This window comes from Ovis canadensis, chromosome 17, assembly GCF_042477335.2.
Source record: "Ovis canadensis isolate MfBH-ARS-UI-01 breed Bighorn chromosome 17, ARS-UI_OviCan_v2, whole genome shotgun sequence".
NCBI classification, from domain to species: domain Eukaryota; kingdom Metazoa; phylum Chordata; class Mammalia; order Artiodactyla; family Bovidae; genus Ovis; species Ovis canadensis.
The window spans coordinates 77,777,219-78,847,731 of record NC_091261.1 but is presented as its reverse complement, the minus strand read 5'-3'; the positions used below and the strand labels follow the sequence as shown (position 1 = coordinate 78,847,731).

Genomic DNA, 1,070,513 nt, shown 5'->3' with positions numbered 1-1,070,513 from the left:
TTTCTTGGGCTCCAAAATCACTGAAGATGGTGACTGCAGCCATAGAATTAAGACACTTGCTCCTTGGAAGAAAAGCTATGAAAAACCTAGACAGCCCATTAAAAGGCATAGGCATCACTTTGAGAAAAAGGTCCATACACTTAAAGTTAACGGTTTTTCCAGCAGCCATGTACAGATGTGAGAGTTAGACATAAAGAAGGCTGAGCACCAAATAACTGATGCTTTCGAACTATGGTTCTGGAGAAGACTTGTGAATCCCTTAGACAGCAAGGAGATCAAACCAGTCAATCCTAAAGGAAATCAACCCTGAATATTTACTGGAAGGACTGATACTGAAACTGAAGCTCCAATACTTTGGCCACTGATGCAAAGAACTGACTCATTGGAAAAGACCTTGATGCTGGGAAAGACTGAAGGCAGGAGGAGAAGGGGGCCACAGAGGATGAGATGGTTGGATGGCATCATTGATTCAATGGACATCTCCTCCAGGAGATAGTGAAGGACAGGGAACCCTGGTGTGCTGCAGTCCGTGGGGTCACAAAGAGTCGGACACAGCTAAACAACAAAAAAACAGCTCCAGGGGGTCTTCCCAACTCAGGGACCAAACGCAAGTCTTCTGCACTGGCAGACGGGTTCTTTACCACTGAGCCACCAGGGAGGCCCAATGGACTGCATACATGCTAGCACCTTTAGCACCAAACTTATGGGAGCTCTGAGCCACTGTGGAATTTCTCCAGCAGTGGATACTCCAAGAAAAAGCTGTTATCAACACTGTGACATCAGAGGCTGGGGTCCCTTGGTCCAGGGTATTTATTTGAAACTATAGCTATGACTTAAAACTCAATATTCAGAAAACTAAGATCATGACATCTGGTCCCATCATTTCATGGCAAATAGATGGGGAAACAGTGGAAACAGTGACAGACTTTATTTTGGGGGACTCCAAAATCACTGCAGATGATGACTGCAGCCATGATATTAAATGATGCTTGCTCCTTGGAAGAAAAGCTATGACCAACATAGACAGCATATTAAAAAGCAGAGACATTACTTTGCCAACAAAGGCCCATCTCAGTCAAAGCTATGGTTTTTCCAGTAGTCACGTATGGATGTGAGAGTTGGATTATAAAGAAAGCTGAGCGCCGAAGAATGGATGCTTTTGAACTGTGGTGTTGGAGAAGACTCTTGAGAGTCCCTTGGACGGCAAGGAGATCCAACCAGTCAATCCTAAAGGAAATCAGTCCTGAATATTCATTGGAAGGACTGATGCTGAAGCTGAAACTCCAATACTTTGGCCATCTGATGGGAAGAACTGACTCATTTGAAAAGACCCTGATGCTGGGAAAGATTGAAGGCAGGAGGAGAAGGGGGCCACAGAGGATGAGATGGTTGGATGGCATCACTGACTCAGTGGACATGAGTTTAAGTAAGCTCTGGGAGTTGGTGATGGACAGGGAAGCCTGGCATGTTGCAGTTCATTGGGTCGCAAAGAGTTAGACATGACTGAGCGACTGAACTGAGGACTTCCCTGGTGAAACAGTGGCTAAGACTTCATGCCCCCAGTGCAGGGGACCTGGGTCTAATACCTGGCTGGGGAACTAGAGCCTGCATGTTGCAGCTAGAAGATCTTGTGTGCCTCAAATAAGACCCCATGCAGCCAAATAAAAATACATATTAAAAAAAAAAAAAAACATTTCCCTGGTGGCACAGTGAATAAGAATCTGCCTACCAATTCAGGGGACACAGGTTCAATCCCTGCTCTGGGAAGACTCACATGCCACAGAGCAACTAAGCCCGTGCCCCACAGCTACCAAGCGTTCGTGCTCTAGAGCTCGCGTACCGCAACTGCTGAGCCTGTGTGCTGAAATTACTGAAGCCGGAGAACGTGGAGCCCGTGCTCCTTGACAAGAGAAGCCGCCACGGTGAGAAGCCTGAGCCGCAGCTAGAGAAAGCCCGCGCCAAGCGACAAAAGACCCAGCGCAGCCGAGGAAACACCCTCTACAGCTAGAGCCCATGGCAGTGCGGTCCAGCGGTTAATGCAGGCTCAGTGCCCCTTTGGCCTAGATGTCAGTGAGCAACCACTTGGCACTGCGTGACCTGGGACAAGTCACCTCCCCTCTCTGAGCCTCATTTCCTTACCTGGAAAAACAAGGCAGGTTTTTTTTTCCTCTTTACATGTTCATACATATTTGTAGAGCACTGTAAGTACTGGCTTTGCTTTGTCTCTAAGACAGCGTGAGCGTTTCTTCATGCCCTTCAATGTCCTTCTGAGATGTAGTGTTTTTATGTTATTAGTTATGCTGTTTTTCTGCTCTTTGTTGTGTAGATCTTAGTTCACCAACCAGGGCTTGAATCCATGCCCCCTGCATTGAGACTGCACAGGCTTAACAACCAGACTGCCAGGGAGGTCCCAAAGTGAGGCAGTTAAAGACAGGGAGGCAACCCGAGTGTCCCTCAACAGGTGGATGGGTCAAGAGAATGTGGTGTGTATATATATACCTATATACACCATGATATCTCATGGTGCATAAATGGAATATTACTCAGCCATAAAAAAGAAGGACATATTGCCGTTTGCAGCAACGTGGATGGACCCAGAGATGATCATTCTAAGTGAAGCAAGTCAGAGAGAGAAAGTCAAGTACCATAGGATGCTACTTATATGTAGAACCTTAAAAAATGATGCAAATGAACTTATTTCCAAAACAGAAATAGAATCAGACAGAGAAAACAAACTTACGGTTACCAAAGGGGAAAGGTGAGGGAAGGATAAATTAGGTATTTGGGATTAACAGATACACACTACTTTATATAAAATAGATAAACAAGGTTAACTATATTTAATATCTTGTAATAACCTATAATAGAAAATAATATGAAAAACTGGATGTATATAAATATATAAATGTGTTACTTTGCCATGTACCAGAAACTAACACAGCAGAGTAAATCAACTATGCTTCAATTAAACAAACAAAAGACAAGGCAGTTTTAAAGCTTTGGGTCTCTGGGCAGTGGTCCTGGGCCACAATATGAGGCGCCCTTTCGAGCACACCCTCCTGGTGCATGTCAGCCTAGTTTCTGGTCCTCTGTGCTCCCTGAGCAGGAAGGGCAGGAAATGCTGCGGGGACCTGGGTTTGGTCATTTGAGGTTTCAGTGTTTGCTAAGATGGGGAGGAGAGGGGCCTCCTCCCTGGGGGCCTGATCTTCTCGCTGCCAAGACTAGACCACAACCGCCAGTAATGACAGCAGCTTCCGGTCTGGTCTGAGCGCTGAGCGTGCGCCAGGTGCTGTGCTAAGCATTTTACTTTCACTGTCGCCTGCCCTCTTCTCCCGCACCTGGGAGGCCGCCAGATCACCCCCAGGTGTGGGGCTCAAGGCTGGCGAGTGATGGATGCCGGCCTGGGTGCTTACCCACCATGCCACACTGCCACCCTCTGGCCCAGCTCTGCATGGGGGGCTTCTCTGGGAGAAAAGAGAGATCAGCTCAGATTTAGACTCCCATCCGGAGCTGAGGAGGTGAGAGGCAGCACACACACACACACACACACACACACACACACACGTGTGTGAGCCACATGGGGACATGGACTCAGACACCACCCACCCCCACCCCAACCCTGAAGCAGGCCACGGGGTCTGGGAGACACAACCCTGCTGGTGTGGATTCACTGACGCATCCAGCAGCCTAGTCCAAACAGGAAATGCTGTTCTCTTAACAGCAAACAAACCTGGGTCACAGCCTTCCTTCCTGTTATCTCCCCCTGGAGCCTGCACTAAGGGCCTCTCCTCTCCGCCTATGTCCCAAGGGTAGCCTCCCCGGCTGGGGGTGCCTATAAGATCAGCCCTGTCCACACACCAGCCCAGGTGCCCCTGGTGATCTGCACCCATATCCTGCCCATTCTGTAGGGCCAGGAGCAGCCCAAGAGGGCTGGGGGTACCCGAGTCCACGGCAGCAGTCTCCAGGGTCCCAGGCAGCGCCAGAGGCCTTCAGAACCTCTGCCTAGACAAAGGGTAGGGCCAGAGGACCGGCCTTCCAGGTTAGGGAACAATGCTTGCGTTCTGTGCCTTTGATCTGCAGGCCCGGGGCTGCGGCCCCTCGCTGGGCCAGGGCAGGGATGCTGGGGGACCCGAGGGCCTGTAGCTGCCCAGCCAAGTTAGTTATGCTCCATGGAGCTGCCCTTCTCAGCCAGTTCTTTCCTTCTGCGTGGGGCTGAAACTGGGGCTGGAAGGGAATGGTAGCAGGAAGGAAGCTGTCAGAAAATCATAAAGCAGGAGCCCAAGAAGGTCTTCCTGCCCTCCTCAGAAATCCTAGGAGAGGCTGGCACCTCTGGGGTTGCGGGGAGGATGACAGAATGGCTGGCAGGGCACTTGTGTTTGGAGTTAGGAGACCTGGATGTTTGCGTGATCGACAGTGAGACCCTTCTCTCTGGGTCTCGGTGTTCCCATCTGGACACCAGAGGAGGGAGGGATACAAGGCTTGGGGACTTTCCTGTGGCTGTGCTGTGTCGGCTGTGAAGAACTAGACAAATAAGTGGCTGCTTCTTAACAATGTTTGCCCCCATTGCCTTCCTCCGGGTTTCCCCCCAAATCCCCTCCTTTCTGCCCCCTGCTTCTGCCTTACCTCCCTTCTTTGGGGGTCCCGTTGCTTCTCTCTCCACAGCTCTCCTCTTGCAAAAACAAACTAGTAAAGTATCCTTCAGGCAGCATCCCCCTAGCTAGAGGGGAGGGGCCGGGTAGAATAGGAAAAAGTATTGGCCCATTTATGCTAGAGTGTTAATGACTGATATGTTGAACGTTGTTAAATGTTGGGGCCCATTTAACAGGGACTCTTCCTCATTTAAACTCTAAATCACTGGTAGTGGAATTTGTCTGCTTAGTCACCAAGGGTCTAGGAAAAAGATATGCCAGGTGAAAAGGCCTTCTGTGTGGGGTAAGTGTCCATCTCCCCATCCCCTGCTGGATGCATCTGGAGTGGCAGCCTTGAGTCCGTGCAGGTTAGCTGGATCTGGCAGGTGCAAAGGACAGGTGAGAGAAGTCACTCAGAGCAGAGACCCCAGAGCTGCCTGCCAGCCCCGCCAGCCCCAGGAGGTGCCTGCCCAGCCAGCAGCATGTGGGCCTGCCCCACCTGACACCCACAGGATGAATGGGTTCCACTCTGAGGAGGAAGAGGAGAGAGAAAGTGAAAGAGCCAGCGAGAGACAGAGAGAGGCATTTGGAAAGACAGAGAGATGGACAAAGAGGCAGACGCAGAGAGAAGAGCTCCTGGGGAAAAGGATCCCAGGTTGTTGGTCTCCGCTCCAGCTGAGCGGAGGGGGTGGGACCAGGGTGCCAGCTCAGCAACGCCCTCTGCACCAACAGGCTCTGCCTCGCTCAGAGCCACGCCCCGCAGCCCTGAGAGTCGGGAGCTGGGCCTTCCTCCGTCTGCTGCCCATGTCTGGCCCTGGCCGACCAGTGAGCTCTGGTCTGCCTGTGCTGCTGGCGTGAGTTGTGCCACGGCGGCCCCGTCAGGCAGACAGATCCGCTGGCCCGAGAAGAAATGGGTTTCTAGCCTGCAGCTTGGCCTGGGAAGTCATAAATGGATGGGCAGCATATGGGTGTGTGCAGCCCTGGGGCGCCTGGACTCCAGGCTCTCCCTGCCTCGCCCTCCGGTCCAGCCCTCTGGGGCCAAGCCTGGATCTTCTCCACCTGCCTGCTCTTCGGCTCTTGTCCCTTCCCGCCTTTCCACTCCCCATGGGATGTGGCCTCGCACGCGCCTCCTTGCTGACCCTTCCAGTCCTTCGGAACCTTCCCTAAGGCGAATGGAGGCATTTCTCCATGGGGGGATCCTGCAGTGTCTCTGCTGCCCTGAGGCAGGAATGGAATGTGGCCTGGCCTGCTCACCTTCCCACTGCCCCAGACCCTGAGATACCAGCGAGTCTCAGTTTTCCCAGATGACCCTGCGCTCTCCAGCTGGACTATGGGGCGTTCCCTTCGCACCCCTTCTGCCTGCCAATGCCCACACCCCTCTGTCTCAGCTCAGACATGACTCCCTCCCTGCCTCCAGGAAGGTGTCCCACACACCAACCCTAGGTCTCTTGTCCACTGGGCTTCCCCACTCATAGAATTCTATGTAAGAGCCACCTATTGATTTGTCTGGTTCCCTTGATGGGTCATAGATAGTTGCTGGCCCCTTTCTGTAATCTTCCTAACAGTACTAGGGAAGCTACATACCCCGGAAGCCATAAAGGATGCATTGGGTACTTAAAATTTTCTGCATAGAGAAAGAATAATATGATTAACCGTGGAAAAAAATTGCAACTTATCAGAAAAAAGACTACTAATTTCCTCCATATATAAAGAGCTCTTACAAATCAGTAACATCAATGACCCAGTAGAGAAATAAACAAAAGTTATGAACAACTCAGAATGACAAGGCATTCAGCTTCACTCAAAGGAGGAAAATTGGAGATGAAAACCATATTGAGATAGCACCTTCCAAAACTGATGGCTAAGATTTTTGATAAAATGCTTTGGCAAGTCTGTGGGGAAAAACGTCACTTCATATATTCCCTCTTTGGAGCACAGTTGGTAATATGTAATAAAAGATAAAACTTGTACTACCGCGACCTGGTAATTCCACAATGAGGCAATTTCTTACACGTACATTTGCAAAGAACAGAAGGAAATGAACTGCAGCACTATATGTAGTATAAAAAAACTGGAAACAACTTAATACCATTGCAGATTAGTGTACTAAGGCACACCCGTCAGAGGAATGCTGCAGCCTCAATGGGGTATGTTCACATTGGGGTATGTCCACAATGGGGTATGTGAAACGTGGCACTGCCAGAGTGGAATATGAGCCATCACAAGGAGCACAGCATGGATCCACGCTACAGAGCCTTGACAACATTATACTGAGTGAAAGAAGCCAGACACCAAAGGCTACATATTGTATTTCTATGAAATGAACAGGCAAGTCCCGAGAGACAAAAAAGCAGGTTAGAGATTGCCAGGGACTGGGGACTGGGACGTGATTGCTAATGGGTCTGGGGTTTCTTTTCAGGGTGATGAAAATGTTCTAAAATTAGTGGCGATGATTACACAACTCTGAATATACTAGAAATCACTCCATTGTTCATACTAAAGGATGGGTTTTGCGGCATGGGAATTATATATACCAGTGAACTGAAGTGAAGTGAATTGAATCACTCAGTCGTGTCCGACTCTTTGCGACCCCAGGGACTGTAGCCTACCAGGCTCTTCCCTCCATGGGATTCTCCAGGCAAGAGTACTGGAGTGGGTTGCCATTTCCTTCTCCAATATATACCAATACATATTCCTAAAGATGAGGCTTATATATACATTTACCTATATAAAGATGGGGTAGATAATGGAACTTCTAAGATCAGTTAAGAGTAACGGCAGCTTGTAAAGGATGCTGCCGCGTGTGGGAAACTGCACAAATGCCCCCCCATAAGTACTCAGGTTACACACTCACTTTCTCTAGAAGAATTCACCAGAAACCGCTAACTGGCTGCCTTTGGGAAGATGGAATGAGGGACCAAAGGTGTTAGTTTTTACTGTGAATCGTTTTGCATGGTTCAGAGAAAAGTATACATACTATAGTCACCCTTTGCCCTAAGAATTAAGTACGTGTGTGTGTGTGTGTGTGTGTGTGCACATATGAACTGGCAGCTCTTAGATTCCCAGCCCAGAAGCTGGAGGGCACCTGCAGCCTGGGAGGGCCCCTGAGTGCTGGGGTGAGGTTTCAAGACAGACCTCCACCTCTGGGCAGACTGAGGCTCCACAAGGCTGGATTGGGAGCTGTGCCTCGGAACCAGCTGGACCCTGGGAGGCGGCCCCTCCCTGCCCTCCCTGGAAGGACCCCGAGCCGCTGTCCTCACCAGGCCTGGCCCGGGGCTTCCAGTCACTCATGACGCACCTGAGTGGAGGCTGTTTGGGGAGGCGGGCTCCTGGCCAGAGGGAAGTCCTGGCAGAGAGCCGGGGCGGCCCTCGTGCCCACACTGACCCATGAGAAACTGAAGTGTGCTGTGTTCTTCCCTGATCCCAGGGAGGGAAGAAGAGGAGGACGGGGGAGGGAAGACAGAGAAGAGCAGGATGAGAGGGCGCGGATGATAGAGACAGAGCCCAGGCGTCAGCAGGGAGGAGCTGGGGCCTGAGGAGGACAGCGGGGCTGCCACGCGGTGGACAGGGATGTGCAGAGAGCAGGGAGACTGTGGGAGGACAGGGCGGTGGCGAGGGGCAAGCGGCGGCCAGAGGCGGGGGCGGCGAGGACCTGCCCCTCCCGAGCCAGCCCGAGCATTCATCTGTGTGCCTGCAGACGGCACGCATTACCGTAGCTGCCCATGCAGAGGTATGTTGCCCAGGAAAGGGAGGCCAGGAGGCTGATAAGCTGCACAGCTAGTGACAGCAGAATGCCATTCAGCTTCTGGCTTGGAGCCCTGGAGCGGTGGTCAGGACAGTCCAGGCCCAGACTTGACCCTGGGACCCTGCACTGCGCCCAGCTCCCTCCAACGGGGGCCCGGGGGCCCACCTGGGCTCCTTCTGTCCTGACGTGGTGGGACGTTCCCAGGAGCAGAGCAGACCTGTCTGGACTCCAGCCTGCTGTCAGGAAGGGGCTGACACTGTAGGGCCAGCTTGGCCGGCAGGACGACGTTTCAATCCTGCCTGTATCCTTCTCACTGTGTGGCCCTGGCCAAGCTGCTTCCCCTCTCTGAGCCTTAGTGTGTTTGCCTGGAAAGCGGGGATAGCAGCGCTTGTCTCAGGGTAGGCTGCTTAACCGTGCAAGCTAAGTTGCTTCAGTCACGTACGACTTTTGCTGCCTGCCAGGCTCCTCTGCCCACGGGATTTCCCAAGCAAGAATACTGGAGTGGATTTCCTTCTCAAGGGGATCTTGCCAAATCAGGGATCCAACCCATGTTTCTTATGTCGCCGGCACTGGCAGGTGGGTTCTTTACCCCTGAGCCATAAGCTTAAGAGGAGCATTCAAATTCAAAAGAGGGGCTCCTTAGGCAGGGCTGCCACATTCTGCTCAGGAAAAAGCACCCACGTGAATCTGAGGCATCGGCTGTGCGGTCTGCAGAATGAGACATCTGGGCATCCGGGGAAACCTGACGGATGAAGAGCCGGTCTTCGGCAAAGAGAATATGGGGGAGAATCGGCTTTTCTAAAGGTCCCTCGTTATGACATGCTTCTGTTGGCCAATCTCTCTGGCTAAGGCAAGGAAAATCCCTGTTGCAATTCAAAATTTTTGTTTATGTATTTACTCAAGACTAGACCTAATAGTTTAATTACTATCATCGTGGCTGGCTTTCTTTGCTGGCCCAGGGAACCAACCGGTTCTTCCCAGTTTCAGTCGTACTCTGCCTGCAATTAGGAAGCTCTGCCACTAGGTGGCGTCTTGGGTTTGCACCTGCAGGGAAGTGAGGTTTTTCTGGGGGGTTTTTTGGTCCCTCTGATCCACTCCAAGAAGCTGCCTTTGGAGAACAGACAGGAATACAGAGACAGTCTCTAGATTGATGGAAAAGAGTGCTGTGATCACTTAACAATGCCTGCCCTGGATGAAGGAATAGAAAACAGGGGCTTCTGTGCCCTCAGCCCTCTAGACTGTGCCTCTGAGTATGTGTTTCTATTTAATGCTACTTTTTTAGACTAAGTGGGAATCTGTGAAACACTTGAATGTAAATATTAGGATTACTAATCATTGTTTAAGAAGCGATGCTTATACAAATAATTTTTGTAATAAAGAATATATAGTTTGGGGAAACATTCGCAGCAAAATATTAAAAAAAAAAAAGCAAACATGATGGTTCAGCCTTTCTTACTGGACGGTTAAGAATTTCCATTTTTTCCCCCACAGTCATTTATGTTTTCTGTTGTGCCTCGAGGCATGTGGGATCTTAGTTCCCTGACCAGGGATGGAAGCTGTGCCCCACGCAGCAGAAGCGTGGAGTCTTGACCACTGGATCCCCAGGGAAGTCTCTCGCCACAGTCCTTTTAAAGAGAGACACCTCGAATGCCTTTTCTTACCTGCTCCTTCCTCAGTGCTCACAGGCAACTCTCATTCCTGGAGGTGGGGTGTTCACAGCTTCCCTCAGGTCTGCAGCTATCGGCTCTCTCGGTCTCAGCCTCAGTGAGCCTGTTCTTGGAAGAAACTATAAAAGAACAGGAAAGGCCTTTTTGGCTGCCCTCTCCTTAAGAATTGCTGGGTTTTATGAAATCATTCTTTTTCATCAGTAATCCCTCAAAGCCTTCTTAGACTCTTTTTAGTGGTAAAATATTATGATAATATAATATCATTAAAGTTGTTTTTTTTTTTTTAAGAAAATAAATCATTTGTAATCCATCCACCTTGATGTAGCGATTCCCCAGATCTTTGTTTGGGGTTTGGGCTTTCCTTCTTTTTCTAGTGCTTTTCTTTTTTTTTTTTTTTTGCCAAAGAAGGAGAACTTCCAATGCCATTGAAAATCTTTTCCCCACCTCCAGACAGCTGAAAATCCTCCTTCTTTCTTAGCTAAACTCTTGACTGCTTGTCCTTTGAAGTTAAAGCTGGTTTCTTTCTAATCTGCGCTGAATTGTTCTTTATCGATAGTCACACAGGAGATCAGAGGAAGCTGAATGCAAAGGCCAGGAGTTGTCACAGTTTCCACGTACACGGCCACCCATTCGGGATCCATATAAGTAAAAAGAGCAAAGGGATGTTTGAAGGGTTGGACACCAGATATTTTGTTCATGGGGATTACGGGTGTGCCTGCATTTTCTTGTTTCTAACTAGTTGGCGTGGTGCTGTCTCATGTTTCACGTTTGTAATTTAAAATATAAATTGCTTTTAAGACTAATTGGTTATTCTTGGTTGCACTGGGCCTTCACTGCTGCACACAGGCTTCCTCCAGTTGTGTGGAGCAGGGGCTACTCTTCGGCGCGGCGCACAGGCTGCTCAGGCGGGGGCTTCTCTTGTGAAGCACGGGCTCTAGGCTCGCGGGCCTCAGGAGCTGCAGCACATGGGCTCCACAGTTGCAAATCGAGGGCTCCCGAGCACAGGCTCAGTAGCTGTGGCTTACGAGCTTAGCTGCCCTGAGGCCTGTGGGATCTTCCCGGACCAGGGATTGAACCCATGCCGTCTGCACTGGCGGGAAGATTCTTAACCACTTGGCCCCCAGGTGGTTACATCTTCTGCAGATGTAATTAAATTAATGACTTTGAGATGAGATCATCCTGGATTACCCAGATGGGCCCTAAATCCAAGGGCAAATGTCCTGATAAAGGACACTGGAGGGGAGACAGGAAGAAGGCCCTGTGAAGACAGAGGCAGAGCTTCACGAGGGATGCAGTCACCAGCCAAGGAGCTTCTGGAGCCACCAGAAGCTGCTCGAGGCAGGGGAGGACCCCCCTCTAGACGCTTCAGAGGGAGCCCTGCTGACATCCTGACTTCACTTCGGCAGCTTTAAGCCGAGTTTGTGCTCCTTTGTTATGTCAGCCCCAGGACGCTGGTATAGGAGGGCACGTGGAGATGGAGAGAAGTCACCAGATCTGGAGATGTTTGCATGCTAAGTCACTTCAGCCGTGTCTGACTCTTTGCGACCCCATGGACTGTAGCCCGCCAGGCTCCTCTGTCCATGGGATTCTGCAGACAAGAATACTGGAGTGGGTTGCCATGCCCTCCTCCAGGGGATCTTCCTGACCCAGGGACCAAACCCCCATCTCTTCAGTCTCCTACATTGGCAGGTGGGTTCTTTACCACTAGCGCTGCCTGGGAAGGAGATATTTAGGAGGTAGAAAAAACCTTCCCCACACACTTCCTCTCCTGTCCGAATTCCCAGGCATTGCCTTTTACTCCAACTGTGATGATCTGAGTCTCATTCCTTCCACTGAGGGCTGCGAAATGGGTGACAGTCATCCTTAGAGGGTGCCTGGCACACGGTGAGCATTCAGTACAGGGCAACAACGGTTATAAATTCATAAAATCTTAACGAGTATGCAAAATGTCCTTTCACTTTGCAAACATCCCCAAACCTCAGAACCTTCCCCACTGGCCTCAGGGAGGCCAAAGGCAGTAACTGTCGTGGGACAGAGCTGTTGTGGATTAGATGGTGTCCCTCTAAAACATGCTGAAGTCCTAACCTTTGGGATGTGATGTTATTTAGAAAGAGAGTCTTTGAAGATGCTCAAGTTGGACTTTCCCAGTGGTTCAGTGGGAAAGAATATGCCTGCAATGCAGGAGATGCAGGTTCGATTCCTGGGTCAGGAAGATCCCCTGGAGGAGGACATGGCAACCCACTCCGGTATTCTTGCCTGGAGAGTCCCATGGACAGAGCAGCCTGGCGGGCTGCGGTCCATAGGATTGCGAAGAGTCAAACATGACTGCAGTGAATGAGCATGCAAGTTAAGGTGAGGTCGTTGAGATGTACCCTCATCCGACATGGCTGTGTCCTTATGAAAGGGGAAATGAGGACACGTGGACAGATGGAGGGAAAATGGTGTGAAGACAGGGAGAGGGCCACCACTGATACAAGGAGTGCCCGAGGCCACCAGAAGGTGCAGGTAGCAGTGGTATAGACGCCCCTTCAGGCCCCTGAAGGCACCTGCAGAGCCCTCAACCTCAGACTCCCGCCTTCTGAGCTGCGAGACCAGATGTGTGCTGTTCACGCCTCCTGTTTGTGGTACATGGTTACTGCAGCCCCAGGACTCTATACAGGTAGGGATGGGTGTCATGGTCTGGGGAAACTGGTCATTCCAGGGCCTGTGGGGGGGCCTTGGGCTGTTCCAAAACCCTGTCCCCTCAACGGTCATTGTCTAGGCCTGCAGTAGGGCCCTGCTACTTCTCTCCCCGACCCCACCAGCAGAAGTGCACGGGCACTTCCAGGGCAGAGGTCTGGGCTTCACTTGGAAGCCCTGGCAGGGGGTTTCCAATCTGGCCCCTTCCTGGTCAGCAGGGACCCATCATCTGGATGGCCTCTTGGCCGCCGCTGGCAGGGGAATCGGGGCTGAGCTGTGGCAAGTGGTCAAGGAGGGGTGGCTCCCATTATGGCCAGGGCTCCCGGCAGGAGACAGCAGGTCCTGCAGTAGGCCCCTGGGCCAAGCCTTGGCCCTGTGCTTACTTTCTGGGTGACCTCAAGCCACTCATATCACCTTACTCACCTTGGTTTCCTTACCTATTAAATGAGGGGCAGAAGTAGAAATTACCTCCAAATACAGCTGCCAGGATTTGGTGGGAGAATGGGAATACCAGGATGCTTGATGAAGGAAAATTTTAGATACTTTTTTACCTTAAAAAAAATCGGGGTGGACTTCCCTGGTGGTGCAGCAGATAAGAATTGACAGGTTCGATCGCTGGTCCGGGGAGATTCCACATGCCTCAGAGCACCTTAGCCTGTAAGCCACAACTACAGACGCCCTCTTGCTCAAGGGCCCTCAAGCCACAACTGCTGAAAGCCTTGAGCCTAGAGACTGTGCCCCACAACAAGACACACCCCACACCACAACAAAGAATAGGCCCTGCTTGCCACAACTAGAGAAAGCCCACAGGCAGCAACAAAGACCCAGTGAAGCCAAAAATAAATAAATTAATTAAAAAACATTAGCAGCTCATCGATACAAAACAGATTATAAAAAATGGTGGTAAAACGCATATCATTTAAATTTACTATTTTAACCATTTTTGAAGTTTGGTGGTATTACATCCATATTGTGCAACCACCATCTGTCTCCAGGACTCTTATCTCGCAAAACTGAAACCCTGTCCCCATTAAACACAATCTCTGCACCCCTCCCTTCCTACATCCCTGGCAACCACCATTCTGCTTTCTGCCTCTATGAATTTGGCAGCTCTAGCATGTTAAAAAGCAGAGACACTACTTTGCCAAACAAGGTTCGTCTAGTCAAGGCTATGGTTTTTCCAGTGGTCATGTTTGGATGTGAGAGTTGGACTATAAAGAAAGTAAGGTGCTGAAGAATTGATGCTTTTGAACTGTGGTGTTGGAGAAGACTCTTGAGAGTCCCTTGGACTGCAAGGAGATCCAACCAGTCCATCCTAAAGGAGATCAGTCCTGAGTGTTCATTGGAAAGACTGATGCTGAAGCTGAAACTCCAATACTTTGGCCCCCTGATGTGAAGAGCTGACTCATTTGAAAAGACCCTGATGCTGGGAAAGATTGAAAGTGGGAGGAGAAGGGGACGACAGAGATGAGATGGTTGGATGGCATCACCGACTCAATGGACATGGGTTTGAGTGAACTCTGGGAGTTGGCGATGGACAGGGGGGCCTGGCGCGCTGTGGTCCACGGGGTTGCGAAGAGTCGGACACGACTGAGCGACTGAGCTGAGCTGAGCTGAGGGGCCTCGCATGATGGGTTCACACAGTGTGCGTCTTTTTGCGACTGGGAGGCTTCACTCAGCATCATGTCCTCAAGCTTCATCCATGTTGCCCCATACACCAGCATTTCCTTTATTTTATTTTAACATTTATTTATTCAGCTGCACCCGGTCTTGGTTGCGGCATGTGAACTCGTATCCGCTGCATGTGGGATCTAGTTCCCTGACCAGGGATCAAACCCGGGCCCCCGTGCATTGGGAGCGCACAGTCTTAGCCACTGGACCACCAGGGAAGTCCCAGCATTTCCTTTAGGTTTTATTTTCTGAGAGAAGAATATTGTGAAGGCTCCGTGTGGTGGTGAGCTCCAGCTGCCCTGGGAGGAGGCGCTGAGCAGCCCCTCTGCCCTAGGTGGGCTCCAGGGGCCCCGAGGAAGGAGGCCTTGGGGCTACAGCTGCTCTCAGGGGCCTGCCTGCCCCCCAACCTCTCGCCTGGGGAGCTGGAAGAGGGCACTTTCTTAGAGAAGCTCCTGACCCACTCCCTTTTGAGTTTCTGAAGTTTCTAGAAGGAGATCCTGGGTTCCAGGAACCTGCACTGGACTGTAGGGGTGGAGGGGCAGGCAGTGGGGCTGGGGTGCAGCGAGGAAGTGGCTGTGTGCACACAAGCTATGCATATAAAAGGATTGGCTAAAATACTAGGGGTGGGGAGACCCAGGCTCACGTGTGGTGGCCCAGCCAGTGTCCGACCAGGTCTTGCAAAGCTCCCCCCAAAGGGTTACTTCTGAATTCAGCTTCTGCTGTGAGTGCAGCCACACTGGATGCTGAGAAGAGAACCCTGAGAGGACCCTGAGGTACCCAGACAGAGGATGGCACCCCTGGCCTCTGGGTCACCCTCAGCCTCACATGCCGTTGTGTCTCCACGGCTCCCTGTGGCCTCTGGGCTCCCCGGGGCCCAGTGGAGCCTCGCTCCCAGCACGTATGTGACCTCGGGTACCGTGCTGAGATGGAATGGCTGTTGAATGGATGGTGGACTCAGAAGGCCTTGGGGTTATCCTTCTGCACAGCGATCTCCACCATCTGGGGAGCAGAGCTGCAGTAGAAAACAGGACAAGTGTGGGATCTGGAGGTGACAGACTTGGGCCACCATGGGCTTGGGCCGGGGGCCCTCACCTCCCTTCGCCAGCCGCCGTTTCCTTGCCTGCCAGCTGCAGATGATAGCAGCTGTGGACACCTGACAGGGTGGGTGAGGGCTGGTGGGCTGAGGCCCAGTGTCCAGCCTGGGCCTGCTACCCTGTGAGGACACGGCCCTGTTGCCACTGGCATAGAGGACAGCTGCTCACGCTGAATGTGTGTCAGGATGCCCCCCGAGTCGGTGTTTTTCCTTTCTGGATGTGTCAGCTTACTTTCCAGCCGCCAGCCTCCTCTAGAAGTTGCACACAGATAAAAGGTCCCCGTTAATGAGGATTCTAGCTAAAGTTTTAAAATTCACAGCAAGCCCGCTCTGCATAATAATGTATTAGAAACACAACAATCCTTTAATCTAGAAGGAATTAATTGCTGGGCCCAGAAATTCAGGGCACGTTGACAGAATCCTTAATTTCTTGAGTGGATGGTTTCAGAAAAGCGACTGATTTTAGACTGCTTCTCTCTCTGCCTAAGACTCCCACCACAGTTCCGACAAAGGGTGAGATTGTCTCAATGTCTCACTGGGTAAGAATCATGTATATGGGGTCTGAATTGACGTCAGCTCTGAGTTTTCCCTGCTGGGTGGAACGTGGCCGACTTGAATCCCCAGGAGATTCAATGCCGGCTCTGTGGCCCGAGCGTCTTGGGCCCTGAATGGCTTCATTCGTCCCACTCACGCAAGTGTGCTGAGCGCCCTCTGGGAGCCTGAGCTCATGGTCAGTGCTGGACATGCAGGAGCAGATAAATTTTAAAAGCCTTGAGACTTCCCTGGTGGTCCAGTAGTTAAGAATCTGTCTTCTGGATGCAGGAGGTGTGGGTTTGATCCCTGGTCAGGGAACTAAGATCCCATGTGCCTCGCAGTACAGCAATAAATAAAAATAATAAATAAATCTTGGCCTAACCCAGGGTTGCAAAGATTTTCTTTTCTTCTAGAAGTTTTAGTTTTACATTTCACTTTTATGATCTGTTTATTTATTTATGCACTTCTATTTTGGTCGAGCTGGGTCTTCATTGCCATGCGGGTCCTTCTCTAATGGCTGAGAGCGGGGCTGCTCCCTAGTTATGGTGAGTGGGCTTCCCGTTGCAGTAGCTTCTCTTGCCGCAGAGCACGGGTTCCCGAGCGTGCAGGTTGCAGGGGCCGCAGCACGTGGGCTCAGCAGCCATGGCGCGCGGGCTTAGTCGCTCCGGGTATGTGAGGTCTTCCTGGATCGGGGACTGAACCTGTGTCTCCTGCATTAGCAGGAGGATTCTTCACCACTAAGCCACCAGGTTAGCCCCATGACCTGTTTTTGAGTGAATTTTCATGTACACTAAGGTGTGGGCCAAAATTCTTTTTTTTTTAAAAAATTGCATATGCATTTCTACACTAGTTTCTTGAGGATGCCACAACAAATTACCACATATTCGGTGGCTTAAAACAACAGAAGTTTATCCTCTAACCGTTCTGGAGGTCAGAAGACTGAAAGCAAGGTGCTGGCAGGGCCATGCTCCCTCAGGGGCCTGTGTGAGAAAATCCCTTCTTCATATCTTGTAGCTGCTGGTGGCCACCTGGCATTCCTTGGTTACACCACTCCCATCTCTGTTTCTGACTTCGTAACACCTTTTCCTCATGTGTCTCTTATAAAAATACTCGTTATTGGATTTAGGGTTCACCCAGATAATCCAGGATGATCTTCTCACCTCACAACTCTTAATTATGTCTGCAAAGACCACTTTGTTGTTGTTCCATTGCTAAGCTGTGTCCGACCCTTTGCAGCCCCGTGTACTGAAGCATACCAGGCTCCCCTGTCCTCCACTATCTTCTGGAGTTTGCTCAAATTCATGTCCATTGCTCAAATTCATAACCATCTCATCCTCTGATGCCCCCTTCTCCTTTTGCTTTCAATCTTTTCCAGTATCAAGGTCTTTTCCAGTGAGTTAGCTGTTCACATCAGGTAGCCGAAATATTGGAGCTTCAGCATCAGTCCTTCCAATGAATATTCAGGGTTGATTTCCTTTCGGATTGACTGGTTTGATCTCCTTGCAGTCCAAGGGACTCTCAAGAATCTTCTCTAGCAGTACAATTCAGAAGCATCAATTCGTCGGTTCTCAGCCTTCTCACATCCATACATGACTACTGGAAAAACCATAGCTTTGACTGTATTGACACTTGTGGGCAAAGCAACGTTTCTGCTTTCTAATACGTTGTCTAGCTTTGCCGTAGCTTTCCTTCATTTATCATAGCCTTGTCATGGCACAGGGACTTCCATAACTCAATGAAGCTATGAGCCATGCCGAGCCACCCAAGACGGACGGGTCACAGTGAGGAGTTCTGACACAATGTGGTCCACTGGAGGAGGGAGCGGCAAACCACTCCAGTATTCTTGCCTCGAGAACCCCATGAACAGTATGAAAAGGCAGAAAGATATGACACCAAAAGATGAACCCTCCCCAGGTTGGAAGGTGTCCAATATGCTACGAGGGAAGAGCGGAGGGCAATTTACTAATAGCTCCAGAAAGAATGAAGCTGCTGGGCCAAAATGGAAATTACACTCAGTTGTGGATATGTCTGGTGGTAAAAGTATAGTCCAAAGCTGAAAAGAACAGTATTGTATAGAAACCTGGAATGTTAGGTCCACGAATCAAGGTAAATTGGACATGGTCAAGCAGGAGATAGCAAGAGTCAATATCAACATCTTGGGAATCAGTGAACTAAATTGTATGGGAATGGGTGAATTTAACTCAGATGGCCATTATGTCTACTATTGTGGGCAAGAATCCCTTAGAAGAAATGGAGTAACCCTCATAGACAACAAAAGAGTCTGAAATGCAGTACTTGGGTGCAGCCTCAAAGACAACAGAATGATCCTGGCTCATTTCCAAGGCAAATCATTCAACATCACAGTAATCCAAGTCTATGCCCCAACCACTAATGCTGAAGAAGCTGAAGTTGACTGTTTCTTTGAAGACCTACAAGACCTTCTAGAACTAATACCAAAAAAAGATGTCCTTTTCATCAAGAGGGGATTGGAATGCAAAAGTAGGAAGTCAAGAGATACCTGGAATAAAAGGCAATGAAGCGGGGCAAAGGCTAATAGAATTTTCTCAAGAGAACACACTGGTCATAGCAAACACACTTTTCCAACAACACAAGAGACGATTCTACGTATGTACATCACCAAATGGTCAATACTGAAATAAGACTGATCATATTCTTTGCAGACCAAGATGGAGCTCTACCCACTCAGCAAAGACCACTCCCCTCCTTCTCCTTCTCCTGCTCCTCTTGTTTTTGGCCGTTCTGGGTCTTCATTACAGTACATAGGTTTAGTTGCCCCAAAGCATGCAGGATCTTAGTTCCCCAACCAGGAATCAAACCCACACCCTCTCATTGGAAGGCAGATTCTTGACCACCCGGCCACCCAGGAAGTCCCTCACCTTCTTCTTTTTCTTCATCTCTTTTAATTTCTGAAGGCAGAAGCTTATTCAAATCCTTTAAAATTCACTGAGGTCTGTTTTATAGCCCAGAATATGGTCTATCTTGGTAAATGTTTTGTGTACATCTGAAAAGAATGTGGATTCTGCAGTTTGGGGGTAGGAAGCTGTATAAATGTCAATTAAGTTGAAAAGAATGTGGAGAAGGCCTGAGCCAGTCCAGACAGTGAAAGGAAGGTCAGGGGTTGCTGCGGAAACTGCAGGAGTATTTCTCAGTCATGGTGAAGGCTGAGGCTGTGCAGAGATGATCTGTCCAGGGCCTGTGGGCGAACACCCAGCTCTGGCAAGGAGAGGCCCAGGAGGGAGGTGCATGTTCAATGTCATCTTCGCCCTGGGCCCTGTGGCCCTCATGGCTGCCTCCCTAGCTATCTCCTTCCCAGGCCCCCTCTGCTGGCCTGGGCTGACGCCCAAGTTTCAATTTCTACTTTCCGGAAGGCCTCAGGCCTTGATGTGGCTATGGGCCTACCAGTGAAGCTCCGGCCAGACAGAGACCGCCCACTGGATTCTGTGCCACTTAGCTGGAGTACAGACACAGTATGTACTCCTGGCCCCTCGGCTTCCCAGAAAGATCTCTGTGGCAGGTGTGGAGTCCCATCCCAAGGCCACAGATGCCAGAACCAAGGTCACCTCAGGAGCTGACTGAGCCCCTTTGTGTTAGAAAGTGTTAGTCGCTCAGCTGTGTGACCCCATGGCTCCTCTGTGCATGGGATTCTCTGAGCCCCTTGGAAACCGTTGCCAAAAGCCCCCTTGATCATCACCCGCAAGCTTCCTGACCCTGTATTAGGCAAAAATGCCCACCTCAGTGCTCAACCTTGGTGCCCTAATCACCTAATGCCACCCTTCCAGCAGGAATTCCCTTTGTCTTGAAGCTATAAAAATGGCTTCTAAAATGGAGATGGAAATGGCAACCCACTCCAATACTCTTGCCTGGAAAATTTCATGGGCCGAGGAGCCTGGTGGGCTACAGTCCATGGGGTCGCAAAGAGTCGGACACGACTGAGCGACTTCACTTAACCCTTGAAAGTGTTGGCTTTCCCTTAAGCTGGGCCACTGCTCTAACAGCAGCCCGTCGGATTTCTCTGGTCTCTCACAAAGTCAGCCTACTGAGCTCAGAGAGCCCACGCTATCTCTGCTCTTTGTTCTTAATACACTTCCTCCCTTCTGCAACACTCTGTCTGGAAATCCTTTTACAACCTTCGTTCGGACGGCCACGACAGCAGGCAGCCTCCCTCTCCTCCTCTGATCATGGGGCCTGTTCCCACGCCCAGCTCCCTTGTGCTTCCCCCCGTTGCCTGCAGCCCCTTGGCTCAGAAAAAAACTAAGCTCTCAGGACCCGTGTAGGGCCGAATTGTGCCCACTCCCAAATTCATATGTGGATGTCCTAACCCCTGGTGTCTCAGGAAGTAACAACGTGTGGAAAGAGGAGATCAAGTTAAACTAAGGTCATTCGGGTGGACCCTCCTCTGATATGCCTGGAGAAGAGCAAATCTGGACACGCAGTGAGATACCAGGAGTGCACGTGCCCACGGGGAAGACCACGTGCAGAGTGGCGAGAGGGGGCCGTCTGCGAGCCGAGGACGGGCCTCAGGAGGAGCCGCATCTGCTGGCACCCAGCCTTCAGACTACAAGAAAATAAGTTTCTGTTGTTTATGCCACCTAGTCTGTGTTCTACTTTAAAATATTTATTATTTTAAAGCAAAATGGTAAATATTTATTCAATTTTGTGGGACAAGTGTGTTGCCTTCCTGACCTGTGTCCCATCCCCCCTACCCCAGCCTCCCCAAGCCCATCCTTCTGGAAGCGGCCGCAGAGGCTCTGAGCTCTGTGGGAAGAGGAGATGCAGGGGTTGCTCGTGTTTGAGACACTTCCTTGTATTCCTCTGATAAAAGAAAGGTCCGATGTATTGGGGTCCAGGGGAGTCATTCTGGCTTATACATGAGTTGACTTGAATTTTATGCTAACTAATGTGGCCCATTTGTGACTTATTAAACATACATTGCATGTCTGCTTCGATTTAAAATAAAAAGGGATGTTTGACCACATGTAAAGAATGACCATGATAAAAACACAGACTAAATGCCTCCCTTCCTGGGATGCCAATGCTTGCTTGTTTTCCCCTAGGAGTCTTGCTAAGACTCCCTTCCCAGGTGCCAAGGCCACGCTGACTCACTGTGTCCAAGCTGATCTGTTCTTTTTTTAAAGTTGGAGGAATGTATCCCTGATGCACTTGATGTTCTTTGTTCTGACAAGACCTAAAACTGTGCTGAAAACCATGCTTCTACAGAGGAGTTTCTGAGTTATCTGAGAACCTGTCTTCCTGGCTATTGTCCTCTGTTTGGCTCAAATAAAACTCTTTGCTATTCCTGTTGTAGATTGTTTGTGGATTATTTTCATCGACTGCTCCCTCCCCAGCCCTGTGGCTTCCAGGGAAACCCCGAGTTATGGAGCTGAGGGGAGAGTGGACAGTTCTGCCGACCTTGCCAAGTCCTGGGCCCTGGCTGAAAGATCTGGGCTGCAGGAGCCAGCTGGAGGCCCCTGGAAGGTCACTTGCATTCCTGCAATAATCACAGCAAACTTGAACATGCACACACCAGGCACCGTGCCTCACAAACCTCCTCTCAGGACCCTCACAGCCCTGGGGGACAGGTGTTAGGAGGCCTGCTGTACTGAGGGGCACACCGAGGGCCACAGGCCTGGTGCATGGCAGGACCGGCGTTCACACTCAGCTTGTTTGAACTCGAGGACCAGAGAGATGAGCGGAGGCGGTTCTGACAAACTTGGTCAGAATCTGGCTAGAAGGTAGCAGAAGGTCTAAAGAGAGAAGCCTTTAATTCCAATGTGCATGAAGGTTTGTGTCTTAGGGTTAGTTTTGTTGGAGCTGTAATTGTCTATGGGGAGGGGATGGGCAGTGTCATATTGTCACCAGCGGCCTCTACAGATCTCAGCTGGTGGAATCCAATGCCACTGTCCCGAACTGCTTCGCTGCCCCCACCCCACCGTCACCTCTGTCCTTCCCCTGACCCACCTCCTGCTAGGGCTGGGTTACCTCCTGCACCTTCCATGGCCCCCAGCAAGGGGACTGCCAGCTTCTCTGGGCGGCCAAGGGGCATCAAGGCCAGAATCACTCAAAGGCCATCGTAACAAAGACCATTGAAATGGTTTCAGACTCCACACTGCAAGTAACATTTGAGAAACTGCCACTTTTGCATTTTAGTTTATATCGAAGAAAAATAGCCATTGTTATCTGAAAACGCTTTGAAAATGCTCCTCCTTTTTTTCCACCTTCCTATCTGTTGAGGCTGAATTTTCTTCATATTTTCAACCCAAACACTACGTCACAACAGACAGAATGCAGGCACAGACATGGGAATCCAGCCATCATTCTGTGGAGCCAGACATAAAGAGATTTGCAAAAGTATTTTTTTAAAGCCATCTTCACACTAATTTTTTTTTTAAATATAGGTACTTTAAAATAAAAATATTCTTAGTATAACAAGAAATATACTCATTGTTATTTTTAAGCAAATTAATAGATCTTTTTAAAGTTCTCAATTTAAATTTTGAACAGGATGTATTCATTTCCTATGGCTGTTGTAACAGACTGCCACAAACGTAGTGGCTTCAAACAACACAGATTCATTCCCTTATCATTCTAAAGGTCGGAAGTTAGAAATGGGTCTCACTGGCTCAAAATCAAGGTGTCAGCAGGGCAGTTTGGGGCATTTAAACAGTGCTTGGAGCTTGGTAGGTGCTGTAAAGTACTGGCAATCACCACTATCATCTTCTTTAAGTTAGTAAAATTTGTTTCAACTTTCTATTATTCAGTTAGGCTGCACTGGGTCTTCATTGCGGTGTGCGGGCCACCCTCTAGCTGAGGCTCTTGGGTTCTGGATCACTGGCCCAGTAGTTGCGGCGCATGGGCCTAGCTGCTCCACGGCACGTGGGATTTTTCCAGACTAGGAATGGAACTCAAGCACCCTGCACTGGCATGCGGATTCTTAACCACTGACCACCAGGGAAGTCCTTCTTCTCCTTCTCCCTCTCCTTCTCCTCCTCCTGCTTTTTTTGATAGACAAGAATAGGATTTATTTAGAGAGAAACAGATTCCACAGACTGTGGGCCATCGCGAGGCCAAGTGCCTCTCCTTCTTAATGAGGTTGGAGAGGTCAGCTGGGGACAGCTCATACAAGCCCTGTTATCCTAAAAGCACTGGGGTTCTCAGGGCTGGCGTCTGGCTGTGGAAAGGTCTAGGCAGGAAGAAGCTGGTCAGCTTTGGGTTCAGGAGGCCCCCCTGTGGGAGGGTGGAGAATGGACAGGAGTGGGGAGACCTCCAGGGAGACTACTGCTGTCTCCCAGCAAGGGCTGGTCATGGCTTGACCTCAGCATGGCAGGGAGATAAAGGGCCGTGGATGGGACTGAGAGAAAGGCTGGGACAAGGCCCACGTTTCTGGGCCAGCAAGAGTACCAGGGCTGGACAGGCGAGAGCTGTGTTGTCAAGCGCTGGAGCAGCTGCCCTCAGAGGCAGGGGCTTCTGGCCACAGGAAGGTGTGTGCAGGGGTGGAAGGCCACCTTCTGGGGATGCTGGAGGGGTGCGTACCTCCACTGGGAGGGGGCCGGACAGGCAGACACTCTGGATTGTACCCTAAATCACTTGGTCCTGGCCTTTAGGAAGGTATCTGTAACCAGAGGTAAATTAGGCAGGTCTGGTCCAAAGACGGGGTGGCCAGCCTCCCACAAAGTCTCAGCGTGCTGTCCGAGGGCCCCTGGGCTCTCTCACGTGTGCGTGTGGGCCCGCCCCGAGGGCGCACACTTCACCTGTCATCACTCACTAACCTTGTTTTCTGCTGGGGGCCCAGGCCACCCACTGATGCTCGAAGTCAGTGGTTGAATTCATGGTGGGACTATGGTCCTTGGGACTGGTGTCCGGCTGGGAGATCCAGGGATGCCCAAATCCTCCTTCCCGTGAGGTTCCCCAGTGAAATATGTACACCAGGATGTTGACCAATAGGAAAACGATAGGCAACTTGGTTCTGGGACATTCTCGGAGAAGCCTGCCCTGGGCCTGGAGACCACTGATGTCACTGAGTGACAAGGCCACCTCTGCCATTAAGCGACTGTAACCACTGACCCTGAGCAAGCCACACCTTTACGTGCTTGTACAGATGATAAAACATACTGCGACTTGAGCTGGAGTCCTTTGGGGTGTTCCTCCTTTCATCCTCCCCGGCTATTGTTGTTTAGTCGCTTCCGTCACGTCTGACTCTTTTGTGACCCCATGGACTGTAGCCTGCCAGGCTCCTCTGTTCATGGGCTTTTCCAGGCAAGAATATTGGAATGGGTTGACATTTCCTCCTCCAGGGGATCTTCCTGACCCAGGGATCAAACCCAAGACTCCTGCATTGGCAGGTGGGTTCTTTACTGCTGAGCCACAGTGGAAAGCTGCTCCCTGGCTGACATCTTGACTATAACCTCGTGGGAGACCCTAAACCAAAGCCACTCAACTCAGCTGCTCCTGAATCCTGACCCAGGGAAACTGCTGATAATACATTTTCATTGTTATAAACTTCTCAATTACGGGATATGTCACACAGCCAAGTATAACTCACACAGGTGTGTAGTGCAGTGCCTGGTACTGTGTGTACTCAGCAAGTTATTAGTCATTCCCTTCTTTGGAGTCAAGCTCTGTATCGAGGCCGAGCTCACTGCACTAGATTCCTCTTCGCTTAAGGCTGTGGCCTGTTCTAGGTAACGCAGTAGAGGGCTGGTCCCATCAATTTGCCAGCTATGTCTGAAACTCTCTTTGACTTGACAGAGGATCCCCACCACCACCATCCACAGCCATTTCCCTTTTGGATTAGTTAACCTATTTCCTGCTTTTGCAATGTCACCAACATCAGCACTGGTTTTAAAAAACTGTATGGGTAGGCCTCCTTGAATGTCTCTTGTTAAATGAAGGTGGAGACTCCTAAGATTAGGATGAACCTTGCTCTAATCCAATGCCCACATTTCCCCATTTGGGCACCTGGACTTCATCCATCGCCTGTCATCTTCAACATCACATTTCAGGACTTTTCTGGCAGTTCAGTGGTTAAGACTCTGTGCTTCTAATGTGTGTGTGTGGGGTGGGGAACTAAGATCCTACGTGCCGTGTAGCCAAAATAAATAAATAAAATAAAATATGAGGATCTCCTTATTTAAACAAAAAAATCACATCTCTTACAGAGCTCATCATTCTCAATTAAAAAAACATCTCTCACTGGCTAACATTTTTTTCTTCCCAATCGGTAGAATCTGAAACCAGTCCCTCCTAAATGTTTATACCTCAGAACGTTAAGGAACAAGACACACCTGAGCTGACCACACCCCGCCCCCCTCCCCCCGAGCGGTCTCCAGTTCTATTTCTTGTTGCCTTGCTGTAGGATCAGGCTGGAAAGTAGCCTCTGACAGCAGCACCTCGGCCCTGGAGGCAGGGTCATCACGCCCATACTGCTGGACATAGGGCTGGCTACACAATTTTGTGGGCCCCAATGCACAATGAAACTGTGGGGCTCCTTTGAAAATTATTAGGAATTTCAAGATGGTGACAGCAGAGCGGAGCATAGGGCCCTTCTGAACGGACGGCCCTGTGTCCCTGCAGTGAGCCTTCATGGGAAGCGGGCCCTGCTGGCACCAGTCGCCATCGTCTCAGAACTCCCTCCCTGGCGCCCTGCGCTTGCTTCTCTCCTCTCCTCTCTTCCAGCTCCCCCTTGCATCCTCTTCTTTTCTGGAAAGCCGGCCAGGACTCTTGGCTGGTGGCGCCTCCTCTGAACATCTTCAGGGCTCTTGGGTTTCCCTTAACATTCATCTGGAAGATTCTGCCTCTCGCTCTGGCACCATCCTGTCCCTCTCCTGCTGTGGCTGGACTGATGTCAGGGACTTGAGCCACAAGGGCCTGATTGCAAATCAGGGTCCTCTCTGCTTCCTACTTTTCCGCTGGTGTTTCTCACACTGGGCCTGCCCACTTCTCCAGCCTCACCCTCTGTTGTTCCTTCTACATGCTGAGCAGCACTCACTCTGGACCTCCCTCAGATCTTGAGGCATTTCAGGCCCTGATACGACTGTGGGATTTTTGAATAGTTGTGGCAGAAACAGTGCCTTTAACGGACCTATTTCATGTCCCACGCTGCCTCTCCTGCAGGACTACATTTCCCAGAAGATCTTGCATCCAGCTGAGCCCATGTGACTAGTGATGGCCAATAGGATGTGGGAGGAAATGAAGTACAGTCAAGGACTACTTTCCTGGGTCTCACCCATAAAAATTCTGGAGACCCTCTACCCACACTGGCTCCCAAACTGTTTGCTGACACCAAGGGTGCCTTGAATGCACATGATGCTGGAGCTAAAGATGGCAGCAGTCCATGGCCAACTCTGCATCAAGAAGGAAACACCCTTAGACTGGGTGACGCCCTCCACCTAGACCAATTGCTGTCGTTTCAGTCGTGTCCGAGTCTGTGCGACTCCATAGGTGGCAGCCCACCAGGCTCCCCCGTCCCTGGGATTCTTCAGGCAAGAACACTGGAGTGGGTTGCCATTTCCTTCTCCAGTGCATGAGAGAGAAAAGTGAGGCTGATCCTTTGAGACTCCCCCAGCCTCTCCTGAGAGGCTTCAGGACATGGGGGCTGACAGCTCGCCCTCTCACTCTCTCTGGGTACCTACCCCACAGGTGGCTTTTTGAGTTCAGTGTTGTTTCTAGGGATCTGAAAGGCGATACTGTCCTTTGTGTTAGTAAATCACAACCGCACAGGGATGGCCGGAGGTGACTTTGAAGTTGCCAAGCCCTGGGTTTCAGTCCCAGCTCTGCCCTCCAGTCACCAGGTCTATGACCTCAGGCAAGACCTACCTTCTGTCTGAAGAAGAGGACCTAACTAGCTGGGATTAAATGAGACTGGGGAAAAAAAAAAAAGAAAAAAGCAGACTTGATTTCTCTGAGATTCAGTTTCCTCATCTGTGAAATGTGAATATAACCATATTCACCCTAGTGGGTGGCTGGGAGGCTCAAATGAAATAATACAAAGTGTGTTGAGTTTAGCAGGGAGCCTGGTCCTTGGACGTTTAATCAATGTCCACCGTTGACAGGACAAAGTACCTGATCTTCAGCAAATGTTAGCCTTGCTCCCCTGCCTCTGTGTACACACCCAACATCAGGGGTCTCGCCCCCAAGTGATTTGAGTGCTGTAGCTGCTCACAGCCGTTCACCTGGAGTGGGTGCTGCTGTGTTGGGTGCTTTCTCTCGGGGTGACTCCCTAGTGCCTAATTCAGAGTTTTAAAGATGTAGCCAGCGTCCTTTCCAGGGAGCGTTCCAAGGCCTCAAAAGCCCATCAAAAGCAAATTTATAGCAGAAGCCCCCATCAGCCACCACCCCCCAACCTGCTACAGACTCGTTGGCGGAAGATCAGACACCCCAACTGCTGAGGGTTAATTACAAACTTGGCGCCCATCTGCTTGGGAGAACTTGCAAGAGTCTTTTTTCTCTTTCCAAAGGCATAAACATTTGTACTGCAAGTAGCCCAGGGGGCCTGGAGATGTTTATTTTGTAGTTAACAAAGAGAAGGAACTTTTGGCTTGCAAGCCGAGTGTTCTGCTGGCCCCAGGGAGAAAGAGGCTTTGGGGAGGCCCCCTACAGGAGCAGGCGGCTCTGAGGGTGGCTCAGGTCAGGGTGGGGAAGGCTAGAAGCTGTCAGCCCAGCCTGGGGACCCCAGGTGACCTCCCCAGGTAGGAGATGTGCTGCTTCTCAGGGCTCACTCTGTCCCAGCATTTTCACTCTTCGACAGAAGAAAGAAGTGCTTTCTTCTGAGTGGTGTGCCAGTGAGAGGCAAATGTTGCTCTTTGTGTTTTTTTATACTTGCCATTTAAAAGGCAATGTGTTTTTCCCCCCAAAAATTGCACATGTAATTCAAGAATATAAAAGATTCAAGATACATATAAATGCATCAAATAAAAATGTGTTGAATGCTGACACAGCATTTCATAGTATGGAAGCAGAATAACTCATCTGCTCACTTACCTGCTGATGTAACATGTTCTTTGTATAAGAAGACAAAGAGGATGTTCTTAAGTAAAGATCTTTCTGTTGTTGGGTCCCGTGGGGTCAGGGCTCAGAGGACTCACCTTCTGGGTAGACAGTTTGAGAATCCAAGAGCTCCTAGGTGTCAGTGGTGAGAGAGAGTGTCCTGGATTAGTCTTCAGGGTTAGGGCCCAGAGCTCTGTACCGAAGCTTTGGTTCAGCTGCAGCTCTCTAATCATACCACTTGGGGGCACTGCTGAGCAAGTCTGAACAGGGGCGGCTCTAGTCAAGAGAGCCAAGGCGGAGGAGGCAGGGTCCGGACAGTGGGGAATGGGGAGCTGGGCTTCCGGGCTGGCCTGTCCGCCTGCCCTCATGGCAAGGGGCCATGAGGGAAATAAAAGGACATCCAAGTTCTGCATTTGTTCCTGACCTGAACATGGTGGTTTAGGAACTAAGTTGTGTCCAACTCTTGTGACCCCATGGACGGTAGCCTGCCAGGCTCTTCTGTCCAGGCAAGGGATTTTCCAGGCAAGAATACTGGAGTGGGTTACCATTTCCTTCTCCAGGGGATCTTCTCAACCCAGGGATCGAACCCAGGCCTCCTGTGTTGCACGTGGATTCTTTACTGAATGAGCCACCAGGGAAGCTTCCTGACCTGAAGCAACAGATTAAGAAAAAAAAATCCACTGCAGGCAGGAGGCCAGCAGAGAAGGGTATTTTCACCCAATAGATAATGTTGCTGAAAAGGTGATAGTCAGCTGATAGTTTTACAAAATAGGGCCACATATTGAACATTTTGGGGGGAAATTAGCTACTTAAAAGGAACTGAGTCAGGAGTTATTTTCTAAGGAGCGAACTATCCTTTCTTGGAGCATTGTGTGCTTGGAGTTTGATAAACAGGGTTTCAGTCCCAGAGGCAGGGCGCACTGAGGTCCCCCTGCTCTCGGTGGTCCCTGGGAGGTCAGGCTGCAGAACCGTGTGAGTCGGCTCCCGTTTGCAGTCAGGACTGTGAACCAGGCCTTTGACATGCTGACTGTCTCCAGACCTGTGTGGTTAGAGTGTCGCCACCTTAGTTTACTGCCAGAGCTGAATACTTTACCTTTATTATGGTATTTAACCTTCACAGCAACTCTCTGAGAAACTACTGTTAGACCTGTTTTACAAATGAGTCAACTGAGGTTAGAAAGGTAATTTGCCTGAGGTCTGGGAGCAGGTTCCATAGTGGACCCCGCATGGAACCTGGCCCCCAAAAGTCCAGAGCTCATGGTCTCCATGCTCCTCTGATGAGGAGTCACAGCCTCCCCCGTGAAGCCCCGTGGTTTGGCTAAGGTTACCTACATAGGTGTGGCAGCAAGCCCGTCTCTTCCCTGCACCCCTCAGGGGCTGCCTTCCTCAGGTTCAGCTTCCGGTCCCTGTCACCCCAAACAAGACAGAGGCCCCGAGTGTGTTTCTGGGGTGGAGGGCTCCCAACCCTTGGGCCCAAGTTGCAAATGACTCAGTGGGGACAGAGAAGTGGCGAAGGGCCAAGGGCCACCTGTGAAGTAAGTTTCCTGCTCTGAGAACCAGCTGGGGAGGCATGGAGTTGGAGAAAGGGAAACAGATTCTTTGCTGAGACCCTTTGCTAAGAGATTTGATGGCTGAGCTCAGTCAAGCAAGGCCACGTGCAAAAGGGCGGCCCTGGCTGCCTTGTGGGACTGAGAAGGCCAGTTTCTAAGAGACTGAGGCTCCCCATGTGGGAAAGAGAAGTGATTTTAGCCCAGCGGTTGGCCAGGAGTCTGGCTCATGGTTCCAACTCGTGGGTATTAGCAGAGGAGAACAAGGCATTGCTGAGGGTGGCAAATTGGTTATAATTAAGAGAACCTGGGAGGGCAAAACAATGCAAGGGCCACCAGCTGTCCTGGATCTGGGAATTCTTTCTCTGGAGGAAACCAGTCGCTCCCCACCCACGCTGCAGGGTAGTCCATTCGAGCAAAGTGCCTCCCCCATCACCACCTCATGCTCCCAGGGACCTCTTTCTGCTCCCCACCAGCACCTTTTCCTTCCTGGACAATTTAAACTCACCCAGCTGGCTTGTCCTTCAGGAAAGCAAACAGGCTTGGGGATGGGTTCAAGTCCCGAAGCCTGTGCTTCCTGAGTGCGTTACATAAACTCTCTGAGCCTCAGTGTTCTCATCTGACAGATGTGGATGGTAAGAAGGCCTAACCCATCCAGCCGTTTTATGTATTCAACAGGATGGATGAGAAGTGGCTGGCCTGGCACCCGGGGCTGGCCTGTGGAGTTGCTGCCTGCTCTCCTATGGCCAACAAGCTAAGAACATGTTAATTGTTGGGGGCGAATCAAAAGACGTGTGACAGTTATATAAAATCCAGGTTTCAGAGTCCATAAATGAAGTTGTATTGGCACATAACCTGCCATTTGTTTATACAGTGAGTCCCCTACTTATACGAATGAGTTTCGTTCTGAGACTGCGTTTGCAAGTCCAACTAAGTTAGCCTAGGTACCCGGCTAAGAATCGGTTTATAATACTTTCCACATAAATAATACGTACATAAAAAACTCACAAAATAAAACATTAGAAAAAATGGGTTTTTTTGCTTATTTATGTTTGGCTGGGTCTTCACTGCTGTGCAGGCTTTCGCCTAGTTGCAGAGTGGGGGCTTCTCACTGTGGCGGCGTCTCTTGTTGCAGGGCATGGGGTCTAGCGTGAGCAGGCTTCAGTAGCTGTGGCTCCCCAGTTCTAGAGCACAGACACAGTAGCTGTGGCTCATGGCCTTAGCTGCCCTGCGGCATGTGGGATCTTTCCGACCCAGGGATGGAACCCGTGTCTCCTGCATTGGCAGGCGAATTCTTTACCACTGAGCCACCAGGGAAGCTCAAGAAGACATTTTTTTATCTTACAGGACAGTACCCTGAAAATTGTAGTAGTATAAGCACCATAGTTGGCATACAGGGGCTGGCATGTACGTTTGCATCTTTGAAAGCTTGCAACTTGAAGGTTTGTGTGTAGGGGACTTTCTGTTTATTGTCTGTGGCTGTGAGGGATGGGCCTTGGTGCCTGCCTCCCACTGCCAATTCCCCACCCCCTCACGGAGTCACCCAAGGCTTGAAGACTTGCAGTGCTGGGGGTCCTTGGGGTTCCCTGGGGATGGGCCATGGTCCTAGCCCGTGGGGGATGCTGCCCTCAACCACTGCAGGTAGAGGTGAGATGTGACAGAGATCAGAGACTGTAGGAGCCAGGAAAGGTAAAATAGTTACTCTTTAGCCATGCGGGAGACCTGGTTTGATCTCTGGGTTGAGACAATCCCCTGGAGAAGGGAATGCCTACCCACTCCAGTGTTCTTGCCTGGAGAACTTCACAGACAGAGGAGCCTGGCAGGCCCCAGTCATGGGGTCATAAAGAATCAGACATGACTAAGCGACTTTCATTTAGCCCTTTGCAGAAAAACTTGGTCAACTCCTGGCATGAGCACCCAACACTGGATGAGTGATCAGTAAGATGTATCCATGGTTACCATTATTATTATTCTCCTGGTCTAGTTTTAACTTTCAGGTACCCCTTACTTTTGGCTTCACAGACAGACGATGAACCTGAAGTCCTTGGAAGGGTTTTGGGGGTGTCTCTGAATCTCCAGAGAATCTCTATTTTTCTGTAGGTGAGGTCTTTTGGGGAGGAGCTTCATGACATTCATCTGATTCCTGAAGGAGTCTGTGTTCTCAAACAGGTAAAGAAGCATAGGTTTGATGCCTTCCTTATTGCAGGCACTGATCTGTATTCTCTGGGCTGTTTGGAGGCAACATGGATGATATTTGGGGGAAGATTTTGGAAGGCCGCAGGGCCTCCCTCAGATACCCATGCCCCTGCCCAGGTGGGAGGGGCTTGCAGAGCACCAGGAACCAAAAGCCTTGGCTTTGCAGCCAGCAGACAGGGGTTCAATCCTGGCCTTGCCCTCCACTGGCCCGTCTGTTTCTCCGAGCCTCGGTTCCCAGGTTGGGTTGGCCCCAGGAGGACTTGGAGGGCTGACCACAGTGTCTGGTGCACAGGGTACCACGAAAAGGGTACCTGCTCTTACTGTTATCACCATCAGCATCCCTGGACATTCAGAAGCTTCCCTCAGCTCACCTGGAGCCCAAGAAAAGCTGCCCCATGTCTGGCTAACAGGAGGTTTGAATTCCCTCTGCTCTTGATTTGACTTTATCTTTGGTACCAGCAACTAAAGTGAGTTCATGAGACATATTCATACGGTCAGTCTGCTAAACAGCAGGCCCCCAATTCTGCTTTTTTAGAAGTTCAGTGGCTTCATTTGAACAGGGACAATAATAGACATTTCCTGAGAGTGAAATAAGAGATGGGAAGTGTCTCTGTTGCTTGGCTGTTTCAGATTCTCCTGTTTTTGTTTTTTTTTCCCACCTGAGGAGTTACTCTGGACCTTGAGCTTGGATCTGTTTTCCCTCTAAAATGCTTCTCTCTGCAGCCTGGTTCCCTGGCCCAGTCATCCACAGCAGGCAGGTTCATTCCAGGGCCCGGTGACCACCTCTGAGAAGGCTGAGGGAATCTTCGGTGACAGGCCTGTCCTGGAGACAGGCCTCTGCACACAGGCTGGTCCATGGCCAGGCCAGCCCGGTGCAGTCTGCGGCCAGTTGCCGGGCGTGGTCCCATTCAGCAGGGGCCCAGTGGCTCCAGACAACAGCTGGAGACCAGGAAGGGAGACTTCCAGCTACAAGCAAATGTTGCTGCTTCTTGAGGTTGAAATGTTCTATCCCCAAAGTGCCCCTTTCAGCCAAGCAAAAACAATCCCCCACGGGGACCCGACCCTGCCACAGAGGAACAAAGGCGCCCCAGGTCTCTGTGTTCCAGAGACTGTCTGCAGTTTCAGGCGCGCACAGCCCAGTGGGGAGAGGGGATGGTCATGTGATCTTCAAGCTTAAGACAAGGTCGTCCTTGTCCAGGCCTTTTGTCTCTGGAGGAAGGCCCTTGGTTGCCTGACAGAGGATGAGGCTGACGCTGCCCTGGCGCCAGCTCCCGGGCGGGCAGGTTTTAGTGTCCCATCCTGCAGGTTCAGAACAAGGAGACGAGGTCAAGGTCAGGGGTCCCCGGAGTCCACCCGTCCGGCGCCTCCTGGCCCTGCTTCAGGCCAGGTGCCTGCCTTCTGGCTGCATGTGTTCACTTTTCTGTTGCAGGCGGATCCGTCTCTAAGAAGCTCACCAGCAAGGCCGCTCCATCTGTTCTCCAACAGCCATTAAAAATATTAGCATTTTCTTCAGGGGCAGGCGAGAGCTTCTGGGGAAGAGAGAAGAACTCAGAGAAGACCGATGCTCAAGTGACACTGGCCTCTGAGGTGCCAGCTGAGGTGGGGGCGGGGGTGGCGGTGGGGAAACCACCACGTCAAGGCAGCACCTTCCGGAGAAGCGTCTGGAATGACTGCTGTGCCCTGCCCTCTCTGTCCCTCGATGAATCTCTGGAGCGATACGGCCTTCTAAGTCGAGGAACCAGTACTCTGTGGACGGTGGAAGAAGTGGCCAGTGGAACTTAAGGCCGTTGTCTGTGAGTGGACAATTCATTTCAGAGGAGAAGGTGACTACTGACCAAGCTTCTCAAATGAGGTACAAGGGTGTTCAGATTTCAGTGAGCGCCAGCATCAGTCAGGGGCTTCCTGGGGATTCTAGGGGGTCTGCGGTGGGGCCCAGGAACCTGCATTTCGAACAAGCACACGAGGGGTCCTCAGGCCAATGGTCCAGGCGGCAGTCCGAGAAGCACCTCTGCATCTAAGGCGGCGGTGTCGGCGGCCTTGCCCGGCCAATCGCTTCCTGAGAATTTGGACCTGGGGGCTTACAGAGAACCAGCGGCAGCCTGATCCAGGTGGGTCAGAAGCCTGGCTTCTGGGGCTGCCTGCTCTCCGGCCCGCTGGCCAGCCCCACTCCCAGCCCTGCCCCGGCTCCCCTCCACCTGCCTGAGTGTGTCCGTGACACTGTCCTCAGCTGCTCCTGCCCAGACACACCCTGGGATATCCGCTGTGCCTCTGCTTCCACGGGCCGAAGCCCCCAGGCCTGACCCTCCCTGGGCCTCAGGCTGCCTGTCCAGGGTCTAACAGTGTGGCCTCCACGTCCCATGGGGACCTCCCTTGACTCAGCCCGACAGAGCTCAGCACGTTTCCTCTTTTCATGTCCTTTACCGCAGAGACGGGCCTCTCTCTCCTCAGCAGCCAGGTCAGGACACTTGGGCAGCACCATGTTCTTCACCTACCAGCTGGATTCCAGAACAACAAGGAGCAGCTACCGCTTACTGAAAACATACCACAGGTAACAACTCACCACAGCCAGGTGGCCTGAGTACTGTAACTGCCCTCACCTGGCAGGTGAGGGAATAGGCACCGGAGGGGCCGCTCACCCAAGGTCATGTGGCAAGTGCGGGGACAGGGTGAGCCGGGCCCTGTGGAGGCGGCGGCTCTCTCAGCCCTCCCCTCCCACCACAGCGCCGCTCTGGGGGCCCGGATAGGCTCTTGGCCTCTCTGACTGCACCCTTGGTTTAACCTCACTCCGACCTATTTCCCGAATGCAAGTGGGAAATGCTTCTCAACTGGGAACCTGACACCGCTTCTCCACGGAAATCCTTCACAGGCTCCCTGCTGTATACCCCCAGCCTCGCAGCTGGGTCCCACAGGCTGACGCTCGGCTCCCTCAGGACCCGCTGAAAGGGGCTTTGGGGCGCACAGCCCTCACAGGAGAGGGCAACTCACACCCACGCTTCTTCCCTGTTATTAAAAAGGAAGGGGTGGGTGGGGGGAAGGGGAGAGGAAGTGCCGGCTGCTCGGAATGGCAGGGGGAACCGTGTGGATGAGAGTCATGCAGCTCGCCAGCCTCCTCCACCTCCTGAGCTGGGGGTGCTGTGCATCTTACGGGAGCAGACACTGGACTGACCAGCCTGAGGCCGCCTCAGACCCGGGGTCTGGTGCCCTTGCCCATGGCTGCCCTGTGGGCGTGGGATCCAACTCTTCAGAGCTCACCAGTCGGAGATCGGCTGCTGGTCAGAGGCACAGACGAGAGCTGAGCAACTGGGAGGCAGTGACCAGGGATGAGCCCGCGGTCCCCTAGCACAGCAACGTCCCAGCCCACGGGCTTGGGAGCCTCCCATAAACACAACAACCCTGGGCCTGTTGCAGTTTCTACAACAATGAGAATATTTATTTTCTCCAGAGGGTAAAAATAACATTTTTCTCTCTTTTGTAAAAGTTAAGTACCATTACATTCCATTTTCTTAAATAACAAAATCCTAAAAATATATATTAAATTGTATACAGTGCATCACACTTCATCTTATATTTTAAAATACATGATGTTTCTATTTTATTCTCAAAGTTGCATATTAAGAGCATATTTACAGGTAAAGCCTTGTCATCCAGAGTCAGGAGCCCCTTGGGAAGGTGAGTCTGGGTGTGGGCGGTCCTGACGCCCTGAGGACCCCGTGGCAGCAGCCCCCACCCCCACCTGTGCTCCTGGCGACACGTCCTTTCCAAAGCAGCGGACTGACCTGGACTTTCCCCTACACCCCACTGCTGCCTCACTGAGTGTGTTCAACTCGGCAAGACGGGAACCTAGGAGATGGGCCCCCGGGGTCTGCAGGCTGAGGGTGAGGCCCCATCCCCCTGAGCTGGCCAGCCTGAGGGGAGGCAGCTGCTGCGGCTGGAAGAGAAACACCCCACACCAGGGCGGCTAAGCTGAGAGCCCCAGCCAGGAGGTAGAACAATGAGGAAGGTAAACGAGACACCAGAGAAACAATCAGAAGGTTAAACATTCCCAAGACGGCAGCAAAAGCAGACGTCAAACAGCAAGGGAGACTGGGAGCCAAGAGGCTGCGGGCCGGCCTGGCTCTATGGGAGGCCGGGTGCGGCCAGACCAGGGACCGACCTCAGGGGCCGCCCACCGGCAAGTGCTCGGGAAGATGAAGTGCCAGGACTCACAGGGGTGTGGCGACACTGGGGTCAGGACGACCTGGCTGGATACGGAGCAGGTCGGACCACTCCTGCCAGGGGCTGACAATGGGCAGGGCGGCGGGGGGCTGGGGGGGGGCGCCCCCTCCCCCCTGGGTTTGGCAGAAGGGCCAGGACAGCTGCGCCTGCAAGTGCTCTGATCTCTGTGGGTTTCTGGCTGACTGGAGTCTTGAGCCAGAGCCCACACTTCAGAAGTTACAGCAACCTGGTTACCTCACTCACGCCCAGAAAGGGGGGGGGCCTCAACCCTGTTCTGATGTGTGGGCACCTGGGTTCATTCCTCTTTCCTTCTCTGTTCTGTGTGCCCCTGGCCACTTGGGGAAGAACACGAGCCCCGTGAGCCTTCTCCAGGGTCCAAGAGGCCAGGCTCCCCAGCTGGCTGGAGTGGGGTGTGGGCTGAGGGGGGGCCTGGGTCCCGGCAGCACCCCATCACCCCAGGGCAGGGATGCTTTGCTCCACCGGGGTCCTCGGAGCCTCTACGCGTCCTCTTACCTAAGCCCGTGTGATCTGTCGTGTGCTCTGCTCAGGGTCACCCTTTCCAGTCCCCTCCAACCCCTACTTTCTCGCTTCTGAAGTGGTTTCTTAGCAGATCAAGTGCTGCCCCTTGGGTGTTCCTAGGTGCAGACGCCTCCCCTCTTCTGGGACAACTTGTGTCTCAAGTGTTTACTTAGGTGTAGGGGGCCCCTCCGGGCAGGTGGCTGACAGGTTCCAGCCAAGGTCATGGCCAGGTCAGGCTTAGAGACTTTGGCCTGGGACAATTTACGGCCCTCTCCCCCTGTGCCACCCTAAGGGCAGCACTTCAGGGCTGCTCCTGGGATGGTAAGTGGATCTTGGGTCACTGGGCTGCACCTGGGGTGGCAGGATGGATAGCACTGGGCTTCCAGCACCTTGGGGATCTCTGAGAAAGGGCTCCTCCGGCTGCTCAGATACACGGTGACCTGAAGTCACCAAGTGTGACAACAGCAGGTGGGCCCACGGGACGCACCAGGGCCAGTGGTCAGAGGGAGCCCGCAGCTTTGAGCAACTGCTCCTGGTCGGGCAGAGCCCTCCCGGCCACAATCCCACATTCCCTCTGCGTTGCTCAGGGACCTAGTGACCACACACACCTGACACTTGTGTTTGAGAGGAGATTCCACAAAGGCCGGGAATAGCTTGGAGGGGAGACTGCACATGCCATACATCCCAGTGGTCCTTGCACGTGGCAGGCCTGTCTCCAGATCCCGGGGGCCGGCAGACAGCTGCTCCAGGGGAACTGCCTTTCCAGATCAAAGCCTCCCCCTGGGGCAGTGCCCCCGCCCTCCTGTGAGCTTGCTGCGTCTCCCACTCTGACTCTCCCCCCATGCCAGCTCCCAGCGTCTCTCTGGCCACTGGGGTCACCTCCCTGCAGCCCCACGTGGCCTTCTGTCTTTCTGGGAGCCAGCGTGGCAGACCCCCAGGGAAGGCCAAACGAGGAGCAGCCCAGGGGCTGGGGGAGGGGGGCAAAGTGCCCCAACAGGGAGTGGTGAGGCCCAAGGCCTACGTGCCCATAGGACAGCCTCACTCTGAGAAAAGCCAGGCCCACCCGCGGGGGCTGGGCCCTCCTCCCAGCTGCTGTGAGGGATGGCACCAACTCTACCACCCACGGCCACTGCAGCTGCAGCTCTCCATCTCCGGAGGCCTCTCCTGGAGGGGCTCCGGTTCCCACGCCCTCCCTCCTTACTCTGCACACCACTCTCTGCGGCTCCCCTCTGGGTCGGGGCAGGGGGGTGGTGGGACCAGAGACAAGAGCCCTCTCCTTCCCCGCCAAGTCATTCCAAAGCCCACCCTGTCCCCATAAGAAGGGGCATGGAGACCACCGAATGCCTAGGCCATGGGGAATTTCTCATCCTCTTTTAAAAGGAGGGATAATTAAAGGAGGGACTGCTGGCGCCCGGGGTCACAAGACGCTGCCTGGATGCTCCGCCATATACACTGTTCTGAACAGAGAGGCAGCTTAGGAGTCACCAGACGGGGCTTGGCTTGGGCTCCACGGGACCTCAAGCTGCTCAGGGACGAGGCCAGCAAACCCAGTGAGGAGTTACTGAGCACCTAGAAAAGCTTTCGGTGAATTCTGCTGCGTGAACAGACGGCTGGACATTTCTTATGACCATCCCTCAAACCTATCTGCTGGTCACCAAGCTGCACAAAGAAGCCATAGAAAGTAGCCGCAGGTGAAGGTGTCAGGTTTGACCTGACGGCCTTCCAGGCTGGAGGAGAACCATCCTGCCCAGAGCCCAGAGCTAGCACAGAGCATGGGCCTACATCATGGGCAGGGCAGCTAACGCCCAGGAGTACCGGACCAGGCCACCCCTCGGAAGAGCCTCAGAACTCTCTCTGCCTGGCCTGTTCCAAAGCAGCAAGACCAGGAGAAAGCCATCTGTGCATGGACAAAACTGGGAAGAAGCGCTACCTACCCACTACCTGACAGTCGTCTAGAATGTACCTGAGCCCCACGCCTGACGCAATCATCCCGTCACCTCAGGCCCCATTGTTCCAATCCCCCACTCCTAGATCAGAGTGAGACGCAGGGGGCACAGACCGGGGACCTTGAGTCTCTCTCCGAGTGTGGTGATGAAGCAGGTTGAATCCAGGCCAAGCAGCCCACGTGTCAGGTGCCCACCCAGTCGGAAGACTGCTGCCCCGGAGGAGGCCAAAGGTGAGGCAGGGAAGAGTCGGTGGAAGGAAACCATGGGAGAGGCAGTCCCCAGGGGCGTCGAGTACAGAGGGATGTCGTGTCCTGGGCATGGAGGGGGAGCTTTTAGTCACTCACAAGAGGATTACAGTCATCTGGTTGACTCTGACACTTGAGCTTCTTCTTAAAGATGGAAATCGAAGTAGAAGGCTCGTAAAAAATGCTCCAAATTTCCCCCGACGTCCCTGGTTGATGACAATCCCTAAGGTCCCCTGAGGCAGGAACGCGATGGGATCTGTCCAACAAAAATATCTTAATTTTTCAAGTAGAACAGAACTAAGCATCCAAAGCAACCTACCATTTCATGAGATACCTGCACCTATAAAATGGGATACTCGGTGAGGAGGCCTGGGGAAACCTAATAGCTGCCTTTAGAGACTAGAGGGATCACCAGGCTGACCCAAATCCCATGGCATGGCAGTGCAGTGGGGCAGGTCCCAGCTCAGAGTAACGAAGAACCTTCTAGCTGGTAGGATTATTCCAATCTGGAAAGGGCTGGCCTGAGAGATCATGAGTTTTCAAAAATCTCTTTTTAAGCAGATGAACTTTTTTCGAATGACACTTATTCACAAGCTCACCTACCTAAACAGGATGAAGGCAAACCTGCTCTGCTGGGAGTGGGCCCTGCCTTTCTCCCCACCTGCCCTCCCTGTGTCAGCCCCTCGGGCTGCTGGGTGGGGAAAGTGCAGAGGGGCTGGGTGTCAGATGGGAGATGCACACGAGCTTTGGGGTCTCGGTGCATGGTGAGGTGCTGGGCCCCAGAGAGCACCCCGTCCCCTCCCTGCCGTCGGGGACACACAGATGGGACTACGCCTGAGAGGCTTCCCTGGAGTATGTGAACTGTGACTCAAAAAAAAAGAAAGAAAAACATATATATATATATGCATCCAAAGCAACCTACCATTTCATGAGATACCTGCACCTATAAAATGGGATACTCGGTGAGGAGGCCTGGGGAAACCTAATAGAGCCTTTAGAGACTGGAGGGATCAGTAAACAATAATAAGGACATTGTTTTCCCTGAAAAATGTACAGTGCAGGGTGGCAAGGCCTATGAGTAGTGCCGAAGTGGCCAAGGGCAGCCTTTACAGGGCAATAGAGGAGCCAGCATTTAATGTATGAAAGTCTGTGGCAGCCTCAGGGCAACTAAGCCCATGCATCGCAACCACCGAGACTGTGGGCTGGAGCCCTCGAGCTGCACAGCTGAGCCCACGTGCCGCAGGTACTGAAGCCCGCACACCTAGACCCTGTGCTCCGCAACGAGAGAAGCCACCACAGTGAGAAGCCTGCGCACTGCAGCAAAGAGTAGCCCCCACTCAAAAACGCAGGACAACTGAGTCAGAGCACAAGCCAGAAAGTTGGGGAAAAGGTAGCTTTTACACCAACGCTCCTCCCTGAAATGGAGGAAACTTTATGTCAATTATCTCAATAAAACTGGGGGGAAAAGAGAAACGGAGAGAGCCTGGACTGGGAACCACAGGAAAGACAGAGCAGAGGTCCCGGAAGACGAGCAAGCCCTTCTGTAGGTGCATAGGCTCCCGTGCAGAACAACCGCCCCTTTCCTGAAAGGCAGAGCAGTTAAACCTGAAAAAGTGGAAGCAAGAGAAGGAATTTTTTTCCCAAATTGGTCAGAATTGAAGGGTGAAGCTATTATAAGCTTCCTAAATAACTGCTTTAAAATAATTATTAAACAATAGTTAATAAAACTTCTCTTCCTAAGACTGTCTCACAGATTCTAGACAGCATCAGGAAATATACCTGGTATTATCCTAGGAATCTTTGCTGTTACGTAAATCACAAATCAGCACAAACCAGAACAATGGAAATTGTCCTGTTTTATGCCCGGACTATTTCAGTCCGCGTGAAATGATATCCTCTAGACTGGGGAGCAAACACAATCCCTCAAACCTTAGTGAGATTTGTTCAGGTGGACAATTCACTCTACAGAGAATGAGGGATGTCTACGGCTGTACACTGCCCCATGCGTGTTGAGCACTTTGGAATTGTGTTCTGATGTTACAAGTGTTTTCAGACAACTGAAACGAAGTAGGAAATTACCTTCCCTTCCTGGGGCCGGGCGGCTCCCGTACTCACCTGAACGTGATGTGCAGAAGTATCTTTGCTACAATGGCTGTGACCGTGAGGATGAGGAGTGTTGCCAGGCCATACACTGTCCATCCTGCAAGTGTAAAACACAGGGGTGAGTTTGCACAAGGCGTGAATTTCAGACTGGGTGTGAGTTCAGTTTTCAGGAGGAGGTCTGTGTGGAGCCCTGAGGGAGCCCTGGCAGCTCGGGGTTGGGGGGCAGGCTGGCTGAGGGGTTCCTGGCAGGTGGGCATGGCCACAGGATGCAGCTGGAGCAGGGCTGGCATGGAGACCCAGTCCTCTGAGCACCTCGCCTGGTTCCTGACTCCCCTGTGGAGAGAGGCAGGCAGTGTGGTTCAAAGCACACTCAACTCAGAGTCAAAAGGGGTGGTACACGTTCCATCTCCACCGCTGGGACCACTGTGTGACTGCAGATGAGTTACATAACCTCTCTGGGCCTCGGTTTCCTCATCTGAGGAATGGGATGAGTCAACTGTGGAATGCTACAGATACGCAAAGGACAGGACACACAGGGAGGGGCTCTCCTGCCTGACTCCCTGATGCGAGTCCTGCAGGGGAAAACCTTTAGAGCGGGGAATCACTAATGGTATCTGCAGCTCTACCAGCTCCTAAAGACTGCAATTTCCTCGGCAGAAGAGGGAGCGACAGTCTGTGTCCAATCAAGTCACCAAGCTTAGACCACAAGACTACTGCTCCCTCTCTACCCTACTCCTGTGGGGGCTGCCTTCACAGCTCAGGTCACTATCTGACTTCTCATTTTGCTTCTTGTCTTTCTCCTCTTACACTGTCTGCCACTTACAAGTGGCAGGAGGGCAGAGATTTTATGTGGTTCTCTGTACAGTCCAGCACCTACAACAGAGCCTAGCATCATTAAAGCATTTACAGATCTGTCCAATGACTGAGGAAAGAGCTCTGGCAACTGCCAATGCATTTAGCGAACTACAAGTTGGGGCTGTGGAAAACACTGTATAAGCTTATTACATATCGTGTCCTAAAGGAGGTGAGCACTTTGCCTAAGGACTAAGGAATCAAGCCAGAGAGAAGATGTCCCTCCAAGGCCAGGACAAAGAGTCATGGATCCAGGACCCCCAAGCCGCCTCGGAAAGGGAAACATCCAAGAGCACCCTGTTTCTGTAACTGCCTAGGGTGCTGCTGCCAAGCTCTGTGGCTCCCACCCCTTTGATGGTGCCTGGGAACGGCTACCTGGCACAGTCTGGCGTGGGTGGCTGGGGCTGGTGGTGATGACGTAGAGGACTTTGGAGGACCGGGCAGCGCTCACACTGAAGTTGGCCTGCTCCGTGATCACCTCGGCCAGCATCTGGTTGTCAGTGGGCTTTTCCTGTGGTGGGTCTTCCTTGATGGCTGGAAGATCAAAAGGAATTAGCTGGGGGAAAGTAGGTGGAGATGCCAAAAAGGAGTTGGCACTGGTTACAAAGAGGGGGCCGTTTTCTCTGGTTCAGTCCTGGGGGCAATTCTCTGCCCTGGCCCCAAAGCAGAACCTGCCAGGCTCTGGCTCTGAAGGAGCCATCTGATGTCTCTGCGTGGACTCCCGGACATGCTTTAGGGTGGTCCTTCCCTTGTGCCTCTGCAGCTACGGTCCCTCAGCGTGAAAGGCCCTCTTGTTTCCTATCTGTCTGCCCCAATCCTACATGTCCTTCCAGCCTGTCCCACCTGTACACGGGAGCCACACACTGACTGAACTCTTCTCTAGGCTCCTGACATCCAGGGCAGAGACTAGGTCACGGATGCCTTCTGTGTACCCAGCACACGTATCCACAGTACAGGATCATAGCTCCATGTTAGGATGGTCTGAGGACAGTGAACCAGGCTTTGGTGATTGGCAAGGGTATTCAGAGACAGGAGGATGAACCAAATGACCTCTTTGGAACCTTCTGATTCTACCAATCTCAGCTCTTTTAGTTATTTTAGCCTTTCCATAAAAACTGTCACGAGAATGACTAAAACAGCAAAACTCACAGGTGGCATCTCTTCCCTGTATCATGCAGCATATGTACAAGTCATAAAACAGGAAGCGGGAAAACCTGCAGGCTGATTGGGCAGCTCCTGACACGCAAGAACCACCTGAAGTCCGCACATCATAACGAGGTGCAAGGGGGGCCCGAGGAGGCCGGGGCCTTACCTTGGTATAAGACAGCAAATCCCTGGGCTTGATTGATGCGATCAGAGAAGAAATACAAAATGATGAAATCCAGAGAGATGTTAAAGGACGAAGGCGGGTGGTTTCTCCCATTGAAACGGACCAGGACGCGGTGGGTGTAGCCATCCAGCAGCTCCACCATGTCTGCGGAATCCCGGATGTCAAACAAGGTGAAGTTGAAGTGGATGTGCGCGGCTCCTGGGACCCGGATGGTCCAGTAGCAGACCCTCCCCGCGGCGTAGGCGTCAGGAAAGTCAGGGGAATACACCACAGAGGTCATGGCCGAGTAATTCCCACCACAGGCGCCAACCAGAGCTGCAGGAGACAAAAGGACACCAGCTCTCAATCGGGGGCTTGGCCATGGGGTTTGCTTTCCAAAGTGTTACAAACCAAACTTCTGAGCTGATGGGATCCAGTCTAGTATGTTGCTTTTTGTCTGCAAAACCAGACCGTCTTATGTTTCAGGATCGAATCACAGAATGAGTAGCTTAAACCCTGAACAAATGACTGGAAGCTTTTTTTTCTCCCAGGAGACCTCAGAGTGAGCACACAGCGTGGCAGTACAGCCAGGCGGGGGCCGGGCTGGAGTCAGAGAGTCTGGGTTCGGGACCAGCTGGGCCGTGTGATCCCAGGGGCTCACTTCACATCCAGACCTCTCACTTCTCTCGGCTTTGAGGGTGGAGAGACCACCACCTGCTCCTGTATTATATGAATGTGTGAGGACAGATGAGACAAAGCACATGAAAACACAGGCCGCTCTGCAGGGGGCACTCAGTGAAGTGAGGGCCTCCCGGGTACCTTAGGGGTGCAAGGCTCATGGGAGGGGCCACACTTGTTTTTGAAGTGGGACACTGTGGCACAAGAAATGACCTTCTGAAAACAGGAAGTTCCCTCATTACTCTGCACCAGCACATCCAATGTCTGGACCCCCGGTTCTGAGCGGCAGGTTCAGGGAAGGGGACACACCACTTCACAGTCTTATGTGGTGAGGTGAAGACAAGAGCCTAGAAATCAAAGTCCTCAAGAGGAAGGGCAGGCCCAGGATTTACAAAGCAGGCCAGGTTGTGGGGGGCACCCACTTCCCTTTAGGATGTAGAAAGCTGATTCCATCCTAACACTGAGAAGAAGCTCAGAACTTTTTCTTCAACCCATCAGAAAGCTGAGGTCTCAAGACAACCAAGGGGTTTTAATTCTAAAAAGAAGCTCCTCTGAGGAGAGTCAGGCCACACAAAGTGCTTCATCCTTGACAGAGCACAAGAAGGAGAGTGGGCAAGGAAGAAGCAAGGAAGCAAGGAAGAAGAAAGCAGCTAAAATTTTAACTAATGTCTAAAGGCTGAATGTGGACCAGCCTCTCGGTCCAGGATGCCCGGAAGCCCCGGACACAACAGTCTGCACTCACTTGTATGCACTTCTGTGCACGCCTCCATCCAGTGCCCATGAGAAGGACCGGGGTGGGGCAGGAGACCAAAGGGTCCCCATTGGTGGGGCCAGTGGGCAGGAGGTGATGAGCTGCTGCTGGGGGACTGATACCCTGCTCTCTTCCAGAACCCTCCTGGAGCAAAAGCCTGAAGTTGATAGGAAGGGGCCACACACCCTTCTGCTCCCAGGCCCCTGCCTGTCCCTGGGAGCTGCTGTTGCTCTTGTCAGAGTAACCAGGAGAAGACTCATTGCCTTTGGAGGAATAGCAGAGGCAAAAGGCACCTGCCCTGGCCTGCAGCAGGTGCTTAGTAAGTACTGCAGGTGAATGACTGCACAGCAGGGAGGCGGGGGCAGACAATGGGCGGGCTGGCTTCCCTGGCCCAGGGTCCCCAAGCCTTGGACAGCGCAGGGCCCGGGGCATACTCACTGTCGAAGATGATGACCCTGCCATCACCCCCACAGGGCTGGGTGTGGTCCCCAAAGCAGACGCTGCTGCACTCAGTACTGGCTGCCTCCCCGTCCTTCCAGTAATCAGGGTCGTTTCCACAGAAGCAAGCGTAGCCCGACTCTATCCCGGCAAACTGCCATGACAGAGAAGCAGCACTTGGTAAGCGTCAGTCGGGGTGTCAGGTGGCCTGGCCGGGTCAGCCCCTCGGCAAGCAAGCACCTTGTCCTCCCAGCCCACCTTCCCTGGATCCTCTACCTTGGTCCTGCCCCACTCTCACCGCACTTCACTACATGCTGGCTTGTAACTGTGTAATTGTGTACCACCACGGGTGCTTCCCCTCCTGAGCATCTCTTACTTATGTTTGCAATTCTACTGTATTTAACTCAGTTAAAGGCAGGGATCCCATTAACTTGAAACATTAATAACAGCTAAACATTTTATTGAATGTTTACTATGTGACAGGTGGTAAATGCTTTGAAGTTAGTGCTTATTGCAAACTTATTGTAGGCCCTATGAAATACATTTTAAAATTAACTGATTTATTTATGGCTACCCCAGATCTTTGTTCCTGTGCACAGGTCTCTCTAGTTGGGGTAAGCAGACTTCTCATTGCAGTGGCTTTGGAACGCAGCCTCTAAAGCGCACGGGCTTAGTTGCCCTGTGGCATGTGTAACCTTCCCGGACTAGAGATCAAACCTCTGTTCCCTGCATTGGCAGGTGGATTTTTTCTTTCTTTTTTTTTGTTTGTTTGTTTGTTTGTTTACTTTTCTTTTGGCAGGTAGATTTTTAAACCACTGGACCACCAGGGAAATCCCCTATTTAACATTTTTATTTTTATATTACCATACAATACAACTATTTGTATGGTGTACAGGCCTAAGGATTTTAACCCATGAATAAATTTGTACAACCACCACTACAAGCAGGACACGGAGCATGAGCAGTAACCTTTCTCGTACTGTTGCTCTACAGTTCCCCTCTGTGAGCCCTCAGTTCAGTCGCTCAGTCGTGTCTGACTTCTTGTGACCCATGGACTGCAGCACACCAGGCTTCCCTGTCTATCACCAACTCCCAGAACTTGCTTATTAAACTCATGTACATTGAGTCAGTGATGCCATCAAACCATCTTATCCCCTGTCATCCCCTTCTTCTGCCTTCAATCTTTCCCAGCATCAGGGTCTTTTCCAATGAGTCAGTTCTTCCCATCAGGTGGCCAAAGTCCTGGAGTTTCAGCTTCAGCATCAGTCCTTCCAATAAATATTTAGGACTGATTTCCTTTAGGATTGACTGGTTTGATATTCCTGCTGTCCAAGGGACTCTCAAGAGTCTTCTCCAATACCACAGTTCAAAAGCATCAATTCCTCGGTGCTCAGCCTTCTTTATGGTCCAACTCACATCTATACAGGACTATTGGAAAAAACCATAGCTTTAACTAGACGGACATTTGTCAGCAAAGTAATGTCTCTGCTTTTTAATATGCTGTCTAGGTTGGTCATAGTTTTTCTTCCAAGGAGCAAGCGTCTTTTAATTTCATGGCTGCAGTCACCATCTGCAGTGATTTTGGAGCCCAAGAAAATAAAGTCTCTTACTTTTTCGATTTTTTTCCCCATCTATTTGCCATGAAGTGATGGGAATGGATGCCATGATCTTCATTTTTTGAATGTTGAGTTTTAAGACAGCTTTTTCACTCTCCTCTTTCATTTTCATCAAGAGGTTCTTCAGTTCTTCTTCACTTTCTGCCATAAGGGTGGTGTCATCTGCATATCTGAGGTTGTTGCTATTTCTCCCGGCAATCTTGATTCCAGGTTGTGCTTTATCCAGCCCTGCATTTCGCATGATGTACTCTGCACATAAGTTAAATAAACAGGGTGACAATATACAGCCTTGACTTACTCCTTTCCCAATGTGGAAGCAGTCCGTTGCTCCATGTCCAGTTCTAACTGTTGCTTCCTGACCTGCATACAGATTTCTCAGGGGACAGGTAAGGTGGTCTGGTATTCCCATCTCTTTCAGAATTTCCCACAGTTTGTTGTGATCAACACAGTTTAAAGGCTTTGGAATAGTCAATAAAGCACAAGTAGATGTTTTTCTGGAACTCTCTTACTTTCTCTAGGATCCAATGATATTGGCAATTTGATCTCTGCTTCCTCTGCCTTTTCTAAATCCACCTTGAACATCTGAAAGTTCTTGGTTCCCATACTGTTGAAGGCTGGCTTGGAGAATTTGGAGCATTACTTTACTAGTGTGTGAGATGAGTGCAATTTGCAGTAGTTTGAATTCTTTGGCATTGCCTTTCTTTGGGATTGGAATGAACACTGACCTTTTCCAGTCCTGTGGCCACTGCTGAGATTTTCAAATTTGCTGGCATATTGAGTGCAGCACTTTCACAGCATCATCTTTCAGGATTTGAAATAGCTCTACTGGAATTCCATCACCTCCACTGGCTTTGTTCATAGTGATGCTTCCTAAGGCCCACTAGACTTTGCACTCCAGGATGTCTGGCTCTAGGTGAGTGATCACGCCATCGCGGGTATCCGGGTCATTAAGATCTTTTTGTATAGCTCTTCTGTGTATTCTTGGTGCCTCTTGTTAACACCTCTGCTTCTGTTAGGGCCATACTGTCTCTGTCCTTTATTGTGCCCATCTTTGCATGACATGTTTCCTTGGCATCTCCAATTTTCTGGACGAGGTCTCTAGTCTTTCCCATTCTATTGTTCTCTGCTATTTCTTTGCACTGATCACTTAGGAAGGCTATGTTCTCTCTCCTTGGTGTTCTTTGGAACTCTGCATTCAGATGGGTATATCTTTTCTTTTCTCCTTTGCTTTTCACTTGTCTTCTTTCCTCAGCTATTTGTAAGCCTCCTCAGATAACCATTTTGCCATTTTGCATTTCTTTTTCTCAGGGATGATTTTGATCATAGCCTCCTGTACAATGTTACAAACCTCCATCCATAGTTCTTCAGGCACTCTGTCAGATCAAATCCCTTGAATCTATTTGTCACTTCCACTGTATAATCGTAAGGGATCTGATTGAGGTCATACACTAATTAGTTTTCATACTATAGTTTTAACTTTTTAAGACTGTCATATGCTAGAGACCAAATGTCCATGTCTGCCCCTCCCCTGCAAATTTATATGTTGAAAGCTAATTCCCAATGTGATGGTACCTAGTGGTGGAATCTTTGGGAAGTGATTCATGAGGGCTTGGGCTCATGAATGGGATTAGAGCCTTTATAAAAGAGACCCCCTTTCCCCTTCTGCCGTGTGAGGACACAGTGAGGAGACAGCCATCTATGAAGCAGGAAACAAGCCATCACCAGACACCAAATCTGCCAAAGCCTTGATCTTGGACTTCGCAGCCTTCAGGACTTTGAGAAATGAATTCTTGTTGTCTTTTATTTAATTGGAATATAGTTGGTTTACAATGTTGCGTTAGTGAATGCTTGGTTTAGACCAAGTACTTTGCACACCAGTCAGAATAGACTCAGACACACTATACACAGAATGGTATTCTGAGGCTGGCTCCTTTCCCTCAGCATAGTCTCTCTGAGGCTCCTCTGAACTGACCTAGAGTTTGCTGAGTGGCAGTTTATTGCATGAGTGTACCGCAGGTTGCTAATCCATTGAGTTGTTTTGTTTTTCATGATTATAAAACAGAGCTGCTATAAACATTTGTGTATATTTCTGTGTGAACATAGGCTTTCCTTTCTCTAGGGTAAATATCTAGAAATGGGATTTCCGGGTTGTAATTTCTCTACCTTATTAACATTTGCTTTTGTCCTTAAAAAAAAAAATCACAGCCATCCTAGATTAATTATTGTATGAAATAGTATCTCATTGATTTTGATTTGCATTTCCCTAAGACTAGTAATACTGAGCATCTTTACTGCATGAAGTGTAAAAAAATTTTTTTGATTGACCAACCTAGATAGAATATTGAAAAGCAGACATTACTTTGCCAACAAAGGTCCATCTAGTCAAGGCTATGGTTTTTCCAGTGGTCAGGTATGGATGTAGAGTTGGACTGTGAAGAAAGCTGAGTGCCGAAGAATTGATGCTTTTGAACTGTGGTGCTGGAGAAGACTCTTGAGAGTCCCTTGGACTGCAAGGAGATCCAACCAGTCCATCCTAAAGGAGATCAGTCCTGGGTGTTCATTGGAAGAACTGATGTTGAAGCTGAAAGCCCAATACTTTGGCCACCTGATGCGAAGAGCTGACTCATTGGAAAAGACTCTGATGCTGGGAGGGATTGGGGGCAGGAGGAGAAGGGGACGACAGAGGATGAGATGGCTGGATGGCATCACGGACTCGATGGACATGAGTCTGAGTGAACTCCGGGAGATGGTGATGAACAGGGAGGCCTGGCGTGCTGCGGTTCATGGGGTCGCAAAGAGTCGGACACGACTGAGCGACTGAACTGACTGAACTGAACATAGGTAGAATGTTGAGCACATTTTCATGTGCTTATTGGCCATTTGTACATCTTCTATGAAGAAACATGTATTCAATCCTTTGCTCATTTTTTAATTGGGCTGTTTATCTTTCTATTGTCACACTGTTAGAGTTCTTTATATATTTTGGGCATTAGATCTTTATTCAGATATATGTTTTGCAAATATTTGCTCTATTCTGTGAGTTGCTGTTTCATTTTCTTAATAGTGTCCTTGATACACAGAGATTTTAAATTTTGATGAAGTCCAATTTATTTTTTCTTTGATTGTCTGTGCTTTTGGTATCCTAACTGAAAAAATCATTGCCTCATCCAAGGTCATGTATATCTGTACCCATATTTCTTCCTAAACCTTTATAGTTTTAGCTGCTACATGTAGGTCTGTGATCCATTTTAAATTAATTTGCATATATGAGGTAGGGGTCCAGTTTCATTTTTTTCCATGTGGATATCCAGTTGTCCCAGCATTGTTTGCTGAAAACACTGTTTTTTTTCCCATTGAATGATATGGCGCCCTTGACAAATATCAATCAGCCATAAATAATACTATCAGTCAAGCGATTGGTTGCTTGCAAAAGATTGAGCATGTAAGTAAATCTATGGAGGATAATGGGAACCAGGTTTATCACTATTAGAGAAGGGGCCCAGAGAAAACGGGAATGAAGCCTGCAGCGTTGGGCAGGGATTGACGTTACTAGTACAGTGCGTGGTTTCTGACATGTATAATAAATAACACATATTATATACTATGTATACTACTACTATATCTTTATATATAAAGATATATAAATTATTATTGATTAATATAAATAATAATATGGCCATAAATAATGATGTCTGGACTCTAAATTCTATTTCCTTCAGCTTCTATGTCCATCTTTATGCCAGTACTGTAGCTCTTTTTTCAGTATGTCACTGTTCCCAGGCCCTCTTAGTGGAAAGAGCTGGGAAATACATATGTATATACAAATACACATACACACACTTTCATATTTATGTTTCTTTCCTTTTTGTTTTCTTTCGCCACATCATGTGGCATGTGGGATATTATGTCCCCAACCAGGGATGAAACCTGTGCCTCCTGCAGCGGAGGTGTGGAGTCTTAATCACTGGCAACTACCACAAGGCCTATATATTATTTCTGTATCTCTCTCTCTACATATATGTCAGGAACCACGCACTGTACTAATAACGTCAATCCCTGCCCAACTCTGCAGGCTTCACTCCAGTTTTCTCTGGGCCCCTTCTCTAGTAGTGAGAAACCTGGTTCCCATTATCCTCCATAGATTTACCTAACATGCCCAATCTTTTGCAAGCAACCAATCACTTGATCATGTTGGGCCAACTGCCTTGCTCAGCCCCTGCCTCAGACAGGCCTTGAGCACTGCCAGTCTATTCTTGCTTGGGCCTGATTAATGGCCTTTTGATGAAATTATTAAGGAAGGAATGAAGGATGGAAGCAAAGGAGGGAGGAAAAGACTTCTTTTTTTGATAAAACAAACAATAGCATTATTGAACCTTAATGACTGACGAATGACTTTAAGATAGAAGAATGGACAGAATGGAAAGAAAATATTTTGGACTGGTATCCAGGCAAGGGCCCCTTAATGTATCAAAGTAGTAACCACTACCTTGGCTTATTCTCAGATCCACCCCCCTGGAGCCAGAGACATCTCTGCTTATAACACACAGGGGCTGGAAGAAACGCATGACTCTGCTGGAGGTCAAGCTGGATGCAGGTACTGGGGCGTTTCCTTTTTGCTCTCAGTCTGTGGACAGAGCGCTGCCTCACGCCGCAGAATCCCAAGCTCCACTCTTCCCCCAACTTCTCTTTGGCAGAAAAGTACAGTTGTAATGGCTTCACAGGTTGTTGTTGTGTTTAACAATTCAAATAATTTAAATACATTTTCAATGATATCTCAGCAGAATGCATTTAGACCTTCATCTTTTTCCATAGATATAAAGCCACAGAACCATTACCTTGAACCTTTGACTCCGACAAAAACTGATACAGTTTTGTATGGTGAGTTTGTTAGACGTTTTACTGGTGCCAGTTAGAGGAGGTGGGTTTCCATGATCCTTGTAGCAGCCAAGGTTTCCAGGCACTGGAGAAAAAAGAAAAACAAAAGAATTTCACAACATCTGGCTGTGAAACACCAAGAAGGAAAAGCGTGTTGTGCCAGGTACTTTCATCTCAGCCCATATTTCCATTCCTAAAGTGCAAATAAATAGCAAGCAGCAAGTGTTAAAAATGGAAGTCTTGGTGCCCTCTGCTAACTGCTACATCTTTGTTTTATTTTGACAAGTATGTGAAGCCCATAAAACCGACCCTAAGATTTTTTTTACTTGTTGATAAATATTGATAGAATTTAGTATTGACAAGAACTAGGCATAGATTCTTAAAAACAGAGAAACTACAATATATAAATTATGTCTCAGAGTCACTGGAGGACAAAAAAAAAGCTCTTGGAAGCTACCATCCTATGCCTTGTGTCTCCCTAGTCCCCTCAAAAAGCCCCACAAGTTGGTTTTACCAGGTCATTTCGTGAATTTAATAGTTTCCTATTGCTGCTGCAATAAATGACCACAAACCTAGTGGCTTAAAGTAGCATAAATTCATCATCTTACAGTTGCGGAGGTCAGAGGTACTAAATGGGTCTAATGGGACTAAAATCAAGGTGTCAGCAGAACTCTGGCTCCTCCTGAGGCGCCAGGGCACAGCCTGCCCCTTGCTGTCTCCTGAAGAAGCTGCCCCCATTCCTTAGCTGTGGCTGCACCGCTCCAGCCTCTGCCTTTCCCCTCCGCTTCTGTCATCACAGCACCTTCTCTGCCTCGCATCCCCCTGCCTCTCTGTTACACGCCCTGTGTGATGACACTGGCGCACCAGGTACTTCAGGAAAATCTCCCCATGTCAAAATTCTCATCTGCATCACGTGTGCCACTTAAGGTAACATGTTTGAAGATTCTGGTGGTTACAACGTAGACTTTTGGGGGAGGGGGATTATTCTGTTTACCACAGTGGATGTATTAGCGTTTCACAACTACAAAAGTCAGATGGTCTAGTCTAGTAGAAAAAGCTGCAACTGAGAATAAAGAAACCTAAATATATGTGACCCCACCTCCTGGTGTTTGTGCCCCTGTGTGATTCCCTCCCCTGGAGTGTGGGCTGGACAAGGGATTTGTTTTTGCCCAACAGAATGTGGTAGAGTTGAGAGGAGTTACTTCTGTGACTGGACTACAAGAGCTCTGACTTTGGTCTTGCCAGTCGACTCTCTCTACTGCCTTCTTGGCTTATATATTCTAATAGAGCAATGTATCACATCAGAGGTCATAAGAATGGCCTTCAGCCAATAGCCAGCAAGAAGCTGAGACTTCCAGTTTCTGCAGAGACTGAATCCCACCAAAAGCTATGCGTGCCTGAAGGAGATCCTCCCCAGCAGAACCTTCAGATGAGACCCCGGCCCTGGCAGATGCCTCACCGGAGACCTTGAGGCAGAGGACCTGGTCAACCATGTCCAGATCTCCTGACCTACAGAGAGTGTGAGTGACAAAGGTGTGTGCTCACTGAATTTTAGAGTGATCTGTTACAGCAGTAGGTGACTAACACACCTATATAACAGGCATCTAAATATACGCTCACTGAGTAAAGGAATGTATTTTGAGCCACAGACAAATTATGGCTTCCTAGGTGGCTCAGCTAGGCTCACTAAAGAATCTGCCTGCCAATGCAGGACACACAGTGTTGATCCCTGGGTCGGGAAGATCCCCTGGAGAAGGAAATGGCAATCCACTCCAGTATTCTCTCCTGGGAAATCCCATGGAGAGAAGCCTGGTGGGCTACAGTCCACGGGGTAACAAAGAGTTGGACATGACTTAGCGACTAAACGACAATGGACAAATGGACCTCTCTGCCCCTTAGTTTTTCATCTGTGTTATTAATTTATGGAATCACTCCACCATCAGATGAAGCCCTTTCCCTATAGTCTCTATTTGGCTCCTTACAGTTCACATCACTCAAGATAAAAGACACGAATGAGGTCTGGTCCTAGAAGCACTTCTAAGCCAGTCAGAGTTACATATTATCAAATTCCAAAGTGAGACATATAGATTCTTAGAAAGCACTTTTTGTTTAAGACTGGAAAGCAGCATGGTCCAACTGAGTAAACTTTACAGCCATACTAGTTTTTGGCACATAAGAATACACACACGTGCACACACACACATACACTTTTCAATTTCTGCCACCATCTACATCTAACCAGCTCATTTTAAACTGGCAGGAAGCTAACCCAAAGAGTCACCCTCCCCCCCTCTAAGCAAAGTGGTTACCCTTCTCCCTTGCGTCACTCATGGGTCAAATATAACAAATGTGGCTCACCACACAAATGTTAAAATGCATCTTTCGGAAACAAACCAAATCTCTATAGTAGCAAATGTAAACAGAAAAGATCTAGGCAGTAGGAGTTCAGCACTCAGTGGGGGCCTGGCTTGGGAATGGCTGGGCTTTAGAGTTTAAACAAATGCAGTGAGCTAAGCATCTCTAGTTAGGGGTGTATCGTATAAGCTTGTTAAAGGGGCCTTACACATGGAAACCTGAAGCATGCGTTGAATGGTTTTTAATAAGAGCTACTTGATTGTGATCATCTTGGTCATTTACTCTGATTTCTGTCTCATTTATTCCATTCCATGCTCACAAATAGGCATGTTATTATGTATTTATTTATAGACAGCCCAAGGCACAGAATCATAAATGTTAACATTAGACATAAACAAGGTCATGGTTTGCGTGGGTGCAGCTGGAACCTATCAGGTTTATTCACAACAATTCGGTAAGCAAATTCAGGGAGCTCATGTTCAGTTCCAGGAGGGCAGTGAGGCTCCAGAACACCCCACGGAGACAGAACCTGGAAACCAGCCCACACCACGCTGCTGCTCCCTCCGTCTGGACAACAGTGGCCTTAGTATCGTCCTTGACAACATGTCAACTGCCTGCCAGACACTGTCCATTCTATCTCCTAAAATACTTCAGACACCTGTCCACCTCTCTATCCAGGCTGCTATTTCCCTGGTTTAAGCCACTGTCCCCTCCCATCCGGGGCTTCCCAGGTGGTGCTAGTGGTAAAGAATCTGCCTGCCAATACAGGAGACACAAGAGATGTGGGTTCAATCCTAGGGCCAGGAAGATCCCCTAAATAGGAAGTGGCAACCTACTCCAGTATTCTTGCCTGGAAAATTCAATGGACAGAGGAACCTGGTGGGCTACAATCCTTGGGGTTGCAAAGAATCAGACATGACTGAGAACACACACCTCTTCCACTCAGACTATTCTATCAGCCTCCTGTTCCATCTCCCTGTTTCTAGGCTCACCCTACTCTAATCTAGTTAGTACACTGCAACCAGAATAACCTTTACAGTACATTCCAGGCAGAAAGAAGGCCAAGGGCAAAGGCCTAAGGCAAGAATGACCCTGGTTTTTTTAGGAACATAAAGAAGCGAGTGCGACCAGTGAAAGAGAGACGGGAAGGCACCAGGAGCTACAGAGGTATGCAGGGGCCCTGCCTGAAACCCTCAGAGCTCCTGGGTCATCCTCTAGGATCAAGTCCAAACTCACATATGGGACCCAAGGCCCTACCTGATCCATGCTGCTCCTCTATCCCACCCCCTCAGCATGACCCCTCTCTCTGTCCCTCGGCTCACGTTCTATATGAAACCCAAGATACATTATAGTGTATCTGCAAGTTGCCCACATGCACATGGCTCTCTGGCCTCTGGCCTTTCTTACAAGCTGTTCCTTCTGCTTAGAACACTCTTCTCTGCCTAGGATGGCAGCCTGAGCATCATTCCCCTCGGGAAGCCCCACAGGCCTCCCGTCATCCTCCCATTCCACAGAGAACGTTGCACGCCCCTGTGGTGTGCTCCTGTAGCAGCCTGCGCGAAACCTGATTCTAAACACCTGTTTACGTCTCATTTGTCGATTAACCATGAACTTAAGGGCCAGACTGTATCTTCTGCACACCATTGTATTCCCAGGGCCTGGTATGGCCCCAGCCATACAGTGGGTGCCCCGAAACTGGGTGCTCAATGAACAGATGTGTCCCACGTTGCCAGCTAAACTTGTGGAGAGTGTGGGTTAAGGTACCTGTCAGGCAGCAGGGAGTCAAGAGTGCAGAGCAGAGTGAGAGGAGAGCTGACCTGCATCTTGACGTCCACTTAGGTTTTGACTTCTCACTGTCTTCTTTGGCTAGCTAGAAACACCACTCCAGATAACCAGGTTCTCCACTAGAGGTTAACTTTAAAAGGTAAAATTCTATCTTCATCATTTTGGATGAAACTTCTAAAATGCATTAGATAGTTAAAAAAAACACAAACAACTTAGTTTAACCTACGTCCTTTGTTTCTGGGTGGCTTGAGGTCACCAGATGTATGTCACCAAATGGCCCCAGACTGTGTGCTTTCCTGTGTTCTTGTGTCTGACTCTAACAGTTAATCAGTCTCCATGGTTATAGCTGGGGCTGCTGAACCTTCAGAATATTAGCACTGGAAGGAGTCTTAGTGCTTACTTGCTTGTCAGTGCCTGTGGTCTTGACTTAGCTTCTTAATTTGCTGCTTCTTAGGCTTAGGCTTATGAACTTCACTGGTGGCTCAGAAGGCAAAAGATCTGCCTGCAGTGCAGGAGACCCAGGTTTGATCCTGGGGTTCGATCCTCGGGAAGATCCCCTGGAGAAGGAAATGGTAACCCATTCCAGTATTCTTGTCTGGAGAGTTCTATGGACAGCAGAGCCTGGCAGGCTACAGTCCATGGGGTCGCAAAGAGTTGGACACAACTGAGCAATTAACACTAAAAACTAAGTAGGCTTACAACAAAACTATCGAGCTTATCAGAACTGTGTGGAAAAAAAGAATAGTTTCTGAAAGAGGGGAGGCCTCTACGTTTCCTTCTCGATTTCGGCTGTCCATACAGTAGCTCAGAGCTTTTGTTTGTTTGCCTACTTCCCAGTTCTTGGCAATGTTCTGAAGGGCGCTGGTGCTACCATCACCCGTCCAGAAGCAACCAGCGTTTTGCAACAATCACAAATGTGGGCTTTTGACAGACGGACCCCAGGGTGAACTTGGGTCCCTCTGCCATGGCCCTTCTAAGCTCGGGTTCATCCACAGTGGATGGTACGGGCCTCAAACGGTTCTTGTGAGAATTAAAATCAGATAATGTAAATAAAGTATACACCACAAGGCCTGGCAATATAGCATGTGCTGAATAAACACTGTTTGCTATCATTACATACAAAAAGGCTTTCACCATTTCCCACACAAACCAGGATAACCTGCTGGGTTGATAGAAGAGTAAAGCAGCACTGAATTAAAAGATAAGATCAAAGGCAGTTATCTTGGAAAACTGGATTTGATTCCAGATATTAAAATGTTCACCTCTACATCTAGGTAGATCCAGTGCACTGCCATGCAAGCCTTTCCCATGAAACCCACAGCCCTTTCAGGAAGGCAGACAGGAGATGAGTTTCCTAGGTGACCAAGAAGAAGCCACAGTTCGGCCAGGCTAAGGGCCCTGAGTGGGGGATACACGAGAGGCTGTTCTCCCTGGAGAGCAGAGGTCAGCTCCAGAGTGCTCACGCCACAGCTTTTCCCTTGGCGTCCCTCTCCTGATAAGGCCAGTCTGGGAGCTAAACGAAAGTGACTCCTTAAGATGAAGGGCTAAGTCTGCAGACACGTTAGTCCCTTGGCGCTCTGTGCACCGCAAGGCCAGCCTTTGAGGGCTGTCGCTGCTGCTGACTATCACTGGAAAGTGTGGCTCCAAGTCTCGCCAGAGAAGACACGTCATTGTTGTCTTCAAAAGCATGACTGGTCAGCTGAGTGGATTTCCAGACCGTGTCCCACCCTGAGTTCTTCCCAGAAGCAGGGAGGGAAAGTCAATTTGTAAAAGGATATTTGTTCTCAAATTCCTTTTTTACTTTCAAGACCACTTTAAAGTCCTGTGGCTTGGTCATGCATTTTTTTTCTCTTACCAAAGAGGCTTCCACATTTTCAATTTTTAAAAATCATCTGAAAATATAAATGGACCCCTTGTTTACCACATTTGGTGCTTTAAAATGTGACAGTTAATTACCAACAACCTTTTCAGAGATTCAGGGTTCTTGACAGAGGTAAAAGTTTTAGAGGTAGCTGAGGGAAGATGGTTCTCTCTTCAGATTAACCCAGGAACTACTGTCTTCTCACTGCCACAAGCATGTTGGGAACCAACCATGCAGACTTGCTAAACAGCCTTTACAACTGGATATAACTGTGGTCTCACTTTGAAGGTGCACCTCACACCTCTACAGGGCCTCCATGGCCAACAGCCCTTCTCTGAGAACCATCGTCTTGGAGGACCTGCTGTTGGCTGGGGGCAGGCCTGTGAGCCCCATCCTTGGCCACTGCTGATCCCCACTGGGGTCACCAGACTCCCTCTCCCAGGAAGTTGGAATTAGGATTCTAGGTATTGAACTGCAGGCACAGGACTTGTGGGATTCGGTCAAGCCTGTATTAAGGCAACAAGCCATGTCTGGGCCACGTGAGTGGATAAGTGAGCTGATTCTGTTGGTCCACAAAGAGGAAGAAGAATGGACTCTATACTGAGAAAGAGGCGCTGAGAGTGAGACCGTGCGGCCCCACAGACAGATGGTAAGTGTGGGCACCTCCTTCCCAGGTTCTGGGACACAGGGATTGGATTCTGTGATATTCTCCCAACACCCTTCCAATAAATCTCTTGCGCTCAAGTTAGCTTGAGTGAGTTCTATTCCTTGCAGACAATTCTTGACAAAGAAGAAAGCCTGCCCTTTATTGTAAAAGTTCAATCTGAATAAAAATCTTCAGCTGGTAATTTGCATAAGAAGTCCTGATCCATCATTGTGTTGTCTACTGCCAAATCTGAGAGATCTGTTTAAGAAACCGGAAGCAAAGTTTCTCTCTTGCATTTTAGAAAACTCTGCCCTGGCTCTGGGGAACATCTTTTACATTATCTTACAAATAAAATCTGGCCTTTAGGAAACTATGCAGCGATTGCTTGTTTTACTTTTTTTATACTAAAAAATAAAGATTTTTTATTAAGCACTGTAAGTTGCATTCAATAGCCTTCAGATATACCACACCACAACCCATCTACAATCAATCAAACCCAACAGCAGTTGATTCTCGCACAATCCATGAGTTAGGGTGAATCTTCCTTCAATTCACAGTCAGGTCCTACTCAGGTCTTGTGGGCAGGGACTGGGAAATTACATATCATTTCTGATCACTAATGTGTGATGAAATGCATCGGGAGAATTTTATGAAAATGAATAAATGATTCTGTTTTCAATGTACACTGTTTGAAAGTATTAACAAAACACCAAAATGATATATGTATACTGGCTTCTACTAACTCCTCGACGGGAAAGTTCCAAGAACAAGCAACAAGTTTCCTGCTACAGAAGGCGGGGTGGGGCGGGGTGGGGGGTGGGGCAGGTGAAGCTGATTATTATAAACATCATAATGTCATTCACTACCTTCTGCCTTCACACTGGTGCCTCAGGAGCTGAATTCTCTCTTCTGGAGGAGAAGGGAATAAGGAACTAAGCATACATGAGATGATGCCATTGATAGTCCTATCAGATGACCAGTCATTTCAAAGACTTCCCTCACAGCATCAATAGGTTAGGTGTGGATTATTCCATACTCTCAGCCCATGACCATGAGCACCCTGTATTCCATCCTGTCCAACTACAACTTCCTTTAAAAACCTGAGAGTTGCCAGCTTGGTCCAAGTCCTACCATAACATGGCCCCATTCTAACTCTGCAACTTTTCTTTTTTGGCCATGCCATGCAACCTGCAGGATCTTAGTTCTCTGACCAGGGATCCAAACCAAGCCCCATGCAAGTGACAGCACGGGGTCATAACCACTGGAGCTCAAGGGAAGTTCCTCTACCTCTGTAACTTTATTTCTAAATATCAGTTCTCATTTTCAGTCACTCTGATTCTTCTACTCATGTCTGAGTCTCATAGCGACTCACCCAAATAAGTAAGTAAACAAGGCCTTGTCTTCCCCTATGAAATTTTACCCTTGGGGAAGGCAGGAAAAGTTCCTAAGGGTTCTGACCCCCATAACGACCCTGATGTATCACAGAGACAGTTCTCCTCTGGCAGGAGTTCTTTCTTTGAAAGTGAATTTCTGGGGATAGAACATGGTAGACCGTCTCCAAAGGAGGCTCTAATAATTTCCTCCCTTCTCATACATGTGTGCGACTCCCCACTTTCAACTTGGAACCAATTTCCTCTCCTCTTGAATCAGTACTGACCTTGTGACTTCCTTTGATTAATAGAATATGGTGGACTTCTGAGTTCATCTTCCTGAATGAGGAGGGCTTTCCCTGTATGTGAGCCTCAATCTAATCAGCCCTGGTTTTCAAGGTTCCCACTCAGTTCCTCTCTGTCCACTCCTTTCCTTGGGCAGCGTAACTCCCACCGACATGTAAAGCAGTCCCGTGTCCCTCCTCTAAGTCTCTGTCTGTCTGTTTGTTCCCTGACCTGTGAGGCCCTGACCCCTCCAGCCCCTCTGGCCTTTCTCCCTAATGATGCCTCCAGCTCCCCAACCCTAACCGAGCCCTCTCAACTTCAAAAACTCACAGCTCTCTACCACATAACTCAATCTTATTTATATAATTGGTGGCTGGTCTCCAATTTTCTCCTGTGTTTATAGCTCAGATTCCTAATTACATCATAAGATTGAGGGTGGGACTATTCCTTATGTTCATGTGTATTTTTTACAGGCCAGTGCTGGTATAAAGATTGTCAGTAAAATTGTCCTTACTGATCTGAATGATTTTCCCTTTTTAACCTACTAATATGCTTTAGAACATTTTTTAAATGCAACATATATAACTGTCGCTGAGGAAAATGTCCACTTGGTTCAGAAAGTCTCAATTTTTTAATGAGAAATTAAATAACATCCACTGCCAAAAACAATGAGTAATCAAGATATGCTTGTTCTGAAACCATAAAACTGTACTGTCAGAGGAATGCAGGGCATCCGGTGTTCCCTGAGCACAGGGTCACACTAGGCCCCAGGGGAACAGCCTCCAGGCAAGCAGTTGAGGCACACTCCAGGGCCCTGGGGCCAATCAGATAATACAGGACTGGACAGCAATAAAACAAAGGTTGGGAAGAACCTGTTTAGGAATTGGATATTAGGAACATGCCAGTGGTAGTCCACACCTTAGAGGCAGCACAGGCCACCACAGTCCCTGCCCATACTTTTCTGCCTACCTTCTGCTAGGTCTCTGGACTTAGAGACATGTGTATTTTACTCATTTAATCTTCAAAATGACCCTGGAAGGTAGAGATGAGGAGACCAAGGCTAACAGAGGAGTCATTTTGCCGTGAGCTATAAGCAAGTGATGATTCCAACCTGAGGTGAAGGACTTTGGAGGCCGAGGTCTTTCCACTGGATTGTGTTGTCTCTTCCTGGGAGAGATATGACAATCACATCAGCAAGCATATTTGGTGAGCATCTATTACAGCCTGCATCCAGTCCCATCACTTCATGGCAAACAGATGGGGAAACAATGGAAACAGTAATAGACTTTATTTTAGGGGGCTCCAAAATCACTGTAGATGGTGACTGCAGCCATGAGATTAAAAGACGCTTGCTCCTTAGAAGAAAAGCTATGACCAACCTAGAGAGCATATTCAAAAGCAGAGACATTACTTTGCCAACAGAGGTCTGCCTAATCAAAGCTATGGTTTTTCCAGTAGTTATGTATGGATGTGAGAGTTGGACTACAAGGAAAGCTGAGCACCGAAGAACGGATGCTTTTGAACTGTGATATTACAGAAGACTCTTGAGTGTCCCTTGGTCAATCTTAAAGGAAATCAGTCCTGAATATTCATTGGAAGGACTGATACTTTGGCCACCTGATGTGAAGAACTGACTCACTGGAAAAGACCCTGATGCTAGGAAAGATTGAAGGCAGGAGGAGAAGGCAACAACAGAGGATGAGACGGTTGGATGGCATCACCAATTTGATGGACATGAGTTTGAGCAAGCTCCAGGAATTGGTGCTGGACAGAGAAGCCTGGTGTGCTGCAGTCTGTGGGGTCACAAAGAGTTGGATACGACTGAGCGACTGAACTATTAAAGCCTGCACTGTGCAAGGGGCTGTAGAAGACTGTTAAAATATATGGTTTGAGGGGGGAAAGCCCCCATAAATTCTATTAGCACCCCTCCGTAAACAGACATACAGTCCAAATAAAATGAGAGCCCCACTGAGCAAATACAGGTTTCAAAGAAACCTTGGGTCCCCACCACTTTAAGGTCTGTCCCTCACAGAGATTCTAGAACCTGTGCCTGTATTTGAACAGTTTAGTCCGGTTGGGAAAACAAACATAAAAAATAAATAATCAAAAAAGGATTCTGACCGCTAATTCTGGTAACCTAAAAGGGTTCATTCACTTAAACGGTGAAAAATGAGACTGCATAAAGTACAGTATTAATGTTCATTTCAATTTCAATATTGCTTTGGCTATGGGCTATAGTTTGAGGTTTCATTATTTAGCTGTAAAGTGTTAGTGACGTGCAGAGATGTGTCTTTTTCAAGGTGAAGTTCAGAGCAACAGGAACACGGTGTTGGGAGAGACCCTGAGGCTGGGACAAGGCCGCTGATGAATGGTTTCATGCCAAGGGTCCACCTGTGGGGAGCCCCTTCCCAGCTGAGAACAGCTGGGCCGAGAACACCCGTGGAGACGGGCCCAACGTGTCCAGAGTGGCTCTGCCTGCAGTGAATGCTTCCTGGATACTAACGCAGCCTGCTTACTCCTGGGGCCTGGGATTTCCCAAACTCAGAGGAGAAAGGAGATGGCTTGGGGCTAACAGCTTGAACTGCAGACCCTCTGTCGCCACTGAGTTAATCCTTTGGTTTTCCCAGTGTTGAAAAGCAATCCTAATAATTCAGCATACTATCAGAATTTCAAACACAAATTCCCAAACAATCCCCAAAGAAAAACTCTTAAGAATGACCTCAACTCTAGCCTGATTCCATCCCAAGCCCCCCACTTTTAAGGAAATAAAGGAAATGGGGCTGTTCACAAGTCCTGGGAGGGAAAGGGCACTGGTTGGCCTTGCCATGAAGAGTCCTAGACTCAAATCCTATTTGGCTCAGAGGGTAATCCTCATCAAATCACTTAACCACTCCAGCTTCATTTTCTCATCTGACCAAGGAGGGCAGGAGGGAGGGAACATACCACCTGCTTCACAGAATTGTTGAAAAGGTAATGTGAATATAAGTGCTTTACATATGAGGTACTCAATAATAATTGAAAAAAGCTAAAACATTAAAAAATTACTTCTGACATTAAAATGCAAAAAGTGCTGACAGAAGCAAAACATTTTCTGTAGTTGAGGGCCTGCCTTGACCATCACTGCCAAAGTGCCCTTGGCTTTTTACTCAAAGTCTGAAGTTTAGAAACTCTAGTGCTCGCTTTGGCAGCACATACACTAATATCGAACTTTAAAAACTCTTATTAGGGATCACAATTAGAAGCTTTCAAACCCTGCTCTTTTGGGTTGCATTTCTATAAGGAACAACAAATCTGTTTGAACAAAGTCAGGGTGTCATTTAATTAAAAGGAACTTAAGCCAGGGAGGTCACTGACCAAAGGTCCCAAGTGGCAGAGGTGCTGTTGCTGGCGTCCTCCTAGGGCAAGTCTGGGAGAATGATGCCACCAGGAGAGAACTTCTCCCGGATTAGGAGGGAGGAACAATGCCCCGAATCCCCGACACAGAGGCTTAGGAAGTAATGGAGAAGGGCTTCCTTCTGACCCTGGCACTCCCCCAGGCCTCATCACTGTCTTTCTGGGTCAGGTTTTGTACCCAGACCATGATCTGGCCCCGTCTAATTTTTCTCAGACCTCATTTCCTGACCTTTTTTTCTTAAAACCGATGTCTTAGCAACACTGATGTGCATGAGAATTCCAGTGTGTGTGTGCACGCATGCAAACTTTTCCCTCTGCCCCACCCTACCCTGGCTGCTTACAGTGCAGCTCTGCAGGGCCAGTATCCCAGGGGCCTGTTAGAAACACAGAATCCCAGGTCTGTCCCAGAGCTACTGAATGAGAACCTGCATGTTAATAAGCAATAGTGATGGTAGGTGCCGTAAAGTGGGAGAAGCCCTGCACTAAGGCCCTACTTCTTCCAGAAGCCCTCTGGCAAAGCAGCCCTGCCACCCGCCTGTGCAGAGCAGACCCCCCTCTTCAGCGCTCCCGTCCTTCTGCTCATCTCACGTAGGCAGAGCATCTCACATATGCTCATCTGTTTATGTACGGCCTTCAGTTCTAAACTAGGGGTTCCCCACTGGCTGCAGACCATGCCACCCCTGTGTCCCCTACTATATGGTTAGAGCTTAAATAATGTCGTTTGTCACAGCTAATCACTTCTAAGGTCCTTGTGATTTTAAACTTTAATAACTAATTTTAAATAAATTTAATAACTAACAGTATTAAACTTATTAAAAGTTTATTAACTAACCCAAATACCTATGAACTATGTTTAAAAAGTACAGTTTAGGTGAGTCATGTTATACACTTGAACCTGGATACTTTGAATGTGTTTACACATTCAGTTTAAAATTCTTTAAACATTACAAATTTTTTCAGTATTACAAAAACTATTTTTTGTAATTGAAACTTTCAAGCATACACAAAATGTAGGAAAGAATATGAGCCCTCACCCAGCATCAACAAATAGCTGCTTTAGAAAAAATATTCCTATTTCATCTGTTTCCCCTGCACCCGTCCCACCCACTCACTCTTTGGAAGGCTAGATCACTTAAAACAAATCTCAGATATACTATAACTTCAGTGTGTATCTGTAATTTAAAAGGGCTCTCTCTATATGCATGCCATCACTGTAGCTATTACAGTTAACAGTGATTCCTTAATATAATCTAACACTGTCAGGATTCAAATTTCCTTAATTCGAAGGGGAATTTTTATAGTTGAGTGTGTAGAAATCAGGTGAAAATTTTATTGCAAACCAAAAATAGCTCTTGGAGCCGACATGATAAATTTCTCATGCCTGTGGCCTCAGGCTCTAATCAGGGATGTGAAGAAAACCGTATTTGTCTTTAAACACCATTTGCAGGTTCTGTTCTCCCCCAACTAGACTACTTAGTTTCAAAAACTGTATGAAACTTTTATAAAGAATTTGTAGATAAAAGAGAACAAACAAAAGCCATGCAGGGTATTACAGTGCCTGTCCCTCAAAAGCAATGAAATAAACAGGAATAGGACTGGTGAGGCTGACTATTTAACAAGAGACAGACACGCAAAGGCTGGACATTAAGCCAAATGATTTCCTGTTCAGTAGTCAACAGGACTTAAGAGATTCAGGAGGCGGGACAAACAGGGATGGTAAACTTGATGTTGGGATTTCCTTTTAAAAATCTGTATTTCTTCTCTCTGTGATAAGAATGGGTTTTCTGGGAAACATATTGGCAGAAGCAGTTTGAAGAGCAAATCCAATTTCCTGGGGGTTGTTCCCCTTTTAACAGTAAGTTCTGATCCAGGCTCCATAGGTCAAGAGAGTAGTTCAGATCTCTCTTTGCTCCCTTTTGAATCAGACTTGGTCTCTGCCTGCCTACTCGTTTTAGCTCTTTGCGTAACAGAGATTCCGGTCTCCACACAATGGCCCACCATTCAACCACACTCGGCTTTGTCCCTAAACATTCATTCCCCCTGGCTCCTGCTGGGTCTGTTATATTCAGATATGAACTTTCCAGGAATCTGATCATGTCACAGGCCTTTTCCTGTATGACAAGTTCAATGCTGATCATGAATAGCAGGCTTCACACAGAGGGTTAGTATTATTCATGAAAATTATGACTCCACATCCAGAAATAGGGCAAAACTGGCCTAAAATAGGCAGGCTGGATCTCAGTTGAGTCTGTCAGGCAATTACCAAGGTCTCCTGCTGCAAACAGCTTAGGAGGTTTTCTCAACTCTGTTAATCTGACAAATTAAAAGCACAATGTCCTTGCAGACTCAAGGTCTGAGGCCCAGCTCGTGGGGACCCTGGTGAACAGAAGGGTTTTCCAAAGGACCAAAGCCAGATACGGCTCCCTCTTCCCACTGCCCTAAACCAAGGGCTCCCAGTTCTCATTCCCAACTTCTGTGAGTCTTCCCACCTTGACCATTTTAAGGCCAGCTTTAGAAGCTCTGAGAGGGTTATGAAAGCGCCTTTAAGAAAAATAATATTTAGTTTTTCTTTTCTGGAACAGTGAGACACATCTGACAAATTAGAGGGGACCTAGGTGGTTCGTACTATTTTGCTGGAATTCTCTACTCTGGAACTTGGTCTCAGTGACCACGTGAGTCTGCTTCCATTGGCCCAAATTATATTTTATAAATGAGAGCTGAGGATTATCTTTCCAAATAAAAGCACTCGGACTGAAACCCCCTCTTTGCCATTCCTAAGAGAATGACATAGGCTGGTACTAAAAGACCATCATTGTGCAAAACAAATGGACCGAGGAAAATCTGCTTTCCTCTCCCCCTGCCCCTTCCTTCTTCACAAAACTAGAGCCAAAAGAGATGGTTTTCATTTTAAAAATTTGATTAAGCAGCCTGGGCAAAAGCCTATTCTTCTGGTCTTTACAGTTTTCTCAATTTGGTGGAGCTGAATCAAGGTATACCAGGCTGGAAGGACAGGGAAGTGAGGGCCTAACTGCTGGGCAGTAGTGAGACATGCGAAAGTTTAGCTCACGAAAGTGAGCACTGGTCCCCCTGAGGCAGCAGAATTCAGACTGCTGAGGTGGGCATGGGGAGAGAGGCCTGGGTCCCACAAGGTGGGCATGGGGAGAGAGGCCTGGGTCCCACTTGGACCTCCATACCCCTTCCTGACCTGAGGAGTGGGAGAGAAGGCAGGACAAAGGGTAGATTTAAATCATGAGAGAAAAAGTCTGTGTAGGATTATTATGAAAGAGCAGTCCTTTCCTTCAGCTCTAAGAACTGAGAAACTCTATTCCTCTGGCATATTTAACAAGATATTATAAACACAGATTAGTAAACGCCTTATGGCTACCATGTTTAGTTTTGATTTCCATATGTTAAATCTTCCCACAACATTTTCAACCTTATTTTCAAGTATATTTCTAAGTTCCCCTGACATATCACGTATGCCCTGAGGATCAAGATACCTTTCTGCCTTTACATACATATAATAAACACTGAATAGGGAATGAAGGAATGAACAGATTAGAAGACAGATCTTGTACTAAAAGGCTGAAGAAAGTGGGTCTTCCTGTAGTAGGGAGTGACAAATTGTGAGCTACTGTAATATAACAATAGAACATCTTTATGCTAATGTGAGGAAAGGAGCTATCACATCGGTTTTGAAGGTATCTAATTAGACATTTACTGAACACCAGCTTTCAGGGGACACAGTACATCAAATCTAAACAGTAAGTAGAGTCACAACTTAGTTTTAATGTTGATAAAAGGCTCTTCATTCATTCTTAAAAAAAAAAAAAAATTGGCCACACCCTGTGGGATCTTAGTTTCCCAACTAGGGATTGAAGTCAGGCCCCAGCAGTGAGAGTGCTGAGTCCTAACCACTGGACTACCAGGGAATTCCCTCATTTTTGAAAATTAACTCCCCAAAGTGCAAGGTACTGTTTCTTTTTCTGGACTGCTACCAAGCTGGTGCATCTCTACCCATGAAAAAATCAGTGTGAGGAAGGCCAGTGGAAGGTGAAGTTCTGGGCTTATCCATGGAGGGAAGGGGGTCCTGAGAGAACCTGAGGGTCTCCTTCCCAAAAAGCCTCCATGAGAGAAGTGAAAATCTTCAGCCCAGGTGGCTTTTCCTCCCATTTGCTCCAGGAATCCCACCTGCCTGCCTGCACTATCTGCCCTCCTCCTGACCCCACGCTGGGGTACTGGCCTCCACTCGAAAGCCTAGTGCTCGGGGGCAAGGGGGAGTCAGGGCCTTACTCTGGCAGGTGGGGATCTCGCAGTACTTCCAGTAGACACCGTCCTCGTGCTCTGCCACGTAGCACCAGGGGCTCACGTCACCGTCTGGGTTTCTGGGGAGGGAAAAGGACACACCCGGTAACATTCCCTTTGTTTTAAGTCAACTGGCTCATTGCTTTTCAGTTTTACCAACCCCCACCCCCGACCAAAACCAAACCAAACAGACAAAAAATCTTCAGCTCCTGTGTTGTTTCTAATAATTCATATGTATCTTAATGGCACCTCTCATAAAGAAGAAAAAAGTGGTAACTACTACAAGAACAATGCAGTCCACTGCCACAGAAACTTCAGAGCTTGAGGGGGGAGTGGGGTGAGCACAGTGAAGTGTGTCTACACAAATTCACTGCAGTGTGACCGGGACAACTGACCACTGAATAGATGATTCCAAACAGCCCTGGCACCTTAACTGTGAACATGCGGATGCCATGACTGGGCCAGCACAGGTGCACAGAGAACTGTGCATAAACAACGAATGGAGCAAACGGCCAAGATGGAGACTTGGAGGCTCAGAGTCAAAGGTTCTGCTGCTGCTGCTGCTGCGTGGCTTCAGTCGTGTTCGACTCTGTGCGACCCCATAGACGGCAGCCCAAGATACGCAAAACCCTCTTTACTGCACAATTTCTCTTTCAATGTTATATTTTAGGGAAATCTTTACTTGCAAAGATGTGCATCACAGCATTTTCACAATGCAAAAAAGTTAGAAACAATAATTAAAGGTTGGTTAAATAAATATGTCCATATAAGGGAAAGCTAGACAGCTGGTAAAAATGTGGTATAGAGACACATTTATTAACATGGAAAGATATTCACACGTCTTGTTAGGTTTTTTTTTTAAAGGCAGTTCTAAAACACAATGTATGACTGCTGCTGCTGCTAAGTCGCTTCAGTCGTGTCCTACTCTGTGCGACCCCATAGACGGGCAGCCCACGAGGCTCCGCCGTCCCTGGGATTCTCCAGGCAAGAACACTGGAGTGGGTTGCCATTTCCTTCTCCAATGCATGAAAGTGAAAAGTGAAAGTGAAGTCGCTCAGTCGTGTCCGACTCTTAGCAACCCCATGCACTGCAGCCCACCAGGCTCCTCCATCCATGGGATTTTTCCAGGCAAGAGTGCTGGAGTGGGACAATGTAAGACAACAATCCCATTTTTGAAAAGATATATTTAGGGACGGATATACACCAGATCCTTGAAAGTTTATCCCTAGATGATGGAACTATAGGTATTAATAATTCTAATGTTTTTCTTTTCTGATTCCCTTCATTTTCTTATGTCTTCTAGAGTGAACACTGTGTGATTTTTAAACAAAATAAAATTCACATGTTCCAGACTCCACTGACAAGTTTTCAACAGGATCAGGCCAGTCAACTCACATGTGATAGAAATGGGTCCTATTTTCACGTCAAAATACTAACTTCTCAGAAACTTCTAAAGAAAACTACACCAAAGAGTTTCAGTCAGAACATAGAGTCCTGTTACCCTGGTACCAACTTCTGACATGGCAGTAATAATTGCAAAAGACTTATTTCACATTTCTAAACGAGTAGCTTGGAATAAATGCCTTTAAGGTCTTTTCAATTCTGAGATGCCACGACAATAATGGGCAGTGCTGCGGAAACACAGCAAAAGATGGCCGGGGTTACTGGACACAGAAAAGCCTTGCCTCTCTCCGTTGCTTTTCCAGCTCCCTTTATTGGACTCAGAAGGCTGGAAACCTGACACTCCGGTTAGGCCGGAAATGGGCACAAAGACCCTGCGGCCTAAGCTTTTGGAGCAGCCCCTATCAGGCCTGGGAGGGATCAGCCTATTGTGCGGCCCAGAAGATAAGCCACCCTGAAGCACAAAGGGTCCTTTTATTTTTTGTGCCCAAAGGCAGGTGCCAGCACCAGCCCTGCTGTCCTGGCCTCTCTGTCCTCCCACCCCCAACCCAGATACGCAGAGCCCAGAGAAGGCCATTCCCATCACTCGCCATCTCTCAGACATCGCGACTGGAATGGCATTGGAAACATCACGTAAGACAAACATGGTATCGGCTGTCAGCTGAGAAATCAAAGTTGGAGAACTTGTACAAAGCCCTTCTTTAGACAGTATTTCACTGTCATTTTCCTCCCTCTATTCAGGGTTTGGCTTTGATGTAGGATTTGGTAAAGTTTTTTGAAAACAATTGTCTGTTATCAAAGTCAAAACCATTCTGAAAAGCATCAGAATAGGTTAAGAAAAAACAAGTAAATTCATCTTTGACTCTGCTTCAGTGCTAAAACAAAAGGTCCCGGGACCCTCTAATGTGATAATAATTGACAATTTCAGTGTCCCTTTTTTGAAGCATAAACTGTTAGGTCAGGTCTGGTACATTTCACCAAATCAAAGGAGAGGCCTGCTGCCAGCCAAGGCTCGGGAGGAAGGTGGTGCTCCTGGTGCTTACTGTTTCCTTAATGGATATTTACTGGTGCGTGTGGTGGCTCAGAGGGTAAAGTGTCTGTCTACAATGCAGGAGACCCGGGTTTGATCCCTGGGTCAGGAAGATCCCCTGGAGAAGGAAATGGCAATGCACTCCAGTACTATTGCCTGAAAAATCCCATGGACAGAGGAGCCTAGTAGGCTACAGTCCATGGGGTCGCAGAGAGTCGGACACAACTGACATATGGAGTCTTTGGTGTGAGAGCCTAGTGGTGGAACTGGGTGCTAATCTATAAGAAAAACAATTTTTTTTCATGTAAATTAAACCTCATGGGAAATTTAAAATCGGATTTAAAAACAGGAGCACATCTGAGAAGACTTGCTTGATAAAAGGCAACAGAAGAGAATAAACCAACAGCCTAATACCAAAGATAGTTTAGAACAAGAAGATAAAATGAAAAATAAACACTGGTTTCTCTTTCTAAGTACTCTTCTTAACCCAAGCCAACTATTCCCAATAGAAAAGCTAGGGGAAGGAAATAGCCAGAAGTAGAGTGGGGTTCATTTCTTTTAAATATGAAAGGAAAAAATTAATGATCATGTACAACTTTGAAAATAAAATGTAAAAGGGTTATTTAATAAGCATGTGTAACATTAACGCTAAAATGCCAAAGACAGCAAATTGTGAAGTAGCAGATGAACAAGCTGTTACCTCTGGGAAGAAGGCCTTGCTGGAGAGGATTTGGGAGGGAAGAGGTAAAATGAGGACTTTATTTAAACTATATATATATATATATATCTGTGGTGTTTGAGAAATTTTTTAATAAACTTTTAATACTTCTATTACAAACAAAAAATAAAATGTAACATATAAAAAACAGCAATCAAATAGCAAACTAAAAACAGTGCCCTAGTGGCTCTGAGGGAGTGGCCAGTTGGCGTCCATTAGAATAGAGGTGAAGTAAAGAGATGAAGACAACATGGACTACAGGCCTGGAGACTCCAGAGAAGCCCAAGGGTCCTAGATGTGGGCAAAGGCACCTGGGCGGTGGGGGGGGGGGGCGGGGGCAGCAGGTAAACACTGGGGCCTGTGCAGTATAGCTATATGTTGTCTCAGCTGGGTCAACAGTGCAAAGATCCCAACATCCTGCTAGAACTGGGGCCAGAGTGTGGGGCTCAGAGAGTAGCTCAGTGATTGTTTTTCCCTGCCCCAGTGGCTCAAGAGGCTGCCTTTGTACCTGTCCTAATAATAATTAAATTCAGCTCATGGCTGAACTATGAGTCACGTAACCAGGACCCCGGGTATAAATACCTAAGACGTAGCTATAACCAAAGGTGCTCTGGTCCCTACTGACCAATGTTTCTCAACCTGATTTGGATCACTGACAACTTTGAGAATCTGATCAAAGCCATAGATCATCTCCCCTGACAATCACAAGTACACACCGGAAGCACCATGGAGTTCAGCCCCTATGAGGGTCAGACAGCAGGTGAAAGAGCAGAGAAACACCTGAGGATACTGAAAGGCAAGAAACGGCACAAATCTGCTGGCTACAGCTGCTCCCAGAGCAAGGTGTTCCTGGGCTGGCAGGATGTGGGACAACACAGGGCATCTTCCTTAGCTCAGAAGCAGAGGGAGGTTCAGGCTGCAGACAGTGCTCCGCTTGCCCATGACATCCACGGGCAAGAAGCCGAGTCTTCTGGTGGCAGCGCCAACAAAGGAAACCCTCCCAAAGAGACGTGGAAGTGATCAGACAGGAAAGCAGAGCTCTGAAAACCAACATCAAAGAGCCCCGAGTTGAAAAGAGATTATGTGTTTGTGTGTGTGTTTGTGTGCACATGCGCAAGCAGTTTTGCGAGAAACGTTTCTACAATAGTAGCAAGAAAGGCTTTCTGAGTTGGCCAAAAGGAAGACAAAGCTTTGCCTAGTTGTGAGCAAGGCGGGAAGAGACTGGAGGAGGGTCTTACCTGCAGTAGTTATGCTCGCCCACGCCCCCCTCCCCGTTGGGGTACTTCAGAGTGTTGTAAGGATGCTGGAAAGTCTCGTTCCAGAACAGACATGGCTTCCCACCTTGCAGTGCCGTCCAGTTCTGCGTTCCCCTGTAATCTGCACCGTTGGCTGTGAAACATTCTAGGAAAAAGAAAAGACAGAGCAAACTAAATTTCTGGCAACGTCTACAGCTTCCTCCCTCTGAGCTTGATGTCTTGTTTTGTTTGGATGGAGCTGGAAATGGGTAGCGTCTTGCTGGATCCGAGACACAGTGGGCTGAACATTGGTAGGGCTGGGTACCCTCCAAAGGCCAGGTTCCTCTTGGCACTTGCTTGTCTGCAGACACGAGGACATTTTCCCTGAAAGTATACAGATCCCAGCAAGGATATAAACAGGGAGCTGAAATGTATAGAAGCCCATGAAGTGAACCGGGAAAACCCCCAAATCTGGGAGCCGTCCGTGAGGAACTCGGGGTGCTCAGAGGGGGTCACTGTGCCGCCAGCGTCTCTGCGTGGTAACTGGAACCAGGGCACAGCTCTAACTGAGCTCTCCTCTACGGTCTGAAAGGCTGCACTGACACTTGGATTTAATAAGACCATCGGATACAGCAACGCTTTGGAATCCCAATCACACGGGTCTGGGAATGACTCACATTCCCTAGTAATGAAGAACAGTCCTCCCCATGCTGCTTGAGACGGAGGTGCCACAAAACAGACAGTCAACAGGAGGGAGCAGGTGCTGAGCTGGCATTTTCTTTCACCTCCTTCTGAAATTCCTTCCTACAGGACACGTTCAACATGGTCTGAGGTCCCTTTAATAAGAAGACAAAACCCTTGCAGGTGCAACAGTTGTGCTTCTAAAATCTGCCTTTCAGACTTTGTGGGGGGAGGGGGATGGGGGTTGGATGGGAACCTCGGCTGAGAGGATTCTCCCCCCACATATTGCATGCATTACATTCGCAGAGGTTCACGAGAAAGGCACACTACAAAGAGCGATTTCCAAAAATTAGCTTAGTTGAAACTGACAGATAGAAGCACTTCAAACACTTCTTTAAGATGTATCCCTAGGAACCTGACAATCTGGGGGAGTTACGGTAACATTCTTGGCTCGCTTCCTTTCCCTCTGCTGGCATGTGCTGACCCACGACTTCTGGCATGAAGGACTCACACCTCCGGCTCCCAATGTGGGGCATGCTCCTCCTCCAGCCTCAGCACGTGCATAACACGGGCAGGTCTATACTCTGAAACATATCTAAAATCTACCCGCAGACCATCTCTCTTCTGTGCCGGCTTCCTCTCCCAATCTGGGCCCTGTGTTTTGCCCAGAATGGCACAGTTTTATGGACATCCAAAATAACCAGGAACCCCAGGCTGCACAGGACACCTTGCACTTCACCTACACGTTGTGAGAAGGGTGACTCGTCATGTTCTGAGTCAACCGAACTCTCCACCAAGAGTGTGCACGAATTTAAAAAGTTCAAAGGTAACTGAAGGAGGCAGCTCAGTATAGCCAAAAATCCACTGGTCCCAGACCTGATGCCAAACAGCTGTGTGACCTTGGATAAATCACTGCCATCCACATCACTGCTGACGTTTACACAGGGTTCTACTGAGTGCCAGGCTCTGCTCTAAGTGCTTTACATCAGCTCATCACCAGCCCGCACTCCCACTGTATAGATGAGGCAACTGAGGCACGTGCTCACACCCTACGCTGCCTCTGACAGATCCCCTTGGCCTCGTCCGCGCTTTCCCACGCGCTCCCTCACCCTGTTCCTCTCACAGGTGGGTTCTGTTGCCTTCTGTCAAACGAGTTCCCTGAAACTACCCTCTCCTCTCCGTCGGGTGCCGCCACCCTTGTCCCGTTCACCATGGGAGGACAATATGGTCTGATTCGGGTCCCACAGCATCCACTTTCGTGCTCCCAACAACCCATTCTCCACACAGGGCTCAAAACTCCCAGAGAGATGTGAGCACTGGGAACAAAACCCAGAGCCTTCATCCCTGTCTGCGAAGCCCACGAGACATGGCCCCAGGCCCTCTCTCCACCGACCGAGCTCTCCCCTCGTCATTTGCTGTGCTCCAGCCACATTCTTCTGCTTTTAACTCTATAAACACACCACGCTATTTCCTGCCTGAAAAGTTCTTCCCCTAATACTTCCCATCACAGACTAAACATTATCTCCTCAGAAAGCCCTTCCCCACCATCTCCACTCCTGTTTCTCTGCCCTTCATTTGTTTGCTTCGTAGCACTTACCATCACTAGGAATATATATGATCTGCTGGAGAGAGAGAGACTGTGCGTGTGGGCTCATCACACCAGAGCCCTACCCAGTCTCAGGGTTAGAGCAGGACCTGGGAACCTATATTCCTAAAAATCTGCCCTGGTGATGATTCTAAGAACATTATGCCAATCTCTGCCAGTTACTAGAATCTTATTTCTATGTGTTAATACATCTTTTTCCCCTATCGAAAGTGACTGAGGAGGGGCTTGGGAGCCACAAATGTGGGCTGACCAACGGAAAGCCTTAGCAGTAGACAGCAATCTGCAGGGCAGTGGGTCAGTGTTCCCTGATGACTTGATCTGAAGAAGAACGTGGTGGCCATCCATACAAGGGCCAGCCCTCTGGAATGGGATGAAGTGGCATCTGAGAGATGGGATGGGTACGAGCAAGCCTGTTGGCTTTAGTCTGCTCCTCCCAGACCTAGTCTTGTTCTTAATTACACTAGGGAAACTGAGGCAGTGTTACCAGATTTGACAATTATTTTTTGAGCAGACTTGCCCAGTGCATGTCAACTGTGTGTGTGTGTTGGGGGCGGGGGATTAATTATGTGTGCATCTTGATTTCATCAGAGTACCAGGGTGGGCACTAGGCAATGGGGACCCTGGCAACCTTGTTTCTTACCGCTGGGAAACTGACCCAAGCCTTGGCTAGACAAGCAAGGAGAGGCTTAAACCAATAAAAAATAAACTATCACATGGCTGGTTGTAATATTTATGCATTCGGTGAAAGAGAATGAGCAAAAGCAATAAATCTAATGTCCAGGATATTATTCATTAATTCATTCAACAAATATTTATTCAACACTTACTATGTGTCTGGCACTATTCACAGCTCTGGGACCGTGTGGTGAACACTCTGCATTCACATGCTAACAGGGCTTCACGCTCATAATACACCAATCAAAGTCAACGCTAGCCAGTGCAGTGTGCAACAAGAGAAAATGGAGTAAGGAGATGAAGGTGGAACATTGGGAGTTCTCTTTTAGGAAGGGCCTGGAAAGGAGATGTTTGTACAAAGATGTGGACAAGAAGAGGAAGCAAACAGTAAATGACACAAGAAGGACTTTCTGGGTAGAGGGCATGGCAGGCACAAACCCGGAAAACTGCATAGACTCTTCAGGAAAGTGCGAGGCCGCTCCTCTGACCCAGCCAGAGTAGGGCGAGTATGCTGGGAAGGGTGGGTGGGACACAAAGAGGAGGGGCCAGGCAAGACCAGGATGTGTCAGGTCTTGAAGGCCATATAAGTTAGATTTTGGCTTTTGTTCTAAGAATGAGAGGAAGTCATTGGAGGGCTTTGAGCAGAGAAGTGATGTGATCAGATTTATCCTTTAGCGGAACTGTAGCCGCCGGGAGGAGGAGGCGCTGTGAAGAGCGTGCCAAGCACGTGGCAAGGGGACCCTAGGTGGCTGGTGCAGATGATGGGCTGGAAAGAAGGGTGGCCTGGGCCAGGCTGGCAGCTGAAGGGTAGGAAGAAGTGGCTGGACTCTGGATGTATTTTGAAGGTAGAACCAAAGTATTTGCTGGGGAGCAGGGGTTTGATGAATACAGGGTCCCAAAGAAAGAGCATTTGGTGACAACACCGAGGAGGTAGGCCTGGGCAGCTGGGTGAATGGTGCTGCCATGTACTGCGATGGAGCGGACCCGAGAGGCACAGTATCTTGTGGGTAGAATCAAGGCTTTGGTTTTGGACCGAAAAACTGGATGGAGAGAAGAGAGTAAGTAGATGGGCTAGATGAGCCCAGGGTTGAGGAAAGAAGCCAAGGACAGATCCAGAAGTGTGGCGGTAACGGCGCCTGTGTGGAGAGAGAGGACATCTGGGCCATGCCCTGGGGCCCTGCTGCATTTCAGGCCTGGAAGAAGGGCCAGCCGTGATGGCTGACAGAGCGCAGTCTGGGAGGTGGGATCTTGGATGGAGAAGGAGTTTTGAGAAGGAAGGGATCATAAGCTGTGAAAAGCACTGCTTTATGTCCTGCCTGTCTTCTCTAGCTGGAGCCCACTCTATTCATCTCTGTTGGACCTTTCCTCTCTATCAGAGAACCCCAAGTCTTTTGTTTTGGGGGACTGAGGAAAACAGCCCTTAAATCAGACACAAGCCTGAAGCACTTGGGATTAATTCTGCCTTTTTAAGTTGGCGATGCCTTATCTTTTTCTCCATCACCAAAATCCTTCAAAGTATGGCTTGTGGCATTTATTTTTTAAAAACTGGAGATGCACTTGTGGTCAGAGGAGGATGCTGACGGGCGCGGGCCCGTCCTGCTCTGGCTCTGACCTGGTGGCTGTACCGCCTTCACAGCACATCCCTTCTGCAACTCAAGTTTCTTTATCTCTGAAACGAGGGCAGTCAGCGAGATCAGGAGTCCTAATCCTTTTACATACACAGAGACCTCTTGGAGAACAGGCTGAAAGACAGGGATCTGATTCCCCAGACAACGATCACATACACAACAGTTTACAGTTTCAGAAGTGCTCATGGAGCCCCTGAAGCCCTTCTATGCAGCCCTGACCATCTGAACAAGTGACACCTACAGAATAGACGCGCATGCACATGTAAACTTCCAGGACTGAATGTTTAGTCTCCAGGGTTATGAAACAGTTTAAGTCAAATACTTTTCTCACTTACTTTCTAGCAAGAAAAACTTCTAGCACGGAAAGAGCATGGTACCGGCTGGAGTTAGAGCTCAGCTCTGTGGTTTACAAGCTGCAGGCATGCAGCTGAACTCTGAGCCTCAGTTTCTTCACTGGTACAAAGAGGGATTCGATTATTAATAGCTTGGGACAACTGGAAAAATCAGAGGAGCTGCAAGTAAAGTGCCTAGCACACAATAGGTGCCCCATAAATCATTATTATGTAAATAAAGTGTATTACTATGTAACTAAACAGTGTAAAAAAATTAAACGTTATTATAACTTTGAAAGTACTGTAACAATCACGATCATGTAGTTTACCCCATAAAAATACATAGCTATAAAAGGCAATATGCCACGGATGGACAGGCACACCATTCTGCTATTCACAATTCTGTTGACAGTTGCCAGGCTACCATGCAGAGAAAAAAATATGTAACGTTGGAAAAGGAGGGGATATATGTACACGTATAGCTGATTCACTTTGCTGTAGAGCAGAAACTTTTCAACACTGTAAAGCAACTATACTCCAATAAAAATTAATTAAAAATAGATAAATAAAAGGAAAAAAAATATATGATTTGAACCCTATTTTGAATCCCAGCATTCAGTGGATAAAAGGTAAGGCGAAAAACGTATATGCTTTTCTTAAAATTCCAACTGTGTGATGAAACATGTCTGTCTATATATGCTACTGAAATCACATAATTCAATATTTGTACTTATAAGTGAGGAAAATGTCAAGTTAAGAGTCTCAGGCAATTTAACCCTTGATGGGTTGTATATACACTGAATTTTTAAAGTTCATGTTTAAAACTCTAATGAGGTATTCTGTTAAAATAATTAAAACTTGACATATATGAGATAGTGGTGGGAAAGCAAAAGACATTCTACTCCTCAACAATATTTAATAAAGTTGAAGAGTAAGCTCTCAATGAAGCTCCAAGTCATTCCTAACGACACTATTTCCCTGAACCATTCCTAACCACACTATTGAGAAACAGAAATTTTTTCTCATCCTGAGTCTTGAATTTTCCTAGTTTTCTGGTAGCTAATTACTAGTTAGATCTCTGTTTATGTGGTGTTTGTGAGAGTCACTGTTTTTAATCCATCAAAGTCGAGTTTCTGTTCCACATAGAACCATTCAGCATCTCTATCAATCCTATGTTGGAAGAATCTGGCTGGTTTTAGCCTAGTTTGAAATCAATGAATCAACAAGCATTAAATTGAATTATGGCATCTTAAAATAAGGCAGAAAATATTTTTCAGCAGGAATATCTTCTGTTCTGTTCTTTTAAAAGATATCTATCAAGTTTGGCAGATAGGTAGATTATAGAAATACAAGGCTGAAGTGGAAAAAGCTCCTTTTAATACTTAGATGGTGACATAAGAGTGTCGTCAGATGTTTGCACAACACACCTGGTGCGTTTCCAATACAGACTGGTGTCTGGCGGGAACTTGCGTGTAGGTCCTCAATGCCTGCAGTCCCTGACAAAATCATCTTTTGCCCTCAGACACTCAAAGGCACTTCAGGAATGCTTATTTCAATTACATGGAACCTGGCGGTCAAGAAGTGTGTGGCCCTGGGAAGGCAGGGGTTCTCAGCTTTTCTCACCCTGATGGGGCTTTAACATCGATGGCTCCCCAAGGGCAGGGATTCCCACGATTACAAGGAGGCAAGTGATCGTGATCTCGAGCTAGATCCCCAGAGAGAGGCTAGTCTGTGGGGAAGGAGGAGGCCTTCTATACACATGGTGCATAAAGAATCACTTGCAGAAAGAGGAAGTGATGCTAGGTAAGCAGCTGACTCTGTGAGGTTTAAAGAAATCACCTGGATTTGGGTCTCCACTTCCTCACTTGTGAAATGAGGGGACTGAAGCCAACGTCCCCTCACTCTAAACCCTAATCTCAGGATTCTAACAAAATAGGACAGAGATGCAAAAGTCTGAGGTAATGTGACAGGAAAGGCTTAATGACTAAAAATCTCTTCTAACCTTACAATGCTCTGTTTCTCTAATGGAAGCAACGATTCTTCAGGAAAAAACAAAAAAAACAAAACTCGCCTCCCATGTGGGCCCTGCCTCTGGAGGGGCTCTTAAGCACTCTTTTTTGCTTAGAAGAAGCTACATCTTCAACATATATATATGTCAAAGAAAAAAGAAAAAAAGGGGAAACTTCTAGGCGAATAGAGACTTAGGTTAAGAGAGTCAGATCACCTAAATGCATCTTGTCCAGATCCTTGTTTGAACTATAAAAAACACCCATGAGAGAATCAGGAATATTTAAACACTGATTAATGGACTGGATATTTGATGATACTAAGAAATTATTGTTAAATTTTTTAGCTGTGACAATGGTAGTGGTATTATGTTTTTGAAAAGGGTTCTTATCCTTTACAGATGCATACTGAAATATTTACAGATGAAATGATATGATATCTGAGATTTGTTACAAAATAATCCAGTTGTAGGAATCAAAGGGATACAAATGAAATAATACTGGCCTTGGTGGATAATCATGGAAGCTGGGAGATAGATACATAATGACTTCCTTACACTCTTCTATTTTTGTATATGTTCTAAATTTCCCATATTAAATTTTTTTGAAAGGACACCTTGAAAATACTAACATGTTGTTTTACAATTAATCTACCTTAGTTTCTTTTTCAAGAACTATGATCAAACTCAATCAACCATAAATTCACTCATCTAAAATCAAGACAGACATTCATGTACCATGTTCTTGGACTATGTATTCACAGTTCAAATGACCACAGGAAAAAGGAGTTCTGTACTTTGCCCAAAGTAGAACTGCCACAAAATAATCACTGTAATTATTTAACTTATCAGTAGCGTTTCTATTAAAATATCTTTCAGATGTTCCTTTTCATTCATAGGAACAGTGTGCTTAAAAACAGCATCCTGTACCTCTCAAAGTTATTTTAACTAAAGAATGTATACTTTTAGAAGAGGACCTGAGGTCTTCTATTTGAATCTCCAGCTTATTCATAACAGATGAATAAGTTGCTCAGTTGCTCAGTCTTTGCAACCCTGTGGACTCTAGTCCACTAGGCTTCTCTGTCCATGAAAATTTCCAGGCAAGAATATTGGAGCAGGTTGCCATTTCCCACTCCAGGGGATCTTCCCAACTCATTAACAGATAAAATACTTGATTAAAAGACTGTTCTAAGAAACACTGAACCTATACTAAGCAATGGACCACAGATTTAAATTCAAAAGACCCATGAAAAAACTTTTATACTTGTTATATAATAATCTGAAAAAACAGGTAACTATCAAAGCAGAGCAGGCCCTGAATGCGGGGCTGCTCGGGCTCCAGCCCCCAGTCTGGGTCTCATCTGGAACATGCTCTCCTCTTACCCAGGGAGGACCCACTGGACAGCATGCGCGTCTGTCATGGTGAAGCATGTGTTTCTGCCGGGAAGAGTCACCATGAACATGCGGCAGCGCTTGAGGAACTGACAGTCATTCTGTAGGATATTATAAACAAGTACGCTCACCAAATTGAAGACCAGGGGATGGCTTTTCAGAAAGAATGAGGGACTTCCCTGGTGGTCCACTGGTTAAGAATCTGCCTTGCAATACATGGAACCGGGATTTGGTCTCTGGTCAGGGAAGTAAGATCCCATATGTCTCTGGGCAATGTAACTTGCGTGCCACAACTAAGACCTGATGCAGCCAAAATAAATAAATAAATAAAGAATGATCATTCACCCACCAACATATACACAAAGATTAGGCCAAGCTTCAGTGAAAGCATGAACTCTCTCAGAAGTCACTAGCTCAGCAGAACTCTAAGGAAAACTTTTCATTAATTAACTGTGGACTTTTCTGCCAGTACCAGCAGGACATATTCTATCACAACATGGTGATGGCACCCTCTCAGTAATGCTTGAGCATCAGTGGGTCTACTTAAATATTTACTTTTGAATATCCTCTTCAATCTTGAAATAAAATTTCACACTAGAGTTTTCACGTAAGGAACTGGGAAGCATAATACGATCTTTTCAAGTTCAAAGTCCACTTCTCTGATGGACAATAACTTAGTGCATCATAAGTCAACTCTAAAGGATCAGAACATAAGACAAATGCTGGAGAACTATTTGAAAGCTCAGGGTCCAGAGATAGCACTACACTCCTATGGAAACCATAGGCTCTAAAACAAGTCCCACAGCGCCTGTTGTCCCAACTCTTCTAAGACTTGATCATCTTGAACTGTAATTGCTCCAGAAGCACCCGGCCCTGCTTCCGCTAGCCCGCAAGCCTCCTGAGTGGCTCACTCATCTCTGTACTCTCAGCAACTACAGACCACACAGAACGTGCCTGGCAGACATCTGCTGAGTGAGGGGAGCAGGTGTATGGAGGGCTGGGGGGAACCCAAGATGGACATGTTGAGAGAGCCCAGGCTTCCTTACCAGTTTGGGCCTCCACCCTGGCTGTCGGTACCATACTGCGAAATGACCCGCGAGAAGTTCCAGGAAAGTTTATGTAAATCAAAGTATTTGAAAATCAAATGCTTGCTATTTAAACCAAGGGAATCTGCTATTTAAATGGAATCCATGGTAGAATTGTTTGTAACAGGGCATGAGCAGCCCTCTTTGCAACGAATACATCTGTTTCTATTCTGAGTTTGCTTGCAACAGGAGACACCTGGGAATCTACACCGAGGCTAACCATCACATGAGCAACACTTTCACACCTTCTGAAGTTCTTGATCAGACTAAAAAGGAGAACTGATACAATCCAGCTTCTGGACAAGTTTCATGAGTATTGCCTGTGCCCGATTTTTAATTTCAGACAGTGAGAAAGTTCCCCAATAATGGAATCCTGGAGGGCAGCCAATGCTCCATGGAAGCCAGGCTCTGGGCTATTCAGCTTCCCTTGGTTGATATGGGGTGGGCAAATAAATACAACAGCCCTTGAATGAGGAGCTAGCTGACTACCAGGTAGACAGTGTATTTTAGGGGAGTGCATGATCAGTCGTGTCCGACTCTTTGCGACCCCATGGACTGTAGCCGGCCAGGCTCAGTATTCCAGGCAAGAACACTGGAGTGGGTTGCCATTTCCTACTCCAGGGGATCTTTCTGACCCAGGATCGAACCCGCATCTCTTGAGTTTCCTGCACTGGCAGGCAGATTCTTTTACCGCTGAGCCTCCTGGGAAGCCCCAGTGTATTTTTAGAGCACATCTTTAAATTAAACCCAAAGCAACAAAGTTATCCTTTATGATTTGGCACAGCGACAAGTCCTAGTCAGAGATGCGGGGCATACAGTAGACATTTGATAACATTTGTTAGTCAGTTCCAAGATAAAGATATGACTCAAGAGACAAGTTTCAGAAATCCTGGCCATGGAGACAGCTTGAGGCAGAAGGAAAGTCTCAGTTCAGCGCTGACTACAAACAAGAACAGGCATCGTTGTCACCTCTAGTCGCTCAGAACAACGAGGACAGATGGTGGCCAACAGACTGATTTGTTGGTCAAAGGTTTAAAGTTTCAGGCAATGTTTCATGGATCAAGAATTTGGTCGCCAGATTTAGCAAATGGAAGTACAGAATGCCCAGTTAAACTGGAATTTCAGATAAACAACTAATGATTTTTTAAGATAAGTATTCCCAAATATTGCATGAGACAAACACATAAAAAATTACTGTTTATCTGAAATTCAAATTTAATTGAGTGTCCTGTATTTAATCTGGCACTCTTACTCTAGAGAAACTGGAAACATACGGTGACCCACAGACCTCCTTACTCCACTGAGATTTCTGAAGCCCTGTTCACAGAAATGCTTAAGGAGTTTAGATATGGATGAAGAATCTATTTTCTTAAGAGTGAAAAAAGATATTGATCAGAGTCGCCTACTCTGAGGCCACAGAGAAGGGCAAAAGAATTACATGATTAGGACAGAGTTTCTCAATCTCAGCACGAATGACATTTCAGGTTGGATAATCCTGTAGAGGGGCGCTGTCCTGTGCATTCCAGGATTGTCAGCAGCATCCCTGGCCTTTACCTGCTAGATGCCAGTAGCGTACCCCTCCCCACCGCAAAAGTGTCTCCAGATATTGTCAAATGTCCCTTGGGGGCACAAATCTCCAGTTGAAACCACTGAATTAGAAGAAATGGTCAGATAAACAGAGAGTGTCATACCCATTAACCAGTGGTCACAGAACAAAAGATTCTTCTCAAGGGAGAAATTTTCAGCTCAGCCCGGGGCCCTCTCAGGCCCGTAAGAAGGATGAGAGGACTAGTTATTTCAGCTAAGACAATCAGAAACCCTTCATTGGCCAGAAGCTTGGTGAGCCAAGCCGATGAAGTTGTGCATGGCAGTGCACACATCACAAAGCAGGGAGACGCACCCAGCCTTTGAAGACACTCCTTTTAAGTTAACCTCCCTTCCAACTAAACTTTTTCCAAATCTCTTCCTGCCATTTGGAAGTTGAGTGATTCTCAGCTGAAAAGGCCTGTATATACGAGGTGCAGATGGCAGCAGTTATGGCCCTCACCAGATGCTGCAGTCTCTAATTTGATTGAAAGGATATAATTAGACAACAGAAACACTTTAATGAAAGAGCAAAACATGGAGGGAGGGAAGGATTGAAGGCCCTTAACTGATGCCAAAACACCCACCAGTAATAGAGGCTTTGAGTCTGGGGAAAAGGAAGGGGAAAGCCCCTTAAAAGGACAGTCCCCATCCTGTTTATTTCCCCATAGACATACGAATAGGGATTTTATTACTGTAGATTTCCACTGTATTTTATGTGGGAACAATCTGATTAAAACCAGAAGTCGTCTTCGGAAGAACATCAAAGAAAAACAAATATGGCTTCTGTGGTCATTATTAAAAATATTTTTACCAGTCCAATAATTTTCTTTGAAGATGAATTTTTATAGATTGAACAGCAGCAAGTAATTTACATACTATGATGACACTGGTTAACAATCCCTACTGTTCTAGAATAGAACTACTTGGCTGCCATATTTTCATCCAACGTCAGGACACCAAAGAACATGGATAGCCACTTAACATTTGTTTGGAAGATATCAAGAAACTGGGGAGAGTTAGTCCTGTAAGTCAACGCCACAATTGTTCTGAATCATCTTTAAAAGTTGCCTCTGCTGTTTTTATTATTTCCTAGCTTTCAAACTTTGAGTGAGTACACTGCTCTGGTTCTAACCAAGAATCTAACCAAACTGAAAGGAGTCCAGCCCTCAAAGTCTGAAGTTGCTAATGCGGTGTGACACTCTGGTTTGGAAGCTTCTTCAGCCCACTAGAAGTGGGACCCCGCCCTCGTGGAAAATTGAACAATAAAAGTTTAATGCTCTGGCTACTTGCCAGGGATTAAATCAGTGGTGAGAGAAACTAGAAGCTGGGCCCAGCAAAGGGGCAGCTCCGAGAGGGTACTGTTATAAGTAGGAGGGAGACGCAGCCTTGTGTAGGAGGTGGCCTGAAATCTTTTGTCTATAAAGTTCTTCCTAGTCCCCAACCTCATTCCTCTTCAAACTGGTGCAAGTCCAGGCGAGGGAGGTGTTTACCTAGAAAGTGGTTTAAAGGCAGGTGGGGAGTGGGAAGATTTCCATAGAGAAGGAAAAGGCAGGTTTCTGTGGAGTGGCCATTTCTGAAGAGGGGCAACCTTCTGACATTTCTACAAGGGCTTCTTTGCTTTCTCTGTTCAATCTCAATCCAGGATAAGGTCCCAGAGGTGAGGTCTGGGGAAGAAGCACTGCTATCTTGAGAGGAAGACACTGAAGACAACAGAGAAAGGGGTAAAAATACAGAGTGACCGTGGGCTCCTCTCCTAGACTCACGCTTCTGGGTTCCAGCTGGATTCTCAAGATCAAAATAACATGGGAGAATGTCAGTCAGAGTTCTCACCCATTCACCAGGAGTCAGCCAGCAGCTAACCTGCCAGGTGACGACAGGGGGCTTGAGGAGACCTCACCTCAAACCCTGCACAGGTAGCTTGCTAAGAAACACATTCACTTCCTCCTCTGTTGTCCTTATTCAGGAGGCAAAAACCCAGACAAAAGCTGCAGATCCAAACTTCCGGCCTCTCACAAGTGTTTTGCATTAACTGTTCCACAGTACAAATACAATCAACTTGGTATGTTTGTTTCATTTTGTTTTTTTCAAAAATGTTTTAAAATAATCAGTCATGCTAAACACATTGTTGTTTTTCTAAAGGCCACTTTATAAAAATGACGATAGAACCATGGAAATAAAACTCAACTGTTTAGGAAAATGCTAGAAGTTTGTTTTCTCTTTTTTTTTCCTGGCTTTTTTTTTTTATATCTCAGGGCTGGTGCCACCTGCTGCCTGGGCTTTCCTCTGAGAAACAGATCTCTCAACAGTTTGATCCAAGCAACATCTGCATAGCTGAACAAACCCTGGACTGGTTCTGAGGCAGGCTCTATTTTCTTTATGTACTGCACACTGAACCACACTGAATTTCTTTTTAAAGCTTTTTTTTTTTTTTTAAGTCTTAGTAAAGATCTAAATGTATGTTCCCTCCTGGACACATTATTTTTAATCGTGGTAAAATATACATAAAATTTACCTTTTCAACCATTTCTCAAAAGTCTTTTAAAGTCAGCTACCAGTAACAGGTAAAAGGTTCATTCATTCACCAAAATCATTTGCCTCCTTGTCACCTGTTCAGACCAGTGAACAGTGGGAAAAAAACCATCAATACATATGGACCTAGAGCAGGACTTGGTCAAGTACAGCCTGTAAGCCAACTCTGGCCCACTGCCTGTTTTTGTATGTCCTATGAGCTAAAATATGCTTTTTAAACTTTTAAATGGTTGAAAAAACTAAAACTTGTGACACATAAAAATTACACGAAATTCGAATGTGGGTGTCCATGTGAGTTTTATTGGAAGACAGCCACTCTCATTCATTCGCATTTTGTCTATGGCCTCTTTTGCCCTACAAAGCCAGAGTTGAGTAATTGCAGCAGACAGTACATGGCCCACGAAACCCCAATTATTTACTGTCTAGCGCTTTATAAAAAATGATTGCCGACACCTGATCTAGACCTCAGATGGCATTACAGGCTTGAAAATTCTACACTAAAGACGATATATTGCCCATCACACCAAATTCCTAATCTGTACACTGTGAAGCAATTGAAAGCAATATATTTTACCTTCATCACTGATTGCCTTTGATCCTAATAACCTAAATCATAAGTAAGCATATCAAGAATATCTCTATTAAATGTACCGACTTGCTGTTTCTTAGCAGTGAGCTTAAACTGAACTTCTTTTTGCTGTAAGATTTATAAAAGGTCTCATTACATATCTCAAACACTTAAATAGCTTTGTTGAGGAGTGAGAAGTTTTCACAAAAAGATGAGAGTTCTTTGATGCCGGGTCAGTTTTGACTGTTTCCCTGTCTCTTAAAATACTAAAAGCATAAAAGAAACTGGCATGCACATTGGTCCCCTTCATTCCTCTCAGCCCTTCTGTTCGTTCATGCTAAGTCCCTTCAATCATGTTCGATTCTTTGCCGTCCCATGTAGCCCACCAAGTTCCTCTGTCCATGGGATTCTTCAGGCAAGAATACTGCAGTGGGGTGCCATCTCCTCTTCCAGGGGATCTTCCCAACCCAGGGATTGAAATCCTGTCTCCGGAATTGGGAGGCAGGTTTTTTGCAGGTAATCCTATTAACATTAATGGAGTCCCCACAAGGGGCAAAGCTCTGTACAGTATGAAGTTCTAACTGTTAACTGAACTCACAGGTTTTAGGGCAAGACACATTACTGTCTAATGGGACAAATTCTAGATGAGGAGCTGGAGGAGAATGAGTATGAACTATAAAATTATGTTCACAGCAAATGTTATGCACACCCAGCAGGCCCTAAATGTGGAGAAACACTGATGGTGAAGGTGAAACACTGAAGGTATTTGCCTTCAGCGGAAAACTCAGAGCTAAAGTCCACCCAGCCTTCTCTTCCTACCTCTAGCTGTCCCCTGCAGGTTAGTAAATTCCAGATGGGAGTCCACGTCGGGAGAGTCCATGGCCCTGGCTGCCTTTCTCCTTGAAGAGGGAGTCTAGATTCCACCACTAACTTCTACATCCTTCCTTATCAGTTATGAGGGAAAGGAGAGGATCTCAAAGGATGAAGAGAAGGGAGATTATTTGGGGTTGGCTATACATTGTAATTAGAAGTATCACTGATAGGGAATGAGCTAACTGTTTTCATAAAGTCAGCATTCAAAAATGCAAACCACCAGTAATTTAAATATTACAAAATTATGCAGAATGTAAGTACTGAAATAATTTTTTCCATCCACAAAATTTTAGAGAAAATTACAGTATCAAAAATATGAAATGGCAAGCCTGACATATCTTCAGAGTAAAACATGTTTTTTATTGGAAAGGATTTTTAAAAACTAGTGGGTAGGCTATAGACAGGATGTGATGGTGAAGAAAGACCATGTGGTATCTCCCCCAAATTGCACTGGAACTAAAGAGGAAAAGTCACAAAGGCACTGATGTATTATATCAAGATGGTAGAGAGAAAAGCTGATGAGGCTCACTGAATTGGGAAGATGGGCGTTATCAGAAATCATTTCATAATGGTTATTTATTTGTCCCTACCCCAGACCCACTCTTCCCAGGTGGCTCAATGTAAAGAATCCGCCTGCCAATGCAGGAGACTTAGGAGATTTGAGTTTGATCCCTGGGTCAGGAAGATCCCCTGGAGGAGGAAACGGCAACCCACTCCAATATTCTTGTCTGAAAAATCCCATGGACAGAGAAGCCTGGTGGGCTATAGTCCATAGGGTTGCAGGACTTCAGGACTAAGCGAGCACACAGGCACACACAAACCCCATACCCTCCAATAAAAGCATGCCGAGGTCTGAGGTTCACGTGACATAAGGGCTGCTGCACTTGATCCTTTCTACTGAAGCAAAGGTGCCTGAGAAGGGTGCCACCTTCCAACGAGCATAAGCACGCAGCAGGCTCCCTGAACACTTTTCAGAGCTATTACTTTGCCCTTTCCAGGAGAGGAATCAGTTTATTTCCACCCTTACCTCTCTCCATAGAGGACATTAAATCCTGACCACAGAGATGGCAAAGTGGAGCTAAGGGGTTACTAGGTTACAGTTATGTTGACATATCCTGGCTCTCAGAAAGTTCCTCCGTCATTCCTCACATACGGTAAACAGTAAAAGTGATCAAACTTTTGCAGAAGTTTTTGTAGACATCCCCTTAAGAGGCCACTGATCACTCAGAAACCCCTTCCTGAGCCTAAGCTTTACAGCACTTGGAGAGCCCCCTTCTACCTCTCTCTCTAAAGCCAAGCTTTGCCTTTTACGGGGTTTAATCAGATTGGAAGCTCAGAGCATTCCCAGCGCAAAGGAGGTGTCCAGCACTTGGCAAACTGTGAAGCACTATAAAAAGAATTTTTAAATGTGTTCAGTGACTGCCTGCTGTATGTGGGTGTGTTACCTGCAGTATATCCTTTAATCTTCACACACCCAGCAAGGGAATTACCATCATCCCTCCTTTACAGATGAGGAAACTGAGGCTCAGAGAGGCACAGCCCAAAGTCACCCAGTAAGTGACAACACTAAACTTGATCTTTATCAGGAAACCAAGCTGGCAAGTAAACAAAGCAACCCAGAGTTTTCTTTCAGCAGCAAAATCCTGTCTCTCAAACATCACAGTCTGTGACTTTGGGTGGAGAACCCAGAGGCTTGAGTTTTCCCACTCAGGCAAATCTGTAATGGACTTTTCCCACCCCTTTCCCTCATGTCCAATTCTCCACACTTGAACAACCTGCTGAGGAAGGTCCCTGGGCCAGACAACGCCCTCTTGCCTGCTCTTCAACTTGGGAGAGTTCTGCTGCAAGGAAGGGTGTGAGGACAAGCTAAGCAAGTTCCAGCTTCCATCCTGGTCTAGGGCGCTATGTGGGGAAAACCTGGCCTTGACCTTGGCCTGGGAAGCGGGTGACCCTGTTTAAAGTGTGGAGATACCTACGGGAAACGGGGGCTCTGCACTGCACTCGCACGACGAGCACACTAAACTCTGTAAGGGAGACGTTTGCCATCACCCCCTTCCTTTCTTCCTCTCCCCACGCTGGACCTGCACCTGAGTCCCCGGGAAGTTCAAAGCGGGCCCCGGGGGGCGGGATGGGGGGGGACGTGCAGGCAGGGCAGAGCCGGTCGTCTCGGGACCCAGATCTGCCTCTACTAGCAGGACAGGCAGCTCAACTCGACTCCTCACGAGGCGCAGATTAGAGCTGGGCTAGCGGGGCGCAGACCCGGGCAGAGGGGCCAGGCGCCCGCTCTCGTCGCCTCTCGGCACCCGCTCAGGAGCCGGGAGGCGCTGGGCCCGCGGACGTGGGAGGGAAAGGGACCGGGGGGCGTCGTTGTGGGGCTTGCGGAGGGCGTCCTGGCCCGGGGTGTCGCTGAGGGGCTTGGGGTGGGGGTGGGGCAGCGTCCCCAAGCGGGGCGAGTCGCCCCAAGGGACTTGAACTGGGCTGGGGGTGCGAGGCCCTGAGAGGGGAGACCTCCCGGCCGGGGGGGGCGTCGCTGAGGAGCCTGAGGAAAGGGTCTGAGGTACTGAGGCACAGAGGGCGCCGGCCAGGGGCGTCGCGGAGGGGCCTGAGGAGAAGGGCCGCCTAGTCCGAGGGGCGTCGCGGAGGGGCTGGAAAAGGAGCCCCACCAAGCAGGGGCGAGGAAGTTGGGCCCCTGGGCGGGCTCCGCGAGGGACAGGCGGCGGCGGGGGGCTCGCTCACTCACCGGGTCCGGGGCCAAGGCCGGGGCCGGGCGCGGGCCGGGCGGCCAGCGTGAGCGCGGCGGCGGAGAGCAGGGCGAGGCGGGCGGCGGGCGGCGCCATGGGCCGTCAGTGCGGGGCCCTGGGGCGCGGCCCGGGGGAGAGGGGGCAGCGCAGGGAGCCGGGGGCGGCCATGGGAGCGGGACGCTGGGCTTGAGCGTGGCCCCGCCCCGGCCGCCCGGCCGCCCCGCCCCGGCCCGCCCTCCCCAGCGCCGCCGCCGCCCCGGCCGCCCGGGGACCGCCCGGCTCCGCCGCGAGGCTCGAGGGGCGGAGCCGACAGCGCCCGCTCGCTCCTGCCACTCACGCGCCAGGACCCGCCCACATCCCCCCGACTGCACCTGGCCCCGCCCACCGGCGGAGCACTCAGTTGGAAGATTCGAGGGGCGGGACCTACAGGTAAGGGGCGGGGCCTGAGGCACCGCCTCCGAGTCCCCGAGTGGAGGTTTGACCTGGCTGGACCGGGCCGGGCGCCCAATGACCCCTGCTCCACCCTCGCTCGGGTCGCGACCCACACGCGGGCTCAACCGCAGCCGTAAAAATCAAAACAGCACTTTGCAAACCAATTTTCTCTGCTTGGCTCATCGCAGCGGTTTTAAAAAGGTTGCTCTGGAGTTAGCCTGACCGGATTCATATCCCACTTGATCACCTGTAAGATCTTGAGAGTGAAAGTCTCAGTCGTGTCCGACTCTTTGCAACCCCATAGACTATACAGTCCATGGTATTCTCCAGGCCAGAATACTGGAAGTGGGTAGCCGTTCCCTTCTCCAGGGGATCTTCCCAACGCAACGGATCGAACCCAGGTCTCCCGCATTGCAGGAGGATTCTTTACCAGCTGAGCTACCCGGGACAGGAAAAACAGCTATCTTATTTCAACTTCTTCATCGGTTAAACGGGGGCGTTGATTACAATTACTCCCAAAGCGGTGGTACTAACGAGAAAATGCGTGGAAACTTTTACACACACATAGTAGGAGGTTAGAAAATGTTGAGTTCCTTTCACCATGCCGATTCTTGCAGGCACAAAAGAGGCAGCATACTGAGCCCTGGTTCCGAATCCTAAAACACATCTTTTGTCAACTAGGGCAAGTTCCCTGCTCTTAGTCATCTGCAAAATAGAAATAATAAAGGGCCCTCACAAAATTAGGTTAGATTACATAGAAACAAGTGAAGTTCCTGACCCAGAAGTGGGTGGGGCGACGGTGCTTTCTCAGACACTTGGATCCGCGGGCGCAGAGAGAGCGTGGCGGCTCTCGGCCCCCGTGTGGCCGGCCCATTGCTCCTCACTCCCCAGCAAGGTCCTCCCCGCCCGCCCCAGGGTCTGTGGTAGGCCCTTCTCCTACCCCGCACTCCCCTAGGCAGAAATTTTCCTCCGGCTCCCGCCGAAAGCGCCGCGGCAACGCCCCGAAGGGCAGGTCCGGGCGATGCGCCGGGAGTTTTTAAGTCCCTGGTACCAGACTGGCAAGTGCGGGCCTGCGCCCCGCGCGGCGGCGGAAACCTCCGCCCTCTCATGCAGATTCGCAGCGCCCTGAGCGGAGCTGGGCTCTCGCCGGCCCGCAGGCTCCCCGGCCGGCTTTAGGGACACCGTCCCCTGCGCCCCCTAGCCCCCCGGGGGCCGTCCCCTCGCCTGCCACTTCGCCCCCAACCATCCCCCCCACCCCGTCCCAGCTGCTTCCAGAGGCGCGCCTACCTCCCACGAGGCCTCTGGGCTCCCTCCTTCTCCACCCACACGACCCAGCGCCCGGCAAGAGTCATCTTGTTCAGTCATTGTTTTCCCTGTGTCATTCCCGAGGTGGAGACTCCTCTGGGCTCCTTGGAGCAGGGGGCCGCCCCTCTCCCAGGTTCCCGGAGACACTCCCTCCACTTCCCACCTGGTGTCTTGCACTTAACTTACCCTCTGCCTTCTGCACCATTTCCAGTCCTTCCCCACCTGCAAAATTGCCTCCTGTAACACAACCTGGGAATTCTTCACCTCTGAATGTGCACCCTCCCAAGCAGGAGCTGCTTGAAGGAGAATAAAATGGGGGAGATTCAGGTAGAATTATCAGCACAAAGTGAGTACTTAGAGAAGGGGATCCTTCCTCCCTTCAACAAATGCTAAGTGAGGAGTCTGTCAAAAGCACCAAGATAAGAACTTACAGTCTGAACTGACACTCATACAGAGGGGAGAGGCTGGGAGAGAACCAACAGGAAAATAATGTGATTTTCAGAGAGCACCAAGTAGGACAGAGACAAGAAAATGATGATATTGACAGAGGATGCTCTGTGGACTGTTTTAAACAGTCCACTAGGGAACGGTTTTAGCAAAGCAGGACACAGCTCTCTATAGTTTATGAGGTCCTTTCACATCTCATCTAGTTTCAGAAGAGGAAATAAGAAGGGCAGACAGGGCTTTCAAAATTAGGTTTATTTGGCCAAATCTGGGGATTTGTGCCTCATGGTAGTAGCTCCCATATGTCTTACTGTCCTGCAGAAAGGCACCCCTGCTGACTGGGTGTGCCAGTCTGCTCTCTTGGCCTTGTGTAACCAGAATGGGCTACAGTGAGAGATGAAAATGTGGGGTCCCTTTCTTCAAAATGAAGAACTTCCAGACAGCAACAATAGAACATTAAACCAAGCCTGGGGTCCTCCTAAGCTTGAAGGCCCGGTGTCATCAGCTACACACAGCCCTGGAACGTCACCAGCCCCAGAACGCTGGCTGGTACAACAGAACTGAGAAATAACGTGCAAGCCCCTGCCCCCACTGGCTGCCATGAGAAACGTCCCTCTAGCTGTCCCCAGGCCTCCCTCCCCTCCTTTCCAGCGTAAAGCCCAGCACAGGTGATGGAAACAGCACACAGAGACTAAAAATACAGCCAAGCAGGTCTAGGTCAGGTCACGTAAGGGCTCAAGGTCTTTGCTCAATTATGTGGTCCGGGACCTGGCAAGGAGCTGCCTGAGATATTCATTTCAGTGCTTCACATGCCTCAGTCCTTAAGCAGCTTTATTTCATGGAAAGAGTGAGGACACTGATCGTAGCCCCCTGGGCCTCCAGGAAGAGGCTGGTGTCTGTCTGTCTGCTGGCTCTGCAGTCAGGCCCTTGGATTCCTCCTGAGGGCAGCAGGATTTGCCAAAATCTGAGTGATCTCAGCTGGTGGAGTTTGGGGGATCCTGGTATCTTTGAAACTCCAGCTGGGATGATTTCTGCTCAAAGGGCAGTCATGCTGTGGAGAGAGCAGGAGATGAGAAGTCTGGTTATAATAACAAGAATAGCAGGCATTCACTGAGGATTTTACTGAGCTCTCGGCAGGGTGCAGGTTTTGTCATCATATTGCATGTATGGCAGTCACCCTACAAGGGAGGCACCCTTACCAGCCCCCTCATACACAGATGGCTAATGGCTAGCCCAAAGGTTGCCTAGTGGTGGAGCTGGGCTTTGACCCCAGTGGGGCTTCAAGACCACACACCTCATCACCCACCATGGTGAACTGCCTTCTTGTCTTTGTGGGGTTCTAGCAACCAATGCTCCCTGAGTGGTCCAGGGCTAGGATTAGGGTGAGGTGAATGAGGCATTGGCTTTAAGCACAAGATTTAAGGGGGCCCCCAAACCCAGGTGGTGCTATTGGTGAAGAACCTGCCTGCCAGTGCAGGAGACGTAAGAGACGCGGGTTCAGTCCCTGGGTCAGGAAGATCCCCTGGAGAAGGGCATGGCAATCCACTCCAGTATTCTTGCCTGGAGAATCCAATGGACAGAGAAGCCTGGTGGGCTACAATCTACTGGGTCACAAACAGACACAACTGAAGCGATTCAGCCCCAAACTCAGTAATCAAGATAAATATTTAATCAAGTTTAAAATATATTAAATATATTTAATGGACTGTGTTTTTGAAAATTATTTTATCTTTGGCCTTGCTGGGTCTTTGTTGCTGCATAGACTTTCCTCTAGCTACTCTAACGGCAGTGTGTGGGCTGCTCATCGCTGAGGCTCCTCTTCTTGTGGAGGACAGGCTCTCGGGCTCTTGGGCTTCAGCTGTTGCAGTTCCCAGGCTCTGTTGAGTCCCAAGGACTCAGTAGTTGCAGCACACAGGCTTTATTGCTCCTAGGCATGTGGGATCTTCCCAGATTAGGGAGTGAACACTTGTCTCCTGCTCTGGCAGGAGATTCTTTACCACTAAGCCACCAGGGAAGCCCTGGACTGTGTTTTTATGTACTTTTTAAATTTTTAAAAAAAATTTCTTGGCTGTGCCGTGTTGCATGTGGGATCCCCAACCAGGGATTGAACCTGTATCCCCTACATTGAAAGCACAGTCTTAACCAGTAGACTGCCAGGGAAGTCCCAGTGCATTACATTTAAATGCAATATTTTTAAAAACTCTAAATGAATGCCAAAAAACTCATGAACAGAATCTTAAATTTTAAAATAAAATCAGGATCTAGATTCTTGATTTTCCTTTAGTCTCGGGCTCATCTCAGCACAGTACTGTTACTGACCCTGTCTCCCAGGTTCTGAGTCAGGCGACTAGTGATGGAGAAGAGAAGCAGTAGTTTGTCTTTTCTGATGGAGGTGAAGGGAGAAAAAAAATTTGGTTTTGAACATAAGGAGTTAGAGATGTCTGTGGGGCATCTGGTGGCCACGTCTGAGAACCCAGAGCCAGGTGAGAAGGGGTTGGCAGGACACCCTCATCTCACATACTTGGCCATGAGAGGTGTGTGTTCGGCACATGTGGTCTAAATCACTGGTCCTCTGAGTTTGCATCACGGCTCAGGAATCTACAAATTCTCTCATCCAGAGTTTCTCTCTTCTTTCCTAAAACTTCTGCATCATGAACCTCAGATGTGTTCCCATATGGGTGTGGAAGTTTACTTGCTTGGGTGTTAAAAAACATCTTTTGTGGAAATTAAAAACAACTAAATTCCATTAGAATTTGAGGATGGGGCATGAAGGAGGAAGAAGAGAATTCATATGAATTGGCTCAATTTCCTCTTTATTCACCAACCCTCCAGAAAGAGAATAGGAGCTAAGAAAAACGACAGAGAAGAAGAGGGGTAGTAAAGGAGAAAAAGAAAGAAGAAAGATTAATAGAGCTAAAAATACAGTGAGGAGAGCCTGGCTAAACATCAGAGAAGGGCAGATGTGTTTGCAAACAGAAGCAATGATTTAGATATGTCAGGAAGAAGAGCTCCAAAGGATGGATGGAAAGTAAAAGTTATGTAGACTCAGCTCAGCACAGTAAAAAAGGTTCATTGGCCAATCAAACTGAGGGACAGATCTTTCCGCAACACGGAAGCCCTACGGCCTCAACACCAAGTTCTCTGGACCAAGTGTTGGCACCAACGATGGAAACTCTTGCCATGGTTTCAGGACCCTGGACCAAATGGAGTCTTTCCATCCTGATTTCATACTTCTGAACAACCTTCAAGGGAACAACCTCTGTTAAAGACTTGTTACTTTGTTTAATGTATCCTCATATATCCACTTCCCTGTCCACCTAACACAGCAGGGGACATTCGAGACAACTTCTAAAACCAGTGGGCGAGACTTCCCTGGTGGTCCAGTGGCTAAGACTCCCTGCTCCCAATGCAGGGGGCCTGGGTTCAATCCCTGGTCAGAGAACTAGATCCAACATGCCGCAACTAAAGACTGCATATGCCACAACGCAGACTGAAGATCCTGCATGCAGCAACGAAGACCTTGGGCAGCCAAATAAATAAGTTTGTTGTTGTTGTTGTTTTTTTTAAAGAAGACTGTTGGTAGCGTTTTGTGAGATGATGTTGGTAAAGAGTCTAGAACCATGCTTTGGACTACAGTGAGCATTCAATCAACACAGGTTTTACAGAAATAGGAGCAATCAGTTCAGTTCAGTTCAGTTCAGTTCAGTCGCTCAGTCGTGTCCAACTCTTTGCGACCCCATGAATCGCAGCATGCCAGGCCTCCCTGTCCATCACAAACTCCCGGAGTTCACCCAAACTCATGTCCATCAAGTCGGTGATGCCATCCAGCCATCTCATCCTCTGTCATCCCCTTCTCCTCCTGCCCTCAATCCCTCCCAGCATCAGGGTCTTTTCCAATGAGTCAACTCTGCGTGAGGTGGCCAAAGTATTGGAGTTTCAGCTTCAACATCCGTCCTTCCAATGAACACCCAGGACTGATCTCCTTGCAGTCCAAGGGACTCTCAAGAGTCTTCTCCAACACCACAGTTCAAAAGCATCAATTCTTTGGCACTCAGCTTTCTTCACAGTCCAACTCTCACATCCATACATGACCACTGGAAAAACCATAGCCTTGACTAGACGGACTTTTGTTGGCAAAGTAATGTCTCTGCTTTTCAATATGCTATCTAGGTTGGTCATAACTTTCCTTCCAAAGAGTAAGCATCTTTTAATTTCATGGCTGCAGTCACCATCTGCAGTGATTTTGGAGCCCCAAAAATAAAGTCTGCCACTGTTTCCACTGTTTCCCCATCTATTTCCCATGATGTGATGGGAACAGATGCCATGATCTTAGTTTTCTGAATGTTGAGCTTTAAGCCAACTTTTTCACTCACTTCTTTCACTTTCATCAAGAGGCTTTTTAGTTCTATAGCACACGTCAAATTACTCTGAATTATTGGTAAAGAACATGAGGATTACTCCTGGGGCAGTGTCAACTGAAGAGAGTTACATGGAAGGGAGAGAAGACAGAATTTAATGGAGCTTGAAGAGTATGTATCAGCTGCCATCTGTGTGAAGAGATCTGTGCTAGAGATTTTGACTGCTCCGAGAGGCAGAGCAGTGTTGCTCAGTGATTGAGTCAAAGGCCCAGGAAAGTAAACACATTTGAGTGTTTGGAACGAGGTGGTAAGGAAAAGTCAATCGCAAGACAGGGAAGGAGCAAAGGGAAACAGAGGCATGGTTCCCTGTGTCTTGCCCTTCTGTTCCCACAATGCGGAATCAAGGCAGACCGTAGCCCCAGAGCAGGGGTGCACTTCTCCGGGGCTCACCAACTTTGAAAGGATGCCTGCCTGACCAACCTCCAGACGTTTGCAAACGCTTCCCAGAGACAAATCCTTTCCGATGCCCTGCTCTAAAACTGACCCACCTCTCGGGAGGTGAGGCCAAGGCTCAGACACTGAGTGGGCCCCATTGTCCTCCTGAGTGTCTGTGGGTCCAGACGCTGGCAGCCTGGAGGTGGTTCCACGGCGGCCTGCGGTGCGGTCTGCCTGCGACTTTGATTCACTCCAGGCACAAAAACAAAAACAAACAAACAAAAAAAAATCAAACAGGCAACACATGTGATTCCAGGAACTCCTGCCAGACTCATGCTCTGTTTTTCCATCATTTCGCTCTCCTCCTCCCCTGGGGAGGAAGCCTCCTTTGGCATTCTGCATATGAAATGTCAAAACCACCAACGGGGCGAGCACCTGATAAGGAGCTCAGCATTGCCCAAGAGTTCCCAGGAAGAGGCGTCTTTGTTCTTGTTTCAAGCCCTTGACACTGCTAACAGCTCTAATTACTGCATTTGCCATGGGATGTAAAATAAAACCACATTCCAGAAACCATGTAGTCTCCCCGGGAGAGACACGCGGGCAGAGGTAGGTGCCCAGGACTGCAGGAACGTGTTCTTTCATTTCTGGTCCCTAACTTTGGCAGCTGTTCTGAGAACGTAACAGTACCTTCTTTATGTGCACGGAAAAGGGCCCTTGTGCACAGGTAAAGATACATCTCGCTACCTGTACCCACAAACCTGGTCTGCATATTTGAGTATGCTGCGTGCAGAGGGTGCTTCTTAAGAATGTCAGGACCTTCAAAATTCACCCGAGCCATTTTTGGGAAGAAGAGGGCTAGAGAAGTTCCTGAGGCTGTAAGCACAAGAAAATAGAACTTCTTCCAACATAAATCAACTATAAAAATCTGATGATGTAACACCCACCCACACCCACATCACAAACCAAGGTGACATCACAAATACTAGAGATAATGGTTCAAAACTGCCTGCATGACAGCCAAAATCTAAACAAACAGCAGTTTGCCCATGCATGACTGAGGCAGAGAAAGACAGGTGATAGAAATATTAAAACAAAGCAAAACAAAACAAAAAAGAAAAAGGGAAAAGAAAATACATATTTCTTCCCCCTACTAAGCTAGCTAAAATAAAGTTTAAGGCAACTGAAATATGGTAAGGTGATTTTATTTTATTATAGATGACATTTCTTAGAAAGCCAGGTCTCTTTTAAGTGTGTGATTCTAATCTCTCCAAATTGTTCTCTTGTTCTTGGCTGGTCCTGGGAAATGGGGGCCAGCATCATTTACCTTGTACTTTTGCCTTTATAGACCCCAGAGTATATTTCCCTGCTTAGCAGCTTTTCTTGGCTCATGGCAGTCTGGTTAGAAGCGATTTCAGGACTTGGCGAGATTTTTACCTGCTGTCATTTCTGGGTTGTAGCAGAGTTGAGAACTGGCTACAGCTCTGTAGGCAGCTCAAGTGATCCTGTCTCCCGTTCCTCTCCCACTGTGGTTTCCCTTAGCTTTCCAGGAGACAGAAATTGCTTTCAATTCCTTATAAATGCTCCCCAACTCTCCCTCCACTTCCAGTGCAAGCATGCTATGCTCTTTGAGAACCTGACCATCACTGTGACGTTGTGAAGTTACTATTGCTTTCCTACTTGGTACAAAAGGCTTTGGTGAGCAGGAGACAGGATGTGTAGAAAGGTTTCTAAGAGTTTTTGTGGAAGGAATGATCTTTAAAAAGATGTTAGTACATTACCTCCAAAATAGACCTTCTAGTCTCAGCTGGAGAATTGGTCTTTTTTATTCCTCTTTCCCCCTTATGATTCTAGCATCCAATCTATGTGAGACGAGAGCCCAGAATCCCTGCCTATGGACTCCGACAGTCTATCTTACTGAACACCAGGCTCCAGGGCTGCTATGTGGACACTCCAGCTCTCACCAACATCTGGACAACCAGAACGTGTACTGAGCCGAACACCACTGCCCCCACACCAGGTCCCACCTCTTCTTGGGAAGTTGTAAAGGACCCAGTCATTGCCAGTTCCTTCTCCCTGGTGAAACTGGTGCTCAGGCGACAGCTGAAGGAGAAATGCTGCCCAGCGCCACTCAAGTTTGGAGACGCAAAACCCTCCAAGAGATTAAAGCCCAGGGACGATGCAACAATGAAAACCACCCAGCGGGGCGGAACAAGAAACTCCATCAGTTCCAAGAGCAAGCAGCCAGCAGGGCAGCAGCCAGGCTCGCCCAGGCGCAGGGGGCCTGCAGGAGGCATCAATGAGGTAGGAGAGGGCTGGTGGTGGAGGAAATGCGACAGAGGGGGAAGAGGGAAAGGTAAGGTAGGGATTCCCATGAAGAAGAGGAAATCCTGAAGTTAAAGATTGCATGAGGGGGTGGGAGGGAGTTAGGATGGGGGTGGGGGATGTGATATAGCAGAGAGAATACGAGATCCGGGGTCATGTCTATGTATCCTCTGCCCAGCTCAAGAGGAGGACAAAGTGGTTTTCAGAAGCAGAGACAAAAGGAGCTTGATGTGAAGGGAAAATGAAGATGAGAAAGGCTCAGAGACACACGCCTGAACCCCAGAGCTGAGCCTCAGATCTAGCTATAAATCTGAACATGGAGAGCTTGGCATCCAGAGGCCTGATCTGCGTCCAGCTCTGTTGCTCCTGGTGGCCAGCAGAGCTCAGGAGGCACCACGTGGGAACCTGCTGCACAGCACAGGGGGCTCAGCTTGGTGCTCCTTGATGACCTAGAGGGGTGGGACCGCAGCGGGGAGAGGGGCGGGGCGTGAGGCGAGAGGGAGGTCCAAGAGGGAGGGGACAAATGCATGCATATGTATCTGATCAACTTCATTGTACAGCAGAGACCAATACAACATTGTAAAGCGATTATGAAGAAAGTGAAAGTGTAGTCAGTCACTCATATCGGACCCTTTGTAACCCCTTGGACTGTAGCCCACCAGGCTCCCTGTCCTTGGGATTCTCCAGGCAAGAATACTGGAGTGGGTTGCCATTCCCTTCTCCAGGGTGTCTTCCTGACCCAGGGATCAAACCTGGGTCTCTTGCATCGCAGGCAGATTCTTTACTGAGCCACCAGGAAAACGGGGTAATTATATTCCAATTAAAAAAAGAAAAAACAGAATGCCTCCTGGAGCTAGTCACTCAGGGTTCTGATCCCAACTTTGTAATTGGCTTTTGTCATCTATAAAACGGGGAGTGACAGCCCTTCCTTCATAGGGTTTCATGAGAATGAAATGAGTTAGTGCACACAAACGGTTTTCAAGCCGAGGCTGGCACAGAGTAGATGCTTGGGGTCCTGTGTGGCACTCTAGGCGACAGCCAGGGCCCACCCAATGGCTGTGTGGCCTTGGGCAAACCCATTCCCAGCTCCTTGCCTTTAGAGCCATCTCCTGCTGACCTTCCAGTGTTGTGGCAAATCGCTCACAGAGGCGTCCCTAAAGGAATTCAGTAAACTAGAACATGCTAGACAAATGTTGGTTGTGGCTGTAACCAAGACTCGGGGACACAAATCCCAGATAATTATTCTGAGCTCCCTTCTCAAGTTTTAGCTTTGACTTCTCTGCTTTCTTCCTGGCTAGAGTAAAGAGAGTTCAAAGGAGAAAAAAGCGACGGTCTGCCAAGATCTTGAGAGCAGATATGCTGAACATGTGGCTGCCACCCAAGCGCTATCCCGGGACATGGGGACAGCGTCCTGGAAGGGCCGAGCCTCACTTCCTGAAATCAGGAAGAGGCAGCAGTTGTCCGAGGATGCGTTAGTCATCCACGGCCTCCCCACTGAGAGCTACCAGGCTCTGTACCACACTGTGGTAGAGCCCATGCTGTGGAATCCTTCTGGGACCCCCAAGAGGTACAGCCTGGAGCTGGGCAAGGCCATCAAACAAAAGCTCTGGGAGGCTCTGTGCAGACAGGCTGCCGCCCCTGAAGACTCTCAGAAGGACCCGCGGCCAGGCAGGAAGCGGCTGGAAGTCCACAAGGAGCCTGTTGAGGAGGCTGTGCCCAAGAAATAGCTCAAGAGGGAGAAATAGGAACTGGAGTTCACAGGATTAGGATGTTCTCTGCTGGATGTCTGAAAAATAAACACTGCTTTGCACCTTCCATGCTATCTCAGAGCGCTTTACAAATCAGTGACTACCTTCCCCAGGGCAGGGGGGAAGCAAGCACGGATGAGTAGGAGATTCACTTAAGATGCAGGGTCCCCTCTCCACCTTTGCAGGGTTTGGTCATTTCCAGGCTGGACACTTAAGCCTTTTCCCTACAAGTCCCTTTCCCTTAAAGAGGGGCTGGAGGCCCTCAGTCTTCCAAATAGGAAAAGGCCTGGCAGGTGAAATCAATGGTTATGTCCAGTCTATGGTCCCTATTTTTAAAAAGTAGGCTCCTGGGATTCCCCTCTCCCCTGCCACATACACACATAGGGCTGAGCAGAAAACTTGCCACCACCACCAGGGACATAATCACAAATGCTCACCCGGGACGTCACCCGGATCCCCAGTTACCTGAATGCTGTTTACACAGAAGCCACCGTGGGTGACAGGCACTGCTTCACGCGCAGCTCTCCTCTGTGGCATCTGTAAGACCTTTACCAAACAGAGCAACGACAACATATAACACATACTTGATAAAATTGTATTTTTTTTTTTACAGTCATTTGTACAATTTGTTACAAAACCATAGAAGACTACAACTTGTTTTAAATCATTTTTGGTCGGCAAACATGTAAAATCTGTGTGCAATTATCATGTATTTACAGGGCTTCATGTTAGTCGTTTTCAATGATTATTCCAACAATGTCACGCTCTCGACATAAGACATGGCTTAAGATAAATATATTAGTAAATAAATATTCTGAGAACATATTTCCATAAATGAAATGTGCTGCTATGCATATACAGAATATACATAAGTCGTTTTCTAGCCTTTAAAACATTTTTTAAAAATGGTAATGTTGGAGAAGGAGCCCTTAGACAACTTTATTACAAAATCTTTACAGCAAAAGTCTTTACAAAATATCTTTTAAGTGCTATGGGAGAAATATTTTTTTAAAAAAACATTTTAAAATAGTGCCTTGTTAGACCAATACAATAGAGTTTATATAAAGCATAGAAAAAGGCAGTTCTGTGTAAAAAATAATACTCTTGATTAGTAATTATTTTTTAGACCTCATTTTAAAAGCATTAGTCCTGCATGAGCTTTGAGTAGGGGCTAGCAGCACATTAGGGAGGGTGTGGGCAGTGGGCAGCAGAAGGAGCTTTATAAAACGGCGTGGGTTAGGGTCAGGGTCAAGGTAAGGGAGAGGCGAAGAGACGGAGAGTTAAGGCCAGCATCCCAGGGCTGTGGCCACAAAGAGGTACCTGGTGGACCAGAACTCCCCAACCCCCATTTTCCACTGGTTCCAGCACTTTTTAATCTACATGGCTGCCCTCCACCCAAGGCTGGGCCATTGGACCACGCCCAACAGTCACATTCCTGCTCATGGGTGTGTGTGTGTGTAGGGGGTGGTTCTCAATGGAAGATTCGAGGCTTCCAGTTTCCACGTCTACATAACCCCCACACGCCACGGAGAGGCCACGGAGAGGCCACTGAGAAAAGATACTCATCATTATTGGAGTCTTATGACTTCAAAGAAGACAGTTCTTTTGACTTGAACGGTGAGGCAATATAGTTGGGTCATTATGCTTTGTGACCCAACACAGATTTAAGACAATGGTTAGAGATTTCAAAGTCTGAAAAATTCATTCTTCTGTTTCTACCACCCTATAAAATATGAAAATTAAATGCATTTCTTTTGCCATCTGTAGTCACTGTTCTTTTCAAATGAAAATTGGACACATTTATTCTAATAAGCCCAGTTGAAGCCACATGTTCTCCTCGTCCATTTATTGCTTAAGGCTGTTGAGGAGTGGTTTTTTTTTCCCCAGTTGGGACTAAAGCAAGCCACTTTGGGGGGTCGGGTTTCAGACAAAGAGGAGAATATGCACTCGAAGGCATTACAAACAAACAAAAAACACAAAACCACAAACAAACAGAATCTCAACAATGAGAAGCTGCTTTTTGTAGTCCGTGTTAGAAGCCCCCACCTGTTCCCTATGCAAGTTGCTGTCCTCTGCAGCTGCTACTTTCGGCCCCAGGAATAAAGGCGGCCCAGATTACACGTCACCGGCTCAGGCGCTGCCCACACCCTCACCAACAGGTGTGCCAGGCACAGGTGGGGCTGGGGGTGGGGGTGGCCTCAGAGGGATGTCCCACGGCAGAGACTAGGGGACAAATCTGAGCCCCTTAATGGGCAGATGGCTCAATCGTTTGATGCTGAGATTTCTTTCTGACAAATCCTGGCCAGAAGTAAGTAGATGCCCTCACCACAGGCTGGGCTTTTTAAGAAAGGGATTCAATAAGATTCTCATTCAAAATGTTCTGGTGCAGAGCCTGGGCTGACCTCCCCTGGGGCAGACTGGAGAAGAGTCTTACAGCCCCCTGGCAGAGGTCTCCGCTTCCCCACCTATGGGGGGGCCAGGACTCAAGGTTCTATTCGGCAAATGAGCATTTCAGATGACAACAAACACCTGCTGAATAAATGAATAAGCAGAAATGACCAGAAGAGTTAGCAGACACAAGGGCTAAGGTGATTAGTTTCCTTTAAAAAAAAAAACAAACACTTTTTTAAGGACAAGAAATACGTTGGACAAACAGGCTAATGATCCCTGATCTGAAACAGCTTTAAATAGATTCTCCCTTTTAAAATGGAAACATCTTTTTAAAAATGGTTTGGGTTTTTAAACTCTCCCTCCCTCTTAAAACGACAACAACAAAAGAAAACAACGAAAGGCTGGAACAATATACAAAAACCTACCCTTTGGGGCTAAACTATCTGATAGTCTCTTTCTGTCTCACGGAGAATCAATACATAATAGTGCATTAGGTAGAAAGGATAGTAGACATTTGCAGGCGAGATGAGCAATTTCAGCCATGAGGCAGAGGGCTGAACAACCCTGAAGCGATGGGATGGGAAACTTTCATACGGAGCTCAGACCCTATGGGGTCCCTGCCACGCGCCCCTAGGAAGATATCCCAAAGTCGGAACAGTCCGGGGGCGTGGCCGCGCCCGCTGGGACGCATGCGCACAAGCCCACTCTGCGCCAGGGTGCCCTCCAACCCTCCCCTCCCCTAACTTGGGTCAGACACCGAGGCTGCAAAACCATGTACATTCATTCCTCCTGGGTGTCTGTCCCCACACCCCACATCGAACCATCTCTGCAGCCAGTGGCGGGAAGCCCAAGATCAGGGCTCTGTCCTATCTAGGACGCAGACCAGAGGGCACAGGGGCGACAAGGGGACCGAAAGCCCCTGTCACCCCAGGGCTTACGTAGCAATGGCTTGTCCCGGCTCCCCAGTGCGGCAGGCCTTCCGCCCGACCCCCCGGCTGTTGCCATCAACGGCCTGCAGGTGCGCGCCGGACAGGCCTGGCTTCCGAGGAGGCCTGACGCTTTGTACGTTGGGATTTGCCACGAGAAAGAAAGAGGCAGCATTGCATTGTTCCTCAGAGTTTGTACCCATATCAACTAGCTTTACTTCAAGTTTCTGGTTCATTTTCTAAGGCAGGTGTAGCCCTGAGCTTTTCAAAGGCCTGAGCTCCCTCCAGGGAGACAACAGTATCTACACATGATGTGGTTAATGCAGCAGTGATTTTTTTTTTCAGCAAAAGTTGGCAGTTAGGGTTCTTTAAAATATATATTTAAATAACTTTTTACATTTACATATAATATCTTAAAAAAAAATAAAAGCAGAGAAGTCAATCCCACACACCTCGGAACCCCAAGCACACACACTTTACAAAACAGAAGAGTAACATGTTATCAAAGAGGCAGAAGACTCAGAATTTTGTCTGTTGGTTTGTTAATGGTTGGGGGGGGGGGGCGGTTTGCCACAGGTGGCTCACATTTTGGGTTGAGAAGGAGGGCTCTCTTTATTACCACTTTTGTGTTTGTCAAAGCTAAAAAAAATTTTTTTTTTTGTTTTCTTTTTTCTGTAGGAAGTCAGAGTTTGGAGTCTCCATACAGTTCCCATTTCCAAGGAAGAGTTCCTTCGGAGCTCAGGCTCCAGGGCTGCCGCTGTCCGCTGGGCGAGATATCAGTCCTGGGAGAGAGAGAACCACCGTCAGGGGAGGGGGCCAGCTCCGCAGCCTTTGGGCACCACGTGCAGGGACCAGGCAAGGGACCCAGGGGCCCATCCCCTGGGAGAGCTTAAGCCGAGATCTGCAGGAGAGAAGCGGCAGAGGCACCTGGGGGCTGGGACCACCTGGCATGTTAGGGGAACAGGATGGGGGCACGGGGTGGATGACATCATGAACAAGGAGGGAAGCGGGAGGTGGTCAGAGGGGTTGGCAGGGCCTGATACAGCTGGGAGAGGGGTCTACATTTCTAAAATTCAGAGGGTAATGGCAAGTCAGCGAGGGGTTTTCTGGTGTAAAGACAGCCTTAATGTTTAAAAAAAGACAACTGTGGCGCCGATGTGGAACAGAGGACAAGATCAGCCAGAGGAGACTAGTCAGAAGGCTACAACCCTCACCCCGGAGAGAGGGAATGGGCCTGGCTGCGTGGGGAGTAGCGGGGACCCTTGTGAGGTTTACTGTGGAGATGGAATCGTCCCGGAGCTACTCAAAGGTGCTAGGCTGCCCACCATTCACTCCTGAGACAACATGTTTGGAAACGTTATCGCAGTTGGACCATGTCTGCTCAACCTCATAATAAAAGATCTGGACTGGAATTCTGCCTGTCTTTAGCTAAGTTTCATTTTTCTGGGGATTCCTCTTTCTGGATGCGGGGCAAACCAGCACACAGGGTTCTCACAGGCAGACCGTGGAGCCCAGGACCCTGAAGCGGAAGGGGCAGGGCAGGCTCGGGGCTGGGGCCTGGACATCCGGGTGGGGAGCCCTGGAGGAGAGGTTGCGGAGGGTCAGGTGAGCTGCGTCCAGGGCATCTGGGGGAGAGGTAAGGGATACACAAGGCCCACAGGTCTGGAGCACAGACGAAGGGGTAGGTGGGGGAGTACTACCTGGAAATCACCAGGTACTGGGGTTTAAAGCCAAGAGCACCAAGAAAGTCACCCAGGACGTGACCATGGGGAGAGAAGACCCCAACCCGGGCCTGCTGTCACCGTCCACTCTCACCTGCAGCCTCGGGGGCTGTGGCGCTGGATTCCCGAGTGTCCCGGAGGGCTCTGGGGGAGCTGGCCCTGGGGGCCCCCACATCCTCCGGAGGGCAGCCAGGTGGCCGTGGTGCCCTGGCTGGGCAGCACAGAACTCGCTCTTCTTGGGCTGCTCCCAGGCCCCTGTGGGGCCACAGGGCATCCGGACCGGGCAGCGCCCCCCCCCAGGGGCTGAGGCCACGGGTCCCCTGGCAGTCAGAGGGCAAGCCCAAGTCGCCATCCACATCCTCTGGAATGATGGGGACGCGCTGGCTCAGGTCCCGGGCCCCGGGGTGACAGCCGGGCGGGGGCTCCTGGGCCAGCGTGTACTGCACGCGCACCGAGCAGTCCTCGGTGTAGCAGCCGCCACCCCCGCGGCCGCGGGCCACCTGCTTCTCTTCATAGAAGCAGCAGGGCAGGCCCTCGTACTTCACCCCGTCCGTCCTGGGCAGATGGTCCGGGTGAAGGCCGTACAGGCCCTGGGAGCTTGAGGGCTGTGGCTCCCTGCCCGGGGGGCCGCACCCCTCACAGGGCGGGGGGCCCAGGTACAAGGCGCCACCCCCGGCCGCCCCCGCGCCGGGCTCTGGGGCGGGGGCTGGGGGCTCGCAGCAGCAGGCGCACGACGGCCCCTCCCGGGCCCCCTTCCAGGTCCTCCTGAGGTCCGGGGCGGTGCCGGGAGAGGCCTCGAGCCCCCCTTGTGAGGTAGAGCTGTGGGACCCCCGGGGCTCCAGGGAGGAGCTGCTGCTGTAGTTCATCTCCAGGCTGCAGGTGGACAGCTGGTCCCCCGAGGCGGAGGCCGAGACTGAGACGGGCCCGGGCCAAGGCTCCCCTCGCGCGGCGCCGGGGCCCCGGGCTGAGGCCGGGAGCTCTTCGGGGGCTGGGGAGCCATCGAGGCGCACCACGGGGCCCCGGCCCGAGCCCCCCACATCGCCAGTGCGACAGGGGCTGCGGCTGCGGTAGACGAAGGGGTCGTAGTCGCTGCTGAGCGAGCTGCGGAAGGTGGAGCAGCTGCCGTACACGCCCTGGTTGCTGACCTCCGTGCAGTCCACCACTGAGTCGCTGGACGAGCAGCGGCACTGGCCGGAGCTGCCGCTGCTGCTGCTGCTGCTGCTGCTGTCGCTGCCCGGGCCGTCGGCCAGGTAGCCGCTGCACACCGAGCGGTGGCCGTGGTAGCAGCTGAAGCTGGACGCGCTGCCGCTCTCCAGGGGCGAGGCCGGGGCCGCGGGCGCGAAGAGCAGGCTGCCGCCGCCGCCGCCGCCGCCACCCGGGGGGAAGGCTCGCGCCGGGCTCCCGGGGGCCAGGCTGGCAGGCGGCTGCCCCTCGGGCTCGGGGTAGCTGAGGCCCCGGAAGTAGTAGTGCTGGTACATGGTCTCGTACTGCGAGAAGCAAGCTGCCTTGGAGAAGCTGCGGCCGCTGAACTTGGGCCTGCGGAAGGGGGGCGCGGGCGAGTAGGGCCGGTGCTCCAGGCCACAGCGGTGTGCGGCCAGGCCGTGGTCCAGGTGGAGAGGCGGGTAGCCGCGGATGTAGGCGGGGGTCTGCGGCGGGAAGAGGCCTTGGTCTGCGCGCCGGTCCACGGTCAGCAGCGTGACCGGATTCCCGTGGGCGTCCATGCTGGTCCTCGTGGGGTAGGCAGGCACGGCGCCGGCCCTGTGCACGCGGCCCGGGTAGTGCACCGGCAGGATCACCCTCTGCTGCCGCCCGCGCGCCAGGCTGCTGGTCTCCACGCACACCGCGCTCGGGTTTCCCTTTTGTTCTGGGGAGAAGCGCAGGAAACAGGTCAGCGGGCGGAGCTAGAGGGGCAGACACGGGCAGACTGAAGCGGTTGGCACTGAGGGGTTCTGGCCCATTCTAAGCTCCCACCAAACCCGGTCACACGGGCAGAGGCCTCCTGCTTCTCCACTCTCGGGGTGGTCACTCCTATTAGGGTCCATCTCCCACCTCCCAGCTGCTCTGAGTGACAAGAGCCTCCAGAGAGGAACCAAGACAAGAGAGAAAAGGCCCTGACCCTCCTGAAAAAGAGGCTCCGGGGAGGGCGCCCTGCCTTCCGGGCCCTCAGCACCCCCACAGTGACACAGCATCACGACCCCGAGGTAGCAGGCAGGGTGCATGTCACCACTCTTGTCCCGCTTAAGAGACTGTGGGCCCAAGGCCTGGAGAGGCCGGGGGCCTGGTCTAAGGCCAGGAACCCAGTCGTGTCAAAGCCAGAGCTCAGACCCAGGCTGACCCTCCAGCAGACCTCTGCAGGCCCCCCGGCGCCTCCAGGCCCTGGTGGCAGTGCCTCGGTGGTCTGCCGGCTCACCAGCCTGTGGTGCCCGTCCTGCTCCCACTAGGCACCCGGGAAAGACAGTGCCTCTTGGCAGGGACAGAGGCAGCGGAGCGTTACCTATGATGTTGTGTCGACAGTGGGGGCAGGTGTGGTGCTGCAGCAGCCATGGGTCCACGCACTTTCTGTGAAAGCGGTGAGTGCAGGGGATGACCCGCAGTTCCTGGGGCAGGAGAGAGGACACAGAGCCTGAGCGTGGGCCCGGGGAAGAGAGCGATCCACACATGCTTCTTTCTTCCCGCGGGGCCGGAGTGTGGACCAAGGAGCCCAGTGCACCGTGGCGGTGCCCAGAGGCTCCCCCATCCCCACCTTTGGCTCCAACCACAGTGCTTGGTGTCAAGGGAGGAAGTAGGCTCCCTTCTTGCCTCTAGAGGAGGGCACTCACATTCGGGCCACTCACACAGGCCTGCCAGAGCTGTGTGCTCGCACAGGGTGCTCAGCCCGGGGTGTGAGGGACAGCTAGGTGCGCTCCAAAGCCGTTTGCATTTCTGGGATGGTGGCTGGCTCTGGATACCCAAAATGAGGTAGGTAGAAAGGACGATGCCTGGGATTCATGACTGACAGGTGGGACAGCAAAGGGGCAAAGTTGTCCCACCTTTCCCTTCACTGGACCCTCAACATTCACCTGAGGGCACATGGTCTGTAACAAAACTCCCGGCACGGAGAGGAGGTGATGGGTTCTGAGGCAGGCAGAAATGCCTCTGAAGGTCCTGCACCCAGAGCACCCTCTGGACTTGCCACTTCTGATTTTCCATTCTCTGACCAGCTAAACGTAGTCACATTCCAACTAACCCCTAAGGCTGTGCCTGACCGTGCCAAGAGTCCTACCTAGATTTTCTCATGTGACCTTGGTGATTACTTGGAGTTCAGGCCAGTCCTGGGCTCATGTCATAAGCAAAGGCACAGAGACTCGCCCAAGATCACAGAGCTGGAACCTTCCTGGGCCCAGGTGAGAGCTCAAGCAGTCTGCAGGTAGACTGTGCGAGACTGTTCATTTGAAGGCCTCCGTAAAACCTTGTTTTTCATCCAACAGTCTACACAGTGGCAGAACCCTTTCATCAAAGGGGTGTCAAATGCTTGCAACTAACTCTGAAGTGGTCTGCCCCCTATTCCCTCAAATGTGTGTGTTTACGTGTGCCTCTGCCCGGAAGGAAATGAAGCAGATACAGGAAGTGATTCTCAGTGAATGATAACAGTATTCACTGTATGATTCTTGCAACTTTTCAGAAAGTTTGAAATTTTCAGAAAAAAAGCTAGAAGGACAAAGGAGACATCACATCCTTTGTCCTTACTTTCTTTTTATTTTTTCCTGTACCAACCTGGCTTATGAGATCTTAAATCCCCAACCAGGGATCGAACCTGAGCCCCTGGCAGAAAAAGCGTGGAGTCGTAACCAATGGACCACCAGGGCAGTCCCCTCCTTTGTCTCTTTGTAAGTAAAAATGGGTGCAAGTGTTCCACACAGCGTTTGGAAGAGGACTGTATGAAGCTGAGTTCCAGAGTTTTCAGATGAGCAATGCGAAAATTAAGTGTTGCTGTGGTTCTGTTACTAAGTCATGTCTGACTCTTTCCTATCTCTCAGAGTTTGCTCAAACTCATGTCCATTGAGTCGGTGATGCTATCCAACCCTCTCCTCTGTTGCTCCCTTCTCCTCCTGCCCTCAATTTAATAAGTGTAAATTAATTAATTGGAATTTAATTAATTTAAGAAGCTCTCCCCCTCCCCCCCCCACCTGTGGCTCAGCAGTAAAGAATCTGCCTGCCAATGCATGAGACTGGGGTTTGATCCCTAGGTCAGGAAGACACCCCAGAGAAGGAAATGGCAACCCACTCTAATATTCTTGCCCGGGAAATCCCATGGACAGCAGAGGAGCCTGGTAGGCTACAGTCCATGGGATCACAAAGAATCAGACACGACTGAGTGACTAACACTTTCACTTTCTTCAAATGTAAATTAACTGTAAATATTCCTAAAACCAAAGTTAGGTAGATTACTGATCAACTTGTGTTTAGCCAGGTCTCCGGGCGAGAGTGTCTATGCATGTGGCCACCCCCTTCCGGGGGGGACAGCAGTTGAAAGGCCGCAGGATGCCCCCAGGCCACCTGGCAGGCTCAGCCCTCGTCCCACAAGGCTGTGGGGAAGGCCCGCGGGGCCTGTCCTTCCGGGTCCCATGTGCCCTCTGCGGGCCAGTCCACCTCATCCTCGGATCGTCCCCATGGGGCTGGGCCCCGCCCCCACCATTACCTCCCCATCGATGTACTTCTCCAGGCAGATGGCACAGTCAGACGTGGAGCTGCTGCTGAGCGTGTCCAGGGCCCCGCAGCTCCCCTCCCGGCGCCCCTTGCTCTTGGAGTTGAACTTCCTGGTTTCCATCTTCTCCAGGGCCTGCACGGCCAGCCTGTTCATGGAATTCTGCGCAGCAGAATGTGGCCCGTGTGAGGGTCTGGGTTGTGTTAACAGCGGCGGTCACCCCCCGGGGGGCCACGGTCAACCTAACGCTAGTCTCCATCTGGCCAGGACAGACTGCTGAGGAATCACTAAACATGGAGAGACCACGGCCCAAGAGCACAGGTTTTCCAGACTCCCAAGAGTCCACCGCACTGGCCTAAGCAGCGGAGCCGGCAGAGGTCTGCTTGAGTTATTTGGCCAAGTCTGCTCTGGGCTAAGGGCTCCTCCCCTCACTGAAGAACGTCCCAAGGGCCAATGAATAACGCATGGGGGTGCTCAGCACTTGGCAGACTGGATGTGCTCGACAGACACCAGCTGCTGCCCTGTCGCTGATGGCCCACCCGACCCTCGGCGCTGTCTCTCTCTGGGGACATCACACTGCTACACCCCTGACAGTCTGGACTCCTGAGTGTCCCTCCATTGCCCTCTGCCCCCAAACCCTTCCTTCCTGTAAGCACGCAGTGCTGTGTCAGCCGGGGCACTAGTGTGGCTCCTCTGTTCACTGAGAATCGCCTGGACAGCCTGGTAGATGCAGATTCGGACGCAACAAGTCTGGGGTGGGGCCTGAGACTCTGTGCGTCTCCCACGCTCCCAGGTGATGCTGAGCCTGCCAGTCCCCTAATCATCTGGGGAGCAGGACTCTCGGGCTCCATGTTAACATTGAAACATTTTTTTGGAAACACCCGTGGCTGGAAATGGCACCAGTGCTCGGCCCTTGTATTGAGAGGACTGGCCTTTCTGGAACAGAAACAACTCAGTGCTCTGGGCTCTGCTCTGCTTTTCTCCATCTTTGCTGGCTCTGGGCCAGCAGGGAAGAGGCTGCAGTATGGGGGCAGGACCCTGCCCTGGCCTGCACCGGCAGCGGGGCCTCAGGGATGAAGCTGACGGGCCACTCTGGGGCCATTACCTGACTGCGTCGCTGCTTCAGCTTGATTTTGACAAGGAGGATGAGGCAGACCAAGGAGACCACGACGAAGAAAGCCAGGAAAATCCCCATATCGAAGTACTCAGTGGGTTGCTGGAACAGAACAGACACAGTGAGTCACGGCGCTCTTCGGCCTGGGGATGAGCACACGCGCTGGGTCGGCTCTGGGCAGTGGAGGGATGGAGCCACTGGGCTGCGTTTCCCCTCCTTTGCAGGACACGCCAGGGCTTCTGCTAACAGGCGCCCGGTGCGCTCTCTGGGCCCAGGGAGTGCCTGTGGTGCGGCCTGGGGAGGCCTGCCGGGGTCTTAGCCAGGCCTCGTAACAGCTGGGAGAACTCTGCTCACTGAGTCCGGCTCCCTGCGGAATAGCGCAGAGTCCGCCGAACCCGGTGGGAGAGGCCCTTCCAAATAAACACAAATATCACATTTATGGGACAAAGGAGTGACTGTCATGTTTTGAGGGAACAGTGATTACTAACCATATAATTAATGGTTTACAACAACTCAGAAAATTGTACGCTGCTTCTACAAATATCAGCTTCCACTATAGTGAGTCATATTTACCAAAGCACTCTTTTTTCCCTTTAAAAAGCAGCCAGAAAGTCAGTTCTCCTGCAGACTACCTCTAGTTTTAGTTCCTACCTTTCCCTCATGGCATACAGCCTCCTAAAACCTTACAGCCACCTGATCTGGGACGTGCATTTGGCCCGTCAGAGTGGAGTTTTGCTCACTGAATGCTACGAGCATCTGGGTATTTTTTGCGAAAGGATCCTCCTTTATGTGAATATTCCAATATTTGGGAAGAGGAAATAAAGCATCTATGGAGCACCTGTCCCAGGTTCCTAGAGTCTTGAGCCTGAGGTTGTGCAGAGGATGCCAACAGCGTGGCTTTAACACAACTAAGAGAAGCCTAGAAGACAAAGCTGTTCATTAACCACCTGGAGGTTGTGATCTCTGACCCCAGTTGAAAGCTTACATTTCCAGATTCTAGTACAGGTTAGGGAGTTTCGGTAATACACTTGCCCCACAGGAAGGAGGAAGCACAGGCTTTATCCTCTTAGTGAAGACCCACAGGAGGAGGGAGACTCAGGAAAAGCAGCTGAGGGTAGGGTGCCCTTCCCTTCAGTCCTTAGTCAGCCTTTCATGGGAAGATGGGACAGAAAAGAAAAAAAGACAGGAAGTCACCCAGAGGGGATGCCGGGTGGAAGAGACACCTGGTCACAAGTCATCTATATCTGGAAACGCTTTTCAGATGCCCTCAAGTAAAACTGGTAATCTCTCCCTGGCCTCCGGGTTTACATCTGCTATAAACCTGCAGGTCCCTGGGGCGCATCAGCGTTTAGATGGGGAAAAAGCCGGAAGCAAAAAAAAAAAAAAAGGCCGAAGCCAGAAGGGGCAGGTGGCGGGGTGGGGCAGGTGGCGGAGGCTCACTCGAGGGGGACGGTGTTGGATCCGCGCGCGCGCCACTTTCTGCTTGTTGACGATGTTCATCAGCTTGATCGCATCTGCACCCTTCACATACACCACCGGCCTCTTGAGCGGGTCTTCTGAGCCCTGGTTCAGCTAAGCAAGGAGAGAAGGTGCTGCTTAGAAGACGTAATTACTTTCAAGAAGCCAGAGAGAGAGAAAGAAAAGCTGGAGGAAAAGAACACGAAATTCCCTTTTGAAAATCCCCAAACACCAGCATCATAGGCTGGGGGCTCCCAGGCAGATGAAGCTGAGGATGCCCCCTGTTTTAGGATGAAAGGTCTTTGACAATGCCTCCCAGCCCCCAGCTCCCTGGCTCTTAACCCCTCTCGACACACTCGCTTTGGAGGACGACGTGCAAACATGGATCACTAATGAGGGTAAACAAGCACAAGGGCCCCGAAGACCCAGGTGACACGACCGTGAGAAGCCAGGCTAAGTAAGGGAGGTGCTTCTCTCAGGGGCCCTGCAGCCTTGGCCTGGCCCCAGGAGCCTACCTGGTCAATAGCTTCCGGGTTTTCGGACACATCGAAGATGACAGCAGTGGCTCCCCGCTGCACAGCTCGCTTGGCCTAGAAGAGTAAGAAAGAGCCTGTATGGACGTTCCCAAAAAGCTAGCTTTGGAAATCTGACCTGTATTCTAATGCAGAATGTGATGGTCATGAACTTACGTGACTGGGAGAGTTACCAACTTTCCTACGCCTCAACTTAAGTGAAAGTCTCTCAGTCACATGCCACTCTTGGTGACCCCATAGGCTATACAGTCCATGGAATTCTCCAGGTCAGAATACTGGAGTGAGTAGCCTTTCCCTTTCCTTTACCAGTGGATCTTCCCGACCCAGGAATCAAACTGGGGTCTCCTGCCTTGCAGCGGATTTTTTACCAACTGAGCTATCAGGGAAGCCCAAGCCTCAACTTGCCTGTTTTTTTTTTTTTTTTTTTTAAAGAAGGGTGTGGGGAGTGGGGTGGGGATGGAGGTGGGTAGGCAACAGCGCCTTGTTCAGTTGAACCTGAGAACTAGATGAGTTAGAAATGGTGAAAATAAATAACTGGGTACTCAATTAACCTCTGTCTCCCTCTTCAGCCTAAGCCTTAACGTCAGACTACAAACTGACAACCTGCCCCGTCAGCATAAAGGTACTGGTTTCAGTAATTTCTGCTGTGAACGCAGGGCCACTGGCAACAAAAGCACATGCCTTTGGTCCTTGTCTTGTGGTCCTCCTTCCTCCCCATGTCATCCAGCCCTGCAGTTAGAAGAGCCTGTGACTATGTCCAAGGTAATCTCAAAATGGTCCGTTTTAATAATGGACATGAGCTGAGGACCTTTGGAGATGCTGTCGGGTGGGGGGAAAGGCTACGAGAAATAATTGTAAATGGGGATTTAGAGCTGTTGGCTGCCAAACCTGGCCGCACATCAAAAACCACTTGGGGAAGTTTGTCAAGCAGATTTCCTGGCTCAGACCACAGAGTCTGATTCAGCAGGGCTGGAGTGAGGCCCAGGAAACTGAGTTCTGAAAGTTTTCTGAGGATTCAACCATTTGGGGGAACTACTGATCAGACATGAAATGTTTTAGGAACAAATGAGAAGCGGTGGAATTCTGTTTTGGGGGGTGGAAAGGATTCCTTTCCATCCTGGTGAACCTTCTAGTTTCATGTCCAGCTAAGGGAACAACAGGGTAAAGCTGAGGAAGAATCAGACATAATCCTTGCTTTTAAGAACCTGAATCTTGTTAGGGAAGCAAGACTCCTCCAAAGGTGAGGGGTGGGAGAAGGGACCAAAATGAAAACCCAGCCTTCTGTAAGATGGACAAATGATGGCCAATACTCAGAGGTCAAGAAAGCCTCTATGGGCCAGACTGCTTGAGAAAGAACTAAAGCTGAATTCCTTCCGTAGAAATAATCACTACATGGATACAGTATGGGAAAACCACACTGAGCCTTAGGCTGGAATGTGGCTAGGGCAATGCTCCATCAGCCCACCAGAGGGCAGGCTTGTCCCACAGCTGCTACAATAAGGCAGCTCCCTGTACTTGGTACAAGCAGGACAGTGAACCCTTCGGGATACAACGAAGCCCTCCGCATGTTAACGAGCTCAGGCACCTGAGTGCTGTCCTTGTTCTGCTGAGGACCCCTTCCCATTGGACTGAGATTCGCTGTACTTGGTCTGCTCTGCTGCTTGCCGGTCCCACCCTGGTTCCCCACTGGGCACGCCCCTCCTGGGTGCTGTCCCTGGCTCTTCCAGACAAGCTGCCGATGGGGGTTGGGTGACTAAGTCTCTTTCAGTCCCCAGCCTCAGTTTCCCGACCGGTAAAAGAAGGACAGGACTGTGTCGTGAGGACTAGTCTCGGCCATGCAGAGGTGGCGGGCTGTCCAGAGGGCTGCAGAAAGAGCTGTGATGCCTGTCACCTGCCTCCAGCAAGAGGATGTGATGTCCCTGTGAGAAAGTTTGGAGCCAGATGGTGTCACTTTCCTCCATAAAGCTGTTTAGGGGCACAGACCCCTTTGCCCGAGGTCAGCAGGTCCTCGGGGGTCCCAGTAAGTGGGTGCCAGTCTTCTGCTCAGGGGGTGTGTGAGTCACCCAGTTGTGTCCACCTCTTTGCGACCCCATGGACTGTAGCCCACCAGGCTTCTCTGTCCATGGAATTCTCCAGGCAAGAATACTGGAGTGGGTTGCCATGCCCTTCTCCAGGGAGTCTTCCTGACCCAGGGATCGAACTCCTGCATGGCAGGCAGATTGTTTAACAAGGAAGATCCTCCTGGCCTTGTTCATAAACTGGCTGCCAATGAGGAAATAAACAGGATCTCTCATTCCTTTACTGGCTTTCAGTCCCTGCACATCAGACAGCACCAGAGGGGACTGGGTATGCAGCTCTGTCTTGCTTGGGAGCTTCAGTGGAGGGCGGGCCAGTCTCCTGGTTTCTCTCATGAAAACAGCAGGTCAAGAACATGGAGCTTAAATCCTGTTTATAGCTCGACTGCAGACACAACCAGGTTAATACACAGGGTCCAGGGCACCAATATTTTGTTTGAGAAAACAATCATTCTCACAGTTGGCTTACTTTAAAAATTAGGTTTAATGTAAGCTGCTGTTGAAGTAAGGCTGTATTTCCTGCACACAGGACTGGACACGAGGGGGGTCAGGATTATGTTCAGAACTCACTTGTCAGGAGCAGGCTTGGGATTTAAAATGCTATTGTTGTTGGGTCTGACTCTTTGTGACCCCATGGACTGTAGCCCACCAGGCTCCTCTGTCCATGGGATTTCCCAGGCAATAGTACTGGAGTGGGTTGCCATTTCCTCCCCCAGGGATTGAACCTGTTTCTCCAGCTTCACAGGCCAATTCTTCACCACTGAGCCACCTGAAAAGCCTGGGTTTAAAAATAGGCCATGAATGATCTACATTTTGAAAATGACACATTGATCATACTATTCCCAAAGCAAATGAAAAAACGTACTTGGTCACACAGTTCCCCCTCCCCCCACATTTTCAGTTTAAACATGGCTGCGGCGTCCTTGAATGCTAGATCTTTCGTGTCTTCTGTAGTCAGACTTGGGCCAGAGAGTTATTTCAACACCTCACCTTTATAAAGTCACACACCCAGTGTCCAAATTTCTCAAATTGAGGCTGTTTCAATGGATGTCTAGGGAAGACGCCTTCTGGTGGACGCTTCTAGTCAGTTATTGTAGCTGAGCTTAGCTGGAGAGGGCAGTTGCCCCTGATCTGTGCACAGACTAGATTAAGAAGAGCTTGAGAAGGGTGTGGGCAGCAGAAAGCAGAAGCAGCCCAGAAGCAGCCGGAGGCCTGGCTTACTGATCTCTGCCCACCCTTCCCTGCGCCCCACTCACACGGTCACGTTCCCACCCTCCGGCATGTTCCCACCCTCCATCACCGCTGCTGCTTCCACTAGGCCGGGACAGGTCGGCCCCAGCCAGCCGGTGACCACAAGCCCCACAGCAGGATGTGGACTAAAAGGTTGTCACGGTTCCTTATTTACCTTTCCAGGCCTGCTAGACCCGAGGCGACAACGTCCACAGCCACTGAGACATGTCACGAAAGCGCCAACATCTGCAGACTTACGTCTTGCAGAGTACAAAACATCAAGCTCTAGAAGACAGGATCTTACGTGACTGGCACTTACCGCAACGCAGGACCCCTGTGGTTATTCAATATACACTTATTCTGAATGAGAGCAAGTTTGCCTGGGACTGTGCTCTCGGGGGCCTGCTCCCTGAATGTGGACTGTCTTCCCCTCCAAGGAACTGCTTCTATCGATATGCTTGAGTCTTGAATTTCTGGATGCGTATTGTGCATTCTGCTAATAGTCCCACTACCACCTTGTAGGTGGAGAGGCCCACAACCTAGAGTCTGCTTGGGTTTCGATTAAATTCAGGAATTCCAACCAGGGATGGACCTGGCACTGATCCAGAGTGTACAGTTACACCCAGACTGGGTTTGGGGCCTGGTCCTACACCACACCGGGGCTTCCCAGGTGGCTCAGTGGTAAAGAATCTGCCTGCCAGTGCAGGAGCCACCAGAGCTGTGGGTTTGACCCCTGGATCAGGACGATCCCCTGGAGGAGGGCATGGCAACCCACTCCAGTGCTCTTGCCTGGGACCATCCCATGGACAGAGGAACCTGGTGGGCTACAGTCCATGGGGTCGAAAAGAGTCAGACATGACTGAGTGCACACACAGATTCCCACCCCGTAGCTCCCCTGCAGAGCCCCTGGGAACAGACCGTTTCTTCTGTGGATGTGGGGTCCCCAGTGCTTAAACTTTATTGTATGAAAACTTTCGGTGGAATACTACCTGAATTGGACATAACCCAAAAGATGGCCCACAATCTCTCCTTTGTCCCTCACGCCTGGCCAGAGCATAAGCCAGGAAGCTGGACTGTTAGCATTGATACAAAGACTTGTGTCTTCAACCTCTTACGGGAAGTTCTGACATATGGGGGCTTCAAGCAGACTTTTTCTTTATTTGTCTCTATTGAACATAAGTCTGTGTTCTGTTTTTTTTTTTTTTTTTGCACTTATCATAATCTTCCAACAAGTCATTTAAAATTTTTGTTAATATCCTTAAGGCTGTGATAGATCCCTTCAGATACCCTGCTCACTCATATCTTTTTGATATTTGGGCTATTTCAGTTTTTTTATTCTTATAGTTAATGCCATGTTGAATGAATCTTGGCTTACAGGTCCAATTCTCCTAGGATGGAGGCCTAGGGCCAAAGAAAATGAAGATTATTAAGAATCTTCATACAATCCACATAAGATTTTAGTACTCCTCCTTATAAACTCACTAACTCTTAATTTATCTGCAGCAAGGACAAGATAGGATGACAAGGACAATGAAAGACAAATTTGGGTCAACAGATTTAACTTCTGGATAAAGTAGCACATTGGGGAGCTGGCTAGGAAGGGAGCTGGTCTGAGAGATACTTCACACGTGTAAAGACCTCCAGAGTGAACTATAATGAGTATTGAATCTTACCTAGCCTACTGATGCTTCAAGGTCAAGTTCATGTGCAAAGCCTCCCACCTAAGACTGGTAAATGCTTCTCTTCAGTCAGAAGTAGCTCTTACCCCTGAGTTCTAATACCTGTAAAGATTTCTCCTCTGCCACTTACCACTTTCTATGATGCATTTTCCTCTGCAAAGGTGACCTTCTTTACTATTTTTGCAATTAATAAAAGTAACATGCTTGACATGAAAATTCAAACATAACTCAGAAGTTGAAAGCAAAAAATAACCGACTTAGTTCCTCCTCAAACCCCAGCTTTATAACGTAACAACAGTGTGGTTTATATCCTTCCATGTGTTTTTTTTTTAATTCATGTATCAGCAGGCATACAATGCATACGTATATATACACTCACATATGAAAATCTACTTAAAATAAATTGGATGTATATAATCTGTTCTCAACTGTTTTCCCCCTTATCTCAACAATTTACTCAGCAACGTTATGTGCAGTGATGCAAAAAAGCGTTTTTCTTCTTACCAGCTACATATAGCCTTCCATTACTGGGTGGACCACCTCTCTGCCAGGCATTCAGGGGCTCTCTGCAGCTTCTCCATCAGGCTCAGCGCTGTATGTACAGGCTTGTACTCACATTCTGGTGGCATCCACTCCTTACATCGCTACACGTGGTCCTGTGGAGTCAGATGGCGCTAACATCTCACATGTAATTGTCTTGGCTGGCTGCTAGGCTCACCCGCCCTGGGGTCTGTGGAGCCAGGACGTACATCTGACCAGTGTCGCTGTCCAGAAAAGCCTAACAGAGCAGACCGCCCTGGGCGGGCTCAGCCCATACTCGACAAATTCACATAGTAGGCGGTGGCAGAGTTTAATTCTATTTGTGGTGCCATTTATGACTTTATTCGTTCGATGGTAGTAATTAACCAGTTACTGTGGGTGCTAGGCCGGGAGGATGAACACGGTGAGCAGGACCGTGGCCGCCCCGTCCTCACGTAGCGTCCGTTTCACCAGCAGTGCTGGGGCAGGCCTCACTGAAGAGCCTTGGGGGAGTTGTAACGAAAGGTCTGAGTGTCCTGTTCCGAGGGCCAATGAATTAGAAATGACCCGCCTGGAGCCACCGATCCCATGTTCCTATAGTAGGTCTCAGGGGATGAGACACCGTCCTGATCAGCATCCTTTGAGAAATATCACGTGTGCTAAGGCTCTCAGCTACCTGGCAGCCCCAGTTTTTTCGACACAGGACCCTTTCTGCAACAACTTCTGTCCATACCCTTTCCTTCCACAGAAGCTTTGGGACCCAAGGCTCTGTGCAAACGGCTGGCTCAGGTGACAGGAGTCTCACTGCCTAACTATGCCCTGGCTCTTAACGCATGGTCGGAGGGGGAGGGATGAGCCAGAATCTACATTTTGATCTGGAAGACAATGTCTAAGGAATATACCCACTGCAGCTTAAAGGAGGTGGTCCCTGGTGTGAAAACACTCAATTAACAGTTGACCCTCGAATAATGCGGGGGTCAGGGCGCTGACCCTCTGTACAACCGAAGGGAAATCACCATGGATCTTAGAGTCACCCTCTGTATACTCGGCTCCTCAATCTCCAAGGTTCCTCCATGTCCATGGTTCCGTGTTCACAGATTCAACCCCCTGGGTTATGCAGCGCTGTAGTATTGACCACTGAAAAAACCCATGTCTAAGTGGACCCATGTTCAAACCTGTGTTGCTCGAGGGTCAGCTGTATACAGTGCAAGGTGGCAACTACTTAAGAAAGCCAACTGTGTGCCAGGCACCCCAGGAAGGATCCAAGCCAGGACCTTCTAGAGGTGTCTGTCTCCACACACCTGCTGTTGTCCTGGGATGGGGAAGAGCTCTCGGTCGGCAAGCAGCAGGGTAAGGGCACTGAGGTCTCTCCCTTTCTTACGAGTGTTCACGTGCAGCCCTCTTCCAACATGCACAGCAGTGTGACCCACAGTGGCAGAAACTACAGTCGTGGGGAATCAAGATGGCACCAGAGGCCCAGGGCTTAGTGCCCACGACCTGGCATCAGCTTCCTGCTTCAGCGGGGCCCCCGAGTTCCTTCTGCAGCTGTTCCTGGGGCAGAGCTCACTGTTCCAGCTCAGGCTGATAGAGGTGTGTGTGCCTACCCTTCGCGCGGTCCTGGCCTTCCTATAGCCAGGGCTCTCTCTGGAGAGAGGTGCCCCAATGAGCGCCGTCCAGGGGCCAGGCTGAACCACACCCCTTTGCCCTCACCCCACTGCTCAGCTGCTCACCAAGTTTTGCTGAGTCCATCTTCCACATCCATTCATTTTCCAAGCCCCACTGCTGCCACCCTGTACCGGACACTAGAGTTCTCACCTAAGTCACAACCACCACCCCCCAAGGGCTCCGTAGCCCACCCTGCCTGCCCCCACTGCCCCCCACAGCCCACAGGGTCTCCATGCAGCACAAGAGGGCATTCTCTGAATTGCAGACCTGCCCTGCCCCACTCTCCCGAATGACTCTGTGATGCTCTTCGTATAAGACGTGAGCTCTGTTTAAAAAATGGGTAACCACCAAGGTCCTACAGTACACCCAGGGAACTCTGTTCAATGTCACACAGCAGCCTGGCTGGGAAGGGAGTTTGGGGGAGAACGGATACGTGTGTGTGTATGGCTGAGCTCCTCTGCTGCCCGCCTGGAAGTAGCACACCGCTAATCTGCTATCCTCCAAAAAACAGAATAGGACGTGACCACTCTGGCTTTCTGCGGGCTCAACCCACCAGCCCCGGAGCCTGACGAGGCGGGGCTTTTACAGTTCCTTGCCCACCTGCTGGGGAAACACGCTGCCTCTCGCCCACAGCCAGCCGGGCCTCCTCCAACTCTCACAGCCTCAGGTGTTCCTCTCCGCACCCTGGCCCGCCTGGTCCCACTGGAACAGCTCTTGTGACATCACACTGTCACTGTTTACTTAAAGTGCCTCCCTCACTAGAGGGCAGCCAAGGCCTCAGACTTCTTTCCCGCTCCATTCCCAGAATCAAGCAAAGAGCCTGGTACAGGGTAAAATGGCCTAGAAACGTCTGTTGATTGACCTAAAAAGGATGAGCTTTCGCCCCAGGGGTTAGCATCAAACACGCCGATCCCTGCTGTTCCAAGCACGGGCTGCGGCTCGCTCCAGGCCACCTGGTCTCCTGTTTCCTCTGACTCTTTCTGAGTGGCGGAAGGTTCATTCTCTACCAGATCTTCTCGGAAGTCAGGATCCTCCGCTGGGCAGATGCTGGCGATTCGGTTTCTTATGAGCTGCGGCCGGCTCTTCTGCTGCAGCGCTTGCGTACGGGCCTTCTATTGGTGGTTGGTTCTAACTCAGGAATTATTCTCTCTGGGGAACCTCCACCCCAGTCCCTGAGAGTGGCTCTGTCTCACTGGGGATCTTCATGGGGTCGCAGGCCTCGTGAGCAGGTCTCTGATGTTAGGGCACTCGTCACATCTGTCCCTTCTACTCCCAGGAGGAACATAAGCCTCCCTGACAACTCTCAGCAGAGGAGAGCTGAGCAAACCACCACCTCCAGGTATATGCACGGGCACAGACGGCAGGAGATGTGCATTTTCACTGTCCTCTCATTGCTTAGGAAAACCTGCCCACCCACCCTGCTACCAAGATCCCAGAACTGGTGGCAGATTCCGAACCCCCGGACTCAAACGTGCCCTTGGGCAGAGCCACGAGACACCAAAAGTGCAGGCTTGCGAGGCTCATCCACCTGAGGTCTGAACCTCCAGGCACAGTCCCTGCCAGGAACGCGGGGCCCCTAACAAGCCCTGCTCAGGCTGCCACTGGGACAGGGGCCTGTCCACACACAGAGACCACCAGCCAGACGCGGAGACACCCTGCCTGACGCTCACCAGTCTCTCTCGGCTGGTCCCACCCCAGCACAAACAAGCCAGAGCTCCCCAGGTCCCTGCGTGCCCCTCCCTCTAGACACCACTAAGTGGATTCTAAAGCTGCCCTCCTCACTTTTTCCTTTCCTCCTCCTCCCCTGTGTTCTCGGCTGAGTGACCACCCAGGCACGGGGCTCTTGGGCTTTCTGGTCCGCCGCTGCGCCCTGAAGCATGAGTCACTGCACGACAGGGGACACTCTTTGCCAGCCGAGGGGGCTTGCAAGGCCTGTCTCACCAAGTGCCCTGTTTTCCTACAGAAACCTTTCATTCCATAGGAAATGAGGTCACACACCGGCGCCCATGGGTAACCGGTGAGAAAAGCCTGGTGCCAAGAAGGGGGTGGGCGTCAGAAGAAGTGGCCAGGAAAAAAAAAAACCCGACCGTAACACTCTAACCCGGCAGGAGGCAAGGGAATCACCTGCTCTGGGGCTGCGAGTTCTGCAGGGGAGGGTTAGGAGGGAAAGAAGGTGGGGAGCGGCACAGAGCTTGAAAAAACAACCTGGTTTCGTTTACAGTATACAGGACAGATAGGGTAGTTACTAAACAAAATTTGCAGGGCCATGTGTCTGGTTTACTGCCACGACTTGGAGCCCCTAATCCACTGCCTAAAGGGAGACCAACGCAAAACAGCTCCAACCCAGTGAGGGGGTGGGTGTAGGGAAGTGGGGGTGTCGGGCGGCCAGGCGGGCTCACCTTCCCGGGCGGGAGGAGGCGGATGGGGGAGGAGGGTGGGTGGCGCGGCGCGGCCCGCTCCACTGGCTCCTGGCTCCGGGGCTTGGCTGCAGCCCGGCCTGACCTTCCAGGTTTCCCTGGCCGGAGATCAAAGCGCCGAAGCCACAAACACCGCTCAGAACTCCGAGGCCCCGCGGCCTCCCCCTCCCCCCACGCCGCGGGGCCGTCTTCGGGGGGGCAGGGGTTGTGGGGGGGCCCCGGGCTCCCATCCGGCCTCCTCTGACCCCACCCCGCCGGCCGCGCCCCTCCCGCCAGGAGAAGGTATTTCTCGCCATAATTAAAGTCATTAAGCCCTCCCGGGGCTCGCGTCGGCTGCGGGTTCCGAGCTCCGGAACGAAGGTGATGCATTTTAAGTCCTAGTGAAGATTATGCCGATCTACTTAGGAGACATGTAGCAGCGAGAACTCAGCGGTTAAGTTAGTGGTTAAGGCTGCCTGCGTTTAGTGTTATTTATTCTCAAAATATGTAGCAGCCCCAGTTAATTTCTCCTAATTAAAGGAACCGGCAGGATAGGCTGGGGGCCGCGGCCGTGTCACGGCGCCATCACCGGGTTGGTACCCTTTACGAGCAGAAAACGAACGGAAATGCGTTTCCCTAGATCTTAATCTTTCAGAGACATTTAGACCAGTTCCAAGAAACACAACGATCCTCTTTGTTTTAACACCTTGACGAGGAGCACCCAAACCAGGGAAGCTGTCCACGCCCTCCTGCGCCACTGCGCTGCCGGGTCAAGAGGTGTTGCAGGGGGGCGGCAACCTCCGCAGGTTGGGTTGTTCCTCGGGAGATGGCCGTGCCTGCGACAGAAACTTCTCGAAGGACTTGTTAGCTGCTATGTTGGGTTGATGAGTTTCCAGAAGCCCCACTTCAGGCCAGATCTTATAAAGTCAGCAACTAGAAACTTCAAAAAGGACCACCCCCTTCTCTGCATACGGCTGCTAACGCTTGTTTAATATAAACAAGTGTTAATTAGGTGGCAGGATCGGGCTTAACAACAACAGTGCCTGCAGAGTCTGAAGACCCGACAGGCTCCCTTCCACTAGGAGAGCAAAGGCCGGGCTCCTCGCAGAGAGAACTTCCAAGTCTGGCGGACTTGCTTCTCAACCTTGGCAAGTCTTGGGGTGCAGGGCAGCCTGCAGGCCTGGGCCCCTGCCCTGGAGATGCCTGTTTCATCTGTTCAGAAGGGAGCCCCCCACTGCAGGATTCTTCTGAGTTTCTCAGTCAGTTTTAAAATTCAGACAGGGTCAAGGTATCACTGAGTCATGAGTTGCGCGAAGCCTCTGGGGTGCCTGTCAGAGGCATATTCCGAGGCCTCTCCTGGTTCAACTGGACTCAGATAGGTCCAGAAGCTAGGTAACCAGCATCCCAGGCAAAACTGCTGATGAGGCAGAGGAATTCCTGAATCAGGTGGCAAAATGAAAACAAAAACAAAAAAAACAACCCTAGGATAGTCTGATTATATGTTTTCTTATTTTTATTAAGAGGAAGGGAATCTGGATGAAAGAATTTCTGCATGCCCCAGGCAGTCTTGCTCTTCCCATCTGTGGGGCTTGGGGGGAAACTAACAAACCTTTAAATAAAATAAATGCTACCATCTTGAGGGCCTCCCAGGTGGCTCAGTGGTAAAGAAATCTGCCTGCCAATGCAGGAGACTTGGGTTCGATCCCTGGGTGGAAGACCCCTTGGAGGAGTAAGTGGCAACCCACTCCAGTATTCTTGTCTGGAGAACTCCATGGACAGAGGAGCCTGGCGGGCTGCAGTCCATGCAGAGCGTTGGAGGCGACTGAGCACACTCGCATCCATATCTTAACAGATACACCTTCACAGAGACTTGAAAGGCCAGGTTCTGACTGAAATTTCTCCAACTCCTCGGAGTTCATTGCCGGAATGTGTCGGTGTGGAGAAAGCTGACCCCAGGCCCACCCTGCCTTTGGGGCAGGGTGTGTGTGTGGGGGGGGGCGAGCTTGTGCACATGCAAGGGGTCACCCCAGCCTCAAGGCCAAACTCCACCCACCCTCCTTGGGTAGAGGGCTGTGCTGCCAGGGTACCCTGCCCCAGGAGGAGGGTCCTGGAGGAGAGGACTACAAGGTCCTGGAAGCCAGCACAGGGCCATCTTGGGAGAGATCTGGGATACTGGAAACAATTTAGAAGGGGGCTTCCTCTTGGATTGTCTTCGAGTGGCCAGAAGCTGTAGAAGCTGGGCCTCCCCCACCTGGTCTTGGGACATGACTGCCCCAGAGCATCAGAGAGGGAAAGTAACGTGTTATGTAAGGGCGAGGCAACGAGTGCTTTCAAACAGCACTCACCCTGCAACAGCACGTCAGCAGGTGAGACGGGGCTCGCTCCTGGTTTAGAGCTGGACGGGCAGTGGTTACACGATACAGCCGTGGTATCGTGGGGAGCTGAGAACGTGACATCAGCCTCTCTCCGTAATCTGAGGCTAGAGAAATACTCATGGCATCCTGCTGCTGCTGCTGCTAAGTCACTTCAGTCGTGTCTGACTCTGTGCGACCCCACAGATGGCAGCCCACCAGACTCCTCTGTCCCTGGGATTCTCCACGCAAGAACACTGGAGTGGGTTGCCATTGACTCCTCCAGAGGATCTTCCCAACCCAGGGATCAAACCTGCATCTCTTGTGTCTCCTGCGTTGGTAGGCATGAGCCGTTGGGGAAGCCCCACCCACTAACACCTTATGTAAGTATTCTATTTCCCAATCCCACAATGAAGTTCCAGCTATCTCTTATCCTAACCTAGCTGGATTCCCCCCTCTTTAAAACTCCCTTTACAAACGCCATGTAGCTCACACAGTCGACATGAAGTGGGGTGGCAGGGTGGAACGTCCTGCTTATGTACAGGTTAGCTGCTTTGAAAGCTCATGACTGTCTCAGTCAGAAGCCGTTCATTCAGAAGGCAGGCCCACTGCTCTCTAGGCAGTGCAGGCTCACAAACGGTACACCCTCACTGTGTTGTTCTTAAGGCTCTTCCGAGCTTGTTTCACATTGGTCCTCCCCTGTGTACCCTACTGTCGTGATTCCTTGTATCTGTGACTTGTATTAGAATATCGTTTCATCACCTCTTAACTTTACACTAAAGTCATTTACAGCAGCAACAGAACCACACCTCTCTCCCCACCCACCTTGGGTAGAGTTGCCAGGTGCCCCTCAGCCCAGGGAGGGGTTTCATGACACCCCCCCAACCATGGTGGCCCTGAGGAAGAACAGTAGCTAGAAGGTGACTTGGGAGTGGGTGGCTGACCTGGGTTCTTTTTAGCCCTGCTGGTGTCTTAAAAAAAAAAATCCAGCTCACCTCCCCATCTCTGACTGTGAGCACCTGCACAACGGGGATGATGCTAACAGATGAGACGAGAACGCGCCTGGCATGCGGTAAGCACTTCGGCACTCTCTCCATATCGATGCAGTAGGTATGCGAGGAGTGTCTCCTTGGGGCCCTTGGCCCTCCCCGTGACCGCCTGTGTGCAGGCTTCCTCTCCTCTCCAGGTCCCTCCTGCAGGTCCAGTTCCCACACAGAGCAGCAGGCACTCTGCTGGACTCACAGGGACTGTACCTGTGGAAGGTTCTGGAAGTCAGCATGACTGTGCTGCACAGCGTGGACACACAGGCACAGAACCAGGAGAAGGTGGTCAGTAACACATCTGAATGTTCTGGGAGCCCCTTAAAAACACAGGGTGGGGGTGGGCCCTCCCTGGAGACCGGGGGCCCAGGGTGGGAGGTAGACCCCTCCTCTGTAAGGCTGAAGGCTCCCTGGGTTGATCCTTGGGCACAGCTGAGAGCTGGACCACCAGACTGAGACCCTGAGGAGGTCAGAGGATGGGGCGGTGGGAGGGTGCTTCTCAGCCCTAGCTCACCCATCCCTTGTCCACAGCCAGCCCCCCGAGCCCAGCCCCAGTCCCAGGACAGCCTGATTCCTCTCTTAGTTGGGCTGTTTGGTTTCTAGAAGCCCACTTAGGCTGCTGTAACTCAGACCTAAGGAAAGCGCTCAGAAAAACGTGCTTCAAGGCAATTGAGCTTCTTTCGATGTCTGGCTGAGGAAATGATACGTGCCCCACTCCCCCACCAAGCGGGAGGCTGAGAGTCCAAGGTCAAAGGTCTGGGGGGCAGTCACTATCCCAGGCATCCTCTGGCAGGGTACCTGGGACCCCGCAGGGAGCAAATGTGCCAAGGCCCTCATGCAGGGCGGGGGAAGGGGCTGTGGGCACAGAGCAACTCCCTACCCTGTAAGGGGCAAACTTTAGGGTTCACCGCAGAGGATCTCCCGGGGCCCAGGGGCCTGCACACCCTGACTGGACAGAGCAACAGAATGAGAGTTCCAGCAGAGTCTTCTGTGATAATAGGATGATGAAAATTCAAGATGAGAATCTCAAGGATTCCATTTCCGAAGTCCTGTTTTTCTTCACAAGACCCATGCTTTCTTGAACAAAGTCTTCAAGCACAACCTGAGCCTAGTTAGCCGAGTCACAGAACTGGGATCCCACCTGCCCACCTCAGATCCACTTCCCTGCAGAAAGTCAGGACAGCTGTGCTGTTGGGAGCCCTGGTGGGAATGGGGACTGGGGGTGTGGAGGGGGACACTGGCGGGAGCAGCGGAGATAGTGGGGGCAAGCTAGAAAACATCATGGGAGCTCGTTCAGCCCAGAAAGGCCATATTCTAGTGTCTAATTCAAAGAACAAGCCTTATAAGCCCGTCTCTATAGACCAGCAAGCTGAAGGCCATGTGGAAAGTACATCTGTGTTTTTCCCCCCAATGCATTCCAGGTCTGGCGCTCAATAAACAGCCACCACAATGGTGGTGGTGATGGAAGGGGAGGGAGACAAGCTGAGCAGGCACGGAGCAGGCCTTCCTCAGGCTGAGAACAGACCCGAGATGGAGGAGAAAGAGGTTCCTGTGCATTCCTACCCAGCATCAGGGTGGCGGCAGCAGTTACTTCCTGGGTCCACAATCCCGTCCTGCCCACCGCCTGGGCTGCAAGGCAGTCGGGGGTGGTCACTCGCCTGTGCAGAGCTTGCAGTATCCTGACTAGAGAGAGGGAGCTGGACCAACAGGGGAAACAAGTGGATCGAGAGCCCAACCCTGTGGGACCACCACCTTGAGAGATGCTCCAAACAGATGCTCCACAGAGGAGCTGGCATGGGGGGTGGTATGTGCTGTGGGCTCGAGTGGCTGGGAAGGGCTTTGGCAGCCAAGCTGCCCAAATGAAGAGGAAGGGAAGGCTGGCTGGGAGCTGGACACGTGGGGTGCTGGCTGAGGCTGAAGACCTTGCAGACACCATCAAGTCGTATGAAGGGAAGAGGCGATGCTCTGTAATGCAATGGTGGTTACACATCACAGTCCCCTCCCAAGGCCACCGTGGAAATACTGACTACTTCTTTGTCGCTGTCGTTTAGTCGCTCAGTAGTGCCTGTCTCTACAGCCCCATGGACTGTAGCCCCGTCAGGCTCGTCTGTCCTTGGGATTTCCTAGGCAAGAATACTGGAGTGGGTTGCCATTTCCTCCTCCAGGGGATCTGCCCTACCCAGGGATCCAACCTGCATCTCCTGCACTGGCAGGTGGAGTCTTTCCCAGTGAGCACTGGGGAAGCTTGACTGCTGCTGCTGCTGCTGCTGCGTCGCTTCAGTTGTGTCCGACTCTGTGCGACCCCATGGACTGCAGCCTACCAGGCTCCTCCGTCCCTGGGATTTTCCAGGCAAGAGTCCTGGAGTGGGTTGCCATTGCCTTCTGCAGCTTGACTACTACTTACCAACTAACTCTCTTTTTCTCTCGGTAGCAGGCAGCAGGCCCACAGGTTAGTTTCCAGCACACAGTGTCCAAGAGCCTCTATGGTTTACTGACATTTCTGGATCACTAAAATTGCACTTTTTTCTGGGAGGCGTGCCCTGACCCCTACACAAGGCTCAGTTTGCTTGCTCTGTGCTTACAGGCAAATGTGTAATTCTGACGGTCTTCCCCAGGAGTTATTTACAAAACACGTATTTCTCGAGTGCCTACCATGATGGTACAGTCATATGCTGAGCAGGCCCAGTCCTAAAAGATTTAATCCCTCTTAGCTTGGAGCTGCAGCAGTCACACTGGGGGCCCTGTATGCACAGCAAGAAATACTCCTTGAATGAAGGAAAAACAGGAAAGAGGGGAAATAGGGAGAAGAAAGGTGCCTGCTGACAGGGCCCACGTGTCTCCACTTTACGTCAGACCTCAACTTATCATCCCGTGCAGGGCATACTGCCTCGGAACCCTCAGCAAATACTAAAACATCTCTTCGGTGTGAACTCTCATAGCCAACAACAAATACACGGGCAATTATTGCTTCAAGAAGGCAGATTTTAAAGTGTAGTTTGATGGCCTTTCACTGTGCCAAAAATTGAAAGAAAAAAAAACAAACAGTTAATGACTTTGAAAGTCGTTTATAATGAAAGAGACCAATGGGACTGTGAACCACAGAAAGGTGGGGTTGGGCTGGATCGCTTCCTTTGGTCAATAATGGGTCGATGACTGTGTCATTAAGAAGAGGACTTCTTGCAAAGGAACAGCTTAATCCCAGGAAAAGGAAAGAGTAAAAAGGTTACATTAAGGGAATCAGGGATAATCTCTATCAATTACCCAGAGCCTTTCCTGTTGGGGAAGTCTCAAAAGAAGAACAGGAAAAGAGCTGGGTCACGATCCAGGTGCTTACGCTTTGTTTCATGATCCGAGAGCTTGGCGGGCTGGCTTGTGGTAGGTAAGTGGAGAGGGCTGAAACAACCAGTGGGTGTGGGTGGGGGGTGCGGTGGGTGTATGTTCAGTCATGTCCCACTCTGCGACCCCACGGGCTCCTCTGATGGGATCCTCCAGGCAAGAACACTGGAGCGGGTTGCCATGCTCCCCTCCAGGGGATCTTCCCCACCAGGGATCGGGAACCTTTGTCTCCTACACTGCCAGGTGCTTTCTTTACCACTGTGCCATCTGGGAAGCCCGTGTAACCCACCCACCCCCACCCCCGAAAAACAAGCAGGTGACTGTAGACTATGCCAGGGCTGGTCCAGGAGGCACCCCACCATCAGGCAGGCAGTGGGGGGCTGGCTGGCCTCATTTTGAAGCTAAACAAGTCAAACTGTGTTCCCTCGCGGGAGGCTGGCTGTTTGGAAGGACCAGTGAGCCAGATCCAGAAGAGAAGGTGAGGCTGCTTCTCCCGGGTGCCAACATGGCCCAGCTGAGGAGCTGCCACAGTCCTCACACAGAGGGACCAAGGGGGCCTCTGAGGCAACGCTGACCTCCTCGACTACGGTCCATCTGAATCGATCAAGTGCCCCTGGGTCCTGGAACGGGATTAAAGAGCACCTAGCCCCACGTCCCAGACTTGCAGAGGATGCGGTGACTTCCCGAGGTCAGAGCACGCTGGCAGCAGGGGAGGGTGTTCAACTCATATCCTGTCGGCCCTGCCCCCCACTTCTCTGCAGTCCATTATGTCGTGTCATGTGTGAGCTTTCCTTTTGGGAGAAAATCAAAACTCAGGGGCATCCAATGGTAGTTTTCCAAAAATAGCTGAAAGATATATTTAACCGGTACCTATGCGTTAGAACAGAAGTATTTTGCATATTATTTTAAGCAGTCGTTTACTAGAACATTCCTACAGTAAGAGGTCTGAAACCAAACATTTAAGGAAAGAGCTGTTAAACTGATCTGTGAAAGGAAGACGGTGAACTGTAATGAACTCGACAGCAGACAGGTGGATGTTAGCTTTAAAGGAGATGGAGTCTTGAAAAGAAGTGTCAATTTAAATTTCAAGTGAATTGAGTTCATTATTTTAAAAAAAATCCTAAAGTGAGTACTTTTGAAACAACACAGGGGTCCCCTCATTTCCGCCCCATATACTGAATTTGCTTCTACTGGGCATTTGCATAGCTCAAACTTAAAAATATAAAAGAGAGCTGACTGAAGTCCAAGCTTCTCTCAGAGCACCCAGAGCCTGCTCTTCTGCCAGCCACACCATCACAAAGCCCAGAGCCCCCTGTCATGAGAACACGAAGATGGGCTATGTTCAGATTCAACCGTGGGCAGGGCTGAAGCAAGACTCACAAGTACTGGGTTCCCCAAGCCCCACAGCCTGACTTCAGTTTGAGCCCCCAAGGGAAAGGGTGCCCAGGATCAGGGTCTGACAGTCAGGAGCAGCTTAGGTTTGGGGGTCGCGTTAACCGCTAACAGATGAGGTTATAGATTAACTCATTGCTGGCATTAGTTGGTTAATGTACAATTTGGTAGGTAACTTCAATAGTCCTGGGCCAAGTTCAGAGGGGGAAAAAAAAAAGAGCAGTGTTCCCTTTTCTCATTTAAAATTTTAAAAGGAATAAACTGCTGATACAATCAACATGGATGAATCTCAAAGTATGCTAATTATGCTGAGTGAAAGAAGTCAGATTAAAGAGTACATATTATATGATTTTATTCATATAAAGTCAAATTAATCTACAGAGGAGAAAGCAAATAATGGTTGTCTGGGGACTGGCAAGGGACAGAGAGAGAAGGGGCAGGGAAGGGTTTCAAAGAGGCAAAAGGGAACTTTTTGGAGCAATAGGAAGTCCATATCTTGACTCTGGTCCTAGTTTCATGGATGTGTGGGGTGGGGGGGCACTGGTAAAACTTTTCAAATTGTACACTTCAAATATGTACTGTCTATTATGTCTATTATACATCAACAGAGAACTTAGAAGTGGGGGAGGAGGGGAGAATCCGGAAACATTCTTTCCCCATTATTGGTCTTAACTGCGTAAAAGCAAAAATTTTATGACACAGATAGCTTTCATCATGTGAATGCTGTTAGCATTAGCTGATATAGGAAAATTCTAAAGCTGGTTTTAAAAAATTATCCAGACTGAGGAAGATTAAGACCTCCTTCTGATACATCATGTCTCAACATTCTAAAACCAATCCACTCTTGGTGAATCTGCATGAATGGGAAAGCTGGGCCGGCAGTCCCGAGCCCCCAGGACTCCTGGGTCAGTAGGCGGGAGAGAAGATCACGTGTAGGGGGGATGATCAGGACTGGAGGGGATGGGGGGTGGCGAGTGTCCCTGCGCACTTGCTCCAGCTGCCCACAGTCCTGGGAGTCTAGTGGCCTGAACGATTTTTTAAAAATTGATAAGGTGGATAAGAATCCACTTGCCAGTGTAGGGAACAAAAGGTTCCCCAATGAGAAGGCCCCGCAGTGAGAAGCCCGACCACCACAGCGAAGAGTAGCCCCTGCTCACCGCAACTAGAGAAAGCCTGCTCGGAGCAACAAGGACCCAAGCACAGCTGAAAATAAATTGTTATTTGTTTAAATTCCGGACTCTCTGACTTCCTAAATAGGTGCCCGTGAGTTCGTTGTTTCTATCTGACTCGCAGGCTTCCCGCTCAGGGAGCAGTGAGCCAGCGATAGGACTCTGTAAGATGGTTCAGGGGATCAGACAGTTCATGGGTGCAGAGTGCGTGGCACGGTGTGAGCACCCTGAAGGCACCAAGGAACAGCACCTAGGATCTAGTCTCAAATGAGTCATGGTGCTAACAAGTGTTGATTGCTGCGAATCAGACAATGCTGCTTTGAGAGAAAGGAGTTTGAGTTCTGAACCAGGTATGTCCATGCGTTTAGGAGTCGCTTTAGCTTGCTGTCATGAAGACAAGTGGCACCGGCTTTGCCCTGTGCCACCTTTAGCTTTCGTCTGGAGCAGAACCGAAACAGTCTCCTCCACAGTTAGGTGAGTTGTCAGAATTTAAAGTGCTCCACCATGATTTCCCATCCTTCCTGGGTCGATTACGAGTTACACGGTTGACCCAAAACATCAAATAGTTCCTCTGATCAAGTGTTAACAAGAAATTCACACCTGTCAAGGAAGACAGAAAAGAAAATCCGGCCACAATACTTTGTGGCTCCTGCCATCAGGAGGTAAAGAGTTTAAGTCTACAGCCCTTGGACTTGAGCTTGGTCCTATCGTTGTCTTTGGCCAATGGTTGGTTAGCACATATGATGCCTGCAGAGGCTTGCTAAGTGCCTGTGCATTGGGCTTGCTCTCTTCTGCTGCTGGGAACCCTGAGATGACCACGTGAAGGAACCTGGGCCAGCGTTCTGGCTGATGAAGACCATTTGTGGGGCAAAGCACAGCTCTCCTGGTTTACGTAGAATACAGGGACCAGACGGTCTTCTCTAGGCAACATTTCTCTCCCATTTCAAGTCTCTTGGATGAAAAAGGGTTGCAGAGGCAGCTTTGTGCACCACTGGGCATGCTCCTTAGAACAAGGGGAGCTTTGCCCAGAGGGACATTTCTCCAGCTGAAGTCACGTTGCTTGAGATACCGTACCCTGCCCACCCCCCATCCCACCCCTCACTGCTCCCCAACATAAGCCGCCTTCAGCCAGGTCAAGTTCTTTAAATCAGAATATGAAGAGTTTTATTTGAAACTCCTTGGTTAATCAGTAATCACTTAAATGCTAAGAGGTCACTCGCATAAAAGGAACAAATACACTTCTGTTTCCACCACCTCTAACAGGTAATTTGCAAAAATCCCTAAATTCAAGCTTTATCTCAAGTCTCATTAAATTAACCCTTGAATTTAAGTCCCTTAAATTAACCTTCATTGAACAAGTGAAAGGATGGCTTCGTTCAGGCTTTTCCTACTATAATTATTCAGTGTTAGCAAGACTTTACTTAGCAGAACAAAGGAAGTGGGTTCTAGTGTAACCTTTTATTTGCTAGAGCGCCCATCCCTTGCTCTGGCAAAGCCTTGCTTCTCATTCACTTTTTTTCTAAAGAGAAAGTTCTCTAGCTCATTACAGCCTGTGTCCACACTTGTATCTACCTTGGGTGGTCAGACACCACATCACCTTCACAAATGCACTTATCATCATGGGCTGAGGGGACGCAGGGTTGGTCTGGTCTCTGGATTTTCAGGCGACCGCGAGGTCAGTGCGCCGGAAGCTCTGCCGTGAACTGTGGCCATGACTTTTGCCAGGATCACAGACATCATCTAGGGATGACCGGCTGACCTCTTGCAACATTATTTAATTCAGAGTAAAAGACACAGCTTTCACCAGCCAAGCTGGTTTTCACTGCAATAGCTTGGGGATGTTTTTTTCTTCTCCCCTTTCTTTCCTTCCCTCCCTTCTTAAAGCCACTGGGAGAAGGGAAGAAAAAGTCTGGAAGGAAGGATATTAACCCAAAGCAATACACTGAAACCTAAGCTTCAATTAAAGTTTTCGCTTGTTTTAAAATTTATTTATTTAGCTGTGCTGGGTCTTAGTTGCAGCATGCGGTATCTAGTCCCCTGACCAGAGATCGAACCCAGGTCCCCTGCATTGGGAGCGCAGAGTCTTAGCCACTGGACCACCAGGGAAGTCCCTCCATTCAAGGTTTGGTTAAACTTTGGGTTTCTTAGGCTACAACTAGCCATTAAGGAAAAAAAAAAAACCCACACAGTAGGTTTTAGGCAATTATTAGAATAAAGGTTTTACATACAGCACATCCTTTCACAGCACACCCTTTAACAGCACCCAACACATTAGATAACTTTTAGAGGATCTGAAAGAAGTTGTCACCAAATAATCAAGTATTAATAGATAATATTTAACAGGATACCTCAAATAAGTTGTTAACTTTCTGCAAGACTCAAGTGCTCTCGCTCTATTACTTGGCAGATGAACATATATGGAAGCGAAGTTCCATTTGGTGGTTAGAAAGTGACAGGAATCACAGGAATCAAGAGTGCGGCCCCCCCTGACGCAGCAGATGTTTCAAAGAGCAGGTGCCGGGTTGGGCTGGTGCGGAGGCGGGCGCGTGGGACGTGGTGAGAGGTGTGGGAACCTTGACCCTGGCAGGCTCTCCACTCAAGGCAGCCTATGTGCAGAGACGCCCCAGCCAGCCTCCCACCCATTTATTGGTCTCAAGATGCACATAACAGCTTGTTGTGTGTGTGTGTGTGTGTGTGTGTGTGTGTACTTGCCAGGGGTCTCTGCGCCCCTTCACTGCCCACCAGCCCCCTGTGGGCAGGAGACCTATCTATCCGAGTTACCACTGTATCGGCAGCGTTGAGCACAAGACTTGGGACATGGGATCTTCCCAATGGCTCAAGCAGGTAAAGAATCCGCTTGCCAGTGCAGGAGACACAGGAGATGTGGGTTAGACCCCTGGGTCCGGAAGATCCCCTGGAGGCGGAAATGGCAACACACTCCAGTATTCTTGCCTGGAGAATCCAACAGATGGAGAAGCCTGGCCGGCTACATACAGTCCGTAGGGTCGCAAAGGGTCAGACATGACTGAGCGACTAAGCACGCACGCACGGGGGACATAGGAGCTACTTCATGAACAGAGGAATGAAATCCAAAGACGTAGTCGGTTCTTCTACACAAAAGGGAGCTGCTGTGGGTCGAGCTTGTTGCATCCTTTCCCCACTGCCGGGAGCCCTGGTACATCTTTGCCTCTGGTCAAATGCAGGGGTTGCAGTGAGATGGCCTGCAAGCTCTCGTCCCCACCCTGGCTTCTATGCAGTGCGCCGAACTGCTGGGGCTCGGGGATCCCACGGACACGAGAAATCACATTGCCCAGGCCTGGCTGCCACATAGCTCAGGCAGCTCACAGGGTGACTGCTCTGGGGGAACCGGCTGAGGGCATGCAGGGCATTAACAAATGACTTCAGATGACTGAGGGCCATCAAAGATGCCACCACTATTAACTGCCTTGTTTAAAAAATTTAAAAAGCTGGGGGGGGGGAGGGACATCAACCCTGAATATTCATTGGAAGGACTGATGCTGAAGTTGAAACTCCAATAATTTGGTCACCTGATACGAAGAGCTGACTCATTGGAAAAGACCTTGATGCTGGGAAAGACTGAGGGCAGGAAAAGCAGCAGGTGACAGAGGATGAGATGATTGGATGGCATCACTAACTCAATGGACATGAGTGAGCAAACTCTGGGAGACAGAGATGGACAGGGAAGCCTGGAGTGCTGCAGTCCATGGGGGTTGCAAAGAGTCGGATATGACTGGGTAACTGAACAACAATAACACAAAGCAAGAAAAACAACAGGGGTAATTCCAGTGACATTTCTCATCTCTTCCTAGGGGCAAGATTTTGGCGAGGATCCTCAGGGTCAGCCCTTGGATGTCTGTGTGATTTCCCAGCAGCAACATGGAAATAACCAGGGCAAGAGGAAAAGTACAGGGGAAAGATGTTTAGGGAACAATATTAAGACTATGAAGACTTCGGCACTGTTTTTTCTTTTTTTTCCTTCAGAGCATGGAGATATTTTACCGTTATTAGCAATGCTAGGCTGGTCTGGAAAAAGACCGCCACCAGTATCTGTGACATCTGTGGTTGCTTATGTCAGAGGATGGTGCCGAACCCTGCCCCCAGTTCCTCACGCTAACGGAGTACAGCATCGCCGTTCTCTGTGTCACCGTGCTTACAGTCACACTGGCAATCAAAAATCTGTGATCGAATTTGGTTCTTAACACTTGGGCCCTCTTCCAAGCCCGCTATCATAACAAGTTTAGCAGGCAATGGTTTAAGCTGTTTATTAGGTACAAAAATAAAAAAATAGTCACTTGGTCGTGTCTGACTCTTTGCAACCTCATGGACTGTAGCCCACAAGCTTCCTCCATCTATGGAATTCTCCAGGTAAGAATACTGGAGTGGGTAGCAATTCCCTTCTCTGGGGGATCTTCCGACCCAGGGATCAAACCCAGGTCTCCTGCATTGCAGGTGGATTCTTTACCATCTGAGCCATCGGGGACGCCCAGTTACAAGCCATTAGGTACAAGCTGACATGCAGATGACTGTATTCCCTCTTTTCAGTCTGATACAGCTTTCTTTAAGTTAGCTGTGAGTGTGTCACATGGTGAAGATTTTTTGCAAGGGTCAAGTTGCTACCATGTTCTGTCACTTACGCACAACACTTTTGAAAAGCGAAAAGATAAATCGAGCACACTGTGGGAAGGTTTCCTTTTGTCTTATCTTTTAATATATTTTTAAAGTTTTTTTTCCCCAAAATATTTATGTATTTATTGGCTGCCTCACATTGGAAGATCCCTCAGAGAAGGGATCAAACCCATGTCTCTCTAGTTGTAGCTCTCTCAGTTGTATGCTGATCCGAGGCCTGTGGGACTTTAATTCCCTTAGTTCCCCGACCAGGGATCAAATCCATGTCCCCCGCATTGCAAGGTGGATTCTTAACCACTGGACCACCAGGCCAGTCTCTGTCTTATCTTTTTAAAAGGATCAACGGGACCTCTAGAAAGCTGGTTGTCTTTTCTGGGCTTCCCGGGTGGCTTAGCTGGTAAAGAATCCGCCTGCAATGCAGGAGACCTGAGTTCAATCCTTGGGTTGGGAAGATCCTCTGGAGAAAGGAACGGCTACGCACTCCAGTATTCTAGCCTGGAGTCCATGGGGTCACAAAGAGTCAGACCCGACTAAGCAACATTCACTTCACTTTCATTTCGATCTGCCTGTTTCCCAGGGACTTCGAGTAGTTTCTAGAAGCCCTGTTGAAAATTAAAGCATGGATGCGAGGCTGGAACCAGGCCAGTAGCTGGTGCTGACGGGAAGCTCCTCACAGGCATCACCCGACCAGCTGGTGGACAAGCTGCATCGGCCTGACCACAGGCACAGCGTGAACAGACAGACTCCCTGGGGCTCCCTGAAGCAGCACTTCAGACAGTCTGAGTGGGTTGAGGGCTTCTGGGCAACAGGCGCAGTGGACATGGCCCTTGGGCTCATGACAAGAGGAGTGGGTGGCAGCGGTGGGCTCCTCCCCAGTGGGGATGTGGACTGTTGGTTAGGGATCCATCTGCTCTGTTCAGTTCAGTCACTCAGTCGCGTCCGACTCTTTGCAACCCCATGGACTGCAACACGCCAGGCTTCCTTGTCCATCACCAACTCCTGGAGCTTACTCAAATTCATATCCACTGAGTTAGTCATCCCACCATCTCATCCCCTTTTGTCTCCTCCTCCCACCTTCAATCTTGCCCAGCATCAGGGTCTTTTCTAGTGAGTCAGTTATTCGCATCAGGTGGCCAAAGTATTGGAGTTTCAGGTTCAGCATCAGTCCTTCCAATGAATATTCTGGGCTGATTTCCTTTAGGATGGACTGGTTGGATCTCCTTGCAGTCCAAGAGACTCTCAAGCATCTTTTCCAATACTACAGTTCAAAAGCATCAATTCTTCAGTGCCCAGCTTTCTTTATAGTCCAACTTTCACATCCATACCTGACCACTGGAAAAACCATAGCTTTGACTAGACCTTTGTTGGCAAAGTAATGTCTCTGCTTTTTAACATGCTGTCTAGGTTGGTCATCGGAGAAAGCAATGGCATCCCACTCTAGTACTCTTGCCTGGAAAATCCCATGGATGGAGGAGCCTGGTGGGCTGCAGTCCATGGGGCCACTAAGAGTCGGACACGACTGAGCGACTTCACTTCACTAGGTTGGTCATAACTTTTCTTTCAAGGAGAAAGTGTCTTTTAATTTCATGGCTGCAGTCACCATCTGCAGTGATTTTGGAACCGCCCAAAATAAAGTTTGTCACTGTTTCCATCGTTTCCCCATCTATTTGCCACGAAGTGATGGGACCAGATGCCCTGATCTTCGTTTCCTGAATGTTGGGTTTTGAGCCAACTTTTTCACTCTCCTCTTTCACTTTTATCAAGAGGTTTTTTATTTCTTTGCTTTCTGCCATAAGTGTGGTGTCATCTGCATATCTTAGGTTACTGACATTTCTCCTGGCAATCTTGATTCCAGCTTGTGCTTCATCCAGTCCAGCATTTCTCATGATATACTCTGCATATAGGTTAAATAAGCAGGGTGACAATATATAGCCTTGATGTACTACTTTTCCAACTTGGAACCAGTCTGTTGTTCCATGTCTGGTTCTAACTGTTTTTTCTTGACCTGCATACAGATTTCTCAGGAGGCAGGTCAGGTGATCTGGTATTCCCATCTCTTTAAGAATTTTCCACAGCTTGTTGTGATCCACACAGTCAAAGGCTTTGGCATAATCAATAAAACAGAAGTAGATGTTTTTCTGGAACTCTCTTGCTCATTCAATGATCCAAAGGATGTTGGCAATTGGATCTCTGGTTCCTCTCCCTTTTCTAAATCCAGCTTGAACATCTGGAAGTTCACGGTTCACGTACTGTTGAAGCCTGGCTTGGAGAATTTTGAGCATTACTTTGCTAGCGTGTGAGATGAGTGCAACTGCCCAGTAGTTTGAGCATTCTTTGGCATTGCCTTTCTTTGGGATTGGAATGAAAACTGATCTTTTCCAGTCCTGTGGCTGGACTGTTACACGTACACAAGTGGAAGAACCACCATCTGTAGGCTCAACTTCTAATGCAAAGGACAGAACTGATAGGCGAAGAGGAGTTGGGTGGCCTAGGGCAGGTCTGGAGTTACTTGGGGGCCTGGACAGAGCCAGGAGGTGACTGTGGGCAACTGTCCTCCCTGAGACTCGGCATATTCTTCTTAAAGGAGGTTGGGAGTTGTGACCATCAGAGGAGACTCTCCGGACCTAGTGTGGCCCAGGGCTCTGTGCACAGGGAACGGCAGCTCAAGAGAGGCGTCCTTCCTATATGCGACTCCAAAATGTGCCATTTTCCCTTAGGAACTTTTGAAGGCACTCACTGGGCACAAGCATCCAGTGACCCATCAGGTGACAGCCCTCAATTGTGCATAAAATGCTCAGGCACGTGGCTTCTTACGTGTCCTTCCCACGCCTCCCAACGTGAGACAATGGACTCCTCAAAGAGAATCGAAGAAAGGTGCATCGCTCGTGCTCATCTTCAGCATCTAGAATCGTCCACAGTTTGTTCTGTCCTCTACCCACAGCCCGGTACTTTGGGCGCAGAGAACACTGCTCATTCGCCTTTTTTAGGACAAGAGAGATAAAAATGAGTGAGACCATCTGTGCTAGCCCCTGAGGGTCCTTGGGCAAATCGCCGATGTACACGAAACAGAATGAAACTGGTGTGGGTAGATTCTCCACACCTGCGATACTTCGGGATATTCAAGAACTAAGAGGTGAAAGTGTTAGCTGCTCAGCCATGTCCGACTCTGAGACCGCATGGACTGTAGCGACCAAGCTCCTCTCTCCATGGAATTCTCCTGGCAAAGATACCAAGAGGTGATGAGTCTGAAAAGGAGCACAGCCCCTCAGCCTCAGTGCGAGGCTGAAGACATCAGAGCGCCCCGCCACCCGGTTCCAGCTCCACCTTGGCCTCGGCACCTCAGAGCTGCAGCTCCCCTCCACCGCTTTGCATTTTGTTTGCACTGTTCTGCTTCGGGACTTGAGAAACTGCTTGCAGTCTAAGCATGGATTTGAGCGGCTCAAGGCGTGAGGGGCGAGGGGGCTGGGGGCGGTGGTGGTGGCCTGGGATCCAACTTAGCCATCAGCTTCAAACGACCTGGTCAGTCCAGGTGACCCAGCTCTCGGCCCAGCCCAAGCTCTTTGTTTGGGGGTGAGGCCGGTGGCGGGCTGCCCCCCGGCTGCGGTGGTGGGCCCGCATTGTCAGCTTGTTGCTTCTTTCCCCAAAGAGGATCTGGTTACAAAGAGGAGCTGGAAATGTCTTCGCACACAAGCAGAGGCATGGCGGCCCTGCAAAGGCCCCAGGGTAAGGATTAAAGAAAAACAAAATAGAAACCCTTCCATCTCTAATTAGGGTCTTCATTTGCCAAAGTGCCATTCCCCAGCAGGAGAATTTACATTCAGGCCGTTGCTTGGAGTTACTTGGAAAACGTCTCCCAGCAGGTTGGTTCCTCGGCTCAGGCGCCTTTGAGCCAACAGTTTCTGGTTACTTGGAGGGGAGCTGCCTGCATATTGTTTTAACTGGCCTGGCTTCAGCAGCCAGCTTAGCTGTGCGAACAATCTCCCATTCAGAATCCGAAGATAAAAGCACAGTTTGGTTGAAAAATCTTTTCCCCTCCTGCTTTTTTTTTTTTTTTTTTTAACTTGGGAATTATAGGTTTTGGAACTGGCACTATTTCTCTCATACACAAGCGTGTTTTCCCCTCCGCCTTGGTTCCCTGCCAGCAGAGGCTACATCCTGGAGTGCCGCCAGCCGCCAGCCCCCACTTCCTCGCCATTCACACCGTGGGGCCGGTGGCAGCTGGCCACGGAGGCCAACAGGAGCTCCCCGTTTGCGAGAGGTCGACCGCAGAATAGTGCGGCCAGCCTGCTGGACCCCTGCGGCCGGCCTCTGAACAGCCTCGGAACTTTCTGTGTGGTTCCATATCATTCTTTGCATCCACAACAGCGCATCTTCCAACACAGGGAGTCGAGAGCCCGGCCTGGGAAGCAAAACGTTCTCTTCCTTTCTGGAACTCTCAGGACAACAGTGAATTCTAAACTGAGACCAAGGAGTAGGATGTGTTTGCATCACTTTCTAGGTGTAAGAAGAAAAAATGTTCGCAGGCGATGAATTAAGGAGCAAGTGCAAAAGAGAAAAGAGACATCAAAAGCCCAAGGCCACAAACAGAAAAAGCAAAGAGAGAATCTGGATCTCAACTCAGTTAAAAAATGGGCAAAGGACTTGAACAGTCCTTATCCAAAGCAGATATACAAATAGCCAATAAGTACAAGAGAAGGTGCGCGACATCACTAATCACCGTGTGTGTGCGTGAGTGCTAGGTCACTTGGGTCGTGTCCAACTCTGTGCGACTCCACGGACTGTCGCCCACCAGGCTCCTCTGTCCATGGCATTCCCCAGGCAAGAATACTGGAGTGGGTTGCCATGCATGCCTCTAGGAGATCTTCCTGAGCCACGGATCAAACTTGCGTCTCCTACATCTCCCGCATTGGCATGCAGCTTCTTTACCACTTGGGGAGCCCTCACTAATTATTAGGAAAATGCAAATCAAAAGCACAATGAAAAACATCACCTCACACCCCTAAAGATGACTATGAGAAAACAAAACACAAGAAGCGCTGACAGGATGTGGAGAAAACTTGAACCCCTGTTCATTACTGGTGGGAATGCTAAATGGGGCAACTGTTGGGGAGAATGGTGTGGTGATCCCTCAAAGAGTTAGGCACAGGATTACCACGTGGTCCAGCATTTCTGTTTTTGGGTATAGACCCAAAAGAACTGAAAGTAGGGTCTTGCAGAGACATTTGTATATCTGTGTTCATAGTAACATTATTCACAGCAGCCAAAAGATGGAAACACCCCAGTCATCCATTGAGCGCTGAATGCGTAAACAAACGTGTACACACAAAGATATTACTCAACCGTAAAAAGGAAAGAAATTCTGATACGTGCTCCAACATGGATGCACCTTGAAGACACTATGCTGAGCAAAAAGCATATGAAAGGACAAACATTACTTGACCCAACTGACATGAGGCACCTGGAGTCACCAAATTCACAGAGACAGAAGGGAGAGTGGTAGCTGCCAGGGAGGGGCTAGGGAGAGGGGTGGATGGGGAGCTGGTGTTTAAAGGGTCCAGAGTCTCAGCTGGAGAAAAGGAGAAAGTTCTGAGATGGATGCTGGGGATGGTCGCACAAACTGTGAAAGTACTTCATGCCACAGAACTGTACACTTGAAAATGCCTAAAACGGTAACAGTGTTAGTTGCTCAGCCGTGTCCGACCCTCTGTGACCATAAGGACTGTAGGCCACCAGGCTTCTCTGTCCACGGCATTCTCCAGGGAAGAATACCAGAGTGGGTAGCCTTTCCCTTCTCCAGGGGATCGTCCCAAATCAGGGATTGAACCGGGGTCGCCTGCATTGCAGGCAGATTGTTTACCATCTGAGCCACCAGGGAAACTCCATATATACATACAGAACCACAAAGTAGAGAGAAGATTCAGGGTAAAAAGAATAAACGCCACAGGGGAAGGGAAATTAGAGCCCCTGTTTGCGTTCGCGTTGGCCGGGCAGGTTCTACCAAGTACCACTTTAGTTCAGTCATGTAAAAATCCTCTTGGAGTCTACATTTTAAGACCTCTTTGAGTTTATTCCTCTGTTTTACTTAAAGTGCCTCAGAACAGCAATTTACAGCAACATCTTAGAAATGTCCAAACTGGGATTCTGTGTCTAGGCCTGAGCACTCCCAGTTCCCTCCACCGTGTGTTCCTCTTTTGCACACCTCTTGACGTGCTCCCTGGAAATGCCCTCCCTACCAAAGGGCTCTTCTGTCCACTAAAACCAAGAGGTCCAGTCCAGTCACTCTTTCTGGCCACCCTGCCCCGGGACACAGCAAGGGCTTTGCTATTCCTGCCGGCCTCACTCCTGGAGTTTCCCTCCCTCCTGGACTTTCTTACCCCAAACCCAACCATCCTTGAGAGTTCAGTTTCCCCTCTTCTGGAACCCTTTGCTTGCTAACACACCACCAGTCCAGAAAGACTTTTAAGAGAAAGTGATGTATGAGCAAAGACCTGAAGGAGTCGGTCCTGAGGCTCTCTCTGTGCTGGCCTCGCAGGGCCCAGAGGGTGGCTGGAGCCTTGAGGACATCCTGAAGCTGCCTGCTAAAGGTTGAGGGACCAGGGCAACCAAGGCAAAGGAGTGGGTGGGAAGCTGTAGTTCTGAGACTTCAGGTAAAATTTACATCCCTGTACACATCCACACCTTCAATCACAAATCCTGGCCCAATAACTGAACAGACCTCCTTGGTAACAAAAAAGATTAACTGGCTCTCTAGATTATCGCAGCCACAGAATGCAGACAAACCACAGAACTGGAACTGGAGAATCAGTTTCGAGTGGTGAGAGACATTTAAGTTTCCCAATCCTTCTATGAAAGCTGCCAAGAAGGATAGTCACTGGCATTTTTTGTCGTGTCCGATTCTTTGCGACCCCATGGACTGTAGCACGCCAGGCTTCCCTGTCCTTCACCATCTCCCAGAGCTTGCTCAAACTCATGTTCAACAAGTCAGTGATGCCACCCAACAATTTCATCCTCTGTCACCCCAAGGGGTGAAAACCCAATCACATTCTTCTGAAGAATGTCTAAATTCAAGGCAAGAGCCATCGCCTGTGTGGTCTCCACCCACCACCCCATGCCCATCTCACTGAGTTCTGTCCTGAGAACACAGAGAAAGAAAACAGTCCTCATTCGTTCAGCCCTGTAGTGCTACGTCCAAGTCAGACAGGCCTGGCCCTGGGGAGGAAGGCGAGGCAGAAAACCCAACAGGTTCAAGTGAATCAAGACTCCTCTCTTTCCTAGTTTCTTCAAATCACGAGACCGACAACCTGCTGCTGCTGCTAAGTCGCTTTAGTCGTGCCCGACTCCGTGCGACCCCATAGACGGCAGCCCACTAGGCTCCTCTGTCCCTGGGATTCTCCAGGCACGAATACTGGAGTGGGTTGCCATTTCCGTCTCCAATGCATGAAAGTGAAAAGTGAAAGTGAAGTCGCTCAGTCGTGCCTGACTCTTAGCGACCCCATGGACTGCAGCCTACCAGGCTCCTCCGTCCACGGGATTTTCCAGGCAAGAGTACTGGAGTGGGGTGTCATTGCCTTCACAACCTAACAGGGCCAAAGTAAATCATCACACCACGTTAACTTCTGCATGTTGAGGTGGATCAAGACTCTCGAGAGAGAGTCAGCTGAGACCCTGGATCACCCCGCAGCGCACGTGGGTGATCCGCAACCCCCAGACCCCACAGCCAGACCCTGAACAGCTCATGATCTCCTGCTCCCACTGGTAAGAATACGGTTTGGAGCACGTATTCTGCCCCCCAGACAGGATGTGGTGAGGATGACATTCTTGAATATAGAGAGCTTGTGCCACCATCGTATGTTCCAGACTCATCATCTGAGCATGCAAATGAGAGAGGGACCATTTCGGGTAGCTTTGTAAAAAGGAACAAAATTGAGTTTTCATAGAAAGGGCAAACGAGCAAGAGAAAAAAGAGTAAGTGTGATCAAAATATTATAAAAGGCAGGTAGCTTAGTGGTAAAGAATCTGCCTGCCAATGCAGGAGACACAGGAGATGCAGGTTGGATCTCTGGGTCGGGAAGATCCCCTGGAAGAGGAAATGGCAACCCACTCCAGTGTTCTTGCCTGGAGAATCCCGTAGACACAGGTGCCTGGTGGGCTCCAGTCATGGGGTCACAAAGAGTTGGACACGACAGTGTGACTAAGCACCCACGCACACAGAGCGAGGTAGCAAATTAACAGCTGGAGAAACATCCAGTTTCCCACAGGCCTCTAGTTCAGGAAGCCCAAGGCAGAAATTAACATTTGGGCTCCGAGGGAAGGGGGCAGGCTTGATATCTGAAAGGTGAGTTCTCAGGGGACATTTCATCTTTTAGTTCTGGCAACACCGTCCAGCAGCCCTCCCAGATCACTGACACTGCCTCTGTCTCTAAAAATCATGTGAGAGGCTCCACTCCTCTGCGTTATTCAACAAAGAGCGAAGACAAAAGTCAAGCTGGGAGGCGGGGCGGGATGACTGCTCCGCCATCTGTGGTCCTGGAGGAGTGAACAGGTACCACCCGGGCCACCCTGGCTCCTGGGACACGAAGCAGGGCCATCTACACTGACTCCATTCTCTGCTGACCCTAAAGACACAGTCTAGCAGAGGAAGTCACCCCCGACCTGCCAGGCCCACGACCTTCCTCAATGCAGCCTCCTCTCCCTTGCCCTCTCCTGCCACTCTCTTCCAATCGGGCTTGGTTCTTTCCTTCAGTTTCAGAAAGGCTCCCAAACTCTCACCAACCTGTGATCTCTACATCCCATCCAAGCCCACCGGGGCATGCGAGACCGGCGCACGCTTACATACACCCAGGCGGCAGAGCCGCACTGGGCGGAGGGGAGGCTTCCCTCTGGGCGGGCGGGCAGTGAGGGTCAGAGGCCTGGCTCGGAGGAGCGGCTCATTGTGTGGCCGCCTGGGGCAGGCAGCGCGAGCGCCCGGAGGGGAAAGGTTCCCTTTGAAGCACATGGCGCTGAGCGCTTCCCAGTGACCATGGAAACAGACGCAGTGGGTTCCCAGCCTGAGAACCAGCGAGAGCAGCCTCGATTCAAACGTCAAACACGCACTTGGGGTCTGAAAGGCGGAGGCGGGAGGGGCAGGCGGCCCGCGGGGGCTGGCAGGAACTGAGCGGCTCCCTGGTAGGAGAATCTGGCCAGTGAAGCCCAGCAGGTTCACAGGGTTTCCTTTTCATTCCCGAGGCTTTCTTCTCGCTCCCGTCACTGCCCCTCGGGTCCCATTCAGCACCTCATCAGATCAGTAGAGCCGGCCCTTTGGCTGGCCTGCTGGCGGCGGGGCCTGCAACCCGAGGGAGGTGATCAAAGGAGCCGCCCGGTGCTCCCACCTCCCTCCTGCCGCCCTCCTCCTCGGATGAGGCCCTGCCAAGGTGATCCAGTGGAAGCCGCCGGGGTGGGGGGTGCGGGGCAAGGAAGACAGGCAGTTTTCACGTCTGCTGTTCTCTTCTCAGAAGAGACCCAGGCATGGTTTGAACGGAGAAGACACACCACTGGCAGGTCAGAGTTACCTCCTTCAAGGATTTCTCTGCTCTTAAACCAGGAGACCCAGAAACCACCTAGAGTGATGTGCTCTGGGTGCACCTGGATGCCACCCCCGGATCCTCGCCCCCCTGAGACTTGCTGCTTCCGGGTCCTCTCATAGTTGTCCACCTCCCAACCCTCGAGATGGAGGAAGTTACACTGAACAAGTTAACTGTGATGCTATGCCCCATCTCTTCAGGGTTCCAATTTAAATGGGGGGTCGGGGAGGTAGGGGCAGGGGAGGGGGAAAATCTATCTGTGATTTTTTTTTTTCCCAGCATGGAAGAGGAAGTGATGTGATTAGAGTCTGTTGAAGAGGAAAGATCTTGCCCTGACTGATGAGAATCTTTTCTCTCAGGTGGGACTGAATCAAAGTTCAACAGCATCCTGCTGGGCACAGGGCCAGGGCCAGTGAGAGAAGTGAGCCCACTTCTCAGCCTGGCCTCATGGCCGCCACTGAGCAGGGCAGGCTTTGGCCCTGACCAGCGGCTCCTGGGGAAGGTGGTGTTTGGACAGGCCTGTAATTTGAAAGGCCCATTAGGTACCTTCTCCCTTTCTTACCTTTGTTGGGCTGCCAAAACATTTACTTGACTTCTTAACTCTAAATCTCTGAAACACACCTGCGTTGCCTAAAACAGGCAATTTTCTTAGTTTCTCTCATTCGGAGAAGAAAGCCCAAGCTAAGCAGAGATGACAATAGCACAGAGGGATAAAGAGGGTGGGGGCCTGGGAAGAGATGAGGCTTTATATAACACCGGCTTCCTGATAGAATGTGGTGCTTCAGAGACGGGTGCCTACTGCATTTGTTATTTATTTATTTATTTATTTTTGGTGGGGGTGGGTTAGTTTGCAGGGCAGTGAGCATAGCTGAAAACAATCCTACAAAAGGTAATCCTTTTGCAAAACAAACTGATTCTATTTTGACCTTTAGGGGAAGAGTCCATTTCCATGTCAGGTAAACATTCTGTGTGGTAGCCTACTGCATCCAGTCATCCGTCCAGCCATCTAACATACTTGTGATAGAAAAGTCAACTGCACTGTAATACAAGCAGAGGAACTGGAGACCATATAACAGGAAAAAGGGGTGCGTAAACGACAAATAGCATTTTCAGGGTCTTAGGTGAATTTCAGATGCCATAAACGACGTGTGCACGTGTGCTCAGTGAGGTCCAACTCAGGGACCGTCGTCCACCAGGCTCCTCTGTCCATGGGGCTTCTCCAGGCAAGAATACTGGAGTGGGCTGCCATTTCCTTCTCCAGGGGATCTTTCCAACCCAGGGATTGAACCCTTGTCTCCTACATTGGCAAGCAGGTTCTTTACCACTGGGAGCCACCAGGCAAGCCCTGTAAATGACACAAATAACTGCAAAGAGTTTTTTCTCCCCCTTTTCTCAGTGTTTCCAACCTCATGAAAAGAACTTAGGAAAAGAACCTCACATCTAGCAAGCGAGACGCCTCTGCACCACTGGCTCCCACTGCCACCTGGGTCTGTCTATCAGCCCTGGTTTCGGCCGGGGACTTTCTGAAGCATATGCTTGCCGAGGCTGAGTGGTGTGAGGTGAGGCCTTGCAGGCTGGTGGTGGTTACAGCCAGAACTCAGAGGAAGGCCCCCGCACTGCCTGTGCTCTTGGGAGGACATCATCCCGGTCAATGACTCTCGACCCCAAAGACACCTACACCCTCTCTGTAGAACAAGTGTGCAGCCAACAGTTAGGGAGTTCTTTTCACAGAGCCGGTGCTCATCGGCAAAACCTTTTAAGAGAAAAATTATTTTGGAAATATTTTTCAAGATCCTGAATGTTCTAAAATGGGACTTGTGAGCGGCTGTCTTCTCCAAGGCACTAACAGCACAATGGAGATGGGCGCCTTGCTGACAGCTGGCACTCGCCTACATCCTTCCCGTAGCACTTCAAAACTGGCTCTTCCTTTCCCTTTGTTTTGGTAGACTGTCTTGTCTTCTCTACTTAAGCCTGACAGAATATAACCTTAAGCCTGAGAAATCAGGTCCCTGAGCCTGGTCCCCAGGGGCACCCACATTCATAGGCATCTGCTGGGATTCTGGGAAGTGGCGGGCCAGTGTTTCCTGGCCCTCTGTTAGCTTTAAGCCTCTTGAGGGGGAAAGAGGGTAAATTCTTCATTACAAACCCCAGAAGGGCCTTAAATATATGACCAGTAAGGACAACTAGTGGGTCTCAGTGAAAGAGAAAGCTTTCCTTCTAGTGATAAACTATGATGGAAAAGAATGTGAAGAGGAATACATATGTGTGTAACTCATCACTTGGCTATACAGCAGAAATGAACACAACATTGTAAATCAACTATACTCGATAAAATTTAAAAGAAAAAAAATGAGCTTTCCAATGATTTCTTTGGCATAATATTAAAAGAAAAAATCAACTGGACTCTGCTGAAATTTAAGCTTTTCTGCTCCAAAGGACACTATCAACAAAGTGAAAGAAAACCCCCAGTATAGGAGAAAATATTTGCAAATCGTATATCTGATAAGGGACAGGTATCAAGGATATATGAAGAACTCTTAGGATCTGAATAGCCATTCATATTTCTTCATAGAAGATATGCAAACTTTCAATAAGCACATAGAAAAGATGCTCAATATCATTATCCAACAGGAAAATGCAAAGCAAAACCACAATGAGATACCACTTCATACCCACTAGGACGGCTGTAATCAAAAAGACAGATAATAACAAGTGTTGGCTAGGATTTGGAGGAATCTTACACTGCGTGCGGCCCCTTGGGAAAACAGTTTGGTAGTTCCTCAAAGGCTAAACAGTTATCATATGACCCAGCAATTCCGCTCTTAGTTACCTACCCAAGATAGATGAAAACCGATAGCTACACCAGGTCATGCACACAAATGTTCATAGGAGCATCACTCTAGTAATCCAAAAGCAGAAACAATCTAAATGTTTTTATCCATGCATCGATGGATAAACAAACAATAAATACACAATGAACTATCATTTGGCAATAAAGAGAAATGATGTGCCGACAGCTTACTCCCACGTGGACGAACCTAGAAGACATCACGCTAAGCAAAATAGAAACAGATACAGAAGTTCATGTTCTGCATGATTCCATGTGTACGGAATGCCTGGGATGGAGGGGAGATGATGGCTCGGTGGTACATGGTTTCTTTCTGGGTTGATGAAAACACTCAGACATCTGATAAGGGACTTCTATCCATAATATATAAAGAATATGAAAATACTACGATTGATAGTGGGTGATGGTGGCCCAATTCTGTGAATATACTAAAGTCCACTGTGTGTACACGTGTGTGCTCAGTCGTGTCCGACTCTTTGTGGCCCCATGGACTGCAGCCTGCCAGGCTCCTCTGTCCATGGGATTTCCCAGGTGAGAATACTGGAGTGGGCTACCATTTTCTTCTTCAGGGGATCTGCCTGACCCAGAGATTGAACCCATGTCTCTTGCATCTCCTGCACTGGCAGGTGGACACTTTACCACTGAGCCACCTGAGAAGCCCCCCAAAACCACTCTATACTTAGATAAAAAGAAGCCTTTGTGTGGGAACAACCTGATCAGTCATTTCTTTTCTATTTCTGTGTAGATTCCAATCATCTGAAAACTTATTTCTTGAACAGAAATGGGTAGAAAGTTTTTGATAGGGAAAAGATCTTGGGCATTTCAAAGTTGAAATAGGCTTGACTGGCAGTTGGTTTTAACCACAGTATACATCTCCTAGTAAAACTTATGTGTGTGTGCTGAAATGGAGTGAAACTTGGATATGATGATGAATAGATTCTGAAAGCAGCTCCCCATGCTGACAGAGTTGGGGCAGGGCTATGATATACTTAAGGGTTTCCTGGTGGATCAGATGGTAAAGAATCTGCCTGCAGTGCAGGAGACCTGCGTTCAGTCCCAGGGTCAGGAAGATCCCCTGGAGGAGGGAATGTCAACCCACTCCGCACTGACTGGAGAATTCCATGGACAGAGGAGCCTGGTGGACTTACAGTTCAAAGGGTTGCAAAGAGTCGGTTACGACTGAGTGACTAACACTTTCATACTTTCATGATATACTTACTGAGTGGGAGAGAATGAGGTTTAATTAGAATTCCCTGGTCTAAAGAATAGCAACAGCAGGCATTTGCTTTGTTGATCTACCAATGGATTAATCCTTTTAAATGTGTTTGTAAGCAGGACTCCCCAACAGTCCAGTGGTTAGTACTCTGCACTTCCTCTAAAGGGGGAGTGAGTTCAATCCCTGCTTAACTAATTCCATAAGCTGCACAGCGTGGCCAAAATTAAGTGACTAAATTTGCCAAAAAAAAAAAAAAAAAGTGTTTGCAAACAAGCATATTTTACTTAACTCGAGGACTATGTTCTGAAACAACAAAAATTAAAACAGTGTATTACTGGCCTTAAAAGGGATACAGAATCTGACAGTAGATAATACTGTCTGCTATAGGTTTCAGTAGCTCAGAATATGTTATATTTTTAAAGGAGGAGGATACATAAAACGAAGGAAATAACAACTTTGAGAAAGGCAGAGACTCTAATTAGCCATTCCCTGATGTTACACATCAAAATAAATTGGAGTGATTTAGAGATGTAACATATTAAAAGAAAAACAATGATAACAGAAACAGTACAAAAGGCAAAATGATTCTAAGCTTGCAAGGGAGGGGAGAAAATAATTAACTTTAAAAGCAATAGGGGAAATCATGAAGGAGTGATGGCTATGTAAAAACTTTTAAACTTCTGCATGCCGAGAAAGCTAAAACAACAGACAGAATTAGTAAACACAAGGGCCAGTTTAAAAACATTCCAAACAAGGAATTAATATGTTGCTATTAAAAAAAAAAAAAACACTACATTAAGATCTACCCATAAATGAGCAAGGGGCCAGAATAGACAATTCACAAGAGAGGAAATTTAATTAGTAGATGGAAAGATGCTTGGCGCTTAATGCTTGCTGATAATCAAAGAAATGCAAAGGAAACAATGAAGTACTATTTTTATCTTTCTAATCAGTAAAGAAACATAGTAACTGTAATAGCCAGTGTTAGCTGTTTGCTTCTGTGGGAAATGGTTCACACTTACTTTACTAGTGGCAAGGTAAACTGAGGGAACTTTCCTGAAAAGCAATTTGCAACTGTTTGCAGCAAGAGTCATTAAAAAATGTTTATGTCCTTTGATCTATAATCTGCTCCTGGAATATTACCATCAGAGAATAATTCAAAGAGATAAAGCAAAAAACCTGAAAATCCATCTTACATGAAGAAAGCTTTCAGTGTGGCTTCTTTGTAAAGATTAAAAATAAAACAGAAGCCGCCTAATTCCTGAACCCTGGGGGTCAGCTACATCATCGCATGCTCCGCTGTCATGTCATGCAGCCAATGAAAGGACAGGTTACAAAAATAACAGCAAACTGGTCAGCTGACTAGCATGTGTTATCAAGTTTAAAAAGGCAGAACAGAGATGCATACCTTCATAATAATTACATTAAAAATCAGACTTGGGTTCCCTGGAAGACTGGAAGGGAATAAATCAAGACTGACAGTACTTGAATTAAAGGAGTAAAATTAAAGTTGGATTTTCCCCTTTGGCTTTTAAATAATCCATAATTAATTGTTTCATGCAGCAAATATCTACCAAGTGTCCAATATAGGTACTAGGCACTATTCTTGGCACTAGGAATATAGGACTGTGTAAAATTATTATATTGCTTTAAAAAAAAAAAGGAAAGGGACCAGAAAATTGTTAGTTATAGAAACAGTAAAATAAGTTAATGCTATAAATTCTGGGTATATCTTTAAAATTAGGGACTATAAAATGTTAAGATTCTATTAATTGAAACTCTAAGAAAAGGGAAAACATTACAAAAATAACTCATCTGAAAAAAAGAAAATCTAGGGACTTCCCTGGTGGCCCAGTGGTTAAGACCCAGAGCTTCCACTGCAAGGGCAGGGCACACGGGACCCCTTCATCCAACCCCTTAATCCAACTTTATGGCCAAAAGCAAACCAAAAACAAACAATTTACAAACAGATTAAAGAAAAAAAAGAAGATTTTGAAGCTAACTGCTTTAAAATCTGATTTCTAAAGACTGAGCCAAAATAACAAAGGTTCCTAGCAAATATCATATTCTTTCTTCTGAGGTTCATTTAAGAGTTGATACTTTTGAAATGGGCTTCCCAGGTGGCACTAGCAGGTAAAGAACCTGCCTGCCAACGCAGGAGATGTAAGAGACGCGGGTTCGGTCCCTGGGTTGGGAAGATCCCCCTGGAGAAGGGCATGGCAATCCACTCCAGTATTCTTGCCTGGAGAATCCCTTGGACAGAGGAGCCTGGTGGGCTACAGTCTGTAGGGTCACACAGAGTCGGACACGACTAAAAAGCGACTTAGCATGCAGCATGCTTGTGAAAATCCATCAGCAATGGGGTAAAGTGTAATAGGGATAGCTGTGTGCTTTATGAGCTTCCCTGGCGGCTCGGACAGTAAAGAATCTGCCTGCAGTGCGGGAGACCCAGGTTCATATCCCTGGGTCGAGAAAGGGATGGCTACTCACTCTAGTATTCTTGTCTGGAGAATTCCATGGGCAGAGGAGGAAATATAGCCCAAGATCTTCAGGCAGACTAGAAATTTATTTTATCCAGCAGTGCTTAGAACTACTGGAACGTGTTGGTACTCTTTAGTATTTTTATAACTAGCAAAAATGAGGCAGGATTTAAAGGGTTTCAGTATCCCAATTGTTAAGACTGTCTCAAACTTAAAACAGCACAGATCGTATTAGACTACAGGGCCTGAAGTCTGATTTGGAAAGTAAGATCACCAAAGCAGAATGCTACCTTTTATCAGATGAAATACGGTGCTTTCTGTACGGGGAACAAACTCGAAAGACAATGAGGCAGAGAAATGGCTTCTGTCCACAGTTAGCAGATAAATCTGGCCAGCATCCCTGCTCCTCTGCGTCTGCACCCAGTGGGACTCTGGGTGCCCAGCTTGGGCAGAGAGGAGATGAGAACGGAGAGTAAGTAGATGGAGCCTTGGGGCTGATCTCCAGGTATGAGAGATGCAGGTCACCTGACTTGGGACTGTTTCTACACACATTACCACGACTTACTCTGCTAGGTTCTAACTTCATTTATAATTCAGAATGGCCTCTCAAAAGTAGACAAGGTCATCAGCTACTTAAAATTTTATTTGTTTATTTATTTTTGGCTGCACTGGGTCTTCATTGCTGCATGTGGGCTCTAGACCTTGGGCTCAGTGGTTGCCCCAAGACAGGTGGGATCTTCCCGGACCAGGCATTGAACCAGTGTCCCCTGCATTGGCAGGCGGATTCTTTACCGCTGGACCACCGGGGAAGACCCATTAGCTACTTCTGATGGTCTTTTCTGCTGGCCTGTCACACCAGCCCCAGTTTCCTAGGACAGTCTCGTTTGTGGCTTCTGCTCTATTGAGAGCCTGGTTCACTTGGAGCGGACAGTGGCTAGAGGAGTGGTGTGAGCCGGACTTCCCCCGGCCCAGGGAGGTGGCCAGCAGCCTCAGACCGCCAGAAACATTATTTTGCTTTATTCACTCGCTCTACTGTCAAAACTGCCTAAAGCCTTTCAGGGGATTTCAAAGAAAAGTTTCGGTTAGCCTTTTATAGCTGAAAATGTCTCAGATCTAGCTTAAAAAAAAAAAAAAAAAAGTCTTGTGCTTAATATAGCCTGTTAACCAAGAGGTTCCTGGAAGATTTAGGTGAAGAAGAAAAGCATCCCATTAAAAGTTTGTGACTTTCAAACCAGACACAGGACGTGAGAAGCAAAGTGGTATTCCCTGAGATTTTCCTTTTTCCATTCATATCATGCCAATCTTTTCTTCCTGATCTGATTTCTTTTACTAAGTTCCTTTCTTGCTTTCCTTTTTAACCAAATATGGGAGGTATGTACCCAAGTGCTCCTTAAAATAAATCTGAGGAGTCTTCCAAACTTCCTCTCCAGCCAGAAACCCACCTCATCTCAGGAGTATGTTTAGAGTGGGGAGGAAACTGATATTTGCCGAGCATTCACACCCTCTGAGACTGACGGACATCATTTTTTAAAATCATCACAATGCTCTTTACAGAGGGCAGTGTGGAGAAATGAAGACAGAGGGAGGTGGACCGGCCCAGGGTGAGGCGCACAGAGGAGTGCAGGGGGCCTGGGTGGTGACGGCACAGCGCATCCTCGCAAATCCTGCTCCCCGCACTCCTCACGCGGAAACAAACGTGCCCTGACACAGATCATGCACTTCAGCCAACACGCCACCAGACACCACGGACCTGCCTTTGTACCAGAGGCCAGCGGGCACAGAAGCAAAGGAAGAAGTGGGAGTTAAGGGTCTGCTCAGGGAGACAGCACAGGTCCCAGAGAGACGGGACTTCTCACCGGTGACACTAGTTAACGTCCGGGCCGGAGTGTGCTTTGCTGCTAGGGAGGCCTGGCCTGTGCACTGAGGGGTGCTGAGCAGCAAAGCCGCATCCCCGACTTCCACTTGCTTGATGCCAGCAGCAGCCCCACCCCACCCCCACCCTGTCCTGGATATTTCAGTCTGAAAACCAAACAGGTTTCCTGATACCGCCAGATGACCTTAGGGAGGGGTGTGTGTGCACAGGCGTTTTTGCGCCCCCCACACACACCCCAGCTGAGAATCACTGCAATAAGAGGACCCAGGGGACGTGCTCTGGGAAGGTGTGGCACAAGTAAGCGTCCCCAACACAGGCGCTCCTGGGGATACCATGGCAAACTGCTCAGTCACAGTGCCCTGAGCTCAGGTATGTGGCAAACTTCACACTCACTTCCCAGCAGTGCCTGTGATGGGGGGCGGCTGCTCTGAGACCCTGCTCCAGTCGGCCAGTACATTCCTTTGGCTCTTGAGACGCAGCCGGGGATCTCATTCCCAGGGGCGCTAGGCTGGGCTTGGCCTAGGAGTCAGGGTCCCCAGGGTTGCAGAGGACACCCACCTGTGACCGGACCCTGGATGAGGAGGGCACGATGACCCCCACTCCCACCATTCATCTCCCCAACTCTTCCACCTCCTCTCTGAAACCCTGGCCCCGTTAAACACTAATTCCTCATCCTCTCCTCCCCGCAGCCCTGGCAACCAGCACTCTACTTCTGTCTCTAAGGATCTGACTACTTAAGTAAGGGCACTGTGAGTGCTGAAAGCAACCGGAGGATAATAAGGGAAGAGGGGAGGGAGAAAGGAAGGGAGCTTGGGCACCAAGAGCCGCTGGTTGATTTGTGTCTCTGGCCGTGCGTGAACCTGACGTACACTCGCCCCCTGAGGTCCCTCCTGTCTCCGGAAGGTGGAATCGGGCAGAGGGGTTTGGTGACCATCCCAGGCCACGTGGATCTGGGGGCTGGAACTGGGCTTTAAATTCAGGTTAGTCTGGTGACTAAACCCAAATCTTAACTGTTACGTGTTCCCGCTCCCCCCAACCATCTTGAAAACAGTGAATTCCTTTGATCCTGTTTTCTGTCTTGCAGTCACTTTGGGCACCAAGGGATTTGTTCTCTAGAACAAGTTACCAAGAAACACTCCGAGGGCTGGAAGTGGGGTTCCATTCTGCACCGACCCCTCACCCCTGGGTTTCCCGCAGCTCAGTCGCACAGGACGGTGGTTCCCAGCAGTGTCTGCCCGCCGTGCTCGGCCAGGAGGCCGCCACAGGTGGAAGCAGAAGAGGCTGGGTGGAGAGCCGGGAGATCTGAGAGCGAACGCGAGGTCAACATCGTCGGCTAGAGCCCCATCAGAGCTCCCAAAGCCTTGGTGTCTGGACCCGTTCAGCTCCAGAAACACCCGCCAGCACGGTAACCTGACTGATCCTCTCCCTAGACCTAGACACCACTGCCAAGCAAACTCCCCAGCAAACCTTCAGTGGCTCCCAGCTTCCTGGGGTATGGAGATGAAACCCTGTCATCTCAAAGCCTCTTCCTGCCCCAGCAGCTTTCAATACCCACCGAGGAACCTGCTCCCGCTCTCCCTGCCTGCCTCACCCCCTCGCACAGCCCCTCCAGCCACTCGCTCCCAGGGACGGGCCCTTGGTTCAGGACAAGAGGAAGCGGCTCCTCCGGGCACAGGAACCAGAGCAGGGGCGGCTTGTGAGCATACATGTGACCCGGTGCTGGCAGGGGCTGCTGAGGCACAGTAGCCCAGAGCTGGCCCTCACCAGCTTCCTTCTGGAAAGTGCATCTTCCACCCCAGCTTCCCCGCAAGACACACACACAGAGCTGGGCAGTTCCAGCATGTTCCCAGACCCAGATCACAGCTGACAGACTAAAGGGAGCACCTGATCCAAGATGCATCGGATCAAGGGATATTGGGGCGCTGTTTCCCCCCAGGAGATAGCGAGCGGGGGTGAAATGAAGCAGACACCCAGAAGACTCGGGAAGGGGCCCCGGCACTGAGCCCCGTGGTCGGCAGCTGCAGAGGGGCACAGCACCCCCACCTCGGGCTCCCCGACGACACTTGGAACTTCAGGAGCGGATCCCCCTGTGGGCTCAACACAGCTCAAGCGGGGTTTCTACTCAATAGAACCAACACTGCTCACGTGGCCAGCAAGCACTGACGCGCACCCAATTCTTAAATCCACAGAAACCGGCAAAGACGACAGGAGGCAAGAGGAAGAGGCGGCAGGACAGGCCTCACCTCAGGTTTTGGCCCAGCCCCTGGGAGCCGTCTGACCTCAGGAGACGTTGAGATGTCCTCAGCACAGGATGGGGACCTAGACACGGCAGCAGGGTTGGCTTGACGATGGGAGGAGACGCTGCGCGGGACGCTCTCGGCGAGTGCCCAGCACACGAGGGCTGCTGTCACACCCTCGCGGGGCGTCCACCGAGGGCCGGGCACTGTGCTCGGGGCTCCCCGCAGAACTCCCGCCACAATAACAGGGGCGGCACGGGCCCTGGTGAGAACAGGCCCCAGAAACTGAAGGGACCTTTCCAAGGCCACTCAGCCAAAGCTGGGTTCTCTTTGACTTAGGCCGCCTGCTTTTCTTGTCTTTCTGCTAACTTCCTGCTGTCCTCCTGAGGACTGGTGAGAACCAAGTTCAAGTCTGTTGACCATCCTGTGCTTCAGAACCCTAAGAGCCCCCTCCAGTGTGGGGTGTGGGGTACGGAGCTCTGCCCTGCTCCCATGTTTGGTGACTCCGGGCCAAGCAGGCTGTGTTGGATCTGAGCAAGTCTGATGTGTTCCCTGCCACGAGGCTGTCCATGCGGTGGCCGGACGATGTCTTACCTATCCCATAGGATGTTTATTCAATAAATACTGCTTGAATTGAAGGGCTGAAATGCCTGGGGCCTAAACACAGACTCTTACAACTTTGGAGATGGTTGAAGACCCTTACTTTCAAAAGCAAGCTGCTCGGAAATGTCTACTTTATTCTGTTTTAATTTCTGAAAACTTAGATCATCGCGGGTAACACAGCCAGTCTTTTAGTGCTGCAACTAGAAATCTCTGAAAGGTAGAATCTCAAGGGAAGCTTTTTAATATGATACAGAAGTTCAACATATCAGACGAGCAAGGAACCCAGGGCAGCCTCGTCACATGATGCAGAAGGGAGAGGCCCAGGAAGTGGAAGGGACTTGCCGGGGGTCTGGCCTGGAACCCTGGCCTGCTGCATTCTGGGGGGCGGGGGTGGGGTGGGGCGGTTTACCCCCATCCCAACTCTGCAACCCTCCCAGTCCCCGAGCTGATCCAACTGTCTGCCTTTACCTCCTCCAGAATCAAAAAGATTATAAAGAGGGGATCGTAAATCACTTTTCTCTCTTGAGTTTACAGTGTTCCCTTTTTTTGAGGAGTTCAAAAGCACTCAGTAATAAACCCAGGTGATGAGTTTATGTCTTTCACTCTTAAAATGAAACTTTATTTGAACTCCTGGAGAGGCATTTAAGGTTGTTTTAATTTAGGACGTTCCTCTGGTATTTCAGCGTTTTGCCCCATGGCGTTTTCTGTGGGCGGGTAGGTGAAGGGCGTGGGTGATGGGGCAGGGAGAGGGGTCTATGTCTCCGCCTCCCCGAACAGGCCCTTCCAGATGCTGGCGGACCCCCCCTTCTATGGTTTTCAACAAGTCTCAACATCCACGGGAGGAGGAGGGGGCCCACCCGCACCCCCACGGGGACTTGGCTGCCCACCTCCTTCTTGCCCTCGCCGCTGAGAGCAGGGGGAAACATGCCTGAGTACAGAAAACTACGCTGAGCGTCCGCGGTGGGCTGGACCACCCTGCTCATCCAGCGATACCCTCTTGCCACTGCGCTTGCCTGGGGGCTCGGGAAGAAAGAAAGGGCAGCTGGCAAAGTAAATAAAACTGAAGCCGGAAAAAAAAACCGACACTGAAGAAGAAGGTGAGAGGGCAGAAGAGAGGGAGGGAGGGAGCGAGGTGAGGAAGGAGACAGGGAGAAAGGCCTGACTCCGGGTACCTCCTCAATCAACCCAGGTTTTAGGCAAACGTGAAACTGCCCCGCTGTGTCTGGCCCTGGCGGTTTTGCTCAAGATTTTATGCGGGTGTTAAGCCAAATTTCAGTCACTAACCACGTGTGAATACTGCCTGGCCACCACACAGCCCCTCCAAACAGAACCGTGGCGGCGGGGACAAGGGGTCAGGGGCGGCCTGTTGCTTGCAAGCAGGCGGAATCTCGTGCTGAGGTCCTGCATTCAATAAATACTTGGTGAAGAAATGAACATGACATGCAGTATACGTCAAGGGTTTCTATTCCTTCTGGCTTCACGGGCGGGCAGGCCAAGCCATACACAGCGCAAGTCACACCCACTCCATGGCTGTCCCAGGTAGAGGAGCAGCAGCTGGGTTCTTGGAGTGACTTCAACGCTGCTCGGGCCCCAGGGGACCATGGTGGGCGGGGCCTGGGGGGGGGGGGCCCTGTTCCAGCCCATTTACAGACGCACGGGTGGAGGCCCACCAGACTGCGGCCGAGCCGCTGAGCCCTGCGGAGCAGTAGCTTCAGTACAAAGGAAAATATCCTATTAGGGGAGTGTTAGCTACAAGGAGAGCACTGTGCCCAAGCTTTGGATGTGGCTGGCATTCCTCCTAGGAAAACACTAACGTTTTCTTGAGGGGGTTGCTGCTCTCTGAGCGTCATTAGGCAGCACGGCCACCTATTTAAACGATGAAGGATGGGGCCTGGGCCACCTGAAACACATCGAATCGACTACATGAACTGGAAACCAAACAGGCAATAGTCCCTGTGGGTTTTTTTTCTGTTTTTCCTTCTTCTTCTATAAAAGGGTGGTTGAGGGGGTGGGGCGAGGGGAGGGTGTTTCCTGGTGGCTCAGTGGTAAACAATCCCCCTGCCAATGCAGGAGACACGGGTCCAATCCCTGATCTGGGAGGAGCCCACAGGTCTCAGGGCCACGAAGCCCACGCACCCTAGGGCTCGCGCTTCCAAACAGGAGAAGCTACCGTAGTGAGAAGCCCGCGACTGCAACTAGAGGAGAGCCCTTGCGGCAATGAAGACTCAGCACAGCCAAAGTCAAAAAATTGAAGAAGAAGGCAGGGGAGCTTGACAAGTGGTCGGAAGCTACCCAGGAGACAGGTGGGACAGAAACGTCACAGGTCCATGAGGGCTTTCTGGGCCAAAAGTCTGCAAGGAGACACTCACCGGGAGATTTTCTTTCTCTTTCTTTTTCGTATTTAGCTATTTATTTGGCTGTGCCGGGTCTTGAGTTCCGGCATGCAGGATCTTTAGCGGCAGCATGCAAACTCTTAGTTGTGGCATGTGGGATCTAGTTTCCTGACCAGGGATTGAACCCAGGCCTGCTGCATTGGGAGCGTGGGGTATTAGCCACTGGACCACCAGGCAAGTCCCCTGGGACATTTTCAAGTGTTGGACAAGGCTCTCTCTCAAGTGCCCTGTATCAGAACCACTTTGCTCTGGACTGAAGCTCCTCAGGAGGTCAGAACCAGGACTGTTTTCCCCAGCCCCCTCCAGTTCTCTCCCCATGATGCCTAGAACAGCTGTTTCTGAGAAGATTAAAAAAAAAAAAAAAACCCAAGCGATAACACTTTTCCTTAGGCTGTACTACCGTCCTCCAACCAAAATCCGAGTAGCTTTCTCCAAACCTTTCTCTTTACCAAAACGATCCAGTTTAAAACAAGATGTCATCTGTTATATTTTAACATCACTGACATATGGTTTTCCAAAATAAATGGACCTCTATCTTTTATCTCATACCACAACCAGAGGTAATGCTGACGCTAAAAGAGTTGTTTTTGAAGAACGGAACAGTCAATGGCAGCAGACATTTCTGGAGCACTCTCTGCTACATATTCTCTCTCATCTCACCTCCTGACCGTCCTGTGAGGTAAGTTCTAAGACAGGACCATAATTGCTGTCTGCCATTCTGAAACCAAAAAAGCTCCACAACCCCCAGGTTTTTCCATAACTCAGCTGGCAGCAAAACATCAGGGCCCTGAACTAACGCCAGGCTATTTAGATTCCAGTTGTCCCACTAGATGTGAATATCCATGCAGGCGGCTACCCAGCTCTGCGTGTGTTTGGTTACTGAGGGCAAACCCATGTCTCCTTAATACAAAATATGTGTATCTGAGCATCTTTCTAACCCCCCAAAATCTCAGAATTCTGAAATATCTGGCCCCAGGGGTGTAAGATAAGGACTGTGAATCTCTATGATCAACCCAGTTTGCAGATAAGGAACTGGGAATCCCTGAGGGCGAGAGACCTGCCCGAGGCCACATGGAGGACCAGGGTGGAGGCCACTCTGAGGCTGCAGCTGCCAGCAGTGTCCAAGCCGCTGACCACCCTGGGGCGGGGGTGCTGCCCCAACACACGACTTCAGCCAGGAAAGAGCGCTGTGCCAACGGGGGCTCTTCTCCACACCTGGCTATTTGAGGACGTGGATGACAGCAGTCAGAACCGGGGCAGGTGGTGGTGGTGGGGGGCCTGGGGCTCACCTTTCCGAGGACAGTGAGGCATGGCTTCGGGTCCAGCTCCGGCTGTTCCAGTTTCACCACTCCGACCCAGCCGTATTCATACAGGTCCTCTTCATCATTGTTGTTACACAGGCCCAGTGGGTGCATCTGGGAAACAAGTGGAGAGAAAGCTTCAGTGGGCAGGCTGCAGGCCTGCAGGGCTCCTGCGGTGTCTTGTCTCAGGCGCCACCGTCAAGAGCAACCTCGAAACCAAAAAGCATATGGGGTGGGGGGAATGCGGTTTTCAACCCTCGGGGGATTCTATTTCAGCATAATGAGCCGAACCCTGGGGAGAACACAGTAGGACCACTACAAATAGACTGAATGGACGCTGTCTCACTGCTCTGTAGGAAGTAGGCACCCAAGGCGGAGGCACCCAAACCTTCCTGATGGGAAGCAGGAAAAGAGAAACAGCTTAACTCCCACGTAAGGGCCGGTCTAAATCACTGTGAAATGCCATGACGTTCAGCGGCAGCATCACAGACTATTTGGCTTCCAGACCTGAACAACACATCTACTTCAGCTGATGCAAGAGGACCTGGAAAAGTGAGGAATTTATGGAGAGACCACTAGCCATGGGGCGGCATCGGCGGTAAAATTAACAAGCCGTTTAAAGGCCACTCCTGGTTACTGGGAGACAGGCGACATTCTTTTGAAGCTTTTTTTCCAAATTTGGCAAAGCACAGAATCAGAGATAGGAAGAAGAGCTGGTCAAATTTTTACCAGGAAAAGTGACATCGGTGACATGACAAAATGATGCTGCCGTTTGCACTCACAGTTCTTAGTGTTGAGTCTGGTATCAGAGGGAAGAATCCCTGATCACCATCCAAGAGGAGGAGGTCCTCGAAGATAAACCTAACCTACCACAACGGTGCTAAGCTCTTTAAATAACCAGAAGGAATATGTCTTTAGGTTCGTGGAGTGTTAGAGATGCAAGAGACCGAGGAACCCACTCTGTAGCCAGAATAGATCAATGTCCTAATCTACAGAGCCTGGGCATACGTTATCTTAAAAGACACAAGAGACTTAGAGATGTGATGAACTTTGATGTCCTGGATTGCCTGGGTAAGCCCAATGTAATCACAAGGGTCCTTACAAGGAAAAGGGGAAATCGTGGAAACAGGGGAGACATGACCGGGGAAGCAGAGGTTGGAGTGATTTGAAGATGGAGGTGGGAGCCAGGAGCCAAGGAAAGCAGGTGGTCAGCTCCCAGAAGCTAGAAAAGACAAGCAAAAGGGTTCTCTTGCAAGCCTCCAGAGCGAATGCAGCCCTGCCAACCCATTTTTTTCACTTCTGACCTCTAGAAATTTGTGAGAGTAAGTCTGTGTTGCTTTAGCCCATTTGGTTTGATGTTACTTGTTACAGCAGCAAATAGGAAACTAAAACATTCTCCTGACCCCCCACTCATTTTATGGATAAAAATGTTTTGGCATCAGATGATAGTAATGGATATGCGAACATTGTGAATGGACGAAACACCTCTGAACTGTATACTTTATATTTTTTTTAAGAGGATTCATAAGTTGTGCTTTATTCAGATTTTGAATCTGACACGGCAGTTTAAAGAAATGAGGCTGATCTATAGACCAGTACAGACACATCAAATCACAATGACATACAAAATGAAAAGCATATACAGTTTGACGCACACAAAATTTTAAATGTCTTTTTTACTGATATATTTATGAATATAAATTCTCAAGAAAAATTTAGAAAGGCTACATGCCAAATTCCTATCTAATTTTCTTCTTGGGGAAGGAATTTTGGTATTTATGAGCATTCAGAGGGGCGTTGAATTGTATACTTTAAAATGGCTTAAATGGTAAATTTGATGTCAATTTTACTGAAATCAAAAAGCTTTTGGGGGGACTCCCCTGGTGGTCCAGTGGCTAAGACTCTGAGCTCCCGGTGCGGGGGCCCAGGGTTCAATCCCTGGTCAGGGAACTAGATCCTGCATGCCACAACTAAGACTTGGTGCAGCCAAATAATTAAATAAATGTTAAAAGATTTTTTTTTTTAATGTCCCAAGAGTTTACTCAGAAACTACTGTCCTCAGTCAACACGGAGATCCACAGCGTAAGACAACAGTGATTTCCACTCCTCCAGAGTCTAAGCCAGCCCGGTGTCCCTCAGGAGACCCTGTCCTCACAGTCCTAGCCCCGCCCCATGACTGACAGTTCCGCGCAAGCAAGAAGGTGGAGCAACGGGGCATGCGAATTCAGGATCTACATCTGGAGATGAAAGCTCTGCAGGGGCCTGAGGTTTAAAAAAGACTCTAACTTTTGCTGAAACCAGCATTCCCTACCCTTTGAGGGTCACCCATGCTGTGCTTACGATGCTCATGGGGCACATCCTGAGAGATGCTGCGTCAGCGACAGCACAGGTACACGTGTGAAGAAGAAACGAACCTAAAGTAGACGTGACTCAAGCCTGACCTGACACGCCTGATGCCAACAGCAAGGGCTTTGACGAGGAGGAGATTGGGGAGGAGATGGAGGGACAGCGGGAGGAAGAGGGGGCCTGGGAGGGCGGTACCAGGAAACCAGAGCAGCAGGAGCGGGAGGAAAAACCGGGGCCCTTTGGCAAACGGGGCAGAGGCCCGAGCTGTGGAGCGGGACACGCAGGCATGGGAGGGGCAGCAAGGGGGTGCCCTGAGCCCGCAGAAATCCCCACTACACATGCCTCACACACACTGAGGTCCCCCTGGAGCCCTGGCCTGCGCCCCCCGGCGGGCCCTCCCCTTCGCGGCGGCCACGCCCTCCCACTCCCCGCCCCCCAACCCCCAGACTCCCTTTCAGACCATCACCGGGGTGACTGTGAGCAGCTCAAAGTGTCAGCCCCGTCAAGGGTGTTGACTTCTGCACAGGGATCAAAGACTTAAAAACAAAAAGGAATTTCTGTAAAGCGCCGGCGGGTGTCATAGGTTGGTGTGGGTGGTTTGTTTTCCCCGGGGAGGGTGAAAGGGCCCCCAAGATCACATCTCAGCGCATCCAAAACCGACCTCCCAGTCTCCACTAACTTCCGAGTTCCTCTCCGGAGTTCTTTCTCTGCCGAGTTCCTTAGAGTTCCTTACTCTAGTTCACATCTCCAGAGGCCTGAACTGGCCAGCCTGAGAACGAAATTTCAGCCACGTCTCAGGTGTAACTGGTCTCTTCCATCCAACTGCCAGATACTGTCCAGTTGGGTCTTTCTCAACTCAGCCCTGATGATATCAGCTTCCAGAAGTGCCTGCCGCCCTAGGTCTCCAAACATTCACATCCTGGGGTCCTCTTTTTCCAAGGGCTCCACTCTATGGGCTCTGTAACATCTTATGGAAAACCCAAACCAACTTCCTGGGCAACCCAAAGCTAACCGAAGCATAAAGAAAAAAAAAAAAAGACTCAGCAACCTAGAACAGAGCTTGACAAAAATTCACTGGAGACAGAATACTTAAAGAGGGGAACGACAGCCTGAAACGATAAGATCAGGAAAACTCCTGGGCAGGTCCACAGAAGAACAATGCCAATAATTCACAAGCTACCCTAAATTGTGAGGATTTAACAGAAGATCTGTCTTGTGTTGTAACTCTGGTCTTGCACTCTCAGAATAACTTTGTGATGTCAACATTCTTGCTTAAGTTAACTGAAGGCAAATTCCCAGCTGGTCCTCTATAGTGAGGCTTGACATTAAGAAGCTGTGTCTAGAGACTTTCCAGGTGGTCCAGTGGCTAAGACTCTGCACTCCCAACAGAGGGGGCCTAGGCTGAATCCCTGGTCAGGGAACTAGATCCCACAGGCCACAACAAAGATTGAAGATCCCAAGTGCCACAACTAAGACCTGGTACAGATGAATAACAGAATTTTTTTTAAAAAAAGAAGTTGTGCCTCTTGCTAGTTTCCTTCTGATTTTGTTCTGAGGGGTGTTTGGGGGCTGGAGAGGATGAGAGCTTTGGAATCATGTAGCCATGTTTTAAAACCTGCCTCTTACGAGGCACATCTCCTTGGGCAGACGACTCAATTTCTGTAAACCTCTACTTTCTCATCTGTAAAATGGGAACAGCAGCATCTGCCTCAACAGGGTGCTGTGCGGATTCAATGAGATAGAACACATCATCATAGTTGCGCAGCAGACGCTTCATCAGTGGGAAAGTCTTCTCCTTCTTCACTTTCTCTAGACATGTCACGCTTGCTTGCAAGTCACACTTCTGCCTAGAATCCTCTGTCCTTCAAGACCAGTTTCAAGGTCAGCCCTTCCGTGGAGCTTTCTTAAATGCACCAGTACAGCTAGCGGCTTGCACCCCTGTGTTTCCAAACACTTTACATGGTCCTTGCCACGTTCCTTCACCGTCTCCTCAGGGATAGGCAGCTGCTTCTAGAAGTCTTCTCAGAGGTCCCCTTTCACCCCACCCACAGCCTTGCACCCAAAAGGTGCTCAATAAATGACCACTGCTACCACACCTCAGCTCTGCTTGGAAATCATTTGGGCCTCTGTTTGCCTAGGGCTTCCCTGGTGGCTCAGAGGTTAAAGCGTTTGCCTGCAATGTGGGAGACCTGGGTTCAATCCCTGGGTTGGGAAGATTCCCTGGAGAAGGCAATGGCAACCCACTCCAATATTCTTGCCTGGAGAATCCCATGGCTGGAGGAGCCTGGTAGGCTGCAGTCCATGGGGTCACAAAGAGTCGGACACGACTGACCGACTTCACTCACTTGCCTAGGTGAGGGACCAGGACAGAACAGGTCAGAATTTCAGCAAACCACTGCATGAACTTTAGTAGAGGCGGCTCTTACAGCCACTGATCCCCAAGTCACCAACACATTCCTAGGACTTTACTGGCGACCTCAGGACTTCCCGGCCACAGCACAGGAGCAAAGGCTGCTCCTTCTTGGTCACCACAGCTGGGCTGGCAGGGGTGGACAGCGCTCTCGCTCTTGGAAGTGCAGGGAACACAATGCCACCTCCCTTCCCCGGGGCAGGCCCAGGACAGGGCTTTATCACGGTGGTGGAGGGGGACGAGGAACAGAGGATAAATTTCAAATTCTCCCACCCCAGTCTGACCTCAGGAGTTGCTGTCACCTCCGATAAGACGAAGGAATAAAGCGAGGAAGAGGCAGGCATTGGATCGAGAGCACAGGGAACCCAACAGAGAAGAAAAATAGAGGGAAATCCCAGGATGACAGCTATGCCACCGGCCGGCCGGGCGAGCAGCCCAGATGGGGCCAGAAGGACGAGCACTGCAGAGAGCAGCAGATAACAAGCAAACAACGGCAGCAGCCTGGGTCATCACCCGGGGGTCTGGCAGTACTGGGCAGAGTGTTATAGTTCTGAGCAGGAGAATGAAACGTGATAATTATACAGCAAACTAAAGCAGTGGAGGCAAAGGGGACAATTATTAACTCCGGAAAAAAAACAAAACGTCAACGCCAGAATTGTAAACCACAGCAGGGCATGGCACGCAGAACCTGCTTGGGAATAGTGACGGCCATAAAATGTAAATCCCGATCTAGGCATTAATTATCATGTGACTACACTGGGAAAATGCAGAGATGGGAAATGTGGGGGGCGAGGTGCGGGGGGCAGGGAGGCAGAAAGGTTGGGGCCAGGGAAGGGATGAGGCGGGTAAGAGAACAAAATGTCCATCTTCCATAGGAGGAAGTCAAAAAACCTATAAATGGGCTAAAATATGAGGCAGTATAAGCACACTATTTAGAAATTATTGACAGAAACTTAGAAATATTCCTAGAGGTGAACAGTAGAAGAAACCACTAAATAACTGAAAATAGTTCCCTCTGAGAAGAGCAATTGGGAATGGCAACGGGTGCCCCAGAGGAAGCCTCTTTTTATTAAAAGCCATGAAGTGCCCTTTGCCTGTTATAAACGTACATGTGCTTCAGATTGGCTAAGATCTTTGCAGGCACTGCTGGACAGAACACCTTCCTCCAGGTGTTCCAGCAGATTCTCTGGGTGCTGCAGGGAAGTGTTCCATCGGGTCAAAGAGAGACCCCACAGGCAACCTGCACAGAACCGTGGCCTTGGAGGAGGGCCGTCTGGGACGGCTCTAGGGGCCCGCAGGCCCAGGGCTGGCGATGGCGGGAAGACGGCACACAGGACTCAAGGAGAACGGTGCAGAGAGGACCCCCAAGCCCATGCCACCCCCACAGCCCAAAATAACTTCCGGGTGGCACCAGGGTGTGACAAGGACTTGAGTGTTGCAGAGGTGGCAGGCACAACAAGCCAGCTGGTCGGTTGTTCTAAGGAGCCCCGGTTTTCTCCCAGACACAGACAGATCCCATAACCTCCAGGAGGGGCGCCGAACGACTGACCTGCACTTCCCCACAAGGAGCTGCTCAGGGCCAAATGGCTAACAATGAGCAGACCAGAGTCCTGGCCACCGGTGGTGCCGGGAATTGAGCGTCTGGCTTCATGCTGAAATATGAAGATGGACCTTCTTCAAATTTCTTGGAGCCTGATGGGGTTGGCTATCAGGGTTTCACTGTTTTCTTAATGGACAAAGACTAGAGGGAACTTCAAAGCCAAAAGCCTATGTCAGACAAGGTTAAATAACTGGAGAAAACAGAACCACGCTCCCTTGGGGACAGGACATCAAGCCAGGCTTTGAAACCAAGTCCCGCTCTTTAAGAAGCTCTCAGGACAAAATCCTTGAGATATACCGGGGCACTTTCCACAAGTCTAAAAGGGAAAAACTGAAACCGGGGCTGGTGGAGCTCTTATCCAAGGTTACAATATCTCCACACTCTGCTGCAAGTTTAAAATAACTTCAAAAGGGCCGCCTGCTTCTAAGTGGGTTACTGTTACACTGGAGCCAAACACGGAACGAATAGGAGGAGAGACATTTCGGTCTGTAATATTATCTCATCAAAAAATTCCTGGGGATTTAAAAGGGAAACTTCCTTCCTTTTGTCCTTTCGCCGCCCGTCGACTAGGGTAGGGTGTCAGTGTGGTACAGGGTTTCACAGCCCTGGACCTTTTCCTAAAAGGTGTGGCGGCTGCAGTCAAGACTTATAATTCATGTGAAAGAGTGGAAAAGGACCGCTCCACCCGCTTCTCTCTTGAATCATAAGGATTATTTTTTTTTCTCTTCTATGTACAAAGAAACAGCTCTCTTCTGCTCTTTGAACAAACATCCTGAACCTCCTTCTGGAGCTAGAATCCAGAGGGCCCCGAACACAGTTTTTCTCCCCCGGTTGTCATAGCAATGGGAACAGAAAGTACCACAGACAGACACAGAAAAGGAGCTGGCTGTTGCTGCTGTTTGCTGGAAACTTAGAAGTGGGAATTGTCTGAGGATTAAAACCAGTGTTTCTTTTGCCGAGGACTCTGGTTTTCTGAACACGGTCTTCTGCCATGGGCATCACTTTTTAGAGAAAAACCAAGAACCGCGTCTACCCCTGTTTGCTTCCTCTTGGTACCAGAGAACCACTGAGAAGCTGCCTGTCGGAAGCTGCGCAAAGCAGCAAGCATTTCAAATCCACCTTTTCACCTGAACATCTCCAGGCACTGAATTTGGTCAGATGATTATGTTGAAACTTAGATATAGCCCTGTGTCTATCCCAGGTCTGACTTTAAAAACCTTCACTTAGAACTTCCAATTCTGACTCCAAGTGGGTGAGGATATATTTCATAAGTTAAATTTTATTTTCTAAAAAAGAAAAAAGTATCCAACAGCCTATAGAAAACCATCTGAAAATGTTCTGTTCCAAAAATGACTCAAAGTGACTCATACCACTACCTGATGACAAGAACTGAGCTCCACACGGAAATCCACGGACACAGTTTTATTTTAAATTGCAAGATGTAATAAAGGACACTTGATTGTTCCTACTACAAAAAAGGTAAGGGTTCGGTGCCTGTACACAGCACAGAGTTACTAAATCAAGAAGAAACATGTTGGAGGGGAAAGCATAAAGTGCGCTTCTCATTCTCCCAGTTTTACAAACAACACTATAAAACCACAAAATCAACAAAACTACGTGGTGCCAGTCTTAAACTGGAAAAATGGAACAAGTAGAAAAGGAATTCCAAAAACACATTTAAGTTGTTATAAGGTCTTAATATGACGTAACCCAGAGCAACGTAAGAATGGAGAAAGGACTCACTCGATAAACTGTTGGAACAGGTGTATAGCAATGCATAGAAAAGCTCAGTCTGGCTGTCCGTAAGCTATTCTGAGAATTGATGCGGCAACTTGAGTTAAGGGAAGCCCTTTAGGGAAGCTGGAGAACAACAAAAGGAGGCAGAAAGAACAAGATATTCTTAAAACGTCTCCATGTTATATCAGTAGCAGAAAGGAATGAAATGATGGTTATAGGACAGACATCAATAGGCTACAGTAAGAAAACTGAAAGACCATCAGCCTTACTGTGGATTAATGCACAGTAAAATCACCAATGAAAACCGATGCTAACCACAGGGGAGGGCTGCTGGGTATATGTGGACTTGGGTGGAATCTGTCTAGCAACATGCAACAAACCCGAGATCCTATGACTTCCTTTCCCCCATAATTCCATTTTTAGAGAAGATCCTGAGGAATTAATCTAAAACAAATAAGTCAAAAACAAACTAAATAAACAAAAGAAGAAACACAATCCTAAAGGAAATCAACCCTGAATATTCATTGGAAGGACTGATGCTGAAGCTGAAGCTCTAATAGTTTGGTCACCTGATGCAAAGAGGCAACTCACTGGAAAAGACCTTGATGCTGGGAAAGATCGAGGGCAAGAGGAGAAGAGGGCAGCAGAGGATGAGATGGTTGGATAGCATCACTGACTCAATGGACACAATTTGAGCAAACTCTGAGAGATAGTGAAGGACAAGGAAGCCTGGTGTGCTGCAGTTTATGGGGTCACAAAGGGTCAGACATGACTTAGTGACTGAACAGTAACAACTTTACATGATAAAATCTTCAAGCAGTCCCCCTCCAAACTATGAAAATATAGAAAGAAAAAAGATTTCCCCAAGAGTATATAATCAAACAAAACAACGTACCTAATTTATGGGATATTGTACAACCCTAGGAAGATAATGATGAAGATAACAGGGTATAAAAAGCACCATGTATGAAATCGTAAGAAAAGTGTATTCATAAGGCAACACCTATTCAAAAATACCATCTGCAGATGGGCAAAGAATGCAAGGAGACAATGAATTTTAAAAGTTGATGGGTTTAGAGTGTAACGGTAGCTGGAAGCTTCCCTGTAGTGGATTTTAGTATTCACCCAAACCAACGTTTGCTGAGCGCTGACCCGGTGCTGGACACTGCACAAGAGAAGGTCATTAAGACCTACTGTGGGGACTTCCCTGGTGGTCCAATGGTAAGACTTCGCTTGCCAATGCAGAGGGTGTGGGTTTGATCCCTGGTCCGGGAGCTAAGACCCCACATGCAGCCTGGCACTGGGAGTAGGTGCTGGTCAAACAGCACAGGCTGCGTGCAAGGGCTCAGCAAAGAAAACACAGGAGCAAGTTATTATATGCCAGCACACAGTGAGGAATCAACCATGAACACTATCCTAACCAATGACGACAGCAGCTCAGCTCCAGCCATTCTGACACGACGAACTTGCTCGCGGGGCCACCTGATCACAGAAACACTTTACCAAGTTACACAGCGATTTGACTTTCTTCCTCGGAAACACACAAGGCAGATGGACAAAAACACTTGAAACAAAAATAAAGCTAAAAGTTTTTTCACCTAGAAAGTACACTGTGTGCACGCTAAGTTGCTCAGTCGTGTCTGACTCTTTGCGACCCCTTTGTGGACTGTAGCCTGCCAGGCTCCTCTGTCCATGGGATTCTCCAGGCAAGAATACTGGAGTGAGTTGCCCTGCTCTCCTCCAGGGGAACTTCTCGACTCAGAGATCAGAGCCCCATCTCTTATGTCTCCTGCATTGGCAGGCGGGTTCTTTACCACTATCGCCACCTAGAAAGCCCCAGAAAATACACTTCTTCACCCCAAATATGACAATAAAGGGCAAGTCAGGGGTTCCTTATAAAATAAAGACAACTCCTGAGATTTGAGGAGTTTCTTACAAGGAATACCCAGTGAGAGAATGCAGGCTTGCTGTAACTGAGTCATTTTCTGAATGCAAAGAAAGTCTGGCCTTGGGGAGGTAGATTCATTACATTACCTGCCAGTCATGATTCTAATTCATTTTCAATCAGAATGTCTCCTTAATTAGTAAAATGTAGAAAGTAAGAGGAATGAGCCAACAGTTGCCAAGTGACCATTCCGGGCGCGGAGGGACTCAGCACCATGTTGGGAGCGGGCACTCTGGTGTCCAGCCTGGGGGCAGAGCCTGTCCTTTCTGCTGACCCCGTGGCGCAGCCCTGACGTGTTGGATGTGGCTGTGAGCCGCTGGCCAGGGTGGCTCCCGGCACCGCCGCTTAACTTCTGGCCGCCTGGGAAGAGCCATGCAACCTCAAAGCTTGCTTCCAGTCTGAGGGAGGCGCTGATCCTGACTACGTGCATCTATTCCTGAGGTTAGACCTGCAGTGGGCCCATGTCCTGGCAGGTGGCCAGTGCGGCAACACACCTGATACCAGAAGCACAAGCAACCAGAGGAAAGAACAGATCAGCTGGACTAGTGACAAATGGAGAGGACACCCTCAAGAGTGTGCAGAGACGACCCAGAGGATGGAAGAAAACGCAGACCCGTCATGTATCTGATAATGGACTAAAATGCGGAGACATCCTTACCACTCAGCAACAAAAGGACAAATTACCTAATTAAAAAATGGGCAAGGGATCAAAATAGATATTTCTCAAAAAAAAAAAAAAAAGAAAAAGCAAATGCAAATAAGCACATGAAAAGTTGCTCAACGCCATTAGCCATCAAGGAAATGCAAATCAAAACCACAACGAGCTACCACTTCATACCCTTGGTGCTGTGCTGTGCTTAGTAACTCGGTCCTGTCTGACTCTTTGCCACCCCATGGACTGTAGCCCACCAGGCTCCTCTGTCCATGGGGATTCTCCAGGCAAGAATACTGGAGTGGGGAGCCGTTCCCTCCTCCAGCGGATCTTCCCAACCCATGGATCAAACCCCGGTCTCCTGCATTACAGGTGGATTCTTTACTGTCTGAGCCACTAGGGAAGCCCCCATACCCTCTAAGACACCTGTACTCAGAAAGAAAATAACAAGTGTTGCCTACCAGGTGGAAAAATTAGAACCTCCATTCACTGCTCTGGGAACTGTGGAGACAGTACAATAATTTTGCAAACAAAGAGAGTTACCATCTGACCTGGCAATTCCACTCCTAGCTATATAACCAGCAGATATGAAAACATATATCTACACAAACACTTGCACCTGAAAGTTTATGGTAACATTATTCGTTATTCCACCAAAAAGGTGCAAACAACCCAAATGCCCATCAGTAGGTGAATGGGTAAACAAAGCATGGCACACTCACATGGGCACATCATCTGGCTATACAAAGGAACAGAATCCTGATACATGCTACAACACGGGGGAACCTTGAAAATATTAAGCTGAGTCAAAGAAACCAGTCACAAGAGTCCACATCTTATATTGCTCTATTCATACGAAAGTCCGGCACAGGGAATTCTATAAATACAGAAAAGAGATTTGTGGCTGCGTAAGGCTGGAGGGTTGAGGAATGAGAGGCTGGGGAAGTAGGACCTAAAAGGTACAAGGTTTCTTTTTTGATATGATTTGAATGTTCTAATATGGGTTGTGGTGACACTCTACAGCTCTGCGAATATACTAAAAACCACTGAACCCTATACTTTATACAGTGAACTGTATGGTGTGTAAATTATATCTCGACGAAGCTGTTATGAAAGAGCTATGCAAATAAAGGGAAAGTTAAAAGAGAAAAAAAATAGGGCAGGACTCTAATTAAGAGCAATTGTATGGCGTGTTGAAGAGAATGTAGTCCTGGAGGCCCATTTCCTCGGGTGTAAAGTAGGGACAGGGCCTGCATCTCCTGAGTACTCGGTAAATTAGGATCTCGGGGCTGCGGGTGAGGGGTGTGTATTGAGGCACAGAGTCTAAGAGGGTGGGGTCTCTAGGAAGTGGGACAACAGGAGAGTGGGGCGGAAGTACAACCACCCCCGTTCGCCATGCCCAAGACCATGGACCCAAGCGAGAAACTTGTCACAGGAAAGCAGGACCCCAGGGGTGGATCCAGAACAGGGGTGGGGGGTGTGGGTGGGGGGCAAGAGCCTGCAGGGAGGGGACGGGTGCCTCGGAGGCCTCAAGGACTCACTAGCTCCACGCACAGGCCCCGGGTTCACCCCATCCCGTCCTGCCTCTCTGGAATTGCACTGGTGAGTTTCCAGACTAGAGCCTTCAGAAAGGGACACTGGATGAAAACCGCCTGATTAAAACTGTTCTGTGTTAGTCTGTTAATAACAGGGGCGGAAGGATAGGGAGGAGAGGAGACCACAACAATAAAGGCAATAAATTATACGCTGCGCTTTCCCACCCTGGACGACCCTGGGCGAGTGGCATAAGGGCTCTGTTCGCTCCCGAGAGCGAGAGGAACACCTGCCCCCTGCTCATCCCACAGGGGTTTGGGGAGGATTAATGAGATGATGTCTGAGCTCTGCTCCAGGCCCCCTGCAGACACCACTAGGTCTCAGGCATTATTAGCACAAGCTAGGACAGCCCTCTGCCCTTTCCTCACCTCATTATGACACCTAAGCTTAATTACATCTGCTATTAAAATTCTCACTCTAAGAGTGCACCATGGAGATCACAACCCAGGCTGGGTCAGCACTGCCTGGCCAGCCTTGTTAACACCAGGCCTTAAACTCTGCTCTTCAACAACAGGGCACCTTGAACCTTCACACACAGCGCGCCCAGCATTTGATGCCAGAGACAGATGGTTTAAAAGGCCCTCTAGGATCTCCCTAGTGGCTCAGTGGAAAAGAATCCACCTGCCAATGCAGGAGACACAGGTTCGATCCCCGCTCTGGGAAGAGTCCACGTGCCAGTGGAGCAGCTAAGCCCGTGGGCCTCAACTATGGAGCCGGCGTACCTAGAGCCTGTGCTCGGCAACGAGAGAAGCCACCTCACTGAGAAGCCTGTGCACCGCGACAAAGAGTAGCCCCCGCTCGCTGCAGCCAGAGGAAGCCCACGTGCAGTAAAGAAGACCCAGCATAGCCAAAAATAAATAAAACCGACAAACAATTAAATAAAGGGCCCCTGCATTTGGGGGTTTTGAGATCCCTTGCTTCAAGTTACCACCCTTACCCCTCAACATTTAGGACCTGAGGGAAGTGACCGCCAGGCTGGGGAGGGGCATGGGGACAAGCTCCTGGAGTCTTCAAGGACTCTGTTCCTGGGTATCGGACTCATGGTCCGGTTTTTGCAGGGTTTAACTTCAAGGCTACCAAACCCAGGAGACCAGTATTTCAAAGCAAAGGCAAAGCCATGTTGTGTGTGTGTAAAACCGATACAAAAGTCTATATGTGGGCCTCTATCTTCAAGGGTCTTTATTCAGTTGGGTGAACTAACATTATAAGTTTGTTGTGAAGATCAGAGATAACACACGTTAAACTTCCAGAGTGGTGGATTATAACAGCTGCCAACACTTATCATGGGCTTGCTGTGTTCTAGGCACTGGTTTTCCAGTTTTACAGGTAATAATTCACTTGATCCTAACAACCTTGAGTTAGGTATTCTTAGTATTCCCGTTTTTTAGATAAGGAAATCGAGACAGAGGGGTTCAGTGATTCATTCAAGGTCACACCCAAGTCAGTGGTAGAGCTGAGATTTAAACCCAGGTAGCCTTTACTCCCCTGCCACAGTAGACATAAAATACAGCCCCATTCATATTACCTTCTTGGTGCTGAAAAGAAAATGAACTTATTTTCTCCAACCCAAGTGCTAAGAATGGTTCCTATCCTGATACTGTCTTAATTATTTGGTTGACCTTGAATTTAAACAAACAGAGAAAGGAGAGGGTCCACAGGGGTGTGGATGACAAGGGACTCTAGAAGTGAGGCATCATCCACTCTGAGGGGCAGCGGCGGAGAAGCAAATAGGATCCCCAGTGAAGAAGGCTTCATGACCCTCTGCCTCCACAAACCAAAGTTCCAAATCTGGGAATATGCTATCATCCAGCTGAACACCAGACCCATTTAAGACAGAAGCAGCCATGGAAATAAAAATGCCAAATTCATGATGGGGGCCACATTATCCAATATACTGTTTTACATCTCAATCCCTTTATTTCTTGAGAAAGCATAAGTGGGTGAGGTTGGAGGGAGGTCCAAGAGGGAGGGGATATATGTATACATATATAGCTGATTCATTTCACTGTACAGCAGAAACCAACAATTATATGCCAATTGAAAAAAAAAAAAAGAAAGCATAAACTGGATGACTTTGTTACATAAATCTACTCACTGCACCCCCATATCAAGCACAGTCAACTCACTCCATAAATCAGTAATCTTCCTAGTATGTCTCCTGTCTACTTTCAGATACTTTTCCCAATGTTCTGACTGGCAAAAACCTAATTCCTACTACCTCTGCAAAGCTGTCCTTGTCTAAATGACGGGGGGAAATGTAAAAATAAGTTAAACCTCTGAAATTCAACTGGTACCAAAAAATACCTAGGCAGGAAGAAAACTACCAATCTATACCAATTTTTCTAACCTGAAGAAAAAAGTAACACACAATAGCAAATCATAAGTGTACCAACTAGGTCCAGAAACATGTTAATAAAGAAAAAAGTCATTTTTTAAATTGGGAGGTGGCCAAAGAAGCAGGAACGCAGCAGGACTTCAGCCTGTGTGTCAGCACAGGAGGAGAACCAGCCCGTCTTCCCATCACCTTCCCCAGGATGCAGCTGACCCAGAGCCACAAGCTGGAGGACCACTCCCAGCGCTGGCGAGAAAGACCACCCACCATGATAGAGCCCACTGAGAGAACCTGGCTTGGTTCTAGCACCAAACAACTCCAGATCACCCGGGAAGCCTGTTTATCTGACTTCCCGCCCTGAGGAGAGGTGGACAGAGCACAGACTCCGGGCAGCAGCCTCACCTCGCTCTCCTCAGCCGTGGCCTTGAACAGGTCATTGTCATTCAGCCCCTCAGGTCTTCGAGATTCTGCGTCTATAAAACATGGCAAGAAACACCCCGGCTCGTACATCTTCGGATGTGATGGGTAGCAGGGGGCGGCCTGCAGACGGTGACTGCAGCCATGAAATTAAAAGATGCTTGCTCCTTGGAAGAAAAGCTATGACAAACTAGACAGCATATTAAAAAGCAGAGATGTTACTTTGCCAACAAATGTCCATCTAGTCAAAGCTATGGCTTTTTTTCCAGTTGTCATGTATGGATGTGAGAGTTGGACCATAAAGAAGGCTGAGCCCTTAAGAATTGATGCTTTCGAACTGTGGTGTTAGAGAAGATACTTGAGAGTCCCTGGGACTGCAAGGAGATCAAATCAGTCCATCCTAAAGGAAATCAGTCCTGAATATTCATTGCAAGGACTGATGCTGAAGCTGAAACTCCAATACTTTGGCCACCTGATGTGAGGAGCTGAGTCACTGAAAAAGACCCTGATGCTGGAAAAGATTGAAGGCAGGAGAAGAAGGGGATGACAGAGGACGAGATGGTTGGATGGCATCACCGACTCAATGGACATGAGTCTGAGTAAGCTCCGGGAGATGGTGAACGACAGGGAAGCCTGGTGGGCTGCAGTCCATGGGGTCCCAAAGAGTCGGACACGACTGAGTGACTGAACAAAAACAAGGTGGCTACTCAGATGCAGGTCCCCTTAACGCTCAGCAAGACAAAATCTTTGGCTGCTTAAGGACTTAAGCAGTAACCTCCTGCCTTAGCACTTAGGATCAAGGCTTGAGATGGAGCAGAATGTCTGCAGAAAAAGCACCACCTTAAAACTGCCACTCCTGGGACTGGATTTCCCTGGAGGGCCAGTGGTTAAGATTCCAAGCTTCCAGTCAGGGGACGTGAGTTCGATCCCTGCTTGGCTTGAGGAACTAAGATCGCATACGCCACACTGCGCAGCCAAATAAATAAATAAAGTAAAATAAAAATGTAGTTTTTAAAACAAAAACCAATCAAACAAACAAAAACTGCCACTCCTTCATAGGTTAGCAGTCTTCTCTCTTTTGGTAGTTTGGGAGACTGTTGCTTTATGCCTACATTGGGCTATTGTACTGCAACATGTCCAGGTGTGGACTTGTGGGTTTATTTTAATTCACCTGGTTAAAGCAAAGCACTGGGTGTGTTTCATTCTGAAAACTTGTATCTTGTTTTGCCTCTGGAAAATTCTCAGGCTTTGTCTCTGAATAGCGCTTGTCGGCCACTGGTCTGTCTCTCTGCCTCAAGGGCATCTATCAGATCTGGCTGAGGCTCAGGTCTTCCCTACATGTGACCCAACTACTCTATCGAAACATTTTTACTCCTCCTCTTCGGCATTCTGTGTATTTTCCAATTCACTAATCCTATCTGTATGTTTGTCCAGTATGGGGCTTTATCCATTAAGATTTAAATTTCGTTCTCCTTTTTCATTCCTGGCATTTGCACTTCTTTTTTCATACCTACCTATTAATACTTCCTTTCTGCCTGTTGTGTTTCCTGTTTGCTTATAGCTGTCATTTCTTCCGTCTCTGATAATTCTAAACATGCATTTTACAGCCGGTATCGGATTGCTCTATTTTCATGTAACCCTGAACAAATTAATCTCTCAGTGTTGGCTATCTTTAGTACTTCAGATGTTCTGGAACTTTGGTTTGCAAGTCCACAGGGTCAGAGTTAGTCAGCAGGAGGTGGAGTGGAGCAAGGTGGGAGTGGGTCTCTTCTGCACCACCCCTCCCCCACAGTTTTGTGGTCACTTCTCCCAGGATCCCCCTCGTGTTGACAGGTCAGGACCCCTAGCACACAGTAAGGCAGGCAAACTTCAGTCACGCCTCCAGGTGATGCTGGCCCACGAGTGGGCCGCAGGCTTGAGTCTGCTTCTTCCCGGTGCCCTAGACTTCACCCTGAGTAGTAATTGTCTTGGATGTTTTTAGCTTCCTTCCACAGCCAGAGCGGCCAGCCCAGACCTTGTTTTCAGCAGTGAGTCTGGCTCATGGGCTACTTTTAGTTCCCTCTGCCCCAGCAGAGCAGGGCTCCCAGCTACACAGCCTACTTCCAGACTCCCAGTGGAGTGGGGCTGTGGCTTCAGCATAAAAAGGCTCATGCTTTTTATTTGGTTGTGTGTTTTTCACAGATATGTCTGTCTTGTTTTTGAGCGTAACTGCATCTTTAATTTTCTTTTTATATTTGGTGTTTGGAACTAGGGGCGGGGCGGGGGAGGGGGGAGGAAAGCGACTCCAAATTAAACAAACACTGAGCAGAAGGTGAATATTTAAACAAAGACTTAAAGGACGTAAGATGAGAGTCATGCCTGGAGGAAGAAAATTATCCCAGAAAAGAGGGAAAAACTGCAAGTGCAAGAAGCCTGAGGCAGGTCTGCGGTGTCTGAAGAACAGAGTGAGCGAGGGCGCTGGGAAATTCTCAGCAGAGCAGCAACAGGCTGGGCTTGGGTTTGGACAGCGTTGCTCTGGCTGCCACCTTTGGGGAAAGATGGGTGGGGAGAGTGGCAGCAAGTGGGAGCGTAGATGAAGGGACACCAGCTAGCAGGCTCCTCTGAGAACCCAGAGGAGAAATGACGGTCGGCGAGAACAGGGCAGACGTGGTGAAAGCGGTTGGGTTCTGAATATAATTTGAAGGTAGAGCAGCAGAAATCGTCGATGGATTGGACGTGGGTGGGGGAGAGAGACAGTAGTCAAGAAGGGCCCCAAGGATAGAAATGCGATTGCCTGAGATGAAAAAGAATGACGGAACAGGTTTGTTTTGGAAGGAGTTCGGTTCTGAACCCTAAAATGAAAGCTGGGCCTTGTCTTACTACAAAGGTACAAAAATGACTGTAAGACTCAAAAGAAGACTGAGGACTATTATCCGGAATATATAAAGAACTCTTAAAACTCCATAATAGAAACACAAACAATCCAATTAAAAACGGGGAGAGGATTTGAATAAAGACTCCACAAAGGAAGAGACAAGGGTGGCAAATAAGCGCACGAAAAGATGCTCAGCATCATTAGCCATCAGAGAAACGCAACGTCAACACAAGATACGCTGCTACACACCCAGCAGAAGGGCTGAAATGAAAAGACTGATAACATGAAGGGATGGTGATGATGTAGAGCAATGGGAACTCTCATGCCCTGCTTTCCGGAAGGCAAAGTGGCACAGTTACTGTGGAAAAGCAGTTTGGCAGCTTCTTATGAAGTGAGACACAGACCTACCAGGTGACCCAGCCATTCTACTCCTGGGTATTTACACAAGAGAAATAAAAACATTTGTCCACACAAATCTTGTACTCAAATAGTCAGAGCAGCTTTGCTTGCAAAAGCCAGAAAGTGGAAACAACCCAGTGTCCATCAACAAAGTAAATGAATAAATAGGATCTGGTATATCCACACAATGGAATATTACCCAGCCATAAAGAGCTACAAAACACGGATGCGTGCTACAAGACAGATGAACCTCAAAATCAACACACCAAATAAAGCAACCCAGCCTTCCTCCCCTCCCCCGAGAAAGGGCACACCATGCTTGTTTCCATTAATGCAAAATTCTAGAAAATAGAAGCTTATCTGTAGTGACAGAAAGCAGACCAGGGATTCTCTGGGGCTGGGCCAGAGGAAGGGATGGGCGGCCAAGGGACAAGAAATTTTCAGGGGTAATGAAAACATTGGTTGTGGTGTTGGTTTCACAATGTCTACCATCTATCAAAACTTCCTACATTTTACCTTTAAATGGTTACTTTATGGTATATAAATACTTTAATTAAAAGTTTGTTTGTTTGTTTTTAAGGAAATTGCTGAATTCGGGGCAAAAACCAAAGACAACATTCTAAAAAGAGTCAGCAACTCCACCATGGAGCTCTCCACCCCAACCAAACTTCACAAGCCTCTCAGTGCTGACGCTCAGTTATGTAAATAGGCTGTTCATTCATAAACATGTGATGACCTGGGAGAAGGGGAAGAAAACTTTCCTTCTCTGATTCAGCTCTAGCTTAGAACCGGACCAGGAAAACCAATACGAAACGATGTCTTTTTTAGATCACGAATGTGGATTTGGCACTTTGGGCTTTGTAAACCCTAATCTTGGTGGAACAGAGCCTGAAGCCGAGAGCGGGGGCCTTTGGGTGTCTCACCATCCCATCAGAGGCAGTGTACACCCTGAGCCACACGAGCCCTCTCTGCTTCACTCTTCCGAAAGGACATTCCCGCTACCAGCCAGTGTGCATAGAATAACTTTACATCTGATGCACAGGAACTAAGAGCAGTCCCTTACCTGTAACTCTGCATTCAGGCTTTTATTCTTGCAAACCCAAAGAATGCGCAAACCAAATTCCAGTCAGAGACCAGTAACAATGAAATTCTTAAGGGGGGGGGGGCGGGCAGCAATGTGGCAGCTCCTTCACCCCACCACATCTCTCCCAACACAGGCTATGCCTTCACACATTTGCGTCCGTCCATGCACACACAACTGTGTCATTACGCACCAGTAACAGCACATGTAGTGTGACCACGTGTAAACACGGGGCAGAAGATAATACAGTCGTCCATCAGTATCCACGGCAACTGGTTCCAGAATGCTACGCCCCACCCGCTATTCTCCTGCATACCAAAATCCAAGGACGCTCAAGTCCCTTATGCGAAATGGTGCCTATCTGCATATGATCTACACTGGTGGCGCTAGCGGTAAAGAACCCGCCTGCCAATGCCGGAGACGTAAGAGACATGGGTGCGATCCCTAGGTCGGGAAGATCGTCTGGAGGAGGGCATGGGAACCCACACCAGTATTCTTGCCTGGGAAATCTCGTGGACAGAGGAGCCTGGAGGGCTACAGTCCAAAGGGGTACAAAGAGTCAGACATGACTGAAGTGAGTGAGCACAGCACATACACTCATCCTCTGTTCACTTTATATCATTTCTAGATTACTTATAATATTCAACACAATGCCAACAGTTGTAAACACAATGTAAATGCTAAAAAGTCACCAGCATGAGGCAAATCCAGTGTCTGCCTTTGGGGACTTTCTGGAATTTTACTCCCCAACCGAACACTTTCCATCTGCGGCTGGCTGGATCCAAGGCTGACAGACGCTGGTTCTGGATTCTGTTGTGGGAGGCTGCCTGACTGGAGGAGCACTGGTAACATTTCAGTACAATGACTAGAGACAGAGGTCGTCCCTCTCTGCGAAAAACGAGCGACCGCTTGCGTCTTTAGGGAGCTGAACCAGAGACTGTTCGAAGGTGGCCTGAACGTGTGTCAGTGCCGCAGACAACTACATCACACCTTCTGCGTCCTGAGCCTTCTGTGTAAGGTCAGAGGTCACAGAAGTCCCTCAGAGGAGGCTGCGGCTTTAGGCCAGGGCCATCTGGCAGCACCTTCTGCGGTGATGGGGACGCTCTGTTTCTGCACGGACACTGGGGGAGCCATGAGCCGCGTGAGGCCGTGGAAACTGGGAACTGCACTTTACGTTTTACTTAATCTTAACGAATTCAAATTTAAGGAGCCACACCTGGCTAGTGATTGTCATGTTAACTTTAGACTCTGAAATTTAATATTTCCCTATGATCTCAAGAGAGCGGGAAAAAAACGTCTAGAGTTACTCTTTACCCTGTCCTCCTCAAATTATCTTAAAAGTCAGGATTGGCTCAAATCTAGAAGATAAAGGAATGAGTTGGATGCCTCAGGCTTACAGGGGAAGTGCTACGGTTAAGAGATTTTGTTTGGGCAGCACCATGCAGTGCAGAATAACACAAAATGGCACAGGAAACCAGCAGCAAAGGTGTTCTGGGGTCAGAGACCAGTGGGAGGTCAGGTGACACAGGAAACGGGAGCAAAAGGCAGCGCTCAGGCTGCCAGTGATCTCCCTGGGTAGTCTCGGGCAAAAAAATCATTTTTTTCTTTCTGGACCTCAATTTCTCAATAATACATAGGATTTAACCACCTGCCCCATCTAATTCACTGAGCTGTAAGAAAGGTAAAGTAATGAGCACCTAAGAGTACCAGGGGCTTCCCTGGGGGCTCAGATGGTAAAGAATCTGCCTGAATGCAGGAGACCCGGGTTTAATCTCTGGATCAGGAAGATCGTCTAGAGAAGGAGATGGCAACCCACTCCAGTATTCTTGCCTGGAGGATTCCACGGATAGAGGAGCCTGGCAGACTACAGTCCTTGGGGTCACAAAGAGTTGGATACAACTGAGCCATGAAGGGGCTGGAGCCCACAAGAGCCTGGCAGGCGAGGGGCACTGCTGTGGTCTGAATGCTTGTGTCCCCGCAGAATTCCTCTGTTGCAGTCTTAGCCCCCAAAGGTGATGGTATTAAGTGGGTGGGGCCTCTAGGGGGTGCCTACGTCAGGTATGGCATCAGTGCCTTGTGAACAAGGCTCCACGGAACTCTCTGGCCTCTTCTGCCATGTGAGGATGTAGTGAGAAGTCTGAAGCCCAGGAGAGGTCCCTTACCAACTATGCTGGCACCCAGATCTCAGAATTGCAGCCTCCAGAAAAGTGAGAAATAAATTTCTGTTCCTTATAAGCTGCCCAGTCCATGGTATTTTGTTGAAACAGGCCCAAAGATCTAAAAGTCTGAACAACAATGGAGACTCCACATCCGGAACTGAAAACACTCTGATTTCAGAAGGGAGCAGCAAGGCAGACCCACAGGCAGCTTGTAATTCCTAAGAAAGTTGCCCAAAACAGGTCTTTTAAAAATACAGTCCCTGTCAGACTTCCCTGGTGGTCTAGTGGTTGAGAATCTGCCTGCCAATACAGGGGACGTGGGTTCAGTCCCTGGTCAGGGAAGATCCCAAACGCTGCAGAGCAATTAAACCCACACGCCGCATCTATTAGAGCCCGTGCTCCACAACAAGAGAAGCCACCCGACGAAAGGCCTGTGCACTGCAGCGAAGCACAGCGCCTGCTGAGCCCTGCAGCCAGGGAGCACCCGCACAGCAGGGAAGACACAGCAGAGCCATACACATACAGACACAGACACACAGACACACAGACAGACACACAGACACACACACAGACACACAGACACACACAGACACACACACAGACAGACACACACACACAGACACACACACATAGACACACAGACACACACACAGACAGACACACACAGACACAGACACACAGACACAGACACACAGACACACACACAGACACACACAGACACACACAGACAGACACAGACACAGACAGACACACAGACAGACACACACACACACAGACACACACACACAGACACACACACATACTTAAGAGAAGGGACTGTAAACACACAAAAAATGCAAAGTCCAGCCATACACATAACCCCAATCAGAATCTCCGAGACTGGGACACAGACTTAGGGATTTTAACATGATGCTGATGGAGGTGAACTTCTGAGTCAGCTTTGAGAATTACTTGCCTACGCCAAAGAAAACAGGTCAAGGGTAGACAAGCAGGATAATTCGACTTAGGCTTCTCACTTTCTATCTGAAACTGACTACATGACAGGAATCATAACTCGATGCTCCCAAGAAGTAGTGGGAAGAACGATATAACAATGGCCACTATTTGACAGTTATTGTTATTTACAAAAGTCGCAATTGTATATGGTAATAGGATGCCATTACTTCTAGATGCAAACATGTACCCTGGCGAATGTGCATCTTTTTATCCATAGAAGAGCATAACCTTAATTTACAAGAAGCCCATTGGGAACGGAGGTTTATCTCCATCGTGAACTGTGCTGCTCCCCTGGGTGGGGTGGGGGGGCAGGCAGCAGCAGCCAGGGGGTGTGGTAGTCCATTGGCGAGTGCCCACCAAGATGCTTGGTTCCAAGGCTCGGGGGTCACTTTCCATGTGGGAGTCGGAGAGCTGCTGGGCCAGAGGCTTGTGCAAACTGAGCCCGCTTCTTCCTCTAGGAAGACCAGCCTATATTTTCTTGTTTCTGAGGTCTAACTATTTTCAACAAAAGTGGGATTCTCACCCCTGTGGTCTTAAGACGAGCTTGAGAAGCAACTCAGCTTCCCTTGGGAAGGATGGAACGGTGAGGTCCAAAAGGTAACCTTCTGGAGCGCTTGTGACGGTGAGGACTTCCGGACCAGAAAGGGCACCCTCCTCCAGGGCCTGGCCTTCCCACAAGGCTGCGTGCTTCCCTGCTGATGACCCCGGTTCTGTTTAGTCCTTGCTATAAGATGCGAGGACAAAATGTACCAGATGCAAGTCATTCGGTTTTGAACAGAGTCAACTTGTTTACCTAGAGCTGAGAGAGAAGCCAAACTGGGAAACGGGCCAAATGAAGGAAACTGGAGGAGTCGGCACCCACGGAGGGCAGGAGGACCAAATGCAGCTGGTCCCCAGCCTGAGGCTCCTGGAGTCTCTGGGGTCACCAGGGCCACTCTCTCATCCTCTGCCCCTGTGGGTAGCAGCCACTACTGGGTACACGGTCTTTATACACTTTAGTGCAGGTCATATCCGCTCCTTCACTGTCGATTTACGGTCCTGTGCAAGAGGAGGGGCCTGTGCTTAGGAGGTGATATGTCCAAAGAGACAGAGGGGCTGCTGGACCCGCGAGCAAACCAGCCACTCTGAGCCCCCTCCACCGACAAGGCCCCTGAGTCCCTGGGTCATATACCTTCCCCAACAGGAAAAAATACATGACTTTTCAGTTGTTTTCTGGATCTGAGGGAGACAAAGGTAAAATCGACTTTTATCCATCTCCAAATGAATCAATGACTGATCTACTGGCCTGCCTAGTAAGCACTCAGACAGTTGCTGGTAGGTGACTAGTAACCTCGGCTCTTAGTAATAACTGGACAGAAGCATCACTTGCTTTTTGAAGCATCCTTCTTCTCCGTCAAAGTTCTCCACATTTCCAGATGGAGAACAAACTTGTTCCCACCTCTTGAATGGGTGCAATCTCAGGTAGGTAGTATATTGATAATGTTACTAGATGCAACGCGATGAACAAGGTCTCAGAAACAGGGAGCTAGTTGTTATCCCATCAGAAAGCAATTTGTAAGTTTATAAACCTGGTCAATAAATTTACTGAGCATCCTCTGGGGTCAGGCACTGTGACAGGTACTGGGAGTGGTACAGTGAAGAGTCACATCAAGGAGGGGCTCCGGATGACGATCCTCGGCTTGCAGTCCTGTGACTGAGCCTTATCCAGTGCCACCAGACAGGATCCCGGCTCTGCAAAGCCCCTCAACAGAGACGGAATTTGGAAAGCACTGCTCTGGCTCCAAACCACAGTGACGTCGTACACCAAGTGTCCTAAACCAAAGACACTGGGCTTTCCCAGTGGTCCAGTGGTTAAGAATCCGCCTTGCAAGGCAAGGGACACTGGTCGATCCATGGTCCAGGAAGATCCCACATGCCTCAGAGCAACTAAGCCTGTTGCGGCACAACTACTGAAGCCTGAGCGCCTAGAGCCGGTGCTCCACATCAAGAGAAGCCGCCGCAGTGGGAAATCCACGCACCGCGACTAGACAGCAGTCCCCGATCGCCACGACTAGCGAAAGCCTGAGTGCAGCAACGAAGACCCAGCACAGCCAAAAAATGATAAATCTTAAGAAAAGAAAAGACACTAACATAAATCTACACTGCTCTACAATTCTCTTCCAAATGCAGACAGCCTTGAACAAAATGCCCTGTAGTCTGCCCAGTATTACCTTTCTAGATCTGATTCAAATTTTCCTTCTTAACAAATCAAGATGTGCTGGGAGCGGGAGGTGCCCCTCAGGACTCTCTGTGCCGCTGGACCCCACTTAGCGGCTGAGCCCCCTGAGGGCTAAAGACATTTTGGAGTGAAACGCAGTAGTGGCTCTTAGGCCCAATTTTTCCTCCAGAACTGCCCCGGCCTGATTCCAAAGCCCTCTGGGGACTATTTATCCCCCAGCTCTGAAGGGATGGAGACTCCCCTCCCCTCCGCACCACTACGTGAGGCCTTCAACGCCCATAAGAAGCAGGCATGCCCCTAAGAAGGCATGACTCCAAGAAAAGGCTTTCTCAGCTCTCTGGCAGATAAAGTTAAGGCAGGAATGCCTGAAGCCCTCCACACGCACCTCACGTACTGCTTTGGGCAATTAAGTGATTTTTTTTTTTCTTTTTGCTCAGCTCGAGGCTCAAAGCTAGTGGGGAAACTGTCTCAGCAGAGCGGGTGACTTCAAAGGACTGAGAGGCAGGCCCTGGCTCTGCAGACACACCTCTCTTCCTGGAGGAGAAAAGGCAGAACCGGCTTCCCCAAATTCCCCAAGCTCCTGCTCCTCGCTCGCCAGCCCCAGAGAAGGGAAGGAACGAAGAGTCGGGAGATCCCTTTGTTTCTAGGAAGCTCAGGATTTCTTCCCGTGAAAGACACTGCAGCTAAAAAAAGAAAGAAAACCAAGGAAACAGAAATGAAAGGCTGCTGAGAAAATCGAAAATATGTCATCAGACACTTCGCGTAATAGGAAGACCTACAGGTGCTGGCAGGAACAACCCATCACCCCTCCCTACCTTACCCGTTCTACACACCTGACTGGTCCCTTGTATTTCAGGGCAGGCCTCGCACAGCACTTGACCAGCCCACTTCCGTCCCAGGAAGCAGCCTGTGAAGAACACGCCCACTACGTGAAGGCACTGCTTGGCAAGCCAGGCATCCCTGCCTCTGACCATCTCTGTGGTATTCGATGTGCTCCAATGATGGGCAGAGCCACCGACCATCACCCAGGTGGGCCAACTGGTCCACCAGGTGGGCGTCCCTGTCTCAGAGACAGAGAGACCCCTTTGCACCCCACCCTGCCCAGCGGATAGGACCTCAGTGGTCCATCGGGGGGGCAAACGGGAGAATGGCTTGCTGTCAGTTTCCCAGCCATGTTTAGTACTAGAAGTCCTATCGACAGGCCCTAAAGTAAAACCACAGAGGATTTAAGGCGGTACACAGGCGGACTTCTGAAAACAATGCACATATGTTCATTTCAGCATGAGTTAGATAAGCTAATTAGCACAAATTCTTGATATAAATCTCCTTTCAAAAATATCGTTTTTCACCAAAGCTCAGATACCGTCAACCAAATGTGGCAAGGAAAAAATTAAGCTAGGAGACGCCATGGGTTCTGAGACATTCCAATGTCAGAGATGATATGATACCAAAAAGGAAAGCCTCTAAAAATCAACAAGGTAAGTTATCTCAGTTTTTAGAATTACAGTCACTTTAAAGAAAATTTTCAAATAAATAACGGTGGCTTGCAGGTATGGGAGGAACTGTGAAGGTGTTATGAGAAGAACCATGTCATACAAGCGTGCACAGAGCAAGCCACGAGCCACGCCTGCTCCAGGGGCTTTACAGAACTGAACATATTTCATCTAGAAAACAACTTCACGGGCTTCCCTGGTGGTCCAGTGGTTGAGAATCCATGCACCAATACAGGGGACATGGGTTTGAACCCTAGTCTAAGAAGATCCCACCTGAGCAACCAAGCCCGTGAGCCATGACTCCTGAGCCCACAACGCTCTAGAGTCTGCTCCCCAGCATGAGAAGCCACCACAATGAGAAGCCCGAAAACCACAACTGGAGAGTAGTCCCTGCTCAACACAACTAGAGCAAAAGCCCATGTGGCAATGAAGACCCAACACAGCCAAAAATAAATAAATCTTTCAAAAAAAATTTTTTTAATAGTTTAAAAAAAACCACGACAAGGTATCACATCATGCCTGTTAGAGCAGTGAACTGCAGTACGAGAGGGCTGGTGATCTGCCCAATGTCACTCTCTCTCTCTCACACACACACTCAGACACACACACACACACACACACACACACACAGTACAGAGTCCAGCCCAGCACAAGGCATGTGGGTCCCAGCTCCCTGCTCTTCTGAGCCTCCCCAGAGAACGCTGGGTAGGACCATGGGAAACCGTGGATATGCAACCATTTCTGACTTACAAAAATGGCAAGTTCAAAGGATTCAACCTAAGAGCTGCACGAGCCATTTGTTAAATGTCTGATTAACAGCTGGCACGTGACTGACTGGAGCCAATTCCTTTCAGGACACAGTGGAACCTCAGTCTTGGGCAGCGCGTCCCTAACCTCAATCCAAAACCCTGAAACTTTTGAAATATTCTAGAATGTTTACCTAAAGCCCTCTTTGTCTTCTTCAAACTCCGTCTTGAGACTCGGATTTCAGTCTCCAGAATCCACTGGAGCACATGAAGGGATACTGGAGGAGAGACGTATAAAAAGGAGAAATGCAAGTACGTTCCTTTCCTCAACTGTAGGACTGGCCCGCAAGCAGGTTCAAAGCAAACTGGAGAGACGACTGACGATTCTCCAGGTTGATCTTTCACGGGCTGTGGCCTCATCCCCGTCAAGCTGTGGCTAAGCTCATGGCAGGAGGGCAAGAGCCATAAGTCAGGGTTGGCCAAATATTTCTCCAGATGAATGATTTGGCTCATCAAGGGCACAGAGTATCAGGGTTTATGCCCGTTTCTAAATGTGATTACGTAATACATGACCCCCAGAGCAGGGACCCCCACCCGCCCTGCCTTTCCTGTCGGCACCTGCACACGCGGCCCGGCTCCAGCCAGCACCCTTCACACGCTGGTCTCATCTGCTCTCAGATGAATGGGGCCCCTGGGGTTGTGCAACACGCTGGCCCTTCCTGCATGTATAGAGAGAAGGGAGCTCGGGTTTCTAATAACTCTGGGCAGATGCCCAGAGAAGATCTGAAGTGAAGCAGAAACCTGATACACAAAACTGTGATCATCACGGAGGAAGGCAAGGGGAAACCTGGATCTTATTTTAGGAAAATGCTTTATTCTGACATTTAACTCAAAATACCTTAATGGTCAGGGACTCTGAGCAGGTTAAAGACTCCTCGTTCTAAGAACAGCACAGTCCCCTGACATTAGGAACCTCTTTTATTTTTATTTCTTTGTAACTTGCAGAGCTCATTCTCATTATTGATATACCTCCACGGACTCCTAATCCCAGAGAAGTTTTAAATACGCACGTTCTCAAACACGTTCTTTTTTTTTCCCTAAATCATCAACAGCACCAGAAAAAATTAACTCGAGCCCCAGAAGATTATCTTCATAAACATTATATGCTTAATAGAAGTAAACTGCTCTTTTCCCTTAAGCAAAATAGGACATTATGCAGCACCTTTTGTGCTCAGCTTTCAAAAACGTGAATGGGAACACTTTCCCAAAGTCACGAATATACAAAAGGACCAAACAAAAATTGCAAAAAAAAAAAAAAAAAAAAAACACATGGAAATGAAAAACTTCTCTCTGCTGAAAGGAACTGCTCTTTGTTGATAAAAGGGAGGTTCAAACATATTTTAAATATTTTTAAACAAAGGCCTAGCTGATGGCCCTTAATCCATCCATCCAGTTCAACTTTCGGAGCAGGCAGCTGCTGCAGAGGAGTGCCCTTCCAGAAGGGAGGGCCCGGAGGCATTTCCTCAGCGTCCCACATTCCTGGGGGACACGGGACTTAGCCAACTTAACAGCGATTTGCAACCTCCAATGCAAGCACGACAACATCTTCGTAAAAGTTTTACAAGGACATCCTGCCAAGAACCAAGCCACCATGAAAGGGCAGAGTTGCGGGCCTGGAGCACCCCCAGCAGCTTGCTCTTCTTGGCCACCGCTCCTCCCAGTGTGGCGCACACAGGCGGCTGGCGGCCGGAACCCACGGGAGGGTCCCGGGGAGGAAGCACTTGGAGCAAAGAAGATACCCACTCCAGCTCGGCAAGACAGGGAGCAAGAGGAGGCCGGGCAGGGGAAGGGATGAAGGCGGACGCCTGGAGTTGCCTGCCTCGGTGTGCAGTCCCGGCCCCCTCCATCCTTCTGGGGGACCTCACCAGCGGGAGCGCTCAGGGAGCCTTGCTCTGAGCATGACCCTCACGTGGGGGCGACACAGAGAGACTGCCCGTGGTGTGACCTGTGGCGCAAAGGCCCAAGGTGAACAACAGAACCACGGGGCCATGAGACAGCGCGGTCAGCCTCGCAGCCGGTCTCGGGGTCCTGGGGCTGCCCCGACAAACGCCGCGACCCAGCGGCCTCAACACCCACGCACTGTCCCGCTGTCCCAGAGGGCAGCGGTCAGAGAGTGAGGTGTCTGAGGGTGAACTGTTCCCACCTCTCCCCTGGCTTGCGGGGGCGCTGCTGGCGGCCTCTGGCACTCCGTGGTTTGCAGGGTCACCGGCCGGCACGGCTTCCCATCCCTGTGTTCTCCCTCTCTTTGCGTCTGTGTCCAGATCTCTCCGTATTATAAGGATACCAGTCATATTTGATCAGGGCCCACCCGAATGATCTCCTTTTAACTTGATTAGCCCTGTAAGGAATCTATCTCCCCAGAAGGTCACAGTCTGAGGCACTGGGGGTTAAAAGCTGGACATGTGATTTTTGGGGTGGGGGAACGTAATTCCACCCATAAGAAGACCCATGGAGAACCACGGGTACGTGAGAAAGAAAGGGCCCTATAGGGAAATAAGCATTTTCTTTTCTTTAGCATCTCTTTCACAATAAGTAACTACAGAACCCACAAGTCTGTATCACAGTGCAGGAGTAAATTAAATGGATAACTTTTTTTTTTAAGTGGGTGGAAAGATGTGGGAGAGAAACACAGGCAAGGTGCCATCACAGGGGGAAACAGGAAAAAATGAGGTGTAAAATGATACATTCACAGACTGTTTTGGCAGAGGCCTGTTGCCAGTAGCTATACAGTAGACTCTCCAAGTTTGGCAAGATATAAAAGAGGACAAGGCCCAAAATACATTAATGGCCTAGCTATGGCTTTAGATCGAGTCATAATTGGCTGGGAAATGGGGCTCACCTTACAATTCCGTGAACTGCTAAGTTTGAGCCTCCTGCCATTCAGGGAGGATTTACGTGGCGAGGATCGGGTCACTGCCAGCCACTGGCCTGGGCTTGAGCTAGACACCCACCTGGGGTTTTCAGAGGAAGGAGTGTCCTGAGAAACAAACCGCATGGAAGGAGGCCCTAAGGGGACCCTGCTTTCTCAAACTCAGAGCATGAAATGAGGAAACACTACATTTGGCAAAGACGGGCACTGAAGAGGGTCCTTTACTTGGAAGAAAGAAAAAAGGTGGAAGGCATATTATTTTTAAAGGGCCCTCAGCAGCAATGGCTTTGTGATTGAATATTGCTGAAGACTGGGAAGAATGTCCAGCTACAAGGTGCATGATACACGCGTAAACACACAGTCACCATCATCGGCAAGTGTGTGCTAACATGTGACACCAGAGAGGCACAACCATCAGAGAAGAAAGCAGCAACAGACACTCACGCTCTGTCGTGTCCAACTGTGACCTCATGGACTGTAGCTCACCAGGCTCCTCTGTCCATGGAATTTTCCAGGCAAGAATACTGGAGTGGGTTGCCATTTCCTCCTCCAGGGGATACCTTCCCAACCCAGGGATCAAACCTGTGTCTCCCGCATCTCCTGCATTGGCAGGCAGATTCTTTACCAGTGAGCCGCCTAGGAAGCCTCACCAGAGAGCCAAGTGCCTTCAAAACAATTTAATCCCAATTTCCATTAAATGCCATCTAGCCCATGGGTTCTGAAAGTCCAGTCTACAAGCTTCTCGCGGGGGTAGTAGAGGGGCAGGGTTTATGTTGGTTGCTTGGTATTGTCCAACTCTTTTCAACCCTGTCGACTAGTTCGCCAGGCTCTTCTTTCCATGGAATTCTCCAGGCAAGAATACTGGAGTGGATTGTCATTGTCTTCTCCAGAGAATCTCTCCCACCCAGGGATGGAACCTGGGTCTCCTGCATTGGCAGGCAGATTCTTTACCATCTGAGCCACCAGGGAAGCCCAAAAGGGGTGATGGTTGCAGGAGTGATGGGTCCTTAAACCTTTTCAGAGAGCCTGTGAGTGCAAAACTATTTCTGTAATGACCCTAAGGCAACACTTGCCTTTTACACTGTGCAGCACACGCACTGATGGTATGAATCCAACAGCGGGAAAAGGCTGTCATGGGAATCAAGGCAGTGGTGCCAGCCTGCACTCCTGATTACTATGCACTTGCAGTTGGGGGAAAAAAAAAAGTTTCCTTAAGAATGTTGATGAAGCAGGAATTCCCTGGCAGTGCAGTGGTCAGGACTCTGCATTTCCAATGCAGGGGCAGAGGTTTGATCCCTGGTTTGGGAACTAAGATCCCTCATGCCACGTGGCACAACCAAAATTTAAAAACAAAGAAATAAAGTAGAACGTTAATGAAGCAATACTGATTAAAAACACTGATGAATAAAAGCTGGTTTTATTTAACTTAAAAAATTTTTTATTAGTGTTCAACTCCCAGTGAAGTGAAAGTTGCTCGGTCATGTCCGACTCTTTGCGACCCCACGAACTATGGAATTCTCCAGGCAAGAATACTGGAGTGGGTTGCTATTTCCTCCTCCAGCGGAATCTTCCCAAGCCAGGTCTTTTGCATTGCAGGATTCTTTACCAGCTGAGCCACCAGGGAAGCTCTCAACTCCTAAGTACATACTTTTTAATATTCTACATGAAAAAATGAGAAGTTTGCACAAAGCACGTCTGTTGCATACCAAAGCACATGGTTGCCTCATGATAAAGTCATACAATACCATGTGACTGTGAGTTGCAAGCTGAACTAGCCACTTCTTAATGGGACAGCATTTTTACTTAAAACATACAGTTATACAGACAGGTATAGGGCAGACATTTTCTCGGAAATGAGTGAAATGAGCCTGCCATTTCAAGAAAAACAACTGATAGTATTTGTTGCCAATGATAAAATTTGAGCTTCCAAGCAAAATCAGAAGTTGGGGAAATTTGTATCTACCACCATGAGCTTGACAGAATCCCAGAACTACTTAAAGGCTTTCCTACTGAGAAGAAGGAAGACAGTAACAAATGTGATTTTCTAAATACTGTATGATGAAATGTGTCCGCATTTGAAAGAGCTGCGTGACTCAGTGAATCAGTATTTTCTAAATGACAGTGCATGATAATACAAAATCATGCATTAGCAACAGATCCCTTCAAAGAACAAGCGAGACCAATGGATTTCAACAGAGCAGAGCAGTAAGAGTTCATCGATATGGTTTCAGGTTCCACTTTATACCTAACCTGCAAGAAACTATCTCTTCCTTTGATGCTGTATCAATATACAGTATCAAAGAATATCCACAATTACCTTGAGAAGCTAAGAAAATACTCTGTTTTCCAACTACATATCTGAGTAAGGCCAGATTTTCTTCATATACTTCAATCAAAGCATATCAAAACAGACTGGGTACTGAAGTAGGTGTGAGAATCCAACTATCAGATAGTATGAAGCCAAACACTAAAGAGATTCACGAAAATACAAAACCAGACCGTTCTTCTCACTGTACCTCCAAAATATAATAACTGCTTCATAAAAAATGTTAGTTACGTTAACATGTAATGGGCTTGTTACTATTTTAAAGTATATTTCTAAAGTTTCTGTTTTAGTTTCTTATCTGGCAAATATCAGTAGGTTTAAAAAACGCTCAGAGGAAGACATGACAAAACTAGGCAGTGTGCTAAACAGCAGAGACATCACTTTGCCGACAAAGGTCTGTCTAGTCAAAGCTATGGCTTTTTTCCCAGTAGTCATGTACGGATATGTGAGTTGGATCGTAAAGAAGGCTGAGCACCAAAGAATTGATGCTTTCAAACTGTAGCATCATAGAACTTTCAATGCTAAAGAAGATTCTTGAGAGTCCCTTGGACAGCAAGGAGATCAAACCAGTCAATCCTAAAGGAAATCAACCCTGAATATTCACTGGAAGGACTGATGCTGAAGCTGAAGCTCCAGTACTTTGGCCACCTGATGCGAGGAGCCAACTCACAGGAGAAGACCCTGATGCTGGGAAAGACTGAGGGCAAAAGAAGGGGGCAGCAGAGGATGAGATGGTTAGACGGCATCACCGACTCAACAGTCAAAAATTTGAGCAAACCCTGGGAGACAGTGGAAGACAGAGGAGCCTGGCATGCTAGAGACCATGGGGTCACAAAAAGTTGGACATAACTAAGCGACTGAACAACAGCAATACAACGCTCATAAAGAAAATCTCTTTGTGTTCCTTAATGCTTAGCATTAAGGAGTCTTAAAATAAAAAAAGAACATACCTACTAGGAAGACTATAACCAAAAGAACAAAACAGACAATAACAACTGTTGATGAGGACAGAGAAATTGGAACCCTCGTGCACTGCTGATAAGAATGTAAACGGTACAACCATTTGGAAAATAGGCTGGGAGTTCCTGAAAACATGAAACAGAGTTACCACATGACCTAGCGATACCACTGCCAGGCTTACACCCAAGAGAAGAGCAAACAGGTTCACACAGAGACTTGGACATGACTGTTCACAGCAGCATTGTTTATGATAACCAGAGAGTGGAAACCCAAATGATCACCAACTGATGAATGGATAAACAAAATGTGGTGTTCATACAATGCAACATGACTCAGTAATATACGGTTAAAAACAGGATACTAATTAAAACTCCGTCTAGACACCTGTAGATTCCACCTGGCCCTATTTAAAGGATGCAAAATAGAAGGGAGTGTTAAAAAACTAAGCCCTTTTAGGAGAGCCAACCCTCGCACAAATGAACCCAACAGAAGCCAGTTTTATTCATATTCCAGCATTCTAGCCTTGACTCTCAATGCCTTCTCAAAAAATGACTGTCCTCTTTCTCTTCCTCCCAGCTTTATGAGTTTCCCAAGTGACTGGTGACAGTGACGGCTGAAGTATAAGGCTGGTAGCATAGCTGTGATGAGTAAACCAACCTCATAGTCAAGTTCACCTCAATAGACCGAACAGACCTTGCTACCTTTAGCCACCATCATCTGCTACTGCCAAACACAAATGAAACTCACCTCAAAGTCCTCAAACCCTCTCCCGCCACTCTGATTCCCCTAAATAACCTGCTCATAAAACCATCACCTGCGAACACTTCTTCTTCCTCCCTCCAAATCACAAATGTTTTCTAATAAAGGCAGAGTCTGTAACTAGTGCTTTCAACCACTAACTAACAGAAAAGGCCCCCAAAGCACACTGTCATTCATACACCTCTAGCAAATGGACAGTCTACGTGGACTCTGCCAAAAAAAACCATTCCAAACACCAATGCCCATAAATTAGCAAGTCACTTTGAAGTCAGGCGTCGTTGCATGATTACAAAAGATGATATATTACCTTATTGAATTCCTGCTAAGGGACAGAACTTCCTTTTGGGTAAAACTGCAACTTCTTAAAGCTGCAAAGCCATTTCTCTCACACAGAGAATGATGGTGATGTTAATTAAAAGAAAAAAAAACTCACAAGCACATCCTAATGACAACAACAAAAGAACAGATGCATTATCTTGGTTTATGTATTTTAAAAATACTTAGCTTTTAGATGAATAAAAAATAAATAAAAAAAAAAGAAAAAAAAATGCTTAGCTTTAGAAAGTATGTGAAAGTGTGTGTTAGTTGCTCAGTGGTGTCCAACTCTGAGATCCCATGGACTGTAGGCCGCCGGGCTCCACTGTCCATGGGATTTCCCAGGCAAGAATACTGGAGTGGGTTGCCGTTTCCTCCTCCAGGGGATCTTCCTGACCCAGGGATCAAATTCGTGTCTCCTGCGTTGGCAGGTGGATTCTTTACTCCTGAGCCACCTGGGAAGCCCACTGTGTTATGATATTCTGCTGTTTTTCACTTATGAGCATTTTCCCTCAACATTAAATACTCTCAAGCAACTTTAAGGTATGCATGGAACTCGACTATATGAACAAAAGTACTATCACTGACCCAGCTCTTGATTGTTACATAGTCTCGTTATTGGCAGTTTTTATCCTAAGTAACACACTAGTGAACATCCTCACACGAAAATCTTGTTAGGCACCTCTGATTTTTCTTTTTAGGATAAATTCCTAGAAGAAAAACTGCTGAGTCAAGGAGTCAGAATATTTGTAAGCCTCTAGATACACGTGCTGCTGCTACCAACCACCCTCCTACCAGCAGAGCATAAAAACAGCTATTTTCTTATACCTTTTACTAAAACGGGTTCTACTATTAGATTGGTCTTTGCCATTCAGGTACATTAAAAATAAATAAATAAATAAGGCCAGTTTTTGGTTTAATCCAGGGTTCTTTTGGAATCCTTGCTGTTCCACAACGGCCTCGTTCCCTCCACGGCGCGGCCACAGGGCTCAACGGACACATGCACAGCACATCAGGGGCTGTCCACGCCGGGCAAGGGCCACGTGTGAGGGGATTCTAAGCCTTTAAAGAAAGAGACTTGATGCTTCGGGGGGAAAACACGAGTGTTCAAGTGTGTGGAGATGCAGGCACTCTGGTGATGCCCAGAGCTCAGATTGTATCAGGAGGCAGGTTCAGTGCCAATATACAAACACTGACGGGAAGCGGGGTGGGAGGAGAATGAGCGCCCTCCCCTCCCACGCGGGCTAATCTCACTATGATAAAAATGAAAAGGAAACCCAATAACTTCAGTAAGGAACTGTTGCGGTGTCTATTTCCAAATTATCTCACCACCAGGGCAATCCCACACACTCCAAAGTGTGTTCGGTTCAGCACGAATGTCCCCTCCCCTCCCCAGCCCACCCCCAGACCTCATATTCTGGAAAGAGAAAGCACAGGCTGAGGGACGCTGGGAGCCCTGAAAGAAATGTGCTAACAGCAGGCCCCTACCCCCAGCCTGGTAAATCTCTCATCTATAATCCAACACAAGAGACAACAGGCAAACAGCAAGAGGTCATCTTCAAAGAGCCGGTTGCTACGGGAAGCGGGTATAGAGGCACCAAGCATGTCCCCATCAAAGTCCGGCAGCTGCGGAAGAACCACAAAGGTACGGCGCGCCCCTCGGATCGGAGCACGGGCGGGGGAGGGGCGCCCGGGGGAGGGGGCACAGGAGGAGGAGGAAGGAGAGAGAAAACATCAGACCAGTAGCAGCTGCCCAGTGGAACAGAAAACCTGGCAGTTCTGTGTGGCTCAACAAGGGGGAAAGGAGGGAAAGAAGAAACAGCAAACAGCACTTCCTGAACTTGCCTTTTTAAGCGCTAGTCAGAGCTGCGGGCCTACTGGAGAGACGGCCAGAGAAAACCCACGGCTGTGGAAAGAAAAACACAGCCATGAGTGATAAAATGGCAAGGACCAGCCTAAGGGGCTTCCCTGATGGCTCAGCGGTAAAGAACCCGCCTGCCAGTGCAGCAGATGCAGCTTCAATCCCTGGGTCGGGAAGATCTCCTGGAGAAGGAAATGGCAACTCACTCCAGTACTCTTTCCTGGGAAACCCCATGGATAGAGGAGCCTGGTGGGCTGCAGTCCATGGGGTTGCAAAAGTCGGACACGACTTAGGGACTAAACAACAACAACCAGTTTTAAGCAACATCTCAGTACAAAAGTGATCACCTCCTGGTAGAAAGATCTCTAAAGCCCTAGTCCCAAACGCCTCTTTCCCAGCAGAGCAACTCCAGCCACAAAGAAGAGTGGACCTATCTGTTGTTTACAGAATCTAATCTAAACAGGGGAATCTGAGTGTGCCCCTTAATTTGGGTAGAAGCTGTAAGAGGCACGGGAGTCAGCAGGCTCCACAGGCTCTAAGAGGACATCTCAGAGAGTCCCTTTCACACCTGCACTCTCCAGCCCCAGAAATCACATGGAACTTGGGGGAAGAGACAGTAGGAGATCAAGCCCCATTCCTGCAGGCTGAAGGAAGACAGGCTTTGGGACGGGCCCCTGGCTCATCTGGAGGCCGGTCTCCCAGCCCCCAGGCTGAAGGCCTTTCCGCTAACAGGTGGCAACCATGAAGGTCTGGGGACAAGGAGGGGGTGAGAGGCTTGGTCCTCGTCGCCGGCAGCTACTGAATGGCTTGCTGTGCTCTACAGAAGTTCTGAGAAAAAACGCTGGTTTCAGTGGGTATTCACGGACATCAGGCCCCCAGGCAGGTGGACACGTGTGTGTGCTCGGCCCGCTCCCCATGTCTGTCTCATGTGATTTCGCTGAGAAAGTGCTCAGACCCTCAGAGAAGGTATCATTCCGCTCAAAGTGATTTCCTGAAACAGGTGAGAGGTTCGTGGGGCTAGACGTACAAACGCAAGAGGGGTCAGGTCCAAAATTTTATCAGGGAACCCTATCCTGCGAAACTCTGTCTTGGAACCATATCCTATGTGAAAGGGCAAAGTTGAAGAGGCACGGGTGATCTCTTCCAGGGTAAACACTCGCAAGTCAAAGACTTTTGCAATCTGCTTTTATCAATGGCTCTGTCTTCACCACGTTTTGCGGATATAAAATGTGCTGTGCTAAAAAACAAAAGGACAAGATTTAAATGGCCTTTTCAATAGGCCAAGACTTTTATCTGGGTTTGTCCTCAGCCAAGTGGAAAAGAGTCAACACGAAATGAAAAGAAAAAAAATAAAAATTTCAAAAACTCCTCTGAATTCAAATCAACAGACATAAATCTGCGGTTCTCCAGACACCTTCTATGGCCACCCAGCTGGTGAGCAAGCGACCGCTCCTCATCGGCGTGCCAGGGCCTTGCCACTTTGTTCCTCCGCCACCAACGCTGCCGCCATCGCAGCACTTCTGAGAACCCTGCTTCTATTCTTGCGGGCTTTTTTCATTCTCAAGAAAATGAGAGAAGTATGAGGAGAGATGCAGGCACTAATTTACACGAAGAAAGACTTCTCAAGGCCCTTCCACTGTCACTGAACACAGAGAACTGAAGACAGAAAAAGATAAGGAGGGGAAAAAAGAAGGAATTCGTGAGGGTGATTCAAGTGCCTGAAAAGGAACAACTGTCCATAAAATGAACAACCTCAGTTGAACACATTTCCGTTATGTTGGATCATTTTCACACACACACATATATATATATATATATTTGGCTGAAGCCATTAGAAGCTTCTGGCTGCACTGGTAATGATAAAGGAGAGTTGGTCTCTGATGCTGCCTCTCCCTTACAGTTCACGACTGGAGATTAAGAGGCAAAACCCAACCCCCTAAGCCAGAGAATCAGACTTGCTTCTGGCCTCTCAGCCTTCCGAAGGCCCAAAGGAAGACCTCCGTGGCCCCAGGTCAGGCGCTGGCAGCCTCTGAAGGGGAGGGCGAGGGCCTCTGAATGACCAGATTAAGTCTGAATGGAAGAAGAACCTGTGATTAAGTTTCCTGAATAGTTGGCTCTCTTAGGAGGAGCAAACTTCTTTAAAAAAAAGGGGGGGCCAGAAATGTAGCATGGCTGTTGCTGCCTGTCAGAAATGGGAATCCCGCTCTTTGAATCCAGAAGAGTGGATTTTCACATACTCATGTCAAGCCCACTTTCCAACCAATATGTGGGGGTTTGGCCGATTTTCCAGGGAAAGGAGGGAAAACAAAAACAAAAATAACACTGCCTTGTTTCTTCTCAAGATGACTGTTTGGGTGGTTCAGGTCGACATGGAATGTGTTTTAACCACCAGTCCCCCAGGAGAACTCAGAACGTTCTCCAAGCTATTACACAGCAAAGAAGCTAGTCTTTCCTTTAGCTCACTTCACTGCAGCTTCAACCAAAATTTTACGATATTATTCCAGCTTGACTGGTCCAGAATGTTGGCTAGAGGCTTCTCTACCCCAGGCACACATAGGAAAGGAAAGGGGCAAACTGCGTTTTATCCACCCTGTGGTGGCCTGGTCAGAACTGTCCTGGCTATTCGAGATGCCTGAGGTTCTGTCCAGCTTTCCTAAGGGGGTGGGGTATCAACATAAATCTTTCTTCCCGGCGAAAGAGCCAAGGATTAAGTTAACTCATGACGAAGACTACTCATATATCAAGATAGAGTTCATTAAAAAACTCTTGCTGAGGGACTTCTCTGGAGACCAGTCAAGCGGTCAAGCCTCCGCCCTTGACCACAGGGGGCGTGCATTCTATCCCTGGTCAGGAAACTAAGATCCCACGTGTTGCACAGTGCAGCCAAAAACATTAAAAAAAATTAAATGAAATGAAAAATCTTGCTGAACAAAATGTGCAGTAAACCATCCTTGTTAAAAATTCAAGTTTGGGTGTAAAAGGCTAACGTCTGGGAAACTCTTCCAAGACCATCCATCGTGTGTAAGCTTGACCACGTTGGCAACGAGAGCATGCGCCCCTCCTTTATAGCACCTGGTTCTGCGACTGGTATTCAGTGTGTTTCCATTTAACCGCAGGGGACGCAAGAATGAAAGGCAGAGACTCTGCAGTCGCATGGGGCAGAGAAGGCACGCATGGGATAACAGCACACGTGGGAGTGAGGTGTCAGTGCCAACAGCGAGGACCATTGCGAGAAGGCAAAACTTGGACTCCGCCGGTGGCCTAGTGGTTAAGAACCAGCCTTCCAAGGCAGGGTTAAACTCCTGGTTGGGGAACTAAGAGCCCACGTGTCGGGGGATGACTAAGCCCGCGCACCTCAACTAAACAGCCTGCATGCCGCAACTGGACAGAAGGCCGTGCGCCACAACAAAGGCCTGATGCAGCCAAAAGTAAATAAATAACAATTTTTTTTTTTTTTAAAGAAGGCAAAATTGGGCATGAGGCATCCCGGGAGACCTTCAGGATTTGGTCTTAAGAGATAAAAGAAGACTGTGAGATGTGGTTCCTCCCTTATTTCCTGTCTGGAACGTTCCAAGGATTTTTCAATGCAAGTTTCCACTCAGCAACTGATGTGGCAGAGATTACACGCTTATATTTATGAGGCCCACTATGTACAGATAAAAATACTTAATACGTATTTATGTATTTATTGAGCATAACAACAGCAAGCTCTTACCATGCATCTATTTAATCTTACAACAACCATAAGAAGATACTCATGGCAAAGACTCAGAGAGGTCAAGTGCCTTGCCTTGGGTCACTCAGCTGATTGTCACTTGTCTGATTGCCAAGCCTGAAGCTCCACTCCCCTCTGCACCTCTGTCCTGCAACAGTTCCAGGCACACGTCCCCCCCTCTGGTGGAATTTTTTTTAAGGCGTCAAAACCCCATCAGTAACTTAAAACCTCTGATGTAGTTCTTTGTTTATCTGCACGGCTTCCCAAATAGCCCGAGTCCCTAAAGGACATCCTTCACCTTCATATTCGAGCACTGGGCGTGGCCCACAGGGGAGCTGAACAAACACACCATGGTCACATTAAGCGGAGAGGCTCGTGGCACTCAAAACGCCAGGGGGACTTCCCTGGTGGTCCAGTGGTTAAGAAGCAGCCTGCCGATGAAGGGGACATGGGTTCGATTCCTGGACCACGTGCCACAGAGCAACTAAGCCCTTGCACCAGAACTGCACTGAGCCCTCTCTCCAGAGCTCCTGAGCTGCAACTACTAAAGCCAGCACGCCTAGAACCTGCGCTCTGCAACGAGAGACGCCACCACGAGAAGCCCACACACCACAACTAGAGAAAACCCGCAGCAGCAACGAAGACCCAACGCAGGCAAAAATGAACGAACCTTTAAAAAGGGCGGGGGGGGGGGGGCATTTAAAGAAAAGAAAGGGCAGAGAGCATGCTGCAACTAGAAACTCATCAAAGGGTTTTGCTCACTTCACCTTCCTGACCCTCAGTCTCTTCATCTGTTAATAAGGATGATAATGATACCTGTTTCGTAAGGTTGTTTTGATAAGTGCGTGAGATAATGTATGCTAAAGGTGAAGGCCTGGCAGTGACTGGAACCTGCTAAGTACTCCACAGAGGCGGGCAAATAATGTCTCACCTCCAGTGTAAGATAAAAGGGAGGCGTGCCAAACCTCACCTTTTATCCACTAGATTTAGAATCTGGAAACTGATGAGATATTATTAGGTTTAAAAAGAGGACCAAACAATGTGCGCTATCCATCAAAACACAATGGGACAGATCTAGATACACCGACAGACAGAAAAATGCTCAAGACACATTAGAGGAAAAGAGCATGTCCGAAACTAAGGGGTGTGTATGTGTGTCTGTGTCTGTGTGCGAGTGATAACACGAGTACAGTGCACAGAAAAATACTCTGACGTATACAGGTAATGAGATGGGGGAGTGAAGAGGCCTTTTGACTTCTGTCACTATACAGTTTTCTGATATCTGAATCTTAAGGGGAAAAAATATTAAGAGGAATATTTTCATTACAAGCAAAAACAGTGTGGAGTTTATTTACGTAACTGCGGTGTACCGGTGTTGGTCTCTTAGTTGTGACCATAAGAAGATAAGTTATTAACAATGAGAGATACTGGGTGCAGAATACGGGAACTATCTAGTCCCTCTTTGCAGCTTATCTGCAAGTCTGAAACTATTCTGAAATTAGAAGCTGGCTTCTTTCAAAAGTGATAACCTCTACAGCCCAGAAGCATCTTTGCTTTAAAAAATCTGTCCATGTAAATACGCCTGTGCATATTCACTACATCTCAGAAGTTAACAGCGGTTCTGAGTGGTCAGATTGAAGACGGCGCTCATCTCCTTGTCCCTGTGAGATCCGTGGTTCTCAAAGGGGAGTTGTCAGATCAGTAGCAGCAGCATCTGGAAACTTGTTATAAATGCAGTTCTCAGCTTCCCCCATCTCCAGGGCCACTGATTCAGACTCTGAGGTGGGGCCAGGTGATTTTGATGCACACAGAAGTTCGAGAACGCCGTTCTAGATGACGGAAACGGGCTTTGTCACGAGTGTCACTCTTACAGTCAAAACAACACAACAGGCAGACTCGAAAAGGAGCTTGGAAGTGCACCCAAAGCAAAGAACCTGGAACAGACAGGTGAACCCACCGCCCTGGTGGGGCACCCAAAACCCAGGCCACAGGAGAGCCGTGCCAAGGTTGGGGCCGAGTGACTTGAAACCTGAAGACGGTGGGGCTTTTTCGCCCGTGACACCAAAGTGGGCTGCCTCTGAGGGGCCCTGCAGAGCTGCCTCTGGGGACAAAGGACAGGAACAGGGACAGGTCTGTATGCTTGTGTCTGAGGTCAGAGGAATTGAGATATCCCGAAATTTCACCCTGGAAGCGCCACAGCAGGAGAACGACACTGAGAGGATCAAGAATCATGACAGGGGCTTCCCTGGTATTCCAGTGGCTAAGAGTCCACTTTGCCATGCAGGGGATGCGGGTTTGATCCCTGACTGGGGAACTAGGATCCCACAGGCCGTGAAGCAACTAAGCCTGCACGAGCCACCAACTACTGACCCAGAGGGCTGCAACTAGAGAAACTGTGCGCGGAAACGAGGGGTCCTACATGACACAACGAGGATCCCACGCGACGCGATTGAGACCCGGGTGCAGCCAAATAAATAAAGATTAAAAAAAAATAATAAAGAATCGTAAAAGCCATACTCAGAAAGGGGGGGCAACATCTGAAGCATACAGAGATGTGACACCCCAGAGCTTCAGGTCAGCACTGCTGCCCCACAAACGCCTGCGAGCATGTCCTGCTTCACCCGACCTGCGTCACACTCCATGCTAGGGCTTGGCTGCGGTGCCCCAGTACCCCCGTTCTACTCAGAGGAGCCCTGGGTCAGCACGTCTAGCACCAGAGCTAGCAGATAACAGACAAACCACAGGAGAGAAAAACTAGCCACCCAGCTAGTGACGGCAGCATTTGCAGGAAGAAGAAGAGGGTACGAAGGCTACTCCTTTCTTAATCTGTATACTTTTTCACTGATGAGACTGTAATGTTTGCTTGAATTACAGGAGCTATGCCTTAAAGCAATTTACGGGGGGTCTTTTTTTTTTTTTTGGCCACACCGGGTGGCATGTGGGATCTTGGTTCCCAGACCAGGGGTTGAACCCACACCCCCTGCATTGACAGCATGGAGTCTTAACCACTGGACTGCCAGGGAAGCCCAAAAGCAATTTTTAAAAACAGAATTTAAGGCCAAAAAATCCAGAAGCACTGGGCGATGGTGATCAATGAACGGCCTTTGATGCCAACTCTCAATGCACCTCATCAGCTCTTTTTCCAGCAGGGTATTTGAGAATAAATGAGAGGCGGAGAGAAATGGCCACTCCAGACCACTCTATATAGAAACAGGCTGAAATTTTATGGGGCCCTCTGGGCTGAGAAGCTATTAGACGCCACGGCTCCAAAGCAGCGAGGTGGCAGGGAAAGCACTCCAGAGGGGCTATTCAGGAGCCTCCAGCATCTTCCCATTTGTGAGTTTGAAAGTACTTTTGTTCTTCTCCGGGTTTAAGTTTCTGGGTCACCCGGCCTTTTGTTCATAACCCAGGGAACGCATCCTCAGTAGGGCAGGACCCCCAGATACAAGCGGCCTCAGGGCATCAGTGCCTCACCAGAGCACTCACTGCGTTTACCTGCACCTTGCCGTCACTGTCTCCACGAAGCAGTTTGAATGGGTGGCCCTAAAGGGGGCTTCCCAGGTGGCTCAGTGGTAAAGAATCTACCTGCCAGTGCAAGAGATGTGGGTTTGATCCCTGGGTCAGGAAGATCCCCTGGAGAAGGAAATGGCAACCCCACTCCAGTATTCTTGCCTGGAAAAGTCCATGGACAGAGGAGCTTGGCGGGCTACAGTCCATGGGGTTGCAAGGAGAGCCTTCAGACACCACTCAGTGACCAAACGATGAAACTGAAACAGGAAAATAGGTACTATTCATCTTCATACAGTGAAATACTTACTATAGACCTCTCCCCCGGATCCAGATAACTCTGTGTGTGTATTAGGGGAGCAGGAGGTGTTGACAGGAGGTCACAGAATGTTAAGACAGCAAACTCTGTGTACCCACAACGCCAGTGTTTGGCTGGATATAACCAAGAATCTTCCTTTGTTGAAGCCTAATGTCTGGTCTCATCCTGTTTTAGCATCTCCTCGGAGGAAAAACAAAGCTCCCACTGCCAGAAAATGTTCCTGAGTAATTGTTGATAACAGATAACGGCAGAGGAAGCCCTCTGGTTAATGTTTAAGCACAGGCAGGGGTAACATTTAACTCCTTAGCAGTTAGGACGCCCACCAGAAGACTCCAACGTGTGCTTCCGGGGCCCCTGGCTCATGAGGAACGCTGACTGCTCCCTTCAAGTTCAGGAATGTCCCATCAAAAAAAGAAAATCAGAATAACACCTGAAACGCCTTCTAATTACCACACTGCTCAGACTTGAACTGATCCGTTTTTTGAACAACTGTACTGTGCAATCCCCCAGTTTTAACAAGTAGATTCCAATAATTTCTAGAGACATTAAGCAGAAGAAAGGGAAGATCGTGGTGGAATCAGGGTGTAATTGAGAAGAATGCATTTGTTCTTGAGTTGAGATGATATTTTAAAAACCACAGCTATTAAAATACGGCTTTGCCATGAAAAGAAAGTCTCTATTCTAAAATGTCAGATGACGTGCTGTGGAAGATTTGGCTGTTATTATAGGTGGACTACACACACACACAGACACACAACACTTCTAATGAACTTTGGCAGTCTTTGTCTCCATATAATTAGAAGTTTGGCTTTCTGTCTTTCAGGCAGAGGGAGGGAGAGGCAGGGGCGTGGGGGAGAGGGAAGGGCCTGGCTCAGAGAGGACCCACACCAAAGATCTGCAGCTGGTAAAAAGAAGGCAGACATGGGGTAAACCTTCTGGGGCGGGGGGTAGGGAGGAGGAGGAAGGCTACTGGGGAGAGGGGTGGCTGACCACAGCCAGCAACACCCAAGACAAGGACTAAAGGAACAGGGGTCAGCCCTGCCCCCAGGCTTCAGGGCTCCAGTTGCAGAAGGCACCACTCTGCGGGGCCTTGCCTCTCAGCTCAGCTCACTGTTGGGTGCAGTGGCCTGGGGACAGTCGGTGAGGACCCCCTGCTGCCGCACAGCTCCCACAGCCTCACACCACCCAAGCTTCTGACCGACAGCAGGCCCCTGGTCTTCCACAGACAGACAGTTTGCATTCACGCCAAAGGTAGCGGGAGCCAGGAAAAGCCAGGTCCCCTCCACGCAAGCGGATCGCTGATCAAAGATCAAAGAGGCAAGTGGTTACATTCTTACTCAACAATGTTGAGCTGCTGCAGGGTAGGTTTTTTGTTTTTTTTTTTTTGTAAATTCAAAGCAGTAGAGACCTTTGAGATGCAGGCTTCGTTTTACAGGTGAGGAAACCAAGCCCAGGAAAGGGCCAGGCCTCCCCCAGCTCAGATAAGCATCAACTCCACCACCTCCCATTGCTCCAGGCACACCTCCCTTTGCTAGGCTTTCATCTTTGATTTCAAATAGGCGCTCCGGGATGCGCAGGGGCGGGTGGGGCTGAGCTGGTCCTCTCTGCGCTGGAGCAGGGTAAGGCCATCACCTGAGCCCCAGTTACAAGGAGCCACACACAACCCGGCCCTTCCACAGCCTCTGCTCCAAACGGGCCCTGGGCCTGGCGTGCAGAGTTCAGGTCCCCCAGGCTCTCCATGGCGAAGCCTCACCACACTCAGCGTGTCCCCATCACACCTTCTCTGACCATGGAAACCTCACCTGTGTTTTGCCAGGTGACCAAAGCTTAGCTGTTTCTGGATCACACATTCACTGCACGTCCAGCCCCGGGGAACTGGGCAGGAGGGGGGCCCTCTGTTTTCAGCATGACTGCGGTGGTATGACAGTTCCCCGGCATGATGTTGGATCCGAGTCTTTTCCACTGAGGTGTTCCTAGAGCCTGGCATGGATGGATGGGCTTCCTTAACCAAGCGCAGCCTCCTGGATGTTTCCCCTTCTGTCAGTTCGCATGTCAGAAGACCAGTGCTAGCTTCAGGGCAGAATCTGTGCTGCACTAATAACAATTTGCATTAATAATTCCAGGGTTTCCCTAATGTTAATTGCAACACAATTGTGCTATTCTTCAAGCTACAAATGTGCTCACAAAATAACCTCTTCACTTACTGGGGAGATTCTAGCTTCCCAAGGTGGGAGGAGGAGGAGGAGGAAGGTTACAACAAGAGTGACCGGATGGACTCAGTTTTTCTGATTGGTGACATTCCACAACAAAAGATCCTTCAATGTCTGAACATCAGCGTAGGATTTATCTAAGCATTCAAGAAGCAGCACAAGACTCTGCTGACAGCTCTAACACTGGTCAGCCCGATGATGAAAGAAGGAAAGCGGCATCCTGGCAAAATATATATATAATTTCTTACTGTCCAGAATACCCTAGAATGTTGCACTGAAATGATGACTTCTTTTCCTCCAGGAAGGTGCAGACTTACTCTGCAGGCACGTCAAAGCACAGGTGCAGGACCAGGGATGAGGACCCAGACCCTCCAGCCAAGCCCCCGTATCCCCGCCTCCTGCCCCCTCACCCCACTTGCGGCCTGCATTCATCACTGAGAAGCCAGTATCTCCACTCAAGCAAGACCTATGGCAACAACAGAGCCACGCCACCTGGGTTTGCCAACAGGAGTCGAGAGCGGTTTCCCCAGTTATGGGTACGGACATGCTAGAGAAGAGTCTCGAGAGTCCCTTGGACAGCAAAGAGATCAAACCAGTCAATCCTAAAGGAAATCAACACTGAATAGTCATTGGAAGGACTGATGCTGAAGCTGAAGCTCCAATACTTTGGCCACTTGACGCCAAGAGCGACTCACTGGAAAAGACCCTGACACTGGGAAAGATTGAGGGCAGGAGGAAAAGGGGGCGACAGAGGATGAGATGGTTGGATGGCATCACTGATTCAATGGACTTGAGTTTGAGCAAACCCTGGGAGATAATGAAAGACAGGTAAGCCTGGCGTGTTGCCGTTCATGGGGTCACAAACAGTTGGACATGACTTGGCAACTGAACAACACTAACGAACAATGGGTATGAACACTGACTGAACAGTCATTTCTGCTCCCTATTCTGGCCCAAAGCGCTCAGTGTGATGGTTCTGGTGTCCTGTGGTCAGAGAGCAAGAAGCAACCAACACACCCTCAGAAGAGCAATCCATTTGCAGACTCGGCAAGAGCTGACTCACTAATAACACACCAGGGGCTCCGGGGCACGTTTGCAAAGGTGCGTCCGGCGTGTCCCTTAGGTGACCTGCCTAGAACCTGCAGGATGACCTGCATGGTGGTTAAGACCAGGGTTACCAATCACTCCAACCTGGCAGATGAGTAACCAGAAGGTTGCGGTCTCTAAGGTAAGCTTGGGGTCTCTTGCTCCCAGGTCTTCCAACTCCTGAGGCTGTCCACACTTAGGAAAGGGCACTGCCTTCATCTGGAGTCACTCCACTACTTTGGAAAAGAGCAGGAGCCATCCACAGGATTGCCTAATATGCCACTGGCTGGTACCCACTGCAGACGCCTGGCCAGGAAACCATCTCCCATTAGCAAGATTGTATGTATTTACAGATCTGTTTGTCCTTACTCTGTCTGATACAAGTTTATAACTAAACTAAATCTTAAATGTTACCAAAACATTGAGTTTTAGTCTAGGAAAACTAAGTTAAAAAATGTGGAAAGAAAGATTGAATGAAGGCAAGTAACTTTAAAAATGGTTGAGAACTACGTGCAACTTTTGAAGACTAGATGAAAAGGGGTAGGGGGGGAGGCAATTTCTAGAAGCTTTCTATCAGAATTTCTGATAGCTTTGCATGTGTTTGTAAGTTTTCCCTTTGCTTAGAAAAAAAGCCCAGAACTGTGAATTTTAAGTGCTAGATCAAGAGGAAGGCTAAAATAAGGCTTTGAGGAATACAAATCAGTGGTCCCATTCACAAAAGCCTGAGTCTGAATGTCTGCTTTTAAACTTTTTAAATCATTCCCTGCTTCAAGTGAACTGACCTTGTTCAATCACCCAGCCATCTACAGGTCCCAACAGTATCAGCTTATTACAAAAGGCACACAATCTGTTGTCATCTGCCAACTGATTTCGGTCCCCGGCCAGTGACATCTTAGGAATTTCTGGGCTCTCACACAGGGAGAGGGCTTAACATAGTTTAATTCTCATGGCTATAGGAAATATCCCTCCACAGAAATTCATCAGCAGCCCGGTCAATCTCAACTCAATAATTAACCCTAAAATGTTTCTAAAACAATGGTTCTTAGCTACAAGCAGTTTTGTGCTACTCTCCCTGCTCCCCCCACACACACACACATCTGGAGACATTTCTAATTGTCTTAACTGAGAGGAAAGCTTGTTACTAGCATCCAGCGGGTGGGGAGGGGTAGCTGAGATGCTGCTCAATGTCGTTTGATGCATGGGACAGCCCCCCGCCACCCCGGGCCGACTAAGAATGATCCAGCTTGAAATGCCCACGGTGCCGGGATTGAAGAAGTCACCTTGGAGAAAGGAGTTCCCAGACCTGTGGATTCTGTTTACATCCTCAGAAAAGCCAGCCTCTGGACAAACCAAAGGAAGAGGCGATTTCTTCCCTCTTGACTCAAACAGGACTCAAAGGCCACCGGCTTCCTGGTATTCCTGATAAAACTCCCAATCTCTTGGCAGGAATTTTCAAAGACCACAATTTTCATGTACGTGGTGAAACAGCACAAGAATGCTGGTCAGTTCTCTTTTTTCTTTCACATTCCATGATGCCTCCAATTATCTCGTGGATGGTGATGAAAATGAACTGAAAAGTTTGTCCAGAGCTTCGTTTTGAAAGACTATAAGCAGATGGGAAGGCGAAATTGGTTTGGCTTATTGTGACAGTAGACCTGTGGAAGAAGCTTTCCTTTTATATCACTTTCCCATTAGCATTCTAGTATCTGAGCATCTACAAAATATAACCGCTTGAAGGTTGACTACTACAGTACGAAAGAAGCCTGAATGCATCCTGTATTTTTTAAAGCCAGTTATTACAGCCATGTTGAGGCACTTAGAGAAATTTAAATGTGTCAAGCTCACGGGTGTGATGATGACACAGTGGTTGGCAGCATGTCCTTAGTCTTCACTGGATGTATGCCGGAGTACTGAGGGGGAAAAAGTCAAGGCACTGGCGTCTTTTGAAAGGCCCAAGCAGAAAAAACATTCACAGCCACAATGTGTTAGAGTATAAAGTAACCAACTATTAACATTTTGCCACACTCAACTACTCATTCAACTTTTTCCATGTGTTTAAATACTTCAAAATAAGAGTTGGGCAAAAAAAAATTAAAGACCAAGATAGGGATTAGGGAGACAATCAAATCACAAGTATTGCTGGATCATGGGTCCAGACCAAAGAAAGGTCTCCAAATAGAATCAAACTGGAGATGGTGCGCTTGGCATCATTATTAAAAAGGCTGCATAGCTGCCGTCTACCATTACAGCAAAATTTAACAGGTACAACCCTGGAGCAAAAGGCACACTCTGCAGATTCACAACACAACTCATGTCACAGATCTCTCAGCATCCTGGAGGCACCACAGAGACCACGGCAAAGTCAGGTCATCTGGACACACACACATACCTGAAATCTCTCTGAGCCCAACCCCAGGGAAACCAAGACTGAAATGAAAATTTGCTCCCCACACACAAAGGGAAGAGCCTACCCATTCTCTGAAGAAGAATCAGGTAAGCCTGAAGACCTGGTCCGTTTCCTGTTTATAACAGTGAAAGCAAGCACTTCTCCTCTAAAAGACTTTGCACACACCCACAATCCCATTGGCTTGTTCTGGAGGAGACTCAAAGCCAAGCGAAGCAAAGAGAAAGCAGGAGGCCGGTTTAAGTGAAGCAATCCATGGTTCACTTCAACTTTGCAAAGCTTTTTACATGTAGGTTTTTACCCAGAAGTCAAAATAGCTTAGGTTTCCAGGATCCTTCAAGCAGGTTTATAAGGAAGAGCGAAGGAAGGCCTTTCAAATGAAAGGGTTATACAATAAGCTGACTTGGTCAATTCCTGTGAGATTTCCTTCCAAAGCACAGGTTCATATTAATATTCCAAGAAGCATGACTTGTTTTACCTACTTAAAAACAAATAATAAATAAAAAGACAATACTGTTCAAACTAGAGAGCCTCAAAACCAAATTCTTTAAAATCTACCAGACATTCCACCCAGCTGGCTAACTGTACACTCTACAGAGGCGTCCTTTGTGGTAGGAAAATGTATCGTCTCTGAGCCTTGCAGCACCCCCAGGCCACATCAGCAGGTAGCAAAGGTCAGGACAAGACTGAGGAAGAGCAAAGGGCTCTGGAAGCAGGAGGGAACAAGTCATTCAAACACAACAGGTCCCCAAAGCAGACTCTACGGCCCAGGTGCACCCTTCTGGGTTCTCCTTTGAGTGACTAAATAAACAAGCAAGATCCCTGGGTCTGCTCCAGCTTGAGAGAGAGACACAGACAGATACCTGGATCTGAAAGTTGTAAAAACAGAATAAAAAGGGAACCTCAAAAAACCCTGTCACATCCATTAAAACATCTGAGCACCTACCAAATACATGTGCACAGGTTTCAAATATTTAATACACATCACATGAACAGATGGACAGATATGTGACACAGCAAGCATAGTAAAACGTTAACAGTAGATTGTGGGTATACAGTCATTCATTAAACAATGCTTTTTCTTTTCCTCTCTGTCTGAATTTTTTCGCAATAAAATATTGCGGGGGGGGGCGGCTTTTGTAGAAGATGGGAGAAATCGGATTTATAGTTTTAAAACAGGATAAAAACCTCCCAGTCGTGCTGTCAAAGAGCTTACAGACAATTTGACTTGCATGGACGGAGGCCTCTTTGGGGCCAGAAGAGAAAAGACAGACTAGAAAGATGGCAGGATTTGAGCTTGAGTTACAAGCAAGGACATGAGGGAAATGGATTTGGGAACAGAAGAGAAATCTGCTTTTTACATGTGCTGGCTTAAAGTGCCTGTAAGATGCCAAGGTGGGTGTCGGTCACCATGAACTCAGCCTGGCTGAGCACCTCAGACCCCAGTGATCCCAACCTCTGATGCGGGACAGATCCCAGGAAGGAGCTCAAGGTCCAGCAAGCTGGCCCACGGTGGAGGACTGCTTTATGCCCGCGGCTCTGTCTGTAAGACGATGGAGCACAGCTATGACTCCACGCATGGAGGTACGCGTGGCACAGGCTTTTGCCAATGTGTGTGCTGAACAAACTGCTAAAGGCAGACACACCGGCTTAAGCTGGGAACATTCAGATCAGCCACATGTCTGTGGTTCTTATAAAGACTTGGGGGGCATTCAGGCTGGGGGTGCTGGGGATCCTGGCATTCTACCACATTGTTGGGGGACCACCTCCCCAACAGAAAGCCCTGTCCACCCGCCTCAGGCAAATCTCTCACATCCACGGTGGAGGGGACAGGTGAGCAGGAACAAGCGGGGAAGGGGCCCCAGACCCCCCTGCCTACTTCTGGTTTGTCTCCCACCTGGCTCACCAGGTGCGCTCCCAAGGCTGACTCACCCACCAGAGGATGCTGCTTTCAAAATCTCAGGAAGGCCACTTGGGAACAAACCCGACCCCCCTCAAGAAAGGGACAAAATATCAGCTGCTCCTAACAGAAACAGTTTGTCTTTTCCGGAAAACTCCGGCAAGTCCAGTTAAGAAAACTCTCCATGCTTGGCGCATTCCTGCCCTACCCGCTCCCCACCGCCCCTCCACTAGGCTTGGAGCCCTCCAGATGCTGGGTGCCCTCTGCGGCACACGCTTCACCTCTCTAAACAAACAAGGGGTGTCTTTGTTTAAATTAAAAAAAAAAAAAAAAAAAAGAACCTGTCTCACAGGCTGCGATTACATCAGCAGAGTCTCTTTCTCTGCATCAATCCCGGCTGCTGGGCGGCTTTGAAGCGCCGAGCGCGCGGTGCCCTTTGATCTTGAGGTTCCCGCCCCGGGGCCAAGCCATACCATCGCGCGCCCACGCGGGGAACCGCGGTCCACACCGGGACCGCCGATCACAACCCAGCCCCCAGACTTGGCTGCCAGGGCCGGGATGCTGGAGATGGCTTACCAAGAGGAGCGAGGAGGGGCACTGTCCCTGTCGGGGAGGGGAGGACACACCACTGACTCAGAGATAACCTCTTGTGGGAATAGCACTGAGGTTATGTTTTCACAAACCCACTATCTTTTAGGGAATATTTACAGATTTTTCAATATTTCCAGATTAAAGAACGATACGGGCTGGCTCTGCTTCAAAAGAACGGGAGGAGTGGGGGGCACGTGGAAACGGGAGGGGCGGGGAGCTGACGGCTTCTAAAGCAGCTGATGGCGGCTGGCTGGGTCAGGGGGGACAGCGGAGGCACATGGCGTACAGGACACCTTCTGTCTACTTGCGAACACAAGTAGAAGATTGTCTACGATAAGAACTTGAAAAAGAAACGAACCTCTTGACGCTTTGCTATTTTAAAAGGTTATTCCTCATAGACTTTTTATTTTAGGAAAAGAAGACAGCGGTCTGACACGGGGATGGGGTGAGGGTGGAACGCATCAGACTTTCCAACTCTGCCCCCAGGGCAGTCGCTGGAGCGACCAGGGCACACGTGGCTCAGGGGGCCAGCTTCCCCAGTGCCATCCCTGCAGCAAGAGGTGTGCAAGGGCACCCCTGCCAGGAGCTCCCCATCGGTTTAAGGGCCTCAGCCTTCTTTAAGAGAAAGATGAGAACCCATCTCTCCCCCCAAAAACACATCCACAAATGCAGGACAACCTGGAGGAAATACCGACCCCCCCCCCAAATCCATTACTTACGGAAATCAGATCAAAAGCAGCCCTTGGAGTGAGTACTCCAGGTTGCTCTGTTTGGACCACTCCCTCCCTCAAAGGGCTACAGGTTCGTGTCCAGTCACTGGCCTCCCAACACCACCATGGGGGTCAGGGGTGCACGGCACATCTCTGGGTTGCCTTGCAAGGCCAACCCTGCTCCTTTCTAGTGCTGCGGCCTTGGGTAAGCTGCCTAGCCTCTCCTAGCCAGTCCCTGCATTCTGTCTATGGAGAGTTATTAATGACGACCCTCTTCTATTATAGGCTTAACTGGGGTGTAACAAATAGGGGGGGCAAAATGCCAAGAAGGAAAATGTTATGTGGGGACGCAAACATGATTCTACTGGCTACTGCAGCTGAACGAGCCACACGCAGACTGGGCACTGAAGAGTTAACTTGGAAACACAGGGTCCAGGACTGTTAGGTGTGTTCAAGGCCAGAATTTCATACACACACAGGCCAGAAGGCAGAGGAAAGGGCTGGGAAGGAGTGGACATGGGGAAATAAACCCTCTCCATACAGGTGGATCCACCTTTGGGAGCTCAGACCGGAAACTCCAGTGAAGACCATCAACCCACCTGCACCCCCCAGAATCCAGGGCACAACAACCAAAAACTTCAGACAGGGTCAAGGAAACAAGATATAGTATCATAATAGTTGAGAAGATTAGGGATATTTTTAAGAGAAGAATACAACTGGAACGGTGTGAGCAGAGATCCAAGAAGTGAGTTCGGGGGGAGAAGTTATCAGAATCCTGAAGTCAGAGACTGAAAATAAAAGGGCAGCCAACCAGGGGGAGCAAAACTTCAACAGCAAATTAAAGCTGCACACACTGTTAGCTTTCATCCTGAAGGGGCCTAACTCCAAAAACCCCACTCTAGACAGGTTCCCAGTAAAATCACACACATTTTAAACTGTGCAAAAATTCCCCCACTCACTCAAGAGTTTCTGATTTAAAAGCATATTGATTCTGGCATAGCAAGATCTCAAGATCTCTCTGGCACAAAAATCTCTGTTAATTATTTTGGAAACTCATTGATCAAGTCTTTCACTCCTATTGACAGAAAAAAATGTTAAGACTGCAGTCCCAGATCCTATGTAGCATCCAACTAAGACCCTGCAGAGTGCTGGTACAACTCAGAAGGCCTGCCTCTGACCTCAGTAGGCTTGCAATCTAGTGAAGAGGCAGACACCCCCACCCCCACCCCTACACACACACACACAAAACCTATTATGAAGTGACAGATGCATGACCAGACCAAGCTTTTGCAAGTTCAGGGGTAGCAGAGATGGTTGGGTGCAGCCATGATCCAGGAGAGCTTTCTGGAGGTGGCAGTCTTGAAAGATGGGCAGAAAATAACCAAAGAGGCAAAGTCTGATTGGAGGAGGTGAGTGATTCTACAGTAGGGTATCAAACTGCAAAGACAGATGGGGAGCAAAATGCCAAGGGCTTTAGAATATTAGGTAACACAGGGTTTAGACTCCATCCTACAGAGAGTAAAAAAGCTCCTAAAGACTCGTGAAGAGGAACATGACATCTGGCAGGCGAGTAGCAGAGTTGAGGAGGGGATGCAGGGCCCTAGCTGAAACAGGCCACTGGAGGGTGGGGGGGCTTCCTGCTAAAAGAGAAATGACTGTCCCTCAATGAACCAAAGAGAACCATGTGTTCAGGCTGCCAGTGTGGCTTTGCTGGGGTGGGGGGGGGCTGGTGTTTAAACAAAGGGGTGAAGATCAAAAGAAACTGTTTGCAAATGAGAGCCCTCCTACCCCTCTGACTTGTCATTTCTAGTCCTTTCATCTACTCTCCTGTTTGAAATTCGGGTGAAAAGGAAAAGCATGTGGCCAGTGGCCTGCTGGCCTGGACCTGGGTCTGGCCCCACATGCAACTGGGGGTAAATCACTCAAGTTTTCCCAACCGTCTCCCTCCTTCACTGAGGAAGGTCAAGGATGGGATCTCAGGCCTTGAAGTAAGTGCCAAGTCTGGATCTAGGCTGGGGTAAGACCAAAAGTTTCCATCGAAGATTCCTAGAGGTTCATCAATGCCCAACACCAAGACCTTCAGCTGCAGGAAAGCCACGATTACACATCCCTGCAACCATCTTCCTTCCTTCCCAATGATAGAGAAAACAGCACTTATGTCATGAAGACAACACAAAGAACTAGAAAAGTTCCTTTTCAAAAACCACAAGTGGGGAAAAAAACATTTAACTCAAATACAACCGATCAGCAAGAACCAATAGATGAACGTAATCATCAGGAGGAATGAAGTTCAATGTTCTGCTACTTTCCCTAAAAACAGTTTCTGACCAGGCTTGGGGCACTGAACTAAATTTCAACCTTTGTCACTTAGTGTAACTTAGAGCAATGAAGAGTAAAGGGTTTAAAATCATCTTGACTGGGTCTGCATTTCCGTATTTGTATCAGGAGGGACTAAGACCTTGGACGAGTCATTTCACTTCTTTAAAGCCTGTTCCCTCATCTATAAAATGGGAACAAGGGCACTTAACAGCACAGAGCTATTATGTGAAATAAATATGGTCATCTGTGTTGGGTGCTTAACGTCATATGGGCATATTGTGATCACATCCCAAGGCAGTGATAAATGTTAGCCCTGTGATATTTTAAATCTGTGGCCCTCACCCCTTGTCTAAAGGACACAGGAAGTAGTGTCATGAGAAGTAAGGAATCCATATGATAAGGACACCTCCCAGCAAAAAAATGGACTGCAAACCCCTCTTCAGAAAGAACTTGTGTGGCCCCATTTGTGGGGAGAAACAGGTTGGCATTCTTCCCCTAGAATCTAACAGCTGCCTCTCCTCTCATCTCACCCCGACCCCTCCTCGGCTGCAAATACTCAAGGATTAAGAAGACATTCAAGCTTTGTTCCGTCTCATTTCTGCTCTGGCATTCTCTTTTGCCCTAAATGCCGTTTCTGCTCCACAGCAGCGGGCCCTGCACTTCAGAAGGGTCTTGCACTTTCAGGGTGCCCTCGAACCTTGATTTCCACAGATCCTTACAACACTGACATCCTCGTGGCAGGAGCCGCCAGCCCCACTTTCCGGACAGGGACCCCCCCAAGGTTAAGAGGGGCGGGGCATCATGCTGGCTCTCAGCAAGGAGTCCCAAGGGTCGCAGTCAGAACCTCCTGCCCTGAGCCCGAGGGTCTTCGGGGCTGCACTGCTGGGATCTGAATCACAGGCGGGATCTGTGGTGGCTGTCCCACGCCCGCGGGGGGCAAGGAGCCGGGCTCTCCTTGAGGACTCGGTGCAAACACCCAGGTTTCCCAGAAACCCGGACACCACCGCCACTGGAGCAGCCCCCGGGAGCTGTGTGGTCAGAGGGGGTCCTGCCTGCGCCAGGAGCTGCAGTATAGCCATCTCTCTTGGGGACAAACTCTTTTTGCAGAAACTTTAAACACAAACACACGCGTGCGCGCGTGCGCGCACACACACGGAGGAAAGCCAGCCGCATCCCCTGCAAGCTGTGAAATGTGTGAGGAGGCTCGACCCGCCGGTGGGTCACCAGGAAGGCTGGGGGCTCGGTCTCTCCCCCGCAGACTCCCCAGGAGAGACGTGCGGGCAACAGGCCCCGCTCCGGGTTCGGTTCTCCACCAGGTTTTACCCTCCGCCGCTTCTCCCCACACTTCAAAGGAAGTATTTTTGTACAGCCCGGGGAGGAGTGTAAACTGGCCAGCTGCTTCCAAAGCAGAGCCGTTAACCCTGAGAGGGCCGTGGGGGGCTGGCGGAGTCGCGGGGAGCCGTCTCAGCCCGCACCCAGGCCGGCTCCCCACCCCTCCAGCAAGGCGGCGTGCCTTCCAGAGGCAGGGCTAAATGGAAACTCCCGCTAACAGACCAGGCCTCTCTCTCAGTCCCTCCCTGAGCCACACGAGGGGCTCAAGGGCTCAAAAGCTAGCGCCAAGTCTGACCCCTTGAGGCCTGGAGGCCTGGGGAGAGCCCGCCCACCCTTGGCGCATCCCAGGGGCTGAGCCCCTTCTAAGCACGTGGGGCAGGGCCGTGAGGGGGCCGCCCCTTCCCCAGGACTCCCAAGGGCCGCCTGGAAGGCCTTCCAAAGGAGCAGGGGAGGGAAGATTAAGACCCCAGGCCCAGTCAGCTCTCCATTCTCTCCGGATTCTTCACCCTCCAGAGAGTGTGTGGACCCAGGGCCAGAACCAGCGTCCTCAGTGCCCGCGTTGGAATCCGAGGCTTCCTTCCAGGAAAGAAGACCTGGGCAGTGCGCTGGGCATGCTCCTGCTCACCAGGGGCCTAGCCAAGCGGGCTTCTCCGCACAGACCACCCGAGACACAATCACCTGGGGGCTGCAGGTAGAGCAGCGAGGGCTTCTCTTAAGAGTCTACATACCTCGGCCTCTCTTGTGTTTTCACCCCCACCCACACTATCTCCAAGGATTTACTAGAAACCCCAGGGCGTCCCAGGAGGCCCCAACCACACCCAGGTGGGCCTCCGCTCCTGCCACCTGGCTACCAGCTTCTGGGCAGCCCTAGAGTGGCGGGCAGGTGGGTGTTTGTCCCGACCCACTGGCAAGAGCATCCTGTAATTTCCTGACACTGAAAAGGATGCTATAAATAGTTGGTGTTTTTAATGTCATCGGGCCTCCAGAACAGAGGGGGCCCAACAGCTGTGTGGGGCCAAGGTTCTGGGCATCTCAGAGCCGCAGTTTGGAAACCCTGGGTGGTGCAGTCAAAGGGTCTTCAAAGAAAGGAACTCCAAGAGTGTTGAGCTCCATCTGAAGAGGCTACAGTGGAGGGAGAAGGTCAGAACCATCCCTCAGGATTTACAAACCACTGCTGAGCAGAACAGTGAATGGCCTCTTGGTGGAAAGATGCATAGTGCAGAGGCCAAAAAGGAAGCAGCCGGAATAACCTCCGAACTCCAAGCTGCCATTTCTGCTACATTTGGGCCTCTGAGACACAACAGGACACTCCCGATCAAATAAGCACAAGATGATTCAGAGGCTTCGTTTAGTCATTCAACAAACTTTAAACTTCGTTCTGCCACATGCTGAAGATACAAAGAACAAAACAGATAGGCTTTTTGACACTTAACTTCTGGTGGAGAAGGTGTGGACAGTAAGAAGCGAAACAGTCTCCACAAGTGAAGAGGATACCTTATAATCTGAACTCTAATTACACTAGAACTCGGCATAAGAGCATGTACCTAAAAGGAGTTATAGTCAAGTAACTGAGTTACTTCGAGGCTCTCCAGACAGCAATTACACTTCAAAAGAATAAACACATCTCTCCATTTATTTGCTCCTTTGAAATAACTATCCCCACTGGTTTTCCTAAAACTGAAGTATAAGGAAGGACAAGAGTGGAGAGTAAGACTGGACCCTGAGTACTGAACTCTCAACATCGATGCCTGAGTCAGAAGGAGACTTATGGTCAGCACTGCTGTCGTGAGGCAGTGTGTGTGTGTGCGCGTGTGTACATTTGTCAACGGCCAGACCAATTCAGGCAAGATTAAAGATAAATATAGTAAAGTTGCTACTGAAACTTAGATCTAATTTTAGCCTTTAAATTTTTTCCAAAAAAATAATCAAAAACTATTTGCTGGAGGAGATATCAGAATTAATTCCATCTAGAATATAGCAAGCAGTCCAGGGTACTTGACGTTGTATCTTCCTAACTGAAGCAAGGCTAGAAGACTCCCAAGATGGTCAGGGATCTCAAAACCATCTCATGTGAAGAATAATGGAAAGAACTGGGGTGCTCAGCAAGGAGAAAGCCAATGTTATCGGTTCCATCGGCGGTGGCAGGTGGCACATGGCAGGATGACCACCTTCAAAGATCGGAAGGGCCATCATGTCTTAGTGGCTCTGGGTGTTACGGTTGAATTGTATCTCCCCCAAATCTCCATATTGAAGTCCAAACCCCCAGGACCTCAGAGTGTGACCTTGAAAGGGGTGATAGGTTAAAGGTGAGCTCTAATCCAGTACGACTGGTGTCATTTTAAGAAGGGAAAATCTGGACAGAGCTGATCACAGAGGGAAGGCCATGTGAGCACGCAGGAAGAAGGCAGTGGGCTGTCTGTGAGGCAAAGAGAAAGGCCTCTGAAGAAATCAGCCCTGCCGCCACCCTGATCTTGGACATGGAGCCTCCAGAACCATGAGAAGACAGATTTCTGCCACATGAGCCACCTAGTCTGCGGTGCTTTGTTCCGGAAGCCTGAGGACACTAACATACTCTAGAAACCAGAACCAAGGCATGGAGTCTGGGTCCGTATAAGGAAGAACGTTCTGACTTCAGCACCCCTGCAAAAGGACACTGCTTCCTTGAGGGGCATGTGTGTGTTGGGGGCGGGGAGCTGAAGAGAGGCTGAGTCCCACCCTCAGGGCCATAGCAGAGGCTGGGACCTCATCAGAAGCCACTGAGGCAAAGGGAGGGATGCCCCTGGCTAGGGAGAGCTCAACTGCTGACAGTCTCCATCAGGAGGGTCAACTCCACTTGAAAAAGTTAAAAAAAGAGAGAAAAAAAAAAGCCCTAAGTCAACGCTCTGTGAAATGTGACACACTGTTGGAGAAGAGTTTAAACTCATCAGGAGTCTCCTCTTCACACTCACGGGGAGAGCGGCTCAGCCCTGCTCACGTTACATTCTTCCTACAGGCAACCAGAGCCAGGAGAGCGTATGTAATCTTCCCGTGCGTTAACCAAGGTAGACAGCCCTGAAAGATGCACGTCCATCCTGCTCAGCCCAGCGCCTCCGAGGAGGCTGGGCCCCAAAACCCAGCCACCAGACTCACAGCCCGAGGGTCAGGAGTTGGGGAGGGTGGCCAACCCCAAATCCAGGATGTGAACCCAGCCCAGGAGCCGAGACAGTGCTTCTTCCAGAGGCTCCTTCCAACGCGCATTGCATCCAACTCTGACACGCCAACCACAGGCCAGTCGAGGGGCTGCTCCATGTGAACGTGGGTCAAATGCAGGGCAGAGTCCAGCAGCGAGTCATTCAGGATGTCTCAGTTGCCAGGCCGCTCCGCTGTCTTATCTCCCACAGCTCACTCAGTTGCAACACTCTCGCTCCTTCCTGCCCCTGACAAACGCCCAGAGGACAGGCTGTCTGGACCTGGTGCTGGGCTTGATCTGGTATCGCCTCCTATCCGCTTGGAAGGTATCACTGCTTAACTCTCTCAGGAGTCTTCCCATGATGATAGAAATTAAAAGTCTTCAAAGACAGGTGCTGTCTCTTGGTTCTTTATACACTCTGACCCCAAACCCATCCATCACCCAAGTCCAGAGAAGACCACAAACCTGCTAAGGCTGGATGGAAGAAAAGGGCCCATCACAGCTGAGAGGCGTTCGGACCGCTCTTGGGGGGATGACTGTCCCAGGGCCCTGTGGGAAGCTGGAAACCAACACAGTCTTGGCCTCCCATGCTCGTAATCTGACAGGAGACTGACAGGATGAACGTGGTCCCTAAACAAACCTAATGCCAGCCAGCTGGAGTGGAGTTTCCCCAGCACCTTGGGGCCTTTGAAAAAAGAGAGCTGTAGGATCAAGGATACTCGTGAAATGCCAGCTTGAACAGAGTTCAATTCCTCTGCAGTGGGGTTTTGCTGAGCCATTAACTCACTACTGAGCAGTCTAAGTCTCCAAGATGGAATGATGATAAACAGCATTCTCAAAGTTAGCTCACCGTGGAATCCTTTCCAGAGCATTCTGTAGGACTGAGTATCTTTCAGAAGGTGCCTTGAGAAAAGCTCATATTTGAGGCCTAATCCAGAGAAATCTGCGCTGGACTTTAGAAAGGGTACCTCTGTTTTAATACAGGCCCTAAACTCTCACAACATTCCCAGACCAAAATAAACCAAGTCAGCCAGTAAAGACCCAGATCAACAAACACAAGACAGCCTCAGTCTTCCTCCCCAGGAGCGTGTGCTCTGCACCTGCCATCTTTCCTAGGGACAGAGAAGCAGTAATTGAGTGCTTTGGTGAGGAGGAGAGCTCCCTGATCCCCAGATGTGCTCCAGCATAGCTCAGAGATAAGGATCAAGCTTTTTTTTTTTAAGTGACTTAAGCAGAAAGGAATAAAGGTCACAAAAGAGCTGAAACTATGAGAGGCAGGGAAAGATGAAAACAGAAAATTAAACATTCTAGAGAGAATGCCGCCCGGACTGGCCCCGGTTCATTCGGCACCTCTTGCCCTAAATTAAAAAGCTGACACGTGCTTTGGTCCTGGCTAGAGCAAGCAACAGCTCCTGGAACAGGCTTCACCTTGGTTACACATTTCTACTTTAAACATTCCAGAGCCGCCGACGGCCTCCCAGGAACAGATGCTCCTGCTTCTCAGGAGGGAGTTAGTTCCTGTGGAAAGTGTTTGTTTAGTTTGATTACAACTTTGAAGAGGGGCTAGGAATTCTGGCCCAAAAGAATTCAATGGTCAGGCCCTCCGCTTACATAATTTGTAAACAAACAGAGTTTATCCTAGTGTGGCTCATTTGGCTCAGTGGCTGGATTTAGAAAAATATATTCCTCATTCATGTGGGAGAAGCCACAGTCAGGCCTGTCAATAACCAGAAATATGTCCAAACCCAGCCTGTCTGTCACTTGATTGCCTAATCCTAACGGACGTCGGAGTTGCTCTTCGGAAACCCAGGACTGTCAACAGATGGAGCCCCAGCTGAAGGGTTACGGGCAGAACCTGAGAGGCCTCTGATGAATCGCTCTCCCAGAAGTTTCTATGCACTCGTGGTATATTAAAAAAAGAAAGAAAGAAAGCTCTCAGAAAAAAAGGGCCACAACAGCAAATTTCCCAAGGGTGTCATGAATGGTTGAGAGTATGGGTGGAGAGCAATTTGTTACTAATAACAGTTAAAGGCCAAAGTTGGCATGTAATTTATTTATCTTTAATAAAATGAATCCAAGGTTTTCACTCGAATGTCACTTACTCCCTTACATTCCAGGCTGTTCTCCTCGGGAGAGGAGAGCACAGCCCCCAACTGAGCCTCTGGGCGGCTGTGATTACAAACCCTGCTGCTGGCTAGGGAGCCTGGAATGGGGGGAGGTCATGTTATCAAAAATCCAGCCATGCACAGGGACCTCCCAACCGCATGGACCTGTGACGCCCATCAGCAAAAAGAGTCAAACACCTTCGCTGGCATTTAAACCACCAGCCCCCACCCCACCCCCTCCAGCCCGGATCCATCCCTTGCTTGCCCTCTAAAACTCATTTCCTCTCTGGTTCTCCAGCTTGGGTGGCTCTCCCCTTTCCTGCTCCCGTCCCACCCCTCGGCACACAGATCTGAGCCCCCGAGAATCTCACCTGGCCCCCATGCCCAGTTCACGGATGTGGGCGCTGAGGCTCAGAGGGGCTGGCTCCCCTGGGGTCTCACTCATGTGACAGGTGGGGAGGAGGTCAGGAGTCTTGTCACCAAGCAGTGCCTCAACTTGCCACCAGCACACTCCACATGCCACGGGGCTTCCTGGTCTACTTGTGACTCCCACAAGCTTGGAAAAGCCCTGTCGGAGGCCGACCTGGCCCTGGGTCTCAGCAAGGAATGCCCCCCACCCGACCACTGAGATCTAAGCGCTGGCCTTCTTTAAGAACCCAGCTGGAGGCCAGCCCCCAGGAGCTTCGCAGCAATGCTGGGCACTTTCCCCCAGCCCTGGGCATGCAGTATTCAGTCCAGCCCTGTCACCATCTCGGGGGCACAGTCTGGCTTTCCCACTGGCCCAGAAGCACCCCCTCACCCCTGCCCCGGTCACTCAGAAGGAGGCCCGCAGCGGTTCTGAGCACACTACCTGGAAGATGTCAGGCCCACATCCATCAGACCGCTCCAGGAAAGAGGGCACAAGCACAGCGGGACACACCCTTAAACACCAGAGGCCTCCTCACACGCCATGCCCAAGAACACAGAACACCGCCCGCGGTGACGAGACGGGCAGCCCGAACCCAGAGAAGACAGCGCTGCGCCACCTCCCCTCTCTTCTCACTCCATTTCAGACCTGGGGTCTAACGGAGAAACTGAGGCTCCTGGGCACAGACCAGATTTCATCAAACTCATTGCGTAAATGAGGAAGAGACATGGGCCAGAAGGAGTCCCTTTCTTCTTTGCACTGAACATTTCCAGGAACACGAGCCTATGGACCTGATTTGCAGAACCGTCCCCTACCAGCAAGAGCAAATTTTAGTTTATTTTCTAAGAAAATCAGTACAAGTGAACACCGTCCTGGACAGGAGGCCCGAGTCCACAGCGGGGCGGTGAGCGAAGCCAACAGGAAGCCCCTAGGACGGCTGGGCCACGCTAGAGGCTGCCAGCTCCTAGGGGTTGCCCATCCCCAGAGTGCAAGAGACTTAAGACCAGGCAGGGCTTTGGAGTTCTGGAAAGTGGTTTGAAACCAAAAGAGCTCCTGTAGGCAAGTAGGCCTGACAAGCCCAATGGAGACGCTAGGCCTGGCCTGAGAACCCGCAGTCCCTGCTGGACCATCACCTTCCTCTCTGCTCCCCACCCAGACAGCTCTAATCCCCAATTACAAACACCCAGACTGCAAGCACAGGTCCTGTCACTGTGTTATCAGTGCGGACTTTCCCTTCTGAGCAAAACCACACAGCGTTTTACTGACCACACAGTCGGGCCAGCTGAGCCAGAGGAAGGGGTGCGACGTGCAGTGGGTTTTGGTCCTCGTTTCAACAGCCAGAGTGGGGGCAAGACACGCCCCACAGGGCAGGGGGCAAGTGGATGGTCCATGAGTATCACTAGGAAACATCAACACGGCCACGTTCAGGCCGCAGGGACACTAACTCAACCTCCCTGCACTTCCGTCTGTCCAGGTTTGCCAGTGATGCCCACTTCTCTCCAGAATAACCTTGCACACTCCCCAATGCTACTGCGAGGTGTGCTTTCAGACACTGCTGCTTCATCCTTGCCTGCTGCTGACGAGCACCGGGGCCCAAGGACAGAAGGACGCCACCGAGATGCCCGAGGAAAGGTAAGGGAGCAGGGGTTCTTTGGAGAGAACCTGGGCTTCGCTCAATTCTTCGCTCATGGACCGGCAGCACTTTTCAGTCGGATGCCGCCTCCTCTCATTCACCCTTCTTCCAAACTCTCCTTTCAACCGGTTGCTGACTTAGCTGCGTGGAAGCTACTTTGATGGGAAGCTCGTCTACTATTTGAAGAAAGCAGGGCCCCCTGCCATGCTGAGCAGAGTGACCCACCCTGGTGGGTATCTTCAAATGGAGCCAAGTAGAAAATTAATACTATTTTCATGGTCCACCGGTGCATTTACAAAACACTCGCCTCCCACTGAAAGCTTGCTAACTCAACCAAAAAGGCACCAAAATGACCCGAAATCTGTTTTAGGAAAGAGGCTTAATCTGGGTTCTTAAAGTATACAGAAGAGAATAGCAAACCTCCTTTCAGCTGTATCATTTGTTCGATTATGCTTTTTTTGTTAAAAATATGTAACATATCTTATTAAACATGTTATCAATCAACTCAACAAATGAAAGCTTATGAACCACCCACTCTGGACCACGCAAAAGTTCTCCCGCTCCACCATCCTTGCTGCTGGCAGAAGGGCGGGGAGGTGAAGAATGGGACTTGTGTTTACAGAGACAATGAAATGGAGCAGAGAAAAGAGTTACAGAGTGCCAGTAATCAAATCTGAATATGGCGCTGGGTTGGAAAACCAAATCAAAGCAAACCCTTATCAACAAATCCCCACGGAACCAGACCATGAGAAGGCACGGCTACCATCTGGGCTCCGTGAGGAACAAAAGGATCACCACCTGCTCCCTCGGCGAGTCACCGGTACATTCTCAAGGACGGTGCAGTTCTTGTGTGTGAGAGACCAGGAAAATTAGGGAGAAAATTAGATGAGGTTAAAATGACAGTTGACGGATAACACAGAGCCATAGGAGATAAACTGTCAAATGGCCCCGTTTGGCACTTTGGGGTTTCATGTGAAAATGACTTCAGGAAACCTTTCTCCAGGTGGCAATTAACATTTAAACTCGAGCTCCCCCAAGGGAAAGGGAAATTTCAGGAAGGGGAGGGGATGCTTCCCTAGCACAGGGCACTCAATCCGCAGGTGCTGAGTGAGAGAAGGCAGAAACCCACGCCCACGACTCCATCCTGGGTGCCTCCTGAGCCACTAGGACATCTCTGCGGCGTCCACCACAGTCACCTGCTTTGTCCGACTGTCTTTCCAGCAGGACTGTGGACTCCAGCAGCAAAGCCAGGGTGCTGACGTGTATTAAGCACTTACTGTATGCTTTACATGAATTAGCTCACGATCCTCTGCGGGTACGAGCTATCCTGTCCCGGGTGAGAGATGGGGAGGCAGAAGTTCAGGGAGGCTGATGACCTGGCCAAGGTCATGGCCTGGCAGTGGCAGAGCCGGGATGCACATGCCGGCCCGACTCCTGGGCCGACGGCACCACAGCGCCTCTTCTGCGGCAAGAGCCTGGTCAGCTCCAAACTCTTGGCATGCAGCTGGCGGCCATCGTTACCTGTAAGAGGCGAGCAGACCACCGTAGGGTTTGCTGGCCTCAAACCACTTTACGGCGAGGCTGGAAAAACAGTCCTGCACTGCGGGCCAGCTTTTCCAGTCACTAGTTGCGTTAAACCTCCCTGCGCCTTGGTGTCACCGGGGACACAGGGATGGAACCTCTTACCGCTCAGAAGCATCCTGAGAATCCAGTGGGACCAACAGTGTAAAGCCCCAAAGGCAGTCTCTAATGTGGTATTCTTTCATTCATTCAAATATTTCACCAACCACCTATGTGACCTTCAGCCCCCAAAGCCTCCCATGCAGGAGAGGGCAGAGCCAGGGGTGGTGGAGCCAGCCACGCAAGGTTCCAGGCCAGGTTAAGTGACAGCGGCCGAGAGGTAATCACTTGGGTAGTTTCACAAGCAGAATGTTTACCCAGAGTCCAGCCTGGGAGAAACCACTGTCCTCTGTCTTGTCACTGGATTTGATACCAAGTTTCCTTTTCCTTTTCCTTAATGGTTTAACAAATCTCCGTCGCAGCTCTGTTTTTCCCATTCCTGAGCCTGAGGTCTAAAGGTTCTCTATTACTTTCGGCCAGGAAGTCCAGCAAAGCCAAATGGAGCAGGCCTGCAGAGATCAGGACGGGGTTCTGTCTCTGTGTTTCCTGCCCCAGCTACGACGGTCCTTGCCAGAGTTACATCATAAATCAGAACGTGCTGGGGCCCAGTCGAGATGCACAGGCGGAGCCTGGTCATCCATAAAGAGACACCTCCACACACATTGCCCAGGTCTCCGCTCGGATCTGAAAGCCCTCAGGTCAGCCAGAGAGCAGATTCCTGAGCCAAATCAAGGTAAAAAAAAAAAAAAAATCTCAGCTTCTAGAAAGTCCAGGGACAGCAGAAAAGTGCCCTAAGCAATGTCAAGTGGGCACGATGATACAGAGAGGTGGTCTTTACCAAAGAAGCAAAAGGAAGGGTCAAGCCCATGTGTGTGTGTGAATGCACCCAGAGAGCCTTCGCTAAAGCTGCAAAGGAAACAAAAATAAACCAACAGGATAAAAGGAAGGCTGTTGCATGAGGGAGAACTTTTGCTCTAGTTTTTTTTTTTTAAAAAGAGAGAGAGAGAAGAAAAGAAAAAGAAAGCACACACTGAAATGATCTAAAGCTGCCTATAAATATTTGGAAACATCAAAGGCGGTCCTGTTAAATTAAAAATGCTGTCACACAGATAGGAACTAGCCTCCAGCGCTCTGCCAGCTTCAACATGTGAGCCTGTGATCTGAGGAGCGAGGGCTCAGCTCCTCGAGAAATCTGATTCACTAAAGAAAAAAGTGAACGAGCAGTTGAGTTTTAATAAGGGCATTAAATACCTTAGGAATGAGCTAATTAGAGTTTAACTCTTTCAAGATTGTCCGAGCTCTTAAGAATGCTGTAAAGTGAGCTCCCTCCAGAATCTAGTTAAATCGGTCTCGAAACCTGCAGTGTAAAAGAAAAGTATTAAAATAGCACCTTAGGACTTCAAAGCTGGTAAATCCCACCAGGTCCCCAGCAGAGGCCGAGGGAAAGGAAGGGAGGAGGCCGGCTCAGAGTCGTTTTCAAGGTGAGGTTAGGTTGCTTGCTTATTTAGAGCCTGTTTTCCCCCACCCTACCCCCCGACCCCTGACCAGGTAAGGACGAGCTCACCTCCTAATACCAAATGCATTCTTCCTGCCCTGTGAGCGGGCCCTTCACCTAAGTCCTTCTTCGTGTCCTGACCCCACTCGCATGCCTTTCGAGAAAAGACGGCCGAGCCCCCCAGTCACCCAGCAATTTCCCAACACACATTCAGAGTCAGGATCCTAAAGAATTCCCCATTAGTGAAGTCCCCATCAGGACAGCAGGTCCTTTCAGGAGCAAGATTCTCTGGACTTGAAGTAGAAGGAAGCAGTACCTCTTGGAGAATGCAGAGAGAAAACACACCTGCACGGAAGAGAAAGGGGCATCTTTCCATCACCCTGTCTCAGGAATGTGGAAGAAGGGGGCAGGCTGAGGTGGAAACTACCGTCTCCATTCAAGGAGAGGAATGCACTGCCCGGTCTTGGCAAAGGGGATGGGGGGAGTTATTTTAAAAAAAAACAAAAACCCACAATGCACTCTGGTCATTCCCATTTTTAGAAAAAAGTCCAAGTGCCTAACTTGGGGGCTTAAGATTAGTAAAGTATTTGCTTTGGCATAATCGCACACCAGACCGAACCAAGCGTGGAAGTCACTTGTGCCTGCCGCAGGTCCCACGTAATAGGCCTCGAGAGCATGGCCTGAGCGCATCACAACATCCCACGGGCCCTGGCTGGATCCAGTGCAGCCACCACCCCGCTTCCCTGCGGAGCAGCCGTGCCTGCAGGCAGGTCAAGTGGCCTCAGGGACAAGGGGCAGGCTGGTCTAGAAGCCTCGCTTCCTGTGCACTGGACTTGAAATTCACACGTACGCAGGCCTGTGGGTGTGTGTGTGTGAACACAGGCCCAAGTGACTGAGCTCGGAGCCTGGGTGGTGACCGAGCTGTGGGGCTGAGCCTTGAGCAGATGGAACTGCAGCAGAGCTTCCCCATCCCCCAGGACACAGTGCTGAAAGAGGGCCCCGGCCCCTTGCAGACTCTCCCAGGAGAGAAGAGCCACCGGTGCAAGCGGTCAGGCACTGAGTGTATTGGGAAATTATTCCTATGGTATGGTCGCATCTCCTGTCGATGACTAGCATCTTTGGATTCTTTAACCTTGATCAACGATGACTTCAGAGTAAAAAGTTTCAACCACTTGGGAACGACACCGTGAGTGGTAGTATATGTGAGGAACATTATGCAAGTACGCACATTACTTTCTTCATCATCATTCTTTCATCACTAGAGCCAAGCGCATGTTGTAACTCAACTCCATTTTACACGTGAGGAAGCTGAGACCCAGAGAGGCACGGTCACCTTTCTACAGCAGGTAACTGGCAGGGTCGGGTCCAAGCCTGGGCAGTCTGCTCTGCTGCCTCTCACATCAGCAAAGGAAATCCAGAACCACCAACATCTGCATACGTTTTAAGGAAGCCGATAAGTCCTGCGTAGCAAAGGTGCAGACTAAGGCTAACAGTCACACCAATGCCCCAAGACCCGGAGGAGCCGTCCCAACTCCTGAAATATGGCTGGCTCAAGGTTATAACACAGAACCGAAGAGAACTCATACCCAAATCAGGTGATAGGCCGAAAGGGAATTTTTAAGTTGGTTCCTAGGAAAGCATGTGTATCTTCTCCCATAAAATGGGGTGCCATTTCTGCTCCACGGAAGGCCTCTCCGTTTAACTGGAACACACCCAAGGCCTGAGGACCCCACTCCAGGCAGCCCAAAGCAAAACAGCAGACAAAGCAGATGTTAAAAATCCCTGTACTAAACTCCTGACTCACTTTGGGATCTTGTTTCCTAACTTTACACTCAATTCTGACAAACGTGGCTCCCTGGTTTTCTAGGAATGGACTTCAGAAAGCAGGGGGGCGCAAATCGCATTTGCTGAGAGAGAAGCCTTGTGGGGGAGGAGGGAGCGAATTTACAGACAGATGCCTCACGACTGCACAACTCCAGGGGGTGCTGTCCACTCCTGGAGTCATGCTGGATCCATGTTAGGGCAAAGAGATGCCAAGTATCTTGAGGAAGGGGCAGCTTTCCCTCATTCATACAAAGGGACACTGTGAATCAGAGTGGGTAAATGTCAAGAGGTCAAGCCCCCAGCCCTGCCCGGAAGACAAGAGCAATCCACTGGAGAGTCATACCGGCGACCCTGAGTCAGCGAGCGACGATGACACGTGTGGTCACATCCCCTTTTGCAGCATTACGTCTCCATTCAGAGGGGTGGGGGCGGGCCCTCTAACCACGAGGCCACCTGAGCTGTTGACGCTGCCCCAGCCCAGCCTCCAGGGACTCGGGTCTCCTTCTGCAGAGCAGCGCTAGTTCCGAGGACGCTGCCCTGGCGTCCCATCCCATCCTGACCATCGGGACCTCCCGTCGAGCTTACTGGGCCTGATCAATCCCCTTCCCGATGTTTCACTGCACAACACCAAGCACCACAGAATTAATTCCACAGCATTTGCAAAGGGGCAGACGGCATCCCAGGGCTGGGTAGCAGAGACCACTCCTCTCCCTGGCCCAGCTCTGAACGCCCAACCTTGAGAGCTGGACATCCTGGGATCCCGCTTCTGGGCAGGGGGGTGGGCTGGGCAGGGGGGTGGCACCCGCTTCTGGCCACCATGGTCTCTGCTGAATATACAGGATCAGAGAAGGGAGAGGATAAGCCTTCCTGAAATGGGGAGCAGGGAGGAATGAGGATGAGGAGCTCGGGGACGGGGAGTCCCTTATCCATCCCGCCTCATGTTCTTTCCCTTTCCCTCCCCCCATCACCCCCATTGGATCAGAGATACCAGAGGGCAAAGGATGTTGGCAGGAGGTGGGAGGGAGGGATCTGTAAATTTTAAGAGACTGAAGACTCCCTATTTACCCTGCAGCAAGTAGGGGAGACGGGCTTCCCAGGTGGCTCAGACAGTAAAGAATCTGCCTGCCACAGCAAGAGAAACGGGTTCGATCCCTGGGTCAAGAAGATCCCCTGGAGAAGGGAATGGCAACCCACTCCAGTATTCTTGCCTGGAGAATCCCATGGGCAGAGGAGCCTGGTGGGCTACAGTCCATGGAGTCACAAAGAGTCAGACACGACTGAGCATACAAATACACGTGTGCGCACACACACACACAAGTAGGGAAGACACATACCTGAACTTTGACAAGTTTGCAAGGGGGCAATTAAAACAGCCTTGCATAATTAAGAAAATTAACTACTGTTACCTGAGCATGTAGTAAGAACTCTAGGGTTTTCTATATCTTCTCGTAGGAGCACATAACAGGGAATCATTCCACTTGGAATATTCGAAACTATTCTTACCCCCCATCCCATTGCTGTTTCAGAGCCTCCCCCTTCCAAAAACAAGGTTGGCATGGCAACCAGAGCACCAGTCACTGTGGTCCCTAACCACATCCGCCAGGGCCTGGCGTGCTGAGGCGTGTGCCAGCTCTGTTGTCTGAAGGGCACTCCTGGCCACAGCACGCAGCGAGCTATAATCAAGTCAGAAACCGCCGCATTCGTATAGAACTCGGCTCCACATAAATATTCATTAAATGTGAAAACCTATGGTGATGCAATGTTGAGACTGCAAATTTAAACACAAGAGTCAGGAAATGCAAAAATTACCACTGCCACTGGAACCTGAATCACCCAGACGGCACATTTAATGCCAAGCAAGTTTGTGTGTGTCCTAGAGATTTAAACCCAGTAACACCAAAGCTTCAGAACTACACGTTGGCTGCTCACTTAACTCCCTGGGTGAGGCTGACGCTTACCTGAGGGGCCTCAGAACATTTCTGGAGTGGACATGCCATGAAAAGGCGTGACTAGCCTCCAGTACAAGTGAAAGATAACATATCACAGATAGACTCTGAACTATTTCTGAAGGTCCCAGCACCCATATAATAGCCACTGTTCCACAAAAAAACAATAACCGAAAAACCTCAACATGCCAACGTGTACACAACAAGCAATAACTTAATAATTCCCAAATGTGTACAGCGGGCTGCTGAAAGACTAGAAAATCATGTTCTTTGAACTGAAACTCTAATTCCTTCCACTCGTAGTCTGCTGGCCTCTCTGACATTTATTATTTGGCTGTGCTGGGTCTTGGTTGCAGCACTCAGGACCTTTGATCTTCACTGCGGCATGTGAACTCTTAATCGCAGCATGTGGGATCCAGCTCCCTGACCAGGGATTGAACCCGGGCCCCCTGCACTAGGAGCATGCAGTCTTAGCCAGGGGACCACCAGGGAAGCAGTCCCTGCTGGTCTCTTTAGAGTACTACTGTCGTCCTCTAAAGCTGTTTCCCGGACTTCCCTGCTGGGGCAGTGGATTAGAGTCCACCTGCCAATGCAGGGGCCATGGGTTCGATCCCTGGTCTGGGAAGAGTCCACAAGCCACGGAGCAACTAAGCCTGTGGGCCACCACCACTGAGCCTGCATTCCAGAGCCCAGGCTCCGCAACGACAGAAGCCAGAGCAGGGGTCTCCCTGGTGGCTCAGTGGTAAAGAGTCCGCCTGCCAATGCAAGAGACACAGGTTGGAGCCCTGGTCCGGAAAGATCCCACATGGCTCAGAGCAGCTGAGCCCACGGGCCACGGCTACTGAGTCTGTGCTCTAGCGCCTGGGAGCTGCCACTACTGCAGCCTCCATGCTCTAGAGTCTGTGCTCCACAGCGAGAGAGGCCGCTGCAAGGAGAAGCCCAAGCACTGAGACTGGAGAGGAGGCCCCACTCCCCGCAACCAGGGAAAAGCCCATGCAGTGATGAGACCCAGCACAGCCCAAGTGGATCAATAAATAAAGAAAATATTTTTTAAGAAAAGAAGCCACAGCGATGAGAAGTGTGCACACCGCAAGTAGAGAGTAGGCCCCGCTCGCCCCAACTGGAGAAAGCCCGTGTACAGCGACAAAGACACAGTGCAAACAAAAATTAATAAATAAATTTTGAAAAGTGAAATAAAGCTGCTTTCCATCCAGCATCTAAACACAGCCTCAGCCAGAACTTCCAAGGCCAGAGGTGGGGCAGTGTGCGGGGAGCAGGGAGTTGACAACACAGAGCAAATATGAGTTAAGAACGGGTCCTTCTGGGGCTACATATAACTTTCACTATCTCCCCAAACACCAGCTTTCTAAGTGACACCAAAATATTGCACATTTTTTAAAAGAAACATACTCCCTAAAAGTCTAGGCTGAGATGTCTCTTGTTCAGCATGCTCCGAACACTGCACCCAGGCAGCCTCGCCAGCCGGGAAGGAGCTAGATGGTGCTACGGCCTTATCCCTCATCCTTTTTCCAGGCCCAGAGAAAAGAAGCAAGGGGAAATTACTTTGAGAATCTGGTCCACCCCAACTACTTGGAATAGCCCTAGGACACACCCACGTCTTGTGAACGGTTTCTCCAATCACAGAAAGCTCTCCCTCAAAAAGCCAAGTCCTTTTTTTGGTGGTGGGGGGGAGGGGGCTCCACTAACATCTCCACCTCTACCATATCCCTAAGTATCATGATCTAGAATTTCAGTTCAGTAAATATTTAAGAGCTTTATTGCAGGGCAACAGGGGGGTATGAGGAAGTCACAAGCCTTCTCTGCTGGGAGCCGTGACTTTGTGGGGGAAAAAGAAATAGTAAGGTATGGAAGATCAGCTGAGGAGTGAAAAATGGAATGCTTGGGTAGAAGGAACCCACCAGCAGAATTTGGGAATGCCTGATGCGAATGGCTGGAAGTCTGACCACAGGTGAAAGCAGTGGGGAGAAGGGAAAGTGGAGTAGGGGGCAAAGGTGGGGGTTGGGAACGTACAAGCTGCAGGTCACAGAGCGCCAGAAGCCCAGGACCCATTCGGGAAATAAAAGCAGGAACACCCAGGACACAGGGCCGCATCCCAGGCCAGCTCTGCGCTCAGTAAACAAAGGGATAGCGCTGAAAGATTCTGATGGAGGGAAGGACAAGATCAGCGGTTACTTGGGAAAGATGAGGCGGAGGGCAAGAGCTGCTCAGCGGAGGAAGACCAAGGCAGGGAGATGCTGAGGCGGCATCTGATGACTCGAAGGGGCAAGGTCAGCAGGGAGGGAGCAAGGGCACCATTTCCTCTGACTTGGCTACAAGCTACCTCGATTTACATTTTGCAAACGGCTTTGCAAGTCACGCTTGCAACATTCTTTACATGCCATCAGCCACCTGCCTACCACCTACTCCAAGACTGAGGCACTTTCTGAAATGATGCCAAGCCTCCGGGTACCTAGTGGTGGTTCCAAAAATCGCATAAAGGTGCTGAACACACAAATGTTGAAGGCACTTAAGTAAAATTAGGTATAAAGAAACGCCTTCGACGTCAAGTGTGGGACAAGCCTTGGCAGCTGGGACAACCTGAATGGCAGATGGCCCTCTGGGGAGAATCCAGGGAAGGCGCTCTGAGCTGGGAGGACAAAACCAGGAATACGGGCGAAAGTTCAAGGTGTGTGTGTGTGGGGGGGGTACCCTAAAAGCGCATGGAAAATTTGCTGGAACCCGAGCATCAGAGAAGGATGCTGCTCCAAGGAGACCAGCAGCTGGATCAACGAGACTTGAGTTCTAACCCCAGCTCCTCCTGCCACCAAAGGCTCGAGGCCCTTGCCCACAGCACCCTCGCTGTAAAAGATCGGGGCCATGGCATTCCAGGGTGCCCTCTGGTTCAAACAGGAGCTCTCATAGTCAAAAGAAACCAAGGAGCAGAAAGAGAGAAAGGAAAAAGATGGTGATGAAGGTGTGCGCCAAAGGCTCCAGGGAACAGAAGCACCTTGTCAACGGAGAACACCACTCTGGTCAGGGGGGTCATCCCTCGTGGTCCAGTGGCCAAGACTCTGTGCTCCAATGCAGGGGGTGCAGGTTCAACCCCTGGTCAGGGAACTAAGATCCCTCATGCCACGTGAGGCAGCCAAAAACAGCAGCAGCAAACAAGAACGCTCTGGTCACTCCAGGGCCACCGCGGCCCTCCCCGGGAGCACAACCTGAGGCTCACAGGGTGCAGTGAAGTGTCATAAGTCACTAACGGCCCAGCCGTCTGACACACAGATGGCAGGGGAAAGACAACGGAGACATGCCAAGCGCAACTTAAAAGCTTTCAGCTCCAGAACTTCCAGCGAGAGAAAGGATGGCAAACACCACTGCCCACGGGGGCCCCGGGCGCTGGTAGGCGCGGGATCTTTACCCGTGAGCATGGCAAGCCGCCGCAATGCCTGGGAAGCTTGTAAACCGGGGCCTGCACCCCATCTGAAGAGGGCAGCTGCTGTCTCACTGGAGCAGGCTGTTGCCACGTGGGAATGTGGACCCGACACTGCCAGATCTTTTCGTTTTTCGAGAAGAGCCAAAGCTCCAGATTTTTATGTAAAACCTCTAGATTTTTAACAGGGATCAAACGAAACAGCAGGAAGCCGTTTTCCGCCCGTGGGCCTGCTGTTTAGGGGCGCCCTGACAGTCTGGAGCTCGGCTCTAACGCACCTCTGCCTACCACACACTGACGGCAGCGCAGCTCTGAATGAGGGGACAGGGAGAGGGGCGGGGCAGACAGCATCCCAGGCAGCAGCACCCTCCTGGGCCGCAACCTGCTGCCACCAGGTGTGCCCACCACGAGGCAGTCCCTTCCGTGAGGTCTTCTCTAGGCCTGCGCGTGGCCATCTGCCCGGCCAGACGCTGTGTCCCTGCCCAGAGCCCTAGGGCGCCTGCTCCCGGATCGGGCTCAGACACACCCGCCGGGGAGGAACCCACATACCACGCCAGGCACCTTCCCTTTGATGCTGACAGTCGCATCTCAGATCCTCCTGGCAGAGGGGGAAAGCCAGTATTTTACTACTTACTAAGTGACAGGAATACACAGGGCTTCCCTGGGGCTCACGTGGTAAAGAATCTGCCTGCAATGCAGGAGACCTGGGTTCGATTCCTGGGTGGGGAAGATGCCCTGGAGAAGGAAATGACAACCCACCCCAGTATTCTTGCCTGGAGAATCCCATGGACAGAGGAGCCTGGTGGGCTACACTCCACGGGATCGCAAAGAGTCTGACACAACTGAGCGACTAACACACATACTGGAATACACAGGCTTTCACTTTTGTGAAGTTGTTTTTCAATGGGTTGTTGTTCAGTTGCTGACTCTTCACGACCCCATGGACTGCAACATGCCAGGCTTCCCTGTCCTTCACCATCTCCCGGAGCTTGCTCAAACTCATGTCCATTGAGTTGGTGATGCCATCCAGCCATCCCATCCTCTGTAGTCCCCTTCTCTTCCTGCCTTCAGTGGGTATGTTTGTTTTGTTTTTTAAGAAACTACCCGTTGTGAGCAGGGGTGCGTGGAAACACGAATGCCAATATGGCTGGGGAATATCAACTAGCCCCGCTCTTTTGCAGGGGAACTGGCCACACACGACAGGATCAGGGGAAGTGTTTATGCCTCTCCACACAGGGGTCCCAATCCTAGAACTTGAGTCTGCGAAGATGACCAAAGGATAGAGAAAAAAAGCTCCCCACAGCATCACTTATAATAACGGAAAACAAGACACTAGAAGTGTTTTGGAATATTTATTAGTAAGAGGGAAATACTTAAGGTACACAAAGGGTCATTAACACTATATAGTGTTTTTTCCAATTTTCTTAAAAATCTAAGTGCATGGGGGGGAAAAAAAAAGGAAAGGAAAGCTATCCCAAATCACAAACGGTTAACAGAGTTTACGTGGAGGCAGTGGGACTGATTTTCTTTTTCATACTTTTCTTTATTTTCCAAGTATTCTACAATAAACATGTATGATTTTTATACTTAAAGAATAAATTACAGATGATCTGGTTTTTTAAAGGGAAATGCTGGCCCTGACGAGAGGTAATGTAAAATGAATCTATCCTAGCCTTTTTGCCGAAACCGTATCTAAGTACACCAGGTCCTCAAGCAAGCGGGTCTCGAGGTTTGCCTTCAAGTGACCCAAGTTCAGGCCCAGCTCTGTGGCCCTGGGAAGCTTACTTACACTCTCAGCCCCGCTCTCCTCTGTGAAGTGCAGATAACTCAACGGCCCACTGTGCATGGAGAGATCATGAAAATGGCATCTGCAAACCACAAGCTGTACGGCAGGCGCACAGAGCTGCTTCTTCTCTAGGCTGCGTCCACAGCAGGAACTCAAGAGACATCTGCTGACAAGCTAGCGCACTTGGTTTAAGTAAAAAAAAAAAAAATCAAGTTTAAACTCTTACAGCACTGAAGGGTTACATGCACCTGATCGAGCACCACTCTTGACTCTCTCACTTTAAAAGTGCAGCAGCTTCTGCACCAGGAGACCAGAAGCTCCCATTCCAACATACATTTCCCTGTGAAACTTCTAGAATCATCAGAGTCTGTCTTCACCAAATCGACTCTACACACTGAATTTCTAAACAATCATATCACACTGGCTGCTGGGGCGAGAAGGGGGTTAATGTCAAGTCTTACCACACATCTGAAGGGTAATAAAAATAAAACGCTCTCCCTTGAACCACAACAGGCCGGCTGATCTCATTCTCTTCACACTATCGTGAGTCAACAGAGCCGCTCAAAGTCAGAATTTCAAACATCTCATTCAAGCGGCAGATGGAACAAAGACCCTCTACTCTTTACAGCCTCCCCGTCCTGTTTGGCAGGTATAAAGGCACCTCTCTGCAGAGGGGTTATCAGCTTTTAAACTCAAAGGTAAGTAAAAACAAAACAAACAAAAAAATGAGCAGGAAAGGGCCAAAAGGCACAAATCCATGTACTGTGTCATTACGCAGACGTGCCTCTTCAGAATGGGCTGCCCAGGCCTACTTGTCACCCCTGGGCCAGGTGCACCCCCGGTTTCGCACAGCTGGGTCCCACCGGAGAGGGCCTGTGGTCAGCACGCCGGCCGCCTGCGGGCAGGGCCCGCGCCTCCCTCGTGCCCACCTGCTGCCTCACCCCGCACAGGGTCGGGGGCACAGAAAGCAGCGGTGAACGCCGGCCCACTGCAGGAATGCAGACCCACGGGAGGTTTTAACCGCCAGGAGGACGGGATGAGCGGAGGGAAGGATGAGCGGATGGTCAGGTTCTGACCATCTTTGAAATCAAATTTCAGATCACAGGGAACACGCAGACTGTGTAAATAAAAGAAGAAAGGGGATGAACACGGGACAGGGCCTCTTTGGGGAAAGCCACACAGGCTGTGAAAGGGTTCTGAAAAGCCAGCTACAGGAAGGAGGTGTGTCTCACTTCAGAGATCTCTTTAAATGCCAGAGCACCACAGCCATTCCAACTTCCCTGAAGCCAGAAAACAGCAGACATGCCATCAAGCGACAGCGGCGCACTTCAAGCCACCGGTCCCTCTTCCCAAGCTTGGCGGATCAGCTCTTCATGGAAACAAACAAGGTAGAATGAGACTGTGTGATTGAAAAAAGAAAGAGAAAAGGGGAAGGAAGGAAGACGGAGAGAAATCTCTAAGGTCAGAGGGTTTTCTCACTTGAAGTCACCGGCTCCTCTCTTGGTCCATCAGTCTGGGTTTATACTGACTCTAAATTCCACCATCAGTTCCCATAATCTCATCCCAAGCAGAAAGAAGAAAGTGCCAAGTGAAGCAGGCTTGTGAAAACAGAAATGGCTGGGAATCACACAGAGCTGGGTTTTAATCTGAGCCCTGCAACTGACCTGCTCAGCATCTCCCACGTGCGACCTTAGCTCCCTGGGCTTAGTTTCCTCGTCTGAAAACCTGGGCCACCCCACTTCCCTCGTCCACTGAGTCTACACTCAGGTGCTGTACCCAGTGTCTGGCGTGCAAGAAACACAGGACCACAACCACCTATTTTTAAGAGCTCTGACAGAGGAAGACTGAGTGAAAACTTTAAATTAAAGGAGAAAAGCAGCCACTTACACCCAGGGCGCAGCTTTACGAGATCTGGCTTTCCCCTGTCAGACGCCTGATCACTAAGCTCACTTCCGAGTTGGCTCTCCCTGGCACACTCGGCTGAGGTACAGCTGAGGACGACAGAAAGGCCCAAACCTGGGAGCCAGGAGACCCAAAAAGTTCTCCAGGGTTATCCCAACCTCACCATGTGGTGCTGGCCCTTCACTTCTCTGGACCTCGGCCTCCTCATCTAACACATTAAAGGGCTGAGTCTGGGTCTTCAGATTATTGAAATGGATTTAAACGTCCTTTTTGTCATGAACTGCGAATCCGCATTCTCCAGACTTGTGCTATGCCATCAAAAAGCAAAGTTTTCATATGACATAATATTCAGGGTAATGATAATCCTGAATACCAAACTTTTACAGTTAAGCCCGGGGACACTGGGGCCTGGCCATGAACTGTTCTTCATGTGTCTGTCCATCCCTAACAGCTGTCCACATTAGGCCTCGCTCAATAATCGTGTTTTATCATGAAAAGAATGTCTTCAGACCTTCATGACGCCAGATGCCCTACCCCTGAACACACACGCACACACACGGGTGTCACGTCACACAGCCTGGGACGGCAACAGCAGTGGTTCCAACCAGAACCATCCTTCCCATCTAATCGAGCAAGTTTCTGTAAACAATCACCAACAAGGAGAGCTGATCCCAGAATGTATTAGCCAAAGCATATGAAGTGGTTCTCATCAATTCTCATAAAGATCCACCGCCTGCCTGGCGTCCACCCTGAATCCACCATTCATTCACTGAATACTGAGTGTCTGATAAGCAGCAGGTACTGGGGACCAGGGATGAAAAAAAACAAACAGGCCTGTGCCCAGGTCCACGGAGAAGCAAGCAGTGAGGGGCTGCTCTCAAGGCGTTTCAACATCGACGGGTGCTCCATTTCATTTCCTAGTGAATACTGAAAAGACACACACATCTGCAGTCCACACTCCCACACTCTGCATTCAGAGCCTCATCTTCCTGCCTTTTACCATCTAAAGGCAGAAAATTCTTTTTTTAATTGAAGTATAATTGACCAAAAACATTATGTTAGTTCCAGGTATACAACATACTGATTTGATATTAAATGCAGAAAATTCTTGGAGTAACTATCTTTTCATTTCTCCCAAGGATAATGCACTTCACTACTACAGATAGATGAACTGGAGAGAAATTAATCCATTAGAGATAAAGGATGCCTTCAGAACTAAGGGCTCCACTGTGTGCGGAGACCCAGTCAGGAAGAATTATCATTTATCCACACAGATCTAAAGGAACAGCAATACAGTATCTGGTACAGAACAGGGCTTGAGTAGAAATCCATCAGGTGAACACGCTCGACAGAGACACATAAACCTGTGGGCTTCTCAACGACTCTTGCTAGCCTGAGCTGCGCATCACTGCCTTCAAATCCCCAGGGATGGATGACTTGACGAGTGCTGGAGGACTGCTTCTCTTTTTCCTCTTGGAGAGGAGGGGCCTCAGAGAACCCACCTTGGGGAAAAATTACACATCTTCTCAGGAAAATAAAAGTGCACATGCACGGGATTGCATGCATAACCTCAGGGGTTCACAGGCCCTCTCTGGAAGTCTGTGACCCTCAGGTTAAGAACCCTGATTCTAGACTGTTAAAAATTAGACTTGAACAAACGTCAGTACCTAACCATCCAACTCCTATTTATTTAATGGTAATAGGAACAAAGGGGCCAGACAGACCTGGGTTTCAACCCAAGTTTTATCATTTGCTAGCTATGTGAGGTTGCAGAAGTCAAATAGCCTTTCTCAGCCTCAGTTTCCTCATCTGTCAAATGGGTCAACAACAGTTGTTGATTCCATGTTAAAGACGTAGATGAGCAAACACATGACGAGCTTGGCATAGTGCCCTATACAAAATAAATGCTCCTAAAGAGAAGCCAGCATCACCCTCTCCAGTCCCCAGGCTGCACACTTATCCTCACTCCCATCTTCATCTCCATTCAGAGCTGTATTAGTAACTCCCATGGCATCTCAGGGAACGAGATAGAAAGTAAGAGCCCTAAAGAATTCACGAGGTCACAAAACACAGCCCTGATGTCTTCCCCTAAATCAAATGCTTGGTTTTAACCTATGAAGGCCCTTCTGACAAGACAGTCAGCAATCCCTTTTTGTGTAAATCCAGGTCAGCTGTCAGCACGCAATTGTTCTATTAGGTCAAGTCAATTTTTAGAGAGGCAGGCCTGTTAAGTTAACTTAAAATGGAGATGAAAAGAAAGTGTTTGATCAAATGCTAAACTGCAGAAACACACTGACAGGGAGACAAGGCAGAGGAATTAGTTTCCTAAAATTATTCTCTCTGATACCCTTAGTTAACATTGGCTATTTAAGGACCTCACTCAAGCCTTTCTGACCCACCACTCAGCTCTCCTCCCAGCCCTCATGGCTAAAGGCACTGGCTTAGTTCTTAAATGTTCTCAGCAAGCTCTGTTTTCAAGACCATTCAACACTTAATCCAGGATCCAGAGGCCGATTTTAAAGCTACACAAAACCTACCATTCAGATTTCTCCTACAAATGAATTTCTCAAGTGTTTCTAAATATTTGACTTCAAGGGTGGGGGGGAGAATACATTTCCATTTAAAACAATCTTTCACCTCTAGCTATGCAAATTTTCTTTGTTTGCTTAACCAATTCACATACCACTAGCCAGCGTTTAATTGGGTCTTTATTTAACATCACTAACCATGTGAGCTGAACAACCAAAGTCTGAAAGTTTCAGATAATGATCTCATTAATAGCAACAAATTGGTTCAAAGATGAAATATGTATCAATACATCTAAGAACCCTTTAAAGTTCCACACTTCAGAACTAAAGGAGGAGTGTAATTACTTCCTCCGGCGTTCACACTGTATGCTTGACACTTACAAACAGACGGGCTGTAATGCTGCATGAATAAACAAGATACTAAAAGTAGTGAACAACACTTCACAGCCACATATTGTTTCCACAACTTTCACAGACGAAGATGTCAAAAGAAAAAAGAAAAAGGATCTCTCTTCTTTCAGTGCACAGTGATGACCTTGGGAAAGTTATTTAAGCCTAAAATGCACAAAGAGAGAATCAACACTCTTAGTGACTAATCCCAAGATTGTGGGTCTTTCTCACTCTCCTCTCTTTCGCGCACACACACACTCACTCTCCTCTCTCTTTTACACACACACACACACACACACACACACACACACCCCTGTGGGTCTTTCTCACTCTCCTCTCTCTTTCGCGCACACACACACTCACTCTCCTCTCTTTTACACACACACACACACACACACACACCCTGTGGGTCTTTCTCACTCTCCTCTTTCGCGCACACACACACTCACTCTCCTCTCTCTTTTACACACACACACACACACACACACCCCTTCTTTACCAGGCCTCTTCCACCCCAACCCATGCAGATGAATGAACAGGTATTCTAATTAGAGGTATCTGGGCAAACCAGACTGTGATAAGGTATCTACTCTATAAACAGACACAGACACATACTTTCATTGGATACAATACAGAAGGGGAAAAAAAAATCAGTGATACAAACCAATTTCCTATCTTAGAATTCTTAAAGGAAAGAGTCTCTCAGACAGGTTCTTTTCTCCCCTAAAGCATGAAAAACAGTGCTACAGAATCCCCCAGCAACAAAACTAGTGCTGTAAGTGCTATGATTTAGGTTTAGTTAAAGGAAAATAAACTCCACTCTGAAGACCATAAAATATTAAATAGCAAATTATGCAAGAGTTTTTTTTTTTTTAAGATAGTAAATAGAAGGAGGCTTGAAAAGTTCAACAAGGACACTTAGAAAATCTGATTCCTCTGAAGCTGAAGAAACAACCAAGTTGTTTCTTCTACACTCTCATTTCTCACGCAAGATGTGACATTCTCTCTCGGCAGTCCTAAAACATCAGCTTCCCTTACAAAAACCTTCTTCGGGGCTGACAGGGGCCACATTAGTTCCTCCACTCAGGAGTATTCCAAGAACTAATAAAAGCATGCCAGCCTCTGTACACACACAGCCCTGGAAGCCACGCTGAGCTCCTTCTGTGCACACAGGTTCAGCAAGTAGGCCTCACAATAAAGTTATCAAAGATGTGGAGAACACTAAGAAATGACTACTCATACAGCTCAGACAAACTCACCAGTGTTACTGCAGTTATAAGGGAATTAGGATACTTATTAGTGATTGCTTAACAGGTAAACTTATTAAATACCATTTAAGTCATTTTTCTTTACTTAGCAGTTGTTGACTTTTTTTTTGGCAAGGCTAATGGACTACAAAGGAGTTTGATAAGCACTTCAAAAACTTTCAAAAGAGAATAGATTCCTTCTGCCAAATTCACACAGTATCTCCCCACTCGCAAGGATAAAATAGTTACAAATGGTGTGTTTAAACTGCTAATTTTGTATTAAATGGCGAACCCAAGATTATCTCCAAAGCACTGCACTACTCATAATGGATAGCTTGCCAGACAACCTACCAGGGAGAAAGAGTACAAGTTAAAACACTGCAGATAAAAATCGCAAACTTCAAAAGTCTCCTTCAAAAAGTGAAGTGCCATGATTAAAACATCTTTTCTCTTAGAAAGCTGTAAATCAAACATTTTCTACAGGCATCAGGCCACAGTGAAAGCCTCAAAGAGAAACAAGAAGTCACAAGGAGCAGGCATTAAGATTCAAACTGTGCTTGAAGGTTGCAACTGAAAGAAAGGCTGCAGGAATCTTCAGCAGACCTTGGTCTCTAAAGCTTATAAATTAAAGACTATAATTATAACATTATCCCCCTAAAAAGTCCAAAAGCTTTTAACATATGTGTAGTCACAGAACTCAGACAACCTGTGTTTCCCCCCTTCTATCTGTCCTGCAGAAGTCTGAGACGGCGACCTAAGGACACACCTCTAAGGGCCAAGCCGTACCGCCCCCTGCCCTAACCCTGCAGTTTTCAGTCTGCACCAGGGGAGGGGAAATGAAAGGCTGCTTGCAGTTAATTCCATTCAGTCCCCCGCTCTTCATTCATAACTCATCCAAGAGTAAAGCGCACAAGGCCTCAAAGCTTGGAGCCCCTGCAGCCTTCCCCTCACCCGCAAAAGGTTCAAAGACAAGCCAACCACTTCAAATCACTCCCATCCCAAGCACGCATATTCACCGCGTAAGTGCGCTGGCTGTCTACTAAGTCGATAAAATCACAGCCAAGGAGCAGAAAGGCATCTACCCAGTTCACCATCTGCAGAGGCTTGGGCTGAGTCCCTCCTCCACAGAGCGGGGGTCTGCTCAAAGCTCGCTCTCCACCCCCCCTCCCCGCCGCCCCACTCCGCCAGCTTCCTTTGGAATGCACACCCCTTTCATTCGTAGCAAGGTGGAGGCCCTGTCAGCGAGCGACCCTTCTTCCGAGGTGCAGGCCCTCTGCACCAGTCCTTGGCCGAGGAGCGGGCAGGCTGCCTCCCTCCCACCCTCTCTGTAATCTGAGGCACGCAGCGAGAGCTGCTGCTCCGGCCACTCCGGGGCACCCGCGATCCCCACTCCGCCAGCTCCCGCTGCCTCTCCTGCGGCTGCTGGTCCCGCGCCTCCGCGGGAGGGTGGGCGCCCAGGTGAGGCTGGCGGCAGGTTCCGGGGGAGCCCCTCGAACAAGCCTGGCTGCTCCCTCAAAGAACCTGCACGGGTGGGAAAGCACAGCCTGCGGTCTGGAACCAGCCACCTCATCCTTCATCACTTGTCTCGCCGAAGTTGGCATTCAACAGGTAGTTCCCGGGACTTCCACCTGAGGTAAAAGCGAGCGCTCCGACAGCCTGAGAGGGCTGCCTCAGCGAGGGCGCCCGGACCCGGGGTCTCCCCTCCCGCGACCCACGGGAGGCCGAGCCCCCACGTGCGCTCGCCCCCCACCCACGGCGGCGCCCTGGAGGCCGCGTCCCGCCCGCCCGCCCGCCCGCCTGAGAGGGATGCCGCCGGCCTCCTCACCGCCCCTCCCGCCCGCCCGCCCGCCAGCCCGCGGCGGGGTCGGCGGGCGCAGCCCCCGGAGCCATCTTGTGGCGGCGGCGGCGCGGGGCCCGGGCGGCGGGCAGCTACCTGCACGATTTCGCCCTCCGCGCTGAGCGTGGCCCCGGCCCGCGAGAAGCGGCCCGTGAGGCCGGTGGTGTAGGTGGTGTAGTCGCCGCTCGGGCTCGACTCGAACAGCACCACCTCCACGAACGCCGTCTCCTTGGCCCGCGCCGTGCCCGGCCCCGCGGCCGCGAGCAACAGCCCGAGCAGCAGCGGCAGCGGCGGCGGCGGCGGCAGGCGGCTGCCGCGGGGGCCGCGGGGGCGGCGGCGGAGGCGGCGGCGGCGGCGGCCCGGGGCCCCTGGGCGCCCGCCCGAGCGCGGCCTCATGGTCCTGCGGCGGGAGGGCGCGGAGGGCGGGCGCGGCCGGGCATAGTCGCGGGCCGGTGGAGGACCGAGCGCGGGCGGACGCCTCACAGCCCCATCGCGGCGGCGGCGGCGGCTTTGTGGGTCGCAGGCTCGGCTGGGCTCCCACGGCCGTCGCGCCGCGGCCCTTTCATCTGCTCCACGTGAGGGGTTATCCCCGCCCCGGCAACGTCGTGACCCGCTCTCCCCTCCCTCCCCGCGCTCGACCGCCGCGGCTGCCGGGGGGGCGGGGGAGCGGGTAGGCGGGACGGGCGCGCCTGCGGCGGGGGTGGAGCCGGACGGTGGGCTACGCCCCCACGATCGCCCCGCCCCCCGTGTTCGCCCCGCCCCATCGCCCGCGGTCTGCGCTCCTCCCCTTGCTGTCGCTCCGCCCATCGCCTACCGTCTTGCCCCGCCCCTTCGTTCTCGCTCCGCCCCCAGGCTCTAGCTCCGCCCCTTCTGTCGCGCTCCGCCCCCGCCGCGCCCCTCCCTCGGCGGCAGACATTTCTCCTCGCGGTTCCTTAAGTTCGGCGGGAGTGGAGACCGCATCCTGCTCCAGGGCAATGCGCGTCCTCTCTGGAGGCCCCGCGCCTCCTGGTCTCATGCAGAAGTCAGGTTCCTGTCCTTCCTTCCCGGCTGCCCGCGTCAATTCACAGTTCCTGGGAGCGGAGCCCCCGCACCCGGCTCTCAACCCCCACCCCCACCTCCAGGATCGAAAGGGAAAGGCTCTGGCGGTCTGGGGCAGTTTGCTGCTGGGCCATTCCGGGGCGTGTCGGGTTCTTGCACTGGTGTCGCTTAGACAGTTGTGTGTGTAAGGGAGGGAGGGGGCGGGAGTGAGAAAGCCATTAAGTCATTTGGACTCTGATGGAGATAATCTTTCTACAGCCCCCGAGGCTGTAACTGAAACATCCCCCTCGATGGAAGTTCTGAAACTTCGATTCTTTCCTGAGCAGGAAAATTCCAACGCCATCACACTTTGTGCGCGGAGGATAGCTACCATATTAACGTACCTAAGACATGAGCTCCAGGACTCAGGGGTTCTCAGTCACCCAGAAAAGAAACTTTGGATTTTCTTTGGAACATGCCTTTTTCTTCCTCATCTATTCCTCTGAGAATCGAACCTTCCTTCGAAATCCAGATTCAATTCCCACTTCCTCCATGGGAAGTTATTTTCTATCTCCCCTCACTGCCCAGCAGATTTTGGTGAAGTTTCATTACTCACTGAACACTTCATTTCTAGACAGATTTACTGCTGAGAGGTGAATCTTCTTCCTCTCTGACCAGAATGGCTTTGTTCAGATAGTGGCAAATATTTGATTGGGACGAGCTGCTGCTTCTACTTGCTACCACACCCAAAATATTAAAAAGGAAACTCATTGAGAATTGTCTTGGATAAATAATTTACCAAGTTTACAATTTAAAGTAGGGAGGAAAAGAAACCTTTCAAAACATGGAGTAGCAAATACACTTGAAAAAAAACCCCACAGGTCTGTGTTGCTGAATTTGGACCACCCAGAGCCACTGCTCAGGAGAGGGACAGGTGGGAAAGCAGGGTTCTGAAAATGATGGCATTTTAGTTTCTTCAGAACCAAGCTTCACCGGTGCTTACTGGACTGGGCAACATCAGGCCTGACAGCGGTCTCCCTCCAGTCCTTAACAGGGTGGTTAGTCACTGCAGCCCATCAGTTGATGAATGGATGAACAAATGTGATATATCCATACAGTGGCATATTAGCCTTCAAGGGATGAAGTACTGATGCGTGCTACAAGACAGATGAACCTTGGAAATAAGGTTTTTAAGTGAAAGAAGCCAGACACAAAGGACCGGATGAACCTTGGAAACAAGGTTTTCAGCTCTAAGTGAAAGAAGCCGGACACAAAGGACCACATGGTACGTGATCCTATTTATGTGAAATGTCCAGAATTGGCAAAATCTACAGAGACAGAAAGTAGCTTAGTGGTTTCCAGGAACTAGAGGGTAGATGGAAATGGGTAGCAACGGCTAATGGGTTTATTTTGGGGGTGATGAAAATGTTCTGGGATTAGGTAATTTTGTGATGGTTGCACAACTCTGTAAATGTATTGAAAGCTACTGAATTGCACACTTTTTTTTAATTGCATGCTTTAAAAGGGTGCATTTAATGGTATGTGCAGTATATCTCAGTACAGTTGTAAAATAAATATTACAAAATCATCAGTGGGTTTTTTTTTCATGCAAACATATATATAACACACAGGATACTGTGCAAAACTATTTTGTGTTCTTTGAAGTCTAAGTTCAAATCTCACACCCTCAGCAACACTTACTCAGGACACTCTGTTTAAAACAGCAGAGTGCTCCTGTCCCCCTCTCCCAATCTCCTTTGGTCTGCCCACCCCACCCCCACCCTTAGCACTTATCACCTCCTAACATACTAAATAATTTGCTGATTTATTTTTGTCTCTGCTTCATGCCCCATAACACACATGCCAGAGAGCAAACTCTATAATGGCTAGGATCTTGTCTTATTCACTGACTTAGGCTGAGGCTGCCTGGCCCAGAGTCGGCACTCAATATAAATATTTCTTGCATGAATTAATGACTAAATGAATGAGTGATAAGCTCACTGTTGTGTATCCCTCTCAGTTTGCAGATATGTGGGGCAGCTTGTTAACAGCTGTTTAGGAGCACTGGGCTTCATGGGACCAAAATAAATTCTGAACATGGAAAAGAGTAACAGTCGTTCCCTCAGGGACTGTGATTAAGATCCCGTCAAGGGTCAAAAAAGAAACCAGTTTAGATTTGATTTTAAATCTTCTTTTTAAAAGGTGTGGTTAATAAGTCACAGGTCAGCAACACAAAGGGGTGTGTGTGTGAGCGCGCGTGCACGTGCCAACTCACTTTAGTAGTGTCCAGCTCTGCAGCCCTATGGACTGTAGCCTGCCAGGCTCCTCTGTCCATGGGATTCTCCAGGCAAGAATACAGGAGTGGGTTGCCATTTCCTTCTCCAGGGCATCTTCCCGACCCAGAGATCGAACCCGCATCTCTCGTGTCTCTTGCATTGGCAATTGAGTTCTTTACCATTAGCACCATCTGGGAAGTAACATGATTCACCTCTCAGCAGTAAACCTGTCTAGAAATGAAGTGTTCAGTGAGTAATGAAATTTCACCAAAATCTGCTGGGCAGTGAGGGGAGATAGAAAATAACTTCAAATAAGAAGGAAGACTTGAAGGCCAGGAACAAGGGCTGATAGGAGGGAAGTGAAGCAATGCACATTCACTATCCAAGACTCGCAGTCACCCCGAGCTTAACTCATCTTGGTCGTCTCTCTCAGACACAGCTCAGACGAAAGCAGCAGAGCACGGGAGTGTCAGCATCAGCTAGAGCTGCCAGACCCTGAGCGAACCTCACTAACTCAGGCCAGAAACCACACAAAGCTTCAGGAAGCTTTCTGCCATCCGTGTTCTATTCACATGATCAAATAGTGGAGTTCACCGATGTGAGACCAGTAAAACCTATGCTTTAGTACCTAAAGACACTGTTATCTGTGCTAAATCAAAATAGACATGGATATTCACAGCCATATTGTTCTTGATAACAAAAGACAGCAAAGAGTCTATATGCCTAAAAGGGGATTCATTAAACATTATTTTATGATACCTCTATATAATATATAATGGAACACATAGAAATAGTCATTAAAAAGAATGCAATAAGGACTTCCCTGGTGGTCCAGTGGTCAAGAATCTGCCTTGCAGTGCAGGGGATGTGGGTTTGATCCCTGGTCAGGGAAGTAAGATCCCACATACCAGCGGAACAACTAAGCCTGCGCCCCACAACTACCGAAGCCTGCAAGCTCCGGAGCCCACGAGCCACAACCAGGGGGCCTGCGCACCTCAGCATAAGGTCCTGCATGACACAACAAGGACACCACGTCCACAACTAAGACCCACGGCAGCCAAAAGAATAAATAAGGCCTCAAGCAAAGGAGTGGAAAAGGAAAAAAAAAAAAAAGAATGAAGCAGCACTCTATGAACTTACACAGAATGATCTCCAATGTACACCAGTCAGTGAAAAAGACGTACAGATGGTATTCTACAATGGAGGGGAGTGACGAGGAGGGGACAGATCTGCGAAGGCTTGCAGACATGAACAATGTGTGGAAGGAGCTGCAAGAGATGAATGGTGGCCTCTGGGTAACTGGGAGGCAGGGAAAGGAGGGAGGTGTACCCTTACCTGTATACCTTTTGTGTATATTGAATTTGTTCCTGAGTGACTGATAGTATTATTATCTGACCTGTTAAAGGTGCTTCCTAGGTGGCGCTAGTGGTAAAGAACCCACCTGCCAATGCAGGAGAGCTAAGAGACATGGGTTCAATCCCTGGGTCCTGAAGATCCCCTGGAGGAGGGCAGGGCAACCCACTCCAGCGTTCTTGCTTGGAGAATCCCACGGACAGAGGAGCCTGGCAGGCTGCAGTCCATGGGGTAGCAAAGAGTCGGACACGACTGAAGCAGCTTAGCACAACAGCACAAGCATGATGAAGGGACAGTTGTGGAGCAGGAAACAGCACCCACTCCAGTGTTCTTGCCTGGAGAATGCAGGGAAGGGAGCCTGGTGGGCTGCCGCCTATGGGGTCGCACAGAGTCGGACACGACTGATGTAACTTAGCAGCAGCAGCATGCAAGAATTATTTCCTTTTAGTAACCTGTGCGGCAATCATAGTATTATTTAAGTTGCTAAAAGTATCTCTGGTAGTTCCTAGCACCCTTCTGAATGAATAGATGAAACTCCATAAGTGACCATTCAGCAATACAGGTTAATATTTGGAAATTTATACTATGAAACACTTTCACAAGAAAATTTTAAGTGGCATCCAAAAATCGACAGCAAACTGGCACTCGTGATGGACTTGAGACACGGCCACTGACAGTAGAACTGTTTGGTTCTCCTTTTGTTGTCTGCCTGCTTTAGGACGGAGTTTGAGCGCAATAAGTTCACAGGTTAAATCTTCCATTACTTGGGCTCTAATTCAAAGTACAATAAATTTTTCCTAAAATGTCAAAAAAAAAGGGGGGGGGAGTTAGAGAAGTCACACAAGATTACAATCAAGCCCACTTTCCTTCACCAGGTAAACTTAAGAGTTTGAATTTCATCTTGTTTCTTTAAGGAGATTCAAACTGAAGACGTGCTAGCGTTCTTCCACAGCCTTTATGTCTATTTCTGGAAACTTTTAATTTATTGTATTTAAAGATCATATAATTCTCTTGAAAGGTACAATAGATGTTACACAGACAAGTAGCGGCAGTTCTTTCAAAACTCTTAGAAGTGTCTCTTCTGCCTTTGAAGTGCACCATCAATCTCCATCTACTTTGAGCCTCGAGGCGGAAGGCCAGGCTGGCCCCGATTCATCAGTGGTTGAAACCCTGCTTCAACCCGTCCCTGATGTGCAGTGGCCACCCAACCAGGAGTCACAAACTCAAACAACGCTCCAGGGGCCAGGGAGGGAATGTCACTGAGTGAGGTGGGCCAGGTGTGAGCAAAAATAACCAGCAAGTAAGAAGGTAAATGGGCTTCCCTGGTGGCTCAGACAGTAAAGAATCTGCCTGCAATGCAGGAGACGTAGGTTCAATCCCTGGGTGAGGAAGATCGCCTAGAGGAGGGCATGGCAACCCACTCCAGTATTCTTGCCCGGAGAATCCCCACGGACAGAGGAGCCTTGGAGGGCTGCAGTCCATCGGGTTGCAAAGAGTCGGACATGACTGAGTGGCTAAGCACACAAGAATGTAAATGGCAGAGGGGCCTCAAACAGGAACACCCTTGGGAGCGGTGGCCTAGGAACACAAGGTAGGTCTGGGCCACTCCCAAGCATCATCGCTCTGGGGTACATGGGCCCAGGGTTCACAGATCTTCTGAGTTGTAAGAAAGAAACAAAATTCCAAATGTGTCTGTAGTGTCTGTTGGTTTTAAAATGTTTACAATAGATTTAAAATATTTATATTGCTGTGTGAGGCCAAATAAATACACCTCCAGGTCCCAAAATAAATACATTTGGGGCCCAAAAGACAACGGAGAGAAGAGTGACAAAGCAAATGTTGATTGGACCAGGTTGTAAAACTCTTGCTTCTCACTATTGAGACAGAGAAAGAAGAAGAAACGCAGAATCTGAGAAGTGTAGATGCTGCACTGTATAGTGATAGCTGAGCTTCCCTGGTGGCTCAGACAGTAAAGAGTCTGCCTGCAACACAGGAAGCCGGGTTTTGATCCCTGGGTTGAGAAGATTCTCTGGAGGCAGGCGTGGCAACTCACCCCAGTATTCTTGCCTGGAGAATCCCATGCACAGAGGAGCCTGGCAGCTACAGTCCATACAGTCACAAAGAGCCAGACACAACTAAGTCACTATCATACACACGCATACACACACACAGATAGCTGTATGTGTGGGCTGCACCTTGGACCACAAGAGGAACCTCTTTTCAGGATGCCATATCTCATTGAGGTGGAAATGTAATCATATACCTACTTGACCAAGAAAGACTGATAGTGGATAAGGGGGTCATTAGATCATCGAAAGATAGACGAGTGGACTTATGGTCAGATAGTCTTTTTTTTTTTTTCCTGTAAAACAAACATATATACTCCAGGAATGTACAGAAGAAACTGTTATCCAGATTTGTTTGAATAAAGGAAAAAATTTTAAGCCTGAGATGGGAGAGAGGCATATTGACTCCTTTTTCTTATGATACCAGAAATCCAACTCAAACTGCCTTAAGATTAAAAAAAAAAGTTGGGGGGTGGGGTAGGGGTTAATGATTCACACAACCGCAAGGACCAGAAATAACTTTGATTTCAGACCCAGCTGGGTCCAGCGGCTCAAAGGATGTTAACAGGTGCCTTCTCTCTCCTGCTCTCAGCTCTGCTTTCTTCTATGACATCATTTTCCCTGGTTTCTCCAGGCTCACATCACCCACTTTGCCAACACTCCAAGTGCAGACAGAGCTTCTTTAGTCTAGGTTCCAACACTAATCATGGGTTGACTTTCATTGGCCAGAGCTAGTTTACATGCACCTCAGTGAACCAATCACTATGCCCAGGGGGATGGACTACACGGATTGACTAGGTCTGGTTCAAGGTGTTCTTCTCTGGACCTGGAGATGAGAGTCAGTCCCTTCCAACCACGTAGACTGAGATTGGTTGACGACTGGAAGGGGAAGGAATGCTGGGCAGACAAGACTCACAAAAGCAAAACTAGATGCTATAGTCACCTCCTCCTTCCCCTGCTCCCTACCTTGTGTGGACAGGTGTTTTCCTGGTACTTAAAGCAGAATGAAGGACAGAAATGGTATGGACCTAACAGAAGCAGAAGATATTAAGAAGAGGTGGCAAGAATACACAGAAGATCTGTACAAAAAAGATCTTCACAACCAAGATAATCCCGATGTGTGATCACTCATCTAGAGCCAGACATCCTGGAATGTGAAGTCAAGTGGGCCCTAGGAAGCATCACTACGAACAAAGCTAGTGGAGGTGATGGAATTCCAGTTGAGCTATTTCAAATCCTGGAAGATGATGCTATAAAAGTGCTCCACTCAATATGCCAGCAAATTTGGAAAACTCAGCAGTGGCCACAGGACTGGAAAAGGTCAGTTTTCATTCCAATCTCAAAGGTAATGCCAAAGAATCCTCAAACTACCACACAATTGCACTCATCTCACACACTAGTAAAGTAATGCTCAAAATCCTCCAAGCCAGGCTTCATCAATATGTGAACCATGAACTTCCAGATGTTCAAGCCAGTTTTAGAAAAGGCAGAGGAACCAGAGATCAAATTGCCAACATCCGCTGGATCGTCAAAAAAGCAAGAGTTCCAGAAAAACATCTATTTCTGCTTTATTGCCTAGGCCAAAGCCTTTGACTGTGTGGATCACAATAAACTGTGGAAAATTCTGAATGAGATGGAATACCAGACCACCCGACCTGCCTCTTGAGAAACCTGTGTGCAGGTAAGGAAGCAACAGTTAGAACTGGACATGGAACAAGACTGGCTCCACACAGGAAAAGAAGTACTTCAAGGCTGTATATTGTCACCCTGCTTATTTAACTTCTATGCAGAGTACATCATGAGAAACACTGGGCTGCAGGAAGCACAAGCTGGAGTCAAGATTGCCGGGAGAAACATCAATAACCTCAGATATGCAGATGACACCACCCTTATGGCAGAAAGTGAAGAGGAACTAAAGAGCCTCTTGATGAAGGTGAAAGTGGAGAGTGAAAAAGTTGGCTTAAAGCTCAATATTCAGAAAACAAAGATCATGGCATCTGGTCCCATCACTTCATGGAAAATAGATGGGGAAACAGTGTCAGACTTTATTTTTGGGGGCTCCAAAATCACTGCAGATGGTGACTGCAGCCATGAAATTAAAAAACGCTTACTCCTTGGAAGGAAAGTTATGACCAACTTAGCATATTAAAAAGCAGAGATATTACTTTGTCAACAAAGGTCTGTCTAGTCAAGGCTATGGTTTTTTCAGTGGTCATGTATGGATGTGAGAGTTGGATTATAAAGAAAGCTGAGTGCCAAAGAATTGATGCTTTTGAACTGTGGTGTTGGAGAAGACGATTGAGAGTCCCTGGGATGCAAGGCGATCCAACAAGTCCATTCTGAAGGAGATCAGCCCTGGGTGTTCACTGGAAGGTCTGATGTTGAAGCTGAAACTCCAATACTTTGGCCACCTGATGTGAAGAGCTGACTTATTTGAAAAGACCCTGATGCTGGGAAAGATTGAGGGCAGGAGGAGAAGGGGATGACAGAGGATGAGATGGCTGGATGGCATCACCGACTCAATGGACATGAGTTTGGCTAAACTCCAGGAGTTGGTGATGGATGGGGAGGCCTGGCGTGCTGCAGTCCATGGGGTCGCAAAGAGTTGGACACAACTGAGCGACTGAACTGAACTGAAAGCAGATCCCTTTAGAGTTTCCATCACATTGACAACATTGGTCCATTTCCTCCTACTGTTCCCTTCTACTGGACCATTTAACTCCTTGAGGACAATGACTACACCTTTCACTTAGCCAGTGATTCCTGCCAAAATGCTTTATGTACAGTTGACGCATGATAAAGATTTGCTAAAACGAATGAATGGCTCTTCATTCTATGCCAATATTAAGTCTTGACATTCAGATCATCCTTCCTGCCTCTCCTGCACGTTCCACAGCCTATTGGTCAGCATCCACCTGTAAGCTACTGGCATCCAGCCAGCCAGCTACTCTCTTGGGCAGGTTGGCCTCCATCTACATTCAAAGCATTCATCATGGAGGAGTCTGGAAAGGTTGATCACCCAGTTTTCTGATCACAAGACCTTTCAGTTGAAATGTCTGTCACAGAAAGCTTGTGACTAGGCTGCTCAGCTTCTCATCTCCACTCACTTGAGACTCTGTTTGAACAAAACCACCCTGTCTTGTGGGCTTCCCTGGTGACTCACTCAGTGAAGAATCCGCCTGCAATGCAGGAGACCACCTGCAGTGCAGGAGACCCAAGTTCAATGCCTGGGTTGGGAAGATCCCCTGGAGGAGGGCATGGCAACCCATTCCAGTATTCTTGCCTGGAGAATTCCATCTACATAGGACTGGCAGGCTACAGTCCATGGGGTCACAAAAGACCTGGCCACGACTTGGTGACTAAACCATCATCACCACCCTCCCTTGTAATAGTTGGTTCCCCGGCTGAAGTCAGGACAAGGTGTTAGTGAGCTCACGGGCAGTGTTGGATCTGGGAGGGCTGGGGAGACTGCTTCCTACCATGTGAGATGATAACAGCATCTTCTGTTTGCTAAGCATTTGTTATGTGCCAGGCTTTGTGCCAAGGACTTTGCACATGTTATCACCTTTGATGGCTCCGTGGGAACCACAGCATCCCCACTTAGCGGTGAGGGAGTGGCGTGCCTGCCTGAGGTCGCAGAGGTAATAAACGGTGAAGCCAGGACTGGACCCAACTCTGATGCCCTCACTCTTGCTCTTAACCCCCAAATAGAGGGAGGAATAACATTAATACTCAATTAGAAATACAGTTGGGAGATTATGTAATCTTGGAAAAAGAGAAGAGGACAGTGGCTTCCTAAAGGCTTTGCTGGTCACGACTCCTGTCTGTTAAGAGGCCCAGCTCTGCTTACTGTTCTTAGGCTCCTAAACATACCCCAAACCTGAAATTCATTCCCCTTTTGGCTAGAGCCAGCTGTTTCCCCATCACTGACAAGCTGTGTGGCCAGGCCAAGTTCTCTCCCTCTCTGGACTTGGGTCTCCTGGTCTGCGGGATGTGGCTGGGCTCACTGCCTCAGAGGGTCGGCATGAGCATTAGATGAGAACATGACGACTCGCGGAGGGCCCCGTGGTGGTGCATGGGCGCCCTCAGTGGCCGTGAGTGGAGGGCCATGTGATGCACGCGCCCACGGTGGCCGTGAGCTCTGGCGCCCCAGCTCTGAGCCGACGGTCAGCTGACTGTCCGTGCCTCAGTCCACACAGCACCCACTCTGGGTCTCCTTGGTGGAGAAGATGCTCAGCAAACACTTGCAACAGGCTGTGGGACCCTTGAGTGGCAGACTCCCCTGATAAGCGGGACTTCTTCATGTCCAGGCGGCTCTAGGGTGGCTGACACCCCTGTTTGTTTCTTCAGTGAGTTAATGATTTACCTGCAGTGTTTAGTTCTGTTTAAACAGACATGACCCTGTCGGTGCCCTAGGCTCTGTTTCCACCCAAGTGGCCCAGGGATCAAAGAAGCTCAGAGACACAGGAAGCCGCCCACTGTCCCCATCCTGGAACTGCCCTTTAGCCTGCAGGCATGCACCCCTGCACTGCCGCAGGGCTGGGGTTAGACCTTACCCATCCTGCTGTTGGCCACACACTGCTTAGCCCTTAGTCTCTCTTTGAGACCCGTCTGAGGCTCTCCAGCCGCTGCCGTGGCTCAGATATCCACTGCCTCACTGCCCGGGGCTCCCTGGGCCTCCCAGGGATCCCTGCTGCCTCTCTCCTTTGTAGATGAGGTATCGCAAGGGGTCTGGAGTGGATTCATCCATTTTATCGGGAGTCAGGGGTCCTTTCACCGTGGCCCTGTCGCTTACGCCCTCTCTATGGTCATCATCCCCCTTCCTAGACATGAGGGAGTGGACTTACCTCCTGGCTGGGAGTTTCAGACAGGCTGCATTCCACCGCCCACCTCTCCAGTCCCCCAGTCTAGGCTCCCTGTCCATCAGCTTCTCTGGTTCTCCCTAAGTCCAGCTTCCCATCCGTATGAATCTCCTAGGGCTGCCGGGACAAATTTCCACATACTCAGGGGGCTCATCACAAAAGAAATACAGTTTCTCACGGTTCTGGAGGTCAGATGTCTGAAACTGACGTGTTCCCAGGACCATGTGCCCTCCAAAGACTCTCGGGGAAGTATGCTTCCCCAGCTCACCAGGCTCTGGTGTCTGCCCAAGTTCCCTGGCTTGTGGCCACTTCACTCTGGCCCTGTTTCCGTTTTCACATCGCCTTCCTCTCTGTCTTTTCATCTTCTGTCTCTTAGAAGGAATCTGTCATTAGATTTAGGGTCCTGCAGGCAATCCTGGTGGCTCAGACAGCAAAGAATCTACCTGAAATGCAGGAGACCCAGGTTCAATCCCTGGATCAGGAAAATCCCCTGAAGAAGGGAATGGCTTACCCATTCCAGTATTCTTACCTGGAAAATTCCATGGACAGCAGAGCCTGTGGGCTACAGTCCATGGAGGTGAAAAGAGTTGGACACGATTGAGCAACTGATACTTCACTTCAGATAATTCAGGATGACCTCATCTTGAGATCTTTAATTATACTCCCAAAGACCCTTTTTCCAAATAAGACCATACTTACAGATCCTGGGTAGACATACTTTTTCAGGGAAAGTACCATTCAACCTACTACAACTAGTATTAACTGAGACCAGAAGAATATGGACTTGCTGGGTAGTAAGAACAAAACCAGTGAATGTCGAAAGTAATCGAGAGCCTGCTCCATGTTCTGACGCACAGAATGCTGAGAGGCAAGGGCAGGAACTTTGAGGCAGAGCTCATGAATGACCTTGCAGACTCAAACAAGGAATCTGGGGCCTCTTCTCGTGGCGTGGACAGTTATGGAGGGTTTTAAGGAGGGGAATGACATTAGCTGATTGTCATTGATTATTGAACATCTGGTTAACAGACAACCTGTTATCCAGAGAGAAAAGAGGGGAGGAAATCCCTGTACCACCATGTCCCCCCAAATCCATCTCAAGGAGATTAAATTGCTCAACTTGAAAAGCAAAACTTCAAAAGGCAAACATTGTTTCGACTTTGGAGTAGGAAAAGATATCTTAAACAAGTCACACCATAAAGGAAAAGAGAGACAAATTAAACTTTAATCTTCTGTTCAACAAAAGACACTATTAAAAAAGGAAGACACGAACCACAGATGGGAAGATTTTCACAACACGTCATCAATAAAGATCAGCATCGGGAAGACCTAAAGAGCATCTATGAACAAACAGGATAAAGATAAGCATCCAATAAGGGCTTTCCTGGTGGTCCAGTGGTAAGACTATGTGCTTCCGCCACAGGGGCCTCAGGTAGGTCAGGGAACAAAGTTTCCTGGTCAGGGAACAAAGTTCAACCACCCCTCAATCACATGCCTACATGTATATACTTGCAAAAAAAGTCTTGCTTATGCATACAAGGAGGTGAGTCCAAATGTTCAGAGAGCAATTGTTTGTAACAGAAAAAAAAAAAATTGGGGAGAAAATGACTATGATGAGAAGAATGGATAGATATTGTTCATTTACCATGAAACAGTATAGAGCAGGGGAAGTGAATGAACTAAGCTACATGCCTCAACTTGGTTGTTTTATAAATGCTAAGTAAAAAGGTAACGACACACTGCATGATTTCTTTTAAATAAGTTGTACAAACATGCAGAACAGTACTACTTTTTGGTAGGCCATACATATAGATACAATGTAAAGAAATCCAGAGGAATAACAGACATCAGGTTTGGGATAGGGTTCATGTGTGGGAGAGCTCACAGAGGGGATACTGTGTTTGGGGGAAGTTTTATTTCTTGAGCCACTTACGTGTGGAATCTAAAAACTACAACAAACTAGTGAATATGAAAAAAAAGAAGCAGACTCGCAGATATAGAAAAAAAAAGCCAGAGAGGGGAGGGAAGCAGGGAGGGGCAGTATATGGGTGGGGGAGGGGAGACAGATGCAAACTACTGGATGGGAGACAGATTATAGGGAGGCATTGTACAACAGAAGGAATATAGTCAATATTTTATAATAAATGTAAATGGAAAGTAACCTTTAAATACTGTACACAAATTTTTTAAATGTTGTTAAAGTACAAAGAAGAACATAAAATAAATATGTTCTCAGAAGGTCCCTGCAAAAATCCGTATCATGTTCCCTTGGAGTTGTATGGTGTATTTGCCCTTTGCAATGTATTTTCAGGTATGTGACCTGTCTGGTTTGACCTTCATAATAGGTAAAGCAGGTCTGATAATCCCCATTGTACTGGGGGGAGACTGAGGTTCTGAGACGTTTGGTCACTCGGCTAACAAAGGGTAGGGCCAGGAACAGAACTCAGGTCTCCTGACTTCTAGTCCAGTAACACTAACAGGACACGCTGACTTGAGCCTGTTTTTAAATGGATGGTGGCTACATCACACAATGGACCTATCTTTCAGGAATGAAGCCCGAATTCATCCCAGATTCCCTTAGAGGAACCTTATCTCTGTGCCTAAATGTAGTCACACTGTGTGCATGCGTGCGTGCTCAGTTGTTTCAGTCGTGTCTGACTCTTTGCCACCCTATGGGCCGCCAGACTGCTCTGTCCACAGTATTCTCCAGGCAAGAACACTGGAGTGGGTTGCCTCCTCTAGGGGATTTTCCAGACCCAAGGATCAAACCTGCAGCTCCTGCATTGCAGGCGGATTCTTTACCACTGAGCCACAGGGGAAGCCCTACACTGTGTACCTGGATGTGAAAATTCCAAGCAAAGTTCTGAAAGTCAAGGGCAAAGTTGAGTACACACTTTCCTACCTCTGAATGGCTTTGGAGCATGCTGACCATTGGAAGAGCTGGGCCTTCATCGTGGGTCTCCTTGCGTTCAGGCCCTGGCTCTCCTTCCGTATGCATGGCCCCCATGGACCTTCCCATCACATGCTGGTCTCATGTGATATCACAGCAAGACGGTGCTGCCAAACTGTTTTCTCTTCCAAACAAAATCTCAGTCTACATCTCAGTGCTCCTTCTTCTGGTGGTCCGTTAGTCGTTCACAGGGCCTTTATCACCCACCTGTCTTCCCTCCAACCACATGCAGGATTCACGAGAGACAGAAAAGTGATGGATCCAAGATTCACGGACGATTTTGCCCTGTTCCCCTTCACGGAGGTCTGAGTCTCTAGCCAGCCTGGTAGAAGGTTCGGGTTTGGGGGTTTAAGGTTTCAGAAGAGGTGGGGGAACTAAAGCAGAGAACGATCGTCTTTCTGCATCAACCCCTACATCTAACAGCCAGAGCTGTAATAGCAAAATGCGTTCCAATGTTCTGATCGCCCCCTAGTGCTAGAAACAAGAACAGCACACTACGGGGTTGATTGAATCAAAACCCTGCACATTCTAATAAAGACCCTAAATCCTATTGGATTAGGGAGGAAGTTGAGGAAGCGAAGGACTACGGAGGGAAAGGGAATCAGCAGGACATACGGCAACTTCATGGTGAAGGCAGGGCTAGAATCAGGTCCTAAACGTGGACCCCTGTATTCAGGACATATACCACAAACTGATAATCTAAGAAATACTTTTCTCAAAAAAACAATGACCCAATATAGTACATGCTACAAAACATAGACAAATTCATACAAGTTTTTTTCTTTTTTTTAGAATGCAAATTATATGAAGGCAGAGACTTGGCTGACGTACCCTGAGCGTTAATTAAGGGTGATGACAACGATGGTCGCCTTGCTACCTACCTGTGCTATGTGCCAGACGCTGAGCTTAGTAGCACTAGGCTGGTGACCACAGCCTTACCTTCCTTCTTTCCTTCACACAAGGTAGATGAGGAGCTGGGTTGAGATACAGTAGAAAGATGTGGAGAGCTTTCTGCGGGCCTTCAGAGGAGGAAGCAATTTCTGGGAGGAAGGAAAATCAGAGTGGAACCTTGTAGGTGACAGGAGGTTGAGGAGGGGAACGTGGGGAGGGCATCAGAGTCTGACGGAACAAGATTTCTTTACCTGCTTCTGGGACAGAAAGCTTGAAGTTGGCCTCTTGACTCTCTGTCAGCCTTCTCAAAATTCATCTACAGCTTCTGAAACCAAGAGCTAATGATATATTCTTGGGGCTCCCTGAGCGGTCTGTGATGATTTTCCTTCTAAATCTCAAGTCACAGAAAAATGTCAAGAAGAGTCTACACAGCTTTCATTTAGAATTGAAATTGTTAACCTTCTGCTCTATCGTTCTGTTTCACTTTTGCTGAACTATTTGAAAATACATTGTAGATGTGAAAACATTTTACTCCTCTACACTTAAAAATATATCTCCTAAGGACAAGGACATTTTCTTACATAATCACAATATTATGTTTATGACCTTTTTTTCCCCCACACTTAGCCATGGCTTTTTTTTTTTTTTTTTGGCCACATAGCAAGCAGCATCTTAGTTCCCTAGCCAGGGATCGAAACTGTGCCCCCTGCATTGGAAGCGTGGAGTCTTAACCACAGGATTGCCAGGGGAGTCCATGTTTATGATCACTTTACTATTCTGTTATAATAATATAAACTTAAAGTAAACAACTGAAGCGACTTAGCAGCAAAATAAACATATTCTGTATCATCCAGATGATGTCTTTCCATTACAGTAATACCAATAGGTTACATTATGCTACAGTAACAAACAGCCCCTAAACCTCAGTGTCTTGTAACAGAGTTATCTTTATTACTGTGTTATGCTACATACTCATTACATATTGGCTGGTGCTTTGCTCCATGTCACCTCCCTTCAAAAGCGAAGCATAATACCAAAGTAGCCCCAGATTTGAATATTACTGGTTGTCGTTACAGAGTGGAATAGAGCTCTGAAAACTCTCGAATCAACAATGAAATATTCTAGCCCAGTTTGCCACTCACGGCTCCATAGGTGGCAGAAGTCAGAGGCAGAACTGAGCCACTGCAGCCAGCACCATCTCTTTGTTTTGAGTGGTAATATAGTTCCAGCAAAACAACATCATCTGCAACATCCCTGGCCATCCGATGGTTAAGACTGCACACTTCCAGAGGGCACGGGTTCAGTCCCTTGCTGGGTAACTAAGATCCTGCATACCGTGTGGCCATTAAAAAAGAAAGAAAGAAAAACAACATCATCTGTCACATTAGATTGTTGACAACTGTAATTTTTATTTGCAAATGTGGTTTTATAGTTCTATAAGGTGCTTATACCTAATGTTATATCTCTACATTATAATAAAAGCACTTAGTGACTACTGTGGCAAGGAGAGGGTCAGGAAGAAGTGTTTTCCTTTTTTAAAAAAAGTCCATTTATACATTATCCAGGTTTAAGGAACAAAAGCCTCCAGGATAAAGCCCAAATCCCTAGGCAAGACTTCAAAGGCCCTTTGTGATCCCGTCCCTGAACATGTCTCCAGCCTCGTCATCTCTACAGCCCCCCTTTCTTGAGTCCCCTGAACCACTTGGAGCTCCCCAGCTTAACATATCTTGCTCTCTCAGGCCTTGAATAAACTAGGAATCGGTTTGGCTCCATATAACAGAAAGCTCAGCTTACAATGGCTTAGCCAAATAGAGGTCTTATTCTTCTCGTGTAACTGGAAGTCCGGAGCTGGGCAGCCTCGCACTTGTCTCACGGCTCCACGATGCCGTCGGAAACCTCCTTTATTGAAGGACGGTTGGTTTACAATGTTGTGTTAATTTCAGGTGTACAGCAAAGCGATACCTACATTCCTTCACAGATTCCTTTTAAAACTTTGTACAGATGTTTATTTCTGGCTGTGCTAGGTTTTCGTTGCTTCTTGGGCTTTTCTGCAGTTGTGGCAAGTGGGGTCTAGCCTCTAGTTGTGGTGTGCAGGCTTATCATTGCTGTGAATTTTCTTGTAGAGCAGGGCTCTGGGGCCCATGGGCTCCAGTCGCTGTGGTTCCCCAGGGCACAGGCTCAGTAACTGAGGTACCTGGGCTTAGTGGCTCCACGGTGTGTGGAATCTTCCCAGATCAGGGATAAAACCCATGTCTCCTATATTGGCAGGCGGATTCTTTACCACTGGGCCATCAGGGAAGCCCTTCTTTTTCAGATTCTTTCTTGTAATAGATTATTACAAGATATTGAATATAGTTCCTTGTGCCATACAGCAGGTCCTTGTTTACCGTAGTGAGTTTCTGTTAATCCCAAACTCCTAATTTATCCCTCCCCCCTTTCCCCTTTGTAATTGTAAGTTTGTTTCCTATGTCTGTGAGTCTGTTTCTGTTTTGTAAATAAATTCATTTGTATTTAATTTTTAAGATTCCACATATAATTGATATCATGTGATATTTGTCTTTCTCTGACTTATTTTACATAGTATGATAATCTCTAGGTGCGTCCCTGTAGCTGCAAATGGCAATATATCGTTCTTTTTTTATGGCTGAGTAATATTCCATTGTGTATATGGAATACATCTTCTTTACCCATTCATCTGTCCATGGATACTTCAATTGTTTCCATGTCTTGGCTATTATAAACAGTGCTGCACTGAACGTTGAGGTGCATGTGTCTTTTTGAATTAGAGTTTTCATCTTTTCCAGATAGATGCTCAGGAGTGGGATTTCTGGATTTTATGGTAACTCTATTTATAGTTTTCTGAGGAAACTTCATATTGGTTTTCATACTGGCTGCACCAACTTACATTCCCACCAATAGTATAGGAGGGTTCCCTTTTCTCACACCCTCTCCAGCATTTAATTAATCAGTTACTTTCAGCTGCACTGGGTCTTTGTTGCAGCACAAAGCTGTAGATCAATTTCAGGAAGGCGGACAGAGAGTCAAGAGGCCAACTTCAAGCTTTCTGTTTGGGAAGCAAGGAAAGAAGTTCTGTTCCATCAGACTCTGATGCCCTCCCCACATTGCCCGCCTCACCCTCCCATCACCTGCAAGCTTCCACTAATGTTACTTTTGCCCAGAAATTGTTTCCTCCTCTGAATGCCCTCTGAAAGCCAACGGGCTTCCTCTAGTTGCGGCCGACAGAGGCTACTCTCCTGTTGCGGAGCACAGGCTCTAGATGGGGTTTCTCCGCTCTGACTCCCCAGTAGTAAGTCAGAAACGGTCACAGTCACTTTTCCCTTTATCATGGGATTTGTCACGCAGATGCTTTTAATCTTGATACAGTCAGACTTAACCATCTTTTCCTTAATGGTCTGCAGTTTTTGCATCTTCTTTAAGAGATCCATTTCCATTCTGATGTTCCAAATATGTTTGTTAAAATTTCTGCTAAAATTGTAAGGTTTCACGTTCCACAGTGGGAGCTTTGATGCATCTGAAATTCGTTCATGGTCTGATGGGACAGAATGAGCTGATCCTGTTTCCTTTCCATACAAAGAGTCTGTTGTCCCAACACCATCTCTTCCCTGCCGACCTGCTGGTCTGGTGTCTGGGCTGAGTCAAAGTGGGCCAGTTCCTCAGCCGCAGGGCAGCTCTGGCGGGGCAGTGCCCTCTTGGGCATACAACTTGCAGCCAATGCTTTAGAAGCTGCATCGATGAAGGAGACCCCCCTATAGGGTTTTTAGAAAAGTTGCTGTTCAAAACTTTAGAAAGTATGGGCAGAGAGTGAAGAGGAGTCCAAGGTCATAGTTACAAATCGAGGCTTTAGAGTCAGACAGACCTAACCTAAGATTCCATTTCCCCTCTCAGATGTGTTATCTCCTCCTTCTTTATGGCTGCCCCTTCCGGGGATCCCCTGATCCAACCACAACATCACCCCCCAGCTCTTCCCTGGCTGCCTAACTCTGCACCCCGCTCCACCCACCAATCACAGACAGCTCAGGTGGGTGCTGGACAAAGAGAGCCCACTCAGAGACTGGGATAGCCAGAGATTCTAGAGCAAGAGATTTATTGAGGAAGGACCCTAGGGAGGAACACTGGGAGGAACTGAAAAAAGCAGGACGGAGCCAGAGAGGAAACTGAGCAGATGCGTGCTTTCAGGAGAGGCCTAACCGCAGCCCGATCCCATAGGGAGCTGGGGGGTATTTATTACACTGCAGAGTCTGTCCTGCCCTGAGGCCAGGGAGCTGGACTTTAAACCCCACCCTGTTAGTCAGCCATTGGCCAAGGGCCACCCGGGCCGTGTGTGTAACCTCACAGGCATCTCCTGGCAGGGCAGCTCCCATTAGCTAAGAGAATCCTCCAGAGAAGGATGGAGCCATGAGCGTTTAGCAGCCAACACCCAGAACAGCTGGGAAGTGGGTGTACCAGTGAGCAGGGCACCAATAGTGTCCAGCCAAGAGACCAAATCTGCCTACTTGTTGCAGTCCATCGTAAATTAGAAAGAAATAGTTGAAACAGAGTCTGAGGATGTGATGATGGGAAAGGTTTAGAGAAAAATATGTTCTTGGACATGTCTTCACAAAGCTTTGTCAAAGAACGATCTATTTCACTATTTGATGACTGTTATGTAATGTTAGTTTAAATTGCTCTCTGGCTTTATTTTCTTTCTAGTGACAAAATAAATCTAGGTTCATGGTAAATTATTCCTATGCTAAAGTAATTTTATCTTAGCAAGTAATGTCAGATGGAGAAGGAAATGGCAATCCACTCCAGTATTCTTGCCTGGGAAATCCCAAGGACAGAGGAGCCTGGCGGGCTGCAGTCTATGGGGTCACAACGAGTCTAACGTGACTTATCGACTAAACAACAAGTAATGTCATATATCCTAAAGGAATCAACCTTGAATATTCATTGAAAGCACTGATGCTAAAGCTCCAATACTTTGGCCACCTGATGCAAAGAGCCGACTCATTGGAAAAGACCTTGATGCTGGAAAAGATTGAAGGCAGGAGGAGAAGGCGCTAAAGACAATGAGATGGTTGGATGGCATCACTGACTCGGTGGACGTGAGTTTGAGCAAACTCTGGGAGATGGTGGAGGACGGGGAAGCCTGGTGTGCTGCAGTCCACGGGGTCACAAAGAGTTGGACAACGACTTAGTGACTGAACAAGAACAATGTCATACAACCTCTCCCCACACACCCATCCTGAGAGAACCACGGGTAAGAATTAGAAGTATATTATCTCAGCTCGTATCTATATGAGTCATCTTTTGGAAAGGTCTAGAAAGCAGAAGAGGTCTCATTAAATCTGGCCCACTGGAAACCTTTAGCAAATATACTTAACGGTAACTTTGAAAGCTTTCTTTCTGAGATGGAGAATGAGATGACAGTGTCTGCTCTCATCACAAATATTTACCACAGTTCTTTAGGCCATTGGAGAGGCAATATTTAAACCATATGGTATGGATACAATGAAGTAAAACTACCAGTATGCAGTAGTCCCCTGATTGTGCGTGCAGAAAGCCCAAATGAATGAAACATTCTCAACTGTAAAATAAAGAAGTTAATTTATCAAGTTTGCTAGATACAAGGTTGATATAATAGCTGGATTTCTACACAAAAACAATTTTAAAGTGAAATGTGAAAAAACACCATGTATAATGGCATCAAAATTAAAATATGTAGCTCAAAGTTCAGTTCAGTCGCTCCGTCATGTCTGACTCTTTGTGACCCCATGGACTGCAGCACACCAGGCTTCCCTGTCCATCACCAGTTCCCAGAGCTTGCTCAAACTCATGTCCCTCAAGTCGGTGATGCTATCCAACCATCTCATCCTCTGTTGTCCCTTCTCCTCCTGCCTTCAATCTTTCCTAGAACTGGGGTCTTTTCCAATGAGTCAGTTCTTCACATCAGGTTCTACACAGTGCCTTTACAAAGACAAAGAATTAACATACACACACTACTATATATAAGATAATGGAGAAGGCAATGGCACCCCACTCCAGTACTCTTGCCTGGAAAATCCTGTGGATGGAGGAGCCTGGTGGGCTGCTGTCTATGGGGTAGCACAGAGTCAGGCACGACTGAAGCGACTTAGTAGTAGTAGTATATATAAGATAAACAAGAGGCTACTATATAGCTAGGGATGTCTACTCAATACTCTGTAATAACCTATATGGGAAAAAGAATCTGCAAAAAGGATGGACATATGTATATGTATAACTGAATCACTCCACTGTATACCTGAAACTAATATACTGTAAATCAACTACACCCCAATATATATATATTTTTTAATTTCAGTTAAACACACACACACAGGGCTTCCTTGGTGGCTCAGTGGTAAAGAATCCACCCTGATCCGGGAAGATCTCACATGCCACAGAGCAACTCAGCCCACGTGCCACGACTATGGAGCCTGTGCTCCAGAGCCGGGAGGCGCAACTGCTGAGTGCATGCGCCAAAACCACGGAAGCCTGCGCCCCCCAGAGCCTGTGCTCCGCAGCAAGAGAAGCCGCCGCAGTGAGCCCACACACCACAACTAGAGTAGCCCCTGCTCGCCGAGAAAAGCCTGAGCAGCAGGGAAGGCCCAGCACAGCCAAATACATATAGATACAAGAGAAAAAATGTTTATATATAGGAAAAACAGAAAAACAACCCACACGACTAAGAAACATTACTGAGAGGAAGTGAAGGATTTCTGAGACAATGCTCGAGTTCCTCATAGTGAACCTTTTCCTTGAGCCTGTTGGGTGGGTTTGTGGCCCACCTGGGTGATGCTGTCTTTCTATAAGCACTGAACAAATTAATAGCAAAGGCTTACTTGTCAGAAACAGTGGCAAAGACGTGACATGCACACTTTCCTGGGTCTTCAGAACAGTCCTGTCCACTGTTATCTCCACTGTGCAAGAGGGCACTGAGAGTCAGATTGTTCCAGTAACTTGCTCAACGTCACAGACAGCAAACTCTCACCCAAGCCTGTCTGACCTGGGTAACAGTGCTCCGAATCGCCACTGAAATGCTAGAAACTCAGTCTTAAGATTTGTACCGAGGCAGTCATTTTACGTGCAAGGTTGTAGGAACGTTTGTAATGTGAGATTTCAGAAATTCCACAAAATGACCAAGATTGATTCTTATGCCAGAAACCCTGGGTGGGAGTCAACCATTGGAATAGTTGTCACTTGCACATGCAGTGCTGACAAATGGCCACTAGATGGCCCTGCAGCTCGTTACGGTGTCCGTGCCCTTTACCTCAGCCTCTGTTCCTGGTGGCCAAACCACAGAAAAAGCAGAGAAATGAGAAAACTATGCAGAATGTGGGGGCATTTTTTTTTTTTTTTTTCAAAAAGCTCAGTGTACTAAATTTAAAAGGCCATCCTCTACTCTGAGATCATGCCCTTCTTACTTTGGGGAATGGTAATAGATGGTTACCCTTTCCTTAGCAAATATTCTTTCTTGGGAAAATTGACCTATCATGGGATAACTTTTTTAAAAAAAATTTGACACTTCCCTGGTGAACTAGTGGTTAGGACTCCTCGCATCCACCACAGGGGCCTCGGGTTTGATCCCTGGTCAGGGAACTAAGATCCCACATGCTGCACAGCAAATCCATTACGATCTGCTGACCTGAAAAAAAAAAAAAAAAAAAACTTACTAAATTGTGCATTCAGAAAGTGTGGGATCAGTAAAGTACTAGCTTCTCAGGAAAAATGGATCCAGGTCAAACGTCGTAATGTCGTATTAAGGTTATCAGCCCTCCAGGCAGCGGCCTTTGAAAAAAGCTACAGTATCTAAGAAAGTTACAGACACAAACACCACACTTAGAAGCTTTTTTAAAAATAGTGAAATGAAAAGTTGATAAAAGAATCATCAAGTCAAGGAAGCGCAGAGTCAGTAAGAATTTCCCAAGGGAAATAGTGACTCAGTTGTTAAAACAGCTGGAGTATCAGGAAGGTAGGAAGATGTGAGGAGATGGCCCGAGAGAGAGGTAGTAAGGCAAGAAATCTTTTTTTTTTTTTTTAAGTTTATTTACTTGGCTGTGCAAGGTTTTAGTGCAGCATATGGGATCTATTAATAGTTCCCCAATCAGGAACTGAACCCGTACCCCGGGCTTTGGGAGCACAGAGTCTTAACCACTGAGCCACCAGGGACGTCCCCCAAAGGAAGAAGTCTTGTATAGAGTTGCAGGTCAAGGCCCAATTAAGGGATCAACAAGAACCTGCCTAGGCCTGGGGATGTTCTGAAACGGAAAGAGAGGGAACTGGGCAGGCTTTTGCTTTGCACTTAAAGATGATGAGTCTCAGGGTGTGGCCAAAAGGCATCAGAGCCACAGGGATGGGTGTAGAAGACCATCCAATTATGGACACAGCTGTCATTCTCTACGTTTTTCCCTTTTTTCATAAGAACTGTTAAAATGTGAGCCCCTCACTCAGCCTGGCCTTGCTTCCAGATGTCTGAACTGCCTCCTGCTGCCCACCCTCGCCAAGTCAGTCTGCTGCTCTTTTGGCATTTTCTTCAGTGTTTCTTTGGCTAATAATTTCTGGTGGGAGGGAGGCTCAAGAGAGAAGGCGATATATGTGTACTTACAGCTGACTCATGTTGTTGTACAGTAGGAACCAAAACAACACTGTAAAGCAATTATCCTCCAATTAAGAATAAAAATCAGTTATTTTCATAGGCCCACTCTGTGTGGTCACGGTTCTAATCACTGTAGGCCCTGAATCTTCACCACACGCATAATCCCTTCCTAGCTACCGGTGAGGAATCTGAGACTACAGAGAGCTGTTGAGGATTATCCCAAGGTGGCCTTCCCTCTTGGTCATGCAGGCAGATCCTAGGTTCCTCCTGGGAGAGTCCTGTGGGGCGGGGCCGGGCGCAGGTAATCTGAAGCTTTGGGGTGTGTGGAGGAATTGGAGTCTGAGCTCCACATGGGGAGAAACAGGGAAAGTCCCCAGGTGTCATGTTTAGGGAAGCAGGAGTTGAGTAAGGTTCAGCTGGGAAGCCAAGAGGAGCATCTGAGCGCAAGCCAGCCGGACCAGTGAGTCTGGGAAGCTGTGCTGCGAAGAGCCCCACAGACCAGGGCAGTGACGGCTAAGAACGTTCTAGGGTTGTGGGGAGGAGGACTGTACAACACCTGGAATCTATAACCACGGAGGGCGAAGGGCAGCAAGAGAAGAGGCTGGTCCCAGGAGTTAGACACAGCTGGAGGTGGAGGACACTGTCCCTGCCTAGGACCCAATCTCTTGTCTTGGTGTTCTGAACTCTTTTTTCCTTCTAATTAAAAAAACAATTGGGGGGGGCGGGGGGGGCATGCTCCACGGCATGAGGGATCCTAGTTTCCCAACTAGTGATTAAACCTGTGTCCCCTGAATTGCAAGGCGGATTTCCAACCACTGGATCCCCAGGGAAGTAAGTCCCTGGCTGATTCATTTTTTCGTGAGAGTTCTCTTCCTGGCTTGCCAATGGCTGCCTTCTCACTGTCTTTACAGGGCAAGGAGAGAAGAGGGAGGAGCTTGCTGGTGTCTCTTCTTATAAGGACACTAACTGTATTGGATCAGGGCTCCACTCACCTGACCTCGGTCAGTCAAGTCAGTCGCTCAGTCGTGTCCGACTCTTTGTGACCCCATGGACTGCAGTACACCAGGCTTCCCTGTCCATCACCAACTCCAGGAGCTTGCTCAAACTCATGTCCCTCGAGTCAGTGATGCCATCCAATGATCTCATCCTCTGTCGTCCCCTTCTCCTCCTGCCTTCAATCTTTCCCAGAACTGGGGTCTTTTCCAGTGAGTCAGTTCTTCACATCAGGCAGCCAAAGTACTGGAGCTTTAGCATCATTCCTTCCAAAGAATATTCAGGACTGATTTCCTTTAGGATGGACTGGTTTGATCTCCTTGCAGTCCAAGGGACTCTCAAGAGTCTTCTCCAACAATTCAAAAACATCAGTTCTTTTGTGTTCAGCTTTCTTTATGGTCCAACTTTCACATCTATACATGACTACTGGGAAAACCATAGCCTTGACTAGATGAACATTTGTTGGCAAAATAATGTCTCTGCTTTTTAATATGCTGTGTAAGTTGATCATAGCCTTTCTTCTTCTCTTCCTCCTTTTAATTTTATGGCTGCAGTCACCATCTGCAGTGATTTTGGAGCCCAAGAAAATAAAGTCTGTCACTGTTTCCATTGTTTCCCCATCTATTTGCCAAGAAGTGATGGAATTGGATGCCATGGTCTTCATTTTATGAATGTTGAGCTTTAAGCCAGTTTTTTCACTCCCCTCTTTCACTTTCATTAAGAGGCTGTTTAGTTCCTCTTCGCTTTCTGCCATAAGGGTAGTGTCATCTGCATATCTGAGGTTATTGCTATTTCTCTCAGCAATCTTGATTCCAGCTTGTGCTTTATCGAGCCCGGTATTTCCCATGATGCGCTCTGCACATAAGTTAAATAAGCAGGGTGACAATATACAGCCTTGACGTACTCCTTTCCCAATTTGGAAACAGTCCATTGTTCCATGTCCGGTTGTAACTGTTGCTTCTTGACCTGCATACAGATTTCTCAGGAGGCAGGCAAGTAAGGTAGTCTGGTAGTCCCATCTCTTTAAGAATTTTCCACAGTTTCTTGTGATCCACACAGTCAAATACTTTAGCATAGTCAATGAAGCAGATGTTTTTCTGGAATTCTCATTTGACCTCATTTAACCTTAATTACTTCTTCCAAATACAGGTTCGGGCTTCAGTGTGTGAATTTGGGGGATGGAGGGGCAAATGCATTTGATGCATAATAATGATATACTAAAAATCATTTGCTCTTTATTCTAAATTCAAATGTAACTGCATGTCCTACACTGTATCTGACGATCCTACTCACACAGCTGTGGTTTCCGATGCCCTTCCGTGTCCGGGGCTCTGGGATCAGCCAGCTCAGTACTTGCGACAGTGCTGCTGGGGGTGGGGTGGGGTGGTTATCATCCCTGCTTTCACCCTAGGAGGAAATCATGCCTCAAGAGGTTAAGCAACTTGCCCAGCGTCACACAGCTACCAACTGGCCCGGGCAGATGGATGAGGCAAGAGTCAATCCCGCTGAGTCAGGGTCCAACCCAGAGCACCTGACTGCAAAGCAAGGCTGGTGACCACCTTGTCAAAGCCCCTCTCCAGAGAGGGCTACTGTGGTGCTCAGGACCAGGCTCCATTAGCTCGAAGCACATAAAGTTCTCCAAAGTGAAACCGTATGCGTACAAGCCACATGCCCAAAACTGAGTAAGAATGCAGCCTCCTCCCCTCCAAAAACTGTATTCATAAAACACGCAGTGGAGCGCCAGCAAGCAGCTCTTCCAGGCAACACCTTTAAAAACGGATGACCTGACTCCAGGAAAGTGTGTCAAATCCGTCAAAGCAAATAATGCTGGAGTGGGGGCAGGGTTACTTCCGTGGTGTCCCAGTGGCTAAGACACTGCACTCCCAATGCAAGGGGCCTGGGGTTCAATCCCTGATCAGGGAACTAGATCTCATATGCTGCAACTAAGACCTGATGCAGCCAAATAAATAAATAGATAGATATTTAAAAAAAAATACTGCTGTGTCCTCTACTTTTTTTTTTTTGGCCCCATCACTAAGCTTTCACAATCTTAGTTCCTCGACCAGAGATTGAACTCTTGGACCCTCACCAGTGAAAGTTCAGAGTCCTAACCACTAGACAACCTGGGAATTCTCCACCTTTCCTTTTTTTAATTAACTTTTTTTGAAATTTTAAATGAGATATATTAACATCATTAAGTGCACAGATCTTAGTGTACAATTCATTACTTTTAGGCAGTTGTATATTGTCTGTAACAACTGCCCCAAAACAAGATGTAGACAATTTCCATCATTCCAGAAAGTTCCCTTGTGCGTCTTTCCAACCTTTTCCTCCCCGCACATGACCCCTGTTCTGATTCCTGTCACCACAGATGAGCCGGTACCTGAGCATCAGATGAATTGATTCATACAGATCATGTTCCTTTTTATCTGGCTTTTTAACCTTTTGTCTCATTTTTGAGTGGGGTGAAGTTCACATAACATAAAAAGCATCATTTTAAAGCGTGAGATTCGATGGTGTGTAGGACATTCACCGTGGTGTGGAACCACCGCCTCTCTCAAGTTCTAAACCATTTTCATTACCCCACCCCCAAAACAGGGAGCTGCACCCTCCAGGATCTAATGCCTGATAATCTGAGGTGGAGCTGATGTAATACTGATAGAAATAAAGTGCACAATGAATGTCATGCACTTGAAATCCTGAAACCATCCCCTGCCCAGACTGTGGAAAAATGGTCTTCCACGAAACTGGTCCCTGGTGCCAAAAAGGTCAGGAACCGCCGCCCGCCAAGGAGACCCCGCCCCCAACAAGCTCGAACTCTCCAGGCCTTTGCCACCCCAGCACCTGGCAACTGATCACCTGCTGTCTGTCTGACCTTTACTTTTTATGGCTCATCAATCCTCAACCATCTTGCAAAAATCCCACAAGTAGAGAGGGATTACTAAAAAGAGCGTCAAGGAAGAGAAAGCAGGACAGAAGATCAAGCCAGACAATCTACTCATGAAGAAGGGCGGCATTCCAGATGGTCAAGCCTTGAAGAGGGACAACATTCCTAACCGGGAAGAGAAAGACTATTCTTCCTCTTGAGGGAAGGCTTCTGCTCCAACCAGTCTCAAAGTCTGCTCCAGCGCTATCTTGGCAAGCGGTGATTTATTTTCTTATCAACAAAGCACAGTCCAGGGGCAATGTTGAAACAAGAAAAGCTCCACAGCTGGCTCTCTGTACAAAAGGCATTGACATAAAAACCAAAGTAAATGTTAGCATCCTGGAAAGAGCAGCAGGTGTTTTAAATACGAGAATAGCAGCCGGTTTGGGAGAATTGTGACCACCTGCTAAGCAGTATCTACTCAGAATTCATCTAAAATGGTCATCATGGGGATGGTTTCTGACTTCTGGGCGTGCTCTGCCATTGATCTTCTTGCTCAGTCTTTCTTTGCAGGGGATTTCTGGATAATTTTCATGTTTTCTAACCAGATTCTTGTTCACCATCATGTGCTTAGCACCTAAAGCCTAAGATGGTGCTTGGCATAGCGTTAGTTGCTCAGTCGTGTCCAGCGACACGTGGGCTCTTCCCGGACCAGGGATCTAACCTGCAACCCCTGCACTGGCAGGCTGATTCTTAACCACTGGACTGCTGTTACTCTGTGTCATAGACATTTGTGTGTGTCTCCTCTTGGACAGAAAAGGTCCACGTGTTAATATCCATGTATCATCCAGAGAACTAGTAAAGCGCCTTTTCAGGTTCCAAGCATTCACTGAATATTTGCAGAATTAAGGAATCACTAATAATTCCCAGCACTGAATACCAGATACCAGCACTGAATTAAGCTTGAACTGTAAGAGGTTAACTCTCTTATAAGTTTGTTAACTTTTGCTTGAATTGAATCTCAATGTCCCTAACAACAGCAACAAAGAGTCAAAGGAAAGGACTCTCGTGGCCATGGTGGAATATTCTAGAATCCTACTGCGCCTTCTGACTGTGATTCCTTGAAGACCCTTGTGAGATGGGTCCTATAATTATTCTCGGATGAGTAATGGGAAACCAGAGGCTCTGAAAAGTTAAAGACTTGTCTGGGGTCACAGAGTGTGTGAGTGGTAAAGTTCACACTTGAACCCAGGCAGCTTGATTCGACCCTCTGCAGGTTGCCCCCAGCAAACTGACCCCTGCAGCCAGACCCCCGTGTCACCGTGTTGATCTCCTCCACTTCCAGGTGAGAAGCAGAGACGTACACGAGGCAGCACTAGGACCAGCGCTCCGGGCTCCCGGCTCCCAGCCCACAGGCACCTTCTCCTGTTTGCCTCTCAAAGGGAGGCCTCACCAGGGACCTTGGGTGCCCTGCCTCGAGGCCTCCAGGTGCTATTTACTCAGCTAGGTGTGGGCTCTGCCTGGCTCCCAGGCTGCTGTTTGCACAGTAAATGTCACCCAATCTGTACCCCCACCAGTGGACGGGAACAGCGACTGAAAGAAACCTTCTTTTGCTGGTTTCGGACACCTTGACTTGACTTTTCAGTTTCTGTGTCATGCCATGCAAATTACTGAAGGCGAGGGTGGCCTCAGAGGCGTCTTGTCCTAAAAGCAGTGGGCCTGGCCTGGGTCCTCTCTACGCCTGTGCAACCTCCAGAAAGCTGGACAACCTCTGAAGTCACAGGGATGCAGGTTTGAATCCCAGGTCAACCTCGTGAGCTTCGGCTTACCCTCTCAGAGCCTGATCGTCCTCCTCTGAGAAACAGAGCTGATTCCTACCTTGCAGAGATAAGAGACCAGAGGCTAGGGAGTTATGCACCATGCCTGGCTCACATCCTGTCACTGTTCACGCATGTTCTGGTAGTGACTTATTTCACACATCCTCATGCTGGTTTCTTTGAAAATAAAGGGAGCTTTGCGACTTAGGAGGGCCCAAATGAGGTTTCTTGTTCTTTGTGACCCTGATTTCCCACTACCTGGCTTCTTCTGGGAAGAGGGTTCCAAGAAAACTTTCAGAAGTAGAGAGCAAACAAACAGGGAAGATTTTAAACAGTTAAAAGAGACGGCAGATTCTGCCTTTCTGGGAAAGGCCGTTGCCTGCGGCTCACTCAGCCACTCATTCAGTAACTTTACCTCCCTGATCGATTTCCAGCCAGGGGTTCCTGTTTTCCAACCAGGAATATGCAAACAAGAGCACTTACTGGAAGGGAGGTCTCGGGGCCTCTGGATTTCATCAGCTGCCCACTCTCCCAGGAGAGCAGGTGGGACCAGTCGAGCCAGAGGCCAAGGCCAGGAGGCAGGCTGAACATTTCAAGGTCTGTGGGGCCTCTTCCTCTTGAGTTTTTAATTTCAATGGGACGCACATAAGAAATGCCAAGGAGGAAGCAGGTGATTTGTGGTTGCCAAGCCAAGGAGGGTATAGAGGGAAACCAAGATGAAATGGAAAAGGTCAACAATCTCATTGTGCAAAGTGAGGAAAGCTGGGGGATTGGGGGAGGGCGGTGGGACGGGGCACAGACGCAGATCCCAGAACGCCAGGCTCCCAGCTGGCTCCTGACCCCACGGGAAAACTCCTCCAAGGGACTCAGGAGAGGGACAGCACCCCCTGAACTCAGATACTCCAAAGTCCCTCCTGTCTCCTTTAAGGAGAGAAGCACGCTAAGGCACTGGGGAGGGAGTGAGTGCGCAGAATTGAAAGCCAAACAAGGGAAGGGTGGGGAGGATGGGAAAGTATCTTTTCTCTCTCTCTTTCTTTCCTGTCTCCATTTCTAAAGAAAAGTTGTTGGTTAAAACGAAAATATCAAGGAAATCTTGAAGGAGGCTAAGGATGAGGGTAAGAAAGGGACAAAGGATGTCTCAGGAGAGTTGGAATAAAGTATACCGAAATCCAGAAGGGTCTTCTTATCCACTCAGCCTCAGGAACCGTAGCAGGTGTCAAAGGTTGAATATATGTTGTGGTAGTTTCAGGTCTTTTTTAGCCCCGAATGAACGATTACTGCTTTCTTGAGATTCTAGCTCAGGGGCCAGGTGGCATCTAGCTTCTCTAGCAGGGAGAAGGAGCAAGGGGAAAAGTAAAGCTAAATCCTGCACAAGCTCCTGCTCATCCTTCAAGGCCTCATGAATATTACCTCCTCTTGGAAGCCTTCCGTGATGGCCCTGCAGAGTTAGGCCTTTGCTTCTCAGTCCCGCTCCTAAGGGTTGCTTACAGTTATACAACGTTAGTCACTTATTATCTCTCTCCTCTTCTAGATTCTGCTCCCACTGAGCAGATAAAGGCAGCACAGCGCTCGGGATGAATGACTGACTCCAAATCAAGGGTTTTCTGGCTGTGGTTCTAATCATAGTGTTGGAAATATCAGTTCATTGCACATGGAACAGAAATTTAAAAAAAAAACTATTGAATGCAAATAGTTGAGCACAGGTGAAGGATGGAAATTTTCAGGAGAACCTTAAGTCAGTACAAACTGTTCTCCTCCTTCTTGTCCTGGTCCCTGGAGAAGTAGGGGTACATTTGCTGATCAAGATTAGGAGTGTCCCTTTAGAAAACTGTTTTCAATTTCTGCCCCCCAAATGTTTAAAGTTACACGTAGACAACACACTTCCTGCAAGCCTGAACAAAGTTGATTTTTTAAGACACTGATGAAACACATCAATTGAGAAATTTTATTTTCATCCAAAGCTGTGCCCAGGGTGGCTATCTTCTCTACCCCTTTCTCTGTTCTGGAAAATAAAGTCAGATTCAGAGGCCCTTTGACTTGTAAAGTCACCTGGTCACCTGGATGGTGAATCTAAAGGATCCCTGGCATGTGGCTTTGGGATGTCCGAGAACCTGCATTCATTCCTTCTGTGGCAGTGCCTGTTCCTGGTCAGCGCTGCCCTGGGTGGGAGTCTGAGGCTGGCGGGTGGGCACTCCAGTCACCAGCGTTCTGTTATCTAGTGCCGAGGAGGCTGTTTGTGGGCATGAAGAGCTCAAACAGGGGGTTATCTCTGCTGATGTCAGTTTCCTTCAGATTCCAAGACAGGGCCGCCCCGGTGAAGTGAAGGGGCTCAGACTGGACTGCCTTTGCTTCAGAGCCTGGACCTGAATGCAACAAGCTCCTTCCTGACTGCCTCTGCTTCGGAGCCTGGACCTGAGCGCAACAAGCTCCTTCCTGTGTTCCAGGCACTCAGGCACTGTTAGGTTGCTTTCATGCACATGCCTGCCTGTCTTTTCTAGTAAAAACAGACAACAACAGGGCTTCCCAGGGGGCCCAGTGGTAAAGAGTTCACCTGCCAATGCAGGAGATGCAAGTTGGGATCCCTGATCTGAAAAGATCCCACGTGCTGCGGAGCTCATAAGCCCGGGTGTCACAGCTGCTGAGCCTGTGCTCCAGAGCCCGGAGCTGCAACTGCCGAGTCCTTGTGCCACAGTGGGAAGCCCGCACACCACCACTAGAGAATACAGCCCCTGAGATCATTCCGAAACTAGAGGAAAGCCCGCACAGCAATGAAGACTCAGGACAGCCAAAACTAAACAAATAATTTAAAACAGAAACAGACAACAACAACAAAAAAAAAGCTCTTGAAGAGATCCATGGTGTATTCCTGGTCCCCCAGCAGAGCCAAGCACTGACCCCCACCCTGTGCTGTTCAAGTTTAGCGGTGGGTCCCCCGCCTCTGGCTCCCATGCAGGCACAGACCGTGACAAGGGTTTTTAGGAAACATGTTGTGGGTCCTAAGGATTGTAATAAACTGTATAATTCTGGAACTCTAGGTTGGAAAACACAACTCATTTTCAAACACAAAATGATTCTTTTTAGTACAAAACAACAGGGTCCCCCACTTTTTTTTCTGGCTGCGCCTTGTGACCTGTGAGATCCTAGTTCTCCGACCAGGGATTGAACCCAGGCCCTCTGCAGTGAAAGCTCGGAGCTAACCACTGGACCACCAGGAAGGTGCCAACAGGGTCCCTTTTTAAAAAACTGGAGATCCCAACCTCTTCCTCCCCAGATCCTGCAGCCTTGCTCAGCTGTTCTGTGCAGAGCAACTCCCACGAGCCCCCCCAGGCCCAGGTATGGCATCCAGGCTCCACCCCGGAATCTCACTGGAGGTCACAGGTCTGTGTACTGAGGCAATGTTGGCAGTTCTCTGCTGGGAATGTTGACCTAGGTCACACAGACAGAACCGGTTGTCGGCAGCCTGTGGCCAGGTCCAGCCCACCCCAGGGAAACGTGGGCCTTTTGTCCTCTTGTTGGGGGAGGGCAAAGCTGGGGAAAAGTCACCCGGTGTCCATCCCAATGATGCTTCTCCTACATGTCATCCATCACTATGGTCCACCTTCATGGGCACTTTTCTGCATATAATCAGTGATCAAATTTTATATTCAGACATATTTTAAAGACTTGGACCCACCATTGCTTTACTTGGCCTTCTGGGACCTGTCAAAACTCCTGGCTACCAGATATGAAAAGATAGAAGGAGGGATGAGAATTGTGGGAAGCTAGGAAGAGTGTGGAATGACACATAGTATGAAGGTGGATGACCCTTGGTGAGAGTAATACCTAACATGAATTGTGATACTTTCTCTGCGTCACGAGCTGTGTTTAACATATTGTCTTGGTTGACGCTTAATTCTCATTTCCCTAACAGGGAAATTGAAGCTCAGAGAGGTCAAGTAACTTGTCCAACATTACCTAACTAGTATGTGTTAGAGCTGAAAACCTGCCCGATGTCCATTTGTCTATGTTGCTAGCCCAGGCCTCCAGCCCTCAGGTTGCAAGGACTGTCCTTACAGGGTCTGGAAATGGAAGACGTACGGTCTCTGTTCTAGTATTCTCGAAGGCAATCGTAATTCTCATCCTCCGCTTCCAAAGATTTTCTCTTTTCGTATTTCCTTTATTCACCAAACCAGAGTTTGGTCTATATTCTACCCAGCTGATTCTTGGAGCTGCATAAATCCTGGATGTTTTCATGAAAAAAAGTTTATGAGAGAACAGAAAATGTACAGCTCGCTGTCTTTCCCCACAGGAATATTAGATGTACAGAGTCAGCTATAAATAAAAGACAGGAGGATTTTTTTTTTTTAATATTGAAAGTCCCTGGGCCATTCTCAAGAAATCTTGTCTCCTAAGAGCTGGGTCAGGATAAAACTCACAGCATCACCTAAAGGCAAGGCCATCTCACCAAAGAGGGAGGGATTCAGTTGCTATTATTTTAGAGTCAGAGCCTCACGGTATGTATGTGTCTGGGAAGGCTGAGTTTAGTTGAATCCAGCACTGCAGATAAATATCACTAACTGAAATTACTCATGAAACATTTTACAAAAACAGATATACCATATGAAAGCTAAGCAATCAAAACCAAGGCAGGATCCTAGAACAGAAAACAGAAAGTAAGGGAGAAACTGTTGAAATCCAAAAAAGGTCTAGAGTTTAGTTAATAGCACCATGTCAGTATTGGTTTCTGAATTTTGACAAATGTAACAATGGTAGTGTAGGCTGAACACATTGTATGTGTGCGCTCAGTAGTGTCCAGCTCTTTGTAACCTCATGGACTGTAGCCTGCCAGACTCCTTTGTCCATAGAATTTTTCAGGGAAGAATACAGGAGTGGGTTGCCATTTCCTACTCCAGGGGCTCTTCCCAACCCAGGGATTGAACCCGCATCTCGTGTCTCCTGTTTTGGAGGAGGATTCTTTTTCACTCTGCCACCTAAAAAGGCTGATAACATTACGGGAAACTAGAACTGTTTGTGTAGGGGAGTGGGGTGGGAGGGTGGCATAAGCGAATTCTATTGGCCTTGTAACTTTTCTGTCGATCTAAAATTATACCCAAAAAAAGTCTATTAAAAAAAACCTTCACAACCAGCACATTGATATTTATTTTCTTAGGACTAATGAAGGGCACCTGCCCCACTGAAACTTCTTTCAAGTAAGATAAAACTTGCTCCTCCTACTGCCTTTGAACCTTGGTGTCAATAAAGGTACTGACAATGGTGAGTCTGTACTTTCTTCAAAAAATACAAAAACAAACGTTGAGCCATTTACTGCTCTGGGTCAATGCCAACTGTAAAAGAGAGCCATGTAATATCTTTTCCCTTTTCAAACAAAACTTTTCCTTTTGTTACTGTCTGCGCCCTTTCAGGCTCTGTTTAATTTACTGAGCAAATGAACGGCAGCGTTTTGCAGAAGCCGAAGGAGTATTGAATTTCTTAGAGGCCTAATACACACAAATGAACTTCAGGAAGTGTTGCAACTCTTCTCCAGAAAGGGGTGGGGAGCCCGCAGGATTGAAGGAAGCATCCGCCAGCACCACCAGGAGGACTTCCTGCCCACATGTTGGTGTCCTGTTACTCAAATGGTTCAAAAATGTCTGCCTTTAAACACATACTCATGAAATTAAAAGCATTAGAATCACTAGTCCTAGCAAACCAAACGACTTCATCCATTTCTCATGGGTAATGAATCCCTGCGCTTTCAGGTCAGTTTCTTAGCTGTGACAAATGGACCACAGTCATGTAAAAGGACAATATTAGGGGGAAGGGGAACTGGAAGAGGAGTGTACATAGCACTTTCTGACTAAAATACAAGTTTGATTCCATTAAGGAAACAAAAATAGTATATATAGACTTTGGCTTTTCACTCTTTCCCTTATCATTTCAGAATTTTTCATTTCTCTTTGTGAGACCATAAAAAGTTGTCTTACAATTTTTTGCTCTCCTTTACCATCCAATTGGTGTTTATAACAATAAGCCATGTAGCACTTTTCTGCTAGAATCTGTCTCTTGACTACAGCATGAGTGCCTATAAAGTAAGATATGAAGCAAAGGCATAGGACACAGGCATCTTTAACAGTGAGTGTCAAAATCATGGTATCAAGGAGCCAGGATTCCTGAAATCTATTCCCATTATTGTCCTGGACCATTTTAATATCTGTTTTGTCAATGAATAGGGAGATTACAAAGATGAGTCAGATGTAGTCCCCGCCTTCAAGGAGCTTACAGTTTAACATGGAGATCTAGGTAGGTAGGCAGTACTGCCGACGATCGTAGGCAGTGTTGCTGGGAGTCTATGCAGATGCACAGTGGGGTGATTTTTGACACAAGTTTGGAGCAGTGGATCTTAATGGTGGGCAGGGGGGAGGTCTCAGCTCCCAGGGGCACTGATCACGTCCAGAGACAATTTTGGTTGTTCTAATGGGCAAGAGTGGGGGTGGGGTGCTACTGGCCTCTAGTGAATAGAGACCCGGAATGCTGGTAAGATTTCACAATGCACAGGACAGCGCGTCACCCACAGCAAAGGGTTGTTCAGCCCCAAATTAATGAATGATGAGGCTGGGAAAACATGGTTTAAACAGAGAGAGGAAAGGGACATTCCAGAAGAATGATGAGACTGAAGTATGGGACAGACAGATAAGCTGGAAAAGTGTAGCTTTAAGATGATCATTTTGCCTCTTAGAACTTACAGGGTTTTTTTCTTTTTTTTTTTTTTCTGGCCACAAAATAGTGATGCTATAATGCTAAGTGACTCATCTCTTTTCCTGGTATTGGAAGGGAACGGATAAAAACTTTGTCTCAGGGATCCACCTACTTCCTGTCACTCTACTTCAGCATGCTTCTTCCTCAGCAGTACTAGCAGCCCACTCACAAGCACAACAAAGACAGTGTTTGGAAAATCTGACTTAGGGCAGCGTGTAAGCGCGTGCCTGTAAAAGCGAGGATTGTGTTGTAGGGCAGATAATAAAAACCCAGCCACCATGATAATTCTACTTGTCACACGTAACTTGGGATCTGTAAGCGGGCAGTCTAGGACTAGGTCAGGGCTAGATGACCACTCTGACGGCATCAGGAGCCCAGACTCCTTCTGTCTTTACTCTCTGACATCCTTAGTTTGTGGCTTCCTCCCTCATGTTTGCAGGGTGGCTAATGAACTGTCTCAATCTTTCCACTGCTATCAGCATCGCAGACAAGCAGCATTGCCTGGGGGAAAGGGGCAACAGTCAAAAGGTGTAAGGCCTCCCAGCAGAGTCTTCATTTAACAAGCTTTCCCGGAATCCTTTCTGCCTACTACTTCCACTTATACACTGGCCTGAACTTCATTCCACATCTACTCAGAGTTTCCAGGGAATTGGGAAGCCGAATGTTTTCAGTTAGGCAACCTGTACAAAACTAGTTATTATTAGTTTTAATAAGGAAGAAAAACAGAATAGATGCTGCGTAAATAACTAGGAATATTGCCTTAGTGCCTTAAAAGGAGCACATTCTAGGCTTTAGTAATGAGTCCAAGACAGACCAGCTTTGTCTTGAATTCCGCTTTCAAGAAAACGGTATTATGTAGCAATCTGCCAGAGTAATTTAAAAGATGTTCTGTCTTTTAAAGCATATTGCAGACAACCTAACAGCTTAATAACCATTTAAAAATATATTTATTGAATGTCTAATGTGTACTCAGCACTATACTAAACACAAAGAAGTGTAACACATGCTTCCGTTTCTAATGAGCTTTTTGAAATCCGGTTGGAAAAACATAACAATGTGTACACAAATGGAAAGCCAGGTAACAATGAAAGAGTTAAATAACAGTCTGTACTAGCAGTCTAAGAAAGCCTTGTGGGACTTCCCTGGTGGTTAGGGTTAGTCAGTTGAAGAATCCACCTAGGAATGCAGGGGACACGGGTTTAATCCCTGGCCCAAAAAGACCCCACATGCCACTGGGGCAACTAAGCTTAGGCACCACAGCTACTGAGCCCATCTGCCCTAACGCTCGTGTTCCAACACAAGAGGAGCCACCACAATGAGAGGCCCAGACACTGAGACCAGCGCACAGCCAACGAAGGCCCAGCGCAGTCAGGAATAAAGCTTTTTTTTTTTTTTAAAAAAAAGGAAATCACTGTAGTAACAATTAATTTAAGGAAGAATCATCTATGGATTCTAGAACTGTGAGTGAAAATCTAATGAGGAACAGGATAGCTAGAAATCTTAAAATATCTTTCTATAAGTATCTTTCTTATTAAGTACCAGGACTAATTAACTTCAGCGGGTACTATGGTAACCAACTGGTAAGAATTAACATCACTAGTTATGGGACAAATGGTCATCTTGTGCCTCCTGATAAGATGCACTGAGAACACAGCATCACTCTGTGTATTCCTGCCCATTCTACTTTCCTTACAGGATTTATCTCAACGCAACATAGTTTTATGCTTAAAAGTCTATTGTTGATTACCTAATAAGGCTACCTTGGACAAAAAATACATATAAGTATTTTAAAGCTTTTTTCAAACCATAAAAAATTATTCTGCATGGAGCTATTGTAACAATTTAAATTATGACAAATTTTATAAACCTTATCAAAACAACATATTCCAAATTTTGGTAATTATTAAACAGAATAAAATACATTGGAAATGTATCTTTCCATCATGTATCAGTGGATTAATAGTACTTATTGCTAGAGTGAGGCAGGATTCAGCATTAACTTTATTCCTTTTTTTTTTTTTCATTAAAAGAGTGCCCCCAAACTTTGTTTGTATGCCTAAATGGATAGGTAAGGAAGGCATATCTGGTTATAACAATGCCCTTCAATTGTCTGAACATCTTTCGAGTTAGAAGCCAATGATAATGATTTATCATTAAAAATTATGGTATTGAAGTCTCTGCTGACAACTCACTTTTGTCTATAACAAAGGAGTAGAACCAACGGAATTGGAAAGCGATTTGATACTCAGTGATGAAAGTCATTTCCTTTTCCAACCTCATCACTAGTAGCTTGATAGGTCTATTTGTTCCGAGCCCCAGAGATTTTTCTACCTCAGGGCAGTGCACCTTGGGAAGCTTAAGCATGAGTGTAGAGTGTTACAATGGAGACCGTGAAAAAGAGAGGTGGGAAAAAGAATAAATAGGCAGGAACTTCCCTGGTGGTCCAGTGGCTAAGACTCAGTGCTCCTAATTCAGGGGGCCTGGGTTTGTTCCCTGGTTAGGAAACTGGATCCTACATGATGCAACTAAGAGTTTGCATGCCACAACTATGACTCTAGGATTAGGCTTAAGACCTGATGCAGCCAAATAAATAAAGATTAAAAAAAAAGAATTGATTGCCACCTGTGGTCAGTGGTTCCCGTAGTAGATAGAGCAGTTCTTGAATTTTAGCTTCAGATTGCTTCTGAGTTGTTTTGGTGTAGTTTTTTTTTTTTTTTTTTACATGGACATTTATTTAGACTTAACATTCTAAATTAAGAGGAGAAGGGGATGAAGGAAGATGAGATGGTTGGACAGCATCACCGACTCGATGGACATAAGTTTGAGCAAGCTCCGGGGCTTGCTCAAGGCTGATGATGTTGGTGATGGACAGGGAAGCCTGGCGTGCTGCAGTCCATGGGGTTACAAAGAGTTAGACACGACTGAGCTACTGAACTGAATGTTCTACTCTTTCTTGCATTTCACAAAGACTAAGAACTTTGTAGTTTGTAAATTTTAGAGCTCTTAAAACAAGTGCCTTGTTTTAAAATATTAATGGCATGTGATGCAAGAATTATTAATCTTACAGAAAGGATATAAAACTGTTCAAAGGTTTGGGCAAGAGTGTTCATGATTCCATGGACTGCAATCAGCACTGGGTCCAGTGACTGGTTTTGAGTATGATTTAATGTATTTATCAAAAAGATTTTTTTAAAAGGGCCTTGAAAACAAAGCTGGGAGAGTTAGTTTCAACATTCTATTTCTCCCCCACTGACCAAGACTAAAATGCAATCCTCCTTTCCTCCTCTGCCCCAGCTCTTGTACCTTTTCCATATGGTTACTTATTTACACCATGCTGGACTAATAAAATCCTTATGCATTTTAAGTCTAAATGATTTAAATTTCTTTTAGTTGCCTTGAGATTTCTTACACAGTGCCAGACATTCTTTCGGTCTTCACAAATATTAACTTAAAAGTCTTCATGACATTTACATGGCTTTTCTCAGAACCTCTTATGGCTTTTCAAGGTCCTTTAACAGGAACATGTATGTCTCCACCAGAAAGCATTGCAAAGAATTTTCCCCAAATGTTCCAGGACCAGGAGTGAGTCCTACCCCTGCATGCACTTTAGGACCCAGTTAGCTCAAGGCTGATGAGGTTAAAAGGGAGGCTGGCTGCTTTGTCCTGTTCTCTGATGAGCTCCCATCTCCTTTCCACTCAAAGGAAGCAGCCTGTGCTCAGGACACTCTGAGGTGGGCCAACTCAGTTTAAATAAAGTCACTGATTTTACTCCTCCGGTTTGGAGGAAGAAAATACTAGGAGACTCACAGTCCAGCCCTGGGGATAACCGAAACCATGCCTTAAAGGGGCCTGTATATCAAGAGATTGCATTTTCATTCATTCCTTCTTCCCAACTTGTTTTCTCACCACCAAAAGATAACTGAAAAGCTAGTCTGACTTAATAACACCGAAGAATTACCTGGAAGCATTCTTTCCCTCTTTGCCTATCTTCCAACCACCAGAGATTCACTCACTTCTGGGTCCCTTAAGGGCTTTCTCTGGTGGCTCAGTGGTAAGGAATCCACCTGCCAATGCAGGATATCTAGGTTCCACCCTTAGGTTGGGAAGATCTCCTGAAGGAAATGCCGACCCACTCCAATTATTCTTGCCTGGGAAATCCCATGGACAGAGGAGCCTGGCAGATTACAGTCCATGGGGTCACAAAAGAGTGGACCAACATCCCTAAGAACCTAAAACAGTGCTAAGCACAGAGGAAGCAACAATGTAAAGAAAGGGTTGCTTCGTGATTCCAAGGAACTTAACATTTTATAATTTTCTTCAAAAACGTGAAAATGCCTGTGAGCGTGTTTCCTCAGGTTTCTCCATTTTAATATTTCTGTGTCTAAACTGGTCCCCAGCTACAATTCAGAGGCCCCTCTTTCACAAGTACCCCACCCCCACTCCCTTTGCGCCATAACAGGCAGGCAGGAGCCCTGAATCTCATCTTTTATACACATTTTTTTTTCTTTTCTTAAATAAATACACGCGCATAGCTGAAAGTTTAGAGAGGCAAAGAGAAACGAAATTACAGGCACTCCCGCCATTCTGAGAGAGCATCACCTATGGTTTATTAAACCTTCTCTATGAGGTAAATCTAGTTTTAAAACGGGCGACTCACTTCCTAAGTACTTATTTCGCGGAATTTCTCTGCAGGCTATTTTTTCCTAACTCAAGGCCCGATTCGCGCTACCCTTTGGATTTTCCACTCAGCTCCGGGCCCGAAGTGGCGCACAAGATACAATTCTCTCAGGCGGGGATAAAAATCTCAGTCAAAATTCCTCATTCTGGAAACCTCACGGTTTCGAATTAAACTCTCCGTCAGCATAGGGGGGGAAATCCATTTATTGAGGAAACTCTGCCTGGTTCTGGACCTTTCCTCAAGAGCCCGGGCCCCACCCACCACCCTGCTCTCAGGGGCCCCGCACCTGCTGTAAGACATCTGCCTGTGGCCCCGGCGCAAAAGGCTCGGGCGCCCCCTGCGCACGACCGCGGTGGCCACGCTGGACGCCCTGGCCCCGCCCCCTCCGGATCCGCAGGGCCAATGGGCGCAGAGGTAGGCTTGCGTCACGAGGCCCTGGCCAATCGAGAAGGGCCACGATCGTAGAAAGGCTGGGCCCGGCAGGGCCGGCCCACTGGGCAGCGGCGGCGCGCACGGGCGTAGACACGCTCCGGCCATGGTGGTGGTTGCACCCGCGCAGAGCCCGGCCGCCGGGGCCCCTAAAGTACTGCTGCTGTCCGGCCAGCCCGCTGCTGCCGCCGGAGCCCCGGCTGGCCGGGCTCTGCCGGTCATGGTGCCGGGCCAGCAAGGAGCCAGCCCGGAGGGGGCGAGCGGGGGTCCGCCCCAGGCGCGCAAGCGACAGCGCCTCACGCACCTGAGCCCCGAAGAGAAGGCGCTGCGGAGGTGGGCGAGGGTCGCGGCTTTGGGGGCCGAAATCGAAGGCGGGACAGGGGCCTGGGGCCGCGCTGACCGCCTGCAGCGTTCGGGCGCCGGTGTCTGGCCGGTCCGGTGCCAGCGTGGCGCGGCGCAGGGCGGGGCGGGGCAGGGCAGGAAGTCTGGACAGGCCGATCCATTGCGCTAGGTGGAGTCCAGGGCAGCGCAGGCCTTTTTTTTTTTTTAAATTTCTTTCGTTTCTGTCTCGTTAGAGATGACCAGAGCAGGGTACGCTGGCACCTGGGTTCCAGGCCCTCTAGCTGTGTGACCACAGACAGACCCCTGGGTTCAGCTTTTCTGAACTTGGGCTGTGAAGTGGAGCCATGGGTTTACCTACCATTTTGGAGGCTCACGGAGCTGAAATGCCAGCTGTTGAAGGGGCTGTAAGCACTATGAGGCTCCTCAGTCAGTCTCTGCGTCCCTAAAAGTGGTTTATCTACTTCCCGAGGTCGCTGGGGCGGTGGAGAAATGCCTAGTACTTAGTCCTTCGTAAATGTTAATTCTTTTATGATCAGTGTACTTTTTGTGATTTATGAAGTGCCCCTCTGGAGCAGACATGGGCCTAGGCTTTCAGCACCAGGAGGAAAGTCGCATCAGCCTCTCTTTCTTTGGAGTTAGGTGGTGGTTACGTTATCTGCTGCAGTAGCGCGATTGCAGGCTTCGCTAGGTTTAATCAGTCCTGGTTGGATCCTTTTTGAGGGGACTGTAGTCAGGAAGCAACGGGAAACAGAAAGGGGAGGAGAAAATATCTTATGATGCAAAATGAATAATATTTGTGTCCAGCCTGTGCTGTGGCGGGGATGAGGCTGAGGTGGGTGACGCAATACCGGGGGAGGATGAGTAGGTCTGCTAGCTAGATCCACAGAAGGCTGATTTTTTTTTTTTTTTTGGTTTGGTTTTATTGAGGGGAGGAGCCTGAAGTGTATTTTACCATTACTCTATACTGTAAATTAAAGTGAAAGTACCAGCTGGCCAAGTTTTCAAATATAAATAAGGTTTGAGATGATTTAGTGTGGTATGTCTCTTTCTGTTCTCAGGAAACTGAAAAACAGGGTAGCGGCTCAGACTGCCAGAGACCGAAAGAAAGCTCGAATGAGTGAGCTGGAGCAGCAAGTGGTAGATTTGGAAGAAGAGGTAAACATACTTAAGGCCAAACACTTTATCTTACATCCATTATGTAGCTTTCCCTGGTGAATGGTTGTTTCATCTCCTTTAGAATACAATTAGATGTATTGTTAAAAGTTAAGCGAATCTAAGTTAGGGTAGATAGGTAGTTAAGTGGTGAAGCTTGATGAAAACAGAAGTGATTGACCCTCTGGTATTTGGTGCTAGATCAGTCTAAATCGATTGTTGGTGAATTGCAGCATTAGAACAGTGTTTTATCAGTTAGTACTAAGAAATTAGTAAAAGCTGGTAGGAAATCATTGCTTAAATTTTCCTGATTTAGTCCACCAACGGTTCCCTTCCCTTTCTTGGGCCCACTTGTTACCTAAACTTAAATTGTTGCCGGTTATACATCTTGAATACAGAAAGAGTATTTGTGTTGTTCTTTTTTTTTAAACGTGTTAATTTTACAGCTCACCACTACCACTTTTATTATTACCTGCCAGTTCAAGATAGGATTTTTTTAAACCATCACATCTAAATTAAAGCCACTAGTCACTCTTTGCTGAGGTCTCTATTAATAGTTAGGGGCATTTTGTTATATGTGACCCTCATGTAATGGCACTTCTTAAATAACTTATTTTTTATATTTATGACCTTGCCTTCTAATACGTATTATGAACAACTGTGTGAGCATAGAGTTTTCCAAAAGATCCAGGAGAAGGAAAGAAAACCTGCTGTAGTGAAACTCTGTCAGGTGTGTTCTTAAAGTGCAAGAATGAGATGTTTTAATAGCCTCTTCTGAACTTTCTTCCAGAACCAAAAACTTTTGTTAGAAAATCAGCTTTTACGAGAGAAAACTCATGGCCTTGTAGTTGAGAATCAGGAGTTAAGACAGCGGTTGGGGATGGATGCCCTAGTGACTGAAGAGGAAGCAGAGACCAAGGTGAGTTATATCCTTTATTTGGTGCCATATATAAGAACTGGTTTTAAGTGACATGACCTCTTTCTTTAAGGATATTCATTTTTCAAGGGTGTAGTGAATAGTACTAAGTCCTAATACCTGGAATAAGTTACACGACTCTCTAAGAGCAAGTACTAACAAATGCTGGTAGCTGACGTGTCTGCAATGCCAACATTGAGGAGAACCAGGATAAGAGTGGCAGTCAAACCTGACTTTGAATGCTACTAAAATTAAAATAGCTCTTTGATGAATATGAATAAGAGAAGGGATTTGTTGTGATAGACACACCTTTCTGATGGAAGCGTGATATGTGGGTTTTAATTTATGAATCATGGCAAATCCAGTGATAACAGATAAGTGGTCTAAGGTTGACTGGCAGTTCTGCTCTAAAAGTAATGTTCAGAACAAACTTTAAAAATAATAACATGGGTTGGACCCCTGGGTTGGGAAGATTCCCTGGAGCAGGAAATGGCTTTCCACTCCAGTATTCTTGCCTGGAAAATTTCATGGATAGAAGAGCCTGCTGGCTACAGTCCATGCGGTTGTAAAAGGTTGGACACGACTGAGTGTCTGAGTACAGCACTATCCAAAAAGATTCTGGGCCTCAATTCACTACAGAACTTTATTACTAGGGATGTTACTCTTATTGAGAATATAAATAAGATAATAAAGAATAACAGTCCTCCCTGAATCTTAGCTTGGGAAAGAAAAACATTTCATTGTACAGAAAATAAAAAAGAAGTTAGCCTTACCTCCCTTTTCTTTTCCTTAAGGAAGACTCAAAAAAATGGAAACAACAGATGTGTAAGGGAAAGATTTCAGCTCTAAAAAATACTTTTCTAGGGACTTCCCTGGTGGTCCAGTGGCCAAGACTCTGTGCTCCCAATGCAGGGGCCCAGGTTTGATCCTGGTCAAGGAACTGGATCCCACATGCTTTCAACTCAGACCTGGCACAGCCAAAATAAATGAATTTTTTTCTTAAAAGTTTTTTTAGCTTTCTTAAAAGTTGAGAATCAGAGCCTCCTGGCAAGCATTTCCCTGGGGGACACCCAGCTGCTGGAGCTGTTCACTGACTGACCTTTCCTTCCAGGGGAATGGAGTGGGGCCGGTGGCCGGGTCTGCTGAGTCCGCAGCACTCAGACTACGTGCACCTCTGCAGCAGGTGCAGGCCCAGTTGTCACCCCTCCAGAACATCTCCCCATGGACTCTGATGGTGTTGACTCTTCAGACTCTGAGGTAGGGCTTACTCAGATTTTACCAAAGAGCTGTTTACTTGGTTCCGTCTGTGTGATGCCTGACACCCCTAACCAGACAGATGAGGGCAGTGCAGTTTTGGTTGCGTTGGGGCTGTACATTGACTACCTTCCTGTTTCCAGGTGGTCTAGGACATGCAGTGAAGGGTACATGAGTGGGTCTGGTGGGTCCCAGAGATCATCCTGTAGCGTAAGGATTAGTTTACATTATGGAACCTAGCACTAAGGTCAGTTCTCAGTGTACTCTTTAACAGTTGAATGCCATTTAATTTTTCCTTTTCTAGTCTGATATCCTGTTGGGCATTCTGTTCAACTTGGACCCAGTCATGTTCCTCAGATGTCCTTCCCCAGAGTCTGCCAGCCTGGAGCAGCTCCCAGAAGTGGACCCAGAAGGACCCAGTTCCTTACCAGCCTCCGCTTCTCCATCCCTGGGGACGTCATCAGCCAAGCTGGAAGCCATTAATGAACTGATTCGTTTTGACCACGTATATACAAAGCCCCTAGTCTTAGAGATGCCCTCTGAGACAGAGAGCGAAGCCAGTGTGGTAGTGAAAATTGAGGAAGCACCTTTCAGCCCCTCAGAGAAAGATCAGCCTGCATTCACTGTCTCAGTGAAGGAAGAACTTGTAGAAGATGACTTCATTCCAGAGCTGGGTATCTCCGATCTGCTTTCAACCAGCACCTGCCTGAAGCCATCTTCCTGCCTGCTGGATGCTTACAGTGACTGTAGCTATGAGGGCTCTCCTTCTCCCTTGAGCGACATGTCCTCCCTGCTTGATGCAGACCATTCTTGGGAGGACCCTTTTGCCAGTGAACTCTTTCCCCAGCTGATTAGTGTCTAAGGAGTGATCCAGTACTGATGCTCTTTTCTTGACTGTGACACTGCCTGGAGGACAGCACAAAGGCCTGTGCTTCATCCAAAAAGCCAAAGTAGAGGGGTGTGGTCCTAGAGAATTCCTCTAAAGTATTTGTTCAAGCCTCCTAGGTCACCCCAAGTATTATCTTTTGACCTTTATGGTCCAGGGTACGTAGATACATGACTATGATCCAGAATTACAGCTTCTGAGGGTGTCCCTTTATCTTAAGGACGGTGGTTCGCCCTGAGGTACTTACACAAGGGTCACGCGATAAGTGTTTCAGACATGGAGGTAACGAATGGTCCTTTATCAGTTTCTCTTTTCCCTTCTCAGCATCCCAGGCTTGCCTCTGATTTTAGGTCCTTTAGTTGGCTTCTGCAAGCAGAACACCTACCTGAGGGGGCTCCTTTTCCCTCATGTACAGTTCAAGTAAAGATCAGGAATCTTTTGTAAAATTACAGAAAACTACTGTGTAAATGCTTGATGAAATCTTTCCATGCTGGTGTAACTTTTGGAAGGTGCTTTCTCCATTTATTTAAAACTACCTGTGCAATTAAAAAGTACAATGCAGTGTCTTTGTTCTTGGAATGTTTCTTGAACTTTTCAGGTCTTATTGTTCTTTCCGGGTGTTTCACTGCCATGGTAGTGATTTATCCAACTTCACTGAGCCACTTTTTACAGTAAAGGAAGGCCTTTCCCCCTCTTACCGCTTCAGTTCCTGGCTGCCCTAAGTAATACACTCTGACCAGTAACTATACTTGAGACAGTTTCTTCAGCCTAACTGACCAATATTACAGCTAATAAATGGTAGAGCTAGAACACTCAACAACTGTTTTGCCATAGCATCTTGTTACAGAAGGACATGCTATTAAGTATCAATACGGCTACTGATAGTACAGGATTAAGAGCATTTTTTAAGACTCAGACTCCCTGAGTTCAACTCTGCCACCCATTTAGCTGGGTGATCTTGGGCATAAAATACCACTTATTTCCTCATCTCAAAATACCTTATTTGCCCACCCCAAAGGGGTATGATAGTATCTCTAAAGGCTACTAGAGGATTCAAATGATGCATTATAAGCACCTAGTACAGAGCCAGGCACCATCCCAAAAGTTGATGGTTATCTCCTATTCCACTTTGGAAGGGTTTTAATCTCGTAAAGAGTTATATACACTATAGGACATGTTTCACAAAAGAATGAACCTGTTCAAGAAAATATCCTAGAGAAAATATGACCTTCAAATTACAGACTTAATAACCTCATCATGCTGCCTCTTTTCCTCAGGAAACCACTTAAGATGAGTTCCCTAGTTCATAAAAATTATTTCACCCATGCCAGCATTCTATGCTAGTATTTACTGACTGACTACCTCTGGGGAGGTCAGTGAAAGCAGACCAAATGAGATGGGGTTCAAAGAATCCCAAGTGGCAAGGCACAGCAGGCTATGGTTTCAACCAAGTAGATGAATACAAGGGAATGCCTTTGGTGTGACTGGGAGCATGCCCAGAAGCACACTAGTAGGCAAGACGATCGATGGTCACTGAAGCCAGAGTTCAGTCCTAGTGCCTAGCAGTGCAAAGTTTAAACTCTTGTTCTGTTTTGTAAATATAAGAAAGCGTGCTTCCAGCTGCCCCCACAATTAAAAACCTGATCACCTGATTTTCTAGAACTGAAAAGTGCTGAGAATCTATTTAGGGATTATTTAAGTAAATGTGGGTTTCCCAGGTGTGTCTGTAGTAAAGAATCTGCCTGCCAAGCAGGAAATGTGGGTTTGATCCTGGCTTGGGAAGATCCCCTGGAGAAGGAAATAGGAATCCATTCCAGTATTCTTGCCTGGGAAATCCCATGGACAGAGGGGCCTGGCAGGCTACAGTCCATGGGGTCATAAAGAGTTGGACACAACTGAGTGACTCAACAACATAGGCAAAGGTACAGATATGTTTTAGCTTTCAAAATTATATAACAAGCATCTGAAGATTGGGGTTCAGGTAATTTACATTCAGTGACATCACATGAAAGAAACAGCTGTATTAACAGGAATAACACACAAGAGTATAGATTATTTGTTTTCATTTCCTGCACAGATGGGTGAAAATGACTAAACACTGTGCTCAGACCTGAGAAAACACCTGATATTCAAGGGTATCTTCATATTGAAACACTAAATTGAATAGTTAAAAAATGAAAATCAGGATCTTTCTCTACAAAACCAAAGCAAGATTCTTATTAAAAGCAAAAGGTTGTACATAGTTCTGATTATAAAAGAAATAGGTGACAGATGGCTAGACACCAATTCCTGGAACCTTCAAACACCAATGTGTGCCTGCCTTCCTGCTTTTCTAGCAGGTGTGCTGCGGGTACAGGCAACGTAGGAACAGACATGTAGGCAGAGGCAATTCCTACACCAGGAATACTTTATGGCATCAAATTCTCATCTTCAAAGACATTCAGTCGATCCCGTGACTTCTAAAGTTAACGAAGGGACAGAAGACTGGCTTGTTTACCTGCTAACCGGTTTTTAAAGACAACATCCTGTCTCCTGGAGCTGTCCTCTACCACCATATTCTACCTGCATGAAGTTCATCTTTCAAATGCCACTGGTAAGAGTATTTGAACCAAACAGATATATATACAACCATATGTTTCCTCAAGGTGTTTAAAGTTACATTGCCTGAACTACACCTGACTGTAGTTTATTTCAATGAAATCTAAACATGTTAGGTATTGCTGTCAAGAAACTGTATGTAAAACCACTGGTCAAGTAGGAAGAGCCCTGGACCTGGTGAACTGATTATACTAAATTGTCACTATCTACTTAGGCTGAGTTTTCAAATCTATAAAAATAAATTAGGTAACTTTTAGCTGTGATTTTCAATTCCGGTAAAAAAGGTAACTGCATCAAAAACTCTGCCCACCCACAAATAGGGATCCACGTTTATCCAATAATGGTTGTAAACATGCAGGCAATACTGCCACCCAGTGACCTGTCAACTCAAGAAAGGGAAGACCATGTTACTGAACATTAAGGACTTTTCCTACTTCCTGGACTTTCCCAAACTTGCTGATTTCAATTTACTTAAATGCAGAAATACAAATACCTCAAAAAGTCCAAAACACTTAAGTTTTATTGAAAACAATAAAATACAGAAACACCAGATTCTCATTTTAAAGTAAAACTGACAGCATCTTCCAGAACTTTCCTAGTATTCCACCATTCTTATCACTATTTAAAAAACAAAGCCAAGTTCCAGATCCAAAATAATCAATGAACCTGCTGGTAAACATTCTTCTCATGGTTAGAGCTACCACCCTTTTTTTTTTAATTGGACATTTGCACCTTTTCAAGAATGAGTAGCAATTTTTGATTAATATCTGTGAGAACTGGACTTACTTTCTTCATATTAATTAAAAACAAAACCACACACACCCTAATCAAACTCAGAGGAAATACACATTTGTTCATTAAAGCTCACCTGCTTTAGATAACCTTTTCTCATCACACATTAGCACAGTAAGCCAATGTTTGATCCATGCTGTAAAAGTTTTACAAAATGAAAAGACCTGTTAATTCCCGAGGGAAACCTTAAGGCAAAAACAAAAGCCTTACCCTACAAAAAGGGAAACAAAGCAAGTCATGGGGCCTGTGGAGACGGCTCAGATGAGTAAGCACCACAAGGATGAAGAAAATTTTTGTACAAACGAATGCGGGTTTAAAAAGGTGCACTGAACATCCATGTTTCCCGCAGAAATGATGATCGTGTCAGATAAAAGTAACTCCTGAAACAAGTTCTGCCTGGATTTCAATTAATAGAATCCTGCTAGTTCTCTCCTATATAAAGCCTTGGTATCAGAGCCTTGTTCAGAGAGCTCTTTCCTACTGTTCACTGTACAGACCTGGACCCCAGGCCTGTCCAACCCCCCTATAGAGGACAGTGTAAGTGTGTGTGTGTCCTTTGGAAAACTGTCATCTCTTCTTCACCTCAACACTGGGACTAACTCCAAATTCCAGGCAGTCACTTCCTCTTTATGAGCTGTAGCAGAACTAACTTTTTATCTGGAGACTTCTTTAAGGCTACAAATGTTACAAGTTGGTCCCATTAAACAATGACCTAGAGGCAGCTGACATGGCGTGAATCAAACACGTGCACGTTTCAACAGAACACAGTTTACATTCATCTCTAAATCTGAGATTAAGAAACTAGTAGCTGGTTTCCAACTGGTTTCAATACTGGTTTGAAGTCTGAATAATTTTACTGTGTAGACATTAAATATTTTGTTTAAATATTAAACATTATATCTTTTCCTGACTATCCAGACAGAAATAGAAAAAGCAGGAACTACAGGCAGAAGAAACAGTCCAGTTAACAGACTTGTGACTTCTACGCCATCTGTAACAAGGGGAGGGACTTCGGCATGGGTTTCAAAATTGCCTGGGAGCTGCCTCCTAAAGTCACCTCTACTTGGCTTAAACCATTTTTTCTATACAAGGTATGTGATTCCTACTAAAGAAAAGAAACCCAGAAAACAAAACAAAAAGAACTGGGGTGGTCTGCTGTCTGATAAAAAGGGCCAGTATTACACTCATTTAATAAGTTATAGTGGGTATTCTGTAGCACTAAAGGGACGGTCACTTTACTTTGTACTACTGAGTCCTTGCCAAGGCAGAAGAGCTGTTCCTGAGAAAAAAAATACTTCAATCCTGGTTACTCTCAAGAGGACACCTTGAGCCTGGGTAGGGTCCTCCGGATGATTTCTGGCAGGCAGGAAGCTATTCTCTAGTTAACTTCTAGGCTTACTGCACAAAGAGTTGAAGCACCAGGCAAACTGGCTATTTCAGTAAATCTCAATGTCACTTGCATGTGCTCAGTTAATTATTCAGTCAACGTTTCCTAAATTAACATTAAAAAAACCCAAAAAACAACTTGCTTCTACAGGCACATTTCTATAACTACTGAAATAACATGCTGGGCTGAGCTGATACGGCACTTCCTCAGGATTATCTAAGGATGCTTCTCCCAGAGCCAGTTCACACACTGGTTACCTCACAATCTTCTCAACTATCACTCAAAGTTAATTAGGCTGTAAACATCGCTGAAGAGCTGGGTTTACCGATTATGCGGGGGAAACTGAGGGGCCACAGGAGCACAGGGTAAAAAGCCTCCGAGGAAAACATTTTGTTTTGTTTTCCACGGCACTGCCAGAGGCAAGGAGGGGAGCCACAGCACTACTGGCTATTTAATCAATAAAGCTACACTGAACTGACAACTAATACACAAGTTTCAGAGCCTCGTAAATTCCCCAGCAATAGGCCTAAGCTACTGTCACCTTCCTCCTCCCCAGTAATATCTAGTCACCATTATAAACAGAGCTCATTTATCTGAAGTTGTGGCTCAACTGTCAGGGCACAGTTGTAGCAGGGAGAGTACTCTTTTTTTTTTAATGCATCTTTTTCAACTCAAGTGTCTGAATATTCTCCAAGTATCTGAATGACTTAGACAATGTGACAGATTACTTAAAAGTCACATACGGCTTCTACACTTGACTCTGCAGAATGTACTCTCACATTCCTTTAATAAGCCCCCTAGAAAACTGCTTTTCCCTTGAGACAAGTTTCCTTGGCAAGAAGTTGAAGAAATGGCTACCCCAAATCAGAGTCCCACCCCAAATCACAGGTGGAGATATTACACCCGTTTCCAAACTTTCAAGTCCCTATATTGTACAAGCAGGCTCATGACTGAACACATAAGCCTCTGCAACGTGACAACTTTAGTGTAGAAACTGGTTTCTAGAGTTCCATCTCCTCTTCTGTGCAAGCAGCTGTCTCCAAACTATTGTAAACAGGCAACCCTGTTGGCCGAGGTTCCAAGAACAGTTCAGTTCTTTGAGGAAAGGCAGTGCCAGCAGCTGCATGCTTAGTTTGGCTCTCTCCTGTGTAGTTCTTAGCATTAGATGACGGCTTTGGCTTATCAGAAAGGAGTTCAGGGAGAGGTTTCCAGAGCACAAGCTCCATGGAAGGACGGCTCCTAAGACAGGAAATATATATTTGTATCAAGAACTTTACAAAGCAGAAATAAAAGACATAGGGTGAAAAACCAATGTTTGCTACCTAGTATATAAAAATTTATGGGAGGACTTCCCTGGTGGGCCAGGGGCTCCATATTGGGAAGACACTCCCAATGCAGGGGCCCAGGTTCCACTCCTGTTCACCGAATTAGATCCTACATGCTGCAACTAAAAGATGCTGCGTGCCGCAACTAAGATCTGGGCAGCCAAAAAAATAAAATAAAAAACAAAACCGGATGCGATGTGATAAAAATAGGAGAATTATGACAATCCAAACTTATCTTTACAAAGGCCACTCAAGTACATAAAATTTTAGAGTTCTGCACACATTGTAAGCAAAGCAACTGGCTGCACTGAATGCTGTGATTAGAATATAAATGTTCAATATGAAAAACAGAGGCCCTTGATTTAACATTATAGTTTCTTCTTAAATTGTGGTATTAGCAGATGTCAGTTATTATCTTGTACTAAACCATTATAAATAAAAAGAAACACTGGCTAAACACACTAAAAATACCTCAGCAAGCCTTCTGCTTATTAGTACAGCTACGAAGTATATAATGCTTTGTGCAATAAGCCACTATCTGTGTCTACCACACCCCAACCTATTTCATCTAGTGGTGGTTTGATGGTTTCTGGGACCCAAGCGCAAGGCAAAATAAAACACAATGAGGAACACCCCACAAAGGTTAGCTTCTGGAAAACTACCAAGAGCAGAGTGCCAATGCTTTACACTGGAGGGCAATGTGACCTGCTTACTCGTGGCTAAACTATTTACCCACCCTCAGGGCTGGGTAGTTAATTATAAGCTCAAGCTAGGAGGCTAATGCAAAACCCCCATGGGCTAACATCCAGCAGTAGGAGAAACCACAGTGTCTAAAGACAATCATCTACCTAGTACCAGTAGGACTGGTAGCCTAAGAGAAGTTTTCAGATATCTGACACTTAACTCTCACAGTTCCAAGTCTATTCAAAGTCTTTTCTAGGAAAACACCTACAGGGTACTTTATATCTTGCCTACTACAGTTGGCCCTCCATATCTATGGGGTTTTGATTTGGACCATTTTATATAAGAGACGCAAGCATCCCAGGATTTTAGTATCTGTAGGGGTCCTAGAAGCAATCCCCCATGGATATTGAGAGACAACTGTATTTTACAGAGTAAGGGCCACTTGAGCCCACCGAAATCATTCTCATTAATTACAGGCTACCGTCAGTTTTACGTCGATGGGCCCAGGCTGCGCTGCTTTCAGGGTCTCACGCTCGCTTCCACTTCCCCTACTGTCCTTACACTGTGCTGTCACTGCCCACCAGCCATGAGTTTATTCTGCTCTCACTTGCTGTCTGTTTTCTACTCTGATGGCAGAGGAAACCAGGTAAGTGAGCTCATCAAATGGTCTAAATGAAGAGCAAAATGGCTCTTAGAGCTAAAGGCCTGAGGGGCCACACACTGTGAGATAGAAGTATGAGCTCTAGACTGTGGCCTTTGTGATAACTTTTTTGACTGCTGGTAAACTTTTCAGTTTTTTCCAAGGTCTTAATGGTGGTCCAAGATAACAGAGAGCTACGTAAACAGGTAGTTTTCAAGTGTGGTTCCTACAACCTATCACAGTAATTTGAGAGAATGGTTTCTTTCTTGCTAATCCTCCCATCCCCAAGTATTAGACTATGAGTGAATTTCCAGACTTCAAAACCACCCAGGGGTAAATAGCAAGGCAGCCACTCCTGTGAACTTCCAATTCCCACTTGCATAGCATTCCACTCACCCCAGTGAACTAAGAAAAGGTCTCCAACCTGGGCTAAACATAAAACCTACTGAGCTTTCACTCGGTTGGTGATCAGAAAGTGTTTAGAGACAATGAGCCTTCCTTTTAAGATCGTAACTGGGGACTTCCCTAGTGGTCCAGGGGTAAAAAATCTGACTGCCAATGCAGGGGACATGGGTTCAGTCCCCTGGAGCAGTATTTCACAAGCTGAGGGTCAAGCCATGCAACACAGCCACTGAAGCCTGTGCACCCTAGAGCCCGTGCTCTGCAACAAGAAAGCATCACAGCTGGAGAGCAGCCCCAGCTGCTGCAACTAGAGAAAGCTTGTGCACAACAACGAAAACCTAGCACAGCCAAAAAGAAATTTAAAAGAACTTTTAACAAAGATCAGAGTTGAATGGAAACCAGAAACCAAAACTTACATGGACTCAATCATTTTTTTTGTAAAGATTTCATCAAATTCCCTCTTCAAACCTGTTTTCATGGTATCAGAAAGGACAAGGCTGGGGAGACGGTTAATATTTCTGTCAGCTTCAACTTCTTCATCTTCGTCAATTATTCTAAACAAAGGCAGACACAAAGAAAAAAATTATTTGGTTAAACATATATTCTATTAATTGGACAAAATTTTTAAAATAAAAAAGGATAAACTCAACAGGTGCTACAGCAGAAGGTCAAGTAAAGTATTAAACTCTACTTTGGAGAGAAATAAGTATATACACAAGAGCTGTTCAACATTTGATAAAAAAGATATCAAATTTGAAGGCTAAAACCCTCATAAACCAAAAAATTAATATTCAGACATAGCAAATGAAAATATTTAGTACAATTTTATGAAAAATGCTTACTTTAACATTTAAAGTGCATACTGTAAGCTTCTTGATTTTTATAGTTTGACAGGCTGAGGATTAAGGAATCACCAAATGATGAATTAGACCAACTTGAAAGAGAGGAGATGTTACATAGGAACAACAAGAAGCCAGCCGGATATGCGGCCCATTTACCTGTCCTCAATTTCCTGAAGCCTCCTTCGGGCAACTTCACACTGTGGTTCCCCCGTTGTCTGATCCATCTCTTCACAAATAACATCTAACATGCCAGGTGCAGAAAGGCCACTAGTGCACGGATTTACTCCATGACCCTCTATATCCTGATGTGCACAAAGAATCCAGTCATTAGGACCAGCACAGAGCCCTGCTTCAGTTAGCCTTTTCTTTCTTACTGGACAACTGAAAAAAAAAAAAAAAAATCAATGAAAATCCTGACTAATACAAATGAAACATGTATCACCGCCATTGCTAATAAAATTCTGCTATGAAAAACCTCTTCTGAGAGTATGTGATTTTAAGATGGAAAATCCCACATTTTCTTTTCTGTCATTCTCACAGCCACCCTGAGATGTTCCCTTAACATCTGTCAAATTAGGTTACACCTGCCAAGATTTTGCCTTTCCAGATTAGAAGTGTTTGATATGGGAACTTAAAGTCATTCTTACTTACTCAGCTCTGGAAAGGTCAAGTGGGAAGTAAAGAAACCAAGAATCACAAAGTAGCAATTCAGGGCCAGCCGTACTTTTTCATACTGCTGCAGCTCCATTACACTGGGCATATGAGGAGGTGGTCTGCAGGCATCCTATATTCCCTTAGGGCAAAAATACATGCTTCATCAGGTCTGCAGCAAGTACTACAGGTGCAGATGACATTGCTAATTTCTTTGTTCTCGCCAAAAATGGTAGAGGCTGTCATTTGCTGTATGGGTCCCTGCCTAATGGGGTGCACTTTTCTCCCAGCTTGCAACATAAACTATCTTCACTTTCTAGAAAATTTTACATTTCACTGAGACCATAGGAGTTCAATTCAGATTGCTTTAAACATGTGGAAACAAGAACGTAGAAAACTAAAGTGCCCCCTCTAAAGTGTCACATAAGGTGAGTTGGATTTTGGGTACCAAATCCCAGAGACAGATGCTGTATCCTCTATGCTTTTCATAGGGGATTCTCACTAAAACCTCCTGCCTTGTTAGGGAAGTTCAACTGCTCAAGCTCTTAACACAAACTAGTATTTGTAAGCACTGCAACATGCCCAACATTTAGTTGTTGTTTAGTCACTAAGTCATGTCCAACTCTTTTGCGACCTTATGGACTGCAGCCTGCCAGGCTCCTTTGCCCATGGGATTTTCCAGGCAAATAACTGAAGAGGGTTGCCATTTCCCTCTCTGGGGAGCTTCCTGACCCAGGGATCGAACTTGTTCCTGCACTGCAGGCCAATTCTTTACTACTGAGGGGTGTCCTGAACAGACAACCAGCCCTGCTCCGAGTATTTAGACCAAAAGTACGTTATTGCCTGGGTATCACCAAGCACAATATCAATCATATGTTTAGCTTATAATTAGTTTTAACTCATAAGTAAGTACTAAGAATGCCTCTCCATAAATCAAACACTTCTGTAATATTTGGATAGTTCTAAGGTATGCGATGTTTTGGAAAACAGAAGAAAAAGCTATACACATAGGAAATCATCTAAGAAGGAGAACAACTTTATAGAGATCAATGATGATTAAGTCCCAGAGAAAATGGGACATAAAAGACTTTAAAGTTCTGATAAGAGCCACTAAAGTGGCAAGCAGGCAACACACTTCTGGGCATTCGACATCCAACTGTCCAGTCCCTTATCCTCCCAGGGCCTCAATCTCTCCATCTGCAAATTAAAGATGGTTAACTTTCAAAGTCAATGGTTTTTACACTTCAAATTTTTTATTTATGACATTAGAATTATTTAATAATCTCCTGGGAAACTTCCCTGGTGGCTCAGACAGTAAAGAATCTGCCTGCGATTCAGGAGACTTCAGTTTCATCCCTAGGTCAGGAAGATCTTCTGGAGAAGGGAATGGCCCACTCCAATATTCTTGCCTGGAGAATTCCGTGGACAGAGGAGAGTCTTGGGCTACAGTCCGTGGGGTCGCAAAGAGTTGGACGTGACTAAACAACAAACACTTCCACACTTTCAAAAGATAAAAGCAAAGAGGTCCTTGTGCATCCACAGCAATCCCAAAGCTATAAAGAAGGTAAATGTTGTCTGGTCTAGAGGTTTTTTATTTTAAATTTTTTGGCCATGCCACGTGACATCCAGGATTTTAGTTCCCCAATCAGGAATCAAACCCCTGCCCCCTACATTGGAAGCATGGAGTCCTAACCACTGGACCACCAGAGAAGTCTCAGATGGTTTTTTAAACTGAGGCAACTTTCAAATCTACTGTCTTGTAGGTCTATGTATTAACCTGGTGAGAAAATTAAAAGTTTCTGTTGGCAAAAAAAAATAATAAATCACACAAAAGCTGAAAGACAACAAATCTGGGGAAAACACAACATACATAAAAAAGACCAATAAGTCAATAAAAGATCTGCAGAAACATGAAGAATTCACCCAAAATGAAACACAAATGGCTTAAAGGAAAAGATGGCTTAATGAAAAAGATGTTCAAAATCGCATATAATTTACAAAACATAAATTAAAAGTGATCTAATTTCTTTAATTATAAAAGGCTTGTACTCATAAAAATACGTATAATAATTATAAAACAGAAATCCATGAAAGTAATATTCAAGATACAGAATGCCATCAGCATCCCTAAATGGTACTCTATTCCCTCCTCCCTGTAAGTACACAGTCTTTTACAACCATTTCATTAAAAAAAAAATACACATTATCATGCATATAAATATGCAATATTAAAAGCTTTTAGTTCTGCCTGGTTTTGACCCTTATATAAGGAATTATACTGACTATGTATACATTCGTGCTATGTTTCTTTTGTTCCTACTATGCTTATAAGACACATCTGGGTTGGTACGTGTGGTTCAGTGTTTCTTTTTTGCTGAACTAAACTCAGGAAAAATTTATTATGTCCAGATACTGTTAATTTTGACCCATCATGAACAAGGATGCCATAAACTTTCTTGTACATGTCTTCTGATGAGCATGCATAGTCAAAAAAAGAACTGCTGGGTAAATGGGTATGTGTGCCTTCAACTCATTCAAAACTGTTTCCCAAAGTGTTGTAGCAATTTACATTCTTATCCAATAGTGTCTGTGAGTTCCTGGTGTTACAGAACCCTCGAATATCTGGTAGTGGAGTAGTTTCTCACTGTGCTTTTAATATGCATTTCCCTAAAGACTGATGAGGTCAAGTATCTTTTCATTTGTTTGGTCATTTTGATATCCTCTTTGGGGAAGTCTTTTACTCATTTTCTTTTTTAGACTGCCTGCCTATAACATGCAGTATTTTCCCTATCAGTTAAGAGGTGATCAAAAAGTTTGAAAATACAATTCTGATGAGAAGATGGAGAAACACACATTCCCTAAGTTTAAAGGAGTATAAACTGCCAACAACTCTTGTTTAAAATTCAAAATGCATACATTTAAAGATTGAGCAATTTCCCATCTAGGAATCCATTTATCTAATTACAAAGACAAATAACTTAAGAACAGTCACTTTAGATTTGTTAGTATTAAACTCAAACTCCATCACCTCAAACTCCATCACCGGGAGACTGGTTAATTACCTATTCCTAGCTTTACAACGGAATTCCATTCAACTGTTGAAAAACAAATGAGATAGAACTCTATGTGTCCATATGTAACAAGCTACAGGAGAGTAAAATGAAAACACCAGTGTTGCAGTGTTAACAGTATGTTACTATTAAATGTAAAACCCCAGAATTATACAGCTATAAACTTGCACATTTTTACATTATCTTCCTTAAAGGAAAACAGGCAATAAGGATAACCCTCTGGGAAAACTGGGAGCATAAGATTTTGCCTTCTGGGAATTTTTTTAAATTTTGTGCATGTAATAATACTCATGTGCCTCAAAGTTCAAACATGACAATCGCTTATGCAGTAACAAGCTTCCCTCTGACCTGCCCAGCTCACTTCTCTAAAAGGCAACCCGTGATGTCAGTTCCTTGGGCCTCCTTTCAGAGACACCTAATGTTCCACCTTTTCACTCAAAAACAAATAGTTATGCATATAAAATAGGTTAAATTAAGTGACCATTAAGTGACTTAAAAAGCACTTGAAACTTACTCATCATCCTCCTCCTCCTCTCGCTTGTGTTTCTTTCTACAGTGAGTTGAAATACTGTTAAAACAAACAAACAAACAAACTCAGTCAGTTGAGAAATTTACTGAGCTGGTACATTCAGCATCCAAATTCAGGCTCCGACAATCTTGCCCACCCCACTATCAGCTCTCCCCTCCCTTGCCCTGTGGGATGGATATACAGGTCACACGGTCAGTCAGGTAAAAGTGTTGGCTGGTCCTGACAAAATCACACTGAAAGCTAAATTCATTCCGTCAAGGCCGGGGGAGATAAACTGGGGCGACCAGCCTAGGGAAAACGTATCGAGGCAGGCACCATGCTGAGCACTTTAGTTTATGATCCCACTAGAAGGACCCATTTCTCTCCCAAGTTGCGGATGAGGAAACTCAAGAGTCCGAGAGTCGCTGAAAGTTACCAACAACAGCTGCCGGGCCGCAGTCTGGAGGGAGCGAGGCGTGTGCGCGCCCAGGGCAGCTCCAGGCCCGGGTCGGTCCTGCTCCCATCTCCGCACGCCCCGGGTGAGCAGACCTCTCCTCACTTCTCCCGGCGCAAGCGCGCCGAGGTTGGAACTGGACCCCCGCGCTGTGCGACCTCCGCGATTTACGGCAACCGCCTGTGGGGCTCAGTCTCCTCATCCGCAACTTGAGGCTCAAGAGCCCCCACCAGGGTCGCGAAAAGGGTCAACCCGCCCGCGCCAGAGCCTACACCCGCCCCCGCCGTCCGCCGGTCTCCTCACCGTCCGCGCGCCACGCTCCCGCCGGAGCTGCTCGGGGTGGCGCGAAGTCCCGGCCGCGGGGCCAGCTCGGCGCCCTCCGTCCCCGGCGGGAAGGCCCGACCGGCGAAGGCCGGCGGCGGCTGCAGGAAGTCCGAGCCACCGCTCAGGGGAAGGCCGCTAAACGGCCGGCCGAGCGCCGCCATGGCCGGGGAGACGAGGAGGCTGCGCCCACGGCCCCGGCCGTCCGCGTCCCCGGGCCCGGCAGCAGCGGCCACAGCGACTGCCGAGAGGTACCCGCCTCTGAGCCCGCTTCCCGACCCCACGTCACGCCTTCTAGAACCCTCCACCCCAAGCCGCCCGGAGCACGCCGGGATTTGTTGTGTGTGGCGAACTGCTGGCGCGAGGGCTGCCGGGAGCTGAAGTCCTTGAGGACCACAAACAAGATGGCTGCCCGGCCGAGTCTTCGGGGCTGGAGGATGGCCCTACCTACCAGAGGTCTTAGGTCCAAGTCCTCACTCGTCAAGTAACCTCTGTACCTCAGTTTTCTCAGTAGTAAAACCTGAAAACAGTAGTACCTATGTTCTTAAGATTGATAGGAGAAGTAAATGAATTAAAACCTCTAGAGCCCTTAGAAGTTCTAAGAACACTTCTTGGCACATAGTGTTAGTCGCTCAGTCGTGCCCGACTCCTTGCGACCCCATGGACTGCAGCCCGCCAGGCTCCTCTGTTCATGGACTTTTCCAGGCAAGAATAATACTGGAGTGGGTTGCCATTTCCTTCTCGAGTCTTCGGTGTTTTAATGTAAATGAAGTTGGTGACACTTTAGAGGAAACAGCACGGAAGATCAGGAAAAGCCTCAAAGTTCTGAGCGGTACTGGCAAGCCTTCCAGCCTCCCTCTGGGAGCATCCAGAGACAACTGCTTGCTAAAGGGCTAGCAGAGTTGGCCATCCCAACCACTGATCACGACCATATTTCCCGTCTCGGGAAACGGCACCGTCGTCTAGTCTGAGTTGCTTATACCAAAGTCAGTGCCCTTCAGTCAAAGACCACCAAGAACTCATACTTGTGTTGCATATGGACACATAGAGTTCTACTTCATTTCCTTTTCAACTGTTGAGTGGAATTCTATTGTAAGGCTGTGTGTGCTTAGTAGCTCAGTCGTGTCCTATTCTTTGCGACTCCATGGGACTGTAGTCCGCCAGGCCTCTGTGTTCATGGTGATTCTCCAGACAGGAATATTGGAGTGGGTTGCCATGCTCTCCTCCCGGAGATCTTCCCAATCTAGGGATCAAACCCAGTCTCCTGCATTGCAGGTGGATTCATACCGTCTGAGCCACCAGGAAAGCCCCATTGTAAGGCTGAGTGTAGACAAATCTAAGTTTTTTGTATATATTTGCAAGCAGGTAAATGGATTCCTAGGTGGAAAATTGCTGACAGTGTTTTTAAAATAAACATGTTCAATACAATGAGATGCAATGCACTGAATGTTTGTGTCCATTGCACCTCATTGTATATTAACCCAGATGGAGTAGAACATGAGGTTAAAAACAAGAAGTTGAAAGAAGCAAACATCAGCAACGAGCATTTATTGAGCACTTACTTCCCTGGTGGCTCAGACGGTAAAGCGTCTGCCTGCAGTGCAGGAGACCCGGGTTCAATCCCTGGGTTGGGAAGATCCCCTGGAGAAGAAAATGGCAACCCACTCCAGTACTCTTGCCTGGAAAATTCCATGGACTGAGGAGCCTGGTAAGCTACAGTCCCATGGGGTGGCAAAGAGTCAGACACAACTGAACGACTTCACTTTCACTTTCTTTCACTATGCTAGGCACTGCTTCTCATTAACTCCACCACAACTCTGTACTTCCCTGGTGGTTCAGACAGTAAAGAATCTGCCCATAATGCAGGAGACCCAGGTTTGATCCTTGGGTCGGGAAGATCCTCTGGAGGAGGAAATGGCAACCCACTCCAGTATTCTTGCCTAGAGAATCCCATGGACAGAGGAACTCGGTGGTCTATAGTCCACGGGGTCACAAAGAATCTGACGAAACTGAGCGACTAACATACACGTGTGCTAGGGCACTGCTTCTCATCATCACCACTTTGCAGAATAAGAGGCTAAGATTCAGAGAGGTGAAGGACCAATCTTAAGGTCTCACAATTATAATGGTGGTTCTGGAAATGTTTGATTGTTTCTGAAACTAGTTATATCATCACCACTTTCTACAAGGAAATAGAAACTTTTTTTCCCCTGCTGAGCATCCTCCAAATGCATATTCGAGGAAAGATCCTTGCATTAGTCAGGGTTCTGCAGAGAAATAGAAACTACAGGATGTGTGTGTATATATATATATATATAAAAGAGGAGATCTATTATTGGAACTGACTCACTTGGTTACGGAAGCCAAGAAGTCCCACCATCTGCCCTCTATAACTAGAGAACCAGAAAGCCAATGATGTAATTTAGTCTGAGTCTGAAGGCCTGCCAATCAGGGGGCTGCTAATGTGAGTCCATATCTGAGTGTGAAAGCCTGAGCGCAAGGGCAGAAAATGGATGTCTCAGCTCAAGCAGAAGGAGGGAGCCGGTTTGCCCTTTCTCCTCCTTTTTGTTCTGTTAGAGCCCCCATGGCTCAGTCGGTAAAGAATCAGCCTGCAATGCAGGAGACTGCCTGCCATTCGATCCCTGGGTCAGGAAGATCCACTGGAGGAGGAAATGGCAACCCACTCCAGTATTCTTGCCTGGGAAATCCCATGGACAGAAAAGCCTGGCGGACTACAGTCCCTGGGGTTGCAAGAGTCCGACATGACTTAGCCACTAAACCACCGCCAGAACCCCCAGTGGATTGGCAGATGCTCCCCACATCAAAGAGCCATTTGTATTACTCAATTCGCCAATTCAAATTCCAATCTCTTCCAGAAACATCCTTAGAGGCACACCCAGAAATAATATTTCACCAGCTATCAGAAACTCACTTAGCCTAGTCAAGCTGACACATAAAATTAACCATCACAATCCCTAAAAAAATTGATGTATTAAAAGAAATACAACAACCTCTATAGGACAGAGAAAAACCTATATGTTCAGGGCTTGCCAATGACATTCCAAATAGAGGACCCCCTTCTCAAAAGCAGTATCTGGGGGCCTCCCTGCTGGCTCAGTGGTAAGGAGTCCATCTCTCAGTGCAGGAGACACAGATTCAGTCCCTACTCCAGGAAGATCCCAAATGCTGTGGAGCAACTAAGCCCGTGAGCCACAACTAGCACAGCCAGAAATGAATAAGTAAAGTTATTTTAAAACAAAAAGAAAGAAGGAAGAGTAAACTAAATACAAAACAAGCAGAAGGGAGGAAGTGATAAAGATTAAAGCTGAAATAAATAAAAAATAGAAAAGGGACTTCCCTGGCAGTTCAGTGGTTAAGACTCCACAGTTCCAAGGCAGCGGGCATGGGTTTCATCCCTGGTTGGGGAACTAAGATCCCACATGCTGCAACTGAGACCTGGTGCAGCCAAATAAATAAATAGTTTTTTAAAAATCAAGAGAAATGAATGAAACGGAAACTTGATTCTTTGAAAAAGCTAATGCAATGTGACAAACATTTAGCTGGACAGATCAAGAAACAGAAAGCAAAGACTCAAATTATTAAAATCAGGAATGAACGAGGTAATTATAAGGGAAAACCACAAATAACTATATGCCAACAAATGAGACAATTTAGATGAAATGGATAAATTCGTGAACAAATTAATAAAACTGATTCAAAAGAAACAAATTTTGAATAGGCCTATGATAAGAGACTGAATTAGTAATAAACAATCTTCCTACAAAGAAAAGACCAGGTCCACATGGCTTCACCAGCGAAGTCTACTGAATATTTAAAGAAAAATTGACACCAATCCTTCACAAATCCTTCCAGAAAATAGAAGAGGATGGAAAAATTCCCAATCCATTATACAAGGCCAGTATTACTTTGATGATTAAATTAGATGCTAACTAAAGAATGTCACTCATCATCTGGCTTTAAAAGGATTAGGTCATTAGCCACTGCACTAGCTGACTTTCTGCCCTGAAAGGACGTCAGGGCAGAGATTAGGGATGAGGCACTCTGCTCTGGGAAATCTGGCTGAACAGGTCTGCAGATAGATAGTTTCAGGAAAGAATTTTATGAACCCAAACTCTTGCATCAAAGCACTAAAATCATTAACTAAGATATCTGTTTCTACTTTAAAATAGTACAATATTTAAATTAAAAAAATCAACTGTATTTCTATACACTAGCATAAATCAGAGAAGGCAACGGCAACCCACTCCAGTACTCTTGCCTGGCAAATCCCATGGACGGAGGAGCCTGGTGGGCTGCAGTCCATGGGGTCGCTAAGAGTTGGACACGACTGAGCAACTTCACTTTCACTTTTCACTTTCATGCATTGGGAAGGAAATGGCAACCCACTCCAGTGTTCTTGCCTGGAGAATCCCAGGGACTGGGGAGCCTGGTGGGCTGCCATCTCTGGGGTCACACAGAGTTGGACACAACTGAAGTGACTTAGCAGCAGCAGCAATAAATAATCTTGAAAATGGAATTAAGAAAATAATTTTGTTTACAGGAGCATCAGAAAGAGTAAAATACTTAGGAATAACTCTTAACAAAATAGCATGTGACTTTTACACTGAAATTATAAAACATTTGAAAGAAATTAAAGACAATGACAATCTGCCTATGTTCATGGGTCAAAACACTTAATATTGTTTAATAGTTTTTAAATTGAAAAATTTTTTTTCTTGCTGCACCTGAGACATGTGGGATGTTAGTTCTCTGATCAGGGATTGAACACGCCTCCTGCATTGGTAGGTAGAGCTCTAACCACTGAACCGCTGGGGAAGTCCCATATTGTTTTAATACTGAATACTCCCCACATTGATCTGCAGATTCAATGCAATCCTTATAAAATTTTAGCTTTTTTTTGCAGATATTGACAAAATGATTTTAAAACTCGTACAGAAATGCAACTGTTGTGTAACAAAAAGATTTTGGCCTTTATCTCTGGTTCTGGAGGGTGTTTCTGTATCCTGAGAATTACCTGACTGATAGGTGTGTGTGTATTATGAGCTCTATGGGTTATTCCTGAGTTTATGCTAATGAATGAGGTGATCCCAGATGGGGGCTGGTCATCAAAAAGACCAGCTATGTGATTAGAGGGTTGGGGCTTTGAGCCAGCCCAGCACCCAGGGAGAAAAAAAGAGACTGAAGATTGAATCCAACCACATGGCCAATGATTCAGTCAGCAATATTTACACAGTAGTTCAGTCAGTCGAGTCTGACTCTTTGCGACCCCATGGACTGCAGCACACCAGGCTTCCCTGTCCACCACCAACTCTTGGAATATATTCAAACTCATGTCCATCGAGTCAGTGATGCCATCCAACCATCTCACCCTTTGTTGTCCCCTTCTCCTCCTGCCTTCAATCTTTCCCAGCATTAGGATCTTTTCCAATAAGTCAGTTCTTCAAATCAGGTGGCCAAAGTATTGGAGTTTCAGCTTCAACCTCAGTCGTTCCAATGAATATTCAGGGCTGATTTCCTTTAGGATGGACTGGTTGGATCTCCTTGCAGTCCAAGGGACTCCCAAGAGTCTTCTCCAGCACCACGGTTCAAAAGCATTAATTCTTCGGCGCTCAGCTTTCTTTATAGTCCAACTCTCACATCCATACATGACTACTGGAAAAACCATAGCTTTAACTAGACGGACCTCTGTTGGCAAAGTAATATCTCTGCTTTTTAATATGCTGTCTAGGCTGGTTTTACACAGTAAAACCCCAGTAAAAACTGGATGCCAGAGCTCATTGGAGGTTTCTGATGATGAACACATAGATATGCTGGAGGATGAAGCACTCTGAACACATGGGGAGAGGGCATGGAAACTCTGCACTCAGGAACACCCCTCCTCCCCACTACATCTTATACTAGACATAAGATGTATCCTTTCGTTTGTACCCCTACAAAGCAGCTGTAATCAAAATGTAACTTCCCCTCAATTTTGGGAATCATTTGTTGAACCTAAGAGGTGTCATGGGAACCTCCTGGATTTGTAGCTGGTCTGTCATAAGCATAGGTGACCCACTTGACGCTGGCATCTGAAATAAGGGAAATCTTGTTTGACCCAGTCCTGTGCCCTTAAACCTGGTGAGTCTGATGTAGATGGTTAGTGTCAGAATTACACTGCAGTACTACGCTCCTGTCAGAACAGCAAGGGACCCGGAAAGCCAAACAATCTTATAAAAGAACAGAGTTAGTGAACTCGGCCTCTCTTCTACGATGAGAAAAACACATGGAGTTCTGAGTTGCTGCCCAGACATTTTACAGGGTGATAACCCTGCTCACACCCAGAGTCTGAACATCTAGATAAGGACATGAGTTTGGGGTGCTTGCTGCTCAGTTCCCACTTTGCTTTTCCCAGGGCACCTTTTAAAGTAACCACTTAAGAGTTAAGCGGTTAAATAAAAAATTAGTGATCTCCACCCCAATTACCTTATAAGTAATAAGTGCTTGCTTCCCTGCTCTCTGAGGCTTCCAAGGTGGCTCAGTGGTAAAGAATCTGCCTCCAATTAGGAGACACGGGTTCGATTCCTGGGTCAGGAAGATCCCCTGGAGGAGGACATGGCAATCCGCTCCAGTGTTCTTGCCTGGAGAATCCCATGGACAGAGGAGGCTGGCGGGCTACAGTTCATGGGGTCACAAAGAGTCGGACACGACTGAGCAACTGAGTGCACACACCCTGCTCTCTATCTCCAGCTCACTCCTGAGGTGAGACTGAGGACTGCCCTTCCCCCACTCATTATAAACCACCCCAACCCCCATCTGGGATCTATAAGTAAAAATTCTTGTAACTTACTTCCTTTGTGTGGGCATATTGAAACTTTGCCTTCAATCAAAAACGCCCCATGGGTTTCACTTCCCCAAAGTGGGAGCTCAGATGCTGAGGGAACTACCTTGGTACCCCACGTGGTGTTCTATGTCCCGTTATTCAGCAGGTCATAATCTGCATATTCTTAATTCAATACACCATCTCCTCAGCACACGTTCCAATTTCAAAACAGCTACTCTGCTCTTCAAAGCCTTAATTTCTCCGTCCATGAAATGGGGGTGATAGTTCCTGCCTGAAAGGGCCCATTGGAGGATTCAGGGAGAAGGGGAGTATAACGTGCTTATTAAATGCCTGTCCACCAGATCTCTTGCCCTGCTCAAACATTCTTCCTCAGCTGCTGGCGTCCTCCAGTTGCCTACTGAACATCTACGGGAAGTTCCAAGGACACAAACCCAACCTGTCCAAATGGAGCTCAGTCCCTCCCTCAGCCCCTACCCCAAGCTGCAGCTCCTCTTCCTGGGTCAAGGCTTCTCCATCCCCCCAGTGCTCACACCAGGCACTTGAGGTCCCCTTATTCAGCCCTCACCATAGCCAATTACCTGCCAAGTCCTAACGGTCCCACTTCCTAGAATGCTCTTGGATCTACTTACTGTCCCCTCACCACCATGTTGCCTTCAATCAGAAACCAAGAGCTGTCAGCTCTATCCAAGTCTCCGGATGTGTCTCTTTCTCTAGTTGTCTATGCCCTCCTGATCTGGCTGCCTCCTTCTCAACAGCATCCCTACCCCTTCCTTGCTCTTGCTGTCACCTCCTTGCAGTAAGAGTCTTCTTCACTTGCGTGCATGCCATTTCTCCTGCTAACCTACCAGAAAATGCAAATGCCTTCTAACCTTCAAGATTCAGCTTACCATGAGGCACCACCTCCAGGAAGCCTCTGTGATTCCACCTCTAACCCTTGGTCAAAGTTAGGGGCTGCTCCTCTCTGCTCCCACGTCATTCTGTGCTTCCCACGAATATTTGCTGAGTGCATCGCCAGGCCTTGTACTGAGCACTTCGTATGCATTATTTTATATCCTCTTTACTCTTGATGTCATATCTGTACTTTGTCATGATCAAGGCTGGTGCTATGGTTATGCTTGTCTTACAGATAAAAAAATGTACTTAACTGCTTGAGGTTACATGGTACATAAGAGGAACTTTCAGATGCAAAACCCAGTTCTGTCTGAATCTCTGAAATCTGCTGTATCACAAGTATAATTTGTAACCTAACTTCCTTCCTCAGTCCACCGGATAAGCTGTCTCCTTTTTTAAAAAACCATTGAACTTTATTATTTTTTTACTTAAAAATTTTTTTGGCCATACCACTTGGTATGTGGGATCTTAGTTCCCTGATCAGGGACTGAACTCATGACGTCCTGCGTTGGCAGCACAGTCTTAACCATTGGATCACCAGGAAGTCCCTGAACTGTCTTATTTTTTACCTTACTGCTCTCACATCACCTCCTCTGCAAAAGCCTTTCTCACTTCTCTCCTTTCGCCAGCTGACTTAGCTCTTACTGCTTGTCTGTTTCCATGGGCAGTCCCAGGGAAATTTCCTGTTAAAACCCAGTTTCAGCTTCTCTTAAAAACAATCCAGAGATGGTCAACACAGCTTCTGAATCTCAGCATGGCAGCAAGGACCAGGGTCAAGTAGCATCTCCCCTTTCACCCCGCAGCTTTGGGATGGTGCATGTTCTAATTCCTCCAAGATCTCACCCCTCTCTGATGGCAGCCCCTTCCACCGCCAACGCTCGGTGTGTTTCCTGCCTGGAGCCCTCACCCCTCTCAACTCTCCTGACTTTCTCTTGCCTTCCGACTGCAGACCCTAGAAAGGAAAAGATGGTGTCGTCTCTTTCTTTTTTCATCTGGCCCCATCTGATATAACCAACATGTTATAAAAAGTGACAGAACCGAAGGAATTCTTTGCCAAAGCAAAGCTTTAGTCTGCTGCAGCTGTTTGTCACTTGTCATTGAACACACTAGGTGGTCACTCAGCAGCATCGTTCTTTTTGCCTGCTGCCACTGCTGCTGCTAAGTCGCTTCAGTCGTGTCCAACTCTGTGCGACCCCATAGATGGCAGCTCACCAGGCTCCCCAGTCCCTGGGATTCTCCAGGCAAGAACACTGGAGTGGGTTGCCATTTCCTTCGCCAGTGCATGAAAGTGAAAAGTGAAAGTGAAGTCGTTCAGTCATGTGTGACTCTTCGAGACCCCATGGGCTGCAGTCTACCAGGCTCTTCCATCCATGGGATTTTCCAGGCAAGAGTACTGGAGTGGGATGCCATCACCTTCTCTGTTCTTTTTGTCCGATGGTGGTCAAATAGCAAAAAGCCCTTTAGCAATTATAGATTACTGGTCATATAACTCCCTCAACTGTGACAGGACTGCCCCGTGGCTTCTGTGGAGAAGACAGTTAACTCAGCTGCCCTGAGATTGAGTGAAGCTATAGTGAAGCTGCTCAGTTGTGTCCGACTCTTTGCAACCCCATGGACTGTAACCTGCCAGGCTCCTCAATCCATGGGATTTTCTAGGCAAAAGTACTGGAGTGGGTTGCCATTTCCTTCTCTAGGGGATCTTCCTGACCCAGGGATTGAACCCAGGTCTCCCACATTGCAGGCAGATGCTTTACCATCTGAGCCACCAGGGAATCCTAAGATTGAACATCCTTAGAAAGTCCTGCTTACAAGGTTGGCCCTTGGTTGGTGCCTGGGAACTTGGATTTGGGGAGTTTCCCTGGTGACTCAGATGGTAAAGAATCTGCTTGCAATGCAGAAGACCCGGGTTTGATCCCTGAGTCAGGAAGATCCCCCCTCAGGAGGAAATGGCAACCCACTCCAGTACGCTTGCCTGGAGAATTCTATGGACAGAGGAGCCTGGAGGGCTACAGTCAAAAAGAGTCGGACATGACTGAACAACTCTTTCCCTATTTCCAGAACTGATAAGAGTGGCTCACTCTACCTAAGTTATTTGTACAACAACGTTGTTGTTCAGTCGCTCAGTTGTGTCCTACTCTTTGTGACCCCATGGACTGCAGCACGCCAGCCTTCCTTGTCCTTCACTGACTCCTAGGGTTTGCTCAAACTCATGTCCTTTGAGTCAATGATGCCATCCAACCATCTTGTCCTCTGTTGTCCCCTTCTCCTCCTGCCTTCAATCTTTCCCAACATCAGGGTCTTTTCCAATGAGTCGGCTCTTTGCATCGGGTGGCCGAAGTATTGGAGCTTCAGCTTCATCATCAGTATTTCCAATGAGTATTCAAGAGTTGATTTCCTTTAGGGTTGACTGGTTTGATCTTGCAGTCCAAGGGGCTCTCAAAAGTCTTCTACAGCACCACAGTTTGAAAGCATCAATTCTTCAGTGTTCAGCCTTCTTTATCGTCCAGTTCTCACATCTGTACGTGACTACTGGACCTCTGACTATATGGATCTTTGTTGGCAAAGCAACGTCTCCGCTTTTTAATATGCTGTCTAGGTTTGTCATAGCTTTTCTTCCAAGGAACAAGCTTCTTTTAATTTCATTGCTGCAATCACCATCTGCAGTGATTTTGGAGCCCAAGAAAATAAAGTCTGTCATGATTTCCATTTTCTCCCCCCCATCTATTTGCCATGAAAAGATGGGACTGGATGCCATGATCTTAATTTATGCTGTTCATGCAAGCCATGTAGTTTATGCTGAATACCTGTTTTCTTTCTGGAAGTTGAATTTTGGCACATGCTAAACAAAGAGTGCTTACATAACCAGCACTTACGAAAAACTCTAGGTACTGCGTCTCTAACAAGCCTCCCCTGCAGACAGCAGTTTCACACTTCCGTGGTCACAGCTTATTGCTGGGGGAAGTTAGTGTGTTTTCTGTGACTTCCCTAGGAGAGGAACCTTGGATGCTTGTGCCTTGTTTTGGTGGGACTTCATCCCATGTGCTTTTTCTCTGTGCTGACTTTGGCTTTGTATCCTTCAGCTGTGATAAACTGTAGCCATGAACAGGACTATATACAGAGTCCCGTAGGTTCTCCCACTGAGTCCGTGAAGCTGAGGGTGGTCTCGGGGACACCCGACACAGGTTCTCTCTGCTTGTCTGGATCCCACTTCCCTGAAGCCTTCTTCCCTGGTTCCCACAATGGGGAAGATCATTGCCTAGGTTCAGTGAAGCTGTATCAGCAGACTTTGGAAACGGGGTCTTGGATCAAATCCTGCCTCGGCTGGCATGGTACAGGCCCTGGTACATGGCCCCTCTTGTAAAGATTGGTCAGTACCCGTGGCTGGTACTTAATCATGGCTGGTTCAACCTCCCTCAGAGCACAGGCTTTGCAGGCAGACCTGGGTTTGAATCCCTGCTCTTAATTCTCTTACTTTCTGTGATCTTGTTTCTTCATCTGTAAAATGGGTGGAATTGGGTTTAATTTGATGGAATCATGGAAAGTACTGCCCATAGTGCCTGGCACACAGTCACTGCACAGTAAATGGGAACTTTTATCATTGTTTTGGTTGTCGGTGTTGAAAGTCCTCTCCCCAAATAGAAAGCATCTCACTGTTTTTTGTTACTTTCTCAGGTTCCAGCATTCTCTTACACAAAGTAGGTGCTTGAAACTCTGTTGAAAGGATAATATTTTACTCTGTAGCGAAAAGCATGAGTTTGTTGCAAAATAAAAACCAAAGAAGTCATTATCATTTAAAAAATCACATTTGAGTGATTATGTGCGGTGCACTGTGCTAAACAGTTTGCATAGACAATTTATTCCATTTACTCTTTACAACAACCGTGTGAGTGTGGTGCTGATATCTTTATCACCTTTATTGTTTTGGCCGTTGCACTGGGCATTAGAAGAAAGCCAATAGGAAGGCCGGCCACTCATACTCTTGTGGGCTTTCACATCTACCGGGAGTTCTGAAGGAACGTACTGAATTACTGTGTAGGTGTGATTTTGTTCGTTTTTTGGCCACACCGTGGCATGTGGGATCCTGGTTCCTCGACCAGGGATCAAAACCGCACCCCCCACCCCTGCATTGAAAGCACAGTCTCAACCACTGGACCGCCAGGGAAGCCCCTATCATCACTGTTTTGAAGATGAGGAAATGAAGCTTAGCACAACTGTGGACTCATGCAAATTAGCGGCAGAGCTGGAATTCAAAACCAGGCATATTATTAACAATCTACTCAGGCTGTTGTAACGAAATACCACAGACTGGGTGTCTTAAGCAACAGAAGTTAATTTTCTCACGGTCTGGAGGCTGGAAGCCCAAGATCAAGGTTGCCATCAGGGCCAGTTTCAGTAGGTTTATAGACAGTGAGCGTCTCCCTGGCTTTCTGTTGGGGCCTTTCCCTGGGCATAACTGTGAAAAGACTGAGCAAGGGAGCTCTCTGTTGTCTTTTCTTGTAAGAACACTCATCCTGTCAGATCAGGGCTTCACCTTTACAACCTCATCTATCCTTAATTACTTCCCTAGAGGCACCATCTCCAAATACAGCCACAGGGCAAGTAGGGCTTCAACATACAGATTTTGGGGAGCCACGTTCTGTCCATAACACCAGGTTCACCTGACACCAGGGCAAACGGTCACAAATTACTCAACCCCTTGACTTGTTCTATCATTATATTAGGAGCCATGTGGGGCTGGGAGGTAGGTGCTTAATTTCCTTCCCTCGGTCAGAAATGTTAACCCAAGTAGGACTGCTAAGCTTTCAGAGGTCTAGAAGGATCCCTCTAGAGGACTTTGTCAGGGAACACTTGAACGGGCTTCTGGATTGAGAAGTTTGGCTATACTTGGAGTTTAGACTACAAGGGAAAGAATTTGGAAGAGAGGGGAAACCATGTCTCAGAAATAAAGTCTTCTTTTTTTAAAAAATTGCTTGCCTGGCTGCGCCCAGGTCTTAGTTGCAGCATGCAGAATATTTGGTTGTGCTATGCAAACTTGTGGTTTCGGCACGCGGGATGGTTTCCTAACTGGAAACTGAGCTCGGGCCGCCTGCATTGGAGGCGCAGGGTCTTGGCCCCTGGACCACCAAGGAAATCCCAGAAATATTCTATCTATTCCCCTGATCAGAAATGGTTTGCTGGGAGGCCTTTCTAGCCAATGGCAATAGGTAAGGGGAAGTTTCTTTGAAGTGCTGCCAAAAATGTCATTCGAAGCAAATTCGTTGGATCTGATTTTTGTGGTCGGATAGTTTCAGTCTTGATCTTTGTTCTGAGGAAGGACAGAAAATTGTCTACAGGCATATTTCGAATATTCCTTTCATTTCCTTCTTAGCAGAAGCACCCACTCTAATCAGGACTTTGCTTGCTTTGTAATTATTTACTTAAAGGACTTCCTGTGCATGTTCAGACAAGTAACTCATTCTTCTTGTAAATTATGGGGGCTTGGAGATTGTGCTGATATTCCTAAATACCATTAAGCCAGACAGCTGCTGTGGTTCATTTGCCTTTAGAAAGATCCATAAATCCTGAAACGTTAACTGAGTATAACTGGATTCACAAGATATAAATTCTTAAGACAGTGATGAGGGAAGATGCAAAAGAATGCCAGTTTTTCTTAAAAAATTTTTTTAAAAAAATTTATTTATTTGGCTATGCCAAATAGTACCATGCAGGATCTTTAGTTGCAGCATATGGGATCAGTTCCCTGACCGGGGCTTGATCCCGTGACTCCTGCCTTGGGAGTGCAGGGTCTTAGCCATTGGACCACCAGGAAATGCCTAGGAGCTGCAGTTTTAAGCTCTAGGAGTAATATTTAAACCTTGGTTCAGAACTGTGAATTTTTTTCATTTATAAACAAGCAGTTCTAAGAGTTTGAATGCTGTTTCTCAGAATTTTCTATTTTAATCTTCCTTGATCCAGAGACTTAAAAAAAATTTTTTTTTCTTCTGGAAATGAATCAAGAACTTTAAACTGAATTTCCAAAGATCGAAAAGGGGAAAGAAGCTGCTTCGGGTGACAGGAGAGCAACTGTCCAGGAATAGATTAAAAACGCTCTGCTCCGCCAAGGTGGAACTGAAAATGTGCTTGGTGTTTCATACCAGACTAATTCTTGGTAAAATTATCTATATTTCATGTAGATAAAATACATTTATTTAAGTGTGGACCAAAGAGACCCTTAGGCAGTTTTCATGGTTCCAAAATGGAATTCCCTGAGAGACATACTAACAAGACTATTTGTGAAGGTCATGCCTTTGGAAGGAAGATGTGGTTCTAGAGCAGAGGGTAGTAAACCCCTTTCCAATCTAACCCACTGCCTGCTTAGTAAATAATATGCTATAAGGGCTTCCCAGGTGGCGCTGGTGGTAAAGAACCCGCCTGCCAATACAGGAGATGTAAGAGACATGGGTTCGATCCCTGGGTCGGGAAGATCCCCTAGAGGAGGGCATGGCAACCCACTTCACTATTCTTGCCTGGAGAATCCCCATGGACAGAGGAGCCTGGCGGGCTACAGCCCATAGGGTCGCAAAGAGTCGGACACGACTGAAGCAGCTTAGTACGCAGGTAGCATGCACATGCCAGAAGGGCAGAGTCGAGTAGTTGCAACAGAGGAGGCGGTCCACAAAATCGAAAATATTTACTACTGGTCTTTTCAGGAAAAAGTCCCGTCCTCTCAAGGGCCTCAAGTTGGCCCTGTTTCCATCTCTTCATCCACCAGCATAGCTGGGGGACATGCTATATCAAGTACCCCATGAAGAGCCGACTGCTCAAACCCTGGCTAGGCTGTGCTTCCGCTGACATGACAAACTCTGCTGCCCGCTAGTGCCTGAGCCACAGGTTAGTTAAGATGGTCAAAGTGGTTGAAGCACCTCTGTTCTCAGTCAGCAGAGGCCAGAAGAGAAATCAGTAAGAACTTTATTTTTTAAAACTTTAAAACTAGCAACCATTAGAGGGGAATCTTCTTTAACTTAATCTTTTCTTCAACGTTTGAAAAGTATCTCATCTTTGTTAAGAGTTCCTTGGCTTTTTCAAAATTGTCTGAAATAAAGAGAAAGATTAATGTGAGAGGCTTCATTTCAAGCACGAATAAAATCACTCTACCACCCAAGGCAGCTGGATCAAAGCTGAGGGCTGGGCTCTGGAAGGTTTACTCGGTAGATCTGAGAGAGGGAGATGTTTTAACACCTGGATTGCTCTCGGGGACAGAGGACTTACAACCCAAGGGAGCAAAAGCATCCTTGTTCACAGGACTCAGACTTTAAATGAGAAGCTGATTCTTTTTCAGGATGATACCCAGTATAACTAAGTTGGTTTTTTTTTTTTTTTAATTAAATTTTGGCTGTGCTGGTCTTTGTTGCTGCATGGGCCTTACTTTAGTTGTGGCGAGTGGGGGCTACTCTCTAGCTGTGTTGCTTGGCCATCTCATTGCTGTGGCTCCTCCTGTTGTGGAGCAGGGGCTCTAGGGCTTAGGCTCAGTAGCTGTGGTGCATGGATGCTCCGTGGCCTGTGGGATCTTCCTGGACCAGGGATCGAACCTGTGTCCCCTGCATTGGCAGGCAGATTCTTTGCCACTGGGCCACCAGGGAAGTTCCTAAGTTGTGTTTCAAGAGTCCTCCCCCCGTCATATATGGTGGTCGAAGCCTGATAAGGAATGTGGAAGCACCTGGTGCAGGGAGAGAAGGATGGAGTGGACCGCCAGGCCGCCACGTTCAGGACCGCAGTCTTGGTTCCAGACTGCTTCTACTTTCCAGGTCCTGCTCTACAACAGCTTTCATCATACTGTATGGACTCATCTCTGGGACTTTGGATTCTGAGAGGTGGCCCTAATTTCTTAGAATAACCTCCTTTTATCTGGGTTAGTATGAGATGCTTTCTCCTTCCTGCAGTGGAATGATCCCTAGGCCAAAGGGCTATTATTGTCTTATTTAAGGGGTGGCACAAGACAGGGATGGAGGGAATGGGCTGTTCTTGCTTAAAAATAGCTAGATCTAGTCTCTTCAGCCTGAGAGCCAGGAGCAGTGAGGACTCCATATTTACAATTTAGCACAGTTGGGCCATGGGCTTCTCCTTCTGGGCTCTGCAGAAGACGGGGCTTTGCCAAATGTTGACTGTGCAGCCTTGCCCTCAGGTCAGTCTGGGTTGGCTTCAGCCCACATCCCTCACCTTATCTTCCCCTACTTGCCAAAGGGGAATGGGAGCATTTTCTTTCATCTAATCTTCAGTGGACATTTACTGGCTTGGCACACACCTGGATTCTCTAGCAAGACTGTGAATCCTTGAAGGCAGAAAAGTAGGCTCATCTCTATTCTATTGCTCCCTACATACCTGTCATAGGATGGGCATTTAATAGCTACTTATTGAACGAATGGTTATACCTCAGTGCTTAGAATTTCTTTCCATATTTAAGAAAGTCATGAAATGAAGGGAGTACCTCTTTCAAAAGCTCTGCTCACATCGTCAGTCAGTTCTTTCTGTTTAGCTGAAAAAGAAAACCAAGATATTAATTTTTCTAGAAGACCACCCTCTGTCATCTTGTGAATACAGCACAGCAGGGAGCTTGGATTCAAGGGTGAGGCCTCATGACCTCTGTCTCTACATGTTCACAGTGGCAGCTCCTGTTTCGTGCAGCTCTGGCTGACCCTAATCACACTGTTTTCCTACCCATGCAAGGTCTGAGGGGGCAATCACCAAAGTTCATAGAAGAATGAAAAAAGAAAAAAGGACAAGGAAATATCTTATCTCCACCAAGCACTCTGAGTTTTCCAGGTTTCAGCTAGGAGAAAAATCAACAAGCTGGGGCAAGGTGTTATAGAATCAGACAACCACTAGCAAATCATACAGCCTCTCCTTCCCAGGTAGCGCTAGTGGTTAACTCTCCCGCCAATGCAGGAGATGTAAGAGACATGGGTTCAATTCCTGGGTCGGGAAGATCCCCTGGAAAGGGAAATGGTAACCCATGCCAGTATTCTTGCCTGGAGAATCCCATGGACAGAGGAGCCTTGTGGGCAATGGTTCATGGGGTCGCAGACAGTTGGACACTGAAGTGACTTAGCACTTAGAACGTACCTGAAGAGAGAAGATGCCAGATGAAGTAAAGGAGCAGCTCTCTCACGCTTGCATTGTTTCCTCATTAGGAAATGAGGAATTTTATAAGTGCCTTTCCCAGATAGAGATAGTATTAATCATTTATGGGGGTACTTGCTTTCAAAGCACTTTTAAATATATTATATCCCCATCATAGGCAATGACAGGTATTGAGAAAATGTATTGTGGTTACAGAACTGGAGAGCTGAAGAGCTCAGAACAGACCCCAAGTCACCTGACTCCTAGTTCAGTGGCTAGGAACTCACGTTTCTGGTAGCAAGATGGTGTCGACAAAAAAGAACACTGGATTAGGAGTCTGGACGCTCTGAAGTCCTGACCCGCAAACCATCTAGCTCATGCCCTTAAACGTTCACTTTAACTGGGCCTTAGCAGGTAAGGGAGGAAATTTAGGAATTACTCTAAATGAAGGTCAGTGACCTGCTTAAAGCCAGACATTAACTATAGAGCTAAAATAACCCCCACCACTGACTAAGCACTTATCATGAGCCAGGCTCTGTATCAAGTGTTTTACACACTTTGTTGTCCAGTTGCTAAGTTGTGTCTGACTCTGCGACCTTATGGACTGCAGCATGCCAAGCTTCCCTGTCCTTCACTATCTCCTGGAGTTTGCTCAAATTCATGTCCAATGAGTCGGTGATGCCATCAAACCATCTTATCCTCTGTTGCCCCGTTCTCCTCCTGCCCTCAATACTTCCCAGCATCAGGGTGTTTTTAACTACTTATTTAATCCTTGCAACAATGGGTACTAATATTGTCTCCATTTTACAGATGAGGAAACTGAGGCTCAGAGGGGGTGAAGGCACTTTGCTCAAGGTCACATGAAAAGTCAGTGGCAGTGTTGGGACTGAACCCAAGTCCACCTCACCCAGAGCTTCATGTCTGCCAGCCAAAGCTATGCAGCTGGGCCTTCTGACTACAAATGACGAGATTCTCTTTCTCCAACACCACACAGCTCTAGTGCTGATATACCCCCACTGGACTGCTCCCCCACCAGAACTTCTATTTTACTGCTTTTAACTTGTTATTTATTCACTCACTTGATAAATATTTATTGAGTCCTCATTACACTCCAAGTACTGTTACGTGTGCTGAGGATGTGAGCGAAGCAAAAAGCAGACACAATTTCTGCCTCCGCAGAACTTCTGGTCTAATGGGGGAGGCTGATGTGGGGCCAATAATCTCACACAGAACAATAAGGTTATAACTATTATTAGTCCTACAAAAGAGGGGTACTCTTGGCTAAAAGACATAGACAGAGGACCTCTGAGGACTTCCTGAGGAAGTGGGGACTGCCCCCAGATCTGAAGGAGGAAGAGTTAGTAGATGGGGTGGAAGAGAGGGGGATTTTGGGCAGGAGCAACAGTACCTACAAATGCCCTGGGCAGGAAGGTGGAAAGTACAGATGAAGAACTGGAAGCAGCCTGCATGGCTGGAATGGAAGGAGCAAACAGGAGGAAGCAGAGGCCCAGTTATCCAGGTCTCTTTAACCTGAAAGTGATGGGGAACCAAGGGAGCCACTTCCAAGTTTTTAAGCAAGGCCAAGGATACTATGATTAGATTTGGGTTTCAGAAAGATAACACACATGATAGTGTAGGAATATATCAGATTGAAGGTAGAGATGGACTGGTCTGGAGATACTCCAGTCATCCAGGTGGGAGAGAATGGCAGCTTGGGACGGGGTGGTGGCAGTGAAAATGGATGGATGGATTTGAGACACACACAGTAAGAAAGTCAGTTTTTCAAGACTTGGTGATCGACTGTCTATGGCGGGGAGGGGGAGTAAGTTGTCAAGAATGCCTACTCAGTGTTTTGGACTTGAGCAACTGCAGAGCGTCATCCACTTAGAAAGGGAATATCTCCAGAGGAATAGGTTGGTTTTGGGGGATGGAGGATGGACACTCATGGCTTCCGTGTGGGACACACTGAATTGGAATATAAAATCTCCTTGAAGGCCCAGGTCATGTCCTTCTGTTCACTGCTGGGTTCTCAGTGTCCTGCACAGTGCCTGATACATAGTAGGCACACCATAAACATTTGTGAAAGTTTGTACATGCATACAATTTGAGTGAGGAACCTGGAGCCTTTTCTACTTGGCATGGTTAATTTTATGTGCCAACTTGTTTAGGCTGCAGTGCCCAGTTGTCTGGTCAAACACTAGCCTAGATGCTGCTGTGGAGGTTTTCTGTAGATGTGATTAACATTTACAGTCAGTGGGCCTCATCTAATCAGTTGGAGACAGTAAGCAAAAACTGAGTTTTCCTGAAGAGGGAATTTTCCCTCATGACTAGCATAGAAGTTCTGCCTGAGTTTCCAGCCTGCTGGTCTATCTGACATAGTTTGCATTTGCTAGCTCCTACAATCACATGAGCCGTTCCTTAAAATAAGTTTCTCTCTCCACACACACACACACACACACACACACACTATTGATTCTGTTTCTCTGGAGAACCCTGACTGACACTCTATGGAATAAACTGAAAGTAAAGCGATATGGGATCATAAGAGCAAGGTTTCATTCTTTGCTCTGCTATATCTGCTGAGTGACTTTGGGTATTCCCATGGACTTCTGAGGCCTGTTTTTCTTGGCAGAGATAAGAATATCATCCAAATGATGTCATGGGTGGGAAAGAGCACTGTGGTCTACAAAACACTATCACATTCTTAGTTAATTCTCAGCTTTCCAGAGAATTAGGGATTTTGCAGGTCTAACAAAATGGGTTTCAGTATGATCAAGAAAAAAAAAAATTCCCTGAATCACTATGAAGACCAATGTGTCCTCTTTATATCCATTTTCCACTTAACTTCTACATATACAGGGATTTCCCTGGTGGTCCAGTGGTTAAGAATCTGCCTTTGGGCTTCCCTGGTGGCTCAGATGGTAAAATATATGCCTGTAATGTGGGAGACCTGGGTTCTATCCCTGAATAGGGAAGCTCCCCTGGAGGAGGAAATGGTATTAGTATTTCCTGGTATTCTTGCCTGGAAAATCCCATGGATGGAGGAGCCTGGTGGGCTATACAGTCCATCGGGTTGCAAAGAGTTGGACACGACTGAGTGACTTAGACTCTGCTGCTGCTACTGCTAAGTTGCTTCAGTCGTGTCCAACTCTGTGCGACCCCAGAGACGGCAGCCCACCAGGCTCTCCTGTCCCTGGGATTCTCCAGGCAAGAACACTGGAGTGGGTTGCCATTTCCTTCACCAATGCATGAAAGTGAAAAGTGAAAGTGAAGTTGCTCAGTCGTGTCTGACTCCTAGCGACCCCATGGACTGCAGCCTACCAGGCTACTCCGTCCGTGGGATTTTCTTATGTGTACTCAAAATAGCAATATAATATATTTGGTACTATTTTCATCTTTTACCTCTGACAATAGATTCAATCTCTTTCATGGCAGTTTCACCTTGAGCTTCTGCAAGTTTTTCATTGATTTCCATTATTTCTGTGAGGAATTGACTATCCATCTCATAGTCTGTCCCTTCAGGAATCTCTATTCCATGGAGCTTTAGCTATTGGGGCATAAAGCAGGGAAAATTAAGTTTAATTCAAGAAATTATAGTTAGAGTCATAAATCCTACTCACCATAAATCCTTCTCACCCTTTAGAACAAAATGTCACTCACACAGAAAACCTTAAGCGTCCCAGTGATGAAACTGGGACTGAGACAGGAGTATTGGAACTCTCCTAACTGGAACTATGTGACCATAGGGGAATCACTCTTCCACTGGGGAGGTTGAACTATGTATCTGTAAAGTTTCTATTAAATCCTAAAACTCTAAGATGCTCACTTCTCTACTAGCAACAAAACAAAACAAAAATTACTCTTTCCTAAAAGCCAGTGGTACTGTCTAATTCTTTAAATTTATAGCAAATGGTAAAAAAAAAAAAGGCAACTGGGCAAGTAAAGTTTATAGAGATACTCAGAAAACTACATGCATGAAGCATTTTTGAGGTTAATTATGGGTCCGTAGACTAGCTAAGATCTTAAGCACTCTTCTTTTGAATACAGGGAAACAGCTGTTCCCCAGAGCAATGGGATCAGGCAGTCATGATAGAAGGGTTGGAAAATCACCTTACAAGGTATAGTCCCCTGCTCAGGGGGGCCAGAAGGGTCTTATAGGCCTCGTTGACAAGGGTCGAATGCTTCTCTGAGAAGTCCTTTTCATTCTGTAAGTGGAAATGAAGATAGTCATATTGCCATGCAAATCAGCCATCTTACATTCACAAACTGTTTCATAAAACACTGATGGGCAGGCACATAAGGAAGGAGAACTGGTGTGGGATAAGCTGTTTTAATTTTCAGACGATGGGTTTTAATTCTGCTAGGAAGTAAGGTAAAAGCTCTGAGTGTGGGACTGATCCAGGGCCTGGTTGGTTGTAATCAGGCTGCCCCAGGGCAAAGCTGGTTGTCCAGTTTTGTCCCTGGTAATCGGTAATCTCATAAACACAGGCCACTGCACCCAGGGTGCATATGTGTTTGGGTATGATTGTGCTATGTCTGTTGTGCAAAGTCGCTTCAGTCATGTCCAACTCTTCACGCCCCTATGGACTGTTGCTCACCAGGCTCCTCTGTCCCTGGGATTTTCCAGGGAAGAATACTGGAGTGGGTTGCCATGATCTCCTAGAGGGGAGCTTCCTCATCCAGGGAATGATTAGGGATGGCCAATAGGCTTACCTGAGACCTCTGGCTGAAGAAATCTGGGTGGACAAGGCGCTGTAGTTGCTGGTATCTATGCTGGAGCTTCACAGTGTCAACTCTGAAGGAGCGGTTGCTGGAAGGAAATCAGGAGATGAAACTCATGCATCAGATATTTATAGATCTGTATACCATGGGCCTGGTTCCTCTTTTTAACGGGGACACAACAAACATGTAGACAAGAGCTATTCCAGAAAGTGGTAGGTACTGTAAAGGAAAACAGAATAGGGTCAGAGAATGGTAGATGTAGTGGACAAAGAGATGACATTTGAGCTGAGACCTAAATGATGATGAGGATTAATCAGAGATCAGAGGAAAGACACATTCAGGCACAGGGAACACACAGAGACCTTGAAGTTAGAACAAGACTGGCATGCTTGAACAACTTACAGGGTAGTGTTACTGCGACCCTTCATACGTGCTCAGTGACTGGTGGGGCCAGAGCCCAGAGTTAAGGGGCATTCCAGAATCACACTCTATTTTTCTAAGGCCCAGGTCCCTTCATTTCTGCCTCTTACTTTATTTTAAACGAATCCCCTTCGCTTGTTATTCCCAGAGCCTGCACTATCTCTTTAGCTTCGACCAAATTTGTCACCTCTCCAAACTCCTCGACTTTCCACGGTAAACAGGAAAAACACTTATTTCTCAGACCCTCCAGTTCTCACTTTTCCCTTAGATTCTGCCCACAGCCTTAAGTTTTTCCATGCTCTTACTCTCGTATTTTGGATACCACTTCTGTACTTCTTTCTTAAAAATCTCAAGCCAACTTTAAACATTCTGAACGTCAAGCTTCTATGCTCCAAAGTGAAAGTGAAAGTTGCTCTGCTGCTGCTGCTGCTAAGTCTCTACATTCGTGTCCGACTCTGTGCGACTCCATAGGACGGCAGCCCACCAGGCTCCCCCTTCCTTGGGATTCTCCAGGCAAGAACACTGGATTGGGCTGCCATTGCTTTCTCCAATGCATGAAAGTGAAAAGTGAAAGTGAAGTCGCTCAGTAGTGTCCGACTCTTAGCGACCCCAAGGACTGCAGCCCACCAGGCTCCTCCGTCCATGGGATTTTCCAGGCAAGAGTGCTGGAGTGGGGTGGGGTGCCATTGCCTTCTCCAGAAAGTCGCTCAGTCGTGTCCAACTATTTCGACCCCATGGACTACACAGTCTATGGCATTCTCTAGGCCAGAATACTGGAGTGAGTAGCTTTTCCCTTCCCCAGGGGATCTTCCTAGCCCAGGGATCCAACTCAGGTCTCCCGCATTGCAGGAAGATTCTTTACTAGCTGAGCCACAAGGGAAGCCTGTAATTAACGGATCTTCCCAAACCAGGGGTAGAACCTAGGTCTCCTGTATTGTAGGCGGATTCTTTACCAGCAGAGCCACCAGGGAAACCCAAGTATACCGGAGTGGGTAGCTTATCCCATCTCCAGCAGATCTTTTCGACCCAGGAATCGAACCGGAGTCTCCTGAATTGCAGGCAGATTCTTTACCCTGAGCTATCGCTATCAGGGAAGCCCTGAAGTGAAATGAAGTGAAGTGAACTCGCTCAGTCGTGTCCGACTCTTTGCGACCCTGTGGACTGTGGCCCACCAGGCTCCTCTGTCCATGGGATTCTCCAGGCAAGAATACTGGAGTGGGTTGCCATTTCCTTCTCCAGGGGATCTTCCTGACCCAGGGATCGAACCCAGGTCTCCTGCATTGCAGGCAGACGGTTTACCCTTTGAGCCACCAGGGAAGCCCCAGGGAAGCCCCAGGGAAGCCCTAGGGCCGCGCAAATACCTTCCCCTCAAAGCCCCGCCTCTCAACTTGGCCTTCTCTCAGAACCCGCCCCTCCATGGCTGCCTTCAAACTTCAGTTTCCCCTAACCACTCCCCGCCTATCTACTCCAAGACTCACTCTCGTCTTCACCCCCTTAAAGCGTCCTCGCTCAGGCCAGCCCCTTAATTTCCTCCCCAGCCACATCCCACGCACCCTTCTCGACCAGGCTCCACCCCCAGTCCGGTCCTCCAGGGCTCCGCCAACCAGTGTGACTGGTCCAGCCTTCCTCCTCCCCTAGCCTGACCCGCCCTCCACTCTCGCACGTCCAGACGCGTTTCAGGAAACGGCCTCCATACCAGTCCATGAGGCTGAAGTAATCTCGAGTCGGGTCAGGTGGCTGCAGCGCGCGGCACTGAGGGCAGAAGAACCGGTCCCCCCGCGGTGGGCCCCCTGAGCCGCCACAGTTCCAACATCGTGGGGAGCTGCTTCCTGCCAGGGACGCAGCATTGCAGTTTAGCAGTCTTCTCCCGAGCACCCCTGTCGGCCACCACCCCGACAGCCGGAGCAAGGTCCCGGTCCTTCCGGCCCACATCGGGCCGGCAGCCTGCCTCGCCGAGGTCACCTGAGACTGACCAGACTCGTGCTAGTGATTGGCTGGGGAACTGGGCGGGGGGCGGGACGACCCGGGGGAAACCTGGGTTCTGAGTCTCACTCTGCAGCTTAAACTACAACTCCCAGAAAGCATTGAAGCTGCGGGCGGCCACATCCGCTGCTTCTCATTGGTCCAGCGGGAGCGGAGGGGTGTTTTGATTGGTGGAGGGTGGAGTTTGTATCTGCGGGTTTAGCGCCACTCCGCTGGCTGCGGCTGCTCTGGGTTGTACTCTTCCAGGGGGGCTCACGCGGTGAGTCATAGTGGGGAGCTTCTTTTGGGTATTTAGGGGTTCGAATCCTGTCCTCAGGGTCTTATTGCGAGCTGAATCTCCCGAGCCTTCATCTTGTCCTGTGTATGAGCTCGGGAAGGCGCGAGGGAGAGGAATGCGTGGGCGACTCTCTTCCTCCTTTGTAGACAAACCTCGAGGTGAATTTCACTTCCCTTGTTATTTACAAGCAGAAACTGGCCCAGAAGTACGGGATAAGAAAGAACAAAGTTGTGCTCTTCAGAATCAGAGCCAAGCTGCTCTGCAGATTGTTTTAAAGGTGTTAGTAATTATTTTCATGAAAGTGAAAGTGAAGTCGCTCAGTCGTGTCCGACTCTTTGCGACCCCATGAACTGTAGCCTATCAGGCTCCTCCGTCCATGGGATTTTCCAGGCAAGAGTGCTGGAGTGGATTGCCATATCTTTCTCCAGGGGATCTTCCCGACCCAGGAATCGAACCCGGGTCTCCCGCATTGCAGGCAGACGCTTTACCGTCTGAGCCACCAGGGAAGCCCAATTATTATCCTAGTTTGGTTCAATCTGAAAAATGCCTATTGAGAACCCATTCTCAATAGGCTCTGCTGCAACTGGCAGCAGCACACTGACTTGTGTAAGAAGATGCTTCGAGAGTGTCCGTAAGGAAGTGTGGGGGATTGGGTGGCAAAGGGAGGGGAGGGGGGCCACCAGTTTTCCTTGGGACTCAGTTTCTCTATTTGAGGAAAAATAAATTGTGTTGCACTTGTAAGGCCTTTCCCTGCTTTCAGATTCTTTGGGCCTGAGAGTCCGATTATAAAGCTTTACTGAGGGGGTGAGGTTGAAAGAACGTTGCTGCAGCATCTCATTTGATTTTCCGTCTACTTTTTGGGTTCAGAGTGGTTGTGATCTACCTAAAGGTCATGCGAAGAACTGACTTAGCTGACTCCAAATGTGTTTGCTTATAAGCTCTCCACTGTACCTGGGGGAGGCCCATGTAGTCCTGGTGTGGTGGACCCTTCTTATCAGGTGTGATGATAGCAGCTACCTCTTGACACACTGTCTTTTGCCACTTTTCAGGGCGGACAAGTTTTGCTCCAAAGACACAGGAGGTCACACCTCGGCTGAGGTAGTATCAGAGCATCAGGTCCTGAAGTCGAAGCTCTGTCAGCACCTCCCTGGTGCACTTTCAGGAAACCTCATCGGACTTTTGCATCTGGAAGGACGTTTGTGTCTGGAAGCCCTGTGTAAATGCAATAATCTATGTCAGTCATGTTTACTATATTTTCTTTGAGGGGTAGCCTGAGTGTGGAATTCCGGAGAGAAAGCACTTAAAAAAAAAATCAGATTAGGGATTTAAAGTTAGGGTTTGAAAGTTACTTTGACTTTACTGTAGGTTCTGTTATTGGGGGTTAACTGTGAAATCTACAACAAGGGTGGGAACCTCTGTGTGTCTGAATAGTTCCTTCTGTTGTGCTGGGAGGTCATTTGGGATGCTGAAAAGATAAGCCACATGGCTAATTAGCATCACAAAGGGCTAGGTGGGATTGTTTAGAGCTGTGTTAGTGTTTTGCTTCATTAAGTGGCCCAGCTCTTAGTTTGGAGTCTAGGAATCTAGAATGAACTTGGGTCCTATCCTCCAGGAGCTGGTTTGGGTAAGGGGCATCAGTGACATTTTATGTAAATATCACCCCCTGGGGTGATGCAGCCAATTTCTGTAGAATTTTTCTTTGCCCATCATCTATGCCAAACTACCCGATCTTTCCCCTTCTCTGCTTTCCGAAAATACATATGAAGTTTAAGTGGTGTTGATTGTATTAATGAATACATTTTAGGTTCCATTTCTCTTTTCTTAAAAAATATTTATTTATTTATTTGGCTGTGCTGGGTCTTAGTGACAGCCTGTGGAATCTTTTTGGTTGTGGCATGAGGGGTCTAATTCCCTGACCAGGGACTGAACCCAAGCCCTCTGCATTGGGAGCACAGAGTCTTAGCCACTGGACCACCAGGGACCGCCATTTCTAATTTTTAACAATTGGATGAGTGTAAACTGTTACGATTCTCTCCCTCTCCCCAATTCAGTATCTTGTTTTTTTTCACTTGTTTATAGCCTTCAAATTATTTCTTTGTTTATTTCCCCTGTGGTATGTGGCTGTCACACAAAAAACTTATCAGGTGAAAATGATCTGAAGAAAAACTGAGCTCAGAAGAGTAATGGCTGTAGACTGTTGGAATTTTAATTTTTGCAGAGCATGCTTGTCCTGGATCTTCTTTTCTGTGTTGTTTGGCTGTTGTAATGTGCCCATCCTTCATCGTTGACCTTTAAGTCTTGTTCCTTGAAACTCATCTGGTTGTGGGACACTTATTTTTGAGGTGGTGATGTCTCGAGAGACGAATGTGGAGTGTCAGCAGCCCCGCGGCAGTGCCTCCCCGCAGTCGCAAGGCGGCTTCTTGCAGTCCCAAGGTCCCTCCTCACAGCTACCCAGCTCTTCTTCACAGTCCCAGGGCACATCCAGCCAGTCCTCTCACTCCAGCTCTGGCACGCTGAGCTCCTTAGACACAGTGTCCACGCAGGAACTCTATTCTATTCCGGAGGACCAAGAACCGGAGGAGCCTGTCCCTGCCCCTTGGGCTCGATTATGGGCCCTTCAGGATGGATTCTCCAATCTTGGTAAGATCTTTTGTTGTGCAGTGCAATATTTTGCTCAGAAAAACAGTTATAGAAAGTTGTTGCAACAGATAACCCAAGACACTCCTGGAATGATTTTGGAGTTTGGAGGTGGTGAAAGACAGAACCGAGAAAGCAGTTTTGGGTAGTGTACTGGCTCTTACTTGCTGTGGATCCCCTTCATTTATTCTTTCTCCAGGATTTGATTTGGCCTCTGCCATGTGTTGTCCATCTGAGGAGGGTTGTGGATCTTTTCCCTAGAAAGATGCTGATTCATGCAAACTTGCAAACATTTGTTGTCTAATCACAGAAATGTCATCACTTCACTCCTGCTCTGGTGCAGCAGTTTTAGAGCATCCGTGTTACAGTCTCAGGATGGGGAAGGTTATTTGTTGACTGCCCGTTATTTGTTTTTATCTCAAAATAGCCAACCTTGCTGTTTAAATGTACTCATCCACTCTGACAGCTGATTCCAACAGTGAGACTTTGCTTTCAGTATGTTTTATGTAGTATTTTTCCTCTGTCTTGAATTAAAATGACCTCTTCATTAAAAAGATGGCTCAGCTGGTAAAGAATCAGCCTGCCAATGGGGAGATACAGGAAACGTGTGTTCTATCCCTGGGGCAGAAAGATCCCCTGGAGAAAGAAGAGGCAACCCACTCCAGTATTCTTGCCTGAAAAATCCCATGGACAGAGGAGCCTGGAGGGCTACAGTCCAATAGGTTGCAAAGTCAGACACAACTGAACGACTGAAATACGCACAATACACTTCATTTAAAAAAATGAACTTGATGTTAATGGAATAAAAAATAATAATATAAGGAAATGAATGACTAATGTACCTTGTCAGTCATCTTTCCTTTTATATCATGTGCAACTTGGTGACTTGAAAAAACAGTAAAAAGTGGAGAAATAATATAACAATATTCATATGTATAACTTTAAATTTAGAAGTAAACATTTGAAGCTATTTTTTACTCATTTAAGCCATATTTTTAAGATAGGCTTAAGGCTGATGTATGGTGAATGGGACACAGAAGTGTTAAGAGTGAAGTGGGATGTATCTCCTTTTAAAATTAAAAAAAATTAATTAATTTATTTTAATTGGAGGCTAATTACTTTACAATATTGTAGTGGTTTTTGCCATACATTGACACGAATCAGCCATGGGTGTACATGTGTTCCCCATCCTGAACCCCCCTATCCCCTCCCTCCCCATCCCATCCTTCAGGGTTATCCCAGTGCACCAGCCCTGAGCACCCTGTCTAATGCATCGAACCTGGACTGGTGATCTGTTTCACATATGATAATATACATGTTTCAGTGCTATTCTCTCAAATCATCATCCCACCCTCGCCTTCTCCCACAGAGTCCAAAAGACTGTTCTTTACTTACATCTGTGTCTGGATGTATCTCCTTTAAAAGGGAGAACTTGATATATAAGATTTGAGAGTCCCTTGAACTACAAGGAAAGCAAACTGTCAATCTTAAAGAAAATCAATTCTGAATATTCATTGGAAGCACTGATGAAGCTGAAGCTCCAATACTTTGACCATATGATGCCAAGAGCCAACTCATTGGAAAAGACCCTGATGCTGGGAAGGATTGAAGGCAATAGGAGAAGGGGGTGACAGAGGATCAGATGGTTAGGTAGCATCACCAACGCAGTGGACATGAATTTGCGCAAACTCCAGGAGATACTGGAGGACAGAGGATCCTGGCGTGCTACAGTCCATGGGGTCACACAGAGTTGGACATGACTTAACAACTGAATAACAATAAAGTAATTGCTGAATAAAGAGAAGCAACTTTATTGTTATTGACTCAAACCCTATCTTCTAAATACTTTACAGTTTTCGCTCTTACACTGATCCCTGAGTTGATTTTTGTACTTGGCATAAGGGATTGTCCAAGTTCATCCTTTGTCATGGCAATGCCCAGTTGTCCAAGAGCTATTTCTTTGAAGAGACTTTTTGAGTGTTCTTGATACCTTCATCAGAGATCATTTTGAAGCCATTTGGTGGCCTTTTGAGGGGGAGGGAGGCTCCAAAGAGCTCCTGGTACCATAGTCCTTTATGTCTCAGCACAGAAAGAATTCAGTGAGAGGCAAAGTGATAGATAAAGTGACTTATTAGAATAGGGCACTTCTGAGGTTCACCAGTGGGGTGGGTGAGAGATGCTGCACTGAGAACTTAATAGTCTGTAGCTTTATGTTAAAAAAAAAAAGGTGGGCGAGGGGAGAAGACTGTGTTTGTTTTTTTTGAGTAGATGTCATGCTTCCATCGTCAGCTCCTCCTGCAGGTTTAGCAGGGGAGTTTTCTTGTCCCTTCATGGTCAAGCTAGGTCCACAAATTGTTTTTATGTGAGCAGAGAGCATGTCCCAGGGATCATTAACTTACTGAGCTCACTGGCCAGGATGTGGGGCTCACACCACCATTGTTTTATTGTTTAGGGGCATGTCTCGTGGGTTTGTTACATGGTTTTGTTGCTAAGCAAGCTTGCTTTCTTGAGTAATCATTAACTTATAGGGGTCTCCCATATTTTTTCTACTTATAATCCTCTAGCATGACTATTTAATCACCTACTTTATCCCTTTACTCTGTCCTTATCAGTTTGAGCATAAATGTCAGGGTTTAATTCTGGACTTCCAGTCCATTGATCTATGTGGACATCCTTATGCCAGCACCACAAAGTCTCAATTACTGTAGGTTTGTAGTAAGTTTTGAAATCCAGAGTGAGTTCTGATTTGTTCTCTTTCAAGATTGTTTTGACTACTATGGTTCTTTACTTTTTCATAGGAATTTTAGGATACGTTTGTCACTTCCTGCAAAGAAGGCCTCTGGGGTTATATCTGTAGATCAGTTTGGATACTGTTCCCATTGTAACTGTATTAAGTGTTCCAGTCTATGAACACGAGATATCCTTCATTTATTTAGGTCTCTTTTCTTTCAACAATGTTTTGTAGTTTTCAGGATACAAATTTTGTACTTTAAAAACTATATACTTTAGTATTTCTTTTTTAAAATTCATTTATTTTTGGTTGTGCTGGGTCTTCATTGCTGCATGCAGGCTTTCTCTGGTTGTGACTAGAGGGGGCTATTCTTGGTTGGGATGCGTGGACTTCTCATTGTGGTGGCTTCCCTTGTTGCAGAACAGAGGCTGTAGGCACACAGGCTCCAGTAGTTGCAACTCAGGGGCTCAGTAACTGTGGCTCACGGGCTTTAGAACACTGGTTCAGTAGTTGTGACACTCGGTGCTTAGTTGATCTACAGCATTTGAGAAGCTCCCAGGGATTGAACCCTTGACCCCTGCATTGGCAAGCAGATTCTCAACCTCTAGAATTTTTTTTTTTAATGTTTTCTTCTTTTCATTGTGATAAAATATATATAACATAAAAATTTGCCATTTTAACCATTAAGTATGCAGTTCATTGGGCTTCCTTGGTGTCTCAGTGGTAAAGAATCTGATGCTTGCTAATTCAGGAGACAGGGGTTTAATCTCTAGGTTGGAAATAACCCCTGGAGAAGGAAATGGCAACCCACTCCAGTATGCTTGCCTGGGAAATCCCACGGACATAGGAGCCTGAGGGTCGGACTTGACTTAGCAATTAAACAACAGTAACAAATACAGCTCATTGGCATCAGTACTTGCACAGTGTCCTGCAACCGTCACCATTATCTAGTTCCAAAATTTTTTCCTTTGGTAATTTCTCCTTTCCCGTTCCTAGCTTTACTGAAACATATGTAACTAACATATGTAACATTGAATAAATTTAAGATGTACAATTTGATACGCAATATATATTGCAGAATGATCCTCACCATGGCCTTAGCTAACACCTTCATCACATCACATAATGACCATTTGTTTTCCTGTAGCTTTACACTTTCATTTCTATTTAAGTCCTTAATCTATTTCAAGTTAATTTTTTGTGAGTGGTGTAAGATAGGGGTCCAGTTTCATTCTTCTGCATGTGATTATTCAGTTTTCCTAGCACCATTCATTGAAGAGATTGTCTATTCCCCTTTGAGTTCTTCTGTTAATTTGTAACCTATTTTCTGTGTCTTTTGAGTATGTATTCTAGATATTTCATATGAGTGAAATCGTAATTGTCCTTCTGTGTCTGGCTTCTTTCACTTAGCATAATGTTTTCCAAGTTCATTCATGTTGTGTCACGATTTTCTGAGCAGTCTTTTTTTAATTGGAGGATAATTGCTTTACAATGTTGTATTGGTTTCTACCATACAACAACGTGAATCAGTCATAAGTATATGGCTGAAGTATATTCATAAGTATATGAATCAGCTGTAGGTATTCCCTCCTTCTTGAACCTCCCTCATACCCACTGCCCCATCCCACCCCTCTAGATTGTCCCAGAGCGCCTGTTGAGCTCCCTGCGCTAAGCAGCACTTTCCCACTAGCTATCTTATTTTACTCACAGTAATGTGTGTTTCAGTGTTTATAAGCAGTTTTAAAAGGTGTTTGAGACATGAAATTCAACAGCCCTCTGATGTGTGCTTTTGTGTTGCAGATTGTATAAATGACAGCTACTGGTTTGGGAGGGATAGAAACTGTGAATACTGCTTCGATGAACCCCTGCTGAAAAGCACCGATAAATACCGGACATACAGCAAGAAACACTTTCGGATCTTCAGAGTAGGTGTCAAATACCCATACATTTGGGAAAACTGGTCATCTAGACATCACGCTCAGCTGTCTCCCGACTTTAACACCCCACCATTAAAACTTTGAAATAAAATGTTCTCTATTTTAGGAAATGGGTCCTAAAAACTCTTACATCGCATACATAGAAGATCACAGTGGGAATGGAACCTTTGTAAATAGAGAGCTTGTAGGGAAAGGAAGACGCCTTCCTTTGAGTAACAATTCTGAAATTGCACTTTCAGTATGGAGTAATAAAGGTAATATTATTATCTTCTGGTTACTGGCACTTTCTCCTCCCGTATAAAAGGAAAAATGACACTGTGTCCTTTACAGAGTATGGTTTAGGTAAATAAAGTAAGTAGGTTAGCATTCAAGATTCATCTCAATCTTAGCTGCATTTTTTTTAATTATGAAAAGTTCTTTCAAGACAGATTTTCTAAGGTTGGATTGGTTTGATTAATTTCGCTTAAAGCCATGTGCTTTAAATAATCATATTGCTTAATTTATCATTCATTAATTGATCCATTTTATCACGTCAACCTTAGATATCAATAAATTATTTTAGGCCATTAGCTCATTTCCCTCCCCACCCTTTTCTCTCCCTCATTCTTCCTTTTCTTTGTTCCTTTTGGACATTAATTTCTGTATATATTTATTGAGCTATTATGTATAGCCCGGCATTAGGCTATGGGTTTCCCTGTAAGAGTCTCAGTTTAGACCTTCCACCTTAAATATAACATGGTTATCCTCTGAAAGTGGAGATGTTCATCATCACCATCGGGTAGCATTTTATACGCAGCTGTTTCTAAAACTTCATGACTTTCACATCTGAAATGAACAGTTGTCATTCAGTGGGGATGAAAAAAACAACCTACAGAATTAAACATAGCTCACAGTGATTGTAAAACCTTGGACAAGAGCAATACTCTTGTTTCTTTAATTTGAAAAAACCTCACAGATCTTCCCAAAACTTGAGGGTTGAGTGATGTGAAATAGTATCTGTTTGTGTGGGTGACACCTTAAAAATACAGATTCCCAGAGGCACTGTCCCACAGAGCCTGGTCCACTAGTTTCAGGCATGTTAAGAATCCTTTCCAGGTGGTTCTCCTGCAGCCAGTCTTCAGACCAACATCTTGGGATTATGGCTATTCTTGCTGGCCTGGTGTACATTTTATGATTGCCTTAGTTTTCTCTGTTCTTTCTACTTTGTTTCCTATCTGATAATTACAGTCAGGGCAGCTGCACAGGTTTTTGCTGTTTTGAAAGCGCCCAGTCAAGAGGGCAAGTGGGCACTGAAATGTGGCCTGTCCTCTACTTGACAAGCGGTGTGCCATCCTTTCATAATTGTTCTACCTAAAGGGCACCTTTTTAAATTTGAACCGAGGTGTCTTGTAGTCTGAAGCTGGCCACGATTGAAATGATCAAACTGATACTCTGCAGACTGCATTTGGCCTATTGATATTTTATGAGGCCTTGGTTGATGTGTGTGCTTTAATGTGAAAATACAGATGTCTTTGAAAAGATGGGATATCTGGCCACACTTGAGCCTATCGTCCCTTAATTCGAGGATCTGCAGGTGCTAAGTAGAGGCTGTCTCCTTTAGAAGGGTGATGTATTTTTCTGTTCGAGTCCCCACTCACTGCTCTACATCTTACACTCACCTCAGCCTTACCTATTTCCATGACCTTCTGGCTTCTGTAGGCAACTGAGTTTGCAGCCTTTGAAGCAGACCTCCCAAGTAGACAGGGGAAAAATACATCTCAGAGCCCCTCAGATCCACTGATCTCAGGTGTCATTATAACATCTAGGTTCATAAATATCCACAGAGAGGAATGGTTGTATCCTCGGTGGCCAGCAGGTCTCATTCATTAGGCAGGTGTCTGCCTCCTGGGACCAGCCTGGATTGAAACGTACTGAACTGGTTCAGATTTCTGCCTGACACTGGTTCTCTAGGTTACTCCAGAGTGGTTAAGACCTGTCAGTTGAAATCTGAGAAACTCAAGGGTCTTCACAAATTTCAGTCTTTCCTGATATTATAGTCTGTTGCAAATGTACCATTTTGTAGAATTGAAGTGTTTAATAACTGACTGCAGGTTTGGACCAGTGGATGGTTAAATTATGAAATGAGCAGTTTTTTTGGTATTCTTTCTCAGATATAGGCCGAATAGTAAATAAATAAAGGAGGTTTGGGGGGAAAGTGTTATTTACTTTTACAAGTACGTTCAGGATGGTTTGCGCTATAAAATACCAGCTAGGTAAAGGTAGAAATGACTGAGAGATGATAATATTAGTGATGGTGACCTCTGGCTTTATTTTTATCTGGATATTTACTTGCCTTGAATATATTTTCTAGAGTTAAACTATTTGGCATTTGGTTCTGGGCCCAGCTGATAACTCTTCTGAGGTCAGTGAATAAGCACAGTATTTACATATGAGTTTCTTGCCGTGTAATGAGAATGATACTGTGTGTTTCCATTGTGGGAATGAAAGTTGCTGCCATCACTTTTCAAGGGTTTCATGGTATCTGTTAGCCTAGCTAATGATTTCTTTGGGGTTAGATGTTAAATGGAACTAAGCATGATTGTCTTATATTCCATATGTTTACTAAGTTATAGGACCATTTATCTTCTCTCTGTCAAATGGATTAATGAGACCTGTCTCTGCCATTTTTCCCCCTTAGTTTTTGTATTTTTTGATCTGACTGTAGATGATCAGTCAGTGTATCCTAAGGAATTAAGAGACGAATACATCATGTCAAAAACTCTTGGAAGGTAACTTTTTTGTTTTCTTATGGAATTTGCACTTAATTTCTTTCTAGACATTTGTCACTGGTTAGCTTTTTGTTCTTGATTTTATAGCATTTGTTATGTATAGAAAATATTTTAGGGTACCTATTTGTGATAGGTATGTTACTGATTTATTTGATCATTTTCAGTTGAACAGTTTTTCTTTTTAAAAGCAATTTTATTGAGATAATTTTTATATCATATAATTCACCCATTTAAAAGTGTGCAATTCAATGGTTTTTCGTATATTCACAGAACTGTGAAGCCTTTACTACAATCAATTTTAGGACATTTTCATTACCTTCCATAAAGAAACATTTATTGCATTTCTGCGTTCTTTAGAATTGTGACATCTTGGAAAGAGAAATGAAGCTGACCATTCAATAGGGCAAAGTTCTCAAAAACCTTTTGGTCTCAGAACCCCTTACACTCCTAAAAATTACTGAAGACATCAAAGAGCTTTTGTTCGTGTGACTTAGGTCTTGAAATTTACTGTGTTAGGAATTAAAATTGTTGCTGTCGTTTAGTCATGTCCGACTCTTTGCAACCCCACAGACCGTAGCCCACCAGGTTCCTCTGTCAGTGAGATTTCCCAGGGAAGAATACTGGAGTGGGTTGCCATTTCCTTCTCCAGGGGATCTTCCCAACCCAGGCATGTCTTCTGCATTGGCAGGCGGATTCTTTACCACTGAGCCACCAGGGCAGTCCAGAAATTAAAATGGAGACATGTTACTAATATTTGTTAAGTCATTAAAAAATAGTCACTTATGTTAAGATAAATAACATTTTTTTTAATGAGAAATAATTATTTTAGAAAAGATTAGTGAGAAGAGAGGGAAAGCTTCACATTTTTACAGATCTGTTTCATACCTGGCTTACTAGATAGTGGCTGGAGCCTGATATTTGCTTTTTCACTTGTTTTTTTTTTGTGATACTGCATACCATGTAGCCTCTGGAAGACTGTACACTGGTGAGAAAATAAGAGAGAAAAAGGCAAATAATGTCTTCGCGTCATTCCGTAGCTAGTACTGACTTTGTGGGCATTCTGAATGGATCTTAGGGCCCTTTGGGGGTTGCCCATCAAGAACCACTTCCTTAGGGAAGGTGTTCAGGACACCTTTACCATGGCATCCAATGTCCTTCACCCTCCCAGCCCTCCCCTGTCCCCAGCAGACTTTCTATTTATTGATATTTTCAGAAACATGAAAGTAGAAAATAGGAGAAGGTGATAATCACTCATGTTCCTGCCACAGAGAATTAAGCACAGTGTACTGTTTATGATCATCTGTGAGAGATATTTTAGTTTATGAACATTAAATTCAGTAGCTCATTGTGTCTCCATATTTGGCATTGGCTGCTTGGAAGCTTGCAGCCAAATTTGTGTCAACCCTAAAGAAATGTCTGGGACTCTTGTTTTTTCCTAAGGGAGGATTCAACACAAATTCTCTAGCTTTTAGCAAGGGACAGAAATGAGCCAGGTAACAAAAGAAATTTACTGGCTCTTATAACTGGGGAATACAGGGGCACAGTTGACTTCTGGTATGACTGGACCAGGAGGCCTTTAGGGCTTTATTTCACTCTTGAGTTTTAATTATCTCTTCGGCTTTATGTGGCTCAGTCTGAGGGTTCCTGAAGTGTTACCAGGGCTTTTTCTCCATCTCTTGATTCCCCTATTCTATGTTGTTCTCCCATAGAATTACTTTCTCTGGGTGTCAGGAAAAATGCCTTCCAAAAGTCTCATATTCATATTTTCTTTCTTCTAGAAACTACAGCATAGAGAATTGTTTCTCTCCCAACATCAGCATTTGATTCCAAAGAAATCCCTAATTGGCTCAATTTTGTGTGTACATCCACCCCATAGTCCCCGGGGTGGGTGTTGTACTACTATAGGTGCTCTGCTAGACTCAACAAAGACTTCTCAGGCAAAAGGTGACTGTTATCATAGCCGAAAGGGAATTAAAAAGTGTTTTGAGTAGATTTTTAAAAATCACAGTTACATGGAACTTTATCTCATACCATATACGAAAGTTAACTCAAAATGAAACAAAAACTAAATGTAAGAGGTTTACCTATACGACTGTGAAAGGAAAACATGGAGACAACTCTTTATGATCATCGAGTTGGCAGTGGTTTCTCGAATGGCACCAAAAATGCAAGCAGCAAGAGGAAACATAGAAAAACCAGACTTTGTCAAATTTTAAAACTTTTGCATGTCAGAAGACACTGTCAGGAGAGTGAAACCCATATGAAATGAGAAAATACTTGCAAGTGATATATCTGATAAGGACCTAATATCCAGATTAGGTAAAGAACTCTTACAATTCAACAACAAAAAGAGAAGCCAATTTAAAATGGGCAAGATATACAAATAGACATTTCTCCAAAAGAATATATAGAAGTGACCAAAAATCACTTGAGAAGATAGCGTCATTAGGCAAGTGTAAATCAAAAGCACAGTGAGATGCTACTTCAAACCCACTAGGATGACCATAGTAAAGAAACAGAAAATGACAAGCATTTGTGAGGATGCAGAGAAATTAGAACCCGTATGCACTGCTGTTGGGAATGTACAATGGTACAGCCACTGTGGGAAATAGTTTGATGTCTCAAAAAGTTAAACATAGAATTACCATATGACCCAGCAGTTCCCCTTGTAGGTATATACCCCCCAGATTGGAAACAGATGTTCAACAAAAACTCATGCATGAATGTTCCATTGCAGCTCTGTTCACAATAGCGAAAAGGTGGAAACGACCTAAGTGTCCATCAACAAGAGAATGGATAAACAAAGGGTGATGTATCCATAGAACAGGCTACTATTTAGCTATAAAAAGGGATGAAATAGTAATACATGCACAGATGAACATGCTGATGAGCAGACTGATACAGCATGGATGAACTTTCAAAACATTCTAAGTAAAAGAAGCCGGAAAAAAGACCACATACTGTATGAATCTACTGGTGGGAGATATTCTGAGCAGGCAAATCTTTACAGAGAGAAATAGAAGTTGACAGGGGCTAGGGGCAGGAAAAATGGAGAGGGAACACTGAGTGGGTATGGGGTTTCCATTTGTGCTGCTGAGAAAGTTCTGGAACTTGATAGAGATGATGGTTGTACAACATTGGATGTACTTAATGCCACTGAATTGTACACTTTAAAATGATTACAGTGGCAAATTTTGCCCCCTCACCCCGTCCCCAAACCCACAATGGTTATAAAAATCTACTTCAGGTAGGTAATGAGGGCTTGATACTTGAATAACTGTATTGAGTGCCATCCTGGGTAGCAGTCCTGCCTTTTAGCATCAGTATCCCAGTTAATTGGGAATCTTCAGGAGCTTGCTGCAAGCAGTTTCGCGGTATACTATTGGTTTCTTAGTGATTTTATTTACAGTGCAATTCGTGGCATCAACTGCTTATGCATTTCCTTTGAAGACAGAATAAGAAAGAGAAATGGATGAGTGGAAGTAATTTATTTACAGATGCTGTTTAATATTCCTTGTTGCAGGCATTCATTTTAAACTAGGACTTGGTTGTATATTTGATCTTTCTCTGGCCTCTGGGAGAAGTCATTTCTCTCTGATTTATTTTTAGTGTCTTTCTGAGCATTTCACAGTCTGGAGGGACAGTAAGATTTAGGTCTATATTGCTTGGCTCAAAAAGTGGAATTTAGAGCTGACTCAGTGTTGCTGGATGGTCCCTGTTCCTTTATGCCCTTAACATCTTACCCTGGTGGGGTTTCTGAAAACAGAGACAATGGACTGTCTTTAACTTGAAATAGCTCAGGCCAGTTCAAGAGTGGTGGGTCTCAGGATTTAAAACACGGTGACAGTCAATCACTTTTTACATTTTTCCCTATTAGCGGTGCCTGTGGTGAGGTGAAGCTAGCTTTCGAGAGGAAGACATGTAAGAAAGTGGCCATAAAGATCATTAGCAAGAGGAAGTTTGCTATCGGCTCTGAGAGAGAGGCAGTAAGTACCTGTGTTGGTGGCTGCTTGGCCCCATCATAAAGAATTTACCGCTCAGAAGAACTTTGGAAAATTTTGGGTATACTGAACTAACCTAAACACAGATAATTTGTTTCCAAAAATATTTGGTTGTACATAATAATACACATAGCAGGAACTTTTTTTTTCCTTCCAAGTTGTTACAAGACTGTTTTTACAATAAATGAAAGGAAATTAGGGGAAAAAAAAAATCCCGCTGTATCCCTGCCGCTGGAACCCCACAGCTGTTTTCAGTTTTCCCTTTCCTTCTAGTCTTTGTTCCTGTGAATTCGTGTTTCTAGATGGCTGAGATCGTATTGTATACAGTTTTGTATTCTGCTTTTTCACATAAGCATTAATGCGTAAACTTTTCCCTACTATATCCTTTTGGATGACTGAGTCTCTGTTTCATCAACTTTATCACTTTATCCATTTCTCTGCTTGATCATTTAGGTCATTTAGATAATTTCTAATTCTTTGTTCTTCCCGATAATGTGGCAATGAATACCTCCATGTTTATAGATTTTTAAAAGATCTTAATTAAATTATATGGTCTGTTTATATGGTAACCATTCACTTTTTACATTTCCTGTAATACATACTTACTGCATTGGTGGAGTGGCCAAATGTATTGGTTTTTCAACATATGACCCTACAAAGTAATATAAAATGTGTCCTCTAGTCACGTTTTCCTTTGTGGCCAGCTGTTTCTGGCTATTATGCTTTACATTCCTTAAAGATCGATTTTTTTTCTTTTTGTCCCTAGACAATGCCATTCTCGCATAGCAAGAGGAATTTCCTTTCAGTGTTCACTTTGTTATAGATCTTTCCCCTGTGATTCTGGGTTTGTTTTCCATTTTGGGGGGAAGAAAATAACCTACCAGATTCTTAATGACTTGGAACACAATTTTATGTTTTAATTTCATCTTTCAAATCCTATCATATTCTTTAGAGCTCTCTATCATCAGAGTATACCCGGCCTTGGTAATGAGTTTACCGGCTTACAGGAAGAGGCTGGCTTTTAAAATTAAACATCTGGCTTTCTTCGCTGAAGTCCATTTTACATAAATATGTAATTCTATATCCTCTTTGCTTGTAGAGGGTGTAGCCCATGAGGTTGAGTAACTCGAGTCATTCTTCTGGAATTGTAACGGAGAGCAACTTTTCTACCCTGAAGCTTCCTCTTCCCTTTAGAGTCTCAGTAAATATCTCAGCTTGCATTTGAAATTGGACCCTGGTTCTGCTAAATTATGAGAAATGTGACTCTATGTTTTCTTTACACAGTTTAATTGAATACCTTCTCGTTTATGGTTTTTGCTTGTTGTATTATTTTTACAAATGTAAACAGTTCCTCAGTTTGATGAGACAAGCAGAGCTTACCAGGTCAATGTAAGAACAGTGGGAACACATTTGTTTCTGGCTGTGGGAACTGCAGCAAGTGGCTTCCTTTCTCTGAGCTTTGTTCCATCTGTAAAATGGGAATACTTTTAGAGCCCAGTTCACTTGGGTTATGGGGCTTACATGAGATGATCCTTTTAGATAAAGAGCTTGGCATAGAGCCTAGTCACTTACTGAATGGCTTATTGTTTACCAAGCATTTTGCAAAGTGATTTTAGGTGAGTTTTTGTGTAATTCATCCTTGATTTCTCTGTAAGAACAGTGCTGAGTCTGGAACTCAGGCAGCTTTTACTCAACTAAGTTTTAACTGTAAACATTTTCTGCATACTGGCTATTATTATCATTAATAAACTAATGTTATTTTATTAAAGGATCCAGCACTCAATGTTGAAACAGAAATAGAAATTTTGAAGAAACTAAATCATGTAAGTACTACTGTAAAAAAATGACCCATACTTAAATTCTTTTATCTCAAAAAATGGGGAGAGTGCAAAGCACTTCAGTGTAATAAAACTAGTATTAACCTGGGTTCCTTAATTGTGTGTGTATACGTGTGTGTATGCATACATGCATGGTTTTAGCTGTTAAGCTGGGAAGAGCTTTACCCTAAAATTTTGAAAGGAAAATATTGTGAAAAGATTTTATTATTAAGTATGTTATTTTTCCGCTGAGTTAGTTCTGGACCAAAAGCCATAGTAAATCTGCTAAATACTATTGTAGGGGCTTGATCAACTGATTATGTTTGGGGAGACAGTGCTCTTTTGGTACATTAATTATACCTGAATTTTATACCTCTTAAGTACCTTTAGGAGGTGCTGATTTCCATTCACCTTGGTTGGAATAAATCAGATATATCCAAGAGTACCCAATAAGTATGACAACATCCTGGGGTGTTTGAATGGTGTCTCTGGCCCCACTGAGTATCAGAGGTCCTATCTTTTTTGTGCAATCATGACCTTGTCTCAGTGGAAAGAGTCTAAAGATGTGAGAAGAGAAAGTTAGACCAGTGGGACTCCTCCCATCTTCCTTTTTCTTCTTTCTGTTTTTCTTCATTAATTCGTGGGCCCCCATGTAGTCGTGAGCTACATGAGTTAAACTTGAAATAAGACCTCCAGTCTTCCAGCTGAGAATTATCCCAGTGGTTCTCAGCCTTTTTGGTGCCAGGAACTGGTCTCATGAAAGACGATTTTTCCTCGGACCCGGGGGTGAGTGGAGGATGGTTTCAGGATGATTCAAGTGCATTGCATTTACTGTGTACTTTATATTTCTATTATTATTACACTGTGATATATAGTGAAATCATGATACAGTTCACCATAATACAGAACCAGTGGGCGGTCATTCAATTGATGGGGAGCAGCCGTAAGTACAAGTGAAACTGCTCCTTTGCCCACTACTCAGCTCTTGCTGTGTGGCCCAGTTCCCATGGGTTGGGGACCCCTGGATTGTCTGATTCTGGTTCTTAACCTCTGAACTACAAAAGGTTTATTCTCCCTTCTCTGACCTGGTCAGATCCTCCTAACAACAAATAGAAACTAAGAACATCACATGGACACAATAATTCAGTAGGTTCCTTTAGAATCTGTGGTGGATCTGAAGACCCATGAGAATGTGAGTGGTCGAACTTCCTGCTTGGCTTTCTTCTAATGCCTTGCAACTTCTCTCTCTTCTTTGCCTTTGCCTCTTTTTTTCCATGGGATCTGGAATCTCGTTAAAGAGAGGAGCCCTCTAATTTTTCAGGGTGGGGTTGCTTCAAACATCCCCCAAAGATAAACACTTAGAATCCTCAGAGAGTTTTCTCTGATGTCAGAAGATCCCCAAGCATAACATTTATACAAATCCGATGTCTGCTGCACAGAAGAGGAATTCAAAGCTCTAAAAAAGATCCTTGGAGATTTTTGTTGGCAATTTACAAGGGCACTTGGGAGTCCTTGGGAAGTAGAGATGGGCACATGATTGCATTTGGATGTTTGGGGACGGTGAGTAGAGCCTGGTATAAAGTCCAGTAGACCCTGGCCTTTAGAGTCAGGCACTGATTTATCAATTGTCGAATGTTTACGGTGCCAGCCTGTTTTCTAGGCCCCAGGCAGTCAGCACAGATAGACCTGGCCACCTCTCGTCTTACATGGCTTTAGTCTAGTGGGGAGGCAGACCTGGGTTCCCATCCCTTGTTCTGAGCAGGTCGTTTCACTTTGCCTAGCTTCTGCTCCCTTGTCTGTTTCTAGAGACCGTAGGATACTTGCCTCAAAGGTCAATGAGACTTGAATATGTGCTTTTAAAGCTTTCAGGGCTTCCCAGGTGGCTCAGTGGTGAAGAATCTGCCTGCAGTGCAGGACACGCTGGAGAGCCAGGTTTAATCCGTGGGTCGGGAAGATCCCCTGGAGAAGGGAAATGGCAACCCACTCCAGTATTCTTGCCTGGAGAATCCCGTGGACAGAGGAGTCTGGTGAGCTACAGTCCATAGAGATGCAAAGAGTCGGACATGACTGAGCAACTGAGCGTGCACACAAAGCTGTCCGCACAGGAGACACGCTTGGGGCATGACAGTGATCTGCAATTCCCTACCCTTTGCCCTGTAGGACCTGAGTGGAGGGTCTGGGTTGGTGGCCTCTGGTTTCTGAGACGCTTCAGCTGTGGCAACTGCAGCCTGTGGCTCTAGAGATGGTGGGGCCTGGAGACAGTCCATGCCGGCTTCGTCTAGTGGTGGCTTTGCGAGCTCTGTCAGTGGCTGGCCGTCCCCACCCCATTCCCAGAGTGGCACTGGCCAAACAGACCGAGCAGTTCCCAGTCCTTCCTCTCATTCCTTTTCCATGTGTGTGTCTTTTCTTCTGCCTTCCCTTTCATTTTATTTTATTATTATTATTATTTTTAATTTTATTTTTACTTTATTTTACTTTACAATACTGTATTGGTTTTGCCATACATTGACGTGAATCCACCACGGGTGTATACGAGCTCCCAATCCTGAATCCCCCTTCCACCTCCCATCCCATATCATCTCTCTGCTTCCCTTTCATTTTATTATGGATTTCCCTGGTGGTACAGTGGTTAAGACGCTGCACTTCCACTGCAGGGGATGAGGGTTCCATCTCTGGTCAGGGAACTGAGATCCTGTGTGCCTCGTGGCCAAAAGAAAAAGATGTCACAGGTGTATATTCTAGAGTCAGATGGTGCTAAAAGGTTTATAAACAGCAGCTTTACTTCTTTCCTAATCGCCTTCCCTGCATTTAAAGTTTTTTCAGCTTTTTTAAAGAATTTACCTCCATTATTTCTACGTGATTTATTAATGCATAAACCGCTGTCTCTTGGCTTATCAATAATAATAGCTTGTTGTCTTTCTGTTATAAGAGAATTTTAGCTCTCCTGTTTCTTTTTATTTATTTTTTATCAGTGGCATGTAAGATCTTAGTTCCCTAGCCAAGGATCAAACCCTCACCCCTGAAGCATGAACTCTTAACCACTGGACCGCCAGGAAAGTCCCTCAGCTCTCTTTTCTGTTCCTCTTAATGTACTACTACAGTGCATATTTAATGTTTCCATTATCGTGACAATAACAGGTTGCCCTGCAGAGCCAAGTATACAGTGATCACAGGTAAGGAGAGGTGGAAATGGTTTGCTGTCAGCCTGATCCCATGGCTGTAGAATCCATGACCAAAACGTGGCCAGCAGGACCCACCCTCAGTGGGTGGGTGTGTCTGTTATTGGTGTTGATGGTATTAAACTGGACAGCGTATGAGTGTCCCCCATGTGCCAGCTGCTCTGTTGAATGTTGGTCCTAGGAAGCTAAAGATAAGACTGGCTCGTTGACTTAGCCCATGCAGTACCTGGTGAGAGACTTTTGTCGGGCGTCAGTTTCCTTGTGGGGCCACACAGATTAGTATGACTGCAGGAAGTGTGGATCCAAACTCTGGAAGTGGGGGGACTTCCCTGGTGGTCCCGTGTTTAAGAATCTGCCATCCAGCGGACACAGGTTTGGTTTCTGGGTTGGGGAACTAAGACCCACATGCTACAGAATGTGGTGTGCAAAAAACAAAAAAAAATTTAAAGGGGCTTGATACCTGAGGCCCAAGTGTGGCCAGAAGGCTGGATCACCAGGCTGGAGGGTAGTGTGAGCAAAGATGTGACATGGGGAGATAGCCTGGGGTGGATAGGGAGTTTTGTGGCCTGGAGAGGAGGAGAGGAGGATATTTGGGATGGGCAGAAGGAGGTGAGGCTGGGTCTGGAAGGGCTTGGTAACCCCTGCTGAGAAGTTGAATTGCAGCCTCTCAGCTGCAAGGTGCTGAAGGATTTTTATTTTCTTCCTTCCTTCCCTCCTCTCACTCTTCTCCCTTTCTGCCTTAAAATAATTTAAGATTATATAATATTTGACACATGTAAAGTAAAATGTAAGTGGTAAAGCGAACTGGTAGGATGAACACCTTTGAATTTGCCATGAGTTTAAGAACAAAGAAACCTGATCATACTGTCGAATCTACCTCATTCTCAAAAGTGTTTCAAGACTTGCCCTTTCCACTTGGCGTTGTGTTTCCAAGATCCACTGTACTGAGGGAGGTGGTGGGGTGTCCATTCACCGCTAGCAGTTCATTGTGGGGAGGTATCACTTGGAGGATTTTAATCAGCAATGGAAGGGATTAAATGTACTTTGCAGGAAAAATCACTTTGGTGGGTGTTTGCTCTTTTTAATTGAAAATTGAAAAATCTAAAGTGAATAGATAAACCAATAAAAATCGAGATTTTGATGAAAAAATAAATACTGTCTAAAAATCATACCACTCTCTTCCTTTTGATTGACACAGCCAGAATCCTGTTCCCTGGTGGGTAGGAGTGTATGTCCCTGATACTCACCACTTCTTGTATCTACCCTGACCACTAGCTTTAGCGTCGATCCTTTGTACTAGAAAAAACAATAGGGGTGTTATATGCATTGAATGTACTATACGATTCTCCCTGGTTCTTTAGCAAATGCACCCAGCATTGATCAGAGGTCACAGACCATCAGGCACAGGTGTGTGTGTGTCTCTCTCTCCTCCACCACACATACGTGCTTTTGAGTTCTTCTGAAACTGGAATTGCCCTCTTCCTTAGAAAATGCCTGCTTGTCTCATGGGTTGCCCTGTGGTGCCAGTTGCCTCAGTTGAATAGCCCTGCTGTCTGGCAGCATGGCTGGGCCTCCCACCTGGGCTTCCTTTCCTTGCGCTCCTTGTCAGGGTCCTAGGTGTCTTAGATGTCCTTGAGTCCCTGTGCTCTGGGACAGGGAGGAGGAAGGCTGGGAAGAGACTGGCCTTCCACCCTTGGCGCCAGCGTTAAATGTGAAGCATGAGCTGCTCCCTTGTCAGTTTGGTGGGGTAGAGAGTTTATTGTGTGTACTCACAAAGGAGCCAGCTAAGTTAGGGTTCTGTCTCCTTCTCTGTGGGCTTCTCAGGTGGCGCTAGTGTTAAAGAACCCACATGCCAATACAGGAGACTTTAGAGACGCAGATTCGATCCCTGGATCAGGAAGATCCCCTGGAGGAGGTCATGGCAACCCACTCCAGGGTTCTTGCCTGGAGAATCCCATGGACAGAGGAGCCTGGTGGGCTATAGTCCATGGGGTTGGAGAGAGTCAGACTCGACTAAAGTGGCTGAGCACACACGCATGCTCCTCCCCTGCATGAACTGCAGAGAGTCCTGAGGCAAGGACCGGATGCCTGGTCTTGGCCTCCTTGACACCTTGGGTGGGTGTCCTGAGTTCTGCTCTTGTACTTTTCCTCTTGGAGAGCTTCTTAACTATTTTTTCTCTTTTCCCCCTTTTAGCCTTGTATCATCAAGATTAAAGACTTTTTTGATGCCGAAGATTATTATATTGTTTTGGAATTGTAAGTAGCAAACTTTTTTGTTTCCATTTAAATGCTTATAAACCACCAGAGGGTCTAATGCTGGCCTGCATTTCTCATCCTGGGGACCCTCAGCGTATGTATGTGGGGGGTGGCCCATAAAACGAGCACATGGGGTTAGTATAAATTTTAAAAATCACTCTAGTGTTTCCAAAGGCAGATGGATCTGAGGCCTGGGTTTGAAGCCCACTTTGCTGGTGACTAGCTGTCTACCCATGGGTTAGTTGACTTCACCTGTCTGAGTCTCATATTCCTAGTGTGAAGTAATAATGATAGCTCCCTGCGCAGTCGTAAGGATCAAATGCTCTGAGGGCTGGAAGGCCTCCAGCAGAGCATGTGGCACGCGTGGTGCTCCAACACAGGTGCATGTCATTACTCTGAAATATCCTGGGTGGCCGTTGTTGCTCAGGATCACTGCACCAGGGTGACACCTGAGTATCTTTCATGGGCTGGTGTACTTGCAGCTTGGTATGATTAAAATCATTTACTGTCTCTTTCCTGAAAGAGGCCTGCCTTGGTGTCCATTCTGCAGAAGTGTGCAGTGTTTCTGGGACTGGCCATCGTGGCAGACAGGCTGGGCCTTACTCCCGAGTGGCCAACAGTGGCCGTGCTGGCTGACCATAAAGATTATAGAGTAAACAGCAGGCCAGTCATAGCGCTAGGAGAGACTGGACGGCCCTTGAAGTGCTTAAGAGAATATCTGTTGCTATGAAATAGGAGATTTATTATTTGACTGGATCGCAAAACAGTTTGGGACTTCCCCGGCAGCCCAGATTCCACATGTTGCAATGAAGATTGAAGATCCTGTGTGCTGCAACTACGACCTGGCTCAGTCAGATAAATTTAAAGAAATTGTTTAATAATAGTAGTAATAATACAATAGCAGTAACTGATACTAATGAAACACTTAATATGAGCCAAATCCTGCTGTAAGCACTTCACTGGGATTGACTCATGTAACCTGCATAACTGTTATCCAGGTTATATACAAGTTAGTGGTGAGTTGTAGTAGTGAAGTCGCTCAGTTGTGTCCGACTCTTTGCGACCCCATGGACTGGGGCCTACCAGTCTCCTCTGTCCTTGGGGTTTTCCAGGCAAGAATACTGGAGTGGGTTGCTGTTTCCTTCCTGAAAGATCTTCCTGGAAGATCCCAGGGATCGAACCTGAGTTTCCCACGTTGTAGGCAGACACTTTTACCATCTGAGCCACCAGGGCAGTCACATAAGTGAAGTGGTGAGTTAGTTATTGTCTTGAGCTCCACTTTACAGGAATGGGGACTGAATTGCAGAGGGATTGAATAATCTGGCCAAGCGTCTCCACTGTGCCGGGTGCTTTACCTACAGCAGTTAATCTCTTAATGTTTACAGCAGCCATCAAGGTAGGTGGGGTTTTATCCCCATTTGTTGAAGGGGTTTAGAAACAAGCTCAGAGAGGTTGCATAAGTCGCCCCAAGTCCCACAGCTGGGAGGTGGTGGAGCTGAAATTCAGACCCAGTTGTCAGGTCCTAGGCTCCTGCTTTCTGCCCTACACCAGTCTCAGAACCACCTGGGCTCACAGTAAAAATGCAGACTCCTGGGGTCTGCTTCCGACCTACTGCATCAGATTTTCTGAAAGCTCCCCAAGCGTGTCCAGTGCCCACCACTCTCTTTCTCTATCTCTCCTTGCTCCTCAGTTTCCAACGGACGCGTCTTTATTGTGTATGTGGCTAATCACCTCAGTGCCTTGACAGATGGGAGCCGAGAGTGGATAAACCACCTTGCTTGTCTTGATGCATTTGTTCTGTTTGTGTTGTTATCTTCCCTCCAAGTGAGTTTCCCTTTAGGAATGAACCCCCTGCTTCGCCTGTGTGTTGCAGGATGGAAGGAGGAGAGCTGTTCGACAGGGTGGTGGGGCATAAACGCCTGAAAGAAGCCACATGCAAGCTCTATTTTTACCAGATGCTCCTGGCCGTGCAGGTAAGAGAAGCCCTCGGTGCTTTTGACAACTTTCTTTTAGGTGAGTTACTCTCCGAGTTGGCAGAAAATGAGGGACCAGGGATAAAAACCCAGAGAGCAGAGTCTGTGTTTGGGTTGTTCTGTTCTTGGCAGAAACACCCCACCCCTTTGACTCAGATGAGAAAGTTCTTGCTGTGAAGTTTAAGAGGAAAAAAAGAAATAAGGAAGTTAAAGAAATAAACACACAGTCCCACGTGGCGTCTCTTTAGCTAGGAGGTTTTTATGGGGGGCAGGGATCTCTGTTGTGCCTGGTCCTTGCCGAAATCCCCCTGACCTCTGGGGCAGGGGTGAGGAGGCAGCTGGGCAGGTGTGAGGATGGATCACTCCCCCGTGGCACAGTACTAGGAGTTTCCTTCTTCTGTAGCATCTTGGTTTTTTTTTTTTTTTCTCCCATTTATTTATTTTTAATTGGAGGATAATTGCTTTACAATGTTGTATTGGTTTATCATACATCAACATGAATCAGCCATAGGTATGGGACACACGTCCCCTCCCTCTTGAATTTCCCTCCCACCCGCTATAGGTTGTCCCAGAGCACCAGGCTGACCCCCCCTATGCTATACAGCAACTTTCCATTAGCTATCTGTATCCAACCAGTCCATCCTAAAGGAAATCAGTCCTGAATATTCATTGAAAGGTCTGATGCTGAAGCTGAAACTCCAGTACTTTGGCCACATGATGCAAAGTGCTGACTCTGAAAAGACCCTGGTGCTGGGAAAGATTGAAGGCTGGAGGGGCAGGGGACAACAGAGGATGAGATGGTTGGATGGCATCACTGACTCAATGGACTTGAGTTTGAGTAAACTCCAGGAGTTGGTGATGGACAGGGAGGCCTGGTGTGCAGTCCATGGGGTTGCAAAGAGTTGGACACAACTGAGCAACTGAACTGAGTTGAACGTACACATGGTGATGTGTGTATTTCAGTGCTGCAGCAGGCACATGGGCAGGCACGTGTACTGCCTCCTCTTCACTGTTCGGGGCAGGTGTTGGGGTGAATGGCTGGTGGCACCCTGCATGCTTCAAAGAACATCACCCTTTCTCAACCCAGATGTTGTGGGGATTCCCACCAAGGTCTCTTCCCTTGAGAATGTTCCTCTGTGCAAGAAACACAGGGATTGGGAGCAGCTGTTGCACTGAGGCTGGAAGGAGATTTTCCAGGGGCTGATCTACCTGGACGCCCAGCCTGGGGGCTTCACCAGGTCACTTTCCCAGTGAAAGTGTTTTGGAGGTATTTTGCTGTAGGCCAGAGGGATATCCAGAGAAACCTAAAGCCCATAAACACCTAACCAGTGATTTTTATGTTTTTAATTTTTTTAAATTTAGTTTTTAATTGAAGGATAATTGCTTTATAGAATTGCATTGGTTTCTGCCAAACATCACTTCTTGGCCTTTTGGTTAAGATCACATGTAACATGTAGTATCTGCTCTTATCAGTCTAACCACTGTTTCACTCTCTTCATGGTTTGTGGTGGTGGTTTAGTTGCTAAGTTGTGTCCAGCTCCTGCGGCCCCATGGACTGCAGCCCGTCAGGGTCCTCTGTCTAAGGAATTTCCCAGGCGAGAATACTGAAGTGGGGTGCCATTTCCTTCTCCAGGGGATCTTCCTGACCCAGGGATTGAACCCGGGTCTCCTGCATTGCAGGCAGGTTCTTTACCAACTGAGTCACCAGAGAAGGCCCTTAATGGTTTGCTCCCAACTTTATACCAAGAATATTAAGGTGAATTGAGTACTCCGTGGACGTGGGAAATTCTTTTTTTCCTAAAGAAATATGCCTTGGTATATAAAAATGAGTACACAGAGAAACATCATTCTATTTATGATGTTTAGAAACCATTCTATTTCAGTCATCAAGTTTTCAAAGACTGATCTTGCATCAAGGAATATGTTAACTCTAGGTGTTCAGATAATTTACACATGTGTACTTTATAGAGTCCCTTTAAAAATATTCTCAGAAGTGGAATCAACAAATACACTATTTTGGTAGAATTTTTAGAGTTTAAATAGTCCCCAAATGTTTTATGTCACCTGTTGCATTTTTATTATTGAAACTGATACCTTCTATTTCTGCTAACATGAAGGAATAGTTATTGTCTTGAAGAGTGAAATAAAAGGTCTACTGTCGTAAGTGGCCACTTTCATTTTTCTATTTTTTAAAGATTTCCTTGCAAGAAAATTTGTAAATAGTAGTGCACTTATCCAGTGGTTTTCTGATTTGGGAGAGAATGTGGCCATAGCATGAGTTATACTTTCATCCAGCTGTAAGATGTGTGTGTGTCTGTCTCACGTGCCTGCTCCATAAATCTAAGGGTCAGTCCTCTCTGTGTAGTACCTTCATGAAAATGGCATTATACATCGGGACTTAAAGCCAGAGAATGTTCTACTGTCATCTCCAAAGGAGGACTGCCTTATAAAGGTAAGAAATTTATGCTCTGTATGTGGCCACTCCAGTAGATTTCTGTTCAGAAACTGTTTTCGAATTCATCAAGTAAAAAGTGGGAGCATAAAAAGGGAGGGGATTTGACCTTTCCATTCTTAGCAGTTCTTTCAGCGGCCAGGTAGTATTGCTCCAGTGAAGTTGCAAATGAGCACTTAATTCAGCTCCATGTGTACAAGCCACTTTCATCTTCAGAGAGAGGAAGGAAGAGTCTAGATGGGAGAAACACATCCCCTGCCTTCCTCTGTTTAAGATAGTACTTCCCAAGCCTGGCTTCATTTGAGAATCCCTGTTGATTTAGAAAAAAAAAAAAACCAAACCACGACAGCAAGCCTGCACCTTAGAATTGCTGTAGGTGGCACCCAGGTGAAGTATTTTTCCCCAGCTCCTCAGTATTTCCGTTTACAGCCAACATTGAAAAACTGGGGTCTAAGAAAAATCAGGAATAACTAGATTTCTAGAGTCTTTGTTAAGGGTTATAAGCCTTTTGTGAGGTTACAGAGAAGACAGATCTAAGTTGGGAGAAAACCTGAGCCTTAAAGTTCCTTGGCTCGGGAATTTTTATTTAAGCAAAATTTAATAACTTGGAGGATTTAAAATTACCTTACAGGGCTTTCCTGGGGTCCAGTGGCTAAGACTCTTCTTCCAATGCAGGGGGCCCGGGGTTTGATCCCTGGTCAGGGAACTAGACGCCACAGCTAAAATTCAGAACAGCCCAATAAATAAAAATATTTTAAAAAAATTACCTTACAAAGACAAGAATGTGTAGACTCCTGATTAACAGTGGCATGAATCAGGCTAGGAACTATTGTAACCTTCATGTCTTTTTTGAATTGGCAGACTATGTTACTTTTTATTTCATGACATTAAAAGATGCCTTTTTGTCCTTACTTTAGATTACTGATTTTGGGCAGTCCAAGATTTTGGGGGAGACCTCTCTGATGAGAACCTTATGTGGTACCCCCACCTATCTGGCTCCGGAGGTTCTCAATTCCTTTGGAACTGCTGGGTATAACCGTGCTGTGGACTGCTGGAGTTTAGGAGTTATTCTTTTCATTTGGTAAGAAAAAAGTTTTTATCGCTTCAGACTGTGGTTGGTGGTATTAAGGTGAAATAAAAAGTGTGTCCAGTTAGAGAGTTTGTGTTTAATTTAGGTCACCTTTTTTTGGACCATTGATTTAAAACAATACCTAATTTTTCATTATGCTGAAAAAAAATTGATACATCTGAATGCCACTACTGAGAATGCCACTTGATTTCTTTTCCTTTCTCTCTCTACCAATATGAAGCCTTAGTGGGTATCCACCTTTCTCTGAGCATAAGACTCAAGTGTCATTGAAGGATCAGATCACCAGTGGAAAATACAACTTCATTCCTGAAGTCTGGGCAGAGGTCTCAGAGAAGGGTATGGATACGAAAGAGTTCAGAATTTGTGTTTTGCTAAATGTATGTGTGCTGCGGTGGGAGTTTATTTTCAAATTCTGTGATGTTTTCTCCTGTCAATCCTGTTCTTATTTTCTGTTAGTTTTTGTACCATTTTAGAGGCAAAGGAAGTTATTGGGAACTTGGGCTCTAGAGCCAGGCTGATGTAGGCTTGTGTCATGGGGCTGGTACTTCTTACCTTTGTGACCTTAGGCAAGTTACTTAACCTCTCTGGGTCTCCTTTTTGTTTATTTGTAAAAGAGGGCACAATAAACCTCTATTTTAAGGAGGTTTTGTGAGGGTTAAGTGTAATATCGAAGAAGGCAATGGCACCCCACTCCAGTACTCTTGCCTGGAGAATCCCATGGATGGAGGAGCCTGGTGGGCTGCAGTCCATGGGGTCGAGAAGAATTGGACACGACTGTGCGACTTCACTTTTCACTTTCCTGCATTAGAGAAGGACATGGCAACCCACTCCAGTGTTCTTGCCTGGAGAATCCCAGGGACGGGGGAGCCTGGTGGGCTGCCGTCTATGGGGTCGCACAGAGTCGGACACGACTGAGGCGACTTAGCAGCAGCAGCAGCAGCAAGTGTAATATACTCACTGTGCCTGGTATCTATTTAAGTGTGCAAAATAATGGGTAACTTTTTAGTCACAAGGTCTCCTTTGAAGTAGTAAGCACAGCAAAAGCTAAATGTAACTTGTTATTCTGTGTTTTAGAATTTAAAAGGGTAACTTTGTAATTCTCAAAAGGAAAAGTAGAAAGCTGAAACTAACTGTCAAACAATGTAACACAGATGGTTGTGCTAAGTGTCAGAACATCTGATGAATAATACTGTTGCAATATCCAGCCAGCCTCCACTTGTTGCTGGCCAGTCCAGCTTTGTTTCTGCCAAGCCTGCGATTCCTAGGAGAGAGCTCTCCCTGGCTGAGGAACTCTCTCCATCACTCCATGGGTCTCAGAGAGAGTTGGCTGAACATCCTGAGTGTTTTAGAACTGGGGGAAGTTCAGCTTTAATTAGTTTGAACTTGAGTCCAGTAAGGGGAGCAGGAAAAGAGAGTTAAGTTGTGATATCTGAGCAGGGAGCCATGGGGACCATCATGGCATTCCTGGTGTTCTAAAGTCTTCGGACAAATACCGAGAGTGGGGAGGCCTAGGGGGCCTTGCCCGCTCTGTCTGCTGACTCACTGTGACCTCAGCCCCTCTCTTCTCTTTCTGGATGTTGGCCTGTGATTCTGGCACACTCTCATTTTGTTGATTTAATGTTTTTATCCTTCTCACTGTGATTTGCCAAATTATCTTATTGCTTTAGCTCTGGATCTCGTCAAGAAGTTGTTGATAGTGGATCCAAAGGCGCGTTTTACAACAGAAGAGGCTTTAAGACACCCGTGGCTTCAGGTGTGTATGGGGCAGTGGCTGTCCGCCTGAAATACCCAGGCAACCCTGAACTGTGTCCCTGAGATGGGGAAGAGGATGAAAACATACGTTTGCTTGGTTGGGTCTAATGCCATTTTTCAAGACTGAGCTTTAGGTGGGTGGAGGTGCATATTTATGTCTGTGGGTGTGAGTGTGGGCATGTCTTGCATTTGTGTGCAGCCTTTACAGCTTGACTTGGATGAACAAGCTCTCCTTATGGCCTGTCCTGGTTCCGTGTGGCTTCTCCAAGTCTGCAGTTCAGTTGTGTTCCTTTGAGAGGCGGTTGTAGCTCCAAACCTCCACCCCAGCTGCGTCCTTCTCTTCTCTCAAACCCCTTACTCAGACAGATGGGATGAGCTGCGTTCTTGCCATCTTCAACCTTAGATCAGGGAAACGGGGGTGGGGGAGCAGCCTCCTGCGGGGAGAACCTGGCTATTTCTTAAGCCCAAGTGATTGGGTATGAGGGGGTCCTACTTCCTGTTCATGGTGAGCAAGCGTGCTCTTAGCAGATTGTCACCTGCGCCTTTCAAGTCTGCATTACCTCTGTGTCCCTGCTAGGCTCCCATTAGATTATGCGTTGACTTCATTCAAGCTACTGGAGTTGGAAGTCCTTTGTGCCTTTGCTGGGCTAGTCTTTGGTTTTAGAATTCACTACAGCCTTGGGCAGGCTCTCTGATGGATGCCAGGTCTGTGAAGTGGAGTTCCTTTCAGCACAGCCAGCCATACCCCTTTCTGTTAACTTGCAGTTGGTCTCTGTTACTTGTGGGGATGGATGGGGGACTTAACCAGGTTGCTTAAGCTGGAGGCTCAGATACTCTGGGAATTTCTAGTCCAGAAACTCCTGGGGCCATCCAGTCTCAGCACTGTGCTTTGGGGGCTCTGGGAAGACTGTCATTTTTTCTGTCTTCCAACCCTCAGCTCAGGCCAGCTCAGGTTGAGAACAAGAAATCCCTACCCCCCCTCCAAAAAAAAGTAGATGTATATGTTTGGGATGTTGCCCTGGAAACAGCAGTCCCCCCTGACCTCCCACCTTGCCTCCTCCCCCCAGCAAAAAAAAAAAACCAAAAACCTGTCAGATGATTTAGCACTTAATAGACCACACAGATTTGAAACTGCAGTACCCTGGAGAAAAGGAATTTGGAAACAAAGGGGGCCTTTGCATGTGGGGACTTAATTTTGATGAAAAAGAAAAACATTCCTCTTGGCTCTTTTCATATGCCTTAATAGGGAAACTCCTGGGGGCCAGATACGGAGGTGGAGGAGCTGTTAGTCTTGAAAAAAACAGAGCTTGCCAGTTAGGCCTGGGAATAGGATTTACACCCACCCGAAATGTACAAACAAGTGTAGCCCATTTTTCTTTAACTTTCTGTCTCAAAAGAAAATTGTTGTTAACGGCCAAGGAAAAGGTGAAGTTCAGCCCTGCCACAGGGGTCTCACTTGAATACTCTTTTGTCCATGTTTTATTTTTCCAGCAAAAGGTGGAGTGAACATTCAGTGATGACAAGGATGCCGACTGCCCACATAAATCACCTGTTAGTGACAGTTTAGGTTTTATTTTGGGAAATTCAACATTTTTGAAGAAACTAAATGGTTTTGTGGATCTGGCACTGGACTGTTTGTCCAAAGAATATGACTCTTGTCATTCTTTCTTGTCATCAACAGTGTCCAATTTAGGGATGCCTGTAGCTTTTTGAATTATATGTGTGTGCACAGTCACTCGGTTGTGTCCGACTGTTTGTGGCCTATGGACTATAGCCTGCCAGACTCCTCTGTCCATGGAATTTCCCAGGCAAGAATACTGGAGCCGGTTGCGATTTCCTACTCCAGGGAAACTTCCTGACCCAGGGATCCAACCCAAGTCTCTTACGTCTCCCACATTGGCAGGCGGATTCTTGCATTCTACAGATATATGCCCAGGAGTGGGAATGTTGGAGCATATAGCAACTATTTTTAGTTTTCTGAGGAACCTGCACACTATTTTCCATAGTGGCTGCTCCAGTTTATATTCCTGCCAACAGTTTGGGAGGGTTCCCTTTTCTGCACACCCTCTCCAGCATTTCTTATTTATAGACTTTTTAATGATGGGTATTCTAACCTGTGTGAGGTGGTACCACATTGTAGTTTTGATTTGCATTTCTCTAATAATTAGCCATATGGAGCATCTTTTGATGTGCCTGTTGGCCATCTGTATGTCTTCTTTGGAATATATATATGTGTTTTGCTCATTTTTTGACTGAGTTTTTTTTTTTGTTGTTGTTGTTGTTGTTATTGAATTGTATGAGCTGTTCGTATGTGTTGGAAATTAAGCCCTTGTCGCATCATTTGCAAATATTTTCTCCCAGTTCATAGGTTGTCCTTCAGTTCTGTTCATGGTTTCCTTTGCTGTACAGAAGCTTGTAAGTTTGATAAGGTCATGTTCATTTATTTTTGCTTTAATTTCTATTGCTTTGGGAGACCGACCTAAGAAAACATCAGTAAGATTTATGTCAGAGAATGTTTTGCCCAAATTCTCTTCTAGGAGTTGTATGGTGTCATGTCTTATATTTAAGCTAAAACCCATTTTAACTTAATTATCTGTGCAAAGGCCCTATCTCCAAATAGTCACAATACTGGGGGTTGGGCTTCAACATGTAAGTGGGGAAAGGGGGAGGGGACACAATTCAGCCATAACAATCACAATTCAGTTGCCATAACGACAGGCGAATAGCATTTTCAACATTGATTGAGCCCCTCTGATACAGAGGCCCCTGTGCTTATTACCGTGCCTGGCACCCGAGGGTCCTCGTAACTGTTTGTTCACTGGGTGAAAGAGGGAGGTGGGTGAGGTGGGTGGGCAGGAAGGCACAGAGGGCATTCCCGGTGGAGGCTGTGAGCAGGTATAGGAGGAAATAAGGGGTGGACCTTTGAGGGTGGCCTTGCCTGAGAAGTGAGATCCTAGAGGAGACTGTGGATGAACTTGATGCTTGGACAGTGGGGAGCTACACTGAGTAGCTCAATAAACACAGTGATGGAAGCAGGTGATTCTAGCTGCTAAATGTAGAGGATGAGATGATTGGATGGCATCACCGACTCAATGGACATGAGTTTGAGTAAACTCCTGGAGTTGGTGATGGACAGGGAGGCCTGGCCTGCTGCAGTCCATGGGGTCCCAAAGAGTTGGACATGACTGAGCGACTGAACTGAACTGACGTGTAGAACAGGTAAACTGATCCTTGTGCACTAAGTTTTCTGCAGTCAAATTACTGAATGTTGAAGGCCTTCCCTCCTTGGTTCTTCCTCGCCCCCATCCCCCATGGTGCACTGTGTATGCCAATACATAGTGGGAGAGGTGGGGGCGGGCTGGGATGGGAAGGTACATGGGGATTTGGAAACGAGCTGCTCTGGGACTCTGTTCTGCACGTGCTACTTGGCAGTGGCTGAGCTCAGCTTTCAGCTGGCCCCAAAGTCCACATTCCTAATCATGTGGCATTTCACCTTTCTGAAGGGGGAAGCTACACCAGGCCACCTCTCCTGGTTGGCAAATCCTTAAGTCCTGCAGAAGTGAGCATCTTGGGAGGTGGGCAGGGGAGTCTACATGCCCTGCCCCACCCCTCATTTCCATCTCTAGCAGCAGGAAGCACCTGTTCACTTTTTCCTCTGATTAACTCTGGGGTATTGTGGGCTTGCCATCAGAGTTAATTCGTATAGTGCTTGCTTGCTGAATTTTCTAGGGTGCAGGGTTGCTTTGTTAGGGTGGCCCTGGTAACAGGCTTCATTGTTGGCAGTGGGAGGGGGCACCTATTGGAAAGATGTGCAGAGCAGCATGGAGCCAACCCCAGTATCTGGCTTCCTGATTGCCATCTCTCAGGATCTGGGACGCTCGTTCTAAAAGTATTTGACCACTGGGGTCTGTGGTTCTCTCTGACCCACAGGGAGCGCTTAGGGTGTATGGATTTGGTGGAGCCCATGTTGACTGAGTGTTGACTGCTGATTAGACTGTTCCTTTTTCTCCTCTTCACCCCATCTTAGCCCACTTCTCTGTTTCTGGGAGCATCCTGGCCCTGCCTTTTAGGAGCTTTCTTTCCCACATTCACAGCCTACTTAGGTTTTCCATTTCTTCACAGGACGAGGACATGAAGAGAAAATTTAACAACTTGCTTTCTGAAGAAGATAAGTTGATGGCTCTGCCCCAGGTCTCTGCCCAGGTATTCTGGATGATGGTCATTAAATGTAGGCTAAGTTTAAGGAGCCCATGAGTAGAGGATGAAGAGCTTGAATAGTCTTTTCAGCTCCAATTGCTTAACATTTTTTGGTAAGAAGTAATGTCGTAGATACTTTGTTTCAGCTTGATCTGCTCTGATAATTTAGAAGATTTACTAATGAAGAATATGTTTTATGAATTAGAGAAGCACAGGTGGGGGTCATTATTCAAAAAGTCTCTTGTAAGGCAAGATTGTGTGTGTGCTCAGTTGCTAAGTCTCGTCCGACTCTTTGTGATCCTGTGGGCTGTAGCCCACCAGACTCCTCTGCCCATGGGATATTTTCAGCAAGAATACCGGAGTGGGTTGTCATTTCCCCCTCCAGTTGATCATCCCGACCCAGGGATCCAACCAGTGTTTCCTGTGTTGCTGGTGGATTCTTTACCACTGAGCCACATTGGAAGACTGTATTAGAGGCTCAGATTTACATTTGTTGAAAATTTAAAAATTTGGAGGAGTGATTGATGACTTACTGATTATAATCTTATTCCTCTGAAGTTCTTGGTATATATGTTAATATCTGTTCATTTTCTGTCCTACCTTCTTTCGGTAACACTCATTTTCCCATCGGTCCCTCACAATTCTGTAATGGGAAAACACACGAAAGGGTCAGGAGAAGACAACCAAGAGGGGGCTGGTTATGCTGCTTGTTTCCTTGTTTTCTTTTTTTCACTGCACCACATGGCATGTAGGATCTTAGTTCTCCAACCAGGGATTGAACCTGTGCCCTCTGCAGTGGAAGCACGGATGCTTAACCACTGGACCCCCAGGGGAAGTCCCTGCAGCTTACTTTCAATACGCATTGTTGAGTGGTTGGAGGCCCCAAGGGAGAGAAATGTCAGTCCAGTAAACCTGTGTGAGTCGGGGAGGGGTGTGGTAGGGGTTCAGAGCCAATGAGGACAACCAGTACTCTTGGTCCTAGAAGGTTCACATGAAGTGCTCCAAGATTACTGGAAGCATATTGGGAAACTGATAATTGTGACGAAGCCGGAGGTTTTCTTTGAACATCTCTCCCCTTTCCTTTACTTGCAGCCTTCCACAAGTCGAAAGCGGCTTCTTGAAGGGGAAGCAGAGAATGCCGACCCCACGAAGCGCCTGGCTGTGTGCGCGGCTGTCTCGTGAACACTGGTGGACCACGAAAGAAGTGTACCTTCTTGAACCCCTCTGCTGCCATTTTCTTTAAATATGTTTTGTACAGTTTGTATTTCATTATGGGAACAGCTGCTTTTCCACAACCACTGATACACAATTCAAAATGTGATGGAACCTGCGCTTTGTGCTTCTGCGTGTTGATCAGCTCTTAGCTACATGCCTTCAGTGTGTATGTATTTGATATGTATACTTCTGGTGCTTCTACTTTGGCTGTAACTAGACGTGTTTCTGAGGATACGTCCCTGGGTGAGCTGCGTACAAGTTCTAAAGACCCCTTAGAAAGTTACAGGTGGAGGGGCACAGCAAGTCAGGGTGGGGTTTGTTGAAAGTGGCTGGTTGCCAGAGTCTTTACCAGACAGTTGGTACTTTGGTGCCCATACCATGGCCCACTTTTGTGATTTTTATTTTAATTTTTTAAATTCAATTTTTATTTTTTTGGCTGTACAGCTTTCGGGATCTTAGTTCCCTGAACAGGGATCAAGCCTGTGCCCCTCTGCAGTTGAATCATAACATCCTAACCTCTGGACCACCAGGGAATTCCCCCGCAGTTTTAGAGTCCCATTCTCACCCTCATGGTCCCTAAAACCACAGACCCAGATAAGTTGTGAAAATCAAAATCTTCCTGATTATAGGAAAAAGACCAGAAACACTGACTGTGTTTGAAATGTAAAAAAGGCATGTGTGCTTGTCCTATTGACCCAATGATGACCAAGAAGACCCTATATAAAGTGCCTGCCTTGGTTGGTCTTGTCTAGTGATTCAATGTGCTAGGTCCTCTGATTACCATCATGTTATAAGTGGGGAACCCAGACCGAAGAAGTGAGGTGACTTACTCAATGTCACACAGCTAGGAAGTGGCAGAACTGGGACCCAGCCCAGGGCTTCCTGACTCAAATCTTGTTCCCTATCTCCTCTGTCCCTTGTTCGATCAGACTTAGGGATGTAGACTCACAGACAAAACTCGTGTGAGGCTGGTGTCTAAATCTTGAATACTGGTATGTTCAATCATGATGGATGGATACAACCCCATAATCTGTGGAAGTTGAGACATCTTGGGGACAAGGAACAGAAAGAAGCCCATTCAAATTACTTCATGGAAAAGGAGATTTGTTTCGGCCTTACAGAGGGCTGGGCCTGGGAGGCCATCAGGAGCCTGGGCAGTTCTAATGGCTGGCTTCTCTTGTCTCTTTCCGACCCACTGAATTTGCCTCTCTGGTCACTTTGGCTGACTGATGCTAGGCCACATTGTAGTCTGCTGACCATGCCATGAGTTGAGTGCCTTGGTTCGGATGCTGCTGTTGAGCCAGCCAGGGGAGGGTGAGGGGCACACAGCTGTTGCCCCAGGCAGTGAGGGTGATGGTTGGCAATGGAAATTAAAAGGGTGTGTAGGCATTCTGAGGCTTGGCTGGCCTGTTGCTGAGGGCTAGATGGGGATTTAGGTGGTTTGCATATTTAAAGGAATGAGGCAGAGATTGCCAAGTTAGATGGGTTTCAGCTCATTTGAATACTTAATGTGAAGGCTGTGGTTTCTTAGGGCATCTTTCCCTCTTGGGGTAGTCAACCAGCCCGTCTCTGTTTTCAGTGCACTCTCTGGTTACACCTACCATGGGTAATGGCCTCCAAAGATGTTCTTATCCTAATCCGCAGAATTTATGAATATGTTCCTTTTTCATGGCAAAAGAGATTTTGCAGGTGTGATTAAGTGAAGGATCTTGAGATGGGAAGGTTATCCTGTTTTATCAAAGTGGGCCCGTGTTGTCACAGTGTTCCTTTTAAGAGGGACACGGAGAGTCAAGAGTCAGAAGAGAGGGAGTGGTATTCTTTGAAAGCAGGAAGAGGCCACAAGCCATGGACTACAGGCAGTCACTAGCAGCTGACCAAAAGCAATGGATTCTCTCCTCAGAGCCCCCTGAAGGAACCACTGCTTTTACTTTACACCTTGACTTTAGTTACATGAAACTGATTTTAGACTTCTGACCTCCACACTTAACAGAATAAATATGTACTGTTTTAAACCACCGAGATTGTGGTAGTTTGCTACAGCAGCCAGTGGAAACATATACTCACTAATGAGACATCAGCTGCTGATCTGGGGATACCAAGCATCCACTTCCACTTCTTAACCTCATACTCCACTTTTCTTTAGGGGGGAATTCTTTTCCCCTATCCCATGAGTTCATAGCGGGAGGGGGAGATGGTACCTAAGAAGCCAAAGGGGTCCCTAGAGGCCTTTCCCCTGGTAGAGCTCCTCCCACTGACCACCCAGCTGGAGGTGGGCACAGGACTGAAACATGAGCAAATGGAGCTGGGATGGCAGCATTAGTAGGAGCAATCAGAAGGGGGAGGGGGGATCCCTTTTTCCACCTGCCCCACCCCCCCATGTCCTGGCAGGGCTGACCCCACTCCCTTCCTAGAGGGGCTCCATATGGTCCATTCTGGCCAGTCTTGCTGTGATAGGCTCAGGCAGATGCATGTGACTCAAAGGGGCCCTAAAGAAAGAAAACCCAAGCCTTTGGCTGGAACTTCTGGGAAACAGTTCCTGCTGTGAATATGTAAAGTCACATTCATAAATTATGGGAAGTTAGGATGAGAACACCTTTGGAGGCCATTATTCACCCTACCCTGGTAGAGGTGTGAGCTGGGAAGTGCCTGGGACACTGGGGAGAACTGTATGAGAATGAAGTCATCACAGACAGAAGCAGAGCTGAGATGTAGAATGACTGAGCTTATTGTATGAGTACCTGAATCCAGCTATCCCTTTAGTGAGGTACCAACCAGGACTTTGATTTGTTCCCTTAGTTGATTTACTTCAGGTTGAGTTTTTTAAATTAAAAAAACATTATTTTAATTTTTTTCATTGTTTGGTCACTTGTGTCTGGAAAAGGCCAGACTAATAAATCCAACCATTTGCAAACTCTAAGAGACCCTTGGACACTCTTTTTAAGTAGGGAAAACTAAACAACTACTGTTGTTTTTGTGCCAACTTCAGGGTTTTTGGAGAGGTTTGGGGCAAAGAATGGAAACTGAAGATGTGGGAACTAAGAATCCCTCCAGCCTCAAAGTTGAGAGAACCCCCTCCCAGCTAATTATACCGCAGGGTTTGGGAGCAGAGCCCCTTTCATTAAACTTTTAGGAGTCTTGAAAGGACAGGGCTGGAATTATACCACTGAAGCTTGGAGAGCTTGCTGTGTGCCAGGCATTGTGCTCAGACACACGTGTGCCTCCTCAGAAAGCTCACCTCAGCCCTGTGAGGCGTTACTGCCCCTCCTCCCTTTACGGGTTTAGAGATTTCCCAGTTGGCAACAAGTGGAGGCAAGACTTGAACGGAAATTTCCCTTTTCAAGAGACCTTGGTTTTTGATCATAAAATTACTTAAGAGGTTTTTGTCACCAGTTTACCACTTGGTAAAAGTACTAGGCGCGGTATTGATATTTTATCTGGATTACTTCAAGTCCTCTGACTCACCTTAGTTGTTAGACCTTCCCCATTAAGGAAAAACAGGCATCTGGAGACCTGACCTTAATCAGGTAAAGGTTAGTGGGGATGCGGGACTCGAACTCAAGTTTCTCCATTGAGTGTGGCTTTTCCAGTGACACAGACATTCAGTTGTGCCGCTTAGGCTCACGCACGTGCTCACCGACCACCGCGATGGGGATCTCGATCACCTTAGCGGTGTCCTTCCCCTCACACTTCTTGGGGGTAATTACCTCTTGGGGTAGACCACCGCTTCAAGTCCAAGCAGGTGAAGCTTTTAAAAGGGGTAATGCTACAAGGGGTCTGGTCTGGCGTCGTCCGCAGTGCGGCAGGCGGCTGAGCCCAGCCCAGAACAGCGAGCGCTTGGGCCTGGCCGGACGGGTGCGGAGGGGGTGGGCGCAAGGCTGGGAAGAGCGGGGCCGGGGCCGGAGGGCGTCAGGCTTCGGGGGGCGGGGGCGCGGCGAGTGCGCGCGTGCGCGGTCGGGGGCACGCGCGGAGGCGCGCGGGGAGCGTGCGCGGCGCGTGCGCGGCGGGGGGGTAGTGTGAGACGCCGCGGCGGCGCGCGGCACGGCGGGAACATGGCGCGCGGGGCCGGCGCGCGCGCCTAGCTGGCGGGACCGTTAGCTCGAGGCGGACGCGGCCCGTGCCCCGCGGGGATGGAGCAGTCGCCGCTGCCCGCTCCTGAGCCCACCCCGGGGTCGACCCCAGCACGGAGTCGTAGACGGCGGGAGCCCGAGTCGCCGCCGGCGCCGGCTCCGGTGAGTGCTTGAGGGGCGCGGGCCGGGAGAGTTTCTTTGTGAAACTCCGTCGGTGCGAGCCGGGCCGGGCCTCTGAGGCTGACGAGCGCCCGCGAGGCGGAACCCGCCCGGCCGTCCAGGTTCGAGCCCGGCCTCGCCTCGCTCGGCGTCGGGGCCGGGTCTGTCGCCTGCCCACCTCAGTTTCCGCGGGAGTGTTTGTGTGTGCGCGCCATCGGGGAGGGGAGCGGTATACAGTCGGCGCCTAATGCGCGCGGTGCCACTCCTTGCCTCCGGCCCCTCGAGGCGGCGACTGCCCGCGGTTCGGGCCCACGGGAGAGGGAGACCGCAGCCTCTGGGAGACAGGTGTCGGTGCAGCTCCGGGATGCTCAGGTGCAGACAGCCCCAGGTGGAATCTGAGGGAGTGAGCTGTCCGTCCTCGGAAGGAAGCAAGTCTGTCAGAGTGTCAGCACGGAGGGTGTTTTGGAATGCTTTACGTTTATCTCAGCTGGTTGTGTGGTTGGGGTATTTATTCGTTTGAGTGCCGGAAGCTGAGTGAAATGGACTGAAACCAAGTGAAATGGAGGTGTGGCTCCCACTGGGTGGGATGAGATGCCCCAGAGCACCCTGCCCCCAGACAAGCCAGGGTTTGGGAATAAACTGGAGCGCTTGATAAAAATACAGGCATCACGACTCACCCCAGGCCCAGGCACTGCAAGGCAGAGGAGCACATTTGAATTTTTAACAAACTCAAGTTACTATGTTCAGAGCTCACCATGGCATCCTGGTATCACTCGCGGTGCTTGGCTCATGGTAGATGGTCAGTAAATATTTGCAGGAAGACTGACTTAGGGAGCTTCCAAAATAGGAGTTCTTGAGGTATTTTCAGGAGCTTTTTGATGTTAACATCTCTGTCAGATATACTGTATGTGATTTTCCTCAGGTCCCAACTTAACTTTTATGACTTTATAAATTCCTTGTTTTCAGTATATTTTAAGCAAAAGCAGGGTATATACATTGCTTAGTATAAGCCATCAACTATGTATACCCTAGCTAGATAGAAATTAATTTCTGAAACTGAATTCTGAATTTAAAAATGCATATTTTTTTCTCTTCATCACATGGGAACGCTAGGCTTATAGGATTTTGTTCTTTTGAGGCAGGTAAATATTTACATTTTCAACAAAGCAAATCTGAATTAGTTTATTCAGAAAGTTGGCAATTTGCTTAAACCTCTGAGTGTTTGTTAATCTTTATGTGATATTTTGAAATTGAGATTTATGTTTAGTTCAGAATCAATGCTGAGTAGAATTGTTTGAAAGTTATTTGAAATTTCAGGGGCTGTTTTTTTCATGTGTTTTGAATTTCAGTAGTTGATTTAATTTTAGTAGTTCTTGTTGATGGAATACGAATGTATAGGAAGACAAAATTGTAGGAATTGAGATTGCATCTGAAGAAGAAAAGTTAAAAATTAGGTGCTCTTTTTCTCCCACTGTTTCATTTTTGTAGTTTATGCAGTGTCTTTTAAGGAATTCTTTCGAGATATAATTGACATATAATATTAGTTACAGGTGTACAATATAATGGCTTGATTAGTTACAGGTGTATAACATGATTTGAAATTTATATATTGCAAAATGATCACAATAAGTTATATCGTTACAGTTTTTTCTTGTGATAAGAGGTTTAAAGATCTGCTCTTTTAACAACTGTCAATTATGCAATACAATGTTATTAACTATAGTCACCATGCTGTACATTATATTCCCATGACTTTTTTTTTAAGTATCTTAAAGAAACAACCCAGCTTTTTAGAGATAGAATTATCTTACAATACAAAGTCTTTTGTGACTGGTTTCTTTCACTTACCACAGTGTTTTTGAGGTTTATCCATGTTGCATGTGTATCATTTATTTATTGCTGAGTAATAGTGAACAGATATACCACATTTTATCTTTTGATGCATTGATAGACATGAGTTCCCTCCCTCCCCCACATTTTGGTTATAATAAATAATACTGCTATGGACAGTTGTATACAATTTCAGTGTGGATGTAATGTTTTGATTTTTCTTGGGCATACCCCATTTGCTGGGTTATATGATAACTCTGTATTAATGTTTTGAAGAGTTGAAAATCTGTTTCCTAAGGCATTGCATCCTTTTTCATTCCCACCAGCAGTATATGAGAGTTTTACAATCTTGCCAGTACTTGTTATGGATTGTCTTTTTAACTTAGCCATCTTAGTCGGTGTTAAGTGGTATCTCATTGCAATTTTGATTTGGATTTCCTTGATGACTAATGACATTGAGTGAGTGTGTGTGTGTGCACGCGTGCGTGACCTTACTGCCCATTTGTATATATTTGGAGAAATGTCTGTTCAAATCCTTTGTCCATTTCAGGTGTCCAGTTTTTCATTGGCTTATTTGTCTTTTTATTATTGAGTTGCAAGAGTTTAAAAATTTTTGGTAAGTCACATATGTGATTTGCAAATGTTTTCTCCCACTCTGTAGGTTTTGTTTTCAGTTTTTTGACAATGTCCTTTTTTGCAAAGTGATGATGAAGTCCAAATTATCTGTTTTTGCTTTTGTTGCTCATGCTTTTGTTGCTGTATCTAAGAATTCATTGCCAAATTCAAGGTTTACCCCTATGCTTTCTTCTAAGAGTTTTATGTTTTTAGTCCTTATATTTAGGTTGTCAATCAATTCTAAATTGATTTTTGTGTATGGTGTAAAGCAGTGGCCCAAATTCATTCTTTTGCATATGGTGATCCAGTTGTCTCAGCACTATGTATTGAAAACATACATATTCTTGTTCCATTGAATGTTCTTTGTACCCTTATTGAAAATCAGCTGACTGTTGGATTTTATTTCTGGATTCTCAATTTTATTCTATTGTCTGTCCTTATGCCAGTACTATACTATTTGGTTACAGTAGATTTGCATTGATAATAAGCTTGTAATAGGTTTTGAAAGTAAGTGTAAGTCTTATAACTTCATTCTTTTTCAAGACTTTTTTGACTTTTCTGGGTCCCTTGCATATGGATTTTGGGATCAGTTTGTCAATTTCTGCCCAAGAGTAGCTGGAATTTTTATAAAGATTATGTTTAATCTGTTCTCTCAATAATGTTTTGTAGTTTTTAGGCCCAGGTCTTAAACTTCTTCCAAAACTTTATTCCTTAGTGTTTATTTTGTTGTATTGGTTGCTGTTGTACCTGGAACTGTTATCAACATTTCATTTCACGTCATTGTTCATCACTAGTTCATTGCTAGCGTATAGTAGAAATACAGTTGAGTTTTGGATATATCTTTTTAAATATTTATTTTTAATTGGAGGATAATTGTTTTACAATGTTGTGTTAGTTTCTGCTGTACAACAACATGAGTCAGCTGTTTCTGGTGTACAGCACTGTGAATTAGCTGTAAGCACACATATATCCCCTCCCTTTTGAGCCTCTCTCTCACCCCACCTCTTAGATGTTATCTTTCAACCTCATCATTTAATGGTAGTCTCTTAAAGTTTTCTGTTTCAGATCTTTCCTTGAAAATGGTAAGGAAGAAAGGTCTTTGAAAGCTCAAGTATGGATGCAGATGTAGGTTCATATCTCCAGATTTTGGCTGTGCTACTTACTAGTTGAGTTTTTGACAAATCTTAACTGTTACTACATCTCAGTGTTCTCATATACTCAATGGGACAGTGATATCCACCTCAAAGAATTACTAAGTAAGAGAGAGTGTAGGTAGATATTTAGAACAATGCCTTGCGTGTGGTAGGGATTTGGTACTTGTTGTTTATCTTCTTTTGCTAATTAACTATTTAAAAGCAAGCCCCAAAGCAAACAAAACTGCCAAACCAAAAAAAAAAAAGCAAAAAAACCCTCTTTCCCCCTAAAATAAACAAACACAACCCCCCACAAATAAACAAACGTAAAACACAGACAAGACAAGAAAAACAAAAAAAATGAAACAACCAAACCACAAAAACCCACAAAGAAAAAACCACAGACAAAAACCTCAAACCTCTTCCTGTCTCCATCACTTTTCTGTGACCCAAGAAATCCCTGTGAGTGCTTGAGGAACAGTGAAAGACAAAGTCTCCCACACCACACAGTTGTATTATAGAAGGCTGCTAAATCTGGGCTGTGTGTATGATACTTGATAGTGTATTTGTATGTATTATTAAAAATAAAAGTGTAACTGAAAGCTGATTTTATTCCACAGTTCTTATTAATGTGCTGTTCTTTTACTACTTATTTTTCCTAAAATCAGAAGCAGTGCTTTTTCATTAAGTTTGATGGTTACAATAGTTACTTCTTTAGAGTGGTTGCTATTTTAGAAAAACTCAACCTGATGTTTAAACTTAAATTTAATAGTACTTTTATTTTGAGGTTTCTTTAGTAGCTAGAGTAGATTGCTATTTTCTGTAGGAGGAAATCAGAAGTAACAATATTAAGGCAGATATGGTGCTTGGAACAAATCATGTTCACTGAATGTGTATTCACTATGAACCAAAGAAAATAATTGTTTATATTGTAAGTATTATTTAAACAAAAGCTTATCTTCAAGATCACAATTAAATTTATAGCCCCCACATCCTCAGACTGATAACTCATAGATATTTATATAAAAAATTTAAATCATAGTGTCTTTATTTAAAAAAAAAACTTTGGACTTTCCTAGGGGTCAGTGGCTGAGTCCGCACTTACACTGCAGGGGGCAGAGGTTCAACCCCTGGTCAGGGAAGATCCTGCATGTGGTGTGGTACAACCAAAACAAAATTAAACCCTTTTATTATTACAAAAACTATGTTTGCATTGTATGAAATTAGAAAATATAAGACAAGCAAAAATACCACCCTCATAACGTTGCCAATATAATGATTACTATGAATACTTTAATGCATAACTTTCTGGAATTTTTTCTGTACATCTGTTTTTTTTTTTGACTGTGAGACTTATGGGATATTGAAATTAGAGACTAGTCCATTTTATTGGAAATCAAAGTAGTACTGGCAGATTGGAGCTTCCCTAGTGGCTCAGATGATAAAGAATCTGCCTGCAATGTGGGAGACCTGAGATCAATCCTTGTGTTAGGAAGATCCCTTGGAGGAGGGCATGGCAACCCACTCCAGTATTCTTGCCTGGAGAATCCTCATGGACAGAAGAGCCTGGTGGGCTACAGTCCACAGGGTCACAAAGAGTTGGACACGACTGAGTGACTAAGCGTGTGCAGACACAGACATACACACACACAGACACAGACACACACACAGACTGAGAAAGCAGTAAGAGTAACTAGAGAGTAGAACCGTGAAAGTGGGGAGGCAGGTGGTCTTTAAGGGCTCTAATTGCCCTTACTGCGACCACTACCAAAAACTTTTCATCTCCAGACTGTATTACGTCTAGGAGAGGAAATTTCAGTCTGGAGAATATGCAGTATTTAATAATTAATAGTGTGAAGTTAACTTGCAGTATTCTGAAACGTGAGTTGTTGAGATTCTAGTTGACAAATAATGATTCATAATGGGGATGTGGTACTATGTTGTGGGTAAAGAACAGATTGCTAAGAAATAGCAGGTGGTCTCCATAACACAGGAAACCTGACTCTGTGTTGTGGTTTTGCAAGAGTAAAAAAAAGTTTAGCTGTGACTGTTAGATATGGGAAGGAATCTTACTGTATACAGTTTCCCTTTTCATGATTATATATATGACATTTCCATGCTCTGACTGCATAAGTTTGCCATAGTGGAAGTTAAAAAATTGCCATAGTAGTGTTTCTATTAATGTGGACTGAATTTCAGAAAATGATAGGAAATTTTAAAAATCAGTATTCTTTTCACTTGCAGAAATGGATAAAAAATGTCACTTTGATGAAGGTGTAACTTCCTAAGATGATTATTTCCCTCTGTCATCATAAAAGGAAAATCAGAAAACTTGATGCTTATATTTTGCAAACTCATGCATTGGTATCCATTTTTAGATAATAGGCACAAGAAAAAGTTTTTGAAGATGAGAAGAAAGTAAGAATAGGTTAGAAGAGAAGATATATTGGAAAAGAATCAACCAAATAAACAGAAAGTAGAAGCAAGCAGAGGTGAGAGAAGAGGGTAGTTATTAGATTTAAAGGACAATATTCTAAAAATTGTGAAAGTCACTCAATTGTGTCCAACTCTTTGCGACCCCATGAATATACAGTCCATGGAATTCTCCAGGGCAGAATACTGGAGTTGGGTAGCCGTTCCCTTCTCCAAAGGACCTTCCCACCCACGGATCGAACCTAGGTCTCCCACATTGCAGGGGGTTTCTTTACCAGCTAAGCCACCAGGGAAGCCCAAGAGTACTGGAGTGGGTAGCCTTTCCCTTCTCTAGCGAATCCTCGCTACCCAGGAATCGAACTAGGATCTCCTGCATTGCAGGCAGATTCTTTACCAGCTGAGCTAAAAAAAAAAAAAAAAAATGATATCCCTGGTGGCTTAGTTGGTAAAGAATCTGCCTGCAATGTGGGAGATCTGGGTTCGATCCCTGGGTCCGGAAGATCCCCCGGAGAGGGAAATGGCAACCCATTCTAGTATTCTTGCCTGAAGAATTCCATGGATAGAGGAGCCTGGTGGGCTACTGTCCATGAGGTCACAAAGAGTTGGACATGACTGAGTGACTGACTTTCACTTTTCATTCCAAAAATTACTGGGATCTCTGTTTGAGGCTTGCAGGACTTTAGTTCCCAGACCAGGGATTGAACCCATGGCACCTGCAGTGGAGATGGAATCCTAGCCACTGGATTGCCAGGGAATTCCCAAGACAGTCTTGAAAAAGAACAAACTTAGAGGTCTCATTCTTCCCAGTTTCAAAATCTGTAAAGTGAGAGTAATCAAGAGAGTGTATTACTTGCATAAGAATAACTTAAGTCTATGGAATTGAGAGTCTGGAAATAAATCCTCACATGTATGGTCAACTGATTCTCAACAGTAATGTGAAGACCATTCAAAGTGGGCAGAATAGTCTTTTCAGTGAAAGTTGTTGGACAGCAGACAACTGGATATCCCCATACAAAAGGTTGAATTTGGACCCCTGTCTCACACCATACACAAAAATTAACTCAAAATGTATTGAAGACCTAAATGTAAGAGCAAAAACAATAAAATTCTTATCAGAAAGCACAGGTCTATAAGTGACATTTTAAATGCGAGCATGGTAACCTTTATATATTTATGAGATTATTATGCCAAGTTATAGAGCAGAGGAAGCCATCAACTTTGTAAGACTTACCCTGTGACCTTCGTCTTCTAAGAGCTTGCTGCTGCTGCTGCTAAGTCGCTTCAGTCATATCTGACTCTGCGACCCAAGAGATGGCAGCCCACCAGGCTCCTCTGTCACTGGGATTCTCCAGGCAAGAATACTGGAGTGGGTTGCCATTGCCTTCTCCTCTAAGAGCTTAGTTTCCTGAAATTTTGTTAGTATAGTTTGATACTGAAGAGTATATATTTAATAAGGCTAAGCACTTAGGTTGAAACAGTATTTTTAATTTTAGAGTGAATTTGTTGTTGTTGCTAAGTTGTGCCCAACTCTTTGTGACCCCATGGACTGTAGCTTGTATCTCCTGGAGTTTGCTCAAATTCATATCCATTGAGTTGGTGATGGTATCCAACCATCTCATCCTCTGTTGGCTCCTTCTTCTCCTCCCTTCAATCTTTCCCAGCATAAGGGTCTTTTCCAATGAGTTGGCTCTTTGCATTATGTGGCCAAAGTATTGGAGTGTCAATATCAGTCCTTCTAATGAGTATTCAGTGTTGATTTCCTTTAGGATTGACTGGTTTGATTTGGTCATTCTCATTTCCCTCTCAGAAATTTTCATGTTACTAATATGATTTTGGAATTCAGGCACCTTTATTGGACATTTGACCTTGTGTATAGTTTCTTGTCCTTGGGAAAAATGTATTATGGGGGTTGCACAATTTCCTGAGAGAGTACTAAAAATAGTCACAAATGCTTTTGTTCTGTAGGTAATATTTTTGTGTAGAGTGCTGTCTTAAATCTTTTAGGTTATGAAGAAATGGGATTTTTGAAAGTTGCTCCACTGTCAAATAATACTCTTATTAAATTAGTTCCTAATCTCTATGAAGATTTATGAGAACTATTCATAAAAATTTTTCTGGAAATTGGTCATAAATTCAAAATATATTTTATAAAAAGTAAAATTTTCATTAGGTATATTTGGAAGAATCATGTAAATTATAAAATACTGTATGTTGGCAGTGTTGTTTCCATAAAGTATAGGGTCTGTTGATTTCAGATTTTAATCACTAACATTTTGTGTTTACTGTGTTTTAGGTACTGTTCTAAGTCCTTTACATAAGTTAACTCATTTAGTTCTAACAACTATCTTTCTTATGAGATAGTAACCTTGCCATACCTCAGTTTTCTTTTGTGTAATAAGGGGTAACAATACTAACTAAGTAGTATCCTGCTCAAGTTCCACAGTTAGGAAGCTGAGTTGCCCTGGATTCTAAGTTAGTAGTTAGGCTCTGGAGTTTACTTTCTTAGCCATTGCACTGGACTGTCTTTGATTTGAATGATCATTAAGCAAATAATAATCCATTATAACTATCTTTTACTATGGGATATTAGACTTACTGCCAGACAGTAATATAGGAATGCCCCTGGATATTTTTAAAGATCTAGTTTTCATTTTGGGGTTTAAGGTTATGTTGGCACAGTATTCTGAAATTTGAGTCTTTATAATGATAGAGCAAAAGGATGAGTACTTGAAACTGAGTTTATTCTTTCATTTTATTATCTCACAACTTTATTAATCAAAATATAAACTTGACTGCAGGGTAAGCAGTTTATTTTTAAGTATTTAAAGTTATAAAACTGTTATTAAACTAATACTTAATGCAGTATCTGACATAAATGTTTCTTGAATGAATACTAAACCAGATAATGAAGAAAAGTATCAAAATGAGGCTACATAAAAATAGTTTTAAGATAGTAAAGGAATGATTGTAATTTCATATGCATCTCTGAAATAAAAGAATTGTAAAATCATTGCTTATATCTTCCTTTCTTATTAATGAAGGGAATCAGTCTTTATAATACAAATTAAAAGTCGTTAACTAAAAACAAAAGATAACTAACACTATAAGGAATTTATTGATTCAGAATTTTAGCCCAAGGAGAGATTTGAAAAATAAAACTACAGTTTTAGTTTCCTGAAAGAAGTTTTTGGTTGTTTCTACTTAATAAATATTAATTTTTGAGCTTATTCCTTTTTCTTGAGTTAAAGAGTTGAAATAATTAAATGTCTCAAACAGTTTTATACTGCTCTCTCTCTCTGCATACATATATATATATATATATATATATATATATATATATATATATTTGACTGCACCATGCAACTTATGGGATGTTATTTCCCTGATGCAAGAATGGAACCCAGGGCCTCAGCAGCAAGAGTATAGAGTCCTAACCACTGGACCACCAGGGAATTCCCTACTCTTCTGCTTAAGAGTACATATTTATTTCCAGTTTAAGTTGAAGTTGGAGGAGTTAGATTTAGTTTGTGTTTAATACTAGCTGAATGTTTTTCAAAATGTAGTTGGTTTGCCATGATTGTCATAGCATTAAAAAAAAGCATTATTTGTTTGGTTGCTCTGGGTCTTAGCTGTGGCATGTGGGATCTAGTTTCCTGGCCAGGGAATGAACTCAGGCCCTCTGCATTTGGAGCACAGTCTTAGCCACTGGACTACCAGGGAAGTCTCTGTCATAACATTTTGATTGATCAGAGGAAGTTGTGAGAGTGAGTTTGTATCAATTTGGCTCAAACATTAAAAAAAAGTCTTGTTTCTTCTTGTGTAGTATTTTATCACATTTTGTGTATAGTTACTTTAGATGCAGCAGTATTTTAACATTAACTTTGAAAAATACTCTCCTGGAGGTGTCTATTCCTTTAGATGAAATCTCCAGGTTTCAAGATGTGATGCTTAAGTACTTTGTCTCCTGAGAGTGCACTGTGAAAAGATAGCTGTACCAAAGCATGACTATTTTTAATAGAAGCAATTCAGTTCAGTTCAGTCGCTCAGTCGTGTCTGACTCTTTGCGACCCCATGAATCGCAGCACGCCAGGCCTCCCTGTCCATCACCAACTCTTGGAGTTCACTCAGACTCACGTCCATCGAGTCAGTGATGCCATCCAGCCATCTCATCCTCTGTCATCCCTTCTCCTCCTGTCCCCAATCCCTCCCAGCATCAGAGTCTTTTCCAATGAGTCAACTCTTCGCATGAAGTGGCCAAAGTACTGGAGTTTCAGCTTTAGCATCATTCCTTACAAAGAAATCCCAGGGCTGATCTCCTTCAGAAGGGACTGGTTGGATCTCCTTGCAGTCCAGGGACTCTCAAGAGTCTTCTCCAACACCACAGTTCAAAAGCATCAATTCTTCGGCGCTCAGCCTTCTTCACAGTCCAACTCTCACATCCATACATGACCACAGGAAAAACCATAGCCTTGACTAGACGGACCTTAGTTGACAAAGTAATGTCTCTGCTTTTGAATATACTACCTAGGTTGGTCATAACTTTCCTTCCAAGAAGTAACCGTCTTTTAATTTCATGGCTGCAGTCACCATCTGCAGTGATTTGGGAGCCCAAAAAAATAAAGTCCGCCACTGTTTCCCCAACTATTTCCCATGAAGTGATGGGACCAGATGCCATGATCTTCGTTTTCTGAATGTTGAGCTTTAAGCCAACTTTTTCACTCTCCTCTTTCACTTTCATCAAGAGGCTTTTTAGTTCCTCTTTGCTTTCTGCCATAAGGGTGGTGTCATCTGCATATCTGAGGTTATTGATATTTCTCCCGGCAATCTTGATTCCAGCTTGTGTTTCTTCCAGCCCAGTGTTTCTCATGATGTGCTCTGCATATAAGTTAAATAAGCAGGGTAACAACATACAGCCTTGACATACTCCTTTTCCTATTTGGAACCAGTCTGTTGTTCCATGTCCAGTTCTAACTGTTGCTTCCTGACCTGCATATAGGATTCTCAAGAGACAGATCAGGTGGTCTGGTAGTCCCATCTCTTTCAGAATTTTCCACAGTTTATTGTGATCCACACAGTCAAAGGCTTTGGCGTAGTCAATAAAGCAGAAGTAGGTGTTTTTCTGGCACTCTCTTGCTTTTTCCATGATCCAGTGGATGCTGGCAATTTGACCTCTGGTCCTCTGCCTTTTCTAAAACCAGCTTGAACATCTGAAAGTTCATGGTTCACATACTGCTGAAGCCTGGCTTGGAGAATTTTGAGCATTACTTTACTAGCATGTGAGATGAGTGCAACTGTGCGGTAGTTTGAGCATTCTTTGGCATTGCCTTTCTTTGAGATTGGAATGAAAACTGACCTTTTCCAGTCCTGTGGCCACTGCTGAGTTTTCCGAATTTGCTGGCATATTGAGTGCAGCACTTTTACAGCATCATCTTTCAGGATTTGAAAGAGCTCAACTGGGATTCCATCACCTCCATTAGCTTTGTTTGTAGTGATGCCTTCTAAGGCCCACTTGACTTCACTTTCTAAGATGTCTGGCTCTAGATTAGTGATCACATCATCATGATTATCTGGGTCGTGAAGATCTTTTTGGTACAGTTCTTCTGTGTATTCTTGCCACCTCTTCTTAATATCTTCTGCTTCTGTTAGGTCCATACCATTTCTGTCCTTTATTGAGCCCATCCTTGCATGAAATGTTCCCTTGGTATCTCTAATTTTCTTGAAGAGATCTCTAGTCTTTCCCATTCTGTTGTTTTCCTCTATTTCTTTGCATTGATCACTGAAGAAGGCTTTCTTATCTCTCCTTGCTATTCTTAGGAACTCTGCATTCGAATGAGCATATCTTTCCTTTTCTCCTTTGCTTTTCACTTCTCTTCTTTTCACAGCTATTTGTAATGCTTCCTCTGACAGCCATTTTGCTTTTTTGCATTTCTTTTCCATGGGGATGGTCTTGATCCCTGTCTCCTGTACAAGGTCACTAACCTCATTCCATAGTTCATCAGGCACTCTATCTATCAGATCTAGACCCTTAAATCTATTTCTCACTTCTGCTGTATAATCATAAGGGATTTGATTTAGGTCATACCTGAATGGTCTAGCGGTTTTCCCTACTTTCTTCAATTTAAGTCTGAATTTGGTAATAAGGAGTTCATGATCTGAGAAGCAATTAAACCTTTGCAGTATTGGAATATCTTTCCTTTTTATTAGTTGTGCATCAAAAAAACCAGGACCAAGTGCATCAGGCATCCTATGACTGTTTCAAAGGGTGAAAGTTTGTCAATTCTGAAAGGGGTGGGTCTGAGACTTAGAAGGACCAATGGCAATGCTTTTGGTCAAGGTATTTGGAGAGCCTTTACAAATTTTTCCAGTCTTAATGCCATTTGAGCATTTGACTAAACCGGAGGATTGAGGGTGGTAAACACAGTGAAAGTATTGTAAAACTGGCCAAACTACTCAGGCTTGTCAAAGGAAGTGGCCATAGAATGTGTTCTTGATCACTGTGAAGTTTGAGAAGCATTCTTTTGGTAGGGATAATTTTTTTCCTAAAGGACTTTTTAGCCACAAAGGAGGCAGTAGCCTGTCTGCAAGGGAAGGCTTCCATCCAATGTGATAACACACAAACCATGGCTAAAACATATTTATATTCATGAGACAGAAGAAGTTGTATGATATGCATTTTGCCAGACCTCAAATGGTCCATGGGGCAGTTTAAAATGTCCAAGAGCAGTACTAACAGGCTTCCCTGGGTTGTGCTTAGATAAATGAGACAAGTGAGGTAGGCACTTTTTGTGGCCTTGTTATTGTTTTCTCACCAATATTGATTCATGAAGGCCATCATTTTGTTGGTAGACCAGTGGCTTATTGCATGTACGATGGTGAGGACTGAGAATTTGAGATTCTCTGGTAGGATGGGGTTGTTATTTGGTCCAAACCACAACTTTCTCTTTTTATCAAGTCAACAATTGTTGAGTTTCCAATCCTGTTTTGTTTTTCCTGAGGCCATTGTTGGGCTTCTCTAGCCAGTTTTCCTAAGTTATCATTTAGGGAAATAACCCTTTTGACCATGACAGAGGTTTGGCGATTGTTGGTTCCTTTAATGGTAGCATTACTTGCAGAGATGTCAGCAAGGTGATTTCCCTTAGCTTCCAGAGGGTCAAGTTTAGAATGCCCTGGAATTTTAATAGCTATCCTGGAATGTGAAGTCAAGTGGGCCTTAGAAAGCATCACTACAAAGAAAGCTAGTGGAGGTGATGGAATTCCAGTTGAGCTCTTTCAAATCCTGGAAGATGATGCTGTAAAAGTGCTGCACTCAATATGCCAGCAAATTCGGAAAACTCAGCAGTGGCCACAGGACTGGAAAAGGTCAGTTTTCATTCCAATCTCAAAGAAAGGCAATGCCAAAGAATGCTCAAACTACCGCACAGTTGCACTCATCTCACATGCTAGTAAAGTAATGCTCAAAATTCTCCAAGCCAGGCTTCAGCAGTATGTGAACCATGAACTTTCAGATGTTCAAGCTGGTTTTAGAAAAGGCAGAGGACCAGAGGTCAAATTGCCAGCATCCACTGGATCATGGAAAAAGCAAGAGAGTGCCAGAAAAACACCTACTTCTGCTTTATTGACTATGCCAAAGCCTTTGACTGTGTGGATCACAATAAACTGTGGAAAATTCTGAAAGAGATGGGACTACCAGACCACCTGATCTGTCTCTTGAGAATCCTATATGCAGGTCAGGAAGCAACAGTTAGAACTGGACATGGAATAACAGACTGGTTCCAAATAGGAAAAGGAGTATGTCAAGGCTGTATGTTGTTACCCTGCTTATTTAACTTATATGCAGAGCACATCATGAGAAACACTGGGCTGGAAGAAACACAAGCTGGAATCAAGATTGCCGGGAGAAATATCAATAACCTCAGATATGCAGATGACACCACCCTTATGGCAGAAAGCAAAGAGGAACTAAAAAGCCTCTTGATGAAAGTGAAAGAGGAGAGTGAAAAAGTTGGCTTAAAGCTCAACATTCAGAAAACGAAGATCATGGCATCCGGTCCCATCACTTCATGGGAAATAGTTGGGGAAACAGTGGAAACAGTGGCGGACTTTATTTTTTTGGGCTCCCAAATCACTGCAGATGGTGACTGCAGCCATGAAATTAAAGGACTGTTACTTCTTGGAAGGAAAGTTATGACCAACCTAGATAGCATATTAAAAAGCAGATACGTTACTTTGCTAGCAAAGGTCAGTCAATCAAGGCTATGGTTTTTCCTGTGGTCATGTATGGATGTGAGAGTTGGACTGGAAGAAAGCTGAGCGCCGAAGAATTGATGCTTTTGAACCGTGGTGTTGGAGAAGACTCTTGAGAGTCCCTTGGACTGCAAGGAGATCCAACCAGTCCCTTCTGAAGGAGATCAGCCCTGGGATTTCTTTGTAAGGAATGATGCTAAAGCTGAAACTCCAGTACTTTGGCCACCTTATGTGAAGAGTTGACTCATTGGAAAAGACTCTGATGCTGGGAGGGATTGAGGACAGGAGGAGAAGGGGACGACAGAGGATGAGATGGCTGGATGGCATCACTGACTCGATGGACTTGGGTTTGGGTGAACTCTGGGAGTTGGTGATGGACAGGGAGGCCTGGCATGCTGCGATTCATGGGGTTGCAAAGAGTCAGACACGACTGAGCGACTGAACTGAACTGAAAGTAGCAGGTAAAAGTATTGCATCCAGTAATTCCTGAACATAGGGGCCATTTTAAGTTTAATTTACACTAAAAGTAAGAAAGCCATGTTCCTCCCACAACATTTCAAAATCATGAGCTATCTAAAGCATATCTACTTTTAATATAAATATTGGCAGTTTTGTCATTGGCTAAAAGATTCAGTTCAGTCACTCAGTCATGTCCGACTTTGCGACCTCATGGCCTACAGCACACCAGGCCTCCCTGTCCATCCTCAAGTCCCAGAGCTTACCCAAATTCATGTCCATAGAGTCGGTGATGCCATCCAACCATCTCATTCTCTGTCATCCCCTTCACCTCCTCCCTTCAATCTTTCCCTGCATCAGGGTCTTTTCCAGTGAGTCAGCTCTTCGCATCATGTGGCCAAAGTATTGGAGTTTCAGCTTCAACATCAGTCGTTCCAATGAACACTCAGGACTGATCTCCTTTAGAATGGACTGGTTGGATCTCGTTGCAGTCCAAGGGACTCTCAAGAGTCTTCTCCAACACCAAGGTTCAAAAGCATCAATTGTTTGGCACTCAGCTTACTTGTAGTCCATACATCCGTATATGACTACTGGAAAAACCATAGGTTTGACCTTTTTCGGCAAAGTGATGTCTCTGCTTTTTAATATGCTGTCTAGGTTGGTCATAGCTTTTCTTCCAAGGAGCAAGCTAGCATATTGGCATGCTTCATGTTACTATGCTTTGCTTTACTGCACTTTGCAGATGCTGCATTTTTTTTTCTTTTTTTTTTTTCTTACAAATGGAAGGTTTGTGGCAACTTTGCTTTGAGCAAGTTTATTGCTGGCATTTTTTCCTCCCTAATAGCGTTTACTCACTTCATATCTCTATGTCACATTTTGGTAATCCTCACAATATTTCAAAAAATTTTTATTTGTTATGGTTATCTGTGATGCTAGTATTGTGGTTATTTTGGGGCACAGTTAATTGCACCCATATAAGATGCCAGACTTAATTGGTAAATGTTGTATGTGTCCTGACTGCAATGTAGGTGGTCTCTGGGTCAGGAAGATCCCCTGGAGAAGGAGGTGGCTACCCACTTCAGAATTCTTGCCTTGAGAATCCCATGGACAGAGGAGCCTGGCGGTTTGTGGTCTGTGGAGTTACAAAAAGTCAGACACGACTGAGTGCTAACACTGCACCATCATTGGATGAATGGATTTTTTATAATTCTAGCTGTTGTGTTTTGTGGACCTGTTAGTTTTGCTTTTCTGTGAGGCACATATATTGGATGCGAAAGGTAAAGGAGAATCTGCTGCTTCTGTCACTCCCTTTATAGCCATCACTGTCTTGTTTCTTGTAACTCAAGTTAGGTTTTGGTCTCTTGTTCCATTGCAAAAAACAAGCCTGAAGAGATGGGACAGGAGAAAAGCCCCTACAGACAGATCTGCTGGGTTTTGAGGAGTGATTTTCTTTCTTCCCCTTGAAGGGGAGAAACCTTTTTTCACTGGTACTTTTAAAGCTCTTCGACTATAAAGAATCACCAATTTTGGACAAGTGCAACACAGAATGCTCAGAGGACCTGAGCTTTTAAACTTTGGAGGTCTAAACTTTATTGTTGGCCACTGTTAAGTCTGTCTGGTATTTCGAAGGAATACTGAGCACTGCAAATAGGCACTGAAGGGGTAAATTTATTAAACCTGCGGGGGAGAAAAGTGCTGCTGTAATGAACATGTAAAGATAAGGAAGTGAAACAGCCTCATTACTGACATGGAGAAAGTTGTAGGGGTCTGGATAGAAGATCAAACCAGCTACAACATTCCTTTAAGCCAAAGCCTAATCTGCAGTAAGGACCTAATTCTCTTGACTACTGTGAAGGCTGAGAGAGGCGAGGAAGCTGCAGAGGAAGAAACTGAAGTTAGTAGAGGTTGGTTTATGAGGTTTAAGGAAAGAAGCTGTTTCCATAACAGGAAAGTGGACTATGAGACTGCAAGTGCTGACATAGAAGCCAGTTAACCAGAAGACCTCACTAAGGTAATTAATGAAGATGGCTACACTAGACAACAGAGCTTCAGTGTAGATGAAACAGCCTTCTGTTGGAAGGAGATGCCATCTAGGACTTTCATAGCTACAGAGAAGTCAGTGCCTGACTTTGAAGCTTCAAAGGACAGGCTGACTCTTATTAAGGGCTAATGCAGCTAGTCGCTTTAAGTTGAAGCCAATGCTATTCACTATTCAAGAAATCCTACGGTACTTAGGAATTATGCTAAATCTGTCTACCTGGATGACAGTACATCTGTTGACAGCATGGTTTACTGACTGTTTTAAGCCCACTGTTGAAATCTATTGCTCAGAAAACAAGATTTGTTTCAAAATAGTACTGCTCATTGACAATGCACCTGCTCACCCAAGAGCTCTGCTCATACAAATGATGCTATTATGAATATCCTGGTATATATAGCTTTGTTTACATAGGTTAATGTATCTGAAGTCTAATTTACTAGAAGTAGGAAAAACTTCTAGAATTTGAAGGGTGTGTATCTTTTGCATTTTTTTTTTTTTTAGGTATTCCTAAATTGTTCTATGATTACACCAGCTTGCACTTCGACCAGCAATGTATGGGTGGGACTTTTTCTTTATCCTCTTACCATTAAAATGTATTTTTTACCCCCCATTAGTAGGAGAGGTGAAAAGTGATATTTCACGGGTTGATTTTCTTTTAAAATAATTGAAGCCACACATTAAAAAATATGATTAAAAGCCATATGAATTTCCTTTCTCATGATGTGCCTGTGCATATTCTTATCTTTTTCCACTGGATTTAAAAAAAATTTTTATTTGTAGATTTTTAAATAGTAAGGGCTTCCCTTGTGGCTCAGCTGTTAAAGAATCTGCCTGCAATGTGGAAGACCTGGTTTGATCCCTGGGTTGGGAAGATCCCCTGGAGAAGGGAAAGGCTACCCCAGTACAGTCCATGGGGTTGCAAAGAGTCAGACACGGCTGAGAGACTTTTACTTTTCTTTCACTATATAGTAAGCAAATTAGCTTTTTATCGTGTATTACAAATATATTTTTTTTAACCTACTTGTGACTCATCTTTTTACTTTTTTTAAAAATAATTTTTTCCATGCAGATATTTAAAACTGATAAGCATTTTTTATATCATTTGAATAGTCAAAATTTATAGCAGGACTGGAGCTATGTTAAGTAATTGTATGTGGCTGAATAGGTCTGAGTCAATTTGGTCCATATGTTATTGGCGCTACTGTCCTTTTAAGATGAGTCTATCAGAGGGTCAGAAGAAAACATCAACAATGTTAACGGATGTTGACATTCATAAATTATACCTAATGAAATATGTGAGGAAAGAATATCAGAGGAATTAAGTGGTATTTCAAAACTTTGGTTTTTTTTGGTCTTCTTGAGTGGTACTGTATATTCACCCTAGTAGTCTATGAATTTTATATGGCCATTTATTCCAGGTACTATATAATCTGAGAAATACATGCAAACCTTTAAAAAAAACCTCTCTGTATTGCCAAATTTATCAATTGCAGAGAAGATAGAGAAGGACAAGGGAAATTATATCTCTTTTAAAAAATCATACACAAAAATTGCCTTTTCCTAGCATCCTAAGGACCACATTGTAACCAGCTGAGTAGACTCAGGCATATTTTGACAAATTAGATGCTTCTGTGGACATTTACTAGAGTGTGTTTTCCTCTTACATTTGAGGGCATTTGGTGGTGAAGATGGTGTTGGAGTTCTCTAGTATTTATAATCTTTCTGCAGTAGCACTAACTTTTTCATGATGTTTTTCTTTGCTCTCAGAGGCATTACCTAATAGTTTACATCAGTATTTCGAGCATTTTCTCGTCCAGCTAGGTACTCCACCGAAAAGATACTTTGATCTTATTATGTATTGTAGCTATCTCCTCTATCAGATTTACAGTGTGTGAAATAACTCTTAGCAGGCTTCCCTGATAGCTCAGGTGGTAAAGAATCTGCCTCCAATGCAGGAGACCCCAGTTTCATTCCTGGGTAGGGAAGATCTGCTGGAGAAGTGACAGCCTACCTACTTCAGTATTCTTGGGCTTCCCTTGTGCGGGAGACCTGGGTTTGATCCCTGGGTTGGACAGATCCCCTGGAGAAGGGAAAGGCTACCCACCCCAGTGTTTTGGCCTGGAGGACTCCATGGACTGTTGAAGTGTCTTCCACTAAAGAAGAAACTTAATTTAACTTTGTTCATCCCAGTCTCCTGAGGACCTAGGGGTTCCTTAGAACATGTTTTGGAAAATGTTACTTTGTATTACTGTATATGGAGATAATAGAATGCAGACTCTTTTCTTAATATGATTCTTATCTATTTTGAAGTAGAACCAAATTACCCTGAGAAGCAAGGAATGCTGTAATAGTAGGATTATGTCTTTTTCACTTTTAGGCCACATGTGAACCTAACGAATTTTACTTCTGTTACTGTTACTGCTCTTTTTATGTTGTACCCCTGAATTTTCAAATGTTGAATTTGTTCTATAATTTATGGATAGTACTGCCCTTAAGTAGAGTCATGATGATGACTGTTTCCCAAAATGAAATGTCTTATACATTGTTAAATGTCTTATATTAATCCATTAGTTTGGTGTGGCTGAAATCATTAAAAAATTAATCAAGACTCTTCAGGAAAATCCTGGTCATTTGCTCAATGTTCCATAGTCCATTCACTTTCAAGCAATATGTTTCATGATCATAATTAAAAAAACAGAAACAGAACCCTAACCAGAGTATACATTATTGGCTATTTCTATATTCGTACGAGGAATTTGAGGGATATAATTTGGGTGCTGATACTTGAAATTTCTAGGAAATTTTAAATTGTCCTAGAAAGCTAGGATATGATATCCCTTTGAGTAGAGGAAAAAATCTACTTCCCTCTGTGGGAGATTGGCTTTGTCTTCTTCTTCCTCTTTGTGGAGTCTGTTCTTTTTTAATGCAACTACTTCTGTGAGGAGTCTGTTACTTTTGTACCTGTTGCATCTGTTACCTATTAGGTCTGTCCACTTCTGAATGGAGGGACTAGACTGGGTCTTAAAGGAAGACGTGAGGAAGGAAATTAAATTTTTTGTTTTTATTTCACTTAGGGCAAGCCTACTTGAAATTGCAAACTGTTTGTCTTGATACTGCTGTCTTAAGCATCTATCCTTGGGATTCTAATGCAGTTTCTAATTTTCCTTTTTTAAAAATGAATAACATTTGACTCATTTATTCCTTTTCGTTTTAAGGTCACTGCTATAAAGTCATAGAAAACTTAGTGATTTGGAAAAATCAACGTCAGAGACAGGGCTTAAATTGCCAAGATACAATTTACAGCAGATTTTTTTTTTCTTTTTGATGATCTCCAAAAATGTGGTGGTAGGCAAATTATAGTTACCAAATTTGCCAGTCTAAAAAGATTCCTTGGTACATGAAAATTTATTTTTTAAAAGGTTATTATTTTTTTAAATTTAAGACTTACATGTGCTCATTACATCACATTGGGTTAAAAGAAAATTTTAAGAAAATAACTCATAATCTTGTATCCAAAGATATCTTAGCATAGTTGATATTTTGATCTTATTCCTTTTGTTAATTTCCTAAATGCAGCCATCTTAACATAATTGAGATCATATTGTCTGCATTGGTTTGCATTTTGTTTTTTTCTTAGTATAACTTTAAATTGTCAAGGAAAAGCCTGATTATTTTTTGCGTTTATTTGTTTATTCATCTCTCAAACAAAAAATATATGCATATATAAATATGTATTTTTGTAACTATATGTGTATATAGGAGAACAGATACATATATACATATGTATTTAAGGTACTATGTTTGCTGCTTCTTGGAAAGTGTGTTGTCTTTCTGGGCATAAAAGTTAACTGTAGTATAAAGCAGACTATGAAGAATGTCCATATTCTTTTGAAATTTCAACAAGGAACCTCTCTGGATTAACTGAACTTTATCTCACAAAGTTTTTTTGTTTGTAGATTCCTCTCTTTGGTGCTAAGACTATTGGCCGGAGAAGTCCTGATGGACCAGTGCTGAGCAAAGCTGAATTTGTTGAGAAAGTTCGTCAGAGTAATCAGGCCTGTCATGATGGAGATTTCCACACAGCTATTGTTCTGTACAATGAAGCCCTGGCTGTTGACCCTCAGAACTGTATCTTATACAGCAATAGATCTGCAGCCTATATGAAAATCCAGCAGTATGACAAGGCACTGGATGATGCAATCAAAGCTCGACTTCTCAATCCCAAGTGGCCAAAGGTAGAAATTTCCTTTACTTTCACAGAACTTTTTGTGCTTTCTTATTTTAATGTAACATTTTATTGACTGAGTACAGTTATTAATATTTTAATAGTCTGTACTTCAGCAAGATGTGGAATTGGCTTCATTGAGCCGGTACACTAGTGTATGCCTTCCTTTTTTATACTTTGGAAGTATGCTTTCTGTGTCTAATTCTTTTCCTTTGTGTTTGAGATACACATTTTTTTTACTCCAACTTAGCTTCTTGATAGGATGCATTCTAGTTATTTATCTAAGTTTTGGATATCTCTTTTTTTGCACTGATATTTCAGATGGAGTATTATGATTGTGTTTCTTCAATTTAAAATAATTTTATTCTCTATCAACAACTGCTTGTTTTCAGAATGGTAGTTGATCAGAGAAGCTTATCTGTATTCCCTTGAATAGTTTAAGGCTTGAGTTGTTATCTTTATTTGGTATATACTTTATTTTCATTGTGCCTGTTCACCTTCTAACACCCAGTTTTAGAAATGCTTTCTCAAGATATGATTAAAGTGTTTGAGATTTTTTAAAAATTGAACTACAAACCCATTTCATTCTATATTTGGCTTTCTGTTGGACTAACAAATGTTAGTGGAAATTTCCCAGAAATTTAAAAATGATTCTTACTGTCTAATTAGTGATATGTCATAGTCATGTTGCTTTCTGCTTTAATTCTGGTAGGTATTTTTGGCTTCAGTCAGTGGAACTTCTGGTAATGCTGCTACCTTATAAGTTGTTTAGGATTCTGTAATTCCCTAAAGGATTTCTTTTACAACTATAATGACTGTAAATGAAACAAGATCTGTTTTAAAAAAAATGTTACATGACGCTGTTTGGGAGTTAGATTGCTGTTTTCAAAGGACAGACCTAGGTTCAAATTCCTTCACTTCTATTAATGACAATATGGCTTTAGATAAGTCTCTTAACATCTCTGGGGTTAAGATAAATGGAATGATAATACCTATCTTTAAGGTTATTTAAGAGTTAGAGATAATTTTTTACTTGTACATACTTGGTATTTTGTGTGTAACAGCTGTGATTGTGCATTTTTATTGAATGTTCAAATTAGTAAGTTATTCTAGCAAACCTTGGTCTGTATCCTCTCTTTTTCTTTCTTTTTTAAAACCTGTGATGATACAATGAGCCCAATAAATATAGAGTGCTTAAATTTAGATCAAGTGTCTTCATTCCTTCTTTATTGAGGTCTACTTATTTTATGTTATTATTTGTGAATAGCTTCAAACTTTTATCTTTTCCCTTTTTCTGTGTCATTTCCACTTTCTCATGTCCACTTCTTATGATTTTTGCACAGAAAATGGCTGGAAGGTGCACTTTTATGATTATAGATGAGAGATCAACTTTTAAGATAATTTCTCTCAATTTTAGTCTCTAATTTTTTTCCCTTATGATAAGTACGTTTATTGTATATTTACAATTTTCATTAATATTTCAACTCCATATTTGGCTTTAAGCAACAAGATTTAGAATTATGTAAAATATAAATTAGGGTTTGTTACTGAAGTCATGAAAGGGTCTTTCTATGTAATATGATTCATAATAAAATTAACTTATAAAGAAATTTCTACTGCATAAAAGTTTCCTTTGATAAAAACTTGCCTTTATACTTTTCTAGGAATATACTCATTAATAAAAGAAGATTCATTTCTACTCCCTTGTAAAGATATGTCTGGTAAATTTTTATCAATTCCTTTTCTTTTTGACTTTTTTGATGGGCTTTTTCATTATAATGCATTCTGAAATCTTTCTCCAACTGTCATTGTTGTCTAGTTTGATGTGGTAAAACATACCTTCCAATTTCTCTTTCTCTCTCTGTAAAAGTTAAGTTTTTATGTTAAGATCCAAGGGTTCCAGAGATTGGATGGAGAGTTTTTTATTCTCATTTATTTTGTCTGAAAGAAATAGTGATTTTGGTGTGATATGGACTTCAAAAGAAGTATGGACGAAAACACTATAAGATCCCCTCAGAAAACAAACCCAATCTCATTCTGAAACCTTTATCTCCAACTGCCTCTTAGCTGTTGTCTGTGCGTATAGTCATTCTTTCTGTGTCTGGTTTAAGAAATATTTGTCTTACTGAAAGTTGTAAAGTTTTTCTTTTCCTCTAGAATTTTTGTAGTTTTACCTTTAGGTCTGTGATTCATTTCAAATTAATTTTAGGGACTAAATGAGGTAAGGATCAAGGTTTCTTTATTTATTTTCCATATAGATAACCATGTTCCAGGTACATTTGTTGAAAAGACTATGTTTTCATCATTGAATTATCTATATCACCTTTTCCACAGACCATTTGACGGTAAAAGTGCGAGGATATTACTGCACTGTTTTGTTCCATTAATGTATTATTTATCCTTATCAAAATCATTGTTTTGATTACTATAGTTTTGTAAGTTTTGACATTAGATACTGTGAATCTTCTAACTTTATTCCTTTTCTAGGTTTTTGCTATTCTCTGTCTTTGCATTTTTATACAAGTGTAGAATCAACATCAGTTTCTTAAAAAAATCTACTAGGAAACTAATGGGATTGCATTGAATTCTTAGAGTAATTTGGAGAGAATTGCTGTCTTAACATTCCAGTCCATGAATATGGTATATCTCTCTGTTTATTTAGTTTTTATCTTATTTCTCTTTGCAACTTTCTGTCACTTTCAGTGTTCAGGTCTTTCACATCTTTTATTAAATTTATTTCTAAGTATTTTGTTTTTTGATGCTATTACAAATGTATTAAAAATTTTTCATTTAGCAATTTTAATTGCTAGTGTATAGGAAAAAGTGTGTTGTGTGACCCTGTTGAATTTTCTTTTAAAGTCTAGTAGGGCTTTTTGGATTCTCTCTGTGGATGATCTTATTGTCTGCAGGTAATGACAATTTTGCTGCTTCCTTTTTTTTTTTTTTTGGCCTTTGCCTTTTATTTCTTTTCCTTGCGCCATTGTACCAGTTAGGATATCCAGTACAATTATGAATAGAAAAGATGAGAGCAAACTTCCTCTGCTCATTCCTGATCTTAGTGCAAAGGTATGAGCTTTGTATTGTTGATGATGATGCCCTTAATCGGGTGGAGGATATTCCATTCAATTTCTGTTATGATTGAGTGTTGAATTTTGTCACATGTTTTCTTCATCTGTTGAAATAATATTTTTTCTCACTTGCTTTGGAATGTTAAGTCAGCCTTGCAGTCATGGGATAAATACCACTTTGTCATTATATATACCATTTTTATATATTGTTAGGTACAGTTAGCTATAATTTTGTCAAGAGTTTTTGCATCTGTGTTTATGAGGAATTTTGATTTGTGTTTTCTTTTCTCGTGAAGTCTTTGCTGGTTTTGGTATCAGAATGTTATTGGCCTCTTATGATGAGTTTTGAAGTGTTCCCTCTTCCTGTGTTTTCTGGAAAAAGGCTGTTTTGTCCTTAAGTATTTGGTAGAATTGACCAGTCTATTCTAGAGTCTGGTAGAATTGACCATCTTTTCATTAACTTTTCTTTGTGGGAAGGTTTTAATTATGGATTAAATTTCTTTGATATGAGGCCGTTTAAATTTTCTAATTCTTCTTGGATTAGTTTTGGTATTTTGTTTCTTTCAGTTAATTTTTACATTTAATCCAGGTTGCAAATTTATCAGCATGAAATTGTTAATAACATTCTTTTATTATTGTTTTCATTTCTGTAGGATCTATAATGGTATCCTTTCTTTCATTCCTACTGTTGTTAATTTGTATCTTCTCTTTTGTTTCATTAGTCTGCCTAGATATTGATCAATTTTGTTCATCTTTCTGTTAAATCAGTTATTAGGTTTATTGATTTTCAGTATTGTACATTTTCTCTTTCATCAATTTCTGTTCTTTATTATTTTCTTCTTTCTAAGTATTTTTCATTTAATTTGCTGTCTTTTTCATTTCCTAAGATGGGAGGTTAGGCCATTGATTTTATTAAAAAATTTTTTCTGTGTTTCTTTTTGGCTGTGCTGGGTGTGTGTTGCTTTGCACGGGCTTGGGCTTTTCTCTAGTTGTGGCAAGTGGGGGCTACTCTCTAGTTGTGGTGCATGGGCCTCATTGTGGTTTCTCTTGTTGTGGAGCACAGCCTCTAGGCACGTGGGCTTCAGTAGTTGTAGCACACAGGCTCAGTAGTTGAGGTGTGTGGGCTTTAAGGGGTGCAGACTTTTGTAGTTGTGGCAGGAGGGCTCTAGAGCATGGGCTCAGTAGCTGTGGTACATGGGCTTAGTTGCTCGGTAGTATGTGGAATCTTCCCAGACCAGGGATGGAACCTGTGTCCCCTGCACTGAGAGTGCAGTGTCCCACTGCCCTCCAGGGAAGACCTAGGCTATTGATCATAAATCTTTCTTCTTTTTTAATATAATCATTTAAACCTAAAATGTTCTCTCCAATCACTGCTTTTGCTGTATCCCACAAATTTTGACATGTTTTCATTATAATGATAATGTTAAGAATGTTTTCTAATCCTCCTTATGGTTACTTCTTTGATCCATGAGTTATTTAATGAAGTTTGTACTTCAGTTCCTAATATTTGGGTTTTTAAAAGTTATCTTATTATTGATATCTAATCTATTTCCATTGTTATTAAAGGACATACTTGGAATGATATTATTGCTTTTCAATTTACTGAGGCTTGTTTCATGGCCAGCATATGATTTATCTTGGTTAACCTACTCTGAGCAGTTGAAAAGAATGAGTATTTTGCAGTAGTGAGGTATAGCTCTATGGATATCAACTAGGTCAAGGTAGTTGATGTGAAGTGAAGTTGCTCAGTCGTGTCCAACTCTTTGCTCCCCCATGGACTGTAGCCTACCAGGCTCCTCCCTCCATGGGATTCTCCAGGCAAGAGTACTGGAGTGGGTTGCTGTTGATAGTGTTGTTCATATCTTCTTTCTCTTTGCTGACTTATTTAGGTCTAGTTATTCATCAATTGCTGGAATAAAGTTAAAATCTCCTATTAAGATTTTGGAATTGGAGATTTTCCTCTTTAATATTGATTGTCAAATTTTGCTTCATGTGTTTTGAAGCTCTGTTTTAACATAAACACTTTTATTAATATTATGCCTTTTTGAGGAATTGATCCTTTTATTATTATGCAAGGTTTCTCTTTATTTCTAGTATACTAATTTTGGTCCTAAAATCTATTTTGTTTGATATTAATATAGCCACTCTAGCTGTCTTCTGCTTACTTTTTGCTTTATGTATATTTTTCTATTTATATATTTTCAATCTCTCCCAGCTTTTACATTTAAACTTCATCTCTTTTGAATAGCATATAATTGTGTCTTGCTTTTTAAGTCAGTTTTGGCAGTCTTTGTCTCTTAAGTGGATTTTTGTCCACTAACATTTAATGTGATCATCAATGCTATTGATTTTGCCTTTACCATTTTATTTCTGTTTTTGTCTCTGTTACTCTTTTCCTGCTATTTATTGGTTTATTTGAAATCTTTTTGAGTTGATTTTTTTTTCTTGTGAGTTTGCCATTGTTTTCAGTGGTTGTTGATGATATTGTTTGGCTAGTAATTTTCTTGATTAGAATAAAACTACATTATTTCTTGAATTGAAGCTTCAGCTTCAATACAGATATTGTCTTTAGTTGAATTGCTTTGAACTTGCTTCATACATGTTAACTCAAGGATTATCCAGAGATGTTGGAAGGAAGAATTTGTGTATTCCTTTTCTGCCTCTTTTCCTTCTGAGATCCCCTTCTTCCTTGGCTAAAGACTATGACTTTTTTGTGCTTCGGTAGTCTGATTCCACAGACTACCAAGAGACAGCACTCTTGTCCTGCTCACTTGCCATCAGCACTTCATCTCTGTACCCTGAAACTGGAAACTCATTTCACAGCTTTCTTCCTCCAGGATCCACTGCTTCTCATTACTCTCCAGTGCTTTCAGTTGTCACATTTCTCCATTTATTTCTTGCTATTCTGCTGACAGACCTGTTCTTGTTGATCCGCTCATTTCCCTTTTCTTTTTGTTTATGCCAAGCTTTATGCCTGGGGTTTTTGTCCCTGCTGCCATGGGGTCTCAAAGAGTGGGACTAGACTGAAGCAACTTAGCATGCACCTACTATTATTGGGCTACATAAGTGAAAGTTGCTCAGTCGTGTCGGACTCTTTGTGACCCCACGGACTGTATGGAATTCTCCAGGCCAGAATACTGGAGTGAGTAGCCGATTCCTTCTCCAGGGGATCTTCCCAATCCAGGGATCGAACCCAGGTCTCCCACATTGCAGGCAGATTCTTTACCAGCTGAGCCACCAAGAAACCCCACTGGGCTACATAGAATAGGTCCAACTCAACTCTTATTTTAAAAAATTCAGTTCAGTTCAGTTTCTCAGTTGTGTTTGACTCTTTGCAACCTTCCCTGTCTGTTGCCAACTTGCAGAGTTTACTCAAACTCATGTCCATTAAGTCAATGTTGCCATCCAGCCATCAGCCATACTTCAGCCAGTACATAGCTTTGACTAGATGGACCTTTGTTGGCAAAGTAATGTGTCTGCTTTTCAATATGCTGTCTAGGTTGGTCACAACTTTTCTTCTAAGGAGTATGCATCTTTTAATTTCATGGCTGCAGTCACCATCTGCAGTGATTTTGAAACCCCCCAAAATTAAGTCTGTCTTTAGGAAAACAAAAGGTAGTCAAGGCTATGGTTTTTCCAGTAGTCATGTATGGATGTGAGAGTTGGACTGTGAAGAAGACTGAGCGCTGAAGAATTGATGATTTTGAACTGTGGTGTTGGAGAAGACTCTTGAGAGTCCCTTGGACTGCAAGGAGATCCAACCAGCCCTGGGATTTCTTTGGAAGGAATGATGCTAAAGCTGAAATTCCAGTACTTTGGCCACCTCATGTGAAGAGTTGACTCACCGGAAAAGACCCTGATGCTGGGAAAGACTGAAGGCAGGAGGAGAAGGGGATGACAGAGGATGAGATGGCTGGATGGCATCATTGACTTGATGGATGTGAGTCTGAGTGAACTCTGGGAGTTGGTGATGGACAGGGAGGCCTGGCATGCTGCGATTCATGGGGTCGCAGAGTTGGACGCAGCTGAGCGACTGAGCTGAACTGAGGTCTAATTAGTTTATAGTATTGTTCAAGTCTTCTGTGGTCCTGTTCATTATTGGAAGTTTTGACGTCCCTAACTATCATTGTTGAATTTTCTTTTTCTCCCTTTACTTCTGTTAGTTTTGTTTCATGTATTTTGGGGGCTCTGTTGTTTGGTGTTAATACTTATATGATTTTATGTCTTTCTGAAAGATTGATCATTTTGTCATAAAATATCCTTGGTCTGTAGTAACAATTTTTGCTGTAAATCTATTTTGTCTGATATTAATATAGCACCATTTCTATTTTGGTTGTTGCTTACATGATATATCTTTCCCCATACTTTTCCTTTCAACTTGTTACTTTGAAACTAACATGAGTATCTTGTAGATAGTCTATGACTATATCATGGTTTTGTCTTTTAGTAACAATCTATTCTGCCAATCCCTCTCCTTTGATTGTAGTGTCTAATTCATTTATATTTAATGTAACTGCTGAATAGGTAGGGTTTATACCTTTTTTTAATATGTTTTCTATATGACTTTTTAGATGTCTTATTTGTTTTTTTGGTGTCTTTTTTTCTGTTCTCTTCTGCATGACTTCCTTTTTTATGTTAAATGTTTTCTTATGTACCATTTCTATTTCCTTGTTTTTTTTTCTATGTATATTTTTATATTTATATATTTTTACTATATATATATTTAGTTATTTTCCCGGTGGTTGCCCTAGGAGTTATAATTAACATCTTTATTTAAAACATATAGTTTGAATTTATATAAATTTAGTTTCAAAAATATATGAAACTTTGCTATGATATAGCTTCATTCCTGTCTCCTTCCTTTATGCTATTTGTTGTCCTACAAATGACATCTTTATATATTATAAGTCTTTCAGCATAATCTTACAATTATTACTTTATGCCATTGTCTTTTAAATGAAACAATTTCTACTTCTTAATTGGTATTCTGTTTTTGGTGAGACATTGTGCTCAGGCTTTCCTTTAATTTTTTTTTCTTTAATTCCTTAGACATGGTTTTCTTTAGAACTTTGAATATGTTTATAGTGCTGGCTGAAAGTTTTTGTCTCCTAAGTCCGATATCTGGGTTTCCTCAGGGACAGATTCTATTGCCTGCTTTTTTTTTTTTTTTGGCAGTGTATGGGCCATACCTGCCTGTTTCTTTATGTATCTCATAATTTTTTTGTTGAAAAATATGCTTTTTAAGTAGTAATATATTGTAGCTAGGGCCTTCCTGGGTGGCGCTAGTGGTAAAGAATCCACCTGCCAATGCAGAAAACAATCCCTAGGTCAGGAGATTCCCCCCGAGGAGGAAATGGCAACCCACTCCATTATGCTTGCCTGGAGAATTCCATGAACAGAAGAGCCTGGCGGGCTACAGTCCATAGGGTCTCAAAGAGTCCTACGCAGCTGAAGTGACCTAGCACACATACATATTGTAGCAACTTTGAAAACCATAGTATTCCTTGTCCCCTGGCCTGGGCTTATTGATTGTTGTTGTTGCCTTTTGTGAGTTAGTGACTTTCCTGGACTGATTTTTTAAAGTCATGTGTAGCCACTGAAGTTTCTGCCTGGCTAGCTGTTGATTGCATAGAAGTTCCTTAAATGCCTTGAACCAGTAATTCTCCCAGCCTATGAAGAGTTCTCTCTGTGTGTGGGGCATATTTTGAACATTCTGGCAACTTGCAGCGCTGTCTTAGCCTTCACTTCCTGCTTGTGTAAAACCTCAAGTTCAGCCAGAGGTAAGAGATTAGAATCATTCTCAGGTCTTTTTTGGGCATTCACATTCCTAGATTTCTAAGAATATTTTGGAGCTTTTCAGGGCCTCCTATGAACATCTAATTTTCCAGATGTTTCTTTATCTTGTTTATGCAGTTGTATTTCTTCTTCAGGCAGCTGTGATGTTAAGCTATTGTCACTGATTTTGTTTGACACATGCCCTGAGGGGAGGGCTGTTTGTACTGAGTTATCTCTGAGTCTGGTCAAATAAAGTATTAAGACCGTAGGTTTCTTAAGAAGCTGCCAAACAAGTCAGATAGTGGTAGGGATAGGGTGCTTGGAAAACTCCAAACCGTTTTTACCCCCACCATTGGTTCCTAAGCTTCTGGTTTTCACAAGTATTGTGTTTGAGAGACTGCTTGGCTTTCACATCTACCATATAGTTGGGAGAAGAGGATAAAAATAGTGTAGGGTAAAACCTCCCAAACTTGTTCTTTGAGACTCAGCTGTTTTTCTTGAAGAAACACTTCTTGGGCTGCTGCAAGTTGTTGGTTAGTTTCCAGAGTTCAAAGAAGTTGATTTTGAAAAGTTTTGCTAATGTTCTTGCTGTTTTTATGGAAAAGCAGAATTTTGGAAGTCTTATGATGCCATTTTGGAAGAGCTTCTTCATAATTTCTTTATGGAAAAATGTAAAAGACCATTGTGAGAGAAATGGAAAGTAGGAGAGTGAAAGCAGAAGCAGGCAGACCGATGATACTGCTAATTTGGACTAGACTACTGGTGTTGAATGGGAAGAAACTGAGGGGCATGACATAAGCTTTGTAAAAACTCGCTGATTGTTATAATTCTAAAGCTCTGCCTGATCCTTGTAACAACCACCTGTTATAGGTGGTAAAGTTAAATTCAGAAAGATTTAAGTAGTTTGCCTACAGTCAGAGTAAGGAAAAAAATCAGAATTAGAAATGCTATTTACCTGACTCCAGTTTTTTCCATATCTGTGCATTCTGTCTCATGACATTAAAATCAAAGTTATGAGTCAAATATTAAGTTCAGAATAAATATTTACAATAAAATAGACTGTCTTCCTTACTTAATTTCTTTGCGTAATTTCATTCCTGCTTTTAAGGAAGTGAGACTTTAGTTATTTGAAGTTTTTGGTGGACAATTGGAATGATAATCAGGAAAGAGGAAGAATGTGACACTTGCCTTAAAGTTAAGTGGTCTCTATATTTACTAGAAGTGAAATCCAGCAGAGTCAACTATTTCTTCTTTTAATGCTGTTGATTACCAGAACAAATGTTGTTACTAATTTATCATGGTTTCTTGTTATTAATATAAGCTATTATTTCATATGTCTTCCCCCCCGTGTGCAAGATGTTTATTAGGGAGTAGCCCAGGAACAACCTTATGCTCCTGGAAGGGAAGAGGGGAAGAGGCAGGATGGCAGAGAGAAGACAAGCTGTGCTGAAGCCTAAACTCATATGTCTTAAAACATGATTTTATGACAGGCTTATTATTTGTATGCCATTGAAGCTATATTTCAGGTATTATAGGTTAATCTGTAAGTTGTATGTTCATACATACATATTTTTCTTATTACAAAAGTAACTCAAAATTATTTTTGGAAAAATCTCGGACAATAAAAATTATATTCCTCTCATTCCATTCCTTATCCTCCATTCCAGTTCTAGAGTTAACTGTTTTTATTCAATTTCAATATTTTGAGATATTTTATGATATATGTACAACTATACACACATACATGAATCCAGTTTAGTATTTTTGACTTTTTATTTAAGAAGAAGATAAAAGTCTCTAGTAAGAGATGAGGTAGAGTGGTTGAGGGCTTTTGTGTTTTCTTGGGTACATGTGAAAAGGCACAAAGTAGTCTTTGTTTCTTTGTTCTAGAAAAGACTAGAGATGATGGACAAAGTATATTTTCTAGTTGCTACCATTTACTTGGTAGCTTTTTATATTTGTTGCTGAAGTGAGTTTTAAGCTCACCGGTCATTTACTTATGTTTACATTAAGTTTTTATTTTATTCTTGTTGATTTGAGATGAAAATTGCAGTTTTTACTGAGAGGAATTTTTCTCATAAATGTGAGCCTGAGGTAATGCAGAGTACACACCATCTCCTTGGAAACCAGACTTTCGTGGGATAGAACCAAGTACTTTTAAGATGGGTACTTTATCCTTAGGAAATGATTCAGGAAGTCTGGCAAGAAGGGAAGTCTTGCTGTAAAGGAAATTCAGGAAATGGGAACTTAGTTATTAAAATCTCAGGTTTGTTTGTCATAATTCATTTCAAGAATGTTCTAATGACCAAGCTATAAACATATGGTAAGTAACAATTTCACTTCCAGTTCCTAGATGGTACGAATTTATCAGTAAGGAAAGGGAATGCATTGTTTTAAATGAAGTGAAAATTTTACTGTTGTTTATACTTGACAGTTGATTGAACTGTAGATGTACGCTTTGGGGGAGATAGTATTCAAAATGTATTAGGACACTCAACTTTTCTGTTTCTCTTGTTCCGTAATAAAGGGTTGGTAACATTTTTTATGTTAATGAAAAGAGAAAAACTAACTTAGGGGTTTCCACAGCCATTTCAGAAAAATATTTTTCAATAGTCTCAAAGAAACATTTCCGATTAAAGTTATGAAAGCAACTCAAACAATGGCAAGGAAGTGTTTTTCCAAAACCTTTTTTTAAATGATAAGATTGTTAGATGACCAATATGTGTAAAAAAAAAAAAAAGAATCTTTTTTTTTAAATTGAGGTATTACTACTACCAGAATTGGAAAATTCTTCTTTTATTTGTGTTACTTTTTAGCAACACTGGAAGTCACTGAGTAAAGCTAGTCATTGATTAAATTTACTGATTTTCCCCCTTCCCCCCTTATAAGAGATTATACTGTTTTAGTTTTGAAGAGTACTACTAAAAGCATTATTTATTATATTTTAAAAGATAAAAAATATTTTACCTTCAGATGGCTTTCTAGAATGTTGACACTATTACCTTCATTTGAATTCTTTGGAACGAGTATGTTCTCATTAATTTGAGGGAAATGTTTTTTCATGTTAATTGAAATTCAGTGAGGCTTTTAAGAATTGAAGTTAGAATTGCTTCATGTGTTTATTAACATAGATATTTTTTGAGATGTAATATACTCTTTTGTCAAAGAATCTCATTTACTTTTGTTTTTAGTTTGAAATATTTTCATGTATTTATTAATTTAGATATTTCTCTTATCAAAGCATTTATAAATTTTATTTTCTTACTTAGTTTTATATTTTTAATTTTGAAATAATGGGAAACATGCAGAGAAGTTGTGATATTAGTTCAAAGAACTCCTGTATATCTCTCATCTGGATCCCCCAGTTGCTAACATTTTTCCATATTTGGTTTATAATTCTCTTTTCCTATAACTGTTACTGTTGTTTTCTGAACCATTTGAGAATGAATTGTGGACATGATGTCCCATTACCCCTAAACCCTTCAACAAGTACTGAATATAACCACAGTACAACCCTTTGATACAATACTGCTATCTAATCCGCAGACCCTATTCAGATTTCACGGATGCTCTGGTAGTATTTTTTATAAATACCTTTCCCTTTCTGGTCCAGAATTAAGTACCTAGAAAGAAGTATATTAGGAATCTAGATCAGATAGATGGACTGTAGTATCCAAGCCTGTACCACGTGCTTACATTACAAGTAACTTATTTAATTGACTGGATTCTGGGTTCTAATTGTTATTCCCTTGGTTTGTTCCCTGACTTTTGATGACTAAAATAATACATTTTTTATCCTTTGTTCTGGATTGTCAGGCTTTGCTCATACTACCTAGCCTGGTTTGGACTTTTTGCCTGACTCTTGATCCTAGCAGTCAGTTTCATCTGTCTTTTTTTGTTTCATTCACATAATAATGGAGCTTCCCTCATAGCTCAGTTGGTAAAGAACCTGCCTGCAATGCAGGAATCCCCGGTTAGATTCCTGGGTCGGGAAGATCCTCTGGAGAAGGGATAGGCTACCCACTCCAGTATTCTTGGCTTCCCTTGTGGCTCAGCTGTTAAAGAATCCACTTGCAATGTGGGAGACCTGAGTTCGATTCCTGAGTTGGGAAGAACCCCTGAGAAGGTAAAGGCTACCCACTCCAGTATTCTGGCCTGGAGAATTCCATGGACTGTATAGTCCATGGGGTCACAAAGAGTCAGACATGACTGAGCGACCTTCACTTTCACATAATGATATATATGGGATAAATAATATTCAAGTCTCTTCTGTGTAGGAAGTAGGCAACATATGAAACTACTGGCATTCAGGGTAGTTTCATGTGTCACAGCCTGTATTAGGACAATATAAAGCTGAACAGAGTTGCATGCCTAGAACTGTGTGTGTGTGTAGAATATGATCTGCTGTGAATCTTAGGGTAGGCAGAACATGCTTGGCAGTTATTTTGGATTATGTACCTTCATGTAGGCTCTGTAATCTTAGTCTGTTTTACTCACATAGAGAAACTTCTTATATGGTAGCTTATTTAGTGAGTGAGTGAACTAAAGAAATCATATTCTATTACTTAGAATCGATTCACAGCCAATTTTGGAATAGAATGTTATAGAAAGAATACTAACTACCTGAGAATTAAATAGCTGATACTAGTATGATACAGATTTGCATCAGTTTCTAAAAGTTGGAGGTTTATTTCCTATAGATAAGTTTATTATGATTCTAGTCATTAAATGGAGAAGCTTTTAAGTTAGTTGAAAACAGGCATTATAAGAGTTGGCTAGCTTCTAAATGGTAGATTTTCCAAGGAGAAAGTTAGATTATGAAGTGGCATAAACTTCTGATTAACAGTCATGCTTTCACCTAAATGTAAAGCCAGACACTGTAAAACTGTCAGAGGAAAACATAGGCGAAATTCTCTTTGACAAATTGCAGTGACATCTTTTTTGACCCACCTCTTAAAATAATGAAAGTAAAAACAAAAATGAACAAATGGGACCTAATTAAAAGCTTTTGTCCAACAAAGGGGACCATAAAAAGACAACCTTCAGAATGGGAGAAGATATTTGCAAATGAAGACAGTGACAAGGGATTAATTTCCAAAATATACAGTGCAGCTCAATATTAAAAAAAAAAAAAACAACTGAATCAAAAAATGGGTGGAAGACCTAAGTAGACATTTCTCCAAAGAAGATATACAGATGGCCAACACACACATGAAAAGGTGCTCAACATCACTAATTATTAGAGAAATGCAAATCAAAACTACAATAAGATATCACCTCATACTGATCAGAATGGCTATCATCAAAAAATCTATAGACAATAAATGCTGGAGAGGGTGTGAAGAAAAGGGAAGCCCCTTACACTGTCAGTGGGAATGTAAATTGGTACAGCCACTGTGGAGAACGGTGTGGGGTTGCTTAAACTGAAAATAGAAGCACATGTGACCCAGCAGTCCCACACCTGGGCATATAACTGGAGAAAAGTATAGTTCCAGAAGACGCATGCACTCCAGTGTTCATCGCAGCACAATTGAAAATAACCAGGATGTGGAAGCATGTCTGCCAGCAGAAGAATGGATAAAGAAGTTGGAGCACGTACATACACAATGGCATATTACTCAGCCATAAAAAGGAACAAAATTGTGCTATTTGCAGAGATACGGTTGTATCTAAAGACTGTTATACACAATGAAGTAAGTCAGAAAAAAGATATTGTATATTAATGCATATATGTGAAATCTAGAAGAATGGTTTAGATATTCTTATTTGCAAAGCAGAAATAAAGGCACAGATGTAGAGAACAACTGTATGGGTACCATAGGGGAAAGGGAGAGGGGTGAGTTGAATTGGGAGATTGGCATATATACATTGTGTGTATGTGTGTACTAGTCGCTCAGTCTCATCCGACTTGGCAGTCCCATGGACTGTAGCCAGGCTCCTCTGTCCCTGAAATTCTCCAGGGAAGAATACTGGAGTAGGCAGTTATTCTCTTCTAAAGGGGATCTTCCTGTCCCAGGGATCAAACCTGGGTCTCCTGTATTGCAGGCGGATTCTTTACTGTCTGCGTCACCAGGGAAGACACCACTACTGTGTGTAGAATACTAAATAACTAATAAGAACTTACTGTGTAGGGAACTCTTCTCAGTGCTCTGTGGTGACCTAAAGGGGAAGGAAATCCAAAACAGAGCGGATATATAGGTATACGTATGGCTGATTCATTTCACTGGACAGTAGAGGCTGACACAGCAGTGTAAAGCAACTATACCTTGGAAAAAAGTCATACTTTCTCATAGTGATAAGATATTAAATGTAAGTTTAAAGTCTATTTGGATAGGAGTTTGTGTTATCAAGAGATGCAGTGATTTGATTTCTCAAAAGTATATTGAGAAAGGGGAATATTTTCATTGCAATTGGCCTCAACTACATGCATGAAGAATCCTTTGTAAATCCATGTGACTGTTTTAAGAGCTGCAGATGGTTGAGCAGAATGCAATTTGTGTTCAGTTTTATGAATTTACCAGTCTTGTGCGCCCTCTTGTGTTTATAGTTAAGACTGTTCTGCCTTTCAGTAGTTTGATGGATTGAGTTGGTATATGTGCAGTGTTTTGAACAGATTAAGTTTTCAAGTATAATGATAACTATTCAATACATATTATCTAATCTCATTATTAGAAGAGGAAAGAATGTGTTTCCTTGGTTCTGTCCCCAACATTTACTTTCACATCAGTTCAGTTCAGTTGCTCAGTCGTGTCCGACTCTGCGACCCCATGAATTGCAGCAATCCAGGCCTCCCTGTCCATCACCGACTCCCAGAGTTCATTCCAACTCATGTCCATCGAGTCGGTGATGCCATCCAGCCATTCATCCTCTGTCGTCCCCTTCTCCTTCTCCTGCCCCCAATCCCTCCCAATATCAGAGTCTTTTCCAATGAGTCAACTCTTCGTGTGAGGTGGCCAAAGTATTGGAGTTTCAGCTTCAGCATCATTCCTTCCAAAGAACACCCAAGACTGATCTCCTTTAGAATGGACTGGTTGGATCTCCTTGCAGTCCAGGGACTCTCAAGAGTCTTCTCCAACACCACAGTTCAAAAGCATCAATTCTTCGGCGCTCAGCTTTCTTCACAGTCTCTCTCACATCCATACATGACTACCGGAAAAACCATAGCCTTGACTAGACAGACCTTTGTTGGCAAAGTAATGTCTCTGGTTTTGAATATGCTATCTAGGTTAGTCATAACTTTCGTTCCAAGGAGTAAGCGTCTTTTAATTTCATGGCTGCAGTCACCATCTGCAGTGATTTTGGAGCCCAAAAAGATAAAGTCTGACATTGTTTCCACTGTTTTCCCATCTATTTCCCATGAAGTGACGGGACTAGATACCATGATCTTAGTTTTCTAAATGTTGAGCTTTAAGCCATCTTTTTCACTCTCCTCTTTCACTTTCATCAAGAGGCTCTTTAGTTCTTTTTCGTTTTCTGTCTTAAGGGTGGTGTCATCTGCATATCTGAGGTTATTGATATTTCTCCCGGCAATCTTGATTCCAGCTTGTGCTTCTTCCAGCCCAGCGTTTCTCATGATGTACTCTGCATAGAAGTTAAATAAGCAGGGTGACAGTACACAGCCTTGACATACTCCTTTTCCTATTTGGAACCAGTCTGTTGTTCCATGTCCACTTCTAACTTTTGCTTCCTGACCTGCATACAGGTTTCTCAAGAGGCAGGTCAGGTGGTCTGGTATTCCCATCTCTCTCAGAATTTTCCACAGTTTATTGTGATCCACACAGTCAAAGGCTTTGGCATAGTCAATAAAGCAGAAATAGATGTTTTTCTAGAACTCTCTTGCTTTTTCTATGATCCGGCAGATGTTGGCAATTTGATCTCTGGTCCTCTGCCTTTTCTAAAACCAGCTTGAACATCTGGAAGTTCGTGGTTCACATACTGCTGAAGCCTGGCTTGGAGAATTTTGAGCATTACTTTACTAGCATGTGAGATGAGTACAATTGTGCAGTAGTTTGAGCATTCTTTGGCATTGCCTTTCTTTGAGATTGGAATGAAAACTGACCTTTTCCAGTCCTGTGGCCACTGCTGAGTTTTCCGAATTTGCTGGCATATTGAGTGCAGCACTTTCACAGCATCATCTTTCAGGATTTGAAAGAGCTCAACTGGAATTCCATCACCTCCACTAGCTTTCTTTGTAGTGATGCTTTCTAAGGCCCACTTGACTTCACATTCCAGGATGTCTGGCTCTAGATGAGTGATCATATCATCATGATTATCTGGGTCATGAAGATCCTTTTTGTACAGTTCTTCTGTGTATTCTTGCCACCTCTTCTTCTTATCTTTTGCTTCTGTTAGGTCCATACCATTTCTGTCCTTTATCGAGCCCATCTTTGCATGAAATGTTCCCTTGGTATCTCTAATTTTCTTGAAGAGATCTCTAGTCTTTCCTATTCTGTTGGTTTCCTCTATTTCTTTGCATTGATTGCTGAGGAAGGCTTTCTTATCTCTTCTTGCTATTCTTTGGAACTCTCCATTCAGAGTTTTTCTTTCCGTTTCTCCTTTGCTTTTCGCTTCTCTTCTTTTCACAGCTATTTGTGATGCCTCCCCAGACAAAGAATGCTCAAACTACTGCACAGTTGCACTCATCTCACACGCTAGTAAAGTAATGCTCAAAATTCTCCAAGCCAGGCTTCAGCAATATGTGAACCGTGAACTTCCTGATGTTCAAGCTGGTTTTAGAAAAGGCAGAGGAACAAGAGATCAAATTGCCAACATCCACTGGATCATGGAAAAAGCAAGAAAGTGCCAGAAAAACATCTATTTCTGCTTGATTGACTATGCCAAAGCCTTTGACTATGTGGATCACAATAAACTGTGGAAAATGCTGAAAGAGATGGAAATACCAGACCACCTGACGTACTTCTTGAGAAACCTGTATGCAGGTCAGGAAGCAACAGTTAGAAGTGGACATGGAACAACAGACTGGTTCCAAATAGGAAAAGGAGTATGTCAAGTCTGTATATTGTGACCCTGCTTATTTAACTTCTATGCAGAGTACATCATGAGAAATGCTGGGCTGGAAGAAGCACAGGCTGGAATCAAGATTACTGGGAGAAATATCAATAACCTCAGATGTGCAGATGACACCACCCTTATGGCAGAAAGTGAAGAAGAACTAAAGAGCCTTTTGATGAAAGTGAAAGAGGAAAGGAAAAAATTGGCTCAAAACCCAACATTCCGAAAAGTAACATCATGACATCTGGTCCCATCACTTCATGGCAAATAGATGGGGAAACAGTGGAAACAGTGGCTGACTATTTTTGGGGGCTCCAAAATCGCTGCAGATGGTGACTGCAGCCATGAAATTAAAAGACGCTTACTCCTTGGAAGGAAAGTTATGACCAACCTAGATAGCATATTCAAAAGCAGAGACAAGGTCCGTCTAGTCAAAGTTTGATTTTTCTGGTAGTCATGTATGAATGTGAGCGTTGAACTATAAAGAAAGCTGAGCACCAAAGAAATGATGGTTTTGAACTGTGGTGTTGGAGAAGATGCTTGAGAGTCCCTTGGATGGATCCAACCAGTCCATCCTAAAGGAGATCAGTCCTGGGTGTTCATTGGAAGGACTGATGTTGAAGCTGAAACTCCAATACTTTGGCCACCTGGTGCGAGGAGCTGACTCATCTGAAAAGACCCTGATGCTGGGAAAGATGCTGAGGGCAGGAGGAGCAGGGGACGACAGAATGAGATGGTTGGATGGCATCACCGACTCAATGGACATGGCTTTGGATAGACTCTGGCAGTTGATGATGGACAGGGAGGCCTGGTGTGCTGTGGTTCATGGGGTGGCAAAGAGTCGGACATGACTGAGCGACTGAACTGAGCTGAACTGAACATCTAATTTTACTGTATTTAGTTAATGCATTTATCAAAGTATATATAAGTTATTTTTAAAAGATTTAGAAAGTTTAATTATGCCATTATTTTTATATGAAGTTTCTATGGCTGTTATATAGACTCTATTGGGTGATCATAATAATAAGAGTTTGGAACATTGTGGTCCTTCAATAAATATTTGTTAAAAGGAAAAATGAAGTATCATAATTAATAGTTTTCTTTTATTGATTGAAAGATTTGAAATTAGTTGGATAATTGCACCCTGCCGTATTTTGAAGGACAGCTTGTTGCTCTGGTTGCAAAGAAACCTGGAGAATAAGTGACTTTTAATCTGGGTTGATATTTAATTGAAATAGGACCTTTCTATTAATATCTATGGTACTTATAACCACATTGAAATCTCACCATAGCCTTTTTCTAATTGACATGAAACTAGAACTCTTCCCCTCCCCCTAGCCCCCAGTTATTTGAACTCTTCATGGACAGAATTATTGTGATTCATTTTATGGATCCCATTAGAATCCTTTGGTGTGGCTTTATGTTTTGTGCCAAACTGATAATAGAAGCTTACCAAATAGTGTCATAAGCAAAGGATTCCTTTCAAAAGGGGGAGGAATTTAAAAGGTGATTATAAAGGGTCTGCTATCAGAGGTTCAGAATTTGAGAATGCCTTGCCTGCCTACTGTTTCCAAATTGGGAAAGGAGCATGTCAAGGCTGTAAATTGTCACCCTGTTTATTTAACTTATATGCAGAGTACATCATGTGAAATGCTGGGCTGGATGAGGCACAAGTGGAATCAAGAATGACGGGAGAAATATCAATAACCTCAGATGTGCAGATGACACCACCCTTATGGTAGAAAGCGAAGAGGAACTTAATAGCCTCTTGATAAAAGTGAAAGAGGAGAGTAAAAAAGACGGCTTAAAATTCAACATTCAAAAAATGAAGGTCATGTCATTCAGTCCCATCACTTCATGGCAGATAGGTGGGGAAACAATGGAAACAGTGGCACACTTTATTTTCTTGGGCTCCAAAATCACTGCAGATGGTGACTACAGCCATGAAGTTAAAAGACACTTGCTCTTTGGAAGAAAAGCTGTGACCAACCTAGAGAGCATATTAAAAAGCAGACACATTACTTTGCCAACAAAGGTCTGTCTAGTCAAAGCTATGATTTTTCCAGTAGTTTGTGTATGGTTGTGAGAGTTGGACCATAAAGAAAGTTGAGTGTTGAAGAATTGATACTTCTGAGAGTCCCTTGGACTGCAAGGATATCAAACCAGTCAGTCCTAAAAGATATCAGTCCTAAATGTTCATTAGAAGGACGGATGCTGAACCTGAAGCTCCAATACTTTGGCCACCTGATGAAGAACTGACTAATTGGAAAAGACACTGATGCTGGGAAAGATTGAAGGCAGGAGAAGGGGACGACAGATGGTTGGGTGGCATCACCGACTTGATGGGCATGAGTTTGAGTAAGGATACCTATGGGGTCCATGCGGTCACAAAGAGTTGGACACCAGTAAGCAACTGAACTTGACTGCCTGCTTACTAAATAATAAAACCCTCTTACTTTTGATTTGTGTAGGCAGTTATAGGGTAATTTGTACAATTCAGGGATGGAAATAAATATGGCTTTATATGACTTTCTTGATCATATTCTCAAATTTAATACAGCTTTTTAAAGAATGAGATACAAGATTCTTCATGTAAATTCCACATAGTTCTGTAACTATATAATGTCACAGAGAAGTGGTTTTGTTCTTGATTTTAGTGTTAATTTGTCCTATACAGAATCTTGCCTGTGCTTGTGCCTTTGTAATTTTCGTGGAGCAGGTATTACTGATGTGGTAAGTTGTAGTCATGTCCGACTCTGCGACCCTGTGGAGTATAGGACAATAGCCCGCCAGGTTCCTCTGTCCGTGGGATTTTCCAGGTAAGAATCCTGGAGTGTGTTGCCATTTCTTCCTCCGAGAATCTTCCCTACCCAGAGATTGAACCCATGACTCTTACGTCTCCTGCATTGGCATGCATGCTCTTTATCACTAGTGCTACTTGGGAGGCAGTTTACCAAGTCACCAATTCAAAAAGAAAGTACTTTTGGAAAAAGTTACTTACATATAGTATATTTTTTTAAAGACTCTCTGCTCTGTATCATGAGTAATCACACCTGTATTCCTGCTCCTTTGGTTCTTGTTGTATGTAGTCTGTAGATTTGTATTTTGATTTTCTTTTAGTTTTGACCTGACCATTAGCAGATTTGAGAGAATTCTTTTTTTTTTTTTTTGGCACCAAGTGGGTAGAGGAAATTTTGCTGTCTCTTCATATTCAGGATAACCTATAAATTATTTGACAAATAATAAATATAAATAATAATAAATAAATAATAAATTTAGCACCATGTTGACTATTTCTTGGTTACAAGTGATACCTTTTTTGGATTTATGTTCAGACAATTTATATACATGCAGAAGTATCAACTTTCAAATTGTTTGCATTTATTATTTCATTTTTTACTCTGTATCATCCTTATGAGGTCAGCATGGTAAGCATTTTTATCTCTTAGAGAAGAAGGAAGCATCTGGAGGGATTGTGATTTAACTTAATGAATTATATGCAGATGTTCTTGATAAAATATAAAAATAAAAATTTTATTATTGTCTACTGGACTATTCTCAAACTTAAGTCTTTTGAAGTCTATGATTAATTTTTCCTATATACTATGTATTTTTCCATATAACTAGATTGTATCATATTGACTCCTTGGCATACTACTAGTGGCTAATAGCTTTCTTCTCTATAATAATTTTGTTAATATTCATGGTGGATTGAAAATAGCATAGTATGTATTACAGTGTAATTCCAGGTCACTTCTGTATTCTTGCCTACGTATTGGAGGTAATTTTTAGCCCCTTCTACTATCTATATTTTGGTTTAGGAAACAGGGATAAAATTCTGTGTTTAAACAAAAACAAACCAACTAAATTACCAAATCAAAATCTTGTATACATAGTTACTTTTGTAGGAACTTGTGTACTATTACAGTGTAATATTATCAGTAAAAAACAGAACAGGGAGTGATATAGAAACACAGAGTGGAATGGTGGTTGCCAGGAGTTGGGGGAAAGGGAAATAGGCAGTGTGGTTCAGTGGGTATAGATTTCGCAAGATAAAAAAGTTCTGGAAATCCGATGCATAACAATGTGAATACGCTTAATAGTACTGAACTGTACACTTAAATATAGCTAAGATGGTAATTTTGTTACCTTTTTTTTACCATAAAAATAAAAAAAACACCTTAAATAGGTAGATAATACACAAAGTTCAAATGTCAGGAACCAGCTACCTAGAATGTGCAAATGATAATATTTTTTGTGCATTGACTATTTGTGAGGTTAAATTTAACTGAATCTTGGTGTTGTAGCTGGGAACTGGCCTTGAGGCCTTCATAGCACCGTTGTCATCACAGGGGAAATTTAAATCTGCACTTGATTTTTAGGTGATTGCTGTATTTTGTTCAGTTAATATGGTGAGAAGTGTTCTCACTTCTAAATAGATACTTTTTCTGATTTCTCTGGTAAGAGGAAGAGATTTATTATATTTAATGATACTTCCATGCTTTCACTCAGGAACCTCCTCTCCAGATGCCCGTCTGGCACTCCTCATGAGCTATTTGGAGATATCTTAGGCTTTGCAAAATTAATAAGTGATTAGCATAAGATCCTAGTACTGTCATGTATAATGTACAGTGGTTTATGCAGGAGCCCTTCCATTTCTTCCAATAAGAGACTGTCAAAATCTCATTATTCTAACTTCTATTAAAATGTTAGTAGACACTGCTGTTTTATCCTTTAGTCTGAAGATTTAATTATAAAATAACTTTTCACTGAAAACTAATTTATTAAAACAGAAAGGCTCCCTAACGAATAGCATAGTAATTTTCCTTTCTCAGAATTAATTTTCCTTTTAATGCTACCAGCCATACACATACAGCAATTCAGATTGGCAAATACATGTTGAGTGAGTGAGTGAAGTCGCTCAGTCGTGTCCAACTCTTTGCGACCCCATGGACTGTAACCTACCAGGTTCCTCTGTCCATGGGATTTTCCAGGCAATAGTACTGGAGTGGATTGCCACTTCCTTCTCCAAGGGATCTTCCCGACCCAGGGATCGAACCTGGGTCTCCCGCATTGTAGACAGACGCTTTACCATCTGAGCCACCAGGGAAGTCCAAATACATGTTATGAAGTCATAAAGAATTTTCCATTTCATTCAGAGTGAAATTCTTATCATGACCCAAGAATGCCCTGCCCACCTCTCTGATTTCATATTTTATCACTCATTCATTGGCCCACTGCTCTTATCACAGTTTTCATTTTTCTTTTTTCCCTCCTGTACCTTGAACATTTCCATTTCTTGCTGACTTTTGGCATTTGCCCCCTGGAATTGTCTTTTCCTCATATATTAATAGTTATAGCAGGTAATTTTTTGTGTTCAGATACCAGCTTGAATATCACTGCCTAATCTAATGTAACTACATAGCCATCTGTAGTCACACTGCCCTGCTTTTGTTTTCTCTATAGCTCTTCTTATTACTTGATTTTTTTTTTTTTTTTGTCATCCACTTTTGCCGCCTAGATTGTATGTTCCATGAGACTAGGGAACTTGGCTTTCTTTTTCACCACTGTATCCAGAATAGCCCCTGCTTGTAGCAGGTCCTTAATACTTGGAAGATGCCTGAATGGTTCTTTGCCATGTCTTGCTGTGTGCTAGACACTGTACAAAGCCCTGTGGGGGATACACAGCAATTGATATGCCAATTTGATAACCATAATACAGAAGTAGTAAGTCTTATAATAGAGGGATCTAGAAAATGTTATGGGACCACAGTTTAAGAGAGTAACTAGTTTCTCCTAGAGATGGGTCATAGGGTATTAGAAATGAATAACTGTATTAATGCTTCATATTTTACATTAAACCATTCTGTGGCACTTTGCTGATTATGACTAGTCTTTTTATTTCTAATACTTCACTTCACTTTGCTGTTTGCTTTCCTGTAAAAAAAATGGTTGTGATATTGACCTCAAGAATGTTCTAAAGATTAATCGCCTAATGTTGGCTGAGTGCTTTGTAAATGCAAAATGCTGTATAAGCCCTGATGTTCTTAATCATATTAACAACCACTTTCTATAATTAAGTTGTATTATGTACTTTGTTCCCAATTATTCAGACAGAAATAAATACGACAGTTAAAAATAGAGATTATTTAGGAAAGGTATTTGACATGGAGCTTTTGTATTGTGTTTTTAGTAGAAAATAATTTCCGTGTTTTCTGTTTATGCCAGTTTTCTCAAAGGAGTAGTACTGTGCTGTAACCCCCGGGAGGCAGTAGTATACCAAGAAGACAGTGTGCTTGGGCAAGCTCAACAGCAGTGCAGGGCTGTGAGTGGTTAGCGACTTGATTTAACACGCAGACTTCCCTTCTTATTGATCAGATAGTGAAGGCTGCAACAGATATTTAGACTTTCATTTTCCCATATTTTTGTGATATCTTGTGTTTAAGCATTTTTCCTTCCTAAAGAGAGGATCCTATCTATTTCAGTAGTTGAAGTGTAATGATATCTAGGGATTGTTATACATACAGGGGTACCCCACTTTATAATATACTATGCTATGCTATATTATAGATTTTCTCTAAAAGTTATGAATAGACTAGAATTCTAATAAATTGAATCTTACTTTAAATTTATTTTGGCTGTGAGTTTCACCCTTTGTTTCTACCCTAAAGTATGAGGGATAAGATATACTTAAAGCTCTAACAGTGGCTTGCTGCTTCATTGATTTTCAGCTTATGGCAGTTTTTTTTCCATATCTTAGAGGGCTTCATGTTTCATTATATAATTAGAGTCCTACTTCAGAGAATTAGGGTTATTCATCTTCACCAAATAAGGGTTGGCAGTCATCAAAAAGAATATTACTTTAAATATTTTACCCTTGTATCACATTTGTCCTTATTAAACACCAGCAACAGTGTTTTATAAAATATGGAAATTTAAAAATCATGAAGCATTTGGGCATTAATGGGTTCTTCTTGGGGATACCTCTGTGTGCTCCCAAAATGCTCTGTCCTTATCAAAGCCATCAGTAGTGACCATTCACACTGTATTATAGCTGACTGTTATCCTTCTCTGTATCCCTAGACTGTGAATTTCTTTTTTAAAAAATAATTTTACTTGTTTTTTATTTATTTATGGTTGTGCTGGGTCTTTGTTGCTGTGGGCTTTACTCTAGTTGTGGCAAGTGGAGGCTACTCTAGTTGCTGTGTGGGGGCTTCTCATTGTGGTGGCTTCTCTTGTCGTGGGGCATGAGCTCCAGGGCGTACAGGCTTCAGTAGCTGCAGCACATGGGCTCAGTATTTTGCAGTTCCTGGGCTCTAGAGTGCGTGGGCTTAGTTGCTTTGCAACATGTAGCATCTTCCTGGACCAGGGACTTAACCTGCATCTCCTATGTTGGCAGGTGGATTCTTTACCACTGAGCCACCAGAGAACCCTTGACTGAATTTCTTGAGTGTGGGAACTTTGTCTTATTCATTTACGTGCTCCAGGTCCATACTGCCTAGTACATAATAAAGGCTCAGCAAATACTGTAAATGAATGCTGAATTTGTGTAAAGTGGAAATATTTTAAATAAAGATACTTACTGCAGAATCAGAAAGATGCCATTTACAAAGGTCTTTTGCTGTAGAAGATATTTGGGAGTTGTTTTACACAATGCCTTCTATCAGTGAAATTTTAGGAAGTTATGCTGGAAATACTGGTTTCAGAACTTTCTGAAAGCACTAATGAACACTTAAAACTGGTTTTTCTCTGTGACAAAGATATGGATGCTGAAAGGTTAGGTAATGGTTTCTGAAGGTGGTTTGGCACATTGTTGCATTGATAACTAATTTTTGGAAATTACATGGAGTTAATGAGAACTAGCATTTTAACTAATTTCAAAATAGGTGTGAGGCTTGATTTTAATGTTTAGTATTAACTGTAAAATGTGAAATGCCCTGTAACACACATTCTGCAGTCTCTATGGAGATATGAAGATATGAAACCCCTACTCTTCCTCCTGTGGTATTCTACCCTTACACCAATACATATATTTTCCTGATAGTGATTTTAGAGTCAACACAAAAGTGGTTGAGGCCATGCTCTCAGCTCAGGTAGCTTTAACAGATCAGTAACATAAGGTATGTTCTATTTAGTTCTAGAAGTATATACCCTTTGGCCAATGCTTGATTGTACTTTCACCTGCCTACAGGTATGATAGTTATGCTGTCATTACTGTCATCTGTAACTTGGAAGCAAAGTTATGACCAACCTAGACAGCATATTAAAAAGCAAAGACATTACTTTGCCAACAAAGGTCTGTCTAGTCAAGACTATGGTTTTTCCAGTAGTCATGTATGGATGTGAGAGTTGGACTATAAAGAAAGCTGAGGGCCGAAGAATTGATGCTTTTGAACTGTGGTGTTGGAGAAGACTCTTGAGAGTCCCTTGGACTGCAAGGAGATCCAACCAGTCCATCCTAAAGGACATCAGTCCTGGGTGTTCATTGGAAGGACTGATGTTGAAGCTGAAACTCCAATACTTTGGCCACCTGATGCAAAGAGCTGACTTATTTGAAAAGACCCTGATGCTGGGGAAGATTGAGGGCAGGAGGAGAAGGGGACGACAGGATGAGACGGATGGATGGCATCACCGACTCAATGGACATGGGTTTAGGTAGACTCCGGCAGTCGGTGATGGACAGGGAGGCCTGGCGTGCTGTGGTTCCAGGGTCGCAAAGAGTCGGACACGACTGAGTGACTGAACTGAACTGTCTGTCATCTGTACTGAAAACTGCACAGCTTTACTGTTTTTTTGTTCTCTTTGTTTTCTGAAGTCCAGAACATGGGAAAATGCTCTGAAAAATACTTGAAGCTCTAGAATAAGACTTCTTACTACAGTGATTAACTGAGTTGTTTGGGGCTCATTGACAGATGAGTGCAAAGAACATTTTTTCCCCCATTGTGGTTTATAAGAATTGAGAAATAATTCAAAACACCCCTGTTCTCTTTTAAAAACCATATAGAAACTCTGAATTATCTGGGAAAGAGATGCTAACAGTTGGTAATGGCTCTGGTACTGGATGTTAAGGAAAATATTTTAATGCTTCAGTTTACTAGATTCCCCAGAGTATTTATTTTAAGTAAAAGATCTAGTACATTTTAGTAATTTATGTAATCCCTGATTAAAATTCTCAATTTATTGAAATTCGCAAATTATACTTCTGACTAGTCTCCTGCTTTCATAGTTTATTAAATGTTGGAATTATCAATCTCATAATAAGGTCAAAAAGCTGTAATTCCTCTTGGCAATGAGAGATAAGATTAGCTTATTAATAATTAAACAATACTGCAGACTAAATGTTCTCTGAAGCTCATATTGTCTCTAAAGTTTTAGGTATAGCATAGATATCTCTCCTCACAACTTCCATACTTTATCTGTGCCTTGACTGTAGCGCTGGGGACTTCTAATTGTTATCTTTGTATCTTTCAAGGGCAGTTGTTAAATATACTAGTGAATGAATGAGAAAACTTGTATCCAAGCTCAAGAAGCTTTGACCAGTAGTCTACAACTGATCTTTCCACTATGAGTACAAAACCTAATTCCTGAGAAGTCATTCTTCCTCTCTCTACTCCACTAGTCCTTCCAGCTCAGAGATTTGAACAGTAAAACTAGTAAATGACCATGTGTCCGTAGGGCCCTCAGGGGAATATTAGAATAATTATGTGGGTATGTAACTTTTAAATAACTACTTCAGTTTTGAATAGGTGACAGATGCTTATAGTATGATACTTAAGAAGGTACAAAAGGTTATACAGTAAAAAATAAGTTTTCCTTTCATTCCTTTCTTTAGACATCCAATTTCCCTCTTCAAAGGCATCTGCTGCTACTAGGCTGTTTTGTATCCTTCCCAGGTATTTGATGGATATATAAATCTCTCTATATATACACATGCATAGGCATACACCAAAAAGTAAAATTAAAAAAAATTATTTAATTTTGGTTATGCTGGGGCTTTGTTGCAGTGCACAGGCTTTTCATTGCTGTGATTTCTCTTGTGGAGCATGGGCTCTTGGGTGCATGGGTTTAAGTAGTTGTAACTCCTCGGCTTTAGAGCATATGCTCAATGGTTGTGGTGCACAGGCTTATTTCCTCCGTAGCATGTGCAATCCTCCCAGATCAAGGATTGAACCCATGTCTCCTGCATTGGCAGGTAACTTCTGTTAACCTCAGTTACCCCAACAGTTAAATGGAGTTGGTGATAACACATCTCTTGGGATTGTTGTGAGGATCGATTAAGGGTTTTTCTGAAAAACAATTTGTAGGTGGCAGAGCTCTATGTGAAACTTACTTAAAATTGTATACTTTTAATTATTAAGAATACTTTTACCTATTAAGGGTCATCTTGGGTTTGTTTTGTGTTTTTTGGCCATGATATGTGGCTTGTGAAGTCTCAGTTCCCCAACCAGGGTTTGAACCTGGGCCCCAGCAATGAGAACACTGAGTCCTAAGCACTGGACTGCTAGGAAATTACTTGTTTTTGTTTTTTTAATAGACTATTTCACAAATTCAAACTCACTTTGAAGTTTTGAACTTTAACTCTACTTTCTAAAGTTATGGCAGAGTGATGAAAGTGAAAGAGGAGAGTGAAAAGGTTGGCTTAAAGCTCAACATTCAGAAAACGAAGATCATGGCATCTGGTCCCATCACTTCATTGGAAACAGTGTCAGACTTTATTTTTTTGGGCTCCAAAATCACTGCAGATGGTGACTGCAGCCATGAAATTAAAAGACGCTTACTCCTTGGAAGAAAAGTTATGGCCAACCTAGATAGCATATTCAAAAGCAGAGACATTACTTTGCCAACAAAGGTCCATCTATTCAAGGCTATGGTTTTTCCTGTAGTCATGTATGGATGCAAGAGTTGGACTGTGAAGAAAGCTGAGCTTTCATCAAAAGAATTGATGCTTTTGAACTGTGGTGTTGGAGAAGACTCTTGAGAGTCCCTGGACTGCAAGGAGATCCAACCAGTCCTTTCTGAAGGAGATCAGCCCTGGGATTTCTTTGGAGGGAATGATGCTGAAGCTGAAACTCCAATACTTTGGCCACCTCATGTGAAGAATTGACTCATTGGAAAAGACTCTGATGCTGGGAGGGATTGGGGGCAGGAGAAGGGGATGACAGAGGATGAGATGGCTGGATGGCATCACTGACTCGATGGACGTGAGTCTGAGTGAACTCCGGGAGTTGGTGATGGACAGGGAGACCTGGCATGCTGCGATTCATGGGGTCGCAAAGAGTCAGGCACGACTCAGCAACTGAACTGAACTGAACTGACTGAACGTTACAATTCTCCCAAACTTGATTTTACCTGCAAGCAATGAGTTTGCTGTCAATACTATGTATAGACCAAAAATCTGCAGTGAATAGTGTCCCTTTTGGATTAAGTTCATGTTTCTATGGTTTTAGGAACAATGTGGACACATAATTTGCAAGACTTGTCATTATTTGTAGGACCAGTAGGTTTATAATCTATTTGTTAGGCTAGATTGAACAAAAAGAATAGGGCTTCATGGCTCTTAGTAGTTGTGGTTTTTTGTCATTCTTAGTCACTAACAGGCCACTGGCTTATGAGTTTTGTTTTTTTCACCCAGCAGATATTAATTGGATATCTCTTATGTGCTGGATAATGTTGTAGGAACTTGGGATACATTGATGAATCAAAAGAAAAAATTTTCATCAGCTGAGATGGAGCTATCTGGGGACAGGAGAGAAATAAACAATAATAAAAATCAATATATGGTACATTAGAAATGATAAGTGCTGTCAGGGGGAAAAAAAGCAAAGTAAGGGTAGCACTGTTAGGACGGTGAGAGTGAGGGTAGGTTTTATGCAAAAAATAATAATTGAGCAAACAGTTTAAGGAGATGTGGAAGTTACCCATGAAGTTATCTGGAAAAAGAGCGCTCTAAGCAGAGGGAATATCTAAAGCAAAACTCCTTAGGCAGGAGGGTACCTGGTGCATCTGAAGAAGGACTTTCATATGGTTGGAGAGGAATGAGCAGGGAGGAAGGTAAGAGGAACCGGATCATCTGGGTGATTATAGACTGCTATAAGAACTCTAGCTTTTTAAATGAAATGTGAGCAACGGAGTAATAATCTAACTTACCATTTAAGAGGATTACTCTGGCTGCTGTGTTGAGACTAGACTGTGGAATATAGGATAAGAGACCCATTAGGAAGCAACAATCTGTGTCAGAGATGAGGGTGTCAGTATGGAGGTAGTGAGAAGTAGTTAGGTTCCAGATATATTTTGAAGTAGTGCCAACAATATTTTTTGACAATTTGAAAGAAGTCTAAGATGATTCCAAGCCATTTTGCCTGAGTAACTGAAAGGATAGATTTTCTGTCAACTGAGATGTAGAAGTTTATGGTTGGAGTTGGATTGAGAAGAAGATCAAAAGCTCAGTTTTGGACATGTTGAATCTGAAATACCTCAAAGACATCCATGTGAAAAGTTGAGTAGGCAGTTAAATATATGAATCTCAGATTTTAGAGAGATGAGCTAGATGTATAAATTTGTATTTACAGCCATGATGCTGGATAGAATTACTGAAGGGAGATAGAAAAGAGAAGATAAGATGTCTTAAGGACTGAGTTTGGAGGTATTCTACCATTCAGAGATCAGGGAGAAGATGGACAACAATCAAAAGGAGGTTGAAGAGGAGATGAGCAATGAAGAAATTAATGAGAGTGTGGCATCTTGGAAGTCATAATATAACTCATTATTGGGTCAGCTGTCATTGAACATGGTCAAGATACAGAAAATATACGATATAAAAAGATACTTTGTGAATATCGTTCCTGGAATTAGTTGAGTGGGTTTAAGTGGATGTAGAAGTTGCTTATAGCATTCTATAAATGTCCTTTAATTGAAAATTTTCAAAAGATCACAGTTTCTGTAATTGTTTAGCAAAGGTTCATCAATCCTGCTTATTTATTGCATAAACAGATATTTTACATCATTGCTGGAGATTTGGGGAGTTCTTGCAGATTTGTTCTAAATTTTCCATGGAGAAGATTACTGAGGCCTTCTGGAAGGCTTATTGCTGTTATTTTTCAGTTGCTAAGTCATGTCCAACTCTTTATGACTCCATTGACTGCAGCATGCTAGGCTTCCCTGTCCTTTACTGTCTCCTGGAGTTTGCTCAAACTCATGTCCATTGAGTCGGTGATGCCATCCAGCCGTCTCATCCTCTGTCGCCCCCTTCTCATCCTGCCCTCAATCTTTCCCAGCATCAGGGTCTTTTCCAGTGAGTCTGTTCCTTGCATCAGGTGGCCAAAATATTGGAGCTTCAGCATCAGTCTTTCCAATGAATATTCAGGGTTGATTTCCATTAGGATTGACTGGTTTGATCTTCTTGCAGTCCAAGGGACTCTCAACAGTCTTCTCTAGTAATTCAAAAGTGTTAATTCTTTGGTGCTCAGCTTTCTTTATGGTGCAACTCTCACATCCATACATGACTACTGGAAAAACCATAGCTTTGATGAGATGGACCTTTGCTGGCAAAGTGATGTCTCTACTTTTTAATATTCTACCTATGTTTGTCATAGCTTTCCTTCACAGGAGCAAGCATCTTTTCATTTCATGGCTGCAGTCACAGTCTGCAATGATTTTGGAGCCCCAGAGAATAAAATTTGTCACTGTTTCCACTTTTCCCCCATCTATTTGCCATAAAGTGATGGGACTGGATGCCACGATCTTAAGTGTTTTAATGTTGAGTTTTAAGCCAGCTTTTTCACCCTTTCACCCTTATCGAGAGCCTCACTAGTTCCTCTTTGCTTGCTGCCTTTATAGTGGCAGCATAGAGTGGCACCTGCATATCTTCAGTTCAGTTCAGTTGCTCAGTCGTGTCCAACTCTTTGTGACCCCATGAGCCGCAGCACTCCAGGCCTCCCTGTCCATCACCAACTGCCGGAGTCTACCCAAACCCATGTCCATTGAGTCGGTGATGCCATCCATCCGTCTCATCCTCTGTCATCCCCTTCTCCTCCTGCCTTCAGTCTTTCCCAGCATCAGGGTCTTTTTCAAGTGAGTCAGCTCTTCACATCAAGTGGCCAAAGTATTGGAGTTTCAGCTTCAACATCAGTCCTTCCAATGAACACCCAGGACTGATGTCCTTTAGGATGGACTGGTTGGATCTTCTTGCAGTCCAAGGGACTCTCAGGAGTCTTCTCCAACACCACAGTTCAAAAGCATCAATTCTTCGGCCCTCAGCTTTATGGTCCAACTCTCACATTCGTACATGACTACCGGAAAAACCATAGCCTTGACTAGACGGACCTTTGTTGGCAAAGTAATGCCTCTGCTTTTTAATATGCTGTCTAGGTTGGTCATAACTTCCCTTCCAAGGAGTAAGTGTCTTTTAATTTCATGGCTGCAATCACCATCTGCAGTGATTTTGGAGCCCCCCCCCCACCCCCGCAAAATAAAGTCAGCCACTGTTTCCTCTGTTTCCCCATCTATTTGCCATGAAATGATGGGACCGGATGCCATGATCTTAGTTTTCTGAATGTTTAGTTTTAAGCCATCTTTTTCACTCTCTTCTTTCACTTTCATCAAGAGGCTCTTTAGTTCTTCTTCGCTTTCTGCCATAAGAGTGGTGTCATCTGCACATCTGAGGTTATTGATATTTCTCCCATCAATCTTGATTCCAAGTTGTGCTTCATCCAGCCCAGCATTTCTCATGATGTACTCTGCATATAAGTTAATAAACAGAATGACAATATACAGCCTTGACGTACTCCTTTCCCAATTTTGAACGATCTGTTGTTGCATGTCCAGTTTTAACTGTTGCTTCTTGACCTGCATATAGTTTTCTCAGGATGCAGGTCAGGTGGTCTGGTATTCCCATCTCTTCCAGAATTTTCCATAGTTTGTTGTGATCCACACAGTAAAAGGCTTTGGCGTGGTCAGTAAAGCAGAAGTAGATGTTTTTCTGGAACTCTCTTGCTTTTTTCTGTGATCCAGCAGATGTTGGCAATTCGATCTCTGGTTCCTAATGCTTCCTAAGGCCGTCTTAGTATGCTTCCCAGGTGGCCTCAGCAGAAGAGAATCTGCCTTCCAGTGCAGTACATGCAAGCTTTATCTCTGGATCGAGAAGATCTCCTGCTGGAGGAAATGGCAACCCATTGCAATATTCTTGCTGGAAGAATCTCATGGACAGAGGAGCCTGGTGGGCTGTAGTCCACGGGGTTGCAAAGAGTTGGACAGGACTGAATGTTGAGCACAAGCCCGCAAGGTCCACTTGACTTTATACTCCAGGCTCTCTGGCTCTAGGTGAATGACCACACCATCGTGGTTATCTGGGTAATTAAGACCTTTTTTGTATAGTTCTTCTGTGTATTCTTGCCACCTCTCCTTAATCTCTTCTGTTTCTTTTAGGTCCTTGCCTAAGAGAAGTTTCTGTCCTTTATTGTGTCCATCTTTACATGAAATGTTCCTTTGATATCTTCAATATTCTTGAAGAGATTTCTAGTCTTTACCATTCTATTGTCTTCCTCTGTTTCTTTGCATTATTCACTTAAGACTTTCTTATCTCTCCTTGCTATTCTCTGGAACTCTGCATTCAGTTGGGTATGTCTTTCCCTTTCTTTGCCTTTTGCTTCTCTTCTTCTTTTTTTTTTAATGTTATAAGCATTTATTTTACAATATTTAAAATATGTTTTTAATATATTTTGTTTTATAAAGGAAAAAATGATAAACATATCTGTATTCATACCCAGTTCAAATGATAAAACATTTCAGGTATGGTTAGAGCTCTCCTACCTAATCACAGGGCTCCTCCCCATCAAAGGCCCTCCTCAGACCACGACTTTCCCCTCTTGCACATCTTTTTCTTTGAAATAGAAATTGGAATATGCCAGTGAAATCAAATAAAAAGTTATAGGAATCTTGTCAAGATCTTGTTATTTTTACAATTCAAATAGTAGTAATTGCAGGAAGTTATTGGAAGCCCCATAGATGTTATAAAACTGAATTTTAGTACAATAGTTCCTTTCAGGGAAAGTGTCACTGAAAATATACAAGATTATTTAGATAAACTATAGGTTAGAAGATGAGGGACTGGAGGTTTATCTTTTAGGACTTAGAAATGCCTAAGAAAAGAATTGGAGGGACTTATTTAGAATATCTCAGTGCTATTATGTTTTCCTTAAGTGGTAAAAGAGAAATGGGAGTTAAGAAGACTTGAGCATAAGTATATACATAAGTTAAGGATGACAGTGAAAGATGCATAGTTTTTTTTTTTTTCCCCTCTAGGATCTGAAAACATGAGTTAGATTGTATAAATATATCTCAAATTATTTTTGAGATGTTACTTTAAAAAATCCTTTACTTAGGGATTCTGGTCTTTGGAGGAGAATAATTAACCAAAAGGCAGTTTCAAAATATGAATGAACAGATTTTCAAGAATGGTTTGTATTTGCAGTCTCTCTTTCTAGTGAGGTTTACAACCCTGCTACTCTACTGTAACTTCTCTGTTTAAAACTAGCAGTGATCGCCTACTTGCCAAATCCAATGAGCATCTTTCAGACCTTCAACATTTGCTTTTTGTTCCCAACCCTCCAAATCATACTCCCTTAAAGCAGCCAGAAAAAGCTTTCTGCAGTGTAAATTCAGTCATTTAGTAGCTTTCCATCATTTGCAGGATAAAGTTAGTCATTTTTGGTAGGGAAAAAAGAACTCTTGTTCTAGATCTGTACTAATGTGATAGATTGCTAGTCATATGTGGATATATAAAATTCAATTTGATTTAATTAGGTCCAGATCAAGATCGCAGAGTAAGAAGATCCCAAACTTATTTCCTCCCACAAATACCCCAAAACAACAACTACATGAACAACTATCTCTGAAAATGAACAGATTTTCTATAAGCAAAGATATATAGAAAAGGCCACATTGAGATGAATAGGAGGGCTAGAGACATAGCGGTCACAAAGAGTCGGACACGACTGAGCGACTGAACTGAACTGAGACATGGTCTAGTCAGAAACCACACGATTGGTGTGGTGACCCATAAGCAGGGATATCACAATAGAAGTGTTCTCTGCAGAGCAGGGGCTCAGAACCCCATGTCAGGCTCCCCAGCCTAGGGATCCTGCACTGGGAAGACAAGTCCCTCTAACATCTGGCTTTGAAAAGCAGTGGGACTTGCATCCAGGAGAACTGGAGGCTGTGGGAAACCGAGACTTTTACTTGCTCTGAGTTCTATCTAGCACGGAAGCAGCAGCTTGTAAAGTGTCTGGGTTCTGTAAGGAGATTCATTGACTAATTTAGGGTGAATGCCAGAGAGGCAGGAATCTAGTGGAATTTTCTCTCATGATTGAAAATGACATGTTAATTGAAACGTTAATTACAATAATCAAGATATGGAAGCAACTCAGTGTCTATTGATTGATGAATGGATAATGAAGATGTGGTATATGTATATGCAACGGAACACTACTCAGTCATAAAGAGAATGAAATCTTGCCATGAGGGATAACACAGATGGACCTAGAGAGCATTATGCTAAGTGAAATAAGTCAGACAAAGACTAAGACTGTATGATTTCACTTATACATGGAATCTAAAAAAGCAAACGAACAAATAAAATGAAACAGAAACAGACTCGTAGACACAGAGAAAAAACTGGTGATCACCAGAGGAAGGGGCCTGCAGTGTTGGGCAAAATAGGTGAAGAAGGTCAAGAGGTACAAACTTGCAGTTATGAAATAAATGTCATGGAGCTGTAGTGTAGAATATAGAGAATATAGTTGGGAACATTGACTGTGTGGTGGCAGATAGTAGCTGGACTTACTGGGTGATCAATTTGTATTAAATGTCAAATCACAATGTTGTACACTTGAGACTAATGTAATATTGTATGTCAACTTTAATAAAAAAAATTCAAGTTAATAACAGCTGAAATATAAAAAGTTAATTCTTCTGTTTCATTAGCTATATTACAAGTGTTAAATAGCCACATGTGACTAATAGCTACCATATTATTAGCTCAGATACATTCTCATTATTGCATAAAATTCTGTTGGACATGCTGATTTAGGTTCAAGATATTTTTAAAAAGGGAGCAAATTGGCGTTATAACCAGACCTAGCTGGGTTGAGCAAAGGAAGCAGAGGTGATGATGCCAGAGAGCGCATATTGTTGCTGGGAAGAGTTAAGGCTCCATGGGAGAAGTTGGAGCTGCCTTGCAATGAGGAATACTTTGTTTGTTTATTTTAATTTTCATTGGAGTATATCTGACTTACAATTTGTATTAGTTTCAGATGTACCACAGAGTGAATCTGTTATATATACGTATATCAACTTTTATTTTATTTTTTAAATTCTTTTCCCATATAGGCCATTACTAAGTATGGAGTAGAGTTCTCTGTGGTATATAGACAGTTCATATTATCTAATTTTTATATAGTATATATATGGCAGTCCCAGTCTTTCAGTTTTTCCTTCCCCCGCCCCCCTTTGTAACCACAAGTTTGTTTTCTATATTCATGATTCTAAGTTCATTTTTACCCTCTTATTTTAGATTCCACATATAAATGATACCGTATGATATTTGTCTTTCTGTGTCTGATTTACTTCACTCAGTATAACAATCTCTAGGTCCAACCATGTTATTTTATTCTTTTTTATGGCCGAGTAATACTCCTTTGTGGGCTTCCCTGCGATGTGGGAGACCTGGGTTCAATCCCTGTGTTGGGAAGATCCCCTGGCGGAGAGCATGCAACCCCCTCCAGTATTCTTTCCTGGAGAATCCCATGGGCGAGAAGCACAGCACGGACCGTGTTCCCTTGCATAGATGTGTGCCGCAGCTTCTTCCTCTGTCCCTCTGCTGATGGATGTGTAGCTGCGTCCATGTCTTGCCTATTGTAAGCAGCACTGCAGTGAACATTGGGGTGCATATATCTTTTTGAATTATGGTTTTCTCCAGGCATATGCCCAGGAGTGACATTGCAGGGTGATATGATAGTTCTAAGTTTTTTAAGTAACCTCCATACTATTTCCATCCCCACTAAGAGTGTAAGAGGGTTTCTTCACACCTTTTCCAGCATGTATTGTTTGTAGGTTTCTTGATGGTGGCCATTCTAACCAATGTGAGGTGATACTTCATTTTAGTTTTGATTAGCATTTGAAATAAGGAATACTTTGAAAGCTAACCATGAGTGATGGTGGTATCAGGAGAGGCAGGAGCTACTTTTATCATTATCTTGGACTGCAGAAAAAAAATAAAAGGAGTCTCATTAAGTGAGAGAAAGAAATGGAAAATTACTAAAAGTTAGGCTTCTTGTATTGGGTTAAACATTTATGTCAGAAGAAAAAAATGGTGTTTACTTGTATTATTAAGAGAAAAGAGTAAGTGGTTGGGAAAAATTTTCTTGGGATTTTTAACCTTTTGGTAAATAATACCTTAAACCTGCTATTAACCTTTATCTGCTTTTTTGGCTTAAAGGAATTTCTCTGTGTGTGTGTGTGGGATTTTTCAAGCATAAATATGTTTGCTGAGTCTGAAGAGATCTTTTCATCCTTATATTCTGTAAATAGTTATCTCTAGTCTTTAGATTTATTTTCTGTTTATCTTTAGTCAAGAATGCTGTGTGTTTTCCCCCCATCTGAATAAGTTATTAATACTGTGATTTTCAGCTTCTGGGTATTAATGTTTTAAATTCTGAACTTCCGCAAGTCAGGGTCCATACTGAGGAGGCAGCTGTGAAACACAGACGCTGACAAGCAGGAAACAGAGAGATTTTCCACAAGGAGTTGTGGGTGCTTAATGTAACTCTGTAGTTCACAGTTAAATAAAGCTGTGTTGTTTTCATAGTACTACATTCTACAACCTTCTGCTGTATTGCTCAGTTAATTTTTAGGAAGAAAGATTTGTTATTTGCTTTCTATCTTGCATTTTAACTTTGAATTCTCAGAAGACAGGAATTCTACTGTACCAGCATAGTTTAATCTAGTTAAAGTAATTTTGTATACATTTGTAACTTTTTATTAATTATTGATAATGAAACTTCAGCTGTTACTTTATCATGCTTATGAAAGTGAAAATGAATCTCAAATTACAAGTGAAACTGACTTTATTTATACTTGCTCTATTTTCTCATTATGTCCTTTTAAATAATGATTTTGTAAAATGAGAATACTGAAATGATAAAGATGAGGAAGAAAGGGAGAAGAAGTGGCTGCATTGTGTGTGTGGATGAAGGAGCAAGGCACTGAAATCACTAGGCAACAGGCTGTGAGAAATGTAGCGTTTCTCATTTGTGTTGTCATGTAACTGTGGGAGAACCACCCTCAAGCCTAACCTGGTATTTATTTTTAATCAAGTCCAGCTGTTGGTCATGTGAACACAGTATTTCCTCCAAGTATTAAGGGTGTGTTTTCTCTTTTCCTATGGTATCTTAAATGGCTACTTATGTATTACCTAGAATATACTTACATGCTCTAGGAACCCCTGTTATACTGGACATTTTTCTTTATGAATCAGTAGAATGCTCACCCCTAGTTGCATAAAAACTTTTCAACCTAAGAATGTGACTTGACCACATAAGTTTTTAAACTTTTTTTTTATTTTTATGAATAGAGCTCTTGTTTTTAATCTGATGAGCAGGGAACTTTCCAACTCTAACCCTCTCTTTACAATCTGTCTTTAATTTGTGAAAAAGATACATTCCAATTTTTTAGACGTAAAACTTTTTAATGGAGTTTTTTTGGATTTGCTAGTTCTCAAGCTATGATGGGTTATTCGGCATATACCGTTTCATGGGTTTCAATCTCCTTTTCTCATTTGCACATTTACATTTATTACTTTGATAGTAAAAAGTCTCACCTTAGTCCTCCTTAAATAATACACAGTTGCAGCTGTTAGATTGTTCTTACAGTGTTGTTACTAACCTGGTCTTCCTTGAAAGAAGTATGATAGCATTTTCAACATCTTGGATCATTCAGTTCAGTTTACTTATCCTCTGTGAGGCATAATCTATGTGTATTTTTTAAAGCTGCTCTGTACTTAAGTGTGGAACTTTTTTATTCTACATCTTTTTGGTGCCATAAGAAACAGTTGTTTCTTTCCTCTGTTTTCTGGGATCTTCTCCTCATTGCTCTTTAATGTTATAGCAAATATTTATAACATTTTAAGTCATAGCACTGGACAGAGTTTGGCCCAGTAATCATCCTGATGTATTCAGATAAATCTAAAAGCCTATATAGTAATCATCTATTCTTACCTAAGAAAAATGGTTAGTAATTATAGATATGAGCATTTGCTTTATAGACCACAAAATTATTTCAAAAATATTACTTTGCTTTAAGAAAAAGAAACTACTTAATATTATTTTGAGATAAAAACCTTGTGCTTGCCAAAGCATTCTAAATAATACACTCTTTCAAAAAATTTATGAAGCCCTTTACTCTGTTTTAGGCTGTATATCAGTTACTTGAGATATCACATACACCAGTGGGTTGATTATGGTGTACGATCTACTAATAAAATGATGCCAGCTAACATAGATACATAGGAAAATAGCCACGTGACAAAAGGGAGAGTGTTCTTACAGTGATGTCTATAGATAAAAATCACTGAATTCTATTTGTTAATGGTGTCCTGCTCCTACCTGTTGAAATTGCAAGTTGTGTGTGCATATGTTTGATAACTGCTAATGATTATTAGTTTCCTTAAATACTTGGAATAATTTTAAGACTTTTCTCCACTAAATCACAACATATTATGTATTTATTCCTTGAAATTTACTGCTGTTACTTAATTCACTCTTATATTCCTACTTTGTAACATTCTAGGGTATATTAGGGTATATCTCAAGGGATGATATAAAGTTATTAAAATAAAATTTATTTTATATAACTATTTTTCTTAATTATTTTTGAGGAAGAGTGCTATTGTAAAATCAGACAATGATATAATTAGAAAGTTTATTTAAATAAATGCTAATTTTAATTTATTCCAAGAGGGTACAGTTTGAGGCCTCTGGGACTTTAGCTCCCTAAGACAATCTTTGCAATGCTTTTAGAGTGACTTAGATAATTGAAACCTGAAGACCCCAAATGTCATATTTTATAAATTACTTTAGAAATGAATGGCAGATTTGTCAAAGAAAAGTAATAGGTAAAAATAATTGCAATTCATGTTCAGTAGGAGGAATTTTTAATTTTAGATTTTATACAGTGTTCAGTACATTACTGGTATTTGGTAAATATTATTTTTATAATGTCTCTAGTAAATGCTTAGTTAAACCTAACTATGTTTGAAATTTGTGTAAAAATATCATTATTTCTGAGCAGACAGGTAAATTCTTGGGGTTCCTGAAAAAAGTAAATTGAATAAAGCATAAAGGGCCTCTGAAAAGGTCATTCACAGCTGAATCATTTCTGTGATTATATGTACTGTGATTATGTATACTGGTGTACTGTGATTACATTTCCTTTCTTGTAAAACTTTTTCTCTTGAGTTAATGATAATTGTTTCTCCATTTTTTTCTATGTATTTGTCACTAGTTCATTTCCAGATATCCCCTAGTTCTCTGAATCTCCTCTCATTGCACTTAAGCCACACTGAATGTTCAGTCACCTTCTTAATGTTTGAATAGACCATTAAATTTTGGACCAGTCTTTGAAGTGGCATCTTGAAGGTTCTTCAACATTAAGTTCAACTTTAGGTTTTGTTAAAATAATTATTTTGAACAATTTACACTTAAAAAATGGAAGTGAAATTAACACTATATAAAGTTAACAATTTTAAAGTGAACAATTCAGGAGGATTTAATATATTTGAAATATTATGCATCCACCACCTCCATCTATCTTATTTGTTCCAAACTATTTTCACCTCAAAGGAAAACCCTGTACCTATAAATGGTTGCTCCTTACTTCTCTCTCCCTGTAGCCTTTGTCACCACTCTACATTCTGTTTTTATGGATTAACCAGTTCTTGATATCATATACAGCCATCTCTCAGTATGTGCAGGGGACTGGTTCTAGAAGCTGATGCAGTACTAAAATTCAAGGCAAGACTAGAAGTGGGGGAGTAAAATGTTATTGTACCTACCCAGAAGAGAAATGATAGTGTCTTAGACTAAGGTGGTGGAATTGGGATGGAGAGTTATAGACAAATTCAGGAGGCAGAATTAAGAGACTTGATAATTGGGCATGGAGTGACTGTTATGAGTCTTAGATAGCAATATTTGAAAAGATTGAATTTTAAACACTAAAAGTATTTAAACAAGGAAAAAACAAAAAACTAAATTTATTGCAGCTGGCATACTTTTGGATACATTAGAGGCTGAGGCTTTTAGTGTTATTTGAACTGATCAAATTATGCAAGTTTGGCTAAGTCAAATTTTTAATGAAATTTTCACCAATATTTTGGATTAAGGGTATGTTGATATTTGTGGAAAAAGTATTTCTAAGCATGTGAATAAGATGAAGATCTCTATGGACATGAGTAACTCATGTAAACGATTTCAAGCAGTCAGTTTGGAGGAGGCCCTCTATATGTAGTTCCTCTTTTCAGGGATACTATGTACTTGGCAACTTAGGAATTCCTGTTTTTCCAAGTTTGCAATATTTCTGACATGTTGTATCCTCGTTACAAGTTAATGTCCACATTAATGAGTACCACATTAATTCAGTGCTATATGATTAAAATATCCCAAGGTTTTTGGTTTCTTGATGGCTTACATCTTACTATCATGCAAATGAACTCTAAATGATGAATTATTTAAGATAAATATTGAAATGAGTTCATGATAGTTTCTTTGAAATTATTTATTATGTAAAAGATGAGTGGATCAGTAAAGGCCTTGGGGACTTTCACTTCTGAAAGAATGATGTAAAAGTTAAGTTAGAGGGATCTTTCACTGCAAACCATTGGCTCTTGCATTGTTAGATTTGCAAATATTAAAGGAAGTCTTATAACACCCTTCAAATGCAAAGCAAAACAAAATAACAACAACAAAATCTCAACTAAAGATGTGAACTAAAACAGGAACAATAAAAGATAAGCACACACAAAAGGTTCCCTGAAAGTAAATGCCCATATCATTACAGCAGTGGAGAGTCTAAGCCTTGGGCCAGTAACAGGGTGAGAAAGCCGAATATGAGATTACAGCTTTAAGCCAAGGACCATAGAAGGGAGCTAAAGTGAGACAGACAGAGCTCCATGGTTCTTGGCAGAAGAAAATACAAATTCTTTATGAAGGAAAACATTCTTAAGTCCCCTAGGATTCTCTCAGTTAAGGTCAACCAGATATGAAGGTCACAATCAAAGCTCACCAATCATATAAGTCATTGTTAAGGAGTTGGTTGAAAAACAATGTATTTAGACCCTCGTGGACTTAAGATATTGGAAGGATCTGGTATAGAATATTGAGTAACTATGCATAAAATATTTGAAGAAATAAGAGATGGGTTCACAAAATGAACGAGCAACAAGAGATTATCAAAGATGACCAAGAAAATTTGAAAAAGAACCAGATAGAATGTCCAGAAGTGAAAAGTGTTGTTGAAATCTCAATAGCTTGATTAAAGAGCAAATTAGACATGACTAAAGGCATCCAGTCCCATCACTTCATGGGAAATAGATGGGGAAACAGTGGAAACAGTGTCAGACTTAATTTTTTTGGGCTCCAAAATCACTGCAGATGGTGACTGCAGCCATGAAATTAAAAGACGCTTACTCCTTGGAAGAATAGTTATGACCAACCTAGATAGTATATTGAAAAGCAGAGACATTACTTTGCCAACTAAGGTCGTCTAGTCAAGGCTATGGTTTTTCCTGTGGTCATGTATGGATGTGAGAGTTGGACTGTGAAGAAGGCTGAGCGTCGAAGAATTGATGCTTTTGAACTGTGGTGTTGGAGAAGACTCTTGAGAGTCCCTTGGACTGCAAGGAGATCCAACCAGTCCATTCTGAAGGAGATCAGTCCTGGGGTTTCTTTGGAAGGAATGATGCTAGAGCTGAAGCTCCAGTACTTTGGCCACCTCATGCAAAGAGTTGACTCATTGGAAAAGACTCCGATGCTGGGAGGGATTGAGGGCAGGAGGAGAAGGGGACGACCGAGGATGAGATGGCTGGATGGCATCATGGACTCGATGGATGTGAGTCTGAGTGAACTCTGGGAGATGGTGATGGACAGGGAGGCTTGCGTGCTGCGATTCATGGGGTCGCAAAGAGTCGGACACGACTGAGCGACTGAACTGAAAAGAGAGAATTAATAAATTGTAGGATTGATTTGAAGAAATCACACAGCATGTGCATAGGGCCGAGGGGGAGTGGAGAGAAACTAGCTTAGCCTAGTCTACCTGAAATGTGCTCAGAACACTCACACTAGCCTACAGGTTGGGCAGAATCATCTAACACAGAGCCTGTTTTATAATAAAGTAGGATGAGATGATGGGATGGCATCACTGAGTTGATGGACCTGAGTTTGGGCAAGCTGCAGGAGTTGGTGATGGACAGGGAAGGTGGCATGCTGCAGTCCATGGGGTCGCAAATAATCGGACATGACTGAGCAACTGAACTGAACTGAATTGATTGAATGTTTCATGTAATTTATTGAATACTGCATTGAAAGTGAAAAACAGAATGTATGGGTACAGAATAGTTAAAAGTGTATTGGTTGTTTACCCTTGTGATCTTGTGGCTGACTGGAAAGTGTGGCTTGCTGCCACTACTTAATATCTTGAGAGAATATCATATCGGGTACTGCTAGCCTGCGAAAAGATAAAAATTCAAAATTGGAGGTATATTTTCTCTTGAATGTGTATCACTTTTGCACCAATGTAAAGTCAAAAAATTGTAAGTTGAACCATCATAAATTGGAGACATTGTCTACAAAGCAGAATAATGATGCTGCTGTCAACAACCAGCATCAATATGTGAGACATATAAGTGAGCTACCTTGGAAGTAGATCCTCCAGCCTTGGTCAGTCCTTCATATGATTGTTTTTTAACTGAAATTTCCCAAGATTATTGTATCAGGTTTTAACATTGGTGAAATGCAGGCTGTGATATGTAAGCTACAGTTACCATTTTATCTCTACTTAGGTAGCATAGGTATTCATATCTTCCCATATTTCACCAGCAGCTTATGTAGCCATGGTATTCTGTATTAGCATATCATGGCTCCACTTGGTCTGTAGAAATGTAGAATAGCCAATCTATTTTAAGTGAATGACTACTGAATACACCTAGGGTTGTTCTTTGAAATACCTTAAAATATCTCCATTATGATTTTTTTTTTCCCTTTTGGTCTATCAAGGATTTATTCTGAGTAAATTCTTTGAAGATGGCTTGATCTTTTCTTGTTGCCTTTTGGTTACTCTCCCCTTGTTTTATGGTAATGGTACTGGGAATGGAATGATTTAGCATAACAGAATGAAGACTGAATCTGACAAGATTCAATCTCATTTTGCCTCTGATTTGTTATATGGGTTTTTAGACAGTCAAACTATTCAGATATTCGTTTCTTCCACTGTAGAATGAAGGAAGCATATTAGAATGATGACCTAAGATCTAAAACCTTATTCAGTTGAAAAATTCTGTGATTCTTTGTCTTTGTCTATAAATGTCACTGCAGGTTGAATTCTAAGCTCTGAAACCAGTTAAGCATTGTTTAAAAATGAAGACACTGTGTTCTGGCTCTTGCAAAGTTTATTTCTTATTTGATCTAGTTAAATAATAAACCAAAGAGGAAAACAGTATTAGAGTATTAGATTTTATAGTACAAAGGGCATTTATTCATAACTATTGCACATCCTAATAGTATCTTATGCAAATAGATGGTAAAGTACTATTATAATAATTGGGTTTGCATATCATCTCACTTAGAGATAACTTCCTGGTAGGAGAGGATGTCATTTAGAAATAACTCCTTGCAAGGGGAGGTACAACTGAATATGTGGATATTAAGTTCTTAATCTCTATTAAAAATTCTTGCCCAAGTCCTTTAAATATTAACTATTTTGATTATGTAAAATGTGTGTAATTGAAATATGAAAGGTACTAACAGGAATTTATAGAAGTATAAATTTATGTCCTTGTCACCCCATCCCAACCTTCAGCAATCTAGTTTCCCTGTCCAGAACTATTCCCTATGCAGGTAGGATATCCCATGCATATAAAGGCATACCTATCTGTATTAAAATTATATAAATACACACACACACTGAGTAGCATACTGTGTACATTGTTCTGTTCTATGCTTTTTCCTCTTTTTGTATTAAAAAATTTTCGTCTCTGTTTATAGAAAACTGTTTATTAGTCTATCAGCTGCTTTATATTGAACCAATAATAATGGATTATTTTCAAGCTTTTGCTGTTATATTCAGTGATAAAATAAGTATAGTTACGTGTAATTTTTATATTTACCTTAAATTGTTATTTGCCTTTTGGCTTTGTTTATGCTGTGTATTTTAACCTTGCATACAATTTCAATTTTTATGTATTTTGATCTGTTAGTTTTTTCTTTTATCTTTCTGGGTCTTTCAACCATTATTTGAAAGAACTTCCCTACTCTTAAGGTTTTAACAATGCTCATTTTTGTATTAAACTTTTGATCAACCTGCAGTTTATTTTGGTGTTGTTTCCATGGTGACTAGCCCCTTCATCTTTTTCTCACTGTTAAGCAATTTCATCTTTCTCATTTTCTAAATTTTCATATAAACTTGGGTTGTTTCTAGATTCTCTTATTTTTCATTAATGTGTCTGCCTATTGTTATATCATGACCATGCTTGTAATTATTTTAGTATTATAATGTAAAATATGTAACCGTAGTTCAGTATCTGAGTTGGGCTAGTATTCCTCATTACTTCTTTTTAAAAATATCTTTCCAGTTTTACTTGCATGTTTGTTTTTTGTTTAAGATCAAGGTGTCTAATGTAAAATTTTTATTGCTAATTTTTTGGACTGCATTGCATTTATAAAACATTAAAATTGTATATCAAAAATTGATGCCTTAATAGCATTGTCTAAGATAGGATAGGTAGTTACATTTAGTCAATATCTCTCAGTAGTTTTAAAGAATTTTATCATGTAGATTTTGCACTTTTCTTGATAAACTTGATTCTTAGGTCAGTCATCTTTTTTTGTTCCTATTGTGCTGTGTAGTGCTATGAATGAAAAAATTTATTCTTTTGTATCATCTTTTATATCATTTATATCATCCAAAATAGTTGTTGCTTATATATCTGAAGGTCATTTTTTAATTTATTGATTTTATTGCTTAAAAAAATGTTTTTCTAGGAATACATCCATATTATTTGCAAATATAACCTTAACTTCCCACTTTTTGAGCTTTTATTCTCTTATCCAACTGCATGAACTGTTTCTTTTAGAACAATGTTAAGTAGTCATGGTTATAGTGGATATGTTTTTGGCTTTCTCCTGGCTTGGTAGGAATACTTCTAAAGCTTTCCTTATTAAACATGATGCTGGTTTTTAGGGTGAGATCTATATAAATACATGTATCTATTTTATTATGTTAAGAAAGTAGCTATGTTCTTTAAATTGAGATTTTAAAAAATTTCAAGTTTCTACCATTTTGTGTTGATTTCATGTTATTGGTGTTTTTATTTATGTATTTCCTTGCTTATTGATTTATTTCAGTTTCATTTCCATGCATACTTTAGACATGTGTTCAAACTATTTAAAGTGGTCTGTTTGAAAAATGAAACAAAAAGAAACCAAAGCATAATTGGTATTACAGAGATTGGATAGCAAATGAAATTTGTTTCCACTGGAAATTGATAGATTTGCAAAATCACTAGTATAGTGTGAATCATAATATTTCTGCTCATGTTAACTATTACAGAATTGTGCTATATGAACTTTAAATATTTCATTTTGATTCCCACATTGACTTTTCAGCTAACTTCTTTGCAGTTTTTAATATGCTAGTCTAGGAATTACAATATGTATTCTCAAACGTTTGCAATAAGATAGTTCTGTTTATCACTTCCCTATCCTTTGTGACATTGTTGTCATATATATTGTATTACATACTGTAAACCCCACAATACAGTGTTTTAATTTTCGCTTTAAACTGTCATATATTGATTGGAGGAGACTTAAGGAGGTATTCCAATTATATGGAAAGTGAGGTCTTAGATTGAATCCTGAAACAGAAAATGGTCTATCACTTACTTAACAGTATTGCACCAATGTTAATTTCCTAATTTTGATAATTATGCTATAGTTACATAAAATGTTTAGAAGGTTTGAATAAAGGATCCATAGGAAATCTCAGTACTCTTTTTGCAACATTTAAGTCTGAAGTTACTTCAAAATAAAAATTTAAAGACTAAAAGAAAGCAAAAGCTATTCTAAAATCATGTGTCTTATAAGAAATCAAGAGAAGATAAGGTGTATTTTTTGTATTTACTCTCAAATCTATCGCTTCCTGTGCTCTTCATTCTTTCCCAAAGATCTCAGTTTTCATCTGGCATCAGTTCTGTTCAGTTTGAAAAACCTGTTTTAGAATTTTCATAGGGAAGGCTTGTAGAGGATAAATGCTCTCAGTTTTAATTTTTCTGAACATGACTTTATTTTCTTTTAATTTTTGAAGAATGATTTCACTTTCAGCATCTAAAGATATTCCAGTTTCTTCTGGTCTCACTGTTTCTCATATGAAAATTTTCCTATTTCAAGTTTCAGTTGAAAAACCCATTCTTAATCAGTATCTAAACTCCACATGAGAAACTTGGTGAGACTATACATTCAACTGCTGTTGCAATTCAGCAGCCTGTACAATTAAGTCTTGGGTTTGATTTTTAGCAAGATCTTCTCTCTGTCTGCTGCTGCTGCTAAGTCGCTTCAGTTGTGTCCAACCCTGTGCGACCCCATAGACAGCAGCCCACCAGGCTCCTCTGTCCCTGGGATTCTCCAGGCAAAAATACTGGAATGGGTTGCCATTTCCTGCTCCAGTGCATGAAAGTGAAAAGTGAAAGTGAAGTCACTCAGTCGTGTCCGACTCTTCACGACCCCATGGGCTGCAGCCTACCAGGCTCCTCCGCCCATGGGATTTTCCAGGCAAGAGTACTGGAGTGGGGAGCCATTGCCTTCTCCATCCCTCTGTCTACATGAAATAAAAGATTTTTAGGGCTCTCATGGAAACTATGAATCTCACACCACGATTTGGGCTGAGAGTCAACAGACTTGAATTTGTTATTTTTATTTTTGTTAGCACTGAAATGCAGTCAGAAGGATTCATCCCATAATAGAGTCTTTATAGTTGTCATTATCATAATTTGTGAAGTACATCAGTCACTTGAGTCACTTAAGCACTTGCTTTACTTGCACTTCATTACAAACAGCCACAGGTGATGTTTTGATTATGTGTGATTCCACTGTATACTATGGGTTGTAAATATCCTATTTTCCATTGACAAGGAGCATATAACGTCCCTAAAACCCCTGAGCCCAATAAGACCAATCCAAAAATCTCTTCTTTAGGAGTCTGTTTCCAGGGACCACACCCTATAATAATTCTATATCGTTTTGGTTCCAATCAGGAGGCAGTAATTTAAATAGGAAAATTTAGTATAAAGAATTATTAATCTATGATAGAAGTGTATCTATAAGATTTAAGAGAATTCTCTAGAGTACCTAAAGTTTAGGGAGAATATCCAAGAAAGGGCAAACTAGGAAGGGTGTCCCTTCCCCCAAGTCTAGTGTCCTTATCAGAGAAGATGTAGTTGTAGCCCATTGAATGGCAGTCTCCAGTTTGCCTGGGCCAGAACTGGTCTGGAGTTTCTAGGTAAACATGAAGCAGCTCTTGGGCACAGGCAGGCCTTACACTGGTCACCAGTCAGATGGGAATCTGGAGGAATCAGGGGTACCAGTACAATCAGACCTAGTGTACGGAAGTCCATGTGGGTAGAAGTGTGGCATTTGAGATGGTCGTAGGAAACAAACCACCCGGGGAAGGAGCAAGCAGAGGGAGTTGAGACTCCAGTGTGTGGGCAGGAGACCTGGGACAAGGCAGTGTCTGTGTCTAGAGGCTGCAGGAGAGCAATCACCAGGCCGAACTGAGGACTGTGAATTTGCTAAGTGACTCCATGTTCTTAGCACTTGGCTGGGGCAGAGTGTAACATGATGTCCTCATACTTGACACCATTGACTCCCTGCGTGCAACCGGGAGTAAATCAGAGGTCCTTCCTCTTACAGTGGTCCTCTAGTGCCCTCTACTGAAAAAGCTCAGTGTGTTGACTAAAGGAGATTGCCATTCATTGTTGTGGAGCAGGTATTGAAGGGTGAATTTGGAGCCTAGAGACAACTGCATTCTCAAACTCCTCAGGCCAGTAAGACTGGCTTTCTGTTTGAGTTCTAGCTGCCCTGCACTGTGTGGAATGCGATGTTCTCAGACGAAAAGCTGTATACAAACAATTCTTGTCAACTGCGGTTCTCTTTCAAAGGTTGACTCCTCTCAGTCTTCTTTCTGAGTTCACTTGTCATCTTCCTTTTTAACAGTTATTTTGTATATTTTGTTAATAGTTTAAAATATTTATGTTGAGATGGTCCATATAAGCTGCTCTACCATTACTGGTAGTGGAACCTGCATTTTTATTGTACAAAGAAAAATTTAAAGCTGTGAAAGGTATTGTTAGAATAATTATATTTAACATATGTTGAACATCTACCATATATCAAATGAGATATATTACTTTATTTCAGCCTAATGCTAGTTATTATCTCTAGTTTTTCATATCAAGGATATTGAAGCTTAGAGAGGTTCTTACTTTGCTGAGATCATATGGCAGAGATAGTATTTGAATGCACATGTCCTGTTCCACAGTGCATGTCCCATTATTAAAGATAGAGGCATAAACACAGCTTTGGTCATAATGTTAGTACAGGAAGGAAAAATAAAGTTCTGTAATTGATGTTTTGACTTGTTCATTATAATTCTAGTCTCTTAAGTGCAAAATGGTATGCTGTCTCATTTTTGTGAATTCTTATAGGATGTGGAGCATACTAGATTGTCAGTTGGTGTTTACTACATTGGACTTATTTTAATTCAATTCAGTCCAAAGCCATACAAATATTTGTAAGTACTGCATTATTTTAGGTGTTTAATAGGTTGATTAATTCTTCTTAAATATGTAAATATTTTGTTGGTTTTCAGATTTATTGTCAATATTCCCTTGGGGTTTTAGTTAATATTAAGATATGAGAATGAATTCTTATATTCCTGGCACCTGCACAGACTCCATTTGTAGTATTTATATTCTCTGTATTGGAAACCTCATGGAATATAGATAATCAGACTATTTAAACAAACAAAATTATTTATAAAAGAAAAAATGGGTTCTGTTGTCTAAGCTTAAATGTTTTCCCCTTTCCTCAGAGTGATCCTAATTTTAATAATCCTTTAAAAAAGATGTGAATGTGTTTTGCCTAAAAGATCTATAGAATAACTAATTTAAAAAAACCTCTTTGGATTAAAGATTTTTTAATACAGCACATTTTAGTTGTAGATCATTTTAAAGATACATTACAAATAATTTAACCCCTAGCAGTCAGTCCAATAAACATTTTTTCCATCTGATATGTCCTGAGTACTTTTTCATGGCTATAGAATTTTTGGAAAATGTGACTGAGAATAATTAAATGCATTTCATTATATGCAGATATTATAATTTTATTATTTAACTATTTTTCTATTTGGGGACATGCAGATTGCTTCCAGTTTTTCCACATTAAAATAATACTTGCATGAATCTTTGCCTATTATTATTCCTTAGTATGAATTTCCAGAATTAGAATTACATGGTTCAGTAGTGTTACAGTTTTTGTGGCCAACAATATGTAATTCCAAATTGTCCTTTGAAAAAGGTTATACTAATTTGTATTTTCATCAGCAGCACGTGAGAGTGCTTATTTCACCATTGCTTTGCCAATGCTGGAGGTTATAATTTTTTTAAAAACTTCATATTTTTGTGAGGTAAAGAATGATTTCTTTTCAATTTGCATTTCTTTGATTTCTAGTGAGGGTAACATTTTGCATATATTTACTGGCTACTAATAATTTTTTGAGAGTAAATTACTTACTCATGTTCATTCATCACCCTTTGAAAATGACTTAAAAATTCAAAGACATTCTATTAAAAATACTTTTAAATAAATGTAAATATTGATGAAATTTTGTGAATTATTCAGAATCTGTTTTTCATACTCTTCCTCCTTCTAGGTTTTTCTACTAAGTACTGTTTTGCCTTTATGTATGTTAAGAAAGTAGGGGAAAAGAAGGAAAAGGAGGGAATAAGATAATGTAAAGTTATTTAAAGTTAAGTACTTTTCAAAAGTCACTGGTATTGCCACTGCTATTATTATTACCATAAAACACTTGTTTTTCTGTTGACTCTCTTTAGGTCCTACTGTTTAAGATTTTAGCTATTTGGTTCCTAAAGTCAACCAGATCTGGCTTCATATCACTGCTTTACTAGATAGATGGATAAATGTGACTTTGAACAAGTAACCAAATCTCTTTGGAAGTGAAAGAAAATGTTAATTGTTCAGTTGTGTCCAACTCTTTGCGACCTCATGGACTGTAGCCGAGCAGGCTCTTCTGTCCGTGGAATTTTCCAGGCCAGAATACTGGAGTGGGTGGCTTTTCCCTTCTCCAGGGAATCTTCCCAACCCAGGAATCAAACCCAGGTCTCCTGCATTGCAGGTGGATTCTTTACCAGCTGAGCCACCAGGGAAGCCTTCAGTTTTTACCTCCCTGAAATGGAAATAGTATTTATCTCATAAGTTTCTTATGAGGGTAAATTTGGAAATGAATGTAATATTTAGTTCAGTGCCAGCACATAGTAAGTGAGTAATGTTTGTATTTGAAAAGTTATTCTTGGATCTTTACAAGGTCTCACCAATTATATATTTTCTTACTAAAATGGTCTCTCTGAAAATCATGCTCGTATCAAAGTAACTTGTGGTGTGGGATTTCAGACCGTGTGGCAGGTGATAGGGGAAAGTTTTTTGGGTAAAGAAACACGTTTGGTGGTGAGGAGGAAGCCTAAGGGAAGCAATTATATTTTTTAAAAGAAACACTCAAACAGAGAAAAATTTTGTATTAAAGTTCAGCTGTTATTAAGCTTGACGCTCTCATCTTCATAGCTGCCACTGTTGTGGTGCATTTTGAATGGTAAAAATGTGCTCAACAATGACTGCCTAGATGGATAGTAGAGGAAAAAAATTATTAAATAATGGCATCATTCAGTTCAGTTCAGTTCAGTTCAGTTGCTGAGTTGTGTCCGACTCTTTGCGACCCCATGAATCGCAGCACGCCAGGCCTCCCTGTCCATCACCAACTCCTGGAGTTCACTCAGACCCACGTCCATCGAGTCGGTGATGCCATCCAGCCATCTCATCCTCTGTCATCCCCTTCTCCTCCTGCCCCCAATCCCTCCCAGCATCAGGGTCTTTTCCAATGAGTCAACTCTTTGCATGAGGTGGCCAAAGTACTGGAGTTTCAGCTTTAGCATCATTCCTTCCAAAGAAATCCCAGGGCTGATCTCCTTCAGAAAGGACTGGTTGGATCTCCTTGCAGTCCAGGGGACTCTCAAGAGTCTTCTCCAACACCGCAGTTCAAAAGCATCAATTCTTCAGTGCTCAGCCTTCTTCACAGTCCAACTCTCACATCCATACATGACTACTGGAAAAACCATAGCCTTGACTACCTTTTGTTTTTCTGAAGCAGATCCTTTAGGGAAGTGACTTACTAATGAAGCTAGAAAGGTTGATTTATCTTAATCTAGCTCCTGATAGAGTGTTGTGTTTAGTCTCTATAGTTCCCTGTCATACAGTGTTGCAGGCTTAAAAGTTTTTATTGATAGTAAATTTCCAAAAGACACAGGGAGACTGCCATATAAATAATGTTTGGCTAGTTAATTCTCTTTCTTCTGAAGCTCAACAGACTTTGGACTTTGTTCAGTTATAAGGAAAGATTGAAGGCGGGAGGAGAAGGGGATGACAGAGGATGAGATGGTAGGATGGCATCACCAATACGATGGACGTGAGGTTGAGTACGCTCTGGGAGATGGACAGGGAAGCCTGGTGTGCTGCAGTCCATGGGGTCACAAAGAGTCTGACATGACTGAGCAACTGAACTGAAGGAACTAAACCAAATGAAAAATGGAGGATCAGGATCATCATCTCATTCCTTGTTAAATATCTGTGTAATTTTTATCTAGTGGCTTTCACTTAAAGGCAACTTGTCCAATTCTTTGTGATTTTTGTTTGGCTTAAAAGGTTATACTTTTTAAAGATCTTGTTCCTGAGATTTCCAATTTGCTGTTTTTATCAGCCAACTTTTAAAATTTTCTATTTTTATGAGAAAATTATAAAAAATTCAAAACTATTGTTCTTTTTTTTTTTTTAACCTAAATTGCCTTAATGTAGGATTAATCGCCTAAATGCTTCTTAAATTGTTCTATGAAAGTGTCCCTAAAGATAGAGTTTATTACTTAGGAGGTTTTACCAGAGCTGGCTGCTGTGACTGGGTGATAGCATGGACTTTGGAAATAGCATTGAAGATGGAAAGAAGTGTTGGTATAGGAGATAAATTTTGGAGATGGCATTGCCCTGACTTGCTAATGAAATGTGGTATAAAGAAAAGAAGGCAGGGCTTCCTTGGTGGTCCAGTAGTTTAGAATCTGCTGCAGTGCAAAGAACATTGGTTAGATCCGTGGTCTGGGAAAGTCACACATGCTGTGGAGCTACTAAACCCGTGTGCCACAGCTACTGAGCCCGTGTGCTGCAACTGCTGAAGCCTGTGTGCCCCAGAGCCTGTGGGCTCTGCAACAACAGAGGCCACCCCAGTGAGAAGCTGGCGTGCTGCAACAAAGAGAAGCCCCTGCTCACCACACTAGAGAAAGTCCGTGCACAGCAAGGAAGACCCACCAAATAAATAAAACCCAGCCAAATGAATAAATACGTCTTAAGGCAATGATGACTTACTTACTGTTGGGGAGGAACAGACTTGGGAAGGAGAGAGATGAAATCAGATGTTTGGTTTAGGACATGTCTGAGATATTTCTAGTAGACTCAAGGGGAGATATCAAATAGGCAGTCATATATTTGAATCTGGAGCTCAGAGTAAAGGTCAGGACTGAAGATAGGAATCTAATAAATTGTATTTAAAGCCATGGGATAGGATGAGATCATTATGGATTATGTGTAGTTTAAGTAAGGAAAGAGGACTTGGTACTGAATCCTAACACCTGCATTTAGAGATTTGAAGAGCCAGCAAAGGAGATTGAGCGGAAGCTGCCAATGCAGTAGGAGCAAAAGCAGGAGAACATAGTCATCAGAACTGAGGAAGACTGTTGTTTCAGTAAAGGGTGACAGGTGTGTCAGAGGCAAGAGGAAGCTTGAATCAGATGATTTCAGAGAAGTGACCATTACATTTGGTAATAGAGAGGTATTGTTGGCTTTGTAAGTGAATTCAGTGGAATGGTGCTGCCAGATGCTATATTTGCATGAGAGAAGAGTGAAGGGGAAGTGGGGTTTGAGAAAGTTGAGGGCTAACCAAGTTGGGGGACAATATTTTGGGGGAGGTATAACTTTGAAGAGAAGCAGAAAAATGAGGTGATACTTAGTACTTTATATGACTAAGGATTGTAAATGACTTCACCCCAAACCTGTGAAGGAGGCATTGAAGGTCACACTTTTTAAAGCTAAACTTCAGTTTATAATTTCCCTGGTAGCTCAGCTGGTAAAGAATCTGCCTGCAATGCAAGAGACCCTGGTTCAATTCCTGGGTCAGGAAGATCCCCTGGAGAAGGGATAGGCTACCCATTCCAGTATTCTTGGGCTTCCCTTGTGGCTCAGCTGGTAAAGAAAATCCCACAGTACAGGAGATCTGGGTTCTATTCCTGGGTTGGGAAGATCCCCTGGAGAAGAGAATGGCTACCGACTCTGGCCTGGATAATGCCATGGACTGTATAATTCATGGGGTCACAAAGAGTCAGATGCTGAGTGACTTTCACTTTCATATATAGGACTTGTACTTAAGGTTTAGCCTTGTTTATCAGAATATGATGGTAATGCCTTTTGCTGCAATCTTTTCTGTTCAAATGATTCCAATTTTATTATTAACCAAGGAGATATTTATTATACCAATTTGTTATAATAAAACCTAGCTGGATATTCAGTTCCTCTATGTTCTTGTAGATTTCCTGTCCACTTGCTCTATCAGCCATTAAAAGAAGTATATAAAGTTTTTCACAGTAATTGTGGATTTGTCCACTTTACTGTTTTACTTTTGTCCATTTTTTTGCACTATATAGTTTGGTGTAATATTATGTTATATTAGTTATATATATTACATAGTTATTTTATATATATATATTAGCATAACGACCTCAGGAACCTCTTTCTGTGGCATATACCAATAAATATCTGATTTTTCTCATGGGTCTGTGTTTGACTGGGTAGTTTGCTTCAGGCTGCAGACTGAGTTTAGTTCTACCTTATGTGGTATTGTTTGGCAGCTCCTGCTAATGGGGAAAAGTTATCTGGGTCATTCTCTTCTTACAGTAGATCAGTGAGCACAAGACTCAATCCAGAATGTGCAGATACATTTAAAGGCCTTTGTTCACGTCATGCTCACTGACAGTCCACTGGCTGATGGAAGTAATCTGGCCGGGCCTAACATTAAAGAGAGTGGGGAGAATACCTTCAGTGAGATGTAGAGGGGTAAGTATATTTGCTGAATAACAACTCATTTTATCATATGGGTATACATAGATTTAGCATTGTGATATTTTCTTGATGGATTAACTTTTAAAATTATTACTGTGAAATGTTTTTATCTTGAATAATATTACTTTTGTTAAAGTCTGATGCTCGTGTAGCTTTATCAGCTTTTTGGCTTGTGTTTACATGTTACATCTTTTTCTATCCTTGTACTTTTGATCTTTCTGTATCTTTTATTCAAAGTGTGTCTGTTATAAGTCATATATTGAGTTTTATTCCATTTTTTCAGTAACTCTCTTGAGATGTAATTCACATGCCATTATATCCTTTTTAAATTCGGTGATTTTTAGTGTATTTGTATAGTTTTGCATGGATTGTCACTATCTAAATCTAGAACATTTTTATCATTCCAAAAATAAATCCTATACCCATTAGCAGTCACTCTCTATTTTCCCTACCTGCCTCAACCTCCCAGACTCTGGTGGCTACTGATATACTTTCTAGCTCTGTGGTTTTGTCTATTCTGGATATTTCATATAAATAGAATCATACAATATTTGGTCTTTTTTTGTGCATGACTTCTTTCTCCTAGATTGTGTTTTTTGCTCATCTATATCATGGCATGTATTAGTACTTCATTCTTTTTATAGTGTTTTTTTTTCTTTGTCTGTTTCAGTTTATTTTCTGTTGGCTGGCTTTCTAGTTCATCAGTAATCTACTGTTAAACTCATCTATTGAATTCTAATTTTAGTAGTTTTTCAGTTCTACTGTTTCCATTTTATATTTTTAATATTTTAATTCTCTGCTGAAATTCTCAGCTTGTTTCTCAATATTTTCCGTCTGTTTCTTCATTTTCTTCAATATATTAGTTATGGTACTTTAAAAGTTCTTATTTGCTAACTCTGCTTTCTAAATTGTCTGTGTTTCTGTTTTTTTCTCTTGATTGTCAGCTTTGTCTTTCTTGGCATATCTGGTAATTTTGATAGAAAGGTGGCCATTGTGTATAAAAATTGGAGAGTGTTCAGAGAATGTTTTCTTTTGGAGAAGTTCTTTCTTTCTTCTGGTAGGCACATAGAGTGGGGCTGATCACCTTTATCTACAGAGATACTGAGTTGAGGCTAGCCTTCGAGAACTTTCTACGAAGAGCTCTGTGTGTTCAATAAAGCTTCTTGCATCATAGGTTCTGAGCTTTAATTCTTGTCTCCTCAGCTTCTGAGATTGCTGAAAACTTACCTCTTACTTTTTGAAGGCTTTCTGCTTAGGCTCTTGTCCTGCATTATTTAGCGGATGTCTTGAGGAGAAAGCTGGCTCTATGTCAGACTTAGTTCTCTACCTCTCTTTTTTCTCTGGGATCTTGGCCCCTCAAGTTTCTAATTTTGCTTTACTAGTCCCAGGAGATAAGCAAAAACTCTGTATGTTTCTGTGTTTTCCAGAAGCAACCTTCCTTCTTGAGAGGAAAGCTAGGATGGATTCTCAGCCTCTTGACCTTTACCCAGAATTAGCAATGCCCACGGGAAAGAGAGGCAGTAGAATATCAGCTCACCTCAGCTCCTTTCTGCTCCCTGGAATCTTGGCTTCTCTAGAGCCAGTTGCTTTATCTGCTCTTTCTGATGCCTTTAAACAGATAGTTTAAAAATATATATTATCTCAGGCAGTAAAGAGTCTACCTGTAGAGTGGGAGACCGGGTTCAATCCCTGGGTTGGGAAGATCCCCTGGAGAAGGAAATGGCAACCCACTCCAGTATTCTTGCCTGGAAAATCCCATGGGTGGAGGAACCTGGCAGGCTATAGTTCATGGGGTTTCAGAGTCAGACACGACTGAGTGAACATGTCCATCCGTCCATTATGTAGATATTTTGGAGTGTTTCTGATGGGAGAGTTGGTCTGTCACAAAGTACTCCATCATACTTTAATCAGTAGTTTGACCTAACTGGATAATATCTCTACTTCGGTTTATGAGTGAGTCAAAGCAGTGTTGGTCAGAGAAATACACTAACTTTTATTTTATAATTAACTTTTGTAGTTTATTCATATTTATGCAGTTGTCTTGCAGTTATTCTCTGTAAGAAGGCAAAACTATATAAGAATTACTCCAGACCTTGGAGATGGAGATTCATGAGTTGTGTATGTGAGACACTTGTTTGTGAAAGGTTTTTATAGAATTGCACAACACTTTCAAAGATTTAAATTCATTTGATCCTTTCAGCTTTCTAAGTATTATTTTCTTCTTCATTTTCCAATTAAGAGTTGAGCTTGAAAAGACTATGACTTGTCTTCTTTCATGTGCTGCTTTTGGGTAGAATTAGGTCTCAAAACCAGATCATATGACCCCCAAATCTGATATTTTCCCCCACATACATCCATTTGGAACTCTAGAAACTGTTTCTTGTGTAAATCAATTTGTCTTACTTCCTAATAGGGTTATTAGAACTGTAAAGTAGTGTCTAACCTCCAGATATACTCAGAGGATGCATTTTCTTTATTTTTTCTAAGTGAAACATAAGCTAACAAAGAGTTTTGTGTTTGAATTGTTAATACTTGAAATAAATTTTATTTCTGTCTTGTCTGTTTTTCATCATCTAGTTCAGTAAAATGACCAAAGCAAAATTGAAGTGCCAAAATAATGACCCTTGAATAATCTATATCTTGAAGAGCTGTTTTCTTTTATTCCTAACAGACTCATATTACTGTTAGGGTTCCTGGGTCTGATTGTTAAATTATTTGTCACCTGCCAGTTATGCCATGATCAATGATTTGCTTCTTGTTACACCTCCTCCTTCTCTCTGTAATTGACTATTTTTGATCTGTTTTTGCTCAAAAACTAGATAACCAAGAGTGTTAAAAATGTCTTTAAAAAGAAGAATACCATCTTAGTACTTAAGAGGGTAGCTAGAGTTGCTTTTCTATATTTTATGCATAATGAAATTGAGGTCCAGAGAAATTAATTGCTTTGGCCAAGACGCACAGCAATTAGTCAATGCAGGACAAGAGCTAAATGTTTTCTATGGACTGTACTATGCTCTTCAGTTTTTCCACCATTTTTCTTTTTTAGGGCCTGAATAACTCTAATGAATAAAGCACATCTTTCTTGAATATTTAGAGGTCTTTTTCCTTCCTAATTGGTAGATGGATTCTGCCAGACATGTTACTTCAGCAGAAGTTTGGTTTGTTTGTATATATATGTGTTTATACTTAATATTATATACTAATTCTTAACATAAATTTGTCATCTGTGATCTTAGATCAGGTATCTGTTATTATAAATAAACATCTCAATTCACTTAAGCCCATGCAGCTGAAACCCTATAGCAGTCTTCATTTTCATAAATCTAAAATTTCCATGCTGAAGCCAGAAAAAGCCATTGACAGGAATATTTGAAGATTTCTTCTGAAAATTGATGAGCATAATATAGCTAATATTTATAGTAGAGATATCATAGATGCTTAATAAATGTTTGAAAAATGCTCTTTCTGAAAACTTCAGAAAAGAGAAAAATTGCTTAATAGTCACTTTGAGTGAGTTCACATTTGATATATTAGTAAGTGTTGAAGTAATGTTGAGGAAGTAGAGTTGAAAGCATTTTCTTACTACAGTCCTAATTACAATAGTCGGAACATTGCTTTAATACATATTTAACCATTATTTTAAAGGAATTTAAATGACTTTATGAAATGTTCATAATGAATGTTTCAGGATGAACTGTGGGACTTTAGGTTAACCTGGCTATTGGGAAGTCTGATGATTGAAATGTTCTGTAGTTTAGGAGCTTGCAAACGTTTCCTTATCACAAAGATAGAGCCTTCCCATTGGCTTGTATGCCAAACCCAAGTGAGAGTTCACTGGCTATGATTCTGTACCCCTAGGCTCTGCCTCCAGTTCTCTATCTGTATTTCTTTTTGAGGTGGATAAGAGGGTGGGTACTTGAGTATCTTCTGTGGAAATCTTTTTTTCTCTTTAGATTTCTAGTTTTGTTGGGTATACCGAATCTTTGGACTTCCTGAGTGGCTCAGTGGTAAAGAATCCGGCAGGCAGATGCAGGAAACTCGGGTTTGTTCCCTTGGGTGGGAAGATCCCCTGGAAGAGGAAATGGCAATAGTGACTGAGCATGCACGCACATATACATCTTTAATGATGCTCTACTTTATGTTGGGCAAAAACTGATCGGAAGAAATGCTTTAATCCCTAATTTACACTAGATTGTTTTAATATTTAGGACCCATCAGTTTTTATTTTTGGGAAGGCAGTGTTATCTCTTGGTTTTAGGGAACTGTTTTCCTCAAACACTGGCCAGCAAATAGAATGACAGAATTTTAGAAACGGGATATATATCAAGGAATCCAGTAAATATTGAGAGTTCAGGACTAGTTTGCTTAGTGTTTTGACCTACATACATTTTAATGAAATAGAATGTGTCTTTCATCTTGCTTAATAGATTTATCTTTACTTTTGGCTGTCAAAAAATACTGGAAAATTTCTGCTTTTATCCTGTTTACTCTCATATTATGGAAATGAAAGCTCTCATTCCAATCTTCTTGGGTAACTAGTCTTTAGGAAATTTTAGCTTTATACTTTTATATTAAGTCTCTTTAAATGTGGTCAGTTTCATATAGAGAAAAGCTGGGAAGCTTAATAGTAACACTTGGTTTGATATCCTAGCTCTGCTTCTTACTCACTCTGCAACCCTGGGCAAGAGAGTAATTGTCTCAGAGCCCAGCCTCCTCAACTATAAAATAGGTTGTAGTGAGTATTACCTATTTGCTATCGAGGAGTGAGTTGTAATGAGTATTCAGTTAAGTCGTTCAGTCATGTCTGACTCTTTGCGACACCATGGACTGCAGCACATAAGGCTTCCCTGTCCATCACCAACTCAAGATATGACCAACTCAAGATATGAAAACTATTCTATTATTCTGGAACATGGCATGTATTTTACAATTTAATCATTGATTTTTCAAAATTATTCTTGGGTCATACATTTCTAAATAGGTTTTGGTTTTGAGATGCTTACATTGTTCTTAAGTATCATAATATCTAGTAGGAATGTTCATACCTCAGAAAATTCATAGCATTGCTGCAACAGATTACTGTTTACATTAAAACATGGATAATAAAATCATATCTGTTGCAAATCATATGAATTCATTGAAATTTTCTTTTAAATGGAAATATGTTACTATCCAAGTTTATTAAAAAGATATAATAATTTTGTTGTGTAATACCTAACTTAAATTATAATTTACAGAATTTCAGACCCCATTTGTAGTTTCTAGCCTGTAACAATCTGAGAAAGGCCAGCTCAAGGAGAGATGCTGAGGCCTTTCAAAAAAGAGTACTCTGTTGCATTGCTCAGAGATTAGGTTTCTTGACATTTGCTTTAAAGCCCTGAATAGTTTGTGTTAAGAGCTCTGCTATTTGCTAAACTACCTCAGTAACCAGCATGCTGTGAAGCAAGACACCACCTGAAATCGTTCAGCAGTATCTTTTTACTTTAGTTTTCCTATACTTACACGTGTGGTTATATATCATAGACCATTGGAAAAAATTTTATATGAGTAATGTTGCTTTTTCTCTAATTTTTTCCACTGGTTTGAAAAATAATTAAGCAGTCTTTAATACCTCTTTGAAAATTATTATTGAGGTTTTTGTAACTGTTTTGAAAGATCATGAGTCCATTATATAATCTTTTAAAAATCTTTTAAGTGGGATGTTTAAATTAAAAAAATCAGAATATTATTGAAAGCTTTCCATTGATAGAAAAGCTGCTTTGATTTTTGTTTCATGATCATTAATTAAAAATATCAGTTACACAAATTATGATTTACAGCTCACACAGTAATTTTTATCTATCTTCATAATAAAAATTCACTCATAATCTCTTGCATAAAAAGACAGTAAACACCACCTGCCAGAGCACTGTGGCAATAAGAGCCGTCAAGTGTGCATTCACTTCACTGTGCAAAGCAACAGCGAAAGAGTTAATAAAAGCTGAGTACATTACAAGATTACAAAGGTTTTTATTTATTAGGGGATAGGGAGGGTATGGAGTATATGGGATGAAACATTAATAACCTCTCCATTCTGCAGGACTGACCTGTTGCTTTGGAACTACTCGCTTAGCCCCGCAGGGACTGTGAAGCTGTGTTTTGGTGGTCTATAGGAGAGGTTAAACTTGGCAAATGTGGTAGTGAATGATGTCATTGAATGCATACCATATGTACTGAGAGTCAGTGAATGCTATTCTTACTGCCGTGCACAGGCATATGTAAGTGTTGGAATGGAAAAATCATTTTTATGAAAATACAGAGAAGTAAAACAAGAATGTTCTGTCCTGGGCCTGATCAAATCACCAGTAGCTGCCAAGTACGAATACTCCCTGTAAGGTTTTCTCTTCTTAATTCTCTAGCTTCCGGCCTTTTGTTAGCTCTCAAAGTAGTCCATTCGGAAGGCCTTATTCAGCATGTTCTTTCTATTGATATGATATGAACGCCAAATGAAAGTTCCATTTTCTCCATTAAGTAAAGCTGGGAGAGTATTTTAGTGTGTATGGTTTGTAGCAGATGGAAATGATTAATTGATTTAGCTAACTTGCCAGATTGTTCTTTTTCCAGTAGAACAGGGTTATCGGGGAGATTCGTACTGGTAGTCATTGTTCCACTTCTTTATATATCAGAAAGGATATAGTTGTTGTGTTTTAATTATTCTCATTACTGTTATTTAAGACATTATGCTCTAATAGTATATGGCTATGTCAGTAATGGATATGTCAAGTGAGTAATGCAATTGATTTCTATTAGGAATTTACAACCTATAAGACAGAATAGAAGAATTCATGGAGATAAAAAAATTTTATGTACCCAGTTATTTTATTCATAAAATTTTGTTCCAAGTCACAATGTCCTTAGTAAAAATCCAGTGTTGTTTTTCTTAACCTTGAATATATGCCATCTTAAAATCTTAAACTGCTTTGTACTGTGTACAGAGACCACTTCATAAACAGATAATATAATTTCAGGAGTACATAAAAAGAAGGGTGGGAGGAGGGGGAATAAGATGAAGACAGAAGTTGCAAACTTCCAGTGGTAAGATAAATAAGTACTAGGGAACTAATACACAACATGATAAATATAATTAACACTGCTATATGTTATATATGAAAGTTGTTGAGAGTAAATCCTCAGTTCTCATTTTAAGGAAGAAAGATTTTTTTTCCTGTTTCTTTAATATTGTATCTATATGAGATGATGAATGTTCAGTGAACTTTATCTTTGTTGGCAAAGTAATGTCTCTGCTTTTTAATATGCTGTCTAGGTTGGTCATAACTTTTCTTCCAAGGAGCGTTTCTCATGATGTACTCTGCATATAAGTTAAATAAGCAGGATGACAATATACAGCCTTGATGTACTCCTTTTCCTATTTGGAACCAGTCTGTTGTTCCATGTCCACTTCTAACTGTTGCTTCCTGACCCATATAGGTTTCTCAAGAGGCAAGTCAAGTGGTCTGGTATTCCCATCTCTTGAAGAATTTTCCACAGTTGATTGTGATCCACACAGTCAAAGGCTTTGGCATAGTCAATAAAGCAGAAATAGATGTTTTTCTGGAACTCTCTTGCTTTTTCGATGATCCAGCAGATGTTGGCAATTTGATCTCTGGTCCTCTGCCTTTTCTAAAACCAGCTTGAACATCTGGAAGTTCACGGTTCATGTATTGCTGAAACCTAGCTTGGAGAATTTTGAACATTACTAGCATGTGAGATGAGTGCAATTGTGTGGTAGTTTGAGCATTCTTTGGCATTGCCTTTCTTTGGGATTGGAATGAAAACTGACCTTTTCCAGTCCTGTGGCCACTGCTGAGTTTTCCAAATTTGCTGGCATATTGAGTGCAGCACTTTCACAGCATCATCTTCCAGGATTTGAAATAGCTCAACTGGAATTCCATGACCTCCACTAGCTTTGTTCATAGTGATGCTTTCTAAGCCCCACTTGACTTCACATTCCAGGATGTCTGGCTCTAGGTGAGTGATCACACCATCGTGATTATCTTGGTCGTGAAGATCTTTTTTGTATAGTTTTTCTGTGTATTCTTGCCACCTCTTCTTAATATCTTCTGCTTCTGTTAGGTCCATACCATTTCTGTCCTTTATCGAGCCCATCTTTGCATGAAATGTTTCCTGGGTATCTCTAATTTTCTTGAAGAGATCTCTTTCCCATTCTATTGTTTTTCTCTATTTCTTTGCATTGATCGCTGAGGAAGGCTTTCTTATCTCTCCTTGCTATTCTTTGGAACTCTGCATTCAGATGGGTATATCTTTCCTTTTCTCCTTTGCCTCTTGCTTCTCTTCTTTTCTCAGCTATTTGTAAGGCCTCCTCAGGCAACCATTTTGCCTTTTTGCATTTCTTTTTCTTGGGGATGGGCTTGATCACTGCCTCCTGTACAGTGTCACTAACCTCGTCCATAGTTCTTCAGGCACTCTGTCTATCATATCTAATCCCTTGAATCTATTTGTTACTTCCACTGTATAATCATAAGGGATTTGATTTCATACCTGAATGGTCTAGTGGTTTTCCCTAGTAAGTCTGAATTTGGCAATGAGTATTTCATGATCTGAGCCACAGTCAGCTCCCAGTCTTGTTTTTGCTGATTGTATAGACTGTCTTCATCTTTGGCTGCAAAGAATGTAATCAGTCTGATTTTGGTGTTGACGATCTGGTGATGTCCATGTGTAGAGTTGTCTCTTGTGTTGTTGGAAGAGGGTGTTTGCTAGGACCAGTACATTCTCTTGGCAAAACTGTATTAGCCTTTGCCCTGCTTCATTCTGTACTCTGAGGCCAAATCTGCCTGCTACTCCAGGTATCTCTTGACTTCCTACTTTTGCATTCTAGTCCTCTATAATGAAGAGGACATCTTTTTTGGGTGTTACTTCTAGATCCTGTAGGTCTTCATAGAATAGTTCAGCTTCTTCAGCTTTATTGGTTAGGGTGTGTAAACTTGGATTACTGTGATATTGAATGGTTTGCTCTGGAAACGAACAGAGATCATTCTGTCATTTTTGAGATTGTATCCAAGTACTGCATTAGAACATATAGTAAATATAAATAATAAAGTATATGTTATATATAAAAATTCTATTTTCATTCTAGTTTTTTTTTCTGTGTATGTACACATGGATAAATGCATGAACTTATCTGTGTGTTTAGATATGGATATGTATTTTTATTTTTGTAATGTTTGGAAGCCGTTTGAAATGAACATTTCCTTGGCAGTTTTTACTTTATATAGCATAAGATTTTCTCATGTCATTAAAATGTTTTTAGAAATCTCATTTTTAATGAGAATTGAGACTCTGGTTTCTTTTCAGATTGTATAAATCTTTCACACACACCCCCTTTTTTTGTAATGAAAATTGAGTTTTTATCTTTGAAAGGAAATGCTACCTTTTGGAAAAAGTCACTAGACCTTTCCATTAAAATTATTTTTTCTTTTTTAGATAGCTTGTCTTGGCTTATCTGGCTGTCTCTCAGCTCCTAAAATTTGAACTGGAGAAGCAGTGGGTAGGATTAAATAAGAAGGTAGTTGAAGCTATCAGTTGACACATTAACTCTTACTTTGGCTCTTTTCATTCTGTATCAGCATGACAGTTGTAGAGAAAAAGCAAGAACGAATATCTTGCTGACTGCTACAGAAATTCAAAGTGTGGACTGGTTAATAACCGCTACTTACTGTATTGTCTTAAGTATGAGTATTAATCAAGTGAAGATATTCAAAGAAGCATGGTGTGTAAAATTCATATGGAAAAATTACTGTTTTTTAGGTAAACTTCATAAAGGAAATTTTCAAACATACAAAGGTAGAGCAAATTATATAATGAATCAATATTAAAAATTCATAAATTATCAGCTCATAGACAATTTTATTTCACCTTTGCATCATCCTTCCCCCCTTGCACTGGATTTTCTTGAAGAAAACAACAAGATGTTATTATTGGGAAAGTGTTTTTTTATTAAAAGCATGTTTTCCTTCAGAGCTGGGAATGGACAGCCTCAGAAGCTCACTGTGAATCAGGTGTCAGAAAAATATTATGATAGAAAGGGTAACATCCATTTAGCAAACATTCACTGAATGTTTGTTATGTTGAAACACTTTACTACAGGATAATACAGATTTAAAAAACATTGACCCTGCCTTTAAAGAGGTAATTTTCTAGGAGAGGATACAGATAAATACTACATAATTATAACAGTAGAGCAAGGGTTGAGATTTCATATATGTATACGTACATGTATATATAGCACGTGTGTGTGTATGTGTGGTGAATATTTGAATGTATACATATATATTAATACATACACATGTATAGGATACTGTAGGAATACCTAGGAAAAGTATATAACCTAGGATGTAAAATTACTTATGCTTTGTAATTGCCCTTTGTGTATCTAGCTTTTAGTTGTTGTTTACATACGTTTTAAAGTCTTTTCATGAAGACAGTTACCAGAGATAGCTGAAAGAGGTTAATGGACAATTTGGTTTGTAGTTATTACTCAGATGAGAGGGAAAATAGTTTTTTTCCTTTACCATATTCATGCTCAGATCACTGTAGAACACAGGAAAAGAAATGTGTGTTGTTTTATTGCCAGGTTTATATTAAAGATCAAGTCTGTAAATTTAGTAAATATAACAAATTATTGATTTACATGAGTCTGTTGACTCCAGCATAGTTGTGAGTGAATTGGAAAAGCTCATCTTTTCACTATTGATCCATGCTTTAACTGGTGTATTTGTTCGTCTGAGGCTGACTCCATAGGATATGCTTCTCTCTGAGGCATGAATTACAGTGGGTCTGCCAGCTTTCATGTGAGGTGGACAATCATTATGAAACTGGCAATCGTTAGATCAGTGCTTGGAATCTGTCACAGGCTGCTACTGACTGGAACTAATGATCACTTATTAATTTTTGTCAGATAGTTCCATTATTTATTAGCATCTTGATAATGTGCAAGATTTTTTGAAGACCTTAGCTAAGATTATTAAGATATAGCTAAAGACAATATTAACTATAGTGTGGATTTTCCTTGCTGAGAATAATAAGATTTTTATACAATATTTTAAAGTTTAGAGTTCACCATAAATCCTAACAACTCAATAAGGTAACCTTTTCATTATCATCATTTCATAGATATAAAAGCTGAAGCTTAATGGTATTAAGTGATATTTTCAAATTTACCTAGTAGGTTTATAGCTAGGGTTCAAACTCATTTATTTATCAATAATCAGTTATTTTGAGTCTACTTATTAAAGGCACTGGGATAAAGTTGTGAAAACTCATGGCACTTATATCCCCAGGGAGAGCCAGATATTAAACTAATCAATCATGGGATAATTATTTAATTACAATTGTGATTAATGGTGTGAAAGAGTACAGTGCAAAATGAGAGCAAACAGGAAGACCCGACCTCATCTGGAATTCCCTGGAAACATACTTCATCTGAGTTCTGAAGAAAGGGGAGGAGGTAGGAGGAACGGGGGAAGAATCTGAAATTATAGGTGTGTTTGAGGCACAAAAAATGAGTGAAAAAGATGTCTGGTGATGTAGTTAGGGGTCAGGGCTCAAATCTTATGTTTTTTCACAGAAAAACTCAACAAATTTAGTTCCTACTACCTTATACGAGGCGATGTTTGATGCTATATGAAAGAATTTGTTGTTCAGTTGCTAAGTCGAGTCTGATTCTTTGTGACCCCATGGACTGCAGCACGCCAGGCTCCTCTGAAAGAATACAAATGTCCGATCTAAATTAGAAAATGCAAAAATTAAAATGCTGCCCAGAGCCAGCCCTAGACTTTTATGGGTATTGTGGTATTATATGGTCAATTTTTATTAACAAAATATATAGCCCAAGCTAGGATATGCTTGCTTTTTATCCTTGTTTTGAAGGATCAATTCCTTCCTCTGACTTTTATAAAAATTGGGAAGATCTTCATTATGCAAGATTTCTGTGTTGACAGCCTAATTGTCAGAATCTTGTGGAAAGCTTTTTAGAAGGACTTTTGGGTGCTACTTTCACATTTTCCTTTATAATTTAGAAGGGGGTTTGCATGGTTCTTAATGTGTTGCCAGTCACTAAGTGATATTGATATCAGTAGATGAATATTTTCCAAGCAGCAACTCTCCTCAGACTCAGGGATAACGGAGGTTAGGCTATAATAGACAGATATTGCTGCTCCAGGGTAGAAACAGCAATTATCTCTTAACTGGTTGTTACCAGATAATTTTTAAGGCTTTAGTTATAGTCCATCACCAAAAATCATAATGCTGTTCTGTTCCACTTGGGAAATGTGTATGAGAATACTGTTTTAACTATGTAAATCTTTAAAGATTTGGTGAAAAAACATAATGCTTTTATAGGTACTAGAGAAAGCTTTTAGAACCAATCAACTCTTTAACTTAAAGCATCAGAGTACCCTGTGAAACCCAGAACTTAGTGGCAGTTAAAAAATTCATTGCCTCTAAAGAAGACTAGTTATAAAAAAGTGAATAGGTATGTGATGATTTTTAAAAAATATATTTTCCAACATTGCATAAATTGTATAAAAAAACAAAAGAGTAGCATAACAGATGGAGAAGGCGATGGCACCCCACTCCAGTAATCTTGCCTGGAAAATCCCATGGACAGAGGAGCCTGGTAGGCTGCGGTCCATGGGGTTGTGAAGAGTCAGACGCAACTGAGCGACTTCCCTTTCACTTTTCACTTTCATGCATTGGAGAAGGAAATGGCAACCCACTCCAGTGTTCTTGCCTGGAGAATCCCAGGGACGGGAGGGCCTGGTGGGCTGCCGTCTATGGGGTCACACAGAGTTGGACACGACTGAAGTGACTTAGCAGCAGCAGCAGCAGCAGCAGCATAACAGAAAGACTCCTGGCCCCTCTGTTTACATTATTGTGAAAATATGAAGTTTTGAAATGAAGAACTGCTCAGTAAGATTCTAATTCAGTTTTTAAAAATCTGGATCAATAGGATTTCTTCACACATATATAAAAGTTGTTCTTAGAGGAGATCTTGTTAAATAGAATAGGAATAAATATCATATATTTCAAACTGACTTTTATCAGATCTCTAGTACAGACATTCTGAGATTCAAAATGTGAAACTTCTTTCTACATGGGAATGTGAAATATAAGCTATTTGTGATTTGAAGCAATGTCCTGCTCTTACACGTTTATTTTATATCCCTTATTACATCCGTTATATCTTTTGCAATTAAAAAAATTCCATCTTCTCCTGTCCATTCTCACTGCCACTGCCTTCGTTCTGACCCACATTAACTTTGAAAAAGCTCCATTTTATTTCCATATAATATACATACAGAAAAGTATAAATCATGTGTGAATCAAGTGATGAACATACTCTTAAAAACCACCACTCATAGTGAAGAAATGGGATATTACCAACACTTTTGCTTCCCTGGTGGCTCAGAGCTTAAAGCGTCCGCCTCCAATGCAGGAGACCCGGGTTTGATCCCTGGGTCAGGAAAATCCCCTGGAGAAGGAAATGGCAACCCACTCCAGTATTCTTGCCTGGAGAATCCCATGGACTGAGGAGCCTGGTACGTTGCAGTCCACGGGGTCACAAAGAGTCGGACACGACTGAGTGACTTTACTTACTTACCAACACTTTAGAAGCACTTTTTTTTTTGCTCCCTCCCAATTTTTCCCCTCCCATTCTTCTCTAAAGGTAACCCCTATTCAGATGTCTAACAGAATGGATATTGATCTTTCTTTAAATGGAATCCAACAGTATAGGTTGTTTGATGGCTTTCCGTGTGTTTTGGCTCTTTTAGCTTCACAATATGTTTGTGAGATTGACTTGTTACATGTAGCAGTAGTTTGTTCACTTTTATTGATGAATATAAATATAGCAATTTACTTTTACATCCTATTGCTAGATATTTGGATTGTTTCTAGGTTTTAGTTATTATGAATAATGATAATATAATCATTCCTGGATAATTTTTAAATGCTCAGGCATATGTATTTCTGTTGGGTACATACCTGAAAATGTAGTTACTGGGTCATGGTGATGGTGGTTTAGTCTCTAAGTCATATCTGACTCTTGCTACCCCATGGACTGGAGCCCACCAGGCTCCTCCGTCCATGGGATTCTCCAGGCAAAAATGGTGAAGTGGGTTGCCATTTCCTTTTCCACGCTGGGTCATAGGGTGTGTTCACCTTTATAGGTGATCCCAAACAGTTTGTGCCCATTTGAGTGCCTGCCAGCAGTTGATGAGTTGGTGAGGAGTTTTTCCACATCCTTGTTGGTGGCTGATATTTTCAGTCTATTTAATTTTAGCCATTTTGGTGATTGTGTAGTGATGCCTCATTATGACTTTAATATGTATTTCTTTTATGATTAATGAATGTGAGCACTTTTTTCCGACTGTCCATTTGGATATCCTCATTTGTGAAGTGCTTATTGAAATGTTTTGCTGAGGGTTTTTTTTTTTTTCCTTACTGATTTGTAGAAACACTGTTTATATATTCTAGATACAAATTCTTGGTCAAGAATTTATACATTGCATATGTTTTCTTCCACTCTGTAGTTTGCCTTTACATTCTCCTAATGGTGTCTTTTGATAAACAAAGTTCTTAATTTTAATGTAGTCCAGTGTACTGTTCTTTTCCCTTATGGTGACACTTTTGTGGGCTTCCCTGATATCTCAGTTGGTAAAGAATCCACCTGGAATGCAGGAGACCCTGGTTCAATTCCTGGGTCTGGAAGATCCGCTGGAGAAGAAATAGGCTACCCATTCCAGTTCTCCTGGGCTTCCCTTGTGGCTCAGTTGGTGAAGAATCCGCCTTCAATGCAGGATACTTGGGTTCAGTCCCTGGGTTGGGAAGATCCCCTGGAGAAGGGAAGGGCTACCCACTCCGGTATTCTGGCCTTGAGGATTCCATGGACTGTAGAGTCCATGTGGTTGCAAAGACTCAGACACAACTGAATGACTTTCACTTATATCTTACATAGAAATCTTTACCCATTCAAGGTCATGAACATATTCTCCTGTGTTATATTCTTAAAGCTTTAAGTTTTCCCTTTTTTTTTTTTTAAATTTAGGTACAAAGTTTATTATTAGAGACATAGCACAACAACAAGTGGGAGAGCACATAGAATAATGGTTTATTTAGCTGAGGTGGAAGCAAGGCAGAGATGCACATCCAGAGAGAAAGGATGTGGGTGTTCCCCCTAGTGAGGTGCTTAAGTCATTTATATAGGTCAGTTCTTCTGGGTTTTTGTCTTCCTTCAGGCCAAATACTTGGATTCTTATTCTGCACCTGACCTACCCTGGGACCCTCTCCTGGGGTGCACTCTCACACACCCCTCAGCCAAGATAGATCTAAGTTAAGGCTTCTGGGAGGAGCAAGACTCATTATGGTCTGGGTTTATCCCTTGACTTTGGACCCACAAGGGCTCCTTCCCCTAAGCATGTGTAGAGTGTCTCCTTTGTCCCCAAAAGAGGGAGGAACAGAGATTCCTTAATCCTTTACTCAGAAAGGGTTTTGCCTCTTTGTCCTTGCCTTGATTATTTCCCTGAGATATTTACAAGAGGCAAAGACTGTCTATTTACTCTGTATCTGTTGTTACTTCCATTTTGGAGGGTAAGCAGGGGGCTGGTGGTAAATTCCTCAACCGGAGCTCACTTGTCTCTTGTCTCAGGAAATGCAAACAGGAGGCTAGTTGTAAATGTCTAACCTGGGACCCATCTGTCTCCTACATCACCTATTATTTTACATTTTATATTTAGATGTACAGTTCACCTGAATTGATTTTTGTGTGGAAGAGGTAGGGGTAAAGCTTTATTTGTTTATTTATTTTCCCAGCATGGATATTAACTGACCCAACACTGTTTATTGAAAACTCCAGCTTTTCTCTGCTGTTCTGCAGTGATTGTTATTGTTTAGTCACTCAGTCATGTCTGACTCTTTTGCAACCCATGGACTGTAGGGCTCCACGCTCCTGTGTTCGTGGGATTTCCCAGGCTTACTGGAGTGGGTTTCTACTTCCTTCTTTAGGGGATCTTCTAGACCCTGGGATCAAATCTGCATCTCCTGTGTTGCAGGCGGATTCTTTACTGCTGAGCCATCAGGGAAGCCTATTTTGCTGTGATACCATTGTCATAAATCCAGTCCACATATATGGGTCTGTTTCTGGACTCTCTGTTTTGTTTTGTTTTGTTTTGTTTTGTTTTTGCTTGTGCTTGCTTTAAAGCTACTCTATCTTAATTATTTCGAGTTTGTATTATGTCTTGATATCCAGTAGAGTAACTGCTTGTCTTTCTTCTGCTTCTTCAAAGTTATCTTGGTTATTCTTTACATTTCTATACATTTCTATTTAAAAATCAACTTCTCATCACTACATATGTTGGATTTTGAATTGGGGTTGCATTGTATCTATAGTAGATCAATTTAGGGAGACTTACCATTTTTGTAATAATGGAGGGCTTGTAGTGATTGAAAGCGAAAGTTATTCAGTCGTGTCTGACTCTTTGCAACCCCATGGGCTGTCCGTGGAATTCTCCAGGCTAGAATACTGGACTGCCAACCCAGGGATCGAACCCAGGTCTCCCACATTGCAGGCGGATTCTTTACCAGCTGAGCCACAAGGGAAGCCCAAGAATACTGGAGTGGGTAGCCTATACCTTCTCCAGCAGATCTTCCTGACCCAGGAATCAAACTGGGGTCTCCTGCATTCCAGGTAGATTCTTTACCAACTGAGCTATGAGGGAAGCCCTTTTTATTCATTATATTTATTATCTGAGCCTTCTTTCTGTATGTTTGGTTCTTGATCAGCCTTTTGAGAAGTTTATAAATTAGTCTTTTTAAAGAATCAACATTTTCTTTTGTGACTGTCTCTATTGAATTTCCTACTTTACAAGTTGTTTTAATCTTTATTGTTTCTTTCTACTCTTCCTTGAGCTTAACTTGTTGTGTTTGTGTTTTTGTGGGTGCACATGCTTTGCTTATTGAGAAGAATACTTAGATTATTGATTTTCCAGTCTTTTTCTTTGCATTTAAGTCTGTGTATTTTCCTGTGAGCCCACAGATTTTGATATTTAGTACTTTTTTTCCTTCACTGCACTCTGCAGCATTGCAGGATCTTAATTCCCCAACCAGGGATTGAAACTCATTTCCTCTGCAGTGAAAGCACGAATTCTTTTTTATTTTATTTTTTTATTTTTACTTTTTTACTTTACAATACTGTATTGGTTTTGCCATACATTGACATGAATCCACCATGGGTGTACATGCGTTTCCAAATATGAACCCCCCTCCCACCTCCCTCCCCATAACATCTCTCTGGGTCATCCCCGTGCACCAGCCCCATGCATCCTGTATCCTGCATCGGACATAGACTGGCGATTCATTTCTTACATGATAGTATACATGTTTCAATGCCATTCTCCCAAATCATCCCACCCTCTCCCTCTCCCTCTGAGTCCAAAAGTCTGCTCTACACATCTGTGTCTCTTTTGCTGTCTTGCATACAGGGTCATCATTGCCATCTTTCTAAATTCCATATATATGGAAAGCATGAATTCTTAACCACTGAACTGCCCTGGAAGTCCTGATAAGTTGTACTTTAATTATCATAATTAATCATTATCATTGATTAATTGGTTATCATTATCATTGATTTTATCAAATCAAAAATATCATTGAAAAATATCTTTCTACCATCTTTAAAAATTTTTACTCATCTATTTTGAAGTTTATTGCTTAATTTCTAATCATATTCTGATTATCTTTTTGCTACTGATTTCTAGCTTAATTGTATTGTTGTCAGAGAAATAGTTTATATGACTAAAATCCTTTGAAATTTATTGAGATTTGCTGTTTCTGGCCTAGTCTGTAGTTGATTTTTTAAAGAAATCAACTCTTTTGAAGTATAATTTACATATAATAAAATATACATATTTTAAGCATAAATTTAATGAGTTTTGACAGATGCACATGCCCATGAAACTGCTTCAATCAAGATGTAAGGCATTGACATCATCCAAAAACTTTCCTTTTACTGCTTTGCAGTCTTCCCTGTGGGTACTGCCCCTTTCCCTGGGCAACCACTAGATCTGTTGTCATCATGGATTAGTCTTAACTGTTCTTGAGTTTCGTTTCAAAGAAATTATATAGAATGTATGTTTCTTTTGTATTCATCTTCTGCTACTCAGTATAATTTTTGAAGTTTAAAGCTTAATATAAGTTGTTGCACATATCAATAATGTGTTCCTTGTTTATTACTAAGTAGTGTTCCATTGTATGAATAGGTCACAATGAGTTTATCCATTTACTTGGTGGTGGATATTTGGACTGTGTCTAATTTTTGTTTATTATGAATGAAGGTGCTATGAGATTAGTCTTTGTGTGAACATATGCTTTCATTTTTTTTTGTAATACTCAACCAACAACTCTCCATTTCCTCTCCCCCTGGTCTGGAAACCACTACTTTGTGTTTCCATGAATTTGACTACTCTAAATAGCTCATATAAGTGGAATCATTACAGTATTTGGCCTTTTGTGACTGACTTATTTCACTCATCAGGGTGTCTTCAAGGTTTTTCCATGTTGTAGCATGTGACAGGATTTCCTCCTTTTTAAAAGCTGACTAATACTCCATTCATTTTTGCCATCTCCTATTTGACCACTTCCAATTTGCCTTTATTCATGGACCTAACATTCCAGGTTCCTATGCAATATTGCTCTTTATAGCATCAGACCTTGCTTCTATCACCAGTCACACCCACAACTGGGTATTGTTTTTGCTTTGACTCCTTCCCTTCATTCTTTTTGGAGTTATTTCTCCACTGATCTCCAGTAGCATATTGGGGAGTTCCTCTTTCAGTATCCTGTCTTTTTGCCTTTTCATACTGTTCATGGGGTTCTCAAGGCAAGAATACTGAAGTCGTTTGCCATTCCCTTCTCCAGTGGACCACATTCTGTCAGACCTCTCCACCATGACCCGCCTGTCTTGGGTGGCCCCACACGGCATGGCTTAGTTTCCTTGAGTTAGACAAGGCTGTGGTCCATGTGATCAGATTGGCTAGTTTTCTGTGACTATGGTTTCAGTGTGTCTGCCCTCTCTTAACACCTACCGTCTTACTTGGGTTTCTCTTACCTTGGACGTGGGGTATCTCTTCATGGCTGCTCCAGCAAAGTGCAGCCGCTGCTCGTTACCTTGGATGAGGTCGCCCCTCCTGACCTTGAATGTGCAGTAGCTCCTCTCGGCCCTCCTGCGCCCGTGCAGCCGCCACTCCTTGGACGTGGGGTTGCTCCTCTCGGCCGCCACCCCTGACCTTGGACATAGAGTAGCTTGTATTTTGGGGGTGGCCTCCAAAATCACTGCAGATGGTGATTGCAGCCATGAAATTAAAAGACACTTACTCCTTGGAAGGAAAGTTATGACCAACCTAGATAGCATATTAAAAAGCAGAGACATTACTTTACCAACAGGGGTCCGTCTAGTTAAGGCTATGGTTTTTCCAGTGGTCAGGTATGGATGTGAGAGTTGAACTGTGAAGAAAGCTGAGCGTCGAAGAATTGATGCTTTTGAACTGTGGTGTTGGAGAAGACTCTTGAGAGACCCTTGGACTGCAAGGAGACCCAACCAGTCAGTCGTGAATATTCACTGGAAGGACTGATGCTGAAGCTGAAACTCCAGTACTTTGGCCACCTCTTGTGAAGAGTTGACTCATTGGAAAAGACCCTGATGCTGGGAGGGATCGAGGATAGGAGGAGAAGGGGACGATAGAGGATGAGATGGCTGGATGGCATCACTGACTCGATGGACATGAGTTTGGGTGAACTCCGGGAGTTGGTGATGGACAAGGAGACCTAGCGTGCTGCGATTCATGGGGTCGCAAAGCGTCTGACACGACTAAGCAACTGAACTGAATATTCCATTGTATCTGTGTATGTATATGAATGTATGCATGTGTTGTTGTTCAGTCACTGTCATGTCTAACTTTTTGTGACTGCATTAACTGTAGCATGCCAGGCTTCCCTGTCCTTCACTATCTCCCAGAGTTTGCTCAGATTAATGTTCATTGAGTTGGTTATGCTATCTAACCATCTCATCCTCTACCACACTCTTCTTTTGCCTTCAGTCTTTCTCAGCATCAGGGTCTTTTCCAATGAAGATATATGTGTATAAGTGTGAATAATGTGTGTGTGTGTGTGTGTGTGTGTATTTCATAATGCCCTCAAGGTCCATCCATGTTGTTGCAAATGGTAGGATTTTTTTAACGGTAGAATAATGTTTCACTGTGTATATATCCCACATTTTCTTTGTCCAGTCATCTGTTGTTGAAGATTGTGCTACTTCCACCTTTTGGCTATTGTGAATAATGCTGTAGTGAACATAGTATGTAAATAGCCCTTCAGTATCCTGCTTTCAATTCTTTTGGATGTATACCCAGAAGTAGGATTGCTAGTTCATATGGTAATTCTGTTTTTAGTTTTTTGAGGAATCTTCATATTGTTTTCTGTAGTAGAAATATAAGTGGAATCGTTACAATATTTGGCCTTTTGTGACTGGCTTATTTCACTAATCAGGGTGTCTGTATTTTATCCCTATAGCTATATTTTACATTCCCACTGTTAGTGCACAAGGATTCGAATTTTCCTGTATCCTTACCAAGATTTACTGTTTTCTTTCTTTTTCCCCTCCCTTTTTCTTTCTTTCTTCCTTTCTTTCTGTAGTGTCCATCCTAATAGTGTGAGGTATTATCTCATTGTAGTTTTGATTTGCATTTCCTTGATGTAAGTGATGTTGAACATCTTTTCATATACTTGTTGGCTATTTATATTATCTTCTTTGCAGAAGTAACTACTCAAGTCCATTTAAAAATTCAGGTTAGGGACTTCGCTAGTGATCCAGTGATTGAGACTTCATCTTCCAATGCAGAGGGTGCAGGTTCAATCCCTGACTGGGGACTGGGATCCTACATGCCTCACAACCAGAAAACCAAGACATAAAACAGAAGCAATATTGTAATAAATTCAGTAAAGAATTTAAAAATGATTCACATTAAAAAATCTTTGAAAAATAAAATAAGAAATCAGATAACTTGGACTTTTTTGTTGTTGTTGAGTAGTAAGAGTTCTGTATATATTGTGAACATTAACTCCATATCAGATATATGGTTTTCAGTTACTTTCTCCAAGTCTATAGGTGCCATTTTACTCTGTTGATTATTTCCTTTTGTGTGCAGTAGTTCTTAAGCTGGGTATAGTCCCAATTGTCTGTTTTTGCTTTTATTGCTGATGCTTTTGGTGTCATATCCAAGAAATCACTGCCCAATCTAATGTTGTGAAACTTTCCCCCTGTTTTCTTGAAGTTTTATAATTCTTGGTCTTATTTAGATCTTTAATCCATTTTGAGTTACGTTTGTATGTGGTATAAATAAGTGTCTAACTTCCTTCTTTTGCACATGCATATACAGTTTTCCCACCACCTGTTGTCTTTTCCCAATTTTGTGATCTTGACACTTTTGTCAGAGATCATTTGGTTACATTCATGAGGGTCCTGGTCTCTCTATTCTGCTTCATTTGTCTCTATGTTTTTATGCTTTACCTCCCTGTTGTGATTACAGTTGTTCTGCAGCATGTTTTGAAGTCAAGAAATGTGGACCCTTTTTTATTCTTTTTCAAGATTATTTTGGCAGTTAGTGGGCCCTTAAGATTCCTTAGGACTTCTAAGCTTTTTTTTTTTTTTCTATTTTTGCAAAGGGTACTATTGGGATATTGGTAAGAATCTGTAGATTGCTTTGGGTAATATGAACATTTAAACAATATTAAGTCTTCCAGTCCAAGAGCACATGATGTCTTTCCATTTATTTGTGTTATCTTTCATTTCTCTCAGCAATGTTTTGTAGTTTTCATCATATAGATCTTTTGCCTCCTTGGTTAAATTTACTTGGTTAATGGGCTTGTTTTCTTAAGTTCATTCTCAGATTCTTCATTGTTAGTTGATTTTTATATGTTGGTTTTGTATCCTGCATCTTTGCCGAATTCTAAAATTTGTGTATGGAGTCTAGGATTTTTTTACATATAAGATTATGTCATTTGTGAACAGAGATAATTTTAGTTCTTCCTTTCCAACTTGAATGCCTTTTATTTCTTTTTCTTGCATCATTGCTCTGGCTAGGACCTAAAGATCCGTGTTGAATAGAAGTGGTAAGAATGGGCAATATTGTCTTGTTTTGATATTAAGGGAAAACTTTCAGTTTTTTACTATTGAATATGATGTTAGTCATGGGCTTTTCATATGTAGATTCCATTATGTTGAGGTAATTTCCCTCTGTTCCTAGTTTGTTGAATGTTTTTACCATGAAAAGGTGTTGAATTTTGTCAAATACTTTTTTGGCATCACTTGAGATGATCATGTGGTTCTTTTCCTACATTCTGTAAATGTGTTTTTGTTACATTGAATGATTTTAAATGATGAGCCATCCTTGTATTCCAGGGATAAATCCCACTTGGTTATGATGTCTAATTCTTCTAATGTGCTGTTGAATTTGGTTTGCTAGTATTTTGTTGAATATTTTTATGTCAGTTGGTCTGTAGTTTTATTTTCTCCTAGCATCTTTGTCTAGCTTTGGTATCAGGGTAATGCTTGCCTCATAAAAGGAGTTTGGAAGTGTTTTCTTCAATTTGAGACGAGTTGGAGGAGGACTGCTGTTAGCTTTTCTTCAAATGTTTGTGAGAAGTTTTTAGAGAATCTTTTGTTTGTTGGGAAGTTTTTAATTGCCTTCAATTAAAATTAAAAGTTCAATCTCCTTGAAGTTGAAGTTACCTTCAGATTTCTCATTTCTTTGTGATTCAGTCTTAGTGGGTTGTGTGTTTCTAGGAATGTATCCATTTTTCTAGATTATCCTATTTGTTGACATATAAGTGTTTGTAGTAGTCTCTTATATTCTTTTTATTTCTCTTACATCAAATGTAGTGTCTCCTGTTTCATTTCTGATTTTTGTTATTTGAGTCTTTTTTTCTTAGTCTATCTAAGGGTGGTTTCACTTTAGTTGATATTTCAAAAATCCAACTCTTAGTTGTGTTGAATCTTTCTGTTTTTTCCATTTCATTTATTTCTGCTCTAATCCTTATTTACTTCCTACTTTGGATTTAGTTTGTTCTTCTTTTTCTCATTCCTTGAAATGTAAATTAAGCTGTTTATTTGAAATATTTCTTTTAAATTTATTTACCACTGTGAACTTCCATCTTAGCATTGCTTTTGCTGCATCTCATTAATTCAGTGTGTTTTCTTGTTTTTTTTTTTTTGTTGCAATGTATTTTTCTAATTTTCCTTGTGGTACCTCCTTTGACTGTTTGCCATTCTTTTTAACTTTAGCTATTCTTTTGAATGTGTAATGGTATCTTACTATGATTTTAAACTTCCAAGGGACTGCTCTGGCTGTTCAGTGATTCTGTGCTTCCAATACAGGGCTGTGGGTTCAATCCCTGGTTGGGGAACTAAGATCCCATGTGCCATATGGCATGGCCAAATTAAAAAGGAAAATTAAACTTTCATTTCTCTGATGAATTTGTAATGTTACATATCTTTTTCTGGTTATTGGCCATTAGTATATCTACTTTTGTAAAGTATTTGTTCAACTTTTTTGCCCAATTTTTAATTGGGTTGCTTCTTTTTTTCTTTCTTATTATTGAGTTTTTAGCAATGTATGCTAGATACAAGTCTTTCATCAAATATATGCTTGAGAATATTTTCTCCTAGTTTGTAGCTGGCCTTTTGATTTTTTTTAATGGTGTCTTTCAAAGAACAGAACTTTTAAATTCTGGAGAAGTCAAATTTACCATATATTTTTCTCATGATTGATGCTTTTTATGTCTAGGAAATCTTTGTATACTCAAAGACTGTGAATATTCTTATCCTAGGTGTTTTACAGTTTTACTTTTATCTAGTCTGTGATCAACTTTGGATTAACTTTTATGTATGATGTGTGATAAGGTTTAAGGTGCATTTTTTCCTTTTTTTTTTGGTGTATCTAGTCCCTAATACAATGCTTGGTATGTAGTAGGTAGGTGGCGTACAACTGTTTATTTTATAAGTTTTTAGAAAAGCTCTAGAAATAGACTGAAGAATATTTTCCAAAATGTTCATGTTTCATATTAGTAAGAAATATTCTTCCAGTCTCCTAAATTTAGTCAAATATACTGTTTTTCATACTTGCAAGCAAATTAAAGACAAATAGAATAGAATATTAACATTATTTTTTATCCCAGCTATAGAGTGTAGTGCCTTAAGTGATTTGTTCTAGTCTCTTTCTCTTGTCTCCTTTCATGAAATTGTTAACTAAATATTTTACTCTTTGTACAGCTTTATGAAACTCATCAAGAATAATGCAGAAATTGTTATTGCTAAGAAATAGAAGTTTTTACTGCTAATGAAAATTATGGGATTACTGTGATAAGGAATTATCTATTATAAATTCTGAGGTTTCTGCATATTGTAGACTTTAATATAGTTAGCTGTGTCCTAGCAAGATTTTGTATTATTGAAGAGATAAAATGACTCTGAATATTAAGCATAAATTGGACTTACATTATACTTTTTTGCTGTTACCATTTGATAACCATTTTTTGTGTGTAATAATAATGGATCATTCTATAAGAAAAATATTTTTGAAAGGTTATTACATGTATCACGCTTCCCTTGTGGCTCAGCTGGTAAAGAATCTGCTTGCAGTGCGGGAGACCTGGGTTCGATCCCTGGATTGGGAAGATCCCCTGGAGAAGGGAACGGCTACCCACTCCAGTATTCTGGCCTGGAGAATTCCATGGACTGTACGGTCCATGGGGTCGCAAAGAGTTGGACACAGCTGACCTACTTTAACTTCATTACATGTATCTGACATCAGTTTTGAATTCTTCCTACTTTGTGAGGAAGTTTGATAAGGCCATATGGACATAATTAAATGTCTTAAACACACTGACAGTGAAATTCTAACAGCAGAACATGCAAATGGATGATATTAAGCACTTGCTACGGATGGCAGACAGCTCATGGTAGTCTTAGGTTTAGGTGGTGAGGGTTCCTTCTTGGAGACTTCTCTCGCTTTTTTTTATAGGCTCTCCAAAGGGTTTACACATTAACACATCAATTGAACAAGTATTTATTCAGTACATACTATTTGTATTGTATTTCGAAAGGTATTAGAATAAAGGTATGTTATTACTTTCTCAGCTTCATCAAGATAAAATTGAAAAAAATTGTAGGATATTTAAAGTGTACATGTGATGATTTGACATATGTGTACACTGTGAAAGAACTCTTCCCACTTAGTTAATATATCCATCACCTCACATATTTATCTATTTTTGGTAAAAACACTCTAATTCTACTCTTTTAGCAAATTTTGATTATATAGTACAGTTTTGACTATAGTCAGTATATTTTACCTTAGCTCTTCAGACCTCATTCATCTTATAGTTGAAAGTTTATATCCTTTTACTAACTTCTCCCTATTTCACCCAGCCCGGCCAACCACTTTTTTACTGTTACTTTGAGTTTCACTCCCCCTCCCCCATTCCACATATATGTAAGTGATACCCTGTAGTATTTCTGTTTGTCTGGCTTATTTCACTTAGCATGATGCCCTCACAGTTCATCCATGTTGTCTTTCTGCTGTACTCTCTATGTATGTACATATATACACATGTACAGATGTGTGTTTGTGTATGTGTTTCCCCTTCTTTCTGCTAACTTTGGGCTTACTTTGTTCTTTTTCTAGTTCCTTGAGGTGTAAAGCTAGGTTGTTTATTTGATACCTTTTTTTTCTTAATGTAGATATATTTTGCTTTAATTTCCCTCCTAGACTGCTTTGCAGCATCCCATAGGTTTGGTATGTTGTGTTTCCATTTTCTTTTGTTTCAAGATATTTTTTTTGATTTCCCTTTTGATTTTTTCTTTGTCCTGATTCGCTAATAAACCAAGTTAATATAAGGATTTAAGATTGGCTATTGAATTCAGCAACGTGGAGCTTACTAATTACCTTGACAGAAGCAGATTTCAGTGGCGTGATGGTGGTGAAACACCTGTTTGGTATGGGCTTAAGAAATGATGGGAAGAGAAAATTGGAGATAATAAGTATATATTATGAATTAAATCCCCCTCCAATCTCCTTGGTTGTGTGAACCATGTTAATTTGTTTAGACACATGAGACATTCTAACAGTTTCATATGTTTGAAGAAGTCTCTCTAGAGCCTTTTGATCTGCTCCAGTTTGATCTAGTTGCTCTACAGCTATTTTATTTTGATAATCATTTGTAATCAGCCAAAGAAGACTTCTAGCCTCTTATATTTGATTCATTATTTTTTGGATCCCATGTCATCTTCCTGTCATTATTTTGGAGGCACACATGCATGAGCTGTTTTCTGAGAAGTGAAACATGCTTGAGTGGCATGCGTTGCTGAAAATGTCTTTACTCTCACAGGAGAGGAATAGTTTGGTTATAGTATTCTAGGTTGCAAATTATTTTACCCTCTAAATGTTGAAGAAATTGATTTTTAGCCATTGTCCTCTTTTCTTTTTGTTGAAATTTAAAAACTTGCTTGTTTATATGGAAACTTTCTTAGTTAGGAAGGTTAAGGAACAAGAGAGATGGAAAATGACAGAGAAAAATATCAGAAGATTAGCTAATGAGATTTGATATCCGAATAAAAGTAGTTCAAGAAAATGAGAACAGAGAAAACCATAAAAATGAAATCATTAACAAAATCACTCAAGGAAATTTCCCCAAATTAAAGTAAATACATCAGTTCAATTCAGTTCAGTCGCTCAGTTGTGTCCAACTCTTTAAGGTGACCCCATGGACTGCAGCACGCCAGGCTTCCCTGTCCATCACCAACTCCCAGAGCTTACTCAAACTCATGTCCACCGTATCAGTGATGCCATTCAACCATCTCTCCTCATTGTTGTCTAGGGAGGATTTGTTTTCATCAACAATGCCGGGCACTTGATGGATAACTCCTAATCTAAAAGCCTGTGTGAGAGTTGGACTATAAAGAAAAGCTGAGTGCCGAAAAATTGATGCTTTGAACTGTGATGTGGAGAAGACTCTTGAGAGTCCCTTGGACTGCAAGAAGATCCAACCAGTCCATCCTAAAGGAAATCGGTCCTGAATATTCGTTGGAAGGACTGATGCTGAAGCTGAAACTCAATACTTTGGCTACCTGATGCAAAGAACTGACGCATTGGGAAAGACCCTGATGCTGAGGAAGATTGAAGGCAGGAGGAGAAGGGGACAACAGAGGAGGAGATGGTTGAATGTCATCACTGACTCGATGGACACGAGTTTGAGTAAGCTCTGGGAGTTTGCGATGGACAGGGAAGCCTGGCGTGCTGCAGTCCATGGGGTCGCAAAGAATTGGACACAACTGAGCGACTGAACTGAATTGAACTGATGTATTTACTTTAATTTGGGGGAATTTCCTTGAGTGATTTTGTTAATGATTTCATTTTTTTGGTTTTCTCTGTTCTCATTTTCTTGAACTACTTTTATTTGGATATCAAATCTCATTAGCTAATCTTCTGATATTTTTCTCTGTCATTTTCCATCTCTCTTGTTCCTTAATTTGTTTTCTCCAGTATTTCTTAAATTTTATCATCAAATCCTTCTGTTTGGTTTTTTCTCTTCTCTCTTAGTTTTAATAACTTTAGTCTTTTTTTGGCATTCTATTCTTATTTCATAAATGCAATATTTCTTCATCTCTCAAAGGGTAGTTTTGAAATTTTATTCTTCGCTTTGTTTCTTCCAAGTCATCTCCACAGGGTGAGTGGCTGGGCTGTTTCCTTGGGAGGAACTGATGTCAGTCTCTTTAGGTCTCTTTTCTTGGGCATGTGAGATTCTGTAATGAAGACTGTTTCAATTTCTGGCCCAAAGGGATATTTTTCTGATTGCCAGTGCTGTTGAAGTCCAGTAGGAGAAGGAGGTTAGAGAAGAATCTCAACATTCATCATGTAAACTTGCAAGTAAATCTCATTTCATGCAGTATCCTACACTTAAGTGTTCCTGATGTCCTTTACATCAGAGACCCAGTGTTTTAACCTCTCCAGAGGATGAAGTGAAAGTGTTAGTTGCTCAGTAGTGTTTGATTCTTTACGATCCCATGGACTGTAGCCCACCAGGCTCCTCTGTCCATGACGTTCTCCAGATAGGAATATTGGAGTGGTTTGCCATTCCCTTATCCAGGGGATATTCCCAACCCAGGGCTCAAACCTGGGTCTCCCGCATTGCAAGCAGATTCTTTACCATCTGAAACACCAGGGAATCCCCTCCAGAAGGTAAATCTGTGCCATCTTCTACTGGACATAGTTTGAAAATAAAGTATCTGGGTGGGGATTATCTAATTGCTTTTTAAACTTTTCATTATGAAAATCTCAAGCATGTACAAGAAGAGAAATGACACTTTGCATGTGTAGTTACTAACTTACGTCCATTTTTATGTTATTTTGAAGCAGCTCTGCACATAATTATTTAATTCATAAATATTTCTAAATGTATCTCTAAAGGAAAAAGACATTTTTAAAAAACAAGGAGCATAATCACAATACCATCATCATACCTAAATATAACAAACAGTAATTTCTCTTCACAGATAGTTTAATTTTCACATTTCCCTCATTGTTTCAATAATGGCTCCTGTATCCCCCCCACAGTGTGTTTGTTTGACTCAAGATCTAAATTAATATCCATGTATTGCTCTTAAGTCTCTTAACCTCCCTCTCTCTTCCCCTCCCCTTCCCTCTCTCTCTCTCTCTCTTTTTTTATCTTATATATGCTCTTGCCCTCAGTCTCTCTCTTGCTTTCTTGTTTTCCTTTCTCTTTGAAGATACTTGTTGAAGAAACAGAGTCAGTTGTCATGCAGTTTTTCAGCCTGGACTTTGCTGATTGCATCCTTGTGGTGTTTTTACGTGTTACGGTTCTCTTCTGTTTCCAGAAACTGAAAGTTGGATTTAGACGCTTTGTCAGACTCACTACTGCAGTTTTGGAGGGTGGGGAGATTACCTCACAAGTGTTGCATACTTCTGTCATGAGGTATTAATACCTTGTTTCTCTTTTTGTGTTGTTAGCAGCCACTGATGATCATTGCCTAGATCCTTAAATTAATTTGGGGTTGCAAAATGAAGATACCCTGAATAATATCATTCCATCTGTATTTATTAGCTAGAAAACTTCTATAAAGCAGTCTTCCACTTAAATAGCTGTTTGATTACCTGTAATGTGGTTCCTATAGAAAAGCAAGATGAATGTTTCTTTCTCTTATTTTCCTATTTTCACACTTATAAATTGATTTCTTCATGTCTTGCAAAGGAGATCAGTGAATTTTTTCCTAAAGCATCATAATGAACCCTTGGACTAAATGGACTTGATGGGTGTCAGTGTGTTGTCATTATTATCCTTGTCAGTATCCAGTCTCTGGTCCTTGAAGCCTCTTCAAGTTGACTGCTGTGTGTTTTGACATGGCTCCAGTGATCTTTGAAAGCTATCTTACCTTTTGGAATGACAAAATGTTTTGAGCACAGTCTTTTTTTTTTTTTTTTTTTTTTAATCTTTTCTGCATAAGAGATGGAATCAGCCATTTTCTAGGGAATTCTGTTCTTTTTGGAGATGTGATATTTAGGGACCACAGTCTATATTCTTAAACATATATATATATTTTTACCAGTCCTTCTATTTTTAGATCAATTTTTACCAGTTTTTTTTTTTTTTCGAGAAGTACTTGGTGTTATTGCTTCCTGAGTCTTGAGAGATTCATTGTTATAAATTTGTTATTTCAGTACTGTTGGCTTCACTGTCTTAGATCCGCTTAGTCTGTTAGAACTAGTTCGTTGACTTCACAGCTTCCAAAATTTTGTTGCTCTTTTTTTCTTTCTGTTCTAGGTTGGGTTTTTTGTTGTTGTTGTTTTTTTTTTTTTCCTCCTTGCAGATTTATGATAAGCTCTTTCCTTTTAGTTTTAGTCATTTTTTTTGGTGCTAACTACTTATATATAATCTATTATCTTTAACTAGAAGCCACCCATTAACTTCTTATGAGCAACAGTTTGACTGTCCTCACTTTACCCTCTTCAAAGTACCTACAGAGTAGGATATTTTCTTAAACCAAAGTAATGCTCATTTTAAGGGAAACTGTTAAAAATATCTTTTATCACTTACCTTCAATGAGGAGAAAAAGAGAGATAAAGAGATAAAGGCAAGGGGGACAGGAAGAAATGACAAGGCTGAGAATTTATAGATTATTCTTAAGTTTATAGTTTGATAGCTTTATTGCCCATGCCTTAAAAAAAGAAACAAGTCTTGACTAAAAGCAGGTTAAACTATTGTATGATTGACCTATATTTTAGGTAAAAAGGCATTGCTAGTGATATCAGAGATATTTCTTTTAAGTACACAGCATATAATGGTGATTTTTATTTGACTTCTGTCTGTTGTGGTACGTCAACAATTTTCTCCTCTGATTAGAGAAACATTAAATTAGAGAGTTAAATTAGTTGGAGGAGTAGAGCCCTGGATAACTGCTTGGTTTACTCAATTTATAAGGGAGTCTAGTGTCTTGAAACAATGAATGCCTGAAGCTGTTGTCAAACCCACATTTCTCTGAGGCCATCTTGTGGTTCTCCATTAAAAGTGAGCAGTGGAATTTATTACATAAACTTTCAATTGCATCCAGCTCAGCATTTTTTAATTTATGTTGCTAATGTAGATGCCATTTGAAGAGTTAAAATAACTGTATGTGGTGTTGCTTAGGGCTAGTCATCAGTAATCCTGGTTCTCCTCATTCTAGGCACATGGTAGGCTGGTACTTACTTCCCTACCCCTTGAACTTAGATACAGTCATACAACTTGCTCTGACCAAGTAAATGTCACAAGATCAGCTCACAATTTGCCATATGCCGTGTTTACTTCTGTCTTGTGATCTGTCTTGTTCCACACAGTAGAAGCTCTTGCAGCTTGTATTTCTGTGTGAGGACTGTAAAGAGCAGAGCAGTGGACATGCAGGGAGAGCAGGAAAAAAACCCTGCTGACTTAAAGCCTCAGTGATTGGAGATTGTGTTGCTGTGCTGTAATTTAGCATTTCTTTACTAACCACACCATAATACAGACTTCGTTACTAAAAACAAAACAACAATAACCAGAAAACCAAGGCATTGTTGTTTCCCTTGATCCCTGCCGAAACAGTTAAGAACAAAAAAAGATGACTTAAAAAAAATTTAATGACTATTTTAAAATCAAGCTTAGTGAGATTTTGGAGAAATGTATTCTTCACATCTTTGCTAATTATGGTTGTATCGTTGTTGTTCAGTCACTAAGTCTTGTCTGATTCTTTGTGAACTCATGGACTGCAGCATGCCAGGCTTCCCTGTCCTTCACTCTCTTCTGGAGTTTGTTCAAACTCATGTCTATTAAGTCAGTGATGCCATCCAACCATCTCTGTCACCCTTTTTCCCTCCTGTCCTTAATCTTTCAGCTTCAGGGTCTTTTTCAGTGAGTTGGCTCTTCACATCAGATGGCTTCAGTATCAGTCCTTAAGTGGATATTCAGGGTTGATTTCCCTTAGGATTGACTGGTTTGATCCCCTTGCTGTCCAAGGGACTCTCGAGTCTTCTCCGGCACCACAGTTCAGAAGCGTCAATTCTTTGGTGCCCAGCCTTCTTTATGGTCCAACTCTCATATCCATACATGACTACTGGAAAAGCCATAGCTTTGTCTGTAAGAACTTTTGTTGGCAAAGTGGTGTCTCTGCTTTTTAATATACTGTCACAGCTTTTCTTCCAAGGAGCAAGCCTGTTTTAATTTCATGGCTGCAATCACCATCTGCAGTGATTTTGGAGCTCAAGAAAATAAAATCTGTCACTGTTTCCACTTTTCCCCCATCTGTTTGCCATGAAGTGATGGGACTGGATGCCATGATCTTAGTTTTTTGAATGTTGAGTTTCAAGGCAGCTTTTTCACTCTCCTCTTCCACCCTCATCAAGAGGTTCTTTAGTTCCTCTTGGCTTTCTGCCACTAGAGTGGTATCATCTGCATATCTGAGGTTGTTGCTGTTTCTCCTGGCAATCTTGATTCCAGCTTGTGATTCATCCAGCCTGAGATTTCACGTGAAGTACTCTGCATTGAAGTTAAATTAGCAGGGTGATAATATACAGCTTTGACATACTCCTTTCCCAGTTTTGAACCGGTCCATTGTTCTGCGTCCAATTCTAACAGTTGCTTCTTGACCTGAATACAGGTTTCTCCTGAGACAGGAAAGGTAGTTTGGTGTACCTAGCTCTTGAATTTTACACAGTTTATTGTGATCCACAGAGTCAAAGGCTTTGCTATAGTCGATGAAGCAGATGTTTTTCTGGAATTCCCTTGCTTTCTTTATGATCCAACGGATGGTGGCAATTTGATCTCTGGTCTTCTACCATTTCTAAGCCCAGCTTGGACATCTGGAATTTTTCAGTTCACATACTGCTGAAGCAAAGCTTGAAGGATTTTGGGCATAACCCTGCTGGCATCTGCAGTGAGGATACTTGTACAGTAGTTTGCATCATAGGGCACAGAAATAAAACATTTAAATTCTGACCTTGTGGAAGCATCAATGTCTTTTAATGTATTGATAAATTATAACTTTCTTTTAGAAAAAAAAAAAACTTGGAAGTTTAAATTTGCATGTTGTTTTTATTCTCATTCATGGTGGCTTAGTTCCCTGAATGGTTCAGTGATTTTTAAAAACTAACTTTTAGTGCATATTTGAACTTAATCTGTGAGAATCCTAAGGGCCTAAATTGGGGATTATTTATTTCAGGGAAAGTTAGCATTTATTTCTGTCTGATGCCAACAGTTCTATGGACCTGGGACCAGTTTAGCATAATTCAAGAGTCTGGGCTGGGGACTTCCCTGGTTGTCCAGTGGTTAAGACTTTGCTTTCCAATGTAGAGGATGCAGGTTTGATCCCTGGTCTAGGAGCTAATATCCCACATGCTTTGTGGGATAATAAACCAAAACATAAATCAAAACATAATGGCCAATAAACCAAAACATAAATCAGAAGCAATGTCGTGACAAATAATAAAGACATTTAAAATGGTCCAAAACAAGAGAATCTTAAAAAAAAAAAAGTCTAGGCTGAATTTTGAGGTGGGAAATTCTCATTCTGTTCATCCAGGTTTAGTTCCTCTGTGCTCCCTATTCTATTTCAACTCCTTCCTTTCTCTCTCTTAGAGTTTTCCATTACTTGCTTGCAAACCCAGAAGTACATGAAAATTTGTTTTTGATAATAAAATTATTTTTTCATAATATATACTGATATAATTGTAGGATAGAGAAAGAGTCTTATTTGCTGTGGAACCAAAAAGACCTAGAAAAGTCATTCTTAAGAATATTGAGAAACAGCACATATACTTGGTAATGTTCATTCATAACATACTATATTCCATTGATAATAGTAATATGTTACATTAATATAATCCAGGTTTACCAAGAGTTTTCACATCCCATTATGTTTAATCTCCATAGCAACAAAGTATAAAAACCTTAAAAATGAAAGTAGGTATGCTTGTTAAAGCTAGTCATTTCTGAGAATGAGGAATTGGCTTTATAAATCATGATCAGGAAGGATATTTTGATACTAGTTCTTATGACAAAGTATCTCATTTATTGTATTAATTTTTTTCATGGAGCAACATAGAACATGCTTACAATGGATATAGAGATAATATAAAATTTTCTTTTATGATTATGTCAGTTACTTATTTGTATGGGCAAGCCTTAGAAATGGATGTGACAAAAACATGATTTAAGGTGTTGGGATTGTGGAAATTTTTTTATATTTTTGGTGTTATTCTTATGATTTTGTACTTTTAATAAGAAATCCAGGGAATTCCCTGGCAGTCCAGTGGTTAAGACTTTCTGCTTCCATTGCAGGGGGCCCCAGTTTGATCCCTGGTTGGGGAGGTAAGATCCTGCAAGTGGTGTGCTGTGTGCTGTGGTTAGTTGCTCAGTTGTGTCTGACTTTTTGCGACTCCATGGACTGTAGCCCGCCAGGCTCCTCTCTGTCCATGGGATTCTCCAGGCAAGAATATCAGAGTGGATTGCCATGCCCTCCTCCAGGGGAACTTCCCAACCCAGGGATCGAAGCCAGGTCTCCCACGTTGCAGGCAGATTCTTTACCATCTGAGCCACCAGGGAAGCCCGCAAGTGGTGTGGTGTGGTGAAAAGCAAAGAAAAACAGACATCCAGGAGTTATTCAAACTTATATGTACATTTATGGGCTTCCCTAGTGGCTTAATGATAGAGAGTCTGCCTGCCTGTACAGGAGACGGGGTTCAATCCCTTGGTCGGGATGATCCCCTGGAGATGGAAATGGCAACCCACTCCAGTATTCTTGCCTGGGAAATCCCATGGATGAGAAGCCTGATGGGCTACAGTCCATGACGTTGCAAAAGAGTCGGACATGAGTTAGCGACTAAACAACAAACAGTCACAACATACGTATATTTATACAGAGAAAGAGGTCTAGGATGGGGATGTGTGTATGTGTTTATTTAATGGTCAGAATCTTAATCACTTATTTCTAGGTGTTAAGATTTCAAAAATTTATTCTTTATGGTATTTTTATAATATCTAGTTTTAAATAATCAGGACAATTATTTTTTAATGATAAAAATGATAAAGCTATTTTCATTTTGGAAAAAAAATGTCCCTGTGTTAGTAAAAGCTAGGCTTAGGTTTAAAACTTTATTGTAGTGGGGCTTGGGATGGGGGGAAGCTTATGTCTAAGGAAGTGAAGTGAAGTTGCTCAGTTGTGTCCGACTCTTTTATAACAAATCTTTCCATGAGTTTTATCTCTGTATGAAAATACATAAAAATTGAAGATTAAATTTCTCAACTAAATGTTAGAGTGAGAGTTGTTTGTCTTCAGAACATCACACAGTACTTAAAAACTTGATCATTTAACAGTATATCTCAATGTTTAAATATTTACCTGACTTGTATACTTTATTAGAGAAATTAACGTTTATTAAGGAAAGTGCTAGATGCTTTGTGATATTTAAATCACAGTCATCTTTAATTTCACAACATTCCTGCAGTGCTGATATATCCTTCATTTAGTATATTTTTGAAAATTGAGACTGGGGAGATTAAGTAAATGAGACAGTCATTTAACTAGGAAGTGAAAAAGTTAGAATTTAAACCCAGTTCTGAAGGATTTGAAAGGCTCGGTCCACCCTGGCCTCCCATGAAGAGCAGACCCTTCCTGGTATTTATCTTATTTGCTTTTGCTTTGTTTTTAACCCATTTCCATTTGGTACTTGGTTACTTCAACAAAGGAAGATATTGAAAAATCCATGTAAAAAGTTGATTAGTTGTGATTCTCATAAGATTTGAAGGATTTCCCCAACCCCCACCTTTGGCAGTCTGCAAATGGTTAAACTTGATGAAATACTAATGAAGAATTACAGAGTTATTTGTTTGACTTTGCCACTTGGGACACTTGGCAAATGAGACAATTCATCTCAGTGTGCAGCTAGTCTCATTTCTTAAAGAAAATTAATTAATGCAGTTTGTCTTCCTCCCATATCTCTGATTATAGTCCTTTTATTATACCTTCACTTTCCTGCTTTACTTTTCTTTCCTGGAAATATCTATTTTTCCAAGGCTTCCTTGTTTCTTTAAACCTGATAAGTAAAAGCAATTTTCCTTGGTGTGTGTATTTGTAATTTTAGTGCACGTTAGACAAGACAAAGACATTTGTACAATATTCCATAGGAAGAAAATTCCATAGTAAAGAATTTCAAAAGCATCAGCCCCTCTTTTCAAGGTGATTTAATCAATTTTCTTTTATACTTGTCTTTATTACTCTTTGTCTTTCTTTTTTGGCAAGATGAGTTAGTATTTTGTGTATATCTTACCACAGTTGTCTTCTAGTATAACAGCTCATTACTTAAATTTATTAATAATGTGATTTTGCTCTTAGCATCTTTATATTTAAAAAATAATACTTACAATTTTGGAGTCATATTTTAGTGGTTTTTGAAGAACAGAAAGTTGCTTTCTATAATTTAACAATCACAAATGTAATTTCTTTTCAGGAAATGGCTTGAGCAGTGTGTTACTCAGTCTCTTTGAATATATTTTCCTCTATTTTCACAGTATGGGCTTCTCATTTTAAAGGTAGAATGACTAAATGCTCATTTTCTTTTTTGATATTCATCTGAAAAGGTAGGATTTCAGAAAATCAGCTTTTAAATAACTTTTAACATTGTTCCTACCCCACAGACCCAGCAAGAAATCAGTTTGAAAAAAATAAGATTATCAATCATCTCCCATACTAATATTGTATAAATTTTTTTTAATCATGCTGGTGAGACTTGGGGAATTGGCATGAGTATTTTTAAAGCTGACCAAATGAGAAAAGCTATGGGAAAGAAAGGATGGAAGTGAAGTTAATTAGGAATTAAGCAGATACGTCGTGTTCAGACAGCAGTTTATATTTTAATATGAAAATTAAATAAAGGCAGTGTTAAAGTCACTGTTATAAATTATTCTGGTTTTCACTGTTATAAATTATTCTGGTTTTCACTGTTATAAATTATTCTGGTTTTCAGATTATTCTTTAATATATGTATGATATTGACTTCCATATAACTAAAAATGTAATGAAAAGGCTTCATTCAGTCCTGATATGGTACTAGTTTACCAATGGAAGAATTCTATTTTTCCTCAGACTTGGTAGTCTTTTCTTATTTTCTCATCAGACTGGGTTTTAGAATTGTTGGATCATTTCACTCACTCACTACCTTTTAAAAAATGTTGACTCTATGTAGATTACAGAAATACTGTTCCTTTATTTGCTCCTGTGATAGCTGATATCTGGCAGTTGAAGGAATGGTAACCTTTAAAATGAAATAGCCCTGTCATAATATCATGACAGAAAACTGACAGGACAGTAAAAATAAACTGGACTTTGAGGAGCATTCTAGGGGGAGCAGTTTACGGATATTTTTATTAGGGAGATTTACAGATGCTGTGCTATTCACTGTACTTAGTGTCAAGCTGAGGAGACAGATCAGACACATAAATCATGTTGGAGGATTCTAAGATAACCCAGAAGAGTCTTCAGATTTCAGAGAATAGTTGTGAGGTCTGTCTGCTATTGTTTTCTCTTTACCTTTTGCTTATTTACTCCTCTTATTATATACTTTCATTGAATTATTTCAATACAGATCTATATAATTTTGTCATTTGAGGCTCTTTTGGGCTTGGGGTTATGGAGAGTTTTCCTTTTCGGCCCCAGTCTATCAAGAGTTTAATGTCCATGGCAGAGATCTTTGGTAGAGGACCTAGGGAGCAGGGGAAGAGAATAACTGTAGAGTGAGATGTAGGGCCTGTGTATCAGGAACACTGTTGAGGTTGTCTACCCCTTAGCCTTCCTGGCTAGAATCAGAGGAGTTCCAAATATTAAAAATGGTGAACTACAGGGTTTGCTTGTTTTTATAAGAAGTTTGATATTCTGAAGTTATGGAATCATCACACTTTTGATGAGACTTTGAGGATGATGGGTCATGAATATAGCAGAGGTTTTGAAGAACAAGGCCAAAAGGATATTGCTTATCAGTCTTCACAGAGTTGAATTATATATTATGAAAAAACATAACCTCATATTCAGTTCAGTTCAGTCACTCAGTTGTGTCTGACTTTTTGTGACCCCATGAATCGCAGCATGCCAGGCCTCCCTGTCCATCACCAACTCCTGGAGTTCACTCAGACTCACGTCCATCGAGTCCGTGATGCCATCCAGCCATCTCCTCCTCTGTCGTCCCCTTCTCCTCCTGCCCCTAATCCCTCCCAGCATCAGAGTCTTTTCCAGTGAGTCAACTCTTTGCATGTGGTGGCCAAAGTACTGGAGCTTCAACTTCAGCATCATTCCCTCCAAAGAACACCCAGGGCTGATCGCCTTCAGAATGGACTGGTTGGATCTCCGTGCACTCCAAGGGATTCTCAGGAGTCTTCTCCAACACCACAGTTCAAAAGCATCAATTCTTTGGCATTCAGCCTTCTTCACAGTCCAACTCTCACATCCATACATGACCACTGGAAAAACCATAGCCTTGACTAGACGGACCTTTGTTGGCAAAGTAATGTCTCTGCTTTTCAATATACTATCTAGGTTGGTCATAACTTTTCTTCCAAGGAGTAAGCGTCTTTTAATTTCATGGCTGCAGTCACCATCTGCAGTGATTTTGGAGCCCAAAAAAATAAAGTCTGACACTGTTTCCACTGTTTCCCCATCTATTTCCCATGAAGTGATGGGACCAGATGCCATGATCTTCGTTTTCTGAATGCTGAGCTTTAAGCCAACTTTTTCACTCTCCTCTTTCACTTTCATCAAGAGGCTTTTTAGTTCCTCTGTACTTTCTGCCATAAGGATGGTGTCATCTGCATATCTGAGGTTATTGATATTTCTCCCAGCAATCTTGATTCCAGCTTGTGCTTCTTCCAGCCCAGCGTTTCTCATGATGTACTCTGATATAAGTTAAATAAGCAGGGTGACAATATACAGCCTTGATGTACTCCTTTTCCTATTTGGAACCTCATATTAACTATTCACAAATCCTGTTGTGAAGTAGTATATTTCATATTACTTTTTGTATATTAGCCAAATATTTAAGAATTTTTATACTTCTTCAGTATGCTATTGAATTTTATGTTGAATCATAAACTTAACTTTTATTGTTTAGTTGTTAAGTCATTTCCGACTCTCTGACCCCATGGACTGTAGTCGGCCAGGCTCCTCTGTCCGTTGGATTTTCCAGGCAAGAATACTGGAGTCAGTTGCCATTTCCTTCTCCAGGGAATATTCCCAACTCAGGGATCAAACCCGCATCTCTTGCTTGGCAGGTAGATTCTTTACCTCTGAGCCACCTAAGCTATAAACCCAATTTCTCCCTCCAGTGATTATGGATTAAGTTTATGCCTTACAGTTTTTTCATTGCTCAAAAATCCTTCTGGCATTGCTTTGGACCTCATAGCAGAGAAAACTATTCTGGAAGGTTACCTTGTTCTAATATGAAATAATGATTGTGTCACAGCTATGACCTAAATAAACTTTTGGCTTACTTAAATTTAGAAGAACCTCAAATTCTCTGAAAAGTTATGAGTTCAAACAGATAAAATGGCAGGCTTTTTCTGAGAATCCTCAATTAGCTGATACTAATGCTTGTCTTGGGGAGAAATGTCTAAGTTCAGATTTCAGCTCTGCTACTTAATTAGTAGTTGTGTTACATTGGGCAAGTTACTTAAGCTCTTTATGTTTAGATCCTACATCTCTGTAAAATGTGAATAATATTTTTTATCTCATGGAGTTGTTAGGCTTATCAAATTAAATAATCCATAAAGCATTTAGAGTAAGACCTGGGACATACTAAATGCTCAATAAATATAAATATAAGTATATATAATTAAGTATATTTTGGACACTTTAGAATAAAGTTTCCTTCATTAATTTTAATCATTTTTTGAGCACCTACAATAATACAAGGTGCTATAGAAGCTCTCTGGAGACAGAGATAGCGATAGTGCTCTAAAGAAATAAATTATATGAGTGTTAGTGATTTGGTCTCAAATGTAACCTGTGGAGGTAATATTTAAACTGAGACCTTAATAATGAGTTATATGAAGATTTGGGGACAAGGTTTCCTGGTAGGGGAAAACCACAAACAAAGACCCTGAGACAGAAATGAACTTGTTATACTTGAGGTCCAGAGGAGCAGTGTGCTGGAGCAAGAGAGTGAAGAGTTGTAATGAGAAGTGATGTCAGGGAGGGTGGTAAGAGACCAGGTCATGAGGTTTTGTAGTAGGACATGGCAAGATTTTATTGAAGTGCAGTGAGAATACATTGAGTTTTAAGCCTGCAAGTGCCATTATCTGATCAGTGACTTGGAAATATCACTGTGGCTAATGTGTGGTTTATAGGGGATCAGGAAAGGAGAACAGGTAGGAGGTGATTCTTGTTGCGTAGTTTAAGAGAGTGATGGAAATGACTTGAACTAAGAAGTAGCAGTAGAGGAGAAGAGGCAAGGATGGAGTCTAGGGACTTCACTGGTGGTCAAATGGTTGACTTTGCACTTCCACTGCAGGGGGCGTGGGTTTGATACCTCATATGGGAACTAAGATCCTGCATGCCCAGTGTATTTGTCCCGCATTTGGGATTTAATACTTTATATGAGTTATTCATAATTTCTGGTTAGTCTTACGGGAAATTAATGGTTTGAAATGACTACAGAGTCCTTACATTCCACAACTAATGATTACCTCTAACTGTAATGGTATCAGAAATGTAGATTTGTTGCCACAGGTCATTACTGATGATCAACAAAATTCACTAGGTGGATTTGTTTTGTGTTGTACAGAATAAATAGCAAGGATCTTTATATAAAGTTACTAGTCTGAATTAACGTTCAGGAAAAAATCACAAAGGGAACATTATTCAAGCCAAAAAGATGAAAGTACTTTGGAGAAATGTAATATAAGAAATAATGTTTCATAAAAATAATATTTCGCTGACTATTGATGTATTCTAAAAATATTTAATGATTTCATTTCATGTTGGTTACATATCAGAGAGGGTTTTTCTGACTGCCCTATATAAAATAGTACTCTCCCATAACTCTGTACCCTACTCTGCATAACTTTTTCATACTACTTACCACCATCTGACATGACACTTACATGTGTATATTTTTACAAATAGGCCCAATATAACAACATTAGTGATTAACTTGTTTATTTTTTTCTCACTGGAATGTAAACTTCATGAGATCAGGGACTTTATCTAGTACATGGTTGGTGCTCAGAATTGCTTGCTTGGCTGTGGTAAACAGCTCGGTAGTTTTTAAGAAAGTTAAACATAGAATTACCATAAAAGAAAAGTGAAGTGAAAGTGTTAGAGACTTTTTGTGACTTTTTGTGACCCCATGGACTGTAGCCCACCAGGCTCCTCTGTCCATGGATTTTTCTAGGTAAGAATACTGGAGTGGGTAGCCATTACCATCTCCAGGGGATTTTCTCTACCCAGGGATCAAACCCAGGTCTCGTATGTTGCAGGTAGAGTCTTATCATCTGAGCCACCAGGAAAGCTGCATAGAATTACCATATGATCTTGCAATTTCATTGCTAGGTATATAGCCCAAAGCAATGTAAAACAAGCACTCAAACACAGGTACGCGCATGTTCATAGCAGCACTATCCATATTAGCTAATAGGTGGAAATGTCTTATCAATGAGTGAATGGATAAACAAATTGTGGTATATACCTACAATGAAATATTCAGTCATAAAAAATTAATATCTGATATGTATACAACATGGATGAACCTCAAAAGCATATGCTAAGTGAAAAAAGCTAGATGCAAAATGTCACATATTGCATGATTCCTTTTATGTGAAATGTCCAGAATAGATAAATCCATGGAGACAGAATACAGACTAAAGGTTTCTAGGGGTTGAAGGAAGAAGGGAAGTGGGGGGAAACTGGTTAATGAGATTGGAGTTTCACTTTGGAGTGACAGAAATGTTTTGGAGCAGTGGTTGCACAGCATTGTGAATGTACTAAAGGCCACTGAATTGTTCACTTTAAATGGTTAATTTTATGTTATGTGAATTTCACCTCAATATTTTAAAAAATGTATTTTAAAATGAGATATTTGAAATTATTTTTAAAATGCTTTTTTAAAAAAAGGCCTGTTTGCTGAATGATGAAAGTGGTCAGTTTGTTTTGAGTGCCTGCTGTGGGTACTGTGAATAACACTGCCAATTACTAGCTTTGTGATCTGAGCAAAATGGGAGAGGGGGAACAAGCAACGATTAGACTAAAAATCTACAGAAGTTTTTGGTTTGTGTGGGAGAAGAAATATCCTTGATTGACATGGAGCACACCTAGAAATAGTTCCTCAGACCTGATTTGTAGTATAACAGACAGAGCAGAATAAGATTGCTGGTGCATGTAGAGTCTCTGTGACTGTGACGTTCACTTGTCAAGTTCAGAAATAGTAATTCTTTGGCTCTTTCCTTCCCATGAGACTGCCTGCCTGCCTGTGTGATAGAGCTCATTTTACCTACTCTTCCTTACTTTATCCTTATTGTGGCTCCTATATTACAGCTGAAATCTTTCCAGCTTGGAGGTATAGCCCAAACCCATCCTTTAATTGAGTGGAAGTATTATTGCTGAGTGACATAATCTTTTTTCCTAGGGAAATGAAGGAAAACAGCACCAAAAAATTAATCCAAATTATGTCTCAACAGTTGAATTCAGTCATCCTACCCCAGCAGTTAGAAAATCTTGCCCTTCTTCTAAACAACAATTTTCCTATTCTCATCTTTTCACCTGGTTTCATTCTGTAGCTTTGCTGGGCTCCACAATGATTGTCACATGCACATGTCTATGTTTTGCTAATCAGAATCTAAATAAATTTGGATTATTGTAAATTATAACAAAGTATCCAGACTTGGTGTTTTCCATACTAAAATACAGCCTTTTATGTATGTTCTATAATCCTAAAGTGTTTTTTTGCCTTTATTCACCTTCCCTTTTTTGTTTTATATTCCCATGTGTTTAATTATTAGCAATGGTTTCTGTATTACAGGCATCTATCAAAATGGGAAACTAAGCAATAAGCCTAAGGTTATTCTCAAATGCAGATTATAACTGCTTCTCTTTGAAAGTTAATAATGAACAACCAAAATTTCTGCAGCATGTCACCTGTTAGATAAGTGACAGAAATAAAAGTTAAAGAGAAACATTTCATTCTTGTAAAAGTACCTGTCTTGATATAGCTAGATTTTATGTTGAGTATATTTTATAGATGTAATGGAATATATTTATAACAGAGAATAAAGTAAGAGTAGCATAGTAGCTGGAGAAGGCAATGGCACCCCATTCCAGCACTCTTGCCTGGAAAATCCCATGAACGGAGGAGCCTGGTAGGCTGCAGTCCATGGGGTCACGAAGAGTCGGACACTACTGAGCGACTTCACTTTCACTTTTCACTTTCATGCACTGGAGAAAGAAATGGCAACCCACTCCAGTATTCTTGCCTGGAGAATCCCAGGGACGGGGGAGCCTGGTGGGCTGCTCTCTATGGGGTTGCACAGAGTCGTACACGACTGACGCGACTTAGCAGCAGCAGCAGCAGCAGCAGCAGCAGCAGCATAGTAGCTAAAGGTGTAGGATTTTAGAATCAAACCCGAACATTCATCCCTTCTCTGCTGTTTGCTTGCTGTGCGACCTTGGAGAAACCATTTAACCTTAATAATAATCATTTATCCATTTATAGAATGAGGATGATCAAGCTGTCTCTTTGGTGAAGTGAAGTTGCTCAGTCGTGTCCGACCCTTTGCGACCCCATGGACTGTAGGCTACCAGGCTCCTCAGTCCATGGGATTTTCCAGGCAAGAGTATTGGAGTGGGTTGCCGTTTCCTTCTCCAGGGGATCTTCCCAACCCAGGGAATGAACCTGGGTCTTCCACATTGTAGGCAGACGCTTTACTGTCTGAGCTACCAGGGAAGGTGGTAGCTTTCCTTCCTTTGGTAGCCCTTTTGAAAAATAGAATCTGACATGTAGTCAGAGGTGATTGTTCTTTTAAATGATTGATTTTGAAAAACACAATAAGAAAATTTGCAAGGTAACTTCTCTCTTTTTGAGGCTGTGAACACTTGACAGCATTTTCTTGTTTTTGGTTTGCTTCCTTTACTGTTGTCTCTTGTGATAGGAAATAGTCTTAAAATCATAAAGAAGCATTAAAAGAATATGTATAAAATGCCTTTTCCTCCTCTAGAACCTCAGTTTTGACTTGGCTCTTATGTATGTATGCAAATGAAACCCTGAAGAACTGTAGAAAGGATCTAAATAAAACATTGGTTTACTAGTCATCAGATTGTTAGAGAAATGTGCCAGACTGCATTTGACAGAACCAGAATGAAAGACTTTTTAAACAGCATGCCGAACACAAATTAATTTTCTGAACATATCAAGATTTCTACTGAGTGTATATTTCTTCCTTCTGTAGAGTCCGTGACCTGATATTACTGCCAGAAAGTTGATGGTGAGGTCACAAGGGTAAAACTTTAGTTTTATGGCAAGATTGTTGGCATAAAACCTTAGGATCTATGTATAGCTTAGTTATAAGAGAAACAAGTATCTGAAAAACAAGAGAAAGAAAATTGTTGGATATGTTTGCAAAAATTTTCCCAACCCATTAAACAAATGCTTTTAGAATGAATGCTTGTAGCAGCACTCTTGTTTCTCATATATAGCCTTTGTGAGATTACTGTGGTAATCACTGTGACTGACAGTTCACATCTGGAGACTTGTAAAATCTGCATATTGATAACCCCCATTTGGCTTTGCCACGTCTTCTGTAATGTGAGCTTGCTGCTCTCCTTTTTCTCTCCCTCAGGAAGGAGAGCCTCAATCTGATAGGTAAAAGCAATATATTTTTATAGTTTTACTTTTCATTTCTTGTGTATTATTTAATAAATATTAAAAAAATGTGAATGAGTTCATTTCAGTGGAAGCTTGGAGGGGAAGAAAGTGGGGATAAGACAAGGAATTGAAATGAGTGTGGAGGAAGAAAGGGAATGGAAGAGAGAAACTGAGAATGGGTGGCAGAAGGGCGAAGATGAAGAGACTGGGGTATTGGGTAACAGGGGTAGGGGAGAATGGGGAGGGAGACCAAAGATAGTTATTTTGAGGTTAGTATCAGTGAGAATTTACACACTTCTCATTTTAAGCTTTGAGGTTCTGATTATCATCTGTTATCTATTGTCCTTTGAAAATGTTTGTTAATTGAATATGATTCATCACCTCTAATACTTAAGTCATTAGAGCTTTCCTGCTTCCCTGGTGGCTCAGAGGTTAAAGCGTTTGCCTGCAAGGCAGGAGACCTGGGTTCAATCCCTGGGTCGGGAAGATCCCCTGGAGAAGGAAATGGCAACCCACTCCAGTATTCTTGCCTGGAAAATCCCATGGACGGAGGAGCCTGGTAGGTTACAGTCCACGGGGTCGCAAAGGGTAGGACACGACTGAGCGACTTCACTTTCTTTCTTTTCTATATGGGTAAATCAGAGCAGTTCACTAGAATGAAAATTCTCTTAGGTGTAACTGCAGTGGCTAGTATAAGATCATATTAAGGTCAGATTTGTCATTGTCTTGTGATTAGATAGGTTTTATGGTCCCAAAGAAAAGAAATACTTATTACCTTTTGAATGAGAATTTATTGTGAGGATACACGTGCATAGTACTGAATGTCACCCTAATGGGATTCTCACCCTGATGCTAACAGTGGAAAATCGAGGGTTGTTCTGGAGAGACCAGCCTGGTAGTAGTTAACAACCTAAAATAAGTGGCTCTCCTCATTCTGTGTACCATTTGTACATTTTCAAGACAGACAGTTTGATTGGGTCAGCTAGACGGGTACTCTGCACTGAACAGCCCTCTTGGTTGTGGTTCTGTGAGGATACCTGAGAAGTGTGTCTTCTCTCCCTTGTGCTTAGTCTGTCTTCATTGCCTTGACTTCTGCATTTGCAGCTTGGTTCAGTCAGCTGTGGTTTGGTTTGTTTGTTTATTATTTGAGTACCTACAATGAGCCAGATGTGTTGTAGAGGCTGGAAAATCAGAATTGAGCAGGATAGGCCTTCCTAACCTACCCCACACTCATATTATCTTCCAGACATCATATTACTGAAGAATATTTCAATGTGTATCTAAAACTCTTTTAAACAATATGGCCAGAATGACTAGAAAAAAATTAACAATAAATTCCTTAATATAAGTTAGTGTTGAACTTACAGTTGTCTGAAAATGCTTTATCAGTTTTCTTTTGTCGCAGTTGTGCAGTATACCAAACAACCACAAAACCTTGGAAATTCAAAGACAAAAGAGCAAGTGTAGAGTCTGTGGAGTGGTTCTGCTGCTCTAAGCTGGGCTTGGAGGGACTCAGTCATGTATCTGTAGTTAGCTATGGATAATGTAGGTGATTTTTGTTGATTTTGGTTGGGCTTGTTCACGTATTTAGGGCTGAATGGGCCGACTAGATCCTGCTCCATGTGTTTTTTCTTCCAGTAAGCAATCTTGGGCATGTTCTCATGGTGAAAACAGAAAAGCAAGAGCAAAATTGAATTGTGCAAGAGAGCAGGTGAGATGCATGAGTGCTTTTCAAGCTTCTGCTTGCCTCACCTTTGCTACCATCCCATTGGTCAAAGCAAGACAGAGTGGGAGGGGACTACAAAGATTCAGGACAAAATGGAGAGAATTCAGGAAAGTCATTCATTGAATTTATTGATGCAACCAATCTAACACAAATGCTATAAATGACTTCCTCTTGAATTTTGTTTGAGTTAGAATCCAAATAAAGTTCATACATTATGATTAGTTACTGTACTAGATTCTTCCTCCTGCACTTTTTTACCTTGTATTTTATTTTTAAAAATAGATTTGGGAATTTCTAATCAATATTGAGAAGACTAAAGTGACTGGAATGTAGTAGTGAGGGACTGAATGATAGACAAGGTTTGGAGGGTATCAGTTCAGTTCAGTTGCTTAGTCGTGTCCGACTCTTTGTACTCCATGGACTGCAGCATGCCAGGCTCCCCTGTCCATCACCAACTCCTGGAGTTCACTCAAACTCATGTCCATTGAGTCAGTGATGCTATTCAACCATCTCATTCTCTGTTGTCCCCTTCTCCTCCTGCCTTCAGTCTTTCCCTGCATCAGGGTCTTTTCCAGTGAGTCAGTTCTTTGCATCAGGTGGCCAAAGTATTGGAGTTTCAGCTTCAACATCAGTCCTTCCAATGAATATTCAGGAACGATTTCCTTTAGGATGAACTGGTTGGATCTTCTTGCAGTCCAAGGGACTCTCAAGCGTCTTCTCCAACACCACAGTTCAAAAGCAACAATTCTTTGGTGCTCAGCTTGCTTTATAGTCCAACTCTCACATCCACACATGACTGCTGGAAAAACCATAGCCTTGACTAGATGGACCTTTGTTGGCAAAATAATGTGTCTGCTTTTTAATATGCTGTCTAGGTTGGTCATAGCTTTTCTTCCAAGAAACAAGTATCTTTTAATTTCATGGCTGCATTCACCATCTGCAGTGATTTTGGAGCCCCCCAAAATAAAGTCTGACACTGTTTCCACTGTTTCCACATCTGTTTGCCATGAAGTGATGGGACCGGATGCTGTGATCTTCATTTTCTGAATGGTGAGATTTAAGCCAACTTTTTTCACTGTCCTCTTTCACTTTCATCAAGACGCTTTTTAGTTCTTCACTTTCTGCCATAAGGATGGTGTCATCTGCATATCTGAGGTTATTGATATTTCTCCCGGCAATCTTGATTCCAGCTTGTGCTTCATCCAGCCCAGTGTTTCTCATGATGTACTCTGTATATAAGTTAAATAAGCAGGGTGACAATATACAGCCTTGAAGTACTCCTTTCCCTGTTTGGAACCAGTCTGTTGTACCATGTCCACTTCTAACTGTTGCTTCCTGACCTGCATACAGGTTTCTCAAGAGGCAGGTCAGATGGTCTGGTATTCCCATCTCTCGAAGAATTTTCCACAGTTTGTTGTGATCCAGACAGTCAAAGGCTTTGGCGTAGTCAATAAAGCAGAAATAGATGTTTTTCTGGAACTCTTGCTTTTTGATGATCCAGCGGATGTTGGCAATTTAATCTCTGGTTCCTCTGCCTTTTCTAAATCTAGCTATTTTGGAGAATGGTCTTGATCACTGCCTCCTGTACAATTTCATGAATCTCCATCCATAGTTCTTCAGGCACTCTGTCTATCAGATCTAATCCCTTGTATCTATTTATCACTTCCACTGTATAATCATAAGGGATTTGATTTAGGTCATACCTGAATGGTCTAGTGGTTTTCCCTAGTTTCTTCAATTTAAGTCTGAATTTGGCAATAGGGAGTTCATGATCTGAGCTGCAGTCAGCTCCCAGTCTTGTTTTTGCTGACTGTATAGAGCTTTTCCATCTTTGGCTGCAAAGAGTATAATCAATCTGATTTCGGTATTGACCATCTGGTAATGTCCAAGCAAGAGAGTTCCAGAAAAACATCTATTTCTGCTTAATTGACTATGCCAAAGCCTTTGACTGTGTGGATCACAATAAACTGGAAAATTCTTCAAGAGGTGGGAATACCAGACCACCTGACCTGCCCCTTGAGAAACCTATATGCAGGTCAGGAAGCAACAGTTAGAACTGGACATGGAACAACAGACTGGTTCCAAATAGGAAAAGGAGTACGTCAAGGCTGTATATTGTTACCCTGCTTATTTAATTTATATGCAGTGTACATCATGAGAAATGCTGGGCTGGAAGAAGCACAAGCTGAAATCAAGATTGCTGGGAGAAATATCAATAACCTCAGATATGCAGATGACACCACCCTTATGGCAGAAAGTGAAGAGGAACTCAAAAGCCTCTTGATGAAAGTGAAAGAGGAGAGTGAAAAGTTGGCGTAAAGCTCAACATTCAGAAAACTAAGATCATGGCATCTGGTCCCCTCAGTTCATGGGAAATAGATGTGGAAACAGTGTCAGACTTTATTTTGGGGGGCTCCAAAATCACTGCAGATGGTGATTGCAGCCATGAAATTAAAAGATGCTTACTCCTTGGAAGGAAAGTTATGACCAACCTAGATAGCGTCTTAAAAAGCAGAAACATTGCTTTGCCAACAAAGGTCTGTCTAGTCAAGGCTCTGGTTTTTCCAGTGGTCATGTATAGATGTGAGAGTTGGACTGTGAAGTAAGCTGAGCACCAAAGAATTGATGCTTTTGAACTGTGGTGTTGGAAAAGACTCTTGAGAGACCCTTGGACTGCAAGGAGATCCAACCAGTCCATTCTAAAGGAGATTGGTCGTGGGTGTTCTTTGGAAGGAATGATGCAAAAGCTGAGACTCTAGTACTTTGGCCACCTCATGCGAAGAGTTGACTCATTGGAAAAGACTCTGATGCTGGGAGGGATTGGGGGCAGGAGGAGAAGGGAACAACAGAGGATGAGATGGCTGGATGGCATCACGGACTTGATGGACGTGAGTTTGAGTGAACTCCGGGAGTTGGTGATGGACAGGGAGGCCTGGCGTGCTGCAGTTCATGCGGTTGCAGAGTCAGACACGACTGAGTAACTGAACTGAACTGAATGTCCATGTGTAGAGTCTTCTTTTGTGTTGTTGGAAGAGGGTGTTTGCTATGACCAATGCGTTCTCTTGGCAAAACTCTATTAGCCTTTGCCCTGCTTCATCCTGTACTCCGAGGCCTAATTTGCCTGTTACACCAGGTATCTCTTGACTTCCTACTTTTGCATTCCAGTCCCCTATAAAGAAAAGGACATCTTTTTTGGGTGTTAATTCTAAAAGGTCTTGTAGGTCTTCATGGAGCCATTCAATTTCAGCTTCTTCAGCATTACTGGTCGAAGCATAGACTAGGATTAATCTGATATTGAATGGTTTTCCTTGGAAACGAACAGAGATCATTCTGTCATTTTTGAGACTGCATCTAAGTACTGCATTTTGGACTCTTGTTGACTATGATGGCTACTCCATTCCTTCTAAGGGATTCTTGCCCGCAGTAGTAGATATAATGGTCATGTGAGTTAAATTCACTCATTCCAGTCCATCTTAGTTCACTGATTCCTAAAGTGTCGATGTCCACTCTTGCCATCTCCTGTCAGACCACTTCCAATTTGCCTTGATTCATGGACCTAACATTCCAGGTTCCTATGTGATATTGCTGTTTACAGCATCGGACTTTACTTCTATCACCAGTCACATCCACAGTTGGGTGTTGTTTTTGCTTTGGCTCTGTCTCTTCATTCTTTTTGTGGTTATTTCTGCACTGATCTCTGGTAGCATATTGTGCACCTACCGACCTGGGGAGTTCATCTTTCAGTGTCCTATCTTTTTGCCTTTTCATACTGTTCATGGGGTTCTGAAGGCAAGAATACTGAAGTGGTTTGCCATTCTCTTCTCCCTTTTCTTGGAGGGTGTAGGCTAATTCATTCAGTGCCTTGTGAATCATGGGAAGGACTTTGGGTGTTTTCCTAAGAGTGACTGGACAGCCAGCCATATTGGGTTTGGAGCTGGAGAATGACTTGAGCAATTTATGTTCTGTTTTTTTTTTCTTGGTTAAGTCCAGGGTATCAAACATTTCCATTACTGCAATAAGTGTCCCCTTGCCTCTTTGCAGTCAGGCTCTTTTCCATTCTGATGACCCCTAATCTGATTTTATCACCATAGATTAGTTGTAACTATTCCAGGACTTCGTATCAATGGAGCCATACTAATGTACGCTTTTGTATCTGTCTCCTTTCACTCAGCATAATGTCTGTACTGTGCAATCATCTGTGTTGTTTCAGGCATTAGTGAATTCATTTATTTTTATTGCTTTATCATGGTTTAACTATACAACAGTTTATTTATTTACCTGTTGATAGACATTTGGATTGTTTCCAGCTTTCTGATTATTATGAATAAAGTTGCTATGAACATTTGTTTACAAACAAGTCTTTTTGTAAATATGTTTTCATTTTTCTTGAGCAAATACTTAAAAGTTGCTAAATCATATGGTTTAGTGTATTTTAATTTTATAAGAAATTGTCAAACTGCTTTTCAACATTGTACCACCTCATTACAATCAAAGAAGGGCAAATTAAGACTGCAGTGAGATACTATGTTCACATACTAGATTTATAGAAGTGCCATTTAACACGGTTTTGCAGGCAGTGATTATCACTAGGAACTGTTATACTTTGTTAGTAGAAATGTTAACTGTTAACTGGTATAACTGATTTTGAAAACAGTTTGGCAATATATTGAAACGACTCCTATGTAGAGAAACTCTTGTGCAAGTGTATTAGAAACTGTGCATTAAAATTTGGAGAATAACACTGTTTATAATAACAAAAGGACCAGAAACTACCTAAGTGTCCATTGATAGGATAAAGGATAAATTGTGCATATTCACACATTACAATATTATATATTAGGGAACATGAATGAACTATTATTTGCAACATTGATAAAGTTAATAAACAAGCAAAACTAAATAATATGTTGTTCAGACATAATGTGATAAAACTATGTCAAAAAAGGCAAGAAGATGATAAATATAACAGTAAGAATATTTCCTTAGGCGGGAGGTTAGGGCAGGTTGATGGAGTTGTAGGTAGATGCAACTTAATGGTAATGTTCTGGTCCTGAGTTGCTTTATAACTAAAATATAATCATCAGTATAGCTCTTGGTATATCAAATATTTAAATGAGCATACAAATTAAACAACTCCTCTGGCTTTTGTATAGAGGAATGGATTATAATGAGACAAATAAATAACTGATTTCATTCAAAGCAAAATTTGTTCCAACTGTCACAGGGAAAAGCTAGTTCTTACCTTTTACTTGGAAGGGGGTACTGTATTTGACAGAAGTGTATAGGCTTGGCAACCCATCCTGTCCGTATACCATAGTTCTTAGGTTAGTGATTCCCCATTCATACTTCAGTGTGTAGGTCCAAATTTCCATTATATGGGCACTTAAAAGTGTGGAAACATTTATTTAAGTACATTTGCAGCATTAATTTGTAATTTATTCATTCATTGTCTGACTGGCATCTCCTCAATTATAGTATTTATGTTATCACTTGGAATATAAATAAAAATACACTTTTACTGATGGATTGATTAAGCCTGATTCTTCACATAAAGAGCCAACCCCCCAAAGTAGTATTTCACTTTGCAATTTAAGCCTCTCTCTCTCTGCTCTCTCCTCCCTTTCTTACTTTATCTCTGCTGTATAGCTGTTACCAAAGGATTTCACTTTATCATCATTTGGAGAATACATTTGCTTCATACCTTTTTGAATCTTCTTTTTCCTGGATCTCACATCTTCATTTCTTTTGGTTTATTCTCTCATTCTGGTAGAGCATGCTCCTTAGTACCTTGCTGATAAGAAAGGGAGAAAAGAGATATATTTTACTCTAACAATTAATTTAATTCTACTTTGGAAATTATTTTCCCTCCAAATTCTTAAGGCATTGGTCCTGTGTTGTCTTGTTTTAATTGTTGCAGCTTAAAAGTCTGGTGCTATTCTCATTCCTGATTCTTTGTATGAAAGCTGGGTTTTCTTTTTTCCCTCTATTTAGAAGCTTATAAGATCTTTTTTATCCCCAACATTGTGCAGTTTTACAACAAAATGCCTTAATGTAGATCTGTTTTGATTGTATGTTCAGGTAAATTTTTACAGAACTTACAGATAGGTAGTTTCACAGTTTATCTCTCTACTTTATTCTCTCTTCCTAGAATTTCTGTTACCAGGATTTTGAACCTCATGAGGCTGCCATTTAATTTTCTTACCTTTTCTTTTTCTCCTAATTTCATTATTGTTTCATTTTGCTTTACTTTCTGGTGCATCTCTTCTACCTTATCTTTCAGATCTTATATTGAGGGTATTTTGTTTCTTCTATCATATTTTTAATATCAAAAATTCCTTTTAAAAAATGAGACATTATTCACTAGGTTGTACAACCATTGTCACTTTCTAATTTCAGAACATTTTCATTATTCCAAAAGAAACCCCTATTCATGAGTCATTCTCTATTCCCCTTACTCACCAGCCCCTGACATCACTAATCTACTTTTTGCTTCTGTGGATTTGCCTGTTTTGGACATACCATGTAAGTGGAATCATACAATATGTGAATTTTTATTTCTTGTATCTTTCTCTTAACATAATGTTTTCAGGCTCAATTCATGTTATAGTGTGTGTATATGTCCTTTTTCTCCTGAATGTTCTTTTTTAGTAAATCCTGTTCTTACTTCATTGAAGCAATATTTTTTCTTATCTTTCAGATCTTTTTGAAAATTTTATCTTTGTACATATTCTTTAATTTCCCCAAGTAACTTTTTTTTGTGTGATTTGGTGTCTGCTTTTTATATAAGATGTTTTTCTCAAAAATGTCTACCATCCTTATTTTTTTCCTTAGATTTAAGACTGAGGTACAATAAAACTTAATGGAAGTTCTCTAAGCATGGGTGTGACTGATTGTACGTTTCATCACATGGTGATCTGGCTGGGTAGAATGCCTTTGGGTCTTTTTTCCCCTTCTTGTGTGCAGTCAGATTCTCTAGCACCAATTCTTCCATTTTTCTATCTGAGGATTTATGTTTGGCTCCCTGACAGTGTTCTGAGAGCCAAACATACAGGCTTATAGTTCAGCCACATTTTTTCAGTATGGAACCCTCCAACTATGCCTTTTATCTCCCAACCAGAGATCTCTGTTTTCCTTTATCCAGGCTTCTGCCAGAAGAGAGAGTAGCAGTCATCTGGATATGTAACTGCTTCTTAAACAGACTTTTAACCTATCTTTAGCTTTCTAGTCTATCTTCATCTCAGCTTCCAGAGGTACATAGTGCTGCCACTTCCTGAGCCTGATAGAAATTCTGCAATATAAATAGACTTTTCTTGGTGGCTTAAGTTTTGGTTCTGCTAAGTCAGTTACCACTTGCCCATCTGCTTTCTAGCCTTTAGAACTTTGCTGTTTTTGCTTCATCTTCTAATCTTTTGTTTATATTGTGAGTTTATGCCATTTATAAAATCCTTTTAATGTCTTTTAGGTGGAATTTTAGAAGAGAGGAGATGCAAATCTTGTGTTTAATCTACCATGTTTAACTAGTAATAATTATTTTAGCAGAGTATTAGAAATACTAGCTTGCTAGGGCTGCCATATGAAGTATCATAGACTGAGTGGCTTAAACAACAGGCATTTATTTTCTTGAGGTTCTGGAGGTTAGAAATCCAATATTAAGATGTCAGTAGGATTAAGATGTCAGAAATCCAACATTAAGATGATTTTTTCTGAGACCTCTCTCTGTGGCTTGTAAATGGTTGTTTTCTCATTCTATCTTCATGGACTTTCCTTTGTGGGTGTCTGTTATCTGTTATAATCTCCTCTTATAAGAACACTAGTCATACTGGATTAGGGCCCATCCCTATGACCTCATTTTATCTTAACTACCTCTTTAAAGATTGTGTCTCCAAATATAGTCACATTCTGAAGTACTGGGTGGGAATTAGGACTTTAGTAATCTGAATTCAGTCTATAATAAGAATATTTGTGACATTTATTAAGTGAATTGATTTTAATACTTTCAGCCTATATACCTTTTCATTTTTATTTCATTATAATGCAAAGAAATCTTTCATGTTTATAAGAATAATTATGGATGACTTTCTCTTTTTATTTTCTGAGTTATGCTTTCCCCAAGCTCAATGAGCTTAGTAATGTTTAGCTGAGGTTCTTTTCCCATGCTTCTGCAAAGATTAGACACTCACCCAAACTTGCTTAAACAGGGTGTTTCTGTCAAGAAGTCTGAAGTCATTCTGATCCCAAGTCTAAAGTCATTCTGATCCCAAATCCTTTCTTCATGTCTCTTTAATATCTTCGTTTCCCTTGAAGCTTATAAGATATTAAATGTTCTGAAATTTCTGATGTGATGCCTTGATGTGGGTGAAATTTTCATCCATGGCATTGGATATTTGGTGAGCTTTTTCAATCTTGAAGTTAATATCCTTTGGAATTTTCTTGAATCATTTCTTTGATGATTTCTTCCCCCTGTTTTCTTTATTCTCCTTTGCTGGAAGGTTATGCAGATATTGGCACTCCTGGACTGGTAGTTTTTGCTCTTAGCTTTTCTGTTTTTCACATTTTTTTTGCTTTTCATTATACTTGTGGAGAAACTTCCCTAGGTTTTATCATATTACTATCCTCATAGTGAACCCTTCATTTTTATTATGTATTTAACTTCGGGAGTTCTTGATTCTCTGTAGTGCATGTGTGTTTTATTAACCTGTCCTTATTTCATGGTTGCAGTTTCTCTTTTTATATATCTGTTGATGCACACACACATTTTCTTTTTGTTAAAATGTAACTGTCTACAAAGTATGCAAAATTAGATGTATAATTTATCACTAAGCAAACACCTGTGAAACAAACCACCCAAGATCAGTCATAGAATGGGGGGGTTTTTCTATCCTCTGCTTTTTACCTCCCATCCCCTGTAAGAATTATTTCTTCACTGCTTGAGGCTCAAAATCTCCACTAGTAAAAGAATAAACTATACAAGCCATTCTGTGTAAACAGACTAGCAGCCATTTAGCCTATGAAATGTCGTTGTACTTAGGAAAAAAATAAAGTGATAGGGACATCAGGAAGAAGATAATCCAGGGTGGAGAATTGGAACATGAATGGTAGATACTATGTTTAATGTCAATTAATAAAAGAATGATATAAATATTTCTTAGTTGGTTTCAGTATGGTGTTGTTTTGGGGAGCTTTAATTAGCTAAATAAGAAAAGCAGAATCTTTGAAGAAAGGTTTTCGATATTAACTTGTTCATTTATCAGTCAGCCTTACATCAGTTATTAAGCATTGAAGATTCAAAGATGCTTTGAGCATAGTCACTGCCCTCTAGAGAGTCAAAGATGCTCTCTAACCTCAAATGGATCTTTCTCTAAAAGGTAGATCCTAATAAAGGTCAGAACACAAAGCATTAAGTTTTTACTCCAGTAAAAGAGATGTATCTGAGATTGGCCTGGCGAGAGATTGGAATATTGTGTTAATGATCCCAGTGTTCTTTCTGAGAACACAGGAATCACACTTCACTAATTCCAAGGTTCAGTGGATTAGAGGAAAAATCTTAAACCCAGGAAGATTAATTCAAATCCCGTATTAACCTATTTGATCATTTCACAGTATTACTAGATAATTTGTAATTAGTGACAAGCACTTAGAGTTCACGAATAATCCTGCTTGGGTGATTGCTCCTCTGTTCTGACCTTCATGTCTCCCTGTTGTTTCCAAGAGATAAATGAGCACTTTAATTACCTATTGTTCAGGAATTCTGCTTTTTCTTCACCAAATGATGCAATATCTTCCTAACTTATGTTAAGCATGTTTTTCCTCCCCCAGATCTTTTCTTTTGTTAGAGAATCCTTTCTAGGTAAGTGTATCTTTATTTCCCATGATTTTTAGCTGTAGCATTTCAACCTGGATTAGTTCTCTGTTATGTTAGGATTTTGTTTTTCTGCATCACTAATCAAACAGTTTCTAATGACATCTTGTCTTTTCATGTGAATTGAAGATTGAGTACTAGGAATTTCAGCACTACAATGAACCTATCCCACAAAAGTACTACAAGGAAAGATAACACTTTTTTGGAAAAAGAGCTATTCACACCTACCATTAAAAAGGTAAATAACAGACTGATGGACTAATAATTATTCACAGAAGTACAACTTGCCAAGCTTTCAAAGATAAAAGGATTGTTTCTCGTTGAAAATGGAAAAGGACTTCTCTCATCCTATTGAAATTTAGTGATTCATGTTGGGATAGAATAATTTCTGTACTGAGCTTTAAAAATAGGTTTGATTTTTGAAACACTTTGATTTCTCTGTTGATCTGTAAGCTTTAGGCTGAAATGTGGGGAAAATCTGCTTATCCATCTCTAGGTTTGCATCTAACACTTCTCTTATGTTTTTCTCTACCTGTCGAAACCTTTTCCATTGCTAATGTGTAAGCTTTTCTCACAGCAAACCACTTCTCTGATTGTCCAGACACTAAATGAGGGTCCTACAGTCGATTTAATTTCTGAACTAATATGTAGAGTTAGTGCAGATCGCACAGGTTAATGGGCTCAGTTTCATAAAACTGCCTCACCTCAGACACCACTTGCGAGTCCTGGTTTGCCACCTGTACTTGTGACCAACTGACTATAAATTAGGGGTTCCATGACCCTTCCTGGAGGAGGAAATTGCAACCCACTCTAGTATTCTTGCCTGAGAAATCCCCTGGACAGAGAAGCCTGGTGGGCTATGGTCCATGGGGTCGCAAAGAGACACGACTTAGCAACTCAACAACAACAACAACATGACCCTTCCTCAAGTTTGATAATGTGCTCTTACTGCTCACACAATGCAGGGAAATAGTTTGTGGAAGAAGTGCATTGGGCAGGATATGGGGGCGTGGCACAGAACTTCCATGTCCTCTCTGGGTGTGCCACCCTTCCAGTACTTCCAAGTATTCATCAACCCAGATGCTCTCAGAGCCTTGTCATTTAGGTGGTCGTATCATTTCATGGTGGTTTCATTATGTAGGCACGATTGATTAAATCATCAGTCCTTGGTGATTAACTCAACCTCCAGTGCCCTTTCCCTCCCTGGAGGTCAGAAGGTGGGCCTGAATATTCCAACCTTCTAGACACACCTTGGTCTCTCTGGAGTCCAACCTCCACTGAAGTGTCTAGCTTGCGAAAGACATTCTTCGGGAGGCACTGGAGGTTCATTGTTAAGAATTCTCACCTCCCAAAAGAAGCTTTCACCAGTGCAGAGATACCAAGGGTTTTAGGAACTGTATGTCAGGGACCGAAGACAGAGACCAAATATATATTCTTATTGTAACACCTCCACCTGACTAAATTTTGCCCTTTTACATGCTGTTTTAGTTTCCAGCCTCTTACAAGTTCCTTCTTGCCAATGTACCTTTTCTTTGCCCTATTTCTTTAGGGCCAAATCTAAACTTTGTAACATTATTTTTTTGGCAAATCCATATTGATGTGTTCAGTTGATGCAATTATATTGGGGAATTCCACTTTCAGGTAAAAGAGTTTCAATTTAAAGCAAGGGCTTTTAGAGATGACACTTAAAGCTGCACGGTGACTACCGGGGTAGAGATTCGGTGCATTGCTTTCCACCTTGGGGCATTTTCATCTGGAGACCATACATTATGGTTCTTTTCAAATTACACTGCATAGCTTCTTGTACTTTTACTTAACTGGCCCTCTTTACATCTTAGCTCAGCCTCTCGTTGGCCTAAGCAAAATGTTGTTTTATTGTAGTGAAACACTGGTGTCTTGTGGAACCTAATGGCAAGATGTGCCAGCTAGGCCATGTGAAGGAATGAAATAGAAAGCAGTTAGAACTCAGGCAGCCATTTTCTTTTTTTTTTTTTTTTCCAGGCAGCCATTTTCAAAGCCTCTTTCTGTAGGGCCACATGGTCTCTGAATTAATTTCTTGTTGCGGCTGTAACAAATTACCACACACTTAGTGGCTTAAACAATAAATTTATTCTCTTTAAAAGTGTGGAGGCCCAGAAGTCTGAAAACAGTTTCACTGGGCTCCAATCAAAGTGTTGTCAGGGCTGTGTTCCCTCTTGAGACTTAAGGGAGAATCTGTTTCCTTGCCTTTTCCATCTCCTAGAGTTATATTTCTCGTTTTTCTGATTCACGTGCCTTTCTCCATCTTTTCAAAGCAGCGTGACTTTGTGTTTTCTTTCCAGTTGCCACATGGCCTTCTCCTGTAGTAAAGTCTCCCTCTGCCTCTCTCTTATTAGGAGTGCTTACAGTTATATGTAGGGCCTACCTGGGTAAACCAGGACACTCTCTGCAGCTCAAGATCCTTAACTTGATGACATCTGCAAAGTACTTTTTGGGTGTATAACATTATTTTCACAAATTTCATGGATTAGGCCCTGGATATCTTTGGGAGCTATTATTTAGTTTACCTATCTCTAATCATTCCTTCTCTCTCTGCAGCTGTTCATGTTTTTTCTGAAGACCACCTTTCTCTGTTTTGGTATACAAGTACCAAGCATATCTAAGCCACAATGGCAGTCTTAGGTCTTGGGTTCACAAGAGAATAGTTCAAATTAATAGAATAGTAGATAATAGAATTGAATATTGATTCCAGATTCCTAAAAAGCAGTTTGAAGCCCTAACTTGGTCAGATCTCCAACCCTGGTGCAGCTTCCTGTGGCCAAGAGGCAGATTCATGCCTAATAAACACAGCTTCAGACTCCCTTGGAGAAGGAAATGGCAACCCACTCCAGTACCCTTGCCTGGAAAATCCCATAGACTGAGGAGCCGGTAGGCTATAATCCACTGGGTTGTACATGACTGAGCGACTTCACTTTCACTTTCAGATTCCCTATCCTATTGATGGTGTGCAGTTCTCACAGAAAGAAGGATAAGTAGGGTACCTAAACTGAAGTTGCTGATTTAGTTATAACTAGAGACAGAATAATTGCATGTTCTCGAAAATCGTAATTGGAGTGCTTTGATTGTACCAAAATGAATGAATTCTAATAAGAAATGATAGTTTCATAATGATTTGTATCCCTTTGCTCTTAAACCAAATGAGAGACAATCCTGCAAGTGTGATCCCCTCACACAGCATCATAAGGAGTAAACTCTTACATGTGTAAAAGAGGTAGAGGAAGAAAGAAATGGTCGTCTAAAATTAGAGGGGAGATAGGACCCATAGACAGAGATTTTGATAGCCCTTTGTCTTTACTCGAAGGCAATGGCACCCCACTCCAGTACTCTTGCCTGGAAAATCTCATGGACGGAGGAGCCTGGAAGGCTGCAGTCCATGGGATCGCTGAGGGTCAGACACGACTGAGCGACTTCACTATTTATATTTCCCTGATATTGCTGATTTAAATAGCTTTTGCCATGATTCAAATAGGTTAATCCGGTGGGTGTTGCGATTGCACCCTGGGCCTCTCCTAGTTGCTTTGTGAACCTTAAGATACCTGCCCCCACCCCAGCCGCACCCACTGTTTGTAGAGCACCTGCAGGTTTACTAAGGGGGTTCAGCTTCTTCTCAGAGAATTGTGTCTGTAGTCCTCCTAGTCATCCCCACATCTTCAAAGATGTCTTTCTTTTGTTTTGTTTTGTTTTTTTTTTTTAGTTTTTTATTTTTTAAATTTTAAAATCTTTAATTCTTACATGCATTCCCAAACATGAACGCCCCTCCCACCTCCCTCCCCATAACATCTTTCTGGGTCATCCCCATGCTTTCTTTTGAACACACCATCGTATTTTCGTAGCATTCTTAGTTTGTACCCTATGTCTCTAAAGTAAACAGGTACAGGTCTTTTCTGAGCTCTTTGAGATTACTTTCTTTTTAGGTTATGACCCAAATCCTAAGCTTGTGAATGCTTCAGGGGTATCTTTATTTTATATCTGCTTGTCATGTATAGTTCCTAACATGACAGTTCTGTACTGAAGACTAATTGATGGTCCGTTAATTGATGGCACTTGAGATAGAAGAAAATGACCATATTAAACAGTATATTATTTGCCTAGAATCAAATTGCTACCACAGCTGCCATACTGAATAGGCTCACATGATGTGTCTGGTTGGAGCAAGATGCCAACAGATCAGTAAGTGTAGAGTTATTATAATAATTGAAAATCAGTATTAAAATTTCACAAATAAAAGCTTTGGTTTGGGAATTTTTATTGGATATTTGAGAATATCTGTTATTGGTGTGAATTTTTCTTTAAAAGATGGAATAGGATTTATGCTAGTAAAATATGTAATTCCTATTTTTGGTAGGGGGTGTTAATTTTTCACAAAATAAAATCCCCATTTTCAAAACTGTCTTTCTGATGTGTTCTAAGTGAAAGTGACAGTTGTCTCTTCATGTCCTCCTAATATATTGCTTAGCAACATTATAGCAGATGTTGGCATAAGTGAATATTGGATGTGAGAATGCTGATTATGGGAAGTGGGGAAAATTAAGAATAAAGGGGTTATGTTAGGAAACTGCTGAAGGGTAAGGGGTGTGTCCTATCAAAGTCTGGGCACCCATCAAGTATAGAAGATGTGGGTGCTGACCCACGAGTATATGCAGAGTGCTAGTCTTTAAAACCATCTGGCTTAATGCATTTATATGAGCAAATTAGAGATGTAAATGTGGCCATGAGGATTAATCACACAGTGTGCTGCTCTGTGCGAGTCTTAGCGCCAAATCACATTTCACGTTCTTGGTGCTCTGTATGCTTTCTTTAGATTTATTACTTTTGCTTGGTATGCCATTTTTTATACATCACTGATGCTTTACAGTGGAATTTTTTGATGCCTGTACCTGCAACACGGAGGAAAGATCTCAAGGGGAAGGAAGAAACAGATCAGATCAGCATTGTTTTATATCCTTCCCTCGTTCAAATGCTGTCTAACATCTTTGGGAAATTTACTGCTGCCTCTAAGAATCTCTTGGCTTTCTCAGTATAGCCCTGTATTTTCAGCCTTTTTTCTCCTCCTGCCCAGCTTTATTGAGGTATAATTGACATATAACATTATATAAAAACATATACTGCAAAATGATAACCACCATAGGTCATGTGACTACCATTTTTTTCTTGTAATGACAACATTTAAGATTTACTGTCTTAGCAACCTTCATTTATATAATACAGTATTATTAACTATAATGACCTGCTGTACTTTAGATCCTAGAATGTATTCATACTCTAACTTAAAGTTTGTATGCTTTACATTTTTCTAGTTGATATTCTTCATGCCAGAAACTGGGAAACTTTTGATTGAGAAAATGTAAATTGACTTGCCTGAGGTGGCAAGCTAAGTCCTGGTGTTCAGATACAACAAAACGCGATCATCACTGAGGCAGAAATTGCTAGCTCTTCCCCAATATTCACTTCCTTTTTTTTCCCGTGCAGTGTGCTCTGCAGTTATTAACTGGACCTTTTGCCACCTCGAATAAAGACTACCCAGACTCATAGCTAGGGTGTATTCATAAAACTAAATTCTGGTCCGTGGGGTGTAATCCGAACTGTCTAATACAGTTCCTAGGACACCTTTATAGGGAGCGGTGTGCTTTCTTCCTGTCTTATTCTCCTTCCTGTTGGATGGAATGTAGATATTGGCTGGTGGTTAAGTAGCTATTTGAACTGAACTGTACTGAAAGTATGTATTAAAGATGAGAGAAGGCCAGATAGGGAATGGATTCTTGAGGATAGGGAACCTAATGTCAGCCTTGAACTTATAATCTCTGCACTTTGTTTATATAGGAGAAAGTTAAATTTCTGTCTTAGATAAGTCACTGTTATTTTGAGTTATCTAGTCCCTGAAGCTAAAGCTAACCCTGGCTAACATGAGCATCCTCAAATAAGACTTACTTTGTACCTATTATAAGCTTGGTTAATTGACCATTTCTAGCATTTAGATATATGCTTTTAAAAATTAAAAGTTAGCCTCTGGTTTCCTTCTCACTGTTTATATCTGGCCTGATGTATTCCTGCGATTTTCTTACGCATAGAGTTTACCCTAGTGATTGTGTTTCAGTAAGACAGCTGAAGAAGATTTTTTTCTCCCGAATGAGAGAAACCAAAGTTTGTAAACCTAAGTCAGTAACCAGAAATGTAAATCTATGATGTTTTATGGTTCTGCTGATTATCTATGATCACTGGACACAGGGGCACACAACAACCGTAAGAAATTTGGGGGAGTCTATAAAATGGAAAGCATCTGGTGTGAAGTCTATAAAAGACCACACTATCAAGTCATTTCAGATTCTTTTGTGAGTTGAAATTTGGCTTAATATAAATGGCTTCCAAGTAGTATTGCTTCCTTCTGTTCTCAAAGAGGATATTAAAGCACTGAAGAATGCTGTAATTTAGTTAGGTAGATGTAAAAATCCTGGGAGGATCAACATCGGGTAAATATCATCTCTTCCAGTGTTGAAAATGAAATGATAATAGGGTAGCTTAGAGATAGTAATAGAAAAAGTAAAGATGAAATTCAAGTTCTGATACTGAGAGAGAAGAAGGGTATTTCATTTTAAATTATGTTCTAAGGAAGATAAAAGCGTGAGGATTTTTTTTTCTCTCTTTTGAAGTGAGCAAATGAAGGCCAACAAAATCTTACCATACACTAATTTAGTCTTTTTCATAGATAGGGAAAATCTTTCCTAAACTAAATTGAAAAGTAAGCATCATCAAGAGACTGTAAAAGATAGACACATAATCAGGAAAATGAAGGTGCTGATATGATAAATTAGCATCTGGCTCCCTTAACCATCTTATGGAGCTACAAGCATGATATAGCTTTGTTTTCCTGTAATCACTTCCCTAACCATGTTCTGTGAAACCCCTCTTTTTGAGCAGATTCTCAGTTTCATAACTTTGTGTATACTTTAGAATATTTAAAAAATTCCAGTTTAAAACTCCAATAGTATATCCAGTTTAAAGTTCTTCCTGTCCCCTTGGTCCAAAGCCAGTGGCTCAGGCTTCATCATGAAAAAAATTTTCCAATTAAAATAAATAAATTTATTAAAACAAAAAATTTCCCTACCTCTTCTGGATCTCTAGCTCTCCCAGTGAGTTAGAAGGAAGGAAGTGTAAAGAGTGTAATGTCTCACTTAACTGGCCCAGTCGGAGCTCACTCAGTGTTGATTGTCGCGGTTTCTCTGGTCTCCATTGGCAGGTGTCCAAATGCTAGTTCTCTTATGGAGGCACATGTATGATTATTTTGAAGGGCCCTTTAGGAATGTCCTCATTGCAGTTTCTTAATATGAGAAACTAAGTTCCAGTTCTGTCTCTTCCAGCCTCTCTGAGGGTCCACCTCTAGTGATACACTCTAAAGCCCCCTGCTACTGGAATCCTCTTGCCTCCAGGCAGTCTTCCTGGGTAAGGTACCAGCAAGATATCCCAAGTCACCTTCTATGATAACTGAATTTGGAAGTTCATGTATCTTTGCCATGCCAGTTGATGGGAGTTTAACCTATTCCACTGTTGTCTCTTTCTGCTTGTTTTCTCAAATTATCAGAGCAGATCAATTATTCATTGCCTAGTAATTCTTAAAGTGTAGTCTTTAGACAGGAGCAGCATCACCTCGAAATTTGTGAGAGATATAAATTCTTCAGCCTTATGGGGCCCGTTTGTATGTATACTAATGTGCTTGAACAGCTGGTGGGATATCCAAATGGTGAATGAGTTTCTCTTACTACAGATACTCTCAATGATTAATTATTGTATTTTGAATATAATGTCAGTCAGTCAGTTCAGTCGCTCAGTTGTGTCCGACTCTTTGCGACCCTGTGAATCACAGCACACCAGGCCTCCCTGTCCATCACCAACTCCCGGAGTTCACTCAGACTCAGTCCATTGAGTCAGTGATGCCATCCAGTCATCTCATCCTCTGTCGTCCCCTTCTCCTCCTGCCTCCAATCCCTCCCAGCATCAGAGTCTTTTCCAGAGAGTCAGCTCTTTGCATGAGGTGGCCAAAGTACTGGAGTTTCAGCTTCAGCATCATTCCCTCCAAAGAAATCCCAGGGCTGATCTCCTTCAGAATGGACTGGTTGGATCTCCTTGCAGTCCAATGGACTGTAGCCATTATAAATTAGTGGAGGTAGCACATGACATGTCATAGATCTTCTTTCGGCTGAAGAAACAAGTTACAGGTCCATATGTAAAGTGTTACCATGTGAGTTGAAAAAAATGTTTGAATATGCATGGAACAGTTCAGGCAGTAATGGGAAGGAGAAGTTAAACTTTTTATTTTGTAGTCTTTTTTATTTTGTAGTCTTCTATCTGTTCACATTTTACCATAATATATTTTAACTTTATAATTACAACTGGTTGAACAAAATAGTATCTCACCATAATCAACCTTTACCTGTGACTTTATCTCTGGACTTAAACATCCTAAATCTAAAACCTTCATGTTAATATAGTTCAACTCTGACCTGGCTTCTTTCATTTATTCAGCTTTTATCCTGATGATCTTATTTGTATTTCCTTTTAGGGGTCTCATCAGAGAGCTATTATTTTCCCATATAGTCTGAGGTTCACTTCTGTATTTGTTTTATTTTCAAATTTTTTTAATTGTGGTAAAATTTAATTTTTTAAATTCTTTTAACCACATAAGAAAATTTGTTTGTTATTTAATGTCTTTTTTCAATGAACATATTCCTCTACTTCCGTATTCCTCCTCCATAGGACAAGGAACATTTCCTGAAAGGACAACCTTGAAATTAATAGCTACAACCAAGTCTGGGCTGTTTGAGAGCAGAGGACAATCCAGAACAGAAGATACACACAGAAGATCAGAGTCAGATAATATATAGATCAGGTATCAACTTGTTCATGAGGGCAAGAGCCAGGCTTTGGGTGAGATTTCTGAGTATTCAGAGACAGGGAAGAAAAAACCTGGATAAGGAGTAGGTACCAAGTGATTGGATAAGGAGATTGAGGATTAAACATAAGATAATTGATTACATTGCTAATACGGAACAACAATAGTAACAAGAAATGAGCTTGCTAATATATATTTTCTGCAAAAAACAGAAACTGATCTTGGAGTATGAGTGGACTTGACCTGACCTGGAAGAGGTAAGTAGGTGGCACTTAGAGAGGTTGGAGGGCAAGGCAGTTTGTGTCAGGTTCCACTTACTTTCTTTAGATTCTGTGTTAGAAAAAAAGAGTAAGATTTGGAGTAGGAATATAAAAACTCCCAAGCTAAACCGCTTACCACTTCCACCTCCCTCTGTCAAAACACACACACACACGTAGGAGATCTTTGTGGCTTTTAATAATCTTTTTACTGGGATACATGATGCATTAATGACCTGATGAAATAAGACTACCCTTTTATTAATGGGGTGACTATTTCAGTATTACCTTTCAGAAACTGACCTTTAAAAAAGATTAAAGCCTCTCATTTAGTAACATATCTTTTGATGTTTCTGTCTTTACCAAATCCTGGTTTGTATTAGAACTTCCATTTCTGGGGAGATTATTGAGAAAGTTATTGAATAGTCTTAGATATATCTGGAATTTTTCAAATTGTCTCACCCATTTCAGTAGTTTTTACATATAAGTTTAAATGAAATCCATACTATCTTCAAGCTAAAATCTCCTAGGTTTTGCTTTTTGGATGAATTTATTATCTTTCTTCCTTTCCTTTCATCCTTTCATCCTTCCTCTGTTTCTCAGTCCTCAGACCCAGGTCCCTTATCCATTTAAATGCATTTTTATTATTATTTAGAATTTTACTCTAAGCTTTTTGAGGTAAAACTTTAAACAAGATTTTATATAAAATTAAGGCAAAATATTTTATATGTAGAAACATTTATATATAAATTTATATATAAATATAACATTTATATGTTATATATGTAGAAACATTTTATATGTAGAAAGTCTAAGTAAGTTGACTAAGATATAGAATAAGTGAGAGTACAATAAAATAAGTAGCATTACACTTGGCAGGTATGAAAATTGTGACTGTTACTTGTCATTAAGATCTGACTACTTTAGGAAGCAGAGGTTTTTTTTTTTTAAGATTTCTTTTTCTTCAGTTGGAACTGATTCTGACACAGAATAGTCACGGTGTTTTAGGATCGGAATTTAAAAATCTTATCTTTGAGCTGGTGATGCTAAAGTTGGTGAGAATTATAGGAAACAACCTTTCCATCTATTTTTTTGGAGGCAGTCAGAAAAGTTTGTGTACAGGTTATTTTTTTTTTTAAGAGTTTATAGTCACAGATGAACCATATTAGGCTAGCATATATTGTTATAAAGGTTAGTTTCATCTTTATTTGGCCTTTTCAGCTTTGTTCTGTTTCATTTGCTCTAATGTGTCTAAACAAGATACCATATAGAGCCATGGTGTTCTTAGTAGAATAATGTGAAATATTGACATATTTTATCTTTTAGATACTCTATAGATGATAATTATAGAAAATGGTTACAATAAATTAATATCATCAGCACATGTCCATGAATAACTCATTCAACCGAGAATGTTGTTGATCTGTTCTCTCAACTTTCCATGCTGATGTCAGTCTGATGAATTTTTATTTTTGTTGTCTGATGCTAGATGGAGAATGATAGCTCATGCCAAAGAGTTAAAAATTTATGAGAGGAAGAGTTTTAAATAAAGAGAATTATATATTAACTTAAATTTTCTGTGATTGCTGGGAGAAATATAAATAACCTCATATATGCAGATGACACCACCCTTATGGCAGAAAGTGAAGAAGAACTAAGGAGCCTCTTGGTGAAAGTGAAAGAGGAGAGTGAAAAAGTTGGCTTAAAGCTCAGCATTCAGAAAACCAAGGTCATGGCATCTGGTCCCATCACTTCATGACAAATAGATGGGGAAACAGTGGACTTTGTCTTTTGGGCTCCAAAATCACTGCAGATGGTGATTGCAGCCATGAAATTAAAAGACGCTTACTCCTTAGAAGGAAAGTTATGACCAACCTAGACCGCATTTTGAAAAGCAGAGACATTACTTTGCCAACAAAGGTCCGTCTAGTCAAGGCTATTGTTTCTCCAGTGGTCATGTATGGATGTGAGAGTTGGACTGTGAAGAAAGCTGAGCGCCAAAGAACTGATGCTTTTGAACTGTGGTGTTGGAGAAGACTCTTGAGAGTCTCTTGGACAGCAAGGAGATCCAACCAGTCTATCCTAAAGGAGATCAGTCCTAGTTGTTCTTTGGAAGGACTGATGCTGAAGCTAAAACTCCAATACTTTGGCCACCTCATGCAAAGAGGTGAAAAGACCTCTTCTCATTTGAAAAGACCCTGATGCTGGGAAGGACTGAGGGCAGGAGGAGAAGGGGACGACAGAGGATGAGATGGTTGGATGGCATCATCGACTCGATGGATATGGGTTTGGGTGGATTCCAGGAGCTGGTGATGGACAGGGTGGCCGGGCGTGCTGCGGTTCATGGGGTTGCAAAGAGTCTGACACAACTGAGCAACTGAACTGAAATTTTCTGTGAATTGGGGAAAACTGATCACTTTTTTAAAAAATAAGGCTTTATTGTGATACTTTTTACATACCATAAGTGAAGGTGAAGTGAAGTTGCTCAGTCGTGTCCAACTCTTTGTGACCCCATGGACTGCAGCCCACCAGGCTTCTCCATCCATGGAATTTTCCAGGCATGAGTACTGGAGTGGGTTGCCATTTTCTTCTCCAGGGGATCTTCCCAACCCAGGGATTGAACCTGGGTCTCCTGCATTGCAGGCAGACGCTTTACCATCTGAGCCACCAGGGAATAACTACATACCATAAAGTTTCTAATTCCCTGATCAGGGATCGAACCTGGGCCCCCTGCAGTGGGAACACAGAGTTTTAGCCACTGGACCACCTGGGAAGTCCCTACATACCATAAAGTTTACACTTTTAAGAGTGTATAATTTAGTGGTTTTTCTTTTATTCAGTAAGTTGTGTAACCACTATACAATTCTAAATCATTTCCATCTATCTCCAAAGAAATACCCATTAGCAGCCATTCTTCCTGTCTCCTAACCGCTCCCCAACTCCCCCTTCCCTCTCCAGCCCCCCACTCCCCACCCCTCCCCCACCCAACCCTGGCAACCACTCACCAGTTGACTTTCTGTCTCTACAAATTTGCCTGTTCTGGACATTTTGCATAAATGGAACCATACAGTATGTGTCACCTTCTTTTTTAGCAGCAGAACATCTGAATCTAAGTCTGGAAACATTAGCATTCTTACCAAAGCAAATTTGAACAAAACTTCAGTAATATTTCTAGACTGGATTTGTGTAGCATCCCAGGAAGTGGGTTTTGATTTGATGATAGATTTGATTTGATTTGCTAATAGATTTGAGGATGATAGATTCATAAGCCCAGTGAACGGAGCATTTCAAGGAGGTGCTCTTTTGTTTAGAATTGTTAGTGTTGTAAGAGAGAGGACTTCCGAGTAGAAAGGTGAACCTGAAAACACTTGAAGATACTAAATGAAAAAGGAAAATAATGTAAAATATTGTTGGTACATTTTGGTTTAATCTTTTAACTTACTTTGGTAGTTATTTGCTGTTCAACCTTTGCCATTTACAATGTATAGCTAATCCCAGCTACTAACATGGACAGTCATCTTTTGTACTGTGTCCTGTGTGCAGAACGCTACCAGTAATTGTGTTAGATGATAACAGTGTTTCTGTGGGAGGTGGATCTTCTGAAATACCTTTCATGCAAGTTAGTTTTTGTCTTATATGTGCATTCAGAATAAACAGAAAATTCTTTACGATCTTAACTGCTGTTCCTTAATTTGGTAATCAGTGTCCACTATCTGGCCCATTGATGTACTCTTGAAGTTGGAAGAAAAAGCCCTGTCTTGTTTTTATATCAATGGCCAGATAGACAGCACTTTAAAAAATTAGCATATGAATGTTTTGACTATCTCACTTAAGACAGCCTGTCAGTTTGGCAGCTCTGAGCCTGTTATTTCTGTGTCTTCTCTTTTCTCATTTTCATGTTTTGACAAATAAAATTGTACTTTTGACAAGTGATTTGTACTTCATCTAAGGTTTTCAAAGTGTTTTTAATATATTTATTAAACTATCTAAAGATCGTTTTATCCACCCATTTTTAGGTAACATAAAATTCTCTTTAATACAAATGAAAATAGAAATTGATAGTACTGAAGTTCTTGCACTAAAAAACATTATTGGACAATAATTATATTTCAGAAGCTTATATTTTTTCACTTAAGCATTTTCAGACTTAGGCCAGAGCGTAGTACTGATTTAAGGGGAAAAGCTCCTTCTGGCATTACTTGGGAGAGTGTATCTTTCAGATCTGAAGGTACTTCCAAGTGTTGTTCAGTCGCTTAGTTGTGTCTGACTCTTAATGACCCCATGGACTGCAGCACGCCAGGCTTCCCTGTTCTTCACCATCTCCTGAAGCTTGCTCAAATCCTTTGGTAAATGAGTAAATGCTGTGCTGAAAATTTTATTGCTAAAGGAAATTCTATTTAATCTTATTTTTTGGCTAGCATTAAATTCAGTGATTCATTGAATGAATATTTAATGAGTACTTAATATGTTGGGACCTGTTTGAAGTACTGGACTTAGAGTGGTGAGTGGTACAGATATCACTCTCTAGACCTTAGAATCTATTGGGTGACATAGTGATCAAATGAGTAAAAAATTCATTTTCAAACCGTAATATGTGGATGTGGCTTGAAGAAAACAAGAGAATATATAGTGAATTTGGAGAGGGGAGTTGATTTTGTTCAGGAGTACTCCTTGAGGACTTGCTATTTATATTTGAGAAGAGACTCAAAATATTGAGAAGGAATACCTACTCTGGAGGAAGAGATTTCCAGGCAGACATAACTGTAACCACTGAGGTCATGAAGGAAGCATAAGAAGGCAGGTCTGGCCACAGTTAAAGAAAAGTATGGGAAGAGATGAGGGTGAAAAGTAGAGGCTAGATGATGTACGGCCTTGCAGGACGTGGTAGAGGCTTTGTATTTTTATACTTTTTGCGAAGTAAAAGTGAAGTCGCTCAGTCATGTCTGACTCTTTGTGACCCCATGGACAGTAGCCTATCAGGCTCCACCGTCCATGGGATTTTCCAGGCAAGAATACTGGAGTGGGCTGCCATTTCCTTCTCCAGGGGATCTTCCCAACCCAAGGATTGAACCCGGGTCTCCTGCATTGCAGACAGACGCTTTACCATCTGAGCCACCAGGGAAGCACTTTGTGCAAAGGGAAGCCTTAAGCAGTTTTCAAATGGGGAACTGCATGATCTAATTTATATTATTTAAAAATCATTCTGGCTTCCCTGGTAGCTCAGCTGGTAAAGAATCCACCTGCAATGCAGGAGACCCTGGTTCGATTCCTGGGTCGGGAAGATCCACTGGAGAATGGATGGGTGACCCACTCCAGTGTTGCTGGGCTTCCCCCGTGGCTCAGCTGGTAAGGAATCCGCCTGCAATGTGGGAGACCCGAGTTAGATCCTTGGGTTGGGAAGATCTGCTGGAGAAGGGAATGGCTACCCACTCCAGTATTCTGACCGTAGTCCATGGAGTCACAAAGAGTTGGGCATGACTGAGTGACATTCACTTTCACAGAGAGAGTGGATCACAGGAGGCAGAGTGAAGCTCTTGTAGTCGTCCAGTTGATATCCATGACTACTGTGGCTAAAGAGGAAGGGGTAGAGGTGATGCGAAGTGGCAGAATATGAGTTAGAATTTGTAGGTAGAAAGTTGAGGACTTGCTAATGGGTTAGATGTTGAGGGCAAGCACAGGAGTGGAATCCAAAGTAACTTTTAATTTTTTGGCCTGAGCTGCTAGAGGAATAGAGATGCCATTAACTGAGATAAAATAAAGAATGAAGAATGACCAGATTACTGAGGGGAAACCAAGAGTTTTGTTGAGATGTCTGAGATGTTCTGTTAGATGTCTTAGTGAAGATGTTGAGTAGGCAGCTGTTCATATAAGTCTGGAGCTCAGAGAGGTAGGAATTTGATGTATAAATATGAATGTCATCAATTAAGAGGTGATATTTAGAGACTTGGGGCTAGCCGAAATCTGAGGGAGTATTTATAGGCAGAAGACTCTGCCTTGGAGCACTCCAGCATACATACATATCTATTCATTCCTATATGTTCATGCAAGAAAAACTTGTGTTCCCATATAAACAAAATCAAACCTGTTTATGTGAGTCAAGCACAGTTCTTGGTTGCAAGTGAAAGTCGTTCAGTTGTGTCTGACTCTTTGCCACCCCATGGACTATACAGTCCATGGAATTCTCCAAGCCAGAATGCTGCAGTGGGTAGCCATTCCCTTCTCCTGGGGATCTTTCCAAACCCAGGGATTGAACCCAGGTCTCCCGCATTGCAGGCAGGTTCTTTGCCAATTGAGTGACCAGGGAAGCCCAAGAATACTGGAGAGGGTAGCCTATCCCTTCTCCAGCAGATTTTCCTGATCCAGAAATTGAACTGGGGTCTCCTGCATTGCAGGTGATTCTTTACCAGCTGAGCTACCAGGGAAGCCCTTGGTTGCAAGTTTAACAGAAAATAATTGTGACTGTTTTAATCCAAAGGTACATGGAATTCAGCCATAATGGGCCCGCAGCACACTGCTATATCCTGGAGCTGGATGTTGTAGGTCATGATGAGCTCCCTGGTACCGATGATCACAGTAGCTAGCTGCTGCTGTGGGTCCTGCCAGAGTAAATTCTCTGTCTTACTATTCTTGCCAGGGAGTTCAACAACTACCATACATAAGTGTCCATTTTGTGAGTGTCACCTATTTGGTTGTTTCTTAATTACACAGTAGCAACAAGTCAGCGCTTTCAAATGGACTTCAAGAGTCATATTTTCTTCTATTGACTTTCTTCTCTAATAGCCTTTATCCTGCCATAGCATGGAAACGAGATCTACTTTCCCTGTGTTCCTTTTAACCATAACCAGAGAAATTGTAGTCATTTTTGCTTAAAAACACACAAGTAAATAAGCCCCCTGTTCAAGCTTCTTTATTATGTTAAATTTAGCATAATAAAACACTGCCCCTGCACATTCAGGTTTCCTTTAAGAAGGTTGATAAACCCAAAGCTGTATGTTCTGCCTCAAATATCTGACCACTGAACTGACTTGAGATAAATCCTATGAATTCTAAGTAAAGATAACATATGCTGAAATTTTTCCCAGGTTGATAAATTATATAGCACCAATTATGCGTGCTCTATAGCTATAGCTACCTGGTAGAGAGAAATAACAAAATTGTAGCCCATTGATCTGATCTATATGAGAAAATTGTAACACAGTCATGGAGTCATGGTATTCTTAAGATAGATGATTCATTATTTACCAAAGAGATAAAGTATTTCCAGGTTACTACCCATGTCCTTTAATTGAATGCTGGACTTTTTCATCGAGTGGTAGATTTTGTTGTCTTCCTTCAAAGAGTATTGAACTTTGTTCTGCCGAATAGTTAAGTTACTTGTAGATTAAATATCCTTTTTTCAAGACTGGTTTTTAAACTTTGTCAGGGTAGGTTTACAGTATACTTTAGTGTCATTAATCTCTTCTATTGAGAAATGACTCTTCTGAGGTCTCTACTGAATGCTCCAGGTAGTCCCTCCGCTCTAGCTATTGGAACTTAAAAGACTTACAGCCCTAGAGAGTTCTGACAGTTGTTCATCTTACAGCTTTCCTTCACTTAGCCTCATGGAGTTTTACCCTATTTTGGGCAACTTTGTGTTCATCCAAAACTCAAGAAGACTGTCTGTTGATTTCTAGAGAAGCATGTCCACGTCTTCTTCATTTCTCTGCCTTGAATGTTCCAGCTTCCTTGGCATCCTCAGACTCTGACTCCTCAAGACCATTGTGCTCTGCTTGGGATCCCTTTCCTCCTCTGGGGTCCGGAAAGTGCCTCCAGGCAGAAATCCAGGGTGATCACAGGGGTTACCTCATTTGTTTTGCTTTTCTCAAGGTTCATGGACTATGTGCATATTGTTGTCTGAAATAGTACAAAAAACAGTGTTTTTCCTGTATTTTATCCAGTTTTCTAGATATGCTAGGAGAGTACGCCTGGTCCCAGTTGCTGTGTCATGAACAGAAGCAGAAGTCTCATTAGAAAAATTATTTTACCACTAAAATACATGAAAATTAGAACCTGACAGGTGTGGCTCTTAATATATAATCAATACAAAATCCTTGGTGTGATAAAGAGAGAAAAAAATCAAGTCAGTGTTAGCATAGTAAAACAACAGTAACACAAACAGTAAACATACATACAGGATATATTATATATATATGTGTGTGTGTGTATAATTACATATATAATTTAAAACTCCCAACAACCATACTTTGCTATTATTATCTCTATTTTACAAAGTTGGGAATTAAAGTACAGAAAAATGAAGTAACCCAAGGTCAGATAGCTAGTTGGTGGATCTAGAGTTTGAACCAGGCATAATTAGCCAAATTAAAAATGCTGCCTCAGGAAACTGGGCAGGTGTCCCACCCATCCCAACTGAGCAGTGAATTATATTGTATTTTTTCTTTTTTCACCAAAGCTTTATACATGTCATCATTATGTAAATGAACTACAAATCTCTTAATAGCTATAGCTGTAGATACAGATATATATCCTTAGCTCCAGGCAGTACCTCCACCTGCCTAGTTTATATTCTTGTGAATCTCTCATGACTACCTTAGACCCAGAAGTCCCAAACTGAATTTAATACCTACCTGTTCTTTCTGTGACCGATACCTTAGTTAATGGGTTATCTCTTTTTCTAAAAGATGGTGAAAAATTTAGGGATCATCTTTAAATCCTTCCTTCTCTGTCTCTTTCACATAACAACTTCCTTTTTGGTGTTGTATGTGTGTTAGTCACTCAGTTGTGTCTGACTCTTGGTGACCTCACTGTAGCCTGCCAGGCTCCTCTGTCCATGGAATTCTTCAGGTAAGAATACTGGAATGGGTAGCCATTCCCTTCTCTAGGAGATTTTCCCAACCCAGGGATCGAAAATGGGTCTCCTGCATTGTAGGGAGATTCTTTACCATCTGAACCACCCCGGAAGCCTAGGCCATGTTTTACTTGTGAAATGTCTCTCAAGAAGGGCCTTTCTCTGTTTCTGCTGCCCTAATTCAAGACCTCTTCATCCCTTCCTGAGCTATTGCAACAGAAACTTCTTTGGCTTTTCTGTCTTTATTATTCTCATATGCTCTTCTGTCCTTCACAGTATACTTCCAGAGTTAGCATGAAACTCAAATAGATTTGCTGATGCCTTAATTAAGAACCTGTGCTGCTCACCCTTGTAAGTCAGGAGTTAAGAACGAGACTTGAGAATCTGACTCCAGTTTCCTTTCTTCTAGCCATGATTCTTTGGGAATTCTTTGGCAGTTAACCCATTAGTCTTAAGTTCCTCTTCTGTAAAATGGGCATAATGATAGTTCCTCCTCATAAAGGTATTAAGAAGAATCAACAAATAAAAACATATACATATAAAAGGCTTCTGTGCTTGGTACATACTCAATAAATGATAGTTATTATTGTTAAGGCAATAGCATTCACAGCCCTCTAACCTTCAGTACACTATGCCTTGCCTTGTGTTACGTGTCTCAGGTCAATAAGGTGACTTACTGATGTGGTCCATGTTTTCATGCCTCCGTGTTTTGGCTCATGCTCTGTTCCTTCAGTCTGGCACATTCCTTCTCCAACCTCTTCTCTGCTGAAAGGATACTGTGCCACCTCTCCACTAAACCCTTTCTTAGTTACAACAGTCAGAATTGATTACTCTTTAGGGCTCTCATAGTGTTAATGAGGGTGTTTGCTATGACCAGTTTTCGTTCTCTTGGCAAAACTCTATTAGCCTTTGCCCTGCTTCATTCCGTATTCCAAGGTCAAATTTGCCTGTTAAAGTAATGCTCAAAATTCTCCAAGCCAGGCTTCAGCAATACGTGAACCGTGAACTTCCAAATGTTCAAGCAGAAACTCCAGTACTTTGGCCACCTCATGCGGAGTGTTGACTCATTGGGAAAGACTCTGATGCTGGGAGGGATTGGGGGCAGGAGGAGAAGGGGATGACAGAGGATGAGATGGCTGGACAGCATCATGGACTCGATGGACGTGAGTTTGAGTGAACTCCGGGAGTTGATGATGGACAGGGAGGCCTGGTGTGCTGCATTTCATGGGGTCGCAAAGAGTTGGACACAACAGAGCGACTGAACTGAACTGAGTCTTAATGAGAGAATATGCCCATAATTATTTCGTCTTCTAGCACTTAGCTTGCTCTAAGAGCTTGGATTCTTAGAGTCAGATGAATGGCAAGATCAGTAAGGGTTAGCTGCTATTGTTATTGTTGTTTTTGTTAGTAGTGTACTTGTCTTCTCCTTCAACCTCCACCAGACTGCTCTGTCTTCAAGGGCAAAAATCATCTGATTTATTTTTGTCTCCTTTCACAGTACCTAGTAGAGTCCCTTGTATAGAATGACTACTCAGTCTGATCTTGGTGAGGCAGCAGTGAGCCATGGCGTGAAGTGAGCTCTAGTTCCCTACCCAGGAATTGAGCCTGGATAGTCTGGATGAGAACCAGGAATCCTAGCCACCAGACCAGCACAGGGCTGGAGGCTAGAAACTATTTTTCCGTGGATTTTTACCCCCAGTGAAAAATGCATTTATCATGGAGGCAGAAACTGTAAATGCAGGTACAAAGCTTATTACCAGAGGCACAGCACAGCAATAGATCAGAGAGCACATAGAGAAAAGGTGTGTTGAATTAAGGCAGAAGCGAGGCGGAGATGCACACCCCGAGAGGAAGGGTATAGGTGTCCCCCCAGTGAGGGGGAGCAAAGTAACGATACAGTGTGTCATTTACATAGGTCAGCTCTTCTGGGTCTTTGTCTTCTTTCAGGCCAATTATCTGGTTTCTTTCTCTACACCTGACATATGCTGGGACCCTCCCCTAGATGGGCACACATCCCTGAGCCAAGATGGATCTCAACGTGAAGGCTTCTGGGAGAACCACAACTCATTATGGCCTGGCGTTATCCCTTGACTTTTGACCCATAGGGAGCCTTTCTGTGTATATGTAGTGTTTCCCTTGTCCCCAGAGAGTGGGTAACAGAGATCCTTTAATCAAACAGGGTTTTACTCTTCTTTGTCCTTGCTGTGACTATTACCTTGACTATTGCATGACTCTTACCTTAAAGTGTTTGCAAGAGACAAATACTGGCTATTTACCCTTTTTCTGTTGTTCGAAGAGTAAATAGGAGGCTGATTGTAAATGCTTTGACTGGAGCCCACCATCTCTTGCTCAGAAAATGCTAATAGTTTGTATCCAGCCTGAAGTCCACTTCTTTGTGCCCCATGAAATGCAAACAGGAGGCCAGTTGTAAATGTCTAACCTGGAGCCCATCTATCTCCTACATCAGTATGTGTTGAATTTACAGGATTGTGCTTCAGCTTCTCTGACACTGTCTGACATAGTGGAAGGAAGCAAGGTGCCTAAGGTGATTAGAGGTGATTCTCCCTGGAGGTTGTAGAGAAGTTTACTTCCAAGGAATGGGAACATGGTTCTGCATCTGCTTGGTTGTGTGGCAGAATTCTTACTGTAACAGGTTAAGTTCTCTCTCTTTCTTTTCTTTCTTTCTTTCTTTTTTTTTTTTTTTAAAGCAAAGCAAGGACTTTAATATTCTGAAAGCACCCAGTGGTGTGAAATGTTACTAGTGATTGGCTTCCCAGGTGGTGCAGTGGTAAAGAATCTGCCTGCCAGTGCAGGAGATGCAAGAGATGTGGGTTCAATCTCTGGGTTGGGAAAATTCCCTCAAGTAGGCAATGGTAACCTGCACCAGTATTCTTGCCTGGAAAATTCTGTGGAGTCGGATAGGCTCCATGGAGTTGCCGAGAGTCAGACACAACTGAGTGACCGAGCACACACGCATCACTAAGGAGGCCACATTTTTTGGTCTCAAATCTACTTCTACCTTTGTCCCTTTACTTTCCTAATGTCTCTTTAGATACTTGAAAATGATTTAGAGGTCTTTGGAAAAATTAATGTATTTTCCAAATACTGTTTCACATGGAGTGTATTACTCTAAAACACAATAAATGTAAATAACTATGAGACTAGCTTTCCCAGGCATTTACCCTGTGATCAGTGTCAGACATATCACTCCTTAGGAAATCTTGAAGAAATTCACAACAATGAAAAAAGGTGTGTTTTCTCCATTCATTTCCTCTTTCTTGCTTTTGTTCAGATTTGAATAGACAAGTAGTTATTGAGGAAAACACTATTTTAATAGACTGTTTTACAGTATCTGCTTTTAGGTAAGTGATTTGCAAAGTGCTGTGTTAAAAAATGGAGTTGTACAGATGCCTTTTAGTAGCTGCGTATCTGAGAAATTGTGTTCTTACTGTCTGACACTGGATCTTTCAAACAGTAAGCTACACTGAGTCGTGTTATCTTGGTAGCTCTATATAAGTAATTTTCAAAGGAGAAGGTATACTGGTATGATAGTAATTCTATAAATATTTTGGGTATAATTACTAAATCAGTTTGGATTAAGCAAAATAAATAAAGGCACAAAGAAGAACAGCAAGATGATTTAAGAGTGTTTTCATATTTACTGGCTTATAGGTGATGGTCCTCTGTTGAATGCTGTGCTGCGGTAAGTCGCTTCAGTTGCGTCTGACTCTGCAACCTTATGGACTGTGTAGCCTGCCAGGCTCCTCTGTCCACGGGCTTCTTCTGTCAATTGGCACCTACTAAATGAAAGCCGAAACACTCACCAGTCAGTGGGGGAAGAAATACCTTACAGATAAGTAACCCAAAGGAAGCATACCTAAAAAATTGAAAACCAACTGAAACCTTGTATCACCTTGAAGTTTTAGACTGATTATGTCTTTTTATCGAAACGTAAATATCTCTGTTGACTTTCCTGTTACAATCCACTGTTCTCAGAACCCTCCCCCCGCCCCCCGCCAATTTAAATAACTGTCTTAATTTACTAAGTCCAGTAACATCTGAGCATGGGACAGCATCTGAGCTCCTCAGTCCACAGACCATGTGTGGTATGCATATGGATTTTCAGATGCCCTCAGAAAACCACCCCATAGATTAGGAACCGTGAAGGTCTCTTAATTTACATATGGGAAAGTGAAACCTTGAGTAGTTAAATCCACAGTCACAAATTATGACTTGCAGATGGAATTTAGACCTACAGGCATGTTTTGTTTGGCCTGTTAGGATGCTTTAAAACTTTTGAGCAAACAGTTAAAATCAGGAAAATTTTAGCTTCTCATGAAAATTTAGAGCATCTGGCACCATTGGACTGATACTCCTCTATGACATCAATTGACTAGTGTTATGTTGTAACTCCTTTTTCATGATTTATCTTTCTCTGAATTTATAATCCTTACAATTCTCTCTTATGTTACACCTGTTTCATTTATTCATGTCACCTGCCTTGCCCTTCTGAAAATTTTTGTTGTATAGCATGTCAGGGGCAGAGTAAAAAATAGAAACTTTTATTCTGACTCCTAACCAATTGTAGGTTCCTGCCTCCATCACTCAGGTGTTGGTTTATATGCCCTGGATTCTAATCCTTCCATTACCATTGACTTGCCCCGTGGCATTGAAAAGGTCAGTTAACTCCTGTGATTTCAGTTTTGATATCTGTCGAATGATCATTATAAACATTTTAGCTATGCACATAATTTAAAAACCTAAAGGTTTATGTACAAAGCAGCCTCATAAAGTCATGGTTAATATTTTGTTAGATTGCTTAAAAATGTTGCTTCAGTGTGCCTCTTGACCACTGTTAATACGTTTAATGCCCTGCCTCCTGTAGGATAAAGTCCAAATTTCTTTGCCTTACATTCTTCCCTGCCATTTGGTTCCAATGTACCTTGCCAAAGTATCTTTTACTTTATATGGAATGGAATGGAATTTCATTCATTCATCATTCAATCTCTACCCTCCCTCCATTCTTTCATCCCATAAATATTGAGCACCTCTGCTGTGCCAGGCACTATGCTGGTCCCTGAGGATTACAGAGCTGAACAAGAAACATTCTGCCTCTAACATTCTCATATTTAAGCTTTAATTTTAGGCAGATTGATATATTTTGTATCTTGACTACATCTTACATAGGCTTGCCTCCTTTGCTCACACTATTTATCCTTTTCTTTAGTTATTTCATTCAACAAATATTTATTGACTGTTGCATCAGGCACTGTTCACTGGGTGTTGATTTTATGACAAAGTTCCTGCTCCATTGTAACTTATATTCTTGGGGATGTAAGACATTAAATTCATAAACTCTTAATATATGCCATGAGGCCTGTGGAGTAACTGAAGCAGCCCGAGGAAGAGAGACAGCAACAGCGCGTGGGTCACAGTGCTGTGGCTTAGGCGGGACCCTGAGAGAGCTTCTCCAATATGATATGGCACTGAAGGGACTGAGGGCGAGATCCAAGAAGATGTTGGGGGAAAAGTGGTTCTGGAAGAGGGACAGTGAGGTGGCCAGTAGGGCAGGGTCTGAGAAAGTCGGGGGCAGAGTGGGTGGGAGGTGAGTTCTGCAATTCTGAAGAGCGTTACTGCCTGTGATAAGGACCTTGGCTTTTGGCTCTAGAGTGAGTTGTATCTCCTTTGAGTTTTGTTTCAGATTCCTTTGTCACACCGTCCTTGGCCATCCCTGTTTACAGTGGTTTCTTCTTCTGTCTCTTGGAATGCTATTAAACACGTAACTTGTTTGTTTAACTGACCAAGGCAAATGTCTGGTTGTCTTCTTATAGGCCTTCAGCTCTGTCCTAACTTCTTTTAACTTCTAGTGTTGAGACTTGGTTTTATATCTTTCTATCCTATATGATGTTTTGCACCCAGTTGAGACTTAATATATGTTTGTTTTGTGAGGCTCTGACCTCAGATATCAGTAGCAGGAATTTGAAAGCAATGTCTAAGAAAGAAGTGAAAGGACTTGGTGATAGATTAGACATAGGAATGATGTTAATTAAAGTTTTAGTTTGTGATCCTAGAAGAATAACAGTGCTATGGACAGATATAGGAAAGTTGGGAAGAGAAACTGATTTTGGGGAAGATTAATGAATTTGGTTTGGAGTTTATTGAACTTCGGTATTACTAAGCTATCCATGTTAAGCTGTGAAAAATGATTTGGATGTTAGAACATACACAGAGTATTGGTGTTATTTGTGACTCCAGCCTGCAGTATGTAATTTTAAGAGCAGGGACAGCCTCTTACTCATATTTCTAGTGTCTGGAACAGGGGCTGGCAAATAACAGGTGCTTACATCATAGACACTTAGTAGTTTTATTGAGCAGAGCAGTAAGGCTGATATGTACCTATGATGTAGATTATGGCTTAAGAACTAGTGCCTATTCCTTTAGCTATAATTGCTAATATTATCTTTTTTAAAGATAATGATTTCATAATCAGATTTCAGACTCAGGCTTAGAAAAAAAGACTCAGAAATAATTTGTTTTAGTTAACTGTTTTGGGTATTTTAATGACATTTGTATCTGATATTGTTAGTATCCTATCTGCTTATAATCATCCCCATCAGTCAGTCCTGCCAATGCATTATATTATAGAACTTTGAGAGTAATACGTTAAACGTGGTTGGAACAATGGAGTGATGGCATATCAGCTGTTTTTATTATGTACATCAGTTAGTATTCTAGTAGCTTATACTACCCATTAATTCCCATCTATCAAAGTAGCCTCATGGTGATAAGAATTACTAGACATGTTGGATGACAAATAATAGAATTACATTGTATTTTGTGTTTGGAGATGTGGCTCCTTAAGTAGGATGGAATCATTTTACAGATGCTGCATGAAACTTAATCTTGATAGCAATAATAAAATCAGTGCTAAATTTAGAGAAGCAGAGTCTACTTTCGATTAAAATTTTAACCTTGTCAGATACCTTAAATCTTTTTCCTTCAAGTCAGACTTTTAGATTACATAGCCCTTTGGTCTATTGATATAACTCACAAATCAAGATCTTTTGAAATGGTCTCCTGCTTCTGTAGATCTCTTCTGGCTCTGATTCCTTGGGACCTGTGAGGTGCCTCTGAAACTGTGTGCTTTACTTTTTGCTTTGAAGCAGATGTCGTGGCACTAAGACCCAGAAACCATTTGCTCTGTGTGGCTGGAGCTGGGCAGGCTGTGCTCGCACTGAAGGGAAGGAAGTCATTAGTGCAGACTGAGCTGTGGAGTTGGGTTCTTGCAGGATTTCCTTCCAGCCTTTCCCCACTAAGGTTCTTGGGAATTAAAAAAAAAAAAAATCTAAACACACAAACCAAGTTTTCCTATTTACAGTGTTAAGGGAAGGTAGACATTTCGGGAAGGGTAGATCCTTTCCCCAAGTTATCCAAGAAGGAAGAGAAAACAGCGCAAAGAAGCTCTGATTACAGATCTTTGGAATTTTCTTTGCTAAATTTTACAAACGAGAAATACACTCAGAATTTTGGGAATTGCTCCAGGCTGCGCGTGAGGGTTTGATTGCTTGTCTAATCTTTTTTTGAGAAGAGGAGAATTCGTCAAAAGGGGTTTGGATGGCAGGAACCCGACTGGGTTTCTGCAGCAGCTTGCGTTCTCCGGCTCTTCTCTGAGGGAGGGTCTCTGCGCCGGCTTGGAGACCCCCTGCCGCAGGCTCCTTTTGCGGGCACTGGCCCGAGGGGAAAATGCTCCGCTCTGGCTGGAGTACGCTGGTTGCCGCTGGGACTTCCTAGCCCCGTGGGGAGCGTGTTCCTGGTTTGGGGATACTTCATTGAACTGAAGGCGAAAAGACTGGACTCTCCTGGGCTCTTTCCCTTCGCGGTGAATATGGGAAAGAATTAGGGGGTGGGAGGGAGGCAGCATGACTTGGAGTCGCCGCTGCCCTGCATCTGCCCCCAGCCCCCAGCCAGCATCTTGATGTTCCACATATCGGCTGTACAAATATGATGAAATGGCAGCCCCGGAAGAAGGTAAGTGTCCCGGAGTGGGGACGGGGCCCTGATGCCCGACCCAGGGAGGGGTGACAGGGGGCGGCTGCCCTCGGGTCCCTCCACCCCTTCCATAGTTAGCTAGATGGGCAGGTCCAAATAGCTCTGTCCCTTTGGGACTTAGGCCAGTTCCTTAGGGACGAGTTACCAAGTCTGATCTGCGTCCACTGCCCTCTTAAGTTTTTCCTTCTTGGTATGCCCGGACTCTCAGGGGTGACAGCTCAGAAACATCCCTTTGCTTTAGAAACCCGGTGGAGCTAGCAACACGATTAGCTTTGCTGGAGCCAGCCAAGAGCTGCCGGGGTCTAAGAGCTCAGTGGCGCCTCGTCTGCGGGGAGCCATTTGGGGTTGTGTTCCCGACACACTCCAATGTCCTCGCAGGTGGGTGTTGCAGCACCTACTTCCCCCAGGGGTTAATAGGCTCTGAGCCGCTGGCAGCCGCTTCCCCAGGGCCCCGCTGGGGGGCGAGCATCCCCAGCTCAACCGCCCAGCAGCTGGTTCCCGGGCAGCGGGGCCGCGGGGCCTCCAGCCTAAGCGCCTGGGGCCGGCCGGCTGGGCCTTCTGCCCGCGGGGCTCCAGACGGCCGCGTGGGCCAGCGCGAGTGAACATGCCAGCCATTGTCACGGGCGTGTGTCTGTGCGTGGCAGCCTGCACGGGTGTGTGTGCATCGATCGTGGGGAAGAGGGGGAGGGGGCACTTTGCTTTTTGCGAGATTATTTCCTAATATGGCTCCTTTGTTGAGAACTCACGAAAAAAAAAATCCAGTGGTTCTATCAAAATAAATTGCTATTGGCCCCAGAAATAACGTTTCTAAATGTGGGACTGGTCGCTACCCCAGGACATTCAGGGAGAAAGACAGCTTTCTTCAAGTTGTTGGCGGCTGTAGCTTTGGCTAGGGCTCCCTTTTGCTAACTTGTCTGACTGGTGCTGTTAGGTGAACAGTGGTTCACTGCATAGCAGGACTCCTCCCCTCACCCCCCCCCAAATACCTAATTTGGCCTGGTTTTTATTGACATTCTTCTGAGGGAAAACATAGTGAACTGAATGTGCTGTGCGCCTCCCCAGCCATGACCTGTCTCTGTTAGCAGCTGCCTGGTGTTTTACTTGAACTAGCTAAACTGACTCTTTGTGGCATGATGTGTGATACCATGTTTTACATCAGAGCTGAAATAGAAATTGTGTGAAATGCATGAGAAGATATTGTGCATTTGTTTTATTGCTAGAAAATCTAACAAACACTGCTTCAATATAGCCTGGTGAATTGAAAGGTTTTCTTTGCTATCTAATTTGCTATCTGAAACAAAGTCATTTCTACCTCATCCTGAAGTCAGAATCTCTCATGTATTAGTTCTTATCATAGAGCTTCTTTCAGTGAGATTGGTTTCATGTATTTTAGATAAGAGATCCATGCATCCCCCCCACCCCCCCGACCTATAAAAATCAGAGTTAGGGTGAGGAAAACCTGTAGAAGAAATGATATGATCAAGCAATTTAAACAGATGCTGTGTATTCCTAGAGCCCTCCCCTCAATTTCTTCTGTATTTGTAAACTGTATATTTATGAGTACTTTTAAGACGTCTGCAAAATATACATTCATAAATGTCTGTTTTTTCTATTTTACCCAGTACACAGTAACTCATGCGGTTATGTCTGTGGAAACCCCTCTGGGTACTGGTATTGCTTGAACCACGGAAGTATTATTCTTGGCAGTCAGGTGGATTTCTGGACTCTGGAAGATTCTGTTTCAAGTGTTAGGATTCACTCTGAAGTATTTACTCACTCTGTGATACTTAAATTGCTATACCAGAAGGTTGTGTTTATTCACTGCATTCATAATCCCAAATCATCATGTTACAAGGATCCAGATAAAATTCTACGGAGTTCATGGAAGATTAAAAATAAGCTGAGCTATCAAATACTGTGTGATTATTTGGAGGTGGCTGGAGAACAGTTCTTATTGCTTCTTCTACATTGGAAATGGAAGCTTCCTTGAAAGAATATTCAACTCCTAGAGGGCACAAATAAGTCTTTACAAAGATTATGTTTATTTTTTACACTTGTAAGAATACTCACAGATCCAGTCATTGCCGTGGTCTCTGGCTGGGTGTGCTAACACATTTGTGGTGGTGCAGTCACGTGCCATGTGTTTTGTCAAACTGTTTCATAAAAACCATTTAGGCTACAAATGAAAAGTGATACTACATTGATGTGATTCAGCAAAGCTAGGAAGATCATCAGTAGAATACTGATCCAAGCAGCATTGGGTGTAGCTGGGCCTCATGGCTAGGACTGGTTGGTAACTTGCCGTCCTGGTGCCCTGTCAGCCACTGCCAGTGCTGGCTTTTGTAAATTCTGGGCTCACCGTAATACCATGACCATAGGTTCTAGGTTTCTTTGTTTCTAACTGAGCATGCAGCTGGGGTATATGATTGAAAGGGAGCTCTTTACTCTTCTTTCCTCTGCTTATTTGCTGGGTTTAAGTAAATACTAAAATTCAAGATGTGGGCTTTGGAGTATTCAATTAGAGTCTGCTACCTTTTTTTCACAAAGAAACCGCCAGAACATGATTAATCATGTTCCGCCCTCAGGATCAGTGAGGAGCTCAGTTAGCTGTAGCTTTGCTCCCTCGCTTCTGGATACTACCACCAAGATGCTCTTCCCTCCCCTTCTTGAAGAAACAGTGATTTTATCTACTTCTGAATTCCTGGAGCATTTAAAATCTAGATTGTGCTTTACTGATAGTAAGCCACCCCTCCCCCCACCTTTTTAAAAATCAGCCTCTCAATTATGCTTCAAGCTCCTTGAGTTTAGAAACAATACTTCACACCTCTCTTTTTGGTGCCAAGGATAATATAGTTGTTCAGTAGATATTTATTTGATGTAAAAGTAAATAAGAAGTATTGCTTTGTAAAACTTGTATCTGTTTTTAGGGTGGTATGATCTTTAAATGTAAAAAAGTTCAAAATATTTCATTTGGCTCATAGGTATTAGACTGTAATGGATTATTAAAGAAAACAACAGTATTTTGACACTCACTTCTGATCTTTTGTAGACAGTATCGGGGAGGGGACAGCTATACTTTCCACACAGGTTCCATAGTAGTCATTGTTAAGACACACTATCAGGCTCTGTGGGCTAGGATCGGATCCAGGGTCACGATTCTTTTATTAACATAACCTTATGGGCCTGGCAGAATCTGTTTTCCCCTTAAGAGGCGATCATGTAGCACATTATTTTTATATTGTATTTACAGAAATGATAGTAATTAAAATGATCATCTCATAGGAACATGTTTGTTTACAATTCTGCAGTGATTTTTGCTCTTTAAAATCCAAGGATTAGTATCAGATAACACTGTGTAAATAAGACTGCAGTCAAAACCTTCAGGAAAGCTGCTACTGATTGGATTTTTTCATTGCTTATCTAATGTTATTTTACTGTTCATACATAATAAAAGATCATTAATAGGAATATGTCACATAAGCTACATTAATTATGTCATTTGAGAATCATATGATGTATTTATCTTATTATACTTTTCACATTAATATAATGTGACTCTGGCTTCTTAAATGACTTCTCTGATAGGGCTTCATTTAAAAAGCTTATTTCAAAGCTCACTTATAAGGATTGCATCCTATAAATTTGTGTCTGGAAATAGCTTATTACTTTTACCAAAAAAAGCGTATTTCAAATCCCTGCACTTTTTCTATGATAAAGTATTTTGTTTTTAGATTAGAAAGCTCAACTTCAAATTTTAATACAATTATACTGAATTTTACTTAGTTACCTGCCTAAATGTTGTGCTAGTTGATATTATCATGTTCATTTTGGACCACAGTTTGTTTATAGTATAAAATTAAACTTAAAAATAAGCATTGTGACCAAAGCAGTTTTAAAGAGAAGTCTTAGAAATTTCATGATAAAGGTCTTTCTGCAGATCTATTCTATACATCATTCCTGGATCAGTGCAACCTAGAGACCTAGGTTTTGGTTCTGGCAGTTCCCATGACTTGTGTCCTTGGGCGTGTCATTTAATCTTTCACATCTGACTCCTCACTGTTAGAGTCAAATGCCTCATTGTCACTTGCTGGATATATTGCAAATGACATCCTAATGATTTTTCTTTTTCTTGTCTCTTTTTTCCTCTGACTTTCCCTTCTTCTTCTAGAGTAATTATTTAAAGAAACACATGTATTATTCTCCTTTTTAACATTCTGCGATGTCTCTCTTTTGTCTAGTTATTGTTGTTCAGTTGCTCAGTTGTGTGTGACTCTTTGGAACCCCATGGACTGCAGCATGCCAGGCTTCCCTATCCTCTACTGTCTCCTGGAATTTGCTGAAACTCATTTCCATTGAGTTGTAACCATGATATGTAACCATCTCATCCTCTGTCGCCCCCTTCTCCTCCTGGCCTCAGTCTTTGATGGCATTAGGGTCTTTTCCAATGAGATAGATGGCTCTTCACATCTGTTGGAGCTTTGGCTTCAGCATCAGTCCATCCACTGAATATTCAGGACTGATTTCCTTCAGGATGGACTGGTTTGATCTCCTTGCTGTCCAAGGAACTCTCAAGTCTTCTCCAGCACCACAGTTCGAAAGCATCAATTCTTCAGTGCTCTTAATGGTCCAACTCTCACATCTGTATATGACTACTGGAAAAACTATAGGGACTTTGACCATAGGGACCTTTGTTGGCAAAGTGATGTCTCTACTGTTTTAATATGCTCTCTAGGTTGGTCATAGCTTTTCTTCCAAGGAGCAAGCATCTTTGAATTTCATGGCTGCAATCATCTGCAGTGATTTTGGAGCCCAAGAAAATAAAACTTGCCACAGTTTCCATTTTTTTTCCCCATCTATTTGCCATGAAATGATGGGAACAGATGCCATGATCTTAGTTTTTTAAATGATGAGTTTTAAGCCAGCTTTTTCACTTTTTTTTTTTAGTTTTTTATTTTTTAAATTTTAAAATCTTTAATTCTTACATGCATTCCCAAACATGAACCCCCCTCCCACCTCCCTCCCCATAACATCTCTCTGGGTCATCCCCATGCACCAGCCCCAAGCATGCTGTATCCTGCGTCAGACATAGACTGGCGATTCAATTCTTACATGATAGTATACATGTTAGAATGCCATTCTCCCAAATCATCCCACCCTCTCCCTCTCCCTCTGAGTCCAAAAGTCCATTATACACATCTGTGTCTTTTTTCCTGTCTTGCATACAGGGTCGTCATTGCCATCTTCCTAAATTCCATATATATGTGTTAGTATACTGTATTGGTGTTTTTCTTTCTGGCTTACTTCACTCTGTATAATCGGCTCCAGTTTCATCCATCTCATCAGAACTGATTCAAATGAATTCTTTTTAACGGCTGAGTAATACTCCATTGTGTATATGTACCAGAGCTTTCTTATCCATTCATCTGCTGATGGACATCTAGGTTGTTTCCATGTCCTGGCTATTATAAACAGTGCTGCGATGAACATTGGGGTACATGTGTCTCTTTCCATTCTGGTTTCCTTGGTGTGTATGCCCAGCAGTGGGATTGCTGGGTCATAAGGTAGTTCTATTTGCAATTTTTTAAGGAATCTCCACACTGTTCTCCATAGTGGCTGTACTAGTTTGCATTCCCACCAACAGTGTAGGAGGGTTCCCTTTTCTCCACAGCCTCTCCAGCATTTATTGCTTGCAGATTTTTGGATCGCAGCCATTCTGACTGGTGTGAAGTGGTACCTCATTGTGGTTTTGATTTGCATTTCTCTAATAATGAGTGATGTTGAGCATCTTTTCATGTGTTTGTTAGCCATCCGTATGTCTTCTTTGGAGAAATGTCTATTTAGTTCTTTGGCGCATTTTTTGATTGGGTCGTTTATTTTTCTGGAATTGAGCTGCATAAGTTGCTTGTATATTTTTGAGATTAGTTGTTTGTCAGTTGCTTCATTTGCTATTATTTTCTCCCATTCAGAAGGCTGTCTTTTCACCTTGCTTATATTTTCCTTTGTTGTGCAGAAGCTTTTAATTTTAATTAGATCCCATTTGTTTATTTTTGCTTTTATTTCCAGAATTCTGGGAGGTGGATTCACTTTTCTCTTTTACTTTCATCAAGAGACTCTTTAGTTCCTCTTTGCTTTCTGCCATAACGGTAGTATCATCTGCATACCTGGCAATCTTGATTCCAACTTGTGAGTTGTCCAGCCTGGTATTTCCTATGATGTACTCTGCATAGCAGTTAAATAAGCAGGGTGACAATATATAGCCTTGACATATTCCTTTCCCAATTTTGAACCAGTCTGTTGTTCTATGACAGATTCTAACTGTCGCTTCTTGACCCACATATAGGTTTCTCAGAAGGTAACTGAGGTGGTCTGGTATTCCCATCTGTTTAGGAATTTTCCATAGTTTGTTGTGATCCACACAGTCAGATGCTTAGTGTAGTCAATGAGGCAGAAGTAGATGTTTTTTTGGAATTCCTGTGATTCTTCTATGATCCAGTGAATTTGGCGATTTGATCTCTGGTTCCTCTGCCTTTTCTAAATCTAGCCCTTACGTCTGGAAGTTCTCGGTTCATGTACTGTTGAAGCTTAGCTTGAAGAATTTTGAACATGACCTTGCTAGCATCTGAAATGAGCTCAGTTGTGCGGTCGTTTGAACATTCTCTGGCATTGCCTTTCTTTGGGATTGGAATAAAAACTGACCTTTTCCAGTCCTGTGGCCACTGCCAAGCTTTCCAAATTTGCTGACATACTGAGTGCAGTACTTTCATAGCATCATCCTTTACGATTTGAAATAGCTCAACTGAATTCCATCACCTCTACTAGCTTTGTTCGTAGTGATGCTTTCTAAGGCCCACTTGACTTCACACTTCAGGATGTCTGGCTCTAGGTGAGTGACCACACCATTGTGGTTATCTGGGTCATTAAGACCTTTTTTGTTTAATTCTTCTGTGTATTCTTGCCACCTCTTCTTAATCTCTTCTACTCTATTAGGTCCTTGCCACTTCTGTCCTTTACTGTGCCCATCTTTGCATGAAATTATAACATCTTACAACTGGGTCGCAAGATATCCAGTGGAGCAACACCATGGTTGTAAACTACCAGAGTAAATCTTTATTCCCTTCAGCCTGAAATGTTTTTGATCTTGTAAAACTGGTGGGAAAATGGTCATCAATAGAAAACTGCTTCCAGGGACATTGGAGTAGCTAGAAATAGCTGATAGACTTGATAAGAAGTGAAGGAAGTCAGTGATGAGGAAATCTGATTTGGCACCTTTACTGTTCAGGAGCTAGCCAGTAAACATTGCTAGTGTGAGAGGCTACAGAGTTTAATTGGCCCAACTTCAAGAAAAGGCTCCAGCAGCCACCTTCATTTTGCTAGTCAGTCACAGTGATGACATGCTGTGGAAAACACAGCAGAAGCAAGAGAAAACCTGAAATCCTGGCTGGCCTTGTCAGCCTTAGCTTCTGCAGTGAATTCATTATGTCATTAATAACAATGTATGTCTCAGCTTTAAAACTTTGCTTTTATTGATGTGCTAAAACCATGTAGTTTTATTGAAAGCTATAAAAATTATATCATTTAACTGTCATTTTTGGGATATATATGAATCTTTTGCCCTGAAGTTTCTTATTAGTCTCCTTTTTTAGATTTTTGTAGCTAAGGGGAATATTCTCACATGATCAGGCCCTTTAACTATATTCCTTTTTCAACACAGTTTGTTATTCATTTGTTTTTTCTTTGTTATTTTGAGTATTCTATTCTTTCAGCTTGTATTGTTAGGAAAAACATAAAATTGTATCCTTTGGTTTATACCTTCTCTGTAATAAACTTAGCATTTCTGAAGAAAGTACCTGAGTACCTGAAATAAATGATGTCAGTTGTCAGCTGCACATAAGCTTTCTGCTGGTAGATATCTCTCAGTTTGGACTATGAAAGGCCGAAATTTCTATAGCTTATGTCTGGTTGTGTAAGTTAATGTCCATTCATGAATACCCATATTTCCAGCATTACTTTGGGGGAGGTAATATTTTGGATTTATAGCACATTGAGAGACTAAGGCTTGTGAAAACACAGATTTTGAGTAATTTTGAGGTAGAGAGCAGTTACCATTTGGAATAGGGACAAAGTGGAGTTGGGAACTAGCAGGTCATTGTGGGAACTCTTTGTGTTTGGATACATACTCTCCTAAACACAGAGATATATGTAGACTTAAACCTTGAAAGATAGTAGTGGGGGTAGGGAAGGAAGAAAGCTATAAGGAAATTTTGTTGTGCATTCTGGGATAACATATCCTATATTGGCATAACAACATTTATTAGATTAGAGATTGGGTTTTTCAAAGTTGATAAGTGATTTCTTATTTTGACTGGTCCAATGAATAAATAGATGTTCCTTGTTTTATGGAAAATCAAAATAACAATATTTGAACCTAAAAACAGATTGAGTGCCAACTTATTTTATATAACTAAAAACCTTGAGTAACTATTATATTTATCTGGTTCATTACTTCATAGCTCTGACAACTGTTAAGCATGTTTTATATTTTAAATATTTATAAATCAACATATGGAAATCCACATACTCATTTTTAGGATTATGTTAAATCACGATTATCTGTGAAAAACTGAAATGCTTAAGCCCAGATCTATCAGGTAGTTTTGGAAATAAATTTGTTTTTAAGGAGTGGAAAGAGAATGTCATAGTGAGTGGTAGTGGACTCACGATCATTTTGGTGGACTTTGCGACTTTATTATTTAATAATTCATTTTTTCCAACAGAGGGTGGGCTGGAGAAATAAAAGATAAATGCAGCCTACTATATTGTTATTAATTTTGGTGAATATATTAGGTTGAAGCATGTGAAATTGCTGATGTTTCACCACCTTTTACCTATAATACTACAAATTTACTTTGATTCAGTTAGTATTTGGTAGGTTAGGAATGGTGGTGAGAAATACTGAAATTAAGACTAAAATAAGTTTGAGGGATTAATTATGAATTTTAATATTCTGTAGTCACCATAGTTTCCATGAAAAATCACTATGCTATTATTTAACTGTGGGGTTCTTGTGAATTTCTTGTTAGCTCAAACTTAATTCATTAACTGCCAGCCCTTGTTAAATTTCAACCATTCTTTAATATGAAATTTTCTAAAATATATAATACATTTTCTGCCTTCCTAAACAGAAGGTACTAAGCTTCTCCAGATTACTCAGGATTATTATCACAAGCATGAATTATTCTACTTTGGCATAATGTAGCACTACTATAGGATAGCTTTTAAGGAATATGGAATTATTTGTTCCTATACTGAATGACCCCAGATTGCTTTTTTATTTCTCTTAAAATACTTTTATTTCGTCTTTGTGCCATTTTTACCTCCTTCCATGTTGCCCAGAGTGATGCTGTCATGTGCCTGCCTCTTGCAGTTTTGTTTTATGTATTTGTTTCCTGTCTGTGGTGAGTGAGAAATGCAGCTAACTGAGCCTTAACTTGTGACTGAAATTAAAGTAAGTAGCCTCTGAATGAGGGTTTCTCTTATGAGTATTGAACTTGAGAGTATAAACTGTGATTTTCTGTTTTGGCTACTTAGAGGTTGTTTTTCTAAAAATAATTTCTGGTTTTAGGCAGTGTTTGAGATATTTAAGGTGATTAATAAATGACCTTTTGGTAAGTGAGAATTTATTATTCTGTTGAACACTGAGTTAGATACTTTTAAGGATGCTTGGTCACAGGGACTGAAAAACATTTTGAATGATTTGTTAAATGCCATGCTATTCAAAAGCAGAGACATTACTTTGCCAACAAAGGTCTGTCTAGTCAAGGCTATGGTTTTCCCAGTGGTCATGTATGGATATGAGAGTTGGACTGTGAAGAAAGCTGAGCGCTGAAGAATTGATGCTTTTGAACTGTGGTGTTGGAGAGGACTCTGAAGAGTCCCTTGGACTGCAAGGAGATCCAACCAGTCCATTCTAAAGGAGATCAGTCCTGGGTGTTCTTTGGAAGGACTGATGCTGAAGCTGAAACTCCAGTACTTTGGCCACCTCATGCGAAGAGTTGACTCATTGGAAAAGACCGTGATGCTGGGACGGATTGGGGGCGGGAGGAGAAGGGGATGACAGAGGATGAGCTGGTTGGATGGCATCACTGACTCGATGGACGTGAGTCCGAGTGAACTCTGGGAATTGGTGATGGACAGGGAGGCCTGGCATGCTGCAATTCCTGGTCACTGAGAGGCCTGTTTTGAGGTGGAGTATGGGGTCACTTCGGAGACGGCAGTGGCACCCCACTCCAGTACTCTTGCCTGGAAAATCCCATGGACGGAGGAGCCTGGTAGGCTGCAGTCCATGGGGTCGCTAAGAGTCAGGCACGACTGAGCGACTTCACCTTCACTTTTCACTTTCATGCATTGGAGAAGGAAATGACAACCCACTCCAGTATTCTTGCCTGGAGAATCCCAGGGACAGAGGAGCCTAGGGGGCTGCCATCTGTGGGGTCATACAGAGTCAGACACGACTGAAGCGACTTAGCAGTATGCGGTCACTTTGAGGAGATCCTGAGTGAAAAAGAAGTAGCGTTAAGAGGGTAGCATCCAGGGAGAACAGGAGAAAAAGATGCTGAGAGTGGAAGTGGAGAGAGGTTGTTGACCACAAACTCCATGTACTTTGTAATTTTAAGGTTATGACCAGCTCTAGGTGAGAGTAGATGACACAGAGGACCAAGGATAAGGGAAGAAAAATTAACGATCACTATCAATAAAGACAGAATAACTTATTTGGAAAGTAAAACACTTTATGTAGGTTTCCACAAATTTGAAATAGACCTCGTTAATAATAAATCATATCAGAATATTCTTGTCACTGTTATAATTATTTCTGATGATAGCTGTGGTTCTCAAGAAATTTTAATGAACCACACAAATGTTTTACCATTTATAGTGGTCATGAAACAAACAATTTAGAAGAATTGGACTATTATGGAACCAGCGTTTCTAGTATAAATATAACTGTGAGTAAACTATCTGTATTAATTTGAACAGAATTCTGTGACAATTTTTAAAAGTGAATTCATAATATTGATATACACTGCACTCTGTCATTCTGGATTAAGGATGAATGAGAATGTAAAATCCCTAGAGCTAATTTTTAAATTATTATAAATGTATAGAATATACTGCTGACATTGAGAAGTTGATTAAAATAGTGTAAAACGTGGAGAAAGTGAGTAGATTTCCTTATTTTTTTGGTTTAAAATTTAAATGTAAAATTTCTTTCTTTAACAGATTGACCAGCCTCAGGAAGGATCTTAAATGATAAGTTATTGAAAGTGAAAGCCGCTCAGTCGTGTCTGACTCTTTGTGACCATATGGATTGTACAGTCCATGGCATTCTCCAGGCCAGAATACTGGAGTGGGTTTGCCTTTCCCTTCTCTAAGGGATCTTTCCAACCCAGGGATCAACCTGGGTTGATCCTGCATTGTAGGCAGATTCTTTACCAACTGAGCTACTTTGTGTATTTATGTATGCAAATATAATTAGTTTTTATACTGACTAACTATGGGCTTCCCAGGGGGTGCTAGTGGTGGAGCACCCGCTTGCCAGTGCAGGAGATGGAAGAGACGTGGGTTCAATCCTGGGTTGGGAAGATCTCCTGGAGTAGGAAATGGCAACACACTCCAGTATTCTTGCCAGGAGAACCTCATGGACACAGGAGCCTGGTGAGCTACAGTCCATAGTGTCACAGTCAGATACTACTGCAGTGACTTAGCATGCACACACTGACCAAATACACTAGGGAAGATTGATAGACACAGAGATTATAATATTACTGTGGATGAATTTTAAACACTGATTATACACATGTACAATTTTTGATTAAATAAAACCAGATATTATTTCAGAGTTTAAAAAAGTATGTTTTCTTAATGGACTCTGTAGCTCTTTCTGTAAAGAATTGGCCTGTCAGTTCAGGAGATGTGGATTCGATCCCTGGGTCGGGAAGATCCTCCGGAGAAGGAAATGGCAACCGACTCCAATATTCTTGCCTGGGAAATCCCATGGACAGAGGGCTGCTGGGCTCAGTCCATGGGGGGTCACAAAAAAGTCGGATATGACTTAGTAACTAAACAACAGCAACAACAAAGCCCTTCTAGAGGTAATTTCAATAATAATATTAAAAATAAAATTTCTTTTAAACGATCAAATTAGTAAGCATTTATTAAAGCTATTTGAGATACAAATATGAATGAAATACATTTCCTCTAGAAGGGAGGATAAGACATGTGCACAAATGTCTGAAATGTGAGGTGGCAGATGTTAAGCATCACCAGGGAAAGTAACTAAAAGGCGAGGACACAGCTGAGTTGGTGAGAAGGGGAAGGGTTTGAAGTTCGGGGAAGGCATTAGTCAAGAGGGTTTGCATGGTGGGGTTGCAGTTAGACTTGGTGGGCTTGCCAGAGGAAGACGAGGAGACAATTCCAGGCAACAAGAATAATGAAGGGAGAGGCAAGCTCTCAGGATGTTTTTACAGCATGGTAAGCCATCCCAGTTTGGCTGGAGAATAGATTTCAAATGCCAGCTGAAATCCAGACAGTAATTGGCCCCAAAGATGGGGAATTAGGTTTTCACATGCTGCTTCTCCTCATAATGCTCGATGAGTAACTGCTTTTTCTCACCCTTTCTTATTAAAGGGAAATGAACAACTGAGTAGGTTGTAAATGATGGGATTTTATTTGGCTCTGCAAGGATTTTTATAAATACTGCAGCAACGGTTTACGTGTTTTTCACGATTGCCCTGTCTATGTATATCAGAATGATTCTCCTCTTTGTTTCATGCATAAGTCTGCATTTGACTCAAGTTTATCTTTGAACGTTTGCCATTCTCATTTTGTTTGTAATCCTTTGGGTAGTATAAGTTACCTGATGATAGGAATATCATAAATTTGGAATTCCAAGTCTTTCCAACTTCAGAATGTCATCTCTTTACTACATATGTTATGTAGAACTGTTAAGCAATCAGTTTGAGGTCTGTAGCACAATTCATAAAACAACAATCTCTCCTGTATTTCCAAATAAAGTATTTGAAGGGAATGATATTTGCAGAATGTGCTATAGTGGTAAATTTAGAGAGTACAAGATAATTACTTGTAATTATGGCAATTTCTGTAAGGGAAATCATCTTAATTTATTCCTACCAAGAAATAGAATTGCTCTACTCATAGTATTTGAATCTTTTTAGGAGATTAATACTGTGTGCCTTCATTAGTTTGAATGGACATTACAGCTTTTCACTACATCTGAAATTACCCCTTTAATTCACATTTCTGTTTGAATTTCTGTTAAGCAGTCTTAAAAAAAAATTGTATTCCAGAGCTCTTGTTGGAAAGAACTTATATATCCACCCTAAGTAAATTGTGAAAGAATAATACAATTCTACCAGGAGAATAAGCTTCCAAAGTCATAGTCTGGAAGGTGCATTCTCCTGTCAGTGGCACCCCACTCCAGTACTCTTGCCTGGAAAATCCCATGGACGGAGGAGCCTGGTGGGCTGCAGCCCATGGGGTCGCGAAGAGTTGGACACGACTGAGCGACTTCACTTTCACTTTTCACTTTCATGCATTGGAGAAGGAAATGGCAACCCACTCCAGTGTTCTTGCCTGGAGAATCCCAGGGATGAGGGAGCCTGGTGGGCTGCCGTCTGTGGGGTCCCACAGAGTTGGACACGACTGAAGTGACTTAGCAGCAGCAGCAGCAACCTGTCATGCTATTCCCTGAAGATGTTAAGCTTTAGATGGCATTTAGGCTGATGTGTAATTGCTGTAGCTTTAAAGGAATGCTATATCTCTGGGCAGTTTTATGAAGACAGAATTCTGATTACTTTTTAATGTATTTAATTATACCATATGGGAAAGATAACGTGTGTGTAGTTAAGACAGAGAAAACTGGAGTGGGAAGAATGGGCTTATACTAGAATATAATTAATTGGAAAGAATATTGAAAAAGAAATGATGGACTTATGTCTGTGTAGGTGACAAAGGTGCTCAATATAGGAAGTTAACTCCTTGTTAGGCTGTGATTGTCTACAAAAAAAAAAGAATGATTTCAGTCTTTAGAGCTGTTGGGGTGGCTTTATAAACTTCTGAGCTTTTCAGGTAGCACCTGTTTCTTTACCTCTTGTAGGAATTGCTTTTGGCTGCAGTGGGTTGAGATGGTGCCTTAGTGCTGAGATGTCTGTCTCTCCTGCTGCCATGTGCAGTGCTCGGCAGCAGTCAGAAGTCAGGCTTTAGGTATCCTGTCCCCTGCACTAAGGCCTAAACTTGTAGTCAAAACTTGGGGTCAGCTGATTGAATAATGATTTCAATATGCACTTATTGAGGGCCTAGTCTGTACCACATGCTGGCTCTTTATATCATGGAGAGGAAAAATGAGTAATACTTAATGGTGACTCCATTATTCCAAAATTTCAGATATTCAGTTAATCCTTATGAATGTTCGCTAAGTAAGGTAGTAATTATTGAATTTGAGAGAATCAATTAATTTACTAACTTTAAACACTCTAGTAATTTATGAAGTGTTAGATTCAGATATAATATAAACCCCATTCTCAAGGAGCTTACAGTCTAGACAGGAAGTTAGATGAGAAAATAAATTACTTCAATACAATATGATAACAGTGGTACCATATATAGAGTGCTGTGGGAACACTGAGCAGCAGGAGAAAGAGGGAAGAGGAGGTGGGAGGAGCTAAGCACTGACCTACGTGTGGAAGTTGTCTAGGTTAATAACCACCACGTGTTTTCTGTAGTACAGACTTTCTTATCACCTACCCTTTCATTTTTACTAAAGTGACTTAAAGGTAACTAAACTAATTGTAAAGGAGTTCCCCATTTGTATTTCATTTATTACTCTAATGTTGTCATATTGTTGTTCATAGCTTGATTTCCTCTTAAATACTTCTGGAAGATTAATGCATTTTGTACATATTCACCTCTAAGTAGACTAGTTTTTGCAGTTGGATTCTTAATGAGTGCTATCTCAGTCCTCCCCCCACCCCACCCGCCAGCTTTTGACCTTATGGCATAATGTCCTCTTTTTTTAAAAAAAAAATTAGTATACATATGTTGTAGGAAGGGGGAGGCCCCTCTACAGGGCCCCAAGAGCAGACACTTGTCTAACACTTGGAAAAGAATTGTCCAAGGAGACACGTGCTGACAAAGCAAGAGATTTTATTGGGAAGGGCATCTGGGTGGAGAGTGGTAGGGTAAGGGAACTGAGGAGAAAGAGACCTCGGCCCCAATTCCCCAAAAGTATCTTGAGTATGAAGTCTCTCAGGGGGGAGTTGTTAGGAGAAGCACACTGATTAAAACCGCCCACCCTGGCCAGGCACCAAAGTAACGGTTCACATGAGTTGTTTTATGACAGGAGATCCTGGTAAAGAATACAGAACTAATAAGCCACCACCAACCCAAAGAGTTCAGGTTGGAAAGGAGACACCGCATGTCCATCCACTTCCCAGAATCCCTCTCACTAGCATCCATCTTGGCTGAGCGATGCGTGTGCCACCAGGAAAGACTCTGAATTAAAATGATTGGACAAAGACCACCCGGAAACTAATCCCATCACCATAAAACCCGAGACTGCAAGCCACCGGGCAGAGCTGTTTTCCTGGGTTCCCTTACCCTACTGCTCTCCACCCGGGTGCTCTTCCCAGTAAAATCTCTTGCTTTGTCAGCACGTGTCTCCTCAGAAAATTCTTTTCTGAGTGTTAGACAAGAGCCCGCTCTTGGGGGCCTGTAGGGGGCCCTCCCTCTTCCTACAACACATACACCTTTTGAATGTATTATGCCTATATTAAGTTTTTTCCTTTTTTTTAAATTTAGGAAAACAGTTCTTAAAGTGCACTTCACTGGATTCACTGAAGAGGAAAAAATTCTGTGGTTAAACAAATTTAAAAGAGGTATACCCACACTATCTCATTTGGCATATTGTGAGGGTTCTGAGAAGTCCTATAATTAGAAAAGAAAGAATGAAGGGGAGAAGAGAGACTTCTTTACCTTTATTCAATCAGTTATTTCCCACATATGGCCTCTTTTTAAAATAACATGAAAATATATGTGTTGGGAACTGCTTTATTAACATCTTTATTTTGGATTAGATATAAAAATTCATAGAGTCAATATGGAAATATTTTTTTCTTATGGCTGAAATTAATTAGAAGGAAATAGAAGAAGGCAAGAGAAGGAAATAAAATGAGAAGATTATAGGGATAGAGAAAAGTGAGGGAAAAATACTGGTAGCAGCCAGAAGGTAAAAACAAAACCTTATCTTGTAAGTTATAAAGTGTTATTAAAATGTGACGTAGTAAAGTCTACTTATCAGGTTCCTGGATTTAACATTTCCCTGGAGATATGAACATATTGCTAAGTGCCAAGCTATTTTTCTCACATTCAATTTTTTACAGCACGTAAAACATTTCCCTACTGTTTTTCCTGAAAAACATTATGAGGGTTTCACTTTGTTATTAAAGGACTAAAAATTTTAACAATACAAAGTTAGATAAGAGGGTGCAGTTCCCTTGGTCAGTTTCACAATTGGGAAAACATTTTCTCTTCTTGGCTTTTTAAGGGGCCGTAAGTTTGAGGTGGTAGGAAAAGCGTCGCTAAGTGTGATGCTGCCTACAACAGTGTGAACTGTAGTAGCCTATCTTTAAGTCATGAATGAGGATATGAATTGCTCAGTTATTTGGACTTCTTTTGATGGAGTGCTGTCATTCTTTTGAAGCTGGCCATTCCTGAGCTTGATTAAGGGGAGGTCAAGGAGAGTCATTGAGTCTGTTCACCTTAGTCTTACCAGGTTGCATAGAACAGGGCTCTTAACAGTGGGCATGTGCCCTAAACGTTGTCAAAATATTCTGGGTAGCTCCTGTGTGGTGCATCCCCAAGTGATCCCTTTACATCAAAGTAGCCTTAGGATGTAGAAGAAAAGAAACTTGGGAAGCTGTAAGGACGCTTTGGGGTTAGAATGTAGCTAGTTTAGGAATTAGAATGACCTGATACAACTCCTGGGGCAAACCACCTAACTATGTGAAGGTAGCTTTAGAATGTTGACTGTGTGAGTCAGTCAATTTAATTCAATTAGTTAAATAATTAATTAATAATATTCTGTGCTTAGTTTTTTTAACCTTGGCATTTTGAGTCTTTTTGAGAATGTCGTTAGCTGCAACTGAAGAGACAAAAGGAAGATTTTGTTACTGTTTTCCTCTGCTTCCACCAGTTGGGTCTTTTGTCAAACAGTTGTTTACCAAGTGCCTATTGAAGTTAGGGAACGCAACACATGTCTTGGTGCCAGTGAGATGGTGACGGCCACTATTGACATGAACAGACCCCAGGGGAAAGTGAAACCGAGGAGATATTGTTAGACTCTGTTGTTTTAGTGAGGAAGTTTCCCTTGCTCTGTTGCATCTCAGCTTGCCCAAATGTGACTTGTTCTTCAAAACTTTCTTCAAGCCTTTCTCTCCAAGAGGCTCCCCGAGACCCCCATTTCACTGGTTTAACCATTATTAGAGCAATTTTTGCTATTTGATCAGTTGATCAGTGAATTGATTGATTAGTATATTTTGTTCAACATGTGTTTGTTACACACAGTGTGTCAGCCATACAACATATCAGGAAGGAACTGATGAGCTATCTTTGATCAAATCTTCAGTGAGCTAACTCTTCATTGCTTATTGCTTGTTTATATCTGTTTCTCTCACTAGATTTACACCTCCTAAAGAGCACTGATGCCTCTTACTCATTTTCTCTCATGTGCCCAACATAGTGCTTGACTTTCCAAGGCTTTCAGCAAGTGCCCTTGAATATATTGAATTTGTTTTCATTTCTGACACACAGACTGAAGATTCATGAATATTGCTTCATTAGAGTTGAAACTTACATATAGACTTATATTGGGGGAAACCAGAGATCTGACAGCTTATATTGTGACATCCAGCTGTATGTAGTCAGTCAGTTACAGATGAATTCACATTCTGATACTTTTTATGTTAACTTACAAGTCACTGAACTATTGTGCCTTACTTTATAGCCTATTTTATATAAACTAAATGACTGAAGAAGTATGTTTTAGAAATATAATTGGTAATAGAAACAAAGGGTTGAATCTTTGTTTATAAGCACAGTGATTTAGTAAGCAATAGAGTCAGATGTCAAAAGGTTTTTAGGTCACTGGTTGAGTAGCATTGTGGTTTATTATTTACCTCTTGCCTACCACAAATGTTCTTCTAATCCAAGAACCCAGAGTAAATGTTTGCTGAGAGTCTCTGCAATGCCTAAACAATGAAATATTCACATGCTTTAGTGGTAGCAAAATTGAACGACATACAGCTGCCAGCAGCCATTCCTTACTGATTTAATCCAGGAGGTTTGTGAAGGGGGAACATATGGATAGGAGCTAACTGGAAATTAGCAAAGATCTAAATGTTTGACTAAACGTGGTTATAGTTTGGTATGGTAAAGCCCAGAGGTGAGAAAGCACCTCCTCTCAGAGCCAAGTGGTAAGAAAGAACTTTACTAGAAACAGCTAAGACACAAACACAGAATCAGATATGAGATGCTTTTACCTGGGACTATATTAAAAGGAAATTGTTATCAGACTTATACTGTGGCCTGGATAAAGAGATAATTTTCAAAACAGCCTAAAAATGGCACTATATTTACCAGAGTATAGTTGAGAGGCATATATTAATATTAGTTATAGTACAGTGTTCTGAGTATTCTGATGAAGTATATACTATGGATCATGGATTGGCTAAGAAAGGAGTGTGAGGGAAATAGAGATGGTTTCCCACACTTGAAGGGAGGTGAGACGGTTTCATTTTGGGCAGGCCGTCACCGTAGGCAAAGGCAGGAAGATGTTAAACAGTAAGACACATTTATTTATTTGTGTATTGTGGGAATGTAAAGTGTGTGGTGCAGATAATTATTCAGAGCCTAATTTCCTTGTGAAAGGACAATCTTTTATTGCATCTTTTTATGTGCAGTTATTAGATATCTTTTTCAAGTTATTTCATAGGGTTACTTATACTTAAGTATGCCAAAACACCTGTCATTTCCAGATTTAATTTCAAGAGTTAAATTGTTCTAGAGATCCCAAAGAGTGATATAGAAATTTGTGATCTTGATAAAGCATGCACTGCTCGTGTGCCACCTGTGAGTTGCTTAGCTAATGAGTGAGTGAGCTTAGCTAGTATCTAGTGAGCTGGCTACCCAGCAACCTTGTATTCAACCATTTGGTAAATATACCCACATTTTGGTTACTGTTAGTGTAAACTGACTTTTCCCTGCTATGCACCATCCTTCACCACCACCATACTTCTCTTTATCATGACGGTCTGTGTGCTGTATAGTGGCCATCATCAGCCCTTGGAAGCACTATTTTTTAAAAAATTTTTTTACATTTAAAATTTTTAAAATTAAATTTATTTTTAATTGAGAGATAATTGCTTTACTGTATTGTGTTGGTTTCTTAATTTATTTTTAATTTAAGGATAATTGTTTTGCAGTGTTGTGTTGGTTTCTGCTGTACAACAGTGTGAATCAGCCATAAGTATAACACATCCCCTCCTTCCTGGGCCTCCCTCCCAACCGCCCCCCACCCCCACACCTCTAGGCTGTCACAGAGCATTGGGCTGAACCCTCTTTGTTTTACAGCAGCTTCCCAGTAGCGATCTGTTTTATACATGGTAATGTCTACATTTCAGTGCTACTTTCTCAGCTGGCCCCACCCTCTTCTTCCCCTGCTGTGTGCACAAGTCTGTTCTCTACGTCTGTATTCCTGTCCTGTAGATAGGTTCATCAGTACCATTTTCCTAGATCCCATATATGTGTGTTAATATATGATATTTGTTTTTCTCTTTCTGACTTACTGCACTCAGTATAACAGGCTCTCAGTTCATCCACTTTAGTTCAGCTGACTCAATTTTGTTCCTTCTTACAGCTGAGTAATATTCCATTGTATATATGTATCACAGCTTCTTTATCCATTCATCTGTTGATGGACATCTTGGTTGGAAAGTGCTATTCTTGTTTTGTACACACAGATAAGGTTAATGTAGCTACTATAATGATGTAACTTAATGGACTTTAGAGTTTGTTTGCATGGAAGGACTTATTTTATTGGCATCATAAATTACTTTAGTTCATTATTTATAGAATCATGAGTCTGAAAGGGGTCACCTAAAATTTTCAGTCATGTTTTATTGAATTTTGTGGAGGAAGCTATATGCTGTAGTATTTTTTGCAAATTGGAGGAATTAGAATGATCCAAAGATCTTTAGGAATGTCAGGGACATGTAGTGGTTTTTAAGTTCTTGGCTATTAATCTAGAATATTTTTCTTATCAGATACATGGTTTGTAATACCTGTATTTCTTCATGAAAAATACTGAACTGTGCGGTCAGTATTTTGAGTGAAGAGGTAGGTGACTGGAAATAAGAAAATGGCAATTTGTATTATCCATTGATAGGAATTATTGATAACATTATCAATGTATGTAAAAATATGTATAATTGATTTTAAAAATAAAAATTAGACTTTTAGTGTTTAGGGAATAAGGGCTTTCTCTTCTGGGTTTCAAAATGCTTTTAAGCTTCTTATTGAGGCCTGAATAAAATTAAACTTATGTAATATTATTGAATGGCAAAAGGTGCAGACTACATAGAAATTAGATATATTCAAAGTTTTAAATCACAAGTGAAAAGATGTGATCATAGTTTGTGGGGTCCATTGTGCTGTGCTGTGTTAATCACTCAGTTGTGTCTGACTCTGCAACCCCATGGACTGCAGCCCTCCAGGCTCCTCTGTCCATGGGGATTCTCTAAGCAAGCATACTTGAGTGGGTTGTCAGGCCCTCCTCCAGGGTATCTTCCCAACCCAGGGATCAAACCCAGGTCTCCCACATTACAGGCAGATTCTTTCTCATCTGAGCCATCAGGGAGTCTCAAGAATACTAGAGTGGAAAGCCTATCCCTTCTCCAGGGGAACTTCCCGACCCAGAAAGTAAACCCGGGTCTCCTGCATTGCAGGTGGATTCTTTACCAGCTGAGCTACCAGGGAAGCATGATTCAAAAAAAAAAAAAAAGCTTTTGACCACTGAAATCCATCCATACATTTGCCCATTTATATATAGAACCAGTTATTGCTCATCAGAATCATTTAGCAGGGACATCATTCAAGTATGAAGTGAGAGCTATACAGCCTGCTTTTCCTGTTTTTGAGCATTGTATTATCACTGTTACAGTGTTGAGTATAACATTTACTGCTTTGTTGGCTTAACAGAGATACTTCATTTACTCCTTTCCTCTTAAAAATAGTCATTTAAAAATTTAAAGAGAACTACAACTGAAGACCATAACATCTATGTCAAATGTTTAAAATTTATATTAGACAATGTATCTTGCTTTTTTCCCCCTGACTAGGCATTTTTGTAACTCTTCTTGATTTAAAATAGCAACTATAGGCATTTTGATAAATGCTTTAAAGAATTATATAATGGTATCATTTCTTGTGTGTTATTTTTTATGCAGATAATCAACCATAAATTAATAATTACTGCTAGTATATATGGAAAAACATTCCAACCTCATTAGTCAACAGAGAAATACAGTGCAGGTTTTTTTGGAGGGGGAGATTGCCCTCTTTTCTTTTGATATTGTGCTTATTTGTAACTTTCTTCGAAGAGTCAGTAAGTTACCATGTAAAGTAGAATCAAAACAATTCTTTTTGAAGATCTCATTCTATTACTTATATCTTCCTTGATTGAGACAAATTAGTTTTCTAGTGTTGAAATTTTATGTGTTTAATTTTGAAAGACGACATACATTGAGAATGCTTTGGGATGTTGTATGTAAGAATGGAACAGGATAGGATGTGCCAGTTCCTTTTCTATACTTAGTGGATGCAGGACAAAAGGAACAAAGAAAGTAAAAAAGAAATGCTTTGAAAATACATGGGAGCACAGTTTGAGGCCATAGAGTATCTTTATAGACTGATTTGTCAGGTAAACCAGGAATGTTGTGGCTCCTTCCTGAACATCTGGTTTCAGTTCAGTTCAGTCGTGTCCAACTCTGCAACCCCATGGACTGCAGCACGCCAGGCCTCCCTGTCCATCACCAACTCCCGAGTTTACTCAAACTCGTGTCCATTGAGTCAGTCGGTGATGCCATTCAACCGTCTCATCCTCTGTCGTCCCCTTCTTCTCCTGCCTTCAATCTTTCCCAGCATCAGGGTCTTTCCAAATGAGTTAGCTCTTTGCATCAGATGGCCAAAGTATTGGAGTTTCAGCTTCAACATCAGTCCTTCCAATGAAAACTCAGGACTGATCTCCTTTAGGATGGACTGGTTGGATCTCCTTGCAGTCCAAGGGACTCTCAAGCATCTTCTCCAACACCACAGTTCAAAATCATCAATTATTCGGTGCTCAGTTTTTTTTATAGTCCAATTCTCACATCCATACATGACTACTGGAAAAACCATAGCCTTGCCTAGACGGACCTTTTGTTGGCAAAGTAATGTCTCTTCTCTAATATTCTGTCTATGCTGGTCATAACTTTTCTGCCAAGGAGCAAGCGTCTTTTAATTTCATGGCTGCATTCACCATCTGCAGTGATTTTGGAGCCCCCCAAAATAAAGTCAGCCACTGTTTCCACTGTTTCCCCATCTATTTGCCATGAAGTGATGGGCCTGGATTCCATGATGTTAGTTTTCTGAATGTTGAGTTTTAAGCCAGCTTTTTCACTCTCCTTTTTCACTTTCATCAAGAGGCTCTTTAGTTCTTCTTCAGTTTCTGCCATAAGGGTGGTGTCATATGCCTGTCTAAGGTTATTGATATTTCTCCCAGCAATCTTGATTCCAGCTTATGCTTCTTTCAGCCCAGCGTTTCTCATGATGTACTCTGCATGTAAGTTAAATAAGCATGGTGACAATATACAGCCTTAATGTACTCCTTTTCCTATTTGGAACCAGTCTGTTGTTCCATGTCCACTTCTAACTGTTGCTTCCTGACCTGCATACAGATTTCTCAGGAGGCAGGTCAGGTGGTCTGGTATTTTCATCACTTTCAGCATTTTCCACAATTTATTGTGATCCACACAGTCAAAGGCTTTGGCATAGTCAAGCAGAAATAGATGTTTTTCTGGAACTCTCTTGCTTTTTCCATGATCCAGCGGATGTTGGCAATTTGATCTCTGGTTCCTCTGCCCTTTCTGAAACCATCTTGAACATCTGGAAGTTCATGGTTCACGTATTGCTGAAGGCCAGCTTGGAGAATTTTGAGCATTACTTTACTAGCATGTGAGATGAGTGCAATTGTGTGGTAGTTTGAGCATTCTTTGGCATTACCTTTCTTTGGGATTGGAATGAAAACTGACCTTTTCCAGTCCTGTGGCCGCTGCTGAGTTTTCCAAATTTGCTGGCATATTGAGTGCAGCACTTTGACAGCATCATCTTCCAGGATTTGAAATAGCTCAACTGGAATGCCATCACCTCCACTAGCTTTGTTTGTGGTGATGCTTTCTAAGGCCCACTTGACTTCACCTTCCAGGATGTCTGGCTCTAGGTGAGTGATCACACCATCGTGATTATCTGGGTTGTGAAGATCTTTTTTGTACTGTTGAACATCTGGTCTATTGGTCAGTAATAGCATTAGCTTCTGCAGGTCATACACAGCTATATAGCAGAGTAAGGTCTCTCTGTATTTACATCATATTAGTGGCAAATAATTTTTTTATTTGGTCAGTCATAAATTTGATACATAGTTTTTGGATAAAATGCAGCATTATAGATTTGAGTGTATATTGGTTAATATAAAATACAGCCAAAAGAGGGCCAAAAGTAGACATGTACTTTCTTTTCCAGGTGTATCTCAGCTAAAATTGTTGAAAGTGTTGAGTTTTTTGGTTTTTGATTATAAAAACAGAATGAAATTGTTTTCTTTGAAGTGCTTAGGGAGAAAAATTCAGAGTTAAGGCATGTGCATGTTCTCCTTCTCAGTCTCTATATTACTAAGAGTAGTTTTGAGAATTATTGCAGCTGCAGAGAAGAGAAACTACCAGGAAAATACTTAAGTTTCACTTGGTGTTTGTATTTAGTAGTTCCTTACTGATGCTGGGAGGGATTGGGGGCAGGAGGAGAAGGGGATGACAGAGGATGAAATGGCTGGATGGCATCATTGACTCAATGGACGTGAGTCTGAGTGAACTCTGGGAGTTGGTGATCAACAGGGAGGCCTGGCGTGCTGCGATTCATGGGGTCCCAAAGAGTCGGGCACGACTGAGCAACTGAACTGAACTGAATTGGTATCAAGGTTAAAAAAGAAACCTGTTTTTTCAAAGAGATGTACTTGAACTTTTGCGTTATACTCTTTCTCTTTTTTTTTAAATTATTGCAGTACTACTTAATTAGTTAATCGTGAATTGAAAATAGTTATTTAATATGGAGGGAGAGAAAGAGGCATGTTTATTACTCAAGATGAGCAGTTAGTCATCTAGCCAAAAGGTTTCATCTGTCATCTTTTACAATTAAAACAAAAATCAGTTAGTCCTGTCAGTCAGCAGTCATCTGGGGGTGATGACAAGGGCTGTACAAATACCAGTAGCAGCTGCCAAAGAATCCAACTTGCCTTTGGTAACTCAAATTACCTAACTTCTTATAAATCTTAAATTAATGTCCCATAATAGGGATTTGGGGACATTTACTTATAATCATCTGTAGCTTCTTTTCTTGAAAATACACTGGGTCTCAGTCTTATTTAGAGCTGTATTTGGGAAAATAGAATTCTAAGCTATTTGGATAGTTCTAATACTTGGAAGAAATGAAACAGAAACGGTATAATCTTACATTTAGAGTATAACTCTGAGATTTTATTTTAAGTGAAATAAGCAATTTCTTTGTCATGGTCAGTTTGCTTATAAGTCAGTGCTTTGGTTTAACCAGAATGCTGACATACCATGCCTAGAGGTGGTGGTTTTCTTATTTAGATTGTTGATTTGCTGTTTTAACATCATGTTTTAAACAAGAGTCTTGAATCATCAGTGTTTCTTAATAATGCCCCCCACAGAAAGAAAAGACAAATTCTGTTCTGGTTTATAAGTTTAGTTCAGTTAAACAAATACGTATGGAACATCTGCATTGAGCAAGAAATTAGATGCTGGAATAGATACAGAGATTCAGTTGGTAAGGTTCCATGTGTCACAGAGATTAATTTTTTGCTAGGGTGACCAATAAGCAGCCTTTTGTAATACAGGCAGAATATAAGAAGTGTAAAGTGCTATGGAATACAGGGGAGGGAGCAGTTACTGCTGAGGGATCAGCAACGGCTTATTGGACGAATTTGCATTTTGATTTGTCATGAACAATGGGTCGAATTTCAAGAAGTAGATATAGGAAAGTATTTTAAAACAGTGATGTTCTTTTTCTTTTTTCAGGTAATAAGTTTGAAAGAAGAAAATGGTGATTCAGTGAGCAATTATGGCTTCAGATAGTTACATAGAATTTTTGGTTCTGATCCTATATTTAATAGGGGATTCTTACACCTGGCCAATCATTATAATTGTCTAGGCTTAGGATTCTTAAAAACTGTATGTTTCTGGACTTTACTCTCAGTCTGTCTCAGTAGATGTTGGCTAGGGTTCAAGATTCTAAGTTCCTTGTGATTCTGCCTTGCCAGGTTTGGAAGATAACATTCCTTATGAGCTTTCATTGCTCACTGAAAATACAGTTCTCCTCCTTTCATTCCTGTGTTCCCCAATCAAAACAAAACAAATGGGCATGTTTCAGCCTATGCCTAGTTATTTGATCCTTGAAATTTCAACGTTTAAGTGGAATTGGAGTTTATTGTTGGTTATAGGCATGTCTCTGTGGTGCAATTGGTTAGCATGTCTGGCTGTTAACTGAAAGGCTGGTGATTTGAGCCCACCCAGGGACGCCCTCCTCTACTATCTCTGGCTTCCCTGGTAGCTCAGCTGGTAAAGAATCCACCTGCAATGCAGGAGACCCTGGTTTGATTCCTGGGTTGGGAAAATTGCTGGAGAAGGGATAGGCTACCCACTCTAGTATTCTTCGACTTCCCTGGTGGCTCAGCTGGTATAGAATCTGCCTGCAGTGTGGGAGACCTGGGTCTGATCCCTGGATTGGGAATATTATTATTGGGCTTCCCTGATAGCTTAGCTGGTAAAGAATCCACCTCAATGCCAGAGACCCAGTTTGATTTCTGCATTGGGAATATCCCCTGGAGAAGGGATAGGCTTCCCACTCCAGTATTCTTGGGCTTCCCTGGTGGCTAAGGTGGTAAAGAATCCGCCCACAATGTGGGAGACCTGGGTTCAATCTCTGGGTTAGGAAGATCCCCTGGAGGAGGGCCTGACAACCCACTCTTGTATTCTTGCCTGGAGAATCACCTGGGACATAGGAACCTGGTGGGCTACAGTCCATGGGGTCGCAAAGAGTCAGACATGACTGAGTGACTAAGCACATAGGCACATAGTTTCTCAAAACATTTTTGTTGAGTAGATGTTGTACCAGATATTTGAATATTTGTTGAATAGATGAATTACTGAAAAGTCTTAATGGAGAGTACCTCCATTAAATTCAAGACTCATCCCTTCTTCCCTATTTTGGTCTGTTCTTCCTTTGTTTGACCACAGTGTGTCATGTTCTTAGGTTTTTGGAAAAGCCCCATAGGTTCCTTGTGGCCCATGCTTTGAGCATCACTGATAGTTATGTTCCTGTAACATTACGAAGGGCAGCTAGATAAAGCAAGTCATATTGCTGAGAATTTCTATAATTTTATTTATAGAATAAATAAAGCATGTATTTTTGCTTTTTTACTCAACCAAGATCTGTATTCTGGAGATTCTGAAAAGGGAATGTATATTGATGAGTATTTTGAAGTTCTAAGCAGTTCAACTGCTGTCATTAGAGGTTGAACTGTGCAGTATATTTGATTTGTTATAGCTTCTTTATTCTACTCGCTCAGCATTTTCCTGGCAGTTAATTACATAGTGGCTTTAGGGTACATTCCATAAGATGCTGAAGACACAGCTTCGCTGAATTCTGACACACTTTCCTCCTTGGTTACATAGCTAATGGCCACTCTGGGATAATTAGTAAGAAGAGACTCCAATGGCCCAATTACTGTCTTCTCAAGGTTTTCCCTTTTAATTCTTCTTTGCTCAAGTCTTGAGAGATTGCCTCCATTGTAGATTATGCTTGTGTGCTGTTTAAAACTTGGTTTTCTTAGTTACTGTCAGACAAAAGCTAAAAGCTGTCTCTGTATTTTAGTGTATTGGGATTATTCTAAGAAGTTGATCATATTTTAGCGAAACCATGGCATAGTACCATTCAGAGCAAGAGATAGCTAATGTTTTAAAAGCCACATTAATTCCTGGGTTAAGACTCATACCAACCATCTGCATCTTTGTAGTGAGAAGGCTTGAGGTTTTAGGCTCAGAGCTACTGTTTCCCATAGCTTGGCCTGATATGTAGATTAGTAATCACATGTCGTGCCATCTTTCTGTCAGGGAGCTTGACTTGGGGTATTGTAACTTACTGATGTAATGAAAATGCATGTGCATATGCCTTGGTAATGAAATTATGTGAACACGTCTACCACAGTTTTTGGTAGGTAGGCAGAATCTAAATCTTGTAAATTCCTGAGTCATCTAAGTCAGCCATATGTTGTCTGCCTTTTTAGAATTTCTTTCCAACATAGAACACAGCGATTTCATTCTTTTTCCTAAGGTTCATGTCAACATAAGGTAGTCCTCATTGGAATTGTGCAAGTAAATGTTTTTTCCTTAATTTTTTCCAAACTGAGGAAAAAATGACTATGTTAAAAGAAACTCCTTTGAAAAATTTCTTTATGGGAAGTTATTAATAATATGCCTGTGGTATGGATGTGCCATTTTCTATGAATGTGTTCTTTATATAGAGAGAAGGTGCCCAGTGAATGTTTGTTGATTGAATGAAGTTTTGAAGTTTTATCATAGGAGTTCTAAATCTTTCCTTTTACTACAGTCTTCCTGTTGGTTCAAATGTTCCCAGCTCTCTTTGCAAAGCGTATTACTATCTCTTTTGTTTCGGTGTTGTGTGCTGTGCTTTCCCACATGGCTCGTGAGCATAGGTAGGGGTAACTGAAAACCTTGGAGGGATGAGACTGACCCAAGCCATTCTGGAGCTCACTGTAACTTGTCATGTTTTATTGAAGCAGTAAGATTGGTGGACATAAGAAAAGACTATTCTAGGAGTATAACAATGACAGCACAAGTTCTATTTTACAACCTGGCAAATTTTCCTCTGGTTTATTTGCAGTAAAGCAAAAGTTCTTTGGGTGTGGAGGTTGCGAGGAGTTGTATTCAGTATGTAATGACCACATGATGTTCCAGATCCATCACTTCAGACTGATACATGGAAGGGTAGTGCCTGCTGAGACTGTTTAGAATTATTCGGAAACTGCCTGTACCAGTATGATATTTTCCTCTAGTATACTCTCAATAAATATTTTTGCTAAGACCGGATCTTTCAAAGGGCAGAGGAAAAACAATCAATCTATAGAATATTGTGATCTAATACACTGAAATTAATGGAACCTGAGGTGGAGAATATATTCTTTATAACAGTTGATATTGGCTTCTCTGGTGTGTTTTTTCAAGTTCTGTATACTTGCATAAGAAAAATAGGCAGTTTTTAGAGCACTTTCTTTCATAGGTAGGTGTTCAGGAAAATTCAACTTTTAACCTTGAATGTTAGAACTCTTCAACATTCATAAACTTTTTTGAAGGTTGTCAAGTGTAGAAAACCTATATATTTGGTATTTAAATATTTTTTAAAAATTATTTTGGCCCTTTTGATAAGTCAGATCATTATTTGGATTTTGCCCAGGTTAGAGGCTGAAGTGCTTGATAAAGCACTGAAGGAAGATTTACAGTTGCAGTAGCAGAAGCTTTTCTTCCAGTGATGTGATCCTTTTCTTTTATTGAAACAGAAGTCAGCAAATTGAGGTTTGCTGGCATTTCTTCTGTGTCCTAGCTGTATGATCATAGGCGCATTATGTATCCATTCAGAGCCTCGGGCTTCTTATCTGCACAATTGGATAGGGAACCTTGCCTGTCTCAGAGGCTGTTATGAGGATTTCACAAGATAATATATGTGAAAGCATTTAGGAAACTGGAAAGCAATACGTTATTATCATTTTTATAAAAGGGAATTTCAAATTATATTTACTTTTTGGTCGCTATAGTCTATTGTAAGCAAATTTTTATTTAAACTTTTTAATTTCCAAATGTGATTTCACCATAGTTTTTGAGTCACACTGAACATATGTTTCAATTCTGATTCAGTAAAATGATGGATTTTCCCCTTAAATCTGTACCATATATTATTTTTTTCTAATAAAAATTATAATTGCTTATTGCATGCCTCCAAAGAATAGTCTCCACTTTTCTATAATTGTTCCTTCATTTAAAATTTCTCTTATTTACCCCAAGGGAATTTCATTTATCTGATATTATTTTATTTTTCTCTTGTCATTTAAGGAATGTGTTAATTAAACTCAGATGCAGTACCAACCCTGGCGCTTGCAGCAGACTCTCCTCCCATTTGACATATTTTCCTTTATCATTTTCCTATGTGATCTCACAGCCACTTGTCAATCCATCTGGCAGTGCTCATATTAGGCCAATTTTAATTAAACTTGTGAATTAGACTCTGAGACCCTGTCTCAGATATTTTACTAGATTACAGTTTTAGATCATTGGTTTTGCCATAATTCAACAAATTATGCAGTTAAAATATTAAAAGAAACTTGATCAAGTCTGTCCAACCTGATTAAATGATTTTTAAAAGTTGCAAATACAGTACTAATTATTGCTTATTACTCTTGTTTATTTCAAAGGAAAATATTTCTTGAAGTTTCTATAGAAAATTGAACATTGAACTATACGGGTTGTGAATTTACTAGGCAATTAACAGAATTTAGCTCCATTTTTTGTGCTTAGATCATTGCATATTCACTTTCTCTCCCTCAGGGACTGGCTTACACATCCCTGTCCTGCCTGTCCTTCTCTCTTCAATTTTCCCCTTCCCCACCCACTAATATAAATGTTTGGACAGATTGCCTTGGCCTTTGAGACACTTGTTCCTGTTGCATCATGATGTCTACATTGCTCTTACAACTCTGAAGCACAGACCTCTGGATGGTTTGTCTCCAGTGAAAATGCTTTTCCCACCACAGGCCAACTCTGGTACAGTTTTCAACTCAGAACCGTCTTCTCAATATCTTCCGATATCTTAGTCTGACAAGAACCAGCTCCTGAGAACATAACACATTGGGCTCTCCTCACACTCTCTGTCACCTTACATTATTTTAGAGGGTTGTAGTTACCATCCCAGATGTTTCAAATAGTCCTTCCTCCAGGCACTCCCCAGTTACAGCCTGATCAACTTCAGATTTACTGCTGCTCTCTAGAGAGCTGTGCTGCATCTGTGCAGGGTGTTTGTTTCTGAAAGGTCATTTCCTGGTGTGAATTCCAGCCACAGGAGATTGAGCCAGAGTACAGCTTTTTTTCTCTTGTGTACTCATTGTACATGGAAGAGAAATTTAAGTTCCATTCAGATGTACTGCATAGCAAACAAAATTAGATGATGATGTAGTATATTAATGATTGACAGAAATAGTTGAAAATAAGAATATTTAAGATCATCAAAGCTTTGACATGTTTCTAGGTTTCCTAATGAATTAGAGAATTGTTTCTGAGTTTGAAATAGTCAGTAGTTTATATTTTTCCTCATTATTCATAATATCACCTCAAAGCTTAAATATAACAGCTTTCCACAAAACTCTGTTGGCTTTATGTCATTTGGTTGTCATTGCACTTTGCTTTTGAACAACCCAAAGCAAATAGTCCACCTTCATTTATTCTGCTGGCAGTATTATAAGTGATATAGACCACAACTCATGGGAATGGTGGGGAGAAGTTGCCTGGTTTTTTAAACCCTCAATCTTAATTAAAAAATTCTAAAAACATCACCAAGAGTCAGACATGACTGAGTGACTGAACAGCAACAACAAAAAATGTATTTGTTTCTTTAGGATTTTAAATAATTTTGACAAGATATTTTGAAATATAAAGTGTTCCTCCTGAATTATGCATTCAAAATAAGCTTTCCTATTTCAGAATTGATTCTCTTTTAACCCCTGTGGCTGGCCTCCAGGCTGCTTCTGGTGTCACTATAAGTTGTTCAGTTGCTAAATTGTGCTCAACTCTTTGTGACCCCGAGGACTGCTGCATGCCAGGCTTCCCTGTCCTTCACTATTTCCCAGAGTTTGCTCAAGCTGGTGTCCAGTTAGTCAGTGATGCTATACAGCCATCTCATCCTTTGTCACCCCCTTCTCCTCCTGATCTCAGTCTTTCCCAGCATCAGGGTCTTTCCTAGTAAGTCAGCTCTTGGCATCAGGTGGCCAGAGCATTGGAGCTTTAGTTTCAGCAACAGTCCTTCCAATAAACAAGGTTGATTTCCTTTAGGATTGACTCATTTGATCTCCTTGCTGTCCAAGGGACAAAGTTCCTCTTTGCTTTCTGCCATTTAGACTGGTATCATCTGTGTATCTGAGGTTGTAGGTATTTCTCCAGGCAGTCTTGATTCCAGCTTGTGAGTCATCCAGCTCTGCATTTCGCATGATGTACTCTGCATCGATGTTAAGTAAGCAAGGTGACAATACTCAGCCTTGTCATACTCCTTTCCCAATTTTGAACCAGTCTGTTGTGCCATATCCAGTTCTGTTGCTTCTTGACCTGCATACAGGTTTCTCAGGAGACAGGTAAGGTGGTCTGGTATTCACATCTCTTTAAGAATTTTTCCCACAGTTTGTTGTGATCCACATGATCAACGGCTTTAGTGTAGTCAATGAAGCAGATGTTTTTCTAGAATTCCCTTGCTTTGTCTATGATCCAATGAATATTGGCTGTTTGATCTCTGGTTCCTCTACCTTTTCTAAATCCAGCTTGTACATCTGGAAATTCTCGGTTCATGTACTGTTGAACCCTAGTTTGAAGGATTTTGAGCATTACCTTGCTAGCCATATGAAATGAACTCAGTTGTGCGGTAGTTTTGGAAAACTTGGCAGTGGCCACAGGACTGGAAAAGGTCAGTTTTCATTCCAATCCCAAAGAAGGGCAATGCCAAAGAATGTTCAAACTACCGCACAACTAAGCTCTTTAACAGCATCATCTTTTAGGGTTTTAAATAGCTCAACCGGAATTCCATCATCTCCACCAGCTTTGTTCATAGTGATGCTTCCTAAAGCTTACTTGACTTCACACTCCAGGATGTCCAGCTCTAGATGAGTGACCACACCATCGTGGTTATCAGGGTCATAAAGAATTTTTTATATAGTTCTTTTGTGTATTCTTGCCACCTCTTCTTAATATCTTCTTTTCTGTTAGGTCCTTCCAGTTTCTGTCCTTTATTGTGCCCATCTTTGCATGAAATGTTCTCTTGGTATCTCCAGTTTTCGTGAAGAGGTCTCTTGTCTTTCCCATTCTATTGTTTTCCTCTATTTCTTTGCATTGTTCAGTTAAGAAGACTTTGTTACCTTTCCTTGCTGTTCTCTGGAACTCTGCATTCAGTTGGGTATGTCTTTCCCTTTGTCCTTTGCCTTTCACTTTTCTTTTCTCAGCTATTTGTGAGGCCTCTTCAGATGACCATTTTGCCCTCTTGCATTTCTTTTTCTTTGCAGTGGTTTTGGTCACTGCCTCCTATACAATGTTAAGAACCTCTGTCCATAGTTCTTCAGGCACTCTGTCTACCAGATCTAATCCCTTGACTCTATTCATCACCTCCACTGTAAAATCCTAAGGGATTTGATTTAGGTCATTCCTTTATGGTCTAGTGGTTTTCCCTACTTTCTTCAATTTAAGCCTGAATTCTGCAATAAGGAGCTAATGACCTGAGCCACAGTCAGCTCCAGGTCTTCTTTTTTTCTGACTGTATAGAGCTTCTCCATCTTTAGCTGCAAAGAAATATAATCAGTTTGGTTTTGGTATTAACCATCTGATGATGTCCATATGTAGAGTTGACTCTTGTGTTGTTTTACCAGAGTTCACTGTAGCATTTAAAGTACCAGAGTTCACTGTAGCATTAAAGTATTTATCTCTCAATATTTCATGAAAATAAAATCTAATTCACATTGTTTTTTCAGTATTACATCAGGTTCTTAGATATGGTCTGATCTTAAAGGAGTCATTAAGCCCAAATTCTTTATGAAAGCCTATGTGAATGTGCTCTCAGGCATTAGTGATCTAAGTAATGCAGCAAGTGGGGTGCCTTTTTAAAGAGCTGACAACCAAGGGTTTAGATAAAATAGTTTAAGTGGAGAAAGTTTGCCTGTAACTATTTTGCATTCCTATCTGCTTTCAGCCCACCTCTTCGTTTCCTGCACGTTCTATCTCTAAGCATCACCATTCCTAAAAACAGAAGTATTACAGAAAAACACAGTACATGCTAAACCTGTGAGAGGAACATAACAGTAGAGTAAGATGCTTTTAACTCTGAGAGCAGAGTTGACGCAAAAAATGGAGTAAAATTTTGTTAGGTCGGGGAGGGATGGGGGAAGGGTGTTCTGGCACAGAATTGTGAAAACACCTGGCAAACCTGGCAGGTGGAGAAGATCTCCGTGGCAGGGCCTTCATGAGTCTGGTGGGAAGGCATAAGGAAGCCAGGCATGACAAAGAGCCTGAGTCACATTGTGAAGGCTTGTATTCCAAGAAAAGGAATTTCAGTTTTGTTTAGGAGCCAGTGAACATCCAAGAAATATTTTTCACGTTTGGTAGAGAACCATGATCATCTTTTCTCTCTCTCTCTTTATGACCGTGTGGTAGAAGATGAACTGGGAAGAAGCAGCTATGGAGAAAAGGGGTAAGACCTGCTATCTACTGAGGCACTAATAGTTCTAATCAGGGGGTAACAAAGCTGGACTAAGGTACTGAATTTGACCATCTGGCACAGTCTTTGTTCATCTTCTATGTGACAGGTTTTCAGATGTCTGAAAGAGGGAGCTTGTATTCTTTATCAAGGCATGTATTTGGGGAACTTTTGAAGTCCTAGCTTTGCTCTTCAAGTGGGATAAGGTTTAACAATGACTTGTCAGCCTGCTTATAGAACTTGGCTTCACTATTCTCAGAAGTTATGTTACTGTACTATTCTTATTGTTTTGAAATAGCTATGCTTTGAAGTATTTGATTATTTTGAAATAATATTGAGTGGGGTCTTTATATTAGGAAACCCCAGCAGGGTCTAGAATTTCTGGAGAGAATTCTGGAGACCTGTGTGTTATGGTTCTGTTTGCCAGATCTCAGACTGACAACTTTAGTTTTGATTGTTTCCCATGTCTCTTGTGAGAAAAACTTAAATGATTCTGGTGTTAAGTTTGTTTCTGCTTGTATACTGCTACCTACACAAGCAGAAGCAAATTCAGCAACACTGAATTTTTGTATACTGAATTTTTGTAGCAGTATACTTCTGCTACAGTTATAGCTGTAGTTGTAGTAGTTGGATTTCCTATAGTGGTTAAACTACTCTTTTTTTTTAAGGTACTTCTTTCACTGCCTTTGGTACTGAGAAGGTCATCAATAGTGTGCAGGCCATTAAACTGACATTATAAGTGTTCTTGTGAAAGTCATGCTTTCTTGCAGGCATCATTTAATCCTGTGCCTTTTTGGGAAGGTTGTAGTTCTCATTTAGTTGTCAAGATACATGGTGGTATCTTATAAGCACTGATTTCTGATGAATTCTTGCAGAAAGGATAGTTGGTTTTTTTTTTTTTTTTGCAGAACCACTTTTTGAGGTTCTGCAGATGGAGAAGAATGATCGCTTGAACCAAAAATCTTTTCCAAGACTATGTTTTTGTAATGGACTCTTGGAAGAAGTTTGCTTTTAGATTACTAAATATGATAAACATGGTTGAACAGTGGTGAGAATGCCTTCTGTAACAAGTTGAATAACTCTGCAGTTGCTTTTCCTGGCTCCACATAGCTAGGATCTGCAAGTGTGGCTGTCTTTGACCCTGCAGCTGGACTTGAAGTTTTTAAGGGTGACAAAACATCATAAAAATGTAGCACTTTTAATTTAAAATCAGAAGAGTTTGATCTGGAGTTTTGCTGCATCTGTTAAAAACAACAACGTGTTCTGAACAGGTTTTCATTAGAGTATTAAAACCAGAGAATTTAGTCCATCACTTTTTGAGAATATAGTCCATCACTTTTTAAAAACCAAACTTGAAAATAAAGAAATTGAGTGAAAATAAAGTCTTATCCATAACATAGCCGAATTACTGTTTTAGAACAGTTGTTTGGGTTTTCTTTATGTTTTAATTCCATCCAGGGTGAGCAGAATTATTAATGAAAAAGTTGTACATCAAAGTTTACATCATTAAAGATAGAATTATTTTCTTTTGGAAAGATTGAAAAAGAATTCTGTATATATTAACTTTATTTGCTAGTTCACTAAATTTCCATTTTCCTCTGTTTCTAGTCATTTTATTGTTTTATCCTCACAGATGTATCCTAAGCTCTTCATTTAAATGTGTTCTTGTTTGTTTCTCACTAAATACTATTTTTGTTATCCTTAGCACAGTGAGGTTTCCTCCCAACCTACTAGGCTTTTCTCTGTGTTTCAGTGAACCCTTTCTTTCTGGATCTCAGAAAAATCTGTTAATTAGTTTGCCTCTTCCCTCTCCCAGTAATACAATTATTCCATGATCCTTCTCACAATGAAATGTTTTCTACAGTTCTATAATTTATTTTTTATTTGCTATTTAGCATGTTTATGATAAGGCAGATGTAACTTAAGATGAAGATAAGCTATAGTATGCCCAGTGTAGCCTCCATCGCTGAGACTGGATGACAGTATGGCTTTTCAGTAGTTTCAGATGAAGAATGATCGAAGGAAATGTGTATCTTTAGTATTAAGAGGCATATAATATTGTTCTTAAGTATTTGAAGGATTATGATGTGGAAGAGAAATTAGCCGTATTCCACATTACTTAAAAGCTGTTTGAGGGGTAAATCTTATGGTATAGGAATCATATCTTAAAAAATAGTGCAATGACTAGTTTGTAGAAAAGATGGGGCCGTGTTTTGGTGTTTGTTTAATGCAAAGCAGAGCTTTCAGATAGAATGGTCTCAGGATTTGCTGCTCTCTGTCTGAAAGCCTTGAGTTTTCTGTTAGTGGAGGTGCTGTGGGGCTGCTCCTGATACAATTTAGGCATTTGAGAGAAGGTTGAGTTAAATGACCTCTATGCTGGATTTCTTTGATTATGAAAGATACACTTTTCTCAGCTCTTTAATAACACAGGAGTCAGTAGACATAGGTAAGATTATGAGAGTGACCTCTTTTTTAGTTTTAAGTTTACAACCATATTATTTAACAATTGTTATTTTTCTTCCTATGATTATCACCAATTTTTCACAGCAGGAGAAGGGTGGAGTGAAACTCCCACTTCTTGAAGCGGATATTGTATAACATTGCAAGGAGGACAAGGAAGCAAGGATAAGAGTCATAAATTGCAGCTGGAAGCTTGGAACTGATTCCTTTACTCTGCGGTAGCTCGGAAAGGATTCAGCTCCAAGTTTAATGAATAATGAAACATGATCTGAAGAAATTCTATGCAAGAAATACTCTGTTGCCTGGTTCTTAAGTAACTAGTAACTGTACCTTCCGCTCTACAGGAGCAACAATTCTCTTTGTTCACCTTCTCTTTCAGGAATTCGAGGTGGTGATAGTTCAGGATTCGCTTGAAAAGCTCATTTTAATTGTAGGTTAATTTCTAACACATGTTGGTAGTCCTATGGTCATGGCAGAGCAGATGAAGAAAAGTACTGGCTTTAAGACTGAGTTTTTAAAATAAAAGTTGGAACTTCTTCCTCAAAGTGTTTGCTGATTATGTGTGTTATGAAATAAGCAATACTTTTGAGAAACATGGACTCTTCTAGGTGGAAGGGACCTTAGAGGAAACCTGATCCAAACTCCTTGTTCTTCCTGAGGAACTAAAACAATTCAGTGGAACTGGAAAGTTGTGTATTTGCCACATGCAGTGCTGATGTTTTAGAAACTTCCTTTATTGTTATTTTCTTCCATTCTTTGCAACTTTTAGGAAGTCTGCTTCCTAGGCATCTTATTAAGTCTACCCTATAAAAATGTGTTTACCAAGCAGGAAAAACAAACTATAGCCAGGTTTACAGTAATTCTTCCATAATATAACCGAATTATAACAGAAAATATTAAAATATAAGTGGGATTACTAAGAATTCATAAACATCTTTTCTGGAATACAGTTAGTAAACAGCATCAGCTGTACCTCCACTTACCATTTTAAGAGTTAATTGATGCCTTGGGACTTTAACTTTTCTATCCAACTCTCATCCCTTAGAGAAGATGTTGACTCTGAAGCATTCATCTCCTTGTGAACTTGGCAGTGTGCCAGAGCCAATAGACTGGTCCTTTGGTCATTAAGTACCAATAAAAGTGTTGGCCGTGAGAGAACTAGAAAAATAGAGGAGAAAAGGCATTTGTTAGCAGGGTGATTCAGTCCTTATATTCATTATATGTGCAAATCACAATGCATATTAGACCACAAAAATACCTAGACCAAAAATGTTATTGTATCTGGTAACAACTGTAAGTTTTTTCTATCTTGTAAAATTAGATTAGAACTCTGAAAAAATTAATCAGTGAAGCAGTTAAATGGATTATAAGCCATACCTACCTTGCCCCTCAGCCTTGTAATCAAAAGACCTTCTGTCTTGTCCAAACAGCAAAACCTTCTATAAAACAGTGTATGTGTATGTGTGTGTTATGAAACATAACAATTGTTTCATATTCCCAAACCTTGGAGCCCAGGGAGCCCAGGCATGCCAGGCAGAAAAACCTTTGTTCATCATACCCTTGGAGAAATAGCAGGTACAGAGTACCACAGACCTTGGAAATAAGTATTATTATGCTTGTGTTTGCTTTTCTCCCTCTTACTTTCTCCAGGTCTAGGAAAAGACGAGACTGGCTGGAAGAGAACTCTGTTACTCTTCTTCCTACTTAGGCCACAAAATAAGAGCAAAGGAAATCAGTATGCCATTTTTTGACATATTTGCTTTCAATAGACAGGTAGAGACTTACCTGTGAAGTACCATGAAGGATAGTACTTATGTAACTGCTAAAAGATAAAATATATTTCTTTTCAGTTGTTGCATTTTAACACATTTCAATCTTGTTTCAGGCAGGCCACATACATATCTCTTGAACATAGAATTTCTAGGGCATGTACCTTCTCAGATGGCCCTGGAAATATTTTTTTAAATTTGTTAACAGTCTTTTCAAAGGTTTGAAGCATTTCTGTGAATTAAGAATAAACTGAAAACAACCCCATTTCCAACAGGATGTGAAGCATAGACTAGAACTCCATTATGCTTCCTGTTTCTTGTCTGAGTGAGAAGGATCTGGTAGAGGTAGAGCGCACCCTCAGCCAGGTTAGCCACAAGTCTGGGGTTAGACCTTGGGCTCTGATGTTCTTATTGGGTGTTCTGAGGCTTTGAAATTTAGAGACTTATTTCTGAGATGAAGCATTTCTTCATTATTAGATGTGTGCTAGTGTCACTTTTGAACTTTTAGTGTAACAGATGTTACCAAAGTTTCTGATTGTTTTTCTGGGTGTCTCTAGGATTGCTGTGCTAAATCCCAGTGGAAAATGTGTTTCTAGGCCCACAAGGCTGTTCCTCTGCTACACAGCAGGGACAGGCTCTTCCCCATCTGTTTCAATCATAGATTTCCCTCTGAAATTCAGCGAAACGTTTGCCGTGTTAAGTCATTAACAACTGTTTCAAAACAGTCTGATTTCAAGCGGTTGGTGCATGTGGAGATACCTAATTAAAATAATTCCAGTCTCGTTAATAAGATAAGTGTGTTTTCTAGTTGCTATGGGATTATTGCTATCAAATACAAAGGGCTTGAGGCTTAGTCAAGTGAATTATGCTTGTATTCCAGTCCCTTTGAGTTTAAATCCTTCTGTTCTTTCTAATATTTTCATTTCAGTGAATGGGAGAGGTAACTTGGGGAAATTTTATAGATAAGAATACTGACATCAGACATAGAACCTGTAGATTCCACAGGAGATTTGGCTACTGGAGGTCACAGAAATTGATGTGGTAATACATGATGAAATGGCCTCTTGTCTAAACTGTCCCACTCCCTCATCTTTTCCATGAGTCCTTCAACTGAAATTGATCTCTTCCTTCTCTGAACTCTTGGAGTGCTTTATCTATGTACTTCTTACAATGTTTTCTACTTTCTGCTGTTTATATCCACATGTTTTACAAATGCTGCTTCTTAAAGGCAGGCTTAGTGACAGACCACTGTCTTGTCTTCAAAGGAGCCTAAGGCAATGGCTTGCACATTGTGGTTTACTCAGAAACATTTGTTGAGTGAATGATCAATAGAAAGAAATATTTTATCATTGACTTTAATCTATATAATCATACTCCAGGTCTTGAGAAGGGACTTAGAACCTGTTCTTAAGTATGTAAGAATATTTTTATTTTTAAATTTTGAAAATACTAAATTAGAATCATTAAGAAACTTTTGTATGCTGAATTTTATATAAGAAACTGACATATGATCCTCTTAGCAGAATCAACAAAACCTTGCTGACTAAATACCAAGAATACACACACACACACACACACACACACACACACACACGAGCCTTCTTCAAAACAGAATTCATTAATTGTACAGAGCTCAGAGGTCTCAGTAAGTCTCCTGTCCTAACAACACACACTATTAAATGGTAAACTAATGGGCAAACAGAAAAAACTCACCATGCATCTGAGGAGGTATGATAAAGTGGAATATTTGTTCAGGTGCTGCTTCCAGCAGTCATTGGTCATTCCCAGTTCTGTAGGCCTCTGAAAACAAGTTTCCACCACTGATACTTTTCTGTCCCTTCGTGGTGATCATTATCATCTCATTCCCCAGACCTTATCATTATTAAAGCTCTGCCCTCCCAGATAATTCTCATAAAACAAACAGTAGGATTTTGACAGCTAATGATAATGCCTTTGTTAAGCCTCCTAGTATGAAGTCGTATAGGGACACCTGAGACGATAGAAGGAAATCAAAGGTGGGTGGGAAAGAGGTGATAGAAAGACTGGAGAGGGGAGGAACCTGAGGCTGGGTGCTGGCAGGCAGGCTGGGAGTAAGCAGCAGCAGAGGTCAACACAGGATGGGCTGACAGGCAGGCCAGTGCCTAGGAGGAGACAACAAGTGTGTGTAGGAGAGCAGTGGCTCACATCTGTCAACGTCGTTCCTTTTTGTGTGTGTATCTTAAAAACAAAGTGTATATTCAAGTTTTTCTCCATCTTATTAGTATTCAGGATGCCTTTTTGTTAGTGGTTTTGTGTCCTTTGCTTCTAGAGCTTGTCATTTTAGAAGCAGAGATCAAAAGCCAAGCCACAGTCCCATGAAGATGGAAACTTATTACTTCAGGTTTTGGGGCAGATGTTTCTTTGCTTAAAAAAAAAAAAATGTGTCTGTCTCTCCAGCTGTGGCTGACCTCCTCAGACTTACAGTGTGAATGGCTGCAGAGATTGTTTTCGTGACAAAAGGGGATCCATCACTGCTTTGAACCACCCAAAACTGTTCACCTCTGCTGGCAAGAAACCAAGCCAAACCTATCTGAGGCTCTCTGGTAGCTGTTCACACTCTTTTATATGTGAAGCAGAAGAAATGGGGCATTTGTGAGATAGGATGTTATTTACAGTCAAGAGACAGCTTGGATTGACTGCCGGGTATGTTGGGAGTCAGAGACCTCAATTTAATGCTTCTCCTGAAGCATTTGGTATGGTAGCTGGAGGCAAGGTAAAATCAGCTTTTATGGAGCCTGCTGACTTGAGATAGTGTCTGTACAAAGGGCCTAAACAGGAGGTAACATGAGCAAATGTTAGCCAGGCTTTGACTTTAGACCCCAAATCATGTTTAACACATGACTAGGGCAGTTGTCTACTTAATGAGTTGAATTTTGGAAACCATCCGCCCATTCATTTCCATTCACTAAAATCTCCCTTTAGACCTTAGTGAAAGTGAAAGTTGCTTATTCGTGTCTGACTCTTTGTGACCCCATGGACTGTAGCGTGCCAGGGTCCTCTGTCCATGGGATTCTACAGGCCAGGATATTGAAATAGGTTGCCATTCCCTTCTCCAGGGGATCTTCCCAACCCAGGGATCGAACCCAGTTCTCCTGCATTGCAGGCAGATTCGTTACCATCTGAGCCACCGTATCTCTAAGTAACAAGAGTCTCTAATATTATAGGGAGGGAGCGTCTTTGTTCATAATCTAACAGTCTGTGGCTAAAACAACGTGTTTGGGGCCAGTTTTCTTCCATGTGTCAGCCGTGTAGTAGTCATGTTGGGGATCTAGCCCCAGTAACAATGGGAGACTGGCGGTAGCAAAAATCAGTGATTGTTTTCCATGTTACCTGCAGTAAATTTGGCAAGAGCCTGTTAGTGAAATTTGGTGTATGTCTCTTGGTTTGCTTAGTGAACAGATTGATGGACAGTTAAAAGATCTAAAAGGACAGTATCTGTAATGTTTGACTGCTTCCATAGGTTAAATTGCCTTCTGGAGACTGGGAGACTGTATAGAATTTGTATTGGTTTCTTATTAGCCTGTGACCATAGGATAGACTTACAATGAAAAGAAAATCTGGAAATCTTGGTTGTAAGAGCATAATTTGAGATAAAACTTTTGAAATTCCTTTCCAATTTCACAGATGGAAATAAAACAGAGGTATAGACCAACTGGAGAAAAGTTGTCAATGCTAATACTAATAATACCTACCACTTACTGCGAGCCTCTTGTGAATTAGGCACAGTGCTGACATCATTACCTCCTTCACATCCTAACAATACTGAAGGAAGGTTTTAGAATGACTGTTTTACAGGGGAGAAGACTGAGTCTAAGACAAGGTCAGTAACTTGCTGATGACCACAAAATTAATAACTAGTGATCTGGGATTCGAACTTGGATCTGTCTGACACAGGTGTCCTGCCCAGTTTCTATAGTTGTTTGCTTTAAGATGAAAAAAAATAATAATAATACAGACAGGCCTGCAGAGAAGTAGTGCCAAAACTTCTAAGGCTCTGTAGCCAAAAGCAGAGCTTTCAACACATTATCAAAGATCACAAACTAACAACATGTGATGATCAGAATGAATTAGAGTGTGAGTTACTTAACTAACACTCTCGGGTAATTTCAGGTGAAGGGAAGGATTAATAGCTCTTATTTTTGCATGTGCCACCACAGGATTTTTAAGGAACTGATTTTCTATGCTTTAAAAATGACAGTGTTTGTGAGCCCTGTGTCTTCTGTCACTGCTTTAGGCATTATTCAGTGCAGGCACCAGGAACTTATTTTTCTCCATCCATCTACTGCTGCTACTGGAAACAGATGTTCTCTAAGCCTACCATGCCAGTGCTTCCTCTGACAAGCTTGCATAAAGTGATGGTATTGTGTTTGCCTTCCTTACCATTTCAAGAGTTAAACAGAGAACTATAGTCTCCAGTGCACCAGCCTTTATAGATAGACATACTCTTTGGGATCCCATATTTAAGTGAAATTAGTTCTGAAGTCAGACTTTAAATTTGAACTAAGAATAGGGGGACTTTACCAGTAAGTAGATGATGGAAGATCTTGGATTTTATCTTTAAAAAAAAAAAAAAGGGAGAGGGTGTCAATTAAAAAATCCCATGTCTGAAATATAGCAGCTGTGAATTAAATGCATAGATCTTCTTCATCAAGTTGATATTTACGTTTGGCATCATGGATCTCTAAATTAGTTGATTGTGTCTATGTTAGGCTGTGAGTCTAGTGGTTTAATTTGATAATGGATGGCTTTGAACTTCATTTGGAGACTTAAGCCCATTGAGAGTATTGTTTGATCTGGCTAAAGTGGTAAGTTGTTGTCAGTGTTGGTTTGTCATCCTCTTCTTCCTGTTCTTCCTCTTGCTCATCTTCCTCCTCCTCCCTCTTTTTTCTTATCCTCCCTCTCCTATTCTTGTTCCTCTTAGGAACATTTTATGATTTAAAAATCCTATTGATAGGCTAGTAAAGAGACAACATTAATCTGAGAATAATTATCTTGACATTAGGGATGTGTGATACGTGCATGTTTATTGCTCAACATAGTGCTTTCAGCAAACACTTGGGAATGAATGAAGGCATACAGATGTATTTCTGAATCTGACTTCTCTGAATTTCTTTTAAGCACGTTTAAAAGCTTTGGATTTTATTTTGGTTTTGGATAATCACTTAGTGAGCAGGAACCCTGTTACTGCTAATCTGTGGAGGTACCTCTAATGGAAAGGCCAGTTCAGCCATTATATATTTTCTTCTCTCTCACTGGTTTCTTGACTGGCTGTAATAGGCCTTTGAGTTTTCCTTTTGTTTGCCTTTCTCTCTGGCCCTCTAGCAACATTCTTTCTGCTTCATTTTTAAACTGTAAAGTATCCTGTATTATCTTTCTTATCACACCTCCCTGACCCCCCCTTTTCCTGCCCTTACTACTCCTGTCTTCTCTTTCAACCCAAATATAAATGAGAATTAACAAAGCTGAAACATTTACTTTAAATAAGAATAAAACTTAATGCCTTTTCACTGTTTGATGAGTATGTATTTGTATTTTTAAAAATGTTTCAGTCTAAGACTTGAAAAAATAAAATTAGATCTTGTTGGATTTCTTATGTACACACACTTGTTTAGAATATAGAAAGCTGAAAGAATAATACTAGAAGCATATTAGTAAGTGGCCTGAGGAGTTGGCACTACTGCTGTTACCATCTGGTCTATCCTAAGTATTTTAGCCAATATTTATGTATTAAGTCACAGATTCATTTAGATCTTGATCAGTCTGGATAATATGGCCTCTAACTTGAAGTTTCTATTTTTTTCCAGACTGGGTATAAGGTGCTTACTAACTCAAAGATTTTGCATGGCATTAAGTTTTTTATGTGGATGATAAGGAAATGGTTCCAAGTGCAAGGTGGTAGTATTGCTGCTGCTGCTGCTATTACTACTGTATACAACTGTACACGTGATGGGATTAGAGTTGGAACACTTTGGAAATATTGAACGAAGAACTTGAGCTGTGTAGATCTGCAAAGGGAAGAAGGCAGGTCATAGCAGGCTTGGAAGAAATAACTTAAAATTTGTTGTGATTATTCTAGGTGTGACACAAAATTAAACCACCTCAGGTCACCTGGGATATCTGAATTTGGCTTAGATATTAGATAAGATGAAAACGTATTGAAATGGAAAAGCAAAGGCTTTAAAAAACAGGATGCAGAAGCATGTGTAGAATATAATGTTCAGTTCAGTCCAGTCGCTCAGTCGTGTCCGACTCTTTGCGACCCCATGAATCACAGCACACCAGGCCTCCCTGTCCATCACCATCTCCCGGAGTTCACTCAGACTCACGTCCATCGAGTCTGTGGTGCCATCCAGCCATCTCATCCTCGGTCGTCCCCTTCTCTTCCTGCCCCCAGTCCCTCCCAGCATCAGAGTCTTTTCCAATGAGTCAACTCTTCACATGAGGTGGCCAAAGTACTGGAGCTTCAGCTTTAGCATCATTCCTTCCAAAGAAATCCCAGGGTTGATCTCCTTCAGAATGGACTGGTTGGATCTCCTTGCAGTCCAAGGGTCTCTCAAGAGTCTTCTCCAACACCACAGTTCAAAAGCATCAATTCTTCGACGCTCAGCCTTCCTCACAGTCCAACTCTCACATCCATACATGACCACAGGAAAAACCATAGCCTTGACTAGACGGACCTTAGTTGGCAAAGTAATGTCTCTGCTTTTGAATATACTATCTAGGTTGGTCATAACTTTTCTTCCAAGGAGTAAGCGTCTTTCAATTTCATGGCTGCAGTCACCATCTGCAGTGATTTTGGACCCCCAAAAATAAAGTCTGACACTGTTTCCACTGTTTCCCCATCTATTTCCCATGAAGTGATGGGACCAGATGCCATGATCTTCGTTTTCTGAATGTTGAGCTTTAAGCCAACTTTTTCACTCTCCTCTTTCACTTTCATCAAGAGGCTTTTTAGCTCCTTTTCACTTTCTGCCATAAGGGTGGTGTCATCTGCATATCTGAGGTTATTGACATTTCTCCCGGCAATCTTAATTCCAACTTGTGTTTCTTCCAGTCCAGCATTTCTCATGATGTACTCTGCATATAAGTTAAATAAGCAGGGTGACAATATACAGCCTTGACGTACTCCTTTTCCTATTTGGAACCAGTCTGTTGTTCCATGTCCAGTTCTAACTGTTGCTTCCTGACCTGCATACAGATTTCTCAAGAGGCAGGTTAGGTGGTCTGGTATCCCATCTCTTTCAGAATTTTCCACAGTTGATTGTGATCCACACAGTCAAAGGCTTTGGCATAGTCAATAAAGCAGAAATAGATGTTTTTCTGGAACTCTCTTGTTTTTTCCATGATCCAGTGGATGTTGGCAATTTGATCTCTGGTTCCTCTGCCTTTTCTAAAACCAGCTTGAACATCAGGGATTTCACGGTTCACGTATTGCTGGAGCCTGGCTTGGAGAATTTTGAGCATTACTTTACTAGCATGTGAAATGAGTGCAATTGTGTGGTAGTTTGAGCATTTTTTGGCATTGCCTTTCTTTGGGATTGGAATGAAAACTGACCTTTTCCAGTCTTTGGCCACTGCTGAGTTTTCCAAATTTGCTGGCATATTGAGTGCAGCACTTTGACAGCATCATCTTTCAGGATTTGAAACAGCTCAACTGGAATTCCATGACCTCCACTAGCTTTGTTATAATGTTATTTTGGTGAAAATGTGCATGGAATGTGTGTATATGGGGCAAGGGGAAAGACTTCAGCTCAATTCAGTTGCTCAGTCATGTCTGACTCTTTGTGACCCCATGGACTGCAGCATACCAGGCTCCCCTGTCCATTACCAACTCCTGGAGTTTGCTCAAACTCATGTCCATCAAGTCAGTGATGCCATCCAACCATCTCGTCCTCTGTTATCTCCATCTCCTCCTGCCTTCAATCTTTCCCAGCATCAAGGTCTTTTCCAGTGAGTCAGTTCATCTCATCAGGTGGACAAAGTATTGGAGTTTCACCTTCAACATCAGCCTTCCAGTGAATATTCAGGGCTGATTTCCTTGAGGATTGACTAGTTGGATCTCCTTGGAGTCCAAGGGACTCTCAAGAGTCTTCTCTAGCACCACAGTTCAAAAGCATTAATTCTGCAGCACTCAGCTTTCTTTATAGTCCAACTCTCACATCCATAACTGACTACTGCAAAAACCATAGCCTTGACTAGACGGGCCTTTGTTGGCAAAGTAATGTCTCTGCTTTTGAACATGCTGGCTAGGTTGATCATAGCTTATCTTCCAAGGAGAAAGCGTCTTTAAGTTTCATGGCTGCACTCACCATCTGCAGTGATTTTGGAGCCCAGAGAAATAGTTTGTCACTGTTTCCAGTTTCCCCATCTATTTCCCATGAAGTGATGGGACCGAATGCCATGATCTTAGTTTTTTGAATGTTGAGTTTTAAGCCAACATTTTCCACTCTCCTCTTTCACTTTCATCAAGAGGTCTTTAGTTCCTCTTTGCTTTTCTGCCTTTAGGGAGGTGTCATCTGCATATCTGAGGTTATTGATATTTCTCCCGGCAATCTTGATTCCAGCTTGTGATTCATCAAGCCCGTCATTTTGCATGATGTACACTGCATATAAGTTAAATAAGCAAGGTGACAATATACAGGCTTGATGTACTCCTTTCCCAGTTTGGAACCAGCCCATTGTTGCATGTTCAGTTCTAACTGTTGCTTCTTGACCTGCATACAGGTTTCTCAGGAATCAGGTAAGGTGGTCTAGTATTCCCATCTCTTGAAGAATTTTCCTCAGTTTGTTGTGATCCACACAGTCAAAGGCTTTGGCATAGTCAATAAAACAGAAGTAGATGTTTTTCTGGAATTCTCTTGCTTTTTCTGTAATCCAGTGGATGTTGGCAATTTGATCTCTGATTCCTCTACCTTTTCTAAATCCAGCTTGAACACCTGGAAGTTCTCAGTTCACGTACTGTTCAAGCCTGCTGCTGCTGCAGCTGCTAAGTCGTTTCACTCATGTCCGACTCTTCGCGACCCCATGGACTGCAGCCTACCAGGCTCCTCCGTCTATGTAATTTTCTAGGGAAGAGTACTGGAATGCGTTGCCATTGCCTTCTCCGTTGAAGCCTAGCTTGGAGATTTCTGAGCATTACTTTGCTATCCTGTGAGATGAGTGTAATTGTGCAGTAGTTTGAACATTCTCTGGCATTGCCTTTCTTTGGGATTGGAATGAAAGCTGACCTTTTCCAGTCCTGTGGCCACTGCCTAGTTTTCCAAATTTGCTTGCATATTGAGGGCAGCACTTTCACAGCATCATCTTTTAGGATTTGAAGTAGCTCAACTGGAATTCCATGACCTCCACTAGCTTTGTTTGTAGTGATGCTTCCTAAGGTTCACTTGACTTCACATTCCAGGATGTCTGGCTATAGGTGAGTGATCACACCATTGTGATTATCTGTGTCATGAAGATTTTTTTTGTACAGTTCTGTGTATTCTTGCCACTTCTTCTTAGTATCTTCTGCTTCTCTTAGGTTCATACCACTTCTGTCTTTATTGTGCTCATTTTTGCATGAAATGTTCCCTTGGTATCTTCAGTTTTCTTGAAGAGATCACTAGTCTTCCCCATTCTATTGTTTTCCTCTATTTCTTTGCATTGATCATTGAAGAAGACTTTCTTATCTCTCCTTTCTATCTTTGGAAATCTGCATTCAAATGGGTATATCTTTCCTTTTCTCCTTTGCCTTTAGCTTCTCTTCTTTTCTCAGCTATTTGTAAGGCCTCCTCAGACAACCATTTTGCCTTTCTTTTTTTTCGAATGGTCTTGATCCCTGCCTCCTGTAGAGTGTCACAAACCTTTGTTCATAGTTCTTCAGGTACTCTGTCTATCAGATCTAATCCCTTGTACCTATTTGTCACTTCCACTGGATAATCATAAGGGATTTGATTTAGGTCATACCTGAATGGTCTAGTGGTTTTCCCTACTTTCTTCAATTTAAGTCTGAATTTGGCAATAAGGAGTTCATGATCTGAGCCACAGTCAGCTCCCGGTCTTGTTTTTGCTGATTGCATAGAGCTTCTCCATCTTTGGCTGGAAAGAATATAATCAGTCTGATTTCTGTATTGACCATCTGGTGATGTCCATGTGTAGAGTCATCTCTTGTGTTGCTGGAGGCGGGTATTTGCTATGACCAGTGTGTTCGCTTGGCAAACCTCAGCCTTTGCCCTGCTTTATTCTGTTGCCTGTTACTCCAAGAATCTCTTGACTTTCTACTTTTTCATTCCAGTCCCCTATGATAAAACGGACATCTTTTTGGGGTGTTAGTTCTCGAAGTTCTTGTAGGTCTTCATAAAGCGTTCAACTTCAGCTTTTTCGGCATTAGTGGTCGGGGCATAGACTTAAATTGCTGTCATATTGAATGGTTTGCCTTGGAAACAAACAGAGATCATTCTCTTTGGAGAGACCTAACAGCCATAAATCAACATGTTGAAAGGTCTAATCTCTGAATGCTGGAAATGTGGAATGTTTATTTAGAAATACTTTCCTCATCTGTGTTTTCTATGTATTACTAATGAACGTGCTTCTACTATTATAATAAGAGATTGTCTTCAAAAGTGGCTATTGAAGAAGGCTGTGTTATAGAGTCAGCTTTTGGTGATAGGTGAGGATGAATGTTGGTGTGGGGCCAGGCTAGGCGAGACAAGGGACTGAGTACCTTGAAGGCTTAAGTAGAGTGACTTTGATAATACAAAGTATCAAGAATAAAAAACTTATCTTTTAACTGTTAGTTTTTAAGATAAATTTATCAACTTGTCTGATTATGAGAAATTTACCTTCCTAATTATGTTTCACAGTGATAATAAAATTAGTTTCTCTTCTCAGATTATACACAGCCTGTAGTAAAAAGAGTTCAGAAATGAGCTAGGTGACTGGGGAAGCCAGTCTGGGATTTAAATTTTATAGAGATAATGCAGAGTTCATGGTATTAAGAGTTTGGCAGAAATCCCCGGGAGTTAAGAATTTCAAACAAAGGCTGACAGGAGACAGTTGGCTGGAAAATGAAGAAGTCTGGTAGAGTTGAAGTGCATCGTATATTAGGATCATCAGCAATGCAATGAATTTTCATTGCTGAATAACTAAAGTTAGAAATAATAAAAACTGATTTGGTTTCTTTAGTCAATATTTAAGCTTTAAGAATCACATTCTATTTGAACCAGCTACTGGAGTCCTATTTTTCTAGATTGGGGTTGGAAGAAGGATATAGAAATACTAAACTAGAAATTAGAAGAAGGAATAATAGCAAAAAGCTGGAGATACTCAGATGGTAGGGAAATCATGTTTGCCTTGAGAAAAGTAATCTGAAGCTCAGTTCAGTTCAGTCACTCTTGTTGTGTCTGACTCTTTGTGACCCCATGAATCACAGGACGCCAGGCCTTCCTGCCTATCACCAACTCCTAGAGTTTACTCAAACTAATCTCCATCGAGTCAGTGATGCCATCCAGCCATCTCATCCTCTGTCGTCCTCTTCTCATCCTGCCCCCAATCCCTCCCAGCATCAGGGTCTTTTCCAATAAGTCAACTCTTTGCATGAGGTGGCCAAAGTATTGGAGTTTCAGCTTCAGCATCAGTCCTTTCAGTGAACACCCAGGACTGATCTCCTTTAGGATGGACTGGTTGGATCTCCTTGCAGTCCATGAGACTCTCAAGAGTCTTCTCCAACACCACGGTTCAAAAGCATCAATTCTTCAGCGCTCAGCTTTCTTCACAGTCCAACTCTCACATCCATACATGACCCCTGGAAAAACCATAGCCTTGACTAGACGGACCTTTGTTGGCAGAGTCTTATCTCTGCTTTTGAATATGCTATCTAGGTTGGTCATAACTTTCCTTCCAAGGGCTTCCCTGGTGGCTCAGAGGTTAAAGCGTCTGCCTGCAATGCGGGAGACCTGGGCTCGATCCCTGGGTCGGAAAGATCCCCTGGAGAAGGAAATGGTATCCATCCCAGTATTCTTGCCTGGAGAATCCCATGGAGGAGCTGGTGGGCTGCAGTCCACGCGGTTGCAAAGAGTGGGACACAACTGAGCGACTTCACTTTTTTTTTTTTTCCTTCCAAAGAGTAAGTGTCTTTTAATTTCATGGCTGCACTCACCATCTACAGTGATTTTGCAGCCCCCAAAAATAAAGTCTGCCACTGTTTCCACTGTTTCCCCATCTATTTCCCATGAAGTGATGGGACCAGATGCCATGATCTTAGCTTTCTGAATGTTGAGCTTTAAGCCAACTTCTTCACTCTCCTCTTTCACTTTCATCAAGAGGCTTTTTAGTTCCTCTTCACTTTCTGCCATAAGGTGGTGTCATCTGCATATCTGAGGTTATTGATATTTCTCCCAGCAATCTTGATTCCAGCTTGTGTTTCTTCCAGTCCAGCGTTTCTCATGATGTACTCTGCATAGAAGTTAAATAAGCAGGGGGACAATATACAGCCTTGATGTACTCCTTTTCCTGTTTGGAACCAGTCTGTTGTTCCATGTCCAGTTCTAACTGTTGCTTCCTGATCTGCATACAGCTTTCGTAAGAGGCAGGTCAGGTGGTTTGGTATTCCCATCTGTTTCAAAATTTTCCATAGTTTATTGTGATCCACACAGTCAAAGGCTTTGGCATAGTCAATCAAGCAGAAAAAGATGTTTTCCTGGAACTCTCTTGCTTTTTCCATGATCCAGTGGATGTTGGCAATTTGATCTCTGGTTCCTCTGCCTTTCCTAAAACCAGCTTGAACATCTGGAAGTTCACAGTTCATGTATTGCTGAAGCCTGGCTTGGAGAATTTTGAACATTACTAGTGTGTGAGATGAGTGCAATTGTGTGGTAGTTTGAGCGTTCTTTGGCATTGCCTTTCTTTGGGATTGGAATGAAAACTGACCTTTTCCAGTCCTGTGGCCACTGCTGAGTTTTCCAAATTTGCTGGCATATTGAGTGGAGCACTTTCACAGCATCATCTTTCTGGATTTGAAGTAGCTCAACTGGAATTCCATCACCTCCACTAGCTTTGTTTGTAGTGATGCTTTCTAAGGCCCACTTGACTTCACATTCCAGGATGTCTGGCTCTAGGTGAGTGATCACACCATCATGATTATCTGGGTCGTGAAGATCTTTTTTGTACAGTTCTTCTGTGTATTCTTGCCACCTCTCCTTAATATCTTCTGCTTCTGTTTGGTCCATGTCATTTCTGTCCTTTATCGAGCCCATCTTTGCATGAAATTTTCCCTTAGTAGCTCTGATTTTCTTGAAGAGATCTCTAATCTTTCCCATTCTGTTTTTTTCCTCTATTTTTTTCCATTGATCACTGAGGAAGGCTTTCTTATCTCTCCTTGCCATTCTTTGGAACTCTGCATTCAAATGGGTATATCTTTTCTTTCCTCCTTTGCTTTTTGCCTCTCTTCTTTTCACAGCTATTTGTAAGGCCTCCTTAGACAGCCATTTTGCTTTTTTGTATTTCTTTTCCATTGGGATGGTCTTGATCCCTGTCTCCTGTATAATGTCACGAACCTCCAGCCGTAGTTCATCAGGCACTCTGTCTATCAGATCTAGTCCCTTAAATCTATTTGTCACTTCCACTGGATAATCATAAGGGATTTGATTTAGTTCATACCTGAATGGTCTAGTGGTTTTCCCTGCTTTCTTCAATTTAAGTCTGAATTTGGCAATAAGGAGTTGATGATCTGAGCCACAGTCAGCTAGCTCCTGGTCTTGTTTTTGTTGACTGTATAGAGCTTCTCCATCTTTGGCTGCAAAGAATATAATCAATTTGATTTTGGTTTTGACCATTGGGTGATATCCATGTGTAGAGTCTTCTGTTGTGTTGTTGGAAGAGGGTGTTTGCTATGACCAGTGCGTTCTCTTGGCAAAACTCTATTAGCCTTTGCCCTACTTCATTTCGTACTCCAAGGCCAAATTTGCTTGTTACTCCAGGTCTTTCTTGACTTCCTACTTTTACATTCCAGTCCCCTATAATGAGAAGGACATCTTTTTTGGGTGTTAGTTCTAAAAGGTCTTGTAGGTCTTCATAGAACCATTCAAACTACCTACCTACATATTACTTGGGCCGTAGGTTCCAGAGTTAAGACCTCAAGTGAAAAATGAAATAATGAAAATAGACTGGTTGCACATAGGAAAAGGAGTACATCAAGGCTGTATATTGTCACCCTGCTTATTTAACTTATATGCAGAGTACATCATGAGAAACCCTGGGCTGGAAGAAGCAGAAGCTGGAATCAAGATTGCTGGGAGAAAGATCAATAACCTCAGATATGCAGATGACACCACCCTTATGGCAGAAAGTGAAAAGGAACTCAAAAGCCTCTTGATGAAAGTGAAAGAGGAGAGTGAAAAAGTTGGCCTAAAGCTCAATATTCAGAAGCCTAAGATCATGGCATCTGGTCCCATCACTTCATGGGAAATAGATGGGGAAACAGTGGCAACAGTGGCAGACTTTATTTTGAGGGGCTCCAAAATCACTGCGGATGGTGAGTGCAGCCATGAAATTAAAAGACGCTTACTCCTTGGAAGGAAAGTTATGACCGACCTAGATAGCATATTCAAAAGCAGAGACATTACTTTGCCAACAATGGTCCGTCTAGTCAAGGCTATGGTTTTTCCTGTGGTCATGTATGGATGTGAGAGTTGGACTGTGAAGAAACCTGAGCATCGAAGAATTGATGCTTTTGAACTGTGGTGTTGGAGAATACTCTTGAGAGTCTCATGGACTGCAAGGAGATCTAACCAGTCCATCCTAAAGGAGATCAGTCCTGGGTGTTCATTGGAAGGACTGATGCTGAAGCTGAAACTCCAATACTTTGGCCACCTCATGCAAATAATTGACTTATTGGAAAAGACTCTGATGCTGGGAGGGATTGGGAGCAGAAGGAGAAGGGATGACAGCGGATGAGATGGCTGGATGGCATCACCGACTCGATGGACGCGAGTTTGAGTGAACTCCAGCAGTTGGTGATGGTCAGGGAGGCCTTGTGTGCTGCAATTCATGGGGTCGAAAGAGTCAGACACGACTGAGCGACTGAACTGACTGACTGACTGACTTTGAAAAAATTCCTTCTAAAAATTTCATATTAGAGGTTAATAACATTAATACAGCAGATTTTTTGAGCCCCAGTTACACTTGGCTTCTGTTTATGGGCCGTGATGTTTAGGGAGGAGACATGCTTACACACTAAGCCACCCTCAGCATGGCCAAGGGTCCACACTATGAGAGGCTGACTAAGGGGCAGTGCATTGATAACATCCATCCCTTCTTTATTCCCACAGTTTGAGTTCTTGTTCCCACATTTTCCTTCCCCCTCTCCCATTTTTCTCTCTTTTTACCCTATTTCGCCATCTCTTCTGAGCACTCACATGGGTCCCCTGTAGCCACTCAGCTCCATAGTTCTCAGGTGGCCATTTTACGTAAATACCAGATCATCTTTGGTTTGGAATTGGTTGGGGGCCTGTGTGCTGGCCTGACAAGATTTACGCTGTTCCTGACAGTACTTATGTTTTTGGAGCCATTTAGTCTTGGGGCCCGTAGGTCTGAACTGGGCTTGCAGGGTGTCCAGCCTGGTCTAGGTGCCTTTAAGTTGTTAAGACTTGATATATCCAAATAAAACTATAATTTAAAAAGATAACATACACCCCTGTGTTCATAGCAGCACTATTCACAGTAGCCAGGACAGGGAAGCAATGTAACTATCCATCAATAGATGAATGGATGAAGAAGATATGGTGCATAATATACAATGGAATGTTACTCAGCCATAAAAATAGAATGAAATATTGTTATTTGCAGCAACATGGATAGAAGAAGAGATTATCATACTAAGTGAGATAAGACAGACAGAGAAAGACAAATACCATATGATATAACTTATATGTGGAGTATAAACTATGGCACAAATGAACCTGTCTACAAAACAGAAATAGACTTATAGGCATACAGAACAGACTTATGGTTGCCAATGGGGTAGGGGAGAGGCTGAGGGAAGAATCGGGTATTTGAGGTTAGTAGTCGCAAACTATTGCCTTTAGAATGGGTAAACAACAAAGTCCCACTGTAGAGCACAGGGAACAACAGCCATAAATAAAGCATAATGGAAAAGAATATGAAAAAGAATGTATATGTGTGTATTACTGAGTCACTTTGCTATATAGTAGAAATTAAGATAATATTGTAAATCAGCTATGCATCAAAAAAAAAAAAGATGTTACAGCCTGGTTTACAAATTCTGGGGGTGTGTGGGACCCAGGGATCAATTTTGAGGCTACCTGAAACGTGGGATTTATGCAGGAGTCCTGGACTGAAAGCCCTCTGGATTATTAAAGGAGTCTTTTCCAAAGGGAAATTTGTGTGATCTGGACTTCCTTGTACAGTCTGAGAGGCTATATTTTATAGTGGAAAGAGCAGTGAATGAGAGATCAAAATCTCTGTTTTATACCACTGCTTATTTCCTCTGTGTTTTTTAGTCAGTGTTTGTCAGCTTTTTATATTTGTGGCACATTTAAAAATATATGTAGATTTGTGGCAAATTTTTAAAATGGCATTTTGGTGACATAATTGAAGAGACTAAAATCTCAAAACAGCATTAAACAAGTCAGCAGCAGTTCAGCAGAGTTAGAATTAGAGCATCACATGGTCCTGGCACCTGTAAAAAATGTCTTTGGTTGGTATAGTACCGAAGTCGTCACTCTCTCAGCGCTGTTCTGCTGCTGGAGCTCTTCACTGCCAGGCTGAGCTCCCTCATATGACCATGATGCAACAGTGTCTGTGGTTTCATTAAATACACTGTTTCTTTGGCACTAGCTTTGAGCTGTGTTATTCCTCTTGCCTTTTATTCATAGCAGTTCTCTACTCTGTATTTGTACTTTCATCTGTAAAGAGGAGTAGTTAGAACTGTCTTACCTCCCTCAGGACTGTTGCAGGGATCAGTGAACTCTGAAAGATGCAAACATTTTATAAAAAATGCAAAAATTTTATAAAGTTATGAAGGGTTATATAACTGTAAGTAGTTTCTGTTAGATTTTTGTCTGCCCACTTATCTCTTTGCCGTATTAGTAAGATTATTGGAACTAGGGACTGGATATTCTTCCTTTACTTTGTTCCCAGCATATAATTCAATGTTTGGTATATTAAAGATAGTCAATAAATATTCATTAAATTGAAATTTAAAAGTATTTTTATTCTTAACATTGGATTGGTTTGCTGTACAACCAGCCACATCCTTTGTGCAAAGTGGTGTCGATAATGCAGAGACCTAGCTGTCTGCTGGTAGATCTCTTCCTGTGTACAGGAACAAGGTGGGTGCTGGGTGCTTCTGGTGGGTTTGGATAGGGAGCAGGGACAAAAAGGCAACCAGATTTAGGTTCCCTCTTTTGAGAGGAAACCTATGCATTCTTCCTAAATGTAGTCAGCTGGATTATTGCATGGCTGCTGTGTGCAAGTAGAATGCAGCATTTTGTTTAGTCTGGTTCGAGATGTTCTAAGTGGTTTTTATTATGATAGTATGTCTATTGGAGGCTCTTCCACAGCCTTATAAATTTCATTTTCTTTAATTGGGATGGGGAGGGAGAGAGAGAACAGCATTTACTTGGCATTCTTGCCTTTTAGAGCTGTGGGTTATTGATTCAGGGGCCTAGAATAGTAATGCTTGGAAGTAAAGTTTCCCTTGGGAGCACCAGTGTTAAAGGGCAAAGGGAAAATGATTAGAATTTAAATCTCCAGGCTCCACTGAATTTGTGGCTTCATTAAAAAAGGTGGGGAGGAGGAAATGATCTGGGCGGCCACAGTAGGCTTTATTTAGCACTTGAATCCACAAACTGATAACTCAGAGTTAACAGTCCTACGAGTTAAGCTCTGTGGCCAAGTGAGAACAGCCAGACAGTGGACTGCTTTTACTGTCTGCTGGACCTCAGTTTTGGCCATGTTCAGTTAGGAATAATCAATACTAGCAAAATCTCTCTTATTTTCTAAGAGATAATGTAACTTTGACCTTCTTTGAACTAGTAAAATCTCTTCTGTCTATTTGTGGAACATGTAATCACCAAATTACATACATACTTTTTCTTTGATGTGTCGCTCTTTAGAAATTCCACTTCCCCAAAGTCAAGTTTTCCCTTTAGACTCTTCATCTGATAGGTAGTTATCACTACTTTAAATAGTACTTTCTCTAGCTCATCTGTTAGCAGAAGAGAACAATGAGGAATAATACTAGACTGTAATGACAAATAGTTTCTACCACCAAAAACTGTGTGACCTTGGACAGATCACTTAACCTCTTTGAATGTCAGTTTCTTTGTGTTTAAAATGAAAGACTTGGACTAGTGACTTCTGGGTTTTTTTGAGCTTGAAAATTTTATCTTTCTATGAGATACTATAGTCTAGTTAATATTTCAACTTCCAGCTAATCAAGAAATTATTTTCTTTTTGAAATGTATGATTTCCTTTTAGAGAGGCCCTGTAGTATAGTGGTTAAGAGCATGGACTCAGAAGCTAGAACACCTGTTCTGTAGTTTACAAATTGATAGTCAACCCTGGGTATTTTATCTCTGTGCTTTAGTTTCTTCATCTATAAAAGCATAATGTTAATAATGCCCACATCCTAGGGTTGATAAGGCCTAAGTTAGGTAATGAACGTAAAGCACTTATTATAGTGTCTGGTACTTAACTGCTTACTCTTACTATTAATTTGTTGTTTTCTCAGTGAATTTGCCTCACTAGTGATTCTACTTAAATAAATATTTAATGTAGCATATATTTTTTGAGCACATCCCAATAGATGGAAAAGGCTGCCAAAATTGTTTGGAGTTGCAGGGGAATGTCATCTGGTGTTAACAAATATGAAACAATTTATAAGAAGAAAATAGACAGTTAAGCGCAGGTGCTAAATTAGCATATACATTTTAGAAGCCTGCAAAAAGTTTCTGTCAATAACATTTTCAGTTTACTTCAAAATATGTTTTAAAATAACCTATATATAGAAAACTATAAAACACTGGTGAGAGAAATCAAAGAGGATGCTAATAGATGGAGAAATATACCATGTTCATGGATCAGAAGAATCAATATAGTGAAAATGAGTATACTACCCAAAGCAATCTATAGATTCAATGAAATCCCTATCAAGCTACCAATGGTATTTTTCACAGAGCTAGAACAAATAATTTCGAAATTTGTATGGAAATACAAAAAACCTCGACTAGCCAAAGCAATCTTGAGAAAGAAGAATGGAACTGGAGGAATCAACCTGCCTGATTTCAGGCTCTACTACAAAGCCACAGTCATCAAGACAGTATGGTAGTGGCACAAAGACAGAAATATAGATCAGTGGAACAAAATAGAAAGCCCAGAGGTAACTCCACGCAGCTATGGGCACATTATCTTTGACAAAGGAGTCAAGAATATACAATGGAGAAAAGACAATCTCTTTAACAAGTGGTGCTGGGAAAACTGGTCAACCACTTGTAAAAGAATGAAACTAGAACACTTTCTAACACCATACACAAAAATAAACTCAAAGTGGGTTAAAGATCTAAATGTAAGACGGGAAACTATAAAACTCCTAGAGGAGAACATAGGCAAAACACTCTGTGACATAAATCACAGCAGGATCCTCTGTGACCCATCTCCCAGAATATTGGAAATAAAAGCAAAAATAAATAAATGGGACCTAATTAAAATTAAAAACTTCTGCACAACAAAGGAATCTATAACCAAGGTGAAAAGGCAGCCTTCAGAATGGGAGAAAATAATAGCAAATGAAGCAACTGACAAAGAACTAATCTCAAAAATACACAAGCAACTCCTGCAGCTCAATTCCAAAAAAAATAAACGACCCAATCAAAAAATGGGCCAAAGAACTAAACAGACATTTCTCCAAAGAAGACATACAGATGGCTAACAAACACATGAAAAGATGCTCAACATCACTCATTATTAGAGAAATGCAAATCAAAACCACAGTGAGGTACCTTTTCACACCAGTCAGAATGGCTGCTATCCAAAAGTCTACAAGCAATAAATGCTGGAGAGGGTGTGGAGAAAAGGGAATCCTCTTACACTGCTGGTGGCAATGCAAACTAGTACAGCCACTATGGAGAACAGTGTGGAGATTCCTTAAAAAATTGCAAATAGAACTGCCTTATGACCCAGCAATCGCACTGCTGGGCATACACACCGAGGAAACTAGAATTGAAAGAGACACGTGTACCCCAATGTTTATCACATCACTGTTTATAATAGCCAGGACATGGAAGCAACCTAGATGTCCATCAGCAGATGAATGGATAAGAAAGCTGTGGTACATATACACAATGGAGTATTACTCAGCCGTTAAAAAGAATACATTTGAATCAGTTCTAATGAGGTGGATGAAACTGGAGCCTATTATACAGAGTGAAGTAAGCCAGAAAGAAAACCACCAATACAGTATACTAACACATATATATGGAATTTAGAAAGATGGTAATGGTAACCCTGTATGCGAGACAGCAAAAGAGACACAGAGGTATAGAACAGTCTTTTGGACTCTGTGAGAGAGGGAGAGGGTGGGATGATTTGGGAGAATGGCATTGAAACATGTATAATATCATATAAGAAATGAATCTCCAGTCTAGGTTCGATGCAGGATACAGGATGCTTGGGGCTGGTGCACTGGGATGACCCAGAGAGATGGTACAGGGAGGGAAGGGGAGGGGGTTCAGGATGGGGAACACGTGTATACCCGTGGCAGATTCATGTTGATGTATGGCAAACCTAGTACAGTATTGTAAAGTAATTAGCCTCCAATTAAAATAAATAAATTTAAATTTAAAAAGTTAAAAACAAAATATGTTTTAAAATAATTGTTTTAAACTGTGAAAAGAGGCATTAATGGTGCTCAAGAATCAGTGCACAATTCTGCATTGTGGCTTTATACTGCTCACTTCCTCACTATAAGATTTAATTTTCTCATGTGAAAATGAGGTGGTTGGAATATCTGATCTTTAAAGTACCTTCAAGCTGATATTTTAGAATTTTAGAATTTAGGGCCTAAGGTCATAACTTGAAAGTGATTTCTTATTTGTCAGTATTAGCCATAATTTGTGAATATTTTTCAGATTCTAAGAAACATGACATTTATCAGTGCCTTTTCTGATTTTTCCTGCTTTGATGAAAGATAAGCCACAGTTCACATCCAAATGGTGGTTAGGCCTTGGTTGCATGGTGTTTAAAAATGTTGCTTTTGTTTGAATATATCTTGTAATGTAAATAATTTGGTTGAGCATCATATGTCAGGGATGAAATAGCCCTACAAGGACATGGGGATTGTTTACACAGGGTTTATATAAATACACAATAACAGTGAACATTGGGATTGTTGCTGTTTTACATAGGAAAATGTTTTCTGGCACCACACCCACCTCCCTCAAGAAGAAAGAGGAAAGGAGTGAGGAAGGAAGGAGGGAAGATTGGTTTCTTCTCTCTCCTTGAATTATGTGTGGAAGACATTGCTGTGTGTTGGAAACAAATCATGTTGCTGTATATGTGAAGGTATGCACATATATGTGCACATCCCTAAACCGGTTTAAAGGAGTGTCATCAGGCCTGGTTGGGGATATAATACAATATACTACTCATCTCCAAGTGTTTTAATTGAAACTCATGTCCCAAAGATCCAAGTGTGGAGACTTCCACTTAAAATAATCAGTTGGTTATTCATCTTGTTGACAGTAAGTAGACTGTTTAAGCTGATTCAGTAGAAGTCATAGTTACTGTTATAGCTTCAATGTGTTTCTGACTATTCTGAGGAGAAACGCAAAATATCAAGCAATTGGGGACAATATAATATCCTGAAGGCTGCATATTGAAATGCTATGCATTCTATATGCTCTTGGTTTCATAAAAACAAAGCAAGAGACCACCCTCATTATGGAGATTGGGCAGTAGCCCAAGCAGCTGTGAAAGTGAATAGAAAACAGCCTGTTTGTCTCTGCTTTTCCATTCATTGTGTCTAGAAGTTTAGCATCACCAAGCAGAGAGGTCACATCATTTATTGGGGTCTGAGAGTCATACTGATGATGTTGCAGGTTAGATCTTTTTACAACAGTAAGTTGAATATTATATTAGCAGAAGTGGTTTAGTTTAAATAGTGATTTTGGTGTGATGATAGATACCTTAGCAGGGAATGAAGGACTCCTTGTGGGGCTGAAGGGTTTTAGGAACCCCAGAAAGTGGATTTTAGATTTAAGATCATGTGAACAATGGCAAAATACAGATGTTTTCAGAATTAAATGCAATAACCTATAAGTTTTATATTCAAGGTAATGCGTTAATGACCTTGGGTAATCATGCATTTTACTATGACATAGTATCTATGCATATGTGTGTGTATGTATATGTATGTATCTGTATAAAATAATAGAGATTATGGGAAAAAAATAGGGCTAGATGTAGATTACTCAAAATCTATGGGCTTCCCAGGTGGCTTAGCAGTATAGAACCTGCCTGCAATGCAGGAGATGCAAGAGACGCCAGATTGACTCCTGGGTCTGGTCCACTGGAGGAGGAAATGGCAACCCACTCCAGTATTCTTGCCAGGAAAATCCCATGGACAGAGGAGTCTGATGAGCTGCAGTCCTTTAGTGTCACAAAGAGTTGGACACGACTGAGTGACTACACACACACACACACACACACACACACGCCACTTTGAACCATGGAACCAATAAAACATTAGGTTGGACAGCCCAGACAGATAGCTCAGTATGGGTGGAAGTTGCCATAGATATTAAAAATGCACTAAAAAAGAGTAAAAAATGCTGACTTGCAGAAATGTGAGATAATGCATTTGAAAGTGGAGCCCTGAGCCAGTGGGGTTGCCATTAAGGAGCACAGAAGGAAGTAAGACCTGCCCTGAGAAGAGAATCAGGAATTACACCTCTCATATCCTGTATGCAGGCATTCACTTTTCATTTTCCTTAAGTAGAGCAAAGGGCCTTGTCAGTATAGCAGACTTGCTGAAGCCATTTTACCTTTCCTTGAAGGTTGTAATTCTGTTCTACTATTCCAGCTCTTCTTGCCTAAGAAAAAAATCACATATGATTTCCACACTCTATTGACATGAGCTCTGTGATATTGTGGAAATGTGTTGTAGCAGGAAAGACTGTAAAAGTGCAAGATATGAACTCTGCTTCTTTGGAGTTGATCATCTAATTGAGAATATGAGAGTTAAAGTTCAGTGATGAAAGATTTAAAAATGGCTCAAGGAAATACTGCAATAGTAACAAAATGCAGGATGTGATTATCAGGTGAGTGATGTGAATGTCATTGTTCTAGGAATTTAGAGATGGGGAAAGCGTCCTTCAGAAAGAGATTCAGGGACAAGTTGATTTTAGTTTCTTATTTTAACTCTCTGACATTCTGGGTAAAGTTAAATAAAAACATTTAACCTCATTCTTCTGAGAAGTTATACAATTTTTAAGATTCCATAGCTCTTAGATATTTAGTGTTCTCCTTCCCCGTACTTATTCCCTTCTTCCTTTTCACCCCAAGGCATTTTCTTAAAAGTTCTCAAAGTAGAAGTCTTTGTAGAATCCTAGTATAGAATGAATACTTACATTTGACCAAGTACTCATTTGAAGATGAATATTCTAGGGATGGATCTCTAGTTTTCTCCTCTAATGTTAAGTAACTTGTGATTTTGTAGTCGATATGTTTGATTCAATCCAACAGATTTTTCTGAATGCTGAGTATTGCACAGCACTGTGCTAATTACTGAATAAAATGTGGTCCCTGCTCATCAGGAGAGAATGGGAAAAGGGGCATAAACAAAGTAACATGAACATATAGGAGAAAGAGAAATAAACACCAACTGGTAAAGCTGTGGATATCTTCTTATAAAAAATGGAATTTGAGCCAGGCTTAGAAAGATCGCAAGATTTTGGCAGACATACTGGAAGAGAAAAGTATTTTTGGCAGAGGTGGGGCAAAGAATAGACATAGGAAAATGCTGAATGTGATCAAAAATAGCGAGTAGAGTTGTGGGTGGAGTAGAATTTGTGTGGGGGCTAGTAGATAGGTGTATTAAATAAAAGATAAAGTTGGAAAACTAGGCTGGAGCCAAGTTGTGGAAGTCTTTGGATACCATACTGAAAATTTTGATTTATCTGTATATAGTGGTAAGCCTTCCGGCTCGGATGGTAAAGAATCCACCTGCAATGCAGGAGACCTGATTTGATCCCTGGATCGGGAAGATCCCCTGGAGAAAGGCATGGCAATCCACTCTAGTATTCTTGCCTGGAGAATCCCGTGGACAGAGAAGCCTGGTGGGCTACAGTCCATGGGGTCGCATAGAGTTGGACACGACTGAGTGACTAACACACAGTGGTAAGCCAGTTAAAATTTTGAACCAGGGAATATATGATCAGTTTGGAAAGGAAAAAAATCCTTGTAATAGTTGAGTGTCTGCTATGTACATTGCGACCATCATTGCATGCTTTGTATTCTTATTTTTTTTAATCACTGTAGTCCTGATAAGTAGGTATTATATATGAGCAGAAGTTCATATATATAAGCTATGGAGTTCATATGGAGTATGTGGAAACTCTCTGTACCTTCTGCTCAGTTTTGCTGTGAACTTAACACTGTTTTAAAAAATAAAGTCTGTAAAATTTTTTAAAGTAGGTTTTATTAATTCTATTTACAAATGAACAAACTGAAACCCTGAAAATTTCACATGATTTGTTCAAAGTCACATAGCTGGTAATTGACTGCTCAAGGAAAGTCTGTATCTGTCTAATTTTTAAAGTCCACTTATTAAGTGCATTAGACATCTTTCCACTTACTAACTGCATTAGACAAGAGATTGGATACAGAAAGAGTACTGGTGAGCCTGTTGCAGAAGATATATGATGGGGGCTGAACTCGTGGAAATGGAGAGATGTGAAGAATATGTAATGGATGCACATTTGAAAGAACTTAGATACTAATGGGATGAGGGTAATAAGGGAGAGAAAATGCTGAAGATATTTAATTGAGAGAATATCTTCATATGGATGCACTATCCAATTGTCAGATGAGTTTCTTAAGAAGTGATGTATGAACAAAGACCTGGAAGAAGTAAAGGGAAAAGCCATGTGGTTTCGGGGAATAAAAAAAAGAGAAGTCCAGGCAAGGGGACTATCAGGGTTAAAGACCCATGGCAGGAATTGTTCTTGCTGTTTGCACAGAAGAGGAAGGAAAACAGTTTGGCTGGAGGGAATGAATGCCCTAATGATCGAATTTCTGGTGTGGTCAAAGAGGTTGTTGAAGGGAGGGCTGATCATGTAAGGTTTGAAGGCCAGGGTAAGGAATTAGGATTTCGCTATAATGGAAGAAAATCAGAGGATTTTGAGCAAAGTAGAGACGGGTTCACACTAGTGCTCAAAAGGATCATCCTAACTGCTATATGGAGAATAGGCTATATGGGCTTCAGGACAATGAGACCAATAGGGAGGCTTGGACCAAGGTGATAGTGATGGAATGGTAAGTAATGGTTGGGTTCTGGATCTCTTTTTGAAAATAGAACTAACTGAACTTCCTGAAAGATTGGATATGGGGCTATGAGAGAGAGAATGGAGCTAAGTTATTTGGCTTGAGCCATTTATTGAAAAAGGGGAAGGGAGGTTGGAATTAAGATTGCAGATTTGATGCCTATTAGACATCTAAGTGGTGATTTGAATACACATTTGGAATTTACTGTAGTTATAAACTTGAGATTTTCAAGTTTTAACAATGGTCAGTTCAGTTCAGTTCAGTCGCTCAGTCGTGTCCGACTCTTTGCGACCCCATGAATCGCAGTACTCCAGGCCTCCCTGTCCATAACCATCTCCCGGAGTTCACTCAGACTCACGTCCATCGAGTCCGTGATGCCATCCAGCCATCTCATCCTGGGTCGTCCTCTTCTCCTCCTGCCCCCAATCCCTCCCAGCATCAGAGTCTTTTCCAATGAGTCAACTCTTCACATGAGGTGGCCAAAGTATTGGAGTTTCAGCTTTAGCATCATTCCTTCCAAAGAAACCCCAGGGCTGATCTCCTTCAGAATGGACTGGTTGGATCTCCTTGCAGTCCAAGGGACTCTCAAGAGTCTTCTCCAACACGATAGTTCAAAAGCATCAATTTTTTGGTGTTCAGCTTTATTCACAGTCCAACTCTCACATCCATACATGACTACTGGAAAAACCATAGCCTTGACTAGACGGACCTTAGTCGGCAAAGTAACGTCTCTGCTTTTGAATATGCTATCTAGGTCGGTCATAACTTTTCTTCCAAGGAGTAAGCGTCTTTTAATTTCATGGCTGCAGTCACCATCTGCAGTGATTTTGGAGCCCCCCAAAATAAAGTCTGACACTGTTTCCACTGTTTCCCCATCTATTTCCCATGAAGTGATGGGACCGGATGCCATGATCTTCGTTTTCTGAATGTTGAACTTTAAGCCAACTTTTTCACTCTCCTCTTTCACTTTCATCAGGAGGCTTTTGAGTTCCTCTTAATTCTGAAAGAGATGGGAATACCAGACCACCTAACCTGCCTCTTGAGAAATCTGTATGCAGGTCAGGAAGCAACCGTTAGAACTGGACATGGAACAACAGACTGGTTCCAAATAGGAAAAGGAGTACATCAAGGCTGTATATTGTCACCCTGCTTATTTAACTTCTATGCAGAGTACATCATGAGAAACGCTGGACTGGAAGAAGCACAAGCTGGAATCAAGATTGCTGGGAGAAATGTCAGTAACCTCAGATATGCAGATGACACCACCCTTATGGCAGAAAGTGAAAAGGAACTCAAAAACCTCTTGATGACAGTGAAAGTAGAGAGTGAAGAAGTTGGCTTAAAGCTCAACATTCAGAAAACGAAGATCATGGCATCTGGTCCCATCACTTCATGGGAAATAGATGGGGAAACAGTGTCAGACTTTATTTTTGGGGGCTCCAAAATCACTGCAGATGGTGACTGCAGCCATGAAATTGAAAGACGTTTACTCCTTGGAAGAAAAGTTATGACCGACCTAGATAGAATATTCAAAAGCAGAGACATTACTTTGCCAATTAAGGTCCGTCTGGTCAAGGCTATGGTTTTTCCTATGGTCATGTATGGATGTGAGAGTTGGACTGTGAAGAAGGCTGAGCACTGAAGAATTGATGCTTTTGAACTGTGGTGTTGGAGAAGACTCTTGAGAGTCCGTTGGACTGCAAGGAGATCCAACCAGTCCATTCTGAAGGAGATCAACCCTGGGGTTTCTTTGGAAGGAATGATGCTAAGCTGAAGCTCCAGTACTTTGGACACTTCATGCGAAGAGTTGACTCATTGGAAAAGACTCTGATGCTGGGAGGGATTGGGGGCAGGAAGAGAAGGGGACGACCCAGGATGAGATGGCATCACGGACTTGATGGACGTGAGTCTGAGTGAACTCCGGAGGGTGGTGATGGACAGGGAGGCCTGGCGTGCTGTGATTCATGGGGTCGCAAAGAGTCGGACACAACTGAGCGACTGGACTGAACTGAACTCACTTTCTGCCATAAGGGTGGTGTCATCTGCATATCTGAGGTTATTGATATTTCTCCTGGCAATCTTAATTCCAGCTTGTGTTTCTTCCAGTCCAGCATTTCTCATGATGTAATCTGCGTAGAAGTTACATGAGCAGGGTGACAATATACAGCCTTGACTCCTTTTCCTATTTGGAACCAGTCTGTTGTTCCATGTCCAGTTCTAACTGTTGCTTCCTGACCTGCATACAGATTTCTCAAGAGGCAGGTTAGGTGGTCTGGTATTCCCATCTCTCTCAGAATTTTCCACAGTTTATTGTGATCCACACAGTCAAAGGCTTTGGCATAGTCAATCAAGCAGAAATAGATGTTTTTCTGGAACTCTCTTGCTTTTTCCATGATCCAGAGGATGTTGGCAATTTGATCTCTGATTCCTCTGCCTTTTCTAAAACCAACTTGAACATCAGGAAGTTCACGGTTCACGTATTGCTGAAGCCTGGCTTGGAGAATTTTGAGCATTACTTTACTAGCATGTGAGATGAGTGCAGTTGTACGGTAGTTTAAGCATTCTTTGGCATTGCCTTTCTTTGGGATTGGAGATGAAAACTGACCTTTTCCAGTCCTGTGGCCACTGCTGAGTTTTCCAAATTTGCTGGCATATTGAGTGCAGCACTTTTACAGCATCATCTTTCGGGATTTGAAATAGCTCAACTGGAATTCCATCACCTCCACTAGCTTTGTTTGTAGTGATGCTTTCTAAGGCCCACTTGACTTCACATTCCAGGATGTCTGACTCTAGATGAGTGATCACACCATCGTGATTATCCGGGTCTTGAAGATCTCTCTTGTACAGTTCTTCTGTGTATTCTTGCCACCTCTTCTTAATATCTTCTGCTTCTGTTAGGTCCATACCGTTTCTATCCTTTATCGAGCCCATCTTTGCATGAAATGTTCCCTTAGTATCTCTAATTTTCTTGAAGAGATCTCTAGTCTTTCCCATTCTCTTGTTTTCCTCTATTTCTTTGCATTGATCGCTGAAGAAGGCTTTCTTATCTCTTCTTGGTATTCTTTGGAACTCTGCATTCAGATGCTTATATCTTTCCTTTTCTGCTTTGCTTTTTGCTTCTCTTCTTTTCACAGCTATTTGTAAGGCCTCCTTAGACAGCCATTTTGCTTTTTTGCCTTTCTTTTCCATGGGGATGGTCTTGATCCCTGTCTCCTGTACAATGTCATGAACCTCATTCCATAGTTCATCAGGCACTCTATCTATCAGATCTAGGCCCTTAAATCTATTTCTCACTTCCACTGTATAATCATAAGGGATTTGATTTAGGTCATACCTGAATGGTCTAGCAGTTTTCCCTACTTTCTTCAATTTAAGTCTGAATTTGGCAATAAGGAGTTCATTATCTGAGCCACAGTCAGCTCCTGGTCTTGTTTCTGTTGACTGTATAGAGCTTCTCCATCTTTGGCTGCAAAGAATGTAATCAGTCTGATTTTGGTGTTGACTGTCTGGTGATGTCATGTGTAGAATCTTCTCTTGTGTTGTTGGAAGAGGGTGTTTGCTATGACCAGTGCATTTTCTTGGCAAAACTCTTATTAGTCTTTGCCCTGCTTCATTTCGTACTCCAAGGCCAAATTTGCTTGTTACTCCAGGTGTTTCTTGACTTCCTACTTTTACATTCCAGTCCCCTATAATGAGAAGGACATCTTTTTTGGGTGTTAGTTCTAAAAAGTCTTGTAGGTCTTCATAGAACTGTTCAACTTCAGCTTCTTCAGCGTTACTGATTGGGGCATAGACTTGGATTACCGTGATATTGAATGGTTTGCCTTGGAGACGAACAGAGGTCATTCTGTCATTTTTGAGACTGCATCCAAGTACTGCATTTCGGACTCTTTTGTTGACCATGATGGCTACTCCATTTCTTCTGAGAAACAATGGTCAGTTACGCTAAAACCACATACTGTAAATGGAGGTAGATAAGGGGGTGTGGACAATTTAGCATAAACACATCACCCCTGTGAGCAAAGGAAAGTATTTCAAATTAAACAATGTCATTTTCATCAAAGAAAGTGTATAAGTGAATTAATAGGCATAATAGAAAAGTCAAAACCAGGTACATATTGGGGATAAAATATTTAGAAAAGCACAATCAGAAACCAGGAAAGGAAACCAATGGAAAAAGGTCAAATGAATGATTCCAACTGTTGTTTCTGTATCCAATCTTTTGCCTAATGCACTTCTTAATTGAAAAGATGGTAGATTTTAGAAGAATGGAGAGAAAATGGAGTCCTTCAGTCCAGAGGGAAAAATGTTTCAAGGATGAGGAAGTGGTAGGTCAAGTAAGATGAAATGAGAATTGATCAATGGATTTGACAGTATGGATGTCACTGGTGATCTTGCTTAGGGACATTTTTCTAGAGAGGATTCAGGAAAGTGGGAGATGAAGTAGTGACAGAAAGGTAGTTTCCTGAATTTTGAAGTTCTGTTAGTTGGGTGCATACACATTGCAGTAATGTCTTTCTGATGAATTTTCCCTTTTGTAATTATGAAATGTCCCTTTTATCTCTTTGTTTTCAAGTCTACTTTATCTGATATTAATATAGTCATTTGCTATAGCCACTTGTGTATCTATTTGGTCTAGGTTAGCTCTCATATTCCTTTGATAATTAAGATTTTAAGTTGGAGGTATTTGCACAATGATATGGGTTTGGTCTAACAGTCATGCATTCCAACTCTCCTGTTCATTTGCTCATTTACTTATTGGTTAGCTGATGAACTTAGAAACAGTTACCAAAGGTCAGGCCCATAGATAATCCTGTCAAAGAATCAAATCTACTCTGTTCTGTTATCTGTACTTTGAGAATGGCACAAAATGAATATCATATTTGCTGTGCCTCATTTCTGTCAGAAACAGCTTTGGGGTTCAGGGAATACTCAACTGATGATGAAAGCAGCTCAGAGATCTAGCCAAGTCTAGTAGAGAGTAATAAAATGCCTTGGTATAGTTGTCATAATTGCTACTCTGTTACTGTGGATTAGGATATTCATATTTGTGTCTTGAGGGAAATTGCAGAGAATTTACTTTAATCTGACATTTGGTTGGTTTGGATGATGGTTTACTTTATTCCTTTTGATAGGTTGGATTGTACCAGCAGCCACGTTGCTTTATCACTACTGTGCCTGTCCCTTAATAAAGCTCATCTTGCTGGTTATAATAAAGTAATTAAGTTCTTGTTGGGTCTGGGCTGCTTCTAATGCTTACCTTTCAGCTGTGAATCCGAATGTCAGGCTGGCTATCTGCTGGTGTCTATTTTATTCTTTATTCAAATAATAAATAGGCCCTTTCTCTTCTCCAGCGCCTCCTGCCAGTGCACATCAAATGTACCTTAGAGAAACGTGGAGACCGAAGGGATACTTTGTTTTTAGTCTACTCTGTTAAGGTATCAGAGAAATACATGTTTTGAGATACAAATATAATTTTTAAAGGAAAAAATAATCTTTGAATCCTGAAGTTTTCTTTGGCAGAAGAACAGTCTTAACATCTGGTTACCAAACTGTGGGTACCCTTAAGAGAATTGGAAGTGGTCCAATTTCCAATAAAATATTGGATTAAGTGACTTCACTTGAGTTTTTATTATTTTTAAGTACATTTTTAAACCTCTGTTCTCTCTGTAATTTTCAGTTTGCATTTACTTGCAAGCAGTGATTTTAGTTTACATGATGAATCACCCTCTATACCAACATTTGTAGGATACCACAAAAAAAATATCATCAGAGTGAAAATGCCAGGTTACTAAAATGCAGCAGACAAGAAGGCACCGTCTACTAACAAGGCAGCTCCATCCTTGAATCCTTGTGTTGGAACGGAGGGAACCAATAGTGCTGGATGCTGATCTTGTACCAGGAGCTTTACATATTTTGTCTCTTTTAGGTTTATAATAAGCCTCTAAGATAGGCTCATTCATTCCTCACAGTATGTTGAATCAAAAAGGTCAGCTACTTTCTATTGCACTGGTTTTGAGTCTTAGATAAAGAGAGGTTTATGAGTTTTTGTGAGCCTAAGACCACAGAGCCAATCAGTGGTGGAGTTGGGACCAGATCCCAAATTCTTCATCCCTATTCTATTCCTTTCTCTAATGCTTTTTCTTTGAAGAATATGATAGCAGAACTGTAGGAAACTCTAGTGGTTCTTTTTCTAATTAGTTCAGCCTTCTCACGTAACAGTCGCTCTTTTCAGCAGCTGCAAACCTGTGCACGTATATGCCTAATACCAAGGTCACGACTGTCCTACGTTGTAGGAATTCAGAGGAGGAGAGATACGTAAGGCAGGTATGAAACAAATGCTAGCAGTGACATTTAACCGTGTTAGTCTTTGTGGGTCCAGAGATGTTGTGATTCAAATAAGCTTTCCCAGTGACATAGTAGAAAAGCCAGCACTGGATCACCCATCTGTTAAAATGGAGATAATAGTACCTTTTCATTAGGCTTATTGTGAGGATTTAGTGGATTATCAGATAATCCATGCAATACCTGGCACAGAGTAAGGTGAAGTCGCTCAGTCGTGCCCGACTCTTTGGGACCGCATAGATTGTAGCTGACCAGGCTCCTCTGTCCATGGGATTTTCCAGGCAAGAGTACTGGAGTGGGTTGCCATTTCCTTCTCTAGAGGATCTTCCCAACCCAGGGATCGAACCTGGGTCTCCCACATTGTAGGCAGATGCTTTACCATCTGAGCCACCAGGGAAGCCTTATACCAGTTTCAGTTTCATGCTGTTTCTGCTCCATAAAACTGCTTCTCCAGATTGCAGTGGATAAGTAGGTTGAGAATTAAATTTGTGGATCTCTTGGACAGGAACAGTGGAGGGAAAACATGCAGTCTTCTTATGGAAATTTAACTAAGAAATTATTATTCTTTATCCTAAGGGATTGATTATAATTGATTGGATTTCACTTTCTCCTGGCTCCTCCTACATTTCTTTTGTACCTACATCCCCATATTTGTTGGGTTAATTCTGGGATATTGTCACATGTATCACAACTTTGGTAAGGTGGCATTATTATTGTGAAGTGTAGACCGTGATTTTTATGCTGTTTCAACAATACTTGATGACCTTATTCTCCTCTATATTTCTGTTTAAACTGAAAAAGGCAAAACAAAACTGCTTCTCTCTCTTCCAGGTTAGATCTAAAATGTGCTCACTTGGGACTTCAGTCACCTATGTTAACAGGGGAACTTTAACTCTTGTCACAAGTGTTATGCTAACCATGCTTTCTTCTTCTTCTTCTTTTTTTTTTTAAATATTTTTCTTCTAAAACAATTTTAGACTTACAGAAAAGTTGCAAAAACAGAACAGAGAATTCTTATATGCCCTTCACATAGTTTTCTTTAATGTTAACATTTTGAATAAACAGTGTAATTATCAAAACTAGTAAATTAAAACAAGTCCAATACTATTAATTAAACTACCACCCATACAATTTTTACCAGTTTTTCCCTAATCCCCTTGTTTGCTCTAGGATATAATCCAGGATCCCACATTGCATTGCACTTAACTGAGCAATCTCAAGTGGCCTCTGATACATGACTTGTCTTCCTTGTCTTTATCAGTCTTTCCTCTAGCTTTTTTTTTGTTTGTAATGCAGCTGTCGATTAATTCTTTCAGCTTAAAAAAGGCTTTTTTAAATTGTAAAAATATACATAAAAATTTTGGTATCAATTTTAAGTGTTTAGTTCTGTAGTGTTTTACGTGCTTTCACACTGTCATGCAAAACTGAAATGCTATAGCAATTAAACAGCTCTTCATTCCTGCCTCCCCTATTCCCTGCTGACCACCAGTCTACTTTCTGTCTCTCTAAATTTGACTGCTCTAGGTTCCTCATATAAATAGAATCATACTGTATTTGTCTTTTTGTAACAGGTTTATTACATTTAGCAGGATGTCCTCACGGTTTATCTTTTGTTGTAGCATGAACCTGTGTATCTGTGTAGCAGAGTTTCTTTTAAGGCAAATAATGTTCCATTGTTTGTATATATCATATTCTGTTTATCCATTTATTTGTTGATAGAAACTTAGGTTGCTTACATCTTTTGGCTATTGTGAATAAAGCTGCTATGAATATTAGTGTACAAATATATCTGTTTGAGTCACTACTTTTCAGTTTATTTTGGTATATACCCGGGAGTGGAATTGCTAGTGCAGGTGTGCTAAATTGCTTCAGTCATGTCTGAGTTTTGGTGACTGTATGGAGGTAGCCCACCAGGATCCTCTATCCATGGGATTCTCCAGGCAAGGATACTGAAGTGAGTTGCCATGCCCTCCTCCAGGGGATCTTCCTAACCCAGGGATTGAACCCACATCTCTTGTATCTCCTGCATTGGCAGGTGAGTTCTTTACCACTAGCACCACCAATTGCTAGATGCTATGGTTATTCTATTTCTAATTTTTTGAGGAGCCACCATACTGTTTTCCATTTCAGCTTTTATATGTCTAAGATTGTTTTGTGCTGTGCTATTTGAAAGATATTTTCACTAAGTCTGGAGATTTCTTTCACAGATGTAACAGTGTTGCTTCCTTGTCTCTCTCCTGCTATTTCCAGTGAGAAATCCACTGTCATTCTTAGCTTTATTCCTGTATCAAATCTTTACATTCTTTGAATGCTTTTAAGACTTTTTCTTTATTAATATGCTTAGGAAAATTGATTATGATGTGCCTTGTTGTACTTTTTATTTAATAGTTTTTATTTTTTAAATAATAATCTTTACTAAACCTGGACATATTACACTTCTTATTTCCATGAATAAGATTTTTTTCCTGCCTTTTTCTCTCTCTCTTTTCCTTTGGAGACTTCCATTACACATACATTAGGCTGCTTGAACTTGTACACAGCTCACTATGTTCTGTTAAAACACTATCTGTTTCATTTTTAGTTGTTTCATTTGGTGTATTTCAAATATACTAATCTTTTCTTAATTTCTAGTTTACTGTTAGTCACATTTTCTGCATTTTAAAATTTGAGACATTATGGCTTTATCTCTACAGCTCTGATATATCTTAAAAAATGTCTTCGAGGTCTTAACATGATCATGTTTTCCTCTATTTTCTTGAGCATATAGAATATTATTATAATAGCTTTTAAAATTTTTGTATACTTATCTGTGTCATTTCTTGTTTGGTTTCTACTGAATTATTCTCTTCATAATGGATTTTATCTTCCTGCTTATTTGCTTGCCTGGTAATTTTTGATTGGATGTCAGACATGTTGGATTTTACTTTGTTGAATGCTAGGTATTCTTGTGTTTACAGAAGATTTTTTTTACTTTGTTACGGTGCTTTGTTGCTGTTAAATTATTTGCAAATTGCTTGATCTTTTTGAGGCTCACTTTTAACATTTATTGGGGGGGACCAGAGCAGCCTATAGTCTAGGCAAATTTTAGCTCCACTATTGGGGTAGTGTCCTTTAGAATACTTCATGTCCTATGTATTGTGAGGCTTTTCCACTCTGGCTTGTGAAAAGCCTTCTCCTGGCCCTGTGTGGTTTTTGAGGGTACTCCACCTGCATCTTTCTGGTGGTTCTGTTCCAGCCTTGGATGGTTTCCTCGTATGGGCGCCCTCCTCCATCCTTAGATGAAGACTTGGGGCAGGGCTTGGGAGGGCCCTGAAGGTCTCTGCAGTTTTCTCTCAGTGTAGCTCCTCCTCTCCAGTCTTCTGCACCATGATTCTACCCAACATAGCTTCTTTGAGCTCCCCACTCTGTCTTCTCAACTAAGGGAAATTTCTGGGCTTTTCTTGGGTTCCCCTGCAGCTTAGTAAAACTTTCTATGCAGTGAGCTTGGCCATTTATAAGTATATCTCTTTCTTTATTCTTTCTCAGGGATCGTTGTCCTTTGCTGTCTCTTGTCCAGTGTCTGAAAACTGTTACTTCTTGTATATTTCTCTACAGATTTTTAGTTGTTTAAGTAATTAGGTAAATAAGTCTTGTCCCTGTTACTCTGTCTTGCCTGGAGGCAGAATTTGAGCCAAGTTATTTAATCTCCTTATGTTCTAGTTTACTCATCTATAAAATGAAGATAATATTTATGGATTTGTGAGGATTGAATAAGATAATACACATAAAGCTCTTAGAAGAGTTCCTGGCACATACTAAGCACTCAGTAAATGTTACTTGTTGTTATTACTGGCACCAAAAAAAGGGAGAGAATGGCTTGCACTAGTCTGGGAAACTAAGATCATGAGCCAGTCCTTTTTGTTCTGACTCACTTTCTCTGACTTACAAACCAGAGTATTAAAAAGCAAGAGCTATTAGTAAAAGTGTTTCCCTTCCTCCCTTCCTGTTTCCTCCTCTATTTATTTATTTTACCAGGTCTAAAACATCATTGTTAGTACTCCGATCCTGATAGAAGGTAGTAAGTTTATCTGAAATAATTTTTTTTTCCCCAAAGTCAGAATGGTATAGTGTTAGGAGCACAGACTGTAGAGGCAGACTTGAATTGAATTCCTTGTTGTTCTTTTCACTAATTCACAGCAGACTTATTTGCCTATCTAATCCATTTGTAAAATGGGGCAATATTGCATATTTCATATGGTTGTTGAGAGAATTAATTAAGTTAATGTATATAAAGCCCTTTAGCACAGTGCTTGCCACAGAGTTAGGACTTAATCAGTTCAGTTCAGTTGCTCAGTCTTGTCTGGCTCTTTGTGACCCCATGAATCGCAGAACACCAGGCCTCCCTGTCTATTACCAACTCCCGGAGTTTACCCAAACTCATATCCATTGACTTGGTGATGCCATCTAACCATCTCATCCTCTGTCATCACCTTCTCCTCCCATCTTCAATCTTTCCCAACATCAAGGTCTTTTCAAATGAGTCAGCTCTTTGCACCAGGGGGCCAAAATATTGGAGTTTCAGCTTCAACATCAGTCCTTCCAATGAACACCCAGGACTGATTTCCTTTAGGATGGACTGATTGGATCTCCTTGCAGTCCAAGGGACTCTCAAGAGTCTTCTCCAGCACCACAGTTCAAAAGCATCAATTCTTTGGTGCTCAGCTTTCTCTATAGTCCAGCTCTCACATCCATACATGACTACTGGAAGTAGTCTATGGTTATAGACTTGACTAGATGGACCTTTGTTGGCAAAGTAATGTCTCTGCCTTTTAAGATGCTATCCAGGTTGGTCATAACTTTCCTTCCAAGGAGTAAGCGTCTTTTAATTTCATGGCTGCAATCACCATCTGCAGTGATTTGGGAGTCCCCTAAAATAAAGGCTGGCACTGTTTCCACTGTTTCCCCATCTATTTCCCATGAAGTGATGGGACCAGATGCCATGATCTCCGTTTTCTGAATGTTGAGCTTTAAGCCAACTTTTTCACTCTCCACTTTCACTTTCATCAAGAGGCTTTTTAGCTCCTCTTCACTTTCTGCCATAAGGATGGTGTCATCTGCATATCTGAGGTTATTGACATTTCTCCCAGCAATCTTGATTCCAGCTTGTGCTTCTTCCAGCCCAGCATTTCTCATGATGTACTCTACATCTGACTTCAGTAATTGTGATGCACAGGCTCAGGTGCCTTGAGGCTGTGGAATCTTCCTGGACCAGGGATCGGACCCACGTTCCTTGCATTGCCAGGCAGATTGTTAACTTCTGGACCAACAAGGAAATTCATTGTGATTGAGTTTTAACCCCATTTACTTCCTTCTTATTAGAATAGTTGAATTTTTTCCCCCAAGAACCTATTTTGACCAGTTTCTGTTCTGTTACCTATATTGCTTAGAGATTTAGGCAGAAGATTACTGTCATTTTCAGAAGGTAGTTTTGTGTCATTCTGTAAACTTAGTAGAGTTATTTGGTGGTAGTTTTATTTATTTCTTTAGCTACTATTTATATTCTTAATAATTACTTATTTAAAAAAAACTAAAAAAAAACCAAGCACATTACTCTAGAGTAATTCATTGAGTGCAGATGTTAAATAGAGGTAGTTTTGAAAATGTGATTGGAATCTGTGGATTTGAACGTTCTTTATCATCTCTTCTCCAGTGGAAGGATGTAGTTGATAGCCCTATGATGCGCTAGGATGCTAAGCATTATTATGTAAGGAAAGCAGCCTGAGCACTTGGGATCCTCTTAATTTGTTCATCTTTTTTTTTTTTGTTTTTTGGCGGGGGATTGGGGGAGGATGTTTGTCATTTTCGTAAATAACGAGAGGATTAGTGAATAATGTGAAGGTGCTCCCAGAGTATGAAGTACTTTTAGCGGTGAGCTCACCAGTGTCCAGTGTTCTCATATTTTCTTTCTCTTGCATTCTTCACCACTCAGTCCTTTGTTATATATGAGAAGAAAAGAGGGGTTCAGCTAAATGCAAATTTCAGCTAGAAACAGAGTGTTTGCTCTGGAAAGGACTTAACTAACCCACATTTCACTGAACGAGGCATTCCTAGGCTTGGAAATGGTGTGTTCAAGGTCATTTGGTCAGTCAGTGTGTGGTCTGTAGCTCTGTTCTCCTGACCTCAGTGTTTGCTCCCCTTTAGCACAGATCTTTGTTGCTTTCTCCACTTCAGATGTTGGCTAGCTAGGACATGTTGACAGGGTCAAGGGTCACTGAGATTGACTGAGAGGGAGAAGGGAAGAGGAAAGGGAAGGAAAAGGTGACCATCAGAATTAAGAGTTCACATCCTGGCCCTTCTGTTAGGAGCAGTTATTATTTCTACTCAGTGCATAGCACAAAGAGCATACTCTTTTTTTTTAAAAATTTTTATTTTTACTTTATTTTACTCTACAATACTGTATTGTTTTGCCCTACATTGACATGAATCTGCCACGGGTGTACATGAGTTCCCAATCCTGAACCTCTCTCCCACCTCCCACCCCATATCATCCCTCTGGATCATCCCCGTGCACCAGCCCCAGGCATCCTGTATCCTGTATCGAACATAGACTGGCGATTCGTTTCTTACATGATAGTATACATGTTTCAGTGCCATTCTCCCAAATCATCCCACCCTCTCCCTCTCCCACAGAGTCCAAAAGACTGTTCTATACATCTGTGTCTCTTTTGCTGTCCTGCGTATAGGGTTATCATTACCATCTTTCTAAATTCCATATATATGTGTTAGTATACTGTATTGGTGGTTTTCTTTCTGGCTTACTTCACTCTGTATAATAGGCTCCAGTTTCATCCACCTCATTAGAACTGATTCAAATGTATTTTGAGTAATACTCCATTGTGTATATGTACCACAGCTTTCTTATCCATTCATCTGCTGATGGACATCTAGGTTGCTTCCATGTCCTGGCTATTATAAACAGTGCTGTGATGAACATTGGGGTACACGTGTCTCTTTCAATTCTAGTTTCCTCGGTGTGTTGCCCAGCAGTGCGATTGCTGGGTCATAATGCAGTTCTATTTGCAATTTTTTAAGGAATCTCCACACTGTTCTCCATAAAAGAGCATATTCTTGAAAAAAAGTAGATATCAGTGTCTAATACTTATTTTCTTCTCCTTTAAAAGATGATAAATAGGATAAGCCATAAACAGTAGGGAAGTGGAGAGAGAAAGGAGCAGCTGGCAGAGGTTCAGGGAATATGACTGGGACTGTAGGAAGAGAAAAACATTGCCATGTGGGTGAGTGAAATACTGGAGTTTCAAAGCGGCAGTAATTTTGCACTGAAAATCCTGTAATTACGTGCTTGGCTGTTTAATAAAAATATCGGGTAGTGAAATTACTATATATTTACTCTTTATCTGAAGTGCAGAATATCTTAAATGTATGTGTCATCATGGGATGGGTGCTACATCTTAAATTTTCCAAAAAAAGAAATGAAATGTTTTTAATAGTGGCTGCTCAGAAATTTCCCAACTATGAGTGATTGTTTCAGAGGTATCTGATTAAACCTGTCATTTGTCAGTCTTAAAGATTTCCTGTTTTCTGAACACTTGAAAGGAAATCTCTGTGGAAACAAAAGGTTGTACTATTAACTTTGCACATAGTGTCAACCATTTCACTCCTTTAATGACAGTTAAAAATGACCTTGAGTAAATAGAAATAACTTTCATAGCCCCTGAATTACTTGGGGATAGTCTTAAAAATATAGATTCTGATTTAGTGCGTCTGGGACAAGACCTGAGTTCCTGCCTTCTAACAAATTCTCAGGTGGTGCTAAAACTTGGTGAGGACAGCATTGTCTAACGAAGGGATTTCTAGTGTGGCTTTGCTATCTTACTCTCCTCCTTATCTCTTTTCCTGTGTATTTTCTGATCTGTGTGTCTCTCCATTGCTATCTGTCTCTTTCTCTACTTCTGTTTCTCACTCTTTCTGTTTCACCTTTCCTGGTGGTTCAGCAGCAAAGTATCCACCTGTAATGCTGGAGACCTGGGTTTGATCCATGGGTTGGGAAGATCCACTGGAGGAGGGAATGGTTACCCAGTATTCTTGCCTGGAGAATCCTATGGACAGAGGAGCCTGGTGAGCTACAGTCCATGGGGTTGCAAAGAGTCAGACATGACTGAGCGACTAACATGTCTCTGTATCTCTGCCTTTCTGTCTCTTTCTCTTGTCTCTTTGTTTTCTCCTTTGCTTTCCCTTTTTCTATCTCTGCTCTCTGATATCTTGCTTCTCTCCTTATCTTCTCTTTTAACCTACCCCTTCTTTCACTGTTTCTCTGTCTCTCTCTCACACACACTCTACTCACAGAGTTACAATATAGGTAACAGAGATTCTCAATGAAGAATGTTGAATGGTATTTAATGATGTTGATGATGTATTTCCCACTTAAAGTTTAAGCCAAAACCTTTCTCCCTGTTATCAGAGATAAGGAACCATGCCAAGGGTGAAGGGGGGTCTGAATTTTGGCACATCATTGAGATTCTGGACTCTGAGACATCCTTCTGTGGGTGATTGTGGTTCTCTTAAAAGTATTAGAAAAGCATGTAAATTCCCCCAGCTAGCTTGATCATTACAGAATTTCTTCCCCTAATTTAGGCACTCCCCATCAAGAAGTCATACTTCTTTCAACCATACTTCTTGCCCATCAGATTTAGCCCTGATAGGATTCAGAGCAACTAAGAATTTATAGCAACTTACTTAAACCTTGGGCATTAAGTTCCTCATCTGTAAAATAAGAGAGTTTAAATGATGGTCTTCAAGGCTCTGTTTAGCTATGACATTCTGTGATTTTTTAAAAATCAATTGGTAAAGAACATTTCACATGTTGGCTGTTTCTTTAAATTCTTAATTGGATCACTTCTGCATCATAATATAAATTTCTTTTTCTGTAGAGTGGGGCTAGACTTGATATGTTGTGTGTTTAATTTGAAGGTTAATATATTGCATTCATCTCTCATTTATCTACTAATGTAGCTAAGGGGTAATGTAAACAAATATTTTTATTTACTTAAAAACACATTATCTAATTTCAACAGAAACCTACGAACAGTAGATTTGCTTGGGCTAACATATTGGATATAGTTTGTATTTTCAAGGGGCTTCCCTCATAGCTCAGCTGGTAAAGAATCTGCCTGCAATGCAGGAGACCCTGAGTTCGATTCCTGGGTCAGGAAGATCCCCTGGAGAACGAAATGGCAAGCTGTCAATATGTAGATGTAATATTTAACACTAATTAATCTAAAGCCAAAAAAGCCCCGCAGAGTGCCATTACTTTTCAGTGCTCTGGATACTGTATACTTCTTGTCACTGGACAGAAGTAGAATTAACAGCTGTCTTAGAAGATATCCTGGATTTTGGAAACATCCTTCGTTTTTTTTTTTTTTTATTTTTGGTGGAGAAGAAAGGATGCTGGGTGGAATGAGTAGGGCCTTGAACAGCTGGGTTCCTTATGTATCTGAGTTTTTCTTCTGTAAATGGTCCCTATACTTACTAGATGCAGCACTCCTATACTCATACTAGTTTGAATGATCCTGGGATTGAACATCTCAAATTTTCACATATGATGTTTTCTGTCAGATTACCTAATTACCAAGAAACTATAGATGATTATCTTTTGAGATAAGATATTTGATTCCCCCCCCCCCCCCGCCAGGAAACCTTTGGATTAACATATGATTGGAAATATAATGGTGCAGATTGATGTGTGCAGTCTCTGGTGTCACAGTGATGCTTCAGATAGACGGGGAATGTGAGATTGGCCAACATGTGTAATAGCAGTCTTCATGTAAAATGTTCATTTATCTCTCAGAACAGGACTATTTTGCTTTAAAGACATGCAGTATGTAGAAAGTCAGGGTTTGACTGAAGAGAATTTAATGAGGGCACTATTTACAGAGGTTCGGGCAGGGTTAAGGAAACTAGAAAATGATAGTGAGGTATCTGGGATCACTGTGTCTCCTCATCCAGAAGGAGAGAACAGTGCAGTAAAGCTTAATGAAAGCTGCTGCTGTTGAAGAAGAGCCATGAGGTAGAAGTTAGAGCTGCAGAGAAATGAAGCCACTGCAACACCTGCAGTGAGCAGAGTGAGGAACTGAGGGGTCTTGGGAGAGGGCTCAGGAGTCAGTTCTCTGATGCCTCTCTTCTCTTGCATTCTCATCACTTGCTGGTGCCTCCCATTGGTTCAGCCCAACCTGAAGCCAGGGTGGTGAAGAAACCGTAGGTTTCTGCAGAGGTTGGCCTCCTGGTGCAGAGGGAGCAGGCACGGGCAGGTATGGATAAGTGGGAGGACAAACAGAATAGCCACCACAGAAGGGATATATTTTGATTTACAAATAAAATTCAGATTTAATGTAAAAAGAAACACATCTATGATTTCTTCTTATGCTTACTATATATTTCTGTTAATCTGTTGCATCTGTTCTTTAAACTCTTTACAAATATTAATTTTGACTATCCCTTATAACTTCAAGAAGAGGGTGTTCTATATAAACCATAAAAGCCAAAATCAGCTTGTTCTGTAGATTCTATTTCTGTAAATCTTTATTACACTCAAGAAGAGAATACATCTAGTTGGTCATGTTGACATTTTTTTTGAAGGTGGTGAAAGATAACTTTAAGCATGAGTCTTTGAAGCCTTTTTGTGCATGGACTATACAAAGAAAGCGTTCTTTTTATCTTAGTTTCCAATCTTTTGAGTAATTTGTTTAGTGCTTGTTACAACTGACCACACAGTGGATATTTTTCATATATTTCTGTAGTTGACATGCCTTCATGATACAACTTAGATCTTCCTATAACCTATTATCTGTCTAGAAGTTTACAAGCCCGGTTTTATTTGTGGCCCATCAGAGTTGCATACAGTGCTATGAGACCTTATCCCTCCAATGAGACAGTTCTGTGTTAAAAACAAACAACAAAAGCAACAAAACCCAACAACTTTTTAGTATATTTACAAGTGAGCTTCAGTCTGATGCCCTTACATGTAGCCCTTTTGTGTTCAAGATATGAGAGTTCTCTAACCTGGTGAAGTTCTCTTGCACTGTTCACTCAGAGAAAGCTACCCCTGAGAACTAATGCCTCTGCCCCTGGTAATGGGGCCGGATACCTTGCCAGTCAGCTTGGTTCATTTCTAGTCCCTGATCATCACACTCATTAGAATATACTACTACTCTAGTACTAGCTTTTCAAATCTGAACTTTTAAGAAAAGAGCTGGATGTTTTTTGTTTTTGTTATTCTTAAAGTGTTTTAGGACAGACAAAAAACAGTGGATACTCTTAAGTAGTGACTCCTCAAAAAGCCAGACATCCTTTTAAGTCCTTGATTCAGATCTAAAGTACATTGGCTTACCGTTGTAGTTTGAGAAAGTAACTTCAAGTGTATGCACTGTAGCCAGGACATGACCTCATTCTGCACTGTTGGATTTCTTTTCCTTCTAGAATAGTTTAATACTTATCTTTTTTGGAACATTTTTTTAGGGCACGTAGAGGAGAAAGCCAGAGTATTGAATGGTATTTATTTTGTGGTATATTTTTATAAACTCTTGAGATGGGTGTTGTTAAAAATGTTTAAGTCTTCTCACTCTTTTAGATGTTTTTGCATATTCTGAGAGCACCATCTGAAAGCACCATCCACTGTTCTATTAAACACTTGTCTTACTAGGCAGAGTATTTACATGTTGTAGTATATGCACTCACATGTGATTTCATAGTAATATTGCAGCATCCTGTTAGCCTGATGGGTTGGAAACATTCTTTGTAGTTTTTCATCATTATAATAAAAAAATTAAAGACTGCTGTATATTAAATTTTTTTTGCAGTCATGGGAAAAATAAGGAACCAAATACATTATTTGGGTAGTTTAAGGGGAAACAAAATAAAGAAGAGCAGCTGCTTTATACATACCAGATTTCTTGTGGAGATGCCTCAAAAGTTTGGTCTTTACCAACTTGTGTATTCTATACTTGTCTACTTATTCATCTTAACATATGTAACTTGGTCACAAATATGGGAAACTACTGGAAAACACAAACCTTAGATAGTGCCTTAGTTGTGTTATCTCACATATTCAGTTCTCTTGCAAAGAAAGTATAAAAGCAGGGTAGAAGTAAAATGATTGTTAATGATTGAATAGACTCCTTTAATGCTTTAAAAAACAGCTTTATTGAGATGTAATTGACATTAAATAAATTGCACATATATGAAGTGTACAATTTGATCAGTTTGACATGTGTATCCATCCTTGAAACCATCATCCCAATCAAGATAGTGAACATACTATTCCTAGAAGTTTCCTTGTGTGTGCTCTTTGTAGTTCTTCCCAGCAATGTGGTCCCCAGGCAGCAACCAACCACTGTCTTTTCTGTAAATTACTTGGCATTTTCTAGATTTTTATGTAAATAGAATCATGAAGTATGTAGTCTTTTGTATCTAGCTTCTGCCACTTAGCATAATTATGCATAATAATTTTGAATTTTATCCATGTTGTTTCTATATCACCAGTTCATTACTTTTTCTTGTGGAGCAGTGTTCCATTGTATGGATAAACCACGGTGTATTAATTATTCACGTTAATGTGAATTTGGATTGTTTCCAGTTTTTGACTGTTATGCATAAGGCTGCTATAAGCATTCATGTGCAAATCTTTGTATGAATATATATTTTATTTTCTCTTGGGTAAATATCCAAGAATGGGGTCACTGATTCATATGGTAGGTGTATGTTTAATTTTTCAAGAAACTGCTGATCTTTTTTCAAAATGGTTGTATCATTTTACATTCCCTCTGTCAGTTTACGAGAATTGTTTGCTCTTCATCCTTGTTAACGCTTGGTGTGTATGGTCAATGTCTTTAATTTTAGCCATTTTAATAGATGTGTAGTGGTATCTCATTATGGTTTTAATTTGAATTTCCATAATAACTAATGATGTTGAACATCTTTTCATGTCCTTATTTGCCATTCATATATCTTCTTTGGTCAGGTGTCTAAAGGGCTTCCTTGATGGCTCAGATGGTAAAGAATCTACCTGCCATGTGGGAGACTTGGGTTCAGTCCCTGGGTCGGAAAGATCCCCTGGAGAAGGGAATGGCAGTCTACTCCAGTATTCTCGCCTAGAGAATTCTGTGGACAGAGGAGCCTGGCAGGCTACAGTCCATGGGGTCACAGAGAATCAGACATGACTGAGCGACTAACGCAGGTGTCTAAATCTTTTGTCATCATTTCCCCTCCATCGGATTGTTTTCTGATTATTGAATTTTGAGAGCTCTTCTTGCCCTGAACATAAGTCCTTTATCAAAAAGATTTTTCTCTGTCTCTGGCTTATCTTCTTCTTCTCCTGATCGTCTTTTGAGGAGCAATATTTTTAATTTTGGTGAAATGCATTTAAAAGTTTTTATTGTATACATTGTGCTTTTGGTGTCATATGTAAGAAATCTTTGCTTACTCCCAAGTCGTAAAGATTTCTCCTATGTTTTCTTCTGGATGTTTTTTAGTTTTAGGTGTTGTATTTCAGTCTATGGTTGATTTTTAGTTGATTGTTATATACAAAGTGAGGTGTGGATCCACATTCTTTCTTTGTTTTTTTTCCATATGTATATTCAGTTGTTCCAGCACCCTTTGGTGAAAGGCAGTCTTTTCTCCACTGCATTGTCTTTGTGCCTTTGCCTAAAAACCAGTGGATTGTGCCCTTCTGCTTTTCGGCTGTTTTTCAGCACTCTGAAAACAAAAGGAGAACAGACAAAAGACCAAACTCTTTGGAAAATAAACACGACTTTAAATAATCTTGCCCCAGTTTAACTCTCCTTGTTCATCTCCTGCCAAAGCTAGTCTCTTCCCAGCTCCCCCAGTTTTCTGTGTGAAACTGCTCCTTGACTGTGTCATTGGCTTTCAGGTCTCTGTGCTTTTTCACAAGCTCTTCCCTCTGCCTGAATTATCATTTGCCCAGTTAAGCGTCTACTTCTTTGTTAAGTTCATCCAGATGTCACCTCTGAGAAACCTCTTATTGCCTAAGTTAACTGCTCCCTCTTTTGCATCACCAAAACAATGTAGATAGACCTCTGTTGAGTACTTATTACTTTCTCCTGTGATTGTCTGCGTGCATTTCTGTCTTTGCTAACAGACTGTGGGCTCCTGAGACGACAGGAACCAACGTTATTACTACTTCACCTTTGTATCCCAGTAAATAGAACTCACAACAAGAAAATGTTTAAAGGATGGGTGATTGAGAGAGGAGAGAGGAAATCAGGAGGGGAATATTTTAACAGAAAGACCTCATTGAGAAGAAATTACATCGTGTTTAGATTTTATTTGCCTCTGTGGGGCAGAATGTCAAATGGGCTATAGGAATTCTTAGAACTGCATGTTTTCCATAGATTTCTTTATTGACAACCTTCTTGGTTGAAGTTTGGCATTGTTTTTTTACTTAATTGAATGTAGTTTGTAAGTGACAGAAGATAGTGATCAGGCAAGGTATATTGAGAATGGTATTTTCAACATATATATGTGTGTAAAGGAAGAGGAAGGAAATTGTTAAAACAATAGCCACTTGAATTGGGCACATGCCTTTTGGGTTCAGTTTTGTATGTTATTTAGCACTTAACCATATGTAAAGTGAAAAGTGAAAGTCACGCAGTCGTGTCTGACTCTTTGTGATCCCATTGACTGTAGCCTGCCTGGCTCCTCTATCCATGGAACTCTCCGGGCCAGAGTACTGAAGTGAGTTCCCATTTCCTTCTCCAGGGGATCTTCCTGACCTGGGGATTGAACCTGTATATCCTGCTTCGCAGGCAGATTCTTTACTAACTGAGTGACTAGGGAAGCCCATTAACCATATGTAAATTGGTGTTTAACAAATATATGATTGATATGTGGCATGTTTTATATTACTACCTTTAAGCTGGGCTTCCTAGGTAACCCTCCTGCATTAGCAGGAGATGCAAGAGAGATGGATTCGATTCCTGGGTGAGGAAGATACCCTGGAGAAGGGCACGGCAACCCACTCCAGTATTCATGCCTGGAGAATCCCATGGGCAGAGGAACCTGTTGGGCTATAGTGTCCATAGGGTCACAGAGTCAGACATGACTGAATGCACACACCTTTAAGCCACCTGTGGTGAATGACTTTCAATGCTACTACCTTTTTACACATAGTTTTTAAAAATTCTTAATCCTGATGAAAGGGATTTAGTTAGAAATGTCCATAGGATCTTATTTTGGTGCTGTTTTTACATTGTATTACTCAGTAATGTTTGGCAGGATTTTTAATGACCAATAAATTCAAGTGAAAGGGAAAAGTGATTAGAAGTAACACATAGACAAATACTCATGTGAACATGTGTCAATATCAACACATAGATTTCATTTTTTTCTTGTATATGAGATTGGACTTCACCAAAAAGAACAAGATTTGTGTTGTTCTAGCATTTGCAGAAAAAGCCTCTAAACAGAGACCCTGAGCCCATTAGCACTAATGAAAAGAGTTACTCAAGAGAATAAGATGGATGCCTTGTGTTTGCATATGATAATAATCATGTATGTTTTCTGCTAAAGTTTCCCAAAGCTTGCTTCTGTGTTTTCAGGTTCATGTGCCTTTTTCCTGGTAACTTTTCGGAATGATACTTCTGTTACGTTACTGTCAATTAGCTTCCTTGGTAGCTCAGCTGGTTAAGAATCCACCTGCAATGCAGGAGACCCCAGTTCAATTCCTGGGTCAGGAAGATCCCCTGGAGAAAGGAATGGCTACCACTCCAGTATTCTTGCCTGGAGAATTCCATGGACAGAGGAGCTTGGCAGGTCACAAAGAGTTGGACATGACTGAGTGACTTTTACTTCACTTTGCCATCAATTATCTCATGACATTTCTTAATTTAAAATATCACCTAAATAAATCTATTATATCAGATAGTTGTTCATGTGTGCTAATGGTGTTGAAAAAAATTAATGTTTCTTAGTTTCAGATTTAATATCAATGTCCTAGTGAGAAGAGCACTTTTGTATCCAGCTTTGAGAATGCTGAACTTGGTTTTAAAACACTCAAAAAAATGGGTGCAGGTCAGAGGATTTTTACTGTAGTGAAACTATTCTGTATGCTATTATAATGGTGGATACATGTCATTGTACATTTGTCCAAATCCTAGAATGTTTAACACCAAGTGTTAGTCACTGTCGTGTCTGACTCTTTGCGACCCCATGGGCTATGGCCTCCAGTCTTCCTCTGTTCATGGAATTCTCCAGGCAAGAATACTGGAGTGGGTAGCCATTCCCTTCTCCAGAGGATCTTCCCAACCTAGGGATCAAACCTGGGTCTCCTGTACTGTGGACGGATTCCTTACCATCGGAGTCACCAGGGAAGCCCAATATCACCCAAGAATAAACCCTAACAAATTATGGCCTTCGGGTGATAATGAAAAATTTAGAGGAACCAGGGTAATTCTCAGGTAGGATCTCATCCTGTTTTACTTAGAGAGCTGAAGACAGGAGATGTGAAGGCCACATAGAAAAGGGGACAGCAGGATGGTAGAAAGGAGAGTCAAGAATAAGAACCCACTGGTAAGTGAAGAGAAGCCAGAAGAGAGGAGTCAGTGTTCTTGACTCTGCCTGCAGCTCCTCCGTTATAGGCCAGTGGGAGCTTGTGTATATCAGGCTGGAGGCAGACAGTTACTTCAAAATAATAAGTTCCTTGGCGTGAAATGTTTCATCTACTGAGTAGGAGAATGAGTTTTATGATATATGAGGATATTATTGGCTTAGGACAAGGCTTTCTTTCCTAATTGGAGGTGCTTTGTGGGCTCACTATTAGCATACCAGCTGATCCCGCTAGTGTTGCACTGCAAATTGCTGATTAACTGCTTTTATGTATGCAGAGCTGACAAGTTGCCTCATTTAGAAACAAACAGTAGTGCTCTAAGGAACTAGTCAGAAGTTCAAACTGACATTTAGAAATTGTAAACCCATAGACTTCATGACAAGTAATGCTGTCAGTTTAAATTATAGCTTTCCTACCTAGAGATAGGATAAAAAGAGCTAGTAATATAGCCTGTGACCAGTGTATTAGAGAGAGATTCTGCTCTAGTGAGCTGAGAGATTGTGCTGTTTGGATCTAACATTCAATTGCACTTCTTTTTCCTTCAATATTTTCTGGGTGATCAGCCAGTGTGAAGGGTTGACACTGTGAATGGTTGTAACAAATGCATATTAGTTCAACCACAAAAAAATGCTCTCTTATTGCTTTTAGGGAAGAATTTTGAGTAACTGAATTAGGAAACAAATGAGTTGAGAGTTCAAGTCTGAAAATAAAGTCCTTTATTTTAACATGAGGACGTTTAGCAACAATATCACCATCTGGAAAGACTGAGTTCTATAACATATGTGTAAAGTAGGTAAGGAAGAGTCAGATTGAAGAAACTAGCTCCCTCCTTGATACTGCTGTCTCCTAGCTACCTTCTTCCCTGTCATCTCTGTTGTTGCTGTCTGGCATTTTGATGAATTTTCTCCAAACGAAATCAAGGAATTGGCTCTCCTATAGTTGAAGTACATTGTATTTCAGAGTAGCTTGGTCTCAAGGTGCATACTGGATGGGGTACATTGGGAAAAAAATCTAACTTTACACCTGTTGCTTTTACTTTTTTTAGACCATATATTTTATATAAAGACATTGAATTCGACAACTTAAAAGATCAAGTTTTTAAAAACTGGAATTGACAGAAGTTTGGCAGAAATACTTTCCACCTAATGACTAGGCCAGTGGCTCATGTACAGAAGTGGTTGCTGTTCTAGTCCCCTCCCATCTGCCCTTTTCTTAGGAAGCATGTTGCACTGGAAAGAATCCTGGACTTGGAGTCAGGAGCTGGGTTTCACACCTGCTCTTCCGTGCCTTGGGCAATGCACTTCACCTTTCTGAGTCACTTTTTCATCTGTAAAATGAGGATCTCTATATATAGGTTTATTGTAGGATTAAAATTACATTGGAACTATTTGTGGACTATGATGTTTTATGCAGCTGTAAGGTGGCGTTATTATGATTATTACATGGTGTAGTGAGGACTGGGGTTTGCCATCAATGTAGTTGCATAAAATCTCATTCTCAGAAGGGAGTCCTGTGCTTAAAATTTAATGCTATGTGGTTATCATCTTGACATTCTGCATACTTGTAGTTTTGAAATTGTATTTTGTGAGTGAAGTCAGATGGAACAGTGGTGCCTGTGCTGGGGGATGGAGCTTCTGCGATCTAGCCTTTTCCTACTTCTTAACCATTTCCCTGGGACAGACTCTTGGCTGCCTGCTTCTCTGTTCCTCTCAGAGATTGCTGCCACTCTTCAGCCTTGGCAGGGCCTTAAGCAGGGGCATGCGAGGAGTGGGGTTTGGTGTGTGCCCTATACACGAAGTCTTGGGTGTTGCCTGGGTGCCTGTGAGGATCTGGATTTGTCCTACAGACATGTTCATGCCCTAGGGAGCACAGTATCAAGTAGCAAATAGAAAACATCACAACTTGTATATAGAGAGAACACAATTGGCAAAATAAGGAAACAACCCTCTTTCCTGCTTTTAAACAAGAGCCTCACATTTTCTCTCAGTACTAGCCTCTACAAATTATGTAACTGCCCCCACAAAATATATAACGAGACCCAAGTTTAGTAATTTTCAAACTCTGCTCTTCAGAACACTCAGAGATTTCTCTGGGCACCTTCAAATCCGCCATGGTTTAGGTAAGAGTGACTTTGACAGGATTGGTTTAGTAGGGGTTGGAGGGGACCCAGATAGGAGGATATGAAGGAGTGAGTCAAAGGTGAGGGTGTTGATAGCATTTGAACCAGAAACACAGTGTTTTGAAAGACTTGCTTTGTAGGGAAAAGAGTGTTAGCTGGGGTGGGAGATAAAATAGAAGGGTTCTTTGTGTTTTGTTTTGTAAAGAGAACTGAGAATATTTGTGTTAATAAGATGAAGTAAGCCCAGAGGGAAAAGTTAATATAATCATTTCCAAAATATCTGGTAAAAATTTATTGTATGGTTTCTGCTGCACTTATTTGAAATTCAGAAGTTTTCACGTTCCAAAGCAAAAGAAGGTGCCTTAGATTCTATTCTTGTAGGGGAGGTTAGTGTGAGCCCCCTTAACGTGGATCAGGGCTGTCCCTGTTTGGTTGTCGTTTCAGCTGTTGGGCTGATGCTGGAGCAGAAGGCCACACAATCCATTCTTGGACTCAGTGGTGCAGAGGGGTGATCCTCTGCCCTTGCACACTGTGTTTTGGTGTGAGATCTGTTGGGCTTTGGGACACTCAGTCATGCAGCGTGCTGGGGCAGCTGCCGCGTTGGCTCCTTTGGGTGTCTGTGGTAGCTTTTGGCAGTGACCACTATTCTTTGACTCCCAAGGGAACTGGAATTAATTGGCTCCTACTTGAATAAAATATTTATCATAATTGGAAAGTAGCGAATAGGAGTATTTTGGATTAGTATATTTTTGTTTTCCCTACCTGTAAAATGGAAGTAGTAATCCCTACCTCCCAAGTTGCTGAGAGGATTAAATGAGATATGTAAAATGCTTAGTACAGTCTCTGGTGCCTGATTTGATGCTTGACAAACTAGTTTCTCTTTTTCTCTTTTCTCTTTTTTTCTTTTTAAATATCATGTAGCTATACCTTTCTTGATGCAGTAGAGATGGTTGCATATATTATGTGCAAAATCAATTAAGAATTTTTGATTATGCTGCATGAAATTTATATTAAAAGAGAACTTTCAGTGATAATTCCTTTCCCACAAAAGCGGGAATACTTTTGCAAAGAAAATAACTTGTTTATTTTTAAAAACATTTGCATAGTGACAGATTTTAACTTCTTATGATTCCTTTCTCTTATCTGTAAAGTCACGATAATTATATATATATATGTTCTATTGTATGTGTTACGACGTTCTTGCAAGAATGGTGGCTAGCACATTGTAAGTGCTCAGTAAATATGAACAGTAATTATTTTCTTCAACTGCATATTATTTTGAGATAAAAAGCAGAGACGTTACTTTGCCGACTAAGGTCCATTTAGTCAAGGCTATGGTTTTTCCTGTGGTCATGTATGGATGTGAGAGTTGGACTGTGAAGAAGGCTGAGCGCCGAAGAATTGATGCTTTTGAACTGTGGTGTTGGAGAAGACTCTTGAGAGTCCCTTGGACTGCAAGGAGATCCAACCAGTCCATTCTGAAGGAGATCAACCCTGGGATTTCTTTGGAAGGAATGATGCTAAAGCTGAAACTCCAGTACTTTGGCCACCTCGTGTGAAGAGTTGATTCACTGGAAAAGACTCTGATGCTGGGAGGGATTGGGGGCAGGAGGAGAAGGGGACGACAGAGGATGAGATGGCTGGATGGCATCACTGTTTTGATGGATGTGAGTCTGAGTGAACTCTGGGAGATGGTGATGGACAGGGAGGCCTGGCGTGCTGCGGTTCATGGGGTCGCAAAGAGTCGGACACGACTGAGCGACTGGACTGAACAGAACTGAAGGATCCTGTATTTTTAAATACTTGTACCCACATTTGTGATCCCATGGACTATACAGTCCATGGACTTCTCTAGGCCAGATACTAGAGTGGTTAGACGTTCCCTTCTCCAGGGGATCTTCCCAACCCAGGGGTCGAACCCAGGTCTCCCACATTGCATGAGGATTCTTTACCAGCTGAGCCACCAGGGAGGCTGAGAATACTGGAGTGGGTAGCCTATGCTTTCTCCACTGGATCTTCCTGACCCAGAAATCGAACCAGGGTCTCCTGCATTACAGGCAGATTCTTTACCAGCTGAGCTACTAGGAAATCCTGTAATTATTTTTTCAGCTGCATAATATTTCGAGATTATCTAAGGATCCTATGATGTTGAAGCTGAAACTCCAATACTTTGGCCACCTGATGTGAAGAACTGACTCATTTGAAAAGACCCTGATGCTGGGAAAGATTGAGGGCAGGAGGAGAAGGGGACGACAGAGGATGAGATGGTTGGATGGCATCAGTGACTCAATGGACATGAGTTTGGGTAAACTCCGGCAGTTGATAATAGACAGGGAGGCCAGGCGTGCTGCCGTTCATGGTGTTGTAGAGAGTCGGACACGACTGAGCAACTGAACTGAAGGATCTTATATTTTTTAATACTTGTACCCATATTTGTGATAGTAAAGGAGTATTTCTTCTTAAAGATGTTTAAGATATGTTAGTATATTTCAATAACATTAGGAAAAGATATTCTGTAAGTCACATGCCATTTCCATTTATTTGTTGCAGTGAAATATACGTGTCAGAAAATTTATCATTTTAATCATTTTAATGTGTGTAATTTAATGGCCTTAAGTACATTCACAGTTGTGCAAACAGCACCACTCTCCAGTTTCAGAACTTTTTCATCAACCCAAACAGAAACAGTACTGTTTAAATACAAACCCCCATTCCTCCTTGGTTATCCCCAGTCTGCGGTAACCTCTGTTTTGTTTTCTGTGTTTATGAATTTGCCTATTCCAGATACATCATTAAGTGAAATCTTAAATGATTTGTTCTTTTGCATCTGACTTATCTCATTCAGCATATTTTCATGGTTCAACCGTGATATAGGATGTATCAGAATCTTGTTCCTCTGTGTGACTGAATAATATCCTATTGTATGTATATGCCACATTTTGTTTATCCATTCACCTGTTGATGAACACTTGGTTGTTTCTACCTGTTGAATATTGAAAATAATGCTTCTATGAATGTTGATATACAAGTATCTGTTTGAGTCCCTGCTTTACAGTTTTTTGGGGTATATATTAGGTTGGCCTAAAAGTTTGTTCAAGGTTTTCTGTAAGATTAACAAAATCTGAGGAGGCTCAAGTCCTTTATATGATGGTGTAGTATTTGCATATAACTTACACACATCCTTCCATATACTTTAAATTTGTCTCTAGATTGCTTATAATTATAAATGCAATGAAATTGCTATGTAAATAGTTGCCAGTGTATGACACATTCAAATTTTGATTTTTGGAACTTTCTGGAATTTAAAAAAAATACATATTTTCCATTTGTGGTTGAATCTGCAGATACAAAACCTGTGGATATAGAGGGCTGACTGTACTTTTTTAAAGATCATACTCCCAAGTATACAGTGAGACTGTGATGTAATTAAATTGATCTTTGAATGTAAATTTTAGGGATGCCTTATTATTTTAAAGTTATATCACTATAGAAGCATTGTTATATAGTGATTAAGGAGTATGCCTTTTGGATATATGGGCTTCCCTGGTGGATCAGATGGTAAAGAATCTGCCTGCAGTGTAGGAGACCTGGGTTCAATCCCTGGCTTGGGAAGATACCCTAGAGAAGGGAATGGCAACCCACTCTAGTATTCTTGCCTGAGAATTCCATGGACAGAGGAGCCTGGCAGGCTACAGTCTGTGAAGTTGCAAAGAGTCTGACATGACTGAGTAATTAACACTTTCACTTTCTTTTGCATATATGCCCCCCATTGTTCACAGCAATACTATTTAAAAAAACCAAGATATGGAAGCGACCTAAGTGTCCATCAACAGATGAATGGGTAAAGAAGATGTGGTACATTTATACAGTGGAATATTACTCAGCCATAAAAAAGTAATGCAGTTTGCACCAACATGGGTGGACCTGGAGGTTGTCACGCTAAGTGAACTCAGAAAGAGAAAGACACCATGTGATATCACTTACATGTGGAACCTAAAATTTGATAAAAATGAGCTTTCTTAACAAAATAGAAACAGACACACAAATACAGAAAGCAGACTTATGGTTACCAAAGGGCAAGGCTGTGGAGGAAGGATAAATTAGGAGTTTGGGATTAGCAGACAAAAAATACTGTATTTAAAACAGATAAAACAGCAAGGTCCTACTGTATAGCACAGGAAACTGTGCTATCCTGTATCATTATCATTACTGTATCATTATTGTTATAGTAATATTGATATTACTATATCAATATCCTGTAATAAACCATAATGGAAAAGAATATCAAAAACATATGTGTATTAGAATATATATAGAGCTCTCCTGGTGGCTCATTGATAAATAATCTACCTGCAATGCAGGAGACATGGGTTCTGTCCTTGGGTCGGGAAGATCCCCTGGAGAAGGAAATGGCAGCACCCACTCCAGTATTCGTGCCTGGGAAATCCCACGGACGGAAGAGTTGGACATGACTTAGTGACTAAACCACAACCACTAAGAAAATACATACACACACACACACCTGAATTATTTTGCTGTACACCAGAAACTAACACAGCATTATCAATCCACTATACTGAAAGGCTGAAGGCAGGGGGAGAAGGGGATAACAGAGGATGAGATGGTTGGATGGCATCACTGACTCAATGGACATGAGTTTGAGTAAGCTCTGGGAGTTGGTGATTGACAGGGAGACCTGGCATGCTGCAGTCCATGGGGTTGCAAAGAGTCGGATGTGACTGAGCGACTGAACTGATACTTCCATTAGAAAAAAAGAGTATGCTTTTTGGAACCAGACACACCTTTGCTTGAATGCTGGCTCTGTCACTCATCACTTATATGACTCTGGGAAAGTTACTTCTGTTTAAGTATCAGTTTTCTTATCTGTAAAATGAAAGTAATAGAGTTGTTTGGAAAATCAGTGGTGGTAACATACAAGGATTTTAGCACTGTGTCATATACATTTAAATAAAATATCCAAATAGTATAATAACTGAAAGAAATTTCAGGTTGGTTTTTTTAAGTGAGTTTCTCCGTTTGGAAAGATGTTTAATAATGTAAGAGTGATCAGCTAGTGGCCCGTGTGCTGTCCCTTTTCCTTTAACTTGCAAGCTGTGTGACTGAAGACAGTTCTGGGCTGAGATTTTCTCATTTGTAAAATCAGGTCTGTTCTAGATAGTACTCTTCAATTATGTCTTTCTCTCCTTTTTCTCCTGCTTCTCTTCTGGAATCCTTGTTAGTATAGACTGAACTATCTTATTCTATCTTCTTTGTCTCGAGCTCTTTTTCCTGTGTTTATTTCCTTGTCTGTCTTGAATTTTGGATGATTTCCCTGAGTTAATAGTCCTAGTTTCTATCAGCTGTGTGTTGCTCAGGCCACCTTTGAATTCTTACACCCCCTAAATGAGGTTACCTTCTCTCTTATTTCTAGAGTTTCTATTTGATTCTTTTTCATATTATCCTCTGGTCATTTTTTGTACTGTCCTTTTTCTTTTTTTCCTAAACCTTGTTACTGTTCTTTGTATCTTTATCTCCTTTAACATTTTAAACATAGTTCTTTTAAAGTTTCTTTTAGTCTGTTGAATTATGCCTGACTCTTGTGGTACAGATTGTTCCATCTACATCACCATTCTGGGTGATAGGTAAAGTTTTTTCCTTGTCTCTGTTTCATGTGTAGACCTTGGTGATTCTTAATTTTATTCAGGTAGTTCATGTCCACCGAGGAGTACATGAAGCTGTAGCCTGGGCACCTCTCGCTGAGGTGGTATCAGGGTGCCCCTTCAGTGACTTGAATTCATTACTTTTCCTGGGAATTTTATTGGCTTTACCCCCTGCTCATCACTGTGTCTTTATTTCCTCTCTGTTTCTAGCAGTTGAGGGATTTCCCTTCCTTTGATGTGAGCTCAGTCATGTAGCCTAAAATTATTTTCATATATACCCATTGTGTGTTTTCAGATCAAGAACTGTCTGTTTTTGCAGAGGCCAGGCTGCAGCCCATGGGGTCGCTAAGAGTCGGGCACAACTGAGCGACTTCACTTTCACTTTTCACTTTCACGCATTGGGGAAGGAAATGGCAACCCACTCCAGTGTTCTTGCCTAGAGGATCCCAGGGATGGGGGAGCCTGGTGGGCTGCTGTTTATGGGGTCGCACAGAGTCGGACACGACTGAAGCGACTCAGCAGCAGCAGCGGTACACCATTGACACCGTACTGACTGGAGCCTCCACAGGTAACTAGACATGTCCATGTATATTCCCCTGTTTAATAAATCTTTAGATTTCGTTAAACATCTCATCTCTTTTTGGCCCTGGCATAACATTTTGTACCGAGGTAGTATTCAGTAACTAGCTGTTGAATGAGTGAATGAATGAATGAGCTCTAAGGAAGGCAGTGGTTTCCAGTTTTGAAGTTTCATACCATTGGTGAAACTTTAAACTTTATTGTTGCTTAATTTTTCAGTTTTCTTCTCCCTTATTCTCTTTTTAATTAAAGTGAACAGAATTAGAAGTGGGCCATAGAGGAGAGAATACCCAGAAACTAAATTGCAGTAGAGTTCAAAATTGCATCAAGAATTAGCGATCCAAAGAGGGAGGTAAATATCAATAAACCACTAAAAGATAGCCTTAGACAGAATCAGTGAAAAGTCCTCAGGGACGCTTCTGAAAGGAGAAAGCAGTGTTATCAGCTCCCCCTGTATCAACCATTTGTGTTTTCTCATGAAATTCACCTCCTTATCTTTATAAGCAGACTTTGATAAAAGATTGCCGACTAAGTAGTGTGTTTTTTCTTGACTTTCAAAGCTGCTTTAATTTTCTCATAAATACCAAGATAATCTCACTTAAGCTAAGTGCCTTCTTCCATCTCAGACAGAGCCTATTTTTCTGCTTTTCAGCTTGAGGAGGGTTAATATTGGCTCTGAATGAACATCTGCTGGCCCCATATTGACACAGGAATAAATTATTCAGCATGTAGTATTTGGGAATTTAAAAGCTCCGTGATGAATTCTACAAAACTATATTATGTCTCTGACATTCTAGGGTTTCATTATTTTGTCTTCAATTATTCAGAAAGGCTTTTCACCTCTCAAAGCATATATGGAATTCTTCAGATCAAGTGAGCCCAAAGGCTGAAATGATGGAAGACTATATTAAGACATGATGTTCTCCTTTCTGTTTTGGTAGTATTTTTCTTTTCAAGTGGACTAAGCAATGCTTTCTCTACACATGTAAAGTGGAGATCTGTTTGTTGTGAGAGTGAGCTCTTTTGTTTGCAGAACACAGGTTGTTAGGAGACACTCTCTTTGTGCAGTGTTGCCAGTTCTGTCCTGACAGCTCTGGAAAATATTTCTGGAGGATTTTAACAGTAATTCTCAACCTTTATGTACCATACTGAATTATCTGTGTGTAGACTGGTGCATCATATATAAAATTGAGCAAGAGGGTCTCCTAAATACTCCCGGAGTCATTTTCTATTTCTCCACTATCAGTGCATTAACTCCAGTCCTCTTTGTTTCTGATTGCATTGTTGTGTTGATTTACCACTAACTCAGACATCCGTGTAAGTGTGTGTGTGTGTCTGTGTCTGTGTGTTGGATTGCCTTAGCAATCTGGTAGAACCTGTGATAATAAGAGAGAATGATTGTAGAAATACAGTTCCATCCATGGAGTCCTGTACAGCTCAAAGTGTGAAGTATTTTCTGCTGCTGCTGCTGCTGCTAAGTCGCTTCAGTTGTGTCCGACTCTGTGTGACCCCATAGATGACAGCCCACCAGGCTCCCCCGTCCCCGGGATTCTCCAGGCAAGAACACTGGAGTAGGTTGCCATTTCCTTCTCCAATGTGTGAAAGTGAAGTCGCTCAGTCGTGTCCGACTCTTAGCGACCCCATGAACTGCAGCCTACCAGGCTCCTCCGTTCATGGGATTTTCCAGGCTAGAGTACCAGAGTGGGGTGCCATTGCCTTCCCTTTAACCTAATTCAGGACTCAAAAAATATTCCATCAAAGCTAAAACTTTCCATTCTTGTGATTAATCCCGAAGCAAAGTTTTGGAGGGTTAGAGCAAAACACATTAAGCATGAAAAAGAAAAAACCTTTTTTTCTTCTTTTGATGAACAGATATCTAAAAACTATTATTACTTTAAAAAGACTGGAAACTGAAATATAGATCCAGATTTTAACAATATTAATAATACACATAATGCATTTGAGTCCAAAAATTGCAAGTAAATCTGCTAGATACACAGAATGTGTAATAGGAAAATAAGTTACTATTACTATGAGAAAATTGTACTTTATCTGGAATGCAATTAATATATAAACTTGCCACTTTAGTACTTCTCTTAGTCTGCTTTAGTTGCTATTTTATATACAATGTATGTAGGAAGGGACAAAGAAAGGTGAGAGATAATGGATCGGTTTCTCTCCAGTGCTTATGTCACTCTCTGCTAATGAGTTAGATATGAAAAGAAGTACATTTATTTGCTCTTTTACCCTCCTATGTACATACTAGATAGGTATGTCTATGTTTTGTACATGAAGACTATGGCCTCATCTTCATTGTAACATAAGTGTTGGACACTCTGAGGGTTTAATAGTAATGCACTGAGAATGTGTCATTCATCCCTTTTTTTTTGTTTTTAACCAACTGGTTAGTGGAAAGTTAATTTAGATCTTTTGTGGGCTATCGTAAGTAATGATTTGTTTTCCTATTTTGCCCCAAATACATAATGGCATAAATTCTAATGATTGTTTACATTTGTATCTGCAGAATATTTTTACTTACTTTATTTTATCTTCATAGTAACTTGTGACACTAGTATGTCAGGGATTATTTTTCTGTTTCACAGAGAGGGAAACTGAGGCCCAGAGGGGTTGTGACTTGCCTAAGGTCAGAGTGAGTAAATGGCAGAGCTGAGACTTGAACTGCGGCTTCTTGGCTCTTTTGCAGTCCTCTTTTCTGTGACTCCAGTTAGAGAGGGTCTGTCTTTGCTTTCTCTGTAGTATCCTTTTGTACTGCTCAGGCAGATGGATGAGCTTTTGTTCAGTCTTGATAATGGACATGGCTTATATCCCCAATGGCTTGGTATATACTCAGTGAATATACTGAACAATGTCCATTTAAAATATTCAACTGCATCAAAACTTATGACATTTAAAGTGCATTTACAATTTAGTTAAGATAACAATTTCATCTGTTTCTATGTAATTACGGAGCTTTTCAGTCACTTTAATTTAGCAGACTGGAAAAATATGACCTCTGGCTACATGGCCTTTTCATTTCATGTGCGCACATGTGTGTGTGTGTGTGTGTGTGTAAGTGATGAACTTGAGGAGGTTTCATTACTTTCTGCTCTGCTTTTCCAAGGGCTCTAATTGTCTCTACTGCAACCTCCAAGTCTCCTCCTCCTTTCTGCTGACAGCAGTCAGGGTTTCCATGTGACACAGAGCAGCAGATTATTGATTTTGTTTTTTGTGTCAGAGCACTGTGTGTGTCACTTGAGGTGGTCATGTGGGCATTTAGTTCATCAGTGATTATGCACAGGCCCCACTTTAGCTTAAGCGAGGCAGGAAATGTCAAACAGGAAAGGACTGGGACAATTTAAGAGTGAACACCAGGGAATTTATACTAGAAACACTGAGCTGTCACTTCTCCTTCAGCGTTTCACTTTGATTTCCAGTTGGCATGTTTAAAGAACCTGACATTTCGTTTCTCTGTGTTCACTTGAGCAGGGAGTATGGGATCAGAAGCCATCGATCGGTTAGAAGTAGTCTATAACTTTTAAGCAGCATTCAGTCATGAAAGAAGCCCCACATATTTGGAAGTCAGCTCCCCAACAACTAAGTCTATCTGCTGCCTGTGAAGGTCTGTCTGTTCTGATTCCAACATGGAGAAGTTGCTCTAGTTCCACTAGGCTTCAGGGAAGCCTCTTTTCCTCTCAAGTGAGAGCTAATTCCAAGGCTTTTAGGGAATCTCTGTGCTCTCTTTTGAGCTCAGGTAACTACCCTCTGGGAGGCCCAGTGAGTGCTGAATATCATCTCTTTCCCTTGATCATCCAGCTACATTCCACCTTTCAAACACCAGAAGCAGATGAGAGGGCTTGAGCCTGCTGTGGATGTGGGGAAGGGCTAGAGGTTCATCTGTTGCTTTTAGCTTTTATTTTTTTGGGACAACCTGGGACCACATCTGTGAGTTCTGCAGTTGTTTCTAGTATCTAACAGAGTTATGGTTGTTTTCTTCTAAAGATTTTACCCCAGGGGTGAATCTTTTTCCATCATAGCTCCCAAGCACTAGGTGGACTGGCTAAAATTGAGGTACAAATTCTAGACTGACTTGGAATTGTGGAAAGGCATATGCCTGACTCTTCCTGCTTCAGACTCAAGTGGCAAGCCTGCTTTTGGTTTTGATTGGTTGAGGCAAATCTGATAGTTCTAAAGGAAGATGTAAAAATCCCATTGCTTTAAGTCTCTCTCTCTCAAAATATGTGAGATTGCATAGAAGCTGTTCTTCCCGCTGCCCTTCTTGGTGGGCCTCACCTGCCCCAAATGGGTTAGGAGTAAATTTGATGATCTGGAGGCATTAGGTATTTTATGTGTGTATATGGTTGCTGAGTAATGTATTGGTCATTGCTACTCAAGCTATCTAAGATGAGACTCTATTAACAAAACTAAGAATGGAGTATGAAATTGAATGGAGTGCAGTGTAAATGGAGAAGAGTGTAAGTAGAAGGAGTTTGCTGAGGAGAAAAGTGACTTTTCAAGAGGTTTTCCTTTAAAAATCTTTAGATTGTTTCTACCCAGATCACATCACTGAATAGTTTTTGAATTTTTTGCTTGCTCGTTTTCTGACTTTTGGTTTCGCTTTTGTGTTTTATTCTTTTTGATTTAAGTTGTTTTCTTTGTTGCTGTGCTGTGAAGCATGCTTGTCCAGTGCTCTCCCCAGTTCCTGCCCCATCTTCTGGAACAATGAGACCAGGATCTTGTTACCCTATTCTCTCCCTGCTCCTCTTTCTCTATGTTCTCTGTATTACCTGAATGTGAAAAATCCTGTATGTTACAGAGACTGGTAATCTCTGAAATGTATACCAAGGAAAGCTGTGTTAAGCAGTTTTCATGGATATTTCTGTCCACAGTTTCCACTCCTTATCACTTGCAAGGGCTATTGTCAGCCACTGCCCTAACAGGTGGTAGTTTTGGGCTCTTTCTCATAATCTGTGGCCCATTTTCAGCCAGTTTGAATCTCTTGTTCTTAAACTCTGGTGAGAGTTTGGAGCTGGTGTGGCTCTCCTGGCTTTTAGAAGTTTCCAGTGATTATAAAGTAGATGCAGTGTTTCAAATAAGAGCTGTTGGCCAGCACTTGTCTCCATCCCTAGCTTTCAAGTTACTGTCCCTGATCCAGGCTGTCTCATTTCACCCTGATAATGAAGGCACTGTACAACCAGTTTGACAAGATTGGTAATATCTGGCCTAAAGGTGATGAACTATGAGCTGCTGCTGCTGCTAAGTCGCGTCAGTCGTGTCCGACTCTGTGCGACCCCATAGATGTCTGCCCACCAGGCAAGATTCTCCAGGCAAGAACACTGGAGTGGGTTGCCATTTCCTTCTCCAATGAATGAAAGTGAAAAGTGAAAGTGAAGTCACTCAGTCGTGTCCGACTCTTAGCGACCCCATGGACCGCAGCCTACAAGGCTCCTCCATCCATGGGATTTTCCAGGCAAGAGTACTGGTGTGGGTTGCCATTGCCATCTCTGACTATGAGCTGACAAGAGGATAATTAGGCAAACCTGAATTAATGTCCCAAATCTGCCATCTGTTAATCTTCTGGCCTTTGGCATTTTATTTACCCTTCTGAACTTTAATACCTGCTAGTAAAATGAGTTCATAGTACCTGTTTCACAGATCATTGTAGAGATTAAATAAAAGCTTTCAGGGCAGTGCCTGACATGTAATGACTGTTTTCTTTTCTTTCATACAAACCGTCCCTACCACCAACTCCCACCCTGAAGATTTAATAAGTTTTTTTAAAATAAACTCCTCACAATTTTATAAGGGAAAATGAGTGTTTCATGTTATATGAAATAATTTCTTGCCTGTGAATGCTTTTTTCTCTGAGAGAAGGTTTTAACATTGAATGAATTCCCAATTATTTAAAATGCTTCAATAAGTTTTGTTTGAAGTGAAGATGATGGTCTGTGTAACTGTGCAAGATCCCTTCAAGCCCTGTAATTTTATAATTCATTGTTATTTTGGAAAAACTAATGTAATATGCCTAGCTCAGCTGGTAAAGAATTCGCCTGCAACACAGGAAACCCTGGTTTGATTCCTGGGTTGGGAGGATCTGCTAGAGAAGGGATAGGCTACCCGCTCCAATATTCTTGGGCATCCCTGGTGGCTTAGCTGGTAAGTCAGTCCCTGGGTTGGGAAGATCCCCTGGAGAAGGGAACAGCTACCCTCTTCAGTATTATGGCCTGGAGAATTCTATGGACTGTGCATGGGGTTGCAAAGAGTCGGACATGACTGAGCGACTTTCACTTTCTTTCTGGGTTTTAAGTTCTGATATTTATGCAGTAAAAGTCTTTGGAAAAAAGAGTGAGCTTCATAACAAATTTTTCTTGTTTATGTACCCAGAGCATTAATATTTTTGTGATGATGCTTTCTCTTAAAAACAACTGAAAATGAGTTTCTTTGCCAGAAAAAGTTGCTTTGCCTTGGGCTCTGTGAGCAAAGTCAGGCAGGCAGATCCATAAAAGGTCATTGTAGGCACCTAATTTGGTGACCTTTGCTCTCTGAGAAGAGTGAGGCTGAGGGAAATGGGAGGGCAGGAGGCCTGGGAAAGAAGATGGTTCTGGGCTTGAAGACTCAATCGTCCCATGTGTTATGTTAAGGATCTTTAGGGGATGATTATTTGCATTTTGGCAGCAGTTATTTTTTTTTTTTTCCTTCTTATGAGTTTTTATTTTGGGGGTCTAACTTTGGAATTTTTGTTAACCAGCACTTTATTGACTGTAACATAACATGTTCCTTTGTGGTTCCAGATATTTGTGGCTGTTGTGATTTTTTTTCTTCTTAATTTCAGTTCCTGTAATATTAAGACCAGCTGGTTAAAGTTATTTATTTTGATAGAGAAAGGTATTATGACTAAACTTTGCTGAGTAAAACTTCAGTCAGGGCAGCAGCATACTTCCATGGAAAGAGCAGAGCCTTTGAAGTTAGATCTGAGTTTGACTCCCAACTCAACTGCTTGAGTGTGTGTGACATGGGGGTAACTGCTCCGCCTCTCAGAGGCTCCTCTCCCTCACTGGAAAAAATGACTTAGTAATTCTCATGGTTTAGGGTGGTTAAGACAATTTGATTTATGTCACGTGTCCTGTATATAAAGACATCCCCATGTTCTTCTTCTTCCTCTTCCACTCCTTATTCATAAAAGAATTCAACCCCTGGTTTCACATTGGGCCAGCGCCTTACCATCTCCTTTAGAGATGAAAGGAGAGGAAAAAACCTTTCTTTCTCCTCCTAATTAAGGTCAGAGTGACTCATTTTTCCACCCCTCTGGGAAACTTCCCTAATCCCTATAGGCTATATCTTATTTCATGCAGATTATAGAATTAGGATGATTATAAAACAAGTTTGAGAATGGGGCATAAAAGGAGTGCCTCTGTGATTGTTAACTGTAATAATTCTCATCCCTGATAATACTGATCGAAGAATGAATTTATTATTTTCAGTTATATTTTCTTTAAGTCTTCCAAATCTTTTAGCATGTTAGAGACTCAGTGCTACAGTTTCTTTAATGCTTTCAGATTATTTGGTTTGGCAGGTGGTATCCTGATTAAATACTGACAAGGTATTTGTCGCATGTTAATTGTTAAGCCTTTTTCAAAAAGATCTTAATATCTGATTTTTTTAATTGAGAAGGAAAGCTGAAGAAATTTTGAGCTGAGATTATTTCAAAGGAAGCATGGTTGAATTTGAACTACCTTTTCTTGGTAATGTTGCCTCAGGTAGTAATGTGTTTCATTATTCTCTCTGGTAGTGACTCTTCTTTAAGGCTCAGCCTAAAGGTACTTGTTTTGAATATAGTCTGACTTCTCAGTTGTGTTGCAAGACACCACACTAGATTTAAGGACCAGTGATCCCAGGATTGGTATATGTGTGCTGAGCGCATTTTTTTCATGGACATAGAGCAGACACCAAAGGACTAGTAGAATGACTAAGGCTGTTTTAAAATAGTAAATGCTCTTTTTTCCCTACTGAAATTCATAATACTGCTAAAGAGTAATCAGGGATATATACATATGTGGTTATGGTCATGTACAAGCAATGGCATATGCTTAATGCTGAAATAAAAAATCCTTTTCTTGTCCTTTGTGTATATTCTTCCCAAGGAAATGAAAAATACTAGAACACTAGGTTAATCCAAGTTTTTACTGTTCATGTAATTTTTTCAGTAGGTAGAAGCTAGTTTTTTAAAATCAGCATTCAAAAGCTATAGAGCTTTCTTTTCTGGTGAGCAGAACACATGTGTGTGTGCTCAGTCACTCAGTCCTGTCCGACTCTTTGTGACCCATGGATGGTAGCCCACCAGGCTCCTCTGTCCATGGGATTCTCCAGGCAAGAATGCTGGAATAGGTTGCCATTTCCTCCTCCAGCAGAACACATAACTCAGGGAAAATATTGCTGCAAACAGATGGGCTCCAATAGATGTTTATAGATGGTTGCACATGTTAATTCCAAGTTAAATTATATTCATCTCCATGCCATATTCTATAAATCTCATAAAAAGGACTTCCTTGTGCTTCATAAAAGTAATGCTTTGGAATTCTTGAATTAGATTAGGACAGTGTTACTCCTCTGTATCAGAAACACACATAATTATCCCATCCAAGATTTTTTAAATGTGGACCATTTTAAAAGTCTTTATTTAATTTGTTACAATCTTGTTTCTGTTTTATGTTTTGGTTTTTTGGCTGAGCACAGCACATAAGTTAAAATGAAAGTGATGATCTCTGGGTAATGACATTAAAGGATGAGCTAAATTTTTGTTTTGCTTTTTATTTTTCCCCAAATTTCTAGAATCAACATATATTATTTAATTAGAATAATATTAATCTTTAAAATAAGATAAATGTAGAGAAGGCAATGGGACTCCACTCCTGTACTCTTGCCTGGAAAATCCCATGGGTGGCGGAGCCTGGTAGGCTGCAGTCCATGGGGTCATTAAGAGTTGGACACGGCTGACTGACTTCACTTTCACTTTTCACTTTCATGCATTGGAGAAGGAAATGGCAACCCACTCCAGTACTCTTGCCTGGAGAATCCCAGGGACAGGGGAGCCTGGTTGGCTTCCATCTGTGGGATCGTACAGAGTCGGACACGACTGAAGCAACTTAGCGGCAGTAGCAGTAGCAAATGTAGAGAATTTCTTGGAAGTCCAGTGGTTACGACTCCATGCTTTCACTGCCAGGGGTGTGGGTTCAGTCCCTTGTCAGGGAACTAAGATCCCACAAGCTGCCTGCCCAAGCCCAAAAAATAAACAAATAAGATAAAATGTTCACTGCTCAGCCCTGTCTTACTCTTTGGGACCCCATGGATTATAACCTAGCAGGCTCCTCTGTCCATGGAATTCTTGTGGCAAGAATACTGGAGTGGCTAGCCATTCCCTTCTCCAGGGGATTTTCCTGATCCAGGGATGAAACCCAGGCCTCCTGCATTGCAGACAGATTGTAAATTTATTTATGCGACCTGTTAATTGAGAATTTTGTTTTTATTTGATTAGTAATTGATAAATTTATTAGCCCCTTCGTGGATCACAGCCTTGTCATGGCAAAAGGGCTTGTGTAACTCAATGAAGCTATGAGCCATGCCATGCAGGGCCACCCAAGGCAGACGGGTCACAGAGGAGAGTTCCGACAAAACATGGTCCAGTGAAGGAGAGAACGGCAAACTACTCCGATATTCTTGCCACGAGAACCCCAGGAACAGTATGAAAAGGCAAGGTCTGACACCAAAATATGAGCCTCCCAGGTCTGAAGATGTTCCAGTATGCTACTGCGGAAGAGTGGAGGGCAATTACTAATAGCTCCAGAAAGAATGAAGCAGCTGGGCCAAAGCAAAAACAACACTCAGTTGTAGATGTGTCTGGTGGAGAAAGTAAAGTCTGAGGCTGTAAAGAAGGATATTGCAGAGGGACCTGAAATGTTAGGGCTATGAATCAAGGTAAATTGGATACGGTCAAGCAGGAGATGGCGAGAGTGAACACTGACATTTTAGGAATCAGTGAACTGAAGTGGACAATAATGGGTGAATTTAATTCAGGTGACCATTATATCTACTACTGAGAGCATGAATCCCTTAGAGGAAATGGAGCAGCCCTCATAGTCAATAAAAAGAGTCTGAAAGGCAGTGCTTGGGTGTAGTCTCAAAAACGACAGAATGGTCTCAGTTTGTTTCCAAGGCAAACCATTCAGCATCACAGTAATCCAAGTCTGTGCCAACCACTGATGCTGAAAAGGCTGAAGTTGACTGGTTCTGTGACGATCTACAAGACCTTTTGGAACTAATACCAAAAAAAGATGTCCTTTTCATCACAGGGGATTGGAATGCAAAAGCAGGAAGTCAAAAGATACCCGGAATAATAGCCATGTTTGGCTCTGGAGTACAAAATGAAGCAGAGCAAAGCCTAACAGTTTTGTCAAAAGAACACACTGATCATATCAAACACCCTTTTCCAACAACACAAGAGACAACTCTATACATGGACATCACAAAATGTTCAATACCCAAATCAGGTTAATTATGTTTTTTGAAGCCAAGAATGGAGATGCTTTTTAGTCGGCAAAAATAATACCTGGAGCTGACTGTGACTAATCATGAGCTCCTTATTGCAAAATTCAGGGTTAAATTGAAGAAAGTAGGGAAAACCTCTAGGCCATTAAGGTATGACCTAAATCAAATCATTTATGATTATACAGTAGAAGTGACAAATAGATTCAAGGGATTAGATCTTGTAGATAGAGTGCCTAAAGAACTATGGATGGAGGTTCTTAACACTGTACAAGAGGCAGTGGCTAAAACCATCCCAAAGCAAAAGAAATGCAAGAAGGCAAAGTGATTGTCTGAGGAGGCCTTACAAATATGAGGAAAGAAGTGAAATAAAAGGCAAGGGAGAAAGAGAAAGATACATCCAACTGAATGTAGAGTTCCAGAGAATAGCAAGGAGAGATAAGAAAGCCTTCTTAAATAAATAATGCAAAGAAATAGAGGGAAACAATAAAATGGGAACGACTAGAGATCTCTTTAAGAAAATTGGAGATACTAAGGGAACAGTTCATGCAAAGATGGGCACAAAAAAAGACAGAAATGGTAAGGACCTAACAGAGCAGAAGAGATTAAGAAGAGGTGGCAAGAGTACAGAGAAGAACTATACAAAAAAGGTCTTAATGACCTGAATAACCATGATGTTGTGGTCACTCCTCTAGAGCCAGACATCCTAGAGTGTGAGGTCAAGTGGGCCTTAGGAAGTATTACTAGAAACAAAGCTAATGGAAGTGATGGAATTCCAGCTGAGCTATTTAAAAATCCTAAAAAACAATGCTGTGAAAGTGCTGCACTCAATATGCCAGCAAATTTGGAAAACTCAGCAGTGTCCACAGGACTGAAAAAGGTCAGTTTTCATTCCAGTCCCAAAGAAGGGCAATTCCAAAGAATGTCCAAACTATAGTAGCGCTCATTTCACATGCTAACAAGGTTATGCTTAAAATCTTCCAAGCTAGGCTCCAGCAGTATGGGAACCAAGAACTGCTAGATGTACAAGCTGGGCTTTGAGGGGGCAGAGGAACCAGAGATCAAATTGCCAACATTCATTGGATCATGAGGAAAGCAAAAGAATTCCGGAAAAACATCTACTTTTGCTTCATTGACTGTGCTAAAGCCTCCGACTGTGTGGATCACAACAAATTGTGGAAAATTCTTAATAAGATGGGAGTACCAAACAACCTTACCTGTCTCCTGAGAAACCTGTATGCAGGTGAAGAAGCAAAGAATTGATGCTTTCGAATTATGGTGCTGGAGAAGACTCTTCAGAGTCCCTTGGACAGCAAGGAGATCAAATCAGTCAGTCCTAAAGGAAATCATCTCTGAATATTCATTGCAAGGACTGATGCTGAAGCTCTAATACTTGGGTCAGCTGATGTGAAGAGCCAACTGATTGGAAAAGACCCTGATGCTGGGAAAGATTGAAGGCAAAAGGAGAAGGAAGGCAGCAGAGGGTGAGATGGTTAGATAGCATCACCAACTCTGGACATGAATTGTAGCAAACTCTGGAAGCAGTGAAGGACAGGGGAGACTGCAGTGCTGGAAAGAGTGCTGAGTGACTGAACAGCAACAACAAGATATATTAGCTTCAAAATTTGAGTTTAACTTGTGAAATTAACTGTAAAATGATTTTTTAGTTATATTAACTTTTGATTTCACCATCACATTAGCATTTTTGGCTCAGATGATAAAGAATCTGCCTGCAATGTGCGAGACCTGGGTTTGATTTTTGGTTCCGGGAAATCCCCTGGAGACGGTGGAATACAGTCCATGGGTTCGCAGAGTTGGACGTGACTGAGCGACTGACACTATGCTCTGAGAACATTGTTCTGCAACCTAGACCATATGTAGCACTTAGGGAATTTAACACACACACAGAACAATTTTTGCTTTTATAAATCAAAGATCGGTAGCTTTTTTTCCCCCCGGTTGCATGCTTGGCTTGTAAGATCTTAGTTCCCCAACCAGGGATCACAGTTGTGTGTCCTGCAGTGGACGTGCACTTTCCTAACCACTGTACTGTCAAGGAATTCCCGTGATCAGTAGCTTTTCATTACAGAGTTTTGAACTATGTTCAGAGTACAAATACATACCAAAATTTGCTAACATTACAATGTATTTATATCATCTGAGCTAGTTCAAAAATTGCAAAAATCTGTTAAGAAAAGAATTAGGAAATCTGATGAATTACAAGAGAAACATAAAATTTACTCATGTTGTTAGGGCTTTGCAATTAGTTGAGCAGCTTTTTCCCTCTATTGTTTTGATGTATTGGCCTCCAAAGGCCTTCAATATTTGTTTGCATTTATCTTCAATTCATCTTAATTAGGGAGTTGAACAAAGGCAGTACTCTTTTGACTTTAGAGTTAGATGCTTCTTGGGATCCTCGCAGCATTAGTCATAATTAGGGCTGTTTTAGCCTCTTAAAGATGCTACAGGTTGTACTCTTTGGAGATTTTAAAGTACTTTCTTCCTAGTCATCTTGTTTAATTCAGTGTTTCAGGGTATATTTAAATGCCAGAAAGAGACATCCGAACAATAAAAAATGTGATATTTTCAGAACATTTGTTAAACCGGTAAAATGTTATTTTCTCTACTCCAGTCATTTTATAGAGGACCTTGATTGTAGACCCTGATTATTGGAAACTCCTGAATACATAAATCAATTTTGACATTTTCTTTGGTCTAATGATAATGTGACTTAATAATTACTCTAATAACTTCCAATTAATGAGAATTGTGACTTCATATTAGATTCCTTCTAATTAGTACTTTGTCATTTTATATCATCAGAAAACTGTGTTTACTGATCTGGAATTAAGGAAAGACTACCATTTGGCAATAGGTGGTTCATTAACACATGGAAAGAAATAGACTGGCTGACACCCTTCTTGACAATTGAGAGTGTGTTTTGTTAAAAGAGAAAGCTTGGGGGAGGAATGGTGGGGGTAGATATTTTATCTAGGACTCTTGTGTTAGGTTTTCTTTTAGGTAAAATATGTTTGAAAAAGGAGACATTGAAATGAAACCAAGTATGATAGTCACAAGTTTCCAAATGATAGTGAATGTGGGAGTATTAAGGAGAAATTTATTAATAGGATACCTCAGCAGTTAGCCAGTCTATAAATATTTAAAGAAGATCACATTTCATTGAATAGGATTTTAGGATGTTACATGGTTCTAAAGAACCTTAAGAGGTCATTTAACCCAACCTCTTGTTTTAGAAATGATAGAATTGAGGCTGGGAAAGTAAATTGAAATGAATGTAACTGGTTAGTTACAAGGCTAATACCAGCCCAAGGTTTTTTTTACTACCTGCCTAGTGTTCTAGTTCACTACTATATATTATTACTCTCTGAATTACTGTGCTATCGGGAAGATTAATATAGTCTAAATATTTTGTGAGAAGTGTGATTATGATTGAACTAGAGGCTGGAAAGTATAGTGATTTGTTTTCTTTAGGTTTGTCAGAAGTTTGGTATAAAATCAGACCAGAGAACTTTAATTTCTTTCACCATAATTGACAAAGTAAATGATGAATAAGTATAAGGACATTTTAAATTTGGCATGTAAATGCTTTTTAAATTAAATGTCATAAGAATAAGGAACCCAAATGTGTAATTTAAGAGGTTTTCCTGTTAAGTATAACTACTATAAAAGTATGGAGAGAGGCACAGAATAATCAGGTCAGAATTGAAAGCTGGCAGAACAATGACATAACCTAGTTCTTTTTTGTGTGGGAGTCAGCTCCTGGTATAGGATGAAGGGACATTCTTATCTCATCCTTTGAAGTGCTTTCTCTGCTGTTGCAGTGTGAGACAAACAGCTGAAAAGATCAGGTTTTGTGTGGATACTGATGTCTCCAAACTATTTTATTTCAAGTATACTGATATCGGATATCTGTGTACTAAGTTGTATCTATTTATGTTGAAATCTAGAAGCCTTCACTCTTAGGGGAGGAGGATGAGTGAGACAGGAGGAAGAGATCAACTTTCTAAGCCTCCCTTTTTGTTTTTGTTACAAGGTGTTTGTACAGTTGTTACTTTTGTCTAGTTTTAAAAAAATTATTCACATTGTTTGAAATAAGCAAAAGAAAATTTGAATGATTTTCAAATAGACTACCTTGATCTCTTGTAATTTAAAATAGTTTATTTTTGCTCGCATTGGCTCTACTTATTGCATTTAAATATTTCTTCTGGGAGGACTTCTGATCTGTGGTCTCACTGGCGAATGCAATCAGTGTAAGCGCTTGAATTTGAAATGCGTGTTTTTTACATTTAAATTGCTGTTCTCTGCTCTAGGAAGAACTCATGAAAACCATCTATAGTTCATAAGGCTGGACTCTTGCAGTGAAATTAGAGGCCATTAGAACTATTGGTCTTATTTGCAACTGAATTAGTTAACTGCCTGTTAAGGTTCAGAGCTTATTGACCAATAGGCATTTATTACCCTGGCCATGATGACACAATGATTTCCATTAAATTCCTGGGTTTATGGAAATAAAAAAGAGATCTTGCAAAGAAAATGGTTAGTGGATGCATTTAATTATTAGGATTAATTAGGCATTTAAATGTGGGTATAAAGTATGTTTTAAAAACAAGTATTTCTGTTTCATTACTCTGAGCCAATTGTGCTGAAGGGAATGATGATTTTGTTGTTGTTCTTTCTTGAAAGTACTTCTGGTTCTCTTGTTTCACAAAGTGTATATACTGAAATTGCTGAGCCATGTCTTCAGAGATAATCTATCAATAGTACAAGATATTTGGCAGTTTAACATTTGCCATTAATAATAGTCAGGATAATTTTGAAAATAACATGGTTGGTATAGGATATTAAATGTACTCATCTGGCAGCTTAAGAAAATGATTTGTCTTTTTTTCCAAGGACTTTTAATTTAAGAAATTCAGAACCTGTATTTCTGTCATTTCTGTATTTAATTATAGTCACAATTTTATAATTAATAAGGATTCTATACATAAGATATCAATTAAATTAGGGGCTTGGTGCATCATTTTTGAACTTGTAGTGGTTAAAAATGTATCTTAGAAGATAGTTAAAAGAACTTATTAAAAAATTAATGTATCCTGAAAGAAGGTAGAGAGAATGACAGATTATGAAGTGGAACCTAGTTTTTAAGCTTTTGGGATTCTATCCGTTTCATTAAGAATTGATGTGGGATCTGAATATTCATCTTTAAGATCATATGAAACGATAAGCTGTAGAATCAGAGCTCCTTCTCTGTAGAAGATTCATTTGCAAGTGTCAGCCAACATTGCTTTCGAACAACTTGAAATGGGTTTCTTAATTTGCTTAAACAGTATAGTTTCAGAAACTTGATGCAACTAAAGTTCATTTGCATTTCTTCTGGCAAGATAAATCCACTTCATTGATACTGGTTTGGATAATTTCTCCCCAAGGGGCAGTGCATCTTTTTCAGACTCGGAGATCCAAGAGCATTATGGGAAAAGCTTCCTAGGTTAAATTCATATCTGTCTTGGCTAGGGAGCTTGCTGAGCCCGTAAAAAATGTAAATATGGATTTAGTCTTCTGGATTTCATTGTCTAAGGAAAGGAAGGAGGAGAGAACTGAGATTTTGAAAGACATTGAGTTCAAGGAGTGAATTTGGAAGTGATCAGGATTGCAAATTCAGGAAAAGCAGAATGAGAGGAGGTGTGCTAGCAAGATGGAATTCTTTACTAGAAATATTTATTGATGGATAGATTATAAGTCCTGTGGTAGGCTGTAGGTATTTACATATGAATAAAAAAATGACCCTTTCCTTCAAAGAACTCATTTTCTGTTTGTTCATTCATTCAGTAATCATAGGTTACCTACTCTGTGTCAGATACTGCCTTGGAGATACAAAGATGAAAAGGTATTGTTTTTGCACTTCAGGAGCTTCAGGGTTGTGAAATTTATTTCTGACATTCCCATTTGAAACACTGAGAAAATGTTCCCTTATAAATGCTGTCTTAAGGGAAAGCTACATGTTGCAGGAGTGGAGTTCTGACTTTAGAGCCAGACAGTTCTGGGTTTGAATCTGTTCTGTCATTTTAAAGCTATTACTATGGGCAAGTTCCTCAACCTTTATCAGCTCAAGGTCCTTATCTTTTAAGGAAGACATAATAATCTACCTTGCAGGATTAGTAAGGCTAAATAACATTACTTGTATGATAGTGCTCATCACATACTAATATCAGTTCCATTTCTTTTCCATTCCATAATATTGTCAATCCAGTGGCATCTTATATGCAGTAGGTCACTGTGAATTGGCTGGATAAAATAACTACCATTTACAGTATAATTTTTTAATGGAAAAATGCTTAAAACATTCTGAATAGCTGGCTTGAAAATGAACTTCTGAAAAACAATTGCTTTGTAAGTTGGGAAGGATTCATATTCAGTTTCATAGGCACTTGTTCATATGTTGCTTTGAAACAGTTCTTTATTTAATGTGCAGCTTTTATATACCTTCCTAAGTTGATTACATGCTTTCTGAAAGTTGACATTAATTATCTCTTATATACTTCTGAGGAGCTGAATACATTATACATGGTAGACAGAGAACCAGTGACAGATGAAAGGTGAAAGTTACAGAAAAAGGCCAAAGATGAATTCCTTTACAAATGCAGAATTGTTTTGACCCTGCAGCTTAAAACTTGTTAACAGGTAGTACTAGAAAAGAGTGTTTCATTTACAAGTTTTATAGAAAGAGAGCTTAAATGATAGGGGGAACAGTGTTAGCAATTTGTGATCTTGGGAAGAGATACGTAAATACACCATTGCTGCACCAGAGGTACCAATCAAATAATACACCAGAATTATGTGCAGGAGAATCTAACAGGTCAACACCGGTCATAATCTGAAATTCTTTAGCCATTGGAGGCATCAGGAGTCTGTAACTGTTACTTTTTGTGTATGATTGCCAACACTTAGATTTATTAATAGAGTTATGCAGTTGTACCCAGTGGCTGTACTTGTTTTCAAATGATTTTGTAAAATACAGATAAAGCCAGTGAACAGGTAATTTTTAGCATGTTGATATTATACCTCAATAAAATTTCTGAATATTTCTCAATCAAATATTAAGTTTCTAGTTATGTAGGCACCGCTATGCTATTCTGATGGTTCTTTTGAAAGATAATTCATTTCCCCTATTTCTGCTGTTTCTTTTTAGGAATTGCTGCCATAATTTCATAGCAATGCCTCACTCCTAGGACTATTACACTGATGAATGGAAGCATCCTGTGCTTGTTGGCAGGCACTAAGTAGGCTCTAAGCAAACTAAAATTCATTGAATCTTAGCAGGGCTATTAAGAAAATAAGTGCAAATTGTCAGAAGAGAAATTTGTTACTTAACATCATCACTTGACTCTTGGGTAAGAAATGTTAGGCAAGAAAGAGACTGTTCCAATTTGTCATTGTCCTGAGACCTGAAGATGTTATCTGGAGTGCTGAAATAAGCCATTCCTTTCTATAAGCAGAGAAAATGAGAAAATGGTTTATGCCCAGATTGGTCCATTTAGTTACGAGGACAGTCACATAAATAACTACCTAAGAAAACAAAAACAGAAAGAAATTGGGAAACCTGAGTCCCTGACATAGACCCCTTCATGATTAAAGTCTCTGTAAATACCATGTGCAAAACAACTACCCAAGTAGGATAACTGTGATGTGCTAAGAGGACAATGTTGTGAACTTTAACCTCTCTTTACCTTAGTTTTTCCCTGTATAAGAATAGAAGTCATTTTCTTTTCATATCTCATAGGGGAAAGCTAGATTAGCTCATGATTGAGAGAAAGCACTGGCATCAAGGGCTTACAGAGATGTAATAAGGATAATAATGTAATTACTGAACATGTGTCAGCAGTAGGATGTGACTATTTAGAAGTGCATAAGGTCCCAGGATGTACAGGGAAACAACATATATCAGCTAGTTGGCATCAAGTCCTGTTTATTATGTTTCTCTTACTTAGTTAGTTTTTTTTTTAAGGTATATAAATATATACACCTTACTGAGACAGGGAAATCTTTGGGGGTGAGTCATAGGGTAGTAGGAAGAAAGTGGGAGGCAGCATGATGTAAGTGAAAGAATATGGACTTTGGCGTCAGTTCATCCTGATTGAATTTTTGCCCACTAGATGTGCACCTTGAGCAAGTCTCTTTACTTCTCTGAACTCTTCAAGTCCTTCGTTTTAAAAATAGGGATGATAATGCCAAAGTTGTTAAAGGAACTGAATAACTCATCTCAGGCCATTCTTTCCCACTGAGGTGGGCCTTCTTAGAGCATACTGCCCTCTTTCTGCTCTCAGGCCTTTGCAGTCCTCCCTGCGTTGCTCTTTCCTGGGTTGGCTTCTTACCATCCTTAACTCTCAGTTTAAATGGTACCTCTTCTGGGTATATTTTAAAATAAGGGATGTCTCCCCCACCAGTTATTCTATATTACTATGCATGCTTTGTTTATTGTACTTTCACAACTTATATTTTATAATGTTTTTCACTATGTACTTGTTTACTCCTGCAGTAGATGAAAGCTTTAGAAGTGCAGAGACGGTGTCTGTGTTCTCTCCCTTGGAGTGCCTAGCATAGAGCTAATCGTACAAGTGTTTGTTTAAAGAACAAACGAATGAATGTAAAGCACATGAAAGAGTGTTGGCAAATTAAGAGGCACTTAACGAACAGTAGCTGTTATCGCGTTGTTAGTAATTGTACCTCTGCGTATGATGTAGGTAACCATTCTTTCTCTGCTTCCCGCCTTAGGGCTCCAGGAGAGGGCAGTGGACAGTAGAGCACTTGCATATTTGCCACTTCAGTTCAGTTCAGTTGCTCAGTCGTGTCCGACTCCTTGCGACCTCATGAATTGCACCACGCCGGGCCTCCCTGTCCATCACCAACTCCTGGAGTTCACTCAGATGCACGTCCATCGAGACAGTGATGCCATTCAGCCATCGCATCCTCTGTCGTCCCCTTCTCCTCCTGCCCCCAATCCCTCCCAGCATCAGAGTCTTTTCCAATGAGTCAACTCTTTGCATGAGGTGGCCAAAGTACTAGAGTTTCAGCTTCAGCATCATTCGCTCCAAAGAAATCCCAGGGCTGATCTCCTTCAGAATGGATTGGTTGGATCTCAGGGGACTCTCAAGAGTCTTCTCCAACACCACAGTTCAAAAGCATCAATTCCTCAGCACTCAGCCTTCTTCACAGTCCAACTCTCACATTCATACATGACCACTGGAAAAACCATAGCCTTGACTAGATGGACCTGTGTTGGCAAAATAATGTCTCTGCTTTTCAATATACTATCTAGGTTGGTCATAACTTTTCTTCCAAGGAGTAAGCATCTTTTAATTTCATGGCTGGCAGTCACCATCTGCAGTGATTTTGGAGCCCCCCAAAATAAAGTCTGACACTGTTTCCACTATTTCCCCATCTATTTCCCATGAAGTGATGGGATCAGATGCCATGATCTTCGTTTTCTGATTGTTGAGCTTTAAGCCAATCTTTTCACTCTCCTCTTTCACTTTCGTCGAGAGGCTCTTTAGTTCCTCTTCACTTTCTGCCGTAAGGGTGGTGTCATCTGCATATCTGAGGTTATTGATATTTCTCCTGGCAATCTGGATTCCAGCTTGTGTTTCTTCCAGCCCAGTGTTTCTCATGATGTACTCTTCATGGAAATTAAATAAGCAAAGTGACAATATACAGCCTTGATGTACTCCTTTTCCTATTTGGAACCAGTCCTTTGTTCCATGTCCAGTTCTAACGGTTGCTTCCTGACCTGCATACAGATTTCTCAAGAGGCAGGTCAGGTGGTCTGGTATTCCCGTCTCTTTCAGAATTTTCCACAGTTTACTGTGATCCACACAGTCAAAGGCTTTGGCATAGTCAATAAAGCAGAAATAGATGTTTTTCTGGAACTCTCTTGCTTTTTCCATGATCCAGCAGATGTTGGCAATTTGCCGCTTCACTGGATGTCAAAGCCAAGAGGGAAATGGTTTCCTTTTCCTCTAATTAAAATGTAGCAATCAGTTCTGGTTACAAGGTGGTTATATTCTATGTCAGCAAATACTGAACCATTGCTCCTAGGGGAAATACAGAGTTAGGTTCCTGCAGGTCTCTGGGCACAATGTTTTTGTCAGAAGATCTACACGTAACCTTGTTTTATGTGTGCTTCTGTTTAAATATGCCTGAGTTTAATATATATTGTGGATTCATTAACATTGAACTCATGGCCAGAAGCACTGTAAATCATTCCTGAACAAGGCTTATCTAAGACATGTATTTTCTCTGTAGGGAATATAATAGACTTGTACCTAGAAACACTCTAGAACTACACTTGGGGGCCAATTAAAACAGGGAAATCACCAATGAAAAGGATACTTGTTTACTTTTGACAGCTGAAATAAGAAGACAACGTTTCAGCTTGTTTTAGGAACATACAGATTGGGTAGCTCAAATTTTCTCTACTCTGCACATATCTTGTAATGAACATGAAAGCACAGTAGTATTGATTTTTAGGGTTACAAATAAATTTTAGTAAGTAGTTGAATTCACAAATATAGAATCTGTGAATAATGAGATTAATTATACATATTTCTATCCATTTTTTAATCTCACAACTTCATATTTTGGGCTTTACTTTAAATAATAGTTTATATAAATATAGTTGTGTAAGTGTTATACAGTAGTTTTGTTGTTCATTTTATATAAAGTGCATTTCATTTTTAACTGTTCTTTTTGTTTCACAGTAGAGTTTGCAGTGTGTATTGTTTGTGTGTGCTTTTCGCTGAGATGTCCAAAGCAGCATTTTACTTTTAAAAATACCTTTAAATTTTTTAAATCATCCCCATAACTCACAACCCTGAATTTGATCTTCACAGATTTATCCCTTGACATTATTTGGGTTCTGCTTTGACTCTGTTTGAAATAGTTGGCAAATGGGTGAAATACTAGTAATAAAAAAATCAAACCTGAAATGAAGAGTTATCTATTCACCTGTGAAGGGCATTTGGATTGTTCTCAGTTGGGGAAATTCTGTATACAGCAGTGGTAAATGTTCATGTACAGGTTTTGTGTGACCATCTGTTATTTTTCTAGGAAAAACACCTAAAAAGTAGGATTGCTGGATTATATAGTTAAATTTTCCTTGGAAGAAAAACTATGACAAACCCAGATGGCATATTAAAAAGCAGAGACATCGGTGTGTTGACAAAGGTCCATATAGTCAAAGCTATGGTTTTTCCAGTAGTCATGTATGGATGTGAGAGTTGGGCTATAGAGAAGGCTGAGGTCTGAAGAACTGATGCTTTCAAATTGTGGTGCTGGAGAAGACTCTTGAGAGTCCCTTGGACTGCAAGGAGATCAAACCAGTCAATCCTAAAGGAAATCAACCCTGAATATTCATTAGAAGGACTGATGCTGAAGCTGAAGCTCCAATACTTTGGCCACTGATGTAAAGAGCTGACTCGTTGGAAAAGACCCTGATGCTGGGAAAGATTGAGGGCAGGAGGAGACGGGAGTGACAGAGGATGAGATGGTTGGATGGTATCATCAACTCAATGGACATGAGTTTGAGCAAGCTCTGGCATATGGTGAAGGACAGGGAAGCCTGGTGTGCTGCAGTCCATGGGGTTGCAAAGAGTGGAACGCAACTTAGAGACTGAACAACAAAATAGTTAATCTGTATTTTATTTTATAAGAAACCAAAAAACTATTTTCCAGATATTTGCATTGCACCAGCACTGTATGCAATATCTGGAAAATAGTTTTTTCAGTTTCTTATAAAATAAAATACAGATTAACTATTTTGTTGTTCAGTCTCCAAGTTGTGTTCCACTCTTTGCAACCCCATGGACTGCAGCACACCAGGCTTCCCTGTCCTTCACATGCCAGAGTGCACCCGCACTGTATGCGGAGAAGGCGATGGCACCCCACTCGAGCGCTCTTGCCTGGAGAATCCCATGGATGGAGGAGCCTGGTGGGCTGCGGTCCATGAGGTCATCAAGAGTTGGACACAACCGAGCGACTTCACTTTGACTTTTCAGTTTCATGCATTGGAGGAAGAAATGGAAACCCACTCCAGTGTTCTTGCCTGGAGAATCCCAGGGGCGGGGGAGCCTGGTGGGCTGCCATCTGTGGGGTCGCACAGAGTCAGACATGACTGAAGCGACTTAGCAGCAGCAGCAGCACTGTATGAGTGTTCTTCTAGTTGCTTTGTATCTTCACCAACACTTGGCTATTGACATTGTTTTTTCGTTTTGTTTGTTTGATATTCAAATGGGTATATAGTGGTTTACTTTGCATTTTCTTGACTAATGTTGGCTGTTAACTAAAAGATGTTGAACATCTTTTCATGTGCTTATTTGCCATCTCAGTAACCTCTCTGTTGAAGTGTCTGTTCAAATCTACTGCCTAATTTTTATTGGGTTCTTTGTTTTTGTAACTCAAGTTTTCATAGTCCTTTTATTTGGTGTTTGGATCTGAGAGAGCTAAACTACAGAACAGACTACCATCTGGTTCTCTCTCTTGAAGGATGTTTTCCTGAAGGTTTATAGAATTTCAGGTTTATATTTCTTTTCTTTCAGCCATTTAAAAATGTCTTTCCTATGCTTTCTGGCCTTGATGGTTTTTCATGAAAAATCTGCAGTCATTGGAAATGTAGTTTTCCTGCAAATAATATGGCAATTTTTCTTGGATTGCTTTCAAGATGTTTTTCTTTGTTTTTAGTTTTCAGTATGTCAATGCAGGAGACATGGGTTTGATCCCTGGGTTGAGCAAGTCCCCTGCAGAATGAAATGGCAACCCACTCCAGTATTCTTGCCTAGGAAATCTTATGAACAGAGGAGTCTGGGGGGCTGTAGTCCATGGGGTCGCATAAAAGATAAACACACAACAAATGCTGATTATGATGCTTCTAGACATGGATTTATTTGGGCTAACTCTATTTGGGTTTTGCTGACCTTGAATCTGTAGGTTTATGTCCTTCACAAAATGTGGGACATTTTCAGTTACTTCAAATTTCCCCCCTGCTTCACATTCCTTACTGTCTTATACTGGGATACCTACCAATGACATGCATATTAAAGCTTTTGTTATTGCCCAGTGTATCCCTGAGGCTCTGAATATCTTTGGTTTTCTATTATCTTTCTCTCCGTTGTTCAGATGGGTAATTTCTTTTGGTCTGTCTTTAAATTTACTGATTCTTTTCTCTGTAATAAAAGTTCTGCTCTTGAACCTCTTGCGAGATATTTCAGTATAATTATTTTATATTTAATTTTTTATTTGGTTTTTCTCTATATCTTTTATTTCTTTGCTGGGGATGTCATCTTATTTGCAAGACTATTTGCCTACCTTGCAACATGAATATAATAGTTGTCTGATCATGTTAACTTCTGTGTCATTTTAGAGTTGGCATGTGAGATTTTTTTTTAGTTCTTCAGAGGTGAAGTTATTTTGCTTATATCCCAAATGCTTTGATATTGTTCATTGCATCTTGTTTACAATTTAAGAAGAATAAATTTGTTTATTTTAATAAACTATTCACCTGATTAGGTGTAGGCTGTAAGTCTCAGCCCATATTTTGTGGACTTTGGTTCCAAAGTTGGTTAAGTTTTCGGAGTTTTTGTAGTTGTACTGGGACCTTGCCTTTCTATGCACCACCCAATGGCCAGTTTGAGAACCAGATGATAGTCTGTTCTGTAGTTTAGCTCTCAAAGCCTTGGTATGCTATTTAAGGTCAGATCCAAACACCTCTTTATGGAATCTCTCGTGAGCTCCCTCCTACATCTTTTTAAAAATTCCCCAATGCTTTCCAGCTCTCTGGCTGTCCCCTTCCCTTCTCATCCACTAGCCAAAACTAGGGCTTTAGTTTCTCTGCTCTGCCATGCATATCCTATAATTATGTCTTTAATGAGGCATCAAGTAGTGAAAGGCCAGAGAGAAAGAGAGAGAGAGAAAAAAAAAAAGGTTTGGAACTCATCCTGAACTCTGGGAACCACAGGCCCTATGATCAGGGCTCTCTTCCTCACAATTTTATATGCCTGCCCAGAAGCCACTGCAGTCACTCTCCCTGGCACTGTTGGTTTGCCTGAGGTGTCGACTGAGAAAGAATGGAAAGAGGATTTTAAAAATGGGTTTTTTTCTACTCTTTCTGACCCTTGGGAGTTCTCTTTCTTGCTTCTCTGACTGGAATAGGACTTTTCTTGGAGAGCTTCTGTCTGCACCGTTGTTTCCTCATTTTGAGCTGCCTTTGAATCCAAGGTGGGTGATAGCAGATGGGAAGAATACAGAACACAAGAGGAAGCCCATTGCTGCTTTGGCACTACTTTGAATTCTGGTCTCTTTCCTCAGTTCATCTACTGTGTTTACTGTTCAGAGATCTGTTCCACGAAGTTTCCAGATGTGACGGTGTTCAGTGGGAAGACTGGATACTCGCTCTATCCTGCCCAGAAATGGAACCCTTCCTCTTTTGAAAAGGTTGAAAGTATCTTGTTATGTTCTTGTGGTGGTAGATACTGAGGGGTAGACATTTTTCTTTTTCTTGGGTTTCATTGTGATGTGTGGCACCTTAACACACATGTGACAACGTAGAAAGATTACCTGATATAGGAAGGGGAAAGACATAGTCTATGCAATTCATTGTTTAGAAAAGCATGCATGAAATATTTGCATAAGTTTTTCTAAGGTATATTCTTGCCTTTCAGCTCTGTCCTTACCACTTGCTCATGTCAGCCTGTCTTGTCCCTCTTCTCAGTGCGCTTTCTTTTCTGGGCGCTCTGTGTGTGAGCTGGCAGTTCACGATGATGAAGCCATCAGTGTTTTCTGGCAGTGCTTTTCCACCTTTGCTTCCCCAGTACCTGAGGAGTCAGAAGAGAGGACTGTCCGAGGGACTGGGGCTATAGCTGGACTGTAGATGGGTATTTATTTGTGTTTCTTAAAAATTGTGTGAACTCTTTTATTTTCTTCTGTAATTTTTCTATCAAAATAATTCTCCATTGATTTTTTTTTTTAATGTACCACAGTGGTGCAGGAAGTTCTGCATGTGTCAGAACAGTGGTTGTATGGCAGTTGCTGTAGTTTATTAATTAAAAAGTTTCTCTCCCAGAAAGTTCAAATAGATTGGACGTTTCAGGAGACATGTTATGTTATCATATAGTTTTGACCTCCATGGTATAATGCCATGGACTCACATTTGAATTATACTTTGATGAGAAAAGCAAGAATTATCAAACTATCAGCTGTTAGATCAGAAAGATCAGAGAATGAACAACTAATGGTGGGGTTTCATCTGCTCAAGGACGCCTTGTATAGAACGCCTGTATCCTGATGTATAGCGCTTCTGGCAGTAATTTCTTACAGACTGCTTTCTGGAGGGAGTGGATTCCTGTTAGTCTGGTATGGTTTGGGTGTAGCTGCATTATGGTAGGTGAAATACCAAGTGCTTTTTTCAATAGTTAGTGAATCCTATAATTCCCATATGTTGGCTTCAGTGTTTTTCCTAATTCCCTTGTTCACCATCATTTTTTCCCATTTTGCCCCTGGTTTCAAACTCTCCCCAGGATCATCTGTATGTGTGAAGGCACAGGTGCTCAGTGTTCTGGAGCAGAGGAGGGTTGGTGGGGCAGGCGCACAGAACTTACGCTGAAGCCAGATGATTACTTGGAGAATGTTCAGAAAATTCCCTGGTGTTGTTTTTGGCATGTCTTTACACTCCTCCTGTGCATACCCATAGAGTGACGGCACAGGGTATGGACAATTCAGAACCGTTACTCTAGGGGACTTCAGACTTCTTTCATTGTTTACTTCCAAAGTTTACAAGGGAAACTCCAGATGATGGCACACAGATTTTATAATCTGACATGAACTTCAGCATTAGGAATTCCTCCAGTGCTAGAAAATGACACCTACTTAGTTATTTAACTCCTAGTTGTCTTTAACTGCTTATCAGATTTATCAGATAAATTATCAGATTTCTAGTTTCTTTTCAAAATATGATTTTCTCATAAACTGTTACTTTAACAAGTTTGATATAATTAGTTTAAAATTAATTTAGGGTTAAGAAATAGCTGATATGGTATGAAACAATCATGATTGAGAGCAGATTTCTTTTAGAAATTGATATTGAATGTACCAAAGCAACGTTGAAGAGAAAAACACTTCACAGCTGCAGATTTGGTTAGAACATTATGTTTAGGCCATTTGGGCCTTTGACTCTGGGTTACACACTGAATAATGGTGTTTTCTAAAATAGCCTTCAATCTCTTGCATGTGCTTTCAGCATACAATAAGACAGACTAGTGAAAAAATATAAGCATAGCTTTCTGGAGAGATAGGAATGATTACTCCCAGCTGAGCAGGTAAAACATTGCTACATGAAGAATGTGTTCTTTGCCGATTCTCAAGGTTTTATTTATTTTTATTTTTAATACAAAATGTCAGCATATAGAAGCAAAAGAAACTCCACTTGAAAATCTCAGAAAATTAAAGAAGCACAGCAAATTGTATTGCAGGTAGAAATCCATTTTTAGCCAGCAAACAAATAAGCATTGGCTGAGAAGCTTGCTGATGGCTCCCTTTGTTTCTCTTTGATTTAAAGCTTCATGCCTGTAATCTAATTAACATCGAACTGAGTTGCAAGTACAGTGGCCTGTTTGGTTCAATAATAATACATTTATATAAAAGGTTAATGAAATGAATTTTCCCTCCATCTAATTCATTAAAAACTGTTCCACAATCAACGATTGCTAATGGAATAGAGATTAAATATTCATGTTCATAAATTTTCTTTGTCATTTCTGATTTTCCTTCATTTCTGCCTCCATAGGTTGAATTTTGCCAGTATAAGAATTCCCAAACAAAAAGCTTGATTTAGAGGTTAATTGCACACTATTAATTCTTTTATCAAAGAGGTAGTGTGGAATAGTAGAGTTTTTGGCAGCAGGGTGAGTTTCATAACCACCTCTTTTGTGCAGTAGTTGTTGTAAGAACTTCTTGCAGAATATCGTGAGTGTGAGTGAAGAGCTATGGAAAACAACCAGCACTGTGTGGGGCACAGAATAGTGGTTCAATAAATGATAATGAGAAGGGATTTGGGGAAATAAAGCATCTCTGCACTAACAGTTATGGTTTTATAATGGCGAGACTGATATGGTAAGGCTGGTCGCTTGTTAATTCTAAGGTAGGTGTTCAGGCTTGGACCTCAGAACATCTTGTTGTAATTCTCATCATCGGTATATCAGGATAGAGTCTCTGATAGAAAGGAGTTTTTCATATTTCTACGGATAGATTTTTGTGTGTCATCTATTTTTTTGCCACCTCTTTCTTCTTTTCTACCTAGGCTAAGGGACTTGATTTAAACTGCATATGTTTTTCCTAGGTAACAAATTTACTAGATAATTGAAGCCTACCCAATCAAGTGCCAAAAGTGTAAAGATTTTTAAAAGCAGTTTTGATTTAAAAATTTCCGTTAAACAGTATACCTATTTATAGGCTTCTGAAATGGAAGATGCCAAACATAAATTAACTATTCTGTTAATGACCAAAGGTGATCATTGAGATCATCAATTTTTGTTTTGTGCTTACTTTTTAGCTGTTCATCACCCACTTTACCGCAAGTAATTTCTATTGTATGAACTGGTAAAGCAGATGAGCCACCTGATTAAATAGCAAATGCCAAGTTGAGACTCTTCTTCAGTTTTTAAAAATGTACCCACTCTTTGTTTCATATACCATATGTGATATCAATTAGCATTCTTTGTTGAGGTCATTATTATCATCCTCTCTGTAAGTGGACGGAGAAGGTGATAGCACTCCACTCCAGTACTCTTGCCTGGAAAATCCCATGGACAGAGGAGCCTGGTAGGCTGTGGTCCATGGGGTCGTGAAGAGTCAGACACGACTGAGCGACTTCCCTTTCACTTTTCACTTTCATGCATTGGAGAAGGAAACGGCAACCCACTCCAGTGTTCTTGCTTGGAGAATCCCAGGGACGGGGGAGCCTGGTGGGCTGCCGTATGTGGGGTCACACAGTGTCAAACACGACTGAAGTGACTTAGCAGCTGTAAGTGGAAATGGAACATGAAGTTGGGAGAAGTGCCTTGGCTAAAGGCACACAGCTGGAAAGCAACTGGGATAGGATTCTAGTGTCAGCCTAATGAGTTTTTTCTGCAGCAGCTGCCCTGGAAGTAAATCACGTAGCTTCAGTTCCCAGCTTTTGTAGTAGTTATTTTTATTTGTTGAGTGTATACCCTTTCACTTTGTGTTTGGAGGTTTGTTGTTAAAGGAAGACCCAAACTCTAGAGCTGTACTGTCTTAATACAGTAGCTACTAGCCAGTTGTGACTGTTTAAACTTAAAGTAATTAAAATGAAAGGAAATTTAACATTTAGTTTCTTGGTCACATGGTCCACATTTCACATGGTCAGTGGCCACAGGTGGCTGGCCAGAGGGTACTGTTATTAGACAGTATGGAGAACAGTTTCATCACTGTAGAAAGTTCTGTTAATTTCTCCCTTGTCCTAAATGAGCATACATAACAAAATATGTTACAAAAATACTTTGTGCTTATGTATCCATCTGGGTCCCTATTTGATGAGCGACTGTGGAAACATGTTGAGGACATGGGGTCTATCCCTTCATTTTTATGTGTCATATTTAATGTGACATATAATTTATAATGCATAATAAATTTTATAGTGGGCATTATGTATACATTTACATTTTTCTTGTATGATGGATATGTTTTAAGGAGTACAGTCTTTTATTTTCTCATATAATGCCTTCCTAAAAAAGTATATGAAAGTCAAATATGTGAAATGTCAAATATACAAATATTAATCAAGAGATTGACAAATTCAGTGAGTAAGGAGCGTTAATTCCTAGAGAACTGAAAAATAAAATCTCAAATCATGGCTTTCCTTTTAAGATTCATTAAAAAGAATATATTCTCTAATCTTATCCTTTTCCATCAAGACTGAGCATAGTTAGTTCTGTGTGATGTTAAAAATTTTCTACTTTTGGCACCTTGTAATCATTTTCACTTTTGACCCAGTCATGGTTAAATTATAGTTTAATACTGGTGCTTTTAAAAACTAGAATCAGTATTTCTATTTTTGCAATCTCTCCTCATTTTTAAATGAAATAGTAAGGGAAAAGTCAGTGAACTAATTCTGTGATTTACCAGTATTGTTGACAAGATGGTGATGTTATGGTAGTAGGTGGTATGATGGGCTAGCAAGTGTACTACCATGTTATAGAGATATTTATTCTTCAGAAGATGTTTTAAAAAAAGTTCAAATTCAAACAGTGAAAAACATGTTAGGAACATTAAAGTACACCATTTAAAAGTACACATTAAATTGAAAGCAGAGTGTTTGGGAGCACTTGTACTAAGTAATAGATTATATTGTACATGTAAGCAAACACTTAATTTTGTGTATCATTACATATTATATACATTTATTTTTTGTTATTTTTTTGTTATGAATGTACATATGTACCTATGAACATAATTTATCTTATTACTGATTTGAGCCATGGAAGAGGAGGAAGTTTATGTTATTATTGAGTTCAGTGATGTTTTAGAATTGTGAATAGAATGTTGAAAGAAAAGACTTAAAGGCCCTTCATTGCTTCCAGGGGTACTTGAAGGGTGAATAGCTTACTGTTTCACATGTTTAGTCTTTGAGTGTTTTTAGTTTAACCCTATCTTAGTCTGTTTGGACTGAAATAACAAAATACTGTAGACTGGGTGGCTTAACTCACATTTACTTTTCACAGTTCTGGAGGCTGGAAAGTCCAGGATCAAGGTAATGGCATATTTTGTGTCTGGTAAGGGCTGATTTCCTGCCTGTCTTCTTGCTGTGCCTAGTCTCATGTGGTAGAAGGGAAGAGGGAGCACTCTGGAGTCACTTTTATAAGGACACTAATCCCACCCTTGAGGGGTACACTCTCATTGCCTAATCACCTCCCCAAAGCCCCACCTCCAAATACCATCACACTGGTCGATTAGGTTTCAGCTTATTAATTTTGGAGTGACATACACATTCAGTCTAGCAAACTCTCTGAGATGAGAAGAATGTATACTCACTAAGGACAAAATACCAACAATTTTAACGAAAGGATGTAAGCACTTTGGTCATTAGTTACATTTTTATTACTGCTAAAATGTTACAAACCCTTCCTATTATAAACAGTTATTGTAGGTAGCCATGATTTTTGTTTTCTGAATGTTGAGCTTTAAGCCAACTTTTTCACTCTCCTCTTGCACTTTCATCAAGAGCTCTTGAGTTCCTCTTCACTTTCTGACATAAGGGTGGTGTCATCTGCATATCTGAGATTATTGATATTTCTCCTGGCAATCTTGATTCCAGCTTGGGTTTCTTCCAGCCCAGCGTTTCTCATGATGTACTCTGCATATAAGTTAAATAAGTAGGGTGACAATATACAGCCTTGACATACTCCTTTTCCTATTTGGAACCAGTCTGTTGTTCCATGTCCACTTCTAACTGTTGCTTCCTGACTTGCATTAGGTTTCTCAAGAGGCAGGTCAGGTGGTCTGGTATTCCCATCTCTTTCCGAATTTTCCACAGTTGATTGTGATCCACACAGTCAAAGGCTTTGGCATAGTCAATCAAGCAGAAATAGATGTTTCTCTGGAACTCTCTTGCTTTTTCCATGATCCAGCAGATGTTGGCAGTTTGATCTCTGGTTCCTCTGCCTTTTCTAAAACCAGCTTGAACATCTGGAAGTTCACGGTTCGCATATTGCTGAAGCCTGGCTTGGAGAATTTTGAGCATTACTTTACTAGTGTGTGAGATGAGTACAATTGTGCAGTAGTTTGAGCATTCTTTGGCATTGCCTTTCTTTGGGATTGGAATGAAAACTGACCTTTTCCAGTCCTGTGGCCACTGCTGAGTTTTCCAAATTTGCTGGCATATTGAGTGGAGCACTTTGACAGCATCATCTTTCAAGATTTGAAATAGCTCAGCAGGAATTCCATGACCTCCACTAGCTTTGTTCGTAGTGATGCTTTCTAAGGCCCACTTGACTTCACATTCCAGGATGTCTGGCTCTAGGTGAGTGATCACACCATCGTGATTATGTGGGTCGTGATGATCTTTTTTGTACAGTTCTTCTGTGTATTCTTGCCACCTCTTCTTGGGAAATAGATGGGGAAACAGTGGAAACAGTGTCAGACTTTATATTTTGGGGCTCCAAAATAACTGCAGATGGTGATTGCAGCCATGAAATTAAAAGACACTTACTCTTTGGAAGAAAAGTTATGACCAACCTAGATAGTATATTGGAAAGCAGAGACATTACTTTGCTAACAAAGGTCCATCTACTCAAGGCTGTGGTTTTTCCAGTGGTCATGTGTGGATGCAAGAGTTGGACTGTGAAGAAAGCTGAGCACCGAAAAATTGATGCTTTTGAACTGTGGTGTTGGAGAAGACTCTTGAGAGTCCCTTGGACTGCAAGGAGATCCAACCAGTCCATTCTAAAGGAGATCAGCCCTGGGTGTTCTTTGGAAGGAATGATGCTGAAGCTGAAACTCCAGGACTTTGGCCACCTCATGCAAAGAGTTGACTCATTGGAAAAGACTCTGATGCTGGGAGGGATTGGGGGCAGGAGGAAAAGGGGACGACAGAGGATGAGATGGCTGGATGGCATCACCGACTCGATGGATGTGAGTTTGAGTGAACTTCCGGAGATGGCGATAGACAGGGAGGCCTGGCGTGCTGTGATTCACAGGGTCACAAAGAGTCGGACGCAACTGAACTGAACTGATTATAGGTAGCAGTCAAGAAATTTTATATTCTTTCCTTTAGACCACAAGCACCTTGAGTCCAAGTCCTATCTTTATTTTTTTTTATTTGTAATACATATCACAGTACCTGGTTCTGTGGATTTTTAGAGAATGTTAATTGAAGTAGTATGGAAGGAATGAAAACATACTTGTAACCTACTTGTATTTCTATTATTTGTGAGATTACTTGTAGCATGTGTGGAATAATCACTGAAGATTCTTTGTGGTAAACAACAACAAATATATAAACAACTCTACAACACTTTAAAATCTAGCTATTCCCCTTGTGGTCCAGTGTATTAACTAGCTCCTTGCAAGTCTTTCTTCTTGGCTAAAGCTTCAGGTTAAAACCATTGTTCTCAGGGCAAAGGGGCTCTCAAAGTCAGTCCATATTGCCTTCCCTTCTCTGTTGCATAACAGTGACCAGAATGTGGATATATACATGAGAAGTGCAGAGACAGGGAGTATATTATCTGAGGTTGGCTGGGCTCAATCCTAAGTGACCCAGATTTGTTCCTTTCCCAGATGCTGCTGCTTCCTATGAAACCTATGATAGTAAGAGAAAAATTAGGTCACATCAGTTTTCTTTAAGTTTAGTAAACAGCGGTAAAACTCAGCACTTCTTGATCTTTCCTTTGGGAGAGACTGACAGAAAATCCTATGGGGGGGGGGCGGGGAATGTGGGTTGCTACATCTCCCAAGACCTGTTAGTACCAATTTCGGGTGGTTCAGATTTTGTCTGGGAGCCTTAGACCAGTGAGTTTCCCAGTTGCTAATAGTCTTACGTGGAGCAAGAGGGAGGAGTGAATAAAGCAGTGACAGGAATTGAATGCTTTATATTGAATAATGAAATGTTTGAAATATTTATTGGGCTCTCCTTATGTTCTGTTAGTCTGTAATTATGTGTTCTTATTTTCCTCATTAATTAATAACCAAAATAGCTTACTTTATTAAGTATTTAGTCTATATCAGGCACTGTGCTGACAGCTCTAAGCTTTTAATAGAAAATATTGTGACATTGGGTTGGGGATTCTGGAACGACATTAGGAAGGATCAAGGGAGATCTTTGCGCCTTCTCAAAATCTTCAGAGGAAGGGAGGCTGAGACTCTGGGCAGCATGATCCAGCCATACCTTTCCTCATCTAATTTCTGAGTGTCCTAAGAAAGCAAAACATGTGTGTGCTGTGCTGTGCTTAGCGGCCTGGTCGTGTCCGATTCTTTGCAGCCCCATGGACTGTGGCCCACCAGGCTCGTCTGTCCATGGGAATTCTCCAGGCAAGAATACTGGAGTGGATTGCGATGTATTCCTCCAGGGTATCTTCCCAACCCAGGGATCCAACTCAGGTCTCCTGCACTGTAGGCAGTTCTTTACCATCTGAACCACCAGGGAAGCCCAAGAGTACTGGAGCGGGTAGCGTATCCGTTCCCCAGGGGCCTTCCAGAGCCAGGAATTGAATCAGGGTCTGTTGCCTTGCAGGTGGATTCTTTACCAGCTGAGCTCCCAGGGAAGCAACTCCTTTGTTTATTTGATGTCATAACTTTCCATTAACATTAAACCCACTAAGGAGTATATACATCATACTTTTCTGAGACTTCATTTGGGAGATAGGAAAATCAGTTATTTTCTCAGTGAAATAATGAATGATATGCTTTGATTTAAACAGATAAAAAATTATCAAAATTCATTGAGACTAATTAAATTTTTAATGTCTTTTCTCCAGTTTTATTGAGATTTAATTGACTTATAGCAGTATGTTAATAGTTTAAGGTACATAGCATAATGACTTGACTTACATATATTGTGAAATGATTATCACAATAGATTTTTGTGTTTCTTAAAATATATACCTGAAATCATTAACCACAGACTTATTTGGTCTTTCTTCATAAATAATAGTTTATAAATATTTCATGTATATATTTATATATACATGTGTGCTGTGCTGTGCTAAGTTGCGTCAGTTCTGTGTGACCTCATGGACTGTAGCCTGCCAGGCTCCTCTGTCCATGGGATTCTCCAGGCAAGAACACGGGAGTGGGTTGTGATGCCCTCCTCCAGGGGATCTTCATGACCTAGGGATCGAATCCCTATCTCTTTCATCTCCTGCATTGGCAGGCAGGTTCTTTACCACTAGCGCTGCCTAGGAAGCCCATGTATACATGCACGCATATATAAATTTTTAAATTTAGCTTTAATGTAGCATTTCTAGAATTATATAAACTATAGTTATTTTTAGTTGGAATGTGGTACATGTTGCCTCTTGGATTATAGAAATTACCTAAAATATTAGATGAAAAGGGTAGTAAAAAATGTGTATAAACACATTAAAGATTAAAAAGTGACTGAGTCCACTGAAAGGAAGTGATCTTATGAATTAGTGATGAAAGTGCATTTGCAGGTTATTGTCTTACTGGAGTCTGAGTTTTAACAGCTGCTGGTAGTTTAAACTAATAGAAGTCTGAATAGACCATAATAATTTGAGTATTCATTCTGTTTATGGATTGTTTCTTAATAGAAACACTGAATGGTATTGCTTATCTTAAATTACCTCAAAGCATAGTTGTAAAAATGGAATAAGGTAAGTAATTATGTTTTGTAAACATGAAAGGTGCTCTCTCATAGTGTGTGTACATAATATAAAATTATAAAATTATGTATTACATTTGAATAGTAGTTTTATTTATTTTTTTAATTTTTATTTTTACTTTATTTTACTTTACAATACTGTATTGGTTTTGCCATACATTGACCTGAATCCACCATGGTTTTAGAAGTTGTTTGAAACTTCATTTAGAGCCCATAAATACAATTTGTTGCAATTGAAAAAGGTATTGGATGAAAAAGTTACATTTGTGTTACAAGCATAGAGTATTGTAAAAGTATTTAAATAGGCCAAATATTTTAGAAGCAGATGTCATATAAACAATGAATGCATTAATAATATGTCAGTTTTATGTGCTATGTAATCAGGTTCAAAGTCCTTTGCTGGTTATATACTTGTAACACTTTGATCATTTACTTGATTTTACTCTGTGTTCGAAATAAACTTATAAGTTCTTACTATCATTATGAAGTTTGAATAGTTTATTAATTTTCTGGCCCTTTCTGTAATTAGCTGGAAGGAGGAATGTTTTCTTTTATTTATAGTTGATAAAGCCAGTTTTTAAACTAATCCAATTAAACGATGCAAACAACAGCAATCTTATTTTGTTTCTAAGCAAAGCACATGTATTTTAAATAATGGTTTTAAAATACTATGTATGAAACACCGCATTCAATGTAGCCATGTTGTGTTACTCATCATTACAATTATCTTAATACTAATCACATGCTGATATATTCCTTTAATTAATGAGGAGAAAACAAAATAAGTGAAATTGGAGTGTCTTTCATTTGTCTTGCACTGTACCAGATAGTTTGGTGAGATGTAAAGAAATCTCCAAACCCCTGTTCTTGAGGAGCTTATGCTATTAAATTGGGGTAAAAGGTTTTTAAAATCATCAAAAAATGGTAAAATATTACATACTATGTGAATAAGTACCAAAGAATGTGATAAAATTAATATGTTCTAGAAGTGAAAAGAATGAAAGTTTTAAATATAATGTTCCTGAAAGAAGTATGCTTACATTTTATGATGTTCAGAGAAGTCAAATTTGATTACAAACTCTTCACTAGGTTTCTGAACTGAGATCACATCAATCTTAGTTCTGCCGACCTGTTGTTCTAGTTAAGAATCCTCCTCAGCCTGGTGGAGCCTAGTGTATAAGTAATACGTGCATTATCTTTTGTTTATTTCCAGGCATACTTCCGACAGGGTGTTGCCCTCCAGTACCTCGGACGTCATGCCGATGCCCTGGCAGCCTTTGCATCTGGGTTGGCTCAGGACCCCAAGAGTCTCCAGCTTCTGGTGGGGATGGTAGAAGCAGCCATGAAATCTCCCATGAGAGGTAAATATGATAAAAGTATTTGTTCCAACACTAATTTAAGTCAGAACATTTCTAATCTTTGAAGATTTTTGACTCAGGCATTGAGAATTGATAGGTTATCATATTAGCTAAGGTTGGATATTTTAGACAGAGGAAAATTGGAAATCACTATCGATAGCTGACATTAATGAGGCACGGTGGGATGGTGGTAAGGCCACTTGTCTGTGACTTTGTGGACCTAGATTATATTTTGAATTTTTCATTAACTAACTATACAACCTCTCTGGATTTTAGGGTTATGTAAAGAATCCTTATGTTTTTTGTAGTTGTCAGATTCTCTACCTCTAAAACAAAACACCTCTAGTAGTAAATTGATCTGCTCAGCTGGACCAGTATGCCATCTAGAAATAAACAAATGAGAGAATACATTAGACATTTCTTAGGAGGAAATATGGATCTAACTGTAGGCTATGTCCAACATTTTTCAGAAGAACATTAAAAGATTATGTTGAATTAAAAGGAAAGAGAAAAATAAGTAGATATGTGGTTTTTACCTGTATTACTTCTGTGTTATACCAATTGGTGTTCTGGAACAATAGATTGAAAATAGTACTGTGAAGGTTGGAGGTGTTCTAATGCTCAGATCAGATTGACTTCTGTTTGAGGAACATAGATTTTTGTGGAAAGAATTCTTGGGAGGATTGGGCTAAAAGTGTATACCAGTGTATATCTTTGTGGAATGATGGAGACACTAAGGCAGGTTGATGCTGATGATGTCCCATACTAACTATATGATGTCAAGCAGAACTCTGTTTTCGCTTCTGACATGGTGTGTTTTTGAGTGAACCTAGAAACCTGGATGGCAGTATCATTAGGTAATTTATTTAGTTTTGAAAATATTTGCAGCATTAGATAATTTTAATATACTGGCTAGTTTGATACTTGGCTCAAAATATTTATGTGCTAAGTAAAAGTTTGATGAACTACATGGTACTCATATGGTTTCTGAGCAATTCATAGCTATAAAAAATACTTTCCTGAAAGCGAAGATTTCGTGTTTTAGAAAAAAAGTGGTAAGGAAACCTCTCTTCTTGCGATTTTATAACCCCATACAAAGCTGAGTCTTTGCTGCAGGAACCTAATGGCTTCTCCCACTGGGGGACCTGCTGTTAATAAACTCTGACTTAGAGCAGACGCACTTTGGAGTGCCAGGAGTGGAAGGGAGGGAGGGGAGATGGACAGCAACAACGAAAATCAATCTCTTTCTCTCCTTTCTGTTTTTCTAGTATTTTCTCATTCTCTCCCTGTATCCCTCTGCAAGTAATTTACATAGATCATTTTTTATTTAGTTCATGATGTCCCTTTATTCTGAAGTATTTCTGGGGCTGCCTTTAGAACACTGGAGTGAATGTGTTGAGGTCAGCAGAATCATACTTACCAGTTTGCCTTTGAAGCAACTTATTTAGGTAAATGTAAACAAATCTCTGCACTGCAAGAAATAGCTCAGTGCTGCTGTCCCCCTTAGGGTTTTCTGTGCCATGTTCTTTCACATCTTACAGAGTGACCTAAGGGCGACCCTGGAGAAAGCTGCATCTTACAGGTGCCTGGAGCACTTCAGTATTTTCTTCTTTATCCTTAAAATGACTTATGTCATTTATTTTTGACATTGCCTTTACCACTGTATCTATTCCAGGTGGGCTTTTCTTATTAACATTGTATAGAAAGACTGTTGCTTTACACAGTATTGTTCTGTTTATCATTGCACGTCTTAATGACCTCTCTTTTTGTCATACGATTATAATTCACAAATCTGTCATTATTTGCTGCCCATTTTTTGCCCACTGTTTATTTTAATCTCCTTCAGTGTTCTCAGTTTCTGCCATTGTTGAGTAGCTGTGTGGTCCAGGATGCTTTACGTGTAGGTCTGATCTGTGTGTCCATTGTTTTTATTTTGAAATGCAAAATGAATCTGAAATGCAACATGGAGACTCCCTTGTCCAAGTGCTTCTGTAAGCAAACAAAGCTCCCCCTTTGTGCATAGCATTCTTGTCATTTGGCCTTTGGGGGAAGTTTCAAGTTTGTTGTTGTTGTTGTTTTTTTAAAGGATAGGGATAATATACCCTTGTTCCCAAATAACTATGTTCTATTAATCCACATTGAAACTTCCTTGATTTTTTAAAATATTGTTCCCTATTTTGATAATTGCATTGTCTTTTTTACTTTATTTTTATGGTTTCATTCATGCTCACCAACCAGATATCAGATTATCTATTTTTCTTGTAAATATATTTACATCACTGTATATGTAATGTATTTCCCTTAAATCATTTATAAAAATACACAAATATAAGTATTAATATAAAGTGAGACTTTTTCATGACTCTCAAATTGTCCTTTTACTATTTTCCATTTTTCTTTTTTAGATTGTCTTGCAGCAATTTCAGTTCATTATATCTTATAAATGTTTGTGCAGATTTGGATGGTGTCGCATAGTCCTGCTGCCAACCACAGATTTAATAGTACAATTACAAAGTGAGATGGAGTTTACCTTTATTTGTTCCTCTAAAGACGGCAGGGCTGCTTCTTGCTGAGGGTTCTCTTGTGTATATTTTCTCCCCTCTTGTTAATTCGGTAATCTAAACACTATTACATTTATGGGCTATCACCTGTCGTGGTGTTTCTTTCAGCTTCAGAAGATCCAGGAAGCTGATTTTTATGATGTACTGGTGGAAAATGGCTTGAATATGTATAAGCTTTTCTCTCATAGTCAAATTGGGGCTCACCTTTTATTTACCTGATTGTCCACCCTTGATAACTCTTTTTGTCTGATGTTTTTTTAGAAGGCAGTCAGTTTTCACAGATGGCCTGTTTCTGAAATTGTTGAAAACAAAACAGAACTGACTTTTCCTGAAAAGACTGGGACTCTGATCCCAGCACTGCCATCTGTTCTCCTATTGACTGGGCAAGGTTCTTCCTTTCTCTGCCCCTTGGTTGGTATCTGTAAAAGGGGCATGAGAACGAGTAGCTTGTACTGTTGTTTTGAGAATCAAGCCCTGGCACGTAAAGGAAGGCCCCTTTAGGACACCTACCCCCCAATGTGGTGCGTCTCCTCCTGGAGAGAGAAGTCGTGGTGGTGAGAAGCTTGCTCTTGTCTTTGCGCTGTGGCTGTGGAACAAACACTGCACAGCACACACGATCCTCTTGCTAAGCACTTGGTTCCTGGAAAAACTGCCTTTTGCCTCAGTGTTAGTGTATTTTTATTTAAAAGGTCTGGGAAAGCCTAAAGTGATCCTTGATTCTTCTGCTTTGTCCTCTGTGAAGCAGTAGAACCCAGTGTCCTGGCTACCTTCAAGAAGTGTGCCAGGACTTAACAGTCTTTAAGATGAATTTTCCTTACTCCACTTTCCACTCACTCTGACTACCATGTCTTCTGCCTTATTTCTTTAGAAGGTCTTTGAATCCTTTTGGAATGAAGTAGGATATAAATAAATTCATAAATGAACCCAGAAAAATATGAAGAGACTTAGAGAACTAAACGCGTCAGTTTTTCTTTTTCTTTTTTTGAGCAGGGTTAAGTTTTCCTTTTAGTATGAACCAAAGCTCTTTTTTTTTTTTCAATTGTGGTAAAATATGCATAACATCTAATTGACCATTTTTAGTTGTGCAGTATACTTAAGTATACTCACAAGGTTGTGCAGCCAGCCCTTTATCTGTCTCCAGATTTTCATCCTCTCAGATTGACACTTTGTACCTGTTTAAACAATAACTCCTCCTCCCTCCTCACCCTACCCCAACTCCTGGTGACTCCCAAGGTGCCGCCCGTAAGTGGAATCACACAGTATTTGTCCTTTTTGTGACATGCCCGGTGATCTTTAACTTAGTTTCCTCTATAAGGAATTTGCTTAAGAAAAGATAGAAATTAAAATTAAGTTAATATTATGAACCTTACCTCTAAACTTTGTTTATGGGCAGTACTTTACTCTCATTACACTTTGCTTGCCTTCTTATGTGTTAGCAGTTGCTGTTCTGTCTGGATCTCTCCTCAGGGGTCCCATAGCATATCCTACCAGTTCTGAGAAATCTGGATTGAAAGTTGTATCATTATTTTACATATCATTAAGAAAATCAACTCCAGATGGCTCAGACAGTAAAGTATCCGCTTGTAGTGTGGGAGACCTGGGTTCGATCCCTTCATCAGGAAGATCCCCTGGAGAAGGGCATGGCAACCCACTCCAGTATTATTGCCTGGAGAATCCCGTGAACAGAGGAGCCTGGTGGACTATAGTCCATGTGATCGCAGAGTCAGACACGGCTGAGCGACTAACACTTCACTTTTAGACATAGAATTGGACTTCCCTGGTGGCTCAAATGGTAAAGAATCTGCCTGCAATGCAGGAGACCTGGGTTCGATCCCTGGGTTGGGAAGATCCCCTGGAGGCAGGCATGGCAACCCACTCTATTATTCTTGCCTGGAGAATCCCCAAGGACAGAGGAACCTGGTGGGCTACAGTTCATGGGGTCACAAAAAGTCGAACAGACTGACCAACTAAGCACAGCACAGATATAGAAATAACCAGCCATTGTAAGGTGCCATTGAGTTCATGGATTGTTGCTGTTGTTTAGTCGTTTCAATCATGTCTGACTCTTCGTGACCCTGTGAACTGTAGCCTGCCAGGCTCCTCTGTCCATGGGATTTCCCAGGCAAGAATATTGGAGTAGATAACTATTTCCTTCTCCACGGGATCTCCTCTACCCAAGGATTGAACCCACATCTCCTGCATTGACAGGCAGATTCTATACCATTGAGCCACTAAGGAAGTCGGAGTTCATGGATAAGAAATCTCAAATTCACAGATGTTAATAGGTGAATAAATATGTAGTACTGATGAAATAAATATAGCATATCTTTTAACTGAGTATGATTATTTGCCTGTTACTAGCTTTTATTGAATACTACATTCCTTCAAGTTTTTCAAGTGTGAGGAAATAAAACTTTGTTTATCTTAAATTCTTAAAGCCTTTACATTTTGAAAGCACATAACTAGTGTTCAGTGATTGTTGCAAAGTGCTTTTACATTCTTATGAAGTTGTTTTGACATTGGATATTTTATGTATTATGCATAATTTCTGTAAAGAAAAATATCTTACAGGCTGCCAAATCTCTGTTCCATCTAGCCTGAGAAAATCACACAATTAGTCCTTTTGCTAACAGCCTAAGTTTATTGTAGGATACGAATTAGAATTGTAGAATAGTAGAGTTGGGATAAAACCTTATAAGTCACCTAATCCAGCCTATACAGGTTTTTTTTTTTTTTTTAATCTTAAGTGAATTTGTTATATCATTGCTTTTGTTTCATGTTTTGGTTTTTTGGCTGCAAGGCATTTGGAATCTTAGCTCCCTGACCAGGGATTGAATCCACATCCCCTTCCCAGTAGCCTCTCGGTACCTTTCTTCTCCGCTTAAAATCAGCTCTAATTGATTTCTTGTATGGACAACTAAGAATGTTGTGTGGTATGGTATCAGAGAGCCTGAACTTAAAATCCTGCAATGGGTTCTTGTTGTGGCTCTGTCCCAAGCTGTCTGCCCTTGCATGAATTACTTAAATACTCAGATTCTTCATTTCTAAATTAAAGGGTGGTTTCAAGTTCTTTTCAGCTCTAAAATTGTTATTTTCGCTCCAGCTGATTGGCCAGTGGTGTGCTAATATGCTCATCACTGGCTGCTGAGTCCAGTGGGTACCACCAAAATTCTGCTCCCAGTTGTTTGAGTATGGCATTGTTCTTTTCCTGTTCCAGCAATTCTTGGATTCTTTGCCTGTGTTTAACCCTGTTGGTTAGCAAGGGTTTACTGGTTTTGTGCACTGCTTGCATCTTGACAGGTGTAAAAATGTTCTTTGTTCTCTGTTTAGTGATCTGATTGAAGGGAAAAAAATGCTCTAGGCACCAGTAGGTTTCGAGGTTTCTGTGGTAATGTTGATTCAGACGAGAGCTCCATAGTGAGTGGAGATTTGAAGTCATAAATTGTAAAAATTACATTTTAATGCAGTACTGTTGGCTGAGAGATTCACAATTTAAAGAGACCAACCTTTTAATAGTTTTTTTTTTTTTTCTTTTAACATAGGCACAGTGGAACAACTAATGTGAAACAGTCTTTCAGGGAAGCTAACAACAAAAGTGTTGTAAGTGCTACCTCACTGTAGGGTTATAGTCATTAGCTCTGCGATTGTCTTTGGAAAAAAGAGGAGAAGAGGAAGAAGGAGCTTAAAGGTCATCCACTTTGAAACCTAGCTTCAGATGGAAAGAATCTCCTTGTGGCTTCCTGACCCCTAATCTATGTCCTTTCCACCACATGAAAATAAAACAAGCTAAACATTAATTTTGTTTTTCATCTTACCTTAGTAAACTCAGATGATTTCTTTATGGTTTCATTTGTCACCACAATAGAAATTGATAGTACTTTTTTATGTGGTCATGCTAGTCTCAGGAACAGCAGGGTACACTGGGTTGCCAGTGAGGAGGATGGCTATTTGTTGAGAGAGCTGCTTTTATGTCTTCTAGGGAAAAAGGTGGACAGAGTTTATTAATCAGTCATTCAGATTCAGGTTTAACAAACATTTCATTCATTGAATGCCAGATGTGTTAGGAGCTTTCACCCATATAGAAATGGTTTATAATAAAGTATTAAACAGTCCTATAGTGGTCTTCAGATTTAGCTTGGAAAATATTTTAAAAATTAACACACGTGAAACATCTCTAAAAAGATTAAGGGCCAAACTGCAATACTAACTATAAAAATAAATCAGAAGTTTAGATACAAAAATTAATGTGGGCTGGAGGACCTGGGGATAATACAGGCATACCTCATATTAGTGCATTTCACTTTATTGTGCTTCACAGATATTGTTTCTTTTTTTTTTAACAAATGGAAGGTCTGCGTCAACCCTGCATTGAGTGAGTCTATTGGTGCCATTTTTCTAACAGCATTTGCTCACTTCATGTCTCTGTGTCACACTTTGACAATTCTTGCAATATTTCAAACTTTTTCATTATTGTTGTATTTGTTCTGGTGGTCTGTGATCTGTTAATTTTGATGTTGCTGTTGCATCACTGAAGGCTCAAATGATGGTTAGCGTTTTTTAGCAGTAAAGTATTTTTAATTAATGGGATTTTTTAGACACAATGCCATTGCTCACCTAATAGACTACAGTATAGTGTAGACATAACTTTGATATGCGTGGAAGCCAAACATTGCATGCGATTTGCTTTATTGTGACATTCGCTCTGTTGCAATGGTCTGGAGGCAGACCCACAGCATCTCTGAGGTCTGCTTGGATATGGTAGCGGTGGGACTTGAGTGATGTACCTGTGGTACTTTGAGAGGTCAGAAGGTCAGAGAAGAGAGAACTATTCAGGGAAAGTGATGGGTCCTAATCAAAGAAAGACCAGAAGAGAGGAAGAGTGTGGCGTACGCCTGTGAGATTGAAGTAAGGAAATTGCTGGACTGACGGTGTTGTCCAGTCATGTGAATGAGTGGACAGTGAGGCTGTAGCTGGATGAAAAGCTTCAAGGGTTTGTACCTGAAATGGACCATAGAAAGTTTGAGAAACCATTGTTTCTAGAGCGTATTAGAAAGGGTTGTTTTGTGTATTCTCCTACATTCTCTGTTTTCTTTTGTTTTTCTTCAGACTCCCTCGAGCCCACTTATCAGCAGCTTCAGAAAATGAAACTGGACAAGAGCCCCTTTGTGGTTGTCTCTGTGGTTGGGCAGGAGCTCCTGACAGCCGGCCATCACGGGGCCTCTGTGGTCGTCTTAGAAGCCGCTCTGAAGATTGGCACCTGCAGCCTCAAGCTGAGAGGCTCCGTTTTCTCCGCACTGAGCAGTGCTTACTGGTCTCTCGGGAACACAGAGAAGAGCACTGGATACATGCAGCAGGACTTGGATGTAGCCAAGACCTTAGGTAGAGTATGTTTTTCTCCTTTATTTGAGTGCAGAAAGGAAATGGAGAAAATGGATTAACCTGATGTGAATGGGATTGAAATGTGCAATGAAAGCATGTGCAGTGAAAAGTGATTCTACCTCTAGAACATTCCGTGTTTGAGAGTACTCAAGTCTTTAGGACTTTTCATTTAACAAGGTATCAAGGTTCCAAAAGGACAAAAGATATGGATGAACATACACATTGCCTTCTCAGAGATATGGGCTCACTGATTTAATATCTCAAATGGTAGTGTTTGTGGGATCTTTCACTTAAATTTACATTTTTGCCTACAAGAATGCGCCATCATTTTGTTGGAGTAGACAGTGCAGAGCAGTGGTTTGGAGTGTGGACTGAGGAACCAGACTGCTGAGTTTAGAATCTTGACTCTGCTACTTACTGGCTTGTGTGACTTTTGGCAAGTTGCCCAACCTCTCTCTGCTGCCATTTCCTCATTAAAAAAAAAAAAAAAGGTTGTTTATGATAATCATCACGTTGATTATTTAAGGACTTGGAAGATTGCAGTAAGAGAAGAGATGTGGTGAGTCTTCCATTGGCATACTTATAAAGAAGCAACATATAATAGGCTTGGAGTCAACCAACAAGATGATGGTTGTTCAGAACCAAAGCGGTGACCTCTCATTTCCAGGAAACTTGTGTCCCTGACTGCAGTTATATGTTATAACATCAATAACGATTGTCGAGAGGTTTAACTTCTAGGATCATAACTTCCCACATGGAGTCTTTTAGAGGAAGAAAAAAAAGACAGATGAAATTTTAACTAGTAAACCTGTGGCTCTCAAGTTAAGATGGCCTTTATATATTATAAATAATGCTGTAACTTAGAGAATATTCTCTCTCTTTTTTTAAACCCAATTCAGGTGACCAGACAGGAGAATGCCGAGCTCATGGGAACCTGGGCTCTGCATTCTTCTCCAAAGGAAATTACCGGGAGGCTCTCACTAACCACAGGCATCAGTTGGTGCTTGCCATGAAACTCAAGGATCGAGAGGTAGGAAGTTTACATGCAGACCAAAACCAGTTTGTTTGAAACATGGGATATTTTTCTTTTTTGATGCTCAAAATGTTTTAATCATCTTAATATATTACTTTCAGAAGTTGATAATCATTGCTTCTAGCTTTCATCAACAAAGAGGTGTTGGACACCTGCCACATACAGGGCTTGGGGATATAAAGATAAATGAGACTTGGCTTCTGACCTCAGGATCTAATAGCTTGTCAGATGCAGTGTTCTTACGCTCTTCACATGTGCTGTGGATATGTGTAAAACTAGCCAAAAGCTGTATCAGTATGGTATGTCCATTAAATTAAGGAAGCACACATTAGGCTTTGTCAGAGATGGAGTATTATTGCTGTGAATCCTTGACGCCGTTTCTTTGGTGGATTTTTACTCTGGTGATAGAGACATATTCAGTCTCATCAAGAGAGCTGAATTATAATGACAGAGAAATATCACCTTAGTCTTCTCTAGATAAATGAAATGTAAAATTCTTAGAGACTTGTTGTCTAGTAGATGCTCATGATGGTCCCTGCAGAGTGGAAAGAGGGTGGGGTTTGGCGGGAGACAGACCCAGATTTGAATGCCTGCTCCAATTCATCCTGGCTCGGGGATTTTGGGGAAGTTATTGTTTAACTTCTCTTTGCCTCTTATTTCTTATTCAGAAAATGCTGATTCCATTCATTCTGTACACAGTTGTGATAGGATTATAAATAATGTATGGAAAGTACCTAACATGGTACCTGGAATTCCATAAATGGTAATAGTAATATAATATTATAAATGAGAAAGAGAAGGTTAATAGCTGAGGCAACAGTAAATTTATGAATTAATCTATATGGTGGGAAATAAGTTTAGTTACATTTGTATCTTAGAATTTCACTGTAGGACATTATGGAGATTAATTATATTATTTAAATGACCCAGGATCTTCATTTCTCTAGAACACAGTCAGGTATTAGCAAGGAATGGTAAAGAAAAAAAGCCTTTACTTCAGTGGCATGCTGGAATCTCCCCTTGGGAATGCTGGACTTCTACAAAGTCTCTCTCATCCATGAGTATCAGATAAAAGCCTTGGAAAGCTACCAAGGGCCATGACATTTTGGCAGTTTTATTCTCAAGAGAGTTGCCTACACACTTTTCTCTTTGCCTATTTACTCTTAGTTTACAAGCAATCCTTATAAGCCAGATGATCTGATTTCTTGATGTTAAAAGGATGAAAAACAGGGCTCAGCTTTCTAGAGACAAATAAACTGATAGCATTAAGAAGTTAAGGCAGGTTTAAGAACTAAAACAGTATAGGTATCTAGATAGGGCCATTTAGTGTAGGGACAGATAGCTGTAAGTATGTCAAGAGCTGGGTTTATACCCTGTTTTCCTAACCTTTGAGATGTATATATTAGCCCAATTATTGGATAGATTAGAAAGACTTAATTAGGGGCAGAGGGTTGTGATAGGTATTAAAAAAGGAAAGCATCCTAATTCACTACCAAGATTCTGTCCTTCCCAAGGAGGCAGAAAGTGATATAGACTTGAGGAAGCTCTGTGAAACAGGCAGAACTCAAGCTGGCCTCGGAGAGAGATGTAGAAATTGGCATATGAGGTCTAAAACAGATATTTTCAACCATTCTATTATATATATATCATGTATATAGTCACAGATTCTTGGTTTTTAAAAAAAGTGATATATATTAGTTGTATCTAATTACATAAATATTATACATGAAAACATTTTCCTCTTAATTTTAAACATTTCTTCATTTTATTAAATGGTCTTCATTTTATTAAATGAAGGTCTTTTATCATCATGTATTTAATCTATCTCCCTAGTGTTATACAGGCTTCCCAGGTGGTACTAGTGGTAAAGAACCCACCTGCCAATGCAGACGTAAAAGACACGGGTTCAAGCCCTGGGTCGGGAAGATTCCCTGGAGGGCATGGCACCCCCCTCCCGTATGCTCCCATGGACAGAGGAGCCTGGTGGGCTCCAGTACAGTCCATCAGATTGCAAAGAGTCAGACATGACTCAAGTGACGGCACACACGCGCTGTTACATGTTTAGTTTGTTTCAGATTGTTTGGTTGTAAAATCCAGAAAAACATGTTTGTAGATCAATCTTTGAACATATCTTCGTTATTTCCTTTGCTTCAATGGGCTTACTTAGAACATTAAGACTTCTGATATGTATTGCTAAATTGCTCTCAGAAGGGCTGTATCTATTTCAGTTCTACAAACAGTGGATAAAAGCTGACAGTAGGCATTATTGTTAAAACTAAAAGGTCAGCTTTGTATTTAAAAGTGGTATGTTATTTTTTGATTTATATTTCTCTGCTTGCTATTGGGTTGACTATTTAAAAATTTTTCTTTTATAAAGATCTTTAATTTTCAAACTATTTTCTATTGCAATATTGGTTATTTTATATTGATGTGATTTTCGACATTGCTGTATCATTCTGCTGAGCTATTGGGCAATTTGTGTTCTAGTTTTATTTACTGTGGCTCTATATTTTTCATATACTACAAATCCCATATCATCATTATTATTCTTAATGTCTAGGATATTCTTGTCTCTCTATCTCCCCCCAAATGAATTTTAAAATCATTTTGTCAAATTTTGGAGACTCTCCTATTGTGGTATTTACTGAAACTATTAAATTTACATGTTAGTTATGGATAAATTGATGTAGTTTTAATGGTTGATCTTCTATTTAAGAGCCTGGTCTGTTCTTTCATTTACTCTTTTATACCGCTGACTGATCTACATTTTTGGGGAGTGTAGATATTTAATATATACTGTTGGAAATGGGATATGTTTTCATTGTGTCTTTCCTAAAAATTAGTTACTAATGGCATATAGAAAAGCTGTTTACTTTGCAGATTTTATAACTGACCATGCAAAAATTCTCTCATCATAGCTCATGGTTTTTTTGTTGATTTCCTTAGATTTTCTTGTAATGCAGACTTTTTGCAAATAATGATAGTTTTGTGCATTTCTATCCTTATGTTATACCCCTACTTTTTCTTTTCTTTTAATTATTGCACTGGTTAGAACTTTGAGAACTCTTACCTCCAAAGCAATCATACCCTTTGAGTATAAAAAGTTTGGAGGATGTACTTTTTAATGATTATCCTCCTCTTACATTGTGTCTGTGACCTTGAATTATATCCTGGGTTTCCTTTTGCATTGTTTTGATATTGAAATAAAGTACGGGAAGCTGCCTTTTGAAGCAGAGATTAACCACTTAAATACTATGACTGGTGAGAAAACCAAGCTGCATCTTTCTGCCTCTTACATCTTTGCTATAATATATTTTAAGGTTTTACCAAGTAACAAGAAGCAGCCTGAAACCACTGTCCACTTACCTTAAAGAGCAGTATGTTTTTCTTTTGTACAACTATTCTCAGATATTCCATAGGAGAGAGCAGGCACTTTCATTCTAACTAGCCTTCTATCTGTGTTAACAGTTGCAAAATAAATTTCAGGTAGCCACAGAGACCTTCCTGTGAGCTAATATTAATTGTCAGAAGAGTGCATGAGTTACATTGTTTTAGAAATGTTATTCTTTATTCAGGAAATCTGATATACACATATGCTGATGACTTGGAAGTTTTTGTTTTATTTTTTATCAGTCTGATTTCTCTCCTGGGCTTCATATTTCTTTATCCAAATACATCCTGGACACCCATCTTCAGTTTAATATGCCTGACTTAGCCCTCGATCAGTGCTGACTTCTGCTGTCACCATTTGTCCTCTTGCTCAAGCCACCTCACTCACATGTTTGATTTGTTACTGGGTTCTCTTCTTTCTACAAAAGAACACGTGTACACCCGTGGCGGGTTCATGTTGATATATGGCAAAACCAATACAGTATTGTAAAGTAAAATAAAAAAAAAAAATCTCTTTTCTGGTGCCTTCCTTCTGCCATATCATCTTGTCTGGACTGTTGCAGTAGCCTCCTCTCAGAACTTTCTATACTTTTTAACAGGTGCTCTCCTCCAAGCAAAGAAGAGAGGGTGTCTACTACCTGAATCTGTGATTGTAGCCTGAAGCTACTGCCATAAGAATTTAACTTTTTTCAAGTATGGTGTAGTGGCCAAGAGTGTGAAGTTAGTTATTAGACAGACTTGGGATTGAATGTTGGCTTGGCCACTTATTGGTATGTCCCTAAAACTTACATAAGTCTTCTAAGTGTGATGGACATGTGAGTTGTTTCCCATTTTTGGCTGTTATGGAAAAGTTACTATAAACATATATCTTTAGGCAAACATTAGCACTTAACATCTGTTAAATGTTTGGTCATGCATATGTTCAGATTTATTATGATTTTTACCAGTTTTCCAAAGTAGTTGTACCAAGTTTTATCATCAGCAATATAAGGGATTGTTGTGTTAGTCACTCAGTTGTGTCCAACTCTTTGTGATCCCATAGACTGTAGCCTATCAGGCTCCTCTGTCCATGAAATTTTCCATGCAAGTATACTGGAGTGGGTTGCCATTTCCTTACTGAGCCATAGTAAGGATTCAAAAAAAGCATTATTATGGGCATTATCATTGTCATTATCATTTAAATAATTCATATGAATGTTGCATATCCTGTATAAGATCAGTTTTTATTGTAGTGTAAAATTGTTTTCCCCCAGATAGTCAGGTAAACTGGACACTCTTAGAAAAAGTACTGTTGGGAGCTCTGCACACCTCTTGTCGCACCAGACTATCTAAGTACTCTAATTTGTGAAATCTGTTTTAGCTCTGCCATGATACTAGTTTCTTCTTTTTCTGAACCATCATTGACAGAGCTCTTTGAGTTACCCTTCTAAAATTCATTTCAGATCATGTAATTTTCCTGCTTAAAAAGCCTTTGACAACTTTTTTGTTGCCTTTAAGATAAAGTCCAAATTCCTCCATAATCTTCTTCTATAACTTTTCTTCAACTGCTCTGTGTGTCAGACACCTTGTAATCTGTTCATATAAGTCCATTTGCCACACTTTGTTAAAAGTGCCTTATACTTTAGCCTCTGTGTCTTTTCTTATTATGGTCCCTCTGCATAGATCTTTTCCTTGACACCTCAGCAATGTTTTCTGTCATCCAGGTTTGTTTGAATTGTCTCTGCTCACTAAAGCTCTTTCTCAGTTTCTGTTCTTATCTATCCAATATTATACAAATATTGGTGAAAGCCAGTTTACCAATCCTTTTTTTTTTTTAATGGCTAGTGCCTTTTGTGTCCTGTTTAAGAAAATGTTTGTGTATCCCAAGGTCGTGAGGCTTTATTGTCTTACCTTTACATTTTGCTCTGCTGCCACCTGGAGTTTACTTTTGTGTTTGGGTTGGTGCAGGTATCAAACTTCAGTTCCCCCAATATGAATACCCAGTTGACCCAGCACCGTGTATTCACAGGATTGCGCTGTGTGCCACTTTTGTCAGAGACAAGGTGCTGTGTGCTATTGATCTGTTAGTCTATCTTTATGACAGTAGCATATTACTTAATTACTATAGCTTGTTATTAACTCTAGAAATTCTTATAGCTTTGTTCCTCAAAATTATTTTGGCCACTCCAGGTTCTTTACATTCATATATATGCCGGGTGGCTCAAGGGTAAAGAATCTGCCTGCAAGCATAGGAGACACAGGAGATGCAGGTTCAATCCCTGGGTCAGGAAGATCCCCTGGAGGAGGAAATGGCAACCCACTCCAGTATTTTTTCCTGGAAAATGTCATGGACAGAGGAGCCTGGTGGGCTATAGTCCATGGGGCCTCAAAGAGTCCAACATGACTGCATGACTGAGCATACAGCACATAAATATATAAAACATATATATGTCTTAGAATCAGCTTATAGTCCCCCCTCCCTTCACTCAAACATCCTGCTGAAATTTTGATTGGGATAGCATTGAATCTATAAATATATTTGAATTTCATAGTCCATGGACATGGTATGTTTCTTCATTTATTAGGTCTTATAAAATCTCTTCCAGCAATGTTTTATAGTTTTCAATATAGAACTATTGTATATCTTTCTTTAGTTTTATCTTTAGGTTGTGTGTGTGTGTGTACATGTATGCATGCACACACCTGGGTGTGTTATTATAAATGATATTGTTACATTTTATTTTTCCCTGGTCCCCCCTTTTCTAGCTGGATGTTCATTAACCCTTGGAACAGGTATGTTTGTTCAGCCACCCATTTTCCCATACTGCTTGGTTTTTTGCTATTGTGTTTTTACCATTACATAAGTAATATATGAGTTAGTTATTGATGTAAAAGATTAAAACACAATCCATTCCAGAAGTGATCACTGTTACCAGTTTGAAGTGTATCATTTAGACCTATGCCATCTGCTTTGGTAGCCACTGATACATGTGGCTGTTGAGCATTTAAAATGTGTGTGCTTTCAACTGAGATGTGCCATAAATGCAAAATACGCACTGGACTTTGAAGACTTAGAATGAAAAAAGAATGTTGAGTATTTCATTACTAAGTTTGCATATTGATGGCAATATAGTGATAATATTTTAGATACATCGAGTTAAATAAAATGTTATTAAAGTTAATTTTCTTTTTCTTTTATCTTTTTCTGTGGTTGCTAGAAAGTTTAAATTATTATGTTTGTATTATACACCATGGCTCTAGCTATTTTCTATTACGGCTTCATTTTTCTGGATGGGAATATGATACTGTTTTCGAAATGATTTTTTCACTTAATAGTCTTGAACCTCTTTTCATGTTAGAACATACAGATCAACCGTGTTCTTTTGAACTTCTTTGTAGTATATGTATTATGAATATGCCATTCATCTGCTGGTGGAATGTTCAGGGAGGTTTGTTTTTCCTTTTACAAACATGGCTGCAGGAGAAAAGACCTTTTGCAAGTCTTTTTATATACATTTAGGACGAGAGTAGTGTGTGACAAGTGGGATTGCTGGATCAACAGGTATTAATACATACTTTAAGTTAAAAGAGTTTCCCCAATGATCACTGCAGGGGATATTTTAAACCCATTAGCACGTCACATTAATTTTTAGATTTTTTTCAAATTGTTTGGCAGACGATAGCCCTTAGTGATACCTCAGTTATGGTGTTTATTGATTATTTGTTTGTAATACGGTCTTCTGACATTATTAACTGGCAGCTTCTGGGGGGAAAGGATAACTTACTTATATTGATTATCTCATTTATTAATTAATTCATTCAAAGCATGCTTACCAGGTGATTACTGGGTGCCCAGTGCTATAATACCTTTGGGTGTAGAGCTGAATCTGCTATTACTCCTGCCCTCAAGGAGTGCAAATCTGGCAGAGCTCCTGCAGTGTTCCAGCCCTGTACTGGTGAATGCTTGTCGCCTGAAGGAAGAGCACTGAGGCTGTGCAGTGGGTACAGTGTGTTCTCTCCTTGGCTCTTGTAAATGCTGGTCTTTGTTCACTCAGATCTGGAGAGGGAACTTTATGAAGCCCAGGAGATTACTGGGTTTAGGAATATTGATACCTAATATTGATACCTTTACTCATTTTTTTTCTTTGCTGTCAGTAACTAAAATCTAAAATATACATTTAATGAGGATACTTTTTATATTTTCATAATGCCTCCCACATTAAAGATCTTTTAGAATGAAATTTCACTGTTTGTGATTTTGAAGATTAAAGGTAAATTGTAATCCTTATCAGCTTATGACACCTGTGGGTTCACAGGAACAGTTAGTATCTCCCCAAAGAGGCCACTTGACTTTGTGAGAAGATTGAGCCTTCTGGATTTCTTTCAGGATGTAACTACAGGAAATTAATTGGATGATTTTTTATGACATCATCCTGAACAGCACTTTCTCTGAAAACAATGCTGTTTTTCTTGGACCTTTTTGCAGACATTTTCTACACTGTGTATATTAGTATATTAGTAGCCCTAGTGTGAGATCCATGCAAAGGTTTGTGGGGTGGGGGGTGGCATGTGTTTGAGAGAGACAGACAAAGAAGGAATGCAGAGAGGTAATAATTTTACTTTCAGTAGTACAGGAGAGTGGGTTAAAAGGTGAAAAGCATTCCATTTTAGCAGAGAGCCATATCCTCAGAGGGAATATTAAGTTCAGGAGGCGAATGCTTGGCAACCTTGCCAGTGATGTGTGTATCTTACAGGCTTTTGAGAAACAAATAAGAGTGTTAAGCTGTAACTCAGCAAATCACTGAAGACTGTAGGACTTGGAAAGTAGACGTTTGGTGGAGAATGGAGATAAGACATCAATTTCTTGATTGTGCTCTTTGTGTAAATTGGCTAAGTCAGACCTTTTGGGCCTGTAATGAGTTATTAAAAGCTCTTTTTCTCCTCCTGGCAAAATAGTTATTACATCAAAAGAAATGGGCACAGCCAGTGAATATGTGTGTATGTATATGTAACGTATGATGTGTTTGCAAATCTTTGTGCCCTCAGCTTTTCCATTTTTTCTGGCTATAATTTTTTCAAGTTTGATTTATCATCACTCATCCATTATATTTTTGGTTGTCCTCTTCCAGCTATAACATTTTGCATTCTCTTTCTCTTCAGGGTAGCAGGAGTTTCAGACTAGAATTGGGAGATCTCAGTTTGAGTCCTGGTTTTGCCACCAGCAGCTATGTATCATGGACAGACCTCTTCTGGAAACTCTTGGTTGCTGGTTCACCGTCTGTAAACAGAAAGATCAGATCAGATGACTTTTAGAGTCATATTGCCCAAGGCAGTAGCCATTAGCCACATATGGTTATTTTAGATTAAGGAGAACTGAATAAAGTAGAAGGATCTTTGGTCTGAGTGGAAGGAGGGAGTGGTGGTATCATCTCTGCATCAGTGAGGCTGGGCGTGCTCACCTTGACTGCATGGCCAGTGGCCTCTTCTTGCAGCACTGTCTACGGGGAGCCACCTCTTCCTCTGTCGCAAAAGGAGATAGAATAGGGCAGGGACTAAGATATAGGCCCCATGAAAAAAGTACTTTATATCATTTACTAAAAATCACCAGATCTAGTCCTCTCTTTTATCTTAAGGAATAGGAAGCCTATAGAAATGAAGTGACTTGGCCTAAGATCAACGGTAAATTGCTTAAAGCTGTTATATTTAGGAATAGGGTTTTTTTTTTTGGTCATTGTGTGGCAGTTTACTTCTAAAGATCCTAAATTTGTCAAGTATCTTCTGTATAATGATACAATTTGTAGAATGTTAACTGAGTCCTAGTTATTTGAAATCATGATTATCAACGATAACTAATTATTATATATATATGTGATTAATGTTTACTATTTCCAAATACATTTCTTATTGCCTTATATAGTATTTTCTTGTCACAAAACCCCAGAGCATGTTTTTAGGTTTCCAGAATGGATTTTTGTATTGCTTGATAAAGTTGAGTAAGTTCGCAGAGAGACAGGCTCCCTGGGCTATACCAAAAGCCTTTTGCTTGGTTATGCATATACTGCATATATTTCCCATGAGAGCTGAGAGATGCAAGCATAAAGAGTCAAAGGACTCAGAGACAGGTAGACTCTGACATAGAGGAGACTGCAGTGCCACGTGAGGGCTGAGAGGAGTGTGAGTGCTGTGGTTCCTGAAGGTACTCGGACAGTGTGTGGCGCTGAGACGCTGTCTTTCCAGGATGATGGTGAACTGTCCTGACAGGATAGCTGCCAGATTAACTTGTACTTACTTGATTTTTACCTTTGGATTTATCTATTCTAGGGACCATGGAAACTTCAGGAAGTGAAGCAAGTTACTGATCCTATTTCTCTTTTTTAGATGAGAAAATGGACACTTGAAGAGTATGAATGATTTTTCTTTAGGCCCCACAGACAATTAAGTGTTAGAATCACAGCCTTGGAATACAACATGGAGTGTGTTCTGCTAGAACACACTGGAATAGAATTTTGGTACAAATCATTAATCCTGGCTGAAATGAATTTTTATCCGGTGTGTCCAGTTTTTAAAAAGGTAATTTCCAAAACAAAAACAACAACAAAAACCGTAATTTCCTGCAGTCCATTTTAATTTTGTAAGGACGTCACTGAGACTTGTTTAATTTTATGTTATTGTGGGTTAGAACAATTAAAAGCTGATGAAAATAGATTGTAATACAATACCCTTCCCCTCCACTGGTACAGATGATCCAAATTAGGAATCCTTTCTTATTTTCAACTTTAGTTCACTATTGGGAGAAAAAAACATCAGTTCTCAAAGCAGTAATCAGAATCTTTTATTCCCCCTGAATAAAAGCACTTTTCTCTAATTATCATAAAACACATATGAATCTCAAAGTTCTCCTTTTCTACAGAGAAATCACGTCCCAAAGAAATCATGTCCCAAAGAAATCACCATTGAATTACTTGCTGCTTTTATTCCTTAATCTACATTCTCCTGCAGACTCACTAGCCAGGTGTCTGCTGGTTTCTGGAGGTGTATTACAGCATGTCTTTGGGCCTTTCCTGAAGGATAAGAGGTTGAGAGTCCTAAGAATCTTTTTTTTTTTTTTTTTACCATTTTGGTCTCCTATAGCACTTCACTAATTAATCATTTAATTCAACTGATTCTATTTAGAATTTGTGGTAATTAGTTAAGCCTCAATTTTTACTATAACTATATCTTTTAGGAGGTTTTACTAGACAAACCTGGAGAAGGAAATGGCAACCCACTCCAGTACTCTTGCCTGGGTAATCCCATGGGCGGAGGAGCCTGGCGAGCTACAGTCCATGGAATCGCAATGAGTCGGACACGACGGAGCGACTTCACTTTCACTAGACAAACCGTGGGCAATAATGGTTACAGGATGAATAACTCCTTAAGACAATAAGCATTCCCAAATTCTCCAAAGGTGTTCAGCACAGAAGGAATTGACTATGCTGATCAAAATTATGAGCAGAGTGTGATTAAGATCAAATGTCTGTTCAATTGGGTTCTCACTCTGACATTTACCTGGTTATGTGACGTTGAGTACATTACTTACATTTCTTTAAGCTTCAGTATCCCAAAGCCTAAAATAGGGATAATACACAATAAAATGTTTATCACAGTTTTTAGCATACAGCATGTGGTCAGTTGGTAAGCTGCAGGAGTTGCCACCACCGTCCTCATCATCTTCATCCTCCTCCTCTAGCCACAAAAGCTGTTAGAGAAGTTCTGGTTACTGTGTATACTTGATGGTATCCTCGCTTTGCCTATTTATCCAATGAAATCTTATTACCAGTTAAGATCCCTCTCTTTCCTGAATCCAAATCAGTGAATTACTTATTTTTCCTTTGATACTTTATAGCTTGATCCCAGTGGCTTAGGCTAACCAAGATTTGCGTGCTGATACATTTGAAGTGTTCCTGTAATAAAAGCACTCTGTATTTTGTTGATTTCTTAGCCATCAATGAAACCATCCTCTGAAACCTGTTACTTTCTGAGTATCAGCTTCTTTGCTTTGCTGCAGTCCAGTGCTGCTTCAGCTAGAGGCTCTGAAGCACATGGCCAGCCTTTCCAGACCAAATTTTCTGGCTCCCACCTTATACCCCATCTATTTAATGTTTTCACCATCTCAGTATTATAAGAGAGTAGAGTGGTAGACAGCCTAATTTGAAAAAAAAAATTATTTTTAAGTTTCCTGTTCACCCCCAATAGATTAGAAACCTGTTGCCTTTTGCTCTAGTGCAGAATACCTCTGTGCATGCTGTACTCAGTCGCTTCAGTCGCGTCTGACTCCTGGTGACTGTAGCCTGCTAGGCCCCTCTGTCTGTGGGATTCTCCAGGCAGGAATACCGGAGTGAGTTGCCATTTCCTCCTCCAGGGGATCTTTCTGACCCAGGGACTGAACCTGCATCTCTTATGTCTCCTGCATTGGCGGGTTCTTTAACCACTAGGCCACCTGGGACATACCTTTACTGTCTCTAAAAAGCAGCTGGAGTGCTTTCTTTCATAAAGGAGAAGAAGAAAAGGGCATTTTCATATAAGAACAATTATAAGGTCAAGTATGAATATTTCTAGCAGTGACTCTTTCCCAAAGCTTAGCAGAGTCTGATAAGTGTTTCCTTTACTAAATTATTGGAATGGAAGAATATTCAGTACCTGTAAAGCCTGTATTGGGTTTCTGGTTTCTAACATTGTTCAGTTATAAAGCCACTTTTACTGCATTTGAGGTCTTGTAAGAAAATGATTAGGAAAAAAGACCTGCCAAATCAGTAAGATTGCTTTATTAATAGTCTGTATCACAAACCATGTACTGATTTTATTGCTTTAGGCAAACTTACGGTGGTGGTGGGAATTTATTAATATTTTAAGGGCCCTCTCTTTGTTCCAAGTGAAATATAACATGAGGTGGGGAAGGCCTTTGCCAAAGCTTTTACACCAGATTGATGGATTCTCTGTAAGTTTGTCTAGAAATGTAGAATTTCTTATACAAATACATAATGTATCCTAAATAGTCTACCCTGTCTTACAGTTCTTGTTCTCCTAGTGATTGATAAGTGTTCACATGTATCACAAATGGATCCCTTACTGTGAAGTTTAAGATGCTATATTTTCTTGAACTGTTGTAGCCACATGTTCCGGGAAACAAACTCACTCAGAAGGACAATGCAGAGAGTGGAGCGCAGTTTATTACACTGGTCGGCCCAAGGCAGAGTCTCCTCTTAGCCAAGGAACCAGACCAGTTTTTGTGAAAACCTTATATACCCAAAGTGTACTTGCTCAACGCCACCTCCCCAGATTCCTTGAAACTAGTCTGGACAAGATAAAAAAGAGATACGATCAAAGTTAACCCATGATTCGTGTGTCACAAGACTAGATAAACAGTGGACATTTATCAATAGGACTATAGTCGTATCCTGATAAACATAATGGAATTTATGACTTTGTTCTGTTACGGAGATAATTAGCATATTCTTTTAGGCAATGGAGAGTCCAAGTCCAAGTCCTGAGGCTCTTTTATTGGGGGTCTGGTTTTCCATTGGTATGCCATTTCTATAGACACCGGGCACAAAGTTCAGAGTCCATTGGGAGGGTGACCATGCGTGTAGCCTAATGTTCGCAGCCTGGCCTAAGACGGAGTCCAGCCCCGTCTGTTTCTTCCTTCAGAACCATCTTATCAAGTTACTCATTTCCTAATGCTCCTTACTAGCCTCTTCGGCACTCCATTCTCTCTCTCTCATTACTGTTAATAAACAATTCTTTCCCTCTTTAAATACTTTTTGTTTTGCTTATGTTTAAAATTGGTTCCTTATCGAAGCAGATATTTTTTTTATGATCAAATTCCCAGCCTGGCCATGAATACCTTAGTTACTTCATAAGCTATCAGTTCAGTTCAGTCACTCAGTCATGTCCGACTCTTTGCGACCCAATGAACCACAACACGCCAGGCCTCCAACTCCTGGAGTCTACCCAAACCCATGTCCATTGAGTTGGTGATGCCATCCAACCATCTCATCCTCTGTTGTCCCCTTCTCCTCCTGCCCTCAATCTTTCCCAGCATCAGGGTCTTTTCAAATGAGTCAGCTCTTCGCATCAGGTGGCCAGAGTATTGGAGTTTCAGCTTCAGCATCAGTCCTTCCAATGAACACCCAGGATTGATCTCCTTTAGAATGGACTGGTTGGATCTCCTTGCAGTCCAAGGGACTCTATAAACTGAAGCTTCTATTTTTAAGACTGTGTCATTCTTGAGAGTCTTTGAACCCCACAAATGGGGTAATTTGAAGATATATTAAGCAGTGAGTAAAAAGGAGGACCCTGGAGGAAGAAATAGCAACCCACTGCAGTATTCTTGCCTGGAAAATTCCATGGACAGAGGAGTCTGGCGGGCTGCCATCCATGGAGTTGCCAAGAGTTGGACACGACTGAGCACACGTGCACTCATCTCACACGCTAGTAAAGTAATGCTCAAAATTCTCCAAGCCTGGCTTCAGCAATACATGAACCGTGAACTTCCTGATGTTCAAGCTGGTTTTAGAAAAGGCAGAGGAACCAGAGATCAAATTGCCAACATCTGCTGGATCATGGAAAAAGAGAGAGAGTTCCAGAAAAACATCTATTTATGCTTGATTGACTATGCCAAAGCCTTTGACTGTGTGGATCACAATACACTGTGGAAAATTCTGAAAGAGATGGGAATCCCAGACCACCTGACCTGCCTCTTGAGATATCTGTATGTAGGTCAGGAAGCAGCAGTTAGAACTGGACATGGAACAACAGACTGGTTCCAAATAGGAAAAGGAGTGCGTCAAGGCTGTATATTGTCACCCTGCTTATTTAACTTCTATGCAGAGTACATCATGAGAAACGCTGGACTGGAAGAAGCACAAGCTGGAATCAAGATTGCTGGGAGAAATGTCAATAACCTCAGATATGCAGATGACACCACCCTTATGGCAGAAAGTGAAAAGGAACTCAAAAACCTCTTGATGACAGTGAAAGTAGAGAGTGAAGAAGTTGGCTTAAAGCTCAACATTCAGAAAACGAAGATCATGGCATCCGGTCCCATCACTTCATGGGAAATAGATGGGGAGACAGTGTCAGACTTTCTCTTTTTGGGCTCCAAAATCACTGCAGATGGTGACTGCAGCCATGAAATTAAAAGACGCTTACTCCTTGGAAGAAAAGTTATGACCAACCTAGATAGTATATTGAAAAGCAGAGACATTACTTTGCCAACTAAGGTCCGTCTAGTCAAGGCTATGGTTTTTCCTGTGGTCATGTATGGATGTGAGAGTTGGACTGTGAAGAAGGCTGAGCGCCGAAGAATTGATGCTTTTGAGCTGTGGTGTTGGAGAAGACTCTTGAGAGTCCCTTGGACTGCAAGGAGATCCAACCAGTCCATTCTGAAAGAGATCAACCCTGGGATTTCTTTGGAAGGACTGATGCTAAAGCTGAAGCTCCAGTACTTTGGCCACCTCATGCAAAGAGTTGACTCATTGGAAAAGACTCTGATGCTGGGAGGGATTGGGGGCAGGAGGAGAAGGGGACGACCGAGGATGAGATGGCTGGATGGCATCACTGACTCGATGGACGTGAGTCTGAGTGAACTCCGGGAGTTGGTGATGGACAGGGAGGCCTGGCGTGCTGCGATTCATGGGGTCGCAAAGAGTCGGACATGACTGAGCGACTGAACTGAACTGAGCACACATGCAAAAAAGTAAAAGGGAAGAAAGTTGTATATGAAATCATTGTGAAATGAACTTACAGTTTAAAGACTGCTGTTATCCATTCATGTGTTACTTAATAAACTTTTATTGAAATATAGCATGCACACAGAAAAGTTCACAAATCATTTTTAAAATGAATTTTCACAGAGTAAACTTATCTAACCTCTACCCAAATAAGAAACTAGAATGTTATCAACAACCCAGTCTCATCTCCTTCTAGTATTAACCACCTCCAAAGGATAACCACTATCCTGACTTAATAGTGTAGGTTAAGTCACATAATAGTGTAGGTTAGTTTTTCTTGTTTTTGAACTTTATAAAATGGATTCACAAAATATATTCTTTGTGCTTAGCTTCTATTGCTGAATATGGTATTTTTTAGATTCATTATTGTTGATACCTATAGCAGTAATATATATTCTCATTTCTACATAGTATTCTATTATGTGAATATATGCACTGTTCATCTTGTTTACTTCCATTCTTTCTATTGAAAAGTCTATCTCAGTGTTACTGTTGATCCTTTAAAGATGTCTTTTTTCCTCCCTCTTCTTGCTTTTTCCTTTTGTCTTTGACTGTTAGCACTTTTACTATTACATTGCCTAGATGTGATTTGCTTTGTATTTATCCTGTATGAAGTTTCTAGGGCTGCTTAAATTTGTGGCTTGATGCTTTCATCAGTGTTGGAATAGTCTCAGCTATCATCCCTTCAAATATTTCTTCCACTCCATTTTTTTTCTGTCTTCCTGCTAGGAGTTGAGTTGTATATAACTTATACCTTTTCATAATGTTCCATTTGTCTCTAATTCTTTATACTGCATTTTCTATCTTTGGGAAATTTTTATCTCTGTGTGTTTCAGCCTAGATATTTTTTACTATGCTCTATTCATGATCACAAATATTTTCTCTTTAGCTCTGACTTGCTGTTAAGCCTACATATTACATTTGTAATTTCAGTTATTTTTTTTAATGCCTTTAAATGTTTTTTAAAATCCATTTTTTCCTAGTTGTTCTTGACAAGTGGGCTCTTTAGCTACAAATTGGTCTGTCATGACTGGAAGTAGTTTATTATGTACTCTTTACTAGTGAATATTTAGATTCCTGATGTTTGTTTATTTAGAATCACAACTTTTGGATCAAACAAAAATGTTAAAGAGTAACTTGTCTTCATTTTATAGCTGAAATGGTGAGGGCCCTGAGACAGAGAGACCTATCAAAGGACACACAGCCCATATAAGAAGCCCTGTTCTTATATCAGGGGCTCCCAACTTATAGTCCATTGAATTTTACACTGCATCACTGGTAGGTAATACAGTATTTGTGTCTTTTACTCACTTCCTGAGGTCATAAACCATGTCTAACAAGCATTCTATAAAATCAACTCAACCTTGGCCTGGTTAAGTGATGATTGTGCTTCATATTATGAGAAAAGAGCTTACATTTTGAAGTTGTAATAATATTGTCAAATTGCAGGCACATCCATGAAGCCCTATCTGGGCTACTCAAACTACCCACATTTAAGCCTCTAAAGTTCTTTTACCCCTTTTGTTATACTCTACATGTAAAATGAATTTTTTTCCAATCTAGAGTGGATAATTCATAAACAACATTACCAGATCATGCCCATCTATCATGCTATAAGGAGTATTTATTAACTATGATAGCTCAAGGTTATGCCAGAGAAGAATAAGGTATATATGACTGTGGAATCACATACAATCAACGGATGGTAAACCAAAGAATATTGTTTTGGACTTTTGCAGTTTGCTTTTAGAACATTCTAAAAGATTTGAATAATCTTAATCTTATTTATCAGTCAAGTTAATAGCTACTCTTACAGAAGATAAACTTACTTGTAAATTCAGAGGATACACTATAGAATGGATGGATCTGACCGGCTAAAGTTTGATCTAGTCTATGGGTCCCACAGTGGAGCTGTTGACAGTGGCTTTACAATAACAAAGTTTGATCACCTGCTCTACAAGGATGTGTTAAGGTAGCATCTGGATTCCATATCTGTTTGCCTTTTTAGTTTTTGTGTTAGGAAATGAAACACAGGTGATGGAAATAGGTAAATAGAAAAGGACATTAATGGGAAATAAATTCTGCTTAGTGTTTGACCTCTGTACATATGAAAGCTATTTTAGAGTCTTTTGTTTTTAGTGACAAAGTGTAATCTGTAATTGATGACAGTCTGAGACAGAATTCTAGTGTCACTTTGAGCTTTCACTTTCTTCATTGTTGTTGTTGTTGTTGACTCTCCCAGTCGTATCTGACTCTTTGAAAGCCCGTGGACTGCAGCACGCCAGGCCTCCCTGTCCCTTACCATCTCTTGGAGTTTGCCCAAGTTCATGTTCATTGCATCTGTGATGCCATCCAGCCATCTCATCCTCTGACGCCCTCTTCTCCTTCTGCCCTTGATCTTTCCCAGCATCAGGGACTTTTCTAGTGAGTTGTCTGTTCACATCAGATGACCAAAATACTGGAGCTTCAGGTTTGGTGTCAGTCCTTCCCAGTGAATATTCAGGGTTGATTTCCTTTAGGATTGACTGGTTTGATTTCCTTGCTGTCCAAGGGACTTTGAGAAGTCTTCTCTAGCACTGCAGTTCAAAGGCATCAATTCTTTGGTATTCTGCCTTCTTTATGTTCCAGCTCTCACAACCCTACGTGGCCACTGGGAAGACCATAGCCTTGACTATACGAGCCTTTGTTGGCAGAGTAATGTCTCTGCTTTTCAACACACTGTCTAGGTTTGTCATAGCTTTCCTGCCAAGAAGCAATCGTCTTCTGATTTCCTGACTGCAGTCACCATCCATAGTGACTTTAGAGCCCAAGAAGAGGAAATCTGTCACTGCTTCCACCTTTTCCCCTTCTGTTTGCCATGCAATAATGGGGCTGGATGCCATGATCTTAGGTTTTTTAATATTTAGTCTTAAGCCGGTTCTTACTCTCTCCTTCACCCTCATCAAGAGGTTTTTTAGTTCCTCTTCACCTTCTGCCATTAGAATATTATCATCCACATATATAAGGTTGATGATGTTTTTCCTGACTGTCGTGATTCCAGCTTGTAACTCATCCAGCCTGGCATTTCTCATCATGTACTCAGTGTATAGGTTAAACAAACAGGGTGACAACAGATAGCCCTGTCGTACTCCTTTCTCGATCTTGAACCAATCAGTTGTTCCATACAAGGTTCTAACTATTGCTTCTTGACCCACATCCAGGTTTCTCAGGAGACAGGTAAGATGGTCTGGTATTCCCATCTCTCTAAGAGCTTTCCACAATTTGTCACGATCTACATGATCTATGCTTTAGTGTAGTCAGTGAAACAGAGTTAGATGTTTTCTTAAAGTTCTCTTGCTTTTTCTATAATCCAGTGAATGTTGGCAATTTGATCTCTAGTTCCTCTTTTCTAAATCCAGCTTGGACTTCTGGAAGTTCTTGATTCGCATAATGCTGAAGCTTGGCATGAAAGATTTTAAACATGACCGTATTGGCATGTGAGATGAGTGCAGTTGTGTGATGGTTAGCACATTCTTTGGTATTACCCTTCTTGGGAACTGGGATGAGGATTGATGTTTTCCAGTTTGTGGCCACGGCTGGGTCTTCCAGATTTGCTGACATAATGAATGCAGAACCTTGATGGCACCGTCCTTTAGGGATTTGGCTAGTTCTGCTGACATTTTGTCACATCCACTGGCTTTATTAACAGCAGTGCTTCTTAAGGCCCACTTGACTTCGTACTCTAGAATGTCTGGCTCTGGGTGTAGTAATCTGGTTCATTAAGATCTTTTTTTAATACAGTTCTTCCATGTATTCTTTCCATCTCTTCTTGATCTCTTCAGCATCTGCTAGGTCTCTACCATTTTTCTGCTTTATTGTACCCATCTTTGGGTGGAATGCTCCCTTGGTATTTCCAGTTTTCCTCAAGAGATCTCTAATATTTCCCCTTTTGTTGTTTTCTTCCATTATGGAACACTGTTCATTGAAGAAGTCCTTCTTATCTCTTCTAGGTATTCTTTGAAACTCTGCGTTTAATTGGATGTACCTTTCCCTCCCTCCCTTGCTTTTCACTTCTCTTCATTCTTCCACTGTTCGTAAAGCCTCCTCAGATAACCACTTTGCCTTCTTGCTTTTCTTTTTCTTTGGGATGGTTTTGTTCATCACCTCCTGTACAATATTATGGATCTCTGTCCGAGGAATTATAGTGTCACTTTGGGCTTTTACCTTCTTCATACAAAGTATATTTGCTAGGCAGTGTCCGCTCCAGAGATTCATACTGTTTAATAGTATTGCTAGACCCATACTTCTATGTGCTTATGACTTTTCTCATCTTTCTCTATTTTGTTTTGAAGTAAATGTAACCCTGGGTTGTCTCTGGGGCAGATTAGAAGTAGATTTGGACTAGTCTGCAACCCCTCTGACTCACAACTCACTGTTCTTATCATTGATTGGTCCCTACTCTTCCACCTGTGTTTTTTTCTAGCTTAAAGTCATGGTGCTTTGGTATTTATAAATGTGCAACTTGGGTTGTATCTTGAACTTTTCCCCCTTATTTTTGATAATGGTGCAGTTTGGGCCTAGGGCATTTAATTATCACTTTCCTATGTGAGAGCTCTGCTTATCTTAGTTATTAAAAGTATGTTTCTAAGAAAAACACATGGTTTTCCTCCTACCATTTCATAAATGTCTTTCTTTTTCCCAATAAACCATCCTTGAAATCCATTCTACTTCTTCACATTTTTTTCTAATTAGCATAAATTCAGAGCCAGTCTTTCTGAATGCTTGCATCCCAAAGTTACATGTAGACAGACAAGAAATAAATTTGGTATTCATGCAAGGTCTTGCATACATCATTTGCTGTTTTATTGGGTTACAGAAATCACTACTGGTACATTATGCAAAATGTCAAAAACTCATTCCCCAAGACAGGGTTGTCAAATGCAGCTAAATAGGTCTGGCTAGAATGAGCAACGTGCAAAAATAACTTTAAAGAGCAAAACCGAGGAGAGTGTTGAGAGACCACAAGGACTTGAAAGCAGAAATTAAAAGGAAAATTCAGTGAGCGAAGCAATGTGTTTCTTGTTGGGCAGAGTTCCTGTGAGGGACCCTGTGTTCAAATACTCTTTGACATTGCGTTTGAGTCCTTAGCTTCCAAAGGCCACTGATACCACAGAGGCCCAACAGTGTGTAATGGTTCCTTCATCTCCTGAGCCTCTGGCTGCCTCCTGTTACAGCCCCATGTTTAAAAATAGCAGGGAAATAAGGGAAAATCATAAACTAGCTATAATAAAATTAGTGCTTGCGTGAAAGACTATTGCCAGAGAACAGCTTTTAGAAGGCCCCATGCTGCCAGAAGGCTGCTGGGTGTTGGCAGTATTCAGGCATTCACTGGCCAGCATGTTGAGACCTGAATTAGGCGTTTTATTAAAGATAGAATGTCTCTTCTTCATGATCGTGTTAACCTTTTTTTTTTTAAGTAATAGAAAATGGATCAGAAAAATAGTCATAATAAATGTGTTACGTTTTTATCTAAAAAGAGATGAAATTAAATAACTGAAGAAGAAATATTATTGCTTTTCTCAAAGAAACTGATTAAATGAAGAAGAGTATCTAAGAGCTAACATCTAAGAAACTAGATGGTCTAGACAAGGAACACCACCACCACCAACAGAAAGCTAATTCTTCATTAATTTGTAAAGGAGAAAAAAGTAATCCATAAAGGGTAATTAGACATGAAAGGTATAGTGAGGATCATTGCATTTCCCATTAAATGCATATTTGTAGAAGATCTGGAATTCTCATTACAACTTAAAAGGAAAACTGATTCTTTCTTAGAATCAAGTATTTTCAAACTAGTATGTCACAGAGCCTGCTCTGGTTCACTGGTTCTTGCTACTAAATATGCATTACCGTGGCAATTGGCTTTCGTTCCCACATATATCATTAACATAGATGAGTCTTGAAGTCATTCTGCCTTCAAAGATGTGTTTCAGTGACCTGGACGAAAAGGTTTTCCCAGCCTCGTGAGTCAGTGTTTTAAAAGGACTCCTGTGGCAGATGCACCCCTCCCTGACCTGCTCTGCTGTTGAACTTGCAGAGCTTGTTCCCTGTACCCACTGCAGGCAGTGCCCTGGACCAGGTTTTCCTGCAGTGTTCTTGTTTCTAGCAGCCTTGGAAAGAATGAGCCAGAGGGTTTCAGTACTAATACTGTTATGGGGCCCTTTAAGTGAGAATCTTGGTTATATCTAAAAACTCGCTTCTGTACCCAAAGCTTTCATCTTAAGTAAACTCTGCACTAGGACCTCAGGGACCAGACCATTAATCTGGTTCATAAACTCCATTTGCTTTTAATCTCCTGAGTGTACCAGAGTATGCATCTCCAGTGTAAATGACCAAAAAAGAAGCTGTTAGCTCGTTCTTGATGGCACAGAAGGCTTCAACGTGCCCTTTAGGTTTAAATACAATGTCTGATATTAAACTTTTAAAATGTCAGTAAAAGGATTTCACTGCAGCTGACCAGCTCTAGTCTCACAGGACTTGATCTCTGTCCCATACTGTTACTTAGAAATGTGGGAAATGAATCATTTCAAAAAGATTCTGAAAACATTGACTGAAATCTTGAGCAAAGACATTTGAATTTAGGAAAACTCTTAATTCATGTTATTGACTTTATTATGTTTAGAGAATTTTCACTTTTTAAAATTTATTTTTAATTGAAGGACAATTGCTTTACAATGTTGTGTTTGTTTCTTCCGCACAACAATGTGAATTAGTCCCTTGGACTGCAAGGAGATCCAACCAGTCCATTCTGAAGGAGATCAACCCTGGGATTTCTTTGGAAGGAATGATGCTAAAGCTGAAACTCCAGTACTTTGGCCACCTCATGTGAAGAGTTGACTCATTGGAAAAGACTTTGATGCTGGGAGGGATTGGGGGCAGGAGGAGAAGGGGACGACTGAGGATGAGATGGCTGGATGGCATCACTGACTTGATGGACGTGAGTCTGAGTGAACTCTGGGAGTTGGTGATGGACAGAGAGGCCTGGCGTGCTGTGATTCATGGGGTCGCAGAGAGTCAGACACGACTGAGCGACTGAACTGAACTGAACTGATACATATATCCCCTCCATCTTGAACTTCACTTCTACCCCTGCTTATCCCACCCCTACTTAATCCTGGCCCTCTAGGTCATCACAGAGCGCGAGCAGAGCTCTCTGTGTTATACAGCAGCGCCCTCCAGCTCTCTGCCGTACGCAGTGCTGCTCGCTCAGTTCGTCCCACTCTCTTTCTCTTAAGTGTGCCCTCAGGTCTGTTTTCTACGTCTGTGTGTCTATTCCTGCCCTGCAAATAAGCTCATTGGTTCCACTTTTCTAGATTCCATATTTGTGCATTAACATATATATATATATATATATATATTTTTTTTTTTTTTTTAGAGAATGTCCTTTTCTGATTAGGTTCTGCAGGTTTAATTCCTGTTGTTAGCTGATTAGACAATAGAATTAATAGTACTAGGTTTATTACTATGATAAGCTTCCTCTGAAGAACTCAAAATATTTTGTCTTAGCACATTCATTATTATGACTCTCAGACTTTTATGTTTTCTTCTTGTTCTTTATTTCTCTTGATCACGGAAGGAATTGGACTTAGGTAAAGGATCACAAGAAAGCAGTGACTTGGGCCCTTCTCCCACTGAAGTTTAGAAACAGATCTTTTGGCTTGCCTTATTCCTGTTTGCTAAGTTTCATTTGCCCTGGCACCTGGCTGTTTCAGTGTCCCGTGTGGCTATTAAAAGCAGTGGATTTCCTGGCTTATAGAGTTTCTTCTAGATTGATATGCAAAGATTAGATTCTCAAATACTGGAGAAGACTTTCCAGGCAATAGAAATAGAAATCCAGCTGCTTTTTCTTCTCACTGGAAACTAATATTTCTGTATAGTTAGAAAACAGGATTCTCTATCAAGGTATCAAATGAGAAATCACAGAAATTGGAAATAGGAAAGATACTGTAGGCATTTAGCCCAGGGTTTAGTATAGTATCGTGCTACTCCCCTGCATGCACCTAGGAAGTCAGCCATTATACAAAATAATTTTTTCAAATGGATATGACCTAGGCAGCTCAGTTTCCTTGATGCCTTCTGATTTTGAGCTTAAAACTAGTATAATAGGAAAGGTCCCATGCTTGATGCATCTCTTTATTAAAATCTGATTAGAAACACCCAAAGAAAAGTGATTACCCAAACCCTGTTCAAATGCACACAACTCGGTCATAGTTGAGATACTGTCATGTAGTCATTCTGGTGGAGTCTGGGCTTTATAGTGAGTAAACAATTTTCACATGCTTAATAATCATGTATATCAGCATTCTGTTGCTACAGTAATGCCTTATGACACACCAGCTACAAAACCTCAGTGGTTTAAAACAATACACATTTATTTTTGTGTACATATCTCCGATCAGAGCTGGGCTCAGCAGGGCTAACGTGTGTCTGCCATCAGCTGAAGTCAGCTGGACGCTGGCAAGGCAGCTTCCCTGACCTTGCCTTGCCTCCCTCATGTGTCTGAGAAATCCCTTGGGACAGCCGTGCAGAGCAGGCTCTGTTCCGTGTGTCTCATTCTCCAGCGGGTCACCCTGGGCATGCTGTTATGATGAAAGCCGAGCAGCAAGTTCTTGTCAAGCTTCTGCTTGAATCACACTTGCACATTTTATTGCCTAATAAGCAAGTGAACTTGACTGAGCCTCGAGCCGTTACTGCATCCTCGGTGAGAGGGGTGAAAAATTGGAACTATCAGTGCAATCACTCTACCTCAGTGTGGTGGCATAATTATCTGAAAATGATATACCCAGGTTACAAATTACTTAGCATGAATTATTTTCAGTATGATTTCTGTTAACTTACTGTCCCATGTCTTAAGAAGGAAGAACAGGACAAATGGTGAATCAGTTTATCCAGCCCTTTCATATTTTTTCCCATTTTATTTGTACAAAAGCCTACAAGAAGGACCCTTTTAATAACTCTAATAATTTTTGCTATCCTTGAATAATTTGGGCTTTCTGACTTCTATCTGGATGCTGTCGAAGGAACATCAATAACTTCTAAAGGACATTTTCTACCATAAGATATTTATGATTCAATGTTTATTGCTTGGTTTTACTGAGTTTGTCTCATTTACTATTATTATCTTGGGCAAATGACTGACTTTTTAACATCACTCTCTCTAATATTTGTCTTGTCCCAAGAATTTTAAGTGTGTAAGTAGTTAGCATGGGTCACCCAGAAGCAGCCTAACATAGGGGATGATTTTTGAGTAGAACTGCTAATGTGTGTGGATCACAACAAACTGTGGAAAATTCTTAAAGAGATGGGAATACCAGACCGCCTTACTTGCCTCCTGAGAAATCTGTATGCAAGTCAAGAAGCAACAGTTAGAACAGGAGATGGAACAATGGACTGGTTCCAGATTGGGAAAGGTATATGTCAAGGCTGTATATTGTCACCCTGCTAATTTAACTCATATGCAGAGTATGTCATGCGAAATGCTGGGCTGGATGAAGCACAAGCTGGAATCAAGATTGTTGGGAGAAATATCAATAACCTCAGATACGCAAATGACACCACCTTTAAGGCAGAAAGGGAAGAGGAGCTAAAGAGCCTCTTGATGAAAGTGAAAGAGGGGAGTGAAAAAGCTGGCTTAAAACTCAATATTCAAAAAATGAAGATCATGGCATCCGGTCCCATCACTTCATGGCAAATAAGATGGGAAAACAATGGAAACAGTGAGAGACTTTATTTGGGGGGCTCCAAAATCACTGCAGATGGTGACTGCAGCCATGAAATTAAAAAGATGCTTGCTCCTTGGAGGAAAAGTTATGACAAACCTAGACAGCATATTAAAAAGCAGAGACATTACTTTGCAGACAAACGTCTGTCTAGTCAAAGCTATGGTTTTTCCAGTAGTCATGTATGGATGTGAGAGTTGGACCATAAAGAAAGTTGAGCACCGAAAAATTGATAATTTTGAACTGTGGTGTTGGAGAAGACTCTTGAGAGCCCCCTGGGCTCAAGGAGATCCGTCGTGAATATTCGTTGGAAGGACGGATGCTGAAGCTGAAACCCCAATACTCTGGCCACCTGATGTGAAGAACTGACTCATTGGAAAAGACCTTGATGCTGGGAAAGACTGAAGGCATCACCGACCCAATGGACATGAGTTTGAGCAAGCTCTGGGAGTCGATGATGACAGGGAAGCCTGGCGTGCTGCAGTCCATGGAATCGCAAAGTCGGACACAATGGAGCGACTGAACTGAACTGAGTGACTCAGACAGTAAAGAATCTGCCTCCAGTGCAGATTCGATCCCTGGGTTGGGAGGATTCCCTGAAGAAGGGAATGGCTACCCACTCCAGTATTCTTGCCTGGAGAATTCCTTGGGATATGTCATTTAGCAAACCTGTAATACTATAACAACAGCTACCATTTGCTGATTATTGCTTGTGTCCCACAGGATACAGGCAGTGTCTCCTCTAATCCTTAAAATAAGCCACACAATTACAGAGTATCGTCTTTGTTCTGTGTATTTGTAAGCTGAGGTACCTTCCTTGAGAAAGTATTTCAGCAGGTGATCTGATACACACCTCTTCTCATTTCTTCTCTCTGTAAAGACTGACTGGGAGGGAGGAAGTGAGCACTGATAAACCATTTGAACACTATACGCAGCACTGAGACTTCCCTGGTGGTCTGGTGGTTTAGAGTCTGCCTTCTAATTCAGGGGACAAGGTTTGATCCCTGGTCTGGGAACCAAGACCCCACATGCCATGTGGCAACTAAGCCCATGCACCACAACTAGAGAGAAGCCTGCGTGCCACAACTAAGACCTGATGCAGTCATAAATAAGAGATAAATAAATGAAGAATTTAAAAAGAATACACAGCATTACATTCTTTTGTCTGTGTTGCTTCACATGTATATCAGAATTGACACAGGTGAATAGTGTAGATATAGGGAAGTAGAATGATTATAGGAAATGAAAGGCAGATTGCATGTTGTGAAGTTGTCCCGGTTCAGAATTGATGTTTATTACTAAAGAAAAAATAATTTATGCCTTGCTAATTTGGGGGGTTGCTATTCATTTTTGTGCCACTAGGCATGAGATGCTTATTTTGGACTACTGCATGTAATGTGACATGTGAAGGACAGATGGAGCAGAGTTTCATGATTTAAGAATTTATTGAGGTACAGTTGACATGTCAGTTTCAGGTGTACAACATAATGATTTGATATTTCTGCACATTGAGAAATCGCCGCAGTAACTCTGGAGACTGTTCTTCATTGCAGTGCGTGGGCTGCTGCTTATGGTGGTTTCTCTTGTTGTGAAGCACAGGCTCTAGGTACATGGGCTCAGTAGTTGTGGTGTGTGGCCTTAGTTGCTCTGTGGCATGTGGGGCCTTCCCAGATCAGCGATCAAACTCATGTCCCCTGCATTGGCAGGCAGATTCTTAACCACTGGACCACTAGGGAAGTCCCTGATGATAACTTCTAAAACTTATTCTGTCAACAGTTTTCAAATACGCAATACAGTATTCAGTTCAGTTCAGTTCAGTCGCTCAGTCGTGTCTGACTCTTTGCGACCTCATGAATCGCAGCATGCTGGGCCTCCCTGTCCATCACCATCTCCCGGAGTTCACTCAGACTCACGTCCATCGAGTCAGTGATGCCATCCAGCCATCTCATCCTTGGTCGTCCCCTTCTCCTCCTGCCCCCAATCCCTCCCAGCATCAGAGTCTTTTCCAGTGAGTCAACTCTTCACATGAGGTGGCCAAAGTACTGGAGTTTCAGCTTTAGCATCAGTCCTTCCAAAGAAATCCCAGGGTTGATCTCCTTCAGAATGGACTGGTTGGATCTCCTTGCAGTCCAAGGGACTCTCACGAGTCTTCTCCAACACCACAGTTCAAAAGCATCAATTCTTCGGCACTCAGCCTTCTTCACAGTCCAACTCTCACATCCATACATGACCACTGGAAAAACCATATCCTTGACTAGACGGATTGCCATGCTATACATTATATCCCCATGACTTACTTATTGTATAACTGGCAGTTTGAACCATTTGCCCATCCCCCTGCCACTACTCCTGGCAGGCACCAGATTCTGTTATCTGAATCTGTGAGCTCAGGTGTTTGTTTGTTTTGGTTTAGCTTTTTTCTTTTTTTCAAGATTCCACATAAAAGTGAGATAAAAGGGTATTTGCTTTTCTTTTTCTGACTTATTTCACTTAGCTTAATGCCCTTAAGGTGTATTCATGTTTTTGCAGGTAACAAGATTTCATTCTTTTTTAATGGCAGAGAATATTTTATTGTGTGTGTGTATGTACGTACATACATACATACATACATACATACATACATATCAGGGCTTCCCTGGTGGCTCAGGGGTAAAGAATCTGCCTGCAGTGCAGGAGACACAGGTTCAATCCCTGGGTTGGGAAGATCCCCTGGAGAGGGAAATGGCAACCCACTCCAATATTCTTGCCTGGGAAATCTCATGAACAGAGGAGCCTGGCAGGCTATAGTCCATGGAGTTGCAAAAGAGCCAGACACAACTTAGTGACTAAACAGCAACAGATAATGTATACATACCACACATTCTTTATCCATTCGTCCACTGATGACATTTGGGTTGCTTCCATGTCTTGGCTATTGTAAGCAATGCTGCAGTGAACAGGCTGGTGTGTGTCTGTTTTTGGCAAGTGTTTTCGCTTTCTTTGGTAAATACCCAGAAGTGGGATTGCTAGATCCTGAGGGCTGTTTTGGGTCTTTTGAGGAACCTCCATGCTGTTTCCCACAATAGCTGTGCCCACTTGCATTCCCACCAGCGGTGCTCAAGGGTTCCCTTTTATCCATATCCTCCCAGCATTTGTTGTTTCTTGACTTTCTGATAATAGCTATTCTAACAAGTGTGAAGTGATGTATCGTTGAGGTTTTGACTTATATTTCCCTGATGATTAGAGATGTTGAGCATCTTTTCATGTACCTATTGGGCATCTGTAAATCTTCTTTGGGAAAATGTCTATCTGAATAGACATTTCTGCCCAGTTTTGAATTAGATCGTTTAGCTTTCTTTGCTGTTGAGTTGTATGAGTAGAGTCGTATTATTTTTTAAAAACACTCAAGTTAGCTGTTCAGCCTCTCTCAACATTTGTTTACTTATCTGTAGAATGAGGGTAAAAACAGAAAATATTCATGGGGCTGTTAAAGAGATTAAAAATGCACATAACACACTAACATCATGCCTAGTGGAAGCACATAGTAAAGATGTAATAGATGTTAGCCATTATTGTTATTTTTGTTTATCTTTTGATGCCAGAAACTGTCTCATTTATCTCTTATTCAACATCCAACATAAAGCTTCACCGTGGAAACCCATCCTGTGGCTTCCTTAGAAACCACTTTGTGTATCTTAACCTTTATTCTGAAACTCTTCCAGACCACCTTCTCTGCTTGTCTGCCCTTGTCTTCCTTGTCTTTGCCAGGCCTAATTCCTGATCTACCTTTGCCTCTTACCCCTTATTAAGGTTCTGTAGCTTGGCTCCCACCCTGCATCTAATATGCTTACTTGTCAACCATATTGCACCTCTTGTGGTCTCATGAGGAACTGACTTCTGGTAGTCATTGTCTGGTCTTATGAGCTACTCTTTCCCATGAGGAAAGCCATGATATCTTCTTTATTGCCAGTTGGGGCTTGTGGGATAACATATTTCTCATCTTTGCTTGCCCTTTGGAGAGAAAAGTTAGACCTTTTGGGCTAATATTTGGCCAGTCCCTGCCTTAGACCTTAACTGGATTATCTGTGTATAATACAGAATATAATAACACTCTCTTATAGAGATGGGATTCCTTGGTGGCTCAGATGGTAAAGCGTCTGCCTGCAATGCAGGAGACCCGGGTTCAATCCCTGGGTTGGGAAGATCCCCTGGAGAAGGAAATGGCAACCCACTCCAGTACTCTTGCCTGAAAAATTCCACGGACTGAGGAGCCTGGTAGGCTCCAGTCCATGGGGTCACAAAGAGTCAGACATGATTGAGTGACTTCACTTCACTTCACTTCATAGAGATGGGAATACCAGAATATCTTACCTGTCTCCTGAGAAACCTGTATGTGGGTCAAGAAGCAATAGTTAGAACCCTGTATGGAACAACTGATTGGTTCAAGATTGAGAAAGAAGTATGACAGGTCTATCTGTTGTCACCCTGCTTGTTTAACTTATATACTGAGCATATCATGAGAAATGACAGGCTGGATGAGTTACAAGCTGGAATCAAGATAGGCAGGAGAAACATTGAAACTTCAGATAGGCAGATGATACCACTCTTAATGGCAGAAAGCAAAGAGGAACTGAAACACCTCTTGATGAGGGTGAAGGAGGAGAGTGAAAAACCCAGCTTAAGATTAAATATTAAAAAAAACTAAGATCATGGCATCCAGCCCCTTTACTTCATGGCAAATAGTAGGGGAAAAGGTGGAAGTAGTAGATTTCCTCTTTGTGGGCTCCAAAATCACTGAGGTTGGTGACTGCAGTCATGAAATCAGAAGACGATTGCTTCTTGGCAGGAAAGCTGTGACAAACGTAGACAGTGTGTTGAAAAGCAGAGACATTGCTGTGCCGACAAAGGTCCATATAGTCAAGGCTGTTGTCTTCCAGTGGTCATGTGGTACGTTTGTGAGAGCTGAACCATAAAGAAGGCAGGACGCTGAAGAACTGATGCCTTTGAACTGTAGTGCTAGAGAAGACTCTTAAGAGTTCCTTGGACAGCCAGGGGATCAAACCAGGGTTAAAGGAAATCAACCCTACATACTCATTGGAAGGACTGCTGCTGAAGCTGAAGCTCCAGTATTTTGGTCACCTGATGTGAGCGGCCGACTTATTGAAAAGAGTCCCTGATGCTGGAAAAGATCAAGGGCAGAAGAAGAGGGTATCAGAGGATGAGATGGCTGGATGGCATTACTGATGCAATGGACATGATCTTGGGCAAACTCCGGGAGATGGTGAGGGACAGGGAGACTTGTGTGCTACAGTCCATGGGGTTGCAAAGAGTTGGACAGGACTGGGTGACTATACAACAATACAGTTTAACTGAGTTATCTATGTATAATAAGGAATCATGTGTATAATGCATGACTTCTTGGGATCCTTACAAATAGAAATCTGTAGACCTGTCATTTATATATACAGCTCATAGTTAATTGTATCAGAGATGAAGCTATAGAAATAGGTTGTTCATTTATATTAGATTTTAGTGACTGAGTGATATTGTGGTTGCATGAAGCATTTGAGATACTTTGATGTAAGAGATGATTAAAGAAAGAAATTGTGTAATGAATATATTGCTTTGAAAAATGTAACTTTAATTTAGCCATGCTGCAGTGTGGAAAACTCTATTTTTCTAGTTTAGTGGCTCAGAACTATTGTTTGCATAAAGTCTAATTTACAAAGTCGGTAGCTGAGATAAACATTTGTGTCAGATATAAATGGCTGCAGGGTTGTGTTAGTTGTAATAGTTCAAGCTGTAAAGCTACTCTTATGTGGCAGACAAGAGCCACTGAGGGGTCTCTGCTTGAACTGATGACTTCAACTTTGATTTTGCTTAGTATCACAGTGTGTCAAAGCGATTTTAGCCCTAATTTTGCTTCCAAGTATTCACGATTCCCTTCTCTTTGTTATTATTTCCCTGCAGCAAGAGAGAGGAAAAGCACTGTCATCTAAAGCCTGAAGTTATTTCATCTGTTTTTCATGAGCAATTTTGTTGATGTTATGTAATATCAGTTTAGTTAGGCTTGTATTAAAATGTTTCTGATTACAAAATCTTAGATTATTATATCTCAAAGGACCTTAAAAATGGTCTAGTTCAGTGTTTCCTAAACTGGGTTCTGAACTGTATTTTGTAAGATGTTTGATAATCAAAGGATTCTATGGGCCTAGTAGGTATGTGATATCAAAGGTTAAAAAATAACCTTAGTAGAAGTCTTTCTGCATGAACTCTCAGAGCTTTAAATGTGTTAAGATACTGTGTTAATCATAAAGCTACTAATTAGAGAGGGCTAATTAATTAGGGAACCTGACTTGAATTTTTTTATTTTTATGTGGGACACCTACTAATTTCCATCAGAAACATCCAGTTAAAAAATAGTAAGACAAAGTATACATCTCTGGTACTCAAAACCAATGAAATAAGTTCCTATCTAACACTGAATAAAAGCCAAGATTCTTCGAGTGGCTTCCTGAACTCTGACCGCCTGTTCCTCTCTAACTTCATCTCTTGGTTCTCCCTGCCCTCTCCAGGCACAGCAAACCTCCCAATGAGGCTCCCTTAGACCATCCTGTCCAATGCAGGTATTCCCTACCCACTCCCCTTCCTGCTCTATTTTTTCTCCATAGCACATAATGTTTTCTACTGTACTAACTACGTCATGGCCTTATGTAATTTTGTTATCTGTTTCCTCCTTGTTGTTGCTGTTCAGTTGCTAAGTCATGTCTGCATACCAGGCTTCCTGTCCTTCACTATCTCCTGGCGCTTGCTCAAATTCACATCCATTGAGTTGGTCATGCTATCTAACCATCTCATCCTCTGCCACCCCCTTTTCCTTTTGACTTCAAACTTTTCCAGCATCAGGGTCTTTTCCAGTGAGTTGGCTCTTTGCATCAGGTGGCCAAAGTATTGGAGCTTCAGCTTCACTATCAGTCCTTGCAACGAGTATTCAGGGTTGTTATTCTTTAGGATTGACTGCTTTGACTTCTTTGCAGTCCAAGGGACTCTCAAGAGTCTTCTCCAGTACCTCAGTTTGAAAGCATCAATTCTTTGGTGCTCAGCCTTCTTTATGGTCCAACTCTCACATCCATACATGACTGCTGAAAAAACCATAGCTTTGACTATATGGACCTTTGTCAGCAAAGTGATGTCTCTGCTTTTTAATATGCTGTCTAGATTTGTCATTGCTTTCCTTCCAAGGAGCAAGTGTCTTTTAATTTCATGGCTGCAGTCATTGTCTGCAGTGATTTTGGAGCCCAAGAAAGTAAAATCTGTCACTGTTTGCACTTTTCTCCCATCTATTTGCCATGAAGTGATGGGACCAGATGCCATGATCTTCGTTTTTTGAATGTTGAGTTTTAAGCCAGCTTTTTCACTGTCCTCTTTCACCTTCATCAAGAGTCTTTTTAGTTCCTGTTTGCTTTCTGCCATTAGAGTGGTATCATCTGCATGTATGAGGTTGTTGATATTTTCCCCAGAAATCTTGATTCCAGCTTGTGCTTCATCCAGCCCAACATTTCTCATAATATACTTTGCATATAAGATAAATAAGCAGATTGACAATATATAGCTTTGTCATACTCCTTTCCCAATTTTGAACCAGTCAGTTGTTCCACGTCCAATTTAATTGTTGCGTTTTGACCAACATACAGTTTTTTTCAGGAGTCAGGTAAAGTGGTCTGGTATTCTCTTCTTTTTCACAGTTTGTTAATGATCTACACAGTCAAAGGCTTTAGTGTAGTCAGTGAAGCATAAGTAGGTGTTTTTCTGGAATTCCCTTGCTTTCTCCATGATCCACTGATTGTTGGCAATTTGATCTCTGGTTCTTCTAAATCTAGCTTGTATGCCTGAAAGTTCTCAGTTCAGGTACTGCTGAAGACTCGCTTGAAGGATTTTGAGTATAACCTTTGGTAGCATGTGAAATGAACATAATTCTATAGTATTTTGAACATTCTTTGGCATTGTCCTTCTTTGAGATTGGAATGAAAACTCACCTTTTCCAGTCCTGTGGTCACTGCTGAGTTTTCCAAATTTGCTGATATATTGAGTGCCTTACTTTAACAGCAGCATCTTTTAGGATTTAAATAACTCAGCTAGAATTCCATAGCTTCCACTCGCTTTGTGCATATAATAGTAATGCTTCGTAGGGCTCACTTGACTTAATACTACAGGATTTCCAGCTTTAGGTGAGTGATCACACCATCATTAATGACCTGGCCAATCCAGGTCATTAAGACTTTTCTTATATAGTTCTTCTGTGTATTCTTGTTACCTCTTCTTAATCTCCTCTGCTTCTGTTAGGTCCTTACTGTTTCTGTCCTTTATCATGCCTATCCTTGCATGAAATGTCTCCTTGATATCTCGAGTTTTCTTGAAGACGTCTCTAGTCTTTCCCATTCTGTTGTTTTCCTCTGTTTCTTTGCATTGTTCATTTAAGAAGGCTATTTTATCTCTCCTTGCTATTCTCTGAAATTCTGTTCTTTTGGGTATATCTTTCCCTTTCTTCCTTGCCTTGCACTTCATTCCTTTTCTTAGCTATTTGTAAAACCTCCTCAGACGACCACTTTGCCTTCTTGCATTTCTTTTTCTTTGGGATGGTTTTGGTCACTGCCTCCTGGACAGTGTTACAAACTTCTGTCCATAGTTATTCAGGCACTCTGTCTACCAGATCTAATCCCTTGAATCTATTCATCACCTCCACTGTGTAATCATAAGGAATTTGATTTAGGTCATATCTGAATGGCCTAGTGGTTTTCCCTACTTTTTTCAATTTAAGCCTGAATTTTGCATAAGGAGCTCACTATCTGAGCCATAGTCAGCTTCAGATCTTTTTGCACTGATTGTAAACTGCAAAGAATATAATGTCTGATTTTGGTATTGATCATCTGGTGATGTCCACGTGTGGAGTCAGCCCTTGTGTTGTTGGAAGAGGGTGTTTGCTATGACCACTGTGTTCTCTTGAGAAAATTCTATTAGCCTTTGTCCTGCTACAGTTTTTACTCCAAGGCCAAACTAACATGTTACTCCAGGTTATCTCTTGACTTCCTACTTTTATATTCCTATCCACTATGATGAAAAGGGCATCTTTTTTGGTGTTAATTCTAGAAGGTTTTGTAGGTCTTCATAGAAACCAGTTAACTTCAGTTTCTTTGGCATTAGTGGCTGGGGCATTAACTTAGATTACTGTTATGCTGAATGATTTACCTTGGAAATGATCCGAGATCATTCTGTCGTTTTTGAGATTGCACCCAAGTACTGCATTTTGGATTGTTTTATAGATTATAATGGCTGCTTCATTTTTTCTAAGGGATTCTTGCCCCCAGTAGTAGATATAATGGTCATCTGAATTAAATTTGCCCATTCCTGTCCATTTTGTGGCTTCCCAGGTAGCTCAGTTGTAAAGAAACTGGCCTGCCAACGCAGAAGACTCATGAGACGCAGATTCAATACCTGGGTTGGGAAGATCCCCTAGAGTAGGAAATAGCAACCCACTCCAGTATTCTTGCCTGGAAAATTCCATGGATAGAAGAGCCTGGTGGGCTACAGTCCACAGGGTCACAAAGAGGCAGACATGACTGAGCACACACACACTCTTAATTCCTGTTCAGTTTAATTCACTGATTCCTGAGACGCACGTGTTTACTGTTCCCATCTCCTGCTTCACTGTGTCCAATTTACCTTGATTCATGGACCTAACATTCCAGCGTTCTGTGCAGTATTGTTCCTTACAGCATCAGACTTTACCATCATCACCAGACACATCCACAACTGAATGTCATTTCTGCTTTGGCCAAGCTTCTTCATTCTTTCTGGTTCAGTTCAGTTCAGTCGCTCAGTCATATCCAACTCTTTGCGACCCCATGGACTGCAGCACGCCAGGCCTCGCTGTCCATCCCCAACTCCTGGAGCCCACTCATACTCATGTCCATTGAATTGGTTGGATGCCATCCAACCATCTCATCCTCTGTTGTCCCCTTCTCCTTCCGCCTTCAATCTTTTCCAGCATCAGGGTCTTTTCAAATGAATCAGTTCTTAGCATCAGGTGGCCAAAGTGCTAGAATTTCAGCTTTAGCATCAGTCCTTCCAATGAATATTCAGGACTGATTTCCTTTAAAATGGACTGGTTGGATCTCCTTGCAGTCCAAGGGACTCTCAGGAGTCTTCTCGAACACCACAGTTCAAAAGTATCAATTCTTCAGCAATCAGCTTTCTTCACAGTCCAACTCTCACATCCATCCATACATGACCACTGGAAAAACCATAGCTTTAATTAGATGGACCTTTGTTGGCAAAGTAATGTCTCTGCTTTTTAATATGCTCTCTAGGTTGGTCGTTCTTTCTGGAGCTATTAGTAATTGCCCTCTGTTCTTCCCCAGTAGCATATTGGATACATACTGACCTGGGACAGGGCTCATCTTCTGGTGTCACATGTGTTTGCTTTTTCATACTGTTTATGGAGTTCTCACAGTAAGAATTCTGGAGTGGTTCTCCAGCAGGCCACATTTTGTCAGAACTCTCCATTATGACCCATCCGTCTTGGGTGGCCTTGCAAGGCATGATTTACAGCTTCATTGAGTTAGGCAAGCCCCTTTGCCGTAAAAAGGCTGTTATCCATGAAGTGGATTTCCTCCTGCTAGAGTGCTGTTCCATGATGACAGTATTTGTGTGTGTGTGTTTTCCTCTTTTGTACCCCAGAGGTACAACAATTTTAGATGCTATACCCCAGTGTCTAAAATACTGCTTCATAGGTAGTACTCAATAATTATTTTTTGAGTGAGCTAATTGTCCTTGGGAGAAATCAAGGATCTAGATGAGGACAGTATTCCTGAGGCTTGGAAGAAATGTACAGATTTTTACCACTTCCATCCCAAACAGTCCAGGCAAAGGAGCAGAGGCATAAGCAGAGCAGAAGGACCCCCTCTACAGAGTCCTTGTGTAAGGAGGTAAAGTCACGTGTGAGTCATATTACGATGCCGTACCATGAATGTGGTCACAATATCCTTTTCAGCACCAAGGATGAGAAGGGGAATAGGAGGAAACAGGAGTGATGCTCCTGAGACAGGAGGAGGGGATGGTGGTCGCCGTCGTGTGCCCGTTCTCCTGTAACTGCAGCCAGAGTCACTTGAAAGACCGAGAAGCCCTCTGGCACAGCTTGACAGCGAGTCCTGAGTCCAGCCTGCTTCTGACCAGTTCTGAGTTTGGGAAACACTGGCCTGTCATTCTTTACGCACATATTTGCAGGATGTGAAATCATGCCAAACAAGTTATGAAAAGAACAGGTTCATTTGGGGAATACTTTTTTTCCAATGACAGATTTTGTTGCTGTGTTGTTTTTACAAAGCTTGTTCATTTGGTTTCTGGATTTTGATAATTTCACCTTTTACTTCTCAAGTTCATTATATTAAAAATGAATTCCTTTTTTTCTTTCAAACAAATAATAAAAGGCTAAGTTTCAGATTTAGACTATAATGATAATTCTAGTTCTTGCTCCCAAGAAATAGAGATGTTGTTTTTTAGCTGTTGAGATTCCCTTTTGCTTTCATATATTTTTCAAAAAGATATAAACGAAGAACTTTAAACCTCATTCTTCTCCAGATGGGTGGAATATACCACTTCTGTTTAATCAGCTAAAAGGAATGAATATAGTACTGTCCTTGAGAGTTAGTCTAAAGTCTGTCCCCTTTAATGTTGTAGTGCAGAATCACAGCTACTAGTTTTCCGCTTCTTCTGCTTCATGAAGAGAATTGTGTATAAGTACGTTTATGTCCCATGAGTTTTTGCCTTGCAACATGTAATTGCCCTAAACAAAGCGCAAGCTCTACTAATTCCTAATAAATTATTTCGTCTTCCACATCTGTTCCTGTCTTTTCTCTGAAGCATTCATCCAAGAGAACACAGCGTTACCTGAATATACCAGTTTTGTGGGAAGACATTTTTCTGATAAATGCACTGATGGTTGATTTGTTGTCCTTGGGAGAAACCTCAGCTGTAGAGGGTCTGGGACTGAAAACTGACTTTCTGCCTCTGCTGCCAGATGGTGGCCTCCTTCTGCCCTCTTCCTCTTTCTCTGTGCTTTCCTCTAAGAGAAATCATGTGACCTTGTCACCACAGTTTTTGATGCCAAATATCTAAGTGTCTTTAAAATGCAGCACAACACTTTTAAAGGCAAATAGTGAAGCAGTTTTGTTTGACATTTCCATTATAGCTGCTCTTAGTGGATTCTAGCCATCATACATAAAGGTGGCTAGCTGATTCATTTTTTTTTAAAATATGATGTAAACCCATTGAGCTGTCTTTTCATATTTGATGCTCCATCCATTGAACATGCAGCACATTTTTCTTAGAAATGTGATTTGATCTGAGGATATCTACAACAGTCTGAACTAGATTTTTCTAGCATTTGTCTTATATCCTAGAACCATTTCTCATGGTTTTGTGACATACCTAAGTATTTCTGAACTAACATCAATTACTTTGTTATCTGTGGTACTCTGAATCCAAACTGAAAAAAAAAGAAAAAGAAACCCAAAATGTTAAATTACCACTATTATTGCAGCTGCTGTCAAGTTGTTTTTTTTATGTAGAAGTAAAAATTGTATTCTGACATTATATATACTGTTTTTGCACCTTAGAGGTTTTATTAAATCCATTTTTATTCACTCATTAAATATTTAACAAACACCTATTATATGCTAGGAACAGTGTGTGATGACTTCAGTACAGAGATGAATAAGGTTCAGTCCCTGCCTTTGAAGAGCTCACAGTTCAGAGGAAAAGACAGATAGGTAAACAGAAAAATGACAACAATGACAGCAATAGTAAGTGGCTGCTAAACAGCGATTGCCTCTCTGATGTGTGTGCATCCGTCACCTTTACCCACTTAGCCCCCAGGAATGGACTTCAGCTTCCCACCACCACAGCAGTGCTTCGAAGATCACCTGCAGGTTCATTCCCTTCTGGGCGTGGTGAGAATGTCTTTGGAATATATACTCAGCTGGAAGTGTGAGGCCATAGATTATACATGTACTAGATTTAACCAGAAACTGCCAGATTCTTCCCTGGAGTGGCTGTATCAGTCTTTATTTCCGCAGATATATTCCTGTGTCCTACATCTCTGTCAGCACTTGGCCTTCTTTAGGATTCTAATTTTTATTGGTCTAAAAAGTATAACATGCTTCCTCATTGTTTTAATTGCATTTCTTTCATTACTAACAAATTGGAGCATTTGCTTATGTTCTTGTTTACCCTTAAGTTCCTCTTCTATAAATCGTTAGGCATCATGATGATGTTGTTGGGGTTGTTGTTTTTATTGGAGTTGCTGTCCTGTTGACTTGCAGGCATTCCTTCTGTGCTCTAGAGTTTAGGTCACTTACCAGTTTTAGACATTACACATGTCTTCTCCTGTTGCCATCTTTGGCAAACTCATTGTGAGTGAGTTTGTGTAATTATTTGTATGTTTTATTGCATATTGCCCTTATTTTATAAAAATGATTGGAAATTTAAATATAACAGTGTTAATATTAACAAAAAGATATGTGGGTCTCATAAATGAATACATTTGAGATTAAGATGGAAAATTATTGGCCCTGCCCCAAATAATATATCTTTATCTTCAGTTTAACTTCCTTTGATATCTCCTAGTAAATTAAGGAAAAGACTAAAGTTTGAGACATATATAAAATGCTGAAAATATATCTTTGAAGCTCCTGCCTAGTAGAGGTTAGATGTAATTGTAGAATCAGAACATCCATTATAACATGAAATTTCATTGTTTGACTAGGGCACAGTGAGCTTTTGTTCATATTTTCAGCCTTTGTTCACATTTGGTGCAAATTATGCACCGAAAGTTGAGCATTCTGTCTTAAAAGACAAGGGCATTGATAAGTAACGTCCATTACTTAAGAGCACCGACTAATCGAACTATAGTGTGTTAATTTATAGTATGTTGGCTTCTGCTAAGGAAGGTAGAAAATGGGAGGACTAAAATAAGAGTACAGAAGGCAGTCACCAACTCAGTGGACATGAATCTGAGCAATCTCCTGGAGATGGTGAAGGACAGAGGAGCCTGGCCAGCTGCATCCATGGGATCGCAAAGAGCTGGACACAACTTAGTGCCTGAACAACAACAGTAGAGGCCAATTATTTTATTTTACGGAGAAAATTTTGGGGCTGTCTTTTTCACAGGTTTTTAATTATTATAAAGAAAGGAAATAGGATTTCTGTGAGGACAGTGGTGGTAAAAATCAGCTAAGACTTCTTATCTGATTTGCTTAGCAAGCTTAGATGAAGTGATAACAATATGTAGTTCTTTTTGTCTGTCTTTAACCCTATGTTAACCTCTTTCTCTTTATCATTAATCTTATGAATATCTTCAGGTCTCTCCTATTTTAGAAAAAGTAGTTCCCTTGCCCTATGTTCCTTTTTTTAGCTACTATGCTATTTCTTTACCACCAAAGCAAGACACATTTCTCAAAAACATAACCTACATTTGTTAGTCACAGTTCCTGACTTTTTAGTCACTCTTCCATTAAAAAAAAAATCTGTTTGATCATGCTAAAAATGTGTTTTATTAGTTTTTCTAAATTATCTTCATTTCAGACAGTACAGGCTAGGTTATCCTACAATAACAACCAACCAAAAAATCTCAGTGGTTTAGAACAACTAAGGTGCATATTTTGTTTATTCTGTATGTTCTTTGCAGGTTGTTAGAGTCTCTGATCATTAGAGCCACTCAGAGACCCAGACCGAGAGATGAGCCACCATCCTGAACATTGCTTGTTGTCACATCAGAGTGGTGACAGGAGGGTCTCACACCAGAAGTGACACGTGCTGCTCACCTACAAGTTGGCCACAAGGTGCAGGCTTACACGCCCTGGAGGCAAAGGGTTAGAAATTTTTGGCGACAACCACAGTTATGTTATGTCAATTTTTAGGGGTGCTAATTCTCAATTTATTGTGTCTTGTGACCCCCTCTTGGTAAATGGGTTTTTTTGTGTGGTCCGTGCTGTTCTCAAATGGCAAGGTCGTCTTTATGATTGTAGCAGAGTTCCTACAGATGGCTTTGCGTTTGCTTCTGCTGAAGAAACTCAGGGGTTTCCATGGTCTAGGACTTGTTCTCAATGTTGATTTCTTATTTTGAGATTCTACACAACTTGTGAGATTTAAATTCAAGACTCCACAGCTCTGTCTTGCACAGGCCTGGGGTTTTAATTTCTTAGTGGATACAGTGTTTCTGTATAGAAGACAGATGACTAGGTTCCTGTGTCTTCCGAGGGTGTTTTTTTAGGCCCTGTTTCATTGAAGGGAGAAGGCCTTTTCAGAGTCTTTGCTTTGTGCAAGAGTGTCAGTTCCGGTTCTCTGCCTTCTGTGAACCTAAGACCAGGTGTCCTCATCAGATGGACCCTGGTCCACAGCTGTATTTGCTCCCCTACTTGTTTGGTTTTGTGTTTTTTTCTGTTTCTAGCACCCAGAGGACTTTAGCATGTTATCATATCTGACATTTCTATGTGTTCTAATGGGAGAGGGTCCCTACCAGGCTTCAGTCTTTTCTTCAGCCATTGTAGTATATCTTCTTTCTCTCTTACACACTCAACCTTTTTTTCAGTGGTTTCTGATTGACTTCCAGTTTATGAAATCTCAGGATACTTTTCAGCCTCTTGTCTTATAGACTTTCTCTGCACATTTAGTATTCCTGAATAAGCACTCTTTTTGAAATGTTCTTCTTAGACTTTTCTGAGTCTTTTGGTACTTGCTGGTATTTCTTCACTGTCTCAGTCTCTTCCCACTCACCAGATTTTGATGTTCAAGTTTATTTTCCACTGTGTTCCTCTCTATCCTCTTTTTGTATGATCCTATATATTTTCATGATTATGACTATTACCAAACTGTGTTTCTAACCTTACCCTGTCCTTTCCTTTCCTTGTATGTTCAGTGTCTCACTGAATATATGCATTTAAGTGCCCCCAAACTAAGCTTATCTAAGTGTTAGTCACTCAGTTGTGTTTGACTCTTTGTGACCCCATGGACTGTTAGCATACTAGGCTCCTCTGTCCATGGAATCCTGCAGACAAGAGTACTGGAGTGGGTTGCCATTTCCTTTTCCAGGGGATCTTCCCCCCCCAGGGATTGAACCAGGGTCTCCTGCATTGTAGGCTGCCTCTTTACTGACTGAGCCAGGGAAGTAAGCATATCTAAACCTGGACTCATTACTTTCCTGTCCAAACTAATTTTCTCCATGAATTCCTCATGCCTCTTAGTGACACCCCCTTTTCCCTGGTCATTCAAACAGGAAGTCAGGCCTCCTCTCCTTCAACTGCTATCTAGTTAGATACCGGAAATTGCTCTTTGAGCTCCTAAATGTTTTAAAAATTAGTATTCTCTCTATCCCTACTACCATACATGGTTAAGGTCCTTATTATTCATCCATTTATTCATAAAATAAGTATTTATTGTATACCTACCATGTGCCAGGTACTGTGTGCTAGGTACTGAAATCACAGTGGTGACTAAGATAGCAGAGTCCCTGCCCCAAAGAGCTTTTCTTCACATATGAGAGATAGTGAACAAGTAAACATATAACATGTAGCATGATGTTAGACAGCAGAAAGTCATTGCACTGCAGTGACAGTATTTTGTTACTTAGTGGTGATTTAGGTAGTTTGTAGGTTTAGTTTTTTGGAATGTGAATAAAAATCTCTCTTGAAGATTCAATCTACAATGAAAATAAGTGCCAGAAAATGCCATATTATAGCTATTTCTCTGAATTTTAAGTATGTGAAACATAAATTTACTTAAAATTGTTTGGAAGTCCAACCAATTATTTCCTTTACGTTTTTCAAATATCTTCTTTTAAATAATCATTTGGTTATACAGTATGTTATTTTTATGTGGTGGCTCTTTCTTTAAACTATATTTAGAGAATTTCCCAGAACTGGAAATATATACTCCCTCTCAAGAGTACTCATAATTTTTTTTTCAGGATTTGGTTTTTTAGTCCACTCTCTGAAATAGCAATATTAATTTTTTATAGGGATCTTTAAAGTGTTGTGACATTTTAAGGAAAAAACAAGAGCAAGTGAACACTGGAGTACTCAAATCCTGTCTCAGCATTTAACAGGAAGGGTGTATATTTGAGTATCTTTATATCCATATTGATTGGGGAAGGAAATGGCAATCCACTTCAGTACTCTTGCCTGGAAAATCCCATGGACAGAGGAGCGTGGTGGGCTACAGTCCACGGGGTCGCAAAGAGTCGGACACGACTGAGCGACTTCACTTTTTCACTTTTTTTTTTCATGTCCGTATTACACTGTTTTTCTGCTTGCTACAGCTGATGAATCAGTCAATGTGTTTTTAAAATCAGTAGCCAAATCATGTTCCCTGATAACTCCAGTTTGGGTAAGGGCAGAGGGACAGAACATTGATCTTGGCTTGCTGGCTGAGTTAACTGCCCACACGCCTGTCCCCATAGTCAGGTTCTGCCAGAGGATGGTGCCAGGTCTTTTGTGGCCCTTGAACACAAACCTGAGTCTTTCCCCTAATGTCCACATCTTGAAGAATTTCAGCAGTGCTAATGAAGATGAACCTGGTAGTGTGAAATGAGAAAAGATCCAACATCCTACATATTGCAAATAAATAGCTTCTCTCTGGTTTCAGTTGTTTCACTTAGATAAATGCTGATAGGAATATGAGACAGCACCATTTGCATATATGGGTTTAGTCATGACTGTTACAGCTTAACTGTCTGGCTTCAGTTTTGTCAAAATATATACCATCATTCACCTCCGCCCCTCTTACTTTTGCAGCCATTCTCAGGTCAGTACGTTTCAGTCGTTGAACCACAGAATAGCAGGTGGGGCAGTTTAAAAATGATGATGGGATACTTCATCATCTCATTTTTTACAGTGAATACTGGAGCTCTGTTTTGGTAGGGAGTTGTCGCTGGTGTTAGCCAATGACTGTCGCTACTCCTGGATGATGGGACAGGAGTTCTTGAAAATCTGTTGAAATTGCCCTATCAGATGAGTTGGAGCAAAATATAGAATCAAAATGACTCCATATTAGCCCAAGGCTGTTCCGGACGCAGAGAGGAAACATGTTACCATGTAACTGTCTCTTGTGTTATGATACTATATTGTTTTGTAGCTATTTCTGACTTGTGTCCTTGCTGAATATACTGCAATTTAATTTCTTCTTCTGAAAAAAAAAAAATTAGTCACTGAGTGAAGAACAGCTGGCTGATGTTACTAAGAAGCAGTGGTGTTGGGGATCTAGGATAAATGCTTGTGGCCTTGGTGTGTGTTCTGCTTTTATTAACGTGGAAGATGGAATACTGAAAGAGATTGAGTTGGATCCAGGGTACCTTTTTTTAATGGAGAGTGGAATGGGACTACCCTATTGCAAAGCCCTTCTAATGTTTCAAAGTCTGTATTTTCTCATGTTTTTTATCATTGGTTAGGATAAATGCCACTGTTCCTTACATTAGGCTGTGAAACATAGCTAAAAATAGGTTAAATAAAGTAGTTAAGATTGCTCAGTTAATTACTAATCACATGTCACCATATATTTGTGAATCACTTACATTTTATTAGTAATTCATACATACTGTATTTTTGTTTCTCTACAAAGCAGGAGTTAGGTATGGAGTCCAACTCTCTCATTTCCAGTTCTGTGGCTATTCTAAACCTGAAGTTGGCAAACTTTTTTGATAAAGGGCCAAATGGTAAATACTTCAGAGGTTTTTTTTGCCAGATCATTGCAACACATTGTGGCTTGAAACCAGCTATAGAGAGTAACTGAATGGGTATGGCTGTGTTCCGATAAAACTTTATTTAGAAAAATATGTGGTGCGTGGAATTTTGCCAGTCTTTTTTCTAAACTGGTAGCTTCCAAACTTCTCCTTGCTAAAGGGTCTTATATGTTCCCCATCTGTGACTCCTCCTAGTCCCCCATATTTTAAAAGTTAGACTTTTAAACAAACTCAATATTACATAATAATGAGTTCATGCTCTCATTTTAAAATTAATGCCAAATAAAACCTGTCATGGCATGTTTCTTAAAAGCTGTGACCCTTGAGTCAAATATTGTCTTGTGATATCCAGAGTCTATTTTCCGTCAAGGGCACAGCCTTCTAGATGAGGATTTGAAAATTAGATAATGAAGTAACTCAAGCCTTGGGCCTGGAGTGCGTGACTATCTCCCTTTTTAGCTTCTGTAACCTGTTAACATGCCAGCTGCAAAAAGGGGCCCACCTTCCCATTGGGTTATGAGAATAATTCCCTGATACCTGAGTCCGTAAACTTGCAGCCCAGCCAATCTCTCAGTGGCTGTGCAGCTAACCTAACCCCCAGATTGCTTCCCAGAATAGCTCTCAGTCTTATTGCAGATGGCATAATCATTTCCTTAGTGTGTAAGCATCTTTCAGAATTGTATGTTGAAATATAGAGATGATTCAAACCCCAGGGTTAGTATTTTTGTTTTTAGCAATATGTACTTTTAAGTTTAAGAGAATTTGGACTATTAGATCAATGGATCAGCCTTGTGTTCTTAATATTTTTAATTGAATGCTTGATTAGACTTGTGATTTTGAGTTAGAACTCTAAGTTTATAAATCGTACTGAAATATTTTAGACAGCCCAAGAATTTTCATATTTGAACATTTGTTTATAAGAATTACCTATACTCTTTGAAAGCGCTTGTCAGGTAACTAGAGAACTTAGAACTGAATATATTAAATTTGTAAATGTAATTTAATGCACTGAGGTGAGTTTAAGTTAATATTAGTCTCTCTTTAAAAGTGATGGTACAGAAAGCAAAGAAAAACAAAAAAGAATTCTTAAAAAGTGTTGGTATAGAGTAATAATAAGAAAATTAAACTTGAAATCTTAAGAGTGACATAGAGTTTAAAATTTTGAAATACAGCAAAAGGATAGATAAACCAAAGAATGCCTGAATATATAGTCTTTTCTGTTTATGTCCTCTGGGACATTGAAAGGGAAAACCTCACACTGAAGTGATCACTGTGAGTCACACTGTGACTGTGCTGACTGTGTGCTGGGCACAGCAAGGAAACATGACATTCCAGATCGCAGTTTACAGTTTCCTCGAGGCTTTGAAATGCTGAAAATGCTTTATGAATCTGCACAACTGTCTTCCAGGACCTTGATTTGTCAGTTACTTGCATTAGATACCTCTCTTATGTGTAGAATTAGCTTCTTAGTTGAGTGTTAATTGAAATGTTTTATTTAAGTGGTTGAGAGTCCTCATTTTAATCACAACAAGAAGAGTGAAACTTCAGAGATGCTGCTTGGAGGCACAGTGAATTGGTCTCAACATGAAATAGCAAGTGAGTGGCTGGTCTTCAGGCCTGACCTCTGAGGTAATGTCTCAGAACTGAGTTTTCAATAAAATAGATAAAGAATTTTTATTAAGTTTCCTGAGCTGGAAACACATCCATCCTCTCATTTTGCTGGACAATGTGTTTACCACTAAGGGCCTGCCCATCTCAGTGAAAGGTGGCCATGAGGGCACGCAGCCCTGCCACAGGGGATGTGAAGCTTGGCTGAGTCCCTGTCGTATTACAAGTCCTGGTGGAGGTGCTGCCCTTTGCCCTTGTCCTTGGGAAATTCATCAGTTCCTAGAGCTACTAGAGATTGCAAGACATTATCTCATCCAGCCCTCTGACTCCAAGTAGGAATTCACTTAAATTATCTCTGGCAAAGGAGAGTGTCTTCATGTACTTCTTATATAATTCAAAATTAATTTTAAAGCTGTGTTTAAAAAAATAAAAGTTACCTGTGGGAGATTTTATTCTACCTGCTCTGAAGATCTGTAGGGATTCTGAGTCACTTTGCTGCCCTTTGAGAAGTAACAATGATGAAGATAATTAGACCTTATATATACTGAGCATTTTCTGTGTGCCAGATACTGAAGGAAAAATGTTCTATACATTCACTTATTTAATCCTCGCAGCTGCCCACTGGGGCAGATACTGTTCTTGTCCTCATATTACAAATGAGAACACTCAGGGTTAGAGTTCCCAAGTGGAGGACTTGGGATTTGAAACCTGGGTTTGTCTCATTTCAGAAACTGTATTCTCAACCTCTGTGTTATTCTGCCTTTACCAGTTATGGTGTTTAGTTTGCCTTTTTTTTTTTTTCTCTGGAAATAAGTTATCAGGCTCTATGAAAAATTATATAACAATGCAAATTGACAAATTGGGGGAATTAAAGAATTAATGTTATTTCTATGAGTTCTACCCATTAATTAACATGTATATTATTTATGTTGGAAGGACATATTTACTCACATGGTAAAGCTGGTATAAAAGCAAACTGTTTTTGAAGTTTTGCATTTTCTCCCTTTGCTGAATACCCCATACCGCTGTAAGTTTTAGTTTGTCTTATTATGGAGAAAAGTTAGAGAAGCTAGACTAGTGACTTATTAAACCCTCATGAAGCAGAAAGCAAACCTGCAAGCAAATTTTGATTTGAAGTCAGAGTATGTACCTTTATTCTTGTCAGCATGGGTTAGAAGCCCCTGTAGGTTTATGGGATACTTCAGGTAGGATCCCTTCTCTTTGCACAAGTAAACATCAGTGGAGGACAAACTCTAGTGTGGCTTCGGTGGGTGTGTGCTATGAAGGGCAGAGCTGCAGCCGGAAAAGTGGGATCGCGTTCCAAGTCTTTCCTCTTACTAACTGCTGAGCTAAAAACAACCCTCTGTATTTGGGTAGTGCATGCAGGAAGGTATGTTTTGGTTATTTTCACAGTATTTTGATGGTTGAGTGTTGAGAACTATGTTCTGCTTTAAATTTTAATGCTCTCCTTAATTAAAGAGCACCTCTGAAATTAACTCTTCATTTTCCCATGGCAAATAAGCCTGGGAAAGTCGTGGAGATTAGAGTAAATTCAACCCCCCAGCCTGGCCCCTGTTTTCCAGGCTGGCTACAGTGAGAACTGTCAGGGAGATAGATGGGGGCTCCAAGGTTTCCTGGAGTTTTCAGCCATGTGTGGGCACCACATGTGGTGTGTTCAGTGAATACAAATACAAGAACACATGCTGTTTCCATTAGGGACACTTCAGACCCTTCTCTGTCCCCAGCCTTGCTGCAGAGTAGAATGGGTCATTTATCATAGGCCACTTACTGATACTGACTGGCACTCAGGCCCTGCTACAAGTAAGCAGCAAACAATATGACTTAGTTCTTTTAGAAGGTTTATCATATAAGGGTATTATGAGAAACTCATCTATAAAGAAGCATTTTACTAGCTGTTTCTAGAGGAGATGATATTTAAGACGCAGATCTGATCATGTGTCTACCTTGCTTAAATCTTCAGTGACTCAGTCAGAATTGTTCAAAACTGGATTTTGCCTTCTCCGCAGCCTCATCCCCTTCCATTGCCTATAGAAGGCAGAACTGCTGTTAGCTCTCCACATATACTGTACAATTTTTGGTCCTCCCTTGACCTCTGCTGCTTTTTTCCCCTGTTGAGAAGGTCTTTCTCTGCTTTCTTCATCAAGGTGAAGCCCTCTCTGTAAGACCTGAGTCAGTTATCAGCTCCCCTAGCAAGCCCTCCCGACTCTCCTTGCCGCAGTCAGGGTTTGCACCCGTTCTGCGTGCTCGAGAATGGTGAGATGCCATCTGTCATGGGTATTTCTTACCTTGTGGTGTTGAAATAATGGTTTTCTCTCTGTCTCGTGGTGTGGGCAGCCTGGAGGCTGGCTAGTACTTGTTCTCTCATCCACCCTCAGGTGCCCGTCCCGTGCCTTAAGTGTAGAGGCAGCCACTAGTGATTCGTGAACTGACTTGAACTGCCTTATAAGCAACTCTGAGCTTCACTCGGGCACAGTCACATATGATTTTCATTATCCTCCTTATCCAGTGCCTTACACACCCACACGATGAGAAGGTTCACATTGAAGAACTGGCCGGCAGTGCGACTCTCTCAATTTTCCATGACTGAGGAGCCCAGATATGCAAACTGTACAATCTGTTTTCCTTCGTGAGTGTTGTCATTAGAGACACTATTTATTGAGTGTTGTCTCTGGCGATCCTAGCAGGCACCTAGCAGTCACCTTGTTTACACTTAGGAGCAAAGTAGCAAAGTAGTAGGAGCAAAGTAGTAGTTTACACTTAGGAGCACTCTTAGAAAGAGTGCCTTCTATCCTGACGCTCTTAACTGTTTTCCCACCTTTTACTCCACCTTATCTTTTTACTACTTTGCTATATTTGGTCTTCCTTCTACTTGCAGGAGGCCGCAAGCACAATGGACATAACAGGAGTTGTGAAGTCCAGGACTTGGGGTGAAAGCAGCATTCCACCACTTAGTAGAGTGTGATTGGCCTATGACTTCTGTGAGCCTTAGTTTTTGCATTTGAAAATGGGGGTAGTTTCTGTGTGAGGTTAGTGTGAGGATTCAGCAAGATAAGTATGCATATAGAACCCTGAGTACACGATCACTGTGATCATTACTATATGAGGCTGGCTAGGGTCCATGACGGATAAAAAACACTGTCACACAGAACAAGTTCAGTATAAAATGTTATACATGAATATAAGCTTAGCTCCTCAAAGAATCACAGAATGTTGAAGACTGCAAAAGAGTCTTAGGGACTATCTAGTCTAATTCCCCCCTAAAAACCAGAGGTGAAGTTTTGACTTTTTTGCATGTACTAACTGTCACCTCAGATTCAGCTTCCTTATCTATAAAACAGGGACAATCATTAATTGTGCCCTTTAACTTTGAAAGAGTAAACTAAGGATGAAATGGAGTCATTACTGAGTACTAGCAAAACATGGTATTGATATTGCCTATTCATAATAGAAGCTACATAATCTTTCTACTGCATTTTGGTTTTGTATTAACTGTAGCTGGAAGTCTATGATTTTTTCCCATCATGAAGCTGGGAAAGCTATTAAAATATTCAGTTCTCATGCTTCTGTTAAAGAAAATTTCTGCTTCTAAATGTTATTAAAACCCCAAAGGGAAGCTACTGTTCCTTGCCATTTGTGAATATAAGCATGACGTCTGAAAAACAACTTTCTGCAGTGTGAAAATGAAAGGTCTGGCTTGCTTTCTCTCTCTGCATTCTGTTCTAGTGAGCTCTAAGGGCATCTGAATGATAAGTGCTTTCTCTCTTAATACATAATGTCTCCACTTGAACTTATCTTGCTTGTAGGCACGACACAAGCAACATCAAGGCTGGGCGCTCTCAGTAGACCTCCTCCTAGGTGTATGTGGACGGCCAGCTAGATCACTTTCACTTCACTGAGCTGTGAAATTGACACCAAATTGTGCCATTAGCTTATTTCTGAAGGGTATGTTGTGCTGGGTGTTCTCTTCTTGCTTGCACGGTCCATGAAAAAAGATGACAAGATAAAAATGTCCCATAAATGAACATGAGTGAGGAAATTTAGATGTAATTTGTCGTGAATTAAAAACATTGAATAATGTATCAAGAGCCCCTAGAAGCAGAGGTGTTGAGAATTCAGAGCATGTATTTAGTACTTGGGGAAAAGAAAACGTGGTGCTTTGGGTTTCTCTTTTGAAGCTCTTTCAGATTTTTCATTTGCCTTCTTTATACCCTACTAGCAAGAGGACAAGAGGACAGTCTGGCAATCAGTTAAGTCATTCAGTAACATTCATTTGTTCACTGACTTAGGTGTAGTAGTGTGTTTACACAAGTTTTTTCCTCTCCATTGCTAAATCATTCTTTGCCTACTTTTTGGTCAGAAAACCAAGATAAGCTATTTCTCAGTTAAATCTGTCCCCTGTAGTTGAAGAGAGATGAAAAGTAGCTGCGGACAAGGTGGCTGGAAGAGACTTCTCTGAGTGGAACCCACGTGCTCCTTGCGATAGCGCTCCACCTGGTGAGGCAGGGGCTGGTCTCCATCTCGCTTCTGTGCTTTCCCTTTGCTCTTCTCCCAGGCCTCCACCTAGCTCACTCTTTCAACTTCCTCCATGTCTTTATTCAGACCTACTCCAATCCTGCCTATCCACCTGCCTGCTTTATTTTTCCCTCAGAACTTAGCACTATCTAACTTACTGCCGTATTTGTTGCTTATGTATTATATTCCACATTTTAACATCTCTGAAATCTTACCCCTAGAATATAAGCTCCATGAAGGTAAAGATGCCTGTTTCTGTTTGTGTCATCTGTTGTGTATTTCCAGCACCTCTAGCAGTGCCTGTTACATAATGCTGCTGCTGCTGCTGCTGCTAAGTCACTTCAGTCGTGTCCGATTCTGTGCGACCCCACAGACGGCAGCCCACCAGGCTCCCCTGTCCCTGGGATTCTGTTACATAATAGGTGCTCAATAAATATTTGTTGAATGGATTGAATGAACTCCCTGGGTTCAAGGGATTTGGGGGAAAGGTATTCTACATTTACTCCCCTATCCTTGTCTCACTTCCCTATTCCTCTTCACCTTTATCTTCACTTGCTTGTCTTTGCCAGCGCGTGTGTGCTAAGTTGCTTCACTTACGTCTGGCTATTTGCGACCCTATGGACTGTAGCCCGCTAGGCTCCTCTGTCCATGGGATTCTCCAGGCAAGCATACTGGAGTGGGTTACCATGCCCTTCTCCAGCAGATCTTCCCAACCCAAGGACTGAACCCATGTCTCCTGCAGCTCCTGCATTGCAGGCAAATTCTTTACTGCTGAGCTCCCAGGGAAGCCCTGGTGCCAGAGGACACTCTCATTTTACCTGGCTTCCTTCTCACCCCACGTAGCTTGTGAGGTTACTAAAGCAGTGAACTGCATGTTCAGCGGATATCTGTTCCCCATTCCCTATAGCTCAAGCCTACAACTCTAAGAATTTTCTTGCTGGCTCAGGTCTTTCTTTATCTAGCTCTGTAGTCTTGACAGGCGCCAAAAAGCTCATGCTGTATTAGGGCAGTACTTTTCAAACTCTGTGGGTAAGGATCAGTCTTAAATTTCTAACCATCACAAATTGACATATTTGGAGACTACTTCCCCCCTCCAAAAACCCAGAAAAAATGAAATAAAATTTAAAAAATGATGTAAGCCCCAATTTTTAAGTTATTAGATTAAATAGACTTAAAATTACTCTGTCAAATTGATAACCATTTCTAAATACTACCCTCAGTTTCTGTACATGTGTCCTTGGAAACCAGTAACAGTTTGCAGATCAGGACTGATGTAGAGACCACAGTTTGAGAAGCACTGTGTTAGGACATGGTTGCTCAATCTGATGTCTGTTCAACTTTAGCATGTTTTCTAAAATGAATCTGTTTATTATTACTTCTGCCTTTTATAGGCTATCTGTTGTAGATGATAAAGTTGAAACTTACTGAACCCAGTTAGGGCTAGTAATTAGTTGATTAATGTAAAAAGCCATATAGGATAGAACTCATAACAAGGATACATGTATATCCAGACATACTATTTCAACTAACAAACTAAGAAGTCTCAAAATAAACTGATCTGCAAATAAGTGATGCAAATGATAGAATTAACAGACAAGTACTTTAAAACTGGTGTTATAAATATGTTCAAGGATTTAAAAGAAAATATTTGGTATAATGAAGAGAGAAGTAGAAACAATCAGAAAGAACCAAATGAAACTTCTGTTAATAAGTTGGAAAAAATATAATACTGAGAATGAAAAATTACTGATAGGCTTAATAACAGATTTTCAGAGCTGAAGAAAAGATTAAAAAAAAAAAACACCTTAAATATGAAACAGTAGAATCATCCACACTGAAGAAAAGGAAAAATGACCAGGGAAAACGAATAGCACTTTTCAGTGGTCCACTGGACATGTTAAGTGGTCTATCATATGTGTAACTGAATTCCCAAAATAGGATGTACAAATATGGAAGAAATAATGACCAAGGAATTTCCTAATAGTGTCAAAATTATACAAAGAGGCTCAATAAACCCCATGCATACAGAATAAACATAAAGTAAACTGCACCAAGGTACACCATAATCAGACTCTTGAAAACAAATGGTAAAGAGAATGTCTGAAGAGCAGCCAGAGAAAAAAGACATCACATACAGAGGAACAGAGATGAGTGCTTGCTGACTTCCCATCAGAAAGACTACAAGCCAAAAAAGCAATACAATGACATCTTTAAAGTCTTAAAAGAAAAAAAGTCACCCTAGAATTCTATATGTAGTAATAACACACTTCAAAAACGAAGATGAAATAAAGACATCTTCAGACAAAAGCTGAGAAAAATTGTTGCCAGCAGACTTGTACTAGAGAAGTGTTAAAGGAAGCTTTTCAGGTGGAAGGAAAATGATACCAGAGAGAAACGCAGATTTACACAAAGGAAAGACGAGAGCTTAACATGCAAATATGCAGATAAATAGAAATGACTCTTCCCCTGCTTTTTTCATTTACTTAAAAGATAGTTGACTGTATAAAGCAGAAATAATAGCAGTTATTGTGGGGCTTATGGCATGTTGAAGTAAAATGTATTATAACAGCTCAAAGGACAAGAGCAGGAAATGAAGGTATATTGTTATAAAATTCTCACATTTTACATGAAGTGTAATATTTAAAGGTAGACTGTGATAAGTTAAAGATGTGTATGTATACTGTAAACCCTAGCATCCTTTCTCAACTGGAGTTCCTTGTTTCAACCTCAGAATACAGAAAATTATTTGAGTGACTATTGTCCCAGTTCTCCTAAGGATGAGATGTAAATACTACCATCCTAAGGTGGATAGAAGAGTAAAATGATTACATACAGTGGATGCCTTAGGGCATCTGGACTTAAATCTGCTATAGAATTCCAGTCAAAGAGGGCCCTGAAAGCAGCCACTGAGAGAGGAGCTGGGGAAGAAAAAGACTAGTTATTGGCCTGGAACAGTTGTTGTCAACTGGAGGCAGTTTTGCCCCCAAGGGGACATTTGACCTTGTCTGAGGACATTTTTGATTGTCACAACTTGGGGGGTGGGCTAGTGGAATTCAGTGAGTAGAAACCAGGCATGCTGCTAAGCATCCTGTAGTGCATAAGACATTACTATCCAACAAATGTCCGTAGTCCCATGACTGAGAAACCCTAGTCTAGAAACAGTGAGATCTGATGGAGTTGGGGTCTGGTCTCAAGAAGATTAGCATCTTCTGCAGGGCTTCACTTGCTTCAGGAGAAGTTCATTTTAGGTTATCAGGGAAGGAAAGACTAACCCTTGGAATTTGAGGTCCTCAGTTTCATCAGAATATGCCTATATGTCGTCCTTCTTTTTTTTTTTTTTCAAGGTCCCATTCCTTCTAAGTCTATGTCATAATTTATTTTTAGAAATCTTAAACCTGACTTTAGAAAATTAGGACTTCTTTCAGGGCAGTCATGGAAGCTTTCTTACCCTGACCTTGGGCTGGATGTTTATAGTGGTGAGCTCATAATTTTGTTCCTTCAAGCTCTCTACAATCCTTAGAAGCAACCAAACCTACAGTCTTTATACTCTATTTCTACCAGTGTCTACCATGGCAGCAGCTTCTTGGTCACCCAGAGTTTTGCCCTTTGTTGGCACTTATCTTCAGGCAACTCCAGGTAACACCTTTATAATCTGTTTTGCCTCTGTGTGCTGTATACTCAGTATTCCATTTAAAACCAGTGAAAAGGTTTTGGGTACTAGTGCCTTTGAGTATAATTAGATCAGAGAACTATTTCTAGATTCCCTTTCATTCTGTTATCTTGGAATTCCACTTCTAAGACTGATAGTTGTAATAGTAATACATCAGTCATATAAGCAAATCCATGATGAGTGTTCAGGAATTAGAACTACACAAATGTGGGAGTAGCTAAGGAATTGAAGGTCAAGAAGGGAGCTGGAGGATGAGAGGAAAAATGCCACTCCACTCCAGAAGCGCTGGCACAGGTGGGCAGGTTGGAGCTTGTGGAGGAGTGTAAGAAGTGAGTGTGCCCAGCTACAGACGTTGAATTGTGGAGGGGGTAGTTGATGGTTGCCTCTGTCTTCTGCCAAGACTCTGGGGGTGGACCTGGGACTGCAGATGGTCAACACGACCAGCATTTAGGAAGACAGCCTGGGTGTGGAGCAGAGGAGTAAGTCAGGCCGAAATACACCAGGTGCCTCTCTGTCTGTTCACCGTCATGTTAGACCATGACGTCTCTCAGACAGTAGTAGCTGTGGCTCGCTTCCACCTTCAGATTTCTCACGGGCTCCTCTTTCGGCCTCCTCTGCCCTGAAACCACAGAAGGAGTGGCAATCTAGGAAACGTAGTGCTGGACTCAGAACAGAACAGTCATATGGTTTCAGTTTTCACATTGGTTTTATCTGTGATCCATTTTGAGTTTATTCTTGTCTATGCTCTGAGGTATCAGTTCAGTTCAGTCTCTCAGTCGTGTCCGACTCTTTGCGACCCCGTGGACTGCAGCACACCAGGCCTCCCTGTCCATCACCAACTCCCGGACTTTACTCAAACTCATGATGCCATCCAACCATCTCATCCTCTGTCGTCCCCTTTTCCACCCGCCTTCAGTCTTTCCCAGCATCAGGGTCTTTTCCAGTGAGTCAGTTCTTTGCATTAGGTAGCCAAAGTATTGGAGTTTCAGCTTCAGCATCAGTCCTTTCATTGAATATTCAGGACTGATTTCCTTTAGGATTTATGGATTTCAGTTTATCATTTCCCAAGATTATTCAGTTTTCCCCATCAACATTTGTTGAAAAGTCTATCTCTGCTTTGCTGTCTTGAGATGCTACCATTTTCATACTCTGCTTCCTTATGCACTTGATTTGTTCTGGACTTTGCTCTGCAGTTCATTTTGTCTGTTCAGATACCAACACCACTTTGTTTTTTTCCTGGAGACTTGTAGTATGTTTTCATATCTGCTAGGGCTAGTCTTCCATTGTAAGTTTGAAAGTCCGTATTTAAATACCACTCTTTCTTTAGGTAGACTCTCACTTAGATCTGTGTTTCACCTTTAATATTTGGATTGGTTAATGGAAAGGACAGATTTGAGATTTAGAGTCCAATTAGCTTTGCCAGTGGTTACTGTGGAATTTCAGCTGGGGTGAAGCTTCTTTCATATTTAGAGCCGAGTGAAAACCAGATTCCAAATGCTAGGACAAATGTCAGTTCCTTCCCTGATCTCTTGGTCTTGCCTATTTTAGAATGGGGGAAGAAAACCCCAAACAGTAAAAAGCAGACAAACAATGAGTATATTATGAGAATGACTGGAGGAGCAGTAAAGTCTGGACGAAGAGAAAGTAATATGGAGGTTGGTAGTAGCTTTGACTCTGGGAAAGTTGTTTCATCTCTTTGGGCTTTGATTTCCCATCTGCCATATGAGTGGGCCAGATTAAACACTTCAAACAGTCTTTCCTTTTCTAACATTGTATGACTAAACCTTATAATACTGTGTATCAGAAAAGCCTCAGAGAACAGGCACTTGTAATATAAGAGCCCCTTCCTTGGAAATAATGTAAAAGATCATGACTCAAGTTGGAGATAAACATTGGCAGATTGTCTGTCAGTGAGTATATTTTAAGGGCTTATTACATGTAAGTCCACAACCCCACAGGAACAATTCACCATTGTAATTCTAATTTAGAAGTAAATGATATGTTTTTAGTGTTTTCTTAGCATGTCTCTTAGAGTTTAAGGGTTTTATTCACCCTGTTGTTTCACTATATATGAATAAACACTTTAAGGGATCTCAGCCTCTAATTCTGTATAGTCTTTAGATCAGAAGATGAGGCTAACATGATAGAAATGGAGTTTGAGATCCTAGTGAATTCCCTTTTCCCTAACAATTTTAGCAAATTCTTTTATTGTCGTTTGGTCGGTGATGTATTATGTTGTGGAATGCACGTCAGTTATGGTGCCTTGTGCTCTTGTAACAAGTGACACACATGACTTTGAGTGGTGTGATGTATTGCTGGTGAATTTTTAATGTCTGAGTGATACTTGGAATATATATGTTCAACAAGGGAATTAACCCCTGGGTTTTTTATTATTTTATTTTCTGCTATTTTACTAGTTATATAATGGACAAATAGTCTTGTATTTAATAATATGGCAATATTTTAGAAGAGTGTATAAATAAGATATTAATAAAAATGTGTGCATTTTGTGAGGTGTAGAGAAATCTTTTAATGAGGGAAAAGTAAATTAATTGAAACATGAGCATAATTATGTGATACATATTGTAATTTAAAAGTAGCAAAGTATGAGAAAAATGGTCTAAAATTCAAATATAAATTGATGAGGAGCACTTTCAACTGTTCTTTCTACCAGTGTACTTTATTTTCTCCAAAAACTATCACTGAAAAAATCCAGAATTTAAATTTTATGATAAATATAAAGCAATAAAGGAAATACAAATCAAAATTAAAATGGAAAATTTAAAAAGCTAAATAAATGATGTAATGTCATTAAAGGAACCTTAAGTAAAAGAAAAAAAGCCACAAGTTTGCAAAAGATGTCAGTCACATTATTTTATCTGTTTATACTACTTTGCTCTCTTGAGCCACTTACAGGAATCCGTCCTAACTCTACCACGCAACCAATAATTTAATTTATTAAATCTCAGTTTCTTCATTTGTAAAGTGAAGATTGTACTTGATTCTTTTGGTTTCAAGAAGCAGAAATTTGTGAAAAATACATTAAATGAAAGGAAATTTATTGTGAGGATACGTTTTACCCTGGAATGAAAACACAAGTTAGGACCACCAGCTTTCTCTGTCTGTTGGATCGATTAATGTCTGTCTGTGTGTGTCTCTCTAGATCTTTACTGCTCTCTGAGAATCTGCCATCATTTAGCTGTGCCAGGAGCACCCATTCCCCCAAGCTGCCTCATGTGGCTTCTTTTTATGAGTTGCCTCAATTTTAGTTTCACTTTTAACTGCCTAATTCTCTTAATATTTATCAGTTTGATTTCCTGAAAGTGAGCTGATCCAATTGGTTGATGCTCTCTTTCATTCCAGACCACAAAACAGGTCACTGGTTATCCAGCTGATTGGCTGTCTTTCAGTCAAAATTTCCACACCTGATTGAGTCAGTTACGACAGGGTGATTGAGATACTGTGGTGCTCACCCTGGCCAGCTGTGGCACTCAGCCAGGGCTGGGATGAAGAAGCGGTTTCAAGGGGCTTATGGGCTTGCATTCCCTATCATTGTCTTGTGTGATATAAGAAGACCAATACCTGACCTACATGGTTATCGGTTAATATTACTTTAAAAAAGAATCCATGGCCCCTGATTGTCTACTGGATACTTTCTCAGACATTACGAACTGCCGTGGCTCCTAGATGTGTAAGTCTGGAAGAAGTATTTAAGCCTTGTATTCAATCAGAGAGAAAACGTCCTTGAGTTTTCAAGGCATTGATTGATACTTTAAGTTTCATGAAATCATTTTCCATTGTTACCTAGCCATTATCAATGCTGGGATTAATTTGTGATTATAGCAGTAAATGACCTGATGGTTGACTTCTTTGAATCTTTGAAACAACAAATATCTTCTTTCCAGACATTTATTTTCACAGACTTTCCTTATGGCCTGGCCCGGTCTGTTAGAGCTGAGCTCCTGGTGGCTCTTGCACAGCCTCTCCCCATCAGCCATGTGTAAACTGCTAAACATTCCATGACCCCCCCGATAGGACTTATAAAACAAACAGAACCCAGAGCTGTTCCCAGCTGTGATCTGCAGATACCAGCCTCTCTTGTAGTGGGTTTATCTTGTGATTCTAGGACGGTTAGAAGAGTTAGATACAAGTTGTGTATTTTAGAATTAAAATTTAGAAATGGGACTCAAGGCCCATTGTCCTGTCTCATGCTAAAAACCCAGACTCAGATTTTATGATCTTCTCTTTGAGTTTCCTTAGCTTCTGTATTAAAGCACTTATATAGCCATTTGTTTTATATATCTATCTCCTTCTATAAACTGCTGGTTCCTCAAGTGCAGATACCAAGTTTAATTCATCTGCTCACTCTCCTCTTCACCCCTCACCCTTCGGCCTCTGTCTCTAGTGCAGTAATATATGTGCTTAGACAGCATTTGTGGCATGAACAGGTTGTTGAAAGAAAAGCTAGAGATCTTAACTTTAGAATATACCTAAATATGTACAAGGATCACCAATGTTAATGTTTATTATAATTCACACCTTTAAAATACTTGATGCATTTTTACCAGTACATGCTTCCCATGCAGGCACACATGTCTTTCTTACTTAAGCATTTTTATCTAAAACTCACACAAAGAATTGCATAATGCAGTTAGACTTCCCATTAGGTCACTCCTCTTGGCTAAGGAGGAGTGGAATCCTGGGACTGGAATGAATGAGAGCTCAGTAGTTTGCAGTTATGAAAAGCTTCTCCTGACCATAAAGAAAAAATTTTGGTTCAACTCACACTTGACTTAATGTTCAGATCATTCCCAGCTGGCACAGTATAGGGTATTCTTCCAAGGGAAAATATCCTGTTTTTGCTGGACCCCTTCTTGCCTCTCCCTGTAATACAGTAAAAGCTTGTGCATGAAACTGTCATGGCATGTGAAGGAAAGGCTGTGGAAGAATCTCCTTGGACGAATCTCCTCTGGTATCCAGGTATCACTTGAGAATAAGAGGGTTGTTTTCTGGCAATGCAGAGACAAACAGCATCCCCCTGATGTGAAGGTGCAGTCTTATGTTGCAGTCACCTGTGAATGGATTGTAATAAGTCTTGTCTGGATCTCTTGAGTTAGATTTAATAACCTGCAGAATGCTTCAGCAGGATCAATAAGCCTTTTACAGCCAACAGAGCTCTATGCGTACTGCTGCCTATCCACGTGAAATTTTGTCTCAGCTTAGCTGGAAGGGGCCTTTCCATGACTATGGATATTTGCTTTCATTCTTTGACTCTTGTGCATCATACTGTCAACTTGGGTTGATGTGACCATTGCAAGTAGAAAATGAGCCTGCATTTTTCTCTGTCAAGTTCTTTTACCTTTCACAGTAGAAGTGAGGCCAGTTTGCTGTTGCCGGATACAGGCTACTACCACAGTGGCTTTTTCCATTCTTTCTTTTCAATTGGTGTTTGTCAGCTGGTGACCAGACTAGAGAGCGGTTCCTGCTAGTTGAATATTTCGTCTGGAGCCCAGACACACTGCATGTGTCATCCTTTTTATTACCACATCGTGAGACTGCCATTAGGAATAGAATTTTTTATTTATACTTTAAAAAAATTTAAGCATTTCAAAATGTTTATGGAACTGTAATTTTCAAAATCTTCTCATTGAGAAGGGAAAACGCCTCTGTCTACCTGTGTTAGAAGAGAACATTTTTGAGACATTAGACTGTGTCTAATCCAGAGAACTCAGAATGAGTCTTCAGTTATTGCTGTCCACCCTGGATGATCAGTCTTAACCCCTGATTTATGTGCTTGTGGATTGAAGGGATTGGTAGAGAATGAACTTGAATGACTAGCATCTTTTGGGAACCTGCTTATTGCCTAACCACCCTGCTAACCTATAGCGTTATTCTGAGGACTGCTTTACTTTTAATTATACAATCATGAATAAATGGTTAGGAGAAAATTAAAATAGTAAAATTAGTTGAGTCTGGAGTATTTAAATAAGGTAATAAGTTCCATATCTTATATGTCTATATGACAATAGGGCCACCAGGTTGAATTTAATATTTTTGAAGTTGGTCTTTGCTATTTACAGTTGATAGTAGTTCATTATGATAGCCGTTAAAAGTTAATTATCTTCTTGATCCACTTGGTCCCTCTCTTGTTTTAATTAGCTTGACTTAAATTTTTTGTTTGTATTTTAAAGCCAAATGGAGAACTTATTTGTTCTCTGTGTAATTTTCAAAGGCAGTAGATATTCTGTTCAAAAGATACAAGATTGGCTATCTTTTCATTTGAAACTAACTTTTTTATCTTTTTGAGGGGGTTGTTTTTATTTTTAAACAATCTGGAAAATATCTATATTTCATTTATTGATTTAAATAAGAGTTTTAAAATGATTTCTACCAATAAAGGGGATCTTCACTATCTTGGGTGACTCTCCTTAAATCTGAAGTGTAATCTGAGCATGTGTACTTTAAAATTTTTATTTTATATTGTGGTAAAACATAAAACTTACTAATTTAACTTTTTTAAAATTTAAATTTATATATTTTAATTGGAGGCTAATTACTTTACAGTATTGTATTGGTTTTGCCATACATCAACATGAATCTGCCACAGGTGTACACGTGTTCCCAATCCTGAACCCCTCTCCCACCTCCCTCCCCAGATCCTCTGGAGAAGGGAAAGGCTACCCACTCCAGTGTTCTGGCCTGGAGAGTTTCATGGGCTTTGTAGTCCATGGGGTCACAAAGAGTCAGAAACCACTGAGTGACTTTCACTTTTCACTTACAGTGGTGTTAAGTTTATTCTCATTGTTGTGCAGCCACCACCACTGTCCATCTCCAGAACTTTTAAATCTTCCTCATTTAAACTCTACCCTTAAAACTCTAACTCTCCATTCCCTTCTCCACCATATCTCCAGCCCCTGGTGACCACTATTATACTTTCTTTCTCTATGAGTTTGACTGTTCTCAATATCTCTTATAAGGGAATCATATAATATTTGTACTTTTGTGTCCAGCTTGTTTCACATAGTGTACTCTCATCAGGATTAATCTCCATAGTAGTATGTATCAGAATTTCCGTCCTTAAGTCTGAATAACTTTTCATTGTATGTGTATACCATATTTTGTTTATCCATTCATCTGTGATGAACGCTTGGGTTGCTTCTGCCCTTTGGCTGTTGCAAACAATGTTGCTATGAACATGACTATACAAATACCTGTTCAAGTCCTTGCTTTCAATTCTTTTGACTGTATGCCTAGAAGTGGAATTGCTAGATAATATGGTAATTTTTTGAAGAACTGCCAGGCTGGTTTCCACAGCAACTGCACTGTTTACATTCCCACCAGCATACACAAGGGTTCTAATTTCATCACATCTTCACCAACACTTATTTTCTTCTTCCTTCCTTCCTCCTTTTCTCCCTCCTGCCTTTCCTTTCTTGGATGTTCATTTCAGTTACTCAGTAGTGTCCGACTCTTTTCAACCCCATGGACTGCAGCATGCCAGGCTTCCCTGTTCCTCACCAACTCCTGCAGCTTGCTCAAACTCATGCCCATCGAGTTGGTGATGCCATCTAAACATCTCATCCTCTGTCATCCCATCCGTGTTATAATATCTTAACAAAACTGAAGTGGTATCTCATCATGATTTTCATTTGTGCTTCCCTAATGGCTAGTGTTGATGAGCATCTTTTCGTGTTCTAGTTGACCATTTGTCTATTCAAGTCCTTTAGGTATTTTTGAATTGGGTTCTTTATTTTTTGTTGTTGACTTAGTTACAGGAATTCTTTATATCTTCTGATATCAAGTTCTCATCAAGTATATGACTTGCAAATATCTTCTGTCATTCTGGGCATTGTCTTTTCACTCTGTTGATAGTGTTCTTTGCACAAGGGTTTTAAATTTTGATGAAGTTCAGTTTCTCTATTTTTTTCTGTTATTGCTTATGCTTTTGATGTTATACTTTAAAAACTACTGCCAAATCGAGGGTTTGGCAGATTTCCAAACCCTGAAGATTTTCCCATGTGTTTTCTTCTAAGAGTTTTATAGTTTTAGCTCTTACATTTAGGTCTTTGATCCATTTTGACTAAATTTTTATATATAGTGTAATGTAAGGGTCCAGATCATTCTTTTACATGTAGATATCCAGTTTCCCAGTGATATTTGTTGAAAAGACTGTCATTTCTCCCATTGAATGGTTTTGGCACTCTGATGGAAAATCAAGTCACCATTTATATGAGAATTCATCTGGGGGCTCTCTGTCTTTAGGCCAGTACTACAATATTTTGATTATTGTATCTTTCTTGGAAGTTTCTAAATTAGGAAATGTGTATCCTCTAACTTGGTTTTTCTTTTTCAAGATTATTTTGGCTATTTAGGTCCCCTGAGATTCCTTGAGAATTCTAGGATGAATTTTTCTCCTTTTTGCAAAAAAGTGCCATTAAGGTTTTGATAGGAATTACATTGGACCTGCAGATCACTTTGGGTAGTACTGACATGTTAACAGTATGTCTTCTAACCTATGAACATAGCTGTCATTCCATTTATTTATTTATGTCTTCTTTAATTTCCTTCAGTAATATCTTAAAGTTTTCAATGTATAATATCTTTTTTCACTTGGTTAAATTTATGTATTTATTCAATTTATATTTACTATTTTAAAAGTTATTTTTATTCTTTTTGATGTTATTGTAAGTGAAATTATTTTCTTGATTTCCTTTTTGGGTTGTTCATTATTAATATCTATAAATGCAGCTGGTTTGAACATGTATATTTTTGAAAAGCTTTAGGGAGCTCTGATGCCTGTCTTTAGTTAGGCACTATGCTCCTAGGCCTTCCCAAACTTCCCAGTAGTATTTGGGGCTAGAAAATAGCTTAAATCTCAACTACACCACTTATCCACTTTCCAGTTTTTGACCTTGGATATTTCTTCAGAATTGAGATTGGAAATACACTATTGATCATTACAGAGTTGTTGTTAGGTCTAAATATGTGTGTTATCTGGAATTTAGTACCTCTTAACAAATGTTAACATTCATTCTGTTCAGTTTTAAAAATTTCCTCTCACTGTTATTTCTAGATAGGTAGTGATTGAAATGATTTTGAAAGCCAAGGGAAAGGCAAAGGAAGAGTGTTGCGGCAGAAATAGTGTGGAAGCACGAAAAGGGTTGCCCTGTTGGGTTACTACATAGTGATTAAGAACTTGTGCTTTGGAATTTGGTGGATTTGGATTCAGATTCTAGCTGCTCTGCTGCTTTGCTTCATGTCCCTGGGGTTAGTCATTTATCCTGTCTGACATATGAGCCAAAAAAAAAAAAGGATTTAAAAATGGAAATTATTAAGTACTTTGAACTGAATGAAAACACAACATATCAAAGTTGGTAGGATGCTGCTAAAGCAGCACTTTCAGGAGACATTCATGGCATTAGAGGCTATATTATCAAAAGGAAAACGGTCTCAAATCAATGACTCTAGCTTTTAACTTAAGAAACTAGAAAAAGAAGAGCAAATTAACTGAAAGTAAGCAGAAGAAAGGAAATAATAAAGATCAGAAATCAATGAAATAGGGAAAAAAAAGGAAAAATACAGAAAATCAATAAACCTCAAAGCTGGTGCTTTGAGAAAATCAGTAAGATTGATACTCAAGCCAGACTAATTAGGGAAAAAAGACACAAATTACAGGTATCAGGAATGAAAGAGCAAGTATCACTACAAATATTAAAAAGTTAAAGGGATTTTATGATTATACAGATTTATCCCAATAACTCTGACAACTTAGATGGAATGGACAAATTTCTTGAAAGATAAAAACTAAAAGAACACTGTATAAATAGATGACCTGGATAGCCCTGTATTTTCTAAAGAAATAGAATTGATAAATTGAATTTTATAACATAATTGCTCTTTGAAAGACTTTGTTGAGAGAATAAAAAGAAAAAATGGCAAGAATTGAATAGACACTTGATCAAATAATGATATTGAATAGCAAAAACAGCATAAAAAGATGTTCAACATGAATAGTTTTTAGAGTAATGTACATTAACACATTAGAATGGCTACAATTAAAAAGACTGACTATGCCAAGTTTTGGTGAGGATGTGGAAGAACTGAAACTCATATATGCTGCTGCTGAGAATTTCAAATTTACTACCACTTGGAGAAGACTCTTGAGAGTCCCTTGGACTGCAAGGAGATCCAACCAGTCCATTCTAAAGGAGATCAGTCCTGGATGTTCTTTGGAAGGAATGATGCTAAAGCTGAAACTCCAGTACTTTGGCCACCTCGTGCGAAGAGTTGACTCACTGGAAAAGACTCTGATGCTGGGAGGGATTGGGGGCAGGAGGAGAAGGGGACGACCGAAGATGAGATGGCTGGATGGCATCACGAACTCGATGGACGTGAGTTTGAGTGAACTCCGGGAGTTGGTGATGGACAGAGAGGCCTGGCGTGCTGCAATTCATGGGGTCCCAAAAGAGTTGGACATGACTGAGCAACTGAACTGAACCACTTTCAAATGGACTTTTACCACTTACCAATGGACATGGGTTTGGGTGAACTCTGGGAGTTGGTGATGGACAGGGAAGCCTGGCATGCTGCGGTTCATGGGGTTGCAAAGAGTTGGACATGACTGAGCGACTGAACTGAACCACTTTCAAAAACAGTTTGGCAGTTCTAAAAAGTTAAACACATACCTACTGTATGACCCAGCAATTTAACTCTGAGGTATTCCCTCTGGAGGCTTCCCTGATAGCTCAGTTGGTAAAGAAACTGCCTGCATTGCAGGAGACCTCAGTTTGATACCTGGGTCGGGAAGAGCCGCTAAAGAAGGGATAGGTTACTCACTCCAGTATTGTGGCCTGGAGAATTCCATGGACTGTATAGAGAAAAGAAAAGCAGCATATTCACACAATGTCTTACACATGAATGTTCACAGCAGCTTTATCTGTAATAGCCAAAAAAACCTGGAAGCAACCAGATGCCCGTTATCACGTGAATGGATCAACAAATTGTGGTTGTGTTGAAACAATGGAATGCTTCTCACTAATGAAAAGGAACAAACTGTTTATACATAAAACAACATGGATGGGTCTCAGTAATTACGGTGAATGAAAGAACCTCCCTCTATGGTTTCACTTATATAAAACTCTAGAAAATACAAACTAATCTTTAGCTGTAGAAAGCAAATCAGTTGACTGCCTGGGAGTGGGGGCCAGTGGAGAGGGGCAAAAGAGCAGGGATTACCAAGGGGCAAGAGGAAGATTTGGGGATGATGGGGTATGTTCACCATGTTGTCTATATGGATGGTTTCACAGGTGTTGATGTCAGAGCTTAGCAGGTTCTACCTCAAATATATACTGTTTATTTTATGTCAGTTACCTAAGTAAACAGATTGCATTTTATTTTGAATTATCTGTGCAGTTTTTATATCTGTGCAACTCTTAGATTTGCCTCTCTTCAGGCATTCCCTCCTGCCCGCCCTCCTTCTTCCTCTCCTTCTTTCCTTCCCTCATTCAGAACCTTCTGTGTCTCTGTGCATATGGACCAGACACACAGCTATCCTGAAACCTCACTCTGGCTTAGTGTCTGGTTCCCAGAATTGATTGCTAGCTCCTAGTTTTCAGCAGAAACTCTCCAGAGCCCCTGAGACCTGATAACAAATTGTTAGGTCATCTGACAGGCTCAGCTGGTTTCTAGGGTCTGTTGATGTATAGGAACCATTGCTGGGAGGGTGGAGTCATGAAGACCACTCACTATGGGCTTTGGGAACAGGTTCTTGAGAAGGGCTGCACAAGATAGGCACGTTGAACACTGCATGTGAGCTGCAGAGCCTTTGGTACTCAATGGACCAGCCACGGCCACATCACCTGGAGCAGAGAGTAGTGCCGAACCTCACACCCTGCCCTGGACACTGCATTTTGACCTGACCTCACGTGAGGCACATTCACTCTATAGCTCAAGACACACTGCCTAGAGCAGGATGTCTCCATCTCTGCCTTGACGTGGGGTCTGGGTCATTCTTTGTGGTGGGGAGCCTTCCTGTGCCTGGTAGGATGTTTAGCAGCACCCTTAACCTCTTCCCACCCCTTTTCCAGTTGTGGCAACCAAACATGTTTCCACACATTGCCAGATGTGCCCCAGGGGTGGGGGGAACCTTGCCCTGGTCGAGAACCATTACTTTACAGTATTAAAAGAAATAAAGTATTTTATAAACTATAAATATTTGTATAAACATTAGTCAGTCTGATGGGATTTTCCCTCCAAAAGCCAAAGGCCATGAAAAGAGTAGATTTAATATCAGAATTTTAGTGAATTTTTATTTCTTCATAGTGTTAAGTTTTGTTACATTCTTATACACTGTGCTGCATTGATTTGGAAAGCCGTTTCTTTTCATTTTGCATTTTTTCTGATATGGTGGTAAAATGTTTACTCACATAGTTACCATGTACACATTAAATCCTGAATTTAGCACTTGTTTAATTGTATTTGTTTTCTATAAAATACCTCTTGTCATTTAACAGAGTCCTTTTCAAAGAAATCTCTTTGGGAAGTTCAAGCTCTAATCATTCAGGAAGTTCCACTGCTGTGACCAACTGTGGAGATGTAAAAACAGATCAAATCCAGTTCAAATAATTAGGTTCTAATGCCCAGATGTCTGAAGCTCGTGGAAATGGATTATAATAGCCAGAATCATTTTAAGAGTTTTCCTTAAACTTTTAACAATGAACAGTGGAAGTAAATATTTTTGCAATTTCAATTTCTTTTTTTGGAGAAGTAAGCCAAGTATGCTTTCCAAAGGGACTTTGTTGGCTTCACCTAATGTGGTTTAAAACTTCCTTTTTTTACATCTTTAATTTCTTACTAATGCTACTATATAAATTCTACTCTTGAAGGAGTCTACTGTAATAACATTGAGTAAGCTCAGCTGGTAGAGAATCTGCCTGCAATGTGGGAGACCTGGGTTCGATCCCTGGGTTGGGAAGATCCCCTGGAGAAGGGAAAGGCAACACACTCCAGTATTCTGGCCTGGAGAATTCCATGGACAGTCCATGGGGTTGCAAAGAGTCGGACACGACTGAGCGACTTTCACTTCACTTCAAGCTCTCAGCGAGCATTTGTGTAATGGAAAGAAAAGGACTGACGAACACACAGAGGAGTCAGGACGGTACATGAGATGCTGGCACAGCTGACGCTCTGTGTAGGACTCACCTGCTGTGTTCAGTATCTTGACAGAAGGGCCATCCGGTTCCTGGACACATTCTCTCCACAAGGCCAACTCTAAGGACATATTAAGCAAATTGGTTCTTTTTTTTTCTCAGCATATCTTATGCTTGTCCCTCATTATGAATGGAATTTTTTATTGTCACGGGCCAAAGGGCCATTTTAAAACATGGATCTATGCATATTTTAAAATAAAATGATAAGATGTGTGCATAATTTGTCCCCATTTCCAGGGTTTAATGTCTATATTAAGAGGCCTAAAAGGGATCATGCAAATTAGCTGAGCTTGTTTCCAGCCACTCCCTGTTGGGGTCATCTTGAGCATTAACAATCAGACTTTAAAGATTCATCTCAACTTAAAATCTTTCACCATAGGAAAGAATTGACTAATACTATTGTGCACGTCTGGTGATGAGGAATAACCATTTTCTCTGTTGCCCAGTCGAAGGTAGACAGCTTCTGAACATCATTCAGTGCTGAATGCGAGAGCTGGCTGCAGAAGTAGCCATGGCTGTTTATCTGTGATCCAGCTTTGTGCTTGTGCATTAGGTTTAATCATTAAAGTCTCACATGCAAGGGCAGAAGGAAGCCATTCTCACATGCAGAATGAATTTTGAAGAGGAAATACTTTTACTGTAGCTTCAGACACTAAAGATACTAAGTGCCAAGACTTGTTTTTCTTGTCAGCAGAGGAAGAGGGACTTCGAATCACCTTCAGGTCATGTGGACTTTCTGGGTTACCCACAGTGGCAGCCGTGAACTGCACTTGGGATTTACTCTCTTTTGAAAACATGTGGGTGTTTTGTTCTGCTTTGCTGCTCACATCTGGTGATCAGAGCCCAGGGCCAACAAGGGAAATGTCTGACTGTGCACACAGATTTGCAGTTTGTCCATAAAAGATTTAGTACTGTTTTTTCAGCCCTCTATGTCAAGCTTCAACTGCATTAATGCTCGTTAAAGAGCAGCGGTTATGTGAACCCAGACATATACACAGAGCTCCCATCAATATTGCAAGAAGTAGGTGTGTAGCAACGGGATGGGTGGGGGGTGTCAGTGAGAGGGGGAAACAAAATTAGGCTCCTAAGGCAAGATCAATAAAGCGTGATTTAATTGCTTCCTGAATTTGTTGTTTCAGCAATTTTTATCGAGTAACAGTGAGATCCCCACCACTCTTCCATTTTGAGTTGGGAAGGATACAAAGCTGAGTGGTTAGATGAGAAGCCATTTCCCTCTCATACCCATAGCCTTATAGGATAGACTTGCCTGGTAAAGAATCCAACTTGCTAAGTGCTGCGAGGGTGGCCTGGACAGTGGGCACATTTTATGGAGAAAGTAACATTTGAACTGGGCTTCCCTTGGGGCTCATCTGGTAAAGAATCTGCCTGCAGTGCGGGAGAGCTGGTTTCGATCCCTAGGTTGGGAAGATCCCCTGGAGAAGGGAAAGGCTACCCACTCCAGTATTCTGGGCTGGTGAATTCCATGCATTGTATAGCCCTTGGGGTTGCAAAGAGTCGGACACGATTGAGCGACTTTCAGTTTCACATCTGAACTAGGTCCTGAAAGGAAAGTAGGAATCTCCAGATGGAGATGATGGGGACAGGGCCCTCTAGGCATGGTGAACAGAGAAGGAGTCTCAGAGGCATGCAAGTTCATGCCAGGTTCACAGCATGGTAGGCCGGTCCACTAGTTTCAGTCTAAGGAGTGTCAACATAGGTGGGCAGACTGAGGATAGATTATGAGGGCATTCATACTATACCCTGGATTCAGACCCCTGCCAGTGTTGTAAGTCATGAGTGTGTGCATGCTCAGTTGCTTCAGCCCTGTCCGACTCTTTGTGACCCCATGGACCATAGCCCACCAGGCTTCTCTCTCCATGGAATTTGCCTGGCAAGAATACTGGAGTGGGTTGTCATGCCCTCCTCCAAGGGGTCTTCCTGACCCAGGGATCAAACCCCCATCTCCTGCATCTCTCTTGGATTACAAGTGGATTCTTTGCCACTGAGCCACTGAGGAATCCCATCCTAAGGGAGGGGGTAACCTTCCAAGCAAGTTCCTGTCTTCTCTCGCTAAGCTCCCAACACTATACCTTAAATTTCATCCTCCCTAGTCAATCCCCAAGTCAGTCTCTGGAGCTAAGATAGCTTTGTGTTGTTAGACAGTAGGATTAGAATTAGTCTTGCTGCCCTAAACTGTGCTGTGCCCTGGTGCTCCCTGAGCTCTGTGACTGGGCCTTTGCTGTCTTCTTGTTCACTTGGTTCTTGTGACTGTGCTTTTGCTTGGTTTCTTACTAAGCTCTCCAATTCCCAGAGCTAGAGCTTGCTTCATGCATCTGCCTCCTCAGCGAGAGCCAAGACTGAGTCTGTCTTGTCAGTCATCCTTCTCAAGCCTAGATTCTTTCCGTATTCCACTTGCTCACTGGGATCCTGCTCCAACTGACACTTTCCCAGAGCCACACCATTGTCACCTGCTGATTGTGAGTGCCTGTCACACTTACAGTGGTATCCAACTCACCAGCGTAGACCTCCTTGTGTATTAGGATCATCTCATCTTTTGTCTGGATATGTTGCCTGTTGATAGTCCATCCTAAAGGAGATCGGTCCTGGGTGTTCATTGGAAGGACTGATGTTGAAGCTGTAACTCCCAATACTTTGGCCACCTGATGCGAAGAACTGACTCATTTGAAAAGACCCTGATGCTGGGAAAGATTGAGGGCAGGAGGAGAAGGGGATGACAGAGGATGAGATGGTTGGATGGCATCACCAACTCAAAGGACATGGGTTTGGGTAGACTCCAGGAGTTGGTGTTGGACAGGGAGGCCTGACGTGCTGCAGTTTATGGGGTCGCAGTGTCGGACACGACTGAGCGACTGAATTGAAATGATGTATATAAATTTATATTGGTAATAAGCTTGTACTCCTCCTTTTCCATAACTGTCAAATTCATTAAACTCATTAGTTCTTCTCACCCTAATCTTGGCTCTTCCCCACTTATTCTTATTCCTCACTAGCCATGTTATATGCTCCAACATGTCTATGGAGAACATACTCTTAAGACGGTCCCTATGATCCCTGTTTCCTGATAAACATGCTCTTGTAAGGTCCTTTCCCCTTGAGTGTGGGCAGGACCTGTGACTTGCTTCTAACCAATAGAATATGGCAGTGGTGCCAGAATATACATGATCATGTGTACATGGTTATGTTATATAAGATTGTAGCACCTGTCTTGCTGGAGTCTCTTTGTCGCTGGCTATGTGGAAACAAGTAGCCATGTTGGGGAACTCCGTGTGGCAGAGAACTGCAGGTAGTTTGGGTCTCTGCTCCATACAGTCACATGAGGGGAGAGGGAGCAGATTCTTTCCTACCTGGCCTTGTAAGGAGAACCCAGGCCTGGTTGACTCCCTGTTTACAGCCCTGTGGAAGACCTAACTAGGCAATGTCTGGGACTCCTGACTCAAAGAACTGTGAAATAAGAAATGTGTGTTATTTTTAAGCTACTAAATCTGTGGTAATTTTGTTACATAGCAATAGATAACTAATACAATGTCTCAGTGGAGCAAAACAAGGTACAGCAATTAGAATATCTGTTCTAGTGAAATACTTGACATCTGGTAATTAGATGTGTAATTGTGCTTTATTAAGCATTTTTCTCTCTCCTACTAACATTCCTAAGGAAATGGGAAATTTTTATTTTCTACAAGGAAATGGTTCATCACCTTAATTGTCTCATTCCTGAAACAGGTGTCCTAGATAAAGAACACCAGATGGGATCCAGCAGCTGGGGTAGGAAAACTATAAAATCATAGAGATTATATTGAGTGTAACCTTGTGTGTAGCAGAGAACAAAGGAAAAAAATGAGTCCCTCAGAGATTTTCTGGAAAGTTGGGGGAGGTGTCTGTAGTGTCTAGAGCAGTGACGAGTGGTGCAGGGTGAGCACCATCGCTTGCAATTAGGGCAGTTCCCCAGTGTTTACAAAGAAGGTCAGCATTCGTCCACGGCATTTAAAAATCTCAGTTTCATAAAAATATTAGATTGATCTGTTATTTATGCATCATTCTCATAGTAATTTTTCTATTTATTTTAGTTCTGATCTTCAGTCATTTAACAACTTCTCTTTGCTTTTGCATATATTTGAAAATAGGCTAATCTCCATTTCATGTAGGGGAAAGAGTTAAAAAGAACATTTTGCAAACACCTACTGAGTAGCTTGCTACTTGTTTCACATCTCATATGATCTTCACTGCAGGTCTATAAAATGAGGTGGTTTTTTTTTTTCCTTTCAATCTTCATTTTGTTAAGTGAGCAAACCAAGGCCAGATAAGTTGTGTGCACAAGAGCACAAAACTAGTAAGTCTGAGACGGAACTCTAATGCACATGCCTTCTGAGCTGTCTTTCCTATACCCCAGCAGTTTTCAGGATTTGGTACATGGACCTCCTGGGGCCCCTGAAATCTTTTTAGGGACCCCATGAGGTCAAAATTATTTTCATATTAATACTAAGATGTTACTTTTGGGTGTCTTTTTTTTTTTACCGCATTGATTTTTTTATACCAGTAGTATGGCTGATTCTTGTTGATGTTTGACAGAAAACCACAAAATTCTGTAAAGCAACTAACCTTCAATTAAAAAAATAAAGTGGCAAAAGAAAAAAAAAAGCCATGTGGAAAAACTGCTGGCATCTTAGCATGAATTTGGGCAGTAGCACCAAACTACTAGAAGCCATTATATTCTTCGTGCCATAAACTTGCAGTTAAATGGAAAAAGCCAGTTTCACTTGAGTATCCCCATTGAAGCAATAAAAAAACATTAATTTTGTTGCATCTCAACCCTTGAGTCCATGTCTTTTTTAACATTTTGTATGACCAGATCGGTGGTATGTTTACATCAGCTCTGCTGCCTACCAGCCAAAGTACTGTGGCTGGCCCAGAGAAAAGCACTTGTGTTGTTTGATTTGTGGACCCAGTGGCTGATTTTTTCATGGAACACCCTTTTTACTTACATAGCTGACAAAAAAACTGTGATCATCTATATATAGATGACTATATAGAGAGGTTTGAATATATAAAGAGGTTTAATCAAAAATGAACGAGTGGGGAGGAAACCTGAATGAGCCTATTGCTAGAAGGAAAACAATATTTGTTGCCAATTCAAGGCTTCAAGGAAAAGTTAGAATCTTGGAAAACTTGTATTTGCTACTGTAATTGCGAGCTTGACAACTTCCTGCAGATTTTTCTGATGAGGCTGGTAGTGAGTGTTTGATGTATAATGTGTCAACTTTTGGAAGATCTGAGAACCAAGTGGACAATATTTTCAAATCACCAATGCATGACAGTACAAAGTCATAAGTAGGTAAAAGATCCACTCAAAGTACAAGGTAGACCAATGTGTTTCAACAGAACGAGTACAAAAAGTTTGTTAATATAGCCTCAGATTCCACATTGTAGCTGACCTTTAAAAGGTATCACTTGTCAAGTTTCAGTATAGTATTAAAGACTAATATCTGCAGTCATCCCTTTTCCCATTACCTATCTGTATGAGGCTGGGTTTATTCATATACTTCCGTTCAAACAACATATTGCAACAGAATAAATACTGAAATGGATATGAAAATCCAGCTGTCTTCTATTAAGCATCCATTAAAGATCTTAAGAAATACATAATAATGCCATACTTTTCATTAATTTCTTTGTTTTAAAAGATCTAGTTGGTTTTCATAAAAAATGTGTGATTTATATTAAACCTATAATGGGTTTATGCTTTCTTATGGTTAATAAATATTTAATTTTTTCCATAATCTTAATTTCTCATATAATAAATATTGAAATGTAAAATACAGACACAAAAAAACTTTACTGTTGTAGTTGTTAAGAGTACAAAGGGGTCCTGAGACCAAAAAGTGCTTTTTGAAATGATGTTTTCTACTCTGTTTCTTGTACCTACATGTCTATTCTGAAAATAAAGGGAAATGTTATAAACATTTTAAAGATGCATAATCCTGTCACTAATAATGTTGAGCCTACTTCACCTTTATTCAAACTATTCGCTTTGATTTTGCTGTTGAGAAAGAAATCTCTTGATAATATTGGGAGATTATATACAATTACCACCTTCCTCTATCACCACAATTCCTTTTTATTGAATGGAATTCATAAATTAGACATGACTTGGCTGAACTGATATAAACAGGTATGTGGTAGAACTCATTTTATATTCATTTCTGAATTTATTGTTAGGTCATTTGTAGGTTTTTTTTCTGGCAAGTCACACTCAGTTTTAATGGTGCAAAACTGTAGACTGTTTTACTGACCGGTTTATGTAGGTTGCAATCAAACTTGCCATTGAAATAATTCCTTAGCCTTGCAGTCTGAAAGCAATATAAATTGGGTTGTTAATTACTCGCTTCTGTCTTTCCTGTATTGTAGAGTGATTCTTGGGACCACAGCTTTAGGATGATGTATATCTGGGTAGTCATTAACAGTCAGCTATTAGGAGCAATGAGTTCTTCAACCTGGACCATTTAATGACATCTAATGAATATGCTAGGGCTTCCCCAGTGGCTCAGTGGGTAAAGAATCCACTTGAGGTGCAGGAGACGTGGGTTCGATCCCTGGGTGGGTAAGATCCCCTGGAGGGGGGCATGGCAGCCTACTCCGGTATTCTTGTCTGAAGAATCCCATGGACAGAGGAGCCTGCTGGGCTGCACAGGGTCGCAAAAGATACATGACTGAAGTGACTGAGCATGCAGGCACTCAGAATGCTAGAACTGACTACAGCAAGTCTCTTGCCTGTGTCTGAGGGTATTTAGTATTTTCTCCAAACCTGAGTTTTCATCACATAAGTTATCCTTAAAAATAACATTTGCTGTCCTTAACATCTTTAGTAGGCCTCGGGATCAGTAGCAACTGTTGTGTTGCTGGTCCTTAGTGGGAGCTGCTAATATTCTTTCTTCCACAGTGACTGCTTCTTGCTTTGTTTTTGTTGTTTTAACTTTGTAAACAAGGCCATGTAAGGCATATAAATTAAGCTCAGTAGGACTGCACATAGCAAAGATGATAGAAACACCATCTATTCCTTACTGCACCCCACTTCACAACACACGACTCACGTGTCTCCGTCCAAACACCTGTGGCTCAAGGAAAGTTAAGCTGGTGAGTGAGTTGTATGTGGACGCTCAGTCCAAGCTCACCTCTTCTGCTGAGGCTTTTCTGACTTTCTCTCCAGTTCACCCCTGCTCAGTAAACCTAGTCCATCCTGACTGATCACTCCCTCCTTCATGCGTGGACCACATGGACTTCTTTCCATCAGCTATGATAATCACTAGGCTTGTTATGTGCCAGGTCTCCATACTGCACTCTCGGCTCCTCAGTGACTCCTTCCCTTTGCAAACGTCGAGTGCCTCTCTGTCTTAACTGCTGTGCAGGGAGTGAGGATACAGTAGTGATGCAGGCATGTGGTTCTCAGCTCCAGGGTCTGCTGCATAGTGAGCACTAAGCAGAAAATGTCTGTTGAATAGTGTGATACTTTTCATTCATTGTCTTTCCTGGTATTTAAGTTTTTAGCTGGTTAACTTTTAGTGAGCCTGTACTCTGCCAGTCTGGCTTTTTCTCTCTGATTTCCAGGTACTTGTATATAAGAGTAAGGAAAGTTAATAAAAACACACCTCTTGTTTGCACTATGCCTAACAAATCTTTTCCCATACTTGTTTTATTTGACGCTTACAGTATGCCTAAGATAAGAAGAGAAGATGGTTTTATTCCCATTTTTCTCACTGTCACTAGGACCATAGACTTCTGATTCAACCCCCAACATCCCTCTGCTCACAAATGCATCCTCACACACACAGATGTACACGCTTTAAGATCACTTCAGAGATTTGTCACCTTGAGATGGCCTTGCTTTTATTTCCTTAAGAGATAAACTCCATAGTGAGGCCACTATTGTGGGGAAGCAAATTAACTGACAAATTAGGACCAAGAAACAAAGAGGGCAGGGAAGGCATTATTTTTTACAGTAAACAAACCCCAGTTACTGTGACCCATCACTGGAAACGCTACCTTCCTGTGCAGTGTGGGAGATGGCAGCACAGGGGTGGCTGTCTGGAGGGAGCGAGGTGCTGGGTTGCAGGGTTAGAAGGTACCACATGGACCATCTGATCCCATCTCCTTTTCTGTAGCTAAGCAGACAGCAGTACAAAGAAGTCTCTCAGCCAGTTAGTGGTAGCCAATCTCTAGATCCCTTGGCGTGAAAATAAAAAACTATGAGAGCCATGATCTCTTGGTGTGTGCTAAGTCTGTTTGAACAAGGCTGTGTGTCTGAGAAACCTTTTAACTCAACTGAGTTAAAGGTTTGAGTCAGTGGGTACAAAACACGTAATTTTCCTTGGCAGGTCCTAGATGATTTTAATGAGCAATTGCTCTTCTGAATGATTGGCGATTGACCCTCTGGTATGTAGAGGATAAGTATCTTCAATCTCAAATCCGAGCACACAATTTTCTGACAGACCTTTTCTCAGGGGCTGAAATTGGTTTCAGGTCTATCAAGTCTTCAAGTCAGTTCCAGGTATTGACTGCAGCCTTTTTGCATCTTTGAAGTGTGTGTGTGTTTTAGTGGTTAAAATATCATAGTTTAGAAAACTATGGATTGTTGTAAATAGAATTCGTAGAGTATTAGTTTATGTAGAAAAAGATAAATTACCTTTGTGTAAGTGTGAACTATAGTCATGCCTGGGGGATATCATGAAGGTCCTGTGTGGGCGTGTGGCTGTTTTTATTCCCGGGTTTCCAGAATCTTTGAACTTCATTGTTTTCTGGCTATGGCATAAAACTGTTAGAAACCGTTCTGATTAAGTTAGAGCTAAGACTTGAACCTAGTTCTTCTGATTCCTCTAGTGTGATGCCCTTTTCACCAAACCACCCTTGCAATTCTAGCATTTCTCCCATCTCTTTGTTTTAGTCACATTACTATGTGGATGAAGAACCAAATGTAGTATGGAGTTTTGTGGCCAGGGCTGGTGAAGGAAAATATATTCCCTAGTGGCTTAGAGGTGAAGTAGACCTGGGTTTGATTCCTGGGTCGGGAACATACCCTGGAGAAGGAAATGGCAACCAGCTCCAGTATTCTTGCCTGGAGAATCCCATGGACAGAGGAGCCTGGTAGGCTGCAATCCATGGGGTGGCAAGAGTCGGACAAGACTTAGCAACTAAACTACCACCATAGAAAAGCACCTTTAGGCTTGGCTAATGCTAAGTTACATTGTCTTTAGTTATTAAGAAGTTGGAATTCCTGGATATCAGTGAGTGCTTCTTGGGAAGTCCATGTGCCCTTCATTTATTTAAGCAACACTCTAGGCAGATTACAGAATGGAGGGAAGAGATTCCTTTCCACATCTGTCTGATTCAGAAGGTGGCATTTTGCCCTTTTCCGTGTACCATGCAGCCAAGGATAGTGTTTTGGGGTCACTGTTTTTGTGTTCCTCTAATGGAATGCTACAGTGATTTTTAGGGTGAATTAACCCAAAGTGATTATACTGTGTCACAGCATTAAAGATTTAGCTGCTCAGCCTCCACAAAATCAAGTGGCATCCTCTTCAAAGGGCTTAGTTACTTGTCATATTTGCACTCAGAATTTTCCCCTTAAGGGTACTGTATTAAACTGGTAGATAACTTCCAGTAATAGATAATCCCAACCTAGACAGTCTAAACATTTACATTTGGAGGAGTGTCCCATGTTTACTTTCCTAACAACATTTTATATTAATCCAGTGTTGAAATGTTAAAGTGAATTAGTCCTTTTCTTTGTCCTTCACATTTTATTGCCTTTGCCGCTCCCCCTCCTCTGCCCAGAGTAGAGACTTTTCCTCATTATCTGTAACAATGAGAGTCAGTTGCACTTAAATTATCTTTGAGTGGCTGTTTCTTGGGATAGTGCTGAGTAAAGTACTAATGAGGCCGGTAACTCGAATGTAGTGTGTCTCCTAGGGTAAACAGAGTTGTGTCAATTTTCTTGTTTCTGGCATTCAGTGACTTTTCAAACCCCTGATGAGAGGACCCATGTCTTTTGTTTATGAAGCCCTAGTGCTATTTAAGGCAAAATGCAACTCTCAGGTCTTAAATGATTTAACAGAGAAAGTACTAATCAGAGCTCATCTACTGCAAGGGATGTGTTAACTAGATTTGTGCTTCAGCAGAGTCAGCTAAATTTTCCTTTGTGGCCTAATGTCTGAGCAGTGTGATAGACTAGGTTCTCTTCACTAGCTCAGACGCTTTAACTGCTGCTTGGGCTAGCACAAACATTGTAATTAGCATCTGATGGTATTAATGTTGAAAGATGATTGGAAAATGGACATACTTTGTTACTTCTCCAAAGAATTAAACAACAAAAGATCTGGAGTTGCTCTGTGGCCATAACTTGAGTCAGAGCCTAGGGTGAGCCAGTCTTTAATGCAAAGAAATCCGAGGGGGTTAGGTTTCTCCTGTCTTCTGTAAATGCATGTTTATTTGTCATCACTTACCTCTCTGTGATGATGGGCCTTTGTATTTTAATTAACAGTTACTGTAGAGTATCTCAAAGCTGACCCAATGCATAATTAGAAAAATTGGGAGTAGATTTTGCAAGCTGGCTTTCAAGGGACATAGGTGGGATTTAAAGTGTTTTGCTTCAGATTCTTATAATGTTCCCTCTTTTTTTTTGACATCTCATGGCTAGTTAGAGATTTGTGCAGACAGTCTATAGTAACCCTCTTCTACTCTTCAGATACTTAAACCTTAGCATAAATCAGTGTGTTGTGGGATGCGGGGGTGGAGGTGGAAATAAATCAATGTTATTTCATGAAAATCAATGTGCTACTTCTTCCAAGGGGTTATTTCTGTTTAAGCCTGATCTCTAATGGTGAAATAAATGATTTTGTGGCTTGTTAGAGGAATTCATGCATGAGGAAAGGAAGAGGATTTGGGCTTATGTGGGCTTCTTCCCTGATAGAGGAAATCATACTTTTATTTCAGTTCTCAGGTGTTTAATTTGAATATACTTATCCCATCAAATGTTTTATTCTGTTATTCATTTAACATCTTCATCACTGAAAATTCTCATTTAATTGATACCCACCAAATAGGTGAATTATTCACTTGTCTGATATTTTCCTATGTTAATTTCAGTTACCTCAGTCCCTAGGAAACCACTAGATAGAAGTGTCATTTTATTAAAAATTTAATGTCACCTTGACCTTGGAGTGGGGGGCAACTGGGCAGAATTACCGTCAGGTGTAAATTCTAGTCTGAGCTTCAAGATGCACAGGATCTTTTCTGGTCTTGTCACATATATTAATTACTGTGCTCTGTCACCTTGAACAGAGGTTCTGAGGGAAAAAAATGAGTCTTTGAAATTTGAGGACATTTATAAGGAAAGAATATCCAGATCGTCTGTGGAAAAATAGATGAGATTGAATACAGTCATTTCTTTCTCTCTCTCTCTGTGCAATTCTAGCATTAAAATAAAAGCGCATCCTTTCATCCTCACTGTATTTGTATAAAAGGTGTAAGCCCTTTTTATTCCCTGTTTCAGTCTAAGAAGGCGCAAAGAAACATGAAAGCACGATCAGTAAATATTTCACAAGGACCCTTATGATAGAGATAAGGCTCATGGTGAGTTGATGGTATGCTTTCCAATAAGATCATATTTTACTGGAACACGTATTAGTTTTTGGCCTATTGTCTGAAATCCAAGAGAATAAATAATATATAATTTTAAGAGAAGGGTGGGGGAAATGCAAGTAATAAGTAGTGTTTACTGCTACTGGGAGTCATCATTTAGACACTTAATTTTCTTTGAATAAGAGTGAAGATACATAGCAGTGTTTTTCTAGTGTTCCCCATAGTGTCTAGCATTTATGAGTGTTTAATAAATTTTTATCATAATTAATATCCTGAATGGATTGGGATTTTCTCCAGGGGATGGAAGGACCAGAGGCTTAGGAATCTTGGGAAAGATTAAGTGTTTTTTATGAGTTACCGTTCAGCTGTGTCCGAGGGCATCCTGACTGACTTATTCGTTGTGTTCCTTGCCTCAAGCCCATTTGCGTATGGCAGGGTAGCTGCATTGCAGAGCCATAAGATTCATCCTGGTGTTTATTATATTGGACATTCAAAGTGGGAAGAACATGGACTTCAGAGTTAGACAGACCTGGATTTCAATGATGGTTCTGCTGCAGTCTGAAAAATGGGTATAGCTCCACTTCTCTTGCAGGATTAATATGAGGATAGAATTAATGTATGTCAGGACCAGGCATGGCAGAGACTCTTAATTTTTAGCTATTACTAATAACCTTTAGGCAGAGATTGAGTCCATGTTGACATCAGAATCAGCAGATTGGTCGGCACTCAGTGGTGGTAATGGTTGGCATATGGGCTGGTGTCCCATCATCACAGTGTGCCAAGTCCTAATAGTTACTGAGTTCCAGTCAGTACCTTCTTAATCAGCTCTCTGACTCCTGTGAGAGAAGTGGGTTGGAGTCTTTCTCTGGGAAGCTTGCAGTTTAATTAGGGTAGCGTAGGGCTAACTACATGCTGATCTTTGTGCAACAGGTTGCAGGCTCTGGATTCAGAAGAGCAAGGGGGTGGGGGAGAGAGAGATTACCCCTTTGGGGCAGGGGGCAGTCAGGATGGCTTTTATGAAGGAGTTGGTAGTTGGGAGGAATCTCGAAGAATGGGTGAAGTTTTGACCAGCAGAAGTAGGTATGACAAGTTGGATTAAGGTATTAAAAATAAGACAATGAATAAACATATTTTTTCTTTTTTTAAATGGAACAGTAACATAATCAGAGCTTTTGAAGGCATAATATCAATCTTGTGACAAGTGAAGCTGAGATGATATAAACAGCAGTGTTTCTGCTGATGTCAGTCCTGAGTCCGTGTTTAGCATCTTTATTGAAAACAGAGATGAATGCTCATTAAATTTTGAATAACACAGAATTGTAGTGGGATGAATTTGTCCATGGGAGACATAAAAGGTCTGGGGCTGGCGGACAGGAGTAGGCTTTAAAAGACTTCTGCAAGTTGAACTCCTGATCTCAATCATACAGAATGGCGTTCAGTAGAGAGCAAAGAATGAGGAGTTTAATTCTGCCATTAAAGTAAACAAGCCAAGCCCAGCCAGATGGAGGCTACATAAAAACTCATGGAGACTTGACCTGGAAATTCTCGCACCTCCTGTTACCAGGCGCAGTCAGACACTGGGGACCTCGGGGCCATTCAAGGCTTTGGATTCCCGAAGATATAAAGAACTTTTACAGTTTACAATAAAAACAGCTCCTGTTTATTGAGGGTATACTATTTTATTGTGGCAAATAATGGTTAACATTTATTGAACATTTGCTTGGTGCCAGGCTTAAAGATAGTTATTATCTTATACCTCCCTGTAGCCTTGGAAGGTAGCTCGTTATCACCATTTCACATATCAGGAACCTGGAGCTCAGGAAAGTTCAGTAACTCGCCTGAGAGCCTGCGTGAAAAAGCCATAGTGCCTCCCTGACTCTCCCAGAGTCCATATTTGCCTCACTTTTCCATGCTGTCTTCTACCAGAAAATACAAATAATACAAATAACACGTAGATGGTAAAACTATGGAATGATATGCCTAATATGTTACCATTTCTATAACATTTGAAACCATACAAAATGCTAACACCTGTTATGGATTCCTATAGTATCAAGTATGATACAGCAATGAACTTCAGACTCAGGAGAGTGGATACTCTGGAAAGGGAGGGAGAGGTAAGCTGCATCTGCAACATTTATTTTCCATAAAAAAGAGAAGAAAAACCCAAGGCAAATACAGGAAACTGTTAAAGTTGAATCACAGGCACTCGCTATATTCAAAATTTCAAAAAATTAAAAACAGAAGGAAAACTGGCCCTAAATTATGACAGAAAGCTTTTGGTGGCACTAGTGGAAGGCGGGAAGAGCTAGACAGTGCAGGCGCCTCGGAAGCCCCTTGAGGACAGCCGTAAACCTCTGTGGTCCTCTGATGACCAAGGTCTCTGCTAGTTTGACATCTTTATAGCTGTATAAATCTAATAGAGAATGATGATGCAAAGAAAATTCTTCTTCCTATCCCTGTTTCTCTTGTCTTTAAACTATTGAGTAAAAGCAGGATTTTGAAGTTTCTGAATCTATTCAGATGCAGTATTTGAAAAGAGCTGGGATTCCATGGGGTTTCCCAGGTGGTGCAGTGGTAAAGAATCTGCCTGCCATTGCAGGAGACTGATGTTCAATCCCTGGGTCAGGAAGATTCCCCTGGAGTAGGTAATGGCAACCCACTCCAATATTCTTGCCTGGGAGATTCTATGGTCAGAGGAGCCTAGTGGGGTTCCATGAAGTCAGACTGACTAAGATCTGAATCCCAGCCCTGCCACTTGACAACCATGAGACTGAGGGCAAGTTATGAAACCTCTCTGAGCCTCTGCCTCTTCTGTAAAGTGAGGAAACCACTACCTCATAGGATTGTCATGGGCTAGAGGGGATATGTGTAAAGAGTTGAGCACGTAATAGGCTCAACTGAGTAGGTTATCTCATTTGGTCTCAGAAGTCTATACAAATACTTTTTTGTTGTTGTTCAGTTGCTAAGTTGTGACCAACTCTTTGCGACCCCTGGACTGTAGCACGCCAGGCTCCTCTGTCCTTCGCTATCTCCTAGAGTTTGTTCAGATTCATGTCCATTGAGTTGGTGATGCTATCTAACCAGCTTATCCTCTGGTGCCTTCTTTCTCCTTTTACTTTCAATCCTTCCCATCATCAGGGTTTTCCCTCCACCCCCCACAGTGAGTTGTCTCTTCACATCAGGTGGCCAAGGTATTAGAGCTTTAGCTTCAGCATCAGTCCTTCCAATGAATATTCAAAGGTGATTTCCTTTAGGATTAACTGGTTGGATCTCCTTGCAGTCCAAGGGATTCTCAGGATCCTGTCTTCTCCAGTGCCACAGTTTAAAAGCAACAATTTTTTGGTACTTAGACTTCTTTATGGTTCAACTCTCACATCCATACATGACTACTGAAAAGACCATAGCTTTGACTATATGGGCCTTTGTTGGCAAAGTGATATCTCTGCTTTTTAAAACACTATTTAGATATGTTATGGAGAAGGCAATGGCAACTGACTCCAGTACTCTTGCCTGGAAAATCCCATGGACGGAGGAGCCTGGTGGGCTGCAGTCCATGGGGTCGCGAGGAGTCCGACATGACTGAGTGACTTCACTTTCGCTTTTCACTTTCATGCACTGGAGAAGCAAGTGGCAACCCACTCCAGTGTTCTTGCCTGGAGAATCCCAGGGATGGCAGAGTCTGGTGGGCTTCCATCGATGGGGTCGCACAGAGTCGGACATGACTGAAGTGACTTAGCAGCAGCAGCAGTAGATATGTTATAACTCTCTTTGAAGGAAGAAGTGTCTTTTAATTTCATGGCTACAGTCACTGGTGGCAGTGATTTTGGAGCCTAAGGAAAAAAATCTGTCACTGTTTCTACTTTTTCCTCTTCTATTTGCTATGAAGTGATGGGACCAGATGCCATGATCTTAGTTCTTTGACGAATTTTAAGCCAGTGTTTTCACTCTCCTTTTTCACTCTCATCGAGAGGCTTTTTCCATTAGAGTGGTATCATTTGCATATTTGAAGTTGTTGCTATTTCTCCTGGCAATCTTGATTCCAACTTGTAATTCATCCAGCCTGACATTTCACGTGATGTAGTCTGAACTCTGGGAGTTGGTGATGGACAGGGAGGCCTGGCATGCTGCAGTTCATGGGGTCACAAAGAGTCGGACACGACTGAGGGACTGAACTGAACTGAGTCTGCGTATAACAGGCTTCCCAGGACCTCAGTGGTAAAGAATCTGCCTACCAATGCAGGAGACCCAGGTTCGATCCATGGGTCAGGAAAATCCCCTGAAGGAGGAAATGGAAACCCACTCCAGTATTCTTGCCAGGAAAATCCCATGGATAGAGGAGCCTGGCAGGCTATATTCCATTGGGTTGCAAAGAGTCGGACACGACTGAGTGACTGAGCACACTGCATATGAGTTAAATAAGCAGCGTGACAGTATGCACCTTGTTGTACTCCTTTCCCAATTTTGAACCAGTCAGTTGTTCCATGTCTGGTTCTAACTTGCTTCTTGACCCACATACAGGTTTCTCAGGAGTCAGTAAGGTGGTACTCCCATTTCTTTCAGAATTTTCCTCAGTGTGTTGTGATCCACACAATCAAGAGCTGTAGGGTAGTCAGTGAAGTAGATGTTTTTCTGAAACTTGCTTTCTCCATGAGTCAACGAATGCTGGTAGTTTGATCTCTGGTTCCTCTGCCTCTTCAAAACTTAGCTTGTACATCTGGAAGTTCTCTCTTCATGTAATGCAGAAGCCTACCTTGAAGGATTTTGAGCATAACCTTGGTAGAATGTGAAATGAGCACAATTGTATTGTAGTTTGAACATTCTTTGGCATTGCCGTTCTTTGGGATTGAAATGGAAGCTGACCTTTTCTAGTCCTGTGGCCACTGCTGAGTTTTCCAGATTTGCTGACATATTGAGTGCAGCACTCATATCCAACCAATTCTGTGTTTCCAGTATTCCCCGTGTCTGCTCACTTCTCTCTAATCCCAAGGCCATCAGCCCTGTTCTGGGTACATTCATCTCTCATCCAGACTTGATGAACAGCCACTTAACTGATAATCCTGTGTCCATGCCAGCTTCCATCCAAGTTCTTTGCTTCCTTAGAGACCCAAGTCAGACCACAGGCCTGCCTTGCTGCTTTCAGCCTGTTAGGTGCTCCTGGCTGTCCCTGCTGTCCTCACATCTTTCTCACTGATCTCGGCCACAGTGCAAGACTCACCCAATCTGAATTTTTTCAGGAACTTGAAAGTTTCATTTTCATGCTTTCTTTTGCCTCTTGTTTTTTGTCCTCCCTCTGCAACTTGCCCCACCTCACCTTTTTAATTCTCACACATCTTTCAGGCTTTTTTTCTCCCCCTTTAAAAATTGAGGTATAATTGACATATAATAATTATATGAGTTTTGGTATACAATAGGATTTGATATTTGTGTACAATGTGAATGATCCTCATAGTAAGTCTAGTTGAGATCTGTCACCATACATAGAAAAATATTTTTCTTGTGATGCAAACTTTTAAGATCACTCAGCAAACTTTCAAATATACAATGCAGTATTAACTAAGTGTTACTGTGTTGTATTCATTACATCCCTATGACATAACTCATATTATAACTGGAAATTTGTGTCTTTTGAACCCCCTTTGCTTTTTTTGTCCCTGTCCCTGCACCTGCCCAGGCTTCTGGCAACTGCCAGTCTGTTCTCTGTATCTGTGAACTTGGTTTTGTTGTTTTGGTTTTAGATTCCATATGTAAGTGAGCTCATGCAATATTTGCCTTTCTGTGTCTGATTTACTTTACTTTAATGCCCCACAAAGTCCATCCATGTTGCTCCAGATGGCAAGAATATATATATGAATATTTGTATCTGTCCTCTTGACCCAGTAATCTACTGATGGACACTTAGGTTGCTTCTGTATCTTGGCTATGTGCTGCAGTGAAAATGGGAGTACATGTATCTTTTCGAGTTAGTGTTCTCATTTGCTTCATATAAATACTCAGAATTGCTGGATCACATTGTAGTTCTATTTTTAATTTTTTGAGACGTCTCTATGCTGTTTTCCGTAGTGACTGCACCAAACTACGTTTCCACCAACAATGCACCAGTTCTCTCTTTTCTCCTCATCCTCGATGACGCTTGTTTCTTGTCATTTTGATAAAAGCCATTCTAGCAGGTGTGGGTAGTGTCTCATTGCAGTTTTGAATTGTGTTTCCCTGGTAGTTGGTGTTGTTGCATGTCTTTTCATACACTCGTTGGCTCAGGCTTCATTTTAAACCTGTTTCTCTGGGAGGCCGCCAGTAATCTCTAGCCGAGGCTGAGTTCTGCTGTTTGACCTCATCCACACTTCCTCAGCCTTCATCAAACCCTGTGCTGTGATTTCTTCTGTGAAGTCTGGCTCTACAGTCGCCCCACACTCTTCATGAAGGCAAAGGTTGTCGTGGCCATCGTTATGTCCCCAGGCGCAGATAATAGGTGCCCCAAAATACTGCTTTAAATGTTTGAGCGAATTGATTTTGAGATTGATCAAGTGCTGCTCCTCTGCTTTACTCACCATGTGCTCTTGGTTAAATGGCCTGTCTGACCCTCAGTTTTCCAGCCTTTGAAGTGAGATAACAGCTTCCAACCCTAGAGTGTTTTGAGATGCAAGTAAGCCAGCCTGTGTCAACTGCCTGGCACATAGCAGATGCCAAGTGAATACCATTTTTTTCCTTCATGAATAGTTAAGGGAGAAGATAGAGATTTTCCAGGCAATATAATGGTGCTTTTTCAAAATAAAAGCAACCAAAAATTATTTGCATAGTAGCACACAATATGACTTTCTATTTGTAAATCAAGTAGAGCAAGCCTCTGAGAATCTGTTATCAGCTGCTCATCTTAGCAGAGTTTGCAGTCTTCCTCCTACTAGGCCATTTCCAGCCTTAACCAGTGGCTGTTTGTATTGCTCCCTAATTGCTAGTTGGAGATGGCGTGTTTGAGACTGCATCACACACACTTGTTTCTTCCCCATTCTGGGCCCATCCTTCCTGTGGTTCCTAAGCCCTCAGACGGGCTGTGTTCCTTATCTTGCAATTCTAAGTGAAGTCGCTCAGTTGTGTCCGACTCTTTGCGACCCCATGGACTGTAGCCTACCAGGCTCCTCTGTCCATGTAATTTTACAGGCGAGAGTCCTGGAGTGGGTTGCCATTTCCTTCTCCAGGGGATCTTCCCTACCCAGGGATCGAACCCGGGTCTCCCATATTGCAGGCAGATGCTTTACCTCTGAGCCACCAGGGAAGCTAAAGCAAGTTCTAAACAGTTCTTTCCCGACCCTGGTGTCCAATCTTGAAGGCTAGGTGTTTGAACTGCCTTGTGAAGAGGAACCAGATACCAACACTATCTCTGACCTCATTTGGTTCTAATTTATTCTTTGGAACCATTCTTTTCAATTCAGAGTTAATAAGACTAGGATTTTCAAAAAGCAAAACTTTTTTGAATTGTAAATTAGTGCATGCTGCTGTAGCAAATTTAGAAAGCAATGATCAAAAAAGCAAACAAAAATGACACATCACCTCATTTCCCACATGAAAGCACTATTAACATTTTTATATCTTTTCAGTCTTTGTTCTTTTCTTCAAAAATAAGGTTACTTTTATTGAAAAATTTAAATCAGTATTTAAGATAAATGATACAACAAATGTCATCCAGTTTTATGACTCTAAGATAATTACTGTTAATATGTTTGTGAATTTTATTTCTGAAATTAAATGATAAAAGTACACGAATATACACAGACTCTCATGGTAGGTTTTAACAATATTACAGGTAAAATGAATGTACCTTTTATTCCCCCCCTCCCCATCCTCCTAAAGTAACACTCTTGTCCATTTGGTGTGCGCCCTTCCTAAAGGGTGGAGTGGGAGAGAGTTGTCACTGGCATCGAGGAGGTAGAGTCCGGATGCTGCTAAACCTCCTACAATGCACAGGAAAGCCCCCTCTCCCCCCACCCCCAGCCCCACAGAAGGAATTATCCAGCCCAAAATATCAACAGTACTGCAGTTTAAAATTCTTGGTCTTGAGTCTAGAAGAAAAAGTATTGTGTCAAAGAACATTTTAGGGTTTTCTATTTGTTCTGTCAGGTGGTTTTTCAGAGTGGCCTCACCAGCGTTCCCACCAACAGCACCCTAAAGTCCCCCTCACTCCATTTTCACCAACACGATGAGTTTTTTTTAATTAAGTTTTCATTCTTTGCTCTTTGAAAGTAGAAGTTGAATCTTTTCTTTTATGTTCCTTTACTAACTAATGAAAATTAATTTTTCATGGATTTTTTTTATATTGTATTGATAAATTGTATCTTTTTTTCATCCCTTATTTGTGACAGATACATTTTCAGGATCTTTTTTTTTGCCATTTAAATTTTTTATGATGTTTCTGACATACATTTAAATTGTTTATACAGTCAAATCTTTTGATTTTATGATTTTGGATTTCGATTGCTTACGCCTTCCCATTCAGAGATTAATCACCTATATCATCTTCATTTTTTTGTTGTTTTTTATTTCTTATGTTTAACCTTTTAATCTATCTGATATTTATTTTTGAAAGAACTATATATTTTAAACTAATTGTTCCATCTCCATTTATGTAATAATCCTTTATTTCTCCATTGTTCTCATAACCCAGGATTTTTAAAGAAGCCTCTAGCATAATTTGAAAAAATAAACTTGCATTTGAATACTTCTTATGATTAAAAATTTAACACAAATATGGGCCATGGCCTGGAAGCAGGAAATGAGTTGGTTGTTTAGAGAACAACAAATATGCCAGGAGGTCTGGGTTGTAAGGAGGGTGATAATAGTAAAAAAGAAGATTGGAACCGCAATTGTGAAAAACCATTACTTGCCAAGCCTGGGGTTGGATTAGTATGCACTGGGAAGTCATCAAAGGTTTTTTAAGCAAAGGGATGGCATAGTCAGAGCTATGCTTTAGCAGAAATTAATGGAGTAGATGGAGGGGGTAGAGGCTGCATGACCTGTTAAGAGACTGTTAAAACAACACAGGTGAGAGATAAAGAGGCCCAGAGTGGGAAAGATCTGGCCAAAGAACAGATCTCAAAAGTCAGATGCCCATAGGAGCCAGGCAGTACTACGAAAGAATGTGGAGTTTGATGTGGGGAGTGGTGGGGTCTGTGGAGAACTTGAAAACACAGATATTCAGTACCTGATAGAGACAGACACTATTCAGTTAGGTGGTTTTTTTGTGTGAGAGAAACTATGGGTTGGTATTATCAGATCTGAGTTTTTCCCCCTAGGGAAATTGAAAACCTGGATTTTTATGTGAGATTTCCTAATTAAAACAAAAAACACTGTTTGAACCAAATAAAGTATGTTTGCTAGCCACCATGTGCTGTTTGACATGCATACCTCAATAGGATTTGCCCATTATTGGATCTAGGGAAAGAAGGAGATTCAGAGGAATCAAGATAACTGCAGAAAAAGTGATCTGGTCCAGTGGTGCATGAGGCAGCACCCTTAAGAGCACAGCTCTTAAGAATGAGCACAGCTCATGACTAGGCTTGAATCCTCAGTTCAGTTCAGTCGCTCAGTCATGTCCGACTCTTTGCGACCCCATGGAATGCAGCACGCCAGGCTTCCCTGTCCATCCCCAACTCCAAGTTTACTCAAACTCAGGTCCATTGAGTCAGTGATGCCATCCAACCATCTCATTCTCTGTTGTCCCCTTCTCCTCCCGCCTTCAATCATTCCCAGCATCAGGGTCTTTTCAAATGAGTAGTCAGCTTTTCGCATCAGGTGGCCAAAGTATTGGAGTTTCAGCTTCAACATCAGTCCATCCAATGAATATTCAGGACTGATTTCCTTTAGGATGGACTGGTTGGATCTCCTTGCTGTCCAGCGGACTCTCAAGAGTCTTCTCCAGCACCACAGTTCAAAAGCATCAGTTCTTCAGTGCTCAACTTTCTTTATAGTCCAAGTCTTACATCCATACATGACTACTGGAAAAACCAAAGCTTTGACTAGACAGACCTTTGTTGTCAAAGTAATGTCTCTGCTTTTTAATATGCTGTCTAGGTTGATCATAACTTTTCTTCCAAGGAGCAAGCGCTTGAATCCTGCTGCTGCTAAGTCGCTGCAGTCGTGTCCAACTCTGTGCAACCCCACAGACGGCAGCCCACCAGGCTCCCCCGTCCCTGGGATTCTCCAGGCAAGAACACTGGCATGGGTTGCCATTTCCTTCTCCAATGCATGAAAGTGAAAAGTCAAAGTGAAGTCACTCAGTCATGTCCGACTCTTATTGACCCCATGGACTGCAGCCCACCAGGCTCCTCCGTCCATGGGATTTTCCAGGCAAGAGGACTGGAGTGGGCTGCCACTGCCTTCTCCCTGAGTCCTAGCAGTTACTAATTAGGTATCCTTGGGCAATTCACTTTATCTGTCACCTGTGAAATGGGGATGTTACTAGTATCTATCTCATAGGATTGTTCTGAAGATTAAATGTGTTAACACATGTAAAATATTTAGCCCAGTGCTGACACAGAGTACTCAGATAGGAAGTGATAATTCTTATTTCAGTAGTTATTAGAATGAAGCCCACAGTTAAGGGACTAGGTTATGTGGACAGCTGGCTTGGGGTTGACTCCTTTGACACTCCCCAGCTGTGTGACCATGGGTGCATTAACTTCTTCTCTCCATGCCTCACAGTGAAATGGGGGAACAGCAAGACCTTCCTAATCCTGTCATTGAAAAGGGCCAGCATAGTGGTTTAGTAGTACTAGAATTGTTGAATCCCCTTGAAACTACTTAGGCATCTTAATGAGAAAAGCAATGCTTACTGCTCCACCCAGTTAATTGATTATAGTGACGCTCCTTTTTTTTTTTCCTTTAAAAATTCTTTTTGCCTTAATTCTTCATCAGCAAGACTGTAGTTAAGGATACAGATTGAGTTTATATCAGAAATTATACTCCCAGCTCTCCATTCCTTTAAATTGGTCTCATGTTGATCCCCACTGCTGTTGCTCTGGTTCAGGCCCTATAACTTCTTCCAGACTTGGTCACTCAACTCCTAACCTATCCTCCTTGCCTCCAGTCCTACCCCTGCCACAATCCATTCTTCACATTGCCCCAATGATCTTTCTGTATTATAAAATCAGAATTAATTTCTACTATACTTTTTGTTGTTGCTTTGGTTTTGCTTGCTTTTCTGTGTACCAGTCACTACCATAAGGCTTTTCAACTGAACAAGAGAACTCCTTTCTAGAGTTTCAAACGTATCAAATACTCTATATGTTTTCTTTTTTTCTGGAGAAATTCTTCTTGAAGGCCTTTCTGTGTTGCTCCAAACTTAACTCGTTGTTCTATAGGCCCCTGACAGCCCTCCCCTGTGACTCTTGAGAATTCACTTTGCCTCTTTCCTGTCTTGTAGCCATTTTTTCTTAGATTGCATCTTTTTTGGGGGGTGGGGTAGTTTATACTTACATGTTACTAGAGCACACCTTCAGAAAAGTTGGATGATAGGTAAAGTTTTTGAGACTTTAAACATCTCAAAATTCTTTAATTCACTGATAGTTTGTCTAGGAATAGAATTCTAGATTGAAATGATATTCTCCCAAAATTTTGACAGTACTCGTTGACTCATTGGAAAAGACTGATGCTGAGAGGGATTGGGGGCGGGAGGAGAAGGGGACGACAGAGGATGAGATGGCTGGATGGCATCACTGACTCGATGGACGTGAGTTTGAGTGAACTCTGGGAGTTGGTGATGGACAGGGAGGCCTGGCATGCTGCGATTCATGGGGTCGCAAAGAGTCAAACACGACTGAGCGACTGAACTGAAATGAACTGAACTGAATGTCTTTTAGCTTTCAGTTGCTGTTGAGAAGCCCTATGTTACGCTGACTCTTAATTATTTATTAGCAGATTTTTTTTCCTCTGGAATATTTTGGAATCTTTTCTTTATCCTGTTTATAGTGGGCTTTTCCCCCCTTCTTTTTCATTGTCTGGGTTTCTAGTGTAAAATTTCTGGGAAAGTTTCTTTGAAAAAAATTTGACAGTTTATTCCTATAAGTTTTCCTTGTTCTCCACAGCTGGAGCTTTGCTAGTCAGATGTTAGGCTTCTTGGGTTGTTCCTCTGATTGGATTATCTGTCCTTCACCCTCTTTTCTATTTCTTTGTTATTGTTTCAGATCCTACTTCTTGTGATGTAATACTCTTCTTCAGTTTATTTTACTTCACAAGATATTTTTGTGCTGTCATTTGAAAATTTGAAGGCTTTTCTCTGAATGTTCCTTTGTGTGGCACCTTGTATTAATGGCTGCAGTATGTTATTTTATGTCCCAGCAGACTTTTTTTGAAAGTTGGTTTTCATCCTCTCATTGCATCTATTCCCTATTAAGTTCTGTTGTTTGTTTGTTTTAGTCACTTCTTCATGTCAGAGATTTCCTCAGGTGTCTGATCATCTTTGGCCAACTCTCATGTTAGGAGTGAGGCACTAGAACTGATGAGAGCCTGTGTCTGGTTGGGTCTTATGAGCGAGAGATTTCAATGCAGGTTAAAAAGACAGAGAACCTTTTTTTCAGTTTGGGGATTCCCTTCATATTAATATGTGCACATCTTTCCTTTGGACCAGTTTCCCCAGAAACTTCCAGTCTGCTGCCAGAAGAGATCCATGAAGCTGCCAGCTGAGTAGGACCTGAGCGGAGCAGAGGGACTTGTAATGTGAAGAAGGGTGTGGGGTGAGGAGAATCATGCAGAATGCAGACTTTTACTGAGCTTACTGGTTGCTTTTTTTTCCCAGTATAGCATTTCGTTTCTATCATCTCTAAGCATCTATAGAAAGTAGGCTTCCATCTTTGCCAGGTTTGGGGAGCAGATCTAGGCTCTCATTGCTTCTTACATTGTTTATATCCCATATATGTTTATATCAACATAAGTTTATATATGTTACATATCAGTATGAGTTTATATGCCCTTCTCTGTTTCAACCCTGTGTCCCTTCCCCTGAACTTCGGAAGCCCTCGCGCCTCAGCTCCTGTTTCTTTCCAGCGTTCTGCAGCTGGACTTGGCGCTCCTCCTTGCAGGCAGTTTAGTTTTCATTTCCCTGTCTTACCAAATCAGTTACCATCCATCCATCTGCTTTTCCTCTTCCAAAATTTGGTGGATATCTCTCATCTGCTGGTGTCTTTCTCAGTCTTCTTATTTATTTGAGCTTACAGCTTTAAAAAAAATTCTCTCACTGTTGTTTTTCTGAGCTGTCTGACAGAAGTTGAGAAACTTGGGGTCTCCGTTTGCTCTAGTCACCCAGGGTTCTGTTGCATCCATGTGTCCTGCTCTGTCTCCCAAGCTGCGAGGGACTTTGCAGCAGATACCTTGGCTCATTTGTCTTTATCTTCCCAGGGCCTGGCACATAGTGGCCTCTCTAATGTTTGTTGAATGAATGAGTAAATAAATTTTATTACAATTTTAATAAACAAATTTGTTAGTTTTGCAAAATACTAATTTTCTTGAAGTGTGCGTAAGTAAAGTGCTTCCAGTGCCATTCTAAATTCTGCCATTGTGATGAGGCCAGTCTCCTTTGAATGCAGCTGGTATTCGCAGTATGCTCGAGTTACTTAGAATTCCCAGTGGACATTGTTAATGTGGAGGATTTTATTAAGTATCCAATGATGAATATATCTCCCAGACTCTTATTACCAACCCCCTGAAGCACATCCTTGATGCCCCCAGCTGACTTAATCACCACATTGCTCTCAAGTACCCAGCACATGTTTAATGCGCTGCTCTGGTTTTGCCTCTGATGGCACCCATGAGAAGTGTGAGAACCACTATTTATCTTGTTAGAGAGAAGATGTTGGAAGAAACATCCCAGGGGGCAGTGTAGCTCACTTGGGCACATCTGGATGCTGCTGCGGAAGACTGGCAGATCCTTGACTGCAGCCTGGAGTGGTTGTGGATAGTGGCCTCTGCCTTTTATCACTGCTGCGGCAGGTTTAATTTTGTTCCACTAAAAATTAGGTTAAAAAATCAAATTTCTGTCTTTTTGACAGCTCACTGAATGCAAATCAAGGCTTTGTGTTTCTTTTAAATTAAGTTCAAGTTGTCCCACTTTCACATTTATGCAAAACTATTTTTGGTAGATGAATGTTTTAGTACTGGCATTTCCCCACTTCTTTCCACTCTTAATGTTGTGTCTCTTATATAAAACAGGTTAATCTTTGCCCTTACTCTGACTGAATGACTCCCTGTCTTCAGCATTTCTATCTAGTTATCTTAGATTCCGGGCACTAACTAAGCACAGAATAAAGTCGCTACCAATTGAGTAACCGTAGAACTTGGGAAGTGAAACTTTATTTATCTTTCTGTTTTCTCCCTCATTTCCTCTGTCTTTCTTCTAAACTACAAAAAATTCGGTACAATAAGTTTTAGGTATAATCAGGTATGATGCAACATGTGCTTTATTGTGGGGAAAATGTGCTGCTACTTTCTTGGGCAGAAGCCAGAGCAGGAAAAGGCTGTGTTCCACCCCCATCTGGAAGGGGGGCATCAACAGAAGTGTCATCACTCACCACTTCATCTTCTCCCTCCCACAGCTTTTTCTCTTTAACAGTGACCGAATCATCACCTCCCTTTTCACTGTTCACTACGAGCAAGGTAAACCAATCCATTCCTAATCCCAGATTTTTTCAGAAAAAAGCTTCTGAGGTTTCCATAAAACTACACAACTTACAGCAGTCTGTATTTAATACCATAAACTTTGAATGGAACCTTCTGGAAATAGACCCTGCCATTCAAAAAGTTGGGCTAACTCTTTTCTTGTTGAGCTCCCAGCACACATGTGTTACTAAGGCACATTTGGGCAGTCCTGCCGAACTCATAGCCCAGTACCGCTATTAAAAACCATCTCTGTCACTAGATGGAATAAGCTTAAACCTGACGCATAACACATCTCCTAAGTGAAAGTGAAAGTCACTCAGTTGTGTCCAACTGTTTGTGACCCCCATGGACTCCATGGACTGTCCATGGAATTTTCCAGGCCAGAATACTGGAGTGGGTAGCCTTCCCTTCTCCAGGGGATTTTCCCAACCAAGGGATTGAATCCAGGTCTCCCACACTGCAGGTGGATTCTTTACCAGCTGAGCCACAAGGGAAGCCCAAGAACACTGGAGTGGGTAGCCTATCCCATCTCCAGGGGATCTCCCCAACCCAGGAATCGAACCAGGGTCTCCGGCATTGCAGGCGGATTCTTTACCAACTGAGCTATGAATGTCTGTAATTACAGGCAGCTGGGAGCAGCTTTCTGGGATTTTTCAGGCATGCCAAACACATTAACCAGTCCTAGACTTGGCACATTCCTAAACTTTTCACATTGTATTTCAGCATTTGTATATCATCCCAAGGATAATATTAATCAAATAAAATACATCTCTTTTGAAACTCAAAGGTAGGTTGGGAAACTTGAAGACACCCAGACGTAATTTTTCTATATAGGGGTTAGAGAGTAAAACATTATTTTACTCAGAAAACAACAAGGTAGGTTAATTATTGCAGATTTCTTTTTTGCATCCTGCTAAAATTCTGAGCCTGTATCTAGTTTGTGATACAGCTTGACAATAGCCATTTTTTGTTAAATATTGCAAATTAGAAACACCTGCCTGCTAAGCTACTCTAAGCACCTGATTGTGAACAGCAATAGTAAGTAGGCCCTTTCAGAGCAAGTGCTTGTTCTGTTTTCCTCATTTTCTATCTGAGATTTCTGGAAGTGGAAGTCCCGTATGAATGAAATACTCAGATATGCAGTCAGGTGGACCTAGGTTTAAACTCCAGTCTTAATCATTTATTAGCTATTTGACTTGAGGCCAGTTGCTTAATGTCTTTTTCATCATCTGTAAAGTAAAAGTAAAAATTTCTTACCTCCGAGAGGTCTGGTGTGGATTTGGGACAATGTAAATAAGACATCTAATGTATCATTTATCAACTCTAAAATGCACACTTATTTTCTTATTTTAGTGTCTCTCAAATCAGGATGTTTTAAAATAATTTTAAAAAATTTATTGAGGTATAGTTGATTTACATTGTTGCATTAATTTCTTATATAGCAAAGTGACTCACTTATACATACATATAAATATAATCTTTTTCATTTTTTTTCCATTATGGTTTATCACAAGATATTGATTATAGTTTTCTATGCTATACAGTATGTATGTGTTAGTCACTCAGTCGTGTCTGACTCTTTGCAACCCCATGGACTGTAGTCCACCAGGCTCCTCTGTCCATGGAGTTTTCTAGGCAAGAATGCTGGAGTGAGTTGTCATTCCCTTCTCCAGGGGATCTTCCTGACCCAGGAATTGAACCCGAGTCTCCTGCATTGCTGGCGGATACTTTACCATGTGAGCCACCAGGGAAGCTATACAGTAGGACTTTGTTGTTTATTCATGCTATATATAATATTAGTAATTTGCATCTGCTAATCCCAAATCCCAATCTTTCCCCCACCCCCACCCCGGCAACCACAGTGTTCTCTGTGTCTCTGTGAGTGTGGTTCTGTTTCACAGATGTGCTCATTTGTGTCCTATCCACATGTAAGTGGACATCATATGGTATTTGTCTTTCTCTTTCTTAGTTTGCTTAGTACAATAATCTCTAGGATGATTTTTTCCCCCCTTGGCTCATGTTTTCTTTCCTTGATACACTGAATATGTTTTTCTTTCTTTTTGTTCCTTTTTTTTTAAAATAAAAAATTGTGTTTAATAAGCTTGACAAATTTTATTTCCTTTCCCTCTTTAGTGGCCTAGTCTAGTTTCTGATCTATAAGACCACGATCCTTTTACTCATCTTACAGAAATTTTTACTAACGTCCCTCATAACTCAGTTGGTAAAGAATCTGCCTGCAATGCAGGAGACCCGGATTCGATTCCTGGGTTGGGAAGATCCTCTGGAGAAGGAAATGGAAGCCCACTCCAGTATTCTTGCCTGGAGAATCCCATGGACAGAGGAGCCTGGCGGGCTGTAGTCCACGGGATCGCAAGAATTGGACACGACTTAGCGACTAAAACCATGGGAATTTAGTTTTCCTTAACTTAAGGAGAAAAGGTGTGCCACTCTAGCTCTCGCAGCCTCACAACACTAGAGCTCTCTGTTTTGTTGCTTTTTTGAAATTTCAATATATGTGTATTTCATATATATATTTATATGTTTTTATTATATATACACTATATATAAATACATACATATATAGTATCACCTCATGCTTTTTGAGATCTGTCTCTATTTTCTGCTCTTTCTTACCTGAATTTCCCATTTCCTATGCTCTTACCTGAATTTCTCATTTCCTAAGCAGTTTTTACATCTATAGCGGCATTAAAATTAATATGCAGACAGAGGAGACAGTTTCAGGTACAATATTCATGGCAAATATTATTTGAGAAACTTGTCTTTATTTTTTGCTTTTTTTCCACAAGAAAGTTACAGGAATAAAGAGTGAAGTAAGGTTCAGAACACAAGCAGGCGGAAACACAGCACACTGAGGTTATATCAGTGCCCAGGGAGTAATGCAGACGCCTGGGATACAAATGTGATTCAAAAAAAATTATTTATTTTCAGTTGGAGGATAATTGTTTTATAATATTGTGTTGGTTTCTGCCATACATCAACATGATTCAGCCATACATAGGAATACGTGTGTCCCCTCCTTCCTGAACCTTCCTCCCACCACATCCCACCTCTCTAGGTTGTCACAGAACGCTGGGTTTGAGCTCCTTGCATCATACAGCAAATTCCCACTGGTGGTCCGTTTTACATACGGTAACGTTTATGTTTCAGTGCTACTCTCTCCGTTCCCGACTATGTCCACAGGTCCGTTCTGTACAGCTACATCTCCATTACTGCCCTGCAGATTGGTTCACCAGTACCATCTTTCTAGAGTCCATATATATGCATTAATATATATCTGTTTTTCTCTTCCTCATGTACTTCACTCTGTATAATAGGCTCTAGGTTCATGTAGCTCATTGCAACTGACTCAAATGCACTCCTTTTTGTGGCTGAGTAATATTCCATGTACCACATATATGTATGGTATATATATACCAAAACTTATTTATCCATTCATCAGTTGATAGACATCTAGGTTGCTTCCATGTAGGATGATTTTATAGTCAATAAGAAAGCATGTTCTCATTTTTAAATTGTAATTTTTTGGTCCCTTTATTTGTGATACGTATTGTAAAGTGCTTCTTAAATTGGTGGCAACTTTAATTTGAAGAAATGTGGTTTGCCTGGTTCTCAGGGGATAGTAGTCATACTTATTATATGGTATATTTTTTTCTAAGGAAGATTTTCATGGTTCCCAGATTAAATTTCCTAGACTTTATTTGGGGGGGGGGTACCATTATAATCATTCTCAGGAAAAATAATACTATAATAAAAATAAGAATGGCTCCTGTGTAATCATTTCATGTTACATGTGAACAATGTAAAAGGAAGAAGATTTCATCAGACTTAGAAAGAAAGACTGAATGAGGAGCAGTAGGCAGAACAAGGACAGATATGGGGACTGTGAGTTCTGGGCATACAGATACCAAAGTGCAACTGAGAAACCCCTGTGTGTCTCTGGATCCCTGATTAGAGCTGTAGAAAAGTCTTAGTGTGTTTGAATTGTGCTTAAACAAAACTAGAGCTGAGGTATTGGTACTGCACATTGATTTTGGTATTCTTACTTTAGAGGGTTGGATTTTCTTCTTCTGTGCAGACTTAAATTTGGATTGTTCTTCAAGTGTTTGCCGAGTGCCTGCTATGTGCCAGTTGTTACACTGGACTCTGAAGTTTCAGAGATGAGGACAACTCTTGGCTTCAAGAAAGCCTAGTCTGACCTTTCACATGCTGTGTTCCTCATCCTTCCACCCATATCCTATAGCTTATTGCTTTAAATAGAAACTATATGAATCATGTCTTTTTGTTTTAGAACATGTTTCCTTTGACACTTTAGTACATTTTCTGATATTCACTTTTATCCAAAGGAAGCATACCACTGAGAACAAATTTGGTAACTAACAAGATGAAGAATTTGGTCACATTTGTAATTAGAAATTTTCTCTATCAGTGTAACCTATATTTAATGTCAGTTTGGATATTTTTATAACAAGTTAACATTTTAAAAAGTAGTTTCAGATCTTAATTAAAATTTTAGTTTTTCTTCAGTGAACTTCGGTTCAGTTCAGTTGCTTAGTTGTGTCCGACTCTTTGCAACCCCATGGACTGCAGCATGCCAGGCCTCCCTGTCCATCACCAACTCCCAGGGCTTACCCAAACTCATGTCCATTGAGTCAGTGCCATCCAACCATCTTATCCTCTGTCATCCCCTTCTCCTCCTGCCCTCAATCTTTCCCAGCATCAGGGTCTTTTCAAATAAGTCAGCTCTTCGCATCAGGTGGCCAGAGTATTGGGAGTTTCAGCTTCAACATCAGTCCTTCCAATGAATATTCAGGACTGATTTCCTTTAGGATGGACTGGCTGTATCTCCCTGCAGTCCAAGGGACTCTCAAGAGTCTTCTCCAGCACCACAGTTCAAAAGCATCAATTCTTCGGCACTCAGCTTTCTTTATAGTCCAAGTCTCACATCCGAACATGACTACTGGAAAAAACATAGCCTTGACTAGATGGACCTTTGTTGGCAAAGTAATGTCTCTGCTTTTTAATATGCTGTCTAGGTTGGTCATGACTTTTCTTCCAAGGAGTAAGCATCTTTTTATTTCATGGCTGCAGTTACCGTCTGCAGTGATTTTGGAGCCCCAAAACTAAAGTCTGCCGCTGTTTCCACTGTTTCTCCATCTTTTTGCCATGAAGTGATGGGACTGGATGCCGTGATCTTTGTTTTCTGAATGTTGAGCTTTAAGCCAACTTTTTCGCTCTCCTCTTTCACTTTCATCAAGAAGCTTTTTAGTTCCTCTTTACTTTCTGCCATAAGGGTGGTGTCATCTGCATATCTGAGGTTATTGATATTTCTCCCAGCAGTCTTGATTCCAGCTTGTGCTTCCTCCAGCCCAGCATTTCTCATGATGTACTCTACATAGAAGTTAAATAAGCAGGGTGACAATATACAGCCTTGACGTACTCTTTTTCCTATTTGGAACCAGTCTGTTGTTCCATGTCCATTTCTAACTGTTGCTTCCTGACCTGCATACAGATTTCTCAAGAGACAGATCAGGTGGTCTGGTATTCCCATCTCTTTCAGAATTGTCCACAGTTTATTGTGATCCACACAGTCAAAGGCTTTGGCATAGTCAATAAAGCAGAAGTAGATGTTTTTCTGGAACTCTCTTGCTTTTTCGATGATCCAGCAGATGTTGGCAATTTGATCTCTGGTTCCTCTGCTTGTGAACTTACTGTGTTCCTTTTTTAGATCTTGGGGTGATGTCCTCTTTCTCTGGATATCCCTAGGAAGGAATGTTTATATGCTTGTATACCCAAATAATTTCTGTGCGAGAGGAATAGTGACACAGGGAATGCCAAATGCCACACACGGGAAGTGAGATGTTCAGGTTTTAAAATTAATATAATGAGAAAGAGAAAGAGAGGCACTAATTTAGTACACTTAAATTTTGAATAAGTATACAAAACAGATTAAATGAATATATGACTTTAAGATTACTTAATTTACTTGATTTTATTGGTATTGAGCATCTGTAATAAACTCTAGCAGTAATTGAATACTTGTGATGTGCTGGATGCAGCTCTAAGTTCTTTAAGTGTATGCTTGTAACAATCCCGTGAGATAGATATCATTACCCCCACTTTGTAGATAAGGAGACAAGGACAGAGAGTCAGGAAGGTGGCCAGCAGAGACAGGATTTCAACCTAGACGGTTCTAATCGCTGTATTGCCCTGCATTGCTGAGTGCATTATTATTCAGGAGACAGCATCAGTAGTTGTTAGAAAAATTGCTAAAGTTTGACTGAAGTTTTAAAGTTTGCCACTGAATTTGTCACTAAATAGCTGGCTTAGATTTTAGAAAGAGGAGTACTATGTATTTAAAATATATTACAAACCTCATCTGTTAACATTGTCATATAACTTTAAAGGTAATATTTAGTATTTAAAATAAAATGGTCAGAAATTAATTCTGAATGGATATTTTGCATAAATAATTGGCATTAAAGTGAAGATTATTAAATAAAAGATAGTATAATTATAACTTTACAAGTATGATAAATCTGGTCTGCTGTAGGTGCTAACTATGAGGACAAAAAGACAGGGAAAAGTCAATGATAACACTGAGCTTTTAACTAGTTGTTGAAAGAAATTGAGGTAATATTTACTTCTTTCATTAAGGCTTTGGAAAGGTGATGAGGCTTGAGTTTGAGGTGACTGTTAGATGTTGTGATGGCATGTGGGCAAAGCAGACTGGGGAGCTTATCAGTTGGGGGCCTAAAGATTTGGGCTCTAGTCCTGCTGTTGCTGGTCATTAGCAGGTTGACCTGCTGCCAAGGTACTTGACATGTCTTGGTCTTAGTTTCTCTATCTAAAGACGTTGAGAAGTACTATTGCTAAGTGGTTTTTAAACCTTCAGGGTGCCATAGATTCTCTTAAGGGTGCTGGGGAGAAAAGTGCACTCTAGTCTAAGTAACCTAAACAACTACACTTTTAATCACATTTATCACACATATTTTTAATTTGATTTTTTAAAAGTTTGAAAACTGATGGATCAGGCGAGCTCTAAGGCCTCTTCCAGCTCTAAAATCCCGTGTCTCTTATTCTGCAGTCTGAGTTTATAATCATCCAAAAGGGATAGAATTTGAATCTGCTAGAATGAGTGAAAGTACTGAGAGCTGAGATGGTGGGCCATTTATTCCTGAGCAGTTAGAAGTTGTGAATTTAAGAAGGTCTCAGCCTGCACTAGGGCCTGTTCTTCATAGTGGGAGGGCCATGACAATATTCCTTCATGGATGATAGCTGAAGTTCTCAGTTGTTTCTTAATTTCCTAACGTCTTTCCAGGATCGTGGCCGACTCCTTTCCAGCTAATGAAAAGATTCCTTGTTTAAACTGTTTATCAGCCTATCCTTGTAAATAAGCTGTCCTTTTCTTGGGTTTTCTTCCTTCCAAGAAATGCCTCTTCTGTGTCTTATATGTGCATTTGAACACATATGTGTTTTCCATCTTTTTTCCTCTCCGCATTTCTCCATTACATCCTGCTCAGCCAAAGACAGCTTTTATGATTCAGTCTTCAAAGGGTGGTTGACTCCATTCCAGCTCCCTACGGAACAATGTTTTATAGTCCACTAAAATTCAGGTTGGCTGGCAAGTGGGGAATGGAGTAGTTTTGATTGGACTAAACCAGTATTGATGCATAAGAAACTTGAGTGAATTATGTCGTAAAAAAGCTAATTTGAGACTAAGTTATCTGCCTATCACTCCCTCAAATAAAACTGAAGATATAGGTGAAACTGAGAATGGGAAAGAAGTTTCCAAAAGTCATCTTAACTGATTATTTTGAGTGAGTGAGAAAATCTATACCCGGTGAAACTCACTTCCCTGAGGGACTACCAGGACTGTAGCATTTTTCACTTGGTCATCATCTTGTGATCAAAGAGCTATGTAGAATGGAATTACTTATAAAAATCTTTCTGGAGGGATAGCATGTGGCTGCCATGGCAAGAGTTAAGATGTAAAGGAGGGAGGAGAATCCTTAGGTAACCTGGAAGAGATGTTAAGAAGGAACACTTCTTCTGTCTGACATTCAGCATCAACCTCACCGTTTGCAGTCCTTCACGAGGAGGCAGCACACACACTCTTGCATTGGCTGCAACTTGGCAGTTATAGCACATAGCACAGATGCCTGATGTATTGAATCAAGTTTACGTGGAGCATCAAGTTTAAAAAAAAATGAATTCATTATAAATTCTGGCAGTTTTTATAGTATAATTAAAATGTCTAACAGGATACCTCTGGGAAACTAAATGCAGTTTTACTATTTATAGAGCCAGCAGAGGTAGTGTTTCTTGCCAACTTTCATATCTTATGACCTATAAATTGCTCTTAATAGCTAATCTGTCATCCAGTTTCTCAAACAAGAAAGCTTGTTTCCTTATTAATCTGTTAATTTGCATCTGCAAAGGACATTTACAAATTCTTGGTTTGAAAACATTGCTGTATTAATGCTGGGCATTATAAATAATTTATCACCTGTGATAGAAACTCTTAGGTCTAGGTAATAGATCTTTCTGACACTGTATTATTCTTCCAACCCTAATATAATTTTGATAAAAATAATTATTGTGAAAGCTCTTCTGGCCCTGTAACATTAGAAAAGGCTGACAGGTTGCTCTGGAGAAGTTATAACCATCACTAATGGCTCTCTAAGCTCATAGTAGTAGATTCAAACCAGCTATTCCAACTATGGTATTCAGTTCAGTTGTTCAGTCGTGTCCAGTTCTTTGTGACCCTATGGACTACAGCACCCCAGGCCTCCCTGTCTATCACCAGCTCTTGGAGCTTGCTCAGACTCATGTCCATTGAATCTTTAATGCCATCCAATCATCTTATCCTATGTCGTCACCTTCTCCTCCTGCCCTCAATCTTTCCCAGCATCAGGGTCTTTTCAAATGAGTCAGCTCTTCGCATCAGGTAGCCAAAGTACTGGAGTTTCAGCTTCAACATCAGTCCTTCCAGTGAACACTCAGGACTGATTTCCTTTAGGATGGACTGGTTGGAACTCTTTGCAGTCTAAGGGACTCTCAAGAATCTTCTCCAACACCACAGTTCAAAAGCATCGATTCTTCGATGCTCAGCTTTCTTTATGGTCCATCTCTCACATCCATACATGACTACTGGAAAAACCATAGCTTTGACTAGACAGACCTTTGTTGGCAAGGTAATGTCTCTGCTTTTTAATATGCTATCTAGAAGACTGCTAAAGATCATCTAATTAAAATTTTCCCTATTTATGCGGTGTTTAAGTCTCTTCTTTAGGCTGTGGCTGTGAGTTCACAATTCTTAGCGATCCCATTTCAGGAAGCTTTCTCCCTACCAAGAGCCTTAATATTTAACTGTTTTTTGTTTGTGTTTTGCTGATTTGTTTTTTCTTTGTTGCAATCCAAGAAGGATTTGTGGAAGCAGGAAACAAAACATGAAAGGGAAGAAATCAGAGTAATGAGAAGATTAGGATCCTATCACATGCTGAAGCCAGGGCAGACTTGGTACCTATTACAGAATTCTATCTGGCTGTTAAAAGAAGGCTCTGTATTAAATCATAAGCTTCCTGGTGACTGAAACAAAGAGGTAAACATGACCACTTATAAGATTCACATTTTTCTTAAGATAAAACCGTAGCAGCTGCTTTGTAGAAGCATTGACTCTGAAGGAGAGTTTTCCATTGATTCTTGTGAAGATGACATCAGGTGGTATCATGGACAGCGTCCTCAACAACATAGATTATACACTTTTTTATTATTTTGTCTGGTTGGTTTTGTGTGACTATTGAGTGAGCCACTCTGGACATTAGTGATTATTGTAACTTTTTGTACAGAATTACTTCATCAGCTCAATTGCTGACCAAGGGTAGATTTTTCAGGCTATGGTACATTCATTATATGGAGAGTGGATGTCATTTAAGATTGTAGGGAGTGTATAGACCCTGCAGAACATGACTCAGTCTTCACTTTCTACAGGTTTGTATTTGGTTGGCTATTAATTCCTCCTAAATTGATCTGCAGTGTGGATAAATAACTACCAAGTAGACCCTTGTTTTGGGGTCTACAGATTAATACAGATTTTTAAAGATTAGCTAAGTTTCTGTATTTAGTACCCAGTTCTCCTCAAATTTAGTTTTTCTAGAAAAATGACTAAAATTCCATCATATAAAAACCTGTGGTAATTCAAATAATTGAACCACTAGATAGATAGTGACTGGAGCATGAAAATGATTAATTTATGCTCAGTATTGTGGTCAGGGTAGACGAGGTTATGCTGCAATAATAGTCAGTTCCCAAATCTTAGTGCCTGATTTCTTGTGCCTGCTGTGTGTGTGTTATAAGTCTGCCAGGGCTCTGTTCCACAATGCTGTGATTGTCATTTGAAGTTCAGTTCGGGAGGAGCAGTGTGTAGCAAGGAGAAGAGGAAATGTGGTGAAGCCTGCACTGGTTCTTAAAGCTTTACATGGATGTGAGCACATTTATTGGCCAAAAAAAGGTCGTATTGCCACTCATACCTGACTTCTTGCAGGCAGGGAGGTGCAGTCTTACCTGCTTTGATGCAGAGATGCCAGCAAACTTGTGAATATCCCTAAAGCCTACCCCAATATCATGGAGGGGTTTAGTTGCTAAGTTGTGTCCGATCCTTGCAACCTCATAGACTGTGGCCCATCAGGCTCCTCTGTCTGTGAGATTTTCCAGGCTAGCATACTGGAGTGGGTAGTCTCATGGCCCTAAACCCCCTGTGCTGTATCCTCTCCCCCCACTGAAACCACCGAGCCTTTTGCTTTCTCTGTAGTTTTGCCTTTTCCAGAGAATCATATAGGTGAGATTACATAGTGTGTAGTTTGTTAAGATTGGAATCTTTCATCAACAATATACATTTAAGGTTTCCCTTCTCCACCCTTATATCATTAGTGCCTAACATAGATCTTATTGTATTCTAATTAGTCATTATTTTAGTTAAACATGTTGTTGTTAGTACCAGTCTCCCTCCTTTTCAGCTACTTTGTGGAAATATGTGAAAATATGAATCTAATCCTGTCAGTCTCCTGCTTAAATGTGTGGTGGTTATTGCCCCATGGGTGGATCATAAATTCTTCAGTAGAGGATAAGCTGCGTGTATGAGCATAAGAGCTGGAGTCTGATGTCTGTGGATGTGAACCTTGGCTTTGCTATTAGTTGTGTATTTTCAGGCATGTCATTTTATCTGAGTCTAGCGTTATCTCACAAATGGATTTAATAATAACACACTTAAGAGGGTTTTTATAATGATTAAATGAAATAACATGCATGGAATATATTTTAGATTTTACAAATTGATAGAATTTTTACAAATTGATAGAATTTATCCAAACTTACCTTTCAGACTTCTCCCCAGTACATCCCCTCTCCCAGGTCTAACTGGTTTTTTGGTCTCTAGTCACTGTACTCTCTGTCATACTTCATGCCTTTGCTGGTGTTGTTTCCATTTCCTAGAATTGCCCACTCCCCCAGTGAGGAAAACTCCAATTTATTTATTAATTTTTTAACTAATAGACTTCATTTTAGAGCAATTGTAGATTTACAGAGAATTGAGCAGATAGTACAGAGAATTCTCACATTCTGTCTCTTTTCCCATTCAGTTGCCCCTCTTAGTAACATCTTACACTAATGTGGTACATTTGTTACAATTGACAAACCGATAGTTAATATATTATTATTAACTGAAGTTCATAGTTTATGCTAGGGTTCACTATTGATGTTACACAACCTGTGAGTTTTGACCAACATGTGATGCACTGTGTACATAATTATAATGTCATGCAGAATAGGCTCGTGGCCCTAAACCCCCTGTGCTGTATCCTCTCCCCCCACTGAAACCACCGAGCCTTTTGCTTTCTCTGTAGTTTTGCCTTTTCCAGAGGATCATATAGGTGAGATTACATAGTGTGTAGTTTGTTAAGATTGGAATCTTTCATCAACAATATACATTTAAGGTTTCCCTCATGTCTCTTTGTGGCTCGATAGATCATTTATTTTCAGTGCTGAATAATATTCCATTCTAAAGATATACCAAGTTTTATTTGTCTGTTCACCTATTGAAAGACATCTTGGTTGCTTCCAGCTTGTAACCATTATGAACGAAGGTGTTGCAGACATACATGTGCATGTTTGTGGGTGGACATAAATATTCATTTCCTTAAGGTAAATACTTGGGAGCATGATTACTGGATCATATGTTATGAGTGTGTTTGTAGGAAATGACCCAAATATTTTCCAAGGTGGCTATCCCATTTTACATTCCCATTAGCAGTCAGTGAGAGTTCCTATTGCTCACATCCTCGTCAGGATTTGATGTTGTCAGTTGTGTTGGATTTTCAGTGTTCTGATAGGTGTGTAGGTATCTCGTTGTTTTAACTTGCAGTTCTCTGATGACACATGCTGCGGGCATCTTTTCATATGCTTCTTTGCCATATATATATAGTCAGCCCTCCATATCCACAGGTTCTGCGTGTATAGATTCAACAAACCACAAGTTAAACATATTTGGGAAAAAAATCCAGAAAGTTCCAAACAGCAAAATTTGAACTTATTGTTCACCGGTTCTTTGGAAGGAATGATGCTAAAGCTGAAACTCCAGTACTTTGGCCACCTCATGCGAAGAGTTGACTCATTGGAAAAGACTCTGATGCTGGGAGGGATTGGGGGCAGGAGGCAAAGGGAATGACAGGATGAGATGGCTGGATGGCATCACTGACTCGATGGACGTGAGTTTGAGTGAACTCCGGGAGTTGGTGATGGACAGGGAGGCCTGGTGTGCTGCAATTCATGGGATCGCAGAGTCAGACACGGCTGAGCGACTCAACTGAACTGAACTGAGTGACTATTTACCTTGTATTTACATTATGTATGCTGTTGTTAGTTGCTAAGTCATGTACAACTCTTTGCAACCCAACGGACTATAGCCCGCCAGGCTCCTCTGTCCATGGGGATTCTCCAGGCAAGAATACTGGAGTGGGTTGCCATGCCCTCCTCCAGGTGATATTCCCAACCCAGGGATTGAACCCAGGTCTCCTGCATTGCAGGTGTATTCTTTACTAACTGTGCCACCAGCGAAGCCAAATTTACATTATATTAGGCATTATAAGTCATCTACAGTTAATTTAAAGAATATGGGAAGATGTGCATAGGTTGTATGTACATGCCATACCATTTTACATGAGGGACTTGAGCATCCACAGGTGTTGGTACCTGCTGCAGTCCTGGATCCAATGCCTTGTGGATACTGAAGATAACTGTATCTTCTTTGGTGAGGTGTATTTTCAGGTTTTTTGTCCATTTTGAAGTTGGATTGTTTTCTTGTTGTGTTTTAAGGGGTTTTGTTTGTTTGTTTGAATGTTTGATATATTTTGGATACAGATACAAGTCCTCTGTCAGATAAATGTTTTGCAAATATCTTCTCCCAGCCTGTAGCTTGTCTCCTCAGTCTCCTAGCCATATTTTTCACTGGGCACAGTTGTTAATTTTAGTGAAATCCAACTTAGTAATTTTTTCTTTCATGGGTCATGCCTTTGGTGTTTTATCTATAAATTCATTGCCAGACTCCAGGTCCCCTAGAATTTCTCCTATCTCTAACGAGTTTTATAGTTCTGCACTTTACATGTACTGTGATCCACTTTGAGTCAGTTTGTATGTGAGGTGTAAAGTCTGTGTCTAGATTTGCTTTCCTTGCATCTAGATGACCAGTTGTTTCAGCACCATTTTTTGAAAAGACTGTCCTTTCACCTTTGAATTACTTTTGCTCATTTGTCAAAATTAGTTGATTCTGTTTGTGTAAGTCTAGAGAATTTTCTTGAGTATATGAGTGACTAAGGAAATGAACCACCCGACAGACCCCAGACATTCTAATCTTTGTCAGTTTTGACCACTTAAAGTGCTTTTACCAACATTTTGTATTTTTACCAACATTTTGTATTGCATATACCAATGATTCTAAAATGACCTGGAGTAAAGGGTGAATTTTCTTATTCCTACCTTAGCAGAAGAGTATTATGAGCAATATGCTTTAGCATATGAAGATAATAACTGTTCCCGTCATCAGTGGGGCAAGCTTCTTGTGTTGTCTTTTAGTTTTGGTAACATAACATCACGTTCTATTTTCTGGTCATCTGTCTTCTACCACGTCTTTGAAATGAGACCGCTGGGTTGGGAAGATCCGCAGGAGAAGGGAATGGCAACCCACTCCAATATTCTTGCCTGCAGAAACCCATGGACGGAGGAGCCTGGAGGGCTACAGTCCATGGGGTCACGAAGAGTCAGATATGACTGAGTGATTGACACTAAGTGAGTGTTGTCTTGGTTAGGGTAGGTAAATAAATGAAAATTAAACATTTTCAGCATCTTCTGTGAGCCCTGAAAAGGGCTCTTTACAATTTCTATCTTACGTTGTACTCATCAGAGCACTGCAAAATATTAATATTTCCATTTACATATAAAGAAACTGAGGCTCGGAGATGTGGCATAACTTGTGCAATATGATGTAGTTTTCCCTTTGAACCCGTACATGCCTGATTCCAGAGTCTGTCCCTATTCTTCTCCATCCCTCTGCCTTTTGGGTTGCAGGTGGTTAACTCAATGCCTTGGGTTCATGGGCACTGAACTGGCAGGGGATACAAGGTGTGTGTGGATTGGGACAGTAAAGATGAAAAAGTGCATTTCTGGTACTAGTTGTGGGAGTATTTCCCCTATTCTTAAAACTATATGCAATTAATCAGCAATTATGTCAAATATTCTCTATATGTGTGTTTAATCATCCCACAAAGTATAACCCTTATGAAAATACATAAAATAAGGGGAAAAACATTCTAGCTGTGAAAGAAAGCATGTTTAATTCTTCAAAATAATGTTTAATAGTAGTATCATCAATGTGGTTATGGTTGGGGTAGTTTTGTTGTTGTTCAGTTGCTAAGTCGTGTCCAGTTTTTTGCAACCCAGGTAGTTTTAGACTGTGTCTGTTTTATGTCCCAAACTGGAAGTCCTTAAATATGGTTTGAAAAAATATGAGCCAGTTTCCTTCTCTAGCTTCATGTCCCATGAAAGGACTCATCAGGTGCAGTTCTTCTGCAAATACTCAGGTTACAGAGCAAGGGGTAATGACTCCTGTGTGTGAAGTCTGCAGCTGGAAATCATGCTTTGGCAAGAACATGAGTAATTTATCTTTTGTAAAAAGAGAAAAGTGTTGTCTTATTCCAACCAGATAGTTTGTTAGCATAACTATTTGTGTGCATTTTGATATTCAAATACAGATGTTCCAAAATGTTTCCACTGTGGGAAGCAGCTGCTGCTATTCTAGCACAGAAATCTCAGTGAGATTAATATACAAAGGCAGTGTGAACCTTAGTGGCAAGTATAGCATCTGCTTGAGGTGGGGCTTGTGAGTCCCCTAGATAGTGGGTCTTCATATTCTCGTTAACAGCCTGAAACTATTGTTTCAGATCTAAGCTTGTTCTGAAGGAACAGGAACAAAGACAAGTGATTAATTTGTAATTCACTTAGCTGATAAATATCATCACATGTTATTTGCCCAGCGGCTGTAAAACACTGACCTTCATTTCCAGTGGCAACTGATAGGAATATAGATGTTTGGTCACAATGACTGATGTTTTCAGTACTGTTACTAGCTTCTGCTCTGGTAGCAGAGCTCAGCCCTGCCAGCTTACAGTCATAAAACATCCGTCCACACCTTAGTGATGCATTTACAGAGAACTTCAGTTTACTCAGGACACTCGCATGTACTGCTTCATCTGATCCCATCCTAACCCTGGGAAGCACACGTGCTGTCATTATCAGAACAGTTTACATATAAAGAAAACACAGGTGAAGCAGCTGAATGACTTACCAGGGTGACACAGACAGGGCCTCTGACTCTACATCCTGTTCCATTCCTGTACTGCGTCAAGCAGCCTTTCTCATTTCGGAGGCTGTGATGTGTGCTTCACAAACTATATTGTCCTGTCTGGAGCTGCCGGTTTCCGGGACACACACATGAGGAGTCCCAGCCTGATGGTGCTGCCTGCGACTGGCAGGTGCCAGGGAAGAGCTAATGCAGTCATTCTTCCCTCTTTCCCTCACACCCCAGAAGGGAAATGCCCCAGTACTCCCTTTCCTTATGTTCAGGAGAGCTTGAGCAAATGAGCTCCTGTGTCTCTCTGGCATTTACAGAAATGAAGAACCAGAAGCAGAAGATCCCTGGGCTGTCATTTGGAGTTGCCATAAACCAGAAGTTTCTAAGAACAGTGATGCCTGGGGTGCTGTGCCTGCCCCAGGCCTTATAAATCTATTCCCTGCAGTGTTCAAGGGCTCATTGCCTCCAACCAGACCTACTGTTTGGAATTACCTAGTGAATTATTTATGGTTTACACATTTGACAAAGGCTCATGGCTAAGTTTGAAAACACTCAGTTCCTGGCTTACTGCTGGGTCCTAGAAACATCTGTCTGGAAAACCGAGGCTCAGAAAAGTGAAGTTTTTAAAGATCCCAGAACTCGGAAACAGCAGTACAGTTTTGAACCACGTGCGTCTGATTCTAAGTTACACTAGCTCTAGAGTGAAAGAGCCATGTGTTTTACTTTGAGAGCAACAAAGATTTGCAGATGGGAGGGTTTGTTGACTGTGTTCTCTCTAGCCCCACTTGGGCATAGAAGGACCCCTGAGAGTAAGGAGGGGAGGGCCAGTTACAGACGGAAGAGAGAGGGACTGAGCCCCTGGGCCTGCGGCAGGGAGGATAGAAGCTCATCGGGCGTGGGGTGGGGAGCTGTGAGCAGTAGAAAGGCCCATGTGCAATGTGCTGACATGAAGTCTTAACCTCTGATCCCAAAGAGGTTCCCAAAGTAGGAACCAGAGGCCAGTTCACGTCCAAGTGGCATGCTCTTGGGTGACATCATTGCTGCTTCTGCCAGAATCACGTTGCTGTAGGATTGTGATGTTCACGGAATTGTTTCTGCTCTCCACCACTCAGAAAAAAATGCAAAAAAAGTACATTTCTAAGTGTTTATTTCCTCTCCGTTTTCCTCAGTCTTTTTGTTGGACCATCTGTGAAATGATAAAAGAAGCTTAAAGCTGTATGGAACCTTTGGCAAATAGACAATTTGCAAGCATCGTGAAGATGGTCAGTCTCAAGTCTCTATTTCAGAGGCAAAGAAATAAAGTAGCGAATCACTCACAGCTATAAAATATTAGTAAACACGTTCTGAAACACACAGACGTGGAGCACATCTGATAAAGCAGTGCCCTGGCTCCAGGTGGGATGGCCTTCCCTAGCCTGGGGGCCCTCGTGAAGATTGCTTGACCGTTTGTGACAGTTTATTTTACCATTCGTTCTGCCAGGATCACATGTTCATGGTAGAGGGAGGGAGCATCCCAAAGAAAGGGGGCTACGTGGCTCCAGCTATAGGTTTGGTGAGAAGGGAGGGGAGGACAGGCAAGTTGCTGAATGAAAAGAAGGGCAGGAAATGTGCAGTGTAACTTGCTTCTATGTCTCTGCAAAGGAGTTAGAAACTAGAGGTGAGAATCTAAGGCTGTCTGCACTTAGTAAGGTCCTCAAACCCATGGACCCACGTAACATCTCCTTAGTTACATTTGTTTCCCTTTGGTTCACTATACCAATAAAGAGGCATTTTCATTAAAACCTTTAAGACAAAAAAGAGGCCATGTTCTTTTCTTTAGACAACAACTGCTTGAGTGGCGAGCAGTGTGAGGCGACCAGGAAGATAGCATCTTTCTGCAAAGAGGCCGAGGCCAGAAAAGGCTAGAGACAAGAACAGCAAAAGCGGTGGGGAGGCCCCTGGGGACCGCCCCATTCACAGCTACAGTTGTGACTGTCGTTTTCCTCTGGTTCTCATCTCATCTAAGCCCTCCACCACAGACAGCACTGATGAAGTCACACTGAGGGGGCAAAGATAAGAGAACAGGACCCTCCAGTGGGTCCTGGGTCACAGAATTCTCCATCATCATTCTTGATATCTCCCTTGCTGTTAGTGTGTCCATTTGGGTTGGGAGAAGACAAGAATTGAGAAATGCCCAGGAGTGCAAAGAGCCGTGCATGGAGTTCTCCTGTGAATGTCCTGTGTTACATTACATGTAATAATTAATTTTAATTTTCTTCAACATTTTCTTGTAACTGCAGAGGTTAATAGCTATTAACAGAGATATAATATCACAATATTAAACATGTCAAGTCTTTAAGATGAAAGGTACATGACACACAACCTGTTTCTGTGAGATTCGGTATTGGAAGTTACGGATTAAATTGCCATTGTCTTTTATTAGGAACTTGCTGAGTGAAAGCGCTGTTTTTCAGTTCTGCATAGGTCTGCAGACCTCTGATAGAGACACCATTGGAAATTGTATTGGATGGTTACAGGCAAACTCTCAAACATTTTATCTGCTGAAACAAACCAAAGCCATTTTCTGATGTGCTTTCTTTTCTCTGCCTTATCCTTTCTCTCCAGGCAGCTTCATCAGCCCTGAGCAGTCTGGGCCACGTGTACACAGCCATTGGAGATTACCCCAATGCACTGGCCAGTCACAAACAGTGTGTTCTTCTCGCCAAGCAATCCAAAGATGAGCTTTCTGAAGCCCGAGAACTCGGCAACATGGGAGCTGTGTATATTGCCATGGGTGACTTTGAGAATGCTGTGCAGTGCCATGAGCAGCATCTGAAGATAGCCAAGGACTTGGGGAACAAGCGAGAAGAAGCCCGGGCCTACAGCAATCTGGGCAGTGCCTATCACTACAGGAGGAACTTTGACAAGGCCATGTCTTACCACAATTACGTGCTGGAGCTGGCTCAGGAGCTGATGGAGAAGGCCATAGAGATGCGGGCCTACGCTGGCCTGGGCCACGCTGCCAGGTGCATGCAGGATTTGGAGAGGGCCAAACAGTACCACGAGCAGCAGCTGGGCATTGCTGAGGATCTCAAGGACCGGGCTGCAGAGGGGCGAGCATCTTCCAATCTGGGTAAGTACAGGCTTCCTTGCGGGACCAGGGTCAGGGCCATGGACTGGAAGTTGCTGGAGTGACCCGCTATCTTTGACAGGAATCTGTGTGTTTATTTCCAGTAGTCCTCATTGCTTGTGTTATATCTTCCTTCAGATATATTTCCTTGGAGCCTGCCTGCTCAAAATGACAGGATCTTTTCTGTCATCCCAGTGCTGTGAACATTAGAATGCTGAAATACTGGAAAACAAAACACCCCAGCCTTTTAATCTGTCTAGAGAGAGGAGCGAGCAGATTTATCTAATTAGAGAGAAGGGGGATGAAATGCAGATATAAAGCTATGTTTGGTTTAAATGAAAGGGAAGCTGCTAGGAAGTCATCAATGGAAAGGAATTTGAGAGGATTTTTGTTTAGAGAGATTTCTTTACTTGGTGACTTTAACATGAAGGAAATGTATTTTTTCCTCTCAATGTGTGTATAGTCACAAATGATATTTATAGTATTAGTGTAAATGTATAATTATTATTATTTTTTTTAAATTTTAAGAAATTTGCAGTGTGTTTTGATACACACACTGGGTTGGGCACAAGGTTTGTTTGGGTTTTTCCATAACATCTTTTGGAAAAACCTGAATGAATTTTTTGGCCACTCCAATACTTGGTTACAGTTAAGATTTTTATATATTTGGATGAATTTATAAGGAATGGTAAGAGGTAATAAGTATTAGTGTCTGGCTACTTCTTAGAAGATATTGGTAGCTTTTCTCTGTACCCAAGCAGATGTGGGTACATAATGAACCAAGAGAACAGATGTGTTCAGAGGTATAAGCTGCAGTCATCCTTGAGCCTGGAGCCTATGGTTTGTGCTGCAGGAACTCAGATGGGAGAGGACAAGGAGACAGTGAACTTGCTGGTACCAGCGTATGCTTAGCAGATAGCGGCAATGCAGTGTAAAACTCAGTCCCCTTTGCTTATGTGACCTACAAAACCATACTTCTCTTCATATAATTTTAGCACTACTTCTTCCTCCCCTCTGCCTCCACTTACTGTAACCATACGTTTCATTAATACGATTGTTAGAATAAGTCTGACAAATCCCTGAAGATGACACTGAAGACGAGATCAGAATGAGAACCTGGAGAGTCTGATACAAACTGCAGAAATAAGTTCTTGGTATTACATATTCATTCAACAGATTTCAGGTATTTATTGAATCATTACTGTGTGCTGAATCCTGGAATAATTGCCTCAAGTGATAGAGAAGTTTGAAAAAAAAAAATCCTTGCCCTCAAAGAACTTATAATTTAGTTGCTAAAATAAGACTAATACCTAGGGCAACAGCAGACTCCCTACAAAGCAGAGTTAATGATGTTGTGTTGCCATGAAATTCCCAGAAGGGAATCCCTGAGGCGTGGGAATAGTCTGGAAGGCTTCTTGGAGGGCATGGCACCCAGGTGAACCTTGAAGGATAGTTGAGATTTGGCCAGAAATGGGATGGCATTAATGGCAAGGGGTATGTGATACAAGGAATTTGGTATGATAGGTTGGCCTATCTGAGGGACGGTGGCATGATTAGCCTTCAGGAATGTGCTAGAGGATGGTAGAAGATTATAAGATTATTATGAAAAGTAGGCAAGGAACTGCTAGCGAACAGGAACTGAAGATTTTGAAATGTAGGAGGGAGAACACTGACTAGATGTTTTAAGAAGACAAGTTGAGCAGTGGCATGTAGGAGAGGTTGGGGGGCTTGGAACCTGGAGGGTAGAAGGCTGTGCCTGTTGGACAGTTCATCTTGTGTCAGAAATCTATCGTTTTGATTAGCTGTATTTTCCAAAGACTTTGTTCATATAAATTGTTGGATGTATTGGCATAAAGTTGTTTGTAATACTTCTGTGTTTTCGTTTTAATGCTGGCAGGATATGCCCTGTTTCATTTCTGTTATTGGTAGTTTGTATTCTATACCTGTACAACAGCCCCCTCATCCTTTTCTAGATTATTCTAACTAGAGATTTATCCATTTTCTTGATCTTTTTAAAGAACCAACTTTTGTTGTTAATTTTTTTTCTATTGCTCGTCTTATTTTTTAATTTCATTTTTTTGGTTTCATTTTTAGTATTTTCTTTCTGCCACTTTCTTTGGGTCCTCTTTGTAGCCTCTCAAGGTTGTAATTTAGGTCATTGATTTTAGACCTTTCTTATTTCTAATATAAGCATTAAAAAATATAAAATTTCCTCTAATCACTGATTTAGCTGCATCCAATAATTTTTGATATGTTTTTGCTTTCATTGGGTTTAAATTATTTTCCAAAATATTTGTGATTTCCCTTTAAACCCTTTGTTGTTTAGAAGTGCTGTTTAATTTAAAACATTTGTGATTTTCCTAGATACTTTATTGTTATCAAATTCTAGTTTAATTCCATTGTAGTCAGAGAACATACTTTGTAGTATTGCAATGGGTGTCTCTGCAGGTGCTGTTTTGGTCAAGGTAGTTGATGGTTATATATTGTTAGCATCCACTGTCTGGCATGGCCAATGCCCTCAGGTAAACAAAGACTCTTAGACTGGGCAGTCTAGGGGCTTATAGAGTGCCTCTGAGAGCCACCGGTAAAGGCTGGACCTCTCTGGGCAAGGTTAATTCTTTACTGCGTAAGTGCATATTAAAATTTAGATATAATAATTTTTAGCTCTAGAATTTCCATTTGGTTCTTTTAATTAATATTTCAGTTTTCCTAAGATATATGTGTTTATTCATTACATGTATATTTTCCTTCTCATAGGCAGCGCTAGTTATTACAAAAGCTTATAAAATCTTGCTTCTAGTTCCATGTGGATCATCTCAGAGTTACACCCTTTTGATTGCCTGTTGTTGTCTTTATTTTTTAATAGCTTGATTGAGGTATAATTCACATAGCATACTATTTATCCCTTTAAGGTGTGTGATTCAGTGGTTTGTAGTGTAGTCACAGAGTTTTGCATTGATTGCCTTTTTTTCGAGTTTTTAGTCACATTTTAATGTACTTTTTGATATGGAATTATTTCCAACATTGTCAGTGATACTTTAGAAGGACTCTGGATTCTGATACAGTTTTCTTAACAGTATTGACTTTTGTTGTTGTTTTACCAGTTAACTTAATTCAAACTCCAGATTCTGTCTTCCCTGTGATTTCAGGCAGCTAAAATGTCTGTTCAGTCTTTCAGCTTTCATGGAGTTGCTTAGATCCCAGGTGCTCAGACAGTAAAGAATCTACCTGCAACGCTGGAGACCTGGGTTTGATCCCTGGGCTGGGAAGATCCCCTGAGAAGGGAATGGCAACACTCTAGTATTCTTGCCTGGAGAATTCCATGGACAGAGAAGTCTGGCGGGCCCAGTCCATATGGGTCACAGAGTCAGACATGACTGAGTGACTAACACATACACACACACATGCGTATTTCATGAGTTAAACAGAGATTTGTGTAGAATTTATACTCAGAATTCAAGGCTCCCCACTCACTGTGACTCTCTCTGGGATTTTGCCTGTATGTTTTCAAACCAGAAAGATGGTGCATGCATACTTGAGTTTTAGCCTCACCACATAGCTCTAATGGGGCTTGCCCTCTGGTCCCTGCCACCACAAAATGCCCTCTGGCATTTCCAAAGTGGGAAACTCACCTAATGCCATTCCCTTCTGTAAAGAGCCAACTCCAACCTTGCTAACAATTTCTCATTGCTTTTGGTTGCACACCAATGTTTTTAGGTAAGTTCCTTCCCCTTCCCTCTCTGTACTAGCCCCCTGCCCCTTCCACACCAACCCTCCTGCCCCCTGTCAGACTCTTAACTGTTATTTGTAGGTGGGTGTGTCTGAGAGGAGCTGCTCCTCCATTACTGGAAGCGGAGCTCCTCCTATCTGTTTTGTTATTGTTCAGTGGCTCAGTCATGTCCGACTCTTTGCCACCCCATGGACTGCAGCACACTAGGCTTCCGTGTCCTTCACTATCTCCCAGAGTTTGCTGAAACTTTAATCCATTGAGTCAGTGATGCCATCTAACCATCTTATCCTCTGTCATCCCCTTCTCCTGCCCTCAGTTTTTCCCAGCGTCACGGTCTTTCCCATCAGGTGGCCAAAGTATTGGAGCTTCAGCTTCAGCATCAGTCCTTCCAGTGAATATTCAGGGTTGATTTCCTTTAGGATGGACTAATTTTTGGTGGTGGTTTAGTTGCTAAAGTCATGTCTGACACCTGTGACTCCATGGACTGTCGCCTGCCAGACTCCTAACCCACTACAATTTGATATGTACCTTGTGTACCCTGAAAAAGATCAATGGTGATTTCCTGATGGCTCAGTTGAAAGATCTCTTGATCTCACCTCTGAATTTCCCTAATCAGTACACAACATTTGGCAGGCTTTACTCTTCCGTAAAATTCTCTCCTCCTCCAGTTTCTGGGAAGCACCACTGTCCTGATTTTCTTCTTGGCTGCTCTTTCTGTACCATCTTCATTGGCTTTTTTTTTAAGAGGGGGAAAAAAAAACAATTTTAAAAGTTACAAAAGTGGTACTTTTGTAAAAAATTCTTACACTATGAAAGGGTATAAAGTAGAAAAAGGAGGTGCACCCCGTACATTCTCTCTTCTGTTGAACTCTTCAGAGTTAACTACTGTTAGCAATTTCATTAGACTCTTTCCAGACCTTTTTATTGTGCACATAAACACACAGTAGTACAATCATATATGTAAATATACACATGTGTGTACAGATTGTTCCTTTTTTAAAAACTTGGATCATAATGTATATCCTTTTCAGCCACCTGCTTTTTTTAGCCCACTTTCCCTCTTGGGCTTCCCTCTGTGTCATTATTCAGATTCTCTACTTTATTTTTAATGGCCCTTTTCCATTGTATTGCCATGTGTTAAATGTGGGAGTTCTTGTATCTTGTTCCTGATTCTTTCCCCTTCTTTCTTTGTATCTCGTTCTTTATCATTTGTACCACCACACCTTCAGCTGCTGCTTCAGCACACAGCATTTCTAAACTTGTTTTCACCAGGTCTGACCTGCTGCCTGAGATTGTTTTCACATCTTCAGCTGCCTAGTGGATGCTTCATCTGATTTTCATGCTGATCTAAGTTTGTGAGTCCAAATGGGAAATATCTTTTTCCTAAATTAGCTGCTTCTCCTAGTCTTTTTATTCTGTTGATTACAGCCCCATTCTTCCAGTCATCTCTATTAATTTTTTATTGCTGTTGTAACACGTTGCCACAAGCTTAGTGGTTTCAGGCAACACAAATGGTTTCTCTTACAGTTCTGGAGATTGGGAGACTGAAATTAATTTCACCAGGCTGAGGTCAGCGTTCGCAAGCCTGGTTTCTTGGCTCTTGGGAAGAATCAGCTTCTGGTGGCTGCCTGTGTTTGCTGGCTGGTGGCCTCTTCCTCCAGTTCCAGGGTGTGCCACTCCAGTCTCTGCCTCTGAGTCATCATATTACCTTCTCTTCCCACCCAACTCCTCTTGTATCCCTCTTTAAAAAGGCTGCTGTGTTTACATCAAGCCCACTTGAGTAATCCAGAATATTCTTTTCAAGATCCACAGTTTAATCATACCTCCAAAATCCCCTTTGTCATGTAAAGTAATATCCACAGCTTCCTGGGATTAGAATGCAGACATTAGGGAGGGAGGGGTTTGTCATTCACCTTGGTCATACCATCCTGACTTAGAAATCTAAAGTCACCATTGATTTCTTACCCCACCCCACCCCCTTTTTTTCAGTTGACACTCAATCTAGTAGTTGTCAAATAAATATTCTCACTGAAGTTTTTTCTTTTTCTTGCTCCTTCCCTAGTTGCCCAGTCTGATGCAACAACCAACTAGTTGGGTTTTCCTCACTACCATCCCCTCCCTCCCATGTGTCCTCCATCCCACAAGTCAAGAGTAGACCAACCTTCCTAAACCGTACCTCAAAATGGGGCTATCATGGTTTCCATTTTTAAATTCTGCTGCTCCTCTGTGCATACTCTTTACCTAAAACTGCTTTTCCATCTTCTCTAATCAAGCCCACCTGGCTCTCCTTTCTTGCTTTAATGTATTTTCTCAAGCTATTTCTTCCAGTTAGAACTTCTGTTCCTCTATTTTGCTTGTCTAAAGTTTGCCCATCATTTTAGTATTATCCCAGACACCATTCATTTCTTGAAACCCTCTCTTGATAACAAGAAAAGTTATTTACCTTGTCTGAGTCCTGAGTCTACTTTAAAAATTTCTCTTATTCTTTTTCTATTCAATCATAAAATATGGTTATTTGTATACTTGTATAGTTACCTCCACTGGATTAAAACGCGATAGATGTGTGAACGAACAGCTTTCAACTCCATGGTCCCTGTATCTCTGAGTATAACTGCTTAGACATAATGAGAACCCAGTAAGTGTTTATATGATTAGATTGAATGAGTCAAAGCTCATGCCAAGATGTTGTGCCTTGGTGATTGGAAGAATAGTGCTGCCTTTGGAAAGAAACAGGAAAGCTGACAGGAAAAACTTGCCAAAACCTGTTCCTTATCAAACGTGGTATGTTTGTTTTGGACATGCCCAGTATGTGTTTCTCTCGATGTAACATGAACAAATCGAACTAGAAACAAGTATTAAGATGGCATCATCCTAATGACACCTATAAGGTAAGAGAAGAAAGCCAATCAGGGAGCCTGAGTCAGGGTTACAGAGGGTGGGGTGACCCAGGTAGAGCTCAGGGAGAGGAGAGCGACCGCATGGGGAAGGCATATCACTTGTATCAGAGAAGCCAAGGAGAGAGAGATTTGAGTCACTAAGAAGGTTTTTTGACCTTAGAGGCTTTCTGTGCATGTCTGAGGGAGAAGCCAATAGAACTTACGGAGATGGTGAAAAAGAGCAGGTGGAGATGACAAGAAATCTTTGGCCTTGGTGGTCAGGTCAGTTCAGCTCAGTCATGTCCGACTCTTTGCGACCCCATGAATCGCAGCACTCCAGGCCTCCCTGTCCATCACCAACTCCCAGAGTTCACTCAGACTCACATCCTTCGAGTCAGTGATGCCATCCAACCATCTCATCCTCGGTCGTCCCCTTTGCCTCCTGCCCCCAATCCCTCCCAGCATCAGAGTCTTTTCCAGTGAGTCAGCTCTTCTCATGAGGTGGCCAAAGTACTGGAGCTTCAGCTCTAGCATCATTCCTTCCAAAGAAATCCCAGGACTGATCTCCTTCAGAATGGACTGGTTAGATCTCCTTGCAGTCCAAGGGACTCTCAAAAGTCTTCTCCAACACCACAGTTCGAAAGCATCAATTCTTCGGCACTCAGCTTTCTTCACAGTCCAACTCTCACATCCATACATGACCACAGGAAAAACCATAGCCTTGACTAGACGGACCTTAGTCGGCAAAGTAATATCTCTGCTTTTGAATATGCTGTCTAGGTTGGTCATAACTTTTCTTCGAAGGAGTAAGCGTCAGCATGTACCAATATTTGCCATCTACCTTGTAGTTGATTTAAAATAAAGCAAATGGAAATGATTTAGACTCTTTAGGTTTCTTATGAACAACAAACAATCGCTTGGTGTTTTCTAAGTATGTTTTAATTGTGAAAATAATGCTAATGTAAATTTTGCCTGAAAAAATGTTCATCTTGTCTTTTTTATGCTCAAAACAACGGTAGTTGCGTGATCTTATTTCTGTAGTGTTTGGTTTTTTTGGTAACCTTCTTTATGGCTCTTATTTTGGTAGTGTGGAGTCAAATCCGTTAGGCTGCAAAGCATGTCACCTGAGTCAAGACTCAGGTCAAGTCTCTTTCTCTTATCATCCCAGGTCTTCGCACTCATGTGCAGGCAGGCAGCAATGCTTCTCATTTTACTTTGAGATAAGCTGCAGTTAGGGAAGTGAAAAGGGAGCGCATTAGAAGGATGGCTCCTCCTTCCCTTTCTTCCTTTTTTCTTTTTCTTCCTTTCCCTTTCTGGATGAAGGTGACCACTTCGCTTGCCACTATGCCCCTGAAATACATACAAGAGTGAGCATATTTCAGAAACCACTTCCCATGTGCAACAGTGTCACAGCTGGTTCTGTTTCTGGTATTGGGTCAGACATGAGAAATGAAAAGTATTTTTCTACAGGGCGTAGGGTGAAATATCCAATTATCTATGGAAAATAATTTAAAAATTTAAAATATCTGTGCCTTTTGAGTCAAAAAGATGTTTGATATCTGGAAAGTAGGTTATTTGGGAAAGAAAGGGAAATGGGACTTGTGGGGTTTTTTAAATTATTTTGTTTTATATTGGAATATAGTTGATTAACAATGTGTTGGTTTCACGTATACAGCGGAGTGATTCAGTTACATAAGTACATGCATCTATTCTTTTTCAAGCTCTTTTCCCATTTAGGTTATTATAAAATATTGAGCAGAGTTCCTTGTGCTATACAGTAGGACCTTGTTGGTTATCTACTTTAAATATAGCAGTGTGGGACTAATGTTCATTAATTTATTTGCTCACTTAATCATTTATTCTTTTGCACAACAAATATTTATTGAACATTAGTTATGTGGCAGGCACTGTGGTATCTTTTGTGAATAAAGCTGGCATAGTTCCTGTCCCCATAGAGCTCGTGGTTTTTCATTTACCAAAAGCTTATATTGAGATCTGCTCTGTGTCACACGTTTATATTCATTTTCATATTTAATCATCTCCACAAACCTATGAGGTCAAGAGTATTAATTAATTTTACGTATGAGAAAATCACAGCCCAGGTAGATTTAAAAATTTTTTTATCTATTTGGTTTCAAGAGACCTGTAGCATAAAAGATTTAGTAAGGTCTCATAAAATGATGTGCCTTCTTTTTTCCCCATGTTTTCAAACCAACGTGAGAGTCATGTGTTTTGGTAAAAGTTTGGTAGCTATCCTGGTGGGTATACGCACAGTACAGCAAAATAATAGTCACCAGAAGTGGGACTCACAGCTGTTCTAATTCTAGGATTTAAGAAATATCATCTGAATAACTTTTATAAAAATTATGTTTACAAACTCTGACGATTTGAATAAAAAAATTCTAAATTGCCATAGGAAGATGGAACAGTATTACATGTTGTATACATGACAAACAGACATTGTACCTTAATTATATCGTATTCCTGATTACATTTTATGAATTAAATAATTACTGTAAACACATGTAAAACACAATATCCTGAAAAATCTTGTAATACGTCTTTTGTAAGAGAGAAAAATTCTGTCATATGGCAGTCACTCTCTTTTACCTATTTTTCACATTTCAATTTTTATATGTTGGGTTTTCTTTAGGCAGAGAGAGGTCTAGCTTTGTAAGTAAAATGTTAGTAATTGTAGGTAGTAATTAATTTACACTCATTGGGTATTTATCTTTGAAAATCCACAGTATGATTTATGAGACTGCGTTCAAAATAGCCACTTAAGATACTGAAGGGTCCATAAGACCTCACAAAGAAGTTCTTGCTACAGCAATGTAATTCCATAACATTTGTGTTTTATGAAGTAGATTGGTATTTATGAGGTATACTATGAGGTAAATTGTTGTTATTCCTTTTCACTGATGAGGTTCCAGAGATTAATGAATGTCTATAATTCACCAAAGATTGTGCAGTAAGAGGCAGAGTTGAGTCTAGACTTCCAGTCTCTGATTCCGGGGTTCACTGATCCTTCTATGAGGGAGCATTCCCCCTGGAAGGGTGGGTGGATTCCAGAGGGCACCATGCTGAGGTTACTTAGTCTAGGGCGAAAAGCCGCACCCACCCTCCATCCAGAGGAAGATGAAAGAAGCACCACTGGAGGGCTCTCGGCCACCATGAGCGGTGGTCCCAGCCTGTGCTCCCTGCGAAGGACAGGCACCATCAGCGGGGAGCAGGCCTCTTTCCTCTTTCCCTGGAGGGTCTATTTTCTGTTGATTACTCACACTGAACTAGATACTTTGCGTATGTTATTTCATGTCATCTTTACTACAGAGCCTTGTGGTAGGCATAGAAGTAAAGGTACTGGCCCAGGATCGTACGGTTTATAAGCAGCAGAGGCAAGATCCAAACCCAGGTTTACCTGCTGTCTTCTGCAACAGCTCACAGCCTCCTCTGAACCCCATGCACTTAATTGAACCGTTAGTTCTTACTTGAGACTCATAGATGAGACTACACAGATTGTCAAAGTCTAGTAAGATCCATGCTGTAGGAAGCCAAACCACACACCTCTGCTTTCCTTTCAGAGCAGTTCCTGTTCAGGTCATGAAAAGGGGAAAAATGTGTCCCAGAGCCTGAAGCAGATTTTTCTAGACATCTAAAAAAAAGTAACAAGAAAGTGCTTTCCCTGTTTGAAAGGAGAAATGAAAAATAGAGAGCGTCAACCAGAGCAGGAGATTTTTCTGATCAAGCACCAGAGGACTCACAGAAAATGATTCAGGCCCTCATTACAGTGGTGACACGCACATCTTGCGCTGCACCCCACACCTATCAGTACCTAATAAATATTAATAATATTTATCCTCTCCTTTAGGTCAAGATTTGTCACCCTGCTTGTCTAGACATTGCCATTTAAAGGGAGCAGTGATTTGCTTACAGATACAGCGCGTCTGTAAACATGTGAGCGGCAACGGACGGGGCAGTAAATCTTGGTCAGCGCTGCACTTTGGAGGGTTGCAGCAGAGGCTGCAAAACTGTTGTTGGAATAATGAAGTGGATGCTTGCTGCCAGGTCCCAGGGTTCTGTCTCCAGCAGGCAGAGTCTAGCAGTAAATTAGCTTATGTTTCAGCTTGGCAGTTGGCACTTGGTTCATTTGTAGATGCTAATTGTAATCTGATGTTATCAGCAGCAGGTAATTGAAATGGTCTTGATGAATTACTTAATTTCTTTTAATAGCTGAGTCTTCAAGAACTGAATAAAGAAGATAAGGTGATCAGGAGGAAAATACAACAGCTCCATCTTTCTAATTAGTGCTTGGAGGTTTTTTCTTCTTTACACAAATGATTATGAACATGTGAAGCTGAATAGGTTTATGTGTCAAAAGCCCCCATGGGGGCATTTCCCATTAGACAGCCTAGTCCTGAGCATTGATAACACTTCTGTTAGGACTTCAGAAGGGAACACTTGAGTGATCACTTTGGAGAACATTGATTTCTGAACACAGTTTCATTTTCCCAGACTTAGGTGGGCACTGCCTCTGAGGGTATTGCCACTTTGGCATTCACTGAGTGTTCAGCCCTTCTTGCGTGGCTGTTTTGGGTGAGCAGTGCTGCCTGGCACTGTGCTGTGAGCAGGGGAGCCTCACCATGAGGTTTAGTTGCTGGCTCCTGCCACCCACACCTGGCGCTGGCACACCTGCCTGTCCCTGAGTCTTTCCATCTGCAGCGGCTCCTGTGTAGCCATTTGCTTTGCCAGCAATGGTGAGTGCAGATGTGACCCCAGGTCCTGCCATCTGTGTTGGACACTGCCTGCTGGACCTGTGCCGCATGACTGCAGTGGGCTTTGCAGGGTATTTCTTGTAGAAACATTTGGCTCTGTTTTAGTCGCATGTTCATTCCTTAAGGAATCCATCTGTTTTGAGGTCAGTCTGGAGGAATTTACTTTTTGATTAATTTTTTGAGAAAATCAAAATAACAGTGGAAAAAGTTGAACATTTGAACTGGGTCTCTTAGCTAGACATTCAGATCACGTCTGTGGTTCTTCTTCATGGTGAATTCTATTTCAAGAGAGCTTATTGTTACAGGTGAAGATTCCAGGTCTCTAAGTCACCAATACGATACTGGCAGTGAATGCTTTTGATGGTTTATGCATTGCAGAGATACTGGTACTGTTCTACTTCTTGATCTGGGGTGGTAGTTACATGGCTGTGCTCACTTTTGAAAATTTGTTCAAATGTATGCTTAAAATTTCATACCTTTCTGACTGTATATTATACTTTAATTAAAGGTTTACTTTTAAAAACACATTGCTCTCTGCGGGTAGAGTAGAATTGGAATGTTATGCCCTTCTTGATCCTAATCTATGACCATGGCCTTCACCATCATACACCAAATCCCCAAACCCAGACCTCACTTCCATCTGAGACATCTGTCTATTCCTGCTCCTTTGACAGCTCCATCTGCCCCAAACAGCCCTCTCTCTGTCTGTGACTTCATGAGGCGACTCTGGGTGGGCTCCTGGATGGGAGCAGAAGGACCAGCCCATGATTAGAAGCTTGAAATGTGCAGCCCTGACCTCCCCATCATCCAGAACTAGGGGAGGAACTAGAAATGGAATTGTTAATAATAATTGATCATGCCTATATGAGAAAGCCTACAAAATCCTAATAGTAATCTGATATACATCATGAAAAACGCTGGGCTGGAAGAAGCACAAGCTGGAATCAAGATTGCCGGGAGAAATATCAATAACCTCAGATATGCAGATGACACCACCCTTATAGCAGAAAGTGAAGAGGAACTAAAGAGCCTCTTGATGAAAGTGAAAGAGGAAAGTGAAAATGTTGGCTTAAAGCTCAACACTCAGAAAACGAAGATCATGGCATCTGGTCCCATCACTTCATGGGAAATAGATGGAGAAACAGTGGCAGACTTTATTTTTTTGGGCTCCCAAATCACTGCAGATGGTGATTGCAGCCATGAAATTAAAAGACGCTTACTCCTTGGAAGGAAAGTTATGACCAGCCTAGATAGCATATTGAAAAGCAGAGACATTACTTTGCCAACAAAGGTCCGTCTAGTCAAGGCTATGGTTTTTCCAGTGGTCATGTATGGATGTGAGAGTTGGACTGTGAAGAAAGCTGAGCACTGAAGAATTGATGCTTTTGAACTGTGGTGTTGGAGAAGACTCTTGAGAGTCCCTTGGACTGCAAGGAGGTCCAACTAGTCCATCCTAAAGGAGATCAGTCCTTGGGTGTTCATTGGAAGGACTGATCCTAAAGCTGAAGCTCCAGGACTTTGGCCACCTCATGCGAAGAGCTGACTCATTGGAAAAGACCCTGATGCTGGGAGGGATTGGGGGCAGGAGGAGAAGGGGACGACACAGGATGAGATGGCTGGATGGCATCACCAACTCAATAGACATGAATTTCAGTAAACTCGGGAGTTGGTGATGGACAGGGAGGCCTAGTGTGCTGTGATTCAAGGGGTCACAAAGAATCAGACATGACTGAGCAACTGAACTGAACTGAATCTAATATAGGGGGTTCAAAGAGCTTTCATGTTGGGGAACACACCCACACCAGAAGGGTGATGCACCCCAACTCCACAGAGACTCCTCTGGAGAAGCTCCTGTGCTCAGGACCCTCCCAAGCTTGGCCCTGTGTATCTCTTCATCTGTCTGTTCAGCTGTATCCTTTATCATGCCCTTTAATAAACTGGTGTTTGTGTTTCCCTGAGTTCTGTGAACTTCTCTAGCCAATAGTCAGCCCTGAGGAGGAGGTTGTAGGAACCTCCTGTGTATAGCCTGTTGGTCAGAAGCACAGAGGTTGAGACTGGTATCTGAAGTGGGAGGTGGGGTGGTCTTCTGAGACTGAGCCCCTACCTGTGGGATCTGATGCCAGCTTCGAGTAGACAGGGTCAGAATTGAGATGAGTCCTAGGACACTCAGCTGGTGTCTAAGACTCACTTGTTACCTGGGAACATCCCCTAACACCACGCTTGATGACCAGCAGTGTTGGAATGAAGTGTTCTGTGCAAGTGTACAGGAGACTCAGGGGAGAGAGAGACAGTGGGAAGAACTGTTTTTTTCCTAGACAGGAAGGAAAACACTGATATTTTTTTCATTTATACCTAGCATATATATTTTTCAATAACCCTAGACATTGAAAAAGTATTTCTTGAGCACCTGCTATGTGCCAGAAACTATTGGCAGTGGCTGTGTGGTAGATAAAACAGGCATTTTAAGTGCTTAAAGGAGGAGTACTGAGTGATTTCAGAAATTATATGGGGTGCAATTTTAATTGAGGTAGGGGGTGCCAGAGAACTCTACCCTAAGGAACTGGCCCCAGCTTGTGTTTTGAATGCTGTTTTCTGCCACCCTGCCCCTCGCTCACGCCTCCTCCAAACCTCTGCACGTGGTGTTTCCTTCATGGTTTTCCTCACGCGATTTCTTCTGCCCTGAGTAGTCCTTCTCCTTCTGTCAAACCTTTGAAGTCTTGCTTATTCATTCAGACTTCAGTCAAAGGCCATATTACCTTAAGCCTCTCAGACTCTTCCAGGAAATTTAGTGTTTATTTGTGATCTAACATTATATGGCCCTTGTTAAGCATAATTATTTACCAACCAAATCATAAATGCCAAGAATGGACGGGATATGTCTCTTAGCTTTTACTGTGGTCTTATTCCCTATTAGCTAGTAAGTGGCCACACCAGATATGTATCTTGAATAGATACGGATGACAAGAGCCAAGCACTGTGGGAAATTCCAGGACCTAATTACTGAAGTCTGAGGGTCAAGTGCTTACTTACCTCTTTGACAGTGACTGTGTTCATCCATTGTGCCTTGCTGCTTTAAGTCAGGGTATAATTCCTGCTGCTTCTGACCCCGTAGCGCAGGTGGACTAGTCCTGGAAGAGTGGCAGTTTCCATGCATTGTAGACTGGATCTTCAAATTCCCGTCGGTGTAAATGATCTCTGAAACTCTCTGCTACTTTAAAAAACAGAAATTCTTTTATTTTTTCCATGGAAAGACAATGTATATGGAAGCTGAAACTTGATCCTAAGGCTTTTAAATGAACCAAAACTATAATCAGCTTGAGAAATAGTTGAACCAGCAGGTGGTGATTAGGTTTTATGACACCATTTTAATTTTACTCGTTATAGTCAGTAGGAATACTGAATTGAGCAGGTATTTCTTTCTTTTACATAGTCTTTTGCCCTATGATAACTGAGACAGTCTGAGAAGCAGGCAAACTAATAGATTAACCTTTTTGGACTTTTATCCAAGTAGTTTACAAAGCATGGTTAAAATGAGGCCTTTTGTGCAGGTTTGAAGAGCCCTAATATTTATTACTTCTGAACAAGAAAATGACTAATATATCATACTGTCTCTTCTTTTCAGTGTATAACTTTGCAGTTTATTCTCCTCTGCACTTATCATCTAGTCTTAGGGAACTAATACTAGTTTCACTTTTTAGGTATTCAAATAACAGGTTCCATAGAGAATATATGACAGGCCTTTGTGATCTTTTCAACACAACTGTGAAGTGGCTTAAAAGTCATGATAATAATAAGTCATTTCACTTTTGGAATGCCTCCAGTGTTGCTAACACTTTTCTTGGGGTAGCTTTCTCTGCAGATTCATTGTTTCATTTTAAAATTCAGAAAGATAGTGCTTATTATTCTCATTTAGAAGTAAAAAACCTGAAGAACAGAGAGGTTAATTTGTTAAAGGTCCCACAGCGAGTGTGTGAGATTTGAGCCCAGAGCTCTCTGGATCTAAAGTCCATGGTCTTTATAATACAGTGTTATGCGGCCTGCCTCTATAAAGAGAGTGGCTACAATTATTTAGGGAAAGGGAGAGCTCTTGCATTTTTAAGTGGCTAGGACGAGTTGACATTTTAACTGGAAAAAAACTGGAAATGAGCATTTTTTACAAAACCACAGCTTCTTTTCATTCTCATTCACTTATCCCCACTTCATGCCGGGCACACAGAGGCACACCTTCAGACTGACACCAGGCATACGTGTGGCTACTCATAGATCACAACCTGAACTCACTTCTGTTTCCCAGCATGAAATCCACAAAAGGCTCAAGTGTTTAAGACTCTCTTCAGCATAATTAGTAATTTCACAGTGCCTTCAAAAAGTAGCTTTCATCGAGAACCATTTTCAGCATGTTGTTCCAGAAATTCTTCTTAAGGCTCTCTCTGACACAGCAGAAAATGCATTTGTTGAATTGGATTAAAGCCGAAATGCGACTTTTAGTTGGTATTGCTGACTCAGCCTGTCCCCATTTGACTTTCAAACAGCTTTGTTAGCTCCTGAATACAGGCTCTCAGTTTTCAAGGGATTTCAAAGAGTAGTATTTTCTGCCCTCCTTTGAAGAGTTAGGTTACTCTGGGAAGTGAACACTTTCAAGTGAAAATTGCATTCGTGCCATTTAGAATGTTTCCAAGAGCAATTAAAAAGTGAAGTAAATGCTTTGTTGTTGTCTGTCCAATGTGCTTGTAAAGCAAGCCCTCATCAGAACAGCCCGAGTGGCAAAAAAAAGTAACAGATTTGTGTTCCTGAGCCAGAATGTCAGAGTTGGCCACTTATTTGAAACAACAGCAGTTCTCTGAGTTTCCCTGATTCAAAAGGAAGGTCCCATCAAATCCATTATTTAATACCGAATAAGACAGAGACAGCTTATACCATGGCCCAGCTGTTGGAGTGCTCTGAAGGGAGGGATAATATGCTCCGTGACTCAGTAAGCAGAAGGTAATGGATTCAAAGTTGTCAAGCCCTGCACAACAAGGGGAGATCTGGAGTTTAACCAGAAATTTCAGACTGTCAACCTTAACAAAACAGATGGTGTTCTTCAGTTCATGGCACCATCCGGCGAGCTGGCATGTCTGCCTTGACAACTCCTGGTACTTCTTAAATGCCTGATGGAGAAAGACATTCTCTTTGTCATCAGTGAGGAACTCATACTACTTTGTGTATGACAAAGGGAATAGGAAGCACCTATATGCTGAATCTTTCCGTGAACACTTTTATGATCTTTCTCCCCTGCTCCCATTCTGACCTTCAGGGCTGTGGCACTCTGCATAGGAATCCTTTGGGACTGTTCTTTTGCTTTCTCCTGGTGATGTAGAAACCACTCAACTCATATGCTGGTTTCTCTCCATTTGAATCACTAAGAAGCCCCACTCACAAGTGGCTCCCCTTCTCTGCCAATGTGATGACTGTAACAGTGTTGTAAAGCTAGGGTGACTATAGAATTTATCACTGAGCCAGTCTAGGATATAGGGTATCAAGTCACCCTATGTCTGGCATACATGTAAAGAACCTGACTGCTGAAATCATATGTCCTGGCTTGGAATCCCAACTATGCCACTTAATGACTTTGTGACCTTGGACAAGATGTTTAGTTGCCCTCTGCCTCAGTTTCTTCATCTGTGAAATGGGCATAATTTTAGCACCCATCTCCCAAGATGGCTATGAGGACTGAGTGAGTTAATATGTGTAAAACCTTTGGAACAGTGCCTAACACATAATATTCAAAATTGTTTTCATCATCTTCATCATCATAACTTTATATCACGTGTGGGAAGATGCTAAAAGAAAGATGAAAATGCTACTGAAATACATAGTATTTCTTACCCTTCAGAATATTCTGATCTACTGAAAGTTGAAGGTGGTTTTCAGGGGCCAGCAATACATGTTGTTCTTTGATCTCTTCATCTCTTTTTTTCCCCCCCAACTTTTTGGAGATGTAACTGATATTTAACATTGTATAGGTTTAAGGTGGATTGTGTGATTATTTGATACATATATACATTGCAAAATATTTCACCACAGTAAAATTAGTTAGCATACCCTCCACCACACATAATTACCATTTTGTTGTTGTTGTGAAGTCATTAAAGCCCTACTCTCATAGCAAGTTTCAAGTATACAATACAGTATTGTTAACTTTAGTCATCAAGCTGTACATTAGATCCCCTGAACTTACTCATCGTATAACTTAAAGCTTGTACCCTTGGACCTACATCTCTTCAGCCCCTCTTCAGCCACTGGTAACCATCAGTGTACTGTTTCTAGAGTCTCATCGAAACCAGAACATTGACTGAGGAGAACTGGCCCCAGATTCTAACTCTGCTGCACTGTTTACTCATTTTTGGAGTTAAGTCATTCAGTTTTGGACACCAAGAAAGGAAACACACAAACCAGCCTGATAAGCTCATGTTCTGTGGCTCAGAGATTGGCTGGACTGAGAGGGCCCCAAACTGAGCTCTGGGCCTCAACTTTGTTTGGCAAGTTGCTTTCCCTTCCTGAGCCTTAATTTTCTCACATGCAAAAAGAAAAAAGCACCATATAATAGCTTTGGTCTTTACAAGATGGTTTCTAGGCTCAGAATGTGAATGTGAAAATGCTTTGATGAGTGTTAGCTCAGGTGGCTCAGTGGTAAAGAATCTGCGTGCAATGCAAGAGATACGAGTTCAATCTCTGAATTGGAAAGATCCCCCTGGAGAAGGAAATGGCAACCCACTCCAGTATTCTTGCCTGGAGAATCCCATGGACAGAGGAGCTTGGCAGGCTACAGTCCACTGGGTCGCAAAGAGTTGAATACGACTGAGGGACTTAGCACACAGTCACAGGTACTAAATAGGAGTCCCATCATGTGACTCGCCTGAGACCCTAGGAGTTAGTGTGGGGGTTTTGTCTAGTGTTACCCTGTAAGAAAAAGATCATCCTGTGGCAGGAGCTTTAAGGAACGTATTTTCTTGTGAGGCCACAGCCAGAGGTGGACGGAGCATGGCTCTGAAGTGAGGTGAACCTGAGCTCAGCCCACCTCAAAGCTGTGCCCTTTTACATTACTTAAGATTTCTGACCCTCCGGTTCCATCCTGAGGTGTTGTGAGGTGACCACACTTGCAAGGTGGCTTCCAGGAGCCACACGGGTGCTCTGTGGCACCCTCGTGATGCCCTGTGCCCGACAGGCAGGGACTGCTCTGCGTGTTGGCGCCCTGCAGGCTGTGGGCTACACTGTGATGCATTTGTATTCCCAGGGCCTAGTACTAGCTTGTTGATCTTTGATGCTGCATGAATTAATGAGCAGTGCTTAGCACATAGCAAGCACTCAGTAAATGGTACTGCTGTTAGTATGCTCCGAAGAGATTTGTCTCTTTTAAAAATCAGCTTACAGATGTCTCCACTCATCTCAATTAGCTGGATGTTAAAATGCAGACTTGGGTAAGGAATGACCATAGCACAGCAATTTTTGGCTTTCCAGAAGGTTTTTACCAAAGAAAGACAACTGCCAGTTGTTTTGTAATGGTAAACCCAGATTTTCGAAACTCTGACCAGCACTCTCAGCTCATAGTCTTGAAAGAACTTGAAGGTATATCTGGTAGATTTCCAAACCATCTATTAAGCCTGGTAAAGCCATGGCTTTCTGGGATTCTCAGTGGGGAGGGAGGCTGGCAGCCAGGAGACAGAAAAACCTGAGCCTTCGTGTCAGACCAGACTGGGTTTGAATCGTAGCTCTGCCATTTATGAACTGTGTGGCTTTGGGAAAGTTATATAACCTCTTCAGACTTCAATTTCTTCATCTGAAATAAGGAGTTAAGAGTAGAGCCTGCGGGGTGGGGCCAGGGGTAGAGGCCTGCGAGGATTCAGTGAGCCAGTGTGTGCCAAGCGCTGTGCACCGTGCCTGGCGCCCGGCGCAGGCTCAGGTCATGGCTGGCGTTGCGCTGAGGGCACCTGTGCCTCGGGGCCCTGCTGGCGCCACTGGCTATGTTTCCCTTCCTTCTTCCCTGCTCCTCTTCCCTCCTCCTCGGAGTGATGTCAAGGCTCTGGGGACATTTAAAGCAGTTCTTCTCCATAGAAGACTTGAAAATTCCTCACCTAGACAGATGATTGGAGCTAGTTTCTGTTGTGCTCTGGGATTTGCTAGAAGAAAAGTTTCCTCCTATCCTGGTGAAAAAATAGCTTTCTTCCCTTATATGGCTTTAAACTTGTGCTGAGCCCCTTTTTCCTGTTTTCACATTTTAGGCCTTCTATGTGATCTTGAAAAGCATTTTGTTTTCTTCTGACTATGTTTGTGATAATTGCAGAAGCAGTGCTGTGCTCAGAAAGCGCACGCCTGCCTTTCAGGCCGCCTCTGTGCTGGGGCTTCCGCCCCCCGCTCTGTTCTCCTTCATCCACGTGCACCTTGATGAAGGAGCTGCACTGAATGCTGCCAAGAGCAGTCCTGCCTAAGAAACGCTTGCCTGTTGCTCTCGTGCTCATTACTCCTTTTGGGGTATACGCACATACGCCTACATGTGTACACATACATACGTATGCCAGTGCTCTCAAGTTATACTTGAGAAGAAAGAATTCTTAGAATCACATTGGGAATGGTTGCTAAGCATGATCCAGCTGACTTTCCAGTTCTTTATTTCTAAAGTATTCCAGTGCTATGTTCTTTTTGGCTTTTTCTCGTTATGAACATTGACCCACAGAAGACGGTTTTTTATTTCATTTATTTATCCGTTTACCCATCTATTCACCCATTCTTTCATCCATCTGTCCATGAAATAATTTTTGAACACCTCCCTGCGTAAGACACCATTCTGCAAGATGAAACCCAGTGGCTTGGGAGTGAAGAGATAGGGTTTTAGTTCCGGCTCTGCCATTAACTCAGTTTCCACAGAAAGAAGTAACATGGTAATTCAGAGAGCTCTTTCCCTCTGACATTTTCTAATATATCTCAAAAGAAAAGTCGACCACTGCCTGGGTGCTGTGATTGAAGGACATTTCACACCTCTTGAGAATCATGAAAAATGTACAGATGGCTCTGTTGTGCGTTTAGGCACTTTAATTTATGTCAATATTCAAGCTTTCTCCACAAAGCTCACTTTATTCTGGGGAGTCTCATGGTGGTCATGGTGTTTATAAACGACAGTATGCCCATCATATCATTTTTGGCTTGTCTGATGGTTTCCCGCATGTTACATTTTGATTTTGTAAAACCATTAACAATGGCGGACAAGGAATGTCAGAAAAGTCCAATCCTGATTTCCCTTCTTTGCCTTTCTTTTGTTCTGTTTTTATGGCTCCAGTAACAGGAATTTTATTACAGCAGTTTGTGTCCTCAGCTCTTTTGCTGAGGCTCTGCATAATTTATGATCTAGATTCCAAAATGTTAGTGAATTGCTCCACCAGAAATAATGGAATGTGACAGCAATGGATTCCACATTCTTGGCCCAAATATTTGTGTCTGTGGTTTACAAGTCATTTCAGACCACGATTGCTACACTGCTCAAGCTGTTACTGAGAATGAATTCTGACAAAAGAAGAGAATTGAGGCAATTATAAAAACACCAAATGGGTCTGTGCAGCAGTGTTGTGCTTACAAGTATCAGGAAGAAGCGCATATCTCCCTCCCCCCATGGTTCTCCCCTCAATTCTTGGCCCCACTGCTGAATATTAGATATGTGATTTAGATCTCAGAGTATCTCTTATGTGGAAGTCATACATGATGGGTGAACCAACATTTATGGTACATTCATTCTGCCTCGATAAAGTGGGTGTGTGCTCTAATGATGTACCCTTGGAGGCATCTCTTCCTTTTTAAAGTTTTACCTTCCCAGGATGATGACCCCAGAGCTCCATAATCTCTTTAATTCCTTTTTGTTGAAATTATTTTTATTAGGTGTATCTTCCAGCTATTTCAGAAAGATCTGTAAAGAGAGCCTGTGTTAAATGTAAAATTATTTAAATGACCAAAAATTGCAGTTACTTTGGAAGTTCTGAAGAGACTCTTTGGGTATAATAAATGAATCCCTTGCTCCCATGTTAATGTGGCTTTTGTTGGTGAGTCAGGATAAGTTTAGTGGTTGTGGAATTGACTGTAAGAAGGATCTGGGAGGTTTGTTTGGTATTAAATTGTCCTTTGTATGGAAAAATAAGATAGAAATCATGTTAGCAGATTGGTGGACTCTTGATGTGTACTGATTCCTGTGACAAAGGACACAGGAGCGCTGGCACGGGTGTAAGGTGTCATCTTCTCCTAGGACACAGAAGCTCTTTTCTTGTGGAGAGAGGTTGCTGAGTTGTGTCCACAGTCAACTGGAACCCTTACTCTATGACCTTAGCACCCAGAGCATAGACAGAACAGTGAAACCGACTGTGTACATACGGATGTATACACATGGCTGCTTTTTTACTATACCCTCCAGTGAGTTATGATGAAAAACACAAGCATTTAGGTTAGTTTGTTCTTTTTTTAATAGTTAGTGAGCACCACATCTCAGGTACTTTCTAGGCACTGGAGATGAAACAGTGAATACAACAACAACAACACATCCCTGCTTAGCTTATATTCTAGTTTAGGAGAAGTGGCTTTGGATAAATAGGTGCTGTGAGGGAAATAAGCTGGGGAGGGGGTGTAGAATGACAGCAAATGGATGGAGAGGAAGGAGGGAGTCACATGCCAGCCGGGGTATTTTAGGTGGTGAGGTCAAAGAAGACCTCTGTGAGGGGCTGACGTTTGCAGAGAAACCTGAGTAAAGCAGAGTGAACTTCAGAGTGAGCCAAACTTGGGTTTGAATTCCATCATTGTAACTTGCTCACTGTTTGCCCTTTCTTAAGTCAGTTCCTTCTTCTTGCTTGCATGAATGTATTTGGTGTTTATTGATTCTATTCTCCTTTTTGTCGTCTTTTGCACTTGAAAATTAAATACAGCTTTGTGTTCTCTGACCATGAGGATTGACCCAGGATTTACAGTATCTAGAGTAATCATCACTGGGCCTCCCCAGTGGCTCAGCAGTAAAGAATCTGCCTGTAGACAAGTGGATAAGGAAGTGATGGTACATATACACTGTGGAATATTACTCAGCCATAAAAAGGAACATGTTTGAGTCAGTTCTAATGAGATAGACGAAGCTGGAGACTATTATACAGAGTGAAGTAAGTTAGAGAAACAAATACTGTATATTAATATGCATATATATGGAATTAGAAAGGTGGTAATGACAACCCTATGTGCAAGGTAGCAAAAGAGACACAAATGTAAAGAACAGACTTTCGGACTCTTTGGGAGAAGGTGAGGGTGGGGTGATATGAGAGAATAGCATTGAAACATGTACATTACTATGTAAGAGAGATGACCAGTGCAAGTTTGATGCATGAAGCAGGGCACTCAAAGCCGGTGCTCTGGGAAAACCCAGAGGGAAGGGGTGGGGAGGGAGGTGGGAGGGTGGTTCAGGATAGGGGGATACAGGAGCACCCGTGGCTGATTCATGTCCGTATATGGCAAAAGCGATCACAATATTGTAAAGTAATTATCCTCCAGTTAAAAAAACAAAAAAAAATCCGTCTGCAGTACAGAAGGCCTGGGTTTGATCCCTGGGTTGGGAAGATCCCCTGGAGGTGGGAAAGGCTACCCACTCCAGTATTCTTGCTTGGAGAAGCCCATGGACAGAGGAGCCTGGTGGGCTACAGTCCATGAGGTTGCAAAGAATTGGACACACACACGTGTGTGTAAAATTTTCCAATTTAAGAATCTGATCTGAAAAAATGTTTTCCTAATTTATATGAATAAATATCCAAAGGACTTGGAAAAATTAATTATAATTAATTACACTTTTAAGTGATCTTTACCTTTATTGAGAAGAAGGAGATTATATGAAATTGGCCATCTCTGAAAAGTCCAGACCCATGGGTGCATTACACTACACGCCTGCAGTCCCATGAAACTCTTCTGGGGGAGTTTTAATAGGATAGAGATCTTAACTTAGAACTCTACATGGGACAGTGGGTGGCATTAATGTCGACCTAAGTGGGAAGTGACAGAAAAGTTCTCCAGTTAAAGTTTCTGATGTGGTGTCTTCCGGAGACTGTGATCCGAGTGGGGCTGATCTGGATAGCATTACTGTCAGTTCACAGCAACATTTCAGGCTTCTTTAGAGAGGGAATCCGCTGAGACCTTACTAGTTCTAGAGCCGCTAGCTGCTCTGGGGAGAGAGAGACACATCAGCCTCTAGGCTGTGTCTGTTTCGCATCAGGTTTCCCCTCAGGGAGCAAGAAGGCACACAACTCTGTCCTGGCAGGACTTCCGGCTGGAGGAGCCCCTGAATTCAGAGCATTTGGTGATCATGGTCCATTGCTGTAATACTCTGTATTTGTACAGTGCTTTATGAATTGCTTCATTTTGTTCCCATTAACAACCCTGCAGAGACTCAGGGTAGACCCTCTTGCCCTGGTTGGTGGAGAATTCACATGTCCAAGATCACCCAAGAAGCCAGGACTACACCCAGATTCAAGCTTATGGAAGCTTCCCCAGGGCCACCATGCAGGGGAGGACCACCCTCCTTGGCACGGCACCTGACCTATGGCAGGTCCTTCTAAGGAGTGAGTCCTCTGGGGTTATGTCTGTGTGGTGGTCGCGGGGCTGTGTGGGAGGTGAGCCAGGCGAGCAGAGAAAGGAGGTCTGGCTCAAGGCCTGAAAGCAGAGAACCCTGCAGGGGCGATGGCGCCTGAGAGCGGAGCCCGCGTCCCTGGAGCACGAGGATCCCAGGTTTCCGAGCTGGAGAGGGACTGCATCATCCAGCCCCCTTAATGTCTAGAGAGGCAAAGCAAAGCAGAACTGCAGCTCAGGGGAGTGGAGGGCTTTAAATCGCAGGGCTGGTTTGAGGCCAAGCACTGTGAGAGCCTGGTTCTTCTGATGCCTGGGCGAACAGATTTCTTAGTATTTTCCTTCCTCATATCGGACTGCCTTGCCTTAATCCCTTTCTACAATGGAAAGCCCTTTAATTTTTGAGTTTCATATTTTAAGATTGTTCATCCAGTGCTCATGGTTCCTAAAAGTCCTGATGAAAATGTCTTTAATTGAAATGAGCAGTGATTAAGGTCATCCTATCCTTGTTACTGTGGGTTTATCCTCCTTACCACCATCTCGATTCGTGAATGTGCTGCAGAAACAGGTGACTGGGGACTAGAGGCAGGTGCTCATCGCACAGAACCATGTTTCATTTTCTGGTGCTTCTTGTGTCTCAGGGTGGTGTTCTTATTTCTTCCCGTGTCTCTCCTCCCCTCTAGGCTGTGAGCTCCTTGAAGGCCTGGTATCCAGCCTTTGGAGTCTGAGGATGCTGTGTATGTGACTCTCAGAAAGCATCACTGAGTGTGCTTATTCCGGTAGCAGGTTAACACTGCGTCTCCCTCAGTCCCCTCAACTCCCCCCGCTCAAACTCAGGATGAAGGCAGTGGTTTTGTAATCCTAATAGTTAACAGACAGGAAACACCGCAGCCTCATGATTCATGCTTATGTTTGTTTTCGTAAGCATTTGTATTTTCAGAAGTACTGGTCATTGTTATTCTTTGTTCATTTGAACTATCCTCTGTTTTTGTTTGTATCTTTGGGAGTTCAGTTCAACGATATTGATTTCCTCTTAATGAAATAGAAGCCACCTCAGATCTTTGTTGCATATTGAGTTATGTTTTGGTGTTTAGGAGAGAGAACGCCGCCTAATGATGAAGAGTTCAGGCTGTAGAGTCAGAGGGGCACAGGGTTGCTCATATCCTGCTTGTAAGGTTATCTCTGGGCAAGTTGTTAGGCCTTGGTAAGTCTTGGGATTTTCCCAAACTATTGAAGCCAAGCTGTTTTGACAAAGTCAGTGTCATCACAGTTGAGAAGAGCGGTGAGGCCTGGCTTGTTTCCTATGATCACCATGCAGACACACAGCAGGGCTTCTGCCAGAGCGGGAGTCTTCGTGGGGACTCTGGGCAGGAGGAGGATACAGACAAACAGACTTCCAGCTCTCTTATTTGATTGGTTATTAAAACTTCCCTCGTGCAAATACTTACAAACATTCTTTCAGTGTTTTTAAAAATCTGTGGCAGAAAGAGATTTATCAGAGCATTTGAAGGGTTTTGGATCTCACTTCCCAAGAGTCTAGCAGTACATCCCTTTACCCTTTATTTATAAAAGCAGAGCGTTCTGACAGTTTTTGTCCATATCTTGAGATTCTAGTGATTTCTTTGTCAGATATTTGTTTGATCCAGACTCTGGCTGGTTCATACTATAGTTTATTCCACAGACTGAGTTGGAAAGTGTTTAAGGAGAGTGGGGGTTTAAAACGTGTCCATAGCTTCACTGACACTTCTCCCTTCCAAAATAGAGCCTAAATCGCCTTCCCTGGAATGTGGACCAGACTTAATAACCCTTCTGAAGAACAGGACGTGAGAGAAGTGATGCTATATGACTTCTGCGGCAAGGTTATAGAAAGAATACAGTGTCTGCTTGGCTCCTTCCTTCTTGCAGCACTCGCTTGTTGGGGAAGTCAGCTGCCTCACCGTGAGGTTGCTCATACTTAACCTCTCAGGGGACAGACATGGGTGTTCACCGTCCAGACCAGGAAGGGGCCTGCAGGAGAACTGCTCCTAGTGCTTGAGGTACCTGCAGGCATGGGAGTCGCATTCTGCAGACCCGTATCTGACTAAATAGTGAACTTGCTGGTCTGCTCTCTGTACCTTCCTGAAAGGGAGAGGAGAAAGATGGAGACAGGGCCAGCAGTGGAGAGCAGCACTCCTGTGTTGGCAGGTCAGGCACGCACCAGTGTCCAGTGGCCCAGGGAGAGGAGAGGTGGGTGTGAGACAGCTCTCCAGAACCACTCCCAGGAGGGCTGCCAATGATGAGCAAACCCTAGCAGCACAAGGCTCTGGAGTGTGACTGTGGAGGGAATCCAAGAGAGGGTTCCCACATCAGGGAGCTGTGCAGTGGATAGATCTCCCCACAGAGCTCCAGAGAACTTGTACAAAGTGAAAGTGAAGTCGCTCAGTCGTGTCCAACTCTTTGCGACCCTGTGGACTGTAGCCTACCAGGCTCCTCCCTCCATGGGATTCTCCAGGCCAGAATGCTGGAATGGGTTGCCATTTCCTTGTATAAGACCCTTACAAATGAGGGTGGCAGTTGGATGCCTATGTACAGGTAACAGCAGTAGCCAGTCTTGGGCAAAAAGCCTGCAGTCATCAAGAGAATACTGGTTAAGCTTCCCTGGCGGCTCAAACAGTAAAGAATCCGCTTGCGGTGGGGGAGACACCGGTTTGATCCCTGGGTCAGGATGTTTCCCTGGAGAAGGGAATGGCAACCCACTCCAGTATTCTTGCCTGGAGAATTCCATGGATAAAGGAGCCTGACAGGCTACAGTCCATGGGGTTGCAAAGAGCTGGACACAACTAAGCAACTAACACTTTAACTTGACACTAAGAGTCACCCATCCCTTCCCAAATCTCCTAGCTCAGTACACAGGGGAGAGAGAGGAAGGGAGAAAGAAGTACTTCTCCACCAGCTGGTTTCCAGCAGAACAACAGACTTTCCTCTGTGCTGCTTATGGTTAAAGTGGTGTGCTGAAGTTTCCCAGCTTCCTTGACATGGAAGTGTTACCGCTTCCAGCCAATAAAATGTGAGGCCATGGAAAGCGCTCATGCAGTTCTTCAGTGCCTGTTTTCCTGCTGCAGCCACTGGGGTGGTGGGTATGCAGAACGGAGCCTCCTGCTGACTCACCTTGGTATGCAGAGTGAGCAAGAAACACATGTGGTAAACCTCGGAGACCAGTGTGTGCTTTGTGACAGCATGACTTAGCCTACCCTGATTAATACAAGCAGGGGCACAGAAATGGAATGCCCTCATGTTAGACATTTCCCTGGACATCTGGAGCTCGGTTGAGATGTCAGGCTTTGAATTTGAGGTCTGTGCAGCCTGAGTCCAGCTTTAGAGAGCCCTGCTGCTCTAAGCTGAGTCAGTGCCAGTCCATGAACTATCTATTCCACGTCCACAAGAAGATAAGGAAAGAAAGCAAGGGTAAGCATTTTGAAACTTTTATAGCAACTGGACCTTGCTGTGATATTTCATTGTCTTATAATAGTATTAGTTTGCAGTTGATTATAAAAAGCAAAGAATACCCAAACTGGCCCTTCATCAAGATAGTTTTAGAAATACTACTCAATAGTATATCCGATCAGTCTTAGATATAGTTAAAGGAATAGCCAATTTTGGAATTCTTTTTTGGATTTATTCCATATGTCCATTCTGTTCTAAGTCTTCTTGATCTTTTTTTGGAAATGACTCTAATACAGTAACAATTCCAGCAGTGATATCAGGATGTAAATCTCCATAGTTCCTCCCCTTCAATTTCAAATTTGGATTCATCTTTTTATTCCTCTTCCTCTCAGGTTCTCCTTCCTTAACTCCATTTACTTATCAACCACTTTAGATCTGTCTTCTTCTTGCTCCCCCCACCCCCCGCCTTTTAAATTTCTTTGGCTAAAGTCTCAGTGATATTCTAAATGTCAGATCTGTCAACCTCGCCTTGTTCTTCATTTATTTGAGCTCCCCTCCGTGTCTGCATCACTGACACCCTTTCTCGGATTCCTTCTTCACTTGGCTTCCAAAGCTCCTCTTAGCCTTGGGGTTTTATTTATCAACAACTCTGGTTAGCAAAAACTGGGCATAAATCATTAGAGTTAAATTTTTGAAATTTAGTTCATGAATGGATTTAATAAGCAACTGTGCTTATTTTGTAAAGAATTCTTTTGTAATGTGAATAAGAGTCATCTTAGTTTTAAATTGTAAGTTTTAAAAAATTAGTTCTTTTGTTTGGAAATCAAACACACACACACATGCACACAGAGTAACATCACCTATTTCACTCTTAATTTCTCTTCACTCCAAAGCATGAATGATACTGTGTCTTCATTTTAAAACATTTGAATTTCATTTGGTTTACTTCAGCCATTGTTTTCTGAGTGCTTTGCATTGGTTAAAAAGGCACAGGCACATTAATTTGTTAAGCACAGGCACATTAATTCCTTATTCAGTTCAGTTCAGTCGCTCAGTTGTGTACGACTCTTTGGGACCCCATGGACTGTATAATGCCAGGCTTCCCTGTCCATCAGCAGCCCCCAGAGTTTACTCAAACTCATGTCCATTGAGTCAGTGATGCCATGCAGTCATCTCATCCTCTGTCGTCCCTTTCTCCTCCTGCCCTCAATCTTTCCCAGCATCAGGGTCTTTTCCAATGAGTCAGTTCTTAGCATCAGGTGGTCAAAATATTGGAGTTTCAGCTTCACTTTCAGTCCTTCCAATGAATATTCAGGACTGATTTCCTTTAGGATGAACTGGTTGGATTTTCTTGCAGTCCAAGGGACTCTCAAGCGTCTTCTCCAACATCACAGTTCAAAAGCATCAATTCTTCGGCACTCAGCTTTCTTTATAGTCCAAATCTCACATCCATACATGACTACTGGAAAAACCATGGCTTTGACTAGACTGACCTTTGTTGGCAAAGTAATGTCTCTGCTTTTTAGTATGCTATCTAGGTTGGTCATAACTTTCCTTCCAAGGAGTAAGCATCTTTAAATTTCATGGCTGCAGTCACCATCTGCAGTGATTTTGGAGCCCCGCAAAGTAAAGTCTGCCTCTGTTTCCATTGTTTCCCCATCTATTTGCCATGAAGTGATGGGACCAGATGCCATAATCTTAGTTCTCTTTTTCACTCTCTTCTTTCACTTTCATCAAGAGGCTGTTTAGTTCTTTGCTTTCTGCCATAAGGGTGGTGTCATCTGCATACCTGAGGTTATTGATATTTATCCCAGCAATCTTGAGTCCAGCTTGTGCTTTATCCAGGCCAGCGTTTCTCATGATGTACTCTGCATATAAGTTAAATAAGCAGGGTGACGATATACAGGCTTGATGTACTACTTTCCCAATTTGGAACCAATCTGTTGTTCCATTTCCAGTTCTAAATGTTGCTTCCTGACCTGCATACAGATTTCTCAAGAGGCAGGTCAGGTGGTCTGGTATTCCCATCTCTTTCAGAATTTTCCACAGTTTGTTGTGATTCACACAGTCAAAGGCTTTGGCATAGTCAATAAAGCAGATGTTTTTCTAGAACTCTGTTGCTTTTTCGATGAGCCAGCGGATGTTGGCAATTTGATCTCTGGTTCCTCTGCCTTTTCTAAATCCAGCTTGAATATCTGGAAGTTCATGGTTCACATACAGTTGAAGCCTGGCTTTGAGAATTTTGAGCATTACTTTGCTAGCATGTGAGATGAGTGCAATTGTGTGGTAGTCTGAGCATTCTTTGACATTGCTTTTCTTTGGGATTGGAATGAAAACTGACCTTTTCCAGTCCTGTGGCCACTGCTGAGTTTTCCAAATTTGCTGGCATATTGAGTGCAGCACTTTCACAGCATCATCTTTTAAAATTTGAAATGGCTCAACTGGAATTCTGTCAACTCCACTAGCTTTGTTCATAGTGATGCTTCCTAAGGCCCACTTGACTTCACATTCCAGGATGCCTGGCTCTAGGTGAGTGATCACACATCGGGATTATCTAGGTCATGAAGATCTTTGTATAGTTCATCTGTGTATTCTTGCCACCTCTTCTTAATATCTTCTGCTTCTGTTAGGTCCATGCCATTTCTGTCCTTAATTGTGCCCATCTTTGCATAAAATGTTCCCTTGGTATCTCTAATTTTCTTGAAGAGATCTCTTTCCCATTCTGTTGTTTTCCCCTATGTCTTCGCATTAATCGCTGAAGAAGGCTTTCTTATCTCTTCTTGCTATTCTTTGGAACTCTGCATTCAGATGCTTATATCTTTCCTTTTCTCCTTTGCCTTTCGCTTCTCTTCTTTTCACAGCTATTTGTAAGGCCTCCTCAGACAACCATTTTGCCTTTTTGCATTTCTTTTTCTTGGGGATGGCCTTGATCACTGCCTCCTGTACAGTGTCACGAACCTCTGTCCATAGTTCTTCAGGCACTCTGTCTATCAGATCTAATCCCTTGAATCTATTTCTCACTTCCACTGTATAATTGTAACGGATTTTATTTAGGTCATACCTGAATGGTCTAGTGGTTTTCCATACTTTCTTCAATTTAAGTCTGAATTTGGCAATAAGGAGTTCATGATCTGAGCCACAGTCAGCTCCCGGTCTTGTTTTTGCTGATTGCATATAGCTTCTCCATCTTTGGCTGCAAAGAATATAATCAGTCTGATTTCGGTGTTGACCATCTGGTGATGTCCATGTGTAGAGTCTTCTCTTGTGTTGTTGGAAGAGGGTGTTTGCTATGACCAGTGCGTTCTCTGGGAAAAACTCTATTAGCCTTTGCCCTGCTTCATTCTGTACTCCAAGGCCAAATTTGCCTGTTACTCCAGGTATTTCTTGACTTCATGCTTTTGCATTCCAGTCCCCTATAACGAAAAGGACATCTTTTTTGGGTGTTAGTTCTAGAAGGTCTTGTAGCTTCTTCAGCATTACTGTTCGGGGCATAGACTTGGATTACTCTCATATTAAATGGTTTGCCCTGGAAATGAACAGAGATCATTCTGTCATTTTTGAGATTACATCCAAGTACTGCATTTCAGACTCTTCTGTTGACTATGATGGTTACTCCATTTCTTCTAACGGATTCCTGCCCACAGTAGTAGATAGAATGGTCATCTGAGTTAAATTCATCCATTCTGGTCCATTTCAGTTAGCTGATTCCTAAAGTGTTGATGTTCACTCTTGCCAGGTCCTGTTTGACCACTTCCAATTTGCCTTTATTCATGGACCTAACATTCCAGGTTCCTATGCAATATTGCTCTTTATAGCATCAGACTGGACTTCCATCACCAGTCACACCCATAACTGGGTGTTGTTTTTGCTTTGGCTCCGTCTCTTCATTCTTTCCACTGATCTCCAGTAGCATCTTGGGCACCTACTGACATGGGGAGTTCATCTTTCAGTGTCCTATCTTTTTGCCTTTTCATACTGTTCATGGGGTTTTCAAGGCAAGAATACTGAAGTGGTTTGCCTTCCCTTCTCCAGTGGACCATGTTTTGTCAGAACTCTCCACCATGACCCGTCTGTCTTGTGGCCTTACACGGCATGGCTCATAGTTTCACTGAGTTAGACAAGGCCGTGGTCCATGTGATCAGATTGGTTGGTTTTCTGTGATTGTGGTTTTCAGTCTATCTGCCCTGTAATGGAGGATAAGATTCTTTGCTGGATAATAAGGATAGTTCCTTATTAGTGAGGTGAAATGGCTCACTCAAGATTGCATCACCAATTTCTGCTTCTAGGGAATGGAATAGATATACTTTCCCAAAACTCTAAGCATTATGTATAAAACAAGCATAAGAATGCTCAGAAAGGTAGAAAAAACAAGGTAGACCAGTAGGGACCTCAGGACCAAAGAATGACGAGACAATAAGCTGCATGGTAGTGAGTTCCTTTAGAAGGCCAAGTGGAGAAAACTGGACTTCTCCCTGCATCTGGCAGTGACAAGATGGTATCGTACCCTTCACCCACCAGAGGATGACCTGGTGATGTCAGAGGAGATCTGCTAAAACCTAAGATTAAAATTAGGTCTAGAATCTTATAATAATTAAAAAGACCAGGTTTCAGTTGGAACTCATTCATTAAGAACCAGGAAAATCTCACACTTAATGAGAAGAGATAAGAGACACTGACATCCTGATGGCACATTTGCTAGAATTATCTCACAAAGATTTTTAAAGCAAATTTCCCAGAAGTGTTTCATTGAGCAATTATGAACATTCTTGAAACAAATGGAAAACAATGAAAAGCCTCCGCAAAGAAAAAGAAGGTATAAAGAAGAACCAAATGGAAATTTAGAACTGAAAAATACAGTAACTGAAATAAAAATCTTAACAGATGGACTCAGCAGCAGAATGGGGAAGACAAAGGAAAGAATCAATGAAGTTGAAGATGCAACAGTAGAAATTATCCAGTCTGAGCAACATAGAGAAAATAGACTGGGGGAAGAAATGAACAGAATCTTGGAGACATGTGGGACTATAACAAAAGATCCAGCATTTGTGTTGTTTGAGTCCTGGAACGAGGAGAGAGGGGCTGAAAATGAATATGAAGAAATAAAAGCTGAAAATTTCTTGAAACTGACAAGAAATATAAACATACAGATTTAAGAAGCTGAACAAACTCCATAGGAAAAAATCCGGAAAGAAATCTATATCAAGACACATCCTAGTTAAACTTCACGAAACTAAAGACAAAGAAAAATCTCTTGAAAGCAACCAGACCATATATATCCTAGGCCATAAAATAAACCTCAGCAAATGTAAAACAATTGATATCACAGAATGTTCTCTGACCGTAATGGAACCAAACTAGAAATCAAAAACAGAAAGACAGGTAAAAAATAAAAAGTCTTCAAACAGTTGGAAACTAAACACTTTTAAATGATAAGTGGATTAAAGAAAAAGTCTTACGGAAAATGAAAAAGTGCATTAAACTGAATGAAAATGCAACATATCATAATTTGTGCTGAGAGGGAAATTTATAGCACTAAATATTTAAGTTAGATAAGAGGAAAAATCTCAAGTCAATAATCTAAGCTCCTCCTGAAGAAACTGAGAAAACAAAGGCAAAATAAACCTAAAACAATCCAAAGGAAAGAAAGAATAAATGTAAGAGCAGAAATCAATGAAATTGAAAACAGGAAAAACAGTAGAGAAACTCAGTTAAACTAAGAGCTGTTTCTTTGAAAAGATCAATAAAATTGTAAAACATGTAGCAATACTGACAAAGAAAAATAGAGAAGACACAGATGGCTATTATTTTGAATAAAATGGGAGTATCATCATAGACCCAACAAACATCAAAAGGATAAGGAGATACTATGAGCAACTCTATGTCCATAATTTGACAACTTACTTAAAATGGACTAATTCCTTGAAAAGTACAAACCAGCACAGTTTACCCAATGTTTAGAATAGTCCTATGAATATAACTACTAAGGAAATTGAATTTTTCATTAAAAACCACCCGTCAAAGAGGTCTCTAAACCTAGATGATTTCACTGCAGAACTCTACCAAATATTTCAAGAAGAATTAACGTGAATTCTGCAATCTCTTCCAGAAAATGGAAGAGGAGTGAACACTTCCTAACTCATTCTATGAAGCCACTATTATCCTGATTCCAAAACCAAGCAAAGACTTTTTTTTAAAGTATATACATATATATATATATATATATATATATATATATATATATAGGTAATGAATGCAGATGTGAAAGTCTTAACAAAGTATCAGCCATTAGAATTCAGCAACATGTAAAAAGAATTATACACCATGACCAGTGGAGTTTGCACATAGCATGCAAAACTGGTTCAATATTTGAAAATCGGTCCCTGTAAGCCATTGTATTAATATTAACAGGCTCATGAAGAAAAGTCACATGATGGTATCAGCCAGTGCAGAATGGGAAAAGTATAATTATTTCAAAGTAAAAACTATTCTAAAAACTTACAGTCAGTTAAAAGTCAGAACCAGGATTGAAAACAAGGTCTTTTTGCTCTTATCAAAAGCTTGATTATCATTCTGAACCCTCAAGAAATTTAACTGATTTTTTGCTTTTACAATTTCAAGATGCCAAGTCTGGATGCCAGAACTGGTGAACTCTTCTAGTTCTTTAGCCTCTGTGACTTCCAGGCACTTGGAACCATTTCCAAGAGCCACTGGTGTATTCTATAGTCTGCTACATTTGTATTTGCTAAAGAGTTTGAGACATCTTTTGCCCTCGAGGCACATGGCTTGTGACCTGAATAAAGCTGTCAGTGGGGTGCTTCCAGACATTGTGAAAGTCATGTTAGAAAATCAGAATATTGGCGTACCCTACCATTAAAAGGATCCTAGAACTATGGGATGTTAGAACTGAAAAGCTTTTTTATAAAATGTTATTCAATGTAATTCCTTCGCTTTATAAGAAAGTGAATATTTTTCACTGATAAGAAAACTTGTATGCGGGGAGATTTATTGACTAACCTTAGATCACACAGCAAGGCTAAGCCAAGAGGAAAACAAAAACAAAAACAAAAAAACCCAGAATCCATAGCCCTGGAAGACACCCTGTAGAGGTGATCACTAGTTGAGGTTGATGAAATTCACTCGTGCAGAAAAATGGAAAATCCAGATTTTCCAAAAGACAAAATAGACTTTCAAAGATGGTTTTCAGAATTAACTTTCATAGAAATCTTAAATAGCCAGCTGTTTTTCTGCATCTAAAATATGATTTGATTCACTTATAAGTTTCTCTTGCTCAGTTGTTGAGGACATAGTTATATGTAAAGCTGGATACATGCATATAAAACAGATTCCATTATCATTCAGATAGAGCACATGCAGGACTAAGATTGTGACATTCAAATGAATCTGCTCACATTGAGAAATACCACTGTCATTATGAAGATAAAGCCAGAGAAGTTTCTGAAACGTCAAAGAGTTTATTGTTATTTTCCCAAAGTAGTAGAAGAAACACAAAGTACCTTGGAGGTTGTAATGTATCTTCTCATTGTCCTCTGAAACAGACAAAGGGATAAATACCTTCAATTCTTGGAGAAGTGGAGGGTAAATGCGTTTTTCACACTTGCAATTCAGATGTATTTATTATGTTCGATCAGATGGTGACTAATGGAGGGAATAGAACTATAAGGTGAAAAATAATGAGCTTAAACCTCAAGTTTTTCTGTAGGATCTCTAATTGTACTGGTTCCTTTATAGGTATTAAACTTGCTATAAAGTCTCTCAAAAGAAAAACATTTGAACATTCACGAGAGTAGGTAATATGATGATACTTCTGAAAAGTAAGCTAAGGAAGTACTAGTAGCATTTTATTTTGGCGAACAGTTTACCATTTTCGAGGTACTCAAAGTGTGGCCCATGGATGAGCAGCATCTCATCTCCTGGGAGCTTATTAGGAGTACAGACTCTCAGCCCCACCTCAGACCTAGGAAATAAGCTTCTGTATATTAACAAGGGCCCCAGTGACTCATGCGCATTAAGGTTTGAGAAGCCTTGGTCTGCAGAGTTCTTCTATGTGCCTCGTCTGCTCTGCCAGCATAGCGTGAACACAGGAGAAAGTGTCACTAACCTGACCACACGCAGGAGTCTTCTCCCTTGAGGTGAGGGAATAATGACAATGATTGCAACCGTGGTTCCTCAGGAACCCATTGCACACCAGTCACTCTGCGTAGGTGATCATATTCATTTCATCTGCAGCACACTTTGTAAGGGGGGGTATTATTAGCTCCATTTGACAGTAGAGGAAACTGCAGCTCCTGAGGGTAGGTAAATCCAAGATCACACAGTCGGGAAACGCTAGAGCCCAGATAGTTCCCTGATCTCAGGGCCTGTTCTTTTTCCAAGTGTTAAAAACATGCTAGAAGGAGAAAGCAGTTATCACAGCAGACTTCAGCCTTGGCTGATTTTAGAACTGCCTGAGGAACATCGCAAAGCCCTGATGCCCGCTGTTTTAGTGTGTTTGACCTGCTATAAGAGAATACACAGACTGTGGCTTTTCAGTTCAGTTCAGTCACTCAGTCATGTCTGACTCTTTGCGACCCCATGGACTGCAGCATGCCAGGATTCCCTGTCCATCACCAACTCCTGGAATTTACCCAAACTCATGTCCATTGAGTTGGTGATGCCATCCAACCATCTCATCCTCTGTTGTCCCCTTCTCTCCCTGCCCTCAATCCCTCCCAGCATCAGGGTCTTTTCAAATGAGTCAGCTCTTCACATCAGGTGGCCAAAGTACTGGAGTTTCAGCTTCAACATCAGTCCTTACAATGAACACCCAGGACTGATCTCCTTTAGGATGGACTGGTTGGACCTCCTTGCAGTCCAAGGGACTCTCTCAAGAGTCTTCTCCAACACCACAGTTCAAAAGAATAAATTCTTTGGCACTCAGCTGTCTTCATAGTCCAACTCTCACATCCATACATGACTACTGGAAAAACCATAGCCTTGACTAGACGGACCTTTGTTGGCAAAGTAACGTCTCTGCTTTTTAATATGCTATCTAGGTTAGTCATAACTTTCCTTCCAAGAAGTAAGTGTCCTTTAATTTCATGGTGTGTGGCTTATAGACAGTAGGAATTTATTGCTCACAGTTCTGGAGGCTGGAAGTCTGAGGTGAGAGGGTCAGCATGTTTGGGTGAGGTTAGGTGACCATCTTCTGGGTCATGGTAGAAGAAGCTAGATTTCTCTGGAGCTTCTTTCATAAGTGCACTAATCTCATTCATGAGGGTTTCACTTGCATGACCCAGTCCCCTCCTAAAGCCCCACCAACTCATACCATGACCTCGGAGGTTAGGAGTTCAAAATAGGAATTTTGGGGGTTAGAAACATTCAGACCACAGCACCCCACTGTAGAGATTCTGATTTAATTGGCCTGAGGTCTGGGCTTGGCATTGGGATTTTTAAAAGCTCCCCCTGTGAGTCTGACATGTACCCTAAGGATGAGATCCTCTCGTTTACAGACTGGCTGAATGTCTGTCTGTGTGGCGCTGTTGACAGGACTCCTGTTGGGAATAGTGTACCTGCCTTGCTTCACTTGTTGCCTGGGTAGACTTTTAGATTGCCGACACTGAGAATGCCAGTGTGGTAGTATAAATACCTAAAGCATTTGATGTGTTGTTGCGTGCAGTAACCCCACTGTGTTCAGGGAGAGAGAAATTGACTAGGGCCGTTTAAATCTCACTAAATGTCTAAAGGCAGAGTAGGCTGCTTTTCCAACCGATCTTTATGATGATTGCAGAATTCTCTTTTTTTTACTCCTCATGCAGCCTGGCCCTCATCACCAAGCACCACCTACTTAAAATCTTACGTTTAGGTCTGCAGGTGGATCTCAGTATCAGCCACAGAAGTGTTCAGAATAGATACCAGAATTTGAATCCAGTCCATCGGTTGACAACAGAAGTTGGCTGTTTGCTTTAGATGAGTATTTCATTGAATCCTCTCCTTACCCTGTTTCTCAGGTGAGCAAACTGCGATTCAGAAGAAGTAAGCTATTTGTTGGAGCTGCAGTTCCAGTTAGATCAACAAAGACTTTTGGCAGCTCTGATGTGAGTCAAACACTGAACCCAGACCCGAGGCTCCAGAAATGATCAGTCATCTGCTTCACGGAGCTCACTGTGTTGACGGGTAGACAAATGGCCCAGAGTAGCATTGTCCACTAGAAAGATGATATGAGCCACATACATAATCTAAATTTTTCCAGTGGCCACATGATAAAAGATAAAAAAAAAAGTGGAAATAAATTTAATAACATATTTTGGTTAACTCACTATATAAAACATGCTATCATTTCAACATGTAATCAATATGAAAATTAATGACATTAATCAGTGTGAAAATTGAAATCCTGGGTGTGTTTTATATTACATGCCTGCATGCTCAGTTGCTCAGTCACGTCCGACTCTTTGTGACCCCCGTGGACTGAAGCCCACCAGACTTTTTTGTCCATGGAATTTTTCAGGCAAGAACACTGCAGTGGATTGCCATTTCCTCCTCCCGGGGATCTTCCCGACCCAGGAATCGAACCTGCATCTCCTGTATTGGCAGCACATCTCAGTTTGGACTGGTCACGTTTCAAGTGCTCAGTAGCCACGTGTGGCCCCTGGCTACTGTATTGGACAGCACACCTCTAGAGAAACATTGAGGAAACACCCTTTTGTTGGTGGAGCAGGAGTTGGGAAAGAGAGAGAGAGAGATGAGCTGTCTTGTCCTTCACTGGCACCCGTGGCACCATGTAGTTAGGAGCTGTTGTCAGGATTGGATGTTCAGTGCTTTGGGCTGAGTGGACAAGTTTCTCTCTCTCTCCAGCCTTCTCCAGGACCAGAGGATTCTCTCTTGTTTTGTATGTTGCTTTTTGCTTCCAGGGTACAGTGTCTTTCAAAGTGATAAACAGAATAGGACTTAGCTGCTTTCTAATTTCATTCCCTTAGTTCCTCTAAGGATTGTAGCTGGGTATGTGTGGTCTCTGAGCTCCCAGTGTGGCTGTTGTTTTCACCTAATTTATGCAGAGGACTCATAAGAGAAAACTTACCTTTTGTCTCTTACCCAGTTTTTTGTAATAAGCTGTGGCATGTTTTTGTAATTTAATGGATGGGTATGTTTAAAGCATGTGTGAATTAACTATGATCATCTTTTTATGCTGAATAAATTTCATTAATCATTAAAAAAATCATTGTTAAGCAAATTAACCTGTTTTATTAATAATTGGTGATAATCCTTTTTTTTCAAACAGACCTTTGTGAACTATTGCAGATAAGCTTGTATAAAAAGAAACATGAATCCTCTTGCTGTAAAGCCTGAAGTATTGATCTGTACTGTTTCCTTTTCAAAAGTTCAAGGTGTAAAAGCATTCTTTACTCTTTTTGCCCCACATAGCAGAGCCTCTGGCGGCGCTGGTGGTCATTCAAGCAAGAACCTGGTGACTGGGGGGCTTGACTGGGGGGCTTCTGTGTTGCTTGCAGTGCCTCCGTTCCCACACCTGTTATCCTGCATAGTCATCAGGCCCCCCTGCCCCACCAGGTCGTGAGCAGGAATCCGTAGTCCTTATCTCTTATCCCTGATGCCCACTGCAACGCTGCGGTAAATGTTCGCTGAAAGAGTGGTAATGGCATTTTAGCAAATTATATCTGAGCCAACAGAGATGAATAAATCAAGTCATTTTTCACTCTGGAGGGCTCCCAGGATCTGATCCTAAGGAGATGAGATAGGAGCCAGGTACATACTAACAGTAACCAGCTGTCTGACTTTGGTAGGTTGCTCCCCTTCTTTGTACTTCAATTTCTCCATCTGGAAAATGAATGATTAATAACTTTGTATCCCCCCTGAGTCGTGCTATAAAGATAAAGGGGAGAGAGAGATGAGAGCACGGTGAACTCTTTGGAGGCGAGACCAGTGTTACACTCCGTCACTGTAATTGCCACTATTACTGTTTCTTTGGGGGTGTGAGGTGTATTCAGTTTACTCCTTTGAAGAGCACAGAAGAGAGCAAGCTGGAGTAGAGGGTTTGGGCTAGTGAGATGTGGAAGATGAGGTTGGGTACACAGTTCAGAATGCACCCAGTTTAAATTCCATCTTTTTAGTATTGGGGAGCCTCTGGGACTTTGTCCTGAAGTTTACCCACTCCCCTCCATCCTTCCATCCCAAGCTGATCTAGTGAAAGCCTCAGGTGAGCAATCTAGACATGATTTAGAAGTTATCGAGCTTAGTTGTACCTCCCCAGATCCCACCTTATCCACCTGCATCTTCTTCACAGAAGCCTTGATTAATTGTTTATTGTCCAGATGCCATTAAATGGTATCAAATGTGCTGGCTAAACTCTTGAATTCTAGAATCAGATTGCCTGGTTCAAATCCCTGCCTGCCACTTTCTAGTCATATGACCATGGGCAAGTTCCTTAACCTCTCTGTGGGCTTGTCTAGAATGTGAGGATAATTATAGTACTTAAATCATATGCTCTTTTGAAAATCATATTGACGTATGTAAATGTTTAAAATAGTGCCTGGCACATAATAAGTCCTCAATAATTTTAATTATTAAAATGGATATTATTATACACTGGGAATTGAGTGAGGCATTATATACATCATCATTCTGTCATCTCATGACAGATCTGAGACTGGGATTTAGCCAGAGCCCATGCAGTGGAGGATGCAGTCAAATCCCACTGGACCACAAACACTGTACTTTATTTATGAGTAAATATTAGACACACCTTGCTTTATTTGGAGGTTAAACAAGAAAAAAATAGAGATAAATGAAAAAATGCTACAAAATGAGGGAGAGGCAACACTGATTGTCAGAAGGTACACAGACCCTTAAATGATGTTTACTATGGGAACTAAGAGAAAAGCTTATATGAATTTGGTGCCCTTAGTAGGTGCAAAAAGACATGAGATGGGAGTAGAAAACTGGAAGAAGAAAGCAGAATGATACGAAAAAGAGGTCAGATGAAAAAGAAGATGAGCGATAGAAGAAGAGCTGCAGAGAATCTAAACATGTAAAATCTGCCAATAAAAGTAGAACTGAGCAGTGTAAAGCTGAATCATTGGAGAGCGAACTCTGTTGGGATGTAGAAGAGAAGAACCTAGGAACAAAGACACAAATTAGGAAGTGTTAGCCTTGAGCTTTATCTTCCACGTTTCCGTTGGCTGGTATATCGTGAAGTGGCTTCTGTGAACCTCTTGTGTACATGTCAACTGCCCTTCTTTGGCTCCTGACCAATACCAGGAAATCTGTTTCTTTTGCCACATCCTTTACCCCCTATTTCAAATGAAATCTGTTGTCAAGTGTGAAACCTTGACAACTGTATACCTGATGTAGTTCTTTCCCAGCACTTCCTAAGAGTTGCTTGTTTTTACATTGTTAAAACACTATCAGAAGAATTGCTGGACTTAAAACAGTTTTTATTCAGCAAAGCAGAGCTGTGCAGAGCAACATAGTAACTGCTTTCGTTACCAAGAAACTTGAGAAATGACTGTCTGCATCCTGTAAATGCATACTGGATGATCTAAGTCGGAGCATAAACCTGATGGCAGATATCCATCATCAACATTCTTTTATTATTACCTTCTCTTAAGAACCGAGTTTTGTTTGAGTTATGTTTAAAAATCAGTACATATAATGTCTCAATGATAGAAATAAAACAATCTATACCAGCACAAAAACAGATTGTCAGGAACTATACTAAAGTGTTAGCAATAATTATCTCAGATAGTCATGGACTGAGGTAGGTAGGTGGGTAGATAAAGAGTTTTCCTGTGTTTCGTATTTTCTACATTGACTGTAGTGACAGTAATCCTTGGCTAAGAAATCTGATTTACAATGGCTTAAACAAATAAGGACTTATTTTTCTCACAAAACAGTGTGAGACATCTAATGTTGGTTCAGAGGTTAAGGATATTTTCATGCTAGTTTCTTATACCTCATTGTAACACAGTGGCTGCAAAAGCTCCAGGCATCATGACTTATTCAAATTGGGAGAAGCAGTTTTTATCAGAAAATCAAAAACTTTTCCTAAAATGCTGGCAGTCTTGTGCTTTTGTCTGTTGTCCACAGTAGTGTCACTTAACCAACCTTGACTGCAAAGGAAGCTGGGAAAGTGAATATTTACAGTTCCAGCTCCATAGCCAGAGGCAGCACGGGAAGGGGAGGAAGTGAAAATGAGTGCTGGGTGAGCCAAAAGTTGTGTCTGCTAGAAATATTTTTTAACATGTATTATTTTTAAAATTGGAAAATATTTTTGAGATTATTAAGTTCAATTTGATATATTATCGTATCTCTATAACATAGAAATATGCATACCTAAAGGACAAAAAGAAGGAAAAGCATTGAAGTTGTCTGTTCTGGGTCTTGACAGTTATAGTATTCTGCATTAACATTTCTTTGTGTGATAGAGGGGGAGAGGTTGGGTGGTTCCTTTATTTATATGTACCTGGAAGAAGTGGTTGACTGGAGATCGGTGTGTAGATGGACAGGTGACTGGTGTGGCAAGATAGACAGACAGGGACCCACCTTGTCCTGATATAGCAGGGTTGAGGTGTGTCAAGAACTAACAGATGTTTTGGGAAGCCTAGTTTAGGTGATTTCTACAGATTTCTCTGATCCTCTGGGTCTACACCTTGAATAAAGGAGATAAATGGGGTTTTAGATTTAAAGTGGTTCAAAAGAGGAATATACCTTTAAATATTCTGTGATGTGCATGAGTGAGCCCACCTCAGGAGCCTCTAATTTCCTAAGTAAATTTCTCTCAATTAAGCAGAAAGAGAATAAAAACTGAAAGCAGTAAATGGATTCACAGTTTCAATCCCATTTTGCTCTCCATGTTTTTGAAGTTGCCCTAGCCAAAAGCCCATATACTAATAGAAAAATGAGCAGAATATGTGAATCACTTGTTTTGATAGCATTATGCTTAATCTAGCTAGAACACTTCACACAATCATAGAGTTTGAGTTTTCTATCCACTGTGAATTTTTAAAATGAAGCTTTTCAGACCCGATTGCCTTGGGAAAGCAGATTTCATAATTTGCTCTCCAGCCTTGCTGGAAAATCCATCTGTCTTTGCAATTGAATTTGCAAAGTGAAATCATTTTGAAGAGCTGTTCTTTTGGCCAGCTCTTCTGCTCCTCCTCCCCTTCCCTGTTTGTTCCCAGGGCTCCCTGTTGCTCTGGGCAGACCCTGCCATCCTCTCGTCCTCTCTGGGTTGATGGAATGGTGCAGCCTCAGGAGGTGGGCTTTATCCTCACTACAGACCTCACGGCTGAATTCTGTAGCAGTTGCTGTTTCAGACTCTCGAAGGGGTGAAGTAATCGAGGGAAAAAGTGTGGGGCTGGGAGGCTGTGGGCCTGAGCTCCAGTCCTAACTGTGTGACTTAGTGACTGTGTGGCTCCTTAGTGACTGTGAGTGTCTTCAGAAGCCAGCCCAGCTACCCTGCCTTTGTCCTGGAGTCAAATAAGATAGTGGAGGCTGAAGACTTTAAAAACCAACAAGTGCCCTAAAATGTTAGGTTTCATTCTGTTCAGTTATTCAATGAACATTTTTGGAAACAATTGAATTTTAGGTGTATCTGAAGTATATCCATTAGGCAATTAGATTTATGAGACTAATGTTTAGGGAAGAACTCTGAGCTGAAATTGCATATCTGGGAGTCACACAATTGTTTTGTGTTGTCATAGTATTGAATGTGATCACAAAGAAGTATTTTGTATATTATTGTCATTATTACTGCTACTACTATTTTTATTACATAGGGAAAAGTTCCCTTCTTCTTTGTTAATTATTATAATGAAATTGGGAGGAAGCCTATATATGGTGTCTTTTAATTTATATTTTCTGAATTATATTTCACAGTAAGAAACTGATGAAAGGGATCAGTCAGTCTCCTCTGTCCATGGAATTCCCCATCAAGAATACTGGAGTGGGTAGCTATTCTCTTCTCCAGGGGATCTTCCCAACCCAGGAATTGAACCTGGGTTTCCTGCACTGTAGGTGGTTTCTTTGCTATCTGAGCCACGAGGGAAGCCCATACTAGATTTTAAAATTAGGGTTTTCAGTTTCTTAGTTTTTTGCTTAAATTATTGGATACCAGCCAAAAGACTTCCCAGTTAATTAGTTTTGATATATGACAGTATGTAGAAGTGAAGTTGTATTTTTCAGATTATTAACTGGTGCCAGAGTATAAGATCACCTCAGCCCCAGTGCTTCTTAGTGTGGTCCCTTGAGGATTTGAGGATGCGGCAGTTTCCGCTTGCCCATATGATGCAAGCCCCGCCCATAGCCTGCCACTGTGGCCCCTAGATACGATCACAGCCCAGATTGCCCCTCTGCATTTCCAGACGCCCCTGGGGGGGCCTCCTCTCCCACATGAGACTCTCAAGGAAATGGGCTCCATTGCTCTCATCACATACAGAAGTTGGCTATAGTATTCCTAAAGCCCTTGATTTTGCACTATCCTTAGATGATATGAACTGTTATCAAGCTCCCTGTGGTGTACTCACTTTGGAAATACGATGGCATCTTAAGACAGAGTGAATTACACTCTGTGGTAAAATAAAGTTAGAGTGAGTGGCATATTTTGATTTTGTTATTAGTAATATCGAGCACTTTGATAAATGAGCTGTTTGGAATAATACTGATGTACTAGAAAATGGAATATAAAACAGTGGTATCCAGTTTTATTTGATCTTCATTACAGCCATCTGAGATAGATGAAAACTTGAGGCCAAGAGAATTAGTAACTTTTCCTAAGAGTGTGAAACAGGGATGTGGTAGAACAGGAAACTTCTAATTCTGGTCACAGCGTCTTCCCATCATAAAGAGCCATCTCTAAGTAATGGGTGCTTCTGGGTTGTTAAAGTTGGTAGAACAGGGTCAAAGAAACAAATTGAGGCAAAGCCAAGAAGTGACAGGCTAGGGTGGTGGGTAGATTACCAAGGCAGGGTCAGCTGAGTGTACAACAGATGTGAAAAGGGTTTTTGATTGATTGCTTACTTATAACTTGTTTCATTCTATAAAGGATTTTACTTATCTGATGATGATACAGTAGAAATAGAAAATCAGGATCAGGGAAATACAAATAAAAGTAGGACACCAAAATTAAGGAAAAGAGCCTAAACATGAGCCCATGAAGGCTCAAATAGTTGTTAAACAGAGCTTCATATTCAAGTCAGAGCTTCCTGGTGGCCAAAGCAAAAAGAGAAAAGAATTATTCTCACCACCCAAAAGATAGGAGCATAGAGTTCCTCAGAGGAAGGAAAATTGAATTCTAAAAGACATTTCCCAAGAGGTTTTATATAACAGATTTTGTGGACAAAAGTTATACTATCAAATTTTTTACCAGCAAAGATTATAATAGATTTCAGTATGCTTTTTCTACTATCAAACTTGAATCAAAAACAAACCAACTAACCTTAGGGCATTCAAGTTAAACCTCAATTCACTGCAGCCTATTTGGTGTGAGTCAAAGGTAATTTGGTTCAAGTTTATGGATTTTAGTGGTCTCACTTGATCCATGGCTAGAGTTTAGAACATCCAGAGGCATGGATGACCAAGAAAAAGAAATGCAAAAAAGCAAAAACCCATCATGAAATGTCTGTTAATAGGTAGCTCTCTTCTCACATAGACTTTTTAGGACAGTTTGAAATTGTAGATTATGATAAGTCTTGGAGTACTGATATTAAATGGCATATCCATCAGGATGTATTAGGGTCTGATGAGGAAACAACAGCCCACAAATCTTAGTGGCCCTAAAGCAACAAGGTGTTATGGTCGCACCCAGCCCACCACAGGCTCATGCAACCCTCAGGGGCAGGTCGCTGAGCCAGGCCAGCCGTGGCTCCATCTTCCTCCAGAGGCGCCATCCGGGTGGAGCACAGTTTCCCCAGTCAGTGGGGCAGGGGAAGAGGGAATGGAATGTTGCAGTCCAGCCCTTCAGTGCTTCATCTGGCCGAATCACGTTGCCTCTACTCACATTTCATTGGGCAAAGCAACTCACTTGTCCATGCCTAACTTCCAGTGAGTAGGGCAATGGATGTAGAAGAGAACCAGAGAACAGGGAACATTAGTAGAGCCTATCACAGAATGGGGAGAAAGACCAGGTGAGCCTTTCTCGGGAGTGGGCTGAGGAAGTCAGGCGTCCAGGGCAGCTGGGGGGGAGCGACTGGCGAGCGGGTGGCTTTGTGGCTGGCACAGCACAGGGGGCACGGGGCACAGACCGCTGGGCTGGGCCTGCATCCGGAGAGCTCGTAAATGCCATTGTAACCGGCCTCCTCTTTACCCTCAAGGCCGGAGGAACCCTCAGAAGGTGCTGCTGGGAGGTGGGGACGCTCCAGTGGAGGCTCCGCTCAAGGGAGGAGCAGAAGGGGCTATCTCTGCGTTTCAAGAGTCCACCCCAGGGCTGGAAACAAAAGAAACGCTGGTTTCATATTGAAACAAGCTCCCTGTAACATTCTCTGCATTGTTCACTTGTGAGGGTGCCTCCCACCTCTTATTGTGAACCAGAATGAAAACCAGGCATGCTTTGCCTTCTCCAAACAGTGACTAATGGCCAGGCTTGGCCAGGCAGGCCCAGCGTATTTTTCACTCTGCTCTGGGCTTTGTACCAAGTTTCCTCACAGCGGCCTGGTCACAGCCGCTAGGGATGACTGTGCCTAGCACTTCCTACCTCATCATCCATCTCCACAGCCCCCTCTGCAGCCACCTCCTTTTTAATAGGTTTAATTATTACTTCCCCTACTTCATGGCACAATTAATCTTCCCCACTGCCTCAGGATTTACAGCCGTACAGGCCCAGGGAATTACTGATCTGTTCACCTGCAGTCCTGGTTTTTAACTATCCGAGGGAAGGTAGGAAGTGGGGCCGTGTATGACGGCAGTGAAGTACTTGTGAGCTCAGTGGCTCTAGGCTGGCTTCTTGTCATGTCACTCAGCCCCGGCCTTGGGGATGGTGGCAGAAAGGGATGCCGGAGGAGCCGCCTCTGTTCAGCCCCAGGGAAGCCTTGGGGGCCAGGGGTGGAGCAGTTAGGGCTATGGCTCTCTTCCCCTTCCTACTGCATTTTCTTAAGTTTGGTTGTAAGATGAATAAGTTCTGGGGATCTGATGTACAGAATGGTGAAAGTGAAAGTCTTAGTCATGCAGTTGTGTCTGACTCTTTGTGGCCCCATGGACTGTAGCCCACCAGGCCCTTTTGTCCAGGGGGTTTTCCAGGCAAAAATACCAGAGTGGATTGCTATTCCTTTCTCCAGGGGATCTTCCTGACCCAGGGATTGAACCTCGGTCTCCTGCTTTGCAGGCAGATTCCTTACCATCTGAGCCACCGACATGGTGACTAGTTAATAATACTGTATTGTAAGAGAGTAGGTCTTAAGCATTCTCACCACAAAAAGGTGAAGTAAACCAGAAAGGAAAACACCAATACCGTATACTAACACATATATATGGAATTTAGAAAGATGGTAACGATAACCCTGTATGTGAGACAGCAAAAGAGACAACAGATGTATAGAACAGTCTTTTGGACTCTGTGGGAGAGGAAGAGGATGGGATAATTTGGGAGAATGGCATTGAAACATGCATATTATCATATGTGAAATGAATCGCCAGTCCAGGTTTGATGCATGATACAGGATGCTCGGGGCTGGCACACTGGGGTGACCCAGAGCGATGGTACAGGGTGAGGGGGGTGGGAGGGGGTTCAGGATGGGGAACACGTGTACACCCATGGCGGATTCATGTTGATGTATGGCAAAACCAAAACAATATTGTAAAGTAAAAAAAAGAAAAGGTGATGGATGTGTTAATTAACTTATATGTGTATCAAATCATGTTAAATGTATATAATTTTATTTGTCAATTGTGCTTCAATAAAGCTGGAGGTGAGTGGTAGGACAGCTAGTTTCCAGTGAGGCACGTTGTGGGAGGAGGAGGCGGCATGTGCAAAGGGTTCCTCGGCTGTACTGTAGCCACCGCCTCAGGGTTGGGACCGAAGGGCAGGGCAGTTGGGATCTAGGACCCCAGTGCTCTCAGTGTCACTGGAGACATCCCAGATGATTGCGGAAGCTAAAGAAGACAACAGGAGGCTCTTAAATTCACTTATCCTTTGGAGGAACAGAAAGAGCCTGGTGGGTCTGGTAGAAAAAGTAGACAGATGTGATTAAGATAGACGAGGGCAGGAGAGACGCGTGATGGCCGCAGAGTTCTCTAGAGGTGATGCCCACACAGACGATTACATCTGCTGCCGCCTCCTACCTTCCTGAGTCTCTTAGGATTTTCTGGTCTGTCATGTATACCTGTCTGCTCTAGAAACAGAGTTAGCCAGACCATCAGTCTGTTTTTACTTAGCTGCCGCAGGGTTGGTTTGCCGCAAGAGCATACTAATGTTAATAAAGAAGAAACGAGCACCTTTCACGCCAGCTTCATTCCAGAAGGGCAGCAAGTGAAACAGCTTGGACTTCTGAGTCCAAAGAACCAGATTCCAGTACCATTCTTGCCACTTAGACCTACACAGGCCTGAATAAGTTCTTGAACCTTGTGGGTTTCTGAGACCACAGAATTGTCTTGACAAGTGAATGACATCATCAAGGCAGGAAACCAGGCACAGATTCTCAGGAAAAGCTTCCTACCCGGAAATGCTTGCAGCTGAAATCATATGATAAGTAATTTTGGACTGGTCTGCCATTTGAAAACATCTATGTCTTCGCTGTCTTCCACTGGTGAAAATAATGGAGACTTGTCTCTGGGAACATCATCACCTGAAAATGAGCTAGTCAGGACAGCCAGTTGGTTGCATTTAAGATAAAGAGCATATGCTCCCATGCCTTTGATTGTAACCATTTGATTACTGACCAGGTCTGTCCCCGCCTCCCCACCCCAGGCTCTGAGATATTTTAACTACACTGTAGAGGACTCTGTGTGGAAATTTGAGAGGGAGGGATAGGGTTCAGGGAACATAGTGGTGTCTCAGTTCAGCCACTTATTCGTGTCTGACTCTTTGCGACCCGATGGATTGCAGCACGCCAGGCCTCCCTGTCCATCACCAACTCCCAGAGTTTACTCAAACTCATGTCCATTGAGTCAGTGATGCCATCCAACCATCTTATCCTCTGTTGTCCCTTTCTCCTCCTGCCCTCAATCTTTCCCAGCATCAGGGTCTTTTCCAATGAGTCAGCTCTTCGCAGCATGTGGCCAAAGTATTGGAGTTTCAGCTTCACTTTCAGTCCTTCCAATGAATATTCAGGACTGATTTCCTTTAGGATGGACTGGTTAGATATCCTTACAGTCCAAGGGACTCTTAAGAGTCTTCTCTAACACCACAGTTCAAAAGCATCAATTCTTCGGCGCTCAGCTTTTTTTATAGTCCAACTCTCACATCCATACATGACCACTGGAAAAACCATAGCTTTGACTAGACAGACCTTTGTTGGCAAAGTAATGTCTCTGCTTTTTAATATGCTGTCTAAGTTTGTCATAGTTTTTCTTCCAAGGAGCAAGCATCTTTTAATTTCATGGCTGCAGTCACCATCTGCCATGATTTTGGAGCCTAAAAAAGTAAAGTCAGCCACTGTTTCCACATTTTCCCCATCTATTTGCCATGAAGTGATGGGACTACTAGATGCCATGATCTTAGTTTTCTGAATGTTGAGTTTTAAGCCAACTTTCTTACTCTCCTCTTTCACTTTCATCAAGAGGTTCTTTAGTTCTTCTTCGCTTTCTACCATAAGTGTGGTGTCATCTGCATATCTGAGGTTGTTGATATTTCTCCCAGCAATCTTGATTCCAGCTTGTACTTCATCCAGCCCAGGGTTTCTCATGATTACTCTAGACTTGCCTGTGAGTGTCCAGGTGTCTCTGGTAGAGGCGTGGGATGGGGACACCATAGCAGTGTCTAGAGTTGTAATAATGAATCCCCAGAAAAAAATTGGGACCCTGTCTCCTGGGGAGGGTGAGGGTTGGGAGAAGCACCTGACATGCACAGTGCTGCAGAACATTCTTTGGAGCAGGTTTCCTCAGCTGTTCTTCTCGTTCCCTCCCACTTTGCTCTTTGATCAAGAAAGTATCACCCTATCCTTTAAGATAATAGACAAAACGAAATATCATGATGTTAAACAAATCAGGGCAATAGGACAAACCCCTGTGTTGCTCTCTCTGCACGTGTCCTCTGCCCAGCCTGGAGAAGGACGTGTATAGAGGCTGGTATACCTGTACCTGCTGGTGACCAGCTGCTTTCTTTTTTTCTACCGAGGTCCCACAGAGGAGATGTAAATTTAAACATCCGTATTGGTCCTTAGCTGTGAGGACGTTTCCCGATCCACAAGGAGCTACAGACCTCTATGTTTGTCTGGATTATTTGATTTAACTTTGTATTATGAAACCTTCAAACATATACATACACACACAGAGAAAATAGTATAATAAATCCCCTTATATTCATTGCCCAGTTATTGACATTTTGCTAATATTATTTCATCTATTTTCCTAAATACACACATATACTTACTTTTCCCCTCTGATGGAATATTTTTAAAGCAAACAGTAGACACCATGTTATTTTATCTGTAAGTAATTCCATATGTACTTCTAGCAGATGAAAAGTTTTTAAAGTACAGATGCTGTCTCATGTCACTCCTAGTGAGACTAAATACAATTCCTTTATTTCTTCTGCTTATCTTGCAAGCAGATGGGCTGAGACAGGTAAAGGTCTGTGGGTCGAGAGTCCTCTCCACTGTCACTAACTCACTTCCTCTCACTGGGCCAGGGCCACATCATTTATAAAGTTAGGAGGGCTCTTCTGTTTCCCAAATCTTGATAGTTTCTGAGAATAGTTAGTGATTTGGCTAGGATTTAGTCAAACTCAACCTGTTTGAAAGCAGTGGGAAAGAATAGATAGGCTCTTAAAGCCCCATTTGGATCATGCACTGTTAATAATCAGAATAGTAATATTTTCAGTAAATGAGAATACATCTATCATTTGTACGTTGAAGGTGATACATTGAAGTACACTGAGGCCCTCCTTTTAGAGAAATTTGCAAGAGAAAAGGCTGCCAAAATTCACTGTTAAAATGCTGTTTTAGTTTCAGCAGAATTCTGTTAGTCTCATCCTGTTTCACATCTTTTTTGGTCTTTGCTGGTAATGGTTAGCAACAGAGGCAAAAATGTATTGAGCATTTACTGTCTCCTAGGCACTTGCTCTAGCTTCTCATAAGCATGACTCCTTGGCCTTCACCACAGATCTTTGCAGTAGCTCTTGTTATTCCTGTGCAGGGACTGTTCCTAATGCATAGGTGGAGGCTTACTGTGAGGATATATAAATCCATGGAGTAGCCCTCATAGTCAACAAAAGAGTCTGAACTACAGTATTTAGATGTGAGTTCAAATTAAAAAAAAAAAAAAAGAATGATCTCAGTTCATTTCCAAGGCAAACCATTCAGCATCACAGTAATCCAAGGCTATACTCTAGCCACTGATGCCAAAGCAGCTGGAGTCAACTGGTTCTATGAAGATCTACAACACCTAGAACTAACACCAAAAAAAAAGATGTCCTTTTCATCATAGAGGATTGGAATGCAAAAGCAGGAAGTCAAGAGATACTCTAAATAACAGACAAGTTTGACCTTGGACTAAAAAATGAATCGGGGCAAAGGTTAACAGAGTTTTGTCCAGAGAACATGGTGGTCAATCGCAAACACCCTTTTCCAACAACACAAGAGACAACTCTACACATGGACATCACCAGATGTACATATCAAAATCAGATTGATTATGTTCTTTGCAGCCAAATATGGAGAAGCTCCATATAGTTAGTAAAAACAAGATTTGGAGCTGACCGAGGCTCAGATCATGAGCTCCTTATTGCAAAATTCAGGCTTAAATTGGAAAAAGTACAGTAAACCACTGGGCCATTCAGATATGACCTAACTCAAATCCCTTATGATTATACAGTGGAGGTGATGAATTAGACTGTAGACTCGAGGGATTAGATCTGGTAGACAGAGTACCTGAATGACTATGGACGGAGGTTCATAACATTGTACAGGAGGCAGCGACCAAAGCCATCCCAAAGAAAAACAAATGCACGAAGGCAAAATGAGGAGGCTTTACAAATAGGTGAAGAAAGAAAGTTGAAAGGCAAGGGAGAAAGGGAAAGATACACCCAACTGAATGCAGAGTTTGAGAGAATGGCAAGGAGGGATGAAAAGGCTTTCTTAAATGAACAATGCAAAGAAACAGAGGAATACAATATAATGGGAAAGACTAGAGATCTCTTCAAGAAAATTGGAGATTTCAAGGGAACATTTCGTGTAAGGATGGGCATGTTAAAGGACAGAAATGGTAAGGACCTAACAGAAGCTAAAGAGATTAAGAAGAGGTCGCAGGAATACACAGAAGAAGTGTACAAAACAGGTCTTAATGACCCAAATAACCATGATGGTGTGATCACTCACCTAAAACTGGACATCCTGTAGTGTGAAGTCAAGTGGGCCTTAGGAAGCATCACTATGAACAAAGCTAGTAGAAGTGATGGAATTCAAGCTGAGCTATTTCAAAAATATCCTAAAAGATGATGCTGTGAAAGTGCTGCACTCAGTATGTCAATAAATTTGGAAAACTCAGCAGTGGCCACAGGACTGGAAAAGGTAGTTTTCATTCCAGTACCAAAGAAAGGCAATGCCAGAGAATGTTCAAATTACCGAACAGTTGTGCTAGCAAAGTTATACTCAAAATCCTTCAAGCTAGGCTTCTACAGTACATGAACTGAGAACTTCCAGATGTACAAGCTGGGTTTCAAAGAGGCAGAGGAACCAGAGATCAAATTGCCAAGATTCACTGGATCATGGAGAAAGCAAGAGAATTCCAGAAAAATATCTACTTCTGTTTCATTGACAGCACTAAAGTCTTTGACTGTGGGGATCATGACAAACTGTGGAAAATTCTTCAAGAGATGAGAATACCTGACCACCTTACCTGTCTCCTGAGAAACCTGTAAGCTGGTCAAGAAGCAACAGTTAGAACCAGACATGGAACAACTGACTGGTTCAAAGTTGGGAAAGGAGTATGACAAGGCTATATATTGTCACTCTGCTTACTTAATTTTTGTGCAGAGTACATCATGTGACATGCTGGGCTGGATGAATCACAAGCTGGAATTAAAACTGCTGGGAGAAATATCAATTCAGATATGCAGATGATACCCGTCTAATGGCAGAAAGTAAAGAGGAACAAAAGAGCCTTTTGATGAGGGTGAAAGAGGAGAGTGAAAAAAGCTGGCTTGAAACTCAACATTCAGAAAACTAAGGTCATGGCATCCGGTCCCATCACTTCATGGCAAATAGAAGGGGAAAAAGTGGAAGCAGTGACAGATTTTATTTTCTTGGGCTCCAGAATCACTGTGGATGGTGACTGCAGCCATGCAATTAAAAGACACTTTCTGCTTAGAAGGAAAGTATGACAAACTTAGACAGCATATTAAAAAGCAGAGACATCGCCTTGTTGCCAAAGTCCATATAGTCAAAGCTACAGTTTTTCCAGTAGTCATGTACGGATGTGAGTTGGACCATAAAGACTTGAACCCCGAAGAAATGATGCTTTTGCGTTATGGTGCTGGAGAAGACTCTTGAGAGTCCCTTCGACAGCAAGGTGATCAGAGCAGTCAGTCCTAAAGAAGCTCCAATACTTGGGCCACCTGGTGTGAAAAGCCAACTCCTTGAAAAAAAAACCCTGCTGCTGGGAAAGATTGAAGGCAAAAGGAGAAGGGGGTGAAAGAGGATGAGATGGTTAGGTAGCATCACTGACTAAATGGACATGAATTTGAGCACACTCCGAGAGATAGTGGAGGACAGAGGAGCCTGGTGTGCTGCAGTCCATGGGGTCCGCAAAGAGTTGGACACGATTTAGTGAGTGAACAGCAGCAGTAAATCCATAACCACGTGTCCTTTCCCCACACGCCTTGTGAGAACTGGGCTTTGTGAGGCTCTTCTGCCCCACTAATCTTCATTTAATTCCCCTCCCTGCAGCACGTTGCCACCTAGTGCGCCCCGCTGACAGGCCCTCTGTAAGTCTTCATCTGAGTGACAGCCCTGGAAGATCAAGCTGTGGTCTCAAAAGGGAAGGAGGATCTGCAGATTACGTCCGCAGCATGTGCAGTCACTCTGCTGGCAGCTCTCAGGGCTGCTTTATGTTGCCTCAACAAAGAGAAGGGCTGCCAAGAGTGTGTAATGTTCCGTTCAGAATGCTCCGGGCTGGCAGCGGCAGGGACAGGGCAGACACGGGCAGAAGAAAAATGCCCACCTCGGCCGGCCTGGCTCCTCTTACCCTTAGCTGTGTCTGGCAGTCTTTGTTTGAGAATCTTCCTGTGTTCTTTATAGACTCTTGGAGGTGTCAGCTGAGGAGAAAGGCGAAGGAAAGGGGAGTGTGGGCAAGCTGGCTGGAGGTCAGATCATTTTGCCATAACCAGCAGGCAGTTTCTTTCACAAATCATTGAGCCCTGGGTAGCCATTATCATCCCAACTGCTCCCTATTAACTAGCCAGACTCTTGAGGCCCTGAGAGTAAGAGAAATGGAATTCCTTTTCCTTTGAACTCTCACTCTCTGAATACTGCTCATAGTGTGTTTGCGTAGCATGCATCATTAGCAAAGCTTATTGATATACACTACTGTATTTCTCATACTGTTTCCTTGAGATTGCTGTAACCTGGCCTCGTTAATAAGAAAACAAAAAACACCGAAAAGTTTTCAGTTTAAAAAAAAAAAAACAACAAAACAAAGGCTCAGAGACATAAGTTTACAGTCTCACAGATATCAGTTGAATGAGATGGGAGCCAGGCTTATAAAATGGGACTTCTGACTTAAAGTCCTGTGCCTTTTCCATTATAGCATGCTTTTCCAGATACTTAGCCAGCTTCCTATAGGATGGGGTACAGGTGCGGAGGCTGGGGTGCTAGGCAGGTGACCTGTTCTTTGGTGATAGGAGGCACACACAAAACCTGAGCTTCCTCCGTTGCCTTCTCTGAAGGCTCCATGCTGCTTGCTTCCTCTTACCATCATCTTAGCGACCAATTAGTGACCACATTGCCTTAAAAATCATTGCTGTGAAATCCAAAAGCTGTGGGGAAACAATCATTGCAAAGGCATCACTGTGAGGGGAAGTCTGAGAGGGTTAAGAGGACACTCTGCCACCCTCCCCAGCTCCGTCTCTGCACTCACAGCAGGGCAGGCATCCTGCTGCTTATTTCTCCTCATGCAAAGCTGAGGAGGGAAGGAGTAAATGGTGCATTTCTGCGAAGGATACCTGGAAAGTTGAAACCTTACAAGTTTCCTCTTTAGGTAAAAGCAGGTTAGGGATCCAGGCCACATTCAGGCCTTCAGAACTGAAATGTTTCTGTTGCTAGGGTTTCAGGTGATTCTGAGGTAATGCGTTTTGGGCAGCTTAGAGTTTCTAACCTTGAAACAGTCTTTGAAAATCTGCTCCTTCCAGCTGGGATGCCAGTGACATCCCTGATCCAGGGGAGTGACCAGACCTAATCTCCAATTGGAGCAGAGTTTCAAAAATATTTGATTAATTTTTAAACCAAGGATTATGCATTCAGCATAGAAAAATCCTATAAAATATGCAAAATTCTACCACCCCAAAATTACTACTGTTAACATTTTAAAAAATAAATACTGTATGTATAAATATAAACATATATCTATACACATACATGCATGAACCCTATTAATGTTTTTGTTAAGGATACTATTTTATGCCTGTATAACCCCTTTGCTCAGTCACTTCAGTTGTGTCTACTCTTTGTGACCCTATGGACTGTAGCCCGCCAGGCTTCTCTGTCTATAGGATTCTCCAGGCAAGATTACTCAAGTGGGTTGCCTTGCGCTCCTCCTGGGGATCTTCCCAATCCAGGGATCAAACCCACATCTCCTGCATTACAGGAGGGTTCTTTACTGCTGAGCCCTGGGGAAGCCCATATAACCCCTTAATACATTTTATTTTTTCCCATGTCAGTATATAAACTTCTACTTCACCATTTTTAATGGTGCCATGTTATTCCATCATATAGGGTACCATAATTTGCTTATTTTAAACTGAAATATTTAGCTCCTACAAGGAAATACACAGAATTACCATAGTTTGTTTAATCTCTACCACCTTGAGAATTCCCTTCCCTGGAAGCATATAGTAATTTCAGTAACTAATATTTGAATTTCACTTTATAGTTTGCAGTGAGCTTGCACATACATCATTTCATTTGATCCTCACTACTATCCTAGTGGTATCAAGATTATCATTTTCCTCAATTTATGGATGAACTGAAAAAATTCTCAAAGAGGCTAAATGATTTATCCAGTGTCCTGAATCCAGTAATGTCATACGGATGGCTGGATCCAGAGACAGGCACGACCCCTGGGGCAGGACAGACCTCCGCTGCAGGGAGTCGGGAGCAAAGGAGTGGCCCTGGCATGCTCCTCTCTCCCCCACGCCCTGCTCACTTCAGCTTGTATTGTGTATGTTGGCAATATTTTTTTCATGACTGTCTCCCTTATGACCCTTTGTGCTTTCTGAGGGCAGACTTGTGTCTTCCTTTCTCTCCCTGTGTGTTGCCTACACAAGGCTTGGTACACAATAAATGTTCAGTTAATATTTGCTGAGTCAGTGTGTAAGTGAGTGAAGGAAGGAAGGAAGGAAAGAAAGGTATTGTAAAGATAAGCAAATTGCAGAGGCTGGATTTTGATAGCTTGCTTTCTCAATGCCTCTATGTTCAATTCAGACATTTCAGTGAGAAGCCATCTTGGTGTTTTTGAGTTTTTATACTTCTGCAGGTTTTGGTCACCAGTACAAAGTTCACACGTTGATGAATAGAAAAGCATATTCAAAACCAAGGGCAGAGAGAATCCTGTTTGCATACTAGATCCTTTTGCCTTTTCTGTATCTCCCATTCAGCCCCAACTGGAATGAACCAGGCTGTCCTTAGAGGTGCTTCCCAAGTTCCTTCTATGATATCCCTCATTTGCAACTGCTTTATATTTATGGTATTTATGATATATCTCATTTTGAACTGCTTGTAAAAACAACCGCTTAGCTTAGCAGCTATAACATAGTTTATGAGAGCTGTTTGAAGTGCTGTTATTGTTGACTGTAAAAGCTGGATAGCAAAATTAGAAGAAATTTTGAAACAAAAATCATTCGAATCCCATCACCTAACAAGGCAACTGTTTTTATCTTTCCATAATCCCCTTGAGGTCTTGTCCACGTGCACACATTCATTTTCCTCATCATTGTTACAGGGAGCATGCCGCATTGTTCTTTGCTTTTTCCACTTAACATTATTGCAAGAACCCATTTTTCCCTGTTTTTCTGCATAGTCTTTGTAATGATCTTTTTAATGACTGCATAATCCCCTATTGAGTTGATGTACCGAAATGTACTTATACAACCCCCAGTGTTTGCCATTGAAGATGTTTCTGATCTTCCACTAATCCATAACCCTGCAGTGAAGACTGTCAGGCGTAGAACTTCTGAGGATTTCCTTAGAAGACACTCCCCTGAGCAGGACTGCAGGGCCTGAGCAGCACCGGAAGTGAGGCTGTCTCGCCGCTCCTCCAGAGGCTGTTCCCATTTATGTCCAGCAGTTGATGGGTTTACTAGTTTCAGGACCACCTCACTGGTACAGGATATTGTTTAAATTTTTTGTTTGCTAATTTAACAGAAGTAAAATGGTACTTCAGAGTTGCTTTATTTTGCATTTCTTTGATTATTAAAAGAAATTAACATTTTCCCCTGTGGTTACTCTTTGTATTTCCTTGGTTATGAGTTGTCTGCCTATTTCAGTAAATTAAGGTCTTGATTTTTTTTTAATCAAACCCAGTTAAATCTTTACACACAATAGCTATTGAATTTTTTGTATATGATTTATATATTTCCCAGTATTGTGTTTGCCTTTTAATTTTAGGCATCTATTTATAGTATAAAACTTACTATTTTTGTAACCAAATCTGTCAGTGTTTTTTGTGTGTTTTTTTTTTTTCCCTGCTGCTTTGAAGCTTAGAAAGCTATTCCCCCTCTGGAGAGCTGATAAATATTTAATTCTACCTTCTGTTATTTTAAATTCTTTAATTCATCTGGATTGTGTTGGAGTATAAATCGAGTTGCAAATTACATTTTATTGCTAATCAGTCATTCCAACCCTTTTCTTTTGTGCTCTTTCTCAGGAATCATACACCAGATGAAAGGTGATTATGACACTGCACTGAAACTCCACAAGACCCACTTGTGCATCGCCCAGGAGCTGAGCGACTACGCCGCCCAGGGCCGCGCCTATGGAAACATGGGCAATGCCTACAATGCTCTGGGCATGTACGACCAGGCGGTCAAGTACCACCGGCAGGAGCTACAGATCTCCATGGAAGTGAACGACCGTGCCTCACAGGCATCCACGCACGGAAACCTCGCCGTGGCCTACCAGGCACTGGGCGCCCACGACCGGGCCCTACAGCACTATCAGAACCACTTGAACATCGCCCGGGAGCTGCGAGACATCCAGAGCGAGGCGCGGGCTCTTAGCAACCTGGGCAACTTCCACTGCTCTCGAGGGGAGTACGTCCAGGCCGCCCCCTATTACGAACAGTACCTCCGGCTTGCTCCTGACCTTCAAGACATGGAGGGAGAAGGGAAGGTCTGCCACAACCTTGGCTATGCCCATTACTGCCTTGGAAATTACCAGGAGGCGGTAAAGTACTATGAGCAGGATCTGGCCCTGGCCAAAGACCTTCACGACAAATTGAGTCAAGCAAAAGCTTATTGCAACTTGGGCTTAGCGTTCAAGGCTCTGCTGAATTTCAGCAAAGCTGAAGAGTGTCAAAAGTACCTACTGTCCCTAGCCCAGTCCCTGAATAATTCCCAGGCTAAATTTAGAGCCCTGGGGAACCTGGGCGATATATTCATCTGTAAAAAAGATATCAATGGTGCAATAAAATTCTATGAGCAGCAGCTGGGCTTGGCTCACCACGTGAAGGACAGGAGACTGGAGGCCAGTGCGTATGCAGCCCTGGGCACTGCATACCGAATGATCCAGAAACACGACAAGGCCTTGGGTTATCACACACAGGAGCTGGAGGTATATCAGGAGCTGAGTGACCTGCCGGGAGAGTGCAGAGCCCATGGGCACCTGGCCGCAGTCTACATGGCCCTGGGGAAGTACACAATGGCTTTCAAGTGTTACGAAGAGCAGCTGGATCTAGGGCAGAAGCTGAAGGACCCAAGTCTCGAAGCCCAGGTCTATGGCAACATGGGCATCACAAAGATGAACATGAATGTGATGGAAGAAGCCATCGGCTACTTCGAGCAGCAGCTGGCCATGCTACAGCAGCTGAGTGGGAACGAGTCTGTGCTCGACAGGGGCCGGGCCTACGGCAACCTGGGGGATTGCTACGAGGCCCTGGGCGACTACGAGGAAGCTATCAAGTACTATGAACAGTATTTATCTGTTGCCCAGAGTTTGAATCGCATGCAAGACCAAGCCAAGGCTTACCGAGGCCTGGGAAATGGACACAGGTAAAAATGACAGAGGACAAGTGTGATTAGTAAACCTGCCCCAGGGGCAGCTGTTATGTCCACATGGCAGCGCACTGACTGCAGAGCAGCTCCACACACCGCTCACTCGCTTCCTCCAGGGATTCCTTGGGTTTAGCAGGGGTATTTCTACCCTGTGTCATGGAGGAAGAAGCTAAGCCCAGAGTTTGTGTCCAGGGTTACAAAGCTTGAAAGGGACAGCTGAGAGTTTAACGCAGGACTCTCTGACTCCAAATGCAGTGCCTTTCTGACTGCATCATAATGAGCAGACTGAAAGAGAGAATAGGAAGGGGAAAGATGAATGAATCAATCTAATTTACCTTTTCTGATTGCCCCTCACATTATATGAATGTGTTCATTAATATAACATCTCTACCCACCAATTACTTGGACCCCATATCATTGCTTTTAACAAAAGCCACCTCAAAGAGGGGGAGTGAATGAGCATATACTATCATCATGCTAGGCACCTTGTGTAGACATCCTGTTTAATATTTCTTGCAGTAGTGTATTAGTCTACATTTATCATTATTGGCTACCGGATGTGGGATTTATCAGCATCCAGAAACTGAAGCTCAGGGAAAGGGATCCACATGTCCTACACAGCTGGTTTGGTCTGCTGCCGGAGTCCACGCCCTTCTCCCTCTTATCGTGTCATCTCTTAGCAGCACAACAAGACACACTGTCGGCCAAGGCACTGCTTTCCTCCTGGGTGTGGGGAACCCAAGAAGGTGTCTGTGTTTGCAGAATATATGGCCTCTCCAGACAGGCAGGGGATTAGGGCTCCTGGAGAGGAGGAAGGGCAAGGGTCAGACTAAATCATCACCCACAGAGTGCTCTGGGAAGCTCAGGGTGAAAGATTTATCGCCATTGTAAAGTGATTTCAAAAACATAGTCTGTGCAGTAGTGGAAATTGGGAGGCCCAAAGAACCAAACAGTTCACTTGCTATCATTGTGCCTATTAATATATTTTATGTTTCCTCTGGGGTGTATATCCCATTGAATCTCAGGCTCTTGGGAAGGTCACTAAGGGATGACTCTTGAATTGCTTTCCAGATTATGAAATTCCCCTGCATCTCACTCTAAGGGCACATGATAGATTTTAGCTAGAAGAGGAGTTAAGAGCTTCTATAGTAAGTGACAGTGACAAATGCTTTTCATTTTCTCAGGGGCTTTAGCATGTCTGCACCTGCACAAAATAATATCATTGCTTTTCTGTCTACATCCCCACAGGGCAATGGGGAGCCTGCAGCAAGCCCTGGTGTGCTTTGAAAAGAGGCTCGTGGTCGCCCATGAGCTCGGGGAGGCCTTTAATAAAGCCCAGGCCTATGGCGAGCTGGGAAGTCTGCACAGCCAATTAGGGAATTATGAACAAGCCATTTCCTGCCTTGAACGCCAGCTGAACATTGCTAGAGAGATGAAGGACCGAGCTCTGGAAAGTGACGCAGCCTGTGGCCTGGGGGGTGTGTACCAGCAGATGGGAGAGTACGATACAGCCCTGCAGTACCACCAGCTGGATCTGCAGATTGCCGAGGAGACCAACAACCCCACGTGCCAGGGCCGGGCCTATGGGAACCTGGGCCTGACCTATGAGTCCCTGGGCACCTTCGAGAGAGCTGTGGTCTATCAGGAGCAGCACTTGAGCATCGCTGCACAGATGAATGACTTGGTGGCCAAGACGGTGTCTTACAGCAGCCTTGGAAGGACGCATCATGCTCTGCAAAACTACTCCCAGGCAGTCATGTACTTGCAGGAAGGTAAGTGGAAAGGTCTGTGCAGCTTCTCGATCTACTCTGAGTCTGAGCTCACAGTCTGCCCAGGAGGAAATGCACTTGTGTGAGTGACCATGTCGACCTGGAGTGAGGATTCAGAGGCTACATCATCAGTTCAACTCCAAAACCACAGTGTTGCCCCTTGGGTGCTCCTTAAGAGTTCACAGTTCTTTCCTCTCTCCTGGATGCATTACCCAGCTTGTCTCACTCTGCTAGCCATCTGTCCAGGGAGCTGATACCCTCCTTGCCTTTCAGAGCCCTCCACTGAATGAAAAACACCTTCTCCACAAGATGAAGTTAGATCTTAAGGCGTACAGTTTAATGCTCTGCATCAGGATATACGCAGCGGTTCCGAGCCCGTTGTGCACTGGACAGTACATGAGCTGCATCAGCACTGTGTAGAAGTCCATTTCAGGGTGGTGCCAGGGTCTAATTCAGTAGCATCTGTCTAGGGGTCGCTCAGGCTGTCAGCCAGGTTTCCCAGGATTGGTTACCCGCGGGGCTGGGCTGGCGCCACAGTGCGCTTGCTTCAGGCCGGCCCAGAAAGTGCCTGCTTCCCTCACTTCCCCTGGCCCTGTTCCCTCTCTGGCAGAGGCTCCATGCAGCTACCTGCACAAAGGTGGTCCTGTGGTGCTTCCTCCCTCACCATGCAGAAGCCCTGCGGCAGTGTGTTTGCCCTCCACTCCGAAAATTCTCCTGCAAAGTACTTCTTCTCACAGGACCTTGGAAGGGAGCACAGCAGACGCAGTGTTCTTGGCTCTTGAGTAAAAGGAAAGGGGTACTGATTTCTAGCAAAAACGCTCATGTGTGGTTTCCAAAAAACTTTCCATATATAGTTTATCTAATTGGATTTAATTCTCTTAGTAACCCTGAGAGGTGTATCTTTTCATTCCCACTGGCAGCTAAGTGACCTGAGGCTCAGAGTGCAGTGGTTTCATCCTGACTGCGTGGTCAGTCAGTGGTGGCGTGGGGCTCAGCCCAGGTTTCTTGATCCCAGGAACTGCATGAGACCCCACACAGTCTCCTAGAACAGAGCCAGGCTGGCGCAGTCGCGTCCACGATCACTCCTGAGCCCCAGCTGGGAGCTGGGAGAGAGAGACAGCACACGGAGCGGAGAACGGGCCAGCAGCCGATGGTCAGGGTGGTCCTCTGCGCAGACCAGGTCTTGCCCTGGCCTGCAGGCTGAGAGGTTACTGGGAGGCTGTAAGCCACTCCCCAGACATTATTTGGCTCCCACTCAATGGGAGTTCTGCCTCAATGCATTAAATACGAGAGTTGGCTTTTGGTTTCCTGAAACTAGACTGTGGTAAAATTCTAACAGACTGGGGGCAGTTTTCAGTTGAATATGTGAAAACTATTAAATTCAGACCTAGCGAATGACAACCTTTCAGCTGTGTTCTTTGGTTTTTCCTGAAACATTATTTCCATGAAGCAGCTGCTTTGCCTGAGATATTGTAACATAGTTCTAGATTTATGGAAAGCTTTTTTTTTTTTTTAATTGTTGTAATTTTAAGTCTTGCAGAGATCCAAATTCTTATTGTGGCATCTCCTCAGTGTCTTTTTAGTGGATGTGGTCTACCCCAGAGCCTGATGTTCCTCTTGGGCCCATCCAGACGCCTCTTCACATGAGTTGTTATAGGTGCAGGACCCCTATTGGATGCTTTCTGAGTGCTCTGAGTTGGGTCTTCAGCCTCTTGCAAAGAGGGAACAGTTCAGTTGGAAACCACTTTAGTTCTCTTTCCTGACTTTCAGAAGGGGCTGTGGACTAGCATCACACCACCCGTGTGCAATAGAATCTCATAGGTGGGCCTGGTCAGAGTCCTTTGAACAAACTCTGTGGGTTGTATAGTTACCCTTGATTGAAACCGCTGGTCTCATCCAGTTTTCTCTCTTTGCAAATAAAGCAAGGGAGCTAGAGCCAACTCGGCTCCAGGAGAGCCGGATGGCTGGGTCAGATCCTCAGAGCAGAAGCAGGTGGAAACTGGGATAGCACAGATGTTGTGTCTACCGTGTTTGCTCTTCACTGTTGAACTTGTGACCGTGGGGCCAGGGAGGGTCCCCACTATGGGATCCAGCAGGGAGCATGGTCAAGTCCCTGCTTGCACAGAGCATAGCTTCTGGAGGGGCTGCCACAGTGAACTCCCAGCTTGGAGGCCCTGGCCTAACAAGGAGAGCAATCCTGAAGAGGGAATAGGGCTAGCTGGTTGAAGGTTAAAGCAACCAGCCTCCTCCTGGTTTTCACACAAGAACCATTTCTTCTATTTCTGTTCCTACTCTATGAAATATTTTAAAATGTGAATAATTTACAAGTACATATTGTTTTTGTTACCCAGTGACATGATTCAAATGTAAAACGCTGTTACTAAGTTTTCTGAGTTATGTGCATTTTGAGATACATGATATTTTATGGAGCTTGAACCCGAGTCTCACTTTTATTAGCCTCTCAACTGACTCGATTCTTTTCCAGAAGTCTGAAACTGAGTGGGCCCAGCATGCTCAGATGCAGGTTCCCATTCACCCTGAATTAGATTAGAAAGAGGAAGCCCTTCCTTTGTGTGTACAGTTGTAGCACAGGGCCCTTCCTGCCATCTCGACACAAGCTGACTTCTCATTTCAGAGAGCAGGGTAACGAGGGCAGAGTGATGCTGAGAACTGCTTAGTGACCCACACAATAAAAGGTTGCCTTCAGATTTGACTCGCTCAAAGCCCTGGAGGTTGCCAGCATCCTGAAATCCAGAAGCTTGCTGTGAGTAAGTGACCCAAACTGCTGGTGCCTATCCGAAGGCCAGTAGAATGAGGACAGTCTGATCTAAAGCTTTTGACTCACAAAAGCACTTGTTCTGCATCCCCACTGAGGCACATCGAAGTCTCAGCCTTAAAGGAAAAGCAGATCGGATGTGAAGTGTGTCAGTGGCATCAGTAACAGAAGGCAGGGTCAGGCAGTGCGAGCATTCTGCTTCCAGAAGGACATCCGATGTGTGTCCTGTCAGTGCTGATTGGATGCTGTGCACGGGGTGATAGGAGAGACCTGAGCTGGCTTCTGTGCTTGGCTGTGGAGCGTCAGAAACACTACTGCCAGCCAGAGAATTGGGTTCAATACGTTTATAGGCCTGGAGTTTTCATTTGCAAAGCTAGGGATTTCACAGTGGGGAGGGCAGCCAGTTGGGTTCTATTTGCTTCCGTGTTTCTGCCTGCCCTGCAAGCCTGTCTCCTGCTGATAGCCATCGCCTGAGCTCTTGCTGGGGCATCTTGGAGTGACCTGGAAAGGTCGCTACTAACACAGAATTTGATAAGAATGCTTACTCTGCCTTGGCTGAGTCTGCTCTTGTCCTGCATTTTATCTCGCTGGGTTGCTGACAATCTTTATATCCACCTGAGGCAGAATTACCCTTTAGAACTCCTTGACAGGGTGGAATTGTCTGTCTTCTATCGTCCTCAAAATTTCTCTCTCTGAATTCAGGTTTAAGGTTAGCAGAGCAGCTAGGCCGAAGAGAAGATGAAGCCAAAATTCGCCATGGTCTTGGCCTCTCCCTCTGGGCGAGCGGGAATCTGGAGGAGGCCCAACATCAGGTGAGCAGGAGAACCCTTTTCTGAGTAGATTTCGCTTCTAGAAACGTGGAAGATCTTGAGATTACTGTCCTAGCAGTGATGGCATTTGTCAGAAGGTGTTGACTTGTGCTCTTGGGTTGACATGCAAGATATCTAGCCTGTTTCAGCCTAGACATGTTGAACCATAGTAAAGACTTGTCCACCTGTTTGATTTCTCAATAATTTCTTTGAATTCTTGTATTATGTGCTGCTGTTCCTCATAAAACCTTAATATGACATTACATACATTTTTTGACAGAAGTAATCCAAGAATTCATAATTATTGGATTTACTGTCTTTGTAGGTTTCTAATTATATCAGTAGATGCCTCTTTCCCTTCTCCCTCCCTCTCTCTCCTCTCTCTCTCTCTGTCACACACACACACACACACACACACACACACACAGAGTTCATGTTTCTGCATATGTTCAACCAACAGTTGAAGAGAAATCTCCTCTTAGGCTGGCTCTGGAAATTAGAAAGATCCTTGGAGTGGTCTCTAGTCAAAGATCCCTCTGTTGCGTTGCAGGAGTTGTGAGATGGCTTTGAAAATCAAGCGCTCAGCCGCTGAGGCAGCCCTTACCGTGGAGGGTGCTGTGCTAGCAAAGGGGCCCAGGATTGGTGAATCCAGGCTCCCATCTGAGGTGCTCCTGGGATTGAGGACATGATGTGCCTGAACTTATGAAATTTTACAATTTAAAGAATTAATCCTCTGGTTTTCTGGTTTCAGATATTAAAGTTTTACAGTGATTTATAGTTTTCAAAGTACTTTCACTGACTGAGTGTATTCCTCAAAAACCCTGTGAGCTAGAGTGATAACCATCCCTTTATAGAGAAGAAGCCGAGGCTCTGAGTCTTGCTGAAAGTCCCCCAGCAAATTCGTGGCAGGGTCGGGCGTACGTTCCTCTTTCCTGGTCTCAGTCCCTTAGTCTTAGAATTCTATTCTTTACATTTGCATGAATTTAAACGTTGATACTGTTCCCGCCTGTAAGTATCAGAGAAAAGGCTCCTGGTCCCACTGACAGAAAAGCCAAGAGAGCAGCAGGACAGTGTCTCCTTAGGGGCGTTGTGTGTCTGGTGTTGGGGCATCCATGTGCATGGACACAGCTGTGCAGAGCAACATCTGCTTCTGAACAGCCTGCACAAAGCCCCCTCCTCCTCCTGAGAGCACAGCTGTCCTCACGGCTCACCCCCTCCCCACCCCCCACCCCAGCCCTTCTGCACTGGGAGGTGTGGGGTGGTGAATTACAGTGGCTTGATGACAAGAGCAGAGGCTTTTTGTTTGTTTTAATCAAAATCAGGACTTGATTGCATTAATAGCTGATCTTTTTTTGCAACTTTCAGACTAAGAGTCTATTACCCCTGTCTTTTAGATCCCCTTGTCTATCAAAAATTGATTATACAAACTGTAATTTACCAAGTATGATCCAACTGATGCCTTTTCAGGTCTGGAAATGGAGACTCTGAAAACATTTCCCACGGTATACCAAGATGTGAGCAGCAGTGGTCTCTAGTCAGGGAACGGCTGGCCCGTAGTTTCTGGAAGATGGATAATGTTCTCTTTCCCCCCTTGCAGCTCTACCGGGCATCAGCCTTGTTTGAGACAATCCGACATGAGGCGCAGCTGAGCACGGACTACAAGCTCTCCCTCTTCGACCTGCAGACGTCCTCCTACCAGGCCTTGCAGCGAGTGCTCGTCAGCCTCGGTGAGAGCGAGCAGTGGGGTTTCTATCCCGAGCGTGCACCCCGTGTCTGAGTCGCTTAGTGAGCACCGTGATGAAATACAATTTGTTGTCATGGCAGAACTGAAGCCACAACCACAACCTAGCCTTTGAAAATTCGTTCATACATCCAACAAATGTTGTGCTGCGTGCTGGTCAAGAAGGCCTGGCTCCTGACCTCTGGAAGCTCTTAGTTCATCAGCAGATGGAAGTTGGGGGTCCAGGAGGGTCTGATTTGGTTGTGGAAACAAAGAGGCTTGGCAGGCAGACCCAGGAGCCAGAGGAGGTGTCCTGGAGACAGGGTGCCTGAGGCAGGTGTTCTCGCTGCCCATCGGTACATGGGGGCAGGCCCTGAGAAGTCACTGGCATCTTCCCTGGTTCATTGCCACACATCCTTTAATGCTGCTGTCTAGTAAATATGTGTACTGTCTGCCCCGTGGCCACGACACTGTCAGTGACAACTCTCCCGGGCTGGTGTGCCACGTTGCATTGGGGCAGCACCCCCTACCCTTACCTGGCTTAATTGTGGCAGTCACCTGATTCCAGCTCTGCTTCTCCTCAGGCCTGCCTATCTCTGCAGACCATTTTCCGCAGCCCAGAAGTTGGGTTAAGTAGGTGTCCATTGGAATTAACAATGTCTTTGAAGTTGGTTGTTAAGGCCTCACCAATAACCTGTCCTTTGCTTTATATGTATATGAATACTCAAACTTCCCCTTAAAAAATGTGTCTATTAACTGTGCTTATTGCCTGGGATTACAGTTTATTATCTGTTATAATCACAGTGTTCAGTCTGTCTAGCACTTTGGGGCCAATTTTCCAGTGTGTACAGAAATCGTCCCTGCTGTTCCAGTTAATAACTTAATAGAGTAAGAGGAGACATTTGCATGCACACATGCAAATCCCCGCTTATCTGCTGCTGCACGGACTGCAGGAAGCGGCGTCCTCTCAGTGCTGTTGGAGCTGTGGCGTCTGGCCTCCAGCCTCTGCCCACTCTCTCTGTGACCTTCGTTCCAGCAGCTCTTCTGTTTGTACGTTTGCGATTGCAAGTAAACCCTCTGCATTGTGTTTCTTCTGACAATCTTCACTTGAAAGGATGTTGGTGCATCTTTCATGCTCTCATTTTTGTGCAGTAGCTTTTACATTAGATTACAGACTAGTTTTTTAGACAAAGTGGGTTTAGAGGTTGGATCAAAAGGCTGAGGAAAAACTGGAAAGAGAGAAGCGATTTCAAAGAATTAGAGACCTCAGAGGTTTGAACCCTTTGCCTGTGGGAAGTAGAAGAGATAAGAAGCAAGTGTATGGGACCCCAGAATGGAATAAGGTATAAACTCCCAGCGATTATAATGTCGCTTATATATACACCGTGCTTTGAATGCTGCCTACTAGGCATCTCCACGTGTAGGGGCTCATTTAGTCATTGAGATAGGCAGGACAGCTGTCAGGAGCCCTTGTTTCAAGTGACGGAGGAAAAGGCACTCCAGCAGATGGACCAGCATGTGTAAGGACACAGAGGTATAATTTGGTGGGAGATGTGGAAACGGGGCTGGTCAATGTGATGCACAGAGGAGCTGCATTGAGGAGAAACAGAAAGATGACCATGTCCAGAGGGATCAACTGTCATGACCAAATCAGAACCAAGCTGAGCAGGAAAGTGAGAGGGTAGCCAGAGAGCAGAACATCAGGTCCAGTGAGCCAGGGGACGGGGTCAGAAGCCAGGAGGCCTGGAGCAACTTGGGGTGAGGAAGGAGAGTGGCAAGTGAGGATGGATGCCACAAGCAGCGCTCCTGAGGTGGCTGTCAGACAGGGACGCCCGGCAGCTTTGAGGAGTGCGGGATCTGAACCTGGGGCTTTGAGAAGAGTGGCCCCTGCATGCGGCCCCGGGGCAGGGGCGCACTTGACAGTCTGAGAGTCTGCCGTGTGTTGGTGCAGAGGCCGTGGGGCTTCCGCCTGCCGGGCTCGCTGGACCTGGTGGCCCTCTCTGATAAGCACACTCCCTGTGGACTCCCAGCCTATCCCTTTGTCTCCTAGGCCATCATGATGAAGCTCTGGCTGTGGCAGAAAGAGGACGGACAAGGGCGTTTGCAGATCTCCTGGTGGAACGGCAAACAGGGCAGCAGGACTCTGACCCCTACTCCCCGGTCACTATCGATCAGATCTTAGAGATGGTTAACGGCCAGAGGGGACTCGTGCTTTACTACTCCCTGGCGGCGGGCTACCTGTACAGCTGGCTGCTTGCTCCTGGGGCAGGTAAGACCTCTTTCCTTGGGAACAGGGCAATTAAGACAGCAGACTGTGAAAGTCTAATGAACAGAGGTGGGAGAGATGCGTTACCATAGATCAGATCCAGGAGCTAATGTTGGCTTTCAGCGAAACCTCAGCCTCAGTGGGTAGCTGGTGGTGGGGCATTCAATTAATAAGACAGCCCAGCTTATTCATTCCCCCAAGAAATCACAGCTCCTCGCTGGTGAATGTGGAAGCATTTATCAAGGAAGACTAAGAACAGGAGGATTAATGTCACCAGCAGCCCTATTTTTAGGCAACTGTTGTTCATTAGCTAATAAAGCGATAACTGTAAGTCCTAACGAGTTCTTTCTAGATATGATTTAATAATTATGACCCTTTGTTGTGGTCCAGTTAAAGAGACTGAAATGGTGATGGCAACTCTATCACAGTTTATCAATGAAGTCTCATGCTTGAAATGTCTGAGTTTAGCAAAACCCATTTTTAACCAGTTCATTTGTTAATCTGTTTCAGAAATAAAAATCCCCTTTGATTAAATCAGGATTAAATGTTCAGACTTTTAACAGCTTCGCTAAGTACAGAACCACTAATTAGCTGTTAGGGCCATATTTTTTGCATAATAAAATGCTGATGGTTTTACCATGTTGGAGACACACCAGATCCAATTAGAGTTTATTGACTGGGGAAGTGGATCTTATAATTGGGAATCTTGAAGAATGAGCTTCTTGGATATCTTTAAGCCAATTTCAGAACGTTCAACTGCCAAGGCGAACTGACAAGCTTTTCTTGATTACCTCTCTGTCCCTTTAATTTAAAAAATGATTGCTGGATGACAGCTCTGAGGTGTTTCTTGGGTTCTAATTACATTCTGAGAATGCTTATACATTCCATGCCTCAGGATTACTCTTTGTAATTTCCCCCTTAATTCCACATTTCCATAGGCTTCCCATAAAGAACATTCTTGCCTCTGACCTTTATATGCTAACAGTTTTGAGTTGTGATGTCTGTGGTGACTTGGTGAGTGTCAGACACAGTGGGCTGAATCTCTGTATCCCAGCCCATGGAGGGCCCTGGTACTCAGGAGGATACAGCTGATGATGGAGGCATCGAGCACATTCTCTCTTTCCGTGGTGGTTATGTTGTGGGGACATGATTTGACAGGTGGCATATCCAGATCCCTGTAATAATGAGTCATGTATAATGAGGCTCCTATTGTTTCTCTTTCTGTTTCTCTCTGCTCTTAATTAGACTCTGCAGCTTTCACTGGGGCTTTAATCCAATCAGAGAGGACCAGCATGTTCTAGGGCTGACACACCTCATTACCATTGGAGAATATGTCCTGTGTTTATTGCCAGAAAATCACTGCAGACTGCCTTGGTTTCATACAGCCATCGTTTTTTGCTCCTTTAATCCATTAATGACCATTGGCCAGTTGGTCTTATTTAAAGATGGTTTAAAATGTTTTTATCTGGCCTTAATGCTGTGTATTTATTTTGCTTTGCTTTTGTGAAACGAAAGGTCTATATTTGGCTAGTTACAGTTTTTGTCAGGAGTGCATCTCCTGGGAAGAATATACCTTTGGCATGCTCATGCACCATTTCTCAAAGGGAACTTTCCCTGGTTGCTGCTTCTGAGATGCATCTATTTTAAAATATGTGAACTAGTCATCAGCCCCGGAGCTTCTGAATATATATCATCAAAAGCAAAAGCCCTGTCTTGAATTCCCTGTTTTCATGCACCAAACCTGATAGTGAAAATTGTAAAAATGGTACTGACCAGAATTCTGAAAGACCTAGGATTTTAGGATTTCTTCCCATGGTTTGGAGGACAGCATGCTCATCGTCTTTGACCTCTTGGTCACATAGCTTTGACCTTGTTGCCCCCTGCCCTCCACCTTCCCTTCCCCTTATACCCCAGGCAGGTATAACATTGGCTGTGCCTGTCTTATTTCAGGAATTCTGAAGTTTCATGAACACTACCTGGGAGACAACACAGTGGAAAACTCCAGTGACCTCCAGACGGGCAGCAGCACAGCCCTTCCAACAGCCACGAGCTCGGCCCTGGAGCAGCACATTGCCAGCGTGCGGGAGGCCCTGGGCGTGGAGTCCTACTACTCGAGGTAAGGAGTGCGGTGCTCCTGGGCTTGCCTTCAGATACCAGGGTTTTCGTTTGTTTCTTCTTTTATAAACATCCTACTTGAAGAAATCTTCTGAAATTCACACACTTGTGCTCAGTCTATTCACAGTTGCTGCAGTAGAAGCAAATATGTGTCTCTGGAGTACAAACCCCTTAGCAGAAAGAATGTCTTTATTCTTTTCAGTCATTTCTTTTCAGACAGGGAAGGGCCTCATCAGACATGCCCATTTTCTAAGATGGGTTTGTAGAATGTTTAAACATAAACATGACTTTGAATTTAACATATTAGCTAATTAAAATTGAGATGCTTTTTGGGTTATAAACAGATTCATAATGAGTTTGTACTACAACTGAACGCCTGTTTGAGAATTTATCACCAGTGACAGGATCTGTGCGTTGGGGGGCTGAGGTGAAGAAACTGAACTTCCAATATCAAGGATAGGGGAAAAAAGTGCTGTTTTTTGCAAATATTGTAGAAGTTATATACTCATGGAAATGTTTAATCATAATTGACTATTTTGTATATAGAAATATATATATATATAATATATTTTATATATAGAAAGTAATTTCCACAAGGACCCTGTTTCTGGGAAGATGGAAGGAAGAGAGTCCCTGAGAGTTGGGTCATAGGCAGATTTCCCAGACGTCTCAGTTCTCTGTTCTGTGATTAACAAATGTTGAAAAGACCTGTGTTAGAGAATCTGCTGTGTGAGCTGGTGTCGGGTCCCAGGGACATCTGCTTTTCTCTTGAATGATTTCATTTGTAATCATGAAAATCCTAAGATGTGGCAGTGATTTCTTTAGAGACTTAACTCAGACTCCCGAGTGTATGGTAGTCATTGCCAGCAGCTGGGTTGGTCTTTGGGTGTTTATCAAGTCTGAGATGAGCTCTTAGACAGAAAGTAACCATTGGAAAATGGACTGTCAAGGCCGGAAGGGGCCCTGCTGGTCATCAAGGCCAACTCATTATTTACGGAAGCCGGCATGGAATGGGATTTGCTGACAGCGAGTGGTGTCAGAGCTGGGATCAAAACGATCTCAATCTCAGCCATACTCCCAGGCCAGTACTGGTTCTGTTTTCAATTATCAAAATTAATATCATACTTGAGACAATAGCCGAAGCATGTAAGAATGTCATCTCTAGCTTCTGTATGTGGGAAGCATGAGCAGGCATCAGCCATATGTGCTCCCTGCTGCTCTGTTTCTTCCCCGGCCACCGAGCATCTTGGAGCATCCTTGTCCTTAACGCTGGCATGTGGGGTGGCGACCACAGCGGCTTCACAGAGTGGGAACCCCTTGAACTTGGATGTAAGGCTACTCCCCGAGATTCAACTATAAATGACCGTAAAATAGATTAGACCAGGGTACACAGAGCTGCTTTAGCAGACAGAAAGGTGCTTAGACCAATCTGATTAACCTGTAACCCAGTCAAAGGTATTGCATATCCAAAGCAAGTATGAGGGGGGAAGGGTTGGTCAGCAGTAGAAACACAGGAAAGGGACCATAAGTAGGGCAGACTTCAGCCGTGCCCATTTCTGATCTTGTGCAAAGGGAGAGAGAATCTTGGCAAAAGGACTCCAGGTCCCGCCGGAAGGCTGTTCTCATCGTAGTGGACAGGCAGTCATTATGCGCTCCTCCTCCCCGCCCTTCCACACTTATTTGAGTGCCTACTACATGGTGCATCCACTGGAGATCCGGCAGAGTGGTCAAGGTGGCAGGCATAGCTCCTGCTCTGAGGGGAAATGAAAAAAAAAAAAAGAGCAGATATGGTCTTTTAATGAAAATTGCTGTAAGCACTTAAACAAAAGTGCAGGGGGTAGTGAAAATGTGTAAGCAGTGGGGAAACCCACACTGGGAGTTGTGGGGGTGGGGTGGGGGTGCAGTCTTGAGGAAGGTGTGTTTGAGCTGAGCACAGAAGGATGACGAGAAATAAACTAGATGGAGGCCACGTGGGCAGGATGCACAGGGTCTGCAGTGACCCTCAGTGGAGAGACCTCTCAAGTGATGCTGCCTCCCTGATGCTTTTTGTCAGACTTTCTGATTATCATTTGGTTTCTCATGACACCTACTTGCAGATATAAAGTGTACATAACAAACTGGCATTCTGATTTGTACAACTCTATGACCTTGGTTGGTGGAAGTGAGCTCCATGAGGCCAAGATTCTTTGAGCACATTTATAACATGAGGTTTTCAAGCTTGCAGGACCACACTCCAGAGCTTGAACTGAGATGAAATCATGAGGGGACCCGGGTGTGCAGCACCTGCCGTCTGAACCCCTACGCGTGCAGAGGTGGTTTCTGTGTGCACCGCCCTTGCCGCAGCCAGGACATCACAGTCCACACCAGCCACTGAGAGGACTCAGCCTGTGCAAACATACAGCCTTCTCTTGATCTCAGTTTTCCTGGACCTAGGTTGAAATTCATCCTGAGAAGGAGAGGGTTACCCTTTGACTTCCCAGCACCCCCTTGTTGGACACCATAGTTTAACTCCAAACGCTTGTGCCTGAGCAGTTCTTTTACAAGATACTGGAGGGTGACTAAGTTTGCTTCCTGGTGCCTTTTGATTTAGAAAAATGACTTTGAGGTTGTAGGTCAGCCATTCGTCAATGGCAGGGAGAGAGGAAAACACTGTGACTTGCTTCTATTTCCTGCATTAACCTTTTCCCCTCTGCCTGGGGCAGAAAGCTCACAAATCAGGGTGCATCCTCAGGGGTCTCCAGGATGTGGGCTGGCTTGATGCTCAGCATTAATCTGGGGGGCTGCCCTCAGTAGCTTCAATCCCAGTTTGAACACCCAGAAGTGAGGGTCTTTCCTGTTGCTTTGAACTAGTCTTATTAGAAATTCATTCATCTTTTGTGACCTCAAACTCAGGTTCTTAATTATGATATTAAAATTGAATACTTTGTTGGCATGGTTTGAATTTACTAAAATGGAGTTTTCGTGAGACTGGTTTCTGCCTCACAGTTTCAAGAAAGCATTTCAAGTGACAGATAAATTATTTCTCATCTATAAAATGAGTAAATATTTTTAAACTGTGGATATAGTAGACAGTCTCATACCCTAGGAATATAAATTGGTTTAGCTGTTCTAAAAATATTGGATTGGCCAAAAAGCTTGTCCTTCTACTTTTCCTGTAGGTAGTCTCATCTCCCTTTAGAGCCCTGGACGTCCAACTCAGGTCTCTGCTATTCTCCATGGTCGCTAACAATTACACTTAACTTCATTCTTCCTTGTTCCATAGTCACCTGGGTTGTGTCTTCCCAAGGAGATGGTGATGCCATGGAGAGCAGGTGTGGTGTTCTCTCTGAATTCTCACTAACACAGTGCCTGGCCCAGAGTGGGACATCAGTGAATTTGAAATTTAGTCACCAGAAGCTGTGCTGTGAGCAGACCCCTCTGCTCATGTTAGGCTGGCTCACCAATTCCCTTTTTCCAGTGGATGTAAAGTACACAGTGTGCCCCTAGAAACTGAGTCTCCGTGCCTGGGGGAACACCTTCATTCAATTACCCACAGTCTGGCCATGATATCCTTGTTATTCTGCAGGCCATTTTTGTTCTCCTTAATGGCATCTTGCTGCTGAAAGGAAGTACATTGCTACAAAGGAGTTTCTGAAAATGGATTTAAAATAAAAGAACTGCTTTTATTAAGTGTTTAATAAGAACTTCCAGTCCCTTCCTCCCAGATCAAAAGAGGCGTAGATTGAAACCACTGTATAGAACATGAACCTCCCATAAGGGAGATGTTATGAATTTCAAAGCACATCTTCAGTTTTTAATTCTGATATTTAGCTAGAGCCTTGCTGCTTCCTGGGCACCTGGGACAGTGCAGTGGCACTTTGAGGGTGCTAAGCTGACAGGTTAGAATACTAGCAGGGCCATGTTCAGTGGGAGATCTGGTCTGGTCTTCCTCAGGGTCTTTAAATAAATTGCAGTTGTAGACTGCCCTTGTAATAGGGTAAATATTCCTTCATTACTGTAAATGAATATGAAATCTTGATACACTATAGCTGCTACTATTTTTTTCTTTTGGTGCTTTTCTATATTTCTGAATTTTCTATAGTGAAAGTTATTTTTATAATCAAATGTATTTTCTTATTTCAAAACACTGATTAATTTAGAGTGCACCAATTCATAAATGCTGATACCTCTAGTTGATTCTAGCCTGATAACAAGGGACAAATGTTAACAAGACTGACAGTCCCAAGTGCTGGAGGAGATGTGGGTCCACAGGATATCTTATATGTGGCTTGGGGAAGTAGATTGGCATGACCACATCAGAAGATGGTTTGTCATCACTTTCTGAGCCAAGTAGTTGCTTACCCTTTGACCCAGGCACATAATATAATATATGTATAATGTCAAAGAGAGGATCTTGTACATGAACGGGAATCGTCAGAGTCACACTGCAAACAATAGCAAAATTCTGGAAGTACAGGCCATTGGTAAGAGAATGGATGAGTAAATAGTGCTGCAGTTAGTCCCCAAATGGAATATTGGGCAGCAAACAAAAGAGATGGGTCATAGTGAACCTCTTATTAAATAAGTTAAACAAATTGGAGATATATTATGCAAAAAAGTAGGTCCCCAAAATACTAACTATAGCATGACATCTTTATTGATAGAGTTAAAGCAACTGAAATCAAAATATGCTTTTAGGAATATAGCAGTCAATTCAGTTGCTCAGTCATGTCCGACTCTTTGTGAGCATGCCAGGCTTCCCTGTCCATCACCAACTCCCAGAGCTTGCTCAAACTTGATGATGCCATGCAACCATCTCATCCTCTGTCGTCCCCTTCTCCTCGTGCCTTCAGTCTTTCTGAGCATCAGGGTCTTTTTCAGTGAGTCAGTTCTTCATGTCAGGTGGCCAGAGTATTGGAGCTTCAGATTTAGCATCAGTCCTTCCAATGAATATTCAGGACTGATTTCCTATAGGATAGACTGGTTGGATCTCCTTGCAGTCCAAGGGACTCTCAAGAGTCTTCTCCAACACCACGGTTCAAAAGCATCACTTCTTTGGTGCTCAGCCTTCTTTATGGTCCAGCTCTCACATCCATACATGACTGCCGGAAAAACAGCCATAGCTTTGACTAGATGGACCTTTGTCAGCAAAGTAATATCTCTGCTTTTTAATACACTGTCTAGGTTTGGCATAGCTTTTCTTCCAAGGAGCAAGCATCTTTTAATTTCATGGCTTCAGTCACCATCTGCAGTGATTTTGGAACCCAAGAAAATAAAGTCTGTCGCTGTTTCCATTATTCCCCATCTATTTGCCATGAAGCAATGGGACCAGATGCCATGATCTTCGTTTTTTGAATGTTGAGTTTTTTCACTCTCCTCTTTCACTTTCATCAAGAGGCTTTTTAGTTCCTCTTCACCTTCTGCCATAGGTGTGGTGTTATCTGCATATCTGAGGTTATTGATATTTTTCCCTGCAATCTTGAGTCCAGCTTGTGCTTCATCCAGCCTGGCATTTCACGAATGTACTCTGCATATAAGTTAAATAAGCAGGATGACAATATGCAGCCTTGACCTGCTCCTTTCCCAGTTTGGAACCAGTCTGTTGTTCCATGTCTGGTTCTAACTGTTGCTTCTTGACCTGCATACAGATTTCTCAGGAGGCAGGTAAGGTGGTCTGGTATTCTCATCTCTTGAAGAATTTTCCACAGTTTGTTGTGATCCACACAAAGGCTTTAGTGTAGTCACTGAAGCAGAAGTAAATGTTTTCCTGGAATTCTCTTGCTTTTTCTATGATCCAGCGGAATATAGGTAGAGGCAGTAAAACCTGTGTGGAGTGGACAGGCATGGAGTGATGGCCGTGGGCTTGAGGGTGGGACTTGCCTCAGACTGAGGGTTGGGGGGGATGGGCTGTTTGGGAGGTAGCAGATGATTAGCTGTAAATTGCTCTCTAGCTGTTTGGGCTGGTGGGTTTATGAGTACTTATGATTTTATTAAAAATTACTGAATAAATATGTGAAAACAGGCTGCTCATGGATCAACAATGAACCAAAGTTTATGATTAACTCAGTCCCAAAGAGATTCCCATCCCCCATCTCTGCTAAAAGAGGGGGAAAAAATCCAGAGCTTTTTAAACAAGCAAATTGCAAAAGCAAGATTGCAACTAGGACATATTTAACTGATGAAACGGATACTTGATAGACTGATTTAAACTACTTATATCTGTTCTTTTAAGCAAGTAACCATGCACTGGTCATTGCTTCATCATTGTCTTATTTTAAATTACAGTGAGCCTTTGAAAGTTTAGGGCTTCTCTTGTGGCTCACATGGTAAAGAGTCTGCCCACAGTGTGGGAGACCTGGTTCGATCCCTGAGTTGGGAAGATGCGCTGGAGAAGAGAAAGGCTACCCACTCCAGAGTTCTGGCCAGGAGAATTCCATGGACTCTATAGCCTCTTGATGAAAGTGAAAGAGGAGAGTGAAAAAGTTGGCTTAAAGCTCAGCATTCAGAAAACTTAAGATCATGGTATCTGGTCCCATCACTTCATGGCAAATAGACGTGGAAACAGTGGCTGACTTTATTTTGGGGGGCTCCAAAATCACTGCAGATGGTGACTGCAGCCATGAAATTAAAAGACGCTTACCCCTTATAAGGAAAGTTATGACCAACCTAGATAGCATATTAAAAAGCAGAGACATTACTTTGTTAACAAAGGTCCGTCTAGTCAAGGCTGTGGTTTTTCCAGTGGTCATGTATGGATGTGAGAGTTGGGCCATAAAGAAAGCTGAGTGCAGAAGAATTGATGCTTATGAACAGTGGTGTTGGAGAAGACTCTTGAGACTCCATTGGACTGCAAGGAGATCCAGCTAGTCCATCCTAAAGGAGATGAATCCTGGGTGTTCATTGGAAGGACTGATTGTTGAAGCTGAAGCTCCAGTACTTTGGCCATCTGATGTGACGAGCTGACTCATTTGAAAAGACCCTGATGCTGGGAAAGATTGAGGGCGGGAGGAGAAGGGGACAACAGAGGATGAGATGGTTGTATGGCATCACCGACTCAATGCACATGAGTTTGGGTAGGCACCAGGAGTTGGTGATGGACAGGGAGGCCTGGTATGCTGTGCTTCATGAGGTTGCAAAGAGTCAGACACGACTGAGCGACTGAACTGAACTGATAGATAGTCCATGGGTTGCAAAGAGTCGGATATGACTGAGTGACTTTCACTTTGAAAGTTTAAAGCTGTCTTCATGATATTTTCTAATTCTGGCGAATTGCTAATTAAGGCTGACCTCCCAATTAATCCAGACTAGTAAGGTTTTATTTTACGAATCAAATATTTTTTCTTATCCCAAATTTTTTCCCAGAATTCTATGAAGTAAAAGTGGATATAATATTTGGGGACATTTATTTTATCCCGTAAAGAGTTTCCAATTTCTTTCTAAATTAGGGCAGTGCCATTTTGAAAATATTTTATGAGCATGTAACCCAGTTTGTGCCAGAGCTGATCCTGAGCTTGGAAATGCATGCATGTATAATAGCCAGAATTCTTGGCCTTACAGTAGCTGCCAGTGTGGAGCATGCAACAAATGTGTAAATTATTAATCCGCCATATGTGAAACACTATGGTAAAGGTCTAAACCAGAAAAAGACCTTGCCTCATTTTGCCCCTCAGGGGTCAAGGCAGTGGTTCAGGAGGTTTCCTCAGAGGTGACATTTGAGCTAGGCCTGAAGCATCTCGGAGAAGGCAATGGCACCCCACTCCAGTACTCTTGCCTGGAGAATCCCATGGACAGAGAAGCCTGGTAGGCTACAGTCCATGGGGTCGCTAAGAGTCGGAGATGACTGAGCGACTTCACTTTCACTTTTCACTTTCATGCATTGGAGAAGGAAATGACAACCCACTGGAGAATCCCAGGGACAGAGGAGTCTGTTGGGCTTCCATCTATGGGGTCACAGAGAGTCGGACACGACTGACGCGACTTAGCAGCAACAGCACCAGCTGAAGCATGAGGCTGAGAGGTCACTCTTAGCAGAGGAAGTCCCTCACCCGCAGAGGAAGTCCCTCACCCGCGGGGCCTGGAGAAAGGGAAGGGCCCAGGCCTTCAGCTGGTGAGTGGTCATTGCAAGAGGAGGACCCCTGTCCTGTGTTGCAGGAAATGTCGTCCCTATGTCCCAGTGCTCAGCTGCTGCCTTCAGAGGCTCGCCTCTTTCCTGTAAGATCTGAAGTCAAGCTCCCTTTCTGATAGGGTGGGCTTACCTAGCTGAATCTCTTATGTCCTCTCGTGACAAGATTCATTCCAAAGGGCAGGCTTTATCTCTGAGGTGACTCACACAGGCTCAGCTACATCTGAGGGGGGAAAATAAAAACAACATGATGCCAGGTTAGGGATTAGAGCACTTGAAGAGACACAGCTGCAGAAATGAGTGGAACATGCTGTAGATTCTGGTCTTATGCCCCGGATTCCTGAATTTGGATTCCTTCCAGAAGGCTGAATACAAAATGAGTACAGAAGGCTCTGGTAAGCTTCTTAGCGTAAGTCAGCAGCTTAGCAAGAAGGATAAGTGTAGTTGGTCTTTTTGTATGACCTTTGAAATAGCCTAAATTGAATCTCCTCTTGTATTTCTCATGCAATTTTCTAAAAGCAGAATTCTTGAAATTGCTCACTATGGGTTTTCCCATTATTCATAGGAGGGATAATCTGGTGAATAGTAGAATCAGCCTAAGGACAAAAAAGCGACAGCAGTGATGCAAGGCACACTATTTGTGCCAGTCATCGTGCCAGTGTGGGGTCCCTGGGCCTGGAGCTGTGAAAGGCCTGGACTTCCCTGGACCAGGGGCCACAGGGCAAGGGCGACTCTGGTAGGTGTCCTGGGGCCCAGGCAGGGGCAGTGCTGGACACCAGACACTTCTTTTATGTCTCATCTCATCCTCTGTTCATGTTCCCAAAGCTTGGAGTGGCATTTCTGTTAGAACAAGGGCTAGAGGAGAGGGGCAAGGCAAATCCACTGACCAGTCCAGTCAGTGCTTCCCTCTCAGGCCCACCTCAGCCTTGGCTGGCTGTTGCCATAACCAATTTTGTAAAAATTCTTTGAACTAATCAAATCTCAATATCTTTGACTTTGTATATCCTGCCCTTTGCCCCAGTGAAATTCCCTGGTCTTTTCTTTCTGATTGATTCTGTGCAGCTTTATCTAACAATCAATATTTAAGACATTTAATATATAACTCTTGACTTATCTTGCTTTGGGAAAATAACCTCAATGTAGCCACCAAGTTCCTCTTTGGAATGGCTAAAATAGGTATTGTTTTCATCTCATTTGTACTTTAATGGTTTGAGCACAGTGGTAAGGAGGCCCTGAAGAGGTGCCGTCCTTAGAGGAGCACACTTGGCTGTCAGACCACAGCTCACACTGTGCTGGTGGGGTTTGCCTCTGATAATGCATGGAGCACCTCGACATTTCAGAGACATGTACCACAGACATGTTCCTTACTCTGGGTCTGTGGGTCCACCAGGGTGGTTCTGCTTTAGCCAGCCTATTGGGCTTAGGTGTCTGTGTCTCATTTTTTCTGTGACCAGACAGCACTCTTCTCAGAGCAGAAGCCAGGATCACAGGAAGCCAAGCAAAACCATCAGGCTCACCGCTTGCTCGCATCTAAAGCAAGACATGTATGCAGTGGGACATGGACAGGACAGGAGTCTCTCCTGTGTGATCGTGTGCTGAACAGGAGCTCAGACTCCCACCCGCAGCGCCCCTGCAGATGGGCAGAGACATGATGATCTTTGTTCAGGCTTCCTGCTTCTGTTCCCTTCAGTATCTGACGTGGACCACTTTCTGCTTCTCTCTCTCCCCCTCAACGCAGCACGTACCCTGGTGTGAGCCAAGCTCTGCAAGCCCTTCTCCATCTCCTCCGACGGCTTCTCATCTTCCTCTTGCTCTGAAACTACAGGCATTTCCCCATGCTCACATCTGGTTATTGGACTTCCCCTTGGAAAGGTCGTCTTCCTCAGGAACACAGATGTGCATGCTTGCCCAGTGTCTCACTTGATTTCTAGGCTTGACCTTACCCCTGTATACAAGCAGGTCCCATGGAAATGACCTCAGGCTTCCCACATCCAAAGTCAAACCTCTTCTCACGTGGTACCCAATCAGGTTCACCTGTATTTCCGGTTTTCCCACCCTGGGCTGGCTCTTATAAGAATACGTCTGGGTGACCAGCCTGGCCTCCCTGCCTCCTGCCTCCTTCTCCTGCTTCAGTTCCCTTGGCCCTCTGCTGCCTGAGGAGTTTCCCCAAAGCTCCACTGTCATCTGATGGCTCCCACACACATCATAACCCACAGAGAATGCTGGCAGCCGAGGACCACCTGGAGTGACTGGGTCAGCAGGCCCCATTGTTCCATATGGCTTGTCTCACTCCAGCGCCTGGAGTCAACCCTCTGTTCCAACAGGGGTCAGGTTCCCCCACCCCCTGCCACTACCGCCCCCTACCACCTCCAGATCGTGCACATTCTCCTGGGTTTGCATTTACTTTCTTCTTCTGCCAGCGTGGGATCTCCTGGAGTCCTAATCCCTGGGGCATTGCTTTTCCTGGAAGTCTTAAGCACACATTGAAGGCAGGATTTGCTTACACAGGTGGATTGAAGTCAGAGTAGGGCAGAGGGTATTAAGGAGAGAGGACAAAGTAGGGGATACCTGCTGGGAGCTGACCACCCATGCTTTCCCCTCTTCTTTACCTACCATCAGGATTTAGAAAAGTGTGGGCATGTGATACATAGAAGTCTGATGTATACTCATTGGGTAGCTAAAATTAAATAGGACAGACTGGCTCAGTCCCAATAGTATTGTCCCTGAATGGCTGGACAGTGGCCAGGTCTAGTGACTGTGTCTTATCTCTACAGTCCCAGCTCTTAACGGTGCCTGCTACCTAAGAGGCCCTCAGTGAGTGTTCACTGGATGAGTGGGTAAGGAAAGGAGGGAGAGAACTCCTGGGGGCTAGGAGGACTCCTTTTTTGACCATGAGGTCAGTATGGCATCCTTGATGTGGCAAAGCATGACACAGGTGGGAACATGTTTCATAGTTATTTCCCATATTGCTCTGGTCTATTCTTCCCACTTCCACCCCCATGAAGTACCATGAAAGCACAATTTTCAACAGTCAAAGAGGTGGACTTAAATCAGATAATTAGTGCAGACCTTGAACTTACATCCACATTACAAAACTTGGCCCCTAGGCCAGCGCATGAAACTCCTCTGAGTCTTAGTAACACATTAAACTTGTTAAGGCTTCAAAAGTAACGAGATGTTCTTTCCTGGCTTTTGATGGCCTTATGCTAATACAGTGAGGAGTCAGCGCTAATAAGCAAGGAGAAGCAGAATGATTTAAGGATCTGTCACCTCCAAAAACACACTGTCTGATGGAGACAAAGGTATCATTGTAAACTGTCTCTTCCTTTATTCCTGTGTGTGCTGCTCATCCCGTTAGAGACATCAAGAAACAACACTTTGTTCTGGCATCCCTTCTAAAAGCATCTTGCTTTTAGGAGGGATGGCATCCCTTCCCATCTCTGGAGTCAGCCGCATAGCTGTCCTGCCCTCGTCCCCTCCCTGCCTCCACTCCAGGGCCTCTTGTGAGCCTGCCGCTCTTACTGGCTCCAGTGCCTTTTCTGTGTCCTCATCTCCAGCCTCACAGGTGGATCAAGCAACAGTGGATGTTTCCACCTAAAACTTGAAGTTGGATGGACACATGTCGTCCATGAAAGGATAGAACCATGGGGTGGGGATAACTTGCAGATCTGACTGTAAGTTAATGTGCACATGTACTGGTTTAGGCCGATGGGGCTGACAGTGCAGGCGTCACGTATTGATTATCAGCTCAGGATTGGAGACAGCCTCTCTTGAGAAGATTAAATGGAAAGACAGAGTGATACACAACATTGATTTCCTTTCCTTAGACCAGCCACCCCAGACTTGGTGCCACATCCCTGCAGAGAACGAAGACGTCTCTTTGGGGTTTTTCCACAAAGCTGTTTGTTAGGTCTAGGCTGTTTCAGTGTTGGGTTTTCACTGTTTCCTTCTATCTCAGCACCTTGTATGTTTCATTGTTGGGTATTCTGATCATAGTATTGTTTATTGTATGGAGTTCATTTTGTAGTGTCTCTCTGTCTCACTGGACTAGAAGTCCATCGAGTGTGAGGATTGGGTCTGTGTGGTTTGCCATCAGTACAGTACCTGGAACATGGTTGACTCTCAGTAAATAGTCATTGAATGACTAAATGAAGTGGGCCTACCTTTCTTTCCCCAATACAAACATTGTCAGTTCATAGTTACATTCATGGGCTTCCCTTGTGGCTCAGCAGGTAAAGAATCCCTCTGCAATGCGGGAGAACTGGATTTGATCCCTGGGTTGGGAAGATCCCCTGGCAAGGGAAAGGCTACCCACTCCAGTTATATTAAGTTTTGTTATTGCTGAAGCTAGGAAAGTTTCCCTTCAATGCTAGAGTTGATCTGGCTACATACAAGGAAAACAATTTCCAAAGAAGGACACAGATTGAGCAAACTGAATTAATACCAGAGTGCAGTGGGGGTGTGGGTGGGGGGAAGATGGGAGGGAGTGTGTGTGTGTGTGTACAAACTTTCTTTCAGTTAAGCGTAAGCTAATGTATTGGAGAAGACTCTTGAGAGTCCCTTGGACTGCGAGGAGATCCAGCCAGTCCATCCTAAAGGAGATCAGTCCTGGGTGTTCATTGGAAGGACTGATGCTGAAGTTGAAACTCCAATACTTTGGCCACCTGATGCAAAGAGTTGACTCATTGGAAAAGACCCTGATGCTGGGAGGGATTGAGGGCAGGAGGAGAAGGGGACGACAGAGGATGAGATGGCTGGATGGTATCACTGACTCGATGGACATGAGTTTGGGTCAACTCCGGGAGTTGGTGATGGACAGGGAGGCCTGGTGTGCTGCGATTCATGGGATTGCAAAGAGTCAGACATGACTGAGCAACTGAGCTGAACTGAATGTGTTACTGGTTTTTTTTTTGTTTGTTTTTTTAAATCTGCTTCCTCCTACTCTAGTTCAGTGTTGACTTTTAAGTTCTGGAGAGAAAACTCACCAGAGCTTGTAGTGAATGAGGATTATGGTATTTTTGAATGATGGAAATGGCTAAGTTTAGAAGGATAGAGAATTAGAGATGGGAGAAAGTTACAAAGAGGAAAAAAGCTATTTGTCTAACTTATCTTTGAAAATGAGTCAAATAGGCAAGAGAATCCAGGTTCTGTAAAATACAAAGCATTTCAGTTTCTCATGGCAGGTAGGATTTTTCAGTATATGTGTACAGCTTTGATTTCATCTTACACTACTGTATGGTATTAACAAACCAAGATAAGTAAAATGCCTTCCTGGGGGCTCTGTTTAACACTCATATTTTAACTCTGATTCCCTATTAGAACCTCTCAACTTGCTTCTTTCAGGGAAGAAGAGAGAAACGGCCTTCACGACCCTTACCTTGTGCCAGACACAGACGTTCATACTCACTCACTGTGATGTCCTCTGAGGTGGTGATTGTAGTCCTATTTTACATAGCAGGAAGCCCAAAGAAACTCAGAGTTACTCAAGGAATTGTCAGGGGTTCACAGCTAGTTAAATGGTGGAACTGGATGTGGGCTTTAGAAAGGGTTTCTCAGAAGCAAAGAGTGCTATGCCTTCTGGGGCTCTAGAATTGCATTTTCAAATGATTTTGTTTGAGGATGAGAAAAAGACAGAAAATTACTCATTCAGTGCCTTTCCAGACTTTTGCTGTCCCTTTGGAGAATTTAGTACAGTTGTCTCCTCCCCTTCTGGCAACTTCCATTGAGTCTCCAAGAACTGGGTATTCTCCAGTCTCAGCAGTAAAATGAAGGAAAGAGCAGTGTAGGAAAATATACAAGATGAAAAAGTAGAGAAATATTCTGTCACAGGGCAATCTAACACAGCATTTAAACAGTCTTACTAAGGTGAATTTGAGAGCACGGATCATGGTTTCTCATTGAGAAATAAAAGTCCTTTGGCTTAAAGAATATCTTCAAAAAATAAATCCTTCATTACCCAAGGTATTTCTTGAAATGAAAAGAGTACATATCAAGCCATATCATGAAAGAAGTAATTCAGCAGTCCTTGAGAATTTACCTAGTTTCCATTCAAACATTAAAGTGATCGTTTAATCTTACATACAATTCCCTGAACTCTCCCTAAATAATTGCTTTGGTGATTTTAGCTCAACCTTGAAACAGAGTTGAATCTGTTGTATATTTGACTTCATTTGAAAGAAAGAAACAGTTATAAGGACATAGAGACTTCAGAGGTTTAAACCCTTTATCCACAGGGACTAGATGAGAGAAGTAAGTGTGTGCAAGCCAAGAATGCAATGAGCTATCAGCTCTGACAATAATAATAATAATACCACCTGTTCTATATGGGAACTTTATATAACGTCTACCAGACATCTTCACATATATTCATTCCTTAGTTAATCTTTATAGTAACCCTTGGAGATAGGTAAGACAACTGTTAGGATCCCTCTTTTTGAGACAAGGAAGTTGAGCCTCTAAAACTGACTTACCCAAGATCACACAGCTAAAGGATAAAGTTGGAACTTGGACCCAGGCCTCCAAGTTCCCATCTACTGCTCTTTCCAACGGAGCCATTTGTCTCTCTCAAGAGGCAAGTATTTACTGTGGATAAGCTTTTGTTAGATATGCCAAGGCTCATGCCAAGTCTCTCACTGTAGTAGAAATTTTCCTGTGTTTGAGACAGATGGGCATTGCCTGGGGCTGGTGTGTCAGTATTTATAGAGATGGAATTTGAGCTGTAATAATAAAGTTCTGAATTATTCTCTGTGTCACACTAAAGCCTTCAGATGAACTAAATTTCAGTCAGTAGTATATAAATAAACTGATCTACTTAATTTCTACATGGCTTGGGCATGTGGGTTCCAGAATAAATCTGAAGCTGCTTAAATCAGAGTGGAAAAAGAGACCGGCAGCAGGTTACTCCCTGGCAGTCTAATGATTATGACTCTGTATTTCCACTGCAAAGGGGCACAGGTTCGATCCCTGATCTGGGAACTAAGACCCTGCAAGCTATGTGGCGCTACTGAGAAAGTAATAAATAAATAGGATGTCACTTAGTGCAGTTCTACTCTAGTTAAAAGACTGGCTGTGAAGGGTTTGCAATACAGTATGGACGATGTTAGAAGCATTTTTCTGAGTAAGCCTTTCAAATAGAGTTTGAAATTTTTTAATTCATTTATTCATTCAGCAGCTATTTGCTTAATATCCTCATAAGGCCAGTTACTAAACTGGGCCCCAAGAAAAGACATGGTTCCTGTCGGACATGACTGAGCAACTTCACACTCTCCTGTCCTTAGGCAGTCACAGGCCAGTAGGTATGTGGGTGTCATGAATAAAGACACTCAAAAGCACAGATGAAAGTTTCACAGAGGTCTAGCATTCATCTTACCTTTCCCTACATTGTCAGATCTTTATTTTCTTCAAGTTGGAATTTTCAGTATTTCGTATTACAGCAGATAATGCAGTCACTCTCATCTCTGAGAAGTCCAGTCACTGAGACATTTATTCAGCAAGTATTTGTCACATGTGTACTGTGCGTCTGGTTGTCTGCTGGGTACTGGGGTTGCAGAGATGAAACCAACAGCTTTCCTGTGGTAAGGAGCTCTCAGTCTAAAGGAGAAAGATAAAAAACAAATGCATTCTGTTTGGATTTGCTGCTTATAGCTGTATGATCTTTGGCAGACAGTTTAATCTCATGGGGTTTTTATAACACTAAAATGATAATACCTGAAAAACAGTTGGAGAGAGCTGGGCACATTAGAAGCCTTCATGCAGTTGCTGCTATCACTGATGAGAAAAGTGGGAGAGGCTCACAGAGGCCACGGGAGCACTTGTGCCTCCAAGAGGGTGTAGTCAGGAGAGGCTTCCTGGAGGAGGAGGTGCAGTGAGTTTTTGCCAGGCCTGCAAGGCAGGGTGAACCCCATTTGGAGTGTGCAGCACAAGCGGAGGCTCAGGCTGTGAGGCAGCTGCCACCAGAGGGGAGAGGCAGGGAGGGCAGCACAGTTGGAATGTCAAGTATAGGGAGAACTTTGACCCAAACACCCCTAGAAACAGGCTGGAAAGGTGCAAAGGGACCAGACGCTGTCTGGCTGTGGCTGTGGTCCCCCCACAGCCAGGCCAGGAAGTTTGCATTTGAGAGACACACACCGTCCCACTTGTCCAAGGAAAACTCAAGATCATTTTGCCCTGTGCTCTCTGAGGCTCTTGGGTTAAATATTCTACATGGTCTGTTATTTTAGGAGTAAAGGGAACCGTTTTAAAATCTGCTGGACAGTTAAGTCATGTTGAACATCTGCCTTCAACCAAGAAATACTGTACATAGAAGGGAGGAGGCTCACTTTCTAGTTCTAGAGAAAACCAGAAAATTAATATTCTGATTTGCTCCAGCAGATGTTGTAAGAACAAGTCAAGTATAAAATATGTGCATTTCCTAGTAATGTCTTTGTGTTGGCAGAAAATTACCTAGCTGGGATAAACATTCAGGGAACAAGCAAGGTTTTAGCTGTGCATAGTCCAAACCAAAATCTCTTCTCTCTAAACCCAGGGCCAGGGTCTGAGTCTGTGACAGACATTCCTGAGTCTGCAGTATGAAATGGTACCGAATGCTCTTCTTACCCTATTCTTTATTAGAATTAAAATTGAATATGTTTGTCATGGTATCAGTAAAAATAAATAAAAAACAGTAGGAAGAAATAGTCTCCTTCTTCTGAAGGGCAGACGAGGCTGGGAGGCTTGAACTGTCTTTAAACACTGTAGCACAACTGTCAAAGGAGCTCACTGGCCCTCAGTTTAACCAGAGAAAACATGTTTTCTTAAATTATTTTGGCCTTATAGGGTGTTTTCTTAAATGAAAAATGATCACAGTTAGCATGCCTGACCCCTGTTGGCCTGATCATTTTATGAAGAAGAATAATGTTATATGGCAGAGCAGTCTGGAAAGAATGTCAGCTCGCCTCGGTCACAGATTCTTAGTGACCTCAGAGCATACACTAAGTCAGTGGAAGGCTAAGTACGTAGATTGTGAGCTGTGGCAGAGGAACCAGTGCTTTCTTCGGCATCCACGGGTTTTCACTTCCTTCTTTGGAAGAATCTCGTCTTGGTGGGAAGCATAATTGCCCTTGCATATACCACTTTGGGAAGAGAACGTGTGTCCATAATCACTGAAAGGAAATACCCAGTGTGGTCAGAGTCCATCCTGGCTGGCCCCATGAGGTTTAGCAGCTGCTGCCAAGTCACTGCACGAGGGGGGTGGCCTGGCTGGGATACCAGAGGCGGTGCTGGTTTCTGGATGCAGTAGACAAGGCCGCACATTCCTGTGTATAATGCAGCAAAATGACGCATTGATAGCTCTCTTTAAACGTGCCTCCTATTCACCCACCATTTGCATCCTTTAGTTTTCCAGTCGGTAGTATTTGTAAGTGGTATGAACTTCAAGTGTTCAGAGAGACAATGGTGGACAGTCTCTCTCCCATCTCGCTTTCTCACGACCTAATTCTCCTTGGAGTTGGCCGGTATTCCAGTTTCTCGGGTACGTTTCCAGAGAAAATCTCACCGTTTACTTTTGACACGTCTGCCTCTTGCTTCTTAAGGGCACTGAAGGTGTTTCACAATAGTTATAGGAAAACTACTTTACCACCTTCATTCTGAACATAGAGCTGATGTTGAGAGTATGAAGTTATTTGGGGCAGGGGTGTAATTAGGCCTGTTCAACAATAAAATATTAATTTTACATGATATAGCATTGAAATATTTTTATCCCATGTCTCATTTTACTCTTATTATAATCTAGAAAAACAGCTAAGAGCAGGTATTATAGTATTATTATTTCCACTTTACAGTTCACAAAACTGAGGTGAAGAGAAAATCTGTGCCTTTCTTTGTCTTATTGCTGATCAGTGGCAGTTAGATGTGAGAGGATTCCCTTTGCGTCCAGGCTTCTGTCCAGTGTTGTAAGCCTGATTTTAGCGGAATTGATTTCCATTACTGTATATTCAGATTTATAAGGGAATCTGGTATGATTTTAGAAATACTTTTGTCTCTTGCTTTCAATAAAATACTGGAACAAGCAATATTGTGAGGGCTTATTAAAGACCTATACTAAGAAAGCTGTCTCACTGTAACCAGTCTCTGAGCCCGCCTCTGTTTCAGCATTGTCCTTGGTGCTTTAGGTATGCCATTTAATGCCTGGTGTTCACCTATTTTACACTTGAGGAAACAGAGACACGGAGAGAGGGAGTAAATTGCCAGTGGATGTGCAACTTGAAAGTGGTAGAACTGGAATTCAAATTCAGTATGTGCCTATTTCTGCCAAGAAGTGCTGCCTCCCCAGATTGGATGGCCAGAGCATAAATGATTATTATTTTCATAACACAGATATTTTATTTATTTAAAATCCAGCAAATGCATATGGGTCTTGATTACTAGCAGTTGTTAAAAGATGATAAAAATTCAACTGTCGAGCTCTATTTAAAATACCATAGAATATTAAAGATATAAAAGCTTGCTTCCTGCTTTCAGGATGTTACCATCAATATGAAGGCATTGAAGTAACACAAATAAACTTCAGAACATTACATGATCATAAAACCGCACTCGGAAACATGGAATCAGAGAGGTTTGAAGTTCGAGGGGCCCAGGAGGTTATTTAGAGACTCCATCCAAGCCTGAAGTCATCCTTTTCCCTCTGATTTGTGTGTCAGTGATACCATGAGCCTCCCAAGACACCAAACCCGCAGACATGGAGTTCGAGTACATTCCTTCCACTCCTTCATCTCCAGTCTTGTGAGGAGCAGCCTTGCAAACTACGTTTAAAGTGGCCTCACTCCTGCACCCTTCTCTCATCCACAGGAAAAGTAATAAGACCACATCAGTCCTTTATTTCCAGCCCTGCCAACTATGCTTCTCCTGGTTCATATCCTGTCAAATGTGTGCTGAAAATAGGACACCAAACCAGATTCCTGGACCCCAGTCTCTGTGCAGTCCAGGACAACAAGCTCCCTGCTGGCACAAGATCCCTCCTGAACCATGGCTGTCCTGCAGTTCCCTTGATGGAGGCTCAGTGCCCCATTCCTGTGTAGTCCCCGCCCCAGTTGTTACTCAGCCTTCTCACAGCCGTGCTGGTCTTGTCTCCTCCTCCTCATGGACCTGTCTAGATGCCTCCCTACCACAGGGGCATGTGGTAGAAAGGGCCTTGGACGGTGTCGTTTGTGTGGATGGGGAATTGGAGTCACTGTGGAGGGAAGGGGTGTGGTGCCACAGGCAGCAGCGGACACTGCACTCGCAGCGGTTCCGCTTCCGGTGCCAGAAATCAGCTTCTCACGCACAGCAGCTAAACTCATGGGGAAGAAAAAGACCAAGTACCCGACGGTACAGAGAGCGAACAGAGCAAACAGATTCTGGAGAGGAGTCACACCATGGAAGAAATGAATGGCATAGAGGGTGTGTCCCGTTTTTACAGCTTTTAGCCTAAGGTGGACTTCCCTGGTGGCTCAGACGGTAAAACGTCTATCTACAATGCGGGAGACTCGGGTTCCATCCCTGGGTCGGGAAGATCCCCTGGAGAAGGAAATGGCAATCCATTCCAGGACTGTTGCCTGGAAAATCCCATCGACAGAGGAATCTGGTAGGCTACAGTCCATGCAGTCGCAAAGAGTTGGACACGACTGAGCGACTTCATTAACCACTAAGACCGCAGTCAGCAGCCATATTTGGCACTTAGAACTCCAACAAAACATGACAGCCTTCTGGTCTGAAGAACCAGATGACTGTGCTCAGGGTGGCCGCTGCCCGTGGATAAACACTGCCCCGTCTGTGGCTCACCTCTGAACTGCAGATGCACAGGACAGATTCTAGCTAAAGGTAAAATGGAACTGAGGTTTGAATTGCCTCTCAGACAAGAATTTCCATTTGAATCCAATCAAGTGAATTTCCTGCTTTAAAAAAAAAGGAAAGTCAATACCCTTCCGAGGAATGTAACAGAATTCACAGCATAACTTTCACAACACCCTGAATGCACTGAAAAAAAAAAAAAAAACAACGTTGATGTTGACATACAAAGAACCAGAAAAATATAATTCAGTTTTTAAGAGAAAAGTTAGTCAACTTATCTTAACCCTGAGCTAATTCAGATGTTGGAGTTAACAAGGATTTCAAAGCATTTATAGTGATGTTAAATTAACTATGCTCACAATGAGAGAAAATAAAAGAATAACATTAAATTTAAATGTATAAAATATATAAAAATATATTGTCAAGTATATTTAAAATACACATATAAAGCAAAATAAAAAATATGAAAATACAATTTAGCAGCAGGTGAGAAAGGCAATGCCAAAGAATGCTCAAACTACCACACAATTGCACTCATCTCACACGCTAGTAAAGTAATGCTCAAAATTATCCAAGCCAGGCTTCAGCAATACGTGAACCATGGACTTCCTGATGTTCAAGCTGGTTTTAGAAAAGGCAGAGGAACCAGAGATCAAATTGCCAACATCTGCTGGATCATGGAAAAAGCAAGAGAGTTATAGAAAAACATCTATTTCTGCTTGATTGACTATGCCAAAGCCTTTGACTGTGTGTATCACAATAAACTGTGGAAAATTCTGAAAGAGATGGGAATATCAGACCACCTGACCTGCCTCTTGAGAAATCTGTATGCAGGTCAGGAAGCAACAGTTAGAACTGGACATGGAACAACAGACTGGTTCCAAATAGGAAAAGGAGTGTGTCAAGGCTGTATATTGTCACCCTGCTTATTTAACTTCTATGCAGAGTACATCATGAGAAACGCTGGGCTGGAAGAAACACAAGCTGGAATCAAGATTGCCAGAAGAAATATCAATAACCTCAGATATGCAGATGACCCCACCCTTATGGCAGAAAGTGAAGAGGAACTCAAAAGCCTCTTGATGAAAGTGAAAGAGGAGAGTGAAAAAGTTGGCTTAAAGCTCAACATTCAGAAAACAAAGATCATGGCATCCGGTCCCATCACTTCATGGGAAATAGATGGGGAAACAGTGGAAACAGTGTCAGACTTTATTTTTTGGGGGCTCCCAAATCACTGCAGATGTTGATGGCAGCCATGAAGTTAAAAGACGCTTACTCCTCGGAAGAAAGGTTATGAGCAACCTAGATAGCATATTCAAAAGCAGAGACATTACCTTGCCAACTAAGCTCTGTCTAGTCAAGGCTATGGTTTTTCCTGTGGTCATGTATGGATGTGAGAGTTGGACTGTGAAGAAGGCTGAGCACTGAAGAATTGATGCTTTTGAACTGTGGTGTTGAAGAAGACTCTTGAGAGTCCCTTGGACTGCAAGGAGATCCAACCAGTCCATTCTGAAGGAGATCAGCCCTGGGATTTCTTTGGAAGGAATGATGCTGAAGCTGAAACTCCAGTACTTTGGCCACCTCATGCGAAGAGTTGACCCGCTGGAAAAGACTCTGATGCTGGGAGGGATTGGGGGCAGGAGAAGAAGGGGACAACAGAGGATGAGATGACTGGATGGCATCATTGACTCGATGGACACAAGTCTGAGTGAACTCCGGGAGTTGGTGATGGACAGGGAGACCTGGCGTACTGCGGTTCATGGGGTTGCAAAGAGTTGGACACGACTGAGTGACTGAACTGAGCTGAACTGAGAAACTTTAAGAGCACACAGTGGAAATTCTAAAACTGAAAATACAGTATCTAAAATTTAAAATTCACTTGATGGGCTTAATAACAGATTGGAGTTGACAAAAGAAAGATGAAACTTGTATATAGATCAATAGAAAGTATTTAATCTTAAGAAAAGAGAGATAAAAAGGATTGGAGAAAAAAAAAAAAAAGATCCTCCCAAATTTGTGGAATACCAAAAGATCTAACATGTGTAATTAGGGTCCAAGAAAAAGAGGAGAGAGAGAATGAGGTAGAAAAAAATATTTGAAGAATATTCCCAAATTTGGTGAAAGACATAACATTTAAAAATTGAAGAATCTCTGAGATAACCCCAAGCAAAAATAAATAAGATATTTACTTTTGTAAATAAGATAGAGAAAGTTCTGAAAGCAGCTCAAATCAACACATTACATAGGAGGAAACAGTGGTTCGAGTGATGTGGATTTCTCATGCGAAAACATGAAGGTCAGAAGACACTGGGAATGATATCTTTAAAATGTTGACCGAAGAAATCATTGATCCAGAATATTAGGAACAGCAAAAAAATATATATATATTTTAAGAATGAAGGCAAAATAAATATGTTTTCAGATTTTTTTTCAGAAGTTGAATATTGATAATCAGAAGACCTTTACTACAGGAAGTACTAAAAGAAATACTTCCAGTTGAAAGATTAATGCTGGATGGAAACTTGAATCTTCAGGAAGAAAGAAGAATGTCAGAAATGGAAAATAATGGGTAAAAACAAGACCTAGTTTTCCCTTATTTTTTAAAAAGTGCGTAAGATTATATAAAACAAAAACCAGACTGTCCTATGATATTTATAATGGAGATAGCTGAGATACATATCACAATTATATAGTGAAAGTTGGAAGTGGTGTTAAATGGACCCTTTGTGTAATACTTTAAAAAATTAAGGATGTACATTCTAAGCCCCAGACAACCACTGTACACAACAAATATCCAGCCTAAAAAGCCAATATAAATTAAAATGGAATTCTAGAAAGCAGATAATCCCAAAGGAGGTAGGAAATGGGGAAAACCCCACAGGGGACAAACAAAATAATAAAACACTAGATTTTAATCCAGCATATTAGTACTTTCATTAAATATTAAGGAATTAACTCCAACTAAAGGACAGGCACTGTCAAAATAGATTTTTAGAAAAGCAGAACCAAAATATCTGCTGTTTATAAATAGGCTGAAAGTAAATGCATGGAAAAAGATATACCATGCAAAAGGTAAGCCTGAAGAAAGATGAAGTGCCTTCAATCAGGTAAAATAGACTTCAGCACAGAGTATTACCAAAGATAAAGAGGGACATTTCTTAATGATAAAAGGATCAATTGACCCAAAATACAGAAAAGTCAAATGTAATCATAATGACAAAGTTTCAAATTACATAAAAGAAAATTTAATAAAATTAAAGGGAGAAACACACATTTCTGCAATTGTATTTGGCAATTTTAACACCATTTTTTTATTGATAAACTGTTAGAATTTGATAGAACAATTAGAGAAAAAAAAACACAAAAAAACAAGAAACATAGATGATACAAAAACACAAATCATCTTGACCTAATTATATTTGTAGAACACTGCATCCCCAGGCCTCCCCGATGGCTAGGCAGGGAAAGAATCTGCCTGCAGTGCAGGAGACACGGGAGATGTAGGTTTGATCTCTGGGTCAGGAAGATCCCCTGGAGAAGGAAATGGCAATCCACTCCAGTATTCTTGCCTGAAAAAATCCCATGGATAGAGGAGCTTGGCAGGCTGCAGTCCATGGGGTCACAAAGCATTGAACATGAATGAGTGACTAAGCACGCACACACATACGTTCCCAAACTGAAGAAGATAGACATGTCTTATTTTATTACATTTTGCTTTATTGCACTTCAAAGATATTGTATTTTTTACAAATTGAAGATTTATGGCAACTCTGCATTGAACAAGTCTATTGGCATTATTTTTTCCAACAGCATTTGCATACTTTGTGTCTCTGTGTCACATTTGGGTAATTCTCAGCAATTTTTATTATTATTATTTGTTGTATTAATCTGTAGTCAGAAGGCAATGGCAACCCACTCCAGTACTCTTGCCTGGAAAATCCCATGGACGGAGGAGCCTGGTAGGCTGCGGTCTATGGGGTCGCTAAGGGTCAGACACGACTGAGTGACTTCACTTTCCCTTTTCACTTTCATGCACTGGAGAAGGAAGTGGCAACCCACTCAAGTGTTCTGGCCTGGAGAATCCCAGGAATAGGGGAGCCTGGTGGCCTGCTGTCTATGAGGTCGCACAGAGCTGGACACGACTGAAGCGACTTAGCAGCAGCAGCAGTGATCTTTGATGTCACTACTATAACTGTTTTGAAGCATTGCCTTATTTTAAGAAGTTGCCACAGTCATGACAGTAACTACACCCTGAGCATTCAGCAGCCATCAACATCGAGGCAAGACCCTTTACCAGCAAAAAGATTACGACTCACTGAAGGCTCGGACAGTGGTTAGTATTTTTTAGCAGTAAAATTTTTTTTTGCAATAAATTATTTTTTAACTAAGGTATGGACATTGTTTAGATATGATGCTATTGCACACTTGATAGACTCCAGTATAGTATAAATGTAACTTTTTTATGCACTGGGAAACCAAAAAATATATTTGGGCCAGTTGACTGAGACAGTTGCTGTATTGTGTTGGTCTGGAGCTGAACCTACACTGTCTCTAAGGTCTGCCTGTACATAGTCTTTTCAAGTGCCTATGACACATTCAACAAGGTAGACCATAAAATAAATCTCAGCAAACTAAAAATGGTTGAAATACTACATAGAGTATGTGTTCTGACCCCAGATAATTGGAAATTAAACACACTTCTAAATAATTTATAGGTCAAAGAAGTTAACAAAAAGGAAATCTAAAAATATTTCGAATAAATAACAATGAAAATAAATACATCAGAGTTTACAATATGTAGCTAAACATACATGGAGGGAAATTTATAGCTTTAAATGTTTATATTGGAAAAAGAAATAAAATCAGTGACCTAAATTTACACCTAAAGAAGCTAGGGGAAAAAGAGCATAGTATAAAGAAGGAAATAGCAAGGATAAAAGAAAGATCAATGAAAGAGAAACATGAAAATGTATACAAAACACACAAAACTAAAACTTGCTTCTTTGAGAAGAGCAAACAATTGAGGAACCTCAAGTGAGACTGGCCAAGAAGAGCTAGAACATGGATTTTGGATGTAAGAGCTGAAAGGAGCATTGTTGCTGCAGATCCTATGGACACCGAAGGATAAGAGAATATTAGGAGCAACTTCATACCAATTAATTCAGCTACAATGAAATGGAAAAATTCCTTAAAAAATATATTTTACAGAAGCCAACAATAGATGAAACAAAATATGAACAGCCCTATATCTATTAGAGAAATTTAATTCAATAAAAAAACTATTTAATAACAACAGCAAACTGACTTAAAGCCTGGATAGTTTCACTGACTAGTTCTATTAAATACTTAAGAAAAAACTCACAATTTTACACACAAAAAGTTAATGAATGGCAATGTGCACATCAAAAGAATTTTTTTTTTAACTGTCATTAGTCATCAAGGAAAGGTGGTTTAACTCACAAAAGGATACCATTATATTCCCACCAAAATGGTTAAAATTAAAAGACTGACAACACAGATGTTGGTTAGGATGTAGAGCAACAGGAATACTCATGTATTATTGGAGCGGCTGTAGCTAGACAATCACTCTGGGAAAAGTTCTGAAAGTTTTTATGAAACTAAACATATATCTACCCTGTGGGCCAGCAATTTCACTCTTAGGTATTTACCCAAGAGAAATGATAATATATGTGCATGAAAAGAATTCTGCATGAATGTTATTAGCAGCTTTATTCATAATATCCTCAAACTGGAAACAGTTTCCGTGTCTAATCAATAGAAAGATTAAGCAAACTGGGCTATAGTTGTACAACGGAATGGTGAAGTGAAGTCGCTCAGTCGTGTCCGACTCTTTGTGACCCCATGGACTGGGGCCCACCAGGCTCCTCTGTTCATGGGATTTTCCAGGCAAGAGTACTGGAGTGGGTTGCCCTTTCCTTCTCCAGAGGATCTTCCTGACCCAGGGATCAAACCTGAGTCTCCCGCATTGTAGGCAGATGCTTTACCTTCTGAGCCACCAGGGACCCAACAATAAAAAGCAACAAACTGGGAGTACAAATAGCAGGACAGATGACTCTCCGAAATACTCTGCTGAGTGAAAGGAGCCTTATGCAATAGAGTATATACTGTATGATTCCATTCATACAAAGTTCTAGAACAGGCTCACTTAACCCACAGTGGAAAAGAAATCAGAACAGCCACTGCTTCTGGGGTGGGAAGGGCAAAGATTGACTAGGAAGAATCATAAAGGAACTGTCTGGGTGAAAATAATGTTCTGTATCTTGACTGGGTTTTTGAATACAAGTGCATGCCTTTGTCAGAAGTCAGTGAATGCATAATGAAGACTTGTGTAGTTCATTTCATGTAATTGTTTTTATTTTTGCTGTATATAAATTTCACATTAAAAACTAAACAAATAATTGTGCTAATAATTATGCCTTCTGAAGTATTGAGGGGAACTTTAATAAAGTCTGTAAATTTATTTTGACTTGAATCCAAAATTCAAAATGAATTGATGAATGGAAAGAGAAAAATAGTTGAATAGATATGTGATAAAGCAAGTTTATTAAAATGTTAATGTTAGAATCTAGGCAGTAAGTATTTGCATATTCACTATAAAAATTTTTTCAACTTTTCTATATGTTTAATTCTTTCGTAATTACATTTTGGGAAAATATACTAAGTGCAGCATGGACATATGGACCTTAAACATTAGAGTGGAAAAATGAGAAAGAGGATGAAGCATATAAAATGATACTGTTAATATGACTTAAATACCTATATCCAGATTTGGAGGAAGAAGTTCAGGCAAAATGATAGACAACAAACACATTAGAACAGTTGCCGATGGGAAAGGAAATGTGAGTGGGGTCTTCTAGGGATGATGGGATGTGTTGGGTAGGTAGGCTTTGCTTGGCAAGTGGCGATTGTGGGGAGAGAAGGAACGAGGGTGATGGGAGGGTGGTAAGCACTGTTGCTGTTCGGTCCCTAAGTTGTGTCCCACTCTTTGTGACCCCATGGAGTGCAGTGCACCAGGCTTGCCTGTCCTTGATGAGTCAGATCTTGACCTCGTCAATTGCTAACTGTGCCATTTTAGACAAGTTGTTTAACATTCTTCAGACTCACTTTTCCCGTCTGTAAAATGGAGATTATGATGCCTACTTCACAGAGTTGTTGTAAGTTAAAACCAGATCGTATTCAGGAAGTTCCTAGCACACAGTCCCAAATCTATGGTAGACTAAAGTCCGTCATCCTTTCCTTCTCTTTCTGTTCATCTCAGTCCTGGATGTCCTTCAAGGCATGCACCTTCTCTAAGTCTACAAAACCATGCCCCTTCTTCCTGTTTTCCAGGGACCCTTGGCACTTACATGCCATTCCTTTCTGTCTAACTTTGTCTCACATGTGTAGAGTTGCTCTGTGTCTGTCTGTCTTATCTCTTCGCTGATCATCCCATAGCTGCTTGAGGACTCGGAGCTCCAAGTGTCCCTCTGCTCAGTGGTCACCCGGTGCTGCTGTTGTGGAGTCACTTGTATGTCTCTCCCCTGGCCAGAAAGGCAGAGACCATGTCTGTATTTCTCCCTATTTTGTCTTCTCATGGAAGGGGCTCAGCAGTTGCTTGCTGAATGAATGAAGGGATAGACCTTACCTTTTTGTCACTGCTCTTTTCACTCAGTGCTGTCTGGTCAGCACACTGATTTATCTTTGCTCTTATTCACCTTCAGACTTGCTGAAATTATCCAAACACACCAATGTGATTGTATGAGCCCAGCCAAGATGTGCTGCTGAATGTGGTTCCAGAACCCCACTGGACTCAAAGACAGGGACCGTAATAAAGACAAGGACTGTAGTAAGACCTCTTTACTGTGGCTGTTGTTTTCAGCTGTTCTGTTAAACTGTGAATAACTTAGAGCTGGAAGTCCGCTTAGATTTTATATACTCAAACCTTTGAAATGCAGATGAAAGGATCTAAAGCCAGTGGGCTTAGTCAGTGGGAGTGCCTTCATTGGCGGAGGCAAATATTAGGCAGAGTTTATTGGTGGGGAGAGATGTGGGTTGTCTAAAGATAGGGTAGGATATTCCAGGGGTGTAGAGTGATGTGAGCTGGGAACTGGTGATGGCTGCAGGTGTGCGCTAGAGGGGAGCCCACCGTGGAACGTTGGTCCCACATCAGGATTGTCACGTGACTTAAAGGGGTCAAGATGGCTAGTCATCGAGTTGGAAGCCATTACCCTCTCTGCTCTGTCCTTTGCAACAGCCTTATCTCATCCTTGATTTGGTTCTGACCTCCTCTTCCTTTCATTCGGGCTGAAGACAGGCTCAAACCCTGATTTTAAAATGAAGTCCAAATAGCCCATTTGGACCCCATATTTCAGCCCAGAAGTGTTGGTTTTGCATTGTGTCTGGTGCAGACGGAAGCCAGCTGAAATGGTCCAGAACCCAGGCAGGGATTTAGCACAGCCTAATATTTCCTGTCTTCAAATCAGTCCAAGCTATTCATTGGGAGGCCTCATTTCAGCAAATGGTCTGCTGCCCACAGGACCATCCTGGGATCACCAGGGACTTCCCTTTGGTCCATCTCATCATTCCTTCTCCATTGCTGCCTTTGCCACATTTCTAGTGCCTGTAAGACAGCTGAGGAAACCAGCCTCTTTATTTTCTCTCTGGGAGGGCTGGATACCTAGCATATATGCCCCTATCTTCACCTAAATGGGTCCCTGTGCTATTTTCCTAACTCAGATTGTCCCCTTTAAGTGGAAAAAGTACTAAGGGTTTGTATAAGCCTTCCTCTGGGTAAGAAGCATCCAGTTAACATTTATGTTTAAAAGAATTATTTCATTGTATTCTAAAAACCTTAAAAGATGAACTGTCTACCAAGAGGCATTACTTTTTTCTCCAAAAGGTACCAGTAAACACTATCTTCAGGCAAAAGCTGTTTCTCCCAGGAGACCTTGCCTCTTTTTCTCTTAGGGATTTTTTACCCATCCTTCCTTTTCTCATCACTAAAAAATAAAAGAATGTAGCTGCACCAGTCACTGCTTTCCCGGATTGCAGGGCCCCTGGAGTGTGTGCATTCTAGAGCAGGTGATCTGTGAAACACTTCAGGGCTAAGCAGGGAGAGACCATACTTCAGAGTCTCAGGAATTCCATTTAATGGGCAACAGCATTTCTCCATTTATTATTGCTTCATAATTTATGTAATAAAAATAGCTCTGGAGAAATCTCAGCTGTTATTATCCTACGTCTTTGAATTTGGATTTGCTGATATTCCATCCTGAGTCTTAATGATGGAGGCTATTGCATTTTGTCACTTCTCATGATACACGTAGTAAACCTTAGATTTAGAGGTGGCAGTTCTCAACCCTATTCTGTCTTAAATGGAAACGACTTTCCTTATTTGGTTTCTCAGCAGCCACTAGCGAGTTACACATCTTTAAGGTTTTGTTTTTTTGTTGTTTTTTTTTTTTAAAAAGCAGACCATCAGCAGAATAATTTGGATCTATGTAGCTTCTGTTCAGATGCCCAGTGGGAAAAGATAGACCCCCCCCCACCCCGATCCAGAGGAGCAATGGATGAAGCCTCTGTCTCCCACAGCTAAGGCCCAAGCCCCGGTTCTCAAGCCTGACACAGCAGAAGCCATTTCATTCTTTGCATTTCTTTGTGACCAGCATGCCTATCCATTCTCTGCGCTCTGTAGATTGTCTCGCTAGCACCAGAAGCTTTTACTCCTGTTCCCACCCTGTTGTAAACCTGGAAACAAATATTTGACTGGCTGAGGAGTGCCGTCTGCATGAGTGCTCTCCCTCTGGGGGCTGCTGCACACAGCGCGCCTGCCTGGCCCTCTCATGCCGCACAGGACATATGACATATTTACGTCTCGCGTAACCATAGAAACCTGTTGTGTCAGAGAAGACTTTATGATTTTGCTGCTCTCCGGAAAGAGGCAAATAAAGCCACAGGGCAACCTGCCACCTCTTATTTAGTTACTTTGTAATCATTTAGCAATTAAGACTGCAGAACATACTTACTGTAATTTTCACATCTGTAGACATTTTATAGAGTATTGAATATACATAAAGAAATAAAAACACTTGAGACATTATTTTAGAACCACCGTAGCCAACTCAGTTGGGTTTTTTTTTTTTTTTTTTTTGGTATTACACGATTTGTACTTCATTAATTATTCTAAAAATGGCTGGGTCCTTTTTTTTTCCTGCTGTAATGTTTCCTTTAGAGAATTCCTGGCATAAGGAATTCTTACATTTTGTTATGCTGGCTATTCAAGAGGGCTATGGAAAGAACCCCAGTTTGGGACTTGGAAAGAATTGGATGTAGTGCCCAGTTTGAATCAGGGCTGTTCTACTTATTGGCTAGGCTTCCTGGGGCAAGTGACAGAATCTCACAGAGCTTTTAGGGGCTTTTGACAAAAACCTATGAAATGAGCATAATAATATCTACCTTGGTAGATGATCATGATGAAGGCAATAACAGGGAAAATACCTGGCATGTAATAAAGGGTCACTCTCTGGCACTGTTATCATTTCTCTTATTCCTAACTGTTGTGTCTTTTGATTTAATGTGAAATGTACCACAAGGACATTCTGAAGCTCACAAAAGCTTGTTTTGTTTAGCGCATATATGGTATTTCATACTTATCAAAGGCTTTACAAATATTTATTAATTATAAAACCCCCAAGGGAGCTGAGGAACACAAATTTCATCTCTTTTCCAATTAATTCTGCACCTTTCCATTTGGCAAATACATGTGTTTCAAGGCTTTTAATAGAGCAAGGAACCCCCTTGGCTCTTTTGTCTATGCCTTGGATTGCTTAAAGGAATTATCCACGGTGTCATGGAAGCTCGAGTTAGCTGCTAGATGGCTTGAGCGACCCCTGCTGGCTGGCTGCAAAATCAGAAGCGCCCAACCAGCCAAAGCTGCACCCTTTTGAGAATTGGCCATGGACTGTGTGGACTATGGGTGGTAGGGTATAATCATGGCTGTGAAGGCATGGAGTTTACTCTTATTGTTACTATTTTCTTTATTATTGTTATTTAAATGGAGGTATTAGAATGCAGGGGACGTTTCCCACCAGCTAATAACCATTTAAGTTGCATTTGGGGGCTTTCACAATTTGACAACAGCTTTTCAAAATCTCGAGCTGGTAAACCCCCTACCGGGTTAATGTGGCAGAAAAAGACGAGAACGACACCAGCCAGCGGCTTTTTGTACAGCGCTGTATCGCGGGCATCTGGATGGAGGAGGGGAAACAGATCCTTTTAGAAAATCCAATTAGACAGAAAAGGAAATACACTTTGCTTAGAGGGAAGGGTGGGGGGAACTGGTTCTCCCCTCGAGGTCAAAGACTTCGATATTAACAAAGGAAAATCCTATATCATTTTAACTTGTTTCAGAAAACCAGTGTTTCTCCTCAGGAAACACTGCAAGTGGACTGAAACTGTCCACCCAGAGTTCAGTTGAGACAGTACCAAGCATACCTATGACATCAGAAATCATCACAGAAGTCACCTGACAGGTCCCCTCAACTTGTCTCTCTGTTTTCATTGAACAGTCTTGACAGAGGATCTAGGGAATAGGGGGTGATTGTAGAAGCGATTTTAGAAGCTTTTAGGGAACATGTACCACAAAGAACTCCCCTCCCGTGGCCTTTGCCCAGCAGTTAGCCATGCCTTGACCTTCTCTGTCCCGCATCTCAGTGCCCAGACCTGTTAAGTAGACTTGGTTTGGTAGCTTGTGGTGACATTCTTTGTATTCAGTTCAGTTCAGTTCAGTTCAGTTCAGTCATGTCCGACTCTTTGCGACCCCATGGATTGCAGCCATGGCAGGCCTCCCTGTCCATCAACAACTCCTGGAGTTCAGCCAGACTCACGTCCATTGAGTTCGTGATGCCATCCAGTCATCTCAGCCTCTGTTGTCCCCTTCTCCTCCTGCCCCCAATCCCTCCCAGCATCAGAGTCCTTTCCAATGAGTCAACTCTTCGCATGTGGTGGACAAAGTACTGGAGTTTCAGTTTTAGCATCAGTCCTTCCAAAGTAATCCCAGGGCTGATCTCCTTCAGAATGGACTGGTTGGATCTCCTTGCAGTCCAAGGGACTCTCAAGAGTCTTCTCCAGCACCACAGTTCAAAAGCATCAATTCTTCAGTGCTCAGCCTTCTTCACAGTCCAACTCTCACATCCATACATGACCACTGGAAAAACCATAGCCTTGACTGGACGGACTTAGTCGGCAAGGTAATGTCTCTGCTTTTGAATATGCTATCTAGGTTGGTCATAACTTTTCTTCCAAGGAGTAAGCGTCTTTTAATTTCATGGCTGCAGTCACCATCTGCAGTGATTTTGGAGCCCCAAAAAATAAAGTCTGACACTGTTTCCCCATCTATTTCCAATGAAATGATGGGACCGGATGCCATGATCTTTGTTTTCTGAATGTTGAGCTTTAAGCCAACTTTTTCACTCTCCTCTTTCACTTTTATCAAGAGGCTTTTGAGTTCCTCTTCATTTTCTGCCATAAGGGTGGTATCATCTGCATATCTGAGGTTATTGCTGTTTCTTCCGGCAATCTTGATTCAAGCTTGTGTTTCTTCCAGCCCAGCGTTTCTCATGATGTACTCTGCTTATAAGTTAAATAAGCAGGGTGACAATATACAGCCTTGATGTACTCCTTTTCCTATTTGGAACCAGTCTGTTGTTCCATGTCCAGTTCTAACTGTTGCTTCCTGACCTGCATACAGATTTCTCAAGAGGCAGGTCAGGTGGTCTGGTATTCCCATCTCTTTCAGAATTGTCCACAGTTTATTGTGATCCACACAGTCAAAGGCTTTGGCATAGTCAATCAAGCAGAAATAGATGTTTTTCTGTAACTCTCTTGCTTTTTCCATGATCCAGCGGATGCTGGCAATTTGATCTCTGGTTCCTCTGCCTTTTCTAAAACCAGCTTGAACATCAGGAAGTTCACGGTTCACATATTGTTGAAGCCTGGCTTGGAGAATTTTGAGCATTACTTTACTAGCGTGTGAGATGAGTGCAATTGTGTGGTAGTTTGAGCATTCTTTGGCATTGCCTTTCTTTGAGATTGGAATGAAAACTGACCTTTTTCCAGTCCTGTGGCCACTGCTGAGTTTTCCAAATTTGCTGGCATATTGAGTGCAGCACTTTCACAGCATCATTTTTCAGGATTTAAAATAGCTCCACTGGAATTCCATCACCTCCACTAGCTTTGTTCGTAGTGATGCTTTCTAAGGCCCATTTGACTTCACATTTCAGGATGTCTGGCACTAGATGAGTGATCACACCATTGTGATTATCCGGGTCGTGAAGATCTTTTTTGTACAGTTCTTCTGTGTATTCTTGCTCCCTCTTCTTAATATCTTCTGCTTCTGTTAGGTCCATACCATTTCTGTCCTTTATTGAGCCCATCTTTGCATGACATGTTCCCTTGGTATATCTAATTTTCTTGAAGAGATCTCTAGTCTTTCCCATTCTGTTGTTTTCCTCTATTTCTTTGCATTGATCACTGAAGAAGGCTTTCTTATCTCTTGTTATTCTTTGGAACTCTGCATTCAGATGCTTATATCTTTCCTTTTCTCCTTTGCTTTTCACTTCTCTTCTTTTCACAGCTATTTGTAGAATTTCAAATGCATGCAGTTTACTTAGATTTAAAGGCTTATAAATGAAACTACCACACAGCCCCTCTGATTTTCCTCATTAAGGGGCCCGTGTTGTAGTGAAGTATGCACTGTCATGGTGCCATATCAGGCGTGGGTGCCTTTGGCACAGTTCTGAGGGGCTCTTTCACAGCATCTCACGCAGGCCTAGCTGCAGGGCTCCCTTTGCAAAAACAGACACAGTAGGAGCTTTGCTGTAATACTCTCATCATCCTGAACCTCATCTCTTTCCATTTGTTAAAGGGTTCATTTGGCTGTGTAATATAATTTGTGTTAGTGCAGCTGTAGAGAACGAAACTCTTTAAAGACTGGCTGGAGCAGCTGCTGAAGGAATGCCCACACTCCACATCCACCTTCCTGCATCGGTCCCTCCATGCACACGTGCCCCTAGATGATATGCAGGACGCCCACCATGGGTGTAAATGTTCCCTCCACAGAACTTCTTGGCTTTTAGTGGACAAGGGAAATGGACCTCATGGGGATCTTCAAAAATCATTTTCGTTATAATAGCCTGTTCTCCACAAGACATAGGATCAAATGAAGAGAAGAAAAAAAAACAAAGCCAGCATGCATGGTGTGTGGGAGGGGCTGCTGCAGAGAGGCTGAGGTCTGGAAGCACCTCTGTGGACTCTGGGCTTCGCACTCCCCACCTGCCTTTAGAAAGTGTCCCTGGATCAGGCAGCTTCTGAGCTCTTGGAGGCTGGGATGGGGGCGTGATGAGGCATAGACCTGAATTTGCGCCCCCTGGCTCCTGAGTCCAGTTCTGCTGCTTAGGGCTGGTTGGACAGGTGCCTGCACTCGTCTGAGTTTCCCTCAGCATTGGCCCGGCACTCAGTTACTGCCTCCTGCTGTGGATGGTAACACATCCCAGCTCTGCTACCCTTTGGACTGGGAACTGGGGCCCCCTGTGGATGAGAATGGATACCCTATTTCAGATGCCTGGGGAAGGGCCAGAGCCACTCCCTTGATAAAACACTTTGTCTGCACACACCCTCACAGCTACAGCTCTCCCATACACGTTCACCTTGCACAGTGAACACTCACTCCTTCCCTGGCCACCGCACAGTGGACCTCACCACCCTTACACACCACATGACGAAGTGGAGCAGGGCCATTGTGAGCCCTTAGACAGCCTCCAACCAGTGTGAGGCAAAGGATAGTCACTTGGGAGACAGGTGGTGACCAAGATCGGGAGTCTCCCTGGGTCTCCCTGATGTGGGCCTTTGGCTCTTTCTACTTCCCTGGTGACCCAGGGGGTAAAGAATCTGTCTGCAATGCAGAAGATATAAGAGACCCAGGTTTGGTCCCTGGGTCAGGAAGATCCCCTGGAGAAAGGAATGGCTACCCACTCCAGTGTTCTTGCCTGGAGAATTCCATGGTCAGAGGAGCCTAGTAGGTTACAGTCCTTTGGGTCACAAAGAGTCCTACACAACTGAGTGACTAACACTTTCACACACTGTAATACACGGTGTCCATGTTGGTTGAATGGGTTTTTATTGATGTGATGAAGCCAAATCGATAGTAGAGAGGGTTCCAGAGTCACATCGTTAGGAGAGCTCTCCACTGCCAACACTCTCTCAGCGGAGATTTCAAAAATGAGAGACCAAGTAACGGGTCCTTCCTGTCGATTACAGTCTTTTCGTCCTCGTGTACACAGGCTGTTGAGCTAGTGGAAGTGAAACCTCCTCATTTGTTTGATCACTGTGTTTACTGAAGGAAGAAAAGCTAGGAAGAGACCCATGTTCCTCCTCCTAAGTAGAGATTAGATAATTCCAGGCTTTGAGATACTCAGGATTCACAAGTGCTTCTGAGTTAAAACTGTGCAACTGTCTGGATGCAAAAGGTAAGAGGCTTTTGTTCAACAGTGAGACGCTTATTTTAAGAATGCAACTCCAAGGTTGGTTAACAACCAGGGCACCTAACAGAACTTACTGATTTTGTGTGTGTCTTATGTATAGATTCCTGGCAGTTGAATATAATCATTTGCCTTCAGACCAACAGATTTGTTCTGTAAATAATAACTGTTAGATAATAGTGTAGATTGCAATCTTGAAACGATACAAGGAGAAGTAATTTCTAGAGTGATATAGGGGCTTCCCTGGTGGGGCTCAGATGGTAAAGAATCCACCTGCAATGCGGGAGACCTAAGTTCGATCCCCGGGTCAGGAAGATTCCCCTGGAGAAGGGAAGGGCAACCCACTCTAGTATTCTTGCCTGGAGAATTCCATGGACAGTGGAGCCTGGGGGCCCCCAATCCATGGGGTCAAAAAAAGTCAGACACAACTGAGCGACTAACACTTTCACTTTCAGAGGGATGTAGAAGAACAGCAAATTAAACTTCGTTCCACCCTAATATAAGCATTTCCAGTGAGATGAGTTGGTGACGGTGCCTTTCGCTTTGTGATAAGAAGCAACAGTGCCCCGGGCAGTGCTGACAGTGTGTGCTGCTGCAGGGTGGCGGGGGCCCCAGGAGTGTGGGTTTGGGCCCCTGGCTCTTCCCTCGGGTCTGCACTTGCTGTGCCTCTGGCTGTTCTGTACCTCTGCCATACCTCCCTCACTGGGAAGGGCTGCTCGTTCTCGTGGCCCTGCCCTCCTGGGTGATGCTGGCACATCTGTCTTTGGTGGCAGCTCACACTCTTCCTTCCCCCTGAACTTTTGCTGGCCTCTCCTCTGTGCCCCACAACATGGAGTGATGCCCAGGCAACTTGAGCAGCTGTGGAACTGGCTCCCTGCACTAAGGTCACACAGGTCTTCAAGGACACCTCTCAACCCTCCTCCTCCCTTCCCCCCCACAGCAGTCCTCTCAAAGGTTCACTTCAACCAAAAAGGGGCATTTATAATAAGGTCATGGGGTCAAAGCGTCCCCTGAAACCTGAGGCGAACTTAGAATGGGGAAGGAAAGCTGTGGGGAGCCCCGAGCTGCGCCGGGCAGCCTGGTCCCGCCCTTGCTCAGCCACTCCCTTGTGTGCCTCCTGCCCTCCCTCCGGTTTGCTCCTTCTCCTCCTCCCGAGTGGGAAGGGCCATCAGAAGCAGCTGCTGTGCTCACACATGGCCTGCAGAGCTGACAACAGCGAGTCACACTTCACTCTCCCTGGATTTCTCGGCACGGATTCTGGGAAAGGAATCTTACTGGCCCGCCTAGAGCTGGCGTCCACCTCTGGTCCAGTCAGCAGTGGGGGTTGTCAGGTACACACTTGGCAGCAGCAACTTGCCCCTGTGGCCCTGTGGGTCAGGGAGACAGTTTCTACAAGTAGAATCATCATGACCAGGGCAGATGCCGTCAAGTCGTCTGCTGCACCACAGCTTTCTCCCCCGTTGCTTTAAAGCCTTGCCTCAGCGTCTCTGTTCCCCTGGCTCTTCTCCCTTACGAGATGCCACAGAGCAGGATGCTGCTTCTCCACTCCTCCTTTCCTTGCTGTCCCTAAAAGGAAGCCCCAGGCTCTTTCCACCTGAAGTTTCACTTATAATCACAATGAAAAAACAGACTGGGACTAGCAAGTAATTCACATGGAAAAATTTCAGAGGTCTTAGAAGTCTTGAGTTCAGAGTCGCATGTCTTTGGTTTCAGAGACTCTTGCTAAGTGGCTTCTGGGATAAGTGGGTCTTTTCAGCTGTTGGCTAACTAGCTGTGCAAAGCCCAGTGCCCACGGTGCCTGCCCTCTGTGTACCGCTTCATATCTCCAAGACATTCTCTGGCACCCAGCTCTGGACTCCCATAATACAGAGTGCTGGCACAGTCAGACTGGCCTCGTCATCAGGAAACCCAGAATGAGTGTGTGCAGTGGCAGCAAATGAACTAACTCTTGCCTCAAGTTGGGTTTTTTTTTTTTTTTTTTTCAGTTATAAAGAGGTCTTGGGACTTCTCTAGTGGTCAGTGGTTAAAAATCCATGTGCCAATGCAGGGAACACAGCTTTGATCCCTGGTCTGGGAACTAAGATCCCACATACTGCAGAGCAGCTAAGCGTGGGCACCACAGTTGCTCAGCCCGAGCTTTCGTGCTCTCGAGCTGCAGCTATGAAGCCCAAGTACCCTAGAGCCTGTGCTCCACAAGGGAGGCCACACAAAGAGCAGCCACACTGTGCAACTAGAGTAGCCCCTGCTCGTCACAACTAGAGAAGACGTGTGTGCAACAGTGAAGACCCTGTGCATCGCGATGAAGACTCATAGATAAATTTTTGTAAAAAATTTAAAAAGAAGTCTTTGCTTTGAAAGAAGGGGCATTTCCTGCCCTTGAGCTGATTCCATCGGCTTGGGACTAGCGGTACTGGAGCTACCACAGCTACCGACCTGTGCTTCCTGCTGCACCAGGAGCTGAATGGGGCTTCTCCCCATTGTTTCTAGCTTCAAGGTTGCCAGGGGTGGTCTTTGGAAAGTAGCTGGTTATCAGTGCAGAAGAGGCCTAGAGATGGGGTAGGGGGATGAAGAAGGAATGAGCTAGCAGAGGGATGCTGAGACATGAATTAAAGTGTGCTTGTGTGATGCTTCAGTCACAGCTGTCAGAGGGATGACAGAGAGTGTGTACCTGGAGAGATCGGGAGGCCATGCTTGCAGATGAAAATCCTCTCTGGAGATCGTGGCCAAGCCCTGTCCCCCAGAACAGGACAGCTTGGGTGCCGCTCCGTGGCACCTGATTGATGGGCCATTTCCATCTCTGGGGAAAGCTGCATGTGAACAGCATTTTGGAGCCTGTTCTGTGACAGCATGATTTGTATTCCCCAGAGCAGAGGAAGGACCAGGCTGCTCAGCCACAGGAGCAGATGCTGGTAGGGCAGGTGAGCACTGTGGAGAAGCCACCGCCCACCTACTGGGTCCCGCAGCTCACCCTTACCAGGACTGGCACCACCATCATGCACCTTAGCCCGCATATACTGGCTTTAGCCTTTGCCTTCACTGTTCTCCATAACCAAAATGATCTAAATCTCAACCTTCCACCCAGCCCCATGCAGGAGCCTGGGGCAAGGTCCAGCCAGAACTCTGGCTGCTGGGCAAATGCAAAGTCAGGGGCCTGGAACAAGAATGGAGAACGCTGCCTCCCTCGGAGGTCCAACAGTAGAAAGGGCCAGGGAGGCAAATCTGAGCCAGAATATCCTTAGGCCCAGGGAGCCACCAGGGCGGAGAGGTAGCCCAGGGGGCGGGACAGGCGGGCCGGCCAGGGATCCAGGGCTAGGCCCACTGGACTGGATGTGGGCAGAATAGGGAGAAAGGCATTGGCACGGCCCTGGCTTCCTCATTCTGGGCAGCCTCCCATCTCCTCTTCCCCGACCTTGCCACCTGGCCCACACCTTTTCTGTCCTTCCAGGCCTCTGGTCCCTCCTTTGCTGAACTGTGGCCACCAGTTTTGTCTGCCAAGCTGGCGCTTCTCTGCTCTTGCTTCTGTTTGAGGTCATGGCCATCAGAAGAGTGGCCAGAGCTTGGCCGTGTGTCCAAGTGCTCCAGGGACTCTCTCTGCACAATCACGGGCTGTTTATCTGTTCATATGCTCATGTTCAGCCTCGATCTCTTTCTCTCTCATCCCCAGTACTTCATTTAATCCCTATACAAATAGATACCACTATGTAATGATTTATTTTTGTGTTTCAGAGATTAGTTTGCCCACCTAGCACTTCCCTGAGCTTGTCAAGGATAGAGGCCGACTTCGTTTGGAGTGATCCAAGCCCCAGCTAAGGGCCCGGCACACACTGGTTGCACAGTGAATTGTTTTGAGGGTTGGTGCGCCTGATGGCCAGATGGATAAATAAGTAGCATCGAGGTTTATCTTGCTTTTCTGAATTTCTTTCAGGATTTAGTAATAGCAGGATTTAATTTATGTTTTTTGATGAACATAAGATATGTTTCAGTCAGCATCAAAGCAAGAGCAAGAAATCACCCAGTAGTTTGAACAGGGATAGATAGATACTCTAACAGAGAAGTGAATGAGAAGGGATTGACTAGTAAGAATATTCTAAAGGATATAGGAAGAGCAGATGTAAGGAGCAGTCACTATCCTGAGGAGGAAGGCCCCGCCTCACCCCACCCTCCCTGAGGGCTGAGATCTGGGCTTTGTTGGAGAGGCACCACCATGGCTCACAGCAGAGAAGATGCTGGAAATCCACCCTCAGAATTTGCTGGAACTGTGCTCTCTAGGGTGCTGTGGAAAGCTGTTCACAGGGGGCTGTCCTAGTCCACTACAGAACCACCCAGGGATGGATGCCAGGGGCAGTTGATGGCCACTGGAGGCTGCCAACTGCTGTGTGCTGCGAAAGTAGGCTTGTGGAGAAGGCACCAGAGCTGCAGGAACTGGGCCCTGGAGAAGGCACCCCCCCAACAGGAGCCCGCTGAACACGCACACCAGAAACAGGAGGGCAGAACCCCTTCCTCCTGCCTGTCTCTCTAGTGCTGCTTACTGACAGTGCTGAGAACCGTGCCCACTGACAAAGGAATAATATTTAAGGGGCTGTGATCCGTTATCACAGGGCGGGCAAGGCAGAATGAATCCGGAGCATAGAAGCAGTAAATGGATAACTGGCACGCTGTGCATTTTATTCTTCTGATGTCATTTCTATAAAATTAATACATGTAAAGATTTGTGTGACCACCACCATGACCAGGATACAAAGTAGTTCTGCAGCCCAGAAAACTCCGTGTTTTTATCATCATACCCTATACCTCCCTCTGCCACCATCCCCTAGCAACCACTGATCAGTTCGCTGTCAGTACAGTCTTCTCTGCTGAGAATGTTACATTAAAAGAGTCATACAGTATATAACCTTTTAAAACTAGCTGCTTTCACTCAGCCTCAAGTTTTTGAGTCTTTCAAGTTGCTGACTGTATCAGTAGTTCATTCTTCTTTATTACTGAGTGTTCCATTGTATGGACGTACCATGGTGTGCTTATCCATTCATTTGCTGAAGGACTTCTGAGTTGGTTCTTGTTTGGGGTAGTTATGACTAGAACTGCTATAAATATTCATTGACAGTTTTTATAGTCACATAAATTTCCAGTTCTTTAGGGTAAATAGGATAAATAAATTCTTTAGGAGTGGAATTTTGGGGTCATATGATAAATATATGTTTCATTTTATAGGAAACTGAAAAGTATTTTCTGTAATGACTATACCATTTTGTATCCACACCAGCGGTGTATGAGGGTTCCAGTTGATTTGTCTTGCTAGCACTTGATATTGTCAGCATTTTAAAATCTGAGCCGTTCGTATAGATGTGTAGTAATATCTCACGCATTTCTCTTATGGCAAAATGACACTAAACATTTCTTCATATGCTTATTAGCCATCCTTTTGTTTTCTTTGGTGAGAAAGAAAACTGTTAGAAGATTATTCAGCTCTCTTGCTCACTTTTCAGATTAAGCTGTATTTTTTTGTTGTTGAGTTTGAAAGTTCTTTATATATTCTAGATATAAGTCTTTTAACATATACGTTGGTTTACAGATGTGTGCTTAGTCACTCAGTCGTATCTGACTCTTTGCGACCCCATGATCTGTAGCCTGCCAGGCTCCTCTGTCCACGGGGATTCTCTGGGCAAGAATACTCGAGTGGGTTGCCAAGCCTTCCTCCAGGGGATCTTCCTAACCCAGTGATCGAACCTAGGTCTCCCCCCATTGCAGGTGAATTCTTTACCATCTGAGCCACCAGGGAAGCTGTGATATCTGGTTTACAGAGATTTTCTTGCGATCCATAGCTTGTCTTTTTCTTCTCTTAACAGTGTCTTTCACAGAGCAAAAGTTTTTAACTTTATGACATCAACTTTATCAGTTTTTTTCTTTCTAGATCATGCTGTTGGTGAAATGAATCTGAGAAATCTGATCACACAAATTTTCTCCCTTATTTTCTTTTAACAGTCTTATAGTTTTATATTGTTATATTTAGATCTGTGATTCATTTTGTGACTTAGTTTTTCTATAAGGTGTATTATGTAGTCTGAGGTTTATTTTACAAGGTTCATTTCTTTGCATGTAGATGTCCAGTTGTTCCAAAGCCATTTATTGAGAAGACTTCTTCCTCTGTTAAGTCATCTTTGCAATTAACCTTTGTCTAAAGTTAATTGTCCATATTTGAATGGGTCTAGTATTAGACTCTATTCTATTTCATTGATAAATGTTGTTTTTGTTGTTCAGTCACTTAGTTGTGTCCCTCCTGTTTGCCACCCCATGGACTACAGCATGCCAGGCTTCCCTGTCCTTCACTATCTCTCGGAGTTTGCTCAGACTCATGTCCATTGCATCGGTGATGCCATCCAACCATCTCATCCTCTGTCACCCCCTTCTCCTCTTGACCTCAGTCTTTCCCGGCATCAGGGTCTTTTCCGATGGTCTCTATGTCTGTCCTTTTAAGAATACAACATTATCTTTGTTACTGTGGCTTTAAAGCAGGTCTTAGAATCTGGCAGTGCCATTCCTCCAGCTTTATTCTGCTTCTTCCAAATCGCTTTACCTGCTCTAGTTCATTCGTCTTTTTATATAAATTTTAGAATTAACTTCTGTATAGCTATAAAAATGGCTTGATATTTTGATTGGACTTATGTTAAACTTAGAGATTACTTTGGGAATTGAGTCTTAGGATCTGTGAACATGGTTTAGATCTTCTTTATCCATTCATCTGTCAACAGACATTTAGGTTACTTTCATGTCTTGGCTATTGTAAATAATGCTGCTATGAACATTGGAGTGTGTATATCTTTTTGAATTAGAGTTTTCATCTTTTTTGTATATATGCCCAAGAGTGGGGTTGTTGGATCGCATGGTAACTCTTTTGTTTTTTAAGGAATCTCCATACTTTTCTTCATAGTGGCTGCACTAATTTACATTCCCACCAGCAGTGAAGGAAGATTTCCTTTTCTCCAAACCCTCTTCAGCATTTATTCTTTGTAGACTTTTTGAGGGCTTCCCTGGTGGCTCAGAGGTTAAAGTGTCTGCCTGGAATGTGGGAGACTCAGGTTCGATCCCTGGGTTGGGAAGATCCTCTGGAGAAGGAAATGACAACCCACTCTAGTACTCTTGCCTGGAGAATCCCATGGAGGGAGGAGCCTGGTAGGCTACAGTCCACGGGGTTGCAAAGAGTCGGACACGACTGATGGTCATCCTGACCAGTATGAGGTGACCCTTCATTATAGTTTTGATTTGCATTTCTCTAATAATCAATGACATTGAACATCTTTTTGTGTGCCTCTTGGCAGTCTCGTATATCTTCTTTGGAGAAATGTCTTCTTAGGTCTCCTGCTCAGTTTTTGGTTGGGTTACTGTGTTATTTTTTTATATTGAGCTGTATGAACTGTTTGTTTATTTTGGAAATTAAGCCCTTGTTGGTCACATCATCTGTAAATATTTTATCCCGGTCCATAGGTTGTTTTTTCATTTTATTTCTGGTTTCCTTTCCTGTGCAAAAGCTTGTAAGTTTGATTATGTCCCATTTGTGTATTTTTGCTTTTATTTCTTTCACCTTGAGAGACTGACCTAAGAAAACATTGCTACAATTGTTGTTAGTGTTCTGCATATATTCTCTTGTAGAAGTTTTATGATGTCATGTTTTATATGTGAATCTCTAACCTATTTTGAGTTTATTTTTGTGTATGGTGTGAGGGAAAGTTCTAACTGTTTTGATTTACATGCAGTTGTCCAGCTTTCCCAATACTACTTCCTATCTTTTCTCCATTGTATATTTTTACCTCCTTTGTCTAAGATTAACTGACCATAAATGTATGGGTTAATTTCTGGGCTCTCAGTTCTGTTCCATTGATCCATATATCTGTTTTTGTGCCAATACCACACTGTTTTGAATTCTGTAGCTGTGCAGTATTGTCTGAAGTCCAAGAAGGTTATGCCTCCACTTTTGTTCTTTTCCTTCAGGATTGCTTTAGCAATTCTGGGTCTTTTGCTATTCCATATAAATTTTAAGATTATTTGTTCTAGTTCTGTGAAAAATGTCATGAGATAGTTTGATAGGGATCACATTACATTTTTAAATTATTTTGGGTGGTATGGCCATTTTAACAATATTAATTCTTCCAGTCCTAGAGTGTGGGATATCTTTACATTTCTTTGAATCATCTTCAGTTCCTTTATCAGTGTCTCATAGTTCTCAGCATATATGTCTTTTATCTCCTTGGTCAGGTTTATTCCTAGGTGTGGTTTTTTTTTTTTTGGATACAATTTTAAAAGGGATTTTTCCTTTGTCTTTCTGATATTTCATCATTAGTGTAGAGAACTGCAACAGAGTTCTCTATGTTACTCTTGTGTCCTGCTACCCTGCAGAATTTGTTTATCCGTTTTAGTAGTTGTTGTGTGGAGTCTTCAGGAGTTTCTATCTAGAGCACCACATCATCTGCATATGATGACAGTTTTACCTCTTCCCTTCATTTTTATTTCTTTTTTATTTCTTTTTACTTCCAATTTAAGGTTGAACGTAAGTGGTGAGAGTGGGCATCCTTGTCTCGTTCCAGATTTTAGTGGGAAGGTGTTCAGCTTTTCACTATTTACTGTTACATTGGCTGTTGGTTTGTCATAAATAGCTTTTATTATGTTGAGATATATTTCCTCCTGGTCATATGGTTTTTGTCTTTTATTGTTGTGGTAGTATATCACATTGATTTGCATATGTTGAATCATCCTTGTGACCTTGGAATGACCTAGCTTGATCATGGTGTATGATCCTTTTATGTGTTGTTGTATTTGGTGTGCTAATATTGTGTTGAGGATTTTTGCATCAATATTCATCAAAGATATTGGCTTGTAATTTTCTTTTCTGGTAGTGTTGGTTTTAGTATCAGGGTGATTGTGGCTTCATAGAATGACTTCGGGAGTGTTCCCTCCTCTTCAGTCTTTTAGAAGAGTTTGAGAAAGATTGGTGTAAGTTATTTATATATTTAGTGGAATTCTCCTGTGAAACCATCCAGTCTTGGACTTTTGTTTGCAGTGAGATTTAAAAAAATTGTATTACAGATTCTATTTCACTAATAGGGATTGGTCCATTCAGATGATGTATTTCTTGATTCACTTTTGGTAGGCTGTACATTCCTAGAAATTTGTCCATTCCTTTTAGATTGTCCAATTTGTTGGCGTGTAATTATTCATAGTATTCTCTTCTTTTTTTGTATTTCTGAAGTATCTGTTGTTATTTCTCCTCTTTCATTTTTTATTTTGCTTATTGAGTCCTTGCTCTTTTCTTCTTGGTGAGCCTGGCCAGAGGTTTGTCAATTTTATCTATCCTTTCAAAAATTAGCTCTTGGTTTTATTGATTTTTTTAATTGTTTTTTTGTCTCTTTTATTTCCTTTATGATCTTTATTATTTCTTTCCTTCTGCTTACTCTATGTTGTTTGTTCTTCTTTTTCTGTTTCTTTCAGGTGGAAGGTCAAGTTGTTTATCTGAGATTTTCTTGTTTCTGAGGAAGGCCTGTATTGCTGTGGACTTCCTTCTTATTCTGTTTCTCTCTCTTTCAGCTGGTAGGCTAGGTTTTTATCTGGGTTTTCCTTGCTCTGAGGAAGGCCTGTATTGCTGTGGACTTCCTTCTTAGAACTGCTTTTGCTGCATCACATAGGTTTTATATGGTTATGTTTTTATTGTCATCATCTTGAGGTGTTTTTAAATTTCCTCTTTGATTTCATTATTGACTGGTTTTTTAGTAACATGTTGTTTAGTTTCCATATAATGATTTTTTTCTTACTTTTGTCTTTTCTTTCCATGTAGTTTCATGCTACAGAGGTCACAAAATATTGTTGAAATAATTCTATCCTCTTAAATTTGTTGAAGCTTGTTTTGTGTCCCATTGTGTGGTCTACCATAGAAGATGTTCCAGGTATTCTTGAAAATAATGTGTATTCTGAGGTTTTGGATGTAATATCTGAAAATATCAACTAAGTCTAACTGTTCTGTTGTGTCATTTAGGATCTCTGTTGCCTTATTGGTTTTCTGTCTGGAAGATCTGTCCATTGATGTCAGTGAGGTGTTAAAGTCTCCTATTATTATTATATTCCCATTGCTTTCTCCCTTTGGGTCTGTTAGTATTTGTTTTATGCACTTAGGCACTCCTATTTTGGGAACATATATGTTAATGAGTGTAATATTCTCTTCTTATATCAATCTTTTTATTATATAGTGTCCTTTGTCTTTCCTTATAGCTTTTGTGTGACATGAGTACTGGTGCGTCCACCTTCTTGTCATTTCAGCCCCCGCAGCACCTGTTATGAAAGTTTCGGCTGCATGGCCTCTTTGCTGTGTGTGTGGGCGTCTCTGGTTGCGGAGCACAGGCTCTAGAGCACTTGGGCTTCTTTAGCCGCAGCATGTGGCCTCTCTAATTGCAGCATGCAAGCTTAGTTGTCCCATGGCATGTGGGATCTTAGTTCCCTGATGAGGGATCTTGCTCACGCCCCCTGCATTGGAAGGTGAGTTCTTAACCACTGGACCACCAGGAAAGTTTTTTTTTAATATAAGCATTTAGGGCTATAAATGTATCTCTAAGTCTTTATTTATGTCTCACAGATTTTATGGTGTACTTAGAGTTTTGTTCAGCTCAAAATATTTTCCTAATTTCACTTAAGACTTCTTGTATAACAGTTATTTAGAAGTGAGTCGTTCAGTTTCCAAGAGTTTGGAAACTTTCCTGTTGTTTTTTTACTTTCAAATCTAAATCCATGGTGGTTGAAGAGCTTGTTTTGCATGATTTCAATTTTTAAAAAACTATTAAGGTTTGTTTTATGACTGAGGTTATGGTCTATCTTGGGGAATACTCGCTATGAATTTGGCAAGAATATGTATTGAACTTTTGTTGAGTGGAGTTTTCTCTGAATGTCAGTGATATTCAGTTAGTTGATGGTATTGTTAAGTTCTTCTGTATCTTATTGATTTTCTGTGTACCAATTCTGTCAACTACTGAGAAAAGAGCATTGAAGTCTCAATTTATGCACCTCGCTTTTCAGTTCTGTCACTTTTTGCATCGTATTTTGAAGCTCTGTTGAAAGGTGAAAACTCATTTGGAACCGTTGTGTGTTCCTGATGAACTGGCCCTTTTATCATTGTGTAACGTCCCTCTTTATCCCTGGTAATTTTCTTTGCTTTGAAGTCGACTTGTATACAAGTCTGCTTGTTAACCACTCCAGCTTTGTTTTGGAATAATATTTGCATGGTCCATCTCTTTGCCTTTTACTTTACTCCTTCTAATATCATTATATTTGAGGAGACTTTCTTATAGAAGCACTTAATTAGATTATTTTTAAATTCCGTTCTATCAGCTTCTATATTTAGACCATTTATGTTTAATATAATTATTGATATGTGTGGGTTTATGTATGTCATAGCAATATTTGAATATTTGTTTTCTGTTGGCTCTTTGTTTTTTATTCCTCTATTTCCCCATTCCTGCCTTATTTTGGAGTTTTGAACTTTTTAAAAATTCATTTTCATTTATCTCTTATGTCTTTGACTATGTCTCTTTTGTAACTTTTAAAATAATTATTCTAGAGATCATAATACATATATACTTTTTATAGTTTGCAGTTTACTTGCTGTTGATACTTTATTAATTTGAATGAAATGTGAAAGTCTTATCACCATATGGGAACCTCTACCACCACACCCCGCCCCCATCTTGCATTTGTCTTCTTATATATTACATCTACTTATGTGAAAACTCCAGGAGACGGTGTGAGGAGGAGGATAGTCTATTATATTTACTCAGACATTTGATATTTGTATTACTCTCCCTTCTTTCTTGATGTTCCTGATGCCTTCTTATGTCATTTTTCTTCTTCCATTAGTGATTATTTTAGAGTAGGTCAATTGACAGGATTGTTTGTGGCCTGGAACATGAGAACAGACATGAGAGAATAAGAAAATTGGGGGATTTTCTCTGGTCTCTCTGAGCTGGAAATAGAGAGCTTCTCCTGGAGCTCTCTGTTCATGCCGATGCCCACTTCTGCAGAGAAGTGGGGCTACAGAGAAGGGGGAGCTGCAGAGAGGCCTGTCTGATGGATTCTACAGAGACAAAGAATGTGAAGTTCAGTTGTGATTTGGTGCCATTTTGAATTCTGGTCTTCTTCCCACATTTGCCTGATATTAACTCTTCATGTTCCTCAGATATCCTATTCCGTGCGGTCCAGACAGAGTGTGTAGTTACATTCATTCAGCAAGATGGAGTGTTATGTGCTTACTCCATTTTACCTGGAACTAGAACCTGGCATAGCAGAATATTTATAACAAATATTTAATAATATTTATTGGGTAAATAAATGAATGAGCTATCAAACAATTGGTCCCAAGCTCTGTCTTCAGCACCAGACTTGAATTTCTAAGTCTCCAGCCCTTTTGGGATGAAGACCATCTAAATAATAGTCAGTATCTGCACACTTGGAGTCCAAGTGCAGAGTCCTGTCTGCATGTTCAGCAAGTCCAAACTAAACCCATTCCTCTGCCACTGAAGGCCACCTCCTAATTGCAGTTTCTTCATTTGCCACCACTGGCCCATCTGCTATAAATCAATGGCTAGTTGTCTTTTATCCTTTTCCTTCAATGAGTTTCAGGCAAATAAGTTCTCTTTTTGGTAATGTTTTCCTGATAGTTCTTACTTTCTTACTCTCCACCTTACCACCCTAGTTTACACGTCTAGACTCATGAGTTAAGTTGGCCCAACCACAGGACAAGCAGAACCATCGTTGGTGACAGTAGAGAGCAAATCATGAGGAGGAACCAGGAACATGGGGTCACAGCCAGGAATGTCCATTTATAGGGAGATGGGATTCAGGGGAGGAGGGCGCTGCTACCCAGATCTCCAAGCCTGAGGGCTGTGGAAAGCTTGCCTCACTTGGCGTGTTGAGACCCAGGCACATTGATGTGTTAACACAATAGTGACTCCTGAGAATGGGGCTCCTAGTAGGTGTCAGGGGCTAACAGTCTCCTTCGGGCTTGGCCCTGGGGCCTTCGGGGCTGCTTCTGAGCAGTGCTGCTAAAAGCCACCTGACTTTCTCTCTCCTCATGTAGTCCATGTTCTCCACTCTGGGCCAGTTGACTACCTTTCAGACAACTGCCCTGAGCCCACCAGAAGCCTGGACTGACAGCTCTCCACTGCCTTCCAGGTTCAAGGCCCTCCGCCTCTCTCTCCTTCCTCTCTGCCACTCTTACCATCTCCTCCAGCTCACCAGGGCTAGTCCCTGGGCCCCAGAGAGCCCCCCACTCTCTTACCTCCATGCCTTCTCATACCAGTCCATCCCCTGATTCCCACACACCACCCCAGTCCCTTCCTGTCTAAGCTGTCCTTCCAGTGCCTCTCAGATGCCGCCGATTCCAGAGGGCTTCTCGCACCCTCCCTTTCTTGACTCCAGGCTGACACCCTCCTGCCTCCTTAACCCACCTTAGCCAGTGGTCACTGGTCATACTGGATGTATTGTACCTTGAAGGCATGTTACTGTCTTCTGTTTGGCCTCTGTGGCTCTTGGATGTAGGTCTTGGTTAGTAATCCTTGTTGGATCAAAGTGAATGGAACCAGACCAGCTGCTGTGCCATCTCTAGAAAGTCTCTTAGAGAGATGAGAGGGCTGTGATTGTGATACGACAACCGCTGATGACAAGGCACTGGGGCTCCCTGCCGTAGGGATGAGGCTCGCTTTGTAAATGGGAGATTCCTTTATCTGTGACATCACCTGTTTGTTTTTCCCTTTGGTGTTAATACTCTGAAGGGTCAGGAGATAGGAAACAGCCGCATTAAGCATGAGATTCTGAGGGCTCCGTCCGTAGCCGACAGTGAGAGCAGAGCTGCAAGGTATAGAGGCTGATACCAGTTCAGCCAGTTCTTCTCCCCTTTGCAAGCACCAAATGACAAGCAGATTTCTCAGCTCCAAGCAGGCCGTCATGTTCAGATGATAAATGTGTCCCTAGACAGAAGAGCTTGTTGAGTGATATTTACCAGGGTCTCCATGAAGGGCCCTGAGCTCCCAAGGGAGCATTTTCAGCCTTCAGCTGCTGGCCTGGTCGACTGACACCCGTGGGGTGGCAAGAGGAATAAAGCTTTGTTCCCTGCTCTCCAGCAGGGTGGAGGCATGGTGATTTGTTTAGGTGCTTGGAAGTTTCCTGGTTCCTCTTGTTTCCTGTCTTCATTCCCTCCCTCCCCTGTCAAATCCCAGCAGGGAGAGATGGACCGTGTGAGAGGCTTGGAACCTCAGAGGGGGAGGGGCGGGAGTCAGGCCTGGCTCCGCCGCTGAGTGCTCCTGGGCTAGCTCCTCAGCTTCTCCAGACCTAGAGGAGATGACGAGAGCTGCCTCACAGGCTTGCTGTACAGATGAAATCAAACCTGGCTAGAAATACCCTGCATGTTGTAAGATGCTCCCCAGTGTTGGCATCATTTGGCCGTTCTTCCTTGTACACCTGCTGTGTGCCAGGCACTGCTGGGTTTGAAGGGCGGGTTCAGTTGTGGGCACCAGGAAGAAGTTGGGCTAGTAATGCCTTGATCAGCCATTGGTGTGGTTCTGGGACGAAGGAGAGTAGCTGGCTCTGAGATCACACCTCTTTGCCGTCCCTGAAGGCTGTCCATCTCCCAGCACTTCTCTGGGGCCCAGCTCCTGGGATCCCCGCCCAATGGTGGGGCATTGGTGTGACCTTCTCCAAGGAGCATGGCTGAGTAGGGCTCCGGTGCCTCGTGCCAGGCTCTCCAGAGAGACAGGATCAACAGGGCATCATGCACATGGGCTTTGTTGTGGGGAATTGGCTCACACGGTTCTGAAGGCTGAGACGCCCCAGGTCTGTTGTTGGCAAGCCAGAGACGGAGAGCCGGTGGTGTAAGTTGTGGGGTGTCCACATCTGAGGTGGGAAGCGCCACACCCCAGCTCCAGGGGAGTGGGCGGGGAGGCCTCTCTCACTCCCTCTTCTCCCGTTCAGATGCTCAGTGGATTGGACTGGGCCCACCGGCCTGGGAAGGGCAGTTTGCTTTCCTCAGTCTAGATTCCGATGTTAATCTCACCTGGAAACGCCCTCGCAGCCTCACTACCCAGAGTGACGCTGGGCCAGGCACCCCGGCCAGGCCCGCTCAAGTTGACACATAAAATGGACCCTCTCATCAGGGCTGACGCTCATGCAGAGCCTTCAGGTTTACTAAGTGGCGTCACATGCTGCATCTCGGCCCCAGGACGACCCGGGGCGGGGGGTGGGGGGGGGAGTCATCCATTCTCTGTCCTGTGGTCCTGACGCCAGGGGCTCACCGGCCTGGCTGTTCGAGGCAGGCCATGCTCAGCTTCAGCCTGAGTCTCGGTGTGCCGAGCCTCTTCTCTGGCAGCAGGTCTGTCCCTTCCCAGGTGCCACGTCTCCTGCACATGAGCAGCTTGCGTGGCTGGTCCGTGAGTCTGTCCTGGGCCTCCAGGGCTCTCTACCCCTTCACCCGCTCCTTCGGCAGCAGGAGCTTTACACACAGTTGCCGTGCGGGCTGGGAGTCGCTTCTGCATTTCCAGAGTCTGGGAGCAATGGGCGCTGAAGGAAGGCGGGGCTCCACACATGGAGCGGCCTTTGCTGAGCCCCCAGCTCGGTGGCCAGGGCCGCGGTGGGGACCAGGGGCGGCCAGCACTCCCTCTGCATGTCTGCGGCTGCTTGAGCTGCCTCTTTTGGCCTCTCACACGTTTAATATGCCCTCTGTTATTTTAATCAGGCTGGTGAATCAAGGCACTCCTGAGTATTTCTGTTTATTTAAAACCCATCCTGAGATGTTCTTTCACGGTCTGTCATAGGGGAAATAAGAATTTAGTAATTCAAAACTTACAACATCTTCATGTTGATCTTGGAATGGGCTTCAATCAGCCACGTTTCTCAAGCCTACATTTCAAACAGTCCCCCTCTGCCTGGCCTTGCAGCCACTCTTGGGCATGTCTGTCTCCTCGTCTGGAAAAGTGCCTCTAGGGACTGTGCATCCCCCGCCTGGTATGGTGCCTGGCACAGGCAAGTGCTTAGTTACTGGTTCCGAGGTGGAATGGACCGGAGCTCCTGCCACTCTGCGCACTTGCCCAAGCCCTGTGCTGGTGGAGTGCCCGCCGGCCGGCAGGACACAGCAAGTGGTGCCATTCGTTCAGCAAGGAGCGATTCTGCACCCTGTCCATGTGGGGCACACGCTGGACACAGGGAGTGCACCCCGGGCACTGGCACAACCCCTTCCTGAAGAGGGTTGCAGCCAGGGGCTAGCGCTAGACATGAGCAGGCGGACTGCCGGGAGCAGGAAGGGACTCGGGAGGAGCCGGGCCATGCTGGAGCCGATGGACGGGGCCTCGGAGCAGGCCTGCAGCACTCGGCACCTTTCTCTGCTGTTTTCCCGCAGGGCCTGTGCCAGCAGCGAGACCGAGAGTGAAGCCGGAGACATCATGGACCAGCAGTTCGAGGAGATGAACAACAGGCTCAACTCTGTCACTGACCCCACTGGCTTTCTTCGGATGGTTCGTCGCAACAACCTCTTTAACAGGTGCGTGTGGCCCTGCCTCCCGGGCAGTGCAGCTTCCGTGACCTTCCAGCTGCGTGGGCTCTGGTGGGATGGCGGTCTGCAGGGGCGAGCGCGGGGCTCTGGCCCTTGGGGTCACAGCAGCCCCTCCAGGTTGGGGGAGGAAGTGTGGCAGGCCTGATGTGACCGTCCACTGTGGCTGGGTGGGAGGCCCAGGGGACAGTCGGCTGCTCCCTCCCGAGGCCTCGGGGCTGATCTCCCAGATGTCAGGAGAGGCCGTACAGGGCTGCGCCACACACTTTCTCCCTGGCCAGCTTTTGCCTATAGCTCACGGCCAGGCCCCTGTGCAGACCTCTCTGGCCTCAGGTTGAGGAGGCTAGATGAGCAGATGCCAGCATTGCTGGGGAGGAGCCCGTCCACACCTGGGCCTGTCTCCACTACTTGACCATAGGCCTCAGTGGCGCTGAGATGAGCCAAGGTTGAAATTGCCAACTGGTGTGCCCCTGCGTCTTTTCACCGGGGGTGCAAGCCGAGCTGTGTCCAGATGAACAGGGGAGGCGGTTGGGGTTAAGGAGCACTTCCCCCGCTGTCACTGGTTGGCAACACCTGGGAGTCACATTTGGAGAGACCTTTCCAGAAAGACACCCTGGGCGCTGAGGCCTCCGCCTCTGAGGGTGGTAGGGGGAGCGGGCGCGCGGGAGGGAGTGGCCGTTCCTGCTCCAGGCCCTGGTTTCCTCCCATTATTGTGCTGTCAGGGTGACAAACGTGTGTTTACTTTCCCAGGGGTGAGTCAGATGGGGTGGCAGCCAGGAGCCAGGGCTGAAGAGACTGGCATTTGGTTGTCAGGAGGCCAAAACCCCGGGCTGGGTCACTCCCAGTTTCCTCTGCGGCCCTGCCCCCTTCGCAGGTGTCCCTCGTGGCTCTAATTTCTTGGAAGGGACAGGACCAGGCACGAGGACGTGTGGGGCTGAGGCTGGCTCCATCCTCAGCCTCAGCTCCTCGGGCTCTGGGGCGGGCAATCTCGGCTCTGCCAGTGCTGCGATCCCTGGTTGTAAACTAGGGTGTGAAGAGCGCAGGGCTCAGGTCTGGCCTTGTCGCCTGTCAGCTATGGGACCTGCGGCAGGTGACTTCACCACTGTCAGCCTTTTCCTCGTCACTGAAGTGGAAACAAGCTTCCTACTTTGCAGGGTTCCCTTAACATGGAATTACAGCAGCTCCTGTATGAACAGCACACGCTGGGCTTTGGAGTGTGCAGAAAGCTCATAGGTGTGCTGACTTTCTGCTGTCTTGAGTGAAGTGGGAAGGACACTGGTAAACTTGGATTCTCCCGATAACGTGGGTGGATAAACTCTGGAAGGGATGAAATGTGCATGTACCTGTGCAGCAGCTATTGGCCGCCCCGGGTTGCGGCCTCACCCGCCCTTTCTCTTCCCGTCCTTCCTGGGGTCATTTGTGTGAGAGCGCACACGCCAGAGGCCGCTGTCAGGCATCCACGGCCGACCTGATCTCAGGCACGCCTGCGGGCAAGAGCCCCTTCTCCAGGGCCTTGGGCACTAGGCAAGGAAGGGGTCAAACCAGGTGTACCCGGGGTCCTAGCTCATCATCCCTGGATAAGAAGCGCTATGAATTTTGTATCATGGAGTTGCTTATTTTGAGAAAACATTCGTTGTCACTCTGAGCAGCTCTGAGGTAGGTCCAGTGAGCCCAGGACCATGGGTTAGCTCACTAAACAATGGTTCATTAAACAATGCGGTCAGTGCCTGTGGCCAGGCCGAGGACAAGCCAGCCTGAGGCTGGGAGGGGCTGCCAGGCCTGCAGTGCAGGAATCTGGCTTCACTGCCCGGCTGCTCTCTGCCCGGCTCCCTCATCAGGCCTGACCTGCCTCAAGCCTCGAGCCTGCCATCAGGAAGACGCTGGCAATGGAAATCCTGCACCTCTCTGCACGCCTTTCCAGTCCTGACCTCCTAGAGGCTTCTGAGGGCAGTTCGGAGAAGAGGAAACAGTCTGTTCTTTCAGCTTTGGTGCCGCGTGCCACAGGCCTCTGCTGCCAACCACAGGCCCAGGAAGTGGGGTGCTGGCCTCCGTCCGTCCTAGCGACCCACAGAAGTAGAGGTATCCTGGTTAGGATGGCGTGGGCCCTTGCTACCTTCTAGCCCAGCCATGGCTATAGCAGATGAGGGGCACACAGGCCAGGAGGGTGGAGACCTGCCACCCAGCAGGTGCAGGACTCTGTGTCCGGTCCCACCTCCCCACTGCCCTGACCTCGTGGGGTCCCCGCAGGCCTTTCTCTCTGCCCCTTCATGACCAGGAGGTGGGGCTGGTGTGTCACTGGCTGGGACGGCTGAGAAGTGGCTTTTCTGCAGACCCCAATACTGTGGGGGCTTGCAGAGTGCTGTCCCCGAGCCCAAGGTGGTGAGGTGGCAGCAGCTGTGTGTATAAGCAGCGCCAGGTCCCTGCTGCAGGGCCCTCCAGCTCTGTGATTCATGGGCTGCTGGCCCTGTTGTTCTGGGTGGTTTGCTGGACTGGTTGGGGATGAGGCTGCCACGGCAGACGCCAATCAGCTGAGACTTGGCCTTAGAATTCTCCCTCTCCCCTCCACACACTGCACAGCTTGGTCTTTGTTCTTGAGGTCACCACAACCACTATTTTTCTTCTTGCCTCTGCACTTTGGCAGAAAACACAGTGGCGTGTTGAGCCCAGAGCAGGCACTGCTAGTGAGGAAAAGCAAGGAGTCTTCTCTCATTCAGTGCCTGACCTTGGGGTGCCCCCCTGGGCAGAGCAGCAGTGCCCAAAGGGGCCTCTGCCCCTCCTCTTGCAGAACGCTTGAGAAGTCATGCTGAAGGCTGGAACGCCAGTGCACGTGTGTGTATGCATGTGTGAGTGTCTGAACCCAGGGGCAGTCCGCAGATCACTTTTACTGCGGAAAAGAGGAAGCGGAATGGGATATGCTGTCAGCTGCTCCGGGATTCTGGGTCGCAGGCCGTGCCCTGGCCTTGCAGGTGCACCCAGCCAGGACCCATTAGGGCCAAGATCCCAGAAGGGTTCTGACCACTGTTGCCACTGTCTTTGCTCTTTCCCCTTCTGGCAGTGTGTGTGATGGGAGGTAGGAAGAACTTTCTTATTGCTCAGATGTCAGTGGTTGGAACCCAAGCAGAGAGCAACAATGTGTCGAGGTTCTCCCTTCTAGAGAGGGGCCACCTGGGGCCAGAGCCCTCCCTCAGCTCTGCAACCTCCAACTAACACCCCAGCCACCCCCACAAAAGGGTGAATTGGCAAACAAGACTCCTCGGCCTGGTCAGGGTCCCCCAAGAGAGTCAGTGACAAAGACTGAGGGTCCTGCGAGAAGAGAGGGTAGCACCACCATCCTGGGGGACCAGCCTCCCATGACCAGATGGGAAAGAAGAGATTAAAGAGAGGGCCCCCAGGCATGGTCCACACGCCCATGTCAATGTGGCTCCAACATGGACCTTCCTGATGGGCGGGTCACATGGGCCCAATGACAAGGCCAGTGTTAGGATCCATGTCTGGCCAGCTCCAAAGACAGAGCTCCGGCCCCCAGATCCCACCCATCTAAGGCTCCCTCCAAGTGGTCACAGCCTTTGCCTGAACTCCTCCAGTGAGCGAGAGCTCACCACTTCTGAGGCGGTGCCTTCTGTCCCTGTACAACACTAATTTGGCTCTGGGGTTTTTTTGTAAATGAGTGAGACTCCATGAAATTCCACAAGTTTGTGGGGGAACAGGTCCTATGTGGGACAGGACCCACAGATCACCCATGGGTACAAGGCCCTTTGGAAAGGGTGTTTCTGTGTTAGCATCAGCTGGGCAAGCCACACACACAGTGACTTCTTCTCTCCATCCCTCAGTGCATGGTAAGCCCATCCCCCAACGCCCAGCTTGGGCCCCTAATGGGGTCAGCAGGAAAAGCCCGTGTGAGGCTGCCCTGGGCATCAGGTTTTCCTAGGTGACCGCCCCCCCGGCCCCCGACTGGGCTGTGGAGCAAAGAGCAGAGTGGGCCGCGCCATGGTCCCCGCAGGAGGGCCGTCCCCAGCTCCTTGGTGGTGCGTGTGTCACAGCCCTTGACCAGACTTCCCGGGATAGCCCATGAGCAGAAGAGGAGTCCTGCGTGGCCCAGGTTTGTCCCTGGGCTTGAGAGGAGTCACGTCCCTGGAAGGGCAGGGGTCTCTGCCTGAGCCCAGCCCCTGAGGAGGGAGCAGCCAGGGAGCTGGGCACTGGGTGACTGGGGAGGTGAGCAGGCAGACAGTGCCAACAGCTTATTGAATAAGTATTTAAAATGCAGCCTTTGACAGCCTTCACCTCCCTGAGGAGACAGCCTTCTTGTGAGGAAGTTCGTGGTGGAGAGTCACTGGCTGCTTGAATATAATGGGTTCATCAATTAATCTTTCCGCTGGTACCTTAAAATCCAGGCGCTTGTTCAGATCTCAGGCCAGCCAGCTCCCATTCCCTCAGTGGATGCAGTTCAGAGCCCCGAGGGGAGTTTGGAGCCTCGGGTAGGGCCGAGGGTGGGGAGGAGCCGCCCAGTGGGACATAGCAGCAGATGCCTGTGGAGCAGGCACTCGGCCCTGTCTGCCAGGGCCACTCCCAGCTCCTCGAATGTGGGGCAGGAGGCGCCCTGAGGAAGGCTGGGGCCTCTTGGGACTCAGGAGGAGCAGAAGCAGGAGCCCCAACCCAAGGCCTGGGACCCTGCTGGTGTGAGCGCAGACAGGAAGCCTCCTGAACTGGCCACTGGAACGTGAGAACCTGTGATAGAGACCTCGGGGTAGGAGAGGAGCTGCCTGAGCAAAGGTGGGCGGCACCTGGAAGGAGCTCAGCACTGTGGGGACCTCCGCCTCCCCCCTCCACTATCTCCCCTCCCCCCAACCCTCCTCCCCCTGGCCTGCGCACCCTGACCTGGGCACGTCCTGCAAGCAGACCGCACAGGGTGCCCCATGCAGCATCTCTCTGTCGAGCATTCCAAACAGTGCAAGGCCTGAGACTGTGGCAGTGCTGGGCCCTGGGCTCCCAGCTTCCTGATGCCTGACTGTTGAGAGCCGGTGGGGCCCTGCCCCTGCCCTGGGCCTCAGGGCCTCAGGCCTAGAGTCTCCATCTACTCACCTGTGGCAGGGCGGGCTGGGGTCTGAGGCGAGCCTTGGCTATGGGAGGCTTGCTGGGACAGGCGTGTGTGTGCCCGGCCAGGCCCACCCCAGCTGAGGCCCCTCCCTCCTGTGGCCCAAAAGACGGCAGGGCCCCCGGGAGTGTTCCTGGCTCAGCTCTCATCTTGGCCCTGCGTGCACGGGGTCAGGTGGGAAGGACCTGAGTGCTGGCAGGGAATTGAGAGCAGCACGGAGGACTTCCAGATGCAGGGGCACCCGCCCTGCGCCTCCTCAGCCAGCCCGCCCCTCCATGCTTTCATGAGTCTCCCCTTTGCCCCCTGTGCTCGCTGCTCCCCTGTGTTCTGCCGGGTCCCTGTCCCTCCTCAGAGGAGGGCGGCCTGTTCTCCTGGTGTAGAGGCCTCCGGGTGGCAGTGGGGCCCTGGTCCTTGCGAGTCTCGGATGCGCCAAGCTTAGGTTTGGGTTCCTCCCTCCGAGTGAAGAGACCGGCGGGACAGACGGGACCTCAGGGCCAGGCTGGCCACCTCCGTCCCTGGGGTCTTCGGGCTTGGTGGGACCCTTGCTTAGTCTCACCTGTGGAGGGCTGAGCCCTGCTCCTCCATTTCTACTGCTCACCTAGCTGCCCATCTTGACTGAAAGCCTGAGAAATGTGTGTGTGTGGCGGGTGCAGGGAGGGGGTGTGCCACCACCCAGGCTCTGCATGTGCCCTCAACTCCGCTCCTTCATGGGGCCCTGACTGGAAGCCAGGGCAGCTGGCCTGGTGCTGAGAGCGGCGCTTGGGGCCGAGACTTCCAAGTGTGCATCCCGCAGTGTCCCCAGCGTCCCCGGGCACCTGGTAGGCCTCCGGTGGGGCCGCGTCAGCGTGTGAGCCTGAGCGAGTCCCAGCGCGCAGGGTCTTCTGCAGCCCTGCGTTATAAATCCCCTGCCTGGGGAATAGATCTCTTCATCCCTGGGGAGATTCATGAGCCGCGCGTGCTCCCCGGGCCGCCGGGCATTTGTCATCGTTTCAGAGACATAAACCACCCCGGCCTCTCCCTGCTCGGGGCGCCTCACTCCTCACCTCGCAGCTCTGCCCGCCGAGGGCGCCGAGCCCAGGTGGCTCCCCCAGCCTGTCAGCCTCCCGGCCCGGGTACCACTCAGTCCCTCTCCGATCCCGTTAGCCCACAGATGGCCACGCTGCAGAGAAAATTAGTATTTCTTCAGAAGCAGATTAATAAACATCACCTAAGGAAGGAGCTGATAAAGACCCCCGCGCGGAGTGAGAAAACCCTCTGTGCTGAGGGCTGGGCTGTCAGTTAGCCCAGCTGGGTCCCTGGCAGCGAACGAGGCCTCGAGGACGGGGAGCCAGCGCCCCCTGCTGGAGCCACGTGGCGGCGCGGCAGCGAGTCCTGGGAGCCCAGCCCCCCTTCCTGCGCCCGCAGAGCCTGGGAGAGGCCGCCCGCCGCGGTCAGGTCACAGCAAAGCGGGTGGGGAGCAGAGGCGAGTGCAGGGGTCTCAGCATGTCCTCAGGGCAGGGAGGACACACACAAAAACGGCTCACCGGGAGGTGGGAGCCCTGACCCTGCCCTGCCCGGCAGCCTCCTGGCCTCTCTGAAGCTGGGCTCTTCTTCCCTAGGGGAGGGGCCGCCCCGCCTCCTGAGCGGTGATGTGGGTGTGGTGAGCCTAGTTGGAGCCTGGTTGGGGCGCGGCCCCTCCCGCAGCTCACAAGCTTGTCACAGGGATGCGTCCACCCTGTCAGAGCACCATTTCCCCATCTGAGTCCAGATTGCCGAGGCAGAGAGGTCAGCCAGGCTGAAAGGCGCCACAGAAATCGCAGCAGTACAGTCAGTCACCGAGGCCCCAGCCCGTGGCCCAGCGCCCGCAGTGCGAGGGGGTCACTGGGGCATGGTGACATTGCCAGGAAGGAGGACAGCAGGGAGCGGACCATCCCACACACCCGCTCACACTTGTCGACCACTGCGGCTGGGGCTTGGAGCCAGGGTACCGCGGGACACACATCTGTGAGGCCAACTCTCCCCCTGCCCCCGACACAGGCAGCTCAGCAAGGGCTCTGGGCCGTGGCTGTGTGCTGTTGGTCAGCAAGAGCTGCCCTCAGTCACTGTGAATGTCAAATGTCGTAGTAAAAACAGAAGTCACAGGCGAAAAGAAAAAGGAAAAACCAGAAGCTGCACACACAGGGAGCTGGTTGACTGCAGTCTGTCCAGGCCAGCTCTCTGGAGGTGAGGAAACCGCTGCTCCCACCTATGATCCCAGGCGGGAGGGGGAGCGGTGTCCTAGCCTGAGACCTGCCCCTGGAAGTGTGCAGATGCCCAGAGAGTGTCCTCCGAAACCCCCGCTGAAGTGCCATGGCCAGCCATGTGTTTACCAGCCCTGACCAGGGATATCAACCGGCTTCCCCCCTGAACTGGCCAGGGGTGGGGGCACTGTGTTTTGGCCTGGTCCCAGCTCTGGAGCCCCGCCAGAGGCCTACAGGGAAGGGGGAAGTCCGCGGGGCCTTTCTCTGATCAGCCTTGGAAGGAACTGGCCTGGTGGAGTTGTTTTCCTGTTCAGGCATGCCTGGTGCTGAAGGGTGTGGGCCAGAGCCCAGAGGCCAAGCCAGCCATCCTACTCACCCTGCAGCCCACCCCCATCCACTTCCCTCAGTGCTCTGCCCCTGGCTCCCCACCGTCCCATTGCCAACAGTGCCAACCCCACTGTCCCAAGCACTGTCCCAGCGCTTCGCCCCGCATTGTTCCTGGCCTTAGAGTGGCCTTCCCTGCCTTGTCTCCAGGCGGGCTAGCCCTCAGCAAGCGGTCCTCCCCGACAGCCTGCCCTCGGCTCTGTGACCAGCAAGAGAGTCTTGTGCCCTGGACCCCCTTCCCCACAGGCCAGTGCAGGGACCCTCGGGTTGGCCCTCTGTGGGCCTGCACCTGGCACCCTGTGGGCATGATGCATGTTGAGAGGGTTAGCGTTGCTGGGCCCCGGTAGGTGCCTCTGGCACTTCCTGGGTTCAATAAAAAGGCCCCCAGCCCACTTGGCCTTCCTGCCCAGACCTCCTCCACTCACTGTTCCATCAGCGGAGACGCCAGCACCTCCAGATTCTAGATGCTTCACTGTTGTCCTCCCCATCCTGCACCATTTGCCCTTTTTGCAAACTGTCTGTCCACCATGCAGCCCCCAACTTCCTCCTGCCTCCCCCCGACCCCCACCCCGTGCAGCTTAGTTATGCTGGTCTCCTGGCACCCAGGGAAGCTCAGGGTGCTGAGCTGGTCTCTTCTCCAGTAGGAGCTGTTTAGTTCAGGGCCTTGGGGAGCACCTCATCAGTTCCTGTTAGGACCTGGGGACACAGTGTTGTCTGGGAACATGGCACTCCCCCGGATGTCTTTGGCCAGATTAATCAGACCAGGTGCCTGAATGGGATAACCAGTCCACAGTCCAGGCAGACGCGTGTCTAGCGAGGGGCGTGCAAGGAGAGGGTGCTGCCGTCTGGCTGCTCCCTGCTCCACCCCCATGCTGTCCTGGGGGCAGCTCGGGCTCCCGAGGGTGTGAGTGCACACAGGCCGTGTGCAGGAGCAGGCGCGCATGCGGCTGAGACAGACGCCACGTGTCGCGCCAGACTGTCTCCTCCGGGGGGCGGTTTGATGCTCGCTCTTTCAGGGGAGCAATGCTCTTTGTGTGTATTCCAGGGAATCCAGTGAGCCTATGAGCATCACTCCAGGGCTATCAGTGCTTCACTGGCTCTGATGGCAAAGATGGGTCCCGGCCCCTGTCGCTCATGAGTACGTGTTTTCTGAGTGAGGGTGACGGACGGGCGCCGTGAGCGGGCTCCCAGGCCCTCGAGTCCTCTACCCTTCCTTCTCCTGTGGGAGCAGGTGGGGGCGGAGGGTGCTCTCAGCCTGGCATGGCACAGCCCTAGGATTTAGAGTTGGGATGTTGCTGAGAACACCACAGGGTTGGGGGAAGGCCAGGGGATAGAGCCAGGTCTCAAAAATAAACCTTTCAATCATTTCTTTAGATGGTCAAGGACCCTCGCTTGGCCGGGGGGCTGGGCAGGGGCGTGTTCTGCTTTTCCCTTTGGTAACAGCCACAGAGCCACCAGTCCTGCGTCCAGAGCCCTGACTTAGCTGAGTCTGGTGTGAGACCTGCTCTCGGTCTTAAGGTCCTAAATGTGTAGCAGGAACTCCTGAACTGCGCACAGAGTCTGAATCAAGGCTGAGGGGCCACTGACTGTCTCCTGTCTGCGGAGCCTGTCGCTGGAGGCTGTGCTGAGGCCACGCCGACCAGGCTGAACGGCCGGTTTAGCAAGACTTGAGGGGCAGCCTGCCCTTGCAGTGGAAATGGGCTTGTCTCCCTGCCCGCTGTCTCTCCTCCTTCTCACCTGCGTCCTTTGTCCTCTTTCAGTCCCCAGGCGTGCCTGCAGCAGTGCCCGGCAGGTGGCCAGAGCTCAGGAAGCGTTTGCTCAGTGAATCAGTGACGCAGCAAATGCTCTCACCCTGTGTCGGGGTTGCAGGAAGGGGGACCCCCTTCCAGGGCCCAAGGGTGGGCTCTTGTCTGACACTCAGAAATGAATCCTCCAAGGAGACATACACGCTGACCAAGCAAGAGACTTTATTGGGAAGAGCAGGAGGAAAAGGGGACCCAGGAGGGCTGCTCCGCCACGCGGCCTGCAGACTCGGGTTTTGTGGTGATGGGGCCAGTTTCTCGGTTCCCTGGCCAGTCTGACTCAGGGCTCTTCGTGCTGGTGCGTGCATTGCTCAGCCAAGATGGATGCCAGCAAGAAGGATTCTGGGAGGCGGAAGGACATGTGACATCTCCTTTTGACCTCTCCCGAATTCTTCCAGTTGGCGGTAGCTCGTTAGTTCTGTGTTCCTTACCGAGACCTCCTGTCATAAAATAACTCATGCAAATGTTTACGCTGGTGCCTGGCCAGGGTGAGTGGCTTCAGTCAGTGTGCTGCCCCTAACATCAGGAGTGTGAAAGTTGGGGCCTTGGGGTTGAAAATACCATCTGTACTGATAAAATTTTGCCTAGAAATAATGGACCATACATTAAAAACAAAATAAAACCCTGCAGCCACGCCTGAACCGACCTGCCTCTCGGGCTGTGCTGGGGCTCCAGCGGGGCCACCAGGAGCCTCGTGTCTGCGGCTCCCGCCCCGGACACTAACGTGTCTCGGGACACTGCCTTCCTGGCAGATTGGCGGCTGCCCCAATTCTCATGGTCCTCACGTTTGCCTGCCCAGTCGCTCCACACGAGAATGTAATTAAATGCTTTGAACAGTGCTTCAGGACATTAGATTATGCAGAAAAACTCCACAGCCCATGTAGGTGTTGTGTGCAGCTGGGCCGCCCGCAGTGCGTCTGTGCTTGTGGTGCTATGAATGTACCTGAGAGGGAGGGCGGCCTCCTGCCGGCTTCAACCCCTCTTCTCTCCCCAGGAGCTCCCAGAGCATGACCAGCCTGGTCGGCAACGCCGCATCGCCCGTCAAGGATGGGACCTCCTCTCTTCCCAGGAGGCAGAGCTCGTTCGCTAGGCCACCGCTCCGCGCCCTGTACGACCTGCTCGTGGCACCCATGGAAGGGGTAAGTGCCCGGCCGGCCATTGGTATCAGGATGCATCACTTCCTGCTCAGCAACCCCTGCCCCTACCCCTGCCCCCCGCCCCAGACACAGAACAGGCTCCTGAGACAGTGGGGATTTTCCAGACATGGGGCTTCTCAGTCAGCCTCCAGACGCCCACACTGTTCTCAGGGGGCCGCTGGGCTGCAGATGGGGTCCTGGGCACCAAGGGGGCAGACATAGGTTCGGGTCCTAGCCAGTCTCCTTGCTGGCAGTCGGGTCGGCCTTGGCAGTCTCGGGTGCACGTGAGACGCTGCTCCTTCCCAGCTTGCTTCTCACACCTGAGGAGGTCCAGGGGCCCAGGGCTGCATGCATTCCCCCATCTCCTCCACAGTCAGGGTGGGAGATGTGCCCACGTCAGCTCCCCTGCGCACCGCTCATCCGAGGGCCTCACCTGAGCAGCTTCAAGCCAGGGGCTCCTTCCTGGCGAGAACAGACCCTTGGCCCCTGCCCTGGGAGGATGCACCCCACCTTGGGGTCCAGCGGAAGGCTCATCCTTGTGCTTCCCAGAAGCTTCGGCGTGGCCCCGGGGGGGGTGCTCTGTGGCCTTGGTCTCTGCACGTCCAGACGCGACTCTCTAACCGGGTGCGGAGCTGCTGAGGGGCTCAGGGAGCTTGTGAATCTGAACGGCCGTGCACAAGCCCACCAGCTGCCATTGCCCACGACTGTGGGTTAGCTCTGGCTGCTGGGTGACCTGGATTTCTCACGGTTCTGGGGCTGGAAGTCCCAGGTCACGGTGCTTGGCGTCGTCAGCTTCTTGGTGGAGGCCCACTTCCTGGCTTGCGAACAGCTGCTTTCTCATGTGTCCTCACGTGGTGGAGAGAAAGAGAGTGAGCACACTCAGGTCTCTTATCCCTATCGTGGGGACCCTCTTGGAACTCCTGCCCTCATCTAAACCAAGTTATCTCCTAAAGGTCCCACCTCCAGATAGATACCATCACTGAGGGGGTAGGCTTCAACGTATGAATTTGGGGAGACACAGACACCCAGTTCGTAACAGGCCCCTGGAAAGGCCAGGTGCCTGTGCCATTGGAGGCCGATTGAGGATGTGCCACTGAGCAGAGCCGTCTCCATGTCCCTGCGGCTGGCCCGGGGCCTGGTGTGTGCTGGCATTCAGTAAAACATCGGCGGTACGTGGTCCAGAGATGCATTTGGCTTTCGGGTCTAGCCTGGATGCAAAACAGAAGACCCAAGACCCAAGTCAGTGAGTGGGCTCTCTGTGACCTCTCTTGGACGGCAGCCGTGAGCTTTCCGAGAGGTTTGGGTGCAGAAGTAAGCCACCGGGCCTGTAGGGCAGCTCTGAGGCTCAGCCTCCGACCCTGGCCCCCAGCCCGGTGCTGGGCCTGGCTCACATCTGGGTAAATCTCAAGTGCAGGGATGTGTCTCAAGGGATTGGCACCTGAGTGCCAGCTGTTTCACTGGAGGATGTGCCCCTTTGGGCCCCAGGAGGCAGGGCTTGGAGGGGCTCTGCCCCGTATGGAAGGCAGAAGTCCTGGAGCGGGGGCCGTGGGGGGCGGCCCGTCCCTCTGTCCATCACAGCATCTCCGCCCAGTGGAGGGGCTGCTTCAGCTGTGAGTTGTCCCTTATGGGTCCCCTTCTGAATCTGCCCTGTGAGTTTTTCTCTCTGAGGACTTTGCCCTGTGACTTAAAGAATGAAAAAGTTGCCAGTGGAATTAGTGGTTGCTTGTGACTGGACCTCTGTGCTCCTCCAGGGGAGCCAGGAAGGGAAGATGTATGGACTTGAGCCCCAAACGCATTGGAACAGTGACTGAAGTCATGGCTTTATACAGTTGACAGGAAGGAAAGTCTGGTCCCCGATGTGTGTGCGCCCAGGAGCTGTGCGTGAGAATAGGTGTGACCCTCAGCAGTGCAGTCTCATCTTGAAGGAGGCATTTAGGGTGAAAACGTTCAGTTCCTGATGTTAAAAGTTTTCTCATTTGTGACTGAGGCGTTTGAATACAGTGAAGGAGTCAGACAGCCTCTAAAGAGACGTGGAGTGAAACCTCTCAGGGGCCGTCAGCGGAAACGAGATGGGGGAGCCTCTCTCGGGACCCACTGTGGTCCATGAGCCCACTTCCCTCAGGAGCTGGCCTCATCCCACGAGTGTTCACTGACACGCACCGGGCGCTGCTGGGTGCACCCCACCCTGAACACGAGGGGGCACGGGGCAGGGGTCGGCCTGTGCTCCCGGACAGCCCTCCCCATCGGTGGGCTGGCCAGGGAGAGGGTGGATGGTCCTGACCGGTCCCACTCTGCTCCGAGGCCACTAGAGGGCAACACCGCCCGCTGCTCCCGCGCTGTCAGCTGCCAGATGGAGCCAGGCTTTCTCCCCGTTTTCAATGAAAATACACATCAAAACCCAAAGTCCAAGATTATGAATCACTGACACTTCAAGACTAAAGCGATTAGCCTCTTCACATGCAGCTTATAATTATTTGAACAACTGCCTTTGTTTAGCCGCAGCCCTGTTGCTAGGGGACTAGGTCAGACGGTATGAAAAGTGGAACGGAATAATGTCTTCCCGCAGGCTTGCACCAGGACTTGACTGAATTTAGCTGAAGGGAAATACCGCCGTGGCTCTTTCCTGGAAGCCCGCCGTCCTTTGCTGTCAGGACGGGGCAAGTGTGTCCAGTTATCGTTGAGGAGGCCCCGTTCCATCTGCTCATGAGCCATCAGCAAACATTAAGTCAAATCCTGTCTCAGACACAAAGGAAATGTGTGCCTGCTTAGTGTGAGAGGGACCAGACCCGGTGCACGTCCGTGGCATTCACCCTGGAGTGGAGGGGAGTGACTCACGCCCGAGCCTGGACTCGCCTCAGGAGCCCCTCGCAACCACAGGCTGCTCCGCATGAAGCCGCTCGTGCACGCAGGTCCCCGGCCGCCCCCTCCGTGAGCAGACCGGGCCTTGTCCAGGGCCAGGGGCTGCTAGCATCCAGGACCAGATTCAGAGGCAAAAACATTCCGTAGGATTTGTCAAGTCACTCTTTGTACGTGATTTAGGAAGTCTCTGGGCTTGTTCTAGTTATGGTCTTTGTCCTTCTTATATTTATTTCCATGTATTTAAATCCCGTTCCCTGTGTTTATGGTCGTCAAAGCCAAGATCGTCGGACAAGTGGGAGGAATGAATGCTTCTGGGCAGAGAGAAAGGTCGTCCACGTCCTCCTCTGCTGTTGAGCAAAGACCACTCTTAGGCTAAGTGGAGTTATCAGGCTCAGGACTACAGACAGTGACTTCCAACTTGCCGGGCACGTCAGTTAGGTCAGTACACGGCCTCCTCCCCAGGCACCAGAGCTCCGGGGTGGCCCAGGACCTACCCTCTGAAAACTCAAGGAGGGATCTGGCTCTGCCAGGGGCTTGGTCAGGAGAGGAGTGTGTCTTCCACCGGGTCGTGACTGTAAAGATGAATCAAGTGGTGTGGTAACCCGACTTCTCCTCACGGGGAGATGACCTCCTGGTCACCGCTGGTCTGTAAGAAGACGGGGGCTTTGGAGGTTGTCAGGGGGCGCTCGTCCACAGAACAGTCGGCCCTCAATGCCCGAGTGTGGACGGGGCACCAGGCCCGCGGGGTGGGTACTGCGAGGCTGTCTGGTCTCTGCTGGGGACTCTGGAGTAACATTCCCACAAGGACAGACAGTACCTGAGGACCGAGGCGTCTCCGCAGCTGACAAGGAGCAGGAAGAATGGAGGCCCTGGCCGGCCAGCTGTCTGGGCCACGGAAGCAGTGAGAACGCCAGCCCGCCTGCCGGGCAAGTGGCGTCCTCCCCGGGGTCAGGGCTCGTGGGTTGATTCAAGCTGACCTTCGACCGCCCCCGTCTCAGCCGGACCCCAGCAGGTTCTGGGGGAGCCGAGGCCCACCTGCACCAAGGGTGTGCAGACTCGTCGTCACCACCCTGGCCTCAGAGAGGCCCCTGCGCGTGAGCATTCCCCGGAGCTGACGTGGCTGAGAATGGACCCTGGGGGTCTGGGGGCCCTTTTGGCTCTGGCCGCCCTCTGGTCTTGCCTCTCCACGGCCAGATTCTTCCGCTTCTCAGACTCCCCAGGGGAGCCAGTGGTCTGCTGCCTGTGGTTCAGAGAGTACAGTGGCGTGGGCTGAATTTGGACCTTTGCACTTCTGGTTGGATACAGTCCTGGTAGCTTTCAGTCGTGGTTGCTGAGCGTCCCCTGCACCCTCAGCCCAGCGCTCACCTGCCGGCGCGCGGCAGCTTGGGCAGCAGAGGGACGAGGGCAGGGGCACCCAGCTGTGACCCTCCCCCAGCCAGCACCCTGGGGCTCAGGGCCACGCGGCACCTGTTGCCTGCGGTCTATGGGCCCCGCACCATGCCCCGCAGGCGCCTGCGGCCACTTCGTCTTTATTCACACCCACCCTGGGTCCAGTCCAGTCTTCACAGCCGTCGCCTGCTTTTCTTTATCTGGTCATCTGGCCTTAGTCTCCAGCAGCAGCTCTGTGGGAGGAGGAGGTGTCTGTCTGGTCTGCGTGCACCCTCCCCTCAGGTCCCGCCCGGCCTTCCAGGAATGATGACGGGGGTCTATCAGGGTCAGGGTCCCCGCCAGTCACAGGGGACTGGGTGGGACAGCCCTGCGGAGCCGGGGAGGGACACAGAGGCCCCGAGGCGGCTCGAGGCCCTGCAGTCGAACCTCCTCCTCCGGGGATGTCGCCCTGGCCTCAGAGCCTCTGTCCACATGCTGGGTCTCGCTTCTCACCCGCGGACAGTGTGTCCCGCCCCGGCCGAGTGCTCAGTGCTGTGTGACAGGCCGCTGCACGCTGCTCCGGGGCCCCCTGGCGCTTTCGGGCAGCTGCCCTTGGCCTGAACACCTGCCTCCTGGAGACACATCCAGATGACCTGCTGGGCCTTATCTTTGGGGACACCCCCTCCGTGACGGGGGACCCGTCTCCTCCTGGCCATGCTCCTCTACCTCCCACCTCGGGGCGGGTCCAGGGAGGCAGGCGGGCGCCCCCCATCCCCGAGTGCACCCTGGGGGGCAGGCATCCGCCGGCTGTCAGCTGCTCGCTCCTCCGCAGGGCCTGATGCACTCCAGCGGCCCTGTGGGCCGGCACCGGCAGCTGGTCCTGGTCCTGGAGGGGGACCTCTACCTCATCCCATTCGCCCTCCTGAAGGGAAGCTCCTCCAACGAGTACCTGTACGAGCGCTTCGCCCTCATCGCCGTCCCCTCCATCCGCTCCCTCAGTCCGCAGGCCAAGGTAAGTCAGGCTGCCCGGTGAGCTGGGCCACAGCCAGAGGCTGCGGGGACCTCAGAGCAGATCTGTCTAAAGGTGGGGACAGCCTTTGACCCGACAGTCCTCCACTACCCAGGGGGCGCCCGGGAGACATTTCTGTCTCCGCTGCTTTGCTGTGACACCAGAATGGGAGCTCAGTCCTGGCACCAAGTTGGGCTGGAGGCAGGTCAGTGCCTATGGAGGCGGATCGCTCCCCCGAGGCCGCGCCCGCTGGCACGCTGACTGTGGAGTGGGCACTGCGTCCGCCCAGTGGAGGGGCCACAGGCAGAGAGGGCAGACAGATGAGATCAGCGTCAAGTAGAGAAGAGCCCTGCGGGCGACGAGGAACCCACACGAGGGGTAGCCTTGCGGGGAGAGGGGACCCCAGTCTTATTCAGTGAGAATCAGCACAGGGTGAACTCTGTAGACTCCATGGGGCAGCAGTGGGCCCCTGTGGATCAGGGCTAACCCCACTGCCGCCCCTGGCCCTGCTTGCCTGGCTAGAGGGCCTTCGGAGCCAGCCCGGAACCCTCTTCCCTTCTCTCAGCTCACCCAGGGACCCTGAGACCCGCGTTCCCTCCTGCCCTGGCACTCCACCCCAGGCTTGGGCGCAGGCCTGCGCCCTCATGGGGCCCACCTCAGCCTCCGCTGCCTTGGCTGTTGGCAGGGTTCCGCCGAGCCAGTTTCTGCCCCATGGGCTTTGGAGATCTTAGTTTTGACTGTTTTTGTTACTGGATCATCCTTCACATGGGACAGATTCAGTTCAAGGAGAAATTATTTTCTCCAAGTTTTCCTCGTGCCCACGATTGACTGAATCCCACTGATGAGCGAGCTTTGTGCATCTGGCCTGAGGGCTGCCCCGTCCCGATGCCAGGCGCCCAGGGGCAGAGGTGAGCAGGGACGGGACAGCCCCGCCTCCGACAGGCTCCCCACAGGCCGTGCTCTCTCCCAGAGTTGAAGGCAGCACCAGGTGGAAGCGCCAGAAAGTTATTTTTAAATAATTTGACACTTGATGTGTTCCCTCCATGCATCAGAAGGCACTGTGGGGCGAAATCAGAACTTTGTTGGGCTTCTTTATGCTGACTTTAGAATTCGGGGATGTTTCTCTTTTGAGGGGGACTGTGATCGTTTCAGTGGTACAGGACTTAATTTGGCCATTTCCCCGGAGAGTGACTTGCTCTCTGCAGGTTTAGACAAAGCCGCCCCTGTGGCATCGGGCGTGGGCTCCCCCTTATTGAGGGGTTCACAGGGGGACCTGCGGGAGGGAGATGTGGGGCAGGCGACCTGGCACCCCTGCACACCCTGCCCCCGCTTCCAGCACCACCACCCCTGCCCCCGCTTGACAAACAGCATGGGGTCTTCCCACCCCGTCTAGTCTGGTTTTTTCCAAGAGCTTGTCACAGCAGGTGTGATTCTCAGCCAGACATGCACTGTGTCAGGAAGGTGTTGAAAAGTGGAGTGAGTGAGGTTATGAGGAGGACAGGTGGGCCATGCTGGACGTGGCCCCACCTGTGCTGGCTTCCAGGTGCCGGGAGAAGCCCTGACGGGTGCTCGCTGCCTTTCCTCCCCTCCTAGTCTCACCTGAGGAAGAGCCCGCCCACCTATTCCAGCTCCACGTCCATGGCGGCGGTGGTCGGCAACCCCAAGCTGCCATCGGCGGTGATGGACAGGTGGCTGTGGGGCCCGATGCCGTCAGCCGAGGAGGAAGCCTACATGGTCTCCGAGCTGCTGGGCTGCCAGCCGCTGGTGGGCAGCGTGGCTACCAAAGAGCGGGTCATGAGCGCCCTGACGCAGGCCGAGTGCGTCCACTTCGCCACCCACATCTCTTGGAAACTGTCGGCCTTGGTCCTCACGCCCAGTGTGGACGGCGCCCCTGCGGGCAGCAAGAGCTCCTTCGGCCACCCCTACACCATCCCCGAGTCCCTGCGGGTGCAGGACGACGCCAGTGACGGCGAGAGCATCTCGGACTGCCCGCCGCTGCAGGAGCTGCTGCTCACGGCTGCCGACATTCTGGACCTGCGCCTGCCCGTCAAGCTGGTGGTGCTCGGCTCTTCCCAGGAGTCCAGCAGCAGGATCACGGCCGACGGGGTGGTGGCGCTGACACGGGCCTTCCTGGCGGCGGGCGCTCAGTGCGTCCTCGTGTCTCTGTGGCCCGTGCCTGTGGCCGCCTCCAAGATGTTCCTGCACGCCCTGTACTCGTCCCTGCTCAACGGCCTGAAGGCCAGCGCGGCGCTGGGCGAGGCCATGAAGGTGGTGCAGAGCAGCAAGGCCTTCTCACACCCCTCCAACTGGGCAGGTAGGGGCTCAGGAGCCGTCAGAGGGCCCGGGGCGAGGGGCAGGGGCTCGGGCGCCCGGCAGGGGGCGGGGGGGGGGGCGGGGGCGGGGGCTCGGGCTCCTGTCAGAAGGCTAGTGGGTTTTGGGGTGGGGTGTGAGGAAGGGAACCCTGAGGAAAGGACAGTGCAGAGGCTCCAGGAGAGTCCCCCGGCTGAGACTCTGGCCTGCTGCCAAGTCAGCCTTGACTCGCCTGATAGGAAAGTGGTCTTTTGAGCAGGGAGCAGCAGGCGAGCTCGCTGTCTAAGTGTGTCGAGTGGGTGCTGGGGGCTCCATTTACAGCCCTCCTGTGACTCCCAGCCTGTAGGAAGGAGCAGTCAGCGCCGTAGAAAGACCTGAGGTTTGGTCGTCAGGGGGCTTGGGTTCAGTCCAGCTTTGTGTCAGGCTGTGTGACCTGAGCTGCGTTGTAGCTGTGAAAGTTGCTCCATCGTATCTCTTTGCAACCCCATGGACGATAGCGTCCGTGGAAAATCCAGGCCAGAATACTAGAATGGGTAGCCTTTCCCTTCTCCAGGGGATCTTCTCGACCCAGGGATTGAACCCAGGTCTCCTGCATTGCAGGCGGATTCTTTATTAGCTGAGCCACAATCCTACCCATGCTGCAGTGACCCCTAAAACAGGAACACCAGAAACACTGTTCTCAAACATTTACACTTTATTGTTTTAACGGCAAAAAAATACACCATTCATTTATATGTTTAAAAATAGCCCCCCAAGGTCCCACAGGATGTATTATTGCAGGGTTTGTGGGGACCAGCCCTGTGCGTGGCTGCAGTCCTGACTGGACCCCTTCCCCAACTTGTCAGCGTGCTCGTGTAAGTGGTTTTCGGTCCTAGCTTAGTTTCAGTGACAGCAGAAAAGCCAACTTTGTTATGGGGGAAAGTGTTTAACGGTGCTGCCCTGTTAGCCTGGAGAACAGCCTCGGTGCATTCATTCTTAGAAGCCTTTCCCCCCGTGACTCGGGGCAGGAGCTAGAGCTCCTAGAGCTGCTCTGCGGTGCCTCCCCCAGGCCCAGGCCCCACTCACAGAAGTGGGTGCTGGGGAAGCAGCCGTGGGGCAGGAGGAAGGCAGACATGTGGCTCCCCCAAGCCAGGCTCCGTTTGCTTGTCTGGGGGAGAACCGCCTCCTGTCCCCTCCTCTGGTGACTTGAGGAGTCGAGCACACTGCTCCATTCCAGCAGACACCAGTGAATTTCAGGGAAAAAGGGCAGATTATTCCTTGGGATGGGGGCTGAGCCAGCGGAGGGCCGCCTCCTGGCTTGCTCAGCACAGCAGGAGCACAGGGGCACCTTCCCGAGCAGCTTGCCCAGCAGACAGCGTTGCTTCTTAAAGTGGGGGTGGGGTGTGTCAAGCTGCCCATGCGTAGCTGCCCTGGTCCAGCCCCTGGAGCAGCTGCCCTGGTCCAGCCCCTGGAGCAGCTGCCCTGGTGCTCTGCGTGTGAGCTGGGGTGGGGAGGGACCGCCCTGAGGTGCATTCATGTCCTCACAGGGTTCATGCTTATCGGCAGCGACGTGAAGCTCAACAGTCCCTCCTCGCTCATCGGACAGGCCCTCACCGAGATCCTCCAGCGCCCGGAGCGCGCGCGGGATGCCCTGCGAGTGCTGCTGCACCTGGTAAGGGGCGCGGGGCCCTCGGGGAGGCGGCTGCGATGCTCGAGCAGCAGTGAGGCTGGGGTCCCGCGGCAGTGGGGGCAAGGGACGAGCAGATGGAGGGGACTTTGTCCCCAGTGTCTGTGGGTCAAGTCACTTGGTCCGAGCGGTGGGCATGGTGGGTGGTCACCCATGGCTCACCGTCCTCGCCCAGACCCTGGAGGGGCAGCCAAGTGGGATTCTGGAGTAAGGCCTGACCACAGCCACTTCCAGCCATGTGGCTTTAGGCAAATGACCTTGCTCTCTGAGCCTCAGCTGCAAGTGGAAGGGGATAAAAATGTACCTTTTCAAGGTTACCTTGAGGGCTAGAGAAAAGATGAGTAGCTGGCACCCAACAGGGTCCCAGTAGCTGAGAGCTGGTATAATCAGAGGATACTGGCCTCTCCCTAAAGTCAGCTGGAAGAGTTGAAGACTGGCCCTGCTCGTCTACAGAACTGAAAGGTTGTAAACCAAGCCAGGAGTGACGTGAAACTTGTTCCACCTTTTCATCTTGATAACCTAGAGGCAGTTTCAAATAATTCAGAATTCTTAGCCTCCTTGAATTCTGCCAGAAAGACCAGGCGCTGTCCAGCGCATGGCAGCAACCCACCCTGCATCCCTTGTTGTTGTTGTTGTCACTCGATTGGGTCTGACTCTGCGACCCCATGGACTGTAGCCTCCCGGCTCCTCTGTCCATGGGGTTTCCCAGGCGTGGGTTGCTATTTCCTCCTCCAGGGGGTCGTCAGGCGGATTCTTTACCACTGAGCCACCAGGGAGGTCCCCACCACATCCACGTTCTTTCCAAATCCAAGGCCCACACTCCCCCCGTGGCCACCTGGCAGCTCAGAGGAGCTGAGGAGGGAAGAGCTGGCGAAGGCTTCTCCTGGGGTCCCCGAGTGGACACGGCCTTGGCCAGGGGGCCGGGCAGGCTCCAGTGATGGGTCAGCCACAGCCGCTTCTTACTCAGGTCTGTCTGAAGGTTTTCTCAGACTTAAAAAAAGTCAGTATGTGGACAGCACTGCTGCAGGCTGATCTCTGACAGCTCTCGGGCTGGACACAAGGAAGCACCCCCACCCCACTGGGCAGACGCACTCACGTGCTTTGAGAATTTGGGGAGACCTTCTCCAAAGGTCTCTTCTTTTAACCTGGGCCTGCAAGCTGAACGTAAAGTTGCTCAGCACCAGGACACTGGCAGGCGGTGCCCCCCTCCCTGCTGTAGGTGTTGGCACTGCCTCCCAGGGCCGGAATCCAGCCTCAGGGCCCCTCAAGTTCATCCAGGGTTCTCGCCTCATTCTTGGCTTCATCTTTGGGGATGAGTGTAGGGCCCATGGGTCGAATTCACCAGTCCTTCCCTACCTACCTAGCAGACAGTGTCCCCAGGGGCTGCCCAGCACGAGGGACAGCAGCTGGCTGCCCGTCTGTCCTGCCCGGGAACTCATGTTTCCTCCTACCTGTGAAGTCAGCCCCCAGCGCCCCGGGGTCTCTCCTTTTGTGGCTGCACCTTGCGGCATGCGTCATTTTCCTGGTGAGGGACTGAACCCGCGCCCCTGCAGTAGGAGCGCAGAGCCCTGACTACAGGGGGTTCCCTACAGTCTGGACCTGGGAAACACAATGGTACAGGGTAAGTTCCTAAAAGCAGGCTCACCTGGCCAAGGGTTGTTTTCAAACCTTGAGTACACTGAGTGCCTCCAGATGTGATGCTGTCTGTTTTCCTCTTACTTTCTGTTGAGCTGCACAGCTCGTGGGAGCCCAGTCCCCTCACAGGGGTTGGACCTGGGCCCAAGGCAGTGGGACCACGGAGTCCTGACGACAGGGCAGCCGGGGAATCGCCCAGCGCCCGCGGGCTGTACTCTGGGGGCGTCCTGGACAGCGCTCTGTCCCTGCCAGGGGTGTGCAGGGCAGGGGATGTCTCAGGACCGACCGATGCTTCCCATGGAGTCAAGGGGCCGAGGGAAGGTGCATGACTGCTGCAGGCGCCGTGGAGGCTCCTGGAGAGCTGAGGGCCTGTTACCTGGCGGTCCCGGAACGTGCAGGACAGGGTCCAGAGGTCAGTGCCGCAGGCAGAGGAGTCGGAGGTCTGGGGGACACAGGCCCAGTGAGGGCACCGCCTCATGTGTGTGCGGGATCCTGAAGGCCTGAGGGTTCGTCCTGGTGATGGGCAGTCAGCCTGCAGGGTTTGGGGCAGGCCCTGGGCAGGAGATGGGTTTCCAGACAGATCTCCCACGTGCGTGGAGGTGCCAGAGCCTGGAGCCACATTAGGGAAGGGCCGGGACTCTTTGGAGCCCCCAGCCCTCGCTGGCTCTGAGAGTGGCGGTCCCTCCCTTGCGGGGCGCTGGCTGCTGCTGTGTGGCCCTCAGGCCTGGGTGTGGCCGTCAGCCCCGCACCGCTCCCCACACTGGCTGTGTGTCCCCCAAAAGCCACCTGGAGAGAAACCAGGGTCCCCACGCCCGCCCAGAGCAGCGCCTCCCCCTCCCCCACAGGTGGAGAAGTCGCTGCAGCGCATCCAGAATGGGCAGCGCAACGCCATGTACACGTCCCAGCAGAGCGTGGAGAACAAAGTGGGCGGCACCCCCGGCTGGCAGGCCCTCCTCACCGCTGTGGGCTTCCGGCTGGACCCCCCGGCCAGCGGCCTGCCAGCGGCCGTCTTCTTCCCGACCTCCGACCCGGGCGACCGGCTCCAGCAGTGCAGCAGCACCATCCAGTCCCTGCTGGGTGAGCCTCGGCCGGCAGCACGTGCAGCGTGGGGGGCTGTGGTTCCCGCTGCTCTTGGACGGGGAGGAGCCGGGGTCTCCGGAGTCCCTGACGCAGACTCCTCCGGCCTGGTGCTTCCATCTGTGACCCCCAGCTCTGCCCCTCACGGGGTAGACAGCAGCGGCTCAAACGTTTTGTCGGCAGCTTCGGGCCCAACAGGGCCCTGTGGCTGAACCCGGGGTCATAGGGCTCCGCTTCTTGCATCGCTTGGCGGGGGGTGATGCTGCCTGAGCGACCAGTCAGGATCCTGGGGTGACCATGTGCAGCCTCTGGCTGCCCTTCTCAGAGAGCATCCAGGTGGGACTTGGACACACTGTCTGGCTGTGCTGAGCTTTTGAAAGTGGGAGCAAAGCTGAGCATTCGGGGTGCGTTCCCCTAGGAAGGTGCAGACTGTGGGTGCAGCGTGCCCCTCCAGATGACACCGCCTCCTCCTTGCCGTAGGTCTGCCCAACCCTGCCCTCCAAGCCCTCTGCAAGCTCATCACAGCCTCGGAGACGGGCGAGCAGCTCATCAGCCGGGTGAGTCCAGCAGGAAGCAGAGCCCGGGGGCTGGGCCGCATTGAGGGACAGAGGTCCGATCCAAACAGGAAGCTCAGCCCTCGGGATGAGGGAGAGGCGAGAGCTGGGGTAGGTCGGCCAGCACGGAGGAGCTGGTTCTCAGGCCCTCTCTGGGCGCTGAGTGCCAACAGCACCAGGGCCTCAGAGGACGCCCAAGGGGCCCCAGTCCCCTGTGGTCTCAGGGCTCTTCCTGACCTCTGCATACAGCGGCCTCCTGCACTGGGCACCCCTGACCACCACTGCCCCAAGCCAGCAGGTGTTCCCATACTTATTCTCAGGTCAGAGCGTGACCCCTGCCTGAGACAGCACCACCGCTGAGGCAGTGGTGAGCACAGTCACCTCTCATGGAAGATACTGCTTAGCAAGTTCTTCACAAAGTGCTTTCTTTTAGGGGAAGGTAGATCTGATTTAGAGAACTGGAGGATTCTAGCCCTTGGCATCATGTAGGCCGTTCTTGAATTGGCCACCGAGCTTCAGATCTTCCTCTTGGCCTGTGCGGGTCTGGAACAAGCCCCTGGTGACAATGTAGTGACCCCTGAAGAGGACGGAGCGGTTTTAAGTGTAATAATTTGACAAAGTAATATACATTATTAGTCTTTATCAGCAGATTTCCTTTTAGTGGACCTGTTTATCTGTAGAAATAAGCTGCTCCGTCGAGGGTTCAGCCCTGGTGCCTCTCCCCCGATTCCGAGCGTAGCTCACTGATCGTGAGTTTCTGCTCGTTTCGTAATAAGCGTTAGGATCTGCTCGTTGGGGAGAATCAGGAAGACACTTCAGGGCTACAAGCCTGTGCTCTTCCAAGAGAAAAGGCTAGAGGCACGTGTGTAGGGTGAGGCTGAGCATTGGAGCCAACTGCTTACTTTCTTGCTTTTGGTGGCATGGGGACCTCCACAGCCCCTGCCCCGGGACGGCAGGCACTTCTGAGCCACTCGAATCGGAGACTGCTTTGGAGTGGCCACAAGGGCCCGCAGTCCCGCCCCCTCCTGGCAAGGAAGGGCAGGCGGCGACCTCTGGGGCGTCTGGCGGGGGGTGGCTGCGCCTTCTCCTGTGTCCCTGCTGACTCTCACTCCTCTCCGCTCCCCGCCGGGTCAGAGCCAGCCCGCTTCCTACAGCAGTGATCAGCGTGTGGTGCATAACAGCCTGTGCTTGAGTCTAAACTCTCTTCTCTCTCTCTCTCTCTCTCATACTCTGCTGGCCGAAGGCTGTTAGGAATGTGGTTGGAATGGTGAGTACCACTCTCAGTGGCACTGCTGTCCGGTGAGCCCCTCGACCCGCCCGCCCTGCCCCGTGCTGCTGGCCCAGGCGGCTGCCCCAGCCCTCGGCTCTGGCTCCCTTTCCGGCTCCGCCCGCTCTGCTCTGGATCTGACCTTTCAAGTTCCCTCAGAACGGCAGGCCAGCAGCCCCGGGGGGAGTGCTCACGCTCAGCAGGTGTCTGGGAGCCCCCTGCCCCTCCTCTCGCCCCGAGCCCCCCCCGCTCCCACGGAGAGGACAGAGGGCAGCAGGCACAGAGGCCCCGTGAAAAGAACTTGAGGTGCTGCACACACAGGAGGCCGTTAGCCGTGCCCGTGCCCAGTGCGCGGGCAGCTTAGGGACGAGCCCCGGGCTGGCGCAGGCTGACGCTCTCCCTGCTCAGCTCCACCAGGTGCTGGTGCAGCTGCAGGCCGGCGAGAAGGAGCAGGACTTCGCCGCGGCGCCCATCCAGGTCTCCATCAGCGTTCAGCTGTGGCGGCTCCCCGGCTGCCATGAGTTCCTGGCGGCTCTAGGTAGGCCCGCGTCCGCGAAGGGGCTCCTTTCCTTCCACCTTTCTTTTTAACCTGTTTCTCTCCTGGTTTCTGTTGGGTGCCGTTGGTAGACACTCGGGTCTTAGTGTTGCTTCTGTGTTTATTACTCAGTGGCTAACATGAGGGCTGGTGCTTCAGCACAGCTCCCAGACGGCCTTCCGGCTGCCCCCATCCCCTACAAGGTTATTTCCTCCTCACACTCAGAGTCATCGTGTTAAGATGAATCTGCTGGGAGTCAAGCCATGACTACAGCCTAAAGAAAGCTGTCACGATTTCAACATTGGGCTCTATCACTGGCTACACAAACTTGGCAGAGAAAAAAATACAATCGAAACTGCCTTTGACCACAGAAACCTAGGACAGCCTGATGCAAGATCCTCCTCCAGTCAGGACACTCCCTCCTCCAGCGCTGTGGGCCAGCTGAGGAAGCTCCAGCACCACCGCTGTCTCCTCGTCAATCACCCCAAGAGGCTGTGCCGTCCTGCCGCAGGCACGGGGGAGGCAGCAGTGAGCACAGGACAGAAGGTCCTTCTCTTATCAGAGCTTTCATACCAGAGGGACAGACAGACAGACAGAAAGATGCAGTCTACGGGGAGCAGCTCAGAAGTGAAGAACCCCGGCACGGACAGAAGCATCAGGGCCACAGAGATGGGCAGGAGCCCCGCAGGCCCAGAGCCTGTGGAGGAAAGATCCAGGCCGAGGGAAGAGCCTGAGGCCTGGGCAGGGGACACAGAGGCAGATCCTGGGGATCGAGATGCTGGTGGGAGGCGCTTGGTTTTTAGTCTGAGGGAGTGGGGATCTGATGCCTTGTGGGAATGTTCCTCCTGCGTGGGAAGCCTGGGCACCTTTTCTAGCCCATTAAATGACCTTTCCCAGCCCATCTCAACTTGGGGGCTTCCACCTGTCTTTGGAGGCAAGGAGGAAACCCACACAACCCTACAGGGGTTCCAAATCCCCTGACAGTAGGTACTCTGACATCCTTTATGATTTTTATTATTTGCTTGTTTCTTGTGGACTTAAAACATAGCCTTCTTGGTATAAACATAGTACATTTATATCTAGTAAGCGTAGTCATGAGCAAGTGGAGCAGGGCTGAGAAGGACTAGCTCCATGCCCAGGATGGGTCTCACTTGTATGAGGCTGCAGGTGAGGCAAGGCCAGAGCCGAGGTCTTTCTGTGAGGAGGAGGAGGAGCTCCTGTCCTCCCGGGGACAGGCTGTGTTGCTGGCACACTCTCGGGTTGGGGTCCTGGGTGCTTTTTGTTGATGCTCCTCTACTTTCTGAATCCCACTGATACTCAAGGGCGAGTCGGGAGAACTACCCCCTCCAGCCCTCGGCAAGTCACAGGCTGTGACATTTAGAGAACTCAGTTATGTTGGGACAACCAGTTCAAGTCCCCTTGATAGAGGATTCTAAACTAAAACGTTATTAGTCATTCATTTTCTAAGTGCTGAGTTCTCAGATACCTTCCTGTTGGTTTCAGGGTCTGTTTAGAGTTCAGAGGGACAAATGTCCAATAGCAACCAGAATGCTGAGTTCAAGGCACCTTTATTGAGTCCAGTTCCCAGGCCCAACACAGGACTTACAAGAATAAAAAAGACAGGTTTCTCATCTGGCGCTGGGGTCCGTGCTGTAGGAACACTGAGGTGAGGCAGGGAAGGGCCTGGGAGCGCTGGGCTGCTGCTGGCCCCAAGTGTCCACACTGTTTGAAGCAGAGCTCAGTGATCTGCTGGGAGGTTAAGTGAAGACATTCTGAGCCGAGCCCCTTCGGCCCTAGGTCCTTACCTGCTGGCTGCTTCCGCCACGGCCCCAGTGAGTCCAAGTGCTGTGGCAACAGCTTGTTAGGCGGCCGCCCGGCCTTTGTTGTACCCGCGCTGGGTCTTATTAGACTCGGGGCTGTTCCCTGTGGGCTCCGGCGGGGCGGAGCGAGTCCCTGGTGGGCGCTCCAGCCCAGAACAGATTCTGCAGCATTGGAGAAGCTCGTCTCAGAGCCTGTGGGGCAGACCATGCCCACACGCAGAGACACCGTCCTTGCAAAGCTCCCACCTTCTCCTGCACCAGCTTCAGATGTCCGGCCGAACAGAGGAGCCAGTGTTTGTCCTCGACAGTCTTTTTTAAGTGAACCGTTCTGCAAAGAATGGAGACAAGTGTCAAGGAGCCTTACTCCTCCCAGCTCCTCTCTGGAGAGGGCAGGGCAGGGCAGCAGCCAGCGCTCTGTGGAAGGACAGCGGTCAGGGGAGCCCCTGCAGGTGTGAGGGGTGCCTGTGACTGATGTTCTTGGGACCGATGTGCAGGCAGGGCTTTCCGAGGGGTCTGCACAGGTTCCCCAGGACAGGGTGAGAAGCCCTAGAGTGCACGTCCTTTTCAGGCCCGCGAAGCTTCCCCAAGGAGGCAGGTGTTCATGGTCTTTGTTTCTCTAGGTTTTGATCTCTGTGAGGTCGGTCAGGAGGAAGTAATCCTGAAAACTGGGAAACAAGCCAACCGACGGACCATGCACTTTGCGCTCCAGGCCCTGCTTGCGCTCTTCGGTAAGAGCACCTTGCAGCTCCCAGGAGCTACGGGCACGGCCCTGGGTATGGTTTGGGAAGGGGAAGAATTAAGTGAGCGAATGTCTGCTGTATGTCAGGGAATGTCCAAAAAACAAGCTCCCTATACTGCTGGACCTCAGCTTATGGTGTGCGCATGCACAGTATATGTCAGACGAGGAAATTGAGGGACAAGGAAGTGCAGGTGGCATCGGAGGAGAGGTGCTGCGGGAGGGGCGGCACCCAGAGCTGGGCCTGCAGGGCGGTTTTCAAACCCTGGGGCAAGCCTGCCCTCAAGGGGCGGAGTGAGGCTGAATGCTGGCGCTGTTGGTGTCAAGGCTTGATGGCAACCAGCAAAGCCCGCTGATGAACGTGCTCAGAGAGGGGTTAGAGATGACAGCTGCCAGCATGGGCTGCCATGGGTGAAGCTGCACGAGCACTGGGTCTGAGTTCCCTCTTGGACGCATGCAGAGGCAGCTGGTCAGACGAGTCCAGAGTGGAGATATTAACGTGCCCACAGAACTCAGGCAAACAAGACTGTCCTGTGGGCCCTCCCGGGGTCAACGTCACAGATGAGGCAGGGCCGGGGAAGGCTCATACCCCAAGGGTGTGATCTGTGCAGAAGCGGGCAGTGAAATGGCCACTGATGACCTTTACATGAGCTGGGGAAACAAAAGCCTGTCTGGAGCGGGTTCTGAGCAGGTGGGAGGGAGGGCGCTGCGATGTGGGGTGATGCGGCCACGGGGCCTTGGGCCTGCAGCGCTGGGGGCCTCTCCTGTTTCTGTCCCCAGCGTGAGACTTACCTTTTCCCACAGGACTGTTTTCCAGGCTTGAGACAAATTCAGATTGTGTATAACTAGCTTCTATGCATATGAGGATGCTTGTGAAAGAAGTCAACACCATAGAGAATTCTAACTGTGCTCCTTTGTCGTAGATTCCACCGAGCTGCCCAAGCGCCTCAGCCTGGACAGCTCGTCCTCCCTGGAGTCGCTGGCCTCGGCCCAGTCTGTCTCCAACGCTCTGCCCCTGGGCTACCAGCACCCTCCTTTCTCCCCGACCGGGGCGGAGAGCATAGCCTCAGACGCCATCTCTGTGTACAGCCTGAGCTCCATCGCCTCCTCCATGAGCTTCGTCTCCAAGCCTGATGTGGGGTCAGAAGGCGCCGTCCCTCGGGGACGGCAAGACTACGAGCGGTCCAAGAACACCTGCCCACCGCGCGCTGCCCTGCCCCGCAGCCCGCTGTCCCCGCCCGCCCGCCCCGCAGGCGCCAAGGACGAGGAGGAGTACGAGGGGTTCTCCATCATTAGCACGGAGCCCTTGGCGGCCTCCCAGGAGGACCCACCAACGGGCTTCTCACCCGACCACAAGCAGGCCCGCGTGGGGACAGCGGGCGGCATCAAAGTCTCGGTGAGCTCAAGCACTCCAAACTCTCCCGTTAAAATGACTCTGATTCCCAGCCCAAACTCACCCTTCCAGAAAGTTGGAAAACTAGCAAGTTCAGATACGGGAGAATCAGACCAGTCGAGCACAGAAACAGATAGTACCGTGAAGTCCCAAGAAGAAAGCAACTCAAAGCTTGACCCTCAAGAGCTGGCGCAGAAGATTCTCGAGGAGACACAAAGCCATCTCATGGCAGTGGAGCGTCTTCAGAGGGGCGGCGGTCAGGGAGCCAGTTCTGAAGACGGCGTCTCCGTGCCCAACAGCGCTGCCGTCTTCCGAGCGTCAGAGACCAGCGCCTTCAGCAGGCCCGCCCTCTCCCACCAGAAGAGCCAGCCGTCGTCGTCGCCGGTCACCATCAAACCAAAGCCCCCAGCCAGGAGCTCCTCCCTCCCCAAGGTGAGCTCAGGGTACAGCAGCCCCACCGCCTCCGAGGCGTCCGCCAAAGACAGCCCGAGCCAGCACAGCGGCCGGCCGTCGCCTGGCTCCGACTCGCAGACCTCCCTGAGCGACCAGCCCCTCTTCAAGCTGAAGTACCCCAGCTCCCCCTACAGCGCTCACATCTCCAAATCTCCAAGGAACATGTCCCCCAGCTCAGGCCACCAGTCTCCCGCCGGAAGTGCACCGTCCCCGGCTCTCTCCTACTCCTCGGCAGGCTCCGCGCGGTCCAGCCCCGCCGACCACCCCGACCTCGACAAGCTGAAGATGGCGGCCATCGACGAGAAGGTGCAGGCCGTCCACAACCTGAAGATGTTCTGGCAGAGCACACCCCAGCACTCCACGGGACCAGTGAAAATATTCCGGGGGGCCCCTGGAACCATGACTTCCAAGAGAGATGTCCTCAGCCTCTTAAATTTGTCACCTCGGCACAACAAGAAGGAGGAGGGCGCAGACAAGCTGGAACTCAAGGAGCTGTCTTTGCAGCGACGTGGAGAGACACCCCCCAAAGCCCCGCCCAATGGACACTGGCGCACGGAGACCACCTCGCTGAGCACGCTGCCGCTGCCCGCCCGCCCGCCCGCCCCGGCTCCCACGCGCCCTTTGAGGCTTCCTTCTGGAAACGGCTACAAGTTTCTGTCCCCAGGAAGATTTTTTCCTTCCTCTAAATGCTAAAGCCTCTTCTATGCCCACCGACAGCAACCCGGAGCGCAGCGGCCCAGTGGGGCTCTCCGCACTCACTCGGCTGCCCTGCGTGCGCCTGCCCAGACGCCCCGCCCACTGGTGGCCCCCGGGGACTCTGGGCAGATTCACCAAAAGCCAGGACTTCTGTGGAGCTGGTACAGGACGCGCACGGAATTTTCTACACACGTCACCAAATGTTTACCTGTGAGCTCCCTCTTCTCATCTTTGATGCGATTCTTCAATAGGACTTTTGTACAAAAATGGTCAAGGTTCTGGGGCAGGGGAGGAGAGGGAGTACATATTTTGCTAAGAGGTATATATGCAGTACCTTTTATACACAGAATACAGAGCTTTTGTAAGGCTTTCAGGTGCTGGTTGGGGTACATAAAATCTAAGTTGAATTCTACATGAAAGTGTTGTTATAGTAGCCAAAAAAAACAAGATACCGGTTTTAAAAATGCCAATGATTTGTAATTAAATTGTAGCAATTCTGGTCTCACGGTACTGTAACATCATAGAACCGATGCAATAATTCACCTGGAAATAGTGCTTCCGTCCTGAACTCTGCTCTCCTGAGCTCTACAAATGTCCTTGGAGCCCCATGGTCAACCAAACTTGAAAATTTACATAACTCCTATCCAGGCATTTTAGAACTATGCAATTGTGATTTAAAATGCAACTTTGTGCTTTTAAAACATTACTGACCTTTTTTGTACGTGGATAAACAACTTGGTTTTGTTATCAATAGTACTTTGCATTTATAGCTATTATTTTTAAAAGCTCAAAAAGTTTTCTAAAATGTCAAATTTTGAATAGTCATCAATAAGTAATTATCAAATTTTTGGGGGGGAGTTTGAAATTATTCAGTTCCCTTAGAAGAAAAAAATAGCAAAAAAAAAAAAAAAAAAAAATCCCATGGCTAACTAGACTTAACCAGAATCTAGCCTTCCAGCTCCTATCCCTTTACTTCCTGCTTACTTTTATTATCTTTTCCCAACTCCAGGCTTCTAACACCCCTCCTATCTACATCTGCTGCCAGGTTCCCACAGTCCCAGCACCTCCCGCCTGTGAGCTGCACGTGACTCCCGTCTTGGTGTGACCGGTGCCCCAGCTCCTGTGGTCTGAGGACAGACCCTTACTGTCCACGGCCTCAGAAGCAGGGCCTCTGCTGGGATATATGAGTTACTGCTCAACAGGGAGAGAGAGTCTTAACCGTGTTGACATACAGGGAAAAAACAAGAGGGACTCTTCCTACAGCCATGAAAGTTCCCTGATACTGCCGCCAGCCAGGACGAGACAGAAGAACAGTCTAGGTAGGGGTAACCATTAACTTATTTTATAAGGAAATGAAATGCTGAAAATCACATTAGTGCCAAGTTTAGCTGGAGAACATGAGCCCCTTTTAGGTGATTCTCAAGTGGAACTCCTACCTCCTCCTGACTGTGAAGGTCCACCCAAAGAAGGCAGCAGCCTCTGGTCCTGGGACACCAGCCCCGGGGAGAGGACAGGCCTGGCAGCAGGCTCACTGACGACGACACCCTGGGGGTTAACCTCGGGGAGGCCTCACTTGACTCACACTGACCACCTGTCTATTATTCCTCACTGTACTCCGCAAAGAGGGAAAGGTAATATATACTCAATCTGTCTTACTCTCCTGAGCTGCGTCATAGAAACTTTTTGTGTTTAATCCAACAGCCATGTTGACAAAAGCAAGGAAGTCCCTCTCATCCTAACCCTGATCCCAACACTGGAAGAGAAATACTTTTATCAAGAAGCAAGCAACTATGAGGCTGTCTTTATGTCTTTTGTAAATGGTAATAAAAGTACCAATGTAGCAAATGAAAGCCAAGTTTATAGCACTGTGCATTTAGATAGCAAAATCAGGTCCTCAGTAACAAGAAACAAACCTCAAAAGTCAATTTCTGAATCCGCACGCATGTAGACAGTTAGGCTCGTCCTTTCTCAGCACCTCTCAGCCTCTCTCCCAAGTGCCAAGGAGCCCTGGAGGAAAGGCCGGTCTGTGCTCCGGCCCTGGGTGCCCACCTCCAGCACAGCCCCCTACCACCCAGACCGCTTCTCCTGGTTACCAAGCCAGCTAGGAGGACGTGTGGACCCTAACCTGGTTTTAGTCTAAGTACATTTGTTGTTGTAGGTTTCATGTTCAAAAGCCAAATGGAATATATGATTTTTTTTTTGGTCCTGGATATAAGCTTCAATGAAGGAAAGCAAAGATGATAAAATCAAGACCAACTGCCACTTCTTTCTGTTTACTGTCAGTCTTGGTGTTTTCTATTCAAGTGAGATGGATGTAAACTCAAAGTGAATTTTTTAGGCTTCCCTGAAAAAAGGATGCACTTAAAAATTATGTGAGATTGTGTAATTTGCAGATTTCTTTGTACAGATCAGGGGGTTGGCAAATGACCTCCAGGCTAAATCTGGTCAGAGGCCTGGATTTTTACAGCCATGAGCTAGCAATGGGTTTTACATTTTAAAATATTTATATAACTATCTACATAATATTGTGATTTTTACCTCTTGGTCCACAGAACCTCTTATGAAAACGTTTTGCTGACTCCTGGTCCAGATGGCAGAAAACACACCCGGCTCATGTTCTGTTTCTAGGCTCAGAAAGCGGCCGTCGGGCTGTGGACAGACTGACGGGGTGGGTGGGAACCCGAGCCCTATGGAGGGGAGGGACCAGCCCTGGAGGAGTCCTTGGCTCCCCGCCCCACGTGGAAGGGGTCGCTGGGTCGCTGTATGCAGACAGCATCGGACAGGACTTCTTTTTCAGCTCAGGAAACTGGAACCCCTGCCCCTGCTCTGCTCCATCAGATGCAAATACGCAAGCAATAAAATCTCCCTCTCCTACAAACCCTGGTAGCAGATCTTACTTCTCACCAGTGGGCCACGCAGGCAACTCTTCACACTTCACTCATCTTAACAGAGTCCATTTACCAAGACACAGCGAGCCACTCAGGCTTGCGTTCTGATCGTTTGGTATTGGTGTGTAGAGAAACGAGAACGTTCTCGCCTCCACCCACTTCCAACAGTCCCCAGCCCACACGCCGCCGTACACGCGTCCATATCTGCTCGGCTGTCCAGGGGAAGCCGGCAGGTGGTCACCGCCGCGGGTGCCCAGCAGTACCATCCCGCCCCCCAGCCACCACAAGGAGAACTGTCACTTTGCCAGTTTCAATTCAGGCTGGAAAAAACCACCACATGATAATCGGGCTTGCTTTTAGTCAGTAGGCAGAATGTGAAAACTGTGTAATTTTCATCACGTATTTTGTTCTTTTACCTAAAAGAACCTGTACATGTGCTTTGTGAACTGGGCCAGGTCCTTCAGAGATGCCCCGTGGAAGGACACCTGTGGCCACGTCTCCCCTCCTCACATGCCTTCCCCACGTGGCACTCATGCCCCTGTATGCAGTGTTAGCCATCCTTGGCCTATGTGGACTTTTTTTTTTTTTTTGTAAATGACAGTTTCCAGATGGCATTAAACTTTTTATATTATGAAATTTACCATGTAAAAAGAACTTGGTATTTTTATTGAGATTGCTAAGGCACTTGGCCTTCCTTTGTGATTTCCGTGTCTATTAAAGCATGAGTTCCCTTGGTTTTAAGTGCCGTATCTGAATCCCTTTCTTTGCATGCTCCACAATTTCTAGGCTTCTCTGCAGTACACATGGTACTGTGTCATTAATGAACACAGACTCCTGTCTGGAGTTTATCCTTATGAATATACTTCTGTCTCACGTTTGCCACTGCACAGCAGAGGTGGCCTTCCGTATCCGAACAGAGGCCTCCGGTGCCCCCTTGGGAGTTTCTGTGGTTTACTTCTATTAATGACAGAGGGGTTTCTTATTTGTTCTGTTCAAGACTGGAAGTTTGCACAGCAGACCACAATCTTTTTCACCCGATAAGGTAAAATACAGACATTTTTAGTTCTGCTTACATGCTACTTTCAGGGAATACATAAATTACGAATAGCTTAAAACTAAAATTGATTTAAAATTTCATGAAAATTAGTGGATACAGTGAAAGTGGCATTTTTAGAGAAAAATTACAGACCTAAATATTTATTTTCAAGGTTAATTTTAAACATGTAACTGTTTAAAGCCCAGCCAGTGAGGCAGGATGCTCTGAACAGCCAGTGCTGTGGTACAAGTGTGCGCTGGCCTGCTGGGAAGGAAGGCGCCACTGGGCATGTGACTGACGTCAGCACAACAACAACAAACCCAGAGAGAACAGGGAGGGAATCACACAGAAACTCACAGGAGACAGTACAGAAGACTAAGCAGGGTAAACTTTGCCAAAAAAGAAAAACATACCAATTTCTGAGGAGGCTGATCGTGTGTGTGTGAGATGCACGTGTGTGTGAGACAGAAGGAAAAGGGGGCAGAGCTAAAGCTGCAGCAGAAATTAACCAGAAAATACTGTGAATGCTTTTATGCCAAAATATGTGAAAATGCAAGATCACACCCGGTGTGTTTTAGGCATTCACATTTACACAGTTCAGGGGCCCCTGAATGCAGGGGGTGGGGGCCTCCGATGCAGGAGTGGTGAGCACGTGGCTTCAGAGCACTGCAGTGTACAGCCCCTCATCCACACACACCAACTGTTTCATAAGGGATTTAAGAATGCGTGAAAAGTGTTATCAGCAGCTACACTGCAAAAATTAGATTATATAAACTTTTAGAAAAAATACTAAAAACTCCGGTGCACAAAGGGAAAGAAAACTTGAAACCAGAACCCATGAAATTAAAACGGTGTCTGTAACTCCTTGCCCTTTATCCAGCTCTCCAAAACATACAGACCCAGAAGGTTTTATACATATTTCACTAAACTTTCAGGGACTGGTGGTACTCTGTATTTTCAAATGGTTTAAGACAATATAAAAATAAGATATTAAAATCACTCCACGATGGTATTCTTAATTCTAAGATCAATAGATAGTATAAGAAATAGTATAGGCCCATTTAATATATGAATCTGGACATAAAAATCTGAAATAAAACAATGACCATTAAATTCCTATGCCTTTAAAACTAGGAAGACGTGAAGTCGCTCAGTCGTGTCTGACTCTTTGCGACCCCATGAACTGTATGGCCTGCCAGGCTCCTCTGTCCATGGGATTTCCCAGGTAAGAATACTGGAGTGGGTTGCCATTTCCTCCTCCATTAAAACCAGGAAAACGTAGATTGAACGTGCGTCCACGTGTTAGTTACTGGAGCTTGTGTCTACTGATGAACACACGCGGTATTGCCAAGGGCCAGAGCTCTGCCCCTAAGCGGTGCACCTGTGAACACACCCACATACGGAAAAGCGATCAGCACCGAACTATGGAGCACGTCCCACTCGGAGAACTGGGTGCCGCCGAGTCTAAGGTCCACCCTGTGATCACACAAGAAGGCAGACCCGGGACACTCCTACTCTAGGGGCACTGACACGGGCCTGCCAGTGTGAGGGGGGCTCCATGCAGTCCAGCCGTTTCTTAAGAAACTGTTCCTGTTAAAGCAGAGTGACTTTAATCATCTGCAGAGCAGATCAAAGGATGCAAGGGTAGCGCAGCGCCACGGAGGATCTTTGAGCACAGTTGTGTGGTCCTTGTTACCTTAGAAAACATGATTTACGTAATCTGTCAGAGGTGGAGAATTCGCATGTCTGAAGTTTGAGGCTTCCCAGGAGGAGAGGCCGGCCCTTAGTGAGGCTCTGGTATGCATGTGCTGGGACCTTACAGCCAGCCAGCAGGACTGCTCTCAGTTCCTGACGCTGTGCTGCACCGAGTGTGGGGTCTAGTTTCCCAACCAGGGGTCGAACCCGGGCCCCCTAAGGTGGGAGCATGGAGTCTTAACCACTAGGCCACCAGGGAAAGTCCAACGGTGCTGCTTTGTAATATTAGTATTCTAACGTTGTATTTATAGTCACCTTTAAAAAGATTTTGAAAATATTTTGTTTGGCTGCTAGGCTGTGGCACAGGGTGTCTCCCCTGCAAGGTGCAGGCTTTCCCCTTGAGGCGCAGGGACCCTGGAGCGGTGGTGTGTGGGCTTAGCTGCTCCCAGGCACGCGGATCTTAGTTCCTTTACTGGGAACCGAACCCGTGTCCCTCCACCGCCTGGCGGATTCTTCTGCTTTCCTCCCTCATGTCCTGCCCTGCCCTCTCACCCTCTGTGTCCTGACTCTCGCCCTCCCGCCTTCTCTCTCTCTCTGGTCCTTCCTTTCTGCCTCTTTGTGCCCTCGCCCTCGCCCCCGCCCCCGCCCCCTCTCTCTCTTTCTCGCCCTGTCCTTCCCTCCCTCCCTCTCTCCCTCCTTTCCTCCCTCCCCCTCTCTCTCTTGCCTTGTCTCCCTCTCCTTTTCTTTCTCTGTCTCTCAATATGGCCCTGTCTCTTTCTCTCCTTCCCTCCTTCCTGTCCCTGCAAGGCAGATTCTTAACCTCTGGACCACCAGGAAGTCCCTGTTTTGTTGTTTTTAACCTGAGGAATTCTGGACAAGGGCCACAGCTTGGTGGTATCTTTTCCAATTTAAAGCCTTTCCTCAACTCTCCCAATGAGAGTGCAAGCTTACAGACTCTAACAATACTAAATAATGGCAAACAGCAGGGAACTTGACAGACTAATGCTGCATCCACTCCAGCAAATGAGGCCGAAACATCTGGATCCAAATACATTAAAGGGACGTGTTGGCATTAAGGAAACATTCTGCCTCACAAATGAATTTGCATCCAATCTCAAGATATTTATTAGATTTGCAGCAATTGTGCATTTGGGCCTTACGGAATAATACGTTCTTAAATATATAAATATCTTTGATATACATATATTAAATAAGAAGTAATATATTATATTAATAATGTAATATATTATGTTAATAATGTAATATATATATTACATTATTTAATATATTAAATAATAAGTTCTAAAATTTTAAAATCATTTTGAATCCCAGTAGCAGAGCTCAAAGTCTGCCTTTCTAGTTAACTGGACAGGTAAATGGGTTTGCACTCTGATCTGCCGGGCAGCATTCTGTCAAGTCTGAATATTTTTTCCCCCCATAAATGGAAGTTACAGAAGTTTTTTGCCTGAAGTGTAGCCATTCTCTTTTTGAACCCAAAATGCAAATATAAAATTGCTATGTAATTCAGAAAAAAGAGATAGTTCTTATCTAACATTTCAAAAGTCACTGACTCTACAAATACTTGCTGAGGGTTTGTTGTGACAAATAGACTATAGCCTCCCCTGCCCCCAGAGAGCAGGAAAGTTAAAACGGATATTTAAAGTCCATAAAATAAATTGTGTCTTCTCTCCTGTACTACCGCTCTCTCCTGCATTACCAACAGTCCAAACAGAGTGATGAATGAAAACGTCCATTATGGTTCCTCCCGGCCTCTGCCCTGCTAGAACAGCCCTGGCTCTGCCCAGGATGAGCCAGGGCAGAGGCACAGGGGCCCTGAGTGGAGGCTGCGGGTGACGAGGCCTGAGCAGGGCCTTTGCTGTGAATGCTGAACATGTGGTAAAAAAGAAGCAAGTCAGAAGAGCCAGCAAACTGAAGACGGACACGATAGCCAAGGAGTAAGATACACACATCAAATGGATGAACACCCAAGTCTAAGGCCATCCAGAGAGGGGCCTCTGTGATCCTGAGTGTAAATACATAATGGAATCAATCGGAAGAGAAGCCCCAAGTCCCTTCCTACAGCTTAGGCTCAGCCCACCCTCCTGGTTTTTCAAGTAGTCGTGTATGGGATGTGAGAGTTGGACCATAAAAAAAGCTGAGCACCAAAGAATTGATGCTTTTGAACTGTGGTGTTAGAGAAGGCTCTTGAGAGTCCCTTGGACTGCAAGGAGATTCAACCAATCCATCCTAAAGGAGATCAGTCCTGAATACTCATTGGCAGGACTGCAGCTGAAGCAGAAACTCAAGTACTTTGGCCTCCTGATGGGAAGAACTGACTCATTTGAAAAGACCCTGATCCTGGGAAAGATTGAGGGCAGGAGGAGACGGGGATGACAGAGGATGAGATGGCTGGATGGCATCACCGACTCAATGGACGTGAGTTTGGGTGAACTCTGGGAGTTGGTGATGGACAGGGAGGCCTGGCGTGCTGCAGTTCATGGGGTCGCAAAGAGTCGGACACGACTGAGCGACTGAGCTGAACTGACCCTGCTATCACTGTGGGGGAGCCACCTGGAACCCCTCCGTGTTCCCCACCTAAACTGCCAGACTGACTCTGGCTTGCTCGCTGAAGGACCCACACCGTCAGAGCTTTCCTCTCAGGGGAAGCGCCCCTCGCACGCTGATGCGCTGTACTCTCTCCAGCGGCCCCACATCCCTGTCCTGCGAACCCGCCGTTTCTCTGCTTCTTTCGGAACGAAGCTTTATACTCAGTGCAGCCCATGTCTCTCCTGAACCACCCTTCAGACCACGCTTCTGCCAGCGCGAGATCAGGCCCAGCACCGCTGTAAGCCCGGTGGCTGGTTCTTGCTCCTCATGATGCGGTACAAAGCAGCCGGCACCGCCTGTGAGGGGATGTGAGATAAAGGTGTAAACTGCATTCAATCACGCTTCTAAACACAGCCATGTAACTCTATTTACTGGGACAGAGACTGAGAAGGCAGCGAGGTAAGTCCCAAGGTGGGGTCACCCCTCCCTCCACGCAGTGCTTCTCAACACAGTGACGACGGCCTGTGCCGTCCAACCCAGTGGCCACTAAGCACATGTGGTCTGAGCAGCCACAGCACGGCCAGAGCGACCAAGGATATGAAATGCACTCTGTCTGTACACACAGCAGTCTGCTCTCATAAACACACCAATACTGCAGAGAAGCAAGAGGCCAGGAACTCCTCAACAGAGAATTTTAAGTAACCGACACCACAACCAAATGTAAATACAACTGTAGTTTTATATACTAGCAACAAACACTGGAAGACAAAATTAAAACCCACTCTGTTTACTATTATGTCAATAAATATAAACTGATTAAAACACATTGATCTCTATAGTCAAAATGGGTAAAGTTCATAACATGTAGATTATACCTCAATAAAGCTGATGAAAAAATACCTAGGGATAAATTTAACAGAAGGCAAGTAAGATTTCTACATTGAAAAAGACAAACCACTACTGAGAGAAATTAAAGACGTAAATGGAGAAAGATACTACATTGACAGGTGGAACACTCAATATTGTTAAGATGTTAATTCTCCCCAGACTTATCTATAGCACCACAACTGTGATGAAAATACTGACACAAACAGGAAGAAGTCTTAGTCTTTTTATTAGAAACTGCCAAGATACATTTAAAATTTGGAAATGCAAAGAATCTAGAAGAATCAAAACAAACTTGAAGAAAGTTGCCTTCAAAATTTACTTTACAGCTATAGTAAGTAAGACTATGTAGTTTTGAAATATAAACAAGCAATGGACAGAGAAGAGTCCAGAAAAATATAAAGAGAAGAGAGCCCAGACATAGATGGTCAACCAATTTTCAACCAAGGGTACCAAAGAAACTCAACAGAGGGAAAGAATAGTATTTTCTACATATGGCAGTAAGACAACTATGTATCTTCAGAAAAATAAAACCTCAATGATTACCTTACGTCACACTCAAAAAGTAACTCAAGATGGATCATAAACCTAGACATAAAAGCTGAAATTACAAAGCTTCATTCACAGGAAAACACCTCTTGACCCCAAGTCAGGCAAAGATTTCATAAGACACAAAAAACACTAACCATCAGAGAAAACTAAATGGTGTTCTGTCAAAATGAAAACCTTTTGCTCTTCAGAAGATATCACTGAGAAAATAACTAGGCAAGCACAGCCTAGAAGAAAATATTCATGAAAATTTTTCATAGTAACTTTACCTGATGGCACAGCTGTATCTGGAATGAATGTATCTATTACCACCTGCAACTCACCAGTAAGATGTCAAACACTAAAAATGAAAGATTGAAGCAGAAACTTCACAAAGGAAGACACACGAATGATAGATAAGCACATGAAAGTACGCTCAGAGCCATTAGTCATTGGGAATGCAAATTAAAATCACAGTAAAACAAAACACTTCCTACCTTTAGAATGGCTAAATCAGACACTGGCCACACATACCAAGGGTTGGTGCGTATCCAGAACCGAAATGATACAACCATTTACTGAAAACTGTTTAGCAGTTTCTCATAAAACTTAATACACACCCACCCAATCCTATGTCTTGTGAGAAATGACAACAGACGCCCACAGAGAGACTCCTATAGGAACGTCCACAGTTGCTTTGTTCACGGGTGCCCCCAAATGGGAAAACCCGAGTGGCAGGATAAAGGAGCTGTGGTACAGACAGACAAGGGGCATGGTGCTAGAGAAAGAAGGAGCGAAGGGGGTGGGTGGCAACGGGAGTGAGAATCAGACACACTGAGGTGAGTAAGGAAGTCAAACACAAGAGTTCACCCTTGATGATCCCATTCATATAAAGTCCTGCTAAGTCGCTTCAGTCGTGTCCAACTCTGTGTAACCCCATAGATGGCAGCCCACCAGGCTCCCCTGTCCCTGGGATTCTCCAGGCAAGAACACTGGAGTGGGTTGCCATTTCCTTCTCCAAAAGTGAAAGTGAAAAGTGAAAGTGAAGTCGCTCAGTCGTGTCCGACTCTTTGCAGCCCACCAGGCTCCTCCATCCATGGGATTTTCCAGGCAAGAGTACTGGAGTGGGGTGCCATTGCCTTCTCCTAGAATAGTCAAAACGAACTTATGGCGACAGAAATCGAAGAGGCTGCCTCTGGAGGAAAAGGGGATTATGGGAAAGGGACAGGATGGACCGTCCTAGCGTGATGCAACAGTTCCTGTATCTCGACTGGAGTGCTGATTACATGAGTGGGTGTTTGTCAAAACTTATCAAATTGTACTCTCAAAGTTTACACATCTTACTGTGCGTAACTTACATAAAAGCCTCAGCTGACTTTTTTTTTGGGGGGGGGCTAGAAATTAACAAGGTGATTCTAAACTTTGTATGGAAATGCAAAGGAGCCACGAATATCCAAGGCAGTCTAGTGGGGGGGAAAAAAGAGCTTGGTAAGTTCCATGGCCAGAAAAGAAGCTCCACTGTAAAGCTATAATTAAGACACGCAGCACTGCGCTTTGTCAGAAATCTTTCCCGTTTTATTCCCTGGTTAATAGAGGTTTTACTTTCAAATACCACACACCGATATATACGGCATTCACATCCTAAATGCTCCAGTGTTTAGAAACTGTCGTGGTACTTGGATGAACAAGGGAATCACACAAAAACGAAAACCAAAATGGAACTTTGGCGGGGGGGCGGGGGGCGGGGCGGTGCAGTTCTGTGCTTTCCAGCATCCTGCACAGTAAGCCCTGACTTGTCTTTTTACCCCCAAAATATGTCTTCAGTAGCTACTGAAGCTGCCGCTGTCACAATGAGGTACCTGCACTTATTCCAAATAATCTCCTTTACTACAATCTGTATGCAAATTGTATAAGGTTTCTTATGCCCAAGCATGAAAGACGATTTTCCCAGCAGATGAGGTGGCTGCCTGTCCTAAAATCATGGCGCTGATTTCCATGGAGAGATCTTACCAGAACCCTCCACTTAACTCTCTCTGTCCCAGTACTCTGGTGGCTGCGATCGGGGCCCAGGGAGGTGGTGCCCTGGCCACAGAGTTGAGCAGAGAGTGAAGGGGGTGGCATGGGGCGGGGTGGTTCCCGCCCTTGGTTACTGGGTGGGGGCCGGGTGCTGGTGGCCCCCGCTTCTAGAGTGCAATGCCAAGTGACACCGAGCATACACGGCATCTGTTTGCGTGATGGTTTTTAGTTTTGTTTCTATTTGCACCTATGAAATCTACACGTACAGAACACCTATGAAATCTACACGCACAGAACTCTAAACCTCAAAAAAAATTAAGACAGTAGTATTGGTGCAAAGCTAGACAAACATGAATGAAACACAACAGGAAGTCTAGAAACAGACACATGATTTATGACAAAGAGGACCCTGTAGCACAGTGGAGAAAGAACAGACTTTTCAACAAATGCAGGTAGTCCGACTGGATATACATAATTTAAAGAATCAATCTTGACCTCCACAGGTCAAGTTTTGGTGGGCTATATGAAACTAAAAGGCAGAAAATCAACAGAAAGTATTTAGAAGAAAACAGAAGACATCATCTCCATAACCTTAAGGTAAGAAAATGTTTCTTACACAGGATATAAAAAGTCGACAAACTGGACGATCAACTACAGAATGACTAAGCCAATGACTGTATCAGACAACGGAAAACGCTACGGGAACCACGTGTAACAGCACAAATATTTGAAACCGAATGTGGAGTGAAGAAGTCAGAATATAGACCATGTTTCTGTTCACATACAGTTCAAAAACTAGCGAAACAAGCGGATGGGGTTAAAGCTAGGATACTGGCTACTCTGGTGAGTGCGCGTCTAGATGGGTTCACTCGGGAAGAAACCGCCACGCTGTGCAATCACAGCTGGTGTACTCTCCCGTGTGTGTCACACATCAGTATGAGTAAAGTTAAAAAGACCCCCAACCCAGTTCTCCTCCCTGGTCGCCTTCCCTCTGAAGTCTCCTGCATCTCAGTAGAATGGCAGCTCTATCCCACTGTTCAGGACAAATACAGGGAGGCCGTGCCCACCACGCTCCTTTCTCTCACGCCTCACACAGTCCAGAGCAAACCTGCTGGATGTCTCACCGCTGCCAGCTGCTCACTGCCCACCAGGCCTCCTTCCTGGTCTTTCCTGCGCCCACCCTCCCTCCCTGCACTCTGTTCTCCATAACGGCAGCCACAGCAACTGTTGAACATACAACCGCTCACCTTACAAGTTTGCTCCAAAGCCTTCTCAGCCCTCCTCCAGCCTGTGACTCTCCGTGCTCTGGCCCCGCCGCCGCCCCGCTCCCTCCGCACAGCGGCCGGCACAGCAGCAGCTCACGCCTCTGCAGGGCTGCCCTCCAGCGTCCTCCTGGCTCCCACACTTGCCCCACCCAGCGTCCGCGCTCTCACCCCTCAGAGGCCGGCCCTCTATCACTGCATTATCTGCAATCATGTCCTATACCCTTTACTCCACGTTAGTTCTCATCACAGTTCTTAAATCAAATGGCAATACAATTAGTGTGCTGCAAGGTCCATATGTTCATCAGATCATGAACTCCTTACTGCAAAATTCAGACTCAAAGAAGGTAGGGAAAACCACAAGACCATTCAGGTATAACCTACATCAAACCCCTTGTGATTATACGGTGTAAGTGACAAATAGATTCAAGGGACTAGATCTGATAGAGTGCCTGAAGAACCATGGACAGAGGTTCGTGACGATGTACAGGAGGCAATGATCAAGACCATCCCCAAGGAAAAGAAATGCAAAAAGGCAAAAAGTTGTCTAAGGAGGCCTTACAAATAGCTGTGTAAAAGGCAAAGGAGAAAAGGAAAGATACACCCATTTGAACGCAGAGTTCCAAAGAATAGCAAGGAGAGATAACAAAGCCTACCTAAGTGATCAATGCAAAAAAAAAAAAAAAGAGGCAAACAATGGAATGGGAAAGACTACAGATCTCTCCAAGAAAATCAGATACCAAGGGAACATTTCATGCAAAGATGGGCTTGATAAAGGACAGAAATGGTATGGACCTAACAGAAGCAGAAGATATTAAGAAAAGGTGGCAAGAACACACAGAAGAACTATACAAAAAATCTTCATGACCCAGATAACCATGATGGTGAGATCACTCACCTAGAGCCAGACACCCTGGAACATGAAGTCAAGTGGGCTTCAGGAAGCATCACCCTGAACAAAGCTAGTGGAGGTGATGGAATTCCAGTTGAGCTATTGCAAATCCTAAGACGATGCTATGAAAGTGCTGCATTCAACATGCCAGCAAATTTAGAAAACTCAGCAGTGGCCACAGGTCTGGAAAACGTCAGTTTTCATTCCAATCCCAAAGAAGGGCAATGCCAAAGAATGTTCAAACTACTGCACACCTGCACTCATTTCACATGCTCGCAAAGAGAAAAAGTGAACTCACTCAGTCGTGTCCAACTTTTTGGAAGCCCATGGACTGTAGCCTACCAGGCTCCTCCGTCCATGGAATTTTCCAGGCAAGAGTACTGGAATGGGTTGCCATTTCCTTCTCCAGAGGATCTTCCCGACCCAGGGATCAAACCCAGGTCTCCCACATTGCAGGCAGATGCTTTAACCTCCGAGCCACCAGGGAAGCCCTCAAACGCTAGCAAAGTAAGGCTCAAAATTCTCCAAACCAGGCTACAACACTAGGTGAACCGTGAACTTCCAGATGTTCAAGTTGGATATAGAAAAGGCAGAGGAACCAGAGACCAAATTGCCAACATCCACTGGATCACTGAAAGAGCAAAAGAATTCCAGAAAAACATCTACTTCTGCTTTACTGATTATGCCAAAGCCTTTGACTGTGTGCATCACAACAAACTGTGGAAAATTCTTCAAGTGATGGGAATACCAGACCACCTTACCTGCCTCCTGAAAAATCTGTATGCCGATCAAGAAGCAACAGTTATAACTGGATAAGAAACAAAAGACTGCTTCCAAACTGGGAAAGGAGTACATCAAGGCTGTATATTGTCACCCTGCTTATTTAACTTACATGCAGAGTACATCATGCAAAATGCCAGGCAGGATGAAGCACAAGCTGGAATCAAGATTGCTGAGAGAAATATCAATAACCTCAGATACACAGATGATACCACCCTTATGGCAGAAAGCAAAAAAGAACTAAAGAGCCTCTTGATGAAAGTCAGAGAGGAGAGTGAAAAAGTTGGTTTAAAACTCAACATTCAGAAAACTAAGATCATGGCATCCAGTCCCATCACTTCATGGCAAACAGACGGGGAAACAAAGGAAACAGTGAGATACTTTATTTTGGGGGGCTCCAAAATCATTGCAGATAGTGACTGGAGCCATGAAATTAAAAGTCACTTGCTCCTTGGAAGAAAAGCTATGACCAACCTAGACAGCATATTAAAAAGCAGAGACATTACTTTACCAACAAAGGTCTGTCTAGTCAAAGCTATGGTTTTTCCAGTAGTCATGTATGGATGTGAGAGTTGGACTATAAAAGGAAAGCTGAGTGCTGAAGAATTGATGCTTTTGAACTGTGTTCAGAAGTGCTGGAGAAGACTCTTGAGAGTCCCTTGGACTGCAAGGAGATCCAACCAGTCAATCCTAAAGAAAATCAGTCCTGAATATTCACTGGAAGGACTGATGCCGAAACTCCAGTATTTTGGCCATGTGATGTGAAGAACTGATTCATTGGGAAAGATTGAAGGCAGAAGGAGAAGTGGACAGAGGATGAGACGGTTGGATGGCATCACCGACTCGATAGACATGAGTTTGAGCAAGCTCCAGGAGTTGGTGATGGACAGGGAAGCCTGGTGTGCTGCCTTCAGCCCATGGAATCACAAAGAATCGGACACGACTGAGAAACTGAACGGATGGAAGGTCCATTAGACAGGTACTTTGTGTTTTGTTCACAAGTATGTATTCCCTCACCACCAAAATAGCATATATATATTTTTAAACTGAGTGTTGTTTAATTACTAAATATAATGAGAGAGACACAAAACCTTCATGTAGAGGACATAAAGCTTCACTGAAACACATTAACAAGAAAGATGGGTCATATTCATGGGCAGGAAGCCCAAGTATCATAAAGGGCCAATTATCTCAAACTTAGTGTGAAAATCAGGTGTAACACCAACAAAAATCCTGTGTTTTTAACAAGATCATTGAAGAGTTCATACAGCAAAGGACTCGGGGTTCTGATAATGAAAGGGTGTGTGTATGGCGAAGCGAGGACTGTCCTACACAGAGTGAAGCTAGCAAGAACCTAGGCCAGAGCGCCTGCAGGCAAGCCACACCCCTTCTCCCACACATAGGGCTGGCTGTCCAGGAGCTGAGTTCCCTGGACCCTGCGAGCAGGTTTCGGGTTAGATTCCCAGTGGCTCTCCTAAAACCAGAGGGCAGAGGAGAAGCTGTAGAGTAGGGCAGACGCGTGATTCTGCAGCAACCTTCAGGTGTTTTTTGGTAAATCACCAGTATCAGCGACAACTGATTAATTCCAGAGATCTTTTGTGGTTTCTGCACCTTCCTGACTCCCTAAAAGTTAGTGGCAAGCCTGAGAGGCAGCAGTCAGTCACTTCCTGCACTGGACAGTCACGCCACTGTTTTGCTAAGGGCCCTGTTCTCCATACTAAACCCGTTCTTGCTTGAAATACTTAAAGAGTGGTTTGGTTCTCCTGACTGGACCCTGGTTGAATGAAAAGTTACAGTAAGTAAGGCAGACTGGTGATGATTAGCACAGAAATAAACAACTAAAGAAAGAGAAAGCTCAGAATTAAACTCATGCATATATTGAAACTTGGTATTGACGGAAGTGAAAATGCAGGTCAGTTTCTTGGACAGTTCATAGATCAACAGTAGCTTATAGATCAAAATATGAACGATTCAATAAGATTGTTGGGACCCATTTCATAAGAAATATCTATTTCAACAGAAAAAAAAAACAAAACCCTGGATCCCTACTTCTTACATACACAGAGCTCAATTCCAGGTGAATTATAGCCTTAAATGTGAAAAATAAGTTTCTATAAGCTAAACAAAAGAATATTCTTATCATTTCAAAGTAAGAAAAGATTTCTTAAAATAAGACACAAAGAAAATTAACTTCTGTGCACCAAAAAGCATCTTAAGGTCCATCAAGGTGTTAAAACAGCAAAATGTTAAAAATTTTGTTTTTTAAAAAAATCAACTTAAATACCTATCAAGAAGACAACGACGAAACGCAGAGCAATGAAAAAGAATGATAGCCTCTGGGATCTAACGCCTGATGATCTGAGGCGGAAGTGATGTGATAACAGAAATAAAGTGCACAATAAGTTCAGTGCCCTTAAATCATCTGCAAACCATTCCCCCACACCCCCACCGTCCAATCCTACTCCAGTCTGTAGAGAAACTGTCTTCCACAAAACCAGTCCCTGGTGCCAAAAAGGCTAGGGACATGTTAACCTAGAGTTACACACACACATAGGTAAATCCCATCAACAAAAATGAGTAAAATTAATCTGTTACAGATAAGCATGAGAATTGTAACTAGAGAAAATATAACCTGGGAGGAATATACCAGCAGTTTCAATTATATTTATAATGTTTTATTTACTAGGACAGATGGTAGACAAATAGGTTTTCATTATTATTCTAACTACCTTTAAGCCTGAAACTTTTAAAATAAATGTTACTATTTAAGTTGAAAAAATTTTGTCCAAACTGGTTAAAATAAAAATCATAATAATTTTATTTTAGCACATCACCTGTTTTCTGGAGGTGAGGGGAAGCACTCATAAGGAAGTTCCACAAAGGTAACATCAGATGACAGTTTCCAGACATTTAGCTGATTCTGACACTGTAGGTAAGGCAACTGACTTCATGTAAAAACTGACCAAGTTGATAATTAGTCCAGATCCAAATAACTGACGAAGCTCTAATACATCTTAAAAGACTGGGTGGGGCTGGCCCCCAGGCAGGCACTGACTGGTAAGTGATATATATCCAACTCCATAAAAAGAAAAATTTGCTTACAACCATGAACTGTACTTTGAGTCATGTGCACACATCAGGTGAGTGTGCAGGACAAAAGAACATTTTGGGAGTCTGACCTTTTCTACCAGAGGTTACAGGATAGAACTGTTTTTTCCCCTAGCCTTTGGTATGAACGGCTACTTGGAAGTAAAAAGTTCCTTCAGGCTGGCGATGGAGGCCAAAGAATGGTTACTTTGATTTTATTAAAAAACAAAACTAAACAGTAAAAGTGGTTCTACGTACAGGGTTCTGAAGAGGCCAGTGACTTCACAACTGACTGAGTCGATGCTGGATTGCTTTCTGAGCCCATCCCAACCCCAGCCCTCTGTCCCCCATTCCTACCCAGATCTTCACACACACACAACTGCATATGGGACTTTTCAAGCTTTCAGAATTCACAGAAGGATGCTGAACTTTCTACAGAGGGATATGTTTTTGATACACCTTCCTGGCCACAAAAGAGCTCTGGCAGTTTGCATATTCTTTTTGAAGAATATGTTGCAAACAATGACTTTGTTTTAATTTGAAAAATTTGTAATCAAATAATTCTTTTGAAAGAAAACCCACATGCAGTAAGATTTGTATCATGCTTTCCATAAATCATGAAAAACCTATTTTTATATGTATGTCAATTTGGGTATTCCTTTTACAATAATGCATTGATGAACACCTATATACAAATATACTCCTAATTTCCAAAAAAGGTTTCGAGAAGCTGCTCTAAATAAAAGCACAGAATCCATAGAAACAAAAATAAGAGTCATGGAATGAGGTAGGAAGAAGAAAGTAAGTAAATCACACACACTCGAGGGTTCTGCAGATTGTGGTCTGTGACCACTCACACAGCCTCCTCCGAAGGGCTCCTCCAAGTGCGAATGGCAAGTTCACAGTGGGAAGGATAGCAAAGCACTCTGTTTTTTAAATTGAAGTACAGTTGATGCACAATGTTAATTTCCACTGTGCAGCAAAGTGATTCAGTTACACACACCTATACTCTTTCCCAGTATGGTTTATCTAGGAACTGACTACAGCTCCCTGAGCTACACAGTAGGACCTCGCTGTTTCTCCATCCTGGATGTCACCGTCTGCATCTGCTAACCCAGTCCTTCCCTCCCGCACACCCCTCTCTGTGTCGAGCACAAGTCTGTGCCATGAGGCTGTTGCTGTTCCACAGATCTGCGCGTCAGTCCTGTATTTTAGATGCCGTGTGTAAATACTGCTGCGTGGCGCGTCTTTTCCTCGTCGCTCAGTGCGATGGTCTCCAGGCCCACTATGCTGCTGCAGTGGCACTCTTCTCTTTTGAATCGAGGGGGTTGTCCTGTGCTCAGAGACAGTTTGCGTGCTGCCCCCTGCCCCCAGATGCCCAGGCATCCAGGAATGATCAAGTGACTCCTGCACGAACAGCCAGAGCCCTTACTGATGCTCTTACTTGCTTTCATCATCTTTTAATGACTAAGACTTTGAGAAAGACTTTTTCATAAATCATGGAAAACCTATTTTTATATGTATGTCAATTTGGGTATTCCTTTTACAATAATGCATTGAGAAATACCTATATACAAATATACTCTTCAACTTCCAGAAAACTTATCTGGGAGTCCCTGAATCCTTGAGACCACAGACTAGTTACTAAGCCGCTGAGAGGAAGTCTCACCACAGCCAAACTCTGCCGGTCCTGGCCGTGCCCTGAGCACAGGACATTCGTCATGACCGTGAGAAGCAAAAGGTTACCAACTGAACATTTCCTACTTACTACTGTCTGGATTTTCTGCTCTGGCTTTTTCCTCTCTCCCTTGCTGTGCTCTGAACTCCAGGCAGAGGATTTTATGTTTATTGTAGAATGAACTGATAAAGGGAAATGGTGGAAATGAGAAGGCTTTCTGTTGACGTGACTCATAAACTTTAATGGTGTATTTCCCTGAAAGACATCCAATTACCACAACTCTAATAATCTTGCTAATCTTGTATTAGTTTTTTTTTTTTTTAAGGGCAAAATGTCAATGAATAGTACCTTCACTTCCCATTTTCTGAAAATTAAGCTGAACCTTTAAATAATATTATGAAAGTAAATATTTTATCAGGATAAGAAAAATGGCTAACAGATAAACATTTCCCGACTTTTCCATTCCAAATAAGCTTAGAATTCCCCTCTCAGAGCATTATATCATAGAAGTTTGCCAACAAGAACATTCAGCATGACTAAAGGAAACATCCAGGATATTCTAAATTAAAAAAAAGTCTTTTTAATTAGAGGAAAATTGCTTTATGTTGTGTTGGTTTCTGCCATCCAACAACGCAAATCAGTCTTAAGCATACAAACGTCCCTTCACTCTGGAGCCTCCCCCACCCCCTCAACTGTGCCCCTCTCGGTCTTCACAGAGCGCCAGGCCAGGATCCCTGTGTTACACAGCAACGCATCAGCAGCAGTCTGTTTCACATATGATAGTGCACATATATATAAATCCTGATGCCACTTTCTCAACTTGAGAAGCACTCAACTCACTGGCCCAGTTTCCACAGTTCACATGAAGCACCAAAGTGGCTGCACCATTTTACACCAGCAGACGTACACGAGGGTTCCAATTTCCCCACATCTTCACCACCACTTGTTATTAACTATGTTATTAACTGTTATGACCATCCTAGTGGGTGTGAGGGCTCCCCTGGTAGTGTAGCCAGTAAAGAATCTGCTTGCAATGCAGGAGACCCCCGTCTGATTCCTGGGTTCAGGAAGATCCCTGAGAGAAGGGATAGGCTACCCTATCCTTGACATTTTAGGAAACAGTGAACTAAAATGGCCTGGAATGGGTGAATTAAAATCAGAAGACCATTATACCTACTACTGTGGGCAAGAACCCATTAGAAGAAGTGGAGCAGCCCTCATAATCAACAAGAGTCCAAAATGCAATAGTTGGGTACAATCTCAAAAATGACAGAATGATCTCTGTTCATTTCCAAAGCAAGCCATTCAATATCACATTATCCAAGTCTATGCCCCAACCACTAATACCGAAGAAGCTGAAGTCGAATGGTTCTATGAAGACCTACAAGACCTTCTAGAACTAATACCAAAAAAAAAAAGATGTCCTTTTTGTCGTAGGGGATTAGAAAGCAAAAGTAAGAAGTCAAGAGATACCTGGAGTTAACAGGTAAGTTTGGCCTTGGAGTACAAAATGAAGCAGGGCAAAGGCTAACAGAATTTTGCCAAGGGAATGCACTGTTCATAACAAATGTTCTCTTCAAAAAACACAAGAGAGGACTCTACACATGGACATCACCAGATGGTCAATACTGAAATCAGATGGATTATATTCTTTGCAGCCTTCTCCTATAGATGGAGAAGCTTTATACAGTCAGCAAAAACAAGACTGGGAGCTGACTGTCACTTAGATCACGAACTCCTTATTGCCAAATTCAGATTTAAACTGAAGAAAGTAGGGAAAACCACTAGACCATTCAAGTATGGTCTAAATCAAATCCCGTATGATTATACAGTGGAAGTGACAAATAGATTCAAGGGATTAGATCTGATAGAGTGCCTGAAGAACTATGGACAGAAGTTTGTGACATTGTATATGAGGTGGCGATCAAAACCCTTGTACAGGAGGCAGTGATCAAAACCATCCCCAAGAAAAAGAAATGCAAAAAGGGAAAAAGGTTATCTGAGGAAGTCTTACAAATAGCTGAGAGAAGAGAAGTGAAAGGCAAAGGAGAAAAGGAAAGATGTAACCATTTGAGTGCAGAGTGCCAAAGAACAGCAAGGAGAGATAAGAAAGTCTGCCTAAGTGATCAATGCAAAGAAATAGGGAAAACAATAGAACGGGAAAGATCTCTTCAAGAAACTTAGAGATACCAAGGGAACATTTCATGCAAAGATGGGCTCAATACAGGACAGAAATGGTATGGACCTAACAGAAGCAAAAGATATTAAGAAGAGGTGACAAGAATACACAGAAGAACTATATGAAAAAGATCTTAATGACTGAGATAACCACAATGGTGTGATCACTCACCTAGAGTCAGACATCTTGGAGTCTGAAGTCAAGCGTCCTTAGGAAGCATCACTACAAACAAAGCTAGTGGAGCTGATGGAATTCCAGCTGAGCCATTGCAGATCCTGAAAGATGCTGTGAAAGTGCTGCACTGAATATGCCAGCAAATCTGGAAAACTCAGCAGAGCCCACAGGCCTGGAAAAGGTCAGTTTTCATTACAATCCCAAAGAAAGACAATGTTCAAACAATGTTCAAACTACCGTACAACTGCACTCATCTCACACACTAGCAAAGTAATGATGAAAATTCTCCAAGCCAGGCTTTAACAATATGTGAACCGAGAACTTCCAGATGTTCAAGCTGGATTTAGAAAAGGCAGAGAACCAGAGATCAAGTTGCCAACATCCACTGGAACATCAAAAAAGCAAGATAATTCCAGAGAAACATCTACTTCTGCTTTATTGACTACGCCAAAGCTTTTGACTGTGTGAATCACAACAAACTGTGGAAAATTCTTCAAGCAATGGGAATATCAGACCACCTTACCTGCCTCCTGAGAAATCTGTATTCAGGTCGAGAAGCAACAGAATCAGACATGGAACAATGGACTGGTTCTAAACTGGGAAAGGAGTATGCCAAGGCTATGCATTGTTACCCTGCTTATTTAACTTATATGTAGAGTACAATATGCAAAATGCCAGGCTGGATGAATCACAAACTGGAATCAAGATTGCAGGAGAAATATCAATAACCTCAGATGTGCAGATGACACCACCCTTATGGCAGAAAGCAAAGACAAACTCAAGACTATTTTCTTGGGCTCCAAAATCACTGTGGACAGTGAATGTAGCCATGAAATTAAAAGACACTTGCTCCTTGGAAGAAAAATTATGACAAACCTAGATAGCATATTAAAAAGCAGAGATTATCACTTGCAGACAAAGGTCCATATAGTCAAAGCTATAGTTTTTCCAGCAGTCATGTACGGATGTAAGAGATGGACCATAAAGAAGGCTGAGCACCAAAGAACTGACGCTTTTGAACTGTGGTGCTAGAGAAGACTCGTGAGAGTCCCTTGGACAACAAGAAGATCAAACCAGTCAATTCTAAAGAAAATCAAGGACTGAGGGTGAAACTCCAATATTCTGGCCACTTGATGTGAAGAGTCAACTTGTTAGAAAAGACCCTGAAGCTGGCAAAGTCTGAGGGCAGGAAAAGGGGGCGACAGGGGATGAGATGGTTGGATGGCATCACTGACTCAATGGACATGGGTTTAAGCAAACTCCAGGAGATAGTAAAGGACAGGGAAGCGGTGTGTATAGTCCATGCGGTTGCAGAGAGTTGAACTCGATTGAGAGACTAAACAACAACAACCCGTATTCTTGCCTGAGAAATCCCATGGACAGAGGAGCCTGGCGGGCTACCCTCCATGGGGTCAGAAGTGTTGGCCAGAATTCAGCAACTAAACTACCACTAAACCACCACCACACACACACACACACACACTTATACATACATACAGACAGACAGACTATATACATATCTCACAGTCGACATGCCTATCCTTTGGCCATTAATACACTCCTTGCTTTCTGCAGCTGTGTAATATGTTCTGAACACAGAATGAGTCTCCTTAAAATACCCATGAACTGTCTGTTTAAATGCATGCAGTTTGACCTAAGTAAGTGGTATGATAAGGAACAGAGGGAGATAACAGGAGTGGGAAATAAAAAGTTACATCACAGCATCAACCAGCATTTATGGGTATTTATGACAAAAACCTTGGCTTCCTGACAACACAAGCAGGCTAGGCAGAGAAGTAAACTGATACTCAAAGGGAGACACACTGATAATCACGAAAAGCAACCCAGGGAATCTAATTATGAATGCTTTTAAAGATGCTGTGAGACACTATTTTGATACAGTATTGATTGTATTTAGCTACTGCTGCTTTATTTCATTTTTATTTTATGTTATTTTGAGTATTTTAATCCTTCAAATGTAAAGCCCAAAATTCCAGTATTCAAAGTGTATGGTATGCTGTATGTGCTGCTTAGGAAGAAAATGCGAGCTCCTGTAATGTTAATTTATACATGTAAGACAAGTTTAATTTAAAAATCAGCTTCTGGTTAGTACTGAGTTTTTAGAGAGCTTTATTACTGTTGTTCAACTATATAGGAAGACTTTCAAGTTCATTTGGAAATATAAAAGATAGGAAAACTCTGAGGGGGGAAAACCTATATATATATATTTAGAAACAAGTAGTGGGTTTAAGCCATACAAAATGGTGAAAGCCTCAGTAACTGTGGTTCACATGTAACAATGTCGTTAATGCCAAGTCTCTTCAGTCCTGTCTGACTCTTTGTGACACCATGGATATAGCCTGCCAGGCTCCTCTGTCCGTGGGATTCTCCAGGCAAGAATACTAGAGTGGGTTGCCACTTGCTCCTCCAGGGGATCTTCCTGACCCAGGGAGGCCAATGAGGCAAAATAAACAGCAGAAATAGACTAAAACTTCAAAAGTTAGTATGTGGGAAAGGTGATATCTCAAATTACTAAGAAGAAAACAGATTGTTCAATAAACTGTTAGGATAATTCACTATTAAAAAAATAAGAACGCTATCCACTGGGATATATCCCATAAGAATCAAAGAGCTAAAGGTAAGAAAACAAGAAACAACACTAGAAGGAAACATGGCAAAGTTCTTTAATAACTTTAGACTGAGAAAGCCCTTCTTTAACTGAACTCAAAATCCACAAACTGACAAAAATAAATGGAAAGACAGCCTGTGTTCATGGACTGGAAGAATCAGTATTGTAAAACGTCCATACTACACAAATCTAGATCCAATCCAATCCCTATCAAGATTCCAATGGCATGTTTTAAAGGAGTAGGAAAAAAAAAATCCTAAAATCTATATGGAGTCGAAGCAATCCTGAGAAAGAACAACAAAGCAGGGGGCCTCACGCTTTATGATTTTAAGCTATATTATGAAGCCATGGTAGTCAAAACAGTACAGTATCGACATAAAAACAGTCACACAGACCAGGGAAGCAGAATCAAGAGACCAGAAAGCTGACCCTTACTGAGACAGCCAGCTAACACTTGACAAGGGAGCCAAGAAAACAACGGAGAAAAGTTTCTTCACTAAATGCGTCTGGGAAAACAGATATTCACATGTGAAAGAATGAAACGAAACTCCTATCTTAAACACCACTCACAAAAATTCAAACTGGATGAAAGACTTAAATGTAAGACGTGAAACCATAAAAATCCTAGAAGAAATCATAGGAGAAAGGCTCCTTGATGTGAGTGTTAGCAATAATATTTTAGATGACACCTAAAGTATAAAGAACAAAATAAAAAATAAGCGGGACTAAAAAGCTTCTGCACAGCAAAAGAATTGATCAACAAAATGAAAAGACAACCTATGGAATGGGAGAAATATTCTCAAACCATGTATCTGATAGGGGGTTAATATCTAAAATATATAAAGAATTTCTACAACTTAATAGCAGAAAAACAGTCTGTGTTTTTTTTTTTTTTTCTGTCACACCTTGCAGGATCTTAATTCCCTGACCAGGGATCAAATCTGGGCACCAGCAGTTAGTCCTAACCACTGGATTGCCAGGGAATTTCCCAGGGCAAAGGACTTGAACAGACATTTTCCCAAAGAAGAGGTTCAAATGGCCAACTGGTTCATGAAAAGGTGCTCAACATCACAAGTCAGAATCACAATGAACTACTTCACAGCTGTAGAATGAGTATCAGCAAAAAGATTCGAGATCACAAGTCCTGATGAGAATGAAGGAAAAAGGAGCTCTTGTGTGCTGCTAAGTCACTTCAGTCGTGTCCGACTCTGTGCGACCCCAGAGACGGCAGCCCACCAGGCTCCCCCGTCCCTGGGATTCTCCAGGCAAGAACACTGGAGTGGGTTGCCATTTCCTTCTCTAATGCATGAAAGTGAAAACTGAAAGAGAAGTCGCTCAGTCGTGTCCGACTCTTAGCAACCCCATGGACTGCAGCCCACCAGGCTCCTCCATCCATGGGCTTTGCCAGGCAAGAGTGCTGGAGTGGGGTGCCACTGCCTTCTCCCTGTGTACTGCTGGTGGGAATGTAAATTAGTGTAGTCACTATGGAAAACAGTAAAGGGGTTCCTCAAAAAATTAAAATGAAAACTGTCACATCACCCAGCAATTCCACCTCTGGGTATATATCCAAATGAGAGGAAACTACTATGTTGAAGGCATACCTGCAACCCTGTGCTTCCTGCAGCCTTATTTACAACAGCCAAGACATGGAAACGAAGTGTCGATTAACAGATGAATGGGTAAAGAACAGGTGGGATAGATATATATATATAAACAATGGAATTGCATTATTCAGCAAAAAAAAGGAAACCCTGCCATTTATGACAACATGGATGAACCTCAAGGGCATTAAGGAATGCGAAACATTCAGAGAAAGACAAATACCATATAATTTCACTTACATATGTAATCTAAACACAAAATAATCTCCCCGAACTCAAAAGCCAAACTTGTAGAAAAAGAGATCAGATTTGTGGTTCCTGGAAGTGAAGAGCAGGAGGTATGGGTATTGGATGAAGGTGGTCAAAAGGTACAAACTCCCAGTTACAAGATAACTATTGGGGGTGTAATGTATTACATGATAATATAATTGATCTTGCTGTATGATGTATCTGAAAGTTGATAAAAGATCCTAAAAGTTTTCACTACAAAGAAAAGAAAAAAATTGGGGGGTGTCTTATATAAGATGATGAAAGCTAACTGTACTGTGGCCATCACTTTGCAATATATGTAAGTCATTATGCTGTGAATTTACACAGTGATATACGTGAATTATAACACAATAAAGCTAAAAAAATAAACTAGAAATAAATTTAATTACCAAATTTCTCCTTGGCGGGGGGTGGGGGGGAGAACAGCATTCGATCTCAAAAAAAAAAAAAATCACAAACTATGAAAGAAATTTCACATCATAAAAACAAGAAACTTCTATACAGAAAAAAGAAAACACCCACCAAAAGCAAAGTCAAGAGCACAGTTGACAAAATCAGGAAAATATTTGAAACTCACATCACAAAAGACTTAATCTAATATATAAGATAGGCAACTTAATAGAAAACCAACCAATGGATAAAACTAAAATATGACAATTTTGATAAAAAATCCAAAGACTTAGGAACAAATTCTGTTGGCTAGGCTGAGGGGAAACAGTCTTTCTCATACATCACTGGTAACAGTATAAAGTGGCACGATCCCTACTGATGGCAATTTGTTAATAAATACTTTTTCAAAATTAAACATGTACCCTTCCCTGTATGTATGTAAATATCTCTGATATATCTTGTGAAGAAACTAAAGGAACAGAGTGTAAATGAGGCAGAAATCTGTCTGAAAGGGAGAAAATGTTCATGTCTACTTGTATGTATATCCATTAAATAACCACAATGGTGTGGTCACTCACCTAGAACCAGATATCTTGGAGTGTGAAGTCAAGTGGGCCTGAGGAAGCATTAGTACAAAAAAACCTAGTGGAGCTGATGGAATTCTACCTGAGCTATTAGAAATATTAAAAGATGATGCTGGGAAAGTGCTGTACTCAATATGCCAGCAAATTTGGGAAACTCAGCAGTGGCCAAAGGACTGGAAAAAGCTGGTTTTCATTCCAATCTCAGAGAGGGCAATGCCAAAGAATGTTCAAACTACCACACAACTGCGCTCATTTCACATGCTAGCAAGGTAATACCAAAATCCTTCAAGCAAGGCTTCAGCAATATCTGAACCGAGAACTTCCAGATGTTCAAGTTGGATTTAGAAAAGGCAGAGGAATCGGAGATCACATTGCCAACATTCGTTGGATCATAAAAAAAGCAAGGGAATTCTAGAAAAATATCTGCTTCACTGACTAAACTAAAGCCTTTGACTGTGTGGATCACAACAAACAGGAAAATTCTTGAAATGCGAATACCAGACCACCTTACCTGCCTTGGGAGAAACCTGTATGCAGGTCAAGAAGCAATCGTTAGAACTGGTCATGGACAATGGCCTGGTTTAAAATCAGGAAAGGAGTATGTCAAGGCTATGTGTTGTCACCCTGCTTATGTAACTTACATGCAGAGTACATCATATGAAATGACAGGCTGGATGAACCACAAGCTGGAATCAAGATTGCCAGGAGAAATATCAATAACCTCAGATATGCAGGTTAAAGCACTCTAATAGCCTTCCATGCTCCTCTGTCCTTGGAATTCTGTAGGCAAGAATACTGGAATGGACTGCCATTTCCTACTCTGGGGGAAAAATATCAATAACCTCAGATATGCAGATAACAGTACCCCAGTGGCAGAAAGTGAAGAGAAACTGAAGAGCCTCTTGATGAAAGTGAAAGAGAAGAGTGAAAACGCTGGCTTAAAACTCAACATTCAAAAACTAACATCATGGCATCTGGTCCCATCACTTGAGAGCAAATAGATGGGGAAACAATGGAAACGGTGACAGACTATTTACTGGGCTCCAAAATCACTGCAGCCATGAAATTAAAAGATGCCTGCTCTTTGGAAGAAAAGCTATGACAACCTAGACAGCAGATTAAAAAGCAGAGACATCACTTTGCGGACAAAGGTCCAAACAGTCAAAGTTATGGTTTTCCAGTAGTTATGTATGGATGTGAGAGCTGGACCATAAAGAAGGCTGAGCACCACACAACTGATGGTTTTGAACCTTGGAGCTGGAGAAGACTCTTTTTTGAAAGTCACCTGGACAGCAAGGAGATCAAACCAGTCAATCCTAAAGGAAATCAGTTCTGAATATTCATTGGAAGGACTGCTGCTGAAGCTCCAATACTTTGCCCACTTGATGTGAAGAGCCGGCTCATTGGAAAAGACCCTGATGCTGGGAAGGACTGAAGGAGGAAGGAGAAGGGGAAAACAGAGGATAAGATGGTTGGACGGCATCACTGACTTGATGGACATGAGTTTGAGCCAGCTCCGGGAGATGGGAAAGGACTGGGAAGCCTGGTGTGCTGCAGCCCATGGGGTCATAAAGAGTCGGCCACAACTGAGTGACTGAACACAACAACAAAATGATACCGTGATGTGCTTTTTATTTGATTGCTGTTAAATTCAGGTTTGTTGAGGCATAATTTACCCAAAATAACATCTACCCCCTTGGTTCAGTCTCCACCACAGTCAAAGTATAAGACACTTTTCACTGAACTGTTCCCTCATGTCCCATCCCACCACCCCTATCTCCCTGACCATTACCAATCTCATTTCTGTCCCGTCAAGTTTTGCCTTTTCCAGAATATCCTATAAATGAAATCACAGTAGGAAGTCTTTGTGTGTGGCATCTTTCACGCAGCCTAATTTTGGTACCTATAGTTTGCGCCTCTTTATCGCTGGCTAGTACCTTCACTTTTTACATTAGAGTGGTTTTAATTTGAATGTCACTTATTGTGAGTGGCTTTGAGCATCTTTAAATATGTTCAAAAGCCATTTGACACTCTTTCCTGTGAAATTAAAGTTTCTGCCCAGTGTTTGATTGGGTTTCTGATCTCTCTACTCATTTTTTTGAGAGCTCCCTGTACATTAATGAGATCACCCTCTTGTGACACAGTTTGCAAATATCATTTCCCAGTTTGCTACTAATTTGATAGTATTTTTGGTATTCAGATATACCATAATTTTTATGTACTGGTCAAGAGTTTGAAAGGCTTTTGACACTACCAAGTTATAAAGGAATTCTTCCATTTTTCCCCCTCCTAGATCTTAGATGGTTTCATTTCTTACATTACAGTTGACCCTTCAAAGTGGGGGTGGACAGTGAAGGTGGGGGTTAAGGGTGCAGTTGAAGACCTGCATGTAACTTTATAGCTCCCCTCCCGCCCCCGCCCACTGGCAGTTCCCCACCTGTGGATTCAACCAACTGCAATTCAAACCAATGCTGTTCAAGGGTCAACTGCATATCTCTGACCCATCTCAATGTATTTTGGTGAGCAGTATGAGGTTTAGATCCAATATTTTTTTTTCAAATTGCCATCCAATAATCGCAACACTACTTATTATAAAGTTCATTTTTTCCATAGTGATCTGAGATGGCGATATCCATACACTGTATCTCAGTAAGAGTTTTTGGAATTTCTATCCAACTGTCCAACAGCAGCAGACGGATTCTTTAACACTAGTGCTACATGGTTGCATAGAGCTGGACACAACTGAGCATGCACCCATGAAGCAGTGACCAGTAACAGAAGCAAACACTTAGAATCCCAATGAAAAAATCACAACACGTGGAACAGTAAAAAACATGTCACACAAGTTCAATGTTCATACACAGAGCAGCAACAATTTTACTAGGTACCCATTTTTATAAGACAGAAAATGTTTCCATGCGCCATGATTGTATTATCAACAATAAAAAGATTACATAGATTTTTTTCCTCTTTTCTTCTTCCCTCACACTCTTTTGTATTTAACCATATATGTGTTCAATCAAAGTACTCTAGTAATTCAATAGACTCAATGATTGATTGCTTCCTAACCACTTGAATTCAGTGACAATCCTTTGAAATGATACTATTTCAAAATAGTATATATTCTAGAATCTCTCCCTTGCCACCACTTAGAAAAACCAGAAAACTTTATTTATTATGAAAGGCAAGGAGAGGAGAACTCTGAAGTCTTATTCCCCCTAGCACCAAATCTTATCTCTAATAGATAGTATGTGAGAAGACTCTACACAAGTGAAAACAGAAAATGCAATTACATTTTATTGCAAGAAATTTGGAAAACGTATTTTTAACAAAGTTAGCTATTTAAAAGTGTTACCTTAGGCTGTCTCTTAATAGCTCCTTTTCACAAGTGTGAAATTTAATGAAGGCAGCAACATTTACAAGCAAGACCAAAATGGTATCTTAATTACTAGCTGCATTTTCTTAGGCAACAAGAAATTAAATGGAAAGAGAAATTAGTTTTACAAATGGCATCATACATCTTTATGTTGCACCCCCTCCATCAAGTCACAGATGGTTATATGTCTTGAACTCTCTAATATCGTAGGCAATTTTCTTTTCCTTGGGCACACTCCAATCCATCACTACTCTAAATTATATCTTATTTTTGAATCATTTACAAGGACTGAAACTGCTTATCAGAGTGATTTAACATGCACTGACCACATGAAGTAGGCTTTTGCCTCACTGGGCTCTACAGATATATGAAACTTACAACTTGTTAAAACCACTGGCTGTATAAGGTGCAGTGTTCTCATTACATACAGTCTGGAAGAATACTTTGACCGGATTTCTTAAAGGAAATCAGTCCTTAATATTCAAAGGAAGGACTGATGCTGAAGCTGAAACTCTAAATACTGTGGCCACCTGATGCAAAGTACTAAGTCACTGGAAAAGACCCTGATGCTGGGAAAGATTGAAGGCAGGAGGAGAAGGGGATGGATGGCATCACTGACTCGATGGACATGAGTTTGAGCAAGCTCTTGGAGTTGGTGATGGATTGGGTAGCCTGGCATGCTGTAGTTCATGGGGTTGCAAAGAGTTAGACACAACCGAGTGACTAAACTGACTGAATAAACTGATCTAATTAACTCTAATAAAGGATTCCTGGTTCAGTTACTACTACCAAATCTAACAGAAAAACTCTGCAGTGAAGTCACGGATAATGTTATGTCTGCTTGTCATGTAACTCATGTCTTAAAATAGGTACTCAGAAAGCTCAGGCAGGACTGCTCTCCCCAGAAGAGTATATATAGAGCTCATGCATTACAAAGAGCCCAGAGATTTTGCTTCTAATCATGGCTGAGTAACTACTGGAAAAACAATTCTACACATAAAAACCATGAATTCTGGACAAAAACAAAACAAAAATCCAACAACTCCCCTAAAAGCACTAGAGGGCAATCAGAAGCAGAAAGATTCTACAGTGGAGGGTTGAGCCCTGGGCTGAGTTTTCCATCCATTTCCTAGTTGGGCAGGACCCAAACCATGCCATGCCAAGAGGCTCATATAAAGAAATCTACAGTCTTACTTTCTTGTAAGATTGAAAGATTTCAGGGCAAATGGTAAGGAAGAAAATGCTACAATGGAGAGAGCAAAACAAGTATCCTGAAAGTATTTATAAACAGTGCACAAATCACTAGCTAATCCCTGAAGCACATATGTGAAGAGCAGGCACCATGTGGCCCTAAAAGGCTAAAAGAATTAAAGAAAAATTTCAGCTGCTGCCCACCTTGGAGATGAGTTTCTAGTTCCAGTTCAACCAACCTAATCGCTTGATTTAAAAAAAAAAAAAAAATGAATACTCTTAGGAGGAATGTGACAGAATCCAAAGCCTTTACAATAATATATCATTCATAATGTCTAGCATGCAACCCAAGTGTGCGCCATGATTCAAAAATGGGAAACTGTGAACCCACTCAGATATTCACTCGGTGGAGACTGACTCTGAGGACTCCATATGTTGAAATTTACATACAAGGAATTTAAAGCAGCTATGACAACTATGTTCAAAGACATCAAGGAGAATATGCTTATAAGGAATGAAAAGACAAAAAACTCATCAGATAAGTAGAAACAGAAAAGGAGTAAATTGGCCATTTTAGACCTAACAGAAGCAGAAGAGATTTAAAAGAGGTGGCAAGAATATACAGAAAAACTATACAAAGAACGTCTTAATGACATAAATAACCATGATACTGTGGTCATTTATCTAGAGCCAGACATCCTGGAATGTGAAGTCAAATGAACCGCAGGAACCATTACTACAAACAAAGCTAGTGGAGGTGATAGAATGCCAGCTGAGCTACTTCAAATCCTAAAAGACGATGCTATTAAAGTTCAGTTTGGTTCAATCGCTCAGTCATGTCTGACTCTTTGCGACCCCATGGATTGCACCACACCAGGCTTCCCTATCCATCACCAACTCCTGGAGCCTACTCAAACTCATGTCCATCAAGTCAGTGATGCCATCCAACCATCTCATCTTCTGTCATCCTGTTCTCCTCCCACCTTCAATCTTTCCCAACATCAGGGTCTTTTCCAATGACTCAGTTCTTTGCATCAGGTGGCCAAAGTACTGGAGTTTCAGCTTCAGCATCAGTCCTTCCAATGAATATTCAGGGCTGATTTCCTTTAGGATGGCCTGATTGGATCTCCCTGCAGTCCAAGGGACTCTCAAGAGTCTTCTCCAATACCACACTTCAAAAGCAGCATTCTTCAGCACTCAGCTTTCCTTATAGCGCAAATTTCATGTCCATACATGACCACTGGAAAAACCATAGCTTTGACTAGACGGACCTTTGTTGGCAAAGTAATGTCTCTGCTTTTTAATATGCTGTCTAGGTTGGTCATAGCTTTTCTTCGAAGGAGCAAGTGACTTTTAATTTCATGGCTGCAGTCACTATCTGCAGTAATTTTCAGTTCAGTTGCTCAGTCGTGTCTGACTCTTTGCGACCCCATGAATCGCAGCACGCCAGGCCTCCCTGTCCATCACCAACTCCTGGAGTTCACTCAGATTCATGTCCATCGAGTCAGTGATGCCATCCAGCCATCTCAGCCTCTGTCGTCCCCTTCTCCTCCTCCCCCCAATCCCTCCAAGCATCAAAGTCTTTTCCAATGAGTCAACTCTTTGCATGAGGTGGCCAAAGTACTGGAGTTTCAGCTTTAGCATCATTCCTTCCAAAGAAATGCCAGGGCTGATCTCCTTCAAAATGGACTGGTTGGATATCCTTGCAGTCTGTGGGACTCTCAAGAGTCTTCTCCAACACCACAGTTCAAAAGCATCAATTCTTCGGCGCTCAGCTTTCTTCACAGTCCAACTCTCACATCCATACATGACTACTGGAAAAACCATAGCCTTGACTAGATGGACCTTAGTTGGCAAAGTAATGTCTCTGCTTTTGAATATGCTATCTAGGTTGGTCATAACTTTTCTTCCAAGGAATAAGCGTCTTTTAATTTCATGGCTGCAGTCACCATCTGCAGTGATTTTGGAGCCCCCCAAAATAAAGTCTCTCACTGTTTCCTTTGTTTCCCTGTCTGTTTGCCATGAAGTGATGGGACCAGATGCCATGATCTTAGTTTTCTGAATGATGAGTGTTAAGCCAACTTTTTCACTCTCCTCTTTCACTTTCATCAAGAGGCTCTTTAGTTCTTTTTTGTTTTCTGCCTTAAGGGTGGTGTTATCTGCATATCTGAGGTTATTGATATTTCTCCTGGCAATCTTGATTTCAGCCTGTGTTTCATCCAGCCCAGCATTTCGCATGATGTACTCTGCAAAGTGCTGCACTCAATATGCCAGCAAATTTGAAAAACTCAGCAGTGGTCAAAGGACTGGAAAAGGTCAGTTTTCATTCCAATCCCAAAGAAAAGCAGTGCCAAAGAATGTTCAAATCACCATACAGTTACGCTCATTTCACATGAAAGTAAGGTAAAGCTCAAAGTCCTTCAAGTTAGGCTTCAACAGTACATGAACTGAGAACTTCGAGATGTACAAGCTGGGTTTAGAAAAGGCAGAGGAACTAGAGGTCGAGTTGGCAACATTCGTTGGAACGTGGAAAAAGCAAGGGGATTCCAGAAAAACACTACTGCTTCATTAACTATGCTAAAGCCTCTGTGTGGATCATAACAAACTGGAAAATCCTCAAAGAGACGGGAATACTAGACCATACTTGTCTCCTGAGAAACCTGTATACAGATCAAGAATCAACAGTTCCAACAAGACACGGGAACAACGGACTGGTTCCAAACTGGGAAAGGGGCACATCAAGGCTGTATACTGTCACCCTGCTTATGTAACTTACATGCAGAGTATATCATGCAAAATGCCGGGCTGGATGAAGCACAAGCTGAAATCAAGACTGCCAGAAGAAATATACACAACCCTGGATATGCAGATGATATAAAGGCAGACAGGAAAGAGGAACTAAAGAGCTTCTTGATGAGGGTCCAAGAGGAGAGTGAAAAGTTGGCTTAAAACTCAATGTTCAAAAAACTAAGATCGTGGCATCTAGCCCCATCACTTCATGGCAAATAGATGGAGTAGCAATGGAAACAAAGGCAGATTTTATTTTCTTGGGCTCCAAAATCACTGCAGACAATGACTGCAGCCATGAAATTAAAAGAGGCTTGCTCCTTGGAAGAAAAGCTATGACAAACCTAAACAGTGTATTAAAAAGCAGAGACATTACTTTGCTGACAAAGATCTGTATAGTCAAAGCTATGGTTTTTCTGGTAGTCATACAGATGAGAGAGCTGGACCATAAAGAAGTCTGAGCACCAAAGAGTTGATGCTCTCCAATTGTGGTGCTGGATAAAACTCTTGAGAGTCCCTTGGACTACAAGGTGATCAAACCAGTAAATCCTAAAGGAAATCAACCCTGAATATTCACTGGAAGGACTGATGCTGAAGCTGAAGCTCCAATACTTTGGCCACCTGATGCAAAGACCTGACTCACTGAAAAGACCCTGGTGCTGGGAAGGATTGGAGGCTGGAGGAGACGGGGCAACGGAGGGTGAGATGGTTGGACAGCATCACTGACTCAGTGAAAATGAGTTTCAGCAAAGTCCAGGAGATGGTGAAAGACAGGGAAGCCTGGCGTGCTGCAGTCAATGGGGTCACAGACAGTTGGACACGACTAAACAACAGCAAAAAATATAAAAGGAATAAATTGGACATTTTAGATTTGGAATTACAATATCTGAAACGAAAAAGTTCACTGGATGAGCTAACAGCACATGGAGGGAATAGGAGGACATTTGAAATTAACAGAGATTAGACAATATTTCAGAGAAGGCAATGGCACCCCACTCCAGTACTCTTGCCTGGCAAATCCCATGGATGGAGGAGCCTGGTAGGCTGCAGTCCATGGGGTCGCTAAGAGTCGGACATGACTGAGAGACTTCATTTTCACTTTTCACTTTCATGCATTGGAAAAGGAAATGGCAACCCACTCCAGTGTTCTTGCCAGGAGAATCCCAGGGACAGGGAAGCCTGGTGGGCCGCCGTCTCTGGGGTTGCACAGAGTCAGACACGACTGATACAACTTAGCAGCAGCAGCAGCAGCAAATATTTAGAAAGAGAAAATATTTTTTAAAAAAAACTCCCAGAGCCTCAGGGACTTGTGGGAAAAGGTATAACGTGTATGTAACTGGATTCCTAGAAGGAGAGAAAATACAAAAGAAAAAATACCTGGAGGAATGAATACTGGCCAAAAACTGACTAAATATGCAAGATATAAACTTGCAACCTCAGCAAAGCCCAACAAACACAAAGAAAAATATGCCCAGTCACAGTCGTAATAAAAATGATAAGAATTACCTTGAAGCAGCCAAAAGAAAAAACACATTTCATAATAAATGATTTAAAAGTCTGCTTACTTCTCACCAGAAACAACAAAAGCCAGAAGAAACACTGGATCAACAACTTTAAAATTCTAAAAGAATAAAAAATGATAAATCCAGAATTCTATACTTAGTAAAATATTCCAAGAATTAACATGAAATAGAGTCTTAGATAAAACAAAACTAAAACAATCCACTATCAGCAGATATGAATTATAAGAAATGCAAGTAAGTTACTAGGCAGAAGGCAAAGGATACCAGGTGGAAACAGATCTTTACAAAGGAATGGAGTACATAAACCGAGATGGCTGATTCTTGTATCTTATGTGCTGCGGTACATAAATTTTAACTCTAAGTAGATTATGAAAAATGAGTTTATATATTTTAATTCCTAGATTAATAAATTTCTCTGCCTCTCTCTCTCTCTCTTTAGTTGTTAAGTCGTGTCTGACTCTTGTGACCCCATGGACTGTAGCCTGCCAAGCTCCTCTGTCCATGGGATTCTCCAGGCAATAATATTGGAGTGGGTTGCCATTTCCTTCTCCAGGGGATCTTCCCGACCCAAGAATCGAACCTGGGTCTCCTGCATTGCAGGCAGATTCTTTACTGACTGAGTTATGAGGGAAGGCCTAATAACTTGATTAATTCCTAATTCCTTTTAAAAATACAATGGGGAATAGTTAAAAAGCAGAAACAGAAGAAAAACAGAGGTGATAACAACCATAGCAATAATTAATTTTTAGCAGACTAAACATAAAATCCCTTGAATCACTGCCTTGTTGTGGTAAAGGGGCTTGCATAACTCAATGACGCTACGAACCATGCCGTGTAGGGCCACCAAAGATGGATAGGTCATAGTGGAGAGTTCTGACAAAATGCGATTCACTGAAGGAGGGAATGGCAAACCACCCCAGGATACTTGCCGTGAGGTGAGAACCCCACAAACTGTATAAAAAGACAAAAAGATATGATACCGACAGATGAGCCCCACAGGTCAGAAGGGGTCCAATATGCTACTGGGGAAGAGTGGAGGACAACTAACAGCTCCAGAAAGAACGAAGCAGCTGGGCCAAAGCAGAAACGATGCTCAGCTGTGGATACGTCTGGTGATGAAAGTAAAATCTGACGCTGTAAAGACAGTACTGCACAGGAACATGGAATGTCAGGTCCATGAATCAAGGTAAGCCAGACGTGGTCAAGCAGGAGACTCAGGAGTGAACATCAACATCTTAGGATCCGTGAACTAAAATGGCTGGGAATGGGTGAATTTAATTCAGATGATCAGTATATCTACTACTGTGGGCAAGAATCCCATACAAGAAATGGAGTAGCTTTCATAATCAACAAGTCTGAAATGCAGTACTTGGGTGCAACCTCAACAATGACAGAATGATCTCGGTTTGTTTCTAAGGGAAACCATTCAACATCGCAGTAATTCAAGACTATGCCCCACCACTGATGCCAAAGAAGCTGGTTGACTGGTTTTAGGAAAACCTAGAATACCACCTAGGACTAACACCAAAAAAAGATGTTCTATTCATCACCAGGGACTGCAGAAGTAGGAAGTCAAGAGATACCTGGAGTAACAGGCAAGTTTGGCCTTGGAGTATAAAATGAAGCAGGGCAAAGGCTAACAGAATTCTGCCAAGAGAATACACTGGTCATAGCAAACACCATTTTTCAACAACACAAGAGATGACTTTACAAATGGACATCACCAAATGGTCAATACCAAAATCAGACTGATTACATTATTTGTAGAAAGATGGAGAAGCTGTATACCGTCTGCAAAAACAAGACCTGGAGCTGACTATGGCTCAGATCATCAGTTTTCCATCTCAAAATTGAGGCTTAAACTAAAGAAAGCTGGGAAAACCACTAGGTCAGCCAAGTATGACTTGAATCAAATTCCCTATACATATACAGTGAAGGTGACAAATAGATTCAAGGGATTAGATCTATTAAACAGTGTGCCTGAAGAACTATGGACAGAGGTCCGTAATACTGTACAGGAGGCAATGAAAGAATCCATTCTAAAGAAAAAGAAAGGCAAGAAGACACAGTGCTTCTCTGAGGAGTCTTTACAAACAGCTAAAGAAAGAAAAGCAGGGAAAAGCAAGGGAGAAAGGGAAAGGTTTGGTTCAGTCGCTCAGTTGTGTCCGACTCTTTGCGACCCCATGAATCGCAGCACGCCAGGCCTCCCTGTCCATCAGCAACTCCCGGAGTTCACTCAGACTCACGTCCATCAAGTCGGTGATGCCATCCAGCCATCTCATCCTCTGTCATCCCCTCTTCCTCCTGCCCCCAACCCTTCGAGCATCAGAGTCTTTTCCAATGAGTCAACTCTCCGCGTGAGGTGGTCAAAGTATTAGAGTTTCAGTTTCAGCATCAGTCCTTCCAAAGAACACCCGTCTCCTTTAGGATGGACTGGTTGGATCTCCTTGCAGTCCAAGGGACTCTCAAGAGTCTTCTCCAACACCACAGTTCAAAAGCATCAATTCCTCAGTGCTCAGCTTTCTTCACAGTCCAACTTTCGCATCCATACATGACCACTGGAAAAACCATAGCCTTGACTAGACGGACCTTTGTTGGCAAAGTAATGTCTCTGCTTTTGAATATGCTATCTAGGTAAAGGTACACTCAACTAAATGTAGTGTTTCAGAGAATAGAAGGAGGGAGAAAAAGGCCTTCCTCAATGAACAATGCAAAGAAATAGAGGAAAACAACAGAAGAGGAAAGGCTAGAGATCTCTTCAAGAAAATTGGAAATATCAAAGGAATATTTCAGTCAAAGATGAGCACAATAAAGGACAGAAACAGTAAAGACCTAATAGAAGCAGAAGAGATGAAGAAGAGATGGAAAGAATACACAGAAGAACTATACAAAAAAGATCTTACTGACCAGATAATCATGATGGTGTGACCATTCACCCAGAGCCAGACATTCTGAGTGGGAAGTCAAATGAGCCTTAGAAAGCACTGCTGTCAACAAAGCTAGAGGAGGTGATAGAATTCTAACAGAGCTATTTAAAATCCTAAAAGATGATGCTATCAAAGTGCTGCACTCAATAGGTCAGCAAATCCGGAAAACCCAGCAGTGGGCACAGGACTGGAAAAGGTCAATCCTCATTCAAATGCCCCAGAACGGCAGTACTAAAGAATGTTCAAACCACTGGACAATTGCACTCATCTCCCATGCTAGTAAGGTTAGGCTCAAAATCCTGCATTGTAGGCTTCAGCATTACATGAACTGAGAACTTCCAGATGTCCAAGGTGGGTTTAGAAAAGGCAGAGATCAAACTGCCAACATCTGGTGCATCATAAAGAAAGTGGGGAATTCCACAAAAACATCAACCTGTTTCACTGACTATGTGTGGACTGGATCATAACAAATTGTGGAAAACTTTTTTAAAGAGATGGGAGTATCAGCCCATCTTACCTGTCTCCTGAAAAACTTTGTATGCGGGTCAACAAGCAACAGTGAGAACCCTGTATGGAATAAGTGCCTGCTTCAGGATTGAGAAAGGAGTACAAGGCTGTCTGTTGTCACCCTGTTTATTTAACTTATAAGCAGAGCACATCATAAGAAATGCCGGACTGGATGGGTTACAGGCTGGAATTAAGACTGGACTGAGAAACATCAACCACCTCAGATATGTGGGTGATACCATTTTACTGGCAGAAAGCAAAGAGGAACTAAAGAACCTCTTGATGAGGGTGAAGGAGGAGAGTGAAAAAGCTGACTTAAAACTAAATACTAAAAAACTAAGATCATGGCATCTAGCCCCGTCACTTCATGGCAAATAGAAGGGGAAACGGTGGAAGCAGTGAAGATTTCCTCTTAGGCTCTAAAATCACTGCGGATGGTGACTGCAGCCATGAAGTTAGAGAAAACTGCTTCTTGGCAGGAAAGCAATAAGAAACAGTGTGTTAAAAAGCAAACACATCACTTTGCCGACAAAGGTCAGTATAGTCAATGCTATAGTCTTTCCAGTAGTCACATACAGTTGTGAGAAAAATGAAAGTCACTCTTTTGTGTCCGACTCTTTGTGACCCCATGGACTATACAGTCCACGGAATTCTCCAGGTCAGAATACTGGAGTGGGTAGCTGTTCCCTTCTCCAGGGGATCTTCCCAACCCAGGGACTGAATTCAGGGCTCCTGTACTGAAAGTGGATTCTTTACCAGCTGAGCCACCAGGGAAGCCCAAGAATACTGGAGTGGTTAGCCTATCCTTTCTCCAGGGGATCGCCCTGACCCAGGAATCAAACTGGGGTCTCCTGCATGCAGGCGGATCCTTTTTCAGCTGAGCTACCAGGAACACCCTGGACCATAAAGAAGGCAGAGTGCTGAAGACTTGATGCTTTTGAACTGTGGTGCTGGAGAAGACTCTGAGAGTCACCTGGACAGCAAGGAGATCAAACCAGTCAATCCTAAAGGAGATCAACCCTGAATATTCATTGGAAGGACTGATGCTGAAGCTCCAATACTTTGGTCACCTGATGCAATTAGCTGATACATTGGAAAAGACCTTGATGCTGGGAAAGATTGAAAGCAAAAGGAGAAGGGAGCAACACAGGATGAGATGGCTGGATAGCATCACCCATGCAATGAAAATGAACTTGGACAAACTCTGGGAGACAGCGAAGGACAAGGAGGCCTGGCGTGAGGCAGTCCATGGGGTTGTGAAGAGTCGGACACAACTGGGAGACAGAACAACAAACATAAAACGCTTAGAGATAAATTTAATAAAACATGTTTCTGACCTTTATGCCGAAAAGTATAAAACATTGCTTAGAGATACTAAGGAGAAGGTAATGGCACCCCACTCCAGTACTGCTGCCTGGAAAATCCCATGGACGGAGGAGCCTGGTGGGCTGCCGTCTATGGGGTCGCACAGAGTCGGACACGACTGAAGTGACTTAGCAGCAGCAGAGATACTAAAGAGGACCTAAAAAAACTGGAGAAAAGCTATGTTCATGGATTGGCAGCCTCCATACAGTTAAATAGCATGGATGTGAATTGTGTTATCCACTGGTATGTACATTCATTCTAACAGTAAATACATTACTACACAATACCCTGGTTGGTTGAATCGGTGGACGTAGAGCCACAGATACAGAGGGAATGCATAGTTGAAGGAGCCGTGTAGCAGGAGGGCCCAATGTGTTATACATGGCGTGTCAACTATGCAGAGGACGGGGGCCCCGAACCCCTGCACTGTTCAGGGGTCAACTGTACTGTTCAGATGTCAGTCCTCTCCGAACTGACTAACCAATCCAATCCCAGCAGGTCTGTGTTCATAGGAACTGGCAAACTCTTTCTAAAATCTATACAGAAATTGATGGCCAAAATAGATTTGAAAAAGATAGAAGGCTGATATTAAGATTTACAACAAAATTATAATAATTAAAGCTGTTACTAAATAACATATAGATGAGATGAACAACTGAATATGCAACTGTATAACAAAATGAATGTCAACCCTTACCTCACACTACAGATGAAATTTACTTAAAGGGACGGAAGACCAAAGCTTCCAAGAAAAAAATGTAAGAGGAAAAACCTATGCAACTTTGGGACAGGAAAAGATTTAAGACAGAACTCTAAAAGCATGAGCTCTAAGGCTTAATAAATTGCTACACTGAATTTATTTTAATTTTAAACTTTTTATTTCTTATTGGGGGATACAGCTGATTAACAGTTGTGATAGTTTTAGGTCTACAGCAAAGGGACTCAGCCATACATATACCTGTATGCCGGGGGCCAGCGTGAGGAATTCCGCCCATGGCAAAGGTCATGAGGAAGGAGGCTTGGCATACGCAAAGGCGTGATCAAGCCTCAGGAAACCCCCTGTTCCCGAGCATCTAACCCCAAAACCAGAGTCTGTTTTACGCTCTCACCTACACCTCTGACTTTACAGGGGGCTCTCCCCCATAACCGTTTCTCTCGGAGAAGGAGTAAACGTGCAGCTCCAAGGCAATAAAAATTCCTGGGCGTGACAAGAGTGTTTCAGCTTACGGACTCCTCTGAAGGTTATCTAGCCCACCTGTATAGGTTCGTCCGGCCACATGTGATTGTTTACAGCCTCCAAATCTGAGAGGCACGAGATGTTTTAGACTTACTAAAGGCAAATTCTTTTGGGGAGTTAGAAATTATTAGTATAGTGTGTTGGTTAGGAATTATATTGGTGAAGGGTTCTTCATTTGCTGTGTCAATAATTGCTGCTAATTCCCTGCTCTGGGGGGGACAAGGATGTCTCAGGTCAAACCTCTCTGCTGACAGACTAGCTTGTGTGACAGGACTATCCATACTGCTGCCACTAGGCACATGATTGTTTACTACCTCTCAACCATAAACAGCACAGAGAGTTTTGGAGTATTTTGAGAGTCTTAATTAGCATAGGGCTTTTTCTTCTTGTTGAGTCAATGATTGCCGCCAGGCCTCCATATCCTTAGGCACCTGGGAATATATTAATCAATGTATTTGGAATATAGCAAAGGGAAATATAGTAGTTTTTGATGTTAGCAATACTAGACTTTTTGAGTTAATGGATTTTCTCTTTTGTAATAGATCACTGTACTTTGTTATAAATCGCTGTGTCCTTGCTATGTAAAAATGTAACTTTATCATATCTTAAGACTAAACAGATCTTAAGAGAAGCACTGGTGAAAGGATTTTCATTTGTTGGGCTGATGTTTGCTGCTAAATCTCCATGTTCCCTACTCTTATAATGAATATAACTAACATACAGGAGAAATAAGTATTAACCTTTAAGCATATAGGAGAAATAAGTGTTAACCTTTAAGACTAATCATGTTAACCTTGGGTTAAATAAATTCCTTTCTTGCTTGTAACTCACTACACCCTCACCCTATAGGAATGTAACTTTATTTGGAGGGTGGTGCCTGGTTTAAGAAAAAACACCCTTGGAAGAAATAAGTTTTTTTGGTTATCAGAAAGAAAGGATCATAAAATGTAAGCAGGTCTCACTCATGGCCAGAAGATGATGTAATATTCCTAAGACCTTTTTTTTATACATTTATGTGAAGCACCTGATTTTGATAAAGGTCAGGACTGCTGACCCCCACGTGACTCTGTATTCAATCCGATGTGTAACAAAAGGTATATAAGCAAACCCCAAAATAAAGAAATCGGATCAGTTTCCGGAAAGACTGATTCCCCCATGTCGCTTCTTTCTTGCTCCCGTTTTTCTGGCTGAATTCCCATCTGGAGCATGGATGCTATTCCACGTAATCCAAATTATTCAGCCTCTTTTTCTCCACTAATCTTCCTACTACACTATCCGTTTCTAATCTCTATCTGTGATTAAATATGTATTTTTCCAAAGACGCCGACTCCGTTCCCCCACCTTCGAATCACCCTGGATCCACCGGGGCTGGACCCCGGTACCTGTATCCATTCTCTCCCGAACTCCACTCCCATTCAGGCTGCCACAGAGCACTGAGCAGAGACCCACGTGCTGTACAGTAGGCCCTTGTTGGTTACGCATTTTAAATACAGTAGTGTGTACATGGCCATCTCCAGATACCTAACTATCCCTCCCCCACCAGCAACCATAAGTTCATTCTCTAAGTCTGTGAGTCTCTTTCTGTTTTTTAAGTTCATTTATATCATTTTTTTTGGTTCCACATATAAGGGGTGTCATTTAAAACATAAAATTTTGTTCCTTAAGATCCCACCATTTAGTAAACAATGCATTAAATAAATTAAATGTATCAAAGAACCCACAGCAGTTCAGTTGCTCAGTCGTGTCTGACTCTTTGCAACCCCAAGGACTGCAACACGCCAGGCTTCCCTGTCTACCACCGCTCCCGGAATTTACCCAAACTCATGTCCATCGCATGAGTGATGCCATCCAACCATCTCATCCTCTGTCGTCCCCTTCTCCTCCTGCCTTCAGTCTTTTCCAGCATCAGGGTCTTTTCCAGTGAGTCAGCTCTTCACACCAGGTGACCAAAGTACTGTAGTTTCAGTTTCAGCATCAGTCCTTCCAATGAATATTCAGAACTGATTTCCTTTAGGATGGACTGGTTTGACCTCCATGCAGTCCAAGGGACTCTCAAGGATCTTCTCCAACACCACAGTTCAAAAGCATCAATTCTTTGGCACTCAGCTTTCTTTATAGTCCAACTCTCACATCCATACATGACTATTGGAAAAACCATAGCTTTGACTAAATAGACCTTACCAAAGTAATGTCTCTGAGTTTTAATATGCTGTCTAGGATGGTCATAGCTTCTCTTCCAAGGAGCAAGAGTCTCTTAACTTTATGGCTACAGTCACCATCTGCAGTGATTTTGTAGCCCAAGAAAATAAAGTTGGTCACTGTTTCCATTGATTCCCCATCTATTTGCCATGAAGTGATGGGACTGGATGTCATGATCTTAGTTTTTTGAATGTTGAGTTTTAAGTCAGCTTTTTCACGCTCCTCTTTCACTTTTATCAAGAGACTCTTTAGTTCCTCTTCACTTTCTGCCATTAGGGTGGTATCATCTGCATATCTGAGGTTATGGATATTTTTCCCGGTAGTCTTGATTCCAGCTTGTTCTTCATGGAGCCCAGCATTTCGCATGATGTACTCTGCACATAAGTTAAATAAGCAGAACCCATATACAGCATATATATAGAAAATATATATATATACTGTATATATATATATACTGTATATACCCATGTACAGAAAATAAACCACAGAACCCATTTACAGACTATATGTTTAAAAAACATCTTACAACTCAAGACAAAAATTATCCAACTTAAAAAAAGGGAAAAATAATGGATTAAAACTTGAACACAAGATCTGGGAAACTTTAAAACTCACAGAGCAAAACATAGGTAGTAAGCTCCTTGACATGAGAATTGGCAATAGCTTTTTGAGTTTGACACCAAAAGCAAAGGTATCAAGAGCAAAAATAAATAACAGAGGCTACATCAAACTTGAAGGCTTCTGCACAGCAAAGAAAATCATGAAATTGAAAAGCCAATCTACTAAATGGGAGAAAATATTTCCAAATCATATATTTGATGAGGGGTTAATATTCAAAATATATGAACTCATATAACAGCAAAAAAAAAGCAACCCAGTTAAAAAAAATGGGCAAAAGATCTAAATAGATATTTTTCCAAAGATATATAGATGGCCAACAGACCATGAAAAGGTGCTCAATATCATCAGGGAAATGAAAATCAAAAGCACAATGAGAGATCACCTCACACCTGTCAGAACGGCTGTCATCAAAAAAACAAGAAATAACGAGTGTTGGCAAGGATGTGACGAAAGGGAATTCTTGTGCACTGTTGATAGGAATATAAACTAGGGTAGCCACTGTGGGAAAAAGTATGCAAGTTCCTCAAAATGTTAAAAATAAAACTACCATGTCATCTAGTCATTCCACTTCTATTTATCTGAAGAAAGTAAAAACACTCATTTGAAAAGATATATTCACCTCCTGTTCACTGCAGCACTGTTTAGACTAAGAGTCAAGACACGGATGAGTGGATGAAGAAAATGCTACATATATATTTAAATTTTATAACGGAATATTATTCAGCCATGAAAACAAAGAAATCTGGCCACGTGTGACAATATGGATGGACCTTAAGGGCATTATACTAAGTAAAATAAGTCAAACAGAGAAAGCCAAATACTGTATAATCTCACTTATATGTGGAATCTTAAACAAACCAAGCTCATAAATACAGAGAACCAGCTGGGTGATCGCCAGAAGCAGGGGTTGGAGGGGTGGTATAAGGCTGCACAAAATGGGTGAAGGGGATCAAACGGTACAAACTTTCAGTTATAAAATAAATAAGTCGGGAATATAATTTACAGTGTGGTGACTACAGTTAATAATATTGGACTGCATATTTGGAGGGCTTCCCTGGTAGCTCAGACAGTAAAGCGTCTGCCTGCAATGTGGGAGACCTAGGTTTGATCCCCAGGTTGGGAAGATCCCCTGGAGAAGGAAATGGCAACCCACTCCAGTATTCTTGCCTGGAAAATTCCATTGTTGTAGGCTACAGTCCATGGGATCCCAAAGAATCGGACATGACTGAGCAACTTCACTGGCATATTTGGAAGTTTCTCAGGAAGCAAGTTAGAACTGGACATGGAACAACAGACTGGTTCCAAATAGGAAAAGGAGTACGTCAAGGCTGTATATTGTCACCCTGCTTATTTAACTTATATGCAGAGTACATCATGAGAAACGCTGGGCTGGAAGAAGCACAAGCTGGAATCAAGATTGCCGGGAGAAATAGCAATAACCTCAGATATGCAGATGACACCACCACTTTATGGCAGAAAGTGAAGAGGAACTAAAAAGCCTCTTGATGAAAGCGAAAGTGGAGAGTGAAAAAGTTGGCTTAAAGCTCAACATTCAGAAAACGAAGATCATGGCATCTGGTCCCATCACTTCATGGGAAATAGATGGCAAAACAGTGGAAACAGTGGCAGACTTTATTTTTTTGGGCTCCCAAATCACTGCAGATGGTGACTGCAGCCATGAAATTAAAAGACGCTTACTCCTTGGAAGAAAAGTTATGACCAACCTAGACAGCATATTAAAAAGCAGAGACATTACTTTGCCAACAAAGGTCCGTCTAGTCAAGGCTATGGTTTTTCCAATAGTCATGTATGGATGTGAGAGTTGGACTGTGAAGAAGACTGAGCACCGAAGAATTGATGCTTTTGAACTGTGGTGTTGGAGAAGACTCTTGCGAGTCCCTTGGACTGCAAGGACATCCAACCAGTCCACTCTGAAGGAGATCAGCCCTGGGACTTCTTTGGAAGGAATGATGCTAAAGCTGAAACTCCAGTACTTTGGCCACCTCATGGAAAGAGTTGACTCACTGGAAGAGACTCTGATGCCGGGAGGGACTGGGGGCAGGAGGAGAAGGTGAGATGGCTGGATGGCATCACTGACTCAATGGACATGAGTCTGAGTGAACCCCGGGAGTTGGTGATGGACAGGGAGGCCTAGCATGCTGTGATTCATGGGGTCGCAAAGAGTCAGACACGACTGAGAGACTGAACTGAAGACAGTAAATCTTAAAAGTCCTCATCACAAGAAAAAGCTTTTTAATTACAGTGATGGGTGTTAACTAGCCATATTGTGGTGATCATTCTGCAATATATACATATATCAAGTCATTATTTTACACCTGAAATTAATATGTTATATGTCAATTATACATCAAAAACTGGGTAAAAGATTTGAACAGATATTTAACAAATATATGACTGGCCAACAAGCACATTAGTCATCAGGGAAATTCAAATTAAAGCCACAGTAGATAACAGATACAATTAAAAAAACTGAACATAACAAAGATGATGAGTTTATGGAGCAATCAGAACAATTATGTATTTCTGGTGGGAGCATAAGACATAACCACTTCTGAAAACTATTAAGCAGTTTCCTACTGCAAGAAATTTCCCATCTAAGTACATACACAATAGAAGTAAGGATAATGTTACTAAAAGACCAGTGTCACTATTCCTAACAGTCAACAACTAGAAACAACTCAAATGACTGGTATCAGTAAAGTGGCTAATGTGTACTCCTATAATGGAATATTCTACGAGAATGACCAAATTGTTACAGAAGAATTTCAAAGAGCGCTGAGGAAAAGTAGCCAGACACAAAAGAAAGCCTATTATTCCTTTTATATACAAGTTCAAAATAAGAAAAAACTATCATGATAAATGATGAAACAATAATTAGATGGTAAATACTGGAATGGGTTACAAGGGGAGACCTCTCTGGTTCTAGTAACGCTCCATTTATATTTTTGGGTGTAGTTATATGTTTTTATTATGGAAAATCCACCAAGCAATATCTTTATGATTTTTTTCACTTTTCTGTACGTATGCTATATTTTAGTAAAAATTTATCTTAAAAAGCTAGAGAGAAAAGATGTATCACCTATAAAGGGCCAGGAATTAGACGACTAATTTCTTTACTGCAAAAATGGGAGCTAGGAGACAGGATGATAGTATTCTAAATATATCCAGAAAAAACATATCTCAGCCTAGAATTCTATAACAAAGCGTTTTTTTTATGAATGAAGACAAAATATAGACATTTTCAGACCAAGAAAACATCACTTACCACGAAATAGACCTTTATTCAGGTAAATTTTAGAAGACAAATTCCAGGCAAAAATAAAATTAGCTAAGATTGAAGGGCTGCAATGTGAACGGGAATGAGCAGATATACTGATAAAAATGTGGGCAAATCTAAATAAAATACTGATTGTACAATATCTGGTACAAAAATGTTTGCTAAGAAAAAAACTGAATGGGACTAACATAAAATTCAGTATATTTTCGGTATATTAAAATTAAAGTTTCAAGTTCAAACATGTTCAAAATTAGACTATTCAACATTCAGAAAATGAAAATCATAGCATCTGGTCCCATCAGTTCGTGGGAAGTAGATGGGGAAACAGTGGAACCAGTGTCAGACTTTATTTTGGGGGGCTCCAAAATCACTGCAGATGGTGACTGCAGCCATCAAATTAAAGGACACTACTCCTTGGAAGGAAAGTTATGACTAACCTAGATAGCATATTCAAAAGCAGAGACATCACTTTGCCAACAAAGGTCCGTCTATGCAAGGATATGGCTTTTCCAGTAGTTGTGCATGGATGTGAGAGTTGGACTGTGAAGAAAGCTGAGTGCTGAAGAATTGATGCTTTTGAACTGTGGTGTTGGAGAAGACTCTTGAGAGTCCCACGGACTGCAAGGAGATCCAACCAGTCCATTCTAAAGGAGATCAGTCCTGGGTGTTCTTTGGAAGGAATGATGCTAAAGCTGAAACTCCAGTACTTTGGCCACCTCATGCGAAGAGTTGACTCACTGGAAAAGACTCTGATGCTGGGAGGGATTGGGGGCAGGAGCAGGGGACGACACAGGATGAGATGGCTGGATGGCATCACCGACTTGATGGACGTGAGTTTGAGTGAATTCTGGGAGCTGGTGATGGACAGGGAGGCCTAGAGTGCTACAATTCATGGGGTCGCAAAGAGTCGGACACGACTGAGTGACTGAACTGAACTGAAGATCCCGACAGAGGATGAGATGGCTAGATGGCATCACCGACTCAATGGACATGAGTTTGAGTGAACTCCAGGAGTTGGTGATAAACAGACAGGAAGGCCTGGCGTGCTGTGATTCATGGGGTTGCAAAGAGTTGGACACGACTGAGAGACTGAACTGAACTTCCTTGTGTTATTCATGAGGAAAGTAAAAATACCACTTATTTTTAAACCTTACATGTATGTTTTAAAAGCTAGAATAATAGAGAGACTAGACAAAGGCATATAAATTCCCCAAAAATACATGAACAAAATGGAGAAAAGTAGCAAAACTGAATAAGAAAACCCTTCAACCCAAAAGGTGACAAGAAGGTATAAAAGGGATACAAACAGTAAGATGAACCTAAAATTGTAAAAATATACTCACAATGAATGAAATAGACAATTACACTGATATCAGAACTATAGAAAATCAGAATAAATGTTAAACAAACATAATCTGTTAACAAGAGTTACACTTATATACAAAGTAAAGCTGAAAGTCAGGAGATGGGAAAGGAAACAGTTAACACTTGTAGGAGAAATCATATGTCTAGGATTTGCTTTAAAATATCCCCCTCCAAAGAAATAAATTGGGGAGTGAGAATAAATGAGACAAGGACGCCAAATTGATAATTGTTAAAGATGGGTGATGGACATATTGGAATTTATTACACGCTTCCAACTCTGCATATGATAAAATTGCTTTCGAAATAACAAACAAGTTTACAAAGACAGAAAGATATCTGAGGCAAGTACTAACACAAAGTGACTTGATTTAGCTAAATGAGTATCAGGTAAAAGCAATGCTAGAAAGACATGACACATAATAAATCAATTCACCTGAAAGAAAAAAAAAAACTTCTCAAGCTACTGTTTTAAGTATCATTTGCCCCTCTTTGTAAAGTATTATCTGAATCTCAAGATACTACCAGTTATCTTGTTAAGCCACATTCTGCTATAAAGTATGAAATGGGAAAAATCAAACATCTATGTCAACAATAATGAATATTTCTCTCAATAAATGATGCTAAATTATTTATTATCCACATAGGGGGAAAAATTGGATCACAACACCTTACACCATACAGAAAAGTTATGCCCAGGTAGATTAAAGACCCAAATGTGAAATTTAAAAATTTTACAGTGTCTGTATCACCTCTAGGATTTTCACAGTTCAGTTTAGTCAGTCAGTCAGTCATGTCCAGCTCTTTGCAAGCCCAAGGACTGCAGCACACCAGACTTCCCTGTCTATCACCAACTCCTGGAGCTTGCTCAAACTCATGTTCATTGAGTAGGTGATGCCATCCAGCCATCTCCTCCTCTGTTCTCCCCTTCTCCTTCTGCCTTCAATCTTTCCCAGCATCAGGGTCTTTTCCAATGAGTCAGCTCTTCACATCAGGTGGCCAGAATATTGGAGTTTCAGCTTCAGCATCAGTCCTTCCAATGAACACTTAGGACTGATCTCCTTTAGGATGGACTGGTTGGATCTCCTTGCAGTCCAAGGGACTCTCAAGCGTCTTCTCCAACACCACAGTTCAAAAGCATCAATTCCTTGGCGCTCAGATGTCTTTATAGTCCAACTCTTACATCCATACAGGATTTTCATAAGTAGAGACCAAAAGTCGATGCCGGGCTTCAAAGGACAGGCTGACTCCCTTGTTAGGGGTTAACACACCTGGTGACTTGAAGTTGAAACCATTGCTCATTGACCATTTCAAAAATCCTAGGACTGTTAAAAATTATGCTAAATCAACTCTGCCTGTGCTCTACTAATGGAGCAACAACACCTGGATGACAGTACATCTGTTTACAATATGGTTTACTGAGACCTACTGCTCAAAAAAAAAAAGATTCCTTTCAAAGTACTATTGCTCATTGACAATGAACCCAAGAGCTCTGAAGATGTACAGCAAGATTAATGTTGCCTTCATGCCTACTAACATAACATCCACTCTACAGCCCATGGATCAAGGAATCAATTTTCAAGCATTAGTATTTAAGAAATACATTAAAGTCTATACCTGCCTTAAGATTCACCATTCTAGATGCCACTAATAATATTTGTGATTGAAGGAAAGAGGTCAAAACATCAATATTAACAGGGGCTTGGAAGAAGTTGATTCCAGACTTCATGGGTGATTTTTGAGGGGTTTGACTTCCATTGGAGGAAGTTACTGCAGAGGTGGCAGAAATAGTAAGAGAACTAGAAGTGGAGCCTGAAGATGTGATTGAATTGCTGCAATCTCATGACAAAACTCTGAGGAGGAGTTTCTTCTTATGGATGAACAAAGAAAGTAGTTTTTTGAGACAGAATTTACATCTGGTAAAGATGTTATGAAGACTACTGAGGAGACAACAAAAGATTTAGAACAGTACATAAATTTAATTGATAAAGCAGCAGCAGGGTTTGAGAAGATGACTCCAATTTTGAAAGAAGTTCTCCTTCGGGTAAAATGCTACCAAACAGCATTGCATGCTACCGAGAAATCATTTGTGAAAGGAAGAGTCAACTGATGTGTCAAACTTCATTGCTGTTTTAGGGTGCCACAAGCCACCCAAGCCTTCAGTAACCACCACCCTGATCGGTCAACAGTCATCAACATTGAAGCAAGATCCTCCACCAGCAAAAGGATTAAAACTTGAGACTTCCTTGGTGGTCCAATGGTTAAGAATCCATCCTGCAATACAGGGGGCTGGTCAGGGGACTAAGATTCCACAGGCCATGGGGCAACTAAGCCTGCTCGCTGCAACCAACGATCCCGCATGTTGCAAGGAAGACATGACCCAGCCAAAAAAACACTCAATGAAGGCTCAGAAGATTGCTAGCATTTTTTAGCAATAAAGTATTTTAAAAATAAGGTATGTACATGTTTTTAGACATGTTATTGCAAACTTAATAGACTACAATATAGTATATAACTTTTAAATAGACTGGGAAACCAAAAAACTCATGACTTACTTTGACAGTCACTTTATACTGTGGTGGTTGGGAACCAAATCTGCATTATCTCAGAGGTATGCCTGTATTCTCAACAGCCAAAAGGTGAAAGCAATCCACGTGTCCAGCAATAGATGAATGAACAAGGAAAACATAGTATACACATACAATGAAATATCATTCAGCCTTAAAACAGGAAGGAAATTCTGACACAGGCTACAATATGCTAAGTGAAATAAGAAGCTAGTTACAAAAAGACAAATACCGAATGATTCCACTTATATATTTATAGTAGTCAAAATCATATAGACAGAAAGTAGAATGGTGCTTGCCAGGGGCTGGGGAGAAGGGGAGTGGAGAGTTACTGCCTAATAGGTAGAGAGTTTTAGTTTTACAAAATAATAAGAGCTGTGAAGATGGACTTTGCCAATTACTTTGCCATTACTTTGCCAACAAAGGTCCGTCTAGTCAAGGCTATGGTTTTTCCAGTAGTCATGTATGGATGTGAGAGTTGGACTCTGAAGAAAGCTGAGCGCCAAAGAATTGATGCTTTTGAACTGTGGTGTTGGAGAAGACTCTTCAGAGTCCCACGGACTGCAAGGAGATCAGCCCTGGGATTTCTTTGGAAAGAATGATGCTAAAGCTGAAACTCCAGTACTTTGGCCACCTCATGTGAAGAGTTGACTCATTGGAAAAGACTCTGATGCTGGGAGGGATTGGGTGCAGGAGGAGAAGGGGACGACACAGAATGAGATGGCTGGATGGCATCACGGACTCGATGGACGTGAGTCTGAGTGAACTCCGGGAGTTGGTGACGGACAGGGGGGCCTGGCGTGCTGCAATTCATGGGGTCACAGAGAGTCGGACACGACTGAGCGACTGAACTGATGAAGATGGACTCAAAACATTATGAAATTAAAAATGGTTAAGATGATAAATTATGTACATTTCACAATAAAAAAAGAAGGAAAAGACCTTATAATAAAATAAAGGATATTTTAAAAAGGAAAAGGATCAGACCTAAATGTAAAAAGGTAAACCTTTAATACTTCTAGAAGAAAACAAAATAAGATCTCTGTGACTTTGAGGTAGGTAGAGATTTCTTGAAAGTGAAGTCGCTCCGTTGTGTCCGACTCTGCGACCCTGTGGACTGTAGCCCACCAGGCTCCTCCATCCATGGGGTTCTCCAGGCAAGAATACTGGAGTGGGTTGCCATTTCCTTCTCCAGGGGATCTTCCTGACCCAGGGATCGAACCCAGGTCTCCCACGTTGCAGGCAGACGCTTTAACCTCTGAGCCACCAGGGAGATTTCTTAGGTAGGACACAAAAAGCACAAAACATTAAAGAAAAAAAATCAGACTCCCTTGGGATTTAAAATTTCTGTTTGAAATATACCATCAAGAAAATGAAAAGCCAAGCTGCCGCAAGTATTCACAACAAATACCTCTGAGAAAGAGCTTGTATCTAGCATAAAGAACTGTTATGACTCAATAGTAAAATCAATTTTAAAATGGGTAAAATATTTAAACAGTCACTTCACAAAAGATATACAAACGACTGATAAGTACAAGAAAAAGAACTCAACATCATTAGTCTTCAGAGGAATGCAAATTAAACTGCAATGAGATACCACAACATATCCACTAGAATGGCTAACAGGTGCTGAAAGGGCTGTGAACTGACTGAACTCTTATACATTGCTGGTAGGGATGCAAAACAGCAAGTGTGATATTCACTCAATTGTGTCCGACCCTTTGCAACTGCATGGACTGTAGCCCACCAGGCTCCTCTGTCCATGAAACTCTCCAGGCAAGAATACTGGAGTGGGTGGTCATTTCCTTCTTCAGGGGATCTTCTCAACCCAGGGGTTGAACCTGGGTTTCCTGCATTGCAGGCAGATGTTTTACCGTCTGAGCACAACCACTTCGTAAATCTATCTGGCAGTTTGTCCCAGAGTTAAATGTCCACTTGCTTTACGATTCAAGGGAAAATTTCCCATGAGAAATGAAAACATATCTGCAGAAAGACTTTTGTAAAAATATTCATTGGAGCTTTATTTGTAATGGCCAAACCCTGGGAAGAACTCAAATGTTCACCAAGCACATGGTAAACAAAATCTGATATATCCACACAAAGGAATATCACTCAGCAATGAAAAGAACTGAACTACATCTAACATTAATGAATCTCAAAAACACTTGAGTGTAAAAAGCCAGAAACAAATAAGGTTATAGCACAGTCATCCCTCAGTATCCACGGGGAACTGGTTCCAGGACCAGCTACGAGTAACAAAATCCAAGGACGCTCAAATCCCACCGATGGCCCTCCATATCTGAAGTTTCACATCTGTGTATTCAACCAAGGATTGTGCAGTACTGCATTCACTGAAAGAAATGTTTATAAATGGACCCGAAGATTAAACATGTGTTGTTCAAGGGTCAACTGTATATCAATGATATGAAAACTCTAGAAACACTTAGCACCTGGCATGTAATATAAACCTCAAAAATGTTACTGTGACAAAATTTTCTTAAAGACAAACAACTCTGCACACGAGTCACTATAAACCAGCGGCTCTCAACCAGGGGCAATTCTGCCCCGCAGGGGGACATTGGGCAATGTTTGGATTGTCATGACTGGAGGTGTGCTACTGGCCTCTAATGGATAGAGGTCAGGGATGTTGTGGAACATGCTACAACGCACAGAAAAGTCACCACAACAAAACAGGAAATGAGCAAAGAATAAGAACATGGCCAGTCAACATGAAAAGATCCTCTTCGTGTAGAAAAATGCAGTGACCAAGATAGCATTTTAAAACCAACAAAATGGTAAAAAATGAAAAACTGACAATACCAAATGCTGGTGCAACAGAGAACAGAAATTTATACTATTATAAACTGCAGGTGAAAAGGTACATTACAACCATACATCACTACATACATGAATTTTGTTGTTGTTGTTCAGTTTATAAGTTGTGTCTGACTCTTGTGTGACCCCATGGGCTGTAGCCCACCAGCCTTCTCTGTCCATGGGCTTCTCCAAGCAAGAATACTGGAGTGGGTTGCAGTTTCCTCCTTTCTCCAGGGGATCTTCCTGACCCAGGGAATGAACCCAAATCTCTTGCATTCCAGGTAGATTCTTTGCTTATAGCCACCAGGAATGTACATACATACATATGCATTCCGATTCATGCATTAGGATGAATAGTGATCAGTGATAGTAGTTACCCTAGGGATGGAGGGAGTGGGGAGGAACTTATTTATATCTTAAATTATGGACTTCCCTGGTGGTCCAGTGGTTAGGAAATCTGCCTGCCAATGCAAGGAGCACCAGTTACAACCCTGGTCCGGGAAGATCCCACGTCAAAGGGCTACTAAGCGCGTACACCACAACTGCTGAGCCCGTGAGCCTGTGCTCCACAACAGAAGACAACACCACAATGAGAAGCCCATACACAGCAAGTAAGAGGAGCCCCCAGTCGCTGCAACAAAAGAAAGCCCCAGTGCAGCAAGGAAGACGCAGCACAGCCAAAAAAAAAAGTTCTAGAAAAAAGGTTCTTACCTTTAAAAAAAAAAAATTACTGTTCTGCTCTCTGAAAGCTGTAGGTTTTAAAATGATTTCTGGTGCTTCCCTGGTGGCTCAGGGGTGAAGACTTCGCCTGCCAATGCAGGAGACATGGGTTTGATCCCTGGTCCGAAAAGATCTCACACACCGTGGAGCAACTAAACCCGTGCGCCTCAACTACTGAGCCTGTGCTCCAACAGCAATGAAAGAAACCTTTGCAACAAGGAGCCTGCGCACTGCAGCTAGAGAGGAGCTCCTGCTCACGGCAACCAGAGAAAGCCCATGCAGAGCAACGAAGACCCTGCACAACCAAAAAATTAAACTGAAATGATTCCCATTCACTGAAACCCTAATACATATCAGGTAATGTGTAAGATACACTTCGTATCTGATATTCCTCGCAACAAATCTAGGTTGTAGATATCAGTAGCTCCTTTTTAATAGATGAATAAACTGCATCTGAAATGAAATGATTTACTCAAGCTATCAATATAGTCAGCTAGTGGCAGAGCCAGGATTCAGGCCAAGGGCTTTCCACTGCAAGGCCCAATCCTGTCTCTCCCACAGCAGTACAATGTTACGACCTACGTGCTAATGTTTGACAATATTAAAGTGTTCTTGGAAATAATTCTTTTCATAAAAATATTTCAATCAAGATAATTCTAGAATGGGGAGATGATAAAGAAAAGAGGATGGCAAAACACAGAGTAAGAAAAGCAAATAAAATCTATAGACGGCACCCTTAGAAAAATGTACACAGACATGAAATATATACAATCTCAGCAGTTCACAAATTTCCTGGGACCAATCACTAAAAAGCCTTTGGAATCCAGGTTAAAAACTTCTCTTCGGGGCAAAAACAGACCATATTCATTGATAATATTTGAAGGCCCATCCAAATTTCTTTGACCCGAGTTGCACTTTATTAACTAGTGCATAAATGGTCCAAACATTGCTATAATCAGAAACCTTTTGGTTTGCCTCAGTAAAATCTACCACCATTCTAACTATAACGAGCTCTTTGTTCCAGAACATATACAAGAGAAGTAATGAGGCTGGTGGTTACAGGAGGCTTCCAGAATTAAATTCAGACATCTAATGTGTAAAGGTTACCTTTGTTGAAGAATCAAAGTTAGAACAAAGATCAAAAGACATTAGGCTTAAAGGAGGAGGACCTTTTACAGAACCAGAAAAATTACGAATAAGTTACATCCCACTGTAGGTTCATATTTGCAAAAATGTACCAGATGCAACATCTGTAGTTTTAAAACAAGAAAATGCCACACAGCCCATCAGCTTACTTTTCCCGGTTTAACAGTCTTTTCTTCACGCTTCCTTCCTTCTCATTTCAGGCGGTGGTTGTCTCTCCTGCTCTCTAGTCTTCTTCAACATTCCCTCATTCTGCCACTTTCATCAATTGAGCAGATGCAATGTACAGACATTTAGTTACACAGATTTCAAGTTTCCTATCAAACTAGTTACTTCTGGATTAGCATGTTTTGTTTCCCTCAATATATACATCTAAACTGGTTGATTTCCTCATCTTGTGGTTTTCAATTGAGTGTTTTACTATGACTCTTTCATGTGGAAAGAGAAAGTGTCAATATTGTATACTAGTTCAGAGTTAGGCTTCACGCAGCAGACAGTCTTTTATTTTGCAATCATACAGTGTGGGGGAAGCAGAGTAATCAAGGGAAATACTCTCAGAAGGCAACAGTTGAGCCTAATGTTACAAACAGCCCAGCCTGTTTGAAGATGAGGGAGGAGTCCCAATTAGAGGAAAACAGACTACCAAGCTGAAATTCACTAAGAGTAGTTGCAAAATGCTATGAAAACCCCAATGAACCTTTTGACTGATCCAATATGATCTCCTTGGACCTTAAAATGAACCTCCTAGTGCTCTTGTTCAGCACTACAGTATTCAAATGGTAGACTATTCTCACCCTTAAGTATCACCTATAACTGAGAACAATGATTTGTCTTAAATATTGCCTATATGCCTCAACTTTTCATTTTTATTTAGAAAAAAGTCAGTGTACTGGAAAGAGCAGATTTTGAAGTTTTTAAAACCTAGATTTGAAACGGCTCTGTAAACAAGCTAGTTGAGTGACTTTTGCCCAAGTCACTTAACTTGGCTCAAGGAACACTTTTTTTTCCTTTTAAAAGCGTGCTAAAACCACCTATCTCCTAATGTTGTTCTAAGGGTGAAATGAGACAAACATTTCCACTACCTAACACAGTACTTGGCATATAACAGAGGCCTGACCAGTAGAAGTGACTGCCACTTTCTAAGCTCCCCCAAAGTAACAGCATGTGTTTCCTTGAATCCTCATCATCACAACAACTAGCACAGTGCTTCACACATCACAGAAACCCAGGCAATCCCAGGGACTACCACAGGGGGCAGTTTCCAACTTTAGACACATATTTCACTACTATTACTTTTCTTGGAGGCAGTCCTAACTTCACTGGGTGTATTTTATATAGGTTTATATATGTGTTTTATTACTCATTTAATATTGTTAATAACCTTTCAACAGCTTCCAATGGTTCTTGGAATACAACGCAAACTCTTCACCATCTATTTAGTCCCAGCTTCTTTCCCCTCCCCTTACTTCAGACGTTCTAGCCACACCTGGCCTCCACCTGCTCCTCAACTACCACCTCTAAGCAATTTCAGCCTCACGGTCTATTTTCCCCTAACTAGGACAGAATGCCTCCGCCAACTTCACGGTTCAGTTCAGTGGCTCAGCCACCTCCAACTCTTTGCGACCTCATGGACTACAGCACGCCACGCCTCCCTTACAAACTCCTGGAGTTTACCCAAACTCAAGTCTATTGAGTCCATGATGCCATCCAACATCTCATCCTGTCATCCCCTTCTCCTCCCACCTTCAATCTTTCCCAGCATCAGGGTCTTTTCCAATGAGTCAGTTCTTTGCATCAGGTGGCCAAAGTATTGTAGTTTCAGCTTCAACATCAGTCCTTCCAATGAATATTCAGGACTGGCTTTCTTTGGGATGGACTGGTTGGATCTCCTTGCTGGCCAAGGGACTCTCAAGGATCTTCTCCAACACCACAGTTCAAAAGCATCAATTCTTCGGTGCTCAGCTTTCTTTATGGTCCAACTGTCACATTCATACATGACCACTGGAAAAACCATAGCCTTGACTAGACGGAGCTTTGTTGGCAAAGTAATATGTCCGCTTTTTAATATGCTGCCTAGGTTGGTCATAACTTTCCTTCCAAGGAGTAAGCGTCTTTTAATTTCATGGCTGCAATCACCATCTGCAGTGATTTTGGAGCCCAAGAAAATAAAATCTGGGCTATTTATCACAACTGTGGCCTCCTGAGAGCCCTTCTTCCCTTGATTAGTCTGCCTCCCCCACCAGTCTGTGTTATCTTATTTCTGGACTAGTACTTTCCACGACGCTCAATCCTCTTGTTTCCAAGTGAGGACAGGGATAGTATCTGTTTTGCTGGTTGCACCCAGGGCTTATACCTGCGCCTGGCACTGAGCATGCGACTGACCCAGCTACAGCTCCTCCGACGGCCACCTCCTGGCTCCCGGCTGGAGCCCGGGTCGTGTGGGGGCTTCATCGGGACCCGCTAGCGTCTCCTCACAACCGGCCCCCTTCCCGGGTCCTACGGACGCGCACTCCCTTTTCCCCTGCGGAGCTGGGCGGGACGGTGGGACGCCCCCGCGGTCGGGCCACAGCCACGGCCGGAATTCTGGACCCAAGAGTAAGGGATAAGGACTTTGGGAACTCGTGCGGCCACAGCTGTCCCCAGCGCGCGCCTGGGTCTGTGGAACCGGCGCACAAACCCCCCACCGGACCAACCCTTCTCGGACTCGAGTCTTTAGCGCGGACTTCGCAACGGAGACGTCCGTCAAGAAGGCGACCTTCTCTCAAAGGCAGTGAGAGAAAGTTTAGCTCTTCTCACCAGAAAACGACTTCAGGGAACCGACTCGGAAAACTCACCAGAGAACGCAGGCTGCACTGCCTCCCTCAACAGAACCTGACTGGAAACCCGAGCCGCCGCCAGGAGACAGGCGAGCTCGCGCTCAGCCCGCGCAGCCGCAGACGAACCTTCGCGCGCCCAGGGCGGGGCGCGGGACTGGGGCGGGGCCAGCTCCTCTCGCGCGCTGACGCGACGGGTCGCGGCGGAAGGGTGTGGACGCGCAGGCGCCGCGGCGGCTGGGACGGCAGGGGGCGGAGCCGCGCAGGCGCTTTGAGAGGCGGTAGCGGCGGCGGCGGTGGTGGTAGAGGTAGAGGCGGCGGCAGCTGTGAAGGGGTTCCGGAAAGATGGTGCTGATTAAAGAATTGTGAGTGGGACCGGTGGGCGTGAGCGAGGTTCCGGGGCGGCAGTGGTAGGGGATCCATTGACTGAGAAGTGGCGGAATATTCCTAAGAAGGAGCGAACCGCGGGGCCGGCCGCTCCCTGCGCGCGCCCCCTCCCGCCGGCACGCGCCCCCGGCCCGCCTGAGGCCCCTCAGCAGTGCGCTGCCTGCTTCCCCCCAACCCCCAGCGCTGTTGCCGTGGTAACAGCGCCCTCCCCACCCCCACCCCCACCCCGGGGGCGGAGGAGGCAGGGTCCCGGCCCGAGCGCGTGGCTCCGGCGGGCGCGGCCGGGAGTTTCCGCTGGGACCCGCCTTCTCCCCAGCACCCCCCCACGCTAGTCTGAGACTGGGCCCACCCGCAGCCGAAGCCCAAGGGTGCGGGGGAGACGCGGTGGGTCTCTGATTTGTCGTCCCCGGGGTGGAGCTTGCCTGTAACCCGCGGAAGGTGGGCTTGCCAGCTAAAGGCTGCCCTGGTGGTCGAGGGCTCGAGGTGGGACGTAGGCGCCCCGAAGTTCCTGCAGGAGCTGGGAGTCGGGAAAAACCTGTCTTCCCTGGGAAGCGAAGCTCCCGAGAGAGCCATCTCTCTCTGCTCTTGAGTCTCAGTTTCCACATCTTGAAGATGGGATGACACTCTGGGCTCCATGGACTTTCCCCGGGTTTAGGTCAGGCGTTAACATGTGGTCGGTCGTATGGAAGGGTTCCCAGGTGCATCAGACCGGCGAAGTGGTTTTGTTGAAAAGTTACGGCATTTCCTACCGGCAAGGACTGTGACTACTGATCGCAGGAAATCTGGTTGGCAGCGAGTGTTCCGCTGTCACAGCTGGTTCATGTCAGCCACTGTTTGGGCAACTGAGGATTTCTAGTGTGGCCCATTCTTGGGTGTTTCAAATGCTCTTTTCATTGTAAACTCTTGAAATGTTGGACTTAATTTAGCTAACTCCAGACAGCTTATTTTTAGTGTTAGTTCAGATTTCTTTTTTAAAGTCATTCCTGTCGCTTCTCTGCTTAAAAATCTTCCGGACCCCCTTATCTCACTGAGAGTGAAAGCCAACGCCTTTAGGATAGATACCCTGGGAGGTTTTAACCACTGTTTTGTTCTCTGATTTCAGTTACACCACTTCCCTTGCCCTTTCCAAGCTCACAAGGTTTCTTGCTTTTCCTACTCCAGGAAAATAAGCTCAGTTCAGGGCCTTTCTGCTTGCTCTTGCCTCTGGGTGAAGAGCTCTACCTTCATTTTCCTAATTGACGCCTTTTCAGGTCTTTGGTTAAATATCACTTTCTTGGAATCTCTTTCTGAAGATCCATTTGCAACCCGCACGGTTTGGTGTTTGCTTTCTGGCTTCATTGTTCTTCATAGAGCTATCACCATCTGACTTGCTTCTCTGTTACTGGATGTATTCTCTCACTGTACATAAACCCTATGAATTTGTCTGTTTTGCTCACTCTCGTATTCCCAATTCTTGAGGTCTCTGGCACATAGTAAACGTTCAATAAATATTTGTTAAATGAATGAAACATTCTAACTTCAGTCAGTTACAGCGATCCTGAGAAAAGACAAGTTTTTAGTTAAAATTTTATTAAAATTTTTAAAAATTCTCTTCCATTTCATTTGTATAATGTAGCATGAAAGCGTTAGCTCATTTATTACTCTGAAATTTTCGTAGTGTCTGTAGTTGGCAGGTGTTAAGGCTTGTGGAAGAAATAAGAGACAATTGACTTAGCCCAAGTCACACAGCAAGTAAGTTGTGGAACTAATTTTGGGTTGCAGATCTAGTAATTTTTCTTTTATTAGAGTTACTTCCTCCTTTCTGTAATGTGAATTGTATTCAGCAGGTCCCTTTGACAGTTACGTGAGTAGTGTCAGGCTAGATCATGGAAAGCAATTCTCACTGGGAATTTGCACATTATGCTTTTTGTGAATCATTACTTTATTTATAAAAATTTTAATGTGCCAGTATAACCAATGTTGAAATATGCTCAAGGTGTAATACTTTTTTCTGAAGGAATTCTCAGTTACGTTTCTTGATGTCCACTCCTCACCTGTGTCTCCCCTAGATTTTATTTCCCTCCTAAAGTCGTCTTTTTTTGTCTGCCCCATGTGGCTTGTGGGATCTTAGTTTCCTAACCAGGGATTGAACCTGGGCCCTTGGCAGTGAACGCTCAGGGTCCTTACCACGGGGCTGCCAGGGAATTCCCGTTTTTCTCCTAGACTTTTTGAGGTCAGAGGCTATTTCTTATTCAAGTATTCCTGGTATCCAGCATGGCATCTTAGTTTAGTGCACTGTAAGAACTCAGTGTTGTCTAATGAAAAAAATGATTCTTCCTACTCACCTGTCAGTTTTCTAAAATTGTTCTTGGTCAGGAGCAATGAATAGGTAGGTCATCCCTATGTAAGGATGTTGGTAAACTGTAATATACTTTGGCAAATGTTTGTTGTCTTTAAAAATGCCAGCTATTTTTGACATGAATTAAAAGGTTAGAAATAACTTTTCCAGGATGGGGAGTTACCTTCAAGTTGTTACTTAAGCAGTAGGTGAAATTGCCATTAGCATAAAATCCTGGTTTTAAAGAACTAGTAGGTTGTGTGATTTTGGAAAAGTATTTTCATAACAGTTTTCAGAGAAGTTTGAAAATTTTCAAAGTGCTGTAAAAGTTGAATATTGCTTTTAGAATAATAATGCAAAATTAAAGCTTGTCTGTTTCTTATCTCTTTTACTTTTTCTTAAATCTTGAAGAAGTTACTTGTCATTCATTCAGAATGTCATAATCAGTCACTTACATTTTGTGAAGTAAGTTTTCCCTACTAGTAAAATTATTCAGCAGTGATTCTTGGTTTGTGAAACTTCAGGGAAGTCTTGAACTGTTTCCTTTCTATTCCTTCCTTCGACTTCCTCTGCAGCCCAGTGTTCTCCTGTGTGAGTGTGTGTGAAAGTGTAAGAGTGTGAGTCATGGATCCATGGACTGCAGCCCAGCGTTCTCCTGTGTGTGAGTGTGAGAGTGTCAGTCGTGGACCCGTGGACTGAGTGTGAGAGTGTCAGTCGTGGACTGTAGCCCTCCAGGCTCCTCAGGGTTCTCCTGTGTGTGTCGGTGTGTCAGTGTGAGTCATGGATCCGCGGACAGCCCTCCAGGCTCCTCAGTACACGGAACATCCTCCTCGGGGTCTTTGTTAATCCTTGCCCTGCCTCCCAAAAGATGGCTTTTTACCCCATCCTCCTGCTTCTCATTGTCTTTAAGTACCTAAGAGGACGTGTTAGCTATAGCTATGTTGCTTAGTTTTGGGAACAACCTTCCAGAATTCTTTGTTGTTGAATAAATGTAATAGATTTCGTACCATTGTATTCCAGGCCCTGAAAGTATGCTCCCAACCTGTATCTTTGTCTTAATCTCCCCAAATAGGCTCCCAGCCTATATCATAGTCTTCCCCCCTGTCCACTGCACCTCTCCACCCCAGTTTTATTTTCTGTTACTGACACGGTGAGCATGTTCGTGTGTACCCCAAGAAGACAGCTGAAATAAATGATTAGTTATTGGAAGGATTTTGTATAACAAGTTTATTCTTGATGAGAAGAAGTTAGCAACCGTTGTGACTTGGAGAACCTTCATTGCCTTTAGTCGACCATTATCAGAATGACAGTGTGATGAGTGACCCCCAGTAGTCGAGGAGGAGGCGGGAGTAACGCGAGATACCTGGTAGAGATTAAGGTGATGTGAGACTCAAGCATCAGTGTTTGAGGAAGGCTAAGGAGAGAACCACAGGTAAAAAGAAGAGCTGAAGAGAAGCTGGAGTGAAGAACACTATTGGGGATTTCCTGTAAAATGAAAATTGAGGTGAACCCTGTGGTATTTTTTTCCTCTCCTTAGAGTTAAAATAAGATTTTTAGTGGCATTGCTATGGTAGTTAGATGGTAGGAGAGAACAGTCTTAAGAATGACCAGGTTGGGCGGGCAGGATGGGTGGGGTGGGGAGTTGCCCTCTTGGACCATGAGACATGTGATATTTGGGGATGGCCTTGGTTTTCAGAGCTTCTTGTGGAACTAAGTATGAGAGTACTTCCCTAAAAAATCTGGAGATAAAATGCAATATCCTGATATAAAATAGTTAATCACAGAGTTCTTTTTTGGAATTCATCGGTAGGAGCATTACGTCTCTGTCCTAGTCCTCTTGTGTGTACAGGAACAGACTCTTGGACAAGGTCAAACACAGCAACCTCACGTTGAATCTGCCCTGAAAGGGGTTGTATTTCTCAGATTCAAAATATTTTCCATGGTAAAGTTTTTTCTCACTAAGTCTATAGGATGTTTTACATGGTTTTTTTCAATAAGACTGAGCAATAATTGGGTAGTAGAGAGCAGTTTTTGGAGGCATTTATCGTGAGATTTAAGACATGAATTCTGTGAGAAAGTACCATAAAAACAAAATGCATAGTGTATAGATGGAGAATGAAACCATATTAAAAATTTCTTGAGGGCAGCCTGACCAGACAGTCTACAAATGATACATCATGTACCCCGCAATTTTCAGTGATGAGTTTCCTCTTGTTCCTTTACTCCTCACAAGAATCTCTACAACGGTGTTTTTGGGGTCCTGGTATAATGAGGGTGCTACATGCAAGTGATTGTTGAGAGTCAGCAGTGGGTAGTTTTATTTCCCCAGTTTAAAAACTCTTATCTGTAGTCATTGCAAGGACCCTCTTCCATAAATGATATCTTGTACTATGCTTTCATTGGATTTAAAGCAAAAGGTCTTTTAATCGCGGAGATCAGTTTTAAAGCCAACCACTTTGTGTGTAACATTTGTTATCCTTTTGTCTTTTTAGCCGTGTGGTTCTGCCATGTTCGGTTCAGGAGGTAAGTCTTGCTTGCATAGTTTATTTTGGTATGCTAATCTGAGGTAATATTTTCGTTTATCTTTGCTTTGCCGTATGTGACAGTGAATACTGATGTGTTAGAGATAATTAACGGTAAATAAATATCTGTTGTTACCCTGCCTGGTTTTGGAAGAGTCTGAGCACGCTGACCACCCTGTCCGGCGCAGGAATTCTGTTGGCAGCGTGTCAGAGAATGGAGGTTCCAGCTGCAACCTGGGCACTTTAGGGTTAAGTCACTGGCTGCTTGGAGAAACCACCTACTTTACTGTTGGACATTTTAAACATTTCTTGTTACTTTAAACCAAAAGCTGCCTTCCTGTAAAGTCTGCCTACTGTTTACAGTTCCTTCCACTTGAGCAGAAAGGGGAGGAAGGAAGCCTGTTCTCTCTTATCCATGGTGACCCTTCAGGGTAACTTCTGGCAGTTCTGTCTCCTCTCCATGGCCCTTCGTCCCACCTTTTCTGCCTGCGGTCCCGAGGTTAAGCCTTCGCACACGTGCGTGTGGCCTGGTATAACAGCACCTCTGGGCCTCCTCACCAGCCCGTCGCTGCTGCATGTGCTGTGCTTGGTGCTCTCAGCCGAAAGCAGTGCTCTGCACGGGAGCGCAAGAGGCCATCATCTCCCTCGAGCTGCACACAGTACAGAAGGGCATCGCCTGTTCGGAAAGCTGCGTGTCTCGTGGGCTCAGCTGTCAGTAGTACAGCTAGGAATGAAGATACGAGCAGAGACGGCTCCTGAGAAATCCAGGTCCACGGAGCAAAACCCACGAAGGCCCTGGGGTCCTCCTGCAGCTTGCTCACAGCTTGTACTCCTCGGTTATCTGGGCCTCCTGGAGCTGAGACTCAACTGGAACCACTGGATTGGAAGTGGAACAAAACAAACTGATAACCCTAAGATGTGACAGCTGACAGAAGGCAGGCAGAAGGAAAAAAAAATGCAGGAACTGAAAACGAGTAGCTGTCTGGCACTGTTTCGTGTAGACTTGAACACAGCCACAAGTACCTCAGTAGGGTCTGAGGCTTCAAATGTATTAGAACACTCAGATAAGCCAGGCACCCCATATCTTTACTTACACAATTGTTTGAACTTGAATGTGGAAATTGACATTTGTTTTTGTTTTTTTCTTTTCCTTTCAGCTAGTTGGATCAACTTGTTGAAATCTTTCTGAGTCTTGTTATTGTTACCCAGAATAATCTCAGCTTTTTGCTACATTCAGACTTACTATGCCTCCTGTCCTTGTTTAAGTTCTTCTTAAAAGTGAGAATGAAAGCCTAGTGTCATGTGACAAGTGATCATTCCATTAATAACATATTTTTGAACACTTGTTTCTGTGTAAATTTTTGTTACTCTGTCTCTAACCAAGATCAGGTTTGTGCTCAGACTTAGAGACATTTTACTCCTATTTTTAAAATATGACACTGTTGAAAAGTGTATTTTGAAGGACTTAAGGATTGTAGCATTCCTGGACTAACCCTGGTGGTCTGTCATAAAAACCAGAAGAAAGAAGACAGCCCTTTCTACAGTCTGAAATCTCTACAAAAACTGATTTTTGATGTATTTAAGAAATCTGTTTGGTTCCAGCTTCCTAAACCTTTCCAGATCTGTGTGTGTGAATTAACCGTCAATATAGCATCACATTCCCATGGGCTTTTGTAGATAGGACTATTTGCTGAACTTACAACCACCCTGATTTTTTGTTCCTCAAAATAAAATGTTAGTTTTGAATTACTGGTTTTTAGAGGTAGCCTTTCTTTGAAAATATGCTTAAAAAAAAGAGGAAAAAAAGAAAAACATTTCTTCAGGCTCTCATCATTAGAAGGAAGAAATTTAGCCAAATTTGAAGAGATTGGAGATGGTGCCATGATTGATTTACTGAAACAAATTAGAATACAGAACTTTGCTTTTTATCATTTGTTGGAACTGTTGGACATTCCAGATGGGCATAGAATAATGGTGTCCACTCACAGGTTTTGGTGCAAGCCAGTGAGAATTCTTATCTCCTTTAAAGTGAAAGAGAAAGCACTATCAGCAATTTCTTGCCTTTTCATGGTAATACTTGTTTATTTATACTTTAAAACCAGTTTCCTTTTACTGGAGAACTTCACAGTTAACAACTGAGACCCTAGATACCCAGTACTGTTTCTATTTAGGGGGACCAGAGCCAAATCAGGCATGCACATGCATAAGCATGCGAAACAGGACCCCAGAGGTCTGCCTCACTCTGCACTGTAGTGGCGCTGTGTATTTGCAGGCTTTTTTGGTCATTTTATAGCCCTCCACATTATTGAGAACAGTATTCTGATTGCTCAGCTTTCTTTTTTGGCGAAGAAGTAACAGATATATTCCTGTCATACCTTCTTTAGGATTTTGTGAAATAAAGTGAGATGTCATAGATGTGAAGATGATTTGGAAAATATGAATGTATATTTATTATTAAAAAAATGCATCTTGACATTGAAACAAGTGGATAGTATGTATTAAAGCACCAGAATATTTGTAACTAACAGTTTTCCTAAATAATGGAAATCTTGAAAACTGTTAGAGTTTCCTGAAGCTGTATGATCATCTGGTGTTCATCTCTCCACACCTACTAATTTCTCATCTGAGTCATGTTTTCATGTGGAACATATGTGCTCAATGGTTGGGATGTGCTTTTCTGTATCTGCAGAAAGATTTTAGCACAGGAAGTTTTTGCAATTACTGCCGACTTACCGAAGTTCTGTACTCTTTGATATTTCAGTATCAGGTTGGGCAGCTTTACTCTGTGGCAGAAGCCAGTAAGAATGAGACTGGTGGTGGTGAAGGAATTGAAGTCTTAAAGAATGAACCTTATGAAAAGGATGGAGAAAAGGGACAGTATACACACAAAATTTATCACCTAAAGAGGTAAGCAGGGTGTTCACAGCTGGTGCTTAGTCATTGTATTAAATAACCATGCTTTGACTATCCAGCCATGTATTAAGCATGTAACTACCTAATTGACTATTGAGTGTCATTTTCATTGTGATGATATGTTGCATTTTAATTTTTGAGAGCATTCCTCTCCTTTATTATTTTTAAATTATGAATTGATCTGTCTGCTTCTTAAATTCAAACAGAAGATGATAAGTTAAAAACGTAGTACCCACCTCATGTTATCACAAATCCATATCCCTAGAGAGAAACTAGAAACAACTTAAAATTTGTCCCTGCAGATAATTTTCTACACATATTCAAAGCAATTTTTAAGAAACATAAAAATGTCACCTGTGTCATTGCTTGCTGTCCACAGCAAACAGGATCTACACTGCACGCACGGTTCTGCACTCTGCATTCATTTTTATGCAGTGATAACATCATGAGCATCCTTCCTTATTGTTATTATTTAATGCCCTTTCCTTATTTTCAAAGCTGAGTAAAATGTCTTGGTGTGGCCAGAAGCACAGTTTGCTTAACCATTCTCTAAATGATAAGTCGATTTAGGTGTTTTAGGTATTTGCCTTCTTGTCTGTTGCAGGTAATATGTCTATGAAGGTGGCTGTGTGTGCATAAATCTTTATACCATAGGTTCCTGTTTCTCTGGAAGAAGTTTGTTACAGTAGGATTGCTGGAAGTCCATGCTCTTTTAAAGTTTTGGTATTATTGCCAGATTGCCTTCCAAGAATTTGAGAGCATTTGTTTTCTCATAATTTTGTTTTTAATTTTCGCCAATTTGATGCACAGAAAATAGCCTCTTGTTTAAATTTGCATTTCTCTATCAGTGAAGTTAAATGTTCTTCGTATTAACTGGCCCTTTGAATTTATTGCGTGACTTGACCATTCAGATCCTTTGTTCATTGTTTTTATCTCTTTAGTTTGCAGTTCTGCTAAGTTTGGCAGTTTGATCTCTGTTTTTTGTATAAATATTTTAAAATAGAAAATGCGCACTAATACTTAAGTAACGGCAGATCAGTGATGGTTTTACGAGTGTCTTGTCAGTAGTCTCCAGTTTATCAAAGGAGGAGGGAATCGCTCTGCACTTGGCTCTCTTCTCTTCATATTGATTCATGGTGGGGTTTTGTAGAGCCTTTTAACGTTGTGGATGGGTTGTGATGATTCGTATTTTTCATAATTCTCTCAGTTTAAGGCAGTTGCTTTGTTTATAATGACACATGAATATAAAGTGGGTCGTCACTTTGTAGTACCTTCAGTTTTACTTGGATGTTATCTTAGAACGCAGCATTTCTTTGCTTCTGCTGCAGGTTTGAGTGAGGGCAATAACTTTGATTAATCTATTATCCAGAGACGGTGTTTTTCATGGTTTCTTTAATTCATTAGCACCTTCAGTTAGTTCAGTTGCTCAGTCGTATCCGACTCTTTGCGACCCCATGAATCGTAGCACGCCAGGCCTCCCTCTCCATCACCAGCTCCCAGAGATCACTCAAACTCAAGTCCATCGAGTCAGTGATGCCATCCAGCCATCTCATCCTCTGTTGTCCCCTTCTCCTCCTGCCCCCAATCCCTCCCAGCATCAGAATATTTTCCAATGAGTCAGCTCTTCACATGAGGTGGCCGAAGTATTGGAGTTTCAGCTTCAGCATCAGTCCTTCCAAAGAACACCCACGACGGATCTGCTTTAGGATGGACTGGTTGGATTTCCTTGCATTCCAAGGGACTCTCAAGAGTCTTCTTTAACACCACAGTTCAAAAGCATCAATTCTTCGGCGCTCGGCTTTCTTCACAGTCCAGCTCTCACATCCACACATGACCACTGGAAATACCATAGCCTTGACTAGACGGACCTTTGTTGGCAAAGTAATGTCTCTGCTTTTTAATATGCTGTCTAGGTTGGTCATAACTTTTCTTCCAAGGAGTAAGCATCTTTTAATTTCATGGCTGCAGTCACCGTCTACAGTGATTTTGGAGCCCCTCAAAAATAAAGTCTGCCACTGTTTCCACTGTTTCCCCATCTATTTCCTGTAAAGTGATGGGACCAGATGCCGTGATCTTTGTTTTCTAAATGTTGAGTTTTAAGCCACCTTTTTCACTCTCCACTTTCACTTTCATCAAGAGGCTTTTGAGTTCCTCTTCACTTTCTGCCATAAGAGTGGTGTCATCCGGCAATCTTGATTCCAGCTTGTGGTTCTTCCAGCCCAGCGTTTCTCATGATGTACCCTGCATATAAGTTAAATAAGCAGGGTGACAATGTACAGCCTTGATGTACTCCTTTTCCTATTTGGAACCAGTCTGTTGTTCCATGTCCATTTCTAACTGTTGCTTCCTGACCTGTATAGGTTTCTCAAGAGGCAGGTCAGGTGGTCTGGTATTCCCATCTCTTTCAGAATTTTCCACAGTGTATTGTGATCCACACAGTCAAAGGCTTTGGCATAGTCAATAAAGCAGAAATAGATGTTTTTCTGGAACTCTCTTACTTTTTCCATAATCCGGCAGATGTTGGCAATTTGACTTCTGGTTCCTCTGCCTTTCCTAAAACCAACTTGAACATCTGGAAGTTCACAGTTCATATATTGCTGAAGCCTGGCTTAGAGAATCTTGAACATTACTTTACTAGCGTGTGAGATGAGTACAATTGTGCGGTAGTTTGAGCATTCTGTGGCATTGTCTTTCTTTGGGATTGGAATGAAAACTGACCTTTTCCAGTCCCGTGGCCACTGCTGAGTTTTCCAAATTTGCTGGCATATTGAGTGCAGCACTTTCACAGCATCATCTTTCAGGAATTGAAAGAGCTCAACTGGAATTCCATCACCTCCACTAGCTTTGTTCGTAGTGATGCTTTCTAAGGCCCACTTGACTTCACATTCAAGGATGTCTGGCTCTAGGTGAGTGATCACACCATCGTGATTATCTTGGTTGTGAACATCTTTTTTGTATAGTTCTTCTGTGTATTCTTGCCACCTCTTCTTAATATCTTCTGCTTCTGTTAGGTCCATACCATTTCTGTCCTTTATCGAGCCCATCTTTGCATGAAATGTTCCCGGTATCTCTGATTTTCTTGGAGAGATACCTAGTCTTTCCCATTCTGTTGTTTTCACCTTAAGTATATCTAAAAATGTGCCTTTTGAGAAAATTTAGCATTCTTCATGGTATAACCTATATAGTATTCATAGTATTGAATTTACTTAGGTTTACTCAGTTTTACTTTTCTAGCACTTGAAATTTACTCATTCACTGAATTTTACCAATACATTTAAAAACCTCCCTTTGTTATCACCAGTGAACTCTCTGGGGGCATCTGAAATAAGCCAGAAAGTTTGATACAGACCTTTGAGACAGGCCCTGGGTGGTCTGTCTGCTCCCTGCCCACCTCACCATGCTAGGCTTCTGTCCCTCTGTCCTTTCGTGGTCAGCCTTCACCTTCCTGGAGGCCTCCGCCTGGCCCTTTGTTCATGCGGGTCCCTCTGCCCGCTCTGTGATCGCTGTCTCTGGATGAGGCTGGCTGCAGTTCATTGAGCCTCCCTCACCTCTTCTGAGTTCCTTTGCCTCACGTGCTCACTCACCCATTGCCGTGTTCCTTAAGCTCATGGCACTTCAGGAACGCTGCTTCTCTCTGCGTTTTGCTGTCTGCTGACCTATTTTCCGCTGCCCTCTTCGGAAGGTGAGCTCTCGGTAGGAATTGTCCTTGTTTGTACACCGTTATTTACATGGTCCCTGGCACAGTGGACAGTTAGTAAATACTTGAGTGGATCAAGGTACGAGGTCTCTATTGTACATAAGGTGTATTTCAGTTGATTTTAAAGTGAAAGATTACTTACTCAAGAAGACGTAAACTTTCCATTGGGGAAAGTGCAGTTTGAAATGATTTGCCAAGGTATTATTTATCTCAGGAACAGGATTTTTTTTTTTAAGTTGGCTCCTGCATCAGGAGAAGCTACGTGTACCCTGTGGTCCTTTATCACGTGTTATTATCAATCACGTGAGCCCTCTGTTCTCTCCTCCCGCTCTGAGCAAGGCATCTTACTGCACAGTGCACAGGTTCACAGCCGTTAGCACATCGAGGTTAGATTTGATATCGATAACACAACTGATAAAACACTTCAGTTGAATTTTAACTTGGAGTTAAATATTCTTATTTTGTATTCAGAGATGGCGTGGGGGAAGGCTGTGCACAGGCAAAGAACGTTTGTGCAACTGGACATGATTCTATGGCTAACGCTTAAACTCTGTGGTCGAGGTGTGTTTACCTTGAGGTAAACACTGTCACAAATATTGGTTTATTGTGAGAGGACATTTTGTGACTAGTTTCGAGTAGCAAGAGGATGAATGTCCTTTTTAGTTTGTTTTTGAATTTCTAGCTCTGTTTGTTAATTTGGCTACTATTTGTCCGTTTCCTGAGACTAAGCTTCCAAAACAGTTTCCTGCATGTTGCTGAAGTGACTTCCTAAGTGACACTGAGGGGGAGAACAGATATATACTTTTCTCTTGTGTATAAATGGCACCTTTGACTTGTCTTGTTAGAGATATATTGAAGTTGCCCTTGATGAAAATTATTCTTTGAAATAGAATTGAAATTTTATTTTATTTATTCCATTTGTTCATTTCCCCTAAATGTAGTCAGCTCATGTTCTCATATTAAACGTGAAAAGCCAGTAGATTTGAAACAAAACTAGTTCAAAGGTTTGCTCATTTTTTGGTTATAGTTGTTCAGTTGCCAAATTGTGTCCAGCTCTTTGCTCCTCTGTGGACTGCAGCATGCCAGGCTCCCCTGTCCTTCACTTCTTCCGGAGTTTGCTCATCATATTCATGTCCTTTGAGTCAGTGATGCTCTCTAATGATCTCATCCTCCGGTGCCCTCTTCTTTTGCCTTCAGTCTTTCCTAGCATCAGGGTCTTTTCCAGTGAGTCAGCTCTCCACATAGGTGGCCAAAGTATTGGAGCTTCAGCAACAGTCTTTGCAATGAATATTCAGGACTGATTTCCTATAGGATGGACTGGTTGCATCTCCTTGCTGTCCAAGGGACTCTCAGGAGTCTTCTCTAGCACCACAGTTGAAAAGCATCAGTTCTTTGGCACTCAGCTTTCTTTATAGTCTGGCTCTCACACGTGCACATGACTACTGGAAAAACCATAGCTTTGATTATACAGACCTTTGTCTGCAAAGTGATGTCTCTGCTTTTTAATATGCATTCTAGGTTTGTGATAGCTTTCCTTCCAAGGAGCAAGCATCTTTAATTTCATGGCTGTAGTCACTGACCGCGGTGATTTTTGGAACCCGAGAAAATAAAATCTGCCTCTGTTTTCACTTTTCCCCCATCTATTTGCCGTGAAGTGATTGGACCAGATGCCATGATCTCAGTTTTTTGAATATTGAGTTCCAAGCCAACTTTTTCACTGTCCACTTTCATACTCATCAAGAGGCTCTTTTAGTTCCCTCTTCACTTTCTGCCATTAAAGTGGTGTCATCTGCATATCTGAGGTTGTTATTTCTCCTGCTGTTGCTGCTGCTGCTAAGTCACTTCAGTCTTGTCCGACTCTGTGCGACCCCATAGACGACAGCCCACCAGGCTCTCCCATCCCGGGGATTCTCCAGGCAAGAACACTGGAGTGAGTTGCCATTTCCTTCTCCAATGCGTGAAAGTGAAGTCGCTCAGTCGTGTCCAACTCTTTGTGACCCCACTGACTGCAGCCTACCAGGCTCCTCCACCCATGGGATTTTCCAGGCAAGAGTATTGGAGTGGGTTGTCATTGCCTTCTCTGGATATTTCTCCTAGCAATCTTGATTCCACCTTGGGATTCATCCAGCCTGGCATTTCACATGGTGTACTCTGTATATAGGTTAAATAAGCAAGGTGACAATACATATCCTTGACGTACTCCTTTCCCAGTTTGAACCAGTCTCTTGTTCCATGTCTGGTTCTGACTGTTGCTTCTTCACCCATATACGGGTTTCTCAGGAGACAGGTAAGGTGGTCTGGTGTTCCCATCTCTTGATGAATGTTCCACAATTGTTGTGATCCACACATTCAAATGCTTTAATGTAGTCAGTGAAGCAGAAGTAGATGTTTTTCTGGAATTCCCTTGCTTCTCTATGATCCAATGAATGTTGGCAATTTGATCTTTGGTTCCTCTGCCATTTCTAAATCCAGCTTGAACATCTGGAAGTTCTTGGTTCACATACTGTTGAAACCTAGCTTGAAGGATTTTGAGCATTACCTTGCTAGCACTTGAAATGAGTGCACTTCTACAGTAGTTTGAACATTCTTTGGCATTGCCCTTCTTTGAGATTGGAATGAAAACTGATCTTTTCCAGTCCTCTGGCCATCGCCAAGTTTTCCAAATTTGGTGACATACTGAGTGCAGCACTTCAACAGCATCATCTTTTAGGAGTTGAAAGAGCTCAGCTGGAATTCCATCACCTCCACTGGCTTTGTTTGTAGTAATGCTTCCTAAGGCCCACTTGACTTCACACTCTGGGATGTCTGGCTCTAGGTGAGTGACCACACCACTGTGGTTATCTGGTCATTAAGACCTTTCTGGTATGGTTCTTTTGTGTTTTCTTGCTACCTCTTTTTAATCTCTTCTGCTTCTGTCAGATCCTTACAGTTTCTGTCCTTTATTGTGCCCATCCTTGCATGAAACTAAGTCAAACATAAAATGAGTTGAGATATACATAGTAGAAAAAGCACCCTAGAATTAAAGTAATAGGCATTTGGAAGCACGATGAAGAAATACTAACATTTTTTTAGAAATTGGTCTTACGCTGACCTTCAGTAACTGATTGCCAATTTTCTTGTGTCAGCAAATTTTAAAACTTGTTGAATATTAAGGTTTTTAGAATATTGGGCACTGTAGAAATAGAATAATTAAGAATATATTTGTGGTGTTTTTCTCCTGCCTTTTTCTAAGTTGACCAGGTGAACCGTTGATACTCTGTTTGTCATACCCACAGATAGCAAGTAATCTTGTAGCTTGTATTTTAAAAAATTCCCCACATAGATTACATTATACCCTGATTAGACCTCTTTAGCATTTAAAGCATTCTTGGTTCTAGTTTTTTACCAATGCAAGAAATGGTTTGGAGTACTTAGATCTTCTTTGACTTTTAATGTGATACTACTTTGATGTATCCTGTCTTCATTTCCCTGAAGTTATACCCCTTTGTATGAACTTCCCAAGATTTCAAAAGTAGCACATGCTCAGAGCCCTCCTTCAATTAATATCTTTTAAGTTTACGCCCTTGTAATCATGGGAATACTGCATATATGATAGTAATACTTAAGCTTTTCCAATGATTTAAAGATTTAATTTGCCACAAATAGTAACCCGTAAAAGTCTGCCTTGTCAAAGTCTTTACTTCAACCTCTAGAAAACTAGGTTTCTCTAAACCCTTCAATACTTCCCACTCCTACTTGCCCTGTCTATCCTACAGCGGGGTCCGCGGCACCCTAAGTGGGGTCCTATCCGTCCCGAAAACTCAACCCTGGGGTGGAGGGGAGTGATTAGATCACTCTGGGGGGGAGCTTTTGCTCTGAAGAACTTACCTTCGAATAGCCTGTTCCGGGCGCCACTTGCCGGGGTCCAGCCCTGGTGGATCCAGGGTGATTCGAAGGTGGGGACGGAGTTGGTGTCTTTGGAAAAATACATATTTAATTACAGATATAGAGAGATTAGAAATGGATAGTGTAGTAGGAAGATTAGTGGAGAAAAAGAGGCTGAATAACTTGGATTATGTGGAATAGCATCCATGCTCCAGATGGGAATTCAGCCAGAAAAATGAGGGCAAGAAAGAAGCGACATGGGAGAATCAGTCTTTCCGGAAACTGATCCGATTTCTTTATTTTGGGGTTTGCTTATATACCTTTTGTTACACATAGGGATGAATACAGAGTCATGCGGGAGTCAGCAGTCCTGACCTTTACCAAAATCAGGTGCTTCACATAAATGTATAAAAAAGGTACATCATCTTCTGGCCATGAGTGAGACCTGCTGACATTTTATGATCCTTTCTTTCTGATAACCAAAAAACTTATCTCTTCCAAGGGTGTTTTTCCTTAAACCAGGCACCACCCTCCAAATAAAGTTACATTCCTATAGGGTGAAGGTGTAGTGAGTTACAAGCAAGAAAGGAATTTATTTAACCCAAGGTTAACATGATTAATCTTAAAGGTTAATACTTATTTCTCCTATATGTTAGTTATATTCATTATAAGGGTAGGGAACCTGGAGATTTAACAGCAAACATCAGCCCAACAAATGGAAATCCTTTCACCAATGCTCCCCTTAAGATCCATTTAGTCTTAAGATATGGTAAAGTTACATTTTTACATAGCAAGGACACAGTGATTTATAACAAAGTACAGCGATCTATTACAAAAGAGAAAATTCATTAACTCAAAAAGTCTAGTATTGCTAACATCAAAAACTACCATATTTCCTTTTCTATAGTCCAAATATATTGATTAATATATTCCCAAGTGCCTAAGGATATGGAGGCCTGGCGGCAATCATTGACTCAACAAGAAGAAAAAGCCCTATGCTAATTAAGACTCTCAAAATACTCCAAAACTCTCTGTGCTGTTTATGGTTGAGAGGTAGTAAACAATCATGTGGCAGGAGTATGGATAATCCTGTCACACAAGCTAGTCTGTCAGCAGAGAGGTTTGACCTGAGACATGTTTGTCCCACCCAGAGCAGGGAATTAGCAGCAATTATTGACACAACAAATGAAAAACCATTCACCAATATAATTCCTAACCAACCCATTATACTAATAATTTCTAACTCCCCAAAAGAATTTGCCTTTAGTAAGTCTAAAACATCTCATGCCTCTCAGGTTGGGAGGCTATAAACAATCACATGTGGCCGGATGAACCTATACAGGTGGGCTAGATAACCTTCAGAGGAGTCCGTAAGCTGAAACACTCTTGTCACGCCCAGGAATTTTTATTGCCTTGGAGCTGCACGTTTACTCCTTCTCCGAGAGAAACAGTTATGGGGGAGAGCCCCCCGTAAAGTCAGAGGTGTAGGTGAGAGCATAAAACAGACTCTGGTCTTGGGGTTAGATGCTCGGGAACAGGGGGTTTCCTGAGGCTTGATCACGCCTTTGCGTATGCCAAGCCTCAGTTCCTCATGACCTTTGCCATGGGCGGAGTTCCTCACACTGGCTCCTGGCACCATAGCATTCTTTTTATTTGGCCATGCCATGTCGCTTGCTGGATCTTAGTTCCTTGAGCAGGGATCAAACCTAGGCCCCGGCAGTGAAAGCACCACGTCCTAAGCGCTGGACAGCCTGGGAATCCCTAAACGGCACCATCTCGTGTGCTGCAGAGGCAAGGAGATGGCTGTCCTGACTGCTGTTTGTAGTTACACAGCACTCTGGCTGGTAGAGGGCCCATTCCACCTTCCTTGCTTAGCTTCTGAAATTCAGCTTAGGAGTATTTCTGATCAACTGCTCAGTCTTACTGTGGGGCTGTTGTTCTTTCTCTTAGTTTAGGAAATTAAGTTGTGCTTAAGTTTTCAGAAAGCAGCTCTGATGGAAAGAATATACATAGGGCTTCAAGGTGGAGGATGTCATTTTGACATTGTTATTTAGCTATTTAAATGCTGGTTATATGAAATAATGAATTAATGGTTAACTCATAGTGTTATCGGGGGATTAAAGTGAAGAAAGGCATGTGAAAGCACCTAGTTACGTGTCAGCTTATAATTAAAAAGCACCCAGCTAGCTCAGTGGTATAAAGAATCCGCCTGCCAATGCAGGAGACACAGGAGACATGGGTTCCATCCCTGGGTCAGGAAGATCCCCTGGAGGAGGAAATTAAAACCCAACTCCAGTGTTCTTGCCTGGGAAATCCATGGACAGAGGAACCTGGAGGGTTCCAGGCCACAGGGTCGCAAAGAGTCGGACACGACTGAGCGACTAAACCACAGCAGCAAGTTACCATTTAGTCAGCTCTCATGGCAGTGTGCCCGGTGCTTAACACATTACAGGTCCTGTCTGATGGGATTCTCTCAGTAACTTTGCAGAGTGGGTGATGCGGACTCCATTCAGCACAGGAGGGAGTTCAGAGAGCTCCTGATAGAGTATGCTCCAGGTCACACAGCCTCAGGGCGATGCTGGGATTTGAATCCGATCTGTGGAAAGCCTGCGCATGTAAAAGTTTCTGTACCATAGGCACCAGTCAGGAAAATAGTCATTTCATTGGCACTGCTGTGAAGGCTGATGAAACTAATTTTCCATGTTTATTAAAACTAATTTTCCAGTTGTGTGTTCCGTTAGTGGTGTGTCTGTGGCTGTGCTTTGCCCACTTACCTCATCGTGTGTTAGTTACATGGTTAACCTGTCTGATCTGGCCAGACTTGAGGCAGCAGTTGACATTCATTCTCCAGGTCGACACAATTCTGTACTTAGGTATGTTTGCCTATCTTCCTCTCTACACGGACCCTTCATATTATCATTTTTGTTGAAGTTTATTCTGTAAAATGTGTTAAAAGGCTTTTATTCCAAGTCATTACCTTATTCTGGAGACTCTTTACTGTGTTAAGAAAGTGTGGTGTGGTCTTGTTGCCAGAGACGACTTCCGTGTCTCACACAGGTTGAACAGCTTCAGGTAACTCTTAGATCTCGTGTCACGGGAGTAGGTCAAAAGCCATCAGAAAGAATTACTTCTGTTTAAAAACACAATCTTCTATGTGGTTAAACACGATCATTTTGTTGTCTCTACATTAATTTTATACTTGAGTACTCTCTGAAGCAGTCTGATGGAAGCCAACAAAGAGGCAGTGGTGCTGTTGAGAATATATCCAGTGTTTCTCTCCTCCCAGCAAAGTCCCCGCGTTCGTGAGGATGATCGCTCCCGAGGGCTCCTTGGTATTTCACGAGAAAGCCTGGAACGCATACCCCTACTGTAGAACAAGTAAGTCTGGTTCCCAGAAACCGTCTCGCCCCTCTGCCCTGCACTCCTGGGGTCCACACCTTAGAGAAGGGTGACACCAGGTGGGGCCTTCTGTGGGGGTCGCTGCATGAGCTGTGGCAGAAAAGCAGCTACAGGGGTCCCTCCCCCAAGCCTTGGTGAGGGACACAGTTCCTTCCCAGCTGACAGGCACCCTGAGATCTTTGTTGACCAAGCAGGCTCCACAGGCAGTGGATAAAAGGAATACTTAAGAAAAGAAATCTTAAAGCTTACCCTCATGCGCAAGCATCGTTTGATGTAGTTTCAACAGTATTTTGCTTCCATTGCCACATGGTGGAAACGTTCCCTGTTGTTTGTTCCGCGAGCCTTATAAATGGTGTTTTGCTCTTGTGACATTATTCCTTTTACCACTGGTTTAAAATTACTTAAAATGATTAGATTGCAATGCCACAGTCTTAACATATCCCGTATTGTCGTTTGTTTAAGCCTTCCCTGGTGGCTTAGACGGTAAAGCGTCTGCCTGCAATGCGGGAGACCTAGGTTTGATTCCTGGGTCGGGAAGATCCCCTGGAGAAGGAGATGGCAATCCACTCCAGTACTCTTGCCTGGAGAATTTCATGGACGGAGGAGCCTGATAGGCTACAGTCCATGGGGTCGCAAAGAGTTGGACACGACTGAGTATTCCTTTTACCATTGTTTTAAAATTACTTAAAATGATTAGATTGTAACGCCACAGTCTTAACATATCCCATATTGTCGTTTGTTTAGCAATTGTGTTTTGCACATCTAAACCAAATGTTCTGTGTTGGCAGGTAGTTTAATCTTTGTGACATTAAATATTGTGGCAGACTATTTTGGCTCCAATTAATATTCTGAAAATTTTTCCTCTTTTGTTGCCTGCCTGTTCCGGTATGCCTCAGTTGTAACGGTGAGTAAAACTGTCTCTCTATCACATAGTCTTCATCTTTAAACTTCGCCCTATGTAGTAATTGCTTTCGACTATCTGTTGCTTTATTTTCCTAAAACTCCCCACTGCTGCATGGCCCTCCTCTGTTCTCTGGGCACCAGCTCACCCTCCACCATGTACTCCACTATTAAGGGGCTCTTTGCAGCCTTACCTCAACATCTCCCTCTTGACTTCATTTTGCTTCTGCTACTTGCTTTGAATGTCACATCCGCTCAGCACACCTCACAGCTTCTTCAGTGTTAGCCCTGTGCGCTGCATGTCAAGCAGGGTTATGTACGTTATTTAAATGCATGCAGCAAGCAGTTGGTTGGCCTGAAAGTCTGTGAAAGTCGGCAGCTAATGATTCTTTGTCCCCTGAGGACCAGTCTTCTCGTAGAGTCAGAGCGTGGACGCTTGTGCCTGGGGAACGCTCCTGCAGACACAAGCCCGGGAACCGGCGAGAGGTCACTGTCTTTTGCTGTTGTGTTTTCTGCAGAACGAATATATGAAAGATGATTTCTTCATTAAAATTGAAACATGGCACAAACCAGACTTGGGAACGTTAGAAAATGTAAGTTTTTGACTCTGGGCTTTCAGTGTAGAAGGCCTCCGAAATGGGGGTGCTGTAGTCATTGTGTCACCGCCAGCGTGACGCCAACGGCTTTAGATGAGCGCCTGGCCATGCTGGCGTGTGTCAGACTGCTGCGGTGAGGCAGGCTTGCCGCCAGAAACCAGTGGGCCTTCCCTGTCAGTTCCCTTGCCTTGGTGTGTGAGTGGACTTGGTGAGGCCGCTGTTTTTATCAGCAACTCTCTTTATCTGGGATTGGGAGAGGGTAGGTAAACAGAACTCACAGAAATCCTTAAGCCAGTTTCAGCTGTTAAATTAAAAAAAAAATTTTTTTTTTTCATCTCTGTATTTGCCAGAGCTCCTGTGCATAGCAAAATTGATTGCTTTAATTTTCACCTCCATTCCATTTGGCCTGAATTATTGGTTGATTTCAGAGAAGTGCCCAAAAGGCAGGAAGAAAGAAAATACTTTGAATAATTTACAAAAATGTTGAAAAGCTCCTGACTTTTACAAATTGGTACACTTTTATCCCTCAAGTGAATTACCAGAAAGTCGGTTACAACTTGATGTAGCTTCTAACTTTCTGTAAGGTTTAGCAGGGAGCTTGGGAGGGCGTCTGTGTCTGCTGTAGGTTGATGCCCTGGCCCAGGGGTTCCCAGGCTCTTGGTCCCTGGACCAATAAGCAGTGGCATCTGGGAACTTGCTGGAAGTGCCGATGCTCAGGCCTCACTTCGAGTGCACTGAATCAGAGTCTCTGGGGGCGGGGCCCTACAGTCTGTTTCCTGGTGGGCATTCCAGTTTGAGAACGACTGTCGCAGCCTTTTGATATACTGTTACAGGAAAGTAAGTTTATGGGTAATGGTGGTAGAGTATGTTTTTCCTCTGCTTTTCTGGTACTGGTGCCAATCAAAGGAACTTTTGAACTATAATTTAGAGTATTTAACTTGAGTTTTTCTTCAAGATGATCACTCACTTGACTTGACCTTTTTTTTTTTTTTTTTTTCACAGTAAACTAAAATTTAGAGTCTCAGTGAGGTATTTTGGTATGCTTTAGTCTAATGATTTAATTTGCCATCTTTAGCGTTCAAATGGGCCTGTCTTTGGCAATTTTTAAATAGCTCTTTATGGATTCATTGATGGAATTTCAGAAGTAAATGATTGAATGACATGAGGTATAGAGGAATTGACATCCTACTGAAGCAGAATACCTTTAGGGTGAATCAAGTTCAGGAGAGGTTTTAGAGCTTACAGTGCTGCTTCTTAAAATCTAATTACAGTGTCACCTTCTGTTTGTCTAGGACTTAGAGGTTTCAAGGACTTTGTCGTGTATCAGTTGGGTTAAACATAGGTGAGGTTTATTTTTTGTATTAGTCATCTCTAAGAGTTACCAGAAAGAAATGATGAGCGATTTCTGTGAATGTGGCAGCATTCTCTTCCCTCCCTCCGGCCTTCAGACAGCTGATTTAATGAAACAGCAGCTTGGGTTGTTTTTAGTATGGCTTTTGATATACTCTGAGAGACTCAAGATATTAAGATTATATACGGAAGCATACTAGTTTTGCCTAACGAGAAGAGTCTTAAGCTGGCCTTGTTTCCTTTCTGTCATTTATAGGTACACGGTCTAGATCCGAACACGTGGAAAACGGTTGAAATTGTCCACATAGACATTGCAGATCGAAGTCAAGTCGAGCCAGCGGTAAGTGCTACGTACAGCTTGGTAACCTTTTCACCTGTTAACCTCTCACCTCTACAGGTTCCTTTATTTGACTCTTGTGTGGCCTACTTTTCTACTCTGAAGTAAGTTTGGAGCTCAGCTCTGGGTCCAGAAAGAGATCAGAGCAGCACAAGAGGTGAGAGAGCAGGAGATGAGGGGGAGTTTCTCGTGTGGATGTCAGCGTTGCACAAGTGATCCCTTTAGGAAGTCTCAGTGTACGCGGGTACATAGGGGTTTGCTTTCATTGAGAGGAAAAAAACCCAAAGCATGATTTTACAAAAGCTCTCTTTAGTCTCTCCAGATAGCACGGGTCCCTTACGCATATAAAGTCTGATTAAGAGCAGAGTTTACTCGACAAACTTTCAGTGTCGGCTCAGCCTCTCAGTCTTGTCCGGCTCTGCGGCCCCGTGGACTGCAGCACGCCAGGCTTCCCTCTTCACCACCAACTCCTAGAGCTTGCTCACACTCGTGGCCATCCAGTTGGTGATGCCATCCAACCATGTTATCCTCTGTTGTCCCCTTGTCTTCCTGCCTTTAATCTTTCCCAGCATCAGTGTCTTTTCGAAGGAATCAGTTCTTCATATCAGGTCGCCAAAGTATTGGAGCTTCAGCTTCAGTATCAGTCCCCCCAGTATTCAGGGTTGATTTCCTTTAGGATTGACTGCTTTGACCTCCTTGCACTCCAGGGGACTAGTCTTCTCCAGCAGCACAGTTCAGAAACATCAGTTCTTCAGTCCTCAGCTTGCTTTATTCTCCAGCTCTCCTATCTATACGTGACTGCTGGAAATACCACAGCTTTGACTAGACAGACCTTTGTCAGCAAAGTAATGTCTCTGCTTTTTCATATGCTGTTTAGGTAGGTCATAGCTTTTCTTCCAAGGAGTGAACATGTTTTAATTTCATGGCTGCAGTCACCATCTGCAGTGATTTTGGAGCCAAGAAAATAAAAGACTGTCACTGTTTCCACTGTTTCCCCATCTATTTGCCATGAAGTGATGGGACCAGATGCCATGATCTTAGTTTTCTGAATGTTGGATTTTAAGCCAGCTTTTTCACTCTCCTCTTTCAGTAACTCAGGGCTAAAGTTGTCATTTGTGGAAAACAGGTGATGGTAGAATATCCTAGTTTAATAGTTGTGTTGAGTCTTACTGGATGTAGATACAAGTACTCTAGACTTTTGACTTAATTTTTTTAAAAAAATTGTTTTCACCTGCAAAGGACACTTTATTCCTCACCAGCCCCACCCCCCTACCACCAGTTAAGACCCTTGTTATTACTTTAGCCCAGTAAATGTTAACTCAGTTCTTGCGGTATGTGGGGCACAGCTGTGGCCTTTTCACGTGCTAAACTAGCCAGCAGCCGTCTCTGCCGCTGAAACTTTGCAGTAAGGGTGGCGCCTCTCAGATAGTTGTGTCAGCACAGCTCGTTCAGTCACGCTCCCTTTCCATTCCAGTTTTGGCGCTTATTCCCTGAACTTGAGCAGTGTTGTAAGATGGACCAAAAAAAAAAAAAAAACTAATGAATGTCTGGTTTTGCCATTGAAATTGAAAGGTAAGCTTTCAAAAACAAAGGTTGGACCTCTGCTCAGCCAGGTCCTGTTCTGTGTGCCCCCTCCCTGTAAGAGCTGTGAGCGCTGATAAGGGTCCCTTGTCATAGAAATTCTGAAGTTTTGGTTGTGCTGTCATTCGAAGTTATTTTAGTTTCATAAATACTTTCATCTCTGAAGTTGTATCGGGCTATTTTTTATCCTTAGAAATGATTGTATATTCTCTCTTAAAAGCCACATTCAGATGTCTGTCTGGCCCCTTGTTGTTCTTGTGTCTCTTCTCGCCGCGAGCTCCTGTTTGTGGGAGGGTGGTGGCAGGGTGGCAGAAGACTGGGTGTGGGTGAGCTGATGGCTCGGTCGGGAGAGCTCAGACCACCCGGAGCAGCAGTGCGTGCAGCCCACGGGGCTGGGTGCTCCCGGGGAGGCCTTCCGACCCTCCTGTGGGTGTCCCACAAAGGCGTGCTGGCCCCACAGGTTTGCATTGCACGTTGTCCTGCAGAGCGCAGGGCACCTCTGTCGCTTCCAGGGCCACCGGAGTGGTTTTTGGTTCCTGTCCTCTGGCCACGATGGGCTCCCAGTCAGTGTTTGCAGGCGAGAGCCCACCCCAGTGGCTCCGGGTGGAAGGCCCCGCGGTGCAGGGGTGCAGCAGGTGGCGGGCTCTCGGAAGGCCGTGTGGGTGGTTGGACAGGGCGAGGCAGGGGGGGCCGGTGGCGGGGTCTCCGTTGTGAGTCCAGGGCAGTGGCGCTGAGGACGTGCAACCAGAAGCTCGATTGGCTTCAGATTCTGCGGTTGCTGCCTGTTGGCTCCTTGGTTGCTTAGCCTCTCTGTGCCTGTTTTATCTTGTGTAAAATGGGGCTAATCACCTCACAGGGTTAAGCATGAACACTTAGAGCAGTGCTCAGTGGGATAAATGTTCGCCGTCGTGGTCATTATTCGCAGCAGGAGTTCTGAGAACCTGCGTACGAGCACGGTTTGGGGAGTGAATAAGTATGTATGTGCAGTTTTTCACATAAGTATGTGCAGCTTTTTCAGCGTTCACAGCTCCCGTTTTCCACGTTACCCTTTAAAGGTTAGTAAGATTATTATAGTTTAGTTGCTCAGTCATGTCCAACTCTTTGTGACCCCATGGACTGGAGCCCTCCAGGCTCCTTTGTCCATGGAATTTCCAAGGCAAGAATGGAGTGGGTTGCCATTCCCCCTCTAGGGGATCTTCCTGACCCGGTGATTGAATACGTATCTCCTGCATTGCTGGCGGATCTTCACCGCTTAGATACCAGGAAGTGAAAGTGTTACTCGCTCAGTCATGTCCTGTATAGCCCATCTGGGTCCTCTGTCCATGGAGTTCTCCAGACAGAAATACTGGAGTGGGTTCCCATTCCCGTCTCCATAAACCCAGTAGAATAATAGCCTGTTTTAAAGTTTGCCGATTTTACAGTGCCTTTTTCTTTATTGTGAGAATATGCATATTAGCCACTTTTAAATGTGCAGTGGTGTGACGTGCATTTCCAGTGTTGCCTGCGCGTCACCGCCATCTAGCCCTAGAGCATGCTCATCTCTGCAGCAGGACACTCTGTCCGTCTCCCCACACTGCTCCCTCCCCCCAGCCTGTGTGCCACTGAGTGTTTTCTGCCCCATGGCCTTGTCTGTTGTGGCTGTTTCATACAGCCTTCTGTGTCTGGCCTTCTGTGTCTGGCCTTTACTTCAGTGTAATCTTTCCAGGGTGTGTCTGCCATGGGGCACGTCGCCCGTCATTGCTTTTCATGGGAGCAGACTAGTCCAGTGTGTGAATGCCACGTTTTGTTTATACATTCTTCTCTTTGTGGACATTGGGGTTGTTTTCACCCTCTGGCAATTGTAAACAGCGCTGCTGTGAATTGTGTGTCATGGAAGCGTTTTGTCTGTGTTTCCTCAAGTCGTGGAAACTACAAGTGCAAATGATATCGTGGAGGGATTCTCAGACCTTTGGACATTTTTTTAAAAAGAGAAGAGACTCAACATGCATATTTTCTGCTATAAAGGGGAGAGGGGAAGGAAAGCTGTGTGGTGGGAAGTGCGGGTGCCTTCGACAGTTTGGCGTGTGTGAAGGCGGAGGTGGGTGAGGCTGGGGTAGTCGAGGGGCTCTGGCTCTGCCTTCTGAGAGCCTCTTGTGTGCCCTCTGCTGGCACGGACGGCTGCCCCACACTCTCCCTTCAGGTTCCGCCTGATCTCTTTGGCCTCCTCTAATTAGCGTTTGCATCAGGATTAGCTTCTGTGGCAAACACCTAGACCACCTAGCCATCCTTCCCTCTTGCCAGATCCCTTTTGGGTTTTCTGTTGAATTTATTTGTTCATTTGATTCTGCACTTTTATTATGCTCCTTGGAAATGAGAGCCCATGGTGTCAAAGGAGGCTTTGAGGACGTATTTGCATCTCTGAAAGGGCAGTGTTGTCATAGCAGTCAGTCCCTGTCGCGGGGCTCAGTCGGTGTGGCAGGCGTGCCCCCAGTAGCCCCTCAAGGTGGCTCCAGTGCCCTCCAGAGACTCACACTCTGGGTGAGACAGACCCAGCACAGTGAAGTGGTTGGTGCATGGTGGAGTCTGGGGTCCTTCCTCTCGGGCAGTAGCCTGTGTGTCCTGCAGAGTTTGCTTCGGGAGATTTCACCTTTCTTCGCATCAGTCTTCCCCTCTTCTGAGTTTCAGCTCTTGTTTGTCTCATTGCTGTGTCTTGTTCTGTGTTCAGGAACCTGTCTGCTCTTCACTGAGTGGCTGCTTGTGAATACATGTGTCAAATGAGCTTAATGAGCTTGAGGGCGATGAAGAAACTGATGGCTCGCACCTGGGTGGCTGGGGCGACCCATTGCACACTCCCGTATATCCCTGTGGGCTTGTAAGTCGCACAGCCTCTGTAGCAGGATTGCAGATGTATGTCCCCTTAGCCCCAGCAAAATTCCACTTCTCAGAATTGGTCCTACTCAGTCTGAAGCAGTGTTGTTCAGTTGCTGAATCGTGTCCAACTCTCTGCAACCCCGTGGACTGCGCACAGCACGCCAGGCTCCTCTGTCCTCTTCTGTCCTAGAGTTTGCTTAGATTCTTGTCCATTTAGTCAGTGATGCTGTCTAATCATCTCATCCTCTGTCACCCCCTTCTTCTCCTGCTCTCAGTCTTTCCCAGCATCAGGGTCTTTTCCAGTGAGTCAGCTCTTGCTATCAAATATTGGTGGTCAAAATATTGGAGCTTTAGCTTCAGCCGCAGTCCTTCCAATGAATATTCAGGGTTGATCGCCTTTAGAATTGACCGGTTTGGTCTCCCTGCAGTCCAAGGGACTCTCAAGAGTCTTCTCCAACACCACAGTTTGAAAGCATCAGTTCTTCGGTGCTCAGCCTTCTTTATGATCCAGTTCTCATATCCACGCATGACTACTGGAAAAACCATAGCTTTGGCTAGATGGACGTTTTGCTGGCAAAGTGATGTCTCTGCTTTTTAATACGCTGTCTAGGTTTGTCATAGCTTTCCTTCCCATGAGCAAGCATCTTTTAATTTCTCAGCTGCAATCATTGCCTGCAGTGAATTTGGAGCCCAAGAAAATAAAATCTGTTGCTTCAGTGTGAAGTACCAAATACATAAACGTAAGAACTTTATAAGGAAACGATATGAAGTCTCAGGTGTTTCTCCATAGGTGGGGAACTAATGTGAATGTGGTTCACCTGTATGATGGAGTTCAGTGCAGCTTCCAGAAGGGAGTGAGCCTGTTTGTACTGATAGGGAATCCTTTCCAAGATAATGGGGAGGGAACAGGATAATGTCTATTGCTTGCTTACGTATAGACAGTTGAGAAATATGTATAAGATGGTGGTAATGGTGATTCTTCAGCAAACGTGGGTAGCTAGATTAGATGTGGGGGACAGGGTAGACGAGGCCGAGTCTGCAGAGGTGTGGATGGCATAGGGGGCCGACCTCTTCTCACTCAGTGTAGGGTTTTCTGTTTCTACATGACAGATCACCACAAATGGAGGGAAGGGTTGTGTGATGTAACCTCAAGAATGACAGCCCATCACCTTTGCCTTAGTCGCTTGGCTGGAAGCAAGTCACGGGCTCCACCTGTTCTCAGGGGAGGTGATTACACAAGATTATGACTCAGTAGGGAGAGAGAGGGGTCATCTTAGGATGTGACTGCCACACCAGCGATCACTTGTTAGTACCTAAAACTTGTTCTTTAAGGATAAGCTGACGCTGGAGTTGGGAGCTTGGTACCTGTGAATGGGCCAAGGTGGATTTCCAGCAGGGAGGCCTGCAGGTGTGGAGATCCCTCCAAGCTCAGGCTGGTACCTGAACTCCTGGAAGGGTCCCCTGGTAGCTCAGCTGGTAAAGAATCCGCCTGCAATGCAGGAGACCCCAGTTCAATTCCTGTGTTGGGAAGACGTACTTGAGAAGGGATAGGCTACCCACTCCAGTATTCTTGGGCTTCCCTGGTGGCTCAGCTGGTAAAGAATCCACCTGTAGTGTGGGAGACCTGGGTTCGATCCCACTCCAGTATTCTGGCCTGGAGAATTGCATGGACTTTATAGTCCACAGGGTTGCAAGAGTCGGACACAACTGAATGACTTCACTTTAGTCTCAGTCCAACTTAATTCCTTGGTTTTCATTTTGTGTTTAATGAACCCTAGTTTTTCTTGAATGAGCTAATTTTTCTTAAATGGTTGAATTTCTGTCCTGCATATTACTTGCTTTAAAAGAAATGGAAACAGTAATTTTGAGAGGGTTCAGCCAAGTCTCCCAAATCAGGATGAATATGAATTGGGTGGAAGTTAAGAAACCAGAAGTTGGGAGTGAAGCTTGAATCTTTTTACTCCACCTGGTGGGCGTTTTCCGTCACTGCAGGTGGATTTAACCCAAACACAACCCTTAACACCATTTTAGTTCAGAGCAACTGTTGATGACTTTGAGTATCTAATTCTCAATGCTGGTTTGCTGGTGTCAGACAGTTCTCATTGTACACTTGCTGGGTTTGGGTCACGCTAACGTACCATATTTCACCGCGCACAGAAGGGGTGTGATTAGATCTGCAGTGACACTGAATGCTCAGGATGGGGGCTTTGACGTCTTTACGTAATCGAAGGATGACATTGTCACAATGACTCTGAACTTCTGCCAGTGTGACGCAGTCACCGAGTAGTTTGCTACAGGAATCATACATATGTTTAAAGTGATGGGTTACTTGGTTTTTTCCCTTGATGCCTTAATGGGAAGTCTGCATAGGACTGCATGTGGCCAGTATTTTGTATAGTTTCTAGAAGATACGTCACTGCCTAATGAAAGAGCTGAGCAGTCTGTGACTTCGGTGTAAATGTCCCCACCCGGCCATCTTCTGGCCAAACAACAGATTTCTTGTTTTAGTGAAAAGAGGCATTAGAGTGAAATACTAGGATGTTATAGTCTTTAAGAAGGAAGGCGCCTTCTGCCACCAAGCACATGCCCCTGCCCCCACTCATCTCCTGTGTCCCCTCAGCCTCCCACCCAGCCCCCATTTCAGATGTAACCCGGACGTCACTCCTAAAAAGCCTTCCTCAGTAAACCGGGTTCCCCTTGTGGGCCTAGACTGGACTGATCATCTCTGTGTTTCTAGGACCCAGCAAGGTGCTCATTGCCTATGTCAAGAGCTTTTCAATAAAGGTTTGGTGGGAAGGTACAGACTTTTACCCCTGTGTGGTATTAAAATCAGGGGATGGGGTGGGCAATAGTTTGGAGGAAATGAAGTTTTTATTGTTAGAGTATTAAGTGAGCAAATGCTGCTTCGGTTCCTTCTTCACTAATCCTAGACCGTGATGTATATATGATGTACCTTCAGTTCTAAACCTGTCCTTTCTGCATGAGCAGACGCCTTTCTGTCAGATTAAAAAGTGTTTCGGTTAGATCAGATTATAAGGAGGAGTCAAGGTGTCCAGCATATATTCCGGTGGAATATAAGCTTCAAAGTGTTTTTAATTTCTAAAGTTGTTCTTGATACTTAACCACAGTAAAAAGCTGAGAATCCTTTAAATGTCCTGATGAAACGCACATGCATATCTTCAGCTCATTTCCAGAATATACACAAATGAGTCAGCTGACATCTGCTTCTGCTTTTGTTTTTAAGGTATAAATTTGAATCTGGCCCCTTTTAATCATCTCCAGCACTTTGTCTAAGTAGCTTCCCATGATTTGTATACAAAAGTCACTTCCCAGGAGAGAGAGACTCTTTAAAGTGTGAGCTGAAGTGTACACACGATTAACATCAGAGAGACCTTCATTTTTGGAAGTAATTTGAAAGAAAATGAGCATGGTTTAAAAAAAGAAAAAAAATTGGAACCACATTTTTAGGTATTTGTGTGTAACCAGAAAGGATTGTATCAGCCTTCCTCTGTAGTCTATGCGACCTCTAAAGTACATGTATGGGACTTGATTTTTTACCATTTCCAATTCTTTTTTCATAGAAAAAGAGTTCGATTCACATTTTCAAGGCTCACAGGTCTAAAAATGATACATAGCTTAACATCTGTTTTTTAGATGTCAATAATAAGCAAATATTGATGGCCTAAAAGTATTAAGTTTTTCGGTAGATGTAGTTTAAAACTATAGCCCCATTCCAAATGAAAATGCAGCAAGTTTAAAGAGAATGATTTTTCCCCCTCGTGTCAGCATCTTAGAGTGTATTGATTAAAGGTGAAAGATTTTTCCTAAATGAGGCATTTCAAAACCAAGAGTTGCCCAGTTTTGTAAACTTGGTGCTGGTTGTCTGAAGATGGTATTCCTAAAAGGAGGAGACAGGTTGGAAACTCACATGCTGTATTGATTCTGGGTCACAGACAGGATATGCACGGTGTGGTCTGATTGATAGAGTCCTTGGCGGAGACTTCCTCGGAGAGCTCGGAGGGGCCCTTTCACTGTGGGGGACCCAGTACGTTTGTACTTTTGAGATGAGGCTCGGATTTCATTCTTATCTCTTCCTTGTTCCAACCTTTTGAACCCCCCTTTGCCCAGTTTGTCGCTTCCAGGTTCTCATCCTTTCCTGCCCACGAGTATAACTGCCATAGTGGCCAGGTCGGCACCTCCGGGGCCCTGGGCCCTGTCCTGCTCTCCAGGTGATCTCTGCTCACTCTTGAGAAGCGCTTTAGTGCCCTGTTCACGGTGAACAGGGTAGGGGGGACTCTTCTAGGATTTTGGAAGCCCAGGAAATCTCAGTTGGAGGCCATGGTTGAGAACATCCACAGCAGTCATGAGTTGCACTGTTAAGGAGTTTGAGCCGAGCGAAGTGCTGTGACTTGCCATTACTGATGGAGGGCAGCCAGGACTCACGAGCAGTGCTGCTGACTTACTCCTTCTAGAACATCTCCCTGCATGGCGTTTCTTCCTTAGCATGATGTTGATGAAGAGCATTCTCGACTGATGTAGAACAAGCAAGTGCCTGCTCTTCCGTCCATCTTCCTGTGCGTCCCCTGTTCTCCCCCGACCCCATCGTAATAGCAGTTTTCATCGGTGGCCTTGGTTACCTCCATCCGTAACCCCTAAACTCTGGCATGTTTGGAAATTTGCATGCATAGAGTAAAAGGATTAGAGACCCTGCGATGTCTTTTGATGTGGGTACTTAAAAAATAGAGAACATCACTCATATATTTTCATGTTCACTTAGCAAACATTTATTGGAACTTGCTATTTGCTCTCTGTTGGCATGGTAAATATTTTTCCAGATAAAGTAAGAATTGTATCTGTCTGAAGAGCGTACAGGATTCTTAGTCAGTGAATGTGTTAAAGTGTTTCTGAGTGGCTTGGAGTGAGTTTGTTCTGATCATGTAATCTGGTGGTGTGTAGTGCCCTCCACCAAAGAGCTTTTTTTCTCACATCTGATAGAGACCAGCGCTGGACTCCAGGGTGCCGGCAAAGTCCAGGCCCGTAGGCTGACAAGATGGGAGATTTGGAGTTTATTACCTTACTAAATGAAGACGTGAAAGTGTTAGTCGCTCAGTTGTGTCTGATTCTCTGTGATCCCGTGAACTGTAGCCCTCCAGGCTCCTCTGTCCATGACATTCTCCAGGCAAGAATGCTGAAGTAGCTTGCCATTCCCTTCTCTAGGGGTCTTCCCGACCCAGAAATTGAACCTGGCTCTCCTCCATTGCAGGCAGATTCTTTACCGTTTGAGCCACTAAATGAAGAGCCCCATCATTTAATTGCATATCCACAGACAGTAATGGGATTGGTGGCGTCATCCAAGCCGCTTGTAAGAAGTCCCGTGATGATGGCGATCTCCAGGAAGATGAGTTGGCTTCTGAAGTTTGTGCTTTTCGCTTGTTCTTTCCAGCACTGACTGACTGTTCCCTGGTTGTGATCTGTATGTTTGGTGAATATGTTTTGGTGGGCAGAGCAGCAGTTGACAGCAGAAGTATGCTCCTCTGTATCTGATTTTCTGAAGTCTCGGTTGCCTTTGGAAACGAGCATATAAGACTTGCCTTTTCCACCCATTGAGGTGTTTTTCTCGGAGAAGGCAATGGCACCCCACTCCAGTACTCTTGTCTGGAAAATCCCATGGGCAGAGGAGCCTGGAAGGCTGCAGTCCGTGGGGTTGCTGAGGGTCGGACATGACTGAGCGACTTCACTTTCACTTTTCACTTTCATGCATTGGAGAAGGAAATGGTAGCCCACTCCAGTGTTCTTGCCTGGAGAATCCCAGGGCCGGGGGAGCCTTGTGGGCTGCCTTCTATGGGGTCGCACAGAGTCGGACACGACTGAAGTGAGTTACCAGCAGCAGAAGCAGCTGTTTTTCACTTTGAGCACCATTCTGTTATTTGAGTATTGAACAGTCTGGCACCTTATAAGTGTTTTAAACCTTGAGTATGTATTGTTTTAAAGTTACTGCTCTTTTCAAACATACTTTTTCCTAAATGTAAGCCATGGAAAGCTGATGAAACATGGTATAATGTATTTAGGCGTGTAAATTTTGGTCACACTTAAGCAGTGTTTGCTTCTTGTGCTCTAGGAAGGATTCAGGCATATCTTTTCTTTTGATCAGACGTTCTGTGAGACAGTGCCCAGATGTTACACATTTGAGCAGATAGTCTTGGCAATATGTGCTTTATTGCACTGCCTTCAGAAAAAAACTTCCTAATTTTAAAGAAATGTAAGAATCAGAAAACATGCTTTCTAAATAATCTTTACGAGATTACATTTTTTTTTTCCTCTTTAAAATTAGAAACATGATGAAGTTCGACTGGAAAAAGTTAAATATTTGATCGGACCATATGAAATTGTTAATATTTGTCAGCTTTTGAGCTGCAAAAATGACACTTTGGGGGTCAACCTAATAGACTTCAGAAATAACCCTTGGTAGATGGTAATGGTTAGGGCTGATTGTGACTCCAGTTCGTTCTTGCTCACAGCTTTCTGGAAACACCTGCATCTTAGATGGTCCTTGTATCCCAGCTGCTGCTTCTCACTTCCTGAGAAGGGCGGTCTGCCTCCCAGAGCTGTGGCTATCCTGTTCTTTAGCCCTGAAAAGAGCTTTTGTTTATTAGAAGTCTGTGGCCAGCTTCCAGCAAGTTCGAGGAGCCTGAGGTTGCCCAGTGCTTCGAGTCTCCTTGGCACGAGCACACACTGAGCCTAGTTGAGAACCTCTTCCTTCTGCCACTAGAATAAATCCAGATACTCATTTCTATCTCCAAAGGGTGCTACTTATTCCTGGCCTGTGTTCAGGAGTTCCAAAAGCTCTTTATTAAAGTGTGTGCATAGTAAAGAGGTAAGAACTGTGACTCAGTTCCTGACTTGGAGTAGTGGCCTCCTTGAGCTCTGGAACAACTCAAGTTACAGGATTTGAGGTAGCAGTGGTTTGCTATGCTGTGAAGCAAACCATTGTCAGGATCCTTTTGGTAGTGACTTTCAGAGGTATTTTGTTTTTTCCCACCCTTTCTCAAAGAAGATATAAATAAATGTAAGCATGGTTCTTATTAAAAAGAAATGTGAAAATGTTTCCCACTTTCTTCTGCTGCCTTACATGGTCAAGTACTCTGGAACACTTACGTTTGCATCCAGGGGTAGACTTAGAGAATGTCCTGTGTGTTTGAAGGCATAGTTGGATGGCAGTGCCCTCTTGTGGGAAATGAACACGTTGCTTATCTCCTGCTTGCTTAAATCTTGGCAAGAATATAAAAATTTTCCCTGAAAACTCTGCGTATACCAGCTTATGTGGCAGAAGATACTTTTCCCACTAGAGCCTGTTATTAGTGTTTGCTTCTAAATCTCTTGCACGGTTTCACAGTTTAAAAAAAAAATCAGAGAGGGTGGTGGAGGTGGTCAAGTGTGAAGTTTTCCTGGGTGGGGAGAAACGGTCTGGTAAGAGTTAGAAAACTTTTTTTGTGGGTTTTCTTTTGTTTTTTGAGCAGCTAATGACAGATATTTTTAAAGAAATCAGCATAAACAGCTCCGAATCAAGTTTCTAAAGTGTATTCCTTATGAAGGCCCAAAGCAGTGGAAGCCCTCAAGGAGAGGTTCTTTAGACTGATCTGGGAGTGAAGTGTTTGAGCCTTATCAGGTGATGAGTGTAAACCACATCGCATTTTTGCAGTGAAGTTTTCTGAGCCTGGCTGTCCACAGGACAGCATCTCTCTGAGTCCTAGCCCTGCTCAGCTGCTGTCAACTTGGTTGGGCAGGACCTTCACTTTCTCATCCCCAGTTGCGATGGTAGTACCTTGTCCCAAGGTTGTGAGGAGGATTAACTAGGAGGAGGTGTGTGCCCAGAACAAAAATAAGGTTTCCAAAAACAGCAGCAGGAATGATCCTGCTGATCAGATTTTGTATTATTGTTTGAAAAAAAAAGTTAAATTTTTTCTGCAATTATAAGATGATTGTTAAATATTATATATTTTAAAGTTAAAATGTATAATTTAAATTGTATGTTTATAATTAATTGTTTAATTAAATATTATATTTAATTATATACTTATAATTAAGCAACTTAGCTTAGTCGCTCAGTCGTGTCCGACTCTCTGAGACCCTTTGGACGGTAGCCCACCAGGCTCTTCAGTTCGTGGGATTTCCAGGCTAAAATACTGGAGGGGGTTGCCAATTCCTCCTCCGGGGATCTTCCCAACCCAGGGACTGAACCTGTCTCTCCTGTGTCTCCTGCATTGTAGGCAGATTCTTCACTTGCTGAGGAATCAGGGAAGCCATATCCTATTTAGTGTTTATTAAATTGGTGCTAATGTAATCAGTGGGGTCCTGGGACTTACGAGCAGCTGTGCCTGAAGCCCAGGTCATGCACCAAAATGAACATTGTACTGGAGAGGGCTCACCTGTAAGTTCTCAAGAGGATATTCCCACTTTAAGGAATTTAATGTAGTATATTCTGCGGTCTACTGTCATTTAAGGAAATGCATTTTATGTTAAAAATAGGAATTCTTTACCATCTGAGCCATCCAGGGAAGCTTCCTTGATAACTCAGCTGGTAAAGAATCTACGTGCAATGCCAGGAGAGCTGGTTTGATTCCTGGGTTGGGAAGATCCCCTGGAGAAGGGGAAGGCTACCCACTCCAGTATTCTTGGGCTTCCCTGGTGGTTCAGCTGGTAAAGAATCTGCCTGCAATGCAGGAGACCTGGGTTCGATCCCTGGGTTGGGAAGATCCCCTGGAGGAGGGCATGGCCACCCACTCCAGTATTCTTGCCTGGGAAATTCCCACGGACAGAGGAGCCTGGCAGGCCGTAGTCCATGGGGTCACAAAGAGTCAGACACGACTGAGCGACTAGGCACAGCACATATTAAATAAAACTTTCCTAAACTTATTATTTACATTTTAGGCGTATGCAGTTTAATTTTAAAATATATAATATTTAACCATCATCTTTAATAAGACTGACTTATTGGTGTGTTGGTACTTAATTTCATTGATGTGAAGAGTTTAAAATATATTTTTTAATGCTATAATATGTAAATACATAGTAATAAATATGTGGCAGTAACAAATACAGCATATATTTGTGCATGAAGTATGGGCTCCTCCAAACCAGTAGCCTACTGACCCCTGTAGGGGAGACCTGGGGGATACCTACCAGCCCTGGCTCCCCAGGAAGCCCCTCTTCTGGTCCCCAGCTATTTGGTTTCCCTGCTGGGTTGTTGACATCAGGTTTTTGGTTGTAACTTCTTTTCATGGCTGAAATTCTGGGGTTTTTTTTCTCTTTCTGTATTAATTTGTAACCTTCCAAAGGCTTTGAGAGGTCTGCCTTCATAAACATGACAGGGTTGGCAGGCTCTGGCTGTGATTCGGACAAGATGAGAAAGAATGGAGGAGGCAATTGCCCTAGTATGCTCTAGCCCAGCAGTGCCTGAGGCTGGGGCCACCTTTCAGCACAGGGTCCTGTTGACAGCCTCCGTCCCCCTCCCCTGTCCACCACGCTCGCCCACCCGAACTCTCACTGTGCGGGGTCTCTGTGAGGTTGAAAAGATTACAAGCAAGTGTTCTGCTTGGGTGTGTAGGTTTGACTGCATTTCTCAGTTCTCAGGGCAGTTGTTTAAAAATTCTGTTTTAAGGATTCATTGGTGAGAAGCCAGTAAGGATTAATGAGAGGGCTGAATTAGAGAATATTTTTTAATGCCACTCTGTTCCTTTGAGGTACATTCAGCAACAGAAACTAGGCCAACAAGTTATTGACAATTAGTGGTCCTTTGGGAATCTGCTTTAATGAATAGATAAGAATGATTTGTAATTAGCATAATAATTATATGCAAATGAATGCTTCTGAATTGCTCTAAAACACTTCTGAACTGTTTAAACAGCCCTCCTGAGATCTTGTTACTCTATTAATTTGTGTAGCAAATCTTTTTTTCATAGATCATGCAAAGATAAACTTCAGTCCAGCCCCTGTCCGAATTATTATAAATTCCAAGGTGGTAGGACCTGAATTAATAAGATTTACTTATACTATATTAATGGTACTCTGTGGGAACCTGAAAGGGTGAGGAGTCACTGGGGAGATGTAATTAAAAATCAGAAAGAAAGCTGCTTATTTGAAAATATGTTGAAATGAGTTTCTTAAACAAGTTAGTAAATGTTAATTTCTCTTTACACCTCTTGTTACTTGGCAAAATTTAATGCAAACATTTTTTTTTTTAATAGGCTTCCCCTTTGGAGTCACTTGAGTTTTCTCAGCTCCAGTGAGTTACACACTGGGGTTAGTGATGATAGTATCTGTGAACCCCTTTTTTTCTAAGTGCCACAGTACTGAAAAATCCAGCGCAGTGCTAATACATGATATTTGTTATTTATCTTCCTATTTAATTCAGCTCTCTCCCCATCCTGGTCTTTACTTTTAGGGTGTGATTAGAGGAAATGAGCTCTGCTGAGTTGAGCAGCAGTATCTGCATTTTAAACTTGGTGATTATCTTTGAGCTATTTGAATAGACACCTAATTAATCATCTTATGCTAAAGGACAGCATTTTACAAGCAGGCTGCAGGATTCTAGTATCCCTCTCAAGTTTTTGTTTACCCTGTAGAGCTGTTTCTCTTTGCCAGGGAGGGCAGGTGTGGAGGACTTACATACGTGGTTCTGGCCAGCATTTCCTTTTCTCACTGTACAGGTAGCATCACCTGCAGTGACCCAGGCGTGGTTCTTTAAGCAGTTTCTGGTGTCTGGAGCTTTCAATTTTTCCGCAAGCTGTTAAGAAGCTTCTACCAGCCTGCCCCCACCTCCTGCTCCCTTCCCCATTCATAATCATGAGTTCAGTCTGGGCTCAAGGACGTTCGGGTTGGCTCAGCACAGATTTTGTACTTGCGTTTGGGGTTGGGGGGGCAGCCACTGTGCTAAAAGATTCATAAAACTAATATTCTTTGTCTTCAGAATGAATCTGGTTTCTGTTGAGAGTTTCTATCGAGAGCTGTAGTGAGTAACAGATGTACACCCAAGAGGTAGCACAACTTTTGTATTCCAGTGACAGAAAACAGTTATTTATAAGAATTTAATGAATGTATTCTGTGGCTCCAGCATGGAGACTCAGTAATCCACTTATTTACCATATTAGATTTTATTTGTTCTCCAAAGGGTGTCTTGACTTGCCTCCTTTTTTACTTAAACAGAGTTTTCAATTAAATAGAGTTGTGTTAACGCTGACCCGCATCTGCCTTATGCTGAGACCATTGTGTTTTCCTGTTGTTCAGGCACCAGCGTTGGTGGAGTGAGCAGTGTCTGGGGACACTACACCTAACTTGATAATGATGGTTTTACTAAGCCCTTATTCCTGGCCAGGCCTCTGGGCATTTTATACAGACAATTAAAATTTGATCATAAAAAAATTTTAAACACAATGCGCCTTAGCAATAAGATTTTTCTACTTTTAAACATGATTTTAAAACTCATTTAAAAAATACTTTTCCTTGGCCTAGTGAATCTGCTGTTTTTTTGTTTGTTTGGTTTTTTTTTCCCAAGGATTACAGAAAGTGCATAGCAAATTCAGCCTTCAGAATACCCAGGAGCTGAAGACTCAAGTAGGCTACAGCTGTCTTCACCCACAGTATTCTAAAAGAACTAATGAGATGAGAAGTCTGCAGCTGGTGGCAAGCACAATAAACCATGAGCCAAGGGCTTCTCTTCATCAGAGCCTCCCCTTTCCCCATGGGACCCCAAAGGAGACAGAATACTAACAAAGCCAGCAGGCTGTCTCATTCCACACTATTGCTCATTTGCAGCTATAATTGGTAGCTGAGGTTGCATTCTGTATGCTGAAACTGTCATACATGAAGGAATATATTTGTTCATTGTGATACGGATATAAATCAGCCAGTTGATTTCAGATATAGAAAGACAAAACTAGACACCCAATGATAAAATTGTAGCCAGAAAGATAACTGTTCAAAAAATTAAATGTTATATAAATACAAAAGTGAGGTTAATAAAACCACACTTGCTTGCTGCTTGTTAATATCTTGCTACTTAATTCAGCTGATTAAACATCTATGTATTCAAACTAACATTAAAAAGTGCGAAAATTCCTGGGTTTTGACAAGATGCATTTTCCTCATCTGTCAAGGTTAAGGTGCTATTGTTAATAATTGGGTTTTGTTAACATTTCCAGTGTATCTTTAATGTTGCTGCTTTATATTCAAGGGAAAAGAGCAGAAAGGGGAGACTTAGCTTTGGAGGGGTGTGTGTGTGTGTGTGTGTGATGTTTTATATGCACACACTCGTGCCTTCTAGGAGGATCCACTTTAGTATCTATGGTGCTGCCGCTGCTTGCCGTTTTTGAAATGTGTTTCGTTTGTGTGGCTTGTGTGGATGCCCTTCTGCCGTCTTCCTGTGTGATGGCCCAGAATGAGCCTCGGACAGAGGGAGGGTGAGGAGGCTGGTGTGCAAGTCCCCAGGTAGGCGGGCCGTACCACCTCCTTGTTGGACCGTGGTTTCCTCACCTGTGAAATGAGGCGGCTTGGGTGGTCTTCAGGGTGCAGTCCCCTCTAACATGTTGTGACTCCATAGTTCAGAAAAGTTACCCAGTTGACAGCACTAATAATGAAGGCTCTGAAATAGCTTACTCCATATTTTTCAGTTAATTATGTCAAATAAGTATTGAAAAAATCCCCTAAGTTGTCTCCCTGGTGTGGTGCTGGATGGGGTTAGGACAGAGAAAGCAGTGTTGTCCAGAAGTCCATTTAATCAATTCGCCTAACATTTTCACAGTCAGTGCTGCGGCCTTAATCCTGCGTCAGCCCTTCTCCTGGGGCACCCACCCCCTTAATTAGTTTACCTCTACGTGACAATCATTTATGCTGATTACAATTTAGACCACGCTCGCTTTTCTTAAATTAGTTCTGCCTTGGTTTGTCTACTGCCCTATTGTATACTGTCGGTCCTGCTAACACTTGTGTACACTGTATTTTGTGGACTTTGTTTTTCTTTCTGTCTTGGAGCTGGCAAGTTTAGAATCCACAGAGGTAGTTCTGCAATCTCTGTTTTGTCAGTTCTAAGATTCCCTCCCTCATTTTTCTCCTCATATTTTAATATAGTCAAAGTCAGATTTGTCCTCCAGTTGTGGCATGTTTTATTGGCCCAGTGTTTTCCTTCTTAATGGTACGTGAAATAATGGAGCATCCTGTAATCGGCAGTCTCTCAGAGTCAGGAAATATGATTATTTACTATTCAGCTCATGCAGGGCCCCATAATATATTAGATTTTGTGAAAAAGCAAAAAACTTGGGCATCTTGCTCTCAGTAAGGTCACACCCCGCTTAGTAAAAAAGCAAAAAAAAAAAGTGTTTTTCCCTCAAATGGGATGAACTGTTAATTGTTAAACACTGGCCAGGCCCCTGAACATTAGACAGATAATTAAAATTTTATCATAAAAGATTTTAACACAGTGCACTTTAGCAGAAAGACTTTTCTGCTTTTAAACATGATGTTAAAACTCATTTTAAAAACAGTTTTCCTCAGCTGGTGGTGATCGGCTTCCATTCTGACTGTAATTTCTTCTCTCCATTCCCTGCTGGCAGTGGGCATGTGATCCCTGCGGTTCCAGGTACCTTTTGTCTCTCTTGCTTTGCTTCCGGCTAGACTGACTTCCCAGGATCTGGACCCCGGTGCTGGCTCTTCTTCTGCTCTTGGACCCCAGACTACCTCTTAGCATCTTGCGCCCTGCTTGGTGCTTATGCAGTCAGTGCACCCTTCTCTGTGATGGCTGTTCAGTAAATAGACCTTGAATCGAGGGAGTTGATGTCAAAAGTGATTATTTGATAGGATGTTAAATGCTTTCAGTTTTGGAGGAAATTGAGTTCGTCTCTTGAGTTTCCAAGGCTCTGACCTAAAAGAAAATGTTGCTTGGTTTGTTAGCAGGAGAGCTGGTGTCTCACTGTGAATCCAGGTCTAGGGACCACCTGTGCAGTTGGTTCTTTTTTTTTTTCCTCAGTCTGCAGTGAAGTTGTTAATTTTAAGGTGTGGTTCTAAACTAGAATTTAAGAATTCCTGTTAGCTGACAGTAATTGAACTCTCTGCTGATGTGCCCAGACACACCGAGTGGCTGCAGTTGTCCGACTCCTTGCAGTCGGCTCATCCCAGCTTGTCCTGGACGGCGCTGGCTGACCTCCTCCCGTGTCTGCGCCGTGTTGCGTGTTTCAGCAGCAAGGCCCAGCGCGGCCAGTCAGGTTCGCCTCTGTAACCGTTTAGATAGGCTTTGAGTTCAAGGTCACATATTTGCCCCTTAAAGAAGTTCTGTTATGTACCTGAACCTCACTTTTCTCCTTCCTCCTGTGGTTTATTTGTAACTTTCTCTTCAGAAGCTGCTAACATGCCATATGCATTTACTGACTGACTGTCGAGTCTTGATTTGCTGCTTCTCAGCCCGGTTTCTTTGATTTTGAAAGTCTGTATTGTGCTTTGGCGTGCGTTCAGTGCTTGCACTGACTTTATCTCTAAAACAATGATATTTCTTCATATTGACTTGTCTGGGCATTTTTCTCAAAATAGGTGGTCCTCCACAAATCCTGTGAAGGACCCCTGCTTTAGAAGGACCCCTGCCCAAGAAGAAAGGGGCCGTCCTTTTGTAATATTTTCACCTGATCTCTGTTCACTGTTACTATTATAACTCACTTCGTTTTTTAAATCTGGACATTAACTATTCAAATAGAATTTTTAATTTCTGTATGTGGGTTACATGTGTGTATGTGTGAAATGACACAAGAACTTTCGTAAAGCAGACAGGATTAAAAGGATTTACTTCTCTTGTATTTTCCATTCTACCAGAAAGACTATATTAAGGGAAACAGAATTTATACACACAGGAACCTTGCATAAAACCTAGATTTTAGGGCTGTGCCCTGTGACATACTTGTAACTGAGTCCCATATGGAGTTGTGAAGTCCTCCCTCACGTCACTTGGCCATGCGGGACTGACCTGAGTGTGGTCCCTAAGGCGTTTGTACTGGTGACTCTCCATGGACAGGCTCCACCTCAGACCCAGACGTGGCAGCACTTGGGGTGCACAGAACCCACGGTTCTGATCTGTGTTTCCAGTCATGGTAGTTGCTCTCTAGCGTGTGTTAGAGTCTCATGAGCATTTCAAAACTGGTGTGGGTCTGCTTAATTTCTTGAGTGTGATGATAAGTATATCAAAATGCTGAAACTGTTGAGAAGTGTTAAAAATTTGTTCTTAGAGATACTAACAGCAATCCAGCAACCAGTTGTGGTGGACTTGTTGATCAAGACTTGTATTGCTTTTTATTATGTAGTTGTTTTGCCTTAAGGTAAAAGCTTAGAGCAAAGAGAACCCAACGGACAACTTAATGTCACATAGAAGCATTTCCCTGCATTTATGCAAAGCACAGTAAGCCCAGTCGGTTTCTGTCCTGTGCTTAGTAGCTGCAAAGGGCTATTCTGGCCGAGGTTAGAAAATTTTTCTCTGGTTTTCTTCTCCGCCTCTGACTTTGTTTTGCTTTGCAGGACTACAAAGCTGATGAAGACCCAGCATTATTCCAGTCTGTCAAGACCAAGAGAGGCCCTCTGGGACCCAACTGGAAGGTACTGGATGCTGACCTTTCTGACAGGCAGAGTCTTGGCAGCAGGACACTTGACAGGTCCTGAGTTTGGAGGAGCTGGCGACGTTTAAGTGAAAAACAGAAATGGCACAAAAACAGTTTTATTTGCGATAAGGACTCACAGCCAGTTGCAGTTGGCCAGCAAGTCTGTGCTGCATTGACAACAGAGCAGAGCCAGGCTGTCACTCTCAGCATAATGCTATTCTGATAGCTCTTACAAGAGGCAAGGGATTAGTCTTTGGGGATTGTAATGTTCTCTTTTGAGACTTGAAGCAGTACAGAAGTCTATGTTAAATGAAGGTTGATAGTTTTAAATTTAGTCTTCGTAAAAACTGAACAAGTTCACCTTCCCCAGGCTCATGTTCCTGGCCTTTCAGTAGTTATATTTTGGAAAGCAGGGCACCAGAGAGCAGTCTTGATGGCAAGTGCTCTAATAAAAAGCACATCCTTATTTTTATTTGTGGAAGTAAGGAAAGCAGTGTCCAGGTAGTAATTTAAATCGCTATAGAAATATAATGGATTTTAAAGATATCCGCTAAACCAAATGACAACCCCTTAGAGAAGGCTTAATGTGTTGATGGCAAGTTATTACAGCTAATTTGACAAGAGAAGAGGAGCATAAAAACCTAAACATGCCCAAAGCAGATTCTCTACCAATGGGATTTTACTTGGTAACCAATCTGTTTATGCTGAAGCCAGTCACAGGTCATTGATGAATGATGTCTAGGTGCTAGCTGTTGCTTGTAGATAGGGGATTACTGTAACAGCCCCACAAGAACCCAGTGAGTGGCTCTCCATGGGTGTTGGACTGTTGGGGACTGTCTTGCACATCAGTTAAAATGAAGAATGAGTCTGACTTTCTTCTCTAAGAGATGATTCATAATTATCTTATATTCACATTTGTTCTCTAAGTAGAGTTTGGTTCAAGATTCTACCAGTTTAATGGCCATGACTAGAGACTTCCAATACCCAGAAAGAGATACATGTCACTTAGAAATTAAGGGACAAGTTCAGTATATGTGTTCTAAATTTATTCTAATGGATTTAAAAAAACAACACCCCTTTCAAGATTTCTCGCTGTGAACTTTAGAACTCACCCTGAGTCAGAGGAGAAGCCTTTTCTCTGAGATTTAACAGATTTAACACAGGCCTTGAGAGAGAGAGAGAGAGAGAGAGAGAGAGAGAGAACTGTGCTGGAGCGGACAGGAGGCTGCTTGCGAGGCTGCCGGGGATCCTCACAGGCTGTCTGGTCCCAGTAATACCAGCTCCTCTTTTCAGAGAATAGTAGGGGGCCGTGAGCTTGAGACATGGAGGTGAATTAAATCTTGCATTTTCTTCACATTGTCAGTTTTTCAAGCATAAGCTTGAAAAGGTGGTGCTATATAATATGGTGGGCTATTTATGTTTGGGTGCCTATCTTTCCTGTAGGAACTCCTAGCCAGTTTTACAAAAGACAGCAAACATAGCTTGACAGTCTGATTTCTACCTGATTTCCAACCTTGGGGAACTTGGGATATGACATTTGCTACTTTTTTATTTCTGCTTTTTACCTCTTTAACATTGCTTTGTCTTTTTATTATCCATTAATGGTTACTTAAACTTCTAGAAGAGGTTTAAGTTTTAGAAATGTGAATTTTGCATTTTTTGAGGTTGCAATGTAATGAATTTTTACCCCCTGTGTGTGTGTCTGTGTCTGTGGCGGGGGGTTGAACAATAGCCGATTTCTCAGGGAGAGTGTGGCTGATAGTGATACCATTCCTCCATTGGCCTGTCAGTTGTTAAACTCGAGCCAGATGATGGCAGGTGCAGCTACTCCATAAGTTGGGTTACTGTTTAACTGGATTTCAGTGAGTTATCATGATCTCAGAAATAACTCAGGTAGTCAAGAATAACTAAGGAACCCATCGCTTACTGCTGAGATAGATAATGAAAAGTAAGAAGGATTGACTATCTAGAAGGATTCCAGGGAAACAGCTGGAATCATAGGAGCCTCGGGACTTGCCCTTGTCGACGTCTCCTGCCGCTGTTCAGCAGGCCCTACTTGCACGGCACCAGAGGGAGCCCAGGGAAGGGTGACAGTGGAAGGTTTCTGTCCTTCTGAAATACGGGAATAGGGAAGAAGCGCACGGTGCTTGGGGCAGAGGGGAAGGAGAACCCCGTCGTGGACCCGCTTCCCCAGGGCTGCATGGGACAGTGCTCCGGACCAAGTGGTGGTCCTGCTGTGCCCCAGAGGCGCTCCGTGCCCCTCCGCAGACTCGCCTTACCAGAACACATTCCAGAGTGCATCCAGTGCCCCGTGCACACCCCGTGATCTCTCTGAAACTTCCCTTCACTTATCCCACAGTGGTATTTTCCTTTTGAATTACTGCAGTATTTACTGCTTGTCTGCACCAAACTGGATAAGGGAAAAGAACTGTTTTCTTGGTGCCAGGCGCAATATGAGGTCGTATTTAATCTTCACAATTTTCCTATGAGGTAGATACAGTTGCTTCATTTTATAGATGAGAAACTTGGCCAGAGAAACGCAGATAATAGTCACAGAAGAAACGTCTGCTGCTTCTGTCATACCTGATTCAGTACTCATCCCAGACATGCATAAGGCATGGAGACATAGCAGATTTTCACTCCTAATCCAGAGACACCTAATCCAGAGACACCGCTCACCAATACATACCTTTTTGCCCTCCTGTATCATGATAGGGGTGTGGCTCTCTTATTCATGGTATTTGCCAGAATTTGATACTTCTCTTAATACCAGTCATATTTCCAGTAGTCTGGGAAGCTGTTAGGAGACAGTGGCACTAGGGGAGACCCATTAAAAACCCACCATGAATCTTACAAGTTGTGACTTAAATAACTTAACTGAAGCGTGTTTCCACATCTCTAAATTGGGAGTGATATTAGTAACTACCTCTGAAGGTTTGTGTGAGAACTAATGAGTGTTATATTCCCAGCAGAGAGGGAGTGTACAGTAAATGGTAGCTTCCTGTTGTTGTCAAGCCTCTATCATCTCCTGGGCGTAGTGAGATCAGTGAGTGTGCTGCCTTGTTGGGGACACAGTTACTCCTTTTCTCTGTGTAGTGTCCAGGGGCTCCCATGGTTCCAGTGTTTGGGGATCGTCCATCGCATCCTGGTTCACCTGTCCTTAGCCCTCGTGGTTGTGAGTGTTTAGTGAGTGCTTGCCCCAGGGTCAGCTGTAAAGCAGAGGCTGCACAGTTTTAGAGCCTTTGCTAGCAGGGGGTCATGGGGTTACCAGGGAATAATCGATTTTCATATATTCTGTACTTGTTAAGAGTACAGACTTCTTTAGTTTATGGTATGATACATAGCTTTTTAATTTTTTTAAAATTACAGACCTAGAGGTCCAGACTTTAGATGTATATATATTCATTTTCCCTCTAAAAAAAAGAATTTTTAAAATCTGAGCACATGAATTATATTTTGTTATTTAGGTCCCAACACTTGGTTGAGTCTGCATAATAATAGAGTATTTTATAACCTGATAAACATTTTTGCTTCAAGGCAAAACCATGCATTTCTCATGGATGTAAGTGTATTTCTTCTGAATAGCATTAGACATATACGTATGTGTAGATTACACACATCCATATTGTGGTTCCTTTTGTGTTTCGGGGGTGTGATTACCAATACCAGTGGCTTATCCATTCACAGGTGGATACCTTTAACTTTCCAGTTTGCTTTCTCTGATGGGTGAGGAGTTGTCATGTTAACCAACTGAAACAACACCTTTGAAGATTATAGCATGGTCTAATTTTTTTCTTCATTTAATCCAGATGCCTCATGAAGACATAAGCTGTTGTGCCTATAAACACACACACAGTGTGTGTGTGTGTGTATGATAGTTAATAATTAGGCCTGTAAAGGTCTTTGTCAGAGGCTTTGCTTGACATGTCTTGGAAGACTTGGTGTCTGAATACTAGGGTATTAGGGGATCGAGTTGAATAAAGAAGTTGATGCAGAAATTGTGGTGGGTTTTATATTCCCTTCTTACAAATCTTTATATAAATAGACTCTTTCTGATCTTGAAGACACGGGCAGTTTATCTCCTGTGCCAGTTCCTTCTAGTCTGCACGGAAGTGCCGGCAGCTGGAGCTTGACCTGGCCTAGCAGTTGCTGTGCCATTCACCCACGTGGGCACGCTTTAGGTTCCTTTTGGACTGAACCATGGGGGCCGTTCTGGATTCTCCAAGCCGGGGGAGGACAGCCGTCGATGGGTAATGGGAATGCTGCTGTATTTTCTGCTGTGCTGCCAAGACGCCTTTTTCCTGTTCCCCTCACACCCGTGAAAAGAAGGCAGATGTAGTTGCTGGTGGCCTAACTTAAAGATACCACAGGGTTCTGTGGACCAGGAATGGGGAGAATGAAAAACGGGGGGATGAGGGAGAATTTGAAACCCCTCTGTGGAAGCCTCGTTGAGGTCGAGACTGGCAGAGAAGCAGCCCAGATGGTCCTTGAGAGGCTAATGAGCCCTGCCCCTCACTGAGCCACCCGAGGAGGAGGACTGGGGGTGCTCTCCTGAGTCCTCCGCTGGACCCGGCTCTGAGTCCGGGAGGGATGTGAAGGCATTTAAAACCTGCCCCTCGCCTGTGATCTCACATTGGAAGCCCCATGGGGGGTGGTATAAAGAGGCTTAATAATTAGTTTCTAGTTAGACCACATTATGGATTATCTTTGCAGACCCTAAAACATGGCACGCTCTCTCTTTTTTTTTAAAGTATTTGTTTTGGCAACTGGGTTTTTAATTCAGTATAAAAAAAATAGGCGTTTCACCTTTCAGTTCAGTTTAGTCGCTCAGTCATGTCCGACTCTTTGCGACCCCATGAATTGCAGCACACCAGGCCTCCCTGTCCATCACCAACTCCCGGAGTTCACTCAAACGCATATCCATCGAGTCGGTGATGTCATCCAGCCATCTCAGCCTCTGTCGTCCCCTTCTCCTCCTGCCCCCAATCCCTCCCAGCATCAGGGTCTTTTCCAATGAGTTAACTCTTTGCATGAGGTGGCCAAAGTATTAGAGTTTCAGCTTCAGCATCAGTCCTTCCAATGAACACCCAGGACTGATCTCCTTCAGAATGGACTGGTTGGATATCCTTGCAGTCCAAGAGACTCTCAAGAGTCTTCTCTAACACCACAGTTCAAAAGCATCAATTCTTCGGTGCTCAGCCTTCTTCACAGTCCAACTCTCACATCCATACATGACCACTGGAAAAACCATAGCCTTGACTAGATGGACCTTTGTTGGCAAAGTAATATCTTTGCTTTTGGATATGCTATCTAGGTTGGTCATAACTTTCCTTCCAAGGAGTAAGCGTCTTTTAATTTCATGGCTGCAGTCACCATCTACAGTGATTTTGGAGCCCCCAAAAATAAAGTCTGACACTGTTTCCCTATCTATTTCCCATGAAGTGATGGGACCAGATGCCATGATCTTCGTTTTCTGAATGTTGAGCTTTAAGCCAACTTTTTCACTCTCCTCTTTCACTTTCATCAAGAGGCTTTTTAGTTCCTCTTTGCTTTCTGCCATAAGGGTGGTGTCATCTGCATATCTGAGGTTATTGCTATTTCTCCCGGCAATCTTGATTCCAGCTTGTGCTTTTTCCAGCCCAGCGTTTCTCATGATGTATTCTGCATATAAGTTAAATAAGCAGGGTGACAATATACAGCCTTGACGTACTCCTTTTCCTATTTGGAACCAGTCTGTTGTTCCATGTCCACTTCTAATTGTTGCTTCCTGACCTGCATACAGGTTTCGCAAGAGGCAGGTCAGGTGGTCTGGTATTCCCATCTCTTTCAGAATTTTCCACAGTTTCTTGTGATCCACACAGTCAAAGGGTTTGGCATAGTTTTACCCTTAGTGTGTATTAATTATGCAACTCCTAAGAGGATACCAGAAGAGCCATTCTGTCTCTTCCAGAAGCTGAGCTCCCCAGGAGCAGCACATGATTAGTTCCAGCCTTATTTTGGGCCCTTGAATGCCTCTGTTCTTGGACAGAGCCAAAGAACTGGGTGTGGACAGATGGGGTGTCCCGCTCGGGTGCGTGGAGTACGTTGACAAGGTGGGCCTCTTGTGTCTTCCTGACACTGTCAGGGACAGAAACTTCTTGCATTTCACTTGAAGGGTGAAGTTGTGATTTCACTTGTACTTGGTGTCACTCCTGGAGTAATTGGACACAAGCATGAAGCATATGTCAGAGTTCTGATTAGTAAAATGGGTGTGAGCTACAAAAATATTAAGTGTGGAGACATGGAAAGTGTGACCAATCATTCTCTCCCAGGCAGTAAGCTTTGCCGTCTTTATTATTGTGAAAGTTACTATATAAGTTTAACCCTCCGTTAGTTTAATCGTTTGAACTTGATCCCACGTTTACTTCTTCCATCTGACAGCCTTTGCCCAACCATATAAGAATCTCCTGACTCTGAAACCTTCTGAGTGTCAATATCGATGCCCTGCTCATGGCCCTTGGTGTGTCCCGCGTCAGGGACACAGTTCACAGGTTCACACTCCCTCCCTTACCCCACCCACTTCGTCCCCACCTTCGTCCCCACCCTCCAGACTCTCAGCCTGTAGGCCCCGTGTCCAGTGCACTTGATAGGTGCAGTGCTGAGCGCAGGGGTCTGTCTGCTCAACATAGACACTTAGTAAGTATCCACCGAATTCAGGTTAGCCATCTTAAGTAAACATCAGTGTTAGACTCGCCATGCACTTGCAGAGAATGTAATGTCCAGCGTTGGCCTGTCCACATGGCTACCAAAATCGGAACAGGTTGAGGGAATGGCTGGGAATGGTAGAATCGGGCTCTACTTGAGATTTCGGCACACATGCTTGACACATGTAGTGTGATCTTCTGTTGATGTTTACTGATGGGTGCACTGGCAGCGGCCCCAGCAGTGCATTTATTCGTAACATTTCTTTAGTGAAATCTGGGCTGGAAACTTAACCTTACGAAATCAGCAGCTGAAATTGAGCAAATTGTCTAAAATTGAAAAATTAAAATATGAAGGGGGTGTGAGCCTTATAGAAACTGCTGTGTCCTTGCAAAATGTTAACTGGTAAAATGTAGCGTGTATCTGTTCTGTCTTCATCCCGACACATTTTAAATAGGAAAGAGTATATGTGCAGTTGACGTGTAGGGTGACATTGAGGGCACGCTTTCAGAAAATGATTCTGCAGAATGCCTTTGGGGCTTCCCCTCCCCCCTTTCACGTTTGTGTGTGTTTGTCACAGATCCAGGAAACCAGTTCTTGTGGAGCGCATGGGCTGATTGCTCACCAGCCCGGTTAAACATGCTACGTTTTGTTTAATTACGTTGTGTGGCTTCAGTATACATTACTCTCCCTTAGGCCTTGTCCACATACCTCAGAGTAACCTAATATGTGTTGTTAAATTAAAAACATGATTTGAGTTTAGGGGTTTCGTTTATAGTTAGAAACGTGAAATGTAAGGAATTCAGTGAATACACAAACTATTTAAATACAATTTTGGAAACATTTCACAAGTAGCTAGTACTACAGCTGAAACTTAAATCATGTGGAGATGAGTGATTTGGGGTTCTTCTGTTAGCCCATGACTTAATTTTTTATAGAACTTCTGATTCTTATATTTTGATAACCCACCATCCTTTACCTTTTATGTTCAGTTGCTCTTTTTAATTTTCATGCCATAATCTGTATAAAACTTGTATTTTCATTAAATACAAGTTAAATAATTTTATTTACTCCTATATTAGGTTAGAAAGTGTTAGGGTTGGGCTGGATTGGAATTAGCTGTGAATGATCCACATTTAGATTGTGGCTTTATTTGTTAGGGGATTTTTTTTTTTTTTCCCAACTGGTGGAAGAGGAAAGAATCAGAAAACATTTGTATCATTGAAAGCCAGAGAGCAGACTCTGCCCTGGGCCAGCATCACATGAGTCTCCTGAAGGCTGGGCAGACCAGCCAAAACTCCTTCGGGTTATCTAGATTCTGGAACACTGCTCAGAATATGGGGTCACAAATATTTTGTCCCATTTAGATTATCATTTAAAGGTTACATATTTTTTCATAAGAATACTTCTGGTAACTCTGAAGAGTTGATAATATTTTACTCTACGTTTATACTTCATTTTTGCTTTAGAAGTTTAAGATGAGGAAAAATTAAATATGGGCTGGACCAAAGTTATATATTAAAGATCTTAATTCAACTTTTAGCTTTGATTTATGAACCATCAAAAATAGGCAGAAAAACATTTATTGTTGTAATCAAAGATGAATGAAGATTTAAAATAGATCTCAGATACTAATAATTTAAGGCAAAGTAAATTGTTGTCCTAAAATACTCAGCTGACAACAAAAACTTTTATTTTAGAGTCTTATTTTTTAAGTGTATTAGTTTTTTTCCTGATTATAAAATGATACATATTTATGAAGTTTTGAAAAAAGTCAGTTGTGGCCTCACCATTCAATCATTGCTATTTGTTATATTCCCTAATTCACATAGTTTATTTTGTTACAGATGTTTATGCTATACACAGATACCTACTTATACTCATGTTATGCTTTGTATTCCTTCATGTCACAGCCCATTGTTTGGAAGACCTGTGAGGTATTTCACCAGCTGTTTCAGTGGGTATGGCATTTACTAAGTCCAGGCTTATGCTATTGTAAACATATCTGCAGCGTTATTATTTTCTTACCTGATGAATTGTGATACATTACTGAAAGTAGAATTATCAGGTTGAAGTGTATACGACATCTATATAAGATACAAGCAGCTTTAAGACTTTTTAATTACTTAGTATCAGGATGCCCCCCCCACCCCACCCGCTTTGCCCCAGAAAGATTATGCCAAAAGAATTCTTTTTTTTAACGACTTATAGTCAAGTTCATTATTTTCTGTCATTAAGTAATAGAGACTTTTCTTATTTTCTTTATTTTGTCACTAGTTTTAAGACCATAGCACAGATAAAGAGGTGAATTGCAAAAGTCATCTTTAGATTGGATGAGATCTCAGATATGACAGATGTTAATAATGTAATATAATAATAATAATACAGTGTTAATAATAACTGAAAATATATAACTTCTGTGTTCTCATCTTTCTCCAAGGCTCTTTAAGATTATGTTTCTATATGTCACCTCGGTGCCTCCCCCTTGCTTGTTGATATTATGGAGAATTAGGCCAAGAAATAAAGACAGCAGGCTGTTTGTTTACTTGTTTATTTTTTGATTGATTTCCATATTCTTCCCTGAACTTTTTTTTTTAATAATTGGATAGAAAACCAAAAGCAGATTGACTATACATTTTACATCCATGGAAGAGAGCTCAGAGAACTGGTTCCTTTTTGTCCTATCACTTACAGTTTCCAGACTAAATTCTGTAGACCAGTAGATTTCATCAATTACCAGTAGTCGTTTTAATTGGCTTGAGCAGCCTGCCAAAGTCACTAGGAAGATGTGAGAAGCAAACTCGGGTGATTGTTGGAGTCACATGTGTGTGTTCTGTTCTTGGAGGCCCAGCTTGGTATAGGCATGTGTGTATTAAATTTAGCTTACTCTTTAATTAGAACCATGCTTCATCCTGCGGTTTTTATAAAATGGGGGGAGGGGTGGGTGGATTCTGAAGAGCTGGTGTTCTAGAAACACCCAGGGTTCTCACTTAGCACAGGCTGTCCAGCGACGTGGAGTTTGAGAACGAAGCTCTCAGTAGCCCATAATTAATAGGGACCTTGGAATGTTCCATTCCTGGAAGGTGTCTTAGGGCTAATCAGTGGTGTATCAGAGGTTCTCCCCCAAGAGGACGTTTCAGCCAGAGTTGGTGGGCAGGGGGATATTTTGTTAAGCCTGGGCATATTATAGAATAAAATGCAAAACTATAGCAAGTTTTAAGACGAGCCATTGGACGTCAGGGACATGAGCCTAGCCCCTGCAGCCCTGGGCCAACCCCACCCCTCACACCCAGCTCACAACCCGGCTTTCAGTGGCACGTCGGTGGGGGATAAATAGGTCAAGTGGAGCCCATCGTTACACTTCTACTGGCCGGGGGAGGGAAAGAACCCCAACTACGTGACATAGGTTATTTTGCAACCCAAGCCCCTTACGCCTAGTCTAGCACTGCTGTTTGGCAGGTGTACCTCACTGTGTTAAATGCCTTATTTTGCGTACACCCCAATGTATTTCATGTGAGCATTGTCACTGACCGTCATTGGATTAGAGTGCACCTCCACACTGGCTCATTGCTTATTGAAAAAAAGATCTGTAAATGACCAGCCTTGTCATTGACATTTCAACAAGGCTGGGCCCTGAGAAGCTCACTGCCCGCTGGGGAAGGCTGTGGACTGACTTGTAGACCCCAGTGCCCAGCTTAATTAAGTGCAGGGCCTGCAGGTCAGAGATGGGAGTCCAAGGCCGCAGCATCCACAGTAGGTGTCCCTTCTGGTAGAGATTGTTGGTACCGAGGGTAGTGGTTTCATCATTGTTTTTATACATAGTTACTTCCCGTCTAACAGCCACGTGTGTCCTCTGATAACACCTAGCACAGATTGGGTTGTAAATGATGCCCAATTAATACTTGCTGAATTAAACTTGTTCACAAATTAAGGGGGTGTGTGTGTGTACCCATCCATGCTGAATTTTAACATTGTACTCTGTTTTATGGGAAGGAAATTGGAAAAATAGAGCTATAAGCTAGTCAGGTTCCTCTGTTGACATAGAACTCACCGACGAAAGGACAGTTTGCTGTGCGTAATGTTTGTATTTAGATGCTTGTGGTGCTGCCTCACGGATTTAATCCAGGTACCAGGTCATCATTCAGAAGGTGGAATGTTGTTACCGAAGACGTTTGCTGAGGAAAGATGATCAGTCATGCAGGACTCTACAGAACTTTTGAGTCCTATTAATAATACCAAAGTAGAATCTTTTTCATGTATCATAGAATTCACTTGAAACTGGAACATTAGTGAGGGTTTGAAGGGGAAGGTGGGGGGAGTGAAATGTGGCCTGGTTGCTATGATTGCATAAATGAATAATCTTGAGGCTTTAAAATAAGACCCAGAAATTAATCATTTAACAACTGTATGTACCTGTGGCTGGCTGGAAACAGTACTTGCTCACACACAGCGAAGTTGCTGCTGGTGGGGCGAGCGTGTGAGTGGAAGGCGGCAGCAAGTGGCAGCGGCTCCTGGTGTGGCTGCAGCCAGGGCCGAGGTGCCTTGAGTGCTGGGTGACACCGAGAGCAGTGAGGGAGAAGGGGAGGACCCTTGTAAAAGGTGCACTACCTTCTCACTCCGTAATTTAGTTTTTGTAGAAAGGGCCCCTATAACTTTATACTCTTTTGGGAAACTTTCTTGAAAAGCTGTTTTCCATATTCAAGTTGCTCTTTGAGCTCTATGTAAGAATAAAGGAGAAAGAGAAGTAATGCATGCTCAGCTGAGTCCCACCAGCTAAGCACGGAGCACACATACCCTGCCTTATTTAGTCCTGACAACAGTCCTGAGATACGGCTCTGCTCTTGGAAGTACACCAGGACTGAGCCGGGAGTTTGCAGGATGGCCCTTTCCCTCCCCGCTGCCGCCAGCGGTCCCCACTTCTGCCACCTGGGAATCTTTGAGCCCGACCTACCTTCTGGGCTGGACTGGGAGCTCCAGGCGCGGGCCCGCGGCTGCCTTTGCTCACTGCTGTGGGCCCCTCCCAGGCTCTCTGCTCCAGCAGGCAGGCAGTCCGTCTCCTGCACTCGCCCCCATGGAAGAGCCCTGTGATGCAGTGGGTCCATGGTGAGGACACTGAAGTGTGCGGTGAGCTGGTTCACACACTCCCCCAGCTCACCCCTCTCCCCCAAGTAAACCTCGTGCATTGTGCCAGGACAGCCGCCTGCACTGAGTTGCACCACAGAGATCAGCAGCAGTACTGTGGGTTGCAGCACCCACCCCCCACCAATTTTTATAATGAAAAATTTCAAAAGCAGTCAAGAAACCCAAAGCAAAGAACTGTAAACGCCTCCACCTAGATTTGCCAGTTGTTGACACTTTGTCGTGTTTGTTTGTTTGTTCCCTCCTTTTCTGCCTCCTCTCACTCCTCCTCTCCACTCCAATTTTTTATCTTATTTCTGAACCTAAAAATCCAGAGTAAGTTTTCATACTCTTAGACCTAGAGTAATGTGTTTTGAGAATCCAAATTCTAATTGCTTTTTTGTTTTCTTATGAAAGTCCCTTTCTCCCTTGCCCCCCCCCCCGCCCCATTATTTTCCCTTTTTTACCCTAACTCTCAACTACATTTAAACTATGAGATATAATTACTTGTGGAAATCAAAGTCCTGATTTCTGGAATTTGCTTCCAAATACTTGGTAATAATAGATGATTTTTGCTACTACACACCTTTTCAAGTCCCCTCATTTGGTTGGAAAATACCTCAATTAACAGCAGTGCCCCTGTGCTTGTCAGAGCTAAAAGACAAACTTCCTCATGGTGTTTTTACTGAGGCCCAGTTAAATGGATGAGGCCCCAGCACATCCACGGTGGGAGTGCGATAATGGCGTTATGAAAACCTCCACATATTAAAGGCATGCTGTTGACACGATGTGAATAGAATTTGGTACTTAATGTGAAATCCAAATAGTGTGATTTGAGGCAGAGCGCTGTGCCTATTAAATTGTAGAACCAGGAAGTAGCCTGCTCTGTGGAAGGAGGGTCGGCAGCAAGGGAATGCTGCTGCTTTTGCTAAAATGATTTCAGATTCCCAGGTACCCGAATTAAACACATACGATGTGATTTTCTTCATAGATGTCTGTGATGTTGTTACACAGCAGTCAGTTTTAGTCAAGACTTAAATATTCAAGTCACGATTTCCCATTTTTTATTTTCCTCATCCAGAAGGAGCTGGCAAACAACCCTGACTGTCCTCAGATGTGTGCCTATAAGCTGGTGACCATCAAATTCAAGTGGTGGGGCCTGCAGAGCAAGGTAGAAAACTTCATCCAGAAGGTAAAGCCTGTCCCAAACGCGGTGACTAAGCGTGGGTTAAGACTAGAGGTAGCCGTTAGTGGGGTGTTGTCTCTCTCACCACCTTTTCCTTCTCATTTGGGTGAAATTCTTGTCCCAGTATAATGCCTCGCTGCCCTCCTTTTTCTCCCTACAAACAGCAAAATCAGATACCAGTGGAGGTTTTAAGGGGCTTTCTCTGGGGAAGAGCAAAGCATTCTTTTTGAGCCAAGTGCTTTCCTGATGGTTTGCCCAGCTTTTCTGTGGGGAGCCCTTTGCATGTCCCCAAGGGAACCTGGGTCCCGGCCCTGGCTGGAGGGGAGAGGCCAGGCCTTGCTGTTGAGGCTCCTCTGTTCCCGCTGGGCCTACGCGACCCCCGCCGCAGGTCCCTCCGGACAGTGCTCTCTCTGAACTTAGCACCTTGTGGTGGCATGTCCTCCTCGGAGGTCCTCACTGAGAATGGTTACACCGAACCTGTGGTGACATGATCTGAGGATCCCAGTTCTCATTACCTCTTTTTTATGTCTTCTTCATTCAAGAGATAGTAACACAAGTGTTTTGATCTAGACAGGGGAGAATTGCAGTTGCATAGATACTTGTGATTATAATTTTGTAAGGAATATGAAAGTTTCTTTGGTATTTAATTTTCCTGTAGGGTGAATAATTCATAGATGTCTGTGAATTGTCTCCATTGTCATTATTTAGAAGCCCCTGTGTTATCTTGGAACTTCCTACAACTATTTGTATCTGAGTTTCACCATAGCTTCTACTTTTAAACTGTAACTGCTGTAACTTTTTTTTTTTTCTTTTAAGGATCTTAAAGTGCTGGAAACTTATTATTCCTAAGCCTGCTTGCAGTTGGCCACAGTAGGCATTCTAAATACTGGCTCTCTTTCTTCCTCTTGGATCAGAATAATTGGTTAACAATCCAGTTCTGATAAAGAAGTTACACATATAATTGATGAGGTCCCTTCTGTTCATGGAAAAAAAAATTTTAAGTTGAAGATTGTCCAGAAGTATTAAAGTACTCACTGTTCATTGCACTTTTCTCTCTTTGCAAAGTGTAGTAAAACTTGAATAATCCAGCAGTGAAAGCCACGAATTACATACGTTAAAGTCACTAATTTTATGTATACACACACACACACACATACATACATATATATACCTATTAATAGTAATACTAGAGCAGGAAAATTAATGGAGAGTATGTAGTAATTCTTAAGTTAAGAAAACATCTTATTCTGAAGAACCCAAGACTCTTCTTTCAGTACATGTTGTATTCTGCCTCACAGTATTTCTTTGAATTGCAGGGGAAAATGACAATGTGTGGTTCTGTAGCAGAAGTCAAATTGACCTTAGGTCATTGACATTAGAAAAATGTAAAAATAAGTTGGGTCTGACAGGAGCTTGTGTTGGATCTGAACTCATCCACCACGTTTTTTTCACTTTCTGACAAATTCTGCCTTTGCAAGAAGAATCCTTTCACATTTCTCAGGGAGATTTTTCTTTTTATTTTGCTTTACAAAATGTTAATGGGATGGAATTAAGATTTTCACTACTTGAAACAGTGGTCTTTTCAAGCCAAGAATATGTCATTTCATGGGTTAACTGGGGCATATAAAACAAAAAATGTTTTTAATGTTAGAGTTTTGCCGTCTTATGATACTTTTCTTTTGTTTTAAAAGCAAGAAAAAAGGATATTTACAAACTTTCATCGCCAGCTTTTTTGTTGGATTGACAAGTGGATTGATCTGACAATGGAAGACATTAGGAGAATGGAAGACGAAACTCAGAAAGAACTAGAAACAGTAAGGCTTCATTCTGTGGAAATTCTCTGATTTCCCTTTTCTAAAACTGTGTCCGTGCTTAATAAGTTTAGATGTAAAATTAGGGAAAGTGTTATTGAAAGCCATTTCTTGCTGTCTGTATCCTTGTTAAACTCTGGTTTCTTAGACACTGATATCCTTCTATTCTGATTTCTCTTTTGTTGAGCATCTTTATGCAAGTAGCCTAGAACTCTGTTGATCTAGAATTTGTTACCCATAAAATGTCCAGTGGTTTTGTATTCTCTTGCATGTGTTGGTTCTCTGTGCTGGTGCCTGGTTCACAGTCCTTTTAGGCATTCACTTAACTTAGGCCAAGTTGCCTCTGTCATTTTATTATCACAATAGGTTATTAACGTTAGCACAGTAAGTCCTAGTTCCCTCTTCTGTACCCAAGATAAGAAAGATAGTGGTACTAGCTTTCCAGAAGCCTCCTCCCTCCCACAGCCAGTAGTGACTCCTTATTTCTTACAAGCTTGGGGCAGAAATCCAGGTGATCCCTGGACTAGAGGCCTGCGGGCCGCATCTCAGAAAGTACAGCCAACCCCAGCTCCTCCCCACACCTATGAGCCAGCCCTGCAGCTCGCGAGCACCCCATTTCTCCCAGAGCGGATGGTTCTCTCCCCCCCCCCCCCCAACTCTTGCCTGTGTCTGGTTTTGCTTTTGCTCTGGGCTGCGCTTCTCAGTTGAAAGTAAGGCCCTGCGGGGAAGACGAACGCAAGGAATGTCCAGCGAAGGCTCGTGGTTTCCGTGCAGTCATCCAGAGTGCTGCCAGCAGCCCCGGTTTGGGAAGCCCCTCAGGCAGGAGGGGAGTATTTGACGAGCGCCGGTGTGTGAGGCAGGAGCTCCATTTAATCACAGGAGACTGGCAGCAAATCAGGCTCTTGGGCACAGGAGGAAATCTATTTGTCTGGCACGTAGCATTGTAAAGAATCTGTGTTTAAAATTGCTTACTTTTGGTGATTACAGCAGATCTGCTTCTAATTAGCTTTAGACAAACCTTCTGAGAGGACCAGCACATATTTTCTCTATAAGGCAATAAAATGTTTTAACCTTATCTTATATGTAAAGTAAACTTTAAGCAGCCTCCAGCTTATGAATGGATTTTGTTCCAAAAGTTTTTAAGTTCAGTTTCTGAAATTTGGAACATGTTTCCCCCGTAGTAGCAACATAAGTCAGGGTTTGGTTCGCAGGCCAGCCAGTAGAGGCCTCGCCAGCCTCAGTTTCTCACACGGCACAGCTCTGAGTTCTGGGTCTTGGGAGCGGGCTGATAGGCTGGCTGGTACAGAAGACCGTCCCTTGCCCGTGTGTTTAGGCTGGCCCCAGGCAGGATGTTTAAGCAGGCAAGAGTAAGTCATGGGTGCTTGCTGTCTTCCCTGCGATGTCTCTGTTCCACAGCTGTTTCTCTCGAGTCAGACGCCCTTCTCTGAGCAGCGCCCCTCACCACTGCACTGTCTCGGCCCCTTTCGCCCGCCTTGCCTGGTTCCACTCCTTCTGGGTGCTCCAGGCTCCAGAGAGCCACCAGCTCTGCCTCCAGCCCCTGCGAGCCGCGGGTGTCAGCTGAACACAGAAGAGAAAGACCAGGGTTACACCCTCATCCTTAGTAAGCTTATGGTACAGCCTTGGCATCTCCAAAAAGGAAATTGCCAGCACCAGTTAGAAAACCAAAAATGGACTTCTTGTACTGGTTTGAACTCTCAGGAAGGAGGCTTTCTTTAGATTTCTGTGCTGAGGCCCCACTCGTAGCACGAGGAAGAGTGGTGATGGCCAAAGGGTAGTGGGCGGAGCCCTCAGGCAGATGGCTGAGGCCACCTCTTCCCGGGGTGTGCTCGCTTCCCTGTGAGCGCTTTAGTCTCAGACGCCCGAGTGCAGCGCCGGCAGGAGGTGGTGACTCTCCCACCTGTGGCAGACCTACAGGCCCAGCTGCGCCTCCAGGCACACCTGTCACTCGTGAGCTGGGAACTGCACTTGAAGGTGTAAGATAGGTAGTCACACAGAAACCCAGCGTATCAGAAAGCATCGTGATTATACCCATGTGGCCTGAACTGACAAATTCCCTCATAAAGTGGGTAGTAATCTGTCTTTGGTTCAGGGTTGGGAGTCCATGGCAGTTTCTTTGTTGAAGTATTTAAAAAATATTTCAAGTGAGATTTCAGGGTGAATGAAGTGCTAGTCATCTTCATGTTAAATCCCACATAGGTTATTTCGCTCTAGGTCACCAGGGACAGCTTTATTCCGCATCACGTCTCTGCTGCTCTGAGTCCTGACGGTTGGTTTGCGGGCATCTTCTCAGTCCGGGCAGCAGCATGCCTGCAGGCCAGAGTGCCTACCCAGAGTGCTTAACATTTCCACGTCCTCTTCACTACGGAGGCATTTCCCCTTTCCTTGAGGTCTTGTTTCCCTGACACCTGATGGTAGAATTTGATGTGTTGTAATTCTTTTCTTAATTCTCAAATATTTTAAGGATTGGATTTCTTTCAAATGGGTTTTGGCCCTGGAGAGAAGGCATAGCATCTCGAGAGGTCAGGCATGAGAGGAATGCCGGTGCTTGTCATCCCACAGAGAAACACTGAGATTAGGCCCAGCAACTGAAGGAATACTTAGGGCAGCCTTAGGCTTGTTCTTCCTGGCCCTTCAGGGGAGGGTGGTGGGAGGGGTTGAGCTTCAGAAATGTGCTTATTGGGTGTGCTCCTTTCCCGTCCGTCCTTTCCTTGATTTTCTCATCGAGTCGTCTGTAGGCTGGGGTGAACGTCTGTCCTTTGTGATGCATCCTTGTGTTCTTGTTTGTTCACTGTCCCTGTGCACTCTTGTTCTTCTTTCGCCTCCCGCCCTTTAATAAACTTCCCATGAAGAACTGGTCTCAGAAGCCAGAGGTGGCCACACCGCACGGCTTCCTCTCTGGTCCAAGGACTGTGAAAAAGTGAACCAGACCATCAGGGCATTTTCTCACACTGTTGGTGAGCAGTTCGCTCACCCTGGCGATCTTTGATAATTTCACGTCATCAGTCTGCAGGCTTTTGTTTCCTATTTCCGAGAATAGATATTAACATGTTTTTTTGTGCTGTGTAAGAAGAAAAAGCCTTTTGTAAGATTTTCTTTAGATCAAGGTAACTAGAATGGCCTCAGAACTTCATTTTTGACGTGGATATCTGCTTGTAAACAGGCAGCGATCACTTCACAATCTCTTCAAGGTCTTTTTCTCCCTTTGCTTACTAACCCATTGTAGAGCCTGTGATTTCAGCAGCTCACGATTTTATTTTACATCTAGATGCGTAAGAAGGGTTCCGTCCGAGGCACGTCGGCTGCTGATGTCTAGATGAGTCCCCTGTAGGGTCAGAGACAATACCAAACTGTGTAAGTGAAGACCTGGGTGACAAGAATGCTTAAACACCAGAACCTTTTTGGTAATGGGTAGTTAACTTGCTGAATAGAGACAGTGTGTTAAATGTGGTTTAATTTTTAGAATTTAAGAGAATTTAATATATTTCAGACATTGACAGTGAATACGAGTTACTGTTGTATAAGAATTTCATCTGTGGAGCAGGTTGGATTTAGTAATCCCAAGTTACTTCTTAGTGCTGCAGGTTAGAATCCAGCTGCCAAGTACACTCACTCACCATGCAGCTCATTTCCCATTGACAACCAGTTAACTGACCTGTTTCTCACTAGCACCTTTTGTGGTTAGTAAGGAAACATGTAAAAGCATTTAAAATCAAAGATCCTTCATCCTATGCCAGGAGGGTCAGTCTCAGTAATCCATTGGATTTGAAATGTTTTTCTGAATACCAGGAAGCCTTCCTTCATGTTGACTCTTCAGATATCTTTACATTTAGCTTTGATATGTGTAAATACACTGGTTTTCATTTCCAGTGTGAAGTATTTGTATGGTGTTACTTTGTTCATACACATTTACATGCCAGATAAGAGATTTTCTTATAGGGGAGAAAAGAGAACATCAGAATCTAGCCCATATGTTGAGAGGCAGTATACTGTTGCCGTTTGTTAATGCTGAACTGTGGTGTCTATGGAGGAAATGACAGGACAGAGCAGTCCTCTCACCTGCTGTTGCTTTGCGGCCCCCTGACATGTGCTGCCTGCTTTTCAGTTACTGAGCAGGTGGTGTTCAGGCCTGAAGGAAAGCAGCACCAAGTCAGAGTGGAGGGCTCCTCCAAAAGCCCTTTGCTTAGAACTCAGTGCTCACTTAAAAGTTTTTAAAAATTTATTGTTACTTTCATTAAGTTTTCCTGAGTTTCTTTTATTATTTCTGCTTCTAACTTATTTTCCCTCTGATGAAACGAAGTATTATGCTCTTAGTAAGACCTGAATCAAGAGGTTAAATGTTAGAAATGCAGCAGTTGGGGTGTACTGTCTGCCGGAAGTTTTGCTGCACTGAGGATTTTCTCCCTAGAGAATGTTTGCGACAAGCTGTGGTCTGATGTTTTTTTGTGTGTCTTTGTGTGTTTTTGTATTTTAACACATTGCACTGTCTCTTGCTTTTCTTACAGTTACGTAATCAAGGTCAAGTAAGGGGAACCAGTGCAGCCAGTGATGAATGAAGAAGAATCTGACCATGTCTTGCAGTGTTGACGTTTCCCAGACGTGTGCTTGTGGGTCTGTGCCCAGAGGCACGGGTCCCAACTACGTGTGTATATATGTTGGTGTGTGTCAATCTGTAGCTGTATATAAAACGCATGTAGAGCTACAGATCCCAGTACACACACTTGTGTATATATGTACATACAAACATACTGAAGGGATTAGTACAATTTCTCCAAAGTACTGTACCTATCTTCAGCAAGAATGCAAAAGAAAGTATTTTCAGTATATATACCTGGAACAGATTTTAATAATTATCAGAGTAATGCCATTAATGGATGAATCGACTGCAATGTAATACTAGCTGGTATGTTTCATAAATGGCAAGTTGTGGACCAAGATATATATATATACATATACATATATATATATAACCTTTTATTACTTTTTTGTTCTTTTAAATCAGTCTCTTACAAATTTTAATTTTAGTCCCATAATCAACAGAATCCCACAGGAAAGTTTATTAAAAATCTTTTGGTATTCCAAGGAATCTGGGATGAAACTCTGAATGTATTTAAAATCATTTTTCTGGATTTTCGTTATCATACAGCCAAATTGGACAATATCTATCAGTAAAGAGTTACAGGCCAGTTTTTACTTGTTTGCCCCTGAGGTAAAGCTCCTTTTAAAAAAATTCCATTTTTTATTGAATTTTTGTATTTTAAATTTCAAGTATTTTTCTACATCAAGTCTAGGAAAAATGGAAATGACGGTCTGTGATTTATTAAAAAAAAAAAGAACACTGTATAATTTTTCAGGCTTCTGTTATGCAAAGACAGAAATTGATGAAGAAATTAATAGGATTGTAGGCTGGAAGAAAAACTGGAAGCTTAGCACTTCCATGGAGTCTTGTTTCTAAAATGACTGTTTTCTGAAACTGCAGCTTGGAGACTATGCAAATGATCTAGATTCCTCACAGTTTAACACGGTAGAACATAGATAGTGATGACGTTTTGCTCTTTTCGGGTTGAAATATATACTTGGAGGGGGAGATGCTGCGTATGAGACAGGAAGAGATTCAGAGGCAGTTCGAGGCCTGTCTGCACACGGTTAGGAGGCCCGGCCCGCGGCCAGCGCAGCTGTACCCGCTGGGGTGTGCTCTCCTGGGACGTCATTGGAACACACCCTGAACATGCATCCGGAAAACGCAACCTAGAAGCTGCTGGCCTCCTTTTTTCCTTTTTTTTTTTTTTTTTAAAGAAAAGAACAATAGCTAGGTAAGATTTTTATCATCTTTCTCTGTCCAAGTCTAGTTCTCCTGTCAGTCTTGGGCCTTCAGGTCCCAGCCATCTTCTTTAACCTCCCACCCCTCCTGCCCCACGCCAGGCCCTGTGGTCATACCACATTCGTAATCTGATTCGCTGACAAACCCGCCCTCCCTGCTCCCTGGTTTCCCGAGGAAGCCCTGTGTCCCCACTGAAGTGATCAGAGTGGCCTGGACACGGCTGTCCAGGGTCACTCCTGTGTGGCAACACCCGGTCCCCTCAGCTGCAGACCCCGCATCGCACGTGTCCTCTGTGTACTCAGGATCAGAACCGACATCTACTCTCTGGGCACTGCTGTAAGATGGGTTTTGTCAAGAGCATAATCATTGTCTGCAAAGTGTCTGATGCCAGGAAGATTATTGCTAATCTGGTGAAGTGGAGAGTCTCGCCTTCTCCTTTTAATGAACTTAACTCTAACCGGCGTCTGTAGCATCGTTTGGGAGCTTGGGCGCACGTGGAAATGACGGCCCGGCGCATGGACTTTAATGTTTCTCTAACAACTGTGGAGATTTGAGGGAATGTGTGGTGAGTGTAAAGTCTCTAGTTTACTTGGCAGTCTCTTGTGTAAATTACAGGAAAACAAAGTAAATGAAATTTAAACAGAAAATAAATTTGATCACAAAATGCCACTTGTGTGCTTGAGTGGTGGTTCGCCTGATGCCACGTCTGGTTCAGAACACGGTGAACCGCCTCTCTGCTGGTTTTCAGGAATTCTGCGATGTGCAGCACTGTCGCTTTGGGGAAGCATCTTTTTTCTTGTTTTTATTGCAGGCCTCTGTTCTGGAGGCGTGCCTATGCCACCTCAAGTTGTTCATTTGATTTCTTAAATAATGTTGTCTCTAAAAGCTGAACAGTAAAAAAGGATTATATATTATGCTCAGAGGTTGTCTAAAAAATTATTTTTTAAGGGGAAGATTATGGAAAACCCATAGTATTGGTTTTTTGTTTTTTTTTTTTGAAAACCCATAGTATTTTTTAAAGTACTCAGGATTTTGCCATTTCAAGACCATGGCTTTTTGGTTGGCAGCCGGGTTTCACATCTCCTCTTTGGGGACTTCGTCACTTCCAGTCTTCTGGTTTTAGACACACAACTTTTCTCGTGGTGCCAGCTTAACATTCTAGAGCAGTTCAACCTTCAGAGAGGTGGCCAGCTATCTAGATGGATTTAGTGTAATGTTGTATTTCCAAGGTGTTCTTGTGTGTGTGTTCCAAGGCGATTTCCTCGGCGTTTTACTTCAGAGGTGATGCTTGCATTCTCATGCACTGCCCGCCGCCCGTGGGCTCAGCAGTGCGCTTGCTTCCGCAGCTGGCCCTCGGGCCTCCTGGAGGTGCCCCAGTGAGGAGCAGAGCGGAGTCCAGTGTGGGAGACCGGCGTGTGAACAGGTAGGCGACGGCTCCGTCTGACGAGTCGTCGTCTGACAGTAGAGAGTTGGTGGAAAGACACCTGAGACGTCATCCACGTCATACATAGGAGAAGGCTAAAGTCCAGGCTGAAGGCAGCTAGGTAGCGGGGTCCGTGGGAGCCCCTCTCCTGACCCCTCACCTTCCGTGTGGAAGGAGAATGTTCTGACTGTTCTTGGACTCAGACCTAATACCACTGAGAGCAACTGGATGTTAGGAGATAGAGTTGAGTGGGTCCAAAATTGATTTTTTTCAAGTTGCCCTCATCGTCAGTTTTAGAGTTGGGGTCTTCACACGATTGGAGGGAGGGAGGGAAGGTGCTCGAAGACAGGTTAAAGGTTGTCCTGATGACCCTGGAGCATCTACCGGGCGTGCTTCCTAGGATCCCTGCCAGGGTCACTTGGCGTTTTCTGACTTGGAAATGTTAAGCAACCGCGATCTCTTCAAAACCAGTTATTAAACTAGATTGGATTAGGGAAAGTAGACAACTTGGAGTGTTCCGTTACACTGCTGAGCACTGGTTCAAAGCAGTTCAGCGCATGCAAACCAAAAGCTCTCAATCTTGGCTCCACTAAGACTCACATGGGAACCTTTAAAAATACCAGTTGCCCACCAGTTGCTTTTCTATGGCTTGTGTTCAGTGTGCCGTTTTCAAACGACAGGGGAAAAGCTTAGAGAACTTCCAGTCTCCTCCCGGAAGACAGCCGAGAAGACCACCTTCTCTCTAAGTCATCAGACTCCTGCTGGTTCTTCAGAGCCCAGTGCCCACTGTCCACACAGCCTTCATTTGCCTAGCATGACTGCCAGCGGCCCATTCCCCTCACTCAGCTCCTACAGGCTCTGCCGCCTCGGTTAATAATGCTCATTGCTTGTCATCTTTCATGTGTCTGTACGTTCCGCTTCCCACGTGAGCTGGGGAACTCCTCCCGGGCAGGGGTCACAGTGGCACCCCAGAACCGCCTCTCCTGGTGGAACGTCTGACTCTGAAGCTGCTCCTGCCCACAACGGACTCCTGCCTGTGCCATGCAGGGCTGCTTCTGAATCCTGGGGTTAGAGGGGAGGGGAGCATAACAACAACAACAAAAAAAACCGTAAGATCAAATTTCTCCTCTCAGAGAATCAACCCCTGACTGCCAGCGGCCACAGGAGGTAGCACTCCTGGTAGCTCAGCATACAAAGTACATGGAGAGAACAGACGAGGGAGCTCCAGGTCTGCGTGTCATCCTCGCTTTCCAGATGCTAACAGTAGCTTTGGTGGACTCTTCAGGAGTCTAAAACCGAACTCTTTATAGTCTTTCCTCCTCCTCCCATCACTTAACTGCATGACTGGCTGTGCTCCCCAAGCCAGGAATCTTAGTTGATCACTGAGTCTTAAAAGTGTCCCCAAGTGCTTGTGAAATCCTGCTCCTCTTGAGGTTTCCTGGTGCAAGCTGTATTCCCGTGAGCCAGCCTCTCATCTGGGGCAGGGGGCCTGCAAACACAGTAAATGTTTTTGGCTTTATAGACGTGTTCTCTCCCAGCTATTCAGCTCTGCCCTTGCAAGGCAAAAACGGCCATAGACAATAGGTAAAGTAAGCATGTCTGTTCTGATAAAACTTTATTTACACAAACAGGCAGTGGGCCAGATTTGGCTGTTGAGGCCATAGGTGCCAAGCGCTGGACTACACTTGTAAAGCCTTAATGTGGCTCTGCAAGAGGTGACATTCTAGAATGGCTCCTGATGGTGCTGCACGCTTGCTTGAACACCTGCGTGGCTCCCCGGGGCCCCAGAGACCCATGCAGCTGAGGCCTGTGAGCAGTGAGAGCTTCAATCTCCTGTTTGTAAAGTGGAGCCAACGATGCTTGTCCACCTCGTGGCCATTGGATGTATGAAGGGACTGGGTGCTGTCTCTAGAAAGGCTCCAGCCTTAGGAAAGCAGTCGCTGCTGTTTGCCATCTGATTGCCAACCCAGAGTCAGACACTCACAGACCAGAAGTTGAAGAGTAGAGCTGTGCTAACAAAATCTGTTGACGTATAAAATACAAGATAATCCCAGGTAGCTAAACTCTTCCCAACTGGCATATTTTTACGTTGCTGTGTGTCTGTTGCCCAGGAAATACTATCTGTGCCTGTGAAACCAAAATGCTATTCTCGTGGGAAAGCTCACAGATGCCCTATACATTTTCCATAATTAAAATCTGGTTCCTTCCATAGATGCCATTGCTAACATGTTAACCTGAGTTTGGCCCCCATGGCTCCTGACCAGGCACGGTAAGGCTAGGCCTGGAAAACAGCCCAGAGTTTTCCCCAAGTCAGTGACACTCCACCTTGGGTCGAATCTGTTTACTCCTTGGGTTTCTGAGAAGCAGTAAAGCACTGTGACACGTCTCTGCCTCGTGGATCGCTTATATATTCTGACACCACCTGCTCATCAGTCGATAGCAGAATTGCCTTGCACTCCAGACTGAGGGGGCTTCATGAAGTGGAACGGAGGAGTGGCTTACGGTGTTTATTAATGTAGGTGCTTAACAAAAGCCTCGCCTCTGGGCATCCCATTGCACGCCAGCTCCCTGCAGCCCTGAATACTGATGACTGGCGTGCTCGCTCAGAGCCACCTCCATTTTCCCATGGCCCGGGAAGCCCTGAGACCACTCAGCCTGCCGAGAGGGGCTGTTGGTGCGTCCCATCCATGCTGTTCTGTAGCTATCGCTCCAGAAAGATCTTTCCCAGAGATGCACTCTGTAGGATGGGGTTGCTCCCAAGGAAGGCTGGAGGGAGGCTGAGGATCAGGCCCAGAGCAGCCGTTCATTCGTGTAGATCAGAGGGTGGCAGATCTGTTCTATGAAGGGTCACGTATTTCATAAATATTCGGGGCTTTGTGGGCCATGCAGTCTCTGTCTCAGGTACTCAATACTGTCTTTGTAGCTCGAAAGCAGCCTCAGATGTTGTGCAGATGAATGGGTGTGGCTGGGTTCCAATAAAACTTTATTTGCACAAACAGGTGGTGGGCTGGCATCTGGTCCTAGGGCCATAGTTTGCCAATCTCTAGATTCTTGCCCCACCCCCACCCCCCACCAAAACAGTCAACGTTGAATAGTGTCTGTCAGGCATTGTTCTAAGCACAACATATAAATGGCCTCCTTTAATCTTCACTACCACTGGCTCAGTGGTAAAGAATTCGCCTGCAATGCAGGAGATGTGGGTTCGATCCCTGGGTCGGGAAGATCCCCTGGAGAAGGAAATGGCAACCCACTCCAGTATGCTTGCCTGGGAAATCCTATGCACAGAGAAGCCTGGAGGGCTGCAGTGCATGGGGTCTCAAAAGAGTCGGGCGCGACTCAGCAACTAAGCACCCCCACCCTATGAAATAGATGCTGTTACCGCCCCCTTTCATGGACGAGGACATTGAGGCCCAGATAAGGGTAATTGTGTTAGGTATTATTACGGAAAACAGTGGCGCCAGGGATCTTACCCAGGGGCCACTGCGGGGTCACGCACAACCTCTGCCCATCACCCCTGTGTCTCCCTGTGTTTGAGAGCTGCAAGGTTCCACACCTGTGCCATATACTGACATAAGGAGCTGGCATAAGGAGTGGCCACAATGATAATTCCACTGAGGACACTCGTGTTCTCAAACACCACTTAGGAGCAAACTTCCATGACCAATTCTTCCCAGTGCTCAGAGCCAAGAAAGCAGTTCTTCCTAAACGGTGCTGGGTTTCCCCGTCAGTCTAGATGTCAGGAAACGCCCGTGTGGCATTTTATGTCCAAACTGAGGCCACCTCTTTAGGCAGGCTTCCTAGCATCACTCCACCCACACCCACCCAGTCCCCCTTGCCACCCCTCCTACCTGAACTTTGAGGCGGTGCTGTGACGTTTGAGGGCCTTGTGCCCGCACCTCCTGGTTGGAAGTCCCCTCAAACTCCTTGGGGGAAAGGTTTAGTGATGATTCTGACATATGTAGAAACCCAATGTGTGCCCCGTCGAGGTGAGAAGTCAGAAGAACTGTAGTCTTCAGCTGCGGGTAATCTTAAGGCCTGTGGCCCCCTGGAGGGGGAGGCCACCATGGTGGTTTTGTCAGCATGGTGGAATTTGGGGTAGTTTCTTTTCCTCCGAGAATTGTCCTCAGTATCTTTCTTTACAGAAGACTCTTGAAGCTATCCCTGTGAGGCACGGGACCTTGAGAGCACTTCCCCGTGTGCGTGCCCGGCCGTGCCTTCTCTCACTGAGGGTAGGAATTTTCGCTTCGGCATCTGGTACCCCATGAGATCACCCCTTCCCCTAGGCGTGTGCCAGAAAGCCGTCGGTGGGGGGATTTCAGGATTCCTCCTGGCCCCTTCCAACCCAACAGGCTCAGATTTTCCACTTGTGTGATTGAGGTCAGCGCCTGCATTCCGGCTGGCGAGCTCCCCACACATGCGAGCGCCAGGCCTCAGGCAGGGGCTTCTCAGACTCACCCTGGAATTCGGCCCCCTCCTTGGCCCTCTCCCTCCTCCTCGCCGCCCTGGATCCTGGGGTTAGGGGGGAGGGGGTGCTCCGTCAGAGACTGGGGACAGCCTGGCCCAGCCTTGGCTCTGGGCCACCAGGCTGAGATGCAGGCCCTGTGTTTGCTCAGGCCCGAGAGTGAGTACGGACCAGTCATCTGGCCAGGCGAGGAACAGTGGGATTACTGTTGCTTGCCAAGAGCTCCGTTCCTGTCCTTGTCAGTCCGTCTACCAGAGAACGTGGAGGTCGTCAACCGGGACCACTGCTGTCGGGTTTACTAACGGTCACTGCCGCTGTCTCTCTAGACGTGGGGGCTTTGGCATCCACCGCCTGCGTCCCGAGCCTGACATGTCCACTTAGTGAGCAGTGGCCCAACAAATACGTCTCAGCCTCTCTGAGCCTCACTGTCCTGCCAGTGAAGGCTGGGGTGATAATACCAACATGGGGCGTGGCCCAGAGACGTGAATGTGTGAGCAATGTGTGGAGACCTCTCCAGCACTGGACTTGCCCTAGGGCTGGTCGACTCATCAGCTAGGGGGACCAGCCATCCTGGTTCGTCCAGGTAGAGGGGTTTCCTGGGAAGCTGGACTTTGGGTTCTAAAACCAAGACAATCCTGAGCAAACTACAATAGTTGCTTACCTTATTCTCAGCCCCAAATATCAATATTCTTGAAGCTAAAAGCTTTCATTTAACAACAAATACAAAAGCCGAACCCAGATTGTATAGGAAACAGACAACCTTGCCTTGCAGCCTCATGTGCCCCTAGACTACCTCTCTCGCTCCAGGCCAGGGAGGCCTGGCCCAGGGGCCTGGGACTGCTTTCCTCAGGCAGGATGACCCATCGTGGAGGGAGCGAATCCCTTCCCCACCCTCTGCTCTAGCTCACTGTCCACCCTACCACCACCCGGGAGGGAGCAGGAAGTCCTCACACTTCCCACAGATCAAGAAACTGACCCCGGCTGACAAGAGGCAATGCTTCCTGCAGCCAGGGCCTCTCTCCCCAAGCAGGTGGGTCAGGTTATTCCTTCCATCTTTGCTTCTAGGACAGAAGCCAACCTCGTTCTGTACTGGCCCGGCACCCTCTTCATCCTCACCCTCACCTCCAGGCTCCAGCTACATGCGCCTTTTCCCAGTTTCTGAGACCTGAGCCCCAGGGTGCCCCCCAGGTCTGGACAACCTCTTCCCTTCCCTGTTCATCCTTCAACCTCAGCCCGCCGGGGGATGGGGGCCCAACCTCCCAGACGCCTCCCCTGACCACCCAACAAGGCCAACATCCCTACTGTATGCTGCCATTTCCGCCAAGCTGGGAGCTCCGTAAACGCAGGGACCAGGAGCACTGGCGGCATCGGCCACCGAGAGCTCAGGGCCTCCCCACTGTCTGCCACGGAGTCATCCACGCGCCACAGATCTGCTCGGAATGCATGGAGCCGAGAAGCCCCAGGTTTAACCCCTGCCCTCTCATGCCTTTCCCACAGGGCTGCAGACAGGCTCTCTCGCGACCATTACCTGTTAAGCCTTCCCCTTTGCCCTGCCTGCAGCCCGGCTGAGGCCACGTCCCAGTTTAAGAGCTACCCCACCTCGCTCCCCTCCCCTCCTTCGTGAGGAAATATTTCTGTTTTATGACTAACTCTGCTCCTCATTTCTCTCGCGTTATCTTAATGAATTAACTGGGTCCCCATCGTTCCCTGGGGCCCCCCACGGTTTATGAGCTGTACAGCAATATCTGCGATCTTAGTCAACCCACACAGTTGTTGTGCTGGTTCCTATTACAGTAATTGGCATAAACTTTATTCTTTTGCAGAGAGATTCTTTTTTGGCCCACTGAGACTGCATAACCATCTGCCATAAATTGAGACTAGTACGGCTTATTTTGGTGAATGCAGAATTGGATCCCATTCTTTACTCTGTGGCTTGATTCAACTTCCAGATGGTTAATCCACATGAAGTAATAGGAATGCACCACAGCTCTGCTTAGCTGAAGATGGAGACGTAATATTTATTTGCTGATGTGGAGGCCTCCGAACGCTGCCCTGTCGGGATGTCGGTATAAAACGCAGCGGCACAAAAATGTCAGCTTGTCCACAGGAGCAACAGCGTTCCTCTGAGTTGCCATGGGGGATCCCTGATGTCATTTTTTTTTTCTTCTTCCCGGTCTGCCCTTGACCTAATCTCAAGAGGTTTTGTTCTCTCCTGGGCTGTTTCTTATCAGCTATGTCTGCCCATGGAGCCGGCTTTGCATCTGCTTTGACTTTAGTACCTGTGACATTTTCATTAATACTTCTTCAAGGTTGAGCCTTGATTCCAAATATCCTGCAGCTCAGAGAAGCTGAAGCTAACTGTGCCTGGCTGGGGGGCTGCTGGGAAAATTGGCCTGGTGGTATCAACAAGCTTGGACATCTCCACCCAGTTAGGGTAATCAATCTGTTTTCATTGTTATTTCTCCCCCACACTAGCTTGCCACATTGCGGGGATGGGATACTCAGATCTACGTCAGCAGATTCAGGGGGCTTAACCCTCAGTTGTGCTTCCACTCCCAGCAGTCTTGACCGCCCTGTCTGGCAGGATTACACATCCCCACCAGCCAACCCAGGTGGCTCAATGGAAAAAGAACCCACTTTCCAAAGCAGGGAGTGTGGGTTCCATCCCTGGGTCGGGAAGATCCCCTGGAGAAGGAAAAGGCTAGCCACACAAGTGTTCTTGCCTGGGAAATCCCATGGACAGAGGAGCCTGGTGGGTTACATACAGTCCATGGGGCTGCAGAGAGTTGGACACGACTTAGCGACTAAACAGCAACCAGCCAACTTTGTCCTTGCAAACTCACTCTGGACTTTACAGCCTGGCCATGTCCCCACCCCATCCCAGGGAAAACCGGGAACCCTCAAATATCCTGGGGCAGACTGGGGCTTAGGGCCTCCTCTTTGCACCTGCGCAGGTCCCCGGGAGCCACCTGCATTTGAATCACTGGAGGATCACGTTAAAAATGGAGACTCCTGGACTGAGGGAGACAGACTATCCCAGTTTGCTCAGAATGACCCTAGTTTTAGCACAGGAAGTCCCATGTCCTGGACTTCCCACGTCACCCTACTTGGGCCCCACCCCGGACCCCAGAAGAACTACTGCTGAGGACTCAAGCCGAGGGATCTGATTTTGATCAGTTCCCTTGTGGTGATGGAGCACTTCAGCTTGGGAAGCACAGTACCCTCGGGGCCCACATTCCCTCACTTTGCACGCGTGCAGCACAAGACGCCCTCGCCACTTTCCTGTCTAGACCGTCTGCTTCCCTCGGGGCGAGCTCCTCAAGGGAAGGGCTCAGCCCGGTTTGCCTCTGCCTTCAGTTCCCAGCTCTCTGTCTGGCTCACAGTCACACTCAGGCCGAGTGAAGGAATAACTGGATGCAAGCAAATATCCACAGCAGGGAAAGTGACCCAGACCTGTTTCCCACGTACTCTTCCAAAGTTCTGGGGCCGACTCAGCAATTAGATCAAGGAAATTCTGGAAGGGCAGGAATTAGATCTAGGATATTTTGTTAAGGGAGTGAAAACCTTGAACGTTCCAAGATGGAACAAATAAGGAATTAGATCTAAGAAATTCTAAAATGGAATGGACTGGAACCATGAACATCCTAAGACAGAATTGCTTTCTTCCTTAATCATCACGGGAGCTTCTGCAGGCAGAAAGAACAAGAGGCCAGATGCCTTGTACCTGATTATCGAAGCCTAGCATCGCTTAGTGCTTTCAAATGTTTAAAATCTGTAGCTCCTCAAATAATCACAGCTGTGCATGAAGACGGACTCTTCTCTGACCTGCCTGTGAGGTCTCCAGGCCGGATGATGGAGACCAGGGAGCCTAGGAAATGGGCTGAGCTGAAAGGAAGGAGTGGGAACCAGTGTCTGGCCCTGGCAGGATCCCAGCATCAGGATCCTGCACGCCTCAACCTGGGCAGGGCTCAGCCAGGTGATGACTCTCCTCTTCTCCGGGTATGGCTTTGAAGTAGGTGCAAACACAAAGGATCATTTGTATGGGTTTTATGCATCTGTGAAAACACTGAGGTTGACCCGAGGTCCTGGTCCCAAACCCTGTTCACGATAATCCCATTGGTAAGAAGGAGGGCATGCAAGAAGCAGAGTCCTCAAAAGCAAAAGGGGAGTCCAGGGATCACCTGAACAGGCGTCAAGCCCACTGGATTTAATGGCAGTAAGCATGCTTGTCCAAGTGGATAAAGCAAAGCCCATGACAGGCTGCGGTGGAGGGAGCTGGGGGCACAGCTGAGCAGGTGAAGTGCCTTCCCATCCCGCCCCCTCAACCCTCCCAGCACCCCCTACACCCCCACCGACTGAGTCATGTGCACCCCTCCCCCCGCCCCCACATCCCCATACCCGTTCCTATGGGCTCCGCCTTGAATACAAGTCTAAAATTCAACCCTTCTCACCACAGCTGCCTCAACAAATGGAACCCAGCCCAGCCACCATCCCCTCCCTGGACTGTGGCTCAAGACCTTCCTAACTGGCCCCGTTCTTCTCCCACAGAGAAGCCAGAGTGGCTCTCTTAAGCCCTTCTCTGCTCAACGTCCTCCCGAGTGACTGACAGCCACTTGCTAGGCCCCGTCTCTGCCCACCCCTTCCCGCTCGCCTCTCCCCAACTCCACACTCCAGCCAAGCCAGCCTCGCGCGGGCCAGCTCTCCAACATGCCGGGCCGCTCACCTTGGGGCCTTTGCTGCTCCCGAGGCCTGGGACACGGCCCCCAGAGCCTCTCCCGGCTCCCTCTCCTGCCTCCCTCAGATGCCCTCATGTGCCCCCTCCCCACTCTAGGAGGCCTTCTCAAGCCACCGTACACAAAACAGCCCCCCAGCCCTGTCTGCCGTAGCTCGGTACCCTTCGAGGCACTCACCACCACCTGCACCTGTGTGTCGTGTGCGTGCCTACTGCGTGTCTCTTCCCCCTGGACTGGAAGACCCACGAGAGCTCGTCTCATGAGGCCCTCCTACCTGTGTGGAACCCTGTGTGGTCTGTACTAGGTGCTCAGTCAGCACGTGTAAGTGACTCAGCCCAGCATCTCTCCCACGTTAGAAGAGGCTGGTGACTCTCCGTGAACCACATGGTAGACGCAAAGATCACAGTATAACTGAACAGGGCTGTCCAAATGTAATGATGGCCATTAGCGTCACTCCACCCCAGAGCGGCGATTCTAGAGCATTCTGTGTAATTGGAGTACAATTAAGCATATGGCAGTGTTTCTGCCAGGCCATAGATCTGATTCGGGGCCTCCCTGACGTGGGCTCTGGTTTCTTTCTTTTCCCTGTAACAACAAACTTGGATGCAGCACCGAGCAGGCCCTGCGGTCTGGGTCACAGGGGAATACCGAGGAATGAGATTCATGCTAACAAGATTTAATCCTGAGACGCTGGGCTATATATCCAGTGGCGATTTCCTGGATTTTGCAGCCAACATAAATAACAGCGAGAGGATTCCCGCTGCGTGACGTGAGGTTCGTCCTACCGGTCTGGGCCAGGATGGACTGCTACTGATGGACGAGGCAGGGCCCCCTGACAAAATCCATGGAGCTGCACCCCACTGGCCCCCCTCCACCCCACCCCTGTATCAGATCACTCTGCAAAAGATCCTCAGGGTGAGGGGCCAAGAGCAGAGATGAAAATTAAGACACGTATCTGGCACCCAGTCCAGCCAAGCCATGAAATCCCTCGTCTGTATGTACAGATCAGGAATTTTCCAACTGGACCGTGTGCTTCCTGGGGGGCGGGGGCGGTCTGTACTGTGTAGGCAGCCAGCTTATGGAAACTTGGAAGTCACCTTGGTGGCACCTCATTTTCATAAAAGGAAATGAAGTGTGTGGTACGGTAGGGTTAGAGATAACTTACATTGTGGGGAAATGGACAGATAAAATAAGGGATGTTCATAAAATGGAGTAGTATACAGTAGCTAAAAGGAGTGAGCAAGGATGAACCTTTGAAAATTTACACTGACAAAGAAAATAAAATGGCAAATGAACCACGGAGGATGACATCACTTACATTCATTCAGAAAACCACTAACCCTGGCGGACTTTCCTGGTGGTCCGGTGGTTAGGACTCGGTGCTTCCAATGCAGTGGGGGGTGGGTTCGATCCCTGGTTGGGGAACTAGGATCCCACCTGCCAAGTGGCATCATGGCCACAAAATTTTAAAAAAGAATAAATGAAAATCACCTACCCAAGGCAATGTCTTTAAAGGGGTGGCAGGTGTCTGGAAGGCTGAAATCACATTAAATACATAATGCCCATGTCTGTGGTAGCAAGGAGAGGAACAGATTGGCAGGGGAGGGTCTGTCTAGGCAGATGATGACACTGAGCTGCTCACAGATGAGGGTCCTTGAAGGAATCGGTTCATCCCTGTCCTCCGCCAATTAAAGACAAGTCAGTCAGGCTCCTATGCCTCCCGGCCTGGGCCCCAGAGCCTCAGTCTGCCTGCTCAGTGGGGCTTCTTTCAACGCCTGTTCAATTTGTGGGACGCCTGCCTTCATAACACTGACATAGCTAGGAGCACTTTCTCAGCCAAAAGGTCCTTTATTGAATCCTGAGCGTGAAGACCGTGCTTAGCGCCTTCTCCTCTCTCCCCATGAGAATCTACGGATCCCTTGATTTCTAGATTTGCAGGGAACATCGGCACGTCTGCTCATTCTTGCTGTTGTTTCGCTATTGTTTTTCTCTCTGCTTGTTCCACTACAGGAATCTGATTCAGCCATATCATCCCCTTCCTTGGAGGCCTTCTTGTCTCTTCTGAGACCAAAGTTCTTCTTTGGTTCTTCTTTTTTTTTCCCTCTCTTTTATTCAACCCACTTGTCTTTTTCTTCTTAATTATTATTATTGGAGGATAGTTACCAATTTGGGGTTGGTTTCTGCCATACATCAACATGAATCAGCCATAGGTAATATACACGTCCCCTCCTTCTTGAGCCTCTCTCCCACCTCCCACCCCATCCCAGCCCCCCAGGCTGTCACAGAGCACCGGCTTAAGCTCTCTGAGTCATACAGCGACTTCCCACTGGCTATCCATTTTGCATATGGCAAAGTGTGCGTTTCAATGCTACTCTCCCAATCCGTTCCACCCTCTTTCTCCTTCCCCAACTGTGTCCACAAGTCTGTCTGCGTCTGCGTCTCCACTCCTGCCCTGCAAATAGGCTCATTAGTACCATCCTTCTAGATTCCATATATATAAAGAAGTTATGGTACCTATACACAATGGAATATTACTCAACCATAAGAGGAATGCATTTGAGTCAGTTCTAATGAGGTGGATAAACCCAGAGCCTGTTGTACAGAGAGAAGTCAGTCAGAAAGAGAAAAATGAATATCATATATCAACTGACTTGTCTTGAAGAACTTCTTTGTGCCATGAGCTCTTCTGGGTGGGATTTTTAGATGTCAACGCAAGATAGTTTCTCTTCTCAGGTGGAATTCAAATTCAGTATCTCTCCTTTCCCAGACAGATTGACAAGCAAGGCCAGGGGTGGAGAAACAGGGATGCCCAAAGAAAGAGTGCTAAGCAGGAACTTCTATAAATGCCATCAACCGCACGTCATACATGCTGAGAAGGGCGGGCAGAAAGGAGAGGGAAGTGGGAACTGGGTTTATGAGGAATGGTGGAAGGGCCTGGGAGCCCACAGTCCATTTCAGAGAGAGGATCTCTCCACCTGCCTGCAGCCCTTAGGGATCCAGTAATGCGAGTTTGGGGGAAGGGGGGCCTCAGTGGGGAGTCCACACAGGTTGAGACAATTAGGGGGATAGTTGGGGCTGAGTCATCTTGGCAGAGGCTGGGAGGAGGGTGTTGGGGGGGTGGGTGGGGCCCCCATCAGCATAATTGCTCCCGACTTCTGCTTCTCTTTGACATGGCAGTAAAATAAGTTAATCCATGGCTCAAAAAAGGGTTGAGTCTCCTCTTGCAACATGTCATTAACAGCAAAAATCTGCCTGAACCTGACACCAGAATGACCCGGTGAGGACCCTGTCCCAGGGCACATGGGGAGAAAAACAGGCAAATCATATCCCTGCCCCAAGCCTCACGGCCTCAGTCTGGGCAACAGGAATTATGCTGTATTCCATCAATTCTAAAAAAGTAATTCTTTCCCTCTTGCATTTTAATACCTCTAAAATTGGGATGTGGTGTCTTAGGTTTGATGACATATGGTGATAAGAAGAGAAAAATACAAGAATCACTACTGTTTAGGGAATGCTTACTCCATGCCATGAATTGTGTTGCTGGAGAAAACTCTATAGAGAGTCCCTTGGACAGCAAGGAGATCAAACCAGTCCATCCTAAAGGAAATCATTTCTGAATATTCATCGCAAGGACTGATGCTGAAACTGAAACTCCAATACTTTGGCCGCCTCATACAAACAGCCAGCTCCTTAGGAAAAAACCCTGATGCTGGGAAGCATTGAGGGCGGCAGGAGAAGGGGTCAACAGAGGATGGGATGGTTGGATGGATTCACCGACTCAACACATGTGAGTCTGAGCGAATTCCAGGAGACGGGGAAGGACAGGGAACGCTGCTGTGCTGCAGTTCACGGGGCCACAAAGAGGTGGACACAACTTAGCGACTGAACACCATCACTCCACGACAGGCACCATTTCTAGGAACTTCTCAGTTTAATCCTCTCAACAACGTGCTGATGCAAATACTGATTCCAGGCCCTTTTTGTGGATGGAAAGACGTGATTATTCCTTGCACACTGTCTGTGCCTCCATCACACTGACTGCTGTTTTGGGTCCCGTCACAGGCCCTCTTCATATGCTGTGTCTGCTGCTGGGATACCATTCTTCCTTTTCTTTGTTTTGTTACCTACCGATGCTGTCAGCTCCCCGCTGTGTGGCACTTCCTCAGGGAAGCCCTCCGTGAATCCCACATTCTCAGGGCATCATATACCCCTCCTTTTTCTGTTCGGACTATATAGCTTCTTGCACTATTGAATGCCTCCTCCTTATTTTGTCCATAAGCTCCATGAGGGCAGGGGCTGTGTCTTTGTTGTTTTTTTTTTTCCCCTGCCCATGGCACCTTTTGTTCCTCCAGGCACAGATTCTGGCCTAGGGTCAACACTTGATAAATATCTGCAGAGGAGCTTGTGTCTAAAGAAAACTCAGTGACTCAGAAGCAAAGTATGTGGGGCTGGGGTAGGGGAGGAGAAAGAGCTGTGTTCGTTTGCCTCGGCTGGAGGACAGGGGCATGTTCCAGGCCAGACTGGCTGCCTTCATGCTCCTTGTCTGTGAAACAGGGAGAAAGACATGCACCTTAACGAGTTCTCAGGAAGAGTGAGTAAGCTGGCATGACAGCCTGGCCCAGCAAGGCCAGCTCTGTGGACACAAGTCACTTCTTCCAGTTGCCTTCAAAGAAGGGGCTTTTGACCCTACAGTGTGTGAGGCTCTAGGGTTCTCTGTGGAGCCTGGAGCCTGAAGCCTGGAGCCTGGGGATGTGTCGCGTTTATGAGGCCATCGTCTACCGCGAAGTCGTAGTTGCTGCTGCTGCTAAGTTGTGTCAGTTGTGTCCGACTCTGTGCGACCCCATAGACGGCAGGCGCCCCCATCCCTGGGATTCTCCAGGCAAGAACACTGGAGTGGGTTGCCATTTCCTTCTCCAATGCATGAAAGTGAAAACTGAAAGTGAAGTCGCTCAGTTGTGTCCAACTCTTCATGACTCCATGGACTGCAGCCCACCAGGCTCCTCCGTCCATGGGATTTTCCAGGCAAGAGTACTGGAGTGGGGTGCCATTGCCTTCTCCGGTCGTAGTTGCTGGGTCAGATTTAACTGCGCTCTGAAGAGCAGATGGCCACGCCGGGCAGCTCTGACCCATCACTCTGTTTGCCCGACTGGCAGGGCCACCCCAGTGGGCATGGGGGCCTTTGTGCCCAGACTCATGCAAAAGGCAGGCTGTGGCCATGAGGGTATTTTTCAGGCAACTCTTATCTGGTGTGGGGGCTTCTCTGGGTCTTGCTCCCTCTTGGGCTGCGGTGGGGAACTTGAGACTGAGTCTTAGTGGGGATGGCCAGAGGCGCAGGGATGGTCGAGGAGGAGGAGAGAAGACCTTGGAGCCAAGTTTTGTCTTCAGCCCCCAAGGGCTGACGGCTCGGGTGGGGAGGCAGACAGGATTACAGAGGGACTCAGTCAGCGGCCTGGCTCATCTCAGCAGCCACATGCAAATAGTGTCACCTCCCTGAGCCTCAGTTTCCTCATCTCTAAAATGGGAGTAATAGCATCCTTAGAATGAGGGGCTACAACTGGAAAGAAACTTTAAATAAACAACCGAAGATGCTGCCATTCTGACTGCCCCCTCCTTCCACGTTCCCACTCCGTCTTGTCTGCACACACTTGGCTTATGTGGCTGCAGGCATAGTGTGCATTTTGCTTTTCCTAACCTTCTGTTAGATCACAGTTCTCCACATTTTTACGTGCTTCTCGTGGATTACAGTGTTTTTTTTTTCTGGCCACACTGCACAGCATGTGAGATCTTAGTTCCCCAACCGAGGGTCAAATCCATGGCCCCTGCAGTGGAACAGAGTCCTAACCACTGAACCGCCAGGGAATTCCCGCGGTTTACATTTCTAATGGTTGCTAAATTGTCCATTATAGCCGTGTCTCAGGAGTAACTAAAGCACACATGCTCACATGTATACAGACACATGATGTACACACAAACACACACACACATGCTCACACTCACACAATTTTTGTCAACTGTGAGGTGTTCAGACTGCTCCTACATTTCCACCATGGTAGACAACATCTTCATTTGGATAATTTATTTTTGCCGTTTTAAAATTATCTCCAGGGGATGAATTTCAAATTGGGAGATCCCTGGGTCTTACTCTGTTACTTTGCCATTTTGGAGAAGGGTTACATTAAGGATGGCATTTCCAGCAGGGCTGTTCCTCAGGGACAGACCACACTGGTGGCAGCGAGCCTCCAGTGCCTGGAGGTGTGGAGGACAACTGGGGCAGTTATTCACTATCTGACAACTATTTGTCGGGTGTCACAGTGTGTCAGGCCTGTTAGTTGCTGAGGACAGGTGACACAGTCCCTGCCTTCCTGGAGGCAGAGGGAGAGGAGCCAGAGAGGTAAAGGACGGTGGCCTCATAGCAGGCCCTCTGCGGGGCTGCTTGAGGCTGTCTGCTCCCCTTCTCATGCTGCGAAGACCCCACTCCAGGCAGCCACAGCTCTGCATGTGGGAGTGAGCTGTGCCCGGGTGCCAGGTCACTGTGCCATCCCACGCTTCAGGGACCCCGACTCCACGGCCTGCAGCCCTTCCTTCAGGCCTCTCACACGAAGTGATTTGTCCTGGGGGCTTCCAGGCCCCACTCAATCCCTAACTCGGGCCCGGAGATTTCTTGCGGACTCCT

The 1,070,513-nt window shown here is 43.7% G+C and overlaps 9 protein-coding genes, 3 long non-coding RNA genes and 1 other non-coding gene across 27 annotated transcripts; 6 read left to right on the top strand and 7 right to left on the bottom strand.

Annotated features, from left to right (window-relative positions):
• Nucleotides 1–35,165: 35,165 nt before the first annotated feature.
• On the bottom strand, nucleotides 35,166–89,618 carry KREMEN1 (kringle containing transmembrane protein 1). 2 transcript variants are annotated; one of them, XM_069557186.1, is made up of 9 exons: nucleotides 89,396–89,618; nucleotides 71,698–71,860; nucleotides 67,299–67,390; nucleotides 51,271–51,395; nucleotides 44,820–44,973; nucleotides 42,956–43,288; nucleotides 42,019–42,177; nucleotides 40,804–40,888; nucleotides 35,166–38,944 (listed from the first exon to the last, which is right to left on the bottom strand). In XM_069557186.1, the coding sequence occupies exons 1-9, from the start codon at nucleotides 89,490–89,492 to the stop codon at nucleotides 38,776–38,778; spliced, it is 1,377 nt and encodes a 458-aa protein (XP_069413287.1). In that variant the 5' UTR covers nucleotides 89,493–89,618; the 3' UTR covers nucleotides 35,166–38,775. The 2 variants fall into 2 exon arrangements, with proteins under 2 accessions (XP_069413287.1, XP_069413286.1); XM_069557185.1 differs by having other exon boundaries at nucleotides 42,016–42,177; nucleotides 89,396–89,601.
• A 7,558-nt stretch (nucleotides 89,619–97,176) lies between these two features.
• C17H22orf31 (chromosome 17 C22orf31 homolog) lies at nucleotides 97,177–100,507 on the top strand. The gene is made up of 3 exons (XM_069557024.1): nucleotides 97,177–97,245; nucleotides 98,222–98,671; nucleotides 99,991–100,507. Exons 1-3 carry the CDS (start codon nucleotides 97,177–97,179, stop codon nucleotides 100,417–100,419), a joined length of 948 nt encoding a protein of 315 aa, XP_069413125.1. The 3' UTR covers nucleotides 100,420–100,507.
• Nucleotides 100,508–104,115: 3,608 nt separating this feature from the next.
• Nucleotides 104,116–267,193, bottom strand: ZNRF3 (zinc and ring finger 3). Of its 4 annotated transcripts, none has more exons than XM_069557182.1 (9): nucleotides 267,092–267,193; nucleotides 161,266–161,391; nucleotides 113,250–113,324; nucleotides 112,717–112,848; nucleotides 111,268–111,378; nucleotides 110,157–110,324; nucleotides 107,973–108,075; nucleotides 105,573–107,342; nucleotides 104,116–104,539 (listed from the first exon to the last, which is right to left on the bottom strand). In XM_069557182.1, the coding sequence occupies exons 2-9, from the start codon at nucleotides 161,389–161,391 to the stop codon at nucleotides 104,496–104,498; spliced, it is 2,529 nt and encodes an 842-aa protein (XP_069413283.1). In that variant the 5' UTR covers nucleotides 267,092–267,193; the 3' UTR covers nucleotides 104,116–104,495. The 4 variants fall into 4 exon arrangements, with proteins under 4 accessions (XP_069413283.1, XP_069413281.1, XP_069413282.1 ...); XM_069557180.1 differs by lacking the exon at nucleotides 267,092–267,193 and adding an exon at nucleotides 244,913–245,547; XM_069557181.1 differs by lacking the exon at nucleotides 267,092–267,193 and adding an exon at nucleotides 236,916–237,094.
• A 5,044-nt stretch (nucleotides 267,194–272,237) lies between these two features.
• LOC138422381 (uncharacterized) lies at nucleotides 272,238–274,226 on the bottom strand. The gene is made up of 2 exons (XR_011249856.1): nucleotides 274,069–274,226; nucleotides 272,238–273,057 (listed from the first exon to the last, which is right to left on the bottom strand). It is a non-coding gene; the product is annotated as an uncharacterized lncRNA (long non-coding RNA).
• A 12,185-nt stretch (nucleotides 274,227–286,411) lies between these two features.
• Nucleotides 286,412–291,474, top strand: XBP1 (X-box binding protein 1). The gene is given in 6 exon segments (XM_069557178.1): nucleotides 286,412–286,696; nucleotides 287,764–287,860; nucleotides 288,648–288,776; nucleotides 289,885–289,944; nucleotides 289,947–290,030; nucleotides 290,332–291,474. Coding segments are annotated over 6 exon segments (1,155 nt in total). The 5' UTR covers nucleotides 286,412–286,469; the 3' UTR covers nucleotides 290,890–291,474.
• Nucleotides 291,475–294,013: 2,539 nt separating this feature from the next.
• On the bottom strand, nucleotides 294,014–304,882 carry CCDC117 (coiled-coil domain containing 117). The gene is made up of 5 exons (XM_069557179.1): nucleotides 304,571–304,882; nucleotides 303,820–303,873; nucleotides 299,740–299,964; nucleotides 299,158–299,295; nucleotides 294,014–296,929 (listed from the first exon to the last, which is right to left on the bottom strand). The coding sequence occupies exons 1-5, from the start codon at nucleotides 304,750–304,752 to the stop codon at nucleotides 296,692–296,694; spliced, it is 837 nt and encodes a 278-aa protein (XP_069413280.1). The 5' UTR covers nucleotides 304,753–304,882; the 3' UTR covers nucleotides 294,014–296,691.
• Nucleotides 304,883–319,250: 14,368 nt separating this feature from the next.
• On the bottom strand, nucleotides 319,251–328,627 carry HSCB (HscB mitochondrial iron-sulfur cluster cochaperone). 5 transcript variants are annotated; one of them, XR_011249854.1, is made up of 6 exons: nucleotides 328,255–328,548; nucleotides 326,130–326,226; nucleotides 325,527–325,621; nucleotides 324,819–324,963; nucleotides 320,785–320,832; nucleotides 319,251–319,391 (listed from the first exon to the last, which is right to left on the bottom strand). XR_011249854.1 is itself a non-coding variant. In XM_069557173.1 (6 exons), the coding sequence occupies exons 1-6, from the start codon at nucleotides 328,488–328,490 to the stop codon at nucleotides 319,300–319,302; spliced, it is 708 nt and encodes a 235-aa protein (XP_069413274.1). In that variant the 5' UTR covers nucleotides 328,491–328,627; the 3' UTR covers nucleotides 319,251–319,299. The 5 variants fall into 5 exon arrangements, 4 of the variants coding, with proteins under 4 accessions (XP_069413274.1, XP_069413277.1, XP_069413276.1 ...); XM_069557173.1 differs by having other exon boundaries at nucleotides 325,532–325,621; nucleotides 328,255–328,627; XM_069557176.1 differs by having other exon boundaries at nucleotides 328,255–328,509.
• On the top strand, nucleotides 328,218–363,561 carry CHEK2 (checkpoint kinase 2). 4 transcript variants are annotated; one of them, XM_069557171.1, is made up of 16 exons: nucleotides 328,218–328,515; nucleotides 329,868–330,052; nucleotides 331,161–331,458; nucleotides 335,987–336,111; nucleotides 336,230–336,377; nucleotides 338,801–338,891; nucleotides 342,769–342,877; nucleotides 344,662–344,715; nucleotides 350,083–350,144; nucleotides 352,018–352,117; nucleotides 354,483–354,569; nucleotides 355,487–355,650; nucleotides 355,880–355,995; nucleotides 357,327–357,412; nucleotides 361,534–361,614; nucleotides 362,701–362,939. In XM_069557171.1, the coding sequence occupies exons 3-16, from the start codon at nucleotides 331,167–331,169 to the stop codon at nucleotides 362,788–362,790; spliced, it is 1,605 nt and encodes a 534-aa protein (XP_069413272.1). In that variant the 5' UTR covers nucleotides 328,218–328,515; nucleotides 329,868–330,052; nucleotides 331,161–331,166; the 3' UTR covers nucleotides 362,791–362,939. The 4 variants fall into 4 exon arrangements, 3 of the variants coding, with proteins under 3 accessions (XP_069413272.1, XP_069413271.1, XP_069413273.1); XR_011249853.1 differs by having other exon boundaries at nucleotides 328,226–328,800; nucleotides 361,534–361,721; nucleotides 362,701–363,561; XM_069557170.1 differs by having other exon boundaries at nucleotides 328,226–328,800.
• A 2,169-nt stretch (nucleotides 363,562–365,730) lies between these two features.
• Nucleotides 365,731–931,591, top strand: TTC28 (tetratricopeptide repeat domain 28). 3 transcript variants are annotated; one of them, XM_069557166.1, is made up of 23 exons: nucleotides 365,731–367,052; nucleotides 387,758–388,036; nucleotides 657,084–657,231; nucleotides 664,896–665,168; nucleotides 666,068–666,198; nucleotides 777,700–778,207; nucleotides 835,855–837,196; nucleotides 838,448–838,971; nucleotides 842,447–842,556; nucleotides 844,151–844,280; nucleotides 846,324–846,542; nucleotides 848,490–848,655; nucleotides 900,514–900,654; nucleotides 911,155–911,299; nucleotides 916,356–916,535; nucleotides 918,126–918,846; nucleotides 920,369–920,493; nucleotides 922,989–923,220; nucleotides 923,701–923,777; nucleotides 925,018–925,041; nucleotides 925,450–925,579; nucleotides 928,017–928,124; nucleotides 929,056–931,591. In XM_069557166.1, the coding sequence occupies exons 1-23, from the start codon at nucleotides 366,951–366,953 to the stop codon at nucleotides 930,669–930,671; spliced, it is 7,431 nt and encodes a 2,476-aa protein (XP_069413267.1). In that variant the 5' UTR covers nucleotides 365,731–366,950; the 3' UTR covers nucleotides 930,672–931,591. The 3 variants fall into 3 exon arrangements, with proteins under 3 accessions (XP_069413267.1, XP_069413268.1, XP_069413270.1); XM_069557167.1 differs by lacking the exon at nucleotides 925,018–925,041; XM_069557169.1 differs by lacking the exons at nucleotides 365,731–367,052; nucleotides 387,758–388,036 and adding an exon at nucleotides 525,037–525,810.
• Nucleotides 511,537–511,608, bottom strand: TRNAC-GCA (transfer RNA cysteine (anticodon GCA)). The gene has a single exon. It is a non-coding gene; the product is annotated as a tRNA-Cys (tRNA).
• On the bottom strand, nucleotides 926,585–990,383 carry LOC138422377 (uncharacterized). The gene is made up of 2 exons (XR_011249855.1): nucleotides 990,270–990,383; nucleotides 926,585–927,724 (listed from the first exon to the last, which is right to left on the bottom strand). It is a non-coding gene; the product is annotated as an uncharacterized lncRNA (long non-coding RNA).
• A 113-nt stretch (nucleotides 990,384–990,496) lies between these two features.
• On the top strand, nucleotides 990,497–1,053,891 carry PITPNB (phosphatidylinositol transfer protein beta). 2 transcript variants are annotated; one of them, XM_069557165.1, is made up of 12 exons: nucleotides 990,497–990,613; nucleotides 995,445–995,475; nucleotides 998,236–998,381; nucleotides 1,009,235–1,009,326; nucleotides 1,010,244–1,010,251; nucleotides 1,010,766–1,010,840; nucleotides 1,012,450–1,012,533; nucleotides 1,032,508–1,032,585; nucleotides 1,045,468–1,045,578; nucleotides 1,047,264–1,047,386; nucleotides 1,050,670–1,050,755; nucleotides 1,051,907–1,052,199. In XM_069557165.1, exons 1-11 carry the CDS (start codon nucleotides 990,594–990,596, stop codon nucleotides 1,050,715–1,050,717), a joined length of 816 nt encoding a protein of 271 aa, XP_069413266.1. In that variant the 5' UTR covers nucleotides 990,497–990,593; the 3' UTR covers nucleotides 1,050,718–1,050,755; nucleotides 1,051,907–1,052,199. The 2 variants fall into 2 exon arrangements, with proteins under 2 accessions (XP_069413266.1, XP_069413265.1); XM_069557164.1 differs by lacking the exon at nucleotides 1,050,670–1,050,755 and having other exon boundaries at nucleotides 1,051,907–1,053,891.
• Nucleotides 1,053,892–1,057,873: 3,982 nt separating this feature from the next.
• Nucleotides 1,057,874–1,061,549, top strand: LOC138422373 (uncharacterized). The gene is made up of 5 exons (XR_011249852.1): nucleotides 1,057,874–1,058,065; nucleotides 1,058,788–1,058,874; nucleotides 1,060,173–1,060,295; nucleotides 1,060,433–1,060,570; nucleotides 1,060,931–1,061,549. It is a non-coding gene; the product is annotated as an uncharacterized lncRNA (long non-coding RNA).
• The last annotated feature ends 8,964 nt before the right edge of the window (nucleotides 1,061,550–1,070,513 follow it).

Coding starts and splice junctions, on each gene's coding strand:
- KREMEN1 (XM_069557185.1), bottom strand. CDS start 89,492: ATGGCGCCGCCCGCCGCCCGCCTCGCCCTGCTCTCCGCCGCCGCGCTC. Junction 44,974..51,270: donor GTCGGAGTCAAAGGTTCAAG/GTAATGGTTCTG, acceptor CTGTCATGGCAG/TTTGCCGGGATAGAGTCGGG. Junction 42,178..42,955: donor ATTTGCTGTCTTATACCAAG/GTAAGGCCCCGG, acceptor TTGATCTTCCAG/CCATCAAGGAAGACCCACCA.
- C17H22orf31 (XM_069557024.1), top strand. CDS start 97,177: ATGTCAGGACCTTCAAAATTCACCCGAGCCATTTTTGGGAAGAAGAGG. Junction 97,246..98,221: donor CTAGAGAAGTTCCTGAGGCT/GTAAGCACAAGA, acceptor TTATGATTCTAG/CATCCAATCTATGTGAGACG. Junction 98,672..99,990: donor CTGCAGGAGGCATCAATGAG/GTAGGAGAGGGC, acceptor CTTCCTGGCTAG/AGTAAAGAGAGTTCAAAGGA.
- PITPNB (XM_069557164.1), top strand. CDS start 990,594: ATGGTGCTGATTAAAGAATT. Junction 1,010,841..1,012,449: donor ACTTGGGAACGTTAGAAAAT/GTAAGTTTTTGA, acceptor TGTCATTTATAG/GTACACGGTCTAGATCCGAA. Junction 1,045,579..1,047,263: donor TAGAAAACTTCATCCAGAAG/GTAAAGCCTGTC, acceptor TTGTTTTAAAAG/CAAGAAAAAAGGATATTTAC.
- CCDC117 (XM_069557179.1), bottom strand. CDS start 304,752: ATGGCGGCGCTCGGCCGGCCGTTTAGCGGCCTTCCCCTGAGCGGTGGC. Junction 299,965..303,819: donor GAGGAGGAGGAGGATGATGA/GTAAGTTTCAAG, acceptor TTTTTTTTTCAG/TTGTCCAGTAAGAAAGAAAA. Junction 299,296..299,739: donor CTTCAGGAAATTGAGGACAG/GTAAATGGGCCG, acceptor GCCTTTGTTTAG/AATAATTGACGAAGATGAAG.
- ZNRF3 (XM_069557180.1), bottom strand. CDS start 245,212: ATGAGGCCGCGCTCGGGCGGGCGCCCAGGGGCCCCGGGCCGCCGCCGC. Junction 113,325..161,265: donor GCCTCACTGTCCTCGGAAAG/GTGAGCCCCAGG, acceptor TTACTCTTCTAG/GCCAAGCGAGCTGTGCAGCG. Junction 104,540..105,572: donor CACAGCCCCCGAGGCTGCAG/GTGAGAGTGGAC, acceptor TCTCTCTCCCAG/GACTGATATCTCGCCCAGCG.
- CHEK2 (XM_069557171.1), top strand. CDS start 331,167: ATGTCTCGAGAGACGAATGTGGAGTGTCAGCAGCCCCGCGGCAGTGCC. Junction 336,378..338,800: donor TTCAGTATGGAGTAATAAAG/GTAATATTATTA, acceptor TTTCCCCCTTAG/TTTTTGTATTTTTTGATCTG. Junction 342,878..344,661: donor TCGGCTCTGAGAGAGAGGCA/GTAAGTACCTGT, acceptor ATTTTATTAAAG/GATCCAGCACTCAATGTTGA.
- HSCB (XM_069557173.1), bottom strand. CDS start 328,490: ATGTGGGCCGGAAGGACCGGGACCTTGCTCCGGCTGTCGGGGTGGTGG. Junction 324,964..325,531: donor TGAGCAGGGGACTATACCTT/GTAAGGTGATTT, acceptor ATGCCCCAATAG/CTAAAGCTCCATGGAATAGA. Junction 319,392..320,784: donor GAGCAGAGCTTTTGAAAGAG/GTACTCCCTTCA, acceptor TCTTTATTTCAG/ACAATTTTGAAAAAGCCAAG.
- TTC28 (XM_069557166.1), top strand. CDS start 366,951: ATGGAGCAGTCGCCGCTGCCCGCTCCTGAGCCCACCCCGGGGTCGACC. Junction 388,037..657,083: donor TCAATCCCAAGTGGCCAAAG/GTAGAAATTTCC, acceptor GTTTATTTCCAG/GCATACTTCCGACAGGGTGT. Junction 657,232..664,895: donor CATGAAATCTCCCATGAGAG/GTAAATATGATA, acceptor GTTTTTCTTCAG/ACTCCCTCGAGCCCACTTAT.